Source organism: Aythya ferina, assembly GCF_964211825.1.
Source record: "Aythya ferina genome assembly, chromosome: 2".
NCBI lineage: Eukaryota > Metazoa > Chordata > Aves > Anseriformes > Anatidae > Aythya > Aythya ferina.
In genome coordinates this window covers 44,974,819-46,106,726 of record NC_140297.1, presented here as the reverse complement: position 1 = coordinate 46,106,726, position 1,131,908 = coordinate 44,974,819, and the positions used below count along the sequence as shown (strand labels likewise).

Sequence of the window (1,131,908 nt, the reverse complement as noted above, 5' to 3'; positions counted from 1 at the left end):
TACAAAGCATTAATTATTCTGAGAGGATCTTCTGTCAAAGTGACTGCCTCTGCTATGGGCAGCGTGCGAACAGCAGCAAACCTGGGAGACCAGGAGCTCCTCTGATTCATTGGGTGTTGTCTGCTTTTAATGAGCCAGGCAGCTGCCATAGCGTGGTATGGGAGAGGCAAGGCTCGTTTTAGTTCCTGCACAAGTTTTGCATGTGCTCGTATCCGGATTCCAGCCAGCTGCTGTGGAATGACTGCCTTTTGCCTTCCTATGCATAGCCTGGAAGCCTCAAAAATAAAACGGCTCTCCTCTACTGTCTCCAGAAGGATGGCTAGGGTTGAAATTTAGCTGGAATTGGGATGATCACACTCCCCCAGCCTCCCTGCCTGCTGTTGTTATAAATGAGGTCTCAACTCAATCTGAATTTTGTAATATTTATAAAACAAATATTTCTAAAAGGTATAAAAGGCAAGTAAACAGCACTGGGTGTGCGGGGAGTCCACGCTCCACCAACACGCACACACAAACATCAAACATTCTAAATATACAGAACATCGCTTTACATACTAGACCCGAGTATGCCTATACATATGTACAATCAGGAAAGGTAACAAACAATCCTTTAAGTTCCATGACTTAACAGTCTCCATTTTCCATTCCTTTTGAACAACATGTCTTGCTTTAAGTTGTCAAGCAACTCAGTCTTCGGGCCTTATGTATCCCATTCTTCCCAGATCGAAGAAAAGCATATCCATCTCCTTTTCAGGGCCAATAGGGCCTGGGTCACAAGGCACGTCCAGGTCAGCAGGGGGCGTAACAGCAAAGGCCTGCGATGGCTGTAGCAGCAGAGGGGCCCATAGCGTAGCAGTCGGATCAGTAAAGGAGCCTGCAGCTCCCTCACTGTCTGGCAAACCACACGTTTCTGACTGTGGCTCCACATGGCTCCTTGAGGCCTCAGAGACTGCTCGCCGGGTGCCGAGCAATCCCACTGCAACCTTGTGTTTAGTTGCAGAGTCCCACACCTTGACCTCAGTTTGGTCCCATATTTCAGGATCATAAACTGTCCGATTGTTAATAAGGAGAATAAGCTGTAAGGTTACCAGGACAGTCTTTGTTCCTAAGGACGAACGATTCCCCATAATGCACAACTGCTTAACAGCGAGGGGCAGCTGTGTGCCGGGTCCGCTTCTCTCAGCTTGAGCTTCCCAGCTCCGGTGCGCCTGTTTCCAGCGACTTTCTGTACGAGCCTCTCTGAGCAGTTTGCTGAGTTTGGCCGAACCCATCTTCACGAGGCGATCAGTGTGCCTGTTCCCGTCCTGGTCTCTGTTCTGCTAGCCTGTTCCTTTTCACTCCTTTTTTTCTGCTTCTTTATCGATGACATAACTTCATCCCATCGTGTTGCTTTCTTTTTTTTATCTTGAGGGCAGGCTCCCCTCTTATACCCTTCTCCCCACAGCAGTTCTTTTCAAAAACAACTTTTCATTGGTCAAACAACTTTGAATGTAACAACAACAGTAAACGCCCAGAAACTTCCATGCCTTAACGGCTGGAGAACAAGAAACTGGAGACTGCATGGAGTCTCCTGAATCACCCTTCTTTGTTCCCTCTAAACTCTTTTATATTCCTGATGGCCTCATCGTTAAGAGTCTAATGTTATCTCAACCACGGGGCTTTCCAACCCCCATGGCCACACTCCCAAATCTCCCCCTTCTTTATTAGTATCAACCATTTTCTCAACACGAATTACCACTCCATATCACAGAATCACAGAATCACAGAATCACAGAATTTTTCTAGGTTGGAAGAGACCTCAAGGTCATCGAGTCCAACCTCTGACCTAACGCTAACAGCCCTCCACTAAACCATATCCCTAAGCTCTACATCTAAGCGTCTTTTGAAGACTTCCAGGGATGGTGACTCCACCACTTCCCTGGGCAGCCTGTTCCAATGCCTCACAACCCTTTCTGTAAAGAAGTTCTTCCTAACATCTAACCTAAAACTCCCCTGGCTCAACTTAAGCCCATTCCCCCTCGTCCTGTCACCAGGCACGTGGGAGAACAGGCCAACCCCCACCTCGCTACAGCCTCCCTTGAGGTACCTAAAAAGAGCGATAAGGTCACCCCTGAGCCTCCTCTTCTCCAGGCTGAACAAGCCCAGCTCCCTCAGCCGCTCCTCGTAGGACTTGTTCTCCAGGCCCCTCACCAGCTTCGTCGCCCTTCTCTGCACCCGCTCAAGCACCTCGATGTCCTTCTTGTAGCGAGGGGCCCAAAACTGAACACAGTACTCGAGGTGCGGCCTCACCAGAGCTGAGTACAGGGGGACGATCACCTCCCTAGCCCTGCTGGTCACGCTGTTCCTAATACAAGCCAGGATGCCGTTGGCCTTCTTGGCCACCTGAGCACACTGCTGGCTCATATTCAGCCGACTGTCCACCATCACTCCCAGGTCCTTCTCTGCCTGGCAGCTTTCCAACCATTCCTCTCCCAGCCTGTAGCTCTGCTTGGGGTTATTGCGCCCCAGGTGCAGGACCTGGCACTTGGCCTTGTTAAACTTCATGCAGTTGACCTCAGCCCATCGGTGCAGCCTATCCAGATCCTCCTGCAGAGCTTTCCTACCCTCGAGCAGATCGACACACGCACCTAACTTGGTGTCATCTGCGAACTTACTGAGGGTGCACTCGATGCCCTCGTCCAGATCATCGATGAAGATATTAAAGAGGACCGGCCCCAGCACCGAGCCCTGGGGGACGCCACTAGTGACTGGCCTCCAACTGGACTTGGCTCCATTCACCACGACTCTTTGGGCCCGGCTATCCAGCCAGTTTCTAACCCAACGAAGCGTGCGCCAGTCCAAGCCAAGAGCAGCCAGTTTCTTGAGGAGAATGCTGTGGGAGACGGTGTCAAAAGCCTTGCTGAAGTCAAGGTAGACCACATCCACAGCCTTTCCCTCATCCACCCAGCGCGTCACTCTGTCATAGAAGGAGATCAGGTTCGTCAGGCATGACCTGCCTTTCATAAAGCCATGCTGACTGGGCCTGATCGCCTGCTTCCCCTTCAAGTGCTGCATGATGACTCTCAGGAGGATCTGCTCCATGAGCTTTCCTGGCACTGAGGTCAAACTGACAGGCCTGTAGTTTCCTGGGTCTGCCCTCCGGCCCTTCTTGTAGATGGGCGTCACGTTTGCTAGCTGCCAGTCGATTGGGACCTCCCCCGATAGCCAGGACTGTTGATAAATGATGGACAGCGGCTTGGCCAGCTCCTCTGCCAGTTCCCTCAGTACCCTTGGGTGGATCCCATCTGGCCCCATCGACTTGTGCATATCTAAGTGCCGTAGTAGGTCACCAACCAGTTCTTCATGGATAATGAGGGCCACATCCTGCTCCCCATCCCCTTCCACCAGCTCAGGGTACTGGGTATTCAGAGAACATCCGGTATTGCCGCTAAAGACTGAGGCAAAGAAGGCATTGAGCACCTCCGCCTTTTCCTCATCTCTTGTAACTAAGTTTCCCCCCGCATCCAGTAAAGGATGGAGATTCTCCTTAGTCCTCCTTTTTGTGTTGATGTATTTATAGAAACGTTTTTTGTTATCTTTAACGGCAGTAGCCAGATTGAGCTCCAGATGAGCTTTGGCCTTCCTAATTTTGTCCCTGCACAGCCTCGCTACTTCTTTAAAGTCCTCCTTAGTGGCCTGCCCACTTTTCCAAAGCTTATAAACCCTCTTTTTCCTCCTAAGATCAAGAGGATGGAGCCCATCTCTATTCTGTTGTGCCCAGCGACAGGACAAGTCCCCCTGTACTTGGTACTGTGTTCAGTTTTGGGCCCCTCGTTACAAGAAGGACATCGAGGTGCTTGAGCGGGTCCAGAGAAGGGCGACGAAGCTGGTGAGGGGCCTGGAGAACAAGTCCTATGAGGAGCGGCTGAGGGAGCTGGGCTTGTTCAGCCTGGAGAAAAGGAGGCTCAGGGGCGACCTTATCGCTCTCTATAGGTACCTCAAGGGAGGCTGTAGCGAGGTGGGGGTTGGTCTGTTCTCCCACGTGCCTGGTGACAGGACGAGAGGGAATGGGCTAAAGTTGTGCCAGGGGAGTTTTAGGTTGGATCTTAGGAAGAACTTCTTTACCGAAAGGGTTGTTAGACATTGGAACGGGCTGCCCAGGGAAATGGTGGAGTCACCATCCCTGGAGGTCTTGAAAAGACGTTTAGATGTAGAGCTTAGGGATATGGTTTAGTGGGGACTGCTAGCGTTAGGTCAGAGGTTGGACTCGATGATCTTGAGGTCTCTTCCAACCTAGAAATTCTGTGATTCTGTGATTCTGTGAGAGGCGATGGGCACAAACTGAAGCACAGGGAGGTTCTGACTGGGTATGAGGGGGACACTTCTGTACTGTGAGGGCGAAAGAGCACTGACATGGGCTGCCCAGAGGGGCTGTGGCGTCTCCTCTGGAGATCCCCAAAACAGAGGACAGAAGACAGAGGACATAGGAGAGAGGAGAGAGGAGAGAGGGACACCCCGCCCCAGGGCAGCGTTATCGCGGCCGTTACTCCCCACACACGGCCCCGCCCCGCCATGACGGCAGCGGGGCGACCCCCTTCCCTCCCCTTCCCTCCCGTCTCCTCCCCCGCGCCTGCGCAGTGCGAGGCCGCCGCTTTCCCGCCTGCGGCGGGTGCGTGAGGGGCCGGAGTGAGGCGGGAGGGGAGGGGAAGGGTCGCGGGGGTGCCGGGGGAGGTTGGGGTGGCGGTGAGGGGACAGCCGGGGGTTTCACCGGGTCTCGGTGTTCAGGTGGAGGATGACAGGAGGCCAGGAGCCGTTTTGCGTCAGGTTCGTCAGGTCTGCCGGCAGCTCGGGGTGCTTTTGGCAAGCTCTTGAGGTAAGTGGGCAGCCCCCCCCCCCTCCCCCCCCCCCCAATTCCCCCTCAGGGCCGGTGAGGTGGCTCCGGGGTGGGTCTGGAGGTGACGATTTGGATGCTAAATGTTTTAAATCTGACGGTTGTGGAAAGCTGGGGGGGTGTTGAGGAGCTGTTTGGTGTTTTAGCTTTCTGTTCTGCCACTATGCTCTTGCCAGGGAAGCTTTTTTTGTGGGCTGTGTCGGGGGGATGTGCTTTTATAGCTTCCTCAGGATTAACTAACTCTGGTTTGTCGATTAAATGCATGTAGTTACATGAGCTGTTTTCCTGCAGTCTATAAAAGAATTTCAGTCGGAAGAACGTCTCCAGATCATTGAAGAAGAAACAGCACTCAATATAAAAGAAAATGATAAATCCCTTTATATTTGTGATCCTTTTAGAGGCGATGTTTTCAATCATCTCAAAAAGGTATGCTACCCATCAGTTTGCTTACATTATTCTTTCTTTTCTAGGAGCACTCATGGCCGTGCTTATACACTTCATGTTGTTCTCACACTAAATACAGTAGTATTCAGTATACCCAATAACAACTTTAAAACTTCACTGCATGCTGTATTTAGGGATGAAGAAGATGAGCAAATAAGGATTGTCTTGAAGCAAGTGGAAAAATAAAAGTAGGATTGGTTCTGGTTCTGCTGGAGTCAGAAAATGAGCTGGCTCTCATTTTCTTTATTCTTGAGTAACGTGAGTTCATTTGACCTGCAAGGAATTGTCCAGCAGACAAAGACTGTCTGGAATTCTGTGACATGCTAGGTGTAGCATCTGTTGCTTTTATTAAGACCAGAAAACCTAAGAGGATTGTACTGAAAATACCCACCAGAAAGTAAAGCAGAACTGTCACCTACCTGGTGATGCTAGAGGAGGACAGAGGACAGGCCTTGCTTTGTCACTCAGGATTCAGTGACAAAGGAAACCTTCCCTGCACCAGTGTACCTTCTGCTCATTTTCCTTGTTTTCTGTTCTTGTTATTTCATTGCAGCTTGGCTGTAGAATTGTTGGACCACAGGTGGTCCTGTACTGTATGCAGTCCCAGCGATGTGTCCCAAGAGCGGAGTATCCTGTGTACAACATGACCATGGCCGATGTAACGATATCCTGTACCAGCCTTGAAAAAGATGTTAGGGTAATGCGTTGTACATGATGGATCATTTAGCTGACTTCTGTGACGTTTGCTTCAGGTGGCTTATTGCTAAGGCATCAATCACAGTATATATACTAAGTGTAACTGTGCCTGTGCGTATACGTGTCCAGTCTTTCTGTAGTTTGTACACTATGTATAGTTTATGTAAAGAATTGTATAATTGTATGGAGAAAGAGGATGTCTTCCTGTAAGTATGTAGTTTACAAATATGCATGTAGTGGTGTATCTATGCATGTACATGTATAGTATTATATAAATGTATATAAAAGTGTAAGACATCACTAACATGGGCGTAAACGTATGTTTGGGGATTTTTATTAGCCGAAGGGGTAGATCATTTAGCTTGCTAGTTTGTCTCCAGCTAGCACGCTACAGATAACATACTGTATTTTTGGTTTCTCAAACTACGTGGTAAACATTAAACATCCAGCCAGGTGTGGTGTCCATAGTTTATCTTAAATACTTTCTTTTAATTATTCCAGCATCTCTTTCTAATTTATACTACCTAAAAAACCAATCATCAGTACAATTTTTTTTCCTGATACGGTGTGATTGTAACATCTTTATTAAGGATATGTATTATATTCAGCTTACCGTAAATGTAAGTAAAATTGGATTTATATTTGATATTTTTGATCACTTCCATATGCGTATACACTTTGGATTTATGAACAGGTGGGTTTTTTTTGTTAGGAGAAACCACATAGAACTAATTTTTTTTTCTTTATTTCTGTTTTTCCACACTCAGGAAGAAGTTCATAAATATGTGCAGATGATGGGTGGACGTGTGTACAGAGACCTCAACATGTCAGTAACTCATCTTATAGCTGGAGAAGTTGGCAGCAAGAAATACTTAGTAGCTGCTTCTCTGAAAAAACCTATTCTGCTTCCCTCTTGGGTTAAGGCACTGTGGGATAAATCTCAGCAAAGGTAAAACAAACAAAAACTTACTTTGTGATGAGGACTGGTAATTCTTAAGGTGACACACACTTCTTTCTTCTACCAGTTAATTTTACTTGCTTGTTTGTTGTTTTTTTTTTCTTCTCCTTTTCACTCCTTTAGCATGATGAGATACACCGATGTTAACATGGAAGACTACGCTTGTCCTATATTTCTTGGCTGTACAATTTGTGTAACCGGCTTAAGTAGCTTGGACCGGAAAGAAGTCCAGCGCCTCACGGCTGAACATGGTGGGCAATACACGGGACAGCTCAAGATGAATGAATGTACTCACCTCATAGTTCAAGAGCCAAAAGGTAGAACTTAGAGAAAATATTATTTTCCCTTTTTGAATTGAAGTAGTGTAAATATGCATAAGAGTTTAAACAGTCTGCGTCTGCTTCAGTCGTAGTCTTACTGCTTCTATGCAGGGGAATAGTGTTGATGAGAAAAGTAACACAGGACGCACTGGCTTTGCTCTAAAGGCATACAAAAGGAGAACAAAAGAAGAAAACAGAGGTCCTGATAGAACTGAATGGAAGGGAAGAATAAAGAATAATCCTAGAGGGAAGGGAAGAAAAAAGAAAACTAAGTTTTCTGGGGGAGTGGGATGGGACTTAATTTATACACTGATCAAAATTAGTTGGATTAGTTGAAATTAGTGGATTCATTATTTTTAACTATTATTTGTACCTTCTGGATGCTATGTGAAGATCCTTCCTTCCCTCTTGTTTGTTGGTTTGTTGTGGGAAGAATGAGAAGCTTATTTCATAGCCTAGCAGAATGAGAATTTGGAGACAAGACAGTTATGTCTGATTTCTTCATATTTATATGTGCAGGTGCTGTCTGCACTTCACAGCTCCTTTTTTTTCCCAGTTGATATAGCGATGTTACTGAAAACATTTTGTAGGTGGGTTTTGTCACCATGAAATCACTTATTTGAGTTATAAAATTTTAATGTCAATGCACCTTTCAGCAATCACTCTTGGAAACATTAGTTTGTTAATAACTCGTGTCTTTTTCTTTTATTTAAATTTGAAAGGTCAGAAGTACGAATGTGCCAGAAAATGGAATGTGCATTGTGTGTCCGTGCAGTGGTTTTCTGACAGTATTGAGAAAGGCTTCTGTCAGGATGAGACAATGTATAAAATAGAGGGCAGATCAAAATCAAGTAACACACCCAGTACCTCAACGCCTACGAGTCACGCCAGCAAACCTGATAGTAAGTAAGACTTTTTAAGATGCATTAAAGTAGGAAACATTTATAGTACTAAGAAAGAGGAACGGTTTTGAATTAGTAGGATGCTGCCTGCTTTTGCAATGATAATGTTTGGAAAGTTTATTTTCTGCTCTGTTTATGCTTAAAATGCAACAGATTACTTTTATGTACATTGTATATTCCAACATCTGTAGACTTAAACATGTGAATAATTGTTTAAACAGTCAGTTTGAATTAGGTATACCTGTCCACTTAAGAATCAACAGTGTGTAACAATGTCCTAAAAAAAAAAATAAAATAAAAAAATCAACAGGGCTGTTCCAACACTTGTAATTTAAATCAGGTGTCAGTTGTGAATTAAACCTTAGAACAGCCTTAGAGGGAAAACAAATGCTGATTTTCAAGTTTTTTTTGTTTGTTTGTATTTTACTTAGCCTGTTACTTTTTTACTTTATATTTCATTTTTTCCCTTTATTTTTCCTTTATTTTTATATATATATTTTATTTTACATTTCCTTTATTTTTCCTTTTTTCTTTTTTTTAGGCTTCATATTTCCTTTTTTAGACTTCACATTTCCTTTTAGCACAACAAAATCATATGTATCAGTTTCATATTTTGTTCAGTTAAATTGTGGAAAGAGAGGAGAGAAAACTAATGCGTCTTCTTTTGTTTCTACTAAAGCTCATAACTTTTCGGACGTCAGCCACATCTCCAATATCAATTTGAGTGGTGTCAGTGAAACTGCTTGTAGTTCTGCTATGAGCAGCAGGCTGGATCCTCCTCCTGATGAGCTGGAAAACTTGGACATAAGTTCTTTTCAAGCCCCTGAAGATTTATTAGATGGCTGTCGAGTATGTTTAACAATCTGTGTTTTGAAATGTTCAGTCTTACTCTGTGGAAGCAAACTACACTGAGGTGCTGACAGTTCTGCTAGAGTAGATGTTTTATCAGCCACAAATGCCATGTTTATGTTGTGGCCATATACTGTAGCTTGCATGTCACATGTATATGAAATTAATTATATTAAATATATACATATATATATATATAGAGAGAGAGAGAGATGTATTTAAATACTGTAGTGAGTGGGTTCTAGAACTGGTGTACAGTGTTTCTTGATTTAAATTTTATTCTGTTATACAACTTCCCTATTTAACTTTTGGCTGGTGGTTCATTCCATTAGTAAATATCCAAATTTTACTAAAATAGCATACAAAGATTACTGCTCCAGTTACTGCTTAACTTCTTTTTTGCTGCTTCTCAGAAACTGCACCACTTGTGTTCTACAGCAGTTGTAACAAATAATACCAAAAAAATCCTACCACATTTTTTTTTCCCTTTTTTTGTCTTTGTCAAAAGCCTTTTTTGTTTCTGTGTTCTTGTCACAGATCTATCTATGTGGCTTCAGTGGCAGGAAACTGGACAAGATGAGAAGGCTCATTAACTGCGGTGGTGGTGTTCGATTTGATCAGCTTAATGAAGATGTTACCCATGTCATTCTGGGGGAAAACAGTAATGAACTGAAACTCTTCTTGGACAAGACGCTTCACAGGTTCTGATAATTACATTGCCTATAGTCTATTTCTTCTGTGTTTTCTTTATCCTACTGCCTTGTAAACAAGAAAATACATATCGGTGTGAAAGTCTTGTTTAAGACAACTGTTTAGGAAGAATCACAACTGGTATTTACAACTACATCCTCATGTGCTTTTGAATATGCTGAGTTTTGGATAGCCATGGGTCACATCAATAAATAGAAAGCAAGCATTCTTATTGGTGAAAAAGAGGTGTTGATGTATTAATATATGGAGGAAGAAGGATTTGGCAACCCAGCAGCATGCAGATAAAATTTACACTGAAGGAGAGTAAGTATGAAGCTCTCTGTGCTCAGACTGAAAGAATTAAGAAGCCTTAGGGCCTGTAAAGCGCACAATACTTGCTTAGTGTTGGAGTTGCAGACTTTAGGTGCATATATGTATGCGTGTGTATACACACCAGTAGTTTGCAGAGTGGGAAGGAAGAATCACGGTTTTGAAACCTGCTGTAACTTATTTGTATAACGCTTTATTTTATAGGCCTCATGTAGTGACAGCAAAATGGTTGCTGGAGTCATTTACTAAAGGTTATCTATGTGCAGTGGAGCAATATATCCCTCCCAACTACCAGCCATTAGAGAATCCGATTTTGGATCAACCTGGCGTGAAGTCAATTTTTCCCAAAACCAACAGTCTTTTGAAGAAAGAAACTGTGAATGTTACAAAGCGCCAGCAAGCTGCAGAAGACGACTTCTTGTCTCAATATCTAAATAATGATTCTACGTTAGGTAGGTTCTAGGCCCAGCACGCCAGAGAGCTTGTGAATTGAATTTGAGTTTTGCAGCATTTACTTCTTAAAAATTGAATCGCATCTAGTGTTTTAACTTCTGTATTGTATTTTAAAATTTAAATTTAAACAGGACCATATAGAGCATTTTATAATTTAAAGCTGATGGAAGACAGCAAAATGCTACTACTTCTCCGTGAAGCCATTGAGTCACCTTCAGGTTCCTGTCAAACAACTTTTTCTTTTTTCTCTTCCAGTTGAAGCTGAGAAAATACCATCTGGTGGCTTTAATGACGTTACTCGTGTGACTGTTCAAGAAGAGAATAATTCTTCTGTCTGTAATGGTTCTTTGGGAGAGCCTTCTGCACTGGTTGAAGGAGGCTTATTTGCCAGAAAGAGATTTCTTCTTCTGGGTTTTGGTGAAGAAGATGAGTCCTGCATTGCAGATATTATAAAGGAGAACGCTGGGAAAATTGTGCCGCCGCAAAGCAGAACCATTGCGGACTATGCTGTGGTGCCTTTACTGGGATGTTCTGTGAAGTCAACTGTTGCAGATGTTGTCACCAATACGTGGCTGGTAAGGAAGTTCACTTTTCGGTTCAGTAGTTAAGTAGAATGTATTAGATATAAGTCTTGTCAGAAAGCAGAGTTACTGGTGGCTTGTATGCAAATAAGGTACTGAGAAATTGGCCTTATTTTATTGGAAATGTGCTAAATGACAGCAGACTTTAAAGCCTTTGTGTGTTTGAGGTATCTTTCACTTGTTTGAGTTTATTTTCTATAGTTTTGCTAAATAAAAGTTTGTTGTCACAACTCAAAGGCTTTTCATATGAGATTGTACCAGTATTTTCTCTAAATAATGAATTTGTAGATGAAATGTTGACTAATAATGATTTCATTTGACGTCTTTGTGCTTACTGTTTCTTGCTACATGCTCTCTGCCACATCAGAAAGCTGTGGAAAGCAAGTCATCTTTATAACTCAAGGTCAAGAAAACATTAATTACACTTATCAAGAGGGGGCACATGATCTAGACTAGCTGCTGATAGTAGGTTTTAGTACTAGATAACTGAAGTGAATCTATGCAGAGCCTCAGGTCATATGTTGAATTACTTCAGGGGAGTCTCCAGAGTTGGAATAGTAACTGAGAAGTTCTCAAAATGTCTAAGTCAGTCAAACCTGGCAAAAATAAAATTATCTAGAAGAGAATGATAGCTTGTGAAATAATTTGTCTCAAGCATAAGAATGGAAGCAGGTTGCTTGTTACTGAGTCCATAAATGCTGTTGTACTGTTCCTGCAATATTGCTGTTTGCTATCTATTTGGCTTGATTGCATTTTCATCTCTATCATCTTTTTTTTTTTTTTTTTTTTTTCCCTAAGGTAACATGTGTGGAAGAGCAGGTCCTTTTAGATCCCCAGTCCAATCCACTTTTCACACCAGTCCCAGTAATGGAAGGATTTACTCCCTTGGTGGACTGTGTTCTTTCTTTTAGCCAGTTCACCGGTGCAGAGAGAGATTCCCTAGCTTATCTGGCAGGACTGCTAGGAGCAAGGTATGTCTCCTGTTACTGTTCCTTCTTGTTGTTAGGCAGCCAATATGATGAAATCCTTCATGCATTTCATTTATTCTTTTACAGGACTTAAAAAAATCTTGGTGTAAAGCTCTTTCGGACTCTGTTAATTTATGTTGCTGAAGCTATGAGGCATTAATATGCAGTTCTTTATTTCCCTCTCCTTTAGAGAAGTTTAGTCTATTTTCACAGAGACTAATTTCTGTCAGAATCCCCTGAGTCTCATATTTCTAATATTTGCTGACAAAAAGGACAGTTATTCAGATACTGGGCCTTCTGAATTGCTCTTCAGAGTCCAGGAGCAGACTGTTGTTCCTCTTCAGTAATATCTGGTCCAGCCTCATAACCAGTGCCAGTGCACCATTTCCTAGAATGGTGAATTACTTGCTTACAGTCCATCAGGAGCTTTGAGAAGCATTAACAAAGCCATGTTCAGTCTGGGAGTGGCAAAAATGTATATTCTCATAACAGAGTATCGTTTGATCTGATTTGCAGTCTGTTTGAACTGAAGTGTTTGCTGGTGAGCTCTCGGTTCTTCTGTCTTGTAAAACTGGGTCCTTCATGATAAGGGAAAAATTGTAACATGAAAACTGTTGTTTGTGTGGAAACAATGTTTGTCAGCTCCAGAAGGGAATCCAGCCTGTCCTGTTAATCTTGCAGAAAAATCTTAGGCCCAGTACATGGAGTGTACATACTAAGTGGATGGCCCTAGGTAATTCTGCTGGTTCTCCTTCACTTGCTTGAATGTGTTTTATAGTACTGTAAACTTTCCCTAAGTTAACCTTGTCATGACTAAAGAAATGTTTTATTAATCTAATTTTAGAGTCCAGGAATTCTTTGTGCGAAAAGCCAATGCAAAAAAGGGGATGTTTGCCAGCACACATCTCGTGGTGAAAGAGCCGAGTGGTTCCAAGTACGAGGCTGCAAAGAAATGGAATTTGCCTGCGGTCACTGTAGCTTGGCTTTTGCAGTCTGCAAGGACAGGAAAGAGAGCAGATGAGAGCAAATTCTTGGTTGAAAATGCAGAGGCTGAAGGTTGGTTATTAGCAAGCTAAGGGAGTATGGGAAGAAAGGTTAGGTGAATGAAGTTGCTATTTAAATAAATGTATATGAGATCTGTGTTTAAAAGAAAAATCAGATTGCATGTTTATGTTTCCTTTATTTCATTTAAAGATAAGGAGAGTTCCGTTACTCAACTTAATGACAAGACACCAGCAACTATTAAATCTCCCGATTCTCCAGAACGACCTACTTATCTGCTTGAAGCTGGAAAAAAAGCACCTGTGACCCCTCTTGATATCAACAGGTTCCAGAGTAAAGCTTTCCAAGCTGTGATCTCTCATCACATTGGGAAGACCACAAGCCCTCATGCACAAGGGGCACTGCCACAAAAAGAACCGTCTTTGCACCTTGACACACCATCAAAGTTTCTTTCCAAAGACAAGTTATTCAAGCCCTCCTTTGATGTAAAGGTAATGTTCTTTGCAAGTTTTTAAGTCAGTAGAGCCAGCAGGGTAAAAAGTATGCATAAACTTAAAAAGAAAACAGAAACTTGATCTTAGGTCTCTTTAAGCTGTTCACATGCAGCCTTCCCATTTTGAATAAAGCAGGAAAAATGGCTTTATTTATTTACATGCGTTTCTAGTTAATGACCTGTGGATGAAATCTATTGTGTAGTAGATATTGTAATGTCCTTAACAAAGCTCCTTTGTGCCTATTGCATCTTAGAGGTTCTACACCTCACAGCATGTATTCCTCCAGATACTGAAAAATAGTTACTTGTTCTGTGATGAAATGCTACTTTAAAATTGTTATGTTAAAAAGTATCATTATAACTGCTATCAAGCTGTTACTGCAAGTTGAAAAATGGACTGGGGCTTTGGGCTCCTTGTCTCATTCTGAAAACCGTGAAAAACTACTAGCCTTAAAACAAAACAAAGAAGCCTCTGACACTTGGGAGTATCTATGCTGGAATAACTCTTTGAGTGATCTGAGTGCTCTTGGGAAGTCTTCAAGTTTGTTTTTGTCTTCAAGGCCTTCAGTAAAAAGTGAATTCACTGAATTCCTGCGAAATTATTGGGGTTCTATGCATGCATGCACCCCTTCCCCAACATAACAAAACATTACAGAACTAGAATTATCAAATGTTCTTTTGAGTTAATCCTGTTTCATGAAACTAGTTCTCTGCTTTTTGAAATCTAATAGTTTGCTACCTTGATAACTTTCAAAAGCAAGATACTTTAGGTTAAAATTCTTCATTAAAAAAAAAAAAAAGAGCTTGGTGTTTTAATAGTTTGGAGGGAATCACATATCTTCCTTACCCAAGAAGTTGCGTATGAATGTTAGTAAATTAAAGCACTGGTTTGGAATTAAGAATACCTGGGTTTGGCTGCTGGTTTTTCCATTAAAGCAATTTTCATTGATAGCAATGAAAAAGATCATTAATCTTGTTTCTGTTTTACTTAATCCTATTCTTAGGGTCTGCATATCTTGTACTGTTTTTGTGCAATGGTACTGTGTTTGCACTTGCTTACCACTACTGTAGTACGTGGTCCTGGTTTATGAGTATGAGATCTTACTACTAGATTTATGAAATTTGCACTCGAGTGAAAATATGGGTTGCAATGTGTTCATGAAAGTCAGTCGGTTACTTCTTTTTTTGGTAGGATGCTCTGGCGGCTTTGGAAACTCCAGGAGGCCTTGGTCAAAAAAGCAGGAAGCTGAGCACACCTCTCTCTGAAGTCATTGGCAGGAACTTGAAATTGGCACTGGCAAACAGCACACGGAATGCAGAAGCTTTTACTGCCAGCCCTCAGTTGAAGGCTGCACAGCCAGAAGCGGTAGGAAATGCTGGAAAGCAAAGAATTTGAAATCTGTACAACTACCCAAATACTAAGTAGTTGCTAAGCAGCATGCTATATATATAAATCTGTAGCAATCTAATTTTTGTAATATTAGGATAGGAGGATTCTATCCCACTTAAATTCCTAGGCTTCAGATGAGTAGGATCAAATAGTCTGCTTTGGGCTAAAGTTCAGGGTTGTATTCTGATCTACCCTAAGGAAAGAAAACAGAAAAAGAAGCAGGAGAAAAGGATGTGTACTACTTGCCGTGGTAGTCCACAGTATATTGTAAAAGAGGGGCAAGAAAGCTAATGGTGTTCAGTAAAGGAAGGCTATCACTTGTTATTTTGTAGTTCTTTATATTGCTCTTTTTCGTTCCAATACAGTGAAATATGTTGTGGCATCAGGTTTGATAATTGCCTAATTTCAGTGTACAGGAAGTGCTCAGTCTGTGATGAGAGGAGAACAATATAGTTTGGGGAGGCTGGCTGAGAGTAAATCTTTTGTCTTTGGTTTCCTCGTGTTTGGAATGATAATAGTGCTCTCTTGACCATGGGGACTGGGAGTAGCAAGTACAGAAAAAACGTGTTTATCTTTCTTGTTAGTGTATATGTTATCACATATTACACTAAATATTTAAATATTGTTATTGATACTGAAACCTTCTAAACATGACTTTTTTTTTTTTTTCCTCCTTGACCAGGAAGAAGAGCCCAAGCCTCTAGCTGATGTTGTTATCTGTGTTAGTAAAAAGCTTAGTAAGAGGCAAAGTGAACTGAATGCGGTAGCAGCTTCTCTTGGCGCAGAGTACAGGTATCAGCTGATCTAAACAGCTTCTAAGCTTCTGCACTGTTAGGAATTCTAACAAATACGAGTCTTGGCATTATAATATTCTTATCTACATGACCTTTTGCTATAGCTGAACTTTAGATTTCACTATCTTAAATGATTTCTATTGCAAAATATGCCTATCTTTTTCTGCTGTCTCTGTGTTCCTGATAAGTCTGTCTTGGAAAGACTGTTTGTCCTGAAATCTTCTAGAAGCACAGGAAAATATTCTTTCTTTCTCTTTTTTGCAGAAGACTCTGAAGGTGTTTCAGCTTTTGAGTAGTTTAAAATATATATTTTGGATTTTGAATCTGATCTTCGGTTCAAAACTAATTATTTTACAGATCGTAAGCTTTTCTAAGAACAGAAAGTTTGCCATGCTTAACTAAAATAGGTTGTCACTAGGAGGAACTACAAAATAACTGCTGTGATTTAAGACAATTCTGGTCTTGCTAAACCCTGTTTATGTATTTTACTACTGACTGCTCTAAAAGTTTTCATTCAAAACGTGGATGATGAAAATGGAGATTAAAATTGATATAAAAAATATATATTATTATTTTATGTTATAATATATTAATATAATATATAATTATAACATGTATTATAGATATATCAATATTCATATATTTTATATTCTAATTGAAATAGCATTGGATTTTTTTTATCAGTATAAAATTATTTATTTTGAGCTTCAAGAATTAGCATTTCAGTTGCAGCTCAGTGCATCAATGAAAAGCAAAGCTCTAATACTATGTCATACGTTCTTTTAAAAACTGATTTGGAAGTTCATTTACTTAAATAAAAAGAAAAACAAACAAACCCTCTTTCATACCTTTCTCGGGCTGACTTTTGTTTACTTCAGGAATATTTTCAGAAGAAACTAAAGGTGTTCTATCTTGAAACTCATTGCTGCCTTTTTTTTTTGGTGAAGAAGCAGGCTCATTATTTATTTAGGCATAAAAAAATAAGCAAAACAGTATTTTATCATGAGCGAAGGACAGGAAAATTTCTGGGATTGGCTTCTGATCCTTTCTGGTAGCAAATTATATCCTAAAGTTGCATTTCATTTTCCTTTCTAGATGGTCTTTTGATGAATCAGTAACACACTTCATCTACAAGGGAGGGCAAAATGACAACAACAAGGAGTATAGATCCGTTAAAGAATGGGGGATACATATTGTTTCGGAACACTGGCTTTTAGAGGTATGGAAATTGCTTTGTTCCCTTACTAAAAGTAAAGGGAAACAGAAGCTTAAAACTAGTTAGACAGCAATTGTTTTTCTGTTTAAATTTACATGGAACATATGTAGGAACTGATGCTTTATGTTCCACTTCGAATTTATAAATTGAACAGTTTTCACTAGTGTACTTTTACCTTGTTCTCCATGAGGAGAAAAGGAATTCTATTCCATTTGACAATTCTGCTACGTTCTTCGGAATGAGAGCTACATTTTTCTCTTGTGAAATCTACCTTTTCAGTGATGCTTTTATTATGCTTTTCCTATGCTTAGATGTGGAACTTCTCTTATTTTTCAACCGGTTTCTCATCTTTCATATGTTAACTGATGTTGTTACAGAGTGCCCAAGAATATAAACGGCTTCCTGAATCTCTCTTTCCTCACACCTACAATCCCAAAATGAGTCTGGACATCAGTGCAGTGCAGGATGTCAGGCTTTCCTCCTCGGGTAAGCTTCCATCAACTGGAAAACCAGCAGAAGAAAATGAGGTATAGTGTGTGATATAAATTCATGTTCTATGACACCATGGGGATTCAGTTCACTTAATCGTTATGTTTAATGAAATAAATAAATTTGATGCTTAGTGATGCTCTGGATCAGGTTTAGCTAGTAATTAATAGCAGCTACTGCAGGAGGATCTTTCAGGTTTTTCCTGCATTTGTAACCCTCTTCTAAGGCGGTGGAGGGAAACCCAGACACTTCAGGATTCAGTGTGCTTTCCAAATTTGAAATAATGTAGTTTATTCTTTGCTTTTTCTTGTAAATGAGTAAGAGATCCAAGGCATAAACTCAACCTAGCAGACGTTTAGACTGCAGAGCAGGTGTTGCCATTGATGCTGTTGTTCACTGTCGTGCTGTCATTGTGGTGGCAGAAAGGTTAGCGTATTCTAAAGCAAGACTGTTAATCTTCAGAATTTGTGCACGTGTTGAACAAGGGTAAAAAGCAAAAATTTGGGAGTTTGAGAATTCTACTTGTCTTCATTGGTTTTAGATTATTCCAGTGGATGAAGATGATGCTGAGGATGATGTCACTACCGACCAACTAAAGGAAATAGTCCATACAGGAGAAGAACAAGCCGTAACAAGTGAATCCAAAGGAGGTAAATAAAAATCCTTGCTTTCAAAATAGTTGCAGAATGTCAAACTGCATATATAAGCTTTTTACAGTGCTGAATGTTCAGATCTGGAAGTTTTAGGTACCATGTTTATATACCAGTCAAATACAGCCAGCCCTCATCGTTGCTGCATTTGAGAAAAATGTTTTGCTCTCTAATTTAAAGATTTTTATTGGCCCACAAGAAAATTGTGATCATCCATAACAAATTACTTGCCTTCTGTTTCTTTGTTTTTAAAAAAACTGAAGTTTGATTTTAACGTGACAAATCAATATTTTAGACTATACATTTCCATGTAATATACAGAAATGTGTTACAGGAGAATTGTTGATACAAGCTAGGTCACACGGGCAATTTCAGAAGGGATCCAAATGGGAATTCCTACTTGTGCTTAGAAATACACATTATGTGCATACACATTATGCACACTTGAGGTGTGCATAATTTTCCTAGATACTTTTTCCACCCCTTAATATATTGTCTGCTTCTTGTTGTGGGGGAGGGAAATTTACTTGAATCTCACCTGTTGCAATGTAACACTCCTGATCCTGCGGGCTTTGTCTATTCTCTTGAAGTTTTGACCCAAGCACTAGAAATGAGGGAGAACTTCCAGAGGCAGCTGCAGGAGATCATGTCTGCCACATCAATAGTGAGACCACAAGGACAAAGAGGATCCCTTTCGAGGAGCAGTTTTGACGGTTCTCCAACTACTCCCGATAGCACACGGCCCATGCGAAATGGCCGCAGTAGGGTTTTGGAAGCTCTAAGGTATTGATTTGCATTTTGAAGCACCTTATTTTGTCCTCTGTAGTCATTCTCAGATAGTCACTGAAACATGAACAGGTCTGCAGGGTTTTCAGATGTATTGTCTTTCTCTACTGATGTACTTCAGTTGATTCTTTTGTAATTCAGTCTTTAACAAGACCTGCTAGACAGACTCAGAATATTCTATTAATCCTAAGATTACCCGTAAGTGGGTCTGTCTCACTTTTCAAGCAATGGTAGAATGATTGCTTTTTAGTTTTGAATTGAATTATGCTGATTTCTTTTTCTTCAGATTAGTTAATGTTCTTAGAGATTTTTTTTTAAGAAAACAGTGTTGCAGTACTTCAGTACGTAGCTCATATACAAATAGTTCCTTACAGAAGCGCTTTGCAGGAATATTGCTCCTCTTTTTCTTTTCTCTCTAAATCACAGTGAAAAGAATTTGAGCTCTAACAGAGCTGAGCTACAGTAAGAGATTAATTGAAACCTTGCAAAATTATTCCATTTAGCTTGGTATTTATTTGCAAATTAATAGGTTCAGTAAAGAGCAAAGTACACTGATTATGGAATAATTTATCAGCATGACATGTAATAAAAAAAATTGCCTACTTATGTTTTGGCTGACTTTTTTCAGCCACGCTGACACTTAGACACACAAAGCCAGGCTTCCAGGGTTGTTTTTATGTTGAAGCTTTCTCATTTTCTGTCCGTGCTTTCTAATAAAGCCACTTGGATGCTACAGTTGATGTGATCCTAACACATTACCTTCTAGGATGGTAGTGTTCTGCAGAACAAACAAATATTTGAAGTACCTATGCTTTTTGCCTCAGGCAGTCCCGTCAAGCACTTACGGATATAAACACCGAGCCTTCCCAGAGTGAGCAGATAATCTGGGATGACCCTACTGCAAGGGAGGAGAGAGCGAGACTTGTCAGCAACTTTCAGTGGCCCAACAGTCCTTCCCAGTACCCAGAGCAAGTTCAGAGTAACGTCAATAAGAACACGGATGAGTCTGTCTTCAGAGAATCCATAGGTGATTCAGAGATTGCTGGTATAGGTAAGATCACAAATAAAATGTTTTCTCTTTGTAACAACATCGGGTGGATCTCTGGGGCTTTTAAAATATGGTGGTGTTTGGATCCTACTTTAAAAACACTAGAAAGTGAGCATTGTTGGTATTTCTTGGATGAAGATACGATTTTACATATTTGAGCTCTGTTATGTGTTGCTGTTTCTTAAAGAAGTGCTTTCCTATCCATTTGCCATTTGTGGTCAAACACCAAGGCAGAACTTGTCTGAAAAAATAGCCTGGATCAACTTCAAGAAATCTCTCTTGTATTTTTATTTGGAACCCCATCTGGTTTCCAGGTAACAAGTCAGGTAGATGGAGTGGAATGCAAATGGAAATGCCAGTAGCGGAGTCTTTTTAATCGTAAAACCAGCGGGTGGTTTTTGGACATTTAGAATAATTATTTTTTTTTTACTTTGTCCATAATTATATTCAGCCAAAGACAAATCATGTAACAATATTTTACTTTCACAGCTGTTCCTGAGGCTGAGGATGGAGATTTGATGGAAGGTGTAAAGAATCCTGTACACAGAGATCCTGAAACACCCATTAAGGATAACCTGATCCCCACTCCACAGGCTCCCAGCATTGCTTTCCCCCTGGCTAACCCTGCCGTGGCACCACAGCCCAAAGAAAAGGTTTGTCTTATGAAGAAATGTTAATAAGGACAGGTGCTTTAAGAGATACAACTATACTTTAAGAAATTTTGAACTTGACTGTGAATATCTGAATTTAAAATCTTGAAGTGGATTACTTCTTTGCAGCTCAATTTATGTCCCCTGTTCTCCAAGATTTTGAACAAATAATGGCTGCGTGAATAAATAAAGCTCGCTTGTCCAGATAAATTAAACTTTTTGCCGTGTTAGCAAAATAGCTCCTGGTGGAACGCTGAGGTGGGCTGTGGGTGTTACCCAGAACTTCTCCAGCCATATTAGGATGATGGAAAAAAAGGTTAGGCCTTTGTTTCCTTGGTAGTATCTGGAATTCATGCTGAAGTACAAAATGAGTATGTGGCTTGTGTCCATCTGCCTCCCCTGCCAAAGACCTGGTTTAAAAATTCCGTGTGTTATAGTGAACTTGGAAGGCGCTAGGAAAATGAGTTGAGTCTTTTGCTTGCCATGCATCACGACAGCCAAACTTTAGAGGCATGAAGTGCCCTGTTAAATGAGCTGAGGTGGAAATGCATGAAAGCCCTTGAAGTTACAGAAAGCCTGAATGGAGGAAGCAGTGCGATAGGTGGATGATGGCTGCGTTCAATTTGGCATCCAGTGACCCTGAATGAAGGATTAGTTTTTATGACAGATCTGTTCAGTTGTGCCCTGAAGAAAGGGGGAGCCAAGAGGACGTTAAGCAGGAGCCTAATGTCGATTTGATGAGATCCAGCTTCTGTCAAGTGATTGACGGGTTTGGTTCTTCTTTTCCTGGCTAAAAGGAAATACAAAAATAACCCAGAATGGTTGGCAGAGATACAGTCAGCTGTCAGCGTAGTCTTTGTCATATTTTCAAAATGTCTTACTGTATTTTCAGGCCGTCGCAGAAGATGAGAAGGCTGATGAAGAGCCAGAAAAACACCGTAAATTTCAGCTGTCTTCTCTTAATCCTCAAGAAAGATTTGATTACTGCCATCTGATTGAGGAATTAGGTACTAGATCCTTGTGAAATGCACAGAATAGTGTGTCTGTAAGCTGGTCAGCTGTGGCTCTGGGAAAAGAAAGGGCTTCTGTTGATGACTCACCAGATTGGAGGCCTCAAATTTATGGTTTTCTGTGCTTGTGAGCAATTCCTTGAATATATTGTTATTATGTGAGTGATCAGCTTTGCCGTAAAACTGCAGGAGACAAAAACATTGCTGTTCCTTTTAGCTGTCTCCACAACAGCCTCATTCTTCACTGTTGGGGGTGTTTAGGATCTGCCCTCCTCTGGTGTCTCGTTCCTGTCTGTGTTACATTGGCACTTTCTTTTTATCAGAGCCACTCTTTCTGCCTGCTCCTCCTTCCTTGGCAGCTTCTGCCCATGTCACTTAGATTGGGGTTATCCGTGTAAATTTGAGTTAAGTGTATTTTTATTTGAATTCATTCAATTCGTGCTTTGAGTGATCCTTTGTGGTACAGCCTGCCCCTTAAATAACTTTCAAATTCATTCCTCAATTCCAAGGTGGAATAGTACTTGAGAAGCAGTGCTTTGATCCAAGTTGCACACATATCATCGTGGGCCATCCTCTTCGAAATGAAAAATTCCTGGCCTCGATGGCAGCTGGGAAGTGGGTGCTTCATCGTTCCTACCTGGAGGCATGTCGAGCAGCTGGCTGCTTTGTTCAGGCATGTAACCTTATTGAGAAATTAGGATGTTGCACTTCTTTTCATGTGTGTGTTTTTTTTTGTTTTTTTTTTTTTTTTTTTTTTTTTAACCTGAGAAATGTTTGGCAAGCTTTTCTCTGAAAACTAGTCACAGACAAAAACTTGTCCTGATCTAGGACAAATTAAAGATCTATACTTTATAATTAATTCTGAAAATTGAAGCTTGAGTACTTTTTGGTAAACTTCCACTGGTACCAGCTGTGAAACTAATTGTACCAGGAATTAAATCTTGATTTATTTCAGTAAATGAATGTTAAGTTTTGAAGATTCCAACTCTATAATCGTGTATGTAAACCCCTTGGACACTCTCTGCCAACTCCACACCTCCCTAACAATTCAGTTCTCCTGTGTCTGGCAGTCTTTTCACATTGACCAGGCTAACTTAAACTGGGTCATATCTTTACATACCAAAACCAACTTGAATTGTTTTGGAATATACTGTAAGAGTCCAAAATAGTGAGTTGTATTGGATTCCCCTGTTGATATCCACAGGAAGAATCTGGTTGTGTATGATGTGAATTGATGTCACAGAAAACATGAGTTGATTTAAAACAGGGGGGCAGTTTTTATGCATGGGAAAGACACTTCTGTGCAATTAAGAGCCATATCAAATTTTAACTAATGCCGTATTCCCAGATAAAACTGATCTACAAAGCTACAGTGGGTTGGGATTTTTTTTGGACATTGTTGTTTTTATTTGTTTTTCTTTGCCATCGGGGAAAAACAGTACAAAAGTTGGGAGGACTTCTTTGTAATTCAAGTTTATGATTGTTCTAGGAAGAAGATTATGAGTGGGGAAATAATTCCATACTTAATGTTTTGTCTGGAATCAATGTAAACCAGAAGAAACTAGCGCTCGCGGCCATGAGATGGAGGAAAAAAATTCATAAAGGAAGGCAAGAAACTGGTATCGCTGAGGTATTCAGAGACTTGTTGAATGTAAGCTGTACGGTGTGGGTGGCCAGGCCAGCGGTTGTCACCAGAACTTCACAGGCAGAGAAAGTTCATCTGTCATCGTAATAGGAACAAAATGGCTTAGCTGGCTATTTTCCTAGTTAAGTAATTTTGTTTTTTTAAGAAGTTTTTTGTGCTAATATATTAAAATTAGGTCCTTATCTGTTCCTGAGCTGTTGTTCATTCTTTTGCAAAGCTAGACACATACATACCAACGGGTGTAAATGTCCATCAGCCGTCAAGGTGCCATTGTTTCTGCTTCGGAGCTCTGACCGGGTACCCAACTTTTTCTTAAAAGGAAACCTCAGCTGGTGATGGCAGTGATAGAAGTGCTGTGCTGTGCCATATAGGTGAACACAGCTCCCTGGGCAGCATTTCCGTAGCTCTAGCAATGAGTGTTCTATGCACTGCAAACAAGGCACACGTTTTCCAAAAGCACCAGCTGTGATTTTTACCGTGCAAGTTCCACAGTGTTTCAGTGAGATTTTTGAAAGTGGGACTTGAGCTCCACAAACCTTTTAAACTCCTCTCTCAAACCAGGAATTGAAGAGTTCAATGAAAGGTAGAAATGCTGCCCCTGTGTCAGTTGCATCAGTGTAACGCTTGACTTGAAGATATTTATAGTAACCTTTTTAAAATGAGTGCTTGTAACAAACCCTCTGTGCCACTTGCCTATTTGGAGACCCAGTGGCCAGAGGTGCTTTTACTATAACAGTATGTAATACAGTGCACAGAGCAGAGGTTAAAAATGTTGTTTTCAGTAGCTGTTTTTCTTAAAAATGTGGTTTTGTACATCAGTGTCTGTTCTGGAAAAAAAAAATACTCGTTGCCAAGTGTTTTTTAATGCCCCTCTCGCTATGTGGGTGAAAGGGCTTGGTGGCAAGCTGCTGGAGTGTGTGGGGTTGGCTCAACAGCTATTAGGAATCGTTTTGTTGTTTTTTTTTGTATTTAAGAAAGACGAAACCAGGTGATAGCAAATCTTCATCTGATGGATATTCCTGGAAGAGATAAATGATGGATCCCCTAAGTGTGTACTTTTGTAGTAAATTGAGTTTCTTCTCTAGGGAGCCTTCAGTGGCTGGAAAGTGATCCTGAATGTTGATCAGACCAAGGAAGCAGGGTTCCGACGCCTTCTTCAGTCAGGAGGAGCAAAAGTATGTATGTTTTTGTTTTAGTTTTGTTCTTGGAAAAAATAAGGACGTTTTTATCTCTTTTGTATTTAAGATATTAGTAACAATTTCTGGCCCCAGCTCTCATAAGAGGATCAGCCTTCTTGAAGGGTACACGATGGTACAGGAAGCACTGTAAATGGTATTTAGTTTTGTATTGGTTTGCTGCTTAACTTGATGAATGTGAATTTATAGGCCATGAACTGCATTTGTCTCCCTTGGGGAGGAAACAGAAAAATAAGCTAGTTCTTGTCTTTCGTGTTTTAATTGGCAGGTGTTTTCTGGTCATTCCGCATCTTTCTTCAAAGAAGCGACTCATCTCTTTGCTGACTTCAGTAAGCTGAAGCCAGACGACTCCCGGGTGAACGTAGCCGAGGCAGCAGCCCAGGGAGTGAACTGCTTGAAGCCCGAGTACATCGCCGACTACCTCATCCAGGTGCGTGTGCCCGGGGCGCTCTCAGGAGGGACGGGTCAGGCCCCTCACCTCTAGCAAGCCAGGTCACCGGGAGCCTCCAAAGTGGCTGCTGCTGTGTTGGCAACGAGCCTCTTTGCCAGCAATTATGGCCACAAATGCCTGCGCTGAGTTATTTCGATCCGTGGCTGCAAATTTTAACAAGTCGTGCTGTAACATGACTTGTTCCAGTGCTGGCAGTCGGATCTGTTGCAGGGCAGGGAGTTTGCAAAATATTCAAAATGTAGGTGCGCAATGTTCATTTTATTACTTTAAAACTTAGAAAACAAATGAGCTGTTTCTTCCTTCTCAGAAGCTTCTTGAGCTAAGCCACTTCTTTTTCTCCCTTCCTTTATTGAAGGAGCCACCTCCCCCGATGGAGTCTTACTGCCTGCCAGAAGCTGAACTTTATTTTCAGAACAACAAAGAACTTGGGACTGGATTATCCCAGAAAAGAAAAGCAGCGGGGGAAATGAGCAGAGTCAAGAGATCCAGGATACACTGAGAAAATTCGGTGTTTTTAACTTGTACATTTTGTATTTATATTTTTTCATTCTTACCATGAAAATTAAAAGCTTTGAGTACCACTTCTAATTTGTCCTGAGATTAAAATAAGCTTACAGGAATACTCATAGGAAAGATTGCTTTGGTTACTGGTACCATCCAAAACTGTTGCAAGAGCTTATTCAAAAAATATTTTGTCTCCATAATGTTACAGTAACTATTACGGATTTGGTTTGGAGACACCACTGTGTAATAGTAGTAAAGAAATACTTTGTGAGGGGCTTAGTCCATCTTTTATCTGTGTGTTGTGGGAAAAACAGCAGCTGATGAGAATGCTGTTACATTTGCACACAGCAATGGACTTAGAAGAGGAAAACCATAAAACCTGTTGGTTTCTTTTGGGGCAAAAAAAGGGGGGGGGGGGGGAACAGACCAAAAAAGGGCTTACAGATTTTGCTACTAATGGTGGATATAATAAATTATTTCTATAAAATGTTTTCTGTGTTTCTGCCATTCTGAGTGCTGATGATTGTGTTAAACAAACCTAGAACTAACTCTTCTTTGCAGGAGCTGAAGTCTGGCTGAGCTCTGTTTGAGGCTGCAGCAGGAACCCAGAGGTAGAAGAGAGCTGTTAGTTTCCAGCTGCTGGAAATGTTCTTGGTCAGACAAGCAGAATGTTTGACAAGTTATTTGACATTTCAGTAGCTGTGGGGTCTGGGTGTGTTTGCTGAGAGTGTGCTGTATGCCAGTTGCACCATGCTGGGCTGGGTAAAGGTGCTTAGCCATGCTTTTTAAATCAGAAGAGCTTTATTTAAGCGGCTGGAATTGCTGCAGCCTGTTTGAACAGCAGAGCACAAGTTCCCCTGGCCAAGGCCCCAGTAGAGGTGCCCAGGGAAACGTGTGTAACATCCTCCAAGTCTATTTAGCTATTTTTATTGTGAAGGTGAGGGCTGGTGGGGGCTGTGTTCTACTTTTATTTTCTAGCTGCTGAACACCCCCTGTATTATAAACACCTCTGCACCGCCAGCAGTTGTGGGTACCAGGAAGGAGCAGCCACCAGGACCCAAGGCTCAGTGCAACCAGGGGGAGAACGGCCCCTCTGCTGCTGAAGGGACAGGACAAGGCCTGAGCTGCGGGAGTCATCAGGTGAGAGAGCAGGAGCACGGCGTGCCTTTACGTGCAGGACTGGAGGTGCCAATGCTCATGAGGAGTTTGGTTCTTTTAAAAGGTGAAATCCAAGGCCCTGGGAGCAGAAGCTTAGAGATGGCTAAATTGAACTGCAGTGACTACAGTCATAGCAACTGCTTTGCTTTATCTTATCAGCGTGATGCTTTTTACTATTTGTGGATGTCAACCACTACATCTCTGCCTTGCTTTAGGGCCATGTACAGAAAAATAAGTTACTAATGTCTTAAAATCACTTTTTTTTTGCATTAATTTTGCATTTCAGTGACACTTTGCTGATTTACTTCTAAAATGCAGCTTTGTGTTATAGGAATTTTAAATAGGTGTGGGTAGTAGGTGAGACCCAGGAGGCCTGGAGGGTGCTTTAACTTTTCTTTCATCCCTGCTGCTGCTCTAGGAGGGCAGTGCTGCTATCCCCATTTTATGCCCCCTACCCCTCCACTTTAGGTAAGCTTTAGAGATGACTTTAGAGATGACCAGGAGCTCCCCAGACACACATGCACACACACGCGGGGCTTTTGAGCACTGTCAGTTCTCCAGGCACTTGTTCAGCACAGGTGGTGAGGCAAAAAGGGCAGTGAAGGGTCTTGGGGGAAAGCAGGCAGAAGGCAGCCCTTCCGTACCCAGCACTAAGTGCTTAGATTTGCTGAAGTGATGAGTGAACACAAACTGAGACAAAGGTGGAGGTATAAATTCAGTTGCTGCTGTTAAGATAAATTTATTTTCTTCAGCTTTCTTCACAGGAAACATCACAAAAGTGCTTTACAGAGTTTGATACCATTACTCTAACATGGGACAAAAAGACAACAGGTGTGTGCACTGCACAATTAGAAGTTGTCATATGCAGAAGCCATGATAGGTAAACCAGGGTAAAAAAATCTACTGACAAAAAATATATATATATAGTTCAGGTTTTGAACTTAAATTATGACTATAAAGATATAATTATATAAATATACAGGCATCATTAGGTTCCTGTGATAACTGTGGGAGGCCACACAGTGATTCTCAGAAATAGATCCCGTTGTACTCCACTTTGCTGACGCGGTTCCTGCTGTGCTGAACGGGCTCCCGGCCAACCCTTTTCCCAGCTAGACAGCATCCTTCTTTCTTTTGTACTCTACCGTAATCATTCCAAGGGCTTTATCTTCAGTCCTTCAGGTCAGCTCTGGTGCTGAGGCATTCTGGTACATCGCTGAATGCAAATTCAGTTCCCTATTTGTTCATTTATTGGTGCGTCTTCTTTCCTACTCTTCACTCATCTCTTTATTAAAAAACAAAAACCCTAGAGGCTAGACCATGCCGCTTGCTATCCAACTCAGGCAGTTCTCTTTGAGCTGACAGGCTACCAGTCCTGCACCCCTATTCCTTCTCGTTGATCACGGTAGAACAGTTGGGCTGTGCTACTCCTTTCATTTTGCTGTGTTCTATTAGATTGAGGTTCTCACAGAGCCTTGGATGATCTAGATTTAAATTCCTCAGCACTCAAGGACATCCCACTTACATGCTAAGCATTTTACAACAGATGCGGAGCTGCAGGGGTGGTGCTAGAGCCCTGACTGAAGGAATAGAGCCTGATCCAGACTCATGAGTTCTTGCTTGCAGAACTGCTTTCTAAATAGATGGTGAGTAATTCAAAGCACCTGGCTAGAGCTCCTTGGCATGGTAGCACAGCTAAATTAAAAAAAAAAAAAAAAAAGGGGGGGGAATATTACAGTGGAAAAAAAGGTTAAATGTCAAATACTTGAGAGATTTTTGCTGTGCTCTGAGTTGCAGGAAAAAGAATAGCGGAGCCAATTACATAGAAACAGTCATGCCAGCTTACAGAGGCAGTTCGCCTTCTACCTAACTGCCAGGTTAAGGACACAGTGCAGTCAGAGAACCAGCCAGGCGGGGGGTGCTGACTGGTCAGTAGGTCACACACAGGGCTCTGGTCTGTGGTAGCAGCACAGCTAAGTCTTTTCAGATGCGTAGAAAAAGGTACAAAGTACTACATTCTGACACAGGGTATTGCTACATCTGTTCTACCTCTGCTCTCAGAGGGGTTGGAAAAAAACACACAACTTCACCTCCAATTTGTAAACTTGATAAACCCCCAGCAGCCACAATCATTTTTGGCAATCCTAGTAAGCACTACAGATTGAATACCTAACCTACAATTTATTTGAAAGCAAAATCCAAGGTATAATCCTCTCAGAGCTTGTTAATAGCAGAAAGCAGCTGTTTTGTATGATAGTAGTCCAATACTGAGACAACACAGCTGGTAAGAGGTAGGCTGTACATCCTAACAGGCTTGAGTCCTCTGTTATACCACCTCTGCCGTATTCACAAATGTAGCAGTACTGGTAAACGCTGTCAGTACTTAAAGACTTAGCATTATTTACAGCTGGATGATCTTTAAAGTACATGATGAGAATGTAAAGAGATGAAACAAACCACAAAGACTAAGCCTGCCCCCCAGCGTTGCTGCACTGCCTTCATCTCAACTATCTAATTTCAGCGTCCAGTTTGATATTACAGCAGGTTATGTTGTATCAGGCGTGCTGGAGCCCTTTTGATTGCTGGCCAGAGCAAATAAGACATTTTGCTTCAACTCTGCCAGGAACAAAGAGTAACCCAGAAATTTAAAACAAGTCTGCGTTAGGGCTTTTTCTCTCTTGTGCTTGATTCTGGCTGCTATATCTAGACTTTAGAACTTCATTTGAGATTTCACTTAATGAAACTCATCTCCAGTGACAGAAATAAGGAATAACTCCACTGAAACCAATTAAATCGGATCTCCCAGAGCCTAGCTTATATGCACTTTAGCTGCTTGTCATTGCATTTGTTCTCTTTTTATCAGCCTGTTTTTATGGTTTGAATCATTTTGTTATTGTTGTACATATTCTGAAAGAGATACAGAATAAGTTACTTGTTTTAGTTAAAAGAAAAACATGACAACATTTTAACTAACACTTTTCTGTTGGCATATTATTTGAACTAAAGCAGACAGTTATAACTTGATGGCTTCAATGCTGTAACAACTGAGCTAGAAAGAAATGCAATACAGAAGATAGACAAGAAACGAAACAGAAAAGGTCAGAGTGAGTAGAAGTTAGTGTGCCATGCTAGTTACTGGTAAGAAGAGTGAATTATATACATGAAACTGAAGACTTCAGCATATAGGGTGGCAAAATCCAATGCCCATAGAAAATTAGTAAGTTTGTCAGCAGTAGGGAAGATGGTGATTGCCGGGATAAGCTAACTCTGTAAACTCGGCAAATAGTGGCAAATGGATGTCAACAGGAAAAAAAAAACAAACAAGGCAATGAATACTGGAAAGGCTTTAAACCACTCATACATGCTCTGGTGGATTCTGAATTAGTTGTGATCTTTCAAGGGGACGATCTAGGCATCACCATGGACAGCTTGATGAAGACATCTGCTCAATGTGTAGTTGCAGTCAAGAAAGCGAATAAGATGTTAGGCTGTATTAAAGACAGAACAATATGGAAAAATATTACAGCACATATTTCTCTTAGAGGGTCTCAGTGAATATTTGCTGTTTCATCAGCACCTTAAAAGAAGTGACACGTTAGAAAAATACAGGGAGAAATGTGATCAGAGGCTTGTAGAAGCAGCCCTTCGTTACTGGAAAGACAGTAAGAACAAGGTAGTTTATTTGTAAAGGGAGAAAAAAAAGCAGATGATAAACATCTTAGAAATAGTTCTCCTACCCACCATGTAACAGGACATTTCTTGAAGTCATTTTAAACCTGCTACCAGTCTGTTGATCTCATTGCTACAAAAAAAAAATACCACTCATCATCATCGTAAGTATGCCAAAAAGCCCCCTATGTTCGTCTTTAATGTTCATTATTCTGCTAGTTGAGCATTTCCTCTGAAGGAACTGCAATAGTTCATTGAAAGTTAACAGTAACCATTTCTGACAGAGAATTGTCATGTCTGATACACATTAACAACTATCCTAGAGATGCTGTGATGATAAAAACATCAGTTAGAGGAAATAGCTGCTGGGCCTCATCTCTCTGGCCAGTGCCCGCCAGAGCTCTGGTTTGTCTGCACGCACACCGCCTTCGTGTTCTCTGCTTCCTCACAGAGGCCCACTGTAAGTGCTGAGCAATGAACCTTGAAGTCACCAGCAACAGCCAGCAAGGGCACATTCATAAAAGTTATTTCTTCGTGTTCCTCCTACTGCAGTTAACTGCTTAACCAGCAAACAGTAAGCAGAGTAAGCTTCTCTTCCGCATCCATGTTCCTTCCTCTCCTCCCTTCCCAGCTCTCCCTGTGCTCACTCCCCCCAGCTCTATCTGATGAACATTTCCTTCCCCCCAGCTCTTCTGAACACTTCTGTATCTTACTGCTTCACAGAAACCTCCACAAGAGTAACTATTTCCTTGTGTTTTTCCTTCCCTTCACCTTCTTCTTCCACAGCCTGCCTTACTATCAGATTTTAACAGTTTTGAAGGGAAGTTTATTCTCTCCCTCACGTTTATTTTGTATTTGCATGCTACTCCACAAGACAAACAGTAGAAAGAACGTGTGTTTATATGCAGACAGAGGAAGAAAACTACTGCTACACAATACCTCTCAGTATCCTGACAACTATATACTTTGATGAGTGAACATCTCATTCACATCACTTGAACAAACTTTAAAACAGCCACATTATAAGAGATGGCTGTGAGCAGTTTACTTATCATGGGGTTTGCAAAATTCAATATTAATTGAGATGTATTCCATGTATGAACAAAAAACATTATGCTAATACACCATGTAGTTAAGCAAAGAGAGGAAACAGAGTGCTCAGCCTGAACAATGCCCTTGCCCATACAAATTAAACATCTAATTACTAATACTTGACTAGCACATATATTACACTCTGTAGAAATAAGTTCTTCCCACAGTAGCATTAGGGTACCATATCAAAAGCGAATGTAAAGTCATTTATTTTTATACAGATTTTAGTCCTTCTGTATCACTTTCCACCAGCACCAGCCTCACAAAACCTGAGGTTTGTTTCTTTTTTGGTACACGTGGGGAAACTGAGGCAAAGTGACACTGAATTACTCAGAGTTAGCAGCAGCTCAGGGAAAGAGCAATAGTCAAATCCCACTCTTGGCCTTATGTTATTGCTACAGAATGTGCTTGCTTCTTCTCACTGCATCCAGTCATACAGTGATTAACACTTTTCATTCTAGTTTTCCAGATGCACTTTTTCTGATGTTCCATTAACGCTGTGGTGCTTTTTTAATATTAAAGCTTCACTAACCTTGCTATATGAATATGTATTCTAAGCAACTGTATGTCAACCCATGATATACATACCATTAGAAGATGCTTCACAAAAAAGGTAACGTCTTCGTAGCAATTTACATCAGTGTCTCAGGTTTTTACCATCCAAAAATAGAAAAAAAGTTTTCTTCAATATGAAGCAACTTATTTCCTAACAAGACTGTTGAATTATCTTGGAAGTTGTGCTTTCTTGGTTCTCTGTCTAGACAACTGGTTGGACAGCTTTGTGTCAACGCAACCATCCCCCCACCCCCTCTCCAGGCACACTTTAAAAAAGGGAAAAAAAAGAGGATACTTTCCCCAACTACTGAACTTCAAATGCTTCTGCTGATCTGAAGTTGGATGGATCGGTCATGACTGAAAGTAGTCCTGACCTCTGCAGCACATTTCCTCTTACTATCTCACCCTATACATTAAATACTGCTGCTTAGCAAAAACCCTTCCTATTCCTTCTCATTTCCCCCCATCCCGTGTTATATTTGATTGCTTTCCACTTTTTTTTTTTTTTTTAAAAAAAAGGAAAGATTTTATTTTGCTTCCAACAGAACACAGTGAAACTACACCTGGTACTTCAGCAGTCAAGCTAGATACATGACAGTTATAACTTAGCCAAAACAGAAAACAAACTGAGGAGTCTGTCTTTTCCCACCTGCTACAGCTTGTAAGTTCTTAGCTTGTCTGTATTCAAATTAACTTTTAGTTTTTCCTGAACAACTTTTTGTTGAATATCCTGCCCTCTTTTACTTCTTTCCACATCTGAAAGCAACATGCAGGTTTAAAACTGCTCAAGCAGGGTAGCAGGGTTAATTTTTATTTATTTTATATATATATATAATTATTGCAAAAGCCCAGAGAAGCAAACTCCAAGATGTGCAGCCTTATCAAATTTTGTATGGTTTCCTTGACTTAAACAGCATACATGTCTCAGCAGTGTTGTGGTGAATGGTTTCAAAAGCCAACAGATGCAAACACCAAAAAAAAAAAAACAAAAAACACACGCTAGTTCCTATGATGCCCTAACACAATTTGTACCTTTAGTAGCTCATCTACTCCTAAGTAGAAGAGAGTTACCTTAGTAATGACTGGTAAAGCTAGCTACAAAGAAAACTGAAGCAGGAGAGGGTCCCTTCTGCTTGTCAATCCCTTCATTTGCAGCTCAGATGAAGCCCAGCACAACTACACCAGTGAGGGGGGTGGGTAGGGGCAACAACAAAAATTTCTCCCCTACATTTCTCATGAGCTCAAGTAAATACATATGCCAGGTTCCTACAGCAGACACTGGGAAGTCCAACTGTTTCAAAATTGCTTAGTTCAACATTTTAAACACGAAGTACTGCAACACCAAGAACCACAAATACAAACTGTTCCTTTCCCAGTCAGTACTGGACACTTTATGTTCTAGCAAGTTGCTAATTTGATGGCCTTGGTAAGTTACAGAGTCTGTGGTTTTATTTTAAGCCAGAAAAAGTACTACTGAACCCTTGAGGTGGAAATTAATAACCCACCATAAAAATGTTGCAGGTTACAGAGTTCCTGAGGCAGCACACAGGTACGTTCCACTGACTGGTATGGAGAAGCTCACATCTACTACTGACAATCCTTCATTTATAGCACGAGCCTTCAACAAGCACTTTGGAGGAATGGAATTGGCATTCTTTGCATGCCTCAGATGAACGCAACAAACAGAAAGTTGGACTTCTGAGTCCCAAAAACATACTGAGCTTCCAAAGAGTACCAATTTTCAACATTTCCGGCATACAGAACAATTAATTGTTACATGGAAAACACTGACAAGAGGCGTTTTGATAGCTGCTGGCAGTGATTTTAACACAAGAAATGCTTCAAAATAGCCTAACATTCCTTATTGTGGAAAACTGCTGCGTTTTTTTTCGTTTTTTTTTTTTTTCCTTCGTGCCCTCCAGAAAGAAACTGGAATGATACGCTTAAGCAAAGACCCCCAAAATAACCCCTCTAGTTGTCAGTAGCAGATGGACTCCTCAGAGACCGTTGTACGGCAGCAAGCAGACCTTGCCATTCTTCAGTTCAGCGGAGCTACGGTAAGTGAAAAGCAAATCAAAACTTCATTCACGTTCAGTTCAGTCTCAAACAGTCCAATGGTGGCAGCAAGACACTGACAGGTAGCACACTCGACTTCTATGTATAGAAACCTATTAACATGCACTGCTGCACGCTGTTAGCCATAGTCCACCTGACTGTAGTAACACTGACTACCACCCACTCCACGGCCTGTCCCGTAAGAGACCCAAATACACTGCATTTGCTCAGCTGTCGCAGGCCCAGAAGCTAGCACTAAAGGCAAAGATTCATTAGACTCCAGGATCCATGTATATTTTCCATTTTATTTGATTTTAAGCTGTTACAGGATTTTCTTGAACTGCCAGAAGTCATGCCCCAAAACCTCAAAGACAGTAAAATGGACAGTCTCATCTACCCGTCATACAGTAGACTAGGACTTGATTCACACGTACTGGTGATTTCGATTGCTTTAGAGCATCGGGACAAGGTTTCGCATCTCTACCACATCAAGCGACATGTCCATTTACCATGAATTCCACAGAAACTTTTAGTGACACATCAACAGTTTCGCTGGCAACAATCTATTTTCAAGGAAGATACATGGCTAAGAGCTCAAGGTATCGGTACCAGCCTTTCAGTGGGGTTTTGGTTCCAAACGCAGCCTCCAACTAGAAATAGTCTTTTGAGCCCTCTGTTTAATAGCAGCTTCTAGCAAAAGTTTTAAAGACTTAATTCCACAAGGGCAAGGCCAGTTTTAGTTTGTGCACAGAAGAACCAGGTGAAACCCCACCCCAAAGTCAACAGCAAAATTCCCCTTGGCCTCAGAGAAGTAGATTTAAAGCAAGTCAGCAGTTAATCAAAAGGAACCAACTATGCAATTCCAGCACTATCCTCATCTGCAAATGCACAGTACTCTCACACAAGTAAGCGAGTTTTGTTTTGTTCCCTTGTTTCTCTTGCCATTGGCAACTCAGATGTTGGGTCTTTTTTTTTTTTTTTTTGGCATTTACTCAGTAATCTCAACACTGGACCATGCCACTAATTGTACTTCATTTTCCTTCTGGCATAAGAAAAGAAAAACAGTTACAGCAGGACACTTTGAGCACTTGTCAGGTTTTGTTCACTGAATCAAAGTTAGGGGCGATGTCCTATACTCTTAGTGTACCAGTGCCATTTTGCCTACTTCCATTAAATTAAGTCAGAAATTAAAACAACATCATAGGGAGGTCACTGCCTTCCATTATTACGCAACTTCCTGACTTGAATAAACACCATTTACGAGTTTCACTTGGAGGATTTCTGCCTCAAAAAGCCTGCAGGCTTCACCAAAGCAGCCAAACAAATAAGGCTTACCAAGCTTTAGTTATCCCTCTGTATACAAAGTTATTTTGGTTATCAAGCAACCATTGCCCTTCAACAGATAAATACCCATTCTTAACGGAGAAGGGTTTTTTTAAATCTGGTATTACTACTGCCATGTATCTTACATTTTTAAGACAACAAAATCCGATGACTGTATTTGGATTCTGGATACTTCGGTGTCAAATCAAAACTCTAAGTTTTGGTGCCTTAGGGTCAAAAAGACAAACTTCATGACAAAAATAAAAACAAACAGCCCTATTTCACTATAATATTGTTATTTAAATATACTGCAATTTGATACCAGAAACAAGGAAGGCATTTTTTTTTGTTTTGGAAAATAGAAAAATGCTTAAACAGGTAACTGTGAAAATGTCTAATGCAAACAGACTGTTCAAATCCATCATTCCTCAAATCTGATACTGAATGAGTTTTAATTTGTTTTGCAATTACTTCAGTACAGCTATCTAAAAAGGTAAACAAACTACAGCTCTGTGTTATACTTGGATAGTATGAGTGGTATGGTATGCTCCAGAAGTCTTTAGTAGGCTATGGCTACACGTGACAGGATTCCTCAGAAGGGGAACAGAATAGGTTTTTCATTAAGGTCACTTAAATCTTTGTTATAGCAAATTGGAACCAAATGGCTGACTTCTGCAGGATTTCTGACAGGAATCCAGTAGAGCTGGTTTCAAGTTTCAGATGGCCACTAAAACAGCTGTAACCTTCTCTTCCAGAAGTTGTGATCCACATGGTGTCCACAATGAGTGCAGCAAGTCTGAGGTAGTCAACCTTTACGAAGGCTCAGTATCTGAACATAAAAAGATTTTCAAATGACCACTGGCTGTAGGTATCTTTCTGAGCATTAAAGAACACTGATGACTCTTGTTCAATCATTTACATTAATTTGCCCCATATCCAATGGAGAAGTTGTAACATTACGCTTCCATAGTGCAGGAGAACCAATCAGTTACGCCAAAGTAGTCTGCACTTGCTGCAGCAGATCCAGCAGAAATAAGGTGGCATGTTCATCATAGCCGTTAGCTGTAGTTTAGTTACCTTAGTAGAAGGGTTACCAAAAAAGCATTCCTTAATTGTAATGTGTATGCAGCTCTACTGATCCCCAAGCACAGCATACTGGTTGTCTAGCTGAAGTTTAAGTGCCTGGTTTTTTGAGACCTCATCCCTACCTCTAGTTTTGTGTTTTACTACTTCAAAGCTCTTCTCCATTTCTTTATCCCTACGGGAAAATAAATGTAATCAGTAAATATCTTATCTCTAGCTTGTGATTTGTGAATTTCTATTAGATTTCCCCCCCATCCCAACAAAAAAACATTACACTATGAACATAAAACACCAAGGCCTAGAGTTTTAACAGAATAACCAAACATTCCCAAGCAAATCTTGTACAGCCTGTTCTCTAGAATCAAGCTCATCTTCCAGTACAGTTCCGATTACATTCTAAGTCTCAATACTGACATTCTCAAAGGTAAATTTAAAGTGCATTTATGAAGGATAAGTTTTAGAAAACAGATGTTCATTCACTTTCTGGAACACACAAGTTTTCACTGTAGCCCAATTTGTACCATTACAGCCCTAACGCAATGACAGCATGTCTCACTTGCCAAGTAGACAAAGCCACACCAAAAATAGATGGAAACAAAGCTTCAGTGAGGCTGTATTATTCAATATCACATTGAGAAATCACAAAACATCAAGTGAAATAGGTATTGGGCTAGTTTTCTCATTTATAGGGAATTTATGGGAAGATCAGGACTCAAAAGCAGGGTGAGACTCAAGTCTTCAGCACCACAAATGCTTCAGCAAAGTTGGGAGGCTCATTCTAAACCACAGCTCAGACAGCACGTTTACAAATTTGCATTTGTATTAAACCCCATTCCTCTAGTTAAGTTACCTTCACTTCTCTGATGAGAAGGAACTGCATTCAAGACATCCTACTCATTTCTACTGGCAGGTAATAACAAAGAGCCTCACCACGGCTAGTATGTAGCAGAACCAGATGCTGTCAAGAGCAGAAAGTCTACTTAGAGAAATCCCTCAGCAAGCCAATTAGGTAACTGGCAGTCTTGTTTGGCTCTGTCCTGTAAAAGTTATTTCATGGGAAGCCCTTCCTATAGTTGGAAATTACAGTTAAGACCTTTCCCATCTCTTTGCCAAACAGAGACTAAATTCTTGGTTCGATCTTTCCTCTGTGGAAAGATTGTTCCAGGGATTAAGCCCAAAAATAAGAACTTCAAGACGGCAGTTTAAATAAGTCTCCTAGGGAACTAATGGCATGTACTTACTTTCGACTGTCTACAAGCTTGGCAGTGGACTGCAGCGATGGAAACTGCGTATCGCTATAGATTTCAGGTGGTCCTTGCTGTGCTCTCCGTGGCCTGCCGCCCTCCCTGGCGCCAGGCGGCCTGTATACACCACCAGTTTGAACTGGTTCAGGGGGTTCTGTAACTGGTTGGAAGAACAACATTTAGGCAACAGAGTTAAGTTTGCATTCATCCCTAAAACCACCAATTGACAAAAAATGAGAAAAACTTACAAGTATGTTTTTACGCATCTTAAAGCTCTAATATTTTGGACAAGGCAAGAAACGAGGTGTCACCAATTTAACCCGTCCTTAGTAGCCTAAATAAAATGAGGCTCTAGTGTACTACCTCACAAAGCTCAGGGTACCAAAACCACTGAGGACTTCCTTTATCTTTTTCGCAATCTATTAGCAGCTTGTATTTAAAACTTGAGTTCTAAAGATATAATTATGTATTTGCCAAGTCTCATTCACAGCACTTCTGCATATTCTGAAGAGAATATTCAAGTAGTTCATATTTAGAGTAACGATCTACAATGAACTAACACAGTAACTTTACTACCTTGCCTGTACAAACAAAAAAACACAGCAGCCCACTTTTTAATGAATTTCTAAGTGGAAGAGAATAGTCTGAACTCGGAATCATGGCGAAGTAGTTTTTCTCCACAGAGACTAAGAATTATATTTAATCAAAACTCAAGTCCTTTCCCAGTAAGAGAATTCATTTTGCAATGTCATGTTCTGCATACCCTAGAATTGATTTGAAAAGAAAAACCCAGTGTGCTACTAATCATTGAGCCTTACTCAGGAACTGACATATGAAACATCAGATATTGGCTGAACACCCACTTATTGTCAAAGCAATATTTTTAGATCAACAGAAACGCTTCCAACTGATTTCTTGCAAATTGCAAAGTAGAAGGATTTCATTTAAAAATGGGACGCTTTCCACCCCCGCCAACCTGAAATTAAAAAACAACCTCCATTCATGCTTATTGTGCTTAAGTGACAGCATTACCAATTAAGCTCCTCAGAACCCTGCACAGGAATAGGAACTGCTCCTTGCTCTCAACCTTCTGAGCAGCTTAATTCTGATCAGTAAAATCAACAACTCTGAGGTAAATTTACCAATTGGTTCAACAACAGGTGCCGGCGCAGGAGCTGACTTGTTCCAAGGCCCAGATGATCTATCTACACCACCACCGGTTTCCTCCCAGTTGTCACCAGGTTCTTCTCTTTTTTCACTTTCATCCTCTTCTTTTTCACTGTGAAAGAGAATTTATTTTTTACAAATAGAGGTTTAAGACTCAACACAGATTACACAATCACCATAGACAAGATTTCATGGCTACTGTATCAAAGATTTAACCAGACTATGTTAGTCCTGTGACGGCTGTGCTAGTACTTCTGCCAGAACAGTTTTTGGTACAGAGCTACACAACTTGACAATTGATAAGGGGGAAAAAAAAAAGTAAAATTTAAAGAAAAAAGACAAGTCCAAAATGTACTAAGTGAGCAAATACAGTGATTTATTATTTTGAGCTTTAAGACTTTTTACTAGTGTGATAGACAGGCATTTAAGAAGTGTGCTGAGATGACAACAGAAAGCAGGGAAGGGCTCCAAGTCCAGCTTCCATGAAATACTGGTCAGGTGGAAGGAACTGTGAAAAAATAGTGGCAGAATACCAATGCTGAGGTCCTTTTCCTTATAACCACAGGCAACTGGAAAACACTATTACCCAAATGCATCTAAAATCTTGGTTGGTTTATGCTTTTTTTTTTTTTTTTTTTTTAAAAAAAAGTGGCCAACCCAAAAAACAGAGACTAGAATATCCTTTTTTTTTTTTCCCCAATAAATCCTATGCAAAAGCCTGACAATATATTCTATTCAGACTATTTTGTTTTGCACAGAAATAGCCAGAAACTCAAAATAACGTGCTAGACCAAACTACTACAAAAAGCTGCATGGTATAACGGGACATACATGAAGGGTGAGGCTGTTTAAAAAAAGACACCAATCTGAACAGCAAAGCGTGAATACAGAAGAACTTTATAACACACCAAATCCTACTAATCAAGAAGAGAGAGGCTTTCTGTAAAAGCAGTAATCAGAGAACAGTCAAAAATGCTTAACACTTCTGAATATTAAATGGCCTTTCAGTGTTTGGCCACACTCAACAAAACCCATAAATGGGACCAAGGGCCCAAATGCTTCTCTGTCCTATCTGAAACTACAGCCAAAAGCAGATGCCTACAGACCAGCAAGAACAGAGTAAGCATATACAACATTCTCCCCCCTCAAATTACTCCGTGTCTTGTTTTCAGCTTAAAGTTCTCCTGAGATGGACAACTAAGAACCTCCGGTGCTTTTTTCCTCCATTTGCTTGTCCAACCTCCCCCTGAATCCACAAACTGAGCAGTTCCAAAATGCTGTGACAAAGTCCCACGTGCCTGAAAATATGCCACAGCATCAAAAGTATTCAGAACGCTGCTTTTGTCTGGAAAGCCACAGTACTCGCTTTTCAGTCCACCAGCGCCAGCAGCCAGGGAAGCAGCAGCCCCACTTGTTACTTGTCCTTTTGGACATGTCACTGGCTGCTGTGACACTCTGATGGCACGGAGAGCTGGTGGACCAGAAACGTGTAAGTGGCCTAAGAGGACCAGCTGTCTTCAAAGAGGAAAAAAAACCTCAAGAACTACGTAGAACAGCGCATGCCTGAGGCCTCCTCAAACAGTGAGGATAACATCTATTACACTGGTTACAGGTAAAATGATTTTAACATTGCATAGATTTATCAATACCTGGACAAGGAGGATTATGTGACAGTTCTGGCCTGAAACTAAGGTCATTAATACTTTTTTCCAGCTTGAAGAAACCGTTTTTTTAACCAGAATAGACTTAAGTAGACTTAAATTAGACCAGACTACAGGAAAAGTCTAATGGAAAAGTAAGCAAAGAATCTTGGATGACATTCACAAACGCAGTCCTGTGGGGTCTTGTCACAGAACACTGTTTTTACTAAATATGTTCTTGAAAAAAAAAATAAAAAAAAAAATGCAAGTGTTGACGAATTCACCACAGATGGAGTCAGATATCCTTACATCAGTCAAGTGATTCAAGGGGAATTACTATCCTGCATTTCTCTCAGAGAAAGTCCCATTTTGCACTCTTGAAAGAAGGGAATTTTAAGCATTCATAAGAGAAATTGTGAATCCCAACCAAAATATAGACCCAAAACAAAGTGATAGGTAACCTAAGCTACCCCACAGCAAGTGTGGTTCTACGCTAGCAGGAATAGATCTCTGCTTCACTGGACTCCATAGAGGAAAAAAGTTTTTAGAAATATGAAATGACTGCCCCAGGGGGAAGAAAAGGGGAGAAAAAAGTACCTTATTTGCATGGACTGAACTCTAAGACCACTATAATCAATTTCTTCCTTTTGCTCAAACTCCTTCCAGTCATCCTCTTCCTGTAAGAAGAGAAAAATGTAAGTTACCACCTTTATACCATAAGATGAAGAACATAACCAAGATAAGACAAAGAAAACTAATGGTGAAGGCACAGCTCCGTGGCAGATCAATCCGTGTGCACCACTGCCAACAGGGAAAGAGATCCCACTCCCTCCTCCCTTAACTTACTGTATGCCATCTACGATGCACTGGGGAGATGATTCTAACTCACTAGAACAGCCACAAAACGCCTCAGCAGAAAAAAGGCACTCAAGTGAAAGAAAACCAAATCAGCCCAGTAAAAAAAAGCCAGAGGAAAGTCAAGGCACAGCACAAAGTAGGGAACAGGACCGTGCAGTCAAGAGCAGTGAAATGCAAGGGCAAGACCTCTCCCTTTTACTGTGCTTCTATAACAGCCTGAATGCACATGAAGCTTTGGGTTTAATTTTCCATCACCTATTTCTTGGGAGCCAAACAATAAAGAATACTTGGGATAGCCTGCAGTAGATTTGTGACAAAGATTAATATCAGTACGTTCAAGTTTTCACCTTCACAATCACACTTACAGCCTCTTTATTTTAAATAGTGTTTCTCTGAAAAAATACTAGTATAAAAGCAAGTGTCAGAACTACGGCAATTTTACTATAGAAAGATAGCAGAATACCAGTCTTTAGAGAGAACTTGCTCGAGGTTTCAAGACGGGAGTTTGGTTAAGCATTTGGGGAAAGAGACCCACCTAAGCGAGCCAATTTTGTCCTGCTCGATCAGCAAATTGCGGTGCTATTACAGTAGGCCAGAAGCAGACCAGAGCAGATAAGCAGCCCTCCCATGCTCCTCGTCACAGGCTTAACACACAGCCTAATTAGAAGGTTACGCGCTTCCTATGCTGCATTACTTGAAATACGAAGACCTGGCAAGCAGGGCCTGCCGATGGCTTAGCCTCCTTCCTGCCGAGCAGCTGGGAGCACAGCTTGTTAAAGAACACCGGCCTAGGCCCTTGTACGCTATCAACCTCGAACAGAGGAGCCGTGACCTGCTTTAAAGCACCAGCTGACGCAGGAAGGGCCCTCCCGTTACGGCGCTGCCTGCTGAGGGGTCGGCCTTTTTTTTTTTTTTTTTTTTTAAGAGCCTCCAAGACGGTTTGGGTTTCCTCCACCCCCATCTCCATGGAAACACCGCCGTCTCCACATTAACGCACCTCTCGCATTTAACGACTTATACTCCTAAAATAGGAGGCCCTGCCAAAAAAAAACGCCGTTCCCCCCCCCAGCCTCCCCAACCGCCCGCATGGCCGGGGCGGCGCCGCTCCCGGGGCTGCCCCCTGCCGGCAGGAAGGCGCCGGCGCCCCGGGACCGCGGCCGGAGGGAGCCGCGACCCTTCCCCCGGTACCTTGCTCTTGGCCGAGCCGCCGGCGGCGCCCGAGGAGGCGGCGTTGGAGCCGCCGCCGCCGCCCCCGTCAGCCGGGCGGGGCCCTTGGGCCGCCGCGGCCGCCCCGGCGGCGTTGTGCGAGGCGGCGGCGCCAGAGGAAGAAGCGGCGGCGGCGGCGGCGGCCCGGCTGCTGCGCTCCTTCCGCTTCTTCTTGTCCCGCTTGGCGAAGAAGTCGTCCAGGCTCCGCTCCTCCGTCTCCGCCATGGTGGTGGTGGTGGTGGTGGTGGCGGCGGCGGCGGCGCTGGCCCTGAGGGATCGCTGAGGGGGCTCCGGGGCCCGCTAACGGCTGCCCAACGGCCGCTAACGGCTGCCCGGCGCGAGGAGGCCGCCGCCGCGCCTCACGCCGCCGCCGCCGCCGCCGCTTGACACGGCCCGAAAGGCAGGGGCGGGGCCTCCGCGGCCTGACGCGCCCCTCGGCCAATCAGCGGCCGCGCAGGGAGCGGCCGCCAGCCACTCACGAACCTCCCCCGGGCCGAGGCGGGCCGGCGGCGGCCACGTGGGGAACGCGTGGCGGGCGGGCGCGGCCGCTGATTGGACGAGGAGGGACCCTGGAGGGGGGGGGGAGGAGGGGGAGAGGGAAAGGGGTGCGCGTGCGCACTGCGGGCGCGCCCGGCGGCCGTTGGGCCTCGCGCGGCGACCGTTGGCCGCTTCCCGCCGCGGGGCAACGGCTCCGCCTCGGGACCCCCGGGGAACGGGCGTCGTGAGGGAAGCCGCGGGGGTGGCGCTGCCCGCTTGGGGGCTGCGGCTGTGAGGGAAAAGCTGCCCGGGCTGAGCCGTAATTAGACGGAGCGCTGAGCGCGGTGGCTCGCCCTGCTGGTCAGCCCTCCGAAGGAGACAGCCCGGCTGCCGAGGTGTGAGCCCTGACGGAAACTGCCCGTCAAGCAGCCGTAGGTGTGTGTGGTAATGGCGTGAAAATGAAAATATCCGGGCTTACCTGGAGGCATTTTATGCTTTGTGATGTTTTATCTTAAAAATATATGTACGTGTATCTTAACATACATGAAAATTTATCCTGAAAATGTATGTATGTGTATATTAACGTATAAATGAAAACGGTTTCTAAGCTTCAAGGCGTGTTGGACAGTCTCTGTAATCCGTGTCTCTGAAAATACTATCACTTAACATTTGCCATCCATAATCCTCAGCTCGTTTGAAAAAACATGCCGGTGTCACCGTCATGCCACAGAAAGGCGTCAGGCACTCGGTGTCGTTCCCTCTGTTTTGCAGTCAGAACTGAATCACCAAAGTCAAGTGTTCCAGACGGAGAGGTTTGTTACAGTCCTCTTCATGTCTCTGTCGTGCTGTGCTCTCCCTACGTTTTTCTATTGCCACTGACATCCTGTGCTCCTAGGGGATTTGATCCCACACAGAGCAGGCCCTGACAACTAAGCTGCGAGCGTGACAGTTCATCCAGTGACACAGGACGCTGCGTGATCAATGACACTTTCTATTTCACAGTAAGCATCATTACCTAAGGGAGAACAAATTCCGTAGCCGTCCCATTTTCTCTGCTTCCTTACGTGCTCCTGGATTTTCGCCCTCATCAGCCGATAGGATGGGGTCACGTGGAAGGGTGGCACCGGGCAGCTCAGTGCCAGACACCCCCTGTGCTGAGACGCTGCCTTCCCTTGTGTTAGTGCCACGGTCCTGCCCGGGAAGCTCACACACAGCTCTGCGCTGCACCACGCTGTGACTCGCAGGCTCAGCTCCAAAAACAAAATGCAACCAAGCAGATAATTTGTACCCCTCAGGTTTTGTAGTGGGTAAGCTAATAACGACCACTAAGTGCAGTGCTGGGTCTGATTCTGAGATACACTTTTTGAGTTTCAGCAGCTGGTAAAATATTTTCGTTGTGTTATTGTGGGTAATCTCTGCTATCAGGCTGAAGAACGTGAACCTGATGTCTTTTCGCTGCTTTTAGCGGCTGCGTCACTTGTCCCTCGCAAACACAATACTGTAAGGCTGGAGCGACTCTGGATTAGAAACTTAATACCTGCCAGGAGCAGAGCACCAGGAAAAAATTCAGCTGTTAAATCTGGAACAGACCCAACGGAAACCATGGAAAATATCAGCAATGATTTAGGCCTCTGAAGGCTTAGATGCAGATTTAAAGACATGTCTCAGTTGGCACTGTAAAGGAAGCATTAGCTATGCAGTTATGCCTGGATTTTCCTCCCACCTCTAGCTTTATTTTTATGCAAAATCGTGAAAATGTGCTGATGCGCAGAATTTGTAGCTCTCGGTGAATGCATTGCATTAGCTTATATAGTCAAGATCGTTGCTGCATTATATGCTAGAGCCATAAAAAAGGGTCGTTGTGGCAATTGTTTCTTTTTCTTTTCCTCTCTCAAATCTAGCTATCCTCTATATCTGAGCAGAGGACGTTTGGCTGAAGACCGGCTTGTGGGCACTGGCTGGCAGAAGCAATGCTTGTGATGCGAGGACTCCGTGCAGCGTGGCAGTGACAGCAGCATGAGCTCAGCAGGCAGGTTCGTACCACACGGTGTAGCCCTGCCCGGAGTGACCAGCCCTCAGCGAGGCGCGGTGCTTTGAGCGCCTCTGCTCGGGTGCAGGTTTACCCGGAGGACTTTGTCTCTCTCCTCCCCATTCGCAGTGTGTAATGCAGCGTGCACGTCATGGTGTACAGAGGTGCTTGAACTCCTCTTGTCTCCGTGCTGGGGCTGTGATGCTGCTCCCTGCGCATCGTGGTGCATTTTATAAAGCCTGAGGAATGAAATACTACTGCACGTGGGGGAAGTGCCACAGCGGTCACTGCTCGTGTGGAGAAACTGCAGAAAGGGAAGGCAAAGCAGGTTGTGGGTGATGATTGCGAAACCTGGGCAAGAGTTAGGAGCAGACTTCCTTCCCGTCATCCAGTGTTTTGTCTTATACCACCTTCTTTGTACCGAATTATCTCCATCCTGTGAAATGAAGGTGATAGCCCTACAAACTGCTTTGGCATTTGCAGATCATAAGCAGAATGCTTGGTAACACTTGGGCAGGCTAAGGAAATGGGAGAAGCTGCCCTTAGGAAAAGTGCAGCTGCTGTGCAGGGCAGCTTGGAGAAGGAATCAGGCAGAGTCCTCGCCACAGCATGGGCCCTGGTTGTCTTTAGGAGCTTAACCTTCACGTCAGCATTGTGCTGCTAAGAGTTTGCTGTAATTTAAGACCTTTACAGCTGGAAGGGGGTTGTGTTATGTCCATTTCTCCACCAGTAATTGCCATCTGAAAGCATTCTGTGGTGGCAACACTGTGTGGTGTGGAAGTGTTAAATTTTACACAGTGCCAGCTTGAAGTCACCCTAAAATAATCTTTGAAACATAGGATCAATAATAATAATACTTATGCTAAGATGTAAACACGAGGATCATAGGCTAGAGTACCAAATCCTGGCTGGTGTGGTATGTCCCTACTCAGTACCAAGTCTGTAATGAAGCGTGGGCTAGCCCAAATAGCCCAAATCTCGGAAAAACTGCTCTCTTGTATGACAAGGATGAGGGAACGTCATGCTTCACTGACATCAACACATAACTATTCCTAGACACACCCAGTTAACAGCAACCCAAGGATCGGTGCCATCGCACCTTTTGTACAACTGTTCCTGTGTATTTTCTATCAGCATCGCTATTCTTGATGGATTCACAAAATGGTAAGTTCTGCACACATATGGAAGAAAGTGTTATTGCTGCTCTGAGGAGCCTGCGACCATAAGAGGAAAAAGGAGTTTGCCATTATCTGTCTTTTGGGTTGCTGTTCATTAATCTCTTAATCTTTTTTTTTTTTTTTTTTTTTTTTTAATAAAAATCTTTCAGGTAGTATATGCCAAAAAGGGCTTTTTTTTTTTTTTTTTTTTTTTTTCTTCCCAAAAATTGATAAATTATTTGTCAAATAACTGCATGAGGAAGGACTTCCCATGTGTGGGGAAGTGGGCAAAGGAAGGTATGAAACTTGCATGCTGCTTCCTCTTACTCACTGGTGGAGCAAGTGTAGTGGATTTGGAGTGTATTTGATGTTATCGGTCATTACAACTAAACAGCTTTGTTACCTAATGGTTCATTAAAGATTACAATATCTTCAGCGTGTCTCCTGTGCTATATGCCATAATGTTCTCTACCATATCCCATTTCTCAGTAGTCTTTGAATCCAGTTAATAAACATTTTATCCCCTTTTTTAACTGTCCCTACTGTCAAATCCCAATCCAACAAACACAGTGGGTGTTGAAAGGATGTGACCTAGGCAGCAGACAGAACTGCTGTCGCTCTCCTTCACCTTCAGCTTTTCCAAAAGTTTAGTCTAGAGTTAAAATATATTTACTGAGTGCTGCTGGGGTGCTTGCATTACTGCTTTTGCTGGCTTATGTATTGCAAAATTAATTGCATCAAGTTGATGTCATTTAACTGCTTTAGCCTTATTTGAATTACGTTTCGCACTAATGAGCTGCTGGTCTTGTGACACAGCAGAGCACTTGCCATTTGTGCCGTTTGCACAGTGGAGGAGTAGTTCAGTCTTAATGCATTTAAACCAAAAAAAAAGTTTACTTGCTGGAAAGTGGAGGTCCTGTGCTATTAATGTAGCTCCCCACAGCTATGATGAAAAATACTTAAAGAAAAAAAAAAGACAAACAAAAAAGCTGATATTCTTTATTTTTATTATAATTTTAACAACATGAGTAAATTGAAATCTTTAAGCAAAGCAATTACATGAAGAGGGTCTAATAAAGTTGTTCAAGCTACAACCTACTTCGACTGTTGAATCAAACTGAGTAAAGCAGGCTGCTTTGATGGGTTTTTAGCTTCCACGAACATACTTAGCAGTGACATCTTCTTTTGCTTTGAATGGCAATGGTCTTCCGTGGGCTGGGAATTTCATAATCAGCTGAAAGGTAAAAATAAAATTGATCACTACTGCAAATAGGAAAAGTGCTGAACCAACTATCTTCAGTTCTACTGGTGAGACCTCATCAACTTCGGCAGGACCTGATTGTGAAGCAGAAAGCAAATCTGGTATACTTGGGCTTTTTGGTTTTTTTTTACAATTTCTGTGTGAGTACAAACTTTCACCCTGACCTAAGCAGAGTGCAAGTCAAAATCCATGGATCAGATTTCCGAGAGTTCCATAACTAACAGTGATTGAGGATCTTAAAAAAAAAACCAACACAACAACAACCAAGCAACCCGACCACTGCAACTGAGTTTAGAGGTTATTCCCAGAGGACAAACGCTGAGCGTGAGTTATGTTTCTTCACAAAAGGCACAGTCAGTGCACCAAGTTCTGTTCTCAGACTTCAGGGGCAACTTGTGTGCTGAGAAAGGGAGCTTCCCCAGGATGACAGCTGTAATATTTTGACTGGACAGTGGGAGGAGGAGGGAAGGCATAACATAGGCAAGGCAAGAAACAAGGGCACGGGTGCTTTGCAGCCCCTAGATGCTGCAGTAGTTTTTTAATCTCAGATCCCAAGTCTTCAGGGAAGTGAGGATGATAGACCTGCTGTACTCCCAGATCTCATCCTTTTGGGGCAGTGCAGGAAAGCAGCCCTCTCCAATACATTGGGAATCTCAGCACAGATTTGGGGTGTTCGTCCCCCTTGGCAGCTTCTCCAAACCTAACGAGCTAGCGCCCAGCCTTAAGAAACACGAGAACCACCCTGGCCACAACTCCTTCCCACGGCACACTTGTTTTCGATAATGGGTACCTGCTTTGCTCTCCATCCAGAAGGCAGTGATACGCAGCAATGTCTTTCTCCAGCTGTTGCTTGTTGGTCAGCAGATTTTCACGATCCCGCTGCTGCTGCTCAGTTTCTGCTTTGATTTCTGCCATCTCTGCCTCCAGCTTGGAAATGACAGAGCCCAGGTTCTGCAGTTCGATGTCATGCCAGTGCTTGGCATCGTACAAGGAGTTCTCCATACCCCTCTTCTGTAAGGCCAGGAAGCAGACATTAAAACAGTCAGTTTTCATATGCTTCAGAGTAATATTTATTCAGGTTTGGCCAATATCTTCATTGACTATGCTTTAATATGAGAACTCCTTTCTCTAGACACTTTGAAAAATGTGTATTATCATTACAAAGGTTGAACCAGTTTGGTTCCAGGCTAGCCCTGAAGAAGTCAAGCAGTTGGACTTGATCTTTGAAAGTCCCTTCCGGCTGAACTACTCTATTCTATACAACCCACACAGCAATCTCGGTGAAATTTATTAATAAAGTGAGTATGAAGACATTGAAGATAATTGAAATTTGGGGCTCAGTTTTCAAATGTGGTACGTTCGGTCTACCCCATCAATTAAGGAGAGCTCAGAAATGTCTGGCATCTCTGGGAACAATATCCACTGGAAAAAAGCAATTTGTTCTCAGCTCTGCACCCCAGGATGGGCATGCTCTCTTCAGAAGGCACGATGAATTCACACAGAAGATACCCATACAGAACCGACGTTACTTACCAAGGTTCTCAAGGATTCAGTTTCGGCCTGCAAGCTCTGTATTTTGCAGGCAGTTTCGTGGAACTCAGTTCTGAGGCCCTCCACCAGTTCTTCCTCCTCGCTTTGCACGGCAGCTGTCGCTTCAGCCTGTTGCTGGTACAAGGTTATGGCTGTCATCACAGCGCACTCAAATTATGCTTTAGTTTCCTTACATACCCAAATGACGGTTAAAATTTTCACAGTCTGTGGCAATTCTGATTTTGAGTTTGATTGCTATATATTAAATTCTTTGCTTGAATGCTTTGGGTACTTACTAACATCAAACTTACCTGTTCTTTTATGCATCTACTGTAAAATGGCTCACATGTGTAAATGTACATATTTTATCTATGTTGACAAAAGCTATTCAGCATTTCTACTAGTACGTTTAAAATGATCTATAAAAGAAAACATTACTGTAATTCTGCTTTTCTTTGTAGCAATGCCATAACATATTTTAAAAGTTAAGTGTTTTCATTTAGCCCGTTTGATTTCAAGTATTCACACCGTGCTTTTTCACATGGGATTCTATGAATGAGAGAAGAAGTCATGTCACATAAGGCAGAAAAAATAATTTCTGTTAATTGAATTAAGATATCCTATGCAATTTCATGCTCTTCTTTGCTTATGATTTTTATATATGTTCAATTCAGGCTCCTTGAAAATAGCCAAAGGAAAATTTACTTTAGTAAAAATAAAATTTCTATACCTCTAATGGGGGCTGAGATCAACGTTTTCAGGCTAGAGCTCTGAGCTCTCCAGCTAATATGATTCTTCAGTCAAATCCTATATTTCTTCTCCTGGTTGACCTTGCAGTTAGACTATGTGAAATGCTTCCATTCCACCCAACATTCATCTTGGTCCTGTCCTGCTTTTCTGATCATACATTCTTTTATTTTAAAGGTAAGATCAAATAATTGTGTTGAGATTGTTGTCTGCACATTATGATGGTACTAGGGCTGTAAATACTTAGGGCAGGAAGGATGACTTTTCATCTATATTTACCGCCTAGACATATCACATGAAGCCTTGCATTCACATTTACCTTACCGTGACCCAAATGCTACCTATCAATTCCCCTTCCCCTCACCACATGTGATTTTGGGGCTTCTTTTGGGGGTACCCTAAGCTCTTACAGCTTCCTAATGCTGGTGATGTCAATGGCACAACAGGCAGACGGAGTACATGGCAGTGGCCCATCAAGCCCTAAATACCGAGGATACATGTAGCACAGCTACCATGTGTGCACTGGATGAGCTACAAAGATTTTGGTGCACAAGGTTTCCCCGTTCTCCTTCCAGGATTATCAATTGCGTCACCTCAAAGAGCCCATGCAGAGGGTGCTGCTGGGCATGAAATTTGGCCTCAGATTTGGGGTTCCTTCTGCAGAGAAGTGCAGACGTAATGTTTGTGCCCTCTTCATGGGGCAGCTGGTGCTGTCTGGGGGCCCTGCTCTTGCTCTTCCTGAGACACTCCATGAGGAAAGACTGTGCTGAATCATGGTACACACAAACAGCTGGATTAACAGAGGCAGAGGATGAAATCACCCCAAATCTTTAGCTTTTTAGTGCTCGAATTTCTTAGGAATATGTGGATTTCAAACATACCTGTGCAGTTCTGAGCCAGGCCTTGTACAACAGTGCAGAATCTCCTGTTAATCTCTTTTTAATGAAATCAAGGCAATTAAAGGATGATTAGGGATAGAACGCCAACATCTGATCAGCTTGGTATCTGCATAGGGGAATGGGCTTTGTTAATCCCTTAACTGCTCTGGGAATGCGTTAGCAAAGCAGTGGAGGAGGGAGAAACAATTGACACAATCCACAAGGTTTTCAAAACCTTTTATGCGATCTAACATAGGGAGTGAGAAAGGAAGCTGTGTAATCGTGTGCTGAGGGCAGAGCATTGCCATGGATCAACAGCTGGTCAAGAAAATGGACACAAAGAGGAGGGTTAAGGTCTAGCTTCATTACAACACAAGTTTAACAGCGTGGTGCCTCAAGGTTTACTGCCCTGGGGATGAATCATGAACTAGAAAGATTTATGGGTGACAGAAGACACTACAGATTAGTAACGTGTGGAATCAAACAACATGACTGAGCAGCAACTCATCGCTAAGCGGACATCTATGTAGTTTGATGCAAAGTAAAGCCTGTTTCAGGAGAAAAAATAGCTTGCATGCCTTACAAAGGTTTAAATAACTGTGTCAATTCAAGGAAAAAAAATGTGCGTTACAGACAAATACGTGCAGATCTGAAAACAGTAGACTGGAGTTTTAAGGTTACTTATTCACCTAAGAAATCCCATGTAAAACCTGATTAGGTATGAATATAAATCGCTGTGTTTGGTGCCCATGAAAAATCTACCCATGACTGTGAGTCTAGTCAGAAGGAAAAGCAAATGAGGCAAGGAATTGGTCAGAAAATAATGAAAATTCTGCTCTGACATGTAAGTCAGTGCTAGGACGTCATTTGAAATACCTCGGTCTCAGCTGGTCACAACAGTGCCAGAGACTGTGTACAGAGAAAGGAAATTAAAATATTAGGAACCACGGAAAACTCACAAAGAGAGACTGAAGAAAGTAGTAATGAAGAGCAAAGGAGAGAACTGCTCTCCCTCCTGCGATGAGGAGGGAGCAAGGACAAATTTGTCACCGTGTGGATGACTAAATGGTGCGACTCAGCAACGCAGGATGGCAGAAGGCCACACACTTAGCTGGACATAATTAGTTAACACTTGCTATCTGTATAAATAGCAATGATCTGTATAGATCTGTATGAGGTACAAAACTATGAGTGGTACATCTAGGTTTCATTTGGGGACCAAAAAGAAAAAAAGAAAACCAAACCCAACCCTAGGATGTCATACCAGAACCTGGCATTTGGTGTGCCATGCTCTGCTGTGGTAGCTGACTCAGAATGAGATGGCTGCTAACACAGGATCGTGAACTTAATGCTTCAGCTCTCCAAAAATACGTCAACCAGCCTGGGGAGTGAGTGATCCTTCATGACCAAAGAAAAGCTGCAGTAAAGGGTTGTTTCGGACCCAGCATCGGGAAAGGAGACAACTTGCAAAGGGAATGTTTGTTATCATCACTTTTCATTTCCAGATTAATATCCAGTTTTCCCACTGCTGCCAAAGGAAACAATTTCAAGGAGAAACCCACAAGGAACGCATAGCTATGTAATTAGTGTCGAGCAATGTATTTTGCCCTTTTGATTTATGGGACCCTGTAAATTCTCCAGCAGAGGAACAGCCCTGGTAAGCAGGATAACGGCTGTGGCTCATCCTGCATGGGAGGCATCAACTGATTAAGTTCATTTTTTGTAGACAACATTTCAGAGCCATTAGAAGTCTCCCACAGATACCTGTGATATCAGCGGGGCCACTTCCACTGCTACTTAACTCTATGCATCCCAAGAAAATCACTGATATTTACGAGAGTGTTTTTCAGTGGACTTACTATCAAAATCTAAAGGATTTCGGTCTATTTTTTGTTGTTAAACAAAAGACAATTCTCCAAGTTACTGCAGAGTATTAGGAAGATGTTGTGCTTGCTTCAAATCCCTTGATGCTGGAGTGAGTTGTGGAGGCTGGGGTCTGTGCTTACCTTGGTACGGAGCAGGGCCCCCGTCTCAGCACGATTCTTTTCGATGTCTCTCTCCCAGTGGATTCTGATTTTTTCCAGTATGTTGTCCAGGCCACTTCCCAGGGGAACATCAAGTTCTTCCAGCTGAGATCCAGCAAGCTGTTTGTACAATACCTTCACGTCCTTGAACAAAAAGAACAGGCGTTAAGAAAATGGGAAATGGGCAACTGAATGGTAGCATTTGAATTAGTTCAGGAAAGTCCTTGGGACATTTTTTTTTTTTTTTTTTTTTTTGGGCCAGAGATCAAATGGAGCAATTGCAATAGCTGCTTCCAGCCTCTAGTCTGTTCTACTTCTGTTGATCAGCCTACTCTGGAGCCACTGAGAATGGGAAATTTCCCATGGCAGGGAATTTTCCCTTGCCATGGGAAAAGCAGATTTGTGCTGGGCTGGCCCCATGAGTGCCCAGATGATCCTGATGCAGAGCATCCTTCCACCCTGCACAGGCTCTGCACTGTCTAAATGTGGCGCAAGAAGAGCAGTGGGAAGCTGTTGTTCTATTTATGCCACGTGTACAGGCAGAGAACAGCAGCAACGGCAACTTTGCCAGTTTCACAGCAAACATGGCATACATGGAGTTTTAAAGAGGCACATGCATATTTCTCTCAGTTTTCTGTGTTTTCCCTGATATCTAAACCAACTTCCGTCTTTCTCCTGACTTGCAGTGGAGCTGAAGCCACTGGCTACATCAAAGTAGAGAGCAGATGAAGCTTTATCTTGGCAGGCCAAGTTTCTCTCTGCATGCCTGCCAGTGTTGCTCAGATGTTGCATTTGGAAAAATCACCTATAAGAAATGTAAGCGAGAGTGCCTCAATTCCATGAAACATCCCAGTTCGATCTCTCCTTTAGAGGCGTCAGTAGATAAATAGCAGCTGCGTAACTGTGCTCCCATCAGCGAAGATCTGGGTCAGATCCCAAAACCCTCGCTGAAGGGAATAAACCACCTTCATGCAAATGGTGCCGGTGGATGTAATGAGAGGTGTATTGCAAAACTGGGTAATGAGGTGCTCCTCTTCCAGCTGCCTGTCCCTGCGGCTTGCTTCAGTGGTGCATTGCTCAGGGCAGGCTCAGTTTCGGGAACCGAGCAACTTGGTCAGCCGAACCCAGTTAATGCTCAGTGCCAGTGCAGCCGGGGCTGGTTCCCTGCACAGGCATTTTCCTTCCACAGCTCTGTGGCTGAGAATCTGACCTCTCGCTGTTGGGATTTCAACACAGAGACTGTCCACCCCACGAATAACTTGAGGTGTCCAGCAAGATATGAAGTGACAACATCTCTTCCAAGTCATATATATCAGACAAAAAAGAGTTAAAACTTACACCTACATAATTTGCCTCAAAGGTTAGCACTTTAAATTAACAGAGAGGAGAGAAATAGGAAGTTTCTCCCCATCCAGACATGGCGGGTGCAGCTTTTCAATGCTTGCTCTGCCTGATGCACTACGCCAACCACATGAAGCAGGCACACATCAGCTCTGCAGTGTCCCAGGCCTGGACTTACTTCTTCGTGATTCTTTGACAGCAAAGTCAGCTCTTCTTTCATGCTTTCTATCTGACTCTCCAGATCCATTTTAGTTAAATTAGCATCATCAATCACTTTATAAAGGGAATTAATTTCATCTTCCACTGCCTTTCTGAATGGCTGCTCATTTTCATACCTGCAGAGGGATAAAAGCAGATAAGCATGGCTCAGCAAGAAAAACTTGCATTTTTTCTAAAAGACACCATTTTGCTAATTAGCTCTCGTGTCCCAGACAGAGGCACAGAAACACATGAGGTGTACTCTGCCCTCACCTTGTCTCGATGTGCTTCAATTCCACTGCCTCAAGTACCTTGTCATTAACTCAGAGCCTAATGAAACTGGCCAGGCTGTCAGCCTGTGGTGTGGCATTATCAGACTGATAGCGCTGCTGAATAAGCACGGAGAGGCACGTGGTCTCCTGCCAGGTCTGGTATTTGTGTACCAGATGAATACGTGTGGATTTTTCCCTTCCTCAGACTTCAGTGTGAATTCTTCAGCTGCTGCTGCTTCCTGCTCCCTCCCTGCTGTGCTTTCAAACCATCAGGATATACTGCATGATAATGGTATGGACATTTCTAATTTCATCACTGTTCCACAGCGCAAACATGAACTGGCATCAGGTGGCAGCTGCTCGTGGAGCCAAGACCTCGCTCAGGGAGCAGGAGGTTTGTCCCTTGAAACTGTGGCTGGCTCCTGGGTTAGACGGGAGCCAGCTTTGTGAGACAATTCCTGTGCCCTGTGATAGCCACCTTTGTTACTGGGAATTCAGCAGCAACGGAAAGGGGAAGCTGGTCCCAGCGAGCACCAGGAGCTTTTACTATGTGGTGGATTCATTTAACGTTGTTTTGTAAGCTCCTTGGACAAGTCGGTGGACATTTTAAAATTATTTTTTTAAAACCACTTAAAATACGAGTGGGGCTTATGGGATGGAAAGCACCAAAATGAGTCACTCAGAGCTGTACCTTTCTGGAATAAAAGGCAAACCTAAGAACACGACTAACACATGTTTTAGTGTGATTAAGTAAAATAATACCAGGGATGGCAAAAATCATAAGAAATAAAAATCAATTTGTTGGAAATACTGCTTGTATTACAAATATTACATAAACTATTGGTCAATGATTGAGACCATTATACAGACAAGCTAGAAGTGTCAGACCTTGTGAATAAAGCTTAAAGAACTTCATGTACCCATGTACATAAATCTTATGCTTTGCAAACAGAAAGGCTTTAAAAGAAGCTTATCAATATTTAGGATCTTTCGCGACTCATTTCTCTCAGTAAAGACAAGGAAAATCAGTGCAGCCCATTTCTCTTTTCTTATCCTATTCTTATCAGTGAGGTTTGCAGTGGTGCAGTGTCTGCTTTTCAGGTACGGCAGCAGAACAACTACCAGTTCTGAAAAACATTTCTGCAGCACTGAAAATTAAAACTAAAAATCACACAAATGTTTGCCTTTACAAAATATCAACCCGAATTTGAATGAATGCTGACCTCCCAGGAAGAGATCAATGTCCATCTATCAGACTAATATTACGTATTAATAAATTATTAAATATTACTCTTAAAAATGTGTTCCAAAGCACTGGTAGCATGGCAGCTATTTTGTGATGTTAGAGCAACCCTCACTCAGTATTCCCAATGAACCCAGTGCTCACTAAGCACCCCTCCCCTATCGAGTAAGCAGCTGCCAAGGCAAAGTTTCAGAGAAACTGGGCAGCCAGGTGCCACCACGGGTCTACCTGTCCTTAAAGTCTTCAGCACAGGCTTGAATGTTCTCGGTGTGCAGCATGAGACGGGCGTTTTCCAGGACTGCTTCACCCACCTGCAAGGGAGAGACAACAGAGCTCAAGCAATTAGGACTCGGCACCGGCGCTGCCTGCACGGTCCATCTATCTTCAGCAGATGAATAGCTCTGATTCTGAAAATAATCTTTTAGCCTAAGGCCGTTCACGTGACTCATTCCAGGTAATTTAATCACTGAATTTTGTACATATCAATTCACAAATTGTCTGCAAATAGGCTGCAATTTTTCATCACACTGTTCACTGCTCCCAAGCATTCATCTTCTTGTGGAAACACATTTATCCCGATTGTCAGCTGGTCACAAGGGGTAAAATTCATTACTGCACACAAGGTACGTTCAGCATTTAAGGCCCACTTAGAGTTTCTAGGTACGGTTTAAGCAACACTTATGCAGTTCCTATTCTACTTCCCATATCAGCAGTGCTCCTCAGGGCCATCCTCCTCCATGAGCCAAGGGATATTTGGTGCCTCGGGTGAGTGGTCCTCAGCTCCCAGAGCGCTGTTTTTGTTCTCTGATGGGATCGCGTAAGCTCTTGCGATAGATATGAGACCTGGGAAGCAGGCATTCTTCAAAGATTATTACACCGAATGGGAAAGGCTTTTGGAGAGATTGTGCAAATAAGACTGTGATATCATCGCTACACTTCTTTGGTGTATCTGTAATCCCCAGGAGGCACTTGAGGGGGAATCAAACCTGAAAGGCTTGTGGCACAGCAGCCTGTTGGGATTATATAAAATGATTAAAAAGGTAAAAAAAAAAAAAAAAAAAAAAAAAAAAAGACACGGCCTGCCCAGGAGGCAGATGTGCACTGCGCTGTGGAGGTGACCAAAGAAATGCCCAATTTGGTACTGGAGTTAGAGCAAATACCTGGCTGGGGGCTCCCTGGGCCCGGCCACCCCGAAGTCCCTGCTGGAGCTGAACCCAACCTGAAGGTGGAGGTGCTGAGGTGGTGCCTGGGGCTGAGCTCTCAGGGCTGGGCATACGCTTGGCTTGCAAACTGGAGCTGGAGCCCAGCTGGAAATGCTCCCCATACAAATTCGGCACACCAGGAGGTACCTCAAGTCCTTATCTACAAGAGAGGTGTCCACCTGACAAGTGGCCTCCAGTACCCGGGGAGATCTGTGGTGGAAACCAAACCACCACATGAATAGGAGCAGCTTTCTACGTGGGCCAGGAGGGTTCTCGATGTAGAAATCGTTGGATAATTAAGTCTGCTACCAAATGGGATTGCAAATCCCCCGAAGCACGGCGCTCTCCCGAGGTGAAACAGGCCGTGCGGCGTGGAGGCATCAAGGCTGCGTCCTGACAAGTCATCTCCAGCACCACAGCGGGGATCGTTGCCTGAGTGTGGGCCGCCCACCTGCTCTTTGGCCTGCTGCTCGGGGCAGGGGTGGAGGGGGAAACACAAGGCTGAAGTGTTTGTGTGTGGAAATTAACATCGATCCTCACGAAAAATGGCTCGCTGCCCTAAATGTCTTACAAACGCATGGACTAGGAGAGAGCGGGAGGAAAAACATATTCCCCGCATCGAGAAGTTCATAAAGGATCATGAATTTAATAGCACTCCACATTGCTTAAATCTGAGGAGGAACTAGAGGAAAAGAAATGATTTGCTTATTTTATACCTGCTGTTAGAAACAACAGGAAAAGGCAGCCGGGGCTGGTGGCCCATGGTTGGAGGCCTGCTCTACCAGCTCCCGCTTAGCCTGGCTGCCAGGGAAAACAGCTCACCCCATGGCATGGACTGCCCAAATTGCCCTCTGTGTGCCCTCTTGCACACAGAGCAGCACTCAGCACTTTGTTTCCCCTTTGCAGGCTCTGACTTTCTCCTGAAAGATGGAGAAATGACCTCAAGTTATCGCATGGCAGCAGCAGGGGGGTAGGGGCAGTGCTTTGACCCTTACACTGAATCTTTTTTTTCCCTTCAATTTTAGAAAATCTAATCTGGGATTTTTTTTTCCTTAGTTTCTACAGAAATTATTGTATTTTGTCTTCCTGCGGCCACTCATACGAGTATGGATCTTCACAAAAGCTTTTTATTTTTTCCCTGGCTCAACTCAGGGAAAACGCTGCCTCGCAATTTGCCCTGACCTGCCAAAACAGGTCCATTTGCCTCCAGCAGTGAGCCCACACAGTTGCAATACCTGGTCAAACGGCTCAGGAAAATGAAAGCCTTTGAGGAAATTGGGAACATCGCCTGAGCAAAAATAGCATTAAATTCTGTGAGCTACACAGTGCAATTCGGAGAGGTGGTGATCGCTGGGTTGAGAAGTTGAGCTCGGTGCAAAATGGCTTTTGCTCTGCAATGGAAGCAGGAGCAGGGAAGAGCGAGTTGTTTTCCTCTGACTGTTTCTGCCTTTATGTGGAGGCAAACTGCTTCTTAAAAGTGCTTTTTAGTAGTAAGCTTGTGGTTTTATTGAAGCATTTGGGGTAACTCGTCCTGACCCTCTCCAGCAGGCCACAAGCAGCCCTCCTGATGAACCTGCAGCCGGTGCCAGATGTTCCTTGGCCAAGTCTGGGGCTTTCCAAGACTGGACACAGACCTGAATTGGGCCACAGAAGTAACAAAGGTATAAAAAGACTAATATCTAGAAGGCTTCAGAAGATGGCAGGCACGGCTGAAATTAGCAGAAATCAGCTGTGTGCAATTTAAATACAGCAATGAGCCTGGAGGATTATTACACCATCGTCTCTATCTAGAAATCAGGCTTCCTGAGAAATTCTCTCTGATTTACACAAGCTGCGAAAGCCCTGTTGCAGGCTTAAAAGGAAGAGATGTGAGACTCCCATCTAGCGGCTCTTTTGTTTGATTTAATTCTCCTCATAATCAACAGCTGGATCCACAGGCACAGCGCTAGTGAGGCCGATTTGTGGCCACTTTGCTGACACATGTAGTAAAACACACGACACAGCAGTTCAGGGAACAGCCTTCTGTGTGCTCAGGGGATGTGCGAGGGCTTGAAAAGCTGCGGGCAGCCTCACCGGGCAGTGCCTGCTGTCTGCAAGCTCCGTGCTGCCTCGTGGTACTGCGGGGAGGCTTCACTCACTGGTGCTCACGGGGCGTTTTGAACTGCCAAGACAGCAAGCATTACCAAATTGCTAATCCTGTTCCTAAAAATAGCTCCTTTAAGCCACGTCTTGCCTTTCTACACTCGGATCTGTGATGTGCACACCTTCAGAACATGGTGTGGTTTATTTATTATTGTTTTTTTCCAGTTCAAATTAACCCTGAATATTTGTTATATAAAACAACTAGAAAGCCTCAACACTTTTCTTCGACTTCATTGTGCCTTCATGGACATGAAAACACAACTTTAGCTTTTAGCAAAAAAATCTTATTTTCAAAGAAACTTCAGGCACTGGCCCATTTACTGGGTTAGGTCTGGCAACAAGGAAAACCAGGTGCTTCAAGGGGGTTTGCAGACTCCATCCTTGCTAAATTGGCATGTGATATAGACACTTATGGGGTGAACTTAGCCCTGGTTTACCAAAACTTTTGATTTTTAGCAGACACCTGACCAAACTTGGAACTGCACGACTTTCTATGCCTTTCAAATTATTAGCTGTGCTTTACTGATAGCTTTGTGTAGTTTTGCTGTTTGTACAAATGCCTGGTCCCTTTCTGGATGCTTCCGAGTTCGTGGCCTCAGGTGCGTCCTGTGATAACGAGTCTCATGGCTTAATTATTCATGCAATGGAAAATCATTTGGGCTTTTCATTTCACAAATGAAGCCTTCATGGGAAAAGAACAGAGGCTCCTGGTCTGGTCTTTCCTTCCACATGCTGGAATAAATGGTTTCTATCAGACCATTGTCTCCAACACATCTTTACAGCTAAACATGAGGATAACAAGAGTGGCATTTGTTGCTTCACCTTGGGAGAAGCAGTACCTGGATGGAGGCTGGGAAGATTGATGTGTCCTCTGCTGATTCCTGCTGCCTTCAGGAAACTGGGATTTGATTTATACATCTAATATTTTATAAGCAGTTGGGATTGCATCAGAAAGATGCCTGGCTCTCCAAGAAATATTACAGACAGTAGAAGTGCGCTGTGTTGCGTTGCAGCACATTGCACGAGATGCTGGCCTGGTGTCAGGGCAGGGGAGCCTCCTGCACGGGGGCTCTGCTGATCCCACTGCAAATGCGTTACCCTAATGAGGTGATGGCTCGGGCTGTCAGCCCCGGATATTCGCCACACCTGGTACTGACACCGAGTAAACGCCAACAGGAGGGCCAGGAGCAAATTAAAGCATCCCTGTGAACTGTAGTGATCTTTCATGTTTTCCCAGCTATGCATGGGAGTCACAGGAGTGATGAAACTGGTCCAAAACATTTATTCCTTCCTCTGCTGTGTCTGTGATAAGTCTCTCTGTCTCTGCGTCTCCCACACATCCATAGCTGAATGGCCATGGAGGCTGAGCTAAGTCCTCTGCTCTGCTCTGCTCTGCTCTCCCCTCTTTTCCCAGGTGCTGCATTGCTCCCCAGGAAGGATTATCATTGCAAACAGCCTTTTTTTTTTATTATTTTTATTTTTTTTTTTGTGGAAGAGGCACGTTTGATGAGACATGTAAATCTCTTTTGCGTTTCCCATAAGAAGACTGGTGTGAAAACTGGAGGAAAGGAGTGTGACCAGGACAAAAAGAGATTCATTTATATTTCTGTCACATGAGTTGCTCTCAGCAAGGATTTCTCATTTCACCTTCTTCCTGCGAAAAATCCTCCTCCTTCGTGCCTGTCCTAGTTTGTGTCCATACACCTGCTCTGCTAAAAGCCAGCTGCCCGCACTGACGGCCAGTGCTGCAGCCTGGATGGGGGCTTCCCCTCTCAGCTCTCTGCCAGCGACCCCTCTCCATAAGAGCTCTGATGGGGGGCTTTCCCCCAGGACCCTCCGCTCGTGCTCTCCGATCCACCCGCTGCCACTTGCGGTGTTGTGGCCAGATCCAGGCTCTGCTGTGGCTGCAGCAGCTGCAGGATCTGTCCCCCAGAGGGCTCCCGCTTCCCTGCGTGGGTCCGTGCAGAACGAGATGCACGGCAGCTCCAGCTCTCTCAAGCACTTATTTAGGGAGGTTTCTTCACCTGTGGCTTTGCATAGAAACATTTTTATTTATTTATTTATTTTATTTTTCAGGGGCTGTTGTGCTAAACCCGTGGGCTGCTTTTTCTTTCTTTCTCTACTATCTTTTAGTGTCTCGGTGTAAAGATTTCTCTTCCTAACTATCTGCAAAAGCCAATGCTGGAAACAGGGATGAAGTCATGAGACCTGGTGGTTGAGTTTGGTGCTCCCAGGATTTGATCAGACCTCAGCATGGGCTGCTTGGAAGCGAGGGTGTTTCTTGCAGGACAGCAGCACGCAAAGCTTTCCTGCCTTCAGCTTCTTCATCCTCCCAGCAAAAGGCACCGGGGGGATGCGCTCCTTCTGGGCTTGTTGCTTGTCCACAATGATGATGCAGACACATTTGGCACCCCCACAGTAAATGCTTTCCTTTAGAGCCCCCCCAGGGATGCAGCCTGCACTGCACGGAGAGTGGGGAGAGAGGGGCGGTGGGGCGGCCACAACTGGAAGGGAAGGAGGCTCTCATTTGTAGCCACGTAATTAGTATTTTTAAATAAATAGAGCTTTTGAAAATGTGATTAAGCAAACGAGGGAATAATGTAAAAATCTGAATTGCTAATTAAAAAAAAAAAAACACACCATGCTTGTAATGATACCATGTTGATGGATAAACTAATTCAGTCCTAGCAGTTTTCCTTTAATAATTTTGATGTTCGGCGTAATAACCTCAGCTAAGGAAAAAAAAAATTAAGAAAATCACCCATTTTAATCAGAGCAGACTACGGCGCCTTGGGGTGCATTTCAATCGCCCCCATGCACAGGATGCCTCAGGCAGTTCTCCTCCTTAATAGGCATTTTCCACGCCACACTGTGAAATGATAACGCTAATTATCATGAAGATAGATCTACAACCCTCCGGCTGGGGCGCCGCGTGCTGCCATCAGCCCGGCTCCTCGCCAGCACCCACCCTCGCCGCTCAGGGCCCGCCGTGCCCCCGCCGCCGCCCGCGCTCACCTGGTGGTAGATGGCCTCCCAGCTCTCCCGCAGCGCTCCCCAGCTGCCCACGCTGGAGGATTTCTTGTCCAGGTAGACTCGGATGTGCTCCTCCAGCTCCTGGTTGACCTGCTCGAGGGCTCGCACCTTCTCGATGTACTCCACCAGGCAGCCGTTCAGGCTCTCGTAGGAGAGCGCCCTGCCCTTCTCCAGCCCCGCGGCCAGGGGCACGGCGGAGCAGGAGCTGCGCAAGCCCTGGAGGAAGACGCTGCTGATGCCCAGGGCTCGGCGGGACACGCGGGTGCCCAAGCTGCTCACTCCTCCGGTGGGCACGGAGCCCACGTAGACGCCGGGAGGCCTCGACAGGCCCCCCACGCTCACGCGGCGCCCGGGCCCCGCCGCGCTCTCCGTCGCGGAGGCCGGGGGCTGCTGCCCCAAGAAGGACGACCGGCGCCTCGGCAAGGGCATGCTGCCGCTGCGGCCCGCTCAGCCCCGCCGCCGGCCCCGCACTGGCGGGAGGGATGTGCCGAGCCCAGCAGGTTGGGGCTCGGAAGGGGCTTTGGGCTTTGTGCGACGGCTTTCTGGAAGGCGGGCTTTGTGCCGCGCTCGCCGCATTGTCCGGCCGGCCGCTGGCTCAGCAATCCATTTCAGGGGAAATCTCCCTGCTGCTGCTGCTGCAAATGCGGCAGATGAACAGCACAATGGTGTTTACGGGCACCGCGGGGCAGGAATTCATGACAACGTGCGTGGGAGAATGCCAGCCGTGTTGTCTGCCTGCCTGCCCCAGCCAGCCAGCCGCGCGGCGCACGCTAGCTGCTCGCACCCGTGCTCACAGAGCCTCCCGCACCAATGTTGCTTTGGTTGGTTTCTGGATATTCTGGATTGAGATTTCCAAGCAAACTGTGCTGGCTAAGTGAGAGGAATCCTCCAGCGCGTTTGTGTATTTCAGCCTATTTGCTCCGTGTGAAATGCAAAACAAATCTGCCTGGCAAAAGCAATACAGTGTGCCGAAAACAAATGCAAAAATGCCGCTGTTTTTGCAAAGAATGGGGTTTGGTTCTCTACCACCCTGCCAAAAACATGCAGGAGCTGAAGATGAAGGCCCTCACATGATTGCTTTCACTCTTGGCAAGATGCTCAGGAAGCTTTTACTGTCATCCACCAGCAGTTTCCAGGAGGCCGTTCAGTATTTGATCACGAGGACCACAGACAGCACACCGGGTAGCATCTAGCCCACGTACTCCCAAAGTGCCCATCTGTGGCCGCATATAGCCCCGCCTGACTGCCTCCCCCAGCCTCCTCCGAGGGAAGCGGTGAATTACTCTCTGAAAATCCAATATCTAGATGAGCCACTACCATGCTTCAATTTTCTCATTTTGGGAAGCCTGTGGCCCACGTTCACATCTGCGCATCAGCACAGAAGAGCCATGTGTGGGACGGGGAGAAAGGAGGGGAGAAGATGCTAACGTGGCTCCCCCATCCCAGGGGAGCTGTGTCTCGGTGCGATTCCAGCTCCATTTAGCAAAGTTGGCAGCTTGCTCCGGGTAACCACAGCCACCAGGACGCTGCTGGCAGGCGGGAGCAGCTGGAGCAGATGTGCCACTGCTACAATTCCCTCCTCTGCTGCCAGATGTGCCTCACCTCGACGCTGTGCTAACCCCGTCTTGCCCAAGCCGCCGCTAACCTGAGTTGGTGGTGGTGCAAAGCAGCCAGCCGGAGCGCTCCCCGCTGTCTCATAGCCCTGATGAAGTCAGGAGTGACGGTAGAAAACAATCTGCAATGACTGATGGCCAGAGGAGGGAAGCGCAAGGCTGAGACCTCCAAGGACAGAGGCCATTTCACTTGCTGAACAATACGAGAGAGGCAATCTGAGGAGGCAAGCTGAAAATTGGTCCCGCGGTAACAGTTCTGGGTTACTCAGAGAGGGAACATCGATTTAGCAGTCACTCCGTGTTCCGTGCTGCTCCCTGCTTGTAACAGCCTGTTTTTAAGCCATCATTTAAACTTCATTCACCCCTCCTATTTCCGCACTGCTATTACAGCATGCAATCTGGAGCTTAACTGGGTAGGGCCGAAATGCCATTTTGCTCTGAAACACCGTGTTTGCATTCCTGAGGGAGGAAGGAAAACCTCAGAGAGGAGAGGGGGTAAGGAATCGTGATTCAGTGGTGCTGGCAGCATCGAAGATAAATAAAACATCAGGGAAATGGACATGTGGTCAAAGCCACCACATTCCTCTGGGGGGAGTTCCCAGTTGCCAGATGTCAAGACTTCTGATGAATTTAAGGGAGATTTCTGTTCCTGTGAAGGGGACACTGCACGTGCCTTCTTCATCCCAAAGTTATTGCAGGATGCCGTACCAAAGACGTGTGGCCTTCACCAAAACCAGCCTTACCTGATATTCTTCCAGACCAAGCAGACTTATCAACAGATTGTAAATGACAGGAAAAGAATAGTCCATTTGGCAGGCGTTTTGCTTAGAAATACCTTTATTTTATAAAGCCACAGTTTGTTCTGTAAAGTTTTACCACACTTATAAAAAAGGGGTTGACAATTTGAGGGGAAAAAAAAAAAAACAAAAAAAAAAGAAAAGCTGAAAACATTTCTTGTAATTCAGGGTTACACAAAGGTTATATTTATAATATATATATTTATTTATAATTTGGAGACAGTAGAGATGAAACTGCAAGACGAGGGCAGCTGTGGGGTCATATTTCAGAGACTTGCTCATGTCCTACAAATAGCGTCTCCTGACAGAAGGGGTTCACCAGGACCATCCCACTGTCGCGGTAGTCGCCGTTGGCCGGGGAGCGCGGCTCGGAGAGGTGGTCCTAGGAGAAAGGCAGAGGAGCAGTGTGAGTGCTTCACATCCCCTCAGTCCACTGCTGTGCGTGAAGGCACGTGAGAAAAGGACTGCTTTTGTCACTGGGGCATTTGGTCCCATCCCTCAGAAACTGCCTGAACTTTAGGGGGGCCCAGCTGCTGGGACCAAACTTCAGCAAACTGGTTTGGTCCTTTTGCAGGCAGCAGGAGCTGTGAGTGAAGACAACTGCTCGCAGCTCTGATAATCCTCTTGTCTCTGATAATCCTCAGTTCCACTGATAATCAGGATGACATGTATTTTTTTTTCTCAGTTTCGGGACCCAGAAATCAGACACATCAAACCTTAGGTCCCTTAGCAGAATTTGAGCTTTAACATTTCTTTTTTTCACTTTCATGACATATTGCAACAGTTTCCTGTCTGTCAGCTGGGCTTGACTCATGAAAGATGCATTTTCAGCTTCTTTTTAAGGTCAAAAAACCAAATACATGGTTCCAAGCTACCTGAGCACGCCCCAGTTCAGTAACATTCAGATCAGTTTTAAAGGACTGACACGGCAGCTTTTAGAGACAATGTGAACAGTGCTGTCATGTGAAAGCAGTTTCATGCTAAGTCTAGACCAGGATTCTGCTTTTAGCTTGAGCAACACAATTGCCAGGAAAGTGGAGTTAATGAAGCAATTGTGAGTGCTCATCTAGGCACATCTCAGGGATTCTGAACACTTTTTTTTTTTTTTTTTTTTTAATTTAATGAGTTAGTCAGTCAGCTGATCTCTTGAAAATCACTTTAACATAAGCCCAAATTCTCCACTGGCTCTAGGTTTTAAAAACTTTTGAAGTAAGTTATATTATTCCTCTCCACCTCTGAGGGCAGCTCTATTTCTATCAGCAGGATAACCTGCCCATGTATGAATAATACCACCAAACCTGTCAGAGCTCTTCAGTAAGGGCTGATGGCACACGCCAGCACTGCACGCTCCCATATGCTGATGTTTTTCATTGCTTACGTACTGGGAGCCCTCACCCCCTGACCTGCTATATGAGAAACTATAGGCTTACTTATTATTACCTAATAATTATTATTTATTTCATAATACACTTGTTGGAGGGTGGAAGAGGCTTTTCAAAAAAATGTTTCCCTGAGTATGTGTAGGAATTTTAAGGCTTTGTTAATATCACTTCCTCCCCCCTTCTTCCAGCACGGCTTCAGTGACAGTTTTCAGGCACTAATTACGCAAGTGAGGTACCTCTGATGTCTCCAGGGACTGGATCTCTCTCGGTAACTCTACAGCATGCCTGTTGAAGTAGTCCATGGTAATAGCATTATTCCAATAGCTCAGATTGTTTTCTGGGTTAGATGTCTTTTTCTTCCTCCTCATGCAGCAGACTGTCAGCAGAACTGCTGTCAATAGAAACACGCCATAAAAATGGTTATTTCCATTCAATAAGGACTCCTCAGTAACGGGGATTTGGTATTTAAGATACTTAAGGGGAGAGCTGGTGACCTTCATTCACGCAATTCACCCTCGGTTAGATCCAGCTCCCATCTAACAGAAACCACACAATTAAATCAGGACCTGCCCCAAGCAGACGAGACAACAGGCTGTGGCATCTATCGACAAGACAAATGCAGCATAAGCTGTTCCTACACCTGCCTGGGCATTGGTGATGTCTGAGCCTGGCCTCTTTTCTTCTCCGTGGAGCACATTTAAGTTTCTTCCAGTTGAAATATCCGAGCTTAAGGTAGAGTGATCAAGCAAAACTAAGTGACCAGAATGAAACTTGTTGCTCTAACTGTCCGTCCGGCCTTCAGGTTTTATGGAGAGGAGTAACACGTAAGATCCATGTGCTTATTTTCTATCTGTGGAATTAATTGAACGTTTGTGCTTCTAATCTAATTTATACAGACAGACAGGTAGCTGGGTACGTACTTACTTTGATTTGTACCTGTGAAATAGGGAATGCCCTGCTGTAAATTCACTCCATAATTTCTAAACCTCTCATGACAGAAAGGAAGTGAGAAAATATTCATGAAGCAGGAAAATATATTATTTTCTCAGCTAAGCTAAAATTATTGATTAGAATTATGGCCTAGAAGAAAGAAAGACTGCAGAGGTCAAAGCCACTTTGTGTGTCTTGACAAACACTGCAGCTGCCCAGATGCCACGGATCTAATTTCTTAACCCATCTACTCACATAAAATGGCAATACAAAAGTGCAAGGCTAGAGCTCTAGTTAAAAGAAAAAGCTCCTAAGAGAAGATGGTAATGGGTTTGAGTTAGGTGGGTTATACCTCCTTCACAGGGAAAGGTGAGCTGATGCTATAAATCGTCTCATGAAACTAATGGAAAAACCTCCTGCACATTAAAAAAAACAAGCCAGCCAGTATCAAACTTCCTATTATCCAGTCTTGGACTCACCTTGCTTCAGTCTTTCCGTCAGCAATAACCCGACTGCCAGGGCTGGAATTGCTGGCGGCCCGGGAGCACAGCTGGACATACATTTCGTCCTCCCACTGCTGCTGAGCATGGGGAGAGCCAGTGAACCTTGGAGCTCGCCGGTGCTCCAGCAAGAAGAGCTCCCTGAGGCACACGGCATTTCGGAAGCTGCCTGAGGAGACAAGGGCCCCGGGAAAGCCAACTCTACCTCAGTGCAAATATTTGGAAAGCCCGAGGTTTTACAGCTTATAAAATGTGGCTGCTGCCAGGGAAGTACCGGATTTGGGTTTTAGGAGCTGCAAAGCCTGACACTAAGCTGAGGGAGATCTCTGCTTCTTCCAGCAGGAGATGTCCTTGCTGCGTGGAGACGTGTTGGCCATGTAACAGTGACGTTCCCTCCCTTAATTAGGCTCTCGGCCTCCAACCTTAGCACACAAATGAGCAAACGGATGAAAGACTGTGGAAAATGAGTTCCTGAGCTTCTTCAAATCTAACACATTTTAGCAGAAGGCTGCCTGCCTAAGCTGCCTCGATTCAAAGCAGAGACCTGATTTAAGAGGGATAGAGAGGACAGAAGGGCTGGAAAGGGGGCATTCCTCTCCATTTCATACTAACCAACCTTCTTGGGGCCTATTTTAGTGAAATTAATGTAGCTAACAATAGGACCTCTTGCTCCCAGAACAATACTAGGAGTGGGGTACAGCTTTACTTGCAATCTTGGTATCTGTTCACTCCCATGGTTAGTTCCGTGTCTGTCACAGGAAACCTCTTTCCACAAGAAGTGCCCACGAGAAGGGCACTTTGGCAATGCCCCTGGGTCAGCTTAAAGCTCCCTGTGCTAGAGATGTTCGGAAACATCCGGAATTTTGTACCGAAGCATTTTGAATACGCATCCATTGACCTGCTGCTGCTCTGGAGAGAGAAATGTCAGCGTGCACATTCAGAGGCCGAGAGCTCTTGGCGTGCTCCAGCCCTGACACCGGCTTCTTTCGGGCCCTCAGGCAAATCACATGAGCATTGTCTGATCCCTCACCTCCGACACGGGGCACAATACCTACCGCAAACAGGAGACACGGGACTCTCACATTTGTAGTTCTCCAGGCTGGTGGAAGCACGGCGGTCATCTGCTCCCAGCTGCACACACAGAGCTACACCTGGCACCTTTGGTCCCCTGCCCACGAGCTCTGTGTCAGCGGGTGACACAGGAAAACATCCAGTGTGGTGCAAGGACTCGGAGTGACTGGATTTCCGCTGTATTCCCAGGAAGTTTGTTCAATGTTTAATACCCATCACGGGGACGTGCTTACATCTCGCTTGTGTGCTGAAAACCTCCAGCTTCAGCTCCTCTTCCTCCATTTCCTTTTCCCTTTTTTTATTAAAAGCCTCCACTACACCATCAGAAATTAAATGTGGGATTCAACCTTTTCTTGGACCACATACTTACACAAGTGGAGTTACGCTGAACTTCTCAGCTCTAGAATCATTCACATGGCTCCTTCCCAACCTTTTTTTTTTTTTTTTAAACATAAACCACCAGGATTATACACCATATTCAATACTGGCCTCATAAAGGCAGTGTGATGAGATCACACCAACTCCCTCCAGTTCTCTGATAGTCTTCTGCCTGTTCTTTCATTTCACCTAAATATATTGCCATTCTTACATCGCTATAAGCTCCGCTCACTCTCCAGCTCCCACATAAAACACAATTGAATGCTGGAAGTTAAAAGGCAGGAAATATTCAGGCTGCAGGATGTTAATTTATTTCTCCCTGTGCCTGTAGATCATAAAATGAACACAGCTCCTAGACAACCCTTGCCTTAAAGGCTAAAATAACGGTTTATCCATATTTCTTTCCTTTTTCCTCATTTGCTGAGGCTGTGTATCTTATTTGCCCATCATTAAACACCACTGTAAGAGTGGGCCTGTCGCTTGGGCTGCCCGTAGCAGCACAGCCTCAGCTGCCTTGCAGGTACCATGAGGGGGTTTGTTACTGACCACAGCTGCTTCCACCTGCAGGCAGGAGGCTTGTCTCGAGCTCTGTCCGAGCTCACCCCTGGGGATGAGACTCAGGGCCTGTGATCTGCAGCCCAGGAGGCAAACATCTGCAGGTTTTGCGACCGAGGAAGCGGGTGAGATGATTTTGGATAGTGTCCCAGCACGTGAAATGCGAGCTGAGCGGGGTCAGGTCCGAGGCAGTTCTTCATCCATTCTTTGAGTTCTGCTGACGTTTCCCTCCGAGGCTCAGCCTCCCCCTGGTGTTTTCTCATGTCAGCAGAACTGCCTGAACGAATTCACTTCTGCACTTCTGATTTTCAAGTTTCTGTTCTTCAACGTTTTGTCGTGTCGGTCTCTGAGTTTTACAATGAGTTCATTCTGTGTCTTGTTCTGCGTTGCAGCCAGGTGTGCGAGACACGTGTGTGTGCACACACCGAAAAATGTTCAAGGCTGCCTGAAGGATGCAGCAAAAACAACTGGAGCTGTGACATGCAGAAAATACTGATATTGGTGTTATATACTACTTTGCTTTTCTGGGAACGTAATGACAAAGAACCCTTCATTTTTGCGGCCCTCGAGTGGAGTAAGCAACATTATCCCCATTATTCACACCACGAAACTGTGGTACCAAAAGGTGAGATGATTTCCCCAGATTCACACAGCAGACGTGGCTCGTGCAGTACTGTTCAAAGCACTACTTTTCCGGCTAGATTGTGAAGGCTTCTCAGGGGGACTCAGAAACTTATACATCTTTACAAAATAAGTACTACGAGGGCTGGGCAGCCAAATCCCATCTCTCCTTTCAGCAGGTGAGCTCCTGAGGTGCAGATCTCCAGGCAAAGCTCCAGCCACCGAGCCATGCCATCAGCACGGCTGGCAGGGGCACAAATGCATGGTGGGGTGGTGCGTGTTCCTTTCCGAGGATTTTGGGCAGCAGGAACTGAGCTGTGCTCAGAAGCAACCTTGCAAGGAAGGTTTTACCAGCCTTGTTGGCTCAGGGCTTGCTGTCCCCCCTCCAGGGCTCTGATGGCTTCCTTCGGTGTGCCAGCAGCTCCAGGACAGCCTCCAGGAGGGTCCTGCCCCCTCAGGGCAGCAACAACCTCCCCGATAAGAGTCCTCGGTGATTTTCTCTGTGGCTTGCTCCCTCCTAATGCAGCTCAGGAGTGCCCTGGTTACCCCCACCCTGCAGCATCCCAAGGCAGCAGAGGGCAGCGTTTCCTCAGCCCACAGCCGTGAGAACCCGACAAAAACATTTCCATCCCCTGAAGGCGAAACGAAATCCAAAGGGCCGTGCTCTCCATCCACCTCCTGGCATCGCTGACCACACAGCAGAAGCGATGAGCGATTTTTGGCCTTCTGCCTGCAGCTGCGAGTGCCTTCGCCCTGGAGGTGGCGGCAGTCCCCTTCGCCACCACACACCCCGGCCTTTGGGACACGCTCACGGCTGCGGTGTGCAGCTCATGGGGGGCCTGAAGGCATGGCTTAAATGGCTGGGTCATGCAAACACTCAGCTGCGGTGTCAGGGCTGGTATAGGTGACAACAATTCCCTGTTTGTAAATGTGGCTAACAAACACAAGAAACAGGGTAGGCACAGTCATAGGAACACGTGCTGCTATGGCACATGGGATAAGAGAAGTGTAAACACCCACCGTAGAGCGAGCAGTGGGTTAAAAGTTCTGCCAGCAGACTCTTTACATTATTATTAATAATAGTGATACCTGCCATTAGTTATTAGCTCATACATGGCACACTGCAAGCAGGGACATACGCCAGTGTACACTCTGGTTATGGTTACTGTGCCCATGTTGTGTGTATTATGTTTTGCATTTTGTATTTGGATGTGTTCTACCCAGATCAGCTTTCTCTCTCAATACTGGCTTCAAACATAATGCTGGGAAGAATGTATTTGGTCCTGCATTTCTGGTGATGGATACACAAGGCGCTGTTCATCAGATCAGCAAATACTGCTTCTTCTTATTGCTTCTTATTATCCTGCTGTGCTCACTACATCCCGGATTCTCCTCTCCATCTCTCACAGAAGTACACCAGCACACTTGTACTTTGGGAAAGGACAAGCACTTTGTTTTGATTGCCAGTCTTTTAGATTTCAGCGTTGTTTTCGCTAGTGGTTTTAACCATGTTGGCAGTGGCAGGCCTGATGGTCCCAGGGGCACGAGCCTAACAGCTATGCTGAGCCAGCTCAATAATTTTCAGCTGCCGAGAGGCTTGGTCCTGCTCCCCTCCCAGGTGTGAATCCCTGCAGCTTCATCCTTTCCGTGTCTCGTGCTTACCTGACCCTGTGGGGAGCTGATTCAGCCCACTGTGTGCACAAAGGGAGCATTTTTGACCACTTCAGCGATCTGGAAGTGGCTCAGAGAGGTGCCAGGCGAGGACCAGGCACACAGAGGCAGGATCGCACAGGTGAGCCTCGGGGAGGGCAGGGGAGAGCAGTACGGCCCCTTTGGGCAGCCCTGTGTAAGACTGGCTCAGTCAACACATCCAACCTTGTTTTCAGCACAGCTCATGGCTGTAAATCACAGGATTAACGCTCAGTGTTGCTGGCTGCTACCCGTTCACTTTTCCACAGGCAGCAAAGGCTGTGAAATGTTTATGTTTTTGTTTCACTCCCAACAGATCAGCATAATCACATCCCATAACACTGAGTGGCTTCTCCTTGGCTCCGTAGAGCGAAATGGCAGAGAATACACTGCCCTACCTCGCTGACACAGCCTAGCTAAGCAGGGGACACACCACGTTATTCACGTTATTCAATCATGTTTTTATGCAACTGCGTCAGATGATGAGACCCTAAGCCAGCTCTGGAACCCCAGCTGGTGCTGGTCCCACAGGCGGCTGTCTCCTGGGGTCTGGGAGCCAAGATTGCAAACTCTTCCTGCTCCCTAGGCAGCTGCCAGGCCATGCTCAGAATTGAAACGGAGAGAAATAGCAAATTGGTTATCAGAATGACGTGACTTTAAAATCTGATGGTTACCACCTTCAATGAAATATTTTATTGCACTGGTTAAATTTTTGTTCCCTAAGGTCTGAGTCATTATAATTACCATTAATCTTTTGGGTTAGCAGTGGGCTTTTAAAATCCAATTCCAGGGCAAAATACAGCAGTCACCAGCTTAAAGACTTGCACAATTTTTGGTCACAGCTTAAACATTTTGAAGTAAAGCTGCTTTGCCTTTTCGAGTTGCTCAGCCTTTGCCACGTACCCTCAAATGGAGAGCCCCAAAAGATGAAGTGATTTCTAATAGCAACAGAGAAAGTATAATTTGAGCGTAAACATGATAGCCCCGCACCTGGAGCTGCTCCTCCCAAGCGCTTTGTTCAGCAGTACGTGTGTTACCTGTGTAGCGACTGCTTCTCATCTGTCTCGAGCTGCCCTGGCACCGTCAGCTCTCCACCTAGACCCTGAATCATGGGCCGACCCTTGAATTTTAAGGAATGCGAGAAAGAAAGGAAAATAAAGCAGCAGTCAACTTACAACATGAGGATATAGGTACGCTGATAGCCAGAATGATCCAGGCAATGTCCATCTTGCTGAGGCAGATGGTCGCTCTGTGCTGGGGCTTGTCCCCCTCGGTGACGTGGGAGATATTTCCTTGCACCCCGGGTTTCCAGGTCCCGGCAGGAACCAGTCTGTTGAGGAAATTCCCAGTGGCGGTGGAGCCAGCAGTGGACATGGAGCTGGACAACCTGGTGGCAGGCACCGTGGAGAGAGCGCTGCTGCCCAGCAGGGTGGTGTCCGTCACCCGGCCCTGCTGCGGCGGGGCACTGCCCGTGGGGTCCCCCGCTGCCGGGGAGGAGATGTTGACATCAAAGCTGGTCTGAACTGAGTGACCCGCCGCTGCTGCTGCAGTTCCAGGGCCAGCAAACAAGGGGACGTTTGTACTGAGATTCAGGGTTACCCAAGAGTTGTTTTTGCTCAGCATATCCCACACGCCGTAGCGGGTGGGTTTAAAAGGCACCGACACTGCTTCGGGGTCAGCGGACGGTCCGGCAGTTGTGGTGGCAAAATCTGCTTTCTGCACGACTCGCCCGGCCCCCTCCCCTCGCTCTGCCTCCCTAAAGCTTCCCGAGGTGTCGGGGTGGGGAGAAGGGTCTGAGGGTGTAGTTCTGGCCAGCCCCGTGCCACTGGGATCGCTGGGGGTTGCAGTCTGGGGCTGAAAGGGATGGTCTGTGAAAGGGCTCCTCAGGGTGGGGAAGGGAGAGTGCAGGGTGCTCTTTAGGTAAGGCTCCGAGGACTCTGTGAAGTTGCCTTTGAAAATCTGGAAGATTTTCCCCTTGGGGCGAGTCTGTCCCGAGTAGAAGGCGCTCTGGTTGTACAAGTGCTGCGTTTCCTTCTCGCCGCCCTGAGGGCCGCTGCCCGGCTCCTGGCCAGCGGACACGTTGCTCCCCGCCAGGCCCAGGGGACGGGGAATGGCGGGGCTGGGAGCGGGCTGTGCCGTGTGGCGGCCCCGGTGGCCGGGCGTCGATCCCATGGCTGAGACAGCGGCAGCGTCCGTCGGGAGGCCCTGAGAGGAGGACACAGCGGGGGACAGGACCTGAACAGAAAACACCAGCTCTTCGGTCAGTGCCAAGATGAGTAGAACACCTGCGGGAGGGACACAGAGACAGGGTCAGGCAGCGGCAGGGATGGAGGGCTGGGTGCTCGTCTGCGCCGCTCTCCCCGCAGAGGGACAAAGCTTCCCGCTCTATAGGGGCAGAAACAAAAGACGTTTTCATTTTTGTTTTGGCCAGGAGGCCTCCGGATGAATGGCCACATCTTGATGGGGAACCTTAGTCCGGTCGTTCTTCGGGCTGCAAAACCCTAAATTTGGCTGCCTCCAGCCTTGAATGCCATTAAGCAATCTGCTTCTGAGAGAGCAGCTGCTTAGCCCCAGGGAAAATTAGGTCAAGAAGGGATGTTTGATGAGGGACTTCCTAGCTCATGGTGCCTCCTTTACTTAGAGACTTTGGAATATCTAGCCTCTTACTCAGAGCATGAGATGGGGAAAATCCACAAATGGTAAAAATGAACACGAAAATGTAGCTATTGCAGTCATTTAAAAAAGATTTTTAAGGACATAACTCCATGTAACACAACTTCTCTGTACACATACACAACAGTTTGTTTGGGTCCCGTTCAGTGCTGTGGGATTTGATCCCATCAGTTTGCCTCCCTCCTCCCTCTGCAGTGTGCATCGTTTCATGAGGTGCCAGATCCACACCGCTGGGATCATCAACTCTCACATTTATTCGTCATCCAGCTAATGGACGTGGGCAGCTGCAACAGCAAAAGCCTCCCCAGGATGCGGGGCTGGCTTTCTCTGAGTGTTGTTACGCCACTTTCTGCCCCATTTGGGAATACCCATGATGGGCACCAGCAGGAAAGCGGTGGCTGGGATGGGAAAACCTTTCTGATTAGGTGCCCAGCAGGTCCTAAGGCTCTGCTGCATGTTGCCCAGACGCATGTGCCCTGAAGCATGTTTCTGCCAACTCAATACACGTAGCAGGAACTCACCAAAGGAGCAGTACTTACTTGTCTCACCAGGTAAGTGCCATACTTTGATCACCAACCACCACTTCTGACCCAGAACAGAGCTCTGCAACCAACAAAACTCACCTCACCCTGCCCCCAGCTGCCTCTTTGCGGAGCACCCTGAAGATCTGAACCCTGACTTGACAGTGTAGCAAGAGCCACTTAAAAGCAATGTGCTTTCCAGGGCCTGGTGCTAAAATTAGTTCATAGTTTTATTCCTGAAAGAAATATCTGCCAAATATGTGATCATCTGGAATACCGCTTCCTAATTCCTAGCCTGCCACAGACAATGCGCTCCCAGCAGAACACCCAGTCAGAGAGAAAAACCTCTTCTGTCCGCTGAGACGCAGCCAGGAGAGCAGCTCGTGCTGTATTCATGAAGCGTCACTCCTGGAAATGAAAGGCAGGAGTCATCTTCACATTTCTGGCAGCGCTTTTTCCGAGGTCAAGGTCAAAGCAGATATTCTGGTGTCCATATGGCTAATATTTCATGCCAAGGCAAGTTGCTGCTACAGAACAAATTCAAAGAGGAAAAGATGGAGATTTATTTTGGATTTGGTGTGTGTAGAAGATGTTTCACAAAACTTTAGGCCTCCTGCTCTGAGCACACACAATAAGGTGCACTGGCAGATCTTAGGAGATAGGAGATTAGAGGGATCACGCTGTTAGACTGCCCGCTAACATTTTGGGGTGGTCTTTGTGTAGCTACTTTCGTGCCTCACACACACACAAAAGTCTCTATTGGATTAATGTTATTTTCTCCAGGATATTCTTAAGTAATAAGGAAGATGTCAGCTTTTCTGCATACTGTGCCCTGAGGTTAGCAGCCCTGATCTTTGGCTAAAAACCTAATATCCATCTGTTCTACTTGAAATACTGATACACGGGGAGCTTGCTGCTGCAGAGATTTATAATCTCACCGGGGCAGCCTGTAGTGGTAGCAGGTCACTGCACGGCAGGCACGGGAAGCCAGGTACATTTAGCTGGTGCCTTCAGAGAGCTTGTAAAGCACTAATAATTATTCCAAGGAAATACTATGTCATAAGCCGTTTATTTGACAATAAACAATAACACCCCTGACATTTGGCTCTCTCAGGCTGTGACAGTCAGGCTGTGCTTGTCCTCTACCCTCCCTTTAGCAGTCTCTGCAGGACCATCACCGCCCCACAAGCTACAGCTCCTTAGGACTTTTTTTTTTTCCTGGTTTAATGGCCCACAGTAACTCTTTCAGTGCTAATCTGTGTCCACAACTATTTAAAAAAACGTTCAGCTTAGCAGATCGTTGTAAAAATAGCTGGTGCTGTATATTTAGGGAAAACCAGCTGGTAATAATGACTTCTCAGTGGGCTTTGCTGGCCCTTTTAAGTAGAATTAATTGGCTTTATAATTGATCAACAGCCAACTGGAAAGCGAAAGGAAAGTTGGAATCAGTGTTTTCAGATGCTCGGCGTCACCTGTGCAGGGCCACATAAATACGTGCTGGCAGGGTTTGCAGTGACCTGCTTGCCCAGAGCTCCCAATTTTGTATGACATGAGGGTGAGCAGGTTCTTACCAAATGGGGCTTGTGTTACGGACCCCAATAGCCTCACTCTGCCTCAAATGCACCTGCGTGGAAAAAAGGGCCACAGGGGGTATGGCGCTGATTGTCCCCAGTGCCTCAGCTTAGCCACAGGCAGATTAACAGTGAAAGGAAAGCTTTTAGTAGCTGTAAGGTTGTGATGGCCAGGGAGATGATATACCAGCTGATAAGGTGCACAGCAGGTGCTCTTGGCCAGTCCCGAGTCCGTTTCTGCAGCTCTCTGCCAAAGTCCTTCTGTCCTGGCTGCCTGAGGCTCCTCGCACTGACCTCACCTCGGACGTGAGCCCGATGGGGTGAGAATTGGCAGTGCTACAGAGCGGTGGCAGTACACTATGGCAAATAACAATTATTAATTATATTTCCAAAGGTCAGTTCACACCATTAGCTTTTTTTTTTTTTTTTTTTTTTTTAAAAGGGCCATTTCTAAGTTATAGGAGCTCATGCTCAGAAGGGGTCACACTGGTTTGGCTTTTAAATGCTGCGTGTCAAATTCCCACTTTTGGAGTCTAAATTTATGGCTACATTAAAACCATTCAACCCTAATGAGGAGGTTGATTGACCTGATGTCTGAGTGGTGTGCACCGTGTCATCTCCTGTTCTCGCACGCTGCACCAAGAATTGAATGTTAAGTACAACACGGATTAACTCAAGGATGAAGCACAGCAGTGGCAGCAGAGTGTACACAGAGGGGGCTGCTGTGCACTTAGCCACAAAAACCCTTCCTGACTACGTGGTGCAATGGTTCAAATCTCAACAGGACCTCGCTGCAGCACTTCTTCCCATTGTGTGCTCACAGGAGGAGTCCGTGGTTTTGCACGTGAGAAAAATGAAGCAGCTCCTTTGCAGGCTGTTTTTTGTAAAGACTGATGTCCTCAGCAAGCCTCCAGAGAGGTGGGGGTCAGGAATGTTTTTCTTTCCCAGATGAAGAAATCAGAAGGGAGTCTCTACCCAAAGTCCTGCCTTTGAGAACTGTTTGGGACCTTGTCACTCTTGTTTTGAGGTAGGAGGCAAAACTGGGTCCCTCCAAATCAGAAAAACAAAGCAATTCGGGCCCCAGCAGCTCAAATTCTTTGACTGCTGTAGGTCAGGACGTCAAGAGCCCCTGCTAGGAGCCGGTGTCCTGGCTTCCTGCAGGAGTTAACACCACCTGGTGCTGCAGTGGAGTCTTTATGGGTACTCCCTGTGCAGCTTTTCCAGATGATGGCAGACCTCGTGTGCGGCTGTGGAGCCAGCTGACGCGCTCAGCCTCCCCGGAGCACCACCGCTGAACAACACAAACTTATGTAAGTTGTGATCCAAAGCCCATGGAAAGGTTCCCAGTGACTTTAGAGGGCTTTGGACCAAGCCCTAATTGCCAGAGATGCAGTGAAAACTTTTGAGCTGCACATTCACGTTTTCTACAGCAGATGAATTTGCACGAAGGGCTCAATCTGGCGTTTGACCCCTTCTGGCCTCTGCTACCTCGGCCCTCGCGGCAAGACAAACAGAGCCACCCCGAGCGGTACATGGCAAACGTTTCTGCTCTACAAGTCAGGAAGAGCTTTTCGTGCAGAGCCCCGCTGCTGGACTCATTATTTCAGGCTGCCGTGGGCAAAGGAAGCAAAGGGAGCTGCTCTACAAAAGGACCCATTATCCGCAGACCCGGGGCTGGGAGGCACGTGGGCAGCGTGCAGGATGCCGATGGCTCTCCGTGCTCCTCAACAGCCGTGACTTCCTAAGTGATGGCAAGAGCAGGTTGTGCAAAGCCTGCTCGGAGCAGCAGCAGTGTTATTGTTGCAAAGCAAGCTTTCTTCCCGGCACTCCTAACTTACCGTGTGGCTCTCAGCAAACCCAAAACATTACAGGGAGCAAAATGGATCTTTAACAGATGGGAACCGTGGAGAAAGTACGTAGTATTATTTTTGTTATGGCCATTTTCTCTGCAATCTGTCAAAGCAATGTGATTTTCACACGCTGTGAGGAAGCCTTTGTACAAACAAAGAGTTAAGCAAATTTCATCTCCATGATTGGTGGCAGAACTGAAGGAAAAAGTAGGTTACTCTGCATAGAAAATTCCTCTTCTCTGCCTATCAGTGGCTGTCAAGCCACAACTCCCACGTATTAACTTACAAGTTATTGTCTGCTTCCTCTCCTAAGTATTAGACAGGGTGATCAACCCCAACTTCCAAATGCAGCGTGTTTGATAAAACGGAGAGAACGAGACACGCAGCGTAGCAGCTCTGTTCACAGCAACACAGCACAGCACCAGCAGAAGCTCTGGCAATCACATGGACAAACACAAATTAAGCAGCACCCACTGACACTCCCCGCGAAACAACATTGCTGTTAGCCACGGTTTTCATGTGGCAAGCACGTCCCGGCCCTTTAACAACACACAAACGTTGCAGAACACCATTAGGGCTCCTGAGGTGCACTTAGATAAGAGAGAGTGAGCCTGTAAATCAGAATTCATTTCTGGTCCTGCCGTGATCCCCACAACGGGTGACACACGCAGGACGCTGCCGTGTAGTAACAGGGCAGGCAGCTCCCAGCTCCCTGCTGCTTGCACCACACACTCACAGATCCTAAAGGAACAGATGCTTTAGAAATCCTTTCTATTTCCTATTTATATAAATACATACAGACACCCGAGCTGCTGATCCTCCCGAAAAGGCTCGCTGACAACCTAGGACAACGGTGATTACCGAGGGGACGGTAACAAAAAGAAAGAGCACGGCTGTAGCTGCTTGTTCAGGGTGAGCACTTACCTGAAAATCTCATTTGGACTTGTCAGCAGACATCCTCACCTGCTCACATCACACGGATTTGGAAGCTTCATCACTCAGCAGAGAAAGGAAAAACGCATCTTCCCCCCGGCGAGGCAGCGGCAGGCAGGAGTTGCTGTTATTGTTGGCACTGGTTTGGAGGAATGAGGACAGAGACAGCCCAGGCAGGCGTGTCTTGCAGGGCTGTGCAGAGAGAGGGCTCGCTCCTTTATGGAGCACCTTTGCAACTGCAGGGAAAGATCACTTACAGAGCCAGTCCCCCGCTCTGCGAGCGGATCGAAGGGCTGCTTGGTATTCCAGCTTGGTTTCCCATCAAGTCCAGATACAGTTTGTCTGACACGGGTCTATTCAGATGCCAGAGGATTGCTGGCAGTTCTCGTTTTCTGGGAACAAAACAGCAACAAGCGCCCCAGCTGCACGTCCTTGTGAGGCTGCTCCTTGCCTGTTTCGAGGCAGAGTGCCCTCCCTCCGGCGCAGCATTCAGCTTTTTGTGTGGGGATGGATTTTACAGATCCACCTCCTGCTTCTGCACCTCCACCAGACCTTCCACTTCATTCAATTATCTCTAATGGTATTAATAATCCTGTCAGAGGAAAATATGTGGAATGAAATAGGGATGCTCTTCGCTCCTTCTCCTTCTTTGGCAGGAAAGCGCATGTTCTCTATGGTATTTTTTCATTTCTCAGTGATGAACGGGCAGTTTCTACTTCGCACCTATAAAATAAGCCCACAGATCCTGCGATTCTTAAAGCCATAATCCTGCCTCCCTTCTTCTGTTTCTTCTTTTCCTTTTTCTTCTTTTTCTGCTTCTCTCTTTCCCCCTGGCACAGCTGGGTGTCTGGAAGAATGCACAGCCCAGGAACACAAAAATGTGCCCTGTTCAGCCAACAACAAACCCCTCTAAAGGCAGGGGAAAATGTTGAGAGTGCAACAAGTTGGGGGCTGCTTGACAGCAGCACAGGAATCCCCTGGGAGTCACAGGACAACCCCTGCTCCTCAGTCCTTGATTCACAGCCTCTCTCATATCCAGGGGTGCTGCAACAGCCCAAGTAGTTTGTTACACGGGCTGCTCACAGAATTTGTTCCTAGTATTTTGCTAGAGGGAAAAGCCAATTTCTTCTTCTCTCTCATCGTACCAGGTGAGAGGATCACAAAGCAGCAGCACCGTGACAATAGGCTTGAGGTCTGGCAGAGGTAGCAGCTATGGGGCCTTGAACAGTGACCCCACTGCTGCTTTTAGGAGTGTAAAGTCCCTCTGAGGGAGGATATGTATATACAGGTGCGTGCATTATATCACAAGGGTATTTCACCCCTAGTTACACATACCGTGATTTCACAGCCGCAGTCATTTCACAGAGGATGTGCAAAAACAAACAACAATCCTAGCTCTGCTTTACGTTTTTGTGCTCTTGTGCTGATGTGCCTTTTCTCCCTGCCATTTGCAGCTCACTTTTCATCCTTCCTGCTTCCACTCTGAAGGTTTCTCTAAATACACTCAGAGCGTTATAGGAAAAATTGCTCCTTACAAATACCAGCTTGTTTAGCAGTTTCCAGGGCTTATTAAGAGCTCGCTGCTGAAACAATGATTTAGCGTGAAGCTGCAGCTGGCGTAACAAGAGAACCATGCCACGGATTTTAACCTTTGCTGGAGGATTTGCCACATCTGTGAATAGTAACTCACCACAGCTTTCTTCCCTGTGTGCTGTCATGGATGGAAACATATGGCTCAAAACTGCAGAGACAGTCGTTTGGAATTTCAGATGAAAACTGTTCACGAGGACAGGGCCCCGTGCTTCCCCTCGTCCCAAAACACATGGAACAAACCAAAAATAATTCTAAAAGCGCACAAATGTTCCCCAGTCTGACGGCTCCCCCTTCACACAAAGCTTGTCCAGCCCCAGCTTTGCAAATGCACATCCCTTCCTTTCCACCCTTCCCTTGGCAGCAGTTTTTGTTGGCAGGATGCTGTTGCCAAGGGAGACAGAAAGGATGTGCAGCTGGCTTTTCTTCCACCTGCACTTAGTGCCGCTGATCCTATTGATGTTGCTGCAGAACCTTTGGCTTCTAAGAGACCCAGCATCAATGTCACCGGACCCTTGGAAGAGTTTTGACAATGACACAAATAGCCGCGGCCTCTGATGGAAGGCTTAAAATAGGATCTTGCCAGAGAGAGGATGTAGCTGATGTCACAGATGCTGACTCAAGCGAGGGTATCCATTTCACAAGCAGCAATAAAAAGGGAAAAAGGAGGATTCAAAGACATCTTAACGAAGGTTTCTGACAACTGTGCAAACCTCAGGTATGTAGAACTTACATGTCTAAGGTAGCACGGCTCTGGCAGGCCACTCACCCCATCCTAAAATAAGTCTCTAAGCTGCCACGGGTTGACTAGTACCCTGCAGAGACCCCTCTCTTACCATTAGCAAAGGAGGTCACACAGGAGATGATGAGCCTTAACTCAATGTCCAGCTTCCAGATTATGAAAACCGGGTGAGACCAATCCCACCCCGTATCCCTCTATCAAATTACACAGCACCATCATGAAGCAAAAAGAGGACTCATTTAGGTCAGTACAGGGAGAAGCAGAAGTGGTGTCTGAAAAGGTTAAATGCAGCCTGTGTGTTGTGATACCTTCCAGGAGAGGAAATCCTCCTGCTTTGGATGTTCAGCACCAGTTCCTACTCAACACAGCAAGCAAACCTCAGAGAGCAACACTTCACTGGCACAAAGAGTGGACCAGGGCAGGGCCCGGCAGCCTTTCCATGGTAAAGCATTAGGAAGCATTTTCTCTCCCATATGAGAGGATAAGCGGGCGAGCACTGATTTGGCTGAGGCTTGGAGCTGCTGCCTCTCCAAGACCCAGCACGGCACCCATCAGCTGTGCCCGATCCCTGCAAGGCACGATGTCTGCTGCCTGCTGACCTGGAGAGTGGGCAACTTCGACCCATGGCTGATCTGAAGTATTGTAACACCCTGTACAAAAGCTGCCGAGGAGGCAGAGCAGAGAGCCCTGCCCATGGATCCCCCTGCTGCAACGAAGCAGACATTTCTTTCCCTACTTGCAAAAGCTGTGCTCAGATTCTCCAGCCGCAGGTACAGAAATGTTGATCCTGCAGTCAGAGGGGACGTTACAGTCATGCACAGGCTGACTAACTCCTACAGCCCCTTAAGGTATTTCAGTCATTTCGTCTGTTCACTGCAAGTAATTTGGATGATTTATTACTTATGGCCCCTTCAAACTCATTATTGCCTCCAAGTGCCTGGTTATCCCTGTGTTTGATCTCAAATGAGAGCTTGTAATGAGGACCTTGCACCGATTCGTCCTGTGAGCATGTAACACAATTAGAAAGCAACTTGTGCATAAACTGTTACATTTTCAGGGAAAACCATTACATTGACGCAGGAAAGCTTTGCTCTGATTTTTGACCATTGCCCGGTGTAAGGAAAACGCACACCGTGTCTGTCAGAGTGAGTAAAGGACTTGCTAAGGGCCTTGTACAGTTATTCACTGCCTCAGTTGGTCATCTGGGCACGTGAGAACAAAACCAAGTCAGGATCGAGGGAGTTTGCATTTTCAGCATGGGAGACTGGTTTTGGGGAAGAAAGGTCCTATTTGAACGTGAATAGTTCCCAGAGTGGACCTGGGCTGTAAGCGGCAGTGAGGGTTTCCATATCCAGATTTTCTCCTGTGAGCACAGCCCAAGGATGTGAGGCTACACATGAACCAGCCAGAAAGGTTGCAGTGTGATGGTCTCGTTATCTGCTGGATTATACAGGGCTAGCGAGGCCTCCGGAGTGCATGTGACGCTGCTAGGGAAAGAAGTGAGCTGTTATCTTTCATCGCTGTTCATCCTTCCTAAAGACCAGCGACAGCTTTCTCTTGGCTTTCGGAACTAAACTTTGCATTTCCTTTTAGCTGTTGGGAGCTGAACCGGGCTTCAGCCGAGGCTGATTTTGGAATAACTGGGGTCTGTGTCATGGCCCATCTCCACGGAGCCGCACGGCTGCTCTGCGAGGAGGGCTGCTGATGGCCCGGGGCTGCTGGTGAAGCTCCTTCCCTCCAGCACTGCATGGAGATGCTTACCTGAGCCTCGAGAGTGCCAGGGGCACGAACATCAGCATTAGGATACACCAAGATAAAAAGGAAAGGATCAAATTCTATTCTTGAAAATATCAGCTGCTCACTGCAGAGATCAAGGAAGGTTTTGGTTTTTTTTTGCTCCATTAGGTGAACTGCGAGACTGCACAGGTATTGAGATGGGGATTTTTCTTCCCAACCTTTGAAGCTAGGTATTGGACTGGAAGGAATGATGGTCCAAGTTGGAGTAGTAAATCTTATGTTCCTACATAAGTAAGGTCACAGCAGCTGCTGGATATAATTTCTGCTAACAAGAGCAGGACTCTGCTGCTAGTATTTCACTCAGTGATATTGCTCCTGCATTAGATTCAGTAGGTGGAGGTAGGCAACATCATGCACAAGGAACATAAAGAGATACAGTGCTACAGTGAACTGGATTAGTTGGGAATCAGTGATTCAGCTGGAAACACACATCAAGTCACGACAAGGACCTCACTGTTAAAAATATGCTCTAACAGTTTAGCATTTCATTCATTTCTGCAATCGTATTTCCTATTCAGCATGAGTAATGCTGCCCAACGAAGTGCAGTGTTCTACCTGTTAGTGTGGATGGCCGCTTTTTGCATGCACACTGGCAATTTTTTTAAATTCCACTGCTGCTATCATGTACAGCTTCCGAAAGTTACTCTGAACATGTACTGCCTTGCCTTTTCTCTGCAACACGCTTCATGTCCACAAGGCAGTCTGCAGTCATATGGGGTACAGACGAAGACTTTACAAATCAGCTAAATCAGCAAATCAACTAAAATCACTTATTTTGATGTTATTTTCCGTATTTAGAGGGATACTCACATGAAATGTGTATTTAAGAGATGATAATCAAGCCCAAAGATGATAATTAAGTCCGAAGCTTTAAACATGAAAGCTTTTCCTTGAGCTTTTGTTTAAGTGTTCAGAGTGGACTCAGGTCACTGGAGCTTCAGTGTGACTGCCTCAGTGTGACGGGCTGCTACTGTCACGTGTGCTTCTCTGTGCCAACAACATGAACTGTTGTTTAGATGCTAGTAATAACAGCAGGCATGAACAGCATTATCCCCGTAATACTTTATAAGCCATCTATTCTATTTGTTTTTCTTTTCTTTCTGGTTAAACCTGCCTCTGTTTGTGTACAGGACAGAAGCTCCTGCCCCCACTCCTGAAATGTCACCACCTCCACGCTCAGCTTTATTCTGGAAGGAAATTGGGCTGACAACCTTAACAACTTCTGATTATTCACACAACAGCCCTTGTGAAGAGATTAAAGGCACCAGCTTTTCCGTGCTGCCCTGTCAGCACACAGCCCGCAGGGATCCTTCTCTGGATGTGAAAGTTAGCTCAGCCTCGCTGTCCCTTCAGCCTTGACTTCTGCTTCGTTAACACCCGTTTTGCTGTCGGTGATACCACGCGGACATCTTACCTCTCCCCGTCCCCTGTGCTGACTGCTGTGCTCCCGGTAGAAGGAGCAGAAATTTATTTATTTATTTATTTATTTTTCTGGTAGAAGTGCAGGAATGCCAGCCATGTAATGGGAGGATTCAATGTGAGGTGGTTTCAGTGCTTACCTCGGTGGTAGCACCTGGCTTCACCGCGCTGCCCTTAGGGTGCATATGGCTCCCAGGGAGGGCTTGAGGTTTCCTGATGCATCGGGAACAAACTTCAAGCACAGCTGTATGCTGTTTCTTCCAAAACGATGCAGGCGCAAACATACCAAGTGGTGCATTTGGAAAGACAAATTCATCCCTGACACGGCTAATAACACGTTTCTGCCAGTTACACCACTCTGATGCAGGCTTTCCTTTGCTTCGGACTTAATTTATTAATACACAAAGCATAACCTTGGAAGTGGGGCACAGCAGAGCCAGCGACATGTTACGAACTTTCTGCTTGGGCGTTCTGCATGAGCCACAATTAAACATCACTCATCAACAGACACGTGCAGGAGGAGCCGAATGGCAGTCAGATGTTGCATGCCCACAAAATGCAGTGATAATACCGACATAAGTGTCTTGTTGCCACACTTCGCACTTATTACATTTTCCCTTTCCTCCCTCTCTTTTAAAGCATCCTCAGCTGTCGTTGTAGTGGAGCAGTGAAATTATTCCCACAGCAAAGTGCAATGTAGGGAAGCAATCCTGTTTGGAGCCAGAGCACTACATGTGGCATATCTGCACTCCAGCTGCAGGAGAGCATTAGTCTTTGCATTAACATTAACTACTGCGGCTGAGCGAATATATTAGCAGCAGCCCTCGTAAAGGTCAGGATACGGAGAAGAAGGAATATCAAGAAGCATTATACAGAGGACATAATTTTCAGGTAAAGTGCTGAGTTTCAGCCCCATTCAATAGGAGTTGAAAGGACTGGATGGATATAAATAAAGGCAGGCTTGCTTGAGGGACCAATTACAGGGCCATCGATAGCAGTGTCAGGAAAAGTCCATCGGGAAAACCGTGGCTTCTGCTATGCTGGTGTAAATCCAGGACAACTGCACTGCAATTAGTCAAATTATTCAGCATATAAATGACTCCGAGAGGAGAACACAGGAAAAACTAAAGGAACCAGAGGAAATAAAACACAGTTGGCAGCCAAAGACCAGTGTCGCCAAATGAGAAATAAGGAACTACCTGAAGACAAACAGCAATTAATAGCTGGAACAAGCAGGCAAAGGAGCAAGAGGATTATCTTTTGTTCTCTTCAAGTTTGGGTGCTGGTGGCCACAGGTTGTGCTGAGCTTTCAGGCTGGCTCAGCACAACCACGGTTTGGCTTTTTCATTTCCCCCCTTTACCTGGTTTGTTGGAAATTAGTGTTTCAGTCAAACAGGGGATTTAACTAAGTCTCAAGTACCTTTCATACCAAAAAATCTGGAAAACAGCTGCTTGGCCCAGGGTTATTCACAAGTAGCAAGTCACATATAGCAGCTAGAACCAAGCTATCTGGCATGAAGCAAGGCCAGCTGCTGAAACGCATATGGTAACAAGAAATCTGCATATCTCAGCCTGAAGTTTTGGGTTGGTGTGGTCAGAATCCGGCCACTCATTTTGGAGACAGCCTCAGCAAGGTGTCTGAGCAGGAGCCGCTTCCCCCTGACTTCAGTGGAATTGCTCGCTCGCTGGAGGTGTCACACACGATGAATACTTCGCTGAGCTGGGACCGGGGTGGGAGCAGGCAGATAAAGCAGGGGGAGCACCAAAATGAACGTGCAGCTATGCTGTTACAGGCATAAACCACAGGTTTTTGTGGGGACGTACAGCGTGCTGCTCTTTATGTAGATGCATTGCTCTCCTCTTCTGCTGCGCTTATTTACTGTATATTTATTCACAAGTGTCCCTGCTGGGAGCTGTTCCTGCATGCTCATTCACTGTCAATTACATTCCCAGAAACACGGCAGCACCTACAGCAACGTTTCCATTGCATTACAACTGTTTCCTTAAGATGACCTTGGGTCTGAGATATTTATCAGCAGGGAAATAAAACAAAAAAAAAAGGCAGCAACAGTTTGCAATAATTTGTTTGTGAAGGTGGCACGATCTGAGCTTACAAATTACAGGCAAACATTTTGTATTTGCTATGGCAGTATTAAAGCTTCTCCTTCTAAGAGCTCCACGTCAAGTTATGCCTCTGTCTAAATTAATGCTTCCAATTAGTCCTGTTTTATTGTGCATCCATCACAGGAGGTTCACTGTTAGGGCTTTGAACAATCCAAATCCATATAGTGGTAATTATGAAAAAATACATTTAGCAAGACACAAATGTTTCATATTTGTCAGCAGTGCCTTGGGCCCTTTACATTTTTTTCCTGACATATTTTTAATTTCTTCAGCCAGATTAATCTTTGGGTTTAGTAAATAACTGCAGTCAAAGGCTGTATTACTCTTTGCACTAGGCTCGGGCTTGGCTACTTGCTTTTTTCCATCGTGCCTCTTGAAAAATCATCGAGGTTCCATGCATATGTCAAAGGCAGCGGCTGAGTTTCCAAGCTACGTGGCACACACCATGTAGGGGAAAAAAAAAGAAGACAGACTTATTCCTTGAATTTGCATCATATTACCTAACTTATCCAGCACTGCTTCCAAACTTTCCTTTTATATGTAAAATCTTCGGCGCGTGTTAAAAATGTATGTGGGATAGCTTAGAAAGGGCTGAAAAGATGGTAAAGGGATTGAATGTACTTACGGCAACGACCAAAATTATGGTTCCATAACAAGCCTGAGGCTTTCAAGAGACACATAACTGTCACAATAATTATTTAATTGGGCTAAAACTTTCCAGGTTTGGAGTCAGTCCAGATGTGATATTTCTAGAAGGCAGAGAGGGAAGGAGCAGTGTAAGCAGCCCTGAACTGAAGCAGAGAAAGCGCTTATCCTCTGCTTGCTCACCGGGCTCTGAGGAGCAGCTGAGCAGAAACACTCGGTGCTGGAGCAGCCACTTCTGCAGAGCAGGGCTGACAGGTGGAGACAACGACAGCAGCTCGCAGGAGTTATTTAAAAAAAATGGTATCTGGAAACAAAATAAATACCTGTGTTTTTAAAAATGAAAGACTATGAGGGATTGTTTGAAACCACAAGTGATGCCAAGCTTTAATCTGAGCAGGGGCTTTTGGCTGATTCCTCATTGCCCCGTCACCTACAGAGCAGCTCTGGAGGCACAGGGAGAGTGCAGCCTCCCTCATCAAGACCCCTCTGATACAAAACCACGTAGCTCTGAGCTACCTTAACCACTCTGTCTCACCATTATCCCAGACTTTGACGCAAGTGTATGACAGGGACATGAACAAAGGGGAACGGGTGTAGCTGGAAAGCCAAGCCTCCGGGTTCCTGGAACGGCCCGAGGAGACACTGAGTCACTTTGCTGGGAGCTGCCCTGCTTCATTTCTGCTGGAAAGGGAAATGTTTTAATTCGTGATCCTTTGATGGCTCCGGAACAACAACGTCCTGGTGAGGAAGTAAGAGTATCTCAAGTGCTGGGGTACGCTCAGTGCACTCAGCAGCAGGGTTTTCCTGCTTGCTACCATGCCTGGGAGAAGGACCACATGGACATCTTAGCAGGGATGTAACCAGCAGGTTTTGGGGTGAGCAGGCCTCCTCTGACCCATCGTTTTGGATTTCTAGCCCAGGCAACACACACTCAACCATCTTATACATGGTTTAAAGCAACAGGCCAGATCCTCAGCTCACGTGAGTCGTTTGGCCCTAGTGAAACCCAAAAAAGCGCAGACAACATGGAGCCATCCCAGGGCTGGCTCTGTACCTGGAAAGCTGCAAGGCCAAGAGCATTTCATTGCTGGATGACATTTTTACAACTCACTCAAAGCCAGAAGTGCAGAGCAACCCTTCCAAAGCTCCAGCCCAGTGACTGCAGCACAGCTCATTAACAGCATCACGTCAAAACGTGCTTCTCCCTACACCTCCCTCCTCAGACAGAGCTGTTGAGATACCAGCCTTAAACAAACACACTGATTACAGGGAGAAGGAGGAAAGGGAGGAGAGAAGGGGAAGGGAGAAACTGAATAATATTTTTAGATGTTAGAACAAAATAACCAATTGTGATCTCCATTTAAAAAAAGAAAAAGAATCACCCTTTCATTCACAGGAATGAATATGCTCAAGCTCAACCTCCACAGAATAAGAGTTGCTGATGGCGAATATGCAAATCCCATTCTTAACAAATGCCTGACGGTGTACATTTACATTTCTTTCAGTGATGTGTGTATGATTATGCTGAGGAGTCTTCTTGTCCAAAGCAATCTCTGGATTGACAATCCATCCCTTCTGTGTACCCACTTGCACAGGCAGGTTGTAACAGCAGCTGGGGGGAATAAGGCTGGGCTTATCCACGTTATTTTTATCAACACAAATACATATATTTAGTGCTTGAGTTTTGTTCATCTTTTATCAATAAACAGATTAGAAAAAAATCAATCTTTTATAGTTTAGATCTAGGCCACTCTTCCAGTAAGCACATCAAAGTCTTTATTTTGTCTGAAGTTAGAGAAAACTAACAACCCCTGCCCAAGAAAGACCCATGGATCAGGTGGAGCACACTGAGGTGGTCTGAAATGTCCATACAGGATGTTCTCCATTGGGACAGAAGATACAAACCCAGACTTGCAAGATTTCCTGGTAGTCTCTGTTACAGGCCCCAGGCAAAACTACCTCATAGGATGCGTTATCATCTTGACATATGGCACAATCTCATACCAAGTATGCAGGGCACACAGCTTAGGAAGATAAAACATTTAAAAGGATGACTGCTCATACAAAGCGAAGCTGCAATCGTATTTGCTTAAATCTAAATGCACATCATGGTGACTGAGGCTCAGCTCGGCCGTAAGGACGGAGTGCTGCGACCAGCTCACAAGGGGTAAAATAATCCTGAAAATGGATGAGACCAAACGGATGCACCAGCCTTAGCTAAACCCTGCTGTGGGCCCAAGCAGAGAATTGCTTCCAGGGATGTCAGGGAATGGTCAGGCCATTTGGGGAGGCTTCTTGTGACGGCACAGGAGCAGACGGACTCCATTTCCGAACTGCTGTTCATCTGCAGTTCGCCTGATACAGCACGTGACAGTCCGCTAACGGGCAGGCACTGGAAAAATCCACTTTCTATAAATATGCTATAGATAAAAGAGGTTTTAACACTTAAATGCCAGCATTAACTCTTTAGTTACTGCTCATTAGCATGGGGAAGATCATTAGAGAGATCTCTGCAGACAGCAGCCTTAGAGTGTTGACTGTGAAGAAGGAAAGGAAGAAGGAAGGACAGAGGAGAGGCTCTAAGACAGGGAGGAGGGAGAAAGACAGAGAAAAGGAAAAAGGGAACGGTGGAAAATAAAACTGGAAAATGGTGCAGCTTGCATATTTTCTTACTGAGTGATACTGGATATGAGAAATATGTCCAGAATAAATAATTTTATCTGCAAAGGTTCTATTTCAGTTCATTTCACAAACCTCGCGTTGACATGGCAGAGATATTTGCTCCATGCTGCACGCACATTATTTATACCTCAACCCATGGATTGGCATCAGGGCTGGAATTGGGCCTTTCATGCAGAATAAATCTGACATTCTTCCTTTCGACCTCTGTTTAGCATTCTAGGAAAAAAACAAATTTCTTTATGAATATGTACATGTGCCAAGATGAATCTGCCCTCAGACTGGCATTTCAGGGGGGCCGCACTGCTGTAATTCAAAGCAAAACTTGGCCTTCGACTCTAATTGCTCCCAACTCCAGAAATATTGAATTGATTTTCTTCAGACACGAACTGTTTTCTCCTTCATCACTGAGGTCTATAAAACAAGCTGAGCTCAAATTTCCTAGCGTCAGCTGTTCTTGAGTTATGAGGGCAGAGGAGCTGCAACCGGAACAAATAGGAATGGCCGGGCTCTCTTCACACCCACCCGTCACAAAAACAGCCAAGCTGATTTTGCTGAGAGTTCTCAAAATATTCACCTTTAGGCTGATGCCAAACCTGAAAAGCACGCTGGCCCCTCCGAGGAACTTGCTTGAGAAAATCAGGAGCGCCTGAAAAATGGAGGCAAGCCTGGAAACAGAAATTGAGCTGAAGCTTTAATAGTGTTTTGCTTTCACAGGACTAATTAACATTTCCCAATTCTTGGTCATAAATCAGCTTTGTAAGAGCCTACGTGTTCCTGAGTGGCCTGTGGCTTTCCTCTTTCCTAGAAGAGACATTTTTGCTCTTAGCATCAGATAATCATAGGTTGTTTAGGGCAATTTTAATCTGTTTCTTATGTCTGGCAGACAGGAACCCTGCTACAGTGACTACTGGGAGCGTCTGCAAGATTTCATCCAGATCCTTGCTCTCCGCCAGCTCCAGGAACCTCATCTTTCAAGTTCAGCCTCGCAGCCAGAGCTACACGAGCTGCTAGTAAAGCCTGTCCAGTACTTTTATCATCACCCAACGTATTTGTGGCTTTCACATCGAGACACATCGACAGGATCAGGGGCCCTCACTGCGTTAGGCATTGCAGGGACATCGCGGTCATGCTGACTTGCCAGTTCATCTGTTCTCCAAGAAACACTCAAGCTCATGCTCATCTTCTGCAGCAATGGTAAGAGCAAAATAGGCTTAATAAAATTTGAACCAGTGGGAACAAAAACCCCAGGTCCATCTGCTCATAATGGGGGATGTTGCTGCAAGAAGAAATTTAAGTTTGGTGCCTAAAAAACCAACTTGCTTGGTTGCACAAATGACACACGGACTAGCAAAAAAAACTGTTTCAGTTTGAGATGTCCCTTTCGGGATAAAAAATATTTGCACTTGAAAACCTTTTGACCAGCCTACTGGCATGCACATCCTTAGCAAAGACTGATAGTGAAACACCACGCACACACCGTTTCACATCACTCCCCAGGACAGGGAATCTCTTGTACAACTTGTAGCCACCGAAGAGATCGCGTGGAGCCACCACGTGAAGACCTGTTATCACGCAGTTGTCGTGCTGTCAAAAGCTGCAACCACTCACTGCTCTACTGAGCCATGGATGACTTGGTTTGCTCCTGTTCAAGCTTTGCTGGCAGATTTGGAAGTACTGAGACAGAAGCACCCATATCCAGATCACCCCAAAGAAGGGATGCCCGGGTGCAGAAACATTGGTTTTGGGCTACCAAGGACAAGAACTTGGGCAGAAGATAGCAAGTTCTCAAGGACCTAGGCGCTTCCTCTGCCATTTCTGCTTTATGCTTCTGAACTAGAAGCCCTGCATAGTCCCCCTGTGCTATCAGGAATCCCTGTCAGGTTCATTCTTGCACCGATGCTCTGAAGATGATCAGGACATAACGAGACACGAGGTGAGCAGCATCTGCCTTTCCACGAGGCACCTGCATTGCTCTGAAGGCGTGGGGCTTACAGAAGCTGAGCCGAGAGCAGATTCTGACCCTTTATCTTCTGTCTGGTTTGAGAAATGAACTGCAATAGCAAAGCTGTTCCTGTTTGGAAATGGGTTACAGGGTATGCATATTTATGGGGCTTTGCTCCCCAAGGTGCACGCGTGCAACTCCCATTTAGCGAACGCGTTTAATGTGGGAATGCTGAGAGGTGGAGAGACAAATTAAGAGGAGGTTCACCACTCAGATCTTCCGCAAGCATATAGCATTCTTATTTAAAAATAATAGAATAATGGCATTTATAAAGCATCTGCACCACAGCATTCAGAAAAACAGGCTCATTTGATTAGAAGAACATTACAAATGCTGAAAATAATGATATGATGCAATAGTAGCAACAATTAAAAAGTAGATCAAACTTGCCCAGGGGCTTAGAGGACTAGAGGAGGGTATCTTTCATTTGATTTTATTTTTTAATTAAAAAAAAGAGTTTTTCATAGTTGGAAAATGTCATATGGATTTTTTGGGAGGTGCTGAGGTGGCGAGCAGGCATCAAGGCTGTGGGATATATCCCAGTAGAGAATACGCAGGATTTTGTTGTAGTTCATATGAAATGAGTAACATTTAGGTCGCAGGTGACCTTCTGTCCCCACTGTTTCTCCGTGACTTCCCAATGAGCAGGTGATTTAATACGGGCTCAGCTGCCTGGGATTTGCATGGGGAGTAGCTCTGTGTCCTGGCTGGGACTCAGCAGCCCCAGAGCGTGCTCTTGCTGCCTGCAATGCAAAACAGGAGCCCAGGAATGATGTCCACAGCGTAGGGAGCACTGATGCATTGCTCAGGGTTAATTTGTTTTATAGATTCACTTCCCAAACATGCAGTTAAGCAGTCCAGAATCTATAAACACCAAACCTCAAGCATGCCCTGCTGTGCCATGAGACAAGTGACTCTGAAGGGCGAGGCTGGGACCCCACGTGAATGCTTCCATCTTTCCTCACAAGGGACCTCGGCCGCACAGAGGCTGCGTGCAAAGGAACGGGCACGATTTGGCATCAGGACAAAGGGACTTTAAAATGAAACCCACACAAGCCTTGACATCAACCGTGCTGCCCTGCTGCCTTCCCAGCCGCCACCGAAGGAGCCTTCAGGTGAAGGTGCACAAGGGCTGTGCGTAGCTCCAGGGACTTCTTACGGGATGCTGCAACCAGCTGGCTTATTAAGGATATAATAAGAAAGTTATCTATCTATCTATCTATCTATCTATCTGTCTGTCTATCTATCTATCTATCTATCTATCTATCTCTACACGACATATACTGTTTTGTATCTATCTATCTATCTATCCAGTATAATATCCCTACCACTATATGACATTGCCACAATGGTTTAAAACATTCGGTGTGCAATCTCACAGTTGCTTTACACAGCCAGACACCCCCCAAGTCCATTCAAAGCATTTTTGGGTGAAATACTTGGTGGAGAAGCAGGCGGCCAGCACGGCTCTGCGGCTGCCCTTGCACACAGGCCAGGCACCAGCCAAAGCCAGGAGGGCCCAGCACCTGCCTGTGCTATTTCTGCTCTGCTCAGGGGAAGGAGCCCCAGCTGACGGGCTCGCTGCTGAGCCAGAGCTGGGATGTAAATTAAACAGACTGCACATTCGTCTGCGTGTACACAGGGGGGCAAATAGGCAGGGAGGGGGAAGCAGTTGATACATAGCAGCCACTGCAGAGCAGTAAATATTAACATTAATTTTGCCCATCACCGCTGCACATTTGTTACACCTTCCCACATACCACATCTCTAAGCGTGGATGTGCTGAGCCAGTGGCCTGCCATAGCAAGCAGCGAATAATGAATGATGTATCACCTCCCTCATAATGGATTGGTTATTTCAACCATACTTGCCTTGATGTGATGAAATAAATGACAGCAATTTGGCTAATACATGGCTTTTCTGCTCACCCCCTCCTTTCAAACAGGGCAGCAAGGTGTCCTTTAGCATTTAAAGCCTTGCAAGAACACAGTATGTATGATGGCAAATGTAGTATGCCATAAACTGTAAGTATCGTCTGGTTTGAAAGGAAGCTGATACGAGGTATAAAGGAAGTATTTTATACACGAGAGAGGTAATAAATCTAGGGTTTGCTGCGTCCAACTGGACGTAAACCCATTGCAAACATTTTTGAAGTATCACATAGTTGCACTAAGAAAGGATGCTGCCACTGAGCTGGAAGTGCTGCTGGTTCAGCTGGTAACATCACAGCTTTGCCAGTCAGACACTGATCTTATCAACCCATTTTCTGCTTCAGCCTGGTGGTGGGCAAGTACTGCATGAGCAACGTTACTGCATCCTCCGTTAAAATGCAGCCCCTGCTCCACGACCAGTGGCTACCAGCTCCTGCAGGGCAGTGCCTCGGTGCCAGCAAGCACTGCAGAAGAAAAGAGACTTCACTGGGACCTCTGGAATAAGATTACCTCAGGGAAGGAAACCACCAGGCAGCAGGAAGGCAGGACATCAGGGGGAGGATCTCCATCAACCTAAAGAGGCTGCAGATAAAAGCCTCAGCTTGCCTCTCCTTTTATACAAGCACCTGGGCCCTGCAAAACAGCAGTGGCCCAACTGCCCTCGTCCTTGGCAAGGGGACAAGATCATGCCGGGAAATCGAGTACCCCCGCGGTGTGAGGGCTGCCCTGCCTGGTTCAGCAGGGCGGGATGCTAAGCCAGCTGTTCAGTGCTGCCTGCAGCCAGCTGCTGTACAGGGCTCTCATCTTCCCTCCGAGAAGAGGCACCAGCTCTCGGTGCTAAGGCAGCTCCCCCCTCTGTCTTCTGGCTTGGACATGGATGTTCCAGCCACCCCAAGGCTTCTTGGTCCTCTCTGGTTACTCATTTTCCAGCATTCCCACTGCTTTTGGGGTTCTCAGTCTTCAGAGGTGTAGCAGACCCAGCTGACTGGACCCTACAGCAAATGTAATCACTCCCGATGGTTGTCATCACCACTATTAGTGTGGTTTTTGTTTTTTTTTTTTTTTTTGCGACGGATATTTTTCCCCGATGAATGCTGACTTGTCTCTTTCCCTTCTGCCACTTCAAGTCACGTGTGCCCTCGGAGAAAAACGTGGCAGCATCAGGAACAGGAACGGAAAGCTCTGTCACAGGGAGATGCTGGGATGCAACGTGATTATCATGTTAACCAACTCACCGCCCTCTGGATGCCTGGCCCGCGTCCAGCAGAGTGACATCAACACGGAGCTCGGGGCATGCGCCGCAACTCGCCCTCTTCTCCTGAAATGTCAAGCAGAGCCCTGGATGCTGTTGGGACCTCAGGGGCTGATCAGCAACGTGCTGCACGCCCCTGTGCTGCTGCAGAAAATACTGAGAGTGCTGAGTGGTGCCCGGGAGGAGCTCTGCACCCAGCTGGATCCAGGCTCCCCGAGCAACACGTGCAGCACGTTGCACGGAGGCAGCTGTGCCGCCTGCCCACCCGCTTGGAAAGCCTCTGAAACCACTGTGCAACCCCTCGGAGGCGAGCAAGCCAAGGGACACCACTAGCAATTTTCTCCAGCAAACATGAGGGGCGACAAGCTAAAATATTCAGTGGACATCTGGCCTTGCCTTGCTAATAGCGAGCCTTTTCTTGCAGGATTGCTTTGAGACCTTCTACTGGAACGCAAGGGTTTCAGCCAGCCCGGTGTGCTCTCCCTTGGGTAGGTGAAGGATCGAATTTGCTCCCTGCTGCTGAAGCTGTGGTGTCTGTCTGCGAGTGACTGAGATGTGAGCCACCTAGGGTGGGCAAAGGCACCCAGTGAAACCCCTCTTCCAGCACCTGGCTGCGAGTTACACCCTTTTTTTCCAGTGCTGTCACACACCAGTTGGGCTGCAGTGGAGCCAAGACTTTGCTTTAAACGCCTTCTTCAGGCCCGGGAGCAGTAGAGCCATGACCAAAATGTTGCCCTTTAGCAAATGTAGGTTCATTTCCTACACAGTCTATCTTTTGTCTTCTCCCTAATCCATCAGCGAAGTTACAAAGCTGAATTTCCATGGCAACAGACTGTGAGGTCAGAGAGAAAGTATTATGCAGGATCAAGCAGCCGAAGTGGAATTGGGGATGGGAAAGAACAAAATTACTTAAAAAAAAAAATAAATTAACAGTTGTAGCAAAGGGAAAGATGAAAAAAAAAAAAGAAGAAGAAAAGATAGGTCAGATAATCTGCTCCTGGGATGAAGTCTCGTTTTTTGAGAAAGCTGGTGCTGGTGCATGCCCCACGGGGGCAGTGGGGTTGGCAGTGGGAGGTGGGCAAGGTGTGGACGTGGACAGCAGGACTTCAGCAGGAGAGACCTGGGAGAAAGCTGGGAACACACGTTTCTCTCGGTGACATTCCCATTCCTTCGCTGAAGCCTGGGGTTGGACAAATTGTCGCACGATTGCCTTTTTTTGACAGGAAAGCTGGCAGTTTTCTCATCTTCTAATAGGGTCTCCTGCTGTGCCCGGGACACATGTGTTGAAGCGGCCCCATGCGATGCGGCGTCGCTGAGGGGCTGGGGCCACACCTACTGCGTTTCCACGTCTGTTACCACCTTCCCCCTTCCAGGGGATGATCTAGCACCTACAGCTCTCCAGAGACGTCTAATTAAGCCCCTTGTCAGATGAAAGGCGCCGATTCATTAAGTGCCGGGCACGCGTGTGTGCCCCCCAGCAGGGCTGCCGTCCCTCCCTCCTGCGCGAGCAGCACGCGCGGCACATCAGAGGAGACGGAGGCTCGGGGGGCTCTGCCTGCCCCACAGGGGATCCTTCTCCCCTGCTCAGGAAATAGGGGAGGCAGGCGGTGTCGGAGCCTGAGAACATGCTGGTGGGGTCAGGGGGGAGGCAGGCAGACACGGAGAGACCTCCGGCGCACGTCGAGGATTCATAACTGTGACTTCAATTCTTGCCTTTTCCGCCGCTTGATCTGAGAGCATGTTTGAGTCGATCTGAATATCAAAGCAACTCAGCAAGGCAGTGGGGCAAGGAGTAGGGCAAAGTCTGGCAGGGATAGAGAAAAGCAAGGGAGGAGGCACAGAGGTGGTGCTGCACAGAGCCCGGGTGAAAGGTGAAGAGAAGAGGTGACGTGCCCGGCCAGCACAGAAAGCTACTAAATTAAAACACGGCTGTATTTTCCTGCTTCATTTTCTCAAATAGGCATTTTATGACCTACTCCCAGGCTTCATGCACTGTTTTTGAAAAAAATGTTGTCTGACGTGGGGTGACAGGAGAGCTACGATACAGCTTTGCACTGAAGTACTGTGAAGAAATCCCTGCTGTAAGACAGTTCCTCCAAACCACATCTGCAGAACAAATCCAGAGCTTGACTTGGCTCCTAGGGATGCACGCTGAGTGCACCGGGCCGGAGAAAAGCATAAACAAAACCTATGGGATGAAATGACACTCTGCAACCCTGAAAACTGAAGAGGAACGTATGTGTGCATGGTGGGACACAGCACAGCTACTGAAGCGCTCCAGCCTCTTCACCACGCGTGGCTGTTGGCAGCTCGAGGAGGGGGAACATACTCCGGCCCATAAAACAGAGCCGGAGGAGACAATGTGTTTATAGCCCCTCCGTAGAAGAACATACAGAACATCTAATTGTGCCATATAGCTTGAAAGACTGTATTACTGCTTCTTTTATTAGTATCACCCATTTCCAGCAAAATACTCCTCGTCCTTAATGCCAGGAGAAGACTGGAAAGTATTGAGAGAGGGCATGCCAGCTCCACAGCATGCTCCCCATCACTCTGGCTCTACACAAGTCCTTCACTGGGTCACAAAACAAATTCACACATGTGAATAAAAACCTCAGCCTGTGCTTAGTATCCAGGGATTTACCAGTAATGGTGTCACCAATGGTTTAAAGAGAGCTGGAGATGCTTGCAGCTATAAAATTGTACACATACATTTTATGTGTGTGTGCACGTGTGTATAAATATCTACGTGCACACAGATACACAAAACTATAATTAGTATTTTCACACTCACAGCTTCTTAAACTGCCCCTACAATATTATTAGCATCATTATTCTATTAGTTCATTTTTTTCTGCTGTGTTGTATTTGAAGAGCACATATGGTGGTTTGCATTACTGAAGTATAAAATAATCAGCCTCTGTTTAATTCTGAGCTAAGAGTCCTCTCACTTTTCCCCATATGTTGTTTTGAGGGTTAGCTTTGCTGTGATCTCCTTCCCTCCCTTATTGATATTGAAATATTCTTACTTATGAGTCTTTCTTCATTGCGTCTATTGGTTTCACACATTTTCTTCACATGGTCATGGGTACTTGCTGTTTTTATGATTTGCACGTTTCCACCCATCTATAAATTGGCTCTCATACAAGTCAGTCAAAATCACATTTTGATTAAAAAAGATATAACAAAGTCATTTTTTTCCATCACATCGGTTTTGAAATGAGTTAATGAAATCTTGGCTTGTTTATCAGCAGTTCCTAGGCTGGCTTATAGTTGCATTTGGGTGGTCATTTTCTGCCTCTTTGTTTTGTTTAGGATCTACTCCAAACTTGGCAGTCACTTGAAAGTTGTGTGCTCCTCTCAATGCTTGTCATATACCATCTTTACTCAGGCATTGCACTTGGCTACCTTTTGAGACTTAAAATTAACATGTTATTATTGTTTCTGAAGACCCTTCAGACTTTGACTCCTACCTATTGGAGAAATTTTGATTTCTGTTTATGTACTTGCTCATAATTTGGGTTCTGTTTCCAATCTGTCACTCGCGAAACCATCTGTGCCATCTGGAATGTGCCTGGCCCCAGTTTGGTGGGATTCTCTTCCTTATGAAATTCATGAGATTCAGCCTGCAGATGCTTTCACTGCTTCCCTGACAAATTTAGTTAATTTGGCAGCCTTGAGGTTTGCATTTTTCTCAGTTTCTAGGACCGCATCTTGTTCTTGTTGTTATGCTATAGGTGCCGGGGGTCTATGGAACATGTATACTTTGGAAACACTATAACCCTTCCAGCTTCAACAGCTTTGACATACAAGTTAACACAAACATTTCAGTAGTCAAGATCCTTATGAGCCATTTTACCTCCTGTGTGCCAGAAAATCAAGGGGACTTGAGAGGGCAGGTATAACGTACATGAAATTCACAGCTGAGCAGAGGGTCACCATCACGTCTATATTCTGGATTAAGTGGTACTGCAGACACAGCATTGGAAGGACCAGAGTTGCCAAGACACTGGCTCAAATATTCCACAGAGGTAAAATCATTACTTAGCCATTGGTAGATAAACCTGTAACGTTTTAGTAGATAAAGAGTTGTTAGTTTCCAAGAAACAAAACATACCGGAGATCTAAGTATTTGACTTTGATACTTTCCAAACCAACTAGGTGGGCCCAGTAGGCTGATGAAGTCTGGCATTATAAAGGTTATTCACTTATCAGTGCCCAGACTTAAGGACCATACAGGATTTTTTTTCCCTACTTCTTCTATTTGCTGACTCAACCCTTTTCAGGACCACATTTACCTCTTAGGGACTAATGTTTTGGTGTACAGTGATGGAAGATTTGGTCCAAAGAGCACAGTAAGAGACAAGCATCAGTGTATTAGATTTCAATGAAAGAAAAAATAATTTTTCCATACATTTTCCCCCCAGCCTTCATAGAGAAATCATCAAATGCAAACATGTAAAGTTAAGTATGTTAACGTGTATTCCAGCACCTTACAAAGTGAGCCTACTGCCGGGGTGGTAACCCCACACAGCGGATGTGATTTGGAGAAAATGAGAAAACCCAGGTAATGAAGAATGTCTGAAGCCAGATGGCACAGAAGTCCATCCTGCTGTGCTTACCTCTTTTTCTCTGTCACATTGCTGCCATGGCTCAGTCTGCTTCATACTATGGCATTAAACAAAGGTCGGCATTTCTGTCAGCTAGGTCATCATCAGAAAAAGCTCAAAATGAGCAGAAGGTCAGGGGCAAACCTTACCAAACCAAAAGGATTGTCATCTACATTGAGAAGGAGAGGACACCACTGACACCAACCTCCATGTGATCTTTTCCTCACCACTGTAAACGTTGCCTCTCGCTTTGTGGGGCTATCACAGCTCTTTGGAAAAAAAACAGTAGTAGGACCACAGCAAAGAGGGAAGGGGAAAATAAACAATAAACAGGCTTTGCTGGCTATGTTTGCTTCAGTACAGGGAGTCATGGAGCTGTCTTTTGTATTATTAACAGCAACCCAGTTGCCACAGCTTGAAGCTCCTACTAAGGCCGGATAGTGAACCTGATACCAATTTGTGGATGCTCGTTGTATTTCCGCGTCCTAACACTGCTGCCCCCTTCAGATATAATGTTTGCTGTTATTGTGATTACAGTTGTCTTTAGTAACACCAAAACACACAAAGAAGCCACATAAGGTTAAAAGGTGCTATGTGAATTTATATTTGTTCACGTCATTAACGTCAAAGGCTCCTTTGGAGGACCCAAAGCACTGTGGCCAAGATTGATGCTAATGGGAAGCTCCCCAGCAGGAAGACTGATGCATGCTTTATCACCATGCTGGAAGGAGTTTGTCTGCTGGCCAAAATCTCTCTCCTACTGTTTATAAAACACTATCTCACTGAACTAGCCCCCTTTTTACAGTTCATTACTGCACAGTCTTTTAAAGGGGTTGGCTGCTATTCAATTTCATGGGTTCAGAGGTGCAGAAAAGCACCTTTCAGGGCATCTAACCTTCCCTCCAACCTCCTGGCTCCTCAGAGCGCTAGGTAATATTTCACTAGGTCGCTTGCTTTAAAATGCCTTGTTCTCTGCTCCTTCGATAATCCCAAGTGAAGAGAAAATCCATCGATCTTGTGTACCACAAGTAATTAGAACTGGGGCTGCATATCATTCTGGTAAAGTAGTATGGGTAAGGACTTTAAATATGAAGAGATTTTCAGTAGTTCAGCACTCTGCCTAAGAATAATACAGCCGATGAATTGAAAATGCCTTTAAAAGATGACTTTTTAGTTCTTCATTGTCTTCAATTAGTGTTGCTATAATTTAAAATCAAAGCTGGTATTTCTCCTGTTTCTCCTTAGGTTTGTGGTGAAAAGTACTGCATTGTACATTTTGTAACTTTTACTTCTCCTAACAATTTTTATGATTCCTTTCCAATTATCTCCCTTGTGTACTCATATTTTCACTTCTGATTGCAGGCATTTAATTTTCATTACCATTAAAAAGCATTCTGAAATCCTTTTATGATGAGTTTGTTTAATTTATCTTGTCTTTGGCCTGTGATGAAAGTGATGCCTCCAACTTCAACTTGCAATATATACAGATCTGCTGCAAGGGTAGGTGTGTATGTATGGGCTTCCACAAGCTCGTGCTGGCCACCAGCACTTTCTGCCACATCTCTGTCAGAAAGTAATTTATTTGAATGCACAAGATGGTTTTGAAATAAAAGAAAATGCACATCCTTTTGGGGTACCACTCAGCTGCAGACAAAGAGTATTCTGACCTCTGGGAGAGCTGATTAGGAACATTCATAATCTGACTGACTCACCTCAGCATTCCAATGCCTAAATAAATTAGTCCTGTCCTTATGAGATGGGCATTTTTTTTCGGAGCACACATTTCTCTTGGCAATGCATGTAGTTTATGGGGGGACTGCAACCTGGGCTCAGACGTCTCAGCACTGGGTGAGACCAAGAGTGGCTGAACCAAAAAGCTTTGCTGGGGCCTGCTAGGATGGTGTTGTTGAAGGCTTTTGTAACCTTGGTAGTTGTTACAGTAATGAAATATTTTTGCTTAGTAACTGAACACAAATTTGGGTTAATAGCTTCATGTACTGCAGGAGGATCTCAAAATGAAACTAGCTTTGTAACTGTGAGAAACACACTAAAAACCAAGGAAAACAGATTATATTTTCAGAAAATTGGAATACGCTAAGGAGTGAAAAAATATGCTGATTCCTAAGGAATTTGCCAATTTTCTTTTCAAGCCTCTTTCTAATGCACTTACAAATGCATAAATTGTTCTAATGCTCTTTCGTTCATAAAAAGCAAATCTGTAGGGTAAGAACTGTTTTTTCCTTGTCAAGCTGGGCACCCTACCTCGTTACAGAAATGAAGACAGCCTGCTTCCTTCTCCCCATGCCACTGTGATCAAAGGAGCAGGATGTGAAAAATTTCCTCGCTGGGACATACTGTTATTCAAAGCCCTTTGTAGGCACCTCCCAGCAAAACACAAGTGTCTGGTATGAGATAAAAAGGAGCGCGCATAGATTTATTTATTCAGGATGGCGTTTTGCAGTCCAAAACGGCATGTACGTATGCGTGTATGCATTCATGCCCCTACATGTGGGTCGCTAAGGCGGTGAGTGCTGTCTGCAGGGCTTTCTCCTTCCCCTGGGCAAAAGCTCGGTGCTGAAGAGGACTCGCAGCCTGCCGCTGCCTCCTGGCAGGGCCCTGCCATCCCCTCCTCCGTTACCAGGCAACACTATCAGCGATGCTGCACATGTGCGCCGGACATTAATTACCACTTTCTGTTTTCGTTTATGCATTTTACTGAGGAACCATGAGGTTTTCTCGAGCGAATGAGGGTTTCCTTGAAAGGATGCCAGTACCCACAGCTGGCCCAGGGGTGCCGGGCGAGCCGATGGCCTGCACGCTCCTGCCCAGCTCCGGCCCCACTCAACATGGCGGCGTCAGGCCTGGTGCGGCCAGGGAGGTGCCCAGGGCTCCCAGCTCTCACCCTCTATATCAGCCACTCACTCCATCATAGCATTAAACCCTCAGTCCCCCAAATCTGAAGTGCACTAGGCTCAGTGGAAATTTTACCTGAACTGGGGATTTTACCGCATGAACGCGTTGCCATCCAGTTAAGTCGCGGTGCGACCCTGTCTGGTTTTGATGTCAGGAACCAGACACACGAAAAGCCAAGTGGTTGTTGCCAAGTAATTTAGTGTATGTCGTGGTAAATGCCTGGTGATCTGTCCTCCAGTGAAGGACGGTGTAGTCCAGTCCTTTGAGGGCAGCCAGCACTCTTTAGCCGTACATGTAAGAGATGTGGAAATGTCCCAGAAGACATATGACATGACTCCAGAAAGGCAAAACTATCTATCTGTCATTCCCCTGCCTACAGCTTCACTTTATGACACAATACTTCCAGTCTTTTACAAGAATCTCCAAGAAAGAATTTAGGGTAGATGGCTTTTCTAATCCTCATAAATCTGGAATTACCCCAATTACAGAGAAGAGCCGCCATTACAAGGGAATGACTGTGCAACCACCTTTTCAACGTCACTGTCACTATCCTGACAATTTAATTAAAACTGCTGTGGTGCATTTAGTTATAATTAGTTCCTATCAATACAGAAGATAGAGATTTTTTGAAATTCTCATAATGTACTTTAGCAGGGACTAGGGACTACATTGGTTAACAGATTTTATCAGTCTTGAAGACGCATGAATACCTCAAAGTAAAATCCTTATCTTCATGCAGGATCTTCATGCCAGCATATAAATGGAAATGACTATGAGTAATCACCCTGACCACAAGAACATGACCCCGAGTGTATAAGCATCGTGTTCATTATATCATACTCTATATGTTTTGCCCAGTACATTGCTGGCTGAAGTTGAAAACAAAACAAAAGAAATGTGAAGGAATTACAAGGTAAACAAAGAAAAGATTAATTTTAAATTGATTGTGGTAGTTTTTGTCAGCATAATTCCACTCTGAGTCTGGTCTCACTCACTCAGGTGTAAACCTGGAGCAGCTGCCTTGGTGCCTGTGGAGCAGGGAGAGCCAAGTGAATGTCCAGTGAAAGCCGACAGTGTTCTCCTTCTGAGATCGAAAACTCTCCTCAGTTTTTCAGTGATTTCTGACATCTCCTGTGGCTTTCTTCAAACATGGAAGCAGACCTGCTGAAAAACTCTGCTTCACTTCTTAATAAAATATGTTTCTAACCAATATACGTGTGAGTCTTTAATGCCTCAATATCGAAAGGCAACTAAATTAACGCCAACCACATTTTCTAATCTCATATTATTTAAGCCAATCTCGTGAATTCTCAGAGCCTGACTAATGATTTTCAAACACTCAGGACTCTGACAACTCCAGCAGGGATCTGATATCCTCTTACTTTATTTAATAAATTAGTTTTTAACAACTGCTTTTCTCTTCAGGTGTCTGATTCTTGACATCCACTTGTATAAAAGCTGAGCCCAAGCCCGTTTCAGCAGGTAGGCTGTCACTCGCTTTAGCCAGACCCTTACTCACTGTTTTTTCAGTCTGGATACACATTCACTGGAGAATATTCACCTTCACAAAGCAGAGCTAAAGATGACTGCAAGACATATTTGGTCTGGGGATGTAAAAGATGCCGGCACAGCAAAGGAAAGGCCAAGAAGTGACAAGAAAAATCCTCACTGAAGTCAAGGAGGTAAAAGTACACTGAAGGGCACAAAGGTTGCCTTTGACCTTCTGTTCTTTTTTGATGTGCCAATCTCTCTGGAAGGATGAAATTCAAATATGAACTCTGTCTATTTTCCTGCCATGCACCTGATTTGCAGTCCTTATCAGATAGAGGGAAGTAGCAGAGTAAGGCAGATGGAGTAGTTTGCATGCAATTAGTGTAAAGAAACAGGTAGTGCTTTAAGTGTCAGCAGGTTGTATCTGCTGGAGCAACACCTGGCTCTCAGGAACTACTGTCATGACATCTAGAAAAGAAAACATGCACCTTAAGAGCTGGATGTTGCACAAAAAGCCAGTGCTGGCTGCAAGAGTGGGAGATCTGGGAAGGAAAGCTGAGCAGAAGGTTAAGCTGTTATCTGCCAAAATGATTGCATCCAAAAAGCCTCACTGCAGGTTAGACCCATGCCTGCATCTTACCACACACCTTAACTAATGGTGAAAAATGAGACGTGAAGTTTGCTGAAGAGGAAGCATCAGGGAAGAGGGAAGGCTTGCTGCAAAGATCATCATCTGGGAGATGAGTTTTGTGTTGTGCTTTGTTTACATAGGAAATTGCCATCAAGACGTGTGCTTTGCTGCTGCTGCTGCTGCTGTATTTCTGACTTTTCCTCCTTTCTGGGAGCCGTGTGTGTCATCTCCCAACTGTGCTGTTTACGTTCTCCTCAGCTCACGTACCAGCTGCGTGGCAACTCGCTGCAGGTTGCCAATAAACCCAACTGGAAGCCGATGAGACGAGAGCATCTTTGAAGATTCAGGCGCAGTGTTCTCCTTGGGGTGATGTGCCATGTCAGATTCAAAGCTCTCTGCATATCCAGACACGGACACTTCACACATCACACATACTAGATCACTATGGTCACCTCATGATGCAGGAAACTCAAGGTAGCTTAGCTTTTATGTTCAGATGAACAGCACAGTCAGAATCATTTGATTTATACACCCTCTCTAAACATCATTCCTAGGGAGAGCTTCCAAAACCATTCAGATTTTTGATTACATACTGTCTGGTTTATTCAACTAGACATACCATCTGTAAGGTTCCTCATTCATCTCGCACATGCAGCTGAATCTCCACCTCAGACCTTCCCCTCCCCAGCTCCCCCTCTATTCCCCAGGTAACCCAGCAGACTCCCATGACCACTGATGGTATAATTTAGTTTTGTCTTTTCTGAAGACAAATGTCCCCCAGGCTTCCCCCTTTTTTCCAAAACTGCAACACATTCAGTGTTTTCAGTTTTATACAAGCTAGTACGAAGTATTACTGACTAAATCAACATTTTCATTGAAAAATGTGTTCAGAACCCCCATTGTTTAAAAAAAAAAAAAAAAAAAAAAAAAAAAAAAGTATCTGAAAAATAGAGCTTTGCTCCACAAAGAATGGAATCTGTCTGGACTCTCCACCATCTGATGCTTGGGGAGAACATGAAATACTCCTACAGTTTTTGGATTAGGTACTGAGATATGACTCAGTGCCACTTAGAGACACTAGCTCTCCAAAAGCACTTATATTAGCATCAGAGCCCCATGCAGACAGATTTGCTCGACTCCCAGAAGAAGCCTTGAGTCATCCTGCTGTTTCTCCTCTACAAGGAGGACCAGGGAACTCGAAACAACATGGCACAACTGCAGATATTCTGACTAATCTTTTTCAGAGCTTTACCCGGGAGCATAATCACATCTCTGAGCTGAGGAGACTTTTGTTTTGTCTCCTCCAAAATTCACTAGTGTTGCCCAGACTTAAAAGGCAAAGTTCTTCACTCTCTTTCACCCTTTGTAATCCCAAATCATTCACTGGGGTAGCACTTGAGGTTAAACCATGACACACAGAACCTGGTCACTATCACAACTAAAGCCAGTAGTGGCAACAAGCACTAAGTAGGTCACCCTTTAGTATTTTCTCTAGCTCAATGAAAGCTCCTTAGACATCACCCCTTCTCCCAGAAGAAGTGCCCCTGCTTACATTTTTGCCCTTTTCCCAGTACCTCCTCGCTACAGACTGATGGCTCTGGGGATCACGTAAAGCACACTGCTATTGCAGCTTAACCAAGAGTCTCCACAATACAAGTGTTTTCATGTAAAACATCTTTTCTCCTTCCTGTACTAGTTCCTCAGGGCTGTGGAGGCGCGGTGCTCAGCGTGCTTGGTTAATTTTTATTAATGCGATCTCTCCCTCTCCCTTTATTGGTTACATGTGGGCGTGAAGTTGATTAGCCAAGGGAAAAGTAAAGTTACACATCATTCATCTTCTCTTACGTTTCCATTGATCAATCCATACAACATTATCCATTTTCCATTAATTTTCTATTTGCAGCACACCTTATTTTTAGAGTCGCAGTTAGCAAATTGATTTGCTGCTCCTAATCAGCAGTTTCCATTTACAACCTGAGAAGTGGAATTAACACAGCCTACTTGCCGCTTTGTCTCTGTCAGTGATACCTCACACTAAATAATTTCTTACGTTCAGCATGTTTTGCTGATTGAGTTTTCCTACTGGAAGAAGAACAAGCTGTATGAATGCACAGCCTACTCGTTGGGCTCGGGGCCAAGTCTCTAGCGTAGGCACAGATTATAGGGTCTTTCCAGCAGTGCTGACAGGGTGCGTAAAATTTTCGGAAGCCAAAACATCTCTGTTCAAATTCACAGTGCAGTGGTTAGAGCAACCCCGTCTCCTCCATTCACTGCCTTCATCCCCCACCCCTGTACCGGATTTTAAATGAAACCCGATCAGAGACTCAGGTTATCTGATCCTATCGCTCTGAAAAGGCATCATGAAGGAAGGATGGGATTTTTTTTTTTCAAAGCATCACAGAAGACTGTTTGAATGTATTAGAAGATAATCTGTTAACTCATCAGATTGTTCAGGCATAATGCTCACAAATGATAGCCCGAGTAAGAAACATTGCTGGTTTTCTATTAATGGTTTCACATAATGCTGCCTTCCCTCCTGAGAGTTGATTAAAATGTAATTTAAATTGCTCCTGTCTTAGAGCTTCATTGTCTATTATCTTGAATGGAGACAGAGGCTCCCTATCGTGAGGATGTTTAACAGCAGAACATTAAGTGATCTCACTTTTATTTCATTGCAGCCAAATTCTCTATCTTTCTCATCTGATCGTGTTCATTACAGAAAGATGATGAACACAGGTGATAGGATCCAGAAGAGATGAGCCAGTAACTGATCGGCATTTTTTTCTCTTTATTCGGCAAAAAACACCACCAGCTACTATTACCATCTTTTTCAGTGGAACAAAAACGCGACACAACAGAATATGATCTATTGCTGCTGTTGCAATTCTTGTGCTAAAATTAAATAAACTCGGTTGATGCATATTAACTTCAGACAGGAACAAGCCTTATTACAATACATCATTGGAAAAAATTGAGTCAGAACTTTCTGGCTTGCTACATACTGTTTAATCAATGGAAAGTGTTCCTAAAAATGCACTGTGTTAAAGTAATTGGTTTGGAAGGGAGAAGTATTTGCTATATATTCTGATTTATATTTAAAGACTTCTTTTCTTTCCCTACTGAAATTAAGAATGATTTGGCAACTAAAAACATTCCTCAAGCAGGCTGAGAAGAAACACTTACACTCTCCTGGTTATCTCAGTGCAAACTCCCCATCCAAGAGAAAAAACCTACTGCACCGAGCTCTCTCAATACACACTCATAGGTTAATATCAAAGTAAATCATAACACCATAGTAGATAAACTCCAGTAAACTAAACTTTGTAACAGGAATTGGTGACATTTGCTACATGGCTGTTTTCCTTCTCCCTTGAGTGTGGCATGAAGCCAGAAAGTTTTCTCCATTTTTCACCATAGGTACTGATACGGTGCATTTCCACAGAAATTTGGCAATGTGATTTAGCTCAAGAAAAAAGTAATCCCATAACTGCTCTATATCACATCAGCACCAGTGCTGATCTGCGTGTCTAAAGTATCTGGCTTTGCTCAGTGATAGTGCTCCGCAGAACAACCATGCAGAAATCTCATCTCACTTCCATCCCCTCTGCTCTGCTACCGCTCTTGCACGACAACTAGGCAGCATGAAACATTTTCAGTGTTTCTTTTAGAAACGCTGTGAAATCTTACCATCTCTGAGAAACGTAAAACTTGCATTGTGAATCTGACTTACAGACTTGTAGTTATTACGTTCCTTGGAAAATATCAGACAGATGTTGAATAAAGCTACATCTATCCCAGTCAATGAAGCAGTACTTAGGAAAACCCTGGGCCATGGGTTGCAGTTCTTGTTTTCTACAAGTTGAAGGGTTCCCAGGCTTAGGGCTGATGCTTCTCCACCGTGGCTACCACACCGGGTGTGGTGGAGACCCAGCCCTGCTGCAGCTTGCATGCAGCCCCCTGCCCTGGAGGCTGGGGGAGTTCCTACCCTAGAGATGTCAGCAAGCCTCAGGAGCCCACTGCTTCACGCCAGTTGGCGTCAGTACTCAGGATTGCTCCCAGGCACACTTAATTTGCTAGCATAGATACCAGCACAAGTAGTTTGAAGTGCTCATGAGAGACGTGGAATAAGATTGAGACCAGATGGACCCACTTCCAGAGGTGCAATGTGAAGCACATGCTGAGTGGGAACAGGGCTGGGAAAAACAGGACCTGCCTGTACGGTTGATTTCACATGTATTTACACAACTTGAGAACAGGCAAAATACTAATTTTGTCTATTTGTATCACCAAAAAAAAAAAAAGTTATTGCAAAATGGACACTGTTTGTTGTAAGCTACTTAAATATAGTATCAGCAGAAGTATTTTCGATCAGCAGCTTTGCTGTATACCCGATATATATTTCCTGATTAAAAACTGATGCTGTATCCCCAACAATGTTATCAAGTGTATAAAAAAATATTTTTTTTGGAGAAGCCATGACTGAGCTGCAAGCCATTATTTATGAAAGAAAGCTTACGGAGCAAAGATGAGAGAGGTAATCACACAGCCACAAGCACTGAAACAAATCCGTCTAAGGGTAGAGTTGTGTTTATGGTTGACAGAGCTAGTAGAAATGTGTTAATTAGATTAAGTAGAAATATGCCATCAGATGAAGATTAATTATCTCTTTTGGCATTGTATTAACTCCGCATTGTGGTTTAAAACACAGAAAGATGAAAACTTTCCGAATTGCTGTAAGGGAGGATGAAAGAACTAAGCATTTCACCACAATGAAAGGGAATTTTTTTCCTGCTCCTTCAAGACCCATTATGGAGCATTTCTCTTTTAATCTCCCAATTTGAAACCATTTGCTTTGAACCTCTGTACTCTACATTCGAGGTAGAATGTAGTAGGATTTTACTCAATTATTTTAAGCATTTACCAAGCTAGCTTAACTGCATTTCCTATTGCAGGCAGAAAGGGGTTGAAGAACTGTGTCAAGAGGGATTTTGAAAATGTCACGATTTGCTTCTTCTGACCAAGTCTTTTGAAGTAATTACACCTCACAACAGGGGACCTGAAATCTGATAGTGCGTGAAAACTGAGAAATAAGCAAATTAAGACAAACTTGACTTTATCTTGAGTTAAATGGATAAGTTTTTCTCACTTGCTGGTAATTATGATGTTAACATGGGCAGGATGACTTTTGAACTACGTATCCAGTAAGAGCTGGATTCATTAAGACACTTGCCCACCCAATTCCCAAAGAAAAGTTCTCATGTTCATTTTGCCTTGTGTAAATCTGTAGTAATTCCTACAGTAGCAGGTACTCTGAGCCACGTTAAGGGCAGCTCCTTACACTTCAGGCACTCAAGAAATCAAGAGACTGATGATTCTACCTGTTTACAGTTAGGAGACTTTAAAGATAAGTGAATAGACAGAAGAACAGACAGTGAGTCAAACACGAAATTTCCACAGAAGCTGTTAGCTTTGTGCTCTGTTTGGAAAGGTTCCAGCAGTAAAACACTGTAATTTCTGACATCTTCCCATCTAAACATCGCAGCAGAATCGGTGCTTCTTCATGTACTAGACGTCGGATGAAAACCAACCTGAAAGCAGACAGCTTTCATACGTGGTGTTTACGCACTGCTTTATGTACAAACTTCAAACTGCTTTGCATAGTTTTAGGCATGCAGCTCTCACTGAGTTCAAATGAGTTTCACATGACTGAGCCACGATGAGCTGCTGAAAAAATATCCCCCCTGGGTCTTAAGCAAAAACTCATTGTTTAAGTGTTGATTATTATTTTTTTCTCCACCGAGACTAATTAAGGTCTTTAAGGAGCACAAGGGAGAAGAAGAAAGAGGACTTGCTCATCCCATGAATTCTTCCATGTGCGTGTGGCTAATATTCAGCTGTGGATGAGGTGCAGTGAAAAGAGGAGTCAGCAGGCAACGTGCAGACACAGATCTAGTCATGAACCTCAAGGTAATCAGTCTGGGTAACGATGCCAGTTTGCTGACAGAGAAATCAGAGTTGAGAAACCATGCAGACATTCATAACGAGGGACAGATCCACCCACGCGAACACCACTAGAAACCAATTTTAGGCAGACAGATGCTAGCAGACTCCTTGGAAGTATGAACATGCTTCTGCTGTAACAGAAATACATTGCGGGAGCTCCAAACTACCTCTCGTTACCTGTAGATCTAATTCCTCTGCAGGATGAAGCTCTGGAAAAACAAAATAAAAGAACAAAGGTAGTTCTTCCTTTGGAGCAGCATAAATGGAGACAGATCTGGATTTCTCTACTCCACCAGCTGTAACGATCATGCTGGGTTAGTCCTGCTGAGGTTCTGCTTATGGAATTGTACTCCAGGACGGTAAATCAGCCCTGGAAAAACACAATTTAAGCAAATCTGTAGGTTAGAAATCAGGATCCAACCAACCTTTTTTCCTCCCATAGGGCTGATTTGCATGAGACTGATTTAAAATGCAGGATAATACATGAAGTGCATGAGCAGTTTAAAGGTTTATAAAATACCCTAATGCTCTCAGAACCCAGACAGCTAATTTAGATTTTTGCTGTGGATTAACTCACAAGCAGTCCAAACTCAGCTTTCCATTAACCCATCTTGATTAGCAAGATCCCAGCTGCCATACGAGGAGGGAGCTCCATCTCAGACCTCCTCATTTGGATTTCGAGGCTAAAGTGCCCTGATTACTGTTCTCCTTTGTGACAGAGGGTCGTTTTAAATGGCTTCGCTAATCTGACGGATGGGTTAGATGGGGAGGAAAATCTTCAGTCACATCAGCTTAAGAACCAGCCACCACGCTACACATTAATTGAGGTGGTGCACACTCCCACTGAAGCCAAGGCACCGTCTCAGACAGACTTTGAAGGCTCCATCTCCTCCCTCTGCCTTAGACACAAATGATCATGACACAGGATAGTTGAACACGAAAGCCCCCCAAGTACCAACAGAGGTGAGACGACAATAAATGCAGTGCCTGCTTACAGAGTTAATCAGTTCCTCTGCACCTGAGGTAACATTAAATACCGTCCCAGCAGGGTATGCAGTAATTTGTTGAGTAATAATTACAGCTCCCAAACAGGACGCAGTGGGAACACTGTTTATCCATCAGCGTGCTGCTTGTTTGTACATGTTCATAGGAAAAAGTTTCTTGGTCAGAGGAGGAAATACTCAAGGACAAAAGCTTCAAAGCTTGCTCTGATGCTCTGAGACTAATCCCGAGCTCTACAGATCTGCCTTCACCCGTTTCAAAAGACTATGATGCGTCAATATACTTCAGAATATTTTGATGTGGGCCTGACCAGGATCCGGTCAACGTGCAGCAGCTGTTAACAATTGGTGAAGCAGAGGCCGATGTTCATATTTTAAAATATATGACTTTTGGACTAAATAGGAAAATGAATCATACAATTTGGGCACTGTTGTTGACATTGCTTACTTTGAGAGAGAGTTTCCTTTTATTTACGTCGTACTCTATTCTGTTCAGTGTTTCACTTCATGCTTTTTGTTACTAAACACCCCAGTAAGATGAGTGGGCTAGTTCATATTTGCTCAAAGCCAGTATTTTAGCCACCTTGGTGGCTGCTGGAGGCATCCAGCTCCAAACCAGCATAAGCCAAGAGCACCGAGCCACAGCCAGACCCTGGTGCAAGACAGTGCTCCCGAGCTGAACTTGCTTTTGTGAAATGAGCTGTCTCACTGCCTGTGTTGACTTGGGAATTCAAAGAGTGATGGAAGCTGGAAATAGCTGCATCTCCCAGAGGTGAGATCTTGTTAAGATGAGAGAGTCTGTTTGGTGAGAACGGTGCACCAGGAAACCTTCCTGTAAAATCCAGCTAGCAAAATCCACACACATATGCATCTGTGTTGGAAATCACCCGCCATCTGCATGGGCTGACGATGACGTTACAAGTAGGGTCAGCCTGCAGATGAGGGGGGCTTCAAGCCATCCCAAACCACAGCAGGAGACCAAGCACCTAAAAGGCTCATCCACCCCACCAGTGGGGCGTCCTGTTACACTCAGGTCACATTCTTGAGCTTTTCCCACAATTTTTAAGGCTAGGAAGTGTTTTGGAAACTTAAGCTGAGCCCCTGAAGGACAATTTTTGGAGCTAAGCATAAATGCAGCAGGTGTTGAATTTGCTCACTGAAACGCATGATAAAGTCATATATAAGAAATTGCCTGCTCAGACATGTATGTTCCAGGATATTAGTTGGACAAAATCTCACAACCCTGTCCTTTGTCAGGCACCACCTGGGCCTTTCACACTTCCCACTTGTAGTGGGTTTACGTGGCAAGGTTTTGGTAGCATGGAGCCATAGGGGTGGTTTCTGTGAGAAAGATCTAGAAGCTGCCCCATGTTTGGGAAGGGCCCCATTGTTTTCCAGATCCGAGCCAATAAGCGATGTTGTTTTGCGCCTCTGTGAGAGCATATTTAAGACAGGGAAAAAACGCTGCGCCACACAGCAGCCGGGAGAGTCAAGGGAATGAGAGAACAGCCTTGCACCAAGGTCAGTGTAGAAGGAGGGGGAGAGGTGCTCCAGGCGCCGGAGCAGAAGTCCCCTGCGGCCTGTGGTGAGGACCATGGTGAAGCAGGATGTCCCCCTGCAGCCCATGGAGTACCACGGTGGAGCAGGGTTCCACGCTGCAGCCCGTGGAGGAGACCACGGTGGAGCAGGTGGCCCTGCACTGATGGAGGCTGCCGCCTGTGGAAGACCCCTGCCGGAGCAGATTCCGGGCCGGACCTGTAGCCCGTGGAGAGGAGCCCACGCAGGAGCAGGTGATCTGGCAGGAGCTGCTGCCCGTAGGGGAGCCAGGTTGGAGCAGTTTTCTCCTGAGGGATGGACCCCGTGGTACGGACCCATATCTGGAGCAGTTCTGGAAGAGCTGCTGCCTGTGGGAAGCCCACGCCGGATCAGTTCATCAAGGACTGCATCCCGTGGGTGGGACCCCACAGCACAGGGGACGAGAGTGACCGAGAAGGAGCGGCAGAGAAGAAGCGCTGTAGACTGACCATAACCCCCATTCCCCGTTCCCCTGCGCCGCTCGGGGGGAGGAGGTGGAAGAGGGTGGATGGGGGGGAAGGTGCTTTTGGTTTTTTTTTTTCCTTTGTTTTCTCACTTCTCTCGCTTGTTAGTTGTAGGCAATAAATCTTACTATCTCCTTATGCCGAGTCTGTTTTGCCCGTTACAATAATTATTGCGTGATTTTCTCGTCCTTATCTCAATCCTTGAGCCCTTTTCACATATTTTCTCCCCATTCCTCTTTGAGGAGGGGGAGTGAGAGAGCGGCTGTGGTGGAGCTCGGCTGCCCACTCGAGCGGAACCACGACAGTCTTTTTTGGCGCCCAACGTGGGGCTCGAGGAATTTGAGATACCCCTATGGCTCCATGCTACCAAAACCTTGCCACGTAAACCCACTACACCACTAAAAATAAAGTAAGAAAGAAATGACCTGATGGTGGAGAGAGCAAAATGCTATTAGTTTGCAGCTGACTTAGAGAGAACGATCATTCCACAAGGTGCATCTGCTTCATGTATCAGGAATGGAGAGCTGGCATGGCACGGGATGGAGGCATCTACCCACACCAGGCAGTGCTTTCATATGAATTCATTATTTAATACAACTGGTGCCAAGGAGATGGAGTTCTATATTTAAAAATTATTGCTGAGGACCAACCTTAAATATATATCTATATATCCCCAAAAGCACACTGAACAACCCCCAAATAGCTCAATTCTCAATCCAAGCAGTAGCTAGCACCTCCTTCTCTTTCCAGGGCACTAAAGGATTATGGCATATCATCTGACAACAATAGCAGAACTTTTGCAGCTGATACAGATGACTTTGCAGCAGGCATCAGCAGTAGCATTTACTTTCACCAGAGATGAGAGTGGCTTAATAAACTGTGCCTGTGTCAGTGCAGGTTGATACATGTGTACAGCATTGGAGAACAACAGACAGCACGGGAATTGATGACTCAGGCAGCAGAATGATGGTTATGCTGAAGGAGCAGGACTCCATTTCTCAAGCAGAGGTCGTATCTCCCCAATTATTTACAAGTTTCCGTTCAATTACCTGATTGTTAAAATGTCACTTCTTATGATCCGTTTATGCAATTATCAAGCCTGTCCTGTTCTCCTTTTTAATTACGCAGCCAATATTCTGCTAGATATGCTGAAGCTGAAGTGTAGACACATGAATCAGGAATAAACACGATCAGATAAAGAGTATTGTGCTGAGCCCCAAAATTATCAATACTTTGTGTTTTCAGGCAGGAGGAAATATGCGAATGATGTCAAAAATAATTAAAGCTGTTCAGGTTTTTCCAAGGATAAATTGAAGAGATGGAGACTTTTTGTTTAGAGAAGGTAAAAGGTAAAACTGACATTCCTATTTATTCTGACTGGGAATCCAAGAGCATCTAGGCCTCTAGAACAGCAAGGTATGTGAAAACTGAGAGGCTGTAGAAATAAAACGAAGTTGGCATAAGGTCCAGAACAGAATAGGAGAGGGACAGGGTGGTGATGACAATTAGGCTGTGCTATTCTTGTAGAAGAGGAATTTAATAAGGCTCAAGCAAGACCTAAATGTCTCAGCAGGAAAAACAAAAACAAAAAACAAGAAAACAACGCTGCTAATCTAAACAGAGTTAAATTGAACAATAAACTCTTTTATTTCAGGACAAAAGTCAGTCATTAAGTGAAGTTAACCTAACAGTTGTTCCCTAGGGAATTTCCTACACTCTCTTCTGCAGCGTCTGGTATATTGGGCATTATCAGGAAGATAGTATCCAGTATCAGATTAGATTTACTCAGCTTTAGATATTAGATGTGCCATATTGGATGAGTTAGCATGCTCCTACAGTATGGGAGTTCTTTCCTCATTAAAAAAACAAAAGCAAACAACAACAAAAACTAAGAACAACCAGCTTCTAATCACGCAGTTTTCAAAGTGTCATTAAAAGTAATGAATAAGAGCAATGGGAAAAAAAATGCCACCAGGATGGATGCACTAAGCGTAAGGGTTTGAGGGCAGTATATCAAAGATGGCTTGACTCATTTCATTCATTTGTTAATGAGGGACAATCAATAAATGTTCTTCAAATCAAACACCAGAGAGAGACACACATGAGATAAACAAACAGCAGGAATTTGCCCGGAGGGGATGCACCTTTCTTTGTTATTACAGCAGTTGCTAATATCTTGACTTGGACTCAAGGGACTCGTGTAACCGCTGTTTCCTCACTGTGTTGCATGCACTTCGTTGAAAATCCAGTCCTAGGCATTCCCAGCTAAAGGGGATCCAAAATAATTCCAACACCAGATGCTGCGGTGAATACAAGGATCAGGGTGGATTTTCTGTGTAAGTAAATATTCCGAATTCAAATCAATTAGTTGTCTATCACATAATCATAGCTAGCTATAGAAATCCCCAACTTTTTCACTAAATACTTCTCCTGAAAGATTCCTCCATTTTTTTAACAGATCCTTTCCTAATCTGCATGGAGGTTCTGAGGCTACATGCCCCGCTGTCTTTCATTTCTTTTGCAAACTTGATATATTGAGCAATTTATATTTTATGAGAACAACGCAAGCTTGAAAATTCCCTGACTCAGAAGTCGGTTCTCGTTCTTTAAAATATGTAAGAATTACATAGAGATGTTTAGCTAGATATAATCCTTTTCTCTGCTTCTGGATTCAGGGATATTTAAGTGAATGTCTACAGATTAATCTCCAGCAAAAAATTAAATGACTTTACCAGGTGTCCACAGCAGGGACAGTCTGTAGCTTGTCTGTTATCTCATCTGCTCTCCCCAGCTAAGTACGGTTCGCAGTAGCAAATGCTAAGATGACAGACCTCTTAAAAATTGTAGGTTTCAGGTACTGCTGACAGTGGCATTTGTTATTTGTTGGGTGGCACACCTCCACCTCTGTCAGTGGTTTGAGATGCTGCTAGCGATGCTATTTTTTCCTATGAAATAGAAGACAGGAGCATAAGTATTATTTGCAAGGGTGGGACAGGGATTTTCACTGAGTTTCCATCACTGGTAATAATTAACAATATATCTTTTTCTTGCCATATTTACTATTCCCTCCAGATGAAGATACAGGAATGACAGGTAACTAAATATTCGGAGCCACTGCATTGTTCCAAGATAGGGAAATCCCTTGTTGGAAGTGTGCATTAAATGAAGCAGACACCAGGTTTTTGTGAGGTTCTAGGTAGCCTAACATGCTCCCAGAAAGTGGGTTGAGAAGTGGGTCTACAGATACTGCAGCCTGGCAGGAGCATTTGGTAGGCACGTATGGCTGCACGTGCATAGTAGGTGGAGAAGGAGCCTTACGGTTTGTCCCGTTGTATGGCCAGGCTATAATTTAATCCAGAGTGACAGCTGGTGAAGGTCAGAATTTCAAGTTAGCACTTCAAGTCCATGAGCAGCGGCAGCCCATCAGAAAGCTCTCCAGTGCATCTGCTGGGGCTCTGCTGTTTTAATCTAGATTTGCAAGCCCCCCACCAGCACACGCTGCGGCTTTGGAAAGCTCAGCCTGAACCTCCTTGTGAAGGGGAACTCAGTCCCTGTCTCTGGAAAGGCCTTTCCCCATTCCTGTCGTGATCCACAGGTTCTGTTTCTCTTAACACTGTAAAATAGGAGTAATCATGAGGAAGCTGAGAAGCAAAGAAATGCATTTTTTTTGGTAGAAATGGTGCCAAAGGTAACCCCGCATACACACCCTGGGTAGACCCCCAGTACGCAGAGCACACAATTTAAAAATGTCAGGAATCAAAGATCCCTTCTTGTTAGAAAAGAAGTAAAAACCATGCATTTGGGAGCTTTCAGAAAAAAAAGAAACCTACTAACTCGGCACTGACTGCCATTTAACCTGCAGGCAAAAGTGCCAGGACCTTGTAATTACAAGCACCTGAATTATACTGCAGGTATTGATCCTTGATCCTCCGTTGTGTGGAACGGGAGCGATGTGATGACCCCACTACTCCTGCTCACAGAACAGCTGGAGCTCGACAACAACAGAGAATCAATGTCTGGGTAAACCTGTTTGTGTTTTTTTTTTTTTTTTTTTTTTTCTTTTTTTTCTTTTCCCTCTAGTGATAATTCAATTTAGCAGCTATAAAGCAGAAGTTAATTCTTTGCCTGACTGTATTTGGGTTTTCAGAGAGTTGCTGCCCTACTGGTTTCAGAAAATAGCCCTGTCTAAAACTGTTGGAGCACTTTATTCAAAACCACTGATTCCCTCCCATCAGTCTTGAGTGGGCCTCATTGTTAGGAGTCTGTTTAGGGTTTTTCAACTGAAAAATCATATTTCTATTCCAGTTGTCATGGAACAGCCAGTCTGTCTTGGTGGAAAGAGCTGGCATTACATTCTGGAAAAAATGTCCCATAAATGTATTCTTTATTACTCATATCAAAAGCTTGATGCTGCCACGTTTACACAAGTCGACTGGCTGACTTTCATGGAAATTCTCTGTTTGATGAAGGACTGGTACAAAGTAAACAAACAGTAAATAATAATTAAATTATAAAGAAAAGTTCTGAGGATATTGGAGTTTCAAATCTAGGCTCACATCCTGCAATCTGCGTTGGGTGCTTTTCAATTTGGCTCCGTACTGAGCAGCTTGGATGACTGTCGTCTTAAATTGGAACTAATTGCTTTGCTATCTGTGCAGAGGAATCTGTCCATTTATGCTCTCCCGTGGCCTTGCCAAATTCCAAAATGAATTTCTTGAAGCACCGGCTAAGACAGGAGGGGAAGCTGCATGGACGGTCTCTATTTCTCTCTGCAGAGCCAGCACCTGGTGCCAGGGACCCTGCTCTTCGCTGGCCTGTAAGGACACCATAATAACGCTGGCAGACACGCACGGCACATTAGGCAGCAGGGCACCAGCTAGCAGGAGGCTGCAGTCTGAGAATTCACAGTGCAAGGAAATAAAACAATCAACTGAATAGACGACTGTGAGAGGATGGAAAGAGCCATAGGAATACCTCATTTTTATAAGGTACAACTTAGCTTCGTGCCAGTCTGAGGCTTGATTTAAAGTTGGTAGTACTTGTAGCATAGAAAAACCTCAAAAAAAAAACACAAAAAAAATCCCCAACAAACCCACCCAACCAACAAAACCTTCTAAATTGGACCAGCACAATTCATAAGCAGCAGCCCCAGCTGTGGAAGCGAAATTTTCTCTCTGACTCATTACGAAGTGTTCGCTCTGAATATACTAATGCTGACAAACCGAGTATCAGCATTCTAAGATGTTCGTCATCTGATCAGCAGAAAGAAGTACTTTTCCACTGGTGGTAGACAGTGTGATTATCATTGTATAAAGCAATATATTAATCTGTTATTAGGAAATGCTCCTCCAGCACTCACTTTAAGCTTTCTCCAACTTTGTGCAAAGACGGATTGGAAGGGAAGGCTCACTCCAAATCAGGTTTTTAATGAATATCATTTAAAACTTTCTGAAGTTAGAAAAGTCCTGAAAGATGTAGCCTCGTTACCAAAACCTCAAACTGGACGACTTCTGTAATGCACTGGGGCATGTGCACGTTGCATTTCACATGAGCACATGGGCAACAAACACATCAGGAGTGGAACCATTGGGGTCAACACGAAATAAATGGAGCTTAATGACAAAAACAAAGGCATACAGATAAGAAGAAATAGGAGGCAGGGAAAAAGTTTGTGGGATTTTTCACTTAGTTTTAGCTCTGCTGCATATTACTTAGGTTTTATGCACTGCATAGTCATGAGGTACAGGGAGAGATAATAATAGACCTTACATTCTTATTCCTTAGTAACTCTGAAACTCAGAGGTGTGATTAAAGAGAGGAGTGTATCAGGGCTGGAAAATGTGATGTGGGAACATCTGGAGACAATTGGCAGAGTGTAAAAATAGATTATATGTCCTAATATATACATTTTTTTTTTCCATTTCCAATGTCTGTGAATCTATTCTATCAGGCAGCTTTATAAACTTTTAACAGCAGACTATCAAAACAATGAGTATGACTGTACTTAATCACGTGGCACCTAACACTTTGTAAGGATGAGACTGGAAGAAGTATCCCTTGTCTCAAAATTAGAGCATGTGCTCACCCGTGGCATAGCCAAACCTCTTCTACTCCCACACTGCCAATATGCTGAGCATGTCCCCAGCCTGAACACTGACACCGAGCTGATAAACAACCCCGTCTCCCTCTGTCTCTCTGGATATGTGAAAGGTCTCGGTCATGGCACTAACTCTCTGCACAAACGGCACTTGAAAAAACAAGTTTCAGGTTTGGTTTATAAGGGTGATCGCAAAGGGTCAGCAAGAAAGTGTGTTTAACTGCTCTCCACAAAGCAATGTGAACCAGAGGAATAGCGCGGGTCTGAGTTTATTTAACAGACGATGCTCGGATCAGACTTGAAATCTGTACTTTCTTGGAAAAGTCAACTGCTGTTTTCTTCAAGTGTGCTCATTCTGAGGAGCCTCCAGGGCATATTTGGGTTCATGCAGAATAAATGGCTCCTTCCCTGCTAAAGCTCACCAACTCTTGAAGCTTTTTCCATCTGAGAACACTTTTGAAGGGGAGTTAGCTCCAGTTTAAAAAGAAAACCCACAAGAAGACATTAAGCCATCGCACCACTTTTGGCCACCACCTCTGCCATGTTTGCAGGCCCCAATCCTTGTGCAGAACATGGGCAAGATGGGGTGCAGGGATGGGGAAACAAGGCAAACTTCATGCATGAAGCTGATTTCTCAAGACTGAATGGGAAGTGGGCAGTGGAGCCATTTATTCAGAAACTTTCAGCCCTACTCTGCTGTGCTTAAGCCAAGACATCCCTCTCCCCCAGCACGATAATGGCACCAGGCAGAGTCAACAAACTGAGCAAATGTGAGAAACCAAGAGGAAACAAAGAGAAACAAACTCTGGGGCCAAAAAAGGGAGGATTGGTACCTTTCCTATAAAACACTCAGTTCTTCCTGCCGTGGAAGAACAGAGTGAAGAGCTGGGGGAAAAAAAGCCTGAATTCATTCCCTTTCCATTTTTCATTACACTAAATGTTCTCAGTAGAGATTAATGTCTGTTCACAGTCAGGCATTACTTCATCCAAGAAGGAGAACTACCCAGTCATCACTCTGAGAGATGAAAGCAACCTGAGATCAAATCATCACTCCTGCTTTGATCAAGTCATCATCTGAACTAAGTCCAATCAAGGGAAAACAACAACAACCAAAGCAATGTGTTTTGAGGCAAAACCTCAAAACTTGTGTCCCTGTTCAACAAAACCATACAATAAACAGTAATTACACAGGAAAGACAGCTCTTCAGATATTTCTACAACAGGATTCCTACTGTCCAGTTGTGAAAACTCACTCTGGCAAAATTTCTGTGCTTGGGATTGAGGCCCATGAGCGAAAAAACCTCCCACCTAGAAACTGATGCTTGAAGGTGCCGTGAGCAGCCCCAGGTCGGGGCTACCTACACCCTGCGTCAAGGCATGGTGATGCTGAGATGCTGCAGCCGGATTGCCCTCTGGTGGCTAGCAGGACGACAGGAGCTGGCACCCCAATTTTGCTCTGCCACTGACTTGCTGAGGGTCTTCAAGTAAGCCTTGGGCCTCTTCCCTGCATAATTTGGCTTCCCACCTGCAAAACAGGTAGAGAAACTAATCGTGCACCTTGTTATGGTGCTCATTGCTACTTATGACAAACATTTAGAGTACGCTGAGCACAGAAGCAGTTAAGGGCTATTCATTTCTGGTCTCACTAATGAGGTACGAGTTGTTCGATTTATCTGCACAAAACACTGAGAGCCTCAGAAGAAGAAATAATGCACAACACCATTATTTTGTATTTTTTTTTTTTGTAGCTGCATCTGTGTCTGAATTACCACAGATATTTGTGTCTTCGATGCAGCACGAAGTAGCGAGGTTATGATTTTTTTTCTTGTTGCTTCGGTGAGAGAAACACAGTGTAACTGTGCCAGGGTAACTCGCAAGACCCCAACATTACTACTGTTCACAGCCATGCTGAGGGGGCAAAGGTGCATATAATCACATGGCTGGACATTACCATGCCTGCCATCTGCTCCTCCTGCACCTACAGGGAAGTGAACCAGAGGCATCCATCTGTCACTCCACTCGAGTTTCCTCCTTGGGTCAGGCATCATGCTTTGGCTGCAAAATTGGTGTACTTTAGGGGATCATCTTCCTACAAAGCATCCTGCTCCTGCCAAGTGTCCACTATTGGTCCCTCTGCCTCACGTGATAATCAACCAGCTTAGATAGCTGTTTGGTATCTAACATTACTGTAAATGGGAAAAAAAAATAAAGAAAATGCAAAAAAAGAAGAGATGAAAACATTAAAATGATTTGGTGGATCAGTTGTCTCTTTGGAACGGGGGGTGGAGGGAACCAGGTCATATTTAACACCAGTATAAATCTAAATATGATCTACTGAATAGAAATTTCCCCCCTGAAAATTAAACTATCAGAGCCACCAAGACCAGAACCTGGAGCTGATCACACCAGCTGTGGGCTGACAATGACTAAATTACTGTAATAGCAAAACCAAGCAGTTGTCAAGAAAATAAAATAATAATAAAATAATAATAAAATGACAATAAATTAAGAGCTACTTGAGCGATCTCAGATGAGTATTCATGCGAGTAGCTGCATGTGAAAAAGGACTTGAACAGACTTTCCATACACTGATGTGGAAAACAGAAGGAACGCCCTTAAGATGACGTTTTAATGGATACCTACTAACTTTAAGTTGTCCAAATAAATGTTCTGCAAAATCTATGCATTTGCAATACAGTATGAGTGTTACATTAGCTGCAGTAAAGCTGTGCCAAAAAGATGAGTTTCAGTGGGAGGTGTCCGTGCCCATGGCAGGGGGTTGGAACCAGGGGATCTTTAAGGTCCCTTCCAACTCAAACCACTCTGTATGATCTGATTGTATGATCCGAGCAAGCCCTAACTTGAATTCAAACCTGCTTTGTCTTCATTGTTGTCTGAATCGAAGCAACAAATCCGGAATTTTTCTGCACTGCAGGCATGGCCCAGGTTTATAATTATGTATGTCAGAAGGACAAAGCAATGAGTACCTGGACACTGGGGCTTGCTGAATATACACAGTATGCATCGAAGCTAATGGAAAAAGTAGGGATTGAAGCTTGAACACAGTTTTCAACAACATGAAGCTCAACAGAAGGGTACAAGAAAGCCAGTCACAGCTCATGTAACTAATTGGTCTGTATCTATCATACTTGTCTGTATCATTTCTGTATTTTACTAATATAATATGTGAAGTAAATACATAAAGTAAAATACTGTAATTTATTTCAATGGAGCTCTAATGACTTAAAGCTAATCATGCCCTTATATATTTCTGTGAATCCAATTCAGTGAATTAAAACAGCATCAGTGGAGTGACTCTGGACTTCCTCTATTAGAAGCATAGGCAGCATTTAATCTTTAGACCCTATAAAAGCATTACTAAAAAACTACTTTCATTTGTTGCTTACAGCAGTGAAACACTTTGGTATCCAGCAGCTCACAGACTGGAAGATAAAAGTTCAGAAAGAAACCTGCAGTTGTTACGCAGAGCACCAGAGATCCTAAGGTTTCCCTTTGGTGAGAACTTTCTTCTTGTTATAGACTAAATTCACCATGATTCACGTTCTTGCATCCTCTGTTCAGTTGTGTGACATATTTCCTAAACAATACTAAAACTTGACCATTTCCAATGCTTTCATGTTCCCATTAAATATACTTTTACTTTGTTGACTGACCTGTAATTACCGAGCTTCCTCTTTACCAAAGCATGCTAACGATTTCTATGTCTGTTCTAATGATAATTTTCAGAGAAGAGGAGTTCAGAAACATTTTTTTTTCCTTCCTCGAATATTCTGGATTTTTTTTTTTGAGCTGTAGCTTCCATTCACTCTTTCAGGCTAAGCATTGAATTTGGTGACTGCACAGTGGAAGGGACAGACATTGCTTTTTGAGGGGGAGCAGCTTGGGTTGCCTACCGAAACTTTGCAGCATTCTCCTCATAGTCTGATTAATTCTTGTTCAAATGCTATTAAATAAAATTAAAGGAATGAAAACTGCAGGTGCTCTGTCATTGCCAGCAGTGTTTTAGAGTATTGCAATCTGAATATACATTAAAAACTGCCTAAGGGTGCTTTTAGCATAGTGGTTTAGAACTTAGCAAAGCTCCTTTAAAAAAGAGAGCCATTAATCCCCTCCATCACAAGAACTGGCTATAGAGAGGAGCCATCACAAATACAATTCAGTTCAAAGCTGAATAAATAGCCAGAAGGCTGCTGATGGGAATATTGTAGAAGCACAGCAGTCAGACATAGATTTCCAAGGTCTCTTTCTTTACATCATCTCCAAAGTGTGCCATGGAGCACTCTCTGGGGGTGAAGACTAGCTATCCGCAACACAGGTAGAGGCTCCTGGGCTGGAACCAGTAACACTGAAATACCACGGCCCTAACAAGCAGGCAGACCAAACTGCAAATTCACCGATGACTCTTTCCACGTTGTGCTCCTTGCTGCTGCTCATGGACATCTCCTGAATGAGTTATGGGCAAAGCTACGCATCTCCTTTTTTCAAGTTGAACAATCCTACCACGTTCCCGTGGCAATCAGTAGCGTCAAGGTCCTCTACGAATGAAAACGGGGATGAAGATGGGGAACAAGGCACAAGATTGATGCAGTTCATATGCAAACTTGCCTTGGAGGCAATATCTTAAAAATCTACAGTGCCTGATGAATGCACCATAGGGTAGTAAATATGCTTAACACACGTGTGGCAGACAGGCTGGAATTCTCTTATGCTGAACAATGGACAAATAGATAAAGTATTGAATAAAAATAAATTAATATTTTAAAATGCTGGAATGTGTGGCAAATTCAGTAAACTATGAGGTAGCTGTTTCCCTCTAGATAAATACAGTTCCCAATCTTTAACTCTTACAGTTTAATAGAAACAAAAAAGCCTCAGATCTGTCATGAAAATACATCATTGATAAGTGATAAGGAACAATATGAATGGTATCAGTGATATCATCTAATACAGCTGATGATTTTATATATGAAAACTGTAAAAGAAGTGCTTACGACTGGTGATTTATTTCTTCGTTAAAACACTTGTCCTTCAAACCAAACCCTGTAATTCATTGAAATTAACAGGGTCTTAAAATTGGAATATGCATTGTAAATTAATGCCTTTTTGAGCTTATATAATGTCAAGCACAATGTTATTGGCATCCTACCTTTCCTGTGTAAAAAATACTGCATGCTGCACTAATACATATTGGCTTACTTAGAAAAGCAAAGCTAAGAATGTAAATCTCTAAAGCCCATTTACCAGAGGCTCTCACAATATCCTGCCGTAACTCAATCCAGAACTGCCACAGTTCTACATTTTCCAAACCTGAGAAGCTCTCAGTTCAGTGTCTAGTGCATTTCAGGGCTGTCAGACTGAAACCACTGCAGCTAATAACTTTATAAAGGGAAAACCTTCTCACTGCCAAATTCATGACTGTTTCCTACTCTTGCACAGATGCATTCTACAAAATGTGTTTTGCTTTGTCGTGAATGAAAAAGCAGCCACAGATGACAAGTCTCACAGAACGACTTCATCTTCTTTCTTACTACAGATTGGACGTGCAGGGAACCAAACTGATTTGAGACAATCTTCTTGACCCTTGCTGGCTGAGTTACCCATGCCTGCTCCTCTCTTCTCCTCCTTCAGTGGCAGAGTTTTGGATGGGCTTTCCAGCTGCATTTTGGAAAGGGTACCCAGAAATGCTGCTCTAAGAAATTCTATGTGTGGGTCCTCCTTGGTGGCTGTAAAGGAGTTACTTCTTTTAATAACTCATCTGTGGCTGTAGATCCTAAGAAACAAAAAAAACAGACCTGCATACTGGGTAGGAGTCAAACACCGGTGTGGTCATCTAGCAGCTGGTGTGAAGAGCTGCCTCGCATTGTGAAGCAGAGAGAAGAACTAATCCTCACTGGTCCCATGACTGAGGAAACTACAGAAGCTGAGGAGCCTCTCCTAGCATGGTTCTCTTGTTTTCTCTGACTGTAAAAAAAAATAATAATAAAAAAGTCCTTGATTCCCTCCTCTACCAAATACCTTTATTTTTTTGCTTCCCTCTTTGCACAAGAGCTGGTGGATCCAGGTGAAAAGCAGGGTACTGAACATGAAACAATGCCACCTCCACTGCCTTTTTTCACTTGCTTTTCTCCATCTGTTTTTTCTACAAAGTACACCTATGATGGAAGCTTCCAAAACAAGAAGATAGTGCCACAGGCAAAATCAAAATAGGTGATTTTCCCCCTTTTGTTTTTCAGAAGTCTTTTCTATAGAGGATTCCCTTGCTGGCTGCCAGGGGCTCTTGGCAGCAGAAAGACTGACTGAGCTTTGTTACGAAATGTCATTCTTAAAAGTCTTTTTATTAATATTTTTCCCAGATTTATTTGTTACAGCAGCAAAAGATTTACTGCAAGTTCTAGAGTTATGTTTGGAGTGTTCATAATCCACGAATGTGAAGGATGTTGAAACTATGCAAAAATGTATTCCTTCCCAAAGTAACATTAATAATACATTTGCAGATATTGAGACCCGCTCTATACTAGTTGAGATAGAGTATGGGTGTAATGTATTCCCAAGCACTGTGGATAAATCACCTCTATAAATTCTTCATGCTATGCTGTAATCTCCAAAAGCTCTCTGACTAGTAAAAATCAGCCTGGCTGAGCAGTCTGGGATTCTTCTCACTATCTTATTATTCATCTGCCAGTGCCAGTGTGCGGTGGTTTTACCCTGCTGGGCAGCTGAGCTCCATTAAAACTGCTCTCTCACTCCCCCTCCTCAAAGGAAGAGGGGAAGAAAACATGATGGAAAGGGCTCAGGGGTTGAGATAAGGACGGGGAGATCGCTCAACAATTACTGTCACGGGTAAACCAGACTCAGCATAGGGAGATTAATGCAATTTATTGCCCATTACTAACAGACTAGAACACAGAAACTAAAACCAAACTAAAATCACCTTCCCCTCATCCACCATCTCCTACCTCCTCACCCCAAGCAGTGCAGGGAAATGGGAAATGGGGCTGTGGTCAGTCCTTAACGCTTCATCTTCCCTCACGGTCCCTCCCACAGGATGCCGTCCTTCCCCAACTGAGCCTACATGGTCCTCCCACAGGCAGCAGCTCTCCAAGCACTGCTCCCACACAGCTCCATACCACGGGGTCCATCCATCCCCCAGGAGCAAACTGCTCCAGCACGGGTCCCCCACGGGTGGGGGCAGCTCCCCCCAGACCCCTGCTCCTGCATGGGCTGCTATCCACGGGCTGCAGCTCCGGCCCGGGGCCTGCTCCTGCGGGGGCTCTCCATGGGCCGCAGCCTCCTCCAGGCCACATCCACCTGCTCCACCTGGGGCTCCTCCACCCATGGGGGGGCTGCAGCGTGGAGATCTGCTCCATGTGGGACCCATGGGCTTCAGGGGGACAGCCTGCTCTGATCTGACATGGGGCAGCTGCTGGGCTCGCCACCCTGCAGCCCCCTGCTACCAAGCCCTTGCCACGTAAACCCAACACACAGTGACACCTGAGGTCGACACAGACAATGTCTTTACACATCTGGCACTACACAACTTTACTTCAGCAAAGTCTTATTTATTTATTTTTTTAAACACTAACACAAACCGGCACACCTCTCTCCTAACCACCCCCGCCTTGCATATCAGATCTCTCTTAAAAATGTACTCATCTGTGCTTTGCTTCTCATGATAGGGCACAGTAGTCAAAGCTTTTCAATATTTTCTGCTTGGTCTCCTTACTTATAAAAGTATCTGTCATAAAAGGCAGACACATATTTCCACTTGTCGCAACATTCACCTGCATGCTTTCCCAGAAGCAACTTTAAACGTGCAATCACAATAAAAGAGTTGTTTACACCTCCAACTTAGTTCTTCCAAAATCATATATGAAATGGCCATACTGCACACCAGTCCGTTCTTAATGGTGATAAGCATCATATTCTACTCGCAACTAACCTTTGGAGGAATATACCTCTATAAGCTTGTGCATTACTTTAAAAATCAACTGTAAATACCACTTTGCAGATTTTAGTACCTAGGCAAGCCCGATGCCTGGGTTGAGTTTCATTCCTTTGTGAATAATGCTTCCCAGAGCAAACACGCAGAAGCACATCCTTTCTGCTAGACCGTGGGTAACATAGCACTCCTATCCACATAGCCACTGAACAGGAACAGAAACTCTTGTCACAGCCAGTGACAATATGCCTCCAGTCCAAAATGCAGGACATACGATATGCAGTTTGGAGATGCGTCAGGACCATGTGTGATCTCCTTTCCCCCATGGATACAAAGCTTGAATCCTCTCAATCCACAGGACAAAACAGGCTTCTCACTTGTCCATGCCACGCTGAAAAACATCACCTCTGCTGGACTGTGAAGTGCTGAGGACTGAGATTTCCCGATCTCCCCTAAGTCAAGAGACAGTGAGTGCAAGAGGGACTCTGTCCTAGCTTCACTGCATTGTCTGAAAAGCAAGCACAACTTGTGAATTAATTTGAGAGTAACATGTCTCTGCTCCATAAATCTCACATTTATGATTACATGTGTTAGGATAGGTGTTGGTAACATCATAATCAAACACCACCTGATTTCCAGATGAGCATTTGGATTCGTGAATTCATTTGGATTCCCGTCTCATCCGCTGACATTTTGACAGGAGACACCTGAGGGTGCAGAGAACGTTCCCTGTAGGGGACAACCCTTTGAGGACTAAACACAGGATTATTCAACCAGAAAATTTAATTTTAAAAGATAAATACTAGGAGGCAGATTTCTTTTCTTCATTCATTTTTCACACTTTCTGTAATAATCCAAATACTTCTAAAAATAAAACCAGAAGGATCACATATCCAGTGCCTGTTAATAGAAAAATAATTGGCTTAAATGAGGCACATGCTCAAAAGCACAAAATAAATGGCCCAACAATTCTTTGGAGAGTTACTGTATTTTTAGCCATATGGTATTTCTTATTAATTGTTATAAATACTAAGAGCCAACTATATGCTCAGCACTGTACAACACCTCCACATACTGTCAAATCTTAACCCAAAATGCTTGCAGTTCAAAAGATTAAGACATGTAGGAACAAGGGATACTGAGAAATGTAGTGACAAAAACAACAGCCCAGGTGCTCCTCAGTATTAGACGGTGAATTAGTCCCTGCTCCTTGCAGCTGCATCTGGATCATCTCTCATCGGGGAATTACAAAATGGACTCTTTCTCCCCCACAGTCAGCAAATGGAAAGAAGGAAGAAAAAGGGAGCATATTTAGGGGCTTAACAACACACACCAGCTCTACAACATATTTTGGGCCTTTAGCGATTTATGATAATTGAAAGTAACCCTCAAGCTGTTCTTCTTTGTGTGATGAGGCTGCTCTGGAGCACAGCCAGCCCGGAGTCCAGAGCTGTATAAGCTCCCACGCTGAACTGTGCCATGCAGCTCTAGGTCACAGCACAGCCTGTGGAACAATGCTAAAAATTTTGATATAGCAGTGAAAAGCACTGTAGGAAAGACACGTTGCTCTGGTAGCAGTGAAGCACAGGCAGCTGGATGTTCTGGTTTGAGCTTGGTGCTACAGCATCCCCGCAGCTCTCCCTGCTGCGTATTTTATATGAGGCCACATGCAGGAAACAGTGACCTTCTCAGGGCTGTGAAGAACCACATGAAGTCACAAAATGGCATCATTATCTTCTCACAAGATAGAAGAATATTTTCTATCCTGGAAAACACCAATGAAGACAGGTGCCTTGTAATCCAGAGGAGAAGCTCAGTGGCCTGGAAGGTTAAGAGATGGTCCCAGTAATGATACAGACCAAGATGGGTGCCTCAGAACAACCTTTGATTTCTGAAACATTCCTGAAAAAAGAGTGCGTTAAGTCTATGTGCACTGCATACCTCTCACTCCAGGTTTTCTCTGGCTCTGTAAACTACAAGGAGAGAGGACCTTCGTTTTTCCTGCTGTAGCCCTTCCTTGGAAGATGTACACCAAGCACTCTTTGCCTTGTGATGCCTCCTGTCCAGCAGTCTCTAACTCAGAGGTCAGAGGATTTCTATCTGATTCCCTAGCAGCAACATCTATGCTTTGCGGCTACTCTGCTAGTAATAGTCCCAGTCATAAATGTCCCAAGGGTCAGGAAAGATGCACTGCAAATACACTCAGCCAAGGCCCAGGGTCCTGTTTCCCTCTCTTTTAGATGTTACCCTATCTTGCAAATGATCTCTCTCCCTAAGAGATTGCTCTGCTTGAAAAAAAGCCACCAGTGTCCACTCCTATTAAGCCACTGCAACTACTCCATTTCTGTGCATCCTCCTTGTCCACTCCTGGGAATCACTCGGCACTTTCTCCATCCCTAAGCACGAAGCCTTCTTTCCCTCTGTCTGGCAGAGCTGCCCCCGTCTCTCTCCAGTGCAGGCTTCATCCTCAATAACCGTCAGTGCACTTCTGTGCGGAGCAGGCTGTAATGTGATTAACTTTATGCTTCACAACCTCAGTCTAAGAAGTAGGTCCCGGGGTAGGGATTTGACATGAAGCTCTCAGGCACGTACAGGGCCTCGGTCAGAAAAACAGCTCTTCCTTCCTGAAATGGCAGAATAATACGGCTCTGACCTACACGAAATGGCCAATTGCTCGAAGGAAACAACGCTGCCAAACCTGAGCACTACTGAAGGGAAAGACATGAAACAGGAGATAATTGCTCCATTCTACCTCCAAGACAAGGCCAAAAGATCACAGGGTTTGCAACCATTTCTTTCTCTCGGTGTGCTGCGCTTTAAGGCTCTGAATTAACTCTCTCAATACAAACACGAGTGGTTTGCCTTGCAAGCATATACTTACCGTTGTCCATTTATCAGGTACTTGCATTGTTTGCTGTCTTCACTTTCTCTTCTCCCTGACATCTTAATTGTAGTGTCTGCATGTTAATTGTTAATGCCCTCAGCAATGAGAAGCTGTGATATTACAATGAATTCACAGCCTCTACAGGAGAGAGTGCTATCTAATGCTTTAGCACACACTACGAAACCATCGTTCTCCTTCTCATGGGATGCTACCTTCAAGAAGCAGTGCCTTTTTCAAATCATAAAGAATTAGAAACTTCATGCTAAAGAACTGAGAGATTCTCGTGGGCTGGCTGCAAGGGAATTCCTGCAGCAGCAAAGTCCTGGGACCTACAAAAAGGGCTTCTAAGCTGGTCAGAAATTGTGCTGTTTTCCACGCAGTTTACACAAAAGCACTGTCAGTAATTTGCTACCACTATAAATGTGCACTTGATTCAGTGTCCCTGTTTTAATTTTCCTTTGTAACTCTTGGTCTTGCAAAGCACTGATTATTATTCATCAGCTCTGAGGCAGAAGACGTGTCAGGCTCTGCACAGTATTACACAGTTTTGAAACAAAGTCTGCTCCCTTTCATTAGAAGAAAGGGGATCAGATTTTCCAAAGCATCTTGGCACTCCATGTCAAAGCGACATGCCGACTGCAATTCTTAAAGGCACCTGCAAGAGTTTCACACTTAACTGCCATTAAAATAAAAGGCAGATTAACATCTGGTTAGTCTGCTTAGGTACTTTGAGAAACTCGATTTCTCAACTGAGTTATTAAGCATTTGCTGATTTGGAAAACCCAGCCCCAAAATCTTGCCTTTGTCCCTGAGTATGACAGGAGCCAGGTCTCAAGTGAGAAGACTGGAGAAGTGAGTAGCTTGGAGAACCACGTAATCATCCCTGTACAGAAGAAAAGCTCAGTGGTGGGAAAGCTGGTAGAGCTATACAGCAGTGCTCTTTCCTCAAGTGTTTGTTGCAGGTGGAGTTTTGAAGTCTTTCATTGAGTTGAATGTGCTTAAATTTTGACATAGAATTTTCTAGGTTGGAAGAGACCTCAAGGTCATCGAGTCCAACCTCTGACCTAACGCTAACAGTCCCCACTAAACCATTTCCCTAAGCTCTACATCTAAACGTCTTTTAAAGACCTCCAGGGATGGTGACTCCACCACTTCCCTGGGCAGCCTGTTCCAGTGCCTCACAACCCTTTCAGTGAAGAAGTTCTTCCTAACATCTAACCTAAAACTCCCCTGGCTCAACTTAAGCCCATTCCCCCTCGTCCTGCCACCAGGCACGTGGGAGAACAGGCCAACCCCCACCTCGCTACAGCCTCCCTTGAGGTACCTATAGAGAGCGATAAGGTCGCCCCTGAGCCTCCTCTTCTCCAGGCTGAACAAGCCCAGCTCCCTCAGCCGCTCCTCGTAGGACTTGTTCTCCAGGCCCCTCACCAGCCTCGTCGCCCTTCTCTGCACCCGCTCAAGCACCTCCATGTCCTTCTTGTAGCGAGGGGCCCAAAACTGAACACAGTACTCGAGGTGCGGCCTCACCAGAGCTGAGTACAGGGGGACGATCACCTCCCTAGCCCTGCTGGTCACGCTGTTCCTAATACAAGCCAGGATGCCGTTGGCCTTCTTGGCCACCTGAGCACACTGCTGGCTCATATTCAGCCGACTATCCACCATCACTCCCAGGTCCTTCTCTGCCTGGCAGCTCTCCAACCATTCCTCTCCCAGCCTGTAGCTCTGCTTGGGGTTATTGCGCCCCAGGTGCAGGACCCGGCACTTGGCCTTGTTGAACTTCATGCAGTTGACCTCAGCCCATCGGTGCAGCCTATCCAGATCCTCCTGCAGAGCTTTCCTACCCTCAAGCAGATCGACACACGCACCTAACTTGGTACATGAACTCAAGCTCTTTGTCAATCTACTGTGGAATTGGATAGGACATTTGTATACTTGCTGTTTAGAGATGTGACAGGGATAATACCCATCACCTGAGGCCATACTCTTTGGATGACACTTGGTTTTATATATGCTTCTTATGCTTCTTCTGAATTATTTACACAGTCTACAATGGACATACACAGGTGATCAACACTAGCATAACCTCTACAGTTAGAACTTCCCTGTCAAAAAGTGCCGAGGGGTGGGTGTAGGGGGAAGCATTCAAAGGCTTTGCAAAAAGTTGAAGACATTTCTAACCTATAAGACTTTCAGACCCTAAAGTCAGCAGTATAAATCTCCCTGTATTACTGATAGCAGTACGACGTGTCCATGTGCCTGGCAGTTCACACATAAGGGAATATCAGATAGCAATGTTTATTAAGTATCTAACAGTTAGTCATTTTTCTGTCCTTGCAGGAACGCTGTCACAGGCACTGGATTATTCATGGACACTAGACAGCAGTGTGTGTGCTGCCATAAAAATCGCTGTATGTCAAATTATTGGAACATGGTCCAACAGAGATTCAAGCGTATGGCTAGTGCTGCCATAGGAGCAGAGCTTGCTAAGAGCTCGATTTCCATATTTAACTGCATTTGCTGGGTTAGGGCTTGATTACATTGTCAGAAACATACCGATGTCTCCTAGGCACAAAGAGCAAGGAAAGAAGGCTTTGGTGAAGGAACAAAGTGTTCAACAGGATGTTTTTGGTTTATAATTCAACATAAAGCAAAGCTGGAGACATGGAAGCCAGGAAGAAAATCGCAATCCTGCTAAAGGCAATGGGACTTTTGCCACTGAACTCAACAGGACCACTATTTCATGGTCACCAGGCTCCTGCCAGTGTATCAAAAACAATTCCTCCTCCACTTGACTTGATGCTGAGTCTCAGAGACACACACGTTATATTACACAAGCTGCTGAGTCTTTGTTCCTAAAGTTTAATTTCTGTTAGAGATGGATGAATAAACTTTTGAAAAGGAAAATAGGGAAGTCAAATTTTTACTCCCGTCTATTCACTTTCCCTCTAAAACCTCTCTCAAGGCTAGAGGCAAACAATACTGGATCTAAAATAAAAGATTAGACAGGCACACTGTGTTATAATGGGGATTGCTCCAGGTCCAAAACACAAATAATTCACAACACAGGATGGAGAGAATATTATGGATTAATTTTTGATCTATCAGATAATCTCTTTACCAAGAGTGAAAGGAATTTTAAAACCAAACCCTTGCAGCGTTTTCCAGTTTGGGTAAACAACCACATTTATGCAAATGTATTTAATATCTCAGTTTTCTAGCATAATGGTCATAGATGTTGTTACTAGGATGTCCCACTACCAGCCTGAATGCTTGACGCATACAAACACTGGGAAGTTATGCGTGTTCTCATTAATTTTCAAAAATCTACAGGGTTCTAACACAAACAGTGCCAGTATAAGCATATAAATGAAGGTACTTAATGCCAAGAACATAATCAGACTATCAAATGGTATGTGCGAAAGCATGAATTGCTTGTCTGCCAATAGAATGAGCAAACATAACAACCTCGCTGTCTGCTGGCTTTTTATTCCAAATTCAGTGTCAAGGACTTAAGCCATGACCTGAAATTCTATAGCCCCAGGCCTGCTCCATATTTTTCTCTGTTTCGCCAAATCTGCAAGAGCAGTGAAGGAGCTCTCACAATATTTTAGTTGCTCAGGAGGGTCCCTGTGCCCTAAATTTGTTTCTGCTCTCAGCAGAACAATGCAGAACATGCCCCCCACCCTGTCAAACTCTTTATTGAGCTTGTGCACTCTGTGAAATGCTCCCCAAACGTTATGTGTTTAAGGACACGACTGTTGATAGAACCAGCAAATTTAAAATAAATATTGCAGACTGCTCTTGGGAACAATCTCAGGTTTAGAATAACAAGAGCCATAGGATTCAAAGAGCTGTGCTTATCCAGCCAGTGAGCAGGGACATGTTCTCTTGTGCGTGTGCAGCAGAAATGTCACCAGAGGGCACATCAAGGACGCTGGAGCCTGTATCTGATAAGAAAATGTATATTCAATTAAACTTCTTTATAAGCTATGCCAGTTTGCTTTTAAAGCCCTCTTTAACAGAGAGCTCTGTTTTTCCAGGAAAGGATCACAGAAGGGAAATGGAAAGCAGCAGCTTCTTTCAAGAAGGCAAAGTTTCTGTTAAGAAACTGAAGCAACAATCTGGGACTGAACTGTGGGAAAAGCAGGCGTAGATTTCTTGCTTGCTGTGTGCTGCCTGGTGGGCAGCCTGTTACCAAGCCACGTGACTCACAAATACAAATGCTGCAACCCAGTGAGTATCCCAAAAAGCTTTGTACATGAAACACTGCATACCCAGAGGCTGTTTACCTTTCTAATTTTTAAGCAAAACAGATGGACTCTTTGCTAGATAACCACTCCCCCGCTGTTCTCTTTGCTGAAGCTATCACCTACCCGCCTAACAGAGCACACCGAAAATGGCAGTTTCTTTCCTTTCTGCAAGTTCCAAGAATGATCGAAAGAGACTCTCTCCCAACGTGCATCAAGCGATCCCGCTACCTTGAAGCATACGTCAGCCGTATGTTCCTATCACATGGATTAATTATACATGGCTCGTGCAAACTGAGAGAGCTCTGTCAAAGCAGGCAGGCTCATTTACGCTGAGGACACAGTACCCAGAATATCTACGTGGTCACAGGATCAGGGGGTTTTATGGGAGCTTTTGAAATTGTCTAGATGACCCCTGTCTCCCCTGAGAGATGTTTTTTTTTTTTCCATTAGGTGCTTCAGTGGCAGAGTGTCTCCAATCCTCCTGACCATCCTGTTCTAGCATTTCAGGGCCCTAACCTGCGACAGCATTTCGGCCTGATGTCTAATGACAAGTTCCCTGCTGCTTTATAAATCCATTTCTTCGTGCCTTATCTACTATGGGCACAGAACAGGCTATTCCCCTGCTTCTGGCTATCGTCTTTTTTGTACTGTTGCCATGCCTCCCCGCTTGCTCACGAGCACCGGTGCACACCATCTTAGTGAAGCTACATAATTATGCACAGCCACTACTCGGCAATAGAAACAGGAGTTGGTGGGTGCTGGGTCCTATCAGAGGCAGTAGCCATTAGGGACAATGGTGCTCAGCACTTCGCAGAAGCCACTGAGAACTGGGTGTTCTCTTAAACAGGAATTTAACAAACTCATGTAGCTTCTCAAATATTTATGGAAAGGGGGATGAGTCCCCGGAATAGTGTCAGACGTGCATGGAGCACCAGCTCGTGCTTACCCTTTCTACAGCGTGAACTTCACTGCAAGAGACTTAACAAAACGCACTCAGGCTGCCAGGAGGAAGGCGAGCTGCCTCCACAGCAAGAGGACATAAGATTTGTGACAGCGTGTGGCGTAAGGCACAGCCACTCTCTGCCATTTCTGCTCGGTTTGCTACTGAGAGCTGTGCGTCTGCACATGGGAGGCGCTTTCTGCTGATATTACCGGGCATCGTGCCAGGCCTCAATGATGAAAGAGTGATGCTGGGGAACGCACTAAGTGATAATGGCATGAAGAAACACTCAGACTGGCATTCATTTCCAGATGCTATGGTGACAGGTCCTCATACAGACGCCGGTGCTGTAAGTAAACAGAAAATAAAAGTCGCTCCATTTTTCAGGAAAATAAATGTCTGAAGAAGAAAGTCTCATACACAGCTCGCATGCCAAGGACTCTACCAGTTACCTTTCTCCACATTTTCCCTAGTTTATATGCAACTTGGATCCTCTCCGTGAGCAGTGCATGCATGGCAAATTATAATGTGCATGTTTTATTACAGAAAATGCAGACATATTGTGGCTCATGCTGTAGGGCTTAAATCATCACATTAGGTCTTTATAAAAAATGGAGATCGCTCAGCCTCATGGGAAAGGCATTTGCATCTTCATCATTACAGAGGCAACAAACTTCATCCATAAAGATGTGCCTAGAACAAATGGCAGCAAATTGTGGACACATGTTTTGCTTTAATTGGTCCTCATCAACTCTATCTAGCTAGTGACTTCAAAGAGCTCTCACTAAGAAACCCCTTCCAAAATTTTTGGTTTAATCTTTTTATGTTCTTTTTTAAACGTCTCGGAGATTTCAGATTAAATAGAATCTTTGAAGATACAGTTTGAAAGCAGCGCTTCTTTACAGTTCTATCACATGTTTAATTACTTATTCATAAATTATGAATGGCTAGAGGTAAAGCAGCATTGCCCAGAGTCCCTGTCCTGGGCCAAATGTGGTATTGCAATTTTTACAAAGTCTATCTCTTGACAACTGGGATCAGAGTCAAGCCAGCTACAACCATATTCAAAAGAGCAGCTGCTGCTAGTGCCATTTTCACATACTATTCTTGATCAGCATAAATGGATGGAATATGCTCTTTTTGGAAAGCACAGCAGAGGAATATGGATGGCAATAGACTGATTACATAACTCATCTGAAATTCACCAAACAGACAGATGCTACATTTAGTCTCTCAAATTCTTATTTAGAGATGGGCCTGATTCCTTAAAAAATACAGCTCACATTTCCTACCGGTGTATAAAACAGAAGAGTAAGCTTTTTCTTCTAGCCCCCAAACCAAGCAGTCCTCACAAGAATGAGGGTCCCACTGTCTCAGACTCTGCATAGACACACAGCTGAATACAGTGCAAATGAACAGAGGTGGAAATGAATGCACAGAAGGGTGTAGCCACTGCTGGCCCAGTAGCACAGCTGGGACTCAACGAAGGTGTGACAAGTCTCATAGCAGTGCACCAGGTTTGGGATGAAACTACTTCTTCTTACCTGTCTTGCCTCTCCAGCTGATCACCGGTTGTACAAAATCCACCAACACTTTATTCAAGACATCCCAGTTTTTGATTCATAAGAGTACATACACAGGGCACCTCTCTGTAAACCTAAGCCTCAGTTAACCACTCATAACATACCACACAAGATGAAAATCCTGCTGCATCAGAGAGGCAGCACCACAGACCCAACTGTTGCAGTTGTAGGTAAGGAAGGAAGGTGTAGGACATCAGTGAATCAGGCCAAAATAAAACATATTCCTTTGACACTTTTCTTGATTTTTTTTTTTGGTAAATTAGAATAGCAAAAACAACCAGTCTAGCAAAACAAAAAAATCTCATGCTTTATACCCTGATGGCAATGAGTAAAAAAAAGTTATTAAATAGATTTTTGTAAGTCTATAAAATACTTGTTAGATTAATTTTCACATACACACCCCAAAAACACAATATTCCTTGCATTGTTCATCCTGTGAATATTAAGCATGTTTTTGTGGTTTCTGTCTAGCTTGGAACAGAAAAAGAGAAATCTATAAATAACTGCGTAATATAATACGCACATTGAAGTGAGCAGTTCTGCTGAAGAGGCAACATAAACTTTTAAAGAAAGATTCTTACTGTAAACTGGCAATTTCCTTTGCAAAACATGCAATGAAGATAGTACAGTTATATTTTGTCTTTTCTCATTTTACTTACCTTCCAAAATTTTGAAGAAAAAGTTACAAATTATGATGTTTGCACTAAAAATATCAGTCTACAGAAATGTCTTAACAGCGTCAATATTATCTAACACCTAAAATCTTGCTTTATGCCTGTGGATAGGGCGAAGAGCCCTTATCTGCACAATCTAAATTTCACCTTTTTGGAAGTCTTTTTGCTGGACTTTCATATTGCATAAACTCTTCTGAAAGCAAAAACCCAGAAAAAATAATCCAGTAATCTCCGGAAGTGACACAGAATTTAGTCTGCGTGAGTCTGGGGCTGCTTTCCCATCACTCTCAGACCTTTTTGAAAGAACACCACCAGACGTTAGATGGATCCCATTTGTCCACAGCAAAATAGACAAAAACGATCATTACAAAAAAGTTGTTGCATTATTCCTTCCAACCATCATCCTCTGCTTCTACTTCTCATTCTCCTGAGGGTGTTTAGTTTCAAGGCACAGCAGATCACATTCACCCTTGTACAAGACTCTGTGGAATCACCTGATACTTTAATTTCTTTCTTTTTTTTTTTTTTTTATTACATCTCCAAACATCTCAATGAACAAGAGAATTTAACTTCTTCGTGGTTCCTCCAGGTAGATGACACAAGACACATGGTTATGTGCCTTTCTCAGTTGTGGCTAGCATAAATAATACTACCTTATTTATGAATTTGAATGATTTAATTCTTACAGGGAAAAAATATATATATTTACTTACTAAACAGTTGGCAATAGAGGACCTGTAAGCTTCTCTTCATGGTATCATGTGATCCTGCTGGTCTGCCAGTTTATTCATGATTCTGTCAAGGAAATCAAGAAAATAAAATGATTTGTGATTTACTACAAAATTCATGCTTATTATTGCACCTGTTGATTACAAAGTAAGATGGAGCTTCACAGGAAAAATGTATTGATTAGCAAAAGGAAAATTTAGGGCTTTAGCCTTTTTAGCCATGCTTTCCAACAGCTTGGCAGTGAAGGGTATATCTAAAAACAAAGCTATCCCCTACAAAGGGTACAACTTCTTCACTGAAGAGCAAACATGAGATGCTGACACTGCCAGGCAGCTGTGCAGGGCCCACAGAGCTGGAGCCGGCTCCTGAAGTCTCCCTTCTTGCATCACTCCAGAAGTCCTCAGAGAATATTTTCAAATACTCGTCACAGGTGTTTTTCACCTCAGTTTTAAACATCAACCCCAGTCACACTGATGTTAATTATTCACATTTTGAGGAAAATAAATGCATAAATCAGAAGCGAGAAGCAAACACCACCGTGAGTAATGTCTCACTGAGGACCCAAAGACAGCACAGCATTTATGCTTTTCATTCTATAAAAAAGATTTGTTGGAGATTCATAACCAACTTGAAAGATAGGACACTGAGATTCCTCTTGTGAATATTAAACAGTGTGTTCTATCTTCTCAGTTTCAGTTCAACAATTTCTTCTTCCAAACTACTTGGGACGTTCCTGAGTCACTTTTACGTGCCCTCATAAAAATCTTTCAGAACTTACTTAAAATGCAGTCCTGAATATATAAGATAAAGAATCCAAACCAATGAGTAACACTTTGGAACTGAATAAATGCCGACCAGTTTGTGAAAACAGAACTGTATTTAACTATATTTTATGCAGAAGGCCTGTAAGGATTAACACTTTTCTTTCCTGTGCTCCGTAACAAAAGATGCTTGGGTTTAGTTAAGTTACTGGATACAGTAATTTGTGTACACAAATTTGGCTTCTCTCATGCTTTCTTTCCCATTTAAAAAGGGATCTTAAAACATTGGAGGAACTCGCAGAAACTTCAGTATTTGTAAGGTGTATTCTTCTAACTGAAAGCAATCATCTGTGAATGAATTTATTACTCTTTAATCAGAATTAGGCTCATAATGATGCTGGATTATGAAGACTTCCTGAAGGACCCCTGGTCTTCCCTTTCTCCTTGAGGTTTATCAAACAACAAGGCAAACACAGTAAAAGAAAAAAAAATGTCTTTATGCATAATCATATGCATTTCATATGGTCCATTACAGCACTTTGCAAAGACACGTAGAAAAAGCCTGGGCGTTTAGGGTTGCAATTTCAAATTCTCCACTTTTTATTGTATTTACGTGACTCCAGATTGTTCAGTGCTTGTAAATTCTGGTCTGACATGCACTTACAGCCAGAGCCCTTGGGGATATGGAATCTATATTGTCAGTGGTTTATCTGGTTCTTACCCTTTTCTGCATATATTTTTATTAATACCTTAATGGTGAAAGCATGGTCAACACAGGCTTTTTGTACAGTTCAACTGTGCTTGGTAACTGTGATGTGATGCACTATTTTGGGCTGTGAACCACAACTGATTCATATTTCCCTTCCATCTCCATGTTAATGCTGCCCGTAGTGTATAAAAGCATTTTACTTATAAATTCTGGTCTCGTGGTTAAAATAAATGGGATGCTGTTGAATATTTATTTATTTAGATGGAACTCCTAGGGTAATTTACCCTGTGCTAAGATGTAGGAATAAGTGCCTATATGGGGAAAGAAACAAAAATCAGCACCTGAAAACTTTCATGATGTTTTTCTGTTGTCTTCAGTTAGAAAATTTATCTTCTTGATTGTATGGCTACAAAAATCTACTTCGAGAACTCACTAAAACTGCATAAACCAAAATTGCCTTGAGTTTGCAACCTCTAAAATTTCTTCAAAGTTCTTGGCATGACTTAAGGTTAAACATAAAAGCGTGGAAAATAGTGCAAATAAATCCATATTTTTGAATATCTAATTTTTGTGTAAAAGAGATGCATGCAAAGCAAGGATTTAATTGATAGGTACTGTAAGATAAGATAGATTTAATGAGATTTACTTGTATGTTGGGAAGCCAAATCGCACCAGCAATGATTTTCCAAAGACAGGGTCTGAACATGGGATCTAACTGCCATGTCTTATTACTAATTATTCCTTACTCATCTCTTCCTTGTCACACACATGGTGGCTGGGCAGCGAATGGATTGAGAGCAGCCCTGAGGGGAAGGGCCTGGGGGTGCTGGTTGACGAGAAGCTCAACATGAGGCAGCAATGTGAGCTTGCAGCCCAGAAAGCCAACCATGTCCTGGGCTGCATCAAAAGCAGCGTGGCCAGCAAGTTGAGGGAGGTGATTGTCCCCTTCTGCTCTGCCCTTGTGAGCCCCCACCTGAAGCACTGCATTCAGCTCTGGGGCCTTCAGCACAAGAAGGACTTGGAGCTGTTGGAGTGAGTCCAGAGGAGGGCCATGAGGATGCTCAGAGGGCTGGAGCACCCCTCCTATGAAGACAGGCTGAGGGAGTTGGGGTTGTTCAGCCTGGAGAAGAGAGAGAGAGCCTGTGGAGACCTTGTAGCGGCCTTCCAGTGCCTAAAGACAGCTACAGGAAAGCTGGAGGGGGCCTCGTTATCAGGGAGTGTAATGATAGGAAATGGTTTTTAAACTAAAAGAGGGGAGATTAAATTTAGATATTAGGGAGAAATTTCTTTACTCAGAGGATGGTGGGGCACCAGAACAGGCTGCCCAGAGAAGCTGTGGATGCCCCATCCCTGGAGGTGTTCAAGGCCAGGCTGTATGGGGCTTTGGGCAACCTGGGCTGGTGGGAGGTGTCCCTGTCCATGGCAGGGGCACTGGAACAAGGTGATTTTTAAGGTCCCTTCCAATGCAAAGCATTCTGTGATTCTGTGATCTGTCACGAACAAGAGAGGTTACAAACTGAGTGTTAGCTGGGGGGGCTCCGGTTCACCAACCCATGGTTTCTGAAGTAACTAAGGAAGCAGTTTTAGGCACTAACAGATTAGCAGAGCTATGCACACGCAGATGGCAAATGCAGACACACAGCCAGCTCCTGACCTTGCACAGATTAATATAAAACCAGAGTATTGCCACCTGTTTTAAATCAACTGTAATTAACAAGAAAAAAAAATATAAAGAGTGAGCAGGAACAAAAAATAGTACAGGAAAAAAAATGCATTTGAAAAGTATGTGTTAAGCTTTAAAAATCTAAGAGCTATTCTGAGTAGACGAGTTTTGTGCTCATTCTAGCTTCGCTCTATTCTTTTAACACTTCCTCAAGTTTTCACAGGAGTACACTTTGCCAAAATATTCATTTTGAAACATATTTTGCTTCAATATTTGATGAGCCATTCTGACTATTTGAGGGAATTATGCATTACAAATATGTTGGATCTTTGATTAGGATCAAAAAAAATAAAGATTCTTAAACTTCATTTCCTAGATTCATAGTTATGTTTCTAACTACTTGGGTATATTCCCAATCACTCTGAAGACCCACTTGCTCTCCTCTAAAGACTAGAAAATAATAGTCTAATTAAAGCTTTTCCTTTCCTTCCCTTTCCTTCCCTTTCCTTCCCTTTCCTTCCCTTTCCTTCCCTTCCCTTCCCTTCCCTTCCCTTCCCTTCCCTTCCCTTCCCTTCCCTTCCCTTTCCTTTCCTTTCCTTTCCTTTCCTTTCCTTTCCTTTCCTTTCCTTTCCTTTCCTTTCCTTTCCTTTCCTTTCCTTTCCTTTCCTTTCCTTTCCTTTCCTTTCCTTTCCTTTCCTTTCCTTTCCTTTCCTTTCCTTTCCTTTTTTTTCTAGACTGTAATGCATGTTGGTATATTTAGAAGTAATAAATCTAGTGCAAGTTTGTACACTCAAATTCATTTTAAGTTATAAAGACCCATCTTCAATAGCAAAATTGGTGGAAATTTGTAACCACTAAGGGTGTTACATGCCTAGTCTTAGATACCTGTGTTTGAAAACACCAGCTAATGTGGTGTTTGAATAGAGCTTACGTATTTTGCCCTTTTTAGTGCACAGTGTTTCACATATAGTTTATCTTAGGCATGATGATGAATAGATATGTGAAACCCCTACGGACAGCTAGCAATATTGTCTTTCACAGTAAGTGATCCCTTCAACGTCTCAGATAAATTAAAGAGGACAATGAAGACATAATGATGAATAGAAGACAAAAGAGTCCAAAAGAGCTGACAGCTCCCAGCCATTCATTATGTCTGATGAGAAAAAAAAATACCAGTGGTGCCTTAAATTAAAGAAGAAATGGAGGAAAACAGAAGACGAGTGTTGAGAGAAACCTAGCAGTCAATGGACAACCTTTTTTGCCTTTTGAGTCTGTCACACAGAAACCAATAGACTGAAACAAAGAAGATGAAAAACAGGTGATGGAAAGAGGAGATAGGTAAAAGACATATCAGTTGTAACCCATGAGGCACAAAAACTTTATTATTTTATTTCTGTCTTCTCAGCTATACTAATCCTGGTTTTGCAGAACATGAAAGAGGAAAACAAGACAGACCCAGAGTTACCTCCATCTTCAATTGGTGAATCCCCAAGGAAAGTCAACCTTGACCCTTTTAATATTGTCCTGTTCTTGAGGGCTCCACAAATCCTTACAAGAAGGCAACAGCAGAGGCTCCTAACTTAAAACTCATGGAGGTGTGATTTCCCCGTGAATGAAATGCCTCTTGCAAAGGGTACTTCCAACAGCAACCAGACGTCTCCCAGCAAAAAGGCCAGACCCTCTATTTTTCCACCTCTCTTCCTGATTGAAGTGCTCTTGTTGCATCACATGCTGAATTCAAAATTGCTTATCAAAGCCCGTGGTCCTGCCCATGAGGTGGGCTTTCATGGCCAATGGGAAAAGGCATGGGTTCTCACTCAATACTGGCTCAGGGCCAGATTCACACAGCTTTAATTCCACCACCAAGGTTTTCACCCCATTTCCCACAGGTTAGCCACTCTGAGAGTATTCAAGCATGTCCCATAACAGGAAGCAGGTGTACTTTTCTTGACTACACAAGGCTCAAGTGTAGCTTTGTGTTTTCTTGTTTGTGTGATTTGTTTCTTAATTCAATGGCCTACTTCCACAATCCAGCTGTTATTTTGCAAAATTTATGTCCCTGAAACCTTCGGGGTATGCTAATAAAAAGATGATTAACTTGCTGCACTAAGATTCCTTGAAGCAAGAATTCTGTGTTCTTGTTCAGCATGTGCCACATTTTCCGCTGTGATTTATTTCCCGCTGCTTGGAGCAGGCAAACCACAGTTACCATCTTTCTTCATAACATCCTGAGTGCAGCAACTTTGATATTTATGTCCCCTTTATACTTAGATCTTTAAGCACCCTTTGGAATAGATTCCTCTTTGCAGAGCCAAGAAAGAGCAATTCGCATCTACTTTCACAATTATCCTCTGAAGTGCACACCTTTTGCTTTCTTAAGGTCTCAAACAAACAAACAAACAAAAAACCAAACAAACCAACAAACAACACCAAAACCTCTTTTGCTTTGCAGGGCATCTATGATTCCTCCTGGGCATGTGCCTTGTTGTGAATATTCTGGTATTGGTGTTTGAACCCTTTAGCCACATGTTGAACCTCGGGCATGTCAATGAGAGGGAGATGGAGAAAAGGCTTACGCTCTTTGTGTGCAGTGTCACAAAAATGGACAGGCATTGAAAGACCTCATGTCCTGGTGACCATGGCTAGGGGAAGAAGTTAGTCTGGAAAGGCCAGGTAGCCCTGCTGTTGCCTTGGGCTGCCTAATGCCTTAGCATCTGTGGTAACATTACGAATGATCACTGGAACAGCCAAGGGCAAGCGCTGAAAGGGTAGGAAAAACTGAGAGGAAAAATACCAGAGTGTAAATGAAAGGTCATTTAATGTGAGATTTCCTGGCTTTGATGTGTGCTTGCCCTCCAGCAAACTTGAGCCCCATGACCTTTTTGGAAAAGTTGTGACAGACAGGGTTGCTCTCTGGGCTGATTATAACCGGGAAGGCCCAGAGAAGGTGATCAGAAGAACTACAAAACATTAGCTACTGAATGTCCTTTACACTCTGTCAGGTGTGCAAGGGACTTTAGTTCTTACTCTGCTCTTAATTATCTGCTGTTAGCAAACAGTTCTGTAAGCAACTCCAGCATGAGAGAAGTCTGACCTCCAGTTCTTCTGGTTGCTTCCTGCTCCCATGGGCGCTCAGACATGATGCTGTGTGTCTGTCCGTCCACTTGGAGAACGAGGAGCTAAGAGTAAGCCTCTCCTTTCCATCTCTCATCTCTGTGGAGCTCTGAGAAGAAGCTAACATATTCATAAGGATCAAGTTGACTTAGTGGCTATAAGGATCACTGGAATTTGGTCATTAATACACATTAGGAGTGGAGAGAAGGTGAATGTATGAATTTTATAATTTTCCTATGGTAGAATGCGGATCCAGTAGCATTTATAAAGTAGAAGTTCCTTTGTTCTGTTTTCTCCTACACCATTACTTAAGCTACACTGCTTATTAGCTAGATATCATTTTGCTGCAGTGATACCGTACATAAACCTACTTTTCCACTATTGTCAATTAGTTCCAAATGAATTAACCATCTGTTTACTGTTACCAAGTTATGCATCAAGGTTGAAAGACACAGTCCCGCAGGGCACTGTCAATTTTCTGCAACAGCCTAACACTAGATTGCAACACTGCAGTCATTTTAAGGAGCTACCGAATGCCATTAGATACTCTAATTTTACAACAAATGTCTTACTACAGAAGGCTTTCTGGGTGCCCATTTGTCTTCTGTTGCTTACAAAGGCTTTTTTTTTCCAGTCATAATGCCACAGTTGTATTTTCCAGGTGGAGGAAGTGACTTCTGCCACTTTGGTTACATGAAAATCTCTGTTATCTGACAGTAACCCAAGGCATAGGACACATAAGTGAACCATATAAGCCTTTTTCAAGAAAGAACACACATGTAAGGATAGGCTTTGTGAATTTACTTCCACTGGAAAACTAATAATGATATGTCAAGGTCTAGCTACATAAATTTTTCCCTTATAGCTCTTTCTTTGCAGTTACCAATGGCCATCTGGAACTTTGATGCTGAAATTTTATGGCACAGCTTGAAACAGGCTATTTTTGCTAACTGTTTGAAGGAAAAGAGTCCAACTACTCTGAGTTTGGGGAAGGAGCATCTTTCATGTTGCAACTTAAAAAAAAAAAAAAAAAAGTGAAACAACTGGGTCAAGAAAGTTGGACCAAAATAGTCCTTAGTGAAAAGAACCTTTCACCGTCTCACTGTCCACTTGGAAAGACTTTTTTTTTCCCCCTAATGAAATACGACAGATTTAAGTCTAAGCAGTGTAAGTTTTCATTTTTTTTTTTCTTTATGGATCTTATGGGACCCAAAACAATACGTACTTTAATATAATTTCAAGTTCATGACAAAAATTTCACTTTGTGGTACTGTGCCTAGGAAGCACCCAGCAGCGTAAACTGTCTGCTCTGACATGAAAACTTTATAATCACCGCAAGCTCTCCTGCTGGAAGACTTTCTTGGCACATATGGCTACCCAGCCTAGCATCTCCTAAGATGCCCCCTGCAACTGTTTTAGATACCTCTGTAACTTCTAGGAAAATAAGGAAGGAAAGAAGCTGAATTTTCTTTGTCAATCACAGCAGGTAATGAACACAGAAACCAGCTCCATTTCCACATGGCTCCTGTGACAGTGTGCTTTCCCAGGAGGATCTTCCACAACATCTCACCTGCCTCAGAACGCCCACAACGTGGATGTCAACATCTGATTTACTCATCTGAACTCTCTCTGTAGGTAGCAGGCTCCTCTAAAGCCTGGCTCCCATGAACTGTTTTAAATGCCTGTGTAGGAATGAGAAGGAACAGGGCTGTTTCTCTCATGTGAAGGCTGAAGACCCACCTTTAATTTCAGCTGATGACACTGAAAATGAGGATGCCAACAGCTGTACAAAGGGGTCCCACCAAGTGGTCTCTCCAGCTGCAGGTTTATGGGGTTAATTCCTCTGCAGCTGTGTTAAACTGGTCCCTTGTTCCTATGCTGTAGGATACACAATGAAAAAGACAGTGTAAGGAACAAGCGAGCCAACAGCTCTGCCTGCACTGTAATAACCACTGGAGAGTAGGAGAAAGGTGTACCTTTGTGAAGCAGCTGAAATCAGGCTTCTCACGTTATTCTGCTTGATTGAACGTAAATATTTCAAGCAGAGAAAGGAAGAAGAGCAAGAGAAGATGTTTTCTATCTTTCATAATGTAGCACTGTATTCCAGAGATTGGTTGATTGGCCTAAATGTTCAGGAATGGAAATCATCAACTGTAAACAAAGAGAAGTATGCATGCTCTGCATGTCGGAAATCTAGGCCAAAATACCAGTTTGAGAAAGATGCTTCAGCATTTAACGACGTAAGCAGGTGCCTTGCTATCAAAACCACCTGTACTGTAGCACTGCAAACACTGGTCTTACACTGGCCCTAGATGACTTTCAAGAAAATCTGCAGTAGAGATGGAAACAGCTCTGTCTAACATTTTAACTGCATGATCAACCTTCCCTCTAGCAAGCAATGCAATTATCCAGCTAAACAAATAACCCTTAACAAATCACCACAAAGGAGGCTCAATATTCTGCATCACCACTACCTGATTTACAGCGAACTGAAGATGCAAGCTAAAGCAGGGAAGGACCTATAATTGTTTGTACAAAAATCTCATGGACTGGGCTTTGGCTTTGAAGACTTCAATTGTAAACAGGGTTCCTTTTACCAGCATTCACCAATACACTGTAAAGACTGAGAGGGTGGGATAGAGAAGAGGAAAGAGGTCGAGATAGACTAATTAAGTTTTGGCCCATCTCTACTGACCCAATGTAGGGTAAGTATAGATGAGGCCGGCCCCAAACCCATTCATTCTGCTTTGTCTCCAAACTTACCAGCTGGTCCACATCTACAAAGCACAGAGGAAATAATCACCAGTGAGGAATACCAATGCAATCCTCTTTCTGACTCCATCAGCTGCTGAATCCAGTCCACAAAAACAACATCTTTTGGCAAACTGAAGTTGGGTAAGGAACAAGAGCTTTGACTCAGGTCCGAGAGTCCCATCAGCAGATGCTAGATGTGGCCCATTCTATCGTAACAAACACGATCACACAGTTAAGGAGAATATAAACACCTCAGCTGCCAAAAGTTTAAGTAAAAAGTAACACATTCATTATTGCAATTGTAATTTTGAATTGTACGTTTATGTTTGGGTTTGTATGTAGATGGCAGATGATGACTGTTTTCTGCTTCTTTCCTTATTCCCTTATTTATACTCGCATGCCTCTCCAGTGACAAGGGAAAACAAAAAAGGAAAGAAAGAAATGAATAAACACATACATGGCATTTTGTCTTTTTTTTTTTTTTTCAGTGAAAAGAAAATCATACTAAATTTTCAATCAAAATACATGTTTAAAAATAATAATATTTCCATCTCGGTTTTGGATGGAATGTTTTGAACCAGTTCTAATCACAACGTGTAAGTGTGGCATAAGGATCTAATTTCACACCGACAAGCTATAATAGACATATACAAGTACCTAAGATTGAAAGAAACATTTTATTACATGTGGGAAAAAAAATGGTAGGAAAGCATAACTGCCTTTTGAATTCTTAACAATCCATTCTCAAAAGTGAAATACTATATTTAATAGTAATATGCACTGTTGGTTAAATAACATGGGGCATAGATTCCTAACAAAAACAACACAGTCTGTAATGATACTTTACTAAAAATATCAGTACATAAACAAAGATGAAAGGTACATTTTTGAAGATCCCTGTGTGTGTTTTGCCAGATCCTTTTGCCCCCATGATGTAGTGTTAGTTCTGGGGCAACTCCAACTGCAGTGTTTGCTAGCTTCCTATGAGCAGCTATTTTAGACCACACATTAATCTTAGAATAATGTCCATCACTTCAAATCTGCCTGAAGTAGCTTCTTGTATGAAATTATAATAACTCATGCTCTAAGAACAGAGATAGCCTTCGCAGATTGGGATGGATGGATGCATAAATGCAGGTACACAGTCATACGCCATGGAAAGTCAGATGATGTCTTGACCTACGTCTGCCTGGTTAAACCTCCTTTTAGGAGAGCTATTTACTACCTCTCCTATAATCAGACATTCAATATGGTAAGAAGAGAAGGGAGATAAAGTGAGCTCTGAAATATGACTGCTCTGCTTTGGAGGGCTGATCAGCATACACCAGCAAGTAGAAGAGTACACTAGCTTAGACTTGACATTTCATCTCAGAGTTTATTATGACTGTGTCTAGTTCAAGGGACACCATTTATTTATCCTCAACTTTCAGCCCCCGGGTTTGATGTCAAAGGAAGAAGTGGCCTCAGAAAGAATAGGGGACTACCACTCGGTGACCCAGACATAAATAGCAACACCCTTTATATAAGAATATTTTGCACACCATTTTGACACAGAATAAAATGAAAATTCGCCAGGGCAGCAAACAGAAATACAGCCCCATAAAAATTTAGGTTTGGAGGGAGGCGGCAGGAAATAGGCTCGTGGTAATTTCCAAGTTATTCGTTCTTGTCTAGGCAAGGTTATTGTGGTGCATTTCATTTGAGAATGGCTGTAGTCCTGCCTGGTTCAATAGGAAGAGTTTCCAAGAAAACTAAATGTCAGAGCGGCGCGGCTTATTGGTTTTGCTCAATGTAAATTCACTTTTTATGCAACTCTGAATAATAATGCCCTGCTCTGTGTCAACATGATGAATTAACTTCTGTGGCTTTGGAGGCGGGGGGAGTGAAGGAAAGAGAAGGAGAGATAGGGGAGCTTCCAGTGTTAACCTGGCACCGATAATGGCACTGTCTGAGATTTAGCTCTACATGACAGGTCTGGAGCTTTAAAGAGGATTTAGCACGCTGATGACTGTGGCTTATTTTCTTCCCCATTGCTTTATGCGGCTAGCAAGACTGCTACTGGCTGAACAGCTCATTTTCCCTCCTTCACTAGGCTGAACACTGGCACAGACAGACGTGCAGGTAAGCCAGAAGGAAATAGAAAAGAATGTGGGAAATCTCAACCAGCAGCATCTGAAACCATGTCATGCTGTCAAGTAAGATTACGTTCAGATGCACAATTTATTTTAATAGCCTAGTGAAAACTCTCATTTACTGTCCAGAAATGTGATGTTCTCCCTCAGGCAAAATCCACTGACCCTAAGGGGAGCTTTGCTTCAATACAGACCCCAGCACCTGGCCCAGGATCTGTAAAGCAGTGCAGGTGAAAAGCACTGTTTGAAGAAGGATGTTTTGGTTTGGTTTGTTTTTCTTATAGAGGTAAGAAACAGCACGGGCAGGAAAAGAATAAGAATCCCGGTGAGTGCACATTTGATAGGCAGATTTAATAAATAAACATCTGGCTGAATGATTCACCTCAGCTAGAATGTAATGAGGACAGTTTCAGGTGTGTAAGATATTCTTTTCCTACATCATAACTACGATGGGCTAAGCCATGTTCTCAGCTGCCAAAGGTCAACCCAGAGTAATTCCAGTGACTTACCTTGTCATAATATGATGTGATTAAACTGGACTTTGAATGTGAAAATGGAATGATCAAGGAGAAAGGGGGAGAATGGCCTTTATCTTCCTTCCCCTCTGTTTTCCTACTAAAGAAAATTATCCCAGGGAAACAGACTGCCTTTTCCACGCCACACCTGACTTCACCTTTGCTTTGTTTCTATAGACTGTAAAAAGGCTGGGGGAAATGCGCTGCCTCTTCTGGGTGCAATTAAATTCTGAGCTGCGAGTTCATCCCTGCAGGAATGGAAGACGGGAGGTGTCCAGCTAGGAGTCTGTTGTACAGCACGGATCCACCCGCACCCCATAGCAGCTCCCACAACTGAGCCCAGGGATGCAGTGAAGAATCCTTTTCAAACAAAACTGCGGCTTCTCTTGCTTCGGGAGCCCCAGCACCAGCGTTACCATTACCATGGCAGCTAGAGAAGACAGGAATCAATAAGAAGCAGCGAGAGCCCTTTTGGTACAGCCATCCCTGCAGAGCACAAGTTGGCACTGGCTCCGGCCTGTACACACAGGGACAGTCTAAATAATAAACTTGCACACTCGTTTTTTTATTTGTCCACAGTAATCCGGCCTCATTAAGCGTAAGAACACGCGTTCAATGAGTCAAGGTCACATCAAGAAGGAACCTGCTGTTTGCTGCATCTCTGCCTCGCCATTAGTGGCGGTGGACAGCCCAAAGAGAGGGAGGTAATGGCTTGGAGAGCCATTCTGTTGTGCTTCAGGCTGCTAAAAGCTGCCCTGGGGAACTGCATTCCCTACCTCAGCGTGCAGTGCCAAAAAGACAAACACCAAACTCCGTGCTGGTGGTCATTAATTGCATCCTCCTCGTTTGCTAAGAGCAGAGCACAAAACACCTGCACTCTCATCTGCGCGAGCGTGGAGCAATTCCTGCTGCGATGGAGTCCGCCAAAGCCCACTCCAGAACAAAGGAAGTGCAATCAAACGCTGCTTCTGTGAAACTGGGGCACAAACATCTCAAGTTGGGCATCTAAATGAAACATCCCTTCTTAACATTGTGTTTCTGTGCCTCATTTTTCCCTGGTGCAGAGCGCCATTTCACCTCCTCGGTACCTTGTGAAGATAAATTCATTAATGTTTGCAAAGTACTCAGATGCCGCAATAATGAGAGCCGCAGAAGTGCTCCCCAGGAAATTAATAACTCTGGCTTGAAACCTGGATGTGAATGATGTACAGTTATGGGAGGAAGGGGTGGCATAATGAACTACTAAGATAAAATAAAATATTGATTCATCTGAGCAGTGTTGACTGAAATCTTCCCTCATTTAAGACAGTTTTGCTTTGCACCCTTAAGGGGCTTCTCAGTGTAACTTTCACAGTTTTAAAAAAGGAAATCGAGGGAAAAAAAGACTCCAGCTTAGGAACAGTATCACACAACTGCATGGACAGCCACACAATCCTCTGGAGAACTGGGATCTTTAGGTCCTTGGCCCTTTCAGGTGCTGTCCTTTATGTGGGACAGGCACAAGGGAGAGGGAGGGGAGGGAGGAAAACTCAGCTGTGGAAATCCTGTTTTCTATTTCAAGTGCTAGGGGGGATTAAGTCTAATGATGACAGGCTCCTCCCCTGACCTTGCCTTACCTGATCTCGTCTGCCCAAGCCCTGCCATCCTCCCTTTCCCCTGCATAGTGTCACCATCCTTTCTTCCCACTCCCACCCATTCCTCCTCAGCGCCTGTCTTGCTGTTTTATTTCCACATATTCGTCTCTCTGCCCCACTGCCAGTTCCTCCTACACACAAACCGGATCCCAGCCCTGCCCTTTCTCTCGTTTCTCTACCTGAGTCAACCACCTGGATCCTGGGCATAACCTTCGCATCCCTGCTCTGCTGACAAAATCCTAGGAGAGCTGAGCTGCAAAACTTAAAAAATAAATAAATACATTGCATGTGAAAAAGGGCTTCTTGGACCAGAATGCAGACTGATCTGGGAAAATTCCACTGAAATGCAAAAACCTTTAACCTTGACTGCCCTCAGTAAGTCCCTCTAGGTTTTGTCCTGCATCCATCTCTCTTCCTGATGAATTTCCTGATCTGTGATGAGGAAGGCCCACAAAATATTGGAAGATACCATAACTTCATGAAATACGATTTTTTTTTCTCTGGATCTTTATTCTTTTAGAAACTACTTTTACTAAAATGAAAAAAAAAAAATACAGAAATTGCAACAGAGATTTTCTGGATTGGAAAATTTCACTTTGAATGGTACCAAAAAGGTTTTACTGAGAGAAGCATTTCACAGAATCACAGATCACAGAATCACAGAATTTTCTAGGTTGGAAGAGACCTCAAGGTCATCGAGTCCAACCTCCAACCTAACGCTAACAGCCCTCCACTAAACCATATCCCTAAGCTCTACATCTAAGCGTCTTTTGAAGACTTCCAGGCATTTGGCAATCTTTACCAGACTGAAGGTCAACACAGTCCTTCTCTGTGCTGTTCTGCATTCAGGAAGACTCTAACCCACCAAATAGCATCAGGAATTTGAATCCTTTCACAGAAGCAAACAAACCATCAAACAGGGGAAGTCCTGTAGAGAGCTGAGTCTGATTCCTCACATAATCCCCTCCAAATCATGCAAGAGAAACTTCTGGTTTGTCTGTACCAAACATGCAGAGGTGTATTATGATTTACAGAAGGTATCACTGCAGACTTCACTTTCAATGAAAATTGGAAGATGTGAATGCAAACCTTTAGCTGAAAAAAATATTTAAAGGAATTAAGTGAAATAAACTCAATAACTTATCGAATACTTTTGCAACAAATGCATTAATTGTATGCAAACTGAATTAAGTCTTTTATTAGCATGTAATTGGAGGAAATATTAATACATTATTTTAATTTGAAAAAATCACAAGTTAGAAGCTCAGAAACAGAAAGCTGCGTAATTGCAACTTTAACATTAAGACTTTATTGTAAAAATGAATGTATGTAATGAACTCAGAAAAATAGAAATATAAGCTTCTGATCCTTTCCTTGTTTCCTGTACATCTGCATTGGAGTTCGCCTATTGTTATTCAACTAGCTAATCATCAGCTTTTGTTTGGTGTGATTGTGTTTTTACTCAGAGAGGCTAATCTGTGAAGACATCTGTTATTTGATAGATAATAGGCCACTGGAAGTCTCAAAGCCCTGCAAGGCATTTCTGAAGAAGGAGAAGTAGATGCATCTGCTCCCACCAGGTAGGACTAGAACCAACGGTACTGTGACACAGCACAACAAAAGTCTTTCCCTCGCTTTTCACCAAAATGCTGAAGTGAACAGGCAGTGATACAAATAAAGAGCAATTCTGGTATAGCTTGTTTGGGCTGGGAGAGAAAGTGACTTTCTATAAATTATCTAAGTTTTCATAAGAAAACAACATCTCGCACCAAAGAACAGGGGGAGTTGTCTCAATGGTCACAACCAACTGGGTCTATAAGGCAGGCATGGCCACAAAAAGCAGCAGCCCACTGAATCTGGTGTTCTGCTGTTGGTAAAAGCTAACAGTAGGCATTCTGGGGACACTGCAAATGCTTTGTAATTCACTTAGAAAGAAAATCTCGTGCTGCAGCTCCCTGACTTATCCATACAGCTCAGTTCTCTACACGTCCCACTGAAAATATGCTACCTCTGCATTATCCGTGACTCAATCACAACCCTGAATAATCCTTCTCATAATGAATCTGGGAAAAAACAGGCCGTATCTATATCTTCAGACTGCCCAAGTAACCTAGCACACAGGAGCCACATTCTGCAAGCCCCCATTCCTTACATCTCCATCACTCTGTCAGGCTGTCCTATCATGCTGTGAACGAGACCCGCATTTTCAGATTTATCTTACCTAGGGTTTGCAAGATTTTTCTGACACCTTACTTCTAAAGAAAGCTGACCATGTAACTAGGATTAACATGTCAGTAGAAGGACGATGTGTATTTGTGTACTTAGACTATATATAGGTTCTTTGTATATAGAATTTGGAATGGCATTAGCCACAAACTGCAAATTTAAGGAGTTAGTTGATTTCTTATTCCAGCTTCAACTACTTATGTATTCTGAAGAATTACCTAAACAGGAGTTAAATTTTTTTTTGGCTTGGTTTTCACTGCCTCAGCTCACAGGTCGAGAGTACTGCAGAGACAGCAGAGCTGATGCAGTGTTGCCACATTCTTTGGTGACTCATTTGCAGAGATGCAAACTGGAAGCGTGATGTGCGATGCTGACACTTTCTGCTGGTGCATATGACTGAGAGTGGTTCAGCTTCATCAGTTAGATATGTTTCCCATCCCATTTTTTTAAGGTCTCAGATATTTTCCTGCCGTTCTTGGATGAGAAAACAGGCTTTCAACTCTTTTCTCAGAGAAATAAGGATGCACCCTGCAGTTTGGTGGTTCAGTTATACACCTGGGATAGCTAGTTATCCACAAGCTAGCTAAATTCTCTACCCATCACTCTGCTGAGCGCTCTAACATACGGATTCCTTCAGTGCCCTGCTAGAGCTATTCCATTTTGTATAAATAATTAACACGTCAAAACAGCAAGGGCTTGAGCCCAAGTCCCCTGCCTGTAACGTGAGTGCCCAGTCCAGTAGGCGACAGTGCCAATTTCTCTGACACTCTCTGCCTAATGACCCCTGAATTATTCATTTGAGGCAGAACAGTTCTAGCAGGAGCAACAGAGAGAAACAGACTGACTCTAGCCTATAATTTGGGTGAAAAGAATAAACCCCCACACAGCTTTAAAGCTCAGGTAGTTATTTCCTCCCTCTGTGTCTTGACTCGGTGAAATACCCACAACCATTAATGTTCTGAGACCTCTGGACAACATTAAACTGAGACGATCTGTTCAAAAATCCTGCACATTTTGTCAGGGACATTAAGCACAGGCCCTGGATGCAAAGTAGTTGAGCTAATTGAAGGTTTTTTTGCAAGGACAATAGCTGGTCTACAGCTATTGCTGCTGGAGATGACAGGCAGGTGCCTCCAAGGCCTGTGTGTTTGGTGAGATGATTCTAGTCAACGCCACGGCACGCTCTGCCCTTGCACTTGCAGCATAAGAGCCTCCCAAATGGATGTGGAGTCCCAGTTTCACCCCGTGCATGGCAGGGTTTCAAACAGCTTAAAGGTTTGGGAACCGCAAAAACTGGATAGCGTCTACAAATAAACCTAGATAGCATCTACAAATAAAGAAGCATCTCTGCAAGGAGCCAAGAGCTTGCGATTCCAGGCATGGCAGACACACTCGAAACATCTGTGTTACATCTACGCGGTCTTTTGCAGATAAGGGCGAACGTTCTGCCAAAGATGAGAGTCAGCTGAAGGCAAAAGAAGGCAAAAGACACACAGTGTGATGCCATGCTCCAGGGAATAAATCCTTTTTTTTTTTTTTTCATCAGAGCTTATTGGATCAAGCATAGCTAAGACCACTACGTGGTTTCCTGTTCAAAGTTATGGTTTTGAGGCAGTCAGAAGCAAAGTGGACTCCGATGGGTCTGCAAAAGGCCATCAAGGGACAATCAATAGGCAGGAGTTCCTACCCCAGGTAAAGGAGATATCTCTGTAAAATATGAAGTAACAGACCTGTGTGGAAAAAGATCCTGGAAGAAAAGCGTTGTGCATTTATGTCACGAAATGCTCCACACATGAAGAAGGAAATACTGGAAATGAAATAACAACATACAAGATCAACAGGAACAGCATGCAATACAGCACATCACACAAAAGTTTTTAAGCAAAGCCGCAAATATTTTTTACTTCAACAATGGATTTCCTCTCTGTTAATGCAGGAACCAAGTGCACTAATTCTTGTTTCACAGAACACCGGGGTGTCTGGGGGAATTACTATCCAGCTTAGCAGTGCAGTTGAGGCAAGGCTTATCTCCCCTTAGTTTAGCTACATAAAAATTTGGAATCTCATTTGAGCTCGTTGCATAAGCTCTTTTTTAATCAATGCAAAAAGATGGGGCATCCTGGGTGAGAACTGATCCTGTCTTAACACAGTTGGGATGAAGCCCTGTCTTAAAATAGGCTGGCTCACTATCTGCAGGTGCCCATCCCAGCAGGACCATTAAATGGAGGTGTAGGTGCCTTGCCCAAAATGAACGGGCCTTTTTTAGATAAGGACCTCGTTAAATAGATTTCAGCCCAACTGGTGAACGCCAAATCAGATTTGGGCATTTAATTAGGGTCAGAATTCAAACCAAGGCTTCTGGAGTCTCTGACTTTCCTCTCAACAAGGTGTTACAGTGGAACAGACAGATGAGACTCCTTCCTATGGTCTGTCTAGAGCGCCTGTATATAAAACATGCTGCTCAGGCTATGACCCAGTATTACCCGAGAGCTCTGGTACTGCAGTAAGTTCAAAACTAAATGTGATGAAGGAGTTGGTAAGATTACCAACAAGAAACAATTTTAATAGACAGTGGATAAATACTGTATAAGCATATGAAGTATAGAGATAGCAAAAGTAGGATAAACAAGACAAATTAAGGAAGATAAAAATATAGGGAGAGTATCACAAAGATTTCACGGTACCCAGACACATTCTGTTATGGAACAGTCTTCCAAGAGAACTGGAGAAAGCAAACCATGGTGCTTTATAAATTAGATAGGTAAAAGATCTGGAAACATATTCCCAGAGTGAATATTTTAACAGGAATTTTGTGCTTGAATAGACCACGTCTCTCCCTAGCGCCCACGCTCCTATTTTATCATAGGCACTTCAGCACTGCACTTGCTTTTCAGTCCACAAGAAATATTAAAATGAAATCTGGAGACACTGCTCGAAATTGCAAACAATGATCAATTAGCATTCCTCACCGTGCAATTTATTACCTTTCTTTTTCATGGTCTTTGTCGTGCCCTTTAGTGCCACGCTGATTTACTACACTGTTCTACTTAATTATCTCCAGTGCTTTATTTCAGACGTGGTGCTATTCTTAGCTGTATCTTTATTGGTAGCATCATCCTATTGCCTGTTTCAAAGCTATATCAGCAAGTCCACATCTGTAGTTTAGAAACAGAGAATAAGCTTTGAGTATTTGAGGAACAAGATGCAGCTGTGAATTATAGAAAGCAAACCCTAAGATTGGACTACACCAACAGGTCTGAGGGAAAAAAAAAAGCTAGCAAGCAGTCTGCTCCTCTTTGAAAGGCACCAAATTATCATGAGAGAGAGACAAGACAATGTTCAGATGCCTAGGAAATTAATTTTTGCTGAGTCTTTAACACAGCTATAACAGAGTGCAAGGATGCTCTCACCTATCTCACCTGGGAGCACAGGGCTGTGTTTGTTGGCACAGGTGAGGGCATGGTGTGAACTGGTTGTGAACATATTCATTGTGGAAATCAGAGGGCAGACACTAATCAGCAGAGATTTCACTCTGCAGAAGTAGAATAATAATAATAAAAAAATAATTCTTAAAATGGAGCTCAATGGGTCTATGAAAGGGTCAGTGAGCAGCAGCTGAGACGGAAGGGGACTGGATTCCAGGTCTGTGTTCCTCTGGCCGTGGGAAAGATGTTAAGTCCAATGCAAATAAAAAGAGTAACAGTGGTCTGTGGTCTTGTTATTTGTGTTCTTACATGAGTGCTTCAGAGTACGAGTGAAATCCAAGTAGAAAGCTACATGAATTAAAAGTGAATTGAAAAAATACTTGTAAGAGCTGTATCTAAAGAGTAGATTTAAGTAACTAACTCCTATTAATAAAAGCAATTTGTAGGTTCAATGAGGCTGAGATTCTTGCAATCCAAAACCACTGTTGACAATAAGATGTAGCCCCCTGTGATGTTTACTCTCAACTATCCTACCCGTAACTAAAGCAGAAGTCTCAGTCAAGGGATAATATCTGAATAGCCTCCCCAGCAAGTGTATTGTTCACACGTAAAAGTCAGCATTTGCCAAAAACCAACCAACACTTCTACAAGACAATGAGAAAGACCTGGTGTAACTTGGATCCTGGGCACGTGCTGACAGCTGAACAAAAGTTGCTTGTTTACCACTGGACATTGGATAAGGAAAGGTATCCAAGGTAATGGGACATCTGTTTATGCACGAGAGAAAACATGTTAGGTAGCTACCAACAAAACCACGTTGGCAGAAAATGTGTTTTTGCCTCCTTTCAGAATCCATAGAAAATTCAATGCTGTTTCTTAAATTGTTCCTCGTTTCTACGTTCTTTATTTTTGGTGCCAATTGCTGCTCCTATCTCTAACAGGGAAGTGTCACTGTCAAAAATGAGAGACATGGTATAACTGCAAATAAAAGTTAATTACTGTGGAAATTCAACTCCAGCACTTTAATTAAAGCCTGACAAATGTATCATGGACCCCAGGCACCAGTGTGGAGTACACCCATTAGAGAGATTACTCCTCTTTCTATGGCCTCCCATGCTAACACAAAGGAAATATCAATCATGCCAGAAAATGGCTTTTCCAAATCAAGGATGCCAGGAATTATTCTATTACCTTTCTCACAGAGAATTTTCAGAGTTGTTCAGAGGGATTTTTATGCAAGAAAGCAGCATGTTAGTGTAAATTTTGGCTTAATTGCTAGGTTAATGTTAAATTGCAGCTTTTCTTTTAGGAAAAATGGCAGCTGGCAAGTGCCTTCTGTAAACCTCTGTTTCCTCCATAACTTTATGATATGTAAATAGGTATGCAGGAGACAAGTGGCTTCAAAATGACATGTGATGAAAAGGAGCGGAGGACGCAGAGATGCTTGAAGCAATCTTCTCGTAGGGAAAATTGCAGTGGGCTCCACCGAGATTCTTCAACAAACCCCGGTATTTTTTGCTGCAGTCCAAAACCAGTCTGCTGAGACGAGATACCTCCGCTGGAATCCCCATTAAGAGCAGTGGGAGATGAGTCACCCTGGCTCACGATGTGGGCAGCATCACTTTTTCTTTTGGGTTCAGACCCTCCAGCCAATTCCTGCCAGGACACCGCTAAGAGGGAAAAGGTGTTATTAAAAATACACTTGACTGCCCCAACTGCAATATTTCATCATCTGCTGGGCACTTGGAAGTACGGAGCAATGCTGACAAACTAACACAGTAAGGCTGAGCAGGACGTTTTTGCTTTTATTTGCTCGATATTTAAAGTTGTGTTTCGCAGGGGGTTGTGAGTGAACAAGAAATAAAAAGGAAACATGCTCAGATCTCAAGAGTCGTTTTATTGCTCCTTTTGCTGCTAGGATATTTAAATAAAGAACTTTCTCCTTCACAGCCTGGGTTCTCCCCCCTCTTTGATCCTGAAGCAATAATCCCATATTTATGAGATTATTTTTGTTGCCATGGAAATTAACGATGTCAAAAATGCAGCATTATAATTTCTGTCTAAGTAGGCAAGACGCAGTCCTCTTTAAAGACAAACCTTTTCCTGACACCTCTGCCTAACCCCCCTTCCTACAGAGGTGGCAGATCACAGCACAAGAACCACGACACCTGTGCCACGTACAGCACAACCCATGGCTGTGATGCTGATGGTGATATGTGGTTGTCGTGGTTTAACCCGGCTGGCAGCTAAACACCACGCAGCCGTTTGCTCACCCTCCCCCCTCCCTCTCTGGGACGGGGGAGAGAAATGGAAAGTGAAGCTCGTGAGTTGAGATGAAGACAGTTTAATAAGACAGGAAAATAATAATAATAATAATAATAATAATAATAATAATACAATGATGATAATAGTACTACTACTAATAATATGTACAAACAAGTGATGCACAATGCAATTGCTCACCACCCGCTGACCGATGCCCAGCTTAACCCCGAGCAGTCCGGCCCCCTCCCCCCGGCTAGCCACCCCTATATATTGTTTAGCATGACGTCAGATGGTATGGAATACCCCTTTGGCTAGTTTGGGTCACCTGTCCTGGGTCTGTCCCCTCCCAGCTCTTACTGCACCCCCCAGCCTGCCCGTTGGCAGGACAGAGCAAAGGCTGAGATGTCCTTGGCTTAGTATAAGCACTGCTCTGCAACAATTAAAGCATCGGGGTGTTATCAGCACTCTTCTCATTCTAAGCCAAAACACAGCATTCCACCAGCTACTAGGAAGAAAATTAATTCTGTGCTAACTGAAACCAGGACATCTATCCACCCCTTATTCCATACCATTTATGTCATGCTCAGGTTACACTCTTTTCCATACATTCTAATTAGTCACCTATAGTAATCATGGTAGTGATAACATACAGTATAATATACTATTTAACATGGTGCAATTCAGTTCATGGGCTATTCTCACCCAGTATTAAATCTCCTTGAGGTACACACCGGACCTCTCCGTTCTTTTGCATCACCCACCAAGTATATCCAGGTCCCTGAGCGAAAACAATTCCACGAATAGGTTTGCCTTTTCCTGAGGCAGGAGTAGCCCAGACTGTTTTACCCAGCATATTTTTTACATGCACTACAGGAACTTTATCCCCATCTACAGTACGTAACAGGTTTGATTGGGCAGGTCCAGCTCGGTTGGTAGATCCCCTAGTATTGACTAACCAGGTGGCCTTTGCCAAATGCGTATCCCAGTTTTTGAACGTCCCAGCGCCCATTGCTTTCAAGGTAGTCTTTAACAGGCCATTGTATCGTTCAACTTTCCCGGAGGCTGGTGCATGATAGGGGATGTGATACACCCATTCAATACCATGTTCTTTGGCCCAAGTGTCTATAAGGTTGTTTCGGAAGTGAGTCCCATTGTCTGATTCTATTCTTTCTGGGGTGCCATGTCGCCATAGGACTTGCTTTTCAAGGCCCAGGATGGTGTTCCGGGCGGTAGCATGAGGCACAGGATATGTTTCCAGCCATCCGGTGGTTGCTTCCACCATTGTAAGTACGTGGCGCTTGCCATTGCGAGTTTGAGGGAGTGTGATGTAATCAATCTGCCAGGCCTCTCCATATTTATATTTCAGCCATCGTCCTCCATACCAAAGAGGCTTTGACCGTTTGGCTTGCTTGATTGCAGCACATGTTTCACAGTCATGAATAACCTGTGCTATAGCGTCCATGGTCAAGTCCACCCCTCGATCACGAGCCCATCTGTATGTTGCATCTCTACCTTGATGGCCTGAGGTGTCATGGGCCCATCGGGCTATAAATAATTCACCTTTATGCTGCCAATCCAGGTCCACCTGAGCTACTTCAATCTTAGCAGCCTGATCCACCTGCTGGTTGTTTTGATGTTCTTCAGTAGCCCGATTCTTGGGCACATGAGCATCTACGTGGCGTACTTTCACAGCCAGGTTCTCTACCCGAGCAGCAATATCTTGCCACAATGCAGCAGCCCAGATAGGTTTGCCCCTACGCTGCCAGTTGTTTTGCTTCCATTGCTGTAACCATCCCCACAGGGCATTTGCTACCATCCATGAATCGGTGTAGAGATAGAGAACTGGCCATTTTTCTCGTTCAGCAATGTCTAAAGCCAGCTGAATGGCTTTCACTTCTGCAAACTGACTCGATTCACCTTCTCCCTCAGCAGCTTCTGCAACTCGTCGCGTAGGACTCCATACAGCAGCCTTCCATCTCCGATGCTTCCCCACAATACGACAGGACCCATCAGTGAACAGGGCATATTTCTTTTCATTCTCTGGCAACTGGTTGTACAGTGGGGCTTCTTCAGCACGACCCACCTCCTCCTCTGATGATATCCCAAAGTATTTGCCTTCTGGCCAGTCCATGATCACTTCCAATATTCCTGGGCGACTGGGGTTTCCTATTCGAGCCCGCTGAGTAATCAGTGCAACCCACTTGCTCCATGTAGCATCAGTTGCATGATGCGTAGAGGGGACCCTTCCCTTGAACATCCAGCCTAGTACCGGTAATCGGGGTGCTAGGAGGAGCTGCGCTTCAGTACCGACCACCTCCGAAGCAGATCGAACTCCTTCATATGCTGCCAATATCTCCTTTTCAGTTGGAGTATAGCGGGCCTCAGATCCTCTGTATCCCCGACTCCAAAACCCCAGAGGCCGACCTCGAGTTTCCCCAGGTTCTTTCTGCCAGAGGCTCCAGGTGGGGCCGTTCTCCCCGGCTGCAGTGTAGAGCACATTCTTTACATCTGGTCCTGTTCGAACTGGCCCAAGGGCTACTGCATGGACTATTTCCTGCTTGATTTGTTCAAAGGCTTGTCGTTGTTCAGGGCCCCATTCAAACTCATTCTTCTTACGAGTTACTTGGTAGAGTGGGTTTACAATCAGACTGTAATTTGGGATGTGCATTCTCCAAAACCCCACAACACCTAGGAAAGTCTGTGTTTCTTTTTTGTTAGTTGGTGGAGACATAGCTGTTATTTTGTTGATCACATCCATTGGGATTTGACGACGTCCATCTTGCCATTTTATTCCTAAAAACTGGATCTCCCGTGCAGGTCCTTTGACTTTATTTTGTTTTATGGCAAAACCGGCTTTCAGAAGGATTTGGACTATTTTCTTCCCTTTCTCGAAAACTTCCTCTGCTGTGTCACCCCACACAATAATGTCATCGATGTACTGCAGGTGTTCAGGAGCTTCCCCCTGCTCTAGTGCAGACTGGATCAGCCCATGGCAAATGGTAGGGCTGTGTTTCCACCCCTGGGGCAGCCTATTCCAAGTATATTGGACTCCCCTCCAAGTGAAGGCAAATTGTGGCCTGCACTCTGCTGCTAGAGGGATGGAGAAAAATGCATTAGCGATATCAATTGTGGCGTACCACTTGGCTGCCTTCGATTCAAGTTCATACTGAAGTTCCAGCATGTCCGGCACTGCAGCACTCAGTGGTGGCGTGACTTCGTTCAGGCCGCGATAGTCCACTGTTAGTCTCCACTCGCCATTAGACTTTCGCACTGGCCATATGGGACTATTGAAAGGTGAATGAGTCTTGCTGATCACTCCTTGGCTCTCCAATTGACGAATTAGCTTATGGATGGGAATCAGGGAGTCTCGGTTGGTGCGATATTGCCGCCGGTGCACAGTTGTGGTAGCAATTGGCACTTGCTGTTCTTCGACCCTCAGCAACCCCACAACAGAGGGGTCCTCTGAGAGACCAGGCAAGGTAGATAATTGTTTAATGCCCTCTGTCTCTAAGGCAGCAATACCAAAAGCCCACCGGAACCCTTTTGGGTCCTTGCAGTATCCTCTTCTAAGATAGTCTATGCCAAGGATACATGGAGCATCCGGACCAGTCACAATGCGGTGCTTTTCCCACTCATTCCCAGTCAGACTCACTTCAGCCTCCAATACAGTCAACTGCTGAGATCCCCCTGTCACTCCACAAATATAGATGGGCTCTGGTCCTTTATAGCTCGATGGCATTATAGTACATTGTGCACCGGTGTCTACTAAAGCCTTATACTTCTGTGCGCGTGATGTGCCAGGCCATCGAATCCACACAGTCCAATAAACTCGATTGTCCCTTTCCTCCCCCTGGCTGGAGGCAGGGCCCCCCTAATCCTGGTCAGAATCTTCCTCGTTTCTGTGTTTGATGGACTGTCTGCTGGAAGTTGGAGCAGCAAACTTTTCGGAGAATCCCTTTTTCCTGATTGTTTTCTTTTGCAACTCACGTACCCGTGCCTCTAGGGTCGCGGTAGATTTTCCATCCCACTTTCTCATGTCCTCTCCATGGTCTCGTAAGTAAAACCACAGGGTGGCACGGGGTGAGTACCCACCATATCGTCTTCCTTGTGTGGGTGAACGCCTACCCCTGACAGCTGAGACACTGCTTTGTACAGGTGCGAAGGAGAATAATCTCTCTTCAAGTTGGTGAACCTTTTCAGAAAGTTTCTCCCAAGTGTTCTCCTTTGGTCGGTGGGCACTGGTTGGTTCAGGTGGGGAGGACAATAGATTCTCTTCAAGTTGGTGAACCTTTTCAGAAAGTTTCTCCACAGCTGAGACGCAGGCCTGTAAGGAAGAGGAGAGACTTTCTTCGTACTGCCGGAGTTGTTTAGCCGCTTCACCCACTGTGGGTTCCTCATCCTCTTTCCAGGCCATTATTGCCAATGAGCTGGCATATGATGATGGTGCACTCCGTACAAACTTCCGCCACATGGGTCGTGTACACTTGACTTCATCTGGATCTGTGGATGTTTGTTTGAGGTCTGGATCCTCATAAATCACTTCCCGTACGGCTAATTCCCTCAGGTACTGGATTCCCTTCTCCATAGTGGTCCACTTGCCTGGTAGACATAAAATATCTTCCTTGAAGGGATACCTTTCCCTCACAGCTGAGAGGAGATGCCTCCAGAGGCTGGTGGGTCGTGCTCCATCTGCAATTGCTTTGTCAATGCCGGCGTCTCGAGCAAGGGATCCCAGCCGCTTGGCTTCCCTGCCGTCTAATTCCACACAATTGGCTCCAGAGTCCCAGCACCGGAGCAGCCAGGTGACAAGCTGCTCACCTATACAGCGACCAAAATCTTTTCGCACATCTCGTAGCTCGCGCTCGTTTAGGCTTCGGGTAGTTACTGTTGCTCTTTCGGCATCCTCATCTTCCTCCTCCTGAATCCTTGACGGCCCAGCGTCGTCATCATCTTCGTCATCTCTATACTTAGTTTTGGCAGAAGCCTTACCTGGATTGGCAGAAGACTCTCTGCGTTCTAAACGACTTGAATTTCTATACCATATTTTCACCTTCTCTACAGGGGCAGCTTGCACTGCTACTGCTCGTTTCTCTGACTTTGTTACAGGGTCTGCCACAGGGGTTGGAATGCCCTCTGCAGGGTCAACTTGCACTGCTACAGCTCGTTTCTCTGACACGGCCACAGGAGCTGGAGCGGCTACAGGAGCTGGAGTTGGAGCTGGAGCAGTTGCAGGAGCTGGGACTGGAGCAGCAGTAGGAGCTGGAGCTGGAGCGGCTTCAGGAGCTGGAGCTGGAGCGGCTTCAGGAGCTGGGACTGGAGCGGCTGCAGGAGCTGGGACTGGAGCGGCTGCAGGAGCTGGGACTGGAGCGGCTGCAGGAACTGGGACTGGAGCGGCTGCAGGAGCTGGGACTGGAGCGGCTGCAGGAGCTGGGACTGGAGCGGCTGCAGGAGCTGGGACTGGAGCGGCTGCAGGAGCTGGGACTGGAGCGGCTGCAGGAGCTGGGACTGGAGCGGCTGCAGAATCCACCGTAGGGGTCACAGTGGCCGTTGGATCTGTCACAGGGTTTGGAGTGGCCGCAGGGTCTGTCACTAAGTTGACAGCAGTATCAATGGCAGCTCGATAGGCATGAGCCAGGCCCCAGCACGTTACAATGATTTGTGTTACTTTGGAACTGCCAGAATCATTACACCTTTTTTTCAAGCATTCTGCCAGTTTTTGAGGATTTTGCCATTGTTCAGGGGTGAATTTCCAACACACTGGGGGTGCCAACTGCTCTAGATGCCTGCCCATATCCACCCATACTCCCTGCCACCCACAACTATACTGCCTCCGGGCAGATCTCCGGATGAGCTTCGTAAGTAGTTGTTTAACTTTAAGCAGAACCTGAAGTGCATTCAGGAGGCAGAACAACAGGACTATGCTGGTCTGAGTATCCCAAGGATATTCAATATCTTGGAGAGCTATTGTAATAAACTCGGAGGATAAGAGGGTGGTGAAGGAGGAAGGGAGAGTGATCAAGGAGGGTACAGGGGTGGTGAAGGAGAAAGGGAGAGTGATCAAGTAAGAAAAATTATCTTCCCCTTTCCCCTCCACAGATTGACTCCCTAATGAAAAAAGGCAACAGATACAATTGCTAATAGTTTCCAAAATACAGTTTCCAAAGTATAGAATCGAAAATGTTACTGAGTACAAATACCAGGTCAGAGTCATGGCCAGATATTTCATCATCTCATAAGCCACTGATACAACACACAGTACCATAATGGTCTGAAACCAGGGCCCGGAGACGATAAACAACATGACAGAGAGCACATACGGAAAATAACGTGCTATAATACTCAATTTGGAAAACAGGCGCAGCACAGTTGAGATTAAAGCAATCAGCATTATGACAAGTGACTATTAAGCAGGTCTAATACTTATACCAATTTTAGTTTAACACACTCTGGTCAGATCTGCCGTTATCTCAACCTTTCGAGCCCCACGTTGGGCGCCAAAAAGACTGTCGTGGTTTAACCCGGCTGGCAGCTAAACACCACGCAGCCGTTTGCTCACCCTCCCCCCTCCCTCTCTGGGACGGGGGAGAGAAATGGAAAGTGAAGCTCGTGAGTTGAGATGAAGACAGTTTAATAAGACAGGAAAATAATAATAATAATAATAATAATAATAATACAATGATGATAATAGTACTACTACTAATAATATGTACAAACAAGTGATGCACAATGCAATTGCTCACCACCCGCTGACCGATGCCCAGCTTAACCCCGAGCAGTCCGGCCCCCTCCCCCCGGCTAGCCACCCCTATATATTGTTTAGCATGACGTCAGATGGTATGGAATACCCCTTTGGCTAGTTTGGGTCACCTGTCCTGGGTCTGTCCCCTCCCAGCTCTTACTGCACCCCCCAGCCTGCCCGTTGGCAGGACAGAGCAAAGGCTGAGATGTCCTTGGCTTAGTATAAGCACTGCTCTGCAACAATTAAAGCATCGGGGTGTTATCAGCACTCTTCTCATTCTAAGCCAAAACACAGCATTCCACCAGCTACTAGGAAGAAAATTAATTCTGTGCTAACTGAAACCAGGACAGTGGTGATATATGGTGATATGATGATGATATATGGTGATATGATGGTGATATATCGCTTAATAGTGGTGACCACCCATAGACTCTCTGTACAGTAAATCTACAACCCACCCAGGCACAAAACCAGCCCCAAAGCATCCTGCTCGTACATCCTGCATATGCTGGTGGCTGATAAGTTACATTGCCTGTGAGTTTTAAGCTGTGCCTCAATAAAGTGTTGGTCTAAATGCCTTATTTTCTCCACAATTTCAGTCTTGGAATGATTGTTGCCATTCAGAGAAAGGATGGAGAGGGATTCAGAAAATCTCATTTTCATCAAATCTTAAAATATACAAGATCCCAGGCATATCCAATAAGTAGGACTTAAGTGCTAAGAGGAGTCGGTGGAAGAGTTCACACAAAGCACCCCAAAAATCCAAACGTACACCCCAAAAGCTCTCAGATCAAGCCGCTGTTCTAATAAAATCACTCCTTCGGAGCGATCCCATGCTCTGGGGGAGCTGGGGATAAAACTGAATTCCTTTTCCCACTAGCTTTGCAATAAACCCTTCATGCATCCCATCCCAGGCTGAGCACGACGCGAGCAAAGCATCACAGCAACACTGCCCAAGCCCTTTGGGCTACGTCTCTTTTAATAATGTGATATTCCTAAAGGGCTTGTGCAGAAAGCAGGGGATTTCAAAACCCTTCTAATAGAAACCGCCAGTAACAACACAGGTTTCTTTTCTCTCCTTTGCTATTCTCTCGGGTCTGATCTACAGAGACCGCGAGACGTAGAACCTCCCATCTCTTCAATCCACAGCCGCATCTGGGAGACAGACAATTTGAAGCCAAGTGTGATGATGACGGCTATCATGTGGACATCTGCTTGCTGAGACTGGCACATTTTTTTCCTTACAAATGAAAGGGCGAGAGAAGAAGCCGGTCTTTAATCATCTCTATGGATTCACTGACAGTAGTACTCAGGAAAAATAAAAATCTATATTCTGGTGTATTTCATAATTTTGATTGTACAAAAAATGTTGGTTTAGCTAAAGAGAATTTCTCTCAAAGTACAAAACAGCTTCTTGACCGAAGTTTTTCTGTTTCCATACGTCGAAAAGAGATTAATATTGCAGAACATCTCTGAAGGCAAAATAGGGAGAGCTAATGTTGAGCAATAATTCGTATTAATGTCCCTAAGTATTAATATCACAGTTAGTCAGCTTTCTGACCACTCACATGAGCACACAGAGAAAAGGCCATTGATTATTGCAGTTCCCAGCACCTGTCACCCTTTTGCCATGAGTGTAAGTCTCACCTGGCTCTTGGGGGTGCTTTTAGCCAGTTAACAACTTGGTGCTGATGTTTGCAACTGACTGGATACACACACACATTTCTTTTCCTCCCTCACTGTTTTCTTCTCTAGTTGTACGTCTCCTTACTTCTTGTTATATCCAGAAAGCAGCTGCAAGCTCCAACTCACACTATCCAGCAACCAAGAAAACTGCATTTAACAGATTCATTAGAAACTCCTCACAAGTAGGATGGCCATCACAGGGCACTGACAGCAGGTACAGCAAGAGGGATATTACAAGCCACCAGCAGCAGCAGCAAATCCCCGTCCTCCCTGAACAACCACCACTGGATTTAACTGCCAAGTTTTAAGGGGTGCTGCACAGCCTCTCTGCTTGTATGGATGGAGGCAGATGGGGAGAACTCTGCCCTGCTGCTGTATCACTTTGTTTTTCTCCTTTGATATTTGCCAGGTGCTGACCACTGGACAACAGAGACGATAAAACCTCTCTCCCTTTCCAAATTCAGTGCCGTTCAGTAAAACAGAAGCTCCACGTACCTGGGGTTGCCAAAGCAGAGCCGTTCCTGAGAGGTGAACTCACAAGACGTAAAGAATTATTTCAAGTGGCCAAATTGCTTTCCTGAAATGAAAAGACCCCTCACGCTCAGAGAAGACACATTTGGCTGTGTTTACAAATGTTCCCTCAGCCAAGCTGTGATACCTGAACACGAACACGCTGCAATTCTGATAAGAGATGGAAAGATTAATGTACTCTAAGTCCAGAGGGAAATCCCTCCAGACATTGTTTTTGAAAAGCTTAGAAATCCTTTTTCTTTTTTTTTTTTTGTGTGTGTGTGTGGTTGCTGCTATTCCTTAGCAACAAAGCCAGTCTGAGCAGGGCTCTGCTGTAACACATTCCCGAAATAACTAGCAGGGCTGGCATTGTTTGGACTAACAGGGGAAAACTAATCAGGTCATTTGTTATGTGGTAGTGCTCTCCACCTGCTGACCACCTGCACGTCCCAGGGAATCCGAGAAATACCCACATACGCTCACACATCTGTGTGTGTACAGAAGCACACAGATGTATATTTGAAGAGTACTTATGAGGGAAGATTTTTTATAACTCTTTTGTGGGGGATGGAGAGAAAGCTGGAGGAGGAGAAAATAAAGGCTTTGTTCTGTCTCTGTCAGAAGACAATGAGTCCTACTGAAGTCCCACCCGAGTGCTACACATGGCCAGCAAGAGCTGATGCCCACAGTCTCTGGGCAGCACGAGAACCACCCCCTCTCCCAAAATGCAAACTCCACTCCCCTGGAGCAGAGGCATTGCAGAGAGGAGCTTATATCATGATCCCACATTTCTCCATCTTTACAACAGCATGGAAGTAACAGCTCCAAAAATTGGTACGCTAATGCAGAAACTCCCTTGTCACAGCAGGGAGACTTTCCTTCTCACTTTCCAAAATGCGCAAGAGAGACAGGGGTCCGTAAGACACAGTGGACCATGTCCCACGGGTTTTAGCTACTCCATCATGCTTTCTTTCTGCAAGAAACATCAGTTAAAAAAAAAGAGCTCCTCACAACGTGTAGCATCAATTCAGATTTCTTAAATGTTACGCAAATTGCCAGCATTTCAAATATCTTTCTTCATTTCTGTTCCACACCGGGATAAGGAATTTACACTTAACATTTCCATGAAACAAAAACCCTACACAAAAATTCACCCAGGACCTAGAAAAAAAACAAATGGCTCAAATACGCTGTTGGCCCAGGGAGTTGAGTCTATATCTCCAATTTTTTATGTGTCTAAATCATCACCGCCTGTTCTGGAGATGGACAGTCTTCCTCAGTGACCAGAAACTCTACCTTGTACTCAAGAAAGAAGTTAGACCAAATGGCTATGTTTTAGAAAATCAACGTTACCTCTCAATACAACAGTATTTTCTGACAAAGCTTGCTGCATGCCTAAATGTCCAGACTTCGTCTAATTTAGAGGTCAAATCCCAAAGCTTTGTGCCAACAGAATTATGCAAAACTTCATGAAAACTTCACATGCAGAGGCAAAACTACAACATCGTTGGCCACAACCTTCCCATCCAACTAAACGGATGCAAACTGTAAGTCTCTAATAAAGTGCAGACAAGAACCAAGTGTCCAAAATTGAAGAGAACAGAGCCATGACACTGATGAGTAGCATTTAATCAGTTCCAGCCAATATCACACCATCTGAAGGCTTTTCCCTCCATTTTTCAGATTTGTGCTGCTGATAATGAGCTATTACGTTACACAGAACGGTGTCACAGTACATTCAAGGTCAAAAGTGGACAGAGTTTGGCTGAAAAAATAGCAGATTTAGAACTCTTTCTACTCTACGCTAAGAGTACAACTTTATCCCAACAGAAGGGAGTGGAAAGCAAAGAGAAGCATAAATCACCTGGGAAGAGCTCGACACGCACGCTGCCTTTCTGCCGTAACACACGCTGTGCCTGGAGATGCAGTCTAGTCAACCACGTATAAAAACCATTTATAATTTTACATGTTTTTCTCTTCATAAAAGAGCTTTGTACTTCAGTACTGAAGAAGCAATGCAGGGCATGGATTAAGGCACCACTGGTGCACGTTCATCGCTCCCTGACGTGCTTCACAACGTGCCTCAGGCGTGTTCAATGAGCTGCCATGGACACCAAGGGTCCAAATCGATCTGCACTGCCATACATCCACCATACCTCACAGTGCTTCTGTCACAGGATTTGTCCAAACGCCGACCCTGTCCAGCATGACGGTGCTTTTAGGAAGAGGCACGTGGCTAAAACACCGGGGTGTATGGGGTGCACCGGGTCTTGGGTGCACCACGAAGTGAGGCAGCAGTGAATCAGCTGACAAGTGAATCACCTTGTAAATTAAAAGCTAGCTGTTAAAATCTCTTCGCCTGACAACCTTCAATTACAAAGACTTTATTCACACCCAAATTAAATGTAGAAATCTGACTTTCAACTGCTAATTAGCCGTGGAGGATATAGTTACATTTCTGTTATGGCATATTATACTTCCTGGTAATTGTTATTTACCCCCACTGTTTTGAAACTATCATTTGATACCTAGCAATGGTAATGCATTTCTATAAGACTTTAAAAAAAAAAAACAAAAAAACACACAAAGCAACCACAAAACAATAAAAACAACAACACATGAGGGTCCAGGCATCTCTTTTGCAAAAAAAAAAAAGGCACTGCAAAAATAAAATAGCAGGCCTTTGGTGGAAATCAATGTATATCTATTGAAGTCAATGGAGCCACATTGATTTTTATACATGCTAGAAATCTGCCCCAATGTTGCTTGTATGTTATATGGACAAAGCAAGCAGCCCCAGAAGTGTTTATAAGAGATACTCTTAATGATAATAAAAATAAGGGGGAAAACAGAAGGAAACTTAAAAATATATATATATAAGAAAAGAAATATAACCTTTTGGTGACCTTTTCCTTGGTAAAAGAGCCATTTCATTATTGTATCACATGGAGTGTCATTAACATAAGTAGCATCAATGTCTCCTAAAACCTACTTTTCTGTTCTGATGGTTTATTCCTTGTCTTGTGTATTTAGCTAAGCTGGTGCTCAGAATTCCCCTCCCTGTAAGTCAAAGTCAAAGCTCAGCAAACAAGACTGTTTACTGTCTTAATCTGAGCTATGTTTTATACTTGTGCTAATTATAGAAATAAACACACATTATACATCAAGGAAATATAAAGAATGGCATTGGATCAGTTTCTGTTCTTGCTAACACAGAATTTATAGGGATTTTAATTTATTAGACTGAATTCCTGTTTCATGAGCCAAACATCAGACTCTTCAATAACTAAAAGTTACACTGCGAAGAACATTAACTTTACTGCAATATGGCATTTTTGCAATGAAAGAATCAGTATTTTGCTTTAAAAAAAAAAAAAAAAAGATCTTTTTTAATAACACCAGGCTGTAATATCCACTAGCATATGATCTCAGAAGATTTGACACTATCAAGCTGGTGAGTACATTAAACGCTAAGAAGCCATTGAGAGAGGAAAATGACCCTTAATGCTTTATTTTCTTTTTCATGTCATTGAGCTGCAGTAGTGCTCCAATTTATTTTCCAAAGCTTACATGTATATTCAGAGGAGCCTGAGGCCAAATTTCACCCCTTTCTAAGTGTCCGGTGTAATTATTATTGATTTCAGGAGGGTCAGATTTTTGCTTTACATAATTTTGGAGTATAAAATACCATTCCTGTTTCCACTGAAATCAATAGCAAATCTATTTATGGTAGGCTTGGGCTGCAAATATGAACCAGACTATTAAATGCACATCACAACAAGGAATACAAGATTGTGCCTCCTTTTTCCATGTCATGAGTTACAGCGATTGAGGTCATGAAAACCTGACCCATCTGAAATACCTCATTTGGATGTGGTTCCAATGAAAAAAGGATTATTGCAACCTTCTTTCATTCCCTGAGTTAATAATAGGAAATCAACTAATACATTTCCTTTCTGCTTAAATGATGGCTACCAAAATGGCAAATATATTTCTTAAAAATGGAAAGGTAGAGCCTGGTAACTTGAGAAAACAGATCGAGTGCTTCACTGGTTGCATTTAACCTGCCATACAACAGCCACGAAGATGTCTGAACTGAACGCAAAGGAGATTTTAAGAATAATGGAAATGTAAGCAGTGGTTTTTTTTTTCCTCCTATAGGATTCTGTCACACTGCTCAAGACTGCTCCCGCTATCTTCTGTTCCAAAAGCTCAATCTTCTCACACGAAGCTTTGATGTACATGTTCATTGCTAAGTAGCTCCAAGTATTAGAAAAATAATAGCTATGCAGTGTATTTCTTCTTGCCTAATTCTGCATGCGGCGTGGTTCTTCAGAAAACCAACCATTATCTGTCTGACAAATGGCACCAGGGTTATTTGGAACATTTAATTTGGCAGTTTTCTAGCAATTCAGTGGTATTTTCAGTTATGGTAATAAACTACTGAAAATGTTATTATGCAGTTATCACAGAGACCGCTTTCTGCTGCAGCATGAAAGAAAAGCAGCCCTTCCAACCGCTGGGGGGCATCTTGGTGGTGGCACCTCTCCACAGCAGTCAGGAAGGAAAATGAATCGCAGAGTTCCTTTGGATGACATCTCCAAGGGACCACAGCTACTGTACCACAAAGGTCCAGCTCCTTCCTGGCCAGCAGCTGCCCAACTGCTGGTGTCTGGGGACGTGATCTCACCCTCCATGAGTGCACGTACATAGGGGCTGCTGAAACAACTGTCAACATCTCCATCACATTGGGTATTGAACAAGGAGCGCTCTGCAAAGGAGTGGAGATATGCAGAGGCTTGAGTTGAACTCCAGAGTGAGCTGCTCTACCCAGCCTGGTAGTAACGGGCTAAGTACACTGAGCAAGTAGGGTGGCCCAGTAAATGTTTTCTAGGACAAACATAGGTGCTATGGGCTCAGCAACCACACTTCACTGTCATTGAATTGTAGAATCGTAAAGGCTGGAGAAGACCTCCAAGATCATCTGGTCCAACCGTCCCCCTACCACCGATATCACCCATTAAACCATGTCCTTAAGCACCACAAATGTGGTTGTGTCGTGTGTTTACTGGAGTCTCACATGGACTGAAGAAAAATTAGCAGCTGGCTATGTTAGGTGCATCTTCTGGTTAAATTTAATCCAAGAGGAATCCAGCTGATGAGCAGCGTGACTGCTGTGAAGCACAAAAAGGGTGGGCAAATGGAAGGGTTCACTTCAAAAGCACGTTCCTAAACCAAACTCAAATGCAGACCTACACACTGCTGGCTGGTTTAATTCCTCAGTGGGGCTGAACACCAACACCCAGACGCAAGGAGATGGCAGAAGCATGGCCAAGAAAGGGACTGAAAGCAAGGCTGGGACAGGCGGTGTTTCAGCCTCTGCACCAACAGAGGTAAGGTGACTCAGAGTCTGGGCAAGAGCTGAAGCTCCCAGAAAAATGGAAATTTACCCCAAATTCACTCCTTTTGTAACCCCATAGGTATAAATGAACGAAGGTGTTTATGCTAGCTATGGAGCAGGGAGCTGTGGAGCACGGGGAGCAGCAGACACGGGACGTTGTGCCGCGGGCTGGGGCACAGCCACAAGTGTTCTCCCCTTTATTTGCCAGCGATGGCCAAGGGACATACACAGTGCTCACAATGGGCAGCACTACTCAAAAAATTTCCTGTCACGCTCCAAGGATGCAGAGCAGAACAGAGAACAAAAAACTGAAAGAGCTGCTTTAGCAGAGTCTTTGGATTTCTTATGCTAAAGCAATGTGCCCTAGCCTGCAGCTCCTGGTATCCTTGCTAATCCGCTAACGCAAGGACAAGGCGATGGGCCTCAGGATAGATGTGCAATTAAATATAAACTCTCAAACCCATTTTTGGAGAGGAAGCTAGGAGGAGCAGTTAATAGCACGGCAGAGCCAGGCAGATGATGCAAATAATGCAGCTATTTAACTGCCTGATTATAACTCGCTGTGGCATGGATCCGCTGCTAAAAGGCCCACGTTGCCTCTGCAGCCGCTCTGGGGAACGGTTCGCTTTGACCTCTACATGCTGAAATAAATGCTGGCTGCTTTATTCTGGCTTCCCCAATGTCAACTTCAAAGCTCTTGTTGAGAGAAAACTCCTCGGCGAAGAAGCTAGCGGGGATATTTTCACTTTTGAAAATACTCTTCTCTCATTAAGTGGCAAGTCGGCTGCAGAAATACCAGGCTGACCTAACACCAGCATATCCTGAGCGGAGGTGCTGCAGAGGATCACCTAACGAGGCCATTGCTTGCTCGTGGTGTACTGCAAAAAAATTTGCACTTGTGGCTTTTCCTGATGGCCACCAGTGTTTCAGTTGTTCAGCTACAATTGAGACATCAGACACCACTTAGTTCATGCTCTTCCAAACATGCTGCAACATCTCAAACAAAAACCCTTTTTTTGGTCCCTTTTTTGGAGACCTCTCTCAGGGACAGGTGCATCATGTCAACCAAAGGATGAAAATGAACTGAATTTTTTGCACATCGTTTACCACGTACTTCAGACATGACTCATTTTGATGCTTTATACAAGGAATCCCACTGAAATCCCACAGTGGGTGCCCCTGCTCTGTTGAAACCCCCAGGGAACACATTCAGCCATACTCACACTGGCAGGCTTAAAGCACTGACCCTCACACCCCAAGATCCACAGTTTTGGCATGTAGCGGTCCTTACCCTGCACAAAAATGAAGCCTTTCATACTCACACACACCACAGTGATGCCTTCACGTATAGCAAGGATGAAGAAAACCACCACCGTGCCACTGAACAGAGCCTTGGCAAAGCAATTCAACATTTCTGTGCCCTTCTTCTTGAGGTGCACTGATCTGCACCACAAATTAAATACAGCGCACAAAAAAAGCACCTGAAACTGTTGTTTTTAATCTTTTGGCATTGATTAGAAGAATATGAAGAAGGAAAAAAAAATAGAAAAAAAGAGAGAACATTTTGTTTAATACCACTGTAGCTGATTAGAGTATATAACACGAGCTCTTTAGGGACACCTCCCCTGCAACTTGGCCATTCTGAGTATTGAGAAGTGTTGTTTTTTTTTTTATTATTTTATACATTCTTTTTTTCTCAAAAAAACACAGTAATTTGGAAATGGGACAGTCTTGTTACGTGAAAAATGACTCTGATTAAGCTGCAATTAGCTCCCCTCTTTTCAGATGCACAAGCCCAAGCCCTAACGTGGGGAGGCAAGGTGAGGATTTCTGAGCCAATAAAGCCATCCACATTGCTCTGGTGGCTTTAAGCACATTTACAACCAATTTTCATGCCCTCTGCTTCGCCATCTGTCCTCTAGGAACTCAGAATATTTCCCAGCAACATCTCACTACTAGGAGGGTTTGCTGGAGCCAAGTGGTGGCTGAATACCCAGAGCACAAGGCCCCGCTAACTTCTGACCCCAGTCAGCCCAGTAACACTGCTCTACCAGGGTGGCAATGTTGTTTGGGACTTCTTGGGACCGTTGCATTAAGAGGAACGATACAAACTAATTGAACTTTCAGGATCACTACTGGCAACTCAACTCTTAAGGCAGCTGAGTAACCGAAGTGCCCACATCTTACAACTTCATGGAGCTGAAAGGGAACACTCTGGCTACTGTTCCAGCATATTTTACTGAATACAACACCATCTACAGACAGATCCCAAATTTAATAGAGTAAGCCTTATTCACGAAGGGTAATTTTAGGGCTCTCTTCCTGTATTAAGCTGAGCCCACTCAACTCCCACTAGAGCCGAGTAGAGTTGAAGGAGCTCCCTAAAAACCAAAACATTCAAGGGAAAGATCATTATTCCAAATGTTCGGAGTAAAACAGAAATCTATTCATTCATAGAGGCTGATTTAATGAAATACTCTCAAATTACAACTTTTCCTGGTACTCTGGAGAAGCTCACTCCATTCAGCTTTTTACCCATTTTACAACAAGGAAGAAAAAAAAAAGAAAAAAAATCTATTCTCTGTCACTTTTACATGAGCACTGCATATCATCTCCAAGCTTGACAGTCCGATGGCAAGCAAAATCAGCAAGAATGTTAATCATTCACAACTGCTGATGGCAACCAGCCTCGCAAATCTGAAGGGAAAAGTCAAAAACGAGACGAGATTCAACTACGTTGTTTAAAGGTCTTACCCAGGCAGGGTAAGACCTATTCAAATTATCTTGCTGATGCACAAACACAGAAGAAAAGAACTGGCTGTCAGTTTGTTTCAATGCCACGCGGTTGAGAGCAGACTCACAGGAATTATTCCAGCTCATAGAAAATATTCATCTTCTAAAAGCACACATTTATATATAATTTCAATAAAATGAATATGTAAGTAGCCAAGACAGAAAGTCTTTACCAGGTATGTGCAGCAGGTGACCTACCTGACATCCTCTAGGTTACTCTTAGATCGGCTGTGGCTTCAGCCACAAGCTGTAACAAGAGCTCAGGATGCTCCATCTTGTAATTAAAGGCTTAATCTCCTCCTAGTCATCTGGGCAGTTGTAATGAAATATGCCAGTTACTCCCTACTCTTGTTTTGGAAGAATGCCCAGCAGATTACAACGGCAACAAAATTAAATTATCCATTCGGTACGTCCACTTCACAGCATAGTCATACCGCCCTTTACCAGACTCGCCTTAAAGCAAGGGATATTAAAACAAAAAAAAGCTTTGTGTATTTTTCAGTGAGCGCCAAGGTTTCACTACCCTTCAGGAAAGAAGTCTTGCTCCTATACCATCTAATTGCGATTCCACTGCCAGTTTCTTCTCCTCTCCCTTTCTCACTTCCTTCCAGCTCAGCATACTGCAGGTGTCAGTGAAAAGTCTGAGTCACATTTGGGTGGAAACAATGCCGAAGCAAAATAAATGAAACAGGTCAAAACTGACAAGTGAGTGAGCAGAAAGTAAACAGCAGCTGTCTGCTGGCTTCTGAAAACTGCTCAACAGCTCAGCTGAACTCAGAGGATTCACATCTTACACACAAACACACACGCTTCTACTGGTCTAGACTGAAAAATTTTCAGTCACATCCTGCTGAGATAGCTCTGACTGCATACAGAAACAAAACAACAATCCTGCAAATTTGGTCATTTAAAAATTACCCAAAGTTCTGCCTCTGTACATCGGCACTGTCCTAGAGCTCCTGACAAACCTTTCTTCTGCAAGTCACGTGCCAGCACAAGGCCAAGAGTCCCTGAAGTCATGTTTAATACCTGAATGTGAGGACTGCTGAAATGAAACATCCCAAGAATGCTTCAGGATTTTTACACGTACCAGAACACACGTGCTTTGGTAGCACTGAAGATCTCTGAACAGAAGTGGGAGAAGAAAATTGTGGTGTTCTCCGTGTAGAGTACAGGGATCAGGCCAAAATTCAGGAAGAGTCTTGAGAACCCATCCTGCACAAACGCAACCTAATTCTAAGTGGCTTTCTTACAAGGACTCCAACAACAGAAAGAGTGAACCATACCCTGGCTGGTTTTAAGAAAAGCTGAAAGACAATCAATTGAATACCATCTAATAAAGAAACTGCAATAAAGTGGAATGGCTAGACATAACTACAGTAAAAAGCTAAGTACTAGTGGTATTGCTTAAATCTGTTTATGGGGCACGTAATGAACTCAATGACCATTTCATTCTTACATTCTTCATTGAGGACTAAATTATATTCTCAATTAGCTTGACAAAAGAATGAAAAAAAAATCTGTTACAGTTGTTTTGGATTTATAAAACTTCGGAAACCACACTCATCCAGAAAATCGTGGTGATAGCACACGCAATGAAAACGGGCTCATGCGAAGCCCTTGCTCCAAGTCCTTCAGGGGCTGGGGGCGGATGCGTGGCCTTTGTACTCTGCTCCAGAACGGCCATTGAGGAGGTCACAGCCCGTCCTCGATGTCACTACAAGGTGAAGAGAGTAAGAAACGGAGGTGTTTGTATCTAAGCAAAGAACTGCTCAGACACAGAAGGGGGACAGCTTTTAGCAGGACACATCTCGCCGTTACTAGCGAAGATCCAGCGATGCAGCCTTCATCCACGTACACCAAGAACTTCAGTAGGGGTCAGGTAAGACCCCACTAACAATCTGCTAACAAATAACCACTCCGATTTACATCCTAAATCTTTTTTCAGTTTCCACAAAGCTGTTCCAAGGCAACTTTAGGTAGCACAGCACTTGCAGAGTTGAATCCCGGAGCGTGATTTTACCCAGCAAAGCACGAATCTCATGCTTTCATTTACATATTTGTAGATGCTTTTATGCAACGAGGGTGCCCGGTGTAGATGACTCATTTCTTACACGAGCACAAAAACGTCAATACTCACGGGAGCACTAAGGACACAACAGTCAATAAGCAGACAACTTGCAAGGTACAGAGCCCAAATGAATGACATAATAAGAACGGGAATTGCCCTTTCTTTTGTTGTTTTTTATTCCACTCCTGCTCAGCCTCCAACAAAATGATTTTTATGACGTTATTAAAAATCACAGGTTCTTACAGGAAATGTCTCAAGGCAGCTATTCTGGCTCCGGTAGCCAAGACCAAATTAGCTTGTTGCAAAATGGTTGCTTCTACAAGCAATAAAAGTGACAGTGGGGTTGATGCAACAAACAGCAGTTCTGGAAAATCTCCCAAGCAATTCATGTTTAATTTAAGAATTTGGACAGCGTGTTTGACATTTGATTAAATCTGAATTTCCAAATTAAACAATATAAAGAACATTAAATTAATAACACTGCTATGTCTTGCCGGTGACACAACAACTCCCAGTGCCTCCCCAGGTGCTGTTAGGCACCAGCAGTTGATCAGAAGTACTGATACAGCTCAGAGTCAACTCTCCCCAGACTGATTAAATGCAGGTGCTTTTTGCATCTTGTTTTCAGATTCTGCACAAACCTGGTGTGCAGCACAGCTGAGACCCATTTCACTACTGCTTTGCAGCTCAGGCTCTTTCTAAATTAGCTCACTGATCACTCCAGAAGCAAAGGTGTTCACCTTCAGTTTTTGCTTCCTGGCGTGCTACCCCAGCTGAATTGCTGAATTATGCATTTATCTCAGGAGCAACTATTTGAAAATGCATGCAAGTGCTCACCAATGCTCCTACAAGAGCAATGTCTAGCAGCAGATGTCCAGCATCTCGGACGGTGTGGTGCTCAAGCCAGAGCTGGGAAAGCCAACAGACAGGTGTTCCTTCTCCTTCATGCTGCCAACTCTGCCCCATTACCACGACGAGGCTGAAGGCCATCAGCACGACAGTCGAAACTTAACGTCCAAATGTGTCTCTGTTCTAAATACCTCTCACCAGCTGGCTACCACTTATCTTCCTGATGGTGTCTGGGCACATTCCCTCCAAAAGGCAATGAGCCTCTTCTGATGCAGTGTGAAAGGCCAGCTCTGCTCCTTCTTCATGTACAGGCACACAATCCACCTACAAAGTTTCACAAACTGCCAGAAAGAGTTGCTCAGCAAATAAGTCTGTCATGTGGGCTGGGAAAAGCCGTGCCACAAGCAAGGCTGGCATTTTGCTTCAGTCGTCAGGCAAAAGAAACCTTTCTGGTGCAACAGAAGCAGCATTACTGTCATCTTCATCTGTCCCCTGCGGTTGCCAAAAGACATCAGACCAAATTCTTCGCTGCTGTGAACAGATTCAGTGGAAAATGCAAACCAAGGTCGGGCTTTTCACAGTCCTACCACTGCTTCTGCAAATGTGCTTTCTGACCTGTACCCAAAGGATGGTACAAGTCAGGAACGGGTAAGCCATATCTTATCAGAAAAACTGCTTCTTCAAAAACACAAAGGGATTTTACTTAAAAGGACTACGGACTATGTGTTTGACTGTGTTTTTGTAACTCTCCTGCTGGAGTCCCCATTTCTGTGCAAAAAAAATACCTGGACCTGGGCTTAATTTAAAAATCAGCATTTGGGCTTCTTGCCTATCTCAGGGACTTTCCTGAAAACATTCAGTTCTGAACTTGGGAATAGCAACTGCCAGCACAGGAACGCAGAGAAGTGATCTGAGAGTGTAAGCACTGAACCTGTGTCACATACAAAACTTCCATCACCAGGCACTCAAACACTTGGCCACATTTGTTCCTACTTATCCAAGCACGGATGGAGGGTTTCTGCATGGCTGCTGACATTCACTTTGGGTTTGCATCCAGGTAACAGGTAAAAAGCTGTCCTAAAATACCTGAGAACTTTTAATGGCTAAACTGAAGTGCTGCAAAGATATTCCAAGTATGAGGAGGTGCGCTGTGTCACAACAGGAATAACTCTTGTTTTCAGTTGTGTTGCTAAGGTATCTGTAAATCATTAAGAGGGCGAAAAGAAAAACTAATTCATTTTTATGATCTTTGTTTACTTTCTGCAGGTTACCTACCCAGCGCTGCTGTTTCTCAGCTACCAGAGAAATGCTACTTTGTTCCTACCCTACCAGAGGTATGCGTAAGCTTTCCATAGAAATCACAAAGAAGGGTTGTCTTTTGATCAGAGCAGCATATTGGGACTCAACAAATCCAGGCTTGCTCCCAACTCTGATGGCGATTTTGTTTGTGACATTTGGCAAAAGGTTTTATTTCCCACATTTCTGACAACAGCGTTTCTGTTCTGTGATCCCACGTGAACAGCGATACCCCATCTGAAAAGGAGAGATAGCATTTCCTTTCTGCTATGCATTGTCTTGCCTGTTTACACCACAGTCTTGGCAGGACTGGGACTTTTCCCCTCCCTGGGTTTATGCAGTGTCCGTGGTACAATGGGGCTGTGCGGTATCTCAGAACCTCTAGATGCTGCTTGAATAGTAATGTTAGTTCAACAATTACCACCAAGAAGTCTAAATTACTAGGGGAAGGTATTCTGCAAAAGGTCCAAATTCAAGTCCTGCAGCCCTCATACTGACAAAACTCTTCCTGCTATTAGGATATCAGGATTCAGCAGGATGATGAATGTATTGGCGTTTCATTATTTGTCATAAGCTAATACAAAGCCCTATTAAACTCATGTAAGTCTTTGTCCAGAATAAACAAATGATGATCCATATTCATACTTTCTCTAGGAAGAATAACACACATTAACCAGTTATCTGTTTTTCTTAGTTCACATTTCACACCGTGAGGAAATTTACTTTTGCAAATATCCAATCACACTTCTCAGTTTTTTTCCCAATATTGCCAGAGAAATCAGATCCCCCTTAACTTCAAAAGTCAAGCCAGAGTAAGGAGTCTGCCACCAGTGCACACAATGAGCCCTCGTCCATGAATGTCCTCTGGGTGCCTAGCACTTGGGAATGAGTTCATTGATGGCTGAATAAAAAGCCCCAAGTCTTCCTGGTAAACACAGAAAACGGAGATTCTTCAAGGATGGACAGGACATTTCAGTTTGGATGCAGTTTTCTTTCACTCAGTCCTACGCCACGAGAACAGAAAGAACACAGGAGCATGTGTGTCCATGCACGGGCAGTCACATGCTTCATCATACTCTTTTGAGCAATATATTCACCGAATGTGTTGATATTCTTTGAGGTGAAATGCATCTTTTGCTCCATCCACTCCAAAACCCGTTTCTGTGCCCATTCGATTCATCTCCTTACCAGGGATGAGGGCATTTCCATCTTTTATATTGTACATTACACTGGCTGAGCATTTCAGGCTCCATTAGGAGTTCATTGCTCACACAGCTTCAGGGTAAATGACACAAGGGACTACCACGTGCAGAACCAGACAGGGCCTCTGCTTTTCGTGCTGTAGAAAGCGAGCAGGGGACAGTGGCATCCCCACTGCACAGGATAAGATTTGCATCATCTTTTGTTCTTTTCTTTTTCCATTGCCTTCTGACAGTAATGGCTTATCTCATTTATGGTACCTGAATGTGACAGCATTATCCTTTCTAATCCAAAGGGAAAGATCTGCAAGGACAAGCGGCTTTGCTGCTTTATCACTTAAGGGACAAAGGGTCCCCATACTTTGGGGCTGAGTGTTCACAGTAACTTCAGTTCCTGGGAAAGCAAAGAAGGAGAACAAGCTGCGATTTCCCTTAGTTCTTAGGTGGCATAGCTGCATGTATCTTCATTAAAAACAAAATAAAATGAGAGTTTTTAATATTTGGGGGATCCGCAGCTGAAACTTAGATGGTATCACTGCTTAGCTCCATCCTGCAGAGCATGATTGATATTTAGGATCTCGGATGGAAGAGGTGATATCATTGAAAATTATTAAGGAACAAGAGGTATTTCAACGAAAACAGATAAAAGAGGGAAGACATCCAGTTGCAGGGGCCCGAGAGTGACATCAGGCCCTCCAGACAGATCTGCAAAAAACATCAAGCGAAATGAGGCCTATAACCAGGCACCTTTGGCTTGCTCAGTGCATGGAGGGAGAATGCCTGAAAATTTCAGGCATGCTATGCTAGTAGCACAGCTGGCCAGCTGCCTTGCCAGCTGCCAGCACACGCTATTATTGATTACATAAGGCAAGTCCCCCGAGACTCACAAAGAATCCTTCTGCAACGGGGTTCGAGGCTCCTCATCTTCGCTTAGGTAAATCACTCTGCGCTGGCATCCAGGAAAGAGCACTGAGCTGCACGGGTTCAGATGAAATGGCTGTGGCTGGGCTTCTCCTTTGAACAAAACAGAGCCTGATTGAAAGTCCACTGCACTGAAAATAAGAGCTCAATAGGCCTTGGAGCAGGCTCTTAATCACCAAACACATCTTGAGACGCACAAGAACAAACGCCAAGTGTTGCGCTTACGGGATCTCCACGTTATCAAACTATTAAGGTGGAGTGGTGCCTAGGGAAGTGGCACTGGAAAATTGCATACTGCTAGTGCTTTTAAAAATTTGTGCTGCTACTGTGCAGGGTATGAATCCTATTACACTAGACAGTATTTCTGCATATAAATGAAAGTAGGAAGAAACCATTGAGAGGAATCAATAAGCTGAATGGAAGGGGTTTTTTCCTTCTTAATCATGGTCCAATTGGGTGTTTTCTGAAAGTTATTCTTGCCTTTCTTTCTCTCTATTATCCTCAAGTGCCTGAAATGCTCTTTGATGGAAGACAGCTGCATCCCACTCAAGTTGACAAGCCCTGGAAAAATGCATCTGACAACCAAACCCTAGAAAGATGCATCTGTAATGGCTTCTTTCAGTGTAAAAGGAATCGATGCGGCAAGGTATGAGCTCTTGCTCAGCTGCTGCTTTCTGACACTTCAATGGCTGCTTGCTATGTGACTTAGCCTGTAGGCATGCCAGAGAGGTCTCCAATCTTGTCAGGTCTCATAAGCAAAGCAGGACTGGAATTGGTCAGTATTTGGATGGAAAACTACATTTTGCAGGAGATGATGGAGGGAATTCAATAGATGGCAGTCTTACCTCAGAGTCAGGACGTTGCTGACAACCCAGCGTGATATTGAGGTTTCAGTTTGCTGCTGGAAGTGACATGTTTTAGAGGAGGTGCAAAAGTACAGCACAAGGATGAAAAAGCCCTAAGGTACCGTTCGGAAGATCAGGAGCAACTGTTAATTTTGCACTGAGAAATGACATTCTGCCAGCCTGTAGACTTCCTCGTGCACTTGCAAAGACATCCTCTTATGAAACCATGACAGGCTCTTTAAAATCCTTTATCTCCCACTCCACAGACTGTTCAGGTTAGTTAAAAGTGATTTAATACCTGTGTATGAGACAGAATCTCACTCACATGCCACTGTACAGGGCACTTCATACAATGTCAGATGGGCGGATATCACAAGAGCTACACGGCAGCGTGGATTTAACTTCTAGTTTTGAATAGTTCACACGTGACACAGCTAAGAGGTGGTTAAACTGTGACATTGACCATATAATCAGAGGGGGGAGAGGTAGATGAATGTCATTTACATTTCTGTAAGATTTATCCTGTGCTTGGGGTTGTGAAGAAGTGTGTGCTCCTGAACAGGTAGGAGATAAAAAAAAAACTTTGTCTTCTGCTGCTCATGCACAGTTTGGCTAGCTAGCAGAGCTGAATCATTGTTAGCCATGAGCTGTCTGGCACAACAGCAACACTCCATGTCAGACCTTTAATGCAAGAAGCAAAGTTACGTCAAGGATCATGCCTCTCCAATTGTCATATCTTCACTGGCCAAACACAGTGTATTAAACCACGGGTTCAAGGGAACTGTCCCTGTGGGCAATACACCATTTCCAGTTGTCTTGTCTTGAATGTGAGCTGACTTTGGGCTGCTGTTCCTCTGAACTTGCTAAAATTTTGGAGATGGGGCTTTTGGTCTTTAAAAGATTCTATGCAAGAAAAAAAAAATAAAAAGGAACAGCAGCAGCTTTAGCTTTTTAAGAGTGAGCTCCCTAAATGAAGCTGTCATCAAGCCAAATGAGAAGAATGCAACGCTGAGCACCCCATGGGCAACAACAATCCAAAGAACGTGTCCTTTCCAGCCTGAAGCACACGGGTCTATGAAGGGCAGTAAGGTCATCCTCGTCCCTAGGAGGAAGGCTGGCCCACTTCACTGGCCATATGACTTCTGTTTCATGACAATAAAACATTATTTGTTAATGCAGACAATCTGTCATGAAAGTCTGGCTGTTTTAAAGTAGAATTTGCCATACTTAGAAATAATCTACAGTGAAAGGTTAGAGACTTTTTCCCTTTTCACTTGGGTATGAAAACACAGGGCATCTGGATTCACGCTTACACTCTCCTTCCTTGAAGCAAGAGAAGATGACAAGAATTTCACGCTGATAAACATACCTCAATGGCCTGTCTATTCCTTTAAAATTAGTAGACATACAGTGGCATGATTTTAGAGTAGCATACAAACTGCTCTACATTGTGAGTCTGCTAGGATTGCTCTCACCAGGCAGGGATGAACCCAGCAATGCATGGAAGACCTGCGTGGTATGCCCCAGCACCAGCCTGGTGTGCTCATGAATGAAACAGAAACCAAACTGCACAGAGCTCGTACCACTGGTTGCGTACTACTCACAGATTCAACCTTGTGAAGAAAGAAGCAGGAGGACAAACGCAATTTGATGCTTAGCTTTCACTCCCAGATCCTCTGCTGCTAGTAAATTAATCTTCTCTTTGAGAGCTTGGGTACAGTGTTCTTCCTTCATTCTTTGGGCCTCTCGTTTATCCCAACTGCTACTACCTCCCTCCGAGCAGCTCTGGCAGCAGCAGAGCACACTTTGCAGGTAATTATCTGCCCTGCAGTCCAGCGGAACACCTTCCTGTGCTGAGAGCTCCAGCGTGCTGGTGTCACCCCAGAGCTGCAACAGCGCTGTGCTCAGCAATGTTTCTGCGGTGATTTGGCAATATTGGCCACAGGTATCTGCAAGGTCAATAGAGGAACGTGGACAAAAGCAAACTCTTGCCTTAGCATTGGCACATGCACGCACGGCATGCAGGGGCATAGCTGGCTGCCAGTGGTGACGATGAGCCAACGCAAGACCAAAAGCTACTCTCCTTACACAAGGCACAAGTGGCTTGATGCTTTCCCCACAAACCCCAAGCAATTTCAATAGTTCTGGATCAAGGTCTTATGATGGATTTGACACCACCTGGGATGTCTGTCTCCTCCCTTTTCTTGTCAGTGAGCTGAAGGGACATAATCCCTGCAGCTCCAGCTGAGAGTCAGGAAAAACCACAAGCTCAGATGACCTTTTGCACTGCCAGCATTCAACAAAGAATAAATACCCCTTTCTTTCCCGATTTTTCACACAATGTCGACCTCATCTCACACCACTTTTTTTCCCCTCTCATACAAGAAGAAATTAGGTGTTGATGTATGTGAGTCAACACGTTCATAAATGTGTTTGTGAACATGTAAAGCACATCTAGAGCGTTTGGGGTGACTGAGGAAAAGTGCGTATGGGTAGGTGACATTTACTTATTCTGCACATGTATTTACATGCTTATATATACGCACAGCGTTTTACATTTTTAATTTTGTATGTTTAATTGCTTTAATTTGTTTCCATGTTTTTCTGAACACAGAAAGGTAATGCTCCGCACTGTTCTTTATGCACGGATCATTTTGCCTTGTTTGCAAGAAACAAAGTGACTTTTAAATAGTAAAACAGAAAAGAAAACCCAACAATGAACAATGATCAATGGAGACAATCTGAAAAGGGGTAAACAAACATATTTAAGAACAGCCCTAGCAAGAAAAGCAAATTACTGTTTCAATCCCTTGAAGAATTTCGTTACCCATTCCATCACAGGCTTGATTTACTGTACAAAGCAATCAACTCCTCTCTGATACCTGGGAAGAAAGATCTGGATACAATGGAGAAAAGGCCTCAAGAAGGTTTTTATTAAGGCTGACTCTTGCCCTTTGGTTAGTCTCAGTACATCAGCAGCACAGAATTCAGAAAACCTGAAAAAATGCGAAAAACTAACAAAATAATAATAATAAAGCAAATGGTGCTGTTAAATAAACAGCATATGACTGGCATGAGGAAACAGTCAAGAAGTACAGAAAGCTACATTCTTGTTCACTTGTGCAGCTACATGTTAATCACGTGCATATTACTAGGTAAGTACACAGCAGCACAGACATCTAAAATATGCTCCAGTGGGCATTGGGAACTTGTGAGTTCCAGCCTTGTCTCTGGCAGTGATTCTGTGTTGCTTTTGACAAGTCACTTTATCTCTTTGCTGGAGTTTAACTGGCTGTAAATGGAGATAATATTACTTACCTACCTTAGGGGAAGTTCAAGATTCCTAACTACATAATAGACCTTAAGTGTTGCCATCAAAAACCCTCTAACTGAAAAAAAAACAACACAAGATGTACATTTCAAGAAGTTTCAGCCATTTGTATTGATTCATTTCTTACAAAGACAGAAAATGTTTAACCATTAGAGGGAGAAAAGAGACAGAAAGCAACAGACTTCTCAATCATTCCTTTTCAAGGTAACCTACTGATGCAACTACTACAGAGCCACTGTGGATTGCATGGGAGGGCCACTGCTAATGAGACCAATACAGCTCTGAGACCTGAAACATCGATGATTGCACATTCAATCAAGTATGATTCCTATTCTTAACATGAACAAGAAGTTCTCTACCTAGTTTATCTCACACCACAGAAAATCATCTGTCCTGTGCCAGTTCAAGTTTCTCAGTTGTGAATGAACTCCTGTTACTCCTGCTTTGGGCTAGCAATAAGGATTCAGTGAGACTCCTCTCCTGTTTTCACTTGAAACCAACCTTGGTGACCTAGCTTCCTCTGACAAGAAACTTGACAGCACAAAGAAGCTGTTTCTCATCCATTTCACATAATGCAGCCTGAACGAAAGCCCTGGAAATGTTTTGTTCCTCCATATTGCCTGTCACAACGTAGCTTTTCAGCAGCACTTCACTTGTCCTCTACCCATTTCTACCCAGTAACTCCACCACCAGCCAGTCCTGAAAAGGCAGGAACTTACTGCTGCTAAGATGGGATAACACATATTGAGTTTCTTGATGCTCACAGCAGCCTGCAAACTCAAGTGGTGGAATGAGCAGTCAGCCTTTGGCTATACGGACCTGCACTGCAGGGCTCACGTGGAAATGGTGCGCCGACCGAGGCCTGCCCTCACACTTGTATCCCTCACAGGCACGTATCCCTCACTCCTGGCAAGTGAATACAAAAATCTTGCTGTCCTGTAACAAATACTGTAAAAACTGCAGACATATTCCTTAATCACGAGTTGCAACTCAAAACAATCGTCCATTCTTGAAATTGAAAGGCATCAGCAAATTTACTGGGGAACAGCACTCACATTTCCAGTGGAAATTAGTTTGAAGGAATCTTGTTGGGTTTCTCTGCACAACAACACAAGTATATCTCGAAGGATCTCTACTACTGTTATTTCTGTGCAGTCATATTTCTAGCAGAAATCAGGAATTACTTCTGAGAGGAATACCGTTGAGTACATTTTCTTGCCCCCATACAGATTTTTATTGAGTTCACCCCAAGTTTTTAATATATATTCAAATGAACCACTGTGGTACCTAGCTCAGTCAGGTTTGGCTCTGTTCTTGCCTTTCCTTTTTATTTAAACCAGTAACTCCATTATATTTATCAAACTGCTTCCACTGTCCTGATATTAAGAAATGGCTCTGTATTAACTACAAGTGATGCTCACCTCAGTGTAGCATTACACAACTTCCAATCCCTTCTGCCGTTTGCATATTTGGAGAAAGCCTATCTTACAAGCCAGTGAAAAGGGCTTCCAAGCAGATTAAAGGATAAAACTGCCAACCGCACTAAAATACGTGGTCGATACGCTGTTAAGCACAAATCCATAACTGTTTTGCTGATAAAACATTGCCTAAGCTCCAGTTTGTTCAGATTGCTGCTTTCAGATTCCTCACGACACCATCAGCAAAACAAGGAGCAGAAATTGGGCTGCTTTCAGAAGAGCTGTGCTGGCTTGCAGTCAAATCTACGTAATTGATTTTCAAATTCCTCTGTTGATTTTCAAAGTGATTAAAGGAAATCGGCGTGGAAGTTCCTCTTTACATTTCCTTCAGCACACCTGCGCATGGAAAGTGTTTTGACTGGGCTCGGCAGGTCTCATAATTTAAGAGGTTAAGTTACCCTTCTGCCCATGAAACCCTTGCTGGTTACCAGCTGAAGCTCCAGCCCAACAGCCAAATGACCACGCTGGAGAGCTGCTCCGCTCAGGGAGGCTGCAGAACCTCCATCTTCAGAGGTCTGCGAGACTCAGCAAGGCAAAGCTGCCATTAACTTCATCTATTGCTGGCAGTAAGCCACACTGACCTTGAGGCTGGATGAGAGGACCTCCAGACATCTTTCCCCATGCTGCTCAGGGCCAAGATCTTCAGTGAGCAAAAGACACGATCACATGGAGGTGTGCAATCACTACAGATTTCTCTGTTAAGTTCCCTCTCTCATCACAAGCTCCTTCTCTAGCCAAAGGCAGCTGAATGAAGACAGGATAACTTGCCAAAATCCTTCTGACTCTCTTAGTTCAAGTATGCAAGGTGCAAAGTCTGTAAGACTAGACTCCCTGAGCATTACAATAACCTCTCTGGTTACTGGGCTCACAACTATCCCCCTTCATTCAATATCAGAGTCAAATAAGAACAGAAAATAAGCCCATAAAAAGCCACATAATACTAGTGTGCACGTGCTAAAAAATAACAAGCATCTCAAATGTATTGAAACAAAAGTAAAACAACAGATTATTCAGCATACTGATATATCCTGAAAGATCTAGCCTGTTAATATTAGTCCAGCCTAATATTTTAGAAGCAGACATTCAGGCAGGAAGCAGTCCACGAATATTTACACATGTGATCACTTCAATCTCTAGACAAAAGCATGCATTTAGAATCTAAACATCAATTTATGCATGAAATTCGCCTCAATTACAGATAGCTTGAGAAAACATCAGCTTTGTATCAACTGGCCCATCCCCTGAAACCTATTTTTTGTTGTTAATCGTATCATATGCCATGTGAGCAGAAGTAACTAAAGCTGACTGTAAAGCTCCCCTTATAAATGGTTGTAATTGAGTACACAAATAGCACTGTTGAAGATACGTACAACACAAAGCATAAATCATGCTAACAGCAGACTTTGATCTGTCTCTGGAGTACAATCTGCTTAGAAAGTCATCGCTAGAAGATAACAGTTGTGCCAAGTATTGTTTGATATCTAAATAATTGATTTAAAAGTCTTGTTAATTGATGACTGACCATAAAAGCCTTCTGTCTGCTAGAGCAGTACCGACCAGAGCAGACATGGAGGAAAGCTCTCATGAGCGATCTGGTTTTTGCCCTGCAAGTCAAAATCTGATGCCTAAATGCTCTTCATCTGAACAAGTCAAAAGAAAAGCATTTTGTTTTTCAGAATATACTGGAAGCTGATTGTTAAAACAACCCACCTTGGAAGCTTATAGCTAGGTTTAGATCAGCTCCTCTTTAGTAAACACACATACATAATAGTGCAGTCCAGAGATTTTCATTCTTTCTCCATTTGCAGGCCTCCCCCATGGTATTTTCTGATGGAGGCAAGACTATCTCTAATGCAAATTTAAGCCTCCTGACAGTAAACTTACTTGGCTGTGATCTCTGCTGTAGAACCATGTAGAAGCAACTCACAAAGCCCCATGGATCTGCAAACCATCAGCTCCATGAGCCCAGCGCTGCCACCACAGGTCTACTCACATTGGCATGAACACGTTGTTGAGTGGGAAACCTTCAGCCAGCAACTCGACTCTGGTTTACTTTTAGTTATAATTATAGAAGCCTTGTCCAACGTGACCCATAGCTATAAAGAATAATGCAAAGCATAACTAACACTCAGATATCTTAGGGTTTTTTTTTAAATAAATAAATAAAAAGAACAACATTGATCAAAACTATTTGCCTCCCTGTATCTTGCTTTTCAAGTTTTTAATATATATGAACATAAAAAAGATGAGATTTTCACTACATGTTTTACAGAAAGCACTGTCATGTGCTTAAAAAATCTGCACTGTGTACAGAACTCCTTAAAAGTTTTTGCCCCAGCTATTTCCACTTATTTATTTCTCCAAAACATGATAATCTTTACATCCTGGTTGGACATCTTATCTGGTCATGGGTCTAAAATAAAAACTAGTCAAAGACAGATTATAAATCATTTCCAAATTGAGGACTCTTTTTTCAAAAACACTCTATTCCCAAGAGCTGGGAGCACTGAATTATGCTGGGAGTGAGAAGAATTATGTTCTCTTCTCTGCTCCCGACTAGTAGTATTGAAGCAGACACATACTTTGCATTTCAACCTTGCATTCAGACCATAAATGCCACAGAGCTGTTGGGGCACTTTGTTAAATCAGCTCAACAAAGGAAGGTAAGTTTTTGTCTTCCCACAGGCACGAGTGCATTTTTGCCAGAAAACCTCATGTGTTGGTCAGCTGATACTTGTGCTCCCAGAGACTGCAGGACCAACACATCCTGTCTCATCTTTTGCCAGAGGGCTGTAATGACAAATGCCTCATTTAAAGCCTTGATTTACAGAACAAGTGGCACTGGCTATAAGCAGATTAGTCATTGCTACTCATGTATCATGTTCCTATAGTCTTACAAGTACTTACACCACTCACAGCTTGCTGTTTTCACAAACTATGCAATGAACTTGCATCTTTGTAAGGTGTTTCATTAAAAGATATGACAGTTGGTGTAAAGTCAAAATTGCCTCTGACACTGCACAAAGTTAATTTTTATCCCACTATTGACTTATGCAGAATTTCTGAGCTCTAGTCTTTACTGTTTATTATTTATTTCACAGCTCTCACAGTGGAGATTAGAGCTCTGGTGTACTTTGCTGTCAGTCCAGCCCTGCAAACTTATAATCCTATATAAATGAGGCAGCATGCTGGGGAGGGATGCTTTAAAAACTTGTTATAAGGATCAGGAACAGGCTCATGGCCATTAAAAAAACCTCCTTAATGTTGCACAGAAAAACTTCTAGTGGCAGGCTTGGATGTTATTGTGTAATCATTTAAACTTAAAGTTGCCCTGCATCTTGAGTACTGAAAAGTCTTTTTTTGCCTGAAAAAAAAAATCTTAAAAATTTCCTTTAGATTTTGGAGTACTTTTCACAATTCATTAAAAATTTGCTGAAAGAGAAAAACTCCTGAGGAAAAAGGCTCTGCAGTCCAATACCTACTTTTACTGCTTTTCTCAACAGAACATGCTTTTCAACTTCAGCTGGCATTTTACACAATTTATTCTAATATATTGATTTTTCAGACCACAGCTGTTGTCCTTTGGACTTCATTCACAGCCGTCCCTTCTTTTTCTTGTAATCAATGCAACTCCAGCTAGTGGAATATTTACTCTTGCCAAGTTAGTTCATACAACTCTGTATTTGCCATTTTTTTTTCCCCAACAGCATTTTATTTCTAGCTTGGTTGCAAAGTTGAATTGAAACTATTTGGCTGCATCTCTCCCGACTATTTACTGTACATTAAGCAAAAAGTAACCAAGCATGAATGACAAAAGTAAGGCTAATTGAAAAGTCTGCTTTTCTCAAGCATGTAATGAACCTTTTGCACAGGCTAAGGATTTAATACCATTGCAGAGCAATGGTTTGGGGATTTTTTTAACAGGCAGAAAGTCTCAGCTCCTCGTGTATTTCACCGCCAGCGTGCTGCAGCTTAAAGAAGAAAGTTTGCATCAATTGGTTACTTTCTACACGTGCTTCTTCCCTTTTCTTTCCCATCTCTGCCCCCCAAACCACAGCGTTAAGTTTTAAGCTTTGGAGCAGCCAGAGCGTGGCTGTAAGCGTGCGTGCTGCAACGCAGCTGTCATAAACATCCCGGCATCAGGACTGCCGGCCTCTAGTAAATGATTGTAATGAGTTCACTATCAATCAAACGTGCCCCCCTTGTCAGAAATAAAGGCCGGTTTTTGACTTTTAAGAATAGCTATTCATGTCAATCATGCTTCTAAGGCAGTCGCACCAGGAGGGCCATGGCTGGATCTGGAAAATTATAAGTATGACATGACAGATGGTAATGGGATGCCGTTGTTACTCACGCAGCAGCAACAACAGCTACTCTACTGCCAGGGTATACGAGGAGAGACACGAGCAAGGCTTTAGGTCAACACTTCGTACCGAGATGAGACACACATAGCAAGGAAGGGCTGATTGTTGTGCAGGCTAGCCTCTAACCCTGGCGCTTCCGCAAAAATGAGACCTGCATTTCAGATACCTGGACTAGAAAACCTGTCATATGTATATTATTATAATAACCATACAATTTTACCTATAGGCTATGAGATGAGCATGTATATTCCCAAAATCGTATTGTTAGGTAACATCTACCCCGTGCTAAAATTCTGTCTATAGAGGCAACCGACACTGGCTGTACCGATGCAAAAAGCACTGCATGCAAGTAACATCAGCCCTGTTCTCCAGGCATCTTGAACATCCCTCCCATCAAAACTGAGTGTAGAAGTATATAAGGTATATCACAAAATGCCTGGTTTGCATGTATGTGCTTTGCACTTTGCCTTTGAAGCCCTCTCTGCAAGTCACTCCACATCTGGAGGGGCCCACAGCCATCGCCCTCTCTTCAGGGCTGGTTGCTTTGGGCTCGTGTGCCCAAGGAGCAAGAAGCCAAGGAATCTTTTCTTCCTTCTACCCTTGGTGCTTTACCTACGGCGTGGATATCTGTACTGAATAAACCTCTGTGAACGGCCAAGACTAGGATCTTTGCTGTTTTTAGACACAGAAAGCAACACATTTCGAAGGCAGCAGTATCACAGAGATGGCCAAGCAGGACCCTGAACAGCGTTCTCTTTAAGGCCTGAAGATGACTTGCGAGAAGGCTCGAGAGAAGAAACACATGCCTAGAATCACTCTCGCTGCATTAGGAAAACATTGAACAGATTTTTGGCACAGGATAACGGTACAAATTTGTTTTGCCACTGCCTGCTGTATGCCCACAAAGAAAGAGGAGGGCAGGGCCAACGGCTCCTTTCAAGCAGACACAGGAAACACAGGATCTCGTCTCCAAACCGGTGTCTACCAAAGAAACCACCAAAAGTGCCCAAGATCTTTGCACTTCTGGTATTTGGTGTTTTCACGTTGCCCATCAATCTACATAATGCAGCTTGCAAACTTCACAGCTACCTAAAAATTTCTCTCTGTAGAGCAGTCTCTGCACAACTCCACGCATGAAAAATCAGCTTGTTCAGGCCTTTAGGCTTAGCTCTTTCTTACATCCACGAGGATTTGCAGGACATGCAATACTAACACCCTACAGCTAAGAATTCCCCAGCAGCATGTCAAAACCTTTTCCTCCTCATCAGGTAGCTGCAGCTGAGAGGCGCTTCTACCATTCAGCCCTGGCAGGCAATGAGGCATTGCAACGCCTGCCAAAAGAAGGTTTGCAGTCTCTGAAACTCTCTCCTAGCTCTCAGTGAGGTTCTCTGCCTTGATCTTACGAATCTTGTGCAGAGCACAGCACAAGGTTATAATTCAAGGCAGGTATTGCTCAGTTGTCTAAACCTTCCAATTAGTGTCCATCATGCGCTCTTCTCATCCTCAGAGGCTGCGCTCCAACACTGCAGCTGCTGAGGTGGTAAATAAACAGGGCTTTACCATCCGAGTGTGCAGGATCATGCTCACCAGTGAGCAAGCAGAGCTTCCTGGAATAAGAGGAGGAACAGGGAGATCATTAAAGCAAGAGGAGGTCAGTAAGCAACTTGTTTTTCCTCAGGCAGAACAGGTGAGACCCTCTGCAGTTCTACTTTCCACCTGCTTATCATCAGCTTTCCAAGCGAGCCCAACCAACTTGCACAGAAGTCAGCAAGGGAGAATATGTTGCATTTATGAACTGCAGATCACCAGCCCTGCTTTGAAAGCCAAAGCCTATCACAACAGACAACCCTGTTAGGGCAACACTATGTCCAAGTTTTCCTCTTTCCGTCTTCTTTTTACTACTTGAAAAGTTGTGTGGACATGAGAAAAGAAAAAAAAAAGAGAGAGAAAAAAAAAATAAATAAATTCACTTATTTGTCTGAACAGGCCAGGTCAAAAAGCACCAGCTGACACCCAAAATGCAAATGACAATTGTAGGTGCCCAGACCAACTGCACAAGACCTTCTCCACGAAGCAAACTTACCAAAATTCATCATGTTCAATTTGCCTAGAAACACATTTTTCTTGCTACGTAAAGCATTGGGATTCCTCATTTCCTTCCCATAATGTTCCGTGTCAGGCACTCTTGTCTGAGGGGAGCCACAGGAAATGTTATAATTTCATCTCTTAATTTTAAGCTACTAGTGATTTTTTAATTTTAATATCTGAAGTATTAATGCCTACATTGATTTACTCTGGAAAGCTGCTTTGGATGTGGAGAAGGAAAAGGGTGGGAAAGGGGGGTGATGTCAGCTCAGTAATACAGTTGCTGGAAGAAAACACATTTCACATGAGTAGTAAGGGTCATCAATAAAAACCATAGCCATATAAAACACTGTAACAATATAAAAGTGACAGTCATGCTGAGATAGGGCTGGTGGGTTTTTAACTGCACCGTGAAATATGACATTTCCCAGTGTTTTATGTCACTTAATGGTGGCAGGGCCATGTTCAACGTGTGCCTATTTGTTCGGTTGCAATAAAAACATTTTAGCTCTACTTCATTATTTAAATTTTACAATGGAGTCATTCAGAGCCGCAGTAGGGTTTAAATTGTGCAGCTGGGCTACGACTGTCATAGTGGGATTTTCCATTTCCCCTTGGAAAACGCTGTGTGAGGACATTGCTGGATTACACTCTGCTTTCAGCTGCTCTTCAGACAGATTGATCTTGCTGGATGCGTGATAAATGAACGCATAAATGCATAAACAAGTAAAATATTACATAGAGATGCAGGGAAAAAAAGAAAAACTCATCTATTAGAAATTTAGTGTACGGTCCAAGCGACAATGGCAGCGTTATGGGAGGTTAGGTAGATATAAAAGTGGTATCCAAGAAAAATGGGCAGAAATCAATATCTCAGCCTTTCTGACTCAGAGCCACGCAGACCCACAGCCACAGCTGCAATGCAGGGACCAGCCGAGATGGCATTTATCAGGAAATTTCTGAGAATCTCCTAACCTTGATGGATATGGTCTTGTGTTATTAGGAAGCAGGCCACGGATGTGAAGTCTCTTTTTCCATGGGTCAAGGAAGATACCCGTTTTACCAGGCGCTGATGAGATCAGTTCGACCATTTTCTCAGCGACAAAATTCTAAAAATAGCCCAGAGCTAGCCCTTCACAGAAATTACTTTGGCATCAAAGCAAAAACTGAAATGGGAGCCACTTCCTCTTGAACATTCGGTTTTCAGAACCTTTGCCATACTTCTGCAGATGAAACAACAACAGCAACAACGTGTTAACAGTCACAAACTGCACCTATTGAGTTCACAGAAAGCAAAAGGTGAAGCATCCTATCCTTGGGCAAAAGAGGATACATGGAGAAATGACCTTCATAATACACAGGGGGGAAAAAAGGGCCATCATGGAAAAGAAAGTCTCAAATTTACGTAAGAATAGCTCAATATATATAAATAGCAGATAAAGCAGAAATTTGGCAATGTTACTTTAGAAAGCATTCACTCCACTGGTAGCCTGCTTCCTAAACTGTAACATTTCACCTCCTTACTTTAATAAGTCCTGGAAGGCCTCCTGCCTTCCCAGTCCCCTCTGATGTCTTCCCTGGCTAAGAGAAACCCGTGCTGTGGCTAATCCAGAGCTACAAACCCGACAGCCCAGCCAGCTGGCTTCTACCAGCCGAGTTCTGCCTGCATTCCTCCACGGAGAAACAAATTCACTCTTTCCCTTCTATCCAGGCATGGAGGCTGTTTTATGATATTCTTTCATGTCTAGTGACTTTTTTTGGGAGGAAAAATAAAATGAACAGCTTGTTGTGCTTTAGCAGTGCTTCAGCTGCATGGCCCATGCAAATTAATCCTTTAAACAGCCCCGAAATGCACAGCATATGTCTACCATACCTTACCCAGCCACCACGTGGCCACCGAACATACAGCTCCAGCTGCTGCCCCCGTGACATTGAAGTTGTCCAGGGCATGCCAAACAACGACACTGGGGCACACCAAAAAGAGGCGAGCACTGCAGGGATTAGCCCGTGCTTTTGGAGAGAGGATTTACTGCTCTGTGGGCTTCCTGAGCCTCACAAGCAGGGAGGAATCTGATAAAGGGATCCAAAGGGTTCAGTTACATGAGTCCCAAAACAACACAAGATGCTGTCGGGTCAATCTGCTTAGTAAAAGTACTTCCCAGTAGCAGGAAGCATTGCACACACTCGAAAGAGAGGGAATAAAAAGGAAAAAAAAAGAGGAATATTTTCATCAGTGGACTCTCTCCACTTGCTTTGCACCTCCAGAGCACTGTAGATGAGAAATAGGGCCAGAACGAGCCCTTGGTACATGGGAACGAGTGGTTTCCTTCCCGTGCTACAAATAACACTGTGAGAAACCATATCCAGCAACAACATCTGACGCAGCAGGCTCTGTGTCACCCCTCCTCAATACCCTGGCAATAAGGCTGCGATATTCCGTGCCATGGACTAAATTGGTCCTCACGAAGCCCTGTGCCTGGGAGTCATGAAGGTAATTTAAAGCTGTGTTTGTTCACCTTCTCCCCAAACAGCTCTTGTAGAGAGCATGTGGTTCTAGCGCTTGGGCCATGAATTAAGAGCCCGAACAAGCTGTGCGCGGGCACTCTTGTGCCTGGCTGCTAGAAGGATGCACAAAATTCCCTCTGCCACGCGTTAACACCTGCCTTAGCAGCAAACAAGTGTCCCCAGTGGATGCTAAAAGCTCCTAAGTTTGTGTAAGGCTGGACATGACTCTCCTTTTGTGTTTTAATTTGAAGTATTAAGGCTAGATAACAGCGGGGAAATATTTAAATGAGTGCCACAGGGTGTTTTGAGTTTGTTTTCAGACTTCTTTATGAAGGATCGCAAGGAAGGAACGCCTCAAATTGCAGACTTGGGGATCACTTTGTCTGTCTTACTACCAGCAGCTTATCATTTGAGCCCCGTCTACTCAAAAACTCAAAAGGTAGAGCAAAGAAGCACAGGCAAAGGGGGTTGGCCTGACCACTGCGTATCTCCCAGTGTTATTTGTTCTACTTCAACTCGGCAGAATTATCTTAGCATGAGACTGGCGTAACGGCGTCTAATCAGCCTTATTATCCTAAATTCTCAATTGTTTCCTGGTAAGCTGCATTTATGTCTTAGCTGATTATCCACTTAAACTATCAAGTACCAATTATAAAACGCAGTAACATTAACGTCACAGATGCTTGGATTCGGAGAGGAGCAACCCCAGATCAGTTTTTGAGTAACAAATTGCACTACAGAGGCAGCAGAACTTAGTACAAAACGCCTTTCTCCGTGATTTAAAATAAATAAATAACCATTCTACTGTACAGATTACTTATATTCCTAAATAACACTTTAATTAGTTAGAAACAAACCACGGTCTGAGTTTGCTTACAGCACTCGTGCAAACAGGAATTAGGATCGCATTCATATCACAGTGTTGCCAAGTGCAATTCCTCATGCAGTCATCAGAAAGTGCCTCCATTACGCATTGTTTTATGACTGGTCCTCATGGAATAAAATCCCAAATATCTTGTTATCCTTTCGCAGAGAGATCTGAAAAATTGTAGGCAGCAATCTGCCCCTGCTCGCTTTGCCAGCTACATTCCTCGGGCTCAAATAAACTGCGGAAATTTAAAAGCAAAACTCATTCAAATCATTCTTTCCGTTCCTGGTAATGGGGTAATTAAATAAAGCCACCCCAAAACGCCGTAGTGGCACTGCCAGGATCACTGGGTCTCATGCATTCTCACTGCCCATGCCTGACCTGCTGTTATTGTTGTAAAAGCATCTCTCCAACCCTTTCCCTTTCCATACTCGGTTAGAAGAGGCCAACTGGTTGCACCCAGGGTCACGTCTGTAAGGTACCCGTTGTAAAGGAACACCTTTAGATGGGTGCTGGAAATCAATCAAGCTCTGTTGAATTATTCAAATGCTCACTGGCCTGGTTTCGACCATTCTCAGGCACAGCTCAGGAGTCAGCAATAAGCAGAGCGACCCCCGGTAAGGAGTTTGCGTGGAGCTGTCTTATTCTGGAAGCTGACAAATTTTAACTGAGCAGGGATGGGCTGCACACAGCCGGCTGGCCTCAGAGCCCACGATGACCCTGGCCATGTATTACAGGAGCTATTTCTCCACACACTTTCTACTCCATCTGAGCACTACTGTTAGGAGGACAGGTGAAATTAAGGAATAAAGGGAGGAAAAAATAAAGAAATAAAAAAATACACAGCAGGTACAAAGTAAGGGGAAAGTACACTATGATGCTGTGGAAGAACAGGTTAGTATTTGCTTTGGAAAACCACTATAACCTGAATTGTTTTCAGGATGGAGTCATTAAATGGTTTATTGCAAACGGAATTGATGAGCAGTAGAAGTGAGTGGTAAGAGAAGAGCTGCTCTAATAATCTAAAACGTGGCATCCCGAAGCCATCCATCTACCAGCATCCTGTCTTCAAGGAAGAGCATGTATGAAGAAGCTTTTTATTTTCCCGTAATAACATAATCCTTGGCTACTGAAAATCTTTCATATTAAAATGTCAGTTACTTAACGCAGAGTAAACAGCTCTAGAAGAGGGAAAGAATGAATTTCAGCTCTAATGACGGGGAAGAAGTACAGAAGGAATTAAAAAAAATAAACAAAAGACCCTTCCTCCCCACACTTCCCCCTCCCCTCCAGACCTTTTATGCGTTAAGCTGAGCATCACCCCATACTTACTGCAAAGCCAAAGTAACTTGTAGTAAATGTCTAAAAAACCTTGTGGAATTACTTAGCAGCTCCCAGGATGTTTCTTTCAGTCCTTCTATGCTGGAAACAGTTCTGAGCTCCAGAACTGCACTGGGCTGAGGTGCACGTCTATATTTCTGCATATCTGTGTTTCCATCTACATACAACCCTTTTCATTCAATATTGTCAAAGCGTTTTACAAACACCAGGACCCCTTTTAAATTGGGTAGCATGCACGACCTTCATAAAGACTTCATAAAGAATGGTTTGGGTCCCTTCCAACCCAAACCATTCTGTGATTCTCTGAAACAGAATTGAGTACTTAACATCTCTTTTCAAAATAAAGCACAGACCATCTCCTCCTATCCTTCTCCCCCTCACACACTTTTTTTTTTTTAATCCTAAAGACGTAATTACCTGATCAAAATTGAGAAGACTGGGCAAACAACCTCATTTCCACAGGGACGGGAAGAATAAAGCTCAGTGGGTGGATCTACTAATCAAATGGGGGTAAACCCTGGATTTAACGTACTTCAGCAATCACTTGTGCTCGTTATATAAGCGACAGTGGCTACAGTAGCTCAAATTCTACAATTCTTTCATACGTTTTGCTCTATTAAGTAAGAGAGTAGAAAGACTTTCTGCTTGGAAGTAGCTCATTTGAAGCCCTTTTACACTGGCAATTATGTTTAGAAGAGATTATGAGTGTAATCCGGGGAAAAATAAAGTAAACGGAATAAAAATAAGCTGGATAAATCCTACACAATTAAAAGTTAGTTAAAACCTGAAGTTTGGTGGACTGCAGGAACGAAGAGAGGAGAGGTTTTACCTGGATTAAGAAGTCTTTACATGACAAGGCTGGACTGGCAATTTGTCCATATCATTATGAGTTATTAAAAAAGGGAAGGACTCATACTAGAGATTATCTCTTAGTTAACCTGCCTCTCTACAATACATGGAGTTTGGTAATTGTGGTTTTGGAGCACTGCCACTTCCCTAACGAGGGCCTGAAGCCACAACTTCTGCCAGACAACCTACTCACCACCAAATTTATCACTGGAGCTTGGAATTTACTGCCATGCACTAAATACAATCACTTAAACCACCTAAAAAGGCTGTATATAGCTACAAAGGGGATAAGCAATGAGAGTTTTATTAAGGTCTTGGTGACTTCAGGCAGAAGTCTTCCAGCCTTCAGTGTACCTTTTCCTCTCATAAGTAAAGCTCTGCTAGTCTTTAAACAACCCACAGCATTCACTCACCCACTCGGCTGGTTTTGCTCTCCTGCAGGAAGACACAGGTTGCATTGTCACATGGCTGCTGCTCAAGGAGAAACAGCTCTGCCTTTTCTGACCCTTTTAAGTCAAGGGGTCACGTCTTCCCTTCCAGTTGCACCATCCAGCCATAAAGGTTTATGAACTGCTCCTTTATTGCAATACATAGATTCATCTCACTCTACCCAGCAAGTCATCCTACATTGATGAACTGCTTACTGAAACAAAGGACGAGACTCTTATTGAAACTCATCTAAGGATCTGAGCCATACCTGGAGAGGAGGAGGAAATTATGGGCAATCTGTCTTTGGAGTCACCTAAAAGACTACTGGGCAAAGCAATGGAAAGTATGACACCAGGAACAATCCTGCTTCAGCACTGCAATAAATCAAGTTGTCTATGATCTTTTTCATCATCTGCTGTTGAATTATGTGAACTGAAAGACAGTATAAATACATTGTAATTATTAATTAAAAAGAGAAGACCTGAAACGACTGGTATTTCATTTAATAGATCAGAACAGATAAACTGATTTAAGACCAGATTCTGATACTGCTGTTCACACCAGATAGTAAATTGGCCCAAACTCACCTAACATAATAACCGTGGAAGAATATCTGAGAGGACACTGGCTTTAGTATATAGCTGTGAAATGACATGGTCCTGAAACAAGAATATCAGAAAGTTGCCTACAAGTTTTAAGGTAATTTATTTTCTTACTAGACTTTTTGGAAGCTTTGCAGTTAGCTATTACATACGAAATGATATTTTCACTGAATGAAAGAGAATAAAAATATTAATAGTTGAGTTCTTCCTCCCTATGAAGACAAAATAGAGAAAAAAGCTGTGGAGAGGAGTAACTAACACTCACTATTTATCCCTAAAGGTCCTAGAGTGCTCATTATTTTTTTTTTTCTGATCTATAACTGAAGTAGAACATTGTATATCAGCCTTTTACATGAACAAAGTGACATGGGAATCAAGGGCTGGTATTCTTCAGAAGAATATAAAAGTATGGTAACACAAACCCAATCTCGTACTGCAAAAGGACAGTAGAATGTCCACGTTTGGGCAAACTACAATTTTCAAATGTGCTAAACAACATGTAGTACAGAAACTAACAGAAGAATACCATAATCCCTCCGTGAAGAACTGCAACCAGAGAAGCTGTACAAAGAATTGTAATTAAAACTATGATCACTAATAAGGAGAGAGAATCTGAACCACATGTATTCAAATAGAACCAGAAGACAAACAAGAAAGCTGCTTTACCTCAATGAACAACACCTGGGGCAGATCCCATTTTTTAATAATTTTATTCATTCTTTCAGGTATCACTGTTTTGAAGCTGAGAACTGCTATTATTTCTAACAAAAGTCCTGCTTACCTAGGTGGTCTCTAAGGTTACTGCAGGACCATGAGGTTTCTAATTGACCATTCTTTCTTGCTATCAGATCTTTGTCCCGCTGATGTGATCAGCCCCGTCCAAATAATTGAAAATAACTTCATAAGAACACCAAACACAATTTCCACCATTAAGTCAATGGAAAGATGGTTGTGAATTTCATGGAGTGGCCCTGCATGCTTTTGCAAAAATGTTTGTGATGTAGTCTGTTTTCTGCCATCAAGATACAGGCGTAAATTACTCAAGATGGCCTTGAACTAAGTAAAGACCAGTTTACCTGCCCTGAAGAAAAAGATGAATAAATGGGAGAATGTGCCTCTAGAAATTCCCCTGAAGTGACTGAAAAAAAAAGATTAAAGTTCAAAATGCAGAAGCAAAGAGTGGAAATAAATTCAGCCAAAGGACTTGTCCCAGAAACAAGTGGAGATCTGTGCAAAGAGTCTGCATCTCTGTGGTAGTTCTTGCCCTCAACCATACAGCACTGTGGTATCAACTAATTTCTCTGTTACTGAGCTGTACTTGTGGTCAGTATGTTATTCTGGAAGATGTAAGGGTTGCAACAAAGCAGTGAGTATCAAGCTATTTGATAACAGAAATTGGGCAACGCCTTTTGAGGTATGAAAGGCATCGCAGCCACATTAAACTAAGCTTTCATTAGCTACTTTTCTCATTATACCACAGCTCATTACTGTACTTGGAAAGGGTCTGCGGTGTCAGAATGTGAAGGGGTGGATTAATCCTGACCTTTACCTATTTACATGATTGCTCAGCTGTCAGCCACGGACAGTAAGCTCTAGTGATAACAGATCAGCTTGAGCCGTCCTCTGGTGATCACATTTCATGAACTTTGCTTAATTTATAACGCCGTAGCAAAAAAAAGGAAACAACAACAAAAAGCCTGCATGAGACCTAACATGATGGTCCCACGGATATTAGACTGGAGTTGTGCACGATTTCTGAAGAATACGAATTTTAGCTTTTAAAATCTATGCATTTGGGGGGGGGGAGTCTTAAAAGAGGGACAGGAGAGAGAAAAAATGGTGGCTGTGTTTTTGCTGAAAATTTCCAACCAAATAATAACTTGCCTTGCACCACGGTGATGGCATTCTGTTAAAAAAAGGTGCCTAAATACTGTCATTTTTTATTCACTACTGGCTCCATGGTAAAAAAATAAAAAAATAAAAATGGTTCAGTATGATTCCTAGGATACCTAATTTAAACAAACAAACAAAGAAAGTCATGATCACCAACACCAAGCCCTCAAAGGTAAGGGAAAAAAAAAAAAAAAAGGTGAAAAGGTGGGCTAAGGTAGACAGGCAAAAGCTCCTCAGAGAGGAAACACTGCCCAGCGATGAAATCACACTCTCCCTGGAGCCGAGAATCCTGATTTCTATTTCTGGCACTCCTGTTGTCACAGTGTTAAGACCTTGGGAGTAGGATATGTGATAGGGCTAGCTTCCAATATATTACCCACATCGTACTTCCAATCATGAAGAGCTGCACTAATTACAGTGCAGCTCCTCACAGAGCACTACCTACCACACATAAGACGCTGCCTCGGATGGGTGTGATGAAGTTTCATTAACACAAAGTACCTGGAGTGCCTCAGACTCGTTTGCTGCATCACTGCAAGGTAGCGTGTTGCAGCTGCAGAGCACTAACCATTACTGGTAGTTTGAGGGAAAAATAGCAAATGATCCTCTCTTTGCAATGGATTTGAGCATTTGTCATAACCCACTGAAACATTTTATATGAGAAGGGGAAAATGAAGGTGATTGAGTAGGATTGGAGGTTAAACCGGAGATAAAAGCACTGAAAAATACCAGTGAAAGTGTTCCATCACTACTCTTCCTGCAATGCTTCAATGACTTACCCTCTCCTTACATAAAAAACTTTTTAATTACAGTCTTTGAATATCCCCAATGGATAGTCATCCGTGTCAGATTTCAAGATATTAAACAAAGAGCTTATGCTACTTGTGCAGAAACTGAAAATTATCTTCCCCTTCTCCCATCTCTCTCTCACAAGCTCCTGCCTCAGACCCAAACTGCATGGGCTGCACTACCAGACGTAGCCCTACAGTGGTTTTGCACTGTAATGAGTTGCTGATTTCTACAAAATTGCCGTTTCTTTTGAGAAAAATAAAATAAAAGTCACCACCAGCAGACCTATCAAAACCTAATTCTAAGGAGCCCTGCTGGTAACCTCCACTTCTTGCCAAAATTTCTTTAACGAGCTCCAAATTCCCTTCGCTCCTTCAGGCCTGGAAGTCAGGTGGCCTGCAACTCGATCGTGAGTGAAATAATGTTAAATTAGGAAGGAGGCTGCATGTAACAGGCTAGACACTCTTAAGAGATATCCAGGAGAAAGCCACTGCAAGCTTGTGTGTGTGTAGAGCACAGAGCAGCATTTTCAGATATCCACACAGGAGTGAAGCTGCACGTGCTTGTCTAATGAGTCAGGACAAGAGAACAGGAATGCGTGCATCATTTCCTTACAGGTTAAGAGAATCCTTGTGAATCTATTTGATCCGAAATTAGATAAAGCAAAATACTAACTGCCAACATGAAAACAAGTTTGATTTTTGTGTCTGTGACCGAGAAGCAGAATAGTTCCACTTCTCTACGGAGCAAAAGTTCAAGGGATGACAAGGTCCCAGGAGAGGGAAGCACACAGAAGATCCCACTTAGTGTAAGGCCGGATAAAAGCAGATTGATCGCTGGTAAGCAGGCAGCTAAAATTAACCTGGAAAGGTGCAATAAGATGAAGGAAGAATTTCAACAGCCTGAGGAGGGAAAGACATCAAATTCCCAAAAAGGGGAAAATTAAGGCAAGACAAACATACGGATTTCGAAAGATGAAGGAAAAGGCAAGTTACCTGCTGAGAAACTGGAAGCTGAAGAATACAGTAACAGACCGCCAACGATAGACCAAAACGAGAGCAGTGTGGTGGCTCCTGCTAATTGGTACCTGACAGCCTCCATTCTGAAAGCTCTTAGGTTGTGTGGCAGCCTCAGGAAATGAAGCAGACAGTGGGGGAGAATTGCAGTACCTAAGAGCACCTTAAGAGAGATTCTACTCCAGGAGATGAAGATCGCATCCAAAAAGAGGAAGCAGCACTTGCAAATTAATAAAGCTTGATGCCATGCATAAAATATCCTTCAGTTCAGAGAAAAGCTCTGAAAATAAACTTTTACATGCACCAATGAAAATCTCTTTCGGAAAATGGGTTGAAAGAGTAAAAACAAACAAACAAAACCAAAAGCAAACAACAACAACAACAAAACATCAACATGCAGAGTAAAAGACAGTAGCTGAACCATCTGAAGTTTATAGACAATTTATTCTACGTACAAAATTTGACTCAGCTTCACAGGGAAAGCCAGCACTGGACGCTGCTAAATGAAGAAGCAGTGCAACTCTTCAGAACATGCAGGAAAGCTCTGGGTTAAATAAGCCTTTAACTTTCAGAAAAGCACCAGATAACCTTGTTATACCTTGTGTTTGAATAGTTATCAAAGAAAGCAAGAATTAAGACAATGATGTAATGAAAAGACAACCTCAGTATAAGACGTAGGGCATTAAATACTTGTTTGGTAGTTCACCAGGATACCTAGACAAAGTTTTCAGCTGATTATATTGCTCATACTAGACCAAAGTCTTACAAGAACAATAGTTTGCATTTTAACAACTTGGATCTTCAACAACTGTACACACTTTTTCTCCTTACTCCTCTCCCTAACTCAAGTGAAGCTAGTGCTATTGCTCCATTTAACAGACAATAAATAAAATTGACAAATTAGGTGATTTAGCTACATTCACAGAAAAATAATTAAAAATAAAAATAATTTAAAAAAAAATCACATCTAGTGGGTAAGGCCATACACAGACCATCTTTGCCTCACATTCTAGCAAAGTAAAAAGAAACCAAATTCCTTCTTCTGACAGAGTATACCATGCATGCCATTTTCCCATGTCTTTTAATACACGTTTAGAAAGATGCCAACAATTTCAACTCAGATCCCAGACTGAAATGCGTAAACACAAGCTTTTACAGAACATTAAGAAGTCAAAATCTTTCCCCACTTTTAAACACTTTGATGCAGCACTCTGCTACCTCTTTGCAGCTATACGCAGCTCCAAAGGAAGTGCAAAAGAGGATTTCACTTCACTTGGCTTTACTTGTGAAAATTCGCATTATGTGCCTCTGCCATCCTAGGCAAGAGCATTTATTTAACTTCTCAGCATTGCTGCTCCCATTCTAAATGCTGGAGGAAGACACTTGTTTAAAAAATATATTTATCATTTGCTTAGTTATATATGTAAACTGTCTAAAAACAATTAGCCCATATGTGTAAGGATTAATAAAAGTATGAAAACACCACCAACAGATAGAAGGTTACATCACAAGTAGAACTTTTAAAATCCACTTTTAGTGACCTAACAGCACAAATACAGAAATAAATACACAAGCCATGCAGTATATACCTGCAACATTTTCTACGCTGACTTCACTGCAGTAAGAGGATCTTTATTTACCTCTCTAGAACAATGAAGTGATGCTGTCTCTGCTGCAACCTCACCTTTACAGGCTACCAGAGTTTAAAAGTTCACTTCGGCCTATTTCTTGTAAGAAGCTGAGCTCTCTCCACAACTGAGTGTCTCCTGAATTTCTATAGTTGTCTGTACTCCATTTACTATTTTCAGTTCTCTTCCTGAACAGCAAATAGTTGAAGCAGAGTGTGACCTTCTCACACTTTAAGTCTGACCTAGAAATGCAGTTAAAATTCAGTGGACTGATCCTTCATCTAATTGAGGTAGTATGGGCTATTCACTGTGCAGAAAAAACAACCCTGTGTTAGAAGAGCCCTGAGCAACCAGCCGAGCCTGGTGCTGGGTTTTAGAAGAAGAATTTCCTTCTCTGCTTTGCACAGTCCTGGTCTAAGCTCAGTGACCACCTGTATGGGGGAATGGGGTAAGGGTATTTCCCTACCACACACAGTTGATATGAGGTTGTCCTCAAACCCATGAATCATTATGGGTTGTGAGGAGCTTGAGAAGAAATAAATGGATAGCTAAAAGTAGCCGACATCGCCAGCTTTTGTTTCTGCGCTTGGCAAGAAAAGAGAGGTAGTGCTATGCATCCTGTATACTCAAGTATCTGCTTCCTTCTTTTTGCTAGTTCTTACAGACCCTCTTAGGTTAATATTATAGCACGTCTACCTTTATACTGCATTTCCCAGCCTGATTTTACTGACTATACCAGTTTACTTTTATACCAACTATCAAACGAGAGGTCATACTCTCAAGTTATGTTCGCTTACCAGTGAATTCCTCACCACACTTTACTGAATGTGTTTAACTGCACCCACGAGACTTTCACCCCCATCACACGCACCATCGTGCTCCCATCCTGACAGAAGCATCAGTGCTTACTAGTAGGAATAGTAACAAAGAAGGGCAAATCACCAAGCGGAGTGAATTCTGCATATCTGGTGGCACCAGCAGGAACAAAACGTTATCAAAAGCAGCTATAGTTCCAGAAGACTAGATGGAAAATAACTGCAGCGTATCATGTACTACTCAAGTAGATGCCTAAGTGGCAACAAGTGTTTAAGCATTCTTCTTTGCTGAAGAAATTAGACTCTCCTTGGAGAAACAAATTAAAAACACAGTTCTAAAAATCCCCTCTCATTGACCGACATGAAAACACGAAAACAGCAGTCTTTTTGATTGTGAAGGCTCTGGTCTCACTCCATGCCATTTTCCTTTTAATGGGTTTTTAAATACTAGGTTTTGTGACTGGTGTCCAATGTCAGTAGTAATAAATGGTGGCATGTACAAAACCACCTTACTGTTACTTCTACATCAACACTTCTGCTTTGGGAGGGTTACCTCCTGAAGTGAACTCCTTCAGGATTTAGTTGATGAAGGATCAATGACTTCTAGCATGATCTTATGATGGTGTTACGTCAATGGCAAAGAGCACCTGGATTACGAGTCGCTATCTCATCTTTTTCCTTCAGGCAGCACAAGGAAATGCTGCAAAGCAGAATTTACCACTGGAGATGAGGGATCAAACAGGTTGAAATTAGACAAGACAGTTTGGCTGTTTTCAATTCAAGCAGAAATATTATTAAAAAGTGTTTTGAATTATGTCACGCAGGGCAAGTGTCACTGCAGTTAGTACGAACTTACTGTGCCAGCAAATGTCAGGATGAATTATACTGCAGGACAAGCAAGCTCTGTGTCACCCTCGCTTCCAAAAGACAAAGCTTCCACCCCTCTGCCAAGAAGCTGCTTCCATTTCCGAGTCGATTTATATCAAACTGCTCTTACACAAATCAAAACACTGCTCAGGGAGTATGACAGCGACATTACTGGCAACTTCAGGATCCCTCTCTAGCTGGAGGGATGAAACACTTTGATTCTCCACCACCTTAAAATACAATCACTTCAAGTTTTTTTCAAGTCTGAATTGGCTGCCTCAAAGTACTGGAAGCCACTGCTTACTGTGCTAATGAAAAAAGTCTGTCTCATACTCCAGGGTCTGTCTGTACCCTTCTTGTCTTTCCTGCCTCTTAGATGGATGCTCTTTGCAGAAAGGAGCATTTGCATTTATGCTAGGCCTGGCATGGGACCTGGTATTATTGATGTCTCGACAATGCCTGGGGTTCCTCAGCATTACTGGTAAAAAAGAAAAATAGGAACTTGAAATTCAGTGCATCAGAAAGGAAAAAGATGTGGCCAAGTCATAAATAAAGTCAATTTATTGAACGATACGGAAATCTTTCACTAAGCTGTGAACTCCTAGCAAAATAAACTGGTTTGGTTTCAGTTCTCCCAACATTCAAAAATAAACTTTTCAAGTCAGTATGAGAGAGCTTCAATACAAAGAACAAACATCCTTCTGTTCTGCAGAAAAAACAAGAGCTACAAAACATTTTGATGAGTTGAAGGGAATTTTTATTCAGTTTTGAACTCTTCTAATATTATTTTCCAGTAGTTTTAAGGTGCTTTTCCAGAAAGGCTTTAATTTAAAACCTAGATTGCTGAAACAAATTAACTGAAACGTGCATAACTTCTGCTATTATGGATATACCTGTGGTGAGTCTAAACTAGAAGGAAGTCTATTCCTTTACTTCCTCAGCTTTATTTTATGGTTCAGACATTTCTTATTAAAAAAAAAGATAAAAACACCTAGAGGGCTACAAAGAGTAATGCCCACAAGTAAATGGCAATATGAAAGTTCAGGGATTCAAGGTCTAGCTTACATTTATGGCATTATTACCTCCAGCTATCTATTCTATCCCACAGCCTATGATCCAAACAGTTTACTATGGTAACTCTGCTATCTCTGCTGTTTTAAAGCAGACAGTAAACAGCACTGAAGAGCAATGAAGTTTTAATTGAAGACACAGACAGTACACAGAAGTAGCTGGGTTTCTGGCTCACTTTCCACACCACAACTACTGCAGGGATGACATCCTTTGGAAACGAAAACTAACAAAGCAACTCTGGGGCTGTAACAGTATTTTTGCTGTGCATAATAAATGTGCCAATAAATCCAGTTAAGTAAGACAGTGCAGGCATTCTGACCCTCTACATTTTTCTTAGCCCCTAGTACCAGATCTTCTCAGAAAGGAGTCAATTCATGTGCAACTCTGTCCGTGATTGACTTGTGTTCTGAATGACTGAACCTGAGCTATGTCTGTGTAAGCTGAATTTCTCTCTCTGTATTCATTCTCCATTCCCAGAATGGCTGCTGCAGGAATGCAAATCCTATTTGGAAGGATTACTTGTCACACAACAGCCAAAGACCCTATCCAACGCTGGGCTCCTTCCTGTGCCAGAGAGCACAGACTTGGAAGTTCCTATTCAGAAGGGCACAAGATTAAAGTAGGCAAGGTGAGAACACAAAATGGTATCCTCATTTTTCATATGCAGAATCAAAGCTTTTGCTCTAAACTCTCAGCCCACATCATATGAGGGATTGGCACTAGAGCTGGGGATTTCACTAAATGCAAGTGTAGAGGTGTACAGAATGAGACAGTACAGGTCAGAGCAGTATTTGTACCTGTTGAACCAAACAATGGTAGGTAGGTAGTGATACAGATTGCATCAGAGCACCCATGCGTGGACACCAGGCATCACCTGAGCGTATGGGAGGGGAAATGAAACTTCAGAGAAGTGTCTGAGAAGTGTCTGTCATCTAGAGCAGTTCTTGACGATTTTTATGGTCTTTCTACGTACATTCCATAGCAACAATTGTGGAAAGTTACTGGAATGTCCCAAGCACTCAAGAGTTTCAATGTGTTTTTTCCTTGTACGTTTTATTTGCTGATGCTTATCTGTGCATTTTCTAAATATTTCACACATTCCATTCCTGTTCTTTCAGTGTACGAGGGAGCATTTCCTACTTTATAGGATGTCATGCCATAACTTGTTTCCTTCTCCACCTCAAGAGGAACTCTTTAAAACTTAGGTCTTCCACAAAAGAACAAAGAGAAGACTGTATGTCATGCTTGTGAAAAACACAGACAACACTGATCAGTATTTCTGTACAAAGCAGAAGCAACAGCAATGCATCCCCTGCAGAGATTGTTCCTTCACCATCTACCACAAGCAGGTGAGCATGGAGTATCACACAGACTGAAAAGTCTGTGCTGAAAGTCCTCCCTGGATTACAGCAGGCACCAGCTAAGACCAGTTGTAATTGTCCCCATTTTTGCAACTGTACAGCTGCCTAATTTGAGTTCTTAAGTAACACAGCTGGTGTTGCAGTTTTGTATTTGCTCTGTAGCAATCCTGTGTTGATCAGAATTGTTGGAATCTGAAGTCTCAAATCAACCATCCCCCAGCCATGCAGAACCACACCTACTTCAAAATGAGGAGAAATTTTATTTTAAAATATTAGCTTGTTTCACATCTTTCTACCAGTTCATGTTTTTAAAAAAATCTGTTTTGCATGCATATTTCCTGAAAATAACTCAGTAAAGGAAGCAGTCAGAATAAATGGCAGTATTTCCAGGCATGAGGCAAAAAATAACAAGAAAATGTATGAAGTTCTCCACTACTACCAGCTTAAAACAATGCATCATTAACATTTTTATTGGAATATATAGAAGAAATGTACCGGTTCTTGTAAACAAATCACACAGTAATCCTAGAAGTGAAAGAATACGAAGACTGTACCAAGAAAATGGCATAATTTGCGTCTCTAACAACATTTAGTTTAGACACATTTTCTCCTGATTAAGATGCAGCACTAAGAGGCACAGGTTTCAAGTATACTTCAATCTACATCGCTAGGCAATTAACAAGCACAGAAGCCGATGATGTACCACATGTAAAAAAGGTGAGGAGAGGGAACGGCTCCTATTGATACGTCCTAAAAATACAACCTGTAGATCTACCTGAACAGATACTTTGTGTGTTATTTTACAGGCTCTGAGAAACCCCATTTGTCACTAACTTTGAAAACCTAGGCCTTTTCTGGTCTGAATATTGTCCGGTTATACATTTCTTGTAGACCACAGTTATTAGCAGTGAGCCACTAGACTGAACAAGCTTCAGAGACCAGCTCAGTTGGCACCTCGTGCAATGCCACAAAAGAGTTAGCTGCACTGCGCTGAAGAGAAACAAGCTGGCAGAAAAAAAAAACACTTTTGTGCTTTACCTTGTAATGGGAAGTGCTGATGTCTTCAAGCATATCTATATCCACAAAGTCCATTGATCCTGACCTTTCTGGTAACAGCGACTCTTTGAGCTTCTTGTTTTCTGATTTTTAATTTGCCAACTGGTGCAACCTGTAAATTTACAAAAGCGGGTATGTTATTCCAAGATGTTTATCCATCTCATTCTACAAGGCACTCAATTTTAATACATATGGCACTGTGCCATGTGGCTCTTATTGCTCTCTAGAGCTTTCAGTGCAATGACTTACAGACCACAGTGTTTCAGTATGTCACTGATTGTTTTTGGTGGATAAAGAAATAGATTATTCTGTAGGATTCCTTTGCTGACTCTTCAGAAAGTCATTTTCCATATGTGATATTTTTCATTTTCCATATGTGACATTTTCCATATTAAGATAACAGAAAAGAAAAAAAACTCCTTCAAAACATTGATTTTGAACACTGCTCAAATTTTTTCAGCAGCAGAGGGATTTATTTTTTTTTTGGTAGAACTACCCAGTGAGATTCCCTGAATGCACGTGTAACTGCGCTGCTCGTATTTAAATTTAGGCATCCAAAACAAAAGAAGCTTTCAAAACCAAGCAACAGGTTCTCTGCCTAGGCACTGGCAGGACCTATGAGGGAGTCACGTATGTTGGAACCATGAAGCAGTTTGGCTTCTCAGGAGGAGGCAATAGAATAAGAAAAGGGACGTAAATTTTACCTGTATGCAGGTAAATAGAACTCTAAAGGCATACCACTGCCACAACACTACTAAAAGAACTGATTAATTTTTTATTTTTTTTTTTTAAACAAATTGGTTGTCATGTGCCAAATTCCTATAGGACAAGGACTCAGTGTATGCAAACATATCAATTATGTGACTGCAGGAATAGATTTGGAGAACAAAGAAGAATGAGCCAACAGCAGCAGGCATGATAAAGAGTTTGTGAAAAGACATCTAGATTTTTTTTTCTTGGTTGCTCAGTAAGATTAATTATCCTCATAATGCACAGGCTCTGCTGAAGCACTGATGAAAACAGAGAAATTAATAGGAGATCTCCTTAGTCTACCATTACATACAGAATGCTACAATATTATCTGTATTCAAACCTTGGATCTGTTTTATTTTCAGTCCTCTGTACATAATACCGTGTTATTATTTTACAGTGTTTGTCCCACATAATGATAGGCATTACACAAAGTAATGTCCAGGTTAACTAACAAAATGCCTGGAGTGTCTTCAAGTGTCTTGTTACATGATGTGCCTTCAGCTATTTACTCAGAAACTAAAGCGAAGGGAACTGTTAGAGAAAACATCTATCTTGATTAGCTTCTGTCCTGATTTCAGTTACACTGTTCATCTACATAGGTACAACAACAACAAAAATAACCACAAAGAAATCACTGAGCAGAGGAGCATGAGCAATACACAGAAGTGATTGCACTGCTCTTGGCTCTACTTGTAGATGTTAGATCTACCCCTCAAAAATCTTACCGTGTGAAAAGCACATCTCCATTTTTCTGTGTTTCTTGTGTGGACGCAAGTACTCGACCTGCACCTCTCTAATCTGAAGTTTTTGTAGAACATGCTAAAAAGCATTGTTTTAGCAGCTTGACACAGATAGTATGTATCACCCTTCCAAAGTCTCTGAGTAGGAACGCCACTGATCAAGCAAAATCCCTCTATTTTATGTGTCTCGAGCGTGTTTTTTCTTCTAGAAAGTAGAAAGTCAACAGGCAAGGTGCATGAAGGCCACACTGGTACCACTCCGCTGATTTTGATTAACCTGTTTACATTGGATGTTGATCTGGACCAGTGATAACAGGGACAAAGCTGCAAGTATTTCTCAGATAAGAACAACTCCAAATATAGCTATGAATTTCCAGTTTTGAAAGAATTATATGCAAAAATGTGAATGTGTGCATGTATTATTAAATCCCACAATCAATCTTACCACATAACTTCCATTTTAGAACCATCATAAAGGACACCTAAATCTAGTCCTGTTTAGAGGACTACCTCTGGATTACAATCTGAATGCCAGTGATCCTTTAAGGCATCTTTCACCACCAGTTCTCCCATGTCTTCCACAACTAATATATTTTACTAGTCCTAAGACTCTACCTGTTCCTCTGAAGCACTGTGATGCTTCATTTGCAGGCCACTCCTGGTAAAGCCTCCCTTAGTAGACAGAGCTTAATGCTGCAACATGAGCTGCTCAGCCAAACTCCTTAATTAAAGTCATACCAAAACTGCAATAATTACGCTGATGTAAATACTGTTGAAAACGAAAGCATTTTGAGTGCCCTAGAAGGGTGTGTACCCACCTCAGAATAAAACTCACGCATTCTTTCTGATTGAAACTAACATCACTATGGATTGATGAAACAAGGAATGTGAAAATCAAACTGGATGTTGGAGATGTTCCTTAGTCTAATGATCACACAACTCCTCTTCCGCTTCTCTTGTGAGAAAAGGCCCTGGCGGTCACTGCTGCTCACAGCAAGCTCGGTAGTTCTGCATGCAGCATTCAATACATTGCCCACTAGTGACATTTTATTACGGCTCTTCCTTTACATCATGCTCCCAAAGATTGCCAAAGCAATTTGAGCAAATCTTTTCCTCATTTTTGCAGCACGCTGGACAAAACCTGCCTTCTGATGCTGATGTGATGAGAGAGCACGGAGAATCTCATCCCCCAATGACAAAAGACAAACTGGATCCTTACTCAGTGCTAACAAGAGCTTTGCAAAGGAAAACTGTAAGTGTGCCAGCTCGAATACTTCTTTCCATCAATGCCATCAGCAAACCAAAGGCCATGAGTGCTTCCACTGTGGATTACACAAACAGCCTGCCAGTAGCAAGGAACACCCAGCAGGCAGAGATGCATCACACTCGTACCAAAAACATGGCTAAGTGCACAGTCCAGTTCCTCCATCAGCCAGAAGCAAGAGGTGGATCACAGCTTCCCATCATCATTGGGGAGTATAATATCCCTAACATTATGTCACTAATTACTTATAGGTAACACCTCTAACCTCAACATCCCAAATTCTAGTACTTCATAAACTCCAACTGTAAGAGCTTTATTTACAACAGGGTACAAATCGGGTCCAAAATTACAGTCTGGTCTAGTTTAGTACCCCTAACCTATTAAGCGTGAGGAACACCTTAGTTTTCAGTCAGGAAACACAGCCGTGAAGCTTTCTTTTTGTGAATTTTAAGTCAAAAACTTAACTGGTTTAGTTATTTATTTATTTTGTATATTTAGTGTGGCAAGCATATGCTGCCAACTGAATTATATATTGCTAGGCCACACTAACTGTGTTGTCTCATGATTTCCTATGAAATAATTCAGGGAATGAAAAAATAGGTTTTGGTTCACTTTAATTTGTGCCAATCACACTAACTTCTGTTTTACAGTCAAATTCCCACCTTATCACTCAACGGAGATCTGTTAAAGGCACCATATTGTCTTGAATTGTGCTCCATCACAGGATGAGCTTTGAAGGCAAACACTACACTATTCATAAAATTCTTGTTTATTAATTCATTTAATTATTTAGTGTGGCCAGACATAGTAGCTCATATATTCCACAAACAAGGATGTCATGAAACAATGAAGTGAAAGAATTTTTAAACAGATCCATAAATCCTGACCAGAATAAATCAGTTGCAAGTATCTACACTAGAATTTATGTATACATTAATTGCCTCTATTTACCTGGTAACTGATTAATCCATTTATAGCACAGTCAGAAACTCTGTTCTAGGTTTATCCTCGCAGAACACTCTGTTTACCTGCAGTGAGCTACCTTGGAAAATGAGTTTGTTGGGTTTTGTTGATGGAACTAAGGTCTGTTGCATGCCACAAAGGGATTTGGCTTAGCTGAACTCTTGCCATGGGCAGCTACAGCCTGTGAAGATCATGATGCCTGCTGATTCAGCTTAACTGTTACGGCAAAATTCAGCCCTGGCAAAACCTTCAAGGGAAGGCAGCACCAGAGCAGACGCTACAGCACAGGCACTTAGCAATATTGCCTCCTGTTGCCAGGAGAGGAAAGATTGCCCAGTGTTTTCAAACTTTTCAAGGCAGGCTGTGTCAATACATAAAACATCTTTAATGTATGCACATTATTGCAGCTGTTTTAGCATAATATTGGCATGTCAGTTTTATTAGCAGAAATAAAAGGCCTTTTTCAATAATAAGCTTGAGTTTTATTTTATTTTGCATTATGCTATTCTAACTGCAGATCCTATATACAATTGCATGATTGCCTCTCTCCCATTGTAACACTTGTAATTGCCTTCCTTTTTTTTAATCTCTCCAGTGGAAAGACTAAAGTTCAATCTATTTCATACCTGGCATTAATTTAGCAAACACCAGCTTAAAGGGTCGAGTAAATTCCATCACTCTTAATAGGATTAAAGGTATTTCTGCTGTTTTGCTGTTTTCAAATCCTTAGAAATGACAAATATATCACAGAATCACAGAAAGGAATAGCTGCTGTTCACACAGCTGATTAGCATGATTCATCACAATCAGAACAGCTGCTATTAAGTTTTACCATAATTATTTCATTTCATCTGCACAGGTTACCTTATGGTTAGGACCTACACTAAGTCAGCTACAGAAAGCAGACCAGAATAGGTCACACTGGGACAACAGCAAAGTAGGCAACACCTAAGGGCTTGCATGCCCAGATTCAGTTCTGCTTCATGCAGTATTTAAGTAAAGTTGCTGGATTGCTTTCAGGTACAGGTAGCACTGCTGTTACCACACTGACAGCTGCTCCTGCTTGATCTGGTGAAACCACACTGCAAATGCAGGAGTGGGAACTTCATATGGATTTGAACAGTCGCACCTGCTTTCCAGAAGTACTGCTACACATCACCAGGAGAAATTACATCTTTTTAAAATCTGTTTTCTGAACTGCCTTCCTTAAAGCCACTCTTCGCCCGTGCCCACCCCAAGAGCAAGCGTCCGTAAAATGACCGAACCGCTCAGCAGAAGCGCGTTCCCCTCGCTGCTTTAGCACCTGAGGCAGTGAAAAGGTCGTTTTTAGACATGAAATTATCGACAGGAGAAGGAGGGCTCGTCCTATATCGGTCCTATTCGCCGGGATCGGTGTCCTTCCCCACAGGGCGCACTCCCTCCGCAGCGCCGGGCGCTGTGTGTAGTTAGCAGCGGTGGATTTTCTCTGCCAGATCAAACATCTCGGAGCTCTGCCGCAAAAAGCACGGCCATTTATTCACAGCACAGTCCAATTCCGTTCCCGTTTCTTCCTGCAGAAGTCAGCTCTCTCCTTAATGCTTAACCCAGGGCATGTCTCACTTCTCCTATCGCCCCTTTATTCACCGTAAGCCTTACAATATTTTCCTGAAACAGCCCCCTCCTACAATTTAAAAGAAACACACGAAGCCTCTCGCTTGCCAACCGCCCAGATAAAAGCTCCTGCCTATTTCAGAGCTACAAACCGGCTTTCTTCAGGGCTGTGCTCCCACAGCTGCTAAAAAAAATGAAAAAAAGGGCCGCCGTCTTCCCTGCAGGGCTGAGGCTCCGTGAGGAGCGGGCTGCCAGCCCCAGCCCCACGGCTGCCCGCGACAAGGAGCAGCCGGTGGGTGCCTCAGCAGCCATGTACTCACCGGGTAGCTGCTGCTTCACAGGGTCCTGCCTCCTGTAAAGGCTGCGAGGCGTCGCAGGCAGCGGCAGATATTCATGTCCCCCCCCCACCTCCTCCTCCTCCTCCTCCAAGCGGCTTCCCCGCCCAGGCGGAGCGAGTGCTGCTCGCCTGCCTCCCCAACCGCGTATTCACGCGGAAAGGGAGGGAAACGGGGAAAAAAAAAAAATAAAAATGAAAGGAAAAATAAGGGTGGGGGGGAGCACAGCCCTAGCCCCTTCCCCTCCTTCGCCTGGCCCGGGCACCGGCACGGCCCCCCCCCGGCCCCACCGCCTTAGGCGGGGCTCCCAGGCATGGCGGGAGGGGGCCGCGGCCGTGAGGGGGGCGATGGCCGCAGGGCCACCAGGCGCCCACAGGAGGCCTTGGCAGCCGCTTGGACAGCTCTGTGCCTCCCGCAGCGGGGCAGTGGGGTGTTAAAATAGGCTGTTGTGCCCTCAAAGCAGCGCTGGGGGGCTGAGGGGGGCCGGTGGGTCTTGGGGTGGGCGCATCTCGGTGGTGAGGAGCCGCCCGGTGTGTTGGCATGGAGCCCCAAGCCTTCACTCCCCTTGGCTCAGCACCCATGGCCACAGTTGGTTTGTGGGGTCCTGTAGTGTTGTAGTGGGGACACGCTGCCTTTCTGCCGCACCTTCCTGTCCTGGGTCTTCGGTTGCTGTATGGTCGTTAGCAGCAAACGCTAACCTGCTGCAGATGTCTTCTTCCAGCGTAATCTGTCTTACTTTTCACATCCTCCGGTGCTTCAGTGGAAATTCCGAGTGTGCCCTAGGATTGGGACACCTGGAAGGTCACCCCGGCAGCCTGGTCACTCCACAGCTCACCCCAAAGCCTTCCCAAACTTCACAGCCTTCCTTCCGATCCAAGAAAGAGTGGCTGCTGGTAAAATACTACCAACATCGAGACTGAGGGATAGTCAACAAGACTTTGCTTTGCCAGTGGAAGAGCACCAACTGCTGCACTGTCTTTGTGGCTTTCTATTCTCCTTTCGTCTTTTGCCCACCATTTCTTTCGAGTTGCCTGATGCTTAACAGCAGAATGACTGGCTGAGTCCATGTCGCACGCCAGCAACCGCCAACATCTGAAGTTGGTTAAGTTTTTGAATCACAGTACACATATGAAATAATTGGGCCCAAAGCGCTAACTGAGCTGTAATAATGGAGTAACTCACTACTGGCTAGGAAGTGTAAGATTCCTGGCCTCCTGTAGGATGAGCAAATGTAAGGACAATTTCTCAGATCAGCCTCCCCTGTTCTGTCTGCCAGCTGGTGGATACTCAGCTTATAGCACTCACACTAAGTAAACCAATTGCCAGTTTATAGACTCCGTAACATAGTCAACAGCTTTTAGAGTTATAGAGGACCAGAGAGCATCAATGCCCCAATATTTGGCAACGAAGGTCTTGCATCTGTAAAATAAATGTTTCATCTACACTAAGTGCCCAGCTCACAATGAATGTGAAAATCCCAGCTGTAAATGCGCAGTTCGGTTTTGCGACATGCAATGCTTTCTAGCAATCAGTGGGATGAAGCATATCCTCCTTGAGCAAGTGTTGCTTGCCGCTAGCCCTTCAAAAATGCTCTTTTTCCAGGTTTTATGCAGTTACTGTACCTTTACTAGCACTGTAGTTGGTAGTAGCAGGAATATTACTGGAGGTGGATAACAGCTTTCTATCCTTTTCCAATAGAGTAGACTTGATGCAGAGTCCATGTTGGAAATGGAGTAGCTGCTCAAGAAGCACGGGTTTCTTTTTGACAGAAATGTAGCCCTGGTCCAGATTCAAAGAGAAAAGGAGCACCAGTTTGCTCTTCCAGCTGGGCTGTACAGAATAAGGTATTAGTCCGAAGTTAAAAAGCACCCCTATGCTCCACACAGAGGGGATTTGTTTGGCAGAACGTCCATCAACTCCAGTAACTTTCAAAATAATTTTGTTCTGTAAAAGCTTTTTCTTCTATAGTTGCTTAGTGCAATTCAGTAGGAAATATCAACTGCTGAGAAAACATTACCCTCGGATTCATGTAGACCAGATATGAAAGCCATATTTCAGAGAAATCACTCGTCTGTCTGTGTTTTACATACCTGGGGTTAACCATTTTAAGACAATTTAGTAGTTTATTTTTAACCAGCCAGCATTAGTTATTCACAGGTTAAAAGATGTTTTCTGAAGAAGACGAAGGTTCAGCCTCCTCAGAGATCTGTAATTTAAAGACAGGTTATGGCTTTTCTCTGGTAGAAAAGCCAGAAAGTGTCACTCCTTTGAGGCACTATAATTCATAAGTAATTATACAGAACAAATGAAAAGAATTGGATTTTCTTCCTCACTGGAACAAAATTCATTTTGATGTTATAACTATAGTTATAAGAGATTTTCAAAATCATCATGGGATTTATAAAAGCACAAGACATTATTAATTCTTGTAAGTAACGAAAAATAAAAAAGGGAGTTCTGAACCAAAATAAATGGCAATTTTCAATACATGCATAATCCAAATTGAACTATTTTATATACAAATTAAAATTTGTCTTTATGAAATGGATGTAGGGTATAAGGTGGGATGAATGAGGCTGTGTACGTGAATTCTAGAGAAAAACATCTTAATCCATGAAGTACTCAGCACCCTGAGAATTGAAGCCTGATAGATCTCCATCAGCCTGAAGGGGTCTGGATGAAGTATACAAGCAATACTGATCCAGTGTGAATAAAATACTTATGGAGGAGCCAGAGGAAGTCTGGTTTCTCTTCCCAAGCCTGCCACCAAGCTAGCACATTTTTTTGACAAGCCAGGTCACTTCTCCAGCTCTTCTCTCTCTCTCCTATTGTTGGCCAACTTGACTTCAAGCTCCCTGGGACAGACACAACCTATAAATACAGCTCACGGACAAAAACATTCCCATTTTCAGCTAGGAATAGTAGGTGCAATAGAAACAACATTTACAGAACCTGAGCCAGCAAACTAAATTAATACCAAAATTTTCAGAGTTCTTTTGAAAACAAGTCCCTAAGATCTGCTCTCTTGGGCAATGCACAAGAGCTGCAATTGCCAGCTGTCAGAGCTACAACCATGAAGTGTCCCAGATGAGCTGGAGGGGTCTGGATGGCCCTACACAACCATAACCATTCACTCTCTCTGCAGATCAGTCTCATGGTAGGAATCAAATGTTCACCAGGAGCTTATAAATATGCAATTTTTAAAGCTGAATCAGTATGTCACTGGGAGGAAAAAGTATACATAACTTACTACACAGTATTTTTCCACCCCCTTCTTATCCTAGAAGGACTGTAATTATTCCCTGTTGCAGGAGCTGTACAGTAGTAATTCCTTTCCTCCTACATGCTTCATTTACAACTTGAGAGCTAACAGCCTATTAAGTTTTTAATAAATTATACTAAAATATTGTGGCAGTGTTCTAAAAGTAAAACCTGGAGATGAGTTGTAATGGATATGTTCCCTACATAAATAGAACTACCCCTTAAACACACAATTTTTTAACAGAAATGTCTTGGCTTATAAACATCTGTGATCATAAATACTTCTCAAAAAAGCACTGGCAGTGAGTGCGTAGTATTGGAGTCACTTTTTTTAAAGCAGAAAGCTGTTTCCCGTTCACTATTAATCTCTTTTCCTTTCATCTCAAGTTTAATTCATCTCTAGGTCTTTACAAAGTCATGAAATTATTCATGTTCTAAGAAGCGCAGGTAGTATGAGGGAATGAAAGACCTCACAAAGATAGGATAAAAGTAACAATAAAACACTGGGAAGAAAAAGGAAAATATTAGACCTTCAGTCTTTTAGGATTACAGTATTGGCCTAATCCATTTAAAAAGTTTGAAAAATAATGCTTCCCATTTTATGTTCACAGGACTAATTTTGATGGGGAGTTCAGGCGTGCTATGATAACAGCAGGCAATGGAGTCTTCTGTTACTACCACCCTTTGTACTTAAGCTTATGCTTAGCAATGGGTCCCCAAATCAATGCTTGTAGTATTTCATTGAAGTATGCTGGTTTTCAAGCATATTGAACATTCACCTACTTCACTGACAAACACGGAATCTATAAATACTGAGCAGCTTTCAGACTGAACAATTCTTATTTAAATCCCTGTGCATGGTCATGGAAGTCTAGCATTAAATTTGCAAACTTCAAAAACCTTACACCTCATAGCTGGAGTTCTTCTATCTCTTCCTGTCTCTCACAATCACCCTATATCACCCCAGGATTTGTAAAGAAAAGGGAAGGGAAGAAGAATCCAAAGATCATCCGAAATTCATTCACACAGAGGACATGCTTACATGTTGAATGGCCTGAGGAAAGTGCTCACAGATTTGGTTACGATGCCCATTAATCAAGAAAGTTTGCTGTCAATAGGGGAGAATTGTTCTTGTGTCAGTTTCATGAGCATACCAGAAGTTTCAGAAAAATACCAGCTTTCTAAACATTTCATTAGCAACTACTGTCTTAAAGATGGAAAAGCAGCAATATATTGCTAGTAGGGTGATGGTTGGACCAGATGATCATGAAGGTCTTTTCAAAACTTAATGATTCTATGACTAAAAATACAAAATCTTAAAACAAAAAAATATTAAAGCTTTAAAAGTTTTCAGAGAGAGAAGAAAAAACCTTAAGCCATAAAAAATAATAATATAAAAAAAAAAAAAAAACACATTTTTAGAGTGCTATACTTTGAGTAAGACTGCAGCTTCTTAGGTATTCTGCTGAAGAACATGTAATATACCACTGAAAAGTATACACTAGAATGTAAAATTTTCAATGCTTGAATGCTTGTCACAATTATTTCAGTTCAGTCCTCTAAATATTACTTATCAGGCTTCAGAATATTGATGTGTTGCCTTTTTTTTTTTTTTTTTCTTCTGTTTCTACAAAGGCACTGAAGAGATGATTCAAAACCAGAGGTGCCGAGGATATATGTACCTCACCCATATCTTAATGAAACACATTTCTGAGAATGTTCACTGGTGACTGAAAGTAAAAATAAGGTATATTTGTTCAGCACAGCCATCTGAGAGAAGTTTACATGGAGAAAAGCGTTTCTTACAACAGGCCAACAAAGAAACCTAGATTAAAGAAGCCCTCAGCCGCAAGAAACTCCTCCTGCTGTTCGAGGCACTCACTACTAGCAGTAGCTATCTTCCTGAAGGGCACCACCACATCACACCAAAACAGTGGGGGATTCAGTTTTTGTTTTACTGTGTCTATCAAAGTCAGGAATAACAACAGTAGCACAGCAGGGAAGAAACTCAGGCACCCTGGACAGCAGGTGCCTGAGAAGACCTCCTCTCATGGCGTGATAAGCCTTTTCAACAAACTAGCATCTTCCATAACCTCCAGCATTTTGTTGCTGCTGCCTTTTTCTTTACCATAGGTGCTTCCCTTGTTTATGCCCATATTGATAATAGAAATGTTCCACAACCACCTTTACACGGAGGTTTCAAGCGTACTTTCCAGCAGTCAAACTTCACCAGTGGTCACCTGGTGAATTGCTTTGCACTGGGAACCGCTTTGGGCTGCTTGCAGAGCTTCCATTTCACCATGCGTGGCGACACAGCTGCTCCTTTACCATCCAGCCTCCCTCCATAACAAGCTCTCCACAAACAAATTTCCTTCGGGTACGTTTGAAGGAGTGCTTTCATTAACAGAATTTGCAGACGTAAAAACAATGGACTTTTTAAACGAGAAAAAGATTTGCTTCCTGCAAGAACTTCTCAGGATAGTATGTGGCTGGAACAAATGAAATACGGTTTTGGATTATTGTCTGGGAGTCAGATGTACCCCTCATAGAAACTTAGTGGCATCAAATAAAATTATTCTCAGAAATACCTTATGGCCAGATCTTGAAATCAGGAGAGAGAATGACTACAATGGTACAAGTAGGTGGCTAAAAGTAATAAAAAGAATTGCAGGGAAAGTTTTGATTACAAAAGTAGCAAGATTTTCAATTCTTTTCCTATCTCTTGCTAAATGTTTTTAGCTAAGCACTTAATCCTGTATTGGGGTTTTAATAAACTGGTATTAGGGCTGTTGTTATTGTGTCAGCATCACGATAAAAATCCAGGAAGCTTTTCCAGAGATCATCACCATGACAGCAAAAAGATAGTGCCTGCTATTTCCTTAATAAACAACAGATAACATACAAGCTTCCCCTGTATTTAGACCCTCCCTCCTGTCCAGGAACTAAACTCACTGCTTCGTTATAATTAGTACCCTTACAGATTTCTTTATAATTGCTAATTACTTTTTAATCTCCCTGGCAATAAATAGCTTTTCTAAACTTAATTGATTTCACTCACAAGGACTAACAGATTACCCAGGATTCTGCTCACCATCTGTCATATAAACACCGGCAAAGAAAAAAATTGTTTGCTTTTTCCTTCTAAATTACCCCTCTTTTCCTGTGGAGTTGTTCTGTCCGGATTCAGATGAGCATGCAGAGCCTTTGATTGGATGCCTTTATTTGTCATGGATTTTTTCAGAAGCAGAAATGAAGCACACAGTGAACATCAGAGACATGCAGCAAGTTGCAGAGTGTTATATTAAGTTCAAAGTTCCCCTGCAAAGATTGTGCTGTTCTTATTCCTAATGCAAAGATCCATAAAATTACGATCAGGTTCAAAACTAGCAAGCAACAGGATTAATTCATTATACTATTTCTTCAATTACAGAAAAAGAAAATAAGCTATGCTATTTGCTATCTCTGATTTCTGCATTTCAGGGAGTGAAGGAAAAGAAAACCCATGTTTTTACAATTTCAAAGGTTGGGACTGCTTTTTAATGAAAACTAATTGCCTTATAACTTACAACTCCAGGAAGTGAGATTTTAAAAACTGTTGTCTGATAAAGATTGCTTGCACCATCTCTGATCCCATTAGAAAATTATCTCTTTGACATTGTAGCACTATATTTCTGGTTTTATGAAAATACAACCAATTAGAGACTGCTGGATCTCTTCTCTGTAGCTCAGCATTTTCTAGACATTTGTAAGTGCATTTGGTCACAAAGCATACTTTAAGATTCTGGTTCACTCACGCATTACTTTTTGCCCTTGTGACTCCACTGGAAGTCCCCCCATCACAGCAGCTTTCCAGAAGTGTTCCGCAGCAGCGTTGATGTCCTGACAATAGTAATTTTTCCTCACTTTGGCAAGGAAAAGAAAAAGAAGGTCTTTCTCTAATTCTAATTTGCAGTAAAAGTGTAGAAGTGTTTCAGCCAGGAATCCCAAATAAAAGACACGGCTGCCATAACAGCCTATTATTTGTTATCAAATATGAATGTGGGGTGTTGTTGAACAAGTAGGATATCACTATTTTCTTTAGAAAAAAAGAAGTGTAAGTATGTTTTGTGCCAAAACCTGACATATGATTTCTGTTATAAGTATATTGATTTCCTTTGATTATTTTTGTCCACAGGTAAGAGTGTTAGATTTTTGTTTGCTAGCAGGTAGGGGGAAAAGATCATTTTCAGTAACAAAAGAGCTTTTTTTTTTTCTTTTAATGTATTCAGGGACAAGGAAGGATGTCTATATCTTTTCCATCTACTTGCTATCATTTACCCTTTGCTGCTTTCATCTCTGCTTGCAAAAGTTTCTTAGCTATTTTTACAGGGCCAACCTCTTCAACAACCTCTGCCCATCCATTTCCAATAGGTGCAGGGGTTTGACTTTCTCATTTGATTCTTCCAAACTTCTGGAAAGACCAGCCCGTAGCTCTGCAACACAAATCACCATCAAATCCCAGATTTGTCTCATCAGTCCTGATCCACAGTAATTCAATTTGGAGGCAATCCAGGCTGCGCTGTATTTTGTGCTGTGTTTTGAGCAAGAAGCTTCTGATCAGTCAACGCCAGATTTTATTCATCTATTTCTATTAGATGTCAATAAAACAAACAAACAAAACCCTCTTAAGCACCGTGCAAATTACGCTGTCTGAGACTGTTAATATTACAGAAGGCAGGAGTTGTTAATGGCAGGTCGCGCTGGCATTCGGGGAGAGCATTTGTCAAAGTAAAGACGGATTGACTGGCAAGGAGAAAGGGCTGGTAAAGGAGAAATAATAGAAGTTTTAAACTCCAGATTACGTTTTATAGATCATCCCAGCTCAGTAACGACTGTAAGACATCGGCAGCTGACCCATGGTAACATCAATAAAAGAGGACGGTGAAAACAGCTGCATTTCTAGTGGATATTTATCTATCTCCTAATGGGTATGAATTAGCTGTATTAATTAACTCTGACATTAATTGCCAGACACAGCACTGTGATCAGAGAAACCAGTCTGAAAGCGTGCCGTTCCCGGGCTTCCTGCTGGGATGAGGCTGGGCTCAGGCGATGCGCTCAGCCGGGCAGCCCCAGGCAGCTCCCATCGGCCAGGTGCCGGCACAGGGGGACAGCTTTACACACCCCACAGGCTCAGCTTGGCTCTTCCTGGGCTTGCCAACACGCTGGGTGAGCTCTGAACATCCAACGTACCACCCAGCTTGTCTTGGTTTTACGGCAGTTACAAGACACGCGGCGCATCCTGTACAATTGCTGATACCCTCGTGTAGGAATTTGCCTGGAAAGGCTGGGTCAGCAAATCTTTCGGCTTCGTATTCACAGCTGGGAAGAAGGCAGGTCCTAAATCATGGTGATTTTGTTCGTAACGCACCGTGCTTTAAGGCGCTTGGCTGAGCGTTGGTCACCCCCTGAAACAAGCAGGACCCATCACGCTGGGATGGCAAGCAGGCCCATCCTTGGAAAGAAAATTGACAAATTGTGGCTGTGAAACCTGGAGCAATGATTCACCCAGCCTTGTAGCAGGAGAGCGAGGAGGCAGGCTGGCAGCCACTGCGCCTGGATTGACAGGATTTATCCCTTCTCTTAAAACGAACAACCCCAAACAGGTCTTTGGAAGCTGGATGAATAGCCATGCCTTGAATTGGCCTAGCACACAGCAAACGATGTCCCTGTGTAGCATTAAATAAATGTTGGGATGTGCAGCTCAGTTCCAACACGGTGTCTGCGTCCTCTTTCATCAGTGTGTGCCGACTATTTTTTCAAGATGAGCAGCCATCTTCTCAGATCAAAAGCAAGGATTTTTTTCTTTGACCACTCTGCCCGTGGAAAATGCACATTTCCAACCCATTTGTCTGGTTCTGTTTAGAATGCTAAATTCATCCTTGTTATTATTGCCACCCTCCAGCAATTGACGGTGCTGTGACATATCTACCAAGATGATCCTAATGATTTTTCAGGCCCACGGCCACGTTCTGAGACTTTGAAGTTAATAATTTTGCTTGAATAATGACTTCAGAAATGCGAAAGCATTTGGTTAAGAACTACAGACACAGAAACAAACGAACAAAAAAATGCAATGTCCCCACTTACCCCTTGTTCTCTTCAAGACAAAGCAGAAATATTTGCCTCATTCTTTTCTCTTCCTATGCAAATGTATCCAGTTCCATGAGGTTCACTTTATTAAAAATTATCCTCTGAGGCAAAAGTTGTAGAGCCAACTCAGTGCTGCTCATTTTCCAGTCAACAAGCTTCTGTTTGTACAGTCAAGTCATACAAGTTAAGATAGCAGAATAAGAGAGCGATAATTTAGTAATAACACAGTGGGAAGAGGGATGGGTACTTACAAAGCCTCACTCCCTCAGGACTGCACAAATACGTCCAAGTTTTTAAAGATCCTGGGCTTCAGCTTACACCTCCTGCATGGAATGGAGCAGGTAAAATTGACAGATTCCCAAGTTAACAGTTTCCTTCATTGAGTAATAAGTCAGCAGACTGTTTATTTTTCATAAGCTGCCGTTCAGAAATGAAATCAATGAAGGAAATGTGATGCAGAGCTGTGTTTAGTGGAAAAGAATGTGCATGTTTCAGTGTTGTTATTTTTTAATTTGTCTCCTCTTAAAAGAGGACCACCAGTAGATTTTCCCACTGCAGTTAATGCTGGAAGGACGGAAGGAAAGAGTGAACAAACGAGCAGAAAACAAAGGATGTTTATAAAAGACTGACTAATATAATTTGTCCATGGAATTTTAGCACTCATGCAGCACATGTTTGTATTCAAAAGTTTGAACTTCTCCTTCTCTTTCTGAATTTATTTTAGGAGATACTGGCCACATTTCAGCTTTGACGTTACAGTTTTCCACCTAGACAGCTGCCAGCTGTAACTACTTAGTACCACCATGTCAGAGAGATGAAACTTTGGAGTTCATCCTCTATTATTTCTTCACTAAGACATCTCTAAACTCTTTCTCCCTTTACCCTTCCACCCACCAGCGGGTCTCCTCAGCCTCATCACAGACTAAATTCAACCTGTAGCCAACCCATAATCAACTCCTTCCAACCAGTGCTTTTATTTGCTCGGTGCCTTTTGATTTATAATGCCATTCAGTGTGGCACCTGCCTCCCGTCAGCCCCATTCGACGTCCACCGGGGGCTCATTAGGCACTTGTTTATTCATCTCCTCCACGAAATGCTTTACCTAATGCAGAGCTGCAATTCCCCGTTTCTTAAAGCAAGGAGCGAAGGAACCCATTTTTCTTTGTCAGCCGCATACCCGCTCATATACACATACATATATTTTCATTACTCGCTACAAGCTTTTCCAATCACAAAAGCTTCTCTGTCGAGCTGTCAGGAAAAATCCGTGTTCTCACATTACCCACATTAAAGGCAGCTCTGACTCCATCCCTACTAACACAAACTAGAACTGATTCTCCTGTTTCCTCCTGGGTTTTATTTCCTTTTTCCCTAGCCAAGGCAAGAGAGAGCATATGGGGATCAGAATACATAAATAAAACTTAGTCTAAAGAGACAAGCTTGGTCCAAATTATTTCTGAACACCACCTGAAATGATAAAAAATAAATAAACAAATAAATATGCAATAATGCTTTATATAATGCTGATTTACCAGTATTTTTCTACTTCCATTGCATCCTTTATAAAATGTGCTAGATGTTCATGTAGAATACATACTTATAGAAGTGTAATTTTCTAGGTCCTGACAAGCATTGTGTTCTGTTACCCAAGGTAAGTTCCAAAACAGTCCCACCAGATCTGCCACTAAAATTTCTGCCTAAGCTCAGGTCACTATAAAAAAGGCTTGGAGGACAATTCTGTCAGCTCTGTAGTTGGGAAAGTTCAAAACCAGATTTGATCTTTGAGGCTTGATTTCATTTTGGTTAAAAAATTCAAAATCTTTCCTTCTTCTGTTTGTATCCATCACTGAAGAAGGGGAATAGAACAAGGAGAAAGATTTCTTCTGCACACATAGCTTCTTGCTGTGTTGTGGGCAACTGTGCTCCTGCCCAGGGTTTGCTGCTGCCCTAAGAAGTCTCAGTAGTCACTGTGGTTAACTGTGTTATGCAGCACAGGCTAGAAAGAAGATGTTGCTGTTAATATCAAGGGTATCCCAAGGGTATCCCACCCTGACCTGTTGAGCAGTGTGCTCAGCATCTGTGTTGGCATCGCAAGAAGTTCTGCACTGGTATCATCCAACTGCCATTAACGTAAGCCCTGCTGCTCACTCCCAAGATCAGGAACTTTATTACAGACACAGATCAGAATTTTGTTTTGTGGAAAGTGTTTGCTGATAGCTTCCAAAGTGTTTTTTTTTTTTTTTTTTCCTTCTCTTTACCTGTTGCTTCCTTCCTATCTTGTTCAATAGAAAGATTGACTAAAAATCTTTACCTGGTTATAAATAACTACTGCCCCTGATATGAGGGGAAATGAAATGAAAACTGAGAGATCTTTTGCATTAGATCAAGGCACATTAGGCACAGTTTCCCTTGGGGTGTAATTGTAATTGGCCAATTTATTGACTTAGGGCAGAGAAGATTTAAGAAATAAAACAAAAATCAATCAGGGAGGGAAACAGCTCAGTTTGAAGTTTGCATCTCGTTTTGAAGTTCTGTCTGTTTTGCATGATACAAATAGACTGTCCCAGCTGGGTCTTTCCCATATAAATTGAGCTGGATTAGGAAATATGGAATGAAAATGCAATCTTGGTAAATAACTTCATAGCAGGTATATGAATAGTTTTGCAAAAATAAGACAGAGAAGCTTGCAATGTTTTAAAGAAATACAAAAAATAGCATGGAAATGCTCCAGCCAGTCACAGGACCAACAACAGTGCTAAGTGTTGTACAGAAAGGGTAAGAAATCCTTCAGAAGATGCGAATTCCCAGAAATTTTGTATCAGACTTCTTCACCTGGAAGGACGTTATGCCCTTGCGAAAAATGTGTTTGGCAGTGGCTCTGACACAGACAGCATCCTCTTGCAGAATTAGTTTTCCTTGCATTTTGGGCAAAATCAAATTTCATTTACATGACCATTTTGCAAATCAGCAAATGCTTGTGAAATATTAAAGATGTGAATCTTTGGGTATGGGCAATAAACATGAGAAAAGAAGCTACTTAAGAGAAAGAATGCTTTAGCAAGCAGTACTTAGCCATTTTCTTCAGATACCTTGATGACAAAAGTAAATAGGGAAGACACAGATCATACCGGGTTTCCTGGTCTTACCACCTCTCTTTTGAACAGCTGGGATGATTCACAGGAATCATCCTGGAGGGATTTCCTTTTCAACAAGGTAAAGTTTCTACTAGACAGATTCTGCTTCTTCCAACTTAAAAACCTGGCCAAGATCATTAAAATACAAATGAGTACACTTGTATTTTTTCCGCTTATTACTCTTTTGAATGGATAATGCGAGGGAAGGCACAATTGAAAAACAAACCTAGGTTTGTTCAGACTTACACTTGCCCAGATTTACAAACCTTGCTATGAATGAGGGTTTCTTTTATAGGTTGTAGCACAGTAGGAGGACACGGGATAATCTAGAAGCTCAGAATTTGTGTGTGTGAGATTTTGCCGAATTGAAAGCACCAAATGTGTCACTGGAAGCAACTGCAACATACTGATAAAGCGATGCAGTCTCTATGCATTTCTTTATCAGAAAAAATAAAGGTGAATTACCATTTGCTTTACTAGCCAGAAGCAGTTCAACTCCATCTCTCTCATTTTAACACTCTCAACCTTTATATCCTAGTTGTAAGAACACAGTTCTGCCACCGCATTCTGCCTTGTTTATGGTGCTTTAAAAACTGTTCCTCAGAAAATATCTGCCAGGATTTCAATGTTTCCATTACTCACATGCTTCTGAGAACACTATTTGTTTTATCTTTGAAAGATCCCGGGCAAAATATTAGTGATATTAAAGAGCAACGGGAATGAGTAATCTCACAAGATGAATGGAATCTTTCCAAAGACTTTTGTATTCGAAAAATAAGCTAGTTATAGAGTCATTGTTTGAGTTAATAATTTGGAATTATTTACCTCACGTGCAGTGCTATTATCAGTTTGCTGGCTATCTGGCATGGAAGCAGTACTTGCGGATTTTGACACATAGGACTATATAATCCTACTTTGAATTTTCATGAAGCTTTATCAAATCAGAGTGGAACTACAATAACCTCCAACTGCACAAAACATTTCAGACAAAAAGTGGCTGCTATAGTTCAAACCTCTGATTTTTACACGCTTTGCTAAAAATAAAGGTCTCAGTTCTGACACATTTATCCGTGTTGCAAGAACCTTACTGCATGAGTTAGTCTACAAGCTAGAATAGAAAGACGTGGTCCTGAGCGAAGGTCAGATTCTGCAAGGCACATCTCATTACAGGAGACTTCCCATTAAGTTTGCATTATGGTTATAAATAGATACTGTTCAGCATGATTCAAGGAAGTAGTTTTTACCCTATCAGGCATAAAAAGAAGTATGGCTCCATTTTATGTTCTCCGTCTTTGTTCAGATGACCCACTTGTTGTTAATCCAATACAGTCAACAAGCAATTCATTGCATTTTTTCTCATACCCTTACTCCTGTCAGTCCTAATATCAGAGGGTTGGGCTTTGTTGTTTCTTTGGATTGCTGGTGAAACACATTTATTCACTGCTGTCTCAGGGATGATGAACAGGTATATTCTTAAATCTTCACATGGTTACTTGTGAACCATGTGCATGCTTCTGAGTCCAGTCTCTCATATCCACTCCTTCACGTCATCCTGATTTCCCTGTGTTGGCAGGATTACAGTACCTGATTCATTACTGGACAGGAATTTACTTTGCTCGCAAGTCATGAGTTGAGGAAACTATGAATAGTTGAAGAGTATAGTTACAGTTCTGCTAAAGCAAGGTCTGTAGGAGAGGTATGTCCCTTTACTATGTGCAATGAAACACATTTTAGAAGTGTTGAAGTGAAGAAATGGACAAGTTTACAGCCACAAAAGGCCTTCATTAGGACCTGAAGCCTAATTGTTTGACTCAGCTGCATTTAGCTGGTTTAACACCTTTCTCTAAAAGCCTTGCCTGTCTCTACACACAGTGCATTTACACACACACAGTGCATCTCTTTGTGCCTTGCACATTCTGCTCAAACAAGTATTTATTGGCATGATATTTCTAGTTTTTTATTTATAAAGTAGAAGAGGGAGAAAAAATAGGTAAGAAAAATGATCAAGAGGTAACACTGCATTTCCCTGAAACTGAACAATTACTGAGATGGTTATGAAGGAAGTGTCAATGCACACAGCTGGCTGCCAATTTCTTAGTGAAAGGACTGTGATCGAGGTCCAAATCTATAGACCTCTGGGCTTCATAAATTGGGATCATGACAGATTTTGAGTGGCTCTGTGCTGATTTACATTCTCTCAGGTTAGGGTGGCATTAAGATGTTTACTGCATGCATCTATTGGCATGGCATATCAGCTGAAGAAAAATAAATGGGAAGTGTTGGAACTGCTAAGAAACTAGTCAGGGAAAAGAAAAGAACTGTGAAAAAAAAGGGCAAAATTCAGAAATAGAACAATTGCTAAAAGGTTGTTTCTGAAGAAAAGGAGTGATAGATTGGAGAAACCAAGCCAAGAAACAAGCTAGAAAATGACAGTGCAAACAGTATGGTAGGGAGGCTATTTGGTTACCGCACTTAGAACTGTTTTCACAGTTTTGAAGAGAAGATCCAGAGGTATCTGAACTTCCTTCTGGAGACAAGTGACAAGGCCAACCTTAGAGCAAATAATGCAAAACAAAACAAAACAAAACACTAAACCAAAACACCACCACCACCAAACCTTAAAATGTTAAAACAAAGCAAAACAAGAGAGGCACATAACTCTGCAAAGGCAAAATTAATTGTGGTTTATGGTATCTGAAAGAATTCACACAGCTAAACTATTTGGGAACACATCATGAAAATAAATGCTACCAAAACCCTCTGCAGACATTTTCCCACATTCTGTGCCCCTGACTAGGATCTGGTCCCCATGGATAGCAAAGTCTCTTCACCCCTATTCATCCTCCTTTAGTTATTATTGCTTCCTTATTACAAATTTGGCTTGATGATTTGTTTCAAAACCCTTCTAGCCTGGAGGAACCACTGGATGTCGTACTGTATCATCAAGCAGTGAACACCATTTAAAACATTTGTGTTCTAACTGTTAAGTAAAAATACACCCAGTTTCTGAGTCTGACTACCTGAATTTTGAGGCATTTGGCTGAGGTGTTCTCACCCTCACAGTAACAAGAAATTCTTACCCATGTAGATACCAAGCCTGTGAAAATTTTGTAAGTCAGATACGGTGCCTTATCTCAATAATTATGTTTACCACAGGGATTAAAACAGAGGTCTTTTCAAAGGAAAAAGATACTTAGTATGTAAAACACTGGTGAGTTACTGGACCACTGAATAGATGGTTCCAAAGTAGATCCCAGGTTGATGGCATAATAGGACAAAGGGAGGCAACTCGTGATGCTAATGAAAAAAAAAACTAATCTAGTAAAATCACAGAATTGAGACAGATTATCAAGTGGAAAAATTAACTCTATCAGTAACTCTGACAGGGAAACCAGTCAGCTTAAGTGCTGCAAGTGCCAAAAGGAAATGGCTCATCTACGAAAATGATTGCTTTTCAGTAACCAAAGTTGACATTGGCAGGGTTTATACCATCCCACAATAATGCAGTGGACATAGCCAAGATTAAATGAATCTGTAAATGATTATCTATGTGATAGGACAGTAGCAAATGTTATTTACTAATCACCTTTGTAGCCCCATTAGTCATTGGAGTAACGATGTCACATGATGTTTTCTTTGAAGTCTAGAGAAGGAAGAGAGGCTTGCACAGATGTCATCCAATTGTGAACTCTCTGGCTATGTTCCACTCACATTGGTGTTGCTTTCCGACCACTTCTGCAGGGCTCTGAGCACACTGAAAAGTGCCCCTTCCCTCCTCCCCCAACCATACTCAAACTCTGCCTTTCTCCATTTACCTCAGACTCTACCAACATCATTCTCCATTACTAAGTTTGTCTGTTACCTCCATGCACTGGCAACCTTTGCAAAGGTCTCCACTTATTATTTCTAAGCAAATTCCTCCTTTCTGTTTACTTCTGTTATGCAAAGAAGGATAAGAAAGAAATACATAATATCTGTAACATAAAGTTTCTATATTCTTGCTGTGTTTATTAGAGAGGGCACATATTGTTGCTTCTGTTCTGACCCAGAGGAACACAACAGCTGATCGTACTGTCCATTATCATCATTGCATGTGCCTTTCAGGCCATTTATCCTGATTTATCCAATTCTCCCCTACGTTAGTTACATTCTATAATGCTTATTGCAGGTAAAGAATGACAAAATTATTCCTAAACGCTACGTCTACTGCTTCACAGCAGTCAGTTCTAGGAAAGGACCACTGCTCCATCTGCTTCTTCATGCTCTTCCTCTCTCTCCTGCGACAGAGCTGAGGCCATGAGCTTGGTAGGACCACACCAGTGCTGTACTTGACGGTGGAAGCTCCACTCCAAAGCCACAGGACCTGCAAGGGCTACCACGGCAAATCAGCACCTAAGCAGTCCCTCACCACAATGGTGATGGGAGTGATTGTCACGAAACAGAACTCCTCCTTGCAGATCACTGAAAATCCAATGGTTTTGATGAGATTAATTTCAGCGTCATTTGGGCCACAGTAAGTGACCTGCACCCATTCTGTGCAGCCATATTGTTATGTAGATGATCACTTTGCATCGATAAACAAGAAATGCCACGGGGCAGTGGTGCTACATAGCCTACAAAGTTCAGGAATCCCTTTCTCAGAACCAGACCAACCTGGGCAATGATATTCTAGACATTTAAATGCCCAAAAAATCTAAAATGGCACTTTATTTTTTTTTTCACTTCATCCTCTAAGCCTCTGTCTCCTTGCTACTTTCTATTAAATAAAAGATCCCACATTTATGTAAGACGCACACTCACAGACATTATATGTACATGCTACTACGTGTGTATACCTTTTTGATGTGCTTTGAGGTGAAAGGCAGTATATTAATGTGCGATTACTATCTTTTCTTCAATAAGAAATCAAAGGGAAAAAGATCAAAAGGTAGTGGTTTCATATAAAAACACAATGAGAGGTCTTTGTCTTCCTGTTTTGTCTACCAAGTTATTTATTACCTGCAATTATTATTGCCCTTTCCATGATATAACTAGGTTGCATGTTGTAGATTATTAGAGTGATTATTCAGTATTGGTCAAACCTCAAGGTCCTAATTAATTCCTAGTGCAAGTGAAATGATTAAAGTCAGTCACAGCTTTATCTACAAATGGAGTAAAACCAGACTGTTTTTTTCCAGCACCAAGCCTGCTGTTTTATTTCATTGTTCTATTGAAATCTTTATCTTCATTGCCATATCCAACGTGCAGCATTTCCACTGGCTGTGAATGAGAATTAGACTAACAGAGATGTGTCCTCCCTTGGAGTAGTTCTACCAGGGACAGCTACGAGAGAGCACAGAGCAGCACTGCCTGTTGATACCACACACTGTTCCTTTTTCCAGCAGACCCATTTATGAAGTATTGCTTAAATTCTTACCTATTTATTTCACATTGATTTCACTAGAAGGTTGCCTAAGTAAGGACGAGAAATGAGATCTGACGTCAAGTTCTGATCCAGCTTTCAGCAACTACCAATATATAAAGAGTAAACAGAAAGATGCTATCAACAGCAAAATGCACTGAAGTGAGACTACACAATTTCTAATGCTTTAAATTCAATATCTCAGTAGCAATAGACAAGTTTATCCCTATATTAAATATCAAGTCTTAGTTTGCATTGCAGATTTAGTGAAAGCATGATGGGAAGCAAAGCATGAAAAACTGGAAAGTGCCTAGCAAAAACTGCTTCATTGCTGGGGACCTAACCGTAGGCTACCCCATGTAGACATTTTTGAATTAAAAGTTGAGAGGAAGTTTGACCTGATCCAAAATATCAGGTCCAAACTCTAAAATGAAATTTCTTTTTCCTCCAAATCCACATTTTCCTTATATTCATGGAGTATGCTGACCCAGAATCCATGATTTCAATGTCAATACATTTTTTTTGACTACAAAGAGTTGGACATGAAACCAAATTCAAGTTTCTCAATTCAGCACAACTCACAGTGCATGGCTGGTACAAAAGATGATTTAATTTACCTCTCTATTATAAAGATCTAAACAGACTAAGTCCCACATACATTAAAAGTAAAATAAGAAAGATAAACAATTAAATAAAATCTTGAAATTTTGCACGTATCTATAAATACTTTGAAAATTTAATTTTCCATCTGCAAACTAGCAGAGAAAAAATGAATTGATTTTTACTGAAAAAAGTAGATGTCAAATGTGTAATATACTGCTTATAAGCTGCCAGCTTTCCCTTAGTCTGTGTACTAAGTCTGATCACCTTAAAGCTCAAAAATGTGTCACGTGACAGAAATAATAGCTATAAAACAGGACAGACGTCCTTCTGATAAAGTGATGCCAAATTACCCATTCTTCATCTCACAGTCATGCAGATACTCATAAAAAATGCAATGACCTCTACTACTGTACCCAGGCTAAATACAAGATCTGAACAGTCAGCAGTTAATTCCGAGCAACACCAAGGGCTGTTTTCAGAAGGTGATTATGTATCAGTCTTTTCTCATTCCCTGTATCATCGCACAAACATCACTGGCATTTTGCTGAAAATATGGGTCTGTTCTAGATTTCTCTTCAGGATTACTTGCAGTTATGGAGGAAGGAGCAGAATCTGTTCCAAACAATTGGAACCCGTTAATACAATGCATTGGAAATGTGACTCTAACCATATATAACCTAACCATATTTTGATTAAAGAAGATTGGTAAAGAAGCAGAAAAAAAAAAAAAATCTTAGCATGCTGTGCACAGAGAAGAAAGAGCATATGATAGACAACAGGAAGCAATAGGAGTAGGGGAAGGATTAGTTACCCTGAAGTGCTGAAGTCACAAGTACCATCCCGTATTGAAACACTTGGACATAGATGCCATTCTGTATACTGCATATGCCACATATATTGCAGACAATACTTTTACATACATGTCACATTGTTTAGAAATCTTGTTGGGGAGCAAAGCTTTTCTATCTAGATGCAGCACTAATTATAAGGACAATTCAGACCTTGTTCTTCAACAAACTGCAGTATTTTTTGCATTCTTAAAAGCACTATATAATTAAAACTTGTTGCCTCTATCAAGAAAGGGCCTTAAATGAATGGTCAGAAAACAAGAATGCTTGGAAAATTCTGAGATTGCAGTGTTTGGTTCCTCTCACTGTAAAGAGAAACATAAGAGACATGATGTAATTTATTTAGGTCAAGTTGAACACCTTACACGTGAGAGATACAGTTCTGCTGTCCTGCTTTTCTTGATCTGAAGAGGAACTTTAGAAACCTGTTTATCTTCAGCTTTACCCAAATATGTGTGTTCGTGCTAGCAGGATGAACAGATAGTTTTAAATTTGGAGACGTACTTGTGCCATAACGATCCTTTTTCATAATAGTTTGAAATACATGTAGTACCACAAATGTGAAGGAGATGCATTAAGGAAGGATGGTAGGTTTGGCACCGTGAGGCCAGCAGCAAATGTATTACTCACCTAGTGCTAAAATGTGCTGTGTAGATCAGACAGGTAATCCTTGCTAACTTTAAAAGGTATTGGTGTACAATTAAAAAACACCACCTTCACTTTATGAGTCTGCTTACATATCTCTAGAAGGAATCAGAGGATTCCTGTTTATCAGAAGCATAAATTCTAAAAACCGTGCATGATGGTATCACAGAAGATAGATAGTGAAGAGATTTATGAGCTCCTGCAATACATTCTCCTATTGAGGATTCATTTATTTATGCTAATTTATCTGGTATGCTCAGATGTGTTCTAATTTTACCATTTTAAGAAAAAACAATTTAAGAATATTCAAGAAATTGTCTTGCTTTTGCAACGGTGAGCTACATAGGAAGTATTTTTCCTCAGAGAGCAAGGAGTCTAAAACCTCACCAATCTGTTCCTGTATTTGGAAATCATTTACCTACCACCTGGGAACATTACAAACTGACATATGGTGCTGTCATTGTCTGCCTCCTGGCAGCTAGCGTATCTACATGAGAGGAAAGTTTGGCCTAGTTAGCACTAAAGAACTATTAGAAAGAGAAGAATCATATTTTTTCCAAGCTGAAACTACACTCAAATAATTCTTAAAATATTGAAGCAATAATTAAAGACCAGGAGGGATCCACCTTGCCACACTACTATTTTTAAATCCAGGGACTTAAATGAGAAACAAAAGAGAAGAACAATTTAACACAATCAATAATTCAGCAGCGGAACTCATGGCCACCAGAGAAGAATTTGTGGAGAGATTCAGAAAATGATTAGATAAAGTTATGCAAGAAAAATCCTTAACTGGCTACCGGATGATATTGCTGATGCAAACTCCGACCCAAGAGGTGTACCCCATGTGTTAAACTGACAGAGGTTGGGAGGATGTACTGATAGGAATGTTACTATATGCCTGTCATTTTTTAATATTCTCTCTAAAGTATCCGCTATTGGACACTGCCAAAGACACCGTGGATGATCATCTTCTTGACTGACCCACTATAGGTGTTCTAAGTAAGAAATGTTATTTACAGAATGACCAGGCATCATAGAAGCTCTGAGCCTAAAGGCCGAGCCTTTATTTATGTGTAGTCATGTATTTTTATTTATTTGCCTGAATACAGGGGTAAATGATAGATTATAGGCAGGCACTTCCAAAACTTTTAGCTAAAGGACATTTTAAGTATGAAACATAAACTACTTGTGTAAAAATGGATACATGGCAACATATGCATGTGACTGTTATGACATCATATTTATTATTTTTTTTAGGCCCTAAATATTATTTTGAGACCTTTTAACATCCTGTAGTCTGCCTTTTATGTTAATCAGCCTACATCAGCTCTGGCTCCAATAGAAGATACTTAAAAGGAGAGGGACATTTCCAATCCACGAAAGTGGAGCAGTAAATATAAGCAAGCTAAGCAGTAAATATAAGCAAAGCAAATAAGCAAATATATTCTGCTAATATCCTGTGCATCATCATCTGCAGATCTGTGATAGTCACACATCCCCTGTTTTCTGTTATTAAACTGATTGAACTAGTTAAGGAACCTGCACACACCTAGAGAAGGAATGGCACTGACAGCACAGCCTTGAAGTCAAAGGGCACATCAAAGGTTGCTCCTGGTAACCACATAGCCACTCTGAAATTATGCAGATGGATTAAGAATTTACTGACATTTCAAATGTTTTTTTGATCCTGAGAGACTGGGTAAAAGATGAATTTGGTGATTACGTTCCTGAAACTTTACAGATTTTGCTGGTAAACAGACAAGCCATGGGGCAAAAAGCCACCAGAATAGAATCCAGCACATGTTTCTGATGGGAGAGTGATTGAACCATATCTCTTCTGCACAACAACACTAGTCCTCTGTAGAGATCAGAAGCCTACAAAGGATGGGAAAAAAAAAAAAAAAAAAAAAAAAAAAAAAAAAGCCCAGTCCTAAGCAATCTGCAAGAGTTTTTATTTTTTCATTTTTATTTTTTTAACGTCTCCTCAGGCTCTGAGCTGTTAGAAAGACTAAATATTTTAGGGGAATTTTATATGCAGTTTGCCTAACCAAACCTCTTAGCCATCACTTTTCATTGCTACTTCTCAGCAGCAATAGGACAGCAGCACAAAAAAATAACTCCCTTATTGATACATTATCTCCCATCACCATTAAATGCTATGTACAAGCATAATATATATCATGTAACCTTTGCTTTCACCACTCCTCACGACAGCAGTAACTGAGCTGGTAGCTCCACATGCTCTGGTGCCTGGCAGAGACAGCAATTAATTTCAGAAAGCCAGACAACAGCAAACCTGGGGCTGTGTTTGAGCTGATGGAGGTCCACATCACTCCAGCTTCCAGAGCCAGGCTGTTGAAGGCTGTACCGATGGTCTCTGCAGCACAGGATGCCCAGCTCTTGTTAGTGCTTCCCTGAAAGGTGCCTCCATTTCGAACAGTGATGACAAGACATCTTTGCTGCCAGTGGGATCTGACTAGAAGGGTTTGTTTGAGAAAAAACCTGCAAAAGTAAGGTTACAGAGCCAGATCCCTCACTGCTTTTGATCTATGTAGCTCCAGTGAAGTCAGTGGATCAATGTCCATTTACATTACATTTACCAGCTGTCCCTCAGTACAGATACAGCCTCAACCTGCTCCCTCATGGCCATATAACATTGAGCTGGACTGCGATGTAGGCAGACAGCTGATGACATTACCAGCCTCCACGAGGAAGGAGCTCGGAGTTGATCAGCAAGTGAAAACTTCCATAATGGAGTAGTGTATAGGGGAAAGTATGCGACAGAGTAGAAAAATATCTTCCTGATAACAACATAATGGCTCCAGGCTACACTCCTGAGTGTAGCTTCCCTGAGGAAAAGCAGAAAGGGAAAACACTGAATTAAAGAGATACAGGATCAAAACTAAACTTGAGAAAGAAAATTAAAAATGGAGACATAGTTGGGAGTGTGCTACATCATTGACCTTTAGAAAAATGGGCTTTCTGTTTGAATTTTACATCAGCATGCCTAGAAAGCACTTTGAGGTAGGCAAGAAGCTTTTTTTCTCTGTGTGTAACACATCTCCAGCCCTTCTGCATGTTTTTTAAGCTTGCTTTTCTGTTCAGGCAATGATCTGTAAGACATAAGAGAGAAAACTGAAGGGTGGTAGTGAAATGGAAATGCTAGGTTATTTTTTGAGGGATAACACCCTCCAACATATTCAATAAGTCTTTTTGAATTGTTAACTATGGACCATTTCATACAGGACTGCAGAATGTTGGCAACGAGGAAAGAAGCCAGGAGCAGAATTAAGGGAAGATATCCTTCTTTCTTTGCAAAAGGATTAATCTTCCTGCTATCACTCAAGAAATAAGGCTTTCAGAGTGACACTAGGAGGAAGGGGGCAAACAAAACAACCAAAAACAACATGAAGGAGTGAGGAAATAATGTCTCTTCTTGTTAAACAAGGACGCCTTAACATTTGCCAAAGCAGACAAGCACTTCATTGCCACATTTTATTTTCTCCTTTATATCAAAGCACCAGATTTGCAATGGCAGCCACACAAGCAGCAGATTTTATTATGATCTAATATTTAGATGCTGGCAATAGAAAATCAGGTGCCGTCACTGCACACAGCAAGCAACAAATCCATCAACTATCTTTCACTTTACTAGGTTCCTAGCGGAGGGCTTAGAGCTCTCAGCATGTCTTACACAAGGAAAATGTCATTGATTTCAATTAAATTATTCCTTTACATTGGTGTAATCAAAAGGAGGCTTACAGCTTATAGTTTCCTTCCTCCATCTTGACAGTACACCCAAGTTTTACTTAGGTCTTTCGCAAAATGACCAAGAATAAATGCATTAACATGTAAGACCAAGGAGGGAGGTAATCAACAGGTATGCAGGAAATAAAACCACTTTTAGGCTTTTGGAATCTGAATCTGATGCATTCAATTGGGAGAGCAGTAAGTCATTTCTCTGTCATATCATCCTAACCCAGAAACTCTTTCTCTGAATTTGCAATTGAATGCTAAAAAGATTATTTACTTTCCACCCATCCTCATAAATAATGGACAAGGTCTAATTTCCTGTTCAGATAGCTGATGTTAAGATTAACAGCAGTTTACTTGCTTTGGTGTGTGGATGGGGAAAAGCCAAAGGACTGTCTTCATAAACAGAGATTGTGCAATCTTTTCACTCTTGCCTTTGTAGCTGAAACCATAGCCTTGGATGCAGCCCTGACAATTGCCATTTTGTCGTTATTTAACAGCTGCACCTGTATAAATGGACATGAGATCCAATTGAGCCTGAACTGTTATGGAGAAAGCAGGGGAGGAGGAGTGCTGGTACGTGTGCATCTGCTACAGAAACCCATTGTGCACAGTGGTTTTGTCACCTGGGGTGTGCATGACTAATCCTCATTTCTGACTCAAAAAAACACAAGTGGTTCAAATGGATTGCCTGAAATGAACTGGCACTCAGGGCAGAGCCCTTTCACTTGTCCTCGCCTAGCAAGCAAGCAATCCATTGCCAGAGGGGAAAAAAATGCCCGACTTCTTATTTCCTGCAGGAGAGAAAGAGTTCCTTAAACTCTCCTGCTTTTCATGACACCAGAAAAGCACAACTTAGGATATTCAGCACCAGTCCGTGACTGGCAGGTTTCCATTTGATTTGTTCTGAGTTATTCAAGGAGGAAGAGGAAACTGGAGTCAAAGTTACATTTTCAAATACGTAATTAAAAAAACAATCAGTCTCAACACAAAGAAGATGTTCCATTTTGTATGTTTTACAGCATTTTGAACAGAAACCTAGAGCAAGAATGGAGAGTAGGATACTACCTGCTTTATTCTTAAGACTGATTGGAAGATCATATGATTTGACTACTGTATTTGATGACAACCTAACTGACAGCACTTCCAATATCAAATACTAAAGAAAACAAAAAAAAATCTTTCTTTTCCCCCAATCAGTTAACAAGTCAGAACCCTGATTCCTGTTATTTTTACAAAAAGCTATAACTTTGTACAGACTTATTTAAATGTATGTACAATATAACATTACTGACTTGCAGAACCAGAACATAATACCCAATCCAATTGAAACCAATTTATTTTTGCTATTATAAAAGACCAAATCTGGATATATGTGTGTATGTTCTTACATACATTCTTATGGATCAATTCCTTTCCAAGGCCAGAAAAGGTATTTCCAAGATATCTCATCAGAAGAATAGAAATGTCTTCAGCTGGGGCTGAGTGGAGCTTGAAATGCCCCAAATTTGACTTTAGAAGTAGGAATAACCTAAACCTGTTCTAACAAAAGAGCAATGCAGGAAAAAAAAAAAAAAAAAAAAAGCAAGGAGGCAGGTGGAATATCACCACTACAAGTTTCTGCAGACTTGATTTTCCAAAATGACTGCACCACTTACGTTACTACTTTTAGAGGACAGCACGGATCACTACTTCATACATTGCAGGTATTTCTAAGTAATTGTGTTTATTCTCCAACTTCAAAAGAGAACAACTGTGTTTTGTTTTGTTTTGTTTTTCACTAAAATTAGTTTATTTTTTAGTTTGCTGGAGAGGTTTTCCTTCATCATTACAAAGATAAAATGAACTCATAACTCTCTCAAGAGTTGAAATTGGTTCAGCGTTCAGTAGCTCTAATATTCCCATTTAATTTTAAAGTGGTAACAAATTAAATAACATAGCAAGGAAGAATACATAACTAGAGCTTCAGTCATCCAAACTTTGCATATAAGAACCATTCTGAAGTTTACAAGAATTGCACATACAAACTAACCAAATGCTAATGCATTGTCACATGCATTAGCTCAATAAACTGATTATCTCAAGAGTTCATCAATGTGTTGTCCATCTACTCTCCTTCCACGCATACAGATTTCATTATGCCTAAATTTAGGCATGGCCCTGGACCTCATGGAAGTCTTTGGTCCATACTGTAATCAAAATGGTATAAAAATAGACTTCTTTATGACAGGGCCCTTGTGTCTGGCTGCTCTTTAATAACGCTGGGCACTATAATCATGAAATAGCAATAATGCAAAGCGAAAAAGGATCATCAAAATTATAACACATTATTAAGCGGGCACTGCTCTGGACCTCGCTGCCAGGTATGTGCCACCTGTCTAATGAGATTCATAATACAAAACAGGCCCCCAAGCTCACACAATTGCCGAGGGAGTTGCTGACATGACAAAAAATATTCAGAGGAAGCATCACAAATGCACCAAAATTAGATAAGCTCATGTCTGCAATTATGGAAGGATAAAATGGAGGTGGGTCTTCTCATGAGGGAGGGGTCTACATCAAGAGAGGGATGTAAGCCTAACAAAACATTACCATTTTCATTTATCTGCCAGAGCTGATGGCTACACCACCCTTTAAGGACTTCGAAAAGAGGCTGCAAGAGGCTGAGGTGTTTGGAAATAGCTGCATTTAGGTTTTCTTATACTTATCTCACCATATACCTTCCTTTACAAGCACGTTGGAAGTCAGAACTAAGTTTACCTTAACATATATTTTGATTTGTTGACTTTCTGCCTATAGCCATATGTTCTGTTCAGATTAAGCTGCCCAGCAGTATTGGGACTGGCTTCCTGTGTTCTTATTTTCAATTAAAACCCTATTCTAATGTTGCCATGGCTTGTTATGGCCACAGAGAGGCCAGAAATCTGTGTTTGAGAGGCTGGTGAGTTAGAAAACCTTGATGTCATTGCAGCAGGTAGTAAATCACAGGTAGAATGGGAGCAGTCCTCATTTAAGGGTGAGCAGCTTCTGTAGTTCTCTCATAATAACATTTTTTCCTATTACAGCTCCCAGCCACATAGTCGTCCCTTAATTTACAACTGTTGTACCTAAGACGTCCACCAAATAGGTGAGGGAGTACATAATGATGGTGAACTGCTGTTACTTGCTACAACTTACAGCCTTTTTTATGTCCTCTGAGAGCACTACATTTAGAATAACAGAGAGGATGGACCCAGAATGTGCTTTTCCTTCCATTACTCATGTAGCAGGATTGCAAATTCACCACATTTAGATTTGCATAGATGGCATAAAAATATATCAATTGCAATGTACATTTTAATATGAAAATCCTCTGTACTCCACTCAAAGAACACTCTTTGCTTGTTTTGGTGAGGAAGAAGTTCAATCCAGCACAAAATACATTTATTTACTCAGGACAAAAATGATATTTAAAAATCCAAGGCTGCATGTTTCTTATATGGCCTCTCCTGCTTTACAATTCCTTTTTTCCCCAAATCCAGCATCACTAGGTTTCAATCTTTTCTATATAAGTACTGTAATTATGAGATGAATATTTTATCCTCTACCATATGATAACCCTAGGCTGTTTAATTTTAGAACGTGAGCCATATTTTAACTAATACATTAAAATGTAAGATGTCATCCAAAATGATTTGGGTTTTCAAACACACTGTTATATGGGGTGTGAACCTCACAAGACACTTTCATTGTACCTACATTTAGTGTGAAATCACTGCTATCTCCGAGCTTATCACACCGCAGAGATATGACAAACTGTATCAGCAACTCATTATCACAGAGAAAACTCGTGGAATTAAAAGGGGTTAATCACTCAGTATGCGTGTGCCTGAGTGCAAATGCTGCCTACTCCTGCTTTGTTTCACCCAATGTTGCTAACATCCATGTGTCATTTTGGCAACCTTCACTATGTGAGGAAGGAAAGACAACGTCATAGAACTGGTGCTCTCGCATTGAGACATTTAGGTGCTCCAGAACACCTCCTACTGCTCAGTTTTCTTCCACCCATTGGCTCTTTCACTTCACCCACTGTTACTTCTGGTAGCTCTTTTTTTCATGACAGAAGTAGCTAGAAGGATCTGAGCTTATTTCCTTGTGCAATCTATGGCCCTGAACACTTCTGTCCCTTGCCATGTTGCACGGGGTCAAGCTCAATGAATGGGAGCATTGATCTGCCAGATTTTAAGACACTAAGATGACAATGTGTGCGTCATGTCCCTGAGAGGAATAATTTACACAGATCTGCAGTTGGTTGCATTTGTCTAAGACAACACCATTCATCTTAAAATCTTCCCTTGAGTACCTCTGCAGGGCACTAGGGTTTGGATAGTTGAAAATCAGGACCCAGTCTGGTTCAGTGCTGAGGTTTATCTCCATGTAGAGCTAGAGACTGCAGAAACAAACTCACTCCCCAGCATCGCAGTCACTTGTCTGCTTTCCTTGATAGATCAGTCCTGTCTTATCACTGGCCTCTTTTACCTCTGCGCCTTCAGGAGAGAGATGGCAAATACCTGTACATGTGGAGAAGCTTAACAATGCCCCTTTATGGCCAGCATGAATGTTGCAGATGCTTTCAAACCCGTCTGTTCAGCACATGCAAGTCTGAATGAGACCATGACAGAGAAAGAACATTGGCATTCCTGTACATATGTTCCAGGTGGGGGGGAACCTGGAATGCAGACAAGACAGAGGGTAAAGTGTTGTCCCTGATACTGGCACTTGTGTGATTCACTGTACTAAAATGTTTCAATGGAGCATGGCATATAACCGATATAAATTTACATAATACATTTAAATACCGATGTCTGGCTGCTAATGCAAGAAAAAGTTAGTAAAATAAGAAAAAAATGCTCATCTGCACAATTGCGTAGATGCTTTACTACTCAGACTGTTGAGAAAATACTCCTGCTCTCACTTCGGAGGCGTCATTCTACAGCACAGATTACTCACAAAGTCTAGACACATAAACACGTAAAAGTAATTTCCTAGGAGCTCTTAGAGTTCTGCTGCAGGCTTCTGGCCAGATGATCTCTCTTAGAGAAGTATTCTTTGTGAGGTCTCCTAATGGATTCCCAGAGCTGCTAAGTGCTGTATAACACCTTCATTGCTGCCAGCCTACAGTCCCCAGGAGGGACCACATCAGCTTATTTTGGGGGGGTCACTTAGTAGGAAAGTGCAGCCCTCAGTCATTCTTGGGCACTCCCCACAGAGCAGAGCAGGGTATGAAAACTTATGTAAGCAGGTTATGCTTGTCTCTAGGTCATCTCTGAAGCTGTTATCCCATAAAACATACAGAATGAGGATTAGCTGCTCCAAGGATGCTCTATAGTTCTCACTGAAAACCTCCAGGTATGCTGCAAGTCTATTGTTATTTTAGAATAACAATAATAGTTAGTAATAACAAGCTTGTTATTCTAAAATAACTTACTTGTTATTCTAAAATAACTTATGTACTATGTTATGTACTTATTATATACTTATATAATATTTACGAGGCTCTCCTTTCTTTGTATCCAAAAGACTGCATGGTTTTCTACTTGTGTGATCACTCGGATAAGACCTGTGTGGAAGGTAAATTATTAGCTTGTTCCAAAAGTCATATCTAACGAGTCTTACATAGGTATCCCCATAGCCACAGACTAATAGCTCAGCCCAGATTTTCAACTGGATTTTTTTAGAGCCAAAGGACAGGAGAGACATTCACTTGCTGTGCAAGACTGCTGACAAAACGTTTGCAACAGGAATACTTGTCTGAGGCAGCAATGTATTTTAGCACATAATATTTTTCTCTACAATGGTCTAAGAAAAAGCAAATAATAAATAAAAATAGAGAGATGGAAGAAAGAAACTATGCATCTGACGCTTTGCTACAATAGTGGGACAGAATATTGAATTGGGACCCAGGATCCAGTTCTTCTACTTCCAGCTCAGTGGCAGGCCGATGGCATTACTTGGTGCAAGATACTTCCCTTGTCTACAAGTCACGTTCTCCAGCTTTCTGTAGAATAGTACCAATTACCCTGTGCAAAATATTTTGAAATGTAAAAGAACATCGAAGTTAGGTAGTATATATTTAGTGTTCTTCTAATAAAACTCATGCATATTTCACCTCCTCTAAAAATAAATCTTGTTGAAAAATTCTACACAGAGTAGCATATTTTATGTCCTTGTATGTATCAGTTTTATTTTGCATTGTGTGTCATAATTCCACAACACTATGTCTGAATGCATAGAGGCTATAGGAAATATGATATAGCATTTTTAATTACAGAGACAGGAATATGTTTAAAATGTGCATCTGAGATGGGAAATGATATTAATATAATAATAATATAATGTAATAACAATGACAATGTAAAATTATAACATATTTCTGTTGTAGCGTTTTGAAGAGGATGCAGTTACCTTGGAAATAGTGCTATCAGCCATTCTGACACTGCGTATCTTGCATTCTGTCCAAATTAAGGTAGCTTTTTGGAGGTTATTTGCACTGTCTTTTTAAACCATTTAGCTAAATGCTGAGGTCCTTCACATATTTGGTGGCAAGGAGGCAGACTTTGGAGAGAGAATACATCCACTTGCATGAAGAACCACTTTCTCTTCCCTGAGCTCTCCATATTTTCTATGTACCTCTTAACTGAAGTACATGACAATATTCTTGTTTTTCTCATTCGTGTGAATCAGTAGTATTAACAAGAGAGAAAGAAGTTATGTTTAGTCTTTGAAATGTCTTCCTAGCAATTCATTAATTTCTTCCTTTTTGTTAGCTGTTGCTGTTTTGTTTATTTATTTGTTTGTTTATTTATTTAAATCACAATCTCTTGGATCAAAACTGAAGGATACTGACTTAGAGTATCTCTATCCTTGAAGTTCTTTTGACAACACTTACTAAGGCATGAAACTAAAGCATATTTCAAAATGGAAGTGGGTTTTGGTGTCATACGTTTTAAAGAAATATCTGTGACTGTGCAATGACTGTTTATTTAAAATGGGGTTCTAAAAATTAGTATTAACTTGCCTCTTTAATATATTTTCATGTAAAATCTATCTGCAGAGAACTTGAAGAAAAAATAAAGCCAGGTGATTTTTTGGCAGCACATGCAGGTTCATTTCAGCCCAGTCTGTGGCTTGGCTGTTCTCTAGACTCCCTGCTTTCCTCTGTGGTGTGAGGTCCAACCTCCATTCAGCGTGGGTATTTTTAAGTGTCTGTCTTCTCCATTCTTCTCTTAGCATATTTTCCCAGAATGTCTCCTCTGTCTTTACAGCCATTGCAGAGAGACAATTTCATTGCAGGGATATGTTTCTCAGTGTTACATCTGTTTTATGATACAGGGTACTGTAATATACAATTCACAAATGGTAAAGAAAAAATAAGTTTTTTATAAATGGGCTGGTTTTATGAGAGAGGATAGGAATTTGGTGTTTGCCAAGGGAGCAAAGAATTTTCAGGAAAAAAATCAGCCCCTTTCCTACAAATTCAACTCTAGTCGAAACAAATGTCAAGTGATAATACAGTAAGTGTGCTGTGGCTGTGCTGCAGTTTCTGCAGAGAATTTTGTGTATTACACTACCAAAATAACCACCAAATCTATTCAATACCCTTAGAATTGAACACCTTGGATACCCTATTCAATATCCTTAGAAATGTAAAAATTCCACCACCAGGAAATGCTTAAAAAGGCCTAATATAAAGAGAGTCTCAGAGTTAGAAAGCAATATATAAAGCTGAGCCTTTAAATGTCTGTGGTATAATCAATGTAATTGGAGTAATAAATGGGGAAGAGTATTCTTGCATTCTCCATTAGCCTACCTAAAACCCAGAGGTGTTCCATAAGCTTAGCAGCAGTACCGTGTATGTTGTCACCAGAAATCATTTCTCCAGGAAAAACGGCTTGGCATCAAACTTGTAATCTGAAAGACCTTTGCGATGTACTAAAAAACGTACACTATGGATAAATACCACATAGTGGCAGCTTTATCTCTTTTTTTCAGGAATTTCCCCAGAGATCATCCTTAAAGCTGTGCCCCAACAACTCGCACGATGATTCCCTCTCAGGTTCTGGGGAAATCTACGTTGTTTTAACTTTGTGTTTTATATTGAAATGAATGGACCCCTTGCAACATATAACACACTTTGTTGGGTCTGTTTTTGCTCAGATAGTATTATTAACAATTGTCACCAACAGGCACTTTAAAAAGTCAATAATCTGAAATAAAATTTGACAGTATATAATTGGTATTGCAGATGGCAATACAATTATTTCACAGAAAATGTGTCAGTTCCATAAAAAATAGATAATATAAGATTTAGATTCCCTAATCCAGTTGTATCAGTTAAATTGTTGCCTTTGTAATCTCTGTTCACAATGGAAAATTACATTCCCTTGGAAAAACTAATTATTATTTCTTACAATTTCCCTGTAGCTTCTAAGACTTACATCGAACCCTAACAAAGGATGGAATTGCCATAGCAACTGCCAATCTGCTCGGTTTTTATTGCTGTTTTTGTTTTCTCTCTCAGAAGCCCACGCAATAGACCAGTTCCATCAAATGGCCAGCCATGAGAGACTGAAGGCCATGCTTTCAGAGAAAGACAATGCTCCTCTACCCGTGGAAGATGTTGGAAATAAAGAAAATAATGAATGCAGATGATGACTACAGCCCGGCTGCACTTTGAAACTTTAAGCAGGGTGAGTCTTTGTCACAGTCATTGAAGTTTCCAACAACATGCTTCTCTGGCAGATAAGAAACTTCGGAAAGTTATACTCTAATAGCACAGTAAATTCTCATCAGCAAATACAACTGAATGGCAAAACCATGTGCAATTTCTGAAAAGGAATGAAACAAACTGTAGAAACCATTGAATCGCTAAAAAGGGCTCTCAGGACTCTTTACATGCTTTCTTCAATTTTAAATAATAGCTCTGAGAAAGCAATTAAATGTTTGAGCTCCGTGGTATATAACTCTTATGCTGCCTTTATTGCCACTTAGGGTACTTTGGATGAAAATCTATTCGTAAATTGTACATAAGTTGAGAGAAGAAACTTGAAAGTCTGAAAGTTCTGGGCTTTCACACATGGAAAACCGCAATCTTGGCTTGGCATATGAGAAAAAAGTTCACTGGTCATTTATTCAAAAGTATTCACCCCTCAGAAATGAAACATAGTTAGATTCTAAGAATATAATTGTCTCAAAAGTCTTAAATTCTGTATGTTTTTACCATGCAGGATTTTTTTGCAAACACATTTATATTATTTTCAGTTCTCCCTACAAGCTCTCCTTTTATTTATACCGTGCCCAATAGCACAGGAGTTATAAACTTGTTCTTGAGAACAGGACAAATGTGGGACTGCAGAAAAATATTTCAAACCTGTCAGCTGCATACAGCATGCTATGATTTAACTGGCTATATCAATCATCTCTGCAATTTAAGGGAAGTACTGGGCTCAGTTTAGCTGACAACATATAAAAAGTTTCTGTGACCTATTCCTGAGGTTTTGACTCATGAGAGTAGAATGAAGAGTGAGAATTGAGATGCTAGACAACGTATTCATTCTTTGCTGATACCACCTGCAATCAAAGTCACCCAGCACCACCCACACATTAGACTTCTTTTTGGATCCTTCTAAAGCATGGCCATCCAACCAAGCTACCTCTGTTCTTAACCTCATCATGGTGGTGATACAATTTATGAATTAAAAAATCATTTTCAGTGTCTCTAACCTCCCAAACAACTCCTAGTTTTACAAGCAGAGAAGCAGGACAAAAGCACCAGCATATGCTTAGCTCGTCAATTAGTGGCTGGCTTCAATAATATCTGGAGGAAAAATTATTTCTGGAAAAACTTTCTGAAATGCAATGTGATAAACATGTAATAAACAAAAATTCCAAGTTTTGTTTCTACTGTAGCTGCTGGAAATTCCAGAGATCAGCTTAGCTATTTGGGGCAGTGCTATTCAATGAATAACCTTTTCTGTTAGAAAAGAGCAAACAAAACATCATAACTTGAAAAATTAAACAAGATCTTTCTGACTTCAGACAGGTCTCAGCTTTGTGCTTCATCCCTTCTGGTCCTAAACCCACGCACATCAAACTTCACTTTATTTTCTTTCAAAAATGGCTAGAAACATCCTTTTCCATCATCTTTCCGTGGGAAGATGGAAAGGCAGTCTCTAAATCCAACTTTCTCCAGAAAACAGGCCAAAAAATACCTATGAAGCAAAATAAAGCTTTCAAAAACCTTCACTAGAGGTCTCTGCAATGAGGTGACCAGCAAATCAGCCCCAGCAGCCCCAGTGGTTGTCAGCCCTAGTGGTTGTCTTTATTGCCATTATTATTATTATTATTATTATTATTATTATTATTATTGTTATTGATTTAGGATGCTTCAAGCTTTTGTGTTCTTTTCACTGATCATGAGCTTGGACTCCTACAGCTTTCATTTTGAATCATATCATATGCTGCCCAGGATTGAGACTCAGAAAGAAAGCCTGGATTATAAAACAAGAGGTCCTGTCATGAACTGCAGAATCTCTCTTTCTCTGTGAACACAGAATAAATGTTTCAAAAGCTTCTACAATACATATGAGTGCCTGATTTCATTTAAAATGTATACTATGTATATTTTTTAGGTATCTGCATATATATTAAAATAGCTTTGCACTTTCTACCCTACCTACTTAGAAGAAATACTTTTCTAGTATGTGTCGTACTCTACGACTTCTTGCTACACAGAAGAAATTCCAGCCCTTAGTGGAAAACACAGATCTGTAATAAAATTCACATTTGAAATGAAATATCCTAATTCAGTACTTCCTTAAAATCACTTGGGAAATATATGTAAAATTTGTTTCACTAAGATCAAACATTTTTCCTGTCTACTTGGTATTTATTTATTTTTAAAAATTAGGCACCATTTACCATAACTTTCTGCAAATAGCACTTGTACTTGTATCTCAATTAAGAAATGTAAATATTTTAGATCAGAGATGAATAATTGCATTATACTTCATGCCTAATTTACATGTAAAAGTACCTCCTAGCTATTAATGAGGTGTTTATTACAATGAATAGTATATACACTACTACCAAATAACACAGATGATTTTTTGGAACCCAGTTTGCTCTTTACTTTGGTGGATGGCAAATGTTCACACTCTTTAGTAAACGCAGAAAGAGGACCAAAAGCTCTTCCTGTTACATGCACTAGGAAAGCACCAAACTAGTGAAATAAAGCACGGAAAGAAGATTACACATCATATAATTCAAGACGAGGGTGATCATTTGTGATGGGTAAAGAAAAAAATGTTAGTTTGCTTTATAGAGTAACCTTTAAAATCATTGCTTTTACAGAAGAGAGCTCCAATATCCCATGACATGCAGTGGTTTCTCCAGCAAACGTGCCTGCCTCTGAAGGCTGTGGTGCCGGCTCACAATTCCCAAGAAGCCAACTGTCTTGCACCTTGTTCTCACTGAACGTGCGTTGCTATTCTGGACTGGCACTACTGAATTAAGTTTGTCCCTTGTGTTTTCCACGGAGTCTTTAATGAATGTGAGCTGCCTAGAAGCAAAGCCTTTGGGAACACAAAGCAAATGAGGGAACAAACTTTTAATCAAAGAACCTAAGTGTGCTCAGAGCTTGATTGTGTGAAGGACGGGGGGAGCTGAGGGTTCTCAGCATCCCGCAGGAATAAGTAAATAAGGTGGAAGGTGAAAAGCTTGCAGCCAGAAAGTCAAAATGACCTGTGCTTGAAAATCAGGCTTTATAATGCATACCGTATACTGAACGATTCACTAATAATGACTAATTTGCAAAAAGAAATAAAGTACATTCTGAAATAAAAACCTCAACTAAAACCATATTATATTTTTAGATGCATATAGAGCTATAGCCTGAACGGTAGTTCCAAAAAGCTATTGATTCAAAAAGCTTTCTGATATCCCCTACAAATGACTCATACATTTCCCTCTTCATATCAAGATTTAAAAAGAAATTACATTTTGCAAAATCAAATGGCAAAATTATTAAGGTAAGGACAAGTTTGGAATTTCCCAATGTTTATTTGTATTTCCTGGGAATGAATCATAACAAACTGCAGTCAAACACATTTCGGATTGCTGTCGCTTAACCACTGTTTTGCAGCTATATTCTGTGGTTTAAAATATTCATGTTAGAACACGTTTCGTACATCCAAAACAGAGTTTACAACAGCTTTTGCTGAGTAGAAAAGGAAGGCATTCTTTCTTTCTTTCTTGACTACATTATTCAAATGGGAAGGATCACATACAATATTGAAAACCTCATAAGATGCGTAAGTCATATGCAAGATCCCCTGGTAATCCTCAGATTTGCAAACCACACTCAAAGGTGAGATTTCCGTCTATTTACAGAAGATTTATTGTCAGAGTCGCACTCTGATGGATAAGATCTATTCAGATAAGAAGATATTCCCAGATACAAGTCCAAGAAAGGGTTAGAGATCCACTGCATCACTCATGAAAAGACCCAAGTACTCTTGAAATTGGAGGCACATACTTGGCTCTGCAGGAGCAGCCCCTTCTGAAGGCAGTTACCTCTGTGACACACCTGCAGCACTCGAGGGGTCTGGCAGAGAACCCACATGGGACCCTAGGACATGACCCCAGGTTGTGGCAAGGTCTCTGCACCATCAGATGGACCTAGAGAAAGAGTCTCGGTGCAAAGTAGGATAACCGTGTACTGTGATGGTGGCGATGACACCTTAGGTAGATATCTCAGCAACACTTTAACCTGTTAGCTAACTAATTTTAAGCTAGGTAAGAAATTGCTAAACGTGTAGCTGTGGTAACATGGAGCTCTGTTTGTGCCACAAAAAGCACTCATGAAATAAAATCATGGCATTAACTGTTATTCTTTGCAGAGCCTGGCAGCAATAGCCAAACTAGCTAATATGTAACTCATTTCATTGTGCTCACAAGACCGGCACTGCTGCAGTGCAGCCACAACTGCTGCACAAGAAATGTTCACTCAGAAACTGAGAAGGTCGAGGCAAACAGAACAATTCATGTGCAAGGGACACCAGTTACAACCCCTCGTGTCTGAGCACCTTCTCTGAGCATCCGTGAGGCCAGGAGGACAAAGCAGTCCTACAGCCAAGACCCGAACTCCATCATATGTATTTAAGCTATCCCAGGATTTATGTTAAGGGAAAAAAATGCAGCTTTGTATTTAGCTGCCTAATTTAAGACAAAACGTGAGGAGGGAAAAAAAGGCTTGTACAGGCTTTTCATATAAACGGGTTTATAGTTTTTAATCGTCTCATTCTCTTCCAGTCCTACTGAACATGCAGAGGTTATGATTGCCCGTTCTGCTCATGCCACTGATAATGCTGTGAATAATCTTTATATTCAATTGTTAAAAACTTCATCTTTTGGACCACTATTGAGATTTCTTAATGTCTACTAATGGAAACAGGAGATCGTGTTTTATTTGAATTCTATGAAATAAGAGTTTTTTAAAAAATGAGCAGCATAAAGATTTATTGAACTAATAACAAAATACGGATTTCTTGTTGAGAATTAGTGCTACACAACAACAGTTTCTTCATCCGGGATGATTTTAGTGGGCATATCAAAAGAAGAAAACAAAGTAGCCAATATTTTTGATTCTGGATAATAGTTCTTGTTCACCTTTGTGTTTTATTTCATGTTGCAGCTCAGAAACTTGCAGATACACTATTTTTATGAGTATACCACGTGACTAAAGTATTAGGAAACTCTTTCACACATGCTCCTGAGACAGATCCGTCTGCCAGACTTACTAGTTTATTTTTTATAACACTTACTTGAAATCCAGCATCATCTATAGTTGGAAAATAATGAAATTCTGAATGCAAGTAAAGTCACTTTCTTGGGATACTGTGAACATGTTCAGCTGAATTATTTTTTTTTTCCAGTTCTTGATCTAATGCTGTAAGTTGCTGAGCACTTTCCTTGCTTGAGGGCTGCACCCAAAATGACTTTCCCTGGAATGAGTGTATAAAGTGCTTTGCACAAGACCATTACTGCTAGGAAGTTACCCCTGCTTTAAGGAAGCTGTTGTCATGGGAAGTGTTGGGTCAGATGTCCAACAGGCAGTGTCCTTGTAACCTAAAATATTCCAGCGATCTATTATTTTAAGGTCAGCTGAGTTCTCATTGGAAACACTGGACGCAGTGGCATACCAAAAACAAACAAACAAACACACACACACTATCAACAATTAATGCCTGGAGTGTGTGTTTCTGAGCTCTAAGGGTTTGTGTGTTTGACAGTATGTTTCTGTCTCAGAATGGCAACTGACTGGTGATGAGGCTCAGCTCTAGAAATGGCCTCTGCTGGAGATACAGAATTACAAAGTCTTGGCAACTGAAAACGGCTGTGTTTGGGGCTCATTTGGACACACTTAGATTTCAGAATTAAACAATTACATGGAAAAAAAAAAAAAAAGTGAAATCACAACTAATCTATCGAAAATCTTTGGTCTGCATTTATTTGCTATTGGGATTTCAAGCCCAATTTCACTCATTTGTCCTTCCTTTTTGGCATTTACTGTGCAACTGAGACGCAAAGCATGAATTATTGTATCATAGCATTCTGCATTGCTGGTGATTACGAGACACCCAAAGGATAAAGAAAAAGGTCTCCACAGACTCTTGCATTCTGCAGATTGCTGACGACAGATCTGCCTCTGGCTGCTGCTTGAAAATATAAATTTAGAAAAACAAAGGGCCTGGCTTTAAGCCTATTACAATCAATAGGACAAAGCCTATTAATTGAAGTGCCTTAGAAGACTCAGAGATGTCAGTGGGAAATTGTGTCTGCCTCTTGGCTAACCCCACAGAACAGTATCTGATCATGAGATGGGCATAGTGTAAAAGTGAGGAGCCCTGAGCTGCGCTCCAGGTCCTCAGTTGCTTCCAGGGTAACTTCCCCAGCCTGTTTTAGGTCAAAGACTTCTTCCAGCTAGGATCCCTAATTCCATCCTGGTCTCTCCCAGTGGGGCACACCAACATTTTGGGAAAGTCTCTATGAGTCTGCTAACTGGAATTGAATCATAGGACAGGTTGCACGCCAGGTCTCCAGGAAGACATGACAATTTTCACCTGCTTTGAGGTGTCTCATTGTAGGATCATGTCTTCATTAAAAGACCATACATTTAAATGTGATACATACTACAGAGACAGGTAACTCACCAGCACACACAACACTTTCCAATTAGTTATTCGCAGCACTTAGTTCTTTCTAGCAGCAGAATGGGAATTTCTAATAAAGTTTATTAGTTAGTTCATGAATTTTTATCCCTTGAGAACAAAATGAGCCAGCTGCAGGTTGTCTTTAGTTTGGTGTAAGTTCAATTTTGTGTCTTCATTCTTAAATAAGAAATTAGTTACAACTAAGTATACTGTTCTGTAATTAAGCTGCCACAGGGAAGATGCTGATGTCTGGGAAACATCTTTACAAAGAGTCATTTCTCTTAATGAAGCCTGCATTTTCTAAGTAGTGTTCCCATTTCAGAAGGATTTAGGAAACCAGAGAATTTATAAGTGTAATTTGGATGTTGCCAATTAATGTAATTGTGTAACAACACACTATTTTAAGAATTAAGTATTCCATCCTCTCAAGCACTGGACTGCTGTGCCAATGGGATAACTCTAGTCAGAAGGATGCTTGCTGACTTTATGTGGAATGAAAATGACCTATTTATAACCATTCTACATCTGCCTTGAAGGAGCTGCACAGTTTTAATTCTTAATTATGAACAGCATCATTTATATTGTTTGGAGCTTTCTGTCATCTCTGCAGCTCATCTCAGTCTCTGACCACTTCCAGAATGAAAGCTTTTTGTAACAGAAAGCTTCCTTTTAAGCTTTGGTTTTTATTGCCCTTTATTTGTGACCATGTTGTCTGCAATCTTCTACCAACTGCTGAGGAGTATTCTGATCTCTTGAGCACCGAGCAGCAGGATTCCCTCCTAAGCTCAAAGGACATGATAGTAAAAAGCACCATGAAACTTGTTATACATTTTACAATTCAGCTTGATTTTTAATTTTGCATTTACAAAGTCCTTGAAGTTTCCTGTGTTTAATGACTTCCTTTTTCTAATTTCTCTGTGTATGATCTGCACTTAGGTCCAGACATTAACCATTTCAATATCTTATGTAAAGTGCTTCTAGTTAAATGTCCTACCTTACTCTTTCTCTTTTTGTTGTTTGTTACCTCTCCATCACTTCCTCCCCCTTCTTTTCTTGCCTTTTCTCTTTTTCACTGTCATGAGTAAGAAACTCCTTTAAATTCAGTGAACTTAAATTGGTCTAGATTCAGGTCTAAATCACACTTTTACAAATGCTAGTGTGAACAAGCACAACTTAAAATAAATGACTATCCTGGTGTGAAGAGCCCACAGACAGACAGAAAAAAAATCACCAATTTGGTTGAGAGAAAATGAAGGAGATACGGTGACAGGCCACAACTGTGAAAAGTAAATGGTACTTTCACATGGTAGTGGCACCTTGGGTACTGAATGCTATGAGAACAGATACTAGACTAAGAAAATAAGCATTTTGGCTGAATATTAATCCATGCATGTGTCAGTGAGTGTAGGCTGACCTAAAGACTCTGTGGTTGAACACAAGGCAGGCATTTGATTTCTACAGCTTTGTGTCCTGGAGTAGAGGTTTGTCTGCCCCTTACAGCAGACATACCCTCAGTCCTGTGCTCTCCTAGAGAGTGGAACAGCTCTAGAGAAATGATAAAAGCACTTTATAATTCAAATGGCTGCAACATGGACATTTCTATGGTAGGGAACCACTGCATCTGGAAAGGGGTCAACTACCTGATCTAATAAGGTATTTCCACTCATGATTTATATCAGCTTTTTTTTTCCCCCAAGTCAATTATTCTCCTTTTCTGAAGTCTGATTTATACTATTTTTCAAACCAAAATCTAAGCCATTCCACAATTATTCTGGGGCTTTTGCTAATGGAAACAATAAAGAAATATGGTAGAAGGCAAATAAAAATTGCTGTCAAATATAGTGCTAGGAATTATTGATGTGAAAAATCTGATTTGAATGGCAAGCATTGGTGCTTGGTAAAAGAAAAGATCTCTTGATAATCTGTCAGTCTGCCTTGCGCTGCTATGTCCTGCAAAGAAACAGATTGCCAATTTGGCTAATTACTAATCAGTTCCAGGAATTTACAGGTTACAGTTGAAGGGGGCCTCTAATTGCCAATGGCATGTTCCTGACTGGATTAATTTTGCAGGAGTCCTTATGGATATTTTCATTGGTCTCATGCTATAGATATGTTTTACTGGTCTCGGCAATGGTAATTAACACAATTTCTAATATTTGACCTAATGCAGATGTCCCCATGGAGCACTGCATTGTGTTGGGAGGAAGCAGCCTTCTGGCCTCTGAGCTAACCCTGAACAACTGCTGAATCCTTTAACCAAACTCTGCATTTTTCACATGTCTCTGAAATTTACTGCTTATGGAAGACTTTAATAAAGCTAAAAGCATCCAGAGCAGGTGGGTACTAACAGAAAAGAAGCCCCTGCCTGTAGAGGCTCTGAACAATATTAAAGAAAAGAAATGAAATTGTAATGTATGGCTTAATAATGGTCCATCATCTACTCCCTTACACACATACTACTCCCCGACAAACACACGCACACACAAATTAACCTTTTAGAAAGGATTTTTGCAGAGATTTTTCTGACCACGTATGAAGCAAACGATTAAATATAGATTAGCAACTCCAAGAGCTAACGCCAAAGGTCATAGATTAAAAAAAGTGCTTGATCTCTCTTTTTGAAGCCTTGACAACCCTAAGCCCTAATAAAGTGTCCGTTAACCGCTTGATAGTAACATTAAAATAACATAAAATAAAATAATCTGTGTGGAACACAGACCCAACCCAATTTCTTCCTACCGTAGGCATGATTCACATTCCCTTTAAGAATTATCGGTGGTGGATCTCCCAGAAAATGAATGCTGAACTAAAGAAAATTGGGAGATCTCAGCAAAACAGCCTACAATTGAACACATAAAATTTAGAAAGACACGTGGCACGTGCTTGGACAAGCAAGCTACACTAACACAGCTAAGGAAGATGTAAACCATACGTTAAGGCTATCATCCTCTTCAGCACCTTAAGCAATTTCAGGGAACTACTAGGTTTCCACTACTAGTGGAAAGACTACTAGTGGATAGACTACTGTCCACCAGTGGAAGATCATTTATTGTATTTGACAGGTTTCATAAGCACATTGGGACTGGAATTAAAGTACATTGCAATGGGCAAACAGTAATCAGTCCTACCCTGTGTTGGTTCTGGGCATAAAGGATTTTCTTCTCCGAGCCCTAAAGTAACACAAAGAACTGTGGCAGAAATTATCCAGTACTTTCTTCTAAGAAAATGAACAAGAAATTCAGTTCTCATCCTGGACTTTGGTGTGTTAGTCACAGAAAGCAAAATTCACCACTTTCCCCTGGTAAAAGTGGGCTTCTTGCCCAGTGGGTCATAGGTCTACAATTAACCTTTTTATAGGGTGGTCAAATTCGAATTAAACCACACTTTTATCTCCTTTCCCCTTTGGATTTTTTACATTGTTCAGTGCTGTATCTTCCAGCAAAATTACTGCTAACCAGATGACAGTTTTCAATTCCTCTCCATAAAATGTCAGCAAAGCCCATCATCACATCTCCGTAGGTTTTAAATGATTTGGAGTTCACAGTCAAAACTGCATTTTCCAGTTCAGTGAATCCTTTCACTGACTATTGCTCCAACATCCTTGTTGTTTCCCATTACTGAACGGAAAGTCACCATATGACTCATAATAATTTGGATTTAATTGCGAAGATACGACTTTGGTCCAAGTGGATAACATGGGAGGGAGGGGCAGGAGGATTATTCCCTTTTTCTAAAGTCATGGTAACATTTCTTTGAAATATTTTCAAATCTTCTGCACAACATGTTCACCCCAATTCGGAGGGTCCTTATTAGATTTCTTCTAATCTAAAACATTCCTGTGGTTTCTCTCTTGTGATGTTATTGCCTAATAAATGGTGTGGAAACTTGGAATCTTTCATAAAAGCTCCGACAACATGAAAATACTTTCCATAATGAATAGATTTCAATCTCTAACTCCCTCTGTAGAAATGTTTTAATCATGAAAGACGGAATGGAGCTCTCATGGGGCTGTTATTTAAAGCAGTACAGAAAAATATTCACATCTACAATGCAATTGTGAACTGCGGCTTGGTGCTTTGTTTACAATAGGCAAGCAGACAGTTATTTTATTGCAAGAAATGACTGGCATCTTGCATGGATTTTCGTGATGGTGTGCATTTGTGCTCCATGAAATCCTTAGGTTTCTGACAGTCTGAAAAATGATATCGCTCCGTCTACAGCTTGATACTGTTTGTAGGAGGATACCCATCCAGCCTTTGGGTTAAGGAAGTGCCTTTGCAAAGGAATAGCTTAAATGAAGAGTGAGTTTTTGTCAAATGCAGTATTCTCCTACAGCTTCATGCTATTGCTGTCTCTAGAATGATGACAGAGGGGATAGGGCATCAGTCTACGTTTCTCATTTTCCACCCCCCCTATTTGAAGTACTGAAAATGGAAGGAATACATAAAGGCAACTAAGTCTGCAGGTACTGTTAAACATCTAAATAACACGAACCTCAGCTTTACCTACAAACAGGACTGCAACAACGACGTTTCACCCCAGCTGCACATCCTGCATTTATTAGCAATTAACACCATTTTGATTTAATTTCGAGCTGCTTCTATTCCTTTTTACATAAGCAGCATGTTCCACACAAGCATTTCAGTTTAATCTTCTAGTGTGACTGATAAATATGGATGTGATGGGACGTTCATGACTCCACAGGAAAAAAAAAAAAAAAAAAAAAAAAAGGAAGAAGAAAAAAAAGGCACCTTGGGATTTGAATTTATGTATAACTAAATAAAGAAAATATTAATAAAATCTATTATATCATTTTGCTACTAATCTCATATTGGATGCATAAGTAGGGAAAGACTGACAATAGCCTTACTCACACATGTAGCTCCCAGTGACTGCAAATACCCAGAAGAGTAAGTTAATTCTGAGTGGTTCAAGGGATGATAACTTATTAAATTATAGATATGCTTGCCTGGGAAGAAGTAAATTGACAAGAATCTTTACTTAAAACCAGAATTCAATAAAGCCTTGAGTTTGGGTGAATTTTATTTTTCATGTTATAATAATTTACCCCAATATAGGAAAACAATTATATTTCAAGGAATTGTTAAAAATGTTTTCCAGATCCTCTTGAATGAGTTGACAAAAACATTGGAACACAGGGCAAGCAACAACAACAAGAACTTATTTGATTTATAATAGAAACCTTTTCTTTTTGCCTGGAAAAAAAAAAAAAAAAAAAAGACCTTGAAAAAAAGTTCTATTCTGAGGTTCAAAATAGAATATTTTTCTCATCGTTGATTAAAAGCTTAGTGAGAGCAAAACCATTGCCAAATAAACACATGCAAGCCAAAATAAAGGAGAAAAAAAGAAAAAAAAAAAAAAGATTTTTTCTAACCAAAAGTAGTGAATCACCAAACCCAAGAACAATAAGGGATTTCATATAGCACTGAAGATATTTCAAATATAAGGGTAGAGTACACATATACTGGAAATTACTGAAGACAGCATCTACAAAGCCAGGAATCATTCAATACTATCATCTTATAGGACTATTTTGCATCTATTTGTCTCTATTAATAGGGCCTTTCTAAAATTTATGAATGTTTTCTTGTTGATTTTCTCAATGATGTTACACTTTGTTATTAAAACTCGTTATTTTTTTTATGTTGATTTTGTCAGTAAGCTTATGGAAGGGGTTTATGCGGTACCATTTAGAAAAACATAAGTTTTCCATAGTGTCTTATCCTCTTGAATTATCAGCTGAAGTTCATACAAAAATAAAGGGTTATGTTAGACATAATTTACAACCCCGTGGGAAAAAATAATATTTTAATAAGAGAAATGTGGTTTTAATAATAACATATGTGGAGGCCTACTGTTTTTATTTCTATTAGCTTGCATAAGACTTTGCCATTACAGTAGCATATTGATCTCTTAACTCCTGTTACAGTGTTCCCTGTTAATATATTGACAGAAAAGGCAGCAGGATAAAATGCTCAGGAACCTTTCAGCTAACATCTCTGAAGAGCTCCACAAGGACCTATTATAACAAAGCAATTGGATGATATGATGACCAGATTAAATTGAATGTAGAAAATTGCAAGGTAGTGCACATTGGAAAGAACAATTTAAACTACTCGTATGCACTGATAACTTCTAAATTAGTTATAAGATCCTGGGGAAAAAAAAAAAAAAAAAAAAAAAAAAAGGAGGAGTCATCAAGGAGAACTGAATAAAGACATAAAGATATTTGGTCAATGTGCAGCTGGTACCTAAAAAACAAGATTAGACATTAGGTTGTATTAAGGAAGTTTTATCAATATAACTATTGAAGTTATAATGTTAATATCTAAATCACTGCTGCATCCTCACTTTAAATGGCACATGCAGGTTTGTGTTCTCATTCAAAAAAAAATTAAAAAATTAACATAGTAGGAACAGAACAAGGAAAAAATAATGACTATGCCTCCAAGACACATGGAGATTGTCACAGGACCTTTAGAATCTCAAAGAAAAAACAAAACAAAACAAAATAATACCACAAAGTGAGGGGTAGAGAAAAATAAAATGATTTCCAGCCTTTATATGAATAATCAAAAGATAAAGGCAAAGTCAGATTCATTGTTCAAAAAGAGACTGTGGGAGGGTAAAAAATAATACAAAGAGACTGTGCACAGAAAAGTAGAAAATAAGAGAAGTAGAAACATTAGGAGATCTTTAAATCCATCCCTCAGGCCCTAGACATCATAAAATACTGAGTCCATCACTTAGCCCTAAAAATGAAGGTCTGTAGTTCAGACTTGCTCATATCTTGAACTTTACAGCAAGCAGTTCCAGGACTGTTAACATGATGGTAATGATGTTTCAGCTCAGAGATGTGCAATCGCCCAGCAAAGCCAGCATGGAGAGAGGATTTAATTGCTCCTACTTCTGCATAATCTACCAGTTTGGGATCCTTGAACAAGGCAGTTGTTTGACCATTCAGGTACAAGTTGATCAAAAGCAATATATTAAATTATCTAATGTTTAAAAAAAGAGGCTCATTTAGGCCCTGCAATGTGAAAACCAGTATGTCCTTACCAATATATAAAATACTTTAGTTGTATATACGCCATATAAACTCCTGCTACAAGATACTATTGAAACAAAGAGTTTGGTAAAACTTTAAAAATTAACCATAGTGAATCATGCTGTTATAAGTAATCAGCAGCTGCAGCTTCTATACTCTCTTGGGTCAGCACCTCCTGTCCCACAAGCCACCTGCCATATTTTTCCCAGGCAAGACAACACATTATAGGGGGCCAAACATGCCTTATTTCAGTGTGTGCTGCAGCAGATAGCATGCTTCTGAGTCAGGAAGATACTTCTACCCAGGTGTGGAACTTCCTTAGGTTTTCTTGAAGTAGTCTGAAATGTGCAATATCTAGGTGCACAATAAAAGCCTCAGTTAGGTTAGCCAAAATCAGGTCATTTCCTATCAAGAAGTATTTTCATAATTGCCTAAAGAGGGCTACGAAAAAATTCTGTGTACTTCCATTTTACAGAAAACTACTGAATTATAACAGATCACAAACAGTACAGCCTTTAAATAACGTTAATATTTAAACAGAAAAGATGACATGGCATCTTAGCATCCCCACTAGGGTTCTGGTTTCCTTTTACTAATGATTTCTGGAGATTCATGTTGGAAGTAACAGTTCCGTGATGTTTTGGGCTGCATGGAGGAACATGATTGCTTTGATTGCAATTCCCTTCTGGAATTTATTTGTGGTGACTGCAGACCAAACTGTCTGAATCTTAACAACAGAAAGACAGGAACTACTTAGTCACTGTCTCTTTTCTCCTGTGTCTGTTTCAATTTCAGACATCTCTGCATACAGTGAAGATGAACAGACATGCTCATTTTCCTGTCTGGATACAAGCTCTCAGTTTGTGCAATATTTGTTTCTTATGTGGACATATGGGTAGCTGATCTGGTTTATAAGGAAGAGTAAGCAGCAAATGTCAGACTCATGCCAATTTTATCAATATTAAAAAAAAAACAACAACAACAACAACAACAACAAAAAACTATGATAAGAAAACTTTGCTAGAAAATTTATGTCCAGACTCTTGTCTGTTGCAACTATGCTTTGGTATCAGTGGATTTTTGAAAATTTACAGCATGGGGCTCTGGTCACTTCTATACTATATTTGTATGTCTTCATAATTCTTCTTTTTCCAGGATTCTCAGTTCTCCCATTTCCTTTGTTTGCATGTTTCATGCTCACAAAGGAATTTACTCCACCTTCTGATATGAAAAAAATAGTAGGTCAACAAAGAACATACTAAATGTGATGGAACACTTAAACTATTCTTATATTATCATTAGGGCAGAAACAGCAACTACTGGAAGCTGCCTCTAGAAGAACTAGATGCCACAGAGGTAATACTCTTTGATTTATTACTCCTTTACAAGGCGACTTGTGTCTAGGCTTTTATTTATTTATTTATGTCTTTGTTTGTTTGTAAAGCTCTTTTGTCTCAAATATTTCTGAACTGATAATGTGGAGAGGGGAAAAAAGTAAAGAAATAGTTTGAGAAGAATTGAAAATACCACATTGCTGAAGTACAGTTCGAAGTTTTCCAATGAAAAAGGTTGCCACTGTAACAAAGCTGCAGATCCTAAGAAAGTCTTTATGAAAGAAGTCAAATATTGAAGTGTTGAGTTAGGTAAATGGAAGCCAAAGCTTTACAAATATCTAATACAAGTTACTGAGTCATTTCATATCCAGTATTTCTTCATCTAAGTAAATTTTGCTTTCTGTATTACTTGATTGCTGTAGAATCATAGAATCATTAAGTTTGGAAAAGACCAAAGTTCACCTAGCTCAACCATCACTCTGCTACAACTATCACCCACTAAACCATGTCCCTAAGCACCAGGTCCAACCTTTCCTTAAACACCCCCAGGAGGGTGATGCCACCACTTCCCTGTCCCATTTATTTTGACAAATCAGCCTCTTGGTCTTCAATATAAAAAACTTCCTTGATTTCCAAAAAGACAAGTTAACTCCTATTTCCTTTGCTGGCAACCTGGCTAGCAAGTGTTTGTGCTTTCCACTAGCCTAGTATAATGCTGGAAGACAATGCACTCCTCAGTTTTTAGTATGTTGACACTTACAGATTTAAACTTGATCAGAGTGAGGCCAAACATACAGCTTTCTGTAGCTATGTTACTTGGTTGACCACATTAAAAAAAAAGTCAGGATTAGCTCAGAAAGAAGACAAGTTATCTGTGTTGGTGACAGGAAAGATGACTTGAAAGGTTAACCTGGAATATATTTGCAAAAATTCTCTCCCTTTGTTTCTGTGGGAAACTGATAGTATGCAACCATGTTTCTACTGTAAATCATAGATTCTCTCATCCTTCTTCTAGGCAGTTTTATTTTAAAGCTATTTGAATTCGAACCATCGAGTAGCAGAGGATTACAATTAAAGAAGACATCACTTAACTTTAACTCATTTTACCGAAATAGAAAGTTTTCCTCAAGATAACAACTTATCACCTCAGCCATCCAAGTATTTTTATAGACATTCGACTGAAATTACAGTAATGGGGGGAGCAAGAGATGGAATAAATGTAATAAAATCGATCATTTACATGAACCAAGAGGTAAGGTCATATTTCCAAACAGTGTTTCAAAACCTTAGCAGTGTACCAGTATTTACAGGCAATTTCAATGGCATTGTATTAATTTCAGTGGAATTGTACCCATTTACAAGAACAGCAAACCTGATCCATCCATTTATACTGTCAGCATTCTTCAGTCTAGAAGGGAAAGCTATAACTAGTTCTGACAGCTGAAAAATGAGCCTAGAAAATTGAGACTGGGTTGCTTTCCCCATCTCTCACTGATGCTGATTAGGTGCAGAGCAGCCTGGAGACTATGGAAAGTTCCCTGCCATTACAACTTTTAGATATAAAAGAGCTGGCCTCCTAAATGGACCTAATGCACGAGTTACTAATTGCGGATTTATTATCTGTACCCTGCAGTGGGAATTGTTAGCTCATCCAAATGCTCATTTTGACTCCACAGTCTAAACAACTAAACCTGGAAGCAAGCCAACAAATGCACGCATTTCCAACACACCCTTGAAAGTCCTTTTTGTATGTTTTCTTACAGCTTGCTATTCTGGATGACCAGATCAGCTGAGCTACTAGTAGAAGGCTGTCTTGGAATACCTGGTCACCAGCTGCTCAGGGTCCATCTCAGGTTAACGTTGCCCACTTCTTGGATGAAAGTTAGTCACATTTGGCAGATTTCGGATCAGTCCCTTGGAGAGGAAAAACTGATAGAAGCACAAATGTTTTTAATGTAACTCCATTTGCATACAACAAGAGAATGAACTCCAATTTCCCTGAATCCTGTAAGGAATTCCATGCCTTACTGCAGCCAGCACTCATCCCAAGACTGCCTCTCCCTTCATTTCTCAAAGATCAGTGTGACTTTGGCTTCTTTGCTTTTCGTTCTGCTGCATTTCCTTTTGCTTCTTCCCTTTCTCACATTAGGCCTAGTTCCTGCATTCGTTTTGTCATTTCCCAAGAAAAGGCTTTAGCCTAAATGGTTTCTGCTTAGTCCTACCAATGCCTCTGTTCTGACCAGCAGCTTTTACTATTTTTGCTATGGCTGAACAAAGGAGAATTAACTGCTCCCCCATTTAGCCTCCATGGAGGGGCAACAGCTTGATACAACAGTTTCTACGCAGACTCTAACAAAAATAATTTCTTTGCACACACGTGAATTTTGTTAAAAGTTTTTCAAAACATCTGTTACACATATTTTGCACATATGAGGTTTAGAAACAGATTGGTGACTGATGGAAGTAAGCAAACCCCATTGTCAGACTCCATGTCAGAATTTAAGAAGTGCTTGCACAAGCATATGGTCTTATTTATGATAGTTGTATGAGGGCCTTGCTTCTAGCATTAACACGCTGCAGAACAACAAAGTAAAGCTCTAGAGGACACTCTATGTGGCTTCTACTACATAACAAGAAGCAGAGCTAGGAGAAGGCAAGGCACAGAGGAATATGCAAGAATGAAGTCACACTATGTGAGCCATTCTGCACAGCATGGATTGCACTGAAGACCAGCCCATATGGCAGAAGAGCCATGAGGAGTGGGAAGGATGAACACCAACATGACTAAAAGTGATTTATAGAGCTGAATGAGAAAACAATCATCTTTACTAGATAGTGTGGGTCAGTCGTGTTTCCCTCTTTCTCCCAAAACAAGCCTGTGCAAATGCTGCTGCAAAAATAATCCTGATAGGACTTTTCAATGAAGACAGGATGAAACCCTGTTTTGTTGGCTGTTGATTCAATTCAGGTAAGGTCCGTGTCCTTGTTAGATGTGGTGCAAACCAAAACGACTTTGAACTTCTTCAAAGCTTGACTATTTAATCACCTAAATACATCTACTAAGAAAGAATGTAAGACATTTATAATGCATCCATTGTTGTATGCCAATTAACAACCCCACATAACAGCATGTTGCTTTTCCATACACTCTGATGTTGCTCAGCTGAATAGCTTTTGCCAAAATTATCACAATCTTCAAAGTGTCTTCCTCTTACTCAATAGTACATGAGGCAAAGCTGCTGTTATTTTGGATATAGAGATTGTACTCTACTCATTCCAAAAATACACAAAAAGACAAGCCTGTGTTCTGAATATAGCCAAGTATTTATTATTTTTAGAATAGTGATGCTAATAAAAATTATAAAAAAATACAGGCCTACCTAAATCTTCTGCACTGCATACAGAAATTTCAAGAATCTGAAAATGTTTAGTGTGCCGTATATACGGCTAAATTTCTAAACTTTCTTGAAGACGTATTTTATCTACATCTACGTTTTCTGAAAGAATTTTAAATCAGACCAAAACAGCTGCTCTTGTTATATTCTTGCATTGATTTTGAAAAGCATAAAAATAGTAAACTATTGATTCACAATTAAAAGTAGGACTAATGCTTTCAGCATTCAAGTAGATAGTTTTAGTACTGAGTATCAATTCTGTGATGGTTAATATAAATCAATAGCTTCAAGTGTATTTCTGCCACTTCACTTGATCATGCCTCATAATGACAATATACCTCAGCTACAACAGTTACTCTGCTTTTCAGTGTTTGAGCAGAAATCTGTGTATTTTAAGGAAAGAGGGAACAGTAAAAACTAAGTAACAAATGTCAGCAGTCTGCTACAGCAATTCTCAGCATACAGCAATCATTAACTTATTTTTTGAAATTCCACTTTTGGAAAACAGAAACTGGGAGGATACAACAAAAACCACATTAAGCAAAACACCCTCAGATCAGCCCAGCATCAGAAAATGAAAAATGACAGTCTCACACAACTAGGTTTGTAGACAGCAGCTAACTGCCAGTTGCACAAGAAGGAAAAAAAGCCAGTCTCAAAGAAAAAAGGTTTCCCCAGGGGACATTACAGTAAGGACTGCTGGAAAAGTCAAGAGCTCAAGCAAGCTTAAGAGTCACATCTTACAAGAAATCTCAGCTACTACTTAACCTGGCAGTCTTTACTCCAGAAAGTCAAAGGTGACCTTACCTAAATAAGGGCTAAATAAAAAGGCACAAGAATTGTTTCACTGATAGCGTTCTTCAGTAAAGTTCTCTGAATAAAAAAGGCTTGTGAACAGCTGAAAAACAATTACAGACTAATTGACTTGGAAATAAAATGACACTTTCAAGTTTATGAAAATACAGAGGACAAGATGATGCATAATATCTTTCAAGTGTCTGACTTTTTGGAGTGAACAGTGAAGAAACTCAAAATTATCAGGGTTTTCCAGCCAAGGAATTACTTGGCAAAGCGTAATATCAAAATGTGAAGAGAAATGAACACCATTATAGGAACATATTCATGTCTGCTTTCCTACAGAATGCTTGAGAGTTAATGAGCAGCTAGCATTTGATGGTTCCCATTCCCAATTACCAATTGGATTTATTTATAATTATCTGTGCATGTGTTATGCCTACTTATCAAATGTTTAGAAAGGAATCTCTATGGACCCTGCAAGACTTTTATATTTTGTGTGTTGTGTTTTGTGCCTATCAAAAACGAGCCCTTATTAGAAACTAGATCCTTAGGCACCCAGAAATAAAAACTTCCGAGGAGAAACTTTCTCGCACCCAATCTTTTTTGGTATTAATGCCATATTTTCAGCTCATAAGAGAAGGTAAAACCTGTTCTGGGAGCTGAAACATAGCACATGACAATAGTAGGAGTAAGAGCAGGTTTTCCTGTTACCTGACACTTAACACAGAGAGTTTTATCAGAGCAGAGACTTGAAAGGCTGTATAAACAGAATAGCAGGCTTTTGTAGGGACGTAACTAAACCAAGACAATGGCCCACGCACGCATACAAAGGAAAAACAGGCCAAAGGAAGGCTAGCTCAAAAAAGATCTTGAGGCCTTGAACTGAAATAGATTTTCTATTTTTTAAACAATCACAGAGAGTCATGTGCATGTGCTATGAAAAGGGGTGAAAGAAGATTTAAACACGGTACTTTTAATAAGGAAGTGAAATGTGTGCCCAAGGCATAAAGCTCTGGTGGCTGAAGTCTGCAAACTTTTGCGTACTTACAAAATTTAGATTCCATTAACAATTATTTGTATACCTGTATTAACAGGTACTTGTATATTTAAAAGTTTACAATATTTATTCATGCTTTAGGTATTAGGATTAATATGTAAGAACAGAGTTCTCTGCTTACAGGTACATTTTAAACAGAGGTTCCCAGCTACATGTATCTCCGCAGAAGAAAGGGCAATCAGGTTCACTACAGGGTAGGTAATTTGGAATAACCTATGGAAAAAGCTTAAATCTTTTACGGCTCAGAAGACCTTTCAAAAAACATCCAGGTCTGTAAGACAGACTGAACAACTCGCATACAGGCCCTGACCTTACTCACATGAGTATTTCTTGAATATGTCGATTGCAATGGTGCTATATCAGCAGAATCATGATAAATATAATGAGTTAGTTACGTCCTAGACACCAAATGGTCTAGTTTTCTCCCAGCCCATATTGTTCTCCTTCTGTTCTATAGCTTTTGAAGGAGTTGTGAGAAAATGGAGATACACTTACAAGCAGTGTTTTGTCAAAGTTTATCCTGTAATTCTTAATCCATCATAGAGTGAACCCAGAGCACTCAATGGATGGCTGCAGATGGATTTAAAAATAATAAAAAAAACAACAACACTATAAGTGTAACAAAGAATCAGACATATCCTGCATTCATTCTACATACAGAGTACTCCTTTTCTTTTCTTATTGAGTTGACCTGCTGTTAAGCTGGGTTAAACATGCCTTTTTAAAAGAATTTCCACCTTGAGCATGTATGCCATGCATCTGACCCTTCAAGGTCTTTCTAATTAAAGACAGGCTATATCATCATTTGCTAAATGTACTTGGAATGAATGTAATTTACCATGGCATTTCTAATACATTACATAGCATTTTATTTGGATTCCAAAATGAAATAGAAGTAGCACCAACATAACGAAATCATTACAACAATTAACAAAAACGTATTTGTACAAAATCCTGCCCCTGCAGTGGAACAAAACAGAATGGGAGAGTTGATAACAAAATAGAGAGACCCCTTCCATTCAAAGGAGAGAAAGGCACAACTGATAACAAACAAACGGTAGCAGGGTAAGGGGATTGGCACCATCCAAGACTGCTACAGAGCTTGAGGTCACACACGCCTAGTCCTCCACAAACTCATTTAAAATGGTCTCCTCGGGAAAAAACAAAAACAAAAACAAAAAACAAACAAACAAAAAAAACATTCAGGCAGTCAGTAATGATATATTTGATATGCTGCCCTAACCTCTGCCTGCTCCAAATTCTGAAACTATTCCAACCTTGTAAAAACAGCAAGAGCAGGAAGAGAAAAAACAGGTGCTTGTTGACATAACCAAGCAACCATTGGGTGCAGATTTGCTAATAAGCAAGGGAATGGCACCCTGCTGCATATGCAATGTGCTGCTGCAAAGGGGTAGACGTGATTACAGGGAACCATCCTGACTTCCCAAAACACTCGGGTTTTTGTCTGAGCATCTTCCACTCTTCGTCCAGAGGTCTGCACAATTATCAGCCATGAGAAAGCCACTGCTCTGGATATTGTGCCACCACTCAAGCCAAAACTACTTAAAGCTGCTGCTTAAGTTCCCTTAGGCATCATCTCTCTCCTTGGCTGCTTTGAGCCAGTTTACTGCACATTAGGAAAGGAGTTGTCTGGCCACTGCTCTGATCCACTACCACAAAGCTAATGCGGTTCATAGCTAAGCATGAAGTCTTATCCATGGGTATTTTAATTGTAGCAGAGACTGGATGGCAGCAAACACACTTCTCAAAGCTGTGTAGAAGTTTTGATGATGCAGGTGCACAACAACTAGATCAAATAAAGCTGCTTTAATATCAAGCTCCAGTGGAAAAGGAAGGGAGTTCATGAAGTAAAAACAAACAAACAAACAAACGACTATGATAAAGATAAAATAATTAGTGAATAATTAAAAAATTAAGCTCAAAAGCCACTTCCATGAATTACCAAGCAATAAAAAAAAAATCAAATCCCTAAAAAAAATAAATAAATCATTGGCTGTATCCTTTTGGGTTTTTAAATACACTTTAAAAGAACTCAGACAACCTAGAAGAGCCTAGTCAGGGCCTTGTGGATGCTGTGCCTCCTGCAGAGTAAAGAGGCCTGGCGTGTAAGTGACTGACGGCAGACACTAGCTCCTTAATAAGTGAGGTGCCTTTTTTAGTGTAAGCAAGAACTAAGCAGCTGAAAATGGGAAGCAGTGAACACATTGAACCTTTCTTCATCACACTCAGGGCGCATCTAAAACGCAGTCAGCGTGCCTGCACATATGGGAACTAGCTCAGATACCGACAGCAGCACAAAGTGACTGTGTGTGCAGTATTTGGTGAGGAGCTGGGTACGTATTTGGGCTTTTAGACAAAAATAGGAACTGTGCTGCCAGTACCAAAATTAGCTAGTCTAAAGCTAGCTCATAACGTGTCTCCTTGTGCTGCAGGCACTGCCTCAGATGGTGTTGGCCTGGGATGGAAACAGAACAGGCAGGAGGACACGGAAGATGAAGAGGGACCAGGGGAAAGGGCAGAAAGAAACTAAGGGGATTAAAGAGAAAAAGGGAAGCAGGTAGAAGAAAACAAAGGAAAAAAGAGGTGAAATAACTAAAGAATTTTAGTCAGGCTTCATGTGCAATTTATTTAGAAGCAATGACTGGAAAAGCACAGTGTGAAGTAAAAATCATTTCTATGGTCTCTGCTGCTCTGCACCTCTAGCCCTCAGAGTACAGAAGCTAGAGGGAAGGGAATTCCCAGAGGGGAAGAACTGGCTCTACACCAGCTCCATGTAACAGTGAGTGGCCAAGGATGAGACATCAATGTGTGTGCTTCTGGCAACTGAATCATTGCCATGGATGGTAGGCATCCAGGTGCAACCAATAAATGTCCCTCTCTTCCCCCAATATATTTTTTTCCTCTTCAGAGGCCAAGAAGATTCAGGCAGTAGAGCACTCTTTCTGATGCACTGCCTGAAAAATAAAGTGGAGGCAGGTAAAGTAAAGAGGGATTGGATAAAAAGAATGTTTCGGAAGCTGTGGTTTTATTTTCTGCACATAACTGTCTGCATATGTAGAGCAAACTGTGGCCATACGAAAAGTAGGACAATTCATAGTGGCAAGGATCAAGCTGGACCTTCTCACAGACTCCTCTACGATTTGAGATAAGGGAATTAGCTCTGAGAAAGTCATAGCTACAAGGGAGCCGGTTTCTGAGGAGATTAACATCAACCCACAGTATTATTAATACATTAGGAATGTACGCAAAACTATCCTGCCACATGATGATGTAGAAATACCTAATTCCTGTCCACAACCCCATTAAAAAGAGCTTTCTAGGTGGTAGAACAGACCTAACAAAGAGCAGCACTCAAGGCTGTACTGACACATAACTCAAATTGCAATTCAGAAGAGTAAGCTATGCTCCAGTCTGTTACTGTAAGTGGCAATCCCTAAGATACCTTTTTTTCCGTAATTTTTAAGATGGATATATCAAATATCTTAATGAAAATGAGCATACAGATGTTTTGCAGGTTATACATCAGTCTGATGCAGCAAAAAGATGTGCAAACATACAGAACTCTGTCTCACTGCTCATGTCACATTGATTGTCTTGTGAAAACAGCTCATCCTAAAGTCTCAGGCTGAACAGGCCAAATGAAATGGTTGCAAAGTTCTGCAAAACTTCGCAAAAATAGCCAACGTTCATTGCACAACTCTCTAGTCAACAATAAACTCTTGCTCCTAGCAAGTATGTATCACCTACGGCTTCTAGGAATTAAAATATCTTATTATATTGTTACAAATAGGTAAGTGGTGGTAAAGAAATGTGTATCATCTGCTGAAGGTTACCAGTAGCTGCAGAACAAAAAGAGGGTCCTGTTTCCAAGTGTCTCCGTTCTGTAACTTGGTGTTCCCTGCTTAAAAGGAAAGAAAATCATTACCATACAATGCAACATTAAAAAAGCAAGAAGTAAATAAAGTGGGAAGCAGTTAAATGAGGGGAATGCTGAGCAGCATCTTTAGAGCTCTAGATTTTCCATCAAGAAGGGAAGAAAAAGGAGAAAATCAGCAATAAGACCTTATGTTGACTATTGTGTAAAAATATCCCCTGGTAATTGGTACTAGTCTTCTTGTTTATAATCCCAGTGAGGTATCCCTTTAAGTCTTTGTTTGGAAAAAATGCTAAACCTTTTCCTAATTAAAGCGCATATTAAAACCTGAAAAGCTCCAATAAATTTCAAATTACTGTACAATGTCAAATAGCTGTTGAAATGTTTCAATTTTATTTTATTTTTTTCTGCAGGGAACAATTTTCAACATTGGAAGTAACCTAAAAGGCCACTTTGGTCAGATAAAAGGCATCTTGAAAATATCACTTTCTACATTTGTGAATTAAGCAATGAAAATGAAGATGAGGAAGGAAGAAAAATCTTTCTGTTTGTGTGCAATAATATTTTATGAATGAAGAATTAAATAGCAAAAATAGCTCATGGGAGGAAACAGAACAAACAACAGAAACCATTCCCCCACAACTGCCAGAGCACCACTTCAGCTGGACTCAAATATTGTGCTATGCATCAAACCAGTTTGTGCCACAAGGATGAATTTATACGTCTAAGGATCTACACACACAAACAGAGGTATATAGAAGTATAAATTGTGAACGTGCATTCCTGGCAGCAAAAGCATTGCTTGGATGAGACTGATAAAGCCTAGAGCTTATAGAAAGCCCCACAGTGCTTATCTTTGTACAACATGGATTTCACTCCAGATATCTATCTATACCTTGTCCTTGTCCACTTACCAAACACAGACTCAAGGAACAGCTGGAAAAGCAGCAGCTGGGTGCCTTGTCATCATGAGGCAGCATTTCTTTATTTTTTTTTCTCTCTTTTTGCCATCATACTCCCCCAGTAAAGATTTATTCAGGCAGTGCTTTGAATGGAAGAATTAATGTCTACTTTGACCCTATACAAAAGGTCCCACTAAATTCTGCAAGTGCAGATGCACATCAGAAAGCTTTTGTGTGTCTAGCTAGTGTTCCAGTCCAGTGAAGATGTGGACCTAAATCTGAGTTACACTGCCAGTCACCTCTGGTAAGTGGAGAGGACTAATAAGATAATGTTTTTTTAGTTGCAAATCTGTGAGAGTTTAAAGAAATATATTGCTTTTATTCTTAAATTGCATCAAAGTCTAACTACTGTTTTATTTTCTAAAACTGCAACATTTTCCCTTTCTTTACTGTCATATAAAATTAATAAGGTACCTACACCTCCACCCCTGGGGTGCTTCATAAGCAATTAAAACGCAATCATCATAATAAAGAAATAAATAACCTTAATTAAAACATTGCACAGGAACCTTCCTCAGATGCAGACAGTGGGGAGCTGTCTGTCTCCCTGAGATTTTACATATCTGTCAGCTAGACTGAGATCCAAATGCAACATCAGGCTTCATGGACATCATCCGGATTTATGATATTCCCTGAAGGCCCCGGATTCATACCCCACCAAACAGATGATAGCCACATGTAGATTACTTTTTTGTTAGATAAGATTTTTTAATTGCTTCATTTAATTAAATTTTCACAAGAGTTCTGGATGCTTGGACCACACACAATCATCTCCCTACTCCCCTGCTATCCTTCTTAGCTTCTTTCTTTCAAAAACAAACAAAATATCTCCCGCAATGTCTCTTCTCACTCCTACGTCTTGTTTTTCCACCCAGGGCTCTTATATTATAACCTTTAGCACTTCCTTCTCTCATTCTCTGGTCGATGCTGTGTTTACCAGCTCCTCATCACTCCAGACAAGGAAGAAATCTGAAAAATATTCTCCCTCTACCTGTGTCCCATCAGCAGGACTAGATTTTTCTCAGCTCAATTTTCTCCTCATCATTTCAATGTAGTATTCCCCAGAAGGAGCAGAGGGCCACAGCAGAAGAATACTTCTAGTCTGAAACACTGTCACTTTCAAAAGTGCTACATAGACCTTTTCTGGGTACTAAAACTTCTGAACTGAAGGAGATGAAGAACAAAGGATTCATTTATTTGAAGTGATAGGACATCGAATAGCAGCTCTTCAAGGGTAAAAATTCCTACGTGACAATATGATTTATTCTCCAACCACAAAGCAATTTTGTGTGGGTTCTGCTTGGCTTTTTGTTTAAATTCTTCATATAAAATTACCCATCCCTTTTATATATTTATACAAATTACAGGAATTCTGACCAGTTTCTGATTCATAGAGTCATCTCTGCCTTCCATTTTTAATACACAAGCAGATTTGCCCCAGAACATGTCTAAATCATTCCTTCTAGCTTCATACCAGCGCATTTTTTGAATAGCACGATGGGAACAACCATAACTGATATCTCTGAGATATTGACTGTGGCACCACTCCTTCACATGGGAAGAGGTGTATCTCACCTTCTTCTCCAGCCTGCCATATTATTATTATTATTATTATTATTATTATTATTATTATTAGGCAGAATAGGAGACAAAACGAATGCAGCTAAGAGGTAAAATCATACAACTATGCTGTGCTAAATCCCTGTAACAATTTACCCTAAGGTTACTGAGCTATATATACTAGATCTATCAGATGCCTTTCATACTCTTTGGATGCGTAGTCGTCTAATTGCATCTGTACCTAGCGGTATTCACTGAGCACCACGTAAGCTCGTGGATCTCATGTTCAGTACTGAAGCATTTGGATTCTGACAGATATATTTTAAATTCAGGAGATGCCTCAAGTTCTAGGTAGGTCTCAGAAGAGTGAAATATGACAAGATAACATCATTTCTTTCTTTTCCAGAAGGATTTCAAGATGTTTCTTTGCCTAAGGCATTCACTATTTATTTTCAGTTAGTTACTGGAGGGGAGTTTACACACCAGGCTTGCCCTGTTATAACCATGTTTAGAACATATTCTTCTTTTTCTGAAGCTGTCTTTTTATATTTTAATTCTGAACTAAAGGGAAATGAATGATAAGGAGCTAAGTAGTGGCAACATACATAAGGGCAATATCAATATAGCCAGAACTTTTATCACTTTGAAACAAACCATCTTCATATGTAGTACAAATCTGCTCCAATTTTATAAATTAAATTAATGTGCTGTGCTGGCTGAATATATGGCATTGTAGTCTCAAGAGGGTCTCACATAGCTCTGCATTTTATTTATGATGTTCATGAGCACGTATGGCACATGCCAACTCAGTGTGGGCTGACTGTGCATCCCCACTGAAACAGCAATCCAAAAATGCACCAAACCTCACATCACCATCATTACTCTGTGAGCCCTCCCATCACTTCAGCTTGAAGTAGCTGCACAGGCTGAAAGCAATAGCCAATCCTCCTTTCTTTGTCTTTGTTCCTAACAGATACAAACATCCTCCTCCCAAAATTATAAATGAATAAATAAATAAATAAATAAATTTTGCTTTTTGTCCTTTCTTTTCGAGAGTATATTTGAATGATCAAAATCAAAGCAGTAATACTGATGAATGGACTACAATTGTTTTGTACCATTTTATACCATAAGGTTGGCCATTATTATAACTGAAATAACCAATGTATAGTTGTAAGAGGAAAAAACATTTATATTGTGTGCCTAGATTGTCATTTTATGCTCTAGAAATTCAGTATCTCAGTAAAAGAAAGCTTAAAATAGAGAATTCTTCCAATAATAATTACAAGTGAATTAGGAAAGAGACACCTGTTCATGAGAGACCTACCATTTCTCTTTTGCCAACTGAATGAACAGTCCTGAGAGAAGAAATTTTTCTGGATTACTAAAATCATAACCCAGATTACATTATAATTGAGATTATACTGAAGACTACTGAATCAAACAGACAGATTTTGGTAACAGTTCAGTACAGACTATTTGCGTAACTATTTTTGTGAGAGAATGAAAGACAGCTGAAGCTAATTTCAAATTTAAAACATGACTAAAATTTTGTAATCGAAATGTATGCTTGTACTTCCGTATAGATTTGATACTAATGAGAAAGGCAGGAGTCATTTTAACATCTCCAGATTCAGGAGGAAACAAGCTAAAACTTTAAATTGTCTGTTCTTGGTATAGATAATATCTCAGGTAAATACAAACAGATATATATGCATGTATGTATCCTAAGATATCTTAGGTACACATATATGCTTATACACTATAAATATGGTGTTGATATATTTTGTATACTTATATGAGTGTATCTCTATATATGTATATCTAGATAAAAGTGCAAGTAGTCAGAATTTTGATAATAAAAGCATTTGCATGAATAGATTAGTTAAATGTGAGTAACCATCATTGCCTTTAGTTCTCTGTAAGCTCTTGGAGTTAGAGAAAGGAGATGCAAGGGTGTTTTAATTTGTAAATTCTATTTTAAAATGCAGCTGAATGAGGGTGGTTTGTTCATCTATAGCCTTGTTTAGATGAGGAAGTTAGGGGAATTTGAAATTCAATAGCTAATACACGCTCATTTCCTTTATTAACACTATTTCCTGTATTTACACTAAGTATACAGAATAAGGTGAATAAGTATGCAGAATAATTTTTCATGTAAAGTAAATAGATGTCCATGCTATGAGACAGAGTGAAATTACAATTTCATGTTACAGTTATGGGTACATGTGAGTGAGATAAAAAAGGAAATTATCCTCTATATATTTTAATGGCATTTAAGCAAATTTCAACATAGAATAAAGATTGCCATCAGAAAGGATTTAATCTTACAGTAGATTGATAAAGAGAGTTTAACTGTAAGATCGAGAAGCTAAAAGCTGTAATCTTGTGAGATCTAGATTGTTTTAGTGACTGAGCTCCTAATATCTAAATATTTTTGAGCAGTTTTATATTACAAAGATTGTAATGAAGCCTTTATTGCTAATCTGATTTTAAAGTAATTACACGGTGACCAGATTTATCTCACATACTTTCAAATCTCAGTCTTTTTAATAGTCTTTACTTAATAAAATTATTGCAAAAATCATTTCTAAATCCAAATCTAATACTTTTCTCGGTTAAAGGCATGTTTAATAATTTCTACATTCCCCATTGTTTGTATTGCGGAAACTCCCACGTGTAACATCTGATTTGAAAATACCAAAACCCTTTCCAATACAGTAAGTATTTAAGGCTTTTAATTCATGTATCAAAAACCAGACTAGCCAAAATATTAGTGAAAATAAGGCTATTACCTGTTGTTGTGCTGTCTAACATCTACATAAACAAGAGAACTCCAATCGATGAGTGCAATGTCCCTTTCACGCTCTACAGGTCTCATTTTTTTACCAGACAGAACATAAAAAGCATTTTATATTCCATCCCACGTTTTGTCGTAAGAATTTATTTCTATAAATTGGGAGAATTATGTTCTCAGACAAATTATGGGTTTAATAAATGCTGTAATTGAATTCCTGTGGCTATAAAGTATATTATAAATGAAACAAAAATTCTGAAATTAAGTTTTAATTCCTGTTAATGTTTTAAATTCTGCAGTGTATTACTTGGGACATAGCTAAAGCCTCTGTTCAGACAACCTATTATTAAGGTCATTTGGAATATATACATGGACATTTTTCTCATTTCACCTGCCAAGGACAGATCTTTAGAATTTGTTTTACTGAATTTGCCTCTGTCTAGAAATTTGCACCAACTTTCAAACTATTTTATTGCTTAAAAGAATAGCCTGTTTACTCATACTACAACCAAACAATTTTGTTTTTAATGCTCACTAATTAAGTCTTCTTTAAAGGATTCATCATGGGAAAACAATTATTTTTTCCTTATCTGTTTCCCTTGTGAGAGGTTTGGGTTTCAGATCTGGAAGTGGTAAAATGGTAAAGTCATAAGAATCTGCAAAAATGATTTTTGTGTCTTCTTCATGGTGATGAAAATAGTTCCAGTAACAGAGCAAAAGTGGGTTTGCACGCACAACATCATAAGGAGTATATAGCAGCCAGCCCAGAAATACGTTATATCCCAAAGTGACACTAGATTAATTTTAGCATGCAAAGAATAATTCTGATAACTGAGAATTAATCCTCCAAGCCCAACCCCCAAAAAGAACCAAAGTTGTTGCTTTTTTTTCCTGTAATTAATAGACTGCTTTAATTTAACTGCTGTCATTACCTCAGAAGACAGTGAAGTTTAAGGTCTAAATTCTGCCTTTATGTTGTTGCTGCAGGATAGCAACTAGTGAAGCAGCTTAGACACTGACAGCAATATCCATGATTAAGTTACCATCTGACGATGCTTTGCCACACTCCCTGAAAAATGAAGCCACACATCTGCTGCATTTGTAAACCTGCAGATTGCTGAAAGACAATTACTGCTTAAGTGAAAACTGCCATTGCATGAAACAATTAAAATCTATAGTTCTACCAGAAACCAGAACACAGGATTCTGTCTGTAAGCAGTTAATGACATGTTTCCATGGCCTTCAGAGGGACAAAATATGAACTGAAGACTAAATGTTACCACTGATGTTACAAAAAAAAAAAAAATTTGCTCATAGACTCTTGAGCATATAGCTATTATGGAGCATGTGAGACACTGCCAATTCAGTGGCAATGTAATTTCATAAGTCAACACAGTTACTTATATCTCACTTGTATTCAATTATGACAATCTACAATATGCAGCACTTTGACCAGAGTCTCTCAGTCAACATAAGAGCAAGGCGCAAAGTAGGCTCTGATCCTAATTGCCAAATCTTTCTGCTCCCATTGACCTTCAAGAGGAGCAGAGAGTTCAGCTCTTTGTGCACTGCATTCACAGGGATTTGTTTCCAGCAAAACCCCACCTGACATGGAGAGCTAGGAGTCAGATGATTTCATAAGGAGTGAACCCAGACAACAATTAGACCAGGTAAAATGGGTTAAATTTCTTTCAAGTTACTTGGTTTTCTCGTGCCCTGTAATCACTAGGAGTGCTCTCTCAAATGGAAAATGTCCAGCAGCTATTAAAAATAGTATTAGGACAAACTCAATTTAATTGTCTTGCGGATAGCATGAAATTGAATACACTGAGGTCATTAACCTTCAATACCCAAATTCTATTTTTCTATAATTATGTTTCCTAAACACAGGAACCCTGCATATGGGAGCTGACAATACACACATTACACTACTAAACAAAAGTTGAGGTCACAGTCAGGTGACCTTCACATTTAACATTCATAGACAAAAATACTCTCTAAAGCAAGCATTTTTTGTTTTGGACTACTTCCCCTGCTGATGGACATTCTGAACTTCAGGTTAAGCCATTTTCCTTCCTTTAGCATGTTTTGCCCCTGACTATGTAATAAAAATGCCAGTGCAATTCACATTATATGGTACCTATTAGTTCTTTTATTGCTCTTGTGATGTTTGGAAATAAATATGTATAAACTCAATTTACCCATCATTTATCTTGCAATCTCACAGAATTATAGCCCTTCATTTAACATTCTGGGTGTATTTTATGGAGTAATAAATGCTTGAAAGCATTGTATTCTTCATGGTCACCCTTTCAGAACATGAGATTATCAATTGTTATCATGACTTCAATGCGTTTACACTTAAGTTCTTTTGTAATCTTTCCCTGCATTATACATGTAGTCTCGGCACTTGGCATATTTAGAGACTCTCTCTTATAAACTGTACTGCTTATACGTCCATTTCAAAAGAAAGCCCACGTCAAGCAGTTTGTTTTCTATGTGATATTGTAAGAAATATGTTGTTCTTCTTCATAATCTGATATTTTAGAAGTCATATTGTAACTCAGTTTTACTGTTATCCAACACTATGGACAAAAGAAATAGCATCGAAACAAATGTCTGAACAAATGAGAAGGACAAAAGGAAGAATTGGCACGAATAACTGAACATCTTAGACATCACATCTGCACACTAACTAAATCAAGTTGGTAAAAAATATTTACATCATTTTTTATATGGTGACCTGTATTTAAGATTTAATTATCTGTGGGACAAAACCACAGTTGTTTTTTTGTGTGCGCACATTACCTAACAAAATGGCTCACAAGGCAAAGCTACAGTTTTCACCTCTACAGCCTGCTTCTCAAAGGTATTTGTGTGTGGTGAGGCACAGGAACAGGTTGCCTCGAGAAGCCGTGGGTGGTTCTGGAGGTATTCAAGTGGGTGGCATCCCTGCCCTTGGCGGGGGGGGGTGGAACTGGATGGTCTTTAAGGTTCTTTCCAACCCAAGCCGTTCTGATTCCATGGCATGTTTGAGGATCTGGATCTGAAAATCCAAACTCCTTCTCATAGTGTTCAATGTTACACAGCAAAAATAAGGCCAGCTGTTTCCTAAAGGCTGGAAATGGGGAAAGCTACTGATGCTCCATCTCACCTCTACAAATAATTACTATCTTCTTTATGAGCTATGGTTTTAAACAAATGTAATTTGATGTTTCTCTAAGCTTAGGTACTGTAGCTTACTGCTGAATACACATTAGTTATGCTCTTTGAAGCCTCTTTTTGTTGGGACATAAAAGGCAAGTGTGGATAAACAAGCCATCTATGTGGCTGAACCTCCAAAGCAAGGTAAAGATGAAACAAACCCTTTCTTCAGGCACATGGCAAAGTGCACAGTATGCCTTCCTTCAAAGAGTACAGGTACAGTTCCACTCTTAGATACAAGCTGGTAGAGTTCATCTACCTACGGCTGCACTTACTTACTTATCCTGACGAAGAAAGAGTCTGTTTTAAGAATGATCACCTCTGTATCTGCAAGAAGAGAACAGCAACATATGAATGGTGAACCTGAAATCAAGCACAACAGTATTTTCATTTCATCATTGCCTGAACCAAGATTAGAAACACTCTTCCACACTGACTTTATTTTGTTAAGAGGGCCATTTTTGTGATCTCAAACTTTTCTTTTAAACTGAAATATCTTTGTGAAGTATTTTAAGTCTACTTTTACTCAGTTAAATTCCTGTGATCTTCTAAAACAAATAGACCAGATGATACACTGTGACGGAAAAGCACTCCAGTGTAAACCTGTGACTTCAAAAAGATTCTTCATGGATACAGAGATCTGAGCTATTATACCTGAGAAGAAGGTCAAGGCCTCACTGTTATAATTCCATAGGGATGCTGAACAAACTTTGCATTAACAGCACTTGCCCTTACTGTGAAGACATTGCAAAGAGTTTTGTTTGTCTTTCCTATGCTGTAAGCTTGTGCATCTTAAATTGCAGCTTTATAATTTTTAATTATACCATTATTTGCACAGACACAGAATTTCAAAATAATGTAAAGTTGGTATTTCTCTTTCCTTCCTTCCTTCCTTCCTTCCTTCCTTCCTTCCTTCCTTCCTTCTTTCCTTGCTTCCTTCCTTCCTTCCTTCCTTTCCTTCCTTCCTTCCTTCTTTCCTTCCTTCCTTCCTTCTTTCCTTCCTTCCTTCAAAATGTATTTTATTAATCTCTGTTGTTCCCTATGTATCAAAGGGACATACAGAACTCGGTGGCCTTTTTGATATTTAGCAAATATTAGAGTATTAAATTGAACAGTTTATTTCAACTAAAATACCATGTAGAGAAATAGCACAGCTATCATATCTAAACGCAGGGTTTCAGTACAAAATATGGAAACTGCAATTTGTACTCCTTTGTCATAGGACTGTATTCTTCTTCATAACTTGCATAATAATAACAATAATAAAAGTGCAAAAAGCTATTCAGCACGATGGAAAGCATAAGATTTTTTTCTTTCAGTAAACATCATCTGGCATTCACATCTTTCTCACTTTACAAAGCCACAACTGTGAAAAGCGTGGACTCAGGCAGATGTCTCATTGTAAAAGAGGTGTAAACAATCTCAGAAGTCTTTCAACATCTTCTGACCAACAAAACTACCAATCTGATGTTCTACGTGCCCCACAAAGTTCACTTTTATTCTCCATTTGAAGAAATTAGCATCAAAGATCACTGTCCTTTAAAAGTACAAAGGAAGGCTGAAGGACAGTTCATGGGGAATAGTTTTGTTGTCTGTTTTTGTCTTTAAACAAATCTGCTTTTAATTTGACATTCATTATCTGAGGTTGCACGCCACTTATGAAGGTGACAGCTGCTTAAACCATTAGGTTGGGTTCTCCTTTCCTGACACTAAATATCAAATTGGACCTCTGTCCTCCGAAAGGATGCAGGCATATGTTTCGTTTTATACTCTGCAGACAGTCTATTTCAATGATTCCTGTTCCCTGGAAAGCTAGGTACCTGTACAAAGCGAAAGTACAACAGTGCCCTTGTATCTCCTGTTAAATGCTTGCTATTGAATGTCTTGATTCGGTGATTTTGCTCTGAAGAGCTAGAAGCTTGCTGCATGTGGCTGAACTCTTTTTCTTTCCATGCAGTTAAAAACCAAGGAAATTAAGCATCTTCACACAAATGCAAGACTATCAGCCCCAGAGATGGCTTTTGTCTTATAGAGATGAGGGAGCAGTTTTCAAAAAGGATAAACTCAGCAGAGGAAAAATGCACTGGTGAAAACTCTAATATGGTGAACCAGAAATATAAAGTAGAATCTATGGAAATATTGACAATATTCCTTTAAGTAATACCAAAAAGGTTTGAAAATAATAATATCTTTACTGTGGTCAAACTCAACGAATGTTAGATTTGAAAAGAAGAAATAGCGGATACCAAAACATACAATACAAATTTTATTGCTGGTGCTTGTTTCTCTAGGGCTATCATTAATTTTTAAAGTCAAGAGAAATTATTAAATTTATTTTCTGCCTACTTCTTTCTAAGAAGTAGTATTTTCTGCCTTTCTTCTTTCTAAGAAGAAAAGCTCTCAGTATTCAAGCAATCTTAGAACTTTGAGCCATTCTCCTTCACCAAGGCACAATGATTTGGTGCCCATAGAGTTCAGCTGTTTCCTCAGCTGCAGGCATTGCTACAAAATGATGCAGTGAGGCTGCTGACATGGCCTTCCCTGGGTTGAGATGGTTGAGATCCTCACCTGACAAGTCTTTGGCACCCCAGAAATCAGTAGAACAGGGCTATATAGGATAAATTCATTCCTTAAACACCCATTGAAGCCTTTGGAAGTAGAAAGAGTTTTAAAGAAACCATTCATGAGCTGAGTCACCTGCCTCTTAAAGAACCAATGGTATGACAGCTTTTCTTTCCTTCCAGAGCCTTCAAGGAGCAATTTTTTTCATCTCTGATCATCTTTGGGTACCCATTCCTGGGTTGATATAACTTGTAGCGGTTTAACCCACTGCAGTTTATTATTTCTCATATGATCAGCGATTGTTCATAGGCCCTATCCAAAACAGACTTGACTCAAAGCTCAAAAATGTCCAGAGTAATTCCCAAACAACCACGATCTAAACTGTCAGATAGCCATCCCATACCACCCAGAAATCACTGGAGTTCCAGACTGCAAGTTACTGGAAACTTTGGGGAAGACCAAGAGTTGATATGGAGCCAGAACCAGAAGTTCAAACGTGTATTAATATAAGATGGGAAACAGCAATTGCACTGTTTTGTTATTAAGATAACAACACTATGAAACAAGCCAGCTGATCGTTTTTCTGCTTGACCGAATAGCTAAATTCATTGCAATTGTTTTCCTTGATCTAAGACAAAGCAGAAAAGCATTTGAAAGATTTTTCCATCAATAGAATTAAGGTATGCAACTATCCCTTAGCCTTACAGGTCTCTGGTTGGAATAAACGTAAGTAAATGAGCTGCTCAGTAAGACGGGAGTGGGCACCTATCATTTCATAACTTTTTCACTTAGGAATCAGATGCTTTGTAAAACCAAGCTCACTCATTCAGTATTTCCACACTACTGTTCCTTTTGTAGGAACCACCTATCAAACACTTCAGCCAAAACCTTAGCTTAAAGTAAGACATAGCTAGATTTAAGTTAGTGGAATTATGGTGTTTGATATTACCTTTATAGAAATCAATCTGGCACTACGATGCAGCAGTGTTTGCCATCAGAAGCAGCAAAGTCATATAGCTATAATGTTATGTAATGGCCAGATTTATTCAGAGCTTCTTGGCACAGTAACTAGACAGATAAACTTGATTTTGCGCTGTAAAAGTAGCTGCATTATACAAAATGCATTTCATAACCTGTTGGCCCTCAGAAATTTCTTCATCATCCTGTCTTTTGATCAGCACCAGGCAAAAGAAAGAAGGAATCAATCCAGTCACACGGGATGGAAACACTGTGACCGAAAATGTGAAGGCTCAGCCACATAAGTGCAGAGCTCGGTTATGATGAAAACATGCAATGTAACAAATTCCTCTTCAATCAGCTCTTCCCTTTGCACTTTGTGGTCTGTCAGTTACATTCTTCTGGCTTTCTGAAGCTGCATGCTTGTCTATGTCTCCCTTTATCTTATTTAATTTATATTTCTCTCCTTCTGTGACATTCTGACCTCCCCTTTGATTTAGTGGTTTCTAACCTCCACCTCTCCCCTCTCTCCCCCTGACCCAGCCTGCCTTTTTTTCCCAAAAGGTTCACACATTACAGTGGTGTGGATTATATAAATAGTTCCAGTTGCCTCACCTGTCACTGTTTTCCATGGCCACTCTATATCTTTCTTGTCAAGAAATGACTGCACAACAGTCCTCCCTTTTATTTCCTTGCCTTTATTTGCCTGCCATTAACTTGATAAAATAATACATTCCAAACTATATTGTTAAAGTTGGGCCCTCTGTTTCAAAAGTGAGCACAGGCAGTACTTTTCCTTTTCATGGTTTTCAGAACAGCAGGATTGGGCCATTCTGAAATCAAGATATGCATATGAAGACAGACTGACTAATTTTGATGCGTCTTTAAATTTATGTTGTAAAAAGGAAGAAAAAAATGCCAAAGCAAGACAATAAAACATTAGTTTCAACTTCTCCAAATTCCCAGGTTCACCTCCAGTAAACTAAACAAGAATATCAATGTTTATTGAATAGGGAAGTGTTTCATCTCGTCTCTCTTCTTGCTATACAATATGAGTAGAAGAAGCGAACAAAAGGAAACAAAAACAAAAAAGCAAAACCAAAAACATGCTAGTGCTTACAGACAGAAACAGTGGCCTGCGAGCATTATTATGCAGAGGTGCTCAAGAGTACAACCTTATTTCAGAAAATTCTGACAGGTCTTCTGTCTTTCAGAACCTAGCATCATAGCAATACAAATAGATATGCTGGAATTCTTTAAAACTGCAGCTATAGACCACAGATTAAGTGTATATATATATGTGTATATATATATATGTGTATATATATATATATATATATATATATAAGTCACATTAAAAACACTTCTATTTTCATTACATACATTGCAACGTTTGCTCTGTGTATATTTTAAGATACAATGGGCCTTACTTTCTTCAATTTTTTAGCAGATTTGTACATATGTACATTGACTTTGTCAACGTCTATGTAAAGCCTTGGTTCTCAAGGTGATTGGAACAGATAGGTGTAGTGAACATGCAGAGAGCAATGAAACACTTCAAGATCTAAGAAGTTACAATATTGTAGCCTGACACTGACATTAAGAAAAAAAAAAAACTTATTTATTTATATTTATATTTATATTTATATTTATTTTTATTTTTATTTTTATTTTTATTTTTATTTTTTTAATATATATATTCTCTTAGGTACTACGCAACAGTTCCTGGATCTACCCCCAAATTTGTGGTTGAAAGAAATTAAGAGATTATAAGAAATCTAATGCTGACTGAGAATTTCCAAGTGGTGCAGAAATTGCCACATTGTAAATGCAGTTCTTATGCATTTAAATTCCTTCTTACAGGAACAAAGACCAAACTTATCATTAGTCACTCTAAAGATACACTTAGTAAATTTGTAAGCATATATGCACAAAGTGATGCACAAAGTCATCGAAAAATTCATCAACAGATCTTCACAAGTCTGGGTTTTTTGCACACACAAAATAAACCTTGATGTTTGAAACTTGCAAAGGCTCCTTTTGGAAGGCTTAAAATAAGTGGTGTAAAGTCTCCTTTGCAGAACCTCTGAGCTTATTCAAGGAGGTATTAAAACTCCAGAACAGGTTTCTGGGTTCAAACCAAACCTTGTACTGTCAAGGTAAAGAAGCTGTATTAACAGAAGATTACACTTTCCTCAGAAAACTTATGATGTAGACTGTGTAATTGAAATAATCCAAATTTTTTCTTTAAAGTTTTTTTAGAGGACAGATTTTTTTTACTTCTGTTTTCACAGAGAAGTGGTTCTCTTTGTTTACAGCTTTTATTATATTCAGGGACATTTCTAGGGGTACTTGATATTTTTGCAAAAAGTTCTACAGTTCTTCACAAGTGGCTTTTATTTTTTTAATCTGCTTTGTTATGAAACATTTGATCGTGTACAGGTGAGCACACATATTACTGGACAATTTAGAAGTTATTTAAAATTCTTTTCATTTTGGCAATAATCTATATGGCTATATGAATAGTGGGTTTAGAAATGTAACGTAGTGCTACATTTTTCCACAACATAAGTTTTTTTTGAGTCAAAACATGAATAAGCAAAACGGACATAATATTATGCTTTTTATCCTGAGTGATTTTTTTGAAAGAAGTGGATAAACAGGAGCATAAGATTTCCTAAAGATTTTGAAATTTGATTAAAATGGTGCTATGTGTGTAACGTTATACCTTGATTTTTGTCCTTCCCTCACAATATTTAGAAGAGATACTGACATCCAGACTGTGCTCTCCCTCTGCAAAAGAGAAAACAAACAGTATCTTTCCTGTCACAGACACTTTACAAGATGAGACATCATTTTTGATCTCTCCTAACACTCTGAGGCTAACTGGGATCTGCAGGAATTACTCCTGATTGCCAGCACTGCTAACTGTAGCAGCTTTACAGAAAAGACATAGATGAATGATTCACACCTATATGTGTACACGGATGCATGACTAATGTTTGTATTAGTTACAAATGGAGAAAAACAAAAAAGCTGCTGAATCTTGAAGTGGCTGTACTCTTATCTTCGGACCAAAAACCCAAAAGAGCAACTCAAATCCAAACTAACATAATTTCCTAATTCCTTATAACTTTGTTATCTAATATGCTCTGTCAGCTAGGAAAGACGTGTTGGCAAACATCTCTTAGCTGCATTTAAAATTCCACCATCTTCCTAAAATCTTCCTGATTTATTCCATGTTTCAATTTCAAATCCATTTAATATACACTTTTTAAATATGCTTACTTGAAGCATTATAGCAAAGGAAAGTGACTGAAGAGACAGAGAAAACCAAGTAGCATATAAAACCCCCCAATTTCTTTCACCAAAAGCAAACACAATATTTATGACAGACATTAATCAAGATTTGGAAGATAACATTGTGCAGTTTGAGTAGTGTAAATAATTGTGTAGATTTTTAAGATAATAAATTGCAGGGCACATAATATCTTGCAGGGCACATAATATCTTTCCCCTCTGGTTTCTCCTTTACACTTTTAGTTAATTTCCCACTCTCTTCTGTCAATACTGCTGCTAATAATTAGCTTCACAAGCCAGCTGGATAACTGAAGAGCAAAACAAAAAAACCCTCTTTCTACCTTTACTAACAAACCAAGATTTCCTGAAAATAAAGAAATATAGGTACACATTAGATACAGGGATTTAGGCCCTATCTTCGTACTGGATCAAATAGGGTGTAAGATCAACTCAACACTCTTCTAAAAGATGTGATGCAAAAGGAAGTTGGATTTCTAAGTCACCCAACAGCTTTTTAATGTTGTACCTGGTATTTGATTTAGATATTACAGCCCAAGTAGAAAGTATGGCTTTCCTTCATTATGCTATGTCCTGGAGTGCAATGCTGAATGAATCAGCTCCAGGCTGTAACAGCAAAATGTGTTTTTGAGAGGAGCAAGCACACAGCTGCTTAACCATATGGAAGTTTAGCTACACATGAAACTCTGTTAATATCCACTTCTCACCTCCTCACATACATCCAAACGTGTTGCCCCGGTGCAGGCTCCTACTTCCTTCCCCCTTCTCTTCCTTGCAGCCTCCTACTCTTAGGATTCCTTTGTCCCCTGTAACACCTCGGTTGTACCTCAGGGTACTCCAGCAGGTCAGCCAGCCGTGCGACCTTGAATGCTGCCAAGCATCAAGCCAAATCCACCAAGTTTTGCACAGCTTACCCGAGATGAACAGTAGATGGCTCTGGTAACTGAATATACATGCATCACTTACGGGAAAAATCAATCAAACAATTTCATGTCCTTTCCACACAGCTGGGATCCTGCAAAGTGACGATATTGGTTTGCAGGGATGTGTACTGCTTTTTCAGTCACTCACTACGTATAGGTTTATACGTCACTATGATTTGATCCTCTCTTCTGAAGTTTTCTCTAGCAAAACTTAAAAGGAAAATAGATGGGGCCCAAAGCACAGAGTTCTATACTTTGAAAAACTAGATCATAAATTATGCACGTGACAGCTAATGAAGAGCAGACCTGTAAAAGGAGCTAAACAGCTAGATTAATATTAGAAGCATGAACATGCCTAAACCATTTGTATTTACCTGATAAGCTTACCGATTGGCTTCAAGTTGACAAAGAGATCGTTTATACACCACACACTGCGGCCAATTATTTTATCTATGGGATTTTTCCTGGCTATTAGTAAATTCCCCATTTATTAGTGCAGAACTGGAGAGGGAAAGTTTTTAGCACGAACTTGATTGCTTACTACACCTATTTTTCACCTGTTTTAAGTAACTGATTCCAATTCTTCTCCCCCAATAACAATAAAATCATGCTATAAAAGAGCAAGATACTCAGTGTATGGAAAATTTCCCTAAGGTGTGACTAACCAAATAGATGGCTCCTTGAACCTCCTCAAAATTCGCATGACTGCACTGAAATACAAAATCAGAAGCCGCTACCGAGCATACAGTCTCTACCCAACCATCATCAAACAAGATGCATGCTCAGTTCTGTTGCTCATTCCCTGTGGGCTTCAGGCACTGCATCCCATCTGTGCTCTCACCATTTGTCTGTGAGCTGCGTACTCAGGCTGGTACTCTGCTTTCACACCCTTCTGAAAACGCCTGGTGCTTAGGAGACACTTCGTATGTAACATGCAGTTGCCTATGCTCAGGAAAACAAACCACGCCATGTAAACACCATCCTCTGCTGTAGGCTGACTGGCAATATGTTGGCCTTTGAAAAGATGAACCCAAACAGCGCAGCATCCTCTTCAGGGTGGCGAGTTACTTCATGTTAACACCACTCCCTGCACTGCAACAGGAGGAAGAAAGGGACACAGCCTCATTTCCTTAGCACATCCTATAGAGAGCACTGCTACGCACCCTGGAATGCAGCTCCAAAAAGGCATTGCCATGTTGCCATCATAAGGAATTCGGAGAGATTTCTTTCTGAAACCAAGCTCCTGCATTTTCCATTGAGGAGAGATGAACACCCACCTCAGTACTCCTGGAGAGCGTGGAGGGAGGACTATCATGACACCCCAAAGTGAAAGTAGCATGCTTTTGCCCATTTTGTTTGCAAGCTGTTCAGGTTTTATGGGGAAAAGGAAAAGCTCCTGGCTACCTGAGTTCCTGACACAAGCTGGCCCTTAACCCAGAAACTACAATCAGTTTCTGCCATCCTCTGTGTACTCAGTATGAGTATAACAGGAAGAGCAGGCATTGCCATTACTTTGAACTTGTCTTCCATGCAGATTAAAACTCTGAGTGTTTCAAGTAGCCCTGGGCTTTTCTTTAGCAGGTGCATGAGAATGAAGTGACAGACTTTAGGGAGGAAGGGGAAATAAAGTAATATTTTGAATGTTTTCTTTACTGTTGGATATTGCCAGTGTTTATTCTAACATATCACCTAATCTAAAGTCATGTCAATGGAAAGGCTTCACCAGAGACTGCAACAAATTGTTTATTCAGTAAAGGTCACTCACTTGGTGCTGTACATCATTTAGTTCTATTGTGAACATAAGCCCAGCTCTGACATTTAACGATTTAAAGCTAGGTAGGGTTACTATTTCCACAACTAGTTTCATTGCCAGAAAGAATTCTAGTAAAATTGTTTGGAAGATGCAGCGTGAAATGTTTCTTCTGATTTAAAGTATGTTTTTTGAAGGTCTGATCTATGCATTCTGTGGCTTTATTTACCTTGTTGAAGCATAAAGTGACAATTTGTTGTTTATAAATACATTAGAAAAGTGGTTTATAGCATATTTTCCCTTTGAAGTCAGTAAAAAAGGTCTTGCTTTTACAAGTAGAAATATTCAGAGAGGACTTTGCTTGATTTGTTTTTGTTAGAAATTGCTCTGGGGAGTTAGATCTCTTCTCATTGCAGCTTTCTTTCTTTGTGCAGAGCAGAAGCTTTATAAAAGAAGTTTAGCCCTTGTGACTGCAAAGACAACTTTTTAATGTCCTTAAGATACCAGCAAGTATTACAGATTGTTCCTTACACCAAGCACTTTGCCTTGTCTTTTCCCAGTGATCTGCAGCACCTGTGCTCTGCTTCCTACTATAGAGGCAATAAGAGATGGCAGCCTTTCAGCTGCAAGAAGATACCTTCAGTCATGTTGACCCCAAGCCAAAAACATCTCTTATCTTTTTCTTTTTTTTTTTTATCATACCCGATGGCTCTTCACACAGCACATTTTGTTTTGTTTTGTTTTGTTTTAAAATGAGAGAGACAGAGAGAGAGAAAGACAGAAGACTGAATTAGGAGCTAAGTGGATGAAACAGAGAAGTTAGGCTTGTGGTGTGGAGCAAGATGTAAGGTAGTGCAGAAAAATGTCTAGTTGTTGCAACACCTATACTTGAGTAGCAGGAGCGAAGAGGCCTTGCTAGTAGCTTGAGTAGGTTGTCTTACTATTCCTTTGGCATGCACTTGAAAGATGGTGAAATATGGAATGGGATGGAAATGAAGTCTGAGAGGGAGAAAAACTGACTTTGTGGAAGGGAAAGGAGAGCACAACAAACAACTTTTCAGAAATGGGGTACCATTACCCAGTGTATCCCTTCTTGTGAAGTCTTCAAGACATTTTCAGCCAGAGTTGTCATGTTTCCCAGACACAGGTACCATGGACACACTGCAGCTTGTACTGCATGTTCTGTAAACCTAGAATATCTGATGGTGCACCAATTAACACACCATGAAATACTCCATAAATGCACATTTCTCCTGTTGGCACTACAGACTTGTCTTTTTTTCCTTTCTCCCGCTCTCCGTGGTCACAGTTCATTGCTACAAAACTTCTGAACTAAGATGAGTTGTGGCATGAACCTGGAATGTAATCACAGACCTTTACACCTTTAATTTAAAGTACTCCCAGAAGAGTTACTGTAATGGCATGCCTCACATGTTTCGGAGAAAAATTAACTAGACCTTTTGCCGTACTATAGCCCATTGTTCTAATTTCAGCAATGCTACAACATAGACTCCGTGTGATTAAATAAGCTGTAACTTAATTTAATATATATCTGACCACAAAGCCCTTCTTTATTTGAGTCACATTTTTTTAAATGATATATGTTTAATGAGTATATACAGCTCTACTGTTCTTCAGACACTGCTACTAAGCAATGGGTATCTAATCTCTCTGTGTGCCAGTCAGTTGTAGCCTCAGGACATTCAGACTCTGCTGCAGTTATGAAAAGAGAAACATCATTTGGTTTCAATACACGTCTCTCATATAGAATTTAAACACTACAAACAACAAAGTGCTAAAAAATACTGTTACTCCAATAGCCCAAGATATTTTTTAGAAAACTCTACAAACTAACTCCACAAATATGCCACACGATGGCTTAGCAATGAAATTTCATATCATGCAGTTTTCAGGTTCAGCTCATATATGCAGAATGAATGTAGCATACAAGAAACCACACGTTCTTTCTGATAGCATGAACTCCACGGAAAATACTTGAGATTCCTTTCTTCAATTATTTTAGCAATTTCCACGTCGTCCAGATTAATTTCTTGAAATTATGTCCTGTTCAGCAGGACAAATAATAAAATACAGCAGCATCCCTCGACAGTGAGCACTCCCAGCTACACAATTAACACTGGAGGGATCAATGGAAAACTAAAGGCACTTAGTGTTTAGTGTTCAGCTAGATGAAAAGGACCTTCCTCTGGAAGGCAGGAGTTCAGAACATCTCAGACCAGTTTAAAGCTGAAACCAGAGTTTCAAATGTACATGCTAAGACATTCTGGGAAGCTTTCCAGTATTTATCTCCTTAAAGCTGGGCTTCAACATCCCACACGCTGTGTCTCTGTTGGCACTTCTACCATCAAGGGAATTGCTAGCCTAGCAACACAGGGATTTCTGAACAATCCTCTCACAGGATATGGAGAGAATATTTTCTGCTTTTGATCAGGTCAGAAAAAAAAAAAAAGAAAAAAAGAAAAAAAGAAAAAAAGAAAAAAAAAGAAAAAAAGAAAAAAAGAAAAAAAGAAAAAAAAGATTGTCCTTGTAACTCCTAAAAGCAAAGTTGCTTGTGCATAAAAGCAAAAGAGTGACAACAATCTCAATAAAAAATGGCACAGATATCAAGGCAAATACTGATGTGATTACAGCATAGGTTTGATAAAAGTTATTGCTTAATTGATATGTAATTGCTATGAACTGCAGCCATTTCCATCACTGAATAAAGGTTGCTACAGAAAGAGATTTAGTTATACCATCTTCTAGTACTGTCATGCCAAACTTCTTAAGCCTCTTGCCCTGATGGTGCAATCCATGACTTTAAATGTCTGCCTTCTCTAGACAGTACAGGGAGAGAGTCTGACTTGACCAGACAGAGTACTGAAGGACAAAGAAAACAGCTACCTAAAGGAATGATGTTTTTATGCCCAGGTGTGTTTTCTATCCGATTTCTCGAGATCTCAGATGCTTTCCTAATTCAGACATACAAAATGAAATAAGAGTTAATTGCAAAAACATCTGGATATAGCTGCATATATCTGGAGACAAGGGACTTTTTTTAGCTTGCTGGAAGAGAGGAGGACTCTTAATCACTGAGTTAGAAAATCACAATCCTTTTAGTTTTCTCTCTGGCCCCACACACCACGCACTCTCTGCTATGAGACATATTTGTTCTCCCAAGACAGTTGCAGAAGGTCCTAGACCAGTCCTCCTATAGCCTATTGGTAGGGGCACCCTTCTGGGAAACAAAAGATGTGGCATCTGACTGCTGTAGGCTAAACAAGCCAGTGAACTCACACAGGTGGAAAGCTTTTGGGTTGGGTGGCAGCACCTTTTCCAGATGTGTTTTTGAAGAAAGCTTTGTTTAGATTTAGGATACCAAATTTGCAAATCCAGATCAAGATAAACTATTGCAACTCTTGGCTCTGCCAAGAAGGCAGATGATCTGGATATGAACAAGAAGATATGAAAGTACTCAGGAATTACCTTGGGTCCTACTGAATTTCAGATTCCTACTAACACAGGAATGTTTTGTGAAGAGCACTCTTAAGCTACCTTAGAAATTATTAAGGGCAATCTTCACCTTATTTCTTCTATATTCATCCTATGTTGGGCACCAATGTAGTTTTGTGGGTCTTGGCTGAAGCAATAAATAACATGGCAACAGCACTTGCTTGTCATTACTATTTCTCATTGTTGATGTTTTTTGTTGTTGTTATTGTTTGTTTGTTTGTTTTGACTTTTTCCTCCCTTCTACCCCTCTTTCCTGGTGAACAAGACTGGTTATTCCTGAGCATTGTGACCACATACAATATTCAGACAGTTTGCGTGGGATGAAATGACCGTGAGACTGCAAAATCTGAGATGTCCTTCTCAGTTCAGTGACAATACAGTGATGATAAAATGGATGTTCAAGAGCTCTCTTCCTGCTGGGATTATAACTCATTATTGAATTTTCAGTTAAAATCCAATTCAGACTTATGACAAACTAAGGCCACTTCAAAGCTTCTTTGGAGCTTTTAATGGAGAAATGTCACCGAGTCCCTTGCCATAAAGATTACAGAGGTTTATCTCGTCTGACATGTTGAGGTCATGAAGGTGAAAAGTTTGGTTCTGATTATGAATTGCACTGTTCAGAATCCATTTCCTATAGCTTATGCCCGTGAGGAGTTCTTGCATTGCAAGTTGCGAACATAAATGTCTTTTAAATAATAGAGGGGTGTGGATGTAGAAGACCCCTGTCCAGTGGATTCAGACTACTCCTCAGAGCCTGAAAATAACAGACTGTAACTATCTTCCTTCATAAGGGCGCCAAATTCCTTCATCAAAAAATCAGAAAGCCTAGTAGTTATGTAAAATTACAAAGTAAAGCCAAAATCTTACTGAAATCGGTTCAAAACTATCTATGAATTGAATGGAAATGGAATCTGGCTGTAGTTAGCACTAGTTAGTACTGTGCTTTCCAAATAACATCACCTATGACTGATAAACAAGTGTTCACTAAAACTTTACCTTTTTTATCTATGTGACTCCTCTGTATTTCGACTCCAAACATCTTCCGTAACTCTCAATTCTTTAAGAAGCTCAATGGTAGCTAGAAGCATGTATCTTCCAAACTACAACTTTTGTAACTCCGTGTTAGTAATTTCTCTCTCCCACCTCCCCTCATATCCCCATTTTCTCGAGGTCTTGCTGTCCTCTAGTGGCAAAGCTATAACACATAAAGTTAAGGGAGCATTTAAAAGTGGTTGTTCTTCATTATGTTATCTTCTCTGCTCCAGGTAATTTTCAGGCCTCTCAACAAATGGATTCCTGAAAGAAGCTGCTGATCTCAGCTTGACAGACTGCAATAAAGTTACTGAGTGTAACACAGTAAGCCCAACAGTTATTTGAATTTAAAATTATGTCCCAAGGCTGAATTTGTTAGGCAACTTACAATTAACCACCTGTATATCACATTATTTTCAGCTTGAAAAGGAAAATCCATTGTATTAGAGACTCTCATAAACAAGCTGATAAAAAGAAATTATCCTTAGACTTTGGATGGGTTTTTCATTTCTTCAGACTTAGAAGTACAGACTTCTAAAGCTTAACTTTATGACAAAGTTTTGCTTAAAAATGTACACTTCTAACTTGCTTATCTAATGATGAACTGTAATCAGTTTCTGAGTTTTTCTGTCTTCTACACCTACTTACTCAAATTACCAGAACCCCCAGCTATGCAATTTCATGTTGGGTCACAACAAGACTGCAAGTTAGAAGTCAGTCATAATAGCAGATACAGCCCCAGCCATGCTGGGTCACATGAAAAAGGGAAGAAAGCATCTATCTCCTCTACATGTAGCAGATGTACCCTCAGATGTGTACAGCTCCAGGCCAGTCACAGCAGCTGGAGAACCGCACAACTGCTGATCAGCTCTTGCTTAGCATGAGGGCATCAGTGGAGGACAGACAAAGATGCCTTTTGCACAGGTGAACAAAAGGCAGGTGTCACAGCAGGGCAGAGGCAACAAAGCAATTTTCATGCTCAGACCATGAGATCTGGCATTTTCAGGCTTTTTTGGAAGAACTAGAGTACCAGATTCAAACCAGATCATCTGGATTGGAAAATTCCCTGACTTAATTGTGTTTTACACAACCTTGTATTTTACAAAAATAAGAAGCTGAGTAAGTAGCTCCAGTCATTTGGCTTATTCAGGCTTGCACTTAGTACGCAGGCTGGAGTACTGGGGAAAGCCAATCGGTCAATAAAAGACAGACCAGTAGCAAGCAACCTTTTAGAGAAAGGTTTTCATCATCACTAAAAAGAGGAAAGTGGAATCATATATAATCCAGGACAAAACTAATCTTACCATGTTACATCTTTTCATTGCATGTCCTCTGTAGGGCTCTCTTAATCATCTTAATCATCTCTCATGAATCAACTTGATCCAGTGCAGGCACAAACAACTCAATAGTGACTTACAAAGGCTTCTACCACACTTCTACCAGACTGCGGTATATAGCCTTAAAAATCATTGCAACATGAGCTAACAAAAAGGATGTTTTGTAGAAGTTTGTTCAGCTGCCTTTCATTTAATGCATCTTCTGCTTTCAGGTCATTACTGACATTTATTCTAATCAGAGCAACTCTTATTTTTAGCAAGTAGTCAATCTCTGGCAACATGTAACCTCAAAATCTTCAGCTTCCTTTAACTACCTATATCCTGACCTTGTACACTAATTTTTACAGGGATACAGAGGTAATTATATATTGGATACGTTATTGTAAAATGAACATTGGCTAATTTGGAGCTCAACCTAATAGTATATGCAAAAATCCTATGCTCTATCAGAAGGCTAGTTCTTGCAGCTCTACTTACCTCCACAGGACAGATCCTCACATCCATAGATTTTGTTCATTTGCCATTGACAGCAATGCCTAAAATGAAATAAAGTCAAGAATAAACAACTTCCAAAAATAAATCATGTGGTATTATAGTAAACATATCGAAGACAAAAGCACTCTCCCTAGAGGTGCCATGTAAATGTTTTTAAACTTCAGCCCAGTATATTTTATTAACAGCAAAGTTTTAAGACAGCCAGGACAGCTAACTGGAACAGAGCAAAGGGATATTGCATGCCACACATTGTGATGCTCAGCAAAAAAAAATCAAAATCAAAATCAAAAAATAAAGGGGATTAGTCTTTCACAGTCTGGACATCAGTCTGCTGGTAGGAGGTGGTGAGTCACTGTCTCTCCATCACTTGTTTGTTTTTCCTCTTTCCTTTACTTATTAAACTATCTTTATATTGACCCACAAGTTTTTTTATTTTTGCTCTTCTGATTCTCAGCAGGGGTTGTGAGTGAATGACTGGTGAGTGCTTAATTGCTGGCCAGGGTCAACCTACCCCAACATCCCACACATGAACTGTCTTAACAATGGCTCTATATTAGGTACATAACAGTAATGTTAAACATGAAGCTGATCAAGCATCCCAAATGTCTGTGCTGAATGGTGAAGAACACTATGACACAATTCACACAGCATCAATGTCCTCAAAGCACTAAAGGTTGGGCTGCTCCAAATGAAGCCTAAAAGAGTAATGTAACAACATAAGGTTGTTTTTAAAGAACTTGATATTTTCCCCAGTGAACAATTTTGTGGGTCAATTATTTTCTGTAAGTTAAGACAGCTCATCCTCAGATTTTCTAAGACGCTATTTCCAACATCTGTGCAAAGATATGAACAGTTGGATGTCTTTCTAAATTGTACTAATGGGTGATTTAAAGCAATCTTTGTTAGCTTACAAATTAGATGTTGAAAGAAGCTATTCTAATCTCTAAACATTAGAGAAAACCAACACATGAAACAACAAGTAAGCAGGGTAATCTTTCTGTTTAGAAAGGCTTGTGTCAACATATTCTCTACTACACGTAACGCTTCTGTAATGCATCCAGAGGCAGCATTAGAGAAACAATATCTACAGTCCTCCAATCTATGTGCTACTGTCAAGTGGATTATTATAAGGAATCCAGGAGCTCTTACAATACTACCATTTTTATTCTGGGTTTAAAGCCTGGAGATTTTGATTTTCACAGACTCAGAACACAAAAGGAATTCAGTTCAAGCACCAGCATGAACATATTTCTAATTATTCCCAGAGCTCAAACATCACTGGAGAGCCTGATACCAACATAAAATGAAGAAACCAAGAGCCTTGCTTTGTTACGGAATTATAGGCTCATTGCTGAATTGCCTTGTACATATTATTGTCAATATTAGGGAAGACATAGTAGCTTCCTTTCTCTTCCTACAGTTATCATATATTCTGTACCTTTTGTTTTGATTTTTCACTGAAAAAGAGTTTAACTGGAATAGATTACCAATGTAATCATAACTTACATTCAGTCAAGAAATTATTTTTTCCCTCATGAAAATACAGGTGGAAAGTTAGGGCAAAATCATGTCAGTGGCAAATAGCCCGTATTCTCCAAATTCAGAATTTTCAGTTGGGAAAATCCCTTTACTTTACTGAACACAAGAGCAAATAATCTTCCCTTCAATAGAGTTTGAGATTTAGAACTGTATCAATGGAAAGATATTTCTAGCATATTCATGTTTGTTTGTTTGTTTGTTTGTTTTTGTTTTTAACTACCTGAAAGGAGGTAGCTGGGGTTTGACCTCTTCTCACAGATAACTAACAATAGGACTAGAGGGAATGGCCTCAAGTTGCTGCACAAGGGGAGGTTTGGGTTGGAAATGAGGAGACATTTCTTCTCAGAAAGAGCAGTCAGGCATTGGGACGGGTTGCCCAGGGAGGTGGTGGAGTCACAGTCCCTGGGGATGTTCAAGGAAAGGTTGCGCGTGGTGCTTAGGGACATGGTTTAGTGGTGACATTGGTGGTAAGGGGATGGTTGGACCAGATGATCTTGGAGGTCTTTTCCAACATTAATGCTTCTATGATTCTTTAAGAAAAAATGATTGATATTAAAATTGGTCATGGCTAACAAACCTGGCACATATGTGAGGAAAAAATCGTTTTAAAGTAGCTACAGTTTTGGTTTTCATGCTGACAGTAAAACAAGTTCTGAGATGCTGGAACAAACTGACATTCTTCTGAGTTTCTGAAGAGGTACATAACCCTGCCTTCAGCATACAAAATTTAATTTTCAGGAGACAGAGAACGCATTTCATTTTAAAAAGTAGCTACCAAACATGCCATGTCAGAGGATAATCTAATAGGCATATAATATACAACTGCCTTACTCCTAAAAGGGAAGATTATCAAATGGAGAATTGAAAAGTTTAAACAGAGCTATGGAAGCAGCGCAATACACAAACACTGAGCCGAGGTGTGATATGTCATTACCTAGCACTTGGTAAACACAGTACCACCAATTCTCATTTCTTTTTATTCAGAGGACACTAACTGCTCTCAAAGGTCAGTATTTTAAGGTGGTGAGAGAGCGTTCCTCACAGGGTCTCAACCTCATAAAAGTTTAGGTCACAACCTGTGTGCGTGCATTTGGCTGAGGAGATTGGAGCCTTATAAACCTGTCTATCAGCTCGGTGCACTGTGTGGCTTTCAAGGCTAGTGACAGACCCCGTGAGGCGGCATACTTTGGGGAGAAAATGGAAAATTTTCGCTGGGTTTTCGTCAGGGTCTGGCGGCTTCGGGGGCCGCGAGGCTTCCCTGAGGAACGCTAAAATGGCGGCAGGGCGACCGGGAGGACTTGTGGTGCCCGGGGCACAGCCGGCACCCCTCCTGCTCCTTGTGACCATCGTCGGAGATGTGTTTTTCCAGCCCTCCTTCCCCATGAAGGGAACACACACCCTCCCGGCGTTACTTTTCCGCTTAGCTCCTTTATTTTGAGGCAAAACCTGAAAATAACCCACATTTCCTCAAAGCTCCCTGCTCACACCACCGCCAGCCTCCACCCCCTCCACAGATCGGGACGGGACGGGAAGGAGGGAGGGAAAGAAAAAGGGAGGCGGCCCTTGTGGCGGCTTCCTCCCTCCCTCCCTTCCTCCGGCCGCCGCCAGCAGCCAGCCATGGCCCCGGGGCTGGGCGGGCTCCGCGGCTCGGCGGGGCCGGGGGAGCGCTGAGGGGCTCGGGGGGCCGGGGTTAGGGCAGCGGAGCGGCCGCCTCCGGGAGCGGCGCCTCCTCCCCGGTTAACCCGAGGGGTTCTCCATGGGGACGGCGTCGTCGCTGGTGAGCCCGGCGGGCGGTGTCGGGGAGGTGATCGAGGACACGTACGGCGGCGGCGAGGCCTGCGAGATCCCGGTGGAGGTGAAGCCCAAAGCCCGGCTGCTGCGCGGCTCCCTGCGGCGGGTCGGGGGCTCGCGGCCCGGCGGCTTGATCGGGGCCAGCTTCAAGTCGACCGCCTCGGTGCAGGAGCTGGAGTGCGTGGCCGAGTACGAGCGCCTGAAGAAGGAGTACGAGATCTTCCGCGTCAGCAAGAACAACGAGGTGGCCTCCATGGTGAAGAAGGAGGCCAAGCTGGACAGGGAGAACAAGCGGCTGCGCGCCGAGCTGCAGGTAGCCCCCCGCTGCCTCCTTGCCCCGCTTCACGGGAGAGCTGTGGCGAGGAGCGCGATGGTTTTCCCTTCCCGAGGAAGGCAGGGTGCTGGGGAGGTGGCACATGGCCCCACGCCACCCTGGTGAGCCGTCAAGGTGTGGCCAAGGTGTGGCTCTAGGGTCAGGACCGAGCTCTGCATCTCCTCTGCCTCACGGAGAGCTGGAGGGTGCTGGCTTGGCGCTGTCCCGCTTGGGAATGTTTTTGACAAGCTGAGGCTTTTTCTTGGCTCTTCCGCACTCTCAGACAAAAACACTGTGTTAAATGTTTTCAGGCACTTCAGAAAACTTACCAGAAAATACTCAGAGAGAAAGAATGCGCGTTAGAAGCGAAATACCAAGCCATGGAGAGAGCTGCAACGTTCGAACATGATCGAGACAAGGTCAAAAGGCAGTTTAAGGTATGGCTTGACTTTTCCTTCCCTGGCAAAATTATCAAAAAAAAAAGATAAAGATACTACTTGGTCACGTTCCCCAAATGAACTCCTTTCCAACAGCTTTTACGAGGACATTTCCGTCTTAAAAAGATTGCAGTATCATGGTCGTAGCTGCTTATTTCCTTCAAAATAACCTTACTTCCCTGTAAAACAGAGAAAAAACAGAAAACAACCTTTTACATACTAAAAAGAATATTCAGTGGTGCATTTTCAGCTAAATTCCTGTATTATTTCAACACAGATTCTTGAAATTTTGATATCTGACAGTGACAGGAAAATGTGTGCCACAGACAGACATGTGCTGAAGGAACATATAAACAGAGAGTTTTATTATTTCTCAATGCATATTTGTATTTAGCATTTTAAGACTTCTAGGTTACATGGAAGAGACGTGTATTGGTGCATCTATTTTGGCTGCTAAAAAATGACAGCCAGTTAAAGAGAAAAGCACTTCTTTGGGGGATGACTTGAAAGGCCAAGCTGATGCTCTGCTTTTCCCTTGCTGCAGGTGGTGATGTTTTCACCATCCAAAGCAGGGCAATAGGCCTTGGTTTTACACTGTTTTAAGCTTCTTGGTATCTTTATCAGGTGTTCATATTTAGCAGATACATAAAAAGAGATTTTTTTTGACTTCATTTAAGAAATTGAGACTTGAGGAGGATTTCATCTCCTTGTATTTAAATCTAGGTTCTTGTTTTCTTTCCCTTATGATGATAGTATTTTAAAAACAGGACCGCTAGAGATATTTGATTGTGTTCTATTTTTGGGAAAAAATAAAAAGGAACCTTTGAAAAAAATTACTACTTGTAGTGATTTTGAAGACACTAAACTTTAAAAGGTCAAGAAAGTTACTTGCCATTTTTAATGAGCTTCCCATACTAATGCAGACTCTTAACATTCAGAACAGTATGCTAAGCTTAAAAATGGTAAGAATTTAAAATTAGATATTTTAAACTATGCTTTCTGCTCATTTATAGGCTTATGTTTATTGTTCACATTTCTGTGCCTTTCCCTGCTAAAACAATGCTACAGAGTTATTTTTCTAATTGAGAACACATAATAGGAATTCAGGAACATGATACTGAATTTCAGAAGATTTATGGTGTGTATTTCAATCTTATGTTTTTTTTCTACTTGTAGATTTTTAGAGAAACTAAAGAAAATGAGATTCAAGACTTACTGAGGGCGAAACGAGAGCTAGAAGCAAAACTTCAGAGACTTCAGGCCCAGGGAATCCAAGTGTTTGATCCTGAAGAGTCTGATTCTGATGACAATTGTACAGATGTTACAGGTAAGAATTTCATCCCTAGCATTTTGTGTCGAAACATGACTGAAGTCTGTGAATAGCAAAGCAGAAGGCTTACTATTTATCTTCTGTTTATTAATCCAGCTTGAAAAGCAACATAAAATATTTCCAAGGATAAAAGCAGCTGCCTTTACAAACCTAGTTTATACTGTGAGAAAACCCAATTTTCTGGTCTTATGCATGAATCAATGGAGAAAATAGAGCACTGTCTAGACAGAGTGATTTGATGTTTTTTTTTTTCTAAATCGTTCTTTGAACAATTCTGAGTTTTGTAGTCTCTTCCAAACTTTTTTGAGCTTTCTTATTCTAGATGAGAGGTTATGTTCCAAAGGATCCAGAAGACCACAACTGAAACCAGAGGGAATCTTAGACTTAAAACCATGGATGAAGAAGTATCCCAATCTCTGTTACTGTACTTCTCAAAGTAGCAGAGTTAGATATTTAACAAACATGAACTGACCAAAAGAATTATTTCATTGAAGAATTTTTTTGAAGGGAAACTCTATCAAACTTTATGATGTAAAAGGCAAAGCATTGTATATTCTATAAGAGGTATTTGATAATACAGGATGGATTCAGATAGGTGATCACTTATGTGGCGTTGTATCTGATTCAAAATTGAGCAGTAAGTGTAGCAGACATTTAACATCTTGACACTGTTAAGGATGGCTACCATTTACTTCTTGCACCATGAAGGGTTACTGAGGAAACCCTGCAATCAAGTGTTGTTGCATAACGTGTGTTGCTTACTGAGATATATCAACAATCACATCTTGTCAGCAATATTAATAAGTGATGTTTAAAACCAGAAACTTTTCAAAATGCAGTGATTGTCTCCTTGCATAGTAATTGTCCATCTGATGACCTGTAGTGGTACAGATAATCTTTCATATATATTTTTGGCCTTTTGTGTTGAATTCATTTTTGAATTCATGCTGCTTGTGTTTCTGCAAGTCTTTCATTTTCACAATTTTCTCCACTAAAGATTATTTGGCAGAAGTGTAATCCAGCTGTTTCATGAAGAGATGCTGCAAAAGTTGTCTCACACAGCACAGAAAATGTATTTCAATCCTGACCTAGAGCATCTTTGCATTTTTTCAGCTCTAGAACATTCCTGAACAAAAGCTGTCAATCTTGTGATGTGTATAAATGACTGCAGCAATACTGTGAACTGTTTTACTGATTTGTAATCCAAGTCAGCATTTGAACCCAATAGATGTGAGCAATCCAAGTAATAACAAGTAATAGCAAATAACCACATCCTTTATGAGGATGGTTTCCCAATAACTTTAGACAAACACTCATTTAGAACTACAGAACATGGGGATGTGAGCAAATCTGATAAAGGAGAAAAAAAAAAAAGATCAGTAGCATGTGACAGTAGATTTCAGATTTCAGCTGCAATACTTAAAAGTGATTACTTACCTTTTTAAATGATAATTAAGAGGGGTTTTGTTTGTTTGTCTTTCTTTTTCTTTCCCATTTTTTAGCTGCTGGGGCACAATCTGAATATTGGACTGGAGGAGCCTTGGGAAGTGAGCCATCCATGGGTAGTATGATGCAGCTTCAGCAGTCTTTCAGAGGGCCTGAATTTGCTCATAGCTCCATAGATGTTGAGGGACCATTTGCAAATATAAACAGAGGTAAGTAATAGTGGCCTGTTTTGCTGGGATTGTATATGTGCTTATGGCATTTCTTCTGTCCATTCTTAGATAATTTGACTAAAGGATTATTTGGGAAGCTCCTTTGCAAAAATAAAATGAATCTGTAGTTGTACATGCCACATTGCATTTAATGTATGTAACTATGACATGTGCAGTAGTGATTTTAGCAAACAGCAGCGAACAGTGCCTATTTGTGAATAAACCAAATACTTTGTTCTTCATGTTGATTAAGGAAGATAGTTACCTCTTCCAGTGTCTGCAGAGATTCTTTTTTCCAGTTTGATTCAATTTTTCAACTTCCTGAACGTGAATGTTACATTGGTATTAGCATAGACTGTATTTCTATTTTCTCACTGGATTTTGCATAGTTTTTGACTCTGATTAGGGTGCTGTTCATTTAAGTCTGGTTGCAAGACCAAGATGTATGCTTTGTTACATGAATCAGTGATAGATATTTTGTTATCAATAAGTGTTGCTTTTGAACTTTGTTTCCCAAACTGCCTATTGTAAATGGGGTTCAGGTTCTCTATTTTCCCCCACTGTTGTCCTGGCTCTGGAACCCCTCGTGTTTTGCTGTTCCTCGCTTTTTTTCTTCAGTCCTTCAAGCATGGATTCAGATGTCTCTGCCTGCAAAGTGGGAGCGGAGGGTCTGCTCTGTGATGGTGACAGCTTCTTATACTAGACCTTCCCTTGTACCAGGTGGTACTGAAAGGGAAGCCTGTTCTTGGCTTGAAAGAATGATCAACCACAAAACAGAGAGCCTAAGAAAGTTTTAAAATTCATGACTTCTATAGGGAATTGACGTACAGTACAAATATAGAAGGCTATTGACTTTATCTCAAGAAGAGGCACTTCCCATAATGTTTTGCTGTCGTTAATTAACATGGTCTAATTGGGATACATGTAGATCTGAGAAAAAAAAAGGAGTTTGATTATAAGTGTTTTTATTTCTGCATATTTTATCTATTTTACAGCTATTGACTAGATTTTTGTACGTACATTTCATCAATGCTATCTTAAATGAAATATTTTAATGATAATACACGTTTAACAATATTGCTTTGCTGCATTATCAAATGGCATTATCAGATGGTACGTGTTTTCTAAATTCAATTTTTTAAAAATAAAAATAGAGTAAAAATGTTACTACTATTTTAAATAAAATGTAGTATTAATAATGTTAAGAGGTGATGACTTATCCATCATCCAGTGTAATCAGATGTGGAGATCTGTAGACTTTTTTTTTTATTTATTGGCAGATGACTGGGATGCTGCTGTCGCCAGTTTATTGCAGGTTACTCCTCTGTTTTCTCACTCTCTGTGGAGTAACACAGTAAGATGTTTTATTATTAATACTGATGAGACTCAACCAGAAGTGGAGATCTTCATTAGAGTGAGTACCTCACAAACCTTTTGTTTCCACTGGGATACTTATTCAGAAATTTGTCCAATATTTCTTGAAAGCTCTAGTAGCTGTACCCTAATTTCAGTGAATTCAGAGAAAGTCGTTTCAAGGACTTCAGGGGAAGAAACGGTATAGAGGGGGAAAAAAAGGGGGAGATTTATCTAGTACGTCCTTGACGCTATACAGATTTAGTAGTAAAGCAGTTTCAAATTTGCTTTCAGAACTACTCACCAAAACTTCAAAGAACCTGTGAGACAATGGGCTACTTCTTTCAAGTTGTTCATTTTCCAGCAGAAAATGAAAATCATTTTAAGGATGTAAGAAAATGGGAAATTGAAAAAAGTTCATTAGTCATTTTGCTCCTACATCTAACTTTGCCAAGGTAAGTATTTTCCAGACTGGTAAAGTAAATGGAAACTGGTAATTTATGCAGAGTGCATAGCTTATTAGAATGTACGAGATCCTTTTCTCAGTACATTTCCAAAGATATTATCTTCTAAATGATACTCCTTCAAACTTTAGGTTTACTAGTGCACACAGATGAAAGAACATATCAGTTTTGGTCATTTACTTTTTCCTCTATCTTTAGATTCTGTTAAAATTCAGCATGAAAGATGCCTTCATAATAAGGAAATGCTTTGCTTTCCAAGATCAGCTCTCTGCTGTTCCTTCACACGGCTGGCATGAATGTCTTCAGTGTTTTTCATTTACTTATTTATCCTTACATGTGCCTTGATTTTACTCTGTCACGCATTATTTTCTATCTCTGACACCTTTTTGGACTAATTTCATGGCTCTTCTTTGTGGTACCTTATGCTAGCTTTCTACAATTTAATTTACTAAACTCGTGATGTTTTAAGACACACGGTGGTGCAATGTTTTCTGTTTGCTTGGTAACTTATGGCCTAACCTTCTAGAAGAAGAAATTTAAATTGCTAAGTGAAAAACACTGAACTGAAGATATTTTTAGAATTGTGTCTCTATGGTGTATTTGGGAATTTAGCCAGAGTTTGGTTTTGATGTTTGTTTTTTTTTTCTCTGAAAAAAGAGATTAGAAAACATAAACATTAAGGATCATGGAATAGTCATTCCAAAACATCTGCATGAAAGTATAAATCTGTAAATACTGGTATGCACTAAGTTTCATATTTGGGGTAGATTTTGAACTCTGGGGATTTCACAGCTGTTGCATTATTAACTAGACCTACTGTTTCTGTAAGTAAAACATGTTTCCCCAGAGAACTAAAGGCTGGCTTAAGCACTAATAGGTAAGATTTATAGCAGTGGAGTGCATGAGGGAACAGCAAGGTACCACAGATGATTTTGATTTGTTTTCTTAGAGGAATTGGGCTAGAACTGCCATACATTTATGCTCTGACAGAGTGTCTGCTGCTGAGGACCCATTGCTCCTCAAGGGGACACTGTTGCCAAATAACCCAGTGGTATGTGTGTGGGTCACAAATGTTTAAAAAAAAATCTGCCAACAGTATTCACTCACTTATTTCTCTTACAAAATCTCTGATGAAGCTCATGGTGCTCATATGAAGAAAATAAGAAAAAGACAGAGAAACCCTGTCTGCTACTGTCAGCATCCCCAAGTTGTATAGTTCCTTTTGTGGAACAGCAATAGATTGCTGGGTGTGATATCCATGGAATCAATTCTTTCACACATATCAGGTGCTTTTGAGATTGGAGGAGTTTAATTCTGCTTTTCAACTACTGTATACTAAGAAACTATCCCATGTCTCACAAACACTACAGGACCTTTCCTTGTAATGTATATTCTTTCTTCAAAGAATAGAACAGCCTTCAAAGAAGTAACAGCAAAACATATATATGATGCTTGTTAATCATGCATGATTCCGTGTTCTTTCCTTGCAAGACAATTATTTGTCACTCTGCTTATCGGTATGACAGGAAGATCAGCTTTTAATTTACAAAGCATTAACCAAAGAATTAATAGTTTTAATATTTATAGTGTAAGTAGCATACATTTTTCATATAACTGCTCTTTGCTTCAGGGTTTATCTTAAGTTCTCGGATGAAATATTTGGTCGTCCTTGTTGTAAATAGATATGACTTTTGAATTAGATTTTGCAGTGAAACCCACCTTCGGAGCTTGTGTTGATTGAGCTATTTACTACAGCAGTGTAATATAGCACAAGAATGCTGATTTCCAATCTAGTTGTTTGTTGGAGGACTGTGAAGAAGCCTTCTTGAAAAATCCCGAAGAAAAACCCCGTCTGATATACCACAGAATGGATGATGATGGAGTCAGCTCAGGCTCAGTGCAGCAGTTAATTGAGCAAATTTCTTGTGTGAACAAAGCAAAGGTACGGTATTTTCAAGGCTGTTGAATTTTGAAAGGCTTACTTTCTTGCCGTAACTAAGATCAAGTGCTAGTAGTCCCAGATATTTGGAGAAATTTCATTATGCTTATTGCTTTGGATACTCATTATATGAGCAGGATGAATCTGAAATTTATGAAGATTGTGAAATTTTCATTAGTGGGAAAAAAAAATCCCACTGCTTTTTTACTGAAAAACGTCCTTGTGTTATAGGGATGGAATTTCTGATCTATATTTAGCCATGTAAATGGCAAAGGTATTTATCTAAGGTCCCTCTCCAGACACTGAAGAGAGGAGCATACCTCTAGAGAGGTTCCTCATAGGCATCAGATCTGGTTTTGACTATTATCTCTCCCTGTGGAGGGGACTGTTAAGAACAGCTGAGACTAAATGTGTAACTTTTTAATGCTTAGGTAAAGTGAATCCTACCTAAGGAGTACAATAGAATGGAATTAAAATGTGTTGCAAAAAGCTTTTGTTGGAAGTCCTAAATATTGTTCCCAGTTGGATTCAGAGTTGCTTCATGCATTATCATTTACCTTTTCAGATGATTGATCATGTGGGAGGTGTGGAGGAAGGAACACACAAAATCTATACTTGCGTAGAAAAGATAATTAAACAGGTAGGGCACCTGATGCATTTCATCTTTTTCTGTTCCTTCTCTGATTTATGATCTCAGATACTGTCAATGATTGCTATATGCTGCTTCAGTGTAACTCAAAGGGTCTTCTTGTGTTTTATCATTCAGACCTGGCGAGCAAGGAAAACTTAAAGTGGGGAAAAAATGTCCTGAGCTGAGCAGTGCTTTTATGAACAGGAGAAATAACAGAGCAAGAGATCTAGTGTTGGGCTAAATTCTTTGTTAACATGGTGTTCCATATCCTGGGATAATGAAAGATCACATAAGTGATTCTCAGTATCCTTCCCTATTGTGAGTTGCTTCCACTTAGAGAAGACTAAAACCAGTGTATTGAGACCCGTGCGTTTAGAGTTCGCTTGGATTCATCAAATAGCCCCTTCAGTTATCTTCTCTGCCAGCATGAAAGAGAACAAGCATATTGCACACACTGGCATTGAGAATAATCCTATATGTGCCCGTACTTCTAAGTTTTATAGTTGTAGTTGTTTAAATGGAATTTTCTTTTACACAGGATATATTGGGCTGCGAAATGACAGAACCAGAAGGCAAAGATTTGGGTAATAAGGAAGAGTCCACTGCTCCTGAAGAAGAAGTTTTTGGTGATGTCTTGTGGGATGCACACGATGAACAAGAACAGATGGAAGCTTTCCAGCAGGCCTCTAATTCAACATGTGAGCTGGGATTCGAGAAAGTAGGTATACTGGAAGTGAATATGGATGAAGAGAAAGCCATTACTTGTTTCCATCTCTTGTGAGGCGAGATGTAGTGCTACTAAAGAAGTTGTGTCTGAGAGCCTCCTAGGGGCTGCTACTCCTTAGGCTAGAAGAAGACATATGCCTTACGTAGCTGGCACATTTATTTTCTAGGAGAGATGCCAGTTTGCCTCTTGTTGAATGGCATTGATAAAGAAGCAGTTTTTGTTTCTACACTGAGGAAAAGCACCAAAATGTTGTGCCAGAAATAGTGTCCTCCTGCTAGACTTCGGGTGTCAATAGGAAAAGCTCTGAATGTCTTTTTTTGAAGGAAATTGGAGCTCTGTCTTGACACCTGGAGTTAGGCTTTCTGCAGATGGCTAATGAAAAATTTCACCTCATCATACAACGATACATATGTGAGAATAACATCAGACATTTAAAAGTAAAGAGCTACTGGATAAGTCAGTGTAAAATAATTTTTTTAAAACTTTCAAGTATGGGGGTGCCAAGACCAGGTGTACACATAGAGAAAGTATAATAAATATAGGAAGAAAAAACGTTGAAGTAGTCACAGAAAGTGATATCACAGCTGAATTGGGCAATATTGATGTTATAATGTAATGTAAGGATGCAGTTTCTGTGTTAGTGTGTTGTTAGGATCCCTATGTTACATGCACATCTTACTCTTTTTCTTCACTGCTCATATATTAACAAGGGGTTGGAGGATTGCGCCGTCTTTACTGTGTACTAGAACAGTAAAATAGAATGCTAAAAGAAAAGATATGTATGTATATCTTAATGTGCCTCCACTTGTTTGCAGATAAAATATTTCTCCTAAGTGAATGAAGGGTGTGTGGGTTTTTTTTCTTGGTTTGTGTTGTGTGTATGTGTGTGCACGCACACTTTAGAGCTTCATAATGTCATGGCAGATGCAAAGTATGAAGGCTTTGTCCTGAGAAACATACCCAATGTAGTAGAGCAGATGGGGCATGGTGTGTGTGGGGGAAAGCCTGAATTAGCATAGCACCCAAATACTTAACTTTATTAACTTCAGTTTGGTTTATTAGCACTGAAAGTTCTTACTAAATCAAGTTTTGGAAAAAATGTTCACATACTTTACATTTTCTTCAAAAGAGATAATTTTTGTGGTTTGTTTCATTAAAAAATTTCTTTCAATTTATAGTTTGTTATAATTTAGTGTTTATTACCTTTCCTTAATAAACTTGTACATACACCTAGTGTTTAGATAGTTTACAATAACAAGCGGTATATTTTTTCCTTAAAAAGTAAAATATTTATAATGGTTATGTCTCTTTTACAGTATTTTGAACGACTGAATGACCTGGTAGCAGCACCAGCTCCAATTCCACCTCTGCTTGTATCAGGAGGACCAGGTTCTGGGAAATCTCTCCTTCTGTCAAAATGGTAGTGCAACTCTTTTTTTTTACTGAAATAAAGGGAAAGAAAGATCAGAGTCAATAATTTATCATAGGAATGCTTTTTATGGTCACTTGTAGACTGTGATAGGATTGCTGCCATTAAAATAAATTGATAGTGCCATTACTTCTAACAAGCTCAGTATCATGTGACTATTCATTGCCATGAAAGCCATTTGTTAATGGCTAGCAATACTGGGGAGAGCAAAAATGGAAACAGATAAAAGATTCAATTATAGCTCAAAAAACATCTACCCAATTTTGTGAATTAAATGCTGATCACCTCTTCTAGCTCAGACGTTCTACTCCTTTGGCAAAACTGATAACTTTTAAGTTATATGTGCAGAAATATAGTCCGTTAGGGGTTTTTTTGTTTGTTTTTCTTTTTTTGCTTTTCTCTAGGATTCAGCTGCAACAGAAACATTCACCAAACACTCTAATTCTTTACCACTTCGTTGGGAGGCCCATGTCTACCAGTTCAGAATCTGCATTGATAATTAAACGCCTGACTTTGAAGGTATGTTACCTAATGACATGCCCTGCATTGCATGATGCCTTGGAAAGTGACATTGTCTTCGTATGTCTAAAGAAAAACTTCTACAGGTTTTTCTACATCCATTAATGGTAATGAAAGTGTAAGGCATTATAGAAGGAGGGAATCTGATCCTACACACTGAGTGAAGATCCCTTAAATTGCATCTCTGGGACATTCGTAATAGTTGTGCTTTTAGTGACCAATCTTGATGGCTTATAAAGCCATATAAGCTTCTTCCAAACTTTTTTTCCCATCTGACTGATGAGAGAGGCAGGTGTTTTCTGCTCTATGTGTTTAGAAACCTGAGGCTGTATTTGCCAGTTGGCATGGTATTGGTCCTAGACTAGTCTCTGTAAATAGTTATTTTTACAATGTGTTAGATCTGCAGAATATATGTAAATATATGTGGGATGTATGGAAATAAAGAAGGAGTATTTTTCTGCTAGGGTCTGAGCTTTGTTTTTCCTCCACATGGTGGCAGAAAGGACCTCACAGGACAAAAACCTTTAGATAAATGAAATCTATTATGTGTTGTAATTTTCTCACGAATTTCAGAAATCTGCATTTTTTAATCTGTGCAGCTTTTAAGTCCTTTTAAGTCTCCAGATCCCTTGTCCATTTTGTAAATTCTAGTTCTCTCTCTAGAATTTGTGCGGTGAGTTCAATAAATATTATTTGTAGAAAGCCAGCAAATGCAGAACATGAAGTAGAAGAAAAGAATCCTGTGTGAATATGACTAGAAGAATTATCCCAAGAGTGCACTAATTTTTTCTCTTGTGTCTATAAGTCTTTCTTCAACTCTGTTAATTGATTTTTAAGGTAGAATTTGTTATGTATGTTTGTAATTCTGCAGCTTATGCAACATTCCTGGTTAGTGTCACCGCTGACCTTGGATCCAGCTAAACTTCTGGAAGAATTTCCCCGTTGGCTGGAGAAACTTTCTGCACGCCATCAGGGCAGCATAATTATAATTATTGATTCTATTGACCAAATACAGGTATGTTTTCAAAATACTTGTCATTTGTCAGTCCAAAATAAACTTGCACTACTGTAATAAGTTCAGCTATATCTATGTAACAGAAATAATAATGTTTGCTTTACTGTGAAGAGCACATGTAAAACTAATATGCAATAAGTGCAGATGAGTTAAAATAGTCAGTTTTATAGATGAAATTTGTATTGTATGGATGTTTTTTGTTTGTTTGCTTGTTTTTAGTTTTATTTGCCTGAACACTTTTATTTTTGAGTAGCCCAGGTACATTATTTATGCAGGTGTTTGTTGCTGTGAACTACTTACTGGGCCTGTAAATTGCCTAGTTTTTATGAGGTGAACACTTTAACAATAGTATTCTGTCTGCTTTAATGTTCAGTTGCGCTGATAAGTATTAATGGACCATTTAGTACTGCTTCAAGAATCAGATCATGAATAATTTGTAAGGACACTGGAGAATTCAAGACTCCATTCTCTGAGCTGTGCAATTAATGAAACCTATCAACTCCTAGTATTTGTTTTGAATAACTGTTTTATTAAGTAATCAAAATTTGTTTTTAAGCAAGCTGAAAAGCATATGAAATGGCTGATAGATCCTCTGCCAGTGAATGTGAGAGTAATTGTATCAGTGAACGTAGAAACGTGTCCACAGGCTTGGAGGTACGTTACATTTCTGAGATGTTTCACAATAGCCTTGCGTAAAATAATTACAGTTACTAGTGTAAGAGCAAATGGTCAGACTTATTAAGGCCTGGAGATGTAATCAATAGATAAGGTTTTGCAACTCTTGTGGACGAGGAAAGCTTCTCCGTTGCAATTGCAGCTTTTACCTGTTGGGAAACCAGATTTTTGTTTTACTTGGATGGACCTATCCACATGACTTTATGTGAGAGGATCAGTCATGTGCACATCAAGAACTGCGATACTGTGTTGTAGATCCAGAAAAATGCTAAAAGTTGAAATTTGGCTTGTGATGACTAGAATTTCTTAGTAGCAGGGAATAAGTTCAATTACTGGTTGGGCATCAATCTTTAAAAAGCTACAGAACTTTGATGTCATTTTTTTTTCTTCTCCTTTTGTGTGTTATTTAATAAGGTCTGAGTATAATTTTGTTCTCTTTTACCAAAGGTTGTGGCCCACTCTTCATCTTGATCCACTGAATTCCAAAGATGTTAAATCTCTCATTAGTGCAGAATGTAACTCTGCAAATGTTAAATTGACTAAAGAGCAGGTATGTCTCTTGTAGTTCTTCTGAAGTAGCTAACTCCAGTATAACTTTTAATGAAAACATGAAAAGATGAAATAAGTACAGCTGCCAGGAGAAAGTATTCTGTTTAATTAACTAAATAGTACTGTTCAGCATACATCTTGACTATTATTTTTTTTTGCCTTGAAGCTCATAGCACTGAAGCACAGATGGAACAGTGTAAATTATTAACAGGAAAACTGTGCAGTCGCACATATTTGCTGTAAACATATTATTTTCATTTTAAAATCATGAAAGGTTTAGTATTGCATAATAATAAAACACTGGCTAGGTAGTGGAAAAGTGTTTTACCTCATTGCTTTGCAAACTAATGCTGTGTGGTAGTTCTCATTTTTAGAGATGTAACGAGTAGATGCTAACTCTTTTACTCCTAAGTTGGAAGAGAAACTTTAGCTTGTATTATGGCTAGTAAATCATGAAGTATTTTGTGCACTAGTTTCATGTTATACTCTTCAGATTTTATAGATAGAAGCATATCTAAAACGTCTATTTTCTTGTCAAATGGTGAACTTTGTATTGGTGTGGTTAATTTTATCTGAGCTCACAGATTTTGTTTAAAATCTTGTAGGAGAAGAAGCTTGAGAGACATTGTCGTTCTGCCACAACTTGCAATGCTTTGTATGTCACTCTTTTGGGCAAAACCATTGCTTGGTAGGTACAGATGATTCTGCAGTTATGCGCATCACTAGTTTAGAAGTTTGCAAGTAGGTTTGGTAGTATTTTGGAGTGCATTCATTTAATATAGAGTGAATCCTGTTAAGAAAAAACAGGAGAGCAGTGTATGAAGTTTTCCCCCTTCGCTGACTGGGGAATGCAATGGGAGGAAAGATCAGAGAGTAAATGATCTCTGCCATTTTGATAAGAAGTGAATTCAGATAGCTCTGACTTCTGTTTTTCTTCCATTTTTCTGTTGTTTTGGTTTCTAACTATATCAGTTACTTAAATGCTTTGTAGTGGCATTTGGAGAATGTTGGTAATGTTTCATTAAATGGTTTAATTCAGGTCTGCTCTATTTACTGATGTACCAGATAGTTTGCCTCATAAATTTTAAGGCTGAAAGGGAGTTCAGCAATTGTTTAGTTTAACATCCTGCGTATGGTATTTTGCTGTGTAATTTCTGCTGTGGAGAAAATTAATCTTCCCTCTTGTGCAACAGAATACTTTTAAGTGTGTTGGCTTAGTATTAACCTAGACTTAACCTTGTTGAGAAGGATTCGTTTCTAATTTAGAGACTCACAGAAGATGATAATTTACTCTGGGTGATTTTCTTTCTTTTTTGTTTCTGTTTTGTGTTCTAGAATGCTTAATTGATCTTGAAAACATGCTTTGTAAGTGCATTAGGTGAAACAGCAACGTGAGGTTTTATCTTTATCCAACCTGGTGTTCTTACTCTGTGCTCCTGCTGGAGGAAAGAACACTGCAACATACTTTTTCTTGAAAATAGAAATGTTGCAGTTATTTAGAAAAATCAGAGAATGTGATGGCATGTGGCTTAAGAAATTCACCTCTTTTGGTCTTAATCTTTCCTGGTGCTTTGTACCTTATAAAGCCAGTAGAAAATTTGGAGCATTTTTGATGTAGAGCTCTTTGATAATTTCAGTTCATGGTGCTCAGTGAAATGTAATATGCTAAACCACGTCCTTTTTGTCCATCTGCTCAGTGTTGGAAGTACAGGAAATATTGATGAAACCCTTCAACAGTGTTTCCAATGCCAAGACACAGTGTCCTTGTACAGGCTTGTTCTGAGATCAATTCAAGAATCATTGCGGAATGATAAGGAGAAAGGTCTTTTGAGAGAGGTAAGCAGAGAATGATTTCTACAGGAAATATATATTCTTTCCTGTAAAGAGTTTTTCTTAGATTAAAAGCAAATACTAATTTAGATCAGTTCGTATGTATGATTCAGAGGTTATGTCATTATTAATTACAGACAGGAAATTGTATTAATCTAATTTTATGTATTGCATAAGCATAGAACACCTGACTTCTCTGTGTTAAACTAAATCATTATCTCACAGAACAAAACAGAACTTCTCCACTGTGATGTGATGTAGAATCAGCCCTTCCTTTGGTCCCCTGAACCAATGATTAACTACATTAAGCTAGTAAATCTAATCAAAGTATGGTATCTTGTGAATATAAGGCAGAGCTTATTAGATTTTTGATTCCTCTTCTTGCTTCTACAGAATTTCTCTGTTTAGTGGAACATTTTTTGAATTAGGACATACTCAACAATTGCAAGAAGTTCTTTGGTGTTCTCAGCATGGGACCTTCAGAATATTTTACTTGGATTGAAGTCTTTTATGATAATGGAGTTACCCTTTCTCCAAAGTGTTTTAGAGGAAGATCTACAGAACCATTTGTTTGTCCCAGATGTCAGTTATTTGTCCCATTTGGTGCTTTATGTGTTAGAATATTAAACTAGTAGCACTGAGGATTTTTCTTTGAGGATAGAAAAGGGAAAGGATTTAAATGTTATTTTTTTCCCTTGTCATATGAAGTTATAGATGGTAATGCACGATGCACGATGTTTTTCTTTGGATTTCAGTAATCTGAGACCTGCAACAAATACTGCTAACTAACTGTGTAAGCTATTTTTTCTGCTTTACCACAGATACTGTGTGTCATCGGTGTAAGCCACAATGGTATAAGTGAATCAGAGCTGATGGAACTTTATCCTGAACTGTCTTCTGCAGTGTTAGCCTTGCTTGTTCACAGCCTGCACAAAATGTGTTTGCTGACATATGGCTGTGGTTTGCTGAAGTTCCAGCATCTCCAGGTAATTTTTTAAATTCTAAACACATGCAAGTGCAACTCCACCAATCCAAAGCTTTGTACAGATTCTGCTCTTGACCATATTATGGTAAATGTGGGAGGCTTTTCAATCTGTTTTTGTTCACCCAACTTTACACCTGATTACATTCAGAGTTCATTTTCCCTTTCTATCTGAGAAGTTGCTTACAGATCCTTGCCTTATTACACCCCAAGTCCCTACTGTCCTTAAGATAGGTTCTGTTATTAACTAGGTAGTCTTTCATCTGTGTTTGCTCATCTGTGTTCCTTAACTTCTGGACTGATGTTAGAATCACCTTGAAAACTACTACAGCTGTGTTACTACTATCAGTATAGTTCAGCAGTTGAAAACCTGGCATTTTGAGCCTTCAGAACCTATCACATGTTAAGTCAAGGTGTCCTGGAAAACACTAGTTCCATTAAAAACAAGCTGAATTGAGGGAAGGGATGTTACCTGAATAACCAGAGCTTTGGTATAACATAAGACAATGTTGGTACTGCTTTTGGCATTGAAAGATTTTTATCATAACATGAGACTTGTTTTAGCAAAAAATAAAAATAATCTTGCATAGCTCCCTGTGTGTTATCTGACTTAATAAGGGTGACTTACTATACAAATTGAGTAAATTCTCTTTTTCTCAATGATATTTTCTTTCAGGCTTGGGAGATGGTGCGATTAGAGTACATGGAAGAAGGTGAAAATGTTATTTCTGCCTATAGGCAAAAACTAGTGGACTATTTCACCATGCAGCTAAGGTAGGTCATAATTCCTCCAGATGTGCTAAACTGCAGGCTTTTTGCCTCATGGATATTTTTGTTTCCTTTATATACCTCCTACTCAGTTTAGTGAATTATCACAGCAGTATAACCCTACAGTACCCTAATTGTCATTTGACCAGTTTATTGTTGATCTATTGCTTTTTAATCTTGGAACAGACTGAGGACCATAGTGGGGAATAGGCATTCCAAGAAGTTCTCTTGTGATAAGCTGGGGTATGAACTTATAATAGATGGTTTATTTTATGGTAACTGACCCCATGTAGATTTTTAACTCCTAGTAAATGCTGAGAAATTTGAGGTTGCTTGGAGCTTGAAGAGACAAGAGACTACCTTGTATTTAGCAAGCAATAAGCTGAAAGGCTTACAAGTTCATGTCCATCTTTAAAACAGATCTGCATTTACAGTCCTCAGTGTGTTCCAGCTGTGGGCTACTATTTACTGCATCTCAGAGCACGTGCTGTCGGGTAACAGAAAGCCAACAGGGCCACAACGTGCTGGGGAAAGAATGCACAAAAGAACAATGCTTCTGGGCTGCGATTCTACTAGCTGGCACAGATTAGCCCATGTAGGAGGGAGGAGTAGCTTCTAGTGGGGTACTGGGGATTTCCAGGGCCATCTGATATGAAAATAAATAAAGATGTGAGAAAACAGAGTGCATAGGTTTCATAGTACTCTGTCTGTTTAGACGTTCTTGTATGGCAACTGTATACTTGCCTAGTTTTCACATCAAATTGATGAGTAGTATTAGGACTCCGAGTTCTTACTTTTATGGCTTTTGTTTCAATAGTCGAGACCGGGTGACCTGGAGAAGTGCAGATGAACTTCCCTGGCTCTTCCAACAGCAGGGTGACAAGCAAAAGCTACACAACTGTCTTTTGAATCTCTTTGTGTCCCAGAACCTTTACAAAAGGTACAAAGGTGGCCAATGTTCTGGCGGGTATAAACATTTCAGAGGGTTTTTGTTGTTGTTGTTTTTGTCGAGCACATGAATAATGATTTCTTTGAAAATGTAAATCAGAAAATGATAGATCAAGATCGAAGGTACTTGAATAGTAGAGCCTGGAATGGTAATGCACTGGTGACCCTGTTGTTATATAAATCATGTATTTTTTTCTTTTCTCTTACAACTGGGGGTTTGGTAAAGGCATAAATACCGCTGTTGAAATGCGGCAGTCTCCATGGGCTGTCTCTGTAGACACTCCATGGCATAAAGACAAAATTCATGCGTATGGCCCTATTCTTCTAACATAGCATCAGTTTGAATAGAGAGGTGTCAGAGATAAGATGAGCTTCTTATTTCCTTGTTAAAACAGGGGACATTTTGCAGAGTTGCTGAGTTACTGGCAGCTGGTTGGGAAAGATAAGAGCTCTATGGCAGCTGAGTATTTTGACTCTCTGAAAGAATATGAAAAAAGCTGTGAGGGAGAGGAAAGTATGATCTGCCTGGCTGATCTTTATGAGACTCTGGGACGGTTTCTTAAGGACCTAGGTCTTCTCAGTCAGGTGAGTACATCTAGAGACTTGTAACAGCAAGGAGGCAAATTAAGCAGAGCTCAGTGTGTGCTTTCTGTTTCAGCTGTTAAATTATTGCAACATACGGGATGTTACCTGCTGCCATCATATTCTGAACTTTGTTGTTACAGGCTGTAGCTCCTTTGCAGCGGTCTCTGGAGATTCGAGAGACTGCACTGGATCCAGACCACCCGAGGGTGGCACAGTCACTTCACCAGCTAGCAGGAGTTTATGTTCAGTGGAAGAAGTTTGGGAATGCTGAACAGTTGTATAAGCAGGCACTGGAAATCTCAGAAAATGCTTATGGAGCTGAACATCCTCGGGTAGCCCGTGAACTTGATGCGCTTGCCACGTTGTACCAAAAGCAGAACAAGTAAGATTGGCTACAGGGGTGGTTTTCTTTCACATAGAAGTAACTTAACAGATTTTCTTCCTGAAGCCATACTGTTTCTGTAGTTCTTTTTTAGAGTTTCATTACGCCCAATGCAGAAGTGAGCAGCCCCTCTGTACTCTTGTAGCAGGCCACCCAGTAAGGGCTGACTTTTGTGCTTAGTGTTTTAACAAACTAAAAAGTTAAAGGTGAAGGAGGAGCAGGTTCTGATGAAACCAAACAGGTAAAAGTCTATGGGGCCCAACAAAATGCATCCCAGGGTCCTGAGGGCACTGGCTGATGGGGTTGCCATGCCTCTCTCCATCATATTTGAAAAGTCCTGGCAGTCAGGTGAATTCTTTGGTGACTGGAAAAAGGGAAACATCACTCACATTTTAAAAAAGGGTAAAAAAGGGGATCCGAGGAACTACAGACTGGGATGCCTCTCCTATGTGCCTGGGAAGATCATGGAGCAGATCCTCCTGGAGGCAATGTCAAAGCATATGCAGTACAAGGAGGTGACCTGGGACAGCCAGCATGGCTTCACCAAGGGCAAATTGTGCCTGACCAATCTGGTGGCCTTCTAGGGTGGAGTAACTGCATCATTTGACAAGGGAAGTCCGGGGTGACCTCATTGCAGCTTTTCAGTGCTTAAATGGGTTTATAAAAGAAGATGGAAAGCAACTTTTTGCTCAGCCCAGTAATGACTGGACAAGTAGGAATGGTTTTAAAGTAAAAGAGGGGAGATTTAGATTAGGTGTTAGGAGGAAATTCTTTACTTGGAGGGTGGTGAGGCACTAGGACAGGTTGCCAAGAGATGCTGTGGATGCCCCATCCCTGGAGGTGTTCAGGGTCAGGCTGGATGGGCCCTGGGCAACCTGATCTAGTGGGTGGTGTCCCTGCCTATGGCTGGGGGGGTTGGAACTGGGTGATCTTTAAGGTCCCTTCCAACCCAAACCATTCTGTGATCCTGTGATTGTCTGGCCCCAAGCATTTTGGATGTTCTTTATCTTGGATGTTCTTTATCTTGGACAAAAACTGTGATTTTCATTTTTATTTTTTTCCCCCACCTGCAAGATGCATAATTTCTCTTCAGATTTGTATGCTTAAGTAACTTAGAAGCTTTCCAGAATACCCAGCTACACTTGGCATTCTTCTAACACAGTAAATAACCGTTTTCAGATATGAACAAGCTGAGCAGTTGAGGAAAAAGTCCTTCAAAATACGCCAGAAAGCAGCAAGGCGGAAAGGCAGTCTGGTAAGGAAATGTTTGATGTTTTGTGAATGTTGTGGCTCTGTTAAAAATATGATCGTGTGTGTGCAGAGCTGACAAATCTGATTCTCAAATGCTTTTGGTAATTGAGGGCGTTGCTAGTGAAGTGGCCTAGCAGCTGCTTTGGTGACTGCCCTTTAAACTCCGCTGGGGTGGAGATGAATCAGGGCAACTGATAAGGAGTTGAGAGGTAGAAAAGAAATAAGTGAGTATATACATTTTGGGGGTGCAGAATTAATGATACATTTAGCTATCAAAATGGCAATGGGAAAAAGGTGTTCCATGGAGATAACCGAGGCCTTTCTTCTACAAATACTATTGGATGCAATCCTTATTGCACTGGATAATCCCAGTAACAGTATTATGTGCCATACTGAGATGTATTTACTTATTTATTTATTTATTTTCCCCTGTGTATTTCAGCTACAGAGTTTTTCTGGTCATTCTTGAGCTGAAGGTTTGCTTATCATGTAGAGCCTCTACTTTAAGAGTTCAGCTAGTGACCCCAGAACTCTAGTTGTAGCTTGAGCGAACACTATGAAAAGCCATAAAAATGTTGCTATTTCCACAGTGCTCAAATACAAAGGACTGTGGATAACAAGGATTTTTACTGTTTTTGTAATGAGTTCTGCTGCACAACTGTTTCTATTAAGACTGCAAAGATCAGGACAAAGCAGAGTGTGTAACAAAGGCTGCTCGCACATCTTTAGCATGTAAGCATTAGCTTGGCAGCTTGTTTTACAGAGATCCATGTGAAGCCTTGAGTTATACTTTGTAGTATTATTTAGGATAGGAGACTTGCTTGATTTTTGCTTTGAGTTTATAAACTTGAGAACAGGAATGAAGTAGGGTTATCATCCTCCTTTGGCACAAACTTGTCTTCTGTTTTTCTGTCTTCAGTAAAATGCTTTAATAGTAATGGTGATTGGCTGACTTACTTTGTGCTTTGCTGTATGTAGTGTGGCTTTGCTCTCCTGCGTCAAAGAGCCCTGCAACTGGAAGAGCTCACGTTAGGCAAGGATACACCAGATAATGCTCGAACCCTCAATGAACTCGGAGTCCTCTATTACCTGCAGAATAATCTTGAGTAAGTTGTATTCATTGTGACATCCGCTGAGTGTTCTCAGGGATAATACGTGAAAACAAAGCGTGAAGAATTAGCATTAACTGTAGAGACATGATCAAATACACTTTATGGTGGTGTCCCTGACTCATTCTACTGTTTTTCGCTCATATTTTCTGGAGTTGATGCTATGAGCATGTATTAACAACTCAGCGAATTTCCTGCATTCAGAATTGGGTGTTCCACTGTTAAATTTAGCCTGAGTTGCAAATATCAGCTCTCTCTCAAAATGTATGCCTTACTCTAGTCAGCTTCACTATCTTGTCACCTTCCTTTGTAGTGTTCATCCTTGAACATCAGGATTACTGGTGTTTTACACCACTTAAGTTGCCAGTATTACAATAAATCATGAGTTAAGTATTTCTTCACTGTAGATGTAATCCTCAAGCTCTTACCCTGCAGGCCTTCTCAGGGCAAAAGATGACAGAGCAGCATGAAGGTGCTCTAAAAGCAGGTACAGGTAAGCAGGAGTGTTGAAGAAGGGGAATAAACGGTGCAGAGCAGTTCTGATTGCATGGTTAGTGATTCTTCTCACCAGCTTTTTCTGTCCACAAAGCAGTCTATAAGGGGGTGTTGTGAGTGAATTCTAAGTCACCGTATGTCTTCCTCTCTTGAACTGAAGCTTTCTAGGAAAGGAAGAAAGTGCACAGCAAAAAAGCACAGAGTAACTTCTGGAAGTGTTCTTATGTTCTTCCTATATCTGGTGTTTAAGTTAGCAGTAGCTGTTGGGAAAACTACAAACAGTGTATTGTAATTTGGGATCTGCATGTCCTTTAAATGCTCTGTTTTTACAGTGAAAGCCTTGGTTTTTAACCGCTGTTGGAAAAGCGTGTTTGTTTTTGTCACTTTACCCTCATAAAGTCACACAAAGTGACTGATCATAGAGGAGCACTTTCTGTCTAATCTCATACAGGATCATTTTTTATTCCACGCTGTTCATATGTAGTTCCTGTCCAATACAACCTACTTTTAGACTAAATGTATTTCCGCTGTTTCATGGGTAAGTGAAAGTACAGTCCTCGTTCTAGCGTAGGTTTAAGTCATTTAAATGGCTATTGTGCGTCTGTTCTGAATCACAGCAAGTCCAAGATCGAATTTTTTGATCAGTTAGTACAGTTAGAAGGAAATCAGTGGCAGAAGGGTGTGTCACTAACAGTTGCTATGTATCACACTTCATCCTCTAGTCTTTCTGTAGAGAGAACACCTTTTGACACTTGTGTGAGAGCTTCAGAATTGAATGTATGGTTCTATGTAAGGTCTTTTCCTCTCTAATGTGAAATGGATTTTTCTGATTTACTGAACTAACCCGCTGGGAATAGAGTCACACAAAATTGTGTGTTTGTCAGGATGACAAACTACCTAGTTGTAATGGATGCTGCCAGTATTTTGTGGGAATCAGCCATTGTTTGGGGAACTGCTGCAAATCCGTAATGGAACAGTAGCATACTGTACTAGTGAGATGAAAGGTGTGCTTTTGATAGAGGAACACTTGAATGGTGACATTAGAGAGAGTCTTTTCCACTCTGTCACTTCCAGACAGTTTCTGTTACGAGAATCTATCTCATCACATATAATACACGTGATCATCTGATCATCACGTCAAGCATCTTTCCAGTCTTTTCCCCCTTTGGTATGAAAGCTACCTGCTGAACCTTGTAATATATATTACATTCTTTTCAGTTACTTGAAAAACTGTGTGATGGGTTTGAACCTTTACCTAACATTCCACTATTGCTTTATCTGTGGAAGTACTGACTGCTGTGAGGAGCTGCACAGAAGGTATAGCTTGAGTTAAAGAAACGAGCAGCTGTGGGATTAGTGTAATGTTTACTAAAATCTGCTAGACTGGGTTTTCAGTCCTGTACCAGGGAGCTCCAGTACTACACTGGAATAATCAATTATCTCTGTCTGCCATTGCTATGGTTAGCCTGCATGGCAGTGCTGTGTCTGGGATTTATAGCTCCTCACTGCTTAAATGAAACGCTGATGTGGCATTTGCTTATCCAGAAGAGAAAGTCTGTTGCCAGATGTCAGTATTTCTGCAATTTCCGAGGCTGAGTTTATTCTGTTTCAAGCAGTCACTTTAGGTTGTACAGATGTTATCAGCTTTAAAATATTGTTTAATAAATGTGCTTTGTAGGACAGCAGAGCTTTTTCTGAAGCGCTCCTTGGAAATGAGAGAAAGAGTCCTGGGTCCTGACCACCCAGACTGTGCGCAGTCTTTGAACAATCTGGCAGCCTTGTACAACGAGAAGAAGCACTATGACAAAGCAGAGGAACTCTACGAAAAAGCCTTAGACATCAGGAGGAGAGCTCTGGCCCCAGATCATCCCTCCTTGGCTTACACGGTGAAACACCTGGCAGTGCTGTACAAAAAGATGGTAAGCACAACCCTGTTACCTTTACACATTACCTAAAATAGCTAATGCCCTGCAGTGTTACAGTCTGCAGTCCAAAAGGAGTGGGCCATGGGAATTGTCAGCTATCAATACACACATGCATAAAAGGTACAGTCAAGTGGCCTTAGCCTGTTCCCAAAAAGCCCGGTAGTGTTTTCAAGACACACTTTGCTTAAAGGTAAGCCATTTATGAGTAATGCCCTCAGTGTCCTGCATGCTTGGTATTCACCGTGAAGGAGAACTTCTGATCTGGTTAAAAGCTAATGCAGTTGGATAAGCTCTTGCCAGCTGTATTTGAGTTCTCTACTGTCTGGTACATGATGTCCATATACAAGAGTTTAATGAGATGTGACTTGATGGGAAAATCGTGTTTTGTGGTGTAGGAATAGTGATGGTTTTTTTTTGTTTGTTTTTTGTTTTTTAACATGATGTCCTCAGTCTTTATAGTATAACTGAGAATAACTTAAAAGCTCGTGATGGAGATAGTGCCTTACTTGAGGCTCATGAGGGAGACTGTACTTTCCAAATAAGCTGCATGACTAAGCCACTTCCAGCTTGTGTTGATTCAGTGAAAGATGAGTTACTTCCCCGCTAAAATACACTGTGTGCAGTAACAGTAGTCTAGACTTCTCCATGCTTCATCATTTTTAATGAACGTTGTATATGTGCATGAGATGGTTTTGAATTCTGTGTTCTTTGCTCACTTCAGCTTACAATTTTGAAGCTGCTAGAAACTGCAAAAGCACTCAATATGCAGGTCTAACAGCTCTTTTCTAGTTTGAATTAGCATAAATTAAAATTCATGGTGAACTATTGACACAGGAAGAGTAGGGGAAGAAAAGGGACAAGAATCAGGTATAGAAAATGACAATTACTTATAGATAAGTATTTTTTCCAGATGAATTACTGATCATCTTTAGATTGTGGCCTGGTGATGCTTTGAAAAAAATAAATAGAAAATTTGATTTGAATTTTGCAATTACAATGAACCATTATTAGATGAAAGTTTGCAGTATTAAATGCCATTGCTGTTAAGTAAGAGAATTCCCATTCTAGTAATAAAAACCTAAGCAAACCTAAATAAAAACGTACTTCTGAAATATATCAGGTTAATGTGTGCGTGTGCTGATTCAAAATGGAAGGAAAACATATTTGCTGGAAAAATAATCTACGTGAAAACTAGTTGGAATATGATAGGAGATTTTTAGAGAAATCAGGCTAGAAACCAAGGTCTCAGTGTGATGAATGGGAAGTGTCAGGTACTCGAAACTGGATTAAGCACTGCAGCTGTTCCAAAGAACATGGTGCAGCCACCACTTATCAAAGGTAAGGCAGTTACATTACCATTCCCGTATCATCAGTAAATTTCAGCACTTTAGGTCTAAGAATAAGCTCTCTGCTCTCATTTATGGCAGGATGAAGGTGTAAATGGAGAAAATTACGTGGATAAAAGTACAACTGAAAATTCTTTTAACAGCCTTATGAATGAGACACTTGTGGAAAGAAAATGAAATTAAAAAAGGAAGAAAGAGACATAGCTATGAAACACATTAACTGGGAGTTGAATATGCTCAGCATTTTGGAAAATATTTTGGAAAGCCCCAATAAATATTCACAGTAAATAATCTGTGCAGAATACAACTATGAATTGACCAAAGTTAAACCCTTATTCTGGAAAGTTACAGTTTCTCCAACCTTTTCATTTAAAAACAGTAATGGTAAAATCTTTTTTATACACTAAGACAACCAAATTGTTTTTTCTGTGTTCTCTGTAGGGAAAACTCGACAAGGCTGTTCCTCTGTATGAACTAGCTGTTGAAATTCGACAGAAATCATTTGGCCCCAAACACCCTAGTGTAGCGACTGCTTTGGTGAATCTGGCTGTTCTTTACTGTCAGATGGTAAGTTCTCCATGTCTTACATGTTTATTATTCCCATCTTAGACTTTTTTATGACTTGTACCTAAATGATACCAACGTAACTTAATTGCATTTTAAAGAGATCTCCTTATAGGACCTACAAATGCTTAGGATCCATTATAAAAAATTGAAGGAATCTGCCTACCTGACTTTAAGCAGTAATTAAAGCTGCTTCAGATAAAATTAAGGAATTATAAGGAGTTGCATTTGGCAACTAAGAATTCTATGGTATGTAGACTGAGATTTTCAAAACTGCCTAGCAAAACCAGACCCTAAATATGAACAGACTAATGGGAATGAGATTTTCAAGTAAAAGCAAGTAGCTTTGACAGTCTCAATTATACTTCTCATATGCCAACAGCATCGAGAACACAAAGCAGCTTTTTGGTTGAATATACATGAATTTGTATCTAGGATGTGTTGATACTGTGTAGGGCAAACAAACAAAAAAATGTAATGTACTTTTGTAACAAACAACTTCTTACTACCCAAAGAAAAAGCAGACTGAAGCTTTACCTCTTTATGAACGTGCACTAAAGATTTATGAAGACAGCTTTGGCCATATGCATCCTCGTGTAGGGGAAACTCTGAAAAACTTGGCTGTGTTAAGGTAAGATGATCTGGATCTGCTCTTGCCCTATAAAATCAAATTACTATAAAAGTCAGTGGATAAAATGAAACATATGGACTTGGGTATTTATTAGGAAAGTAGAGAGCCTTAATTACACTTGTTGATTGCATGGTGTGCATTTCAGTTTAAATAAAGGGTGAGACTTGTTTTATGTGTTTATTTCAACTTTGTTTTTCTCTTCTCCCAAGCTATGAAGGGGGAGATTTTGAGAAGGCAGCTGAACTTTACAAAAGAGCTATGGAAATAAAAGAAGCAGAGACTTTGTTGATAGGTGGAAAAGCAACTTCTCGACACTCATCAAGTGGAGATACGTTCAGTATAAAAAGTGCATTATCACCAAATACCTTCCTGGAACCTGGACAAAGGTGATATAAACCTACTCAACGAAAAAGCTGCTTCTATTGCTACTTTTTTAGACAAAATTTTTAGGAAAACCTATTTTTCCTGTGATAAAGTACTATTTTGGGACTTAAGACTGTCTTCATGAATGACAGGGAAACAATTTAAGCTTGAAATCCTTCTGTGTTAACTTTGCAGACTGTATGGTACGACGTCAATTTCTTCCATTGTATACAAATATGCATATAAGGTACTTGCTCAACTTACAGTTAATACCAAAAACATATGGATTTGATACCTCCTATCCTAAGAGCCAGGATTGTAACAAGATAAATTAAACCAATGGTATGTAATTTTTAGGGTAGTTCTTACTTCTATGTTATAATAGCCTGGCTTAGTGCATTTATGTGTTTTTTATTTCATCAACCTTTTTCAGAAGCTTTTAGAGTTGTTTCTAAAGTTCTAATAACTTTGAAAAAGTCAAAATACTGTTTTACCCCTCGTTTTACCTGCAGTGTAATTTCAGCTTTAAGTAAATTTACATTCAAAAGACTTTTGCAAAAATAATTGGTTTCCCTTGGAAGCACATTTATTTAAATATATCATTATATACAAGTAAAGCTGCTGTCAAATCCATCTGTGTTCAATGAAAATGCTTCCTCTGAGGAAACAGAATGAAAAAGAGTATGATCTGATGCCTTGTTGTTAACCCTTTCATAACAGTTTCACTACTTTATCTCACTGAATCCCTTCAAATACAAGAATGCTTGTATTAGAAGGAAAAACAGTCATAGGTGGCCGTCAAATAAAAAGATGCTAATCAAATCTACCTGTTGGTTTTTTTTTTTTTCTTTATTAATAGCCTAATCATCTAGAAGCAATTTGAAGTCTGCTCTTATTCGGTATGAATAAATTTAAATACTCCGAGATGTGATAATACCCTTCTCTAAAGCCAGTATTATGAATTTGCAGATGTCTGAGATAGCCTGTCAGCTCTGTTCTGATTTTAACATGTATAATAAAATCTTGCTCTGTTTTCCTTAACATTTCTAGTTTAAATAAACTGCTTTCTAGACCTTCCCCACTTTCAGACTTTCCTCATTTAATGATTTCCAATTCTGAATAATTACCATTCTTCCCTTTAAGTGACTTTTCTCCATTTTTTTTTTTTTTCATCAGTCATAGATCTACTTTTGGAAGAAAAATCAGTCTGTAAAAGTAGCAGATCCTGACCATCCACGGTCAGTTTAGCAAAGACAGTGAGGAAACAATCTGCTCAAAAGACAAAGTTTAATAGTAAGTACAATAGGACTGCAATTAATAATGGAGGGTCTTCTAGGCTGTGTGTTGGCCATAAGCTGATGTGGTTATGGTCATGGCACTCTAAGACCATTGTTCATGTATTTATAGTTGACCTCACAGACTTCAAAAAAAAAAAAAACAAGCAATGTGTAGATCTGGTATAAGCCAAATTTTGCAATTTATTTAATACTTGAACACCTCAAAGCAGAAAGTCTTCAATTTCAATAGCGTTCTAATCATACGTATCATCTCAGTAACATTCATGATACACTGTAAAAAATTAGAACTTTGTTTACAAGATTGCCAAAAAACAAAGCTGGAGAAAAACAGTGCAATATGCCTGATTTCTTAGTTCATAACAAAAGTCATAAATTGTCCATTAGATTTTATGGGTAGAACAGATTAGAGCTGTAAATATCTTTTTAATTGGAAAAATATTGTTAAAGCTGCTTTTTTTTGTTGTTTGCTCTGATGTTATTTCTAAATACTTCTAACTATTGACACATACAGTCTTCTCAAAGTATTTTCTACTTCAGATCTTTCTTGTATATGCAAGTTGAATGTCTGAAATTAACATAAAAACCATTTTGCGTATTCTGTACATATGAAAATGTATTAATTTGGTCATGAAACTCTACATGAAGTAAAATGGTAAACAGTTGCTTCTTATAAAGCTGTCAATTAGTTGAGTCTAGTTTAACTAAGCTGTTGTAGAAATGAGTCAACCATTTGGTTGCCTCAATCTCCAGCATCAAACATGTGCCTCATTTTGACTGTTCCCAACAGAAAGGTAGTTTCTCACGAAGAAATGTAACGCTTAAATTGACGCTTAGATCGCGCTAACATAGACTTAGTGACACTGATTCAAGTATATACCTTTTTAACGATCTCATTTTGTTTCCCTTTCCTCATTACAATTCATTTTTTACACATTTTCTCCAAAACTGAAATCAATCCACAAAACACCTTCCATTTTACAGAACAAGAAAAAAACCTTCACCAACTTCAAAGATGATTTTTGTTTAAATAATATAATCTAGCGCTAGCTATGGAGGAAATGCGTCTTGAAGCCTGTTACGGTTGCTTAGAAATCAGAAACAAATTTTTTAAGTATTCATTCAGCTACCCTAAGAAACAGAAGCACCTCCAAAATATTACCCTTTTTTTTTGTGTTGGTTGGATAAGGCTACCAACGTGTACCAGCTAGTTCTGTGTTAGCTGCACTATGCTGTAAAAAGGTTTTTGAACAGCACAAATTATAAATACTTATATCACATTGCAGATGCTAAAACCTACATTCTAAATTACATCTAAACAGTGATGATGTTCTGGATCAGACACCCAGAACAGTTAAAATATTTGAAGTTGGTATTTTCAGGTCTGTAGGATACTGGCACTACGTACTCTGTACACTTACAGGTCAGTTTAACACAGGATAATTTAAAAGTTAATACTACCATATTAACATTATTTACAAGACAAATACAGTAAATCAGCAACTCAACTTAGACATCTGCAACACTAAATGTTTAGAGCATCTAATTTTAGAAGCTTTCCTATGTAAACTCAGATTTAAATACACCCCCATATGGAGGTAGATCAAACTAATCTTTTAGAAAACAACAAAACCCCAGAAATTTTTATTTTCACAGAGAAAGTCTCTTGTGCATTCCAGTGTTACTTGGAATTCTTACCCATTTTGCCATGAAAAACATCTGCCAGCTGAAGTATATCTAGTCTACCAGCATGACTATCTACCAACAAGACTTAGGTTGCAATATACTGAAAGTATTATCACATACAGGCAGCTAACAATGAACAAGCAGTAGTAAGAAGTGACAAAACCAGGGAAATTTGTATAAGTTAAGGCTGATGAAAAGGCTGAAAAGGTCCATTTACTCACTAAACATACCCACAGCACAATCCATGCAAAGGCTCTGTTAAAGTCCCCTGAACGACTAATACAAATGCATGGAAAAACAAACAGCAGTATGAGTGAGGCACTGTCAGCTGCTCTCGACCTACTCTATCCACTCCAGCCAGCAGATTTCATCTTTCACGTGTCCTAAACTATGTGTTTTTATAACCTGATTCTGCATGTAACATGCTATGCATACTTTTATTAATTTATCCCTCTCTAAATTTCCATTGATTACCTGCACTCAGCAATGCTGAGAAACTAAAACTTACAGTAGCTTAAAGATGAGAATGTACAACAGAACATAAACAAGGTTAAGTCTGTCTGCTTCCCACCTCTGTAACAGTTCCATTTAATCAGATATGTACAGATAAGCTTCATTGGAGGAGAAAAAAAAAAAAGTCCACTCATGATTTGATGTCAATCCAAACTCCCAAGTTTGTAGTTAGTATTTGTTTTGCTACAGGTTTCGCATTTTGGCCATGAGTTCTTCCAGGCTTTCTTCAGATTCAGCCACTGTTTCTTCAGCTACTGGATTCTCTTCCTAGTAGTACGAGGAAAAAGAGGTCAGCAACAGAAGTAGCACACAAAATAACCTCCACATGTAAAGTAAGCTTTATTGCAGGTATGCCACGCTTCCCCAAAACCAAGCAGTCAAATTACAGCACTCAACTGATTTACAGCAAACTGGTCTACAAATTGGAAACTCTATTCTGACTGGAAATCTGAGAGTTCTGGAGAGATTCTGTGTTCCCCAGGTGTACTAACTGCACTTTGACTACACATACTTAAAAAAAGGTAAATATCTTAAAGTACTAGTTGTCAAAATATTAACTGAGAAATTTGTATTTCCTTGCCTTCCCTGCTCCTCCTCCTTTCCCCCGCCAGAAATTCACTCCTGATTCCTCAAAACCACACTGACACTAACATCTATGTTTGAAGTGATACATTTCACAGAAACACAGAACTGGACCACAGAAGACACCAGTTGGATCTGCTGAGGTTCAGTTTTACTGGCGTTAAGGTTTATTTTATTAACCTTTATTTTAAGGTTTGACGGATAACCAGAGCAGCCAGTCTCATAAATTTAATGTGTAAGACTTATTAATAAAGGTAGCATGTTTGTAAATAATAAATATATTACCTTGTTTGGTATAGTATATGCTACAGTAATTCCCTCAGGAAGATCAGGTACTGGACCAGAAGCAGCCTTCAGCTCATCTTCTGAAGTTTCTGATACTAATTCGATCCCTTTGCATTAAAAGGAATTGAAAACTTTATTAGCAGAGTTCTTTAATAATCACCACGTTATAACAAGAAAAAAAACTGCAGCAACTTTTTTGAAATAGAAAAAAAAGTAAAGACCTTTGATTTCAACTACTTAATTCCCATTATCAATGCTACATTTTCCCTTTACAATATACGAAACACTTCCATATACCTAACTTACAGATAAGGGTAGCTAAATATTTTATTCAAACGTTAAATAGTTGAAACTAAAACTTGCTAATCATATTAAAACTAGATCAATTTGTTTTAGCATTACTGTCCAAAGCTGTGAAAAACGTTGGCAGTAATTAAACAACGTAAGCTCCAAAAATAAGATGTACAAGAGGTCTACAGTGTGTTCACCCAAAACAAAGAATTTAAATGGTGTTCTCAATACCAAGCTTCAGTTAGTCTCCATCTGCGTACCTACCCCAGTCATTGTCTTCATGTACTATTTCTTCTTCCTGCTCAGTCACTTCTTGTTTTGGTTGTGCAGCTACCTTTTTCTGAAGAAAAAAAAAAAGGACACACAGAATATGTAGCAGTCCGATTTTTAACAACAGGATGGATCAAACCTAAATATTACAAAGTATAAATATTAGGTTTGAATGAGATACACAGTCACCGTTTAGAAGTTTGTTAGGCATAAAAAGACAAAATGCCTGCAAATTAAAAAAGACCATTACCACTCAACAATATATGACTGCCAGAAAGGTTGAGCAATTATTACAGGGGAAAAACAAACAAACAAACAAACAAACAAAAACAACTGATATAACTGCAGGCAAACTTTTATGTCTACCTTTTTAAATGTTAATAGAATCATCAAATAGTTCAGGTTGGAAAGCACCTTAAAGACCTACTTCCAGCCCCTGGCCCAGGTGCAGGACCTTGCGCTTGGCCTCATGAGGTTTGCACAGGGCCACCTCTCAAGCCTTTCCAGGTCCCTCTGGATGGCAGCCCTTCCTTTCTGTGTGTCAACCACACCACATAGCTTGGTGTCATCAGCAAACTTGCTGAGGGTGCACTCAATCCACTGAACAAAGATGCCAGTTATCTTAAAGGAAACATCTTGAAGTACTATGTTTGTAAAAAGCATGCAATCATCTGCAGACAAGGCTGCTAAAAATTTGGAGCAATGCTGAAGGTGTTCTTTTACTACAGATCCGTAGCTTGTTTTGTTCTTAAGAGTGTAAGAAAGGAAAAAAAAATAGTAATTTTACCTTATAAATTTCCTGCTGTTTCCTGCAGTTTTGGTCACTGCATTGTGGGTTTGGCTTCATTGCCATAGTTGGAAAGAAATCCTGCATCGCATTGTAACCAAGATAATAACTCACAGTACCAAAATTTAAAAGATACCTAGGAACACAAATAGAGAAACCAGGTCCTTACACACAGGTACAAATGTAACAAAGAACTTTTAGAGTACACTTACATACCTGTGACCAGCGGAGTTGTAAAAAATCACTATAGTTGTCTTAAAATAAGGTGTAGTCACCTGACAACAGTGTAACTTCATCAACACAGAGCCTGGTCCTCTTGTGGTGTAAGTGTGTGACCCAGTGTCTCAGAAATAAATATGTCTAGAGCAGTATGTAAGCAGCTTTCTCCTGTGCCTTAATTCATTGCTTGAAACACTCAGGTGCTCTGTATTTCAGAAGCAGAATTTTTAACCGATCAGAACCTGTTTAATTGTCTTTACGTAGGGTCATATTTGCAATGAAAATAAAGATTTAAATTAAGCTGCAAGGTTGCATTCTTCATTACAGAAAAACATCTGCTGGGGTGCAATTTTATGTAATGCCTCTTGCTGCACAGCTGAAAAATGGAACTTCATTGTTCATAGGTATGAATTTTCTGGACAACCGATAAAAGCAAGCTAAGGCTTGTCTAAATAAGATCTTATTCTCAAAGCATAAATATGATTAAAAGCTTAAATTATAATACCGCATACAGTTATTTTTGAAGTTTAAACAGGCAATTGAAGAAAACCCCAAAAAAGCTTGTTATGCTGAACAAAGTTGGCAAGTTTTGCTAAAAAGATGCTGGGGAAAGATGGTGCATCATCTTGAAAACAATTGTGAAGCCATTCAAAAATTTTCTCTGCTGATACCTGCAGTTCTTAGTAGCTGTAGTCAAGTGACAGTACCTTTTAAATTCACCTCATTTCTAGGATATGAATATTGCACGATAAATTATTTCTTCTTCACCCATGTAAGAATGTCAAAGATTGTAGTTAGTCCTCTAACATTTTTGTTTACAGCTGCTCAATGATGTTAAATTGAAGCTTGTTTAAATACCAAAATAAGGAAAATAAATAAAAATGTGTGTGTGTACACAGAGCAAGAAAAATCGTAGGAAAACTCTAAAGACTTTTCCTTGCCCCTGAAGAGTTCTACTAAAAACAGCACTTACACAAAATGATTCAAACACTGTGTGCATCAGCCATGTCTGATGATACTAATACCTTTAGGAGGTAAGCCACAAGCACATAAAAAGAACCAGACCCGTCACTGTGAAAGGTTCCTTCAGGTTTCTCTCTCTTATGGTGCTGTGCATTGCATAGGACCAACCCAGACACTTACTTGAGAACATTTTGTACGAGAATTCCTGCCACAACACCCATAGTTGTAGGAAGACTAGCTGCACAAACTCCTTCTCGTTTTAACGTTTTCTCATCAATATTTGCAGCAACTACAAGCGGAGGAGCACACTGAAGGGAAATAAAGAAATTGAGTTTAAACAAAACGTCCTACTTTAAAAGAAAGATGAACCAGCAATTCAGCTGAGCTGCACATACCGCAAAACAAGCGGATTCACCAGGTATGATAAGCTGTATGTGTCCTGACACTGCATTTTCACTCACTCCAGATTCCATCCAGATTTGTCCAAGTTCATTGCAGGCCTTATAAACACAAAGATACACACATCAATCAGCACTGTAGAAGTTTAACAAATAAAATACGTAGTAAATTGAGAATGATTAAACACATTGACCTTCCTGGCTTAAGACAGAAAGTCTATGATTGGAAAGAAGATGAAAAGGTAGAACAGAAATTGTTTATCAGGAGTGAAAGGACAAATTAAATTTGTTTTCATGAAGCTAGGCCTTAGTAATTTCCTGGGGACCTGAGAGTTTTGAACAAATACAGGCATTAGAGATCTAGTTACCCACACTAGAGAACCTAATAGCAAAAACTACTTATAATGGCATGCTTTTAGAGGCTCAGATCCAGCCTATCTGTGTATGTTGAGTGCACACAATTTGCATATTAAGTTAGCTGAAGGATAACAGAAAACATGCATTTGGCATACACCCTGCATTGACTGCAGCTGTAAAGAAAAACAGTATGATTAGGTACACAGCCTTAAAACATTTTCAATATACAAAAAGGTCATATAAAGTATACAATTAGCTATACACAGTATTAAAAATTTAGTTAGATTTAACGTATCAGGATTTGATAATGCTTTTGTATAAGATGATTTGGAAATACAGAGAGGACTTAAAACACAATCCTTTTTCTAGCTACAAGATGCTGGTAACTTACACAACTACGTCTATATTTATAAACATAAAACCTTTATATTTATAAACTTAAAACCTGTCTTACAAGGACTGGGTAAAATATCAGATTCTGTTTCTTTAAATCAAGGAAAAACTTTTTTTTTTTAGAAGACTCTTGTCTTCTAAAAAAGACAGGTTCCTGTCTTTTCTGTAGTCCCCACAATTCTTAACAACATTTATAAGAGGAAAATTGACCTCCATAAGCTCCTATCTTAGATGGTCTTACCGTGTTAATTGCCATGCGAGCTTCAAAGTTGTCCACACAGCTTAGAACAAGATCGACAGGCTTCCCTTCCTCTAATGCACCGTTACTGCAATAGGTATCAGAAGTTTGCATGAAATTGCTGGCAGAGCGTAACACTAACACAGCAATCAACATCTTTCTTTAAAGTACAGAAGCACATGGGAAGTATATTTAGAATCACAGCATCATAGAAACACAAGGTTGCAAAGGACCTACAAGATCTAGTCCAACCATCCTCCCATCACCAATACTACCCGCTAAGCTACTAAATCATATCTCGTAGCACCTTGCCCAGGCGTTTCTTGAACACCATGAGGGATAGTGACTCCACCACCTCCCTGGGCAGGCTGTTCCAGTGCCTGACCACTCTTTGAGAGAAAAAGTTTTTCCTGCTATCTAATCTAAATCTCCCCAGGTGCAACTTGTGGCCATTTCCTTTAGTCCTATCATTAGTTATCTGGGAGAAGAGGCTGACCCCCTCCTCATCACAGCCTCCCTTCAGGAAGTTGTAGGGTGCAATGAGGTCTGCCCTGAGCCTCCTCTTCTCCAGACTAAACACCCCCAGTTCCCTCCGCCGCTCCTCACAGGACTTGTGCTCCAGGCCCTTCACCAGCTTTGTAGCCCTTCTCTGGACACACTCCAGGGCCTCGATGTCCTTCTTGTAGTGAGGGGCCCAAAGCTGAACACAGCACTCAAGGTGCGGCCTCACCAGAGCAGAGTACAGGGGGACGATCACCTCCCTGCTCCTGCTGGCTGCACTATTCCTGATCCAAGCCAGGATGCCGTTGGCCTTCTTGGCTGCCTGGGCACACTGCTGGATCGTGTTCAGCCAAGCATCGATCAACAGAACCAGGTCCCTTTCCTATTCACAGTCTTCTAGCCACTCTGCCCCAATCCTGTAGCACTGCATGGGGTCATTGTGGCCAAAATGCAGGAGCCGGCCCTTGGCCTTGTTAAACCTCAACCCATTAGCTTCAGCCCAGCAATCCAGCCTCTCCAGATCCCTCTGAAGGGCCACCCTATCCTCAGGCAGACGGACACTACCTCCCAGTTTGGTGTCATCCACAAACTTACTGAGGATACGCTCAATCCCCTCATCCAGGTCATCAATAAAGATATTAAACAAGAGAGGCCCCAGTACCAAGCCCTGGGGGACATCACTTGTAACGGGAGGCCAGCTGGACTTAACTCCATTAACCGCTAGCCGCTGGGCATGTCCCTCCAGCCAGTTCTTTACCCAAGAAGAGTGTACCTGTCCAGGCCACGGGCAGCCAGTTTCCCCAGGAGAATACTGTGGGAGACCGTGTCAAAGGCTTTGCTGAAGTCTAAGTAGACTACAACAGCCTTTCCCTCATCTACCAGTCTGGTCAGACGATCACAGCAGGAGATGAGGTTGGACAAGCACGACCTGCCTTTTGTGAACCCCACATGGCTGGGCCTGATCCCCTGGATGCCACATGCGTGCCGTGTGATCTCACCCAAGATGACTTTCTCCATAACTTTCCCTGAAACCGAGGTCAGGCTGACAAGCCTGTAGTTCCCTGGGTCCTCCTTACGACCCTTCTTGTAGATGGGAGTCACATCGGCAAGCTCCAATCCTCTAGGACCTCTCCAGACAACCAGGAACACTGACGGTGGAAAATGGCTTGACAATCACCTCCACCAACTCCCTTAGCACCCTAGGGTGGAGCCTGTCTGGTCCCATGGACTTGTGACACTCCATGTGGAGGAGCAGGTCTCTAACTGCATCCTGGATCGCAGGGGGGTGATTCTCTACCTCAATCACAGGGGACATCCAGGTCAGGCAGTAAAGTACCCTGAAGATAACAGATCCAACTATTAAAGACAGGTGTAAAGAAGGTGTTGAGAACCTCAGCCTTATCCTCAGTGATCACATTCCCTGCTTCATCAAGTAAAGGATAAAAATTCTCTTTGGTTCTTCTCTTGCTGTTAATATATTTATAAAATAATTTCTTGTTCTTTTTTACTGCAGTGGGCAATCTGAGTTCAAGCTGGGCTTTTGGCTTTCTAATTTCCTCTCTGCATATCGTAGCAACTTCCTTGTAGTTGCCCCAAGTAGCCTGCCCAATCTTCCAGAGGACGTAGACTCTCTTCTTCTGGAGTCTCAACAGAAGTTCCTGGTACATCCATGCTGGTCTTCTTTCTCTCTAGCTCACCTGACAGGACTCAGGAACAGCCTGCTCCTGGGCCTTTAAGATTTCTGTCCTGAGGAGCGTCCAGGCTTCCTGGACTCATTTGCCCTTCAGGAGTGACTCCCAAGGGAGCCCTGCAATAAGTTACCTGAATAGGTCAAAGTCTGCCCTATGAAGTTCAATACAGCAGTTTAGCTAGTTACCCTTTGAACAAAACACGTGCAATCAAACAAGGATAAAATTAGCATCTTAGATCTACAGCAGAAATAGCTGTAAACTGAGGCTGGGATTTACATGTAAATACAAGGGCATTTTAGATTAATATAATGTTTATATAGTGTACACCCATAGTAAAACACATTAGGAAATTTGCATCTTTGTAGAACGTATCTGCAACAGAAATTTAGTTATTTCAGAATTTATCTATGAGATTCCCTAAGAAGTATTTTCTTTCTTCTTATAAAATTGTCCTGGATTTGTCTCGGAAAGAGTTAATTTTCCTCATAAGAGCGGGTATGGAGCTGGGTTCTGGATTTCAGAAGAGAGCGATGCTGACAACACACCGCTTTTTAGTTGTTGCAGCGCCAAAGCCGTTCCAGCTGCCCACACCGCCCTGCCAGCCAGGAGGCTGCGGGTGCACCAGGAGCTGGGAGGGGACGCAGCCAGGACAGCTGGCCCAAACTGGCCAGAGCCATGTCCCATACCCTACGGGGTCGTGCTGAAGACTGGGACTGAGCAGGTTGGTCAGAGTGTGGCTGCCACCGCGCGGGGTCTGTCTGGGCATCATCACTCAGTGGGCAGCGAGCAATTGCATTGTGCGTCACCGTGCATTCATCCTGGAGGAGAGAAGGCTCGGCGGGATCGTAGCAGTGTCTAGACATCCCCAAAGGGAGGATGCAAAGAAGACGGAGCCAGGCTCTTGTCAGCAGTGCCCAGCGGCCGTACAGCTCTAGGTGGCCCTGCTTTGGCAGGGGCTTGGAGCAGATGACCTCCAGAGGTCCCTTCCATCCCCAGCCCTTCTGGGAGCTTCCTTCTGGGTAAAAAACAGGGCCCTTTTATAGCACTAACACAGAAGATGGCGTAGGATGCCACCACGTAACAAGGGAGGTACTGCTCAATTCTATCTTCCACCTGAGACAGCCAAGAGGTTGCGGTGCTCCTGATTTTCTCTAAACAATCCTAGGTTTCTCATGCATATTCCCACTGTCCCTGGCCAATTTCCACCTTCCCAGGTGGAAAGTTGTTCCTCAGTTTCTTGATGTGTCCTCATCAATGGTGGAACGCAAAAAGCGGTGTCACTTTCCAAGACTCCTTTGGGAGAATTAGGAAGTAGGTATTCTTTATGAACAACACTGGGTATGTGGGGGATAATTCCACCCAACACGTACAGCTAAGCAAGACAAGGAGTACTTATTTACGGGACAGGGATAGCCATATTTATGCAGTTCACAAGAAAAGGCAGGATTTATGCTAATGGTTTTTTCCGAACTAATTATCATATTGTCCCTCCTGCTGTTGCAGGCCAGGTAACCTCTGGTGGTTGCACTTCGGGGCTTTCTGATGAAGGCTCATCGTCTTCTTCATCTCGTACTTCTCTCCTTTCTGTTTTGCGCATGCTCAGTCATTGTTTAACTGCTTCAGCACTTTCAGTCTTTGAAAAACTCAGCTAACTTAATTAAGTTCTACTTTGGGCACCATGTTCCTTCTTCAGCCTGGATTTTGTGCATAGAGCTCAACCTTCTTATCACGTGAGGCCGATACAACAACCGAGCAATTTCAACTTTTGGGCTGCTCCTGTCCCCAACACCTTCGCACTCCCATGTTGACTTCCCATCCCCCAAATGACTTCTCACCCCCAAGTCTCATTCACGGACCCGCCACCCACAGCCATTCCCCATCAGGAGCAGACATCCCCAAAACAATTCATGGCAGGGACAGCAGGGGAGGGCTGTGTCCAGCCCCCTTCCCCCCCCCCAACCCCCCTCTTGCTGAGCGATGCGGGAAGAAGTGCAGGCAGAGGCTTTGCAGGGTGGAAGAGTGGTAATTTATTCTTCCTGGGGGAATCGTGGCTGCCACCCCCAGCCCGTCCCCAGGTGAGGCCCGGCCGCCTGCTCAGGCGGGGGGCCCGGCCTGCCGGCCCGCGTGGTCCCCGTGTCCCGGCTCCTCCTGCCGCACCCTGTGCAGCCAGGATGTGTCCCCGACGTCGGCGTCCTGCGGGGAGCGTGGCAGTCTGCGCCCGACCTGCCCCGCGTGCCAGGAGAAGCTTCTCTCAAGTCTGCGCTCCGTGGAGGGGCTGCGCGCCCTGCGCCGGGGCGAGACGCTGCGGGAGCGGTAGATGGAGGGGCTCCTCTGCCCCTGCCCCCGCTGCTGCTGCTGCTGCCGCCGCCCCAGCCGCGCGTTCCGCTGGAATCTTCCGCGGGGTCTTCGGGCCAGGCGCACCACTGCTACAATGGGCCCGCGGCACATCGGGCAGGTGTTTCTTGCCTCCGCCCAGACGTGGATGCACTCCAGGCAAAAGGAGTGCCTGCAGGGGTCCACACGAGCTGCGCTGGACAGCGGGCCCAGGCAGATGGGGCACATCTCCTCCCCGGGGGCCTCCTCGGGCTGCTCCTGCCGCCGGCTCATGGTTCCTGCAGCTTCCGCGATGTGGAACCAGTCGTCCTGTGGGGGAGGCTGCCCTGGTGCTGGGCGCTCAGCAGCTGCCCGGGGTCTTCAGCACCTCGATGTCTCGCGGGTCGCCGGCAGGACCTCAACAACTCACGTGCCACCAGGAGGACTACTGCAGAGAGAAGCAGGAAGAAAATGTTGTATCAGCAAGCAGACATTCGCTTTCTAGGTTCTACCAAGTTGTCTAGAGTGCTGTAGCTGTCAGCAGTCTGTGCATGGATTGCAAACAGAGACTATGCTGAGGCCAGATGAGGTACATGGATGTCTATAGGTGTGAGAGCATTACCGAAGGCCCTTGATGGCTTGCGCGCAACAACAATGGCTTCGCGTATGCTTCTAGCAATAGCTCCGCCTCTCTCTCTCTTTCTAGCCGTGGAGACTCAAGCTCTCGCCTACCACCAGCCAGACTGGCCGCAGGCGCCCTGCGCAGGGCATTTATAGGCAGCCCCCTTCTGTGAGGCCATAAATGACATCAGCAGGGTTTGGGGTGTCGTCACAGAAGGGGGCTGCCTATAAAAGCCCTGCGCAGGGCACCTGCGGCCAGTCCGGCTGGTGGTAGGCGAGAGCTTGAGTCTTCACAGCTGGAAAGAGAGAGACAGGCGGAGCTGGTGCTAGAGGCATTCGCGAAGCCAATCTTGTTGTACGCAAGCCATCATCAAGGGCCTTCGGTAATGTTCTCCAATCTACAGACATCCATGTGCCTCATCTGTCCTCAGCGTAGTCTTGCCAAGTATAACCGATCATAAGCATATTTGCTGCTCTAACAGCCATGTTAGCAATCCATACACAGAACAGTTACTGCTACAGTACTCTAGACAACTTGGTAGAACCTAGAAAGCGAATGTCTGCTTGCTGATACAACATTTTCTTCCTGCTTCTCTCTGCAGTAGTCCTCCTGGTGGCACGTGAATCGTTGAGGTCCTGCCTGCAACCCACGAGGCGATCGAGGTGCTGAAGACCCCGGGCAGCTGCTGAGCGCCCAGCACCAGGGCAGCCTCCCCCACAGGACGACTGGCTCCACATCGCGGAAGCTGCAGGAACCATGAGCTGGCGGCCACAGCAGCCCGAGGAGGCCCCCGGGGACGAGATGTGCCCCATCTGCCTGGGCCCGCTGTCCAGCGCAGCTCGTGTGGACCCCTGCAGGCACTCCTTTTGCCTGGAGTGCATCCACGTCTGGGCGGAGGCAAGAAACACCTGCCCGATGTGCCGCGGGCCCATCGTAGCAGTTGTGCGCCTGGCCCGAAGACCCCGTGGAAGATTCCAGCGGAACGCGCGGCTGGGGCGGCGGCAGCAGCAGCAGCGGGGGCAGGGGCAGAGGAGCCCCTCCATCTACCGCTCCCGCAGCGTCTCGCCCCGGCGCAGGGCGCGCAGCCCCTCTATGGAGCGCAGCCTTGAGAGAAGCTTCTCCTGGCACGCGGGGCAGGTCGGGCGCAGACTGCCACGCTCCCCGCAGGACGCCGACGTCGGGGACACATCCTGGCTGCACAGGGTGCGGCAGGAGGAGCCGGGACACGGGGACCACGCGGGCCGGCAGGCCGGGCCCCCCGCCTGAGCAGGCGGCCGGGCCTCACCTGGGGACGGGCTGGGGGTGGCAGCCACGATTCCCCCAGGAAGAATAAATTACCACTCTTCCACCCTGCAAAGCCTCTGCCTGCACTTCTTCCCGCATCGCTCAGCAAGAGGGGGGTTGGGGGGGGGAAGGGGGCTGGACACAGCCCTCCCCTGCTGTCCCCGCCATGAATTGTTTTGGGGATGTCTGCTCCTGATGGGGAATGGCTGTGGGTGGCGGGTCCGTGAATGAGACTTGGGGGTGAGAAGTCATTTGGGGGATGGGAAGTCAACATGGGAGTGGGAAGGTGTTGGGAACAGGAGCAGACACATGGTGACGTAGCCCGACTGGAAAAAAGGCTGACAGCAGAAGTCTCCGAAAAGCCTGGCAGCAGAGAATGCCTGCCAGCTGCGGAACGGGGCCTGGCAACCTGCAGCATCCCTGGAAGGCGCTGCTGGCCTCCTGCAAGTGCAGCCTAAGAACCAGAGGCTGTCTCCAGGTGCCACCACCAAGGGCAAAAGCAGGGAACTACAAGAGCAATGGGCTGTCTGAGAAGGAGGAACGGCTCTGGGAAGGGTGCCATTCCCAGAGACTAGGAAGCATCGGTGTCTATCGCTCGTCTCAGGTGAAACACAGAAATTAGCAGCAGCTTTTGGCTGCTCTGAGGAGGTGGTGTCCTCTGCTCTCTTCTGTCTCTCTTAATAGAAAAAGGACTCCTTGTCGACCCTAAATGGAGCGCCTCTCCCCCTCAGAACTTCTTGTGCTGCACAAATTGTTCTTGCCTACATGACATCCTAAATCCAGTGAACCTGTGCTGGGGATTCCCGGCTGACTCTGAACTCTGATGGGAGCCTCACGTCTTTGCAGTGACGCTTTGTTCTTGACTCCTTGGGGCCCACCCTCGGGCCCACTCCTGGGTTTGGTCTCTTCCAAGATGGCTTTTCTTAATTAGCCTGACACCTCTCTCCATGCTTGCCTTGAATCACAGGATATTGCCCAGTGGTGGTTTGTGGCCATGTGTAATAACGAGAACTTTTCAGCAAAGAAAGCCTCCGTGTATCGCAGCACCCTACCAACTCTCACTTGCCGTCTCTCCACACCCGCAGGCAGGGGGGCATCCCTGAAGGGCTCAACCCTTTGGAAGGTCACGGCATGAGCTTCGTTGTTGTCAGAAGCGGGATTCTGTAAAACGTGCACTCCGGGATGCTTTTGAGGAGATGGTAGAAGAACACTGGGAGGTGCACGAGGCTGTCCTGGTTTCAGCTGGGACAGAGTTTGTTGTCTTCCCAGTAGCTGGTATGGAGCTGGGTTCTGGATTTCAGAAGAGAGTGATGCTGACAACACACCGCTCTTTTAGTTGTCGCAGAGCACTGCTTACACAGAGCCAAGGCCGTTCCAGCTGCCCACACCGCCCTGCCATCCAGGAGGCTGCAGGTGCACCAGGAGCTGGGAGGGGACACAGCCAGGACAGCTGGCCCAAACTGGCCAGAGCCATGTCCCATACCCTATGGGGTCGTGTTCAGCAATTAACATGGGCTGGCTGGCCAGGGTGGGGGGGGAGGAAGAACTGCTTGGGGACAGAGTGGGTGTTGGTCAGCAGGTGATGAGCAGCATCACTTGCTTCGTACACATTAATATTAGCTCTCTTCCTGTCCTACTAAACTGTCTTTATCTCAACCCACAAGCTTTTACTTTTTCCCCCACCTCTGATTGTCTCCCCCATCCCACTGGGGGCAGAGGAGAGGTATGGACTGAGCAAACAGCTGTTTGGTGCTGAGCTGCCAGCTGGGTTAATCCACAGCAAAAGCATAAGTGAAAATATCCCAGAGCAGTCAAAGTATGACCTGATCTGTTCTCTGCTATGGGAAAAGCCAGTTTTGGTTAGAGGTCCAAAGAGGTATTAATACAAAATAGAGCTATGGAACATTAAAAATAAATGCCATCTAGAGAAAAGGTCTAAGCAGAAGTGTCTGCATACATATGTATTTCCCACTGGTTTTCAGTTAGCAGTTATTAAATAAGAAAAATAAATAAAAAGGTGATGCTGTATTTAGAACTACGTATCAGAAGTTAGCCATTTGCTTTTGTTGAAAAATTTTTACCTTATTCTATCCATGAAATGTTCAAAGTTGTCCAGTGTTGTGATGTTGTAGTTATGTACTTCAAACTGAACATCAGGATTAATATTTCTAATAGAGGAAACAAAATGAGTCAATGTCAATAAAGACAATAATTTGCATTTCACTCCCTATCTTCACGAGCGCTGCTACAGTCTTAAGCTTCCAGTCCAAGGGCACAAATGCACTCAGATTTGTCAAAAGTTCACAATTTGATGATGAGAAAAAAGAAAACTAAAGCAACCAAACAACAACCCCGCCTTCCAGGATCCTGAGGCAGTATAGTTTATATCAAACTTCTCAGTAAAATTAGCTATATGTGAAAGTAGATTCACATTAAGGCTCTGGGCAGGATAAAAATGTCTAAATTAGAGCTTGCTACCTTGCAAGTGATTAAGAGTTGAACATTTTTCTGTAGCAGCATCCCGGATAAATGCACTGCGTACCCACTTCTGTCAGTCATACCTCAAGGTATCCTCTGCTGCTTGCACTTTACTTAATCCAGCTTGATGAGGTTGGAAGAAGAGTCTGTTCATGTTTGCCAGTTCCACTTTGTCATAATCAAACAGAAGAAGCTACAATAAAAATTGCATTAACATGTGAATCTCCAAATGCTTGGCAAACAGAGCACTATAGCAAACCATTTTAAACAGAAAATTATAAAAACAAAACAACAATACACACTCAAATAAATGACACCCTCCAGTTCAACTCATTTCATATGTAAAAGTTACCAATACTGTAAATGTGAAAGACTGAATTCTAGCTGCCAGTCACCAGGAAATGATTTATGAAGTCACAAAAACTGCTGTTGTTTGTTTTTTAAAAAGCAGCAATTTGAACTTGCTCATTTGATCTGAACTAAAAATATTCAGCATACTATCAACACGGACATTAACACCTCTCTCACATTCCTACTTGCCATTATGACATTAGCTAAAATGTGTCGTTTTTTTCACTTGTTCTTCAAAAGCAATTAACTTAAAATACCTATGAATTACACAGGTATGTTGATTATTATAAATTCTGATTCAATAGCCCAACATCCTAAGTAAAAGATGCTGATCTACAGGAAATTCTCCTTCAGAGGAAGGGAGAACAAACTTTGCAATACAAAAATTGCATCACCTCTGTATTAAGAAACTTTTTAAGTTCCAAGAGTAAATGGTGAGGTTCAGCCTGGAAATGCAAACATCTAAACCATTCCCCAAATTCCTCCTTTTAAAGGAAAGCCTGTTGACTCAGTAGGTTTTTGCTATCTATACACACATTATTATTAAGTCTGCTAAATTTTTACTTCTGTCACATCATGAACTGATTTTTGTGGTAAAAATGTCTGACATCTACTGCAGCACAATTTCTTGAATATCAACTTGTTCTCATAATATAGGATTTAATCTTCTACGTGAGCTACCTCCTCCTTTTTCCTCATTTTATCTTCCTGTTGCAGTAATCCAGTATGGTTATTAAATAGATGGATTCATATTGAGCACAGAGAAGAGAAGCATCTGAACAAGAACAGTCCACGTGACAGAAGATCAAGTCCCAAATAGATCAATTTTGCTAACATAAGAACAATGCAGACTCTTCATTTGCAATTTTACTGAAGTGCTTTTTCTGAGTGTTTTCTTCACAGTACATTTATTCGGGCAAAATCAACTGAGGGAAACTGAAGAAAACTCTCTATAAAGACTAGTCCATCTGCTATAATGAAGTAGAAGAAGAAAACTTATATTACCTTACCAATGCCACACCTTGTCAACATTTCAGCAGTCACGCTGCCAACTCCGCCAACACCTACTACTGCAACTGTAAAGGTACGGATTTTCTGCGGAAAGAAATAAGGTATGGATCAGCACGTCAAGGGTGATCCTCACAGGTCCAGGGCGGGTGGGGAGAGGAGAAAATATGGGGCTGTTTTAACGCAGATACAAACCTACCTCATAATCTTGGACAATTCCCATTCTTTTTAGTGCCATCAAGCGACTACAAAGAAAAACAGCAATGTTATGCAGAAAATGCTCTTTCTAATAACAATTTTGCTTTTTGGACATCTAAAAGTTGTTGCTTAAAAAAAAAAAACAAACAGCTGGCAATGCAGCAAACTCAAGCCTGCTGTTTTCAGTGCAGTAGCGACTGCCAGCTGGATAGGGTCTGGATGAGGGAGCAGACGCTTTCCCATTAGGAAAAGCAATGAGGTGCTGACCCTGAAGAAAATTACATGCTTATTCTGTCGGTATGAGTAAGATTAATGAATCAGAGAGGGTCTGTAACTATTTCAGGAAACGAATCTCAGATCTAAAAGAGGAAAGCCTCCACTTTAACGAACCATATGTCAACAGATCAGTGAAAACTTCTTTCTGAATTTTTTTTTTTTCTGTTTTTTTTCCTGAAACCAGCCCCCCAGAACCGCTCAGGCTGCCACAACCCTCCAGGCCCACCCCCCCACCCCCCTACATCCACCTTCCCCCTCAGCACCCCCTTAGGGCCCCCCTCACCCCCGGGGCCGCACCTGTAGGGGTTGGAGTCCGTCACCTCGGCGCTCATGGCCTCGATGCGTGGCCTGGGCGCCCCCCGGCCGCCCCTCTCCCGGGCCAGCTCCTCCTCCAGCTCCCGCAGCCGCCGCTGCAGCCGCCGCAGCTCCGCCATCCCCGCGCCACGTCGGGGCCCTCAGCGCTTCCGCCGGTGCCCCCCCGGCCGCCTGCCCCCCCCGCCTCCCGCCGCCTCAGCGAGCGTTCCCACCGCGCCGGGGCAGCCCGCGGCGGGCAGCGAGGAACGGGAGGGCTCTGCTGGAGCCCCGGGGCACGGAGCGGTGTGGGGGGAAAGGAAAAACGCCATGGGACGCGCTGCCGGTAGCAGAAGGACCGAGGGAGGGGGAGGCCGGAACGCGGAGTCGCGGCGGGGGGAAAGGTTTCCCTGACGGACCCGGCAGGCAGCGGTTGCCGCGGCAACGCCGGGCGGGGCCGCTCCGTGATTTGCGTAGCGGGAGCGCAATTCACTCTCCGTAATCTGCGTAGCTTGAGTGCAATCAGCGCTCCGCGATTTGCGTAGCGGGGCCGCTCCGCGATTTGCGTAGCGTGGACGGCGAGGAGGCGAGAGCGGGGCCGCTCCGCTCCGCCAGTTGCGCAGCGTACGCCGGCGGCGCAGCTGCCCGAGATGGCGGCGGAGCCGGGCACCAGCGAGGTGAGGCGGCAGCACCGCTTCGACGCCTGCCGGCTGGAGCGGCTCCTGTGCCGCCGCCTGGCCGGCTTCCCGCAGCAGCCCGAGGGGGCTCTGGCCGTCAGGCAGTACAGGTGAGGGGCAGCCTCTCGCCTCGTCCCCGTTGGCGAGCTGCGGGCGGCTGTGGGGGCAAAGCTCGGCGCGGGGAGCGGGCTGGGAGCGCTGTGGCGCCGGGCGAGCTCCCCCCGTGCCCCTCAGACCTGCTCCCGGAGGCTCTTATTAATCCTTAAAACAAGCCTTGCGCTGGTGGGGTGCCACCCCTGGGCTCCAAAATGTGTCTTCACGGGAGCTCCGGCTCGTTTGGGTTCTGCATAGTGGTGTGACTTCAGATCCGGAGCGAAATGTTAAAAAGATAAGCTCAAAAACCCCACACCGCGTTAATTCCACTGTAAACACGTCCTCAAACAGTCCACCTGCAGCTGTCTCTAAGATAAGGTAGACAAGTTTTTATCGTCTTCTAATGCAAATACAAAACATGCACCGAATCCTTACCTATACCCTAATTTTCATGGGTACTGCAAGCGAGACTTTGGGAGGGGCCTAATGAGAATAGCTAATAGTAAAATCTAAAAATAAAAATTAAAAATTAAAAAAGAAAAGCCATTCTAAATGATTTTGTTGTGTTATTTTTCTTGTGGTTGCACCTAAAGGCTCCAGCCAGTCTGAATCTCTTTTGTGCCCTGTATTTGGTATCTGTGCAGTACACCTGTTGAGCCGTTTTGTACTCTACCCCCTAACAGGCTCCTGGAGAGTAGAAATGTCCAGGGAAACATGAGGGCAAACATTCACTTGATTTTAATTTTCCAATAGTTCTCTAATCTTTTATTGGTCTAAGTTAGAATAGGTCCTGAAAATGATCCAGAACAAGGAGGGGGTGGCATGAAGATGAGTTCAGAGCACTGAGAAAAATGAGGATCGATGAGCTTGATTAGGATCTGATGGACAAGGTGTCACAAACATTTTAACTAGGTTGTTTTCTTTTACATAGGCATTTGATAGAAGTGTGTGCTTTCCTTGTCACTGCAGTGTTCATTCTTCAGGACTTCACAGTTGCTGTAGGCAGTTTCCTAAGCATAGGACGTGGATGAGAACAGATGATCAGGCCTGCCTGCAGTGGGTTTGGTGCTAGAATCCATCAGTGATTTGAAAAGCTTTTTCTATGATTATGTTGTTAAAAATAGAGCTCACCAAGGAACAATACAGTAATGAGCAAGTATGAATTCTGCTTGAAACCTTTAACACATTAATGCTATCTATTTAGGGTAGAGAGGTAAATGCTGTTTACATTTTGCAGGAGGAAAAATTGAATATCTTTGACTTCTCTACAGTGAAAGAAGACATTTTTCTTTTAGGTATGGATACAACCTCTGACTTCTGATTTTGTGGGCTGTTACTTGCATCTTTTTAAGACTATATTTGAAGGAAAACTTAAAAAAAAAAAAACATTCTTCATTGTCTTGCCATTTTGTTCAGGCCTTGTCACAGTGAATTTTGCACCATTTCTGTTACAAGTCTGCAGATTTGCAAGTACTTGAAACTGTAAGTAATTAGAACCTTTCTCTGTGCAGCTCAGGCCAGTCAAATCCAACCTTTTATCTTCGGAAGGGTGAGAAGGCTTACGTGCTCAGGAAGAAGCCCCATGGCCCCCTTTTACCTAGAGCTCACAAGGTAAGCAACATTTCTCAGCAAGCTCCTAAATCCCTTTTGCAGGTACATTAAGTTCTTCCCATACATGATGGTGCAGCATATTGCAGTGATTGTTGGATATGTCTAGGTGTGCCTCATATTACTTGGATCGTTTCCAATTTTCTGTGCTGTACACTTAACACGTAAGAGGATAGATTTGTCATTAAATGTATTCAGTAAGATGATGATTTATGCTTAGGAGCTGTTCACTGAAACTAATTTTCTGTGTCTTCTTCAGGTTGATAGAGAATATCATGTGCAGAAAGCCTTATTTGCAGCTGGATTTCCAGTCCCTGAGCCCCTGTTGTATTGCAGTGATGTCTCTGTCATTGGAACAGAATTTTATGTAATGCAGCATGTGCAGGTTGGTCAGCCAATGTGGCAGAATTTTTTTTTCATTCTCCCTACTACAAGCTGCTTTTAAATTGTCTAAAACTTATTGAAGCATACCAGGGAATACCGATATAAATAATCCTCTAATATTTTTAAAAAGTGCTAGCTGACAGAGATTCTTAGTGATTTCAGCTTCTCTAGAGCTTATTTCCATCTCTTCCAAAATACTCTGCTCATTATTTAACCTTTTCTCAATTGAGCTTTCAGAAGAATGTCATGAAATGACTCCATATTGCTGCTGTGAAAAAAGTACATGTAATTCAGAGGGAGAACAGTCAAACTATAAAGTTATAAGAAATTATTGGATGTCCTGAAACATATTTGTTACTGGAAGTAGTAATTACATACAATCACATTTTTCATTAAAACTGAACAGGATTCTAGCTCAGGCACTACTTTCAAAAGGAACGTAGCATAGCTCTGTGGTCCATCACTGTAGGTGTGCCATGGCTGAGTTGATGCTGTTTCTACGAGATTTGGGTGATTGTAAGTTTTCTTTTTTGACTTTTTTTTTTTCTTGTGGGACAAGGATTTGAAGTCAGGCCTCATCTCTTTCATCACATCCTCTTCTGTCTGCCTTTGCTCGTTTGACAAGTTGAGGTGTGTTCCAACATGTAGACAGTGCAGGGCTTTGGGAAATAAAGACTCCATGAAGAACTGAAGCCCTGAGAAACATGTCTGTGCAAAAATTCCCAGTTGTCTCTTACATGTTCTGGGACACCTGTGGTGTGAAATTTGAGTTCTAAGGAAAAGTGTTCAAAGTTGTGGATCTCTGTTTAAATTAAGAGCATGTACAAAAAAGGAAGGAAATTGGGAAGATTATGGGCTATAATATAAATGTGTTTGATATATATTTACACTGAAATGTATTAAGAAAAAAAAGTTGGTGAGTTATGTCCAAAAATATGATTCGGTTAGTAGTGTTGTGGGTTCTCTCTGGTACATTATCTTAAAAGTTGTCTAATAATCCAAAAAATAAATGTATTAAATTTGATTATTCTGTCATCAGGTTGACTAGGAAATTAGAAATTTAAGAGTTTGTGGGCCAGTTAGGGACAATACAGTAACATTATTATATTTTTTTTTTTGGCAGTACTTTCAAGTGTGAGGATGTCTGATTGCGTGCTCTAGTTCAGACTTTTATCTACTGAATATATCTCCCTTATTTTAATTGGCTTCTAATAGATATTCTGCATACTAATGATTGGGATTACTGTGAATCCCTTCGTCTGTCACGGGCAAAGAATAAAACAAATGAGGGAGGAATTTTAGATTGTACAGGAACTACTGGTTCACTGCATTTGGTTTGTCTCCTGAAATACATGTATATAGCTGTACTTCTCTTCATCTGCTGTGTGCATCTCACCAAATATCTTATTTATGATGTCTCTAGGGTCGCATCTTCCGAGACCTCTCGCTGCCAGAAGTGGGCCCAGCAGAGCGTTCTGCGTTGTACATTGCAATGATAGAAACATTGGCCCAGTTGCACTCCTTTGATTTGCAGTCGTTGGGTCTCCAAGAATATGGCAGAGGTCCAGGATACTGCAGAAGACAGGTAGAGCTTTTTGAAAAATTCTCGTTTTGTCAGGTCTTTGAAGATTTATTTGAGTGGCAAGCTAACTTGCAAGCTAATTGGTTAATTTTAAATTACTTTTAAAAGTAACCATCATATTTTGATTATTAGGCGTCTTCATTTAGTTCAAGTATTTATGCACAGTATGAAGTTAATGCTACATTCAGATCAATTCTGTAACGCTGTTAAAATGTTCGTATTTTTTCAGGTATCAACTTGGAAAAGACAATATGATGCAGCTGCTCATACAGATATTCCTGCCATGAACCAGCTAGCTGAGTGGTTAGCAAACAACTTGCCAGCTGATGATAATGAAGAAACCCTGATTCATGGGGACTTCAGAATAGATAACATCATTTTCCACCCAACAGAGGTATTTGAAACATATTTGTACGTTTAACGCTTTTTGTTTCTCCATTTGTTCATACTTGAAATGGGACTTAGAGGTGTTTTGGTCATGATTTGCTCTACGTCAGTGTAAAGACTACGAAGAAGAAGTACACATGGATATCTAGTTATTTGTTGTCTTAGCTATCATTCAAAACTGATTGACTCTCTTTGCAAATCTTAATACAAACAATAATTCCATCCTCTATACGTTTAGATTATACATCTTTGAAAGAAACAGAGGAGAACTTAACTCCTCCTCATGCTCTTTGTACAGTACTTGGGTACCTAATGCGTTTATTAGCTCTAGTGTCTACTTGAAAGTCCAGAAAAATGTCAGTTTACATTAATAAATCATACTGAATTCAGTGCAACTGAAGGACTTACTGAAGACTCAATAAGCTGGTTAAGAATCTGATCCAGAGCCCATGGAAATCTGTGGTAGGGCTTCAGTTAATCTCCGTGGCTTTTGGGGTTGTGCCTGTGTGCTAGATACCCTTTGTCATCTGTTGCCTGCATGGTCCAGTAACTCCCCAGAATCTAAGCGAGTTGGCGGAGGGGACTGACTTGCAGCAAGGAGGCTGACTCAGCTCCTGGCTTGCACCATGAAAACACAACAGATCCCAATGATTCCTGTTGTTGTGCATAGATCAGTTGATAGAAGCTGGCTGTAGGTTTAAACATGCTGTTTGACTCCACAAACAGAGAATCTGGCAGTCTTGCAGACTCTCCTAGCAGTTCCTGCTACAGGCAAAAGAGTTGACCAAATTATATACAGGTCCTCTTAAACAATCTGTAGAAACTGTTCCTGTATACGCAGGCACGGCCATGTAGGGAAGTTTTTTGTACATAGTTTAAGACTAGGACAGTTTAGAAGTTTCTGACAGGGAGAATATTACTCAAAAATGTAGAATTTAAAACAGATTTTCATTGGAGAAAGGCCTTGTTTTCTGACACTGTGTGAATGTTAATTTTTTGCAGATCTTTATGAAGCGCTAAATGGAACTACTTTTGCTGTAGACAGTGCATGTTTTTAATTTTAAACACATAGTAACCCAATAAAGATCTTGGATACTAAGTGTGTTGTACATTTGTGGATGAAGAGTTTTCTATTCTGATTGTTCACTTGAGGCTTTTATTTTTATTTCTGATTTTATCTTTATTTTTAAATTTTTATTATTTTTATTTAAGGCTCGTGTTTTGGCAGTGCTGGACTGGGAACTTTCAACCACCGGTCATCCTCTAGCAGATTTAGCCTATGCTACCATGTTCTACTTTTGGCCTACATCTCTTAAAGGCTTAGGTCAAGGAACTGTCTTCAATTTCAAAGACACTATAGGTATGAAATTATAATCTTTTTGTCATGGTGAATTCTGTGGTTGATACGTATTTGATGTGTTACTTTTATAAACACTAATTAAAAGTTAAATTAATAAATACAGCATTCTGCACTTGACGAGAACTTTGCAGTTTTCTTCACTGTAGATGTGCCAATAGTGAAGTTTAAGGTAGTTCTGTTTTAACAGAATATAGGTGAGCCATAGTATATTAATTCAATAAAAGCTTACTTTGAACCTTTCTTAAAGATAATGGAGGCAAACATAAATTTAAATATAAATTTATGTTGATAATTGAGAAAATAAAATAAACTGTGGTGCAATAATTTCCTGATTGGAGTGGTGGTCGGGGAGGAGTAAGGAAGTGTTATGTTTACTTTTTTTTACTTACATGTTTCCTTTTGGTTCTCTACCTCTCAGGACATGAGAAATGATAAATATATATATATATATTTTTTTTTTTTACTATATTAATGGAATGTCTCAGCTGAAAAAGCTGTTTAAATATTTGAAGAATCAGATCCTAGAAAATGTTGAGCATCCTAACATATTCTTTCTCTCTTATTTTTATTTATTTTTTTAATAGTGAACCCCTCATTTGAAGAACTGATTTCTATTTACTGCCGCTGCCGGGGTATTAGCACTACTTTCTCCAACTTCAATTTCTTTCTTGCTTTGTCATTTTTTAAAATGGCAGGGATATCGCAGGTAACACACTCACATTTTCTGACATGTTACATTTTTATTACGAGTGTTTGTAGGTCAGTAATATTTGTTCAAAGCGAGATTTTTTTTAAATAACTGGAAACCTATTTCAGTTTATTCCTGTAGAAGAAGTATCTTAGATGCTTATGACAGATAACTCTCCAGCATAGAATTTGTTCTTCATAAAGTACATTGTGTTAGATATTCAGCTGTTGTAAGGCATGAGTATATTTTTAGGAGTTGCAGCAGAAGTTCAGTTTACCAAATGTGATATAAGCAACCTATTATTAATTTGGATTACAAGTGCATATATGTGTAGTTAATGTGGTTGTGGTTTTGGTAATCATACATGTATATTGCTGTCAGTTGGCTTAAGGGACAGGTAGGGCTTGCTTGCAGTATCAGTGTAGACATTCTTTTTTTGCTCTACTAATATTTGTGATTTTCCTTCAGTTTGGGGGTTTAATAACCCCTTTAGCTTTGGTTCTTTTTGTTTTGTGGGCTCAGCCTCTCCACTATATCAGAAATGGACCGAAAGCAGTATGAATATATTGCTGTAAAATCTTTTTGGGTGCTATTTTTTTTCCTATTAAGAATATGCATGTTTAAGTGTAATTTCATAGTTGAAGAATTCACCAATCTAAAACGGAGACATTTTAAATTGCCTAATTATACCACATATGCCTTTATTTTTGGTTGTAGGGTGTGTATGCTAGATATCTCATTGGAAATGCTTCTGCAGAGAATAGTCATGAATTTGCTAAGATGGTGCAGCCTTTGGCAGAAAAAGGGTTAGAACTCTCAAAAAGGTAAGAGGTGGTCTAAACTACTGGTCAAAAGCAAGACAAAGCTTTTACAATGCCTCATTTAAATGCTTGTATAAGGCAGCTTATATTATCATAAGGGAAAATAAGGTCTTATATTGGATGTTCACGTTGGATGTTCTTTAGATTGTCTTTCAGCAGCAGCACACATGACAGAATTTCTGGAGAGTTGTTCCATCAAAGTAAGAAAGGTGAAGAAATTCTGCTGAAAGTAAAGCAGTTCATGAAGCAGCATGTATATCCAGCTGAGAAGGTAAAAGCTTTTTGTAAACTTATTTATAAATGAGTATTTTATGAGAAGAGTTTATAAAAATGTTAACTGTGTATGGAAGTTTTATCATCCTATGTTGCTTTTTTTCTTTTCCAGAACTGCCTTTTTTTTCATGCACTCATGTTTGTGGTATTGCAAAGTGTTAACAGAAATCCTTATAGCCTGCCTGATTTTTTTTTTTTTTCAGATGTAAAATGCTGTATGCATTGTTAATGAAAATTAAAAGTTACTTTTTAAACTTTTCAAGGTTTAAGAAGTACTCTAAAGAAAAACTTTTTAAAAAAATCTAACATACCTTTAACAAAAACCTTAGAACTCTTACGGTATGAAGATGCTTATTTATTTCCAGTGTTGTACAGACACATAGATGCTGTGTTACTTTTCTTCAGGAAGATCACAGACAGTGTTCAACCTCGTAAATTCAAAATCCTACTTAGGTTTTTGTTTTCTTTTCTCTTATGAATTACTTTGCTTTTCAGTTCCAAGGAGAAGCAAAATCAGGACAGCACTTTGGTTTCTCTTTATTTTAATTGATACAGAATTCACATCTGTGTGGCCAGGACGTTTAGCCTCTCCCAGATATATTTTTAAAGCTCTTTTTATTGGTACTGTGGCATCTTTTAATGAAAATACTTATTAACTCTGCTGTGTTGTCACACCAGCTGTGGCAAAAGGAAAAAAAAGTGCATCACATATCTTTCTTTATCCTGTACAGAAATTGTGAGTAACCAGAATGTCTTAGTGATTAATCACTAAGGATCATACTAGTTATTGCATCATGGCTACCACTGTTTCTGTGCATTGCAACATGGCTATCTTTGGATTTCTTGTTAGAAGCTTTGCAGTTAAGTTTGAGGAACTGATTTGTCTTCATCTAGCATGGGGACAAGCATGTTGTTCCACTGACTTCTGTTTCTGTAACTAGTCAGCCATTTCTCTCAGCTAATGCTGACTATATGATAGGACAAGCTAACCTGTTTGTGTTTGCTTTCATCTGAAAGTATCCTGCACTGTTTTGTTTTTGAAATCTTAACACTCAGTGAAGTGTTTGTGCATAACTTCCATGATAGCGTGTTGCTGTTTTTTTCCGGGACTCTGTAAATCTCCTATTTTAAGAATATTAGGGTGTGGTTTGTTTTCTTTTTGCTGTCAGGCAGAAGTGCAGAGAACATATTAATCTGGAATACTTATGAATGCATCTGCAAAGAAAAATTGAGAGCAGAAACACTTTATATCCAAGGTTTCCTAGAAGTCTGTTGGTAATTTGTTATGGATTGTCCAAGGAAGCCTTGCAATAATTAGGTGTACTTGCTTTAAAAACAAACAAACCACAAATAACCATGGAAGTTTTGCAGATGAATAGAGTTGTGCATATAAGTTATTTCTCATAACAGGAATTGCGAGCCAGGACTTGTAAAATCTGCAGGAAAAGGGCAATAATTTATTAGTTCTAAAACAAGTTCTGGACCAGTTAGACGGAACTAATCCTTGATGCCTGGAATGACTGATTACAAAAAAACGTTAAAAAAAAATGTGTTCTTTCAAATTAAAAAATTATCAACTAGCTTACACACCTGATTTTTGTGATGAGAAGCCTGACTCTTAAGTGTCAGTATGCCAGGCTTTTATTTGTTGCTTTACTTTTGGGTTCATTCCTGTAGTGTGGTGGTACTCTTGGCTAAGAGTTGCATTTATCATCAGAATACACTTGCTTTCTGCTTTTGTCAGCATGTGTTTTCAACCACTCTAAACTATTTCCATGTATGAAATAATGTGTTGACTGGGGTCATCTCCATGATGCATTTGAAGTCTTGCGAAATGAGGAAATTGCAGTTTGATTTTGAATTACATTTTACGTTTTATAGTGAAACCAACCATATAATTAAAAGCTGTGTTGAATATTTTATACTGGTTCCTTGAGGTGTAGCTGCGGAAAAGAAAACATCATTTGTGTATGTTCCACATGTTCTTAGTTTAAACAGCAACTTTTAAATTGTTTCTCTTAGGAAATAATAGAATACTATGCTAGACATGGGAATACTGAGGAAAAATGGAAGAAACCACCAGTGCTTGAGAGACTGAAGGTATGGGATAATAAATATTCTTGAACTCCCTAGCTGTGAAAGAAACAGACATGGACTGTAAGAAATATTGGTTTATTCTGCTGGAGAAGTTATTCTCTCTACATGAAAAGAAACAGAATGAGGAACTGTGAAAGGAAAAGAAGAAGGAAGGATGCAAAAGGAGTTGTGAATTACAAATGAGAAAAGCAAAAGAGAGTTATGTGAGGGGTGTGTCAGAACTTTAATTCAAAACCATACCCACTGAAAATAGCCTTTGAAGAAAGGCATCAGATATAATGGACAGTATGCTAGGCAGGAAGGAGGAAAATGGTCAGCAAGCCAGAATTTAATTGCTGTTTAAAGATTTATTGCTAATGTTTTTCCCTCCTAATTCTCTGAACAGGAAATGGCCAGAGCAGAAGGTCTGTGGAACCTTTTTCTCCCAGATGTCAGTGGTCTCGGCCAGCTTGACTATGCGCTAATAGCTGAGGAGACAGGGAAATGCTTCTTTGCTCCTGAGGTTTTCAACTGTCACGCACCTGGTTAGCAAACCCTGTGCTTTACCTCCAGCACTGAGAACATTAAAAAATTGGGCATCTTATGCCTTACCATTTGTGTCTGAAGAAGTAAACATGACTGCTCGTTTCTTACAGACACTGGAAACATGGAGGTCCTGCACATGTATGGGACTGAAGAGCAAAAGAAAGAGTGGCTGGAGCCTCTTCTAGAAGGGAAAATTAGTTCTTGCTTCTGCATGACAGGTAATTTTTTCTCAAAAAAAGAAAATGAGAAGCCTTGGCAGAAATTTCAGAACGTCACATGCAAAAAGTATAAAACAGCAAATTGTTATATGTTAATGAATTCATGCAGACATTTCCACAGTATCTGGGAATGTGATTGAATGTGAAATCACCTCTAAGGTATGAGTGCAAGGTGAAACACCCTTGTTGCCCTTCCCTGGTAGTTACTATTTCTCCTATTTTACTGTATTATCATTTCCATATGCTTTCAATTTAGTTTTAGTACTAGCAAAACATATTTTATTTTACAAACCAGATTTATGATAGAATTTATCCTGTTCTTTTAAGTATGTTTTGGGGGTTCCCTAGAAACATACATATAGATACAAGTATCTTTATTCTGGTTTAAGATTTGTATTTTCACAGTATGTCACAGGTAGAGGTTTTAAGATGTAACCTGAAGATAAATTGGAAAACATACAAAGGATTTGCTTTGTGTGTAAATCAGCATTATATTCATTTTTGCTTTTCAAAGCTTGTGGTATTCAGCATTTCTGGTAGCTTTTGAACATGTGATGTCAAAACCTGTATCTTCCCGTGTCTGAAAGAGTTGAGAGAACCCTCTCTTGCAGAGGTAGGCTCTTATTTTGCAATTTCTGTGTCACAATGTTCCCCAACAGGAAGAGGATGCTTTCACCTTAAAGAAGGTGGCCTACCCTATTCTAGATGTAACCTATTTCATGATCCATCACAAAAGTAGTTTAAATCTCTGTATTTTCATTTGACAAGCATCTAGGAGGATAAAGGCTGAGACATGACTGTTATCTAAGTACATTGGGAAGGGGAAGGATTTAAAAACATCACGGAAGGAAGAAGGATGTTTACTCTCAAGAGTAGTCTGAGTTCAAAAACAAGCAAGTTTAAAGTGGCTATGAATAACATATTATTAGAAAATAGAATACCTCTGATCACCAGCAGAGTGAGGTTCTGAAAGCAGCTTTTCTGCTGGGAGCAGAACAGAGATGCTGTCTTAAGAGTATGTCTAGATCCCTATATTTGTGGTGGTAGTACTACCTGTGTATTTAATCCAGTGATGTGTATTTGTGGTTTGTTTTTTTTTCTTTAACACAGAACCTGATGTGGCTTCAAGTGATGCCACCAATATGCGATGCAGCATCGAGCGAGATGGAAACAGTTATGTGATCAATGGCAAGAAGTGGTGGAGCAGTGGTAAGTACAGAAACCCTACAAAGAGTGACTACATCTACAGTTCTTTACAAGAGCTGATAAAATTTGAAATGTTTGTCTTCCATTTCTGAGATGGAAAATTTACTCTTCTTGAGTAAAGAGAAGAGAAGGTAAAACAACGGAAAGAGTAGAATCAAACTTTTGTTCTGTGAAAGTTCAAGACTTAAATCCCATTGGAGTTTTTGGGTCCATTTTAGAACCTCTCAGTTTAGTTTCCAGAGTGAATGCTGCTATTGCTCTTCAAAGGATCTCTCTCCATCTGGTAACTTTCACATTTATGTCTTTAACATTTCACAGTCTTTAAGCTTTGTTTTTATGAAGATGTCTTTGGCAGCTTGTGTGTGAGGCTTGAACAACTCCAGTAAAATTTGGCCTGATTGTTAATCTAGTCTGTGACACTGACAGACTGCCTCCTACATGTGATTTTCATACCAGAAACTTCCCAGAAAAATCAGTGAGTTGGACTTTGGATTAAATGTCCCTGATTTCGGAGTACTTTTTTTTTTTTTACCAAAATGTAAGTGACGTATTCTGGAAAATCATCATTCACTGCAAATTTGGAAGCTGAGTTACTAGCTGCAACGAAACTTTAATGTTTCATTTGTGTACCTTTGTGTGGGCCAGCGACCTACGCAGATATGCTTGTGCAATACTTAAACTCACCAGAAGATAGGGCTTGCTCTCTTTCCTAGTACCACAGAACTGGAGGCAAAAGCAGGTATGGTATCTAGCCTCTTGACCTAAAAGTGTCACTTGACTGCTAGCTGCTACCCTTGTTCTGGGGCAGTGTCTCCCACCTGTGTGTTGCAGTTCCTAAGGAAGTAATGGGTAAGTGTTTTAGCAGTTCATTCGCAGAAAAATATTATTCAGAGTAAGCATCATTTGCTTTGTCTTACCACTAATCAAAATAATTAGGGTAGTCAGATTTGTGTAAAGACAGACTCATAATAGGCACTGAAATGTCAAGAAGTTTGAGAAACACATACATGCAGCTTTGTCTTACATGTAGAATTTCATTTTCTGCCTGGCGGGGTTACAGCTCTGTCACAGTCTCCTTTTCTGCTGGGTTGTTTTTGTTTTTTTGTTTCTTCTCTAGTCTGGGTGAACATGAGGATCTTTGATGTTTGGGAATTCCGGAAGCCTGACAGCCTGGTCAGGATGTCATTTCAGGTGCAGTCGCTATGTGTGTGTGAAGACAAATCGTAATTCACACACGCAGGAAATTAATGTATGTGTGAAGACAATGCAGGAAGTTGTTAGCTTCATTGGAAGAACTGAGTTTCTTACCATGCTGTGTATGGGTGCTTTGCACATCTACAGTAAATCCAGCATAGTTTAAACATGTCAGGCTTATGGTGGGTGTGTAGGCCATCTGTCGAGCACCTCTGATTTCCCTGTTCGTGCTCTGCTATTCCTCAAAATACTGGACTGAAATTCTCTAAGCTTTTGTCATCTAAACAGAGAGAAGAGGTTTGTGTCTTGTTTATGCTACAGTCGTTTCTTGTCTGTCATCTTAGTTCTTTTTCTTTTAGTCCACAATTATGTAATTAGGAACAGTGACTAAAACTGGGAGATTCCTGTTGGCTTTCATAAGCTGTAGCTCAGGCCCTTTGTTAGAGTCCATAGGATGTTTGAAGGCAGGGACAGTATGTTGTAATAATCCTTTTTTTTTGCATTTGGAAACCTGATACATCAATGTATTTCAAACCTTTCCGGGGACTAAGAGAAAACTGCTGTTTTTCTGTAATTCTTGCCAGTCCTGGGGTAGAGGACAGCTTTGGTACTTCTCTATGGAAACACTGTAAATCCCACCAACCACAAGCTCCACATGGAGTCAGAACCTCTCTCGTTCAAAAAACCAAGGCCTCTAGCCTCTGCTGATTGATAAAAGCCTGTGATGAGAGATGTCAATACTTACTAAAGCAAAGCAAAGATAAATATGTGAAAAAAATGAAAGGCAGTGCACTTTTAATGTTCTTATATTTTATTGTATCTCAGCATAATTTAGATTATAGTTATTTCAGTGTCTTGTTCATTTTACAGATTCTGACTGGAAATTCCAGGCCCTCGGTCTGAAAATTCACTTAAAACTTTTTCTTATATTTCTGCTAATGCTTCAACTTCACTTTTTTGGCATTTACATTTGATGTTACATTTACAGAGATGTGGAACGTGCCTCCCATAGGACACTGGGCTTGTTGAAGTTTAGGGCGAGCAACAAATGGAGAGATGAAAGGTCATTTTAAGTAGCTGCAGAGCAGGAGTTAGTGTTTTTTTTTGTGGAGGATGTTCTTGTTGCTATACGTATGTGAAAATACATCTAGAAAATAGCTTTTTTTCCCCTCTCAATTCTCAGCCATGAACCGATACCCCATTTTTAAATCTTAATATTTTGGTTTGTTTATGGCAAATACCTGAATTGTTCCTGGCACTTTCAGTATTTGCTCTTGCTCAATACTTAATTTTGATAATGATGTTCCACTTTAAATTGCAGTGTAGTGTCTTGGCTAGTCTGCAGGTTCAGAGATTCATCTGAAAGTTGGCTTGCAGAGAAACAGCTGTTGAAAGAATATCCCCCACCCCCCAAAGTTAGTAAATAATTCCCCTTTTGAGTAAGGTAATGCAATAATAGTCTATATGGTGAAGCTAACTGTTTGCTCAGTACGGTCTTCGGAATTCATAGAAATTTCTTCAGTCACTCCGTTCTGCTGTTGTCTTCTCCAGTGGCCGTAATTCTTTGCTATTTTCATAATGTGCATTTTAAAGGAGGCGCCCAAAAAGGCATACAGGAGAGGGTTCAGGCAGGCGTGGAACAAAGCGATGCTCTTGGTGACCTGGAGCGCAATGTCTATGGTTTTACTTGCATCACAGTCAGTAATCAATAAATAGATGATATCTATGGCTCGCCAGAACTTAACAATGTTGTAAGGCAGCTGAGTAAGAATGAAAGCGGCCACCACTGCCAGCAGAACCATGAAAGGTCGAGACTTTTTGGTGTTTGCAGATCTAAAGATTGCTCGAGCAGTGACCGAGTAGCAGGTCAGCATTACTAGGAAAGGAAGCAGAAATTCCAGGATAATTTCCAGGATTTGAATGGTCGCTTTTAAGAGCGTTTCCATGTTCGCTGGAAATACAGGAAGGCATTCGTTCCTGTTATTGTGCTTTTTGACTTGGTTAAAGATCAGTTCAGGGATACTGAGCAGTACGGCAGCCAGCCAGACACAGCAGCAGGTCATGCTGCAGCGTTTGCCACCCCTTCTGTGCCCTTGGGTTCCAGCAGTCGCCCTGTATCTGTCCACACTGATGCAGGCCAGGAACAGCATGCTAGAGCTGAAATTCATGGTGTACAGCGAAGAAGTGAGCTTGCACATGGATGTTCCAAGTTCCCATCCCTGCACTGCGTTGGCAGCCCAAAAAGGGAGTGTGAAGAGCAAGAGCAGATCGGCGATGGCGAGGTGCATGATGTACATATCTGTCTTGGTCTTCAGTTTCTTGCAGTAGGCATAAATTGCTACCACTAAGGAATTTCCTGCGACTCCGACAGTGAAAGTCAGTGCATAGAACACAGGAAGGAATAATTTCCTGAACTTTCTCACATCGTCTTTTTCACAGAGAAGCTCGTACATGTTGTAATCTATGACAGAGTTGAGATCCTCCTCCTCATCCTCAGTCCAGTAATCAGTTGAGTTGCTCATATCCCAGCCCATGACCATCCTAAAAGTCAAAAAAAAAAAAAAAAAAAAGAAAAGAAAAGGGGGAGGGATGGGAAGGAGAAGACAGACAACGAAGAAATAATATTGGTTTCAAGTTTTAAAATTTTGTACATAAAGCACAACTACCCCATGGAGTCAATTGCTGAACGGTGGCGGAAGAGCCTTAGTTTAGTCTTTGTCTCACGCAATGAACCGACTTATGCCCAAGTGGAATTTCTTACAGAATCAAACTAAGGTGGGCAGACTGAATCTTAGGAAACTGCTCAGGATGTTATGCACACAAAAGAATCTTGTCACATACAAAACTGCCCACAAGTACCCAAACAGTTCAGAATCTGAGCTGTTTTTTTCAAGTACTGCCTCATGATGGATTTATTCCATAAACACCAGGGCTGTATTCTCACTGCCTGTTTAAGGTTGAAGTTTAAGTGATCTTATCTTCAGACTGTGTCTTAAGCAAGCCATGTCCTACAGTATTGTATTCTGTTGTAATTGTTTTCATTGACTAATTTGCTGAAATTCTTTCTGTTGTAAACTACAGTGTTGCAGAGCCCCATTCTCTTAAAATAGATGGGATTAAGATTTCTTAACAGATGTAGCAAAATGCTGCTGAAAATGAAAAACATGTGCCCCTTTCTCGTCTTCTGCAATTTTCTGAATTTGAGGCCAATGTTACAGAAAACAGATTTTTATCTGACATTCTGCTCAGAGCTGCAGTTTTGCTTTTTCAAACTTTGAAAAACTCCAAATACTGTCTCTGTTTTTGAGACAGGAGGTTAAATGAACGTTTGCCAAATCTTTATGACAAGCTATCTTCTTAAAAATATTTTTCATGTATTCTGCCTACCAGGAAAAAGAAGTTACTGACTGATGGCTCGTTCAGGTATACAGACCAATTAAATAGACAGAAATGAATAATGTCTGTTCTTACTTGATATTTATATTGTGGTGTTTTTTTCTAAGTGACTCTGCTGTATAATTTTTAAAAATTGTTTTGATTAGGAATTAACCATTTGGTATGGCTTTCACCATCAATGACTATATAGAATTTTTTGGTTAACATTTCAAAACAATGATTACTCATAGTTTAAGTCTTGCAGTCTTATCATTTACTGTTGCCTAAATGAGATGTGCAGACTGGAAAGTAACGTAATTCTATTTATTAAGTTTATCAGGGGTGTCAACTCTGTGCCTAACAGTTCAGGTTAGCAGACTTTTTCAGCAGGGATGATCTTTCGCAGCTTTATAATACTTCAAGGAGAGATTTAGACATCAGCAGCAAATGTTTCTTTTTTTAGTAGAAGGGGAACTGCTGCAGCCTCAGTTTAATCCTCTTAGCCAAGATTAGAAAAAAAAAAATTAAAACTTTAATTGAAAAGTTCAGGCTGTGGTCTAAACTTCTATTACAGAACCTGTCTGGGAATGCTTAATCAAATTGCATCACTGGCAAATTTGCTTGGAAGCCAAATAACAAACACTTCAGTGCAAACTATGAAGTCTGGATATCACAAAGCAGTTTGGCTGTGACAGGGAACATGCTCTGCTGCCTTACGTGATTTTGGCTGACCTAAGTCCTTGACAGAAACAGTTATGTAGCATTCAATAGTTGACATTTCTCCCTTGAAAATAAAGTCATATTTTGGCTAGCACGCCTATTCGTATTATGACATTCCTCTTGATGTTGTTTCTCAGGCACACGCACGCATACACGCTCCATAAAGCACAGCTGTCCCGCAGAGCCAGTTGCTGAACGGTGCAGGAACAGATTTAGTCTCAGCCCGCAGAGCGAGCCACTTTATGCCCCAGCGGAATTTCTTACAGAATCAAATTCGTGTGGGTAGGCTGAATCTTACAGCTGGAGAGTGCTCAGGATGTCATGCACAGAAAGGAGTCTTATTGCATACACAACTGCCCACACGTACCCAAAACAGCTCGGAACCTCAGATGCTTTTTCAAGTATTGTTTTCTAGGAGATATGTTAATAGGTATATTAATAGACAGCATTGTATGATTTTTTGTGTTATTTTTCCAACCTTCTAGTTAGATACAAATTCAGCATTTCTGTGTGATAAACTTGACATGGAATTGATCATCCAAATGCATGGTGAATGAAGTTAATATTCCCAGTTTAAACATACAGACTTTTCTTTGATGAATCGAGCAGTAACCTCCTCCTCTTCTACTGAACAAATCTATTTTTAAAGTTGGAAACAAGCATGTGCCTTAGTTAAATGAAGTCTCTCTGTAAAGCCAACTTAAGGAAGAGTAAATCCTAGCTCTTCCACTTGTAAATAAGATAGATACATCATTGCTAGCATACAGAACTGCAAAAAATAAAAGAAAACTAACCTTTTGTCAGCAGAGTGGTAGCAGGTACTGCAACTGAGATGTGCTCCAGTGAAATGGTCTGAGTTGGTCTGACACGTTACATTTTGTCTTCAGGCACCACACCCTCCTCTGGAAATCAGTTGCACTTTCATTTTGACTCGCCAGTAAGAAGAAAAAAATCCTGCTTTCCTTGAAACTTCTGTGCTGAGGTGTCACGTTTCCTACTTTCTTCCCTGTTCCTGGCATGCAAGTATTCTTTCAAACATCGAAACTCCTACTACTTCAGTATGTTACAGTTTGGGTTAGTCCTGAAAGTCCCTTTTTCATATAGTCAAAAGGGTTTAACAGATCACACACTTAAAATGTGAAAAGGAGGAAAAAGTGGGAGAGATCTTTTCTAGGACAGCAGCCAGTAGGAAGTTGCTGCATCGTTTCATCAGGGCAGTACTCTGCTTTTTGATAGCTGCCTATGTAAGGATTTAAGAGAACCTTTTATCCCACTTTTTAGTAACTTTTCAGGGGATACAATGAAGAGATGGATGCTTTTTGTGGAATGGAGTGGAATGTTGGCTCATTCGGTATTAGATATGGGACAAAACTGGGAAGGTGATAGCAAACAGATGTGAAAACAAGTAGCAAGCTGTCAGCCAGAGGATAAGCAGATACTCCTGCGCCCTGTGGGAGAGTTCTCAGGGAATTGGATGTTACCAGTCAGGCTCATAATCACAGCAGTGTTTGATAATATTTCTTCAGAAACTGTAGAGGAAAAATAAGATGCTGTTCCTTCCATGAGGCAATGTTTTTTCCATGTGCAAGTGTGCTGCTTGGGTTATAAGGAGGCAGTGCTTTTCCTGGAGATGAAAGATGCAACAGTTCTGTGTTTCACATGCAGATGTTGATATTTCAGCACTGAGGTATGGACTTGTGCTAAGAGTTCCTGAGACAGCTGGATCTTGCTTAAATTTCCACAATCCCTAGAGCTCAAATTGGTCTCTTGTGCAGGTATTGTCTTGTGCAGGGGGTCAGGAGCCTTTCCTGGTCTTTCAGAGCTTTAATTCTAGTTGGATTTCCCTGTATCCTGTAGCAATTGTATGAGTTTCAGTAAATGCAATATCGATGCCAAATGATGAAGAGAGGCTTTGGGCAGACCCAAAGTCAGGTTTCGCCTTTTGGCACGCTGGCTAAACTGACACACCTGCTAGGGCTGGATTAGCCATCTGTCTGTGTTTCTGCTATTTTGGAATACATGAAAGGAAAGGTTTTCGAAGTGGACAGCTCAGAACATAACAGGCAGATGTTTTCCACATTCTTCTAGCTTCATTTGTGTTCACGAGAAGAAGAAAAATAGATTGGAAGAGGAATTACAGACCGAAGAAAGAATGCTGCAGTGTTTGTGCTGAGTTCTTAGCTAGAGCCTTCATCTTGAGTTGTCGTAGCATTTTTTCTGGTGTTTGCCATGATAGATAAGGATATTTGGGTTGCTTCCAGCATGTCTGCTCCTTGCAAGTCACGTCGTTGCTTAAGAGGCCTGAGCTCTGTATCCATAAAATAAGGGAGCCTCGCAGTTCTCCTGGATGGCTCGTCTCAATATTGTCCCCAACGTGATAGAATAACCAGGGCAGAACTGAGAAAGCTCCCTGGGGGGGCTTTTTATATGTCTGTGCATTTACCTGCAGAAAAGGCATTTGCATTGTCAGTGGCTAAGAGGTCTTGTGGGCAGGCTGCAGGAAGGCAACTCGTGTAAGTACTGGGCTGTTATTGCAGTGCCTCGGTTCCTCAGAGCTTTGCAGGGTACAGGGAGAAGAGAAGCCTCCAGTCAGGGTACAGGAATAATGCCATCACGCCAGGCTGCATTTTAGTATGGGCCTGTGCGCTCAAAAGTGGAAGAGTGGATGCAAAGTGCCAGTGGATCGTTCAACTAAGAAGCACCTGCAGCTGTGTAAAAATGGGATGGAGGAGGGGGAAAATTGAGAAAATCCCCTCGTCTCCATTAGATCTCTGCTGACAGCAGCCAACAGCACGCTGCCATACACCCTACTCAATCCAGTCTGTTCTTGGAGGAGAGTCCAGAACATCTGTCTGTCAGTGCCTCTGAAGTTGCTGAGATGGTAAATGTCACCACAGACCTCTGATCTTTAACTGGGAGAGGTAACCCAGCTGGCTGAGCAGTAACCTGACAAGAGCTATAGGTGTTCTGAGTATTCAAGGAGTAGATTATCTTACCTTCGTCTTCCTAGCCAAAAATTTAAAGATGGGACATTGAAAAACAGGTAACTAAGTTGCAAAATGAGAAACAGGTAATGAAATTGCAAAAATTAAGTGCTATTGGCTTATGAAACCAGTGAAGTTTGTACTGTCTGTGGCTGTGCTAGTTAGTACTCTCCGCCAAGAAGAACCCATACATGAGTTGATTTTGTGAAGGTCAGCATCTTGAGCCCTCGGATAGCAAAGATTAGGTTTCTCATAGGGTTGTGATCAGTCCTCTACGCACATTTTAAAGTGTCTTTGTCTTTGCATGTGTGAGTGCAATGAAGGATTTTAAAATACAATATGTTAGTTAAACTTACAATGACTCCAAGTGGAGCAGCATTGTGGTTTACAGGTTTTGGATAGGTTGTGCAGACATATGTATGAAAATGCTGATTATAAAGCCTGTCAACGCAGAACCGTACTTAAAACTGACCTCCTAAAATCTCTGTAATTTCTGTTTGTTGGATTGTGAGTTTCTTGCAGAACTGCAACTAACTCCAGCCAAAATGACAGGCGTCTGTGGCTCTTCCCTCCCCTCCTCCTGCAATTTCTCTGAATTCCAGAAGTAACATGTGAATGCCATTTATAAACTAGGGATTTATTCCATCCAGGCAGCCTGCATTTTTTTCAAAGCACTGGAGTCTTTCAGAGACCTGCGTTGGACTAGAACTTCTTTCTTTCTGGAATTTATGCTCAAAGTTGGACTGAAATTTGTTTGGGATGTTCAGAACTTTAGGCTGGAAGGAGCAGAAAGGCCAGGAATTTGTCCTTTTTTGCTGTGCTTAGATGGGAAAAAGTATGCATGAAACTGAGGTATGCATTTGCCTTCCAAGGACTTATTTGTTCTGATGATTTAGAACTCCTGACCAGATGTCTGGTTCTCAGTGAACTCCTCACAAAGTTCAACATGAAAGCTTCTTCTGATTTGTTCACAGAGTGGTGAAATTCTGCCTTTTTTTTTTTTTTGAAGCAGGGATGTTTTTTGAGTGTAGTTTACAAAACCGTTTGTGTGCTGATGCCAGAAAGTCAAAATAACCTTTCTTGTAAACCTCACTTCAACATAAATGTGATTTAGAAGATACCACATGTGCAATTCTGTGGAAAAGGAGAAGAGTCAGTTACCCCTTCAGAGCCCAACACTTCTCCTCTCAGGGGAATACGCTGCAAAGCGTGTGTTGTGTTCTCTGGGGGCTGATCACCTGCCCGTTGTACTTGCCCAAATGAGTTGACTGAGTTCTTCCTTTTCTCTACCAAGCTGATTTATCCCTTCCCACCTCAGCTTTTTGCTCAGCTGTTTAGCTCAGAAGCCTAGCGCTGCCTGTGGGCCACAGATAGCCCTGATCAAAAACAAAGGACGAACAGCATGCTGCAGGAGAGGAAGGTGAACAGCCCTCAAAACAGATCAGAAGGAAATAAATCTCTCTTCTCACTTCCTGGCCATCCCAGCAGCTGGCCTTACAAGGAAGGAGCTCTTCTCGAAGCCAGGTGGTTGTATTGTGTAGGCCAGAGGCTCACAGGCCTTGTGGTAACAGCTGCCTGAACAGTTACAAAGGTAAAAGATCCTCGTTTCTACGTGTCCAGTGCAGTCCTGCCCTCTTTTCCCTTTGTTGTGTGCGTGAGACATTGAAAGGAATGAGGGCATGCTTGGGTACTAAGGAACTTTTAAAGAAAAAAATAGCAGGGATTAGGTGTCTTAGAAAAATTTTGCCATTTTAATCGATGGTAAAATCTTTTAGGACCTGTACATTAAAATGTCAGCTTTATGCTACAAATATGCGTATCAAATAAGGTTCTCAATGGCTTGGTATGCTAGCAGATTATTTTCAGTCAACAGTTTGCACTGAGCTTATATATTTGAAGCACAAACTAAAATCATTTGCTTAAGGGAAGTTCCTGAAGTTGTTGCAATAGTAGCAGTCATCAGTGATAACCCTTAAGAGGTCTTATTCGCCTAACTCGCTGGCTATAATGTGGTCAGCATTTCATTCCCATGTAGATCCTCCAGTCTTTACAGCTTGAAGAAGTTTTACTTTCAAATTGGCAGCATTTCACCTTCAGGTGTGCTTTGTGTTACACTTACTTGCTAAGCTGCAGTGGAGACAAAAGTAATTAGATTCCTCGTCAAGTTCCTTCTTGTTCTTTTTTCATAGGAACAGGTGGCAGAGCTGGGTCCTGGAGGGTTTGGATGTTTGGCTTTTGGTTTTCTCCCCATAATTCAATTTGCATACTAAGTAATAATACGGATTTTGTTCATGTTTGCTTACTGAGTATAAACACAGAAGTCGATTGCAGACTTGTTCCTGTAACACAAAAAGAAGGCAGATTTATCCACATGAAGCTTCATTTGATTCTGTATTGAGATTTTCATAGTGAAAATTATTTTTGTGACTTTTTTTAAGGTGCTGGGAACCCGAATTGCAAAGTTGCAATTGTAATGGGCAAAACCAAAAACTCCTCAGCATCCAGGTAAGGAGTTACATTAGATTCAGAGAGTTACCTAAAATTTGTTTCACTGCTTGCAAAAACTTTAAGTGGGATAGCATTAATTGCCTTGATTGGTTGGCTGTGGGTGTGAATTACAGGGGACTTCCAAACCTGTTCGTGCATCTTTTTAGCAAACAATGTTGGTGACCTGTTCCTGCTCTGCTCTCAGCTGCTGCTGATTGAAAGCTCTCAATTTTTTCACTCTCACCAACTTGCACCCACGTGCTTCCCCCTCCATTGCAGTAGCTCGAGTGTTTGTGCAGCTGTGTGATGAATTGGATCAGGAAATTCTCTGGAGTTCACCAACTTTATCTTGGCCGCAGTATTTTTAGTTTGAATTAGTTGTTTCCAGAACAGGAGAGTGGGGCAGCTTCCTCTGCTGCCAGTGTGCGTGCAGCTGTGTCCATGTGCACTGGATGCACGAAGTCAGCCTGTGTGTATGGGTGAGCTGGGTGGGCAGCCAACATGGGCCTCATATTGCCTGCTGACACATGGCCACCGGCTCCCTAAATGGCCTCTTTTGTGCCATGACTGCTCTTAGGGTAGTGCCCGTTCTGCTGTCACCATCACTGTGGGATTAGGGCCCCGTGGCACACGTCCTGACTCTCTGCAAGCATCAGCCCACAGGAAGAGAGGAGAGTCAGTTGTTGTCTAGGGTAGAGAAGAATTTATGACTTGAATGCACCTCTTTATGGGGTGTCATATCCTTATGTCAATAGCATGCTGCCTTTTTTTTCCTACTTAATTTGAAATTTATACCACCTTGGGCTTACAATTTGTAAGTGTGGCTTATGAAAATGGTTAACGAGAGAAATTGCTTGCTTAAACAATAACAAAACACAACTTCGCAAAGCTTGCCTGAACAGACAAGTACAAGTGGCCTATCAGAGACCTGAAGCTGTCTGCTAAGTTCTTCAAAAAATTATCTGTAGGTACAGAAATTAAGTTTGAGACACAGGGTGTTTATGTGAAGTTACGTGCATAGAGAGCATTGCACATCTTTAATCAGACCTACTCATTCCATTCCTACATAGGAATACAATTTTTCTTTTTGCTTAAAATAAGGATGAGGCATGTCACGTTCAACTGCTATTACCGAACCGAAATTTCCTCTTGCAAAAATCTTATGCAAGCTGTGAGTAAAATGCTTTGTGACTGGTTCCACTGAAATCACGCAGCTTGTGACACACAAGGTTAAAACAATTTTTATTGCCAAGTTGGATTTTAGCCCAAATTCCACTGATGATCAGAGGTTTTTGGATTTGATAAGCTTCCATTGAAAAGTAAACAGTAACTGTCTTCCAGCATACAGGATGCTTTGTCCAGAGGCTGTGCAAGCTGTGGCATCTGTTGAGCTCTTGGAAGCTGAACAAGAGTTCACGGAAGGAATTGTTGTTCTGCACTTTCTAGAACAGGAGACTTGAGTTCCAGTACCTGGGAAGTCGCCTCCAGTCTTGTGTGACTACTAACTGCCCTTAAATTTCCTGGAGGAATTTAAACATGAGGGTCATTTTCCTGAACTACGGGCAAGCCAAAATTATGACGATGATAAATGTGTTTTGAGAACAAAAAGGAATAGCCAAGAGGAGGAAATGGGCTGTGCGATACAGGAGCAGATGGTAGAAACTTGCACAGGTGACAGACACGATACTTTTTCATTCATGGTGCATTAGATGGTAAAGTTCAAGGAGGTTTGCAGCACGCATGCCATCCTCTGTGCAGGCAGGATGGCTGCAAGCAGTATAGGTAAATCTCACAATTTTCTTTATGGAAGTGCTAAAGTGAGGATAGAAAATAAAAAAGGGGAGGGGACAGAGGGGGTAGCTCAAAGTTAATTGCAACTTGTATCTTCTGTCTTGATCAGGTACAAGCAGCACAGCATGATCCTTGTTCCCATGGACACGCCAGGAGTGAAGCTGATTAGACCCCTCTCCGTGTTTGGCTACCTGGGTAGGTGATGGTTATTTATCAGCTGTATGGCTGGTAAGTTGTTGGCGATCTCAGCAGCTGCAGTAATACTCGAGAATATTGTATATGACATAGACCAATAAAATGCAGACAAACAGTCAAATTGAAGGCCTCTATTATTTTTTTTAATATGCATATTGCATCCTCCTTCATTTTACCCTGCTGCTGTGTTTTCTCTCTACCTGCAGATGAGATCCATGGAGGCCACTTTGAGATACATTTTAATGACGTGCGAGTACCTGCCTCCAATATAATACTGGGTGAGTTTCAGTATTAATTCCTTCTTAACACGTACAGCAACAAACCAAATTTTACAAAACGGTTTGTTTTATGACTCATCCTAAGTTAGCGTAAACTGCTAGTAGGGGATTCCTTAGATAAGGTGTGTCCAGCAGGACTGGCTGGCTGAGCCAGGTTCTCAAACACGTGTAAGAGGGAGCCACGCGTTCTGTAGCAGCCTGGCTGCTGTATGAATAGAGCTTGTTTAGAGCAAAAAGATGAATGAAGAAAGTAAGTTAGCTGTTGTGCAAAAATCAGTTCCCTGAAGCAGAGCAAAGCAGAAACCGTCAGTGGCATTCTTTCCCCCAAGCCACTTTTTTAAAAAAGGCAGTGAAGTCTATGAAAAGAGTGTTTTGCTGTAGGCTGTGGCCAGCCAAACCTGGGTACCTGCAGATTTAGCAGAACTGAAAGAAAAATGGAAGAATGAGCTGGCCAGCTCTGTGACCTTTTGCAGGGACACCTTTGCTCTAGTTCTCTTAGCTGGAAAACATCAGCATTTAAATAGTTGTGGGTTTTTTTTATAATTATTTTTATTACTCTGAAAGAACTTTCTCTCTGTAGTAGCCCTTGGACTTGGAAAGCTCAAAGTTTTCCCCCGGATTGTTATACCAGGCCCCACAGGTGTATATTTCAGTGTGAGATTAACAACATTTAAATGAAATCAGGTAAACCAAAGCCTCTCAGAAACCACCTTGGGGTGTTCTTTGTGCTGTAGGTTGTATTAACAGTAGGTTAATACAGACCTAGTTAAATGAGCACAACAATCCCACAAAATAAGCTTTCAGGTTTGCTTTTAGCAGTGATGCTATGTGGCCCCTTCTGCTCTGAGCCACGAATTGTTTGAAGCAGGAACCAAGGAATGTGCATGTACCTGTTTTTTCTTTCCCACCAGGTGAGGGAAGAGGGTTTGAGATCGCACAAGGTCGGCTCGGGCCAGGCCGAATTCATCACTGCATGAGGTCCATCGGTGCGGCTGAAACCGCTTTAGAGATCATGTGCCAGCGTGCAGCAGAGAGAGAGACTTTTGGGAAGAAGCTGTACCACCACGTAAGCATGTTCTCTCTTTGTCCTAGTTCACGCAGTCCAGATACCACCTGTTGTTTTGCCCATGCAATGGACAATGCAATAGCTGTGCCCTGCCATGAAGTTACTGTTAATGATGCTTCAGAGGTCTAAGGAAAAAAAATCATATTGGGAGGCTCCCATTTTTCACTGTAACTTTAGGATTTTTTTTTCCTTACAATCCTTAGCTGGTTTTCAATACAGATTTTGCTACTATGGTTTTCATCTTCTTCTAGTGATGTTTGGACAGGTATTTGATTAATGGTATGCATTAAAGTATAGCCCAGTACAAGGCCAAACTGGGATTTTGGTCTTTTCTAGCTCTGGACTTGAAATACAGTTTTGTGAGAGCGAGCTTCTCTCTTGGATCAATAGGCAGAATAAGCTGACAGTCTCCTTTTAATAGGAATCCATAGGAATTTATGGGAATTTAGGAGGTAGCCTATCACATTTCAAGTGTTCCTCAGCCTTACCCAGCAGATAAGATGACTTTATTGGAAAAAAAAAACATGTAAAGGCAATGGAAAGAGGAAGCTGAGTTAGTGTCTGGCACAGGTTATGGAGAAGTTTGTATAGAGCCAGAGGGAACGAGCTTACAGATCCACTTAACAGTCGTGTCATTGCCAAACTTCCCTTCACTGCTACAACACAGAATTAATAACAGTTGGATGAGGTGCACTCTGCGTTTGTCAGCAGCTCATCAGAAGAAGACTGATGAAGCCACAGGCAAGACAGGGCAGGAGGCAGCTGCATCTTCCACTACAGCCCGGAGCATGCCTGAGACTGGCGGAGGCTCCAGCGGGCTGTTCAGTGACCAGCATCACATGAACGTTTTTCTGATGTGCACAGAGAAAACAGCTGAGAAGGAAAGGGCTGCCAGGATCAGATTTTGCAAGCAACTATCCCGTATTTCAAACTTCATTTGGATTAAGGGAGCTGCTAATTTATCACTGTGAAGACAGATGCAGCCGGCACCACCCTGCAGCTGTTTGCCAGGGTGTGTTAACACACCAGTACCAGTAGCTTACGAAAAACAACTGGTTTCTCTCTCCTTTTTCACCACCTCACCCTATCAAACACCCCAAGTTTTTGTATAGCGTGGCACGGCACATGGAAAGAGGGTTGTGAGGTGCAGTATCAGGTAAAGGAAAGCAGGGAGTAAAAAAACAAGCTAATTTCTTGAAGCCCTTCAAAGCCTATTAGCCCATGGGGATGCTCACAGAAATGAGAGTGAACCAGGCTATATTTTCCCTCCCTCCTTGCTTGTCCCTTCCAGGAAAAGCAGGGCTGTAGCTTTTTTGTGTTAAATATTTTTTTCTTTTTTCCCCCTCATAGTAAATTAGATGCATCTAACTAGCTTTAATTTACACAAGTTCCTCTCCAAATGACTGAAGGTATGCTGAGGAATACAGACACCTTCCTTAGGGCAGGTTTACCCTGGCAAGGTAGAAGGCATTGTTATTTCTTTTCTCTGTCTCCCCAGGAAGTTGTTGCCCACTGGATTGCTGAGTGCCGCCTTAGCATAGAACAGGCGAGACTGCTAACGCTAAAAACAGCCAGCAAGATTGACATGTTGGGCAACAGAAGAGCTAGGAAAGAGGTAAGCTTGTTGGCAGCTGGAACCTGCGCTTTTTCACAAGATAACTGGTTGAAATTTAAGCTAAAAATATTGCTAAAAGTTGGCCTAATCACAGAGTACAACTTCATGTTGCAATAGGAACTCTCATATTGAGATTGAAAAGAGAGCTCAGTTTAAAAAGTTTAATTTTTAAATACTTGATCAGATTGAAGTAGAGCCCAGTCACCTCAACCCAATGGCAAAGTTTTGTGTTTTTCTCCTGGAGAGGATTTAACTCACTAAGAGAATTGGAAGAGCAGAGTGCTCATCCATCCTCTAGAGAAGAAGGGATGCACTATGAGAAACCAGGCCTCAGTAGAACGGTTTGGTAAAATGTTCTCTCATGAAACTGTTGCTATTATGTTCTCCTTTAACCACAGGTAGCCATGACCAAAGTGGTTGTACCTCGAGCTGTGCTTAAAGTGATTGACTGTGCGATCCAAGTGTGCGGGGGAGGTGGAGTTTCCCAGGATTTTCCTTTGGCTTCACTGTGAGTAAGGGATACTTGTGTTAAGCAAAAGGCTTAATTACTAGAGATAAGGTAATTTTATCATGCCAGTACATGCTTTTTTTTTTTTTTTTTAAACCTCAGGGAGCCAGAAATCATAGTAAACAGGCCCTCTTGCACAACTTGCTCTTCAAATTAAATCCCCATGCATTGCTTTATCCTTAGGAAAACAAACAACCACACAACCAAAAAACAACCACCACCAAAACACAGAAGCTGCCAGTGGACCTAAAGCGGTTCTTACAAGCAGCAGGAGAGGATCTGTTTCTAAAGCTCAGTCTGATCCCTTATGTTGATGAAGTAAAGTATGCCTTTGGGATTTCCAGCCCATGCATCTCAACCCTGCCAGAAGGATTTTGCTGCAGTACCTCCTGTGTTATGAACATCACCTCCTGTCTTTTGAGGAATCTCATTAAAAGGATGACTAGCAGAAATAGTTGAGAACTCCTGCTGTCAGACTAGTTTGCTACTGCAAAAGGGCTGTTCCTAATTCAGATCTTCCCACACAGGTTTGCTTACATTCGCACCTTGCGCCTGGCAGACGGGCCTGATGAAGTTCATCTCTCAACAATTGCGAGGTGGGAGCTGCTCGATCAATCAAAGAAGCTAACTGCAAAAATTTGATGTCAGCATAAAGCCCTCTCATGTGGATGGAGGCCTTAGAAAGATCACATCACTCAGTGCAATAATGTCTAAGCTAAAATTGGATCAATATAAAACCTTGATTCTGGTTTGAATCAGTATGCATTCTCAACCTTAACTTGTAAGTATTACATTTATTAATCAGGGCTTGCTCTAAGAGTTTGTAGAATGCCCTGTCTGAAGTAAGGGTACATGTAAACAGGATTTGTCTGGGTTCTTTATAACACTGATTAAAATCTATTTTCTAACAGGCTTAAAGTGCTTTATTTGCTTTGAGCCAAAGCCCTCTAATTTTTTATTGTAGAGTCAAAGCAGTTTTCATTTGGTGATTTCATACGATTTATGGCAAGTTGACAAACTTAATTACTGACTAAATGACAAACCATTAAACAAATAAATGCTGTTCTTCCCCTTTCCAAAGCTCGGCTTCAGTCCAATCCCCTTTCCTCCCCTTTACCCTGCTCTAAACTCTCCTCATTTTCACCAAACGTTACACTCTGAACTCCCTCTTCCTCCCTTCAAGTGGGGCTAAAGGCAGCACAGGATCTTGGACTTAAGGTGTAGCAGGTTGTTGTCATCTCCTGTTCCTTACGTTGTTCCCTCAAAGTCATCTCCCATTTCTCCTTATCAGCACCATTATTTATCATATTTCCTTGCGACTTTCCTTTTGTGCAGCCTCACAAGCCTCCTCCTGGCTGCAGCTGCTCCTGCCCTTTCTTGAAGATGTCTGAGATTCAGAGGCATCTCCTCTGAAGAGCTGAAATTTTGGCTGGAACCAAGACTGGTTTGCACAGTGCAGTTCATGTTTCCCTCAGCCACCAAACCAGGCTCTGCCATTTGTGCCCATCTCTGAGGTTCCCAAAGGTCACAGTTCCTCAGTGCCGTGTCTGTAACAATCCCCTGACATGAGTTACTTAGCACAGAACTCACTAATACAACAGAAGCAAGCAGATGACAGAAAACAGCACTGTCATTAGTTCTATTTTCTATAGAAGTAGGACAGTACAGGTAGAATATTTCAGCTTTTACAGGGCGATCGACAATTAACTTAATGATAAAAGTGATTATGTTTCTGCATAAATAACCTTAGCCTGATGTCAGAGCTCAGAAAGAAATAGCTGTAGGGCGTAAGGTCAGAACTTGCTCCAGTTTCATCCTGAAGACTGAGGAGAGCTAGGTGAGCATTCACCTGAAAGGCATTCCAGTAAGAGCTGCCGAAGTCAGGGTGCTACAGTTACCAAGTACCTGCAACAGGAAGCTTTCTGCAAATAAGTTTCTTTGTATCAGTTCATTATACCTACAAAATAACAGCTTTCAAGCAAGTGATAACGTTTTTCTGTATTCCCACTGGTATTTGTTTCTTCTTGCCATGACCGTTTCCCAGGAAACTAAGGATGTCAACAAGTGAATTTCAAATACAAGACAACCTACCCTGTACCACTATTCATCATTTAGTAGCTCTGCTCTGGAGTGTCAGAGCCTGCACAACATATTTCTCCAAGCAACAAGTCCTAGGAACCTCGTTTAGCCACGTGCAAATTAAGGTCTTTGGCCACCCTCATTTCCCATACGCTCAAAGAACTGCTACATAAGAACACCAACTTTATCTCATTAACAAGGCTCTTAATTCCCTTTATTTTAAAATTTTATGTACATATGAATGATCTGTATAATGTACACTCAATATAGAAAGTTTTTATATACTGGATAATGTATAGAACATTTCACAATTACACTAATTTCTTACATAACATGTCAACCTTAAGTTTTTTGCTGAAGCTTTTTCAATTTGGTAAAGCCAGTTATACATACAAGTGTCTAACGCTGTTTGATCTCAGGAAGATAACGTTAATGATTAAGGACATCAGTGAACTGGTGCGGGGAGAAACCCTTTGGAAGTCAAGTTCAATGAGGAGTGATCATGTCAGACTGGGAACAGAAGGGATGCCCTTTTAGTGGGGGTTGGTTGGTGAGGTCAAAGTGATTTTAGCCCAATTCCTCTAGACTGTAGCTCAACTCCAGTCATGCTAAGTCATAAAATATAAAAACTAGGAAAGTTTGATTCACAGTCTTGTAAACAAATATAAAGGAACAAAATGTGCTTACGTACAGCAAGAAAAAAAATTCTTGCGTACCCATTTCAGCTGATCCACAGAGTGCTTTCTTATGTTACAGTGTGATAGTTAGAATCACCAACTTTTTCCTAAAAAACAGTCATAGAAAAAGGAATAACACTGTCATTAAACACTTGGAAAGGCAGTAAGTTCACTTCAATGTGTTGGAGGAAAACGCTGTTCCTCATCACTGGCCAGTCTGCCTTTGTGCCTCTTTCACACGAATTTCTAGTCCTTAGCTGACATCTCCCACTTCGTTGTCTACCGGGGGTGGTATGTTGGGCATTACAGATGACGTCGTCCCTGCAGTAAGGTAGCCAGCAACTCCGGGGCCTTTTGGGAAGAAAAACAGAATACTGGCGATTAGTTTAGCTTCTAAAAAGTGACTTAACAGCTTCATTTTAGGCTCATTGATTTTTGTAGGTCTCCTCCAACTGAACTACTCTAATTTCCTCTGGTAGCTCAAATACATCATCCAAGTCAACCCAACAACCTAACCAAGCATTTAAGTTTTCATTTAGATCGTACAATTCATGGGAATCTAGGACCAGCAGCAGTTAAGGCAGCTTAGTCCCTTTAGTCACTAAGTGGGTTAGCTTGTGTGGACCATTCTCAGACTTCACAGTACTTTTCCTCTGACGTGCCAAACAAGTCGTAAAAAAATCCACCCATTATCCAGCTCATTTTCCACCACCGAAGTGGCAGTACAGAGGAGGCACTTTCTGCACCGAGGAGAGGACCTGCTGCAGGTGAAATGCCACCACCAGACTCTACATTTATGCTTTCACCACAGGATTTCCCTGCCACGTATTTAAAATGGAAGCTCACCGTGCTGCCTCAAGCTTGTCTACGGGCTTTGTGCCCTTCCGTAAAAACTCAGCTTTGCGCTGCAGACATGGATCCTCTCCTCAAAGCCTAGAGGTAACATTTAGTCATAAAGAAACTAGAACCAAATGGAATAAGGACTCAGTGCTGCAGCATGAGGTGTTTCAGCAACAATCCTTATAAATCAGTGATCATAGAGAGCTGCCAACCCTCAACGTGTTCCTGCATCAATAAAGTTACTGACTTGATATCTTACCTTCAGCCTACACTGCTGATCTTTGACACGGTAAGTTCTGCTGGCTTCTTTGCTCTCCCATTAAGTCATCTTCACCAATTTCTCCTGTATTTATCACCCCCTTCATTCCCCACCCTCCCTTCTCCCACTGCAGCCAGAACATCAGAGCGTGGTTTCCCTCATCTCAGTGCAAACAGTCCTGTGCTATGACTGCAAGCAAGGAAACAAAGCAAGCAGTGCCTTTGGCACAGCAATCCCTGGCTTTGGAAGGGATTCTCTGACAGCACATCAGTGGCATCTGAAGGGCCAGACCCACTTGTACACGGCCTAGTACAAAAATTCCACTAGTGCTCTCGTCCCTTTAACTCTTTCATCATGAATTATTCCCGAAATGCTTCAGGAGTTAGTTCATCTGTAGAGCCAGCCAGTATCACCTGCTTCAGATTTTAGTTTTCTGCTGCGTGCAGAAAGAAGGCAAGTTTGTCAGCGTTTTGCAGTCTGGGAACACACATTTGTTACAATTCGGTGACATGCATCCATTATTGGGAAGGTAGCAAAGGCTGCGTGCATTTTGCAAGATGGTATCTACCTGCTTTAGAGAGCTACACAGAAGTTAGCAAGCTGCCTGGCAGAGCAGATCTAAAGCCCACTTCTCAGGTGAAGGGGACTGCTGCCAGTTAGAAGGGAAGGAGAAGAGACACCTGAGGGAAGAGAAATAAGCAAGGGAAGTTTCAAGGGAAGTGCAAATAGCAAAGCAATTTGAAGCAAAAGGTAAGGCAGAATATAAGGCAGGTTAAAAAAATTGCAGTTCATTTTCCACCTATACTTTTGTTACTTTGTAACAGCATCTTCGTTCTGTATTTGCAAGCACTTAAACATGAAGCAATTTCAATGCAGCACAGTCCCTAAGGCAGTTAGATAGCTACATTGCCCCCAGTCCCAAGCTTGTCAGTTTCTGGCATGTAGTTTCAGCTCTTTGCCAGTAATCGGACAGGGTTTACAGCACATTTCTAAACCATAATACCTACAAAATACCAAAGAAGTCAGCACCAACTGCATCAAGAGTTTTTGCCAAAGTGGCACTAAATTGCTATAGAGCAATAATCAGTAAACTCCTGTTCAGAGCTGAAGCACTGCATTTTTCCTATGTGGAACGACACAGGAGGTGTTGCCACAAGTATCTATGCACCAAACAATAAGCAGCTGCCTCTAGAATGTAAAGTTCTAGACTTTAGAAGCTTTTTCTTCATTTTCTCAAAATACATGCCAGGATCATGCAAGGAACTTTTCTGTCTACATAGCCATCTGACTTACACACCTCTATTTCAGTTGCACGCAAAAGCTCAATCAAGATTCCCACATTAAACTAAATGAGAAAGTTCCACGCAGCATATGGAAGTGCTCACACTGACTTGTCACAAAAAACGAAAGCCATAGTCGGGAAGCTAAACTAAGAGATTAAGTAATTTCTTGCACTCACTTAGCTGCTGACTAGTAAGGATTCAAAAGTTTGAATCAGGTTTTGCATTAGAAAAAATTTACTATAATGCAGTTATACAGAACAGTTTCAGATTCAGCAAGTAATCTGTGATCAAGTACAGCACAAACAGCAAGAGCACTCTTCCACCCTGCAAGCGAGACTGTGGTGGCACCCCTGGGGCACAACTTCAGTCCTGGCACCCGCAGGGGGCTCACCCAGAACACACCCCAGGTGTGTTCCAGTGTAAGCTGCACGTACAGGCACGAGGCCGTTCCCACCAGAGAACGGCTCTGCCAGTGCACTGAGCCTTACTAGGAAACGGCTTCACACCCAGGGCTGCTAGCACTCAAACTGCTCTGGTACCATCACTACGTGCCTTGTGCTAAAGCAGCGTAATTCACGTGGCCCAATGAATGTAGTTCAGCTACTTAAAGTACCACTGCCTTTCAGACAAAGCTTAAGTTTGATTTTTGAAGAGTTTTACCTCCCCCATCCCCAACTTCAGAAAGCAATTTGCTGTAGGACTCAGGTACACTGAACCTAACAAAGTGAGAAGTTACTCTTGTTCAGTAGATCTCAATAAATCTCTACCACTACAGCGTACGTGCAAGACTTGCCTGTGTCCAGACTCCACTGCTCTGATATTTTTTTTAAGTAGATACAGCAAAGACTATTCACAAAAATACATTATTTACAAGGAAAAACAAACAAACAAACAAAAAAACCCTTGACAAATACTTTTAGAAGTTTAACATTTTTACAGCATTTGCTGTTCAGGCCACATGACAGCACTAGATCCTAAAGATAACCACTATCCCCAGAGTCAAGTCTGACAATCGAGTAACAGTTTGCTATGATTCAAAACAAATAGAAAAGGGTTGCTGACCTGTGAGGTATCCTGCTGTTTGTGTCTCAGAAATGAACAAGTCATGTTTCTGATCTTTGAAGGCACTCCACACAGAAGAACGGGACAGAATTTCATTTACCTATAGTATTGGAAGAGATTAAGAGTAAGACTTGCCATATTCTAGAGGAATAAACTTCTTTTCTGGAACCAAATCTTTCTGAAGGGATTACGAAATAGTACAGCATATACGTCCATAGTGTTGCTGCAGTTGTCTACAACAATATTCATCAGGACAAACAAAAAAGCAATTTACATTTCTAACAGAAGTCCTGAAGAGTTATCAGTAAAAACCTAGCTGAAGGAAGCTTAAAGAACATTTCCGGCACTTGGAATTGGTCTTTTTGCCTAGTACTCTTCACCATACATTGAACCAGTGACTCCTCCACAGGAAACAGATCGAGAAGTTCCAACATGCCATAATTTTGTAGTTGCACAATATTAACATTCTAGGCTTGACAGCCATAATAAGATTAAACAAGGGATGTTCAGAGTCGGATATTCTGTATGTACAAAGCTCAATTCAGCACTTTTCAGCACTTACCTGTTCTCCATACTGTAGGCTGCGAGACATGGATTTCAGAGTTTTAACAATCTGAGCTTTTGTCGCAGATGGGCTTTCCAGGTTCTCAAGACCAATACCTTCAAGCAGCTTTAGAAGATAAGGGACCAGATCCGCTTTCAAAGCCTAGAACCATACACAAAAGAGCTGTCTTAACACAGACTAGTAAGTTCCACGTGTTCCAGATGTCTTACGTTCTCGGACTGCTATCATTAGCACGAACCAAAAGTAACAACAGCTCGTATGAAGTATGTTTAGCTAGGCAGTTTTCCTGAGTAACCCAAATAACCACAAACAAAAGCAAAGATTGCTGTCCAGCAGTTCAGCTCTGTGTACATGTATGTACAATTTCAGTTGATTTAGCTGCCATTCTCATGTTATGCTTTCTCAGCAGCCATGAGTCAACATTACCCTATGCACAGTTCAAGCTTCAATGCTCGGGCAACATCCCTGGCCAGATCTGCATTCGGGATTTCTCACTTCTCCAACATGAAAAGCACATTTTAAAGCCTCCTAGACACTGAAGTTGAATAGTACCTCTGTTCCTATGAACAGATTAGGTAGCCAAACATCACGTTTCTGTAACTGAGCACATACTACTTACTTGAGCTACTAAGTCATTTTGTTCCTTCTGAAACATTCGATTAAGTGCTTCACAGGCTACACCAATTACATCTGGTCTCTTTTTCATTCCATTCATGAGAGGGCTAATGGTCTCAAGCGATGCCATTGCTCGAACACAAAGCTATGAAGAAACAGAAACAACCAGAATACTTGATTTATTTTATGCTAAGCTTGATTATGGCAGATCTGGTCAGCCAACCATAAATTCCCATAAGAAACAATGTTTCTCAGTTCCTTTAACCTACCAATTCTCCATTCATCAACTAAAGTCCCTGTTCACTTGGTACGTGGTATTTACAGTCAGCATAATTCCTTTCTACAAGCATTACTAACCACCACGAACTCCAACTACACTGTTCTGGACTGTTTAAATGATTCTGTACCTCATTGTCAGACAGTATGTGCATGACACGAATGGCACTTTTCGGAATGGCGTTGTTCTTGTGGTTCATGGCTTGGAGGATCTTGTGAAGATGCCCAAGTGGAGGGACTTGATCGGCTAGCTGAGGCTGAGCACTGAACAGGCACACAGTTGCTGTGGTAATGGTTTCTAAGGTTTCCCCCTGTAGGAAAAATACAAAACCAGAAAATAACTCAGTAAAGCCTAACAAATCCCCAAAATGGTAACACTTCTCTTGTTCTGCATTAGATTTTGTTCCTAATGTCTTTATCATGCGATTCTGCTTTGAAACTTAAACTTTAAGAGAATGCAATCAGCTCCAAAAGCAGTAGATGTTCACTGAATCTCAGGAACCCAGATTCCATAGAAATTAAGCACCATTTTCAGTATCTAGAGAAGCCAATGTCTGGCTGTAGCCTGTGCACACACAGCACCACAGGTGCTGATGTGCCCAGGAAAAGCCTGACAACATTAAGTCAGTAACTTAATGATATTATTAACCGAATGTTTAACATCCTCATTCAAACTACAGAACACTAGCTCTACTGTATTAAGCTAATTCTTAGGCGGGAACCATATTTAGGTCATGTAACTTACCCCATCAGAGTGGGAAATCAGTGTTAGAGAAGGACATTAGAGTTGTCAAGACATGAAAGTTTAGGATGCATAAAGCAAGAGCTATTTTCTTAGGTTGGTCAGTAAATGAATAATTAAGAACAATTTCTTAAGTCTTGTCACTACTGCAACATCAACCTTCAAGACTTACCAGAGCTAGTTCTATGGCTTCTGAGGCTTTAGAAGCACTGACTTGTATTTAGAAGTTGTTTATGTAAAAGCATGTAGGTATGTTTAAAGTAGACAAACCATTCGTGTTGTGAAGAAAGCGTGAGAACTGAAGTTAATCAGATACTAGAAGACCAGTAGCATGAGGCTTCTAAACAAATACAAAGAACAGAGTAAAAACTACAACTTACATGGGGGTTATTTTTCTCCAGTAGTTCAGTAAACTTTTCCAGCAGTGCAATGAGAAATTCCCTTGGTTTCCGTAAAACCCAGGCCGGCTGGGCAATAAAAATCCTTAAGAAGACTCCCCCCACCGAAAGTTCACCATCTGCCTCACCATACACCACAGCAAAGTCTTCAGGCAGCTGTTAAGTTGTAAAGAAAACAGGGAGTTATTACTCAGCAAGGCATATTTGCAAGATCTGTAATTCTAACATCATAACTGTGGGACTGAACTATTCGTCAGAATGGAGCTATGGGAAGAACAATAAGCATCTCATTTTGAGGAAACATGAGGTAAGAAGAGTAGAAAGAACATCACAGTGCAGGTCATACTGCTACAGCGGACTTTTCTTTCAAAGAACACAAGTAGCTGTGTCTATAGCTATACTGGGGTAAACATTAACAAAAGAGAAGTATCAGTAACGTGGCTGATAAAACAGGCCTCTCCTTTCTTCTGCCGTTATGAAGGTATCGTGGAAAAAACAGACATCACTGATTGACCTGACATGAAAAAATGCATCAGGACAATCATATCTGAGATGCAGTGTCTTACTAACATTTCTGAATGTTTTCTAACCCGTTGGTTGGTAAATAGTTTACTATAGCTATGTAATAAGTGACAAGATTTTTTCCAGCAAGCCAGTACTTTCCTTGGTCACTGAATTTTTAGAATGGCCCGAACTATCAGAGAACTTGAAGTATTGGCAAAAAAACCACTGCTAAGTGTCTGACTTCAAAGCATAAGAAGTAATGAAAAATAAAAATAAAACAGTTATCACAGCACTGAATTCCTGTTGGTACACTGAGTAGTATGAAGAAAGCACATCAAGAGAAAGTTAAACAGGCATGTGTTATCAGCTGTCTTGTATTCTCCCTAGGAGCATCTCAAACAGAAACAATAACTTTTACCTTCCAGTTAGTGTCAGGGTTGTCCCTCTGAAGTTTAAAGTGCCTTTAAAAAAAGAAAAAAGATGGTTTAAGGAGCAGAAGAAGCAGCAGTCTTTCCCTACTGTGACACCACATCAGTCTCCCTCCATTTGTGAAGTATTTCCCATAGCTTAAAACCCCATTCTCCTCCTGCTAAATGTTGTGGCAGTGAACACTTATCTAGATGCATAAACCACTGAGTTACGCCTGCAGTATACCACAGGGAACATTTCCTTTTCACTGAAGTCTGGATTGCAAAGATTCTACATTTTACAGACAGAGCCCTGTGATAGTTTTTCCCCAATAACTCTGGTTCACTAAAGGAGCATCTCCGAGGAAATGCTTAGGCAGCAGGTCTCCACGTACTCAAGCATCATCTCTCGAACTGTCGTTGATACTTTCTCCCTGGAGTTGTCATTCCAAATTAACTCAGGATTTTCATGAGTTCCCTCAAAGATATGAACGGCAGCTTCAGGGTTGTCTCTCATAGCATCCATGAAGACGCCAGGTAAAAACTTCATTAGTGTAATCCTAACCTAGAAAGGATGAACAGAATTGACATTTAGAATTGTGTAACACCTAAACAAACAAAAAAGACCCTTACTGAAAAAAAGGTTGAGAACCTCAGTAAGTCTAGTTACCTGGATAGTAATAAAATACACCCAGTATTATCATTTTAGATAGTCACAGCTAGAGACGGATTTGAAATTGGGGTCCCTAATGACAAAGTCAGTACAAACTGGAACCTGGAACCAAACTGCTTGCAATAGTTACAACAGATACAACACTTGTAGGAATCTGCTCAGAAATTTAAAAAAATTAACTGCTTTTTTTGAAAAAAACTACTTTCCTCTTCACATGAATGTTTAAATCACAGAACTATTGGTATTGTTGAGTCTTTAGAGAAAGGCTGTTGCTGTTGAGACAAGAGTTCCAACAAGAGCAGTTCAGATTCTTACCTTTGGACCCACGAGCTTATCTGCAGTCATTTTGGCAAAGAGCTCTGCTGTTTGGGCTCGGACCTGTGGATGAGTTGAGTTGCAGAACATGTCCAGTAAGTAGATTAAAGCACCTGTACAAAGAGATAGGGAAGCATTCAGTTGTTTTTTTTTCTGGTCACAAGTAGTATAAAATTCACTGATTTGACCATCATATTTTAAGTCTACTGTTACAGAAAAAATAGCTTTCAATTTACTACTCTACCTTTTGCCATGGCCTCTTTAATTATTTTTGTGCTTGATGTCAAAGCGTACAAAGTTTCAAGGACCAGTTGCCGACCTGTCAAGATAGATAAGTAGTATTAAGAACTACCATATAGTTTAACTAATCAAAGATAAACTAACAACAAACATCAATCATACATTCATTCTATTACAGAAACTTATTAATTACTACTCAGTTCCTGAAAACAATTAGTCAATGAAATACTATGCAATTCAAATGCAATTTGAATACCTGCAATTTAAACGCTTCAGCTCACACATTTAAGATAAACAGGTTACTTAAAATGGCTTTTGTAATCATCCCCACTGGGAGTACTGTTTTAACAGTTAATAGTGAGGAGTTCAGTCAACTGCATTCTAACAAGCTTTTGAATCAGAACACTTTGCCTTGCAAGACTTCAAGAATTATACAGTACATACTCGAAGGTAAGGAATGCAGGAGCGCCAGTAAGTTTGCAAGAACCATTGCTTCAGCAATGTTGTTAACACATTCTTGATTACTTGTCACTATGTTCACTACCTGTAAAAGGTCAGAAACAAGACGCGATTACATTCTAGATTTTCAGACATCACTAGGAAAATTCAGTGTATGATGAAGCAACTTAGTAGCCAATGTAACTGCACTTACAGTGCTCACTGCCATGAACTTGACTTACCTTGGGGAAGAGGGGGACAAGGACAAGTGAAAAGCTATCAGTTGTTCCCCAAGGGAGCTGCCCGACACCTAGGATCCCAATCCTCAACACGTTTTTGGTATTACTCTAACAGTTACATAATCTGGCTTATACATGTATATGCTAATTGCATAGGGCACCCATCGTTTTGGTTGCTTGTTTTGGGTTTGATTGTTTTGTTTTACCTCCAGAGCCAACTGCTGCACCAGGCCAGCTCCATGAACACGCAGAAGGGAGAATATCAACTTAAAGTGACCTATGCATTCACACTCAGAACCTGCAAGAGATCAAGCAAGTTATTCTCTTCACATGAACCAAAACACTCACCGAAGGCCATCCCAAGTCTACATTTGACTATACATAAAGACAGTAATGTGTATGGTCTGACACAGTAATTGCAACAGCTCCTGCAGAACAGGAACTACAACAGAATTAAATTAAACCCCGCATATTAACCTAGCTTCCACAAAGTCTTGATCAATGGTATTTCAAAAGAAAAGGGTACTTCCTCTAAGACAAAAAAAAACTGAGCTACTTCTTGGATTATCAATTAACTAATGTAACTAACATGCATTCTTACAAGACAATTAAAGAAGTTCAGTTATTTTATTTATCGTTGGTCACCAGTACTTCTACTTGGCTTCAACTACACGATGTTTTGGATTCCTACAGCTGGGAGGACAGATACTATCTATAACAGTAACAGTTGCCTTCAGGGTTACAGTTGCCAAATACAGAGAACCCTAACTGGTATCACAAGAAGCCATGACTAATGAGTTGCTGTTACAACAAGAACATCTTAAACCACAGCATCTCAGACTTCTCCTGTCTATACAACGGTATTTGCACTCACGGGTGTTTGCTGGTGTTAGCTGCCCACTCTCAAGAGCATCATCTCCTCCTACTTAGGAGGAGCAAAAGCACTGACATGTTTTCAGGTGTTTACTGCTATGCAGTACTCAGGTCAAAGCTTTTTTTTTTTTATGCAAGGAAGTTAAAAATCAGCTGAAGATTCTTCAAACAATTACAGAAAGTTATTTAAAAGACTTTTATTTAAAAAATTTAAATCATCCCAGCAACTGCAGGCCTGAATTCAAGTTAAAGGCCAATGTTTCAAAGACAGATAAAGCTTGGATTTTGCACAAAACAAATACATCTACTGATAATGTTCTCCAGCACAAAAACAAGCCTATATATAGCCCATCAACACCACTAAGGTCTGTTAGCTGGCAAAACTATCTTCCAGCTAGAAAGGAGCTCAAAAGTTCTGTGTTATTTTTGCAGTTGTCCTCAAGAAAGCCTATCAGTGCCTTATTGAGCTTACCTGGGTTGTGTTTTATCACATTTCTCAGGGCCTCCAGAGCCATTTCAACTCTCCGTAACCGATCTCCGTGTTGATTGGACTCTACTTTTCCAGTCTGTGTTATTGCCATTAACGTATGAAGGTACTGCGCTTGTGAGCCTATGTAATCCAAGAGGCTTGCAGCAAATGCTTTAGGAAGCTTTGAAGAGATGAGAGCATTTTAAGTTGTGATGCAATAGTATTCACACTAGAAGTGAGTGTAGCAACACCACTTTCCCCACATTTAATAGTTCATTCCAAACAGGAAGCATTTTTTCATCATCTCTATAGCATCTGAACCACATTAACCCCTTTTATATGTTAATACACCCTTCGAAAGCCACTTGAAAAGCACTTTTAAGATGTAGAGTTGTTCATAAGTATAGATGAACAGCAATGCCACTAGGCAGAATCACTTCCTCCTGGAACTAACAATTCAACCTGAGTATCTGCAGTGAAAGCTTGTAGAAAAAAGGCATTAAGCCATCCAAAGCAGCACATCTTATGAAAAACCCATTCTTTTAAAGTTTATTCTGCTCCAAAAGAGACTTCCCATAACATACATGCTCATCACATTGGACATAACTTCCATAAGATTTATTATTCTCTCCATTCTGTTTGTGCTGACAAAGAGTAACATTTCAGATACTAGTTGACTAGTTTTTAAGTTCAACAGAAAAGTTTTAGCTAGATCTCTCACCTCTAGTTGGAAGGTAGGGACTTCATTGTAGACTCTAACAAAAATCTCTCCCACAATAAGTTCCTTTGCATGGTCACTAAAGACAAAGTCAGATCCATAACTCTTGTCACAATCACCCTTTAAACAAATAGACAAGCAGCACAAGCTCAGACAGCAAATAATCATGTAGAAAATATAAAGTGATAACCTGGCTAATTAGACAATACTAACAGAAGACAGCTTTAGCAAAAAATCAGGACCCCTAAACACATTGAAACATTACAACTAGTAATGACCAAGCCCAGTTTTTTTTTTTTTGAATACTGAATGAAGAAAATCATTTAGGAGTAAACAATGGACATCTGCATTAACTGTATGACAAGAGGATGCACCAAAACATGAAATAGCTTTAAATCCCACTACTAATTTTTGTTTAAGTTGTTAATTTTTGAAGTAAGAAGCATCTTACTCTCTTAATCATGCTTTCTTGTTGAGATTCCAAGAATTCAAGTAATTCAGCTCTTGTCCCGTTGTTCCAGATCAAGTAGGGGTTCTCTGTGTTACTGTTAAGCATCTTCAGAGTCTAGGAAAAAACGAATTTACGTGGTCTAAGCTTACTCTGCATAATAATCCAAAATAATGTTTTAATTAGCGTTTCGTGATATAAATTAATCCTATCTCAGTAACTAGTTTCATAAGCAGGTCTCAAGTGTCAAGCCTTCCACATATCAGAAAAGCAGTACATTTAAGTTACTTTTTAAAAATTATTATTATTTTATTCTGCTTCAATCTACAGTTCAGATTCTCCTATTTTTGGCAGTGAGCAGCATCCCTATTGTAGATAACTTCCTCAGCACTTTTAAAAAGTTTAGACTTCACTCTCCATCATTATAATCCTTAAGCCATCAACACACCTAACTCAATTTCTTTGCTCCCATATTTGTTTTGGGAATCTTTTTAACAAGCTGTTGATCCTGTCTGCTGAGTTTGAAAGCAAAGCAGTTTTTGTTGACATTACTTCAACTGCAGAGGAAAACTGCTCTGTTGTTCTCTGTACAATGCTGGTGTTAAGAGAGCTCTGTGCTTTAAGTCAGAAGTGACTAGTTACTCCTTCCATAACTCAATAGACAAAGTTTTGACCAACAGATGCTTACCTCAGTAGCACTGACCACAGCAAGTTTCCTTGCAATATAGGGTGTCAACATTCCAGCCAAGCTTTTCCTGATGGCTGGGTTTTCAGGTGTAGCTTGTTCTTCAGAAAGATACCCTCCAAGACGACTCAAGGCTAACAGACTAAGCTTAGCAAGGCTATTTGCTACCTCCTGAAAAAAAAAAAAAAATACAAGAACAGTTACAAGAGAACTAGAACTAGCTGAAGAAGAATCAATAGCTACAGAGATTTGCCCAACACTTCCACACCAAAATGAAAAGAACTGGTGTTGCCTATTTACCTGCATTGCTAATTATGCACTGATGTCTAATAAAGCACTAAAAGCTACTAGGTGAACAGCAAGACATGATCGCTGTTGCAGGCTTAACAAATATAGACAGACATAACCAGTGTAGGAAAAAATGGGTCACTAGGATAAACTGAATGCTATGGAAGCCATTTAGGGTAATAGCTTCTGATCAGAAAATGGTTCCTGCCAGCAGCCAAATTCCAGTATAAGCCTTTCTTAACAGCAGTACAAGATTTAGTAACTAAAATACTGTTTAAAGGTCATCTCATCCAGTAACTGAGAAAGAAGTGTCCTACTTAGAGGATCACTTCGTAAGGAAAATAGTGCGAAGCCACTTACATATCTATAGGCCAAAGTGATAATGCAGTGCTAAAGGAGGTATTTTAAGTAAATTCATGGTATCACTAGACAACCCTTTCAGTGAAGGGGAAATTCCTCCACAGAAATTCTCATAGCACAAGTTTACCTTTTTTCTGCTGACTAAAGTCTGCTAGAAACCAGTTTTTTGGCTTTAATATTTGTTCATTTAACTCTATGATGCTAGAAAGTATTTGAGTATGCCTAGTTTTTGTCAGTAAGAGATGGCAAGCAACAACCCGTGTCTGAAAGCCTGCACCTTGTTAACATTACCTGGTGATTAGAATCTTCACTTTTCTGAATACCGCTCTCTTCCAGTGTATAGTCATAGTTGAAGAGGTAACCCAGCAAGTACCAGAGAACTCCAGCTTGGAATAAATGTGTTTGCAGCCAATAATCTAAGGCAAAGGAGCTAACACACTCTACTCCCAAAGAAGCTACTCGTGGTATGTTCTGCGGGAGGAAAAAAAGTTTACTTCAGTACTTGTAACAAACAAAAGCCAACTGGCTGCCTTACCAAACAAAGATTTAAAGACAAAACTTTTGAAATTCTGCAGTACTGTCTAAGCAGCACAGAAACAAGCGAACAAAACATCGGCACTCAAAGACAGATAGCTGGCAGACAAGAAACATGTCTAATTAGTCAATCCTTCAGTAGAAGAGTCTTTGAATAATTATTTCTTAAGCCTAGAAAGGAGTGTTGATGAAATGGTGGATAAACAATTTAAGAAGGTGGCAGAGATTCCAAGAGGAGTGTTTTATGGTGACGTGTTCTGCAGGGACTACAGAATAGGCATGCACCTCAAGTCAAGTATTACAGTTTGGTTTAAGTTCTTATTTTCCCTTACCCAACAAGAAAAGTTGGAGATGAGCTTGCCATTATTAATTCACACAAAATTAAGTATTCATATAACCTGACTTAAGTTGTAAGAGCTACACAGCTCAAAAACTTCTGTTCTCAAGATATTTTGCTGATTTAGGAATCTACATTTAAAACTAGTATCTTTACCTTCTATTCTAATGAATTAAACAATTCAGCTAGGCATGATTCAATTAGGAGTCAAAAATACATGAACCTTAATAGCAAGTGCATTTTAAGCACTAAATGGATTCAGATACAAGCATTAAGAACAAGAGTTCTATATCCCACAATGATTAACTGGGATCTTACAGAAGTGATTGATCATCTTTCTGCAACTGTCTTATTTCCCCTAAAACCAGAACATTACCCTAAACGTTTAATAGTTAAATATTCATTTAGGAAAAGTAAGAGCTCTTACCTTGCCATAATACAGTAACCTACAGAGATCCTTAATGATGTTAGGCATTTCTGTAATCTTCTCTCTGCACTCCTCAAACTGAGCTGCCACACTGTAACATTTACTAACATGTCCACACACCTATTAAAAAAAAACAGTATTTTATTGGTACCAAATGAAAGCAAAACGTATAAATATATGTATGTTTACTTTTTTTTTTTTTTTTTTTACTTTACATATACATACAACTTCTCACAAGGTTGATATAAACCAGAGTTGCCACAACTTACCTGTACAGACATATCATCTGGTTTACTAGAACGAGTCAAGACTGCCACACAACGGTTAAATGCTTCTTGCAATACCTGTGAGGATTGGATGATGTGCGTATGTTCAGTCACAACAAAAACTAATAAAGTAAGTCAGAAATAAAACATTAGCTGGTAAACCCATTTATAATGGCTGAAGAGAAGCCCTGTTTGACAAAATAATCTGTTGCTTGCTCAAACACTTTGCAGGGCAAAATTCCTTGTGAGTGCTGGTGCTAGTATTTAGTGCTTCATGACAGTCAACAGCATTTACATATGTGAACTAATATGCGCAATGAAAAACCCTTCGGCTGAGTGACTTGTTCACGTTTATTCTTTCACATACAGAATAGAGAAGCTTTCAACAGAATTTGGTAGAGAAGTAATCATTTCTGTTGAACTGTAGATAAGCCAACTAGAAGCCTAGATCAGGAAAGGAATATACTGTGCAAGAGACTTCTCTAACTGCATCTAACTGCAAGAGACTTTCTCTAACTGAAAGAGAAAGTAGAAATGGACTAACACTTCAAAAGACAACCAAGAGTGATTCCTAAATGCATCTGATGTCCTATGCAGTAAAGGGATCTAGAATTTTCATCTGTGCAAGAGTTAAGACTTCAGGAATCCCCTTCAATAAATTTATTTCAACCTACCTCAATTCCATTTTCTCTTCTCAGTTCTTCTGCATTTAATGCTGAACAATTGACAGTATGAAAAGCAAGTTCTGTGGCAGCAGGCAACAGTGGAGATTCTTTGGAAAACAAGAGGTCATCTGACGTTTCAATGGTGATAGTCTTAATCAGCATAGGATAGCCTGCATACTTGTAAGGTTTCAACTCTGAAAAAGAAAAAAAGTCTCAAAGTTTGCATCTATGCAAAGTCTACACGATTAAAAACACCATATAATTGTCAGTGGAACATATATCAGCATTCAAAGACTAGGAATCAAAGACAGCCAACACCTAGGATAACTACAGCAATATAGAGTAGTCCACACAATTTGACTGCTTGTCACATCAGACTGTTCATACTAGAAGCTGACAAAAGGTCAGGGGCAGACTCACAAGAAAAGCTTTTTCATGATTAAAATAACTTATCTACAGCTCACGAAGCCCCCAAGCTAATAGCCTTCCAGATAGTGTCTGCCCCTGGAGAAACATCTGTACAGCTTTGTCAGCTACAGTTTTAGGCCGGTGTTTAACAGTGAACCTGTAAGGACCTATTAGTATAACAGAGCAATTGTGTTTTCAATTATGATTTTCATTCCTGGAGTGTTCAGCAGGGATAAAGAACAATGACTGTGAGCAAACCTAATTAAGTCTACTCTAACATCAGTGCCTCCACACAACTGACAAAGCTATGATTGCATATGAGGTTTTCATTTTAACATACTGTAACACACTTATGCAGCAGAACACTTCTGGCTTTGCATCGCTTGGACGTGCCAGCTGCCAGTGAGGGTATAGCTAGAATCTAGGATTAGGGTACTTTACCCCCCCCTCTTTCTCACTTGGGCTGTGGAAGAAGTAGTGTTACAGCACACCCACCTAGGGGTCTAACACTAGTCAGAATTTCTGCAAGATTACACTTTTGTGTGGTTCACCAAGTGAGACAAGTCTCAGATATACTCTGAATCTCTCATCTAGGTGAACAAACACTAGTGAGGACTGTTCTGAAGAGACAAAAGTCAGTCTCAGTTATGTATGCAGGAAGATTCAAACTTATTGGTGTAGGAGCAGAAAAATTCAAAAAAACTATTTAAGCTTTTTGCATTAAGCTCTATTACGGATTTTATTTCATGGAAAAAGCCCCCTACCATAGCTTCATAATGCTGTGGCAAGCCAGAAACCAGATCAATAGAACACAGACTAAACAAAACAGGAGATTAAAGTTGACAGCAATGGCCACTAAAGACATTTAAAATATCCTTCTGAGATAACATGCCTACCTTCCTTATGCCTGTTGAAGAGGATGCTTTGAGTTTTCAAGATCAAGATGATGTTTTCAGGATCTGGCCCATCTACCACTTTGGCAGACTTTGTGCATAGAAACTCATATGCTTTATTAACTTTTTCAAACATATCCTGCAAATAAAGATAACAACCTCCAAATTACTCCAAGTCTGCAGGATTCATTTATACACAGGTAAAATAAAGTATTAATCATAGTGCTAGATTTATTGCCTTATTAAACTTTAGAAAATACTGAATAACCTCAAAATAAGAATACCAGTTTACAGATCAGTTTTCTTTTCTGAACTCCACCATAGGAAAGAGACCAAAACTAAATCAATTCTTCTATGACAAGAAAATAAAGTTTGATTTTAAGAATGGCAGAGGATTCAGTCCATCTTTGAAAGGGAACACTTAGCTTATTTACATCCTGAGTAACTGTTTAAACTAAATGCTTTTTGAGATGTTTTCTGATCTGATTACATTAGATTTTACTGTGGAAATCCTACCATTCTTTGAGTGACATCAGTTGAATACCACTACAGATAAGTAATTTTATACTCTAGGATTCACCTAGGACATAAGTTTTCACACTCACTTAACTCCTAAGTGGGAGAAAATTTAAGAACTCTTAACACAAGCAACAGCTGAATTTGTCCCCATCTTATTAAAACCATAGATATTTTGTACATACCCTGCCTTCTGGATTCTTGTCTGGGTGGTATTTTTGGGCGAGCCTGAAATAGGCTTTCCTGATCTTGCTTTCATCATGCCTATGAGAGAACAAGTCCCATTACACTGAGTAACACCAAAAAAACAAACAAACAAACAAAAGCCTGAATTCTGACAGAACTATGAACAGTACTGATTGCAATTAAGTGAAAACTACAAAGCTCTTGTATTTTAATTTGAGAATCCTGCTCCATTAACTGAATGGAGGTACTCACACAGCCACAAAATAGAAACTAATATTAATATCTCTTGCTGAGATATACTAACCAAAAGGAACTCAAAGTCACCCTTGAATTAAGGGTCTAAATTTAGAGCTAATAAAAATAAATAGTAACAATTAGTAGTCCAGACACATGAGCTCACGATTTGTAGTAAGTGCACTGCTCTTGAAGCATAACTATAAAATGGTGTCAGTTCTCTTCTAGACGCCTGATGTCAGAAACAAGTGGCAAGATAGGAAGGGAAAAATCCCACTGCTATCATTAACAAAAGGACAAGATCTGGCAGGTGGAAGGAAGGAAGATTAGAGAAACTGAGTTCTACTTTGAACATATTCAAGTGCTGCCCTCTTCTTTGCTCATTAGGAGTTAGTCTAATATTTATCCTGTAGAGCAGCCTAGTGAATGCTGAGAGCTCAAAGCATTTTTCCCAGTTTCAGTTCATCTTAATACTTTACAATTATTCTCTCAAAGAAACACCAGAGCTGAATTTTCAAGCTTTGTTTCTTCTTAGAAGAAAGCACTCTTCTGCCGTGAAAGTAGGTGCTAGACACAACTGGTACCACTAATTGGTTGTGAGTACGGAGATAAGGAAATTCAGTTTCAGTGTACAGACATTATGTAACTGCAGTTATACACCACTTGATATACTGAAAGCAACTTACTGTCCTTGTCCTTTGGGAAGGTTAAGAACCTCATAAGCATCATCTATTGACATCGTAGGTGGCTTCTTTTCTACTTCCTTCTTCCAAGCTTCTAGGGTATCTTTCAACAGTTTGACCTAAATAATTACAGTTTATTAGTGTTTCATTTATACTGGCTGTAGCACGTCATCTTCTGCAATGAAGTGCTGCTTTATTAAGGTACCCTTATCACCCATCACCCTAAATTCAAAGACGTTTTAACTAATCCTCTTACTCATAGTAGCTATTGTTCCCACTTCAGGTAAGAATCAAGACTTGGCTTCACTGCAGCACTATGTTTTATTCAAGATTAAGACTGCCTCAAATTTAAAGTATTTTTGTAAGTCACATTAGAAAAGGTAGAAATGCTTGAGTGTTGGGCAATTTACACCTCCATATTACAAAAACTGCAAAGCTGCATGAATAAATGAAGTTGATTAGACAATCAGACAGATCTAAGACCACTGAACTGTACCAAGATCTTACCAGTTCAGTTAATGTATTGATATCAAGTTGCTCAGTTTCCTGTCCAGCACAAAAATAAGAACTAAAAAACATTCAAGGCTCATTGAAACACTACCTGAAGTTTGCATACTTTAAGTCAGTACATGAAGAAATACTTGACCCGTGGCTGCTACATGGCATGAAGACTATTTTGCTTTGACATGAAGTTAAACATATTTACTTACAAATAACTAATTAATTCTGTCTTCCAGTTTGTAACAAACCTAGCACTTGATTTCATTAAGTTGTTAGGACTCTGAAAGAACAACAGCTGAGCAAATTCTGAAATTCTTCTTACTTACTGGATCTTTAATTGGCCAGTCTGGAAATCTGAGTGTATCACAAAGATGCTTCAGGTAATAAATATTACAGAATAGTTCATTTTCCAGTTGCGGATAGTTGATAACTGGGATAGGACAGTATTGGTAGAGGGCCCTTGTATTGCTTTGAAGACGAGGGGTGAAGTCAGCGAGATGAGCAGCAATCTTTTCTATCATAAGACGTCTGAAAGTCACAAAGTTTGGTTTGACACTTGGCAAGCAGAGTCCTCAAAAAAGCATGTAAGTGTGTTCACTGATATCTGCCACAAACATTTTCCCCGAGTAGCCTGACAATTTACAGAAGAGATAAAGGCCCTATTCTGTCATGAAGACATTTTAATGCCTAGAAAGTTCCGTTTATTTTAAAATAAATGGAAATGACGTTTTGCCCTCCCTCAATACTTCTTTACTTTTTGGAAGACCCTAAAAGCATACTGTAATGTTAGAGGTGCATCTCCTAGACTGGTGATACTGGCAAACAAGTACAGTAAGTACAAAACAGTCTACATAAGTAGTGAATTCTCCATTCATGAAAGGAACTTGGTCAAGTATGACACAGGCATATGTAAGAGGCTTTTCGGCATTCAGTGAAATAATCCCCTTCTCTCTGCCAGTTTCCACACCTGTAATTTTTGATAGAAGCAGAGGACACTGCAGGATATTGCTCTTGCAGAGGGCAAATAGAAAAAAAGCAGTGGAAACACAGAAAACACGTATTTTAGACCTTCTGTAGAAATGCTAAAGCTAAGACCTCTTCAGCAGATATACTTTTTCAGATTTCTCTCTGACAGAAAAAAAAAATTACCTCATTTCATTGCTCCAAATTGCTTCTGGAGTGTCAAATTCCCCAAGGAATATCTCAGAAAATTTTTCTGGCTCATAATTTTCCAAGTAACACACCATTGCTTCAGGAAGAATATGTCCAAGTATACTTCTTTGAACTATATCTTGACTTTTTGTCTATGGAAAAAGATGACATTGCCATCTCAAAGTTAATTGGATTTTCAGCCTTTCCAACCAACTTAAGATCTCGAAGACCCTCCCCTCTTTTCCCTTACAGTTCTTAAATTCTGATTCTTAAGAACTAAGAATAAGCATGAAGTACTGTTACAGCAAACAGGTGGTTTACAAAACTATTTGGAAAAACAGGCAGTTATTTTCATGATCTACTCACTTCTTCAGACTTGAAACCTTGTTTTGTATGTGTGTATTTCAAAAACCTAGAAGAGAAACAGTAGTTATTTAAGTATACAAAGTTAAAAAAGTATCAGTTAAAAACAGATCTGAAACCTTTGAAAGATAAACAGACCAACAAACTCCAGCTGGCAACTCTCATGCATTAACTTTGAGATGAAAAGAGTAACAGCAACCACTGAATGAATCTCTGAACCAAGACCATGAATTCCTTGGGAACCCCACCAAATTAAGTTCTTCCATGTGTAAGTACTGCCTTACGTTCACTGTTTCAGTTTGAGTCTTGTTCCTGAAAGTTTGTTTCCTCTACATCACATAAAGAAGCTGATAGCCTTTCCCTACAAATTCTGCCCTACATCATTACATCATTTCATGGATGAAACAAGATGACCCTTCCCTCCTTGTCAGGGTCACAAGCAACTCATTTCATTAGCTGCTGACTTGACAATGTTGAGGTAACTCTTTTAAAGGGTGTTTGCCTGCAGTCTCGTGGTGATTCTAACAAAACACACATACTTCCAGGAGCATTTAGAGCAGCACTCCTTCTGAGCATGAGAAGTCAAGGACCATTTTCATCCTTTTTCCTCACCTTGCAATAGGAAGTACATTGGAACCCGTGTACATCATGATAAAGAAGAATACTCCACTCAAATAGAAACGAGGTAACTGAGGGTTATCTTGCATGATGTGAAACAACAATATAGCGACTTTTTCCACAAGGATAGGATCAAAAGTCAGTAGCAGCTGAAATAAAACACAAGCATTTACTATTAGCTGCTTAAATAGCCTAAGTTACCTACCAAAATCCCAGTTTTAATGAATTCAGTATTGGGATAAGGAAGTCAACTTAAAAATCTCATTTAAGTTCAAGGTCAGACTTTTACTCATTTCAATGTGTTTTTTAGAGCTGCTTACCTGAGTGATATGAGGAAGGCAAGTACTATCTGACAGCAGCCTTTTCACTCTAGGCAAAGGTCTTATAATAGCATTGTCTTGATCCCTAAAAAAAGAAATTGGTACAGGAGCAAGCAGAAACATGCCTTTTCTCTTTCAAGAACAAGCAACTTAAGCAATCTACTAAGATCAGATTCAGTGCTTTAAAAAAAAAAAAAATCAGACTAAGTGTGGTTTAATACCATGCATTAACTTGGAAATAAAGCTTCTTTAAACAAGAACCTGTCTGTAGGAATAAGACTGTGTTGCTGTGCATTAGGAACGCACTGAGCTCGTGCATGTGTCCTTGCAGTTCCTACCACAATGTTAGTATTGTCTCATTTACAAACCATTAACCCACAGGATTAATTACTACTGCAAAAATGATCTTTAATACAGTGTACTACTCGGCTTCAAGATAGAAGTTGCATTTCTACATCTGCATGAGAAAGTTAGCCACCTCTGCTGATGTCCTGGTTTCAGTTAGCACAGAATTAATTTTCTTCCTAGTAGCTGGTGGAATGCTGTGTTTTGGCTTAGAATGAGAAGAGTGCTGATAACACCCCGATGCTTTAATTGTTGCAGAGCAGTGCTTATACTAAGCCAAGGACATCTCAGCCTTTGCTCTGTCCTGCCAACGGGCAGGCTGGGGGGTGCAGTAAGAGCTGGGAGGGGACAGACCCAGGACAGGTGACCCAAACTAGCCAAAGGGGTATTCCATACCATCTGACGTCATGCTAAACAATATATAGGGGTGGCTAGCCGGGGGGAGGGGGCCGGACTGCTCGGGGTTAGGCTGGGCATCGGTCAGCGGGTGGTGAGCAATTGCATTGTGCATCACTTGTTTGTACATACTATTATTACTTTCGTATTATCACCATTGTATCATCATTATTATTATTGTTATTATTATTTTGTTATTTTTTTTTTCCTGTCTTATTAAACTGTCTTTATCTCAACTCACGGGCTTCACTTTCCATTTCTCTCCCCCGTCCCAGAGAGGGAGGGGGGAGGGTGAGCGAACGGCTGCATGGTGTTTAGCTGCCGGTCGGGTTAAACCACGACAGCTGAAAATTAGTGTTTACCTGCTGGGAAAATATCCACACATTGTGATGAGCATGTTGAGTATAAGCGTAGCAAGGTCAGTCTCATTCAGCACAGCCTGGCCACTGGCAAGCAAGCACCACTTCAGCTGAGGGATGACTTGTAATGGTCGCCAGCCGTCCATACCTTGAGCCCAGCAACGTGTTTTTGAAGTCAGCTTTCCACTGTCCCATAGTTCCTGCATCTGTTGCAGAATTAGAGGTTAGTTGATTCAAGCACTCAGAATCAAGTTTGCTCCTCAACATTCACAATCAACACAAGCTTCTAACTGCCACATTGCAGACTTTACCATAGATCCATGCAATTCTAACAGAACCAGTTGGTAAACATGAAGTATGTTTACAGATTGTTGACAGATTGAGCATGGCAAAACTGGGCCACAAGGGGGTAGACAGCATTACCAAAGGCATTTAACCTTTCACACGCTGTTGGCAAGAGTTACTGAGGTATCAGAGTGACTGTTAGTTTAATGGCACTGGTCAAGGCTTTTCTGGAGCATTTCAACAGACAGGAAAAACATTTCATTGATTTTTTTGATCTTCTGTCCTAGTTTTCTCTCTCCACTCATCCAAAAAGGCTGTGTATATAACAGGAGAATGACCTATAACTTCGTTAGAAAAGCCATTTGACACGTGCAGCAACTGCAGTACTGAGAAGAGTTTAGACCACAGAAAACAGATTTGTGCTCTAAGAGGAATTAAGAATTTAAGCATCAGAAGCTCTGTGCTACAACAGGCAATTGTTGTAATAACTGCTACACACAGTATTTGCTTCAAGATTAGATCTTTGGTCCCATCTTCTCTATACCTTTTATCAGACCTGGGTCTTGGCACAACACCAAATAAACATCAAGATGGAAATATCTTCCATCAAGGTCAAGTTAGAAGCAGACAGGTACCTCTTGAAAGCTGTAAGGACCGCTCCTTTCTTTGTCAGCATTGCCAAAGTACCATTCTTTCTCACTCTCCCTCTTCATATCAGGCGCCGCCTCAATCACATTGCTCTAGAAGTTGATATTTATAGGATTAGCTTCAGTGCAGCTATTACATTTCCACAGGAAATGTAAGGACATTGCTTTGCTAAGAAGACAATTCTTGAAAATCAATGTCTGAATAGTATGAAACAAAGGCCACATATACCTGCAGAGGGACCGTAGCTCTGCTTGTGTGAAGGTGTGCCAGTGTGAGCAGATCCACAAGGATTCGAATTCCGTTTGAATCCATAAGGTCCTTCACATTTTTCTGTTAATGTATGAAGTGAGTTAATAAAACTATTTTCCAGGTAAGAGTTGTTACAAATATTGAACGATTTTATCCTAGTAAGAGTTGACTCTGAGAAGTCAAAGCTTTAGCTAAGGAGCCTAGGATGGTGCAACCACCAGAATACATATCTACATTTATCTACACACTTCCTTCAGCTTTCTTGCCAATACCAGCTACAATACCCCAAAAGAGCTGTATCACACATTGCTTTAAAGCCTGCATCAAGGCTGGAATTTTTGCTTAAGTTAACCCCGAAAGACCAGTTCAGAACATTTTATACGTTTGAAAGACCCATAAACTACTGTCAAGTGTATGTGTGCACCTTACCTTATTAAGGATCAGCTTGTTGAGAAACAGTATCAGTCTGTCCCGCTCAAGCCTATCAGTGCACTATTACAGCATAAGAGAACAAATTAGTATTTGATAGCATATATCATAAATTACCTTCAAGAATCAATACAGTTGTGCCACAAACACCCCTTTTACTTTTCTTCATGCCCAGAATAAAACAGCTGACTATTAAGTGTCCAGTTTCACACGCAGCTTTCTGACACTTAAGTAGAAAGATCGTGTTCCCCTCTACCATCCCCTTTGTTGCTCTGGGTCCAACACTCAGACCCACAGTTCGCTAAAATAATTTATTCTAACAGAATAGCGTTAGGATTCCCCAGTGAGCCTGTTAACACAAACACAGGGAAAAAGGGACTGCTTTCAGCCTGCAGAGAGAACAGGTCTTTGACGTTACATCTGTGGTAAGACTCAAGGCAAAATAACAGACTGTATTGGCTCAGTTCCACTTACAACAGCCACATCTAAAACCCACACTGTCGCAAGCAAAGAACTCCCTTCTTCAGATGGCAAGGAAATGCATTTTTACAATCTGTATGAGTTGGGAAACATGATTCAGACACACTGAATGGCCAAAGCAGTCACCAAAAAGATACACACTGTGTCCATCTAAGGCTACTGTTTAAGTCTGGGGTTGTTTCTACAGCTCTTGAATGGAGTCTCCCCAAGTATGACCTGGATCAAGGTCATCCTCTTAAAAAGCTTAATGTTTCTGCATTTTTCAAAAGCAAGAACAAGATTAATACCACACCAAGATCCTATATGCTTTATTCTTGCTCAGCCTAAGAAAACTAGGCTAACAAAACACACATTGAAAGTCTACTTTGAAATACTTCTAAGATCAATGGCTTGTTAATTATACTTCAAGTGAGTCAAGGGGAGATACCAGGAACACTTCACGACAGCGTGAAAAAAGTATTCATGCTGGAATTTCTTATTCTGTAAAACTGAAACTTGAGTTTCACAGCAACTTGAAGGATCTGAACATATGTTGGACCAGCCATACATTAACTACTGTATCAAGTTCCTTTAAATAACTCTTACCCGTTCTAACATCCCAACAATATACTTGGTATCAGAAAATGGTCCTATTTCTTCATGACATCTTCCATAAACAATAGCCAATGCTTGCAGACATAAGCATTTCATATTCACTTTTGGGGTAAGTAAGAAGCGATGGTAGAGCTCATTGAAGAATTCATACCTAAGGAAGAGATGAGATTTTAGCAAAGACAACAGAGACCTTGGGAGTGAGATAAGACTTTAGTAATGGCTCACGATTTTTTGATTGCTCCACTCTCTTCAGTTTCATCTTCTTCCAGTAGCAACCTTAGGTAATAATCCCCTATTTTTATCTCCTCAGAAAGGCACTCATATTTTACCTATAACATAAAACAGGTTACGTAAGGAAAAACAATGTTACCTGTGAAGTTTTTGCTTGCATAAACATTACTGCATTTGCTTGCATCAATATCCTTGTCAAGGTTAGCAGCCCTTTCAATAGTCTGAGGAAGGCTGAAATCCTTCACAAGTCTGCAGTTAAAGTACACATCTGAGAAAAAACGATGCTGTAAGCTACCATTGCATCCCAGAACAGAAGTATCTGACATTACTCAAGTTCCAGCTTCCAGCCTCTAAGTAACTTGTATCTATTTTTAGTAACTAAGCATGGATAATACACGATGCGTTCAATGACTCAAGTTTTAATGAGTAGTTATTTCACTGTAACATTTCACTCAGTGTTACTACAAGTATGAAACACCAGCATGACTTAATTACTAGCAATACTTGATATTGTTCTAGGTAATTAAAGTCTAGATGCATCAGTATGCACAGCAAGAGGCTGAAGTGAAATTGCATAATAAGAACCATAATTAGCTTCGTAACAACTACATTAAACCTAGCCACATGCCTCAGTGTTTAATGGTTTTAAACATTTGGCAAGCACCTCATTCAGAGGTACCTCTAACATACCACAAAAGCCACCTCTCTACAGTAGTTGTTCCTATCTATCGTTTGCAGACAACTTTATGTGGCCTTAAGATAGTGATCTACAGATCTGACCATAGTACCCGATACAAAGAAGTCCTCCCAACTAGTAACCTTCCAGAGCAACCTCAAACCACCATCCCCCTTGGCAAAGTGACATGTTTCACAGCTGGTCGAGAAGCCCTTGTCAACAATAAATAGCAGAAGTACTTATAGCATAGCCTGACAGCACAGTTTTCACTTAAAAATACTTAAAAGCAAGCCTCAGAGAGCAGCTGTTCAAAGACCAAGTTACACAAGCCCACATCAAGCCAGTCCCAAAGCATTTTGGGTTCTAACTACAGGAATGCTAAGTGATACGCTCCAGTAGCACAAGCCACAGGGGAGCATGAAGTGCAGATGGGAAGCCTGCTTTAGAGTAAGTTTCATTCAAATCTGTACTTTTGATTCTGCCCCAGGTAGCTCCTCTGAAGTACAGAGATGGAGCTGAGACGGCAGACACCGAGCCTGGAAGCCCTGCATCTGACCCATAACTGAAGGAAGCTTTGAAGACTGAAACATCAGTTCTAAAACCACCAGTCCAAACCCAGACTTAGCTGTTCTCTTCATCAAGCCTGCAATTGTGCGATAGGGGTAAAAGGAATAGGTAAAGTAGTTCTTCCTCCAGTTACAATGGCTACTCTAGCAGATCTAAAAGAATCGCCTATCTGAGAATTGCTCAAAAACAGCAGTTTACTCATTTCACTAGTACTCCTCTGCTTTAAAAATAAAATTGTACTGTGACAAGGCGGGCACTGACAGTATCTAAGAATATCTTTGAATTTGAATTCAAGTACAGTCTTGTTTTGCTCTAGCATTACACATTAAATGCACAAATCCCTGGGGAACCGTAACAGTACTGGAAACTAGAGTATGGGAATTTTTATTAGTATGCTGCTGGAAAAATTCTTTCAATTTGTTTTGAGAAAGCCAATTAGGAATGCATCAATTCCTTCAGCCTGCAATAGCATTTTGACTTTAAGTACTGCTGTTTCTAGAACACAAAAAATAGTAATCCTCAATCTATAATCTACAGAGGGGCATAGTTTTAACCACATAACCACTTGATGGTTTGACAGGTCAGTATTGAATGTCCCTAGGATCGCACAGACATGGTGGAAATAAAGACCAGAAACTTGCTATCAAAGAGTGAATTGTGAAGCTACCCAAAACAAGTCTCATGGAGCACACTCAAGAACACGTATGACTTAACTTGACAACAGCATAATACCAGCTTGTCTCTGTTCCTCTTGTATGAGTATAAAGGTTTTTCTAAAGCATTATTTGTCAGGCTGAAGAGGTTTCAGTCTTGCTAAGTGACACTGGGCAGCAATAACACCTGTCCATAGCCTTAAGGCCTAGCAGTTTATTCCATAACCAGGGGAATTGTAGCCTGCAGTCAAAGATTGTCAACACAAGATTCACTCATGTAGCCAGAGGCATAGAAGTGACATTTTAAGTAGCCAGATTTTACATATGCAAGTTCTAATACAGAGCATTATTTACCTCAAACTCCTGATGGTTCCATGAGATAACACTAGCACTACCAAGTTCTCTGTCAATATTAAATGCTCTCATCTCAGACTCAAGAGTATCTCTCAGTTCTTCCCGTGTTTTGAAGTTCCAAATTAAGTTTGATCTAGTATGGTCCTGAAGAAATCTAGAAAAAAAGTTACACAGTTTAAAACCTTCAAACATCATCTGAAAGCCAGGTAAGACTCAGCTAGCAAGCTAGAGAAGGCTGGCATTATCAAACTTTATTATTAGAAAGCCCCAAGTAGTGGTCTCTAATTAGAAGAACTATGCTTTTTTTGCTTGTATGGTGTTTTCATTATTATGGAGGTCAGCACAGAACAAAGCATGCCTGTTGTCATCTCTTTTGGCTCAGTTATCTGCATACTGCTGACAAACGGGAGACTTGCAAGCTCTTCACTGTAAGGCAGTAAGGGCTAGAGGTGAACAACAACACAAGAGAGCAGACAGGCTCATACCTAGCGTATGTTTTGAACAAAAACAGTAGTTCACGTCAGAAGAAAAGTTCTCAAACATCACAAGACAGTCAGTGGACATTACTCAGTGACAGTTACAAACCAGCATTTGGACCCAGAGACTGGCTGAGAGCAGCACTTTAACATTTGAGGTTTAAGAGCATATAAATCTTCCTTTTATGCAATATTTGTGTAGTGACAGGCTACATAATTTCACCTTTAGAAACATTAAGCACCACTTAAGCCTGCTGAACAGTCAAGGGTTATTAAAACATTCCTCTCCTAGCCAGAGAGAAGTGATATTCTCTTTTTTCCAAGTAGAAGCCCCTCCTTTTTCAACTTTGACAGCTGTAAGAACTCACAGGTAAGCAAGCTGCATTTAGGACTTAAAACACAGTATATACAAATGCTTTCTCCTTCAGCCTTGAACTCATTTTTATTCCAATTCAAGTTAAAAGGTATCAAGTAACTCACAACTTGATGCACTAATACAATACAGTGCTTTTCAGTGCTACTTTGCTTTACTCTTCTACATCACGCAGATCTGCATTTGCAGCTTGTCGCTCACTTTTTGACCCACAGAAAAAAAAGATTTATCTTGATAATGTTTGAGAAGCTTTCCAAATTCCCCTCCCCTTTTCTAAACAAAAAATCTTTACATGGTTTACAGTTTCATAATTTCCTGTCATAAAGCACTTACACCATTTCAAAGCACGCATCAACTGGAAACAATCTACAGGAATTCAGATATTAACAAAAACATCCAGCTGATAACATTGTACTCCACCATATTAATCTTAGTATTTTACCTGTAATAGAAGAGATCCCAGTTTGCTTCTATTTTTATTCTTTGCCGTCGTTTCCTTAATATCACTGGCTTTTGAATAATGTTCTGCAAAAAAGACAAATTTAAGAAATTAATAGTAAAAAAGAATCCCCTCTTTCCCTTTAAAATAAAAAGCTTGGATTTCTTATTCCTTGAAAAGCTATACTTTAGGTTAAGCCTCATTAACAAGGTCTCTATCTAGTAAGCAGCAGCAACAGACTTTCACAAGTGTTATTTACAACAAGTTAAATCATGCCAGAGAAACTTTCAGCTGTTTAACAAGTCGTTCCTTTAAAAACAAGTCATCCCTCCCTGAGAGAAGCTTAGTTCCCATCACCACAAGCACTCTGTGCTAGCAAGATTGCCAGGATAACCAGGATAAGCCAATATTGAATATACTTCAAGATACCGATTTCACGTAAACCAATCATGCAAGACAACAGTACTTTTAGCACTGAGCTAAAAAAAGCAAGCAGAGCTTTAAGACTGGCATCCACAATAAGACCAGCAGTTCCAAAGCCAACAGAGGGAAAAACCACACAGACTGCTTGCTCTTGGAGAGAAAGTAACTGGAACAAGTCACAGAAACATGTCACAAGCCTGACTTGGCCACTGAAAGGTTCCCTAGTTTGCTCAAGCTTTAAAATCAATGTTATACTCTACATGCAAGCAAAAGTGAGCAACATAATCCACAGACATGGCTGAAATATACAAACTCACCATATTGTTTCTGTCCTGATTGTAAAAGCAAATTGGAAGAAAAGAGAAAAGGAACATTTAACAAGCCACAGCCATTGAACTTAATTCAAAGTGGTCATAACCTCACCTACTACCCTTTCCAAGCTATGCTAACATACATTTAGTGTGAAATTAAACAGCTAAGAACCCTGTACTGAAAAAGCAATCATTTAGAATAAGTATAGAGATGAGATGTTTAAAATGATGTTGCAAGCACTAATACTGCAAAACATCCTCAAGCACAATTCATCCTTCTATCACCATTTTCCATATTTTCACACTAAAACTTTGCTTCGAATCTAGTTCACCATTATTTCAGAGAGTAACTGTCAATTCTGCACCACAGAGTGCATCAAACTCGAGCAATATTTTACCAAGTTAAGGTTTTCCCAAATTCAAGCTTATTGTTGCACCAGATCAAGTATAAAGAGCGGTGTGATCAATACTTCACATTCTCTTTTCACTCGTCCTTACATATAAAGAAGAAATAGATTCCTCCCATTTCCCAAATATAAGTTTAGTCATGATACTAAAGAAAGTTAAGAAATGCACCTCACCATTCAATGCTTGTCAAACAGAACATGACAAAATGAAAAAAGGAGACAAACAATGTCCCCTTATCTCAGATCAAAAGTCACTTATCACCTCCATCTCAACCTTGATTTTATGCATAATCTTTTGTAATTTAAGCACTGAAATACTTGACTTGCTGTGCTGCTTTGTCAAGGGCATTATGACTGATCAAAAATTTGTATTGCTGGAAAGCCCACTATTCAAGATAATACTGAGCTTCAGGTAGGTTCTAGAACTAAATACCACCACATACGACGGGCATCATTTCACATGCAAAGAATATCTATAGTTTCTTCCAAATGTGGTTTAAAGGCTGTTTTTGCCAGATTTCCAGGAACTTCCTATTCTCCCATTCAATTGTCATAGAAGAGATGAACAAGCTGCACTCAAATTTGGTTAGGTTAGCTAGAACAAGTTAAAACTTAACAAATGCTTCAATGTACTCTTTGCCCTACTCTACATTCTCCCCAGAACCTCTCTCTAATCAGATAAAGACCAGTAAGAGGTAGAAAATCTAAACAAAAGAATGAAGTTTCTCACATCCCCACACCTCTATTACTGTGAATCTTCTTCTGATTTCAGTGGAGTTGTCAGTTTCCCTCCATGTTTAGTCAAATTGTTAACAGAGCTTAAAATACTTGCCTCTTTTTGAGCTATGCCCATTCTATCTCTCCAGTGCATCAAGACTAGATCCACCTTCTCTTTGGCAAATTTTTCAACTTCCTTTGCAGCTTTTCCTGCTAGCCGCTGCCACTCTGGCACTTTATTAAACTTGCCATACTGATCCTGCAGAAGAAACCCCACTGGTTAGTTGCAGGTCTATCGACATGTTTGATACAGAAACTCAAGTATTACACTGATCTGTACTGAAAGTCTCCAAGACTGTATACGTACAGAATGGAGGAGGCAAGACAGCTATGTTTACTTACAGTTGCAATTTTTAAGTTATCTCTCACATGCATCCTATCAGCATCTTTTTCAGGAACAGGATCAGCACTGTCAAGGTATGCCAGCAAACCTGGTGGCTAAAAACAATGAAAAGCAGTGTGAACACAGCTGTGACTAACAGAACAGAAACCATTACATTAGGCAACAAGGTATTTTCTCTGAATTGGCCAGTTTCAAAACAGAAATAATATTCTACTCTCAAGGAAGTAAAGCTGCAGCAGCTTTTTGCTTGTATTACTGAAATACCAACATCCTTAGCAGAACCATTAAAGAGAGGCACATAATTAAGCTTTGGTACAGTGGAGCTCTTTTGCCTATATCCCATTTCTTAAAGGAGCACTTAATGAAACAAATGGCTGCAGGAAGAGAAGAGTTGACCCTACAGCAGTATAGAAGGGAATGAATACTAACACTAGTGTTCACATAATGGGTCTGAGTGCTACACATGACATTAGAGAAAAGTAGTCTTATTTGACTAAGCCTTCTAGAAATCAGTGGCTAAAATCAGGACAGTCTGCTCTGCCAAGAATTGAGGAACTGCAACTTTGAATTTTAAGTGGCATTTTTCTATATTTAGTAATTCCTTACAACACTATTTGAAAACCTATTTTCACTAAAGCAACTTAGAACTTTTCAGAAAAAGCTCTAAGACTGAAAGAACACAGGAAGCATCAAGTATGTAGATTTAACAGCATTATAAGCAACCAAGCTGGACAGGTCTGCAAGCATAAAAAGAAAACTGTTTCTTAACTCTTTTGGGAACCAAGCATTAAAGACTGTTTACCTTGTTTTCTGCATTTTTGTTCTTTCAATAAAGAAAGACATGTTAAGTTTTGTGTTGTACGCTCTTTTTAAGAGTGACTGGAGAGTCGTAGAACTCTAAGAACCTAAGATATTTTGTACTAGCCATCAATATCCTTTAAACAGCAGATGCCAGACTTCTGATCTTGCAGGTTAGACTTCCACACTTTGGAGGGGAAAGGGGATGCTTTCCACTACATAGCCTAGCCCAAGTTTTCTGGTACTGCAGGCAGTCAGATTTCACTCTTTCCCCAGTTCACATCCCGTTTTTACTCACCAAAATACGTTTCAACAGGTTCATTGCAGTTTTGTTCTCAGCTGTCCAGAGGCCAACCAAATGTCTACTTAACTGCCTGAAAAAGCCATTGAAACGAACAAACCGCAAGTCAGTATTTTATACAGCTTTATAAACCACCGAGTTTAAACCCTTACCATGCTGGTGAAATGAAGATGAGCAAGAGTTTTGTGGTCTTCAGTGTGTAAGAGCACAAAGCAATATATTGTTCCAGTTCAGGTATAAAGCATGCTGAGCATAAAGTGTTGCCTTTAAAACGTTCTAGTGAAGTTAGTGGAACAGTAGCAGCACATGCTTGTTGATCTAGACCTCAAAAGAACACTTGAGCAATAGAGCAGAAACTAAATATTTAATTTAGAAGTGTAAGTTTATCCAGTTAATCTTAAGTTACAGCTAGGGTTAAGAACTTGATGGCTTTCTAGACTCTTGACTGCTCTACTTGAAGACCTTAATACCAGTTATTGGTTAGGAAAGCCTCTTTTGGGAGCCTGCCTTTACGCCAACTGACACTTTCTGCCAACAGTCATCACTGGGGTTCTAACGTGTTGAACCAAAGCATCACTTAAAAACAAGTCATAAGTAGCTTCAAACAGAACTAGTATGATGGAAGGTTTCATGCTAGCTCTCTTCTGAATGACACAGTGGCACCAAGTTTCACTGGTTACGTTGCTTTAGCAAATCCTTTAGCACTTCAGGACGGTGTAGCTATAGCCTCGATAACCTTATATTGGGGGAATTAATTGAATTATTACTCATATCCTCTTCAGCATGCCCTCAGGCCCAGCCTTAGAGCTCACCAGTTCTACTCACTGTTGAGTCCATAGAATGATTTCTGTACAATTAGACTTCTCTCAGATGAGATGGGTGACCCTAACTGCATGCAAGATGTCTGAGGTGTGCACACCAAGATTTATGCAGTTACATCATAAAATTGAGCCTTTTTACAAGTTCCAGACATTCTACTTGCTTTTTCTTTCTATGAATATTTTCATGGAAAAAACAACTTGAGCCTTTTGTGAGCCAACTCCTCTTTTGACTACAGTCTCAGACAAAGATTTCTCCACTTAAACATACCAGCTGCTGAAGAAGATATCCTCCTAAAGAACTACAAATTTTCTTCCCTGAGCTCCCAGGGTTTCCAGTATTAACTGAGCCATTACTTACACTTTTGAAACATAATATATCAAGCAAGACTGACATACCTATTTGTAAGCATCCTCTGATCTGTGCTTATTGTAAACATAGCAGTGTGCAAGTGACGAGGTAAGGCACCTTCACTGAGGGCAAGATCTTGCATTTTGGTAGCAATCTCTTTGTCTCCTTCCTTTGGAAACAGGGCAAGATGATTACTAGAGAAAGAATCTTAGTTAAGCTGCTTTTATCTTAGTCTTACAGTTCCGAGACCTTCTAGACCATCAGCTATGTCAATTAATATCCAAAAGCCAGAAGCCACAATATAATGGGCTTTAACTGCAAGTTCTCAACAGCAAGTGATCGGAGTTGTAGTAAAGCCAAGGACTAGATAATTGGTAGTCATTATCTATGGGGACAGTAACTTGATAGGGTAAGATGCATTACACATCATCATCAATCAGGATATTGGTCATACATTTATAATACTTCCACACTACAATTGCAAGTTAGGATTGAAAAATGACAACCACAAGTAATTGTTTATTGCCTGAGTTTGGTCAATAGGAACTACTTCTAAAAATAATAACTGGTGCTCTTTGGTTTAGACAGTGACATGGAGAAGAGTCACTCGTCCAAGATATGTTGGTTGCAATGAATAATTAAAAACAAACTTTCATTGCATTTTTACTCAGCCAAATCCAATGGTTCAAATAATAGGAGTCATAGTAGACAGCACAGTAACTTTTAGCTAACGTTATCTGACATATGAGTGGAAACTTGCAGGTTTATAGCACCTCTATTTCAAGTGTTCATTCACTTCCATTCCAAGAAAGCACTAAATACAATTCAGATGCATAAGCCATTGTGACACAATGAGGCACTAACTTAAGACCTGAATTTCAACACTGGAAGTGTCTAGAGTCAGTTAGCAAGGTCACCCTACAATGATCACGAGCAGCCCTCCAGAAGTATGGACTTGGCCCATGCATCATGATGTAGCTCTGGTATGGAAACTATCAAAGCGAAATCCTTTACTGAAGCAGGAAGAACAAGAACAGAAACTGACATCACTAGCTTGCTCTGCAACACTGCTGTCTGCAAATCCCAATCCCATTCCAACTGGCAGTGTATCAGTAAAGTCCCAAGAAACATGGCTTCTTCTCCTTGAGAGATTCTTTTCACATGCAGGACAAGTCTAGTGGTTCTGAAGTATGTGACTGAGCTACATACAACATTAACAGCCAAACCTCGACTGCAGTATGAAAACATGCAAGGCGCTACCTAACATCTCAACTCACATGCCTTCCAAACCCTCAAGTGCAAAACAAAGCAAGTTGCTATATTAAAACACTCACAATTAAGCTAGTGTTCTGTTCCTCACCTTCCCTCCCCCCCAGAGAAACTAATGTAACAGAAGTAGCTACTGCTGGTAAGACAATATTGACATTACACTTCTAAAATAGGCAATACATACTTATTATGCTATCCCAAGTAACACTGCTGAAATCTCACCTCTATTATTGCCTTCATCACCAAACCTGCTCCTTTCACAATTGCCATGGAAGGGTGCTACAATAGAAAGTTGACAAAAAGTGAGGTGTAAAAATTTGAAGATCAGATCTGTACGATGCATTCTAACTCCAACTACAGGCAAAAATTAATCAAAGTTTTGTGAAAGCTAGCCCCGTGTTCCAGTAAGTGCTCCTATCCTATACTTTTAAACAAGAATCTCTCATGCAACTATTAGATGAGCTTCCTGGTACCTAACAGCTGTAACACCAGAGAAGCTGTAATAGTGCTGGGGAAGCTGTGACAGGCCAACACCAAGAAGTAGAAGAGCATGCTAGCTGTTTTGTTTGTGTTTGGTTGATTTTTTTCCTTTAAACTTCTTTTGGGGTGTGGGTAGAGGTGGTTAAACCAAAAGAAAGCACAGGTGTTTTAGCTAAAAATCCTGTGAAAATTCTGTGGAGTTAGTCTTGTAACCAACTCTGTTACTCAGAGAGAGACTAAGTTGACAGGTTCTCCAGAGAGCAAGATCTGTGCATCTGCTGAATCTGATTTAATACTTAACTTGTATGTTAAAGTGTTTCCAAAACATCTTAGATTCTCTATTTTACAGTGATTCAGCATATCATTCACTAAAGGATTACCACCTCAAGCCAACTTGAAGCTAAAGCAACAGGCCAAAAAATTTATTAAGGTGGAAAAGAATTAAGTCCATTAGCCAGATAAACAATAGACAAACTCATCCTTCAGTAGAACAAGAACTACAATGCACTGACTACTTAAGGCCTCTGATAATATATATTTGGCATTATTAGCCATTAACACTAGAGTTCCCTCTAGTGTCTCAAGAAATTGAGATCAGTAGATTACCTATTTTAAGAATTACTTCAATCCTGTTCCTGCTCATTTCACACATCAAAAGAAAAAACAACAGTTGAAGTCTCACCTGAAAGAGCTTAAATAGCGTTCTTCCATTAGATGCCACCATTTCTAACAACATGTCAAACTGCTGCCCTTCAGTAGTCTCACTATATGGAGCACATAGGGCAAATGTCAGGAAGTCCAGAAGTGAACTAATTACTAGGGCACCTGTCCCATGATCCTGAAATTAGAAGACAAACACGCTATACAGAAAGTGTTTCTCCCCCGACTAGAGTATTCATGCAAATTTTACTCAGCACTCATGATGCTGAAGGTGCTCCTCCTTGTCATAGCATGAAATAATTGACAACTGAAAATACAAGTTCAAAATATACCAAAGCACTGCCTTATGACTCAGACTAATGATGCAGTATTGGCTCCAAGAGCGCACCAGAGACTTATGGCCACATACATCAGCATATTGCTTTTTGTTTTTCTAGTTTTAAGCCCTTACGTACCAGTTCATGCTACTCTCTGCTATATATGGAAATTGGATGTTCCTTTTAACTATGTCTGCATGTTTAATGACACACCTAATTTCTTCATGATAGACAGCTGTATTTCTAACCTGCCCAGACCCAAAGCAATCTAGAACAAGTTTCAGTGTTAAACAGCTATATTTTCTGTATTTTGATTCCAGAAACTAAGACAATTAGTTAAGTATGTTCAAAGTGCTTTGGCATTAATTTGGAAAAACACTTATGAAAGCTATCTTTCAAAATCTGACTTACCACATGGGAATTGAATTTCTCTAGTAGGTTTTCTAGAAACTTCTTTGAAAAAAGAAGGGAAGCTTTGTTCAGCTGCTCCTGTCGCAAGTCATAGTCATCATGCATGGGCTACAAAAAAAAGTATTCACAATACAGTCACATTTCAACCCTCAATTCTTAACAGCTGTAGTCCTAAAGCCACACATTAAATCCAGAAAAACTCATGCTACAGCAGCTTCAAGTTCACCAGGAAACCACTGTAGCACAAGTTATTTTATATTTGAGTACATTGCAAGTTGAAGTGCAGTCCGTATTTCTACATCTTTTAGTCTGCAGTTCACACATTTCTACAATTTAATACTTACACACATAAGAGCACAAAGCATGTCAATAGATGCATGGGTTACTCCATCATTGTTCCTTTTGAGGGCTTTCACAACCTTCATTCCTAATCGTTCTCGAAACCTTTTGAAAGGGGGAAAAAAAAAGCAAAGCCACCAGTTTTAGAGAAAAGAGATCTTAGTTTTAATACAGAAGTCCAGTAATAGAAGAGTATCTTGTTCCCACTGCATTTGGCAAACAAGAACCCTGAAGTTTACAAAACTTTGATACTCTCTGGCAGAACACATTAGTGTTAGACTTCATTGTTAACGATACGCTGAGAGCACATTCACGAAAACCAAGCATATTTGTGCAGTTACAGGATAGTGGTAGTACAGAACCCTGCACAAAAAACACACGGAACTCTATAAAGGTCTCAGACTACGTATGTTACTTTTCAGCTGCCCCATCATCTAAAGTCAAAACTGGTTCTGAAGAATTTCCTATACAGAAGAACGTTGAGCAGTTTGTCCTGTTTCCCTATGCTAGCCAGTTAAGACAAGCTCCCAGAAGCCTGTACTTACTGTAGGAGTACAACTCAGCTTTCTCACATCAAGCTTTATCTTGTGTTGAACTGAAGATAGTAATGGAATCAACATACTTTAAGAACTGTGGAACTGACTACTTCAAGGACACTTGAAGGTGCATTTTAGAAGTATTTTGACTAGGAAACAAATCTTTAAACTACATTTGACTCTTAAGGGAGAGGATAGTTAAGAAAAACATCACATTTACATACCGATGATAACTTGGGATACTTAAAATATAATAAAGCCTGATGACAGGCTCATACTACTGCATGCAATGCTGTACAGAGCCTTTCAGAAGTGTTTCTTAGGCCAAATTCTCAGTTTTAAAGATCACCTATAAAAAGCTCAAGAATTGTTTTCACCTACTGCTTCTGAGCTCAAGAGACTTCTCACTTACTTTGGAAGCTGAGTAAAGGCAAGGAAGCCTGCTTTTGAAGCCACTAATCTTCTTACTGCTTGGAATTGGCTTTCAAGCTCTGCATTAGATGCTGCAGCATCTCCTTCTTGTGAGAGCAATGCTGTTATGGCATTATTAATGAGTTTCTCCTTGTTTTCCGAGAACAGACCCTGGTTAAGAAATATGAGTTAATATTTGTGTGTTAACAACAACTTCGGAGGATGGGTAGGGGATTTATTCTTACATCTTGTGTAACTGCATGTAGTACTCCGCTGTAGGAAATGTTAGCATTGAACCTGAACACAGCATCTGCGAAGTTCCCATCTGGAAGAAGACATAAAAGTTAAGTACACAGCATCTGACTAAGCATTTGGATGTTTAAAAGAACACTATAAAACCCTGTAATAAGCATTAGCTTACTCGGAGGAGCAGCCAAAAACCTGAGATGAAGGCTCTCTACTTCTTCATCGACAGGCATACTGAGCAATCCCCAACGCTGTCCTTTGTGCGTGGAGGTCATTTTCACACACACATCTCTGTTACCAGAGGCTCTCACTCCATCCAGCAAGCTAGCTAGAAGAGAATCTCTGGGTTGGAAAAAAGACACGCCAAAAAAATTTAGATCAAAAAATGGTGCCAAAGAACAAAGTCAAAAAAAGAAGTCAAGCACAAGATGAACAGCAGCAATACTCAATCTCTACCAAGACTAACAGCTACCCCTCTGGAAGAAATCTAATTTTCAAGTGTTCCTTTATTCACTGTAAGGACAGAGCTGTTTTACACAGTATGTAGACAGCTGCAGCCTTTCACTTAAAGGATCAATTCCAGATTATCTGTGTGTTACACGTGTTACAAGTCAATTCTTCCCTGTGCTTTCTGCAAAACCTCCCTCAGCAGGACTACACTGCATTAGAACCACAAGTGCAGGATGGCTATTCTGTTGGTCATTTTAAATAGAATCAACTAAGACCATGTCAAGCAGACAGCTCAAAGGCTTGGCAGCCTTCACATTTCAACACTCCTTACACCATGCTTTCTTTCAGTTTCGCATTTATACAGCCTAACCAAGAACATACACAGAGCAAGATTGCTTAAAAGAAACAAGCTGTATTTAACTGTCCAACTGATGACCTTTATGTGGTCATCAGAAAACTTCAGGACTGATTTACTTTAAATTTAGGTAAATATAAAGGGGAGAGATTTGGATGCTGTAACACATCTTGGATTTGTAAGTGGCAGACCACTAGAATAGCAAGGCTTTAAGTTAACACCTCCAAGGGTCACCGTTTATGGAAGCTGAGACTAGAAGCACAACAATGGCAACTTTCATTTGAACTCATGACCGCCAGGAGCTCCAGTTACCTTTCCGTTGAAGAGTATTTCCGAATTTGTCCTTTGATAAATTCAATGGTAAAAAGCTGAGGATTTTCACAGTCACATACTATTGCAAATACCTAAAAAGAAGAGATAAGGATCACATTCACAGAGCCACGTTATTTTTCTACTCCATAAACTAAGGCCATCTTATGTACATCAAATTCTTATTATTAGAGCTTCTACTTGAAGAGTTTTTTTTAAAAGAAGCTCGCCTCTTACCTCGCCTAAAGGTTTCAAAGTTGCGATGTTATAGGTAGCTGGATCCCGTTCAACTAAGCAAGCTTCTGTAAGAGCTAGTATTCTTTTCACAGGTTCCTTAAAAAAATGTCAGAAAATGAAAAGGCATGTTAGAAAAGAGAATTTCTAGCGCTTCAGAGGAACTAAGTAAGTTAGGTGTGATATCCTTACCAAGTGTCTAGGTGTTATTTTCTGAACAACGAACTCTGCTAAAGACGTTACGGATTCATCATTGCTGTATTTTCCAAAGCGAAGATTCAAGTATTGCTCAAATTCTAAGGATTCTTTCCTTATCCTCAGAGAGATGCCTATGAAGTTGCCAGCATGCTCTATTGCACTTTTGATAATTTCCTCCCTCTGCTCAGATGCAAACAGGTGCTGCAAATTTTGATAGGAGACAAGTGAAATATGTGGCATAGCTCAAGTAATCATGGTTCCTGAAATAATCCTCCCTTATACACCTGCCTAACATTACAGAATCTTCCCAGCAGTTGGGCAAGCTGGACTTGCCTTTACAAAATCCACAGTATAAAAAGAAAATGTATTTATTACACATGAGAATGGCTATTAGCTGATTTACATTTTCCTTTCAAAAAATTCCTAAAGGATTCCCTCCTACATATTAGCATGCCATTAAAGTAAAGGCTGCATGACCTGCCTGCCCTTTATCTATTTATCTATATAAAGCGCCTATCACCATATTGATAAACACTCTTTGGAACCTCTCTGATGGTAGGGATAAGAACAGGAGCTGGCCTGTTAGTACCTCAGCACTTCTGTTTCTAAACATTTAAAAAAAAAAAAAAAAAGCCACAAGACTTTGCAATAAATCTGAAGAGCCTGGCAGGAATGAGGAACCAGAGGGAGCTCATGTGGCTACCACACTGTGGTTATCTGTAGGGCTGCTATCCAGCCTTGCTAGGTGAGGTTAGGTCAGCTCTAAAGGATGTCGTATGTTGACAGTTTTATGCCAGAGAAAAGCATGCCACAGTGCAAGAGCAAGGGAAACACTAGAGAAGTTACTCACAGTTTGCTTGTAGTGACTGAAGTAGCTATATTTAAGTTACCAATTTAAGCTGCTTGCACACAGAAACCCTTTTAAAATTTTTAAACCAACACTGCACTGCAGCAAGCATTTCCCAAGCAAAGTTGCTGAGAATCAGCTCAAAACCTAGAAAGACAGCATCACTACTGATTAATCTGAGTAATCTCTCTCCATTGCTTAGGTTAGTAATAACTGCCTACCACTTTCATAACTTTGTGAACTGTCAGCAAATCCCATGTCCACCTTCAATTTATGTTTGCTACCCAAATATAAACAGTATATTTTATACTTCATAGTTTTACATGCAATTAGAAAAAGCACACACTGTTCTCAAATGTTTTAACTCGTTTCTCATTAGTATGAGAAAGAGGATTTAAAACCTGCCTGCAAGCCAAGCACCCACAGCTGCATCCTGAAGGTGCACGTACTTTATGCTCAAATTACACTGAAGCTTCATTACCGAATATGCAGCTATAACCATCCCAACACCACTCCAAGATATTTTAATACTTACCAATCTACTAAATCCTCCATAGAGGATACAGAAGCCTCCCTGATAGCCAGCAATATCAACAAAGCCTTCAATGTTTCTATAGTCATAGGAGCACAGGACTTTATTTGTTGCAGGATCAATTTGGTCCACACCTCCGGGAGTCACTTCTAGAATCACAGGTTTCCTCGTATCACTCCAGTGATGTTTGTAACAGTTGTACCTCTGCAGTGAGAGCTACTTTTAGACATCATGCACATGCCTCTACTACACAGCAATTCTTTTCCAACCTAGTAGGCAGCATGGGTGTAAAGTTCAAGAAGTCATACCACTTCCCTCAGTGCTCTTATCTATATTGGTAACATTACGAATCAAAGGAAAGTAGCTACCTACTGGCAAGGAAGTCACAATACTCAACAATTAAACACCACATTTTGAAAGGAAGACAGCAATTCCAAGACAGGGATTCCAAGAAGCAAGTTTCTCTTACTCCAGAAAGCAGCCTAGTCACAGACTACGTGCATCTGTGGTTAGATATAAGGAAATATCTGTTGCACAAGACACTGTTACTCAGCCAGTTAAGATTCATTGAAGGAAACCTTACTGCTATAGTGCAAGCTTTTTATCTTCATACTCCATTACAAATAGAGATTTACTAAAGCCAGCAAAATTAAGGTCCTTTGTGAACTGCAGTAAGACAAAAAGAACCTCCATATTCCAAAGTTAATCTGCTCATCACTGAGGATTTACTGTGCAATGCAAGTTACAGAACATATCACTTCAAGTATCTTGTGCTTGTAAAAAACAAGTACAAGGTCCAGCTCTGTGTACTGCCTTGCTTATTACCACATTACTGAGATTCATTAAATAGCAGTCTTGTCTTTAATCTAACCTAAAGAAATCCTCCCACGAAACAATATTCTCACACCAAGCATTCAAGATGTTATGCAGAAAACTACTTGCAGTTCAAAAGTAAAATGCTGGAAACTGTAAACATTGAATAGTGAATCGTAGCTTAACGTCTTTCTTTCCTCCAAGTAAGAGCTCCATGTGGCAAAGCTCTTTATTTCAGGAATAATATTCATTACATGTACCAGCAAGAAGCTAAGGGCAAGTGAAGAGAACTCAAGTACTCTACCATTCATGGGATTCTTGCTTTTGAAGAAATTCCAAATTCTCTCAAAGACAATTCAGATCCAAATTTAGAGGAGTTAATAGCACACATAGCACTACTCAACTTAAGACATAACTTAACACTGTAGAAGTCTTCAGATCATTTCATTAAATAGTACATGATCCAGACAAGGCAGATACTTACCCGTCCTGTGATTTTTCCTTCCGAGAAGTCTGTCCTGAACCTCTGTTTAAAAAAAAAAAAAAAAATCATGAATGAATACAAACATCATAGCCCATCTATCCAGAAAATCTAAATATAGGCTAGCACTGTTTTAAGTGACTTGAACTAAGCCTCACTGAAGACTCACCATTTCGCTTGTTTAATATATCCAGTATTTTTACCTTTACTTAATACCTGAGAATCACACACACCAGTTGCTGCAGCAGACACTAGATCAACACAAGAGCTCAAAAGATAACTTGCTTCTCTACTTTTTAATGTAAGGAAAGAAAGCATAGTATACTACAAGTCTTTATGATTTTGAAGTACTTATTGCTTGTTTGAAGACAAAAAAAACTTACTAGTGCCTCTGTAAGGAGTTCTGTTCTGTGCTCTGTGGAAAACTTCAGAGTTTCAGACTTTTTTCCACTTCCTTTGCGAAAAGTTAGACTGAATTCTGTTCCTTGTCCTTTTCCAACAGGAGAAATACTACAGATGTCTCCATAAGGCCACTAGACAATTGAAAGTAATTAGGTTAAAATCAGTCATTTTAAAGCTACATCTCTACTCAAAACCCCTTAACACCTATAATAACCAAGAAAGTTGCTGTAATGAGACAAGAGCTGGCACGCTACACAACAGCTTTAGATTCCTATTTGATACTCTACAAAGTAAGTAAGTGTCCCGCCTCCCTTGAGGGACCAAGCCTTACAGTGATCAACTTTACCCCAGTTCATTCAGAACAGCACATCAAAAAGCAAGCTATTACTAACCACCTAATAAAGACAAATTGCCTAAATGTACAAAAACTGTTGGTTATTTGTAGATTCAGTGAAGGGAACAAGAGTTTTCTGTTATGCTTGTTTTTGTAGAAGCTGCTGTATCTTCTGGTTCTACTCAGATCTTGGCATTCTGTCTTCAGAAGCTACCTAGTCTGACGTCATTCGCTCTGAATAGTGAACAGAAGCCAGAAATCAATTCTGAATAGCCACGTTCAAAAAGGGTATTTACCTGATTTGTAACTTCTAGAGTGTTGGGATTGTATGTAGTGATGGCATGGGTTCCGACTGAAAAGACTCTTTTATACCTAGAATATAGAGGAGTGTATTAGTTTACCCAGAAATCAAGTAAAATTGTTAGTTCGGTTTACCCTTAAAATATGCTAAGATATTCTGTTCTATATACCCAGAAAGGGGATATACAAGTTAAACACTACTCAACGTATTTCCTGATCACTGCAGCTAGAGCTCAATACGCAGCTAGTCACTGTACATCAGTGTACAAGCACATTAATGATTGACTGTCATAGTGCATAAAGAACAGCTGTAGCAAGACAGTCATTTGCATTTCAGGCACATCAGAAACAAGAAGCATGAGCTAAAGCCAAGTAGTTTGTATATATAAACCCAAAAGGGAAGCTTTACCATGGTTTCATTCCCTAGACATGATCTGCAAGGCATCCTTAACCAACTCTTTATATAGAGACTACTTTCAAATTTCTGAAACAAAGTTTTGCAACGTAAGTTATCAGAATTTGAAACAAATTATTACTAATGCTTTGCTGATCGTACAAACTTCTTTTAGGATAGCTCTGTCTAGAAGTAGTCCTATGGAGAAAGCCAAGCCAAACCAGAGCTGATTCCATTAACTGTTCTCTGATCAAAGAAACAGGACCTGAGCATGGATACCTTTCTTGAACCAAATAACAATACTTTGGCTAGCTGTCCATATTAAAATTGAATCAAAGCACCTAATTTAGTTCTTGGTAAACTGAGGTTTACCCGGAACAGAGTAGGATCAATGAAACAGCTGACTAACTACTCTAGATCTGTGCCATACTAGACACTGCATCGAGGAGCAGATCCTTTCTTCTCTCTTTCCCAGTGTTCTTGTGCTACAGTCCCCTCTTCTCTCTTGCTTGCCAGGTCTGTAGCACAAGCCATCACGTCCGCATAAGATCAGGCTAAGGATTTCTACTAGGGCTGCAATAAAAGCAATAGCTTGCATGACCTTCAGATAAATTACTGCAGTTAATGAAGGAGTAGCTCTGAAAATCTGTTAATTGACCTATCCTTCCTTTTCTCATATTAGCAAGGTCAAGTGTATCTGCTTGACACAGTCCATCTCACAAACCTCACTCCCTACCATTTTCAGCAATTTTATTTCAAATAAACTGGTGAGTTCAAATCACTGCTGGCCCAAAGGAGTTCATCTAGCAATTCAAGCAAATGCTTATTTCGTTCAAAGCTTAGAAAACCTGCAATATTGAACAGCCACCTTAAAGATTTATCTATTTGAAAAACCCACTTGTTTTCCCATATAGTTGAATTTTTCTTATTTAGGATGTTATGATACCATTTAAGAAGCAGGTCAAAAGAAGTCATAGCAATGAAGCAGAACATTTGAAGTTACCCTGGCTAATAACTCCACTATATTCAGTCTGTCAATGAATGTTCCAGTTCTTCAAATACAATAAAATCCTCTAAATCTGACTGTTCCTGCTTTTGTTGCACAATTTAGGTTTTCTGTCTATTACAGGATTTGCAAATAAAGCTTGTTTATGCTCTTCTTAAAAACTTATCACAAGCAATAAAGCGCTGTTTAAGGTTTTATTTGCTCACTTAAACTTAAGTGCTTCACAGTGCTTTGCGGCAGAAGACAGATCTGAGGTGATCGCATGTGTCTGAAGACCAGCTAACAAACATGACAGCTTCTTCCTTCCCTCCCCACCCCCTCAGGCTCATGCCTGTATTTCAAGATGTAGGAAGCATATTTATTATCCAGCATTCCTAACATGTGCTGTGACAAACAAACAGATTTGTCCATTTATCATTTACTTCCTCTCCCTAGAGAAATTCAGAAGAGCTCATTCTTGTTGCCTGAACAGAGGCAACTTAGAAGTCAGTTCCTACACAAGGAACTCCTTGACCAGACCTTCACCTATAAATATTAATATATAAAAATACCCGGTATTTATACCTCCAGGCTTTGAAGATTTCATCATTAATTCCCTCTAACTACTCTGCAGTGCAGCCTAGAGCAAGGCTGTTTTAAGAATAACATTTTGAAGCAAATATCCTTTCTTCCTATTAACTATTGCCTATTCACTACTTTCACAGAAGCACTGTTGAAGTCAGAAGTTATATTTATGTAAGGTAGCTTCATCCTGATTGATAACTTATTTCATACCACTAACAACAGATCAACTCAAGCATCATCATCTGTACTGCTAGAAAATATTCCAACTGCCATGCAAACAGCTCCCATTCAAAGTGCCAAACCCTGTGAATACTCAGTGATTCAGGCCCATTCAGCACTACGTATTAAATTACTGCTTTCTTTCTTTTCCATGTTATCAATGGATGACACTATACAGAGCAGTAAAGTACTTCTCAAAAATTAGTTACAGATTGCATAAAAGGAGATGTTAACATTGTGAGAACTGTGTGACTTCAGTGCTCAGAACAGTAGTATTCCACGTCTGCAACTATGAAGAGTGGATTTAAGCATTCAAAAATAAGCTGCTACTGCAACCTAACAAGCAGCAACTACTCACTAGATAATTCTTCCCCTTTCGTTATGTGTAAGGAAAAAAAAAAAAAGAAAGGGCAGTGAGTTTTCTTCCTTACGAGGACACTACCAAGGTTTGAGATCATCTTACTGTAACTTCAATAGCTTGCATCATGTAGGAGCAGGATCTTTAATGGAAGGCACTGCGCAAGAGCCCTACTTTGAGCACTGTGTGCTCTTACACTAAATGGCTTGATTTGTACGCATGCCAAATTTACAGATATGCACAGAAATGTCATGGGAAAAGACCAGATCTTTTCTGCTGCAGGGATGAAAAGATTAAGAGGGAGAAATTCTAATGTTCTACCCCAACACAATGTTTTGTTGTTACTAAAGGAGAACAGTTTACTCCCACAGGGATCCAAGCGTGTGGATCTCAGGTAAGACTTGATTTACACAAGTACCAGAATTCTAGCAAGGTAAATGTAAGTATTTATTACAAATCACTCTCAAGGATCTGTCTTGAAAGAAGAAAGATTTCACCCTGAGAGAGCTGCTCAGTCCACTGTGAACTTTGAACTATCCAGGACTTCAGCTTTTGCTTCAGAAAGGTAGAGAGCTCTGATTAGACACTGAAGCAATGTCACCATTCTTCAAAGCTCAATTGAGAAAGATTTGCAGCTGCCACAATGCAATCCCATCCTTCTTCCCAATATTCCTGCTCTTTCTTAGGAAGAATTCAGGAAGTATTATCATGAGAAGCTACGCCCTGGTTTCAGCTGGGATAGAGCTAGTTTTCTACGCTGTAGCTGGTATGGTGCTGTGTTTTGGATTTAGTATGAAAATAACATTGATAACACCCCAGTGTTTTGTTTGTTGCTGAAGGGTGCTTACACTGAGTCAAGGCTGTTCTGCTTCTCGTGCTGCCCTGCCAGCAAGTACGCCCAGAGCACATAAAAACCTGGGATGGGACAGAACCAGGACAGCTGCCCCAAACTGACCAAACGGCAGCTTCAAAAAGTATGCTGCTTAACAGCTGACTCCAAACATAGTGTAACAGCAACCAGACGAGAGCTTAATGGGCAGTTTTATTAAGAGGTTCCTCAGCATTTTTAGACAGAAGCACCACTGAAGACTCATTTTTAGATCTAAGAGACCCCCAACTGGGATGAAGTGTATTTCTAGCAACAGAAGTCTTCAAATAGTCTCAGTTAGCAGTTTAACAGATAATCTATTACACAACATGTTAAGTATTACACTGAAGTATGGGAACATGTGCAAAGGCAGGCTGAGACTCAACGTTTAAAATCCAGATTGATTCTGCTGAGATACAGCCAGTTCAGAGTTAACAGGAGCCTTTAGTTCAGTTTTTACCTATGAATACAGGAACTACATAGATAAATCCAATAACAAAGAGGAGAAATATCACACACAACATTAGTAGAAAAAAAAAAAAAAAGGTTAAATTACTTACTTTCCCCTCCATGAATGTTTTGTTGTGTAGAAACAAGCAAGATCTCTGTTTTCTCTTATTATATTCATTTTGTGCAAAGACCTGGAAACAAGAAAGACATCCTGTTTATGCTCACAATTTTCGTTTACAACCAAAGTTCACTAGTCATCAATGTGCTTTAAGACACTCAAGTTGCTGCTCTGTCAATTCCACATAGATATTAAGAATGCTTGTTAGCAAACAATACATCAATTAAGTGCTTGATGAGTTGAACAGGGATTGCTTCCCCTCGATCTTGTTATACCAGTTGCTTTTTAAACAGCATAAGGGCACAATAAGTTGCTCCCTGACATTTGCTACCTTATTACAACCACACTTTTCCTGTACTTTTGCACACTCAATCACATTTTATGCCATCTCCAGAACATTCAATTCCTGGCAGTTCTTAAATACCAAGATGATTCCAGTAAAGTATCTTACATCTGTAACTAAACTAAGCCAGATTTCTATTGTCATTTTTTAAACAGTAAGGAGAAACTTGGAGGGAAAAAAAAAAAAAAAAAAAAAAAGAACAGTGTATTTTCCAGTCTGAAATGGAATTTGAAGTCGAGAAACTTATTAGCCAAACAGTGTGATTAAAGAGCCAAGTACCCTTTCTGTCCTGTAAAAGTTTAAGCAATTCCACCACTAACATCTTGACGTGCTTATTTCACATATAAATGCCTACTCCCTGAACACAGAGCAATTTGGTGAAACTTGCCTACAACTGCTTAACTGTATCATTACTTTAGGAGCTGCTAAACACCTTCTATGATTGCAACTCCTGCACGCCATACACTTGGGAAGTCAGGCTTCCTTTTACTTCACTTTGCTTTTATTACACATGCCAGGCACTTCAGAGAGAAATCATTACTCTCAGTTTACTGCTACAGCATTAGTTTTATTTTTGAACATGTCAAAACACGATTCCCTGCTCGATTGCTCTGACTGGTACTACTACAGCAGCATCCTCAAAACATCACACTACAGAAAAAGGCAAGAATTCACATCCGTTGCTTGCTTGAAGTAATGCTGAAGTAACTCAATCCCAGTCATGGTACTGCAGGAAACAGAGTACAAATCCAGCTACCTTTCCGCACTCAAATGATTCTACTTGCTCAGCAAAACGAAGCTTCCTCATTTTGAGATGGCTGACCTGCAACATTAGGTCACTGCTCATTTCTACTCTCTACAACTTAAGGCTGTTTTCTTTCTGAGCAAAGGCTGTAGCGGTTATGGAGTCATGAACGTGAAGAATGGATAGCCTGACTGAAATGAACGTGCAAATTCCTTCCCTCAGGTGAAGAGTCAGCACCATCACCACCAGCTAGTGAAGAGAACTTGTGGTATTGCCCCTGGGAAGAGACAAAAGCGGCATTCACATATTTCACTGACTCAATCTGAGTCAAATTCTCCAGAGTTAATACCCAATTGACCTACAGCAAGCTAAATTCTCTAAGCACTGCTTCAGGAGAAGTTAAGATGTTCAGCAGCACTGTTCCTGTTTTAAGAACTATGCTGTATTATTTTTTTCCATGAATAGCATCAAAACAGTACACTTAGTCCAAACTACACAGAGCGTGCTGTATCGTGGCATCCTTTAGACACAGCACTTGTGTTTTTATTGTTAGCTTTCAGACGGAAGTGCCAGCCACAAGCTTCATACCTCCCTTTTCAACCTGTTTTCTTGACACTGACTGGTGTATCAGCAAGTAGAATATAAACTTAAAACGCCACTGAGCATGGGATTGTAAATTCTATTTATCTGTAAACTCCACAGTTTTCCCAGCACCAGTCTACTTGAAACGGCTCTGTTGTCTCCCAGACCTGAACACCACCTGCTTTACAGTAGGGAGGGGTGTTACCACACTTGCAGGGCAAACGTCTAGCTTTTATTCTGCTCTGAGAAAAACTCATTTGTGAGCTCCTACCAGCAGCTTCTATTCATTCTGCCACCAGCATCTAACTAGACTCAGGGTACCGATACATGAAGTATTGTACATGTACTGGAAGTGAGAAATCCACCTGACTTTTTAAGACTAAAAATATTAAAATCATTAAGCTTTGAGGCTTTACTCACTGTGCTACTGGACAGCAATTGGAGCCTTTTTTTTTTTCCTGCAGAAAGGCAAAATATGCCAAGATTTAGTGCACAAGAATTAATTGAGATATTTTCCTGCTGTTTAACAGAGAACAAGGCTAACAACAGCCTAGTGTTCTGAGCTGCTGTGTTAAAGTTCAGCAGTTATTTTGCAGTTGTCTACGGTTCCACAGTAAGGGCAAGTTTAATGTCAGCCTTTTAGATGCATGAAACACAAAAGTTACCTGCCTTTAGTCACACACGGTGATTTTAGTACCTGAAATAGCACAACCACTACCTTTGCAAAGCACATCAGGTTTTTATGAATAAAGATTAGCCATATTGACAGTGTAAGTGATAGAAACCCACTTATCCATATTAAATCACCAAAAGAAGAATATTCTTACTGTTATCTTCACCTCTTCCCCCTGCATCTAAAATAATCCCATTTTTCTGTCAAGTCAACTTTCTAAAAGTGAATGCTGCATTTCACTTTAAACAGCATCCAAGACACTAAGTCGTCAATTTGAATTATTTAGTGCCTGTGGCATCCAATAATAGAAAAATCAAAAATTCAAAAGTTGTTTTGAACATACTGTAGCACAGCTATCGGCTATCCCATACACGTAGCTCTCAATTTAATATGAAATGCTTAGTTCAGTTCTATTCCTACTGGACTAAAGGCAATAATAACTTTGAAAATAGTATTTTAAAAACATGGCTCATCTGTTTAAGGAAGAGAGCAGGTTGAACACGGGATATAGCCGAAACAACCTGAGGTTCCTGTAGGAAAAATGTAATCCATGACTTGGAACTTCATTTCTGAGCCTAGCGAATTCATTCCCCCAGTACCTGATTAGCCAAAAAGCAAATTACAATACACGATACAGAAGTTCAGCAATATTTTTCTTTCTGGTTCTTTTAGCACTCCAAGTAGCAGTGGAACAGCTTTTGGGGAAGAGTTGAAACTGCATCTTCATGTTCTGCACGTACCACAAATAGCAACCCTTAAAATTAAAGGGACTGAACTGCTGCCAGGACACCCCTGCCTCTGAGTTTAAGCTACATGAATAGGTGCATTACACAAGCTGCGTTCAACTTGCATGTAGTTTTCACTTCTCCAGCATTTCACATCCTTCAGACAGAATTACCATCTGGGAAACCGGAGTCTATTTCAGGAAACAGAAGACGAGTCAATCTCAAACAAATACTTTCAGAGCTAGAAATGAAGCTGTAACTTTGCAGGCATCAAAGCGATAGGCATAGCTGTAATTACTCGAACTAAGGGATGCTTAAGCATAAAGTCAGGAGTTTGGCCATGGGTTCAAAGTTTAGTACAGAATTCAGCTGGCTTTCTTCCTGGCTACATTATCCCTACGCTATTAGGAAACTTCCATTTCTCTCCTAAATGAAGGTTTAACACCGATGCTAAGGTAGCACTGCAGGGCCCCAAACAAGATTATTCTATTACACCATCATGCTTGGAGGGTAGAAGCGTTGATAAGATTATACATAAAGCTCAAGTGTGACTTCCCTGAGAGAGAGAAGACATGCTAAGAGGATAAAAAACAGGGACCAATTGGACAGAAGCAAAAGCAAGGCACTGAGACAGAACGAGGTTCTGTCTATCTGTGGTTCTACACACACATTTTTTAGCTAGACGTTCCAGAATCAAATCCCTGTCATTTACACATCTGCTGAAGATTTTGGAGGCATTACTTATGCAGTTCTTCTGCACTGAAATGTTTTAGCCAACGTAGCAGTGAAAGAGGTAGATTAAACCTAGACAGCTAACTGGCAGTTTCACTTTCGGCCAGATTCTCGAAGAAACATTAAACTCTTCCCTTATAAAGACTCTGCTCTTAAAGTACTACAGCATAATAAGCTTTGAAAACCGAGATTTGTTCATCTCTTGCGCAGGGCCTCACAGCCCTCCTTGCGAGATAAGGACATGAGACCCACACAAATCCTTAACAGATAATTAGCACAGTCTGCCACAGTCACAGCAGCATCGCTGCCTTTGCTAATCCTGGATGCAAGCAGGCTGAGAATGCCAGCCGTGCTACTACCAGAAACAACAGTGCTAACACTGGTGGCCATCCGCCAGCTGACTGCTCCCACTCCCTTGGGAGTAAGCAGATTATTCCTTACATGTTTTCTCTTTTCTGTCTATACTGGCTTTCTGATGAATCAATGAACTGACCTGATCCAGGAGCCAAACAGGTGAGTATGAGAAGAAGCATTTACTCACTGATGGATTTTAAAGAAGCGTTCCTTTCAGTCACAGTTCAGCCACCTCGCCATATCTCTTCCGAATACAGTTCTATGTTAAGTATCATCAGTAAGGCTGGATAATCATGAAGGTTTATTTATTTATTTTTTATTTTTTGACTTGAGAACACTCTTTTCAGAAGCAAACTGAGAAGTGGAACAGTTGAATATTCAACACATCAAATCACAGCTGAATGCCAGCCGAAGAATTGTTTTATTGGGTCAGTAAGCTTCATTTACTGAGCTCTAAATGCAGGTTAAAAGAAAAGTTACTAGCTCACTCTGAGACAGATCTGACCTTTAAAACCAGTCTCCAGCATACCGCTTGAGACCTAGAAGTGCAATGATTCAGTCCCTCAGGACAACTGAGAGTTTGGAAACCGTGATGAATATCACATGACACCCAGAGGAGCAAGTAATACATATGAAATCATTTTAGAAATTTATTCCAGCAAGGCTAAAATGCAAGGTAAAGTTCCTGGAAAGTCTATGCAACATGGGGACAGACACTCAGCTCTGAGTCTCCAAGCACTCAGAAATTTGTTTCAAGTGGAAGAACTGCCAGTAATAGCCAGAAATTACTGATTCTTTTCCATTAAGTGTTCTGGCACTTGACAGCCCATATCAGTCAGGAACTGGACCAAGACGCGGATCTATAAAATGAAGCTGGCTAGAGCCAAGCACTGTTTTTATAATACTGGGCTTGTTACTGTGAAATAAGCCACAGCAACTCCTACCTGAGTTCAAAGATGAAACTAGCACTCCCTTGGACAGCCTTCCTCCTTCTCTATAAATCTCCCTACAATCAAGTAGCCTGAGGAGGCAGCTCTTAACCAGCCAGAAGCAAAAGTTCTTTGAAATGAAGGCTTTAAGTTTAAAACACTGAATATTTTCTGAAATGCAGTATTTCTTAATCAGCACAAACTAATAGGAAACAAAGCAACCGTCTACTCAAATTTTATCTTCTCAGACACCACCACCAATCTATTCTGTGAGGAAAAGGAAAGAAGAAAAGGTAAAATATATCTCAGATGACCTTAACTTCAAAAGCAGCTACAGAGCAGAGAGTAGCTGCACTGCATTCACGGGAAGACTCCAAATAAACTTGTCTGCCTACGTTTTCCCAAGAAGCACGCTGAAACATTCCCACAGCTCGACATCACGAAGCTGAAAACAAACCAAAACCAAAACAAAAGCTGGAACTGTGGCGCTGAGACAACATCTCCCCAGCGCTGAGCTCACCCCCCAGCGCGGGGCTGGCCATGGAGCACCTGACAGCAGAACCTGCCCTGAAAGCTGCAGACAGAAAGCCATCTCGTATGACTACTCGTTCCAAATTTTAGAAAGGAACAAGTAAATGAAAAGCAACCCAGGGAAGAAATTCAAGAATTGAGAGAAAATTAAGACCGTGAAGAGCTGATTTCCCTAGACGGACATTTAATCCGGCTCATGCTCTGCAGGCACACTATTACCGCTCGAAAGATAAACAAATCTCATTTCTGTAAAAGCAAGCCTCCTCCGGATCTCTCCCACTCTTCGCAAATGCTTTTTTCCAGAGCGTTTCACACCAACAACGCTTCGATCCGAGGCCGTGGAAAGAAAGAGCAGGGCTGGCTCCTTCATGGCCACAGCGGCGCTCAGCCAGGCGAGAGCACACACCTGCCCCGCGGCTACAGGAGCTCCCTCAGGACCGGAGGGGCAGGGAATCGCCGGGCTGAGGCTGGAGGGACGCTCAGCCTCCCTCCTCCTGCTCCAAGGCACGGGAACAGACGCGTTTAGCAGCGGGCACCCCCGCTCCTCACCTCACGGGGGGCAAGGGGGCTTCGCTGCCCCTCCCCCGCCCCACACAGCCCCAACGGCCCCGCCCGGGGCTGGGGAAAGAGGGAGGGAGGGCGGCCGCCTCCTCCTCCTCCTCCTCCTCCTCCTCCTCCTCCTTCTCGCCCTCCCGTCCCCCGCCGCTAGGATTTACCTGGCCGGGGAGCCTGCGCTGCCCCAGCACCGCGCTTGACAGCGAGAAGGGGTGAAGGGCCGAGCCCTCGCCCTGCCCCGGCAGCCGCTCCGCTCCGCCCCGCTCAGAGCCTGGCTCTGGAGGCCGCCATCTTAGCTCCGTCGCCGAGACCGCCCTCCCGGCGCAGCCGCCGTCAGCCCGGGGCCCGTCACGGGACGCGGTCAGCTGATGGAGCCCGCTCCTCCTCCTCCTCCTCCTGCTCTGTCCTGCCCCAGCCCTGCCCTGCTCGGCCAGGAGCAGGGGGAGGCGGCTGTCACAAGTGCCCGGCTCCTGAGGGCTCGCCCTGCGAGCACGGAGCGTTTCCAAGAGCCCGTTAGATGGGGCTGTGTTCGCGCTTTCCCAGAATCACAGACTCAACTAGCTTGGAAGAGACCTCCGAGATCACCGAGCCCAACCTCTGACCTAACACTAACCAGTCCTCCACTAAACCATATCCCTGAGCTCTACATCTAAACGTCTTTTAAAGATCTCCAGAGATGGTGACTCCACCACTTCCCTGGGCAGCCCATTCCAACGCCCAACAACCCTTTCAGTAAAGAAGTTCTTCCTAATATCCCACCTAAGCCTCCCCTGGAGCAACTTTAGCCCATTCCCCCTCATCCTGTCACCAGGCACACGGGAGAAGCAAGCACCCTCAGCTCCAGCCTCCATCGCTGCCCACGGGGGCAGAAGTGGGGCAGCCAGCGCTCCCCTGCCTCTCCTAGCTTTTCTTTCTCACTGTAGCAAGATGCTCTGCCTCATAACACACTTCTTGCAACTGCACATCCCTACACTTCCTTGTATGTTTGTCTGAGTGTTGAACCCTTTGCCTCTGCTCAGCTTGATGGCACTTTTGAAGTCCCCCTAAGGCAGCAGTTGTGGGATGCTGTTGGCTTCTAGGGCAGAGAAATGGGGTGCTCCTCACTGAAGTCTCCTTAGAAAGTTCCTAACCCATCCCTCCCTTCTGGCACATTGTTTCTAGCATTTTGAGAAGGACTTGTCTTCTCCTGGTACCCCAGAGCTCACAGGTAGCCAAGTCACATTAGGCAATTTGTTGTACCTACTAACTTTGCTTCAACTAAGAAAGCCAAGCAGCACACAGAAAGAGGAAAGCAGAGGGAGTACTGCCATTCCCCTGTACTTCTTATTTTGCTGTTAGAGGCTCCAACTTGATAAGCAATGAAGCCAAGCCACACACACCCCTTCCCTGCACCTTTTTTCTGGGGGCTTTTTTAAGGTCTGGTTCTGCTCCCAGGTGGATAAGGCTTTACGAGCTCCAGGTGCCAGAGGCTGGAGCATCTCCTCCCTTCTCTAACAAGAAGTGCTCTGGGGGAAAGAGTGCTGTTGATTCACCTTTCTTGTGGGAGATGAACCCATTTTATTTGACTGTTGCAACTAGCTAGTGCTTCTCCCTTTGCTGTCCTTGGAAGGTCTGAGGAAGTCAGCAACTCCTCCTATTAATTCATCACATTCAGTCCTCTGAAAGGTTGTGAGCTTAACTTTTAGTCTGATTTTTGTTTGCTTGAGCATGGCTTGGATTCCTTCTGTTGAACTCTGGCTCCAAGACTCTTCCTGTACCTTGTTTTAAAGCGAGAATGGACATTTCTGAAACCACACCTCCAATATGAAAGCAAGAAGCTGATGACAATGTCAATGGTGATGCTTTGGGTACAAAATACTGCAGGTTTTCAGCACAGTGTGGTACCTAGGTGGGATAAGCACTTTGCAGAGCTGTCCTCTGGCAGCTGCGTGCGGTATTGGAAGTCACCCTGTATCAGGATCCTGGTGGTGGAAGTTAACGGTAAGTGCTGAGTCTTGGTATTTATTTTATATAACTTTGAATCTTAGGAGCCTGTTCTTTTCCTGTTACAGAAAGAGCAGGTTATCTCATGCTTCTCATAATGACCACTGATCACATGTGCTAGAGCAGAGTGTATCTTGTGTAGATGTGGTTGGGGAAAGTCTTGGTGTGTGTGTACAAGCCAGTGTCTGCTCTGGTAGGAGAAGGTTCCTGTCAGCCTTCATAGTGGGACTGCAGTTTCCTTATTGTCCACTTCTGGGGCTCTCCTGCTAAGAAATTGTGACACAAAGTATAGAGGAGAAGGATGAGAAATGCCTCTGGTGTTTATAATGTAAGCCAGAGGGGAGAAGGACATGACTAGAATAGATAAGGGTTGCTGCAGACCTCCTCAGAGGGCCCTTGTGATGAGGGAGCCCTCTATGTCCCACTTCTCATGAGGTAGGGTATGAAGTGGCTACTGGGGGGTGAGAAGAGCTCAGCGCTAGGTTGATGTAAATTATTCCCTCAGAATACACATTTGAATTCTGCGTGTTCTGGAGGTGTTTTTTCAGTAGGGATTTTTGTAAGATCTTCTGTTGGAGTTTGCAGTGCATTTGGGGAGCTTGGTAGTGGCCTTTTCATATGTTATTCTCTTATTTTTTTCCCTTGGATTTTTCCATGGGATTATTGGGATTTGGTTGCGTCTTTCTTGTAGGGTGTATTCTTAGTTTTTGGTTGGATTTTGCATTGCATTTTGAGGGGTTTGGTTTTGGCTTTTCGGTATGATCATTTGTCAGTTTTTCTGTTCGACTTTGCAGTGGTTTTTGGGGGTTTGGTGGCTTTTTTGCAGCCTTCCCCAAAATTTTTCCCTTTGAATTTCCAATGGACTTTTGGGGATTTAAAGTTAGGTTTTCTGCAGGGTTTTCTGTCAGTTCCTCTGTTGGGTTTGGCCTTGAATATTTTGTGTTTGGTGGTGGCTTTTCTGTAAGGTTTTCTCCCAGTTTCTCTGTTGGATTTCACAGTGAAATTTGGGTGACTGGAAGTGGCTTTTCTGTAGGGTTTTCTCTCCATTCTTCTGTTCAATTTTGCACTGGATTTTGAGGGTTTATGTCAGGATTTCTCTTACATTATCCCGTGAAATTCTTTGTATTTTGGGGGTTTGGTTTTCTGTAAGTTTTGTTTGCTTTAGGGTTGGATTTTCTGGGGTTTTGTGGTTGCTTTTCTTAAGGGATTTCTTTATATCGTTCCCTTGGACTTTCCATTTTTTGCTTTTTGTGTGTGTGTCTGGTATTGTCTTTTTTCAGGGTTTTTGCCAAGATTTGCTTTTGGATTTTGCAGTGGGTTTGGTGGGTTTAGTGGTAGCTGTTATGTAGAGTTTTCTTGAAGTTTTTCTGTTGGATTTGGCATTGCATTTTTGGGGGTATTTGGTGGTTTTTCTGTAGGGTATCCCTGAATCCTTCCTTTTTTTTTTTTTTTTTTTTTTTTTTTTTTTTTTTTTTTTGTCTAGTGGTAGCTGTCTGTAGGGTTTTCTTTAATATTTTCATTTAGATTTTGCAGTGGATTTAGGGTGTTTGGTGGTGGCTTTCTTAGAGGGTCTTCTCTTAGTGTTTCTGGTGGGTTTTGCATGGGATTCTTGTGGTTTGGTGGCTTTTCTGTACAGATTTCTGCCCATTTTTCTGATGGATTTCAAGTAGATTTTGGGGTTTATTGGTGGCTTTTCTATACAGTTTTCTCTCATTTTCTTCTGCTGGGTTTTGCACTGGGTTTTAGTGGTTTGGTGGTGGATTTTCTATATGGTTTTCTGTAAGCTGTTCCCTTGGGTTTTGCATTGGAGTGTTGGGGGTTTGGTGGTTTTTCTGTAGGGAACTTCCTAAATTCTTTCCTTGGACTTTAGATTTATTTATTTTGGTGCTTGGTGGTGGCGTTTCTGTAGTGTTAAGTGTTTTTGTTGGATTAGATGTAGGATTGTGAAGAAATTTTGTTGCTTTGTCTTGATTTTTTTTTAACAGCTATTCTGTTGGATTTTGCAGTGGAATATTTGGGGTTTGTTGGTAGCTTTTCTGTGGGATTTTTTTCCAAGATGGTCCCCTGAATTTGGCTTTGGAGTTTGTGACGTTTGGTGATGGCTTATTTTGTATTTTTTTCTCTTGGTTATTCCCATGGATTTTTGCGTTGGATATTTGGGGTTTGTTTTTGGCTTTTCTGTAGGGTATCCCTGAATTCTTCCCTTAGATTTGCGTTGGTTTCTTTTGGTGTTTAGTGTTTGTTATCTGTAGGGTTTTGTTTTAATATTGGATGTTGCAGAGGATTTGGGGGGGGGGGGGCAGTATTTGTGTTTGCTATTCTGTAGATTTTTCTTTAAGTCTTTCTGTTGGATTTGGCATTGAATTTTGGGGATGTTTGTGTTGGCTTTTCTCTTGAGTTTTATTCCATGCTCTTCTGCTGGATTTTGCAGTGGAACTTGATGGACTTGTGGTGGCTTTTCTGTCGGGCTTTCTGTAATTTATGCCCTCAGATTATGCATTTGAATCTTGGGGATTTGGTGGTGGCTTTTTCTGTCAGGAAATCTCTTAAATTCTTCCCTGGGTTTTTGCATTTGTTCTTTATTTTTGGTGTTTGGTGGTTACTATTCTGTAATATTTTTCTGAGTTGTTCTATTGGATTTTGCTTTGCATTTTAAGGGGTTTGCTTGTGGCTTTTCTTTAAGTATTGTGGGTTTCTTTAAGTATTTCTTTTGGTTTTGGCTTTGTAGCTTTTAGGGTTCCATTTTTTGTATGTGTTTCCCTAAAATATTTATGTGGATTTTGATATGGATTATTGGGTGATTGGTGGTGACTTTTCTCTTCAAGTTCTTCCAAGCTTTTCTGTGGGATTTGGGGGACTTGTATGGCTTTTCTGTACAGTTTGTCTAAGTTGTTCACTTGGATTTTGCATTGTAACCTTGGCATTTGGTGGCAGTCTTCCTGTAGGGAATTCCTTAAATTCTCCCCTTGGATTTTGCATTGTTTTTTTTTTTGGTTGTTTGGTGGTGGCTCTTCTGTAGGGTTTCCCTGAATTATTCCCTTGGATTTTGCATTGGAGCTCTTGGTGTGTGGTGGAAGCTTTTATGTAGGGTTTTCTCCAAGATTTTCCCATGGATTTGGCATCGGACTTGATGGTTTTTGGTGATGGCTTTGCATGTATTTTTCTTGGAATTTGCATTGGATTTATTTTTTTCATTTCTGTATGGTTTTCTGTCCTTTGTTGCATTTTGAATGGATTTTGTGTGTGTCATTGGTGGCTTTTTTGTAGGGTGTTTTCTTAGTTTTTCTGGATTATGCAATGGAATTTGATGGTGGTGGTGGCTTTTTTTGGCACTGTCCATGCCCAGGCAGGAGCAAGGGGGACTGGACTATGACTGTCTTGCTGTGTTTTCTGGTTTGAGCCGCAACGAGACATGAGCTCTCCCAAAGCTCTCCTGGCTATATGCAACCTCCCTCCATTTTCAGGTGGCCACTTGAATTTCTGCCTGAACTTTAGATTGGAATAGTGCTGCGGGTGAGTGATGTACGTCTGGTTCATCCCCTGGCGAAGTGATTATTTTGGCTGTTAGGCAGGTAGCAGATTGAGCTAAAATGGATCTTTTTTTCTCTCTTTTTTTTTTTTTTTTCTATGCTTGGCTTTTCTGTTTGTTTTTTTTTTTTTTTTTTTTTTTTTTTTATAGTTTTGGTGCTGGATTTTGTGCTGGATATTGTAATATTTTGATATGAATCTCAACACTCATTTGTGAAAACATATGCAAATACCTTAAAAATGATTGCAAGGATTTGGTTTTGACTCAAGCAGAACAGAAATCTCAATCTTGGAAGGTGTTTCAATGGGAACTGGCTGCTACTTATGCTTGTGTTCTCATGCTGAATATAGTAACAAACTGCAAACCTCTAACAGCGTTATTTGCAAAGCAGGTAAAATTAGCATACAGGTCTGAAGTGTGTTTGGCAGTGGTCTTTTTGACATGGGATTAAATCCATGGGCTGGCATCTGATGGGTAAATTTTGCTGTGCATGTGCATCAGCTTTGTTTTCAGGGCAAGGTTACTTGGTCTCTGGAGTCTGTCCTAGAAACGCAGTGCATGTCTGTGAATCTTAAATAACCAGAGTGAAAATTTTTGGCTCATGTGGAGCGATTGGACAATGTACTGCCTCTGTCAGTTTGTTTCTATCTTTGGAAAGCTGTGAAAAATTAGACTTGTACATTACATCAGCTGTATCATCTTCATGCTGTGTTGCTTAGTTTAATTTCCAGCAGAAATGTAGCAATGTTTTGTGAACCACTGGAGATGGAGATTAAGAATGTGATTTTCAGACAGCAGGGGTCTGGCTGCATTTTAATGCTTATTTTACTTGAGGTAGACACAACTGTTTGCACAAGTTTGGCAATTTCCAGTTAGAGGAACTGCAAATAAACAAGTTTGCAGGTTATGTAGGAACTAAGTTTCTCAGTGTGCTTTAATCAGGTTTTTAATTCTTGTTCTCTGGGTAACTGGCTAAATGTCACAGTCCATTGCTTTTCAATATCACAAAATCGTGATGTGGTCTGTGCCATGCAAAGAATTGAGATTGGATAATGGGAATTCTCCTTTATTTTTGTATGCTTTGAGATGAGTAACCTTATTTCTTTGCCTGCAACTTCTTTTGTCTCCAGGTCAGCTTTCACTCCGTGAATGTTAAAGCTTGATCAAAGCCTGTGTTTGAGCTTGTTTATGGCCAGTAAATTGTGCACCAAGGCCTGGTTATGCTCTGCTTAGCATTGCAGAACTTCTTTGAAGGGCCAGACAGGTAAGATGACATTAAGTCAGAGCAGTATGAACAGAAATGGGGATTTGTCTAGGAGCTGTACCCACACATGCAACACAAGCAGGTCCTCAGAAATGAACAAGAATGTGTTTTTTATAGTTTCTTCCCAGGAATGAGAAACTCCACTTGCTCTCAGTTATTTCTTTTGCTTTCCATCACTGATCTGATGGAGGGGAGAGAGCAAACAAGTTTGGGAAGTTACTGCCCTCTTTTCCCCAGAGGAGAGTGGGGCTTGTCAAGAGGGAGGGTTTGAGGAACTTCCTTCCCTCCTTTCTCAAAGGAAAGCTTTGGCATCTGCTTAGTGGTGGCACCTTACAACTCCAGGGCTTGGTACATCAAGGGACTTTTTTTAGGAAAAAAAAAAGAGCAGGAGGATGATGACTTCAGAGCCATGCTCTGAGTCATGTGCGATGGTGGTGTGGTCAATCAGCTGCTCTTCTCCTCCGGCTGTGATGGGTAAACCCAAGAGCAGCACCTCAGAGTGCAGGCCAAGGCTCAGGCTTTAGACTCAGGACTGAGCAGCTGTCTGTGAAATTCTGGCAGCTGTGTATGGGTCTGCTCCCTGGAGCTGTGCCACTTCTGTGGAGTTACTGTACTCCAGGTGCTGCTGAAACAAATTTCACTGTATTATGAAGCAGCCACACCCAAAGAAGGTTGGTAGAGACGTCCCCCTTACAGAATTTTGCCTCAATTTTGTCCTTCTACTGAAGAGTAGCCACTGTTTAGCCCAGCTCTACCTGGAATATTATTTTCCAGCTTCTCTGCCAAAGTAAAGGCTACTTCTGTTTGAATATGATATGGAATGGCTTTTTTGGCAAACTGAAGCATCTGGGGGTGGATGAATCATCTAACTTACCTAAGAAACACATTGTATTGTAGGATATATGTCCTTTCTCAAAATATGGCCATTCAGAAATCTAAAGAGAAGGGAGTAATTCTGCTTTCCTCTCTCTCCCAGTGGTTATCCCAGTGGTTATAGATGGCTTCTCATGAACCTAAGTCTCCCTTCTCTGGTTTTATACCTTGATCCTGAATTATGGTGAAGAAATATTCTCCCATTCTTAAAGAGGCTATTCTAGCTCATATTAAATGTCCTTTGGGCAAAAGCAAGAATGACTTGTGTCCTAATAGCTGAGCCTATAGTAAGGACCTATTGAGTTCTTTTGCTTGTTTTGTTTCTGTGAATGTGCAATATTTACCTCAACACAGCTTGTACACAAGAATATGAAAATTTCTTGGTGCAACGTCGAAGGGATAAGGAATAATATAAATATATATATATATATATATATATAAAGTGCAAAGCAATAGGAGTTGGTGAAGCACACAGCATGGAAACAATATTTGAAAGTGCTTTTTTGGATAAGGAAAATAATTGCCTTCTAATTCTGTTTTTATTGGAGAGCTTTGCAAATAAACTGAAGATGAGAACATGATTTTTGGTAATGCCTTGTTTTTCACACCTCTGATTGCTAATTCAGACCACTGAGCTCAAATTACTATGTCTCTTTTTAGCAGGTAATTGATAGGCTCTTGCCTTGATAGGAGACCATAAACACAATCCAGTGTTCAAAACTTTAGATTTGCAATTATTTAGCATACAAATGCACTTGCATTCTATATTAGAAGATTCACAGTATGGTCTGCAAAATCAGTTTTAATTCTGGAGATCATCTAAGTTTAAACTATGAATTAGAAATGCTCTTTGCAAATATGTTACAAAATAACCTAAAATTACAAGGATAAATACTGTCTTTTTCTGTACTTAAGGACACAGGATAGGCAGTGCTTATTTAGGAGAGATTTATTTCACTTCACTGTAGTTGCCTAAGAATCAGGTATGTAGCTGAAACCAGAAGTCTAATTATCCTCTAAAGAGAAATAGAAGAAACTATGGATGGTTATTCCTCCTGCTCATCTCAGAAGACTGTCTTGGGATGCAGTGAATCCCCTCTGGAGGTGCGTGCATTTCTTCAGTGAGAACAGAGTCTACATGACTACATTCAAGTGGGTCTTTTACAAAACTATATTTAGGTGAGATATATCCTGCCCTTGAGCAACTGTTCAGTGTTGTATTGCTGCCTGGGTGTTCAGTATTCAGTGCTGGTCTTTATTGCTATGTTGGTAACATCCTTTTCAAACCCACCTCTGAAGACAGAATTATTCATTTTCTCTGACCTTTTCTACAGCAATTGTCAGGGTGTTAGCTGGGTGCTTCACAAAAATGACTTATTCTTATAGCCACCTTGGGAGATGAGGAGATACTATTACCTCTATTTTGTAGGCAACCTTTACTTTGGCATTTCCTCGGATTTTAAATATCTGACTTTGCAACTTCAATATTGTACCTTTAATTTAGGTTCCTTATGCAACTTAAAAATCATAATAAAGAAAAAACCAGCATGTGGTATTTCACTGACATAAAAATCTGGTGATAGGTTTTCTGTCAGAGTCATCTCTTCAGTTTGTAATTCCATTCCAGAGGATCCCTGCCTGTCAGGGAAAACTTAAAAATTGCTGCTTATTGCAAGGATCGGCTTCAGGGCTATCATCAGTTTGGAAGAAGTATCCTGACTACTAATGTTCACACAGCCAGCTTTGTTTGCAGATGCTAGAATGGGAGCATGGCACTTAGAAAGTGGTTCCTTCAGCATGAAGGTGCTGACAGCTTTAGGAGGGGTCATTCTGGTTGTATTAAGGAAGTTAAAACCTTAAAAAAAATAAAAATCTTTAAAAACACTGAAGATCTATTATTCTAACGGATAACAAGTAGTTATGGAATCCAACTATATTCCTCCCCCAACGGACAGTCTTGTTCTAACCCCCCTATGAGCTTCTCATAGATCTATGACATATTCTAGCCCTCATTTTAAACAGTAAATTTTTTTTTTTTTGTGGCTTTTTAAATATACTGAAAAACAGTAGGATCTTCATCCAAACAGTGAAGTCTAGTCCAAAATTTCTCAAACACTCATTGTAGAAGATACTAAGCGTGGAGAACTTTATCCTGGTCAGTGGAAGCCATGAGAAACTGAACAGAGGGCCTTCTAATAGGAGATACTGGGCAAATGTTACGTCAGACAGTGCCTGCACTGGCACTGATTATTCACTAAGAATTCTTTTTTACATAAAAAGTGAGTTTTCCAGTGCCCATATGGCATGTATTACCATTTTTTTCAGAGTTCTCTCAATGTAAACCAATCAAATAAACCCACAGAAATCATGGCCATGTTAAAGAAGAGGCTTACTCTGACTATTTTTTTGTTTCCAAAATGAAGTTGTCATTGTACTGGATTGCAATGAAAAGCTCTCATGAGAACTCTTGCTGTAGTCAAGATTTTACCGTTGGGCAGATTATAGAGTCCGTACCAGAAAATGGTTTTCTAAATATCATTCTTTGTCATTCTAAGCAAAAGAGAAAGTAATGTGGGAGACCTTCCCCGTAGGGGAAATGTTTACTATCTGTTTTATATTTGATGCATGCAGCTGTTAACTTGATTTGGGTGACACACTTTGCAATCCCAAAATGAAGAAAATATTTTCTTCCAAGATATGAATTTGGAACACCTCAGAGTGTTTGGGAGGAGAGGTTATACCTAAGGATTTTTTTTCCTTGTTAGAGGCAAATTTCTGGTTCTCTTTGTTGTGGAAAAAAAAAAAAAAAAAACTTGAAAAAATAAATGTGGAAGACAAAGTGTCTTTGTAGTAAATGTAAAATTCTTAAAATCTAATGAAGTTTTAGCTTCTCATTTATGCTCTATTAGTAAGATATTTGCCTTCACAATCCAGTATATTTAATTCAGTATCTTTAACACTCAGAATAGACATTGTTTTTCATCTATATCTATCACTGAGACACTTTCCTTCTGGACAAATACAAGTTATTTAATTGCTCATCTGAAACATGCACAGATGTAACCTGATGTGATGCTCGAGGGGTATCACAAAATGTTGGCCATTCTTAAAGTGGGTGGAGATGTACCACGTACAGAAGGGAGGTTATTGCTGCTGAGAGGGATATACTGGTGAGCAGATATCAACGAAAATATTTCTGTACTGCTGTGCTCTTATGAACTCTGATGTCTAGAAAGTATGAACAAAATTTTATATGTGGAATTCCTGTATATTTAAGAACTTTGCATGAAAGCATCCCAACTGTCATTAGGCAGTGAGAGTAGCATGTCTTCCTGAAGAGTCCTTGTATGCCTTTTTTTATAATTAATTTGAAACATTGGTCACCAATCAACTTATATCTTAGATGCCTGAACATTTTAGATGTCAGAGCGTAATGCGCTCTTGTGACTGAGCTCGAGTGGCTTGGAGTTATTACCTATCAATTGCTGTCTGGTATTTTCACATCAGCTCAGACGCTGTAGCTGACAGCTTGGGCTTGAACTGACCAATCTGTTGTACGTACTCTACAATCATCATAATGATTGTATTTCACTTACCTTTAATATCATCATTCCTGGCATGGTATTGAATGTCAAATAATTGTGGTTTTAACCAAGAGTCCATGAAACAGAATCACACTGCAATTTAATCTTGTTGATGAAGTCCTGAATTCTCAAATTAATATCTGAATGAAGACATATCTTGAAAAAAAAATTTGAAAAACTGTACTGCACCAGTCACTTATTTCTGCTTTTCAGCACTCCCTAGAGTAATACTATTCAGATCTTTTGACCGCATTTCTATCTGTATGCAAATATGCCATAATTAGTTGAATGAAAGGCATCTCTTTGACTTCTGTTTTTCAAAATTCCTTCCAAGCAATAGAGTATTGTATTCTAACACTGTTTCTGCATTTTAATGCTTTCAATGCTTTATTTACTGCATAACTTATTTCTGTAAAATGCTATCAGCTTTAGCCTCCTCAATTGCAGTCACCTTTCCTTCATATGGATTAATTCAGACAACATATTGTAATTTAGTGCACAGATTGCTCTAGTATTACTAACTCTCCCTTTAGGAGATTATCATTTATGCAGTGTTGCAGAACTTTGTTATTTTGTCTTTGAAGGTGATAGAAAAGTATTTACTTTGGTATGGCCTTTTTTGTGTAACTAGCTGCTTGATGATGGGTATCACTGCTCTTCTACTCATTGCTCACACGTGTTCAGCAGTTGTACCACCTATTTTTTTTTAATGTGTGAATTGCATTACTTCTTATTTAAATGTTGTTTTTGATTTGTGACTTTTTTTTTTTTTTTAGCCAGGTTTGTAAGCTTGCTCTTAAACCTTGTGCCAAGAGATTGCAAGTCTTCCTGACCAGACCTACCTGTGGTCACTTACTGAGTGTTGGCAGAGCGAGTAAGTGCCTGCTGCCTACCCGTGTACCATTAGAAGCAATTGGGCTAAGAACTGCTTTCTCAGTCAGAAATGTTCACTGGATTTTTATCAGGCCACACAGGAGTAGCTTTGTCAGGTACAGCTTTTGCTCTCCTCTTTTTCCCTCCCTTCTTCTGTCCCTGCTTTGTCTTGGAGACACGTAATTCAGGAGTTGCTACATGACACCACAGCAGACTGCTGGATTTACAAAGCTGAATGGGGATTTCTGCATTTGCATAAAAGCATTACAAAGCAAATTTCTTATATCAGCTTGTCAGATGCTTATTACCAGAGACCAAAGAATGACATTTGTATAATGAAATTAGTATAACAAAACTAGTAATCAACATTTTCATAGCTAGACTTTAATCAGGCAACACGGATTATATTTCAGCATATGTAGTCATCTCAGAGTAGCATTCCCCTAGTAAACTGTGATTACCTGTCTGTTTTCATTTTATATGGTACTATTTTTAGACATGCTTTGGTATAAACAGCAATGTTAACTTTACTTATAATAAAAGGGAATGATTCATAGAAAGAAGATACAAATTTAAAGTATAATATAAGAGAAAGTGGAGCTGAAAGAAATTATTCAGAGAAAAATCAAACAAAGGTGTGTTTAGTAGTTCAGATAAGTTATGGAAACTAAATTGTACAACATAGTAAAACATCCTTCAGGAATTAAAGTAGATCAAGATTTCGTAAACATTTCATTTTAAAGCATTCAAAAACTGATAATGGTATACAGGCAATATACAAGTAGCACTCTAGTTTTCAGGGTCATTTCTTCTGGTGAGATGTGATGCTACTGGATACCTCTAGGGGGTGTAGTTTTGTTTTTCCATATACTTAAAGTTGTGTGAAAAGCCTGGAATAAAAAAAAAAAAGTAGCTTTTGAATTGCTATCTTCCACTTTTAAAGGTTGAAATATTATTTAAAAGTGATGATAATAAAAAGTCAGCAAAATCCTCACTCCATTGAAGTCCATAGCAGTTTTCTTGTTTGCTGTGATGCAGGCACTGTTTCACCCTTTGTTTTATCCAGTCAGTTACAGAGTCAAGAGCTGTACTAGGGCCACTCTTCTTATTAAAATAAGAATAGAAAAGCACAGTTTGGTTATTTTTCTGAGAGGTAACATGTTCAGTTACTTAAGTCTATTTTGGAGAAGCGAACCCATCTTCATTACTTCTAGATCTTTCATTTAAAGAAGTACTGCAAATGTCAACCTGACCTTGTCAGTTTAAGTACTGTGGTTTGCCGAAGAGTTCAGGCCACCTGCGATCTCAGAGGTCTGTCCTTACCGTGCTATTACTGAAATCAATAAAGAATGAAGAGTTCTAGTCCACTACTAAACTATTTCTGTGGTCAGCACCTAACCTGAAAGACAGTGATTTAGAACAGCTGAATTCTTCAAGCAGTACGGTACTTTGATAGAGCAAAGAGCAGCAGCGGTAAATACAATATTTTTTAAAACAACCTATAATAACAGGACTCCCATTGTTTTCAAAATAGATTTATTGAGGTTTATGGTAATGACGTGGAATGAATTTCTGCCTTGGCTGCAAACAGTGAGCAAAGGACAAAACTTCTTTTGCCAGCGCTGTCTGTAATGATGGGGCGGAGTTTTGTGTCAGCTTCTGGAGAAAAGATTCCTTCACCATTCCTTATCTTACAAGGAAAAATTTTTCTAGTAAGATTGGAAAGATTCAGTTCACCACCTTATTCACAATTTATTTACAGTGCAGGATTATCTACTCTGAGACCACTACTCTGTTTTTCTGCCACAAAATGATGGGAATCTGTCCGTTCATATTAGATTTTATCTAAGCAGTACACTGCATCTTAGTATTAATTTTAGTAGGATAATTCATAGGGGACATGCTTAACAATTGTGTTTTTAGATCAGCAATTAACAATAACAATCTTTTGACAATCAATTAGAGGATTTCTCTGTTAGAGGATAGCAGGAAGATTTTCATAGGGACAAGGGGGAGCTAAGTGTACAAGTCCCATCTGAAACCGAAAAAGTAAGAAGCCTTTGAAAATCTCATTTATCTCTATTACTCCTAATTTATTGCAGATACTAACATAGGATGCACAGAGGGTCTTCTGGGCATCCCCACATTGCTATATCACTTTGTTCTGTTCTTTATTATCCCAAAAGTACACTAAGGCTATTCTGAGAGGGTGCCAGCACTTCAAAGCCCGCATCATATTTTTGTGTATCTTTGCATATTTTATCTAAAAATAAATAAAGAGAATATTGGTAACTTCTCTGTGAGATTAACAGGTAACTTTTGGATGCTCCTTATTTCCTGATAGACTTGTTAAATGATAACTTGTTTGTTATCTCAGCTAATAGCTTGATAATAACAGCAGCATAAGCTAATTATCTTCACAATACTGTTACTGAATTGTTGAATTATTAATGAGGAGCATCTTCGCTGCAGTGATTCATGCTAAACTGTATTCATGTTCATACAATTCCTTTCAGCTACAATAAGCCCTTCTCTTTTATTTGGATACTCTTCTCATTTTGTCATCCACATACAGCTTCTGAACTCTTCACCTTCCCATAGCTCTGCATAACTCAATCTGTTTCATGTGTCTTTTGAAGATAATCAACAAATTACCTTTTAATTTTTCACTTTCTGATGGATAGATTCCAGTCCTAGTAGATGGTGTGGGTAAGTCTTTCCATGGTCCTTAATAGCAATGGACAGTGACCTAACAACTGGTCACAGAATCAAGTTGTTTAGTAATGCATAGTTACACGTTATTGTGGGTAAACTATTACTTTTATCAATTGAGATTGTACACAGGAAAGACTACTGATAATTCTCTTTTAAGAATATATTCCCACTGTAATGCTCTACTTCAAACTTTGATTAGCATTATCTGTTCAGGACTGTTTTCCATATTGGTTGTCTGCCTCGTAACATGTTTTGTTTTGATGTAAAGTTAAAGGTAAAATGTTCATTTTTTTGTTTTTCCAAATGAGAAAGTAAATGAGAAGTACATTGTTAGCCCATGTGAAAGAAGATGGCAACTCTTTCATAGAGAAAGTCCTTAACTATCTTCTGTTTTAATTGCTTTTAGCCAGGTTGTTTACATCTGGAAAAAAAAAATCCAGATTCAGTGGACACAATGAGAAATCGTAACAACGACAATTTCCAAATACTTGGATCATCCTGAGGTTTTTTCATCTTAGCCTGCTGAAACCAATCTGCTCTTTCTGATTCTTGTGGACCATTTTGTGATATAAGGTACGTGTCTGTCTTCTTGTATTCCCACTGTTAATGCTCAGCTCTTGCAACAGAGTGGCCTGAAGCCCAGGACTAGACTGTTCAAGGGACCTAGGGGAAGAAGAAATTGGAGCAAAGGAAAATAAGACTAGAACTGGAGAGCAGGTATTAGTTGAGGCCAATGTCATAGCAAAATGTTTTTGCATATGGGAATCAATAGGTAAAGATCTTGGAAAAAGTTGTAAGGAAGAAGGGGAGCTTCAGAAAAGCAGACCTGAGAACCAGGAAGACAAGAATTATGAGGCTACAACTTGAAAATTTTGAAGAAAAGAAAGATGATCAGAAGAAGCACTTATGTAGGGAAGAGAGTTGTTTTTCTTAAGGAGACTGGTGCAGAAAACCCACAGAGGAGGGAAGGTGATGGGGGAGAGTATGGAGAGTAACAGTGGCTGAGAGAAAAGACTGGGAATGTCCAGGGAAGAAGACAGGGACTGAACTGAGGAATACTCTGGGGAACAGGAGCCTCTACATGAGAGGACTAGAATAGGATGCTGGGTAGGTTCAGATGTAGAAGGAAGGAGAGAGGGAGAAAGGCTTGGCAGAGCATCAGTCTGGAAAAGATGGGGGGGAAAAAAAGTACTCACAACAGTTTGCTGAAATAGAACTTAGGGTTTCCTCAGGATGACTCCAGATGAAAAACATAGTGCCAAAATGTACTTAATATCATCGCTATTGGACAGCAACTTCAGTCTGTTGCTAGTTACTGCGCTTGTCAGGGATAAGTGTTGTACATCTAAATGTGATATATTGTATAAACCCACATCATTGTTTTATAAAAATCCACAGAATTATGGAATTAGTCATCTATGCACATGAACAACTGTGTGATATTGACACTGCAAAACCAAAAGGCTTTAAAAGATAGAAAATTCCAAAAGATCTGAATTGTTTTGGCAAACAGTTGCATGTTTATGTACAATTTTTTTAATTGGATATTTGCCTTACTCGTGCCACAAGATGAAAAGACTTATTGAATGAATATGTGCAATACTGTGTTCTATACACATTACTTGGATTGTTGGCCCAAGATTTACTTAGTGTATGCTATAACAGCTCTATTATTTGAGCTCTAGAGTTACTCATTTCCATACTGACATTTCTGTGACATTCTTCAGTACACTGAGCAATCCAGGAACATGAATGAATTTCTATTCATAGGGAACATGAATGAATTTCTATTCATAGCATCCTTGTGATTCTAGTGATTGACTTCTTGAAAGTACATTAATGTGCTTTTTTTTTTCTCTGTGTTCTTGTGTATAATCCCCAAATATCTTAGCAGCAGCTTCAAAAATAATTTTTATCTTTGCAAAACCACACTTCTCCTGCTTAAAAAAATGGGGGGGGGGGGGAGGGAAGGGGTCAGGGGGGACGATTAGATTCTCTCCTAGTGTCCTTTAATGACTAATAGAAGCACAACTGCAGATAGCATGCATTTCAGGCTTATTCAGCTTGTTCATCTATATGATACCATGTCATGTCCAGTTTTACCTGCTTTACATATTTGAGAATGTGCTCCTGCCTTATGAAATTCAAGCACTTGAGACTTTGAATTGTCAATTTCTTTGTGAATTTATCTGCTAAAGGTTAATTCTTAGGGACTAAGCTAAATATAAATACGAGTTCAAGGACAGAAATGCTAACAACTTGAGAAACTGGCAAAAAATTATGTTCAGCAATTAAGGTAACAAAAAAAAAACTCTTTGAAAAGTGACTTTTTAAATACAGCTCAATCTTTTCAGCAGTAGAAGGATTTTATTTTTTTTTTTTTTTTTTTGTGCAGCTACTCAGGGAGTCACAGTAAGATTTCTTGAATGTACATATCTTCGTTGCTTTCCATGTATTTAAATTTGGGCATCCAAACCAAAAGGAGCTCTGAAAATCAAGAAACAGATTCTCTGTTTAGGCACTGCAGCTGACATCAGTGGAATTTATGAGAGGAGCATGTATTCTTGATTTCCCAACACAGCATACAGAGAAAAAGTACTAATTTGCTGATTCACCCAGCCTAGGGTCAAAACTCAAAATTAGAAACAGGAGTGGGGTTGTAATGCCCAGTGGAAAGTGGTTGTGAATGAGGCAACAAGATTATTAACTTTGCCCTGAGTACCTCAGGAAATCAGAAAACTCTATTTTCAAAGAGTAAGAAAATTCTTGAGAATATCCAGCCTTTCTTCTATGAGAAAATAGACTGAAGCAAATAAAGAAGAGAGGAGCTTACAGTGATGTAACTTGCAGGCCAAGCCTTTCTCACTTCATTCGTATGAGAAAGAATGTGGATCAAAAGGATTCCTTCATTATTCCTTTTTTTTTTTTGGGGGGGGGAGGAAATATCTCATTCTCCAGTACTATGCTTTTTACCTTTTAGAAGGGATAGTAGCTGAGATGTGAGAGACTGTAGCCATGTATGAATGATGCAGCTGCACATTTGGTTTGCAAAAACAAAATAACTTTTTATGGCCTACTAATGTTTCCCTACTCTAATCCATCAATGAACACTACCAGTAACAGCAGAACTGAAAAACCTTCTGGCTACAAAATTAAAATTGCAAATTGTGGGGAGGGAAGCTGTATTATTTCTAGTCCAATTTAATCTCTAGCATTTTCTGTCTATAAACAAGATCTACAAGCAGGACACATTCTCCTCTCGGAATTTACCAAAATGCATTTTAGTTTCATGAAATGTCAGTTAAGCAAGAGGGTGCAATTATCTGTTTACTGGCAAACAGGCAGTCCACATTAGTTCAGATCTGCTTCGCTGAACTGTGTTCAGCAGCTCAAAGCATTCAATTGTTTCATTACAAGATTTCATCAGACACCCATGGCTCCAGCACCATGGCACAGAAAGGGCTGTGCACAATCCCCGCTGCTTTCCCCATTTTGTCTGCTGCTGCTTAAAAGCTGCCCCTGCTTGCTACAGAAACCCTTTACAAGATTTTCAAAGGTTATTGTAGCTTCATGTGTATATGGTTTGTATTACTTGTCTTATCTAGGTTGTTCTCCTCCCTCATCCACCTCTTTTTTTCCTTTTCTTTCTCTTTTAACCACATAAAATTGAGAATTAGCTGTAGTGGCTTTGCTTTCATCTCATTTCAGTCATAATGCCTAAAAATCAATAGGGATATTATTTTGTACTATATTAATCACATGCAGCCTTACATCCTGGTGTAAATCCCTACCACTGCACATGAAGCTTTCATGGTCTCTACGTGGGCAGAGCTGGTGTGCCATACACTTGACAGCACAAGGTCCATCTGATTTGAAGTGCCATTTACACCTGAAACTCCTCATGGAGCCAGAAAGGCCTTGATCCTGGGAGATGTTTCAATTGAGCTGTCCGCTTCTCTGATGCAGATGGATCTTAGATCCAAAATGTCATGCACAATTACCCTCTAGTCCTTGACTCTGAATCTCCACATAATTCCTAGCATTACACAGGCTCTCATTCCCTCTAATAGCTTTCAGGACTTCAGTTCAGTGAAGATTCATCCTTCTGAAGTACTGGCTCAGAAGAGAGCCATGACCTAACATGGGGAAAAAAAAATACAACATTCGTTCTTACAAATGAAGCAGCAGAATACAAATTACTAGGAAAAAGTCTGCAGTGATGCATTCTTAGTGTTCTCTCTAGAGATTTCTGGACTATTTTCCATTTCCATGGTTTGAGGCATCTCCAGGGCAAAAACTTCCTTTTTCATGACTGGAGCACCTAGAGACCAGAACTGGGATTTGATTTGTTCTGTGATTCCCCTGTATCTTGTAATTGCTATCTAATACTTGTGTTGTGATTTTAGCATACTGCTCTATCTCACTTATAAATCAAAGTCCCGCATAATGTCAAATATTTTCTAATAAGTAAATTTGGTGTTAAAGCATTAAACCCTCCTGCCATCTCAGACCTAATGAATAGACCAGAGCCTGTAGTCAGGACGGGCAGCTCCCAAGTCCCCTTGGCACTAAAGGGCCTAAAACCAGCTGGCCTACAACTTTCCAAGCTCCTCATTACTCTAGCGTGAAGGGACTTGAATCAAGTAGGATCCAGACAAGGAGAGGTGAGTGGCTATCCTTTGGGTGCATCAAAGAGGTGCTTCACTGAACCATGAACTAAACTGTTCAGCTTGGCAGGAAAAGGGGTATGTGGGACATCATCTTTGGCATGTGAAGCATCATGAGTGCGCCTGTAAATGATGGCACAGTGGACACTGGAGCAAAATGAGAGAGCTGAACCCATGGAGGTGGCCCCACAGGTATCCCCTATAAGCATGTGTTCTCACCCTCAGTGTGCACAGGCAACAGGACTGGTCGTTCATGTAATGAATGTATTAAATTGACTGTGTGACACATCACTGATTACTAGTGCTGGTCTGAGTCCAGCGGTGGAATATCACTGGCCAAAACACCCTCTCCTCAGAAGAAGGAGAACGGGCACAGGCAATTTTGTTATGAGCTGTGTACAATGATAATCAAATTATATCTATGTTAACAACAGAAGTAGACTAGCAACACAGAGCAATAATGCTAAACTCCAGCACTGCAAACTATAGACATAGAAAATTTCCTTTTCTCCTGTTGCTGAATGATGCCTAAACTGTAAGAACACCAGACACAGTGAGTCATTAAAAGAGCATCAGTCAGCATAATCTGCAGGCTCTTTCCCTCTTTTTACAATAAGCAGAAACAGGACTTTAGAAATGTCTGGATTGCTTTGGATTGGTAGATTTTTTTCTTAAATCTTTACAGTTTTATGTTCATTTTTCCCATGCTGTTTCTGCTTATAGCTTTCTCATTGTGATTGAATCATTGCTTTCCTTACTAACTTCTTGATATTACAGAGATACCAACGTTTCAGCTTTCAGAAGTGTTGCTTCTGATGATGAAAGTGTTTTCATCTTCAATGTCCTTAAAATTGTGTGTAATCAGATGACATCAGATGTCTGTAATCACTCGACCAAATTAACGGAAACAGAAGCATAATCATCTGAGAAAGCACAGCAAGCAAAGCAGAAACCTACAAAGTAAGTTAACACCACTTCTAGCATCCATTTCAGGCAGTATATTATCCATCTTCCCACTCCTTTTGCTTTGTTTTGACACAGATCGTGACCATCAAACGATAGATAAGGTACACGTTGTTGTTTTTAAGCTTTAGCATATGGATACTTATGTAATCTCATTACTAGTTGGTAATGATACTACTAATGCTTGGGTTTGGGGCCAGATTTATGTGGAACTTCTGCTGTCCTATTTTTAGTGTAAGGCAGAGAGGCATGTAAGAAAATACATTTGAATGTAACCCTATTTACACCTCTTTATTTCTTCAAAGTATTGAATCATTAGTGTATTTTACTAATGAAACAGGCTTGGTAAACTGAAATTTGGTAGTATGCTGGTTTAATTAATTGGCCAGCAAGTAAATATTATCCAGGTTAGAGGAGGGTAGTCTAGGGTGTTTTAAGATGTTTGAATATGTCTCCATTGGGGTGATGTTATTGCAGCCATGAAAACAAACATTCTCTCTCATACAAAACTATCTTGTTTTTGCTCTTGATCCAAATACCATTTGAACAAATCATTGGTCACTATTTCTCTTCCACTATTGGAGTGTCAGGAAAAAAAAAAAAAGAATGAATAAGTAAATCGCATAATTGCTCAGGCTTTTTCACTGATACTTCTTCACCACAATTTGTAAAATAAGTAGGGATAAAAATGAAATAATTAATTTGTTATTAAAAAAGGCACTGAGCATGTTCAAGTTGAATCTTTTATGAAGAGATACTTCTGGTGTTATGCAAATAATTGACCTGACCCTTACAAGAAACTTTTTTATGCACAGTAAGACTGAAGTCAAGAAAACTACAGAACATACTCGACACAGAAATAGTCTAAAACTGAATTGTTCAAATGGCTCAGATATTGTTGGAATAAACTTCAGAATATTTGTTTTCTGCTTTTTTCCTTATAAAAACGACTAACAATTACATCTCTGAATATAACTTTTCCTCTGCAACTAATGCTTAGGGATCTAGTGCACTCAGGGTTTGGGGAACGCTAACATAGCTTATACAGAGTGTGGAGTGCCCACCCATCACTTGGCACTGTCCAGTCATGGCCCTAAATTTATTCAACTAGTTTAGTGGTTCAACCAGTAAACAGCAGCATGGACTTCAGCAACTAAAAACAAAACTTAAAAAAAAATAAAATAAAAAAAAAAGGCAGGGTTTGACAGTGTTCCAGCTTGTAAAAAGCTGATCACATGGGATACTGTTTTCTTTTATCTTTTAAGTTTGAATCCTGGTAACTGTTGGATTCAGGTATCCCAGTGCTGAACATTACTGGTTTGATTCCTTGTTTTCTACAAGGAATTTGTTTCCTCTTCTCAAATTCCTAGGTAAGAAAACTGTACACCCCTGACCAGAATTTGAGGTGCTTGCAGTTCTTTGGTTCACTGCTCATGCTTTTACCATATTGGAGGACCTACCTCTGCAAGCCTTTGCTTGTGCAAGCACACTGGCTGTGAGCAGAGTCAAAGGAACTATGCACAAATGGTGAGAAATCAGAGAGGTGAGGATTTCCAGGAGGTTGCTGATAATACATGAAATACATTTTTTTTTCTCCCACATCTTCATGTTCTGTTACCTATTTTTGTCTTACCTATTCTGTGTTTTTGGAACATTCTTCAAGCAACACTGCTCTGTGCTACAATGGGCAACATAAAGTTAGTGATCAGTTTCTGATTGTTAACTTGAGCTACCTCAAGAAATGCCTTTTTTACTGTGATTACTACTATTAAAGGCAATATAAATTCATTGCAATACTGAACTTGCTTTCAGTATATTTTAGTTTTCAATAGTTATGCTAGTATAAGATCTTGAAGGGAAGCTTAGAAGTGGGAATTCCCTTGTCGTGTGATATTTCTCAAACTACTACAGACTTAACTATTAGCAGATTGTTTTTCTAGAATTTGTATGTTCTAGATTTCCTCTATTATAGAATTATTAAGTTTAAATTTTATTAGCTGTGAAAGATCTGTTTATAGAACAAGTATGTTGTTCATTGACTTCTGATGGAAAACTTACATCTGTGTGTAATAGCATTTGACTTCAAATGACAACAGCTGAAATTCCCAGTGTCAGATTTGAGTGGCCAGATATGGGATGGATTTCATTGTTATAATCAACAAGAAATGATAAATTCTGGTGGAAGGTCTGTGCTCAGGAGAGAAAGTGACTTTAGCAAAGGTATGTCTATATCAACAGGTAAAATTTGATCAAAGATATTTCTTTCATTTTGGGATTTGGTTGCATTAGATGACTACAGGAATTAAATGGCTCGACTTAAGATATTTTCCCTACTATTATCAATAATTATGTGCAAGATGAATTTGAAAAATTAAGTTGTTGATTGAAGGAGCTTCCAACAATGACTTTCAGGTATACAGAAGTAACTCAGTAAACAGCTAAATCTGGTGCTTCTGATTTCAAGCAAATGCTTTGGGTCTAGTAGTTAACATATTTTTTTATACAATACTTCATGTTATTATACAATAATAATAATAAAGTTTTATATAAAATTTATTGAAGAAAGTAAAAAACCTTCACGCTCTATAAGGTTATGTGGAAAGGTGCAGGGAGCTTGTAAATGCAGTAGGTGGCAGGCTGCTCCCAGGAATCAGTCAGAAATCGTGATTCAAGCTTTTCTGAATGCCCATGGGGCAGTAGGTAAAGGTAGGTAGGTAAAGATGTGAATCTTTACTGTTTTCAAAAGTCTTTCTGCATGGACAGTTGTTACAAGTACCACGGAGCGTCCTACCTGCTTTTATAAAGCATTACAGGGACAATCGGGTAAGGACTTGCCAGGAGGAGCTGTTGTTCCTACACACCCTGAGTTATCAACTCCTGAAATAACTGTGGCCTCTTACCATGCTCTGTAGCAGCTGGGTGACGCTGATCTTGCTTTGGAGTATTTGCTGCTGTTGATAGGAAACCAGTGCTCTCATGGTTTTGCCTCCCCAAGAGAACAGCGTGTCTGTAGTTTACTCACTACTCTGAAATCCCTCCAGATTAACTCCAGATGCCCAAAGGACTTTTTTAAACTAGCACAGAATTACCACATTGATTATTATTTCTACAGATAAGCCAAGGTCTCTACTGCCCTCTGCATGCATATGAAATGAAAGTTGTGTATAAACGTTATCCAAACAGCAAACCATCCTGTTAGAATAGCTTCTGCACGATACTCAAAAGCTCCAGTCCTTTGACAAAGACTTTTTTCATGCTTGCTGTTCTGTAAGTGATGCTAATCTCTCCTTTTTTTTTTTTTTTTTTTTTTTTTTTTTTTTTTTTTTTTTTTTTTTTGCTTAGATTCATCTGCTGCTAATAATGCAGTTAGGGAAATACCTGGTCCCTTAGCTTTTGTCTCATATGTTTTATTATAATGGAAGTTTGTGGTGCTTCGACAAACAAATGAGTTTTTATGGTTTTGTTTTACAGATTGCCAAAGCAGTATCTAGTATATAATGAGACACTTCACTACCTATCTAGGACTAGGCTCTTGTATCAAAGTAGGGCACTGCCAAAAGACTACTCAGAACAACATAACCCATTGGCTGGTAAACACTTGGGGGAGCTGCCCGTCCACTCTACAAAAAATACTTATGGAATGGTATGCTTAACATTCACCAAGTGATTTAAACAAAATGCTAAAACAGCTAATTTCATCCTTAGACAAGATTTAAGGGCAAAAGAATTCATAAATGTAGGTTTTCAATAATGGGGAAAGCATTACAAAACTACAAAGTAATCAAACATTAAGATTATATCTTTATTAACATTATAGTATTTTTAAAATTATACTTCAACTGTGATTGTTTTTAAGCTGACCTCTGGGACTGATCCCTCAGGCTTTGTTCATGGTTACTGGGGCATCATATGTGTACTCAAAGATGTAGTTATTTTTGCTTTCTATCTCAGGTTATTTAGCATTTCTACAGCCTACTTTAATTAGACTACAACTATGCTATTAATCCTTACGATGCTTTCTCCTACTTGTATCTTCCTTAAAATGCAACGGAGTAACTTTCTAAATTGTACGTAATTAAACATATAGATTGTCTGAATTCCATTCCATTGCAGTATTAGCTTGCTATCAGTTTTACATCAATTGTTTAGTGTATGAAAGATTGATATGAGGATGGGGTATCCAGATGTGCATAGTTCCTCTTTTTCTTCCCTCATACACATGTATTCATTCAGACTTAGTGGAAATCCTGAACGATCTTATCACAGCAACATTTACTAGGGCTCAATGCACATATAATTATTTTTTTTACATTGTGTTTAACTTTTGGGTAGTTCTTGGAAAAAAAAAAAATACATTTTTTCACAGAGTGTCGGGAGATACACAGATGCTAGGACAACAGAAAGAATAGCTTCAGGATCATTCCAATAATTTCCTGACAGAAGACTTAATATTTTTTATTGATTTGATTTCATTATTAGAAATCTCTGAAATTTGTACTATTCTATGACTGTTTCTATGGTATTTGCAGTTCTTTTAGGATTTTCTTTGAACAGCTAAGAGTCTATAGCACCTTTCTGACTCAGAAATGAAGTACTTTCATCATTGTGACTTCAGGATATTTGGTCTCTTTCTTGAGCAGTGAAGTTCTGTCATCATAGAACTTCATATGACTCTTTGTATTTTCACTGATAACAAACATACTTAGGACTACATCCTAAAGCAGAAAGATATGCTGTTATAAAATGACATTCAAGAAGAGTCAGTGTTTGCACTTTATGTGCACATAAAGTGTCCATTTTTTTATTCAAGTGTACAAGAAAGCTTGTTTAGAGCCCTTAGTCTGCTTTTGATAATGTAAGATGTGGTTATGTAAATTTCACACTTTCTTCAGACATATTTGTCTGAAGCATCAGGTAAGTAATTATTAAGTACTTGTACTGACTGCATACTTGTCTGCAATTCTGCAGAAAATGGGATTCTTCTGAAGTCTCAAGTGAGACTGTTATTAAGGAAAACAACATTTCATGATGGAGAATGGTCTTTGGTATTCAAATAATAATGAAACATCAACCAAACAGACCAACAAAGGCAACTACAACTCAGCTAATGGCTTCTTTACAACATTGATATCCATAAGTATGTAGTTAGAAAGGGAGAGATACTAATCAGTAGAGACTGTACTTCAGCACAAATACTGTGGTCAAGTGTGGTCTTTAGAATGAAGAATTGAAGAGACTGAAGACCCATTTGATTCCCATCTATGACCAAATATTTTTGGTGGTTAAAACATGCAAGAGCAAGCAACAACAGCTCGTACTGTTCACTAGTTTGATATATTTATAGTGTTTCCTACCTGTCCTGCATCATAGCAGTAGTTCAGAGGTGAGAGCAAATAGGCATACAAGAGAAGACAACTCAGTAACAACGCACAGCTTAATATATCCTGTCTTTGCCAACTCTGTCTTTTCAAAACAGTGAAGTGAAAATTAGGCTTTTATTTGTCAGAAAGAGATTTTTGTGCACACACTTAAAGGGTCTTAACTCACTGACTAAGGTGTTTTAGATCTAGATCTTCCTTTACCAAGAAAGGAGGAGTTCTTTTCTTTGTTTCTTGTGCTTGATACAGCTCTTTTCTGCCAGGGTATTACAGAGGATACACAAGATTCTCATGCAGGGCTGCTTCTATCAGTAGTGAATGTTATCATCTTTTCACAAGAATGTAACATGATATGTTTGAGTTCATTTAACTCATCTGATCTGGATAATGTGTAGAAATACTTCTCTATAAATTGCACAAGTGAACAAACTGTAGAACAGCAAACAGCAGTTTACTAACCACAGCAATTTTCATCCTAAGTGTATTTGGTTCAAAAGTGCTGAAAAATAAGTAGTCTTTAGATATGATTCAGCTTTTGCTGCTTCCTGAGAAGCAGTCAGAAGAAGCTCTGAGAATGCCTTAGAGCTGAAAGAATGTAGAAGACAAGATTCCAGGAAGTACTGGAAATGTCCTCAGTCAGCTCAATAGCTGTGGGCTTACAGAGTTTTGCTAGTCTGCATGTAATTACTAGTCATGACAGCATTTCAATCAATATTTTGTCCTCCATAGAGAATGGAGGGCATGTTCTTACCTATTTGGGCCTTAGGTTAAAGCACATTACAAGGTTTTAAAGTCCATATAATCCTTTCAATTCTCATCTTACTAAAGAAAAGGCTTTATGATCATGCTGCATTTTATAACCACTACTTCTGTAGTTTATAGGATAGGTGAGCTAGCAGAATTGCTGCGTCCTGTGAAATCAGGGGCTCCTGATAGAAAGAGGGCAAAATCTTTAACTGCTATAACCAGGACAAAAAGTCAGTATTGTTTTTGACATGGACATGACTCCAGATAAATTCAGAAAAAGAGAGCTGGAACCATGACTATTTTCTTTTGCCACTATCTATTTTAAAATGAAAAATAGTATTTTTCCTGTCTCCACATTTTTTTTCCTCAGTCTGCAGGAAGGAAGGATTTGGCAGTGTGCTACAATTCTTAGGAGAGGAAGTAGTGGCATTCCTCTACTTGAAGAGAAATTAGGAAACTAGCACAAATGGAATTTGTGTATGTCTTCTTATTTGTCAATCCAAATTGCATCTGATCTACTAGATGTGGTCTTGCAGGCCTTACCAGTGCTAAAATCCCTTTAGGAGTGAAGTTGCCTAGTCATAGAAGAGACAGAGCAATTGTTCATATGATTTGCTGTTATTTCAGTAGCAACTCATGTTTATTTGTTTACATGTTAAGACTTGGCAATTTCTGATGAAGGAGCATTATTGTATAACTCAATAAAGCTAGTCCTCTGTAGATAAATGTCCACCTTTCATCCCTATCTTTCCTTATAAGAAATGCGTTATGGAGTATAGTAGCTTCAGGCATTTCATGCCAAGACGCAATCCTATGCAATATTGCTAACATCACAAAATAGGTTTGTAAAGGCCAAGATCATATGCCTAAGAACAAGACAGCCTCTACTGTCATCATCACTGTCAGATTCTACCACTTTAAATCGTTCTTCTTCATAGAGTGAAATTTTTAGTTTTTTCTTTGTGGAGGAAAACAAAAACAAAACCAAAAATGCTTTTTCTTCTGTGCATAATCCAAACTCATGATTTTTTATATTCAACTTTTTTTTTTTTAATCCAGTGTATTTGTTATTCTGTTTCCTGTATCCTACCGTACCTCAAAAATATATACAACTGAGAAGAAATAATATCATTTGAATGAAGTGTCCCTACGTTACAGGTATAAATGAACATCTGGTATCACTCTGAAGTCAAATAGCTATGCTGTGCTGCCCCAGCATGTGCAATATTCGGGACAGTGCATAAACAAGTTCCAGAAAGAAGTCAATTCAGTAAGAGAAAGATGTTGCTGATAAAGCTGGAAAGTGCTGTGTATGCATTGCTGTCTGCCATATGCACCAGGAAACCCTGCTGCAGAGCTGCTTAGTAGCTACAGTAATTACAGTAGAGGCAGGTGTTGGCAGTGCTAGAGGGCAAAGGAAAGAGCTTGATGTCATTACTGTTAGTGTTATTCATGTCAAAGCATCAGTGCTTTAAAGTCTGTTTTTACAGAAGGAGCAACCCCAAGCATTCAATTTTATATGAGAACTATAGGTATACCAGAAGTTGTGTTGCTTTTCAGTCCACTACATTTGCAAATTTATTGTTTCTTTAATGTACTTTATTACCCTGCTACAGGTTGCTTGGAGACAAGTTATTTTCTAATCACAGTCTGCAGATTCCACTGAGAAAATTGTAAATGTGGCTAAAAAAGTGAGAGGGGGAAAAAAACAAAACAAAACACAAGCTTGTGCAACACAAACTTACTCCACTGGAAAAATTATACTTGATTTAGAGCAAGATGAAGTGTCTTTACTATAAATGAGACTATGGGCTTACGTTACTAATGTATTGTGTCCTTGTTGTAACTTCATAAATTCTGAAGTTACAACATCTGAATCTATCCATTACGTTTTGTGCAACTTGTATTCACTGCTATCTGTTAAGAAAAAAAGGTGTGTCTACAATAAAATTACTTCATGACAGCTTCCACTGCAACTAGAATTGCCTCATGTCCTGAAATCCTTTGTAAAAGCTTATGCTTGAGTAGCATAAGCCACAAAAGATGTCTCAAGCACTTCACATTTTACTTTCTGTCTGGATGTGCTCCTTTTTGTCAGAAGCAATGTCAGGAAAAGTATGCTTCATTCTGCTTCTTGTGGAGTGCTGCTGACCAACTGTATGACCTCTCAGAAATGCTTCTTACTGCACATTACCAGTCAATGACATATCTCCACTTGTCAAGGATCTGACTGCCTCTAATAAAAGACATACTAAATCTATCTTTAAGTCAGTGCCAGTAGCACTGTGGTCGTAGTAACAGAGCTCAGCATCAGGTTGTCACTGAGTATATGTTTTCAGGATCCAGGTTCCAGTTTATGCTGAGCTCTGCCCTACTGTGATTCTACTCCTAACCAAAAGATCTCAAACTTGTTTCTCAGAGCTGCTGTAAAACTTTTGAATACAATATAAACATTTCTTTAAGTTTTTGCGCTGAGGATAAGAGTGCAAAATATGAATATATGAGGATATGAAGCCTGAATATCCTTAAATCAGATATTTTGGATAGCCTTTTACTTTTTGATAACTTTGCCCTCAATTGTTGTATGGTAAGAGGTCCTTAGCCTGTAGGAATCAAATCCATCACATGATTATCGTATTTCCTAAAAGAGATAAAATGGAAATATCAGGGAACTTTCAGGAATAATCAGGAAATATCAATACTATAACCTTTTTACTAAGTAAGAAATATTTCTTCAACAGGTGAATACCCCAATAGCTGAAGTTATTGCAGAAAAACACAGTGATTCTTGGAAAGTACTTTATTTCCACAAGTCTTTTATTTTCTGCTTGATTTATGCTATTTAAAATCCATACATCTAACAACATCACATTTTAAATACATCACATTTTAAATGTGTCCATTGCTGTAATATTGAGGGCAGGTCTCTGTAGATCAGCGGTAGTTCACACGAGCTCCTGTGCTTCAAATTACAACCCACAGACGTGAGTCAAAGTCAGTCCAAAAGTGGCATATCCACGCTGATGTGATGCTATGTGTGAGCTAAAGCAGTTCCATCTCAGCTTTTTTTAGGCTTCTGTACCTGAATAGGGCTCATCAGTTTGAGCACATGATTGCTTATTGTGTCTGTCAGGCTGAACTTGCTGTTGGCACCTGTCTGTATAGATGTCTTGATTTTTAGAAAGGCTTCTCCACAGTAATGTAAGTCACAGTATCCTCTGCAGGACTACAGGATAAAAATGTTGATTCAGAAGATATGGTAATAAGCAGTATTTTATATAACGTCAGTGCTTATGAGACTAGATTATGATACTAGAGAGCAATTATAGAAACACATTCCCTACCCCTAGGAGCTTACAATCTAAACAAAATACATTTCACAGAAGAGATTAATATACAAAAAGCAGAATTATTATTCTTTTTTTTTTTCTTCAGTGCATGTCCTGATATCTTGAGAACATAGGTGATTTTGAGTTGAAGTTGAGCAAGTTTATCTTTGTTTAGTTTTGTTTCATTTTGTTTTTGAGTAAAGCAAGCATTAAAATGTTAAAATGATTAACACAGTGTTAGCCAGAGGAATCATTCAAGGAGTGGCTCAAAGAACTAAGATTATAGAAGGGACCTGAATCAAGACAAAGTACAGATATATCAAAGACAAGATGCAGGACAAAGGGTCATCCATGATTGAGAGCTCAGAAAAATAGGAAAGAAGTATTTTTACAGAAAATAGTATTTGCCTATCTATATTATTGAATCTGTATGCACTGACCAAGATCCTGTTGCATTAAACTTCTCAATGCTTGGTTATGTGCCCCCATTACGTTCTACAAATTTCAGTGAGAGCTGTAGTAGTATAACTCCTTTGAGAAACAGGCTGCAGGCTTTTATTAGCTGGAGGCCAGGGTGAAAATGCTGGTGTGAATATTTCTCACATGGTACTTGCAGCTTCTGTTCACTAAAAACATTTTCCTATGTATCATCAAAATAGCCATTCATAGAAGTAAGAAAAATATCACAGCCTATGATTTTCAGGAAAGGCTCCTTGAGAGAGGTTAAGAGAGAAGCAGAGGTCTAAAGGGTAGTAAGCAATAAAAAAAAAAAAGGCAATAATATCCCTTCGCTCCAGTGTTTGATATAATAATGTTTAATAGCAGTGGAAAACCTAAAGAAAATAATTAGAATAATTTCTTCTTCCTACAAATGTAAATGCTTAATAATAACATATTTCTACAGTGTTTCTCACTGTAGATATTTAGTCTTTTAGGAGCTAGGCCACAGATAGCTCAGCTCTTCAAGTTTGTTTAACATGCTTTGGAGATTAATTCGGCCAGAGTAAACTGATGGATACAAACCAGAGCAACTTAAAGAGTTGTCTGATGTCTGGCTGCTCTCTCTCCCATTTCTTCACCTCTCCTTTAAATGTCTTGGTAATTGTTTCTGCGCCTGCAGCGTCCATAGTGATAAAGGAGGTAGAGCAGTATAAGGTCAAAAATGAACAGCAAGCCAACAGCAACATCAAATCCGATAAAAATATCTGTAAAGGAAAAAAATAAATGACAAGAGTATTAAGGAAAGACATATATGTATGTCATCTTAGATATAAAAAATAACAGTCTAGTGACAAATAGGTACAAAGGAAATACTTTCATAGCTGAATTTTGTTTGTATTTCTGTCGAGATCCCATGGACTGCATTTACCAACATATGCAATGTGGGTATGAAAATATACACTTAAATCCTGAAAACACGTAGATAGTTTCCTGTGCATGATAAAATCTTGCTGCTAGGTTTTCACAGGGCAAGTGTGACTTTGCATGTGTAGTTAATGCAAGCAGGAGTTTCATCAGGGATCGGCAAAACACTGATACCTGATAAATGCAGGAAGGGGGAAAAACCAAGACTAATGGAAAGTGGCAAGCGTTGCCTTGACCCTCTCTTCCCTCCTGGTAATAATATCCAGGAAGGAAGAGAGGAATTTGGCAAAGGTTGTCAGCTGTCAGTAGTTCAAGGCAAACAGCTGCTGTACCTGCATGGATCAGCTGCACTGTACGTGTACAGTGGAAGCTGAGGTATCCTCAATACATGGTACATGTGCCAGAAATTCAGATGCATCAGTCTTACTGTGTATGTGCAAGCCATTTATGCTTTGCATCTACAGAAGGTCTTGTGCATCTAATATAAACAGGACTCCTTGCATAGTACCTACACCCGTATTTCTGTCGTTTTCAACAACAGGAACTCTAGTTTTGGTCATGTCCTTATGTTGCTCCTTATGTGAATATACTAACAATAGCACTAACTTCACACCGGTGGCAAATCTATTCTTCACATTCTTAGAAAAATTTAATTTATTTTTGCTTTCTTTGTCTGTATTAAAGCTGGTCCACACATCTTAAAGGGAGATCAACATATTTTGTGAAAGGTTCAAAGTTTGGAGCCCTTGATACATCTTACATAGAAAATGCAGAGCTGTTACACTACCTTTATTTTTGTCTTTATTCCCACATTCTTTAGACCAGCTTTCCGTAATTATAGGAGAAACTAATTCAGAGAACTTCTCAAGTGGGCAAGAAGAGGTGCATCCTGGCAGGGTGAGTAGGTAAGGGTCCTTTGAAGAGTCATTCCGATAATGCATTTCAATGCTATATTGCCTGATTAACGACATTGAAAAGATATTATTTTTAAAAGTTCTTAAGTAAAAGGTTTCTTATGGAGAGACAGAATGTTGCAAATAGGCCCTACTCTAGAACTTGTTCTTTTGGAATGGAGGTTTTGTAAAAGACATCTGAAAGGCAGTTTGCAAAAGCCAGTTACCACACAGATCACTGGTTAAGTCAAAAGGTCTTTTAGAAAAGCCTTCTGGCTCTTCCAAACCCCCTAGTTTACCTTGGGATTTATGAGACCTCTCGGAAATCTTGCTATCATTTGAAGAAACAGGTATGTTTGTTTTACTACTTACTTCCAACTGATAAAACTGTTTTCTTCTTCTTCCCATTTCTCAAAGCACACGGATACATGTATATCCACCAAATGTAATTTTTCTTGTTTTTAATACAACATTGTGCCTGTGGACTACTCAATGAAATATCACTTTAAAACAAATTAGTATCTTTTTACAGTATTTGAGAGAAAAAGAATTTGGGGGGAAGAGGGAGCCAAGTTCCAAACACTCCTTGTTCTTACATAGATGAGGAGATACTTGCCCACTGCTTTCTTGGTAGAGTTCAAAAAACTGACAAGCAGCATATGGTGGCAGTTTTCCATTGAAAATATTGAGAGCGATCTGGAGGGCCCCAATTGTGGTGTCATGCTATCGGGGAAAAAAAAAAAAAAATCATCTTTGAAATTCAGTAAAGTGTGAACTACCAGAACCATGAGAAGAGAAAAAGACTAGAGAAGGAAAAGAAATCCAGATAAAAATAAAACCTGTTTAAAATTAACAATAAGACCTTATTCAGTATATTCACCATCAGGCAAAATGTTAACAGAGTACTACAGACATCAGTGGGCATTTTCAAAGAGTTACTGCAGTAGGTGTCTTACGTCTTTTGGCAATATTTCAGAGAAGAAATACTGGAGGGAAACAAAATCTGATCTGAGAAACCTATTTTTTCAGTGCATTTCCTCCCCACCCCCTTTCTTATAGGAATGCTTTTTGCTTACAAAATCAGATTAAGACTGTACAAGGTAGTGCATCTCATCACATTTCAAGTAAAGATACAGGTCCTTTTTAGGATATTAAACCAAATGGTTTCAGACAAAGACTGTTCTCCCCACCCCTACATATGCTCCAGAACTTTTTAAACTGTGGTTATCCTATTTTGACTTACACAGTAAAATCTCAGTTTGGCTTCTAGTTTTGACAGAATCTGTTACCCTCCAGCCACCCACCTGCAATTTCTTCCTCTTCCCATTATTCCTTCTTTTGCAAGGAAATCCAGGAGGAGGTGTTGAATTAAAGGAAATCCAAACACTTGGATATCTAAACTTTGTAAGCATCTCTGTATATATGATTGCTAGACTTGTTTATATTATAGTCTAACATCTGCATTTTAATTATTATTCAGGATCAGTTTCAAAAATGTTGAGTATACATAGCCCCATGATATTAAAACAGTAATGAAAATTCTGTATGCACTTCTTGTTCTTCCTTCTCAAAAAGAATATACTAGAGCTAGAAAACACACAAAAAATGCAGCAGGAAAAACTTTGGGTACTGAGCAGATTCTGTATGAGAAAAAATTAAATAGATTAGGACTCTGTCTCAGAAAAGGAAAGATAGAAGAGATGAGACAGAAAATAGTAAATTCATGAGCAAACCAATAATGGCCACTCCCTATTTCTTATAATAGAAGTGCTAGGAGGGACATAAACCAGTATTAAGTTTAAAAAAAAATAAGGAAAAAGAAAATAAGGATTTTTTTCTTCCTTTTAAGTTTAAAAGTCATTGCCACAGGATGGTACAGAGGCACAAAGTACAAATATATTTATAAAGTGAGTAGGTAAATTGTCGGAAGAAGGTTTGTCAAGAGCTATTAAAAAATATAATAAAATCTGTGGCAGATTCTGTCACAAACCAGTTTGCTGGGAGGTTGTATCACAAGAAGAATCACCCCATGCTGGCATTATTCTCATGTTCTTCCCTGCTGCCACCTGAGACAGTATTGCAAATAAGCTAAGTGGATCTTGGTCTGAATGAAATTACCCTCTTCAACTTCTAAAATAATATATATGTATTTTAAAAAGAATATTCATCTGTACCATCCCTTTCACAAGTATGTGTTTGGAGTCACAGCTGGGGTTCTGCTATATGTCAGTATCTCTGGGTTAGAAACACTTAAAGCAGGGTGCAACTTACAGAATCTGCATCAATAACTTGCAGAAAAAAATAAAAATAAATAAAATAGAAATATTTATCAAATACGGTTTGACTGAAGCTGAGGTGAATCATGGTCCTGATGTATTCTGGCACTGACCTGTGTTCAGCTTATTAGCAGAACCAAACTGTATATTATTTTCTCATTTAACTTGCATGAAGACTGATTATTCTCATTCAGAGACTTTCACTAGTGAAATCATAGCAGTACTTATAAAAGGTGAAGATACTTACAGCAGAGTAGACCTCCATTTTTCTTTCTTTTGAAGAATTGGCAGCTTGTTTAAAACTATTTAAAATAATTTTCACAAGGACACCTTAAAAAAAGATGGGAAAAGGAAGAGGAAAATAATGATACCACATTTGCATAAAAACAAAAAAAGCAAAGGATTTTGAGTATCAAACAGAACACATCTACTCAGGCCTCAAACTTTTTTTTTTTCATATTTTTTTTTTTCTTCAACTTTCCGCACATACATAACTAGAGAGAAGAAATTACAAAAGGAAAATATATCATTCATCATCCAGGTCAACTGAAATGACAGGGTTTACAGAAATCAGTTAGAACTATGAGAATTATGCCTTATGACACTTCCAGTTTTGTTATGCTGAGACCTCCTTTTGTTTTTAAGTGTTGTAATAATGACAGCTGTGCTAGCCTCTTGCTTTCTAAATGATAAAGAAATATTTTAACAGTCCAGCCAGTCACACGGTATTGGTTCTTGTTTTCTCCAAAGCTCTTTTGTACTTCTGGTCCAAACCAGAGATACTCCAAAGCCAATGGAACTAAGGTAGCAGAAATTCCTTGGAGCACAATTTGTATCATCCTAGAGGAAAAGGGCATAACTGGTATTTCTACTAACACTAAAAAAGTTCTGACCTCATGTTATGGCCAGCTACCAGCTAGCGGGCTTTAGTGCAGGTCTCAGCCTGCAATTATTGTATGGCTTGACCCAGTGATGTTTATGCCCAGATGAAGAGGCTGCTAATAATCCTTTACCTAGGTTTACAGTGCAGGGTAGGTGCATTGCAAAGTCTTGCACCAGACAGTCCAGATTGTGGACATTTGAGATCACTTGTCTGGGTTTCCTGTTCATGGACACTGGGGGATCATATGCTGAATCTTGTTCTAGTCTTGTCCTAGTGTGTAGCCAGAATGTGCACAGCCCGTGCACCTCAATTTTGGTGCTAATCAGTAGTCCCAGTGCTTGTAATAGAGACATGACTTTAATTTCTCATCTTCCATTGTGATCAGACTGTTTTGGAGCAGCTTTACATCAGGCTCTCAGAGAGCTATCACTGTGTTGCCAAGGTTTTTGCACAATATATAACCAGTACATCGAAGTGAAAAAAAATCAAGAAACAACAACAATAGATACTGGAGAAGTAAACTTAAACTTAAGTTAATATCAGACAAGTGAAGATTATACCCACGAGGTCTCATTTTTTTTTCCTTAAATTCCTTTCTCAAAATCTTAATATCTTAAAATGTATAAGATAACTAACTAAAGACATTAACGTTTATACTTTCTTTCAGTACCCGATCCCTGCAAATCCCAGTATCCAGCACATATTATCATGCTTAATATGGCATCCAGTGTCTATAGTTAGAAATCAAGACTCAAGTAAATAATTTTGCATGAGCAAGGTGATAGGATGTTGTATGTTATCATAAGCATTGTCTCCTCCTTTCTGAGAGCTAAGCATTTTTGATTTACCTCCTTGTAGTCGTGATTTCTCTTCTGTTTTATAAACCCCAAATAGTGATGATAAGGACAATTCTGCCAGTTTTTCCATCTTGTCCACTACATCTTTGGTGGCCCATACAGGAAGAGAATAATTGTGAATACCCTAGTGATAAAGGAAAACAAAAAGATGTTTTTTTCTTCTGTTTCTATCTTTCTATTGCCCAGCTTCACACTACTATATTTGGACTACATGTGGCTGTCGTGCACTTCTTTGTTCATTTGTGGTTTCTATCATCAGCATGCCTTGAAATAACCTCTGCAGGAATGGGAATGACCTTGAGGTGGATGAACAGGAAGAGCTGAATCATCTGTGTAGAGGCAATCTCTTGTAGGTACAATATATTCATGCTATAATGATAATTTCTGGGGGGGGTTGCTAGTGTGAAAGATCACAGACACATCCTCTTTCTGTCTTCTAGTAGTAGGTCTTCAGGGTACAATCTAACTAAATTGTCCCACCTTTTCTATGAGGTTGTCCAGATGCCGCTTCCATCACTGGTCATTTAGAGACAAGTGTCACTCTCCCATCACGTAAGAATGATGGTGACTGACAGTGCCTAGGTACCTTTGAATGGAGGATATGTTCAACAACCTTCACGTACTGCTAATATTGACTGGGACCAGGTGGAATCATCCCATGGTTGGGGAGTCTGACTTCATTCACTCCGAGTTATCATTACCTCCTAATTTTCTAACTTGTAGATCATAATCTTACCTCTTGTTTTCAACATGTAAGTGTTTTGGTGTTTACCTTTTGATAGATTAAAGCAAATAATTTCATTTTTCTCTTAAAAAATCATAAATACAACCCAGCTGGCATGCTCAAATAATTAGATGACAACATACAGGAAAGGAAAAGGAGGGAACAAAGGGAGCAGATTTTGTTACCAGTGCTTCAGGGTAAAACATCAAATGAAAACAGTAGTTTTCCAATCTGTTAACCATGTTTTTTGGGTATCTTTTACCATTGCATTAAAGTAGGATTCAGATTCAATTATAAAAATAATAAGCAAATTCAAGAGAGAGGGCAGCTCATTCCCATGAAACTGCATTGACGTTGTTTAATTAAAACATGTATTGGAGTTACTTTCTTTCCCAACCCCTATTGCATTGTTATTACCTCACAGTATAGTGTATCGTAGGTATTCCAGAGCTGGAAATTGTCGAGTATTTTAAGATGATTTAGTTCAAGTCCTGTGTTAACTGCCATTGTTTGTAAAAAATCCTGAGGGGGGAAAAAAAAAAGAAAAAAAAAGTGAATACACCACAGATACTCAGGACGTACAGAATGTATCTAGGTACAGATTCTCTAGCATCCAACCTGGCAACACACCAGTATTTAATTTTACGCAGGTGAAACTGTTATAAGGGAAGATTTTGATTGCAGTTTTCATTTTGTAACCATTTTAAGATGCTGATTTCTATTTCAGACACTGCTTTTTGCTCAGCCCTGCTATGGATAAGTCTGGTGCTCTCACTGCTGACTCCTTCTCTCCCTCTTCTAACTGCTCTGTCACCTCAAAACATCAGAATTAAGGAAGAAGAAGGCACTAATGGAAAAGGAAGATGAGAAAATAGGTGAGGTGAAAATAGAAAGTATTAAAAAAAAAAAAAGATGAGGCAAAAAGAAACTGAAGACGAAATAGTTTTCCTTCTCTTATTTAAAGGAGGCTGATTGTCTAAGTAATAGTTCCCCAACAGTTCCCATAAGGATTCTTACTGTGTGCTACCACAGAAGAGTAAAGGGATTGGATATTATCCTTTACCTGTTTCATGCTGGCAGCTGAAAGAGAGGACTTCTATGAAGTCGTAATACACCTCCCTGGCAGGTGAATGAATCTGACCAAAGTAATTGAGCTAGCAGAAAGTTAGAAGCCAAGAAAAAGGAAAAAAAAAAAAAAAAAGTTGGGTTTAGCCCAACCAGCATAGAAAGTAAACCTGAAGTGACTCTGAGAGAATGTCAGGGTATGAGAAACACAAGACCCCTGCTTTATTAGTTCAGTAGTGCTATTACAAAGTGTACCGTAAGCATATGAGAGCAGCGATAACCACTATGCAGAGCAACTACTGTCCACATGGTTGCTTGAGGCAGGTATGCCATCCATGTACCTACAGTCTGCAGTAGCACTGGAATGACAAATTTTGGATCGCTGACTGTGAATATTTGTGTCAGAACCAAAACAGAAGCATATCTTACGATGGATCCAAAATGCATCTTTGAGAGAAATTTACACAAATTGAAGTGTTGCCTGAACACTTCATGCAGGGACACCTCCCACTAGACCAGGTTGCTCAAAGCCCCATCCAGCCTGGTCTTGAACACCTCCAGTGATGGGGCATACCACAACTTCCGTGTGCCTCTTCCAGTGCCTCTCCATTCATATAGTAAAGGTTTTCTTCCTAATATAATCTTAACCTACCCTCTTTTATTTTAAAACCCCTTGTCCTATCACTACACCCCCTGACAATGAGTCCTTCCCTACCTTTCCTGTAGGCCCCCTTTAGGTACTGGAAAGCCACTATAAGGTCTTCCCAGAGCCTTCTCTTTTCCATACTGAACAACTCCACCTCTCTCATCCTGTCTTCATAGGAGCATCTGTTGCAATGCCAATTTCAGTAAGTCACAGCAGTAAGACCTAAACCTTCCTAAATTTCAGGAGTTTTATCAGATTTTTAGAATTGATTTTGTGCTGCCCTGCATAACTGGAAATTGCTGCATCCATTAATTTCCTCTCCCCTTGGATCACTGAAGTTTAATTACATGCAGCTCTAAATAGTCTTAGAAAATGAACGTTAAGTTCATATTTTAAAAATACAAATTAGTATAAACAAACAAGCAAACATGAGAAATGCATAAGTGCATCAAACATACCTTTAAATGGCATTGGCCTAAATTTCTAATTTTAAGAGAACCCTCAGGACTTTTTAGTCATTTTAGAAAAAAAATAACAACACAATTCCACTTTATTTTAAATAAATATTGATAAAGATAAATAAATAAAGATAGATAAATACATATCTTTCAAATAAAGATAGATAAAGATTAAAATAAAGATATATTTAAATAAAGATTGAAAAAAAATATCTTTATTTTGCCTTACCATGTATGGCTGTATTCTACTTTGAAATTCACTAGATGTTTGGGTTTCTTTCTGAAGTTCATCAAAACGGGGACAGTCACTCAGAGGAAAATGCAGCCTCTGAAACAGGAGAAGTAAAACTTAAAATAGTTGTTGAACTAATGTACACACCTCTAGTTTCTCTGTTGCTGGGGTTGCTGATGTAATATTTGTGAGATGAATGGTTAGTGACCCTGCTACAGCTACTCCGTAACAGTTCATTTGGATACCTTGTTCATGAGTTCATGAATAGAGGAAATGGACTGTAGTAGCTTGACTTTTCAGTGGCTACCTGTGGCTATGATAGCTTGATTCCCATCAGTCTAACTGATTTTGAAAGGAATGCATGTCTGTCAGGGGTTTTCTTTGGAAAATTGGTCAGGGTCCATGATTGGGAATTTAAAAAACCTACCATTTACCTCTTGTAATTTCTGAGTCTCACTACCTGCAGCTTGACTCTACCTACTATTGGAATCTGAATTACCTCTCAGTCTGCATGTGTTGCTCTCAGCTCTTTGGAGGTAAGAAGTGTATTTATGATAAACATTTTAAGTACCACTTAATGGACAGAACTTGAAATATGAGTGACAAATAAATCATGCTCCTGAAATATCAAAAAATATGAGCCTAATGGCTCTGCTCTTGTTTAGAGGCATGGTTTCATATTTAATAATTCTGTGTCTATGCATTATGAGGTCACATGATGGCACGTATTAGATCTGAACTGTGTGTAAATACATATGCATCCATCAAACTCTATGTGTTGGCAAATGTATGTTTTATGCCAGTTGCAGAAGGACAGATGATACCTAATAAAGTCTGCCAATAAAAAGTTACGATGAGCAAAATGAGCTTGTGCTGGTTCAGCACTTTATGCCACATCACTATAGCATTTTTGACCCAGCAGTAATATTATCCTGTAACCATACAAACTTTGTAATAGAACAGACTTAACGTACAGTAGAGAAATTCTCTCTCAATAGAGGCTCCTAGGAAAACCCCATGCCATTAAAGTTGAATATCTATGGCTTTTGTAGGACTTAACGTGCAAGAAGTTCTACTCTGGCTTGGGATGAACATTAGCATGCAGCATTTAGAGTACATCTCTTTTCTCTTTGATTAATCAACACGGGGCTTGCAGCAGCCACCAACTGACAGTAGCACACTTTCACTTGGACAGATATCCAAGGGTACGTTTTCTCTGTAACAGAAGCACACTGCAGGGTGAAGTCTCAAAGCTGCAATATGAAGCTTGGGAATGCTTAATTACACAATAACAAATGTTTCTCTGGCTGTATGTCTTAATTATCCCCCTCTAGGTCTTATTAATTAAGCCACTCCCTTTGGCTTCATTAAGCAGTGCTCAGTACTGTTGCCTGTCAGGTCTTGATAGATCTCAGTGGCTCAAAAATAAACTATGATTATTTTTTTGGCTTTTTGTTGTTTTTTTTTTTTTTTACAGGATTGTAGTTGGCCTCAATTTCCTACATTGTGTTGCTTAGGGCTTGAAAACACTTGGCTTAACAAGGCAGCAATGTTTTTTTTTCCAGGTGGTCTGCATATTTAACATGATTTTTCAATTACTGCAGAGGTGTGTTTTGTCACCCAAACCGAAACATCAATACCCAGTCCCGAAGCAGTTGCAGAAGTGATGGGGTACTATACATCTCTACAGATGAGTTTGTAGTCTACAAACAGCTCATGGCACTTCACCGTGATGCCCCTAATAACTTTGATACTTTATTTGGCCAAAGCTCTGACCATTCTGATGCTTTTAATGTCCTGGGGTATAGGAACTTCCCCTAGTATTCCATTTTTAAATAACAGTGACAATATTTTCTTTTGTTTAGGGGCAGAAGCAAGTTTCAAGCTGAATCATGTTGTGCCTAATAAAGTTTGCGGGAATCCCTTCTCCTTGTCCCTGCTTTCAAGCTTGGCTTTAAAATGGAGAAATGCCAATGGGCTGGTAAGTGTGGCCATCTCTAATGAAAGAGTCCCTCTTCTGATGTTGGCGACTGGACTGGCAGTTATTTGACAGGTCTTTTGTGTACATTTCCTTTAAGTCAACTTCTATCCTCAAAGGCAGAACAAAATTAACTTTTCTGGCATTACATTCAATAACTTTTTGGTCCTTACTTAACATTTTTCCTTACGCAGTCCTTGTCACAGGAGCCAGTGACATTAAAATCTAAATCTGAGTCAGCCAGGAAGAGATGCATACAGCAAAACTTCTACAAGACCTATCATTCAGGTAGGACTGCTTTTATTATGAACCGTAAGGCACATGCTAGTTTCATTAAGTGTTTGTATAGCACTGAGCATAAAAGGGCCCTTGTCTGTAATTAGGGTGCCTCAGTGTTACCAGAACAGGAAAGTAATAATTGAGAGGTCATTACAATGGCTGATGTAAATCCCATTCCTTAAATAAGCAAAGAGAGACAACATGCTAAAGAGGGGAAGGTCTGTCTAGCTGATTGGTGCTCAGAAAAGCACTTGTTTGCTGTTTTAGGGCAACTTCCTTGCAATACTGTCCAAAAGCGTCTTATCAAGGAGAAGATGTAGAGCTGTATCTTGAAGAAAATGGTAGTGTGGTTGACAAAACGGGTATTCTGCAACTATAGAACAAGGATTTTCATGCAGCTCTTACAGTTGACCTGTGACATGCTTGTCAGCCAATAGATGTTTTCTATTAGATTGAGATCAAAGGGAATAAAATATTTTCTTTAATTTTTTATTCGTTTGTTCCTTTTTTTTTTTTTTTTTTTTCTTCCGGGAAAGCCAAGACATTATATGAAGTATCCAGACAGTACTCACCCTATCTGTTGCTTTTGGCACAATATGAACAGGAATGGGTTGCCAGAGAAGCTCAGGGTTCCAAATTTGGCTGCTAGTTGGTGGAAAGAGGCCAGATAGGTATGACTGGGCACTCATAATGGTGCGATCATAATCTGTACTTTGGATATAAAACTGAAGATAGAATGGCAAAAAGTTAACAAACAAAACAACAACAAGAAAAGGAAACTTAACTCATCAATCCTGTTTTCAGTTGTGTGGTTTTTTTGCGTAGAATCAGAACAGTGAAGCTATTAGTTAGAACTTTATAGGGCTCTACTTCATTTGTATAAATGAAATAGTCAAAGCATCTTTCAGTTTGGGATCTAACCTTCCAACTGAACTAAAAAGTATAAGATAACATGATTTTAAAGATGGAAGCTCCCCATCTTCTGAGTTTCAGAGATACATTGATATGACCCATCTGCTATAACTTGGGGATGAAGGCACTGATAACAATAGTGGGTAACAAAGTCTTTCTTGGAATCTATAGTCTTCTATGCCTTCCCATCACTGCATCCCTCATGTACTGACCAAAATAGTAGTGGTATCTTCCCCACAATGGATTTGTGCCATATGACAAGTACATCCAAACAACTGTGAGACTTCTCATTCACAGGACAAGGTATGTGAACATGGCCCATCACATTGTCCATACATTCATCTTTAAACAAGGTGGAAAAATACTGGGTCGCTGTGGATAAATACCCAATTCATTCGATGGTGTGGAGCTGTTCAGAACCAGAAAACTGAGCCGTGGAAGAACCAAAATGAATGTAGAAACTGAAAGTTAAAGATTTGAGTCTATGTTTTTACCTTGACATAAAAGGCTGACTTCCAAAATGTTCTTCTACTATCTTAATTTTTGTATTAATAAAAGGAATATGATGATGAATGGGCTTTTATCTATCACAAGTCCATAGTTATGCTATGCTGGAGAACCGTCCTCCAGACAGTTCAGCTATATACCTCTTTCCGGTTGTATGTGCTGTTCAGAAAGTTGGAGTATCTCTTCCTCACGTACTGTCCAAGTTCATACAGCTGCTGCATTCCAGTCTGTGAGGCAAGTGTACAGATGGCTATGAGATTAATGTGATTGGAGAATGTCAAATAAGTTTATTTTCTTTTTCCTTTTTTGTCTTCAGCAATTTCTTTTTACAAGATTCTTAACCACATTTATAGCATACTGTATATGTTGTAGGTGACCAAGAATTTTTAACAGAAATAATCAGTTATATCTATGAAAAAATGATACATTCTGAAATTCTAAGACTTCAACATCTGCTACAGGAAAAGCAATGCATCTTATTCTATATTAAATACTGTTTCCACAGTGCTGTAGCTCTGTAGATGCTGCTGGAGTTACTCATGAGCAACACTGTGAAGAATATGTCAGATAGTGACAGCTGAAAAAGGAGCATTAGTAACCTAGTATTAATTACTGTCGTTGCTGTGCTAATTTATCAACATGATAAATTAAAAAAATAATTACAAAATAAATGACAAATTTGTGGCTTACATTCCATGCGTTTAAAATTTCTTTTCCCAGAAAAAATTTTCTTTGTTTTGGTACACCTGCAGTTCTCTTAGACTGCACAGTTTTTTCTATCATTCATTTCCAAGACTGTGATCAGAACTTTGTAACTTTCAGCTTCAGAGAAATACATTCTTACTATGGTTGCTAAGAAGATAATAAAATAGAAAAAAAGCTCTCAAAAAATCTTTACGAAAGCAGCAACTTTTTTTTTTTCTTCTTATAAGTTACTTACAGGGAGATAGTAACCTGTTGTATGAATGCCTGAAGTTTACAAATCTTTAAAGCCTTACTTCAAATAATAAATGCTGAATTGTCTCCAATTCATGTTTCTGCATCATGATGGCATATTGTTAAGGAATGCATTGGCCTCTCTTTGCTCCAGAATTTCATGTTCCAGATACAGTTAAAAAGCTAAGGCTTGATCTTAATGTTGAAATGCCAGAGCAAGAAGTAGGTTCTGTGTATCCTAGTGAAGGTCTGGGCTGAAAACAGCCTTATCAGAAAACACATTTCCCCAGAATCAATGTTCTCATGCAAGACTTTCATTTTTTGTTAATTATTTACTGAGGGGGGTCCTTTCCATGAAATATGAAATCAATATGAAATATGGATTCATTACCTGACCTGGTGGGAAGGTGTTATTCATTTATCTTGTCACAGATCCCAGTGCTTAATGGTCATTAGACTTCAGCAATTTTAGAGTAAGGATAATCTTTAAATTTGCCATTTGTTTGAAGGCAGACACACTGTCAGGAAGTTATTGTTTGTAAGAAGATAGTTATATAGCTATGATGAATGTACAGTAGTTGGATGAGTATTGTTGGAAAAATATCTATGAATTACAGGGTATTGCTAATAGCCACTGTCAGTACTTGGAATTTGCTGATGTCTGCAGGGCACACATTAAAATCTGCCCATTTCCTATTTTTGTAGCATATGTAAGTGCTACTGAGAGAGTTAACATACCTGGGTAAGTTGTCCAAATCCTTGGGGCCATTCACTTTCTTTGTGTAGATCAGTTGGAAAGTTTACAATTGGTGTTCTGTCACCATGTCGGAAAACCTAGTAAAATTCCCATTAAAAAAAAAAATAATAATTACTGCTAGCATTTCCTTCTTTCCTGTCTAGAAGACAAGTATCAAAGTTGAGTTCCAGTGTCATTTTTCAAATGGGAATGTTGGACAGTCTGCAGAAACCTAGTCAAGTAGGATTAGAGTACGTTATTTACACTCAAGAATAGGTATCAGTACATTGAAATTTAGTGGGTATGAGTCTGATTATTCTTTCACCTAGAACATAAAATTAAGCAGCCAGAATGTTGGTGCTCAGGTTACATTCATAGCTCGGCAACCAGACAAGAAATCTGTCTGAATTTTGGATACTCAGCAGCACCTTTGAATATTAAACCAGTTACAGATGTGTTTATATGAGGATTTAATTACTTTGGCATACATACTTGAAATTTTTGGCAACTGCTTTTTTTGTAGCAGTATCTTTAAAAGTAATTTCATGTACATTGTCTCATCTTTGAGTTCACACTCAACACCATGACATAAAGAAGAAAAAGTATATCTAATTACACCATTATGTTAATATTTATTAATAGTTTATATTTATGAAAATATTTAAGAAATTTTCTAGGTTTTTCTATTAACTTTAGGAACAGCAAACAGTTTGGTTGCTTTGCTATCCTGGACACTCGAGCATGGTGAATATTAGTGTGGTGTTTCCAGCCATATGCTTTGTACATCAGAAACCTTAAATGAGCCCTTTTGTGTCTGTAATTCAGCATGCTTAGAAAGTACCAACCCTAGATTAAATAGTTCTGTGTTATACAGTGAAAAATAGATATGTTATTAACATTAAGTTGGAAGTAACAAGCAAGAAACAAAAACTACTAAGAGCAAAACCCAAAGCTCTGTTTTTATTTTAACCCCTAAGCTTCTCAGACAGCTGACTTTTATTTATGCTCCAACTTTCTCCTTGCTTTCTACTTCTGAAAATGACCTTGCTTCAGTTGCAATTGAAAATTAATAATAGCCTCATGAACTCAGTCTGAAAGTCTAAATCAGTCATAGGCAGCTACATCAGCTACATTTCAGGAGACTTTCTTTTCATTTTATTTATTTTTTTGCCTGAACTTCAAGAAGAACTTTTGTGTTTGAAAGATTTTCTTTTTCATTAGCCTAACAACTTGATGCTGTTAGGGAAATAAAATGTTTCCCTACAAAGCTTGCCTTGGTCATCAAGATAGATTTCTCAATATATTTCATAATGAAATAATTGATTCCTTTGAAAATCATTGTGTACTGCAACATTTATTACTCCCGGATTACAGATTACCTTCCTGTCCTGTTGAAAGACATACAACACAGAAGGATGAGAGAAAAGAAGGAGGCATCATAAAATCAGAAAAGACTATGGAAAGGTAAGGAGGACATACATAAAAAGGACAAATCACACCTGCTGGATTTATTCACTTCAGATTCTTTATATGAAGTGCTTCACCTCAGTCTGTTCTCAAAAGTAATAGATGGATAGTTATTAAATACCCTCTCCTTTAAATCTAGTACAGCTTGAACCTGGTTTGGTGTTTGAGATCTCCCATTCTTTCTTTACAGCTGTATGAGGGTGAGCATTTCAGATCAAAATGGCCATGTGACTCAGGCTTTGGCCAGCATTTGCTTCCATTGTTATCAGGTGAAAAATCATATTGGAGAAAAACTAGGGTGGGGGAGAGGGTAAGCTGAGAATATGTCATGTATAGTATACAATACATCTTCATTCAGAAATACTACGAATTACAGTGAATTATGTGCCTCTGAGTAATAGTGGGCCTCATTGAGATGTTTTTATTGATAAACTCAACTTCAGACAAAAAGATTTCTTGTTTTGAAGCTAGCAGTAGTAATAGAAAAACAATTGATCAATGGATTTAGTCATGCTGCCAATTCAGAGAAACCATAGATGCAGAAATACTGAGCGTGTTTAGTCAAGGTTTCAAATGGCTTGAGTTGATTAGACAAATATATAACAAGCTCAGTCAGCACTTCCTATCTTCATAAGAAGAAACACATAATGAAATCACTGTACTTCAGAAAACCACACCTCTTTGTGTATATGACAGGTGAAATGAGTGTGGAGGCAGAAGTTACAGGTCAGAACTTCTTTATAGAGATGCAATAAATCAGTATTTCATTTCTACTTGGGTACTCAATAGTACTAGAAATATTTTTTTTTCTTCTGTTATGTCTAATTCAAAATCAGTACACAAGAATTATGCTGAAGATCAGTGTCTACATGTGAGAAGGCAAGCTAAAATGGCATTTTGACAAACTGGCTGGTATTAGAGCTTTTCAGCCAAAAAGACTCGTGGCCAATAATTAAAACACACAAAATCAGTGCAAAGATGGAAGTCGTGAGGCATCTTTCCATGGCACAGCACAAATCTGGAAGTGAGCAAAAAGGAACTTGTCTGGTTTCTCTCCCCTCCCTCGGAGTATATTTTATCTTGTGCAGTTCTGCTAAGAAAGTTTTAAAAAGTCATTGGGATGCATTTTCACATGCAAAAATACTCTTAGGTGACAACATACCAATTTACAGAGAACGGAAAATGACCACTGAATTATCTCAGAAAGATGTGTTTTAGACTTACCTTGACTGTAGCCTGACTGTCATTTTATCCCGTTGTATTAGTGATATGTGCTGGGGCCAATTCCTATCTCATTAATTTCTGTTTCTGCTAGCTATTCTGTTCCCATGTAAATTCAATGAGTGAGTTCAGAAGACAAAATTCAATTGAACACACAGAATCTGTGCCTTGAGGAAGGAGATATATATTGATAACAAGACTAAATCTATTGTAACTTTTTAGGCATTCCATCCAAGAAAAAGTATCAGGGATGAAGGGAACACAGTTTAAATGAAATTTACACATTATTTTAGCTTTAATTGCGATAAGTTACTTCATAAATGGATATAATGGTATCTTTTTTTTTTCTTTTTTTGGTGGTTGGGGAAGGTGGCTACATAGGTGTGATAAAGAAGATGATTTCAGATAAGAAGGCTCTTATCTCCAAATGATAAGCATTTCCTGTAACTTTTTTTTTTTTTTTTCAGGACCATTGCTTGTTAGAACACTGTAACAGCTGCAATTCAGCAAAAGCCTCGTTTTCTTCAGCAAGTTAAGTCTCTAAAGCATTCTAGCTGCCTGATTTCACCCCTGTGTCTGGTTGTCCCTCTTAAATTGAAATATTTGAGGATAATACTGTACGCAGAACGTTACTGGAATGAGGGTTGAGTCCCTGACTTGTGCACTGTCTGATACAGCAGTAAGGCTCAAAAACAATAGGAACTGGTTTTTCCTGTGCACTCTGGCCTTTCTCCAAGTGACACATCTACATAATCCAGCCAATAAACAACTAACTATTAAGTACTTTATCAAAATCTAGATCGCATGTTTTGGACACACTACTTCTGTCTGTTATGTGCACACTCAGTTTCTCAAATACAGAAAGGTGGAAGAATATCTTTAAAATTCCTATTCATAAATGTCAATTCCAGTTCCCACAACTTTGTGTTGAAAATACAACTTCTAGACTTCTTTATCAGTATACTTCTCATTAAAAAATAGATAAATTAGGATGAAAAGGGTCGTGGTGCAACCTTCACCATCCAAAATACTTTATTGAATTAATCTCTCTTTTTCCTCAGCTATTGAGGAAACTGATGCTGGAGTACTATTTAGTTGCTTTAAAACAAGCAACCAACCAGCAAAAAAAAAAAAAATCAAAAAAAAAAAACACACAACAATTACAGTCAATTTTCAAAATACCTGAAGTTAATGCAATGTATATCTCAAATCTCTACACAAAATGCCCTTTTCTGTTTCTTAATATACTACTGTGCCCATTCAGTTCTTCTGAAGTGGAAAATACTTCTCTTTCCATGGTGTCTTCTATTTTGGAATCTCAAAGCACCTTATAACATAAGCTTCCAAGCCCTAAGAAGATAGGCCAGTATCGCCAGTTCCAACTATGCAAGAGTGTCAGCTATATCAAGCAAAGACAGGTGGACTAGAGGTCAGATCTCTGAAATCCTGTGTGCTATACACCTACCACAAAGCTAAGTGGCACAGTTACCCTGAAAACAAACAAACAAACAACAACAACAAAAAAAACCTTAGTGTTTAGGAGATGAAAATCCTTATAACTAGATGCATTTTATCTCAAGAAGCTTTTAAATGTTGTAAGCCAAAGGGTAGTCGTGTTTCTAAGTCAAAAAGACTCAAAGCAACTGCAGACCTTCTTTGATTCGACAGCCATATCGAATTCCCCATATTCCCCACTACTAAACAGAAAATAAATCTACTTACTACAGCCACAAACTTCAGTTCTCTTTCTGCAGTAGCCTGCTGAAGCAGAGTGAAGATAATATAAAAAGCAAACCACGGAATCCTAGATGGGCTGGGAAGCCGTATCACTCTCATCCTGGCAGCAGATGAAAAAAGCCTTTGTAGCTCCAGCAGCTGTTCAGGCTGAACAGCCCAGACGCGAGGCTGTACTTCAAAAGGGGTGGAACTGCTGCTGGTGAATTTCAAATCCAGAAGGAATGTTGTGTGACTGTGCAACAAATCCCAACGCCCTTTGTTTTCAAATTACTGTTTACATTCCATTTAATCAAATCATAATTCAGTTCCTTTTTCTCTCTGAGATTTTTCTCTTTTGGAGTTGAAGGATGAGGTCGAAATACGACGGAGTTGTTAGGCATTTGTAATATTTCAACCTACCTGTTCTACTTCCTCTTCTTAGGGCTTTGAATTTTTCCAGACTGCAGCACAGCCAAAAGGATGAACATAGAACCAAGAGCTAGGCAATACTGTTTCTGTTTTCTCTTTGCTGTTCAGTTCATCCTCTTTTCAGCTTCCTTTTTTCTTTTTTCATCTACATTGTCGCTGCAAAATCAGCATAATTATTTTAAACAAGACTTCATACAGGTTAAAATTGCCCATCCCAGAGATAAAATAGTTAAATAATCCTTAAAACAAATGCATTCTTCAAGCTGCTTTCTGGGCAGTTATTTGCTCTTCAGTTTGAGCATGATGTTTTCCTTTTCCATTGGAGCATGTCTATACTTTGCCTTTTGTAACTTAATTATGTCAAGTTCTCTTTCGGCCTCAATTCTCTAAGAAATTTCTCATGAACGGGCCCTGGAGGTCACCTTTTTATTTATTTATTTATCTGTTTATTTATTTATTTATTTATTTTATTACTGATTAAGAACACTGTTTCTGACACCAACTGGCTTTGAGCAGATTGCTCAGCTCCTCTCTCCTGACTTTCTGTATATACAACAAGAGTAAGCATAGCATTATTTCTAGACTTCATATGGAATTTTGGAGCAAATGAATTACAGTTTGCAGAGGCCTATAAATACACGTTCCTAAATGTTAAAACTTAAAATAACTTGTATGTTGTCTGAATCATACCATTCCTGTCTTTTTGAAAACAAATGTGAGTTGATCACCATCCTATATTATTTAAGAGTGCAAATCAAAAAATATACTTTCTTTAGAATATTTGAAGATGCCTGTACATTTAAGAAAGAGTGCCCTGCTTTTTTAATCTCTATAACTTTTACAGTAGGTATGAAGTTCTATGCTTTTTGGATCAAGGAATCCTTGATTCTCAGATTTTTTTTTCTCATCCTTCGTAAACCCTTACCATGAAATTTTAAACTCATGAGTTTTTTTTAAGGTTTACTTTTTCATTGTGTTTGTGTGATGAGTGGCTGTGACTAATGAAGGTGCACATGCCAGAGCTTGAGAGTCTAATTATTATACAACCCTTACAGTAGCCTCGCTTTAGAAATGAACTAATTTGTTTGTGCTGCTGGATGGCATTATTTAGGAATGTTTAAAAATACATAATGACTGATGTAATGATTTTGTAGAATACCTTTGCTAACATCTCTTGAAAATGACAATTCAACCTGAAATCAAGCATATGATATATTTTGACTTTGTGTGGCTTCATTCTTCCTTTTGGCATGTGTGGGATTTTTAACGGAAAAATCCCTATGCCTTGAGAAATGAAAAAGAAAAAAAAGCCTCCTTCATGTGCAACAGTAGTTAAGACAGGGTCCTGCTGGTAACCTGTAAGTATGTTAGTAGTACGTATTTCATTTGGAAAATTCCTTGCTTGTCTTGAATTTTAATTCCAGTTTGGGATATGGGAAGACTTCCAGTTCTACTATGATTTTGACAGCTATAAACTTGTCATATTCTGTAACAAGTAAATCCTTACTTTCTTTTTAGGCAAAGTTGCTTCAAAATAAAATTAAAAAAAAAAGTTCCAAACTTAGACATTAAAATTGCCCAAGTATCACACATCAACTTTTTGAATAATGCTAATGCTTTATGCTCATTTGGCTCAATGGCATATGTTGTAATTATTAAATTATGGCATTAAGTGGAATTAACTTATTCAGAATTGTCTATTTTAAGAGCTTGTATTTATCTTGAAGGCTCGCTGAAGCATAGCTGAAGTGCCTTTGAAGTGCAAAAGTTGCAAAAGAACCCATTTGTTAACGTATGCAAGGGTAATCTTAGCTACCTGCTGATGGTGTAGTGCAACCTGTGCACTCACTGGGTCATTGCATTCAAGGCAACCAGAGGTGAAACTTCTACCTGCACTCTTGGGTGAGCCTACTTACATGGGGGAGCACCTCAAGACCGAACACTGACTGAAGTTGCAGATTGGCACTTAAATTGGTATTTAGATGTAATCATTTTATTCAAGCTTTTTTTTTTTTTTTTTTTTTTTTTTTTTTTTTTTTTAAAGCCAAAAATAGAGGATAAGAAAAAATTTGGTTTCAGTAAACAAAGTGACGCATTTTCCAAGCACAATTTTGAATCACTTACGACAAATGGCTAGGTCATAGTGTTGGGGTGATTTTACCCAATTGTGCATGAGGAGGATGCAAAATAGCTTTATGACACAAGAAGAATTAATGTACTTAGACTGATGACTGGACATGAAGCTACATCTTGCACCACGGGAGAAAATTCCATCAGCACAAAATTGCTTTCTTAAGATTGGCAGGGGGAAATCATCAACTCAGAGTTCTCTAATAATTTCTCAGTTTGTCCAAAATATGTAATATTTATCTAGTTACAGAGCACTCAGAGAATTTCTGTTTTTATAATGAAGATGTTTGAAAACATCTGAAACACCTGAAACATTGGAACCCTAGTTTGCACTCCAGGAAATATAGAAACAGAATGAACATCAGTTAGAAAGAGGCAGAAAACACTGTTTAACTTCACTTTTCTCTTTAGAACTCTGCAGCCTGGTGGTCATTTTATTTTCTGGAAGATGTAGTGTTTGATTCTTTTGGGTTTTGAAGTTGCGTCTGCCACATCTTAGATGACTACACAAAGTACTGAGTAAAAAAGAAGCTATATCTACTGGTAGCAGTCCTTTGAAACAAATCAAACACAGTCAGTGAATTTGATCCATATTTGTGAATTATTTGGGGAAATTTTTAAAAATTGTTCTTATTTTTTGTGTTCACTCAGCTCTGTAAATAATCCAAAGAGAAAAGGAGGTGGTGAAAAGAACAAAATTATAAATCAGCTGATTCAGTACCACATTGCTGAAGCAGCATATAATTTCTCTAATTTTTCTGCTATTGTTCGTTCCCCACATTGCTGACATTGTTTCTGTGTATGATGGGAAAAATAGTGAACATCACAAGCTATATCTAGCCTAAAACACAGCATCTGTGACTATTCAGGTGTTACGTTGTATCAAGTTTTCTGTAATATATGGCCTGACTGTTTATGCATTGTTTGTGAAAGAAGGGAGGGAGTTCCATTTTCGTGTGATCCTTCCATTGCAAGACTATATATACATATATATATTAAAACACAATTAAAAAACAAACAAACAACAACAACAACAACAAATCCTTTTCATTCTAAACAACTCCAAAGCCGAACTGTAGTTTGCTTCTTTTTATTTTAAGAAAAATTGAAAGACAATTGCTAGTGATTTAATACCAGCAAAAGATTGTGGTACAGGTATTTCAGATGGAGTTAACTGGTACAGTTGCCGAAAAATGATGTTTTAAATGTTTTTCTAATATTATTAATTCACTGGCGTCTTTGATTTATATTCATGCAAAAGATCTGGGTTTGATGGTTCAGCCTTAATGAACACTGGCATGAATTTTTGTTTAGAGTGAGCATGGAATAAAGAATATCTTTTCTGTGTTGCTCTGGTGATAGTCTTAAGAACAAAAAGGCATTAAAAAGAATGGCTGTGATGGGGTTTCTGCTGAACAGGAATAAAGGCAAAATAATATTTCAGAAATAACTTTGAAATTGATTTTTTTTTTTCTCTACAGAATTCAAAATACTCTAGGTATGTTTGCTAGGTCATGTAGTAGGGAAGAAAACATGGTCTGATGATGTAATGTTAAAGAGGGACCTTTTTTTTTCAGTTCTGTGAACTGTTGGTTCAGCTAGGATGCACATCCACATAGCTGTGAAGTGCTGGGGCCGGGCTCTAGCTCCATGGTCCCCCACCCCAAGACAAAGCTGTGAGATGAAAGAATGGTCTTCATGTGGTTCTGAACATTTCTGAGAGGTGGATTTGGGTGAGGAAGGAGAGGAAGAACAAAGAACTGGGTGCTAAAGAGAATCACGAAGAAAGTCTCAGCTGTGTGAGTATTGCACCCTCTGTGTGCCCCTGATCAGGTCTAAGACAGCCGAAAGGTTACCCTTACCTTTAGTGGGAGAAGAATGTGTCCACCTGTACAGCACTTGAACTTCCACTTAAAAATATCTAGCTGACAAAACACTGAAAGCAACTCAAACTCTGGTTCAGGGAAAAGGAAAAAAAAAAAGAACAGGTTCAGAATAAAAGAAAGGTCATCTAGAAATTTGGTTTTGGAAGCCAAGGTTATGATCTCATTAGTAGTCCAATGCTGATAACATTTTTCCTTTCTGATTTCCTTTAGCATTTTTTAAAAATTATTGTTTATTTCTCATTAAAGGAGGTGTGATGATCAGCTTCAGAGTTTTGAAATGCATCATGGAAAGAGTTTGCACTGACTCTTTTGTGAGGGCTGCCAGACCTGGGAAGGCTCTCTGCCATTATGGACAATAAGGTAATATGCAACAAGCAAACAAACAAACAACCAAAAAACTTGTTCTACTTTGCATTAGGAAGCAGCTACAACTGCTTGTCCTATTGTGTTAGAAATCATTTTTACCCTTGTTTAGATGCTACAGTAAAAGTGTCTACTTTTTATTCAGAAATAGCAATCATTTATTTTTGTCCTTTTTTTAACCCCTTTGCTGTGAAATCTAACTTTAGCTGTTCTTGCTGAACTGTGTTTCCTGTTCTGCCTTAGGAAACACAACAATTGTTGCTTGGGCCCTGCTGATCGGAGAACGGGCTTTAACAGTGAGAATTCTGAAACTTAGATTCTTGCTAGAGAGAAAAGGGAACTTTATTTATTTATTTATTTATTTATTTTTATTCTTTTTGATTCTTTTGTAGTTATGGAGCAGCAGTTACCTGCTTATGCTGTAATTCTAAAAAAAAAAAAACAACAAACAATATACATTTGATAAGCTTAGCCTCCATTTTCAAAGCCTGGTCCAAGCAAAGGGAGCCAGAATGTTTTCTTCTTTGGCATCTCATCTATTACTCTGTTTCTCTGTGAAATGACCTGTGGGCAACAAGGCTGTTGACAAAGCTTCTATCCTTTGTGAGAAAATAAAACATAGAAAATAAAAAGGCTAGTTTTTCAAGCAAAGGAGTATCCACTGTTGTCAGAAGTCAGTTGCATCTGTTAGTTCCAATCCAGCGTTTGTAGTAACAGCACAAATAGTTTTCACAATAGCAACATTAGAAAATGTAACTAGTGAAGGATTGCCCAGCACATTCTGCATGTTTTAACCAGCACATAGCTGTAGAGTCTTTTATTATGTGTTGTCAGTAGGATCTTTTTGTTAATGACAAAAACAACACAGTCTGATTTCTCAGAAGCACAGACTTTATATTATCAGACCAGAGTATATTATAAAAGTAACATAACAAAAGGAAGGTGTTTGTAAAGCTATTTGAAGTCACAAATTATTTTTCTTTCAAAGTTGACAATTAGCCTTGCTGTCTTTTTGGAAAGAGACTGAATGTTTTCATTTGTTAAAGATCAAGAGACTGTTGGTCATGCTGATGGAAGTTAATGTGAAATGTTAGACTGTCGTAACATCACATCGTGGGAGGAGATTTTTCATAAATGCTGAATGTCCTGGAGGGTACACCTAAAGGTAAGACAAAAAGAGAGTGTAATTCTCAGAAGAAAGAAAAAAAAAAAAAAAAGGCAAATGTATTGATACTACTTGAACAAGTGAATAGATCAGACTAAGTACAGAAGGGTTGACAAATTTGATCCCATTTGAATGGAAGTAGGACGCAAGTAGAAAAAGTCTGTTGAAATGGTTAGCTGATCCGCACTGAAAACTTCCCGAGAAGACAAATGAGCACAGAGAAATGTTTCATCCCCGTCCCAAACAAGCTGAGCTGTCTTCACTTCCTATGTTCCATACTACAGTCATCATCATGTGGGGAAACTTGGCGCTGACTTATGCTACTCTCAGAATACTGCTACCACTCTCTTGTGTGACCTGTACTGGCAATACTTCCCCAATCACTGTATTTCCCAATACTGGGGACATAAATCATCTCCATGAACCTTCAGTTAAGCATTTTGCGGAAACAGCTCTGTGTGGGAAATGTTGTCTCCTTGCAGAGGAGACCTATGTATGTAGTATGTAACCTATGTAAGGTTAATTTTTGAATGCAGTCACATCCTTGGATTTCATTCCCAAAAATTACATTTATAAGCACTGTTCATCAGAAGTTCAGATACCAGTATAATCAAAGTATTAACAAATGCAATAGCAAAGAACAATATTTGAGATTATTTTTGACAAATATGGAAACTGCTGAATCAGTGATGTTTCAGTTGTGTATTGCAGGTGTGAATGTGATCTGTAATCTCTCTGCATTACTCCTCAGCTTGGTTCTGCTTCCTGGTATTACAGACCAATAGGTCAAGCCTATCTGCATTCACTGAGAATTGTTAATACATTTCATCACTGCTCACACTGATTTGGCCCAGTACGGTCCATCTGAGATCTTGCTGTGCTGTGCAGGTTGTGGAGCAGTGTGTCCAGGTGACTGCCTTTTCCCAAGTGCCACTCATGCACAGCAGAGAGTCTAAAACTTCTTCCTGCAGTTGTTGTGAGTCATGAACCCCCCCAAATAGGAGCAGTTACTGAGATGGAATCATTCTGAACCAGGACAAAATACAGGAAAGTGTCAAACTTTGCTATGACAATACGGCAAATATTTTGATTGGAGAGTCAGTTGTGGTTTTAATCTCTTCTGTAGCCCACACATATGTCTTCTATACTCAGGATTGCTGATGAAAGCAGTTGTGAGCAGCACTGCTGGACTTGGTATAATAAGTCTGGATACTCTCTAACTTTTTCTTAGGCAAAAATTGAGAATTGAAACAATGTGCAGCCTTTGTGTTGAACTTGAAGGCTAAATATTTGTGTCTTTATTAATGACATTTTTTGATTATATGGTGGATATTTTTTCTATTTATTTACTTGGTCAGTTCCACAGTTTACTCACTGAAGGAAGGGAACTAATTTCCACCAGACTTAGATTACTAAACGCTATGGTATAAGCATGAAGTATTTATCACTGTTTTCCATTACTAGATTAGTTGCTTGGCAAAAAAATAATAATAATAATAAAAAATCCTCAGAACCAACCTTCTCCTCCTCCCACCCCCCATTTCTCCTGAATGATGTTTGTGAACAGTGAATACAGTGAAACATATTGAGGGAACCATTATTTTCTAATTATTCGTCCATTCTAACTGCAATATCTCCATTCTGTTTATGGATTCAAGAAATATATCAGGAAAGGCTTTGCAATAAAATGAGTTGGTCTGCCTGCATTCTTATAATCTCTTGAAATTTTGAATTCTTCTTGAGATCAGTGGTACAGAAAGATATATGGGATGATCATCAAGAAAAAATAAATTAAAAAAAAAGGGACATGAGTCCTGGGGCCTCTTCGCTTTTCATTTCTCTTAATAAATACAGAGCTGCATACTTGAGAGACATTTCTGCCTTCCTGCTCCTTCTTTCTGCAAATGTAAATATAATCAGTGGTCAAAGTGGAAAGCTAGAAATTCTAATATGGAGATATAGACAACGTACTAGGGAATGAATTAGTACTTCCCACGTGTGTCTATATATGCTTGATACTCTGGTAAGTACCAGTTCGATACACTATTCCATATTCATCTGCTTTGATCTCTGAATGTCTCCTAAAATCAAGAGAACGCATGGTGATGGTAATCAGCTTGGACAAATACTCTACAGTTAGAAAAGATGAGGTGAATTAACACAGTTAGCACATTTGTATATGCTTACTCAGTATCTGAAGTTCTTTTTGACTGCACAAAAATTAAACCAAAAAAGGACACCATGAAAAATAGTATCCTAAAGTATAATCAGCCTTGATTCCATTTCAGCAGAAAGTTGGGTGGAAATAGATCTGTCAGTGGAGCAACAGCTATGGCCATGGATACAATTCTTTCTTAATGGGGTCTTTTTTTTTTTTTTTTTTTCATTTTGGACCAGACCCTTACGAAAAAGACTGTAACTTCAAATGAGCTCTTGGCAGAAGATGTAATCTTGACTCTAATTTTGCGTACATGTGCACAAAGCACTTAACTTACCTTTTTTTTGTGTCCTATATCCTACATTCTCTTGTCCAATGTTGTGTGAGGACTGGGGAAACCAAATGAGTAAATCTCTCTAGTGGACAGTGAAATTTGCAGCCAGGGAGAGTGAGGGGGTGGGGATCTCTCAAAGAATTATTCCGATAGTACATTTCTATGGTGTATTGCCTGTTTAAAAATACAGAAGGGTCAAAATAATGTTAGGTGCACACAACAGATTTTCTGCGTTAAAGAGTAGGGATTATGTTTTGAGATGTAGGTTTTTTGCTTTCTGTTTTTTGTTGTTGTTGTTGTTGTTGTTTTGGTTTGGTTTTTGTCTTGCTAATAATACGTATAATTATTAATCAGACAGTATCTTTTTAAACAATAGATGGTCAATGCCAATTTGCATGTAGATTGTCTTATTGGTAAAGGGTTAAGGAATTAAATAGATAAAGAGGGTAGATTAAAATATCTCAACTGTAATGAAGCAATAGATAGAGAGGTTTCAGACTGCAGTGATGCGGTTCTGCTACTGTCAATAACTTCTCAAATGAGTCCAATTATAATAATTAAAATCAATCTGTGATCTCTTTCTGGTTAGTGAACCTTGTATATCCAGTTTAATTAGTCTGGCATATTAGTAAACTGCTTTTAGAAAAAAAAAAAAAAAGTTAGAAGTACAGCTTAAAGATACTTGCCCATTTTTTTCTTGGTAAAGTTCAAAAAAATGACAGGCACTGTAAGGAGGCAATTTCCCATTGAAAACATTGAGTGCCATCTGTAAGGCAACAATGGTGGCTGCGTGCTATAAATAGAAGAAATATTTAATTAAAGGTCTATTGAAAATGATTATATGCATTTATTATTTAACATTATGTCCAATATTATCTATACGTTTAATATTACTTATGTGATGTTCATTAATTCTTTCCTTCTGCCCTCTGCAGTGTTAAGAAAATACTGTTCTTTTACAGCTGTACAAACTTAAATGCTGCACGTATAGAGGATATACATATTTAAAATTTTAAGATGTATTAAGTACGTGCAGTTCATACTAAAGTTAGTAGGATATGTGAAAACTTCTTTTAATAACAACTGGTGGTTTTGCATGGTAGGTAAACAATTGAGATCTGAACAGAAAGCTCTTTTGCTGATATATATCTTATACTTCATTATCAAATTGAAAGTTAGCAATAGGAGCTTTTTACACAGAGCAGTCTAAGAATTTCCTTTGTGTTTGAGGGTGTCTGCTCATTCTAAACAAAAATATAAGGTCACAATTGAGTAACTGCTTTCATTATACCTTCTAAAATAACTTACTTAAGTTCATTCTTATCCCCTTTTTTTTTTTTTTTTTTTTTAAAAAAAAAAAAAAAAAGCTTTTGCATCTGAAAAAGGTGCAGGAAGCAGGAGTTTTGTTTCTAAATTATCTTAATGATAAATTTTCAATAAAACAGAGGACTTTTCAGTTCTCTGCTCAATCAAAACAGTATTACAATGAAATACACAGCACCATCAGGTAGAAAATGGAATGCTACAGGTTTCAAAGTAGTCTCTATTCATTAAAGAGTGGGAATAATCCAATGATATTTAAGGTTAACCAAATAAAAATGCTTGTATCTGTATTTCATAAATGTAATTAAATGCTTTCACTGCATTTAAAAACTGCAGAAAGGTAACATAAAAGAAACAGCAAGGACTCACCGCAGAATACATAACCATTTTCTGTTGATGTGAAGGCCTTCTAGCATCTGAGATATGCTTTAGAATAGTTTTTAAAAGAATACCTGAAAGATAATTGGGAAGCAATGGCAATGACAGAAAGAGATGCTTTTGTTAACATCCTTCTTGTTTCTATTTTAATACTATCTGTCTTTAAATGCACCAGATTCATTCTTATGCTTTTATAGGTAATTTGTACACAGTGGCCTGCTAAATCTGATATTAATTTTGACACAAATAGTGGGCCTGATTCTGAGTCCATATAAAATATTTCCAGGATCCATAATAGCCTTGAGAGCTGTAAACAGTCTGCTCACAGCTGCTTTGTGCCACCAGAACAGTTCAAGGAGATCACTGTAATGAATACTACTTTGTTGTTTATAACTCTATTGACGTCACAATTTCTAGAGAAGAGCAAATTCATTGGGCTCTTGGCCTTCTTAAATTATATGATTGTATTTTGCTAATTTCTGAAAAATTTTGAGACAAACTATATGAATTAAATCAATGTCAGTGCTAATATGTTAACATAAGATCGAAATCTTCCAGGAATTGAAATCGTAAAATGAGAACTGTATATACTAGTAGAATTAAACATACCCGTTGTCTTCAGCTACTGAAACAAATTTTAATAACAATTGGTAGTAAAGCAGAGGTTTGAGTTTCATGCTTAGTTTTGTATGTTGGAGCTCCAAGAAGGCAAACAAATTAATCCTTGCTTATATGTGATTTGTCCTTGTAGCTCACAGAACCTAACTGTACGGTGGCCATCTAAAGTGAAAATCAGGCCAAAAGGTTGAGAGTGGATGAATCCAGTGGATTAAAAAGGTATAAGCTATTTTAAATTTTCAGTTAAAATTTGTTGAGCAGAATAATAAAGCTTAGAATACTCATTTTAGTACTCTCAGCAATGAAAAATGATGACTCATAGGAAATAAAGTTACCATCCTAGAGATTATTACAAATAATATTTTTTAATTTAAGCATGGTGGCTTATGTCAATTTCAGAGTTGATTAATTTCAGCAATAATCTGTATATTAGTTTGGGTTTCTTATACAATATAACCAAAATGCTAGCTCCTTTATAATGTTGAATTAGTATATTTGTGATTCATATCCTCAACATTTCTCATCACATTAGTCAAAATCTCTCAGTGCTGATCACCAATATCCAAATCATGGCATCTTTCATGCCCATGGTTATTATACACCCTTCTTTCACATTCTACTCCTGATTTTAAATGGGGTAAGAATTGTCTTACCTCCCTGCAAACGTGATTTTTGTATTTGTTTGTGGAACCCGAATTCTGCCTGTAATAACAATTCTGAGAGCTTTATCAGCTTGGTCCTGACGCCACGAGTCGCCCAAACAGGTAAAGTGTAATTGTTAATATCCTACAGTGAAGAAAGAAAACATGATGATTTTCTTGTTGGTTCCTACTGCTAATTGTTAGTTCTTTTGGCACAAAATACTTGTCAGAACAAATTCTGAATGTTTTGCTCAAATAAATCTTTTTCTTCATAATGACTATATTTTGCATTTAGACAGCTGTGGAATTCTTATTTATAGCATCACACTGCTTAAAAATTTTTGAAAGGCAGTGTTTAACAAGAAGAGGAAATATAATGCTGAAAATTATTATTTAAAAAGCAAATGGCATTATTTATGACAATTTCCAATGCCGTTGTCAGCTGCAAAAAATTCATGTTGTGACTCCTCTTCAGCCATCTGCTGGAATATATCCTGAGATATTTATTGAAACAAATCCTATGTAGATATAAGGATTTAAGGGTCGGGACTTCTGAAAAATGAACAAGATCCTGTGATTAAGTAGGAACCTGTATAACTACACTTTGGATATACTGGAGTATGAAGTACATGTAGAGATTAGACATATGGATGGAATTCATACCTACTTATATCAGCTCTCCTTATGTCAGCTACTGATGCAGTCCTCAAGGTGAAGTATAATGGCCTGATTTTTCTTTTGTGGAGCTGCCCAAGATAAGTTAAGGGTGGCTACTGTGAGAAGGAAATATATGCCGGAACTGGTTTGCACTGTTCTGAATTCCAGTTTAAATAAGGTTGGTATCCTTTCTGTATTTCAGTGTAATCTCTATGAATGTGAGTTTTTTGGGCTGAGCTCACCAGGTGGAGTTCTAAAGGAAAATGCCAACAAGTTAAAGACAGGATTTGTTTAGATAAGTGAAACAGAGCAACATGTTAGATTAAACCAGCTCAGGTCACTTTTTCTTTTAACAAATGAGATTTGTGTCTTGAGAAATGAATTGCTTAGTTACATGCTATTTAAGACAGTGCTGTAGGCAAGCAAGCACCTCAGTCTTCAAGTTACCTGAAAATCAGATGACAACCAATAATAACAAATACAGAGATGCATGCTAATGCAGTTTGATGAATTCTGTTTTAAAAACTATGTAAGAAAGCTCTATTTCAAGTAGTACATTTGAAAAGGTAAAAGTGATTTTTGTGGCACACATCTTTATACGCGCCACTTAAATTCTAAATTGCCACACAATTTATGCTCCGAAGTCTTCATTGAGTAGTATGAGAGACCAAAGCTCAACAAATCTAATACTAGAAAGAATGACCCAAATAACTGGTTTTGTCTTCCAGAATTTAGCTAGCTCCCTAATGAGAGCAGCCAGTTTTTCACATTTCTCAGGTTACACAGGTTTATCAGTGTAACGACTGAATCAAAAAGTTGTGCTCCTGAGCTGTCCTGAATTTGAGCAATATGGAAAGGTAACCTAGCTGAAATTACAGTGAGGTATGCCAAAATTTTAACACTTCACTTAACTCAAGGCTCTGGCTAGCCCTGCAGTCAAGACTTTATTGATCAAAGTTGGACCTGCTCAGAAACTGCAGGACAGAAGGCAAACACATTAGCATCACATCCAAGTACTACATGTTGGGTGTAAAATACATCTTAAAACTGTTTCAGTTTTCCACGGCTATCCCAGTATTAATGACCAATTTATTATTAATATTTGAATTTAAAAATAATTGTGCTGTTAAGCAATTTTTATCAAGTGCTTCCTGCAACAATACCAAAGATGTTTTTAACACAAGACCCCAAAATTTTTACTTGCTTCCACTGAGTTAAGTCTAGACTTGGAAATGGCATGGAGTGGGGTTTGTTGCTAAATTAAAATTAGTCAGGATTTTTTTCAGATCCCAGTCAGAGATACCAGACTGTTGGGTCCATACACCTATGACAGTTGGGCACCATCTACCCCTTTTGTAGTAAAAGCCATGCTTCTTTGTGATATGCCTGGTCCCTTTGCTAAGAACAAGCTCCCAAACTTGCACAAATAACCTTTTGTAATATTCCAATGGCTGTAATATTTCAATTCCTGAAAATACTGTGACCACTACTGTCCATATGCAAATAATGACTTCTCTTTCTTATGCAATTTATGTAAAATCTTTGTGGAGGGATTCCTCTGTTTCTCTTCCAACATCAAATTTTACTCCTGTGATGGGATTTGGAGGAGTAACAAGACAATTTCATCCAATGATAAGTTTTTTTCTAATAGTCTGCATGCAGTCCCTGACAAGATGTTGCATTTGGTAGGCCATTGGTCTGTGTTCCTTATCGTGGCGGATGACCCACAGCAGCCTCGCACAATCATAGTGTTTTTAGAGGATTTTCAGTTGCAAGTTTGGTTTTGAGTGAGGGTTCCTGAGTAAGAAGCTGAAAATAGACTGTGGTTCAGGAAAAAAAAAAAAGTAGAGACTTACCTTCTTTTGATGTGTTTCAAACACTAGAAGTAGAAGCTGAGACTAGCTTTTAAAAAGTGCAAGTATTTCTATTGGACCTTGATAATTTTTGTATTATTTACCTCATATTGTAGAATGTCAGAGAGCTTCCAAATTCTTTCAGTGTTCAACTTCTTCAGTGGGTATCCAGTGTGAGATGCTAAAAATTTGAGAAATGGCTGGAATACAAAAAAGCAAAATTTAAGTTGCACACAGGGCCATTCTACGTTGTTACTACACACTTCCATACTAGCACATAGCAATTCTTAGAAACAAGATGGTCTTTGCATTTAGTGCCTATGCACCATACCATTGTCTAGTGGTACTCACAGGCAGACAGTTACTACCTATTTCAGTGGATCCTTTTCTTTTCTTCATGCCCTGTTCTTACAATCACCTGGCATAAAATGAATGCTTGTACAAAAATTCATAAAGATCTTGTGAAACCTTGCTTTCATCCAAGTTTCGAGTTGCACCTTGCCTTCTGCTTCTACATTCCAGTTACAAGTTCTCATTTCTGGTCCTTCTTCCACATGTTTTATTTCTTTGGTACATACTTCATGTGTATGTCTTGCATTTGTGTGCACATACCTTCTCCATTTCTACCTTGGGTTTTTCTTAATTATAACCCAATCTACTATTTCAGTCCACATCCTGATCTTATTTTTAGCCACATCCCGGTCTTACCAATCTGTAAGACATAGTATCACATAGCGATATTGGGGAAATTATGATATTGAGCAATGGGACAGGACACATACACCAAGAAAGCTTAAAGAAATTGATTTATACCTGCTGCATACCACTAGTTTTTCCTGGGAAAAAAAAAAGAAAACAAAACAAAACAAAAAAAACAACATTTTTTTTTAGGCTGAAAAGAGAATTTGGCCTATTCATCTAGAAGAGGTTGGTGATCTGAGTTTCGGGTTGAAGTACAGGCATAGTTTTTATTTGGTGGGAAGGTTCAGAAGTGGGTAGAGGAGATGCAGATGCAAGAGGAAGTCTAGCAGAAATCCAAAAAGGGTTCAAAGGAAGTGTGATGAACACTTTTATTGTGATATTGCTGCTGAGTAGAAGGGAGGTATGATGTAACTTTGTTAAAACTGGGAATTATGATTCATTTGTCTGTAACATACAGATGCAGAGCCATAGGTAGATGGCTGTTTCAGTGGTTAAAGATTAGAGGAAAACAAGGGAGTTTGGTAGTGCCATTTTGAATAAATCCGTGAAGAAAGTTGCAATGGAATAGACAAAGAATTATGTACCCATGGCGAAGAATTTGATGGTGGAGAAAGCAAGGGAGACGTTAAGAATGAACTTTAAGTGAGTGTCTGAATGAAGACTTCAGGTGTGAGATAACTGGTACTAGAGGAAAGCACTGAGACTATTATAAAGATTTGAGGAATTGAGCTGTGAGAATTTTGTGGTGGAAGAGGAATCTAAACTAGCAAGGAGTTATACAGACAGAGATATCAAGGAATTACTAACATGAGACTGAAGAGAGAGAAGTATTTAAGCGAGACACTGATTTGATCTAAGTTTTTGTTTTCGCTGCTCTCCTAAAAGGTAGGTGTAGTAGGTTTTTTTGCAAGGTAGTAAACAATTTATCTTTTTTATGACTTGCAATTTTCAGTTGATGGGGATAGTCCAGTCCAGCTGGCTCTGTAATGTAATTGTATTTTGGGTAAGACGTATACACCCACTTTGAAGGTGAGATATCTCGAAGAAGCATATTAACTGCCTTTTTTTTTTAAAAACCTACCTGTTAGATATGGTTGCCAGAAGCTGTACATTTGATTTAGAAGATTTCCAGAACTAAAAATACCTTACCCTGTACTGCTTGAACTGCCTTTGGAAATCCCTTGTTGCAAAGGTTTCTCTTAGAAGTGCATTGTATTTTGGGCAGTGTGAGAAAGGTAAGTACAGCAACTGAAAATAAAATTGCAAAACATTAGTTAGGCAAGGCACTTCTTGTTCTGCAATTCAATATACACTTTGAGGATCGTTGTTCTGATTGGCTGCACTAATTAGGGCAAGCTGCAAAAGTTTTTGGGGATGTTGTTTTCAAGGATATTCATCTTCAGGACAGTAAGAGTCATATCGATGACTACTTACAAAATAATCTTCAAATGTTCAGAGGAGTAATAGTTCCAGCAGTTCAAAGTTGAAGGACTCATCTACACAAATTGAAATTTATCCCTTGACAGAAGACTAACATAAGCCCTCATGTATTTCTTTGTACTTGGCTTCCTCAGGAGTGATTTTACTCATTGTGTTCAGTCTTTGTTTAAACATACCATCATCTTTTTGCAACAAATTACCAGCTGGACTACAAAAGGAGTCTTTGTGCATACTCAGCTCCATTAAGTGGACTTACCACAGCTCTATTTAGTTCAGCCAAATTAAAGAAACTCAAGTTTCCATAACTCAGATTTTTCTTTAATTCAAGGTACTTGAAGGTTAAATTTTACATGTAAGATGGATAACTTAAGAATTTGTTAATTCATTTATCTAAGCTGAGTTTATTCTTGTTTGAAATTTTTTGGTAATAAATTTTAAACAAAAGCTAAACCTAAGTTTTACACTGAGATATTATTAGCATTTTTCTCTAATATGTTTTTTGTAATTTTTCCAGAAATAAAGCTCTATCTATACAGTCCCACAGTTAAAAGAGTTAAAAATAAATAAACAATAATAATTGAGAATCCTGAAGGTATAATTACGTACGAAAGCTTCACAGCATTTTCTGTCTTTTTAAAAACATAATCTATACTTTTCAGAAAGTAGGAAAATATTCCTGAATTATAACCATAGATAGGCTCATGAACGGGTCTGACTTTAGCAACAAATACATGATGAACCTTTTTTTTGTGTATGGAAGGATACATGTGTTCTCAAACTTACATGTATTTGTAGTAAAGATGAATAAAGCTAAAACACGAATATTAGGGAAAAAAAGTGGGGAAAAAAAAGCATATATGTTTGTGACTACGATTTTTTTTTTTTTTTAGATAAACTTACTTGATCCCTTAGGTGTGAATGAGGTGCAGTACCTGCTTGCTGTGGGTGATAGCAGTATTGATACTGGCCAGGTGTTTTTGACTGTTTGCTGGAGTTCTACCATCTGTGACAGTGTCAGAAGAAGCTCCTGACCCTACACCAGGGCTGTGTGCCTGCACAGTAAGATATATGTCTCCATATCCTTCATCTTCATGTTCTCATTACCCTGAGGTGAGAACCAGAGTTCCATGTCCCTGTTTAGCCTGATTTCCCTATCACAGACTGTGTTAACTAGACTTGTAAGCCCACGCAATTTATCTCACATCACATATGAATGTCCTCTCCCATAATGGAACTCACGTTGTGCACTCCTGATTTTTCTTAGCTTTTTACCATATTTTTTCTGAAAATGGGGAACTCCAGCACCACTCATCTGTCCAACTTTCTGCTCTAGGACAGGTATATGCATATTACAGAGCTGCTATCCGCACAGCTCTGAGGTGAGGAGTAAAGGAAGGGAGATGAATAAGTATATTACCCTATGAATTTATGCTCTTAAAGCTCTTAGTCATTTTTCTCTTTACTTTTTCTGCCAAACCTCAAAATGCATACACCATGCACCTCAAAGCACAAAAAAAAACAATACTGTGACACAATTCTCACTGTATTGAGAATGACAGAATAATTCTTTTACCTTTTTAGTTGTCTGGAGCCTTAAAAAAAGGTGAAGCACTAGTGAGAATAGGTATGCTTCTTCTTCTCACATGAAAGTCATGGTTGTGATAACACCAAGTACAAGATCAATCTGTTACTACTTCTAAGGTGTTTTACTCCCATAATAAGAGTTTTGTTCTGTTTTGTTTTGTTTTTCTCTATGATTTTTTTTTTTTATTTCTTTCTCTCTCTCTCTTTTTTTTTTTTTTCCTCTTTCTATTTTTTTTTTTCATTAACTCCAGGTCTCTGTTATCTTCCATTCTTGTGGAAAATCTTGACAATATTTCTACTTAAATTATTAGTCCTTTTTGCCCAATGCTTGTAACTTGATATACCTTTCTTTGTTATTACACTGCTTTTTTTTCCTTCATCTCATTTTGGATATTGTACTAATGCTTAAGGGAAAGTAAATGCCCCAGTTTATACTCACATTATCATGTGACAGTGGCACTGTGTGAACTGGAATTGGCTGCCAAAGGATTCTGGGGTTCCAAATCTGGCCTTGTGTCAGTGGATACAGCCCAGCAAGACTCGCCTGAGCACTCATAAGTGTTTGATCATAGTCAGTACTTTGCACATAAATCTGAAGGATGAAAAGAAAAGATTTAAATTTTTGGGGGAGGAGGGGAAGAAGTTGGTTTTCTTCTGTTAATTTTCTTCTTTTGGTAGAAAAGAAGGGGATTAGTACTGTACTGGAGGAGCTGGCATTAAAGTAGAGTAGGGTAAAGAAAAAAGATGGGGGAGGGAGAAAGAAAAAAGCTGGAATAGGGCCTTGGAATATAATTTTGGTGGACAAGAGAGTTGTGACATGGTAGCTGTTCCCTTTGGGTCCTAATGAAAAATGTAAAACTGGCTCCATTTGGCCAACTAGGCTTTGGGATATTAGGGATGCACTGAGCAACTGGAAATGAAAAGTAAGCTGTATCTGCACTGCACATGGAAGTGTTGAATTGGAGATATCCAACACAGATACTGTGTCATACAGCAGTGAGGCATCTGAACATTTTTACAGCCTCAAAAACCTTGTGCATGGTTTTCAGCTAACCATCAGCTTGAATTAAAGTTGAGCCACAGCTTCAAGGATATTTTGAAACCACATTGAATTCAGTGGGTTACCTCCAGGCATACCAGGTTCAGACTCTCATGGATTCAGAAAGTTCCAATATCCTTGAAAAACATCCTACCTCCTAGATCCAGTACTTGCCTCATTCTGCTTGTAAACAACACTCAGGAAATGAGAGTATCTTCTCCGCATGTACTGTCCAAGCTCATACTGTTGCTGTATGCCAAGCTGTAGAAGTGTAAGAAGCAGAAGAGTGTAAGAAGCTTAAGTGTGCTGTGCAACTATTCCTATAACCAAAAGTTAAATAATCTTTAATAAATAATTTTGATAAAGATCTTAAAGTATTTCATTTCTAAAGGGAAGATGGAAAGAAAGCAGGAGAAAAAAATCAGTAAAGTTACTGTGTTGACAGTTATTTTCTGACTTCCACTCTGAAACAAGACCACTGTGTGAACATAGTCTCATTAGCACTTATTTTCTTTCTCCATAGTGGAAAAAAATAGGAAAAAGCTGTTTGCACTCTATATGTGCATGCAAATGGAGATCATCACTATTCATCTCTGAAACTCACATCTTAGTGAATTAAACTGAAACTCATATCTTAATGGACAAGCAGTCAGTCTCCTGTGCATATGGCTGTAGTTTAGGTAGATGTCGCTTTCTGCAAAGGGACTTAATTAGGAAGTAGCATGTCTGTAGTGATCCTAATGCATCCATCATAGGAAAAGGATTGCATTTTTCACCCTAGAATGCTTGAATCCTTGCTGAGTAAATACTAAAGAAAATAACAGTGTAGTGTACTTGATCAGAGAGGTATGGGAGTTTACCTTATTTAAAAGAGATTATCAGGCAAAAGGACAGTATTTGTACCAAAATAAATGAATATGAATTAGCCATGAGCATATTTGAAATGGAAATTGGAAGGACCATTGGGGTGAAGTTCAAGAACAAGCTTTCAGTGAGAGCAATGGAAGCAAAAATACCCGACTAGTTTGAAAGTGGAGCTTGCTAAATGTATGGACGCAGATTGTATGATATGGCTTTTTGCCATGGCAAAAGACTGGATTTGATTGCTTAAAAGGCCCCTCCTATTCCTGTGTGATAAGAGTTGTCATATTAAAAGCTGCTTATTAATTAATGTTATCTTCACAATTGGCTTTACTGTAAATGTTATTTGCATACTTACTGGTCATATGACAAGAGTAGGAAGAGTGAGCCATAAGGATAATATCAGATATGTCTTCCTGGCAGACACAGTTTTTCATTTTGTTTTGCAGTAAGCTATGTGGTTGTTTATCCAAGCTAATAAGATTAGCTGAGGGACAGGGTTACTTAAAGCAGGTACAGAGATGTCCCAACAAAGTTGTCTAGTTCCTGTTGTTTTGCTGGCTCACAGCTAATTAACTGGGACTGCAGGCACAGAAACCACCTGGCTATGATGATATGTCCAGGATATGAATCCCACAGAATAACAACAGTGATTCCATACAGAAGCTACAGTTTCAACATGAGCAAGATCTTCTTTTTTGGGAAGACAGAAAATTGTGAACTGAAGACTTTGAGTAAAGGTCTTTCATGCCTTTGAGTATTTTGTTGCAATGGTTATCTACAGTCTTAAACTGTTGATTCTTAATTCTGGCCAATGTGCCCAGCTTTCAATCCCTGGATCTTGTTACCCTTTTGAATGACGCATTCGTCGCAATCACAAATCTTATTCCCGGTAAGATGGTAAACAATAAAATGGAATCAAGTCACTTAATCTCTATGTTACTCTAGCTAGATGACAGTTCTCTACTCACACTGCCAAATAGGTTTTCTAACCTTAGCATTTTCGTAGCTCTTTGCTGAATATTTTCCAACTTGCCATCATCCTTTTGTAAAGACATGACATGAGAATCACATGCAGTGTCCCTGTAATGGTCTCAGTGTTTATGATCTTCTTACTTGTATGCGGTGTTTCCTAGACTAAATTGAAATATAATTGACTTTGCTCATTTAATCATTAATCTGCACTGGAATCTGAAGTACAGTGATTATTCATTGCTTCCCAAAGCCCATAATTCAGGTTGAAATAGACCTCAGGAGGCCTCTAGTCCAACCTCTGCTCAAAGCAGAGTCAGCTATAAGGTCAGACCAGGTTACTCAGGGCTTTATCCAAAATGCCAGTCATGGCCCAAAATATGTGTATGTGATCGCCTCTTTCAGTTTCTGGAATTGTGCGTCTGGGTTTCCTAGTAAATATGCTAGGCCTAGGCTTCTGCTCCAACTTGCCTAAGATGTGTGTTGTTAAATCCTAACGTCTGGGCCTTGAACCTCTCCAGAGCTTACATGGCCTGGAGCAAGCTGGCATGTAGCGCTGAACTTGTGTGGCGTACATGTGAAATGATTGAGTCATAACTGAATTAAGGTATGAGGAGCTGATCTTAACCACCTTTGAGACATTCACTGTTGCTTTCTGCCTGATAACGAGCTTTGCTGCGAAGCTATTACTCCTTTTTCTCAAGGGAAGTGGTGTGAGAGGAACTAGGCCTGACCTTGCCTCAGAGATTGGTGCAGCCTCCTGCGAACGAAGCAGAGAGGCCCTGTGTGCTGTTTGTTCTCTCCTGATTTTGTTGGAGACCTGGTAAGTGACAAGTTCTCCTTGGAGAGAAAAATGTGCATTGTGCTGGACTTGCTGGATAAAATATGACGAACAAACATACTGCACAGCTGCCTCACAGAGGCACACGCACTGAGCAGTCTGCAAACACATGCGCAATAGCCATTTGTCTGGGACTTTCAGTTTTTTGGCACGTCTAAAACACTTCAGGGAGGCTTCTGGGTTCCCAGAGTACTGGACAAACGACTAGTGCATTTTTGGATACAAACAGCTTATCTTGGGGAAAAAGGAATGAAGCACAAACACAATGATAGTGCTGGTGGGAGCGGAGCAGAAGGAGGATTAAAATCTCTTAGTACCCCCATATTCGTTTGGAGCCTGATAGTACAGGAGCTCACCCTCTGTACCATTCACAGGAAGAGAAAGCTAACACTAATGACAGATAATGTAGAAACATGGTTTCTGCAGCTGGGATCTGCAGTTTCCTTGGCCGTTGCTACTCAATACCACCAGGTGATATTTATGTGATACTTCTGCTAGAACTGATCTCAGTTATTCATGAGCCAGGAATCTCTGCTCAGCAGAGACTGAGGGTGGTCTATGAGTGCTTCCACCACCTTGTTCTGGGGTTGAAGTTACATGTTTAGTCTCAGGTGAACTGTGGTGCTGCTGGTACCTGTCTCTTCTTGGAAGACCCCGGTCTACAAACATCTCAACACATGCTGCTATTGGACCAGGACAGGCCAACTTGGTGTCAGTGAAATCAGTGACTACTCACAACTGTACCTTCCCCAGTATGTTCTTCATCTGTCCTACAAGAGATCTGCATATACCAACTTAATAGTGGCTTTCTCAAGTTAAAACAAAGTGCTAAAAAACAAGTATCAGCAGACCATGCTCTGGTATTTCTGTATTTTAGCCCTGGTAAGCAAACACACCTTGGTAAGCTGTCCGTATCCATGCTGCCTTGCAACTTCTTTGTGTTTGTCAGCTGGAAAAAACTCCTGCGGGGTAAGATCACCGTGGCGGAACACCTGGTAAAATAGACAGAATTCCCTTCATGTTACCGGGCTTTTTATGGTGAATATAGTTAGTGCAGTCCCAAGGATTATGCAATGATAGAGAATACTTTATCTAACAGATGCTAAATACTTACCTTAGATCTACATAGCTACAGTACTTGTTTGATTTCTTTAGACAATGTAACTCCTCTTTTTTCCAGGCATTTGGAAAGCAGTTAGCTCAAATTTTTACAAGTTATAAAAAAATTTATAATATTTTATATATTTTACAGAGTTTTTTTTGCATTTTTTTTGGAGGTAGAGACTGCAACAGTGACAGACAGTAAACAAACAGAAGCATCTAAATAATTTTCCAGGAATATTGGAACATTAATATTTTGGTAGGACTAACTGGGAGTTCAAAAGGAAGAAAAAAAAACCTACTGCTTAGCAGTACTTTGAGCAGTATTTTGAGTATTAAAACAAATTAGTCTTAAAAAGCCACATGCTGACTTTTTCATCACAAGAGGTGATGACTGTGTCATCTAATATCCAAATACAGGCTAAACTGTTACTTGGAAAACACTGAACATGTTATGAAATTTCACTTCATACAAAAGATACATATATAAAGATACATCAAGATTTTTCATTCCTGTGATGAATTCTCTCATTGCCCAGCATACTTTCTGTAAATATATGTCATAAAATTGTAAAATTTTACCACCAGATTTATTTGTTTATTTATTTATTTTATTTCTTCGGCCAAATAGGGAAAAATAAAATTGAATCTGCAGGAAAAAACAAAAAAACAAACAAACAAAAAAAAAAACAACAAAAAACAAACAACAACAAGTGACTTATAAGCTTGTGTGATATTCAGAACAGACCAAATTCAGGCCTCCTGCAAACAACAGTATGTCATAATCATTGCAAATAACATTTGTTTTACAGCATGGGTTTTATGTTGTATATTCAGTTCCATTGTACACTTGTTTAGGTTTCACATAATTAAATTGAATTACTTGTTCATGCAGTGAAAACAGTAGAATAGCAGAAACTCTTCTATGGTGAAGATGATTTTGTTAATGCAGTGAAAATAGTTGAATAGCAAAACTCTTCCAAGGTGAAGAGGGTTTTTGCAGGCCACTGAAATTTAGTTATGAAATCCTATTTTACAATTTAAAAATAATGATATGCGATTCCTCTCTTATTGATGTAAAAATAATAATAAATAAAACAAACAAACAACACTCTTTGTCATTCCAGAAAGTTACCTTCAGTTGCTTCCATCCAGGATGGCACTAAGGAGATAACATTATAAAATCTTACTTAAAAAATTGTGTTGCTTTTTGTGCAATGTAATAATGAATTCAGAGTATGCAGTACACACTTCAGTATTCACAAAGTACCCCCTCTCCCACACTCTAGACAATAAGAAGAGCAGCAAGTGGCAGGTTTGAGGTCCATTTATCCATGAACTATATACTTACTACGGACACAAACTTCAGTTTTCTTTTTGCTGTGGTTTGGTGAAGAAAGACGCAGAAAAGGCAGAACGTGAAGCACAGACTCCAGATCCCACACACCAGCTGCCTTGACCTCATTCTGAGGGTAGTGTTCAGTTATTTTGCACCCTGGAGCCCCTGGCTGAAAGTGGTACAGTAGATATGTGGCTAAGAGGGGAGGAGCCAGTGGTGCTTGGTGGTGTCCAAAAGTGGGCTGTGTTTTTGCCTCTGCCTGTGGATCCATGAAACGAAAAGTGCACTTGGCACTAGCACTCAATTTCTGTGTCCCATGTATAATGGGAAGCAGAATTTTTGAGCCCTCCGATTCCTGTGCAAGGTACCTGTAATACAGAGGAATGTAAAGATCTATAAATTGCCTTCTATTAGTTAAGCTATGGTTTGGTATGAGTCAGTAAGCCTTCTCAAAAGTGAAAATGCTGCAGATATGTTGTCTCTTGCTATGACAATGCTCCCACAATCTTCTTTGAAAACTGTGAATTAGAAAGAGTACGGTGCTGGCACTTGTTCTGTAATCAAGGATCTCCAGAGTTACCCCTAGATTTTGCTGTGGTCTTTAGCAGAAATAAATAGCAGCAGACTTTCTTGCATGGCAGCAGGGATCAGCCTAAGCTGTCTGCAAAAAAACAAAGATATGTCTATGAGCTTTTCATCATGATAGTAGGTCCACTATGTGCTTAGTGTGTGCCACCATTTTCTAAAACTATGCCTAAAATCTCACAGTTAAGTAAAGCTTTGATTTCAAGCTTTGAAAGGTTTTTCAAACCTTTCAAATTTCTCTTGCTGCAGATGTTCTCATTGTTATAGCATGCATAAATCAAGAATTGTCTGTCATTTCCCCTGTATATTTTAGATAAAGAAAAAATCTAGCTCATAGACACTATTGCAAGAGACAGAGGTGATCTTGCAAGCTTGGTCTGAGCGTATAGGTTCAGTCACAGTACTGTGTTATTAAAAGCCCTATTAACATGTAAAAATTGAGGGTGATTTCTTAGTGATCAAAAGCTCTCTGTATGTAAGAATTTTAGAGGTATTGCTGAAAAAAAATCTTGTTCCTACCCCAAAAGGTTATGTAATCTCAAGCTATTTTAAAGCAGAAATAACAAACTTTCCCTTGTAATTATTAGATATGGGATTGCCTAGAGGGATCAGTTCTCTTTCCTGAAGTAATAATGCCATATCTTTCACATGTCAGAACTGAAGAGATTCCTCTATGAAACATTCAGAGGTCAGACTTTCTTGGTGCAAGATGGCTCATGTGTCATTTTTGCTTTTGTGCCTGACAAGTCTAACCTATTCATGCAAAAATAGATGGATATAGGGAGTTGCTCACATTTGTTGAGGAAGAGAATTCTTTTTTTCATTATTATTATTTAATAAGAGCCCTCAGGGAGATGTGGGCCAACTGATTAAAGCTATCCACACTCTGTATGGTTTCCTGTCTCTCCTGTCTGTAAAACTTCAAATATCTTTTTGAATTGACTGTGTTCATTGCAGTTTCTAGAGGACATGACATATGAAGACACTCCTTTGCAAGGCAAGTTTTTTAGTCATACAAACAGGTATCAGTGAGAAAAAAAATACATGCTTTCAGAATTGCAGGGCTCTTCAGTTACTGGTTCAGATTCAGGTTCTTCAGATACTGTAGATAAGTCTAGCAGGGTCAACAGATACATGATAGGAGCAGAAAGTTTTAACTTTATTCTTTTCCAAGCATTCATTGTCTCCTGCATTTTGTGAGATTTCTGAAAAAAGGAAGACAAAACTACTCTTACATGGGAGATGACAAAATATTAGGGTAAAATATGATCTTGGTGCTGCTGATTCTGTGGGAAGAGACTCATGAAGTGCTGGAGTTATTTTGAACTATGGCACATTGGTGTTAATCTTTTCCTGATGAAGGTCGCAGAAGGAGAATGAAACTGTGCTTCGTCACATACCCTCCTTCCAAGAGTGAAACTTTGGAGATAGAGCTCTTGTGGCAGCTATCTCACACCTTCAGAAATCCTCCATTGTGGGTGGTGAGTGATGTAAAAACTACAGCTGGTTTCAAAGTCAAGGTAACAGATTCTTTTGTATGCCTGCAGACAGTGTTAAAACAGGAGAAGGTGGAAGAGGAGGAGATAATGATAAAGACAATAAATGAACCTCCCTGACTACATTGGAAGTACAAAGGAAAACATCTCAGGTACAGATTATATGCCTTTATCTTACCAGTAAAGTTGGTGAAATACTTAGATGATGTTAAACATAATATTATTAAGTAAAAGTACAGCTTTGTGTTGTGTCATGTACTGTGATACCTGAAAAATCAGTGTGTTAAGTTATGCTGCAGACTCTTTGAATTGTTTAGGGAATACAAGTTTCATTAATGGACCTTCAGCCCTTCTCAGTAGGTTCATATTTTGTTCTGTTGTTTTTAAAAGCTCTTTCACCCAAAGGATAACATTTGTAACCCTTATCCCCAAACTGCAATGTGAAGAATTTTCTCCTAGATGAGATGTTTGTCTCCCTCCACCAGCTTTTATTAAGTGTAGGGTTAAATCTGTCTGGATGTGCACCCTGATATGCAGCTTCTCCACTGGCAAAGGGGGATCAGGAGCAGTGGAAGATACACTGATGAGTATCTTAATAGAAGGCTCCAGTGTGGAATTAGTGGGGGTAGAAAGAGGAAGGCATAGGAAGACTCCAGACTTCCTACCCTGCCTCCTCTCCTTCCTCCTCTGTGAAGTGTACCCTGGCAGGACACTTGCTCCAGACTCCAGTGTTGAAGTCCTGACTCTGTGGCTTTTGCTGTGTTGATATCTATGCCCACTTCTGTGTCTTTTCCATGTCGTCTCTCCCCAGCTCCACTCAGATCAGGGCTGTGTCTGTCCCTCAGCAGAGTTCAGTGTAAGGATGTTTCCTCTGACTTGCAGTGCTCCTGTTTATCTCTTGCTTGCACACCATGAGCAAACAATAAAGAACACCAAGGGCATCATTCACTCAGCTGCAATAAACTTATGGCGAGAACAAAAGAGTTCCAACTCCAAATCATTTTCTTAGTATCTAAATAGATAGGTATCAACTGCCTCTGTTTGGCTAATGCTTAACATAGACTTCTTTGGTCCTTTATGGTAGGAGAACAATGCCATGTCATGTCACCATGCCTGTGTCACAGGGACACATTACACCCACCTCAGAAAGAATTCTGCCCTAATCAGATGTACACTTTCTGTTAATGATTGCAGTGCTGGCATTCAATATTCTCTCAACACATTTTAAGACTGGGTTAGAAGTATGTTCACCTTCCCTGGGGACCTGGATCAAGGCTTGTCAGCAGCATGAAAAAAACAGAGCATCCACAGCCTGAAAATAAAGAAATCTGCAATGGTAACAGGATCTCTAGAGAGCTCTGAATGATGTTTTTGATGCTGCTGGCAGGAGCCATCATTTTCCTTCAATGGCATCAAAACCAAGAGACAGCAGTTGGTGCTGGGGCTTGTAAGCAGTGGGGCTGTGGTCATTCTTAGGCCATTCAGCCTTCTCTGGCTGGGTCCAAAGCTGTACTCTTGACATCAGTCTGACATAAAAAACTTTTCTGTACAGTGGCCACCTTCTTCTCTATTATACTTATGCAGATATAGAATAACTACACAGAAGCTGATGAAGGTATTCCAGATGCATTTCCCTTGAGGTTTACACAACTGTTCTTCCATGGATATTACCCTCAGCACCTTCTGATTTCTGTTTTGTGGCTGTGTTTAAGATGAGTGCATCAGGTGCTCCAGATCATCACTCAGTATGATTTCGATTATCTCTTTATCTTTGATAGAGTTACACTGGTTTGCAGGAGCTTCAAAATAAAAGAGAAGGAGAACACGAAAATGGTTTTCCTCCAGCTGCTCTGATGAAAAAGCATTATCAAAAAAATGGGAAGCTGGTGTTCAGGCAAAAAGAGATCAAATTCCAGATCCAATCTTCATCTGAAGTTTTGCTGTATTTTAAAGCCCCTTCCTTTCAAATATAAGCACTTTTTTCCAGTTTCATGCGATTCATCTTTGCTATCATAAAGCATGCAACTCAAGAGAAACAAGGCTGATGCAGAGGAGATGAAGATGTAGCTTGGTAGTTGTGTCTTAACAGGTGGTGACTCTAACATCAGATTGAAGGTGGCATTATTCCACTTTGTGGTGGTGTTAATTTTGGCCTTAGGCCATCACTAAGATGCAAACCTAAGTTCTGCACAGTGTCAGCCATCTTAAATCTTCTGTCACAAATTCCATGAATTAATTCAAGCAACATTTCACGGACCGGATCACATAAGTGGACCTACCGCTGCAGGAAAGAGGTAAGGTTTGTAGCAAATTTCTAGGATACAAAGGTCTTCAGACCAGTAAGCTAATCATCAAGACTTACTAATTACTTGTATGGGACTGTCAGGCTTCATGTCATTTTGACAGTAGAAGGTAAGATATTTCTTGTACTGGAGGAAGAGAAAAACATTTTCTTCCAGCTAGCCGTCATTGTAGCTGTCTATCTTGTGTTAAAGCCAGAAGTGTTTCATCTGGGTGCTAACATAAGTTCAAACAACCTCCCCGTGTTTAATCAAGCATCAAGCTATTGTCCTTATGTGCCTTAGAATACCTGAGGGGTTTGGGCTCCTGCTTTCTTTAATTTTTAATAATTACGTTTAACTTTGAAGTAACACACAGTAACTATGATTAAAGCAATTGTTCCGCTCAGCTGGAATGATTTCTGATCGTGCCCTAGCACAATGCTGCAAGATTTGAAATGTAAATATGTGGAAGTGAAGATATGTTCTTCCACTAACTCTTGTTTTTTAATTTCTAAAACAAAAAGTACTTTATAAAAACACAAGCTGGTGTCAAATGCAAATCCAGAATTTTTCATAAGTACTACATCTTGCTGGTGATGAGCGTGATCTACCTGTGGAGATAATTTCAGTTTTGGCACTTAAATCCTGAATTAGGAGTGAAGAATTAATAAATTAGTGGTTGATCAACTGGTGATTGATTGAAATATTGACACAAATGTTTTCTGAATGAAACTATCAGAACTGTTACAATGGAGGACTGTTATCAAACTGTCAAAGTTCTTGATATTTCCAGTGTGACTTTTATCAATAAAATTTACATTGACTTGCCAATATGGTTGTTATAACCAAATTATATATGTTTCAGGGCATACATCCAATTTGGCTCACATTAAGTCAAACTAGAATAAGTACTAAATATCAGGGTGATGGAGGTTGAGAAGTTTTGGAGACAAAAATCTTTAGTATGGTGACACTGAGTTGCTTCTGTCAGAAATTTTAATATGCTCTCTAATATATATATATATATATATATACATATATATATATATAAAAAGTGATGTTCCGTCTTCTTACCTACTACATTGTCCATATGAAGTACAAAAGGTGTAAAAGTGCAAAACTATGGAACGAGCTTTCCATATGGCAATAGCTGAAGTGATGAACAGACAATTGTGGCAAGTACTCTGCTGCTTTTTTTTTGGGATCTTTTACTTATACCTCTTGTTGGCAAGGAGGGTAAGTTGGGTGGGTGAGTCAGCTTCAAGAACCCATTTTCATAGAAAAAATAAGGGATGGTAACAGGAAAATGGGCTTGAATTCATGCAAGGAGGTGGCCAAGGCCTTTGTGAAGTGCTTCTGTCACGGAGAGATTAATACTATCTTCAAATGCTGATCATTCTTGGAAACAACCAAGCTACCAAACAATTAGTAGCTTAGTTGATAATTATAATGTGGGTTTAGTTTTACAAAGTGTGGGTTTACAGGTTTGATTTATAACATGTTAGGCTTTCCAAGGAACTTGAGAAAAGTGCTGCACCAAATACAGGTAAGCCAGACAAAGTACTTTGGTTAACTGTGGTACAATCCTCTCTATTCTACCTGAATAATTGACCTGGTCAATTAGAAGAGGCTACATGCTCGGGCATGAGCACAAAATGGAGAATCAATGTAATTCAGGTAATGGAATAAAAGGCTGCCCTAAGGAATCCTGAGTTTAACAGGTACGTGATTAAGCTCATGTTCTGATTGACATCAGTAGATGGAAGGTGGTTGCCCACAAAACCAAGCTTTGTTGTGATTTACGTTTCTCCAAGCATGATAGAATTGGTCAGGTTTCATCATGCGGTTCTTCATGTTTTCCACATACAATGAATAGTGAATAATGTGTAACATCCTTTCAGTTAAACTGTGAATCTCTTCTGTTTTGTCAGCTCTAGATCAGGGTAGTGTCTTACCTTAATTCAAAGCATGAAATGAGAAAAATGCAATAGTATGAAAGGAAAATTTATTTTAGTGCAAAGCAAATAAAAATGTATGCTTAAACCCACAAAAGAGCTAAGTAGTAGTACAGAGGTTAGAAAAATGTTTGCATATATCTACAGACACCTTAGAGGATTATTTTACAAAGGTATATTGCCATCTAGTGCTAAACTCTCATCTGTTCATTGTACTTTGAGCTCATGTATTTGCAGTAGATTCCTGACTGACACTTCTATGAGAATCATCAGAAATTCAGTGAGATATTAAGATATGCAGAATAGCAGAACCACAGCCAGATATTAAGAATGCATGACCCCATTTCCAAATCTACATAAAGGTTAAGTTCAATGATTTTTCACTTCTATAGCCAGGGTTGCTGGCAATATACATTTACTGTCCAGAAAGAGAGAGTTTGTTAAAGTTGGCTTACCAATGTTTTTTTCAACATTGATATAAGTAGTGAAAAAAGATTGTTTGTTTGTTTTAAATACATACTTGTAGTATTAACCCTTAGGAAATTTATCTTTGTACATTTCATTTGTATACCACAAGAATTCAACATCTTCATAGAGAGAGAGTCTCAATTAGTTTACAAAGCAAGAGAATTTGATTAACCCAGCCTGATCTTTCTGGTCAATGTAGCTTCTTCTCTTTTTACATGTAGGTAGAGTTTGGCAGATTTTATTGCACATTCTTTGCCTCTTGTCAGTAGTGGTCTAACATAATTACTTTCAAGATGTCTCTTTAACTTCATTATCACCTTATGAAGCAAAGCGTATCTAAATCTACACCCTGCTGTTTAATGTTTAGTTTCCTGGAAACAATATTTCATGATGTATTTAAAGGCTTAGTATGGCTTGATCAGTCTCTAAATTGTTAAATATTCTATTGGAAATCTATATTTTACTGTAGTCACTGCATTACAAATACCAAGTTTTGATAATGACATAGTCAGTCTTGGTGATTTTGGAAAAAATGCAAGTAAATGCAGTTTGGAGACTGATATGAATGATTTCCCTTTTGGGGAAAAAAAAGAAAAAGGAGAGATCTCATTGCAGATACCAGAATGCATTTCTAACTGATTTACCATCCTCCAAAACTGTGAGATGAGCACAATGTTCTGGAACTGACTTGTTTTTTTATAAATGCTCCAGAATTATTGCAAAAGTGACACTACTATGAAGTTAAATCAGCAGAACATTGTTGATATGCCTTCTCTGGTATCATCTCATCTCCTGGAGATGTGTAATAGAAGGACCTGTGTGACTTTTATTTCATGGTGTTCTACATTTGCTCAGTGGTTAAAACTTAAAAGTACAAGTCCCCCAAATGTGAACTAAACTCTGCTGTTTTCTGTATAGTGTTTACCACACAGTCCTGTTCATATAGACTGGTTACACATATTGAACATTCACTAAAACAAAACAAACATGAACTGGTGACCTTGGAACCTCTGGCTTCTTAAGTGATGGCATCTGAAACAAGACGTCTTAAGCCACCTCTGATGTGAGATTTGTTTGTTTATGCACAGAGGCATAAAGTCCCCTACCAGAAGGGATTTATAAGTGTATTACAAAGAATTTATATTTTTTTTCCCTGCTTAAATACATACTAGAGCGGAAAGAAGCAAAAGAAGTAAGAAAATATCAGGTAATGCTTATGAACATAGAAATGTCCTGTCTTTTGAAAAAGCAAGAAAAAAAGCATATTTCTGGTACAAAGCATCCTGGTACTTCTGCCGGACTTCATAATACCCTGTACCAAGTGTGGTCAGGAATTGGAACGGGCTGGAATTGCAGAGACAGACTGAGCTTATACATTAGCAAAACTAAAAATAAGAAGAGTGAAGCACTGCCTATGGAAACTGAAATTTCCATCACTGAAGATATTTGAAAATGAGTTATGTGACTTTCCAATAGACAAATAGTTACACATCTGCTGTATGGAATTAGAAATAGGCTAGATTATCTCTTGGTGTCCCTTTCACTTCCATTTTTCAGTAATTTTATGATTTCATAACACAAATGTCTTGGCATGTACTGTTTACTAATTCTTACTCTGAGGGAAGTGATGTTCTTTTGGGACTGAAAACTCTTGCAATTGAAAACTTTTTATTGGGTCTGGGTAGCATAAAATAGTTATATTCTGCTATGTTTGGAGACAACTTGAAAGCACCATCTCCTGTGTGCTTTTAATTTCTATGCATTGCACAGTAATGTTTTTTGTCTCTGTCTAATTAATGATGTTCAGTTTAAAAAACTGAGTTAATTTGCATCTGCTTAATATTTACCTCTATTCTGGCATAGTGATATTTGAAGCTAATGAGTTGGTTGAAGGCAATGAGGCCAAACTCAAAGTATAGCCCACTTGCTAGCTCCTCCCCCTTATGATACAAATAAGAGATTACATTCCCAGCAGATCGTTTTCTTCTTTTTTTTTTTTTTTTTTTTTGAGTTGTGTTAATGAAGAATATTGTGGATGTTTCTGTAGAAATGAATTTTGTCCTCAAACCACTTGACAATTCCACTTACTGGTATTTTGCCAAACACTCTGTTTTTCATAACTTAAGCTTCTGCAGTCAAATTGTAAAAGACGGCAGCTTGATAAGAAGAAATCTAGATAATTGTGTATAGTGTGGACTTCATGCCCATCAATTCCATGTGACAGCTGGTCCTCAAATGTATGACTGTCTCTAATACCTACTAGCTGTTGATTTTGATATTGTCAGGCTTCTGGAATAAATATTCTGGAGAAATTACTTTTGTGGTTGAAGCCCTGAACTGATTTGCAGACACCTGGCTGGAGTTTAAGACCACACTTGCTTTCCTGTGTGATTTCTGATGTGAGCTTTTCGAGGCAGTGGAAGCAGGGACACGGGGCCTGGGAAGAGTACGGGGATGCTGCCTGGATGTGCAGGGATGGGATCAGGAAAGCCTGTGACTGCAGTGCAGAGGCTGCTCCTGTTAACACGGAGCTAAGCTTAGCCGCCTGAGGAGCCCCGTGAATGAGCTGAGTCAGGGTGCTGTGACACTGTGACTGAGATCCCCCCATGCTCCAGCCTCGCTAGCTTGTTTCTGCTGCAGTTTCAGTCTGTCCAGAAGCTATATCTGTTACTACTGATGAGATACTTTCTTTGTTTAGTGGAAGAAAACTAGGAATCATGCCTGCTCCATCTTCCTTTTTTTTTTTTTTTTTTTTTTTGCTTTTTTTTTTTTTTTTTTTTTTCCCTGATTATGTATTTCTTGCATTTTAACCCAATATTAAACTTTTCTATAATTACCATTTTTTACAAGCTCAAACAGGTGACTTTTCTGAATAGGTCCTCTACAGTAGTGCTCAGAAAGCAGCCTCTCACTTTAAGATCTTTCTACTGGGAGATCAATTTCTGCTTCTGCTCACTTAGGTAAAACTCATATAAGACAGTGCTGTTACTACAGCCACTGAATTGACTTGCTAGAAACGCCACACTTAAAGTCCCCAGAATACCCCTGTAGATGAAAACCTGAGTTAGTATAAAGATGTTAAGCATGAGAAATAATCATGTTAGGAAAGGTCAGGCATTTCAGCTGTGTTGTTTATACAGACAACCATCATCTCTATAAATGCCGATCCTAACTTTCTTCCCACTTCGGGGAATCCATGGATGTGTGGATATATGATCCTGAAACTGCATCTTTGTTCTTATCTCTACTGTCTTTATGCATAAACATTTCCCTGCCTCCCCAGTAACACTTATGTCAAGGACAGACACTAGTGTGTAGGTAATCAAGTTCAAAGCTGCAGCACCTTTTACCACTTACACACAGAGAAACAAACCTGCTGCCTGTATAGCTTTATCCTCCGTTCTCAGAAAGGGGGAAAACTCTTTGGATTTCAAGCCTACAGACCTCAGGCTGAGACGCAGTTCACCCTCTGGCTTCTTTCCAATAGTGCTGCCTGGAAAGCAACGCTTGGAGGTTTAAGACTGGAGAGGGTGCAACTTTGATGCCCTGTGAATCACAGCCTGAGATTTTCCTGTAGCTGTAAGGTGTATAGCTCAGAGACCTGAGGGCAGAGGGAGCTCTGGGAGTGTTTCAGAGGGAAGGAACAGCTCCTCGCTTAGCATCACACGCTTTGCTGTAAGAAGAGGTAGCCTGAATATGCAGCTGGAAGGTGTGCCTTCTCAGCACTCTTTGCACCAGAAGCTCATGCTGGTTCATTTCTTTACATAGTCAGGGGTTTGGATAAACTTTCGCCCCTAGTGCATATTGCTGCTGACTAAAGGTGGTGGTTTTGGCCTGGGAGCCTTTTTTTTGATAAGCAGAATATTGATTCCTGGAAAGAAAAAGGAAGTTGTCTGATCCTCAGGACCAAAAATAATAATGTCCTTTATGTGAACACGGTCCTGCTGCATTAAGAAATGTCAGTCACATCAACAGTGTGAAAGCACCCTGGGAACTGTGACGTATCCCACTGGTAAGCTATGGGAAAACTGTAACAGCTCACACTCAAGGGAGAAAGGCAGTTAAAGTAATGGCTGTTACAATAGCCAAGGATTTAAGCAAACGAAAGGTCCTTCCAAACACTTCTTCATAACATTCTGGCCACAGGAACGATGAACAGTGCATATGGGATAGACTGCCTCAGTGAAACAGAAATCATAACAGCTGTTTAACAGGGAAGCAGGGCCCCATAACCTCATTTTCAGAGGAAGAACTCCAGTTAAATGGTAAAAACTATGAGTAGGGATATCTATAGGCTACACATTTACCTCTGCAAACAGTTACAAGGTGGGGTTGGAGGGCCCAAATGTGCATATGAGATTTGTATGCTATAACATTGCTGCATAGAGACAGTTTGTGCAGTGCTTGAGGCGCATTCCTCTTTATATCTCTCAAGGAATCAGTAATAGAAACTAGATAAATGTAAAGCTCCTGAATTAACTGTTCATTTTTATAGTGTGTCTGATCTCTGGTACTATTTTTTTTTCTCTAATTTTCAAGTAATGCTAGATGTATCTGGCAAAACTAATCTGACAATAGTTTCTATTTACAGCTGGTAACAAAGGTGTTTATTTTCTGAGACATGCCTCTACTGTTTTTGACTGATATGTTGACCACAACACCAGTATTACTTGGAAAACTGAGGACCTTATTTGGAAAACTAACACAGGATGGAATGAAAAGTAAAAATAAATAAATAAATAAATATATATATATATATATGCTGTAGTCAAACAGCACATTTGTTGTATTCTGCCTCTATCTTAATAATTGCTTCTAATCACTTCTCAGCTGTAATCTCTATATTCATGCATGCTTGTGTGTGCCCAGACACACACATACATAGAAATGCTTTCAAACCGTTGGTCTCCAGTAGTCCCAGTGACTTTACTTGCAAGAAATTATAAATTGTTATGCTCTGATGCAGAGAAACATATGATACTTGCTTGCATGCTTTAGACTCTGATATCTCTGATCTGTAAAATGTGTTGGTTGCTTTCTGCTGGGTTTGTCCCTTGAGGAACATGGGACTGTCTTTAATGTTCTTTTGCTGTGTAAAGAGCCAGTCTGTGCAGTTCTTGAACTCCAGTGAAAGTGAGGCTGTGAAATATCAAATGTGAGTCTTCCCTCTTGCTGATAATTGCATTGTGCAATACAAAAATTAATATTTACCTTGTTCATTTTGTAAGAATCACAAGTTAATTAGCCAATGCATAATTCAGTGCATTAATTTTCAAGTTCTGAAAAACATGCATTTTCTGCTGTAGAGCCTTATAGTTACATTAAGGCACAGAATATCATCCCTGGGCACGTAGAGATGTGAAAAGTATAGTCTATTCTGCAGTGACAACAGCTTTCCGCAAGGCCAGCTCCTTACCCCCTGCTAATGGACAATCCCTGGTCAGGAAATATGGCTGATGTAGACAGTCAAATGTTCTGATAACATGGGTTGTGGCTATAAAAATGTAACTGGGATTCTTCCTGTAAATATGAGATGTTCCTGCATGCAAGTGAGGGAAAAGAATGCATGAATAAGCAGGAACAAACACCTCTGAAGTGCTACCCTTTCCAAAGTCTTCACCACTGAAACATTTGTGATTTCACATAGTATGTGATCCCTTTTCCCACTGCTGAATGGGATCCATCCAACAATCTGATCTCATTCACAAAGCCTCTGTAGTCGTCTTCAGTTTCTTGCCTGTTTTGTGTTAGTGTAATGTACAATGCATTTCCAAAGCACCGACCTGTGATTGCTTTTCAGACAAAATGTATGTTCTATCAAAAAGAAAGGATGGTTTCCAGGAGGTAAAGGGAAAATAAACAGCATCAGTATTGTCTGCTAGACACTTCTGCATGGGCCTTTTATCCCCACCAAGCCCTATGCGTGTTTCACATCAGCTCTGGTTTGTACCTGCAGTAACCAATCTGTGTTTGTGTAACTAAACACAACGCCCAGTAAAGCTTCCAAACCATTGTGCCTTGAACTATCCCCTTTTGAAATTGACTTGATACAAAATGACCCACCTCTTTCTGCAGCTATTGTGCTGCTAACTTCCCATTACATTCTTTGAAAGCTGCAGCTGCCTGTACAGTACTTCTGCAAGCCAGCATGGTCTGAGGACAACGTGAAGATCAGGAGGTTATTTTTGTAGAAATCTATGGCATGGCCTGTCCAGTCTCTGACATTGTGGAAAAATATATATTGTATTTAAGAGCAGGTCATGTCTTCCATTCACTTCCTCTTGGCATGCCATGTTTTACAGTCTACTGCAATGACATTTTTGTTTCTTGCCTTCAGTTTCACAGCTGATGAACTCAACAGGTTTCTCTGTCATGTAGGCCAGCTTTATGCTTGAAATGAAGCTAACCAATTTTCAGCCACTGGAGCGAGCCACACCAGACGTGCCTTCATTCTTTCTCAGATTTGGAATATAAACTTTCGCATCACCTGAGTGTATGTATCTACTCAGTAGTATTGGTTGATAACTTGAGGGCAGAGAAAATGGATGCACAGCACTTTTGCCTTTTCAGGCAGTATTTGTGGAGAAAACAGAGTAAGCTGAGGGAGTTTTTATTGTTAAACTCCAAGCAGGGACAGAATTAAGCAGGAAAACCCAGCCAAAATATCCTTCTTTTTGTAACTCTTAGCAAAAGGTATGAAGTTGAGGTATCCAGCCAGATAATGAACAACCAGAAAAGATAGTCCTCCACCACAGACTAGTCTTTTTAAAAAGTCTACCAAGACTCCCAGCAAGTCAGACTGGAGTCAGAAAATTAAGTATACAGGGACTGTAAATGACACAAGGTGGTCCAGATTTGTCAGCTTCCACTACACAATCCTTGCCTCTATCTAAGGTTGATGTTCTTTCCTTGTGTAAGTACAGCTTTAAAGTCTCTTGCTAGGTGCTTGCTTATTTCTTTATACTCACAAAAGACACTGCAGTGCTTCTGAGCTCATACTTTGCTGCCATTTGGAAATATCTCTGCTTCACTGAGCTGTGTTATCTGCATTCATCGTATTTCAAAGTCTTTTTTCTCTTTGTTTATTGATCTTATTAGCATATTTTTACAGCTGAAAACCATCAAACGATTACTGTGTGGTATGATTTCTGTGTTTTAGAAATGGTCTCCTTCCTTAGTGAACAGCAATACACTATTTGTCCTTGGTTTTGAAACATTAGCCAACTGGTAGCTCGGCAGCCCCTGTACTGTATTTTTAGATGGGTGGTACGGTAATGGCCCAGAGATAATTTTCAAGCTTCCCTAAAGTTACAAACTCAAACTTTCTCTCTTGAGAGGGGAAATAACTGATCCAGGTTGTAAGCAAATGCAGTTTTCATTAAACAAATAATAGGTTGGTCTTCCCCTTCATACTCCTCTGGACAGAAGCCTGGAAAGGGCTGTAAGTGCTGCAATTCTGCAACATTACTACAGGAGATTCTGAAAAGCTTTTTAATTGGTAGTTACAAATATTATAGCAAAGTTTTAATGCCCTAACCCTCCTTGGTCATGTCTGACCAGATATGACTGTGACTTTGTCTGGCTCAGGTGAAAAAATGAGTCTATCATAACCAACAGTTGTTTATAAAGTAGAAAAGGGTGTTTTTGTTTGATTGTGGAGATTTACTTGTTTTATTTATTTATTTATTTATTTTACATATATAACTACACACTGCTCAAGGCATAGCTCTTCTGTTCTCTTTTCATAGGGTTGACGCACATCTAGACTGACTGTCTGCACAGTGATATTTCTACCTTGTAGGACATCCATTAACCATGTTTTTACAGAAGTTGTATAGTTGTATATGGAGCTTGCTCTCTCAGGATGTATGTATTCCCTCACCTCCTCTTAAACTTTTTTTTTATTTTTTTTTTTCCCAGAGAGTTTATACTTAATTCTATGCTAATTGTATTTTCTGTCTGCCTCTTTTAAAACATTCCTTCTTACTTCTACATACTGTCATTATTTCATTGTTTCATTATGTTCTTTTCAGTAGGAGATATTTTGTAAATATTTCAGAGACTGAAGGAGCACAGCAGGATTAATTTGAATCACTCTGAAGTGGCATGTGTCAGAAATCAGGAAGCAAATTCCACAAGCAGAGCTGCATTAACAGTTTTTTTTTCAAGACTAGTAACACGTTTTGCTGGTCCAGGCTGGAGTCATCGCTATATGACTGGTTTGGGCTTGGATAGAGTTACTTTTCCTACTAGTAGCTGGTATGGAGCTGGGTTCTGGATTTCAGAAGAGAGTGATGCTGACAACACACCGCTCTTTTAGTTGTCGCAGAGCACTGCATACACAGAGCCAAGGCCGTTCCAGCTGCCCACACCGCCCTGCCAGCCAGGAGGCTGCGGGTGCACCAGGAGCTGGGAGGGGACGCAGCCAGGAGAGCTGGCCCAAACTGGCCAGAGCCATGTCCCATACCCTATGGGGTCGTGCTGAAGACTGGGACTGAGCAGGTTGGCCGGAGTGTAGCTGCCACCGCGCGGGGTCTGTTTGGGCATCATCACTCAGTGGGTAGCGAGCAATTGCATTGTGCATCACCGTGCATTCATCCTGGAGGAGAGAAGGCTCGGCGGGATCGTAGCAGTGTCTAGACATCCCCAAAGAGAGGATGCAAAGAAAACGGAGCCAGGCTCTTGTCAGCGGTGCCCAGCGGCCGTACAGCTCTAGGTGGCCCTGCTTTGGCAGGGGGCTTGAACCAGATGACCTCCAGAGGTCCCTTCCATCCCCAGCCCTTCTGGGAGCATACGCGAAGCCATTGTTGTTGCACGCAAGCCATCAAGGGCCTTCGGTAATGCTCTCACACCTATAGACATCCACGTGCCTCATCTGGCCTAGTCAGCGTAGTCTTGCTAAGTCTAACCGATCATAAGCATATTTGCCATTCTAGTAGCAATGTTTGCAATCCATGCACAGACTGCTGACAGCTACAGCACTCTAGACAACTTGGTAGAACCTAGAAAGCGAATGTCTGCTTGCTGATACAACATTTTCTTCCTGCTTCTCTCTGCAGTAGTCCTCCTGGTGGCACGTGAGTTGTTGAGGTCCTGCCGGCGACCCGCGAGACATCGAGGTGCTGAAGACCCCGGGCAGCTGCTGAGCGCCCAGCACCAGGGCAGCCTCCCCCACAGGACGACTGGTTCCACATCGCGGAAGCTGCAGGAACCATGAGCCGGCGGCAGGAGCAGCCCGAGGAGGCCCCCGGGGAGGAGATGTGCCCCATCTGCCTGGGCCCGCTGTCCAGCGCAGCTCGTGTGGACCCCTGCAGGCACTCCTTTTGCCTGGAGTGCATCCACGTCTGGGCGGAGGCAAGAAACACCTGCCCGATGTGCCGCGGGCCCATTGTAGCAGTGGTGCGCCTGGCCCGAAGACCCCGCGGAAGATTCCAGCGGAACGCGCGGCTGGGGCGGCGGCAGCAGCAGCAGCAGCAGCAGCGGGGGCAGGGGCAGAGGAGCCCCTCCATCTACCGCTCCCGCAGCGTCTCGCCCCGGCGCAGGGCGCGCAGCCCCTCCACGGAGCGCAGACTTGAGAGAAGCTTCTCCTGGCACGCGGGGCAGGTCGGGCGCAGACTGCCACGCTCCCCGCAGGACGCCGACGTCGGGGACACATCCTGGCTGCACAGGGTGCGGCAGGAGGAGCCGGGACACGGGGACCACGCGGGCCGGCAGGCCGGGCCCCCCGCCTGAGCAGGCGGCCGGGCCTCACCTGGGGACGGGCTGGGGGTGGCAGCCACGATTCCCCCAGGAAGAATAAATTACCACTCTTCCACCCTGCAAAGCCTCTGCCTGCACTTCTTCCCGCATCGCTCAGCAAGAGGGGGGTTGGGGGGGGGGGGGAAGGGGGCTGGACACAGCCCTCCCCTGCTGTCCCCGCCATGAATTGTTTTGGGGATGTCTGCTCCTGATGGGGAATGGCTGTGGGTGGCGGGTCTGCGAGTGAGACTTGGGGGTGAGAAGTCATTTGGGGGATGGGAAGTCAACATGGGAGTGGGAAGGTGTTGGAGACAGGAGCAGCCCAAAAGTTTAAATTGCTCGGTTGTTGTATCAGCCTCATGTGATAAGAAGATTGAGCTCTATGCACAAAATCCAGGCTGAAGAAGGAACACGGTGCCCAAAGTAGAACTTAATTAAGTTAGCTGAGTTTTTCAAAGACTGAAAGTGCTGAAGCAGTTAAACAATGACTGAGCATGCGCAAAACAGAAAGAAGAGAAGTATGAGATGAAGAAGACGATGAGCCTTCATCAGAAAGCCCCGAAGTGCAACCACCAGAGGTTACCTGACCTGCAAGGGCGGGAGGGACGACATGATAATTAGTTCTGAGAAACCATTAGCATAAATCCTGCCTTTTCTTGTGAACTGCATAAATATGGATATCCCCGTCCCGTAAATAAGTACTCCTTGTCTTGCTTAGCTGTACGTGTTGGGTGGAATTATCCCCCACATACCCAGTGTTGTTCATAAAGAATACCTACTTCCTAATTCTCCCAAAAGAGTCTTGGAAAGTGACACCGCTTTTTGCGTTCCACCATTGATGAGGACACATCAAGAAACTGAGGAACAACTTTCCACCTGGGAAGGTGGAAATTGGCCAGGGACAGTGGGAATATGCATGAGAAACCTAGGATTGTTTAGAGAAAATCAGGAGCACTGCAACCTCTTGGCTGTCTCAGGTGGAAGATAGAATTGAGCAGTACCTCCCTTGTTACGTGGTGGCATCCTACGCCATCTTCTGTGTCAGTGCTATAAAAGGGCCCTGTTTTTTACCCAGAAGGAAGCTCCCAGAAGGGCTGGGGATGGAAGGGACCTCTGGAGGTCATCTGGTTCAAGCCCCCTGCCAAAGCAGGGCCACCTAGAGCTGTACGGCCGCTGGGCACCGCTGACAAGAGCCTGGCTCCATCTTCTTTGCATCCTCCCTTTGGGGATGTCTAGACACTGCTACGATCCCGCCGAGCCTTCTCTCCTCCAGGATGAATGCACGGTGATGCACAATGCAATTGCTCGCTGCCCACTGAGTGATGATGCCCAGACAGACCCTGAGTGGTGGCAGCCACACTCTGACCAACCTGCTCAGTCCCAGTCTTCAGCACGACCCCATAGGGTATGGGACATGGCTCTGGCCAGTTTGGGCCAGCTCTCCTGGCTGCGTCCCCTCCCAGCTCCTGGTGCACCCGCAGCCTCCTGGCTGGCAGGGCGGTGTGGGCAGCTGGAACGGCCTTGGCTCTGTGTGTTGAGGGATTTCTTGAAAGAGCAAAAATCCCATGGCTTGCTGTAGCTGAGCAAACCAAGCTACCAGGGCAACTATGAGAAGTTCCCATGACAGTGTTCCCACATCGCCCAATTGAGGAATTCAGAAAAATATTGTTACCAGTAGCTGGCTTCAAGGACAAGGTCTATGTGACCGCTAATCACAAGGGGGTTGTTTTCTTGCAGGTGGGGTTGTTTTCTTGTAGTTGTTTGTCTGAGTGCTTTTGACCAATAATCTTGTGTGAAACACTGTCCGCCTGTCCTGGTTTCAGTTAGAACAGAATTAATTTTCTTCCTAGTAGCTGGTGGAATGCTGTGTTTTGGCTTAGGATGAGAAGAGTGCTGATAACACCCCGATGTTTTAATTGTTGCAGAGCAGTGCTTATACCAAGCCAAGGACATCTCAGCCTTTCACTCTGTCCTGCCAACAGGCAGGCTGGGGGTGCAGTAAGAGCTTGGAGGGGACAGACCCAGGACAGGTGACCCAAACTAGCCAAAGGGATATTCCATACCATCTGACGTCATGATAAACAATATATAGGGGTGGCTAGCCGGGGGGAGGGGGCCGGACTGCTCGGTTAGGCTGGGCATCGGTCAGCGGGTGGTGAGCAATTGCATTGTGCATCACTTGTTTGTACATATTATTATTATTTTCCTATTATCACCATTGTATTATTATTATTATTATTGTTATTATTACTTTTGTTATTATTATTTTTCTGTCTTATTAAACTGTCTTTATCTCAACTCACGGGCTTCACTTTCCATTTCTCTCCCCCGTCCCAGAGAGGGAGGGGGAGGGTGAGCGAACGGCTGCGTGGTGTTTAGCTGCCGGCCGGGATAAAACACGACACCGCCCCTGTTAAGTTCACTATAAAAGTTAGGCTATTCGGGCAATAAAATGGAGCATAATCTGACTCTACTGGTATCTGTCATGCTTTCGGCTGTGCTTCCTGCAACATCTGTGTAAGCAGTGCTCTGCAACAACTAAAAGAGCGGTGTGTTGTCAGCATCACTGTCATCCGAAATCCAGAACCCAGCTCCATACCAGCTACTGGGAAGACAACAAACTCTGTCTCAGCTGAAACCAGGACAGCCTCGTGCACCTCCCAGTGTTCTTCTACCATCTCCTCAAAAGCATCCCGGAGTGCACGTTTTACAGAATCCCGCTTCTGACAACAACGAAGCTCATGCCGTGACCTTCCAAAGGGTTGAGCCCTTCAGGGATGCCCCCCTGCCTGCGGGTGTGGAGAGACGGCAAGTGGGAGTTGGTAGGGTGCTGCGATACACGGAGGCTTTCTTTGCTGAAAAGTTCTCGTTATTACACATGGCCACAAACCACCACTGGGCAATATTCTGTGATTCAAGGCAAGCGTGGAGAGAGGTGTCGGGCTAATAAAGAAAAGCCATCTTGGAAGAGACCAAACCCAGGAGTGGGCCCGAGGGTGGGCCCCAAGGAGTCAAGAACAAAGCGTCACTGCAAAGACGTGAGGCTCCCATCAGAGTTCAGAGTCAGCCGGGAATCCCCAGCACAGGTTCACTGGATTTAGGATGTCATGTAGGCAAGAACAATTTGTGCAGCACAAGAAGTTCTGAGGGGGAGAGGCGCTCCATTTAGGGTCGACAAGGAGTCCTTTTTCTATTAAGAGAGACAGAAGAGAGCAGAGGACACCACCTCCTCAGAGCAGCCAAAAGCTGCTGCTAATTTCTGTGTTTCACCTGAGACGAGCGATAGACACCGATGCTTCCTAGTCTCTGGGAATGGCACCCTTCCCAGAGCCGTTCCTCCTTCTCAGACAGCCCATTGCTCTTGTAGTTCCCTGCTTTTGCCCTTGGTGGTGGCACCTGGAGACAGCCTCTGGTTCTTAGGCTGCACTTGCAGGAGGCCAGCAGCGCCTTCCAGGGATGCTGCAGGTTGCCAGGCCCCGTTCCGCAGCTGGCAGGCATTCTCTGCTGCCAGGCTTTTCGGAGACTTTTGCTGTCAGCATTTTTTCCAGTCGGGCTACGTCACCATGTGTCTGCTCCTGTTCCCAACACCTTCCCACTCCCATGTTGACTTCCCATCCCCCAAATGACTTCTCACCCCCAAGTCTCATTCACGGACCCGCCACCCACAGCCATTCCCCATCAGGAGCAGACATCCCCAAAACAATTCATGGCGGGGACAGCAGGGGAGGGCTGTGTCCAGCCCCCTTCCCCCCCCCCCCCAACCCCCCTCTTGCTGAGCGATGCGGGAAGAAGTGCAGGCAGAGGCTTTGCAGGATGGAAGAGTGGTAATTTATTCTTCCTGGGGGAATCGTGGCTGCCACCCCCAGCCCGTCCCCAGGTGAGGCCCGGCCGCCTGCTCAGGCGGGGGGCCCGGCCTGCCGGCCCGCGTGGTCCCCGTGTCCCGGCTCCTCCTGCCGCACCCTGTGCAGCCAGGATGTGTCCCCGACGTCGGCGTCCTGCGGGGAGCGTGGCAGTCTGCGCCCGACCTGCCCCGCGTGCCAGGAGAAGCTTCTCTCAAGGCCACGCTCCGTGGAGGGGCTGCGCGCCCTGCGCCGGGGCGAGACGCTGCGGGAGCGGTAGTTGGAGGGGCTCCTCTGCCCCTGCCCCTGCCCCCGCTGCTGCTGCTGCCGCCGCCCCAGCCGCGCGTTCCGCTGGAATCTTCCGCGGGGTCTTCGGGCCAGGCGCACCACTGCTACAATGGGCCCGCGGCACATCGGGCAGGTGTTTCTTGCCTCCGCCCAGACGTGGATGCACTCCAGGCAAAAGGAGTGCCTGCAGGGGTCCACACGAGCTGCGCTGGACAGCGGGCCAAGGCAGATGGGGCACATCTCGTCCCCGGGGGCCTCCTCGGGCTGCTCCTGCCGCCGGCTCATGGTTCCTGCAGCTTCCGCGATGTGGAACCGGTCGTCCTGTGGGGGAGGCTGCCCTGGTGCTGGGCGCTCAGCAGCTGCCCGGGGTCTTCAGCACCTCGATGTCTCGCGGGTCGCCGGCAGGACCTCAATGATTCACGTGCCACCAGGAGGACTACTGCAGAGAGAAGCAGGAAGAAAATGTTGTATCAGCAAGCAGACATTTGCTTTCTAGGTTCTGCCAAGTTGTCTAGAGTGCTGTAGCTGTCAGCAGTGTGTGTATGGATTTCAAACACAGACTAGGCTTAGGCCAGATGAGGTACATGGATGTCTATAGGTGTGAGAGCATTACCGAAGGCCCTTGATGGCTTGCGCGCAACAACAATGGCTTCGCGTATGCCTATAGCGATAGCTCCGCCCGTCTCTCTCTCTTTCCAGCCGTGGAGACTCGAGCTCTCGCCTACCACCAGCCGGACTGGCCGCAGGCGCCCCGCACAGGGCATTTATAGGCAGCCCCCTTCTGTGAGGCCAGAGGTGACATCAGCAGGGTCTGGGGTGCCCCTGAGGGCAGCACTGACAGAGGTCACCTGAGCGTTGTGAGACTTGAGATGGCTGCTCCAGGCTGACAGGAGCCAAGCAGAGAGCGGTATCAGGCTAATGAAGAAAAGCCATCTTGGAAGAGGTAGAATCCAGGACTGGGCCAAGGAGTGGGCACTGAGGTATCAAGAATAAAGTGTCAATTGAAATACCTGAGACTCCCATCAAGTCAGTGCTGCCATCAGGGGTACCCCGAAACCTTTGTGATGTCACCTCTGGCCTCACAGAAGGGGGCTGCCTATAAATACCCTGCACAGGGCGCCTGCGGCCAGTCCGGCTGGTGGTAGGCGAGAGCTCGAGTCTCCACGGCTGGAAGGAGAGAGACGGGCGGAGCTATTGCTAGAAGCATACGCGAAGCCATTGTTGTTGCACGCGAGCCATCAAGGGCCTTCGGTAATGCTCTCACACCTATAGACATCCATGTACCTCATCTGGCCTACGCCTAGTCTGTGTTTGCAATCCATGCACAGACTGCTGACAGCTACAGCACTCTAGACAACTTGGCAGAACCTAGAAAGCGAATGTCTGCTTGCTGATACAACATTTTCTTCCTGCTTCTCTCTGCAGTAGTCCTCCTGGTGGCACGTGAGTTGTTGAGGTCCTGCCGGCGACCCGCGAGACATCGAGGTGCTGAAGACCCCGGGCAGCTGCTGAGCGCCCAGCACCAGGGCAGCCTCCCCCACAGGACGACTGGTTCCACATCGCGGAAGCTGCAGGAACCATGAGCCGGCGGCAGGAGCAGCCCGAGGAGGCCCCCGGGGAGGAGATGTGCCCCATCTGCCTGGGCCCGCTGTCCAGCGCAGCTCGTGTGGACCCCTGCAGGCACTCCTTTTGCCTGGAGTGCATCCACGTCTGGGCGGAGGCAAGAAACACCTGCCCGATGTGCCGCGGGCCCATCGTAGCAGTGGTGCGCCTGGCCCGAAGACCCCGCGGAAGGTTCCAGCGCAACGCGCGGCTGGGGCGGCGGCAGCAGCAGCAGCAGCGGGGGCAGGGGCAGAGGAGCCCCTCCATCTACCGCTCCCGCAGCGTCTCGCCCCGGCGCAGGGCGCGCAGCCCCTCCACGGAGCGCAGACTTGAGAGAAGCTTCTCCTGGCACGCGGGGCAGGTCGGGCGCAGACTGCCACGCTCCCCACAGGACGCCGACGTCGGGGACACATCCTGGCTGCACAGGGTGCGGCAGGAGGAGCCGGGACACGGGGACCACGCGGGCCGGCAAGCCGGGCCCCCCGCCTGAGCAGGCGGCCGGGCCTCACCTGGGGACGGGCTGGGGGTGGCAGCCACGATTCCCCCAGGAAGAATAAATTATCACTCTTCCATCCTGCAAAGCCTCTGCCTGCACTTCTTCCCGCATCGCTCAGCAAGAGGGGGGTTGGGGGGGGGGGGGGAAGGGGGCTGGACACAGCCCTCCCCTGCTGTCCCCGCCATGAATTGTTTTGGGGATGTCTGCTCCTGATGGGGAATGGCTGTGGGTGGCGGGTCCGTGAATGAGACTTGGGGGTGAGAAGTCATTTGGGGGATGGGAAGTCAACATGGGAGTGGGAAGGTGTTGGGAACAGGAGCAGACACATGGTGACGTAGCCCGACTGGAAAAAATGCTGACAGCAAAAGTCTCCGAAAAGCCTGGCAGCAGAGAATGCCTGCCAGCTGCGGAACGGGGCCTGGCAACCTGCAGCATCCCTGGAAGGCGCTGCTGGCCTCCTGCAAGTGCAGCCTAAGAACCAGAGGCTGTCTCCAGGTGCCACCACCAAGGGCAAAAGCAGGGAACTACAAGAGCAATGGGCTGTCTGAGAAGGAGGAACGGCTCTGGGAAGGGTGCCATTCCCAGAGACTAGGAAGCATCGGTGTCTATCGCTCGTCTCAGGTGAAACACAGAAATTAGCAGCAGCTTTTGGCTGCTCTGAGGAGGTGGTGTCCTCTGCTCTCTTCTGTCTCTCTTAATAGAAAAAGGACTCCTTGTCGACCCTAAATGGAGCGCCTCTCCCCCTCAGAACTTCTTGTGCTGCACAAATTGTTCTTGCCTACATGACATCCTAAATCCAGTGAACCTGTGCTGGGGATTCCCGGCTGACTCTGAACTCTGATGGGAGCCTCACGTCTTTGCAGTGACGCTTTGTTCTTGACTCCTTGGGGCCCACCCTCGGGCCCACTCCTGGGTTTGGTCTCTTCCAAGATGGCTTTTCTTTATTAGCCTGACACCTCTCTCCACGCTTGCCTTGAATCACAGGATATTGCCCAGTGGTGGTTTGTGGCCATGTGTGATAACGAGAACTTTTCAGCAAAGAAAGCCTCCGTGTATCGCAGCACCCTACCAACTCCCACTTGCCGTCTCTCCACACCCGCAGGCAGGGGGGCATCCCTGAAGGGCTCAACCCTTTGGAAGGTCACGGCATGAGCTTCGTTGTTGTCAGAAGCGGGATTCTGTAAAACGTGCACTCCGGGATGCTTTTGAGGAGATGGTAGAAGAACACTGGGAGGTGCACGAGGCTGTCCTGGTTTCATCTGAGACAGAGTTTGTTGTCTTCCCAGTAGCTGGTATGGAGCTGGGTTCTGGATTTCGGATGACAGTGATGCTGACAACACACCGCTCTTTTAGTTGTCGCAGAGCACTGCTTACACAGAGCCAAGGCCGTTCCAGCTGCCCACACCGCCCTGCCAGCCAGGAGGCTGCGGGTGCACCAGGAGCTGGGAGGGGACGCAGCCAGGAGAGCTGGCCCAAACTGGCCAGAGCCATGTCCCATACCCTATGGGGTCGTGCTTAGCAATTAATGTGGGGTGGCTATGTCAGCGTGGGAGGGACTGCTGCTTGGGGATGGGCTGGGCATCGGTCAGCAGGTAGTGAGAATTGCATTGTGCATCACTTTCTTTGTACATCTTATTATTATTGTCATCATCATCACCATTTCCCTTCCTTTTCTGACCTATTAAACTGTCTTTATCTCAACCCATGAACTCTTTTTTTGTTTTTCCCTCCCGATTCTCTCTCCCATCCCACTGAGGGGAGGGGATGAGAGAATGACTCTGGTGCTTACCTGCCTGATGGTTTAAACCACAGCAACAACACATCGTTGTTTGGTATTATATTTTTTTTTTTTTCTTTTTCTTTTTTTCTGTGTTGTAATGAGTTTCATGTAGGAAGGTATGCCCCTATGGAAATTATTATTGCTGGTTTTGGATTAATTATGCAGTATAAAATCAAGGTAGAATAAAAAACAGAACATGGAGAAAGACTGGGATTAGTAGAAAGTCGCTAAGGAGGGATGATGACAAAAATATTAATGATGGGAATTTCTTTGTTTCTGCAGAGCACAGAAACTTGTGGAAGACACTGCTTCCAGAAAGTATTCCTAAGAAGCCAAAAAAGCATTCAAAATTAATATTGATTATTGGAAAGTCCTCATGTACATGAAATAGAATTAAACTAAGCATACATGGAAATGGTTAAGCATTGGGGTATAACCCAATGCAAAAGAAATAGGAAGAAGTTTCAACAGTGGCCAGTCTGTTTCCACATTATCTTTCTTTTCTTTCATATTGTCCCCAAAGGACCTACTTCTCTTCAGGGATTCTCGATTATACAGAGATATAGTTTTTGTGTAGTAGTCCTGGAATGACTGAACAGTTTACTCTTCACTAAAAAGGTCAGTGACAACGTTTATGTCTTCGTCTTGCAATGTTGTATTAGTATGAGTTTAAAAAAAAACAAAGCCCATTTGTACAAGCAGCTTTGTTTTGTATGTTTGAAAGATTCCATTTTTTCTTTTCATATTTAGCTTTTTTTTTTTTTTTTTTTTTTTTTTTTTTTTTAAATCTCCACAAAAATACAGTTAGTAAGAACACAACCTAAAGGGGTCATTGGCTGCTTAGCTTCAATAACATTCAGCAGTAGCAAGCCTCCACTCATCATTTTCACAAAAAAAAAAAAAAAAAGTCAAGAAGAAAATGCCTGATGGTGGATAAAGGAGAAAAAGATTAGTGACATTAACGATGGAGAGAGAATGTATTAAATATTAATGGATGACATTTATGCTCTCCTAATTAAGTAAGAGGTTTGCTTGGTCTAACAGCACTTATTCAGAAATACACTGGTTTACCACAGTGAATCATCTTAAGACACACAAGCAAGGTAAATGGCTCATCTTGATGCTGACAAAGCCTATCTTGTGAGGTTTAAGTATCCTAACTGGCAATACTCACAGAAAATGAAGCAGCTCTTTTGAACTCTGGATGAACCCTTTCTCTTTTTTCATAGGGGTACAGTTTGCCCGTCATCTGCTGTGAACACATCTAAGGATATATTTCTCATAGTTTGTTATAAAAAATTCTCCTATTATCAGCAAAATTTGAAATACTTTACCTAACTTCTGCCACCATGTAGAATTTCTCCTTCACATTTTTTAATGCCAAAATCTTGCCAGATGAGTTCAGTGAAGGACCAGGTATTTTTACCACATCTGCATTTGGCTCATATCACATTACAGTAATGTTCCCTGAAGAAATAGCTGGTGGAAGGCTCCAATCCTTTGTTCTGCTTTGTTGCTCTTCTACTTTTTGACATTAAATTACTCAGGCAAGATGTTTCATTTGAATATCTATGGTATAAATTACCAGTGTTGTTCTTCCCTAGCATTTGCTTGACAAATTAATTAACAATACAGTTTTATGCAGCCTGTGCATTTGCAAGGCTGTGTAAGGTGGCAGCTGAGGGTTCAGCTTGTGTAAATTAATTATAGGTGCAATTGACCTTGTGTGAAAGTGGCTGTGGCACACATAAGATTAAGAACCATTGTGTTAGGCTGTCAGTGGGAAGCACCTGCTCTTTTTCATTCTGATTCAGTCAGTGTAATGAGTGGGATTGTTTCTAATGAGAGTCTGTGGTATCTCACTCTGGAAAGTGGGAGAGCAAGGGAGGGGGATTAATTTGGAAAGTGACTGTACCTCAGGTGCATCCATTACCTGATGCAGATGTGTCGAGGAGACTATGATCCAGCTTTGTTCCCAAAGGGTGTGGAGTAAATGGCATTGTGGGGATGTTAAGAGTGGCCTAACTCGTCTGCTGTGGAGGATAGCAGTGCTACATGGAGTTATGCTAATTTTACACTCATGGGTGACATGCATCAGTTGGTGGTACAGTACCCATGAAGCCTTCTAAGCTCCCCTGATATACCTGTGATGTAGGAAGAAGGAGTCTTCTGATCAATGAAAATCAGGCAAGCAGAGGACAAAATGTAGCTAAACGTTGGCCTCAGTTCAGAGAGACATCTGCTTAGCAACCCTCATGTGCCTCAAATTGTCTGGGTACTTCTGTACTTTTCTGAATTATGACTATCATTTGCCTCCTTACTTCTCAAAAAGAGTTTGGAAATCATTACGTATATACTTTGCCTTCTGTTCTGTTCTGTTTTTTGGCTTGGGACAGGTGAAAGTTTTCAAGGATTTTTTTTTTTTCTTGCAGATTTCATCATCTTCTGCTTATACCTCACCTGAAAGAATAATCTATGAGATCACTTGCTTGCTACAGGAAGGATTATTCACCTTTGGATAATTATGGTTTCAGGTAGGGAATAAAAACAGGATCAGACACTTCACAAAGAATTAGTAGCTTATAAAATTTCAGGTGTCCTTGGCAAAAACACATACCTAGTACTTAAAAAACAAATCAAAAAAAATCTGAGTGTAGCAATGCCTTCTAAGTGTTACCTGGGGCAGAATTACAAATACAACCATCAAAATGATAGCATGCATAAGCTTTTACAAGGAGACCTGAAATGCTGAACACTGCTGAGGCAAAGTGCCAGTGGCATGCTGGGGTGGGGTGATGCTTTATAGAAAACTTTGGAAAATTCTCTAGACAGGTCTTGATTCCTACCTACATCAGCGTAAATTGCAATACGTTTCCTGGAGACAACATCAAGGGTTCGTGCTGAGATGAGAAGTGAGAAATGTCTTCATATACAAAGAGCCCAACACATTTTTATTTTTTTTATTCTTCCTTACCAGAATGAAAATGCCTGAGGTCTCTTCTCACCTTGGGGAATTTTATTTTTAAAATCTTCCTTCTGGCTTCCATTTTCTGGTCAAATGAACATCATGACCCCAGTGTGACAAGGCTGAATGTGGTGGGACTCACATTGATATAGTTGCAGAGAACTGCCAGGGCTGAAAGTCACCTCTGGAGGATTTTCATCCAACCCTTTGCTCAAAACAGGTCCAATCCCACAACCTCTCACTGTATCAGTGTTTGACCATTCCCACAGCAAAAAAAAAAAAAAAAAAAAAAAAAAAAGATAAAAAAAGGAAATTTCCTAAATTCTAGCTTGTGGTTATTGATTCTCCACCTACTTTTTAACTGAAGAGTCTCACTCTCTTTTCTACACTTCCCATCAGGTATCCCCAAGGCTTCTCAAGGTTAGACAAACCAAGCTCTCTCAGGCTTCTGTCAGACATCACGTGTTTATCCTCATCTTTGATGTTTTAAATATCGATACTGCTGCCCACTTTCTGTCAAGCCCTGAGGGCACTGCTAGTCCTAACTCTCACTGCCCAGCCACTCCAGCCCACCTGCCCATCCCTGCCATCCTGGAGGTGCTCGATGCCTTTTCTGCTCCTGGTTGGGGCAGTGGGATGGGCTCTGGCTGGTGAGATCCTGCCCTGATGGACCCCTCAGAAAGCCCCTGCTGCTCTAAGCCTCCCAAGGGAGCTGCTTTCCCTGCAAGGTCCTGATACATCTCATCTTCTGCTCATCATCATCTTCCAGGTTTCCATTAATTTCCTCCTCTTCCCAGTAACAGTTTCTCAGACTTTTCCCCATGGACCTGCATGTGCTAGGGACAAATCACAGCCACTGTTGGGATGTACTGATGTCCTTTGCTGCCATAAAGCAAAACCTCGTGTATAACACTGAGGCAGGGTGTGCTGTTGACCTGACGGAATACTGAACCTCCTTCCCCTCTTTGCTGACCAGATTCAGTGCAGGGAGTGGATCAGTAGCTGCCTCAAGCTGAGGCAGTCCCTGTGCATGACTGATGATAACCTGAAGGGCCCAGACCCAGCTCACAGGCACTGCCCTTTCTACCTCTCTCTTCACTCTTATTTTCCAACAGGGGAGTTCATCTTTGCTGCTTCCTTATGGGGATGAGAGATATGCCAGAGGAGGAAACAAATGGATACCGTTACCTCATTTTATATAGATTATAACTAACTGAAGTTAAAATGCTGTATGAACGCCAGCAGTCTTTTCTTGCTTCAACGAGTGAGCCTAAAGGTAAGAATCTTCATATTATATTAGAGTCCTCCCTCACTGGAGTAAACAGAAATTTTCCTTTGACTGTTTCCATTTAACACTCATGAAAGCAGCTAGAATTTTGCTGCTGAATTAGATGGGTCCAGAATTAAATATTTATACTGCACAAAGCTGCTCTGAATGTGGTTGTTTCAGAGATTTCTGAAGAGCTACCCAAGGGCAGCTTGAACTGCTGTGGGACTGTATGAACTGAGTAATATTCAACAACAAATGAAGTCATCATGGTAACGAAAAACCAGATGAGAGGAAAAATTCACTCGTTCTCAGAAATTCAGCACAAAACTAAAGAAGAATTAAATTATTTGATGTATGTGAGCAGTGCACTGTGCCTAGCTCTTCCAGAGCTCTTTCATTTAATACCTCCTTCATATTAGTGCTTTAGAATTAGTTTGTATTCCACAGGGTCAATCATCAGCATTTCAAGTTCAGTAACAACAATTTAACTCAGGAACACATTTATCATCCTTCAGCTCTGTAATTGTTTACATACAAAAGTACAGGAAAAAAAGGATGGCTTTTATTATTTTTTTTTTTCACAAAACTTGATCGAGAGTAGTTTACACTGAGTTTTTAGAAGTCCGTATGCATTTAGGCAGCGTAATGCTGCTGAGGTGTACAAATACAAAAAAGTTTTCCCCACCAGGGGCAAATCATTGCATGTGTTTGTAACTGACTTTCCTGGTCACCTGATGATAGCTACTAGATTGCTGATATGTATTAGTTCTTGAAAAGCACTCTCAGAGAGGAGCCTTGTAGAGTTTTACTGCTGTTTTACCTGCCTTTCTGTTACCTCCAGATGGTATTTGGAAATGCTCGAATATATTGATGAATTTTTTTTTTACTGCGAGGGTGGTGGGGCACTGGCACAGGCTGCCCAGAGAAGCTGTGGATGCCCCATCCCTAGAAGTGCTCAAGGCCAGGCTGGATGGGACTTTAGGCAACCTGGTCCCATGGGAGATGTCCCTGCCTATGGCAGGGGGTTGGAATTAGATGATCTTTATGGTCCCTTCCAACCCAAACCTATGATCCTTTGAAGCTTATCTTCTGCCCTGTAGATGATGGTACAGCATGCCTAGGTCCTTAAGCAATGAGATATTGCCTGTTTTAGCCATGGTATTAGCAAGCATTAATTACTCTGAACAGCCACACCTGGGGTCCCTACCCACATCCTCTGCCCTTGGGCCCTAGAGCCCCATTTCAGCTCAGCCCACCACCTTTAATTTCATCCTAAGCCATGTTGTAGATGTGTTTTTTTTTTTTTTTTTGCTGTGTCTTCTGGCTGGACCTTCATCATCTGCTGTGGGTAGGTTGTCTCTTGACTGAGCACCTTAGTTGTATGTTGTAGCTTTGTCTCCTTTTGCTCCTGCCTGGAGTCTCTGCTTGGACACCAGACCTCATTCATTGCTTGACGTGTAGCTGTTTAATGAAGGACTCTTTAACCTGTCCCTATGTCTGTCTACTGTGTTTTTGTCCTGCATGACTGTGCCTAGTTAGCCAGAACACAGCCTTCACTGGGGTCACCTTTGATATCTGGTTCCATTTTTACATCCCTTGCTGCTCTCTGATGCTTCTGGGGAATCTTAAGATTAAAATTAAGCTAAATACTCCTTAGATCGCTTCTTGTACCTTGTTCGTAGCATTGTGGGACTGGTTCCCCTGGTCATTTATTACTGTTACGATTGGAAAGAATGCTCATAAACTAGAGTGGATCCATAGCTGATCCCACATGAATGTATGCTGGTTCTTCTCCCACATGTGTTCATGCATTGCTTTCAGACTCTTAACATTTGCAAAGAATCAAATCCGATATGAATTTTCATAGACAAAGAAGAAAAATCGAAAATCAAATGAAAATTGTATTGTGGTTTACATGCAGTGTAGCAAAGAGATAAATGGCTTATTTTAATAATATGTATTATATTACTTGACTGAAATATTAATATGAATATTCAAAAACAACATTCTTAGCTCACATTTATTTAACACTAAATTCAGTCAGAATGCTGGAGTAGGTGTCTGTCAGGTTTTAGGTGCTAAACACATACGAATTCTGTGAAGTTTGGTGCTAATGGTGTTCATTTACTGTGTTGCTGATTATTCTTTTTTTCTTTTCTTTTCTTAAAGAAGTGAATGGTCTTGTGTGATTTGGTGCTTTTTTTCCAGCTAGATGGGCTGTTTGATCAGAATTTTCTCTTCCCAGTATGTCGAAAACCAAAAACTTTAGGAATTCCAGATTTAGTTTAGTGAGAACACAAAAACCTACCAAGGGTGTACTGCTGATTTATAACAATTATTTTGAGTGAATTCTGATTAAACAAAATCCAAAAATCCCAGTAAAGCAAGGGACAAATGGTTCACAAAGCTGTGTGTGTGCAGAGAGGGTAGGTGGCAATGGGTCAGCCAAACACCCATCAGAAATGGAGTTATTCTTCAAAATGAGCTTGGAAATAAATGAGGTAGGGGGTGTTACGTTTCTTGCAGGCAAGTAAATCTTGTTTTTTATACAAGCTGAACATCAGGTTTGTTCAAGGGAAGAAATACTGTTAGATTCTTATATGAAAGACCACATCAGAAATAAGTATGCCCTTAAAAATAAAAAAGCATTTTGTACCTGAAACAGAATGTGCCTTATTTGAATTTATAAACGAGAAATGAAAGGTATAAGGAAATGACTTTGATTATTTGGGAGATAGGTGTAGTTTTTTTTTCCTGTTGTCCTTCTTGGAGAGGTTGTCGTTTCTGTGTCCACATCTGAATCTGCAAATCATAAATATATGTACATGTACATACAGTAACATATGCAGTGGGCAGCAGTACTGTGAAATATTCATAGAATATCCTCAACTGGAAGGGAGCTGCAAGGATCATCAAATCCAATACCTGAGTCTGTACAGGACCACCCAAAAATCAGATCACATGTCCAATAGCAGTGTCCACATGCTTTTTGAACTCCCACAGGGTTGGTGCTGTGACCACTTCCCTGGGGAGAACGTCCAGCATCCAACCCTGTAAATGAAGAACTTTTTCCTAACATCCAGATTGAACCTCCCCTGTCACAGCTTCGTGCTGTTCCCTCGGGTCCTGTCACTGTCACCAGAGAGAAGGGATCGATGCCTGACCCTCTGCTTCCCCTTTTGAGTAAAACATAGATTGCCATGAGGCTTCCCTTCAATCTCCTCTTGTCTAGGCTGAACAAACCAAGCAATTTCAGCTGCTACGAATACATCTTGCGCTCTAGACCCTTTACCATCTTTGTAGCACTCCTTTGAATGCTCTTCAGTAGTTTTGTAGTCCTTCTTATACTGTGGTGCCCAAACCTGCATTTAGAAAACTGCTTTTAGTACCTCAAGGTGAGGCTGCACCAGTGCAGAGCAGAGTGGGACAATCCTTCTCTCTACTATGCTAGATATTCTTAGAGTTGGACTTAAGATCCTTATTCTCTATATTCTGGTGATGATAACTGGTTAGCATGAGATGTCTTCGTTGTTTTGTTGTAGGTCTTCTGTCTTATCTCCTCTGGGGATTTTTCCTTTTGGAGACACATGACAGTAAAGATTGATTACCTTAACCTGAGTCATTCAGTGTTTGATGTGTTTGGCGTATGGTTCATTTCTATCTACTCTTTCTCAGGTTTTCTTGGTGGAGTATGAGGATTCAAATAGCCTTTTTATGACTGGCCTTCATTCTTTTAAGAGCATGCAGTGATGCACTTCTAGTTTAACATAAACTCTAGTCCTTCTCCATTTGAGGAAAGGAGGTGCTCAGGAAGTTGGCAAAGTGAGAAGAAGGGTACTTTATATCTTTTTCTGTCTTGCAGTGGTTTCACTAATCAATGAAACTTACTGAACTACTTTTGAGGGTTTTCAATAGAAGTTACCAAAATTCATTTAAAAAAAATCCAATTATATAACATGTAAGTTTATTTTTAAGCATGATAGCCACTTGAAAAATATTTTTGCAAATGGTCATGAAAAAACAAATTGTGTTTATTATACTTGAGTAAGCAATGCACTTTTGAGGAAAATCATTTATTTAAAGGGGAAAAAAAAAAAAAAAGCTTGGCTAGATGAGATAAGCCGTTTCCTTTAAATAACTAGATGATGCCTTTCTCCAAGCACCCAGATGAAAAGCTTGCCTAAGGAGATTTTTGCCATTGTCTTGGTCATAAATGTGCTCTACCTCTATATCTGGCATAGGTGGCTTTCCACCATGGAATTTCTCTGCTTTTCTAATGCCCTTATATGCCTAGGAAGAGGTGAGCAAACCTGATTAAAACTGCAGTTTAAACAAGTTAATAGTTCTATATAACTCTGTTTACAAACAGGGTTTGACTCTTATGGGGTTGGTTTCTTCATTCTTTTTTCCCAATTAAAGTTATTTGGCGCTGAATATTTGGGATTTTAGTGCTTTCTCAGTAGTTTCTTCCCTAGCAGAAAATAAGTCCCTTCTTATATTCTTCATTTCACTGCTCTAAATGTGGCTTGTGTATTGACCAAGGAATGGAGGTCTTGATGGCTGTTCTTGGCTATTTTAATTGTAGTCTCTTTAGAAAACTGAACCTTGTTCTTTTGGGAGAATCACATGAGATTTTACGGTATTTTCCTGATAAGATCTGTGCTTCACGAAGAGCTACATGTAGAGGACCAGACCAAAATCTTTTGGCATATGTTAGTGATACCACATCAGCTGCCTCTTATTTTAGTTCTGTAAATGAGTTAATGAATAGACACTTTCAGAAACTTAATTTTCAGTAATTTGAACTGAATTTTTCAGAAACTTTAAACTGTTTAGGTAATTTAAATTTTCAGTGATTTTAAACTTTTTTTTTTTCTTTCCATTTTTTTATTAAATTGAGAAAGAACACTATTGAGCTTCAAGCAAGAGTAGGAGGGATCAATGAAACCCTGGTGTCTTTATGGTAAAATAACTTATTTAAAATGTAAAGATGATAGATAATTTTTAGCATGTTTTAATGCAGTATTTCTATGAATGTCTATGATAGTCCCAGTCCCATTTAACTATGCCTCTGACCCTGAAGCCCACCTGGGCTTCATATTAACTACACAATCAAAGGAAGGAATTTTACTGTGTTTCACACAGTTTTCTTTAATCATTTTTTTTTTTTTTTTCTGAAAGCAGTATGGGGTACTGCCACTGGATATTTTTAGCTATGTGGCCAGTTGCCAGTAATGATAAGCTATCAGCAAAGAAAAGGCTGGGAGGTTTTAGCATTTGGTAAGAGTCAGTACCGAGAGGATGGATAATAACATTGGTGTGTCAGGACACAGACAGGGAGATGTAGCCAGGACCAAATCTTTCTATTCTCTACTGCTGTCTGAGACATCTTAATTCCCCCCTTGCTTTCTGTGTGATGAATTAACTATACAGTCCATGGTCAACTGGAAGAAGTCTCTGCAGTGACTAGAACAATTCGTCCTCATTAACTCCCATTGAATTGCTGACAATTCTTTCTGAAGCAATTTTGTAACTAAATTTTTAGGTTTAAAAATTTAAACCTCACTGGAGCAGACAGTGAGAGCTGGTGGCTGCACCAACATGCCTGGTACTGTACTGAAGCTACAGAGCTCCTCAGCACTAACCTCCAGGGCTTCTGCATGAACCCTGAATTTGGGTAGCAGCCTCCAGTGAGGCTGCATTTGAGGGAAGCAATGTAGGAGAAACCCTCCTGCAGGTGTCTTCTGTACTAAAACAGTTGATATAAGCAGCCCCAACTCCATCTTTATCTTGGGAGTTTCTCTGAGCTCTAAAAGTTTGAGCTAAGTGGAAGCCAATACTGCTGTTAGCATACTGCACGGGAGGCCACTTGTTTCCACAAATAATTAGTTTCTCAACTGATATCTTCAATTACACTTTATTTCTGAGGATTTGTAACTTAGTATTTCAAAAAGGTAGTTAGAGAGCTTGTTCTTTTCCAAATTAAGTTGTCTGTACCTGATCTTGTTTCTCTTATTAAATTCTATTTAGCAATTTTGAAATTGCTGTTGCTGGGAATGCAATGAATGTAAGTACTTTGAGACTTTCCTTTTGAGATTTTTTCATATTTTGGACAGAGCATGTAGTTGCTAACATACAAATGTGGGAGAATGCTGTGGTTTTGTCAGTGCATACTTCTAGCTCACCATTTTCACTTTCACCTTCAGGTTCACTTTTGTCGTGTTAGCCAACCTGTCAAGGTAGTTTTGTGTGATGATAAAGTAGTATGTTAAAGGAATTGTCAGCTCATCCCCTGGACATAATAAAACAGTATTTTACCACGAAAATTCAAACAGTGAGGGGTTCAAAAGGAGCCAGAACAGGAAGTCATTATATATTCCCATATTCACGGGCCCCTATAGTATGCTCTTTTGGCCAGCTTCCATGAATGTTGAGGTCAGAAGCAGGAGTTGTGGTGTGGATGTCATAGGAATGGAATATAGTCTGCATTATCCAATCTCTTCAAAAGTGGTTCTTGACAGGATGAAGCTGCTAAGGACATTCCTATAAGGAAGATGTGTGATGTATAGCCCTTTCCACCCACTTTATATATGTTTTTCTGTAAGTATCAATAACAAATCATTCATTTTATTTTTGAGCTGTTATGGCTAAGAACTAATGTTCTGGAGAAGTTTAAGCTGCATCTTCTATATTCCTGGGATGCTATTAAGCTGTCATAGATAACTACAGGATGTCACATAGCGTTTATATTTTACTCACTGGCTTTGTATGTTAGTATATCTGATATTGTGAATGCTTTTACCTGTCACAGTTCAAAGCTTTGATTCAAATAAATATTTAGGAGCTGAGGTGCTTTGTCTTAAACTTTTTCAAACACAATTGGTTAGAAATAAATCTTGATAAACTTATTGTATTTCATTCAGCAAGGACTGTCTTGAGGAGAACCTTTTAATATTTCAATCTTTCATCCTGTGTGAAACAAGTACAAGTTTAAGTATAAGTTTAGTTCACCACCAAGTTTGAAGCAAAACTTAGTTTCACTGGTTAATACTCATGTATATAGATTTTCATGGGAAATGAAAAATTTTCATTTTTAAAAGTAAAAATTTCACTTTTAAAGGTAAAAATCATGGAGTTTGCTGCTTCATTTCATTACTTAGAAAGTGAAAAAGGAAGCAAAGTTGATTTTATTTCTGGTATAATTATAATATAATTGAATTCAGTAGAACCATATTGATTACAAGGTGGCAGAGTTTAAGTTAGTGTCTTGCTTTAACAAAAAAGTTAAATTCCAATACTACTAATTTCAGTGAAAAGAAAGTGCTCTGAAGCTTGTATTTTTTTTTTTTTTTTTTTTTTTTTTTTTGGGGGGGGGAAGCTTTGGAGGGCATATGAAATGTCCAATACAATTAGTTTGACTTCTCCTGAATATGAAAAATCCTGAAATTATACATCCCAAACAGCATAACTGCAAATTCCAAACATAAAATCTAGTAAGTACACAGACTTTTTTTCTTTCAGTGTTTCGCTTTCTTTCTTGAGGCAAGAACCAGTTGAGGGAAGTCTTGGTGGGAAGACTTAGGGTGGAAAGTCTCCTGAGATTATGTTGCATTGAAAGAGGATTTATCGGAGTACATTGTTTTCCTGTTTCAGTAAGGCTTTCACTGAGACGGTTTCACAAAGTTTAATGTATTTAATATGTATTTAATAAGGTGGCATATAACAGATTTGGAGTTGCCATTGATAAATACACTTCCTGCAGTAGTGCTCATATATGATAATAATGCTAGCAAAATGCTATCCTGGGTATTCCTCACTAAAGGATGAATCACAGAATCACAGAATTTCTAGGTTGGAAGAGACCTCAAGATCATCGAGTCCAACTTCTGACCTAACGCTAACAGTCCCCACTAAACCATTTCCCTAAGCTCTACATCTAAACGTCTTTTGAAGACTTCCAGGGATGGTGACTCCATCACTTCCCTGGGCAGCCTGTTCCAGTGCCTCACAACCCTTTCAGTGAAGAAGTTCTTCCTAACATCTAACCTAAAACTCCCCTGGCTCAACTTAAGCCCATTCCCCCTCGTCCTGTCACCAGGCACGTGGGAGAACAGGCCAACCCCCACCTCGCTACAGCCTCCCTTGAGGTACCCATAGAGAGCGATAAGGTCACCCCTGAGCCTCCTCTTCTCCAGGCTGAACAAGCCCAGCTCCCTCAGCCGCTCCTCGTAGGACTTGTAGGTGCAGAGCTTACAAAGAAGGTGTCCTTGTCTTGGAGGAGAAAGGGCACAGCCCCATAGGGTACAACCCCTGTGTTTCTAGTTTCTTTCCCTTCACCCCTTTTTTCCCCTCACTCTAACTTTATCTTTTTTTTTGTACTTTTTTTTTTTTCCTCTTCTGTCTTTACACTAACTCCTAAGACTTATATCCTAACCTTATCTGTTCCGTTTCTGGGATGATGTCTCACATGATTTGGGTGAAGAGTTGTCATATATAGTCATATATGTTTAGCATGTACTTCTTTGAGCTCATTATCATATTCAATGAACTTTAATATTAATTTTATGCGTAATGGAGCAAGAGGTTTCACTTGGGCATCGTGGCCCTCAAGATCCTGTTCTGCTGTCAGAATGGGGCTGTCCCACCAATACAAGACTCTTTCCTTCAGCAGCCTCTCATACCTAGCTTGTGGACCTCTATCCACAAAGTTTGTATAAGAGATAAATAGGAAGAAGCTGCTCAATTCCCTTTTGCAAAAGGCTGGTGCTTATCACTGACACTAACACGTCTGACTATTCTCCACCGGTCATATGCAAACACTTGAAGAAGGACCCACTGTCCAAAGAGATCTTGGACTTTTATATTTTGCTCATCATCAAGCACTAGCCACAACCGGGGAATATATGTTTGTTTTCTATTTCCCTACCTTTATGAGAATGATACAGGGGATTCTTCATCCACATCAAGTTTTCTTCAAAAGTTTGTCTAAAGCATATGTCTAAAGGTGTTGTGGAGGCTGAAATACTTTGCCCATGAGATTTTGCAATGTTATTAACAGCATGGATGTATCTTCTCTGCTTTTGTGATGATGACAGGTGAGACTTCTCTAAGCAGAAGAACTGTAAAATCAGTCCCTCACATTTTGAGGAGCACTAACTTAATTTTTAAAACAAACACCTGCAAATAGAAGTATAGGATAGGAGAAATAAATATTAGGTCACAGGCAAGCATCTTTTGCCAGTAATCTGTCCTGAAAACCCAACATTTTTCAAACATAGATTTTGCTCAGACAAGGAGAAGTTCAGATTTGTTTTCTTATAAAGTTGTGGGAGGTAGAGACCGTACTAAAGTGATTCACTGATCAATGCAAGATGATCCACAGACATAGTAGAGGACAAATGTGTTTGGTTCTGCAGCTCAGTGTGGAATACGTGGTTTGCAAGCTGACAGGAGCACCCCAACAAGGAACGGGTTAGGGTTAAGATAGAGGATGGTGTTAGAGGACTGAATAAAGGAAATACCTATCTTGTAAATACTGGATTGTGGTTTCCTTGAGTCACTGTTACATAAGGAACCTGAGTAACATCAATGTCTCACAGTCAGAGGAAAATAGAGCTGAGAGTAGGTGTTAATGTAGAAAGCAAGAGTAAGGGATGTGATTTGTTTGTGAATACTGAAAGCCTATGAAGAGAGGATGAGACTTAGTATTTACATAGGACTGTGTTGATTGTTTAGTTTACTGATGGTCAGGATCACTTCAATGGATTTAAAGGAAAGCTTAAGGTTGCATCAGACAGAAGCAAAACGTAGTTTATTGACAGACTATTGGATTCAGTAGTATTAAGACAGGACCAGTATTTTCAGGGAAAAATGTTGTATGTCCTTTTGTTGTCTCTGCTCAAATTAATTCTAACACAAAAAAACTGGGTTAGAAAGAAGGTGCTGGCAAACCAGGCAGCTTACATAGACCCAGTATGAGTAATATGGATGGAAATACCACCTCTCATCGCAACTTGGCAATGCTAGAGGATGTGGCCATAAAATTGTGGGCTTCTCCTTCCTCTAAGCCTAAACCAAATGTTTTTCCATGGGACTTGTAATCACATGTGCACAGGGAAAAGGGCAGCCTTGTCTTTGATACAATTCCAGTAAAGTAACTGGGTATATCTGGTGTAAATTTGGTTCTTTCTGTCCTGGAAGCAATATGCTTCCAGCATAGGAAGAGAGTAATTTCAGTTGCTCCTTTTATGATCTAATAATACTCAGTTATATTTTTGACCTTGTCATCTTGCACAAGAAATGTTTGTTGCACGTGAAAACCTATCCAGATTGAATTTGGTAGTTATCCAGTATGAATTTGATTTTTATTCACTTTTTCATCTGTCCAGATATCTAAGAATGGATGCTAGAAACATTTATAGAGCTGCAATACCATCAGATACATTTCATAAAAACAAATGCTTCTGTAATAGCAATTTTACTTCAGTACAACTAAACATGTTTTGCGTGCATGGGTATTTATGGGGGGTATAGAAAGAAGGTTGCAAGCAGTGCTGGGAATTTGATGGTAGACTACTGAAAGAAATTAAGTGTTCGCTCACTCTAAAATGGTAAGGTATTTTGGGAATGTCAGGCAGAAGTACTTTGCCCCTTAAAATGATGTGATGCAGCTTATCCCCTGGCAGAAAAAGAATGAACAAAGCACTTCAAGTAGATGCTGACTGCTGGTGGCAACTTCAGGGAAAAGTATGGTTCATCACTACTCAGCACTTGTCTTTTTGACTTTAGTGAGTAATTAAGTTGCAGTGGTCCTTTTAGTGAATCTGAACTAGGCACAAGAGACTCCATGTCCAAAATCCAATAGTGTGTGGTCTCTTGTTTCCTCACTAATCCTATAAGATGCAGTGGGTTGAATGGATGATCTAATAAGAGAATATAACTGCAGTCAGCTTACTCTTCTACAGAAATTAATAATGAAAATTCCCTAAAATAGAGAGAAACTAATTTATAAAGGAATAATAAGATAAAATAGAGTAGAAAGTTGCTTTATTGGAAAATCAGATTTTTGTAAGCAATTGTGCTAAATATCAAGTGTAGCCAGTGCAGCAGGTGCATGTGATTGAGTCTCTTGTGACTGCTCCCTCTAATAACCACATTGATAGGAATTGCCCTGGGAATTTGGTTTCATGCAGTGAATCGTTCAGAAATTTGGAGTGCAGAATCATTTAAAAGTGAAGATACACCTGAGATTTTCTCACTTGCCAAGCAAATTTATAAAATATGTGTGCATATATATAAACTACCACATACATGTAAGTAAAAACTGCATTTGTAGAAGGAAAGAGAAGGTAACGTTGAACTGCAGAAGCTGGTTATTGGGTCAGTTACTGTTTTTCTGTGTAGCCATATTACACTCAGTGGAGTATTGTGACACTCCTGTCATGAAAGGCTACACATGGAGCATACTTTGCAAGCTATGGAAATGATTAAATACCTCTTTCTCACAACATTTTCACCAACCCTTCTCTCTCTGCAGTGAGAACATCCCTTCTCCTCCTACCAGTGTTTCATTTTCACCTTGCCCCAGGACTTTGTCCTCCATGCCTTGTCCAGCTCGTCTTCTTTCACTCCTCTCAGCCCCTTTGAACCTCTGATGTTTTGAGCTTGCCTAACAACCAAAAAGGGGCTTTAAATACAAACTACATGTCATTCTATAAAGATGACCTGCAGCTTCACTGCGGCTTCTTCACCTGCTGCTTTGGCAGCAATATTGGTGCTCTCTAGCAGCTGGCAGCTTACCATACTGCAGCTCTCTGCAAGACAAATCAGGGGCCAAGGCTCCTCAGCTGTTTTGAAAAAGTGATGGATGAATTTCCCTGGAAGGAAGTTGAGCTAGTGTTGTGCCACTGCCAGTACCAACACTTCCTGAAGTGTCAGGAACTTGGCAATTTACTGGTAGCAAACTTTGTTTGTGAAATCTTATGTTGGTGGAGATATCAAAGTTTTTCAGGGAATTTTCAGGGAAGCTTGCATCTATAGTCATGTACTTCTTTGGTTCATGCAACTCTTTTTTTTTTCTTTTTTCTTTTTTTTTCTCTTTCCACAGACATGCAGGTGGCAACTCCTGTGTCCTGTGTGCACCTGGATCGAGTGCTGTCACTCTTGCTGAGGGAAAACAAAGCAGTAAGTGATTGCTTTCCTAATTTGTGAGTAGACCTAGGCAAGTAGTAGAGGCTTCTCTCACTTATAACACAGTTTAGGCCACATCTTGAGTGAGGAACAGTGACAGGATGAAAACAATTCACCTAACTCTCACTGAAAATCAATTTGACAAGCCTGTCTCAGTCACCTGTAACAAAGAGAAATGGACTTCAGTGAGTGTGGAGGCATCACTGGAATACTGGTGATATTTTTCAACAGTCCAAGACCCTTTTGGTGAGGTCTTTGACTGTTTTTTAACAGTGTGCAGCACACAAACTTTGATCTGAATGTAACAATAAGGTTCCTGACTGTGTATAGGCAGACTAATGACTCTGGGCAGTCACTTGGTTGTTTGCTTTCTGGACTGGAAGACAGTCCTACAGTTCCTGCCTTTGAGGCAAGACCTCTGCCCTGGGGATCTGCTCTCCTGCTAGTTGGGTGAAAGTCTGTAACTGTGAGCACCAAGAAACTGAGAGGAAAGAGGAGTTGCTTATGGATGTTGACCATACTTGATTGTCTTGTCATCTGTAGGACATGTAGGACATCTAAAATAGCCACAGATTACATGTAGTTTAGCATGAATGCATTTTATGTGTTAAGTCAGTTACAGGATTCCAATATCTTAAGGTTTCATAGCTACAGGGGTATCTTGGATTAATAACAGTTTATGTATAATATCAAGAGTCAAAACATACTCAAATTCTTGGATATTCTGATGAATTCTTTTGCTGTTCGTTGCTTCTGAGCAGTGGGTTTTCAGACAGATCACTGTGTCAGGAAATCGCAATGTTGGTGTTTCAGGAGGTGTGTAACTGTGGGAGGTTTCTTTTGGGAGGTTTCTTATGAGGCCTGGTTGGTTGCTTGCCATGAACATGGAACAATTTCTCATCTGGCTTCTGCTTCAGCTATATTTTTTGTGTACAATTGGCTAAACTTATTCTTTCTCTAGCCCCAGCCAGTGGAGTGAGTTAGGATTAATTTGGAGCTGTATTTGAACTTCAGCACTCAGGATTAGAGCACCTTGCTGTGGGTTGTATTGCTCTTGAGGCTCATTCTTTATCTGTCAGAATAGTCTTCTAGCAGCTTTTGTCCAGTCCTTGAGAATAGTGTTGGAAGGAAGCAGGACCATTTGTGGTACAAAAACTCAGTTTTGTAGGCATTGGCCAGGCCAGGGGAATCTATGTGCTTTCTGTAGGTCATCATATACCTTGTCACTATCATAGTGCTGGACTTGAATCATTGCTATTACACTGAAGGGCTTTTATGCCATGGCCAGATCCTGCCAGTTTCAATTCCTTTCCTTTTACTGAAGGAACTAGATCTTTGGTCTGTGCCAGCTATTTTTCCCAGAGACACTGCATCCATCTCATAGTGATGTGTTTTGGGGATTTTCTCATTTTTACTAAAAGTATGTCCAGTTGTATGTTTTCTTTCTTTACAGAACAAAGCACAGCTGAACTTAGCTCTCTATTACATCTGATTTTTTAATCAGCAGAGGCAGGACAGCTATGAACATATTTAGCACAATGCTAATTGCTGATAGAGAGAACACTATTAGGTCCAAGATCCTCCTTCTCCTCTATAGGTGGCTGAGAAGGGGGTTCCAGTCAAAGATGGAGAAGGTTTATCCCTCTTATTTTTGTGTGTCTGTGTGAGGGATGGGCACAATCTTGTTCCTAATAAGTGTGTTTTCCTTCTTAGTTTATGTTAAGGTCTATAACATGAATCACAACATAGTCCTGGTGCCTGTTATACTCCTACTCTGTACACCTACAGCTAGCTCATGACAAACCAGCTTACAAATTACAGCTTTTCTCTGCTACTTTGTCACACTGATACTGGTATTAGAACAGTAACTTATTAGGCTGTTCTTTGTAATCCAATAACAACACTAATGAGGGAAGTGCATGAGATGTGATTGAAAGTGATCAAATCTGCCATTGATTTTGAGGATGTCAGGAAGAGGATAAAGGTGGTTGAGATACCAATTACATTCATAAAATCAACCATGAAAGATTTTCTTATAATGAAATGCTGAGGGAGGTCTATGACAGGGACTGTTAGGATGTTACTTTTCTTGTGTATGTAGTGTAACTTCTGATATTTCCCAAAGACATCCCATTCAGGAGGAAAACACATCCAGCCCAGCATCCCTGTCTTCCTCCGTGGAAAGAGAAAACAGGCATATTGTGTGATCAAAAATAGCATTGCCTGACATCCTCTAAAAATATTCATCACACATCATTAGTTATTTTAAATAGCTGGCTAAAGGAAGAAAACATCTCCAACATATCTCAATCATGAAGTATTGACATAGTAACATTTTACATAAAAGAAACAGTTCCTCATCAGCAGAAAGTTATAATGAAGTTTCTAAGTATTATTTAGCAATTTTGGACAATAGACTACAAAGATCCATTACTTTGTATCCTCAGAGGATATGGGTTTTGGAAATGCCCAGAGGAATTAAGTAGGTACTTGCTGCAAGGGAGGTACTTGCTGCATCACCTAGAAGATGCTGCTCAGTTATATAAGCTGAAAAGTTCTGTTAATGACACTTGATCACACTACCACCAAGCAAAAAGCAGCACCGAAGGGAAAGGAAGACTACACAATCAATGGGATGCAATTCTGAAGCCCAGGATCATCCTGCAGTACCTTTGTTTACTTAAGGAGTGTTTATTTTTGCTTTACTTTTTAGCATTTACACTGACATAAACTGAGAAGTATGACAACGCTTGAGATTTAGCTTTCGTCTTGTTTTCCTGGGTTTTGGAGCCTGGAAGTGAGGCCTCCATAGGTATTACAACTGGGACAGGAGCAGGCAATGAAGTGTGTTGCCTTTCCTTAGTCTATTTGCTTTTCAGCATAGCTGACCAAGCTATGAAATGTGGAAATCTGCTGCATTTTTCCATCAACCATGCAAATACTCCTTCTCTCTCAACTACTACTTGACACAAAACAAGAAGGCACAGGGAACAAAGATCGCTACAGAAATGTCTGCAGTTCATGGTACTGTTGGGGTAACAGCTTACTTATTACCGCTTCTTCGAAAAAGCCCTGACATATGTTTTAACCCTCAAATGGGGCAAAAACGCCTCCTTTGGAAAACTTTTCATTTTTGAGTTTCATAGAATGGCCTGGGTTGGAAGAGACATTAAAGATCACTTAGTTCAGCCCTCCCCCTCCACCATCGGCATGAATGCCGCCCACTAGATCAGGCTGCTCAGGGCCATATCCAACACCTCCAGGGATGGGGCATGCACAACCTCTCTGGGAAATCTGTTCCAGTGCCTCACCACCCTATGAGTGAAGGATTTCCTTCTAACCTTTAATCTAAATCTCCCCTCCCGTAGTTTGACTATTCCCCCTTGTCCTGTCAATATCTGACTGACCAAAGATTTCCTGCAGTTGCCTTCCCTACATCCTCACTTTGCAAGTGGTCATGGTAATGGTCATGTTACTCTGAGAGGTTGTCAGCAAGGGTTACTTGTGGTCCATTATGACTTCTGGGGCAGGAGTACATCAAAAGGGGCTCTGTATGCAGTTTGGTCATCAGTTCCAGGGGTGCTAAAAATATCCTTCAGCACAGATCTGACATTAGGGGACTTCATAAGGCATCCATCTGATCTTCATTGCTCAGAAGATGAGCATGTTTTATTAGAATGTGACATGGAGTAAGGAATTCAAAGCTTTCATTCTGTTGAGCTTTTAATCTCCTTTAATGCAATTCTAAAATAATAGTAGATTTGAGTAGCATTGTATGTGGATGTTTCCTAATCTTTCTTCAGTTAAAAAATCTCAGCAGACAGATAATACATGCAGAGTGACCTCTGGTTGTCTTTAGCTACACAGTATGAAATGATAATGGTAATGTTTTTTCAGCACTCATTACAATAAGTATCTCTTTTGGAGACAATGTAGTCTAATTATTAGGACATGGGTTGTGAATTGAAAAAGGCTTATATTATTGGTAATGCTTTTGACTTGCTGTAAGACCTTGAATAAAAGTCTGTCTACAATACATCAGGTTTTTTCCAGCCACTTCTTCCCTGTCTCTCTGTAACCTCTAGAACACAGACCATCCCTTAAAGAAAAAACAAGTAAGCCAACTGTCATACGTGACAGTTTTGCAGTTGCAAATAATAAGCAGATGTTAGCTTTTCTTGCTTTTGTATTCCCTAATTCTATGGAGCTGAAATGGAATTTATTCTTTATACAATACAGAGTACAGGAAAGCTGTAAGAGTAGCACACATCCATCCTGGGATGGTAACAAATGCATAGGATGAATGTGCTGTTGTCATGCCAGTGATAATTGTCAGTGTTTCCTGACCTGGCTAATGCCAGATGAATTAAAAATAATATACTGAATAACTTGACTGTACTTCATTGATTTGCTTTACTAATGAAACAAGAAATCGATTTCTCTTAAGGAATGGACAAGAGGAGGAACTCACTGTTTTGAAAAATGAATTTCTGGAGTAGCTTACATTTCATGTTGATGTAATATTAAGGAAAACATTGTCAATTTGAGAGAAAATATGTTCTATTTCTTTGTCTCCCTGTCTCACTCTTTCAAGAGCTCCTTTTTGCAGGAGCCACAGAGTCCCACTCTTCCTGTTCTTACTCAGAAAGCATGCAGTGGAGTTTTACTGTCAGCTCATGAAGGTTTAATAGTGAACTGCATAACAGCATAATGTACTTGTGCTCTTATTGCTGTTTGACATCTCTAGCTGTATTCTCTGGACAGCCTCAGAAAATGTTACTTCCAGGCAGCAGAGGTGATGTGAGAGGTATTGCACTTACCGGTCATATCTGAAGTTCTACTTTCTGTTTGTCAAACTGGGTGATGAATTTACAGGAGGCTTAAGATTATCTAGCTGAACTGGCATAAAGTTTTATGGTTGTACAGAAATATTCCTCTGTGTGAACTGTCCAGTGCAGAATACAAACTGCAGTATTTCAGGAAACCTGTTTCCCTTTAGAAGCGGAGACATAATTCGTAAAAATATTACATTTCTTCTGGAGTAGACAGTACAAAGAGGTAACTATTCTGAAGTAGCTATCCCTCTGCCACTCGCTTCCACCAGTTAGATGTGCTCTGGTGGAATAACAAAGTGCAGTAAGCAAAAAGCTGCAATCCACTGTAATTCATACAGATCTATGGGGATAACCCTACTGGCACGTAGGTTCAACTGGGAAGAATTAGCAGGTCATTCCCCATGTGTCATGTGAAGAGACTAGAGACATGTTACCTTCTTCAGCAGCAATTTTGTCTCTGAGGTATACACTGAGTCTTCTTGCAGCATCCTTAGGGTTAGAATAAAGTCATGAGGGTTTCCTCCTTAAATTTGTGTACCTGAGAACGGGGAAATATTTTCTATGCTCAAGTCTGTGTTTTATCAATAGGTAAAGGATATCTGTGAGTGGGTCAAACAAATACAAATAAGGATATTTCAACGTCTCTTCGGGATCTGTGTGCCTCCCCCTATCTGCAGAATGAATGCTTAAAATGTTTGTGTAAGGTAGTGGTAGACACCTGGCTATAGATCAGGTTTTAAACTGAATACAGATGGTGATGTAGAGTCTTGGCTTTATTCTTTATACTCAGTGGTGTTTTTTCTTAAGTTAGTACTTGGCTGCATCTTTGTTTCTGAAGTTCTTTCTAGTTTTTTTTGGTAGAACCTAATTACCTTTTTCACTTGGAGGCAAGGTGGCTATTTATGTGGGGGCGGAAAAGCACAACAAATGCAGCGTTACCTGAGAAAGCCACAGACTGGATGTACAGATGTGGACAAAATCTGAGCTCCTGAAAGATAATTGTGGTTTTGGTGATTTCTCAGTGGGAAGTTGCATCAGTTTTCTTCCTTTTGTTACCATTGTTTGAGGAGCTGTTGTGCTCCAAGTGCTAGCGGATATAAGTGCTTTAGAAATGGAAAGAGTTGTCTAAGCGCTGTTGCTGTTATTGTTATAGTGACAACTCCAGACTAAAGGGACTAAACTCTTCTCTTTCTATGTTGTAGCTGGTAAATAAAATAAAATGCAGACTTGTCACCTTTCTTAGTGCTGGGGTCAGGTGTTTGTCATCCTCTGCCCTCAGGTTTCCACAGCAATTTTCTGTTGTCATGCTTCAGAAGTGAAGGACTTTGAGGCAGAATACTTCAGTAGGCTACTGGAAATAGATGTGTGCAGGTGGCAGTGTATTTGGGTTATGAACTATTTGGGGATAATGAATTACTCTTTCCCTTAATAATCAAGTTGTACAGAATCCAGGAGGGGAAAAAAAAAAAAAAACAGCAACACAATAATCCTGATTATTGTGCTATTCTCCAAAGAATGCTTTTGATAAGCCATCAACAGGAATTAATAAACATTAATAAAACTTGAAAGCAACAGCAAAGTGTTTGATTCAGAGGTGGTAAGCACTCGCCTGCCACTATCTTAATTGATGTGTGATCTCCAGGCATCAGGGACTGTAAGGAGATGAGAGCCCACTTCAGTGGAAGCTGTGGGGGTGGCCCTGGCAGAGAGATGAAGGCTCACATTTCTCAATATGCAGCGTAATGCTGGCAGAAAGTGACTTCTGTTAGCAGAGGAGTAGGTGTGGGGCTGGGAAGAAGCTCAGAAATGGTTTTGGAATATGACTGGACAGTACGGAGAGGATCGAAGACTCTGCTCTTTTGGGAAGAGTCACAGGGAAGAAGGCAGGAGATGGATGGCCAGGGGAGGATGTTGCCATCCAAAGCGTAGCAACATGCTGCCCTCAGGCTTCACACAGTTACGAGCAGAGTCCAGGCTCTGCCCTGTAAGCGGTTCGCTTTCGTTGCTTGTCAGGTGCTGGAGATGGCTGGCTGGACTTCAGGGAGCTGGCTGGTGTGGTGGATGTGCTCTTTCCCTCTTCTGGATAGCGGGCGTGTTCCAGCTGCTGAGCAAACCTCTGGATGAATGAAGACGGGCAGTGAGATGGGATGTGGAACAGACAGCAAAGCATGAAAGCTTGTATTTGTACAAACTGTAAACTGTGGCTCAGCCTGTGCGATTTGACAGGACTCCTAGACCTCCGTGTGATGGATTCTGTTGCCCTTGCAGCAGGTAGTGTGGGCTTCATGGTGCTCTGGGAGGAAGTCCTGCTGAATGCAGTCAGGAATAAAACTTGAGGCTGAACTGGAGCAGAAGAGGTGATGACTGCAGTACCTACATGCTGGTGCTATCCTACTCAGCTGGTCCCTTTTATTTTTTTCACAGTGGTCCATATTTTTTTCAGTCCATAGCTGGGGCAAATACTTCATTTAATAGCTCCTGTACTGAGAGAAGAATATCAGCTGGCACTTCCAGGTCCAGCTGTTCCCCAAGGGATGAGAACACAAGGGGGCTTCCCAGGGCAGCAGGGCAGGATGTCTCCAGCAAGGGACCATCCCACCACCCCAGCAAGGAGCTGGGTAGCGTGGGCAGCTCCCCAGGTATCAGGCAACTCCCTGTGGCTCCACTGGAGCAGGGGTTGGAAGCCCCAGGGGGCTGAAATGGGATCCAGGGCTGAGTCAAGTGCAAGGAAGCCCCAGAGGCTGGGCAGGAACACGTCAGGGCTGGTGGTGCCCCTGGGGTTTGGCAGTTTCTGTGGATGGCCTCAAAGGAGCTGGAAAGACTTCAGCAGATGACTTGCATGTGGGTAGAGCATGACATGTAGGAAATAATGGGCTCTTTCTCTCTGACTTACAGCTAATGATGACCCTTGAGAGCAGTCTGTAGATAACAAATGACGTGGGCTTCCCTCTAGAAAGCAAACGCAATCTTTTGACAGGAGCTGTTGAACCCACTGATTCAACACTGAGTTTAATATGGGGCATAAACACTGTAGCTAAGAAGGACCCAGTAAATAGGATCAATAGTTCTCAGGCTACTGTAAGCTGTATTTTAGTGGGAAGCCTTCCTGGGGACCCCCTGCTTCTGGAGCTCAGACAACTTGGTGTTTATGCACAGGAAGGCAATTATTTTCCTAATTGACTTCATCAGTACAGCAGATGTGTAGTGAAAGATTGATAATAAAATGATAAAATGTCGTTATTGATAATGTTGATAGAACTGAATGTCTTTTGGAAAGGAAAGTAAAGCCAAATGTAAGGTTAGTGAGACAGAGATGGAAAAGAAGAATTAGCAGATGTGAAGTGAAGAAAGGGGAAAAACAGGGAAGCCCAGAAGAAATATTTGAGGCAAGATTTGTGAAAAGAGGCAGGGTCTGTACAAAGAAGACTAAAAAGGGCCTAAAAAGGGTAAGCCAATGAGTTTCAGAATTTCTCGAGGCTTCCTGCATGGAGCTTCAGAACCGCTCAGGGGTGTGGAAGCACACGAGCACCGTTTCCTTTCGGTCAAGAGTTAGAATTTAGCCATCATTTTTAATTTAAGCAAGGTATTATATATGAAAGGCTTTTAGCAGATGGTTGAATGCCTTCTTCACAGGTAACAGTTCAAGTGCATAAGGGTAGACTCTTGGAACTATTTTGTTAACTTGAAAAAAAAAAAAAGTACTTGAAAAGGGAACACCAGGAGATAACCCTTTCTCATTAAAACTTAGGTAAAAATCACACTGACCTTGAAGTTCTTCTCGTTACCTTCAGCCTCCATCTTCAGCATCTATGCAGAAAAATATTGGCTCAGCAGCGTTAGCCACTGTACAAAGGAAAGCCTTCCTGCAGGAAATCTAAGGATTCCTCCATCCTTTTATTTATGGCACAAAATGATTGAAACATCACGAAGCCCTGTTACAGGCTGCAAAAACACAGGCGTGCACACCACTCTAAGAAAGATTGCCATGCTCCTTTCTTTTTCTCTTATTTTTATACTTTTGTACAAATTAAAGTCAGGTAGGATAAAAGTCAATGCTTTGGGGAAAACCTGAAGCAGCAGCATGCCAGAACTTTCATGCTGAATCAGACCAATGCTTTGTCTTGTTCTAACATTTTTACCTTTGTGGATGGCCACACTGCTTCAGCAGGAAGGTGATTCATATAGAATAAACTGTGCATAGGCAAAATTTCTTCTCAATCTTGTCAGATAGTGGTTGGGATTTGCTGTGCTGTATGAAGAGCTGCAATCCTAAACACCGAGATTTTTATATAGCCATCGATTCTGAAAAGCGTGGTTATAAATACAGCATTTTTTCTTTGAGCTTTCATCACATCATTTGTGACTGATCCCCGTGAAGTTCTGCAGAGCACCATTTGTAATTTGACAGAGCAAGAATCCCCCTTGGAAGGTTCACCTTATTGTGGTCTCACTCAGAGCATTTTCTTTCTCCTTGAATTTCTGTCAGTCATACCTGTTTAAAACACTTCTCCTGTTGCTAAGTGAGCAGAAACAACAGCGGAGAAACCAGTCAGCATCCTGTTTAACACTTTCCTAGTTAAAAGCATTGAAAATGACACATCTTATGCATCCTTTTAGGTAAAAATGCTTTTAATGTATGTTTTCACCACCCCTGAAGGCCTCTTCTGTCCTTACTGTGGTGGATCTCCTCTTACTACTAACCCAAACAGCTGGCAGCATGGCTCAGGCATCTCTGGTTGCTTCTGGCATCATCCTCACCCCATCCTTGCTATAGCTCTCCCTACCCAAATGTGAAAAAGGTTGTGTATAACATTTGGGAGTGAGGGAGGGTTAATTCCTTACCTCCTTCCAAAAATCTGAGGCTCATCCAAATCCACATTGTTTGAAATGTTCACTGAGGTAGCTGTACAGTTTCGAACGTAAAGCTTTTCCTTAGATAAGGAGCAGTTGTTTAAGGGTAAGTGCTTTTGTGCTCAGAAGCAGGATGGGAGTTTATCACACCAGGCTAGACTGGGAAGGGGTGATTGGAAGCTATGGATGTTCTCTGGGCTCTGACACTGGTTTGTTAACAAACCCTTTCAGTAAGTTATTGATTTCATCTGTGCCACCGTTTGCCCTCTCATGTCCACCTTCTCTAATCATCTGCTTTGGGGCAGGGCCTGGCTGATTATTTCATTACTATAAAGCCCCAAGGCAGGGGGCTTCAATTTCAGCTGGGAGCCCTGGGTACTGTTTGTAATACTTATTTTCAGCAGTGAATTTCATTGATTTAAGCTTTGCAGGAGTGGAACTGGTGTAGAGGCCAGCTCCTGCAACAAAAACAATTTTACTTCAAGCTTAGTCGAACTAAATCCTCTATTTTAAGAGAGGAGAGAAAATCCATTTCTCATCAGTTGAATTTCTTTTATAATTCCTGCTAATACTTTTATCTATGAGCTCCTGAACCTGTTCGTTCCCCTACTCGTTTTCTGCAAATTGTCTTCTCTTACCTGTTCCAGGTCATCAGCGGTCTCTTTAAAGAGTGAGGGGTGAAGAGCAGAAGCAGACATGCAATAATAACTCGGCAGGTGACCGTACCGATACTGTGGCACAATGCAGAAATGAAAACCAGGCTGTGGGTTCTTCTGGGTCAGCTATTGAAAGCAATAGTAAGACAGATGTCATTGTGACTAGTCTGGGTGTGTTCACAGCCACACATTAGTGGATTTAATTCTGATTTTTAATTGCTTTGCAAGGGGAGTTGATAAAAATTAAATTCTTCTCCACACTTATCCCCAACTGCTTTGCAGGCTACCTCAGATTATTATTATTATTATTTGGCTTTGCCCATAAACAAGAAACTAGGCCGTGATATTCTTCCTTCTGCCACAGTAGGGAAGCCAACATTATTTTTCTGTTTCATGCTTGGAGGATATGTGTAAGAGAATTTTCTGTTGTGACAGTGAAAAAGTGATTTTACCTAATAGAATACTACTTTACTTTAGGAGAGAACAGGCTTAAATGTGTCTTTAAATCGTGAAGATGAGATTTTTATGGGCATTGACTGTACTTTTATTGGCAAACTTCCATTTAGTACAGTATCTCCTCATCTGTATTCTCATAAAAACAATAAAAATCAAGCTGTAGAATACAGGGAATATGGGTTATCTAATATCTTCTATGATATCAGAGCTCTAAGTGTAGCCAGGATCCATGGTACCTTGTAAAGTACCACCTCTGACCCTGATGGTGGAGACTTTTTATTACTGAAGCATTGAGATAGTCTCCTGCTGTGCATGAAGCTTCAGCTCAAAAGGAGCTGGGTGTTTTTAAGCAAACCATTATTTCTAACAAAGGATGCTTTTTCTCTCTCAGCCAATTGTTGAGAGAAAGCAACAGCCACTTACTGTTAAACAAGCTTGAGAGTTTTCTGTTCCAAGGAAAATAGCATGAGGTTGGCATAATCAATTGCTATTTGACAAAGTGATAGAAATGCACATGCCATGGAAGAGCTAAAAATCTGCCAGGAAGCAGCCAGAATGGAAAATAACGGAGCACCAACATGGCCAAAGTTTTGCATGGAGCTTCATCTTTACACTTTCTTAACTCATGGGTGAGCAAAATGCAGTTAACCTGAATCCTGATTTCTAGGTAAAATGTCATGTTTCATTCAGGGGAAAAAAAAAAAAAAAAAAAAAAGACTTGGTAGGACAATTCTTAGCTTGTTTTTAGGCTGTGACCTTTTTTCATTCTCAGCTTTGCTGTAGGTGGTGGTGTTGGGGGTTGGACCAGAAAAAATGTGGGTTGCCTCAACACAGAAGAGGCTGGTAGGAGAAACACGAGACTTGACTAAGACTCCTGATTCAAAGTGGTATTAAACTCCTCTATTCTTGCAAAATCATCACCAATGTTTATTAGATGAGCCCAGCCATAGTTCATCCCAGTTCTACCATTGCCATATGGGAAAACTTCCTTTAGTAATGCAATGCCACTTTAAAACAGTATTTCTCTTCTTAGATGCTATGACCTGTCTTTACTTTTCTTTCGTGTGATCTTCATCTAGTTAGCTTACATCTGAACCATCTTTTAAATTCACCCACATTAGATTCAGATATAACAAAAAAGGCTGTGAACAGCTTCCTTCTGTGCATGGCAATCCTGCATCCCCCATCTCCTGACACCGTATGAAAAGGCAGGATGGTTATGAAACCCCGAGTAGTGCCTGTTTGGAACACTGCTAGATGCCATGGCAGCATCCTACCTGTTGGATAGGGCTTACATCGCCAGTCTGCTGGCAAGCGAAAGACCACATTGGCTGCTTGCACTGGGCTTGAAGATCCATGGGCAAATGCAGCCAAAATTGTGATGCTGTAGCGACAGAGGCACAGTCTCTCCTAACTGCTTGTCTGATAATGTTAAGAGTTATAAAATCAGTGGAGTGTGGGGTTTGTGCCCTTAATGTTGTGTCACAGGGAAATGCATCTCTGTCACTGTAGCCATGAGAAATCCCCTGTGATTTTTTTTTTTTTTCTGGGGAGGATGAGGGGGATTGGATTTTCCTTGAAGTTTTGGGCAGTGAGAAATGTTTTTATTCAGAGGGAGGACTATTTTTATGGTCATCTTTATTGATTGACTTGCTGTCACTAAGCAGTGTTGGCTTTGTGAGAGAATGCAATAGGAATGTGTACACTGGAGAGGGGTAACAGCACCACACATGGCAAAATGTCCTGGGGATCCCTTAGCAGGTTGGGCAGACAAAGCTAAAGCTATTTTGTGTGATAAAGCTATTTATCACTATCCCTCACGACTTTTTTTCTTTTTTTATATTTTCTTATAATTTTCTTCAAATGCATGATTTTTTCTTAGAGTAATGAGGATATCTTTGTCAGTCTCAGCCTTTACCCCCTCGATTCTTTCACTTGTCACTGCCTAGGGGTGTCAAATAGCTCACTAGGTGACAATGAAGTTAATACAATCTTGCCAAGTCAGTGGCATCAATTTCTGTGTCAGTTATTGCTTGTGATTCTCTTGCTTGGGATGACTCTTGTCCCCAGAGAGCTGCTGGGAGCTACTCAGGCTCCTTACTGTCATGCCATGGCATGAGTGACTGCCGCACAGCAGTGGCAGGCAGCATCAGATGATATTGCTTAGCAGGGCCAAAGGAGCCTTGCTAAACAGCACAGTGCCTTCCTTCAGGCTAATGTGTACCTTCTTCACATCACAGTACCCAGTAACCCCATCCCACTGATGGCACTGATGTCAGCTTTATGGATAATTTGTGCCACTGAGCTGTGCTAAGGGATCCTGGAGTGATTAGGGATCGAAGCCAAGATGCTCATATGAAAACACTTTGTTTTGAAATCAGGATCTGAAAAAGCAAGAGGATTCAAGTATTGTTGTCTGCTGAGTATTGCTACAAATGAGTGATAAAAGCATGTCAAATGCACACAGCATCTTTGCTGTGGGTTTCATTGTGAAATTTGTAGAGAGAATCCAGAAGAAAGTGCTCTTCGCTGCAAAACAGTGAGGGCTTTTACTCCAGGATTATTAATGCATGTAAACTTACGTCAACAAACACAACTAGCATTTCCATGGGAAACTCCAGCCTTGTTTTCACCTATCTTGGAAGTAAAATGTTGGAAATAAAAATTATTCAGATAAATCAAACAAACAAATGTACTTAGAAAATATCAAAAGGCTTTCCTTTGTTTTCCAAGTTTGTTTATTTTTTGTTTGTTTTTTTTTTTTTTTTAACTGTGTATGATAATGCAATAGGAATGAAATTTAAAACAAAATTCAAAAAAATAAAAACCTGAAACAGTCACTTTTTGGTATGAGTCTTTCCAAGCCATGAAAAACATCTCCTCACCATTTATACTGTCATATATACAGTACTTGAAAAGTTTTGTTTCAGGGAAAAAGTAGTATTTTTCTAATGGAAAAGTATATAGTTGTGAAGTTTTCTATCAATTCTGGTGGAGAAAATTACAATACATTTTTGATATGAGGGAGTTGAGTGAAAAGCACTGCGCTCCTACTCATAAATGAATTGGCCTGCTCTAACTAGGGTAAAACTGGCAGTGTTTTTAACAGTTTGGAGTGATGAATGGAAATGGAATCTGATGACTTTCAACTACGCCACAGTAAAAACACAGACTTTCTTTGACACTGGAAATAAAACTTTAGACATGTCCTCTAACAATGCATGAGCGGGCTGTGGGATTTGAGGGCACATTTGCTGTCTTTACCTGCAAGGGAAGCTCAGCTTTCAGAAGTCAGTGAAACATTTGTACAGAAGATGAGTAACAAGGCAGTACTGAATGTCAAGGTTATCCTCTGTAAGGGTTCAGATGCTGTCATGCATCATAAGAACGCCTAGTTGATTTGTATAACCACTAGGATTCAAAGTTACAGATGTAGCCCTATTTTATTTTTTTTTTGTGCTTTTTTAATGATTCTCTTGTTTTAATTTTCTCTAATACGTTCAGTAACTCCAAGTCCTGTGAGTGCAATGTTCTGGCAGAGCACATTGGGAACTGCTGGTTAAAATTCTGCTGCCAAAACTATGAGAGGTCTAGGATAATTTCCTGGACTGGGAGATCAGTTCCTCTCTGGATGCTATCAGAGCTGCCAATGTGTATCTATTGTGCCTATCTACAATGTACATAAGGACCACATGCAAAATTAAGAACAGCACCATTGTCAATAAGAAAAAAGTATCTATGTGCCACCTGCTCAGGTTGACTGTTGTATGTAGAGATTCATAACTCTAAATTTAACCCTAAATTTCAGGAGAAAAAAAAAATATATATATATATATATATGTATATATATATATATTTGTAGTGACCTCATTAAAAAATTAAATCTATAGGAGGAAATAGAGACCTGGAGTTGTTCCTAGATCAGTGCAGGTCAAAGCTGAGTGTTAGGGCAGTGTATGTGACTTCTGGTTCTGGAAACACCTTAAAAGGACCCTGGTTTTCAGAAAGCAGCTGATTAGTGCCATTTGAACCTCAGCCTTTTTCCACATACCTAAGCTTTAAAACAAAAGGTTCCCCCTCACTAATCATTCAGGAGATTGGAGACCAAATGCTCAATGTGATTAATCCAGGCTTTTTGTGAGCAATTGTGTCAGCAAAGTTCCTAAGTGGAATCTGGTGAAAGTCTGGTAGAAGTCAGGTGTGAATGCCTGCAAAGGCAACTGACACCAACTTCTATCAATTTAAAAGCTTTTAAAGCAGCAAAAAGAATATATATATATATTATATATATATATAAATAATATATTTTATTTATATATATAATATTATATATTTTATATATTTATTTATATTATATATATATTTTATATATAATATATATATAGTTAAAAATATAATATATATATTGTATATATATATATATAATATATAAGAAAACTTTCCTGATGTGCTTTTGAAGTTTTTATTTTCCCCTGCTTACAGGTGGTGTGGCTGCAGGGCTAAGTGGATCAAGCTATAGAGTGGTTATGGGCTCAGGCTGTGCAGCCTCATAACATGGGCAACTGAACAGCACAAGTCATTCTCAAATTCTCAATCAAGTATTTTAAACTTAACATGATAATATGCTTTGTATTCTCATATATCATCTTCTTAAGAAGTATGGGCTAAATAAAACTCCACAGGTAAGTAAGGCAACCATTTGCTCAGCAGTTAGAGCCTTGTGGCTTTAGACACTAGACACCGGTGCTTGTAGGTTTGAGAACATGTGTTGGCTTGGAGTGTGAGCTGACTTGTCTCAGTGTGATAAGGTCATTGCTGATCTGCACAGCTACCAGAAATGAGCATGACAGTTGTAATGTGACAGTGTAAAAACAGGGAACAGCCCTGCTCTGGTTATGAGTGGGGGCCTTCTGAAAGCTCCTTACATTTGTTGCCTCTGTAACCCTCCCTGGCTTGCACTTACACGTCTGTGTCCTGTTGAACTGTGCTGATTCACTTGAGTTCATCAGTTTGTTACTGATGAGGTTGTGTAAATGGATATGAAACTACTGGTGATGATAAGGTTTTGATTTTGCTGAAGCTGTAGGTGCAGGGAGATTTAATTGTACATTTGTATCCTCTTTTTGTGGTAAGAGCAACTTGTACAGGGCATGGGCACAAGTTGGGATAGATCTTCCTTTGTCAGAACTAAGGACTGATGGAGAGAGTGATTCCAACTGCCCTAAATCTCCTGTTTAAATTAAACATCTATTGGTTTATGCGCACTTAGCAGAAGCACCACTTGCACTGCAATGATGCTTGCTGTTGGCAAACAGGAACATCATCCCTCTCCTCTTTTTATAAACCAGTTTTGGTCTACTGAAGATATTCTGATGCCACCCACAGGAAGAAGCAGGTACTTGTAGCAGTTCTTGTCCTGATTTGCAGCAGCTCTCTGTCCCTTTAAGGGTGCTCTAGCAACACTAGCAGGTAATATTAGCGAGCAGAGGAAATGTCAAGGCACGTAGCTGCGTGGGCACATAACTACAGGGTGACATCCAGTGCTCTTGTTATTTCCATGCCTGAGAATGGGAAGTATGATTTGAGTGCTGGAGCAGAAGATAGAGAGCAGAAATCTCATTCTTGGTGTTCACCCTGACTCAGCTAAGTGCAGATTGGGGTTGGATCCTGTTCCCTCCTCTCAGAGTTTCTCAGGTGGTAGACTCCAGTCTACATCTGCATAGCAAATACTTTTTGTGAAAATCTCGCCAAAACCATTCCCATAGGACGTGCTGGATTTCTGATTGTTTTCCACAGTGCTGAGCTGACTGTCCAGCATCCTGGTGTGCAGGGAGGCTGTGTCCTGCTCCCAGGAAGCAGCTGCAGCCTGCTGTCACAGCTCCCAGCCAGGACACAGCATGCAGAGCCTGGAAAGCAAGCAGCCTTGCCCAACAGCTGCCCTGGGACTGCACAAACCTGTCCCTGGAGCTATGCAGGGAGTTCCTCTTGAGGCTTTACCAATAAGTCTCGGTGCTTTCCTTCTCTTCCAGCAGTACTTCAGCACAGGGCAGTGTGGTTCTGCTGTTATCAAACTAACAGATTTTTGAGAGCCAAGTAAACCTGAGGGAAACCTTGGCTTTCTGGAGAACTTGATCAGTTTTGAGGTTAGGCTATATGCACTAAGTATTCTAACATCACAGCTTTGTTTCTACAAAAATACTTTTCTACTCACCTCTTCTTTGTTACAAGGGAAATCATACTGAGTAAGATGACAATTTTTACTTAGATGAGTTTTACGTAAAACTCACTGCTCTATTAAAGTAAATTAAGTTTAGTTCTGTGGGTGGGTAAATACAATAATTGATCTTTGATTTTTAGTGCTGTGAACAAATTACTGATCAGCAATATTTTTTGCATGACATGCTCAGTAAAATGCTGTTGTTAATTTGTGCTTCATCTGCATGGAGGAAAAAAATCAAGTTTACAATATATATTTCTAATATGTGCTTTTGGTGCTGGCAGTATTATGTTAAAATCTCTTATTGGAGCGCCAGGTTTTCCTAGCAGGGTGTTTCAACTACACTGCAAGAGGTTTTTAATATGGAAGAGTCGTGATATTTCTGGTTTGGGCCAGAGAATGTGTTTGCCTGCTCTCGGTTTCACACTTCTCAGTGCTCAGGGGCAGCATTCCAGGATTTGCCAGCTCAGCAAGCACCTGACATTAAATTCATGGCATAGGAATGATTTGTCGTTGTTTTGAGGTCCTTTCCTTTCCGTGACTAGTTGCATCACTAGATAAATCTTAATTTCACAAAGGTTGTATGTATGCATCTTTATGCCTGCTCAGGGGAGGGCAGGATGCGGCTGTGGCATCTCTCTCTCGGTGCATGTGCTAGAGGAGTTCTGTCACTGTCACATACGTGTGCCCGGGAGAGGCCTCTGAATTTATCTTCATCAAAATCTTGTGAGATAGGGAAGAGAAATGAGATTATACAGATGGGGAGCCATGGCACAAGTTGGCATCACCACAGCTGCTCGGTCGGTTGAGAGCTGAGTGGCCACCGTGGGTGGGCAAAGTCAAAGAGTGACTCCTGTTATCCCTGTCCCCGTGGTGTGTTTTAACCGCAGGAACTATTTTCTGCTTTGCTGGGGCAATGCTTTCCCTTCTTCTCCCTTGGGTGTCCACAGACACCAGGGGTGCCTCAACGAACTGAGGAAGCCGGTGCTGCTCCTCCCTCAGCCTGCGGGCTCTGGTGCACTCGCAGTGCTCGCCGTGACATGTGGATGCGGTGACAGCGTGTGTTTCACCTCATGCTTAACCCAAATCGGGAGGCTCTGTGGCGATACCCCCCGGCCTTGAGGTGCTCCCAGCCCCTGAGGCAGCGCCGGGCGGCTCCGTGCCCGCCTCAACCCCCAGGCGGCGCTGCCGCGGGCTCAGCCGGGGCCGGGGCGGCTCCGAGCTGAGGGGTGGGGGGGAGAAAGAGAGAGAGGGAGAGGGAGGGAGCTGCCGCCCGCCTCCTCCGTCCCTCCGCCCATCCCCTCCATCCCTCCCCTCAGCGGTGGAGCCGCCGGGCTCCCTCGCTCCTCTTCACATGGGGCTCGCCCCGGCGGAGGGACAGCGCTCCTGCCCTGCCGCCAGCCGCTGACGGGCAGCGGGGCCGGGACGGAGGCAGGCGGGCAGGTAGGGGCGGGCGGCGCCCCTGAGGGAAGTTGGCGGGCGGGCGGGCAGAGGAGGGGGCTCCCGTCGGTTGCGGCCGTTGGTAACGGCACATGGCGGGGGTTTGGGGTGAGGGGGAACCGTCGGGGCAGCCCCGAAATTTGGGGGAGCCCCCCCAGAGCTGAGCAAACACGGGGCGCTGAGGGAGCCGTCGCCCTTCTCCCGACCGTGCCGGGCTGCCGTGGGGTTGTGGCGTTAAAGGTCGCGGGCGGTTGTTTGAGAAACTGTTTTATTCCTTTTTTTTTTTTTTTTTTTTTTTTTTTTTTTTTGTTTGTTTGTTTGTTCTACCGAAAATGATGCAGCGTTGGTGAGGTTGATGTCCGTGGCTGGTAGATTAAACACGGGACAAATTCCCGGGGTCGTTAAAGCGAGAGAGTTTGGGGTTTCCCCGAGTTCTGGTGATCTCGTGTGCTCGGGATAAGCCTTTTCGCTTCGAGGCAAGGTTTTCTTGCCGCTGCTGGTCGCTTAGAGCTGCTTCGTGGGAACCAGCGGGGAGTTTCGCCTGATGGGGACCTGTGAAATTGTCCTGAGGTTTGTTACACAATGTGCTGGCGGCGCGCAGCCTGCGCTCCGTTAGGTAACTTGGCGCCTGGGTCTCCTCGTCGCTGCTCCAGCCAAGTGCCGTGAAGTCCCGTTACTTCAGGTGCCTCGCTTCCAGGAGCCAGCCCCTTGACAGTCTTTGATCACACTGAAATTTAGAAATTCTCAGTGTGTTTTCATAGCAGTAAAGCCCACTCTTTTTATCCCGAAGACATTTCATTCCCTGATTGTGTTGCAGCTGTGCCTCAGAAGCCCTAGCCAAGAAGCAGGGACCTTTCTGTAATAAGATAAGTACAGGCACATGTACTCCGTCAGCCTCACCCCTGAGGAGCTTGCTTTCTTGTGTTATACAGAAATATTGCAGAAAGCAGAGCGCTGCTCACAGAAAAGCTTGCTGGTTACCGGTTTCCTCACGTGTGAGCTGACTATTCAGTTATTGCTCTTCTATTTTTTCTGTGTTCCTAAAATACTTCACAGTAAGCAGATATAGGGACTCCCGTCAGTTGCTCGTGGAACTCTGTTGTTGTTGTTGCTGCAAGTGTTGCTGTAAAAATGCATTTGTTAGGGTGTGGAAGAAAGTAAAATAAAACGGAAACTTTCTTGTTACTTAAAGTAGTAGCAATGTAGGACCGGACTAGAGGGTGAGGAGCGCTCTCTGTGCTGTAACTGCTTTAGGATGAGAAAGCTCTTTTGGGATGGCATTTCTCCAGTTCATTCTGAGGTCCTTCCTCAGAATTTCAGGTTGTGAGAGTCTGACTGGATCCTTGAGTGAGAAACAGGCACTGTGCTGCGTTGTGTGGAGCTCAAATGCAAGTTACTGGAAAGTTTCTTATAGCCTTGAAACCCCTCTGAAGCAGGTGTATTTGCTACGTTTGGGGCAGTTGGGTTTGGATACAAAAAAACAGGTAGTGTTTCTGAAGTAGGGCATAGCGGTGTAACTGTTAGCTCTGGTGCTTAAGGTGATGATATTCCCACAATGAGACCTCCATCTGGTAAGAATATACACATTAAAATTCAGTGTCTGTAGATAGACAGATTGCTAACCTCATGGCCACACTGGAGACTTGGATACCTGATATCCTGAAGTGCACGCCTTAGTTTTTTTTGTTTGTTTGTTTGTTTGTTTGTTTTTTTCCTATAAACTTACTCTTAAGAGCTTCTCTGGGCTGAAACCTTAAGAGGAAAAAATGTCACAGGAGTTAAGTGTTCAAGAAAACTGTTTAAAAAAAAAATCAACAGAGATTCTTAATATGCATGTGAATAACACTAATAGTTTGATTAGCTGAGCTATAAAGCCTAACTTTGCGGAGAGATTTTCCTGGAATAACGTGCTTAAGTGTACCCCAGTTTAAAATACTGCAGTGAGGGGAGTTATGGTGAGCTAATTTTGTGGATAAGAAATTGATATTTGTACCTCAAACATCAGCTCAATGGGACCAACTCTCTTCTTAGCAGCATGCCAAAGCTGAGAGCTCCTGATACACAGACAAGCTAATGGTGAGGTGCTATGTGTCTGAGGCTGTTTTACAGAAGGCATTATGTAGCAGCCATCACTGATGGATCACAATTGCTGGTTTATCTTCACAGGGGTGGGATAGGAAAGTGCCATGGATGCAGAGAGAGTAAGTGCCTCACTGAGTCACTTGGGAAGCCTGAAAGAGCAAAAAGTTGAAGCCAGATAGTAAAAGCTTTAGCCTGGCAATCCTACCTATGCTGTCTGCCTGCATTGCTATAGATTGTTTGAACTATGCTTTGAGAGAGGCATTGCTAGTGCTTGCGTCCAGTGGTTGGTTGGGAATGTTCAAAGTTAAAATGTTTTTCAGCTATGTGGCTTTCTGTGTCTTTGCATGCACATGCTATATGGTGGGCAGCAATATTTTATTGTGGTGCTTCCCTCTTCTTACGTTTGCTATTTGAATGTTTTAAAATGACCTGGTAGCCTCAGTGAGGAAACAGCACTCTGTTAATGGATTGTTAGGGTGGGGAAGCTGAGGGTGAGATACCCCGTGGTCAGAAGTATGGTTCCCGATGCAACCTTTAGTCAGCAACACTTCGCAGAAGTATCCAAACTAAAATCTAACATTATCTGCTGTAGCGTACTTCATCGGTAAGGTGACTTTAAGCAAGCAGAAAGTTTTGAGGAAGAATACGTGCCTGCAAAGAGCTGGGCTGGGATAGCTGTCAAAATGGTAACCGCGTTTTTGTACCTGAAAACTGTAACGCGCAGTCAAAAAAGTAGCTAAATAGTTGAACTTTTATTTATTTATTAATACAAAGGTTCTTGACAGGAAAACCTGAGCAAGACATGTTGCTTTGAGCAGCTGGGCTGTTGTCTGTGACTGGATCTGAAGTGTCTTTCGCTAGTGCACGCATGTGAACAGCAGCAGCAGATGCTGGCTGTTGGCAGTGGGCACATTTATTCCACCTAGGCTCAGGTTTGGGCAGCCAAAGCCCCCGGGGCTGTCTCCCAGTAGTGAGCCAATTGTGGTTTGTGCATCTCCCACAAACTAACAAAAAGAAATTGTGTTAATTTGCTATTGCTTGCCACTTCTTCCCGCAAATACCGCGGGCTGCACAGTCGCCTTCTAGCTGCGGTTTCAGAGTCTGTTCTCCACGCTGATGCGGGTGTCCTTAGGCAGCGCTGATTTGCAGAGCAGGGAAGTCTGAAGGTGGCATTTGCGCCCTAGAAAAAGCCGCACATCGCACGAGCAAAGCGCACTCTGAAAAACCTAACACAGACCCAAGCGCTGCGGTGGATGCCAGCCGTGCCACGTTTCCTCGCTGTTGGGCCAGCTGAGCCGCACGAAGAGGCTTCGTGCCCGCTGCCGGACAACAACAGAACCGCGGCGTCGCCGGAGCCTTAATTTAGGCTGTGCCACGAAACCTTCCCCGAAGTTTCCCCCTTGTCCGGGGCGCTCCAGCGCCGCAGGAGCGGGGCGAAGCCGCCGGGGGGCGCGCAAGGAGCGCCCGGGGCCACCGGGTGCAGCCCGGCTCGGCCCAAATCGGCCCCCTGGAAGCCCGTCCTGGGGCAGCTCGATGCTGAGCACGGCTTGGGAGGGTCCTGGGGACGGGGTGGCCGGCACCCAGGCAGGTTAACCTTCCCAGCGCAAGCCTGTCAAATTAGGAAGTGAAAGGTCTGCCTGCTTCTTTGGTAAAAGGAGGGCAAGAAGCACCTCAGGATGGAGTGCTGGACTGCTGGCCAAATGGGCTGTCTGTGGTAAGAGCAGTGACTCCAGGCTGTAGCTCCCTTTGTGACTTTCACATAATGGCTTGGGTTGGAGGGGACCTTAATGATCATCTAACTCCAACCCCCTGCCATGGGCAGGGACGCCACCCACCAGCCCAGGTTGCCCAAAACCCCATCCAACCTGGCCTTGAACACCTCCAGGGATGGGGCATCCACAGCTTCTCTGGGCAGCCTGTGCCAGAGCCTCACCACCCTTACAGTATAAAATAAGACTCCATTAAGTATTGAAAGGCCACAGAAAGCTCCCTGGAGCCTTCTCTTCTCCAGGCTGAGCATTCCCAGCTCTCTCAGCCTTCTTCCATAGCAGAGGTGCTCCAGCCCTCTGAGCATCTTTGTGGCCCTTTGATTCCCCATTTATCCTCAGTAGAGGCATGTTCGTCAGATTAATTAAGGGGGAGTACCTAGAGCATTTAGCTCACTAATGAGTGTCATTCATGGATCAGCAAAGGTTGTAAGTGGCTGTTACGGAGAGTTCCAGTAGTGTGGAATAAGATTCAGTGTAGTTGAACACTGGACAGGTAGAAAACTGATATACTATAAGCAAAAAAAAAAAAGTTTTCTTCGTGGAAAAGATTGTGAGCTGTGGAGTGCTCTGGCACAATACCCGTGCAATTAATCCATACTTTCCTCATCTACTGCCTGCTATAATTTCCTCCAGTGCATTATTTAATGCAAATTAATCACTAAATGTTAGTTGGATTGTCATTAGTTGTCAGACAGTGAGACAGAAATTCGCTATGCATCTGGAGAGGGCAAGGCACCCTTCTCAAAGCCAATTGTTTGGCTGTGGGGTGCACCTTTGAGATGGGTGATACTTGAGATTAATTTCTCATTTGTTTGGTCTTCTGTTTGCAAGAGGAGAAAAATCCCTGAAGTATTTTGTCCAGAGGCTGAATATTGTATTCTTCAGCAAGATCTGTCCCTGTGGCTCAGAGTAATATCAAGTAATGGGGTTGTCAGTATTTTAGTTGCCGTCTAGAAAGATTCTGTCAATAAGCATCTGGATATTTTGATACATGCATAATTGGATTGTTGAATAAACAATATCTTGGGAAAAATCTGCTTTAAAAGAGTATCTGTGCAGTTGGGTGAAGGAGGTGAGTGATTGGCACTGATGTCGATGCCATTAAAATCCTTGGCAATGTGGACAAGTGAATAACCCACAGCTAGCAGGATGCTAAATAATGTAGACAGCTGTTTCTTATTTGGTCTTATGCTAATTGCTGTGAAAAAACTGCTGCAGTTACCATTGCATTTGCCAGCTGATGGAGTTGCACATCATTTGTATACTCCTGGTGCAAATGTTGCCTTTGTACATCAGTCTTGGTAACAGAGAGAAACAGATGCTTTTACTTGGCTGTTAATTGGTAGTGAAAGTTTTATGGGATCATTAAGTTTTACTGAGAAAGATTTAAAATGACATTTGGCCAGATAGGCTTGGCTTTGCATAGTGATGAAAGAAATGGGGAAATATTTATATATGCGTATTATTTATATATATATATATATATAATGTTTGTTCAGTAATAGTGTGTATATATATATTAAATATGATAATATTCATATGGAACTAGAATATAGATGGAGAAGAGCAAGAGAAACAGGAAATATAACTAGCCTCTCTGCCAGGTTGGTATAATTAATGTCCAGTTCCCTGTGAGGGGTTGCAGGCTTGGAAAATGCCTGGGTATGTTGTTTTGTTTTTTTCCAACTTGTAAAAGCTTTCAGTATTTTAAGCTTGTATTAATGGTCTAGGCTGAGGCTCAGCTTCCATTGCTTGGAAGAAATGGAAGGTTTGCCATGCTCCAGCTTGATTTTAGGTTATTTTGCAGTTGTATAAAATACAATATTACGTAAGTGTTGGGTCCAAGTGAGAGCTGGCCATAGCCAAGCATAGAATGAGCAAGCAGAAACTTTTATGCCATGTGTAACGTTCTCTGAATTTAGGAAAAGATCTTTTCAGCCAGATCAGCTGCTGCTTGACTAACTTTAATTTTGCTTCTCATTGTGACATAAGTATCCCTTTTTTTTTTTTTTTTTTCAGTTTTGAGTTGATATAAAAGATCTCATGCAATTTACAGGAAAAATGGCAGCATCAGCCCTTCCTCTTATCAAACACAATATTATCTTCCAGAAGAAAGAATTGTGCCATAGGACTAGAGAATAGTCTGAACTGGGGGAGGTGGTGAACTTTGGAAGTCACTTTTTCTTCACAGTCTCAGATACCTTGTGCCCCTCTCTGTTGAGGGGCTAAGATATGATGCTTCAAAATAAATGCTTGTTGAACTGTAGTTACAACATGCGTATAAAATGTCAGATCTAGAAAACAAGAGACTAAATCATCATTTATCTGAAGATGGATTTGAAATGAATGGCTGATTTCTAACAGTGTACACAAAAAGGTGTGGAAAAATGTTTAAACAAGTGTTTTTAGGAGATGATACCTTAGTGTTGAATTCAATATTGTCTCATGTCTGTAATGTTATAAAGGCCAGGAAGGGGTGATACGACATTGTCTGATTATACAAGGAAATCCTTTTTATTGGGGTGGAATTTTCAGTCTTGTTTGTAGGCGGTCTGTGCTCAACTATGAGCCGGAGGAAGAGACGCCACAAAGTAGACCTAAAAAAGACCAAATAAGAAATCCAGTCAGTAAGAAAAATAAATGTAACTACAACATTGGATAACACTGACTGCAAGAACAATTCTGTTAGAGAAGTGGTTTTTAGATGATTCTTAAACGTCTTCCATGGACTGATAAAGAAGACTGTATTCCAGTTTCTGCACACGAAGATAAAGCATCCAGTTCATGGGGACTTGATATGATCAAAGACTTTCTTATTTTGTCAGTGCATGTGTAACAGTAGAATTTTAAGAAGTATGCTCTGCACTTGGTCAGCAGCAGGAAGACTTTTGAATGCTTGTCGCTCTTCCAGACCCTGTCAACCAGCCCCATGGGGGAAAGCTACTGCAGTTAGCTGGAATGCTCTCTCTGGTCGGTATGTTCACCCTTTAGTGCGCACAAAAAGACTATGAAAGCAGGATATATGCAACTTTAAACTAGTTGCTGATTGACTAAGATGTGTGGTAGGTAACTGGGACTACTGAGCTACCAGGCAAAGCATTAACGTGCCACCCCTAGGTAAGGAACCTGGGGAGGCTTTGCTGGCTGGGAAGCTGTCGATATTGGGGAAGGCTGGCTTCTATTGCTTCTTGGTTGGGCTCATTCTTATTGTTACTTGCTAGCTTCCGTTTTTTGATTGTTTTTTTTTTTTTTCCTTCCACTTGAGTTCTTGAACTGCTAACCGCTACCGTTTTCTTAAGGTTCTTACCCATGGCTGCAAATTTACTGTTCTTCTCTACCACGGCTGTAGTCTAAGTATTGTCACGCTGCTTTCTTGCAAGCTGGCAGTTTCCTTAGAAGTTTCATCCAAGGTTATGCAGTTTTGCTGCGTCAAAACTAGGCCTTGGAGCACAGACAGCTGAACCCCTAGGAGGAAGATTCACACAAAGCTGAGGTGTGAAATCAGGATAAGCTATACTGTGCTGATTCCCTTAGGAGGACACAGAGTGAATAGTAACTGCAAGGTTATTTGATCTACTTTCGAAATAACTGGATGTCTGCAGGAAAGCTGTGCAAGTTGAGCCTACCCTGTGCTGGACTCTTACTCATCAGTGTGTTTTTGTATACGTTTGACACATATGTGGTTTATAATTGGTTCTTGGCCTGGGGCTGATACAGATTGCCTGTGGTAGGAAGAACTTTAAAAAAAAAAAAAAGAGGAAAAAAAAAAAAAAAAAAGAAAGAAAAAAAGCCCTTTGAAAGAAATAGAAGATAGAGGAAGGTAAGGCTGTAAATGTTGACAAGGGATGCAAAGGAACAATGGAGGGGGCGGTCCAGTAGGTAAAATTGAAGAGAAGGGAAAATAAGAACAGGTTTTAAAAAGAGAGGATAAGATACTTAAGGATAAGATAAGGGGGTACAAAGATCAGAAATTACAAGTAGGTTTTAACAAAGAAACAGTAGGTAAGTTTTTGGCTGTTGTGAAATGCAAAGCTTATATTGCCTTCACCAGTTGTGTCTTGGATGTCAGGAAAGAAAGAAAGCTTGACTACTTCTTGTATTTGTAAATTTACAGATTTTGAAAGTTTGATATCTGCAGTGAAAAATCAGGTGAAACACTAGGAAAAAAATTCTAGTGCGGTAGTATAACTGGAAAAAACCTCTGAAGAAACCAATTTCCATTATCTGGAAGTTTTCAAAACACCAATTGTCTGCCATGGGTTTTTGGGTTACGGTTTCTTCAGTTTTGGGGGCAATTGATATTTCAGTTGCATCCTTTGTGCTTTTTATAAATTTGTCCAGAAAAAAAATGACTGAGTTATGCTTGATCCTCTCCACACGGATGGCAAAACTTGCTTAAAGAAATTGGCCTCCATGCAGCATGTGAGGGAAGCCAACACATTTCTGATATAAAATGGCAAGAGTTAATACTGTGAGAGTAGTCCGGTTTTGTTTTTCTGTGACCTAAGATTTATGATGGGGTGCATCAGGTAATGGTACTAATTTGTAAGCCAGCTATTGCTTTTTGCTCTTTGCTCCTTTTGCTGCTCTAGTTTAGCTAGAGAAAAGTACCTATATACATATATATATATATATATATATATATATATATAGAAAGAGACAATGAAAAGCAGCTCTGTATCGCTTGCTATTATGCACAGCTGTTAGCCTGAGATCTTTGGAAAAATCCACCCCTCTTTTGGTGTTAGAGTTGCATAAAGTGTGATGTGAGTGACTTCCCATGCTGCTTACGAACAGGGGCAGAGGCTGTGCTATCTTCATCTGAGAGATGCCACTGAAAGCTGCAGACTTGGTGGCATAAGCATTCCTCAGGTATTAGCAAGGTGGCTGGCCTGACACATCAGTCATCTTGTAATTTCTGCAATAAAATGTAAGTAATTGGATTGCTAAGAATTATTTTATGCACCAGAGTGGTTATGTGTGGCGTGGGACTTTTCCTTTAGTGAAGTATTTAGTCTGAGAGTAATGAAATTGCAGCAGTTACAGGACAACTTCCAACTAGCTTTGTTTTTGGCAACAACAACTGAATGGATCACAGGACTCAATACTTTGCAAAATCCCCATTTTTATCAGAGCCTGGTGCAGAAGAAGGCTTTTCTTCCATCCATCTATGGTCTTTCCTTCCTGCTGTAGCGAAATAACAAATTGTGATGGTTCTTATGTTGAGCTGCAATTTCTTCTAGCAGCATTCTTTCCAAGTGTTCACCCAGTTATAGGTTGAATTTGCTGCCTGAGTTAGTTTTGCCTTTTTTGTTTAAAATAAAGAAGTCAAGAATATTGGAAACCATTTGGTTCAAAGATTAGTAAACTTTTTTTGAGGAAACATCCTTAAAACGTTTTGGTGTTAACTGGTCAAAGGGGTGCATTTGAACGTTAGCAGTGATTCTCAGCAGAGTTGGCCAGGAGAACTTGTAAGAGTAGCTATTCTTGTCTGCAGTGGAAGTCGCCTTGGTCTGAACCAAAGTTAAATATTTTGGTATATATAAAGTTAAATAAATACTGCCTATGTATTGTTAAAGTCTAAACCTGGTCTGTACTAAGTATAAGATGAAACATGTCTCTGACAAGTGACGATGATGAAGCCAAATGTGTTTTGTAGGCATAGTAGGACATAATTAGCAAAAAGCGGATTTTTACATGACTTGAATTTTATTACCTTCCTAGCTGTAATGCATTTTACTGTGGGCAAACAGTTGCTGTATAATCACCCTCTTTAGTAAGTAACCAGATTTAATTTGCTTATTTGCACTTACGCCTTGGTAGTGTTTTATTGTGGAAGTAGTTATGTTTAACAGCCCATTTAGTGGGTGAATAATTCTTTCACGCTGTTGTATCCATTTCCCGCTAACCATTCCTGACTTGTCAGATGCTAATTCTTTAAAAGGGTTGAGTTTTAGACGTGTGACCAGAGGCTAAATCGCAGTGGAATGAAATAACACGGGGAGGATGTTGAGGGTTTGATCGGTCTGAAATGGTCCGCTTCTCCTGCAGCCTGAGAGAATTGGGGAAGATGGATACAGCGAGTGGCTTGCTTTGTAGCTGATCTCTACAACCCCACTACAAAATATGAGCTGCGCTTCAGAAATGCTCACAAAGTAGCACCGCGTGAGTTGCCAGCAGCACGTGTGAGACCTGCGAAAGCAGTAGTGCCCAATGGTTTCTGAAAGATGTGGGGAACGAAGGAGAGAGTAGCCCTAGCATTTCTCATACAGCTGTTGCCAAGAAGCTCCGGCTGAACATGATCTCTTATTGACTGTGGTTTCCTTGGCTTAGTGAGGATATAACTTCGACCACAAATTCAGTTTCTGTTAGCTAATTCCGATGTGACCTATCCCTGGCCTTGATAGTAAAGAATTTTTATAGTGTGGATTTTGTGGGGTGTGTGTTTGTTTTTTTGTTTGTTTTTATTTCACTGGGTATGGATCCTGTAAGCAGATGGAAACTACCCAGCGGAACTAAGCTGGAAAATAAGTTAAAGTTCAAGTCACTCATGCATTGAAGGGTCAGAAAATTAGTATACTGTTAAAGGCTTCTGTGTAAGCAAAAGATTGGTGTTAAATGTTCATAATAGCCATGTATTAGGAGGAAAACACTGAAGCTGACCTCTGTGGAAAATGTCTTGCATTAGCTATCAGCATAAAATGTTTTTTGAGCCCTGTGAAGAGAGAGGAAGTTGCATTTGACTTGTTTAATTCATAATACTCCACCATGGAAAGTGGCTTGCCAGGATGTCTGCTGTGGTCAGCGATGAGCAGCAGAAGGGCAGGAAGGTGGTAGGGGTGGAGGTGGAGCTGTTGAGTTTCTTGCAGAGAGTCCTACCCAAATTGTCTGTTAATACCTTCTCGCCTGCCTTTGTGCTTGAAAGAGCTCCTTGTGGCAGCTCCCACAGTCAAATCCCCTTGTGTTATCTAGGTGTGATTCATGAGAGCTGCTCTCATCCCTTTCTTACTGAATGATCTCTGGGGTTTCTCTTTAACTCTCTTGGGTAGATGTTTGGAAGCTGTTTGAGGATGCTGGTGTGAGGCTTTTGGATTAAGAAGGCTGCATGTTCCTGTTTTAAATCATAGCATTGTAGAATCATAGAATGGCTTGGGTTGGAAGGGACCTTAAAGATGATACAGTTCCAGCCTCTTTGACGTGAGCAGGGATGCCATCCACTAGATCAGGTTGCCCAGGGCCTTGTACAACCTGGCCTTGAACACTGGGATATCCACAGTTTCTCTGGGTGACCCATTCCAGTGCCTCACCACCCTCTGAGCGAAGAATTTCCTCCTAACATCTAATCTAAATCTCCCCTCTTTTAGTTTAAAACCATTCCCCTTCCTCCTGTAATCTGCCAAGCAAAAAGTTGCTCCCCATCTTTTTAATAAGCTCCCCTTTAGGTATTGAAAAATTGCAATAAAGTCACCCCTCAGCATTTTCTTCTCCAGGCTGAACATCCCCAGCTTTCTCAGACTGTCCTCATAGGAGAGGTTTCTCCAACACCTGGGGATTTGATTCCAAAAATTAGTTAGGTTTTGACTGTTATACCTGCTGAGTGGTCTAGGATAAAATGTATATTCATTAATTTGTAACCAATGAACTCTATGGGCTTCTAGTTATTTATTTGAAGAACAATTACCTTACCCAAAAGGATTGGAGAAGCATTACGGTATTTTCAGGGCCTAGTTTTGTGAGTCTATTCCATTTGTCTTCATCAAAAATGGAAATTCTGGAAGTTTTACTCATAAGGTGTCAAAAAAAACACTGAGCTAGGTAGAAAACAAATAATAAATAAATAAAATACACTAAAACCAAACCACAGCATGACACTTTAACATTATACATTGTTTGTATTGTCACCTTGTTTCTTGTTAGCTTTCTTGGTCTCCACTTTTTTTCTGTCCTGAAATTAAATGCAGACATCTGAAAAAGAGGGTTTTGTGTTCTATTTAAGGGAATGATTTATAAAGATTTTCAACTGAGCATTATTTTATTATCAGAGATAAAAAGAATCTCTTTTTAAACACTCATTTAATGTCTAGTCCTTAGTTCTACTAAGCTCTTACTGCTAGTGTACTTTAAAAGAGAATTTAAGGTTTTTGCAGTCTTTTCCTTAACCATATTCAGATTGAAACAATTTAAAAAAAAATACTTCTAATTATTTCAGAGTTATTATATAACTCTTATTTTTTCAATTATAAGGTTGTACTTCTAATCCATTGACCTGGATTGAAGCAGATTTGCTTTCTGGCTTTCATGTGTCAGGAAACATGTATGTCTACTTGCGGTGTAGGGCAAATAATGTGTTTTCTTTGGTTGTTTGGCCAGTGAGCCAGATAACCTCAAATGCTTGTTTGGATTGTTCTGACACAGATCTTCACCTAACTTGGTTTTCACATTAGGAAGGATCAAATGAAATCAAGGCAAAATATTCCGTTTTCACCTGAAGTTGTAGTTTTCCTGGCAGCAGAACACAGGGGTCCCTGGCCATTTGGTGTACAGGCCAGTGGTTAGAGCAATTCCTGTGAGTAGACAAACTTTTTGTTTTTCTCCTGTGAAATACTTGCTTTGGAGCTAGGCCCGCAGATGCAAGAATCCTGCCTGGTTTCCCTGCTCAACCAGCCGTGGTGGGGAAAGGAGGCACCGTGCCTCAGGCTTCAGCCCGGCTCCGTGTTGTGTTGGATGTCACCCACAGGAACACTAAGGTTGGGAAGGAGAGAGGACACCCTCTGAATCCTCTTGGGCAGAGGAAGGATTTGAACCCTTTCCCATCCAGGACCGATATAATTTGGACAAGAGGATGGGGCTGGCAACAACTCCTCTGTAAACTTTTGCTCAGTTTTTAGTTGAAAGCACTTAGCAAGATGGATGGAAATTGTGAATCTGTCACTTGGGGTGACAGAGGGACTGAAACTCTAGGTGTTGGCTTTTGTTTATTTTTTTTCCTAATGAACATCTGGGTCAACTCTCCCTCTGCCCAATTCAACTTGCTCGGAAACTCCAAGCAGTATTGCTATTGCACAGGATATTACAAGCTCTCAGGGACAGTGGCAATTCTGTTTTTTCTGCTCTTATTCCTGCAGGCAGAGATGAAGGTGTTCTGGGGAAAACAGCATCCAAGAGCGAGGGCTGTCAGGGCAGCAATGCAGGGTCACAATCTGCCTTCACTCCCTCTCAGGGTGTCAGTTATGTGAGGTGTGTATTTGGAAGTGGGTTTTTAGCCCCAAGGGAAGGAAGAGGCAACATGAAAGGCTGAAGGGGAAGAAAAGGCAGAGAAGATTAAAAAAGAAAAACTGCCTTTGAAGTCACCGTCTAACCAGCCTGTGAGTTCTTGCAAATGTTGGTTGTTTGCAGTCGTACCAGGGATCTGTGGCACTGTAGCATCAACAGGGATGTCTGGACTCCCAGCCCAGAACACAATTGGGTGCATTTCCCCTTAAAAAAGGGTTTGTGTGGTATTTGATGTATATTTGAGAGAGAGCAGAAGCCTGATCACAATGTTATGTTTAATTTCTATTCCACCAGATTAAATGACAGGTGGAAATAGTTGCCTATTATATTTTAGTAGCGTATATGCTTTTGGGCTATGTGGAAGCACTTGTGGAAAAATTACTATTTATGAAGAGATTTAGAGCCATTTGTCTTCCATGAGCTATTTACTTCCTCAACTGAGCTAACATCTATTAAACTTTCATTCTAAGTATAATACCCACAAGAGTCAATTTAGGTAAACTGAAGTACCTCTTTCTAGACTAAAAATTGCTTTGCAGAATGGACGTAGAAAAATCCATTAAATTAATTTTTCTTTTTCTCTCAGCCTTTATAATATGTTGAGATTAAAAAAAATAAAATTGATGAGAGACTAGGGAAGAAGGGAAGAAAGCTCCTTTGTCAGCTACATAAAGGGACAGTCGGAGCTATTGTGTGTACAGGCTTTTTTTAATCGTGTCTTCAATTTTCTTCTCTTTTAACTTGAATATGTTATCATGACTGCAAACCTTCACACTCCCATTGTCATAAACAATAGCCTAATAACCTTTAGAGCTCTGTTATTTTCCAGCCTGGCCGTCAAATGAGTGTTTGGAGGAATGTTGAAGACAGTGGCTTAAATCATGTTTCAATGCGCTGTCCTTTACTTCCAGTACTGCATGTTATTTTGAAAGCCACATGCATTCAGAAGTGAGTGATGTTGAAGAATCAGCATCACCTTTGATTGTTATCAAGAAGACAAGCAGCTACATTCATTGTAGGCAAGAACCAAGATGTGGATGAACTGTGCAGCTTCCTGAGCTGAGAATCTGTGGGGCTTGGAGGGGAGCACAGGTGCAGGTGAGACCTCCTAGACATGGGGGCTCTGATGGGGACACCATGTGGATTCAAGGCATGTTCTGTGTTGTGTGGTAGTGGAAGAGGATCTGTCTCCAGCCTTACCCTGATAACTGATCACAGGTGTTTTAAAACCCTGTAGCCCAAGACCTAGCTGCTAAGAGGTAGGTCATAAACAGCAGATAGGGGCCTTGCATTCATCAGATAGGGGCCTTGGGGAAATATTAAGGGATGGGACCTCAGCCCACAAAAGTCGGAGAACGTTCTTTCCTTAGCCACTAGGATATTTATATAGGGTATATATAGTGAGATTATACAAAAGTTTTAGCAGGCTGGTTATTCCTATGCAGTGTCCTAACATTTTTTTTTTTTAATTTATCAGAATATTTTAAAGAAGCAAAAAGAAAAACACATTCTGGGACTTTGTACAAAGATTTTTCTTTCAAGGATTTCTCTCCCAGCTGCTGAGAAGCAGTGTGGGGTTTTTTTGTTTGTTTGTTTTTCTCTTAAATCTGCTCTCAGAGGTGCAAACAACATCGCTTATTGGCTCGGCTCTGGTCAGCACCAGGGCCCTTACCTAACATAGGGCAGCTTCTAGATTCTTCTCAAAGAAGCCACCTCTATGGCCCCCTGCTACCAAAACCTTGCTACGTAAACCCAATACACCCCCTTTTACCTCCCCCTTAATAAGTACCTCTAGCATGCTTCAAAGTAGCAGTGATCTGGAAAGCTGTTTCAAACAATTTCTTAAAATTCCTAAATCTTTCAGATTATCATGTTTCCATACATGAAATATAAGAATTTATTTACAGCATTGTGTAGCAGATCTCTTGGCAAAACAATGTTAAGCTCATTTTATTAAAAAAATTAAAATATTGTACTAAGATTGCAAACTGTTTGTCAGCTGGGCATACTCCATTTGACAGCCTTAAAATAAGGTGGTTTTTTTAATAATCAGCGTATTTAACATTTGGAAGCACTTCATATGGTTGTGGTGATTTCATTGTTATTGAAAGTCTTATTCAGAATCTGTCTTTTCTTAGAAATTTTTCCTGTCACTCAAATTATAGCCCTGCTTTAAAAGTTAGGTGCAACTTTATTCAGTTTCTGATGCAGGTTATCAAACATGTTCACAAGGATCCTTTCCGCCCTGAAGACAAAGTCCTGATTCTGTAACCAGTTACCATCTTTGTCGGGTTGGGTAACCTGTGCTATATTACTACAGTTATTAAAACGTACACATCCAGTCAAGTCGTGTCTGGGTTTTGATGTAAATAATATTTATTCTAATTTTCTGCAGTAAAATGAAGCTCTCTTGGGGAAAATCAAGTTGAGTAGGGAGAAGCTAAGTACATTCCACTGCTCTGGTGGTAGACTAGGACAGATCTGATGACTTAGCAATGAGGATACAAGAAACCAGAAAACACCTTCAGTGATTCATTTACTCATCTCTGGCAGCCATAGGAACAGATCTGGGAGGCCTGTATTTCTAATTTTGTCTCTTATTTTGCCTACTGTAAATTAGATTTATAAGAAAAAAAAAAAAGTGAAAATGGATCTCCCCTAGAGACTGCTAGTTTATAAAGTGATGAAAGATTGTGTAAGTACTTGTGTGTGTATATATATACCTATGTATATTTCCTCCCTCTTGCCTTGACACTTAATTGCATACAAATTTCTGCAGCTCTTGTCCAGTCCTTGTGCTTCGCTGATTGCAGTGAAGTCAGATCAGAATTTTCTTTATGGGACTGTGCCATGCAGGACTACGGGGAAGATAAAAGTGCAGATGAAATCTCTGTATGTGTTTCCATCAAAGGTTTCTGAAGCATCAAGGAACAAAATTTAAGTTGTGTCTCTTTGAGGGTGCGCTGGGATGGGGGGAAGGGCACTACCTACTTGTTCCTTGTGTTGTACGAGGTGATAGTGTCCCATTTTAGACTTGTCCTGACCCGAATCTGTCATCTGTAAGATGGGCTGTTTTAAAGTGCATGAAGTCCAATAAATGCTTTTCCCAGCCTTTCCTGTACATCATTGAATTACTTATAATCCATTAGCATAAGGAGAAAGTACAAATAGCATTCAGGCTGCAGTAACTGAAGAAATGTTATGACTGGTACAGTTTTTAAACAGAAAAAGCAGTTTTAGGAAAGACTGCTTTTTTTTTTTTTTTTTTTTTTTTTAAAGTGATTAAAATTTGCCAGTCTAGGTGAGTATTGTAGCCCTGTTGGATGCTGCTCATGACCCTGGTGGATGCTGCTCATGAACTGGAAAAGGAGATGACAGAGCTATTGAAAAGGCTAATTCTAAAAGACTGAAGACATGCAAGATGGATTTGAACGATGTGTGGGATGTGCATGCTCTGGCTGGTGGCATATAGCGTGGTTTTTACTAGGTGCAGCATGTATCACAGAATCATAGAATATTTGAGCACCTGCCTCTCCACTCTGCCTTGTGAGGAAGTTGTAGACCATGATGAGGTCTCCCCTCAGTCTCCTCCATGCTGAACAACCCAAGTGACTTCAGCCACTCCTCATACATCTTCCTCTCTAGAACCTTTATCATCTTTGTTGCCCTGCTTTAGACACTAACAGCTTTATATCTTATACTGTGGTGCCCAAAACTGCACACAGTACTCAAGGTGAGGCCGCACAAGCACAGAGTAGAGCAGGACAGTCACTTCCCTTGACTGGCTAGCAATGTTGTGCTTGATGCACTCCAGGATATGGTTGGCCCTCCTGGCCACCAAGGCACGCTGCTGGCTCATGTTCAGCTTGGTGTCAATCAAAACCCCCAGATCCCTTTCTGCCAAGCTGCTCTCTAGTATTTTGTCTCCCAGTTTCTACGTATAACCAGGGTTGCCTCTTCCCAGGTGCAGAATCCAACACTTGCTTTTGTTAAACTTCATATCGTTGGTGATTGCCTAGCTCTCTAATTTGTACAGATCTCTCTGCAAGGCTTCACCACCCTTTGCCAAGTCTACAGCTCCACCCAATTTGGCCTTGTCCACGATCTTGCTCAGAAAAACTACAAGTCCTTCATCCAAATCATTCATGAAAACGTTGAAGAGGACTGGTCCTAAAATGGAGCCCTGGGGAACCCCACAAGTGACAGGTCACCAGCCTGATGTAACCCCATTTACAGGAACCCTTTGGGCCTGACCAGTCAGCCAATTGTTCACTCCTTTTATTACGTAAAGCAGATGTGATTCAGTATTCCCTAAAAAAGTCTGTTTCTTTCCTCATAACTGTTTCCGTCTCACTTCCTCCCTGGCTCTTGCTTTGGCTTCTTCTCCGGGAAGCCTACAATTCCCCTTGCTCAGCAGAGATGAGTGCAAAAGACCCATGGGTGTCCTGGAAGACCCAGTCAGATGGACGCAAAAATGCCCATTTGATGTCCAACAGCACTGCCTTAGCTCCGTGCAGTATTTGAACGGCATGGGCTGAATGCCTCTGAAGCACGGGTATCATCACATCACTCCCCATTCCAAGCACATCCAGATAATGATCGTAGATTATTATGTGACTGGTACGGTAACTGCTGGTACTAATGTACCATCCCTAGCACTACGGAGTTGCATTGCCTCTGGATTAACAGCAGAGAGAATTGCTTATAATTCTCCCAGTAATAAGATTATCAGCTCGGTTATGCCTGAAGGGACCTTTTTTTTGGCACTGGCAGTGCACTGCTCACTTTGCAGCCCAACTGCTGGGGCATCTTGTATAGAGGCTGGAAACGTGAAGTGAGGGACATGGAAATGGTTATCAGGAAATACTGGTATGAATACTTAAAAGTAGTATGATGGAGGGAATCTCCCAGTGAGTCCTTGTTCTATCATATATTGCCCTCCGTAAGGGGTGTCAGCATACCTCTGAAGTGCTGGAATGGTTGGTATGCCAGCAGGTATTGTGCTTTTAAAGGAGAGAGTATGCATGGTTTTCATCCTTTCTATTCATCTACATGCATGCTTTCATTCTCAGTTCAAGTTCAGCCACCTCTAACTCACTCATGCAAGTCCTTTTGATTAGTTAATTCATTGCCCTTATTGAATGTCATTCTGAAATTAAAAGGCTGGCACATGAAAGCTTCAACACAGGACCTTTGCTGGGCCTGTTTGTTGAGCAGCCCAGTCCTTTTAATCAAGTTACTGAATTGCTCAGTTTCATCAGGCATGTTCTGGTCTCCTGAGTCTCAAGGAGCTTGGTTGCAGGAAGAGAAAATGGTTAAACCTATTCTAATTTAATAATCTATGTTCAGAAAAGGGTAAAATTGCTATTTAGGTAAGTAGATAATGAGAAACCAATTTTTAAAGTTATTACAAAGTCTGCAAATATGCTTAGGCAATTTTTCATGGCAAATTCAAGTATTAAGGTAATGCAATTTTCAAGGTTTTGATTTGTGTTGCTGATTTTACAGTTCTGCTTGACTCTGTAGAATAGGGTAAAGTGCTGTGCAAAAGTCATTCTGTGAGGCTTATTTGTTGTGGTTATTTGAGCCTGCACTATTAGCCAAAACGGCTGTGCATGCTTCGGAGGTGGGCAACCACGTTATCTGTTTGTTGCTGTAGAAAATGGAAAAAACATCATTGTTGAAGTTCCTAGATGAGATAACCATGAATATAAACCACACAGAATAAAAAGATACTGTAAATCGATGTAAGGTCTCCGAGTCGCTCCTGGTGTTAATACCCTTTCATAGATGCATATTGAAAACTGACTGGAGAATTGATCACTGTGGCTAAAGTTATTGCTGTGCTGCAATATTGGGTTGGAAATACCGCACTCAGAGCTCAAGCAATATACACGTGTGTGACCTTCAAAGCGGAAGGTACAAAACCCAGAACCATCTCTACGTAATCACTTCTTCAGCATGTCATTTGGAGGGTGCGTCTTACCCATCCTCACCATCAGTTTTGTGATTAGATCGTTAAGAAACAAAGAAAACCCCAACACACACCTGAAAAACAAAAAAGAAACCACAAACGAACACAGGATAGGGTGATTTGCTGAAGCTCTGTTGGGAAATTGCACTGAGAATTTGAACTTGGCTTTCCTAAACCCTGTTCTAGTGTCTTATCATTTACATGGGGGAGCCCAGAAGTGGACCCGGCACTCCCAGCACCCTGCTGAGGTCAGTGGAAGGATCACCTCTCTCAACCTGCTGACAACGCTTTGCCAATGCAGCCAACTCTTATTGCTGACAGAGATCTGGTTCTCCTGCTGGCCCTTGTGTGATAAGGGCTTTTCCCACACTTTTCTTGTTTTTCACTGTGACTCCTAGGTTTGGCAGGACGTCCTTTCTGTAGAAGATAATTCCATCCTCATTTCCTGACAGTGCTTTTATTTGGATTTGGCTTGTTTTTAGACGCCTTTCTTGAATGCAAATGCCCGGATTAACGTTTTGCTAATCCTAGTTTAGTTATTTAACCTAGGACAGTAATTAGGCCTTGTGTGCTTTAAAAACTCATGCATTGTGTAAGGCACAGGTACCTGACTAATTGATCGGGAAAGTAAACAGGAAACCTCAGCAAATGGTATCGCACTGTGCAAAGGCAGAAATACATCTGCTTTACAGACCTTGTGTAGTTCCTCTCTCACATGACAACCAGCACAAAGTCAATAAGAGCAGGAAAGTGCACGGCATTTCCCCACAGCTGTGTATTAAGCATACACCTTGTATTTCCAATGCGGGGTTTTTGCGTGTGTTTGCTTTTCAATGAATGGCTGGGCATGACTCTATAAGGTGAAGGCAGGTTTTTCTTCAGTACTATTGTCTGGATATGAATTTGTAATAAATGGCTGAGTATTTCCAGTCATTATTACTAGGTCTAATAGGTAAAATATTTTCAAGGCCAGTATTAATTTAAGTGTGTCGTTATTACGGGTGATAGCTTATGCTTTATTTAGGCTTGTGTAATTCACTTAGTTGTTAGCTCCTGGCTGGGTGCGTGACAGTTACCTGTATAGCAAATTCAAACACCAGAAAAAAGAATTGATAATTTTTCCATATTATATTCTGCATTTATAATAAAAGCCCTTGGGAGTATTGCACAATGCTATAGAGCGTATTCTGCATGGCAGCTAAGTAAGATATTCCTAATGTGAAAGGTACTATTGATCTTTCTGAAGCTCATACATTCCTTGAATGCTGTTCATCTGGAGACACTGAATTACTTCTTAAATGGCACTTTTGAAGGTGATGGCATTCTCTTTCTTTTTTTCTTTTATACCATTCCTATCATCGAATGTGTAAGAGATTTTAAATCTGTTCTTGTGGAAAGAATTAAACCCATTGTGGATTAAACCCATTGTAGATGTAGTCTGGATGGAGCCATGTCATCAAGAGATGGCGGGCAGCGATGAAAGCTGCTGAATGTTTTCAGAACAGTTGGGGTAAAATAGGAAAGGATCAATCTGAAAGTGCCAATTTTCCATGCATATTTTTAAAAGCAAATTTAGAAAACAAACATGGCTTCAATTGCAGACTGCTTCACCTAAAAAAAAATAGTTCTGAAATTTTAAAATTAGGGTTTTAGACTTTTATATATTTCTTCCCTTGGGCTTGATGAGATGACCTCCCTTGCAATTTTAAGTTATTCTGACTCTACACCTCTTTTATTTTTTATTTTTTTCTCGCCAAAAATGTTTGGTAAATTTAATCTCAGGTAATTTTGTTTTCTGTGAAATTCTATTTTGTAAACAATATGCTGCTTATTTAGAGCAGACTGTTTTTTGGTTTTTATTTTTTTTTCATAATAGTGGTGGTGAATGGAAAGGTACAAATTGAAGGAGGACTGTGCTGCTAAAAAGGGTGTCAATACTGTGGGAGTATAATCAGAAGTTAAGATGAGATGACGCTTACAGAGCTATTTTCATAGCTGGTGCTGTTTGGCACAGATCTGCTTGAAATCAATGGCAACTATATCAGCATTTCTTTGGCGCTGTGTTTTTTTTAGTCTTTATATAACCAGTAAATTCACTTAAGTCTAGCATAAACCTCTCCTTTGAGAGTTATTTCTATACCGTACAACTATAGTGTTATCTCCTTGATACTGTCATTCCCTTTTGTATTGAAAAAGTAAAGCCACTGTTGACATGTTATTAAGGTTTCTGCACTCAAAGGTCAGTTCCCCTCGGAGTCTCCTTTCGTCTGGAAGATGGCATATATTAAAATTTTATAACAGTTCCCATTAGTTCCCATCCTATAATCCTGGGATCAATCTGGCTGCCCTTCTTCATAGCTTACCAAGTGCAATAAATGCCTTAGGTGAGCAATAAAGAGACTGGCATTAGATTCTTTTAAGCAAGACTTATTTGTATACTGATGGTTTAAGCCTGGGCACAGTTGTGCTGATAAGGCTCCAACACCTCAGATGAAGGTAGATGCTAACAGTGTCTAACATCTAAAACAGCTGATATTAGGAAATACGATATGGTAAGTATGAGTGTACAGCTACATACTGTAGCAGGTCTACAGACTTTTAGTTATAATTTATTTTACTTCATCTTCTGCTCTTTGTGCACAATTAAAAAGAAATAACCTCGTCTTTGTATGAGAGTAGATAACTTTCCCAAAGGGTTTCAAAAGGAAAAGGAATTATTTGATTCCCCAAAATGGTATCTGTCCTTTCTCATTCTTTCTCCATGTGGATTTGCTCATTTTTTTGGTCATTGCAGCCCCGGAGAGATCTAGCACTGGAGAGTCCCTCCCAGCTGCTGGGAAGGGGATCTGAAACATCCAAGAATGTGCTCGCTTTGATTTTTGTGCAAGAAGACTGGCTCGTGGCAGTCTACCAAAGCTCTATAGGTTTGTATTTGTGGGAGGAGTTGGCTTGAGAATCCCTCTTGTTCTTCAGCAACTAGAAATGAAGGGTACTGAATGAACACCCGTGGCTGAACGACTGGATTTCAGACGTGTCCAACAGAAAACTTTAGATAAGGTCAAGGCATTTTTTTCCCCCTACAGATTTACTCTGCTGTGACTTACACAATGGTCTGGTGCCTCTGGACATTATTTCAATGTGGATAATAATAAGATTAACTTAAAAGCTTGGAGAGAGTTACTAAATTTGTATTTTCAGTGTGGGATACATTTTTCTCAAACAGCATGCCTTTTCATAATTGATTGCATTTTTTAAAATGTCAGGCAGTGTCCTGCTAAGTTTATTGATGAATGTAATGGGTGAAATGTAATACTAAGGGAAAAAAATAACAGCATCTAACAAACAAATCACTTTTTTTTAAATCTCCTCTTGCCATGGTCTTTTCAAAGGATGATGCAACATGTCTTTGAGAACTAATATTACATCTCACTTAATATTTGTGAATGTTTAAGGTGTCTGTCCGCTTGGCCAGATCTTTAGTAGGGATGGTATTGCCAGGGCGAAACCTCCACAATGGTAAATCTTTGAGCTGCTCCTTTCTCCTTTTGTAAAGAAGTCTGTCAAACACCTTAACATAGAAAAGATTTATTGAGTTATGCCACAATTGTGAAAGGTTTAGCTAGCTCCTATCACTACGGTTTGATCTGATATGTGCCCCGTTGGGACCGATTGATCACTCAGTGCTTTCCAGTTGATAAGTGTGTGAACTGGATTGAAAGGTACTGACTGAGCTGCCAGCTGCCCTTACAGAAAGCCATGAGGTGCTCCAGCGTTCTTATATAATGTGATGGCTTCACTGGGTTGGGATTTTGTCTTGTTAGTATCTCGTTAGCTTTCTCACTTCATGCAGGCATTGAGTTTCCCCGGCAAAATCAACATGGAAAGCGACTTCTGTCCTGTTCTCCGCTTCAGTGTCTATAAATAACTCCAGACCTGCAACCCTCTGTTCTCACAGTTAAATGAATAATTAAAAAAAAAAAAGAAAGGCACATGGATTAGATGAAGCACTTGATTTCTTCAGAATGTGGGGAGCCTTTCACAGTGTCCTGTGCAAATTGATGAATCACATGAGATTATTTCAGGCAGTAATGCCAGCAGAAGTTCATCTTGATGGATGCTGAAAGTTAGTTTAGATGTTATTTTAAAGAATGCAAATAAGCTCTAGAGGGTTGGTTATCTTCTGCTATGTTGAGTGAGGGGAAAAGAAAAGAGTGGTCTTCAATACTTATGATCGTAAGACAGCTGAGACACAGCTTTGTATCCCTTTACATTAAATGAAAGGGCACAGTGCCAGGTTTTATTATGGTTGTCCAATAGTTCGCACTAACATACTCCAGTTTCAAATACTTATGGACTTTGATAAACTTTTTTTTGTAGGAATTTGTGTTCCATGCCATGTGCAACCAACTAACTGCGAAGGAGTGACAAAACATCCCTCAGTAAAGTCCCAAGAAAACGATGTTTTTATATTTTTAAATAATTACAGTTGGCTTTGAACAAGACCGGGTTTTCTATGTTGTGGATGAGGGAATTGAAATCTGTCAGTTTCAATCTTCTGTTCCAAAGAATGTCAGCCAAAAATAGGTGTATATAAGAACTGCTGTAAACTAGATTGAAAGCCATTCAATCTGAATGTTTGCTGAATCTGCTGAGGTATCTCAGAGCTCTGATTGCTCACCGGGATGCAAGTGTGTCTATTTCAGAGCCACTCAACACACTTCAGCCTCGAGCCACAGGGTCAGGTTAGGTCAGGTTTTACATGTAACAGCTGTTCCCCTAGCATCCAAGCCTCTCTTCAAGTTGGTCTTCTGGCAGAAAGGAGTGAGAGGTGTGTTTGTGACAAGGAACAAACACATTTCTTGCCTGTGGTGGGAAGGAAGGAGAGCTGTGGTTTAGACAAGGTAATTGGATGGGCCAGGCAACAACTTGGTTGGGTTTGGGGAGTTCACATGAGGAGGTGAGAGCAATGGGGAGACTGGTGCAGTGCATCAGGGCGGTGAGGAGGAGGGCTGAGCTGAGCTGAGAGAAATACAGGCTTAGAGTTATTTAGGAGGAGGATAGGGAAAACCGCCTGAGCAAGAAAGTTTGGATGTGGCTGAGGGGAGCAAGAGGCAAAGTTATTTGTTTTAAAGCTAACCAACCAATACCACTCTCCACCCCCAAACAAGTAAAAAAAAGTATTGTGGCTGGGGAGACCAGAGTGGGTTGGGAAGCTCTTCAGAGCAGCAACCATTTGAACAAGGAAATTTGTTAGAATATTTGTCTCTCCTGAATAAAGCTCAGAGACAGTGATTGAGTACGGGGTAGAGAAGTGACAGGATAGGCAGAAGTTGTAGAAAACTGTGCTGGAAGGATGAATAAAGGAGCAGTATGTGGCTGTGCTACAGGCTGGAATGGGACCTGAGGTTTCTGTTTCTCCCATTATTCTACATTATTCTACATCTATTCTTGGGGGAGCTCCCAATGAAAAATAAAGGATGCATTTATTGACCAAGTGCTGCCCTCCCATCACCTCTGCTGCTCTTTTCGGCACAATAGCTTTTGTATTTAGTGTACTTGCTACAGAAATCCGAGTACTGTATGCCTATGCCAGCCAATACATGTATAATCACACAGTAATCTGCTCTCCCACGTGACAGGAACTGGAAGTGGACGAGCAAAGCTTCTTCGTACAGACTTTGCTGTGGTCTACAGCTGAGGAAAGCAGACTGCTGCTGTCACATTTTACTTTAGTTTGAATGGCAGATATCTATGCAGCAAAATCCCTCTGTCTTGTTGATGTCTGGAAGAGTTTGGTTCCACCAAGTGTTGGAACGGATTGACTGCTTATGGTTTGCTTTCAAAATAAATCTGGCATACTTCGTGCAGCTTTCCCTTTTAACAGCAAAGCCAAGCACTCAAGGATCAGGAAATGCCAGGGGGAAAAGAAGTCTTTTGAACTTAATTGAACTTCCTATCTGTGTGCGTTACAACATTTATGAAGTGATGTGTCATTTTTATTCTGTGACAGTCCTGCAACCGAAAGGCCTTTGCAATTTGAGGTGGCAACCTTATTCTTTTCGAGAGCATATGGGTTTGTGATGAGCCACTACATAGCTTTCCAGCTCCAAAGATCACATGAGGCAAAATCATGTGTCTACAGGGACTCCACTACCCTTTGAAGGAAATGGCATCTTCGCATTCACTCTCGTAGGTTTTGGAGCAGGCTCCAAACTAAGACAAAATTTGGAAGGGAATTTCTTCCTTTTCCAATGACCTAATTGCTGGGAAGACATGTAGAACAACTGCTTCAGTGCAGCTCAGTCGCTTTAAGATTTTTTTCCCCCTGACACTAAATGATATAAAACAAATTTATTTAAAATATTTATCTGAATGCTTCGCTGCTCAAGCGTGATCCATGATGCAGTTTATCAGACTTCTCCTTAGGTGGAAAAATATCCTGAGCAGTAAAGATTTATGTTCCAACCCAGCAATGCAATTTACAGTGTTTTAAAGGATCTAAAATTAGGTGAAAATTCAATTCCTTTTATAATCAAGGGAGTTACAAAGAACAAAAGTAGTGCAAGCTAGGCGTAACTGCGATGGAAGATTCACAATACTTCATTGTGATAGCATTGGAGAGCATTTTAGGGGGGTTGGAAATCTACATAGATATTTTGCTCATCTTTCGATCAAGGAATGCTAACATGGGGAAAAAAAAAAAAGCATAAACTTATTTTGATCTGGCTGAAAAACAGTTATTGAAAGCATGTCTTCGACACAGAAGTACCACTTTCATATGTATATGTTGAAGACTTAGTGTGAGGGTCTGATCTCCTTTCTCAGTGTGCTGGGGGTTATGCTCTCACATAAGTTGCTGGAATGCCTTGGGAAATGGGAAAAGGCTCTGGCTTGGAGAACTGCACCCGAATCCTGCAGAAACACTGGGGAAATGCCACTCCGGAGCCATAAGAAGATTTAAACTGAGCAAATAGTTTTGAAAGGATACTTTATGTAATGGATTTTTGTCTCGCTCCCTGTGTTTGCTGAATGTCCATGAAGAAGGTGGTAATGTGCTCAGTGTATTTGCTGTTCAATAAAATTTAGGCAGCAAACAACATTCCACAATACATATTGATTTCCCTTTTTTTTTGTGTGTGCATACCTGTGACCAGACAGTGGGTGTTGCTTCCTTCTGGTTTGACCGTATGTGACCAAAATCTCATGAAAAGAGGATTTTCTCTGAGTGGCATAGAAAATGCCTACGCTAATAAAGTTTAGTCACTTGCTGCTTTGACAGGGAACTGCAGAGTGAGGATAGGTGAGCCTGGTGTAATTATGGTCTATAGTAATTATCACCCCTTTTGGAGCAGGCTGCAGGCTTTGTTCAGGGAAGCCTACTGGATATGGTTGATTCAGTGGTCCAGATCTACTCTATTTTTCTCTCGCCAGCTGAATTAACCGTATCACAACTCAAAGAGCACCTGCTCCTACTGGAGGCAGAGAGCTTCAGTGCAACAGTGTGTGTCCTCTGCAGCCTGCCTCTTATCCGTGAAGTCTCTTTCTAGAGCAGCAGATTCAGCTGTCCAAAGCTGATAATGTGAGTGACATCGCATCCCTGCCAAAAAAGATAGGGAAGATTGCCAACATGGAGATGGGGCAGAAGGTCCAGGTAAGTTTTGTAGAGAAGAGTAAATACAAAGGGAAAGTCATGGGTATAGTGTTTTTGAAAAGGATTTTATGAGAACTGGAGCTCATAATGGTCTGAGTCCTTTCCCATCTCTTGGCTTTTGTGGCCCTTCTCAACAGTGCTGTAGCCACGATGCCAATAGTTGTCCCCATAAACACCTTAAAATAACTGAGCTAAATGCATTAAACAGTGTTTTTGATTGTTTGTTTGTTTTTGTTTGTTTGTTTTTTTCTTACACAAAGTGCCTTTGGCACTGCCTTTATCAGGTCTAAGCTTCTGGCTCTGGAGGCATCAGGCTTTTGACAGTGGTCAGTCTTACCAGGGGTTGGTTGTGGGACTGGTCATACACAAACCTCCCTGTCATTCCAACAGGGAAGCAGTTGATCTGTTTTGATTATCAGCAGGTTGTGCCATTTACTTCTTTTCTAACCAAAGAAGAGAAAAGTGTGTGGGTATTGCTATTGTGTTGGTAGTAGAGGACAAAATGAGTACCCCAAGTCTTCTGTTCAAGCCAGAACACTGGCTGCTGGAAAAAGAGTAGTCCTCTTATTTCATGTCACAGCAGCTGAGCATTCAGACCTCATAATATCTGCTCTGAAGATGTGAGTAGGGTGGATTTATTTATTTAAAGATAAAAAAGGAGAAAGGGTTTTAGTCTTTTTGTTATTTGGAAAGAACGGTATCTTTTTTTGTTGTTGTTGTTGATGCATTCATTGCTCCGTGTTTTGACTTGGAATTAGTGAACTTGGAGACAATGCAGTAATTTGTACCTAAACAATCTCCTGATCTATGGTTGGAGGAGCGTAGGAAATCCCAAGGGTGGTTGGATAAGCACAAACTGTGAAGGGCAAAGTGCTACAGCAAAACAAGTGCCCTGTGGAACCTGCCTACCCACTGAGCATATTTTCCCTTATTTTAAAATGTAGTTTGCAGAATGGATGCCCATCTCGAGTCCCCATGATCAGGAGGGAGGGAACTAGCCAGAGGTGCTGCTTTCTCCTCCTGGGTCACCAGTAGAGCCCATACTCACAGGCATGACTATAACGTTGTGCATTTGTGGTCTTGCTTATTTGAGCAATAGCAGAAATTAACTGGACGGTCCTAAGTAAGTGCTGATAGTTTTAGAGTGCAACAAACCACTAGCTGATATGTAGCTCCTATTTTCCGTACCCTTTCCACCATGAATTACATTACCCAAATGTTTCAGTTCAGGTAGTCACGGAGCTTTATCAAGCCAAACTTAATTATCCAAGGGATTCATCTGCCTCTGTGTGGTTTGACCTTGAATGACAGCTGTGTGTGATGGGACATTCTTACAGAGGATGGGAAAGGAAAATAAAGCCGAAAGCGGATGACTAGAAAGTGTATTGTGGGCAGAGAGTAGAATGGTGTTTAAAAATAAATAAATGCATAGCAGTGGAGAAGCCATAAATGGTTTCCAACGGTGCCAGACAAGGACAGAAGCAGGACCAGTCTGTGCTCCCTGTGAGGAAAGGGGAAAGGTGAGAACCAGCGTGGGCTTTCAGTTATTTGCTGTTTGGGGATGTGAGGTTTTCGTACACGCAGGGATGTACCGTTGTGAAGCCGAGGTGCTGCTTGGTGTTCTGCATGGGGCAGTTTAAATTAGCTTACGCTTTGGGTAGCCTCTTTTAGCCTCTTAGAACAAAATGTATTGTACTGTTAAGTACGAGGAAGCGCTGCTCAGGGTCTCTTGATGGCAGGTCCTGATCTTGGTGATGCAATTGTCAGTACTTGCCAGCTTAGTACCAGGTAAAGTAAGGTCAGGCATCCAACTAAGCCAGGCTAGATTGACATGATGTCTCTTTTCCCCACAAACATTTGGTTTTGTCCTCATGTAAGCTTAATAGCTGCTGGTTGTTAGTTAAGTGATGCAGTTTTACATGTTGTTTGATATTTGATAACTAATACGAATCTGTGGGTTTGTATTGTGAATGAAAAAGATATCAGAGTGACAGAATAGGGCTAGAGCCTGTGAGCATTTAAGGAACAATATCAAAGGTTCCTTAACTTTGTGTCATTATCAATAAAAGATCGGCATTTCCTGAAACATACCACTGCAATTAGAGTGGTTTAAATACAATTATTTTTTCATGGCCAAAATTGAAATGCTGGAGTACTGTGGGGGAACGGACTGATACTTGGGCAAAATATTTTGAATTTTCATGCAGTCAAATTTTGTGGCCTTTTGTCCTTTGTTAGACTAAACTTAATGTAAACAGAAATACAATTTGTTACTGAAAGCGGTAAGTAGTTATTGCGAGCAGTAAGCAAGCTGTTTTTGAGGAAGCATTTTCCATTTTGGGGGGCACAAAACTTCTGTGTGACCTTTTATATAGTTCTAAAGATAGAGTTAATTCTCTAGTTTTAGATGGGGAAAATAAGTTTTAATGGCTTGGAGCTTTTATCTTGCTCTTAGGGGAGTCAGAGGCTATTGTTTTGAAAAGAATACAAGAACAAGAGAGTTCAAAGATAAGAAATCAAAGATGGGAGTGCTGGTGAAAAGGCTGGAGAAAAATACACCACCTGCTCTGAGCTGACTTTTTGGTTATTGCTTTTTACCACTAAGGAAAGGCAAGGCTCGCATTTATCAGACATGCAGGTTACACCAAACTGAAAAATTACAACCTGTCTGGCAATTAAGAAAGCCGTGACATTAATAACAGAACTGAGAGCCCCTATTAGAGTCTGTACCAACCTATTTGTTTCCAGACTTCTTTGGGATTTTCCTAAACAATGTTGTATAATGGGCAGATTTGAAGTGTTCTCATTTAGAACATGAGGCAGAAAGTAAAGCAGTAATTTTTCTAGCAAACTGCTAAGTTTCACCGCAATAAGAAATACTAATTGTAAAGGGCAGCAGATAGATAAGCTGAGGAAACTGGGAAGATTGATACCTTTTAACTTGTACAGCAATTTAAATTAAGCAATTTAAACAGAGAGAAACTATAATCCATTTTAAATAACTGGAAGGTAAAAGCAAGTTTATTTTTTTATTTTATCTTATTTTTTTCTAATGCAGTCTTTTACTGAGCAAGATTTTGAGTAGGGGGGAAATCTCCAGACGCCATATGTCTGAGTTCAAATGTTCACTGACTGGAAGGAGTTATTTAGGAATTCAGAAATACCGAGGAGTAAAAGATGAGGTTTCCAGCAGTCCTCCTTATTATCACCGTATGCTACTAATCCACCTTTCTGCTCAGAAATATCATTATAACAACCCAGACTAAACTCACATGATTTGTTTTACCTTTCTTGTGTGTCCCTTAAAGGAATGCATGGGAAGTAATCCACCCCCATGAAAGATGTTTGTCTCTGTATTAATAGTTACTCCGTAGGCAGTGTGTTAATGAGATGTTCAAGAGCTAGCTGTTTTGTTCATAGGGTATGACCAGCTGAAGATTTCACATATTGTAAATTGCCTGCTGTAAAGTCATTTATGGATGCAGCTCCAGTTCACAGAATCGTAGAATGGCTTGGGTTGGAAGGGACCTTGAAGATGATACAGTCCCAGCCTCTGTATTGAAAAGCTGCAGTAAAGTCACCCCTGAGACTTCTCATTTTCAGGCTGAACGTCCCCAGCTCACTCAGCCTTTCTTCGTAGCAGAGGTGCTCCAGCCCTCTGATTATCTTTGTGGCCCTCCTCTGGACCTGCTCTAATATCCCCACATCCTTCTTGTGCTGGTGGCCCCAGACCTGGACGCAGCGCTCCAGATGGGGCCTCACGAGGGCAGAGCAGAGGGGCACAATCCCCTCCCTCCCCTGCTGCCCACCTCTCTGTTGATGCAACCCAGGATGCAGTTGGCTGCCTGAGCTTCAAGCACGCACCGCTGGCTCGTGTCAAGGTTTTTGTCCACCAGAGCCCCCAAGTCCTTCTCTGCAGGGCTGCGCTCAGTGAGTTCTTCTCCCAGTCTGTGCTCGTGTCTGGGACTGCCCTGACGCAGGTGCAGCACCTTGCACTTGGACTTGTTGAACCCCATTAGGTTCACATGGACCCACTTTTCCAGCTTGTCCAGGTCCCTTTGGATGGCATCCCTTCCTTCTGGTGTATCAACTGCACCACTCAGCTTGGTGTCATCTGCAAACTTGCTGAGGGTGCATTCAATCCTATTGTCTATGTCATTTATAAAGATATTAAACTGTACCAGCCATCCAATCCACCTCTCTCTAATTTAGAGACCAGGATGTCATGTGGGACTGTGTCAAAGGCCTTACAGAAGTCCAGGTAGATGACATGTGTCGGTCTTCCCTTGTTAACTGATGCAGTCACTCCAACCTAGAAGGCCACCAGATTGGTCAGGCATCATTTAGCCTTGGTGAAGCTGTTTGGTATATGCTGTTTGCTTCAAGTAATTACAGTCTTGTCTTATGTTGTTAACATGCAGAAAATGGCAGTCATCTTTTAGTTTCTTTGTCTTAAATTGTTTTTTTTTTTTTTTTTTAGTTAATCAGAACTTTTTCTGATACACATATGTTAAATAAGTCTATAAAGTCACAGGAAGGAAGTCCTGGAAGGACCTGAGAACAAACTGAAGTGTTAAGAGAAGAAGCTAAGAGGTGGTGGTCTTAGTTGCATTATAGGCAAAGATGGAGCCAGATTCTTCCTGGAGATATTCTTAACTCACCTGAATGGGGCCTTGAGCAGCCTGTTCTGACTGCTTTGTAGGGCTTGGAAAAGAGACCCAAAGAGCTCCCTTTCAACCTGAATTGCCCTTTTGAGACAATTTGCCTCAATTAAATGTATTGAAGACCTAGTACAATTTGACTTTAGCAATACAGCAGCTTGTCCGATGTTAAAGTGTCAGTGGTTGAGAATTAAAGAGCTCCTTTGGGGTATCATTGTCCAACATGATGTAGGTATATTGAACCTGCTCTGAGGTTTTTTTGTTAGGACTATCTCACTTGGAAGCATAATCTTGACAGAAACATAGGGAGGAAAAGATGGTAGTAAAGTACTTGCTGTAGATGGAAAGAACACAGCTGACCAGAAGCTGAAAAAGGAGCTGAATGGAAAAGGCAAGCTGAAGCTCCATGTCAGCAGTAGCAACTAAATAAGAAATGCTGCTGTAATCACTTGACTGAAACAGTTTCCTTAACATGTTGTAAAATGCCCACGTTCCCCGTAAAAAGGGGAGAATTAAAATCCTGCAGAAAGGATAACTCAGCTAGGAAATACACTTTTGTGCCAGACTTTCCAGCTTATGGTAAAAACCTTGTAAAAACACCTGGAGTTTTCCTCCAGTAAGTATTAAATCTTTGTCCTTGCTATTTCTACCTTCAATTAAATTAATGTTTAAGATGGCTCTCTTTATGTGCTTCATTTAATAACATATTACACAAGTGAATCATTTGAAGAATTCTTCAGTGAAATATAGAAATAGTTTCCTTGTAACATATCAGCAAATTAACATCTCACTTTGATGTATGACGGTAACTTAATATTCCAGCTTAGTCTTTGCTGATGTATTTACTCCAAAGTTGGAGCAGTTTAGAGCACTAAATGGTGTGACTGTGTATTCCTTCTCATTACAGACTTAGTGCAACAGCAGTCAAGCACCTGGTTATTGTATAAGTTTTTTGTAGAGGGCAGAAATCACAGGTAAAATTTGCATCTGGGCTCCACAGCATAACAAGTATCATACATCATTCAGCAGGTCAGATATGAATTGCTATAAGGTTTGTAACTGGCAGACAGTGCTTCTGACTGAAATGGCCAGATGCTTTAAAAAGGGTGTATATTTTCAGAATGTTTTAGAATTTCTTAGTAGATCTGTTCCATAGGTACCCAGAACCGGATTTGATTATGCAGATTGATATGAAGAAACGTTTAACAATCTGTCACTGAAACTACACCTTTGATACCGTGAGGTTGTGCGTTTACTGTGAGCCCATGCTCTCATAACTTTCATGTGTGTGTGGGTGGTGTTCTCCACTCCAATCACTTTACCTATGGGGGCTGCTGTCAATAGAAAAGAAGATAAAAACCAAGTCATCTGCAACTGAATAGGAACAGAAATGTAAGATCTCTGGTTCCGCACTCATAAAAGCCTTTTTGTCTGGATACCCTGACACTTGCATAGACCAAGGCATGTTCATGCATGAGACAAATAGTTATATAAAATTATGATGACACCATTTGTTAAAAAATTATGACAAAAATCTGTCTCTGACTGTTGGACCTATTTGCACTGGATTAATGCAGATTGGGATAAGACATGAATAAACACAGAGGACATTTTAAATGTCTCGTGTATTTGGAGTATTCAAAGAGCAATCAAGGTGTCACCTGCTGGTATTACCTGTTGCTTTGGTTACTGCCAACATGCTGATTCCTAATTTTAAGAGTATCAAAGGTATAGAGCCTAATGACTGTCCTCCTTGCAGTTAAAATGTAGATATACTTGGTTAGGGAAAAGATCACTTTGTGCTCTGAGCAATGATCAGGCGGTTAGTGTGTTCTCAAATTTTTTGTTTTCTTTAGTTCTTGGCAGCTCTCGTGGATGCTTGGAACCCAGTTTAGTTAGCAGTGGTCTTCTTTGGCTTCATTTTGGCTACTGGGGCTTCTTCATGGGCTTCTACTCTTTGCTCTTTGGCAGCATCAGTCTCTCCACAAGAAGTGTGGGCAGGCCTGTTTTAATGTTTCTGTCTCTTGGTGGTGAGGCCAAGAACAGGTCGGTACAAGTTCTTCTTGGTCAATCACAGGGTGTGAAACAAGTGTGGAGGGACTGACAGGCACGATCAGATCTTGCACTTTGGCTTCACACCCTGATTTTTCACCAAAACTGTAAGCATCACTTCTGAGTGAAGTTTTGACAGCTCTCGAACTTAGGCTTATAAAACTTGCAGCTATTTTTGATGCTTCAAACAAAAAAGCAACTTGGACATCGACTTAAGCTACTCTCGAGTAAAAAGCTTGTTTTCTTTCCTCAGTGCTTCTTACGCTGCTGCGATTTATGTTTAGGGTGAAGATTATCTTCATAGGTCTTTTACCACCATTTACAAATGGATTTGTTATATCATGGTGCTATTCCTTGCCTATGTAATCCCCTTGATGCTTTGTATCCGTCTTTTAATAAACAGTGTGTGAGAGTTGATAAATTTCTGTTTGGAGAGCAATCACAGTCATGCTTTCTCTACAGAAAACTCCAGGTTTTACATATTATCTTACAATATAGCCTTCAAGCTCATGTAATATTCTGTTCTCGGTTTCTGAGAGTGTTTGTTTTCACTGTGAAATATTTATTAGGCATTGACTCATTCTGTCCAAGAGTAAATAATCTGGTGGAATTAGTGTCCAGTGAGGTGAGTGCTATCATCATAGTGAAAGTTGAGCATGTATTTAAACCATATTTCTAGAGATAAATGCTCACTTCAGAACTAAACTTGTGCACGCTTTGGGTTTTCTCATTGCTCTGATAGTGCGGTAGCAACTGACTTGCATATTTCCAATAGTGTGCATTTTCTTTTTTTCAAGGCACTTTGTTTTGACCCAGTAAAAAACTTACACTCCTCAAATGCAATTCACATAAAGTACAGACTTAAATAATGGAGCAGAGCCCAACAGGTCAGCAAAACAACACTGTGTTGCCTGTTCCCTTAAAAATAAAGGTAAATTTTTTAGTAGAATTCAGTGGTGTTTTTTTTTTTCTGTGATGGATCCACGTACCTTATTTTACCTCTTGTCCTTGATATAAAATACTGTTTTGAAGAACTGAGGATTCATGAGTGAAATTTCTTACCCTTATATATTCTGCAGTGGCAGATGAGTTTCAACAAAGCATTGGGAGGTGGGGGGAATTATTGGTTTTACAGGTTTAGGGAGAGAGAGCCTAGGAATGCCTTTTTAATTAATCCTTCGATTCATACAACACCGTTATCTTAGAAAGTCAGACCAGAACTGTTACGTTTCTTAAGTGGAAACATATGACTGGGACTTCAACACCAGCCTCATGCATCTCTTCTCATTTAAGTGCCACCACTGCAGGAGTATTGGCATTGTTTTCTCTCTGTCGTTTTAACTTGCAGCTATGCTGTGTGGTTTATTTACTTTATTGCACTTTGTATAAATTTGTCATTTATAGGCATATGAATGTAGGTGAAGTCCTGTGCAATGTGCCCAGAGCTTTGGCGTATTGCTCACTGAATGTGAACTTAAGGAAATACTGTCCTATCAAGTAGGGATGTCAAGATCTGCAGGGATGTCGTGCTCTTCTTAGAATGTGGTGGTTGATGGTAGGACTTCTGTCAGTACCAGTGATACGAGTCCTCATTGCATTTTACTTTTTATGTGTATTGTTTAGGAACAGAGAACCCATTTCCTCCATCTCCAAACTGTAATAGCCAGCAAAGCTGAATTGTTTTAGGCTTTTGGTGCTAGCGTGTGCTAACAATGGTTGATGTTGACTTTCAGATTTCACAAGGAAGACAGAACTCCTGTGTGTATTCACAGGTTCCTTTCAGAAACTCTTAATCCTGTGATGAAGGAAGTTTTCTAAAATACACTGCAAGTATTTTGCTTCTCATCTGTATTAATCATTAACAATAATGTTTACCAAGTCCCAAAAATTCCCGAGGGAGGGGAACATTTGGAAACACTTGGTGTCTTGGATTTGTAGAACTTCTTTTCAAAAGTGATGTTAAGCCAAATGCTTGGCATTGTGTCAGGAGTAAGTAGCTCCACTATAACATTGCTGACAAAGCTGTGTTGCTTCCAGGGCCCAGGTTAGGTTCTGCGCGAGTCTGTGCCATGTCTCACCATGTTAGTTAGGACGTAACTTTGGTAGCTCAGAGCACTGCTCCTGTGTAGTGTTGACGTGCCAGCAGAGGAATGGTGAGGCACTGGCACCAGTGGTGTCTTTGGCACTGACAGAAGTTGGAGCTGACAGCATGCTGCAATGCTTTTAGGAATTAATTTGACGCCAAAACCAGCTGTTGGCTTCTTCAGAGACTGAGTCTGTCACAGTATGGTGGTACTGGGATTGCAAAGCACTCCTCCTAGGGATGCAGATATAGCTCTACAGAGGAAAGCCTATGTAGAAAATAACCTAGGAAATAAATAAACAATTCCAAAATAAATGCAATTTGGCTGGTAGGCTTGCTTCTCCTTCAGGATTTGCTGGTGCCCACAGTTGGAGCCTCAATGTGATTGTACCCCTGGCTCATACAGCCGAGACAGCAGCAATGTGTGCTTGGCCAAGTCACACGGGTGACTCTTCAAACATTTGATCACAAATCTCCAAATGAAAACACAAAGTAAAGAACAAGAAGGTGAGAAAGGCTTACTCAACTAACTTAAAATAGCGGTATGAGCACGACCTGTTGTCACTAAGCCCCCATCAAAAGAGAAGTGTGCTGAGGGCAGGAGCTGCTCTGCACACAGAGCTGGCCCCTGCCCAGCAGGCCCAAAGGGTGGGCAGGCTTCTGCTTGGGTAACTGAGTCCTGGGAGCCCACGGGAGCTCCGGCTGGTGCTGAAAAAGGGATCGAGCATGTTGGGGGAGCTGCACGAAGTGAGAGAGAGACTCCTTGACTCCTTTCAGTACTATCAGGTGTTGCCTTTCTTCAGCTTCTGTCCTAATGGATGGAGCAGTTTGACTTCAGAGCACTGTCCTGGTTTTGGGCTCAGCATGGCACAGGGTACGCTCCTCTGTAGTGGATAAATTTGGTTTCTTTCTGCTAAGAAGGCCTAAGCAAACATGCAGTAAGTATACCTTCTGTTTGCTTGCAAGTGCAGAAGCTGAATGGGGCATGGGAAATTCTCCCTCGCTGTTCTTGACGTTCCTATCTTTGGACTAGCAGCAGAAAGCAGCTTCTCTTGTAGGATTTTTTTTATTATTTTTTTCTGCTACAGGAAAAGCCGTTAGAGCCATCTGTTGCGGAAAATGAGCAGTTTGCAATATGTTACATCTGTAAATGGATAAACTCTTCCAAGCATTATATGTGTTTATATACATACTTCAGTGTAATTGAGTGTAACTGCGGAACACAACTTGCTGCTGCATTTCCTTGTAGCTGAGAGCCAGTGTTTTTTTGCAAGGTGGGTAGAGGGTAATTACCATATCAAATGTATTTTATGTATGCATAGAAGACAATGGGAAGATTAAAATGGTAAAGTATTAATCTTTCTTGTTGTTCAGAACTGGCTAATTTTTTAAATATTTTGGCTTAAATATGTTCTGAAGGCTCTTAGCTAGGGTTATTTGATAGCAGAATTGTAACTACTACAACTTGGAGTGCTGGGATTATTTGATTTTTGTTCCAGACTAATCTTTCTCTGAAAGTATAGTGGAATATCAATTGAGCTTAATTATTTAAGATTCTCAGATAAGTAACCATATTGGAAAGTTTCAGAGCTCTTAAGCCAGACACTGTTTTGTTTTCCATTTAATACCTAACTCAGCTGTTTTTTCTTCTTTTTTTAAAAAAAGCAGCATAGCATGTTTTAAAAACATATATCTTGAGAACAACTAAACTTTTTTTTTGCCTGTTTCATTAGAGATATCACATAATACAAGTAGAAAAGTAAACTGGCAAGAATAAGAAAATCATAATTACTTTTAGAGATAAGCAGTCATATGTTTCATATGATAGGGCAGCTTTAAAGTAATTTGTTAGAGAGAAAGATCCAGTAACTTTTTTTTTTTTTTGGTCATTTTTACCATCTTTACATGTCACATTCACAAACCACACACACAGTTATTTACAGTCTGGGCCTAATGGTTTGAATATACGAGGATAGATTTTTGTGAAACTCCTTAGCATGGTATTTTAGCAAGATCCAATGGGCCAGAGTTTTTCCATCAAGCCTAGTCCCTGTGATTTCAGCTACCTGTGCTTCAGGCACCATCTCAGTAGTAATGCAGCAGAAATCTGAGACCCAATAGCCAAGCTAATAGGCAAATCAGTTACTTGGCAGCCTGAATTTCACTGGGTTTTCATGTTATTCAGTCCTGCCGATGAATCCTTAGCTTGTAGAGTCCTGTTAGAGGGCAGCCTGGACTCTGCTGACATTTTTCCTTTACTTTTTAAAGTCATTTTTTACTTTTATAGCTGTGGGAAAGGGCTGTAGAGCATCAGCTGTAATGGCTTTGAAAATGGAAGGGAAATTAAGGATGAATTCACTTTCTTTTGTTTTCTGAGATAAAATATACCAGTTCCACGATTTGGAAGAGGAACACTGGGACCGCTTAATGCTTCTGTTTGACAGTATTGAGTTGTAAGTGAGGGATGTGGATGGGTGTTATTAAAGAAACAAGACTGAGAATAAGAGTCCAGCTGAGGGGCTAGCTGTTAGTGTGTCAAGATACAAATAAGTCTGTCTTCTCTCTGGCTTCTACACTGTTCCAAACAAAATCTACTCCATTACCACGTTAAGACACTACACTGGCTTAGAAGATGCCATTTTATAAACAACAAAAAAGCCCGGAGTGAGCTAGCCTGGTCATGGGAGAGGCAGATAGCTGGTGACTGATACAAACACAGTGAATGTAAATAATGTAGAGTTTTGTTAATTCTGTAAAAAAAAAAAAAAAAAGGTCTCTGCACTTGTCCACTAAAAAAATATCAGTCCTGCTTTCCTGTAGCGGAGGACTGCTTTTGTCTGCATGTATCCCCAGGGAAGTTATTCTGTTCTCCTATCTGCTCAGTCTCCTGTCTTACATGTTAATGATTTTGAGTTTTCTCCTACATATTACAGCAGTGGAAGTGGGAAGGCAGTGAGAATTTTGAGAAGGAAGAGGTGACAGGTGGTGTTAGCCATGTCATAAAGGAACAAGGGAGAATCCTAGATTAATTTGTACACAATACAAGTATTTTAGCTACTGATTCTGATAGATCCTTTGCATGGCATCAAGTCAATTTGACTTCAGTGGGGACTACTCAGGGCAGCCAGAAATGAGCACATTCAGATATGTCCCAGTGCTCCAGGTCTTGTGGGGTTTTCCCTTCCCTTAACTGAAACAAAGTCATTTGTATAGGTGCAGCACAACTCTGTACATTGTCCTGTCATACATTAGACGTCTCAATTTCTGTTCTGTGACTTTCTGTTATCCCCTTAAAACCGAAGCAGCTGGTTCTATGGTAATGAGTCCTTTTGAACTGTCAGTGTGTGTATATTTCCATTTACACTGCTGGCACATTGTTCTGAACCTTCTCCCCTTCTGTCCAAGTAAATTACTTACACTATCAGATCTGTCTCATTGTTCACCATAGCACTGCTGTGGATTCTCTAGATACTCCTTGCTTGCTGAGTTTATTATTATTGCTCATTTTGCAAAGGGATCTTTCAAACTTTGGTAGCTGTAACTTTATATAATCCTCATTAATTGTTGTATGAGTCAGAATCAAAGGGAGGGAGGAAAAATTGTATCATTAATTGCACAAGCTACCCTGTGGAGGGGTCTACCTAACCTATTGACTTCTCATTATACAAAAATTTATATTCAAATTAATTTTGACAGCTGGCATTTTGTCTGTATTAGCTGTGATCATTTAAACTTCAGTAGCAATTTACGTGGCAGTTGATGTTGACCAGCATTAGTTTGTAATACTGATAGGAGGAGACTCTTGTATAGTGATTAGAGATGTGGCTGATAATCAGGAGAGTGTGGTCAAAGATAAGTAATTGAATTTTCATGTTTTAAGATAGTATTGAACGATAGCGAGAAGCAAGTTTCCAGAGGTGCACAAAGGCCATGAGGCAACAGTCACAGCTACAGCAAGCAGCAAGGGAATTTGGAATAGACATAAGGAAAAAATACTTCACAGTAAGACTGGTCAAACAGTGTAACAGGTTACAGAAACCCCTATGCTTTAAAAATGTTATGGTGAAAAAAAAGTTGCCTTACAGCGGGAGTGGAGGGCAATGAGAACTGCTTGTTGTGGCTGATCAGTGGTTTCCAATCATTGATGAATAGTCACAATAAAGTTAGGTCTGCTTTCTGTGTTATTGCTCTGGGCTCTCACTTGCCTATCTTCAGCTCTGGACCAACCAGGTGTTTTAGCAAGTTCCTGAGTAAGCGCATGGAATATTAATTTAATCTGTTTGCTGAATCAGAACCTCATGAGCAATATGAATTCCCATCTTAGCTCATTCGCAGAAAGTTTATTCTCCAGCCACACAGATGAACAAGAAGGAACGGACTTTGCTTCTTCATGATCCAGGAAGCCTTGGTGCCAATACCTCATGAAGTAATTCAGTGGGACTGGGACTTTCCAATCCCATAATGTTTCTTAAAGACAAAGGATTGCTGATCTCAGTTGGAATCGTTCCCTGAAGGGGTCAATGGCCTGTATGTTACTGCAGTTCAACAGGTAGCTAAACAGAAGAAATTTGTAAAAGCTTTTCTACCCAGAGTCCCAGTAAAATTTCATCCTTTTCTATAAATCTTGCTGATACTGTAATTTGTGTAACCTGGTCTCGTATCGTAATGGGAGATATCATGGAAGCACATCAAATCTTTAAGGCCTGAGAAATGGACGTTTGAAGCCAAGGAATGTGTTTAGTGGAGCTTGAGTCGGGCCCCAAGAGGCAGTGCTGATGTACTTGAACCTTTTGTGCCTGATGATTATTTTTCATTACTGTGTTGCCAAATGATAAACTACACAGGGAAAAGACAAGATCACTTGGGGCACTATATTGCTAAAGCTGCTTTATTGAAATGAATGGGTTCTTTTCTCACTGACTTCTGTGGATCTCAGATCCAACACAATAGAAAGTTTAGTATACTTTCAGAAATGCCATTTTACTTATTCAGATTCTACCTGTAAATTAGAGCTAGTTATTTTACCTCAAAAGGAATGTCACCTTGATTTTGCTAGAGCTGTAACATAAAGTGAGAATCTCAAATGGAACTAGAGGAAATTGCTTTTCTAGTGCTACAAGGATTGCAATTTTTAGGGTGGACGAGTGGTTTTCCATCTCTTGCAATCCATGGAGCACTAAGTATCTAGAGAGTTCAGCTGCTCCAAAACATGCAGTGTTTTGAATTCTGCATGTCTTTTCTGCATATAATTTGTAAGTAGAAAGAAGTAGAGAGCAGCTAGTGCTACAGCTTCCAGTGCTTTTAGGCCTTGCCGTGTATTGAAGGGGGTTATTCATTCCTAGAACTAATACAGTTATATTTCATATAGCTATCACTACTATTTCCTACCACAGTTACATTCTATAGACATTATTTACCTTTTTGGGAGCAGTGTCTTGCAATGTACTTGTGCAGAAGCACACTGATGCTCTTGGCTCATTTTCATTTCCTGACCAGGATGCCAGTAAAACAAATGATTCAGGTACAGCCCTCAACATACGGTAATGGAAAAGCTCCTGTCCCAAAATCCATTTGTGTGTACTTCGCTCTGGAGTATGGGTTTCTGAATAACAAGCCCTGTTTTCAAATGCTCTGCATTTAGTTATTGCCTTAAATCTCACCATCATTTTCATTCTCTTCTCATTTATTATCTGAACGGGAGGTGAGGCTGAGTGTGCACGTTTCTCTGATTCTTCACAAGGTACCATAGGTGCTCCATACTTCACTCAGACAGCAATCAGATGTGCTTCCTGAGATTGCATGTTTATGGTGCGTGTGTAGGACAGCAAAATGACAAACTGGACAGGGGAAAAGCTGATATCCAGCTTCAGATATCGTCAATTTATTTCCTGATGAGTCTAAGGAGCCATGTTGTAATTTTGTGATGAGGTTCTCCAAAGATGTGCATGGATCAACATTTTGTAACAAGGTGGATGTGTGTGTTTGTGTGAGCTTTATTCACAATTCTTAGATCTTGGAGCAGAAGCACATACTGTTTATATTTCACATCACAGAGATCCTTACCTTCGTTAGGCACTACGTGACTCAACTTTAAGCCATTCAGACCTTATTAAAGGAAAAAGAGGTAGCTGGCAAATGTGTAATAATGTTTTTCAGTGTAATCCAGTTATTTACTCAGCAACAAACTTTTGGACTTCTGTGCTGTTGCTTTTAATGAAATATGTAAGCACAGAAGCTGTTGGAGGGCTCTCAGTTACCAGAAATACTTGGCTTATGTCTGTCTTTTCATTTTCTATATGGTTTCAGTGTCAAGGGGCCCTACCTTGAAAAGAACCTACCTGTGTTAAACCCAGGAAACACAACATTTCAAAGAGGAAGTCTGTATACTAAAAGGTTGACAATTTCATTGTTTTCTGTTTATTCAAAGAATAATAGAAGTTGCAAAGGACCTCTGGGTATTACCTATTGTAAACCTCTACTTGACGCAGGTTGCTTGGCCCATGTCCAGAGACATTTTGGGTATCTCCAAGGATGGAGACTCTACGGCTTCTCTGAGCAGCCTGTTCCAGTGTTCAACCACAGTAAAAATATATTCTTTTGTTTATCAGAATTTCCTGTTTCAGTTTGTACCAATTGCTTCTTGTCCTGTCACTGGACACCAACGAAAAGAATTTGGCTTTGCTCTTTACTCCTCTCACCATCAGGAGTTTATACATATTATTAAGATTCTCCTGAGACTTGACTTCTCCAGGCTAAACAGTTCCAGCTTGTCAGCCTTTCCACATATGACGGATGCTCAAGTCCCTTAATTGCCTTGATGGCCCTGGATTTGGTCCGATAAGTCCATGTCTTTCCTGTACTAGGGTGTCCACAAATAGACATCCAGATGTGGCCTCAATAATGCCGAGTAGAGGGCAAGGACCACCTGCCTTGACCTGCTGGCAATGCTTTGCCTAAGGCAGCCCAGGAAGCTGTTGCCCTTCTTTTTGTAGCAAATGAGCACGTTGCTGGCTCATGCTCAAGTCATTGTCGACAAGGACACCCAGGTCCTTTGTCCCAAAGCTGCTTTCTGGACAGTCAACCCCAGGGGTGCAACTTTACCCACAGATTCATCCCTGCCTGAAACAGCTTTTCCATGAATCAAATAAAAAATATCAGAAGAATGCATCATTTTCTACTAAAATGGCTCTAATATGTCAGATATATAATAGTTTTGGGAGACTGGAACTGTCTTCCAAGATCCCTGCTTTTTCTTCATATTCCATAGGGTACATCAAGGTCTTTCACACTTTTTTGTTGTTGTTAATGTAATACATTTTTAGATTTCAGTACAGTGTACTTCAAGATGGCAAAGCATTTTTTTTTTCAATTGGTGTTACCTTCTTCCATGATGTTTCACCTTGGAGAGGTGAAAACATAAGGCCTGATCTTGCATCCTTGTTCCATGCAGTCTAGCACTGGCTACTGAGTTTGTGTGGGAGGTGAAGTGTGGGTAGCACATGGTGATACACTGCTTTCCTGTTCTTAACGGGAAATGAAAGAATGTATGGAGCAGTGAATTGGAAATTTGGTAGTATGTGACCGATCACTTTGTTCACTTCTTTTCCTAGCTATGCTATAGTTTTCCTCTCACAGATACAGTGCTTAATCAGTGCCTTCTAAAGCCATGTGGACATTGAAAGAATAAGGCACTTATAATGAAACGAAGAAGGAAGAGCTTGTAGCAAAGAAAGATGAATAATTTATTTCTCCATCAATAATGTACGTAGTTAATTGGGGGAAAAAAATATCTTATGCATTCTAACTTGTCTATATTTACGTAAAATAATACTTTTTTTAGTCACTTTCAGTAGGCTCAAAATCTATTTCCCAGGCTCCCAACTTCCTGGTAACATGACATCAGTGCAACAGCCCAAACTGGTGATTATATTAAAAGAATATAATGGGACAAAAGAATAAGACTATGGCTTGATCTTTTCCGTTGATAAATTTAGAACTTGTAAAAGATGAAGTAATAGTTTTAGTGATAAAAAGAAATATGATTTTATACTTAACCCACCATTCCAAAAAAAACAGTGTATAATTATTGTGGGAGGAAGAAAAATATCTCTCCACCTCATTCTGCTACTTTTCCCCCCTTCTCTTTAGTACTGAAATCATCCGGTTTAATTAAATCATCAACCTATTTCTGCACAAAGGATGACATTTCATTAATGATAGAAGATGTGCATGAGACAGAATTAACCCGATTTTCAAATGGATTTCAATTTGGAAAGGGCAGCATGTAAAAATGTCTCGTAAATGTGTGGAATGAGTTTGTTGAACAGCTTTCTGAAGGAGATGGGATTATAGTATGACGAATAATTAGACAACAGTCCTTCCCCCCCCTCCCCTCAGTTTCTAACTTTTTTAAATCCCAGTTGATGGAGATGCAGGTACCTGACATCACGTAGCAGGGACATATTATAAATAGAATGAAAAAGCAGAAATATATATTAAATAAACAGAATGGAAAATTTGCTAGCAAAATACATATAACTGTTTATGTAACTTTTAGCTAAATAGCAGCCTTTAGTGGCTTTGGCAAAGTTGCCACCACCTTTCTCTGTCCTCTTTTTTGGGGAAAAAAAAAAAAGGCGGCAAACAAAAAGATAAAAACTGGTCTCACGAATGCAGTTTTGAATCAACAGGTTTGGTAGCACTTTGCCCAGATGCTTACTGTGGTGCTTAGCTGCGATATCAGATATCAGGTCCCTCTTGCATGCAGGGCATTGCTCCTCAATTTATGATTTTATCAAAGTGGTTCAGATTAGGCTAGAGCCTAGTTCCCCTGTGTATGCTATCGCCTTCAGGCTAGGACTGCAGTCTTGCCATTACTCATGTGAATTGACCCAGCACAAAATGGGAAAGACTTCAAGATCTGAGAGATGCTGGTCTATTTGCAGTTTCAAGAGTCTCAGCTAAAAATGTATGAGAAGCAAAACCAGCATATAGGAATACACAGTGCAGAAGCAGACTATTCTCTTTGGGCTTAATAATACAGCTTAATGCTGTTACCTTTTATTTTTTTATATTTTTTATTTTTTTCCTGGTCACATTTTTTTCTTAGTGGCAAGTCCAAAGCAACACAGTTTGGGTGGCAGAATTTGCAGGTAACTGGAGAGGGCTGAAGGAGGCTGTTGTGATCTTCAGCTGTGGGAAACTATGACGGTGGTGGCTCACATTTCAAGAAGCCAATTTTACCATAAGGAGATACACCCATAGGTCCTGAGCTGGAGAGGGTGGTTAGAGTCCATCCACACCCATTTGACTTTGAAACATACTGAATCCAACAGTGTGGGTGAGGGTTATCACAGCCGACTGTGGCTGTAGGGTAAATTGCTGTATAAATTTGGATGGGCTTGAAGAATTGTAAATAGTTAACATGCTTTTCTTTCATCTGCATGGAGAACAGATTGTCTGACTCATTGTTCAAACTTGAATTCCCGAAGTTTCTTTGTATTTCTTATATGTTGACTCTGCATTGCAAAGTCGGCTTACTCTGAATTTACCAATACCTTTCAAATTTTGCCTCTGTAACTCACAGGGAAACTGGACTTTTTGAAGATGTTTTTTGTTTTGATTTTATAAATTCTCAGAGAGAAAACTTTAATTTCTTTTCCAAAACACCAAGATTTAACTTTTATCAAAACAGTCTCAAAAGTCATTAACTTCTGAGCACAAAAAAAAAGTCATTAACTTCTGGTGTTGTGGAAGAGACAGTGAGGAGGCTGGAAACAGCCCCCCAAAAAATTGTTGATGATCTGGTATGATAAACCTGCCCTCTAAAAGCATGAAATTAATCTTTTGCAGCCCTTATAAATGTGGGAGGAGAGGTGTGATAAGGGACTAAGCCTTCTTGTTAGGGACCAGATTGGGAAGCTCAGAATGAGTGAGCCAATTGAGGTGTTCCCAGAGTCTTTGTTGATGAGAAATGAACATGTAGTGATTTTTTAATTTTTTTTTTTTTTTTTTTTTACTCTGTGTTAAAAATGTCTTTTGTTGTTTCTGTTTGAGTAAAGGCTCAAGCTGCAACACTTGTGTTTGTGGTGGTGTGGCATTTGTAATGAAGCAAGGCCAGAGGTTGCCACTGTTTGAGCTGTGTGTGATCACATAATAATGGTTTCCGACCTAGAAAGAGCCAACAGTGTATAACAACAAGAATTGTCAGCATAAATATCCTGCCCTACTGTTTAGACCATCAATCCAGACTGGTTTCTTGGGTTTGGGAGGAAGTAATGCTCAGTGATAAGCATAGAAATAGAGAGTAAAATGTATCTTGGAAGTTAAGATTGATATGAAAGAGACCTGCTGAATTTACATACAGAGTTTGTGCAAGGTGAAATGCATGCTTTTTAGGTGTACTCCTGCAGGTTGCAAGAGTGCTGAACAAATTTAATGAAGCCTTAGAATAAGGCACTCTCAGGAGAAATCCAGAATTACCACTGTCTGCCCTTTTGCCAGGGAAAATGTGGCCCTGAAAGCAGGAACAAGGCTGTATGCCAAGTTCATGGTTCACCCCCGAAGTTCAGGGGCATGGTGGAAAGTTTCATTCTGAAGTTGGCTTATTTTGGAAAATACAGGATGATGTGTTCCTTTCTTCCATAGAAACTTTTCTTTTTTTTTTTCCCCTCTTGTTCACAATGGCAGAGTCTTATAGGCTAGCAGAACATTGTGCTGACATCTGCATGGATGGAAGGGATGTACTGTGCCTGCACTATTCTAAATGGACCTTTTCTCTCCTTACAGGAAAAGGAATGAAGAAAATGAGCAACATCTATGAATCAGCAGCCAATACCCTGGGAATTTTTAACAGCCCATGCCTGACTAAAGTGGAGCTGCGAGTTGCATGCAAAGGCATATCAGATAGGGATGCCCTCTCCAAACCAGACCCTTGTGTCATCCTTAAAATGCAGTCACATGGCCAGTGGTTTGAGGTGAGTGTTTAATAAAATGAAAATAATTCTTATGATGCTTTAGAATGGCATAACAAAACTGAGACAAAATTCAAATAGCACGAGCAATAAAGAGAAAAAGCAATTGGAAGCCTGTGGCAAAATCTTGTACGATAGATTTTCCATTGACTCTAACAGTTTGAATCAGATTCTTAATGATACTTTGAACTTCTCTTTGGAATCCCTATTAAAAATTAAGATGATTAAAGTATAAAGCATCATAAAACTTTTCCCTCTAGACATTCTCGTTTCATAAAAGCTATATAACAGCAGAGAGAATGATAGTGACCATTATAACATGCTTTCCAATCAAAAGAAGTAAAATGCTGTGGAAGAGAGGAGTATTTATTACCAGTTGGCATGGAATTCAACAACAGCAGTTTGATTTTCAAATTTTGAGCATTGCAGTTGGATTCATAGTTGAAGTTAGTAGCAAAAGCTAATGCATTTGCCTTATCAATTTGCATTGTATTTTAGATTGCATGTTTGATAGGAAAAAAAATAACACCGATTTTAATCTTAGGTAACACGAGATTTTAATCTTAGAAACCATTTGAATGATAAATAGAAACAGGATGTCCTAGAAACATTCAAATTGTTAATGAAGACCATTAAACTGAATGTTAGATTTTAAATGAAATCTTGGTGGTTATTTTACTTAAAAGTTACACTTGAATGTCTGTGGTTAATCAAGCTAAAAGGCATGAAATTTTATGGAGCATATGCATGAGAAAACAAGGTATCTGTCAAATCCAGTTCTCTCTTTTTGAGTGAGTATTTATTCCTCACTTTTCAACAGTTTCAGCATTCAGAATACAACAGTTTTCTGTAAAAAAAAAAAAAAAAAAAAAAAAAAAAAAGCAAAACAACCTGTGAATATATGTAGAAAGGAAAATCCTAAAATGTTGTGTGTTTTAATTTAGCATGTTCAACCAAGTCTGTCAGATTTCAGCAGTCTTATTCCAACTGTGTGGTTTTGATCTGTGGATCTTTGAAATTTTTCCAGTGCAGGGTCAGCACCAGCAGAGCAAACTTCAATGTTTTGTCTGTAGTCTTGCTCTTTTCTCAGTTTGTTGCTGTGTAAGCATTAGGTAGGTCTCTTGTAGAAAACAAGTCTTTAAGTAAAAGTAATTGTCTAAATCTCCCTTCTTTTAATTTAAAGCATTTAAAGCCATTCCCACTTGTCATTGTCTTCCTCAGCAAAAAGTTGCTCTCTGTCTTTTTTATAAGCCTTCTTTAAGCTAAAGCTGCATAATGTCGCCCCTGAGTCTTCTCTTTTTTGGGCTGAACATCCCCAGCTATCTCAGTCTTTCTTCATAGGAGAAATTCATTGTCTTCATGTAACTGAAATATAAGATGATATAATTGTAGGGGGAAAAAAAAAAGGAATTTTAGCTAGTCATGCAGAAAGGAGCATTTAGCTATGCTACATGGAATTATTCAAGTGGTAGGAATTAAACAAGTAGTGAATTAAATGTCAAAATAAGTGAAATGCTCCTGATTGGAAAGGACAGATCCAAACTTTTGGGGCCATTTCAGTTCTCCGAATAACTAATAACTTTGAGTACATTTCACACAATTTCTCCCTGGACAGTTATGGGGAGGGTAAGTAGATTTAAATTATGTATTTTTAGGTTGCAATGGAGGTTCCCTTCATTTGATGTGGTTTTTAATTTGAAAAGTGCTTGAATAGAGAAATTCTTGCAGAACAGATCTGCTTGCTGATACGATTGTCATCTTACGGCAGTTGCTCCTACTGTCTAATGAAAGTCCAGGGTATTCATTTTAGTATGAACAAAAAGTTTTTATTAGTTCGTGTTCCTATCAGTGCTGCAAAGCTAATACAGCTCTGGCATGATGAGCCATTTCCTATTCTGGCCCTCACATTCTCAACAGAATTTTTAATTAAGTTCCAATTGCTGAATTAAATTGAGCAGAGTCACTCAGGTATATCTGAAGACATAATTTGGCTGGAAGAATCATCTGCAGATGACAATCAGTGATCCAGCAAGACCTGAGACTGTAGACAGACTAATGATTTAAAAAAAAAATAATAAAAAATCTAGTTACTGGTAAAGTGAATACATTCAATGCCGAAGTTACTGAATGACAACACAAAGAGAATTGGAACCTAAGAGTTTTGTATCTGTGGATTTAATGAATTCATGAAGATGTTGTGAACTTAAAGACACTGTAAAGCCCTTATAGGTTTCATGTCTTCAAATGGGTTGCAGCAAAATTTCAGTATACATTAAGGGCTTCTGAATAGGGAGCAGCTGGATTGAAAGTGCCTGAAATACAGGTTATGGTCTATATGTGGTTGTGCTCTTGCAAGTAGGTGCTGTAGAAATGTATGGAAGATGGTAAGGATGGCCTGAACAGCCCCAAATGGGCCAGAGGCAGCTGAAGCTGGTGGTTTTAACCTATTGAGATCGCACTGCCCATGAAACTAGAGATGCGAGGAAGTGGTGAATTGGTGGATTCACTCTACAGAAGCAGATGATGCTGAAAGTGAGGAATCTGTGCATATTTGGGAAAATTTTGACAAAACATGGCAGCCTGTCCCTGTGGGAGAAAGATTTATTTTATTTTTATTTTTTTGCAGTTCTGCAGTGCCGTATGTGCATGTGTGCGCTTGTATAAATTATGTCACCCACACGTATAAATAGAGAATGAAAATATCTGTGCTGTTGTAGAGTGGGTAGGCGCTGTTTTCAGATATTGGAAACTGCACGTGTAGTTTCTATAACATGGCTGTGGGGTTTGTTTTGTTTTCTTTTGGTTTTCAAAGAACAGTCATTGGAAGGTGTCCATGGTACTGCACAGCTGTGAAAGCATTAGGAGCACATGCAGGACACGAGTACTCAAAGCAGCCTCAGTATTGTCTCCAGTTCTGGCACAGATATACATGCTGGTTTTTTTTTTTTTTTATATTCCTGTCTGGGTAGATGTTTCCCTAAAAACAAACATGCTCATGCACAGTGTGCACACAGCTCCCCACACGCCTATCTCTGTATGCATGTTAATGCTGCCTGGAAATTGCTGTCTCCACCAATGTAGAATTAAAATGCTATATTGTGTCTCCCAGGAAAGGGGTCAATCTGCTCTTTCTCTTGCAAGAAGTTTGCATTTTCAGCCTGAGATGACAGGGTGTGATGTAACAGAATTTGAGATTGTACTATCCGTATTTACTAAAAGACAAGTTGCTGATCCAGGGTTGAATTTTGGCTCTCCTGGGCCTTAGTTTTAGGCAGCTATGGTTGCAGAATGGCCAAATGTGGCATGCTTTTAATTGTTTAGGAGAATCATTTGATGGCTGTTTTTCAATATTAATTCGAGTTTAATTACTGAACTAAGCTTCAGGATGGGGAATAGCTGGATGGGGTACTGGAGTCAGGCAAAGGTATATGATGATAAACTAATTTTCTCCAATGATTACATTACCCACCTGCAGTGTGAATGTGCTTGTGTTATAAATGTTAATTTGCATGTTGGGCTGTAGTCTTCATCTGAGATGTGCTAGCGCGGAAATTGTCATTAACTTATTGTTCCTGAGAAAGTAGCTTGGCCCTGTTCACAGGTTGTTATCTGCATATGGCAAGTACACGTGTTACTCCGAAAATCGGGTATGTTGCTGAGCTGTGTCTCATCATACGAGGTTTCCATGAGATCAGGAGGTGTAATACAACCTGATGTAACCAGATGGAATATGTTGGCTGTGACTATGAAAACAGAAGGGCAGCTTTGGACGACAATAACCATGTCTGGAAATCAGGGAGGGTTTCCTGTAGCTGTATTCTTAGAGCTTTCTGCAGCAGGACATGGAGTATCTGCTACCTTGTGTATTTAAAGAGTCAACAGGCATTCTTGCTTTTTTCTTCTAAGTTTTTATTAATCTTGAAGTAAGAGCAGAGGAAATAAAACAGCACCGAAGACAGCATGCGGTTGCTAAAATTCATGTTGATGGAATGGGCTGATTTTTGTTGGATGGATAGCTTTGTTTACTGAAATAGATTTTTATTTACTTTTTCATTAAAACGGTGATTGAAGTCACAAATTCAATGAAACCCAGCAAGTTTTGATGGAAGCGCATAGGGGAAAACCACAACTTTTCATCTTGATGTTTTCAAGATATAAGGCAGTGACTTGTCATTTAGCACGGCACTTGATTTCAAGGATTGGTTTGATTTGCACCTCCCCCAGAGGAAACTGGTTCACTCTTTTCTTTTGCTTTGACCACTAACCCAGTACAGCTGCATGGACCCTCGTGTAAGCAAACATTAGAGAGAAGTTGGCTTGGAAATGCATTGAACTGATTAACACACAAAATACCAGTGGAGTCTACTGAATAGGCTACTTAGGAATCAAGCTATAGGAAGGATACTGTCTTGCTCTTCAACTTTGCTTTTCCCTTTAGTTCTCTTTAATTCTAGCATTCTTCTCTTTCCTCCTCCTTCTCTGCCTCCTCACTTGCCTCAGCTCCAGATTTCCGAGTGTCTGCTGCCTCCTTTTGCTCCTCTGCATTTTGGAAGATGGGGGGGGGGCTCCCTGCCCCTTCCTAGCATGGGGGAAGGATCTGAAGAGAAGACCTTGAGGCAGACTTCTGCTACTTGTTTCCATAGATACCCAAAAGTCTCTCTTGTGTTATCCATCTGTGGCTGTTACAGCCCACCACAGAAGCCAACGAGCCATGAAATAGGGGAGTCTGTGGGCCGACACGTTCCATGACTCTACTGAACCGTTCCAAAATAATTACAAAAGCACTCTGAAGAGAATATATATATTCTTTGCTGTATTTATTTGATGTTTTATATATATATTTTTTCAGTTCGTATGGATGAACAGACTAATAGATGAAGCCTTTGGATGGAAAAGGTTTAATTATCAGAAAAAAGAGCTACCCCCAGCAGTAGCTATACAGAGCCAGCTTTAAGGCTGGTCTAACCCTTGCCTCGCATCTGCTGGTTGGTGACAGTGAAGAAGTGTGTGTGAGATCAGGGAAATGTCAAAGTGTCTTTCCAACTTGCTCTGCCAGTCTCCAGCTCAGGAACTTCTTCAAGGGGTTGTTTATGCCTTTGTAACTAGCAATAGTAGATTTAATTTCCATAACTCAGTTTCAAATCATTTAAAAAATTTTTTTTTTGTATTTAAAAAATAAGCTTTCGCAATACCCTGGGACATACAGTTCTGTAGTTGTTGAATAAGGTAATATTACTTGCAATTTTATTTTATTTTTTTGAAACTGCCACTTACTGATCCATTTTAAGTTCCTTGTTCCTGCGTTGGAGGGGACACTGAAAATCCCTATTCATTTTCTCAATACAATTTTGCATTTTTATCTTTTACTGCGTTAGGTGACAACTGTAACGTCCTGTATTTTGAAGATTAAGTATATCTATCCCATCAAGGAGCGTAGATTAGTTTGGATGGTTGGTTGAATGAACCACTTTTGTTTCAAAATACTTCAGAGATGCAACGCTGAAAGCTTTTACTATATTCCCATAGAGATTTTCAAGCAGTAATTTGAGATTTTTCCTGTGCTTTAAAGAGCTGTGAGGCATCAGAAAGAATTGGTTTATTGGATGTTTGGTGGCTTTGGGGATTATTTTTTTTATGTTATTTTTATGGTTTTTAATGTTAGCTAGAGCAGATTCTAGATGTTTTTTTTCATGTTAAGATTTCAACTTGGTGAACAGACATCCTGTACAGATTAAATTGTAAGGTTGAGATAATAGTAAGATGAACATACCAGATTATGCAGATTTTTCTCTGGAAAAAAAAAAAAAAGTGTTATGAAGTCCTGATTAGATGTTTTATGTCAGCTTATGAATGATGTAGTGGAAGGGAGGTGCTTTCACTCAACAGCTCTCGTGAAATTAGCTCCTCTCATTGTGAAGCAACTTCTGATTTACATGTTGGGGTTTCTTATCTTCTGGTTGTAGGGAGGGTCTGATAATTGAAAATCCTACCTGCATTTTTTCTGACCAAAACTAAGGACAAGTTTTAAATGAAATATTTCAATAGATTTATTGAAAATGCCTTTGGACTTATGCAGATCTGGGCTGATGAAAGTCAATGGGGAAGAATTGGGTCTTTAACTGAAGTGATCAAGACCTTCATCAGAAAACTAGGGCAATGGGGTTCTTTTTAATGGTAGCATGGGGCCAAGGGCCTACTATTTATGATTGGAGCTGACAGTCTTAGTTGTCTGCCTTGTACCACACAGTTATCTCAGGTCCTTAGAGCACCTAGTCTTGTGTGCAGATCTGTGCCCTGCACCTCTTGCAAATAGTGACCTGTGTTGATTATTCACCTTTGCACCTAATAAGAAGAAATGGGACTGGTCTTGCTGCTTTCATTTCCCAATAAGTATTACTAGAAGATGATGATTAAGAGTTTCGCAGGTGACGTTAGAGCCCTCTTGTTCTGACTTCTCAGACAGAAAGCTGTGATTTTATTTACTCCACAACAATGTGCCAAAGTATATGGCTTTATTAGCCTATTGTATCCTCATAATTCAATATTTTATTTTTCTTTCTTCTCGTTCATTAGGTATTTGTTTGATACTAATGAATGCTTCTTTGCTTAAGAATACTTGGTAGCCTCTGTTGCCGCCAAGATTTGCTTTTGGCTTCTTTCTGCTGCTGATAAATTACGCGTAAGTCTTTCTGTATGGTGAGAGTGACAAAGTCAGCTCATCTTTCTCGACCACCACTGGAAGTCTGTGGGGTCAGGCTATAGGCTAACTGAATATTTTATCTCAATCCACTCTCAGCCTGAATTCATCTCATTGGATATTTTACTTTCCAGCACTCAAGATTTTACAGGCCTACTCTGTACCATGGGTTTGTCAGTTGAAGAGCTGCTGTCATTAAGTGTTTCAGGAATAAGAATTTTTTATTTTTTTTTTCACTTGGGCATGGTCCTGTTCTACAATTTAAGCAGAGAGGCCAAATCACTAGCTCTTCAGAGAAACAGAGTTAGTTTGGTATCTTTCCTTGTAAATTTGCAGCCTGATGTGGGTATTTAAAAATGACAAGCTTTTTGAAAAACCATTTGCATTTTATGGTACTCTCATTTTTAAAAAGAAACACAACTCTCTTTATTTCCCAGCTTGTTATGCAAAGTCAGAAGTCTGAAAACTAAAGGTTGTAAATCGTTTGTGTTGGCAAATATTTTATTAAAGTGGGCACTGGGAATTTTTTTCCTCCTGTGTCTAGTTTAGAAACATGGACTTCATTAGCTTTTGATGAGATTTTTCTTTTTATACCCCAGATAGTAATAAGTGACTATTTATTTTAAATCCATTTTATAATAACCGTTTTTGCCTTTATCCTTTATCCTATCCATCACTGCTGCTTTCTCTTGAGCTTTCTCCCTGCCTCAGCTTTTAGATGTAGCCACAGTGCTTTTTTCCTCTCTCTCTTTTTACATCAACTAGTCTTTAAATTTAAACTCATTTGAATCGGACAGATTGTCTCAACTGAAGTCAGATGCTGTCACTTTGAGTCAATATATATGAAATATCTTAATGTTCCACTAGCTCAAACAGCAATCTCTGCTGCTGTAGTGCAGTTTGTGGAACGTGATGCAGGCATAAAGGAAAGAGAAAACTTGCATTGTGGAAGTCAGTTTTCTTACTGAGAGTGGTCGTGTTTGGGCTGGCTGCTTCCCTTCTACCAGAGCTGCAGGATCTTTTCCTGCAGCAGCAGCAGGATGATGGGTTCAGGTCCCATCTGTCCAACTAAATCTCTTCAGGTCCCCTGTCCTCATGTCATTGCACAATGAAGAAGTTTTTCTCATAGTTTGCATAAATGAATAGAAACAAGTGTACTCCTGGGAAGTCAGGAGGGAGAACTTTCATGGAGAGGTGATAAAAGCAACATGGTCTCTCCCTGGTCCCATGGCTTGGAGCATCCTCTACTGGGAGTGTCTGTTGTTGGGACCGATTTTCAGGAGTCTTCCATCTGGTAAATCTGGGAGAACCATGGAAATAAAAGGATGAAAAAAAAAAAAAAAAGTGGGATCACAAAGTAATTTGTCACATTTAGGAAAAGGTTACCTGCTTAAAAACAGTTTACTATACTAACTTAGATGAGAAGCTGAATGACTTGTACATGTTTACATCCTGTTCCATGATCCAGTGAACAGTGTATTGATGGCAATTTCTATATAGCCATCCTGCAGGTGCCATTTTCAGTTAGTGTACTACCATGGTTTTGCGAAACAGACACATAATAGACACATGTATTTTATCTGTACCTGTGCAGGAGGAAACTGGACTGGGTGTCTAGTTACCATATTTCTGTGTCTTTGCAAACATCTGCGTGTTGTTGCTGGTAGAAATATCTTGAACAGTTTTAGGCTGCCTGAAAAGTTTGCTTCATCTGAACTGGTGAGTGATTGCAGATGTGAAATATGGAGAAAACAATGGAAGGAGTTTTCTATCCTTGTATGTATCTCATTAGGTCAAAATACTCTGGCTGGCAAGCTATACAATTTATTTAATAAGCTTTTTGCCCCATAAACAAGGTACCTGAATTAAGTTTTTCCCCACAGTTGTGAATATTTCATTATTGTTATTGAATTTTCATCAGTATTTCTGATTGTCTTAAGACATGCTTGGAAATACTGCCTGTAGCCATGATGTTTGGTACTACTCAATTCATGCTTCACTAACTTTTCACAACTTTTTCTCAGAATAGCTTTCCACAGAGCTGTGACGTTTAAACAAGGGTCTCAGTGATATTAATAAAACAGGAGCTTTCTAATATTTACTTTTTAAACCAGGTCAACTCTTGTTGTTTTGTTGTGTAAGTAAGTTAAAAAAGTAAAAGGACAAGAAAGAGCATTCACAAAGTTTTCAAAATGATGATGACATGAGGAAAACAAAGGCTTTCCAATGCCTATGCTGCTTTGGCAAGACTGGATAACTGGCTTGTTTAAATCAGTCATGATTTGTATATCTACAGAATAGATATCAAGTTATTGTCACCTGTAAGGCTAAATTCTGGTGTATGGTATTTACTACTCTTCATCTTACATGGAAGATATATATATATATATGGTCACGAACAGATCTGAGGGCTTGCAAATACCCTTCTTTTTATGTCTAGTTGGGAATAATTCTCTTTTACAGCAGAAAGAAATCAGCATAATAGTCTGTAAAATCTATAGTAGTAAGCCCCGATTGCACAAAAAAGGACACTTGGGCTTATCTGTGCACAAGCGAGTCGTGACAGCCTTTAAGCAGAAAGACGGACTCATCAGGTAAAGGAGTTTAAGGGGCAGAAGTACCCTTGTTTTAAAGTGTCCCTGAGGGGCAGAGATGGGGTAGCCTGCACTGAGAAGGCAGAGATGTTGGGAAATCTTAAACAGTGGTTTCCTTGCAGTCTAAGGCTAAAAAATAAATAAAAAATTGACGGCAGTGAAGAGTGAGTTAAGAAAGAGCTTGCTTTCTCTCCATCCCTCTCTACTCAGGAGTTAAAACAAAGGTTGTAAAGTAGAAGCTGTGATGCCTTTTCTCATGTGATACTGTACTAGGTTGTTGCAGATATAACTCTTCATAAGAGCTTTGTCAGTAGCATTCAGCAAAGGAAGGAAAACGAAGAGCTGATAATAGACATATAAGTAATTAGAGAAATTATAATTCTACTTTAAAAGAAAAAAAAAAAAAAAGGTTCCTGATGAAGAGGCATCACAGAATACCAGTGGCTCATGTGGTTGAATTACCTCAGGGAGAACTTTGCTGCAATCCAGTCCCAGTCTGTAAAGTGAGGGGATGCATTATCACTGCACTTGGCTTTAAGCCTCTCTGGCTGCTTTGAGTATGCTTTGGTATAAACTGAGAGAAGAAATGCTACAGTTCTGCATGGGAGGAGTTACCACGCTGCCATTAGCAGCCCAATGTTCAAAGAAAAGCATTTTTGATCCTTTTGCTCGCTTTCCCTGCAGTTTAATTATCTGTCAATCAGATATGTAGTTTTTAAACTCCAGACGAAGAGTGAAAGCCTGCTTTTATCATGGGCAGGCAGACACGCATTGCAGATTAGCTCAGCGATATGTCTGCCTCTCATGAGCTATTTATTACAGATACACAAACTTCACGCATCTCCAGGACAGATTTTAAGCCTGACTTGACTTTAGTAGTCTGACAGATTGTGATAAACCTACAGTAAGCAGGAATCTTTGGAGCTGGTTTGTAAGTAGATAATTCCTTTGATTGACTTGGTCCGTTACTTCTTAACCTGTAGGATCAGAATGGGGCAGAGAGATTGCCAGCAACCTGAACTTCTGCTTTTACTGGGAGGGATTTTAGAGCTCAATATGAATTGTTTCATGAAGGTCCCAGCAAGGGAAGAGCTGTTACAAAAGACTGAGAACAACCGATTTAGGAAAACAGGCAGACTCAATGTCAGTGTTCTTTGAGAAGTCTTCCATTCCAATATTTGCTGCCCAGAGATACCAGATCCATGAAGTTGATTTTGTTTAAAATCAGCACATAACAAGGTACCATCCTGTTGATATGGACTGTTGGAGCTTAAGTTTATGCCAAGGAAAGTAAAAGCAATTTCCCTGGAAGTATTTTTCATCTTCGCTCGTATTTGGTAGTAGCTTAAAAATATTTTTGCATTAGTTACGCTGTAATCGGGCCAGAATGTAGACCTCATGAAATCTAACTGAAAATTGAAGTGTCCAAACTACATTTCCATATAGATATGGTGATCTTATCTGTTAACAGATATTTTCAGTCTTTGCGTGTTTTTTTTTTTTTTTTTTTTCCATTTTAAGAAATGGAAAGGATTGATGTTTCTTCTTTTTCTCCTTGAAATCTTTTGACTTTCACATATAAAAAAATAAAATTCAAGCTGAGCCACTTTGCATCAATTATCTACATAGCTCTGAACTGAGATTTTTTTTGTGTAGTTTGTAGTATTCAAGTTGTATGTGATACTTGTGGGTGTTTAGAGCAAACACAGAGCGGAGTACAAAACCAAAGGGTATTTCTGCGTAAATTACTCCCCTCCCATCCTGATTTCCATTTAAAAAAAAAAAAGCAGAAACTGTTTCACAATAGGTTTCTGTCTCTTTTGAATCTTACTTGTCAAATAAAAAGGACTTTTTGCCCGTCACCTCACAGCTTGCAGACCACCTCATTGACTAAAGTGTTCTTCTTGTGCTTGTGCAGCAGCTTTGCTTTTAGTTGTTTTACATTTTCACTTTGGAAGCTAAGACTGCATCTCAGTAAAATGCTAGAACCACAACTTCTGCTTTTGTTCTTTTTACTACTCTTTGTGTTCTTCCAAAAGAAGATCCTAGAAGGTGATGTGTGAACTGATTACCTCAGAGGAGTAAAGCTCAGAGCTGGAAGTGCCCCGTGTTCCTGGCGGAGGTGGCTACCACCTGCAAACTACTGCTGCTGGCAGGAAAGCAAACTACTTTTACTGATCTTGGCTCTACACAAATGCTACTCACCAAAAATCTCAGGACACTGTGGACAGTCTATACAACACCTGTACTGCCTGGGTGTAGGTTGCTTGGGTGATCAGGCTTGACAGGTTTACTTGGCTTTTTTTTCAAAATGTCATACTTAAAGATGGTAAAATGTGTGATGAGCCAATTCTTGGTCTAAATAATCTCCCATGGGATAGTTTATAAGTCACTGGAACTGGAATCATTGCTGTAGTTCCCTATCAATAATTGCCAAGTTCAAAGACGATACAGTATGTATTGTCTTCTGTATTGTTCAAGCCAGTTTCTTTACAGTTTAGTTGAAATTCATAATCAAATATTAACTACAAGTATCTAAGGTAAATCTCATCATTTTGTGAGATGCTCAGTTTTTGTTCCACACCTGCATGCGCATGAAATTGTGGTTTTGAAGCAGAAAACTATCCAGCTTGATAATTACATTTTGTCTTGCTATACATAATCAACATGAAAATATGGGTATGGAGGCTTTTGTTCTTCAAGTGCTTGGAAAAACTCATTATCTTACTATGGCATCAGCAAGCTGATACATGCCGTGGGTATAGAACTGGCTGCTGGTGTAGAACCAAGTGCAACATATCACTTCTCTATGCTGCTTTTGGGAAACATTACGGTGATTACTGAACCTTGTTGTATTTAACTTTAAATGCTGTTTGAGGACTGATTAGTCTGCTGTAGCCTTGCTACATGTGTAAACTTAAAAGCTTATAATATGTCACTGTCACACTAACTATGGACTAGATTCAATAACCTTACTGCCATGGCTGCCCTTACGGCTGCCCTTTCGATTCCCATGGGTGCATGAACTGTTCTGTCACCGACAGTGACATTTATTGTTTAAAGCCATATCTTCATTTCTCCTACCTTATTTTGGACATACCAGCTGCCATACATGTTTTTCCTATTCTGCACAGAAAAATGCAATTTAAAGACCTGCTCTTTTGTTTCTCCGTTTGACGTTGTGGCCTTTATGTTGTCAGCTCATCCAGTGTTTCAGGTATATTTACTGCCCGCTGCATGCTTAATTCTGTTCAAGGCCCTGTGCTTGCCTGCTTGCTTCCTTGGTCCTTTTTTATGTAAATCACAAGATAGTTCTTTTATCAGCTTTGCATTAATCTTATTATTTCTCTTTATAAAGAAAGCTATTTGTGGATTTTGTCAGGAGTGCCCCTTCTATCTGTAGGGTCAACGGTTTTACCTGATGTTTTTTTGTTTAGCTCAGGGATTAGGTCACTTCCAGATTGTTACAGCCAATTTAACTTTTTTTTTTTTTTTTTAGATATATATAACTGCTTCCTCCCCAGGAATCTGTTGAGATTCTCTACATTTTGGAAACGAGGTATCATAACTATCCCACAATGGAGAGTGAGACTTATACTTAGTAAAAGTTAAAATTCTGCTCCAGATCCTCACAAAAGTGTTATTTTGCAGTTCAACTTCTTGGTGATGCTGTTTGTTTTTTAAACTTCCAGAGATTTATTTTTTTCCCACAAATTTTCATTGGTTGGGGATTTGCTGCTCAACATCAAATCGCATTATTAGCATTGAAAATAAAGTACTTGCAGGGCTTGCATGCTCCTTTTTAAATTTATTCTATAGATTTTGCTTTTTAGGATTTATCCAGTACTGTAATGATTTAAAGCGACTGTATTCTGACCTTCAGGTGTCCCTGCTTTATGTGGAGGGGAAAAAAAAAAATAAAGGTGCTTGCAAGTCTCAGGTTCAATGGAAAATAACACAGTGCATCTCTCTCAACTAGATATTTTGTTTCATGACTTTTTTTTTTTTTATTATTAAATTATGAAACCTTCCCATTTTATATAGCTAGGACTTAAAGAATGAAAGGAAATATTATTGTACTGTAAGGAACCATTCAAAAGCCTGAAGTTTTCCTTCATATTTTAGGAGAACTGTGTCAGCAGTTTGCTTGTGTTATTTTTGGAAGGGTAATACTAAGAACCCCAAGGAATACATGCATCTTTAATAAACTTTGAAACCAAGGAAGCCCATATTTTTGAATACATTTTAATTGTATGAGTTGGGAATATTTTTAAATAAGATTCTGCCACAGTGATGGAGTTCAGAGTTTATATTGTCACAGTATGCCTCTTTCCATCTGTATATCCCCTTTTAAAGCAGCTATGTGCTCTTATTCATTTTACTGGAGCACAGCTGATGTGGGCTAATTATTTTTTTCCTCCCTTGCATTGTATCACTCTGCTTTTTCTGCTGATTTCAGCTGGAGTTGGAGGTCAGTCTATTTAAAGAGCACACACTTTTATCTTGATGTCTCTTGTGAACTGCTGTATAATTTGGCTACTCCTGGGGATCTTTGCGGTGAGAATACATAATTTACCGACCATCTGTCTGGCTTTTCCTTTCATTTCAGTTTTTCCTCCCCTTACCTGAAAAGGCTGCAGTTATGTAACATGTATGTAGAAGTGTAAGTAAACTGCTGGCCGCGTTACATACCAGGATTGTCATTCAAAAGTCAACTTTGTGCCAGCAATTGCTGTTACTACATGAAATACAAAGGAAGGCTGGTGTGATGCACATACTACTGAAGAGATTTGTTTATAATGGATTAGTTTGCTCCAAAAGGAGTTTGAGCTTTTTCATAACATGATTGTTGATTTCTTGACAGCTATATATTGCCCATGGCCAGTGTTCAATACGCCAGGCTAAACCTTCTTTTGTGACCACCATTCAAACACTGCTCAGATACAGAGCTACTGGAAATCCTGAATGTTCTGGGTGGGAGGCTCAAGCTAGTTACATTTGGGGATAGTGTGTATGTGTATATGGCAGAAAGATGGAAGTAAGGTAAGCTAGAAGAGCCATTGATGCAGATACAAAGTGAGATTCTGTCTAAAGAGAGGTAAACATGGAAACTGTAATACAGGCTGGAGAGCAGTGGTGGGTGGTACCAAGAAAAGCCTAAAGAATAGGCTTTTGGATCTGAGATTTGGCTGAAGGACATTTATGATTGAGGAAGTAAAAACTTTGGTTAATTGACATTTTAATGAGTGTTTAAAATTATTTACATCAAAATATTTACATCAAAGCTGCATGACACTAACCCTAGTTTTCCTTCTTAGTGGAATAACCTGAGTGGACCCAAAACTTGGCACATACGAGATGGGCTCGTGCTTGACTGAGGCTTATAGCAGGATTAGCTTGTGGGTTTTGTTTTTGCCTTTTTTTTTTACAGCAGTTGCAATATCTCTGGATAAAAGTGTGTGTGCTGCATCTATAGAGTGGCATTTCATGTAGATACAGGTGTGATGGATCACCATCACTGTTAAAGGTAATCTCTTAAAAACCGCTACAGGGATCTTGTGTCCAATCTCATAAATTACAGTTTTATTCTAAAAATATAAATATGCAAACTCAGACCTAATTTTTTTTTTTTATTTTTTCCCCTTGCCCCAGTTGTTTCCCACTCTGTTGTTTGTGTTTATAAGTTACTTAGATGTAAGCTCTTAGGAGCAGGAAGTATCTGTTCTGTTTTATACGGAACGGATAATGAGATCCTTATCTAATTCTCTAGGTGTTGTCACAATAAAAATAATCATAATGATAAACCTCTGAGTAGTAGTAACTCAGATACAGCTGAGGAGCTTACCCTGCAGTTAAAGTTTTAATTTGGAGCATAAAGAAAAAAATGACAAAGCATACACGGATTTTTATTTTTGGTTATCTTCTGCTTAGAGAAAATACTAAGCATGGCTCATCACTTTACAATGAGATAGGTTTGGCTGTTTTTTGTTTTTATTTTAAAACAAAACAATTATTCTGCAATATATGAAGTGTTTGATTTAGACACGTTTTTTAAAGATCAGCATTCATTGCACATGCTGTGAAGTGCAATTGAAAATTAAAAGGCTGCCTTAGAATTTTAAGAGCACCTGGATCTTATTTTAGAAGCAATTGTAACTCTGGGCCAGCACCTTGTAGGGTAATTTAGAAGTGTTTTATTTTATTTTATTTTTATTTGAGTACTTGGTGAGGAATTGATTTGAACAATGCGGTGCTGAGCTCTTCAGATTTTGAAGTACTTCCAATTCCCAGTCATGCTGAGCTGCAGATCGTGATCTTCTCCTCTTGGTCTTACAAGGCCAGCTGTCTTAAGAATATCACTAAGAAAAAGAACTGAATATGGGCTCTTTTGATTTATTGAACATATTTTATTTCATGTATTTCTCTCTGATTTTTCTTGCCTTTGGTTCATGCATAGGAGAAATTCCTTAGACTGGCAGAAGACACTTAAAAGTTTTGAAAGAAACTAGAGGCATGTAAAAGCGGTCAATTGCACCACATCATTCCAGGATTTGAGGAGAGTGTTGGCATCGGTAAAATGTTCACAAGCATCACCGAAAATGATGAGTGTATTGATTTGTCCAAGGTAAAAGGGAAGATATTATGAAACAGTTCTTCACATATATTCAGTACACCATTTGTGTATGGTCTGCCCTGTGCCCAGTGTGAGACTGGACCTTGTGGGGATGAGATGCAGGGGAAAGAGGAGGTGATCACGTAACTAAGGCTTGTTGTAATGCACAGGCAAAAAGCTGAGCGATCACCAGCTGTGTGAAGTACAAGAACAAGTGCTGGGTTCTGCATCTGGGACAGGAAAACCCTGGCTATACGTACAGGCTGGGGGGACTAGAGGCTGAAGAGCAGCTCTGCAGAAAGGGATCTGGTTAATGGCAAGCTGAATGTGAGTCAGTGGTGTGTCCTGCCATCTCCTGGGGTGCGTCGGGCACGTCACTGCCAGACTGTCGAGGGAAGGGATTGTCCCGCTCTGCTCTGTGCTGCTGCAGCCTCACCTTGAGCACTGGGTGAAGTACGGGACACCACAATGTAAGAATATAAAACTATTAGAGAGTATCCAAAGGAGTGCTACAAAGATTTTGAAAGGTCTAGAGGGCAAGATGTAATAGGAGTGGCTGAGGTCACTTGGTTTGTTCAGCCTAGAGATGGAGGGGAGGCCTCATGGCGGCCTTACAGCATCCTCATGAGGGGAGCGGAGGGGCAGGCGCTGAGCTCTGCTCTCTGGGGACAGCGACAGGACCCGAGGGAACGGCATGGAGCTGGGACAGGGGAGGGTCAGGCTGGGGGTTAGGGAAAGGTTCGGCACCCAGAGGGTGGTAGGGCACTGGGACAGGCTGCCCAGGAAGGGCACTGAGCCTGCTGGAGTTCAAGTGTTTGGACAACACTCTCAGACATAGGGTTTGATTTTTGTGTGGAGCCAGGAGTTGGACTCCATGATCCTTGTGAGTCCCTTCCAACTCAGGATATTCCCTGATAAATACAGGGGGTTTTGTTCCATTTCTCCATGTAGCAATTAGCCCCTTGCAGACACGTACAGACGGGATTGCAAGCAGCTGGGGCTGTAGCAATGCGTCAGTAAGTCACTGGAGATTCACTGTGATGTGAGCCACCAGCAAGAAACTAATACAAATAGCTGCAATACAGTGAGAAGCTGCCAACAGGCAGCTCATGATAACAGTTTGCAACAACTTGTGGTGGTGCCCAGTGATGGTGTGGGGAAGTGTATGCCAATATAGAAATGTTTTATCCACTGGAGCTGTGAAACGGTTAGGATGACATTATACAGCATTAGCATCTCCCTATACTGGGCAGGTATCTTTAAGGGGCTGGGGGAAGGCTCAGTGTACTTTTGCCTTTGGGTTGAGATAAATAAAACATCATAAGATACATTAGAGATTTCACTGGAGTGTGGAGGAGGAGAATGTAAAGTCTGAATATTTTGTTTTCTGTCTGAATCACTAATGTGCTACCAGTCAGTTTAATTAGAATAATTAGTCATGAAATATATAATTGGTCTGAATCTTCCTGCAGATTATATAGAGATCTTTTGAAGAGGAATGTGATTATTTGATACTGATCCTGCAAACATTTATGCACACTCTGAGCTCAGTGTGCATGAATCACTGTGTATGCAGCAACATCCCATTGACTGCAAAAAGAAAGCTTCCCTTTCAGCGAAGGGGCTTTTTCAAATTGAGCTTAATCACTGGGCTGCATTTTTCTGTGACTGGGATTTGTGGCTCGTACATTATTCTAGGGATACCTTCTGCAGAGTATGGTTTTCACCATACAAATAGTACTGGTATATGGAGAACGGTGACTTAACAGTGGCCAAGTGATGCCAGGTTCTCCATGGCTCGATTTCTATCTTGGTCTCTTCAGAGGTGCTCCTCCTCTACCCTCTGTGTGATGTTATTTTGGCACTACTGTGGCAGGTCCTGCTTTGGGGAAATGACCCAGCTGAGTAGTAGGTGTGGGGAAGTGTGTGCTCTCAGTTTCCTGTGGACTCTGCTGGATCAGTTTCTGGATCCAGTTCAGCTTGGGGCTGTGCTCACACATGATCCTGCAAAACAGAACAAGTTGAAGAGAGGATGGGAAGTTGCTGGCGCTGTGTGGGAGAGCTGGCCTTCGGTGGGTTAGACTGGTCAGGATTGCTTTGTTTGCTTTTCACTGTGTGGGGGGAGAACTTGAAAAAATAGAGCAATTGTTGTAGATATTGCCCCTTCTCATGTAATTCCTGATTACTTGCTAACTAGGAAACGGGCAAGATTTAAAATAAAATTCATTAAAATTGGTGCACTAACACTGAAAGTGAAAAATAAGATTTAATGATTGCAAAATGTGAATGTTGCATTATTAGTTTATCTTCCTAATTGCCTGAGAAGCAGGTTAGTAGGATGTTAGACAAGCCATGGTTTCATCTGAATTTTAAACAGAATTATTTTCGAAATACATCTGAATAATTTGTATGAAGGTTTTATAATCAATAAATATTGCCAGAAGCTATCATTTTCCCTCTCCAGAGGAGACTTTTTAAAATAGGTTTTACTTTTTTTTTTTTTTTTTTTGTAGTATCTTTTAATTTTATATGTTCATTACAAGTCATATGCATTTGTGATGTGTCCTTGATTTTGCAAGTTCAGAGCACTGATGCTATTACTGTGAATAGTCTGGTCCAAGTCAGTAGGCTTACTTTTCAGAAGACAGTGAGGTATTTTAATTTGTTTGCAGGTTTACACTGGTATGAGGTTATTGTGAGCTGAAGGGAAGAGTCTATATAAGAAGTGCTATTGCTATTTTATTTCCTATTTGCCATTATTTATTTGCCATTTCATCTTATCTCACTTGCATATTCTCTAATAATACAGCTTTAAGTTCTCACAAATTTTTTAGAAAGTAATGTTAAGAGACTGATTCTCTTTACCTTGTTTATTTCTTATGTCAAAATTATTTCTTACCCTGAAATTATGTAACAGTTTCATTATAGGTAGTAAAATTAACGCCAAAGAAGTCCTAGAGGTTATTAAGGGGACATTCTGTATGTGTGGGTTTTTCTGCTTGTAGTACTTTGCTCTAGTTTGACAATATAATTGACCATAACAATAGATTCTGTACCTCCACTGTGTAAGAAAACCTATAGGTTTCATTATCTTGTGCCACAAAGCACAAATGAAAGCTTATGTGGGGTTCTTGCAATTTTTATGGTACTTGAGTTAATTCCATTTCTCTATTTTGGCATACTGTACAGTGTTTAATATAAAAATACATGATACAGTAAAGGCAGTATAAGGATTTTTATTACCATTGTGTACAGCAATGCAGGTGCTGTGGAACAGACTGAAACAAAAGAAAGTAACATGGTGTATCTGCAGGGTAGGGCTGTGTTAACTGATGGCTTCATTTATGGGTCCACACAACTAATTGTGGTGTTCCCTTGAGTGTTCTGTATGGATGACAAACCCTGATGAAACCACATCAGATGGCCTTTCCAATAAATGAAAGCCGAAATCCCCCAATGGTCAGTAAAGTTGCAGCTCTCCTTCAGTAGTATCAAGAAGTTTACCAGGTCCGGCTGAACTTCTCAGAGGTATTCAGCTCAGGGTTTTCCATCTCCCAAGGGCTGATCTTGCCTATTTGTTTGGCATCTCTTGTCTCTCCCCCAGCAAGCTCACCAACACACCACTTTAGGCATAAGCTGTCCTCGCTTTTTAGCCTCAAATCTATGAAACACAGTCTCTCCTGACATATCATGGCCGTGGATGGTGGTTGTGGTCATTTTCTGTGCTCCTGTTTTCACAAAGGTCTGCTCCAACTGGGCTTACCCAGGACCCTCCCTCTGTAGCTCAGAAATGATCTCTGAAACTAGAAATCTTTTAGTCTTTTTAGTCTAATCTTCTTTTTTAGTCTTGTCCAAGACAAAGAATTCCCGTTAGTGGTTGGAGTGCATCTTCCAGTTCAACTTCGTATGAAAGGAGTATGGATCTGTGCGTGTCATTATGTCAAAGAATAGTAAGAATAGATGATCAGGTGACAGGCTTCAAAATTACATTTCTGACTGAATTAAAACACTAATGTAAGTACACCATCAGCTAAACTGGATCACCTCAATCATAAATGCCTGTTTACTTCTGTGTGTGCTTGTAAGGAATATTTAATGTCCCTTAGTAGTCTAAGGGAGGGAGGACAAAGTGTAGCCCCTTGTCAGACACATTGCATAAGTATTTCCACCTAAAAGTATTTAAAATGCAAGTCTTTTTACAGTGACGTTACTGTTAACTGTGAATTCCTAACTTTTTAATACTGAAGGTCACAGTTGTGGAGGTCACTTGCTGTCACAGTCATTGAATAACCACACAGCTTTCAATAAGGTCTAGGGAATTTCAGGGTGAGGTTGGTTCAGGTGGTTTCCCCAGCTGAAAACAGCTCTGAAAGGCCTTGTCTGAAGAATAAGTGTTCCTTTGGGATGCTAGAAACTGGAAATACATATATTTATATACATATGTTATCTATTTCAATGACTTGAATTTATCTGAGCTACTGTATAATCTTTTGGATTCTGAACAGGCAATCAAACTTAGAATTTACATTTTAAAGGGTATGAATACAGCTTTGGTTATGTTTCAAATAACCATTCAGTCGCATTGGTATGCAAAACATGCCTACCTTATTCCAGCTCCTTCCCTAAATCTGACCTTTATTGTCATTTTGATTGAAGAAAAAAACCACCACCTATCCCAGATCATACAGTTGTCTAGAATAACCTGTTCAGTTTCCTCATTCCTGTGGATGTTAAAAGTACCATTGCTGCAGGCCTAGCACATTTTACTGTGATGACTATTGTTAACTAACTTTTTTTCTAGACAGCTGCTCAGAAATTCAGGATAAAGCTACAAAAACATGCAGGTGTGTAGAGAAGAGAGGGAAAAAACAGAAGAGGAGAAAGACATAAGGGAGCTTTAACTGCATATCAGCTCCAAGTAGAAAAAAAAAAAGTAGAGGGTTAAAAACGAGAATGTTTGTATTTTTTCATGCACTTCAGAAAGTGTTAGCGAAGTGCAGGAGCAATGGGAGCTGGGGACTTGTAAGGAAGCTGCTATCTTAAAAGATTTGAAGGGAAAACAATTCTTTGCGTACATTTAAGTTAAAAATTACTGTGTTCCTTTCAAGCAGCCATATGTTGCAACATTTTGACTCAAAAAGAAGAATGAGTTCATATTTTTTGTTTATTTTTAATATAAAAGCTTGAATAATGTAATGAGAAAATTGACATTTCTACTGTAACACAACAAAGAAAGCCATCCTGCTTAAGTTTTGGCCAGTTATCTTGCAGACTTTCATTCTTTCAGGCATTTTAGACAGGAAGTCAAGTACTGTGCCTTTGTACCAGTGGGTGTGGAATTGAGAATCAAACATAACTGAGAATTAAGCACGGTCTGTGGCAGAACCAGAGGGCTTGGCTTCTGGTTTACCTGTCTAGCTTATCTATCTTGCTCACACAACATTTGTTTACCAGTTCAATTATACTTGCATCACCTCTGTGAGGCTGACAAGTGCTGTTGTGCTCTTTGTACAGATGGAGAATCCCAGAAGAGGTGATCTAGGTGATTGCCTTGGGTTACGCAAGAAACCTGGGGAACAGAAGGGACTTGCTTGAAATTTAAGCTTTATCAGGAACACTTTTTGGGCAGAGAAAAGCAGGGCAAAAATGTTGAATAAATAAGAAGCAATGTCAAAGGAATTCTCTCCCTTGTGGACTGCTTTCCCATTTTGATTTCAGAAACAAAACTAGTCTCTTTCAGTTTTCAGAAGCGTACTTCATCCAGCAAGTGCCAGTTTTTCAAAGTTTGCCGTTTCACAGAGAGGTTACACTGAGCAGAGATAAGGAGAGAAGAGCAAAGGAGGAGGAAAGAAAGAATAATAGGAAAGGGTTCTCCCTCTCTCCCCAAGACTTTCCCGTTTCTACCTAGAAGTGTTGTGACTTCCTTTTCAGTTCGTGTAGAAAATGCCTTAGCAGGATCCCTCGGGGCTGTCTGAGATGGGTGTTGTGTATTCAGTCAGAACAGCATCTCCAGGCTGTGAGGCATGGGGGAGCACACAGTGGCATTTCTAGCAATAAGCTTGTCAAAATAAACAGTCTCGCTTTTAAAATATGTATCTGGAATGCGTTGCCTGCTAATACATATTCATGCCTTATATGCAAATACCTCCCTTTCCTGCACACTTCGTGGATGTTTGCCCTCTCTATTTGGGTTGTGTATCATATGGCATGTAAATAAGAGATGACGAGTTGTGTAATAAGTAGAGGGGGTGGGGAGGGGGAGGAGAGGAGTGAAAGGGATTTGATTTAATAAGAAACATGCATAATTTACACGCACAGCATTTTTGCACTCTGATTCTGCGTACTTTAATTGCAAATCCTGTGGCTTTGTATCAACCAGTATCATGAAAATAATAGTCTTTTACTATTCTTAAAGATAAGATATTTCAGGTGAAGTTTGCTTTCTAGACTAGGCATTCTGCAGTGGTTTAGCTTTACACTGAAGTTTGTAAATGTCCTTGTTTCTTTGCAAGGTGAAGGTAGATCTGTCAGTGTAGCTAGATAAATCAGATATATGGTGTGAGCAAGAGAATGTGTTTTAGGTGATGTTTTTATCACACCCATTATGTTGGAAATACAAAAGATTTTAAGATGGATTTAGGTCTCTCTGATCTGTAAGTGATCTAAACTGAGACAGAAGTTAATGTTAAGATGGTTTTGTTACCCTAATATCCAGAGTTGTTTGTCCTTCAATGTGATGGCAGCACAAAACCAGAGGATAGTTTAAGAACAGTTGTTAAAATCAGTGGTGTTTGTTTCAGTCATTGCTACGTAGCATCTGTTCCCAAAGGAACAGATGGACCTTACCCTGAAAAGTTAGAGCTAAATAAACACGTGGCTGCAAAAAAAAATAAATAATTAAAGTTATTATTAAAATAAAGTTATTATTAAAATAAAAAATGACACAATAGGACCAAATGGTGAGCTGCTTCCTGAACTTCGGGTATGAATTCTGCTCATGTGCATATCCTTCTATGTGGAGAAGCTTAAGTTGCCTCTGTTTTTTGTGGAGCTGCTAAATGTTTGTGTGAATAGCTAGCTGTGCACCTCCGTGCCAGTTCGTTAGAGCTTATCTCCTTTGTTATATGCCCTGGAATAGCTTGTCTGTGATCTAACACCATTGTCTACCTCCACTTATTAGCTACATAAGCAGGATCCAGCTTGCAGGTTGGTTTCCAGTACCCAAAGAAACTTTTTCACGAGCCTTCCTCTTGAAGTTACCACCAAACCCAGCCCAGTATTTCAGGAGCTGGATCACAACCTGGGTCTAATACAGGGTTCTAAAATGAGACAAATCCATAAAATTCAAACACAGTTCTCAACCCAAACTCTGCTAGAGTTTGAGTTTTGTTTTTAAATGTGGGCTCATCTATAATTATCACAGAATTTCTATCTCTCTCTGTTATTTTGGTGTGGAGTTTTTGTTGTTGTTGTTGTTTTGTTTGTTTGTTTGTTTGTTTTTTCCCAATACCCTATCCTTGACATCAGTATTATTTCAGGGAAGCGTTGAATCCAGAAAATGCTACTGACCCATTGAAAAAAATAGCAGTGTTGGAAGTTTGTTGTAATATGGGGAGAGAGAGAGAGAGAGATGAAGAATAGAGCTATTTACTTTAAGACAGCAGTTCAAGGAATGTGCTGTGAACCTTTCTTCTGGCATGAAGTGAAACCTTGACAGAGGAATTACTGTGATGTTGCAGCCCTGACTGGTGCAGGCCTTCCTTTTATCGTGCGGGGGCTGCCCACAGGCAGCAGCTCTCCAAGCACTGCTCCCACACAGCTCCGTCCCACAGGGTCCATCCATCCCCCAGGAGCAAACTGCTCCAGCACGGGTCCCCCACGGGTGGGCGGCAGCTCCCCCCAGACCCCTGCTCCTGCGTGGGCTCCTCTCCACAGGCTGCAAAAATCAAATTGTACATCTGGTTTTTTGGATGCAGCTCAGTCAGGTTTAGTCTGAGTGACTATCACTGAGGGACAGATTTATTCTGCTGTGATTTTTTTCCTTTGTAAGTAGTTTTTCAAAATTCATCTCACTTGTGTGACTGTCATAAAAACTGCTTATATCCCATCTTGCAGGGGTGGGAAATCTCTGGAAGTAGTGTCATTTCTCTCTTCCCACTCCCCAAACTAAAGGAGTACCAGGAATAAACAACAAACGAGATTTTTCCTCCTCATACGCATGCCTTAAGGATGAAGGAAGGCACCTTGCCACTTCTTGCCCCAAATGAGAGTCCCTTTACATGCCTATAGAGTCCTCTGCGATGGTATGAGCAGTTTCATTATTTGACTTCATAGGGAAATCTGGATGACTTCAGTATTTCTGTCCCCATTCCCAACTGTTAAGTATGGAAGAGTAAAAATTACTTTTCTGAATGGTGCAATGGATTTCTCAGCAATGAACTACTTGTTTCTTGATTACCTTTCATCTTTTTTTTTTTTTTTTTTTTTTTTTTTTTTTTTTTTTACAAAAATATGACATCTTAATACTTAACAAAATTTTATCTTCTAAAAAAAAAAATTAAATTTGGAGAGGGAGAAGTTTACAAAGGCAAAGCAATTGTCTTTATCAGGTTTGCCGACTTTCTGTGTTTTCTCCCTTTTAATGCTTTGTGCTTTTGAAGTTTCCTAATCATCCATTTGAACCGATAAAAGCGTATTCTGGGTAGATAGAAAAGCTCTAGTCCTTGGGCCAGCCAGGTCCTGTGACAGTAGAGGAAAAGTAATCAAACTTTGCCATTTTCTTACACTGTATGTGTACTACTGTGGTTTCATGCTTACAAGCTGCCATTCAGATGATTCTGTAGCCTGCTACAATGTGAGTTGTTTTTTTTTTTTTTTTCAGACAAGCAGCCATTTAAATTAATACGTGAGGAAAGTGTGATTTTGGGTGGGAAGCAAGTAGTACAGCAGGCTCAGTTTTCTGTTCCCTCAGTTTTCTGTTCATTATATTTAAGTTCCTTTCACATCATTCTTACCTTTGTTGGCCTTACACCTTCCCAAGACATATACCCTTTACTATACTACATATTTTGTTTAAAACCCTTGGGTTGCAACAACCACTGATAACAGACTGGAGGTGCTAGGAGGAGAAGGAAAGGAGAGAGGTGAAGAAAAGGAGAGCAGGGAAGATTTGTTCCTAGTACATCGACTTCAGAAGCCGTGCGTGGTTTCTAACAGAAATGGTAGCCCTGACACAAAGGGAAATTTGTCCTGCAGCTCCATTCTCACGTCCATATTCACATCTGGTCTCAAACAGGAGGATATGGACTGAACATCCTGTGTGCTAGCATCTCACACTAGTGACCTGGACTGTTCCTTAAGCTAAGTAGTTTTTGTATTGCACGTTAGTTCATACAGTAGCCTAAGGGGATGAAAACAACTGTGTGCAATAAAAATGCCATGTAAAAATAACATATGCTAGTCTTTGGTTACATATTCAAAATGTTAAACACAAAAATTTGTCAGATTTGTATAGACTAGTATCTTATATCCTTGATATTCACTAATACTAGGATTAACATGCACAGAGCAGTTTCTGATCCTTCCTGCTTGCTTTGCATCAATTATCTGGGTAGAGAGACCCCCTTCCCTCCCTTGGGAGTGCTTGCATATCTGGAAAGCCTTTGTCCAGGAAGAGGGTCTGGCTGCAACGCTCAGGAAATGTTCTTCCAAATCCCATTTGTAACCCCAGATCCCCTGCATAACAGTGCCTGGTGCTTGCTCACAGCTTCGTGTGTGAGGGCTGGAAATGCAGCCTTGGCAGAGCAGAGCTCCAGGCAGCTGTGAAGTGGCCTCCTTGGGGGACCTCTGGCCCAGCCACGTCTTGAGGTGCCTGTGGGTCTCACCCCAGCACAGCACCGTGCAGGTGCCAAGTTCAGTGTGACTCCAGAGCGTCTCAGCTGCATTTTTTTTTCACGCTGGAAGAGTTTGAGAAATCAAAGCTCGCCACAGATCTCCAAGCTGCACAGTGTGAAGTCAGCTGCTCGTGCTTTACAAGGGGTGAGTGCTACTCTGGCCACCCAGTCTGAGGCTTGATTTAACCTCTCAGGCTGCAGCACTGTGTCAGGCAAACTTTTGGGCTGCTGCTCTGGTGCCTTGTTGCCATTACTAATGCACTACACCGCTCTGGCTGTTTAGAAGTCCTAACTCTGCTGTTTGGCACAGCGTCTTACAAACAGGAGGCATAAATCAGATAAGCTGTCGCACCCCTAGCAAATGAGACTAATGGATGATTTACACTTCCATTGCTCTCTTGGTACTTGTCAAACTGATTCCTGTTTGGCTTTCAACTCCTTAATTTGGGTTTTATACTTGGTTACCATTAAATATCCTTTTATCACCCCAGCAACACTGTCAGCCTGACGTCTCGCTCGTCTTCCTCCCACTGACGTGGAAATATCAGTTCACTGCTCTATTTCTCATTCCTTCTTGAATAGTCTCCCCGGATGTATTCTCTGGAAAACAGCCAAATCATTGTACAATGCTATAACTGCCAACATCTAAATGAATGTGAAATAAAATTCTCCTAGATTGTGCTTCTTGCTACTAGAGATTCCTACTGCGGGCTGACTTTTAATGGTTCAGGTTGATATTCAGCTGCATTTCCAGATGGATGCAGCCACTTCAGTCTCAGAAGCACAATGGGTGCCTGTGCTTTTCTTACAAGTTGCTCTTTCACAGACACACATAGCTCAGACTTCAGTGACAACAGGCCAGAGGCCAGAAGAAATGGGCTACTAAATCTGCAGATAGATTCCTTCAACCTCATCACCGTCATATCTAACAGTATGGAACGGCAAAGGCCAACTTAATAACAAGGGGGAGCTAATTAGGAAAACGGATGCGTTGTGCCCTGCAGGAAATCATCACCTAAAATATGTTGCTTTCCTTAAAGCCAGACTGCCTGGCATAATGACGTTACACTTTTTCTTTTTTTTTCCTTCAGAAAATGAGTGGGTTGATTTGTGTGGAGCAAGTATATCTATGTAAATTTAGAACTGTTGAATACATACCTGTTTTAAAACCACGACAAAATCAGCAACTCTTAATTTTTGAAGGCATCATTACTATTTCAGATGCTGAGGACTGACTTGCAATTTTTTATGGACTTGGCGTTTAGTGAGGCAAAAGGGAGGAGCAAATTTCAGCTCCTCACTTTCCTGGTATTTCAGTCAAGCAACATTTGGCAATAGCTGGCATCTTTACCCAGAAATAATTTTTACTTTGCCTTTTTGTTCTCAGCTCTCCGAATGTCATCCTTTCGTCTGCTCTGTTCTTCCCTTTGCCTTTGCTGTCCTCAGTGGCAGCTATTAAATTTCTAATTTTACAAGATGAACATCACTTTGGTTAGTTATCAGTGCTTCTGTACTAAGGATGCTTCACAGTTCAGACCACCACAGTGCTTTATTGTGAAATTATACTGTAATGAGCTTACCAAGAACTGCTAATAGCACACTCATATATTAACTAAAGTACTGATAAGACTATGAATGCCCCTTGATGCTTTCCATGCTAAAACGTTTTCAGTTGCTTGTGATTTTGCTAAACTGCTTCAGTTTGGGTTGACATATTACAAGGCAGGTATGAGCCTCCTGGTTAACTCATTCTTGTGAGGGAAAAAGCTCTGCCATTTAATGGCTAGCCTAGGGCAAAACACATTGTAATGAAAGCAAACCAGCCTTCAGAATCAAACTCAAGCCGTACAACCCATGAAGTATAAACTGCTCTAATCAAACCTCCTTAGTTATCATAGAATCACAGAATCATTACGGCTGGAAAAGCCCTCCAAGATCATCTGGTCCAACCATCCCCCCTACACCAATGTCACCCACTAAACCATGTCCCCAAGCACCACGTCCAACCTTTCCTTGAACACCCCCAGGGACAGTGACGCCACCACTCCCCCGGGCAACCCGTCCCAGTGCCTGACTGCTCTTGCTGAGAAGAAATGTCTCCTCATTTCCAACCTGAACCTCCCCTGGTGCAACTTGAGGCCTTTCCCTCTGGTCCTATCACTAGTTATCTGTGAGAAGGGTCAGACCCCCAGCTCCCCACACCTTCCTTTCAGGTAGTTGTAGAGAGTTAGTGGCAACTAATGATGCAGTGAGTTTTACTGCCAATGTTCAAAGATGCATTCGCTTTTCCAGGGAAAAGGCAGCGCTTCCTAGCTGCAATGTGATGAACACTATGCCATTTGCTGTCTAGGAAAATTTGTGGATACGTTTGACATTGATTGTAGAGAACTTAGACACCACTGTGATACACAGCTCAGGAAATCCCATGAAGTTGTTAATGCTGCTTTGAGAGCCTGGTTTAAATCATATGCAGAAGGTAAGAAACCATGTCACTTTTTTTTTTTTTTTTTTTTTTTTTTTTTTTTTTTTTCAATGCAAGGGGTGTGTATGTGTGTGTTTAAGCTGTATGCCAGTGGTGAGACCCTCGAACAGATTGCCCAGAGAAGCTGTGGATGCCCCATCCCTGGAGGTGTTCAAGGCCAGGCTGAATGAAGCCCTGGGCAACCTGATGTGGTGGCTATGGCCGGGGGGGGTTAAAACTAGATAATCTGTAAGGTCCCTTCCAACTCGAGCCATTCTATGAATATGTAGTAATAATATTACGTGTCATAAAATGACAAGCATTTTATCTGATGTGTTCCCATTTTATTTTTTTTCTGCTATGCAAGAGGAAATATTAATTCTGCATCATACCAAGTGGAAATACTAACAAAAAACATCCCTACTACTCTTGCTCAGAGTGCTAATTCACTCTAATTTTCATTAAACTTGTCAGAAGTCAGTTCTCTTTGAGGCTTCTCTCTCTCTTTCAAATTTAGTTAAAACTGGCCTAAGTCCTCCAAAATTGATCCAGGTGCTTGCAGAAAGGGACAAGGCTGTGACAGCAGGTGGTTTTGAATGGCCATCAGGTTCCTGTGGAGCTGCTGGCTGTTTGTGGTTTGGTTTTCATTTTTCTTCTGGTTGTGCTTCTCTGTGTGCCTCCCCTGCCTTCCCCAAGCCTGGAAGCAAGGAGATGCCAATCCGGAGGCACACGGAATAAACCTAAACAGGGAGCAGCACGGCTCACTGTACAGGAGAGATGGCTGATAGCTGCTTGGCTGAATTGGCTCTCCAGCCTCCCCAGCTCTGCCAGGCTCCATTGGTCATAATGGGAGCATTGGATGTCTGGCTTGCCCAGAGGCACTAAGTTCACTTATCTTCAGTCTCAGGTTGAATCCAGCCCCCTCAGGCACAGGTTTCCTGCCTTCTCTGGCTTGAGGCATCATCTTTGGAGCTGAGAACTGAAAACTTACCTTCAACCAGCTTTCAATTGTCATATTTTTCCTTTCCTTTTTTTTTTTTTTCCTCCCATGTGTGATATTTTCAGTACTTTTTTCAGAAATAAGTAGTGTTTGCTTAAAAGAAAATATTAATTTCTACACCTTGTAGCATGGTATTTTAGAGCAACAAAAAATAAAGAATCTGAAGAAGATGTAATATGATAATGGATGACTTTATTATGTGCTTCACATTACCAACAAACATCCTTTAGTTTCAGGGAGAAGAGAGAAAATTAATAACATTTTAGGTTTCCTTCTGAGGAGGATTTCCCCACAAAATAATCTATCTTTTTTTTTTTTTTTTTTTACAAACACTTTTTGTTTTAATTATTCATAATTATTTCTTTATTTCTTCAACGCAGTAAGAGAAAAAACAAAATGGTATAAATAGAATCTATCTTGTGAATACAAAGAGGATGAGTTTACCCTTTCAGCTGAATAATCCGACTACCTCTGAGGTGCATCTAATGCCCTCTTTTTGATTTAAAGGCTCAGCTGCTCAGATCATGTAGTGCAGGCTTCCTAAAATCCCAAGCTGCCAAGGTGAGTGAAAAGCCAAGTGGTGAGAGTTGAAGTGGCATTCAGGGGGAAGAATTATTGAGGACCAGGGATGTCACTGCAAAACAACTAGTATGTTACCGATTTTGAATTTATGGCATTTTATTGTAGGACATCTTAATGTGTTAAGATCTTTTCTTAAAATTTACTTGACAGTCATGCCAATTAAATGCTCATGTTGCAGTGGATATTTGAAAGATAAGATCCACCTATGTAAGCAGTGTTTTTCATGGTAGAAGTGGCAATCTCTCGTAGAGAGTGCACTGCTCTTTGATAAGAAACATTGCTGCTAAGAGATCATGAAAAAGGTGTTACCTCAGGATGTCACACTCAAGCTGGTACGTGTATTTCATGCAGCACTTATTCACGGGTTATACACTTACAATTTTCTTCTTCGTGCTTTGGGAAAGACATATGGTCACTGTTATTTAGCCAGTCACAGGTATGGAAGAGTTGGTATCAGAAGCGTTGGTGGTACAGTCTTCTTGAACGATCCCGTTGGGTTGTCGTGCTTCACCTGAAGGTGTCATCGTACTGCCAAAATTGTCTGTCCCCAGCGTTGCCAGCAGAGTGCTAGACCCTGGCCTTGGAGCATCATCTGTGGTTTGCTTCTCCTCTTTTTTTTTTCTTTTTTTTTTTTTTTAATTTGTTTAAACACTTGACTGATGGTGGTATTATTTATCTTTTCCCAATATACCCCAGGGAGTAACAATAAATGAAATTTTGGATAGTAAATTTGAATGGTATGTGCCAATAGATACAATGCATTTCATTTATATGAAAGTAATTTAAATGGGATCAATCATCAAGAAATTAACCTCTTTGGAGATGTTGCCTATCCTGTAAACTCTGACAAAAGATTAGGTAAAAAGCATTAAAATTGCAGATCATGGCACAAATGGCATATATGGATGAGTCTTTCACTCCTTTTCAGTGTAGTATCAATCACCTCAGTGTCTTAGCATTTGCAGCAGGCATGCTCCTTGTTGATTGATTACTCCCATGAAGACTTTGGAGATTCCTTTACGCAGCAGTCTAATGAAAATGCAAATGCAAATCATCAGCTGGTGTAAACTCGCATAGTTCGGCTGCACTCAGTGGAGCCAGGCCATCTCCTATCGACTGAGGAGCAGCCTTGGGGTATCAGTAAGTTGCAGATCGGTATGCTCTGATGTTTCACTGGTATATGAAGTTCATCCATAATGTAATTGCTTTCAACCCCGGGTTCTCCAAATGACTTTGTTTCAGAAAAAGTAGAGGAAGCCGATCACTCTTTTCAACCAAGATTTATTTGTGAAGTCTCGCTTTTGAGCAGAATGCAAATACCCCACTAATTGCTGCAAGTTATTATTCTTAGATCTTCTTGAGAGAGAACTTGGCAGAAGTCTCACCTAGCTCTGTGATTTCTTATCACATCCAGTAGCCAACCGGGGGAACTCAGACTTTTGTCCAATTAGTGTCAGATGTTTTTTCTTCTTTGAGAAAGTGGGTAAACTTGAGTAGCTCCCCATTTGAGAAAATGAGTATTGTGACATGTAAAGGGAAAATTGTCCTTTAAACTTTATTGAGAAATATTGTGGAAAGAATGGAAATGCAATGAGAACTTGACCTAAAACCGAAGAGCTGCCTTCTTTGGGCCAGAAGTAGATTGTTAGTACCCTCAGATGAGTGCAGACAAAAGCTGCTGCATTTGTTGGGCAGCACTTGTTTGGGAAGCAGGATCAGCCATCCAGTAGATGGTGTGAGCTCCCTGGAAACTGAGCAGTTTACTCATTCAGATGCTCACCTGTTGCCTGTGTCTAATGAAATTCCTCTCTCTGTGTCTGATTCTGAAGTGAAACCTAATCTGGCAATCCCTGACACACAAAACGTGCTTTGACTGAAGCAGTAGGCAGCACTAAGGCACCCAGGTCTGCCTGGTTTAGCCTTAGATGGGTGTTAAGGAAAGCACTTTTTTTTTACAGTATCTTTACCCATTCCTTTCACATTCAGGTAAGGACTGAGGCATGTCTGTTTTGTACTGATGCTTAGTAGTTTGAGCAGGTTATCTAGATTTGGCTTCCTCTGGATACCTTATTTCTCCTTTTAAAGGATCCTTTGTTCATCACAGAACTGGAAAGGGCTAGGACCAAGTCAATTTTCTGTGCTCTGAAAGCAGATGCAAGTCTTGTCTCTTCCTCAAGACTTCCAGCAATGGAAGTTCCAGAGCTTCCCTAGGCATCCTCTTCCAGTGCTGTGTTACTCTTTAAGCTCATTTAACCGTACTTTCTATTGCATCAAAACTGAGTTTTGTGTACAGTTTTCAGCACTTTGATCCTCTGAGCATGAATAACAGACTTTTTCCTCCTCTTTGGAAGCAGCTGTTTGCAGTCAGTCTTTTCAGGGCAGCAAACACAGTTTGTCCAGTCTTTCCTCATAAGTCCTATTTTCCAACCTGTGATCGTTCTTCACTGCTCTGCCTTTGGACATGGTTCAGGTGATCATATCTGTTTTGAACTGCAGTGCATGAAACTGAACAGGGCACTCCAGCTACAGAAAGTGGAGTGGAAAGATTTAGTTTGTGCATTTCATAAGCTGCACCTCTCCTTACAAGTTGCTGTAAAATGATTCTCTTCTTCCCAACAGCATGATGGACCAACAGTCATTTGTTTCGTTGCTGATGTACAGACTGCCTTCCCTCTAGCCAGGTATTCCCTATTTTGCACAGATATACCTGATTATTCCTGCTGAAATATAGAACTTAATACTGCTCACACATAGCACATGCAGCGTCTATTTTCAACCTATTCTCCGGCTTGCCAAGACAATTTGAGTATTAGTCCTACTCTTTAAAATGCTGAAAGGCCCTCCTAGCTGAGTGCTGTTTAACAAACTTGTTTTCCATCATTCAGCTCATTAAAAATATTTAATAATGCCATGTCTGGAATGTTTCCTTGTGGAATGTCACTGAATGCATGCATCTCTCTAATTATGATGAGAATTTTTTTCTGAATACCATTTTCTAACCATTTCTGGAGCTTCCTAATATTTCTGCCTTGTTTAAGAGAATTTCACATGACATAAAAATCAAGCTTACTTAAATAAAGCCATATGACAGCTACTGTTTTTCCTCTATCCCCAAAGGCCATTATCCTGTCATAAAAGGAAATTATATTGGCTTGATGGGGCTTTTTCTTGACAAATCTGTGCTGTCTGTTATTCATCTTCTTGGTGTTTGTTTTTTTTTTTTCCCCCAAAGTATTTACCAGTAGTTTATTTATTCTGTTACAGTTCTGGGAACTGAAGTTAAGCTGGTGGGTGGCTCCTTTTTCTTGTTTGCCATTTTGTAGTCTTCTGGTAACTCACTGTATCTCAGGGGACCTCCAAGATAAATGCCAACAGCTCATCAAGCAGCTCTTCAAGAGCAGGCAGACCAAACTGAAAATGTCTGACTTACCAAGGTATTCTCTAATCCTTTTCTTTCCTGATAAGAGACTAATGTCTCACCATCTATTGCTGGTATTAATTATGAGAGCTAATTGATGTTTAATGAAATGATGATGTAAAAGAAAAAGGCACTCAAAATTTCAGCTTTCCGGGTGACAATCCTAGGCAGGTTCCCAGTTTCTTTCAGTAAACAGCCACTTTTTTTTGGTTTTCTTCTCCTGTTGAAATACTTACAGGACAGTTTCTTGTTATTCTTGATGGCATTTGTTAATTGCATCTCATTATGGCTTTTTCTTTCCTGACTTTGAAAGTATCAACTCATACTGTACTTGTGCTCAAGGTGCAGTCAGATCCATCCAATGTACCCAATCTTACTTCCACCCACAGGGCAGGATGTATTTGTCAACTAACATTGTTTCTCCAAGGAGCTGTCACTCTTTGCTACCCTTTTCCTTCAGACTGGCATTTCTACAGGTCCGTAGCCAGTTCTCTGGGTGTATGGCAGTTTGCCTTTGGAGTGCCATTGGCTTTTATTTCGTTGTTCCCACTTTCCTAAGTCGAAGGTCATGAAATCTTATAGCTCCTGTTTTCATCATTCAGGTAGAAAAAAAAATGCAAAGGTACAAACATCCACATTTAAATCAGGCTATTCACATTTTGGAGATGAGCTGATCCTCAGTGGCTGTCTCCAGCCTACCTTACTCTTTGTGTGTTCAAGGGTAGAAGACCCCAGTCAGAGCATTAAGATCAGGCCCTTAAACCCCTGCTGCGTGGCCCAGTCAGTCAGAGCAGTCAGTGAGAGCAACACGTCTGAAACTGTGAAGAACACTGGGACTGCATCCTTAAGATGGCTGCATACTGCAGCGTGACTACTGTGAATGTCAGCCACTTTTTCTCTTCCATGCCTTCAAACCCCTGGATGTCGTGGAAGCAATAACTCACTGCTTCCAAGCCTTCTTAAAAATGAAAACAAAAATCAACAGTTGCCTCTTTGATCTTTTACCAATTAGACGAGTTAACTTCAATTGTCCTTAGCCAAAAATAGTACAAGCTTGCACTGAAATTTTGAGAAATGTGTAACTGTAATAATTTAAAAATAGGCTTTGAAATTTCATTTTCTCTTTTGGCAATGTTGGTTGCCATGGAGTTCAAGTAATAGGTTGTGATGTTTAACACTGAATTAATTACTACTTCTCACTCACAGAGAACATCTAATTATACATATTCATGAAGAACGGTGTTTGGCACTCCTGTGGGAGAAAATATCTTTTAATACCATATATACATACTTTTGGAACCAGATGGGGTCTGTTAAATGCATAATCCTTTCTAGCACTCTTTCCGAAGGTTTCTAATTGCTTCCTAGTTTAATAAAAATTTGTAGTTTTAAATATAGCCTTAAAATAAACTGCCTGTTTTATGAATATTTACGTTCAGTGAGTACAGACATTTATTTTTAAAGTACAAAAAGTTTAAATGAGTATACAGATAGGTAAGTAGATAGGCCAACATTTTTTTTCCTGAGGCAAACCAGGACTACAGTGATTACTTAGAGAGCTCTTTGGCCCTGGTGTTCAGCAGTCCTTGCCCTGTTGAGATCTGGGCAGCTAAATTAATTGATGATGATTTATAGACATGAGCCTGGGATGTCTGCGATGATGCTGTTGTGCACTTCTGGCCTTGCAGAGCTCTTCTTCTTCCCTTCCTTTAGCTGCACAGTAGCTTCATAAACCAGAACAACCTTCAGCAGGAAAGCCTATGAACCTAAATCCCTATTTCTGTGGGACTTTGACTCCTAATTATGTTTGTGGCTTTGGATCTCTGTTTAGGAAGGTATCTCTGAAAAAGATCTGGTTCAGCTGAGCACATTCTTTAGTGCTGTCCTGAGCGATAGTCCACTTTTTGGAACTAAAAGGGGCAGAACTGGGCATAAAACATTCATCAGTGCCAGAAAGCTATTAGAGATGCTTTGGCTTACACAGAAAGAGTTCCTTTTCTCTCCAAGAGTTTCTTGAGCACCTCTGTGCAGACAGTCTTGATGGACCCCATGAAAATCTCTTTTATGATACAATTAAAATAGTTGGTTCCGAATACAAGTTTATTACAAAACATACAGCTAACCTTAAGCAATGTTTGCGGTACAATTTCTGTGGATCATCCAGTTTTGCACATAACTGTCTGGTGCTTACAGGACCTGATCTTTTGTACTTGATGCCAAATAGCAGAAATCAAAGGAAGCACTCAATGCTGAAGCTATGTTCCCCTTAGCATATATAGGTGCATTTATCTTCAATTAAAAGTTATGTAAATAATATATACAGATGGAGGGAATAAAGAGAGTCCTTAATGTCTTTATTTCAGCTGATTTAGCCTTATTAAATTTTCCACAGAAAAGAGTCTGATGCTTAGAGATGAGTAGATTTACTACTTTGAGAAAATATGCAGCATTTCAGAATGAACACTAGTATCTTTGGCTTTGGTGAGCTAAACTGATGATCATCCTAGATAAAAACAAATGAATTATCTGCTTTCTGTCTGATAAATATATGTGGAAATATATATATTTTTTAAAGCTGAACAACTAAAATCAGTTGAATATTACTGTTGTTAACTAGAAAGAGGAAAGTGTTAAATCACCAGTGTTCTCTCATCCATCTTCTGTTTTCTAAGAGTAGTCAGCTGAGCTGTGCTTTTGTAATACAAAAACTCATAAAGGGGAGGTTGCAGGAGTACCTGTCTTTTTCTTTCTGTACAGCCTCATTCATTCTTTCACGTTCTGTATATCTTGTTGAAAATAATAAGATCAGTGCTGTCTTTCCTTTTGCATCCAGTGGCAGTAATATGCTTTTTGCACTGGTTTTCCTAACACAAAGGACTCTTGGCTCTCCTACATCTAAAATAGATAACTGCATTATCAGATATTAAAGTAATAGGCAATATATGAACTTGAGCTAAGGGGATAACAGAAACCATTGGAGACAAAGGTTGTCAGCAAGATTTCTAAATTCAGATTTCTTGCTTGTGTGCAATGGATGCTAGAAATAAGTAGTGTAGTATTAGTGGGTTTGCTTTTGGGGAGCAGTTAGGGTAGTTCTGAGTTTATTTAACATTTGCAAAAAGCTTTTAAAGACCTGTGTTGATTTCTCCTTTTCTGGCTGGCTAAAATAACAGTAATACTGATAAAAAAATATCAAGAATGAAGTAGCTATGTATGAAAAAAAAAAGATGAATGCTTACAAGTTTGCATGAAGACATCTTGAAGATTTTTTCAAGAGAAAATAAATAAATGTGTAGTAACTTAGGCAACTACTACATGTAAGGAATCTACAGTAACTCAGGTGTTTTAACCAGCAATTGTCAAGAGCTAGCAAACACTTTTTTCCCCCATGGTTTCCTGTCAAAAGACAATAATAATAAATAAATAAATAAATAAATAAACAAACAAACAAGAAGGAAAAGGTTTTGCTGACTTGCTTTTGTTGCCTGTGCATAATCCACTCTTAGCTTTTCTATAATAATTTCTGACCTTTTTTGTCATCACTGCCTGTGACGGTACTTGAAATTGCAGCTCATCCAGATTCTGGATTTTTTGTTTTTGTTTTAAATCTGGAATTTAAAATACTTTTTTTTAGAACTGTTTCAGTATTAGCTGTCTTCAATGGTAGCAATATGCTAGTCTTTCTCCAGTCTTTTTGACACAGATTAATTTGCTCTCTGTTCTCTGAATGACAAAGATGTGACAGAAGCAGAAGTAGGAATAGTAATAAGAGAGAACAAAGATGGTTATAACAGAATGCTTCATTGTGAAGGTTCTTGTAGGAGTAGGAAGTGTAACATGGGAGGCATTACAGCTTTCCTTTGTGAGTTAGTTCAGAGTATACTTCAACCTCTTCCTGCCAAAACTGTAAGAATGGGGAGATGAAACTTCAGTACTGTTGTGTATGGTATTGAAATTAAACACGACGAGAGGCACTGGTATAATTTCACTGATAACTCACGAGCTACCAAGAAATACAATGTTGTGTTTTGCTCAGGCAAAGAAGCTATATCCACCCTCCAGAAACTGAGGGAAGACCCTACAAGCCCCTACTAACCTATTTGTCTTGTTCATACAACAACCTTTCTGCTGCTTTTTAAGCAGTAAGCAGCACCATCGTCTCCAAATCTAGTTTGAATTGGCTAAAATAGTTACTACAGAAATGGGGTCTGACCCTGCCAGTCTCAGGATTTCTTACTGCTTGTCATTGCCACCCTTCTTGTCTTGCATAGAGTGTGTTACTTCGTCTGCTGCTATTGCAGTTTTAAGGTCGTGTATTGTAGGTATCTGTTGTTCTGGGGAGAAGAAACAAAGAGAAAAAAAAAATAAATCATAAAATCATACAGTTTCTGACAAAAATGTGAAGTATGGTTTCATGGGACACTCTGGGAATCATAATAGCAGGCTTGTCACTTCTTTCAGATTCCCATAGTCTGTTCTCTCTCTACTGGCACTCTAGGGAAAAAAGCTTCTCTTACCTCTTGGGGTCATGGTATGTAAGTGTTTCCATGGACATTTCAGGCTTTCTGCCCTTTCTGGGTTTCATTGTTGTTTTCTGGCAGTAAGTGTTCATCTACACAGTCCCACCAAAGCAAAAACCAATTTAGTGCCTTTTCTTTCAGCCATTCAGGGCAGCTCCAACTGCACTCACAGTGCTGCTCCTGCACACAGGCTCCTTTGCGTGGTGGCTCCTATTGTTCTAACTGGGGCTGTTCTAAAAAGGAGCTTAACATCTTCTCAGATTTACCAGCTGTTATGCCACATCTTTGACAATGCCCTTCTCAGCTGCTGGTCTGCTGCAGTACTAGCCACTCGAAATGCAGTTTAATGAGAGTGGAACGGTTCAAATAAGAAGGCAATTTGGAAATGTCACCATTTCTCCAGGGAAATTGTTGCCAACAGTTCAGATGATTACAGACCACGTACCTAATGAGGCTGGACTTGGCCAGCTCTAATTTTGTCAGCGAGAAAGCTGACATTGAAGTTGTGGCATGGCAATAGTGGCACGCATGGGGCTTCTGCAGAAGCTGGGCAATAGGGCATGATGTTCCTATGGGAAGGCATAGCATCGTCCTCTCTCATAGGGAATTCCAGGAACCATCTCCTTTTGGGTAGGTTTCAATGAGTTGCTAGCTTTGATAATTGTCAACAAAGTCTTCACTTTAGCTTTTTGGTTCAATCTGTGTTCTTGTTTCTGTGTTAACGGGATTTAGATGCATCTGTATATTGATGTGATTCTCACACATAGGTTTCTTTACACTTTAAGATATCTAAAACCTGCAGCAATTGCATCTAACTCCTTTCAATGATTAAGATGAATATATCCTGTAAGTATACCATGATCATATTTTAAGGTGATGTCAGATTTCAAATTAAATCTCTTTTGGCTGTATTAAAAAGAACAGAATCTAGCCAACCTGAAGGTTGTCATTTGTTTCCAAAACTGCTTTTAGGAAGACAAATATATGGTAGGAAATAAAATGTGTAATTAGAATACAAGCTTTGGATAAGAGAGTCGTATTTAATATTTAAACCCATAAGTAGCATCGTAATAGTATTTTCTGCCAAGAACATACTTTTATTGCATATTAATGCAATTAAAATTACATCACAGTCTGCTAATTTCCTTCCAGTTCTGTACATTTAAAAGCAGGAGTAAATTCTGCTGATTTATGTTGGTAAAGGGAAATGTTTGCGTGAAAAGCACTGCAGAAAGGCCAAGTTGTACAGCACTGATGGGTTGTGCAACCATGTGTAATTTTTCATTTTGCCCATTTTTCTCTCCCTTATCCTCATGTTAGTCAACTGGCAGCTTTACCACTGAAGTATTTGATTAAAAATAACACTGCAATTAAACAACCTCTCTCTCAAGGGAGTCACATAGCTTTGTATGGTGTTTTTGTGTGTGTGTATGCAATGTAATTCTCTAGGCATCATATAACTTGTGGCACAAGAGTGCTGTATTGAGAGTAATGCTGCCTTTAGATGTGCCCAGAATTAGGCTGGTGGGGCTCAGAATGTCCGATGTGTTTCAGAAGCTTTTCACATTTCTAAAAGTGAATGAGTTATGATTCACATTGAAATTTTCCTCCGAAAGGATTTGCCATGAGCTTTGGACCTTGGAAATCTCAGGTAGGTCCCCACCTAGAGACCTTTGGTTTCACAGTACTCTGTCAGGCTGGCAGTACGCCTCGTTTCTAAAGCAATTTCAGGAGGATAGAACTTTTTTGTTTGATTGTTTAAATTGTATTCCAAGTGTAATGAATGTGCAATTCCCAGTGCAAAACCACCATGCTGGACCCTTCCTCACCCTGCTTGGTTTATACTGTGGAATTTAGAGGTGTCTCCACTTTATCCGTCCACAGGACCTTCCAGCCTTTTCTTGGTTGCTTTCTTACTACTTTGGTGTTGCCAAATATTTCTGTAATCAGAGATACTTCAAGAGAAACTTTTGTTCTTGCTATTCCTGTCTTTTCAAAATGTTTCCTGGTGCTCTTTAGCTCCACTTATCATCTATGTGATAAATTGCTACTGATCAGTGTGTTTATTAACTCTTTCTGGGGTGTACTTATATTACCCTCTAGCAGATGCCACACAAGCATTTCTCTTGGGAAGTCGTATCAGATTGACTTAAATAGTATCTCGGAGGAAGTACAGTTCAGGGAGTGGCCCTACACTTGGACGTGGCTTCTGCTCTGATTTTGCCACTATCTGACTGTAAGACCTGGGATAACTTGCTCCATTTCCCTCTCTTCTGGTACACTGCAACAGCTGCTAGTTCTGTCCAACTAATCTATAGCAGGGAGACATCCAGATTTAAGACAGATTGGAACAGGTAGCAATATTGTCACCCAAGCCAATGAATCCCACTGGCATCAGCATGATGCTATGGATTTTGAATCTGAGCTGATATATCCATAGCCGTCTCAGACTGCGTTTCCACTAGATGGAGGGGCTCTCTGTACTGCACTCATTTACCAGTAAATGAGCCATTTTCAATCCTGCTTGTCTCTTAGACAGCTATTCTGGTTTAACATCGATATCTTTAATCCCCAGGGGATGACAAGGACTTTTATATGTGCTAGCAACTCAGACCTGTCCTCAAATCTCTTCACCATTATGACAATCGGTGTGGTTAGATCTGTGCTCTCTTCTGCTCGACCAGGGACCTGGCTCTCCCCTGTCTGCCTCAGTTTGCTGAGCTCCGTAACCTGAAATGGAGGGGAAGAGGAACTGGTAGGATACCACGCCGTGACATTTTGTGTAAATCTGTTCCCTGCACAGGCTGCTGCCTTCCATAGTTTCTCTGAACCTCCGGGCACTTGGGAATTCCCTAATGGCAGCGAGCCTTACACAGTCATTGCAGGCTTTCTTTAAACACCCAGCGCTGCAGTTAATGGGTAAGGGAAGTTCTCCTGAAGTGACAAACACTGTTCCTGTTGCTGGCACTGACATCTTTAAACTGAGGTAATCCTTGAGACCCTAAGTCAAGACGTTTGTGTATTTGCTCATGCAGGGGCTGTGACTCAATCCCTGTCCTATGGCTGTGTTGCCTTAAAATAAAGTTGCAGTCACTTAGGCATCACTGGTCATCTATGGCTTGCTACCAATCGGGAATCCACTAAATGCATTAATACAGTATTTAAATTATTGAGCACTAAGAGGTACCAGCTCAGAGAGCCCCTGTGACGTGAAACAGAAGCTTCTTTGAGCTAGTTTTATTAGACTTTAATGGAACAGCAGGTGCCACAGAGAATAATGCATACAGTCCATTTGCTTGGAAACGTTGTCCAGACTTTTCTGTGTTTTATTTCTATGGCAAGACTGTAATTTCTGCAGCTTCACCTCCCTTCAGGTCTGAGAATATGATATCGCCATCTCTTTGGGCTTTGGGTCATCCAGAAGGTATTTGGTGCAAGTGACAGCTCTAGGAAAAGGTGGAATAAATATTTCATCTTTCATTTATTAAAAAATAATGAAGTTTGTAACAGGGTTCTGGCAGGTGCTCAGTCATGCCTGAATCAAATCTGTGATTCCAAATAAGACTTCTTTGATCGGTTTGATTTGGCTTTTCAGAGGAGAGCCGCTCAGAGAAAACTGTGAGCATCTGTTCTGCACATCTGGCCTAAATTTACACTCTGGAAATATTCAGAGATTTTTTCCTGGGATCAGAAATCTCTTTCAGGTTGTGCTGTAGCTTTGTGCAATGTTTGCTTTATGGCATCTCTGCAAGGACTGCTTTAGCAGGATCTTAGGATGGAGGTTAGTTGAAGGAAAAACCTTGCAAAGAATTATGAAATTATGAAACTGATTTAATTTAAATCTGAATTACAATACCTGATGTTTCTGTAATACAGGTTTTTAACTATTTCACTCATTGCTAATGATATTAATAGGATTTTTTTTGTATCTATTTGTGTGAGATCCCGCAAATAACATATAAACCAAATTCTATTTATTTAGAAGAGACATCTATTTCAGTTAATCGCCCATATTTAGTAAAACGCTTTGTCATGGGCTGTTTTATGTGCCCGTTTTAGACCACACTGATTTCATTTGTACTTAGCTATTATTTCATTTGGACACAAATGTTTTATTACTTGGACTTACCTGTATTACTGAGCATTTGAGTGACTGCTTTGGTGAGGAAAGAGTCACTGAAGTGCAACTTAGAGGCTTGGTTTAGCTGGAGCTTATTGATATTTAAATGTATTTTAAAGTGCTTTCCTGTTTGATTTTGGACTTCAGTCTGAACAAAATCTAAGGAAGTGAAAGCTACAGTTATTACCTCATTTGTATATAACCTGTGATTCAGGTGCTTGAGGGCTATCGGGAAGCACATACTCTGAAAGCCTAGCAGAGAACTTAGCATACATTTTGCAAGTGGGTTTCCTTTAAGAAAATTGCAGAAGTAGATTGATAAGAGAATGAATTCTTATGAATTCTTTTAGGTAATAACTTTCCAGGATACCTTGGAGACAATTATTATTAAAGCCAACCAAACAAGATCAATTTAAATTCAAAATGTGACCTGGCTGAACCTTCTACAGTTTGATCTCATTTCTACTCAGTGGTGCTTTGAGAGAGAAGATGCTAAGTTCTGTCTTCCTGTATAAAGTACTAATCCAGACTTTCATTATGCGGTTTGAATGGAACTGATTATATCTTTTTATCCTTTTGAATTTATTTTTTTTCTAGCATTGACTAACATTTCTTCTAGTAGATACATCTGTCCCCTACTTTTTTATTGTTATTATTTCTTTTTTTTTTCTTCTTCTTTTGTTAAATCAAAGTGAAATGCATTGTTTTATAATATACCTATGGAACCTGTGCTCTGTGACTTGGGCAGCAGCGCTATGAGAGATATTTTGTGGTATGGTCAGAAGTTTTCTAGTGGTTCCAGGGTCTATTGTCGTAAATGTTATGCTGCAGTTGAATTTCTGTGGGTGGAAGATGATATGGTAAACCTAGTAGACTGCTCATATGGAAATACTGAGGGCTGTCTCACAGAAAACAAAGAATGCAAATCTAGGACTAGTTAACTTAGGTGTTTTGAGCATCCCTGCCACGACCCTGAAGGCTCTCTATGAACGGGGCATGTTCCTGTTGGAATTATCTTTGTCAGTGCGTGATGTATGCTCAGCAAATACCTCAGTAAGGAAAAGATCTTCACACAGTTGAGTGATGTTTTGTCCTTTTTTTTTTTTTTTTCTGGGTGGGAGAGAGGTAAGGAGAAAAATCATTCTCACCTTTTAAGGAAAGGACATAAAAGTGGATCAGACTTCCAAATCTTCCTGTTGGTCAAAAGAGTCTCATCAGGAGGCATTTGTTATGTGAGAAAAACCAAGCTGTTTGCAAACTGCTGTGGTGCTGTATCTTTGTCACTTAGAAAATATCAGTGAGCATGCTTAAAATGTACACAGAATTACTGCCCACATTAAAAGTGAAAAAGCACGCAATTTGGAAATGTTCTCTCTTTGTTAAACTAGAACATATACCAAAGAAAGTGTAACCATTTTGCATTTCTCTTCATGATGGGCATTTACTATTGTGCAGACTTTCAGCAAATCTCTCAGGTCAGTGCAAAGAGTCTCAGGTGTGTGCTTCTACTGGAGCAATCTTTTTTGGTGCGAAGTGGGACTTTTTTTTTAAACGGCTTTGTGCAGGTACAGAGGAACTTCATGGACAAGGAGGTGTGAAGAAAAGACTGCATTTATATATGTATTCCAGCCAACTGGAATACAAATTACTTGAGTAAATGAGGCCACAAAGCCTCATTTTGTTTTCTATTACACTTCTGTTGAATTTTTAATCTCCTGTTCATTCTCCTGAAAGAGAACTGAGAAGTTCTGTCATGTGATACTTTCATTTAGACAGTACTAAGCGCTATATCTTGCCTTTTTCATTGTCTTTTTTGTCAACCATTTCTCTTTACCAGTCCTGTTTACTTTTAGCACAACACCAAGTGCACATGACCAGCTGGATTTCAAAGGCACAGATAACCAAAGTGTGGATTCTCTGTAAGAATGCACTTGCTATTGATTTGTGTACATACATATTACACAGAGGTTTGTGGAGAATTCGTGGTTAGGTTGATGCGTTTGTGCCCTTTATATGCATATGTGTACACAGTATAGAAAAAAAAAAGAAAGAAAAAGCAGGTCATTTATTTTTTGCACACTAGGAGAATGTAACAGGGAGTGGTGAAAAGCACCTTCTGAATTATTTTATATCCCCATCTCTCTCCCCCTCCTCTCCCAAGCCTTGAATTCCCGTACTATGAATATACTGTTCATAAGCTGAATGTTTCCTTGCCTTAGATTATATAAAGGTTTTTTCTTTCATTGTCTATTCATGTCTGTATTTGGCTGGCATTGTGCCTTTTCACAGCTAGTTTGCCCGCAGCGGATGCCATATGATGGTGGATTGAACCACCTGTGTGCACGGCAAGCGTCGCTGTTACAACATATGTTTGCTCTTCACCCCCAGCGAAACAATTTCAAGGCAATGTAATGTCAGTATGAACACAGGTCGGATTTGTGTAGACAGCGTTTTGCCAGAGCAGCTATACCACCAAACTGCTCCTAGGGGGTACAGCCAGCACTGCCCCTTGGCTGGCAAAGCCTGCAAACAATTTCAAGAATATTTGGAAGTATCTTCAGCAAAGCTGAGACTAAGTGTGTTTGGTCTTAGATAACCTCATGAACACATCATACATGTGATATGTACAGAGTCCCCTGTGAACCAGCTCACACAGGTAGAAATGAAAGGCCATACCTAGTTGCAAGTGTGGGATGTATTTGAACGTAGGCGAGGAACTTCTTTGCCTGCCAGACCCTCTTCTCATTAATGGAAACATGCAGCTTATCCTGACAATAAAGTGTTCACCCTCATAGGAAGAAACCTGTCCTGGTGACTACGCTGAAGCCCTTTGAGTAAGAGGCTGTGTTCTTTTGTAAATGTGGTGACATTTTGAGCTTTTGTACAGCAAACGGAAGCTCCATAGGAAGCCCTCGGCTGAATGAGTTCTTCCTAGAGAGCAGTAAATGAGGTTAAATCAATTTCCTTCTGCAACAGGAGAGAGGAAGGAAGGAGAGGGAGAAACATTTCTCCCCTTAGCTTTCAGAGAAGTGTAGCTTTATTTACAAAGCTTTTTGTTATATTTCATGTTTTAGTTTATCTCGGTTTTTCGCGTCTCCAAAACCAGGAAATATTTTGTCTTAGGCACAAAATCCTGTTGAAATATGTAGTGACAACTATTACACTGGCTTATCAAGAATCTAAATATCAAGAATCTTTCTTTTGCAATAAGCCCCTGCTAATGTTATGGAAAATCAGTAATCAGTATGTAAAAGTTTGTTAAAACACTGATATTTAATATCTCTTGTAGCTGTCAGATATGTGAGATATTTCTGACAGCTGGTGGAAACATTGTGGGAGTGAGGTAGTACCTTTGTTAGATTGAAAGAGTGATGTAAAAATGCCTCTTTCCTCATCTCCCTGCCACCCTGACTTTGATACCTTGAAGCAAGAAAAGCTTATAGGTATTTTGTTACCTTGCTGTCCGTGGCATTCAGATGTGACTAGGTGGGAGGAGAGGAGCAATTGCATGAAAAAAATAAAAAATAGGTGATTTTGAACCCCTAGAGGAAGATTGGCTTTGATTCCCTCTGTGTTATGGTTGTCTAGTCTGAAGTATACATCTGCATATAATTTTGAAAATTCCTGGAAGTCTTTCAAGGTGAGATGGTAACGCACTTGAATGATAAAGAGCATGATCTGGAGCTCTGTTGGCATCTCAAATACATTTTTGACTGAAATGCAAGTGGATGGAGGGCTGATAACCTGCACTGTGTAAGGGCACGGCAGTGAGGTTTATCTCTGTATTAAAGAATGTAGATCTGGATAGAGATATTAAAGATGGAAAAAACTCTATTAACATGGTCTGGTTCAGAGATACCAAAAACCTCTTCCTCTGATTGAAGCGTTCAAGTCCTTTGCAAATATGACTAAGAGTACCTATTTCTAAAAGCATCTATATATACTATGGCTATAAATGTGTGTGTATATGTTAAAGAAGCGTAAAAAAAATAAAACACCTCTCATTTGTCATTTGAAAAATACAGGCTAGAAAATATCAGTCACTTTCAGTAGCTCCATAGTTCTGGGTTACACTGAGGCTATCCTAATTTTTCTCAAAACATCCTGCTATTCCATATTCTGTTATTTTAAAGCTTTATGGAAGATTCTTTTTTATTATTATTATTATTGTCAGGCTAAGAGGTGGAGTTTTTTTCCCTTAAAGTGATGAGTATTTTGTTGCCTGTGTAGTATTACATTAAGCAGAATTTCCTCCTTGTTTACCAGGAATAGTCCAATAGAAGAAGCTCTTATAGTAATTGTATTTAGAGCCAGGAGGAAGGTAAAGTAAGGACAGATTTCCTCAGGGTTGCTCTTTAGTTTTAATAACTCTCATTTATTATTTCACAGTGTACTTGCATATGTCTTAAGTTAACTGTGGGCAAAAGTCTCCACATGCTAAAAGGGATGCTGCTGCCGGAAAGGAATCAGAAGCTCATAGTAGCTTCACCACACATTTCCTGAGCTTTAGCTTTTTCGGGAGTATTCTATAACCTTAAAGCAATTAGAGCTTTTGCTTGAGTTACTTCTCCTGAAGCTAAACACCCCATTTAAGACTGGTGTTGTCACTGAATACCCATGATGTTTATGGTGTTCACATCCAGATTTAGGTCCATTTCTTCCCCTAACTGATGATATGCATCAGAATAAATTTGTAGTAAATTACTCCTGCAGAGAGATTTTTTATCGTCTTCTTTGAAGATTAACGAGGGCAAGGAGAGATATTTTGTAATTTGTTGATGTGAACTTTATAATTCTATACTTGATGTGTTCATGATGTGTTTCTTCTCCCCTTACAACCTTGAAACAAGGTATTACTCTTAAAGCAGAAAAGAGAATCTAAAGTGACCACAAGGTTGAACAGGCAAGTCCTTGTGTTTGTAAAGCCAACGCAGAGACAGCCATTTAAAACAGAAAACAAACCAAATTGTCTTGTTTTTAATGCAAGTGGGCGGTACATTCACCACGAGTTCTTTAGGACAATCATCACAGTAATCATTTGCTCTGGAGCACGTTACTAAGCAGTTTGTTGTTTTCTTTAGTATCTTAAAATGTCACCCTTTCCCCTCCCGTAATTCCCTCATAATATGTGAGCAGCAACTGAAGTATGTGTGCATCCAGGCAATAGGATGCTCCAAACATGAAGAAAAAAATGGGAAGAAAATATCAATGTTTGGATGCAATGTTGGTAAACAGTGTGCATAATTAGCAAGTGTTTTATTGGATGGCTAATGCCACTTCTGTTAGCAGTTGTTCAGGAGAACAGATTTCAGAGCAGATTCTATATGTGTGAAAATCTAAAGACATATGGACATAGAAACATATTTAGTTTGGATTTCCAGCAGCTCTTCTGTTGCTGCTGACTCCTCTCCATTGTTTTTCGGTGTGACAAGTAAAGCCTGTGGTGGAAGTGTGTTCACTGTAAGGTCTGCAGCTTAGAGGGATGGGGTGTACAGCCTTTCTCCCGAATGTTATTCTGCATCCTTCTGTCTCTGTGCTGTCTAAGACCTGTAGAGCAGTCAAGGTTTGATGGGACATGCTTGGATTCTGTCTTCCTTTTTCCAAAGCGAAGGTGGGCTACCACAGCCTTGTACCACTGACAGATCCTACAAAAAAAATGACCAATTTCTGACCAAAGGTCTCCCTAGCTCAGCTGCTTGTCTCCTACAAGGGCCAGTGATGGTTGCATGGAGAAAGGTACAGGAAAAAGGGCAAATACCAACTAATGCTTATTTTTATATAGCTTCTCAGTATTTGTCTGTCAGAGGCTTAAGGTACCTCCTTGACAAGAGCTGGTTTATCCAGCTTGGAGCACCTGTAGAGGAGCCAGGTCTTTGTGGCCTCCATCACAGGCTGCCTGAGAATCTGCTTCTCTGTTTCTCATGAAACTCCTCCGTGAAACGCATGCGGTTGGGTTTTAGGGAAGCAGGTGGGGATAGTAGTGTGTGCACACAGTTTGGAAATGATGTGAACTGAAAATGTGTTAAGTTGTAAATAGAGGTGTTGACGATACGGTTGGCAATAACAGATGTACTTGACAGAAGGTGTGGGTAGTTGTTTAGTGCTCGGGAGGAGAGCGTTCAGCCTCCCTGCTCTTCAGGAGTTTTATGAAACACTGTCAAATCCAGTTTGAAAAGCACCTTTATTCTTTAAGCAAGCAAGTCTGTATTTGCTGGAGAACACACGCTAGACTGGACACACTGAATTCTGTTGTGATGTACATCTACTGTGAACAGGTGAGCACTGTATGAACCTGATGCTTTTTTTTTTTTTCTTCTGTTTGTCACAGGATGCACATAAAGCCAGGTCCAACAAGTCTTTTCTTGTAAGTGATCAGTGCAGTGTCACCAACTCAGAGATATCATCTTGCTTGTTTATTGGCCACTTCTCCTAGTGCTGCTGAGAGCCTCCTAACCATATGCACACTCCTGCACATGCTGTTTAAATTTTCCATATGCCACCTGACAGGCCTCCCATGTCACTTTATACCACCTTGAAGTAACTCCCACGTCTTGCAACGAAATGTGTCATGTGGGAATATTTTGCCCTTCAAAATATCTCACAAAGACTTCAAACAGGCTCGTAAGATGAGCAGTGGATTTTCAGAAAGATTTGGAATTTCAGATTGCTACTACAGTAGACAGCAAATAGTCTGCCACCATCATAAGCCAGCAGTACATTCTCGTCTTTTTGCCCCCTTCAGATCTTCTGGCAGCTTTCTTCCATGCTATATTTGTGGTATCATTATCTCCATAGGTAACTGAAGAAGCAAAAAGACTCTTAAACGACATGGTATCTAACATGGGAACATTATTAGTTTCTCATTTTCCTTGTTATTTACTATAGGGAGTACATTTATGCAGGTACCATCAGTAGTCCCTTTCCTCAAAATCTCAAGCTTCTGGATGATTTACCATAACAATCCCCTATGTGACATCTATCCACAGAAACTGGAATTTCAGCACAGTTTCAACTTAAATTTGGAATTCTGGAGTGGACTGACCCTCTGCAGTTTTCCCTGGTGCATACATCATCCAAGCTTTACTGGCAAAGTTTAGTTTTTAACCCAGGATTTTGGTTTTTAACCCAGGAACATCTCAGCAATTGAGTAGCATGACCAAAAAAAAAAAAAAATCCAGAAACTTCTGGAAATGTTGTTGTTTTTTCTTCTTTTCTTCTTGTGATTTGTTTTATAGCTGATGAAAACTGCAAAGTATATGTTCATTTGCAGCTTTTTACATAAGTTACCTTCTAAAAAGAACTTGACCCAGTCCTTCTAAATTCTTTTTCTGAGACTAGCTGTTTACATTGCTGTGTCACGTTGTGAAAAGATTGGTGATATATTAAGAGTTTGGGTGTACAGTATGATGGGTTTATCTTGCAGGGGTAAAAAGTCCAAGATAATGCTCTGAACAGCTTGTAATTACTTGGATATATTTTTTTTAACCTTTACCTTATAGTAATTCCATGCCACACTAAAGTAAGAAATTGCTTTTAAATTACAAGTGTCCCCTGCAGAAGACAAAGGAATAGAATCACTGCCCCCTGAGGTTTCATGATTGAGAGAGTTGATTAAAGGTATTCTGCATCATGCTATTTCTGTGGAGGGTGTTTTTAGAATACAGGTAAGATTTTTATTTTTCTTTAAAGATACATATTACAAAATCCAGTTACCTCTATGTGGAGTAGGTGCTGATGTTGAAAACCATGACTTTCTGTTGCACAGGAAATCTGTGGTGGTTTATCTGTGTGGATTTTTCTCTTGTATAACTGAGTATGTTTACAACAGTCCTTTAAAGAGATGTCACAAAAAGCAGGCTTCCTACCACTTTGGATGCTCAGGTCTTCTTGAGTTTTCCTGCCTCACTGATAGTGGTTGGATTGCTGAACCCAGGGTTTGTGCACTCTGCCTCACTACGGTAGTTTTGCCTCTAGATGATACATGCTTGAAAATAAGCAAGAGAAAAGCTTTTGTATCAGACTGAATAATACTGAACATTTAGGAAAATATTTGTGCTGTTGTGTGCAGCATTACTAACTGAAGGCACAATTATGACTGTTGCAAGCAAAGCTTCATTTAAACTCTTGAGATAATTTTAGGTCTTTGTCACTTCAGAAAGGTTCTTAAAATTTCACCTAGCAATGACTAATTAAAACAGGACCTGTGTGCAATTTAAACAGCAATATTGTAATTCTTAGCAAAGATGGCTTTTAAGAGTTACACTGGTACATAATGAAAGTATTATGAAGTGCTCCAGTTCACAAAACACTTTGGTGCTTCATTACCTTTTTGCAGTCTGGTCATCCATTAAAACTGGGGAGACTTATCCTGCACTTACGTGAAAGGAGGTGCATAAATGCTTTACTGACTCAGAGTTAAACTTGCAGTGCTGCCTACTGTTCTGTGAGAACTTAGTATCTGATGAGTCTTGCAAAATCTGGAAGATTTGAAATATGTACACCAAATAAAATAATTTCCCTGCAATAAATAGAGCAGTACATAAAAAACAATAAGAGAATGGGGAGAAAGGAGGGAGAAAACAACAAATCTATTCTAGTAGTATTTGTATAAACACCGAGAAGTTGAGCAATGACTGAAGAACAGCTCTCTTGCGTTGTGGATTTGCATGGGTTCTGAATATTGATACATCAGGCTTGGATTTACTGGCAGGGAAGCAGCATTAAACAGCTTTAGGCTGCATTATCGCTGATACACGCTTCCCCATCAGCTGAGATGGGTGCAGCTGCACAGATATCCTTCTGAAATCTCCCCATATCTCTGCCTGTGGTGAAATAGTCTGCTGCTAAATTAGATTATAGGAACATCCCCACCATATCTAAGAAGAGCTAGTTCTTGCCTTGAACAGACTATGATTAGAAAGAAAATACAGACTGAAGTGAAACGATGGGGAGAAAATGAAGAAGCAGGTTGCTTGGATTTATCAATCATGTGTCTTGTTTTATAATTTTTGATTCAGTTTTTTTTTTTTTTATTTATTTTTATTTTTTTATTTTTTTATTTTTTTTTCAGAAACCAAAAGTACACACCTATACTCTTTCTGTAAAGTTGTGGGTCCTCTCTACCTGATTAATTAGCTCAATTTCCTTCATGAGGATCATAGTTCATTATTCTCAGTGGGGTCACGGCTGAAATGTTCTCTTCTGAGCTGTCCTCTGTGTTGTGGCATACCTGCCCCTTAAAAATGTTTTGTCAGCAGCCTGTACACATCTTCACGTATTATATCAACACTTCGATTTCTCGGCAATATCTTTATGCTGTTAATGGAGTGAAACAGCTTTTTCTAATGGTGAGCTGGATTAGCAGAAGATTGCCCCTCCCAACACCAAAACTGATTCTGAAATTGAGATAAGTGATTTGCATTCCAAAGGGTTCATTAACCACCAAACTGCTATGGATTAGATCACTAAGGGCATCCTGGTGGTTGCATGCAATTTCCAGCAAATTTGTTGGTAGCGAGCATTAAGTCCATTTGAATTATAATGGAGAGTCCCTAATACATAAACATTTATTAGCAGGGCTCAGCATCTGTAATGACTGCTAGCTCTGTGTTTTATTTTTCACTGATGGTTTTGTGATAGTCCTACGTATATTGTTGGCCACATCGCCGAGTGAGATGCAGTTTATTGGCAGTTTATGCCAAATTGAAACCCCAGATACCACAATCTAAAAGAATGAAATCCAGGATTTATTCCCTACATGTGACCCAACCAATCACCTCATTACAGAAGGGATTATGGAAGTCGACCAGGCCAGCTTCACACATTTGAGGCCATCATATCAACTGTTTCAGCTTGTAAGATCATTAGAAAAGATTAAGAAAAATAAGTGTTGCCTTCCTTTTCATTGTTTGCTGACATCCAGTTTTCAATTTATTAGATAATTCTCCATATGTTTTCTTTCTCTCTTTTTACTTTTCCCTAAAAACATGAAGAAAAGAACTTTAAGAGAAGTGGTATTTTGTCGTTTGGGATCCTCATGAGAGGTGCCAAAACTCACTTGCTTGCAGCAAAATCAAGAGGATTGGTGACACTGGAAAGAATGGAAAAGATTATTGCAATTAAGTTTGTCATGCATTTACTAATTCCCTGGCCTACCTTCCTCCCATCATCTCTCAGCAGTATCCCAGCAGAAATTTGTGCAACTCCCAGGATAAATTCCGTGCAACCCTCTTTGCTTGTGTTTCCTCTCTGCTCCCACACGTTGGAGGTGCCGAATGCTCTTGCAAAAAACCTCCAAGCTGGGTTGTGGCTGTTCTGCCACTCACTGGTTTGGATGTGACCTTCAAAAGTGCTGAGCACTTGCAATCCTCCCTGGAATCAATTGGAGCCCTGGGAGCTCTGCAGCCCTAAAAATCAGACTGCACATAACTCAGTGAATGGGCCCTGAATCAAAGATGCCTGAAATAAAAGGCCATTGTTGAATGTATTTAGTCCTAAGAGATTTGATTTGTACAAATGCAGCAAGTGATGTTAGAGACAAAATAAAACTTTCAAACTGGGAGAGATGTGAAACCATCCTTTAGTACCTATAAAATAAAAGCTAAGGTAGAAAATTGAAGTAGACAAATAGAAGAAGGGTAAAGACCAGGCGTCTCAATCTCAGTGAATAATTAATTGATTGTACTGTTTTCTTCACATTTTTCAACATGACTGGATAAAAAAGACATTCTCCTTGAGCTGCTTTCTTCTGATGAAATAAAAGGGTTGCCCTATCAAAAACAGGAGAGCAGATATTTATTAGAAAGGGTAGCTCTTAATGCAAAACAAATTGGCCTTCTGGAGATGCAGATTGTTTGAAGATGAGTTGCATCTCTGTTTTATCTCAATATTGACATATGTTTTATCATGGTTGTTATCAGCTTCACCTGGTTCTCTCTATTTGAAGCTGAAGAGAGCAGTGTGTGTCTATGACAATTTTTCTTTCATACCGCTTCCTTTTTATTCTTCCAGAATGGTAATAAGATAGCAGGATGAACAACGTTTCACTCCGGATTGTATCGTGGGAGCTTCATCTTTCTGCTGTCACTTTTCCCTAGCCTTTATTCCTCCCTAGCCATGCTAGCTAATCACCTGTCTTCTCCTCATTTCACGGTATGCCACTCTGCTAGACCATTAATGCAGTTGCTTCAGCCTAGCAGCATGTGGATGCTGTACTTGTATCTCAGTATGCAAGGAGACTCGGCTCAACAACCTCAGCTGAAGTGCCATGTTGGAGTAAGTCGTTCGGTGTGGTATGTTGAAGTGTTTTTCAGGGCTGGCAGCTGGAGCTCCAAGCACACAACAGATTGAGAGGTAAGGGATGACAGACAGGACTTCTCGCACACATGCAGCAAGCTACCAGTGCCCCATCAGGGACAGAATCAGTGTTCGGGGCTCTGACACTGAGACCTAAGCACAGACAATACTCTTAGGATATACGCAAGCTCCTGTGTTCCACTGTGTGGTTCAGCCAAGATTACTTTCATATTTGATCACTACAGGGAGAGATTTATTTATTTATTACTTTGTCAGTCTTTGGAAAGCGCTAAAGGTTCTGCTACACTGGACCTGAGAGTACATAATGCCAGTCTTGGTTAGATAGATGGCAGCCTGGTGGAGCTTTTCACAAGAGCACATCTCAGTGAAGATGCGTAAGTGTATTGCTGTAACTCTCTTCTAAATGGGAAGAGAATGCAATTCTGTGTTTCCTCTTCTGCCTTAAACCTTCAAAACAGTAACAATTTTCTTTAGTCATCCAGGTCTAAAGATAAACTTTCACCCAGCATTATTTACAGTTCTCATTTTCACTTCAAAAATGCCATGGTGCACAGAGAAGATATTGAAAAGAAGGCTTGTCAATGGGAATTTTAGAAGGGATATGTTGAGAGCAGGTATTGAAATTGTTTTTGGATGGAAGCATTGGGTATGCTTTCTGAATATATCGATAGAAAAACGGCATGACTAAAATACATTAGCATATTACTATGCAGAAGGGCCAGTTTAGAAAACATCTGTTTTATGCAAAAACCTTGAATGCATTTCACAATGCAGATACATAATAGCAGTGCTTCTGATTTCCATTGTTTTCCATTTCCATTGTTTAGCAAGACATGAAAATGCATATTAGAGTTTTGTTGACTTCAAAATCACTGGCATCATGCAAAGACCTCAGATACACCATGAGAGAGCTGAAATCCATTTAGAGCTTTGTTTTGCTTGTTGCAGGTTTAGTTTCCCTGAAAGGTGAAGCATGGAGAACCTTACTGCCAAATGTAGTATTTCTTTGTGATTCGAGTACAGCAGCCTCTTGGGACAATAAAATATTTGTTCATATTTAGTTGCATTTGACTTTTTTTTTTTTTTAAGTGGACTAAATGCAGGACATTTTAGCCAAAATGTCTCTCAGTGATGTGTTCCATCCCAGAGGCAGCTCGCAGCATTTCATCAGTGTTGGCAAAATTATTTTTCCCCACCCTATGCATAAAGGCAAGGTGGCTCATGAATTACTTAGTGATTAATTAAAGAAGCTCCATCACCCTGGTCCCCTGAGGCAGGTGGCATTGCAGCCAGGGGAAGGGGAAGTGTGAGAGCTGTGGACAACCTTGGGATTTCCTTTTACAGGACTGTGTGCTCTGTATGCTATTATCTCTTTGGCAGTAAGTTAAAACCATATAGTGCCCGGGCTGAACTGTCTCATTGTGGAATATACAGATCCGGCATCAGGAAATGGCTCTTCTTTGAAGTCGTTAGTGATCTTTTACGTACCCTTTGTACTTGGTGTGTAAATCCCCAACTCCCTTTCCCTTATTGTGTGCAGTAATGTAAGGGGATAAAGAAAGAAATTGGAAGGTATAATTTCACCTTGATTGAATATACCTTGTCTTAGGTTCATCTCTTCGTGCTATTAGACCTGTATTTTCTTAAGCTTACCACCTAAATAAGAAAGGAAAGCCTTGAAGTGAGTTTTCTTTGAGCCATGGAATTATTACCACCTTTTCAGACTGAGTTAGTAAGTAAAGGTTTAATTAGCTTGTTGCTGGTCCGGGGCCTGATTTGCCTCTGTATGGCACATCTGAAGCCTGCTATAAAGCAGGATGAAATAATAGCTCTGACTGACAGGATCTGAAGGACAATGAGATTAGTTAGGAAATAAAGGGAGAGCCTGCAGAGATGGGAAATTGTTTAATTATAATGACTTGGTAGTAAAATGAAGTTTGGGGAAAAAAAAATTGAGGAAGCACTGTAAAAACTAAATAATGTTAGAATCTTCTCTCTTGAATGAAAAATAATGAAAATACCCTCTGGAATGGAATGGTGTATTTAATTAATTGATATAATTAGGGTGCTCTTGCAAATGCAGGCATAAGTGCTGAATTGTTTTTCTTCCTTTTACAGACAATGAATTTTTGAAGACATTCAGTTATTTTCCTAAGAAATGACATAATTCTGTGTGTTTGTTGCCTTGTATCTGGTAAGGCACCTGATAAAGCAGAAAATCAGCTGCTGAAGAATCACAGACAAAGAAAACCTCCTTTCTGAGCTCAAAGCTCTGCTGTGCACAAAGGGAACTTCCTAATTTTTCTGTCCTTATCATCTCAAATAACATGGTGCTAAAACTTTTGAGGGACTTGTAGGATTTAGGCTCCCAACTGCCTTGCAAATTCCAACTCTAGAGTAATATAGTTATTAGCATAATATTGAATATGGGGTATGTATAACTTATACCAATAAACATGTATTTACAATATACAGAATATTATAGCAGGAAATATGAGTGGATACTTGCACTGCTTTTACTTAATGGTAGTACCTACAACACTAACACTTGTCATTTATGATAAAATCCTGTGTTCAGTAGTTAAACAGTCAAAGCTTAGCATACCTGCTATTGCCGACAAGCATACAAAGGCTGGATTTGGTGTGCTCTGCTCATTTATGCCTTCTTCACAACTATGTATATACCAAATAATTTTATAAATCCATCTCTGAATATAAAAGGGATTGACGTGTATATGTGCTGTGTCTGTCTGGTGTATGTGAGCATGTCAGGCATATTGTTTGAGAGCAACTGAAAGACACAATGCTTTCCAAGAGGGCCAGCAGCCATTAGAGCAAGCAGCTACTTGCTGCTCAAAGTGGTTGTGTGAGCAAGTCAGATTAAGTAAAAAATGGTTCCTGTATGTAATAGGTCCCTGACTGCAGTCATTTTCAAGGAAGGGAAAATTGTGGTCATCTCAGGTTAAGCTTGTATATCTGCGGGTAGCATCGGGCTTGATTACAAGATTTGTTTTGTTGTGTTTTGTATTTTTTTAGAAATCTCTTTGAAATAGATATTCCTAAATAAATACAGGAACCAGCACTCACTGAGATCGTTCAAGACTAGTGCAAACCCAGCAGACCCTGAGTTGGGAATCTGATAGGATGCTCTCTGCAAAACTGTTACATAGTTCAGCTACATTTGCTCACAGTTTCTCATCGGTTCGTTGTGTGCTATTACATGCTAGAATATGTGCATATGGGTGTAATTGGGCTGAAAAACAAATAATGCCACATTCTATTACCCTGTTTGTTTTTTCTGTGATAGCTCACAGAAAGGATTCCACTAATGTTCCTAGGTAACGGATCAGGCCTTTGGGCTGCTATAATTTCAGCAAATGGCAACCCCCTGGACAAGTTTTTTGTTTTTTAAGATGTGTGTGTAAAATAAAAGAAAGAATGAGAGGTGCTTATCATGGACAGGAGTCACAAGAAATCTGTTATTTTTCTTGGTAGCCACCCTAGCACACGGCCTAAGTTCCCCAGTTTTGTGGGAAGACAGGAGTCGGTTTAACAGACCTTTTAAATGGTTACTTTTGGTATGGGAATTCAGGAAAGCTTGATAAAGCAGTGTGTATCTTTAGTAGTAGTGTATTGCCTTCCTGCTGCTAATACCTCAATGATATAATTGATTTAGCAGTTGAATTGCAACATTAAAAGTTAATAAATCTTTAATTATGAGCACTTCATTAGCAAATGAATTTCTTAAACTAACAACTTGACTAGGCCTGTATCAATTGACATAATTCATTAACCCATATGAGAATCCATATTAGTTATGCTTAACTTACCTGAGCGTATGAGGCAGGAGATCTTTCTCAGTATAAATAAATTACCAAATCACTATTTATAGTCAGTTAATTAAAGAGCAAATTAGTGAAGCAGTGTAGATTTCCTACTTGGTATAATGTAGTCCCACTGATACTCAGTGAGCAAAGGATCTTCCCTTTGCTTTATTCTTCCCTGTCCTCAGTTACCTACAGTTTCACGAGAAATGCTATGATGCCAGATTTCTCTCCTTCTGGCCAATTTTGGGCAGTCACATGCTCTTCTAAAGGCCTCTTTGCAGGCTTAATTGCTGCTCAACAGCAGCAAGCATCTGCATTTCTTTATGAAAGTGCTGGCACTGCAACACAGTTGTCCAAATTCTAGTAAATCTCTTTCCCTCCAAGACAGCAAGTGAAAAAGAAACATGTATTTAATTGCTGTGGAAATCATTTGCCCAGGGTGCAAGTACCTAAAGGTGGGAATAGTGTAGATTAATTCTGGAACTCAGTTTTGGAATAATGAAGGGTGGAATTAGCAAATAAATACTTTGCATCCAGATTGGGGCATGCTTTAATTCATTTATTTGTAGCCCAACGCTGCAGCAGAGTCTAGTTGTGTTCCACTATTCTGGCAATGAAATGAGGACTCCCTAGCAATGGTATTTGGAAAAAAAAAAAAAGAAAGAAAGAAAAAGAGAAAGAGACTTCCAGATACCTGGCAGATTTTAAATCATATTCTCTGAGCCAATCTTGTTGTAGCATTTTTTGTTGCTGTCATTCAGGCAAGGACCTGCGTTGCATTGTGAATTGAAAAAAAAAATAAAATCAAAATTTACTTTGAAACTAAAGAACTTAAAACTTAGCTGATCAGGAAACATTAAAATACCACCTCTATGGGGAAAAGCAGTTAAGTAATGCATACATTCCTTGATAAAAAGCTGTCCCTTGTTGCACGAAAATAACCAACAAAACTTTGTATCTCCCTACCAGCAGACTGAAAATGAGCAATCAGATAACAATGAAATTGAAGCTGTCAGTGAAGACCTGTATTCCCAGGGCTCACTTTCTAAGTGAGGGGAAACTGTGTGGAGAATATATGGCTGAAAATGAGCTTTCAAATGGCTGCATAATGCACTGACTTTCAGCCCCCTGTCAGGCACCGCACTGCCTGCTCGCATGCTATGGCTAATGGAAAGTGAAGCTAGATGGTATGATATATAAATATTTTTGTTGCCTCTTTGAAGAACTAGTCATGTCCTCTACAAAAAGTCCATGTCCGTCGGGATATGCGAATTGAAAGAAGATTGAATTGAAACACTAGACCTAAGAAGAAGGTTGGGTAATAATAAATGGCAATTTTCACAGCATTTGAACATCCAGGCTGTATGTGGAATATAATGTAAAGGAAGATTTAGCATCCAGGCTTCAGGGCTCAGCTTTGAGGTAGCATCCTAGAGCTTTGGATGAAAAACTTACTTTATGCCAATGAAATTGCATTTGAGTGGGTCTCAGCACCTTATCCCATGAACCGATGCAGGTCATTACCCACTCAAGTTGATGTTTGCCAAGTGCTTGTTACATACGCAGGGAGCACAGCACGTGGATATCTCCTGCCACCAGGACATCTCTGTGAGGTCCTTCTGCAGTGCTTGTGGTTGAGTCGGGATGTGTTGGCTACCTCAGAAGCAGCACTCTTTATTTCCAGAGTTTGGATAGCTGTCCATGTTACATGATTGTTACGGCTTTGAAGGCCTTACCAGAGTGAGATAAATGACAGAGTAAGATAAAGGGTTTTGATGTGAGTAATTCCATTTACTGTCTGAACCCTCTAGCAGGAGTAGCATAATCATTGCTTGTTTCAATTTAATGACCCTGCAAGAGCTAAACTGTTACAGGCGAGAATACAGCTCTCTTACTGCTGCCAGCTCCAAGAGCTTCAGTCCATGGCCATGGTCACATTGGAAGGAATGGTCTTCAGAATATTGTCTCCTGCAGCTGCTGGCTTTGTGCAAAGGCAGCCTCAGGGAGATGGCTGGACACCCCTACAGGGATGGGAGAGCCTGTGCCAGCAGGAGAGAGGAGGCACTGGCGCTGGGAGCCCAAGGCTCAGAGGTGCCACTCGTTCCCTGTTACAGAAGTACTGTCTGGCCTAGCTTCTGCTCCTGCTGCATCTCTCTGGTCTTACATTCTGCAAGGAGTAGACTTTGTCCAGGTGACAGAAAGGTTTGGTTTTGATAGAGATTTATATTTAAATCATAGAATCAATGACATCTATATATTTATATCTCTGTCAAGACTGTGCACTGACATAAGCAAACTGGAAGCATTATAAGTATGGTTTCAGTGGATGAAAACTCAAGGAGACCAGCTGGAGTCTCCATGGAGCTCCTCAATATTTTTTTTAAACTTTGACTTTAAGTCATGTGCATCCATTTAAGATGGATGTTAATACAGAAAGGTAGCTCCTGAGCTGTAGTAATTTGCCGTATTTGGCAGACAGCATTAAAACCAGAGGGACAGTGGCAATTCACATTTAACAGAAGTCTGCCCAAAACACTTCTGGAGTGGGAAGAAATGATTTCAGAGATAGACAGGGAGGGTCCTTTGGGCAGCTTTGGGAAAATCACCTGTTACTGATACTATGATCACAGCAGAGGGTCCTATATGAAAATGTCCCCACAGCACATGAAGAGCATTAAAGTTCTGGTATAGCATTTATGCTAAGCAGTAGCTCTCTTTGGGGAGTGCCAGTTTCATCTCAACAGACCGATATTACACTACAAATTATTTAATGTACCTCAAATTAAGTAAAATAACAATCATTGTAAAAGTCAAGGCTTTAAAGCAACTAGTTGGGAAATGTAAGCCTAAATTTTTGTATCTCCATGAGGGTATTTTGTTATCTCTGGCTCACAGCTTGTAGCTAATCATGAGGACAATTCATGGTGTAAGCAGTCATACTGGTGAAAGGGCTTGCACAAACCCCTTACTTAAGCATGAAGCCTTACCAGGGCAATGGTAACAGGGTCTGAAAGACCAGAGATGCCTGAGCACCTGGGGGAAGCCACTCCTGGAGGCTTCAGCTTCTGCCTTGGCTCAAGGAAGGACGAAATCCTTATGCTGTTTTACAGGAAATTCACAGTCTCTTGAAGAATTTGCCACAGTCTTTTCTGAATACCTGAAGTGACATTCTCTCTTCAGATTTGTTCTTCTGATCTCTATCAGGGCTCAGGATATTACACATAAAAATTCAGAATTACAGGTGTTCCCGTGTTAAATGCAACAAAATGTAAAAAGTCTTCTGGAAAAGCCAGTTATTACTATCTTGCTGAATTATCACAGTCCTTTCAGTGTTCTGTCCACTTAATCATTGTTCATTGGAAAGACCTTAATTTACACCGAGTTAATGATATACTCTAAAGAGATACCATGCTTTTCAGGTTCACTGAAATGTTCTTTAACTGGCTCTTCAAAACTGGCTGGAATATTCACAGTGCAGCAGCTAATGCAAGAAGTATTGTCCTTTGTAACCCAAGGTCAAGAGACAGAAAAAGCTTCATGTTTTACAGATTTTACATACAGAAAACGTTCTGCAATTAGGCTCAGAGAAGCTGCTGCATTTAAGTTTGTCCTCAGGTAAAAGTTCAGAGCTGGAATTCTCTGCTCTTCCATGTTTTTTGCCAAATCCTAATTCACAGGATGCAAATGAAAATTATGCAACACATAAAAACAGAACAAAGAGAGAAACCACACAGAAAAACTAATAGCCTAGTGGTTAAGGTGATCACCTGTGAAAGAAGGAACAGAAGTTAGCACTTCTGGTCTGAATCAAACATAGCAGAGACCTTGGTCTGAATCTCTGATGTCAAGGAGAAGGAGATGAGTTTTCAAAATTACTGGGCCAAAGGTTCACCAAAACTACGTGGCTAGCAAACAAAGGCTTCAAAATTTTTGTTTAAACCAAGTTCACGCTCCAATGAAACTTTCACTGGAAAAGTGAAAGGTGGTTACCAACTAATCATCTACATACTTACTGGTACACCGCAATTATGACTCATCCCTGCGTTAACCACATGTGCTTTGCATAGTTGATTACTGTGTGTATATGTTAGATACTTTTCATTTTAGTCCTAGGACAAATTAGCCTTCTACTCCTTTTGTCTTACAAGGCATTTTATCTTTTTAATATTTTAAGTGTTTTTAATATTTTAAACACTTTAACATTTTAATATTTTTCTTAAAATCAATACGATGTTAATTAACTTTAATGATAACATTAATATTTAATATTTGTATGTGGTGTTAAAAATACTTTTTATTATTATTATTATTATTGCTTGGAAGGGTAATTTTTAAATATTGATGGTAGGAAATAGTGGATCACAATGTACCCAGATTGTATCAGTCTAATGCAGCTGAAGCTGTTGAAGAACTATGGCAGAACAGGAATCCCAGGACTGACAAATGCAGATGGAGTCCAATCAACAATGTTATCACGAAAGCAATCAACGATCCAGGGGGATTACATGAAAGTCTCCCAACGTAGCAACAATTTTAATTAGTTGGCTTTCATTGCACTCCATACGGTGACTAAAAATCATTGCTGTGGCCCAGACTTGGGATTTGTGACATTAGGATGAAAAGACTTTGGCATCCTTTAACTCCCTAAACTAAAATTAGGTATGTACAGCCTTCAGAGGAGGTGTGAATTTCATGAATGTATTAGGTGAGTGCTAGCTTTTTATCTCCTGTATCAGATTTTCTGAAGAACAAAGAGACGATTGTACGTTCCAGTCTTCATGCAACCTAGAAAGCTTAGACATACCAAGGAGACCAATGATAATTCCTAGAAAGTGTGTTTTTGTAGCCTACCCAGAGATCTCTTTTATTCCAGAAAATTGGAGATTCCCTTGGCCGAAGGGCTCCCAGCCAGTTTAGGTCCTGCTTTTTTTACGCTGAGTAGCATCACTCCCATCCCTCTTGAAATTATCTCTGCATTCAGCTCTTGAATAATATTAACTGGTTGTTAGCACTGCACATTCCCCATTGTTTTACAGGTTTTATAGACTTCAGAGTTTGAGGTTGCTCAGCTGAGATTCTGAAATCTGTACTGGTTTGTAGTCTTCCAGGGATCAGTATAGATCCTCTAGTGCAATATTGCATGCCTTTTAGGCTATGGTAGTTATTATTTTGTTTCTGGGTGGATGAGAAAAAATATATGCAAGCAGTTGTAAACAATGACATTTTTCTTTTCAAAACTATGATTTTATAAAGCAAGCTCCATCCAGGAATTTCTCGAAGAATTTGTACATAATATACATTATTAATTATCTCAGTTTCCTGGTTAAGAACAATAAAAAGTAACCGAGAAAGATAAGGAATTAAGCAGAGGGCAGTTATTGGTTGTGAACAAAGAAATGGGCTTCCTAAACAAAGAACTTTCCAAATAAGAAACAATGCTGCTTCTCTGCTGTCATCTCAGGGACTGGAGCCCCTTGAGGCCTGGGCTGTTCCTATGTCTTAATTTTTCCAGTGCTTGCCAGCAGGCCTTCCTGGTGATGACTGGGAGGTTTATAAGCTATCTGGTATTTATAGCACATAAATAAAATAAAATACTTGCAGATAATTTCCAGACCATTCATGTTAAATGCTTCTCTTCCAGCCAATCTGTGGCCAAAAGCATTTTGCCAATGTTGTCAGGATTTTCCTTAGCTTTGAGCTCCATCACCTAAAAAGAGTTAAAGGTCTGCTGGTTTCTTTTCACTGTTTTCAAACATCAATTAAATTGAAAACAAGGACTATAAATTATAGTGACCTTTGGGATGACTTTTTGTTTGTGGAATAGAGATGTGATGGTGCGAAAGTGATGTTAATAATAATAAAAAATATTAATAACATCCTCAGGAGCTGCCAAGCAAAGTGTAAATTGCTTTCTGCTTGATATCAAATTTTCATGTAAGGTACTGTATCATGGAAATTTTCAGTCTTCTTAAAATTCAGATGACCTAAAAATAATGCTAGCCCTTCACCTCTGTACATTTTGTCATCTCAGCTGACAAATGTGATTTTTCAGGATTTAATCAGCATTTTATAATGGCTTCTACTGAAAATACAGCCTCTTGTTTTTCCCTTGTTGGTCTATAAAATGTGTTGGGAATGGTAAATTTATTTTTTTGGTCTAAGAATTTGCTGAAATAACAGCCACAAAGAGTGTGCTTTGGCTAAACAGCTGAACCCACACTCTAGTGGACTTTACATGTTTATGGCTTTTAGACTCTTTTTTTTTTTTTTTTTTTTTAATTAAGAAATAACACCAAAGGAAACACAGGACAAGAATAAATTTTAAGATCGTGGTTCTGTAGACCGAAGATTTTTGTTAGCTCATTAGGCTGCCATATCATTACTGGCTATAGCATTCCCACGCTTTTCCATGAGCGATCAGAATTTCACAATCTCCTTTTGATGAGAATAGGATGAATTCTGCACAGCGCGTTGACTCTTGGCTACTCAAAGTTGATCCCTCAAAGATATCAAGTAACAGCTACCTAAAATTTGGGGGGAGGTTGTCCTAGTTACGTGTTTACAAGAAATAGCTGGTATCTATTTGTTCTCCACTCTATCTGTCCAGGATGAGTGAGTCCTCCACAGAGCTGGCCTGTGCTAAATGCTCACGCAGAGCCTTGAGGCAGAGAGCTTCAGGTCCTAGATAACTCTCCATTTCCCTGGTTCCCAATGGCACAGTAGGAAAGCTGTGTTCATGGTCATTTTTAAGCCTTACATACCAGGTGAACTTCACAAGTGTGAACTTCTGCCTGATCCTTGTTCATCCTTGTGTATGTAATAGCTTATACTTCATCTAATTTTGATAGAAAAAGAAAAAAAAAAAAATCCCTTCAGGCTGGCTTTATCTCCTTTACTTCAGTTTTCAACTGAAGGTAGAAAATGGAGAGGAGATCCATCCTCAGCCTGTGCTTTAACCACAGTGCTGCTTCCATCAGGAAAATTACAGCAAGGATGAAGATTTTTTCCTCATTGAAGTTACCAAGTTGACCACAGTTTTACAGAGCTCCCTGCTTTTCTGTAGCTCACAGAGGAAAACAGCATGTTACAAACAGCATGAGAAGCCTGAAATTTATTATTTGTTCATCCGTCCTTTGAGTTTTCTTTAATCTGATGTTGTCTGACTGCAAAGGCAATTTTGTAGTTCTTTAGCTGTGATGGCAGGTAGATGGGAAACCAGGCAAACACTTCTGTCCATCCACAGCAAATAATACTGAGAGAAAGCTTTCAGATGTAGTTTCCAGCTTCCTCTGGATTTGATGGGAGGGTTCAGAAGGCACAAAGCAAAGCCTGGTGAGGTAAATAAGATTAACCTGAAGAAACAGAGGAGAAATAGTAAGAAGGTTAGGGATGCCTGCTTGATTCTGTTGGCTGCAGTGCCTGCAATAACCTAATCAAACCTCCAAAGTTTGGGGTGGGAAAAGGTCTTCTGGTCCTAGAAGTCCTTTTCAATATTTTAGTTCATTCTACTGAGATGGAGCTTTATGCTGTGGGGGCCTACTTTGGTGTTTGTATGTCATTCACAGTTCCCTAAGGGGAAGCTCACAGGGTGGCTGCATCCAGATGGGCCTGCCAAGTAATCCTAGCTAGTCAGCAGGGTGCCGCCTTCTGTGGAGTGACAAGGGCCTAAAGAGATGAAGAGGGAAAGCAGCGTGAGTCCATCCTGGGAGGGGAAGATGCAAGTCCTTTTTTCTGTATAAATTGTCCTTGAAGGGAATGTGCTGCTAAAGCCGTACCACGAAGCAGATGTTCAGATCCTGGTGGCAGCTGAAGCACTGCTCTTTTTAAGGTCAGTTTTAGCTGATGACACAGCTCAAAGGTGCATGTGGCCGTCCATTCTTTCTTCTGAAAAATCATCCTGCTTTAATGAATGGGAGAAATTCCCTGTTCCAGCAAAGTCCCGAAATAGCAGATGGCTCAAACGTCAGGTGTCAACAAATCCAATAGCTATGGGCTTGACCCTTGCCTGTGTCCTGAGAAATCCACCTGCCCTCAGGGTTAGGTTGCCCTAGAGTTCGGTGTTTTCTGTAACAGGAGAAAAAGTTTAAGTGCTGCTTGTTTGTAGCATCCTATTGTTGGACTTAAAAGCTCTCTTTAACAAAAGTAATGGAAATTTAATATGGTTGATGGTGTTCATCGTTCTGTTTTGGCATGCAGGCGATGTCTTGTCAGCTGCTGGTTGATGTCTTGTCAGCTGGACTTGTGCTCAGGGTTAGCATATCTCTCTGAAGCGTATCTCCAGATTTCACTTTAAGTGAATTTACTGAGTTTCTGTGCTCACCCTTTGCTTCTCCAGCATGAATCATACCAGCTGGCTGCTGGTGCTCAGCCCTGCAGCACAGTAGTCAAAACGAGGGAATAGAGCCGGACTTCTTGTACTAAGGACTGTGTTAGACTTTCTAGGCAAAGCACAGAGTAACTGAAATACTGCTGACAAAGCAGACTGGGAACAGGGCAGACTAATAGGGCTTAATGCTATTGTACGCTGCTTGCTGCTGAGAGGAGCATGAAGAGTTTTCTATCATTGTGGAGCTGTTGGCATTGCTTCTTTCGATATAGATTTTTCTCACGTAATCCAGCGATCTGACATGCTGGCTTGATGTATCATCTCAATAATGTGGGAAGACTGGGGAGACTCAGTGGAATGGCTTTATTTCAGTACAGTGTCTGTCAAGGGAAGGCTGTCAGTCAGTCACAGGCTGGAAGAAGCAAGCAGTGTCCTACTGCTGTGCGAGACTGAAATTCTTAATGTCACTGTGTCCACACCTATGCCTCCATTTTCAGGTACTTCACTCCATTGAGCAGTCACAGATTTAACCGGTGCTGAGCATAAGTATAAATCTGCATTTCGCAGTGGAGTTTCCCCATATCACAGCAGCAGCGTGCCAGAGATGAGGAGAAACAATGACAGAAAAACTTCAGTCACTGCCTGAGGAGAGCTACCACACCAGTTAAACAATTTAAATGATTTGGTTGCCATTAAATTAGCATTTTATAGGCCTACAAGGAATGAATTTAGGGGATTACAGTGGTTATACAGAAAAGTTTAAAACAGATCATTTAAATGTTTTAAATATGTGATCTCTTGCTTCAGTGTTTCATGAAATGACTGAATGGATCAAATCCCTTTCTACTTAGAAGAGATCTCAGGACATCCCATTCAACTGACTGGACACCTGAAGTAGTGAATATTTCATGTTGTATCAGTTAGAGAGAATTCAAGCCACTTTAATACCAAGTAGAGATCAAAAATTTTTTGAAATAGTCCTAGCACCTGAAGTAAGGTATCTAAAATCCTTTCCCACGTACATTATTCTTATTATGCTTTGCATCGTTGTTATCAGAACCATCATTTTTGCCTAGTCTAAGCAAAGAGATTAAGAATTGAGCTTGTAAGTGTGGCTGCTGTCCTTTAAGTGATGCTTTTGTCTTAGTCAGAGCACATTGACATAGCTGTGTGAGGAGACAGCACTGGTAGCACTGGTTTGCATCCGTTTGATGACTGGTAGCACCTGTTTGATGATTAACTAAAGGATTTCAGCGGTTAGAGCTGTCAGTCTGACACCTTTCATGAGCACTAAAATAAATCTCTGCTACCAGGAACTGATGATTTTTTTTCCCACTTTTGATTTACTTGACTCTTTGTGTCCTTGCCGATAACTACTAGCAAGGCTAATGTGTTATAAACTCTGGAAAGTGAAGCAAGTGGCTGTCAGTTTTTGCACAACAGATGTTCCTGATCAGGAATCAGACAAAGGATCTCATCACTCTTCCTCTGAGCAATTTAATTTGTCTCTTCCATGGCACACCAACCACCTCCTGTCTTGTGACTGATGTGCCCAAGTCCTCCTTCATTTTAGGATCAGTTCTTTTAATCTTACAGAATTATCAGGGTTTTGTTTTTGTTTTGTACCAAAGCAAAGAGACTGAGAAAAAGGAAATTGCTTCATTGCTTTCGCTGTCACCAGTAATGCATCATAATGAAAAGTAGCAAAGCCCTACTTCAAAAATAGGAAACCCAAGAACTGCATTTTAAGAGAACTGGAAAACACTCAGTGAACACTTTTTTTTTAGGAAATAAAAATGTAGATTCATTGGTGTTTCTTAAGCAGTTGTAAGGCTTGGAGGTAGCAGTAAGAAGCATATAATCAGTCAGATTCTTGTAATGCTATCTGGCAAGGTGGAAAAATTGATATATTTTTATGAAAAGTTGTTTGCTATCTATCCAGTTCTCTACTCCTTAGTCATGTAAGTTGTCCAAAATGAGTAATTTCTTGGGGTTTTGCTTGCTTTTTCACTTAGTTTGATAAAACTGCATCACTCTGCTGCTCTTCTGTAGTGATGGATTAGTACTGCTGGAGATGTAAATTCTGTAGTTATTCTATAGTTAATTTCACAGTTATTATCCCTAGATAATCACAGGGCAAGTTATCCCATACCACTCTGCCACTGTTGTTTGCAATGACAATTTAGGGGAAACCCAGACCATATTTTTCATAGAGAGAGAGGAAATTTCTCATTGTCTCCCATGATCTCTCTGCTAAATCTAAGCGCAGAAATATTGCTGTGACCAGGAGACTCTTTTTGTATATATGCTGAGTTAAAAATTGCTTAGCATTAGGGAAGAAGCTAAAGGTTGTTATTACCTGTGTTAAGTAAAATTAATGGCATCTAAAGATATGAATATATGCTCCAAAGTGATTAAATTATAACCAGGTAGAGAAGATTTGGCCATCCAATGATAGACTAGCAGACTATATGTGGCAAGTCATCTCCAAGCCAAGGTGAGGTATGCTGGCTTCAGGTGTCTTAGTTGTGCTAAAAACATGTCTTGGATCAATTATTGTGATTAAACTGAAAGGGGATAACTTGCTGAGGCATGATAACTTTATCATATCACTTTTTGCTCACAGACTTCTCGTTTGTTTTTAAATGGTTCTAGTAAGAAAAGAAAACCAACTTGGTGAAGTAATAAGTCTTGTAGGGATTTAGTTCAAACTTACTTGCATCCTTATAGCATTTATAAGATTTTTCTCTTTTTTTCCTGACTGGTTGAATTCATCCTTAGTGTGGTTCTGTTCATCACAATTGAATTGTTTTATAGATGGTTTTACGTAAATATTTACAGAGCCAGCACAAGACAGTTCCTTTGCTTGTGCTCAGCAACTGGCTCTACCTTCTGTCTGATCTCATATACCCAGCTGGGGCAGTCGTTGTTCACCCTGCTAACGAGGCTGTACGCTGTGCCCTGTGTTCCTAACAAGCCCTTCCAAAGATGTGCTAGAAGGGAGAGGCAAGGGAAGCTGGCCTTGCCTTGTACACACGGCCAGCCTACATGGAAAAGGCAGCTGTGGGTGCCCATACAAATGGTAGTGCCTGTGGTCACAGTCACAGCTGTCAATCCTGATAACTGAACAAAACTGTGTTTGAAGGACTCATTATAGTCCATCACTGCTAGAACGAGAAGCCACTCATACGACCTCTTTTCCATTTGGCAGGTTGACAGGACAGAAGTGATTCGAACCTGTATAAATCCCGTCTTCTCCAAGCTGTTCACAGTGGACTTCTATTTTGAAGAGGTGCAGCGGTTGAGGTTTGAAGTCCACGACATTAGCAGCAATCACAATGGGCTGAAGGAGGCAGATTTTCTTGGTGGCATGGAGTGCACTCTTGGACAAGTAGGTATCACTGCTGTTTTTTTCTCTTGTCACTAATCTTTTCAATGTATATGAAGTATATCATTTGGTTAAAAGACTGATGGGTGAGATTTGTCATTCATGACAAAATTCTTAATCAGTGCTTTGAACAGGATAATTAAGAATTTCTGCTGGTTTGATTTACTGCTGTGTAGTGGAGCTTCAAGTCAGCCAGTTCTGTAGGAAACAGCATGAGCAATTGGCCTTGCACAGTAAAAGCACAAGCTCATTATGTCAGTGCTAATAGATAGGCTGATTTGGGAAGCAACTTGTGGTTCCCAGTGTTACATGGGATTTAAAGCAAGTTCCAAGTCCAAGGTTTGTTTACAAATACACTTTATTCACATAGAGTAGTGCCTGGTGAAGTGGCAAATAGAGAGATAGAGTTGGATTCATTTCCCTGACTCTCAGTCATCCTAAAGTTAGATGTCTAGACTAAGTTACTCTTCTGATTTCCATCTTCAGTTCAATGGAGAGAAACAGTTCCAGCGGTTGATTCATTCCACCTGAGGCACCCATCATAGGTTAGGATAAATTGCCTTCGTGAGATACCTGTCTTTCTCCATTGCTTACCAAGAGAGTCTAGACATCTCGTTTAGGGTTCATTCCTAACTTTTTTGGTGACTAAATTTAAGGGTGATATAGATGGTGATCCACAGGATCAATATCTAGAGGTTGTTGGAGCCAGGGCTGCAGCAAATTCTTATATTGCTGACTGATAGCATGCTACAGCATCCCAGGAATCACAGAGTTTATTTCTACCTGGCAGGCTTTTTGTTGTGTAGGGCCTTATAACACAGGTCTCCATTCTGTCCATAATAGTAATGCTGAGGCAGGTGGTCTCAGTTTCATTAAGCTGAGTGTAAGCAGGGTTTCCACTCTGTGGTCTGGTGTAGATTGGGTGGTGAGATCAAGCAGAGCTTTTGTTTAGATTATTTTTTGCAGTGTTTCTACATAAACTTCTGCACAGTGTTACTCGCAATGGAAGATGCTGCAAAGATTTGTTTCTTACTTCTCACCTTCTGCTGTTCCTTCAGCACCCACTGCACATTAATCCTTTTGTTTCTCTTATTGCTGTTATTTAAGAATGGTCAAAGCCATTTGGATCAAACAAGCTGAAAGAGAAGTCTACTCAGTGAGAGAATTAATAAGAAATGTATTTATACTTACTAACTTGAAAGCTTAACATGAAAGTATTGGTAGTTAGTAAAGTCTGTTCTTTTTTGACAGACTTGTGGGTATTTTGTGGCCTTAATCAATGAAAATAAACTGTTCCTATAATGCCAAGGAGAACGAGAAAGAAAAAGTTATTACAATGTTTTTCTCTCCTAATTGACTTGAAAACGAGGGGAAAAAATGTCGTTGCTGCTGCCTGTAGCATAAACATGTCTTTATAATGATTTGATCTCTATAAATAGCACGCAGCTGGGTTGGTTGCAGTGTAATTTTAATGGTAACCAAGAAAAAATAATAACAGTGTGAAATCTGTTCACAGTAACACAGCCTTGAGGGCTCTGATCCCATGCTTAGATTTTTTGCTGTTTTATTTATTTATTTATTTTTATTATTCCACTTTCTAGTTTGTTTGTTTTAACTTTATATAGGTTCTAAACTGATTTTAAACCCCAACATGTTAGTGCTGGGATTGTCATCGAAGCAAAGCCATTATGAGGAGTTCAAATTGAAAATCTTACAGCACAGGCTATATATATGGAGCTTAAACTCAGATTTAGCTGTTTGTTTTAATTACTGCATTTTTTTATGATGGTAATAGAGACTTGGCTTTTCCTGAGCTAATTTTGACATGAATTTGTTGCTCTACATTAATTTAATGGCTGAATAAAATGCTGTGATTTTGTGATTTTGCGTGCCTGTGTGTTCCTGCCTGTCAAATCACTTTCCCATTGCAAATAGGTCTTATCTGTGACATCCAGACAGGCTGTAGATTTTAGGCATAGTCTGAAGGACTGATTCCCTGCCTGCTCCCCATGAATGTGCCAACTTCTTTTGCTCTGTTCTAGGTAAGAGCTGATCTATAAGAGATTCACAGTTACCTGGACCTGTTGGTAGATCATCATTTAGATGTATAGTAAACCTACATTTTTGCCCACATTATGTAGTGCTCCTACCTTAAAGAAAATTATCACAGTAATAGTGATACATAGTGGGAAAGGCCAGAGAGTGGTTATGCAGTAGGCTGACATCGTTCAGCCTTTGGCTTTGTCGTTCTTTAGGAATACCAGTCTGGGTACATCTTACATGCAGCCTAATTAGTACAAGTCAATTGGAAATTTGGGATCTTGGATGAGAAAGACAGAGAAATGCAGTCCTTCAGAAAGTGTTACTATTAATTGTCCTCTCCCAAATGCTGTAATGAATATGTGTCCCAAGAGAGTAGTAAAAGCTGTAGCCTGTTAGGTCCTGAACATACACCGTTGATGGATACCCTGCTGGATATTCAGCAACATTTTTTTCTACCGTTCCTGCTGGGACAAGCCAATTTTGTGCCTCTGCTGGTAAATAGTGCCGTTAACAGCATCCTGGCATTCAGTCAGTTATACCTGGATGTGAAGAAGAGATATGTCAACAGGCATTCCATATGCTGCAGTATTTATACACAGTACAGCAACTAGTCATGGATAGATGCCTGCTGAATGTAACTAACAAAAACTCAGTGCACTAAATAAATACATTTCCTTAAAGTGATTTGTTTTTTCATCATGATGCTCAAGAGTTCTCCTTTCATATAAAACCAATAGCAGATTCTCTCTTGAAAATTTAGGAGGGAGGTTTAATGATTTTTTTGTTTTGTTTTGTTTTTCTGTTGTTGTTTTAAGTACAAAAAATCTGTTCCTTTCACTCCTTTTACATTCAGTTTTACCAGCATCTTCAGAGTGTCCTGGTAATGTGCTGAACTGCAGAGTGCTAGCAAATACGTTCTGTGGAAAAGTTAGTTACCAATTGGTATGCTAATAAGTTCAAGAAAGCCCTAAAATGTTAGAGAAGGTACTAAACTTGAAAGTTCAAACAAATTTTTCTCAGTTAGTAGCATCATCTTAAAATGTGATCTGATTTTATAGTAGTTTATAAAATGGAGTTTGTTAAGGAACTTTACATCGACAAGAAGTACTATACTCTAACCAATTAAGCTTTCCATGCTGTATTATTTATTACTTAAATAAAGTGAAATGGCTAAATAGTAGGTTAAGATGCATAACAGCAGACTATGCTTTTTTTAAAAAAAATGGTTAATATTTTTCATGTTGCAGTTCATTTCTAAGTAACTGTATAAAAATATCTAGTATCTATCAATACCACTTTTTAGCAGTTAATGAAGCAGTACAGTCCTATGGCATATAGAATCATATACTTGAGCAAAGATACTTTGTGGTGTTGTGCTTGTAACCCAACAAAGATTGGTCTGAATTTGAAGCATATCTGTGAAATTCTGGAAGGGTTTTGCTGCACATGACAGCTCTCTTCCCTTGGAGCAGGAGTGTTGGGATAGAGCAATAGCTTGGCACTCTGCAACCACTGCAACCTAAGTGCCTTGGGATGCTCCATCAGGTTCTGCATCTGACTTCTTAGTCTTCTGGCTCTTCAAGTCTAGCTCTTCAAAGTAGTTAGTGTTTTTTACATAGACACTGGTAAGTACAGGTACCAGTGTCTTGGTGATAAGTAATGAAATCGTGATCAGTAATATTTTAACAGCTATTTTGGGACACCACTTTATAGAGGTTACCTCTTGTTTTCATACAGGTGCTTTAGGTGCCATGAATCACCTCATCCTTGTTGCTGGTTTTACAGATACTGTCTGTAACAGTAAATTATTCCCCTTCTCTGTGCCCTTTTTATCACTTTCCCCTTCCACATCCCTAGGAATGGTGTTTAGGCACTCACCCTAACTAATCACTTCCAAATAGTGATTGGCTGGATAGGCTGCACCGATGGGCTGAGGTCAACTGCATGAAGTTCAACAAGGCCAAGTGCTGGGTCCTGCACCTGGGGCGCAATAACCCCAAGCAGAGCTACAGGCTGGGAGAGGAATGGTTGGAGAGCTGCCAGGCAGAGAAGGACCTGGGAGTGATGGTGGACAGTCGGCTGAATATGAGCCAGCAGTGTGCTCAGGTGGCCAAGAAGGCCAACGGCATCCTGGCTTGTATCAGGAACAGTGTGACCAGCAGGGCTAGGGAGGTGATCGTCCCCCTGTACTCAGCTCTGGTGAGGCCGCACCTCGAGTACTGTGTTCAGTTTTGGGCCCCTCGCTACAAGAAGGACATGGAGGTGCTTGAGCGGGTGCAGAGAAGGGCGACGAAGCTGGTGAGGGGCCTGGAGAACAAGTCCTACGAGGAGCGGCTGAGGGAGCTGGGCTTGTTCAGCCTGGAGAAGAGGAGGCTCAGGGGCGACCTTATTGCTCTCTATAGGTACCTCAAGGGAGGCTGTAGCGAGGTGGGGGTTGGCCTGTTCTCCCACGTGCCTGGTGACAGGACGAGGGGGAATGGGCTTAAGTTGAGCCAGGGGAGTTTTAGGCTAGATGTTAGGAAGAACTTCTTTACTGAAAGGGTTGTGAGGCATTGGAACAGGCTGCCCAGGGAAGTGGTGGAGTCACCATCCCTGGAGGTCTTTAAAAGACGTTTAGATGTAGAGCTTAGGGAAATGGTTTAGTGGGGACTGTTAGCGTTAGGTCAGAGGTTGGACTCGATGACCTTGAGGTCTCTTCCAACCTAGAAAATTCTGTGATTCTGTGATTCTGTGAAATGAATCCCCATTTAATGAAGCTTTTGTATTTCTGTATTTTTGCTTTTTCGTCACTCAGAAAAACCGTGTTTGTTTCAAGGGGCAGGAAATGGGTTATTATTATTATTATTATTACCTGTCAGAAAAACAATGAAAAAAAATCCTAGAAGGACAAATTATGTCAAAGAATTGATAACATAATTGTCATGGTATTCAATTGTGATAGGAAAACCCCAAACCCTTTTCTGTTTGTGTGTTAATGTTCTTGTGTTATGAGCTCTCTTATTGGAGTATTCTGTTTTGTATTGCATAAACTTCATAATGCAATAAAATTACATAAGTTAATACAGTAAGGGCTCAAACTTTCTAGTAGCCAAAGTTCAGTTCTTAATCACACAGGAATTAAGTACCAGGACAGTGGATTAGAAGCACTTTTTTGCTCTGAAGTCTTGCCCAGAAGTCCCAGCCTGATCTTTATGAACTCACAAAAATTGTTCAATGAATAATCATCTTCCAACAAGAAGAAAACACACTTGTATTGCCAAGACATTCTTGATCCCTACTCAGCTGTGCCTGCAACATCATTAAATTATAGGAACCAGTAAAGATGTTATTTCCTAAATGCTGTGAACCATTCCAGCTGTATGTAATGGGAGTAGCATTTGTGGCTTTCTTTTATTACTTGTCAAAGTTGTCCTCTACCATTTTCACATCTCTGATTCCATGATTTGATTTTTTTTTTAATTTACATAGGTGTTAAAATACTGTTACAATCCGTAACTCCGTTGTTCAACTAGTAGCACCTGTACAGAAAAAAGCAGATGAACTTCTTGGCCTCTCAAAACCTTTTCAAGTATAGTTTAGAGATTTCATATTTTTCATACATGCATATCTGTACAGATTGTATTGAAAACCTTTTTGGTAATGATCATTGCTGTTTCTTGTGTGGTTTTAATACTATATGTCATTAACAGATTATGCACTTGAAAATGTTTACTACTTCAGTTTCAACCAATGCAAATCCCTTTGCTCTTGAATTAGAGAAAAGCTAAGAGAGCCATGATTGCACCTGAATTAATTAAATTGAAATTGTCTGTATGAGAATATTTGTTTAATAATTGCTCTACTGCTTCTGTGGTGCAAAAGACATACGACCAGTTATTTCAAGGTATTTGAATTCCTAAATCTCATTAGATGTCTGTATGCCTCCTTAGGTATCTAAATACCCTTAAATACTTGGCCTTTGATCTCCTCCAAATGAAGTTGCTCAATTCATTAGTGGGATGAATAATGTACTTTATTAGATATGAATGTCATTTTCTAGCAGGGCTGACTCAGAGCACAAGGAAGTTGTTCACGCAGTACACTTCCTAACTTTACCTAACCATTTAAACACCTTAGTTATCCCCAGGAAACTCTTGGGTTTGCCTTTGCAGTGTGATCTCTGAAGCTGTAGGATTTTTCAGTTCTACATTAATCTTGCCAGTCAAAGTTAATGGAATTACTTGTACAGTTTGTACTGCTTTGTTTTTACATACTTTATCTTTTTGTATGAATTACTGTAGCAGTCTTTAGAAAACTAATTTAAAATTTAGTTTGCTATTATTATGAGTTATAATAATAACTAATCATAAATGGGTTGCATACGCTACATACTAATTAAATTCGAAGACGTTTTGTGCTATTGATAAGCTATGTCCTGTGATAGCATTATTGTCTCTTGTGATATGGATATCTTTCTTTTCTGCATGTTTTGATTGACTATTTTCAGGCACAGATCTTTAACAGGACCGGGGAGAGGTGTAATTCAAATGTAGAAAAGCTGTGAGCTGATCAGTACTACAGGGAACAAAGCAAATCTTGAAGAGAGATGAGTATGGTACAGCAAGTATCATATGTACAGCAATAAAATTGGCTCTACCAGGAAAAAAGAAAGAAAAGTGTTAGCAGTTATAGAGAATGAAATTTTCTTCATTATGGACACACATCTGAACTTCTTCTCTTGCAGGGTTTTCTTGGTATCTGTGAACTCATTCCCAAAACCTTTTCTTCATGAGAACAGAGTTAAAGCCACTGGCACCTACCTGCTGTCTGGTCTCCCTTCGTGTTAAAATGTAGTATATTTGCTGTGTCTTTGCCACCATTCATAAAAAGTATTTGGTGGGTTCAAAAGTGGCTGGGGAATAAGATGTGCTATACAGAGCTGGTGTTAGTGCCTTGGTGCTTTTATCCAAAATGTAGCAGCTGTTTGTACTTCTTAAATAAAAATAGCATGGCACCTTTTATATATTTTAAATTGGAGATAGGATCAAATAGCAACATGGGAATGCATTTTTAATCACAGCAATCTCTTAAGATCTGTCGCTAGCCTATTTGCATTTGGATGTAGTAAGGCAAATTTATAGCATCTTCAGGGGAATTTCTTGCCTCTGTCTTACCCAGAGCTGATATCCCTTGGCAACACAGACCAGAAATCTAGTTGAGATGATGTTCATAGGAGGGAAATAGGAATCACTTCATGTGCATGCCCCCCTCTATAAAACAGAGCAGCTGCTTTTACATTCTGTTCCTATTCCTGCCTCTTGCAAATGTATTAAGTATGATACATATTATTAGACATGTGGCTGTCTTAGACCAGGACTGTGTAGTAATTTATATATGGCTGTCACCACAAATAACCTTAACTTCACCTCTTAATTCTCTCTTCGCTTCACCTCTTAAATCTCTGAGGTTTCTACATCCGTTTGTTCACCGATAGGTCATGCTTCTAATAAAATGTTCATGAAAAAAGCATGTTCTGGAAATGTAATGAGGTCTACTAGGTCATAAGTGGATTCTAATATCTGAATTTTCGAAAGAACAGGGGCATTTACATCTTGCACTTCTTCACATCAAGTTGCACAAGCTTTTCTCTGAAAGTGAAGTTTAAAATTGGAAATTTTTGAAGTAGAAGTCAAACCAAGACTCCTGATGGTTAATTATAAGCCAATTTGCAAGTTCAGGCATCTCTTTAACCCTAAACTTAGGCAAATGTTTTTTAGGCCCATGAGTTATTGCTCTCTAGGACTCATTTTCTGGCAATCACATTAGCTGATACTTGTTATGATGATGTTCAGGAGATGATTTACACCGATACATAAACAATAAATATGTTACATAATTGATGGCAGCATCTGGAGAAGTGGCTCTTTTCACCAGTGAGATGCTTTTTGTATGCTGCATGAATGAAAAGGGCAATTTCCTGCTAGAGAATACTGATTTCTTATCAGTTATCACAATGATAGTCTGCTGATCCTAAATCACTAATGACAGTTTGAGGCAATGATCTTGGCACATTATTGCCAGATGGAAGATTCATTTTGCTGGCCATATAATTAACAACTGGTAAGTGTTTGCACACAAATGCACATATTTACATATGTGGAGCCCTCACTGTGTCATAACAATGCTAATGGCTTAGCGATCTAGTTTTATTAATGTGATCCAGTAATGGGAACATCAGAATAAATTAAGTTCTCTGGAGCTGTGAGCTGGCTGTCACCTGCATGGGAGCTCCCAAGCTTTAGGTTTTTGTCTGCCCAATGCCACTTGAAAGCTACAAACTTTTCCAAAGCAGCAAAAGGAGCTGTAGGGATCTGAGTCATTCATTAGGAAAAGTCCTGCTGTCTTTAAAGGAGGCTAGCTGAAGGACAGTTTCCCTTCCAAGTTCTGCATCATACTGGGGATACATATATTTAACATATCTGAAGAGGTTTCTGCTACACAACACCCACAGCTTTCCGTGGAAGAGCTTAATGTGTTTTACAGTGTTGTATGTATGCCTTGGGGAAAGCAGAGAAGTCATAGAGATGTATCTGTCCTGCTCCCCAGATGCCATAATTCAGTGTCAGATACAGAACCCACAATTTAATAATATATTAAGAATAACCTATGATAATTATGTATCACCCTTCATCTAAGAATCTCAAACAAGATTGTGTAACTTGCTTCTCATGGTTCACAGGAACGCAACAATTTTTATTTGAACCTGTTGAGCTGGCAAGAAAAGAGAGCTGTGAGTTTAGGGGTTGCAGTGAACAAGATCCTAGGAAACAAGGAGATCTGAATTCTGAAATTCCTGGTCTTCTTCCACGCTCTCTGAGCTGCATTGCTTGCAGCCACAGACCAATATTTTTGGTGAAATCCTTAATTTTGGAAATGTGAATAAGGTAATGGCAGCAGTTGGCTTACGGAAGGCAGTCCAAAAAGAAGGAGTGCAAATTACCCATTTAAGTAATCACCAGATGCAAAATTGCAGGGTTAGAAACAGCTGGCAAAGAAAAATCTGAAATGATCATAAATATAAATAGCATCAGTGTCATGGTGATCAGAAAAAAGTCAAATGTAATTCGAGAGCATATGAGTACAAGACTTGTTGCTTGCAAGACATTAGAAGCTTCTCTTGCATAAGGAGGATCTGAAGTATTATGTCCAATTTTGAGCATTGTTCTAAGAGGAGGATATGGACGAGTTGGTGAGGGCTCAGCAGAGAGTGTTGATAATGGTTTGATGTTGTCCAAAATCTAGTCAAAAAGGAAAAATAGGACATACTTCATTTCTTGGAAAGACTGGAGAGATATATTAGCCTTCAGATATAAAGATTGCCTGAAAGAGAAAGGGAAAACAATTCTTAGTTATTCATGGCCCATTAGACAGAAATAATGGGCTAAGAATCAGGATAGTTCTTAGGCAAATATATTTATGATGAGGATAACAAGTAGTGTAATAAATTGCTGGAGGAGACCATTTCTCTGCATCTGGGTATCTGAGACACATCTGTCAGGTGTAGGTGAGCCAGTGGTAGCTGGTCCTGCATTAGGACTGGGGAGCTGGGTGAAGGGAATCTGAAGGTCCTGTCCAGCCCTGTGGTAACACCCATGTCTCACATTTAAAACTCTTCTAAGGCTTGCTTCTGCCCGGCTGCCTCCATCATGACAGTAGCTGAGTATAATCGGAGGTGTTATTTCCATGTTCAATTCAGAAAATTGATGAATCCCCGTGGTGATGTTAGACCAAAATTTACGTCCTATTTGGTTCTATCTCACAGCACCTTTTTTGGCTGGCTGTGATTTTGCATTACTCACCCTGTTTTGATTCTGTCTGCTTCTTACTGATTTGGCTTATTGCTGAAATGTGTGTAATGCCCAGGACTCTCTCAAAGTGCCTGGAGCTGTTCTTTTTCCCTTGATGTCTGCCTCTTTCTTACAATGAGTATTTCTGTGTATTTTCCCAAAGATCTCTATTTGTGGTTCCTTTTATTTGAAGTGTTATGGATTAGCCATCCAGGTGAAGAAACAACCTTCCTAGGGCTGGTTGAAAGAACTTCCTAGGGCAGAAACAACCTTTTGCTCAGTGTCTGCACAGCACATGGCAGGCATAGGGCCATCCTGTCCCAATTTTGTTACATTAAGAATAATATTAATTGTGACTCCTAAGGGGTGTATAGAATTACCTCTATCTCTGGCTGCATTTTGAAGTTTTCCAGTGAAAGAAAGAGAGAGAGAGAAAGAGAGGAGAAAAAAAAAAAAAAAAAAAAAAAAAAAAGGAAACATTTTAAGACAGCATTAACTTTATAAAGAGGGAGAAAGGAGAAACCTAACATTACTGGATGATCAACTGTAGCTTACCAATTATGCATTGCTCTAAGTTTTTTCCTTTTCTATTATTTTTACTGGTCTACTTTAAAATGTTAGAAGATTGTTATGAAAATGTAATGGTTATTGGGATAGGAAACAATATGTTTTGTCAGTGTCACTTTAGTAATATTTATTTGAAGTATATTTGTAAATTGGTGAATGGACAAGTTCATTTACAGTGCTGAGTTCCAAGGGAGGTCTGGTACCTGGGCAGCAAAAGAGACAACTTTGGAAATAAAAACTGTGGGGCAGGGTGCTTGCTGCTGTCCTAAGTTTGGAGTGCTTGATGTCTTGAAATAAAATAGTGTCCTCTTAGAAATGGTTGTCAATTTCCTGCAAAAAATAAATGTAGGGTGGTTTTTTTTTTGTTTTGTTTTTGTTTTTGGTTTTGTTTTTTTTTGCAAGTGTGATATATTTATTGTATATATCTGCCCCCTTGTTGGCACCTAAGTTCATTTAAAACTTGCTAACGTCCTGTTACCTCCATCCTGAAAGTAGTTGAGGAAAATCTGACATTGAGTTTTCCACAATTACTCAGTTAACTGTGTTCTTCCCATTCTGCTTGATGCTGTCGGGGTGCTTTGTCCTTCCATTGCATCCTGTCTGCAAAACTCCTGGAGAAACTTTCTTCTCAGCAGTAGTCTTACTGTGCTAGGACTCTGACTGTGGGTTAAGGCACTACCTTGATATAGAAACAAACAGAAAAACAACTTAAAATTAAAATCATAATTAGCCATGCGTTTACTACAGATTCTAATTTTTTCCCTTTCATTTTTTTTTTCAGATTGTTTCTCAGAGGAAACTCTCCAAGTCCCTTCTCAAACATGGTAATACAGCAGGGAAGTCATCTATAACAGTAAGCCACTCTTAAATGCACTTCTATTTTCCTGTTATTTAAAGACATCTAATGTGACTAAATCTCCCTAAAAGCACCATGCTAAGTCACCAGAGAAACTCTTGCTTGAGAAATGCATTTGAATTGTTAATTTAACAGATTCATTTTACTGTTTCTGACAAATGTTTCGTGTAAGGAAATTGCAACAAATAATGTATGATTTGAAAGAAAAAAAAAAAAAGTCATAACATTTACTACTACTGCTACTACTTTTAAGGTACTTTGGTGACAGCACAGAAGTTGTACTGCTTGATTATTTTTATCCAAAGCTCCAGAGCTTCAGAAATTCATTTTGACCCACTTCTAGCTGCACTTAAAATATTGCATACAAATAGTAATTAAATATAAAAGTCTTTCATGGGTAGTATTTGAAAGGTGAGGAAAAAAAAAAACAACAACCAACACCAACACCAAATGCAGAAGCTTTATCATATTAGGTATTTTAGCTGTGTTGTAATGCAATTACAGACTGGATAGTTACTTCAGCCCCATGTGTATCTTGAAATCTGAAAATCAATGTATTACCTGTCTTTCATCTTTCTCTTTGCTGGCTTGTTTGCAAGATCAAGCTTGCCTGCACTAACCCTAGCATGCTTGTGACACTTGCAGCTCTGCATTAAGTTAGAGACTATAATAAAATATTCTGCTTTGGGACTCTCTGCTCAGTTGAGAAGGGGATTGAGAAGGATTTTCTTCCTTGATGTACAATTAACCAGATAGATTTCTTTTGGCTTGATTATTTATTTATTTATTTTTTCTGGCCTTCAACCACAGAGCAGACTGCAGAATGTGAGAAACAATGCTTTCTGAGAGCCCAGGGAATTTTCTTTCTTAGATTAGACTTCCTTGGTGGCTGGTTGGGAAGGGATTTGCTTGAATGCCTAAGGTGAAACTCCTTTTGGTTCTGGGATTGGAAAGAAATCCCCCAGTCTTCTTTCTGTCTGAACAGAGCCAGGAGAGAGTTTTGCTCCCTAAACAAACTGATGTGTTTTGCCCACTGAGATTATCTGGGCAAACTTCATTCCTTCTATCCCTGTGGTGTTCTGGACACACCTCCTGTTCCATGAGGGACATGAAGGAGTTTAAGTCTTGTAAAAACACAAATACTTCACAGGACGAGGGGGAATGGGCTTAAGTTGAGCCAGGGGAGTTTTAGGTTAGATGTTAGGAAGAACTTCTTCACTGAAAGGGTTGTGAGGCACTGGAACAGGCTGCCCAGGGAAGTGGTGGAGTCACCATCCCTGGAAGTCTTCAAAAGACGTTTAGATGTAGAGCTTAGGGAAATGGTTTAGTGGGGACTGTTAGCGTTAGGTCAGAGGTTGGACTCGATGATCTTGAGGTCTCTTCCAACCTAGAAAATTCTGTGATTCTGTGATTCTGTGTAAAATCATTAGGCCTGCTAGTAGAGTTTTCTGGAAAAAAAAAAAAAAAGATTTGGTCTGTGATTCATGGGAGGTGAGAGAAGTTGAGTTAATTGTCCCTTCTGGTCTAACATTGGATGATTATGATAAAACATGGACCTTAGTTAGCTGCATTGGCTTCTGGCCAGTGGTATAAAAGAGCGAGCTGACTTTACTCAAATGGGAGAAAACTGAACTCAGACAAAAATTACTATGTGAAAAGATTGATGTCTCAACAGCATAAGTGGAAATGGATTAGTTATCATTATTTCTGAACCTGAGGTACTGGGTAAAAGATCTTAAAAAGTCACAATGCTAATGAAATTTATTGCAGCTGTAGGCAGCCTGGCTAACTACTGGGCGCTGTATATGTGTCTAGTAAAAGCATCACCCACTGCACCTCAGTAGCCTTCAGTGGATTTGAGGAACAGCTGAAATGCCCCAGTGGATCCTCGAGGACCTGAGGTCCATGTGGTGGATATGGTCAGACCCTGTCTGGGGAGCTGATATGGCTACCAAGAGTGTGGCTGTGGACATGAAATACCCAGGAAACATGTTTCTTTATGTGATGTAATCTGTGGAGAGAATTTGTAGGACAGAGAAAGACCAAACAGAATATAATGCAGTTCGTTTCAAAGAACATTTTTCTGTGAAGTATCCCGTCTTTAGTTAATACCTTCTCTCCACTGGAATATTTTAATGGCCTAGTCGTGAGGGATGCTTTGGGATCTCATTTTTTTAACAACATCACACAGCACAGTGACTTGCATCATTGTGAGTAAATCTTATGTACCTGAAAGAACTACACTACATTGTTTCAGAGTTACTCTCTTCTGACTCGGTATACAGGAAATGATTTCGCAAATGTACCTACTGCAGTCAAATGATACCAGGAGAACTCTCCTATGGTATATGTGCCTTTCATTGCAACTAATGAAAGGTGACTTTCCAACTTAGCTTGCTTTAGACCTAAATAATGCAACTCATGTATAGCTTTTTTTCTTTCCCTGGACACTGTGAGTCTGTGTGGAATTCTCCATTGTCCAGTCTGAGGAAAAATACTTGGTTAGAGGAAAGGGCTTCCTGAGGGATGTGGAGGTCTGTCCATTGACAGCTGTTTGATAAGGCACGGTCACATGATGAAAAATGATTCAGTTTTGGAGGCTTAATGAGTTGTCACCCAGCTGGGCAAGTGGTTCATGGAATGCTATTAGTCCTTCCTGATTGCAAAGAGAAATGTATTAACTTGTACCACACTCCAGTTTCCTAATGGGGTCTCCAGTCTTCACATTGGCAAATGACACCTTTCTCCATTTTCATTACACCATGCAAAACTCAAATGTAGCTTTCCATTTAGGTGATTGCTGAGGAATTGTCTGGCAATGATGACTACGTTGAACTTTCATTCAGCGCACGGAAATTGGATGACAAGGTAAGCTGCTTGATATTAACCTTACTGAAAGTTATAAGAATGCCTGCAAATATAATTTGATGAGATTTTCACCTACAGATATTTTTTGCCTCATATTATTAAACACATCAGAGATTTCAGATCAGTGTTCACAATGAGGCTTTCCTTAAGTTGTGAAGTAATTAGAAAAAAAAAATCAAGGGAATCTAATTAAAACCAAGACAATTTAATTATGCTATTGCTAAGACAACTTAATTATTTAAAATGCCACAGATCAGAAGTGCTTAGAGAAGTGAGAAGTGATTAGAGAAGTCTTTCTATAAGTAGGCAAAGATGATATAGTTGAAGCAAGGATTTGAAAAGCTAGAAAACAGCTCACTCATGATATACTTTCTGATAGCCAAAATCTAGCTTAAATGTGAGTAAAAGACTGTAGCATATTTGTTAAATCCTTTTTCAATTTTTAATAAGGAATTTCTACACTGACTTAAACACTACTCTTCATTATAAGAACTATCTTGCTAAAAGTATCTGATCTTGTTCAGCAATACACATATAATAAGCACCTGAAGCAATACACAGCCCAGGAAATCTAGGTGACTGCTTGTAAGGCACACTCTCTGTTATTTCAGTGTAATAGAAGACGCATAATTATTTGAGGTAATCTGGGGAATATCTTTGTAATCTGTAGGTGTCATAAGACTATAACCCTCTTTTAGATAATACGGCTTTACATATAATTAAAGATCAGATGTATACAATTGCACTGGATCACAATATCTACCATTACTTTATAAGTAAAGAGTAAATACTTAATAATGGTAAAGAGTCCCTTCCTACATATGAAGCTGCTCTAATTAAAAACGTATGATAGCCCTATACAAAAGTTTACAATTCTGATGCTCCAAGCATGTGCTTGTAAAAATTTGACCACTAAGTAGCTTAAAATCAAATGACAGTACTTTTGGTTACATACATCAGATTTTCAAAATCATGCCATAACTGATGAATAACATTTTAGGTTGTAACTGCCAGGAAAACTCAGGCAAGCAGAAAGTGATTAATAGTACTGGAATTTATTTATAACAGGTAAATAGCATTACTGTGGTTAGGATCATTAACAATCATAAATGATCAGGACCTTAATTTGTTTCTCATCTGAAAGATGAATTACCACTTTCTCCAGAGTTGCTGGACTTCTAGTGTTTCTAAATCACGTAATTTATTTAGCTGTCGAAATATAGGTTTACCAACCTCGCCTAAAGACAGACATTTTTAGACCTGATTTCCAAAACTGCACTTGAGATTTTTCCTGTTCCACACACAGTCACATCTAGAAAAAAGAAAAGGTGTGTACGACGTAATAGGACTTCACTTTCTCATTCTTTCTCCACAAATGTAAAATGTGATCTAGTGTTAATGTTATGAGTTACATATGGCTCTTGTTGTTTGTAACTGAAAAGATACTGCCAGAGCACGCTTCCAAATTAGGCCGCTGTTGTCTGGGCAATAGCTTTAGAGAGTAGTTGAAATACTTACGGGGATAAGTTAAGGAGGATCATTCAGAAATATTGCAAGAGCATGACCACTATTGCCATTTTAACATGTCTAGTCAAGATGGGATTCATCTAATAAAAACAAATCCCCAGTGTGCAACTCAGGCAGTGACTCTGTCTGTTATTTGAATCAAAACTCCTGTTTTCAGCTGATGAAAATCACTAAAAGACTGTCACTGTTGAAAGAAGTCTTTCAATTTGCTCCAGCTAGAGGCGTGTCTCTAAATCTGGTTGAAACTTTGCTCATCTAATTTATAAGAAGAGGCTATGGCTTTTGATATGGCTTAAAATTAACTTTGATGTCAGTAGATGCAAGGCACTACTAGTAATTACTGTTACTAAGATTTGAAGTTCCTTAAATTATGCCATTCATCCATTGATGAAAAAGCATGGATGCTCCAAAGTCGCATAAAGTTTCAAAAAACCCACTAGAGAATAGAGGAGAGCCCGTCTGGTGAAAGCCTAAGCATGGTTTTGCATGCCTGTCCCTTCTCAGGGGAGTGAAGATCTATGCAGAGAGATTATGTCAGAGAAGCAAACCGAGGGCTGGGACTGGCCTAGGAATCTCCTGAAAGAGAGAGGAAGCTAGTGGAGCAATCGCTCATGCTCTGCTACACAGAGCCACATCTGTCATATCAGGCTGTCCTGCCCTGGTGTCTGTGGAAGTGACAGAAGTTATATCTTTCTGTCTAACACAACTTGTGGGTAAAAGAATGGGTGAGAGGAGATTCTGGATGTACTTTAAAGATTAAAAAATATTCTTCCAATCCATTACCATCAGCGGTGTCTTGAAAGGACAACAATTTTCTTCTTCCACCCTTTAAAGGAAAGCTTGAAAGATTATCCAAATTGTGATCCCTGAATAGAAGAGTTTCCTTCACTAGGGAAAAAAGTGTGAACACATTTTTGGCAGATGAAAGAAAGTTTGTTGGTATAATTTATCAGGCAGTGTATGTTTGTGTTGTTGTTGTTTTTGTTTTGTTTTGTTTTGTTTTGTTTTTACTCCCCCCATGTAAAACTGCAAGAGTTTTAGAGGTGCCATAAAACAAATAAAGCCTACTCAATTTTTCCTGAAGGGGTGACTGAAACATTCAGTACAGAATTATAGAAAGTCACAGTTAGAAAGTTTCCTTTAGTTAACTGACTTTGCAGAAATAAAGGTTATGGTTTTATTACAGTACTTGTTTGGAAGGTATAACGGCATTTTCATGTTTTATTGAAGCCCAGTCAGCTCAGATGGCACATTTTTGTTTCAAAAGATCCACTGAGAACACTTCACAGAGGAACAATAACTTTTGGAAAGGTTCTATTGCATTAATAGCTGTGTCACAATTACCATAACAAGCAGCTACATTTTTATGATAGCTGTAATAAATTATGAGCAGTGAGGCAGGCAAACTGCCTTTCCTGTTCTAAGAGAGGCTTGAGATTCTCCAGCAAATGTCTGTAAAGTAAAAGCTAATACCACTTTTTTAATGTATTTCCTCATGCTGTGGTTTAACCCAGCAGGCAGCTAAGCGCTACACAGCCATTCGCTCACTCCCCTCCACCCAGTGGAATGGGGGAGAGAATCAGGAAAGAAAAATTCGTGCTTTGAGATAAACACAGTTTAATAGGACAGAAAAGGAAGGGAAAGTAATTATAATAATTATGACAATGGATTATATGAAACAAGTGTTACACAATACAGTTGCTCAGCACCCACAGACTGATGTCCAGCCAGACTCGAAGAAGCAGCCACCCGACCCTGGCCAGCCCCCCCACTTTTATTGTTCAGCACTACTCCTCAACATGATGGGGGACATCCCTTTGGCCAGTTTGGGACAGCTGTTCTGGCTGTGTCCCCCTTGTGCAACCCCAACCTCCTCGCTGGCAGAGTGGTGTGTGCAGCTGAAATGTAATGAAATGACTCTGTAATCAGTGGTCTTCAGAAACTAAAAGAATGGTGTGTCACTGATGTCACTGTCATCCGAAATCCAGAACCCAGCTCCATACCAGCTACTGGGAAGGCAATGAACTCTGTCCCAGCTGAAACCAGGACAGCCTCGTGCACCTCCCAGTGTTCTTCTACCATCTCCTCAAAAGCATCCCGGAGTGCACGTTTTACAGAATCCCGCTTCTGACAACAACGAAGTTCATGCCGTGACCTTCCAAAGGGTTGAGCCCTTCAGGGTTGAGACCCCTGCCTGCGGGTGTGGGGAGATGGAAAGTGGGAGTTGGTAGGGTGCTGTGATACACGGAGGCTTTCTTTGCTGAAAAGTTCTCGTTATTACACATGGCCACAAACCACCACTGGGCAATATTCTGTGATTCGAGGCAAGCATGGAGAGAGGTGTCAGGCTAATTAAGAAAAGCCATCTTAGAAGAGACCAAACCCAGGAGTGGGCCCGGGGGTGGACCCCAAGGAGTCAAGAACAAAGCGTCACTGCAAAGACGTGAGGCTCCCATCAGAGTTCAGAGTCAGCCGGGAATCCCCAGCACAGGTTCACTGGATTAAGGATGTCATGTAGGCAAGAACAATTTGTGCAGCACAAGAAGTTCTGAGGGGGAGAGGCGCTCCATTTAGGGTCGACAAGGAGTCCTTTTTCTATTAAGAGAGACAGAAGAGGGCAGAGGACACCACCTCCTCAGAGCAGCCAAAAGCTGCTGCTAATTTCTGTGTTTCACCTGAGACGAGCGATAGACACCGATACTTCCTAGTCTCTGGGAATGGCGCCTTTCCCAGAGCCGTTCCTCCTTCCCAGACATCCCATTGCTCTTGTAGTTCCCTGCTTTTGCCCTTGCTGCTGGTATCTTCAGGAAGTCTCTGGTCCTTAGGTACCCTTAGGTTGCACATAGGTTGCAGGAGGCCAGCAGCACCTTCCAGGGATGCTGCAGGTTGCCAGGCCCGGTTCCGCAGCTAGCAGGCATTCTCTGCTGCCAGGCTTTTAGGAGACTTTTGCTGTCGGCCTTTTTCCCAGTCGGGCTACGTCACCATGTGTCTGATCTCGTTCCCAACACCTTCCCACTCCCATGTTGACTTCCCATCCCCCAAATGACTTCTCACCCCCATGTCTCACTCACGGACCCGCCACCCACAGCCATTCCCCATCAGGAGCAGACATCCCCAAACCAATTTGTGGTGCGGGCAGCAGGGGAGGGCTGTGTTCAGCCCCCTTCATCCCCCCTCCCCACTGACCGATGCGGGAAGAAGTGCAAGCAGAGGCTTTGCAGGGTGGAAGAGTGGTAATTTATTCTTCCTGGGGGAATCGTGGCTGCCACCCCCAGCCCGTCCCCAGGTGAGGCCCGGCCGCCTGCTCAGGCGGGGGGCCCGGCCTGCCGGCCCGCGTGGTCCCCGTGTCCCGGCTCCTCCTGCCGCACCCTGTGCAGCCAGGATGTGTCCCCGACGTCGGCGTCCTGCGGGGAGCGTGGCAGTCTGCGCCCGACCTGCCCCGCGTGCCAGGAGAAGCTTCTCTCAAGTCTGCGCTCCGTGGAGGGGCTGCGCGCCCTGCGCCGGGGCGAGACGCTGCGGGAGCGGTAGATGGAGGGGCTCCTCTGCCCCTGCCCCCGCTGCTGCTGCTGCTGCCGCCGCCCCAGCCGCGCGTTGCGCTGGAATCTTCCGCGGGGTCTTCGGGCCAGGCGCACCACTGCTACAATGGGCCCGCGGCACATCGGGCAGGTGTTTCTTGCCTCCGCCCAGACGTGGATGCACTCCAGGCAAAAGGAGTGCCTGCAGGGGTCCACACGAGCTGCGCTGGACAGCGGGCCCAGGCAGATGGGGCACATCTCCTCCCCGGGGGCCTCCTCGGGCTGCTCCTGCCGCCGGCTCATGGTTCCTGCAGCTTCCGCGATGTGGAACCAGTCGTCCTGTGGGGGAGGCTGCCCTGGTGCTGGGCGCTCAGCAGCTGCCCGGGGTCTTCAGCACCTCAATGTCTTGCGGGTCGCCGGCAGGACCTCAACGATTCACGTGCCACCAGGAGGACTACTGCAGAGAGAAGCAGGAAGAAAATGTTGTATCAGCAAGCAGACATTCGCTTTCTAGGTTCTACCAAGTTGTCTAGAGTACTGTAGCTGTCAGCAGTCTGTGCATGGATTGCAAACATTGCTACTAGAATGGCAAATATGCTTATGATCGGTTAGACTTAGCAAGACTACGCTGACTAGGCCAGATGAGGCACGTGGATGTCTATAGGTGTGAGAGCATTACCGAAGGCCCTTGATGGCTTGCGTGCAACAACAATGGCTTCGCGTATGCTTCTAGCAATAGCTCCGCCCGTCTCTCTCTCTTTCCAGCCGTGGAGACTCGAGCTCTCGCCTACCACCAGCCGGACTGGCCGCAGGCGCCCTGTGCAGGGCATTTATAGGCAGCCCCCTTCTGTGAGGCCATAAATGACATCAGCAGGGTTTGGGGTGTCGTCACAGAAGGGGGCTGCCTATAAAAGCCCTGTGCAGGGCACCTGCAGCCAGTCCGGCTGGTGGTAGGCGAGAGCTCGAGTCTCCACGGCTGGAAGGAAAGAGACGGGCGGAGCTATTGCTAGAAGCATACGCGAAGCCATTGTTGTTGCACGCGAGCCATCAAGGGCCTTCGGTAATGCTCTCACACCTATAGACATCCATGTACCTCATCTGGCCTCAGCATAGTCTCTGTTTGCAATCCATGCACAGACTGCTGACAGCTACAGCACTCTAGACAACTTGGTAGAACCTAGAAAGCGAATGTCTGCTTGCTGATACAACATTTTCTTCCTGCTTCTCTCTGCAGTAGTCCTCCTGGTGGCACGTGAATCGTTGAGGTCCTGCCTGCAACCCACGAGGTGATCGAGGTGCTGAAGACCCCGGGCAGCTGCTGAGCGCCCAGCACCAGGGCAGCCTCCCCCACAGGACGACTGGTTCCACATCGCGGAAGCTGCAGGAACCATGAGCCGGCGGCAGGAGCAGCCCGAGGAGGCCCCCGGGGAGGAGATGTGCCCCATCTGCCTGGGCCCGCTGTCCAGCGCAGCTCGTGTGGACCCCTGCAGGCACTCCTTTTGCCTGGAGTGCATCCACGTCTGGGCGGAGGCAAGAAACACCTGCCCGATGTGCCGCGGGCCCATTGTAGCAGTGGTGCGCCTGGCCCGAAGACCCCGCGGAAGATTCCAGCGCAACGCGCGGCTGGGGCGGCGGCAGCAGCAGCAGCAGCGGGGGCAGGGGCAGAGGAGCCCCTCCATCTACCGCTCCCGCAGCGTCTCGCCCCGGCGCAGGGCGCGCAGCCCCTCCACGGAGCGTGGCCTTGAGAGAAGCTTCTCCTGGCACGCGGGGCAGGTCGGGCGCAGACTGCCACGCTCCCCGCAGGACGCCGACGTCGGGGACACATCCTGGCTGCACAGGGTGCGGCAGGAGGAGCCGGGACACGGGGACCACGCGGGCCGGCAGGCCGGGCCCCCCGCCTGAGCAGGCGGCCGGGCCTCACCTGGGGACGGGCTGGGGGTGGCAGCCACGATTCCCCCAGGAAGAATAAATTACCACTCTTCCACCCTGCAAAGCCTCTGCTTGCACTTCTTCCCGCATCGGTCAGTGGGGAGGGGGGATGAAGGGGGCTGAACACAGCCCTCCCCTGCTGCCCGCACCACAAATTGGTTTGGGGATGTCTGCTCCTGATGGGGAATGGCTGTGGGTGGCGGGTCCGTGAGTGAGACATGGGGGTGAGAAGTCATTTGGGGGATGGGAAGTCAACATGGGAGTGGGAAGGTGTTGGAGACAGGAGCAGCCCAAAAGTTTGAATTGCTCAGTTGTTGTATTGGCCTCGCGTGATAAGAAGATTCAGCTCTACCCACAAAATCCAGGCTGAAGAAGGAACACGGTGCCCAAAACAGAATTTAAAGAAGTTAGCTGAGTTTCTAAAAGACCAAGAGTGCTGAAGCAGTTAAACAATGACTGAGCATGTGCAAAACAGAAAGAAGTACGAGATGAAGAAGACGATGAGCCTTCATCAGAAAGCCCCGAAGTGCAACCACCAGAGGTTACCTGACCTGCAACAGCAGGAGGGACAATATGATAATTAGTTCTGAGAAACCATTAGCATAATCCTGCCTTTTCTTGTGAACTGCATAAATATGGATATCCCCGTCCCATAAATAAGTACTCCTTGTCTTGCTTAGCTGTACGCGTTGGGTGGAATTATCCCCCACATACCCAGTGTTGTTCATAAAGAATACCTACTTCCTAATTCTCCCAAAGGAGTCTTGGAAAGTGACACCGCTTTTTGCGTTCCACCATTGATGAGGACACATCAAGAAACTGAGGAACAACTTTCCACCTGGGAAGGTGGAAATTGGCCAGGGACAGTGGGAATATGCATGAGAAACCTAGGATTGTTTAGAGAAAATCAGGAGCACTGCAACCTCTTGGCTGTCTCAGGTGGAAGATAGAATTGAGCAGTACCTCCCTTGTTACGTGGTGGCATCCTACGCCATCTTCTGTGTCAGTGCTATAAAAGGGCCCTGTTTTTTACCCAGAAGGAAGCTCCCAGAAGGGCTGGGGATGGAAGGGACCTCTGGAGGTCATCTGGTTCAAGCCCCCTGCTGAAGCAGGGCCACCTAGAGCTGTACGGCCGCTGGGCACTGCTGACAAGAGCCTGGCTCCGTCTTCTTTGCATCCTCCCTTTGGGGATGTCTAGACACTGCTACGATCCCGCCGAGCCTTCTCTCCTCCAGGATGAATGCACGGTGACGCACAATGCAATTGCTCGCTGCCCACTGAGTGATGATGCCCAGACAGACCCTGAGTGGTGGCAGCCACACTCTGACCAACCTGCTCAGTCCCAGTGTTCAGCACCACCCCATAGGGTATGGGACATGGCTCTGGCCAGTTTGGGCCAGCTCTCCTGGCTGCGTCCCCTCCCAGCTCCTGGTGCACCCGCAGCCTCCTGGCTGGCAGGGCGGTGTGGGCAGCTGGAACATCCTTGACTCTGTGTAAGCAGTGCTCTGCGACAACTAAAAGATAGTTGTTTTGTCAGCATCACTGTCATCCTAAATCCAAAACACAGCACCATACCAGCTACTGGGAGGACGATTAACTCTGTCTCAGTTGAAACCAGGACACCTCAGTACTGAACTACTAAAAATTCTTAAATGCTTTGTCCTGCTACTGATGAATTTCCAAAACCGATCAGTGTCTTTTCTGAGGGACCTTTGACTTGACCCCCTAAACTTGAGCTTTAAAAAGTGTCGTGTTCTGAAAATGAGCATACCTAAAGATGTGTCAAACAAGGTGCTCAGAAACAGAGGTGGTGAAATTTTTAAAGTTTAAACCATGTATTTGTGTTAATATTGTGTAACTGCCACACATACTGAAAGAGCAGTGTGCATTATACTAGGAGCAAAAGCATTACATTAATCATTCAAGCATTATTAAATTATCAAAACATTAAACCTTTATTGCTGCTATTCTTCTTTCAGAAGATTCTCATGTGAGGTAAAGCACAGCTGATAGATTTAGCGTAACAAGAAAAACGCTTTGAAAATGTTAATAACTAAGAAAATGTTTTTATTTAGCATATCATTTTTAAGTTGTTACAGAGCATCTTCAATACTGAAGGATTTGAGGCTTTTATCTTGATTCTGCAAGGAATTAAGCTTTGTTTTTACATTGAGGAGGGGCAATAGAAGCTATCATCCAGAGTGAAAATCTTTCCCTTCAGATAGTATTGCCTTGGTTATTACAACCAGATATTAAAAATTACTTCCCTAGTGCTGAGGTTTGCAGTGTCAGTTTTCATGATACTCAGCTCAGAGTGATGCTATATTTTGAGTCTTCTTACACAAAATCCTGTTATCCTTTCTGAAGTTTTCTGCACTGCAGGGTGCATTCTTTCAGATGTATCATTTTGAGGTGTTTTCTTTCAGATAACTTTTCTTACCAAATCTGTGTTTCATAAAATATCCATTAAACAAAGCTTTTACTCACCCTTAAACAATATGCTTATGAGTAAGAAGAGGCAGCTCAATCATTTTTAATCCCATGCACTCTGGATTTTGGTGTCACTATGATTAAACCAGCTGCCTCACTCTCTTCTCTGCTGTGCAGTAGTAATCTGGCAGAATTTGATCACCAAAGCCCCTTACAGACCAGAAGTTTCAAGCACGGAATTCAGTCCACATACTAAATCTATATCAGGGCCTTGAGGAAAACTCTTTAGTTACAGATTTGTTGGGTTTTGTGCTAGTTCTACACGCTCTTACATTAGATGTATCATAACCATGTAATTGGAAAAAATGGTCAAACATACAGCTTTGTTGTTTAGAGCTCCATGTGATAAAGTTGAACAGATGCACACATAACATGCTTTGCATCAGTTTCTAAACACACCATTGCCTTTTCTCTAGCAGAAAAAGAAACAGGTCGCTCACAGAACAACACATCGAACACAGCAGCACTGACAGATTTCGTCTTCAGGGCATGGAAAAGACTTAAGGTTGCTTGAGTCTTGCCCAAGACTGCACGGTCCCTAGAGATCCATCTCCTTCTCCAGACATTCAAATTCTGGTTTCCATTTTCAAAGCTCCGATTTCTTTGCTTGCTTGCATTTGTGGAATAGTAACAATGTGCTGAAGAGAAATTTGACCAAAATGATGCCCCTAGACTTTAGCTAACATCTTATCCAAAGCTGTTCCTATTCCAATGGCTATCTTGTCAGTATGGTGGACATTTGGTGAGGAGAAAAGGGTAGAACTAACTATGCATATTACAATTATTTTTATACTAACACTTGCATAGAAACACCAGGAGAGCAAACAGAATTGCTCTCTGCCCCAGATAGATGCAGAAGAGGTCTGTGGAGGTTTGGGATGTGGCCAATAGAAAAGAATAATATCCGTACGCATAAAGTTAGTCATGTGAGTCTGTTGAAGAAGGAAATGAAGATGGGAGTCATGACTCCAGAAGATGGATGGAGACCATTTGTATCCACCTCCTGTGGATTAACTCCACAGTGAGCAATTTGAATTAGCTGGCTTTTCCCCTCCAGCTGTGGAGGTCTAACACCCAGCAACCCTTCCTCCAGCCAGTCAGATTGTGCAGAAAAAAGAGGATGTTGTTAAAACTAAAAAGACTGTGGTGATACTGTAGCTCTACTATAGAAAGCAACTTAAATTATGTTTAAGGATGCTCTGACTTGTAAGATAATTGCAAATCCATGAGAGGTATATTATGGTACAACACGTATGTGAACCCAAATGCCTGTAACAGATTTGCATGACAGAGATGCCAAGTAATTTCTTGCATTTACCTGCTCTGTTTGTCATCCTTACATGGTTCATGTTTTCACATTCTAAAGAGGACTTGCTTTTCTAACCTTCTCTAATCCATCTTGCCAATACTTGTGTTAGCTGGTAGCAGCATGATGTCTTGGCCAGTTAACTTATATTTTGAGAGGGTGGGCAAACAGCATGAAAGGCAGTGCCACTGTAGAATATGCTTCAAAGAACACTGCATGATAAAAACTGATGTCAAAAGACCAAGCAGATTTGGAGGCAGAAATAAGCAAGCTAGGTCAGTAAAGGAGCTAAAGCTCAGGAATCTAGACTGGGTCTACGAAGGTTAAAAAAAACAAAACAAAACAAAACAAAAAAAAAACAGTGTGATTTTACCATTCTGCCTGCCATGATTGAATAGCCAAACTGAGAGCAACAGCAGTGCCATGGAAGTCCTTGTGGAACAAGCACATGAGTGAAATATTGCTGAGGGACGCCAGGAGGTCTCACTAAAACCACACTGGTACTCTTTTTTCATTAGCAGTCAGGAAAGCACAGGTGCAGTGTGTCTGAAAGGCTCAAAGAAAAAGAATTCTCAAGAGTAACCTGTCCTATGTTTTATTTTAGGATTTTTTCAGCAAATCTGATCCTTTCCTGGAGATTTTCCGGATGAATGATGATGCAACCCAGCAACTTGTTCACAGGACTGAGGTAAGGAATAGGGTTGGGTTTACTTTCCAAGGACAAAGGTAGGTTGTCAGGAGGAGTAGCTTGTGCTTCCAATGTCAAAAAAGTATTGCAAGCACCCATGTTTAAAAACCCTTCTATCTCTGCTTGAATTATTGACTAATGGGTATCAGGTCTTGACTTATGCACACAAGAGTAAGGGAAGATGGTATTGAAGCCAAATATTTAAGTTTAATTAAACTGGCAGGTGCTCTGTTTGCAGGTCAGTACTTATGCATATTTTGTTTAGCCCAAACCATGCTACAGACAGTATCATATTTTCCTATTAATGCCATGTTGCATCTGCTTGGCTCCTCATAGCTTGCTGTGATAAAAAGATTTGTAATCTGGGTCCTTTACATTTGTTTCTTATGCCACAATATTGTTACTGCTTCCGTGGCAATGATTGGCACTGTCTTTAAAAGCAGCATCTAGGTGTATGGGCTGGAGTTATGCTGGGTATTTGGGGTTATGAGCCTATTTGTTATGTATCCCATAAAGTATTCTACCAAGGAAGACCATGTGTCCATAAGTTGATAGTGCCCATCCCCACTGCCAAGGCCTGCATCTCTTCCATGGCTTCCAGTTCAGAGATGTATCCTACAGCCTTCCTTTTGTGGGTTACACCCCTACTGTAGCGTGGCAGTGCTGGGGCATTCTCTGTAGTGTGAGCTGAATGCAGGCCCATTTCCCCACTTATGCTCCTTTCTGGTGCTTTCCAGAGCAGGTTTGTTGGAAACCGCAATTTGCTGCAGGACAGGTATCCCATGCATGTTGTTCACCATACCTCCAGCTCAGTTGTTTTCTCCTCTTTATGGTACTACTATTTTTTAAACTGTGGCTGTTGTTAGTAGAAATGTGCAAATATTAAGGGTTCCCTTCATTTCTTTTCATTCTCAGGTTGTGATGAATAACTTAAATCCAGCCTGGAAGACCTTTAAAGTATCTGTAAATTCTCTGTGCAGCGGAGACCAGGATCGCAGGCTAAAGGTCAGAAGCAGTTCCTACTTTCTGAATAGTTTTTACTCATAGCAAACATCTGTGTCTTCCATTTTCTGTTGAAGATTCCTACTCTGTTCTGCACTCTTCTTTGACAGACAAGATGATCATGCAGCTGTTTTATGGCTACCACAATCAAATTAAAGATGCAGAAAAGTGGTTATCCACTGTAATCAGTAGATTATTCTCCATGTTTCCTACAGTAACCTGGAAGAATAATTGTGCAGTTTTTGCCAATCAGTTGAATAATTTGAACCCAGCACCACTCAACTGGTGTAAGTATGCTCAAGAGAAGTGGTAGCTCTGCAACCAGTTTAGCTACTTCCTCACTTTTTTGGCTGGAGATCTTCTGTAAGAAACATTGAATAATGAGCTCTGTTAACATATATGAAAAATGGGGAGACCACAAAAAGACACACGCTGTTGTAATGACAGTGCAACTATTCAGCAGAAAGACTGATGCTTGGGCTCCAGGAGCTCTGTGCAGAGAAATTCATCTCCCTGTGGCTAATTTAGGTTAAATCATGGCTGAATCAGAATCTTCTATTCTTCTACTCAGGTTTAAGGTTAAGACTAAATTAAAGTTTAAAAAGGAGCACTGTCCACAGTGTCTATTCAGCCTCTCGGAGCTGGCGAGAGGACATTGGACCCCAAAATGTCTCTTTTTTTTCTTACCATACCAGGGTGTGTAGTTGTTCCTTTTCTCTACATACCTGTCTTCTTACATCATTATAGTTGTATAACCCTGCAGAAATTATACTTTTATTTTTCACTCATTACATACTGTAGGATGTGCTGTGCAGATAGAAGAAATAAAATGCTTGGTCTCCATGTTATAATGCATGCCACACATGGGTGGAAAAAGATAAAAGGGAGTCCTGTGAATTCTTGAATTTATATTGGTCATACTGATTGTGATTTATGACTTCACAAAATCAGCACAGTTGTTATGGAACAACAGTGATACCAACACTGTGTTTGTATATATACATTTGTATGGCACTGGGGATGCACAAGGAAGACACAGAATACAGAATGGTATTGGTATGTATTTTTTTTGTCCCTTGTGGCAGTGGTGAGCAGACAAGATGAGACCAAAGGCAAAAGAAGCACCGAAAGAGTGAGGGAGTTTGAGGAAAGAATGAGAGATGGAGCAAGGAGAAGTAAAGGATGGAGTAGATGGAGAGCAAGGTGCTTAAGAGGCCAGACCAAGGTTTTTGTGGGAGGTTCATCTGAGATGTTGGAAGGAATCTCCAACAGATTCCTTCAGGTGGTATAGGGAAGCAGTTGCAGAAGATCTTTCCATCTGTCTCTTAGTTGGTAAATGGTCAAACCCTCTGTGTTTGGCATGTCCACTGAGATTGGAACAGAGTTGTAGCAGATGAAATAGAGAATGAGGTCTAGGGAAAGAATGGCCTCCATTTTAAACTGCCAGCAAAATTAACAGTATTGACTAAAGAGGATTTCTAATGCAAATGAAGGAATGTGTAGGAGTTATTTATGGTAGCATGTGTAGAATGAAAGTAATGTGAAGTGTCAGAATAATGACTTTGGTATCCCAGGAGGTTGCAATTTTATAAATTTCTGGAGTAGATTAAATATCTATGAGTTATTGCCTGAAACATAAAAGACAAGCAAATTACTCTGTGTTGTGTAAAGCAATATCGTTCCCCAGGACAGGGGAGAGAGAAAAAAAAAAAAAAAAAAAAAAAACCAAAAGCGCAGCTATCCTCCAGATCCCATAACATGATTGATTCAAAGAACAGTCAAGGACAATGAGCCCTGCCTTGTCTGATGCCTTTAATGGTACCTCTGATGACCAGGCTGCTACTTCCTGACAAAAGGGAAGCACTGGAGAAAGCACAAAGGGTGCTCGTTTGGATGTTGATTTCACATCACAGCTCCAGCAGGGCTGGGAGCTGAGATTTTGCTTTTGAGTGGAGCGAGCAATGAAGGGCTTGGAAAGGGAGGCTGGGCAGTTCTTTGATCTACTAGAGAAAGGCAAGCCGCTGGTGGAAGTAGCTTATGTATAAAGTAGCTTAAAATGAAATGGGCAACATCCTTTAGTAATGTGATTGTAAAGGTCTGGAACAAGAGATGGATCATATTTCTGTTGTTGAAATGAGATTGTGTGTATGTGGCCTTTAAATCACTTAGATGAGAAATTCTAGGGAGAGATGCAAATGAAATGTGATGCCTAGAAATGTCAAGGCACTGGTAAGTCCATAAGGGTAGAGGGTTTTGGTTCTAGAGGAAGAACTATGCTTTAAGCTTTTCAAGATTGAGGTGAGAAGGTGTGAGAAAGGATGAGATTTCAGCTTGGGTGGAAGAAGATGGGTCTGGAAATAAAGGGGGAGATCTTTGAGCTATGAGTAGAGAGACAATAGTTGAATTTATTTGTGGATGATACTGCCAAAATATGGAGTTAAGAGAGAGAAGTGAAGGGAAACAAGCATAGTCCTTTGGGACCACCTGTAGAGAAGGGGAAAGTGGAAGGTGAAGGAATGGGTGAAGAAGAGAATTAAATCAAGATGGATCTTACAAACCTATTGACAGTTTTTAAAGTAGTCTGATTCTTCACAATGCTTTCTCTCTTCTCTTCTCTTCTCTTCTCTTCTCTTCTCTTCTCTTCTCTTCTCTTCTCTTCTCTTCTCTTCTCTTCTCTTCTCTTCTCTTCTCTTCTCTTCTCTTCTCTTCTCTTCTCTTCTCTTCTCTTCTCTTCTCTTCTCTTCTCTTCTCTTCTCTTCTCTTCTCTTCTCTTCTCTTTTGGAGAGTATATGTTTTCATTTGTTTATGCAAATATTTGCGGGCCCTGATTTAGATGGCTGAATATTTGCCTAAGGCTGCAGTTCAGATATTCACAGGAAAGCTAAAAGTAGTAGGATTTGCACTAGATTCCTTTATGCGAAAATATTTTAAAATTAATTGTGGCTGTAAAATAAGAAGCTTGAAGCTTCTTTCCAATTCAGGCCCCTTACACCTTGTGGTGGGTGTAAGATAAGGCTGCTATGGTAAAGCAGCCTCCAGAATCACTTGTGTTTGACAGATAGCATACAGCACTTGTCAGCTGACAATTCTGTTTTCCTTCTATGCAGACCATAACTTAGGAATTTGATGATAGCAAGGACAAAAGAGTGGAAATTAGAAGAATCAGAGAGGTGAAGTGTCTCTGATGGGTTTAGTGCTGTATGACTGTTTCTACTTTGATTTACATTGACTAAGCATTCCCGTCTTCACACTACCATATTTTTGAAGCGTTGACTTCAGATGCTTTGTTTCACTCCATTAAGTATATAGCGATATGTTACCATTAAATGTTGGAAGGATTCCCTGTGCCATATTTAACACCAAGAGTTTTTGTGTAGTGCAGCTACTATGCTGACTTTCTCACAAGGATTGCCTGCTTACTGTGAACAGCATGTGCTACAGAGATGGCTGGTTAGGAACCCATACCCTTTGTTTCTTTTCGACATACTCTAGAAGGCATAATTTAAGTTAAAGCTTTAGGAGGCAACAGGAGTGTTTGAAGGGAAATGTCAGATCGTGGAAATTTTGCAAATGGAAGGAGACTTCTCACCAACAGCAGACACGTTACACTGCCCACTGCCCTTGACACATCAGTGCACAACATGTATGCCTCTGTAGGCTGTCTGGAGATCTGAAGTCTTGGCATTTCATCTCTGCCACTGAAATCACATGGGTACTGAGCTTAGTGGTTTGATTTGTGTTATGAAGTGTGGGGATTAACAAAAATGTGCTGAAACAACTCAGCTTAACTTATTTTACCCTTTTTAAGTCTTGCACCCCAAGCAATGTTTACACAGTCTGGGCATTTGAAATTCTTCCCTGTTGAAAATGTCTGTTTAAAAAGATAAGATGTGCAAGGTCACTAAAATCAAAGCTACCAATAATTAGGATCTCCCTCAAAAGTCTTTCACCAGCATCCTCTACAAAGTCTGTTAATTGGAATTCCTTACGGGCTTTAAAAAAAAAAAAAAAAAGAAGAAAAAAAAAAAAAAGAAGAAAAAACCACTAATTTTGCTTTATTTAGCGGTTGGACAGAGAGCAGTTACTTTTTATTCCTCTCAGGATGCCTTCTAAAACTTTATTGCAATTATCGCTGCTCTAGGTTTTATTATGAAACAGATATATTAGATTTATGAACCTACTGAGCTTTTCTTCCCAGACATTGAAACCACCTGAGAAGTCTAGTCACACTTCAGTGCTGGTCATAACTTCTTTTAATGCTAACAATGCAGACAATTTGTGTATGAGCTAAAGTTAAAAGAAAATATCTCTTTGATCCAAAGTAGTACATTGCCTTTCTAATATCTAAAGAGATTTAGTTCACATTGATGATTACTGACAAATCCAAATGAGGGTTATAATCCCTCTGAGACCTTTTTTTCTTTTTTTATCCTATTCTGCTGTGCTGAAGGTCCTCTAAATTGTGGAATTTTGGCATTCGGTTTTGGTTTCTGTATGAGAAGTATGTTGCCATCAAGGTTTTATTTGAAATTCAGGCTTGCTTTGTGAGTATCTTCTGATAGGGATATTCTACTGTCCATCAATTCTAGTAGTTCTGGATTCCCCTTGTTCTAGTAGAGTCCTCATAACACACACTGAAAAATCATCTCTTTTTGTGTAGGTATTATACATTGTAATATTTAGGGAATAAACACCTAATAAGGTGCTATAGAGGCACACACCACACAGTGCACATGGCACAGAGTAAGAATATCTTCTGCTGCTGAGGTTGTACAGAGAACCTCAATGAAAGACATTCTGCTCATAAGGATAAAAAGGAAAAGAGGCCAAAAAAAAAAAAAAAAAAAAAAAAAAAGGAAGAAAATGGTTGCTACAGTAAAAAAGAAACTACAAGGAAAGGGAAACGTGCCATATTTACATGTATGTAGAAAATCGTCTCCATTTTCTACCCAAACAGGGAAAATTTTCAAAAGAAGAATGTCCATTGGATATTTGTCTACCTTTCAAAAATCTGTATATTGCATCTTCATCAGTGTTGTCAGTTTGTTTATTGTTTCATCCCCCCCTGGCATAGGCAACATTTTTTTTGGTGGATCACTCTTAACGAGGTCTTCTTGAGAAGTCTGTGCTTTGCTGAAGTCGATAATCCACACAGTGTCTCTTCTTTGTTGTTACTATTACACAATGTGTTCCTTGCTTACAATATTAATAGAATTTCCACAGCCTGCAAAAAAAGATTTTGATGTCATGCTGGATGCAAATAGGCAAACGCTTTATTTTGATTTTAATCTCTTCCCTGGAGTCAGTTCACCCAGCATGTTGGGTGTGCGAAAGGTTGGGTCTTTTTCAAATAATTGTAACCAAGTTTCTTTCTGATGTCTTCAAAGTGTTGAATCTTTCATGCAAAATGGTGGATCATTAGAGAAAAAAGTTTATTAAAGGTCTGTAAGTGTATTGATTACTCCATTCTGAGTTAAGGAAAAGCAAATAGCAGTGGTTATTTTGATATTCTCTGAGTTATTGCTGCAGTGTTCTCAAAATCAATAAGCTTTGAGTGACCTATAATGCTTGACTACAGCTCTGCTTATACAGGTATATTATAAACTGTAATCCTTCAGTAAGCTCTCAGTATCTCTGAAAGCCAGTGGTGAAGGTAACTGAGCAGAACCTGTGAAGAAGGCCAAGTAAAGCTTAAGAGACAAGCAATAAGTAATACTTTCAAACAAATCCATTAGTGCTTTTATTCTTCCACAATTTAGCTGTCACACAGTGTTTGATGCGCTAATATAGAAAGATACGGTTTATGGTCAACAGCAATGATTTGTGCAGGATTTTAGAAAGCGTGTGGCACAAAGGACAATTCAAACAGTATCAAATGATAATTAGAAAAGCGTGAACTGAAGGATTTCACACTGCTCCATAACAGAACACTCATTTGTTGTTGCAGTTTTCTTTTCGCTTTTAATTCCATATAGAAAGCAACTGGCATTAAGAACCAATTAAAGCGCAGGCTAGACTTGCTGTTTATTTACTTGATTGGGTGATTTCAGTCATACCTGATTAACTACTCAGTTCTACATTTTCCTCTTCAATTTACTCACAAAATTAATGTCGTTGGAGCCAATCATTCCCTCTGTGCTTACCCTGGTGTCACTGAAGAGGTATTTGCATACATAGTCTTTCTTGTGGAAAGTCTTTAACAACAAGAAAGAGGGATTCAATCTTTACTTGTCTTTAATATGAATCTAAAGATGTCTTGAAATGGCTTTTTCAGTAAATTGGTAATTTTTCATTAGGTCAAGACATTTTCCTGGAATCTTTAGAATAATTGCCTTGCTCTTGGAGGGTGAAGATCTTTATTTAGTAACCTGAATAACATTTATTAGTCATTATAAGGATGTTATCTTTTTGTGATTTTCCAGAGAAGTTCTTATAAGACTGCAGAGCTGATAATTTTAGATAATAAATGTTCTTTCGTGGTGGTCAAAACAAGCACACAAAAATTTAGGTTTAAGTATTGGGATGTCTAATACAAGCTCACTTAAAGAAACAGGCATCTGGTAAAAGCGAATAGAAATATTTGTATGTACTGCTTAACCAGAGCAAGTTTTAAACAGTCTTCTGAGAGGATGATCCATTATTTTGAGGATTATTAAAAAATGAAAATAAATGACACTTTAAAAGCTGATCTCTATGAGACTGCCTTGCATAAAAGCCATCAGCTGTACTTTTCCAGTAAATAATTTATTAGAATACTACAATACTTAAATGTTTCTCTTGCTGTCTTTCATATCCACCCTGATTCTCTCTATGTGCCCATTGTTGCAGGACCGCTACAATGATCATTAAAAACTCAAGTGGCCTACTTCACAAGATGTACAGTGATTGTTGGAAATTTGCTATGATGGCTCACCCTGTTTTGTCAGTTTGGGTTAATCTATAATTTAGCAATCAGTTTATAATACGAGTGCCTCCTGAATTCATTAATCGCAGCAGTATGTTTGGCACCCTGATTTATCTGAGCACACTGAGGACTGATTTTACCAATCTCCATAAACTCTGTGCAGGTGGGGTGCAAGATTTAAGACCATCCTTAAAACAAAACTGATTAAGACCTGGTGTCTGTGATCTCAGCTCTCAGATTCCCTTTTCACTCTCCCTCTTTCCTTGGCTGTACTCATGATAAATCCATTGAAGAAAATACCAGATTGCAGTGAAGGTTGAGGATACAGAATTGGACTCGAGAAATGAGCTTGATCCATTTTTTGTTGGAGTCAGGGAAACTCATTCTGCAGACTTTGATAGGCTTTAGTTTGTTCTCCATTATTGTAACTGCTGGATATATAGCAAATTAATTGTTAGATTAATTAATCTAGATTTGGGTTAATTGATGTTTGTGAAGTGCTTTGAAGATAAAATAGTTATCTAACTGGCAAGTGTTGTCACAACAATTAGGGGTGCAAGTGGATTGCACAAGGGAGTGAGCATCTGATATACAGTGGTAGAAAAAAGAGTTGATATTCAGATCTCCAAGGGTTTGGGATGCTGATAAAAATGATGGTAAACTGCTGAGAAGCGGGTATATATGAATCAAATTGGCAGGGGAGCAAGAGACAGAAGACTCATGCTCTTCCCTTGGGTTAATCTTGATAGACCTAATTTCCTAGTTGACCCTGCAAGAGGAGATTTTTACTTTCTCCCCCAAGGCCTCCAGTACCTCAAGCCCTGAGGCAAAAATGAAGAAACTTCACCTTAACGTTTCAAAGAGCATTCACTGTGTGAAACAAGGGTGAAGAGAGGGCAAGCAACAAGAAACAGTGTATGAGTTTATTCCTCTGCTCTGAGGAATGCAAGGATTGTTTTCTCTCTTTTTCTTTTGCAAATAAGAGAGCATTTCTTCCACTTAATTTGTACATTGTGTTTATTGTGATTCATCTTCCAATTTCTTACTGCCTCCACGGTTACATCCGAAGATACATAAATACAACCTTCCTCAGCTTTGCTATGAAAGTCAGCAATATGAGAAATGTTCTGAAGGGATCTCTCTCCCTCATCTGTGGAGCTGTCTTTGAAAGTGAGCATTAATTCCCTGGAATGAAACAGAGGCTCCCATACATACTGCTGACTATAATCCCAATCAGAAGTGTCTGCTTCCGTCACGGGGCAATAGCTGAGAAAGCACTAAATCCCATCCTTGGGACAATTTCATATGAGATAAAGCAAACCACTGGTAATGAGGATCAGTTCCACGATGGAGGGTGGGCACAGGAGATACTGTTGAATTCAGTGACCTCCGCGTTCTTCCTGATTTTCAAATCACTGTGTTGATAAGGCACTGAACACTGTACAGACACCAGTATAAGCTGCAGAGCTGCTTACTGCAGACGTTTAGGAACAAGTGCTACCATTTTGAATTAAAAGAATAAAATGAAGCTTTTCTTTCACAAAAACAGAGCAGGATTAAGGCTTAGCTGTAGCCCTGTAAAGCAGCTGAATGCTGTAGTTAGAGAATTTTAAAGTATTGAAGATGTTAAAGAAAATCTGTCAGTCTCACACTTTCGTGTCTACAGGACATTTTAATGTGTGATCTAAAATATCTTATGATATTAAAAATTGGAGAAAATGAAAGTGTAACCAATTTTTCATATACTTTTATTTTTCTTCATTTCTTTCAGTTTAGCCAGGAAAAAATAGCGAAAGTAATTTTCAGACAATCTCATTTCAGACTCTCATAAAGAATCAAAGCATCGCAATGCTGCTGACACATATCCAACTTATAAACCCTTGGTTTCTTTTCAGATATCTTTTTTACTGTGTAAATTGAAAACTGCACACTCATAGAAATTATCTTGTTGTTAAATCATGTAATGTATTTCTTGCTGTGAATGATATATTTTGCTACTTACATACAAAGCTTACCTTAAAATTCTAGTCATCAATCATATTTTTATAGTTTATATACTAACATACTGACACAAAAAATTTTGCACATTGCAGATAATGAAGTATGTATATTTAAAATGAGAGTATTCTCAGGGAACATGACAGAGACAAATTCAGGACAAAACGATACATTTGCTTAAAAAAAATTACAGCAAGTGTCTTCAGGGACCTAATTATAAATTAATGTTTGTGATACTCTGGGCAGCACTAGGGCAGAAGTAGCTATTAAGTGTGTCTAAATTTTAATATTTTAGAAGATGTCTCAGTACCTAGGGGTCACTTGAGAAGTGTGAATTTTATGTCACACTGGAATTAGGTATTTAACCTTTCTACATACAGTGATCTCACCTGCCATATATTCTGTTAAAATAAATTAGAGATCTGTTTTTTCCCTTTGCCAGAAATATGTTTCCTCCCAGGTAAATGACTATGCACAATTTGTAAAGTGTAGATAGATGCATGTAATGTGTATAAACCTTATGTAACACACAGAGCTTGGCTGTGTAATAATCTATATACTCTATCAAATCTTAAATAAACATGTCCATTTTTTACAGTAGAGCTCAAAATGATTTTTTAAATGCTCAATAACTGTGCTCTGTAGGATTCCCCAGAAGAAGCATTTAGCTGAACACAGTCATCCTTGTGGTAGTACTGGAAGAAATGGAGACTGTTGGTGTCAAAGATTCATGTCCTGAACATGACAGACATTGGGTCTGCTTTTCCTGTGATTAACAAAGGGATGGCATTGCACATCACAAACATACTAATCCTTCCTCTCCTAGAAAAGTACATGGGTAGTCTGTACATCCTTAAGAGAAAGAGTATGCAGGTGATGTTAGAAATTGTTGTGCGATATCACCAGTGTTACAAACTCTTGAGTCTTCTAGTCTGATCTCTGAACAGGTCATGAAAAAAAAGTTATGGGTGGCCTGTCCCTTAGCCTCTAAATGTCCTTGTTCTGAAGGCACGAGATATGAACAACAACAGCATCAGCAGCTGATCTCCCAGAGAGCTCTTTAGACAGCAAGTGCCTAAGGTTTGTTCAGATCTACTAATCACCTATTACACAGTCAGTCATCAAGTTATTAGCTTGGAGTTCCTACTGAGTGTCCTTATTTATTTCTGAGAAATTCCAGGATTTACTGATGACAAATTCTTTTCCATAATGGAAAATCTCATGGGATGCCAACAAGAACAATTCAGTTTTACAGACTTTTACACGCTTTTGCCAATACTTAAGTGTTTCAGCAGTAGAGAATAAATATTGGACAAAGAGGGGGTTTTGTGATACCTTTTAAACAGTGACAACAACAGCAGGACTAGTTCATAGAATCAAGTTCTCTCATTTGTCCCCATCTCTTTAATAACACAACATTTTACAGAGCAGCATCTCAGAGATCTGAAGAGTGAGTATTATTTAGAGTTTTAATGGAAATATATGTGGGACCTTGAATCACATCAGATGTCCCAGATAACTACAGGAGTCAAGAGACCAGGCCATTGAATTGAGCACCAAAAGAGGATGAATGCTAGCTGCACTTACCCATTTGTGCAGAATGCATTTAAATGTATATTAAATTACATAGTTTCTGTTGACAGCTTATTCTGGATAAGAAATTAAAAATGGGAAGAAATAGAGGAAGTTATCAGCAAGGGACCTGGGGAAAAAGAAAAATAATAGGGTAACTAATTTTGTAAATGAAACAATTATCTGGGATTGTTTTGACTTCAAAATGTTACGAAAGAATCTTAGCAAAAAAGATCGGCACTAAGATACAAAGAAAGTCAACAAAATGATCAGAAGTATAGGAAGGCTTCTTTCTACAAAGAGTCTAAATTCAGAAATATAATCTTGTAGAGATAGATAGCTGTGAAGTCATGAATGATTTGGGGGAAATGATTTGCTTGTTTTTCCTCAGAACATGTGAACTCGATAAGCACCAAGAACAGGCAAAATGCTTAAAGCAAAAAGAAATATTTTTTTTCTATACAATACAGTTAAATCATGGGACACATTATCAAAGGATGTTGGGTGGTCAAACACTGTAAATGTGTGAAAAAAAACTATAAAAATTAGTATTTCTTTGGGTGGCTATTAACATTATATATCGGATGCTCTCTTTAGCTTTAGGAATGTAAAGTTGGTGACTGTGAGTATCTGAGAGAATATGGTGAAATAAAGATGAATGTATCTTTCCCTTGTCTTATATAGTCTTTTTCTACATATTCACTAGCATCTGACAGAAACAGGACCTGATGACACATAATTTTAATATTTTCTTATGGTGAATGTTGTTGCACCACTAGGCTTCTGACTTTCAAGGTGAAATGTAAGCATTGATTTTAATCTGAAAGAGTGACTAATGTTTAATCATTTGAGAATTTGTGTATATTCATAGCAGTGGTAAGTCATGGTACATGGTTTCTTCACCTCCAGTACAACTTCGTGAAAAAGTAAAAGGCAAACGAATAATTTAGAGCATAAAAGTGTCCAGTTTGCTGTGTATAAACACACAGAAAAGCCAGGCTATTCCTTTACAACTCTTTGGCACCTGCAGGACAGCATAGGGAATTCTGCTGGATACCTTCAAATACTTGTCCTGATCATGATTATACATGCACAGCCCTCTCCTGCATTTCTTTCTTGTCTACATTAGTTTAAATTTTTTTCAGAAAAATACTACCCTTCAACAGAATCCCTGTTCGTTATCAGCTATTTCTGTTTTTTAATGTCTCCATTTATAGTTTCAAGCAAAACTTTTGAAAATCTGATGATTAGATGTCTGGAAAGGCTTATTTTTACAGGCTAATTAAAAAAGTAGGCTACTGACATTAAGCAATCACAATTCTACTCTTAGACAGAAAAGAGTGTTTCAGTCTCTGCTCTTCAAAATAGTGGAAGGAGTACTTTGTTTGAATTGTGCTAAAAATGATTCTTCAACTCATGGCCAGGTTAAAAAAATTTGTAAAAAATTTGAGTAAAAAAAAATGAGTAAAAATGAGTAAAAAATTTGCCTATTGTCAGATTCCAAAGGCATTTTCTCTGTAATAAATAACAAACAACCATTTGTGAATAAAAAGGATCATGGAAAAAAAAAGTTTTGCTGCAGACTGGTGGTAAACATTATTAGTAAATGAATTGTGTAGTGCTGGAAGATGTCACTTAAATATTTCATGATACTGATGCTAAGGAAGAAAGGTAGCAGGACACATCCAGATTACCTGGGAAAGGTTCCTGTGGGGAAGGTGTCTATTTCCTCAATAAGAGTGTGCTCCCCAGCCTCTCTGAGCTGTCTGGAAAAGTCAGCATCCAGCCATGGGGGAATTCACCTTGTATTTGTCCTGGGCACAGTGGGAAAACCTATACACCTTCCTACTTGATTTCAAGTATGGGATCCCTCTGCTACAGTTCAGTCCCACTCATCATCTCCTGGGAGTCACAGATAGCCCTAGCATGGTAGCTCTGCTCTGACACTTGGCTGGGGTTGGCTGCAATGAGGGAAGCAGAAGCATGGCCTGGCTCCAGCTATTCCCATATGGGAATGGAGAATTCATGCACATCATGAGAATTTATTCATCAGCTCTGGAAAACAGAGTAGAGTGGTTGGCCATAGCAGGTCAGCAGAAAACGTGTGGTTGACACTATGATAGCGTCAGCCCCCAGGGATACAATGGACATTTGAAACTGTGATTTTGCTGCAATGCAACTTTATTTTCCTGGCCCTGAAACCTAGGCTTGTGTGAGATAATGGCGATCCTCATCAGAATGCAGTGCGTGCTTCTCCACGCAGACTTATGAATATGGAAAACTTGCACAAAATAATTAAAAATCACTAACTCGTACTTTTAATCATCTCATGCACATTTTAAAATTTAGAAATGTGATTTTAGTAGCCTAAATTTGTTTGTTCACAGCACTTGAACCTTTAATCTCCTTAAGTGCTTTAAATCCTCAACACTACATGTAGCTTAAAGGTGACCTACGAAAGTAAAATACAGAATCCTGGTAATGTAACATTCATTGAATGCTCTCCTAGGCTGACTTGCTCCCCTTTTCCTGGCTGTTCAGAGCTTTAAGCATGTACTTGTAAAGCTGTTGACATTTGAGGTTGTTGTTTTGTGTTGTTTTTTGTTTTTTTTTCCTTCTATCTTTAATGCTACAGGAATAAGGGCCTGATCTACCTTTCTGCCAATATATGTCTCCTTGTGCGGGTTTCTTTGGCTGTTAATTTCCTGCCTCTGTATGGAAAGCAGCACGTCACTCTGATCTCAACTATGTAACTGTCATTGTTGTGGGAACTGGGACAGGCTTGCCACCATCTGAGTCCAAGATCAAGACCAATTATAGTACAGATTTGCAGATGTGCTTCAGAGTTGAAAGGTGAAATTTGAGGAAGTAAGCCAAAGGAAGATACTCCTTTCACAGCCAGGTATAGGCAAGCACTCCTTTTAAGACAAATGGTTGAGGTTTTCTGCATAACAAAGTATTTTCTCTGCAGGATATTACTTCTAAGCACTCTACATCTTGAAAGGCATGCAGAGGTTTGCCTGTGGTCAATATTTTGTTGTTGTTGTTGTTTTAATATTTGTCTTTCAAGGAGTACAGCATTAGCGGAAGCTGGTACTGGAATCAGTTCTGCTTGTGATGTTTTGGATGTAGGATGTGTTTCGCCTAGTTGCAGATGCAGTGAACCCTCACGACCCCAAAAGCTACAGATTCCTGCGAATTCTGCGAAAGAGTCATATTTTTAGTTTAGTACAGAAAGCTTCCCTTACTTAATTGTTTGTCAGCACTGAGTGAAATGAAAAGATGTACATATAGTAAGTGCCATTCCATTAATGTTTGCAAAAATAAATAAATAAAACACTTAACGCTACTCACAGAATATCCATTGCCACAATATCTCAGCATTGTGCAAGTTTTACTTGTTGGAATCATCTAGGTTTATTAATGATTTTTTTCAAAAATATTGTCCTGTAGGTTCTAGGAGAGTTTGTGCAAAACCCAGTGATGGAGGATCTCCTTGTGACTTTTACACGTTTGCTTCTTTCTGATGTTCTGTAGAGAGAGAAGTATTCTGTGCAAGAGAAATATCTGCTCGTTCCATCTTATGGTTAACATATGTCTCCAAATAGCAACATAAATACACCAAACAAAGCAAAGTTTGTCTGAACTTTCATCTCGATGTTTTTCACCAAAACCTTCTGCTTGGTTCAGCTGAAATAATTTGGATATATGACAGTTTTGCCAGACTGTTTCATCAAAAAAAATCTCCTCAACAAAAAAAAAATGCAAAGTTTTGCTATTCCAGACAGCATTTCATAGACAGTTACTTGATACTTTTCTTCCTTTTCTCCTTTGAATTTTACAACTGGGACATGAAAACTGGTGACTCTCTGTGTTTTTTGGTTTCTTGGTTGTTGTGGTTTTTGTTTTGTTTTGTTTTGCTTTCTAATTGGTTTGGATCAAACAGGAAAAAATTGTGCACTGAGTTTTGCAACCTCCAGTAAGCGTTGTGCTTCACATAATCCTGTTGCTGTGCAGGGAGAGGGGATAGCAGTGAGCTCAGGCTGATGTTCCTGTGGGACAGGCTCTCTAGTCAGCATCTTTAATGGTGAGGTACTTGATGTCCCCTCTCATTTTGTAGAAAAGTATATTCTGGAGGAATGCATTTTATATAGACAAGATCTGCACTTCTGAGCTGCCTTTCATAAAAGGGGACCACTGATAAGTCATTTTAATTTCCTACCTGGTATATTTTTTTTAGATGAAATGTTTCAACTATATTCTGGGAATCTTAAAATACCCTGTAAATCTGGAGTAGTACTCAAGAAGTTAAAAGTACTTAAAAAGTCAAACTGCCATTGGCTTTGTGATGAAAATGCTGTTTTCATCTACAAGAGACTGTTATTAAAATGCATGTTAAAACACTGCAAGGAGCAACTGCATGTTCCATTTACTGTTGTTTCTTACAGTGGAGAAACATAACCATATATGAGCATGAATTTGATTCAATGATTATGAAGACTGCTATTTTGAAATTAATTGTGCTTGGCATTTATAAAAACAGCTTAACACATGATTTCTTTTATACTCTAGTTTGATTTCCTAAAGGTTGAGCATACTGCCTATATCTTCTCTTCCTTGAGAATCAATTTTTCATGTGGCATCACTATGCTAGTAATAATTCTTTAGTGCCTTTTCCTGTTCCAGACTTCAGTGATTTCATATTTTACAATGACGTAGCAGTAGCTGGAAAAAGGCTTATCAGCATGTTTTCTCTCCTTCCCCTCTACCCTAGGTAGAAAATTTGCTCTAAAATAAAGTGGTCACCACCTTTCTTTCTACTTTTCCTGTTTTTCTCCAGTGCATCTCCTGTGCATTACAATTAAGAAAAGTTGTTCTCATTGTTGGCCCGTGCTATCCTTAAGCACCTCAGAGAAGGGCATTTGTTTCAGAACTCAGGAGTGTTTCTGACAAAGTTCATTTCCGTCATTTATTTACTTATTTATTTATGACAGAAAATGTGCAATGTCCTGTTACCCTGAATACAACAGTTAAGCAACAGTCAGTTTCTTTTTTCATACTTTCACCTGCTATCTCTCTCATGGATACTTAACTGTATCCACTTATCTCGTGGATAGACAGAACTGGCTACAAGAAGAATTATAATGAGACTCCTTTTTTCAAATTTTCTTTTATTTGAAAGGTGATGTGAATCTGCTTTTCATCTGGAATCTCCATTGTTTCTTTAGTGATTTCCAAAAACAAGCTTAATTTTTTCATCTATTTCTCAGTGCTCAAGAATGGCTATTCCATTTCAGATAAAGAGAGACAGATGGATCCTGATCTGCCAAGAAGTATTTTATTTTAATATCTGTATCTGACTTTGTTCCTGCATTACCTTGAATTTTGTACTAAATCTGCTTTAAAGCAATACAGATCTGAATATCACTGTTTCTTTTGTTTTGTTTTCCCTACACTGATAAGTGAAGCTGGACAATCACTTAACCAAACAAGATAACATATTGTAATATTCAGGAATGGTACCTTGAATATTTTCAAGCCATTCCTATTTCATTTTTGACATCATGGTTAGCTAACATAATACCAGCATTTCTAAAGTTTTTTTATTTGTTTTGTTTTGTTTTGTTTTGTTTTTCACAGATGTTATTAATGTTACGTTTACTTCCAAAGCCCGCACAGAAGTGCTTCAATATTTAATTATATCCACTATATTAATAGCATAAATAAGATACACCAGTGAAGTGACTTAAACCATGAAAAGGCTTTCTGAGCTGGGATTAGATAGCAGGTGTTCTTTGGGCCTGGGTCTGTGCTTAGGCATAGGATAATAGACCTCACTAAGTTTCAGGAGTCATTTCTTAGAAAAAAAAAAATGAGTATTTATCTGGTCTTCTGCTAATAGTTTAGATCTAACCTTCAGATGATTACAGAATTATGGTATAATTTTTTCTCTAAGGGACCTTGACATTTTGAATTCAAATGATGTTGTTAACAGTATATCTCTTAGATGAATATGGAAAACTAGAGAATGACTATGAAGTATGTTTTTGTATCCTAGCCCTTTCCCTAAACTGGAAGTAAACTGAAAACATATGACTTCAACCCAATTCAAGTACTTTTAACTGAAATACATAGGAGATTTTTGGCTAGGATTTTTAAAAAAGACAAATATGATTGTGCATCCAAAAAAAAAATGAGATCACAGAGTGAATCAGTGCTAGAACAAGGGAGCGCAGCCGCTTGTTCTTGACACTCAACAGCAGAGCTGTGAGGTGGCTGTCAAGTATAAACAGATGTTTTCTAGAGATGGCTGTTCACTGGAAGCGTTTGGTCCAACCGCATCTGAAACTCATGGCAGTTTGTCACACCTACTTTGACAAAAGTTTTCCTTGAGAAATATTTCGGACAGGATTGGAATTTCTGGTTAGAATGAGACAGAGAAAGAAAGAGGGAGAGCAGTTAGTGCTGCAAAAGCCAGAACATCTGGCTGAGATGTGGAAAACCAATTTGAATACATGCCACTGGCTAATTGTGAGCTGATTTTACCAGTCTTTTCGATTCAAGGATATCCACATCGTATAATTGTATTGTAGAGAGTGAACAAGAGAAAAGCTGATGCTGTCATCTGATATTTAATAGCTCTCCTTTGATGTGGAAAACTCAGGTTCAAAACCTTATAAAGTACTTAAAGATTTATGCAAAGGGAAATGGCTCCAACAGAGAAGAATAAGAAAAAAGCACCCAGCAATAGCCTCAAATAGCTCCTTTACTGGTGGATAAAGCCTGTCACTGAAAAGTGGAGAAAACGGTGGAGCAGAAAGTCAAAGCAAAAAGTGCCATACCCACAGGGTAGAAACACTATTTTCTGTTTCTTCACTCAGTCCCTAAGAGTAATGTGAACGCTCTTATGTTTGTCCTAATACAGAGGAAGGAGGCTTCTGAAATCATGAAAGTCCTCCAGGGAGACAAAACCCTTTTCCCCCATGCTCTCATTAGGAAAAGGTGGTGTATTTACAAATGCTGTCAAAGACAGATGTATCAGGCAGGATCTTAGAGATATAGAGGATAGTCAGGCTGTTCACTGAGGAAGGGAATTACAGTATTGCATGAGGTGTCTGTAACACTTAACATAATGTTTCCCTTTGAAAGGGGCAACAAGGCCTTCTTGGAGACCTCTTCATTAGCATATCTGAAAAAAGGTACTTAGCTTGAGTGTTACCTCCTTTTTGTAGATGATTAAAAAAAAAATACACAGAAGTTAACTCCCGGCCCCAAATTATTCTTGGAGTTCCAGATACTGCATCATGTGCTCAGGTACCTACCCATCCTTTCTGACTTCGAAGCATTTTGTACATACGTTTTCCAACATAATGCAGAAGCAGTAAGATGGCGAGGATTTAATTACAGGTAACAAGCTGACATTTTTCTGCAAATTTCATGTTTTTATTTCACCTCATGTGTGCATAGTTCAAAACTGGAATGAAATCATGTCATCAAAATGAACAGTCCACTTCAAGTCTGAGATGTATGATCAGTTATTCGAGTCTATTAAGGACTATGCCAGCTCTTTATACACTACTGGAATTCAGCCTAATAATGCATTGTGGATAGTCAGGAAGCAAAAGTGTGTAACAAAATAAAATGGAGAAATTTCTATCCTATATGATGTTACCTTGTCTAGAACACAGGTTTCTATGAGCCTTGAGTACTTTCAGGCCCATTTATATAAAAGTTTGCTTACCTGTTTCTTTTTATATTTCCTGAGGGATTCTGCGTTGGATTTCATCTTTCCCCTTCTGAGTCCCCACTGATTGCTCAGCTTCACCTTAATATCTCGACTGTTAGCTGACTGCTCAGCAACAGTATTTTTACTGCAGCCAAAGGAGGTCTCCCTGAGAGAATTGAGATAGCCTGGGAATAATTGATCCAACTGGTAGGTGGGGGCTAGCTTACAGGGAGATTGGCAGCTATTACTGACTTACAAAAATGCTCCTGATGATACTGCAGAATACTGAAAGAGAGTGAAGGTAATTGCTGACATGCTGGTGTATACCCAGTGGAAGTGAATGCTTTTGTGTGCTGTACACATGGCATGCTGGTTGTCTGGCAGGAAAGAGATACCTCTTTTGAGTGCTCCATGGAAGCCAAAAGTCTCCTGGAAATTGTGTTTCTGTGCACAGCAGAGTCATCACAAATTGGCAATATTTCTGTGTATGCAAGTGAAGGGTGTAGGAAAGTGTGTGCTGACTGCAGAGCTGCCATAGCTAGGACACTTTGTTACGTGATTTAGTTTTAGACACAGGTCTAACGTGTTTCATAGCACAAAATAAAATAAGTGATGTTAGAGTTCCCTCTTTTACCAAATATCTCTGTTGCCAAATGGTTTATAGCCAGCATCCTGTTCCTGCCAACTCCACCACAAAGTTCTTGTAGTCTACGTACCAGGATAGGGTCAAATTTTGGGACTATGGTGGTTGTGTACTGGATGGGTTCCTGGTACACAGCTTGCTCTTTTACTAAAATATGGAAACACCATCATTATGTCTCCTCTTCATTTTCTCTCAATCCATAGGAGACTTGACTGCTCTGTAAAGAGATGATATCTGCTTTACTTCTGGCCAACTGTTTTAAAGATCGCACATTATTATGTTTGCAGATTTTTTTTCCTCAGGTGTTCTTCCAACGGCCCTATCCAAAGGCTGTTGAAGGTCAATGAGACAGGTTCTCAGCTCATGTAACTGATACAGCTCCATTTACTTCAGCTAATGTTGACATTTTGCATCAGATGATCTCTCTCTCAGAGAGAATTGTTTTTCCTATATATGACTGGTATTAGATTGCATAAATTTTATTCATAGTGTATAGAGTACACTGCTAAGTAGGTTAGACTCCTGTGCTGCCTATTTGTCTCAAGAATAATGTTGTTTCATTTCATAATGACATAATGGTGCCACCTGCAGTTCAGAGCCTTACACAAGTGGTTTCAGATAGTGGTTCCCAATAATAAATGCACGGAACATAGTAACATGAAGAATAACAATAATCAGTCATTTGTAGCAGTCACTACAATTTAAGAAAAGCTGCTTTATTTATGTTTCCATTATTTTCTCACTATTTGCCTTGAGAAGGAAGTCAGTTAAACTAAAATCTTTGAACTGGTGACTTGTCAGAGGCTTACAATAAAGCTCAGTAGCATTACTCTCTGTAGCTCTGTATGGTACTGAGTGTGCTGGAACCTGCTAAAACACTTAACTGCAAATTTCAGTCCCTGTGCACACATCACAAATAAGGAGAACTTGGAACCTGACTAAACTGTTGGAAACTAAGAGATTTTTTTGTTTGTTTTTATTAACAGGGTACAATAAGAATGACTAATTCGTGTTTTTCTTTTGTGTCCCCATCTGTCTGTGGGTTTTTCTCTTTCTTTCTTTCTCTCTCTCTCTCTCTTTCTCTTTTAAAAGGGAAACTTGTCTGCTTGTCTGCCACTGCCAAGGGATACCCAACTACTGAGTATTCTGTTATGAATTCTTTACTATTATTATTTATAATATATGGCTTTTGACATGGTTTCTGGTGCTTTATCTTCTTTCTTACTTTTCTCTGTCATTAAAGATAGAGTAATTTGTGCTTTACGCGAATGTATGAGAATATCATTTTAAAAAACAGTGAATTGTACAGAGGCAATGTGCAAACATACCACGTGGTCTGGGAAACTGGGAGAAGGAACATGATGAAGTAGAAAAGATATTCAAAAATCCTGTTAGTTCCAGTTGCGGTTGCTTAATAGGATGAACTTGGTATTTATTACTTTGATTTGTTTTTTTCAATTACTTTGCTTTGTGGGTAGTCTTCGGAGAATATCTAGTGACCAGCCAGACAAATCCCTTTATTCTGCCTGAATACTCTTTTTTGTGTAGGGTCTCTCTCTCTCTCTCTTTTTTTTTTTTTTTTTTCCTGAATTATGATCATTGTTTAATAACTACCCTATTGATACAGGCACATGTTTTGCTTAAGTGTCCTCACGTCCTTTAATCATAGCAAGATAAATCACCCACATTAAAGAGGAAATAGGGGTTATAATTACATGGAATTAAATGTTTGATTCACCTTCTTCTTCCATTGGTAATTATTTTAATGATAGTTTCGTAATTCACCTAGCAGAGTAATGAAAGAATGTCCACACCTACATCATTTTCCTGAATGCAAAGGAAATTGCACATTAATCTGACAAAATGTTGACATTAGGGAATGAATTATCAGCTCAGTTTTAACTAGGCCTCTTTTTATTCACCTCCAGTTATTTGTGGCATAATTTTGGTCGTTTAAGCAATCTAAGTACCTGATTGCTTATTCAGAAAGAGTACTTAGGTATATAAGCACTGTGGCTTCCACCATTTATTTGGAGTATAAACATAGAGCTCACCTATTTTAAGTCTGGTTTTCAAGTATAAGCTACAGTCTTTGCTGAAGTTCTCATTTTTCCGAAATGCTGCATTTCTTTCCTTTCTCAAATCACCCAAGTCCTCTACTAAACTCAGCAGTACCAGGCATTGCTGCTTTTTTTCCAAAACTGTTTGCTAGTTTTATACACATAAAAATATTCTGGAATTATAATTATATTATTTTTCTCCCCATCTACCTTGCCATATTCTTCAGTCTGGGGTGTGCTAGTGTTTTGTTTTGTTTAGTTTTGTTTTTAAACTTGAGAGCAGGCATACTGAAATGTAGGGGATTTATTTGTACAGAGAGATCACAAGTGGTCAGCCGTTTTCTTTCATTTAATCTCATAGCTCCTGTATAGCCTGAATTGCAGATAAGTAAATGGAAAGATATGTATAAAGTTTCTGTTTTATTCTGTGACGTTTGGCCACAAAAGTACAAGTATTTTGTTGTTCTTTATAACCTAGGAATCTTCAACTACGCCGAGATTTAATTCAGCCAGTGAGAGATGATGATAGAACCCTAAGCAGTGAAAGGTTTGGCTCTTAGTTGCTTTCAACACGGTAATTGCAAAGTCTTGCATGTGAGGAAGGCTTCATGTGCTGCTGGTAGGCACCTACCTCTGGGGGAAAACTGTGGCAACTCCTCACAAGCATGCGGAAACGCTCTGTGACAGTTCAGGGCAGGAAGCGACAAATAATAGTATTGCAGGCTGAGCTGCAGGAGTTGTTGAGTTGGTAGAAATTTAATTGCTTGTGCTGGAATCAGGCCAGTGAACAGGGTCATCTCTCTTGTCCTTTGAAGGAGTATTTTGGCACATCCCAGATTCCCAGATGCTGCAACAGCACTTGGAGTTGCAGCAATTTTATATATATATATATATATATATATTTTTTTTTTTTTTTTTTTTCAGTGAGCTTTGATCCCCTCCTGATTTTGGAGGGTGCCTCTGCACAGAAAAATCCACCCTGTAACCCTGTCATTTAAAGGATCTCTCAAATTATGTCAGTGCCAGTCACAGTCCGGTAGAGGCTATTTGTCTTCACTACTGTCTTTTGCCAAAATCATGTCTCGTTGGGGTAGGCTGAAGTTTTATATTTCCCTCCTTGTTCATTTGCCACTGATTATAGCCGTATGCTAGTTTCTTCATTTGGTTAATCTTTATTTGTTTATTTTATGGTGGAAGGGTGGTTGGACACTGGAATATTTTCAGAACTGCTAGTTATCATCAGAGAAATCCCAAAGATAAACTTGACACTAGAAAACATTATCTCTAATTGTCACTGGAAAACATGCCAAGAAACTGAATTTGAATAGGTATTTCCTTCCTGAAAATCTTAATATTGAGCTTCTCACCACTGCTTCACTGCTGGGCAGTTTGGACTCGTATTTGTGAATATGTTGTGAATACGTCAGGATTGTATTGGGTTTGTTTAAAACCAAGCTTTGAAACTTCGCTTAGTCACAACAAATTGCTCACAGGTGAGAAATAGGGTAAGCACAGAAACTCTTCAAACTAATATATCATTTCACAAAAATCATATGTAGACAGTTCCTAAGAGGGAGGGATACAAAATTAATCAAATAAATTACTTGTTTGTACATGTTTTGCTTTGCATATTTGGGAAAAAAAAAAGTCAAAATTCAATGTCTGAACTACTTTCTAGTGTGTTCTGTGTGCAGTGGGCTATTTATCTCTTAGAAATATTGTTACGCTCTTAGGTATACTGCTACACTCACACAAAGCTGTCAGACTCCTTCTTTTAGTTCCTATATATATGGCTGAATTCCCTTACATCGTGTTTCCTTGTTCAAGAAGCAGAAAAGGATATATGTTCCTTTTCACACAAAGCAATGATAATATACTATTTTAATTGTTGGCTTGGGCAATATATGTAATAATATATTATATAATTTATTTTATAATATATATTACTATATACTAATATAAATATAATGTAAAGTATGAGTGTGTGTGTGTATATATATATATATGCATTACACAATGTCCCACCCACTCCATAGGGGAAGAATCTGGCCTCACTCAATGCTGTAACAAAGCACTCACCTCATTAGGCTCAGGCTTTCATCTGATTTCTAGATCATTTCACCTGTATGGAAATCTCAGTGGTTCTGCTTTCCTCAGCCTATATAATCTACCACAATTTTCTCCCTTCCCTCCATATCCTAGTCTTTACATATCTTTTTTTCAGAAGAGGCTGCTGAGAGGCTGGGGACATTCGGCTTGTCTAGTGTGGAGAAGAGAAAGCCAAGAGGCAACCTCATGGCTGTCTGCAGGGGAAGCTGAGAGGGAGGTGCTGGTCTCTGCTCCCTGGCCACTGATGACAAGACACATTGGAAAGGCTCAAAGCTGTGCCAGGGGAGGTTCAGACTGGACATGAGGAAAAATTTCTGTACTGTGAGGGTGGTCAAACCCTGGAACAGGCTTCCTAGAGAGGTAGTGGATGGGGCTTTGAGCAAACTAATCTAGTGGATGGTGTCCCTGCCCATGGCAGGCGGGTTGGAACAAGGTGATCTTTAAGGTCCATTCCAACCCAAACCATCCTATGATTTTGTGATTCTCAAAAGATGCTGGAAACAGACCTGATGATGGGCAAATGCAAGAGCTCCCTGTTCATGCATCAGTTTTCCCAGCAAGCTCACTCTTGAGGTTCCATCCCACCATGTGGCATATTTACTTATAGAAAATATGACATTCATTATTGTGGGAAGAGACAAACCAAGAAAACAAGGAGTAGTTTAAGTGAGAACTCCTAATTATGGGAAACATTTGTGAAACACTTGAGTGGATACAGGGGGGAAATGAATAGAAAAGGAAGTCTGCATAGTTCTAGGCAGACAGTTAACATAGTCTGTTAAGGTCTATTTTCTATCCAGTACAAGAAGAGAAAACAGAAACTAGGTTACTGTGTGTGTAGAAAAAACAGAGGTCTGAACAGTTACATAAAAGCTATGCTATATGTCAAGAATGTTACCATCTGTTTCACATTCTTTGCTTGTAAGCTTCCAAGAAACAGGAAAATATTTGCTATTTAGCTGATATGTAATCTTTTTTGAAAGATCCAGACACCATGTCATGATCTTAATTAAAGTCTTACTGGAAATTTTTGATGATACGTTGCCGTAAGAGCTTGTGGCAGTGCAGTGGCTCAGATCCTTCATCGAGATGCATTCATTGTCCGTTCAGGAGATTAATTCAACAGTAAATACAACATAGGCCATAAACCAAGTCTCTTGCCAGAAAACTAACTTAAAAACAGTGCTAAAAGAGGATGGAGATTTTCTCTTTAAATACATAATCTCTGCAGTAACCAAGAGGAGGTATATAGAGGGTACACCTTCAGGCAACAATATGTTTGTATGAGGGCACTAACTGAAGCTCAGAGCAACACCAACAAAAAAAAACAAAACAAAAACACGAAAACCTGAAATGAGACCACTTATATGCAGTGATCACTGCTGTGACAAATGCAAAAAAAATCAGCAGAGGTTTCACAAGAATGGCTTTAAAAATCCTCTGTGTGAATATGAGAAGAGAAATCATGACCTTTAGTCTCACAGATCTTCACCCTTAAATTAAGCTTAGGTTTAACCTTTAACATTGACCTCATATTATTTTAGCCATTTCAGCTGTAGTGGCCTATGCATCGTGTCTCTAATTAATCTAGAAATCTAAATATTTCAGTTCTTTGTTTTCCATAGGAAACATGGTTTAAAATATTATTTTAGTAAACATTCAGAATTGCTTCATATTTGTTAATTGATTTCTTGTCCACTTCATGCTAAAAACTTCCCATGTTTGAAACCTGTGCCAGTCTTAGTTTCATAAATTACCCCAAACTGGGATGATCCACCTCTATGGCTGTTTACACAGTGGTATTATCCACTGAATAGAGTGACTAGTTCAGGACCATTAAACCCAATGCCATTTGCCAGGTCATTCTTTGGAATGATATACAAAAGACACATGTAATTAACTCCCCCACTGGTTGACAACAGAAAGAACAGAGCAATCAGTCACTTTGTGTACACACTCCTCATTAGTACAAGTGGTGTTTGGGGGTAGATTCATGCTGCTCTAGTAGGGAAGAGCACTTTGTACTCTTACTGCCAACCAACATCATCTTCCTTCCCTGCTCTAGACAATGATTGATTTTTATCTGCTGATTGAAAGCACAAGATAAAGCTAACTTGAGTCTTTTTTTTAGGAACTGAGAATAAACAGTAGGAACTACAGTCTTGTTCTGTCTGAGAGCTTACTGATATGCACCGACAAATTATGATAGATTTCACTGATGTGTCTGCAGCTTCTCCAGTAGGTACAGCAGAGAAGCCTGGTGATAAGCAATGCCTTTTTGGTACACAAGATTGTTTGCCGGGTGGGTATAAATCTCAGATACATGCTGGTAATGAGGGGAGGCACTACTATGTCAGTAAAGTGATTTGTCACCTCTCCTAAAAGTTTTGGAAGGTATTTTCTTTTGCTTAAGGACAGGACAAACGTGAAATAAGGAGAGATACTCATGGAGAAAACTGCGTGTGAAGTACTGATAATCTCATTGATGAAGCACTAAATGAATCTTGGGACAGTGCTTACAAATGTTTTTGCTCTTATTAAGTTTTGCTATTGTTTTATGTGTTTATTATGTGTAAAAAGTTTAACATTATGGTATGGACTACTCAGGCAAAGACATAGGCTCAAAAACTGTAATCTCATTGATTCAGATAGACTGTCACTGTTTTATATTTGCTTTAAAGGTGCTCCAGAGTGCTCTTTTGTCTCTCAGACAATTAAGTCTTCATGAATGTAAGCAGGATACATAAAAATTATTCCATTTCCGTATTGCATATTAAGTTGCTAGGGGTGAAAGGATGAGAAAATAGAAAAAAAATATGTAATTAGCAAGGAGTTCTTTGTCCTTACCATAAAAAGTGTAGTTACTAATAATTTAATAGGCAAACGATACAACTACACAGACATTTGTTTCAAGCCAGTTCGCAAATCTAAGTGTGCATTCACTTCCATGCTGAACTTGTTTAGTAAGTGCATAGTTTCTTCAATATCTGCTGAGGACTGTTGCATAAACATAACCATGGCTGCAAAGTAGATGTCTTTTTGTCACCATTGTAACCTACAGAGTCATTGAAAATCCAGTTATAAGTTGCCCTCTCAGATGTTGTAATTTATTCTAGTGTATTTCTCTATTTCAGGGAAATATCTGAGGGGTGCATATGTAAGCAATAAAAAGGGTGAAAGTTCTATGTCTGAGGCTCTTAGATAGCCTTGTAATACAAATAAGGGTAATCAACAAGTTATGTTTTTTAGTTAGTTAGTTTTGAAATTATCCTGGTGGTTTTTACCTGCTGTGAGCTGTTGAGTAGAGACAACATCCATTTGTGAGGCTTCCTGTCATTGCAGAGCCACTGCTGATGTGCTCAAATCTCCAGTGGTGGTATAGAGAGATAGGGTTGGTGATGATGGTTCTGTAAATGGTCCCTTTTATCATTTGGCAAGAAGTGAAATAGGCTCAGGCTGGTGTTGTATTGCAGCTATCAATAAAGCATGACTCACTCACTCTGATCTTAAATCAGAGGACCTACCATTCTTTGTAGAAAACTGTGGATTTTCCCTTCTTTCACTCTTCTTTCTCTCAGACAGATAATTTTGAAACCAAATGGATCATGAGCTGAGATTCACAGCGAGATTATTTTTCTTTGTGTTTTGACTGTTGTCTTGGGTGCTATACTTACTGTAGGATGTGGAAGGAAATGCTGAATCATTTGCCATTAACCAAGAGGAAGTTATCAGTGTCTATCTCAAATCTTCTTCTGTGTCAATAGGCAAAGGATCTGAATCCAATACAACCCGTCAACGGTAATGTATCAATTACCACTGTCTACATACAGGAGGTGAAGCACAATGGTATGGATGGAATCCTAGCACCTGTTGAAGCTAATAGGAAACATCTCATTGCCTGTAATGGAGCTGGGATTTTAACTGATTCTAATGGAGCAAACTCAGCTATGCTGGCCTACCTGTGAAGATCAGTCAATTCAATTCAGCAGAAAAGAAGCTGTAGTTCTCAAAAAGAGTGAGGCTCTGTAGTCAAGAAGATAACTTTAAAAGTTGTTTCTAGGTTGCTTTCATAGAGGCTGCACAAGCCTAACAATGTAGGGTATAAGCTCTTTTTCTGCCATTAGTCCAGTTTTTTTGAGTAGTTCAGAAACAGTTTGAAAAATTGAGTTAATCTTCCTGAGAGGAAAAAGTTCAAATATTTTATCTACAGTGCTCTGAAGAAGGCTTTACTTCAGCCAGTGAGAGACTCGCAAGAAACATTGGTTCATTACAACTGGTACAGTCTATTCTCACTGGAGCCCAACTTCAGAGGAAATCTAAAATGAGCCATAAAAAAAAAGTTTATTTTAAATTGTTGGAGAAGGACAGCTCCTTCTCCAACAAAAGGAGAAAACTAAGTGATGACCAGCTTGGAAGAAGAAAACACGGATTGAAGAATTTCATACAAAGGAAGAAAGGCCAATTTAATTTATTCTCCAGTATGTAACCCAGGGTTGTGATGTGGGTAATGAAGATTTGAGCCTTGGAACATCATGAATATGGAAGTAGGATAACATGAAGTGTTTCAGCTTTTGTACTGAAGATTTCACATAGCTTTTCTCATACCCAAGTGGGGAGAATGGGTAGATAGTGGATAAAGACCTTCCTATAAAAAGACCTTCTTTGAAGTATTCCAAATAGGGTAGATATACTTCAGGGAGGTACAGTAGGTTTACTTCATTATCAAGTAATAATAAACCTGATGAGACATAGACTCAGAAAAATTTGTTCCAGAAAAAATCACTTTGAAGATCAAGTAAAGTTTTTTTTTCCTCAGATTTTTTTCACCTTCTCTGTTGGGCTTTTCTGATTTATTTTTTTTTAAATTAAGTTGTCGCTGATCGCAGGTCACTTATGCCACCTGGTGACGTGGGGTGATTATAGAAGCAGGGTAGGTCACTGACATTTGCCTCAATATTTTGTTTCTCTGGGAGTCATATAAACTCTTACCTAAAAATTACTGTGGTGTTACTTTAGTTTAGAGCTGAAAGGTAAAAGCATTGTCACTGACTGGCTGTAATTTATTACATTCAGGTCCAAAAACGAGCATTGTCCTCCACATCATATCCACAAAATATCTCGTTTCACAGAAGTGTAAGGAAAAGTCACACAAGACAATTTCTGTTCTGAATTTAACTACTTGTCCTGTACTGTTGCCCCAAAACCTCATTAGGGACTGCAGGCATTTAATGAGCAGAGATAATTTCTTCCTTAAAAGGTATCCATTTCACTCCTTATTGAGTCTCAGAGGATAGATACAGAAGTAATACCGCACAGAGAAATCTCTTTCTTATGCAATGTATGAGCTAGGTTCCCGCGCGCATCAGAGATAGATCAGCCTAGGGAGCCTCATATTCAAGGGACTATTTTGGATGCTTGGGGCTGCTGCCTTCTTGGCGGTTTTGCCCTTCTGTGGGAGAAGGCAGCTGGAGAGTGGGCATATGGTTTTTCCCACTCAAGCTGGTGTCTTGTGGTCCCAGGTTAATGAAGTGCTTTAAGTTATATAAGCTGTTATGCTGCTAGGAGGTTTGTTAGAGGTCCTGAGCTATACCTCTCCACCTAGGTGGCAAGGTAGTACCAGCAAAAATAATACTAACACTTTGTGTTTGGACTTAAGCACAAGCACAGCTGGAGAAATTCCTGATGGCAGGACTGAGAATTTCTTAGTTTTTGATGGCTTTGTACATGCTGTAATCTGCAGTGTCTGTCTGGCTGAGGGCAACTCAAGTGGATTGTTTTCAGGAAGTTTTCCATGGTCTAGCTGTCAGAAACCTCCAGATAGGATTTAGTCATGAGGCTCACTGCCAGTCTGTTAAAAACTAACCTTTTGAGCATGTTTTGGGCTGGTTTAAAAATTACAAGGTTAAGTTACAAGTCTCTCCATTACCTCTGCACAAAGGTGCTACATATAACCGTTGTCTCACCATGACAACCTAACGGGGACAAATCACTTTAAGCTTTTTCCCAAAGATAGATTGGGAAAATAACCTCAGCACTTACACACACAAACACATACTTACATGGGTCAGTCTTCGCTCTTAGTTAGTTCTCCTTGTGGTCAGAGCTAAATAGGTTGGCGAGCATAGAAAGAATTCTTTTATGACAATTACACAGGAATTTTGCTTAGTGAAACTACAATTCAACTCATAGATTGAGACTTGGGACACCACTTTGTTGTGTCAAGTCAGGTCACATGAATTAAACTTTAAAAAATAAAGTTTGAGTTTGGTCAAAATATGGTCAAAATCTGAGGTAGGAATTCTTCTTTTGCTGTTGAATTATCAAACAAGAACGCTGCCTCACTCTGTGAGAGACACTGGATTTGGAAATTGTTTAATTTCTTACCTCAGCATCATCACACCATAGGACATAAGTACTAAATAGAGCTGGAGAATGGTTAATAAAATCCAAATGATATTTTAGTGAAATGTAGTTTTAAAAATGTGCAAGTTTTTTTGCTCACACAGAGGTAGCAAGGCTAGGAAATTCTGCCACAGAAGCCCAAGCAGTTGCAGCTCCAGTGCAAATACATTTTTTCTTGCATGCTGCTTGGAAGTTCCCGTTGTAGTGAAAGTGTTGCCAATGTCTCTGCTCAGTGAGAGAGCTAGTCAGAAATAAAATCAGAGGAAATTTCCATCTGCAGCCACCTGAAAGACCTTTTTCTTCCTAAAATGGAGCCTTCCCTCTCCTTTCCCCAGTGATAAAGTTCAATTTCAGCCCAAGAGGAAATCTTTGATTTTGTGGCATTTAGAAGAAAAGCTGAAGGAATGAAAGTGCTCATACCCAGGACTTGATTCTTTGAGCTCCTCTTTCAGTAGCAGTTATACTAGTAGTTATACTAGTTAGCTCAATCAGGCATCAGTTCCTTGAGAAAGCTTGAAGCAGTGTTCCCTTTCCCTGCAGCAGCAAATATTTTGGAAAGACAGAAAGGACCATGCAGGGATGGAGGATGTTGTCCATCTTTCCAATCAACACTATTCCATCACCATGTAGGATTAGATGGTCAGAAGTTTTTATTCCCTGCATTTGAACTTGTAACCAAGAGGTAGAAGACTGAATTCTTTACCCAGTTATCTGAACACTGATTTACCAGTGTGTAAAATTAAACATATGGAAAGCCAGCTTAATTAATGAGACTTTTAATAGAGTGTAAGTATGCTATTAATCACCTGCTTAAGCAACCTGTAAGAGGGCAGAGCCAAGGAATACATTAAGGTCTACCTAGAGATAAAGGATTATCTATGGAGGATTTGTTTTGAAAAGCACATAGGGCCTTGTTTAAAAAAACAAACAAACAAACAAAAATCTTTCAAATATTTCATAGGGAAATAATCCTCTGACTGTCACATCTGGTCTTTACCTGATTCTGCATAATTTGCCAAGGTGCTTCCCTTCTTATTTTAGTAGGTTTTTATAAAAACTTCTGGGCCCCAGTATTTGTATGTTTTAAAAATATTTTTCACAAGAAGTTAAAATGCAGAATCTTTCATGTGTACAGCATGTTTTTCAGAGAATAACAATTAATTTGTATGGCCCCATGTGAAGCTCTCAAAAAAAAGGAAGTTGTAATGGATGTACTTGCAGGAGCTCCCTTTCTCCCTTAGCTGTAATTGTGCAAATGGTACTGAGATAATACTGTCATTGTTTGTTTTTTCCATGAAGCCAGTATGAAGATTAAAGTACCATCTGGCTTTCTGAAAGCTAAAGTTAGCAAACTTCTAGCTTGAGACAAACAAGAAGTTGGATCCCTGCTTGGGTGGGCATTTTAAATGTAACTTAACTTTGCCCATCTCCAGTTAAAATTCTCAACACAAATCAGCAGGCAGAGCTTTTCCCTCCTCGTAAGAGTTAGCATTCTAGCAGAAATGTTTCGAAGCACATTTTCCTGGAGGCCTGTGAGGTCTATTGTTGTTTTTATGCTCTAACAGAGTGTAAAGATAGAACCGACAAAGTAAAGCTTGTTGAAAAATTCACATTTTTTTGTTTGTTTGTGACATACTTTTTTTCTGAAAACATTTTGAAAATTAGCGAGCATTTTCACATTTCTATCGGTTTTGCTATGAGGTTTTGACATATCTTTTTACTTAGTGTTCCTTCTAAGACCTTAAACCATTTGCACAATCATTGCAGAAGAAAAAAGAATATTTTTAAGTCATGCTTTACCTATGAAATCCATTTTTTCATGAAATACTTAGAAAGTAATTTCAATTAAAAAATGAGTTACATTAATAGGAAATTTCACGGAAAGTGAAAAGGAAGCCTTCTCAAACTATATGAAATAGAATTATTTTCAAATTGTTTAGTGATTTTTTTTTTATTTTTTTTGTTACCAGCTCTTCTAAAAACTGCAGTTGATGAGCACATAGTGACTTTTAATGAAGATCTCATCAGAAGAATTCATCAGGGCTGTTAGTGATAAAAATACTGTGTCTAGTTACGTTCCAGGCAATGTTACCACTAGCAGAACCAGAAACCCACTCTCATTTGATTACTGCTGTATAAAATGTCGTCTATAAACAAACACATAGAGGAACCCCTATCCCCGCCTCTACCCCCTCCCTGCCAATGTCAAAGCAATTAAAAAGGAACTCTGTGTCTCAGAGACAAATATCATCACTTTTCAAATATCAACTGGAGATCTTATTTTCCTTTGGGTTCCCTGCATAAAAACTAAGCAAAATTACAGGTGATAGAACAACAAAATAACAGTCTTAAGAACCAGGTCTTTGGCTGACCAGTGAGCTATTTCAACAGATTAATGTCTGGAGCAATATGCCATATGCTTGTACTCTTTCCCTGTGAGTCGTTCTTTTTAGCACAGCTACACATCTTCTATATGGATCAGAGAAATTCCCCTTGCATCAAACCAAATCTCTTCCTGAGGCTAAGTAGAATAGTATCAAAAGTTCAAAAAAAGGCTACCGTCATTATGAAAAAAGGAATATAAATGATAACGTGGGTGGTGTTATAGTGCATGGAGGAGTCCTGGGTATAAATTTAGTGAAATCACCACCTGTGTTCCTTCTACAAAGGCAGCTGAGGTACATGAGCTCTTAATAGCTTAATAAATTCAGGGAACTGGCTTAGATTTACAGATCAAATACCTTCCTACCTATGCTTCAAGTCAATGCACCTCACGTGGATAAATACTTTGTGTAGAAAATGCTATTTATCAACTTATGACTGTGATGGGAGGTTGTTAGATGATGAATAAGTGTTGTGGCAGACTTTGTGTGAGACCCCACTTGTATTAAGCTGTTGTTAGTCTTTCTCTCGTGAAAGTTTTTGTTCTTTTGCTCTTGCTCAAAGAATTTGGTCATTTTGCCTATGCTGTAAGCTTTCTGTGAAGTCTCACACCCTCAAATTGAATTTACAAACCACTCTTTTGGTGGTGCAGTGAAAAGGGATTGGCCACAGTGCTCAGATACCAACTCTGACTGTGTGATTCAGTATAAATGAAGCCACATTAAAAGGCTGGCTAGAAAGTGTAGCCAGAGGAAGTGGAAGTCTTTTCCACTAAAATGCTTTACTGTAAAAATTCAATGCTTGAGGTCCAGTCAAAATCTGGTGGTCTCAGTGGGTAAACTCAAAAGTTTGCCCCAGTTGTGGTCATTCCTGCCTTTCTCAGCAGAGTATCTCTACCACAACTTCAAGGTTACCCTCAAAGCCATCTGATAGCCAAATGACAACACAATCCTCATGTGGCTGCAGAGGTGGCTTTGAAGCAATTCTACTTAAAAAAAAATAATAATAAGGAAAACTGTTGTTTGGTAGCAAGATGCTTTGAGTAAAAGCTCCTGATTCTGTCCGTGTATGCAAGCTTTAGCTAGTGAGACCATGAAGCTGAATTAGGGATTTCATACTTTAATGCTGTAAGCCCCTTTGTTGTCTTTGCGCTAGTTTTAAAATTAATATTTAACAAAGCTTGTAATCACTGCTCTGCATTTTGTCTTTGCTAGCTGAATTTTATTTAGAAGTGTTTGCAACATAAATTCTTACAACTCAAGCTCATTGAGATATTCATGTTTATGCATGAATTTGTGAATGACTACCAGCAGGATTTTGCTTTAGTAGTGACTGTTGAGCAACATTGGAAAACATCCAAGATATGGGCACCAAACACTGACGTGTATGAAATCAAAGCCGTTTCAGAAGATGATCTCTGTAACTATTGTCTCATCTTCACGGGCTGTAAAAATGAGAAGAGTAACATTTGACCACAGAAACCAGTGTTTTGAAAATTAATTGATATTTGTAAAGCACTTCCGTGAGGTAGGTTACTCCTGATTCAAGACACCACTTCAGCATGAACATGCAAACATACATAATAATTTTACACCTAGCTAAAAGATGAATCCTTTCTTTCTAAAATACATGACCTTGCTTTCATTAGCCGATTTGCTAACACAAAGCTGTCAGTAGCAAGCTGTGTTGAGATTCCACTTGTCGTTTCATTTTGATATGGACAAGAATATGTTTTTAATATCACTGGTGATTTCCTTCTGATGAAACATTCCATCCAGTGCATATCATCATTCTTCCTGTAGTGCTTGTCAATAAAACCTGTTTTCTGTCTGAAGAAAAGTGTGCTCTTATGTTCTTTTCCCTTTTCTCTCCTCAGTGCATAGTTTGGGACTGGGATTCCAATGGGAAGCATGACTTCATTGGAGAATTTAGCTCGACTTTCAAGGAAATGCGAGGAGCTATGGAAGGGAGACAGGTAGGTGGAGACAACCCAAAGAGTGTCAGTATACAAGCTTTGTAGAGCTCTGTTCCTCAGACGATTCTGTAATGCTGCAGATGACATTGCCTCATTGTTTCTTGGAAGTTCAGTTGTTCTGTTTATCTCCTAGGCTGTTTTTTGAGTTCACATTCACAGGCATTTCTTTCTGCTAATATCTATTTCCACTGAGCCTAAGCACATGGTTTCTATGACGTGCTGTACTGTTATGGCAAAGCAGAGGCACAATCTGGGTACTCAAAGCATTCCCCAGCTGGCCTACAGCCCCTTCTTTGGGTGAGGGTCATTCTCCATCTTTCTCCATTTCTCATGTGCTGCATTTACTGCTATCAGCTCTAACTTGAACCCATCATAATAAAAATAATCAGTTTCTGAAATGTCTTATAAATTGCAGTCCTAAAGGAAAATGAAGTTGTTAGGTTATTAATAATTTCACTTCTTTACGTCAGCTTGATGTTTTCAAATTGGAGTCGATGGTAATTATTGAATGTGATAAATGATTTGGCATATCTAATTTGAGAAATTGTCATTTCCTATTATTACTTAATCCTGAAGGTGTTTTGATAAATCCTCTGAGGGGAAGTTAAATATGTTGGCTTTCTAATCTGCTGATAATTTGTAGTCACTGCTTCATGGTGATCTCAAAACTAAACATAAATGCATAATAAACTTTATTCAAGCTTTACATTAGGGTTATGTTTATAATGGGTTAATAGCAAGCTACCAGAGACAAAAGGTGTTTAAGTGGTTCAGTCAAACTATTCTATAGGTTGAGAAGTTTCTACTATTCTTCCATATATCTTCTATTGATGTTCTAGAGTTTTGCATATGTTGCTTATGTGTAAAATGCCATTGATATATATATATGAGTCATGTATTAACCCATTACAAATACATCCTGAACAGAACCTGGGTGTAAATGAAACCCTACTTTGTTTTCTCAGAGTCAAATTAAGTTAGAGGATTAAGACCCGTTTACAAGAGACTGGGCTAAATTTTTGAAGCTTTTACATCACCTACATGAAGTGTTACCTTCCAAAACTTAAACCAAACTGAATCTGAGTGGAAGTAAAACCTATCTAAACAAGCAAACTAATTCCAGAGTGAGTAACATTAACAAGGGCAGTGTTATGATAGCACCCCAGTTTTGAATGTAAGTGGCTATGGCTGGGAAAGATGCCATGTGAAAGTGGTAAAGGGTGAAACTTTTCAGTATAAACATTCCTTAAATGGCATCAGAGTCCTTCCCAAACAGCTCGTTGAACAAGAAAAGAGTCTTGCTGTCCAGAGTACTGAATGGCTGTGAAGGATAAACTACATTTTTTATTCTGATGGAGGAACAGTATTCTCTTTTCATCCCCAGCTAGCGAAAAGGATGATTACCCTGTCAGGGGCATAGGACGTTAGCATGGTCATTTGTCAAACCTTGTTCTTGTCTATATAAACTCATATTGTATTAAGAGAGTGCCGTCCAGGAATAATGTAATGTTGCCTTAATTGCCTAAGTCTTTATGTTTCTTCCCTTTGCCATCCTGCAAGCTGCCTTTCCCCTGTAACATCACGGACTGCTTTTCACTGTAAATGTGAAGCTTTTCTCCTCCATGCTTTTAAGCTGTTGTGGCATTATTTCTCCCTTGTTGCTCTCATTTTATTGCTCTTGTGCAGTTACTCTGCGGGCTTGTACCTGCAAAACCTGATACTGTTGCTGTAGGTGGTTCTCATGGGACACAATTGCAACTAGCATGGGACTCACTTCTCCCCCCACCTCTTTTCTAACCTTTTTTTTTTCTAACTTCTTTCTTTTTTGTAGTGCATTCTGGGGGAAAAAAAAAAAAAAGTTTTTATTGGATAACATAGTAGGTAATAATAGTCATTTAAATGGTTAATAAGTATTGCCTCAAAATACATATGCACATCCCAGACAGCTTTTGCACCTGATGATTGCCGGCCCCAGTTGGCACTAATAACACAATGGGCAATTTGAGCAGGTTGTGATGGAAACAATTTAGTTATTGAGGTAAAAGTATTGCAGGATATCACATGCTGCAAGGAGAGGTTGCTTGTGTGTGGGACCACATCACTTGTCTTTCTGGCTGGCCAGCAAAGAGCAATTTCCCTTTCCCTTTTTCTCTTCCCCATTCTCTCTGTTCCTCCTTCCTTCTTCTCTCCTTTTCCTCTATCCTTCAGATGTAAATGTTTCTGCTAAAGGCAATATGTGCTGTTGGCTGTGGACCCCATAATACGTCTTGGGTGCATAGTTTGTCTCAACATCTGTCGCGCAACATGGTGTGATATGATTAGCATTTGTCTTTTTTTTTTTTTCCTTAGTTTTATTCTCACCTAAGAAAAAACATGTTCAATGGAGTGTTTACTTTGAATAAAGGGGGTTGAAGGAATGGCAGAGGAGGTGGAAAGGGAAATTTTTTCCTTTCTAATAAGGAAGGCCACATCAGAGAAATGTAATTAAACAAGGGTGAAGCGATGGGTAGGTTAGATGTAGCCCTTCATTCCTAGAAGGGATTTTTTCATAGCTTCAGATCAGAAAATGTTACGTTTTCCATGTAGTACTTTTTCCAGTCAGAGGAATAAAACTGCCAACAGCATCCTTCAGTCTGTGGCGTTAACCATGCTTTCATAAAGCATCTCAAGAGCGAGTGTCTTGAAGATGAGGACCAAAACCTGAAATCTGATCTCAACTGCTGTGGAAGCCAGTGTGAAGAGCAGAGCTCAGGTCTGACATCCCTGTTTGAGTTGCTGAGGACACACAATGAAACTTTTTATTATGGTTGTATTTTCGTTCGTGCAGTAAGCTTTATGGCCAGATACAGTACATTGCTGTAGTTCTGTCAAAAGATAATCAAAACATCCTAGGGATTGGCAGCCAGGGTTTTTCAGTCTCCCAGACAACAGGAGAGAATAAGAGGGAACATTTACCATTGGCAGGGATGAGGGATCTCTCCTTAAGTACCAGCTGCAAATCTGTGCAGAGTTAAAGGAGGCTATACCAGTGGCAAGGCTCTCCCTCTGCCCATCAGCAGCATCTGTATTAGTTGGTGTCAGTTCCAAAAATTGTCATACATAATTTTAATTTGTAAGGATGAGAGTAGTATAGTAGTAGTATGTGTTGGTGAGCAGGAAAAACTGTGTGTCTTCTGTGTGCTGCTAGTACTTCACATCATTTCACCAGTTCACTTCATCTCCATTTGGTGGATTTGAAAAGGATCTTGAGGTTGCCTTTTAATTGTTCGTAGTTCATCCTCCAGAAAGCACTAATAGTATTCTATCCCATTCTTCAACCTGCTCCTCAAGTGAGATATGTCTTATTATTATTACAAGTCTCGTAGCCAAACTATCAAATGCTACAGAACCTCTTGGGATGATCAGGATGGATATGTGCTACAGGAGGTGATGGTGCTTCGTAGACTGTTGCATACCCTGGCTGAGTATTGATTATTTCAAATGTTGAGTGTCAGCCTCTGATCAGATGATCTTATGGTTGGCTTGCTGACTTGCCTCTTCTGTGAGATCTCTTGGAAATTTGTGCTTGAAAACAGGCATCATTTAAATAAATGTGAATCTAGCACTGACAGCTTGGTAGCGGTTGAAGCAGTAGTGTGTGAAGGAAGAAGAGAAGATTTCTTCTCTGAATGATTGATCACCTGTTTTGATCAGGAGTGGTGTGAGTAATTCATGAATGCCTTTCCTAAATGTGGCAGGTCCGGGGTGAGATTCACAAGTCTTGAGTTGTGATGCCTTCAGAATCAGAGTTGCTTCTCAGTGACTGAAATTACTGAATTCTGGAAAAGCTGGTTGGCCTTTGGTTTGTGATCCAGGTGAAATTAATTCATGCTTTTTAAGAAAACTTCCTGATAATGAAAAATCTTTTCAGTGAGTCTGGGTAATAGCTTGGTGTGTGTTTCTGTTCCTTAATAATTACCTTGTTGTCACAGACTGTTGTTTCCTGACAGGTAGCCTATTTTCCTACTGACCGCCAATAAGAAAGGGGCAAACACATCCTGTTGTTTAAATGTACATCTGAAATAGACATTTCTAAGCCTTCTGTTTAGCATCTCTCACCAAAATTCATCATTTACGCCTTCATCATAATCTTGACACACACACACAAAATTAAGAACAAGTCCATCGCTTTTTGTGACAGTATTTTTTAGTAAAATACCAGTAAATACTTAGTTTATTGTATTCTTATGATTAGTCCCAAATATATATGTTATATGAGAATAAAGTTTTTTGTTTGTTTGTTTGTTTTTGTGTGTTTTTTTTTGTTTGTTTGTTTGTTTGCTTTGTTTTGTTTTGTTTTGTTTTGGACATGGAGGCAATAAAACCAGAGGGATTCAGAGAAGAATGTCATAGAAACAGAAATCACCTGGATTCTCATGCAATGCAGGAATTACATAAGGGAGAAATCTGTTCCTGTGTTCCTATATTACAAAAAAAATGAACATGTGTATGTGTTCACACACAGAAAGGAAAGGGGAGGAAGAAACCCTGCTGTGCTTACTATCTCTAGTATTATTACCGCAAGCTGGAGGGCTGCTGAGGTCCACAAGATTGGGTGCGATATTTCAGGAATCTCAGCTGGTTTCCCCCGTTTGTTCAGATACCTGACTATGAGCCTCACATCAGGGCTTTTGCTTCTTCAAGTAGCTAAGCACAGATGGGACATAAGAATAGTTTGGGGTTTGATTATCATCATACGCAAGAGTACTTATATTCAATAAACAGGAGATACTTAAAACCAGGTAGTTTTCTGTTTCAGATTCACTGTGGTGCTTGACAGAGAAAGACCGTGTATTGCCCAGAGCTGCCAGGCATTTGGAGGAAACGTTAAGTGACTTTCAGGATGACGAATCCAAATTTCACAATGTTTACCATTAGCATCAGATTGCAGACTCTTGCATTAGTTTCCACTTAGCTGAAAAGTTAATTTAAGAGACAAAAATGAATCAATAAAAACAATGTCAGATACCAAATCAATACTGGGAATGTAAGAGCAGACTGAAATTTGGGCTTGTCCTCACAGTACAAGCAAAATATTTCAAAGTTGTTTTGCATTATTACTTACCCGCTTAGAGCTGTATTCTGAATTCCGTTGTCTTTGGAAGAGCTGGAGATGTGACGAGGTCTGTATAGGGAATTTCCTTCAAAGGACACTTGTCACATCTTCAGCTTGAGCTGTGGGAACTGGCAAGGTCAGAACCACATCTTGGTATGTTACTAAAGATTGAGAGTTTCATGTGAAAGTCATCTTTTTAAGCCTACCCATAAACGGGGGAGGGACGTCCTTCCCCTTCCCCTTCCCCTTCCCCTTCCCCTTCCCCTTCCCCTTCCCCTTCCCCTTCCCCTTCCCCTTCCCCTTCCCCTTCCCCTTCCCCTTCCCCTTCCCCTTCCCCTTCCCCTTCCCCTTCCCCTTCCCCTTCCCCTTCCCCTTCCCCTTCCCCTTCCCCTTCCCCTTCCCCTTCCCCTTCCCCTTCCCCTTCCCCTTTCCCTCTCTGTACTACCACATCAACAGATAATAATAGGTGCAAATTAATTCTTGCTTTCTAATTTTCTATTTTCTAGGAATTTGCTAGCTTGTTCTTTGAATTGCTTTCTTATCCACATCACCCAATGACGTGTTAGTGATTTGCATTCCAAATGTAGGCGAACATTCCTACGTATGTTTTACAGTTATCACAGAGAAGCTGAGAGGAGCAGATTTTTCTCCCCTGAAGTAGTTTTACACTGCTTTGGTCCTCATATAGTATAAACTTCTTCCAGAAACCAATGACATGAACATAATAAACATTATATTCAGGCTTAAACAATCTTTTTTTTTCCAAGGAAAAGCCAGGCATTATTGTCTAAACATAGACATTTAGAAGTGTTCATGTTGGAGGATGATAAAATTAAGGAACTGCACCTTGAATATTCAAGGGAAAGCATGAGATCTCTCCAGTGTAGTGCACTGGCAAAGCGAGGCACAAAAATCTTGACCCCTATTTTATCTCTCTATTCAATATATTACAACTTCTCTGTGATGTACAGACAGCACAGATTCTCTGTAGGAATGTTTCCAATAAGTTTGGAGATAACTGTGCTAAACCATCTTGCCAGACAGCAACATATCAAGACGTGGGCAGTGATTTTCCCTCACTGTCAGGTTGCTTTTCCAAATAAAGAGCTTATTGTGCTCTTGCGTTGTGTCACAACAAGCTCTCTGTAGTTGGAAAGAAGGGCTTTTATTTCTTGAGCCTGACTACCTCTCTTGAGTAGAGAAAAAATGCTTATGGAGGATTTTCCCTGAACATGTGGGCCTGTGTCTGCCTGTCTTCTCAGTGGAAAATACATTTCACGAGACAAATAATTGAGCTGTAGGCTAAGCAAGCAGATGTGCTTCCTGCAGTTGGACCATTTTGTTTTATCTTTTCCCATTCTTGGCTCTGTTGCCTGTCTCCAGAAACGCAATGATGAAAATACTGCTCCTCCCCTGTGCAAAAGAAGGTCTCATATTGCTCCAGAGCCATATGTTTTGCCTTCCTTTTTTGACACTTGACAGAACTCCAAGCTTTAAATACTTCAGTGACATTGAAATAATTGGTGTTAGGAAGTGGCTTGAAGCTCAACATTTTCATAAGTTCATATGATAAACGTGATTTTACATGCTCAAACACTCTTCTCAGACAAATCCGATACGAAGGTCTACATTATAGATAAAGTATTGTAACCCTTAGATATATTTCATTGTAAAATGTCATAATGTGGATTCTTAGCAGAGTGTCCTGGTTCCTTTTGGAGATATATTCTTTGTTTTACTCAGCATCTGGTTAGAGATCACCTGTTTTCTCTCAGCACTTGAAAACACCTCCCTGAAAGAAAATAATGTGTTCTTAACCTTACTTAATAACACATTACATATACAAATCTGGTTTTAAAAATGACGATGGATACTTGCACATGCAAACATGTATTTTGCTCCTGCAACAACATATGAATAATATTGTAGTAATTAGCGGTCAACGTCGGATAGTTTGGCTCTATCAGTCTGGCTGAAACCAGAGAAGGCAGAACATTTAAAATGAAAATCAGTAAGACTCTCAGAGATGTCATGATGGAAATAAGGCAACATATTTCAGTAACAAAGTAGGACTATTTTGCTGTAGAAATGAGTATTTGTAAAGAAAACTAAACAGAACATTTGCAAAGAAGTTTAAAAAGTATATTCTTAGGGATAACTTCCAATTTTTAATTTGTTAAATATATCATTAACTAGATGCAATTTCTTTCCACATTTTAGTGGTTTTCTTAACTTTTTTTGTTTTATCGTCAGACTTAAAGGAGAAAGTCTTGCTGTCTTTCAAGAGAGAATGACATGATGTCTGATTAGAGTTTCTCTAATTAGGAGTTTAATAGAAAACCCCAGTGATACTGTGTATGCAGTTTTGCAGCTAAAATAATGCATCAGGTTGCTCCCTCGGGTATTTTTCAATTGTATTAAATTCCTTCTTATTTTTTCTTCTTAAATAACCTCAAAAGATCCTAAATTTTGCTCACATAATACCTGAACCTACAGGACTGGAAGTTGACAATGCAAAAATCTGGGTACCTCTCTGAGCACCATGTCCGCATGCACCCAACTGAAGACAGATGTTTGCCTCGGGACCTTTTCTGTTAAGTTAATTCTCTGCATAGTTAATGTTTTTAATTATTTCTTGTGTGTGCACCATTATTGATAGGATTCAGTCAACTGTGGAAATCAGACACTACCATCTTTGCTAATTATTCAATGTGTACATAATTATTCCTTCATGTAGTGACCTCTTTTTTTCACAGGTGCAATGGGAATGCATTAACCCCAAATACAAAGCAAAGAAGAAGAATTACAAGAACTCAGGCATTGTGATCCTTAACCAGTGCAAGGTATTTGTGTTTTGCTCTTTGTCTGCTTCTTTTCTAAGCTGTCAGTGATGTATTTTAATGGTGTTTGGAAATGTAGACAACAAAGTGGAACTGTCTGGAGAAAGCAATAGAAACTGATCCACTACAGAAAAGTAAAGACAAGGACTTGGATCCCAAAAGTAAGCTAACTGTCCCCAGTGTTCCTCTGTAATTTCTCTTGTCCTGTCTCTACTGTTGTGCAATGGAGTAGGCAGTACTAAATTCATGACTCCAAGCTTGCCAAATGGCCTCATGTGTATTTCCCTTCCAGTCCTTCCAAAATTCACATCTCCGAACTTACAATTTTTTTCTTGTTCCTCTTAAACCAATGGCAAAATTCTCATTGACTTCCAACTGAGAATGAATAGAGCCCAGTTCTATTTTTGATGTCAATTTACGTTTCTATAGTTTTAGAATCATTTAGGTATTTTTGCTCTTTAAATTTTTGTTCCTTTCTTCAACTGTATGAAACACTTTCTTCCTTTACCTTATTTTCAGTTGGTCCCTCCCCTTCTTCCAGTTTACTTTTTTTCAGGCAGTTCCACACTCTGATATTTTAGTAGTACACAGCTAATTTACATGTCTTGATTTCTTGTCTGCAGATCCACAAGATGCATTCTTTCTTAGATTATATCATGGGAGGCTGCCAAATACAGTTTACAGTAAGTGTCTTACTTCTCTAACATGTTTTTAAGAAAGAGAATCCCATTAGATACTGATTCCTCACTTTCATAAAGAAAAGAATCTTATACATCATTCCTTAATAAGTTATTAAGGTGTTACTGCAAAATGTATTGTGCCCAGAAAATAAACCTGTGCTAATGCAAGTAGGAGTTTTGTGCACATACTGATTTATTATGTTTTAGAGCAATGACAATCATGTTGCAAAAAGTAATGACGGCTCCAAACAGGGGGCAAGAAGATGATGCCTAAATTAATGCTGGTCTCAGTTGTAAGTCCACCAGCTACAGTATTGTGCAAATTCATCACTATCAGTTTTCTACCTACGTGGAACCAGGGGAAGTCAATGTCTCTGTGCCTATAGCTGTGTTCATTCATAACCTAGTGGTTCTACTTAATCACAAACTGACTGTCTGCATGTTTTACTTCTTCCTGCCTCAGTTGCACCACTACCTGTGATGACAGCACACACTGCTTGTCTGCCTTGTTGCTGTCTTCAGAAATGTATCAGAGATTCTTTTGTGGGCACTGAAGCAAAAAACTGCAGCCTACAGTAAAGATACTCTGTGCTTCCTTGCTTTCTGTATATATTATATGATCTCCTTTTATGTATATATGTCCTATATATCTCCTTTTCACATAGGCCTGATTTGTTTACTTCAGACCACTGCAACAGATCAGGCCTATGTCTTCCACCTTTCCAGATGTCCATTTCTTCTGATAGGAATGGGACATTGGATCTGGAATTGTTTGAAACTGTCCCAGTGCATTTACTGTTGTTGTTGCCTTAATGTTAATGACATTTCCATTGAGTTCATGCCATGTACAGTCAGCACGATGCAGCTGTGATCTGAAAGGGCACTTGTTGTGGGAGGGAAACTGGGAAGCTAAGTATAGATTTGGTAACAGAAAGCTGTAGTATGATGTACCTGCTCATTTAAGGCACTGATGAGGGCTATGGTAACATCATGCTGTGTGTTCTTTGGATAATTTGTACATCTATTGTAGGAACATAGTTTGTAGTTAGAAAGAATGTCTCTGAAAAACCCAAGTAAACTTTTCCTTCACTTTAAAACCGTTTATTAAGAAGCCTTCATCTTCAGAGATCAATAGTGCTGATTCCAGGCCATTACTTTTATTCAGCACTTATTGCAGCACACCATATCTCTTATCAGACAGCGTTCCCTGCTGTACAAGAAATATTCAGAAGCTGGCAGTGCAAATGGGTCTGTGGTCAGAAGACATTTTCATCACTTTAGGAAATACAGCAGAAAGGATGTGTACTATGCATAAAAGGAACTGTAATAGAAAGATATATTGGACAGATTCTCTCTTAGATGGGTCATGGTATTGGACAGGCTGATTCTTTGCTGACAGATCTAGCAGGGGATCCTACCTCTACAGGATATTTTCAGTGCATTGAAAATCACCCTTTTACAAGACTGAGAAAAAAATAAGTGCTAAGAGTTATTGCTATATTAGGTTTTTATTTAGATGTGGGAAGATGACTCGTACATTTGAACTAGTATGTTTAAAGATACACTGACAAAAATCAAATCTCTGCACTGTAAAAAGGATTCCTGCTTTGCTGATCACAAGAATAGCTTATTTGTGATCTTAGCCTAGCTCCTGTGTTATGCTAACTTTGTATTTCTAATTCTTCTCCCACTTATTTGCACAAGACCTCAGTACTGTCAGGTAATGCTAAAAGAGAAGGGATCTGTGTTGTTATTTTGGAACCATGACAAGTAACAATGGTCATCTTTTGTCTTTCCTTAGAGAACCAAATTTTGGATCAAAATCAAGTATAGTGCATCAGAGTATGAACATTCATAGCATGAGCATTTAAATAAACACCCCAAAACTATGCTAATCCATTCAATTATCCATGTATTTACCTTAGGTTTCACAAACCTCTAGAGTTTCTTGCTCATTTCTGACAGCTGTGGCACAGATAGTTACGTATATGCATGCAGGGGGTTTAAAACATCAGGGGTTTCCCGTTGATTTATTCAAGTTAAATCAAGCTGTCACTTTGGGAAAAAGATCTATGTGGAAAACTACCAGGCTTACTGCTCCAGTGCTTGAGCAATGAGCAGGGGAGTGGAGGTGAAAGATTACTTTGTTTGCAAGCCAGATCAAGCTTACATCTCCTGACTGACACATTGTGGAGCATGGGAGGCTTGTAGTTGATCAAGATGACAAAGGGATTTGCAAGCTAACTAGAGCCCAGTGAGAAATGTTTTTCTTCAGCCAAGAGTTAGCCGTGGAAAATCAGAAAAGGTAGGGAAAAGCCATATTGAGTTGATGCAGCATGATATTTCTCTTTTATCTTCTAGCAACAGCAACAAGAAACTTTCAGGACTGTGTCTTTTTTAAGGGAGAATGAAAATGTCATGTTTCATTTTCATTTTATGGCTGTGTAAAATAGTCTTCCCCGTGCCAAGCAGACTCCAGCTGGGGAAGGTGCACGTTCGCAGAGGCAAGCTGGGACTTTCAAAGTTCTTTTTGCAGCCCTCAGCAAGCCCCTTACATTTCAACTGCACAGTAGAACTACAAACTGAATTCAGTACATCTGTAGCTATTGAAGATCCAGATATAGCAGGGTTTTTGGAGGAAGAGGTCACTGAACAAAATTGTAAGGAAGTTTGTAAACGGCTTTGTTCCCTCTAAGAGACCAGATGGTTTTCTTGATGCTCCACTTCGGAATTCCTTGAAAGCAACATCACAAATTCAGGAAAGAGCTTTCCAATCCGTGCCAGTCATATCACAGAAAAATGCATGCAAGATTATTTCTTCAGTGAGGAGGATAAACAGAATTCTAAAATGGAGAAATTAATTTTAAAAGGATTCTTTAATATACTTGTTTTGGCATTGAATGCTTCCCACAACCTCCCATAAGCCTTTTCAACACAAAAATCTGTGCAAGATTCAAGCTGTATTTTCATCCTGCAGCTCACCTTTAAGGTTGCTATCATCTATGTAATTGTGAGGGTTAATTATTTAGTACTTAGAAGATGCTTTGAAGATAAAAAAATCCACCAGAGTATTTACTGTAGTCACCGAGAATATTATTACAGACACAAGAAGGTGCAAAATAGCTAAGAAATGTGCCTGAATGGAGTTTTGATTTATAGTTTGAGTAGAATTTTTAACTCTCTAGGGACGTTTTAGCTGCACAACGTTTATGTCCTGAACATTACCTGAGCTGGAATAATTTAATTAAGTTTGAGAACCTAGAGATAATTTGATTCATTTTTATTAGAGCATAATTCCCCACATAGAATAATTATCCAGCTTTTTTTTTTCTAGTTATACCATTTTAGTTTTATTAACTCTTATTTTATTAGCTGCTGTATACTTTTAGAAATAGTTATTGCTACTATCCTCATTCAAATTTGATTAAGTACACTGCGAAATGACCTTTGCTTTAAGGTTGCAGTCTCTGCAGAAAATTGGTTTTGGTAAAGATAAATGTTTCGTGTGGCTATACTCTTTCCCAGAACAGCACCACAACACATTGACTTTTCTTCTATTCCAGGTAGCTATAGATTTCACCGCATCCAATGGTGATCCTAGGAACAGCTGCTCACTGCACTATATCCACCCCTATCAACCCAATGAGTACTTGAAAGCTTTGGTAGCTGTTGGGGAGATTTGCCAAGACTATGACAGGTAAATAACCACATTTGATAACAGAGATGTCTTTAGAAAGTGTTTTCACAGTGTGAAATCAATGACTGCCTGCTGCCAGCTGCAGTAGCTCCATGTTTAGTCATGTAAGAGAAATGACTGCATGACAGAAAGTTTAGTGTACCATACCACACTGATGAGAGTGACAGTGGGTTTAGATTAGTTTCATGGCAATGAAAGGTCTGATTTTTGGCTGTTTGGTTGATATATGTGCTAAGTTTTGAGTTTCTATCCACCTGCCAAAATTACATGTTTGAGTGGATTTTTCATTTGTATTAAGCTTGAAGCCTGTTTCGCAGTTGCTGACAGCGTCCTTTCTCATACGCTTGGGAGTATGGTCTGCGCCATCCTACAGGAAAGTGTTCCCAAGATTTCATATCTGAAACTAAATTTGTAGTTGCTTAAGCTGCTTAGGGGCCATGTCTGTTCTTAGATTTAAATTTGAGGTCTTTTTCAGTGTTCTGTTAGCTTCTCAAATATTGCAGTATCTTCCAAAATGAATATTAAAAGATACTGATAATATGTGCACACAACATGACAGTAAATAAATAAACAAATGCAAGTAATTGGGCCAAATATGCTTTGATTACATTATGTACTTCTGTTGCTTTTGAATAGGCTGTCTGTCTCTATCAGATTAATTGCCCATTATTAATCTAATTACCAAGTACATTTCCTTTAAATGTTCTTTCTTTGCTGGTGATGCATAGTATCTTACACAATTATTCTTTCTCATCTTTGCACATGTAATAGACATCCACCCACCACTTTGCCGTGTGTAAATGCCAGATCTCAAAAAAAACAATGGTATTTCCAGTCAAATTTGATTACACTTTCTGTATAAATTGTGGAGGGACTTAATTCCGTGATTTATATGTTACATGTCACATATGCTAATTAGCCTGCTCAGAGGCACTGCCATTTGCATGGTAATGAAATGCCTTCTTGAAAAAGAATGAAGAAAATACTGCCCTGATACAATTTCTGTAAGAATTTGATGGTCAAATGTAGTCAATGAGCCTGAGAAAATTAATATTTTATTGTAAGTGAGCTGATAATTCCACAGTGATTATCCATTAATTTAATAAATGCTATTAAATTAATCCACTAATAAATTCAGTGGATTGGTATACTAAAAAAATAATGAAAGGAATAAGAAATAAGAGCTGGTTCATGCACACAGATTGTTTTTATTTATTTATTTCACCACTTAAGGTGCATTTGTTAAGAAAATGAAATAGTTAAGTGACCCAGACCCTCCTGTATGGAGATATTTATCCAAAAATCAGGATTATTCTCTCAATATAGCATATTCTAATCAATATGAAAAATACTAGCCATTTTAAAATGAAATCATCAGTTTCATTCATTTCTATTGTGCTACAAAAAATTCCTGTTGCTGCCAGTCAGCACAACTAAGGCCCTACAAGCTATGGACTAGGAGTGAACAAAAGCCAGATTTTCTTGTCCTGGGGAAGTGTCACTTTTCTGGCATGTGTTTGACTGATACATGCTCTCAAGTTCTGACACAATAAATACATTCCCATGGACAAGTTGGTTCATCATGGTCAGTGATTTCTGAGGAAAAATGCCAAATGAGAACCTCTTCTTTATACTTGCATGTGTTGGATCCAATAAACTGGAAATTAAACCTTATAATAATTTCTCTAAAGAAAACAAGAGAACCAAACGTTCTCACAGAGTAATTTTAGGTTCTATGTAGGAGTTTGTTTTGTGTAATATTCCCAGACTCTTCTCAGTGATGCCCAGCAAAAGGACAAAAGGCAATGGGCAGAATCTGCAAGACAGGAAGTTCTGTCTGAATACGTGGAAAAAATTCTTTGCCCTGAGGGTGTCTGAGCACTGAAACAGCTTGCTCAGAGAGCTTGTGGAGTCTCCTTCCCTGGAGATATTCAAAAGCCAGCTGGGCACGATCCTGAGTAATGTGCTCTAGGGGACTCTGCTTGAACAGGGAGGTTGGACTAGATGATCTCCAGAGGTCTCTTCCCACCTCAACCATTCTGTGATTCTGTGAAATCTTCCGTATTTACAATTCTTAAAAAAACAAGTTTCAAATTCAGTTGAAAATCTGTAATGTGCACAGAGCCATTACTGCTCCAATGAGCTCAGTTGTGCTTCAAATGCTGAAGGAGGATTTATGTTCCCAGGTAAAGATCAGACAGAAGTGAAAAGCGGGGGCTCATTGAACCTAAAGGCTGTTTAGAGCCAGAATGCTCATCGTTTGCACAGGGACATGTCTTCAGTAAGATTAAAAAACAAGCCTACAAAGATGGCAGTGCTCTTACCTGAAATTTTATAATTTGTACCCAGAAATTGTTTCATCCCAAACCACGGAAAATACATTCAAGCCAAGTCTTCTCATAATGTAGGTTTCTGTACATATCAGCCTAACATAATGTAACCCTAAGTAGTTAATCCTCCAAATTAAGTGCTGCCTCACATCCCTTGATACAGCAGAATAATCCCTGCTCATCCAAAAGCCATTTATCTTCATGGTTCAGGGATTCCTGAAACAGTTAAATGAATAGCCCTGCTCTGCGTAGTTAAGCATGAAAGAATAACATTCATTCTTTCATCAGCAATATTCAGAGAATGAGAAATAGACTTTGATTATTTACCTGATTGTGGAAACGCTGCAGTCCTGAAGGAATAGGCCAATCTGATAATGCTACAGGAAATGTAAGAGCTGTTCACCAGCACAAAAGACTTAATACTTTTTATGTGATGGAATTGTTTCAGACTATAACAACATTTGTCATAAGAGAGAAGATAAAGTTTGTACGTGATATAATCAGTGGCTAAGCAACAACAGCAATGGATCATAAAAGAAGAAGAAACATTCATTAGTTTTAAGGAGTTAGGCTCTAAAATGTAGTTTGAAATACTGGAAAGGGGAAAATGCATAAAAACTTATTACTGAAACTATTGGGTAAAATAAGCAGACAGCTCCAAGGAGAATAATTTATTTTAAGATAAATTACTCATGAATGTTAAAAGAGGACATAATAAAGCAATAAGTGAGAAATATACATATCCATTTAAACATTTCCACAAGCTTTCTTTTATATAAAGAATTATATCACTGTTACAATTTTGTCTTGAAATTAAGCAGGTCTACTCAGCCTTTTTTGTGGCATAGAGAAACAGATGAAAATGATGAAAAATCATTGGGCACTGAAGTATTTGGTATCAAAAGGAATTGCTTCTGCCTCGTTCCATATTTATTCTTTACCTCAGTAATTTTAGTACTGTGTTCTCTGGATCAGAAGTCAAATGAAGTGATTTCTCCATACCGGCAGTATCAGCCTTGCTAGGATTCTAAAAAATCAGTTTACTTCATCACTGCCAAATGTGCGTGAGTTCCCTCTTCATGTTTTGAGCAATGAGTTGCCAAATGTATATGACAGATGAGGTTATAGCTGTCCCCTCGTGCACTACAGCTGGCTTAGGACTTCTCTTCTTACCTTCACCAACTCTGCAAGGTGGTTTTGTCCAACCCTTCCTTTTGGACCCCTTCAAGAGAATGCAGCTTTTAGAGGATGGATAGTAGGTGTATTTGAAAGATTCTACTAGTTGAATACCCAGTCATGAGGAAAGACAAAATCATTCAACAGTTAAAATATCAGACTTGTGAACCAAGATCTTATGTCATGTAAAACATGAATCTCTGTAAGATATGTGATAATAATTTTAAATGGCTCCTGTTCTCCATGGCAACTGCTCCCCAAATGTTCTTCCTTTGCATCATGAAACTGCTCATGTTCAGCATAGAACAACAATTTTTTGTAAGCCTATGACTAAACTGGGGAATCAGGGAATGCTTTCTTCCCGCTCCGTCCCAGCAGAAGGGCTGGCTGTGTCCTGACTGCAAATCAGGACCTGGCCTACCTCTTCTCCCATCACCTTCACACATCCTGGCTTCCATCAAAAGAAACTGAGGCATGTGGACAGGGACAGAGCTCCTGTGCTCTGCAGGAGGATGCACAGTCTGAGTAACAGTGGGAAGACCATGCCTGTAAGCCTCAAAGTAAAGCACAGCTGCTTTTGTAGGCAAGAACCAGCACCCGAATTGTACTGGGATGTGCCCTCAGCACATACACTGGCATATGCCTAAGCCTGTTCCCAGTATCACAATCTGGAAACTTCTGTGAAAACTTCTGTCTCTAGATAAAACAAGTACTTTTCCCCAGATAGGTGTAGTTTTGCTGTGATCTCACATGTAAGCACATAGAGCTCTATACCAAGGTACTTATATGTATACGCCTAGAGTTTTTTTCCCATATCAGTATAAATATATAGGTATGTGTACAATATATATTAGATAGACATATATGTAATATGTATGGTTAGCACTTAACCATGCAGTAAAAAATTCATTTCTCTTTTGTGCTATTTTATAGCTTCCCTCTCTGCAGATCAAAGCCATAAGTCATAATAACAGTAGTGCACACTGTTTATTAAAATGGCTGGCCCTTTGATCTTGAAGATTTGTTTTACCAGTGCTGGAATACAACCAACTAGCCATGAGCGCAGCTCATCTTTCATTCTTTCCAACCTGAAAATGAGTTGGAAAGGGGCTGAAAATAGCTTCCTTTTTATAATAAATGCTGTTACATACACAGAGTGCTAAAAGCTTAAATACTTCCTCAATTATGTTACATTATTACAGGTTTTAATGATGGTATTGTGAGTGAAGCTCATGGCACAACCTGCAAAATCTGATTCTGTTTGAAATCTGATTTCTGCAGTTAGTAGCTTACCGTTCCCTTCTGCTTATTAAGAATCTTGTTATATAACATTAAATATTTATTTTTGCATTAAAATCTCTGTCCTGATTCAGCAGACACTAGAGCTTATTATCTAATCTCATCGAATTTAGCCTGACTCAAGCAAACATTGAAGTATTATGCAAAATATAGGTGGCACAAAGATGGAGTTAAGAGTTTTACTGAATTCAAACTTTCCTGCTAATTGTTCCTTCCACGCCCAAATGTTACACTGTTCAGTATCTCCCATATACATGGATTATCTTTATGATTAATTTTTACACACACATTTGTACATAAATTCAGAAGTCTTTATCAGATTAATAAAAAGCACTCACAAAAGTTAGAGTTGCCTATTATATGGTCAAATCAATGCTTCTACTTTGAAAAAGACAAAAGATCTTTTCAAATACTTAAAGTATTTTATACTCAAATACTTAAAGTATCTTTTCAAATACTTAAAGCATTTGATACACTGGATATTTATGGAGCTTCCTATTCCTGATGGTCAACCCCTGTTCTGACCTATGTATTCAGCTTATGTTTCTGTGTGTTCTACTACATAGTTCTGTAAAACAATACCATAAAATCGGTCCTCATTTAATTTGTATTCAAAATATATTTCAAAAGTTAGATCTTAATTATTTTAAATACGTGTTAACTCTTAAAAATATTGATTTTTTTTTATTATTTTTTTTCCCAAGAGCCCTTGAAACATGTAGAAAATAAATTTTATCTATTTCCTGACACTAATGTCCTTTTTCATTTAGGCAAATAAAGTCTTTAAATACTCAATTAGCTCCCTAAAACTAACATTTATGCTAAGATCGTGTGTTAACAAATAAACTGCTTGTGTAAAACACACTTGTCGAGCAATATCCCCAAAGGCCACTAATGGGCAGAAAGTACATTACTCCTACAAAATATAGAAATAATTTATGTGTAGAATATCTCTAAAATATTCAGACTGGCCACATTCCACAAAAGATAGGAAAGTCCTGAAGTCAGTCAGAGTTTCAACAATCAATGAATTCTTCTGCAATCAATGAATTGCAGCAGTAGCTAACAGAATGCAAAATTTGCTAGTTATTTTTTCTTCTCCAGTATTTTAGGCCTGAGGGAGTGCGTTCACTCTGATTGAAAATCATGTACAAAAGCTTCATTCCTTCATGCAGTAAAGTGCACTTGAAAATTAAGAAGGAAAATTTTGAAAAGAGAAAGAGTTCCTGGTCCAGCCCATCCCTTTCTGTGAAGATCTAAGAATGGAAAAAACTAAGGGCAGTCAAACTAAGTCAGGTAGAAAGTCCCTCTATCCCAGAAACACATTTCCTGAGGTAACCAGCAGTGGACAGTTACGGAGAAGGAAGAGGACAAGGTATATATGATGCACTACATGCTGCAGAAGATTTGTATAAATCAGTACAACTGGTCCCAGATACAAAGGTCGGTAGGTAACTAAATGCTGTATTCTGAATTGAGGCTTTAGGTGGAAAAAAAAGTTTCCAGAGTTTAAACCTTGCAGTGTGTTTTGTTTTTCTTTTACTTCTGGAGCCTTGTCCCTGAGAATTACTTACCAGGTCATTCATCCCAAAGCTGTGTCTGGGTTTGTCGATGAAGAGTCTGAGAGAGTTACTTGTCTGGCGGGCTCTGAATTAAATACCTTGACGTAATTTGGGCAGAGACAAGGAGAAAAGCAGGAACTTCCTTTGGTTGAGATGGTAATATAATAGTAGTTCATTAAAACTGGGACAAAAGATTGATGCCTAGAATAACTGGCACTACATGCAACATTGAATTTTAATGAAATCACTATGTAGAGCCATAGATGTTAAAATTTAATCTACCCATGCAGATCAATAAATAAAAAATATGGTTAATTATTTAGCATATCTCTTTATCACTTTAATTACAGAAACAACCTTTCTGGAGGCTATTAAGCAAAAAAGCTGATTAGCATATCTAAACAAATTTAAAAACCATGGGGGAAAAGACATGAATATTTTTATTTAGTGCTTTAATAGGACCAAATTTACGTAGACAGAAAACAAAAGAGAAACAGGAGAACAATAGCCTATAAAGAAAAACTTGTAGCTTACATTGATCATTAAGCATTATCTCTGGTGTGGGTAAACATGCTGAAGTATTTGGATAACCCAGAACTAGAACTGCACCGGCAAAAAAGGGCTTGCTAATACTTTTAATCACCAAGCTGGATTGAAAACCCTTGGATTTAACAGTTGAAGACCTAGGTTGGTACAATTATATAGTACCTGCATACACACATTTAGTGTTTGCCTCTGCAGTGTCTGCTGATTTACATTTGGTGACTGATGCCAAAGAGGAGTTTCTACAGTCACCACTTTTATCCCAAGAATTAGTACAGGAGATTTAGTCTACTGTAACAGTGTTGGGATGGGGATTTCATAACAATTCATATTCATATACTTATATATGTATATATACATATATACTTACATGTATATATGAATCTGCAGCTGCCCTGTATCTGGTCAGATACTGTCAGTTTTTACAGCTCTGCCTTTTCCCTTACCAAGTTTTCATCTTTGTGTCTTCTTTACACTGCCTGTTCTGCCAGGCAGTCACTGCCTGTGTCAGTGTATCAGTCATGAGCAGTTCCTTCCAAGTTTCTTATCAAAACAACTTCTTCCTCTGTGTGCTATTCCTCCACCCTGCTGCATTCTGTCAGCTGGTGGATACATCAAAATCAGAACCTTCTGCAGGGCTTTTCTAGGCAGTCTTTACTATTTTTTTCTCCTCTGAGTAAGAGCTTTGTTCCGTGCAGTAGTTGACACTTTGCCAGTACTATGCAGACTGGTACCTTTGTGATTTCTCTGTCAGCATCTCTTTCTGAAGAGAATGGCTTGAAATACAAAACCCTACGAACTGTCTAAAATACCAGATCACCTAGTGGTGTAGAGACTAGATATTCATACAAAGAAGTATTAATAAGTATAAATACGTAAGCATATATAAAGGAGATAGCAATTTGTTGTGCCATTTTTCCTGATGTCAAATGTGCCAGCAGTTTGGTATCTGGTACATTTGCAATCAACACAACCATTTCCACAATTTCAGAAGCGTGAATTTCCTCCCTGCATTGTTAAGGATGTAATTATTCTACTCATCCGCTCTATAATAGCATGTAGCAAAGCTGTCAATTATTCCCATTTGAAAACCCATCAGTCCATAAATGAATACCATCTTCTAAATCTCTTGCATGTTTACTTCTTTTTGGAGAAACTGGACACCTTTTGCCTGAGTAGACTGTAGCAGGATATTTGTGGATCATATCGTTCTCAGTTAAAAATGGGCAACCCTTAATTCTCACCATCCCTTTCAAATTAATGTGAAATCAGCCTTGATCAGAGATTCCAAATCAGCAGATAACAGAGAGCATTTCCCTGTTTCCTCCTGCATATTCAATGATGCCTAGCTGAGTGTTTAGTTATCAGTATATTTCACTTAAACTTTTACTGAGGCTTGTTTTGATAATGTTCTTAATTTTGACTGGATGTCATTTTGATTTTAGTAAAATTACATCAACTACTCGTTTGGTCACATTAAATCACAATATAATCTCTGTAACAGTTTTATTACACTCATCCTAGAAAGCTCATTTGTATCCTGAGAACATTTGATGAGAGATTTCTCTCCTAGCACCTCCCTGCATACTTATGCCAACACAGACCTGTATTCCCTTCTTCCCAGCACATCCCTTATACATAGACATTTTTCTGATAGAATTTGTTTGCAGAGAAAAGTCTCTGACCAACCATTTTCACTGTAATTTGTAAAAAATGACAAAATTAGCTAGCAAAGCTTTTGTTCTGGAGGTTGCTTAATGCAGTACACCCTCAAACTGGAAAGCTACACTTGTGCTTCGAGAAGGAAGGGCCCCAGCACTGTTTTGTTTGAGGTTCCCCATGATCTGCATGTTACGTGATGGGAGCAACCTGCTGCCTAGTGAAATCTTAAAGTCATGTTAAGTTTTAACTTTCCAAAATTACAGTCTGTGTAAGAATGGCCTCGTCAGTCATGGTACAGTTTTCCATAAATGGTGCCACATGGCCAATTTACTATAGTTAAGGTTTTGGAAGCTACAAGGACATAGTGACAACCTCTTACAATTCATAGAATTACCTGGAAACTGCCTGGATTTCATAAGTTAAATGTAACTCAGTGTAGCCTTTTGCAGCATCCCCTTCCCTACTTTACTCCCACTTATGACATTCCACTTTTTCCAGATAAGTTTTACTGAATTGGGTCATATAAATCAGGTCATTGCAATTTATTTGTCATCTAACAGGGAGGCATGACATTTTGGTTCCTGAATATGCCATTTTATTAAGTTATTCTTCTAGTAAGTAATATATCTTATTGCCATTTTGTTTTGCTTAACCTACTCCTCTCTCAAACTCTGATGATTATTTTTTTTCTGTATTTACTTTTCCTCAGTCTAAGAATTTCTGAGTTTGCTTTCTATTTTTACCCTGCAGAGCTGCTTTTGCTGTTCTTCAAATGTTAACAAGGGGAAGCTTAAATCTATTGTACCTGGACTTGGCTTTGTTAGTTATTTCGTGTTGATGCCTTTCAGCGGTTAGCTTCAGGGAATTTGTATCCCCTGCTTCATTAATTATTCCCTTGCAGGTGAGACAGGCACTTCTCTCATATTCTTGAAACCCAATTACATGATGGTATCTATTTCTCAGTGTTCAGCAGGTTCCAGCTCCCCTAAGGTGACTAAGTGCTGTAATTAAAGATAGTGAATGAATTTAAATCTAAGGATTTTGCAGCATGATTGTGTAGCATCTCTGTCTATGACAGACCAAACAGCGTAGCTGTTGCAGTGACTCGCTATTGATTTGCATGCTTCTAGCTCTGTTTTGTTACCAAGATGTATGAGAATCGGTTCATTCCTGCTACTCCAGAATACAATTTTAGGGGAGGAAACCCTGCTGCTGCCAAACTCTTGTGGTTGTTCTGACTCAGGCGGAGGGCAGACAGAGCTGGACCACAGCCTGGCTCTATCCCTACACACCCGGGAGGAGTGAGAGTGGGTGTGCAGGACTGCAGGGGGTGAAGCAGATGGGCTCTTGTCCCTTCCTCTCAAACAGTTTTTTTTGGCCCTATATGATCCTACAGATCATGTCCTTTATTTACCTAGCTCTGCTTGCAAAGCAGAAACTGAAGAAGTTTAAATATTTCAAATGATTTCTGTATCTTCTTTGGAACTGCTGCTAATCCCTGTAAGCTGTCATGATTCAGAATCTACTGGCATCAAGCCCTTCTAAGTACTAAATAATACACTTAGGAACATGATTCATTCATATGCTTTAGAAAAGAAACACTTAATTCAGCTCATTTTCTTCCAGTTCACTCCTTGAACATGAAAGATTGCAATTTTAATTGAGTTTAGATATGGCTTTATTTTGTTTGTGTCATTTTCTGTTTTCTCATTTTTCTTTTCCTTTTCTTTCTCCCCCGTTCCTGTTCCTTCCCCTTCCCTTCTCCTGTCCTCTCCTCTCCCTGTTCTCTCCTCTCCCTCCCCACCCCATTCACACTTCTCTCAATTAAATGTATAACAGGTATTCCCCTTTTATTATGGCAATTTCAAATTTCTTTTTAACAGAGGAAAAATATCTAATTTTATCACTGGAAAAGCGTGTAGACCAGAGAAGATTCACGGTTTATTCTTTTAAGACTGGAATTGAAAATGAAAGGCAAAGTAATTGATTTTGCTGCATCTAGTGTTGCACTTTAAAAATATCTTCCTGGTAATTCTGTTCTGACCCCAAACTGAAATTACAAGTGACAGCTTAATACCCAGGGATGCTAAACAGATATATTCCTTGCAAGAATCTCAAGGAGCTGCCAATTTAAGATTCCTGGTTGCTTGAAACCAAAAATGAGTTTTTAGTGTTGCTTTTATATTCCCAGTGTTTCTTTTTCTTCCTCTTTAACTGTATCTTTTGTACAACTACTGCAACTATATTGCTCCAGTATAAAGTGAGCAGGTTTTCATGCTGAGGCTCTTTAAGAAGCTACCTGTGCGGCTAGCCAGAAGTTCATTTTTCAGAATGAATAAGTGGCATATAGAAAAATATAGGCCATTTTTCCCCCTACATTTACTCCATGCAATAAGAAATTAGATTCCCAATTTAGATTTTAAAAAGGAACTAATCTCCAGATAACATAGTCCTGGCAGCTCTTGTTTTCCTTTCTGAGTACAGGTGTTGTCACACTGATGAGTAGCCACCTCTATCTCCAGCATCATCTAAGCCAGCAGCTTCACAGGAAGTTGCAAAAGACTCTATAATGCCTGATTATAAAATAATTTCACCTAGTGGAACAATTTCATCTAAATACTGTTCCTTGTTACTAGGAAAAGAAAATCCTCAGAATAAAGCTGAACTCCAGGTCTCAATGATACTTTATGTCAGAGGGCACCAGCAGTTAATGAGACATGATTTTTAGAATGTTCATTCTTTTGTCTTCTTATCTTTAAATATATTTCTTACCTTCCAGTTACCATTGGCTTCCGAGTGAAACAGAACAAGATATCATTATCTGTATCACTTACCAATTTACAAAACCTTACTATTTCCTTTGTTAGTCTCTTCTCCCTTCTGTGCAGTACAGCTTACTGAAATCTCTCTCTCCTGTGCCCCTATTAATGTATTGATTTGTCATTGTGCTTCCTCTGTTTCCACTAGATAGCTTGAAGAATGGGTGACTAAAACTGAGCATTGTTCCAAAAGGACAGTATGGGATATTTTCAGAAGCCATTCTCTTCTGTGCATTATGTTACTGTTGAGGTGTTACTCAGGGTCTGTAACTGGTTATATTTCTGCTTAGAAGACTGCAGTCTTTTAGCCCTGACATTAATCCAGCTCATTAATTTACATTTACCAATACAAACACTGAACCTGAACACTGTCCTTGATTTTACATTCAGGGTATAATCCAGAACTGTTCAGTCTTTGGTATCTTTCAGTAATATATGCCTGTTTGACAGGAAAATGTACAAGCAGTCATATACATCTATGCTTGCATGACTAGTCACAGCCCTTACATAACCAAATATAAAAGTCAAAATCCAATGCTTTTTTTTTTTTTTTTCTTCTCATCTTCATGTCAAGTACTTCATTTTTTTAAAAGAAGTTATGCCAAGTTTTAATTTTCAAGGAAACTTGTGTAAAACACAGAACTGTATAAAGTGTGAAGACAATGCAAGAGAGTAATTTTGTAAAGATTCTGCCAGGATCCACCTTTTCTTGATGGATTTTATAAATCTGAGGTTTTGTAGAATCCCCTTGTTTTTCCACTTTCTCTCCTGTCCTGTTGGCAGTCTGTCTCCAGCAGGGCAGTGCTGGCAATTTACTTGCATGTGCCAAGGACTCTCTGGCCACATTTAAACAAAACAAGTCAAAAGTCCTTAAGTGGCCTGAGGGCAATGATTTGACAATGCCCATGTCCTTGTATCTCAAGACTAGAGAGGGTTACTTTGTAGAATGTCAGTGAGCCATTAAATAGTGTACTTGCTTCAGAGTGAGACATTTATATTAGCTAAACACCTTGTTTTATGTGATAGGAGGAAAACTGTTGTTTACATTAAAATCAGAATTTATTCTGAAAGCTGTCAGCCACAAGTTTAGAGATGTTGTCAGAGGATACCATAATCATCTGTTTTGTGCAAGGATTGTCACTTGTGATGATCAAAAGGCTCCCTTCTTCCTTCCCTTAAAGGTCAACCTTTGGGAACACATAGAAGTTAATTCCTTGGTCGCAGCAGCTTGGATCAGAATACCAGGGCTATGTGTATAAAGTTTGGAAAATGAGGATCTTCCCAAGGGGAAGCCAAGCTCACTGAGCATGGTGCTACCTGAGTGGCCTGAGAGAAGGCATTAAGCACAGGAGTAGCTGTCAGGACACCTCTCCTCTCTAGGAGTTCATGTAGTCATGTGGAGGCCCATCTTGAGGGTGCACATGATCAAGCTTTACTCTGTCTCAAGGCAATTGTAGTAGTACATGGCTCTTACTCAAAAAGGAGATATGGGAGATTCAGACATGGAGGCGGGCATCCTGAGGATGTGGTGGAAGAGCCCTCTGGTGCAGAATAGCTTCCTGCTGGGGAAGTGACACTGGGTGATTGGGAATGGGGGAGTCTTGCCACCAGGAGAATCCAGTCTGCTGGAGCTATCACTCAGGGCAAGCCTCTGACTTACAGCAAAACAGAAGATGGAGCTGCAGATTCCCTACACTTACACTCAAGGAACTTTACAGGACAAATGTGGTCACTGTATGGGTTTGAGCATCTCCCAGGCTGGGTAATTGCAGCCCATGTCAGCTTTCTGGATTGCATTATTGAACTTGGACACTTACTTACATTCCACCTAAGTAAAACTGTTTTAGTCTTTATTTGCTCTCACCCAAGATCAATTAAATTGTAGCTCCACAGGGCTTGATTCTCTAATGCAACCATGGCTTAATTGTTGACGTAAAACAAGTTTTTTTCTCCCCTCAGACTCTTTTCTAATGGCCTCCTATTTCTTGCCCTCTAAATGTGTGCCTGAAATCTCATCTGTACCTATTTGTAAGGGCTTCCCCACTTCCGGGGGTGTTTAATCAAAGAGAAAGCTATCAGCAGGTGGTTAGCATTAAATGTCAGCAGCTACTTTGTTTCTGACATCTCGGGAAAAAAAAATGTTTCATTACCATGCAAATTATGTTAGTCCTCCTTTCCAAGATCCATTGTCACGCAGCGTAACATATGGTACACAGTATTGTGCTCCCAAGATTTATGTGGCAACTAAATTTTGTAGCAGAACAACAATGGTGTGAGCTGAGCCATCAGACGACAATAATTACTGTTTCCCAGTGATCTACTGAATATTTCTCTATCTGTTCTCTAGTTGGTGGCAACTCCAGCTTCAGGGTGGGAGGGGGCTTCTTTCTCATTTTTCCTGGCTTGTATCAGAAATGTCATGGTGCTTTTCACAGACTATACCAGACAACATGGCCTGGTGAGTTTAATGGGTGCTGTTCTCTGTCCTGAGTATGTCTGGGAAGTTGAGTTATTCACTTGACACTTGGTGTGGCAATGTCTTGAACTACACAAAGTCACTTGAAGCTGCTGCCCCTTTTTTGATTTCGGAAAGTGTCGGTAATGGTGACAGAAACTCAACTTTTCCAAAGGCCCTGAAACTCTGTGAGCAGGATCAGATAAACCTATGAGGGATTTGATTCATCAGAGCACTGGAGCACAGTTCAGTGACTTCAAAGGGGCTTCAGGATGTGTTTGGAGTTAAGCATATGTTTGGGTGAATTGTTAACCTCAAGTGTGTGATCAAACGCTTTGCTGACTCAGGGACGAGACATTCCTTACAGCTTGTTGTTTTCTACATTGCCATCTGGGAAGAGGCAACTTGACAGGACGTGGGCTGTGTGAGACATTACTGCATTTCTGAAAGGGTATTAACAGCCTTGAAGCTTCCAGGTCCTCTGAATCAGGATTTTTTGTCTCTACAGATCTAATTGGAGTGGAACAACCTCACCATAGTGTTTGGAAGCAAATTTACCATGCCACCACGTTTGCTAGGTTATCAGTTAATCTATACCTGATGAAAATAATTTCATGTTTTAATGGGAGTACTAACGATACAGGTGGAAAGCCTTATAGAAACTGCAAGTTTCTGGGGCTGAATCCTAGAATATTTTAGGAAATCTGTTTTGCACCTGGACAACTGTAAGAACCCACATTTGCAAACACTTTTAATTACAGTCATCTCTTCGCTAAACCCATTTTTTGAGCTGGGGGAGCACATCCATATTTATATTAAATAAATCTGTTGTCACAGGCTGTTAGACAACTCCCTCTCACACTTCAACCAGATAGTGAAGAAGAGGAGGTAATATGGGTCTGTTATTGCATTTGTGGGAGAAGTGCAAGATATCTTGATTCATTGGTGTTCTCCAAGTGCTTTTAACTTCCATACTAGGAGTTCACCTGAAAAATCTCCCACGTTGCTTATCCATCTGGCCAGCACACACTCTACCTTCTCTAATACATAACCCTTCCATTCTGCCACGTAAGACTCTTCACCTAAAAGACTTTTCTGTGCCATTGTGCTGCTTTGCATTTTTGATCAATGCTTACAGAAGAATAAATGTTTATTGCAGCAAAATGCATTTCTCTGTGGGAACTCTTCTTTGTTCTTTTCCAGTGACAAAATGTTCCCAGCCTTTGGATTTGGAGCAAGGATACCCCCAGAATACAAAGTAGGTGCATAAATGAAATTTTCTCATTTCCTTGGTTTATGAGGTACAAAATAAGGGAGAAATGGTTTGATGCAGAGCAAGGGTTGGGGGAAGCAGTTCCATTTGTTTGTTGTGTTTCATTTGGTTTTCTCATCCAGTGATACCTCACTAAAAACAGAAATCGAGATTAAACTTAAAATAGGTGTGTTACTGCCAAAATATTTCATGGTATTGGCAAAGCTTTTTTAATAGATGTTAGTCTGTCAAGAGGAGAACTGAATTTTAGAACAGCGCTTGCCAAAAATATTTTGAAATTTTGTGAGCCCTGCTTTGGCAGAACCCATTTTTGTAAGATGTGGTTCAATGAGTGGCCTAGTGTCTATGAGTGTCATCTTTACAATGAAGAGATTCAACATCTACCTGAAAATACAGACCATAGAAAAGCTTTGCTCAGTAACAAATTTCTGTGTTGTGGTAGACATCTTCAATACCAGGAAGAGAAATACAAGAGCCACACTAGAGAGAAGTGGTATTCTTAAACAAAGCAGAACAAAACAAAATAAGAGTGATCTGGTGTGATGATGCAACTAATTGTGGGCAGCATAAATGTGCAGCCTGGTAGTGTTGGAATGAGTTGGACAGTGGAGTAAAAGAAGGAGCGTCCAACAGAAAAAGGTATAAGGAGAAACAGACAGAAGTTCAAATCCTGTGTTGCACATGCAGAGTAAGAGTAGGCAGAATAGTAGCTCTGCACAAATAAGTAACCAAAAACTAGCTGGGAATTTTGCAACTCAGATACTGTCTGGAAAAGAGCATCATTGAACTTGCAATCATGCAGACTTCATCCAGGTCCCATGCTCTGAGTTGCTTCTTTTAGCTGTGGCTGCAGCTGAGAGGTGAACACTGGCCAGGTGAGAATAAAAATGCACCAGTGTGTTCTCATGGCTTGCAGGTCTGTTATCTGCTTAAAATACCAGTAGTGACATACAGCAAATTTGATAGGTGTCCTGCAAACAAGTGTCTAAGGTAAGTCAACATAGATCTAAACAGCATTGACTTCTAAGCAAAAAAGCACTGTTAAGAAAAAGAGGACTGTAAAAGTGGACTGTACCTGACAGGGTTTTTGCAGTGCAGTGATCCTGAAGTGTTAGGATCAGCGAAATGAACCAGTGTTAATGCTTCCCAAAATCAGAGGCAGCTTCCAGAACTTTGACAGAGATTTTGATGTGGTAAATGCATATGGAACATCTGTATCTGTTGCATATCTGTTGCAACTGCTGTAGCTGATAACCATCTCTGCTATATGAGGGGGAGTGTTTTGGAGAATACTCATACTTAGCAGCCTCTACTACCAGACACATTAGTAAAACACAGTAGTTACTTCTCAAACGTTCATCCCTTTGCCACAAATGTGTAGGTCTCTACTAGTGGTCGTGTAGCAGTGTTCACTGGGTGAGCTGGTCTATACATCACAAACAGATTGCCCTTTCAGGCCCAGTACTGTCCATTAGTGACAATGTCAAGTACTGTTGTGATTGTCCTAAACAAAGGTACCAGCTTGGTGGTGTGGCAGGGGCTGGATCTGCTACTGCCTTTGAGATGACCCTTATTGCACAGGGGAAAACTTGCAATTCTTTCAGCCGTTATGAGACATATTTATCTGAAGGACTGCTTGAAGGAAGATGTTACTGTGTCAGGTAGTGTTTTCACTGGTTTGCTTGATGGCAGTTGAGCATTTTAAGTACAGGACAGCTTCTTTCTCAGCCAAAGTAACCAGCTGGTGGCATTCATGCCCTGGGTCATATGAGCATATTGGCAATGTACTGACTTTGTTAGACCCAAACAACAGTCTCGTTATTTGATCGTGAGAGCATTTCAGTTGCAAGATGAAAGACACATGTCATCCAGAAAGTGATTTCACGGGTCCTTTGTAACCAAATTTTGCTATAACCAGCAACACCAACTTTTCTACTGCATGGGCAGAACTGACATTTGGATACTTTTACTGACAAGTACTCCTAAGAAAGTGAGAGACTTGCTTTCAACTTTGTAGCCCAACCATGCATGAAGGGTCCTGCACAATAGCATGAACTGCCCTTATGTGTCTGTATGTTACTAACCTTTCAGAGCAAGGAAATGTTATGAATCAGGACCTTCACATTTTGAGAAGTTCAGGAAAAGTAATGATAAACTTAAGGTGGAGCTATTTGCTTGTGAATTACATGAATGTGAGTAAACAAAACAAGTCTCAAAGTATGGAAACACAAGCGAGGGACAGAATAACATCTTTAATCTCCACTGTGGAAAATTGCCAGCAAAAAAAATGACAAAGACAAAATGTTCTGACATCAGCTTACTAATGTAGTGAAACTTTGAAGAAGAGAAGAACCACATTTGCAGGGGGACTAGTCTTTCTGTGCAACAGATGGGGAAAAGTAATTAGCTTGTTGTCTATCACGGACACTTCCAACTGGAATTGGATTAGGATTTAACACTCATCTGTGCTATTGTTCAGTCCCTCCCTGTGATTCTCTTCACAGTCCATACAAATGTCTGTCATCTTACCTAAACTCTGTGAGCCCTTTAGAGTCCCTCCTTGGCTTTGGCTGCACATCTAAATCAAAAGATATGCCCTCTAAGAGAGTGAGGAGTCAGCCTCAACAGAATGTATTAATAAGTCAAGACTGATAATCTTGAAAATCCTTCAATAATTTAGTCTACGCTGGTATCATGAAGTTAATTTAAAGCCAACGATGATTAGTGCTTTATGTGGAGCATAGCCAAGATGCATAGGAAACAGTGAAGAAACTGGTGTAATTAAAAGTAGCAAGTAACAAACAAGTGCTTGCAACTTGTCTGTCCTTACTTCTTTTCTTCTGCTGCAAAAATACAGAAACAGTACAGACACTACAGCAGCAGTGTTGATCATTTGCTGTTCAGATGTTCTTTTGATACTTTCAGTCAAATTTATTACAAGACATACATATCTTTTATTAAAGGACAGCAGTGTCATAACTGTTAAAATTCACATCTTCAAATCCAGGCCGTATCATTATGAGAATGTCTAAGTTCTGACCCCATCATGTGGATAAATCAGCTTTTCATTTTAATTTAGAGTGCCTGCTTTCAAGTCTCCAGTCCTTATTAGATGATCTAACCTGCTCATATCATGTTGGTCTCTGCACACCAGCAGCTATCTTTTATTTCTTCCACTAGACGACAAATTGCTAGAGCTGTGGAAGAAATGACTCCCACTGCCAAAGGTTTCTAAGTAACCATGAGAGCCTCCATACAACGGTAAAACAACACGGCTTCCATAAAAGTCTAAATGAAAGCTGGCCAACCCATGTGTGGCAGCAACAGAGTAAGAGAAAGCCAGAGGAAGGCAGCCTGATAAAAATAGTGGGCCAAGTGAGTAGATGTAGTGGATTCGGGTCTAATTCATGTCATACTTAGTTACAAGCTGTAGGAAAATGAGGCCTGTAACTCACTACTCAGCATAAATCAATAGTAACAAGTCTCCACATTATGATCAGTGCTGTTTAAGACTAGCTGAAGGCCTTTGTGATCTTCACACATTCCAAGATCTTTAGGGCAAAAATATGTGCAAACCTTAAAAACAAAACAAAACAAAACAACAAAAAAACAACCAACCAACCAAACAAACAAACAAAAAAACACAGTAAAAGGATGTGTAAGAGACCAAAAGAAGAAGAAAAAAAAAAAAGTATAATGTCACTTTCTCCCTGCAACCTGGATTCAGATGTGGAAGCTGGGCAGCATGCTCAAAAGTCAAGTACAAAGGCAAATCAATGGGCAAGCATTGCCAGGCAGAATTTTCTGCAATGTGGTCTTAGCCAGAGACACAAGCTGTCCAGCTCCCAAACTATTTGATTAATGAGCATTCTGAAAATAATAGCTTTTGAGCAATGATTCTTTAAATTTGTTAGTGTCTCAAACTTTTGCAAAATATGCAGGCATTCAGTATTTAATTTTCAGACTGGCAGTAGCTTAATAGCTTTCAATTTATTCACAGACAAGTGTTCAATATTGTGCCTCTTAGCATTTATGCTTGTATGCATCTATTGTTCATAGATTTTTGACAATCCATTTGAATGAGTAAGAAAGCATTCCTACACATGACTGAATTTGTTGGATTGTTTGTTAGGCAGTCCCAGAATCAGCACTATAGAGGTTTCTGGACAGCTGGAACTGTTGGGACAGGGAGATAAATTTAAATGAGCTCAACAATCTAGAGGAAGGGAAACGAAAAAAAGCTTACTAGTTTTTCAGAAGAATTGAGGTATCTGATTTCAACATTTACAAGTGAATTAAAACCATTGCGTTTCTGAGTCAAAGCAGCATTTTGCTTCAAAAATGGAATGAAATTTCAGGTAGAGTAAAAAGGATTTAAAAAATATAGAGGCCAAAATAGAATATTTTAATGTGACATAAAATGCCTTTGTGTAGAGCAAAAATTTTCTGGCAATTTGCTCCGTCACTTTAATGGGGTTTTATTATTTGCCAGATTCCAAGATAAGTTTTTTGGTTTGCATTTTGAGGTTTCTATATGAAGGTGACTATAACTACGTCCCAACATGAGGGAAATAAGTTACTTGCTATGTTAATTCAAGGTAAATTTTCCACTTGACTGTGCCTACACATGTGGAAGTATGGTTATGACTCCTGCAGGAGTCTCCTGGATACTGTCACATTGGTGGTCAACTGCCCTTCTGTATGCAGGTGATTGTCAGTGTACATGTACAGGCAATAGAAGCACTGTATGGTGGTAAAAACAAATTTTGCCATAATCTGCCTTAGCAAAAATATTTTAGATCATGTATTTAGTTGATACATCCTCAAAAATGCTGTTGTTGTAGTGGACATCTTGGTGCACTTATGGACATCATGATGCTGCTTATTTTTCTTGTTAAAACCCTTGGAGAAGTTACCTGAGAAACTATCTGTGCCTGGTACAAAAATTTCCTGGTCATCTGTCTTTTAAAAATCCCACAGTCATGAGGGTATCTGCTAAATAATTTATCTGGAGTCCTGTAGAGGAAAAAGATTACCACATAGCCAAGTGTGAGTAAGTGTCCTTGGCTGGAAGCTTTGACTGGTGTTTTATGCAGCAATGCAGGCTATGCCAGGCTGATCACACGTAATCACCTCTGCACTCGAGGATTTCTCTCTCCATTCCTTTTATGGATGGATTTTAAGAGCAAGCAGGAGGGCTCAGCAGAGGGTCAGCTACATAGTCAAAACTTAATCCAGGGCCCGTGACACAGTCACAGTTCTGCAGGGACATTCCTTATCTTGAGGTTGCATTTCACCACAGACCATAGTCTGCACTTCTTTGCAAAGTTCTCTGTACCCAATACCAATGTAAACCAGTCATTCAGTGTTTGTATGGTGTGATGTATTCCAGGATTTCCTGACTCTTAAATTGATCGATCATACAAATGACCTTAGCAGATTGCTGCTGAACAGCCAAGTGTCTTATTACATTTCCCCTGAAGATTTCTTAGTCTTCAGCATCTTAGATGTTCAAACTTCTGCCTTGTTTTCCCTATTAGTTTATGTTTTGAAATTGCATAAGGATTGTGTCATTCAATATCAGAATGATGCCATTTAGTATACCTACTTTTGGTCATCTGGCATCAGTGTTCTTTGAGTTTCATCCTCAAGAGGCCTTGAATGTTTAACTAAACTAAAAAAAAAAAATATATATATAGTAGTTCATTACCTTTCACCATGTTTACCATGTTTAAAACAATAGCACTGATTGATCCAAAGCTCCTAAGAGTCAAGTGCAGCTTCTGATATGGTTGGGCTTTCCATGGAGTCCTATCAGGTAGGAGCTGGAGTTCGATAATGCCTTCAGTACATCTCATGTGCTTGAAGTCTCTTCTGGTGTGGTCCCTCTTGAATTCTAGCCACCACAAGGGAAACAGTGCGTGAGCAGGGAAAGCCCAGCTGATTTAAATACCAGAGTGGGGAATAATGAGTTCTGAACATTTGGAGGAACCCTGTTTTAAAAATACCTGCCATTGGTTTCACTGAGTGATGATTTCCTGTTTGTGAACCATCACTGAGCTGCTCAAAGAACTTCTTTACTTCACATTATTCTTATATCTTGTTTATATTCTGATGTATTTTTCAGAGAGCATAGGAAACAACCAAGTCCTTCTTTTTTCACTGTCTCCTCTCCTGCCTTCAGGGTAAAATGTAACACTGGTCCTTGTGAACAAGGGTGTCAGTCTATGAGGTCCACTTGATTTAGGAGAATAGCAGCCATTGCTCAGACAGTATTATTTCTTGGATCATTTTACACACATTCTAGAGTTGGGCTTTCTTATTGGTCCAAACAGTTGCTTACATTTTTCTTAAATAATAGCCTGGATGCTATAGCTTTGAACCATATAAGTTGTTTGTATAGTGTGATCCTAAACAAGAATAGTAACAAAAGCATTCAGCCTATGCTTTTATAGTGTGAATAAAATATTGTATTCATGGCTGTGGAAAAGAATTGTGGTGCTTCTTCTGCTATAATTTCAAATGCATTAGGAATAAAGAAATAAAATCACTGAAGAGGCACAACGTTGGAAGAATCAGCCTGCGATATGTATACATGCATCACAGTACTTCTTGCTCTTAAGATGCAGTTAATACAAAAAACAGAAAGCCTAAAGGAAAAAGAAAGGCTATTGAACAACAACAACAAAAAAAATCATCAGTGAGTGAAAACTCACACAACCATTCTTGACAGCTGCAATTACCTTTGGCCTGCAGCTGGTCATGAGGCTGGCAGATACCAGCTGGGCAAAATGTGCCAAGAGACATACAAGAGCAGCCAGACAGAAGTGCTCTGGAGCACCTCTGAAGCATATCTGACAGCCCTGCTCTTCTGTGCCTGCTCAACAAGGAACACGCGTAGTGACTTTCTGCATTATCTCCCATGGCCAAGAAGGGTAGCCTGAATAATCAATTTAAAATCCTTTGAAAGAAGCAACTGATGCTTGGTGTAGTCATACTAAATTCCAGGCTGGAGCCAAGCTGGCTGACAACTTTTTGGTGAGTTCTCATTTCAGTCCTTTCCCATCGTGGTAGAAGTCCCACTTTATTTAAGCTTTTAATAAGTAATGGTAGACCTCACTGTTGTGAGCAAGAACAGCACATGATAGGAAAATACTATTTCGCTATGACAAACTCTCTGTGGCTTTAATTAGCCAACCTACACCACCTCACCTTTAGTGAAGCGTCTCTATAATCATATACTTGATATCTTTCTTACTCGGTAAGCAAATCCACTTGTATGGTTGAATTTTGACTTTCACAGAGAACTCTAGCAGGATTATGGATGCAGTCCTGAAGTTATTGCTGAAGTTTAATTCTGTTGGTGCCTTTCCTGTTGTGTATGCTTTAAGAGCCACTTTTAGGATGAACATTTCAGTGATGATAAAGCTTCTGGTTAGTTCCAGCTAGAGACCACATTTGGCACATTTGACATCACACTCTGGGGAAAATTAGGCTGATCTAAGTTAGCTGGCTTTAAGGAATCTTTTCAAACCATATAGGAAAGAGTGGTTACTATTGATGTGCTCTGTGTTTAGCATCTATTCATAGATCAATTTCTGCGCTATGTCCTAGAAATGGAAGTCATCTAAACTAGCAAATAAAACAGTGACATCCAATAAATAAATCTCTTTCTGCAAATAATCCATGTTCCACTGAACAGGGAGTAAACAGATTTCTTTCCATATGACTGGGACTGCTGGCAGTTGTTCTGAATGTCCTACAGAGATCTATAAAGTTTCAAAAGTACGTAATTGGAGTTAGCTGTATGAATGCCCTCGTGACTCTGGAATGATATACCTGAGCTCAACTTAAAAATAGGCAAATTGCCTGCTCAAGTCTCAGCTATATCCATTTTTGCAAACCAAAAAATAGATGTACATTGTGCATTGCAAGACAAAAGTTGGGCTTCATTCAAGACAATTGAAGAGAACAGGAAGCTTGAGAAGAATCAAGCCTTCTCAGTGGTCGAAGAACGGTGCAAAAAGGAATCTGGGAAGCAAAGCAGACAAGAACAAACTTTAGAACCAGGAAAGTGCATCTGAGGAAAGTTTCAATCCCAATAGATTTGTGCTGTGGTTGCAGATCTCTAAGTGAAGACAGATATAGGAAGCCTGGAAACCGAGACTTACATTGTCTTGTATTATTTATGCATACAGAAGTCTTGTATTATTTTCCCAAACCTCCAAGGATACAATATATTGTTTTATTAGAAAATCAGCAACATTTTTGTATTCACAGTCATTTCTCTTAGAAAATATCTCTGGGGTATTTTATTACAGACAAATTTGGAGCATGAGAAAATGGTATGTTTACTAAATTTAAGGAAAAAATCCTTTTCTTTTTTTTCTTGTTAATTTCTCCCAAACCTACTCTAATTTCTTAACCAGCTTAGGCTTCTTACATTTCTTACATTATTATTATTTCACTGTGGGTCTAAGTGACTTCCTTGAGTCTCTGGAGAATAAATTATTTTCACAGTAATCCCATGGCCTTCAAATGAGAAATTGCTCACACGTGTGAATGGAGGATTCAAAATAGGGCTGAGCTTGTGCTATCAATGCTGTAACACAACCTGCTTTAGCTGTTCTGCAATCTGAGATGTGGATCTAGAGAGCTTGCATTTAAATCTCTCCTCAGCAATCGGTCCCATGTGGCTGACATTGGTAGCCCAGTCCTGACACCGCATCTATGTGATTTCTCAAACACCTAGGTGTTTTTTTGTTATGTTCCCCTCCTACTTACCCCCTCCCCCTTTTTTTTTCCTTCATTGTTGTTATTGACAAGTTTGATTCCATTTGTGGTACTTTGTTTTTGCGGGGAGTTCCAACTGGGACTGTACATCACACTTAATGCTGAAAGCTTGAAAGATCTCTGGTTCAACACTGAAAGAATATAAAGGGTGTTTAACCACAAGTCCTCTTGGAATAATTTTTCCAGCTACAGTCTTCTTCTCTTCTTTCCATTTATCTGCAGGTCTCTCATGATTTTGCAATCAATTTCAACGAAGACAACCCAGAATGTGCAGGTAACACACCAGAAGAGACCAACTGTTGTATTTTCCGCTGTCTGCAAAATGTGTTTGTATTTTTTATCGTATCCCTTGAGTATTGTTCAAAATGTTTGTTTTGTTTTGTTTTGAAAGAAAACAGCTTCTAAACCTGACAGATTCCAAGCCCGTGGGCTTAGCTTTAGAAACCATAGCAAGTGCCACACATTAATGTCCTGAAAAATAGGTCCCACGGAAAGAACACCATGTTGGACATTCAGCATTGCACGTCCCCAGATTACTAGGCATTGCTGAAAACTAGAGCCATGTTTTCTGGGTTCATTCCAGATCTTTGGCTACAGAAACGTAGTTTGCACAACTAAGGGCAGGACATGCAAAGACAAAGGCACGCTGTGCACCTCTGTAATCAAGGACTCCCTCTGTTTACAGCCAGTTGTTCGGCAAGACCTATAGCACCAGTAGCCTGCTGCCAGTCATCCCAATGAGATCCAGCACAGGAGTCAGAGAAGCAGCTGAGGACTAGTGTGAGAGCTGTTTTAATGTATAAGAGTGTTCTAGCAACAGTCACTAATCCTCAGTAGTCAGGGGACAGATTCTTGTATCAGATTTTGGTTTATGTCATGTATTTTTGAGGTCTGCAGTGATGACGCTGTTTCTATAATCTCCTGCCAGGATTCATACATTTGTAAAAGGTGAGGATAATAGGAAAAAAAATCTCTAAATAAGTAAGTAATGTTAGATTAACACGTATCCGAGAGTCTTGGCCAGATGATCATTGCTGTCTAAAATATACAAGCTTTTATTCTTCTGCTCCCTTCCAAACACTGAAATGAGTGTTTCTAAATGCACTTCTCATTCAAAGTTTCTAGATGCTCCTTCCAGCCCTTCTCAGGCTTATTAGTGGTTTTCTTTCTAGTATAGTCAGCAGAATGTGTTCAAGATGGGAATTAACATGCTGGGGAATAAAGTGAGGAAGAGAAGAAAGGACAAGCAATTCAATGAAAAGAGACATTAAAAGATTTCAGATTTCACACATTTTAAATGCAAGACCTCTGTGTTTGGTTCAGTGAGCATTCCTGCTTTGTAGATACACTTGGATTGTTGGACTGCTCCAGCCTCTGTAGGTCAGATGCTTGAAATGTAATTGAGCATAAGTCCTACAGCTGCTTAGTACGTCTGTACAGTTTTTACATTGCTTTTAAGTTTTTTTAAGGAGTTAAAAGACGCAAAAATTACATGTATGGATCTAGATGTGTCTGTAAGCTTGTCAGCCAGCTTAAGCTGAGATTTTATTCACACTGATGGTGCGGAAATGAGGTGTGGAACAGACCTCATGACTTTGTCTTGTCCAAGGAAAGAAGTCATATTTTAAAATACATTAGCTTGCCTGCTTCTGAACACAGACACGGGCCTGATCTGTATAAAACTTCTGAGTTAATTAAAACAGCATTATGTGACAATATGTTTATACATGTAGTGTATCTTTGTTTCCTGGTCTAAATGTTGAACATTTCTGACCTTTTGCATACTTCAAAAAGGCCCTAGCTGTCCATGTAATGACAACATTTTTAATCCCCCTTTACTGCCTTTCTTGAATCCAAGGCTAATCCTTTTATCAGGCTGACCTTGTTATATAATTATTTGTATTGATTGAATGGTATTTGAAAAGGCTGTCACACTTATATAGTGCCAAGAGCAGGCCAGAGGTTGGACAGACAAACCCTCTGCAAGTAAAGAACTTCCTATTCATGCATCCTATGTATGCAAAAGAAAACACAGCAGTGGAAATGAGAGAGATTTAAAAAAAAAAAAATAAGAGGAAGGAGCTGCTCTGTGAACTTTGCCTAAGCTTATGTCCCTTAGTATTTATTATGCATTTAATCTTTATTTGTTCTTCACATAAGAGTCAGTTATTTGAGAAGTTAATCCATCCCCTAAAAGTTTTAGGGCTTTTAGGGCTAAGAATCTGTAGAAGCGGGTTGCAGCATGGAAGAAGACCAGGCAGGAAATTTTAGAGCATTCATACACACATCTAAAGGATACAAAGGCACTTCTGTGTCCTAAATTATACCATTTAAAATAATGTCCATCTGGATGAAAGCAAGAAAAGGAGACAGACCAGAAAACATGTTGTTTAATCATCTGCTGCAGCTTGCTTATCATCTGCCTGTAATGGATGCTTGATTAGTTCCTACAGCCAGTTGTTCTCTGATGTTTCTCCAATTTTTGTAGATGCTCTCAGCTGTATTAGGTAGCACAGGTTGCAGTAACCCCAGCACATCATGTGAAGAGAGGATGCTCTTTGGGGAAGGAGTGGAAGGGAGATAAAATACTTAGTGACCACACTATTTAGCTTGTAATATTTAGTATGCTTGCCAAAAAACACAGAGAAATTGCTGAAGCATATCTTGCTTCAAGCAAAGAAACAGAGGCTGGATCCAATGTAAAGAGTACATGTCTGATTTGTTTCTGAGGAATGAAATCCCTTTCTTTGTGGAAGCAATGAGCTTTCACTGACACACAGTAGTGTTAAGTATCACCCTACATTGAAAAGGGATTACATTAAAATGTCAACTCTTCAATGAACAAAGGGGTGATCATAATAAGGACTGAGTATTTTGTACTCCAGTTAATCCCTCATATCCTGCTTGACTAAGAAAACGTATATTTTTAATTCTACATGAGGGAAACTTCTTCCGGAGTCTCAGTCTACCACTCCCATGAAAATCCACCAAGACTACTAAAAAGGATGATGCTCATGCAGTAGCAAATGGGGACATCCTGTGGTCAGCAGAAGCTTCCTTCTGGGTGGTCACATATGAGCTGGTAAGAGCCCTGCCTGGCTCTGCGAGTAACCCACCCTGTGCATTACAGTCTCTCCTGTAACTGCAGTTTAGGTGAGCGCTGCCAAGATAACTTTGAACTCAGTCCCCCTAACATTGGGTCCAGCACAACTGCACAGCATAGAGTTCAGCATAGGATAAATATTAAATCAGAGTAATGAGTGGGTTTTGTGGTCCCCAGTAAATCCATACAGTGTCTGTAGACAAGGCAAGCTCAGTACGCCCATACAAGCTGCAATAACTCTTTGGACTCTATTGTAGATACACCTGCATGTTCAGAAGAAATGCATAGGACTTGGTTGTAAACTGAGAGTTTTTGATATGAAGATCACTGGGATACATAAAATATGGATATTCTTACCTTTCCTCTCCTATCACTATTTACATTCTAAAAAATCCTAGTGTTTATAGTCTTATATTTAGTTTATTTCTACTATTTATAGTATAGTGTATTTGTAGTCATATTTAGTATTTACTTATTTACATATAGTCTTATATCTAGTATTCATAGTCTTTATTGTCTGAAGAAGAAAGTGATAAATGTGCATGCACTTTACATGCATTCTTCTACACACATATGTATACGTGCATACACTGTATTTCATTAGAGCTATAAAAGTGGATTCCAATTAAAAATGTAAGAGACAAATTGTGAGGAATGATGCACATTGCTTCTATCTAAAATAAGAGTCCAAGAAAAGTCAGCCACTAGGTAAGCCACTCACATACTCTGTTGGATTTGGATATATAAGGAAAGTAGATATTTCAAAAATATATTATACTGAGATTGCTCACAAAAAAGATGTTTCTAGAACATGTTGCTTCCTAAGATGCAAGCACTTCCTGACACAAAGCATGGTAAATCTGTATGGACTACAGGGAATAAGCTTTATCTCATATTATTTTAATGCATAAGTAAAAAAAAGCACAGTGTATCTTGTCAGCAGCTTAGGGAAGATTTATGAGGCATTCATGCAAGACCAGTAAGTACATGTAATGAAGTCCTTAGCAGGTTTGAAATTGGCAGTTAACAAAGGGCCACTTTTGCAATATGCAATTTAGCCACTGGAATTACCAAGGGAAATTTTGTGCCATTACTCTACATTTTAGCCAATCACAGCTGTAACCAGTGTTCTTTTGTCTGCAAGCATTGCAATGGAAGAATATGTTTGTAACTATCCATAAAAAAGACTATGTTCTCCACCATTTCATCGTAGGAGGTTCGGGTATATCGCTGTAAAGTAATTACAGCTCCCTGTAATTTGTTAGTAATGGATCTGCACTCATATCCTGTAAACGTGGTTGAGTAAAATCTCATGAGTGAGCCAGTCTCAGTGCAAACTGGCTCAAGATCTTGTTGAAGCCATTGCATTCTTTCAGCATCCTTTACAAAGCTCTTCAGTCTATAACTTTCTTTCCAACTTTAGACCTCTTAATCCTTAAGGTCTGGTAAGCTGGAAGTTCTGAATGCGGAGGCTAATGTACATCACTTCAAGAAATCCTTCTCCTCAATGATTGAAAACACCAATTTCCATTCTGTGATCTGTCAAGGGTGTCAGCAGAAGTCTGTTCTCACTGGTCTGGCTATATATCCTGAAATGAAAAAGCCATAAATAGCTAGTTCTCCATCAAAACTTCTTGACTAAGCTCATTTTTTTCTGTAGACTGGAAAGCATCCTTCTGTTTCTTCTAAGATTTCACAGTTTTTGGTCATGGTCGAGTTCAACCTGTGAGCAATTATGCAAATTTACCCTGAAAAATTGTTTTCCTAGCACAAGGGAGCTAGGTATTTGAAAAGATGTTTGAATTTCTTGACAGCTCTAAGTTGTAAGTGCAAAGGGTAGATTTGTTGGTAACTACCATGATAAACAGAAATAAATATTTATCTGAAGAGGAGAGAGAAGTGTTGAAGGGTTTCTAATTTGTGTCTACCCTTTTAGCATGAATCAGCAAGTGATCACTTACACCTTGAACTGAGAAGAATGAAACCTATTGCATTGCAAGCTGATACCTGAAAAATAGACATTGAAAACTGCTGGGCAGTATGTTATAATGAATTATATGTTACAAACTAGCTTCAAGGCAGCTAGAAGCAGCTTCTTGGAAATTATCTGAGGTTGTTAGCCCTTGCTAATTGTGTGATATTTACAATTTACTCACTAGGAACCTGCCTTTTATTTATGCTTTAAATAAGCATGATATTGGTGATGTGCTCCACATTTATTTGCCTTTTGTATGTCTTTCCCTGCCAGGAATACAAGGTGTTGTGGAGGCTTATCAGAGCTGCCTTCCAAAGCTGCAGCTGTATGGGCCAACAAACATTGCTCCCATCATCCAGAAGGTGGCAAAATCAGCATCGGAGGAGACCAACACCAAGGAAGCCTCAGTAAGGGCATAATGTTATGTTTGCCTTTTTTCTTGCCTTGCCTCTTGTAGGCCAGCACTACAGGGCCTTTCAGTGTATGTGAATCAAGCCTTAACAGTTTTTCCTAACTGCCTTCACAGAAGTCAACGTGAGTTTGTGTTGGTAGGAGTAGTGTATCTAACCTTTACCTCTTCGATAGTCACGACTCTGAACTCTTCCCTCACCGTTCTGTTCCCTGCTTTTAGCACTCTTTGACTGTAACACACCCAGGTCTTCACAGAGGAAACTCAAATGGCAGGACTAGAGTTACAAAAATTTAGGGGTCAAGCCCCAGCAGCGTTGATTATACCAGCAGAGGAGTTTGAATGTTTCCCTACGCAGACTACCCATTTTCAAATATCTTGCAGAGACTGTGTAAAAACTTCGTTGTTGTTGTTCAGCTAGGGCTTTTTCTAACCATTCCTCTTAAAACAGTAGTAATACAGTTTTCAATTTACTCTTACTGACATGTAGTATTATGTGCCTTCAGGAAATCAAGAGACAAGCCTGTTAGTCTGCATCTGATATAAACACCATGCCAGATTTCTTGGGCTATAAGATTTAAACATAGATGATGTTTTTAATGTACACCTTTGAAATGCATTAGGCTGACTTTTCTCCTGCCTTCCAGACAAATGTGAGAAAGGAAGAGTGAGAGAAAGGGAGAAAGTACATGAGTGAGTAGGTTTGAGACATTTACAATTGTAGAGCAGTGCTGTGGTAGTCAAGGATGTAAGAGACAACTTGTACACTGTAGCAAGAAGAATGATTATGTATAGGAACAGAACAGAGCTGCACATGGATGTGCATCTCATCAATTCTGGAGCTTTCCCTAAGATTTCTTCATGTTGTGAGCTTTTTTTTCTTTTTTTCTTTTTTCTTTTTTCTTTTTTCTTTTTTTTAATAAGTCCTGTTAAGGCAGAAGTTTTGAAGTTCCCAAACTATTCTGTTCATGAATTTGGGTTTGTGATTGTCACTTCATTACAATTTACAGTATATTGTTACTATTTAGGTTCTCGTTCCTACGTTGGGGAATTGCTATATTTGTATTTTCATACCTACTTAATCTTGAGGTGGCTCACTCTGTTCCCAGTGCTGTCTCTGAACTATTATGTCACATCGAATAAATTGCTTCATTTTCCTAAACCTAAGCTTCCCCACTTTCTGTTTGTTTGAAGATCAAATTAGTTTATATCACAATTCTTCAAGGTAAAGCTAGCTTGCCTAATGTTTTGTTTTACTTACGGCAGAAGACAATGAACAGAACTCCGTGTGAGTTTATATAGCTGCATATAAATAAACTGTAATGATGCTTTGTGTGTTGGTTTTGCTCATGCAGAGTGACCAAATTCTATGAACTGTACATTTTTCTTATTAATGTACATTTGTTAAATGACTCCAGCTGCCTAGCTATTCATAAAGGACCCAAGTGAGAGTTACTTTTCCCCATTACTGAGTGAAGATGTAATAGCCCATTTGATTCCAGTCCGGTGAGCCTTGGAGTATTGGGAAAGAAATGACAGGCGCAGAAAATTGCTTGATCTCCTTTAGAGAATGAGAAAACCTCTCTTAAGGGCTCCATATAAAGTGTTTGAAAATGGATATATTCCTTCCTGAATGTGACCTTCCTCTCCTCAGGGATCCCATTGCTCTACAGAATACAACCTGCCGTGGTGGGTGCTTCTCCCGCAGGCACCAGTGGGTCACCCTCCAGTTTGCAGATGGCTGCACCCATCCCACTTGCCTGTTAGCAAAGCTCCTCTGCAAAGTGCTGTCATAACCTCCCTGACAGCTCTGCTACAAGCCTGTAACGCTTCAATACCCCATTCCTCCCTGCCTCCCACTGGCTCCCAAGGGGAAAAAATGTAATCAGAAACTGTCAGCAGAAGTGATTGTGCAGCAGATGGAAAATAGGGCTAGTGAGGATCTCAGGTCTATTCCAGACTTGCGAGCCAAAGTCCTGACTCTCCCTGCCCTAGCAGCCAGAATCCCCCTTTTCTGCACTGTGCATCCCTTGGCTCCCTCCAGCTCCTGGAACTGATGTGAAGTACAGCCAAACTGCAGCAGAGGAGAAATTAGTAGCTGAGGAGGTTTGCATGGCAAGTGTACTTAACACTTGAGTCACTGTAATCACTCTTTTCTATTTAAAAAAGTCCGTGTTTGACAGTTATCAGAAGCACTTTTATATAAAAGGCAGGCAGCTTTGGAAGACTAACTAATGATCTGATTTTTACTTCTCACCCAACAACTTCAGCAATATTTCATCTTGCTGATCCTGACGGATGGCGTCATCACAGACATGGCTGACACCAGGGAGGCCATTGTCCACGCCTCTCACCTTCCCATGTCAGTCATCATCGTCGGGGTGGGGAACGCCGATTTTAGTGACATGCAGATGCTGGATGGCGATGATGGGATCCTGAGGTCTCCCAAGGGCGAGCCTGTGCTTCGAGACATTGTCCAGTTTGTGCCATTTAGGAACTTCAAACATGTAAGCTGACTTTTCCATCCATTCTGCAGAAGGGTGAACGTGTAGACATGTAGTTAATGGTCCCTGGGGCTGGGCCTAACTGGATGACAATGGAGTGTTCAGTAGGTCAATGGCATTATTGTGTCAGAAGTGGGGAAGAAGAAATACAGAATGAAATGTGCTCCATCAGTGAGATGGTGAAGATGGGGAGGGGGAAGAAGGTGAAGGTGGGGGAAAATTGTGCTTCTTGTGGTGCCAGTCCTGACTTCCATTTCCTCCCTGATTTTAGTTTGATTTCCCTGACGTGTTTTTCCTGATGTCTCTTTTCCATTCTCTTTTCATCTGTTCTGTTAGGGCTATTGTATTCCATTTCCATACATATACACTGTCCCTTCATTTCCACAGAGCCCTGAAGTGGCTGTGAATTTGTACTCACTGTGTTCCCCAGGAGGCTGTTTCCTTATTGAAATTCAGATCCCTAAGTCCTCAAAGACAGAACTATCCAACCAGAGCATCCTGGTTTCCTCCAAACCTTGCCCCAAACTCTGCAAAAGAACAGTCAAGAAAGTGGTGTTACTAAAAGTTTCCCTGCGCCTTCAGCCAGCTGTTCCTGTGTGAGCCCATCATGTTATAGGAGACACTCTGGAGGAGGAGAAGTGACAGACCCAGCACTAACTTACCAAATTCGAAATAATCCCTTGGCCATGTATTTTTCTCCTCAGTCACCTGCCCTACATTGCAGCATCTGTCCCAGGGACTTTTTCAGCAGCCAGGTACAGACAGTGTTCACCCATAGAAGCTTTCCCCTACACGGCCTGGTTTTTCAGGGTCCTTTTCCTCTATATGGAGATGTGGAACTGCCATTGTCTTCCTTTACAATGCTGATCCCACCCTTTTCCCTCTGTTTTTTCCATCTTTCTCTGCCCTTCTTTCCCTCATTCCTTCCGTTATATTCAAGTGGTTTTCATTACTGTCTGGTGTGTAAGAAGAATATTCTCAGTATTGGATTTGAAAATTCCTTTATGTGTCTGGCTCATTTTCATCATGAGAGTGCCCTTCCCAAACTGCTCTCATTCCCTACTGATCGTTAGCTCTGGATTTGTTACACAGAAGTTTTCAGTTCTGGGTTGGTTTTGGTCTGCATATGGGTTTACAGTGCTTACATTTCTTTATTTTTTTCTGGACTCTTTGTTACCACATGACATTATTTTTTTCTTTTTGCCACTTCCAAAACTTCACTTTATTTTCCTCTTCTCAAGTGTTGTTCTTTTTTCTCTCTTCAAAATAAATTTTGCCATATTTGTCATAGATCTAGACACCCTTCTTATTTTCACAAACTCCACTGAGGTATAAGAGAAAGAGACTTGTTCCTCCTTGCCCTCACCTTTATGTAAAGAATGGATCCTCGCATGATGTAAAACTCACCTTGTGCTATTAGATCAGTGATGCCACACCAAATGGCTGCGGAGCTGCTTCCCAATTGTAGATACATACATTTCTGTGTTGACAGTGCTGCTCAGTCACTTAGTAAGTATCTGCTGGAACAAAGTATGAGCATGACCTGCTCATAGCTCATGATGCTCCTTCATCAGATAGTCACAAGTGTGTAGTGCCGCACTGTAGTCTACAGCAAAAGCGTCAAAAGGCAAGTTATTTATGAACCAGTGCTAGACCTGCCTTCAATTAGTTGAAAAATATGTTTCTGCAAGGAACTGGCAAAGCCAGCTGCATTTGTTATTTTTAGTTTTGCTTTGCGACTTTATTACAAAGCTGAAATAATCCTTGATTGAATAGGTTTAACACTGACAGGTGCAGTTCTCTTGGGGTGCCAAATATATTGTGCCTATGGTGTTAACTTGCGAGTGATCCTACGTGTGGTTTTAATTGCAAGCATTGGTCAAATGAAAAGTATATCTTATTTTAAGTTGGTTTAGATTAACTACCCCAGTACTGAGAGAGGATAGCGATCTTAAAAAATTATTGCTCTTATTAAATAGAGGTATTTTACTGCCCCTTTGTCTCAGTAATGGAGATAATAGACATTTAGAGATAGATAATGTATATGGTATATCACAAAAGATGATATATCTTATGCAACTTGATATTTAGTCTGTTTATTGTGATCTTCCAGCATTTCAATAAATGTCAGTGTAATGGATGAGTGCCCATAACAACAGCCACTTCTGGTTGAATTTCTTTGTTGTGGAAGTATCCCAAATAATATCTCTCTGAACAAAGTGACATTCACAGCTATCTTGCGTACTTATCCTCAGCACAAACAAAAGGCTATGTCTTTTCTACCAACTAGTGACATAATTTTTCGCGGTAGAAATGAGTATGGTGTTTTGATTCAAATTTATTTTTTTTTTTCTCACAGAAAAATGCAGATTTAACCCCAAATTTGGGAGATTTTTGTCAGATCGGTTCTGATCATATACAGGAATTACCATAAAACAGAGTATTACAATTGACAGCTTTAAGTAAAAGATATATTTGGTTAAAAATCACATCCCTTTTGTAAATTTTGTACCTTGTGTTTAGTTTTGCTACTTTGGATGTTCAGCTATTGAGTAGAAAAAAAAAAAAGTTGAAAGATCTCATTAGAAAGACTACAAGTCAAGTTGTATAGGGTTTATAGATTTTTCTGCTAAATCAAGTATTTATTTATGCCTAAATCCATATTGCCTCTACTATTGACGGAAGGAGGGATGTTACGTGTGAGCAATTTTATTTGTTTTGCTGGAATAGTAAACCAGAATTCATTTGGAGTCAACCCAAACAATATTTTTTTCATTACTTCAGTTCTCATCTCAGCCTGCAGCTCAAAAGCTCGTATCTATTGAAAGAGATCAGAAATAATATATCCAAAAGCTGCCCCTCTGAGAAAATCAAAATGAGGGGAAAGGATGTTCTAAAAAATAATCTGTAGAGAGAATACCTTTTATTTTGTAAGACTGACTTTAGGGAAGGTTCTGATCCTCCACAGCACTCATACAGGTATTTTACTCAGATAGTTACAAATAATCACATACTTTAAACTTCAGACCCGCTTCAGTGTTTTACTAGCTCAAGACCCAAGACAGAGAGAGTTTTATTATTTGGGTTTAATCTTATACACGATGTAGTGTGTCAGGAGTACTTCAGTAAAGCTTTAATAATTGTATTGATTCTTAGCAAATCTGTAGTTGCAGAGGCTTGAAAAATGAAGGTAACCATTACTGTTTAAAATAATTGTCCCATATCATATTAGGTGATATGTGCATTTCACTACAGGGGAGCATCATAAAAAAGAAAGGGAAAATATTTTCTCTGAACCCAAATGAGTTTCTTCCCTCTATAATTATCACCACCCCAGCAACGTGAGCATCCTTCACTTGAAACTGTAGAACAGTGGTGCTCACAGTTACTGAAATGCAGATGAAGAAAACCACCTGTCTCAATTAATTCACAGTTTTATTTTAAGAGCTGATTTTTTTCCCTTAAAATTTATTTTTACTGTGCACAATTGTGATGCGGCAACAGGACTGTATTGCACTCTGCATTGTGTTTAATTACAAAGCCTAACAACTGTGACTTAATAACACATATCACAAATGAGTGTGGAAAGCATAGTTCTTCACCACTGCAAGAGGCAATGTTTTGCACTATTCGCCGTAATTAAAGATTAAGCATGGTGAAGCTATAGAACTGAATCAACAGCCATTTGTAATATATACCAATTATCGTCATAGGGGATTATTTTCCTGCTGCTGGGTGATCTGATTGTTGTGTATTAGCCTTCAGTTGAGAGCTATTCATCTTGAGGTGTTTATCGCTAGGATGCTCTTCAAGCATAGCATTTAAACAGTAGCAAAAACATTACAGCAAAACACTCACCAAATGAAGTTCACTTGGGCAGCACTGCTGAACTGAGACTGGTTTTTGGCTCAGAAGGTATCGGTCCAATTCTTACCTACACAAATGCTGCTTTGCACCATCTGGTCTAGAAACGAGAGTCCTTTACCACAAAAAAAGTACACAAGGTACAAAGTTACCCAAACTGTTAAACGGGAAATCACCTTTAACCCCATTTTGGGGATGCTACCTATTAAAAAGAGCCTCAGGCCCAAGAGACATCATGGGCATGGTGAAATATTTTAATGGCAACAGTTGTCCATCTACTGGTGGCCCCTGCCCAGCATTTTTAAACATAGAGAAAGGTTTCCTGATTGCTAGGGTTTGTGTGTGCAGTGATGGCCCAGGATTCTTCTTTCCCTACTCTGTTTTCACCCTTTTTTTTTTTTAGGGTTGTATTTCTAGTAAAATGGCACAAAGGCAAGTTAAGGTATATAAGTTTTGCCACACCTGGGAGGGAGATTAAAAAAAAACACAGGAATTCTCAGTGGTAACATAGAAATGAGTTATTTGCCTGACTCCAAGGAGCATTTTCTGCTGATTTCAGTGCGGAGAGGTTTAGGCAAGAACAGGGCAACTGTGAAAAAACATGCATTTCACTTTGAAGAATTAAAATAAATGGGTTCTGTTGCTGTGTAACACCTGGGAACAGTTGTTGTGCTGTCGCACAAAATATGGGTTCTGCTTTGCCAGTTTGTTTATGCAAAAATGTTCCGGACTTTTGCTTACTCAAATATTTTGGTATAAATGTCTCATTCTGGAAATACTGGTTCTTTTTTTTTTTTCATTGCTAATCATTTGTGACTCAAAATACCAAAATACAAAAGACAAAAATAATTGTATTTCTAATTTTGCTAGCATGATCTTTGTATTTGTAGTACTGTAACATTTAATAGCAGAACTTATAACACCCCATGGGCTTTCTGCACCTCTGGCTTAGCATGCCTGTGAAATATTTACCATGTACATCCTATGTAACCCTAATCGTAAGACTCTGAAATCATAAGGATCCAACCCCATGAAAGAAAGCAGGGCAATAAGTCAGTCAATACAACTTTGCAACATGCTAGTTTTGAATCCCGGCTGAAAATATTACAGACAGAAAGAAGGAAAGTGTTCATTAGTGGAGGGAAAAAGGACTTGGTGTGCAGAAGAAATGGGATCCAGCCACAGGGCAAGGAGTTCCCGTGCATCAGTTGAGCTGCACTATGTGAGCCGTGTGTTGTACCTGGAGATAAACACAGCAGTTTCAGCATGTGCATTTTTCCTGTGTTTTTATGGTGGGCTCAGAGGGAATGTAGTCAGGCAGGCTGGGTCTGGGGACCTCGATCATCTCTAACCCAAATTTCTAGAAACAAGCAAATCCAAAAGACAGGGCAGAAGGGTGGTGCTTTGGGGCTCCATGGAAGAACAGGGCTCCAGTTCTATCACTGCTGGGTACAGGGTCTGAAGAAAATCCCTGCAGCACGTGTAGGTTAATGGTTGCCCATAAAACATCCACAGGCCCCACTGAAGCATTGTCAGGGTGTGTGTGAGGCAGCAACTCACTGTCAACAGAGGGCAGAGGGTCTCATGTGGCCAAGGGGTACCCCTCCTTCCCAGCTGGGGCAAAAGCCCCTGGCCATCTCTGCATCTCAGGGCCATCAGTTCGTAAAGGAGCTGCCTCTGGGTGACACACAGCATTTATATGTTGCTGAAAGAGCTTTAAAACCTTCTCAAAGCCTAGGCACGAAACATTTTCTTGACAGTGATTTAATTCCAATGCAAACAAAATATTTTTATGTAAATGGAGAGCAGAGACGTGACGAAGGCCTCCCTTCTACCCATGTTCATTGTAAAGTTGTACAGGGTCCCTTACTGGGTAGAGATGAAGGAAGTCTTTGCAGACTATCACATCATGATGTGGTGCTCTCTCAGAGTGCAGAGAAGTTTGGGACAAGAGTTGCCCTAGCCCTGAATTTAGAAGAGTCCAAATTGTATCTGAAATACATGCAGAGCACTTTTGGCTTTAATGTACTTTGGGCAGCTACAGGTACATGCCCCAAGCAGCCTACAAAATGAGTTTCCAGCAATAGTGCCACTCACTTTGACTCTTTTTTACCTTCCATTTCTGTACCATACTTCTTGCCTTGATCTCATGGCACCAATGCCTCTGAAAGCCCTGGCATTTCTGGCACAGACACAGGTTAACACTTGTGTTTTCTACCATTTCCTGCAGGCATCCCCAGCTGCTCTAGCAAAAAGCGTTTTGGCTGAAGTTCCAAACCAAGTCGTGGACTATTACAATGGCAAGGGGATAAAACCAAAATGTGTGTCAGAGTACGAGTCTTCCAGGACACTAGCTCCATGAACCTGCCTGCACTCTTTTACAAAATTAAAAAAAAAAAAAAAAGAGAAATGCTACTGTCTACAACTACTGTACTTAAAAATGAAACAAAAAATAGCACGTTTTGGTGATTTTTAACTACAATAACCATTTTTTTTGCATGTGTAGCCCGAAGGCTTAAATCTGTTAAGCGGTTGTATTGTTGAAAACTTTTTATGAGGAAAAAGACATCCAGAAAAAAAAAGTGAACTCTTTACATTACAGCATGTCGCCTTGAAATAAAAAGTTATCTGTATCTGTTTTTTATACAGGTTTGTTGAAATTTTGCTAAATTTCTTATCTTTACACTGTAAAGCATTTTGAAATATTTATTGAGAGTCGATAGCCAAAATGTCTTTGGTTTAATCTGCTATGAACTGAGAGATTTTTCGAAATGGCAGATGCATGAACTGTATTTTGCATGTTTAAAATAAAAACAACACAGTTTTGCAGTTGTTGTCTTTATTTCTCTCTCTGCCACAAAGCTGCCTGCTTTCAACTTCCGTCTCCCAAGAAAGGAGTAATAAATTATTTCAAGAGATAGCTGGCTCTAAGCATGGGCATTTCTGACATTAGTGGTTTGCAACATGGGTGTCCAAACATGCCCACTCACTATGTGGCCTGAGCAGCAATTTGTCAAAAGCCTGACACATCCACCTGTTACGAAGCGTTCAGATCTGGCTTGGAGGGCATGATCCACCAGGACTGCATGTCATAAAATATATCTACTTAATCCAAAGGATCTGGCTGGCTTTCTAATGGGTTGTATTTTGGCTACCCACGTTTAGAGTCTATTATGCTTGGGAATTCTTTTTTTTTGTTTCATTTGTGTGTTGTGGTTTTTTAATCTCACACCCAGTATCCAACTCTGCGTGACACATTTTCCAGCAGAAATTTTACGTGGCCCGATTTCGTGACGAGTAATAATTTGAAACTCCTCACACACACATCACTCGTCTGTGGTAGAAAAACTGATTTTGTACGAAAAGAGTAGTCAAGACACTTTTTTAAAGAGGACAAACAAGAACATGATAGCAGTGGGTTGTTTTTTCCATTGAAATATGCATATATAAAAATAAACAAATTAGATCAGTGTTATTCTTAGGGTTTGAATTCAGGCTTCCTCATTTGCTAAAAGACAATAGTGAGAGATATAGCTTGTTAGAAGTTAAAGAAAACATTTGACCCAAAATAATTTGTGTGGGATTGTCCAAAGTGCATGGTTTTGGATGAGTTGTGTTCCCATTGAAGCAAATACATTCTTGTTGCAAATTCCAGAAGAAGGCATTTCGGGCCAGTGTTGAATATTTTGGAAAATCTCACCCGTGGGCAGGCTTTTTTGGTTTTAGATATATGTATTTTTCAATGACTTTGCAGATAGTGTAGAACTCTAATTCCCTTGTTCTCATTTAGAAGCAACTTCCATGGGATCAGCTTTGATGGATGATTTTGTACCATAAAGTGAAGGCAGCCAAGATGCATGGGGCTGTCTTCACTGCACATTCAGTTCCTCTCCATCCATATCCTGCAGTGCAGTCTTTCACACTTGCTAGTAAAGATTTCTTCAGGTGATTGAACAGCAGCCAAGTATTACTTGGTCATAGGTATAAATTGTGTGAAGATGTCCCAACTGATAGATCTCAAATCCACATTTTCATTTAATGGCTGACTGTTCATTTGAGCAGGAGGATGCATATTTCCCAGATTTCTCCTCTGTGGATGTATTTCAGCTTTCAGCTGGAAGATGCTTTGATTTCCCCTTATATCTCAAATACCACTTTGCCAATGTATCTTAATTCTTATCTAAGACATCTCTAGTTTCTTGTTCCCATTTCCCCCCTTTTTTCTTTCCTATTCTCAGAAGGAGCATAATAAATTTTTTCTACTGTTAAAGCACATGACTGAAAAAATCAATGGCTCCATGTTCTTTGCTCTTCATATCTTTTTTTGCAATCCTGGGCAAGTTGTTTAACTTTTCTGTACATCAGATTCCTCATCTGTACGATGAAGATCACTGCCATGTATTCATGAATATCTCTTAATAGTACTGGGGGAGTTTTGTATTTGAAACATGATTTAAGTTCCTCAGAGGCATGGTGGTGCTCTTCCAACATAAAGGATATTGCTTTACCCTGGCATGCATTTAGGGTTCTAAAGGGCAGCTGAGGAGGGGCTAGCCTTTACTGTTTGCCAGACTGAAGGAAAATAATAGAAAATTTTCAGCAAGACAACTAGAAAACTGAGAAATTGTTCTTCTGGTACATACAATCCTCAGCTAAATTATTTGTGAAGTGTTCATGGTTGCATGGAATTGGGCAGTTGCAGCTTGTCCTAAGCAGAGGTGTTGCAAGGAGCTTTTATAATGCAGCACCACACAAAATGCAGTGATTAAGGGGTGGTTTCAATGGTTATTGCGTGCTGAGCTAGATAACCCATCAGTCATTTTCACGTATGTAGATGGTCTATATAAGTGTCCCAAGAGAATCACAGTTGCTGCAGATCTTTCTGTTTGAAATCCGTGTTATAAATGCAGTCTGCTTAAAACCAAATCATCATCAGTGGTGAAATAGATCAGCAATCCTGCACCAGCCCTCAAAGTAATTGAAAGGACACTTCTATGATATTGAAAACTCAATTGGAAATCTTCTTCAATCTATATAGACTCCAGCATGCCAAACAAACACATAATAGTGTGGTGAGATGATGTAGGAAAATGCACAGAAGATAAAACTAGTCATATGGTAAAGGATTTCTAATGAGGCTCTGAATGTTATTTTCATTGCTCCAGGTTACTCAGTGCAATAAGATAGTATGGGCTTTGTGCATAGTAATATCTTTAAATATATGAATATATCACTGAAATGGCTTTTTTCCTGTTTTTTTTTCTAGTTAGGGCTTAGAAAGGCCATTCTCCCTTTAGGCTTAACTGTGGTCATTTCTCTTGTAGATATTTTATGCAAATTTAAACTTCTACTGACTTTTGATGGATCATTTCAAATTCTGAAAACTCCTTTATAATAAATTATACATTGTCCTTTTGAGGTAATTGATGATATAAAATATCTTCTCTGCCTACTGCATTCCTGCCTTCCTTTTTATTGTTACTCAAATCCAATTCAATATCCCAAAGTCTCAGAATACTCAAAAGATATTCATCATCCCTATTAGCTCAAAATATATTAACATCCATAATTCTTGAGCTAGATACTGAGCTGAGTTACATTTTTAGTTATGTAGGGTAAACTAAGTCTATTAATAAAAAGAAAAAAAGTGTTAATACACCGCTAATTGCTTATTATGGTAAGGTAAAACCTATCCATGTAAAATTCTTACTGTGATCAGCAATATCGTATTCGATAGCATTTGATGAAAGAGTCTACAGGTATGAGAAGAAAATTAAATATTAATAATTGTACACCTTTAAAACACGTCTTTTACTTTAGTCTGCACATATCAAAGTTACACAACTGATGACAGCCAAAAGGTCTACAGTTTCACCTGTCTGAAAGCCAGCCAAAAGTGGGCTAAGCCAAGGCTTGCTCCAGGTTGCAGAGGTGACACGGCAACAAATGCACAGGTGGAAGGCCCTGGCTCTGAGCAGATGTGCCCAACAGAGCCCTACAAGTCCGCAGCACCCAACTGCATCCCATAGGTTTACCTACCCATGGGGTGTTGTGATGGAAGGTCATCTGGCTTATCGAGCCTCAATATTCTACTGCAGTAAAATGGTTGCTGATGAGTTAGAACAGAGCTGCCTCCTTCAGCACAGCTCTCCGGCTGCACAAACAGAACATGGCTTACCCCCAGGAAGCACCCAACTGCTTATTCAGTGAACTTTCTCACCTGGGATTGTGGGTCTTGCAGTCACACCTAGTGTGCAAATATAAACATATCTCCATCCTTTCCAGAGTGAAAGAGGCACAGTACATACTCCCTTTACGGCTAAGTGGCATGGACATCATGTAACATCAGTACATTTACATTAACATTTCTTGGAATAGAAGGGATAAGCTGGAGGACTCCTGAGATAAGGTTACACTTATTAGGTTGTTTTTTCCCCCTTAACTTACAGGAAGTGCCATTTGCTACAGGGAAAATACAGTTTATCACACCATCCAACCTCCTTGGCTTGTAGATCTTGTACCTGCAGCCCTGGGCTGAGAAGGGGGAGTCGCATGTCAGTGGAGGATATTCCTGGAGTCAGAGAGCTCTGCGGGTGGTACTGGTCAGGCCAGCAGCCCATTTGGTTGTAACATCCACTGCAAACCTTTAGCTGGCTGCACTCAGCCCCACTTTCTGTTTTCCCCATTTCATTGCACAGCTAGGGAGCTCCCCAGCACAGACCAGGTGAAACCTAGGTGCCTTCTCTCTTGTGGAGGTTGCCAGTTCAAAAGTGGTGCTTCCATTTCCTCGGTCCTGCAGTTCTGAGGACTGCTCGAGGCAGCAGACTAGCAGGGAAAGTTATTTTGTAATGGGCACTCTTTCTTTCTCTTCCTTCTTCAAAAACGTGTTAGTAATTCCTGCTGCTGAAAGAATTTTACACTGTGCTCAGGAGGCACTTGAATTCTCGTCCCACTGATTACTGTGCAGGCAGTTTGCCATCTGATTGCCCTTCCCACACACAAATTGACAGAGTCAAATTCTTGTTTATCATCATGAAAAAGAGAAAAGAAAAAAAAAAAATGTTTTGATATTGCATCATGTCCAAAAGAAGGTGAAAAGAAGTACAGCATTAAACTTTTTCTCTCCAGAAACATATTACTTGCGAATTGCTGGCACATGAAATCCTCAGCCACTTCAGCTGTGCAGCATGCTAGATAAGAAAAGCACCAAACCGTGGCAGCAAGGCTAGTGAGCATCGAGGGAGCCCTCTTCTCTGGCTGCAAACATCCATCATGACTCGGCAGTCACTTAATCTTGCTGTGTGCCTTGGTTCCCCGACTTTAAAATGGGGATAAATAGTATTTTGCTACTCCCTGGGGACTTTGGTAGGGTGGGCACCACTGTAGGGTTGTCACAGTGCTTAGAAATTGGGAAGAGATTGAGACCCCTCACTCCTGCTGGCATAGAAGTCTTTGTCGGAGCAAAGGTACTGACATGAGGTACTGGTGGGCCCCACTAGGACACACAAATTTAGCAGTACCCCTGTGGGGTTGATGCTTTTGATGCCAGGGAGAGAAGGGGAAGACCCAGTGGTCCCTGTGTCGGTGCAGATGAGCAGTTGGCTTCAGGGAGGGGGACACCAGCGGGACGGGGTGCCTGGGGGATGTGCTTCTGCTCACACTGCCTGCCTTGGAGGAGGGCAAGAAGTAAACACAAGGGCAGGAAATCAAGCGTGAACGCTGTGGGTGGTTTTCTGGGTCAGAGTTATGGGGGCGAACGCCAAATTTCTGCCACACACACCCAGCCGGGCGCACACAGACACCACAGCGGCGAAGCAAAGCGGGGACACAGGCTTAAAAAAAAAGGAACCCAGGCGGGACAGCAGCTGGCAACGGCGACTGATGCCGCTTCCCCTCGGCTCCCGGCCTCACACGGGCAGCCCGGAGCTGACAGGAGCCGCAGCGGCCCCGCCCCGCCCAGCGCCTCCCGCCCGCCATCTGCCTTCCGCGGCGGCCCGGAAGGGTTTGGGCGCGGGGCGGGGCGGGGCGGCGGCATGGCGGGCTGGGCGCTGCTGGCCCGCCTCGGGGCCCGGCTCAGGGCGGCGGGGGCGGCCGGACACAGGTAGCGGGGACGGGCGGTATTGGGGGGGAGGTTGGGGCAGGGGAGGGTGGCTGCGGCTCTGGGGGTCGCCGCAGCTCCGGCCGCCGATTAAGTTATCGTTATCTTTGCGACTGTGCTGGTGGCTGGGGATTTTGGCGTGCTTTGGGGTTATGGCGGTGCAGCTGGGCTGCTGCAGGTGCTCAGCAGCGAGCCTGGCACGGGGGAGTTGTCCCCAGTCCCTCTGTCCTGCCTCCTGCTCACAGCAGCGTGGCCAGCACAGAGGTGGTGCGGCCCCTCTGGGACCCTGTGCCAGCATCTGGCTGTCCTCAGGCTGAGCACATCTTCCTTGCCCTAAATCAAAACCTCTTTATTTGGTTTATACTTTCATTTCATTTAATCTTTCATTCTTCTGCCTTTGCCTCAGTAAGCGTGGCCTGGCGCTGTCTTGTCAGTGACCTCCTTGTAGGTATTGGAAAGGTCAAGTCTTTGCCCACAGAGCTAAAGACAGGGTGATAATAGCTGTCCTTGATTTCCTGACCAGCCCATACAGACTGGCAGCTTTGCCCTTGAGCGTTGTCAGCTGCACCCTCCCGTTCAGTTTTATTCACAATCACCCACTCATAAGGTCATTGATAAAGATATTAAACAGGATAAGCCATCACACAGCTTCTTATGAAACTCTGCGTGTAGTTGGTAGAGTGACAATGGTTGGTGGTGGTTGAATAGCTTACTACGGTAATTTCAGTCTTTGTGACAATACACTGTATTACATAATGATATAATCTTGTAGTATGTACATTGCAAACGTACATGTTACGAGTCACTATTCGAACTGATCAGACACTTGAACTTTTTCCCCTCACTGGAAAGGGGGCAGCTGGGCCCTGTAGCCAGGCATGGCAACGATGCAACGTGGTGGCACGAGCATCTTTCTGAAGAGAACGTCCAGTTCCTCAAGAGGACAACTGCGGAGGAATACAAAGCACAGACGGCCAGCAAGCTCTGCCCTCTGAAGGATGAGCCATGGCCACTGAATGAGTGGAAACCAGGTAAGAAAGCCTCTCATCTGAAATAACTACAATTATGATGAAATTATCGTTGTTGCATTCAGTAACACTGGGGTTCTGTCTTACATTTCCCTCTTTGCTGCTACCTCAGTCACCTTGCCCTCTGCAAGGAACAAAATGCTTGTTACAATTTCTGTCCTCATCCATGAGGAAGTTCTCATGGATTTGCAGACTGTATCGCGTTGTTGTTTAATGTCAGATATTGTGCCCCTTTTAAAGAGTCAAAAATTAATGTGTTCTAGTCCATAAGACTTTGGAATCACTGAATAGAATTGGGATGTATTCTGCAACAGGTTTTTCTTCAGCCCAGCAATATTTACAAGAACACTTTCAAGTTCATGTATTTTACATTCTAGGAGGTCTTTTTGATGGGTCCTTTTTTCATTTTGTTGGCATTGAGTGGCACTGACCAGGTGCTGACTAGGACTGAATGAATGCTAAGTTTTCACAAAGTTAAGAACTTGTTTTAAATGCTTTTTTAGAGAACTGATATATAATGTTTACTTTACTAGGAAGTGTGTTGGATTTTTCAAACTTTGAAGTATTTATTCTTTATTTGAAGTGTTCTATTTTTCAAGCTCTGGGCTGTCAGAGGCCAGAATTGACAGGGTGCTTTTGCTGTACGGTTACAGTGTCAAAAATATGCAAAGGTTGGGATAGGAGAAACCTACAACAGAAGACTTTAATAGTTGTTTTGGTTCTAGGATTCTGCATGGGTGTCATGATTTCACAAAAGAATGAGTCTGAAGCATAGATCTTAATGATGAACTGGTTTGCATGCTCTATCAAACAGAACTGGAACAAACAGAACTTTACTGCTAATAGGATTAAAAGCAATGAACAGGTTATTTCCAGCCCACCCACAGCGAGTCAGCGATGTTTTCTCTCCATCCTCAGCTCCTTAGGAAAGGTCTGAGTTGATGAGACTTTGCAGGGAGTTCTGTAGGTTATGAGATAGATTCTTTCAAATATTAAGCATGGAGTTGCATCTGTCTTTCCTTCCGACCTACAGATTCCGTCAGAGTTGGCGTTGTTGCAGTGAAACTGGGAATGATGCCAATATGGACCAAGTCAGGAAAGAAACACGCTGTCACGCTACTTAAGGTGAAATAAATCATGTAGAATTTCATCCCCTTTACTGTATTCAGATCATTAACCAGAAGTTTCAGGCAGAAGTGAAATTTATCATTTTACATAGCAGGAAATTACTTTAAAACCAATCTTTCAGCCCTGCATAGCACTCTGTGCCTATTCTGTTTATTTGCTAAACTTTCTAGAAGTGGTCTGTCTTCTGCCTTGAGTATTCAAGTGCTGCAGAACTGTAGGCAGTATGCCTTGCCCAGGGAAGATGGGAAGACAACGTAAAGTTGGGTTTTGCTCCCCAGCTTTTCTTTTTTTGTCATGTGCAGGCACTTTGGGATTAGCTTCACTCCGGTTGCCGAGCCTTTGTATGCTTGAAGCTATTTCTTTGTATTCTCTGGCAGATGTTCACTGTGGTGAAGCTCTTTTGCTCACCTTTTGCTGCCACGTGACAAACAGGGACTGTAAAGACACCAGGTTTACAGGGTGGGGGAGTTGGAGTCCGAAATGTAGTCTCATTGTATGCTTTGCAGCTACATGCTGCAGGGGTTTTGCACATTTTGCTTGTAAAAGATAGCTATAAGAGTTCATTCAATTTCTAGAGTATTCTTGAAAATACAGTTTAGGAGTATTTTTTTCTAAGATAAGCCTTTGATTGAGAGAAGAGTGTCTGTGGTAAAGGGGTAACATACAGTCCTATCTGCACCAAATCTTGTCTGTATCTTTGTGAATACAAATGAAACAGACTGGCTTTGTTTGACTTGTCTTGACAGTACCTTACTAGGTACTCAAGCAGGTGTGCACAGTTTATACTTAAGTAATCACTATTCCTTTTTTCTTAAGGTGCAAGACTGTCACGTTTTAAGGTACATTTCAAAGGAAGAATCAGAAGGAAAAACAGCTAAGCTGATTGTTGGAGGAAAAAACGTATCTCCGTTTTTTGTAAGTGAACTGCTTTGGGTGTTTCTGTTAGAGAAGTTGTTTCTCTTGTGGTTACAGCACAACAGCAACATGAACAGAGTATTTTGGAACTGATCTTTTGTCACATCCATCCTTGATTGTTTCCCTACTGCTAGTCTTGATTTTTGGTTAAGAGAAGAGCAAGAACAACTGCTTGAATTTCTTGTCCTTTGGTTCCCCAGGAAAGCTGTGGGTTTAGGAAGTTGCTGTGATGAGCAGTGTCCTGTACTGGTAAGAGTCTGAAGGGCTTTTAGCTGTGTTCCCATGTCTGTGGAGGGACAATGGAAGACAAACATCTTAGTGACGTGCTGTAAATTCATTCAGTTTCATAACTTGTTTAGATGACAGTGTTCTATATCTTACTCTTCCATACCATTTTATTAGATCTGGTTGTAATTCTTCCACAAGTCTCTTGAGATTGATAATTTGCATACAGTTTTACTGACGAAAGAGTTCAAGACCAGTTTTCAGGAAGATGGCTTCGTGATTGTAGCTCATCAACAGTGATGTCAAAACCACTCACTTGTTTAGACACCCCAAATGCCTGATGTGGAATTCCCAGCCACCTTCAATGGCTGTGGCTGTCTAGCAGAGCTGTCACTCCTGACAAGGAAAATTGAATTATAGATCAAAGCAGGAGCAAAGCTTTCCCTCAAAGGATTGCAGTTTTGTGATCCATTATTTCTATAAAGTATCACTTTTCATTTCTTGCAATATCCTGAGACTGACTTGTTTGATTTAAGCAAGAAAAAATAGGGCTCGTGATTATTAACCAGATTATCTCAGTTTGTGATTTCGGTCTTTCAAGGACACACATTTCCTTTTTTTTTTTTTTTTTTTTCAAACAGAAGGTTTTCCCAGAGCCTCTATATGAGTACTTGTCTGTGCTTTAGGGGAGGTGAGGGAGTTGGAGCTTTTTCATTTAGTAAATGGTAAATGTTGGCTTTTACGGGGTATTCTAGTGATTTCTTTTTTGAACAGGCTCATACTTTTAGGTGTCTTCCTTTCATTCAGTGCATTTATGCCATATTTTACCATCATTGCATCTGTTTTTTTGTGTCATTTTGGCCCATTTCTATTTTCCAATGGTGACATCTTTCCTGGAGAAATTACATTAGTGTTTTTTCTTTACTGTAGCCTTGGTTTAAGATGTGCAACAATCATAAGAATCTAGTAATCTTCAAGTTTTATTTTGCTCATTAGACCTCACACAATGAATCTTTTAATGACAGTGATGTTAGTAGTGATTCTTTGATTGTCAGAGTCAAAATGTACAATGAACAAGGAGAAATAGAAACTACATATAAAAGAACTAATGATTCAAGGGCTTTTTTAGCAATTTGCACTATGTCAATGCTTCTCTTGCATATAACTTTTTCCAAGTTAGCACCTGTTAATTTGGTTGAACTTAGGCTTATTTTAATAAAGAAATTGACTAAATATCCTTGGGCAAATCCATGGTGAGGACCTAGCCTAGAACAGAGCTCTGTGTTACCATCATCTCTGTATAAGCTACGTAGTTTCCAAGAAAGAATTTGGCATACAGTTTCTGCACAATTTTACTTGCCAAGGCACCAGCAAGTGATGTGTTTTTCTGGCTTAGCTCAGGTTTGAATCCATGCTTTCCTATGTTATCAGTCTTTTTATGTGTTTCATTCCTTTCTGAAGTATCCAAATAGGAGAATTAAAAGAGAGCTGAAAGATGCTGTATTGTATTAGCGTTGTAAGCAGTTTATCTTCTGTTAATTCCTCGTAGGAACACCTGTCTTCCTCAGATTCCTCACAGCTACTGATTTTTTAATGAATTCAGTCTAGTGATTCCCTCAGTAATTTTACTAACAAAGAGTAACTCCTGTATTTGAGTGTCAAATTGCTTTTTTAAGAAAAACGTATTTACATCTTACATCAGCAATATTTTTTTTTCTTTTTAGCTCGATGTCAGCCCATTACGAGTTGACAGAGGTTTTTCATGATTTTTAATACAAGATTATTCTCCAAAGCACTACTCTGTCAGTGCTATAACAGTTTTTGTAAAAATATTTTCTTTCCTTAAGTAAGAGCATATTGATCATTTTCCTATAATGAAGATATTGTTGGTCTTTTTAAAAATCAGAACATCTGAGAATTTGTTTAATATTCTCTTCAGCATTGCCTTGTAGGAAGGTTTTAGAAAAACTGCAGTGTTTTGTTAGTAGAAATACATCTCTGTGACTTTACTGCTTGAGGAAACCTTGTTGCTGAAGTAGAATGGTGAAAGGCTATTGTAGGGTGTTTTTGAGGAATAAGGGATTTTCACCCTTTGGTTTTCATCTACTTTTCTTCAACTGTGGTAGCTCTTCCCAGGCACTCCTGCAGAGCCCAGAGCTCCTCTCGATGTTGTCCAAGGAGGCAGTTTTACACAGTAGTGGAAATAAAGGGTGGATGTGAAGGCATTTATAGAGGGGGAGTCTGCTTTATTTTTCGTCCAAATGTATGGCACTACAGTTTAGTGCAGCTGTCTCACTGATGCCTCAAATTTTTCCATTTTTTTGGGAGATTTTGTATTTAATTGAAGAACTTTTATTTAAAAAAAATGTTATTTGAAGTCTTTTGTACTGTGAAATCAAGTTAACAAATCACTTAATAATAATAATAAAGAAATAACCTTCAAAGACTCTATATCCATGTTTCCTCCTCAAGTAAGGACAGATCCATAAAGATAATAGTTGTGTGTCTAAGTCAGAGATGCTACTTCTTGCTTCCTCATTCTTAAGAAAACTTCCTCTCATAACACTTTTTTTTTTTTTTTTTTACGTTTTTTTAAAACAAGGGCAAGAACAGCATGCATATTTTCTAAATAAACTAAATGTTTTAAAGGCTTTCAGATTATTTTGTCTAAAAATGCAAAGTTTTTTTTGTTGTTGTTTGAGAGAGAATTTCACAGAACAGTTGAGAAGTGAACCTTGGAGATGCGACTACCCAAGTGTGACAGTATTGTCAGATGCTTAAATTGCTTTCTAGAAGTCATTTGAAGAAAAATCAGCTGCATCACTTTTTCCTGCAGCCTCAGTTTTCCTGTACTTCTGTTTCCATTGGCGGGATTTTCTTAGTGGTCAGCTGCGCTGTGAATTGTCTCATTTAAAATAGCTGAGAACTGTTTTTTTTTTTTTTAAAGTGTTTTTTAATGTTATGTGAGGGTTGTGAGCTTCCTAAATAAGGGCTCTTCTTTTTCAACAGCGCTTTGGCACTGAGTGTGCTTGCTGTATCTTAAAAACATATGAATTGTAAACTTGTTCTTTATCCTTTTTCCCTTTTAGTCCATTGAAGCTAGATTCTCTTCTGTAGAAGTTTCTGCAAGACTGGGCTTTATTGGTCTGGTTTTGTTAAATGGAACAAATGTTATTTATGGTGCTGTGGAACTAAGTCATTAGCAGCTTTGAAAAGGGAAAAATGCTTTTAAATGATTATGAAACTTTTTTCAAGAGTTAAACTGATGAAAAACACATATTTTATGTACATTCTAAATGACTGCTTGCTTTCTTGTGATCTTGGAAATCTTCATCTCTCTTGTCTATATGATGTAATTAGGGTAATTACTTGACAGAAAATAAAATGCAGACCTGGGAATTTTAAATTAATTTTATAGAGTTAAAATGCTACTCTCGAGATAAAAATGTAGTATGCTATGTCTGAGTGATGTTGACAGTCTGTAAAATCACTTTCTGTGCTACGCTGATCACAGAGTATTTTAAAATAACTTTGTTATGCTTTTTTTTTTTTTTTTTATGGCTATGCTTTGTTACAGAAATCAGAGGCAGCAATGGAAATTTTTAAAGAAGCTGGAGTACCACGGAAGCAGAAAGTTACAGCGTTTAATGTAACAGATGATGCCATAATTAAACCAGGTAGTCTTTTTGATTTACTGAACATTATATGCATAGTTAATGCCTGCTGCTTCTTCTAGATCTAAACCAAGTAAAGTTGATTTAATTCTTGTTTTGCCCTGAACTTGCTGAATTCTTATTTTTTTTTCACTGAACACAAATAAGCTTTAAATGTGGCTGCCTGTTGTCATATATGATGCTTTTTTTCTGGCAGTTTGCAAAGTAAAACACGTAACAAATGTCCTCGCTGAAAATCAGTATCAGAAGTTAAGAGACTTAATTAAAAAGTTCTTTGTTTTTAGGTGTTAGTAGCTTTTGTATATAGGCTGCTTTTATTTTGTACTTTTCTGACAGTTAACTGTCAATATTTTGACATGAGTTATATATGGTAGGAGATTCTAACGTCTTGCATCTTCGTTTGATATTAGAGAAGGCTCCTGCAAGAGGTTTTAAGACAGTGTGGTAACTGATAAAAATAAAGTCTGATGTGTGGAAGGAGTATGGGCTAATTAATTGAAGCAAAAACTAGAGATGTAGCAGAACTGCAGATTTTCAACAAAATGATATTTATTGAAAACAATAAAAGAGCATATATTTTGTCCATAGCATGCTTCATTTACCTCATATTATATCAGTTGCTTGCTGCTAACAGGCACGTTACCCCAGGTTTGTATGGATCATACAAACAACATTAAATAATATGAGGAATTTATGCTTGAGACGAGACTCAGATGAGTGATGTCCCTGACGTATGGCAGCATTACTTCTACTAAAAAGTAGTGTCTGGGTAATTCCCTGCGCTTGTAGTTCTATCTTCTGTCTTTAGTTTGGAAACACTCTGTCTTAACGAAGAGGAAGCATTGTACAATTTTTTTTTTTTCATTTAAAAAAAATCCACTTCGTGAGGTTCTATTAGATACAGGGGGAGCATGGTTCTGTTTTCTTGCCAAGTTTGTTTATTGTGAGTGCCTTAAGTAATAAAGTATTTTGGGCTTTGTTTCTTTCAGTGTCTGGATCGTTTCTAAGTAGAGCCCAAACTCTTTTTTCCAACGCATTTCAAATTGGGCTAGTAACTGAGCAATGTGAATAAGTTGCAATTTCAGAGTCTAGTTTAGTCATCGAGATCTATAAATAAGAACAAATAACATTTGTATAAAAAAACAAAAGTTGCTTTCCTTCCTGTGACTGCAGTCTACTCTGAATGGTAATGACTGGAGAGTGATTTGAGGATTTTGGCACTTATTTAAATGTGATCTGTCCTCTTCTTTTGCAGGTACTCCGCTGTACGCCGCTCACTTCCGCCCAGGGCAGTTTGTGGATGTTACTGCAAAAACGTAGGTTCCCAGCATTTTAATGCATATGGCTTCTCTTTCAAATAGACTAGTTGACTTACCTTTTTTTTTTTTTTTTTTGTCCTCTGCTTTGGCTGGAGAAGAGCTTTATGGGTATCAAAAGCTGAAATACAGCTGCAAGGGGAGGGGCGGAATCTTGAAATCTGCTCATTGGATCGAAAATATCAGATTATCTTCCTTTGAGGCTCTTCTATTTCAATGTTGTTGGTAAACAAACTCTGTTAGGGCTGTGGTTGTCTGTTGTTCACACATGATTATCATTGGAGCACTTGATATACGGCTTGAGAAAGAGGTGCTCGGGCTTAGCACAAGTCAGGAAGTCTATAATGTGCCTGTGGTATGTGGAAGCAAGGAATAAATGCTGAAGGGCCTCAGCTCTCAGAAAAGCTGTTTAATTTTGATTTGAGGAAGAGATGAATCATGATGACAGCAGAGCAAAAAATAAAATAAAATTAGAGAATACATTTAGCAAGACAATAGAACTGTCAAGTTCCTGTATTGTTTTCTCTCGTATTTCAGCTCATCTCGTTTGCCAGCAACTGCTGATACCTTTCACTTTACCGTGGGAGGAATGATTTCCTCTTGGACTACTGCGAATGCCAGATTAGGGCTCAAGTGGTAGAGGGTGTCAAAAGAGGAGCTGGCATCTTGCCACGGAGACTCGTCATGCCTCATTTGTTACGTGCATGATTTCTACTGCCCAAGAGAGTTGAGAACTCCTTATCTCCGTCTTTTAGTGAAGTGTAGTTTGGTTGCCTTGTGCTACCAAGATAATGTTCTCCATTTGATGTTTAATTTTTCGTGTAATGGAGATAATACCAAAATGGCTTTGTTGAAATACCATCCATTGTAATTGTCTCATGTGTCATAGTTACAAATGTCTGATATTTTTCACAGGGCTCTGCATGTAGGGGGAAATGTACCACAGCAGTACAGCAGAATAGTCAGCTCCAACATAGCTCCACCTGAAAACACTTATAAATGCATCTGATTTGGAACAGGAGGTCAAGGACTGGAATTAGTGTTTTTCTATGTTGAATGTGCTTATGTAAGACTTCAACCTGGTGTATTATTCATTCAACTTCTAAATTGTGTTTAATGAACAGCCTATGAGAGACAGCAGCTTGTCTGTAAAGCTAAGTACCGCATAATCAGGAGTACAGGCATTTCCTGCAGAGAGAGTGTCACACTTTGTTAATGCAGAAGATCCCTGTTCTTGTAGAAGTACTTCCAAGTACCAGGAAAGTTTGTTGGCAGTTGAATAGATACTGGTAAGCAGCCATAGGGTATCGATTTGTATCTTGCAATGTGTATTTGAAGTAGTAGCAAGCTGAGAACGGTCTGGGTTCCTGGCTGTATTTGGTGAATCCATCCCATCTTCTAAATCAGTATTTTTAATCTGTGTGGACAATCCCAGTTTGGAAATTACCTATTTGTACCACCGATTTTAGTAGTATATTGCATATGATGCTGAGGTACAGGTGCCTAGTATAAAAGGAGAAGAAAAAAATCTTAAACAAAAGGGACGTCGGGATTTTCTTCATCATATTTTTTTCCTGTTAATATGATCCCCTAATCATCCCAGTCTTTCTAGATCTGATTTTATTTTTAAACCTTTTTCTGTGCTTTATTCTCATTCTGGTTACTGCTTTTTTTTTTTTTTTCCTTAACTACCAATTTTTTGGAACACTGCATTTATCATTACATTACCTTAATTCTTGGGCAATAATTAAATTATTTGCGTGCACTCCAGTTTTTCTGTGGATCTTTTAATTTATTCCATGCAATTTTGTGCAGTGTTGCTTAGTCCCATACTTGGTGGAGTTTTGTTTCTAATTATTTTTCAAAGTACCATATACATCATTCTTTGTTACTGTACATGTAAAAAATACAGCTTTCACGATGTCACAAAAACATCCAAGAAATGCTTTGGTGAAGGGTAAACAAGTTACCTAGGAGTGATTTACAGCATTGGGGTATAGCATTTGGGTTGCACTTTGGGAAAGAGATGAGAACATACTTCATGTTAAACTTATGTTCTGAACCACACTGAAAAGGAGCCAGCTTCCACCTGCTGAAGAAAGAGGGAACCTGTGGAGGTTTGGTCTGCTGGCTGATATTAGCCTTTGTGTATTACTTTTAAGAGTTGTATTGAAGCCATGGGGACATCTTGAAAAGCAACATAAGAGTATTACACTGAGTCATAGCAGGGAGCAACTTCCATTTTCCTGATTTAAACTGTTATGGACTTAAAAGTCAATAATTCCTAAAATGTTCTATCGCTGCTAGTAAAGTTTTTAGAAATATTTTTACGTGAATGTGTTCTTCAAATTTTTAAGATTATCAGGAAACTTGTTTTATCAGAGAAAACAACAAAGTGTGCAATGCTGGAAATCGTATAAATAATAAAGACTTGGTTAGTATCTTGATTAGACTTGGATAATAAAATGTCGGGTGTTTTTTTGTTTGTTTTTCTTAGGACTATCTGCTTTTAAACTTTCATTGGAAATGCATTTGCCTGTCTTTTGAAATATTTTGATTCATTTATTCCTGTGAAGAAAAACACACAGAAAGAAGAAGGGTCAGTTAGAGATGTGTACAGTTTGCTTTTATTTGAAGTTGCTTATTTTGTTCAGCACAATATGCATGGCTTTTACAACACTGACAGTAGACAGTGTGTCTGCAAGCTGCCGGTTTTGTTTAGTGCTGATTTTTTCCTTAATACTCATTTTCAGCAATTTAAAAGTCCAGTCCTTAAATTTCATAGCTATTTTTAATTATAAGACTTGCCCTTTGTTTTCAGAGGTATGTTTCAAATATGTCTGAAAGTTTAGGCAGCCAAAATGTGAGGATGGGAGGAGGTGGGACTGTGCTTTGCATGGCAGCCTGAATGCTGGATGGAGCTTGAGTTGTAGTTGACTACATCTCAAAAGAAAGTAGACTTTCTGCCACTTCGTGGCCTGTTTTCATGAACATTTCAGGAAACCAATGAAGTGTCAGAAATGTTGCCTCTCCAAAGAAAAAGCCAATGGTAGTTGTCTTTGAAATGTGCAAGTGGTAATTCTGTTGTGCTTAGTGGCTTCTTTGAGCTTTGCTAGGCTAACAGACTAATCTGAGCCTGAAAGTACACTTTACAGTTGTCTGAAATTATTTGGCTAAGTAGTTGGGATATTTTATTTTTCCTCTACAGTATCTAAGTGATCGTCCTTTAAATGAGCTAAATTTGAAAAGTTAATAGCAAACTGAAGTGTGGTTTAATTACAGTGCTTTATTTCAGTAGTTCTCTAAATGATGGTTGGCTCATTAGCTACTGGCATTTTGCTTCTGTCAAACCTGGAAATTGAGGTTTTGTACAAAATTGTGTGGTTGACTTGAACAGCTGCTTTCCAGCAGGTGAGACCAGAACTACTGTGTCTAATTAAACTCTTAATTCCTCAGAATGATTATTTTCATTTCATTTAATGCTTATGTTAGTTTTGCATATGCTTGATTGTTGCCTGTGGTTCCTTTATGGGACCCAGGTAATCATGCTTCAATGGAGCTAAGTAAAGTAAGTGACTAAATTCCATGTATTACAGAAAAGTGGTGTTATGTCTATACATATCTAGTCTGCTAAAGATAGACCTGATGCGTGCTTGTTCAGATATTGTGTTTAATGTTGCCGTGGTCAGAACAAAATTGGAGTCCTTGAGTCAAGCCAAGACAAGAGGTAGTAGATGTCTTATCAAGAAATCTCAACAGTATAAGTAGGATGACAAATGTTATACTTTAATGTAGGCTCTTGGTAGCCATCTCTCAGATACTGCACATGTGACTTGATTCTTTCAGACTAGAGTCTAGACATTAATTCTGTTTAATGGTTCTGGATTGAGGTCCTACTGTGACAAACCATAATGTTTTGAAAATACCTGAATTCATCAGAGCTATGCCTATTAAAAGGTTTTAGAGTTGTACCTTTTCTTATGTATGTTTGAGTTTGTTCTAAATTAGAATTGTATCATGTTTATTTTTAAAGATTCCATAAAATTTAATATAGGGGGATGTCAGCATTTCTGACCTTAATGGGAGAAATTACTTTTGATGTATTCTTAAATAACGTGGTGATGTAGATCAAAAGAAAAGTAACTCCAGGAGAGAGAGATGCATGTGTTGTTGGTATCTTTTATGCATAATTTGGCTAATGTGAAATTACATGAAATAGTACATATATAGTATGGTAAAAATTGTGCATAAATATGTAGTAACTATGTGTTCTAATCTTTTGATTTTTGGCTAGATTAACGTTAAGAAAAGTCACAAGACTTTTTAAGTAATTGAAGATGCAGTATTCTTATGTGGGATATATTCTTACAAGCATTCATTGTTGGCAGAGTTATGAAAGTTTAATATAAATGTAAACTTGTTATAAATCTCTGATTTTTTTCCATACTATTTGTTGAACAGCATGCATCTCAAGTTTGCTTCCAAATGCAAAATAAATTTCATACAGTTGGAAAAATAGAGAAATCCATTACCTATATGAGAACAGATCAGTCACGTCAAGAAGGACCTAGGTTGGAAGTTTCTTTTTCTAGAGGGTTAGAGGTCTATTGGCTGAGCTAGCAAATGCCTACATGAACAGTCCTTCTTTTAAGTTTGATCTAAAGAGATGCCAGTAGTTCCTTTATTTTAATTTTTTATATTTGATTTGCATGTGTTTTTTACTCTGGCTCTGGCTTCCTTTCAGATAAAAGATGAGACTAGGAGGAAACATATAGTATCTGTGTAATTGTTCTTCATCTTGATGTGTGCCTAAAGAACACCATACGTGGTTTATTCTTTCTTTAAAAAAAAAAAATGAATGAAACAAGGCTGTAGTTTCTTCTTATTATAAATTATTTAACTGAATTTATATGATTTATAAATCTTTTAAATCATGGTATTGATTGAGAATTGTGTTGGATGGGAAACTAACGTTGGATGGAAAACTAATAAAGAATCATAAGATAAAGTGTATTTGTAATTCAGAGACCTTCGTTCAGTTCTTCACCCAGGAAAAATGAAACTATTCTAAAAAAGCATTGAATAAATATGATGAAAGGGTGTTAGTAAAGCTTTAAACTGTATGTTATATTCTAGTTTCACAGTTGAGATCTTTCTTGATCTTTGCCATAATATTTCAGATATTGGAGACAGTTTTTGTATTTCAGATTAACCAGAAATGTCTAAAGAAATCTGTTCTTCAGCATGCTCTTTTTTCAGTCAGTCCAGACTTACTATATATTTCCTAAGCCTTCAGTATTATAAACTCTGAATCTTTGTTCACATTAAAATGTGTGTGTAACTGGAAAAGACCAAAAAGTAGTTGAGCATTTTCTATTGCATAAATCATTAAACACTAGCAACTCTTATCATTCGATATAATCACTCCTTTTTGAAGGTAGAGCGTTTGATGAGGTAAATATTTTCTCAAAATGCATCTCTTACAAATATTAACCGTTTCTAGCAACATTGTTTATTTATATTTTATTGAAAAGTACAATTTATGGGACTAAAAGTTGTTGATGTTTAAGAATGAACCACCTGAATGAAGTATTGAGGTGATTCATGATGTCAGGGATTTTGCTTCTTGATTGAAGCTGACAGGAGTATTTTCTCTTGAAACGGTAGCTTTCGTTGGTTGTCTGGTTTTCTGTGAATTGCAAGTACATTTCTGCAGCTGAAGCATTAATCATGCCCCCGGTCTGCTCTCTGGTAACTGCACAGCTGCTGTTACGTGACCCGCTCGTGGTTTGGTTTTGGAGAGTTTGCTGATTCTATCTTCCAGCTAGAGATGCCAGGAGTAGTCCACTTGGAAAACATGGCCAACATAGATAGCTTTAAACAAGTAGCAGTGGTTTTGCAGAGCAGGTACGAGTTTTCCTATGGCTCTAGTTTCTGTTCTGTATTTCCAAAGTTATTAACATCTACAGATGGCTGAAGGATTCAAAAAAGAAGTAAAAACGAGCCACTCAAAGCATAAACGGAAGCAAACTTTTCCAACCTTCAATGCTCAAGCTATTGCTTGCTGGCTTGCTTTTTTTTCTTCTTCCCTTTCCAACTCTTGCTGCTTGCCCTGTGTACAGGCTTTTAAAATAAGCTGATACATGTGTCCCTGATTTGGGGAGCCCTGCTCCTCCCTCTCATAGATACCCTCAGGTCCCTGTTACATCTCTCTAGTTTTTAGTGGCATTACTTTTGTGATCAGGGAGTAGGTAAGATGTTGTCCATATGTCCAGCACACAGTGTGCATGCTCGTTCCCAGTTTTATTTTCCTATGTCTAATGCTGGAACTAATAGGACTGTGGCATTGCAAAGTGCGTTAGCAGAGAAAGGGTTTCTGTAAATTGGATCATCTTGTTACGTTAATGAATCAGTGCGGTCACAAACCCTGTGGACAGACTTCTCCTTTTGGAAAATGACAATGCGGGTTTAAACACGCACTGTAATCTACTTTTCTCATGCAATGATGAGCCAGTTTTTCCTATTGAGCCTTTCCTTGCAATAAATTGAACTCCAGAGCCAGTAATGATATTTGCTTGAAATATTAAGGCAGTGAAGATGCATTTATTTTGTCTTAGAGCTTATTTGTCAGATGGATCCAGATCAAATGTGTTAACTGCTTTTATTACACACACACAATTGTGTTCAAGAGACAAACCTACTGTAGTTTGGAAAATAAATGTTCCTTGGCTTATTTTGATGATAGTCTAAGTAGCCATTTCTTCCCTCTCTTGGTGCTTACTGCCTTTCATTAAGTTTTGGTATCTGTTGTTATACAGTTACTTTTCTTTTTTTGCTTGATACTAGTTCAAGTTTCATCATAGTACTATGTACCAAGGACCATCACAGCAAGGAACGTTTGATATCAGACTTTTTGCATATTTGACTCCCTTCTAGTGCTTCTTATTCTCTAAAACAACATTAAAATACTGTTCCGAAATACGTTTGTGGTATAAAATACAGATATTTTAAAAATATTTTCAGGAACTTTGCTAAAAGTAAAAAGATGATGAGCCTGACTGAAGTTGTTTATTGCTAGAACCTTTATTTTAAGGCTGACTAACCTAGGTTTATTTCTGTCTTCTTTTTAGGATTGGTAAAGGATTTCAAGGTGTTATGAAAAGGTGGGGGTTTAAAGGCCAGCCTGCAAGCCACGGCCAAACTAAAACTCACAGACGTCCTGGAGCAATATCTACCAATGTGAGGATTCTTATTTCTTCTCACTTTCTGATGTAAATATTTGTCTGTGTCTTTAGAACTAATTACTAAAAATGAATTACTTCACAACAGCAAGCTGTTACCATCTACTCTGTGGTAGGAGAGAATCCCAAATGTTTTAAAGGAGGTTCAGAAACCTGTATAGTAAACGATCCAGATAGCTGTTCTTGTATGTCTTAAGTTATGAGTATTTATTGTTGGTAAGTAATCAGATGTTTTAACTGAGCAAATTGCAGTATCATACTATAGCGGAGAGAAATAGTATTAAAGCTTCAAAGAGAGTTCTAAAAATCTTTTACCACAGCATTTATACATTGGAAAGGATTTACGTTTTATACTGCAGATATTGTGCTAGTCTTTGAAGAAGTAGGTGGTTGTACTGTGGAACCCCAGTTTGTTTTATCACCTTTCCTGGTTTGTGTAGCTGCTTAATGAACTCTTTCATCCCCAAAATAGCTTCTTGGTTACTTAGCATTTTTAAGCAGAGTATGGAATATTTTAAAGTTTCAAACCATAAACAATATTGCTTTAGAAGTTCTTTGGAACACATGCTTCAAAACTTTGTCCCTAGAAAGCTTGCATAACATATAGACTGAATGAGGACTTTTTTTAAACTAGCTTCACTAAGCAGAATTAGGTTTGAGGCCCTAGAGATTGAGAGGCCGGTGTGTGAGGAAGAGGTAGCAAATGTTCCCAGGAGGATGCCTGGAGCGAGGAGGTCGACTCCGCGCCTCAGGACTGCCTCCACCAAAAAAGACAGGAGGGTTATTGTTGTTGGTGACTCAATTCTTAGGGGAACAGAGGGCCCTATTTGTCGGCCGGACCCTACCCGTAGGGAAGTCTGCTGTCTCCCTGGGGCCAGGGTCAGGGACGTTGCCAGGAAGCTTCCTAACCTGGTACGCCCCTCTGACTATTACCCCCTTTTGATAGTCCAGGCGGGCAGTGATAACATCGAAGAGAGAAGCCTCAAGGCTATCAAAAGGGACTTTAGGGGGCTGGGTCGGTTAGTGGATGGAGCGGGAGTGCAGGTGGTGTTTTCGTCCATCCCTATGGTGGCAGGGAGGAGTTCAGAGAGGACACGGAAAGCCCACCTGTTAAACACGTGGCTCCGGGGCTGGTGCCAACGCAGAAATCTTGGGTTTTTTGATCATGGGGCACTTTACTCAGCACCTGGCCTGATGGCCGCAGACGGGTCCCTATCTTTTAGGGGAAAAAGGATCCTGGGCCAGGAACTGGCAGGGCTCATTGAGAGGGCTTTAAACTAGGTAGGAAGGGGGATGGGGCTGAGGCTAGGATTGTTGGGGCTGTGCCAGGGGGAACAATGGCAAGGCCGGAGGATAAGGCAATGGCCCAGCTGAAGTGCATCTACACCAATGCACGCAGCATGGGTAACAAACAGGAGGAGCTGGAAGCCATCGTGCGGCAGGCAGGCTACGACTTGGTTGCCATCACGGAGACGTGGTGGGACCAGTCTCATGACTGGAGTGCTGCAATGCCTGGCTATAAGCTCTATAGAAGGGACAGGCAGCATAGAAGGGGTGGTGGTGTGGCTCTCTATATTAGAGAGTCTTTCGAGGCTGTAGAACTCGAGGTTGGGAATGACAAGGTCGAGTCCCTTTGGGTTAGGATCGGCAGGGACAACAAGGCTAGTGTCCTGGTCGGGGTCTGCTATAGACCGCTGAACCAGGATGATGAGACGGATGAGGAATTCTACAGGCAGCTGACAGAGGTTGCAAAATCATCAGCTCTTGTACTCGTGGGGGACTTCAACTTCCCTGACATATCCTGGAAGCACAACACAGCCCTGAGAAAGCAGTCTAGGAGGTTTCTGGAGAGCGTGGAAGATAGCTTCCTGACGCAGCTGGTTAGTGAGCCTACCAGGGGAGGTGCCCCGCTAGACCTTCTCTTCACAAACAGAGAAGGACTGGTGGAGGACGTGATCGTCGGGAGCTGTCTAGGGCAGAGTGACCACGCAATGGTGGAGTTCACTATTCTTGGCGAGGCCAGGAAGGGGACCAGTAAAACCGCTGTATTGGACTTTCGGAGGGCTGACTTTGAGCTGCTCAGGACATTGGTTGGTGGAGTCCCTTGGGAGGCAGTTCTGAAGGGCAGAGGGGTCCAGGAAGGCTGGGCGCTCTTCAAGAGGGAAGTCTTAATGGCGCAGGAACGGTCTGTTCCCACGTGCCCAAAGACGAGCTGGCGGGGAAGAAGACCGGCCTGGCTCAACAGAGAATTGTGTCTTGATCTTAGGAGGAAAAAGAGGGTTTATAAGCTTTGGAAAAGTGGGCAGGCCACTAAGGAGGACTTTAAAGAAGTAGCGAGGCTGTGCAGGGACAAAATTAGGAAGGCCAAAGCTCATCTGGAGCTCAATCTGGCTACTGCCGTTAAAGATAACAAAAAACGTTTCTATAAATACATCAACACAAAAAGGAGGACTAAGGAGAATCTCCATCCTTTACTGGATGCGGGGGGAAACTTAGTTACAAGAGATGAGGAAAAGGCGGAGGTGCTCAATGCCTTCTTTGCCTCAGTCTTTAGCGGCAATACCGGTTGTTCTCTGGATACCCAGTACCCTGAGCTGGTGGAAGGGGATGGGGAGCAGGATGTGGCCCTCATTATCCATGAAGAACTGGTTGGTGACCTACTACGGCACTTAGATGTGCACAAGTCGATGGGGCCAGATGGGATCCACCCAAGGGTACTGAGGGAACTGGCAGAGGAGCTGGCCAAGCCGCTGTCCATCATTTATCAACAGTCCTGGCTATCGGGGGAGGTCCCAATCGACTGGCGGCTAGCAAACGTGACGCCCATCTACAAGAAGGGCCGGAGGGCAGACCCAGGAAACTACAGGCCTGTCAGTTTGACCTCAGTGCCAGGAAAGCTCATGGAGCAGATCCTCCTGAGAGTCATCATGCAGCACTTGAAGGGGAAGCAGGCGATCAGGCCCAGTCAGCATGGCTTTATGAAAGGCAGGTCATGCCTGACGAACCTGATCTCCTTCTATGACAGAGTGACGCGCTGGGTGGATGAGGGAAAGGCTGTGGATGTGGTCTACCTTGACTTCAGCAAGGCTTTTGACACCGTCTCCCACAGCATTCTCCTCAAGAAACTGGCTGCTCTTGGCTTGGACTGGCGCACGCTTCGTTGGGTTAGAAACTGGCTGGATAGCCGGGCCCAAAGAGTCGTGGTGAATGGAGCCAAATCCAGTTGGAGGCCAGTCACTAGTGGCGTCCCCCAGGGCTCGGTGCTGGGGCCGGTCCTCTTTAATATCTTCATCGATGATCTGGACGAGGGCATCGAGTGCACCCTCAGTAAGTTCGCAGATGACACCAAGTTAGGTGCGTGTGTCGATCTGCTTGAGGGTAGGAAAGCTCTGCAGGAGGATCTGGATAGGCTGGACCGATGGGCTGAGGTCAACTGCATGAAGTTTAACAAGGCCAAGTGCCGGGTCCTGCACCTGGGGCGCAATAACCCCAAGCAGAGCTACAGGCTGGGAGAGGAATGGTTGGAAAGCTGCCAGGCAGAGAAGGACCTGGGAGTGATGGTGGACAGTCGGCTGAATATGAGCCAGCAGTGTGCTCAGGTGGCCAAGAAGGCCAACGGCATCCTGGCTTGTATTAGGAACAGCGTGACCAGCAGGGCTAGGGAGGTGATCGTCCCCCTGTACTCAGCTCTGGTGAGGCCGCACCTCGAGTACTGTGTTCAGTTTTGGGCCCCTCGCTACAAGAAGGACATCGAGGTGCTTGAGCGGGTGCAGAGAAGGGCGACGAAGCTGGTGAGGGGCCTGGAGAACAAGTCCTACGAGGAGCGGCTGAGGGAGCTGGGCTTGTTCAGCCTGGAGAAGAGGAGGCTCAGGGGCGACCTTATCGCTCTTTTTAGGTACCTCAAGGGAGGCTGTAGCGAGGTGGGGGTTGGCCTGTTCTCCCACGTGCCTGGTGACAGGACGAGGGGGAATGGGCTTAAGTTGAGCCAGGGGAGTTTTAGGTTAGATGTTAGGAAGAACTTCTTTACAGAAAGGGTTGTGAGGCACTGGAACAGGCTGCCCAGGGAAGTGGTGGAGTCACCATCCCTGGAAGTCTTCAAAAGACGCTTAGATGTAGAGCTTAGGGATATGGTTTAGTGGAGGGCTGTTAGCGTTAGGTTGGAGGTTGGACTCGATGACCTTGAGGTCTCTTCCAACCTAGAAAATTCTGTGATTCTGTGATTCTGTGAATGAAAACCAACTGAGTCACAGTACTGAACCTGATTTGTCTGATATTTTCCAGTTTAGTCTTTTTGTGATCCTGCATTGTGTAGTACAGAATCTTACCCCTAGAACTTGCTGTTAATTTCCTGAAATCAAGACTTGCGTAGAAGTTAAATAAATAAACATAATTAATAATTAAGAGTGGTGCAGGAGACTGAGTCAAATCCTGGCTAATGCTATAGAACCGAAAATTATTTTGATTATTCCTGCCCCCTCCTTTTTTTTCTCACACTTGTTCTGCAAGTTATACTTAGCCAAACAAAAATCGGATACAGAAATTGCACAGTAGCAAGACATGTATTTTTCAGAACAGAATTTAAAATGACATGCTTTAAAAAAATAATAAATAATCTGTTATCACTATAAAACTTGTGGACTGGAGGGAAGGGAGAAACTACAGTGTATCTTAACTTTGGCAGGGCTGCTCTGGAGCTCTGTGCAGGCATCCATAAGTATTTCAAGGGAATTTGACAATTGCTACTGACTGTGATATAATTGAGAGTTATGTTTCGACAGTAGTTTTAGAGAACTGTACCTTCTTCTGTTTTTCATGTTTTTCTCTAAATGAAAACATGAAGATTTTGATCTGAATCTATAACCATTACATATTAAGAAAAGCTAGAATCCCTTTGTTACAGTACTGTTACTTATAGTGATTTTTATGATTGAGGTCAAAAGTTTAAGATGACAAATAGAGTAATACCTAGCATCCATCAGGTAAGAATTTACATTTAAAATGCTAATCAATATTAGATGTTTTCAACATTGTAAATACCAGCATATTTTCTTGCTGCTGCACTCAAGTGTGTAAGTATACTGCTTGCAGTTACATAATTTTGGGGCCTGTTTTTTATCTAGAAAGCTGCAAAAGTTTACCGTGGAAAGAAAATGCCTGGGAAAATGGGTAACGTCTACAGGACATCTTATGGGTTAAAGGTAGGTACCAATATATTAGAATGTGCATAAGGTGGTTGCATTTCCAAGCAATGGACTAAGCCATACATCACTGTTGTGGGGTACTGTCTGTCATTTATTAGAGGTATGCAAGTTGGAAAGACGAGCAGCAAATATGTGCTCCTGTCTTGTGGCTTACAAAGAAGGTATCTGAACTCCCTTTGTGTATATATAGTCCTGGGGATTGGGATTTCAGGTGGCACTTGCCCATCTCGTGTGTTTTTCACTGTTTACCTAGACTTCTGCTTTGCAGTAGGAAAAGCATTGGGCCTCTGGCATCCTATAATGCATGTTTTTATGTCTGTTTAGGTGTTCAAACCCAAATCAAGTCTAAGTTGTCTGAAGTCATCCTTACTTTATTGTAGCCTTTCACTTTCCTGTGTGAAAATGGGACTATAGTTTCTGTCTAGGTTCTGATGTGTGCATACCTGCAGGAGTTCTTGGGCTATTACACCCACTGTCTCTGCAGGCAACCTCCGTAGTTTGCACAAAAGCATATTAGCCTCTAGGTTGTGAAAAAGTGTGCTGCTGCTCTCTAACCAGAACTAATGTTTCGTAACAAGAAAATGTGCGTGTTCAGTTGAGCACCTCGTAGAATTAAGAAATTAACAAATGGTTTCAATAATATTTGCATGAACATATTTGCCTTAATTTGTCACAAACGTATTCTACAACAGCTCTTGCTGTTAGAGGGGAAAAGAGAGTTAGGAATTTCAGTTGGTGTTATGCTGAGCGAAGGGCTGACCATGAGCCTTTTAAAACTGTTCAATGTACTCCTGCAGTAGAAAGCTATGCACTCAAAATAGCGTGTAACCAAATTTTGTGGCACATCTAGGTCTCTGCAGAACATTGTTCTTCTTCAGAATGCCTCCTCCATTTAATCAGTTCGTGCTTTGCTTGGCTACTCTTTGTGAAGCTGGGAATAGTCTGTAAAATGAGTTCATTAATTATTTTTTTGGCTCCTAGGTGTGGAGGATCAACACAAAACATGACATTATCTATGTAAATGGCTCTGTTCCAGGTCACACGAATTGTCTGGTGAAGGTATGTTTGATAGTTTCAACTTACCTAGTATTAGTGACTGCTAAGCTTTTTACAGCTCTCTTAAAACAGGAAAAACATTGGTGGAATGCAATCTTCATTTCTTTAGGGTTCAATCTTGTACTATAGAATTAAAGCAAGTAGGATCAACTCTGTAGACATGTGATTAATAGGAGCCGTGGTTTACTGCTTTTTCTAAATAATTTGTTCATAGCTTTGCTCTGGCGCTGTGCATCCATGTAGCATATGATAAGCCAGCAGTCACTGGATCCTTACGGAAAGTGCCTCAGGGCTAGGTCCATCCCCTTTTAACCTGAGTCCATAGTGTGTTGGTGAGATCTGGGCTGTATTCATGAACAGAATACAGAAATACACAGCAAGCACTGCTTTAAAAATTATTCAAGGCATTCACATACACAGTGGCAGTTACCTTTCTAAGAAGTAATCGAGAAGACAGCTGGAGTTCACAATAATGATATGAGTTCCCTTTGCAATCAGTATAAATGTATCAGTGTCATCTTCTGTGACATTTTACAAAATTAATTGTTAATTGCAAATTTTATGGAGATTGTTTCAGGATTGTCTATGAAAAGCTGGAACAGTGAGAAGTAGTATACCCATCAAAGTAAGAAAAACAGCGCTAAGGATTTTTTTCAAAATAGATTTTTCCTCTAATTAAGTATATTCTACACATCTGCAAACATTCTTTGGAATGTGTTTCCTTTCTGACTTAACAGATTACGGGGCATCAAACATCTTTAGTATCACTGATTATAAAGATTGTCAGATGCATAGATATACATATAACATATTGTTTAAAATCCTCAGAAATATTGTAGGGATTTAAATGGACCAACTCAGAAAGTTCTGATGTTTTGAACAAGCTTATTATGTTCTTGGCATATTTTGCTATGAGCAGTCTGTTTCTATGTATTTTCTAGCTGTGGAGCACAAGTCCACAGTTACTGGGCAGTAAGTAAAGCAGAGCTGTTTTTAGAAGAGGTGATGTCTTACAGAAAACTGAAGCTTCTTTTTATGTTTGTCTCATTGGAAATAAGTCCTTTTTTTCTCAGTGAGGTGTCTCTAACTTGATTTGACTGTCATGTCCACTCCAAGCCTGGAGAATACATCACACATTTCTTTCCTGAGATTTAAAAGTTAAAATGAGTTAAATGTCCAAGAGAAGAAGTTCTCAGGGTTATTTTTCTGCAGAATTTCTGGGCATGACGTCAGTGACATAGAATTAAGACCAGTTTGATTGGCTTTTCATCTTTATATCAGACTGAATGAACTTTTCTTTGACTGTGTTCAAAGTATCTTGCCTAACTCTGAGACACGAAACTGGTAGGTAGCTGTATGTTAGTCCTAGGTTTAATTATGAATTTGTTGTTGGATAATACTTAACTCATGTGTATACAAGCAATATAATGTGGCTGAAAAAATGAATAACATTTGATGCCCTGTCCTTTTTGCTTGATCTTAATGGTACTCTTAAGCAAGAACAAACTTGTTAAGAGGAGACTGCTGGGCTGAGCCATCTGAGCATATCCAGTAAACAACTGTTGACATCAGTAATATGAAGAGGATAATAGACTTTGATTGTCATGGTGGTCTGCTGCATTACCATTTAAGTGCTTGCCATTTCTAGTGGCAAGTTCAGTTCACTCCCCATAGATGATGATTGGAGCTTTATCCTAATATCAGAAGAAAAAATGCCTTCGCTGCCTTCTTTTTGTCAATGCTCTTTTTTTGCTCATTAACTAAGTGACACAAGGCACTGTTCTGTCCTCTTTGCTAAGTCTTTTGTTTGATGTGTAGAATCTGTGTTAATCGTATTTGCAAGTTACCTTTTTGAAAACGTTTCAAGACACAGCTGGATTTTTAAATTGATAACTACCTTTGTATGCTTTGTGGCATACACATTTCAGAGTTGCAGCTAATTCCATTATTAGAAATGAGGATTGAGGATCCATGGGAAGAGTTCCAGGGATTTCATCCCTTAGATCTGCCTGATTAACATAACATAATATTTGGAAGAACTTCTAGCCAAAGTGCTACAAACTCAAATTTTCATGGGATTTTAGTTTTAAATAACCCTGTATTTAAATTTTAAGGTTTTTAGAAATTGCCTCCACTCACATATTTGGTGATAGGAAGGAGTCTGTAGTTTGCAACAGCATATTCAAAATCCTTGAGCTGGTGAATCCATTCTGTATTTTTTATTGTCCTTCATAAGACACATGAATTACTGGAGTGGCTTTACCCTGCTGGCAGCTGAACTCCACCACAACCGCTCTTTCACTCCCTTTCCTCAAAGGGGAGAAAATACGATGGAAAGGGCTCAGGGGCTGAGATAAGGACAGGGAGATCACTCACCAGTTATCATCGCAGACAAAATGGAGACTCAACATAGGAAGTTTGATTTATTGCCTACCACTAGCAGATTAGAGCAGTGAGAAACTAATACCAGACTGAAAAGGCCTTCCCCCCAGTCCACCCTTGTCTGCCTCCCCACCATGAGCAGCACAGGAGAATGGGGAATGGGGGCTGCAGTCGGTCCCTGTCGCTTCACCTCTGCCACTCCCTCACGGTCCCTCTGCCCCTGCTCCCCGTGGGGTCTGTCCCACGGGATGCCATCCTTCCCCAACTGAGCCTACATGGGCCTCCCACAGGCAGCAGCTCTCCAAGCACTGCTCCCACACAGCTCCATCCCACGGGGTCCATCCATCCCCCAGGAGCAAACTGCTCCAGCACGGGTCCCCCACGGGTGGGGGCAGCTCCCCCCAGCCCCCTGCTCCTGCGTGGGCTCCTCTCCACGGGCTGCAGCTCCGGCCCGGGGCCTGCTCCTGCGGGGACTCTCCATGGGCCGCAGCCTCCTCCAGGCCACATCCACCTGCTCCACCGGGGGCTCCTCCACCCACTGGGGGGCTGCAGCGTGGAGATCTGCTCCATGTGGGACCCATGGGCTGCAGGGGGACAGCCTGCTCTGATCTGACGTGGGGCAGCTGCTAGGCTCTGCTGGGCTCTGCTCACAGAGGCCACCCTGCAGCCACCCTGCAGCCCCCCTGCTACCAAGCCCTTGCCACGTAAACCCAAGACAATTACACATATTCATTAAAAAATATAAGGGAAGATTTTTTAATATATCTCTGAAGAGAAAAATTTAATTAAAAAAGCGTATTCCGCAATACGGTACAATGTGTGTTCTCTAATTTCTTGGAGGAAAAAAAAAATCTTCATTTAATCTTGCTGCAGTCATCTGTGGTATTTTTAGCTTGTTTTGAGCTGAGCCTTCCTTCCATGGTGTTTTCTTGTTTACGTGCAGACTGACTTTCTATACATTGATATATGGCTGTTTGTATCTGTAGCCGAGGAGGGAAATTACGGGATATTAGCTTCCATTATTACTGTTTGTTCCACTAAATACCTGCCTGAAACTGGGTAGGAGTAATGTCTAGGGGCTGTGGGACCATCTGTCTTTGAGCTCGAGAAGTGGAATACCACATAATACTCGTCTCTGTGCGTGCCTCTAAGAGGAAGGCATTTTTTGTTCAGTAACTGTTCTTTGTTGCCTGGTAACCATTAAAACCACAGTGCACCTTAAAGCGTGTATTTATTTTATGTTATGTATTTTTGGAAACTTCGTGCATCAGCACTGTATCCAGACGGAGATGAAGCACTTAGATTTTTCAAGTTTCATCTTCCCCGTGGAAGGTGCAGAAGACTGGGATTGATGGACTCCTGGCTTAATTAGGAATCGGGTTCTGTTTGATGTTGCATGCTGAACCACGCAGTTAAATAACTGACACAAGTAATGTTTCTAGCCAACTGGAAAATTAATCAAAAATGCTGCTTTAGCATGGATTTCTGCCTCAGTGGCAAGGTCTAATAAAATTAAGAAAATTTAGGAGTATGCTAGAATGTACAGAACTTCTCTGCTGTAAGCGTAGCATCACAGTGAACATTTGTCAATTGGGTTACACTGTTGAGATCACCTACCTCTTGTGATACCTATTACTCTTGGTGAATCCTCTTAAATTACAGGTTTTAGACCTACTGTGGTGCTCATCGTCTAGGAGAATAAAGCTAATAGTTTTTTGTTTGTTGTTTTTTTTTTTCCTTTGGAACCTTATGATGCTTGATTTGTCTCCCCAGTAGATTATCAAAAAGTTCTCCCTTCAGTTATCATTCCATGGACAAGCATAAGACTAATCCCTTTTTTTAAAGGGATGCTTTATAATGGAGTTGATATTGTAATAGGGCATAATACAGGATGCTATCGTTCAGACTTGATAATGTTTTATACATGTCCTATTTTTAAGACACCTGATATGCAGTCTTGATTACCAAGCTGCCTTTTTGCAAGCTAGAATTAAACTTGAAGCAAACCATTGCTATAGTGTCGTACTGTGCTTGAGCTAAGAAACTTAACTTCTAAGTCTTCCACTACTGCTTCTTTCTCCCTCTTTTTTTTTTTTTTTTTTTTTTTTTTTTTAAGAGAAGTCTGTAGTACTTCACATCCTACTTATCTCACTGGCCAATATTGCTGTCTGTGTCTTTAGCTGCTGACACCTGTGCTAGGTGTGCTGTGCTCAAACTGAGGATGTGTAGGAGTAGTATGACACCTTGACTTTATTTTTGTTCCATATCCTGGGCCTTGATAGATAGGTGTGAGGGTTTTTTTGTTTCGTTTTGTTTTAAGACAAAATAAAACTGGTCAGAAATGGCTATAATTCTTGAAGTAAATTTTCTGCCTAACTTCAAAAAATAGCATAGAAACTGAGCTGGGTAATGCATGACACTTGAGATTATTTCTAAAATTGAGAGTATTGAAACACATTTTTCTGTCTAGCAAACAGTTTGCATTCTTGGCTGTGGTTGCTAACACAGCCCGAAGCCCTGTTAAACAGCAAATGTGAATTGTGACTTCAGCGTTAAGTTTTGATGCCTGTTTAAGACCATATTATTTTGTGTTTAAGACCATATTATTTTGTGTTGATAGATTTCTGAATTTGTATATACTACCTATTTTTGCTGTTAATATATAGGACACGCATACGTGCAGTTTATTAAGTATCAGCAAAATTATTTGACTGTTTTAAATATCTAGTGACAAAATCATGACCAGGTCCAATTTCAACTTTCTCATATGATTTTCTCATTTACAAAACTCCACAGAGAATATACTATAGTGTATTTATACTACTATGTATAATGTCTATCTATAGGATTGTGTACTGTGATATATAGAAATATTAACAGTAGTCAAGCAAGTCAAGTGGCAATGTTATATTGAGTTATACAGTGAATGTGCTTATATGGATCATAACAGCTAGCTGGGTGCTCAGCCCAGTTCCTTCTTTGAGTGAGAGCTAAGTACACTGGATTTTAATAACACAGAGCATTAAAACTTACACAAATGTCATGGTGTTCTTCTGTTTTGTTTTGGTTGTTTGTTTTTTTTTTTGTTTCTTTTTCCTTTGAGAATTGTCATGAAGAGAGTTGAAAGGGATCAGCGCTGTCAGTTGTGAACATCTTGGATTTATACTGCCAGAAAACCTGCAGAAGACCACTTAAAATCTTAGACGTGACATCATTAAACTTTTGAGTTGTAGCCTGTTTTCTCTTAGGGACTAAACACGGTTATGAGAGAAGTTTATATGTTAATTATTTCTACATAATTACACAACTGTTAGAGACTACAGCCTTATTGTAAAAGGTTACCAAAGCATTTGTTTTTACAGCAGTTTCAGTTTAGAATGTAGAATATATTTTGTGAACTTTGGGAAGGAAGGAAGTGAAATGTTACTTGATACAGCTTTGGATTCTTTGCTCTAAAGCATAGTTTTGCAGCTGTGGGATTTTGACTCTGAGGAGTAAGGTGAAAGACATTCAGTGGCATTTTTCCCTTTATTAGGGATGCTCTCAGAAGATCACTGTGAGAACAGGAAGAGCTGTGCTGGGTCACGCACAGTACAATGCTAATGCAAACAAATGTAACTGTGGCTGTGTACTGTCTAGCTTCCTTACTATGCTGCAAAGTTGTGCAGCAGAGATAATAAATACAGAAAACTTTTGGTGTGTTGCATCCTTCCTAAATAAAAAGCAGGCCATCCATTAATTCTCTTGAAAATGCAGAGAAATTGTATCATGTTTTAAGTTGCTAATTGTAGTTTTCAGATGTAAAGTGAAATTGGATTACTCTTTTGATTGGAATAATTATACCTGTCTAACAACTTCGGGAACTTTGAACGTGCCTCTTTCTGCCTTCTATCTGGTATCGATGCTTCAGGACCAGAACTTCACTTGCACTTGAAAGCTTTGCATGTAGAAGAAGACAGAAAAAGAGCTAGAGTTTTCACTAGTCAGAAAACATACTGTATCAGTTATAGTGATCAAAAGAAAGAGCATAGCAGAAGAAAATAACTTTAACACCCGCCAGGGCTCATGCTTTTGGGATCTGCCAAGCTTCTGAGGAGTTTAAAAGGGGCAAAATGAAATATTACTGTACAGTGGCCTGTTGAAAAGGTCCCTTAGGAGTCTTGAAGCTTCTTTAAGATCATTTCTTATTGCACAAAATGCGCTATCCGCAACAGCGTTAAGGTTGAACAGAAATCTTACGTTTACTTAGATAAACTAATGCAAGAGAAAGATTAGAGTCTTGTGTTTGCATTCAGTTAAGAACAGATGTCTCACTCATATGTCCTAGGATATTAAATATCTGCTTTAAGAAAATAAAAGGAAGAAAAAAAAAAAGGGGGATGGGGGAAGGAAACAAACATTTAAGTTCCTTTCACTTTGCAGGTGTCGAAAACAACCTGTATTGTAGAACCACAGAATGGTTTGCATTGGAAGGGACCTTAAAGATCACCTCATTCCAACCCCCTGCCATGGGCAGGGACACCTCCCACCAGCCCAGGTTGACCAAAGCCCCATCCAGCCCGGCCTTGAGGACCTCCAGGGATGGGGCACCCACAGCTTCTCTGGGCAGCCTGTGCCAGGGCCTCACTGTCCTCTGAGGGAAGAATTTCTTCCAAATATCTAATCTAAATCCACCCTCCTTTAATTTAAAGGAGAGGCCCTTTAAAAAGAGGCCCTCCCCAAATATGTATTACTACATATTTATTTCAAAATGAGAATAAACCAAAGTAACAAAAAATAAATAAGAAAAACACTCTAGTAAGATGCATATGAAATAAATAAGATATCAGAAATAAAGCAATTTATTTTCATCTTCCCAATATATTGTGGCTAGTGAAGAGACCATGGATATTTTCACTATTTTTCAGAAGAGAGGTAGCAAAGAAGGCTTATGCTGTGTCGCGGGATGAGGGAGTAAGAGAAAAAGGAAGAAGGGAAATAACGGGTAACTGGTGAGGTTACTAAAACATGTTTATCTAGTAAAAGAAATAACAGCAGTCTATTGAAAGGGAAATGTGACTTCTCAGCCTCAGCAGTTCAGATGGCATGGTTGGAGCTGTTTGATTTTGTTTCCCGTGAGCTCACTATTGCTGGAGCTGTTGCAGCAAAGGTCTTTGGAGCCATGCCTCAGCCTAGTTTATTCCACGTAGATACGTAGCATGAAGTGCTGTCTGCCCTGGGCACGGGTGCTTCAATAGTTAAGCATGGCAATTGACAAGTGAGCAGGTGTCTGGTGGAAGAGGAATGATCTACTCAAAAAGCCAAGTAGCCATCCTAACCAGTACGATGTGTTGAGCTTTTCTCTCCCTCGTTCTTAGCAGAAGGCTTTCTTTTGTTTAATAAACCTTCATTTAGAAAGCTGTTGGAACTTCTTTGGATAAAATAAATAGCAGTTTTTAAAAGCTCCAGTTTAAGTCTTTTATTGTGCATTTCATCCGCAGGAATCCTCATGGACTTCTGCAAAGGCTCAAGTAATAACAGATATGAATCTGGTAAAATCAGGGCTCTCAGAAGAGAACTGTCAGCAGGCATAAGATTGTTTTATTTAATTTCTGCTGTAAATCACAGTTGTCTTATGTGAGGCTTTTTCCAACCAAGTAGAAACAAGCTTCCAGCTCTTAAGAAGCTCTTAAGAAGACAACAAAAAAAAAAAAAGGGGGGGGGGGGGGGAGGTAAGGGGAAACACAAATTATCTTCACTACACTAAAATTTTCCCTAATCTAGTTGTACTTTTTTAATCCAATTGGGTATGGTGGCTGAAAGGGATTATTACAGCTCCAGGAGGAAGATCATATGTAACAATATAAAAATGAAGAACCTTATTTTAAATGAAATTTCTTTATTTGAAAATTTGTAGCTCTTTTTTTCTTCTTCAGAGATACCACCTCTCTATCTCCCACCGCAGACAAACTGCTTTTTGCTGATAACTCTAGCTACTAATTTTCTTCAAAGATTGGAGTTTCAAGGGCTAGATTTTAAATCTTTTCACCACGTAGAGAGGTCAGTAAAGGAAAGTTATTTCTGTATGGCACTACAGTTATTGGAAATTAACTTTTCTTAAAGGCTCATATTCCACAAACCTGTGTACTGATTCCTAGGTGAAGAAGTCTACATACTTAACTCTGTAGTCCCTGATTAGCCCTGCAGTAGCCAGAGGGACCCCATACAGCTCATATGTGTACCTTCATAGGATTGGTTGCCAGAATTAGTTTGTATTGTAAATACATGTCTTGGTTGTTGAAGAGGTGATTACACTGCATAATATAACTTGATATGTCACGTAGGAAAGTAACATGGGATATAAACACAGTTAAAACAAGCCCTGCTCGCATACATTTATGTTAATAACATTTTACAATATTGAGCAATGAATTCCTAAGAGTAGATTTCCATTCTGTCAGTATGGTACAAGTGATAAATTCTCCTTGAGCATTTTTGTTTGCAGTGTTTATTTTTGTTGTTGTTTTATTTTGTTTTTAACTCCTCAATGACTTTGGTACAAAAAAATATTAAATCCAATAGTTGGGGTTGATACCAAAGTAACTGGTGATTATACAGGATACACAAGTGTGATGTAAATGCTGCTTTTTTTCCTTATACATGCAAGGTGATTTCTTTGATTTTCAGTGCATTGCTGTCTGAAGGTTCTCTGTAAGATTTATTAATCATCCTTTTCTTCCCTTGCTTTTTAGGTCAAAGATACAAAATTGCCTAATTACAAAGACTGCAATAAAAACCCTCCATTCCCCACATTCTTTGCTGATGGCGATGAAAAACTACCCGAAGACTTGTACGATGAGGAAGTTTTCCAGTTCACAGATCCATCTGTCACATATGCATAATGTTCTTGACATCTTTGAAAATGTACAGTTTTGTTATTTTCATGAATTTTGCAATGCTATATAAGAATAAACCTATGACTTGCAATCTGGCCAACTGACGTGAACACTTCAGATATCACTGTTTCGGTCGGGTAATAAGACCTAAGACTATCAATTGCAAATCTGTATAAATCAGCAGGTGAGTCAGAGGGACAGGTTTCAAAGCACATCAGTTTGTCTTCGGTGATCTTCTGTACTCTGTCACGGGCTGTGAAAGCTTAGACATTTCTGAAAAACTGTTTTGAAAATGGGTCTATTTGATTTTTTTAATTTTTTTTTAATACTACCATATTCTGCATTTCTCTTCTGTGGAAGGTATTCTGGCCAACTGATCAATCAAAAAAAAAAACAAACAACCTTTCAAATCTGCATGGACATCTGAGAGAGGAATAAATCAGATGCAAATCCAGATTCACAAAGCGTAATAACCTGAAATAAAAAATACATTGATTTGCATGGATTGATTTTTATTTCCTTCTTTTCACTAGAGCTCTTTTCTTTTGCTTTAATGTTGTGTTGAGTTTAATATAGCAGATACCCATCAAATTTCCTAGAGTAAAGATCCTGTTGACCACTGGCTATCTCTTCAGAGCGTGCTGGCAGTGTGAACAGTGAAGGGGTATTTGATGAGAAATGTTCAGTAGCAGAGAAGCACTAAGACTATTTGCTGACAGTTTTTTCTGAACTTCACAGAGGATCCCTTGCATGCTCTCTGGAGAAATACCACTCCCTCTACAGTTGTCTCTGTATCGGATTCTCATGCTGTTACAGGAGAGCTCTGACAAAGAAACCAGGCCAAATGTGAAGGATTCGTCTTTATGCTAATGCTTGTTTTCCTTCTACGCCACCTTTTAATAGTTGGTATCTGTACACTTCTTTCATTCTTCATGTGATTTACTATTTATAAGTCTGGTCTTTGAACACTGTAAATCCTCTCACATACCAGAAGCGCAAGTATCTGCATAACTGTCAGTGCCATCTGAACACTTATTTACAAGCCCTGCAGTAGTTCAAGAATTTACATATCTTAAGCTGTTATTAATACTGTAGTAGAGCTGTCTATTCATCTTTGCAGCTTCATCACAAGGCGTCAAATATCTTGAAAAAAAAATTCTGAAGACCTTACTAATACCAATTTAAAAGTGATGTTCTTGTCTTTATATCTCTCAGCCACTGAGGATGTTTTGAATTTTTTTAATAGCTTGAAGAAACCACATACTAAAGAAGCTGCATAGAGCTAGCACATAGAAGTACACTGGGAGAGATCATTAGAGAGGCACTGGTATGAAAATTTCTGCAAATATCCTCTTAGCTGGATTCAGTCAAATTTAAAAATTAAATATGTGATTCAAATGAGTTAATCAGAATGCTGAATAACAGCACTCCCTTCCTGCTTCCCCTTCTCTTCAGTAACACTGGCTCTGCAAGTGCAGGTATCACGCAGCAGGTGTGGTGCAAAAAGCCCATATCCTGTAGCAAACACCCAGTGGGGTGTCATGTTTTGGCTGTGAGACTAGCAAGGAGTGCAACTTGTCACCTGTATGGGGTAGCTGCCATTTCCTGAAGGGGTGTTTGTTGTTCCACCTCCTGATAATGCAACAGGTTTTAGAAGTTGCAGCATTTCAAGTGTACTTGCTGCTGAACACGTGTAAATTGGGGTGTTTTCAACTGCATAGCATGCTGTCCTGCTCTGGTTTATGGGATAACGCTAGCACACGTGTACTTCACATAAGGAGAAGGTTTCTTGCCTATATTGAAACGGCATCACAAGTAGAGGAGAGTGAGTTGTGATCGTGGTGCCACACCAAGGAGGCTGTGGGGCTGGACTTGTGCTGCTGCCACTGGGGGAGGATGGAAATGGTGGGGAGCTGCTTGCCTGGGACAGGAGCCAAAGCCTTTGAGCTACTCCTGTGAGCTGTTTATTAATTCGGAGTTAAACATCTTCTGTTTCAATTACTTTGTTACTAAATGTATTATTACTTTAATTTCTAATGGCCCTGGACTATCACTGGGGAGGTTGTCACAGACAGATGTGCTTTCTCCTACTTGGTTTCTCAGCCTGAAGCTCCAGAACTCAGTGATCCCCTCCAGTTACTCCTGCTCACTTTACTTTTTAGCTTCAATATCTAGCTTCCGTTGCCTGAGTAGAAAGTGACATCCTGAAGGTACTATCCTGAAGGTAGTCTTTTGTCCAATCTAAGGATTAGAAACAGGCAAAATTAGGCAAATACAGAGTCCCCCTGTCCCAGATGAACCAGCAGTGCCTTGTGCTAAGGGATATGTACATGTAAGGAACATGTACACAGGCAACATCACTACCGTAAAATAAAAAAGCTTTTAGTCCATGTTACCTCTAGGTTATCAAAGGAAGAACTGAACATGTTACAAGGAGACTTGAATCCCATAAAGGAGGGTCCTACTCTACATTGTAGTCTGTTTTGCTGTATAGGGAATTAATTGTTGGCAAGCTCTGCTGCCACTGGTATTAGTGGTGAAGCAGTTGAGAATTCAATTGTCTGTGAATTGTGTCCCTGTTTCAGCACAGAGAGAGCAAATTATTGATCTCCACTTAGAATATAATGCTTGAAAGTCATGTGTGCTCTCCTCAGGCTCTTCCATGTCCTTGGGTTGGGAAATGGCCTGTGCTGTCCCTAGCACATACCATGTTGCTTTGCGATGCTCAGAAATCACGTGGGGGTGCAGCAGAAAGCAGAAGTGCTTTTAAAACCAGGAGCACAAGTAGGTTTATTGACTCCTCTACTTTATTACCATCTCATCAGAAAACATGCAGCTCTTCTTATGATTTCCAGCAAAACACTGACATTCACCAGTGCATCCATCCCCTGCATATTCAGCTGTGCCTGGAGCTGCCTGTGACATGGGGCAAAAGCCTGACTCCAAGCACTTCTATCGTACTGAGCCTGTTTTTGGTAGGCATTTGTGAACATAAGGGCTGTGGGTGCTCCGTGTCCAGGAGCACATTACCCCATCCTTAGGCTGTTTGGGAAGGGGATGTTTTTAACATCGACACTGCTTTGGAGGAGGATGTAGGGTTAAGCATCAGCTGTATCCATGACTGCATGGCGTGACTGCTCTGAAAAATAAATACTCTTGATTAATAACCCCTCTCAGTGGTTCTGTAACGGTACATGAATAAACAGTGGCAAGCATACAATATAAGTTGAAGGTAAAAAGACAGCAGGAAGTAGAAATCAAAACACTCATCTTTCACTTGACAACATAATTGCAGCCATTGATGATAAACAAGGAGAGTTTATTTCCCGCAAATCCATACTTCTAAATACCATTGCTCTGTCATTATGTGAGACTGATAAACATTTTCCTTTGCTATTTTCACTTGATGTGGAAAAAAATTGTTGTGTTATGTTAGCATTTAAGAAATATTGTGCTAGTAAGCTGAAGGGATGACAGGAGTTTGTGTGTAGAGTTTCACCTTCCTCCACCTTCCCTGTGGATTTCAGAGTCTGGTATGGTCTGAGCTTTTCTTAAAATAATAAAATTATTTTTTTCTTTATCGATTTTAACAATCTAACTCATGAGTTGTGTTTGCTAATGTAGCATTTCGTAACCAGCTACACCTCCGAAAGGTAAGGTATAGCACAATCAGATAGATGTCCATGAAATCATGATGATGGAATGGGAAGTGACAAAGCTCCAGGAGGACTTTTGGCCATAGAAAACCTTCCAGCACAGAAAGACAGTTGCTGGGCAGATCTTCCCAAAACTGCGAACTGCTGAATTACATCTTTATATCACTACACTGATAGCAATACAAACCACGAGGGAGGCTGACTGGTGCCCTCCAGCTGCTTCCATAACACGCAGCAGCGGTGAGCCTGACACTCCTGCCAGTGCAATGGGATTTATGCTGCCCTGTGCTGGTGAGCAGAGAGGTGCTTCCTGCCCTGATAACCTCAGCGGAGAACAGTGGTGGGTTCATTCATTTCATGAGTGCAGTATTCGTAGTGCTGCTCAGCTTGGCTCACTCTCCTGATTTATTTCATTCCCATATCTCCTTGAAATTTCATGTGGGAATGCCTCTGTACCCAGTGTCTTCTAATAATTAGCTCTTATGCCCTTCAGTGCACAGACATTGCTTATTAATTGCACTCTAATGAGCATCTCTCACCTGCAGCAAGTTGCTCTGCACTGTTGCACACCACAGTGTGCAACACAGCGTAGTACAGTTTATTGTGTTTGTATAGCACACTTGATGGCTCTTAACAGCTGTAAATGCATGCAAAAATGCTGACCTTGATCTTGGGGTTTTATTGGTTTTGGAGAAAGTGTTCAGCTTCTGGTGGAGGAATTTAAGTCTATTACATGTAGCGTTCTCATTATAAATAAATCACACCAGCAAAGAGAATTAATTTCAATTAATTCTCTGCTGTGCTTGAAGCAAGGCAGCAAAACGAACCCATATAAAGCTGGCAGTTTTCTCTGGGGACTGTGCAGGTATGGCAGCAAGGTGTGCTGTCAGGTAGTAAAGGCATATGTTAAGGCTGATGGTCTCTAAATTAATGCAGCCTGCTGACCTACCTCGGGAAGCATCAGTGAAGATAGGAAGATGTGATACAAACTGGGGAGAACTGCTGTGTAAATAGCACTGGTTCAGCCCCCTACCCCTCTGTCAATAAGCTTCTCCTTGCATCTCTCCCCTCATTTTAGAGGGGTGTGTGTGTGTGCATGTAGGCATCACAAGAAGGATTTCCAGCAGCACCATTGTCCATGATGATATTAAGACTAATAATGCCATAGTTCTCTATTTGCCCTGCTTTCCTCATTCCTGTAGGATGCCATAGGTGGACTCCCACCTACATGGATGGTTGACATGCCACAGCAGACTCATTTCTGAGTTTGAATACTGAGCCCCCATGGTATTGTCTTGCTTTCTGATCTAAGTGGGCAACCAGTGATTTGGGGAATTAGACACCCCATGTAGCCACTGCCCATGATGCATTGAAAATCACTGATTGTGAATAATTTGATTTTTGGACTAAATTAATATGCATTTTCATGGCAATAAATTTGAATACTAAAACAGAACTCAAAAGAGGCAATCGGTTAAGAAAGCAAATGCAGTTTCCAGGGTGAATGCAGACAATGGCTTAAATTATTTGCTGTGATCTAATGAGCGTCCGCTGGAGATTGAGCCTTCTGTGCTCCAGTGCTCACTGCTGCATCTCAGAGTCTGGTGTGTAAATTCTTCTGCCAAAGAACCTGTACGTACTGGACTCACACCATGGATGAAGCCAGCTTTTGGGGATTTGAGAGGAATGGGCTTGGAAAGGGAGGTTGTTAGCAAAAAATCTGTTTGAACCAATTTCCTATTGTTCAGTTTGTGCTCTGTAATTTGCTTCACATTTTTCTGGGTGACACAGGATTGCAGCCAGCTAAGTCGAGTTTTCATCTGTCTGTTTTCATTTCCTTTCTCATTTCCTTTCTAAATAGTAGAAAAACTTTTTTTTTTTTTTTTTAATGTAGTTTTTGCAGGTGTTCAAAACAATAACCTTGAAGAGGGTCCCTTGGCAACCTGCTTCTCTACTGAAAAGCGCTATGATTCATCTTTCATAAGCAAGGCACAGTAATTTTATAAATATTTCTCTCTTTTTTTTTTTTTTTATTATTATTATTTTATTTCTAGAAGATTGAAATGGAAGACCAACATTGCTGGAGCAGAGGCTTTTCTGCATGTGGCCTCTGTGAAAGCAGAGTTACACAGATTCTCACCAAATCCTGAAATCCTGTCTGCAACAATGTGTTGTTGCTCCATGCAGGAATGAACTCACAGCGGCACGTTCAGATTTGGTGCCTTAGTCGTGTAAAGAGTTTGAATGCATGTGCCCAGTGTCACACAAAACATGCATGAGAGAATTTGGCAGAGGGTGATAGGAGAGTTACCTCATGGTGCACATGGTTCAAAATCCCTCTACCTTTCTCTGCAGTTACCAAGAAATGCATTTTTGTCTGCTGGTTTGTTCTCTGCAAGAGGTTTGTTAACTGCAAGATCTGTTTCCAAAGGGAGATCTTTCCTCAGGAGCTTCCATAGCCTTCCTTAGTTTAGCCTCAAAATTTTCTTTATTTGGCCTAAAAGTTTAGCACTACATATGGAGAAGGAGCCTGATAGACAAGAAACAGATTTGATTTCTCTTCCCCCGTCTTCCATTTCCCTTGATCACAGGTCAACAGAAAACTTCTTTCCCTGTATGCCACTTAAAGAGAAAAATCAATCATTTTCTGTGAAATTGCCAGTTGATTTCTAAACTGCAATTTCACCCCTGCAGAAAAGGTGCCACGGAAAGTCCTTCAGCTCTCTCTCACCCAGCTTTGGAGACATGAGGGCATGGCTCTGTGCCCAAAGGCTATCAGCCTGGGGCAGGATTTCTCCAGCTCTGCTCCGTGAATCTGATGAGGCTGTGGCGTTGCTGCTCGGCCTGCACCCGCCACCCACCCCTGCTGCACTCATGGCCTGGAAGTTGTCTCAGGGAGGCTTTTTCTTTTCATGCTGTTGAAAAATACCTGGCCCAGCAGCTCTTATATCTGTGAACGTCTGCAGTTATGTGTGTGCTAAGAGTGTGCCCGGTGAAGGCTCATTTTACCGGCTCAGAGTTGGGAGCTCCACTGCTGTTTGCTTGTTTCTGATGGGAGGCCCAGTGACAGGCTTTCAAGCACTGTCTGTTTACAGTTCAGTGAAACTGCTCCAGTTGGCAAAGCAGTCTGTTCCCTTCACTCTTTGAAGGGGAAAATCAAATGGAGTCCTGAAACTTCACTGGCGATGAGGCAGGGAAAGCACTGGCCTGCTCCCCCACTGCGCGTCTCCCACCAGCAGACCCGTCGTGTTTACTGGTGTCCAAAACGTGAGCTTTGATGCGAACACAGGACTTGCTCTTGTCTGAAATGCAGCCTGTATCAGAAATACAATCATACGCTGTCATCTGCTGTTGTTGAAGCCAGCGTTTTAACTGGTCACCTTGTCTAAACCACTTAATGAGCTTCATTGTGGATTATTAAAAGTAATTGCTTATTTGCAAGCACAGGGAGATAGCAACAAAACAATTTCATAGTTAGTAAACATCGACGTTAAAATAATTGCTGTTTTGTAAATATGTAAGTGTCCCATCTATTCAAACATATTTAGGAAAACTAATGAATTATTAGTGCCCAGCTCTTTGTTTATGAAGTATTTTTACAACCACCAACTACGCTGTTACATGCGTACAAGTTTAAGCTGGGAAGCAGAAACTTCAAGAGAGCACAAGTTAATCAGCTGCTGATAAAGTACAAGATTTATCCTCCATTCCACAGCCTGTGGGTTTTAAATTGAAACACCAAAGAGGACAAGCATTTGGTGAGGTGCTGGAGACACAGGGACTACACAGAAGGAGGCTCTGAAGGAGAAGAGCTGAGCTCCACACCTGCATGCTGATGGCAAAAGAGAGAGGAGCAATGAGGGAATGAGGACAAAGATGTGTGGGGTGAGTGAGGAACCCTGGAAAAACTCCTAGGAAGGGCAAGGCTTGAGGAAGAATAAATGAGCTTGTTTTGCCATGAGCTTGTTTTAACCCCAGCTGGTAAGATAAACAGCCTCCTTGAAAGGGGAAATTCAGGCACAAATTTTCAGAAGAGGCATCGGGACTCTCCATTATTTTCTGAGGAGAGTGCCTGCCGGTTGCTCGCAGCTGGGCTTTAATTCCCAAATTAAGAGCAGGATTAAATCCAAGCCCTGTCTTCAGTGACTCCTATGAGCTGTCCTAAACAGTCCCCTAAATAGCAGTCTGCTGTTCTGGCTGCTGAACACTCTCGGTGCCGAGAGTATTTTGGTCTGGGGCCAGCAGGACCTGGGGATTTCTCATGTTGAAAGCTGAGGATCTGCACTGAGGTGTCCATCAGCCTCTGCCCCTCTGCCCTTATCTCATTTGTCTCCATTTGCCTCCCTGTGGCAGCGGCTGTCAGTTGTTTAATGACAAACTAAATTACTGCTGGTGACCTGTTGGGTATGTTACGGCCTCACCACAACAGCCTCCAGGACGTGGAGAAAGAAGTAAGATGCAGTGCATTGGATCGAGGGAGGGAGAGAAAGGAGTGGAAGGAGCTTGGCAGAGGAAACACTTCATTCTGCACCTCATACACACCCACGGCACAATACACATTACACCATACACAGCCTACAGTGAAACTTTTGAGTGGGGGGAGAGCACAGGATCAGACCTAGATGTAATCACACCCCTGCTACTTGACGTCTGTGGTGTGACGGGTTTCATAGTTCCACTCCTGGTACTTTGACAGGTTTGCCTGGAATTTAACATGTGTCTGGCAGTGCCTGTGACTGATCACATCTGCAGCTCCCCGACAGTTCTGCACAGCATAGATGATGTTAACATCTCCAGAAAGCTGTTGACAGACAAAATCCTAAATGGTGATAATAACAGCTAAGCTTTATTCTCCCTCTCTTTTTATCCTTCCTCCTTTTTTTTTTTTCTTTTTCATTTTTTTCTTAATTATTTATTTATTCTCCATACCTCATATTAACCGCCAGCATGGGCTATAGATCCTGATTATCTCTGCATGTGGAATTCCACTGGTTCAAGTTTCTTCTGTGTGAAACAAAATATATGGCTCCTTCACTGCAGAGAGATGGAGAATAAATTTAATTTCATGTAAATATAACCTGCTTTTCCTCAATCACCTCTTTCCCTCTCCACTTCATTCAGTTTTTCTTTCTGTTTAGATAGGGAAGAGCAGGGCAGGATCTGACCATTTTTTCCTTTGTGGGTTAGAGCATGAGTACTCGAAGAAAAACTTAAATTCCCCCAAAGTTATTTAGTTTACTGATTGGATACCATAAAATCTAGCTCCAGATTTTATAGGTTCACATATTAAGTAGGCAAATTGTCAAAATTAACTAAAATCTACCTTGTAGATCTAAATCCTAATTTCATAGCATTTCAGTGCAAAGCCATGCTTTAAATATATATATATATAATCCCTGAATATAGAAATGTACAGTTTTGTATGATCTGCTGCAAAGCCTGACCCAAGGGAACCTCTGTGGAATGAGTGTGTGTGGGTGTGCTGTCTCCACAGCGACAATAACTCGGAAGAAAGCGGAGGGCAGGCTTTGCCAAGGGAGCTTGCCACCTGAAGGACTGGCTGTGTGGGGGTGGCAGGGAAGGCAGTGGCTGTAGGGCATGGCCTGTGTTGGAGGACTGCGGGACTGTGTGTGCTTCCAGCTCTGGAGAAGGTGTGCTCCTGCCCTGCCAAACGCTTCCTGTCCTCCAGAGGTAACAACAGGGTTATGCCTTCAACCTCAAAATTGATCTCTGTCATCTCCAGTGAGCCCTGCAGACCCAGATTTCCCGAGCCTTGTCGCAGCCCTCACTACTTTAGCACAGGGAAGCCTTTGAACCTGAGGATAACTCCAGCCTGAGGGGCTCTGAGGGCTCTGCTGATGTGGTAAGTGTTGCAGCAAGTTACAGAAACCTCCATTTTTGCTCCCCTGCAGCTCCCCATACTCAGGTTAATGTATTTAACATGTCTCTGCTTGGCCCAGGGCACAGCTGAAGGCTGCTAGCTCATTTTGTTTACTATTTTTTAGGTTTATTTAGAGGATTTATTTTGGGAATATAATGAGGGACATGGACCTCAGGGTGCTGCACCCTTCAGTTCCTTTTTGTCAGTGAAACATCCATTGATTTCCCCTGGGAACTCGAGTATGGTGATGCTGAGTACCTTGGAGAAGTCTCTGCCCTAAGCGACATTAATTATGCCCCCAAAAGTAAATGTGCAATAGAGAATTTGGATTAAATTCGGGCTGGAATGAATGAATAAATAAATAAATAAATAAAAGCCTGAAAAAGTTTTGTTTGTATCCAGGAAAATTAACTTACTTTAATGTTAAAAAATTCAATACTTTCCTACCTTCCTTCAGTAATTCTCATCATGAAGTTTCATGCAGTTACTGCAAAGTGCTGTGGGCTACGATATTAAATTGAACTAAATGTTCAGGTGCTAAGATTTTCAATAAGTTCATCCATCTGTAAACCAGCCATCCCTTTATGAGAAATAAAGTAAGAACTTATCTTGCTGATAATTTATTACTAACAAAAGCAGGAAGACCTTGTGTATGTATTTTGCATGGACAAGTGCAGTTCAGCTCTCCTTTGTGTGCTGAGCAGATGTAGCACAGGTTTCAAATGAGTTGCAGTGGCACAGTTTGCAAAGCAACAAAGCCAAGCAAGTCCTCGGGGACTTCAAATCACTATTCAGAAAGTCAGAGCAAAGCTATTCTTCGGCGTGAAAAATTCCAGGTCATCTAATTACAGGGTGTGCACCAGTGGCCCTGATGGTAGGAAACTAAGTGCTTGTTGAAAACTTTTCCTCACCTCTATCTTCCCCTTCAAGATTAGTTGTGTTTTGCCCAGCATTTCAGTGTGTGATGATTCAGGTGGGATGTGCAGGAGCTGGTGTTAGCTGCACTGCCCTTGCAGTGCAGCTGCTGCTAGATATTGACTTTATGGGGAGTGCTGATAACTCTTCTCTGAGCTCAGAGCTATTTCCTATTCCTTGCAGCCCACAGAGGATTTCCACTGCCCTGCAGGTTCTCTCGAGGGTCACCGGCAAATTACAGCAGCCAAACACAATCTCATTTACTGTGTCCATTGGACAAACAGAGAGGAGCCAACCAAGCCATTTCTGCTGTTCCAGGTGTTTTTTTGCAGCAGCAGCTCCTGGTCAAACACAAGGAATGAGGGCTCCCAGTGAGCAGGCAGGACAACCCACCCTGCACTGGCTATGCTAGGAGGGTTTGTGCAGTTGTCTTGGTTTGTGCCTTGGACCACAAATTCCTTTGGCAGAGCAGGCAGCAATGCTGCCTTTCTTACACAGGGAAAATCAAATAGGTGTTTGCTGATACCTTAGTAAAACCACCTTACTGGAACTGCTATACACTTACATATTGAGATCTATTCGACTCCTGGAAAGAATCAGAAAGCAAAAATAAGAAGTTAATAATTAGCTTCTTTTCTTATAAAAAGAAACTGTTAGCAGCTTCTCTTTGTCTTTCACTTTAATTAGTCTCATGCTCACACAAACACTGTGAAATTCAAACAGCACACAAAGTCACTTGTAAATGTAAGTTGCATCCAACCCTTGTTCCCCATTCCCACAAATGTCCATGCCAGGAAAATGAGAGAGCAGGAGATGAGCTCCATTCGTGAATTTTATTATCAAAACAAATCTTACTAATTCACCCCTTTTCATTCTGGATTGACCACTTTTTTTTTTTTTTTTTTCAATGTCACTGTCTAATTAAGGTGCAAAGCAAGGTGGAGAAAGTGGCCCTATGCTTTCAGACATTTGCTTTACATATGGCTTTTTTGCTAAGTTGAATGGGCTTCCCTTTCAGAAAAGACAATACCTCTGCCTCTGGGAGAGGTAACTCTGAGAGGTCATAGATTAAGCAAAGTTCAGACGAGTGTCTGAGGGAGAGTCAGAGGTGTGCAGATGATAGGAAGGCAACTGAGGCACATTGGCACCAGTGACACTCTGGGACTCTGTGAAGACCACCTTAATCTGTCTATATTTCAGCTACAGGCCAGCAAGTTGATCTTCATGGCTGTGAAAGGGTCAAAAATGAATATGATAAAAGACAGCACAATTTTGGTCTGCTTTTTGTTCAGAAAGGACAACGATTGTTTTCTAATTTATTTATAGTTTAAGCACTAGCTGTGTTTCATGCTGGAGCAAACCATGTCACTGTAAACACATTTTCAAGCAAAAACTCCATCAAAGTTATCTTTATTTTTGCCAATAATCTTTAGCTACAATAGATGGACCTGCCTATTTCCATGGGCTCTGTCTTCGGTTTTTCACTGGCCCATCCTCATCCAGGCTCTTGCTGGATGCATGACTCCCATTGCAAACAGCCCTGTTGCACTGCACAACATGGGGCTGAACAGAAAAGCTTGGGTCGCTGTGAATTGTCTGGGTACATTGCACATTAGATACAGCCTTAGCAATATGGGCTGTCCTTGCTCTAGCAGTGCCTCCAAGTAAAGATATTCCTTGATAAGGTTTCTAGCACCAGACATTTACCTCTGCATCTTTAGTGAAGGGTAAGCTGGTTTTGTCACATCAGTTCCTCTTCCTATGCTTCCTCCGTACTTCCAAAAATATTATTTCACCCTCTCCTGATAGATGACTTAGTTTCAACATATGGTGGCTGAAGATTCAGCCTCTCTGATTTTCACCAGTGTTGGATAAAACTGGCTGTGAATTATTTATAGCATCAATCTGAGTCCTTTATTTTTTTTTTCCCTTTTAAATTCGTGAATTAAGCGGAGTTCAAATGAGTGTCTGAGAGAGAGGTGGTGGGAGGCTTTAAAGAGGTGAAAATAACAGGAAGACAGCTGCTGCACATTGGCTCGATCAGTGTGGTTCAGCACCCCCGTGTCGATCTGGGGATGGATTGACTTGCATTAATCAGAATACAGTTAATATTAAAAAAAGCAGAGAAACTCTTCTGACTGGGTGCTGGGTTTCCATTAGTTCTGCAGTTTAGCTTTCTCCACAGGCTCATCAAAAATAGAAAGAGCCATTGTTACAATGATTGCTAGGTTTCTTTTCAGAGAAACGGAAGAAGGGAAACGAGACACAATTTAGGCTTTTCAATGTGGAGATTCAGGAAGGGAAGTCCAAATGGTCGCTGTTCCTGTTATTACCAAAAATCCTTTCAGCCTCTCTGCAGAAGCCTATCCTGCCAAGTGGCAGGACTGGAGATAGCCCTGGGAAGTGCTGAGCTCCCCCCGCCTCACAGCTTCTCTACAGAGCCCAAAGGGAGCACAGCATGGGCACGGCGCTGAAGTATCCCAGGAAGATGCTGGATAAAAGCTCCCACAGGTTGATGGAGGGCCACAATCCACCCCTTTCTCCAGAGCACACCAGAAATCTGTCCTGGGTTGGGGGGGCACTGGTTCCCTCCAGAAAACCTTGACTGAACTCAGAACAACTAGTCTCTTCCTACCTGAGCTGTAAACACTTTGGTGTAGGTATTTTTTTGTCCTCAGTTGCTTGTAAAAGCCCTCCATAGTTTTGTTGCTCTGTCAATAGCAATAACATTTGCATCCTGTTGAGAAGTGTACTCAGCACAAAGTCGTGCAGGAAAATGTGCCCACTGTCAAGTCCATGCAGAGGGTCTCAAAGAGGACATCAGCTCTCCAAACAAAGCTCTGAGGAAAAGGGAGCAGCTCTGTGTTGTGGGACAGGAATCTGACCTGAAGGAATAGCAGAGGACGTGGACAGAGGGAGGGAACCAAGGAAACCTGTGAATGGCCTGCATGGATGCAAGCCACTGTTACAGGGTGGCTCACTGTGGGCCCTTGGGCACAGGAGTATTTTCCATTACAGTGCTTAATTTATTTAACCAGGAGAAGCAAATAATGAGGAAGGAACTTGAGCAAATGAGAGGTTTTCAGATAAAGGTGCATTGGACAGAAGTAGACAGATGTAGCAAGACTGACAGCACATCTAACACCACAGGCTAAGTGAAGCCCACATGAGTGGGCACACAGGGGCAGTGAAACTGCTGCTCACTGCCAGGCATGGACAGCTGGGGCCAGAGAAGAGAAAATAACCTAGCAGGACACAAGTGGGGATGTAGTTCATCATTTTAGTCACTGATAACCAGCAGTTCCTGCCCTGGGTCAGTAGAAGCACAAGGCAGCGCACTGGGCCCAGGGCCTGCAGCGTGCAGGGAACATGTCTGCTCTGACCACGCCAGCCTGCAGTGCTGCAAAGCACTGCCTGGAACCCACTACAAAATGTTTTTGTTTTCCTTTCCCAAGATGATTTTCATCAGCCAGTTCGGTTATGTTGAAGATGCCTATGGTTTTTTTGGGGTGTGGGGTGGGCTGGTGTTTGTGAAGAGGAATTGTGACGAAGCCCAGGGAATTTCCTAGTCTTGTAAGGTGCTGACATATCTGATCTGCCAGCAACCAAACAACACTCAGCAGTGCAAAACGAACAAATGAGAACAAGACCAGAGAGAAAAGTGTGGTAGTACCAAAGGAGCCATTAGTTTTCTCAGTTACTTTTGTATTGCTAGTAATTTCCCCACCTAATTATAATTGCTCCATGTGTGTCCAAAGATTTTGTCCTTTCCTCTGCTTCCATCAGTAACAACCTTCTTCTGTGGAGAAACATTTAAAGACAACACAAAATGCACCATGGGATTCTTGTAAGATTTTTGCCAGGCTCCCTCAGGTGAGAGTGAGGTTTCACCAATCTGTCCCAAAATAAGTGACTGTCACCCCCATGTAGTGCAAATACCTTAAAACTGTACCCATCTTCAGTTAGAGGACTCCGGACACAGGTGTGTCAGGGAAGGTGCATGAAGGTCTCTCTGCTGTGTTACAAAGCCTCTGCTTCATGTGGTATTAACTTCTTGAGTTTTAGTTGTGCTCAATTCTTTGGCGTGGGGGTTGATTTTTACCATGTCCTTATCTGGCAGCTCAAGCTAACTTGTGAGCAAAGCTGAAATTAGAGCCATGTTGTGACATTTGGAAAGGACATAGTGAAAACTCTGAATGTTATTGGGTCACTGAGAAAGGATGGGGTTGGCATTGATGCAGACACAGCACTTAAGAAGCTTGTGTGCTTCTAAATAGGCTTGTGCCCTCTTTTTTCCCTTTTTACAAACAGCACTTGACCCCACTATTGTACAGCCATCTGGGAAAGTGTGGATGAAAGAGAGCTCTTTCCAAAAGCTCTGTTTCAGGAACCCACCCACTCAGGTCAGAAGTTGAGAGAAACTTACTTTACAGTAAAGGGTCACCTGAATGGGCACAAAACCATCCCTGTGCTTGCCAGCATGAAGGGCTGTCCTTAAGGAAGCCCTTTTACATAGGATTGTGACTAAAGGGCCATATTAATCCATAAAACTTCTGTGAGGATAGCAGTATTATTATTTACATGTGTTTCTTAACCACATCATGTTTTTTTATAAGTGAGGATGTTCTTTGGGGGACTATTCAATTTTCTCCCAAACACTGAAAAGCTACTATTTTTCATTAAATGTGATAGCATTTTTTCTCTACAGGTTTTGAAATAACTATTTGTTTCTAGTAGTTCTGAACTCCACCTTGTTAGTTTTCCTCCGCACAAATGTTTTGTTATGGCTGCCTTTAAAAAGCTCTTATCATTATGGGCCTGCTTTATGCTCTTGTATGGGCCATTATAAAGAAAGAGGATTGTTTGAGAAAAATATGTATTTTCTATTCTCATGATTTGCAGTCACAAACTTGCTGGATTTTATCACTGGTGGTTATGAAACTAGTTCCAGGAATACCAGTTTAAAATAAATGCCAAATCCAAAGGATTGAGTTTTTCATTGTTGTTGACTTTTTTTTTTTTTTTTTTTTTTTTTCTCTTCATTATTCTGTATTTATCAAGGCAAGGTTTATTTTCACCCTAGAGTGCAGTCACACTCCCACTTTAAGTCTGCCAGGATCAGCAACACTCATGGAAGTGACCCAACTGTGCAGATTCTCCATAAAGATGGAAAGAGGCTTCAGGAATAAAAAGATTCAGTGATGAATGTGGCCCCCACCTGACTGGGGCAACCAGCTGGTTGCATTCAACCACATAATGTGAAAAGGTGATTTTTCACTGGGTAATGTTAACCACAAAGAAACAAAGCCCTCATGTCCCCCACATGTATTTCCTGGATTTGGTCTAGGATATCTGCAAAATCAGTGAGTCTGGGTGGATTCATCATGCTCAAGGACATGTTATGTTCTGGCTTGATAAAGAAGCTCAATTCTGGTCAGAAGGGGCAAGGATATTCCCAACAGCATGTCCCAAAGACTCTCAAAAATATAGGATAAATAAAGGCAAAGGGGGGTGGAAATCCACAGAGACTGCCAGGGCTGTAAGCTAGGGCAGCTCCTTTGACACCAATAAACTGTACCCAGGTTTGGCTCAGGCAGAGCTGTGTGAAGCATCCAGCTCCCTTTCCACCACCCCTGGCCACCCGTTATACTCGGCAGATTGATGAGAGCACTGAGCCTGAGGATTGGCACTGCTCATCAGCCTGGGACAGCGTATTAACAAAAACAGACATATTAAAGGAAGGACTCAACTTTTTCCTGGGGAGCACTGAAATTTGAACAATCATTTTTAGGCAGCCCTTTTCAGGAAGCCCAGCTGGGAAGACCACCTGCCTTCTCTGGGCCATTGTGATAAGACAGCAAACTACCTTGGAGTGCCTTCCCACTGCAGGCAGCCGCACAGCTGGGTCCTCCGCGAGCCTTTTGATGTGTTGGGGAATCAAAGGGGAAGACAAAGAATAGGCAGAAGTCATGCATATGAATGTTCACATGCATAGACAGTAACCTTTCCTCCTCTGATTACCCTAGCTATAAATGCTTGTGATATCAATACTTGATGAGAACGAACCATGCGTGATTACCAAATCCTGCTTTGGAATTGCAGATGGAGGGAAAGGTGTTACTCTCTTAGTTTAATTTAGTTTAAGTAACTATAATACTCATAAACTCAAGTTTTATGAAGTTACAGAAGCCGGAGTGATTGAATGGCAGGATAAGCCATTACATCTGCAAGGTAGTTTTCAGTTATAAAATGCATTATATATGAACTTGTTGCATGGCTATTCTTTTTGTATGTTCTATTTCATTTAAAACAGTATATATGTTTATATTTGTGTATACATGTATATGCATATATATACACGTATATATATGTCTGTTTAGAAATTTTTATACATTTTACATGTGTGTGTATATATAATAAATATGTATGTGTGCATATAGAGAGATTTATATAATACGTGCATAGACATATATCTATATATATGCACACATAGAGAATGCAAACATGATGGGATGCTTTGACACTGACAGCTATTTTTAGTTGAGTAAATAAGAACAGGAAACATTTCTCGCGTCTGAGTTTTTGCCAGCTGTTAAGCTCTAGCCAAGAATAAGAGGAGCGTGTGTGTGTAGGTTTTGAAACTAGATTAATTAACGTCACATTTTAACTTCCAAATTATGCTTGATTTTGGTTGATTTTTGTACTTCTCTACATTTTATGCCATTCAACAGGATTAAGCTTCCAGGTGTTTTCAGTAGGGAGGGCAAAGCCTGGAGTACTTTGTGCAGCTCTGATTGCTGGTGTTGAAGATGCAGTTCAGAGGATGCAGGTGCAGAGGGGGCTACAAGGATGAGGGGTGGGGAACTTGTCATCCAAGAGAAGAAGGGCCTTTTTACCCTTTTTACCAAGGAGATATGCTTGTTCTCTCATAAAGATGCCAGAAAGTGGAGAGATAAACACCAGGAAATAAAATTGATTTAAAAGGGCCAGGGATAAAGTTTAGTCTAAAACAGGCTTGAGAAGTACAGACTGAAGTAATTATTGAATTTAACACGGAGCTTTCCCAGTTTATGAAGCTGACCTGGCCAGGAGTGATGGCTACCAAGCCTATGCAGCCTCTTCCCAGTCTGTGTTCTCAGCTAGTCACCTCTATTTCTGCTACATTAGTGATGGGGATTTAGCATCTGAACACAGTTAAAAAGCTGAGGAGATGGCAGCATACAGAGAAGATGAAAACAAACTGCAGAGCCTTGTACTCACAGGGCTCTCTTGGGAATGAGGAATATCACCGGCTCCTGAGATCATGTCAGCTCTGACTGACTGCACAGATGTGCATTGTTTATCCTACCAAAGAAGTTGTTCCCTTTTAAAACAGTGAGCTACATCACTTCTCTGAAGCTGGAGCATCCTCTGCAAGGGAAGATCAGGCTCTTTAAAATGAGGCATTTGGTTTATTTAAATGTGGCTGGAAAAAAAAACGAAATTGCACATCAGTTGGGGCCACCTGCCTGTGACCTCCCAGAGATGCCAAGGACTTAAATAAGCACCAGCAGCCTTCCTCCTCAGGGGCAGTGCACCCAGCCACCACCCCATCCGTGCACTTGTTTTCCTTGGGGCTGTCAGGGAAGTGCCCTTGCCTGCAGCCACGAGGAGCAGGCGGGCTGGATGCCAGGATCTGCACAGGTGGTCATCACAGCTGGAAGCTGCCAAGCACAGGGGTGCCCTGAGCACCAGGCACACACACAGGTGGAAAATTTATATTGGAAATCGTATTCTTCGATAAAAAAGTAATTGGCGGACCCAACAACTTCCTTTTAGAAAACCTTTTGAAAATAAATCCCCGTCAACGATGCAATTTATTCCGATATTTTAATAAAATGGTTAACGGAATAGCTCTTGAGTAATGTGCTGCAAACAAGCAGGTACATAACAAATCTTCAGAGCAGCAAAGATGCAAGATGCACTGTATTGTGCCATATTTAAAGGATCTGAATGCTGAGAGAGGAAAAAGAGCAAGAACTCAAAGAAACGATAAAATATTAAAGCTTTGAGAGACAATGTTGTAGGCAGCAGTTTTTGTAGACATTGCTATCAAAAGATAGACAGCAAGCTCTGAAAAAAAAAAATAAATAATCTGGTTGACTGTGATGAAATGCCTGGTAATTGTCTGTCAGTTTTAGCTGAGGAAATTAGCAAATGACTCATGGGCTGCAAGCAGTGGGGAGCACAGGGAGCCTCATCCATCATCTCCAGAACAGCCATCACTTTCATGCACTCTCTGCTGTTGCTTAACTGAAGGACAATATAAAATAAAATGCGAAAGGTCATAAATAAAACGTTTCAGGAGCTTAGGGGTTTAATCCAAACAGACACAATGAAGGACAATGTGTTGGGCTGGTGGTGGTTTGTATTTTTGTTGTTTGTTCGGCTGGTTTGGTTTGTTTTTTCATGGCTGATGTTCAGAGAGGATTTCCTGGAAGCTTGGTCCCTGCCACAGGGCTGGAGAGGTTTGGCAGAGTGAGAGTCACAATGCAATGAGCAGAAGGAGCTCGTGCAGAGGAGCATCAAACAGGACTGAATGCCAGGGGCCCATCTCCTTCCAGATCTGTGAGACTTTGGTACATAATTAATTTGGATGGTACTGTAATCACAGCGGGAATTTCCTTGGATCTTTAGGGGAAAAGGTAAAGTCTGAACAACCCATCCAAATGTTTCTTACTATGAAAAATGAAATGGGGTTTCTCAAATGATCCAGTAGATTTTGGAAGGTAAGTGACCCATTGCTTTTGATAAGATATGAACCTCTGCTCTTATCCAGGATAATATGGGGAGTATCCTGGAGTGGAGGAAGAAAAGGAAGCCCTAAAATAAAGAATTTTATTAGAAGAAGGAAAAAAACGCATTTTGTACTAATAGACTACAACAAGCATGATTCTCCCTTGGTAAAACCAGTGCTGTTCTGTTTTAACTCCATTGACAAAACAGAGTGTAGGTGGACTGGTGAATCAAACCTCGTGTTTATTTATAATAACAACTGAACGATAAAATGTTTTCCCTGGCAAAGCAACTGCTGTGAATTCAATCTCTGAAATTGTGACTAGCTCTGTTTATGGGAAACATATCAACCAGATGAAGCAAAGACCCTTTTGAACCCCCTGAAAACCCAGAACAGAAGCAGTTGAGTTGAGCCTTATTCACTTTCTCAAAAAATAACAAATTGGGATGAAATTAATGATATCATTTTCTGCTAAAGAATTTTCCGAGAAATGGAAATACACAAGCAGTCAAGTAAACGTGGTCTCAAGCAATATGGCAGCAAATCAGTCACTCCTACATTGAATGGCAGAGCAGTTTTACAATATTGAAAACTGAAGTTGAAAAGAACAGTTTTTCAGCTAAATTCCCTCAAGAAAAAGAGCTCAAAATGTGCTTCAAATTATCACCTTTCTTTACAAACCAGCAGTAATTATTCTGTTTCACACCAAGACTGATAGACCTGGAAATTGGATTAAAAAAAAAAACACCAAACCATGATCAGACAATGTGCTGAAGACAACTCCTTTGATAGCAGACTACTTTGCTTTTTTTTTTCTGCTGAAAAGGGACTAAATGTTATGTTGTCTTCTGAACTGACTGCTAAATTACCAAGAAAATGGCTGAATGTCTGTGCATTAGCTTTCAACATGACCTAGATCCATATTTTTTTAATATTCTGTGTTTATATTGTGCTCTTATTTTTTTTTTTTTTTTTTAATTTATATTGTTAAATTACAGTCAGACTTCTGAGTAAGAAGTTTATAGATCCCTGTTGGGAAGCAAAAGCTGTATTTTTGATAATTATATATGATTATGGGAAAAACAGCATTTTCGCTGCTTTTTCACAGATGATATACTTCCTACCCTTTCAAGAGAAAACTGTTTTTACAGCAGATCCCATTGAATTCCCCCCAAACTAGTGGTGAAAATGAGAGTGCATTAGTATAAGAGCTAACAAGTGATGCTCAAATGTTGCATGAATCCTATTGATCCGGGATATCTTTAATGTGCTTTTTCAGTTCTCTGCCCAGAACACAATTCAAAATTATTTGACAAAGCCTCATTGATTTTCCTCTGTTCTCAGAGATTGGGAGAAAGTCAACCACGGAGTGAATGGCAGGAGGTCAAGGTCGACCTGCTGCAAAGGGAGTTGCTGAGAGCAAATTATGTGCTCCTTCACTAAAGCTGCCCTCACAGTTGCTTTGTCCAGTTCATGGCACATCAGAGGAAAGGAGAGGCCCAGAGAGGTGGTGTTTAATCCTCAGGGCAACAGCTGGGGATTCACCTGACATGGAGAACAGTATGAGGATGGTTAGCGGTACGAGGTTTGTTAAGGCAGCCCTATGCATTGTAGCCTTCATGCCAGTCCTCTTGTTTTGGGTGTATCCACATTCCACTACAGAGTTACCTCCCTTTGCTGCTCCCCAGGGTTGCAGCAGTCCCTTCCAGCCCACACAGCTGTCTGACTTGCCATAGCCTCCTGGATGGTTGTTCCCTTCAGCCCCTGCAATAACCTCGTCTTGTGCCCTCTCAGAGTCTCCTAAGATACCACCCAGAGTTAAGCAAAGACAGAAAAAGCCACAGTCAATAAATGAAACATCGGAGAGGGTGGCAGTACAGCATTATTCAGAAAGACTGGAAAAAAACCTTCTTAAGCGGCGGTATTTCTGGCAGCACAATTTAAGGGACCTGAACAAACCTGTATCCTAAGGTAGAACAGGCTCTTGGATAGCCACAAGCCCAAAGACACACATTGCTTAGCCAAACTTCAGTCTCATTCCTGGCCAGATGCTTCCTCAGACTTTTCAACACCTCACTGAAGCAGAAGACTGAGCATATGGGTGGGAATGGTCCGTCCCCCTCCCAGGTACAGCAGTGAGCAGCTCGCCTGGCTGCGTAGCACTTGCCTGTGACAGGCATCGATTCTTGCAAGCAGCAGGTTTGTCACCTCCTGGTTTTTCAGAGGCAGAATACGAATGTTATTTGGTAAGTGCAGGCAGAGCAGCTGCCAACCGGAGGAAGAAGATGCTTGGAAATGACTGTAAACAGAAAGTGATGAACACGTACAAAGTGTGCTCGGGGGACTGGGAGGAGCGAGGAACCCGCAGCTGAGCCCATGGGGAAGGGAAATGAACAATTCCAGGATGGTGGGGCATGAACCAGGTCAAACCATCATCAGAGGTATGGGCTGCCTCTGTCCACTCTCTGCTGCCCCAGGCTCCACCTGCTGCCCAGGGACTGGTCTCTAAAAGCATTGCCTTCGGGTATCACCCCCCTCCAAATGAGACAAGCCACTCTGCAATCAAGACAGCATTTCTATAACACTGCCAGAAATTCAAAGCAGGTACTGTAAGTCAACAAAATGCTAATTCCCAAAAGGTTAATTAAACTGAGCAGGACGTCTAGATGAAATGCAACAGCTGACTGCTGCAATTAACTCTGGCGTCGTGGTTAGCATTAGGTGGCAATCCCATGGGGGGGAGCTCCTCAGATGAGCTATTTTGGCAGTTACTCTCTTGGGGGCTTCTGCATATATCAGTCACCTTGTTCTTGCCAACCTTTGGGTGAAATCAGTGAAATCCAATTCGGACAACTGGGGGGAAATGCACTGTCAATCTACAACCCCTCTTAACAGAAACTCATGAACATTACTGCTAAAATATGAGTCTCTGAAGTCAGTTTTTAATCTAAATACAATATGTAAGTACTCTGTATTACTTCATATCCTCTATCATCCTTTACAGGTAACGTTAGAGAGGACAAGACTGAAATACAGTTTTGTGGGCTGGGGAAGGATGGGCATTGCAGCCAATGGCAGGAAATCGTAGAATCTCAGAATGCTTTGGGTTGGAAGGAACCTTAAAGATCACCCAGTTCCAACCCCCTGCCATGGGCAGGGACACCTCCCACCAGACCAGGTTGCTCAAAGCCCCATCCAGCCTGGCCTTGAGCACCTCCAGGGATGGGGCATCCACAGCTTCTCTGGGCAGCCTGTGCCAGTGCCTCACCAACCTTGTAATAAATTTTTTTTTCTGAATATCTAATCTAAATCTACCTTCTTTTAGTTCAAGATCATTACTCCTTGTCCCGTTACTACACTCCCTGTAATAACAGGTCCCTCTCCAGCTTTCCTGCAGGCCCCCTTTAGGTACTGGAAGGCCTCTATAAGCTCTTCCCAGAGCCTTGTCTTCTCCAGGCTGAACAACCCCAACTCCCTCAGCCTGTCTCCATAGGAGAGGTGCTCCAGCCCTTTGAGCATCCTTGTGGCCTCCTCTGGACTTGCTCCAGCAGCTCCACGTTCTTCTTGTGCTGGGGGCCCCAGAGCTGAATGCAGTACTAGAGGTGGGGTCTCATGAAAGGAGCAATACAAGGAGGGTCATATATTGTTATTTATTCCCAGCGTGAATGTTCCAGGAAACAGGGATTGAGAGCCCCAGACCTTTCCTTCTCCATCCCACGAGGACACAGGGCCTGATGCAGGCCCTTTGGGTGAGTCTGGCAGGCAAGTCAAGCCCGGCAGTGCTGGCTGCTGGCCCTCAGAGGTGGAGCTTTTCTGATCCTGGTCCTGAGGAGAGGGACAGTGTGTGCACGCGTGTGCTGCTTTCCGAGCTGACTCACTGAGCCTGTGAGACAGATGGAGCCGACAAAGTTCATCTGCCCACGCTCCGCTCTTGTCTTCATGGCGAAGAGACGGAGCACGTAACTTCCCCAGGTCCACAGCAGCTCCCACGGGCAGCTCTGAGCTCCCTGTGGGGGACTGTTGCCTCCAGATGAATAGCTATTGTTGTTGTCCCCAGGAAGTACCTGCCACATAATAACTTTCAAGAAACTCTTCCAATTACTGCCTTTTATAGAAATATGAGGAACAATTACATAACAGCTGCATGCAATTACTACATCAGGTGATATGACCTTTTCAAAACCAAGAAGTAATATAATTTTACAGGTAGAACAGGAAAAAAAAGTTGTTTTTTTTTTTTTTTTTTCTCTCTTTGAATACGAAAAATGAAACCTAAGAGTTCAAAACAAAACCTATTCTTTTTTTTTTTTTTTTTTTTTTTTGTAGGTTTTCCTTTTAAAATATGGGTAATGGTTGTTCTTTCAATCGCATCTCATGCCACAGTCTCTGGACGTCTGGAAAAAATGGAATACATTTTTTCATAAAATCAGTAAGTGTTCCTATGTATCATGAAAAATATGCAGCCTGTACTAAGACCTTGTGCTTTGAGGTAAAGCCCTCTTTTCTGTAAGATGAGCTGAGTTCAGCCTGCAGCCTGGAACATCCTTTGGCATTTTTGTACCTACCTGCACTTTCATAGAATCACAGAATGGTTTGGGTTGGAAGGGACCTTGAAGATCATCTAATTCTAACCCCCTGCTATGGGCAAGGACACCTCCCACCAGACCAGATTGCTCAAAGTCCCATCCAGCCTGGCCCTAAACACCTCCAGGGATGGGACATCTCTGAGCAACCTGTTCCATTGCCTCACCACCCTCATAATAAAGATGGTGATTAAAGTAAGTAGAACAAACTTCTGCCTGCCAAATGTAATTACAATTGACCTATGGTTTCAGAAGTTATTGGTAGCACCCAGACAGCACTTGTGCATTCAGATTGGGTCCTTGGGCTAACACACATTGTAGTTTTTCAGATGAGTCTGTAAAAAAAACAAACAAACAAAAACTGTAGAAGAATACAGTGGATAAATACATAAAAAATAAAATAAAATATGTAATGCATGTGTTCAAGACAAGAGCTTAGAATATTTTTTTCCTTTCCTACTTTGTCTCCAAATAAATTTTTATATGGTTTGTGGGTTTCTTTCTCCACCAAGGGCTTTTCCCTTTGCAAAAGGTTATATCCATGATTCTGATAAATACTTCTGTGCTTTTCTCCTTCATTCCCTTGATATCTTTCAGGGCTGGCATAAAACCAGTTTGTCCTGAGTTGTTCTGGGTATGCAGGGAAGGGATGGTTGTCAGGGGGACAGGGAGACGCCTTGCTGGAACATGGGAGAAGGGTGAGCAGGGAGCTCTATTTTATACCCCCAGAAGACCATAACACCTGTGGTCCTACTCTGACTTTGAACTGGACCAAAGGAGAGCTGTTTCTGTAACTGTCCAGCCCAACAGCCCGGGAAGAGCAGCACAGGCTCTGAAGTCCTCAACTCCTGATCATTTTATATAAATCTCCATGTGTATCACTGCAATGATTTTTAACAGTGAACAGTTATCACTTTGCTAACTCACACAAAAATTCATTATATTCAAGAGCAATGCCTTGCTCCTGAACCTAGCCTATGTCATTCAGAGCAGTCTCCAGGAACCCATGAACCAATTTGCTTGGACTGAAAAAGACATCAGACCACAGCACAAGTCTCCACTGAAGCACTCCATCCTGTCCTGCTAGTCTTTATCCATATACCATAGCTAGACAGAGGTGTGAATAAAGAAGAAAACAGCATGGGCAGGTGCTCAGAGAGAGCACATTAAGGCTGTCACAGTTGCAAATCACACTCAGCATTTTGTTTTACTCATCCCAAAGGGCTGGAAGGTCATGAGATCCCAACAAACAGCTTTCATGCTATGTTAGTGGCTTGTTTTCTCCATTTAATTTGCTCTCTGGTATCGTATTTCCTTGGGATTACAAAGAAATCTTGTTCTGATATAAATCTGGAATTACATATGTTTATCTGATGGGCAGCTGGGCAGGAACAGATATAGAACAGCACATAGATGCCATCAAATATTCTAAAATATTACTGTTCCATGTGTGATCCCTTTGGGAAAAAAAATAATAATAATAACTTCCTGAATGGCCTCACAAAGACCTGTAAATGCCAAGTTCAGCCAATTTATATACATGCGTCTTCCAATGGATGTGATCTGATGTAGCTTATTAGCCAAATGAATTCAGCTCCTATTTTTTGAAAGCTCTAATAAGTTAATAAATAATGCATTCGTTATTTTTAGATCTATCCATTAACACTCTACATAGCTTAAATGACATATGGATGCCCAGGACTACAAAACATTCAGGAGTCATTCCTCTGTTTTTTGATAATCCCTTCTCCTCCTGCTGAGCACTTTTCCATCCTTGTGATTGCTTTTATGTGGCCCCATCCTCTTGGATGAAAGCAGATACCACAAATACTATTTGAGGAGGCTGAAGGACCAGTGATGTGAAAATTGTTTCAGTACTAATTCTACTTTCTAAACATAGGCACATTTTTCTTGAATACAAGGACAAGACAACACAAGGTGAATGGTGCTGATATCTACCTACTCCTTCACAACAGCTTCTGCAATGCACAGCTGAAACTACTGGAAGGAGGCTGTTTTTTATGCCATGAGGCTTTATTATCAGGTATTTTACCTAAAGACTATTCCACCTGCTGAGGAAAGAAATATATGTTTGTATCTGTGTGTGTTTATATAAATATGTATATGAAGAGAGTGAGAAAAAGACATGCACAGATATGCATTACAAAATGAGCTCATTTTAAAAGCTACATGAGTTTAATGTTCTTGTTTTGTCACTTGTCTATTCAGAAGAAAGATTTGTTATGGGCAGGAGGCACAATGTTTACTATCATTGTTCTGTCATTCATTCATCCTGTCCCTAGCCCCAGGTGGAGTCTTTCCAAGCTTATTCTTACAGTCAAGTGTCATTATAAGCTGGACTTCTTGTTGTTGTATTTCAATATGCATAGCAATGATGTCACTGCTGTCATTAGCTATTATTTTTTGATTTATTGGTTTATTTGACAGTGTACCTGCTGACATGAAAACTTTGTTTCAGGCATCTGCTCCTATTTGCTCACTGAATGCTTCTGCTGACTCCCAGGTTTCCTTGCCAGGATATAAGATGCATTTTGATAACTTCTCCTTTACGTGCCATGGACCTGATGGATGGAGCAGTCTTTGCATTTTGATGTGGACAAGAAATAAATCCACCTGAGGGAAAAAAAGGAACACAAATTAGAGCTCATAATGCAACATTGCTGCCAAAATACCAGCACTATTCCCTAGCATGCATGGAGATGAATTACAAGTAAAATCAACAGGTTGTGTTGTCAATTTCCACAGGCTTGTAGCAATCATTTTTGAAACTTAAACAGCATTTTAAAGGAAACCTGACCCATGTCTTGCCTTTTTTTCTTCAGGGAAGGGACTTTGCAAAACCCATTTTGCCCATAACACATCCACAGATTACAACACAGTAAAACTGGAGAGTAAGGTATGCTGTGTTATTTGTAGCAGCTAGGTAAGCATTACGTGTAACTCTCTTATTTAGTTTGTTCTGTATCCCCTTGTCTCTTACCTTGACTCACAGTTTTCTTTCTTCCTCACTCACTCTTGTCATGTGTAGGATACCAAAGTCCTTCAGAGATGAGCTCACTGTGGGCACACGATCCCACCACCCTCACACAAAGTCACTGAGGTGGTTGATGTGCAAGATATCCTCAGACTGAACAGGTTTTGCCTAGTCTTACACAGTCCCATTAGGAGAGGCAGCATTTCTTGTGGGATACAAGTTTGAGAAGTCTCCTGGCTATATGGAGAAATCTTTACTTTATTGTAAATCCCATGGGCTAAAAAACTAGGACAAATCTCTGAGTTTTCTACTGGAATCATAATGCTCCAGAAAGTGCTGGTTTAACATAACAGTAGTAGTTGGATTTCATGAGAAGGGAGAAAATAGTATCTGGGTCGTGGGGAGAGGGAGTTGTGGTGAGGGGATGAGGGAAGAAGGGACTGTATTGAAAATGTGACTAATATCTGAGTATCTCTATAACCACCAGCTCCTGATTTCCTGTGACTTATAAGTTATTTCCTATAACTCTCTCTTCTGTCAAGTCTTTAATGTTTAAAATACAGATACTGGTCTTGGACCCAATGACAATTTTGTGGGCCAATAAGTTTATTTTTTCCTGCTATACCAGTTGATTTCATAAAAAGATATCACTTCTCTACCCATTTCCATGACTGTTTTCTGCCTATTTTCACACAACCTGTAGAAAGTTAATGTTAAGACATCTGAACAGCTATCAAATCTGCTTGAAACTGAGACACACATAACCAAAAGTCATCAAGGGGGACAGACTAAACACAACTACAGCAAAATATTGCAAGACTTTCCTTGGAAGCTAAATTAAATAAAATTTAAATCTGGGACAGTAGCACTCAACACTTTCTGACCCAACAGATTTAGCATTATAGAAAAAAGAAGAGAGAGGTTCCAGTTAAAACACTCCTAAAATGTTTATATAATCTGCTGGCTCTTAGTGCACGTAATCTTGGCTCCCTCAAGTGGCTGGTCATAGAGACAGGACAGCTTTCCTCATGTTTCAAATCTTAGCAGAAGTGTTAGAAGTCTCTGTTTCAGGGATCATGGCTTCAGACCCTCCTAAGGTGCAGTGTATGTCTATGTGCAGCTATGGTTTGTTAGAAATTGGTATCAAGTGAATAAACGCCACAAAGGTCTGAGGTCTCATCATCTGAGGAATGAGCGAAAGGACTAGAACTGCCTTTATGTTTCTCATGTACTTTTTTCTTTTTCTTGCCATCCTCCAGAGGATTTCCTTGCTGTTATTACTTTTCTATAAAATCAGCAAGAGATCCTAATGGTTTTGTTGCTGATTGCAGTACTCTTCATTAGCTATACTAGCTGAGGTCTGCTCTAAAAAAGGCTGGCTGTGGGTCCATGGGACCACATCCTGACCAGAGCATCCCAGTATTCAGCAAAGATGAATGCAAAATTCTGTACTTGAGACAGCCCTGGGACTGTGAGGCGCTGCACAGAGAGTCAGGTTTTATCCTGAGTGCCTCAGCCAGGTTTTGACTAAAATATACTCCTACCAAAAAAAGGCCGAGGCCACAACATTGTGCCTTAGGTAGCTCATATTAAAATTGAGATGCTGTTAACCCTGTGGAGCTTGGTATTCACCGACCCCCTCAGAAGTGACTTAGCTGCTACAGCCAGTTTTTTTGTACACAGTGCATGTAAGTCTGCCTTAGCACCTGGCAGCACCTACTTTACAGGAGCTGCTACAATGGAGAAATAACTAAGCCCCGAGGGAAGTTTTATCCCAGAAAATGTGAGGATGCAAAGCAAATTCGCGAGGGTGTACGTCTAGCTTTGTTGCAAGAGATTGCAGTGCAAGAAGATGGAGACACATTGCCTCTGTGCTCATCAGCAGGCAGGCTCTTTGAATTCCCTGGTACACACACTTCTTGTGAGACAGATCTCTGAATTTATCTCCTTCAAAAGGAAAGCTTTTGTAAGTCACCTTTAATTTATTAGGTCTTTCTTCAAAGAGAGGCCTCATCCTGCAGCCCATTGTCAGCCACAATTTATCATCTTTTCTGTTTTAACAGTTTTTCATGTCCTTACAGGCAGAAATTTTTCGGGTTTCTTCAAGGACATGTAAAGATTGCTATTTAATGCTCACCAGTGCAGTACATGTTGCTTCAGTCTCATAAAGTAGGAATGCAACTTCACCTGTTTAGTTCTGAGATCAGCTGGGTAGTAACAGGAATGGGAACATAAAGCCAAGGGAGAAATATTAATACAAACGCCGAACCTAAACCTAAATTACACTTTTCATATAATAGAGTAAGACCTCTAGAGTATTTACTGATTAGTCATACTTTAAAGCTAAAAAGCCACTGTCACAGATTATCCCTGCCTGTGAAATACTGCAACAAGCTCCTTGACTTCAGCATGCCAATTCACATGTGCACATGTGCATGACTCTCCAGTACCTCTTTAAATGAAGGCTTCCCACTTCATTTATGCATCAGAAAAAATAGGTGATGCTGCAACAGGTGCTGAACAAACTTGGAAATTTTCTCTCTCTCTCTCTCTCTTTTTTTTTTTTTTTTTTTTTTTTTTTTTTTTTTTTTTTTTTTTTTTTGTGCTTCTTTAATTGGTGTGGGTTTTTCCTGTTTTGAGCCAAATCTCTGTTCAAATCAGGAGAGCACTTTTAAAACAAATCTGTTTATGTTAACTTCCTGCTCTTTGGTTTTCATCACAACATGACTACAGCATGCAAAACATGGAGTTTTTCCAATGCAAATAAACTGGAAGATGTGGAACATCCACAATGAGTTGTTCCAGTCGCTACTGGCCATTGACAGGACTGGACAGGAGATCTTCCAAAGGGAAGTGTCCTGATGCATGGATAGTGCTGGCATTGGACGTTGGTGCTAACTCTGTTACTCTACAAAACTACTGCTGTTGGACTACATTAGTTATTAATACAGACACAGCCTTTTCTGCATTGATGTTCTGCCTTTGGGTCCTTGTGCACAGTAACAGGGGATATCTTCTCTTACTCAAACTGTAAAGGTAGAAGAATAAGTATTATTTACCTTTCTTTTTTATTCTCAGGACAAACATATGCTGACAGATCGATTAATTTAAAAATGTAATGAAGATATTCAGGTCCCATACTCTGGAAGAAAAAAAAAAAAAAAAAAAAAGTCAGGACTCATAAATAATAACACCAGGGTATTTTCAGATATAAGTTTAAGCTCTTCTCATACTTACTGAGACAACTAATAAAATTGACTTGAGGTTAACCAGCCTGCTGCCCAACCTAGCAAACACTTCAGTAATCTCTGCTAAGATGAAAAAAAAAAATCATGTTTCTGCTCCTCCAGATGTGAGGGAATTTCAGCAGATGGACATTACCGGCTCTTTAGAAAGACCAAAGGAAACCTTTAATGTTCCCAGCAGCCTTGACCTGCCTAGGTAAGGGTTTAAAGTGCATTGGAATCAGGAAATCATCACGGATATTCTCTGAAAACACTTTCCTGGCTGACGCACCTTCCTTGAAAGGCAGGCTGCTAGGGAGAGCCAGAGTGATAGCGTTGAATATTGTCATGCAGGAACTGTAATAAAGCTGAACTACATCTATAACGCAGCCCAATATTACTCTCGTGTTTGTCATGAGATTAGATTCCTGCCGAGCCATTTCTCACCCCCATTTATATCCTTGTGGTGAGAACAAAGCAAAGACAAATGATGGCTCCCAGTGGTGGCCAGGGGAGAGTATCAGTCCCCTCTCTGCCAAATAATTCTTCCAGGGCTTTGTGTGAGAATACACCTCTGTGTGTCTTTGATTTGGTTTAAATGCCATCTCAATCATTTATTTCTGAATGACTTCTTTTTTATTACCTGCTCCCTATTCCAACGTGAGAAGGTAATTTACCTCCTTCCTCCTGCTCATCCCTCCTTCCTGAGCTGTCACAGAAGGACTGCTGGCTGTTCAATCTCCTTGCTAATGCAGCTGGGCAGCCTATGTTTTGTTGTGTCTTGGTGGGTCAAGAGGAATATGTCACTCACTTATAAGCAGTCAATATACATGCAAAAATAAAATCACTAAAATAAAATTTATTCCAATGCCTGAAAACAACATGAATGTCAGCGATACTATCCAGTCCACACAAACCAGGGGAGCAGCAGTGCTTTAAGACAGTGGACTGAATGCACACTGAGCAAGACTTATACCAAGTATGAGAGAAAATGCCTCCAATTTTCACCCAAGGAGACTCATTCAAGGCTTACTTCTGAAACCATTTAACTACCTTAGACTTGAGTGGGCTCCTCAATACACATCTGTAGCATCCAGGATGGTTGCTGACATCAGAAAAACAAGGAGAGCAGCAATTGTGAAAATCTGCCTATTACAGGGACCCAGAGGAGAGAAGGGCTGACAGCAGTGGAGGCAGTGGTGAGCTGGACAGGAGGCCAGCCCCCTTCAGGGTGAAAGCATATGAGCCCACACAGTGAATTTGGGTCCCCTCTCTCCCCTGTCTGTTCCAAGAGACAGGGTGAAGGGCAGGGATGAGCACAGAAGTCAGTTATTATGGCTGGCCATCAGGTGAGCTGGGTCAGAGAGAGAGCCCCCAAGGCCAATCCATATTACAGAACTACTGAGAAATAGTCACAGGGTGTACAAAAAGCTCCTGGAAGCTGAACCAGTCTGAATGTGAACACCCTGTTTCATTATAACCAAGAATAACAATATTTTGAATGAAAAGCAGAAGGAAAACACTAGTGGATCTTTGCATACTGCCCAAACACACTTTTCTTCTGTCAGCTAAAGGCATGTTTTTCTTTCCTGTGGTGATTCAGATGACAGCAAAACCTGACCCGGGCCTGACACGTTAAGAGGTAGGTCTCATTAAAATTCACACTGGGTACCATTAAACAACATCAAGTTAATTATGAGGCACCTGGGATTTTAGGCAGACTGCAGTTTCAGCTCAGGAACTTGCCCCAGAGTCTCCGTGCACATCCATCAACTGTTGTTGGAGGCCTGGGAGAAAAGAACATTGCTCTGCTGCAGGAACAGTGCTGCTGACCATGCCTGTGCTGTACGGTGCTGAAACATGAAGACGGTGGTATCACAAACACCCTTCTACAGCCTTATTGGTACTCAGTAAAAGACAGACTACAAAAAAATATAGTTTTTAGTGTACCAGCCCAGAGGTGTTATCCTCAAGAAGTGAGAAAGAAGGAGGAACTGCTGTTCATCGCAAATTTGTAAGTACATTTTTAGGAAAAGGGGGTCAAGGTTAAGATGCACATAAGAGCCACGTGAAGGCAGAACTAGCCAAGCTTTTAGGTGGAGATGAGGTGATAAATGCACTTTATTAAGTTGTTGCTAAAATTGGAGCAGATGAGATAAGCTTTGAAGGAGATACTCATTTAAGATTGATGTGGAGTAAGCGTGGAGAGATAGCTGTTGAAAAGACTGCCATAAACCAGCTCTCCAAGTTGTCATTCACTAACACTCCCCAGTGTTTTCTAATAAAAATAATCTGTTAAAATCAGACTCTGGAGACAGCTTGTCTTTGGCTGCTACTGCCATTTCTCATCATCGTTTCATGTAGCAAAACTTTTTGGAATAAAAGAGTGATTGAAGAAGTGAAAACTTAGATTTGGATTTTTAAGGTACTGATATTTATACTAGCAAAACGCTTCATACAGCTTTAAAACAGAAATAATGGTTTCACATTCCGAAAGAACAAGAAAAGTCTTTTTGTTTTAAAAAATTGCAAGCAGCTAGCTAGAACCACTTAAGTTACAGACAAATAATCCTTCCATGTACAGGTCTGCGCTATCATACAGCCGTGGAGGGCCGTAGCCTTGTGCTAGCAGGGGACCACAGAAGCGTTGGTGATAATGAAATGCTGTAAGCGAACAGGATAAACCAATAACTAGGAACTGCAAAGTACTGCAGAGACCTCATGCCGACATGTTCCTAAAATACCTGCTTACACAATTACTGTGTAGTCAGCTATCTAAGGCAGCAAATGCAGCATCACACGTAAGAGAGCAGAGACCACGAGCAGCCCGGCTGGGGCAGGCTGTGCACACAGGAGTGTCCTGGACCCGAGCACAGGGCCAAGGTTAAGGCACCTCTGCTGGAAGCAGGGATGCAGAGCTGCAGATCTTGGGATACATCCAGCACCTGGGGGTGGTAGGCTCTTACTGTCTCCTCTCTTGAGTTTCCAAGAAAACTTCTTGGAGGGGAAAGATCGGACCTCTCTTCCTACATATTATCATCTCCCAATTCCACAATGCCTCCCCAGTAAAGTAAGAGTTCAGTGACATTTGCTTTTCAAACTAGAGCTGAAAGGAGACTAGAAAACCTTCAGGACTCCACCGTGTCCACTTCTTGTATGTGCCATAAACTTCTACTCACTATTTGGCCATTAGGTTTGAGAGATGGATGGTAGAGTGTCTCTTCATTAGTGACGACCCTGTGCCAGGACAGGCCCGGTGCAGCCAGGCCTGGGGGAGCAGTTAATAGTCATTTTTCTCAGATGACAGCTTGAAATTCCAAGCTGCTTTCACTAGCGAGCCATGAAAGTCATCTTTAACTCTTCTGCATAAGTCGTGATTTTGAAACTTATAGGTTGAAAAAACATCCTCCTGCCGTGCAGAGCCTCAGAGTACTTACCAGCAGTGTTCATCTACAGGAAGATTTTCAACCACAGAACTGTGCAACAACCATGTTTCATAAAAATAAAAAAAAAAACAAAACTTTAATTTGTTGATAAGGTTGATATAAAACATAGCTACTTGGAAACAATTCTGCTATTTATAATTAAAAAAAAAAAAAAAAAACACAACACCTCATAACCTATTAAAATATTATTACCAATTCTAAATGGGACTTTTAGGAGCTTCCCTCAAGTGCAGATTGTTGCCTTCCTGCTGTAGCAGAGGTCATTTAAATATAAAGAAGCTGTTATATGCATTTTGCTGAAGCACTGGCTCATTCTGGCCTCTTCATGGCCCACTCTGTCCCAGCTTGTTATGGACCCAACTTTCATATGGCCCATGTGACGTTTGCAAAGTGCCGTGCCCCGGTGTGAGGATGAAAAGGAGCTATATAAATGCAAATGTAATGTATTCATTTATTCTATACTGAAGGTTGCACTGAAGGCCAGGTAAATTACACCCACGGCATCTGCCTGTCAGCTCTTAAGTTCACCCACTTCAGCAACAGCAAGTTTCCGTATAATTTGTTAAGCATGATTTTCTTTTGTTAGTCCTTGCAGACCATTTTTAATCAAGTTACACTTCTCCAGGTGTTTTCCATCCAGCTGGACCCACAAGCTGCCAAAGTCAAGGAGCCTGATTCATCGCTACCTGCATCACTTGCCTGACCTTGGCACCAGACCGAGCAGCAGCCTAAAATGGGAGGTCTGCCCATCCAGCACAGCCTTGTCTTTGCTGAGATCCTCGGGACTCCAGGATAAACCCAGGATAACCACCTGCAACAAGAGCGAGCCCTTTATCCCTTTCTCTAGCATTACCTGGATTCCCTTCATCATTTCTTTCACTCCCCTTGAAAGTGTATGGCTGTCGCTGGCATCTCTCTCATTATCACCCTCTGAACACTGGAAGAGGAGCGTATTTGCATTTTCTGAAGTACTTCATATTCTTGTCATCGCCCTTTCCCTGAGACTGCCCTGACCTTTGCGGTCACCTTTTGCACCAGCTATATTGCAAACACTTTTTCTTTTCGCTGCTATTTCCTGTGTGATTTTGCCTTCTTTTTTCCAGCTCTATTTTTTATGTTATTTTCCCGTTTTGCTCTTTTGTGCTCTCCCATACATATCCCTTGCTGCAGTGATGACCCTGTGGCCCTTCCAGATATCACTTTCTGGCCTCTGACACCCCCACTGCAAGCCCCATTGTGGGCTGTAATGCTACTGAATCCCGAACACAGAGAAATTAAGGTCAGCCATAAGTGAGGATCAGTACACACGAGGAAGTTTTGCTTGTGAAACTTTGAAAAGCTCAGCGATTCCACAGCTGGATGCATGTGCCTCTTGCAGAGATGGTGTGCCCAGAGAAAGGACAAGGATTGCAAATGCCAGCATCACTAGCACCGGTGCTTTAGCCTCAGAAGTTTTTTAAAACTAGCTGCAAGATCTAGACCTGTGTGCACCTGTGCCCCAGCTCCATCCAGAAACAAATGGTGGTTTCTGTCACCTTGATCTGTGTTCTAGCTCCAGATTTAGCCCCCACATTTGGAAGATCATTTGTGCTGGTGTGGACTTCTTTTTTTTTTTTTTTTTTTTTTTTTTTCCCGAATCACCTCAATAAGAAGCTGCAGATTCATGAAACGTATCAAGCTAGTTCTTGTATTTTTCTGTAGAGTCAGTAAGGACCAGACCTTCAGCTGCCAGCGATCTAAAACTTCAGTGAAGGCAGAGGATTGGCACTGATTTACATTGGCATAACTTACAATCAGCAAGAACACAGTTTATTCGATTTCCGAAACGGAAAGAAATATTCCCTTGAAAGAAGATACAAAAGCTAGTGGTTACTAACTAGAATATCCTTATCACCTCCATCCATGAGTCATCCATCCTCCTTTATGGGTGTAACAAGATTGGTGTGGTTCAAAATGGCAAAATGGTACCTATTAATTCTTTCTTTTCTTTTTTTTTTTTTTTTTTAAAATACTTTCTTTTCCCTAGCAGACATTATTTACGTGGTAGCACTGAGGTTCTGTACCATCAGCAGGTGATTTCCAGGCTGATTAGAGAGAAATGAATGCTGCTCCTGTGAAAGTCTATCCAAAGCCTTGCAAGAAGCATCCAGCTGGCCACCCTTCACCTCTGGAAGTGTTCTGGGGAAGCAGCCCAAGGAAGACAGATGCAGAGCAAACTGAACAGTAAAGATTTTAGCAAAGGCTGATGCTTATCCCACACTGAAAGCTGACATCGTGGTGAGGAGGCTAGCAGGGCAAGAATTTTCTCTCCCCTGGAACCAAACAAAATGCTTTAGGCTTTGTTTTTGCAGCCTCACAGAGTTTTTTCTTTATTTTGGGGAACAGATGGAGTGCAAAACTGCTAGTAGCAGTTCATACATCTGACTACTGCTATGGGAAATAGCTGGGGAGTGGGGGTAGGTAAACTGGTTGAGGGACATAGGGAATTTGTCAAACAGTTCCTTGGGAAGAGGCAAATATCTCCAACAAATCCAATAGAGCTAATGGATCCACCTAACTGTACCTTTCATCCTGCCCAAGCACTTTATCCTTCATTATATGACTTTTTGTCTTTGGGTAGGAATGCAGTGTCCTCCCTCTCACTCTGGATTAGGAAGGGGGGTCTTGTGCTCTTGGCCACATATCCTATACCCATCCCCTCACATGGCTGAGATGCACAGATCAGGCACATCACACTGATACAGCTCGGTGAGATACCTACAGCTTTCCATGCCAGCTCCAACCTTTCCCGGGGACCCACCATGGCATCACCAGCACCACACAGCCCTTCTTTCCTAGGAGTCCCCAGGGGAGGAACCATGAAGTCCTGTTGGCATCTGCTCAGGCAGAGAGCCATGGGTGGGAAGGACTGGCCGTAGGGTTCCAGACACACCTGTTTTGCACAGGTATCAGGGTGCCCATGGGTTGGCCAAACAGAGGTGCTAGCAGGGCAAGGATCAGCTCACAGGGTCAAGTTGCAAAGGTCAGAGCAGGTCTTGTAACTCAACAGAATGAATCTTAATTTCTTCAGATATGTCAGCGCAAGAAATCAGGGGAAGAAATCATCTGCCTCACCAGGAGAAAGCAGAGTGAAAATTGTTTTAGTTCTAGATATACTTCAGAAATCAATTGCAATTGTAACTGCTCGCCTATCTTGTTAGAGCGCCTTGTCCCCTTTAAAAAAATAACGTTCATTAAGCCACCTGATTTCTCTTTGCAACTGGGGAGAACTAACTCACCAAGCACAACAAAATTTCATATAACTTCTGCTTCTTCCTGGCTCACACCATTAAGCCTGAACGCAGCCCTTGTTGTTGCCAGTTGAGTTCTAGCAGATGGGCTGCGCTTGGGAAGTGAGGAGAGAGTGTGAACACTGAGGTTTGGAATCAGGCACTGAATCTTTTGGAGGCAGCTGCCCCTAAAGATTGACTCGTTCTTTACTGGAGCGGTGTGAGAGGATGCAAACTTGATGCTGGGAACCAGACGCACGGCAGGTCCCCTGCCCAACTGGCCAAATCCATGCTGCAGGCTCTCCACACACGCTAATGCATTGACAGATGACTTACCAGTCTGATACGCAGCTGTGTACCAGCTGCCCTTTCCAGTTGCCCATTACAGAGCGAGAAGGAGGAGTTGTGTAGAGCCCAGTTGCTCAGCTGCTGAAAGCAGGCCTTATATAGTGTAATAAGTCTATGTAGTGTAATAAGAGCACGTATATAGTGTACAGGTCTATACAGTGTAATAAGAGCATGAGAACCAGAGTGTGCGCCATCATCCCACACTGGGAATCCTAAAACAGTTATAGTTTCTCAAATTTTGGGGAGTCTAGGAAGATGTTGTGCAGTGAGACCTCTGTACAACTGAGCACATCAGAAGTGAAGTCTGGCAATTTACTCAGTTTTTCCAACATACCTGTGGCAAAAAAAAATTGCTGTCTCTACAGCCTGTCCACATCAAAACTTCAACAAGTCCTTCAGTGCCTGTGCTGCAGTGCCCCCAGCCTTCCTTTCCAGTGGGTGGATCTGGAGCTGTAACCACGTCTTTCCAGCAGTGGTTTATACTTCCCATGAAAATGAGCACGAGAGGAAAATTAATAAGAAGAATCAGCACCTCCCACTCTGGGGTCTGAAGCCAGGGGAAAGAGGACCATCTGGTGGGTGAGGCACTTGCTTTCTTGGGCCCTTTTGCTTCTCTCAGAGGATGCTTTAAACATGCTGCCTCGAATCCAGATACCAGTGTGGGGAGGAGTGTTTGTGTGTTTGACACCACGAAGATCCTTTTTCTTTGGGTGGTGAGGAAAGGACGACCATCACCTTTCTGCAGATAGAGCCACGGGGCTGAGAAGGAACTGAAATGCTATGGGTCAGGGAAGGACAAGTAGTGGATAAATAGCCTGATGCTGCCATCAGTAGCCTGATGCATACATAGAGTAGAGACAGCAAATATTTGATAATGTGTGTTTGTCACATGTAATTTCCAGGTCCTTCTTGCCTCCCACACGTCCTTACACTCTACCCCCCTGGGCTGGTGTACTCTTTACCCCGGCTGAAGGAAATGTTCAACCTGTGCATTAGCAACAAATTCAGCTCCCAGCATCTGGTCAAGACCCTGTCTCGAGGCATAGCCATACCCTGTGGTTTTAGTCAGAGTTTCTCAGCCTGCCCATGAGCAGTGGGCATATTCTGGCAGTCTGTTAAAAATAACCATTTTGGCCTCCGCAATATGTGCTCCGTCCTTTCTCCGTTGTTTCTGCACAGAGCCAGGGACAGTTGTAGGTGGCAGCTGGTCTGAATCACTGGAACTAAGATGTCAGAAGAAACTCCTTCATAGTCTGAATAGGCTTGATCAAATCAATTACTGGAAATTAATTTCAGTAGATAAATGAAACAAGTAGTAGGAAGGTAACAAAAACAGCATACCTGGATCCAGTTAGTAGCTCTGAAATGCTTTTCAAAGGCTGAGTCATGCACAGGGTGCAGATATTGGACGTAAAGTTGTTAGCAAGGGGACGCTGCCTCTGGCAGACCATCAGTGTGCAGCTACCCACAGGTCTTTCTGCGTGCACCCTGCTGAGACCTGCTTGCCTCTCTCCTCCGTCCTGGGTGAGCTCAGGCACATCTTCCTGCTCCTTTCCAGAGTATCTGCATGTATGTGGCAACACATATGCGTGTGCAGTCACCTCTGCATGCCTTCCTTCCTTCTCCAATATGCCCCTGAAACTCAGGCTTGCATACTCCTCAGCATGCTCTCTTCTCAAGCAAAACTGTCAGTGAGCTTTGTTCTGAGGGGGTCCACCTGCTAAAGTGAAGGAGAAAACCATTTCTTGCACCCCTGTCATTTCAACTTTGAAAAGTTGTTTTGTTTCCCCCAGTCAGCCTCTGGGGAATTAAGCCAATTAAACAGCAATCTGTCAAGCCTATTAGGCATCCCCTCCTTCCAATAAAAGCCCTTTTCTGAGTGGCATCAGCTGACTGGGGGAAAACTAAACAGACAGGAGCAGCAGTGAGTTGTTTCTAACTGAATAATTGCAGTGTCTCATATTCTGATGCACTTTCAATGGGAGGTGATGATCTTTTCAGAAGCAAATACACTTCAGCTGAAACTAGAGAAGACTGATTTCAGCTTTTGCAATCAGATGTGGTAACACCTCTGACGGTTAGTTTTTTTTGTTTCCTTTTTTTTTTTTTTTTTTTTTTTTCCTGATTACCTAAAAGATTCTGTAGCAGAAGTCAGAAATTCTCTGCATCGTTTTGCTTGGAAAAGAAAACCAAGTGCCATGGCTGACACTCCCAGTGTGATGTTCCTGAAGAGGACACCTCTCCAATCAGCTGACATTCCCCCAAGCACTTTCAAACACAGTGCTGATCATGCTGATGGAACCAACTACTTTTTGCTTGTATTGATGCATAAAAACATACCTGCAAGAGCTGCTCGGGAAGCCAGAAAGGCTATCACTCTCTGTATATCACCAGTCCTTTTATTTCACCTATGAAACTCCACACTGAGCTGAGACTTGAACCCCATAGTTGCACTGTTCTTACCCACACCAGCACAGGGCTAGAGCTTGTCTCCAAATATTGATTTGCAGATCACCAGAGGCTGAGAATCAGCCTTTTCCCTGGTCCTCATGGTTAAACGTGCCAACCTGAACACGGCTGGATTCCTTGCTCAGTGGCAGGTTTTAGTACTTTTTTTTTTTTTTTTTCCAAAATATGGCATTTTCCCCAACATGATGGATCAACAAAGTCACCTTTTAATCCTCCATCTGCCCATGGCAGGGGTGTTGGAACGAGGTGATCGTTAGGGTCGCTTCCAACCCAAACCGTTCTGAGATTCTAAAATAAACTGAGCTCTGTGTCTCAACATAAGTGCTTGTACACTGTTTTGGACCTTTTTTGTCCCTCTCCATTTTCTTCAGAGATGTTCTCAAAGTCAGGCCTATGAAACTATAGGCAAGCAGTCAATATTTCCCACTCTCCTATTTATATTTGCCAGTCCTTCACCTGTGCCTTAGGAGATTCCATTAGCAAAGGTTTTATCACATCACTACATTAAAAACGCTCATTCAGTTGTACAAGGACTGTACAGGTTCTTGACATGTAATTTCAAGTGGTGAACAAAATTCCTCCCTGAGGAAATGAGCTCACTGGGTACTGCACAGAGCTACCCAAAGGCAAAGGTGCGCTCAGTGCAAGTCTTTCTGAGTCAAGCCATGCTTGTGATTAGCTATCATGCACGCCCACACACATACTGATTGAAGAACTTAGTCAACACTCCTCTTGGCGTATCAAAACCATAAAGCATATCAGACTCAAACCTCATCTGGATTTAGCTCAATTCCTTCATTACCACCTCAGTTTCTTGCCTTCTCTCTCTATCAGTGAGAGCATACACGTTTGTCTAATTTTCTAACTTTCACTATTACAAACATCACTACTCTGACTTCCCTTCCACCTTCATCCTTGTGCACTAAATGCTCTCACAAGATAATAACTCAGTGCTTCTCTGGGGCTGCGTGGTGCATATGGGCTTACCTTTGGTGATGTGTCCCACTGGTTTGTCCTCTTGCCACTTCTCATTTTGTGTCAGCCACCAGTCACAGATTGTTTTTTCACCTCCACACCCTTTGGAGATGCCTGTGCTGCCAAAGAGGTATGCTGCTGGTAAGCCAGCCTGGCTGACAGCTCTGGGTAAAACCACAGCACAAAGCTTATACAAGAATAGCATCTCGGAGAACAACGCTTGCACATGGCACCTTTTCCATAATTTTCCTTAATGAAGGAGTTTATATTTCATCAGCAACCATTTGCTGAAGAACATGAGCTTCACCATCACATTGATAAATCTTAAAACAATGGCGTAATTCAAATAACCGATGTTCAGCCTGCTGACAGATCAAGGGCTTTATTCTGAATTGAGTTCAAATTCCTCATGGTGCCAATGCAATGAAAGGCACTCAGTCAGTTTATTAACATGAAAAGAATTATTTCTACTTCAGTATATCTTATTATCCCAGGAAGGGAATTCAGACAGTCTGCTCTATTATGTTTGATGGTTGATATTAAACTCATTAGACCCAGCTGTAAACTCGGACACTTTTAGCAATACTCAGATATTAAAGCAGGCCTCACATTGTGAGATCTCTTATTCATGTTTGATTTGCTGTGTAGGACAAGGAACATTGCCTCCTCTCCAGTGCTCCCCAGTGCCCTGCTCTGACTGGAATCAGATGACTGAAGGGATGTGCCCTGGCAATGGCAGCTACGGGAAACATGAGTTCAGCCCTGCCAGTCCCATCTGAATTTGCAAAGGCTAGCATATTTACGGTGCTGTTGGTTCTCAAACTATGTAATTGCTGTTTTGTTTGAGAGCTCCTATAAAGTTGATGTATACCCACAGGGATAGTAGGGACTCCTTTCTTCTCTCTTCAGAAATGTATCTCTTTTCCAGGGCTTCCTACCTTCTGAGGAGATGAATTTATCCTTATATACTACATTAGGTTTGAGGTCTGCTGCCTCTTCCCCTCTTTGTCCTGTGCTCATTTGGAGTCTCTGCATGTCCCTTCATGCATCCCAGTCCCAGAAATAGTTTGCTCAAATATCAGCCACAGATCATCCAGTGGGTCTGGGGGGGCTGCATGGCCATTGTGGGATGAAATTAAAGATTCCCTCCCACCCAACCCACCACGGACAGAGAAGTGTCACGACCAGCAGCAGTGACTGAAGAGTCGCTGCTCCACCCGGACAGTCAGCAACTGCTGCACTGCTTGTGCAGGGAATGAAGAGAAGGAAGGAAAAGTGAAAAGTCACAAATCCAAGTGAGAGAACTCTTTTAGAGAATAAACGCCTGAAGCTCACGTCACCACCAAATGAGTTTTTGTCCCGCTTCCACGACAGGTGTTGAAGCAAGTGGGTTTTAATGGACATTTAAAGGCCACATCCAGGGGCAACTGCACAGAGCATTTGAAGGCACAGTTTACTTCTTTCAGGCTCCATCCCTGCAGGCTCATCAGTTCTTTCCCTGTTCCCACTGGGAGCACACATCTACCCCTCAGGACTGCTGCACTGGTTCCCGAAACAGAAGCCAGGATATTAGCAGATCCGCTGCCGACATACAGAGCATAATTGGAACCCCTCAGCCTAGCTGCTTGCTCATTAATAAAAACAGATTCATAATGTACCTGGCTCCTTCTGCCCGCTCCTCGTCTATAATTAGCTACTTGTGCGTAGGTGGCGGTAAATTGCTTCCAGTCTTCAGTGACTGTAACTCATAGCTGAGAGAAGGGTATGACAAAGGCACCAGGAATAGGGATAAATGGCTACAATAATGCAGAAAGTTATTACCACTAACCAGCAGCAATAACCCTTCACATCTCAATCCTAGCTCCACCACCATTTAGATGAGTCTCCTTTGCCTTGTTGGCTCTGCAGACAGATGTTACCAGCTGGGCGAGGCAGGCACCTTGCAGCAGGCCAGCAGGCTCCTTTTATGAAAGTAGCCACAGTGCTTAAGTTTTACCCTCTTTGTCCTTTGTGAAGTGGGTGCTCAAATCTCCATGCTCCTCCAGGATCACACCCTGCCTGAGGGGTGCCACCAGTCACGTTGTTGCCCATGCAATGGTCCCACATTCCTGTCCCCACAGATCCAGGGAGAGGCCCAGAGAGCCACAAGAGGAGCCCTCGATCCATGTCCTGCATCAAGGCGTTGGAGCAGCCAGGCCAGATGCAGCTGTAGGCCCTGGGCAAGGGCTAACCTCTCTCACGCTCCTCTGTCACTGCTGAGTTACGGCACGAGGAGTAGATTGAGAGGGCTCTCTGGAGGTCTCTTTTACTAGATTAAATGCCTGAGGTATACCCAGCTCAGTATGGATTGCTTCCTGAGCTCTGAATTTAGCACAGTGAGCTCTACCACTAGAAAAGAGCTTGTGCTGAGGTGAAGCAGATTTATGGACAAAATTGCCATACTGAGGGCTCGGCTGCTTACCGCCTACAGATCATGGCTAAGGATTAATGTTCCTCTCCCTGGAAAAGCCCTGGTGTTAAGGCACCTTTTCACACCTCTGTTTCTGCCAGAGGTTGTTTCTTCTGTTGTTTCAGGGGCCGAATATAGATGAAATACCCATGGGGGCTCCCACGGGTGGAGAAGAGACCAAGATCCCTGCTTTGGCCTAAGATTCATCTGCTACTCATCCTTTCCAGGCCCTGCCACCATGCGCCTGAGATGTGATCCCAACAAGGAACTCTGTGTTTCTCCCAGTTAGTGGTGGTATGGGGGACAATTTCTCCCTGCTCTTGGGCAGCTTTAATTGCTCTTGTACTCCTCACCATGGAGAAATAGGAATTTCCATGGTTGTGAGAACACCACTCATTATAATTCGTGGGAATTGTTATTAAATTGACACTTCCTCGGGCTTTACAAATCCCTGATTGTGTTGATGAAAAAGAAAAAAAAAAAAAAAAAAAAAAGAAAGGAAAGAAAGAAAGGTAGAAAGAAAGAAAAAAAAATATGAAGTCATTTCTGTCTAGTCTTTTTGATTGCAACTGAATATACTGCAAGTGCAAAATGTGTCTCTTTTTTTGGGGGAAATCAAAGCTCGTTTGATTGAAGCTCATTTTCACACAATCAGCTGATACAGTTCACACTTCAGACATGTTCAAATTCCTTTTACTTTTCTAGAAAAAGACATCGGTCCTGAAGAAAAGTATCTTTCTCCAAAGTCATCTGTCCAGGCCTTTTGGTTCTTGCATTTTTTGCTGCCAACCTTTTGGTTTATAAGTTGAAAAACTGCATTTTCTTAGATGACAATAATGATAGGACCATCCTCTATTCTCTTCTGATTATTAATGCAGCTATAAAACAAGCATTTTGATGGCAAAGAGTTAGATTCAGGTGCTGATGATAGTAAAATACTGTAGATTTATTTTGTAAGAACGCTTAAATCATGCTTCCTCTTTTTAATACCTCTTTCGTTACATGGCAAGAATTCTGAAAGCCTGTTCCTTCTTTTGGTAGCTGAAAACCCAGTCCTTTTCTAACCTGTCCTTCTGATGTTTGGCTTTGTGGAGTCTCTTCAGCCGGAACGATATTTTTGTCTTGCTGTGAAGTATTGCTTGATGCTTCGCTTTCATCCCCAGGAAGAATTCTTATTCATAATTATTTCAAACATTCAAAACTAATCTAAAATGACAGCAACATTTGGAAAGGGTAGAGAAAAAGTTCAGCTCTTTAAAAAAAAGGAAAGGAAAGCAAGAGAAGGGGATGTGACACTAATATAGTTCTGGTGTCACTTAATAAGTAGCTGTTAATAAACAAATTAAAAATGCAAAAATTGATCCAAAGTTTCTGAAAAATTATACCCGTAGACTTTACACCTATTATCACAATTGTAAAGGGAGAATTTTCTGAAATATTGCAAGGACCTGGAAATAGCTGTGACACCTGACACCAAACTCACAAGAAAGCTTCTTTGAGCCAAATACACCGAGAAGAGGAGTTGGTTTTCTTTCTGTAAACATTGGAGCACAACATATTTCATTAAGAGTTACGAGAAACTGAAGCAGAGATGAAGCAGAAAGAGAAGCTGTACCAGAGAGACCTGTCAGTTTAGTGACTAGTGAAAAAATGTGTGATATGGAAAGAGAAGGAAACTATCAAAATGAATGGATATAGTTACAGATATCAATACCAGGCCAGAGTTTTCCTTTGGTTCAGGTTAAAGTACCCCAGAACTGCACACTCCTCAGAGCTGAAAGAAACAGAACTAAATGAAGGTGTGCCGGCTGGTTGCATGTCCCCCAAATACTTCATCTTCTGCCATCTCACTTTTGGGGGATTTTTTTTTCCAGCTCATTTTCTGGAATTAAGAAGAAGCTAATTACAGACGTACCTGCAGATCTTCTTTAGGCACTGGGATGTCACTGTAAGGTCTCCCTGGTGCCTTGTCTTCTTCAGGCTTAACAACCCCAGCTCTCTCAGCTGTCTTCTTAGGAGAGGTGCTCCAGCCCTCTGAGCATCCTTGTGTCCTGCTCTGGACTCGTTCTAATACTTCCATGTTCTTCTTGTGTTGGGAGCCCCAGAGCTGAACACAGTGTTCCAGGTGGGGACATCTGAATGCCTGTTGCTTCGAAGCTAGGGCTCCTGAAGACCTACCTGATGAGCAAAAAAGTCCCTGCACTGTGTTTCTCTCAGTACTATGCACATATATTCCCAGCAGCACAACCTGGCAGCAGCGGGACTGGTCCACAAAGCTAACTACATGCTTAAATGTTTGATGGATTTAGGGCTTATTTTGTCTCCTTTCGTTTGGGCCTTCCTTCTGTCTCCTGATCAAAGTAATACTTGCACATTCAATCTGATGGAAAATAATCTAGGCAGACATCAATAAGGACAGAAAACTAAAGAGCAACCTTTAAAAACCCCATTTGCACTGACCCGGTGATGTGAATTAGATTTTCCATACTTTAATAATTAACCCATATTTCATACAATATAACTTTAATTACCTCATTGATACAGAATAATCTATTATTCTACTAAATTAGGCTGAAAATAACTTAAATTTTTAACAATTGTAAAAACGTACTTTTTATCCAAAGAGGCAGCAAGCACACAGCAGTGTTGCTTTCTCTCATTACATTATTCTTGTGGTCTTTTCCACAAATGCCTGGGTGTCTCTTAGGTATTACTTTTTAATCATCCACCCTCATTACATGTAGTGTTTTCTCTTTTTTCATTTTACAGCACAAAGCCAGAAAGAAGGCAATTAAAATTCAATAATGGTGCAGTGCTTAGACACTCATTAAGTAGTCATTAGGTAGTCTGGAGACTCATTGTCTTCATGAGAGTTCGTTTTCTTGCTCTGGGTGAATCTCGTCAGCACACTGTTAGCTCAATACAGCAAACACGTCATGAATGTGAATCCAGAAGGGTTTGTGAGCCTCCTGGCCCCACCACAAGTTCTCTGCTGCCTCTGGGACACGGGACACCCACCCACCTCAGATGGAGCAAGCCCCTGGGCTACTCAGCAGCACTTTGGAGATGCCCAGGCTTTGACCTGGCTGGGGCTGGTGCCCCCTGGCAGTGATTCCTGTCCTCCTCCACAGGTGATCTAATGCCCACTTCCACATCCTTGCTTGAGTAACATCTCCCCCCGTCCCAGAAACACAGCCCCCAGTTAGCAAGACAGCTTATAGAAGAATGTGCTTCTCATCACGAGAAATTGGCAAAATCAGGTCAGCAGGGAGTGAGGAGCAGTCACTGTCAGCATCGGGATCCAAGCTCCTGCCAAAAGAGCATTCAAAACAAGCAGACTCCATTTTGAGGTGGGAAAAATCTTGCTGGCAGAGAGAGGATGGTGACAGCATGCCGCTGATCGTTAGATGCGGAAAGGCATCAATAAAATAATGCTCGCTCTCAAAAACTGTGTTACAACATGAGAGGAGCAGCCTCTCTCAGTAACAGGGACTGGCCCTGGACAAGAAATAACAGCTTCTGTTCTCCAGGCTCTGAGCATCTTGAGTTTGCTTTGCTTTCTGTCCTTGAGGAGAGAGGACGAGATGAGCCAGCTGAGACAGCTCACGCTAGGGAGGCTCCACAGCAGCTTTATGGAGGAGTTCACTGGAGCTCACAGAGAGCAGTGGGAACGAACTCCAATGCATTATTTAAGACTATCCTCACTCTGATGACCCTTGTTAGATGTGGATCAATACAGCGGCCTCTGCCAGAGGCTGCAATATGAAAAAAAAATTAAAATAAAATTCACATTAGAGATGCTGAGGGAAAATAATACAGCCCAAGGGACTATCCAGGTGCAACGGCACAATAAGACAATCCCTCAGGGGTCAACAGGGAGCAATTGAAGGATTAGTATGATCCAGATTCCCAGCTTGTTTGTCACACCTAGTCATCTATGGGGCATAAGGCTCTGGCACAGAATCACTTTGTCGATAGTCTGTCACCTAAGCACTTGCTTGCACGAGCCACAGAGTCGTATTTCATGAAGTAACAGATTTCCTTATTAAAACTTATTTCACCTCTCACTAAACACTGCATTGTTCCTAAGCCTTGCCTTCCCATGACACTACAAATAACTGCTGCTGGTTGGCACCATGTCAGGCGCAGAGCAAGCGCAACATGTCTCTGTAGGCTGCTTTTTATATTTCACTGGACATACTCAAGCTACTTCTCTGTGCCATCCTCTGTTCGCCTTGCTGCTTGCTGCTTCAGCTGTGAGGTCTCTGAGACAGGGGTTACCTTGGGGCTGTTTTGTACAGCCCTTGGTCCAGTCAGTCATCGCTGGCTGGAGTTTGCTGTGGTGCCATTGTACAAATAACACACAAGTACAAACATTTATAAACAAGTTTTGATGTTTGGATGTTTCCAAACATGCAAAGGCCAAGATAGTAATCAGGGCTAGCATAAATTTACCACGGACAAAATATGTTTGACCCACCTTCTATGGCGAGACAGCTGGCTATGTGGAGGAAGGGAGAAAGGTGGGTGTTATACACCCTGACTTTAATAAGACTTTTTTATTCTCTGTCAGTGTTGTTTATTTGGACATTGCAGTGATATGGAATGGATGATCGGACACTTAAGTGAGTTAAAAATTGCCAGTCTCAAAGCACTGTAGTCAGTGGCAACTAGCAGCAAGTGGGTTGACCCAGGGGTTCAACATCTTGGCAGCAACTTCAGTAATGACACTGATAAACTCAGCAAATCTGTGGATGATACTAAATTAGAGGAAGTGGATGAGAAGACAAATGGCAGGACTTCAGTCCAGAGGAACCTTGTCAAACCTGAGGACTGATCCAACAGAAATGTCGTGAAGTTCAACAGAAGAATATAGAGTCCTGCACCTGGGCGGGAATAATCCCATAATCTGGCACAACTGCAAGGGAGGATTTACAACTTGTAGTGGCTGTAAGATTGAGTATAAACTAGAAAATCCATTCTCTTTATCATTCTCAAGTGATACAAATCAGGAGGAACGTGGCCACCAGATGGAGTGGAGTTATATTCATAACTCAGGTCAGCTGAAACAGCATGTGGAAGTGTCCAGGTTTCGGCCCCTTAACCTCTCTCTACCAAAATAACACAGTACTCAGAAGAGACTGACTAAAGGGTTTTCACTTTATGACGTGATGTGAACACATTATGAACAAAATATGAAATCACTTGATTTCATATTTTCATACAAAATGTATGAAATAGACATGTCTACATGCCTATTGTTCCTGTCTCCAAATGAATCTCCTGTATTTCTTCTCCTGCATAATAAACTCTTTCAGATAACACTCATCACACCTACAGTGCACCAAAAGGTCAGTCTTAGAAGTAGCTGTAAACATATTTTGTGGTCTCCTACCTTTTTTTCACTTATGTGTTTGCTCATTGCTCAATCACTCCAGTTTTATGTGGGCTAGCAGAGCTCTGGCCATGCCAGGTGCAGGTTCGTGGTCTGGCCCTGAATGCGTCTCAGAGCTGGTCACCACAAAGCAACACCCACAGAGCCATGTCCTGTAGGAAGGATGGCCCTTTCCTGCAGGCAGGATTTTCAGACACCGGAAACCTTTGACAATTCATTTTATAGAGAGATGCCTTCTGGGGCCTTGCGAGGGATTATCTGGCAAGCCAGTCACCTCTAAGAAAGGACTTCTTGTTTACTGTGACAAGTACAATTAGTCTGCCTCCTGATCCAGGTGTGGACAAGATGTTGACAACTCCTTATCAAAAGACTCAAATGCTCTTTCTTGCTTTACAGTTCAAGCACTCTTTTACCAGGCTCAAGGCCCCAAACCATTAAATAATTATTCACCTCACTTCCTTTGTTTGCAATATCTCTGCATCAAGTAATACAGATCGTAGCATGTTTAGAGGAGTCAATGAAAAAGCAGTGAGGTTGCCTGATGCTTCTGAAGATTTTGGTACAAATATGTAGGTCAAATGGGACCTTTTATGAAGCCCTATGCACAGCAATCTAATGTCTTTTAATTTATTTTCTCACATTTACTTCCAGCTGCTCTTCTGTTTCTTCTTTATTACTGAAGATCCATGATACTAACAGTTCTCCTCTTTCAAGATGTCTACTGCTAAATACCAACAGTGGGATTTTGCTGGAAGTGAATTTGCTTTTACGAAAGTGAATGTTTTCATGTATAAAATGCATTTCATATATAAAAGATAGGGATTCAGTCTTTCCTTCATCATAAGCCCTTTTTCCCAGGAAGCAGAATAAACCTGTACATTAAAAACATAAAATGTATCTTATACAAGATCTGATCTTTTAGGAAAAGGGTGCCTTTCCTTTCCTTTCCTTTCCTTTCCTTTCCTTTCCTTTCCTTTCCTTTCCTTTCCTTTCCTTTCCTTTCCTTTCCTTTCCTTTCCTTTCCTTTCCTTTCCTTTCCTTTCCTTTCCTTTCCTTTCCTTTCCTTTCCTTTCCTTTCCTTTCCTTTCCTTTCCTTTCCTTCCCTTCCCTTCCCTTCCCTTCCCTTCCCTTCCCTTCCCTTCCCTTCCCTTCCCTTCCCTTCCCTTCCCTTCCCTTCCCTTCCCTTCCCTTCCCTTCCCTTCCCTTCCCTTCCCTTCCCTTCCCTTCCCTTCCCTTCCCTTCCCTTCCCTTCCCTTCCCTTCCCTTCCCTTCCCTTCCCTTCCCTTCCCTTCCCTTCCCTTCCCTTCCCTTCCCTTCCCTTCCCTTCCCTTCCCTTCCCTTCCCTTCCCTTCCCTTCCCTTTCCCTTTCCCTTTCCCTTTCCCTTTCCCTTTCCCTTTCCCTTTCCCTTTCTTTTCTTCTTCTTCCTTTTCTTTTTTCTTTTATGGTGATTTGTTGCATTTGCCTAATAAATCTCCATATACATGTAATATGATGAATTTGATCTATGTATACCCTTCTGTCAATGTTTTATTAGGTTAGAAAAGGACTCTGCGCTTCTACCTTTGTACATAGACTTGTTTGTAGAAGAGTGAGGCCTGCTTACAGCCTGATGGAGCAAGACCATCAGGCTTAATGGACTTTGTGATGCAGCAGCCATTTTATCTGCTCCTACTTTCTTGGGATTTTTTACATTTCTAAGGACTTACTCATTTCTAAGGATTAAGTTCTGTACTTCTTTTGCTAATTTAGAATTCACTATTCATTTTATTATAGTAAACTTGATTACAGAAAAATAATTAATCTAATAACCGTATACAGAGATTATCAGCATGGCATCAAATGCACATTCACTAAGCTTAATAGACTCAGTCTATCTGGCAGCATGGGACCAATCTCTCTACACCAAGATGTGTAAATTGTTCCGTGTCACAATATTTGTCTCACATGTCCATCTCTGCAAGCCTGGGGATAGCATACAAAATCCCCACTGATGGCTACTTACTGCGCAGCTGCAAGAATGCAGGAGAAAACTCAAAGGCCTTTAAACACCACTAAAAGGAACCCAAAACCCAGCTACAGAAATAAATAAACTGCAGAATTGAGTTTAACTCCTCATGTATATCCTCCCCCCAGGACACCGAAGACAGAATGACAGAAGACATTCAATGAGTTTTATAAATTTTAGAGGGGATAGACCTCACTGTCTTTGAGAACTGGTTGTGACCTGGGTTATGCAATTTCAGGGCTCTTTGGAAAGCCCAGCAACTTGCTGAGAACTCTGTAGCAGATGCAATCTGTAAAGGGCTGGAGTTATTGGAAGATAAGAGTAGTTTTGCCTTTTTTTTTTTTTTTTTCAATTCCTTGATTACTTTATTTGAGTATGCTTACATCTTGATTCAAGATTTTGCTTCTGTTTTCTAGGCTTGTACTGTTAGCAATTGTAGAAGTGCCCAGATTCTCAGGACTGAAATCTTTTGTTTTCAAGGGAACAAATAAACCATTTAGAAAATAACACAAAGAAAACATTTTCAAAGGGACTTCAAGACTGTTTTCAAGTGCGCTTATAATTATTATGTATGACATTTTTCACGAACACATTGCTAATTCTACTACAATAATATACAGTCGCAGGCATGCTATTCAAAACACTCCATAATGTATTCAGCAGACAGTTTGTGCTCTTCATAAGCAACAAATTATGGAAATCCTTAAAAATAAAACATAGCCCAAACTATGATATGTCCTTGAATTGAGATAGCTTTGATCTGTGAGCAAGCCCTGGATTAGAGACAAAGGCATATAATGCCACCTAGTGCTTTTGGAAAGTGACCCTCAATTTAAACAGGGATGCAAGAATCTCTGTCAAACCCATGGGATTTATCACTATGCTCTTACTACAGCTCAAAGACAAAAAGCCTCCTGCTGAGTTTAACATGCATATCATGTCACATAATTGTCATATGATTGACAGGAGAAAAACAAACAAACAAAAACAACACCAAAACCTAAACACAGTTTGAAGCATATAACTAGTAAAGCAGTAACCTCCAGATCCTCGCATCATTTGAAGGTCATATCCTGCAGGGAGAATAAAGCAACTGAGTAACCGTAAAAGATGCTATGATTCCTTCCTTGCATGCAACAAGCAAATGTACTGCTCATCAGAGAGCAACCACTTCCCTGAGGGCAATCTGCATGGCTAACCCATGCTTTCCAGGCTTTAAAGGTTGCCCTTTAATGATTTCCCTGGTACCTGACTGCTCTAGAGAGCTCGACCCATTCCTGTGCAGTTCTTTTTTCTTGCATGCTCCAGGAAAAAGTCTGATGAGGTATTGCTCATTAATAAAAAGCAACTGCTTGCTTACAGAGTTTGTTTTTTGAATATTTTTTTTTTGATAAATCGGTCTGAATCATAGCCAGAGGTAAATGAAGTAGTCAAGGCTGTATCTGGCTGAGATTATTCCCACCATATGCCACTTACTTTTTGCTTTTTGAACATCCAAACACTCGTCTTCTTTTTTTTAAGTGTCCTTAAATGACATTGTGTGTAAAAAACATGGAACCAAGTACACAGACACAACACTAAGAAGTGTGATAAATTAGTAGGGGTTTGTTCATTGTCCTTGAGAATTTAAAGAATCTACTGAGGAGATAAGGTTTCACAACTCACGGCATTGTAACATGGGGACAAAGCAAGACATCCTGTTTTGCCCCCACCTGAACACAAGCACAACGCATGATCACCGGAGGAAGAACAACGACTCCCAACAACAGACTGCGCAATCTCAGGACAGGTCTCGACAAGTCGACAGGTCTCGACAGGTCTCGACAAGTCTCGACAAGCCGGAACTTCAATGCTATAAAACAGCGACACTGGAAAGGGGAAGTTGCGTGCTGTGGTGGAGCGGAGACTCCCCAGCCGCCCAGCGCTGTTTTGCTTGTGTCTGCTTACTTGATTAATAAAATAATTTCAATAGACCAGTAAATTGTGTGGTCTAATTTATAACAATTTGGTGCCGTGACACGGATGAAGGCAAATCTGATTGAAAGACCTTCGGAGGGGGCGCCCCGCTGATTTCAGCGGCCTTCGCTAGGACTACTTTCAATCAAACCCTTCACCGACGAACCCAAAATTAGACACAAGCAAATAAAACCGGTAAACCCCAGGCAACCTTTGTGCACGAAGCCCGAACGAAGACCCACGGGGTGGGTAAGTATAGGCCGGTGTTCCGTTCGGTTGGGGTTGGGTTTCCCAGAGTGTGACAACTGAGACGTCCAATTGCGGACGAAGCGAGAGCGGACCCCTCGGTAGTGCGGTTCCCACATCCCGCGAGGGACTGGGCCACGAAAAGGGGGAGCGTGTGTGTGTGTGTGTGAGGACACTCTGGAAGATGGGACAGAAGAAGAGTAAGCCTTCTGGTCCCATGGGTGGGGTAATGTATGATGTTAGGTTACCCCGGGATTAATGATTAAAAATTGGCAGGATTCCCCTTTTAGGCGGGGAAGGAATAAAGTAAAAATGATACATTATTGTGTTGAAGTTTGGGGTGGTAAACAGATTCGAGGAGACCACCTTTACTGGCCTGTATTTGGGTCTTTTGAAGATTGGGTTTGTCAGGCCTAAATATTTATGTAAACTCAAAGGAACCCTTTAGTCTAGAAGAAAGTGAGTATGTGCACCTCTGGATAAATTCAGATACGAGGATGCATCTATATCCTCTAAAAGAAAAAGGAGGGCGGGATAAAAAGAGAAAGGACTTAGAAGTCCCAACACCACCCCCGCCCTATATTCCACTGCCCGCACCAACGGCTCCCGTCCTTAATGGACTCCCCGAATTAGCTAATCCAGGAGAATCGGAATCGGATCATGAAACACAGGGGCCGGTAACCAGAAGCAGGGCAAGAAATCAGAAATCTGCTTTAAGGGAGGGATTATATCCTCTACGAGAAATAGCGATGGGGGGACCCCAGCCAGGAATGGAATATGTGGCCATCCCCATTAATTCCGGGGATATCCGAGATTTTAAGAAAAGGACAGGAGGACGGTAAGCAAGCTTTAATGGCAACTGGCATAGTGTTTGCAGCTGCTGAGGAATAATTCTAACTGGAATAATAACTGTACATTGTATATTGTATATATAAAAGCCCGGGCATTTTTGTTAAAGTATTCTTTTATTCATATGTTAATATGTAAATATGTAAATATAAGAACTGCCATTGAGGTGTATGTCTAAGGGAACAAAATTTGCCCAGGCATATTATCGGCTCATCAGGTTTAAATGTCCTCAGTGTAATTGTCAACAGGCAGTTAATTTACAGTGGTTTGATTTTATTTGTGTATCTATATATTGTGGATTTTGGAGGGATTGGGATTGACTAGTAAAGAGCTTCTAGGAAAACAGTGGAATATTAACCACTGTAGATTACAATAGGAAATGTTCAAAGCAAAGAAACCTCGAGGAAAAGCCCCCTAGGGTGTATACTAACACATTGGAGGGATATAGTGGGGTGAGAGTGTACAGAAAGTAAAAGAACTCTTATCAAATATTGTAATCAATGGTGGCCACTTTATAAACTAGAGGATGGAGCGGAGTGGCCCCTAAATGGAACTATTAATTATAACACCATATTACAGTTAATGTTGTTTTTTGTGGAAAGAAGGAAAATGGGATGAAATATGGTATATTGATTGATATGTTGTTTCAGTATCTTGGAGGGAAAAGGTATGGAATTAAGTTGGACTCTGACTGAGCCTTTGGTGTTGGTATTAGAAAAGTACGGGCTTGAGAAAGATAAAGGAAGTGTTAAAAGGGTTGCTGAAGGTGTTAAAGGTGTGGCATGTAGTATTTAACAGAGCTGTTTGAAATTGAATGAGCAGGGAAAGGTGATGTAGGCATTATCTAAGTAACAGTCTAGAAGTTTTGGTATATTTGCATATTTGCTGTGATGTTTGTTCAGTTTCCCAAGCATCGGGGAGGGGGGGAACAGCCTGCTCCACCAGGGGCCTCTCCAGCAGCCGCAGGGGGGCTTCAGCTCCAGCGCCTGGAGCGCCTCCTCCCCCTCCTTCTGCACTGACTTTGGTGTCTGCGGGGGGGGTTTCTCGCTCTCCCAACTGCTGTTGAGCAGCAGGGTTTTGTTCGTTTGTTTGTCTGTTTGTTTTCGTGGATGTGCTCTCACAGAGGCACGGACTGTGTTGCTATGGCTTGGCTCTGGGCAGCAGTGGGCCCCTTTGGGGCCAGATGAAATTGTCCCTTACCTACCACGGGGAGGTTTCTGGGTTTTTCTCACGGGGGCTGCCACTGCAGTTTCCCACTCCCACCCCCCCCACCCCCCCCCGAACCTTGCCAGCAAACCCAATACACTGGGGCAGCTAAGTCATTACTGACTTGTAAAGCTTCAGGGATTAAATTAACTAATGAAACCCTAAATGTGATGGGGGTAGAAGGTACTGGGATAACAGTGCCACTTTTGGGGAATACTAAGCTGAGACCAGGGGATAAAATGATCACTGGGCAATTATTGTATGTATCCAAGGCGGAAACTAACTTGTTGGGAAGGGATTTGATGATTAAATTGGGCATTCAACTAGTAAATTGTTAGACTGGAATAACAGTGTTATTAATGGAGTGCTCTCAGGCCCTGAGAGCAAACGTATATTCACCTCTGACTGGAAAGACTCTGAAATGGGGGTGGAAGCAACAATATAGGTGGACAATTTTACCTCAGGGGTTTACAGGGCCACCTATCTATTTGGGTAAATTCTAAAAAAGGTTTTGGAGCAATTACAACCTCCCAAGGAGGTATTAATGTTACAAATATGTGGATCATTTTAAGGAGAATCGATACTCCCCAATGGGAGAGAAATGCTGAATAAAGTGATAATGAGGCAAATATTAACTGTTTTACATCAGAAGAGTCATTGGGAGGTGCAAGCAATGTGTGATGTTGTTCTAAGAAAGCATGTCTGTGTAGAAATATATACTTTAGGGAAGCACACATGCAGAGGATGTACTATATGTCAAAAGGTAAATAAAAAAGGTCTTCTGTAACCTATCTAGAGGGGGACGGGAGCCAGGGCTTTGACCTTTCCAAAGTATACAGGTAGACTTTACTGAGTTACTTGTTTGTCCTAATTGACCATGTGACTGAATGAGTGTAAAGCTTTACTGCAAGGATTAAAGCAGGCCTTAGAGATTGAGTGGGATTTTCACAGCCCCTGGCACCCCTCCTCTTCTGGAAAGGTAGAGCGAATGAATGGTGAAATTAAGAAACAACTAACAAAACTTATGCTGGAAATTAAGGCTTCTTGGGTAAAATGCTTACCCCTTGCACTGTTAAACATATGGATGCAGCCCAGAACTGATGTAGGAATTTCTCCTTTTGAAATGCTATATGGTATGCCCTATGACTTGGAATTGCCACTTGATCACCCTCAATTCTAATGAAGACTTTGAAAGAGACTCTTTTTAACACCACAATGGGGAAGGCCCCTATGTTGTTTTGCTTACTACAGAAACAGCCCTTTGGACTGCGGAGAAAGGATGGACACATGCCAGCCGTGTTAAAGGACCCATCTGTGACGAGAAGTGGGAGATCGCTCCAGGAAACAAAGACCTGGAGCTCACATTGCGACAAACTCGATAGGTACCGTGGGTTAAGGTAGAGGCTCTCCCCTGAAGAACACTACTGCTGCCGAGAAGAACTAAAACCTCGTAGTTGGCTGCAACCCAACTGACGAGTGAGGCAGAGGAGTGAATAAGTGGGGAAAGAAATGGGCCTCAGCCATTCCTATCGGTATTTGGGGGTTCTCGCACTGATTTCATCCTGCATAGCGACTCAACACCACTCCCACCAACCTTTTAAATGGACTTTAAGTTGATTCGAAGATCAACAGGTTATTGCAACCCAGATAACATCGGGGGGGGGCCAAGCTTTACTTCTACACTATGTCAGCTGATCTCGAGGCCCCGATGCTGGGAATATATGGGATTTTATTTCTGCCCAAGTTCTAACCCGGGAAAGGGGTACTGTAAATGCCTGAACGTGTATTACTGTGCATACCGGGGGTGTGAAACCATTGCTACAGACTGGACACTTGGGGCTGGTCGGGATAAATTCTTACAAGTGGGATATGGGCTGCAAAGTTGTAACCGACAATTGGATCCCCGTTACAGGTGGTGAGGCCATGGTATAGGGTATACAGGAACCTTCCACGGAAATAAAGAAATTTGCAAGGTTCTATATATAAATATAACAAACTCGGACGATACTAGCTGGGTACTAGGAAAAATGTCAGATTTTACGAACACGGAACAGATAGGGGAGGACTCATCCTAATAAAGAAGGGAAAACCCGAGACTTCCAAGGTAGTCGGGCCTAATAAAGAGTTACTAGGGGAAGGTTTGGTTGTCCAGACTGTAAATATACCTGGGACTGCCCAACCTACTACAGTGTTTTCTAATAAGTTGACAGAGTTATCCTTTCCCACACTGCTTCCAAGCATTGTGAAAAAAAGAAAGGGGTTGTACCCAAGGAGATAACCGAAGGGTACTGGCTATGTGTAAGTGTTAAGCCCCCATATTCAAACTCTTCCAAGTGCAATTGGAGTCAGGAAATCGGGATAACTTTGACCCAAGTTACGGGAAAAGGTAGATGTATCGGCACAGTTCCAAGAGATAAAAATGATCTGTGCCATGCCACTGAAAAAAAAAAATAAATAAATAAAAATAAGAATGGACCAAACACATAAATGGTTAATTCCTGCAAATAACACTAGGTGGGTATGTTCATTGTTGGGAGTCACTCCTTGCCTATCTTTAAAATTGTTTAACACATCTCATGATTTTTGTGTACAGGTGGTCATTATACCAAGGATTCTATACCACACTGAAGAGTATATGTATACCCATCACACAGTGGCTGAATACCATCTGGTAAAGATCATACTGGGGTGGTAAGGGATACAATGACTAAATTGCGGGAAGGATTAGAAAAACGCAAAAGGGAAAATGAGGCTCATCAGAATTGGTATGAATCCTGGTTTAATTACTCACCTTGGCTTACTACCCTGCTATCAACCATAGCAGGGCCCCCTTGTTGTTACTTATATTAACACTGACTTTTGGACCATGTATATTCAATCAAGTAATCGCAATTGTGAAAAGTCGATTAGAAGCTGCTCATCTTATGCTTGTGCGTGCTAAGTATGAATCTCTTGAGCAGGAGGAGGACAACGCAGAAACTTTGATGCTCAGTAAGCAGATATTGCAAAAATTCAATGAACAAAATATGTTTGAAAAAGAAAAAGGAGGGATTGTGATAAATTAGTAGGGGTTTGTTCATTGTCCTTGAGAATTTAAAGAATCTACTGAGGAGATAAGGTTTCACAACTCACGGCATTGTAACATGGGGACAAAGCAAGACATCCTGTTTTGCCCCCACCTGAACACAAGCACAACGCATGATCACCGGAGGAAGAACAACGACTCCCAACAACAGACTGCGCAATCTCAGGACAGGTCTCGACAAGTCGACAGGTCTCGACAGGTCTCGACAAGTCTCGACAAGCCGGAACTTCAATGCTATAAAACAGCGACACTAGAAAGGGGAAGTTGCGTGCTGTGGTGGAGCGGAGACTCCCCAGCCGCCCAGCGCTGTTTTGCTTGTGTCTGCTTACTTGATTAATAAAATAATTTCAATAGACCAGTAAATTGTGTGGTCTAATTTATAACAAGAAGGATGAAAACTGAAGCCTGACTGAGAATCTATGCTTCAGGCTGCCTCTCCTATGGGATCTGAACCACCACACGGAATTAAAATAAGTCTCCCTACCTCAGTGAACATCATGTTGGATTTCAGCCTCCAGTTTGTTACACCATGTACTCCCAACAGAAGCTGAAGTCAGATGTGTCAGGATCTTCTGTAACTTTGGTCGGAAGTGTAGCGCCACATCTTCCTAAGCCGGGCACGTCCTTTGATTCTGCTGCTTGTATTGCTGCTGAGGTAGATTAGGGTGACTACTTACCTTTCCCTTTGAGTCTCTTAAAGCATGTCAAAAAGATGGATCAGTACTACTGCTTAATTTACTACCAATCCCACTATCCTTAGTTGTAGTCCAAGTCAAGCAGCAACATTTTTTGATATTTACATTACGAATTTGCATTCATTTATTTGATTCAGTCCCTGAGTACTTGAAGAGTTGTGGCACAAAAGCAGAAATCATAGGTAATGGCTAGATGCCTGAAATAAACTTGGTCCACAATTCACTTGAGATTCTTCCATACATCATACCAATTAATTTTTTGTTACTGTTTTACATGGATGAAGGAGCTCAGAATGCAGAATAAAGAAGGAACAGGGAGAAGGAAATAATCAGGTATATTATCAGAGCATGATACATGTGTATACTTGAAATCAGCAAAAGTATGATGCATATGAAGAAGGGAATATAAATGCTATGAAAAAAAGAAAGCAATATCCACGTGCAAGCCAAAAAAAAACCAAAAAACTAGTTTATTGTTCCATGTGTGTACAGTGAATTTGATTTAAAACTCTCAAAAGCCACAATAAGGATTCTTACCTACCACAATCATCTACAGCTCAGACCTCATGTCTCTATCTCTATACACATAAAAATATATGATGATGTGGCCAAATATCTTTCTGTCTCTATGCATATATGTAAACAATTATACATGTATGCTTGTATCTGTACAGTTTCATTGGAAGGCACATGGATTAAATGCAGTCTTTTGAACAATGAATGATAACAAGACAATTTCTGGCTGAGTAGCCCAATGCATAGATACATGTGTTCAAGGGTAAGTCTGCCAAAGTACAAAAAAGACGTGCTTAAATGCCATGACGACCAGTTAGCACAGGAATCAACAGCAGCTGGAGTCTAATCCTGCACCATTTCCATCCCAGACAGCTTCACCAGTGACTGAGTGCAGGATTAAGCCTGCCCAGTGCCCAGGAGAATAGCTTTCTTAATGCTCTTAGTGGTGAAAAGGGGATGTTGATAACTGTGAATTCCCCACTCCACTGCCACAAACTGTTTTAATTCCTGCCCCTGCAAATGATACCATATTTACCCACTTCTCACTGTACAGACTGGACTCTCCATGAGTTTGCCCACCTGTTTGTGTACTGAGTTACCTCAGTAGTTTCCTCCAAATACCTCTAGGATTTGCTTGCTGGCCTGAAGAAGGCAGCTCACCACTTTCAGTCCTCCTTTCTGCTTCCCACACTGTTACTGTCAAACATTTTACAGCTGAAGATGTGCTTCTGAATCCTGTAGCTGCTCCTCAAAGTAGAGAAGCTGATCCACCTCAAAGCAATCACTTGCTCTGGAAACCATTTTCTCCAGGTATCTCCTGATTTCCTCCTCACTGGCCTTCTGCTGTCTTGCTTGCTTCAGATAGGTGTACACTTTCTCAAACACCTCTGCTCCCAGCTTCTGGATGGCAGATCTAAGAATACATATTACAAAAAGGTCAAGTCAAAGTTATCTCACATTATATATTAATACAAGCAATTGCTAGAACTTTTTTTTTTCTATGTTGTGGCTACTTTTGATTAAAATCATTAAAGAATACACCTTATTTGTGTGACAGTACAAGAAATTTAAATTTCCTGTGCAATTTCTCTATGGCTGTGTTATAGAAATAGCCCAGGAGTAAAAACCTGGACATAGTAAGTCCTGGGACATGCAGACATCATTGCTGCTAAAAAACAAAATCATTTTCACACCAAATCTGACATGCTGCTTTAACCATAGCAAGTCCAGTACACGCCCATATATTATTGCCTCTGTATTTCATCAAAAACAAGAGAAGCAACCTTATACAGCCATAAACCAGCAGACTTTCATGCGAACAAACACATTTCAGAATTCATTGCTTTATTTTAGCTTCTATCTAATAACAAGGAACCTGTTGTACCAGATCAGCATGAGCTTACTGACATTTCTGTCTTTTCCTACAGCACTATCCTTTTATCAGTAGACAGGTCTGTAATTCAGTGACAAAGAGTACACTCACAGGAACTTAATGTTGATTTATAAAGATTCAACTGAGAACTGCAAGACAATGAACAGAACTTGTTTTTCTAAAGGCAAACATCTTTAAATTCGTATGTCAGAAGCCCTGACTAATGTAAAACATTCCAATCAGTGCTGGGTTCATAATATTTTGATGAAAATATTGGAGTAATTTTCCTTCAGCATATCAGAAAGTCTCTTCACATACGTCTGCCACAGCAACTGTGTTCACTTCCCTGTTTAAACAAACCGGCTTTGTCACAAGCACACCAAGCCAGTTTTCCTCCAGTTTCCTGCTGGATCTCAATGGTGCCAATCTATACAATGTCCACGGCAGGACTGGGATCCTGAATGGCATCAAGCAAGAGGGTTTCCTGGCAAACGTGCTGTGCAGTGCTATGCAGACCTGATAGTGCTTATCTGGAAGAATTTATAGAATATAGCGGGTGAGAGAATTTTGGGGTGAAGGGATTTCAAAAACAGCTCCTTGAGTGTGATTTATCCAAGAAATTCAAGGGTGTGAGCCAATTACTGGATGCAATGGCACCGCAATGCAGTGTAATGCTGACACACAAACGGCATGGCTGGCTGTGCAGCCTCATCCCTGATTTTTTCTTTTACTGATTTTTTGTGTTAGGGCAGCTGAGATTTGTTTTTCTTTTAGTGTCGAACTTGCATGTTCCAGAGGTAATGATGCCCTTCACTTAGTCAGGAAGTGAGTTGGGCTAACTGGGATCTCCTTACGTAGACATCAGCAATTTGTATTGAAAAATATCTTGTTTTGGTTAGGCAAACTCCTGGTAGGCAGCCTTTCCTCCCACCAGCATTTTGCTAGAGTTTCAAGAGCATTTGGGTGGTGCAATCATTTCTTTTTCAGGAAATCTATTGTGGCACGGAGACCTCTTCAATAAAGCTTCTTAGCGTAGCTAACAATGTTTCTCTGAAAAATGACTCTTACCTACAAAAAAATAAAAAACCAAACAACTGACGATATCTGTGATTCTAATGCTGTAGTGTATTTTTCAAGGATTAAACATACTGTGTGTCTAGCATGTGAAAGCATTTGATGCCTTAGCACTTTGCTTCGTGGAAATTCTTTTAGACAAAAAGGAAGTACTAGGAAATTCGCTGTATAGTTTTATAACATTTCAGCCTGAGTATCTGTGCTTTTGTTCCCCTTTCACTGACTTTCTGTTACATGCTGTTTTCTATAAATTTAGACTATGGTGAACTGGGAGGATGGACCCCAGAGTTGTCCCAGGATGGGAACTGTCACATTCATCATCACAGCAGCGAGCTACCTAATATTTATAAGGGATTAGCAAGGTTCCTGAAAAATCCTAACATTAAGAACAGTAGGGCCTGCAGCTGATAAAAATGGACAATATACCCAATACATTTTCTTGCCTGAAAGAGAGCCTTGACGACTGCTCTGATCGCACAAGGAGGAAGCACTTCTCCTCACATCCCACCCACTGTCACTGTTTTGCAGCTTGGTCATACGCAGCCGTGGTTCACCTTTTGTCCATACACTACATATACGTCCTGCTGACTCCTGACAGGTCGGGAACTGGCAGCAGAGGCAGCTGAGACCCAGTGTGAGAAGCCATGGGGCCAGGCTGGGTTCTCTTCAAGTCCAAAGGTGACTCAGTCCTGCTTCCCATAACTAGAAACAGATTTTTTTATTATTATTTTTTTCTTCAAATACTGCCTTCTAGGGGAAAACACAAACTGCTGAAAGTGATCAATTGCCAGAATCTGGCAACCTAATGATTAGCTTAGTACAGAAGTCTAAATAGGGATTTGTTTGTCAAATAATGTACACTTCTTCACCAAACCTGAACATAAATATTATATTTCTCTTCAATGGTTAAAAATCAATACCTGAGAAGCTACCTTGAAACAACTACTGCTTCATTAGTGCCTTTACTGACCCCCCTCCATCCCTCCTAAACAAATATATTTTTTGTCAGTCCTTTCTATTTAAAAATGAAAAGTTAACCAAAGAAATAGTCCCGAGGTATGTGTTTGCTTAATAAATGTGACCTGAAGATGGGAATCTTTTCAGTTTAGCTTGGCAGAACATGCAAATCAGCTAATCTGTATAATTGCTAGTACAATAAAATTAGGGAAAAAGTATTCATAGGTTGAAAATTAAGGGGTAGGTAACAAAAATTATAACCTCCTATTACAAAAGAACACATCAGACTCTATTTGGGCTTGAAAGCTGCATTAATGTGAGTCTGCTACCACATAATACATTTTCTGTGATGGGGACAGAAAAGCAGCAGCTAAGACAGTAAATTTTAAAGAGACATTACTGACTGAATCTTTTAGTATACCAATGGGGGATGAAGGGGTAAGTGACTTCCTAGAAAGCAAGGATTGCCCATTACCGCTCCGATTCTGTGCTAGTGGTTATTTTCCGATTCATGATAAGACCTACAGAGGCATAATTATGCATTTTTCACTATCCTTCTGTTCATAGTTCCTATTTCACAGGAGGTGTGGAACACCTGTATTTACAGCTCTGAAATAACTAAAAGCCTCACTTCTGAATGCACTGTGAGAACCAGTACAGAGATCCCACTTACATTCCCACGTTTTCTGATTATCTGGTATTTACTCTCGTTATAGCTCACACACCTACAAACTCACTATTTTCTCCCAGAAATGAGCCATGATCCCTTTCTCAGTGCAGATACACAAGCTAAGGGGATACTCGACATCTGAGGTTGCATTACTCAGACAAGTTTTGTTGGCCAGAATCCCACCCTACGCTGTCCTAAATTGCTTTTCACTATGCTGAAATCAAAGCAGTTATGTCAGCTTCTACCATCCAAGGAGCTAGTCCAGGATGATAAACAGTAATGTGCTTAAATGAGGTATCTCAGATCCTCCTCGTGCAAACGAGCTCATGAGCAACTTCTGTGTTGCTTCACCGAGTTACAAAGACATACATATACCAAGGGATTCTTTGCTGGCATTTGAGCCCTGCAGTTCCTAACTTTTAGGCACCTCCTTCATGCAATAGCATTCACAGCTCTGTGGCTGAACCCTAAGCTCCCTGTACGACGCAGACACCGCAGAAAGGCATCAATGCAAAACATCAGCCCACCACAACTGAGGAAAGGGAAATCTCTAATCTGATGTCTGTCTGGCTTTAGTAAAGTTTGGAAGCACTTCTTACCCTACAGAACTTGCAACATGATCACATAGGTACTCACTTGTTCTTTATCCCAGGTTAGAGCTAATCACCATGGGCACTGGGGAAAGAAGGACTCTCCTTCATCCTCATTTTGAATTGTATAAAAGTAGATGTATTGTGCCAGAAAAGAATGAGGAAGGATAAGTGTAGATAGATTGAGGACCAAGGACAACCAACACTGGAGGTGTGTGCAAATGTTGTTATCTGCATGAAACAGTCCCTGGATAAAACACTGCCAGCACTCCTTGGAGTCTTTCAATCTTTGGGATTGAAATCCAGGTTACCATGTGTGAGTGCCCTGTGTGCCTACCTTCTCGCTGCAAATGGCAAGAAATTCAACAGTGAGCCCAACGTCCCCCACTCCTCCTGGCTGCAGAGGGCAGCCCCAATGCTCCAGGCAGAGGTGGAACAAGGCTGGGGACTTCCATAGCCTGGAGGCACGCTCTGACCACCTGCCTACTGGCTGGATAGCAGATATTGCCAGACTCCACACTGTCATCCTTGGAAGCTGTGCTTTGGAATAAAAAGCCTCATGCTGTCAGCTTCTGTTCAGCACAAAATCTAGAGAAAATTAACTAGAACAAGCCTCAAAGGCCACAGAGGCAGACAGATACCTGATTTGTGGCTAATGATATGGTTTTGGCATGAGATTAGCAGTTGGTTCTATCAAGGATAAGGTGCTTCGGAGCATGTGGGAAGCAGTATCAATATCAGCTAAATCATAGGTACTTAGTGCTTTGACTCACTGCCAGTGTTAGAGGGGAGCTAAATAGGAGCCTTCAGAACTGCAATTTTATACTCAGGGTGTCTAACTGTGCCGAAAAATGTGCCAAGTCATTTAGTAGATCTGGGCTCAAACGAATTTATCAGGATATCTGGTGATTTCCTACACATCAGTGCAAAATTACTAAAATTTGACAATATAATAATGTTGTGTTCTCAACTGGCTGATGAAGTTGTAAATCTTTCCCTGGGTGAACAAAGAATTTTCTATTATCCCGCGGGCCTTTATTTTGACTCTACTGCTACTAGCTATGTATTAATGTTTCTTTTCTGGTCTAGAGATCAATTACAATACACCTACCTTTATGCAGCACCAACAAAAGCCACAAAACAAGATTAATGCTTCAGTTTGCACTCTTCCATGCGCGTTAGCAGCTGGGTTAATATCTCTCAACAGCTTGTCATTGCCTGCCTTAAAGGATAACTATGACACAAATCAGCAGCTAAGGGGGTTTTCAGCTTCTCACTTGAGAATGTCATTCAGCATGATAGCAACTATCATTTAAAACCATTCTGCTCTCCCTCCTCCATCCCCAGAGGGAAGGAGCACTCTTCACAGAGCATTTTCACCGGTGCTTCAGGGAGTGGTGGTGTGGGTTATTCCTGGGAATATGAAGGCTCGGCAGTTGCTGAGCCACCACATTCTGCACGAGACACAACTGAGCACACCACAGTGATACCATGGAAGTCCCCCTGGATCAGACATCAGCGATAACACATCATCTCTGCCATAGCAGACATCTAATATGCAGCTCCTAAGTCAATCACAGTAAAATTATTTGTTTATAAATCCTCACAGCTACCTCAATATCAACCTTAAAAAAATAAGCTTTCTGGACAAGGAGCATCTGTCCAAGTGGGCATTTATTTATCCTTTCACACATGTTGTTTGCATCCTATACTGACAAGCATATTGTAAAGTAGGAGGCAAATCTATTGTGATTAGGGATCATGGGGCATAAAAGCCTGTGCAGAGATCTTTGAAATAATAATTTCAGCAGACTTCACTAAATTCTCCCTAAGTCAAATGTACTCTCATGGAGTCCAGCAGTGTTATTTAGGATTCCCATCAATACATCCAATTCTGATTTGTCCCTGAACATGCTTTCTAAACATTCATTTATCAACCTTATATTTCTATTTACAACAATGCAATCTTGCCACTTTGCAGCTAAACATTAGCAACATGAACCTTGGTGAAAATGATTGTTATATTTATCTCCTGAAATAACTTTCTGAAAAACAATCCGGAAATTACATATCTTTGATCTCATACAAAATACTGTTTTCTAACTGTACTAGAAAATCTTAAGAGTACCTGCTACAGCATCTCATGGTTCAGTAAATAGGTTTAACTCAATTACAACACAAAAGGTCCTTGTTCTCTCAAGTTACCTTCCTTTCATTCAGGATATTGACATTACTGACTGAATCACTACAACCTTTCTGGAACTTGAAAGAAGCTGCCCTGGGCTCAAAACTTCATTTGCAGCAAAGCTTGTTGGTTGCTCTGAAAAGACCCCTGGAGACCTGCAAAGAGAGGTGCACTATAAGCTCCATGATTTATTTTGTAGGAATTTACTTCTAAAGGTAGGGCACTTTCTAGTTCTAGCTGACAGATGTTTGGTCTTGGGAATGTGACATATATAGCAAAGTCTAAGAAAAGTGCGTATTAGAATAATAACAATAAAAAAGGTCAGAATTATTATATAAAAAGGTAGTAAAATAAAATCTGAATTATTAAGATTAGCCCCTACCTTCCACCTTCAAGCCTCAATGGACTTTGACTTTCATCGTATTACTGCGGAATGAAAATTTCTTCACTTGAAGACACAACGATAATTTTCATAATTCATCCTTAATTACTTCATAATTCCTGAATTAAAGCATCTTAATTTGATTGCAAACAAAACTCTCTGATGTCCTACTTCAAAGACTTGCAAAATCTAAAGCATATTTAGGACATGTTTTCCCATGAGATAAGAAGAATCTTATTATTTAAAGCTGTAGACACAGCTGAAGAAATATCAACAATAATATTCTCCATGCATTTCATTTTCTGAGATAAATGAATTTGTAAAATAGTAATTGAAGTTGACACCAGCTCTTGGAAGAACTGTGAATTAGAATTTAGAGCTGTTAGTTGAATACTAACTACTGAAATCAGAATAAAGTTTATGAGAAGGGGAAATTGCTTTTTGCTTTGTACTTCATGCACAATACCTAAGCCAAAACCCACAAGAAACTTACCCCATTAATTAATTTACACTGAGCATTTAAATCTTCATTGAATGTGAATGACTGAAAAAGTGGAATACTATCATAGGCCAATCACTTAGGGATAAAACCTTTATTCTGGGACAAACTGGTGGAAATTATAAGCCAAATCCTCACTGATCTAAAATAGACTTCATGACTCAGTGGGAGATAGGAGGAATTTCAGCAGAGTATTTCTCTCCCTCTGGAGCTGTGTGCCTAACCAATTTCCCACAGGAAAAAACAACAACAACAGCAACAAAACAACATACAACAACACATGGTGTCTTACATTTCTCTGAAAAAAGGCTTTGATTTTTCAGTGAAACAAGAAGCAGAAAAAAAGTAAATTTCATGATAAATAAAGAAGTACTCTGTGAGCCTATTCAAACTGTTTCAGCATTTCCCATTTTCCGTGCCAATCCTGTTCTCAGTGGGTAAATATACAAAATTATCTTAAACGATATCCTGTTTTTCACCAGCATCACAACATCCAGAGTCTCTGGCAGAACCACACAAGTCAATGAGTACTTCATACTAGAGAGAAAAAAGAAGAATTTACAATAATGGACAATAGACCTACAATTTTCAGAAAGGCCTAGGAAGGTTTATGTATTCAACTTCCTCTAGATCTCTATCAGGACAAGACAAGCTCTGTAAAGCTATTGAGATATTTAAAGAGGCAGATAGAGGTTTAGTCCCTTTTTTTCCCCTCACAAATAATAAATATATGGCACCTAAACACTTTTCAAAACAGCACCCTGGTTATTTCTCTATCTCAAATCTCTTGGAAAATCAAATATTACTGCATCTAACTGCCTGGAAATATGTCTTGTAAAAGACTAATGAAGATTTCTATTAACACTTACAGAAACACAGGAAGCATAATGTAGTATCTAAATAAGTTGTTTCACCTAGAAGACTCACAGAGACAAAACCCAAACTTGCTCTGAAACATTACCGAACCAGAGTAACTACCTCTTCTCTTCAGGATCAAAATCATACTTCTGCAGAAAAAAAAAGTTAATGTAGATACAAGTGTTACCTTACAACTAAGAGCTAGGTTAGGTGTTGCCTCAGTATCCTCTATTTTTGTCACAACTTTTGTCTGTGTCTGGTTAATGATTACACTGCAAATGGTTTGGTATCTCTACACCCTGAAGGCCCACAGCTCAGGAAAACAAGCCACTCAGCAGGGAGCTTTACTGAAGAAGACGGATCTGTGAAAAAGCCACCCCTGTGGCTGCTTTACCCTCAGAAGTGGCGGTTGCTTCCTTTGGAGCCATGAGAAATGTGGTGTTTTGGGTCTGCTAACCTCTCTTTCACACAGGATTGTTTGCACATTGCCCCGCTCTCTGCTATTTTACCCTGTGAGCTATTTTTTGTTATACCAGTTCTGCATTGCTCACCTCCTTCAACATGGGAATATGAGATTTATACCTTAACGACTCACAGATGTGTAAGAAAGAAATTACTGTATGATGACTGAGGAAAAAAATGGTTAAGGAAAGAAGGAAATGGACTGATTTTTCTTCCAAATAATTACACTACTGCAGTTGCAAGCAGATGAGGACAAAAACAATACAGGAAACAGTAAACATCAGCAGTCCTAGCAAAGGTTTGCTGAAAGCCCTTTGTGTATTCACTACCTGTATTCACTACCTGTATTACTTCCTCTGTGAACCTTCCAAGGTCACTGTGCTGCATCTAGCAAACACTGCCAAGATTCTGCAAGTGTTTCTATATTGAAAACAGACTACATAATTAATGTCACGTGAGCTCATTCTCACATTTGGAAACTATTGACGAAATCAAGGCACTAGAAAACAGAACAGCTCAATCCATGTATTAAAAATGCACAGCATGAGGAACTAGGGAAATCATGCTTTTTGTGCAAAACAAAAAGATGTATTAGTATAATTGTAATGTTTTGAGTGTTTGGGGATACTTGACATTTTAAAATGAATGAGTCTATACTTATAATTATGTGTTTTATAACTTGAATACAATTTTCAGACTGGATGAAAACTCTCTACTGCTAAAGCAATTATGACATTACTCTCCACTTAAAAAAAAAAAAAAAATCCTTAGAAATTTAGGATAACAGAAAGGCTTATGGATCTATGAAATGCAGCTCAGTAAAGAAGCTGAAAAAGTCTGGTTCCAAGTAAAAAAAAAAAAGTCTGTATCCAAGTAAATTCACAAAATCTTATACTTAATTTCAAGGGTTGGGCCTGAGGCTTAATATTGGGCAAACAGAGCACCAGGATGAGCATCCCAATACAATACATTACAGTTTAATTGTACCCTTTTGTATATCAGCTAATAGATCCACTACTAAGTTCATTCTCTTTATGTATTCAAAGTGAATCACAGCAAATGCAAAGCTGCTAAGAACAGCTAAAGAGATGGCATTGGCAGCTGGCATGTTCTTCCCATCCCCAGTTGCAGGATGGGAAGGAATAAGAATAATCTATGAAAGAATAATCTATGGCTTTCAAGAAGTGAAAGTACCAGCAAAAGCACAGTGAATGGTCACCCGCCCTAACTTTATACACTTACCTTAGTTGGCTACCACCATAGGCACCAGCATGACAGAAATGAAATTTATCTTCCAAGGAAATTCAGAATAGGAGCTTACAACATATGTCTTGAACTATCCTGTGTCTTTCTACACAGAGAGCCCAGAGAAGTTTGCAGGCTCCCCGGAAAGGTTTTTAAAACTGGGCACTGTGAATATCCTCCTTTGTGGCTACTCTGTTCAATGCCTGATTAAGCCAGGCAGTTGAATATTTGCATAACTTTAAGCATCTGTTGTCTTTCTGAAGACAAAGGACTACCTGTGTTTAATAGTATTTATATGCTGAATTACTTTGCTAAACTGGGACTTCAATCTTTGGCACCTTTACTAGGACAACAAGAGCAACTAAACATAACATTTGTGGCCAGTTTTATGACATATAGCAAATAGGGCTACAAAATGGTGAAGGGTCTAGAGGGGAAGATGTGTGAGGAGTGGCTAAAGTCACTTAGTTTGTTCAGCCCAGAGAAGACAAGAATGAGTGGTGGCCTCATGGTGGCCTGCAGCTCATGAGTGGAGTGGAGGAGAAGGCACTGAGCTCTTCTCTCTGGTGACAGGCTGGATGTTAGGAAAAGGTTCTTAACCCAAAAGGTGATTGGGCCCTGGAACAGGCTTCCCAGGGAAGTGGTCATGGTACCGAGTCTGCTGGAGTTCAAGAAGCATTTGGACAACACTCTCAGATATATGGTCTGATTTTTGGGTGGTCCTGTGTGGCCCCAGGATTTGGACTTGATGATCCTGGTGAGTCCCTTCAAAGCTGGGATATTCTGTGATTCTATAATTCTAAATAACCTAGTATTGATTTAATGTACACTACATGGCTGAAGGTTTTGTACTGGAGACAACTTCAGAGAAGCCAACACACATCCTATTCTACAGACTGGGTAAAAATTCCAAGACCATTTACATTAGTGACCTGCAACTTCAAAATGTAATCCCGCTTTCCAAAATCATCAGGCTGGAGAGATACATACACAATATCTCCAAAAGCAAACAAAAATAATGGTAAAAACACACTGTTCTTGCCAAATACTTGTCAGTAGCATCTGTTCAGTTCCTACATTGCTCATAGCTGGCAGGGCTGCACATTACAATCTATATAATCAGTACATCCCCATCTAACAAATTATGGATCACTTGCAATTTTCACTTAGCTCAGATGCACTGGAGAACTAGCACAACTTTCCATCTTTTCCTTCCAACAGATACCGCTAGGATGAAACGTTCTTGAGAATAATAAGAGGTCCTAAACCTGAACAGCCACTAAAATTGAAGGCAAACAATTATAATATTCTGCATGTGGGATGAGTGCTCTTGACTGTTTTAAAGACAATATCATTTCCAAATTAACAGTACAGAACTTATGTCTCATTACAGTGCAGAATTTCTGTCCCATTACAGCACAGAAACACACATTCAACCTGCAGGTGTGAAATCTGAGGCTTGCTAATTATTTTGCCATTGCTCTCTGTGTGATTCTGTGTGTATTAGAAAAGGAGAAGCCACTAGTAATGAACTATTTCTAGAGAAAATTGGATCTAATCAAATATTTTTATTTATTTCCTGTATGGAAGCTAGGCAAGGTCTAAATGAACATGATGGGTTTTCCAAGATTTACAAAATTTCACTTCTCTCCAGACCTACCACTCTAATCTTGAAGATGTGATTTGATGCAACTGGATACCAGGCATCACATTGGTCTAGATGTGAGGACAAAATGCTATGAGCATGCAGACTGAATAAGAACCAGGAGAGTATCCCAGAGGAGTCCTGGAGATTAGGACCCTATCATGCCCTAAATGCTTAAGAGATGGAGACTGGTCTTTGAAAATGAAGTGTGAGAAAATCTGTGGCAAGGACGATGAATATGATACTAATATGTTGTCTTAGCCCACAGAAAGCAAAAAGCTACTATTATGCTGTAAGCTGTCTTGGGATCACCACACAGAAATTACTACCAGAAAATGGAGTGTTGAACAGAGTAGCTGAAGTGTGTATAAGAGGAAATCTCATGCTCAAAAACATGGATCAATATCCTCCAGAATAATATCCTCTACCTGGCTGCAAAAATCAGTCATAGCTCAGCCAATGACAATACCAAATTTGTCTCTTGCCTGCAGGAAAACATCTTAGTACTCATGCATATTTACATCATGATTCCTTCAACATGACAGTCAATAGCAATCAAGGTCTCTGTGATTTTTTAATTTTGGTCTAAAACCCCAATTAACTTTTCTATATTTGCTGCATTTTGCTTCACCTAAACGTATCTTCAGTGATGTCAATAACTAAAACAGTTTCAGTAGGCTAAGAGTTGGTCCTGATGAAGGGCCACCCAACATTTAATAAAACACTAAATCTAATAGTTTCTTTACAGCAATACTGCAAAAATATGTGGAAATAAACATATACAAAGTCTTCTATGCTTTAGGCATTTTAGGACTACTTATCTTACAGAATATCCACTGCCTATTCAATCACTTCAGGATGACCTTTCTTTCTGAATTTTTAAGATGAATGATACATTTGATGCCAATGTCACAAGCAAAAGAAGGATATATGCATACAGCTCATGAGCCTAAGCCAATAGTGTTATAAGCATTCACAGGAATAGAATAAAAATATCACTAAATGCCTTTCCTCTATGACTTCTGAAAGACAACTTTACTTACACTCAGTGGGTGATGATGAAGCCTTTTGCCTGATCATGGTATGCAGCTGTGTATAAGACTTCAGGGACTGACTAAGAGGTGCTTACTGCTGTGCTAAAGGATTTTAATTTACTTAAAAATTGGGGCATAAAAGACTTTTCCTTTTACTGGCATGCATTTTATTGAATTCTAAATTGCATATTAAAGTTCACTGCTATTAAAATGACTCATTGTATGTATTCATGGATACCTCCACAAAGGAGCACAAAGTATGCTGTACTAACATTTTTTTTCCTGCATTTTCTACATTTTTATTTCTTTTCATATTTTCAGGACAGAGAGGACAAGACATAAATTTTATTCTATAGACATTCAATTATGAAAAAAAAAAAAACACAAAAACAGACTTACTCTGTAAAACACAAATTCTCATTTTATAAAGCTCAAGAAATGAATTTTTACTACAGTGATGAGAAGGCTTCAAAGGGAAGCCTCTACTCACTGGACACTTGGGAAACAAATGCTACTTAATAAAGGGAGGTGAAACTGAATATAATCACTGTACCAAAACTTGAATAAGGCTTTTTCTTTTCCACAGATGTCAGCACACGCCTGTCTAATTTCTCACCATCTCTTTTCCATTTTAGATCATGAAACCCTGCAGTCAGATCTCAAGCATGCATCGTAAGACTTTCCACGGAGCTGTGAAGAGCCATCTGAGGTGGTCACACACTTGGAAAGAAGTAAGACACAGCAAGATGAAAAGAAGCAGAAAAGTATTTTCAGTTCCACATCTAAACGTGCTGGGTCTGTCTCTTTTTATGCGGATTTTGACCTCTTTAGCCTCTTATAAGCTACAACAGCTATCAGTGCTGTTAGTTTATAACTGAAGAAAGCACTTGGTTTTGTCCACCAAGCTTTTCAGACACTGGCAGAATGCAAGCCAGCATTTGCTACAACTCCTTTAGGTTTTCTCTAGGGACAAAGCCAATCTTTCAGGCAATTAGTACTAACAAAACTTCTGATATCTTGCAAAGAAGGCTTTGCCAAGCTTTATGAACCTCAATGAAAAAAAAAAAAAAATAGAAAATGCAAAAAGGAATAGGTGGTATAACAATTTTATATGATGGAAACAAATGCTTGGCATCAGGAGTTGTTTCTGAAGAACAGCGTGGCTCTCTTCTGAGTTGTATTGTTGGAAATTCTCTGTAGGGGAGCACCACTGGAACTGCCACTAATTTTTCCTCATTTATCTCTGTGGTGAAGACAATAATGGCTCTACATAGCATGTGAGAGTATAGCTTATTAGACTGCAGCATGCAATACTGTCAGGAATAGGAACCACCATGAAAATGAGATGGTGGCTGGGACAGAAAATACTCCTCCTGTTTCCTGCATCTAACAAGATTCCTAAGCCTAAAAACCCAATATGAGGGATATGAGTCACAGAACTCTGATTTATCTACTTGGCTGACTTCCCACCACTAGCAGGCAAAGCTGTGAAGGAGCATAATAAGAAAAAGCTCGGATAACCTTTGCAGGAACTAGTTCAAAAAACTGAGATTTCTCATCAACACTGTAGAAGATCCTAATACTGAAATTGTTAGCACCGAGGTAGAAATTTTTGCTGAGAGCATGAACTACACTTGAAAGATAAAGTTAAATTTCTGCTGCTATAAACTTTATAATGAATACTGATACCAATTATAACAAGCTAGAAATTATTGTCAACCAGAGTAGGTGATTTTACCATAACTTTTACAGAGAGGACAGCAATTCAAAATGCTGGAACAGGGTGTGCAATAGGGATTGGAAAAAAGATGTTAGAGGAAACATTCAGGGACTTAAGTGAAGGAAGCTGGTGACTGTATCATAAACACTATCAGGCTGCCTATAGATTAAGCCCTGAGCAACTTGTTTTATTTAAAATAGGAGATGAAGGACACCTACCTACCTTATTCAAGAACATCAGTGGCTTCCTTCTATACTCCTGTAAAGGCTTTTAGCACAACTTCCTGATACCTTCTCACATGAATATATGTATGAAGCCCTGCACAAGAATACACTTGAAGCTACCTAAATTGGCACTCTGAAATCCAGCAATTCTCTGCACTGTCAAAGAACACATTCAGTGCAACACACTGTGATGACTCAAGCAATGAGCACATCACACCTTGTCAGGAGAATGTCCTTCTGCAGCTGTTTGCAAGCCCACATCATTCACGTGTCAAAAATAGTTAAAGGCCCATTTGCTGTTAAACCTTATGTTCATTTTATATGAATCTACCATTTTATCAGAGCTAATGAAAGAGGTTTTTTTTTTTTTTGTTAATGTTATTTGTAATATTTAGGTATAATGATTACTTTCTGAGCAATTCATGACATAAAGAAGAGTTTCCCTCATCACCATCTATTGTTGTTGGTGCCAATACCAAACTTTTATATTTCTGTTTCTGCACTTCCACATTGTTTCCACTGCTCTTCTCCATTTCCTTGCAAGAACTCCAGCTACTCATTTCCTATGAAACAACAACAAAGAAAAAACATATTCTCTCTTTCACTAGAAGATGTCAACTCAAGACCCCAAAAAAAGTCTATGGTTTCCTGAGTGAAACTGAATAGCACAAATCTAAATTATTTAAGCCTTGCCTAAGTGGCTCTGCTGTGCAGATGAAGTACAACACATCATGTGAAGTTTGCTGAGGAATGAACAGAGCAGCTGAGGCTACATGCATCATCCTGCACTCAGATGTACTCCCTTCTTACTGCTAAAAAATCCTCCACTGTGCTATACATGCAGTATGGTCACATGTGAGAATTTGTAAAGATCTCCTTGTGTATGGGTGTACTGGATAACGTGCCTGTGCTCACTCACTTGTTCCTTAACACTAACTTTCAAGCATGCTAGCTCACCTTTAGATATTTAGATATCTAGATATTCAGGTATCACACAGCCATACTACATCTAGAAGAAAGAAAAATAACCTGAGTAGATATTTTGATAGAGTTATTTAAACTACCTATTATAGTTCACAAGAAGAGATCTGCAGTCTTATTAAAAAAAAAAAAAAAAAAAAAAAAAAAAGCAAAACCAAAACATTCTTCCTTCTCCCCTTGCCCCTCTCTTCCTCCCTTCCTCCACCCCCCAAGTTTTTCTCTTAATAAATTTAATTTTAAAAGGGTGCACAGGTATGGCTCACAGATACAGTCTGCCAGATGTTCTCAAGATGCCAGCTGGGTGGGCATTGTGGCCCACACACCCAGCTGACTGTTCAGGAATTAAATGACTAGGAAAGTGTTCCAAAACTGTGAGGTCTAATGCATTAAATGTGAATTACTGAAGTTAATCAGCCTTTTCATTAGCATATGACTGTTTTATAAATTATGCTGAGGCATGTCATTTCCAAAGGATCATACAACAGAACTCCCAATTTTTTCATTATTTAACTTCTGCTACATGCTGATCCTCTCAGAACCAACAAACTTTGAAAACCAAGAAACAGCACTGAAAAATAGACTTTGAGAAGTAATTTAATCATAAATGATGATGACCATGAAGTTCAAATGGTTAAGGTTTATCCTGTAACTCTGAGAACACAAGGTGAAGACTGGAAGATAGGTGGGCATTTTGACTAAACAAACCCACCTTGCTACTAGCTGGTGCAACATGATGTGTTTTTTTATTATTATTATTTATTTATTTATTTTATTTATTTATTTATTTTTATTTTAAAAGTACTTCCCATGAAAAGAGAATGGAAAAGAATCAGGCTGGCAGACTGTGAAGCCTGCTGACTGGTTTCACAGTAAAGACTAAGCCATGAAGTGAAACACGAAGAACAGCTGCTTCTTGAAATACCACAACACCGAAAACCTTCAATCTGGAGTAAATCTGATCAGTATTTCTCTTCAATACATGGTGCATTTTGCACTGTAATGTATTTTACACAGTGATTGGCATCCATGCTGTTACAGTTGCATTAATTTTCTTTAGTGGACTGACTCAAATAACCACCAGGATTAACTGTTTGGACTCACTTGTATTCTGACAACACGCACCACGTACCTGACACTGCCCACCCACACCACAGAGAAGTGCCCTTTCTTTAAAACAGCTTGCAATCTGAAATCAGTTGAATGTTGCAACACTGCAAAGAAAACCTGAGTTCAGACATAATGCATAGCATTATGATTATCAGATAAGTATCTAAATTAGGGTGCAGTAAATCTTGGAAGGCCAGAAATTACTGACAATTTACTGGAAGATGCTCAAGATAGATTAACCAGTACATTATAGAAATGAAGCACGGACCTTTGTTTTACCGAGACACTGAAATCTTTATTAATAAAGTTTGGGCTTTAATGATGATGAAAGCAATCAGACAGAGTTTCAAAGATAGCTGCACATGTAACTTCCCTTGTCTCATTTGACAATCAAAGGCAGCAGCAATCACATTTGGTTTTAAACAGCATATCATCATGAAAAACAAACCTTAGCCTTTCCATGCAAGAATGAACTGTGGATGGAGGAGCAAACATGATGGGAACATGGAGATCAGCAACTGATTTATGGGCATGAGTTGAGCTAATAAAGAAAGAGAAGTTGAGAATGATCTAGACAGCAGTGAAGACATACTGGAAAGGATGACAATACTTGTGCAGATTATAAGAAAATAATCAGAAATGACAGTCAACCTTCATCCTCTGTTGAGGCAAGTATGCATCTGGTTTGGAAAGAATAGCTTAGCATCCACTTCATGTTGTTGCAGGAACGTGTTTTTTTTTTTTGGGGGGGGGGCAACACATGGTTTTATTTAGTGTGTTCTGCTGTTTTTCAAATCCCTCCTCTTTCCCTAGATATTGGTAACACAAAAATATGTTACTTACTCCCTCATGCGTTTCAGTTTGGTCTCAGCCATAGTGCTGTTGAGAGCTCTGAATCCCTGGGGAGTCCCTGGAGCCACTCTGGTGACAGTTCCCGAGCCTACAAATCAATGCAGACACACAACCTTATTCACCTTCATCCCCTGAGCACTACTGCAGATCAAGGGCAGTTGGGAGGAGGAACACTATTCCTGTTCCTCACAAGGTGCCACATTAATTAAATATGAATTAGATTATTAAATGCCTATTAAAAACAACTCCTTTCTTAGGGACGTGTAGATTTATAGCTCAAAGGCAACAAAATTGTAATGCGAATTTTCCTGCTGTGTAGCAAACAGAGAATTACATTACAACGGAAGAGACAGTTACCCAAGGAAGTGCTGGCACTGATAAATATTCAACAAAATGAAGTTGACTAGGACAATATTTATTTTTCTCCATTGTTCTTTCCCTTATTTGTAAGAGAAAGAACCATCTTCCTAACAGGCAAGTCTCTCCTTTGGCTTGCTTAAAATGTAAAATGAGAGTATTTTACCAATCAGACAGTAAATTGACTTACGACATCACTTTTCCTTTCAGATGAAGGTAGTCCTTAAATCCTTTATATATATATACAGACATACATATATACATATGAGGAATATGAGAAATATACATATGCCCCTCTCTCCCCCTACTTTCTGTTCACTTCACTTGCCTTGTGGGTTGTTGCAACATTTAATGACCTAATAGTCATAGAAGACCATGGTTTTCATCTACAGGAACCTAGATCTGCTCAGTCACACAGGACTGTCAGGGTTGTCACAGAATCACACAGAATCACAGAATTTCTAGGTTGGAAGAGACCTCAAGATCATCGAGTCCAACCTCTGACCTAACGCTAGCAGTCCCCACTAAACCATATCCCTAAGCTCTACATCTAAACGTCTTTTGAAGACTTCCAGGGATGGTGACTCCACCACTTCCCTGGGCAGCCTGTTCCAATGCCTCACAACCCTTTCAGTAAAGAAGTTCTTCCTAACATCTAACCTAAAACTCCCCTGGCTCAACGTAAGCCCATTCCCCCTCGTCCTGTCACCAGGCACGTGGGAGAACAGGCCAACCCCCACCTCGCTACAGCCTCCCTTGAGGTACCCATAGAGAGCGATAAGGTCACCCCTGAGCCTCCTCTTCTCCAGGCTGAACAAGCCCAGCTCCCTCAGCCGCTCCTCGTAGGACTTGTTCTCCAGGCCCCTCACCAGCTTCATTGCCCTTCTCTGGACCTGCTCAAGCACCTCGATGTCCTTCTTGTAGCGAGGGGCCCAAAACTGAACACAGTACTCGAGGTGCAGCCTCACCAGAGCTGACGATCACCTCTCTAGCCCTGCTGGTCACACTGTTCCTGATACAAGCCAGGATGCCGTTGGCCTTCTTGGCCACCTGAGCACACTGCTGGCTCATATTCAGCCGACTGTCCACCATCACTCCCAGGTCCTTCTCTGCCTGGCAGCTCTCCAACCATTCCTCTCCCAGCCTGTAGCTCTGCTTGGGGTTATTGCGCCCCAGGTGCAGGACCCGGCACTTGGCCTTGTTGAACTTCATGCAGTTGACCTCAGCCCATCGGTGCAGCCTATCCAGATCCTCCTGCAGAGCTTTCCTACCCTCAAGCAGATCGACACACGCACCTAACTTGGTGTCATCTGCGAACTTACTGAGGGTGCACTCAATGCCCTCGTCCAGATCATCGATGAAGATATTAAAGAGGACCGGCCCCAGCACCGAGCCCTGGGGAACGCCACTAGTGACTGGTCTCCAACTGGACTTGGCTCCATTCACCATGACTCTTTGGGCCCGGCTATCCAGCCAGTTAGATCAAATATCCAGTCAGATCAAATGTCCTGCAATTTTATGTCACCATTACATCACACAAGCCCCTGCCTAACCTGACCAACCTTCAGGTTCAAGTTAGTGATTTATTTATTTATTGCCCCTACTGCCTCCATTGGAAGACAATTTCAGAGCCTCACTGTGACCTGCTGGCTAAAACCCCTCCTCCAACTTCAAACCAAAATTTATTTACTGGCCAGCTTGTGCTCATTTTTCTCCTGTGTCAGTCTTTTTTTTTTTGACTTGGTTCTTCCCTTCCCTTTAACATATTCCTTTCATTTATTTGTATTTGGAAAAATAAAGATCCTGCTTTCAGCTTTCACTTCCTAAACCAAGCAAAGCAGCTTTTTTTTTTTTTTTTTTTTTTTTTTTTTCCCCTTGCAGATTATTTGATATTAGGATTACACTTCCAAGCTCTGAGCAGACACAGCGGGGCTCTGCATAGGGTATGAATAAGCCAAAAGTCACACAAACAAGTTAACGCAATGCCTGGTCAGCATGAACACACTCTTCCCTCCTGGCAGGGGGTTTTTAGCTTGGACTCCACTGGGTTTTAGCTTGAATTTCATTAACATTGATCATGTACAACCAGAAGGAGTTTGCAGCTACTTTTCCTCTATAAGCAATGCAGACACCCCCATAGAGTACTGAAGGCTTCTCGTGCATGCATAACCATAACCTTCCCAGGAGTTAAGCTCCTATGTCTTACATGGTTATAGATCCCGACCATAGAAATTTGAACACTGAGAGTAAACTTTCCATCCTGAAGGAACAAACTGAATCCCTCACAGTGAGCATCTGCTGGATTTAGAGCTTTACAAGTGAACATAGGAAGCTGGCATGGAGAGAGACTACAGAAGAAATGGATTCCTGACTCCATTGTCTAGCTATGGAAAAAAATGTTTGACTTTTTAAAATATTTTCTTAACTTCTCTGACTACTTAATGTCTAATAGTTGTCTGGTATTACAACTGAGGCATAGATAAGATAAAAAATGACAAACTCAGTTCTTATGACCAGCCAATAACTTCAGACACCACTCTATTTACTCTAATACCACACATGTGTATCCATACATTTTAACATGTGGTCTTTAAGCATTCAACTACTTTAGCAGCACTGAAGAATTCAGATATCCACAGAGTGGCCCCAAGGAAGCTTTAAGTACTGCAAAGCGATGTTCATGACTTACCAGATGGCTCACTCCTCATTGAGTTGGTAGAGAATTAGGGTCCAGATGTGAGGATTTGGGCTTTGATAACATTGTCAGACTTCAAAAGCATTAAAAAAAGTTTTGTCCTGAGCACCAATGGTCTAAGCAAAATGTAGTTTTTGCATTCTTTCAAGACAGAGTATATTTAATAACAGACCCCACCTAAATTCTGATATTACTATTATTACAGGATATATCATTGTGGTAAGAGCTCAGCCTACTCTTTCTGCTTAGTGGGTTCAGTCTATTTATTGCTACAATACTTTATCTCCCTCTCCTCTGACATTTCATTATTAAAGACATCCTTCTTGTTTTTTTGTCTTTTTTTCTTTTTTTTTTTTTTTCTCCCCCCCCCCGGGATTCCAGGCTAAATAATTCGTACTTTGTCTACTCTCCACATTGGCAGTTGGCCAAAGAAACCTTCCTCTCTAAATACAAACTAATATCTATCTTTCTGTCCATTAAATATGATCTTCTGGGTACTGTGAAGTAGCTGAAAGGACTACAGATTGTAGGATGCTGCAAAGCTGTGGTTAGTCATAAAAAATGAGTTCTCGGTGAAAACCACTAAGAGCTTTTCACATTGTTGCTATGAAAAACGTCAAAACTTTTTCTAGAATGATTCATAACCCACACCAACTTCTATATCACAGGCATTTTCGTAGAAGCATTTACTTGATTAATAATATATTTTGCACCCAGCTTTCAGCAGTTTGCCTACCCATACATCAACACAGAACATGTAACTATGCTTCTTCAAAAAGTGGCCAAGTAACTATTTGCATTTTTATGCAATTTATCATTCTTAATTCTTTAAACAAAATCAAATAAAACAACAATAACATTGATATTTTAAAACCAAGTACTGGCACTTTCTAAACGTGCTTAAAAGATGAATACTCTGCCAGTCTTTAGCCTAATACAACATAAAAGAACATAGGGCAAAATTGTCCTCTTGGGTCAGAGTGCCATTTTCAATGCCCTCATTGCATCCTTTCCACTCTGTCTAAGGGAAAAAAGACAAAAGGTTCTGTAGAGAAAGAAATACTGTGTCTCACATTTATTCACAGATACAGTTAAAAAGGATGATTATGATTAGCCAATGAGACTTCCATACATTATGTCCCAAAGGAATTCCTACCTACATTTCTACTAAAAACCCAGTAAGTGGTGATAGACATCTCTTGCATCTCTTGGTAAGTCATTATATGTTAAGAAACTATTAAATCCACTGAATCATACATTTCTAGTTTGGATTTGTTTTTTTCAGCTTTCACTTCTACATTAAGATCCTCCAATGCCTTTTCCTACAAGATCGAAAAACCCCTTAGAAACAGATGTATTTTCCTGAGTTTAAAATATTTATAATAATACAAAGTGACCAAATTGCCTCTAACTTTCTCCTCTTTTAAACTAAGCAGACTTAGTACATTTTAAAGACAGTTTTTCAAACTTTCTTTCATTTTGAAGCTCTGTTCTGGGATCTCCCCAGTTTTTCAAACTTTACCGGTAGAATTACCGGTGTGTACTGTGATATTTCAAATCTACCCCCCACAGAGCTGTGTAGCTAACCCCAAATGAACCTTGTACTGCACTGAAGTGCTGGTATTCACAGTGATTCAGTGGGAACTCCTGGGGAGAAAACTCAGTTACTTTAAAAAATCCCAGGCTTTTACCATTCAGTACTGAGGTTTTATACAGAAGAAACTTCACCTGTGGAAAAACAATGCATATTTATTGTATTCTCTTTATCACAGCCCTTGCTGACATAAAAAAAAAAAAAAAAAAATCTAGTTTTTTCTCTACTCAGATGTTGTCTAAGATCTGCTATAAATGGCACATAATTTTTTTCACAATTCCTTTAACAATGAAAAATGCTATGAGAAATTCTGTCCAGGCCAAACTTCTACATCCAGCTTACTGCAATGAAATTTCTACTGTTTTCAGGAGTAGCTGTTACAATAACGTGGGTCTGTAGCCCAGCAAGGTGGTATTGCTACTGCTAGTACCAGGCCACAGGCTTGGGCCTGGATTTGCAAGACCTCAGCACTAAGGTATGTCAGACTTTGTCTGACCTTGTCTTGGCCTGGTGGGAGATCTGATTTAATTGCTTAAACTGTAACTTCAGTTCTTCCAATAACCTTGTGGTTATTTTTCTTTATTTTCACTTATTTTTGTATTGTACAAACACAGTTTTTAGATTAATAATGAGCATTTATTCATGTAGAATAATATATTTTTAACTAACATAATTAAAGAAGAAATGTAGGGAAAGACATGCCCGATACATCAGAAGAAACCTTGAAAAGTTGAAACACGGGATGAGGCTATAGGTATGGGACTGTAAGAGGTGAGGCATGAGCTGGCACTGGGGATGCCATGGCTATAAACAACTCACCAGTTCCTAAAGAAATGCCGACGATGAAATGGGCAGAATTAGCTTTAGGGTTAACAGAGATAACATCTAAACTATATAAAATGCACATAACATTTTTGATGTGACATGAATTTAAAGGCCAGTGAAGGAAAAGTGAGGTATAAATGCATGTTGGCAAACACACAAAAATGATCCCAAGTGGAGGAGGAAGTAACCATGATCACCATTTCTGGTGAAGGACTGGGGAAGTTCACATCCCCCGACACGTCAGGCTGAAGCTACCAGCGTTAGGATCATCAGGAAGGTGAGCATAGCACCAAGCAAAGTGGGAGTTAAGAGGAAATGCATGTATCTAAAATTAAGAGCTTTTCTTACAGTAGTAGTCATTCACTTGTCTCCTTTATCTTTCTTTTATGTAATTATTAATTCTGAACTAACAATAATTCTTTGATTAGACTGTTAAGATTTCAATAAGACTAATAAAAAGTTATTGGCTTCACATGTAGATGCATTTTCTTTTTGACTATAACAAGACTTTGAGATTACATCTACCTAAATTCATGACCAATAGATACGTTATGTGACATGTGGTGACTATATATATATGTTATGTGAAAACTAAGCTAATGCCAAGCTGACAATTAGCCTTATGAATTTTATGTAGGATGTTGGAAAATATTCAAACAATCCAGAAACAAAAATAATAGGGAAAGGAGCAGATAGTATGTGCAGAATCTCACATTCAATTACCTATTTTTTTGGTTTCCAAAAGGTCAAGATATTTGTAATATTTTTTTACCTGTATGTTTTTAAATATTTTCAGAAATATGTCTATGAATTAGTTCAAGAAGTTTAAACTTCAGGAGATGTTCTCCCTTTGGTGAAATGCTCACTTCCTTGTCACAAGTATGAACCATAGAAATCTTTCATACAGAAAGTTGTGATACGAAAGATATCCCACAAAGAACAAAAGCTTACAAAAATGTTCTCCATGTATTTTGCAGAGTTCCTTCGAACTATACAACGGAAATATCTTTTCATATCACAGATAGACTTTTTAAATGAAAAATGAGTAAGTTTTTCTCACTTCAGAAAACAAACAAACAACAAAAACAACACCTCTTTTCTTTATGATACAGGAATTGCTAGTTGATAAATATGATACTTCTAGATTTTACATCCTGGCTCAAAAAGAAATCCTGTTTTATAGGATTTAAGATGTGCATCTAATTAAGATGCACATTAATAAGATGGGAGATATATTAAGTTTATTTTAAAGATAGTTTGTACTCTGTTCAGCTTTGTAGCTAGACATTGGAAGAACTTAAAACAGTAAATGTTTAAAGCTCCTCAGTGATACCGAGCATACAAAGATAAAAGGGACCCTCACAGACTCCTCTCTTACTATCATCAGATTTATTTGTTTGGAACAGATCACACAAGCCTAATTACTAGCTCAGCTTGGAGGAAGGCTTTAAGTTTCAGTACAGAGTAGTCAGATGTTTTTCTAATAATTAAAGCATAATTTAATTCTTTAATATAATAATTTTCAAAGGCATCTTCATGTTCTTTGTACTGAAAAAAAAAAAAAAAAAAAAAAAGCAGCCAAGAGTGTCTTCAATACTATGAGTTTGTTTTTTTTTTTTTTTAAATGACACTGTTTGGTTTTGGCTAATACCAGAGTATTATTCTTTTACATTAACATAGAACATTAAAGTGTAGAGATAAATTTTGCCCTTTTCTACTTCTACAAACCCACTGCAGGCAAACGTAATGCAAATTTTTAAAGGATATTCCACAACTCTGGTCATCATGTTTTATGATTCTATTATTTTCAACAAAAGCAATTAATTGTGTATGACAGTGTATTTGGCATACTTACACTTCTGTGCAGTAGATTAAGGAAGCAATTTTTAAGAAGATCACTTTTTTTGAGTTGTTCTTTTGCAAAATGGAAGTAATTGGATTGTGATGAATAAGGACTATTAATAAGTGCTGCTATTACATTTAGAGAAGAGATGCCATCTTACCCAATGAGCTGTTATTCAGGACACTCTCCAAATACTTGACCATTGCCTCAACATCACTGTCCTAAGGATAAATGAAATAATGAATAGCATTAGTGTGTGCAAAATCTTAAATCTGGTACACAAATCATTGTGTACCAGAGGTATGATCCCACAAGCAAAAATGACATTATTTACAACAATGAACATCAACACTAACTACAGTTAAGGGAATACATTGCTCAGAACTTTGTATGTTTTATTCCCCTAAAATAGTAGGCTTGGGAATAATATTATATACAAACAATTATTTAAGTCAGATTCCTTGCAGAACACAAATACATAGGACAGCTATGCATAGAGCTTAAATAATATGTTTCTTGTTGAGAGTGGTGTGCAGTCTTTGAAATAAAACCAGCATTTCATCATTGGTTAGTCCTGAAATATCTAAAACAATACCAGATTGAAAATGGAAAGTATGTACTTTGTAACTATCCCAAAAATTCTTAGTTATGATATTTGCCTCTGTAAATTAATACTTATGTTTCATTTAATCACATCTACCTACATATCTAGTAGCAATGAATAATTAAAATTTTAATTAAGAAAAGATTTGAGCAGTTTTCCATTATAAGCTTTCTGTTACCAGACAAATAATTAAGAGTTTTGCTATATCTTTCACTTCAAATGTTATTTGTGTATACTGATGACATTTAAGATCTAACCATTTAGCAAAGATTGTGCTGCAGGAAGGAGAGCAAATTTCATTCAAGTCTATGAGACAAGCCTGAGTTTCTAGAAGCTCCCATTTGACAACATGGTGACATGGCATTCCTTGACTGAAAGTCAAAATCCTGACTTTGCTGAAAAATCCACCCAAATCCTGTATTTTTAAAATATTGAGCAGTCTATGGTTTTAAAAACCCTGCAGAACAGGTAAGGAAGTTTGACAGATGCACAGAAAAGAGGCACACCCACACATAAGAGGCAGCACGGAAGAATACTTGGACATTTCAAATTCTGAATAAGTGAACCCCTTTCTAACAGCAACAGATCATGCCAAGGATGATAAGGCAGGCATTAGGAACCTAGTGGAGCAGTTTTGGCGTGATAACACAGACCACCTACAGCCACTGATGAAACACTGGAGCTATAATTCACTAGAGCTATGATAATTTATGCAATATCACCAGAATTATGATAATTTATGTCAGCTGATTATGTTGCTTGACAATCTCAGAAGCGACCTGGAAATTGAAAATATGGAGATAATGTACCGTATGGCTAGACTTTGTCATAATGAGGAAGGCTAATTTGCTATTATTATTGTCACTAAAATAAAACACAAAGAGCAAGGTGATAAACTGAAGTAAAAAGCACCCATTAGCATCTCAGCTAAATCAAAGCCAATGTGAAACTTTCGCTGTTCACTAACTTTTCAAGATGAAGCCTCTTCTATACAACGTATTTTCTAATTTATATTTAGAAACAGTTTCTTATTCTCTTTCATGTTTTCCCCTTAATTAGCTCTTATACAATTAGAAATTACTGTTCAAGGAAGGAAGGAAAAATGACACTGAGCTCAAACTCTACAACCAATACAAACAAGATGAGAGGTTAGATGTGGTTAGGGTGGTAACTCCACAAGTGGGCAATGTAGCTGAGAGCACATGGGCTGTATTGAAAAGTTATCAGCAAAGGGAAAGTACTTGTGTCAGCTCCCATCCTAAAACTTTATATTACACTAATGGAGTGCATGACTGTATTTTCTTAACTGAAGAAGGGTTGATTCCCAAGTGTAGTGGGTTTATGTGGCAAGGTTTTGGTAGCAGGGAGCCATAGGGGTGGTTTCTGTGAGAAAGATCTAGAAGCTGCCCCATGTTTGGGAAGGCCCCATTGTTTTCCAGATCCGAGCCAATAAGCGATGTTGTTTTGCGCCTCTGTGAGAGCATATTTAAGACAGGGAAAAAACGCTGCGCCACACAGCAGCCGGGAGAGTCAAGGGAGTGAGAGAACAGCCTTGCACCAAGGTCAGTGTAGAAGGAGGGGGAGAGGTGCTCCAGGCGCCGGAGCAGAAGTCCCCTGCGGCCTGTGGTGAGGACCATGGTGAAGCAGGATGTCCCCCTGCAGCCCATGGAGTACCACGGTGGAGCAGGGCTCCATGCTGCAGCCCGTGGAGGAGACCACGGTGGAGCAGGTGGCCCTGCATTGATGGAGGCTGCCGCCTGTGGAAGACCCCTGCCGGAGCAGATTCTGGGCCAGACCTGTAGCCCGTGGAGAGGAGCCCACGCAGGAGCAGGTGACCCGGCAGGAGCTGCTGCCCGTAGGGGAGCCAGGTTGGAGCAGTTTTCTCCTGAGGGATGGGCCCCGTGGTACGGACCCATATCTGGAGCAGTTCTGGAAGAGCTGCTGCCTGTGGGAAGCCCATGCCGGATCAGTTCATCAAGGACTGCATCCCGTGGGTGGGACCCCACAGCACAGGGGACGAGAGTGACCGAGAAGGAGCGGCAGAGAAGAAGTGCTGTAGACTGACCATAACCCCCATTCCCCCGTTCCCCTGCGCTGCTCGGGGGGAGGAGGTGGAAGAGGGTGGATGGGGGGGAAGGTGCTTTTGGTTTGCTTTTTCCTTTGTTTTCTCACTTCTCTCGCTTGTTAGTTGTAGGCAATAAATCTTACTATCTCCTTATGCCGAGTCTGTTTTGCCCGTTACAATAATTACTGCGTGATTTTCTCGTCCTTATCTCAATCCTTGAGCCCTTTTCACATATTTTCTCCCCATTCCTCTTTGAGGAGGGGGAGTGAGAGAGCGGCTGTGGTGGAGCTCGGCTGCCCACTCGAGCGGAACCACGACACCAAGTAAGACCACTACTTCTCTTTCTGTCTTAAAAACCATGGGAGCTTAATATGACTGGAATACTTAGCTCAGGTCCCATTCTACATTATGCACCCCATTGTGTAGTTCAATTAATCTGTGACCCCATGCTACTGCATATCAGTCTTTATTTTTTGTTTGAAGTAATGGAGTCACCATGGAGTACTGCTAGAGGTAGACTTTCTGCACTGACTGCACAAAAGTAACTAGTGTTTCAATCTTGGCATTGGAAAATTGAGAGGTTTGCACAGATTAGGGTGGTAAATAACTTACAAATCTTTAACACTGCAATGCAGTGGAATGACTCCTTTATTCACACAGTCCTCCAAAAGCTTAATTTATAGAAGTATTTTTTAAAGAAAGAGTTAAAGTGTATGAATCCTATCATAGAAATAGGTGTAGGAGTTTTGGTATTAAGTAGATGACTGCTGAAGCAATCCCCTGCTATATACTAGCAAGATCAAATCTATTCTGGTAGGTTTTGAAGCTTATTATTATTGTTGAGCATGACACCACCTACCTTTGAGTGGGATTCATCTCACATAACTGTTGACATCCAGAATGAAGAAGTCCCATGCATGCTAATAACTGTAGATCCCTTTACAATCACCAGAGAGAAAGAGGTACCTCCTAGCATATTCTATCTGACCCATACATTAGAGGTTTTTGCCAAGATAATATTACTCCCAAAAATGTTTACTTCCCCTAACTGTACAGAGTTTATATTCGGTTAGGTCAGATGTAGGTGCACAGCTAAGTCCAGCCTGCTTTGCCTTCACATTCATTTCAGAATTTTTCACTAGAGAAAGGGAAAATTGAAAATTCTGCTCACTTCCCAAGAAAAAGAAAAGGTGATTGTGGCAATACCTGCAAACACAGTCCTGTCTTATCTAAGGTGCTGGTCAATATGAGTGAAAACAAAGACTTGCTATTTGCTTCTTTGATGGAGGAAGTCCTGAAAGGCAAATGCTCAGAGAGGGTATGCTTTCCAGTCAGTCTGTGTAGGCCAGTTTGCAGAGGGGTAATGATTACGTGCACATGGACTGCTGGTAAAGCAAAGCCACCCAGCCTGTAGGGGCTGGATCCTGGCAAGAGATGTCAGTGGGACAGCTCTTCCAACACACAGTGTCAGTTCTTGTCACCACTGTATTCTGAATCACTACAAAATGACAGAACGTTGTTGTTCAAATCTGGCTGCCAACACCTAATTTATTCTGCATTATTGAGAAACCTATTTTTATCTTCTGCCCTTCATTAATTCTAAGCAGCAGTCTGCCTGTTCAAAAGCAGTATTGATTGACACTTAATTATATCGTCAATGAAATCTGAATGAAAATTTTAAAAGTCATTCTAAAAAAGAGATTAAAAAAAAAGTCTGATAAAAGTGAGCAATAATTTCTTTTCAAGAGTACATTATGGTAGATTTTTCTGGCAACAGAGTGTTTGCATGTCTATGTGTTGTGAGTAAACACAGACCCAGCAAATTGCAACAAATCACTGCCTTAGATATTCTAACGACCTACAACTATTTGTTTATATTACTACTATATTAACTGTTAAAGCATGTTATATGTTTAGTTTGAAAACTAGGAGGACATTTCTAGACTGCATGAGACTGTCTATGAGTAAACTTCAAGTTTAACTGGTTGAGAGAATTTCAGGATTCCCTGCCACTGTGGTAAAAGTAGTGCTCTGACTTATCATATAAACATTTAACTTCTGCTTTAAAACTACAAGAAACTTAAAGAAACTATTAGCTCACAAATTTTAAGCAATATCACAAGTGATTTATAATTTAATAAAGAGGTTTTAGCAAACCTGGTTGGTTCCACAAAACGCAAAAAACCATCATCCTCTTCCCTGAATTTTTCACACATGAACTCAGACCAACATTTGTGATCCTAAACAAAAGCAGACAGTACTGTTCAGAAGCACTGTAACACAATGCCTTACGTTGATGACACAGGGTAGAAAGTAATTGTTGCTGAATACCTTAGGAAGATCGATTTTCAGAACTGACTTGGGCATTTTGGTTCATTGATTTCACTGAGACTTGATCACTGAAGACAAGGTTCATCTTGGTTCATTCTGATCAGATCTAAATTAGGTGCCTTTTCCAATCATCTTCAACATCCTACAAACTGCAATCACTAAAACTTTCTTGTGGCAGCCTCACCCAATAAAGCTTCTTTAAGCCTTTCAATAATAAGTTTTCTTTTTATTTACACTGTCTAAGATTCTTGGATAAGTCTACAGATATGCTGGTCAAGACTTGCTGTTGTTTAGGCTCATGCTAGAAAATACATCTAATACAGGCTGGAAGAAGTGGCATCTAGAGGTGCCTATCTATCCCCAGGAAATAAATCTGGAATTTAGATCTTATTCTTGAAGTATTCTTTCAGCTTTAACTTAAATAACACATAGCTAACATTACGTATAAGAAACCTACTCAGAGCATGTGGTGGCCACAAGGGAGTTTACTGACAACAATCCATGCTAAGGCAATCATAGGAGCATTATTGTTAATCTTGAAGGAATGCAAGCATCTTTTTCATCAGTGTATCAGATTAATTATACATATGCATACTCACATAACTAATTCGTGATACTGCTATACACACAAATTCCTGACAAAAGCAAATTGCAGTAATGTCACTAGGACAAAATCTTAGAAGTAGTTTCATTTTCCCTCGGAAAATGAGCATCAAATGTGTACTGTTTTCCCAAAGGTCACACACACCTGGTGATTTGTCTTGGAGACAGTCTGTGATGCTTCCACATCCTCCTCTTCTTCACTGCTTTCTGAACAGGACTCAAACTCATCATTATAATATTCTTCTGCAATTTGTGGGTCTTCAGGGATCTCTAAAGGCAATTAAGAGTTTATAGTATATTGACGACTATATGCGTAATCTTAAAAAGATGCAGTGGATTTTGTATCACCAATGTTATGTCACTAACAATGCATTCTGTAATTGAAGTCACTGGATAGATTCTCAGCTTAAAAAGTGATCTTATGACATGATAAGCAGCACTAAAGCTGTCTCTGCCAAAAGGTCAGATCCTCATATTTAAATTAATGACCTCAAAGAATCTATATTCATTTCAGGCTGAAATCACTAAATAATAGAATAATTCAAGCTGGAAAGGACCTCAGGGGATCCTCTAATTCAACCTCACTCAAAGCAAACAAAAGTTTAAATTTACAGGAAAGAAAATCTGCATGTCTTGCCAAACTCTCCCAAAACAAAAACACTGAAAAATGAAAGAAAGTAGTGAAAAGTCAAGCTCCATATATCTAGCTGTCATGCTCACTCAATTTATTACTATCACTTGAAAAGTTATAGAAATAGCAGTGAGTGCAATATTAAAATAGACAATGAGCCTCTGAAGCCCAGGAACTGTTACTAAAACTCAACATATTCATCACAGCATAAAAAACATCACTTCTCTGCTCCAGGAGAAATCTTTGAGCATCCCTGACTCCATAAGAAATGAGTTAGTAAAATAACTTGATGTTTGATTGCACCTGCTTCAGCGAGCTGACCTTTCTAAGCAAAAGCCCTTAAGCACTTGTTCAGTTTTAAGCAGAGGCTGGACTGTGGTGACTATCAGAATTAACAGCAGGATCCCTGTTTTTCTAGATAGAAAACTGCAGTGCAAAGGGCTGCCCATGGGAAGCACAGGTCAGTGGCAGAGAAGGGATCAGAGCTCGGGGAAGCCTGGCTCAGCAACTGTCCCATCAACTTCAGCATTTGTGCAGGGGGATGCTCCAGGAGTGCTTCCTTACTTCCTTACTGAGTTATTTTCAATGCTATGTACAACATTTTTTGTCCTTGGCTAATTTTATTACAACAAATGCTATTTGAAGACAAAGACAATCTAATATTAACCTGTCATAAATCACCGTGGTCTTAACATGAGCTCATGCTGACTTCTCCCATTCTCCCAATTGTCTACATCTTTAAAGAAATTAAAACTGATTTATCTTAAATATTACTGCATTGAAATCAATTAAATTCAAACGATATGTTATAAAAATTAAGAATGTTTAATATATTATTTTTATTCATTTCACATGGATAAAAAGAAAACAAACATACAACAACAACAACCGAAGTATTTAAACAAGTGAATATAATTAAGGATGCCCGTGGATATTAGGCAGGAGGAATGATTCTAATCTTTAAGGCATAATAAACTCAGGGGAAAAGAAAAAAATAGAGAAAATGTATTTATCTGCAGCACTAGGTGGTTGAAGTTCTCCTGCTGAGATATTATCTCTGCTATTATTTACTGTCTCCGGAGCATTTTCAAAAATACTTCCTTTCTTTATAAATTTGATTTACCTCCAAAATACTGACACATTTTCACTTAGTTTTCTATTTTTAGGATATTTGTACAAGCTCCATTGCCACAATTTCTAATAAGAAAAAAAAAAAAAAAGATAACTTGTGCTTCCGTAGGAATCTTCCCCAATCCCCCAAAAAGCTTTTCCCACAAAAGAAAGCATTTACTATTGCATCTAATTGAGTTCTCTGAAGTGCTATTTGACAGAAAAGCCTAAAATTTCATCCTAAACAAATAAACAAACAACAAAAAAACACCCTCAAATATCATTCATTTTTAGCATGGAAAGAACGCTACTAAATGAAGACATGTCTCCATTTCCAGACAGAGTAAACATTTATTTTTCTTTCTTTCAGGGACACTGTCATTCCAGTGATTACTATAATTTTATTAGGTTCATCTGCATGCTATCCATGTGTGTATAAGTATTCACAAGCATATGAATCGGGTTATTTATTATATTATAATGCAAGCATTGGACTACACCAGTGTTTTCAGAGTTGTTTTCTCCTCCCATGTTCTGCTTTTTTTTTTTTTTTTTTTTTTTTTACTGTTATACTAAAAAACACAATCCGCCCCTTTCCGACAGAACTAGGTACAAAAATCAGTCATTTACTCACAGTTGTAACCTCAAACTATGTGCTCTGGCTACGGTAAAGCTGTATACCATGTGAGTAGCCAGGCTGAACTGAGGCTGATGCATCTGAACTACATGGAGGGGCTGGCACCGTCCAAAGCCCACTTCCATGCCAGCTTCTGCATCCTTTCCAGAATTTCTCACTTTACCATTTCTGATATTGCTTTGACAGCTGCAGAAAGATGGCCAGTTAATCCGAGTTCAGTAACACAATTTTAAATGTTAGTTCACACACTAGAGATACTCCAGGATACAGATGTTTCCTGGCCCCAGTTCAGAGGCTGTTCCAAGTGACATTTCTCCAACAAAGACAACGTGTCCAGTGAAGCTTAGGAGCTAACAATGAGTCTTTAGAACTTGCTATGACACGCATTTTTTAGGCAGGCACTTTCAAAACATCAACATATTCATTTAGAATACATGGTTTGGTGTAACAGTTTCTACTAAGTAGAGCCAGCTCCCCATTGCCCATATGCTACAGATGCAGAGACACAGCTCTGCTTCTCTGCCGATCTAATTTGGATACAGAAGAGCTTATTTAGCTGAGGCAGGATCAGGAACGAATTTCAGGAACACATATGCTGGCTTTAGCACAGCAGATATCAAAAGTCATCACAGTGAGCTGTGCCCGTGCTGGCTGCCCACAGAAACCCTCTGAATATTGTAGCATTGTAGTATGGTGCAGTATAGCTCCACAGAGTGAGGCACCAAAGAAACAGCTGAGACTGACTCACCTCTGCTAGAGCCAGTGTGAAGAAACCTAGTAAAATTCAAGTTAAACCCCCAATAATGACATGCTTGTCTCAATCCTTAAGTGAAGTGCGGATAACTTGAGTGAGCTGGGGTATGGATTCCAGGAAGACACTGTTAGGGGAGGCTGGGCCCCATATGCTGCCATTTCCACATCTGCAGTCCATCCTTTAGGACATTTACTACCTGATTTTTCCCATGATTCTCAATATTTCAACTCTTCCCCTTTCCACCAGCCAAACAGCAAAGCTGTTGCAGAGTAAGCAGAGCTGGTTACTGCCACCATCTCCTGAACGTCCTTGGCGCAGTTCCACATCTCAGCAATGTATTACAGAAAGAAAAACCTTAGTTTGTGCTTTCACATGACTAACTTTAACAAAAATGTTCTTTGGGCTAGGTCTGTTTGACTCATTTATGCACTTTTGCAAAGCCTAGCATGGACTCCAGGACCAGAACCTTGACTGTCCTTTCTGAGAGAAAACAGAAATTAAACCTGTGTGTGCCTGGAAGGTACTTTGGGAAAATAAATAAATAAATAATAAAAATAAAAACAAAGTAATAAATGATGCTAGTGAGGTGAACACAAGTCTATCATATCATATCATATCATACCAAACTTCTGCTGCAGCACCCAGGATATACAGGACCAGAACAGCACTATATTTCAGAAGGTCCTGACACCAACTGCAGCCCATTGGACCCACTTGCTCACACAGCACTCCTGGTCTTCCCAAGAACAGCAGGTCCAAATCCACCCATTCCTTCCATGCAAGAAAGTTACCCTGTGCAGCATATGCCAGGGGCTCTGCCTTCTTCACAGAGCCTTGGAAAACAAATGTTGCAATAACATCCAGTGTAAAGTTTTGTAATACTGTGTCAGATAAAACATGGCCCTAACACCATTGTAATACACTTGTCCCTCAGTCACCTGTTCTTCCTCTGATACAGCCCACTTACACACTCCTGATGGAGCACAAAGCAAGGTCTCTATTGCTGTTTCCTCACATTCATGATCCCAATCTGTTAGCTGGTATCTGAAAATACATGACATTTTATCTAGCTTTGTGTATTTCGCTAAAGACGGTCACAGCACCTTTTATGTGCTCACAAAGCACTCCATTCAGAACAAACTCAGCTATTGCTTACATACCACTAGGCACCTTAGGTACAGCATTGAGAGATTCAATATTTGTAAAGTGTATTATATATTCAAAATAAAAAAGCTCTGAATAATATCCTTCCCCTTTAGATTTCTTTCTATATATTACCATGACGTTAATAGTAGAAAGAAGGGTAAAACCCCATTATCTAACGATCATAAAAGCCCAGCTATTTCCCAAGAAGACAAGCTACGCAGAAAAAAAAGAAATGCAATACTTGCAATATTTTGTTTAAATCCACCAAGAGCTTTTTCCATGTAACATAGTATCTTGGCGACAACAACGGTTTTCTCCAAAGAGACTAAAATACTTTGATAAATATCTTTAATTTTCTCTTGCCTTGAAGTCATAATTGTAATCAGTGTATTAATGCAGCATTCTTACATTGCAGTGCATGCAGAAGACAATGAGTAAGGCCCTTTTTATTTTATTAAGAAAGAGGGACGAGAAAAAAAAAAAAGAAAACTGAAAACTGACTTGTATAACATATGCTCATTTTCACCACCTGTATTCACAATAATGAAGGCACACTCGGCACTTAAGGACTATTGCACTTTTTTTTTTCTTTTTGTTAATCCCAAACTTTAGCACACCCCTGGAAAAAACTAGATTATCTCAGCAGTCACTTTCTGAACTTAAGGAAAAAAGTAGTTCTTGTTCAAACAGCACACTCCTCTGCCTGCACAGTACCACAGACAGAAAAGCAAGGAGCAAAGCATTCTACTACTCTGACATACGTGTGCTCTTCAGAATAGCATATCATTTATTACAGAGCTTTCACAAGAGAGAAAACAGAATGAGCTGAGGCATTGTATCTAGGAGAGAGGTTTGAAACACAGATGTGAAACACGAAACATGTGAGTTTCATAATCCCAAATGAGAGCAAGGGCTCCGTGCCCCCCAGGGCTCAGGTCAATACTCATTTGATTAAGAAAAATAAGATAACTCCATTATTATAATTTAGGATCACATAGATTATTTATTTTCCCTAGGGTGGGATAACTTTAACAGCTTCCATAAAACAGAACTGCCATCCATTGCTTAGCTATAAACAAGATAAACGTTATTAAGCTCTGAAGATTCACTGCTTGGCAAATCAGTTGAAGCTTTTGTCCAACTAAACTAGGCTGAAAATGACTTTGGAAAATGCATTGTTTAGGAAATGAACTAAGGGATATAACAGGACTTCTGTGTCCCAAAACGTCTTGTATGATCCTTTTGCCTAAACACAAAAGGATTACTTTTTAATGACAGAAGTCATTAAAAGAACTACTTTCTGACACAACCATGTACAGCATAGCTGTAATGAAAAATGATTTGTTCTAAAATGAGAGCCAGAAATATAGCCAAAATGAAACATTAATACTTTATACTTCTGTTTTTACCATTATAAAAAAGAAAAAAGCATGATTTACCTGTGGACTTCACTGAGTAAATTTAACTATTGTGAAACGTCTAGGAAAAATGGAGATAAAGAGAACAGAAATCAGAGTGCAGGTTGTCTATTACTTGATGTTAGAAATGAAGTAATTACTTCAAAGTGTTTTTCCATAGGGGGAAAAAAAATCTCTTTCTTTTAAACCCAAATGAGATTTCCAGGAAAAATGTTTTATTTCATGAACATAGCTCTTTTCCTCAGACCTTCTATATCTTGTCATTTTATCTGTATATCCACAGGCAGAGCATGAAAGAAAAAAAAAGGAGTTGCTAAAAGGAGCTGTTAACAAAAAGGAACAGCAAGAATGCATACTTTTATTACATTTTTCCCTTAATTTTCAGAGTGTTTTTTTTTTTTTTTCTTCCAATTTTCTAATGGTCATGCATAGAGAAAAGGGAGCTTTGGCAGGCAGTGACAATGACATGATGCCATACTGCCTTTCATGAACAGTTTAAATTTCATCAACTCTAGAAGCTTTCCAGATATTCAGAAATCCTTTTAATTCTGATGGGTGAACGAAGAGAAAAAGCAAAATAACAATGTAGTCAATAACAGGGAGCACTTACTGAGTCCTGGAAGCCATTTCATTTACGCACAAAGAGGGTTGCTTTATGCACTGCTACTGTAAGGGTTGCTCTATTACTTGCACGACATCCAGCAGAAACAGAGTAAGAGCTGTACATTACAGGAAAAAATGACCATGAAGCTACCTTACAACATCAGCTTAAAACTACCTTAGTTCTTGCTTTATTTCAAACTTTTTGATCGGTCAAAACATACTGTCAAATAAAAATTCAGTTTTCCTGTTGAATCTGGCAGAGACTGCCTGATACTTTCTCTCTCAGTGCTGGGGAGGAAAGAGTTCATGTATTAACTAACACAAAAAGCTGCCGCTTAAGGAAGCCACTTCCTTCACCCCAAGGTTCAGTAGCAAGAGATAAAATGGGACCGTTTTCACAATGAGAGTAGAAAACATGGAATGGTTCAGATCAGAACTCGGTGTAAGCAGTGTGCACATGAGATTCTGGATGTAGTAAAGATACATGTAAAATACATTTAATTTGGGTATAAGTAGTAACATAAATTATATGTTTGACGTACGAAAACAAGTAAATGACTGCAGCCAAGCAAATCTACAAACAAAATATTGAGACCCCCAGCACCCAGATGTAATTAACTGGTGAAACTCGATGTATTTTCCTAGACTGAATGGGTACAATTTGCTTCACGTAGCAGATGAAATAGCAGGAGAACATAAACTCAGTGTCTTTATTGCTGTCACCTTCTCATTCCCTCCAGCTAGTTGTCTGACAGACACACACACCACTCAAAGCTAAGCTAGTAGAAACTGTAAACTAATTCAGTATATTTCAGAGCAAATTCTCACTCACTTGGAATTGGCTCCAGTCACCGTATAATTTGGCCCAGCTTCCCAGAAATGCTGTTTAGTTTGATAAGTAAGCCAGAATACTACAACTGGGGGCAGACTGGCATTCCTTCTGCAGTGCTTTTCAATGCCATCCTGTTCACAGATGCTTTGTTTGCAAGTAAATGCCTGGTGTGTCTTCATTTCCATCGGTTTGAGCTGGAGTCTAAAGTGCAGTGTAGAGTTATATTGCCCACTAAGCAAAACAACTTAGAAAGGTACTAGTTTTTGTTCCAACAAAGATTTCCAATACTGAAATTGTAACAATATCTGCCATAGGATCTAATATAAAATATTTTGTACATATACAAATTTGGTGCATTTGCCTCCTTCCTCAATTCATGCAGTGTTTTATAATTGGGTTTTAGCATAAGGCTTTGGGATGAGTGAAGGTGTTTCCAGTGCAGACTTTAAAATGACTCAGTCAGAATCGTTTTAACTATTGCCATTGACCAAGGTGACTTAGGAGGTAGCCTTTATTTATCAATGCCAAACCAAATCAATATGAAAAAGAAATCAGAAAAAAAGTAGGAACTATAGAGTAGCATGGTTTGTTTTCCCCAAATGTTCAGTGTTCGTAGAAGAGGACAACACTCTTCTACATAAAAAAGACAATGCTATTCTACAAAGATGCTTCTAAATTACCCTCAATACTAGACAATCTGAAACTTCATAAAATTTCCAAGAATAGTTCTTTAATTGTATGGCTACCCTCATGGAAAAAGGATTTAAATAGGGAGCAATAACCAAAGCAAGAGATCAGTTCTCCAAAGGCAATACTTCTAGGGAAGAACCATTTAGACAAGGAGAATATTCAGTCAGTAAGATAATAATAATAAATAAATAAAAATAACAAAGTATAGATTCCTTTTCCTATTTGTGTCTAAAACTTGAAAATTTTGTTATACCTTAATCCTGCCAGAATAAATCAGATTTACTATTCCTTTAATTGAATCTGGAACAAAGTGGGATCTCAACACGAAACCAAGCAATGAAAACATGAGACAGATGAGCATGCTCCCAGTGTGCCTATGCTCTCAAACCCTGTGAGAGCTGCAGGAGTTTTGGCACCCCATGTGCAAAGGACAGGTGAAGGACTGGTAGCTGTAAATTTCAGAACTAAACGGGCAAGATTCTCTCAGCAAGCACCCCATAGTGTCATTTCAGCCAGTAGGAAGTTGGGTAATACGCCTTATGATTCTGGAAATATTCCTGCTTATGACACAGATCTGTATTTTTACAGCTACTATGACATTATTCTTGTGTGCTAATTTACTCACTTGTTAGCTGTTATGGTCCTCACCTTCCTACTGAAGAAACAGCAATGTAAATCAGTATGCACAAATTATCCCTCAAGAATAAATACACTTTGCTGTGACTCCAGTAAAGATACACATTATGTCTCAGATGAGTTTCTCTAATTATTTTTATTCCCCTTTTGCTTTTCCTAATTTGCATAATTTAATTTAATTTTGACGTGCAAAATTTAGCTTTCTGGCCTACCTGCTGCAAGAGTGGTTCTGAGCAAGTATTATAGAAGAATTTTTCATCTTTCTTCACAGAGGGGATCCATGGCAGAAACTCACCCAAGCCTTAATTCTTAGCTCAAGAAAAGCTGTTTCCTTTAGGGCTACTAGGTTTACTGGTTTTGAGGAGACCAGCGGATAACCCACAGCAGAAATTACTGCAATGTTATCTTCTTGCAACAAGTCTTTCTGGTTACAAAGGATACTACAACAGTAATAATAATAATAATAATAATAATAATAATAATAATAATAATAATAATAATGCAGAAAGGTTCTTACTGCCTCCTATGATAAATATTATTCTACTCTATCTTGACCTGCCAGACTGAAAAACAAAAGAAGACATGATTTTCCTAAAAGACTAAAATATAAATATGTGCAGAGATGCTTAAAGATGCATTCAGAAATATTTCATGGTTTTTATCTTATAGGATGAAAACAATCCTGTCAATTTTTCAGAAAAGCTTGTAAAAATAACAGTAGAAAAATATTATAATATTTTATAATGAGTGAACATTTCCTACTTGAGAGTCAGCTGAACTTTACCTACTTGAAATTCAAAGCAATATGTCCATAACTTACAATTAGCAATGGAAATATAGAAATAGCATATTCAATTACTGTAATGTATTTAGCTATTTTAGAATTGTAATGAAATCAGGGGTTTGCCAGATGTAACATATTGCAACATATTAAGGTCAGGAATTTAACATGATGATAATCTTTGGAGTATAAAGAAATAAAAAGAATAGAACACAAACCAGAAGGATTGTGTGATATGTCCCTTTAATTTATGTCTTTAGTTTTTGTTTTCCTTTTTTTTTTTTTTTTTCTGTACAAATAATTTAAATACAGCAAGTAGTTAGTTTAAGTTATTTTGCTCCTTTAACTTCACTCCCTCCCACACACAAACAAGGCTAGTAAGGGCAGAAGAGTAGCTTATGTGGAACTAGCACTCTTATAGGAAGGGAATGAAATGGATGCGAATACAGGTGAAGTCCCAACTAGTAATGTACTGATGATCCAAAAATGCAAGACATAATATTTTATTGGTAGCCCATAAGTCCGGTGTTGTTTTGCTGTGTGGTCTTTTTCATTCTAGTCACTTAAGTACAATGCGGACAAGCCCTTAGAAATACGGATGTAGTATATATATTAGTATATATATATATGTAGTATATATAATTTCTTGAATGCTTAAAAATCTTTCTCACTCTAATTTACTATGTATTATCAACTGTGAAGTTGATATGAATGTCGAGTAGCATATTTAGCCACAAATGCCAGTGTGTGGCTTTAACTTTTCATGCTTGTTAGACTGTAGCTTGTTGAATTTAATACTCCTTATGGCCCCTGTAAAAAGTATGGGATTCTGATAACTGAGATAGCTTTCAGCCCAATATCTTTCAACTGCAAAAATTGATCCAAATCAGTATCAAAGATAAGGAAATGGTAGTTTTTGTTGCACGTGTAATTGCACTGAGCTTTCTGGGAGCACTTTTAGATATAGTTTATGAATTTGCAGCCAATTTCAAGGTAACTTCTACTGTAGAAATTGAATCAGAAACTTTGAACATTTAGCTATTACAGTTGTGTAACAGGATTATATCTTGTTCTTCATGCTTCATGCCACTGCAAAGACTGAGCTTCTCTACCTAGAGGATTTTCTGTGTAGTAAACTAAGAAACTGTAGATTTTCCATACTAATTTCTCACATGGATAAGTATAGTGCATGCTCTGACAAAGATTTATCTGGTTTCATTACAAATAAATCCCCATAACTAGTCTTTCCTATTTATTAAATACATCTGCAAACTTAGAGCCAGCCAATGGGAATCAAGTTGTATACAGAGTTGAGAGGAATTATGCTGTAAAATGTGGCTTCATTAGATAATGCTGCAACTGAAGCAAAAGGTATTGCACACAAATAATTAATGTGATATAGTGACAGAGCTGCAACTTTCCATCCCAGCCCAGCATGAGGTAGCCCACAGAGAAAAGCTGAAGTGATCTACCAGTACAACAAAAATCCGTGGAAAAGATGACCCTCGGCACCAGAACCTTTTCTCAATACCTGGACATCTGCTCATCTGATTACATTTTTTGTATAATCAGAAAAATAGACTATGAGCTCAACAAAGTTAATCAGCGTATCATCATGAGGTATATTGATATATTAGAAAGTAATGCATGACAATGCATGATGTTTTGTGATGTTTCCAATAGCTTTTCAAAAGGAGGCCATATCAGAAGGAACATTAAACATCTAATGAACTCCACCCAGCTGGAACAGACTTGTTCTAGCTGCCATAGGAAGGCACTGACCGTATACGTCCATAACATCAAGGCTGGGTATAGCTTATGGATACTTGTATCTTTTCAGTGATAATTTTTCCTGATGTTTCATAAAGTAAATCATTTATTCCACCTGAGCTTAATACCTTTAATGGAAAAGAGCAGTTAAATATGGGCAGTCCTTCTTCTTTACAGCCTTTTTTTCTTTCTGATATATAAAAGTGACATCTAGTTGTCCAGCCCTATGATAGAATTTGCCTTGTCATTATTCTCACATGACCACTACTGAAACAAAGTACATGCCCTGGAACAGGTCAAGAGACAGGAAAACAAACAAACAAAACAAACAAATGTGCTGTCACCAAATTCATTGCAAAGTAGCTTTTTTTTTTTTTTTGATGACAGTCAGAGAGGATGAGTGACTAATTTCCTAGATAAGTGTTAACAAAAATAGGAAATATAGATACAGGTTTATCCTGACACATTTTTAATTTTCAGAATGTGCTTTTTAATATTCAGAAAAAAAATAAAATGAGCTGGAGAAATGTATCCAAAAAAAAAAAAAAAAAAGGGAAAAAATCAAAGCACAAAGGGAACTTATTTATAAAACATTAGCAATTTTATGCTATTCTTTATAAATAAATGAAAGAACATCTGTAAATGAATACACATACATGTATATTTTTGACACACATATTTGCATTTAATACTGACAATGACTCCGTGTCTCTGAGTACCATCTCAATGTGAGATTTACTTCAGCTCCTTTATGTGTCTTGCTTGTACTTGGAGAACAGGAGATGGAAAAGATGGGAAGATATCTAGAGAAAAAGACTGTTCCCACTGGTACAATATACTCTTAACTGTTCTGTCGACCCTAGTTTTAAATTATTTTTATGATAAAAGTTCCATAACTTCCTGGATAAACAAGATGTAGACACCAACATTCTTCAATTAATATTAAATACAACTACAATACATATATCAATGAATATCTCCAGTTATCAAATACAATTTATTTTAAATTTGGTTCCCAATTAACAAATTAAAAAAAAAAAAAGATTTAAACTGTTGCACAAATGTTTCAAATAAGGAAAAACCGTTTTTCATTGGTTTGTATTTACAAAGGTTTGCATATCTGAGGAATAAGGCAGTGCTCTACTTAGCTGAAACAACACAGGAAAAGTATATACTACTCTAATAATATACTCAACATACCACTTCAGCCCTTTACTCAGTATGGTTAGTAATAATTAGAAAGGCAATTTTTCTAGGTGACTCTTACCAACTCTGTTGTCTGCCTTTCTACAAATAAAAGGAACATTTATTGCTCCAGACTGTATGAATAAAGATGCAAAACTTAAGAAGATGATTACAGTAACTTAAGAGAAATAGAAATGTAAAGCACATATTTAAATCTTTGCAAGTAACGTTACCTACCCACCTGCGACATCTCTTAGGAGACTTGCAATGTGCAGAAGAGTAATTACCCAAACTTGAAGAATCCTTTGCTCTAACAAGCATGCAAAATGTAGCAAAACCTAGGACCAGGAGACCTGGTCCTCCTAAGATCCAGAACCCAAAGATTTACAGAGATATTTCTTAATAATCCACTGTGGATACCTACTTACCCTGCTGGCAGTGCACGCTAAGAGGATTCCCTACACTTTTGTGATTATGAGTTCTCCTAACATACTGGCTGATGTTTTATGAGAGGAGATGTGATTTCCTTGCAAGCTCAGCCAGCACTGCAGAGCAGCACTTCAAGTGCTTCCCAGCGCTGTAAGGATGGTGACAAGGAGGGTGGGAAAGGCACAGAAGCAACACACCACTGTGCAGAAAAAGTTTCAAGGAGAAATCTAAAGAGTTAATTTAGACTAGCCAGACATCTCTGAAATAAGCTCCGGGTACTAGAATACCTACTTGATCCCTCAAGGACCTACATATCACGTGTCAAATTACATAGGTCTGAACTGATTAATCAGCTGTGGTTTTGCTGTTACTAGATGGAATACGGGAAGGGCATGTTGATTAGATGGTATGATATGTAATCTGCAGCTGCAAATAATTGAGGAATTAGCTTGCACACTAAATCAGTGGAAGATGGTTTGCATCAGGTCTTGCACATAGCAGTTTATGTAACAGTAGCAAACTTTTATGGTCCAGGCCATTTTTACCCTTCCATCTTGGGAAAGATGTCTTAATACAATTAAAACATACAGTTACCACCTCACACACAGGTTATATAAATCTATGTAACCAGGAACAACACAGCAAAGCTGGCAAGGGAGAGGTTTGCCCTGCTGGAGTTAGTATGTATGGAACCACCTTCCAGAAGCTAAGCTAAAGTGAATCACCAATACAAAGAAAGACAAGAATATTATAACAACATACACTGGATGACCCCGAGAACTGGAATCATGGAAAAGGAAAATTCAAAGAACAGAGTTGTAGCAGAGTGCAAGCATTAAAACAAAAATAATCTGTTGTAAACTGGAAGATGACAGCTGGGAAGTGTCTTAAGGAAGGAGGGTTCAGGTATGCTGTGAGTGGCCAGTGTTAAAAGGTATGTAAAATACAGAAGTATTTCATAGAAGTGTTACACAGAAGGATATTAATGGTGCCATGCTGCTTATGAAATCATGAGGAGAGTAAGCAAAGGAAGGAAAATCACTATTTAAGCTGCAAGTCAACAGAGTAATGCATCCTGCAAATGCTGGCATGGAACAGCCAAGGGTAAATCTAAGGCAGAAATAAGAAGGTTCAAAAGCCCTGAAATATTTTGGCCCAGGAACAACTTTCTACACATAGTAGCAGAGGGATCTTGCCAGAATATATCAAACGTGTCAAATTCTTTAGGAAAAGGAAGTATGAATAGATACCTATGGCAGCCACGCACTGGACTCATTGGTGAGAAGGAAGCTTGTAGTTTTTCTATGGAAGAAAAGCAAATGGTGGGGAAATGATGTCACTGTGGATAGCACTTGTCTAGCAAAGCACCGAGCACAGCCAAGATAACAGCTCTGAAAATGTGTGTTCTCAATGCACAGCTTCCTCTCCTGGGTCACTGAAACAAAAATAGCATAACTTGCTATTCACGTAACTTTTCACTGTTGCCCACTCCCATGTTAAAACTGGACCCTTCTTGAGGTAGATTAATCACAGAATCACCTAGGTTGGAAGAAACCTCCAAGATCACCTAGTCCAACCTCTGACCTAACACTAACCAGCCCTCCACTAAACCATATCACTGAGCTCTACATCTCAATGTCTTTTCAAGACCTCCAAGGATGGTGACTCAACCACTTCCCTGGGCAGCCCATTCCAATGCCCAACAACCCTTTCAGTAAAGAAGTTCTTCCTAATATCCAACCTAATCCTCCCCTAGTACAACTTTATCCCATTCCCCCTCATTCTGTCACCAGGCACATGGGAGCATAGACTAACCCCCAACTTGCTACAGCCTCCTTTAAGGTACCTATGGAGAGCCTATAAGGTTGCCCCTGAGCCTCATCCAGGCTAAACAACCCCAGCTCCCTCAGCTGTTCCTCGTAAGACATATGTTCCAGGCCCTTCACCAGCTTCGTAGCCCTTTTCTGGATACACTCCAGGACCTTGATGTCTGTCTTGTAGTGAGGGGCCCAAAACTGAACACAGTACTTGAGGTGAGACCTCACCAGAGTACAGGGGGACGATCACCTCCCTAGACCTGCTGGCCACACTGTTTCTTATACAAGCCAAGATGCCATTGGCCTTCTTGGCCACCTGAGCACACTGCTGGCTCATGTTCAGCTGACTATCAACCAATATGCCAAGGTCAGTCTCTGCCAGACAGCTTTACAGCCACTCATCTGCCAGCCTGTAGTGCTGCTTGGGGTTGTTGTGCAGTGGCAGATGAGCAGCTCCAGGTACTGATCCCACAACATCCTGCCCAGGCGCAGGGAGTGCAGCCCCTCCACAGCGCGACATCCTCATTTTCTCTAAACAACCCTAGGTTTCTCATGCACGTTCCCACTGTCTCTGGCCAATTTCCACCTTCACAGCTGATAAGCTGTTCCTCAGTTTCTTGTTCTGTCCTTATCAATGGTGGAATGCAAAAAGCAACGTAGCTTTCCAAGACTTCTTTTGGAGAAACAGAAAGCATATATTCTTTATTAACACCACTGGGTTATGTGGGGAATAATTCCATTTGACATGTACATGCAAGCAAGACAAGTAGTAGTTATTTCTGGTACGGTGATATCCATATTCATGCAATTCTTAAGAAAGGGCAGGACTTATCCTAATGGTTTCTCAGACCTAATTATCATATTGTCCCTCCTGCTATTGCAGGCATAGTAAACTCTGGTGGTAGCACTTGGGGGCTTTCTGATGAAGGCTCATAACCTTCTTCATTTTGTACTTCGGTCTGTTCTTTTTTGCACATGCTCAGTCATTTTTTAACTGCTTCAGCACTTTTGATCTTCTGCAAACTCAGCTAATTTAATTAAGTTCTACTTTGGGCACCATGTTCCTTCTTCAGCCTGGATTTTGTGGATAGAGCTGAATCTTCTTATCATGCGAGGCCAATACAACAACTGAGCAATTTAAACTTTTGTAGCTGCTCCTGTCCCGAACACTTCCCATTCCCATGACGACTCCTCACCCCCAAATGACTTCTCACCCCCACGTCTCACTCACGGACCCGCCACCCACAGCCACTCCCCATCAGGAGCAGACATCCCCAAACCAATTCATGGCGGGGACAGCATGGGAGGGCTGTGTCCAGCCCCCTTCCCCCCCCCCAATCCCCCTGATGCTGAGCGATGCGGGAAGAAGTGCAGGCAGAGGCTTTGCAGGGTGGAAGAGTGGTAATTTATTCTTCCTGGGGGAATCGTGGCTGCCACCCCCAGCCCGTCCCCAGGTGAGGCCCGGCCGCCTGCTCAGGCGGGGGGCCCGGCCTGCCGGCCCGCGTGGTCCCCGTGTCCCGGCTCCTCCTGCCGCACCCTGTGCAGCCAGGATGTGTCCCCGACGTCGGCGTCCTGCGGGGAGCGTGGCAGTCTGCGCCCGACCTGCCCCGCGTGCCAGGAGAAGCTTCTCTCAAGTCTGCGCTCCGTGGAGGGGCTGCGCGCCCTGCGCCGGGGCGAGACGCTGCGGGAGCGGTAGATGGAGGGGCTCCTCTGCCCCTGCCCCCGCTGCTGCTGCTGCTGCCGCCGCCCCAGCCGCGCGTTCCGCTGGAACCTTCCGCGGGGTCTTCGGGCCAGGCGCACCACTGCTACGATGGGCCCGCGGGACATCGGGCAGGTGTTTCTTGCCTCCGCCCAGACGTGGATGCACTCCAGGCAAAAGGAGTGCTTGCAGGGGTTCACACGAGCTGCGCTGGACAGCGGGCCCAGGCAGATGGGGCACATCTCGTCCCCGGGGGCCTCCTCGGGCTGCTCCTGCCGCCAGCTCATGGTTCCTGCAGCTTCCGCGATGTGGAACCGGTCGTCCTGTGGGGGAGGCTGCCCTGGTGCTGGGCGCTCAGCAGCTGCCCGGGGTCTTCAGCACCTCGATGTCTCGCGGGTCGCCGGCAGGACCTCAACAACTCACGTGCCACCAGGAGGACTACTGCAGAGAGAAGCAGGAAGAAAATATTGTATCAGCAAGCAGACATTAGCTTTCTAGGTTCTACCAAGTTGTCTAGAGTGCTGTAGCTGTCAGCAGTGTGTATATGGATTGCAAACACAGACTAGGCTTAGGCCAGATGAGGTACATGGATGTCTATAGGTGTGAGAGCATTACCAAAGGCCCTTGATGGTTCACGTGCAACAACAATGGCTTCGCGTATGCTTCTAGCAATAGCTCCGCCTCTCTATCTCCTTCCAGCCGTGGAGACTCGAGCTCTCGCCTACCACCAGCCGGACTGGCCGCAGGCGCCCTGCGCAGGGCTTTTATAGGCAGCCCCCTTCTGTGAGGACACCCCAGACCCTGCTGATGTCACCTCTGGCCTCACAGAAGGGGGCTGCCTATAAAAGCCCTGCGCGGGGCGCCTGCGGCCAGTCCGGCTGGTGGTAGGCGAGTGCTCGAGTCTCCACGGCTGGAAAGAGAGAGAGACGGGCGGAGCTAGTGCTATAGGCATACGCGAAGCCATTGTTGTTGCACGCAAGCCATCAAGGGCCTTCGGTAATGCTCTCACACCTATAGACATCCATGTACCTCATCTGGCCTAAGCCTAGTCTGTGTTTGCAATCCATGCACAGACTGCTGACAGCTACAGCACTCTAGACAACTTGGTAGAACCTAGAAAGCGAATGTCTGCTTGCTGATACAACATTTTCTCCCTGCTTCTCTCTGCAGTAGTCCTCCTGGTGGCACGTGAGTTGTTGAGGTCCTGCCGGCAACCCGCGAGACATCGAGGTGCTGAAGACCCCGGGCAGCTGCTGAGCGCCCAGCACCAGGGCAGCCTCCCCCACAGGACGACCATCTGCACGTCGCGGAAGCTGCAGGAACCATGAGCCGGCGGCAGGAGCAGCCCGAGGAGGCCCCCGGGGACGAGATGTGCCCCATCTGCCTGGGCCCGCTGTCCAGCGCAGCTCGTGTGAACCCCTGCAGGCACTCCTTTTGCCTGGAGTGCATCCACGTCTGGGCGGAGGCAAGAAACACCTGCCCGATGTGCCGCGGGCCCATCGTAGCAGTGGTGCGCCTGGCCCGAAGACCCCGCGGAAGGTTCCAGCGGAACGCGCGGCTGGGGCGGCGGCAGCAGCAGCAGCGGGGGCAGGGGCAGAGGAGCCCCTCCATCTACCGCTCCCGCAGCGTCTCGCCCCGGCGCAGGGCGCGCAGCCCCTCCACGGAGCGCAGCCTTGAGAGAAGCTTCTCCTGGCACGCGGGGCAGGTCGGGCGCAGACTGCCACGCTCCCCGCAGGACGCCGACGTCGGGGACACATCCTGGCTGCACAGGGTGCGGCAGGAGGAGCCGGGACACGGGGACCACGCGGGCCGGCAGGCTGGGCCCCCCGCCTGAGCAGGCGGCCGGGCCTCACCTGGGGACGGGCTGGGGGTGGCAGCCACGATTCCCCCAGGAAGAATAAATTACCACTCTTCCACCCTGCAAAGCCTCTGCCTGCACTTCTTACCGCATCAGTTAACTGGGAGGGTTAGGGGGGGCTGAACACAGCCCTCTTCCGCTGCCCCCGCCATGAATTGGTTTGGGGATGTCTGCTCCTGATGGGGAGTGGCTGTGGGTGGCGGGTCCGTGAGTGAGACGTGGGGGTGAGAAGTCATTTGGGGGTGAGGAGTCGTCATGGGAATGGGAAGTGTTCGGGACGAGCAGCCACAAAGGTGACCTGGCCCGACTGGAAAAAAGGCTGACAGCAAAAGTCTCCTAAAAGCCTGGCAGCAGAGAATGCCTGCCAGTTGGGGAACCAGGACTGGCAACCTGCAGCATCCCTGGAAGGCGCTGCTGGCCTCCTGCAAGTGCAGCCTAAGAACCAGAGGCTGTCTCCAGGTGCCACCACCAAGGGCAAAAGCAGGGAACTACAAGAGCAATGGGCTGTCTGAGAAGGAGGAACGGCTCTGGGAAAGGTGCCATTCTCAGAGACTAGGAAGCATCAGTGTCTTTCGCTCGTCTCAGGTAAAACACAGAAATTAGCAGCAGCTTTTGGCTGCTCAAAGGAGGTGGTGTCCTCTGCCCTCTTCTGTCTCTCTTGATAGAAAAAGGACTCCTTCTCGACCCTAAATGGATCATCTCTCTACCTCAGAACCTTCTGTGTGGCACAAATTGTTCTTGCCTACAGAACATCCTAAATCCAGTGAACCTGTGCTGGGGATTCCCGGCTGACTCTGAACTCTGATGGGAGCCTCACATCTTTGCAGTGACGCTTTGTTCTTGATTCCTTGGGGCCTACTCCTGGGTTTGGTCTCTTCCAAGATGGCTTTTCTTAATTAGCCTGACACCTCTCTCCATGCTTGCCTTGAATCACAGAATATTGCCCAGTGGTGGTTTGTGGCCATGTGTAATAACGAGAACTTTTCAGCAAAGAAAGCCTCCGTGTATCGCAGCACCCTACCAACTCTCACTTGCCATCTCCCCACACCCGCAGGCAGGGGGCATCCCTGAAGGGCTCAACCCTTTGGAAGGTCACGGCATGAGCTTCGTTGTCAGAAACAGGGTTCTGTAAAATGCGCACTCAGCGATGCTTTTGAGGAGATGGTAGAAGAACACTGGAAAGTGCACGAGGCTGTCCTGGTTTCAGCTGGGACAGAGTTTGTTGTCTTCCCAGTAGCTGGTATGGAGCTGGGTTCTGGATTTCAGAAGAGAGTGATGCTGACAACACACCGACCTTTTAGTTGTCGCAGAGCACTGCTTACACAGAGCCAAGGAGGTTTCATCTGCCCACACCGCCCTGCCAGCCAGGAGGCTGCGGGTGCACCAGGAGCTGGGCAGGGTCGCAGTCTGGAGAGCTGGCCCAAACTGGCCAGAGTCATGTCCCATACCCTATGGGGTTGTGCTGAAGACTAGGACTGGGCAGCAATCTGATGTGATAAGTCAGACTTCCGCTGCTTGAGTTCTGGCTGAGCATTATTTGGCAACTGGTGAGCAATTGCTTTGTGCATCATTTGTTTCTTGTACTCTTTTTTCATTACTTTTTTTTTTTCTTTTTTCTTTTCCTTTCTTTTCTGTCCTATGGAGCTATCTTTCTCTCAGTCCTTGAGTTTTACTTTTTTTCCACTTCTCTCTCCCATACCACCACAGGGCAGTGAGGGTACATATGTGTGGTGCTTATCTGTCTTTGGAGGGGAGCCACAACAAAAATATAGCTAGATGGTTTAATAAGGAACATAGTGTTGAAAAACTAACAATTTTGTTACTTAAAACAGTATTTATATTGCCCGCAGCATTTACCTGTAAGTACTGTAAGAATCAGGTTATTTCTTTAAGTTTCTGAAGAAGTTTTTGTACAATCTGTGAACAGTCTGAATGGACCTCTTCTGTAATAGACTGAGTTCTCCTCAACATCAAAAGCACGGTGTCTGCTTAGATCTCTTTCACATTCCCAAAAAGTAAACCCTTTTGAAGACTAACAGATTGGTCAGCTATTTGTTATTTCAGACAACTCTTTTAAATGTCCCTCAAGTGTACAGAGGTGTTAACTAGAATGAATAATATTCAAAAGATCATCGCTGATTACATAAAACAAACATGGAGAGAAGCTTCTGTTTCCCAGAGAACTCTTCAGCAGTTAAATGTTCTTGACTTTGCTGAAACTTGTCCACCATGAAATTCTGAACTCCAAACCCTGATCTTGATTTTAATTCATCTATCTACACTGCCTTTTTTCCCCCAGCTTTCAATAAATGTGCATACTACTACTAAAATTGGATCGGATGCCATGTTTTTTAAATCTACTTACTAAAACCAACCTCAAGCTTTGTATCTGACACCTTCCCCAACCACATACACCCGTGTTTCATAATGCTTTAGGTAATTTTCAGTTAAAGCACAGTATAAAGTGTTTTATTTTCTATACCTCTCCCTAACCTTTAAAAGCCTCATCCTGTCCTCCAAGTCCTATTCTTTTCTTCACATTGCAAATTTTTCAAGGACTTCAAGATATGAGCTGAAAATAACTTGAACTTTCCTTCCTACTTGTTGGGATTGGGATGCTATCCTTAGCTGTTCCCAACCAGCTTTTCCTACTCAGAGGATTTTTAGGTCTGTCCTGAAGGAGCTTAAAGGTTGCTGTTGCTGAGCCTCCCTGGTGTTCATGTACAGACTCCCTCCCCTGCCTTTTTGCCCCTTCCTCATTTGCTTTTAGTTCTTAGTTATAACTAGGGAGCTTGTTAGTCTGGCATTCATCAAACTACTTCTGCTAACCTGGTATACGTTAGCCAAATTTATTCACATGTAAGACTACTTTACAAAATCATTTTATAGCCTTGCTTCTAGATTTCTTGTTTTTCTATTGTAATAGTCCATTGATTGAGAACCAAATTCTACTGAAAATCAATAGCTGGAACTGTTTCTACATTTTCAGATACACAGACTCCATTAATAACTTAATTAATAGCATGTAGAACATGTATGGTTGCACTGAAATTTTTGACGAAGAGAATGAATACTGCATAGAATAAGTAAGAGCTTTGACATCAGGTTCAGGAACTACAAGGTATTCAGGAAGCAAGGAAGAGAAGCCATGTAATCCCTTTGCTTATCCATAAGCCCTTTTTCTCATGAATCTGCCACTTCAGAGAGTCTGACAAAAGAAGTGTCACTAAACACACATCCAGTTTTGTATAGCTTTGGATTGTCCAAACTTTTCTATCACAGATATAAATGTACCTTATTTCCATCATCATAGTTTAACAATTAAATGACCTCTAAAGACAGAAACATCAGTTTCTCTCCTTTCTTGCATGTTGTCCTGTTTCTATTTAGGTTTCTTTGTATGCTTTGCCCGGTACATCTCCCACACACATTTACTGCTTTCTCTCAGTCTCCTACTTGCAAGCTTCTCCACCCTCCCCTCAGGATGTATTTCTAGCAGCTGGGTTCTCTCCTACACAGATCATCCCTCCTTGTACTGTGAAATAGCAAGCTAACCACATCGACATAAATGAGGCTACATTGAAAGAAAAAAGCCATTTGCTATTAAAAAAACCACCTCCATCTCAAACTGATTTTGATGCCTTTGATTTAATGACACATGCCTTCACAGACACACATAAAACAACACTAAAACACGGAGCTATTAGTTTCTAAATTTTAAATGATATTAATGCCTACTTTCAAGACTGTAATCTGAATAAAAATCTTCCACCATAATAGTGATTACACAACAATTCTTAAATATTAAAGGGTATGACATTATGCCAGAAGACTGTAGAAACAAAACGTATATACGTGCTCTGAAAAATACTTTCCTAATTAAGTACATCTCCACAGTCTGACTCTTTTTTCAAAAGCCTGACTATTTGCTTATCTGTGTACAGTTAAGCACGTTTTATAGTATTCATATCCTCTAAACAGTAGCTACATATCTGAGGACAGTATAGGTAACAGTTTAAAGAGTTTCCATCTGCTTCTCTCATTGCTATAGGTAATGAAAATGGTATCAAAGTGTACCGAAGGTGCAAAATGCTCTGCATTCTTGTACTGTTTTTTTGCCCTGATGAGGTAATTTAGGATATGCATTTCTAATGCAAGTCGTATAATCTGTGCAAAGGTTAAAGCTATTTTCTTCTAACTCTCCATCTCTTTTGGAGAAGGTGTGTTCACCTTCTTTGCTGCTCAGACGCCACTCCAACTCTGGACACCCAGACCTCCTGCGACATAACCATGCTGTACATCCAGTCTACGTGCATCCACCTAGATTATTTCCCAATCTGACTGTTTTTTATACTGCAGTTTCTGCACCATAGATTAAGTATAGGAGACAAAATCAAATCTTGGTTTGTTTACTTGAAGTTTCATTTCAATATAAGATTTTTAATTCTTACCATGGTCTGTAAGTTTAGACATGCAGAGTTGACTTGATCTCTCATTTCCACTTTGTTTATCGCATCCTATGGACACAGAGTCACATGTAATGACTGGCTCAGAATGAATTAGCAGTTTTGAAGTCTGCTCATCAGATTCCTTAATCAAACAAAGCAGCACAGAGAAAAAGGTACAGTTAGAGCTTTCAGCAGGATCACGATACAATGGCTGCCCTGATCCACACAACTGCTGGGACTCATATTAAACAACAACAACAAAACAAAACAAAACAAAACAAAACAACAACAACAAAAAAAAAACCACCCTCCTACCTCTTTTCTAAATGATAGCAGTGACTCAGCCACAAGCTAACACAGATTTAACATGCTTTTTTTTTTTCTCCAGAGATAATGAGAAATAGAAACTAGAGTACACGCTACAGAAAAGATAGAAAACAAAACACTAAAACAAATCTTATTGTTGCTGTGATGCTTTTACTGACTATTTCCAAACTGATGCTGTTCACTGTATGATAAAATGTAGTACTAGTCCTGAACAGGACTATCTTATGTTGCAGATATCCTAAAAGCAAAGGTTACATTATACTGGGAAGCATTCTAAGACTTTATTCTTACTAAGAAGACAGTTTAAATGTTAGTATTCTGTACTACTCAAATGAAAAGAACCCACAGCCATGCCAAATAAGAGTGTTTAAAGGATTAAAAATCCTGAAAATAAATGTATTTTGAACTCCGATATCACACAAAAGATCAGTAAGTCCATTTCAGAGAGCAGATTTAGATTTATGGGTGTCTAAATAGAAAATTGTTCAATAAATAGAGAATTGTTAATCTCTGGACTGGACTGTCTGTCCAGTCCTAAAGAAAGTGTGTGGAGAACAGAAAAGAGGTACATTGAAAGTACATAAATAAGGTATCTGAAACAACAGCTCATACTTACATGAAGGACATCGACATTCAGCTGCTGAAAATTACGGGACCTGAATTCTTGCATTCTTTTGATATTTTCTTGATATTTTTCTTCTGCCAGCTGTCTGTAAATACAGAATATTTGTGATTAAGATGTGCTATCAGGGATTGCGCAAAGGGATCTTCTAACAGTAGATGTGGAAAAGCAGTTTCCATAATTAGAGTGCTATGGTGCCAAATATTCATGGCATCTGCTCAAGTTGAGGTTAGTTTTAGTGAACTCAGAAACAGATCTCAGGCCTTATTTCCAGCTATTTATTTTAATTTATCTTTCACAACCTGCATAATTAATTGAAAAATAGTAAATTATCCATCCCAGACTCTTTTGTCTCTTCCAAAGATCTTAAATATGTCAGACTTTATTCCACTGTGTAGTCAGGGGAACTTTCAGATAAAGACAGGCGCACAATACTTGTGTGCTATGAACACTTCTCCTGGGGTAGAGTTGGTAATTGTGCTTTTTCTGTGCAGGACTACTTATGCTAGGTCCTACATTACGCAAATCCTCCAGTTTCCATTACTAAATACCCTAATCTCTTCTATGTCTAGATTTGCACTGCTGAGAGTAGATCTCCAGTGTGAGAAGGTACTATGTTTTTGCACTATTTCATGTTTTCAGGCAGAATCAGCTTGCAAGTACCCAGGGTTGAAATTGAATAGATCAATTTTGAAGACTCATGATTGAGAATAAGGTTAATTTTTAATTTTAACCTAAGATTGCAGATTAATATGTTGCCTTTGTATTACAAAATAAATATATTTACTTTTGTTGCTGGGAAAAAATGTGAAAAATAAATAGAAAATGTTAAAATGAAAGAAAGCAAAGAAAATGAAAAGCAAACGACAAATATCCTGTAACTAGTATTACTTCCTAATTTCCATCCATTAAAAAAAAAAAGAAAGAGAGAGACTTCCTATATATAAATTTCATATAAGAATGAGCCTACCATATTATTGTAAAAACCATGTAGAAGAGGTGTTATATTTTATATAGTGGTATCATTTCAAGGAGTTTTTTTTTTATTTTGTTTTGTTTTTTAATGAGAATAAACTTGCATACCATCTCCAGTCTCAAACAAAAGAGTTGGTGTCAAACAGACATAAATGATGATCAGACATGTTTTTCAAAAGGAAATTAAAGCCTTTGTTGTTTGTTTTTTTTTATTTCCAGCTTTTGGGTATGGACACAACAGGCTGGCACAAGTAACACTAGTGATTTTATAGAAACTGAATTTACTATTGAACTTACAACTGAAATTACTATTCATTTGCAGATATATGCAACAGCTTCAAAGTTACTGAGGCCACAAATTCAGGCTTCATGTTACTTTCCAATATTTCTCTGTAGTAAGATGTCATCGCTTTACTGAACTGCTAGCTTGCTTTGGCGTAACAGTGTTAAGATGCTGATTCTCATGATCAGAAATACTTATTCCTCTATTATCCCTTATAAATAGCTGAGTAAACATTTGTTAATTTACATTGCACTTTGCAAAACACTTTTGAAGAAAATGTTAAAAATGAATGTGCAGCTTTTCTGATTTTCATTCACATCATATGAAACACTGAACATTTTTAATGGGCAAAAACTCAAGTGTGTCATCAAAACAGTATTTTCTTTCTATTTAAAAATGCAATTCATGCACAGATACATAGCCTTCAAGATGTTTCCCACATGCCACTTGGAAATGGTACTTAAAATCCTCTCTTTCCTTATAACTTTCTTAATAAAATGATAAACTGTAAAGCCCTTATAATATGTTGATCACCCCATTGCTTGGTCATTTGATAAGACTATTTTTTCTGAGCTATTAACTTCCATTGACAAATCTCTTGGGCCAAAAGAATTGAAAAAAGCTGCACTGTAACTAAATGTCTGACTCCTCAGAATAAGCAATCCTTAACATGACAAGTCATTAACAAAATCCCCTATTGTAATGAATCTGTTAATCTCTCATGTAGTTATTTAACCCAAAATACTATGCTCAAAGTACCAGTTTTGAGCTAAAGCTCTGACTTCTTTTTCTACATAAATAATTACTATGATTTAACTCATCAAAGTGAATGGGGATTCACATTAAGTAGCTGAAGACTCTTTTTTTTTAATTTAATATTATTTTTATTTTTAACTTGACTGTTCGAGTTCTCTCGTTAGACTGCTGAAAGAGGAAAACTGCACGGTTAGGGCACAAAACTAACATTATGCACAACTTACTTCAACTTCTTTGCTTTCTCATCTGCTGCATTTAACTTCCTCAGCCTCATTCTTTCCCGTGGTGTCATTTTCTGAACTTCAGACAGTTCCTGTAGAGTCTGCAAATGAACTTTCCTCTGCCTGAAATTGAATGCATGCCAGCTTATTTTCATATAAAAATGTAAATATTGGTATTTTGATTTGCTATTGAAACATACTGACATTTCAAATGGAATAATTAGAAAGTCACAGGTACTATAACAGACTAAACAGACCTTAATGTGGAAAGCAATGCTTCTTTTACACTGAAACTTAGACTTAGATTAATGAAGAACATGAATCATTTCAGGCATTTCATGTGAGAACAGAAAAACGTAAACTCAGCTCCTTAGAAGAATAAATGTTGAAGCACAGTGAAATATTTACCCTGTCAGGATTCATTATTGAGCATATTACAAATCCAAAGGCAGTTTTCAAATGAGAACCACAGGAAAAAAAAAAAAAAAAAAAAGAAATACCATTCATACATTTTGCATTGGTTGTTACAAATTGGCTGCAATAAAAGATAGCATTAATGCATCTTCAATGAAAGTCATAATTATCATGTCATCCTCTTGAGTTTCTAGTCCTAATCAATAAAAACAATTCACTGGTAAAATGGACTTATCAATACAGGAGAGCAATACTAGACCTGTATCAGAAAAAGGATATTAATTTCAGATTTTACCTCACATCATATAGTAATTGCAAAAATTGAACCATAGTTTGCAATGACATAGCAGTCATATTTCACTCACACCAAAATTTTGCAATCTTTTTATTCATGATAAAAAGTTCTGAATTTAAAATGTCTATTTTTGCTCTTATGAGATAAACTCACTTACCATCTAAGAGCCCAGTTTTGTAAGCATACAAATTGCAACACTCCTTGCAGACTACCATTTTGAAATCAGTATTTTAATAACTGAGAAGCTTTCATTATGCTTTTCAAATGTTGACTATGGAGGGAAATAGTGTAAAGATATGAAAATTACTGTGAAATATGAAAGACTAAGGACAAAGACAAGAAGATTTTAATTATTAATAAGAATGGAACTAACTCCTCAAGTATGAATAATGCAGACTTATTTCTTGTCCCCTGTTAAAAAAAAACCTTCTGATTTAAATTATAAGAACCTCATGGGAAAAAAAGTCATTTTTCATCCAATTTGAAACTGAATTCATAGAGTTTTCTTCTTAGTTAAATATTTAAAATGTATGACTTGCCTGGGACTGGAATAAACTAAGACATTAGAGGTTTTTACTAGAAGAAACCGGACTCAACTATACACACCAAAAATAATTTCTGGTGAGGAAAAAAAATCATAAATTTAAAGTAGCGATGACTGGGGAGGACACCATAACAAGCAGCTCCCTGTACACACACCAACTACAGCACATGCGGGAAACTCCCTATGTTTAAATTATTTTTCCACCACTTTTCTCTTTGTATGCCACCATTTTTCAGATATTTTTACTTCATTGTACCTACCTCTTTAAATATGGGCTTGAAAAAAATGTTTGTCACTTTGCTTACCAGTAGCAATACAGAAGCTAACATTCTCATAAATGCAATAAAAGTCATAATAGAATTATGCATGTATGTGTATTCTAAACATTTAATCAAAAAAGAATCAGACTCCAGTACATTCATCTCCTAGGACGACTTTTTTTTTTTTTTTTTTTTTTCCTCAAACTGATGCTCTGAAAAGTTCAAGGTAACTTTCTGTGCTCTAACAAATATAGCTCTTATCCAGTTTTTACGATTCTGGACCTCAGCACAGAGAAGCTGACTTTTTAATGCTTTTAACCGAAGTATAAGAAAAAGATGTTTGTAGTTAGAACTTGCTCTTCATCTTACACACTTGAGACTTCCTTTTGAACAAAAATAATTGTAGACCCTGGGATATGCAATCATGTCCTGCTTGGGTGTTAGCTCTGTCAATAAGCGATGTCTGCTTGGAAGGTGAAAAGACTTGATATATTCAAACTAATGACAAAGGAACATAGTATATTTTATGGATAATATAAAATGGTTTCATCAATCTGTTCTAGAAACACAGGGATGTTTGAGGTCTAGATATATATTTTGCAGGTAAAAATACTACTTCCTGAAAGCTTCTATAATTTTTTGATGCATATGGATAGTTTGAAATCCTATATGGAATGTAGGTGAAAACCCACAAAATAAAGGCATGAATTAAACATTTTTTGAAGATTCTCATAGTGTATGTTTTAATAAGCATTTAACCTTCAATATTATTTATAGAGAGTTGGCATAATATTTGGGCAAGATTTCAGTGCCTCAAAACTAGTTAAGGTATATCTCTGAGGAACATCTCTGCAGTTAACTATAATTCATTTGAATAAACAGGAATCCACTCAAGAATTAATTAATTCAACCTGAACACAGCAACAATAAGCAAAAGGTATGTCTAATATTTCCTGAGTACAGCACATCTGCCCGTGTAACTGTAGAGTTTCCGCTATACTAGCAAAGAGCTATTTGTAGCAGAAACAAGAATAGTAGAATATTAAGAATACCAAGAATTAGACAATACAGGCATCATTTGTTATTGCCTCTTATATCTATTGTTGCAAAGTTCAACAATGTGTTTATACTAAAGTGGAAACCTAAACAGAGAACTCTTGTCTGATAAGAGGACAGAGACTCATCTGACAATGAGAGAAAGCAAGAACAGAACTGACAGGGTGGAAACTCCAACCACAATTTCAAGCTATGAGAGCTTTACAGAAATATTCTAAGCAGTCACACCAGGTAACAAAAACGTACAGAATATTTTTCTGTGTTGAATCCAGTGTCCTTATTTCACATTCCTCCTATCACTGTTATTAAACAACCCTTTCTTTTGCAAAGTTGCAGTTGGAACACTAAAGGAACACTAGCAAGCAGCAGTCTTGGTAACAACTGCAAAGTGACCATAGCTGAAAAACTGCCGGCCTACACTGAGAACAGAGGTCACAAAAAGAATGAAGGGAAAAGGCAAATTCCCTTGAATCTACTGTTAATTCTGAATTGGTGCACGGGCTTTTTCATTGCTACTATTTATTCATTAAAAAAAAAAAAAAAAAACAAAACAAAAAACAAAACAAAACAAAAAAAAACAGATAGCTGTTGAAGTCTTGAAAGTTATTCAGAGGAAATAAAAGATGGAGATGACTGCCACGTCTGCACAGGATCACAAACTCCTGATTTTGAATGTGCTATCTCCTAACAGAGCAAAACCACATCAAGAAAACTCAGGGACAGCAAGCAAAGAGGAATGGAAGCTGCCATTGAAACCACGCAGATAATTTACAAAGACAAAATGAAATTGCCCGTGTTGACATTTGCTTTAATCACTGCCGCACCGTAATTTGACACAATTAATTAATTTAATATATATTCGGTGCCTAAAAGAGAGATCATGTGCAAAGGCAGCACTGATTTAAGAGTCAAGAAACACCACAAGTCTTAATTTCTCACAAGAAAGTTACAAGACAAATATAATAGCATCCTATGGATGTATTAGATGAACCGTTTAAGTGTTTATGTCTTCATTTGGATATCGTTTAGGAAACATAGCCTTCACATTCAACAATTAGTCAGTACACAAACTAAGTCAGTACACAAATGACCATGACTTAACTAAAATGATGATCTAAGCCTTCAAAATATACAGACAAAGGTCCTAACTTAATTGCACACTCACTGTTACTAAATTAATTTGTGCATGTGCTACATACACACTCACAATTTATGGCTCCAGAATAAAAATATTTAATTATTACATCCATTTTTTACCCTAAATTCTGATTATGCAACTCATTAATGTGGTTGTCTTGTATTTCTGGGGAATGGCAAAATCCCTTTAAATGCAAAGCATGAGGAGATTAACACAAACATTTGTTTACAACAGCATAGTATTTGGCAACACCATAACTGTTTATAGTTCTGCCCACAAAACACTTAAAAATACTTACAAAGCATCAAAAATGGGAGCAGCTTCTTTCTGCCAGTTAAGCCCCTTGTCTTTCACATTCATATTTGTGTATTTGTACTGCATATTCTGTAAAGAAATAAAATAGAAGCAGTATCAATGCTTGAGGCTGAAGTGATCCAGATTCCAATATGACACAAAACAGCCCTAATGCAAAAAATGATCAAGCAGTTTCCTTCCCTACTTCCTTACAAAGTCAAATAATAAATACGTTGGAACCAGGGACCAAAAAAGAAAGATGCACTGTTTTTTGTTAAAATTATGACTAACTAGAACAGTTAGAGATGACACGTACCCAGTCCAAATGATCTGCACTCGTTATGCATAAATATCCATTCCCCTTATTACTCATAAGATTTTAAAGGGGGGTACATTCAGCATGTAGAGTGAGAAAGGCTTAATTTCTCACTGCCTCTCTGCCTCAGTCATACTGTTAGCTTCAAAAGTCCCCTAGATTAATGTTCCCACTGGCTGCGCTCTAAGTTATTTTTTCTCTACACATTTCCTCTGTCTCCACTCTACTTCTGTAAAATACATACTCAAGTGGCAAGTGTACAGCTATCGCTTTTTCTTCTTAGATACCTTTAGTTGTTCATCAACATAAGGGATTTTTAGGATCTCTGCTGCTGCTGGTCTCATCGAAGGATTCTTACTTAACATGCTGAAACATGAAGAAAACAAAACTGAAAATTCAGTGATTTTCCAAATTAACTTAAGTAACTGATAAACAAGAGAGCAATATACCTGCTCAGCACTGCATTCAGTTTGCTCGGATATCTATCAGGAAGAGAAGGTGTATCACCTTCTACTATTTTTAGCACAACTGACAAAAAATTGTGTCCAGAAAATGCATGGTCCATACAGCACATCTCGTATAAAATGCATCCCAGAGACCTTGAAGGATAAAATAATCAGAATAGCATAGATGTTATTTTTACAAGTACCATGCATAGTGACATTACGATAAGAAAAATTACAAGTGCATATACGTTTTTCCTGAGAATAGTATATTTTACTATTATGCTAATCTTTTCATCTCAAAAGATTATGATTCATTACTCAGATCACCGATTGACATCATATTAAACAGGGGCAATCATCATTCAATTTTGATAAATGCACGCAAAAACCTACAATCTGTATATATATTTTACACATATATGCAGGTATATAAACACTCATTTAGCCACACGTTCAAAATAGATTCCAAAACTGGTTTGGACTCAAAGAATTATCAAATTTTAGATGACTGCATCATGTTGTAACACATAAAACAAAATTTCCTCAATTTTTTATTTGGAGATGAAAAAAAAACTGAATATGCCAGGCTGAAGACCTAGCTGAGAACCAATGTCAGATTTTATTTATCAGGCTCTTATTCCTCAGTCCTAACAGAGATAGCAAAGACCACCAAGTTGAATATTTTAAGAAAATCACTCTCATAATGATTTATGTAATGACTACTCATAATAGCTTGCACTTCGATTGGCCTCTATCTAATATATTTTTTTTTTAAATAGAGATGCTGAGCTTTCCAGGCTTTGAAGCGTGCCCAGTATCAACTCCAGTTGATACTGGAGTGCAGGAGAATACTGATACTGATATTCAGGAGAACAGAGGCAGTGCGAAGTGACTTGATCAAGGTCATAAAAGATGTTGGTGAGAGCAAGCTACAGGACCAGACTCACCTAGGTAACCAACTTAAATAGCACAGCAACTTTACTTTTCACGTAATATTTGATTGGGGTACTTATCATTTACAGCAGTATGAAAATAAAGCATACTGGTAATACGTAGAAGCATGTATAGGTGAATGGCTTTGGTAAAAAGGGTATAAACATTATCTTTGAAAGCAAATAATGAATAAATTTAAATAATTCATTTTGGTTAAAGAAGAGGAATAAGTTCAGTCCATCTGACAATAAAAGAGCACAAGCAAATAATTTTAGAGCTGAAACTCATGCTCTCTGTATAATGTAAATAAACCCAAGGAGAGAGAACAGAAGGGTTCTCTCACTGGTTCTTTACGAAGATCTATTTGAAAACAACTATGAGAATATTTTTGCTAAAAACTGCCTAACTATAGAGGTACCTAAATAATTGCCTAGCTTCTGGAAGTTTTAACTGTCAACCAGCTTTCAAACTTCCAAAATCTACTGATCTTGGAAGTTTGAAAGCTGGCTGACAGGCAAAACTTCAGGTAACAGTAACACACAGATGATGCTCTACATTTACAATCTACGTTCAAACTCTGAAACAAGATAATGACCACATGAGAAAATACTTTACAACCAAAGTGCAGACGTGGCATCTGAAAGCATCAAACAAAAAAGGAAACCAGCCAGAGGGAAGAAAAAAAGGAAAATCCCAACTTGATAGACTGTACTAAAACTGTTGTGTTTTTGTTTTTGTTTTTTTTCAGAATCAATCTGTTTTCGGAGGCTGCTTAATTCTGGCAGCTAAAAATTGCTTAATGAGCCATTAAGAGAACAGGATTTACCACATGAGGGAAGCCCATTTATTCAGCTAGCTGAGTCCTCTGACTACACCTGAGACTTTGGAGAAAGATGAAAAAGAACACCCGAGGCATTCTGGTGAAGCTGGGGCAGCAAACAGGCTGCCCAGGGAAAACCCCATCTGTCCCATCACAGAAAAAAATAACAGAAAGAAAAAATAAATAAATAAAAAGCAGGGAAAAAAAGAAAAAGTAGATTATTTATTTATTTATTATTATTTTTTTTTTTACTGCAAAATACAACTCTTTGAAATGACGTAAGTAGTTCTAAGCTGAGAAAGGTTGTCCTGAATCCTAGAGCAAGGCCACTTCTTCTCAGGACAGCTGCTGAGCTGTAGTTGCCTAAGGAAGTTACGAAGTTTTTGCCTCGAGACTGCATTTCTCAGAGCAGTTGTGTTTCTACAGTTCCAGCCTAAGCATGTTGTAAGAAGCAAAGTCAGCAAGAGAAGATTTCTTCCTGATTCCCATGAGCAATTTGCCAATGACCAAAACATATCATTTAATTACTTTTATAATCCTAGCTTGTATAACTGCCAGCGTTATAAAATTCTAAAATGGCCATGAAAGTATCCAGCCAGAGCATTTGGTTTGACAGCTTTCTGTTTGTGAATAGGTTCAACAAATGTGCTAAACAGCATTTCATTTCAGCAGAACTGATGCAAGATCGTTTCACATTGAAGCCACTTATGCTCAATTATATAATAAAAAGGAGCATCTGCACAGGTTTCAGTATATTCTCTACAATATCAAAGGACAGACTTCTACGTTCTCAGGAGAAACCACCCTGTGGTTTTTGGTGCTACTTGTTTTCATAAGCATTGCTGTCCCATTCACATCTTCTGGTCTTTTATAGAAATTTCTAAACTTCACTACAGTCCTTCAAAGGCTGTAAGGTGCACATTAACTTTTTAATGAAATGCTAAAAGCCAGACAATATAAATGCCTATACCTTTGTGGCTTGTGCATCTCAGTCTGACTGTACCAAGTCTTAAGAATTTGCTGACCCCAAGGTCTATGAGGAATACATACATGTACATACATCTGACCCCAAGGTCTATGAGGAATACATACATGTACATACATCATGACACTCTCATCCACGGCTTTTCAGATCTTCATGTCAGGGTTTATCCAGCTGTAGGTGTGCAGCGTTTATCATTAATCTTCCTGCCTACTTCTTTCTAATAGTTGTTGGTGTCTAATGGACAGAAATAGATCCAGATCGTATGGCTCAGTCTTTTAAACAGTGAACCAATTGGATAGAATGGCAGCATCCTAATTCTCATAGTAATTAATTTCTGTGGGGTCTTGTGGGAAAAGATCAAGGTAGTCTGTGCACCCAAAACTTCACTGGATTTTTAAATACCTCCATATACTTCATGGATACTTCCATTGAATTATCGCAAAAGACTCTCCTATCTGTCCTCTCAAGGAGCGATTAAAGCTGAGCACACAGCAGCTTTTGAAAACAAAACAAAACAAAACAAACAGAAACCAAACATACAGAGATTACAATATTGCTATATATATTATTTATCAGATTTACTTTTCATGTGCCATTATGCTGACTATGCATCTCCCCAGCACTTTCAAACATTTTGAGTGTTCACGAATCCTTCCAGCTTCTATCAGCTATTTCCAAACACAAAGCCAGTAACACTTGGGAAATTCAGAAAGACTGGGGAGTCTCCCAAAATCACGTATACTCTGTGTACACTTTGTAAAAACTCTCTTTACAGCGTTAGTCATTCATCCAGTCAATAAACAATATTTTATATTACATATCATAGAATAGGCAGATTTAGAGTTAGCAGCAAACCATTTATATTATTTTAATAAACTTCCTTTCAATACAAAATCCCATTCCAAAATGTTCCTCACTACGAGATTGATTCAAGTTATAACCTCAAATGCTGTGGACACTATTATTAGTTATATAGATTGCCTAGTTTAGAAATAAATTTGGATACCTCCAAACCTTTATATTTGGGTGAGCAGCCCACTTACGCGGGTGAAGTTATATACAGCACTAGGGGCCAAAAGCATGACAAAGATTGCCTGGCTTGGGTCACTGTAAAAAGAACATCACTGTACTCTTTTCAGTAAAGGAAAGGTTCTTCCTCTTTTTTTCTCTCTCATTCATGGGGTGGAAAGGGCTTGGCTGACTCTTGGTACATGTATATAATAGCAATTATAAAAAGGGTTTTGGTCAGCACAGACATTTAATAGTCTTACAACCATCTAGCATTTCTACGGTACAAAGAAGTGGAAAAAATAAAATAATAATTCCTTCTGAATGTTTTATTGGTTCTTATCACAAGATACATAATCTCAGCAAAACCAGCTATGAAATGTTTTCAATAACAGCTGTTTGAATTCAGCTAAGATGCACTGAATTTCCACTGGGTGATGATATGACTGCCTTTATTATTGAACTGAAATATTTGTTTCTTGCTATCTGTATGTGGGATGGTGAAAATAATTAGAAATAAATACTTGCCACATTCTGTTAAGAATCCATTATAATCAACACTATTGCAATAAAAAAAAATCAAAATCAAATACTTGTCCCAAAATTATTCTTAATAAGAGTATCGCACCAGCATAATCAGCTATAGGGATCTTCTTTTTCTAATTGTCTTGGGACTAGATAGAGGAATATGGGAGGAAAAGATATTTTAGACACCATTATTAACCCAAATTACAATTTGTGCTTTACTTGAAGACCCATAGTTTGGAAACTCTGGGACAAAATCTTACAGAGACAGAGTAGGCTGAAATTTTCTCCCATGAGTCACATATTGGCAATTTCTTTCTACCTTAAGTTCCATAAAATAAAAATATTGATGAGAACATAGCTTACAAATCGCAACTCACATTGCTTTGAAGAAGTTTTTGTTCTGCATTTATCTCTGAATTAAAACCAGGGATCATTTCAGTGGAGCTTTGCTGATTCATAACAATGAGGATCTAGCACACCTTTTCAGCATAGATGAGAAATCTGTGATGTCTGCTTCAACCCTTGCTTTCATATAAAACTGCACTTTAAAAAAAATCCATCGGTTAAACATTACTCAAAAGACCAATGCATGAATTTTATGGCTGCTTTTGGTAATTATTCGACATAAAATTTGGCACTAAAAATAATTATTTTTGGATTGTTATTATTAAAAGAAAAGACAAACTGGGGCAAAAGTACAGACAAGCAAGCACAATTAAAATGAAAGTCCCGAGATGTGTGGCATAGGGAACCCAATATAACCAAATCCCACAGAAAAAAAAACATTTATCAAAAAATGGCAACACTTGACAGTTGACGTAGAGTATGATGGATTCAAATGTGATATTCCTTTGTCTCTGCCAGACAAAAAGAAAACAATTTATACCTCTCTTGTAAAGAATTTGCTTTGCTTCCAAATGACAAATACATTTGGTTTTCAACTGAATCGTTTCTGTTATCATTTCTGCCTCTGAGATAATTTACATTACATATTATGCAGAAATTCTTTGTGAAGTTCATGGGTGGAGTTTGCCAAATATGCTCATAGCTTTGAAAAGGAGAGAGAAATATCATTGTTCATAACTGTTTGCTTACACTTTATCACATCTACTCAGAAACAAAATAAGATGGTTTTAATAGCCACTACAATAGAAGCACTCAATATTTGCACTGAGGATTTATACTGATCCTGGGCAGACTACAAACCAGTGCAGATTACAGTCTCATTTAAGCAACCCCAAACTCTCAGAGTTAGAAAACCTGAAAAAAATTGCAGTTGTGCTAACAACTAGTGGCAGGCAAATATTGTTAACTTTACTGGAGACGTGAACACAGAGACAGTTGCAAGTGTGACGAGAAAGTGACGCTCATTCCCCAGTATGAAAAAAGCAGAATCTAAACTGTTTGGGAGCCCGTGTGACAAGTGAACCTCCAATTTTCTGATGTAGAGGAGACCTCTGGGAAAGCTACACCAGTCCACTTTAACTTTAGGACCATCTGTGGGAATTATCATTGACCTCCTTGGTAAGTTTAGGCTTTCTAGGTTGCATGAGGACAGTGGAAAGTACAAAGGTTTCTCTGTTCTTCAGAGATCCTTAGATATCGGATATGTATTCTAACATCTAGCCTCACTAACACTCTTGCTATTATCACTACTTGTGCAAAACTAGCAGTTCTGAGTGATGACTTGCTTTATCATTAGAAATATTTCTATTTCATTATATTTCAACTAATTTTAGAAAAAGCAACCTGATCTAAAAAGTTGTGGAATGAATACTGATGGATGGGACATGTATTTGGTAGATCTATGTTAGGCACAACAAATATCATAGAATCAAAGTTGACCAGAAGGTCTCACTCCCCTCAGCGTGGTGCAATTCCTACAGCCATGTTTGGTCCCCAGTAACAGAAATGGCACAGTTTCGCTGCACGTGGTAGGGCTGAGGGTAATGTTTATGAAGTTTATATATGGAGTTCACCTTTACCAGGGCTTCTTATGTGTCATTGCATAAAAATTGTGTGAAATGGGAACAGGCTGCTCCACAGCTCATCTGATCTTTCTGTCCTTTCCTCCTCTCTCACAGATGGATGCATTTGGGCTGTAGAATATTCCATAGTTTGAAGGACACGAGAGCAGCCTCATCAAATCTGAGCTCAGATATAAGAATAAATAACCAGACAAGGAATAACAGTTCTTCCTAACATTCCTACGTATTCCTCTACTGAAGTCAGAATTGAAGAGAAAATATTATTCCTCAAATTTCAAAAATACCAGGTCATTTTAGCTATCTCCTGGGTTTTTCATTCTATGAAAGGAATAAAGATATTATGCTACATAGGTACAATTGCATAGGCCATGTTTATATATAGATATTACTGTTGTAAGCAATGATGACAATATAGACATATTTAGACGTAGTGAAATAAAGCTGGGATCAAAAGAACTCAAAAAAAACTCCCAAGCCATTTTAATAATGCTAAGATTTTACACTCCTTGTAAGCAAGGGAACTAAGAATGCTAGCAGGATGGTGTGTTCCTTTAGGTAGAAACTCGCTATCACTTTTTGAAGGAAACCAATTTATTTAATGAATTGAAGTTACTGACTCCTGGAAAATGAGCTGTCACACTTAAAAAAAAAAATAGCCCTTAAAAAACAAAAAGACTGAAACAATAGCAGAACTTGAGCTCTCACATGTCAAGCAATTAAAAAATGAGCTTCCTTGAGCTTTATCAAAAAGCATTTATATCTCATAACTAGAGAAGTTTCTCAACAAGAAGAGACATTCAAATTTACCAGCCTTTGTACTAACTTGATAACAAAAAGCTGCAGAGAAACCCAGCAAGCTTCAGTTAACTGGTCATGATTGGCTAAAAACTGTTATAAAATGAACTTGGAACACAATCTGTCTTCTACATACTTTCAGATAAATAAAAGTGACTTTAGTTTTTAGAGCCAACACCTTAACAAATGTCTTCCATGGCATGTTCACCTCAATCATCAAATTCTGTGTCAGGGAATAGAGTTAAGATTGTCCTTGGAGAAAATATGCTTTCCATTGAATGCATGGAAAACAGCCTTCTCCTCCCTAGCTCTCCCAAAATCAGACGAAGGATGTCTGTTCAAACACGTGGCACACTGATTGCTGATCAGCAATATCTTGCTCTCACATGCACACTTGTTAAAGCTTTTGGCTTTGAACTTTCTAGGCATCACAGGGAATAAGTAGAAAAACAAACATGAACAGAATTGATGGTCATGACTTCCCCAAATGTTTAACAAGAAGTGCCCTAATTTCAGAATCAAAAAACATATGCAAGGTTGCAAAAAGTTTCAGAACCTCGGCACACCCAACTATAGAAAAAGGATAAAGTATGAGACAGTGCATTATGAAATGAAAATGTGAAATGATATAAAAGTGTTGGTGCTTACTACTATACAACTATCACAAAACCAAGGGCTGGAAGCAGATGTGCAGCTGGTGGGCCAAGACAGTTCACAAACAAGATTGGGGATGGACAATTCAAACTCAGATGGTCTAGTGACTCCTTACAAGGCCAGCAAGTGCAAAATAAACTCAGAGTCACTATTAAAATAGTAAATGAAGGAATTAAACCACCAATGTGTCAATTCAATGTATGACCCTTCATAGTTGAAAAGTCCTTACAGAAAGAGAGTTTCTTGGCTCAGAAAGATTTTGTGGGCCAGGGTTCTAGTGAGACAGGGCACATCTCTTCCTTTGTGCCCCCACCACAAAGGGCCAAGAACCTCCTCGTGAAAGCAGTTCCACCCTTGGCTGAGTACTCTGGGTATTAGTTTGGAAAGATAACAAAATGCATCAAGTATAGCAAAAAGCCAGTAGCTAGTGACTTGCTCTAGGGGCTTTTCTCTGCTATTTTGTAGATTTTAAAAGAGTGATCAACACATCATTTATAAAAATGCTGACAAAATCTGGTTTCATTTACTCTGTAATGCTGCAGTGACATATGGATTGACACATGTAAGCATGAATAGAACTTAAACATATATTTTACATCCAGTGTCAACTGCAATAGAAATTATTCTTTACAGTAATAGTGCACAAAAGTCATGTTTTCCTGTCTGTTCAGTTGTTTTCACATCTTTTGAAATGTTCTCTCAATATATTTTTATTGACTACATGTATTAACTCATATTTATTTTGATACAGATGAACAAGATCGAATCTGACATTAAATCCATCTCTGTTCAGCTATAAAGACCATGAGATGAGTTTCCTGACACATCTGTTGACTGGATTGAAGATGTTAACCGTGAAAAATGGTTGTTAGCAGTTAAAGGTACAGATGACTGTTCTGAACTTCCAGAATTATATCCTGCACTCCCAAATATATTTTGAAAAGTCAGAACAGAGCAGAATTTAGAGTAAATTATCAAGTAAACAAACTACATTCCAGTGGTCAAATGTTTTATACAGGAAACTTCCTGGATTGAAATATTCTTTAAAACAAAACAAAACAGTCAGATGTGCATAACTACAGAAACAAATACGTTTTAAGAGAAGAAACAAAGTATTTTATAAAAAACACTATGACAGAATTAAAAAACAAACAAACAAACAATAGTTTTAACAGTCACCATGAAATACAATGGGTGTTTTAGAACATAAACAAGACAGGTATTTTCTCCACTCCAAAAATCATTCCTCATCTTAGTTTGAAAAAATACCTGCACTACTAAAATTTTCCTTTAAAAAAAAAGACTTTAAAGACTTGTTTTTTAAAATCTTTCAACAGATCTCAGGTTCTCAACTTGATTCTTTAATTATTACCTCAGAAGTCAGTATTTTGTGCTATCTAAGTGCAGAACTGACACTTCTCTTTCTACCTTTGAGCCTTTTATGAAACCGTTTGCCTCTTTGCTTCTGTCCAGTTATTCTCGTATTCAGCTCTCCTTCCAAGTATCTTCTTCCTTTTGCCATGTTCCAATGCTTTTCAATTCAGTTCCTAAGAAAGTTCTCCTGTTTCCCTCTCAGCCAGGAATTGGTCCTTCCATGGCAATTTCACAGACAACTGTCTCTTTCTATTGATCTTTCACTATAAGAGAAAGATTTCCCCCTTCCTAGCAGAACTCAAGATTAATCCATCATCATCTTGTGTCACAGCAGAGACCGGACCTGAATATTCTTCTCTTTTGAAGTCCAACATAGCCCCATATAATAGTAACCACATGCTTCTCAACACAAAGAGCAAATCTTCAAATTGCAATACATGATGCAAATATCCTGGAATAGTTTTAGAGGAGTAGCGTGAGCACCCTACCGAGGAAGCCCTGCTTCCTTTTTCATTAAACCCCGTTGGTTTGCTTTTTAAAAAACAAACAAACAAACAATTGAGAGTAGTTCCTAAATATAGTCAAATGCTGATCTTGACAATATATGACATTTTACCTTTCATGACATTTTCTTTTCAATAAATGTATAATCCTACTGAAATAGCATGCTGACTACTCACCAAATATCAGATTTTGTGTTATAGCCCTGGTGTTTCAGTGCCTCTGGACTCATGTAGTACGGTGTCCCAGTAAATGTAGTTGCCAGATCACATGAACCCATCAAAAGACGAGAAACTCCGAAGTCCCCTAAAAGTGATAACAGAAAGATCCGCCCCCAAACAATTAAGCACAATAAGACTAAAATTCTTACAAAGACCTTAACCATTAACGCAGCTTTCACATGCTTCTGTTCACTCTCCATTTTTAAATTAAGATCCACATTCTCAGTTTGTGTAAGTGGTCAAAATTCCAGACATGTCAACACAAAAACATTATTTTACAGAGAACCAAGAATATTGGTAATGAGATAGAGATTTTTTTTTTAATTCCTGCTTATCACTTCAAAGTCAACCCAAGTTGACTATAATTAGTAGGAATTTCTTATCTAGGTGTCCATCTTATTTAAAATTATGTGGAATAATGGGCTGACCTACTTCCCCATTTCTACCTACAGTCCATTTCAAAGGGAGAGATCAGCCTTTGCCAACTCTACTTATATTTCCAGGAAATGGCCCAAGGGATTAAACAAAAAAGGTTTTGTCCACATGTTCTGGTAACTTCTACAGATAAAAAAATAATTTTGCTGTTGGGATACTAAGAAAGGTTTTGCCCTGTCAATGTGTATGTAGTGAATAGCTCTAGGCATCAGAGTTTGATACTTCGGTACCACTGTGATTAATAATACAAAAAAAAAAATCAGAATTGTGTTTAAACCAACCTGTTATAATAAATGCTTGGAACTCTTTATGAAAGTGAAATTAATACAAAATAATTTCAGTGGCAACAAAGAACTTAACCTGTAAGTACTGCTTTTTGTAAATAAAGAGGATGAATTAGGACATCCTAACATCCTAACATGGATCGGGAAAACCATGTTCGATTAGAAGCACAGGTAACAAAAAGGCAAGATACTAATTAAATATTTATATTTCAAGGGCATATGCAAATATTTATCTATTTGTATAAACTACTGTTAGACACAATACAGTAACTGAACATTAAAAAATTTAATAACTTTTAAATATGGTTATTCATCCAAAATTCTGTGGTTTTTCAAAATAAGAACACCACATAGAAGAACATAGTTTCAAGAGGTCTCAGGATGTCATCTGATTCAAACCCAAGTCAAATCAGGGCCACCTTCAAAGCTACATGAGGGTGCTCAGGTCTAGGTCCAGGTGAGCTCTGAGCACCCTCAAGGCTGGGATTTCAGTGCCTGTATGGGTCCCTGTTTCTGTGTATGCCTGTCAGGTAAATGTTTGACCACAAATCAAACACTACATCAGACATCACTTTATGTAAATCTCCTTATTCACAGAATGTCTGCTGGACTGTTCTATCATAGTAAAACATATCTTTAAAAAGTATGCAAGTCTCACCGATTTTAAGAAGATTATTCTTCAAAAATATATTCTTGGCTTTCAAATCTCTGTGAAGTATTCGCCTGGAATACAAAAAGAAGTTCAACCTCATCTGACTTGAACGATTCAAAGTCACGTACCAAGTATTTCAAGTATTTATCTTCATTCCTTGCTAGGAAGGCCAGCCTACCGCTGCTACAAGTCTAACCCTGTAAGTGACAATGCACAGAGACTGGCATTAAGGAGCTTCACAAAAACACAGAGGTACATTCACAGACACCCACATGTGGGATGAGAGCCTAAGCAGCCAGGATAATAAAAATGCACCCAGGGATCCCAGCTTGAGAATACAGATACAGGCTTAACATGAGCTGCAGAGCAAAAGAGAAAAGCATGTCTTCCTGTCTGGCTCTTCTTAAAAGCATGACATCCTATTTTCAGCCAGAAGAATAAGATGTGTCACAATAGAATAAGGGATGAGAAAAAACAGCAATAAGAGCAATAAGCTCAGGTAACCCTCCTGCAGAGAAAACGTATTAACTTGAAAGACAAACATGTATATAGACTAGGCTACTTGTACAAATTTTTACGGTAATGGTCTGGAAGATAAAAGAACTTTACAAAGACAGAGATCAAAAGGAAAAGAAATAGAACAACTAGCTTTCACAGATATATTCTTCCATCAAAGACTGAAGCAGCATCAGAAGATACACACCATGCCAGGACAAACAGCATCTCCTCCATTTCTAGAGATTTTAATGTGTGACAGTAATTTTCCAGCTCATTAGGAAAAAAAAAAAATCTCTACAGTACACAAAGCATCTTCTCAATTAATTCTTATTAATAACACTTCCAAGAGGGTTCCCTACAACCTCAGCCAAACTTGAATTCAACCACTTTTAAGTTCCTTATAACTAACACTGTGTGTTATCAAGCCACCATCTCTGCTCAGGAGGAGCTTAGAATAGCTTCAGTACATAATGACTACTGAAACTGTGTTTGGTATTACAAATACACTACTTGTTTAGTCATTTAGAACAGATAAAGAAAGCAACAGAGGCTCTAAGATTCTTGAGATGTGGGCAGAAAAACTCAATATGGTAACAGATTTTATTTGTTCTTGAGCAATCCTCAAGTATTACATCAAATTTTATTGAATTATTATAGCCTAATGCATTTAATGCATTGAGATACTGAAATGATTTCCAAAACAGCTTCCATATTAAGGCCAGAAAATACGTATTCTACAGCACAATTAAAATAAGCAATTTAGTCCATGTCTCATTGGAAAATATTTTTTGCAAGAAAAGAAAAAAATTATTTAATTCAATATACTTAGTTCATAAATTGCATGTGGGGGGGAGAGAAAAATAGCTATTAGAAGATATTGTAGTATGCACGTAGCTGAACAAGGAAACATTTCTATTTTTATGGGACATAAAGAAAAGAGTTCTTTATACATTATGGATTTTTTTTTTTCCAATTTTTGTCCTGAAAATAATACTTCTAGTGAGAGATTGCACATTTGCAAAAATGAAAGTTGTATTCAGCATGTCTCCACTGATGTCTATAAATAGTTTATTCTCTACTTGGAAACTTTCTTGAGCAATATACATACATCTATCATGCATACATCAGTAAGGAAATTAAGCTAAGATTACATTCCTTATTATTTTATAAGCCTACGTACACACAGTTGTATATAAATTTTGCTTTGTCAATTTAGATTCATAAAGTATTTCCTTACCATTCATCACACAGAGCTTTGAAAGAACTTCACTTCACTGTCTTAGATTTTCATTTTTTGTATTATTATTTTGTTGTTGTTGATTTTAGTTTTGTAGAAACATAATCTTGAACCTAAAAGTTAGCTGGGCAACTGTGATTTGAATGACAAGTATCTTGATGTATAAAAAATATGCAAAAAACTTTCAGTAACTTACTATATGAGATAAAGAGAAGTATTTTGGCTACAGTGGTTTGAAATGGAATATAATGCTTATATAAACGTGCAACATAGCAATGAAAATATGATGCAAATTATTTGTGTTGCCAATAATTATAAGATGCTTTTATGCATTAATATGAGTAAAAAATTTTGTGGGTAATTTTTTTGGAACTTCCCGTGATGATAACTCTTGACACCAGCCACTTCAATCTGCCAGGATACGTCAGAAGATTAACAAGTTACAAGCTGAAACCCAAACTGAAACAACTACTTTAATTCTAGCAAGAAATAAATATATGTTGCCAATAAAGGTAACATGAATTAACTGGACTCCAGCAAATCTTAATCTAACTTGACAGTTATTGAAGTGGTTATTGATATTTTGGGTAGAAATTAACACTTCAGGATGGTTTTAAATTTAGACTATAAATACACCCGTACCTATGTTCTACAGATTACCTGCTTGCTGTCTCATACTCATAAAAAAGCAGCACGGATCACTGAGCAGTAGGCAGCCTCCTTCAATAAAGATGCCTCTGCAACATACCAGCAAGTGAAGCTGATTGAAGCTGAAGTAGTTTGCTTCTGCAAAATATTCAGCAATAAATTTCTCTTTCCTTTGTCTGAAGAACTATTCTGAGAACTAAGAGGTTCTGGGCAACTGTGAATCCTGTACTAGGAAAGACAATGTGAAATCCAGATAGACTTGGACAGCATGTGCTACCCTATAGATTGAAAGCAACAAACTTGTTTGAATAAATGGTAACCTCATCAAAATCTCTGCGTTTGCATATTGTTCATAAAGATTAGCAAAGTGATGGATAACATAATGGTCAGCTATATTCAAATTGAGGTTAAATGAATCAATGGCTTCATTGCCTGAGTGCTGTGGGATCCATTTTGTGCACTAATATGTGATGGACTACAAGTACGCCAGAGAGACCAGATGATGGTTTCATGCTAACTCTCTCTGTCTAGATAAGACCACTGAACTATGCTGCCTGTCCTCTACTTGTCTCTTTCGTTATATCAATGACAGATGAGGATTGCATCTATTTAATTCTAGATAATTTAGCTTTCAAGTTTAAATTCAAAAATCCTTCAATTATGTAAAATAGACAGTAGATAGCAGAGTCACCGGGAGATATTCATAACTCCTTTGGGATTTATGAAGCATAAGTAAAAGACATGAATGCCTAATCTGTACAACCTGCTTTATTTGGGGGGAAGAGAGCAACATAAGGTAGAAAAACAGTTCTTTCTGGAGGTAAATCTCAATGAGAGTTTTCAAAAAGCGTAGTTTTCAAAAGTTCAACTAATGGTGCACAAGAAACAGATCCACACAGTAATTTATGTCTAGAACCAGAAATTATCATTTTTGCTGTTCTGGGATAAAAACTCCCACCCAAAGCAGCTAGATTTTCTAAGAAATGGCATGAGGAAGTCCAACCCACAGATAATGAACATTTCAAGATTCTAACTCTAGGGCAAAGTTTTTTTGCATTAAAACATAGTTCAAATATGTATTAAACCTTTTTTTTCCCTTATCAGTATAGAAGAAATCACATACAACTCCTTTACACATAAACAGAGGGCTGTTATTCTATGTTTGTATTTCAGTAATTCCAACAGATTTCTGTAGGTACTTTTAAAGCCTTTTAAGCCTAAGCTTTGCCATTTAAGCTATTGTTTGGCTCTATAATAATAAGACAGAGAATAGTTTTCTAATGTGAATACAGTTAAAACCACGATATAATAAACGAAATACAAATAAAACTGTCAAGTCATTTCTATGTGTCTGGAGCGGTGCTATTAAATAGCTCTAATTCAAAGAGAGAAAATGAAATGCTGTTTGGAAAATCAAATTGTTATTTTCACTGAAGAATTCAACTGTACTTTTCAGGAAACCCAGTAATTTAACATACACATTTATCAAAGTGTTTATTTATAAGAATTTTTTAAAGATTTGAGAACAAATAGAAGATGAGAAAAATAAAGGAGAGAAAAAAAGAGTAGACAAAGGGACCTGTGAGAAAAGTGCAGATAACAGAGGCATAAGGAAATACAGAAGATAAAAGACAAAAAGAATGAACAACTTATACAATACATTATTATTATTACTCTGCATTAGTCTACACAATACATCCTCTAAACACACAGGTTAAACAAAGGATTTTACCAAAAGTGGACCTTCCAGATTAGTAACATTTTTATGATAAATTATTAAACCAGAATTCAAGAAGGGGAAAAAAGCCACTAATGGTTCAGTTAAACAGTCAGGATTTTTATTTCAATTTTCCTCTGTCCTTTCTGCCTGAGGTGAGTGCTGAAAAACACAGCATCCCAAGAGATCTCTCTTTGTTGTGCTCCCATCACTGCAGTCTGTGGGGATGGCATGGTGCATCACGTACAACCCCCAGATAAATTGGCATTTAGGAACCAAAATGTTCTGAGTCACAGACAGTAATTCACTCTGCCCTTTTCCCTCTACAGTCTGACTCTGCAGGTGCAAAAACTCATTAGGCATCTCTCAGTTTAGGTCAAATGTATCCTACATACTTCACTTCAGCTCAACTGAGAAACAGTTGTTCTTGTTGACCGGTGACTATCTCCACCTGCTCCTCTCTTGAAACTCAAGTTCAAGCAACCAAATTTGGCCCAAGCTACTGTGAGATAAATTTGAAACAGCTACATCAACGTGGTGCTGTTTTCAGCCTCAATTTAGCAGATAATAATCTTTATTTTTTTAACTACTCATGCAGAATTGAAGACTAATTATTCTAGTTTATATTCTGAGTAGAAAAAAAGAAAAAGACAAGAAAAAAAGAAAAAAGGAAAAAGAAAAAGAAGAGAAAATAGAAGAGAGAGGAGAAAAAGGTAAAGAGGAAAAAAAAAAAAAAAAGAGAAAAAAAGAATTCTCATCTCCAGACTCTGGATGTAACCTAACTTTTCTCTCTTTCTCTCTCCCCTCACTAGCTGTGCTAATAATTTAAGCCATTATTCTTGGCAAAATTATTATTATTTTAATTTTTCATCTCTTGAAAACATGCATCTAAATCTGAGTGAGGTAGTGTGCAGATTAGTTATTTACAATTGGCAAAGTAGGTGTTACACAAGGTGAAAGCAGAGAAATATCCTTAACCTATGCTAAGACAGTCCTTGCAGCAATGACATTCTTATTTCTGAAAGTTCAATAGGAATTATAGCCCAAACAGTTCATCTTGGCAGGATGAAACACCTTGCAAATCACACTGGAGGCAAGAACTACACTCGCAGAGATTACCAGGTAACTATTCACCTGTTATTATCCCTGTTCTAAACAAGTGAGGTCTCCACAGCTGTTCAAAAGTCTGCAAATCAGTGCAAGCATCTTGTGTGGAGTGTGCTACCAGCAAATCCAAGGGATGGTCAAGAATGTTGGATCCCTAAGGCTCACAAAAAGCCTTTTAAGCCTTGCATTGAGACCTTATTAGACCAATGCTCTACCACTCTCCATCAGATGACCAACTTGACACATGTGGTGTCATGGAATCTTAAACTATTAGTTATGAAATGTGTTAATCAATCATAGTCTCATGAAATCACTGTCTTAATGATCTGTAGTAATTTTTTAGGTTAATCTTTGATGTGTTGTTAAAAGTAATGTCAGTTTTCAAAGAATGTAAGCATATAAGATTTTAAGGGGATTACATCAAGCACTTATATTTGATTCTTCGCATTAAACATCTGCAAGAGCTCTTTGCTGAATCCCCTTAAAAGTTGTCTTTATTTTAAACTTTAAAACTATTTTATTCTAACAATATTGAGCAATTTCTATCATGTTAAATTTTTCACTTGGCTCTTAGAGAATTTGTCTCACACAAAGACATTTATCACTGCACTGTTAAAGATATAACATACAATATCCTTGCATGGTAGACAATTAATTACACTTTATGTATACTACACATACACTACAGCAGTTCGTTGACTAGGATTTTATTCCAATAAAAAATAATCAATATGGTTCAATTTCTATTTGAATAAATACAAGTCAGTAAAAGCTTACTCACTTCCCTCACGAGTTAAATGCTCTTGTATTAAAGCAAATGACTGTACCTTTCATGCATATAGTTGACTCCAAGTAACAACTGTATAAACCAGTCTATTATTTGTCTTTGAGTGAATACTTTCCCAGATTGTTTGTACTCTTGAATTTTGAAGTCTAGATCTCCACCCTGAAAAACATCACAACATTTTTAAATTTAAAGTAAGTACATTTAAAGTTAGTTTTTTAAAATGTCTTCTCTTTCATGAAATCACAGGATGCCATTTTCTTACACCTTCAGGCTCCGCAGAACACAGGCAGTAAAATTAATGCTGGCACATGAATTCTGAACTCTCACAGCACCAAAAGCATACAGAACTGAGGATCAAAATGAGATCAAGCTGTCTGGCTGCAGAAGGAAATTAGGTCAGTTCTCTCTCAAGAGTTACATAAAATCACAAAAGTTTTCAACAGTTCTCACTTCATGTCACCCAACTTTAGACATGTACTTCTGAGCTAGTCACCTCAAACTTCCTTAATTATAATTAAGGCAAAGGAACAGTCACTTACATAGTGCAATTAGCTCTGCCATGTCTGTCTTAGGAAGGGATGGATCATGTTGTACAAATGCAGTTTCTCTATAAAGGTTTATGAGGTCTACATTGTCCAGCTCAGATGTAAACAGCTAAGTTGAAGGAAATTAATCTGCCCCTGAATGGTCCGAACAATAGTTTGTAAATCTAGGGAAAACATTTCCACTTAAGTTGAACAATGCACAGTCAAGAGACATTCTCATTTTTTACACTGAATAAGCGTATCAGCAGTGAAGAAACTGTGCTGTTCTCTTAAGAATTAAAATACAGACTCTTAAATTATGATATTTTGTCTCTCTTCCAAATTCTCTTTTGTCAGAAACAAAGCAGAATTAAACTGTCTATAATCTGTGGCATGTGTTATTGTAGATACTTCATTAAAATTACAAGTGAATCTAGAAGTAACACTAAAAATGGAGCAGTATGATACATAGCAATATATATAGAAAAAGACTACTCAAAAACTATAAAGGCAGATATTTGTAAAAATCAGTCAAACAGCATGATAAAAGAGGCTCTCAAAGAAGCTTAAATGAAGACCATTTATTTTGCTAAAAAAGAGAGAAATGGTTGTTTATCCACTTTATAAAATAAATGGATTTTGTTTACAAGAATGCACATTAGTGGCAAGTACTATGTCGAGGTAACTAATCCCAGAGCAAAGGGATGGTGAGTCTAATTCTATACTAGTGATTAATTACCTTACATCAGGACAACCTACTCTGCATAAATCATTACTTCTGCATAAAATCAGAAGTATTACGTGCCACATACAAGAAAATAGTTTAACCTGCACCACTGTCCTAAGTGTATAGAAAACAGACCACTAGCTATGCTGATACATGCCATTTCCCATGATCAACCCTTCCCTGTGCTGTTGACTCCAAAAGGTTATGGTCTCTTCAATATTCCTTGTTTTTCTGTTCCCAAAACCACAGTGCTTCATACTGACGTTACAAAATAAGCAGGTTCTGTCCTTGCAGATCTATGCATTTCTATTTCAGCATGAGTTTACAATAGTGTTTGTGGTTCTTCAGGCTCTAAAAGTTGCAAAATTCAAGAGTGATTGTGTTGAAAAAGAATATATTTTGTCATACATTAAAAATGTGTTCCCTGACAATGTCCTGCAATTTCTAAATTGAAATGTCTGAGTCATCTTGTTCACTAGGGATGGGAATAGGGCTTTGACTCTCCATCTGCATCCCTGCTGCAGCCCAGAGAGAAGCTCTTCTGGGAACTTGGAGCTCTGAGCAGCTGCTTCCCCTTTGCAACTCCAAATGTTCAACAGCTTCCCAATGGCTGCTCACAGCGGAGCAGAGGAAGGGAAGAAAAGGTATTGCTGGGTACTTTGCTGCATGGCAACCAGATGGGCTGTGCCTGAGCCTACACACCTCAAAAAAGTAGTGACTCACCTACTCCAGATGGCTGCCCCAGACCATTGAGAGGCAATAGTAGCAGTAGCCCAAGATTCAAGGGCTGCTCTGACACGTGCTGCTGCAGGCTACTGTCCCCAGGGGACTGTCCCAGTAAGGAAAGCTGAGGTGCAATAAGTGCTGATCACCATTTCTCACTGTCCCAATATGAAATCTCTCAATCACATGTTGACACACACAGAAAAAAAGCAAAGAAAATAAACATAGGATGTGAAGAGTTAGGCTGGTGGGTGCTCGCAAGTAGGGGGAGGTTTCTTTCAGGTGGTCGAAGAAGAAAAGCAGCCAAATAACTACATGTGCCCTTAGGTTAACTGTATTGCTTTTCACAAGACCAGTCTCAATGTCCCACAGACAATTTAACCTTAATTTTGTGTCTAAAAAGGGAAAACAAAAGTGTATCATAAAAAAAATGCTGAAATACTGCTGCCCAATTTTACATTCTGGAAGGCCAGTTACAATGAAGCTCATAAGGAAGTTAACAAATGAAATACAAATTAAATAGGAAGTTTCCAAGCTGCAGTTTCTATTTAAACGTCAAAAGCATCAAACACACCAGTATCTTATTTAAAACAGCTTAGTACCTAGCACTGATAATGTGAACAGGCATTCATTGCTCTAGTTATTGCTTCCCCTCAGATTTCCTTAGCATATGTATACTCACATCACAGTGAGACTGCAGTGAAGAGACAGAAATAATTATCTGGGGGAAGGTGCAACTAGTTCTGTTTTATGATGTACTAAAATGATACAACATTTAAAGGAACTACATTATTTTAATTTATAAAAACTATTTTATTGAAGTCCAATTTACATCACAAAATTAAATCCAAGGTTCATGAAACCAAAGGTTCATTTTTGTTTCAAATCTGACTTAAATGACAAAGTTTAGATTGCCTATACGACTCTGAATGAGGGCAACTGCCAAAGAAGCTCAACGAGAAAACTGAAACTGAATACATGTACTTCCTTTCTATAAATTTGATAGAATTCAGTTATAATAAAAGATGTCAAGCTTTTTGTTCACAGGACAGGTTTAGCACAGGGCAGCTGCATTGGAGGCTCACTCTGAACGAGTCAAGCAATAATGAACAAAGTACAGTAGCTAATGAATAAGTCACAGTACTTTGGAGAAAACAGAATAAGGCTGAAAGGGTAGTTCTGTTTCCATGCCAACTGGATGTTTATTCTTTATTCTGAGTCTGCCCAAGAGTACAAATTACTGCCAATGTGGTAATTATTCTATGCATGAGAAACTGAATGTACTAGACTTCCATACAAGGATCGGACTGGAGAGCAACACATTTTTCTTATTCTCAATTGAAATTGACATATTTTTCATAAAAAGATCCTATTCCCACCACATTAAAAAATGTAGAAAGAGAAATAAATACAAAGATGCTATAGAGAAATAAATACAAAGGTATAACTTCTAGAAATACCCAAGGTAAGATAGAAAAGAATCTTTATAGCAGTATGAAAAACCTTGCTTTGTACTTCCCTTGCCTGAGTATTTGATTAAATACATCCTAATTGCTTAAATGCAGTGATATGACATCACCTGTCCTTTTGGAAAAATCAGAAGCAAATCCTAGTGGAGCCAGTGTCATTTTTACCTGACCTAGCAAACTCAAAACTGAAAAGATTCAGCTGCACAGCCAACGCATCTATTTCCACCTTCTTTATTTGCCCTGTTCTAATACATTCTCATGTGTTTGAGTATATGTCTCCTGGATCCTCGGGCAACTCCACACTGAAACACTCATTCAGTTTACCTGAACAGAAAAAGGCCCTAAGGAGTGTTGCAGCAGCTGTTGATTATTATTGATTACTATCATGCCCTTTTTCATTCACCACTAACTTTATTTCAGATGGAAAAATAAAAAATAAAAAGCAGTGGACCAAAGCCACCTCCTTAATGCCGCTAAAAGAGATTTCCTTATTCCTATAGGATCAACTGACCTGGTTCTGGGCGACTTTCTACCACTGATAGAGAGAAAGTGATTCACCATGCACAGGAATATCTGGGCAGTTAGGAAAATGTTTCAGTTATCAGGTCTGGAATTCCAATGAGAGTTGGCAATATAAAATTTCCACAAAGCCTCAGCTGTCAGACATTCAGGGCATGTAGCAAAGTAGCTTCTGCATGGGTGTTAAAATAGGATGTTCACAAATGTTTAGATTCTATAACAGAATCAAACATTTCAGATTTAATAAAAATAAATAAATACCAGCTAAAATGTGCATTTAAGTGTCATCGAAGAAGGCAAGGAAGCAATGACTGGCAGGAATTGTACTTCTTTAATTATTCACGCCAAAGCTGGATGCTTGGAGAAACGTGATTACAAGTCTGATGGTGGACAGATAACCCAGTGGTCCAATGTCATTAGCTTTCAAAGCATTTCAAATGTCTAGCAGAGCACGACTGAAAATTCTGCTTCGCAGTTTCATAAAAAGCGCACTACATGTACAACAGATGTTTTTAGAATAGTACATCTATATTTAATACAAAAATAGGGACTTGTATCATATAAACTCTTAAAAAGTTGGCTTAAATATGTTTAAATACTTCTTTTAAAAATGCCTTAAGACAGATTTCATCAACATGTTTTTAAACCAAATGCTGCAGTCAAAAAAACTGGCAACGATATTGTCATATAGCCTATTTTAGTATTTATTGTATCCTCTACACTCTGGTCTTTGACTCATACAGTGTTCTCCAATTTATAAAGCAAATTCTGCTACCAAATTCATGGTTCATATGATCAGGCTTAAGCTTCTTGTAATCAGCTCCAAATCATGAGAGAGTTTTCCCTCCCTGATTTACATCAAATTTCACACTGCTTCTCCACAGACCCAGCCTCATCTTCTCTTATCCCTTAGTAGTACATATATGGTACAAACTTTCTAGGCTCACCTGGAGACCTCATAATGTGTCTGCCTTTAAGTCTGACTTGAAATACTGATTACAGTGAACAAAATGAACTGGTATCTAAATCACCTCTTTTCTCTTCTCTGGTTTGTTTGTCTATAAGCTATGAATCTGTGAGCTCAAGTGACCAGGTAAATATTGTGTTTATGAAATATGCCTAACAAATAGCAAGTGATACCACAATTAAAGAATAAGTTGAGAGTAAAATTCAAATTAGAACATTAACAAACAAACAAACAAAAAAACCTGAGCTATGTTTCTTTTAAGACCCTATTTTAAATCACACATTCTGTCAAATTTCTTCCAAGTAACCTAAAAGTCTCACCTCACAGTACTCCGTGATAATGCAGAAACTATCTCGCTCCACAAAGCTTGCATAAAATTTGACAATGGATGGATGGTCTAATTTGGAGAGTAGTTGTGCTTCCAGATTTGCTTCAACTGTTTCATTAGGCTTTAGGTCTCCAACAGAGATCTCCTTCAGGACCTTTCTAGAGGAAAAAATAAATCTTCATATTAATAAAAACAGAAAAATAGAAAATCACATAATGCTCATAAACCCACCATAATTTCTTAAAATGTAAAATAATAACATTAACCACGTATTTGGCAATACAAAATAATGAGGCAAATATGGGTAAACAAAGAGAATGCATTTAAATGCCATAAATATGCTAGTCACCATAGTGATTAAGCAACATTTTAAAGATGAGATTTTGAAGGATTGTTCACACCAATTCCCTAATGCACTGTTTTCTTCATGACATGTTTTCAGAGCTATGGATTACTGTATAATGATAAACATAAATAAAAAAACAAATCTAAGTGTTTTCAAACCCACTCAGAGCATATGTTCAAGATTCATACAAGAAATAAGAAGTGGCAAGAAACAGTCTGGTTTTGCTGCTTCTTCCAAAGTCTCTCCACGGATGCATGAGAAAAATCATAGGCTAGAATTTCTGTGACTGTTTTTCTGATTAAAAGTCAGGACAAGGATTTATTTTATTGGGTAAAAACACCAGGAGACGTGTATGGATGAACAAGGAGCTCCTGACCAAGCTTGAACAGAAAAAGAAGGCATACAGAGAGTGGAAGAAAGGACAGATAGCCTGGGAGGGATACTAAGCATTGTCTGAGCAGCCAGGGTTTGGGTTAGGAAAGCCAAAGCCTGTTTAGAACTAAATTTGGCCAGAGACGTAAAGGGCACTAAGAAAGGGTTATATAGGTTTATTGGTGATAAAAGGAAGACTAGGAAAATTGTGGGCTCCCTCCAGAAGGAAATGGAAGACCTGGGATATGGAGAAGGCTGAGGTATTTCATGACTATTTTGCCTCAGTCTTAAGAGACGCTTAGAAATGGCTCATTGATCTTTATCTGATAGTCATTCGAAACTACTAGAGAATATCACAGTAATTTATTGAAACAAAGTGAAGAACTTCCAATAACTTGAATACATGAAAGGTAAGTTTGACATTGAAGGAATGTCTTCACAGTGCTTTTGATGATTTCCCATTCGATACTGCATGGTTGTAAAGTCACAATATTTAAAAATGACAGGGATAAAACTACAGTTTCGATTGATCTAAGGAAAAAACGGTGTATTCCTTCATAAGAAAAATTCTTCCTAAATCTCAACCATCAGTTACTAACAACGCATGAATTTTTACTTAAACTTGCCTAGTCCTCATCTGGCAGTGTGATGAAAAACTGTGCCACTTCATTTGTCTGCATCTCAACAGACAAGCCTCATGCTACAAAGACAGGTAATACCTACTACAATCTTCTCATCTTCAGCTGGCATGGGGACATTATTCTTTCCTTCACACAGATCACATCACAGAACTGACAAACAGAATGATTCCTTGTTAAGCATCACTTAATGCAACTTCCTTGTATGCCCAGGACAGCAATAAAAGCCTGATGTGTTGATGTTGTGGGATAGCTTGTCATCTTAGTCACTCGGTGATTTTGATGCTGTCATCAGCTGTCAGACAACAAGACGGGTGTTTTTCTTATTAAAATTCATTCCCAGCAGAACAAATCAGGAAAATGTGCTTTTGTAAATAAGTTCCTAGCTTTCTGCTACATAATGCTAATTCATAGCCAGAATTGGAAGGCGTTTGCATCTAGAAAGAAAACTTTTGTCATGAAACCAAGATTAAGCATATTTGCATGCCACTGGTATGTGTACTGCTTCTGCTGGTGAGTTTGATTTTGCCACATTTAATATAAAGATAGCTAAGGGAGTTTATGCCTTTTGCAAAACTTTTTTTTTTTTTTATCTACTTCAGTAAATAAACTCAAAATTATATTTAAAGGACTCTGTATTGGTTCAGTATTGGCAAAGAAGTTATGTGAGGGTCTCAGAAGTCTCACAGAGAAAATGGGCAATAGTCTCTAGATCTAACGTGGCTCCTTCCTGATAACCTTAGAAGAAAATATACTGAAGCTAAAAGCACTCAGATAGAATTTCATCTATGTAAATTAACTGGATTTTACAACACATAAAACACATTCATGTGCTTAAATTCACTCTAACCCATCCTTCCCTGCGATTTAAGATATATATCCCAAATTTGGCACCCCTAGTGATATCAAACAAGCTTATAGATCTATAAAGCTGATAGTATTTCTGCCTATCAAAAAAAAAAAAAAAAAAAAAAAAAAAGAAAAGAAAAAAAAGGCAATCTTAAGGAAAGCACAAACTTCTCTTAGCCAAACATTCCTGAATGGATTTCCCCTCAACCAAAAGAGCCTACCTCTACACTTTGAAAGAGATGAAGTGTTTCTGTTTATGTGATACAACCTGCATTTTCAGATTGGTTGATAATAGAGTTACCTCTGCACATAATTCAGCTACGGTACCTGTGTATCATCTGCTGAAAATCTGGATGCACTGAACAGTTTAGAAATATGTAGTTAGGTTACACAATGCATTTTAAACAAATCTTTTGAAGCATGTTATCAGAACATATAGTACGAGTATCAGAATTAATAGACTGTCCTACTAAGATTTTGCTGGGTATCCATCTAGAGTATACCAGCCCATCTGAAAGTCAAACTTTTCATAAAAGCTACTCCTGTCTTTTCTGCCACTAAGGCTCAAATATTAACAAGACTTAAAAGGTCCAAGACTATTTGAATGAACTAAGAAATCATAGATTTGAGTGGCACATACAAAAAAAAGATGGGTAAAACACTTAAATGTGGATGTCCTCCAAATGCAGTATTTAGAACTACTCCTTCTGATATGTCAAAAAAAAAAAAAAAAAAAGTGCTAGTTAAGATTTATTATTATAATTGCACTTAACTTAGAATAGAAACAGAAGCACATTAGATACAATGTCAGTAACCACACAACTTGAAAACTTAGTTATTGAAGGACTAGCAGGTATCTTAAAGTTCAATACAAAATAACAGCCTCCAGATTTTAACTGCATGAATAGAAAGCTAGCCCTGTGATTTGATACCATGAAGACACTTTGAACTTGATCTTGAACTGACTGTAACTGAAAGGGCCTTTGAAGTGAATGCATTCACATCTAAAGAATAAAAACCACCGCCTGTCACTGTTTGCATCCATCCTAGAGAAAAATGGATGTGGTACCAACAGCAGCAATCCCCTCTGGGGTGGGAAAACAACACCAGAGGCAAGCCCACTCCCCAAAACACAGAAACCAGCTGTCCCATCTCTGAAGTCCCCTTGCTCACAGGACTTCCCAGGGAATACCTCCTGGCTTTCATCAGCAAAACCTCGCCGGCTTGCATTGTCACGCTTTGAAACGCAGCCAGGCCAGCACACCGTGCCTCCAAGTGCAGTAATGCGGAGCAAATGGGGAGAAATAGAGCAAGACCTAAAACAAGAGAAAACAAGCACATAGGTGGAATCCTCGAGGATACGGACACCCGGTGGGAATCCTTTCTCAAGCTTTACTAGTGACTGACAATATGCCACAGCAGTGTTTATCGCAGTCTATTTGCACTGATCTAAAATTAAATGTTTTACAACCCATCTGGTATTTGTTTACATTGATGGCGTGCTTTATTATTATATAATTTGGTTTATTGGATCAGATGCAATTTTTAAAAGACGACAGCCTATCTCAAAAGGCACTCTGTTTATTGAGTAAACTGCAACATGAATTATTGACTAGGTACATTTGCTAGCTGATAATGAAGTAAAAGAAATACAACACTCTTTTCACGTCAAGAGTAAGAATGTTTAATAAACTACCACCGAGAGGGTGTGCGCTAGGAATAAATGAACCAAATTTGAAGGTTTTAATTAAATAGAAATTTCATTTCATGCAGGCAGTTGTTCAGTTAATTGCACCCTGAGATTACCAAGACCTGCTAGCACATAATCAGTGTGCAAAGCTGGAAATTCATTATTCCAAATATTATTTCTGAGTCACCCCAACTTCAATATGGAGAGTTGTGGCAAGACCCATATCTGTAGATTGTCTTTACATCCACTCTGACCTTCATAAAACCACCTCTTCATGCTGATAACTCTTCAGTGCAAGGACCACATGCAATTCTATCAAAACGTACCACCTTGTACTGCGTCTGTAATTGGGTATGAAATTGGTCATAAACATTAAAATTAGGGGACTGCCTATCTAATTAACGATTTCTTAAATACTATTTATTAAATGGCAAATTGAGAAGGCACAGTCCTACAAACAGGGACTAAAACAAAGAACAGGCCACAACCCTCATGCACAAGTCCTGTCTACACAACAGCTTCCACTGTATTAACACTGCTTCTTTGGGAAATTCAATAACAAGGATACAAGCTGCATACAGACAAGACGAAGACATCCATCATTACTGCTTCTCAAAGCCAGCTGCCTTCTAGAACATTGTACAGTTGATGCAGTTGATGAGATTTGCATATTACAGCCAGTGGCACAGTTCTAAAATCAAAATTTTAGATTTCTGTTGATAGCTTTCATGCTGAAAACACTGTATCTCACTGGAATCTAACTTTTCATACATAGTCTTGCCTGTCCCTAGCTCAAATTCCCCTTCCTGTCCACTTTACATCCTGCTACTGCAGGTTCCCTTTGATTTGACATTGCCCTCTGCGCATGAGGCACTCCTCACATCAAGCTACTTGCCCGCTGCTCCAGTTGCCACATGCTTTCTTTCAGGCCTCATACTTTTGCACTTTGGCACATCCAGGTTTTCCTTCCAATTAATATTTACTGATTTTATATAACACCCTATTATCTGGAATCTATTTCCCTCACTTAGGTTGGTCTTCTAGTTCCACTGTAATTTTCACCCACCATATATATAGCTATCTTTTTACTAGTAATCTTAACAGATTTCTTTGCCTGCTGTCAGTGACAGGCTTCCCTGCAGCTTACAACTTACTATTAAAAATTTAAATAATTCTTCACTTTTTACCCATTGTGCACGGAGCACCAGTATCTGCTTGCTCAAATAATTTAAAAACATCCATTCACCTGTTAGGAAAAAAAGAAGCTGGTGAAAACATAAAATGAAAAAAGTAAATATACACAAACAAGTTCTACCTAGAATGAATACTTGATTTTATTTAAGGAAAAAAAACACCTATAGGACATTAACAACACTTGATATCTGTGGGAAAATCAAGAAGATGTATAGTCACTTACCACACTTCCAATAAAAAACAAATGAGGAGTGCAATTTGTTATTTTGACTTACATATATAGGTCTACTTATTAGCCAAAACATTTCAAACCAAATATTACTGCACGACTTTTTAAATCAAGTGCTGTGCTCCTTTTATCATTCCCATGGCCATTACTGATTTATCAGTCAAGTCATAAACCCATTTCACACCTCAGAACTACAGCGTAACTTCTTAAATCAAATGCTGGGCTTCTTCTGTCATCCCCACAGCCATTGGGATATTGATTTATTAGACAAACCACAAACACATCATTTCATCACCAGTTGTCCAAAATAGTCTATTTTTGCTATTCATGAACATTCACAAGCATGCACCATGGAGAACTAATCCCAAAGTTAACTAAGAATTCAATTGCTGTACGAGCACTGTACTGTGATGTCCACAGATGGATTATTTAAAGATTATTTCAGTTTCTGAATAAACATCGTAAGGAATTTAACAGTGCTTAAACTATCTTCAAATGGTGATGAGATTTCACAAGCGAAATGGATGATTCACTTTTCATTTCCAACAAGTCACAATGATAGCACCTACAAATATTTTTCAAGATGTTTAATTTTTAAATGCCCTAACATATGCAGTAACGCTGAACAGCTTAGCTCCTGATGTAAACAGTTTGTGGTTATTTGAAAATCAACAGTTCCTAATTAGTATCCCACAGAACCACAGAATACATTTGCTGGGACAAACATATGAAAGAAGACATTGTTGAAATAAATTAGCTCTGAGCTTATATAGTTTTCTTCTGCACTTGGCAATTTCTCATATATACAAAGGGGCATATTCCAAATTATTCTTGGACAACCATATGTGCCAATACTGGGAAAAAATCTGTAATTATAAAGCAAAGCAGAGGATTTCTGCGATCCTCTATAGAACTGAACAAGCCATATTACTATTATGCATTAAATCATTATTAACATTATTTATTGAAATATTCAAATGTATTTACTTTTAATGACTCTATGAGACATTTTGGGCTGGGACATTTCAGCTCTAAATCAAATACTGACAGACTGTGATTAAACTGAAGAGAGTTGTGTCTACTCGGGAAATTTATTAAAGACATCATTGGGTACAGTCTAAATACCTGCATAGGTAGATTTTTTTTTTTCCTAGCAATACTTCGTCTCTAAGTGTTGCATTATCACCATCTACTGTTCATTCACCTTTTTTTTCCTACAGCCTAGTCTTGTTTACAAATGTAATTAAATGTAATACTGCTACTAACCTAAGTGGATTTTTAGAGAGGAATGAGACAAGGACTAAGTATTTGTTTATCCTCTCTGTCTTTGAAGACTTAATTTCACCAAACACCAAATCGTTTAAAACAAACATTTTACTGTTATGTTTTTATTACACACGCCTGATACATTTAATTATTAACTGTTCTCTGCTAATTAATACTCCCTTTCAGAAAAAGGAGATACTGTCAGAGAATTACAGCTTGGATGCAGCATTTTTTTTCAGGCTTATGATGTTATTGAACATCTCACAATTGACGTGCTACATTTCTTCAACTTGCATTCTTGGGCTACAGCATCTGCCGAAAAGAGTCTTCATTTATAGGGATTACTTTGTATTTTGAAATTAGTTTGAAATTAGAAATTGCGAAGAAAGACCCACACACCACTTCATCTATATGCATCAGTTTACCAAAAAGAGAGACAATTTGGAGAGCAGGAAGTTGCGAAGGAAAACCAGACACTCTAACAATTGCTGTAAGAATTCATTCCATAGAAATTCAAACTACAACATTTTCTGATGTAAAATGTAATTGGTTCTTCTCTGAATATAAACAAATTTGTAAGCAGAATTATGTTCCTTTCAATGTTGCAAGGATATTTATGTCAACAGTATTGTCTCTTCTGTGAAACTAATTCCCATAAGTAATTTAAATACTAATTGCTTCAACTTTAATGAGAAAACTCTTTCTTCCTATGTCTCTTTCCAGCAGGCATCTCCTTCAGTGTTTATTTCTGATATGCATTGAATTATCTATGGTACCAAAAAAAAAAAAAAAAAAAAAAAAAAAAAAAAAAAGTTTGGGAGGGGTGGGAAGACAGAGACAAAAGGACAGCTTACATCTTTGTAAAGCATAAAGTTTATAGACTTTGCTAAATAGTCTACAAGCAAAGGCAAAGCCAATCAAGCAACTGGGGAAATCAACTGTATGTAATATCTATTGTTAGATAAAAATCTTTTAATACTTCCTAGGCTTCCCAAATAAGATACTGTGGTCTTAGAAGCCTGTGAAATATGTGCAAATCAAACCCAAAGCAACTACCCAGCAACACTGAAAAGTTATTTTAGAACACATGAAGGGCACACCATGCATGTAACAGAAACAGTGAACTAGGAATTCATTTACTAATGTGTCAGATAAGCACAACCTAAAAACAGAAAAAAGGAAAGAAAAATACACCGACTGTCCAGCAAATCCAGATTTTATTTCACTCACTGCAGTGGTTTTCTCATTACAATGTGCTGACTGCAACAAAGAGCCAGAGGCTAGTTCTGCATGGAAGAAACCACCATATCCCTGAAGCAAACTTAAGAGAAAACATCGTGTCAACAAGGCTATACTGCAACGAGATACAATAGGCAGGCATATACAAATATTGCAAAAACGTACAGTATCTTTGAGGTAGGTGGTCACAGTTCAACCTGATGTAATGATATTGTAACCTTCCATTTTCATACTAAAATTAGCTTACAAATGCATAAAAATTGAACTTCAGTTAAAAAAAGGAAAAAAAAAAAAAGAAAAAAAGAACGTGATGTGATCTCAAGGCATTGGCTTAATTACAAAATCATTAAATTCTGTCTGTGCTGTTCACCTCAAAGCACCAGTAATTCACCAGCAATGCCTTAAGCACATTTCTCTGCTCAATGTTGAAAGTACTGCTGGTAAACATTATGAAAAAGGATTAAGTCAACCAGCAGCACCACTCACTGCCTGCACACAAGATCGCAACCTGGCGGGTGCTGCAGCACTGAGCTTATGGGAGATCAGCTCTGTCAAGGATGAAATTTAGAGTAAACCCAAGCAATATTTTCTTTAAGGAGCTCTGCCTCCCACTCACGTAAATTAAAGACAGTTAGAATGCACCCCCGTCAAATGGACAAATCGCACTGAAAATGAAAAAGCTGGCAACTTAGCCAAAGTCAGTCAAACTGCCAACTGTGGTGTTCTACCAATTCTATCAGCAAAGATGTGTGAGTGCATTGGTTTCCAGAGCTTTGTGGCAGCTGTGGCACCATCACGTTCTCACTGCAAGGTGGGTCTGCAGGTCCTTAACGCCATGCTGGGATGCAGGAAAGGCTGGGCACTGGCAGGGATGGAGGAGGCAGGGATGAAAGCACCTCTCCACAGAGTCTCTAGTGAGAACTGGAGAATTGCTTTGACTGAGCCCAGAGTTATCGAACCAGTCTCTGAACAACTACTGGCCTGAACTGGAAATGATCTGAAAAAATTCTGGCCATCATTGCAACTGCATACCAAAAATGAAACAACACATTTAGAATTTCACTCCACAGCAATTTACATTTGCAGGAGTGCTCTTACACTAAAACACCTGAGCATTAGCCACCGCTACAGAGGTTTCAGCAAGGACTTGCACATTTACTCAGGTCTTGAGTCCTCCAGCATTGCTCACGGAATAGGAAAGTCATGTTCAGCCACTTGAGTGGAAAGCTGGTGAAGGCCAACCTCTTAAGCTGCCCTAGTGAAATCAGCAAGACCTCCCTGTCCCTATTTTGTTGTGTTATTCCTTACATCTGGGGCCGAGAGTGGCTGCGGACCTAAGAAGCGATGGCAGCTCAGCTGACACACAGTAGCCTAAGCCCCACATAAAGGAGCAACAGCACACCTGCCTGAAACCAGTGAAAGATGTTTCACTAAGAAAAGCTTATTTAAAAATAGCCAGCAATCAGGAAGGTCCTCGAGGAACCGCACCTTCGTTCAGTTTCCAAGGAGATCATGAGTGTCTGTTCACACGTCCAGAACAACCTGAAGAATTTTAATCTTTTTTTTTTTTTCTGTTTTAAGCAAATGAGGGAGTTGAAAAACGGCCAACAAGCACACAGCAACTGGCAGGGAGTCATTTGTTATTGTTTTAATCGATTCGGTTTCAAACGAGCATTCCCTTGAAATACCTTCAGAGAAGCAAACAGGCAGCAAACGCGGGGATTTAACGACACAGCGATCTGCTGACTCTTGCTTGGATATTCATAAGTTACAAAACTCTTCCACCTTTAGCTTTTATTTCATTTGTAATAAGCATTCATAAATAATTGAAGGCCATGCGATAAATTATTCAGCTAAGTGCACGGTTTCCAAGGCATCATAGCATGAGTCTGGATTAATGGTATAATGCAAGCCAGACGCAGAAGTTGGGCTGACACCCCACAATTACCACACACAGGAGCAGTCCGAGGAGTTTGGTGCTTCTCAGCATGTGCCTTCCACCACGGAGACGTGCAAGCACCTGCTGAATATTTATGAGGCAGAAGTCCCTGTCGCCTACTGTGTACTTCGGCTGCTTGCCTATGCATGGTTATGAATTAATGAAACTTAAGCCAGAGCTTCACTCTGCACAACTGATTAGGGCATTCACTATCTATCAGGGACTGTCTATAAGCACTGTCCTCTAAGACTACTGCTGAACATAAATCTGTCACAAAAAGACTTTGTCCTTAATCATAATTGCCTGTTGTAATAAACCTATTTGGGGGACAGGGATAGAAGTGACTGCAGGGACATTAACATGTTGGTTGTTATAAAATGCTGGTACAATCCTGCTATTTTTTTTGTACAAATCATGTTATTTAATTATTTTGGGTAGGTCAAGAAACACCAGTCCATGATTGCCAGAAACAAAAGCAAATGCCTCAAAATTTGAGATACACTTTTGCATAATAAAACACAAGTCACGAATCTGAAAAAAAAAAAAAAAAAAGAAAAAAAGACCTGCATTTATAAGGTGATTTGCAAATTTACTGAGTCAATTTTCTCTGAATATACCAGTAAACTTAAAGCCAGACTGACACTTCATTTGTAAGAATCCATATAAGCCTATGGTTTCTTAGAAATCCCTTCCTTGTCTCTCCTATTAGAGATTGTATTTGAACAAATCGATGAGAGCTTTATAAATTGGTACTGGCTTGATAACTTCTGAGCTGCTAAATAAGCTTCACTTGTACCTTTGCCTATAAAATTGGTGTTGTATTCACACACAAGAGTGACTTGAGTTTCCTAGCAAATAAGATCAAATATGCCCCAAACCATTTATATTATATGTAAATAATAAGTGAACTGACAATGAGCTGAATGTAAATAATAAATATCAAGTAAATTGGAAAGTTGCAGAAGAATTCTTCGAGTAATTGTCCCACCAGATTTTTTGAAATTTTCCAAATGTCCTTGGTTTATAAACCTTGTTTACCAAGGAAAGAGTAGTGATCTAACAATCACTACTCAACCTATGGACTTCCCATCCAATTTCAACCAGATCTGTCAGAAGAGCAGCAATTTCAAGGATGACATTATGCAATAATCTAAGTAGAAGGTGTAAGAGCCTTAGATTAGTGACCTTGGATCTCAGAAGTTCTGTATTTAATAAGCTATGTAACTTCTGTGTTTCTTGCATGTTTGCCTTGGGTAAAAATATTTCACAGCTTTGAAAAGTGCTTTGAGGTCCCAGAACACTAAATGCATGCAAAACATCATTCTTAATAGACTGTATTCCATAGCAGGTATCCATGGGTCTGGAAAAAGTGACTGAGTAGCACTCTTTGTCCCTTGCTGCTAACGTTTAAGCTATACAAATGTAAAGAAAAAAGATGGCACAAATCCAACTTCTCTACTTCTGAAACTTTTATAGAAGAAAAAGAGGAGAACAAACAAAACTACATACAGAAATAATTTTTACCCTAATTAAAGCTATCATTTTTTCTTATTAAAAGAGTCAAACCCAGAGCCTCTGAAAACTATGAAACTCCACTAGGAGGCAACCTAGTTTGCAACTAGATTTGCATCCCCATCTACCATGCCTAAATACAGTTCAACCCCTGGAAAAGACTTAAAATCACAGCAAATATTTGCAGGAGCATGCAATCCTTACTTGGACCCCAGTTACATAAAGCCTAAACCAGTCTGCAATTTGAAAGAAAGATTTATATAAGCTCATTAGAAGCCACTAGAACAGAAAGGTAGTGTCAATATTATGCAATTCAATTTCACTTTAAATGAATGTACAGTACCTGGCTCTAAACCAGAAGATTTGCATATATATAATGGGAAAAATATCAAATAACACACAAAAGCCATTCTGCATAAACTGGAACTAAGAAGCTTGCTTTCCTACAAACATGCCTCTTGTGTTTACCTGACCTTGGAGTCTAAGGTGATAGAAATTCTAACCATAGCTTCTTACAGAACAGCGAGAAATCTGTGATGACTCCCCTGTACTGGTTGTCCAGTACAGGAGAAACAGTCTTTCACAGTGAAGTCACCCCAGGTTCTGGCTTCTGTCTTTAAGAGGGCATTTATTTTCTATTTTTATTTCTCTGCTATATTTTTTTTTTTAATTTTTCTACTCTGCTACTTTCACTTAAATTGTACGAATTTCTATCTTTGTGCAACCCTCTGTCATATTTGGTGAGAATCATCCAACAGGATCAAAGGCTCTTGTAGGAGATAGAGAACAGATGGCAGAACTTTCTACACAAACCAAGAGGACAAAAGTCACCTTCTTCCCTAGCCACAAATCTAAACCTAGAAACTTGCACTTTTCTTTTTAGGACATTATTATGAAACTCAGAAAAATTATTCATCACATGGCTACACAGAGCAGTCATCAGATGTGTGATCCTGATCCTGGCTAATGGCCAGCGTCAAATGCCTACACAGGGCACCATGTAGATTCACTTCAGCATCCTAATCACTGGTTTGGTTTTCTCCCTCTTCATTTTGGATAATATACCTTGGGAAAAGACAGTATGCAAGTCATCCAGGCAGAGAAGCTATTGCTAAGTAAACTAACTTGTGAGCAGGTCCTATGACAGCATATCAAAGAATATATGACGATTAGTAACTATTATTTTTTAGAGGAAAACAAAGTTCATTGACATTAGAAGATGTGTTTTATGACCAGGGGTTTTAGCTGGCTTAGACATTGAGCTGTTTAGCTATGTTTGTAACTGAGAGCTGTTTACAGCAGTACGTAATTTTCTTGTTGAGAGAGGGCGGAAGGCAAAATTAAAGTGAAAAAGGTTTACAGAATCACCCAATAAAAAAGAAGGCACACAGGACCATGAACAGAAAAAGCTATATAAAATAATATGAATTATAAATAATACAAATTAGGAGGCTAAAGCAACAGGCAAGGAATGAGTCACTCAACACAGCACTTAAGAGCAATGTACAGCACGAGACCTCCATACAGCACCACACTGGCAGTGCAATGCAGCCATTTCACACTTGATTTCTGTGATCTCGTGTGATCTCAGAAAGCCAGCAGTCCTGATCCCATCCAAGTTGCATGTACTTCAGCAAAAGATGGGTATTGTTGGCCTGAACAGCTCTATGTGGAGACTTTCATGTGAAGTAACTGTTAACTTGAGGCATGCCCCAAATAATCAGCCCTCTCTCTGTCCCACCTGAACCAACCATCAGCATACTACTTTGCTCTCCACAGCTAAGATCTTTTAGGGATATCTTACAAGGCATGCCCCAAAATTACTAGAATCATGCAAAAGCTATGCTGAGCATACATTAAATTACATGACAAGCATTATTAGTCTCTGCATTAACTCATTCTGTAGATTACACTAATGGAAAATTGAAAAAGATCCCTGAACAGCTTCTGTACCCATATCCAAGATTTCACTTATCCTGGGAATTTGTACTCTTGCGATTTACTCCTATGCTCTTTCGTAGTGCTTTAGACCTTAACAATTTTCAGCAACCTATCTGAGGCTGAGTTCATGCTGTGTGTAACTTTTTTCTCAGTACATTTTAGACCATCTCTGAAACAATAAAAACAGAATCCTAAGTCTGTTGAGGTCATTTAGGACCTAAATATCTCAGTTCTTTTTTTTCTGCCACAGTGCTTTCAGAACTCCGAGGTTTTTGTTTTTTTTTTAAAGAGTAAGAAACAATTTAAAACATACTCTGAAAAAGTAAGAAACATAATGAGAAAAAAATAATTTGAAAATATATATATTTCCCAAAGGAAAATATACTGGTTATTGCTTCTGTTACATTTTATCACCTTAAGAAATCGATATTGTTAAGTAGAAAAAAGTGGCTACACTCTATCTCAGTATGCTACTTGGGGTTTCACATTCACCATGTATTTTTGTAATCTTTAAGCATATAAATAATACAAAGTTGGGGGAATCCACTCGTCAATCCACCTTTGAGGCTCAGAAGGAATGGAGAATAACTGTGATACACAAGTACCCCCTAGTGATGAAATGATGAACTACTTAATAGCATCAGCACTAGCTCGTTAAATAGCGTAGCTGTAAGAAGAGACTAATAAAACAAAAAAGAATATGCTATTTGATACTCAGCATCTGTCCTCAGTAGGGTTGAGAACAAATTCAGGCTCATCCCTGACAAAACACATACATGAAATACAGCAAATGCTTGTTTAAATACAGTTACTAATATTTAAAGTTCTCAAACATAAATTCCAAAGGAAAAAAAAAAAATAGAAACAACAACTACTTAAAGCAAAACACACTTTCCTTGGTTTTTGAAATTTGGCATTGTTTCTATAGCAGGAAAAACAAAAACTGAAGACACACATTTCAATATCCTGTTAATATTGTAAGAATGAATTCAGTAATAGCTGAATTCTGAATGGTCTTATAAGCTCAAGGGGCTCCTGTCATCCTATTTGCACTATAACTGATACTACAAGAAAAATAAAATTCTGGAAATATTGGTGGAAAACATTTCTAAGTTTTCATTACAGAATGTTTTTGTAGCAGACCATAGCTAGGTCTAAAAGAGATCCAAAAGCCAGATAGAAAAAAATAAGAGCTTAGCAGCCTCTAACCCTGATCCAAGGTTACAGCTGTAAATTGATGTAGAAGGAAAATAAAGGAAAGATTAGTACGTCTTTGCTGCATATTTATTAAAGCAGCATTGCCAAGAATGCATTGTCATAACCAGCAAAACTGAGGCATACATAAATCAGAAAAATCTCTTTTGATCATGTAAGTGGCTCATTAACACACCCATCAGTAAGGACAGGCAGACTCCCAGACTCCCATATTTAAAGGAAGAATATATTTCTGGCTGAAAACCACATCGATTGGATGTTGAAGACTTTAAACAAAAAGCTTCACAAACTTTAATAGATTAAAACAAAGCCATTCACATTCAAATTACATTTGCTCTAAGTATTAAAACCAATGAACAACCACAGTTCTTTACAGAGGAAGTCCAGCCAGGAATGCATTACCCAGGTACCCAACTTCAAGCTCACATACAGAGATGCCAGCACTCTGAAAATGTCCTTCAGTCTTTATGGCTTCAGAATCCTGAGGGGACTCTCAGCCAAACTTTTAGGGGACTCTCAGCCAAACTTTTGAGACCTGTCCTACTTCAGGCAGGTATAAAAATCAAGATTTGCTGTCAGTAAGGTCCATAGCAAATGGAAATGTTTTTTACTGGAATTACTGTAACTATTCCTCTCAAGTTGTGTTTATACAACTCAATTATAATATAAAATAATAACAGTACTGTAAAGTTTCTTTTGTGACACCTCACTAACTGTCCTTACAGTGACATAGAATCAATTCCTGAAAACAACTAACTAGGTGTTTGCAAAAAATTCACCTAGAGTAAATAAAAGATCATCATAAATGAAGAGGGAAGTCCATTAAAATACATTCAGAAATTCTGGTATTTTCATGCTCATGATTAATATTTAAAAGCTTTAACAAGCATGTAGAACTGGCTGAAACATTATAGAGACAGATAAAGTATCAGCTGGAGTTGATTAAAAAATAGATTATCCTTCTCTGTGTTTTTTAAGACAAAAATGGCACATTCGTCAAGAGGGAGGAGCAGGGAATGGAACACAAACCTCCAGCATTTTATTAAGCGTTCTGAAGAAAGAACTCAAAGAACAGGATTTATTTACAAGATGCAAGGCCTTCAAAAATAAACAACACAATTACACTATATGCATACATACTTAATACATCTATAAAATAATAGTTTATAAGTTATACAGCTTTAAGACTTTATTAAACAATTTTGTTACAAAGAATAATGGAGAATTTGTGAAAACTGGCATACACCTTTGCCCTGCTGCTTATCATTGTAAATTTCACAAGGATGAAATTCAGTTCTGCATAAACAAAGGGGTCCTTTACACAGTGTGCATCTTACATCAGCAACTTGTCCAAGGCATGACACAGGGGAATAGGTAAGTTAGGTATATTTTTCTTGTTCTAATCATTAGTTAGAAAGCTTCACAGGTATACATGTACATTACATGGAGAGGATCAGAGATTTGCTACCTACCTCCACTCTGTCTTACACAGTAAGTTGTAAAGGATCTAGATGAAAGCACAGTAAGAGAGACATATCTAATGAACTATTTTAAAAAGAAATGAAGTTGGAATGCTGAGTCAGCATAGTCTGCTCCTGTCTCATGCCCTCACTAAAGAAAACATTAAGGCTGCAAAATAATACCAAAATCAGAGATAGGACACAAATTAATGCAAAGAAAACATCTAGAGTGCAAGAAATATAGTCCAGTTTTGCTTGAAGCATGTGAAGAGCTTACTTACAATTTGTCTCGTTTTGCTTTCTTGTCAGAAACCAGATACACGCTTCCAAAGCTTCCATTGCCAAGTTTCCTCTCAATAGTGTATCTTCTCGCAATCATAGCATCTGAGCAAGCAGAATTAGATCTGCCAACAGTGACATGCTTCGCAGTTTCTTGAAATTTCAGCATTGTTTGCGTAACAGAAACGACAAATTTCTCTAGAATGCAGCTTTCAAATCCTTTTACTCTTCCATGGATGTTCAGAGGCAATACTTCAAATAGAAAAAAAAAAAAAGTCAACGATTGTTCTTATGAAAATGTTCACTTAATTCTATTGCAGTGTTTATAGTGCTCAGCTTGTAGCACAACAAAATTAAGTGTAATCATTAGTTGCTAAACTGTGGGCAGCAGACTTGATAAAGACACTCCAGATAATGCAGATGTGATATAGCCAACCTTCCTCTAAAACAACCTTAAATGAATTCAGTGAATTTATAACACAGGAAAAATGAAACACAGGTGTATATACATTCATTTATTAAAAAGTTAAGGCACTTTTTGCAAGAACAAGTACACCTGTTATTTCATCTGAGAGTTCCCTTCAGATATGGTACTCTTCTTTACCTTTTATACCCTTTTTATACCCTTTATACCACTACAGTATCTGGCACCAAAATGTTTTGGGATTCATTTTTCATGGTTTTTGTATATAATGAAGCATGATCTCCACCCATAATTTGAGTTCGCTCACATGAATAACTACAAAGCTGTTTTCTTTGCTCTTGCATTTGCTGCTCAAATTTCACCTTTTTTCTCCTACCTTTCAGTGTTGACCTTATAGCTTCTGTGGGATTCACTGCTATCTTCTGAAAATTAGAGCTTCCTGGCTACCTACAAACCTATAAGATTTTTATTAAAACACACTTCTTTCAAAAGTTCTGCCTTTCTCTTTTGCTATAACAGTACAAACAGCTTAACTTTGATTTGTAACTCTTATATAACTGAGGTCCTAATTCTGCAAACGCACGGACTGCATAAGCAACCCCCTGGTGTTTCTATGGCTTTCAATAATTGAAAATGGTTTTAGAATGACTTTGTTTTACCCTCCTCATTCCAAATGATAAAGTGTAGGTGCTTCACTACCCATAATAAAACAATATTGCTTTCATTACCTTGCCTTTTTATTTGCATTAGTTGCACTTGAGGATCCTTTGGAACAAATAAAGATGTGGCAAGGCCCTTCAATCAGCAGAGCTATTACAACTGTCTAATCAGCACTGCCTGCTGCAGTGCAGTATGACCACACCGCATTTGCTCACCATAGCATTTCAAAGTCAACGTGTGCATATGAAAATGCTTTGTTCTGGAAAAGAGAAAATGCTTAATTTTAAAAGCCACATAACTACTAGTTCCAAGTGATTGTCTTCACCTCCTAAAAATGCAGAACCTAAATGAAAATTAGGCCAGTCCAAGTTGGACGAGGCCCTGGGCAACCTTTTCTAGTGGGTGGCATCCCCCATGGCAGGTGGTTGGAAATGGATGGTCTTTAAGGTCCCTTCCAACCCAAGCCATCCTATTATTCTATGAGTTTGTATTTTATAATTTTGTGTGTGTGTGTGTGTGTGTGTGTGTGTGTGCGTGTGCGTGTGCGTGTGTGTGAGAACCTATTTTAATAGTCATCTGCTGACCTGCTGTCAACACTCTACCAATGAGCTTGACTTTGCAGTGTCACCATATCATGAAAAACAGCCAAACTGTAATTACCAGAAGCCACCTTGACAACGATATAGATCATGTACTTTTTTAAAGCAAAAACACTCTTGAAGGTCTGTTTCTGTGTTCTCCTTCAGGAGGGACAAAAAAAAATTGAATTGCAAAGAATGTCAGCTAAAAAAATCTACTGCTTCAGTAACTCCAAATCTGTTTTAGAAAGCATAAATGGACCATGTTGAGGGTTGGGGGGGGAGGCGAGGGGGACACATAATGACAGGAAGATGAGTTCCATAAAGTATTATATTGCCAATTCCATAAAGTTTCCATATTTTTCATTTATTATTCTCCCAGGAAGTTGTTGTTTTATGGATGCCTTCATAAATCCCAGATACAGTCAGTCAGTAGTTTTAAAATAAATACTTTTTAGAAATAACTACACCTAGAAAAACTGCTAAACCATCTGGTCTTTTTTTCAGAAGAGTCACTTAACACCTCTCACCTTCTGATTTTGATACCTACCTGGCCCTAGGGATGGGTTATAACCCTTAATATCACAGTATCACCCTTGAGCTAGAGTGCCCTACTGCGACTAATTGCTGTGCTTTATTTCTAACCTTGCCTTGCACCTGCTACTCCCCGTGCTTCAATTCCCCCTATATATAATGAGAGTAATGATGTAACTTTGCAAATGCTTTGATACCTACCTCTGAGTGATGTTACAAGGCAGGGGCCAGTGGCTGTAGTTATGGTCAGATTTTAAGGGCACACAACAGACAAATTGCTGAGCATTTTGAAAGAAATATCCCACCAGAATTGATAAACCCTACAGCCTGACTTAATTGTAAGAATGATTTTTCTAGAAGTCCGTCAGCTGGCAGCCTCTCCTACCTCAAACCTTTCAGCCCAGCCTTCCTGGAATTTTTGTGCCAGTTTCCATATTTTCCAACTTCAAGCTCCATTAAAGTTCTTCAGAACAACTAGAGATAACTCAAAGCAAACAACTGGCTAGCCTCATTTTCTTCAAAAAAACTCAGCACGCTCTATCTGGTAGGACTTTGGAAAACAGTTTATTTTCCTTTCTTCCCCATCAAACCCCATTCTATGGCATGGTACACTGCCAACGCCAAACTAATGCAATTACATTGTCTAGATTACCCTTTGTCTTTATTTTTTCCTTCTTCCTTGGCTGTGGGTAGATCTCTCCCCTTCATTACTGCGAGGTAAGGCAGAGCAGTGCTTCCAGGCTTCTGTGCACAGCACCGCACTCCCTCCCGGCCCCCATTTGTTTACGTATGATGCTGGTTTTAAAATTCCTTCAGGTCTCTTTAGCAACAGCTACCATATTCTGGCACTTTCTGACTTGCAGGATAAACTTTTCCAGACACTAAAGTTTCCCCGTTCTGTCAGGTTTTGTCTTCACTCCCTAAGAACCCCGGTACTACGCCAATTACCGTTTCCCACCTCAGGATCAAAACCCAGACTTTTTTATATTTAAACTCCAAATATCACCAATATATACTACCTCGCATTTATTTATTTTCCTGTCTATGACTTCACTGGCCTGATTTTTAACCATTTCAAAGCATTTTTTTGGAAAATAAAATCGAAGGCATTTGCGTTTAATTTTATCCCTTCGTTTAAAAAACAAAAACAAAAAACAACAACCAAACCTCCTGAACGCCGGCTGCGCAGCCGATTCCTCCAACAACTTTACGAGGCTGTTAGGAGTCCTTCAGCCGAGTTTAAAGCAAATTATTGTTCCTTACTGCTCCCGGGGGGAGGAGGTCGCCCAGGGTTTTACCAGCAGCGCGGGTGCCCCAGACCAAACAGCGACCAACCGGGCACCGACCAACACCTCCCTGAGGCGCTTTGGGGACACCAGGACCCCAAAAGACAGCACGGGCAGCCCCAAAATCACCCTCCGAGGGGCCAGGACCTCCCTTCCACGACCCGTTTCTCCTCCCCGCGTCCCGCCTCGCCCAGCCCCGTCGCTAGGAGCTGGCGGCGCAGGCGCCCTGTGAGGGAAGCCGGGCGCCATCATGGGCGTCCCGGGGCTGACGGGCTTCGTGGGCGAGCGCGGGGCGTTCTTCAGCGAGCTGCGGCTGCGGGACAGCAAGCTGGTCATCGACGGCAGCAGCCTCTACCACCGCCTCTGCTTCTCCTCCTCCTCCGCCGCCGAGCTCCGCCGCGGCGGCGACTACGGGGTGCTAGCGGCCACCGTGCGCCGCTTCTTCGGCAGCCTGCGGGCTTGCGGCGTCGCCGCCGTGGTGGTGCTGGACGGGGGGCGAGGCGCTGCCGATCGCAAGCTGCCCACCCTGCGGGACCGTGCTGCCGAGAGGCTGCGGGTTGCCCACGGGCTGTCCCGGGGCCAGGGCGGCTGCCTGCTGCCGCTGCTCGCCCGCCACACCTTTGTGCAGGCGCTGCGCCGGCTGCGCGTCCCCTTCGTGCAGTGCTTCGCCGAGGCTGACCGCGAGATCGCCGCCCTGGCCAGGCGCTGGGGCTGCCCGGTGCTGTCCCTCGACAGCGATTTCTGCGTCTTCGACCTGCCGGGGGGCTACTGCCCGCTCAGCCGCTTCCAGTGGCAGGAGGTGTGCCCCGGCGAGGGGGCACCCGGCTGCTTCATCCCCGCGCTCTGCTTCTCCGCCGACGGCTTCTGCAGCCGCTTTGGCCGCCTGCAGAAGAGCCTGCTGCCGCTCTTCGCTGTCCTCTGTGGGAACGATTACGGCGAGGTGCCGGCCCTGCAGGGCTTCTTCGGCAAGCTGCCTGTCCGGGCTGGCAGCCCCGGGGGGCGGCGAGGCAAGCACGGCTTCATGAGGGGGCTGCTGGAGTGGATGGCGCAGTTTGGGGAGCCCGCCGAGGCTGTAGAGGACGTCGTGAGGCACCTGAAGGCGCAGCGGAGGGAAGAGGTGAGGCAGCTCCTGCACAGCTCCATGGAGGACTACGCGCCGTCCGACGTCAACCTGGAGGACTTCTTCCAGCTGGGGAAGTACGAGAGCGAGGAGGCCAGCAGCTCGGGGTTGCCGCAGTGGGTGCTGGATGGCTTGGCCAAAGGGGAGCTGTCCCCGTTCCTCAGCGATGCCCTGATGCTGAGGAGCACCTTCCTCCACGTTCAGGTGGAGAACATGCAGAGGCCCAGCGCGCACAGCGCGGCGCTGCCCATCCGGCAGGTTATCTACGGGCTGCTCCTCAAGGCAGCTCGCAGCTCGGAAGCTGCTGCTGTGAGCAAGCAGGCCAGCAAGCCTCCAGGCGTGTTTGAATTCGACAGAAGCCAAAAGACGCTTACAAAAACGTTTCTTCAAGCAGCAGCAAACCTACCCGCGCGTTTTTGCGATGATCGTTTTGCTTTGGAGAAATTAACGGAGGTAAATGGTTGGCGCCACAGATCGTGGTTAACAGTGTTTCATGAGTAACAAATAGTTGGGACTCGTGTTTGCCAGCTGGTCACTAAAGGCGATGCCTGAGCCAAACACCTTCAGTAAGTAAATACCCAATGAGCTTGGCTTCTGATAGTTGAGAAGCTACACAGACCTCATTACTTTTTTATTTTCTCCTACTGTACCAAGACAAATTATATGAAAAGCTGGCGTTGAGTACCTATTAGCATTGTCTAAGTTTTCCATTATACACACTCCTTTCATCCTGTGTGTTACGTTAAACTATTTGCTTTTGTCATTTCAGGAGAGAATTCATAGCTTTATGAAATTTAGGTGCAATTCAACACTACAAAACTTAATTTATATTTGACCAAGCTATAGCTATTTCGGATCAAAGTCAGAAACAAAATCTGACACATGCTTTTTACTAAAAATCAACATTTTTTCATCTGTGAACCTTGCAGCTGTCCAGCAGTTCCTCCTGCCACGAGTATGCATCCTGCTAACGTGGTTCCCTGCTGCTTGCCAGACAGAACAGCACCTGAAAAACGCAGCTTGTAATCAAAGGAAGCTTGTACTAGGTTAGTTCTAGTCACCATCAGCAATTCTGTATGTTTAAATTCTAGTGATTAAGACTTTGCAACTCACCCTCTGAATGGGAAATAATATCTTATTCCCAAAGTTGCATAACTGATTTTGTATGCTTTTTTTTTTTTTTTTTTTTTTTTAACTTCTGGAAATACAATCTATGTCTTTTAATACTGCATATAATTAAGTCATATGATCTGTCCACTCTGGCATTCAGATCAGCTGTAACACATCATTGTGTTTTTATCACCTGCTGGTGGCTATTTCATTAAGAACCTGGTCCATCACTGTGATACGGGTTTATTGCTGTTTAAATGAGCAACGTGCAGACATTCAAGAGTTTGAGAAGTCATGGTTTGGGGTTTTAAGAAACTTTAATGACACCTTAATTTGACCCTAGTATGTATCCTCTACCAAATTTGAGTTTCTGCTATTACAACAACTCTCCTCACTAAATAAATGTGAATTATCAGTTCAACAGAAGGTGGCAAGGAGAAAGGTTCCCCTGCATTCAAATCACTCTTGGCAAAACTGATTTCAATTTACTTGCTGTTCAGAGTATCTGTGAAACTTACTCAAATAACTTTTTTTTTTTTTTAAATAGAAAACATGAAGTATTAGCTAGCTTAAACACAAGCTTCTTTGCATTTTGGAAATCAGTTGCAAAAAATAAAGTCTGTTCCCTTATTTTTTCTACTCCACTTTTTTTTTTTTTTTTTCAGGTGCCTATGTCATGCCGTCAGATGCTTTTGCTGGAGACTTTAGGAGTGAAAATGAGTTTCCTAGAATCTTTCCCCAGTCACTTACAGCTTCCTGTTGCTGTAACTTGTTATTGGACACATTGTTCAGAACCAAAAGTAAAATTGCTTCAATTAAAGGCTCTACTTCTAATGATAGTATCCGGAGAACTTGACAGGATAACTAATGATCCAGGTACGTCTCTAAAAAATACAATTTTAGATGTTTAACTACTGTGAAAATCCGTACCGTAACTTGATTTTCCCCATTTATGGTGAGTTGTGCAAATTCAGATGAATTAGCTTTGATTCACGCTATGTCCTGAAGTATCGCATTCTTTGCATTGATACAGAGCAGAGAAGCAGTGCTAACTATGAATTTAACACCCTTAATAGGTAAAACAGTGCTATTCTATCATGTAAAACATTAAATCAAGGACTAAAAGATTAATTAGGTGTAATTAGGCTACAGAAATTTTGTTGACATGCTCATGCATCAGAAAAGATTGACTACTACTGATGCATTCTGATAACTTTTTACTTCTCATGAGTTTTTCTAAAATCAGCTGTACCTAAAAATTGCACAGATCCCTGTTACCTTCCTGTGTACTGAGAAAACTTGAAACAATTTCTGTGCTGACTTAATACTTTCAGGACTATTTATACATAATAGGATGCAAGGTGGCATTTCCTTCAAGAAGTCGTCTTGATGTGATGCCAAAGATTATGCATGCTAGGGTTATTCAGTTTATTTAGGTTCTGAACTATAAAAGCAGGTTGAAAATTGTCGCTACTTGCTTCCCAAGTAGGCTGGAGTGAGATGGCAATTTATTTCTTTTTTTCAAATTAATCCACTCACAGAACAGCACAGTGACTTACCTGACAAGTAGAATTATTGATTTCACAGTTTTAGATTCTTGTGGATATTGATACTTTTGTAACTTTATGTACTTTGAGATTTTAAAACATTACCATGTAGGCTTCCTGAGCTACAACTGGGCGTTTGAGGTTTGTAGACCCTATACATTGCATTTAGCTTTCATACTGTTCACAGCAGAACGTTTGTCTGTCCTTTTCTATTCACAACCTAGATTGCACAGCTTTACACGATGAAGATGACAGTATTGCATATAATCAATTCCTGAAATGGAAGGAAAAGAAATCACAAAGTAAAGACTTCGACTTAGATGCTGCACACAGTTTTTGCCAGTGGCAGTGCTGCCTTCAGATGGGATTGTATCTCAACCAGCTACTCTCCACTCCTCTCTCTGAGCCAGACTTAAGTAGGTAAGGATATTCCAGAGATCTGTTTTCCACATAAGCTCTTAATGAAATCTTTTCATATACTCCTTTGGCCAGTTTGACTATTTTTAGACTCCTTTCTTTAAAGATGGGAATATGGAAAAAAAATACTGATTAGAATAGGTATTCTTTAGGAGCCCACTGTTGAATATAGTATGTAGTTGAGATTTTTTTTTCACTGAACAGCATATTTCTGTACTTCTGCTGAAGTGTGGTTCTAAATGAGAATTCTCTCCTTCCTTTGAACAGGCTTTATAGTGGGACCCTTGTGCACAGTCTGTATCAAGAGCTTAAATCAACACCTTCCGTGGAAAATATGTTTAGTTCATCTCCAAAAATGACTCAGCTTTATCAGGTTTTGTTGAATACAGTGAAGTCAAGTGTATCTCCAGACTTCTTTCAGAAGGTGACAGAGACCAAGTCTGAGTCCCGCAAAAAGAAGAAAGCATCTAAGAAGACAAAGGCCGTCAAGCGTCCCATACCAGAAACTCAGAATTCATGTGATTTTAACAGGTTTGCATCACTTGGAGTGGATGACTGAAAGCATTATTCCTAGAATAATTTCATCTATGAAGATAGAAATTATATTTCAATATGTGACTGTGTTGGAATTTGCTTTGCTGTTTTTTTATACAAGTTCCCATTTTATCTTTACCAAGAAGTCTTCCTTCAGGGATTTAGTATTTTTGTAACTGAGGCTCTTATAAAAGAGGTGCTATATGTAAGTTGTGGTGGTTTCTGTTTCTTTGTGTGTGTGGTTTTGTTTGTTTCTATAAAAGATATTAATCGAAAAGGAGGGTAAAGAAGTCTAGCATTTCAAATCTGGAGTATTTTAAAGGAACTGTCTTCCTGAACATTTATAGTTCACTATCTCTTCATCTCCCTGAACGCTTCTGCCTTTAAAAATGACTTTTTTCAAAGTTTGTGTTTGAGGAACAGTTGTCTACGCTGTTACACGTTTACAACCTTACATATCAGAGCAAAATGGAAATTGACTTTTTAAAAAATAGTGTCTTTACAGGTAGAATATTTGTTTTCATCAGTGAAAACTGATGAAGTTGGTGTTGCATCATTATAGGTAGTGAAGCAGGCTCAGAAGCTTCAGCAGAAGCAGCTATTTTCTCCTTTCCATTTGGCATATGTAAATAACAGTTAAATGCCTACACATGGCATTTACGTATATAAAGTTACATGGTAACAAACTACAGCAGGCTTGCTAATTCGGAGTAATTGTGTACAATCTGCTGTCATTTGCATTAACCTTTCTCTAAGAGCTATACTAAAATTACAGACCTGCTTTAAGTTGCCCCAGTGTACGCTAAGTTCCTTTGTAAACCCTTACTCTCAGTATGCTAATGCTGAAAAAACAGTTAATATACAAAATCCTACATCATCAGTATTTCTCAGTGGGTTTGTATCAGCTAACTTTGCAACACAATTAGTTGCTTTACAGAAATGTTTTTCTTGTAAAACTGATGTTTTCCTGGTGTCTTCCCTATGTGAAATCTACATTTTATTTATTTTTTTTTTCTCAAGACTCAGTACACTATTTCTTACATCCAGGAAAATCATGATTTAATCATTACTCACCAGAATTCAAGTTTGACTCCTGCATCATTTTGTGCTCAATTTTCAGTCCAGCTTATGTAAGCTTTTTCTCACATTTAAACTAGAAGAGAGACCGGTGTGTGAGGAAAACAAGATGAACTCCCCCCCTATCCTCACAGTAATGCGTTCAGGTTAAAGCATTTTTACTCTTAGAGGCATGACACTGCTCTGAAACATGCTTTTTCCACAGACTACAGCAAAGGACATTTTCTTAAATTTTAGTCATCACACATTGCAAAAAAACGTATTTTTATTTGGAAGGTAAGCTATACCTAAGATGGTTGCATCTGCCCCTTTAAAGAGTGTACTTTAGCACTCCAGTTATGGTAGCAGAAAAAGAGCACTTGACTTGCTTCTAAAGGGGAAAGAGAAGAAAATTCATAGCCACAGATTACATGTCCTTCAGGCTGTTCTTGCATCTGACAGTCATTGTTACCTAGGTAGTGTTCTTGCATGTAGAATGATCACAAACTGACAAATTAAAAAGTAAAATTAGCTAGCTGGAATAACCAAGGCAACACATGCCTTTGCTCAGTGTGATCAGGAGCACTTGTACTAATAATGAAAAATATTCCAGGCATGAAGAAATCCACTAAAAGTCATGGCGCACCAAGAACTGAGTACAAAGCTTCTCTAAAGGTCTTGTGCTACCAACAGAATTAGGTGACACAATCTTTACTGCCATGGAAGATAACATTGTAGTTACTCTATGGTCTCAATAGATGTAGAGACTGTTCTTGTTAAAAATTAAGTCCTTGTCCAAGTAGGTGACACAGACTAGCAGAGACCACTATCACAAAGGCTTTCCTGAAGTGCTACTTCATTTTACATAGAAATAAACATGCAACAGAAAGTAATCCACCACCAAGGCAAATGAACTATTTCACAATGATTTTTAAGTAACTCAATCAAGGAAAAAGTGTTTTACAGAGTTCTAGTCACGAACAACCATAATGTTTCTGATTCAGAACTGTAACACTAGTGCTTAAGTATCAGATGCTGTTAATACTTACTGTTGCAAGTTTTGTAGGGCACTCAGTACATAACGGATGTATCAAAATGCAAAGAATATGACAGGTTGTCGCTCACTTGAAGTTTAACTAGGGCAAGTTCCAGGCAAGGATGAAAACTAACAAGCTGACCCTTGCTCAAATTTCAGAAGTCCTAAATTTGAGGGAAAAACCCCAAACCCAACACCTTCTAAAAAGGAAACATTGAAGTATACAGTATGAAGACCTATGAATAAGCCTGGGGAAAAACAAAATAAAACTTCACTTTCTTTAAGCTCATTACTATACGCTGTAATAAGTGTTTTCTACAGGGAAGTAACTCATTAGACCTTATGAACTACAGGAGTGCTCTCATAGAGCTGAGTCTTAATACTGCCATAATAAAGTCAATGAGAAAATACATTTACAACATCTTTCAATTCATAGGAAAACTATTTTTGAGATACAGCCCAAGATGGTAGGTAACTGAAATAGTAGGTAATAAATAACATTTCTTCCAGTACAGAACTGCTACTTACTATATTACCAGCAGATGGCACTCATACTCAACCACACAGCAAGTCAGGAGCACTTTACAAGCCCTTTCTAAGTAGCCTATTTGCACATTTCCACCAGGTGACTTTACTGAAGTTGAAAGGGGTTAAATTTAAGTTCTTGATTTTAGTGATTTAAGAGTTAAATCCTTCAAATCATTACCATCTCATGTGTTTCATTTTCCCAAGCTTGTAGTTCCTTATGGTTTTTATAATCAACACTAATTGTCCCATTTCAAGTAAGCTTTAAATAAGAAAATGCAGGTATGTTTGATTCCACTTTGTTACTGCTCTAAGGGAGATCTTCACTGGTCCAACTGCCATGCTGGGAGAACACCAGAAAGCAAATTCTTGAATTAGTTCTGAAGTAAAAACTCAAATGTTTCATTTTTTCATCAAAAGGCTGCTGTGATCACATGGCATTTTGGGAATACCTTTGGGACTGCTGACTTGGTGATTACGGATTACCCCACTGGAAACATGTTCTAAGTGCAGAAGTCAGCAGCTCTTTGCTCCTGGTAAAATGAAATATGCCTCAATGGAAATACCATTTCTGGATACTGAAGAAAATTAGCCAGTCTAGGATCACTATTCAAAGTTTATTTAAACTGAAAACCTATAATGACTCAAGAAATAAAACTGAAGCAATCTTTCCCTGAGAGAAAAACATCCCCAAACAATAAAAGGCTCTTGCTAGTTAAAACTTAGATGTTCTCTATTCCATGCTTTAATAAGAGAAACTAAATTCCTTGGTTGCTATTTTCACACCCCATAAATGCTTCGAAATTTTTGAGGAAAAAAAAAAAATCACTATTGACTGAATTGCTCTGAAGAACATCTCCAAGCTTGGTGGTAACAATCAGGAATGGATCTAAAAAACAGCAATGGAATTCAGACAGCTGGTCCAGGCATTTCTTACAAATAATGAGGTTGAGCTCGTTACTGTTTCATCTTCCAGAGGAAAACAGCAAAATTGCCTTTGGCATATTTAAAGTGAATTACATGCAATTAAGCTTATCCTTCAAGAAGGCAGAATTGTTCTTCAGTAAACACAATTATATATCTTGTCTACACTGACATACCTTATTCAGAAAGTGAGACGACTTTGTGCTGCTTCATAAAATTTGTTTGAAGACTAGGCAATAAGAATTCTTTGTTAAAAGAACAAATCATTATTCATCTGCACTTCTCTACATATCTGGATTTCTAGGATTTTAATACCAAATGCAGAGCTGTACTTTCTCAAAACCCAGGCTGGCACAAGAGATTCTTCATCAGCATGCATTGTCATAGTTTTTATTATGTCTTTACCGGAATCTGAAGACTTCTAAATATTCTATTAAGGAGCTTTTAAATGTTCTGAAATTGCATTGAAATACTGAATGCATTAGTACTACGGCTTCACTTGTCAAAGACACTCCAACAGGAAGAACATTGACGAATTTGTTCAACTTTTGATAGGCAGAGCTGCTGGAAATTAGACTTGTGCTTGAAGAGAAGAGCATTTCTGTATGAAGTCATCTTGTTTGAGCCCTATTAGCTTGGTGGTTCACATAGCAGCCTGCAGAAGAGCTGAATGCCATACGCTACAGTCTTTCCCCTTACACTGTTAGGTCTCCTGCACATTGGTAGTTCAGGTAATATGTGCACATTCAGCAGGCCCAGGGTCAGCCAGAGCAATGGCTGAATTGCGTGCATACAGCAGACTCAGTAGTTTCTGTATAGCAAATGAACTAATTTCCTGTGTGCTGCCACACTTCTGACCAAGTCTACAAATCTCCAGGGGGAAAAAATAAATAACTTATCAGCAGAGAGATTCGTATAACACTTTCCAGTGTTATTTCCAGTGCCTTTCTTTTTCATGAACTCTCCAGATTTTGAGCGAGGCAGATGGGGCAAGCCACAAAGAAATGTGCAAAAATATCCTGGTTGGTGCCCGTTTAAAATCCCTCATTAACGGTTGAGACAGGATGACCATCTTCTGACAGCACGTCCCCCAGCTAATACCAAGACAAAACACTATTTTCAGGCTTCAGTGTGAAAAGCTGTGTATCCACACACTGAAACAAAAGATCCACCATTCCATCGCCAACTCCCCCTAGAAATCTTGCACATCCTCTTTTCAAGATTCCCTGGGTGACTGATCCTTGCATTTTTCCTCAGGAGGATAAGGAGTCCTATTCTAAAGACACTGATGACACCACCTTCAAGTCTATTTTGAGGGAGAAAACTCTAATTGCTGAATATTAAGAGTATTTAGGCATTATCGTATATGAAAAACTAATTTTAACATATCAAGACATCAATCTACTATAACACTTTTCCAGCCACAAAAAAGGCATTCTGAAGGTTAAAATTTTAAGTTACTCTAAAAGCAAACAGTTTATTTTTATGATGGGAAGAAGAAAGAACAGGAGGGGCACAAAAGGAAAAAATAAGCTTCTTTCAAACAAGGGTGGGATTTTTTGCCATTAGAGTGAGAATGAGTGCATTCCTTTTCTAATTTAGTATACTAAAAATATTTCAATAATAGTACTTACTTATAACCACTGAAGTGTTCTGGCATTTGTAAGCTAAAATGGAACAAAATGTGAAATAAAGCTAGCATCTGAAATGATCAAAACAAGCCTGACAATCTGGTGTAAATGCCAGTTTCTTTTAAAGCAAAGAGACACCACACTTTTAAGAAAAGCAAACATTTACTTCAAATTGCAGTATAGGCTTTTCAATCACAGAAAAAGAAAAGAAAAACAGTGATCCGACAGCGGTCACATCCTGTGCAAAAGAACTCAGGATACAAAAAAACTGTAGCACAAGGTACTTGAGCCGCTTACACATTGCAGGATAAAGTAAATAAATACAGTAGCTAGAATATGGCACTCTTGTGACAGACTCTAAACCCAGTGGAATGCCTCTGAAATATTTTTTTTTTATCCTTGTATTAGTAGCAAAGTCCCACCACCATAAAAGTAAAATAGTACAATGTTTTAAATAAAAACAAACTAAAATATATATATCTAAGAGAAGAATTTTACACAGTTATATCTCTTAAGTGCAGAAAATGGGAGTTGGGCTTAGATCTTTCTTTAAATTAAATCCCCCCCACACAAAATCCTGTTCAATCTCAAAAGTAAATTGGTTTGAGGAAAAACGTTACCAAAGTTGCATAATTTCATTTGTTACTCCCACAGCTGGAAGTTAAGTTCTGAACAGTCTTGAAACATGAATGTTCATCATTAGCCAGTGAAACAAAGGACTTGTCAAAAGCCCTCAGGATTTCTTAATCCTCCAAATATTGTTTTGCTTTCTCCTACATCTTTAGACAGCAATCCCTAAGTTTGCAAACAAAAAGAATGCAATATGCATCATACATCAAGAAAAGACGAAGTCGACGAAGAAGAACTTCCACGTTTCTGGATCTTTTCCTTGCTTCTTTCAAACTTCTTTATGATCTCAGTCACTATGCACACAGAGGAAGTGAGCCCCAGAAGAAACAATAAATCTAGAAGAGATAATTAGCCTTTTTAAAAGTTGCTACTTAAAGATTAGGACAGATTCACAAAAGAATATGACTTACAAGACCTTCAAATTACCTCCCTATTAAGTAATTTGAGGTATTGCTTCACAGTAAAGTGAAGCAAGAACCAATTTTTGCAGAACTATGCATGTTATTTGTCTGGTTTATGCACAAATCACAAGGACATGCGCAATATTTGAAACTTTTGGAATATTTCATAGCTATTTTTATTAATACCTATGAAAGCAAAGAATCCTAAGCAACATAACTACTTTATACTGAAAAAATACTTAGATTCTCAGAAGTGACATCACAATAAAAAGGCAAAGAATTATGTAAAACTTGTATTTCATAGCAATAATTTATCTTTAGCTCCAGAAAACAGCAACAGCAGTAAACATAAGTCTTACTGAGGCCAACAGCACTAAGTATGTATTTAAATAGCTTCTTAAAAGCCTCATAGCTTTTTACTCTACAAAAATGCAGTTGATTTAATAAAGCATAAGATTTTAAAATTTTTTTCCAAAGTCTATGCTTCATTTTACCCACATCAATACTCATACTAAAAACCTTAAAATACACAAGCACTTCAGAAACCTTAGAATGCGATCATCTGTCTTGTGTATAATACGTATTTAATCATGATTTCCAAACAAAGGATCTAAAAGGATTTTTCCCCCCCCCTCTTAAAACAGGTCAGCAGGATTTGTATTCCTGCTGTATGCAAGTAGGCAGAAAGAACTCTCAGAGAATCACAGAATGATAGAGGTTAGAAGAGACCCTTAAGATAACCAAGTCCAACCACCAGCCTACTAGTACCAAGTCCACCAATAAACCACGTCCCTAAATGCCATGCCCACAACCATCAGCCAATGCACTTACAAATTAATCCTTAATACACAGTTTTTAAAAATAAACTGTTCTTACCCAAGATGCTCAGGCTTTCTGTTTGGAAAACCTTCTGAAGTGGAGGAAAGTAAATGACCAGTAACTGCCCCATTATAGATCCAAGGACAGCATAGCAAAACATTTTGTTACTACAAAGTCCAATCTCAAAGACGGATTTTGTCTGTAAAATAAACAATATATCACACCACATGTGTAAATTCCATTGTCTAGACAAGAAAAATATTCATAACTACAGTGTTTTCATCTGGACTTTCACAGAAATGTAAAAATATATTGTTGACCTTGAAGATAATCTACAACAAGTTCTTGAGAGGCTAGTTTCATGGTAAACTGAATGCGTATCTTGTCTTCACAGTCAATGATCTGTTTATTGAGCTCACTTTTCTGCAAGTACAGTGCATTAGAAGGTGCACACAATACTAGAAGGACGTGTTTTCTGACTTTCATATCAGAAAACAGACTGCCAATTAGCATAAGTGCAATAGTATGTATTTTCTTCAACTAGCATAAAGTTTCAGACCTTTATTCCTTAGAGCAAAAATATAAACAGAAAGAATGGTTTAAGCCACTTTCATTAAAGTTACAAGTTAAAAAAAAAAAAAAAAAAAAAAAAAAGCTTCAGATTCTGAAAAAGTTGCTGAACTGACAGGATTTTCAGGAAAGAAAAAAACAAGCCTATGTAGCAATACAAAGGACTGCCACACTTCAGATTTTAATAGAATTTCCTTGCACCTGTGAGGACAGCAGCATTACAACCAGTTCTGCATCGTAAATTAAGGAAATTAACACTTACCTGTGATTTAAGAAATCCTACATAGTATTATTATTATTATTATTATTTAATTATTTTTAACTCCAAAGCTTAATAGTACATGTAAACTAAGTCTGCAGGATAACATTTGAAACAAAGACAGCAAGATCCTCCTCAGAAGAAAAATACTGCTTTTGTAAATACTGTGTAAATGGCAATACAAATCACTTACCTGAGATCTAGAACTCAATGCATTGAACATATCAAAAAATACAAAACAGGTGAAAGTCATGGTTGTATCCCGAGGTGTTATTACATTGTCTCGTAACTGCCAACAAAAAATAGCATGTTTCAGCATGCTTTAGTTTAAACCCGCAACAACAAAGTGTAGTTAATGCAATAATTCAAGTTTGACTAGCTAATACATGAACGCAAAAACAATTGTTTGCCCCCAAGCTGATTTTAATAAATCATACAGCAAGAATTGGACACCTGTAATTTAAAAGAATTTGTAATCCTAAACTGTAATTAAATGAAGACTCTTAACAAACATCTATGTGAGCAGATGGAATACCAAGAATTCTAGGCAGGCACTACAAGAAGTTTAAAAAAAAGAAAACAAAACACAAAACTTTCTTCTCTACATGGAAAAGAAAGGCAAATAGCTGTTTCATAATAGCCTGGCTATAAGACTTCTTACAATTAACGCCCATTTGAGTTTTCCAAAAGCTTTCCAAATATGTTTAGGTCCTGAAAAAGTCCATGGTAAAACAGATTGGGGAATAGAACTGTATTCCTCATTTCAACTACTGCTTTGAAATTCATCCCCTTCAATTTTCATTATTATTAAACAAGTATGGATAAATCTTACAACAAAGTTCATGCAAATTACAAATCCCATCTGCTAGGATAAAAACGACTTTTAAAAATGTTTGCTACTACTTTAAGTTTTATGTTTTTGTCATACCTCTCTCCAGAAGACGAACAGTGTTCCACACACAATAATTATTGATGAAACCAGTATTTTAACGATCAGGTTTTTAGTTAAAATGCTGTCCTTCAGATTTCTCGGAGGCTTCTGAATAACATCTTTATCCACAGGCTCCACTCCAAGACTTAAAATTGAAACAACAACTTAGATTTTTATAATCACAGAAATAATTAATTGATTTCATATAAAGGCTAGATTTTACAAGTTAAAAAAAAATAAAATCATCTTCTCTGTACAGCCTACGAATCACATAATTCAAACAAGCATTTGTGATTTTTCACCTTCAAAGCACTGAGTTATAAATGTTAGTAACAGGTAATACTCTAACACTGCAGTTTGAAAGTCTAAAATGTGATATCAGACATTATCAAAATTAGTAGATGTCAATTTTTAAAGGAATTTGCTATATCAGTAATGACCCTCATTTCTGCTACCTTAATCAGCCTAACTAAGGGATCCCCTACTATCTATCTGCAGTGAAGAGTCAGAGGAAGGACACAGAGAGACGCCAGTATCCTGCAATCAGGTTCCACAGACATATCCATGCTGTGACCCCAACCAAGCATTGTTAGCTATTAAAGCAAACCAAAATAACGAACACTGAACTCTAATATTTGCAGTATAGTGCTAAGAAAAATGTTTGCTATGTTTCAGAAAAATATCACTGAAGCCTAACACTTCACAGAATTTCTTCTACAAACAACCCTTTTCCTTGTTGAAATAAACGGGACCACAGACCTCTAACAGAGTTTAAAGTAAAGGTAAGTAATTACTTACCTTTGAGCTGGAGGTCCATCCATAATAATATTAATCCATAAGATCTGCATGGCATTGAGAGGATTAGGAAAGTTCATTAATGTAGCCAGTGAGATTAAAGTCAATGCTGCTATACTCCTGTTGAAAGAATCCATTTTTATGACTGTCAGCACAGAACATTTCTGAAGATCCACTGATAACTGCTTTGTAAGCAAAACTTCACATATTTAAGAGTAGATATAGATTTTGACAAATTAAATCACAATTGACATAACCCTAACTTTAAAAGGCTAGTATAGTTGGAAGGGACCTTCAGAGATCAAATCCAACTGCCTGGCCACTTCAGAGATACCCAGAAGTTAAGGCTTGTTACTGAGGACATTGTCCAAATGCCTCTTGAACATTGACAGGCTTTGGGCACCAACCACCTCACTAGGAAGCCCATGACAGTGTTTGACCACCCTCACAGTAAAAAATTTTTTCTTAATATCCAGTTTGAACCTCTCCAGCACAGCTTTGCGCCCTTTCTGATTATCCTGTCATTGTTTACTAGGGAGAAGAAATTAGCACCTAACTTTGCTTCCCCTTCCTCAGGAAGCTGTAGAGAGCAGTGAGGTCACCTTTGAGACTTCTTTTCTGCAAACTAAACAGACCAAATGTCCTCAGCCTCTCCTCATAGGACATGCCTTCCAGCCCTTTTACTAACTTTGTTGCCATCCTCCAGACGTGTTCAAGTATCATAAAATCCTTTTTATATTGCAGAGCCCAGAACTGCATGCAATATTCGAGGTATGGCCACACCAACGCTAAATATAGTGGGAGAATCACCTCTTCTGACCTGTTGGCTATGCTGTGTTTCGTGCACTCTAACGTGTAGTTTGCCTTCCTGGCTGCCAGGGCACACTGCTGGCTCACGCTGAGCCTGCTCTTGACCAGTATGCTCAGATCCCTTCCACTGATCTCCCAGTCTGTACCTCTGTCAGGCATTCCTGTGTCCCAGGTGCAGAACCCGGCATTTTCCCTTGCTGAATTTCATAGTACGAAAGGGATGAATTCATTTAGAATCTGTAGTTAAAATGGTGTTCTAGCAATTAAAAGACAGCACGTTCATGTCTTAAAAACCTCCCAAACATTAAAATGGCATTCCAGATTAACACTTTCCTTCAACTAATTGATTTTTTCACTATGGAACTGGGTCCTATACTTTTATTGCACATGAAGTAGAACTTCTAAACATGGTTTTGAAAAGCAAACTTCTTAGACACTTTTGATATAAACACAACCAGACTGTGCACCTGTCACCAGTTTGACAAATCAATCAAAGCACACTACTCAGACTCCCTAAAAATACTCACACCACTGCTCATTAGCAAATGAGGAAGCTAGGCAGAAGACTGAAAATAGATTAGCTGTTTACAAACTTGGTATCAGAAACCTCTCTAAACAAGTTATGCACTAATCGGTTTCAGCACGAGATTAAATGTTTTCATATCCAACAAGAAGTGAGCAAAGCTTACAATAATTCTGTATTTGGCACTCTACTGAACCCTCATATGCTCTCCCTACAAAGAGAGGCAGAAAAAAGGGTAACTCATTCATGAGAAACCTAAGGCTACTATTCCCAAGGCTAGCAGGCATGCACACTTCCCTAAAATATCTATGCTTCTTGATTTTTCAGAAGCAGACTAAATCTCCTACCAGTTCAGGACACCATACAAGATGGAAAGTATGCAACTCTTCTTACAGTTTATAGGCAAATTTTAAGAGGTTGGTGATGTATATTTTCTGTGGATTTTCTTTGATAGATTTTTTTTTTTGGTTTTGTTTTTAATTTTTAAAACTTTGGTCAACCACTCCTAAAATGGCTTCAAAAAAGTTCACTAACAACACAGTGAAGAAGAAAACCACTTTCCTGAATCCTAATTCAATAAGATAGACTCAATACATTTTGAAGTGAAGCTTCGTAAACTCATCTTATATGCAGATAATGCAGGCAGCACCACAGATCCATAGGGATCCTTATATGCAAAAAAAGGAAGTCAGTTTCACAGAACTCACTCCACAAAGCAGTATATGGATTACACAGAAACTGACCTCCCGTTTCCCTCATTTTCTCTGGTTGATATACATCTTCTGGTTAAGGAGGGAACTACCCACTTCTCCTTTAAACGAGCCCTAAGGCAGAGCTATCCTGTTATTCTTCATCCCCTGTTACTGACTTTTCACATCTTAATAGGAAGAACAAAGTTAGAGGTCTCTTTGTTGCACTATTTTCTGGTTCTTTAAAAATGAAACAGGCCATGAAGGGCAAAACACTGAAAATTCAGTCCTGGAAATCTTTTGCAGTTATGACCACTGGTATTTCCAGTGCAGTGTATCAGCATACTATGTAAAATCTAAAATGTTCGTGTGAATTTATACAGCATCTGCTTCACGATGTAGTTAGAACCATCCGATATCAAAGATGTTTTAGACTTACGTGCTCAGCTGAAATCTAACAAAATTTTTTATGTTATTATAAATTCCTTTACCCTCTTCAATTGCAGACCTGCAATTAAAAACCAAAGATTACACCACTTGACAAATAAGGCTACTGCCAAAAAGCTTAAAACAAACCAAAAAAGTTTGTCATTTCTGTTATTTTAATCAGAAATGCAAGTGTCAAGAAACAACTGGAGTTGACGTTCTTTACCTTTACAGTCATTGTACTTCACTATAAGATCAAACACAATGGTTCTTATTCTGGCCTGCTTAACTAAACTTTCAAAATTAAATGTCAATACTAAAATTTCCCCCTTGTGTTTTAAAATACACCACCTTCCCTGATGAGGCCTTCTGAGTCAAGGTAGATAATTTAAAAAGAAACAAAACAAACATAACACACACACTTTACAAAAATCATAGAAATACATCATGATTTCAGAAGACCATGTATTCTTACTGCACCAGAATGAAATTCATACAAGCCATCTTTTTAACCTCTACCATATGTCACAACTTGTCTAACAAATTGAGAATTACAGCAGTAATGAGTGATTTCTAATACAGAGGCCAAGTATACTCTACTGCAAAAAAACACTCTTTCATTCACTAGGGAAAGTTTCATTAAAACTGCATAGCACAATGTATCTACATAAATGCCACCTACATTATTGTCTGAAAATCATCATCCACGAGGATCATATCTGCTGCCTCTTTACAAACATCTGTTCCAGTTTGTCCCATTGCTACACCAATATCTGCAGCCTTCAGAGCAACAGCATCATTCACTCCATCTCCTGTCATAGCTACTACTGCGCCATTATTTTGCAGGGACTAAAGAAAGGAAAAAGAATTTAGATAGTGCTATACAACTGTTCTAGACACAAGCATTTAGCTGTTTCCCCCCCTGTTTTTTATAATTCCATTATAAAATCCTAAAAAAAAAAATAAAAACGTATGTTTGTATCGTGATGGATTTTTTTATACAAGATTTTAGGTTAAATTTTAGTTCATATATTCACACAATCTAGATTTGAAAGTATATAAAAGCTGCATTTAAGAGAAAACAGAGCTATAGAGAGAATGATACTATATTTATATGTTAATGTTATCATCCTCTGATAATTCTCAAAAATATTCCAACAGTCTCATAATGTTTTACTTCCTTCTCTTTATTGTTGCTTTTCCAATTGTTATACTGAGCATGTCACTCTTTGTTAGCTTTGTTTCTAAGCTTCTGAACAGAAGCGTTACCTCAGACATGACTTGAACTTCATGCCCTTTTATCCTGTTCTGAGAAGTAGCAGAAATATGGCTCTCAAGTTCTTATAGTCAACTCAACTGCAATGTGACACAGTCTCAGCTCCCAACATACAGGAAAGCTGATGTTGACTCCCAGCAGTTGCATATCCTTTGTGGACATTATATACTTTTTCAAGTAATATTTTCAAATACACTTCACTTTCAAACCATTCATATTTCTGGTCTCATCTAGACACACTGCACCACAATGTAGTTTAAGAGAAGACACTACAAACAGTACCAGTAGTCGCTGTCCAGCACTCTAGTCTCTACTGAGACATACCTTTATAATTTTTAATTTATGTCGGGGACTGGCTCTGTAAAATACAGCAACCTGTTAAAAGCACAACAAAGAAGCAGTGAGAATTTGAGAAATTTCAAGACTTGTGCTGCATACTATAAACTATAAAGCTAGAGGATAAAAATATTATCTAAGGTGAACTACGCTCTCATTAGCTTTGAGGTTGAAGCATCAGTGAAATGTATTTTGATTAGATCGAAACCATTAATTTAAGAGAAGACTCAAAGCGTGTCCCGGTAAACAAAACTGGTGCTACTTAGTTCAAGATAGAATTTGGAGTTTAAAAACCCTCTGAAAGGGTGAAACAACTGAGTTAAAATGGCTTGCTATCATCTTTCCTGGCTAAATTCACACAGACAACTGCCATGCTAACTCAGCAAACAGTGCTGCTTTTCTTGTCAGCACTAGTGGCAAGCTACTCAGGAAATTTTAATTTTACTATTTTATGTGGCATAGCATGAACACATTGAAGTTTTAATGCTAAATAACAAAGATTCTAGCTTCGAAGGAATTATTATTTTTCAGCATTATTTTGATCCCTGGCCTAGTCTAAATTGAAGTTTGAGTAAGTGGAATTCAGTTTTCAATGAAAATCCATAATGATAACACTCACATGTACTCTTCCTTTTCAAGAGGCAGGATAAGTTAGATTTCTCAGCAGACGCATTAGACCGTACACAGATATCAACCTTATTGTTTGTTTTTACTTAATTCTTAATAAGATTTTAAATATGTGCCTGAAAACAAATTGTGTCCGAGGTCAAACATGCAAAAATTAAATTTGTTGCTCTTTCTAGTTACTTAATGTGAACAGCCTGTAAGAACAAGCATTACTAAATAAATCAGATATTATCTGCCATGCAATTCTTTTCTTTTTTTTTCCAAATTTGTTTTTTGAGACTCACCAACAACAGACACAAAGCTTTCAAGTTAATGTGCTCACACCATATGCACACTTCTTGATTGTAAATACCAGCTTTTAGCTTAGTTGCATCACTCAAGCATGATGCAGTCTAATTTTGCACTCTTTTGCAAACAGAACGGTGTTTTGATGCATAAATTTTGCAAGAGACAATCTTGAATTACATTTATTATGACTTTATATTTGCAACAATGATGTTGGTTAATGCATTTATTTATTTTATAAGTAAAAGGTCATAAGCAGTCAATGTAATGAACAGATCTTCTTAAAATTCTTAACTAGTGGCCTCAATCTAAAATCACTAAGCATACAGACAGCTCCTCTTATGAATTACAAAAGGATGGGCTGTCTGAACAAGCAGATTTAAAATGTTATAAGCTACTCAAAGAAATGAAATTGTCTAATTGTCTAAAAATACAAAAAGGTGATGCTCACTAAAAGGCGGCAAAATGAAAGTTCCAATATAGGTGCTGAAAGGTTAAAAAACAAAAACAAAAAATATAGCAATTTGAATCATTTAAAGTGGCAGAAGTAATGAACTCACTAAAACTTGTGAGTTGAAAGAAAAACTTCATACGATCTTGTGTTAACGTTGGATCTGTGACAGCTTAATACTCTGCACTTAAGGCTTCCACTAATGTAGTGTATCACCTTTTTCTATCATTGGTAACTCAAAAGTTAAATTTCAGCTTTCCACAGATAAAATAATTTCTCAATATAAAATATACCCTTTACTGCATTTCAGTAACATGTTAAAACAAACCTTTGGTGTTATTTGAGAAAGCTGCTGAATATCCAGATCATCTATTTCTTCTCCAGAGATTGCCTGTGAATTTTTAGAATACAATCCTAGTCGACTAGCTGGAAATAGATAATAAAAAGGTGTTACAATAATAAACTTTAAAAAACAACATGTTACCAACACTCTTCTCATCCTAGTCCAAAATATAAAACCCTACTAGCTACTAGGAGGAAAATTAACTCTATCCTAACTGAAACCAGGACAAGCACATAATTATTTTTAGAACTATTATGTTCTGCAGCATTTGAGATTTGAAATGACCATAGCAGAATACCCTATTGTTAATAATAATAATCAATAACACCTTATTGACTCAGTATGCTGAAGTAAATTATGTAAATTCTTGAGAAATACAAGTTACCAAGCCTGTTCTAATCAGATATTTCCTTTAAACTTTTTAGGTCTTAAGGTCTGTATCTCACTGTGTCAGGTAAATATAAGAGCCCAGTCCTCTCTAAAGACTTTAGAATTCAGAAGTAACAAGACAGAAAATGAGATGGGGATGTGCACAGCTCTCAGCTGCAAATCTGCAACTGACGAAGTACTGATAATTTGGGGATGTACTTGTTATGTGCACATTCAGCTTTTTCATCATCATCCTGTATATAAAGAAACTATATTCTGGCTGAAGTACTACACTTTAATGTATTATATTGTAAAAATAAGTAATTTCAAAATTTATCAGTAGTATTTAAACTTCAAAGTTTGTTACATGGACACAACGGGATCAAGAAAGCATCAGTGCCATATCCATCCTAAATATTGTCAGCACCTATTTTAGTTTCTCTCTGTTGCTATAAGACAGGCATCCAAAGCTGAGGGTGGGGAGGGTGGTGTTGGGTGTGTAAGAGTAAGAATTGGAAATCAAGCATGTTGTGAGAGACCACAATAAAAAAAAAAAAAAAAAAAAAAAAAATACATTGTCTAAAACAGCAGTCATACATTACCAAATTAGAAAAACTACAATTCAAGCATCACTTCAGACTAGTTTTTTTTCTAATTCCACCACACCACAGGTTAACCTGATATACAGAACTCACAAATATTAAAGACTTAATACCCACACTTTAAACCAACTAGCTAGGCATTGCCAACACAGAAAACAAGTGAAAAATGAATAGAAGTGGACTGTTCATACCAATGGCAACTGCAGTCTCCTGTGAATCTCCAGTAATCATTTTTATTGCAACTCCCGACATAATAAGTGTAGTGACAGCTTCTTTTACACCAGTCCGTGGAGGATCAACTATTCCCACAAGCCCCAGAAAAGTCAGTTGTCCTAACTCAGGACCAGAAGCTAAGGCCAGAACTTTTAAGAGACAAAGAAAAAAATAAGATGAGAATTAAAAATAACATTTACACCATTTAAAACAACTGCTAATATTTGCTTTCTAAAATTAAAACTAAAATTAAAACAACTGTGTCTGCATATTGACCAAAAGCCTCAGAGCTGAAAACATTTATGAGTAGCAACATTCATCTGAATATTCCACTTGAAATTAGCTTAACACAAGTGGACATTCAGAAATGAGACCTAATTGAACTACTAGGTTAGAATAAAGCAAAATACAGGGATTATTTTTTCCTTAAACCTTGGTAGCAACATCTGTTACCTTAAGTATTCAGAATAGCCTACTTCTGTATTTCTTTTCTTCTGAAGTCTTTTTATCAAACATACATATTTCATATTTTAAAGAAAAAACTTTCCCATTTGTTCTCAATTTAAAGTGTTGATGCTCCTACTGTGTGGAAAAGGAAAGGCACCTAAGCCTTGTGGTTTCTGTGTACATGCAAGGTCTTTTATGCAAGAGGACAAAGGGAGGATCAGTTAACATATTTTTATTTTCTGCCTTCTTTTTGTTTTTGAATAGAAGTAGATTTTATCAACTACGTGCTGTATATTTTCTGGAATGTCTTTTACAGTAGGAACCTTAACTCAAATATATTTAAATGACAGATTTGCAAGAGAACAGAAGATTCACTTTTTTCAAATGTTACACAAGATTTGCTGTTTGACAGTTATCCAAGGCAGGCATGTAAAGAATGACTGTCTGAAGAAAACAGGTACAAAGAGATACCACTCCTAGTGAACCCTCTTAATTTCTAGTAATTTGTATCTGAGGAACTTCCTGAGCCTTGACTGTCTTGGATTTATGTGGCAAGGATTTGGTAGCAGGGGGGCTGCAGGGGTGGCCTCTGTGAGCAGTGCCCAGCAGCTGCCCCATGTCAGATCAGAGCCAGCTCCAGCCAGCTCCAAAAGGGACCCACTGCTGGCCAGAGACAAGCCACTGAGTGACACTGGTTGGGCCTCTGGGAAAGCAGATTTAACAATGGAAAAGAAAAAAAGAAAAAAAGAAAAAAAAACACAGGTGAAAGGAAGGGAAGTGGTTTTAGTTTGCCTTTAGCTTCTCACTGTTCCAGTCTGCTAGTGATAGGCAATAAATTATATTAATCTCCCTATGCTGAGTCTATTTCACCTGTGACAATAATTGTTGAGTGATTTCCCTGTTCTTAACTCAACCCTTGAGCCCTTTCCATCATATATTCTCCCCTTTTCCCTTTGAAGAGGGGGAGTGAGAGCGGTTGTGGTAGAGTTCAGTTGCATAGCAGAGAAAAACCACCACAGCCACACAGTACCCATAGTTTCACATTTAAATCCTCTGGATGGACATAACAGCCCAGAGATCTCTTTACAGAAGCCAAAGACAGCTATAGTGTCCTGTATAATGCTTGCCCACAAGCCTCCTATCAATCATCTAATGAAAAATACTTCCAGCTATACTTAAAAATCTATGCAGGAGGTTAATATAAAATGTAATCTTAATGGCATCTTCTAACCTGCAATCAGTTGTGTTAGCCTAACTTACAAAGGTGCCAAGAGCCAAAGAGGAAAATGAACACATTCATATTATTCTTTTTTATTTATAATAAGATCTATACTGAGATGTGGAAGCTATCAACTAGCAATGTATTTTTCAGTTATGGTCAAATGCAGGAGATGACGGGAACCAGCAACACCATTTCTCACCTGCTGCAATATAATCAATGCTGTTATTCATGCCTTAAGCTACATACAGCACCTGTTTTCCACTCCCCAGTTTTAATGGGAAACTAACCAACCCAGTGGCACTTACTGAACAATAATAAAAAAAATCTTGTATCTGAGGGGTTTTTGAACAAGTCAACAGTACTATGTAAAAATGGCTACTTTGAGATACTGAAAAAGTCTTACCCCTAAGTCCTGCAGAGCCCATGGATGTCTTCTCTTGCTGGTATTGCTCTCTCTGTTGCTGAGCAAGAGGTAGGGTCTGTCCCTTACAGTTATATGATGTACAGTACTTAATGACTTGTTCATAGGCACCTTTCATAAAGCAAACCTCTGGTTTGTCCTAAAAGGGAAAAGAATTATTTGCACACATGTATACATACAAGAACACACATTGTGTGCGTGCATATGTACTCAATAAGAAAGAATGGCACATCTATACTTCTTGGAAAAGCCTTCAGAACATATAAGGAAGATCAAATCTATGCTTCTAAACCTAAAAATCTGTTACTTGAAGTATCTCTCTACACAGTATATATTTAAGAGTGTTAATACCAAAACAGCCAAGATAATGATCAGTATCTCATTTCAGTAGACATCATACACTTTAGACATTGTGAGGTCACAGTTTATAAACAAGAGGCCATGCAAAGGATAGCAATGAACCCTACACAGAATGTAGGACTTGGAAGATCTCTAGTTCATCATCTGACCACCTGTTTTCCTCCATAGGTCATTAAATATCACCTTTAGCCTTGTATCACATAACTCCAACATTTTTCAGAAAGACTTGTAGCCTTGAAGGCAAAGTGCTAAAAATCCACCATTTACCTTCAACATTTATTCCAGCACTAAATCAACTCATCCTTTCCCTTCCCCTCCTTTCCATTAAGAATTACTGCCTCGGCTCAATTTCCAATCACTGATTCTCATCTTCTCTCCCCTGTTGTGCTAAAAAGCTCTTTTTAATACATCTATTTTCTCCCTGTGAAGGTGTTTGTGCACAGTCATCAAGATACCTCAATTTTTCTGATAGGCTTAAATGACAGAGCTCTAATTCTACTGTATCTTTTTAGCCTTTGAATAATTTATGCTCCTTTTTAAACCATTTCCAATTTTCAACAATCTTTTAAAAATGCTCATACGAAAACACATCAGACACAGTGAATCAGGGAGTAGGAACTGCTTGATGATTTTTCTACTTTTCATACAGACAAGGATTATACCACCTCATTCTCCATAAAGAAAAATGGAGTCAAATGCATTGTTTCCAAAGCAAAGATTTTGCTGCAATAATGAATGACTATTTGCAAGATATTTTTTGTCAGAAATACTATGACATTTTCCACAAATCCAGTATCTGTTGTTGAACATATCTCCGGTTACCAGACTGGCAGTGATTATGTCAATATTCCTTACAAAAATATTCAGATTGGTCTAAATGAAATATACACGTAAATATGTACATGAAAGCACCAGAAGATGGAAAAGGAGATTTAAGAATTGCTTGTATTCATAATCCAAAACATGCTAACATAAATCCTGTGAACACTGAGCAATGTGCTGTCCACACCAAAACCAGAAAAACTATGTTTTCAAACAAAAGCATTTTTTGACTATTCAACACCTACACATCTTCTTGCTTTTAATTCTCCATGTAACTACGTAGCCCTGAAACAGCAGAAGATTCACAGACTTGCTTTAAATGTTTGATGAGGGAGGAGAATGAAGAAATGCCAGGTAGACATTCAAAGTCTCAGATATCAAAATGCTTAGAATTATTTCCCAGTATGCCTTTTATAGAAAGAATTTCTTGTCCTTCTTAATCTCTTTCAGAACTTGAAGCTGAAACTAGATAATCAAACCATATTCCCAAGACAATGCACTAACACCAGCTTGCCATAGTCTCTGAAGTGAAAAATGAGGACATTAACCAGGGTACATAACTATTCTACAGAGTCAGTGCACAAGAAAATTGTGATTGAAATTTACCTGCTGTGCTCTGTGAACACATTTAACAGCCATCCATTTTTGCTCTGAGCTGAAGGGATATTCAGCCTTCCTTACATAGTCCTCCTGGATCCCATCTAAACCCATCTGCATAGAACAGAAAAAGCAACATAATGTAAGCACCTTTATTTTCCAAACAACTAAACAATTTATTGAGACTTCTTAGTTAACAAAAAATCACTTTCATTTCCTAAATTGCTTTTCAGAACATTGCTCCACGTAGACAAACTTCTGAAAAACAAGAACCGGAAGAACCTAGTAGCTTCTTTGAGGCTTCAGCATAAGTTAGACCATTTCAGTGTATATCTTCGATTCAAGGATCTTGATATATGTTCCAGATTATGACCATCCACAGACACAAGTTTTGCAATGACTGCCAATTTAGTTCTTTGTTTGACAAAACACATCCAAAATCCCAGTGCATTGTTTTTTTAATCTATTCAGTTTCTCTTCTAAAAGGGCCTAAAAAATTATTAGACAAGAGTGGCAGTCTGGAGGACGCAAGTCATTGATTTAAAGTTCAAATTATCTAACCTGAAATGGCTTTTTTTTTTTTTTTTTTTTTTTGCTGTTATGAATTTCCCCAAACGATTGATGTAAAACTAACCATAAAGATTCCAGGCAAAACGCATTTCATTCCCCACCCCAAAACGCAACTCAGTGAATTCCATGCTCTCTCCTTACTTAGCCAAGTCCAAGTGCCAATTAAAAAAAGAAGCTTAAGTAGCAGCCTGCCATAAGCCATTCTCAAGTACTTATGGACCTTCACATCTCCTTCACTACCTCCCTTTCCTGCCACAGATGTGAAAGAACCCCTGTTCTTCTCTGTTTCTATGGGCTCTTGACAAAATAACATCACTTTAGACCTTTCCAGTCAAAGACAGTAGACTTGGAATGAAATCTCAGCAAGATGGTATCTCAGTCCTCAGTTACACAGGGAGGAAAAAGATTGTAATGCATTCACCTTCCAGTATTTTTATGAGTCTATTTACCTTCACAGAAAAATCAAGTACTCAGATATCTTGCTATGTTTCTCAGTAACTGAGTGTCACAGCATAAAGAAAAGCATTTAACCAGAGTGTCCACAATTCAAACTACCTGTGCCCAGCACTTAAATGGTACCGTAAATGGTGCAGCCACCAATATATCAGTCATCAACTTATTAGTACTCCTGATGAGAATTGGGAAAGAGCACAGTCAATATGCAACAGGTAAATTAACCTATGGCAGACAAAATAGCAGTACTGCGTGCAAAAGGATAAAAAATATTTTACTTCAATTCTAAATAACTTTTATCTTTCAGAATGCCCAGAGATTTCTAAATGGTAAGAAACACAAGAGATGAGCAGTTGCAATACAAATCTAGGAGATGCAAATAAGGGAAAAATGAGAAAAAAAAATACATTTCTACACACTTGCCACCTATCATGAATCAAAAAAGCACCATTAAGTACCCACCTTCATAGCAAGTGCAATTAAAGCTCCTTCTGTTGGCTTCCCCATTAAGGTGTTGTTTCTAATCACAGCATCATTACACACACAGCCAGCCTAAAAGATGAGGACAGAAAGGGGAGAAAACACAACACAGAGTAAATGTCATGCATAACTCTTGTGCTATCATCAATTAAAAGAAACCTGTCTCTGCCAGTATCTCACCTCAACAATTCTGCTAATGGACGGGTTGTTATAACCATGAATAACTTCACCATCAAGCATCACTTCTCCAAACCTGTTATAACCTACTCCAGTAACCTGTAAGACAAAGAGCCAAAGGTAGCATGCAATGTAACATTTGCTGGGTTCTTAAACTGTTTTAATCTCAGCTTTTCACTACGAACTATAGAAAGCTAAAACAATGTCGTGCATAATGATGCATTTTACCCTGTGTGAATAGAATTCTCTACTTAACATCTAATGTAGCAGGTACCAGATTAGGAAAAAAACTCTGAGGCAATGGAGTTTTTCAATTAAATATTTTAGGCATTATTTTTCAAAAATTTAACAATTTTATTCCCATCTCCTTACTCAATTGGGACATTTTTTTTCTCTCCTTTACTCCTTTTGCTTTCTAATTTTTTCCTCCTATTCCTAGTTAATAATGCATACCCCCTGCAGGGGAATGGAAGTACACAGCCAAGACCTACTTTCATGCAGGAAGAAGAAAATCATAGTTGAATGGCCTCTCAGCTGAGACTTTTGAGAGGTGTTAAAAACAGTAAAACTGTATATTTAATGCATAAAATGCAGGCATCCAATTAGGATCCAAAAAGTCTTCAATTCTATGGCATTAACAGCTAGTATATTTTACAGCTATTTCAAATTCTCTTTCCATTAGGACAAAGGAGTTGATTTCACGCAGCTATAAACAAATTATGCTAGTAGTAAAGAAAAAAGCAATTAAAGCATTCCTATAAAAATTTAAGAATAGAAAATAAGTACCAAGAAATATAAGCAAACATAGGTAAATAACAGGAAAGGATAAAGAAAATTCCAGTATTTACTATTCCAAAAAAAAAAAAAGTAAAGCTAATGGAGGGTTTTGTCAATGTGAATAAAACCCTAAGCATGAGGAGTTCAGGAATTCATGAACTTGTTTAAAGTACACTCCCATGGAACTACATATAGAAGCATGCCTTGCTGCTTTTCCATTCCTATTGCTTTTGCTTCTTTTTTGTGCATTTACTTCAGCCTTTACAGCAAACACCCAACCTCAATCACAGCTTTATGTCCTGCCTCCACGTTAAACTCCATCCATTATGAAAAAAGCAAGTATGATAGTGCACTTGTAAGAAGGGTTCATACTACACATCATCTTTTAGCCAAAATCTGGATACCCCTCCTATTTCAACTGTTCTTGACATATACATTTTGTTTTTATGCACCTGCTACAACAGGTGCATAAAGTCCCATTTTCCACACTGAAAAAAAATGCCAAGTCTCATTTTTGTCATGCATCTCAGCATCTTTTATTATGACCTACAGAACTTTATATATTATATAAAGCGAATTCTTCTATAACCACAGAATGCTTGGATAATGCAACTCAAAATCTGAAATACTAGATGAAGAACAGAATTAGCTAGAAATTGAGGAACTGAGATTTGGTGCAACTAATTTACACTTCTTTAATTAATGCTTTAAATGAAGTATAATCAAGAATATCTCAGCTGATACACACAGTGAAGTAGAAGCAAAATTTAAGTCTAACAGAGCTTCAACCACATACCTCAGCATGTTGCCCATCTGAAGTAAAAATATGAGTAACGGTCATTTCATTCTTTGTCAGAGTTCCAGTTTTATCTGAACAAATTACATTGCAACAACCTGAAATAACCAATTAATACTTGTAAGACAAGGCCTGCCTAGAATAAAATGAGTGGCTAACAAGAACAAGAGCATTCAAGACATGCAAATTTCTAGAAACGCTGCAGCTGTCCTTGGGAAAAAAAAAAAAAGATGGGATATAATAAATACAGGAAATTTTCAGCTATTCGTGAATAGCTGTGCAAAGTTCTTCACAAGTTTGTGCGGTAAATTAAAAAAGCTAATTAAAAGCCCAAATTGACAAGTTGTCCCAAGTGGTTCCATTCATTACCTCCTTAATTTTACTCTGATGCATCTCAAACTATACTCCTAAAGACTCAATTGGAACTACCATTGAGGAGGAAAGTTAAGAGCCTGCTTTACAGCAGTCATTTTTCTCAATCTATAAGTGTGACTTAATACTAAAGCCACAATTTTTAATGAGATTAAAAAGATTACAGAAATGTGGAAATATATACTTGCTCTTTTAAGTCAAGAAAAGTATTTTGAAACAGTGTTGCACTGTTTTGACATTCCTTGACCCAACAGCAGAAATTGAAAAAGCAACAAAAAAGCTTGCAATACTAATTAAACTGCTAAAGGCATTAGAAAAAATATTCCTAGTCTTCAAAGGAGAAATTCAACTGCAGCAGAATTACTTAAATTACGAGTTCTGTTTCTTTTTCATATACTATGAATTACATGTTTCATGACTGAAACTACGTACAGAATGTTTCCAAGCTTACATCTTTTAAATATTTTAGGTTTTAATATAAGCAGCACAACGTCCTTAAGGTACATTTTGATTATAAAGATTTTTTCCGATATGCAAACTTGGATTTGTTTCCAACTGTCAAAAACACTCAAATTTATGCCAAAAAAAGTTGATTTAAAGACTGTTTCACAAATCTGTTATTTAGCAAGAACATCTCAGAGCTAGCTAAAAATACTTGTACTGACATATTTTCACTGTTCTACTGTGAACGAAGAGTACTCCATACATCTAGTTACACATGCAGGTTTGAGTGTTACTAGTGTGACATGTAATTAATCAACAGACTGCTTACTGCAATTCAAAAACCGAGTGCTGATAGGGCACACAAAAGCATAGACTTGAATTCTAACTGCTCACGTAAAAGACACTCAGTTTCAAAATGTTTTAAAGATACCCCCACACTGCCAGCAAATAAGAACACCTGCTTCATTTACCATTAGCCACTGAGATTCTTATTGATTTTGTAAGATTTATATCCAACTACTATCTCTAAGTTAGTCTTGCCATACCTAAGGTTTCAACAATAGGGAGCTTTTTTACAATAGCCCGTTTCTTCACCATTCTCATCACACCTAGTGCCAGTGTCACTGTTACCACAATTGGGAGCCCTTCAGGGATTGCAGCTACAGCCAAGCTGAAACAAAAATAAATACACAAATCTTGTCTTAGAATGTCATAGATTAATGCATAGTAATAACGCATTCACAGCTGAGGGCGTTGCTTCTGTACTTACCTGTTAACACAGGTTAGAAGTGAAAGGAACCAAATGTCATCTGATTCTATTTGTATACCACTTAAGACACATACTGAAAACAGTAACAATGTACAATGGCTTAGACACTTCTACCCATACAAAAGAAGAAAAACTGGGAAAAAAACAATTTTACTTTTGTTTTGCATACATGAAAAAACTACTGAGGACTGTGCAAAGCAGTCCAGGTTGTGAAGAATAAGTGTAGTCATCACTAAAAAGAAAGATATGCCACCACTCTCTGCCCTATTCACTGTCCATGTAATAGCAACCCAGCAACTTTTCTGAGAGTAGAGAGCTAGAGCATAAAAACTCAGTGTTATTCTCAGCAGACAACAGCCTGGAATTAGGTTTTTGTGATGTGCTGGAAAATGAGCTAATGAAGTACACAAGTAATTCAGTTTTATTTGATGCTACTTATAATACTGCATTTTCTTTATTTACTCAGTGACTGAAATTCAAATTGCACAACTCTATTGTCTGTTTACAGATGTTCACAAAACTCTCAGAAACCTCCACACAAACACACAATTTAAGAGACAGACAAGTACGTCCTGTATCATTAAAAACGAATACGAATTTGCTTTTTTAAGCACAAAATCTGGTTTTACTTTGTATTACTTATCTAAAGAGACTGTGTGCAAGCACAATATACATCACTAGCTTTCACACGCATCCTGTCATGCATAATCAACACTATTTAAAAAATACATATACCTTACCTCACTCCAATTGTGAACATATCAAGAATATGTTTTCCTTGCAACCAGCCAACCAGCATAATAACTCCTATGAAAAAAACAGTTGTCATGGTAAATACAAAACCAACGTGCACTGTAGCCTATCATTAAAAAGAACTCAGCCAAACTTATCATTATGCTGCCTATAAAAATCCATTGTTTCTATCACTGTTGGAGCATGATTCCATTAGTACAGCAACGGTGAAGAAAATTTTTGCCAGTCAAGTTGCCCAATCATACCAGCAGTAAAGGACTCATGCACACCTTGAATCAGAAGAGACACTGCAACTTGAAGCACTCAGAAGGCCAAAAGAAGTCAGAAAAGCATGTTAGTGGGCAGAAGTAAACTTGCATTGTAAGGGGGTTTGTTATGTCACATCAGTAATCTTCAGATTATTACTTGCATGAACTCATTAAACACTAGCAAACAAAATCAGAAGTCAAAATATCTAAAAGGAGATCAAGTCCCTCAGTTTTCCCAAACCCATGGGTTGGTTTCAGTTACAAAGTAATTTGTAGTTGTTTTGCATAAATCTCTTACCTATGATACCAAAGGAATACAAGGAAAGCTGTTTTCCTAAGAGATCCATGCTCTTCTGCAGAGGTGTCTTTGGAGCCTTGGTGAATGGTAAACACCCAACAGTTAACAAGCAGAAGTTAAAAGCATAAACTGTATCCTATTTCTTCAGGTATGCAAGCTTCAAGGCCTTGTCTTGAAACTAACTGACCAAGATGCAGTTATACAGTATGTTTCCATGTGTTTACTTTGTGAAAGCACAAACTACTTTGTTCAATTCTCATGTAGAAATCAAGAAGTTCAAGGAATACTTCAATGAAATGAACATTTTTTTTTAGAAACATCCTTTGGGAGTTTTGTGATGTCTACAGCAAAATCTAATACAAAAGGTCATATCAAGGATTTAAAAAAAAAAAACATGGGCTAAAAAACAACTGCATTTCTTCTAGACAGAAAAGTTCTTGATAACAAGAACAAAACTGACTTTTCAAGGCAGAGGCATTAAAGCCCTGGAAGGCCAATTATATTTCAGGAGGAATTTGCTAACAAGCTGCAGAAAATACAAGTTAGCCAAATAGGAAGCAATAGAAACATTTAGTGCCAAAAAATGTATAAAAAAAGAGGAGGGGAACACCAAGAAAAAAATTAAATAAAGAGATGATAAAAATTAGGAACATAGATTTTTATATTAACATATGGTAGACCTACAGTATGGGAAGTATAGTAATAAAAGGGAAACTGCATCAGTGTAAAATCTTTGTTCTACAAGGTACGAAAAGTGCACATATTACATGGGAGTTCTGATACTGGGTTTGATTCACCCTTACCTTCAAAATCTACTTTTAAAATAAGATTACTGCAATAAGCATCATAAACGTAACTCCACAATACTCTGATACTTCAGAACGTTTGTGTAAAATGCGCACGCTTTTTGTTGCTGGTTCTTTCTTCATTAATAAATGCAATTGCTCCAATATAAACTATGTATCATAATCATATTTTCCTCACATGTGTAATAAAGTGGATTACATTCTGCATGACAGAACAGCAGTATTCCCTTGAAAGGTCTAGTAAGGCACTGCAGCTAACAACGTGAGGTCAGTGATACACCCCCAGCTGACATATTTGATGCCTCACCTAATGCCCTTAGTTGTTCTGTTCTGGCAGATTTCAGAAATGTAATTTGGAAAAAAAAAAAATGTACTGCCTATACTAGGCCTGATCATGCCCTGACAGCTGAAAATAGACTGTCACCTTATGACCTTATGTTGGTCAGAGAGCCAGGGAAGAAGTTAGAAGGCTGTTGAAACACAAAGTACTCCAAGAGTCTGACTTTCCATGTGGATCAGAGCACTGCAATAAAGAAAGTTACTACAGGAGTTTAGTATACTGAAGTCAAAGGGAGCTCTGTAACCTTGGAAGGATGGGCTAGAGATCATGAAGCAGTGGGAAACAAATTCATAACCCGAAAATACACCGATCCTCAAGGGAAAACATAGTCCTGTGCATGCAGCATACAAATCTGTCATAACAAATACCTTTTGCACAAACATAGTTCCACTTGAAAAAATACACTACCACAAATTGCAGCATGATTTGTTACATCCTTTAAACGCTTCAGAAAATTATTTTAAGAAATAACATTTTTAGGTCACCAATGGTGCATTTTTACACTGAATCCAATTAATACTTTCATGTTCAAGAGAGATTTGTTTCACTAGAGAAAAGAATAGTATTAAAACGAATGTAGTTAAATCTAACAAAGTTCCTATGAAATAAACTCCAAAAATACAGTTTTAATGAATGAATAATTTAATGTTGTTTCTAAATATCCATTCTTACCTCTTCTGCTTGCATCATTTTAAAAACCTCTCCAAATTCAGAGTTTTCTCCTGTTCCAATAACAATGCCCTAAAAAAAATAAAATAAACATCACATCACCAAAAAGCAGTCATTTCAGATCTGAAGTTTTAAATTAAACGTATGTGATTGTTCTTGACAGCTTTGACTTAAGTAGTCAATGGGCAAATGCCATTTAAACCGCTACAATTGTTAGCCTTATTAAGGCAAATAGGATGTATTTTTGTTAAAAATAAAAAATAAATTTCACCCCCATGAAACAAACTGCTATTCTGTACTGCTGAAGTACAGCAACTACCTGTAACAAAATGCCAATAACGCAACATCCAGCTAGCACCAAACATATCTGTAATTTCTTTTACAGGTTTTCAAACTCTAACATATAAATGTAGTTCTGCAAGTTCACAAATACCAAATCCTAGATAGAAGGGTTTCACACCACCTGTTCCCTGAAAATCTGAGGGCTCCTGGCCATGGATTTTTTCCCCCCCGTGTCTGAAAAAGCACCATTGAGAACAGCTTTGCATTGTATCACACTAAAGTCATCCTCATCCTTATTTCCAGTAAACATTTCCATTCCTACTCTATTTCTACAATTTAAGAAAAAATAAAACATACTTAGTCATTAAATAACAGTTATCAACAGGTAAGTTAAAATTAAAAATAACTGGTTTCATTCAAATAGTTAAAACACTGAATATATTGTTTCCTATCAATAATAATTTTTACCTTTGCTTTTCCACATCTGACCAACGTTCCCATGAAAGCAATATTGCTCCTTGAAGTAAGGTCTCCATTGGTTGCTGCTGGCTGAGGAGCTATAGATTTAGAGCAAGGAGCTGTCTCACCTGTGAGACTGGATTCATCAATAGAAAGGTCCGCAGCCTTTGAAAACAAAATATATAGAGTAGGTAAAAAGCATAGCAATAATCTTTCGTAAGTAGTTGAAGTCGTAATAAAAAAGTTTCCCAACTCTGGCCATGAAAAATATACCTAATTTATTCATATGACAAGAAACCATGTATCAATATTGACCATATTTTCAGAACCAGCACAGCAGCAGGCATTCCTACAGAACACTGCAGCAATAAATTTGCTTTGCAAAGTCAAAGTTTACTCCTAATTTTATGTTTATGACCTTCTCTACAAAACAGTCAAGAGGTTGTAACTGTGATGCACTCCATTACCAAATAATACAATTAACTGAGACTGTAAATGTAAATGTAATATCCTTTCAATTCTTTCTCTGTCCATTTCCTCCTATCTTGTTCATTAAGAACACATAACAAAATACATACAGTGGGTTTTTGTCCACAAAATGTCTCTAAGGAAAATGCCATTCAGGCAACAGGCAAGGCTGGATCAACTTTTTTTAGGTTTTGCTTTTGTGTTTTTTGGCAACAAGCGCACATAGTAGGAGAAGGAAAAGGGAAAAACTGAATTAACATTACTCAAATGTTTGATAGGTGAAGACAAGAAAGACTGTTTTCTATAAACAAAACATAAAACAGAGAAATATATAATAAAAATAGAAATTTAAATGTCTTTCCCCAACTGACATCACTTTTAACATTTTCTATTGACTTTAATGGATCACGAACAAAGTCAAAGCTTGAAGCATAAAATTCTACTGATGCAATCCAGGTAAAATAATTTTGCAGTATTAAAAATTATGAAGTCATTACTTGTGAATATATCACTAAATTTCAATATATCTGTATTGAGAAAAGCAGCATTAAAAGGATGCTTAATAAAACTAAATTACCAAAAAAGCTCTTTGAAAAGATATCACTTGCAAGAATCACATTGCATTTGGTACCACCATACTATAGCACACCAGTCTGAGGTTCAAAGTTATTTTTGCTTTATTCTCTTAAGTGACATGTTACTCCAGTAACTCTTGCACTCCAGTTCCAGCTGGACAACAAAATGAACAAAGGCATACTAAATCAAAAATTTAGTAAATGTTCAGAAGAGAACAGTACCCTTACTAAAGTGCTTTCTAATCACATTCCTCTAATTCTTCCTGTTCTCTCAAGTATGTACCAGGACAGTATCCATTTTTAAAAGATGGATGATTTATCAATAAAGGAAAAGGGGCACTTATCAAAAACTGCAAGGAATGTTTCAAGCAAAGCCATAAGGAATGATTAGCTCCGGAAAGTTCTACAGCAATTTTTATTTGCAACATATTCCTCAGACTCCAAACTGAAACAGGATGTTCAGATTTATCCATGAGCTCTGAAACACTTGTCATCACTACTGAAGTCAATTTTGTTCAAAACTGAAGTTGCTACAGGCATGTTAGTTGTAGTGTTCTGGATTTAAAGAGTATTACTAGAAAACTTGACAGAGGACTCATTAACCTGCACAAAACTTAGGCCAGAAAAGGTCATTCTATAATGTTTTGGAAAACAAGATTGCCCCACAAGTCCAGCAAAGAAATTTCTTCTCTTATATATATGTATACATGAAAACAATATATAGAAAAATAAGACTTCAGAAAGTAAACAGCACTTAATTAGCATTTCTATAAGTTTCTAAGACAGTATTATTTGAACACGCTAAAGAAATCTCATTTTTTATCTGAAAAGACAACCTTTTGTGATCCCACAAGAAAGGTTATCTCAAACACAAACCTTCACGGAATCATAGCAGTAGGCATTCCTGCACAGATTGTACATTTGCTTCTCCCTCCACTTTTTTCCATGTGAGAACATGAAGGCACGAGGTTAGGCCTAGCAGCTTTTAAGAATTGACTGCTTTGGCCGCAAGTCCAGAACACAAAAAATACAAATTGTCTTTTTTGTACTGTTTCTGATTATGGACTTATGTTGAAATATCTATTTGCTTTGTTTATATCTTTAATGTAATATCTCCTATTTATACAGGAGGATAAATTAAGCATATCAGAGTTTTCTGGTGATCATAGTTAGCCTTTTTACAGAAGATTGGACTTGAAGTTTCCAGAAGAAGGCATGTACATTTTGCCAAGTAAGACAGATGCATCATACACACACGTGTATATATAACAACCCCCACTGTGTGGTAGAGATTTCCAAGGCCAGAGCAAGGCAATTCCTTATGATGACATGCTCTTATTTTCAAATATCTGCAAGAATAGTTGAAATAAAGATGGTGCAAATTTTGAGGTTGTGTAGACAAACAGATTAGAAACTTTCAATTCCCCTTCTGCTTTCCATTGTAACAGGTCCAAGAATGCTGCTAACATGGTATGCTATGAGCTTACGAATGAGATAGTAAATGCTGCTGCAACAGCACTTCTACACTAACATAGACACTACACAATTGTTGTGGGAAGAAGAAAGTTTTTGAAGTCACTAACAAAGATTATTCAGAAAAACATTAAGTACTGACTATATTACAAGGGCTAACAGATGATCCACTAACAGATGATGCAGACAAACTTCCCAAGGGCACCACAAATTTTTCTTAGACACTAGCTGGTATAGGTTTTGTCTATAAAACTAGCAGTGTTCAGAGAACACTGCAACTACACCCTAAAATTAATGCAAATATAGACACGAAATCAGCTGCTAACATATCTTACAGTTCAGACTGAAAACAGCCATTTGACTTAACATTCAGAAGTATTCAACTGAAGTAACAGACTGCATACATAAAATTGGAAAAATACTTCTTTCATTTCCTACAATCAAAACCCACATATATTAAGAATGCACAATTACATTTAGGAGTTTAATTATTTCAAAGTTTCTATCAAAATAGTTGCAAGCTCCAAACAATAATATTTATGCAGTTCAGTATTCGGTAGCTATCTTCTCTTCCCCTCTGTCCCACAAAAAGAAATGCTATTAAATATTAAAGCAAGAGTAGGTATATACCTCAAATAATCGTAGATCAGCCGGGACTCTGTCTCCAACTGACAAACAGACTGTATCACCTGGGACTAAATCTCTTGCAAGTGTATGTTCCACTCTACCTTCTCGTACACTGTAGGCGTAAACACAAGGTCAAGGTACATAAGAATGTCTTCTCTGGCATTTTGTCTAGAAAAGTGAAGTGTTGACTATACGTTGCAGTGCTACTGATTCCAGAAAAATACAATTTCAATTTTGCTGTTTATTTCTCTAGAAATTATACATCAGTGATATCATTTGAAGTGTTCAAGGGGCAACAACGTGGAGTAATATTTTTTGCCAATAAAACAATCTTTAAAATGAGTCAAAATAAGTTTTCTATATCAGTGTAATGCTTGCTATAAAAGGTATTAAGTTCAGTAAAAACTTTTTCTTCTACTCATTTCACATTAAACTTAACATGACTTAATTTAGGAGAGAGAGGACATACAATTCCATACCAGTGGCATTCTGGAGGCACAAGTTTACTAAGCTCTTCAAGAGATTTTTCTGATCTGTACTCCTGCAAAGACAATAAAACAAAGAAGTGAATGTTTTTAAAACGGGCAAAACCTAAACAATAACAAGATAGATTTCAGCAGATGTGGATGTGTTCCATTAGTAAAGTTGTTATAACATTCCAAAGAATCAGTTAAGATATGCCCTACAACAGCTCCTTATTAGATATACTTTAAAAAGCAAATACAGTCCAAATACTGGAAGTTTTACAGATTTAAGAACTTGCCTACACGCGTTATTTCTGAAAAACTGGTAGAGATTCTTTGCATTTTCTTTTAATACCTTCAAGGCTTTGTAATTCTTACAGTAATGCTTCTAAACACAGGGATCAAGTTCTACAGTTTAGCAAGTTTGTACCAAAACCAGTGTTCAAACTCTAAGCCCCTGGAGAACTATGGTAATACAATTCACCTCTAACTCAGATTTTATAATAAATTTCAAGATAAACAAAGATTAAAAGCACAAACAGGAAGCTATTTTGGTTTAAGCAGACACTGAATAAAGCTGGGTATTCAAAGAATGATAATAACGTTTTTATGACTTACGTTATTTAAAATATATTTTGGGGGGTAAAATTTCTGTATGACATTGCAGCCAAAGCTTTATGGTCAAAAACTGTTTTCTATGAAATCAAGTATTTTAAAGCACTTCAGCACAGTTTAATCTGAATGCTTCTTTACAAGTAGTCTTTTATTGCTGAGTATATTACCCATACAGATGCATAAATGTCAATGTAGTTAAAGCAAGAAAAATCGTGCACTTTAGAAAAGGGAAAAGACTTGGATGAAAGCACAGAGCTCTTTAATCAAGCATTGTGCAGCTGCACAACATATCAGGACAACTACTTATTAAATAGAAGAGCATACATAAAAGCAATAATCTTGTTTGGACAACAGATGTCTTACCTGAACAAAGGCAACTGTAACGACGATGAGTATTGCCTGCGAGAAAACAAAAGCAGATAAGATAAAAGAATTCCAAATGGCCATGAAAGTTACTGATCATATTTGCTTTTTCTCAACCATAGTTGTTACTACACATTAGCAATATGGTTTGGAAACAGACTTTCTCATGCTCGAAATGACCAGATTTCCCTCAGGCCTACTAAAGACAAAACAAAAAACAATGGCATTATCTCTACATCTGTTTTAGTGTCATCCAAGAACTTCAATAAGGTAATGCTACTAAAAATAAGATTGATAACTAGACAGGGACTTTGAAGTAAAATGTTAAGCGATTGTAAGCTCTCCTCTGCATTTCTAAAAGGTGAACAAGAGACAACAGTGGGGAGAGATCCAGAACACAAATAGAAAAAAAAATGTCTGAATGAAGTACGAATGGTGTTCACTGCCACAAAAACTGTTGCAAAGCATCAGATTTTGTTTCATTCAAATGACCAGATAACAGAAAGATTAAGAATAAACTGAAGACTAGACACAGAGTTGAGGAACGGGTGTGGAGCCATAAAATATCTTGGTAAGGAAGACAAGTGGAGGAAACTTGGGAACTTTGCCCAAGACTCCCATGAAGTAAGATAATACATTGACTCCACCCCAAACAGCCAAGATCCAAACCAAAAAGGCAAATAAAAAAGTTGCCCATTAGGAATAATCCAAGAGAAGCACCAAGACCTCAATAATAAGCCTTCCCCCATATCACACACAATTCCGGGCACAACACTTCAACATGAACATCACTGGGCTTGTAAGCATGGGACGTGCAATGAGTGAATGAATGAGATCTATTAGAGAATGAGACAAAGATGAATGTTGTTTAAAGTACCATCTTCCCCCTCAACACAGTCTAGAGTTTTGCTACACTAAATACATTTGTTACTCAGACTGAGTTGTTGCACTTCTTACAATTGTATCTTAGATATGGCTATGTATCTCAGAAGTGCAATAGCAATTAATTAAGCCATTGAAGTGCACCTTGTAACTTCTAAAAAATAAGATATGACCATTTTGCAAGAGAAAAACTCTTGCAATACCATTAACTAAATCAAAGATAAAGTCTGCCTGGTTGGTGACACTAACATTAGCCTCAATGACTGAGTCCTAGTAAAAAATTATATGCATTTCTTCCTCTTTCCTTGGGGTATTGCTTCCAGAGTTACATATATGCTTCCTTGGCAAGCAGTACTAACTTCTTTTCATGCTACCTGTCACAGCTTTGATATCCTAGTCTCATGTCAGTGTCTCACTTCAGGGTCTATGTGCAATGGCTTGAAACAAGAAGCCAGTATCTTCCAACTGTGAAAAGGTAGGGTGTTTTTTTGTTGTTTTGTTTTAAGATCTGAGCCCAGTTCAAGTCATCACACAGCTCTACAGTACATTTTTTAACATCTGAACTAAAAACCTTGGCAAAAGTTGCTCAAGCCAGCAATGCTATCAAAAGAAATGTATGTCATAGATATTTAGCAGCAAATTAGTTTTGTTGCTAAGGCTCTCAGCAGAAATATACAGACACAGAAGTTGCACTGTCATCTGAGAAAGAAGCAAAACATATTTACTCAGTGAAAATACAAGCCTTGATAACTACAAGACTAAATGGTAGGTCAGCTGTAAGCTAAATGAAATAAACAATTAATGAATTTTAACTGAACTGCACTTACTCTCCGTATTTCAAGACGCCTCTGCTAACATTCATGAGGCTGTTGAAGATTCCTTCTCAGATTGGAGCACAGACTACAGAAATTACTGCTCCCTTACACTGCCTTGCTGAAGGGTACAGGAAAATAGATTTAAGGGCACTACCAAAGGGCAAAAATATTCTGACTTTTGGCCACAACAGTTAAATACATTTAATGATAGAATAATTTTCCTACATCCAACATACGAGCACAACAGACTATACTACTATGAGTACAACTAACACTACACTCAAATTCAAATTGCATAATGTTTCTTAGAGGAACCATGCGTTCTACTGTGTCTGCAGAAAAAGAGGGGTCAGGAGCAAACCTCTGTTTATCTTGAATTAATTACAGAAACACAATTCCTCACAATATGGAGCGTGGAGGTCAGCTAAGACAAAATAAACAAACAAAAAAACCACCACAGCTACAAACTACCTCTGATCATACAGAAATCCCAATTTCTACTTTTCACCCCAAAAAGGTCAAAGGGAATACAAATTTCTCCTCAGTGTCATTTGCCCTGACAAATGCTTAGCAGCACTACAGTCACTCATTAGTTTAACACCCTATTTAATTGCAAACTTCTATGACAATTCCTTATTTCAGCTTCTATCTTCTTTCTGCTGTTTCTAGAGAGTTCAGATTAGATTTCTTTTACATGTTTTAGAAGATCACATTTTTCAAGTAAATTATCAGAAGACCTCTGTTGGTTTCACCTTGAAATTAAAGCATAATTTGAGATTAAAACATTAGATAGAAGGCACCAAAAATTGTTCCTCAGAACAAACTCCTAGACACAGATGTTCTAATCAACAAAACAGCAAAGATGTAAGATGTAGGCAGGTAACTATTAAGCTGATATTTTGATACGTACTATTATCAGTCAAGAAAAACAAAATCCCCTCACAAACTTAACAACAGATTTAATGATAGCATATAAATTAGCTTCATTAATCACAATCAAGTGATACCATCCCACATTAGCATTGATGTGATGTTGAAAGCAAACGTGGTCATCCATTCTGAAGTATTGTCTCAGTAGATAAAATTTTAGTTCCTTACCACGGTGATACTGACAGCATCATCAAACTGATGCATTAAAACACTGATGACCGCAGATGCCAGGAGAAGCATAATAAGGGGATTTTTAAACTGAAATGAAACAGAACAGGAATTCAGTAATACTCGACACAGAATGACTTTTTTGCCTACCCCCCATAGAACATCCATTTTTAAAACACATTCTTTAATTATTATTTTTTTTTTTTTTGCAATCTGCCAGCACAAACAGAATTTGACTCTGTATGGTTCAGAATTTACTTGAATTATTCTTTCTAGTATCAAAGGCTTTGAATGGACCATATTCAGTACATAACAGTAGGAAACCATTTCTTACATTCCCTGATTCACATTTTCAAGACAGAAAAAAAGGATCTTTCTTCTACATGACAGATAGTTGCTGTCCCCTTTTTGAGAAATCTTACAAAAAAGTGAATCTTACAATAAAAGTAAAGGACACTAAGAGTACATATGATGAGCACATTCAAAGCAAATCCGTATCTTAATAAATCCTACCTAAAACAGGCTTGGATAATACTCCTTAGAAGTCTTCTGATGCATCTAACTGACATTATAGATGGATGGGAAAATGAAGTATTAATGCCAGAGGACAGCTAGTATGTAATGATGTTCCCACTCCTACTATCAGCAGAGAATGGAATTATCTTTGCAGCCACTTCCAAGGAAAACAGTTTCTCTAGAATTAACCACCCATTACTTCAGGGTTTACTTTAGAACTTAACTGTACTGCTGCTTAGACAGGCTGCAGGAAATACTAACCAAAATGTTTAACAAATTGATTAGGAAAATCTGTGTGAAAAGTTGCTTTAAGTGTCTTTGCCAGGGAGAAGGGATGGAGGCAAAAGAGTGGCAAAGCAGGGGCATTTCCAAATATTCGTAGTAGATCAAGCTGAGAGGAAGAAATTTACACGTGACTTTTGCTGATTCTGCTTACCATCAGATTTCAAGGTGGACCCCATGCCCACCCTCACTTCAAAGGCAATATTTTTGCTTTCTTAAATTTCTTTTGCCCATCAAATTATTGACACTTCATATTCCATTTAAATATTTACCAATCATAAGCATTTGTGTCTGACTTGAGTGTGATTCATGCCTAAGTCTTTGCTTATAAGGAAGTTTATTCTACCTCCCCAGTCCTTGAGATATTACAGATGGTAGCCTTCTGCTAGCTATGAAATCATTCACAAACAAACCATATAACCTAAACACTGACGTACCTAAATGAAAGTTTTTTTTCAATAGGTAAGTTAGATACAAGTTACAGAAGAACTTCTTACTCTACTTCAGCTTACCCGCTTTTATCAGAGTACTTTCATGTACACAAAAGCTAAGACAGCAAAATTACTGATAGACTATTAAAACCTAAAAGCAGAAAAGACAAAAATCTTAACCTGGGAAATGTATTTTTTCCACAGTGGTTCATCTTCACTAATATCAAATTCATTCCATCCATGGAATGCCCGTCTATGACACACTTCACAGTTTTTTAAGCCATTCTGAAGATTAGCCTATTGAAATATACAAAAAATAACACAGTCAGCGATTACACTGTTAAGATAAGACTTCAAAATAAATTCCAACACCAAAATACAATGTCTTAGATTATAAAAATTTGGCCATCAGAAATACAAGCTTGGTACTGGTGTTTGTACAACAATAAATGCTAACTGTTTTAAAATAAAATTTGGCAGTAGTTAACAGATTCAACAAAAAAAAAATCACAGAATTACAGAAGCAGATGCTGTTTCACATCTCTGATTGCTAATCTTCCCTGCAGAAAACTCTTTAGCAAGCCAAACAGTTCAGACTGCTGAGAATTATGTTAGGAGTTCAGTTACCCAGCTAAATGACAGCCATAGCTTCAAATTTTTGAGTTATCAGTGACCAACGTTTATCATGATGTACTCCTCAAGCAGTCAAGCATGCAGAAAATGAAAATAGATCATCTATCAAGAAAGTTAACCCAAATTCAATGGCTCATATATCTGTCTATGGGTAGCTTTCTCAATCCTGTTCCTCCTCTTAAAACAGAGGCTGCCAAAATATATCAAAGACATTACGAATTCCTTTGAGAAATGGAAGTGATAGCTATGAAAAACAGGACAGTTTTACAGGAAGAACTCAATTCTGAAACTCAAGGAGAGTTTTATTAACAAAAAACAATCTCCAAAGCATACAGAAATCTAAAGATTTTCAAGCTGAATCATACCACCCCAAATTAACAATTTTCTCAGAAACACTGCAGATTAGAGCATTTCAAGAAACAATTTAATAATCGATGTGCTTTTAAAAGTAGTTAGATGGTAGTTAATACCAAACAGCCTGGTAATGCATGGACTCTTAGTAACAAGATCTGTTCTTATGAGATATCAAACATCATTTGGTAACATCAACACAGTTTAAAGCGATGCAAACTTACTTACTTGCAAAATGCTTGCAACTTCATCGACTGGCAATTCACTTGCTTTTTTTGAGGACAGTACAGGAATCATTGTCTCATTGTCACCGTCAGGGATTTGTTGAAGACGTGCAACCTATGAAACAAAACCAAAGTTTGAAGGGATAGGGAGCACTAACATTTCATTTCAAACAACATATACCAGATCGATGCAGTATTAATGCCATTAAAAGATAGATTTCAATAACCATTTGCACTTAAAAAAATAAAATCTACAGATTCAGCTTCTTTTCCACGCAGTATCATATCAGCAACTATGAAGCAAAAACACTGGACGTGCAATTGAGGGGACTATTTCTGTAATGATGTGTTAAGCAATGGCAAATACCCTTACAGTTACATATAGTGGTAATCCTTTAGCTCCACAACTGATCAGGAAGTACTCACTCCAAAATAAATTTCACTTCCTGCCCTTACTTTCTACTTCCTAATGAAGTTACTCTAAGCAAGCCTATTTGTGTTTCCTTGCAGAGAAAGAAAGGAAAAACAATACTAGGAAAACCACAAGAGCACAGACGCCAGCGAAGTCACAGAATTTGACTATAGTACAAGAACTTCAAGACAATGTTATAAGAAGCAATGATTTCCTGTAATTTTTCAGAAATGAAAATTTTTGTGAAGTGCAGAGTAGTGCCTTAGCAACACTGACAGCCTGCGCTGACATTCAACGAAACTGAAGTTTCAGAACGCTTGCTTATTAAGTATTAGATGCTAAATACTAGACACTCTCTCATCACCCCTCGTCTCCTTTACCATCACTCCATCTCACTGCACCCACAATTCATGATTTACATTTTGTCATCTACCCCACCCTTTCCCCCTGTTTACTGGAAAACACCTAAGATACAAACGTGCACACCACTGAAATAGTTCTCCCATTACACTCCCACAGAATTTGAATTGGTAGTTTTATGCTTTTATACAAGACAATAAAGGTTTTGGAATTCCTCAGTGGATGCTGAGACAAAATATAATAAAAAAAAGAAAATACTCCAGGATGATAATGTGTTACAAGATTACAGCATTTTTATACCATAAAAAATCTATGACAATCTTCATTTTCTATACTACACACCGTTTTGTCTTGTACTCAAATATGATAGCTGAGATTAACTCAATTTTTGTTCTTCCAGCTGCTTACCTAAATAAGATTACACAAAGGCTTCAACGCAGAGGCCCAAGGGAACAATGAATGAAGGTGAAAGCACCACAGTAGGCACACACGTGCTTTCTCTTGAAAGAGAAACCCTTGGAAACTCTCTGCTCGCCACGTAGTTCCTAGTGGAACAGTCAACCACGAGACTTGCTCCACTGTAGTGCTAAGGAAGCAAGTCTAGAGACTAAGGTGAAACTCAGGGCAATGTGCAGTGTGTGTTTGAGCTCTTGGGAGGAGGGCATGGCAGACTAAAGACCTGTTCAGTGGCTTCAAAATTGAGGGAATCCCTTGGACTTGACCCAGCCTTGTGCAGCTTGAAGCCAGCAGGATTGTGCAGCTGGGAGGGCATCAGCAAGGGACCAAGAAGCAAAGCTCGGCTATGCTCTGTCACACCTCAACTGCAATACCTCATTCTGCTGAAAGAGTTTTGGTTTGCTCTTTTCGTTGCTATCCTTTCTAGGATGCATTTAAGCAAAAACCACAACTGGAAAGCCTGCAGCCCAACTTTTAGTGTTACAAAATCTGTCCAAAATATCCTTCGGTAGTAGGTACTTACTGAAATCTTATGTATATACACTGATGTAGGTCTTCATTAAAAATGATGGTGATACACATTATTATATTGCATAATATATATATATATTTGCAAAAATGTTTCAGACATGGCTCAAAATATCATGCTTTTTCTTTTCCAACACTTAACATATATTTATAGTACTTTAAAAGAACCTCACTAATTGCTTTTAACATCAGAAAAAAAAATCAGGAGTATAATTCTATTCCTAACAAGGGGTCTCTATATGAGTCATAAAGACACCAAAATTCAATGCTTTCCAAAAACAAGAAACCCAACAAATGGTACCAAATCCTTGCACCAGCAAGGTTTCATTACTCTGCACCAGAGTGGCAAACATTTGCCCTGCAGCCTAAGGCTTCTCAGATCCCTCTTCAAAGCAGAACCACATTAGAGCAACATAAGCTGGCCGTAACTGCAGCAGGAAAAAAAGGTGTTTCAGTTCAGAAGAATAGGGGCATTACAACTCTCAGCCTTAAAAAAAATATATATATATATATACACACACACACACACTCTTTGGCATACATGTTCAGCTCACTAAGTAAAACTTCATCATGGGAAGAGATGCAACATCACAGACACTCAGTTTTCCATGCAGACATGTAGCCTTTGGTTAGGTGTACTGCTGCTTTGAGCAGTGTCCATGAAGCACTTTATGCTCACGAGAGTCCTAGAAAGAAATACTTGCATTCAAATCTGCCTTGCAGAACCTTCAGTATGTATCGTGCCTATCTGGGGGCTACAAATACAGACGAACTCCCCTATTCTGCTATTAAGAACACACACAGTTAAGGCTGCTAAGCCTCTGCACATGAACCAACATTAAGTTTAAACAATTCAATTCTCAGGAAATTGCCATTGGAAATTGTGACTTTTCATACTTTGAAGTTTACAGTCAATTTCCTTTGGATTTTAACCTTCCTGCTGTTTCAGTTTTCTTGGCTCACACACTTCCTCAAACCAAACATTTACCAAGAATTTTGCCACGATCTCCCCTCTTTGATACAACACTACCGAAGAACTCATGTTCTTTTCTTTACAGTTTCCTCTCCTAAGTGCTAGCTTTTGATTTTTGTTGAATGTAATGCTATGAACGTAGTATCTAGTTACTGAACGCCAGAATTTAGGGCTGGAAACAATTAAGCCTAAATGCTATTTCAAAACAAATCCACAAACACACACTTTTGTCGAAGATCACTCAACAAAAACACTGAGCAACCACGCTTTCCCAGTAAGACTAGGCAGAAATGAACTAACAGCCATTACAAATTTTAGTGCTGAGATTTTTTTTTTTGCCCTATAGCAAGTATCGTGGCTGGTAGACTCAAACACCAGCTCCAAAAAAGGGACACACCTCATCATGTCCCTAATATTAGGGAATCAATTGGGATGGCAGAATGTCTAGTAACAAGCTCTTTAAAGATATCTTAAAGAGTTAAGTATCCTTAAACACAAATGTTAAAATAAAGAGGTTTCATCCAAATAAACCTTCATCAGCACATTAGAATTGTGCTAACAAAGCCTATTTTTACAACATTTTTGTGACAGGCTCAAAAAGCCTCTGATTTTAAATGTGCGTTGCATTCAAAACATCTCCCACTCCTAGGGAGAACATTGTAGAACCTTTAGGACATGAAAAAAAAAAAATCTACAGAGAAAATTTGGTAAAGGATTAGCAAAACAAAGGCTCTGAGTCTTTTTATAGCCAGCTCTTTTCTCTAGGGCAAAATTACTTATGATAAGACAATTCTGGATGGATCCCTCATCTCACTTCTCAAAAAACTCTACAATCTCTGGGTAGATTAAACTACACTTACAGTTCAGAAAATAACGATATATCCAACACTTTGCCACCAATTAAATTCAATTACTTAGCCAATGAGAAACCGATCACTGTTCCCTTCAATAGAGTGGGTTACATTGACAGATTTAAGTCAAAAAAAAAAGTTGGAAAAAGCACTTGCCATCTGCTGGGACATAATAACCATATTCAAACAAGTATTTTTGCCTTTACTTGAAAAGAAAGCTTTCTTATTTAGCAGTGTCAGCAAGTACTCAATAGTCCTTTGCACTGGTGCCCAGACCTGCAGGCTGAATGCCTGTGGTTCTGTAACACCTGTTAGCACATCCAACAGCAGCTTACCCTAAAAACCACAGCCTTCTATATTACAGGGGTCAGTCCACCACATACAGTAAGATCTCTTCCCATCCTATGATGTAATTCGTGTTCAAACATCCAGCAGTTGGTATCTTAAAACACTTCAGAACTTTTTGCCATTGCAGGCAAAGTTTTCATATGGATAATGGGGCTAAAAAATGACACTGGCCTATTCTTTTATACCAGTGAGACAGAATATAGCTGAAGTTTTTGGAGCAATGATTACAGCTTTCCCTTCCCCATTCACAGCTAAACCTACTAGGGAACAAAGAAGCAGAATACTAGCTAGTAAAAAAAAAAAAAAAGTGGCAGCTGCCACAGGAGGGACTTTTCCTGGAGCACTTCCAACATACACACCACCATTTCTATGGCAAGAAACACACATCAATCTTGTGACCACAGAACTGTGACTAAAGCATGTTTATCAAAACGAACGCAAGTTAATCTGGAAGGTTTACATTACTGGAAATTCAGAGTTCCTTCCTGTTTGCTCCAAAGGGAAACCTGTAATTTGTCTGACCAGTTAACAGTAGCACGAAGAAATTCTTCCTCCTCAGACGCTACCACGATTCTGCCTACCTTCTTTCTACATCCACTTATTGTCAAGTGCCAACATCCTACCTCCATCACTCAGTGGAGCAGCTTAGCAGGAACAGTCCATTACCAATCAGCAGGGCACACTGACAACAAGACACTTTTTTAAAAAAAAAAAAAAAAGGTAAAAGGGAAATTTTAGCTCTAGATGCTCAGGGAATGTAAATGGCAGGACCTACATTAACTGCGAGCAATCTAAAAAAATTTGTAGAGCACTCTCACAACAAAATCTATTTTGAGATAATCTTGTGACCAAAACACTTTAGCTAATTAGCTAATACAAAGTCCTTCAAATGTTACACGCAGTTACTTAATTGACCTACAAATACAAAATGCAAAGGAGATATAAAAGCGAAACTATTCAGAACCAAGAAAATGAAAGAAAAACAAAACCAAGATGTTTATAAAACAAAGAAAACAGCTACGGTAATTAAAAAGAAATGATGATTCTTTCTTTGAAAACTTCTGTCAGAAACACAAGAGAAAAGAATACATCTGGATTTGGGGACTCTTCTCTTGGAAAGGACAGTTTAGGATACCCCATGAGAAGTCTCTGTGGCAAATGGCAGGTTGAGACAACCAGTTCCTGGGAAGCCTGCAGTGCAACTAGAAATGGAAAAAGATGACTGGAAGCACTGGCTCAACACACCTTCCAGTATTTGCCTGTGAACCATACCTATCACCTTCTTCTGAGTCTTCCTACCCGTCTGAACAGCTCATTCACTCAGCCTGCATCTATCCCATCAGTGTTGTCTTTTCCACTTGAAACATTACGTGCACCTGATCAGGAACTGCAGCTGTATTGCCAAAATAAGGGCATTACAGCATGTTGTCCAACACACTCTCCAAAGCTCAATTCACATTCCAGGCCTGAATGCTATTAGCTGCATTTGTATTGCAAGCGAAACCCCATACGAGTACTAATGACCTGAGAGCAGACAAGTTCTGCAGTGTGCCGTGCCCTGACCAAAGGGCCATCCAAAACCACATCACCTCAGGGCTCCAGCATCAGAAAGGACATATGATTTTACACCACAGTATCACCTCTTCTGGGTTATTATGTCAAATGTTTGTGCTGTTCTTATTGGGATGCAGAAAGAGTCAGCACTTCAGTGTACACTGTTCCTCCCTGCCCACTGTGCATCATTAATCAGCTTCTATTTTTGATTTACCTTTCCCCCACACACTGAAAAAAAAAAAATAGTAGATGTTTAACAATATAATAAGAACGTGTTTCATTGAACACAAAACGTTGAAAATTAGAAACATCCATTTTCCTGAATATTCTATATGATAAAATTGTAAGTGATATAACCCCAAAAGTTTGGAAAGCTCAGATTCGGGTAAGCATGTTCACCAGTTGAGTACAATTCAGAGCCAGGTGCAGAGGATGACGATGACAAGTAGATCGGTACTGTGACAAAGAGCAGAATTCAGAGTCTAAATCACCTGGTGGAACTGACCATCAGGAAAAGAAGCAGCTTTATGTAGACATCTGTGCCCATGATAATGTAATAAAATAACAAGTGCTCACCTCTTTTGCAGTCTGGCCCCCTGAAAGCTCACAGGGCTAGAGAACAACTCGCTACCAATGAGTACAGAGGCACGAGTCTCTGTGTGCATGGACAGAGACTTTGGAAACAATTCCTGCTAGGCAAAGTCTCCTGGCTGTGAAACATGTCTTTAAGGAAAAACATACCACGCAGAATGGAAGTAACCTTTTGTCAGTTCCATCAGGTATGAAATATCTATGCCATGTCTTCTCCTGCTCATTAGCACACTGTACCTAGAGGTTTTGGAGATTCAGGTCTTTGACCATCTTTTAGCCACCTTCAAACTCAGTTTAAATGAGTCACTGTTCAGTATCACAACTATGATACCACAGAGCCATTTTCTAGTAATGACCTTAAAAATGTTTCACTAAATGTTTCTACAGTCTTCGCCTCCCCAATTTTTCTGGAAGCCAAGGTGCTCCTGCAGCCTCAAAAGTGGCCCCAGTCACAGAACCATGGCCAAGTTACAGCAAGACACAGCAAAAAAAAAAACAGGTTAAAAAAAAAAACACAAAACACATTAGGCATGCTCAATAGTTACAGTAAGTCCAAGACCAACTACATGCCCAGAAGCAAAAACCCCAGGTGTATATTCAGGACTCCAGAATGGGAGGCTGGGCACAGAAGAGCACTTTCAGAGTCCTCAGACTGCTTTGGAACAAGCAATATCGAGCATGGTTGTGACTATGATGCAACTCCCGCTGTGAAATTCCTCCAGATCTTAGCAGGAATCAAGTCTCCAGAGGAATTCAGCAGTTGTACTGATATAAGAAGCAGGTAGAAATAGCTGAGCATGGTAGATACAGATTTAATAAATAATTAGGAATTGGTAAATCAAGCTCAGGAACCATACACGCAGACAATCTACAAGCATACCTTGATGAAGTAAATATAATTTGCAATGCCTTGTTCTTGTCTTTTAAAACTAATTTATCTGTATTTTAATTATGTGGACAAAATTGGCAGTTATATTAAGGGAGGTTTCATCTACGCAGACTGCACTGACACAGCTGGTTGTACCTCGTGTATGGCAGAGTCATGGAGACCAGTATTTTCCTGTATTCTCAATTAGCAATTTCTCTAATAAGGCCTCGGAAACCTGTAAATTTAGAGATGAAAAATGCTCAAATACTGTGACTAATCAACAACCCCTATAATGGAAGCAGACATGGGCAAGGGCAATGTGCCCATGAAGCTCAGGAAATAATGTAGGGTGTGACTGACCACAGCTCTTACAAAGAAAGTTGACTTTATCAAAAACAAAGAGGTGACAGGAAAGTGGTCTTTGCTTTAGATAAATGGCTGCACCAGCTGAGTGGATCAACTGCCTATATCACAGCTGAGTCGATCAACTGGCAGCACGTTTCTACCTTAGCTTGTTAAAAGCTTGAATATCTCCCTGAGTCAACGTGGCATGCATGGGGTGGCAGGGGACAGGGGACATAAGTGGCCCAGCCCAACAAGGAGTATGACAATTGACCTGACAAAAAATCTCTAAGAAAGAAATGGGCTTGAGATGGTTTTAACACACATTCATTCCTTCTGAGTGACTGGGGATGCCCAGTATGGTGACGGTGAGCATACCACAAGGCCAGGAAGGGCAATCACATTGGTATTGTGATTTAATTGTGTATTGTAATTGCTAACTGCAACTTACATTTGTGCTGTGTTTTCAGTATATTTTGTATCACTGCTAAAACAAAAATCCTACGTAACCTCAAATACCTTCAAATTCGTACATTTAATACAAAAAAAGACACCACCCACACATGGAAAATCTAAAAGAACCTGGTCAGAGTATTGGGCTCAAATACCTCTACTGGAAATAGTGCTGCTTTCGAAGAGCAACAAGTGCATTGCAGTGCTCCTTCAGCACACAAATAATCACGACCAATTGGCAAAACATGTATTTCACTCACCCCTGCAAAAAGCTTTCCCTTCTCACCTCCAAAAGGTTGAAGTCTGCAGACTAATGAGCCACTTGTTTTCCACCAGGCACTGTTTGCTCAGGATAGGAAATATTTTTTGAAGGCTTTGAAGTTGCTGTGTACTATATTCATTTGAGCTGAATCTTTTCTGAAAGTGTGACAATTTTTCACTTCTGGGGAAACAGCTGTAGCAGCCTTGTATTCCAACACTCTGAAAAAAATTGCTCCTATTCAACAGTATTTAGTTTAGACATTTTACCAGGAGTCCCCACATCAAAGGAAGTGCACACAGAAAAGTTCTGTCTCTAAAAAGGCCAGAAGGAAAGCAAGACACTAATTTACATTAACGAGTTCTTGCAGAGCAGATTTCTGTCCTGGGAGACCACGTGGTTTCAAGCCCCTTGCTATTGTGTGTTCTTTCATATGACTTCATGGATAGAGGGCAATATTCGACCTGGCACCGAGACCACCCATAAACCAAAGAAATATAAATACCCAAATTAGGAGAACAACCTGCTAGGCAGCCCCAGGAGCCTGACAAAGCCTGCACTGTAGTTGAATGCAATTTCAATGGTGCTTAGGACTGTTGCTGAGGCCAAGAGCCAGCCATAACAGCAGAACTGTACTTCTTGGTACACGACACCTCTAATTCGGACCAACTAAGCAACAGAAAACTGAATACCAACACTAAATCAAGGTCTGCCTAATTTTAAAAGCTGTAAAATGTTTAAGACCTCTCTATCCCTTACCCCATCTGCTTCAGGCAATATAATGAATACTAAGATGGCCCATTTAATATCCAACTGATTAACTCTACAGAAGTCTATAAAAGCTCAAGAACTATTTTTAAGTACCAAAACCACTAAAAATTTCGAAGAAACATTTAAGTACTAAAAATACCTTCTAAAAAAGCACTTCCCCAAGAAATACATCTTCCCATCCTCAAGTGCATTTTATTCTCAGGATGTTTCACAATGTCTTCTTTTATTTAAATACAGAAGGGAAAGTAGGGCATTTAGTTTGACTGAGGATATCGGCACAACAGCTCAGAAAGCTCAGCAATTTTCTGTAATTGTAGTATATGCTCCGTGTGGTTATCTTGCAAGCCTTGTGAATGACAACTGCCTGCTCTCTAGCTAGAGAAAATATTTCACAAAAGTACCAGCACCTTAACCTGACTGCAATGCTGTTGATTCATTTGTGAGCAGTGGCATGAAACATTCAGACTGAACCCCCAACAGCAGCTCTGTCCAAACCACCTTACTTTTCCTTTAGTGCATTTGAATCTTTAAGGAATGCCAAATATTCAAACTGTGAATTCGATCACTGTAAGAGATTTACCATTTGGAACATTTCTGTATACTCTGGATGTGCTACAATGAATGTAAAGTCTGGTTGCTCAAATCATCGAGCTGCCATCAGAATTACCAAGATCGCATTGACTACTCGTGTATTTGGTCAAAACCCTTAACTTGAATTCTTCCCGTCTGAAAAACTCTTTGCACACTGGAAAGATCTGCTTGAACGTTTCATATGTTTTTCATTACTTATTAATCAGAAGAACAAAAACTACAGTCTCCCAAGGATTCTCTGCAATGCATCAAAACAACACTTGTGCCTTGATGAAAGCAAAGTTTATGTATAATGGCACTTGGTCAGTTCAGAAACTCATCACCCAAGCAGGAGAGCACAGATGGCCGTATCTCACTTGACTCCAAACAGCATATGCCTCTGCTTCAATCCAGATTCGCACGAGGCATTTTAGAAATTCAAGGCCAAAAGACTTTGGGTAGAAATACCAGCCATTAATCTTGCCAGAGTTGCTAACTTCCTAGAAGAGAAAATTTAAGCTTAGAAATAAGATCGTGTGGCTTCCCTCCAATATCCTGCTTCTATCTCCTAGCACTGAAATGCTGAGCTTCCCAAAATGAAGGATGGCACTTCAACAACAACTAATAAAGGATTTTAGCACCCCATGAGATACTACCAACATACCCATGATATGTGGGGATGTAGTTGCCATATAATTTTAATTAAACAAAAACTCGAAATGTTTTCTCTGCATTTATAGCTTAGATTTGTTTAAAATAATGAATGAAACTTCAGGACCTAATTGTTGATTATCTCCCTGGCAGCTATGCAGTTACTTCATAATGTGACAAAACAGAATTGTAATAAAGAAGCCAAAACATAATCCTAAGCTCATTGTTTGAAAGAGTTCTCAGGACCAAGCTGGTGTCAATGCCTTTTAAAATGCACACATAACTCACTGCATAATTACTCTACTTGTGATAATAAGGTTTCTTATAATTAGCATCAAGAAAACAGCAATGTTATATTCACCAAGTTCTTTCTGGTGAATTATGTATGCGGGAAAAAGTTCTGCAGAAAATTTATGGCTTAAAAATATTTTAAAAGCCTTTATAAAGCAGATTCTGTAGCCTGCATCTGCTAACCCATTATCCATCTTATCCCTCCTAATTACTTAGAGCGTTTGCAAAACAAATAACTAGAAACAGATGCTTGTCCCGAATTTATACCTTGACTATTGTATTCTATTTTCCTTCTCTTCTCTGCACTGCACCTTCATCCTTCCTTCTAGCTGCTACAAACCACAGTGCATATGTCAACTTTACCACCTGGTGTCAATAAGTTATGACCTGAACTTTTTCACCAACTCAAAAGCAGGTCTCGAAAAAAAACACAAATCTACTTATCTTTGACTTATTCCAATCTTCCAAAATCCCACTGCAGTCTATGGATGAACATTAGTTCTATTTATATTAAACTGATGAGTGTATTACTTTTTTTTCCCCCCTTCTAAAATCACCATCATCCCTTTCCAAGTGCATTGCAGTACGTGCCCCATTTTTTAAACAGTGGGCAGTGCTAATGTCAGCATGGCTCAGGCTTACACACCAGAGCTATGACCATGGGAAGGACTGAGCCGATCCACTGGTCTGCCAAAAGGTGGATGGAGGTCTCACTCCTTTGTCCCTCGTGGAGGTTCACATGCTGACCATTCCTGACAGTAACTGGACCTTCCACAAGGCCGTTCGACTTCCTATTTCGGCAGAAAGCTGCCCAGCATGGGGTTAGGGGAAAAGAAGGACTGGGCAAGCCTTCTGCCAAGTTAGCAAGCCAGGCAAGCCCAACAACCATGACAGCCAGCACAGCACATGCTGCAGGAGCACAGCTGTGAGCAGGATCTTCTCTCAGCAGTAACGAGACCGCATCATGCAGTCCTGCATCCCAAGATAACCACTCACTTGTCAGACTGTTCACCAAAAAATAGCAAGTGGAAATGCTTGCTCCTCTGTCGTTACGTTAGGTACTCTGAGAACTGTCTGCATTTTCCCTACGCTACTGTTTTTATGACTCACTAAGAGATTATACCATAGACTCCCCACGTAAAGGAGCTCGAAAGCAAACAAAATAACTAAACATACGTCCTGTGGCATCCGAACTCAAGCAGATCCCATGTTAAACCATTTCTACACTACTATAGATTAGTACTTCTGGTTTATCTGTATGGAAAAAAAAATACAGGAAGGAAAAGACTGTAAACTATGTAACGAACCATCAGCCAACTACACAGCACTCAGAGGCGACACTGACTGAGCAATTGAAAAGGAAAATCCATATTTCTAATGCAAAACACGTGCTGTGTTAATTTAGCAGGGCTATAACTAAAACAACTCATAACAAATGTGAAATTATCAACGAGGATTGGTCTTCAGTGAAGATCCAAACACCATGGTTTAAAAAAAGAAAGGCAAAAACCTCTTCTCTCACTTTATGCTCCAAGTCAAGCAGAAGAGATGTCACTCTTATGGCAACATAAATGTAAAGTATTGGGTTCTAATTTTTGCATGGCAAGGCACAGATGGTAACCAAACAGCAATCAATGAACATCAAAATTCTTGTCTCACCTTTTAGTTAAGAAATCATCTACATATCAAAAGACATGCGAACTGCTGTGATAACACCACATCTAACGCTTTCCATCAGAAATTTCATTCTCACTATTTTGGATATCACTTTCAAGAATAATTAACGATGCCCCTCTGGAACAACATAAATAGTTTTCAAGTCACTGCTGCTACAGACACTCTGCCCCCTTTCTCCTCGGTTGCACATGCGCATACTCCACCCTGTCACCAGTCCTTACAAGTGCCTAGCCCATGGTGAGCTAGTCCAGGATGCTACCACCTCGCTGCCCCTAAAAGCCATTCACTGATCTTAAATCTGTTCACCTTCCAACAAAGCTTATTTTCCTCATTTAAGGAATACACGTGAAATTAATTAGGAACACCAACTGCACTTCAAGCACACAATAAAAACAGAAACGACGCATTTGTCATCTCAGCACGATGCGACAAACTAAAGCACCTTTTTCAGAGAAAAGAAATGCATTGACTTATCTCAGGATTCATCCAGTTATTAAAGCTATCTTGAAACTACCACGGAGAGACTATAGGTTGAAATTAACAGTCTGTGAAGATCAGCTGAAATTAACTAGGGCTCGAAACAATGATTTTGGAATTGCGATGGTTTTATTACTTACAGTGAGCCTGGTCTGAGTTGGTGTGCCAATGTTCTACATGACTTTGGGAAAACCTACAGGTGGGAAAGTGCTATCCTGACCTCTTCTGCTAGGCACACAGTGATCTGAAAACAAATGCTGCAGAAGGCCTTGGTAACAAACAGTGCTCTTATTTAACAATTCGTATTTGTAACCACAGCCTGACCTGAGAGCAAAAGGGCTCAGAGTTGATGTAACATAACCTGTATCCTTTGTTGCTTTTTTTACTAAAGCACAGTCTTCTACAAGACAATCCTCACTGGGACAAAGAACCTGCCACAATCTGAAAAATAGTGATAAAAGAAAAAAGTCTGACTACAATCATAGAAAATTACTTAAAACAGACAAAGCATGTCAATGGGGAGATCCAAAAATTCATAATGCCTACTTTGCGCTCACGTTTATTTTCTCTAAACATCTGCAAGTTCTCTCGACTGCCCACAATCAAAAAAAAAAAAAAAAAAAAAAAAAAAGCTCCACTTATCAAAACAAGTCACAAAATTCTATCTTTCCAATACAAACAACACTCCTTTAAGTCACAGTTTTACTGAATAAAGCAAAAACCTTCTTATGACGGGAAATTCTCTCACTTCCCAATTACTGTGAGATACATGAATCTGGGAGGAAGTTTAATTAACTAACTCCTCCCAATACAAGATACAGAAACCACAAAGTCTTGGGACAAAGCATTAGATAGCTTAGAACAAACATAGTACATGGTTTATGAAAACTGAATTAAGAGACAAAAACATCAGTTTTCCAAAAACACATTATCACTTCCTAACCTTGAATGTTGCTCCAAATAGAGGAAAAGAAAGAAATCCACCATTCCTTGCTCAATATCTAAACTAAAGAGACCTTTCAAACACAAACTTGGAAAAAAAATAAACAGACAGCAAATGTTGTCTTACTGCAATCTTTCTTCTACAGTTCAAACTACCTCCTGGAGAAAATACATTAAGGATCCTCTCAAGAGTGATGAAAAAAAAATCCAAATGAAATCTGATGGCTGGCTCAAAATGTCAAATGGGTAGAAAAAAATAGGCTAGAAAATACTAAGAGGACTAATACAGACAGTAGACAGTCGTAAATATATATGCCTGTCTGGAAACCCAACTGTGAGACAGTGGAGGTGAGGGGAAAGAGTGGAGAGGAAGCCACCCAAATGTTAAGGGAATAAACCGAATCCTTTTATTCGTACTGATTTCTTCCTATCCCCAGGAAACTGCACCATTTTGAAAACTTTCAATAAACCATAGCGTTTATTTCTGCCTTTGAAATACATGTCAGATCATCTTTTAAAGTACTTTTCTCCTAGATACAGCCATGTTTTATGTTGCTTCTGTCAAACAAATACACGCATTTTTAAATATAAAATATTTATTCCAAAAGAAAAACAAGAAACGACATCTTTCTGCTACGAGTATTCAGAAGAATTAGAATGGGCCAGACTCTACCATATGTAACTTGATTATAAACTACATCAATGATATCATATTTCTTTGGTAATAGAACTAAAAGGCATTAAAAGTCTTCCTGCTCTTTAGGGTTTGGCACACAAACATCAGACATACTTTTACCCTAAGTGTCTTTCTATTTAATGGCATTACATCTGCTTTGCTTTCTCCACCAAGTGCTCCTCATTCAAAAGTCTTTTATTTACAATGCGGTGACTGAAATAAAAAGGCACTGACACTACTTCTGCCAGCTAACTAAGCTCCCAAAACAGAGATCAATCTGATAGAGATGTCCCCACCTCCACATACACACACTTCAAAACTTCTATCAGACTAGTTCCCTGCTCTTTATTCCAAGTATTTGCTTAGAAGACATGATCAAGAGAGTTAATTAAAAAAAAAACTAATTTCTTTAAATAAAAGAAACTTCTGAAATTCCAGATTGTAACAACCTATGTAGCTTCCAACATAGGTTGGATTTCACAATAACCACAACTTCTTAGTCACAGAAGACAACGTATTTCAAAACAGAACAACATCCAACCAGAGAAGCCAATTTAATTAGTCTACCCCACTGGTGCAACCCAGGTCTCCAAGACAAGCTATTAAAAAGCACCTCCCTTCTCAGAACAGGGGGGATGGGGGAAAAAGGAGTTCCTGAGGTTCACATCAACCTATAGCAAAGGAAATATAGCAGCCACTTAAAAAAAAAAAAAAACATATATATTCAAAGGATAACAATGACATAGATTGGGAGAAGAAGATTACATTTCTTACATCTATTTTATATATATATATATATACACATACTTATATATATATACATATACTTTTATATATATATATATATATATATGTATGTACATACACACACACACACACACAAATTAGAGAAATTTTCAACACCCCCAGTCAACTAAAAAGGGAAATTGTCATGTTCACAGTCACTAATGCAAATTGGCTTTCAAGGTTCCCAGAGCATATCCTGAAACCCAATAAGGAAAAAAAGAAATAACTTCCTGGACTACATCATTTGCAAACTAGACAATGAAGAGAAAGCATATTAGAGCAGCTTAGTAAAAATAAATAAACTTCTTGCACTGCATGGAGATTATTACAATTTAATACCAGATCTTTGAAACGGTAGAACTTCAAACTTCAGAGCTACTTTTTAATTAAAAAAAACGGTGAAGAGGGCAAGGTTAAGTGCTTTTTTAAAAACACAGATCATGCACAAGAATATTTCAACGTAAGATGCGATTAATGCTTCTCAATTTGGCCGTGAAAGACTAATTCCAGGGAAATCTCAGCCTCAGCAGACGCCAAGCAACTGACATCCTATATAGCTGAGAGGGAGCGTTCGCTAAATCGCTCCACAGATGCTCTGAACGTTTTTCAAGGGGGAATAAAACCTGCCTGGCAATCAGCTGGAGGAGCAGCAGTGCAAATAGAGACACACGAGAGCTTTTTCAGGGGTGAAACCCGGAACAAAATCCCTGCCACAGAGCAAACCCTGCGAACCCCTGGGACGGGAAAGCATGCACACGCACCGGTCAGGAGTTGTCACCAAATTGCATGCAAAATTCCTCTTAGCTCCAATGAAGTCAGTGACTCTGGTGAGACCTTTACCTTCATTTTCCATCGAAATCGTAACGGGGAGGCGAGAGAGTTAACTAAAGTCTTTAGCGACACCAGCACCGGCGGGGGAGCTGAAAGGTGAAGAGAGAGATGCCCCAAGATCCCAGGCAATCACACTGCTCCCTCTGCCCCCACCTGCAGCAACATCTGCAAGAGAAACCAGCGCTAAAGGAAGGAAAAAAAATAAAAAAATAAAAAAAATAAAAGCTACTAAGGTAAGGCCCTGCCAGCCCCGAGGCCGCGCTGAGCCGCCCCAGCGCAGGGCGCAGCCGCCGCCGAGGCCGCTCCCCCCGTGCCCACACACACACACACAGAGGCTCAGGGAGCCGGGGGAGGCTAAAAATAGCCCCCAAAAAATCCCCGGGGAGGGCCGGGGAGCGGCTCCGCGGTGGTGGGCGAGCGGGGAAGGAGCGGGCGGTGGCGGCAGCAGTGGTGGTGGCGGCGGCAGCAGCAGCTTCCCAGCCTCGCCTCACCGCTCACCTCCGGGGCCGGGGGCGGCGCGGCCGCATCCCCGCTCCGCTCACTTCCGCGGGCGGCGGGGCAGGGACGGAGGAAGGAGGGAGGAAGGGAGGGAAGAAGGAGAAGGAGGAGGAGGAGGAGGAGGGAATGGGAGGGAAGGGGAGGGAGGGATGGAGGCAGCGGACGGGGCGGAGCGCGCAGGCGGAAGGGCCGGGGGTGGCCCCGAGGCTGTGGGGAGGGAGCCGCTGAGGCGCCCCAACGGCCCCTGCCCGCCCCGAGCCGCCGCGGGGAGCGGCGCTGAAGGGGTTGTGAGGAGGGCGGCGGGGAAATGTAAAATGCTAAGCACTGTGACACATTTTTAGACACTCCCCGTTCCCCTGTCTTCACCAGACCCCAAAATGAGCGTTACTTGAGGCCACGAGTCCGACACAGCGGCAGGGGAAGGCTTTCAGTACCCACCTCCGCTGAGGCAGCTCTATATTTAAGGGCAGCCCGTGTTAAACAGGATGCACGGTGCCACTCAAAACAAAATGCCTTCAGCCCTCCAAGGTCACAAATCTAATCGAGATGTTCTAATTGTAGGCTTGGCACCCGGTCTCCAAAAGCAGCGTGACAAGGTGGACGGGGAAGTACTGAATGTCGCCGACAGCTCGTGATTAACGGCCTGCCGCCTCCCCCTTTGTTTTTTTTTTTTTTTTTTTTCCGAGGCAGCAGCAGAAACCGAAATCAGTCTTTGTCGTTTCATAAAGAGCATTTAACGGAGCGTTGTAATTTTAAGCATTTTAATTAAGGCTCCCAGCACATCATGGCACGCTTCTCGAATCCCTCAGCCAAACGCGGTCTGCTTCAATAGCGTATTTTCGCTTTTCAAGCTCTTAAAGATAATTTTTTTTTGGGGTGGTGCTAAAATAATAGACAAATAATAGACAAATTTAATGTCTATACACGGTGATAAGTGAAGAAGAATTAAAATTGCTGACTTAAAGCATGGGCCCTAAATACGTGCATTTAAAAAATAAGGAGACAACAAACAGGCTAATTAAGATTACCTAATGCATAATTTCAGGCCTGTCCCACATATTTGCCACGTTACTTGAAAATCCCTGTGGTTACTCCATGAAATATCCCACTACAAGTAGGTAGCACTGTCATTGTAGCAATGACTTCCCCAAATACTTTTTCTGTTAACTTGTTTGTAATGCAAGCAAAGAACCACGTTAGCTTCTTGTGACACTCGCTGTGATACTTGTGTCAACACAAAACTGATGCACAGTGACTAATTAGGAAAAACACTCGTTTACTTTGTTCAAACTGGTAAATTTTGCTCTCAATATCAGAAGTTATCATTAAATACAGTGGAATTCTGTAAATTCTTTCATGAACAAAGAACATTGGCATTGGCATTGCCTGTAGCTCCTAATACTATTTATATGTACAACAAATTTGGACTTCTTTACGCTATGGTATGAGAAGCTGTATAGAGATGCTTGGGAGTTCTTGGATGTTACTGAACTTGTTCAGAACTGCAAGTATTGAGATGTAAGTGAGGGTATTGAGGTGTAAGCATCTGTGACAAAGTTGGCCTAGTAAGAAATAACTTTTGTTCGTGTCTTAAAAAATGAGGAAAAAAAGTCAAAAGCAAGCCCTACTGTATAATGACAACTGAAAAAACCTTCATCTCTGGGGCTTAATCTTTTCCATGTTAGTGTCAATAGCCAGTCATGCACTCCTGTATGCAGCCACACAGTTGGGAAGTACCTCCTTTGCATCATACTAGGACTGTGTCCATCCTTGGAAAAATTGTATTACATTTTCTGCCATACAGTACTCCTATGCTCAGTGACTGTTTAATAAGCAATAAAGTACTGTATCTCCATCTGATGCTGAATAAAAAAAAAAAAAATCCTGACCTTAAGTTGAGCTTGAAATGTAAGAGTATTGTAAGTGTATGGCACAGTCATTATTTAGCAAACCAAAGCATCATTATTATAATTTAATTGTAGATATAAAAGTCAAGATTAAAAAAAAAAAAAAAGCTTTGCTTACCGTAACCAGCTGTAGTCAGTCGTTTTAATTGCAAGAATTTATGTTAGACTAGAATTTGTTACTTTTTTAATCTCATGTAAAAAAAAAATAATTGCAATAAAATATTAGTGTGAAGTATCTAATGAGCAAATGTTTCTGTGTCAATCCACAACATAATAATTTGAGTTGAAAATATGAAACATTTTTTTAAGATATGAATGGCCAAAAAAAATCTAAATCTTAGGGTTAAAATATCATTTAAAAGAAAGGTAGCACTTGAAATGATGTGCAATACTGATGGGTTTGAGGGAAAACAGGCTGCATGCCTTGGTGGTTGTTGCATCACCATTTTTCTTTCTCATGGTTGCAGTCCTGAAACTACTTCCTAACGAATTGAGCCTGCTAGTAATAGGTTTGCATTTATGAGATCAGAGTTTCATGTCAACTTAAGCAGGGACACATTCTTCTCATGGTGTTTTCTGTGGTTTCTCTGCCACCCAGTACTGCCTAAGTGTTCTGCATCACCAAAAAAGGAGGAATTCCTGTTATCCTGTCACCCCCTCACATCCCCTTCTCAGCCTTTTCCCCACAGAAATCTCATCATCTACCTGCTGTTGATGCCCCTCTTCTGTGAGCAGCTGTCAGCAGCAGGGAGCCGCTAGATTATCTCAGAACCACAAAGTTGGACGTTAATTAGTTTGAGGTTATGTGGGGACTAATTCACGTTGAAAATCAGTAAATACAGACTTCTCAAACCGAATCAACATTGGTTATGCTGGCACAGCCAAGAGGGTGGCACCAGCACGGGAAGCATAAATAGGTACTGCGGCTTTCAGTACTTTCTGTGCTCCCCTAGGCCTTCAGGGATGAAAACTAGTGATTTGATAGAATGAAGCGGGATATGTGGTTTTTCAGCAAAGTCAGACCAAAAAAAAAAAAAAAAAAAAAAAAGTATCCTTCTGTGTGAATCTAAAGGCAATCCAAAAACTTGTTTTTAGCTGTCTTTATAGTTATTCAGGAAAAAAAAAATCATGAAAAAAAAAAAAAAAAAAAAAAAAGCACCTCTGAAAGTCTGGGAAAAATGAAGAGGTAATAAACATGTGACATACCAGACAGAAACATTCATCAGATGGGAAGAAAGGAGAGTTCTGTCTAACGTCATTAAACAGAGAGGCCTTCACCTGCAGCCAGTTTATGAGCAAGCTTAACTTCAAGTTTTAGTCTTCAGGATCACAATCAATTCAACTTCATCTCAACTCTTCCCTTGTGCTATATACAGCACTATCAGAAGTAGTAAAAAGGAATTTTAAACATAATAAAGATAGCTATAATGGCATGTCTCAACGGTTTGGAGATCCATTCTTTTAAGTCACTTTTCAGACCACAACAGCATTCAAAATACTCGCTGTTCTGAACTAAGCTTCCAGATCCTTTTAAAGGATCCTTTTAAAGACAGATTTATTTAAATGTTGTCAATGTTGAGTAATGCTAATGAAGTCTACTACGAGTTTTGTTGATCTCATGAGAAGTTTATTTATAAATTGTAATAAGAGACAAGCATTTTTCTGAATCATAACGTCAATATTATCTTATTATGTGACAAAGCTTTCTACAGCATTTCAATCTGGGGCAGAGGAGATTAATATGTGATCCTTCTGTCAAAACACACATCAGCTATTTTCTTACTTTGCTTTAGGCATAATTTGACCTGCCCTCAACATGCTGAGCATGAATTAGCCTTTCTGGAAGAAAAATTACTTTCTGGTAAGATGGACTTTCCTTTGATTTAATCTCATTATTTGTCTTCTTTCATCTTGGTATCAAAAACTCACCAGTGCTTTTACAGTCCTCAACAGAATCCTTACATGACTTGAGTCAGACAGGGGAAGGGTAAGGCTGGATCTTCTCATGTACACACTTTTTAAATTGTTTATGTCATTCGTTAAGCCTGCATTGCATATTTTCCTCCCCACACCCTTTCCATCTGCACTGTCTGGTTGATAGCTGATAGGAAGCAATCACCTTGTCTCTGAATAGAGTTCTCCAGAGGACAATCCATGGTAATTCCAACTAAAGGTTGTTTCATATATGTGTGTGTGTGTGTGTCTATATTTTTACGTATTTTTTTAACATATAAAATGTTAAAAACAGTAAAAATGAAATTATATAGTCCTCACAGAGGAAACATACTTTTTTTTTTCATTTTATACACCTGAGCATGTTAAAATGTAAGAAACGTAGTTACATTTTCAAATTACCTTATCTCAGCTCTGTCTTGATGCTGTGCAATTATGATAATTAAAGAACCTTGGTTTATGGCAGTCTTAAATTAGATTTCGCTGATTTTTAAAACACCATTAGATTTAAACCTCTCATCCCATCCTTAAATAGTGTTCCTACATTCAGAGTGGAGGTGCAGCACTGCAGCAATTTAAGTTGATATAAAATCAGGCTTGTGTGATTCTCCTTTTGCTGACACCCAATCAGTGCTGGCTCTGGCACTGTCATCTCTTGATAATCCAGTTCAGAGGGACTGATCCAGCAAAAAAGCAAGCCTACCTCAAAAGAGGCATTACTGCTGAACTTTAAAAACTGGTGCAGGAAGAAAATGTACAGCAGCGACAAGGTTATAGGAGTACCGTCCTTACATCCACATACATGGTTGTGAATTCATACTATCAAAGAACTAAAGGCAATTTGGTTTAACCTATCCTTTAGGGAAAGACTTGATGCATTCATTTTCTGACCATAGGACTCTGTTGTATCTCAAACCTGTGTTTCATCTGTAGTTTTCTTGACATTCCTCCCACATTTTCAATACTCACCTGCCAGGCTCTTCCTTCAACTATGCTATTTTGAAACAGTTGAAAGTATTAATTACGTATTTTCTGTAGAGGTTTTCCCTCCCTTCATTTAGAGCATAACAAAGCTCTTCAGCTGTTTCTGATTTACCCTGTTTCAAAGTTGGCTACTCCAGTACAAGCTTCACTGCTAAAGTGTGGGCTTTCAGGACATGTGCTTCTATACTATCTATTTTGGTTTCAGATTTCTTAAGATGATCCTACTCATTTTGTGAAGTAATGAGCAAGTTTCCTGTTGCCTGTAAAAGACAGCCAAGAGATGCATCCAAAGAGATTGTGCTCTGTAATTAGAATATGCTGTGAAGCAAGTTACTATTGGAAATCTCTGCTGAGGCAGGCAACACGTCTTGTCTGCTACAGGACAAATGCACCCCACCTCTGCACCATCAGCTGCAGCTACAGCCACATTACAGCCCAAGTATTGCAGAAGATGGAAACAACTGCTCCCTAGTAATGTAAAGATTACACGTCCTGATGATGGATTATTGCAACTCTTTAAAGGGAAAGAACAACATCCCATTTACTTTTTAAAGATTTCAGTTGCATTACAGTAAGATGCCTGTGGTAGAGAACAAAGGCAATTCAACAATGAAACTATTAAGAGTTAAAATAATCAGTGGTAGTGAAGTAGTTTAGTTTGAATTGATTCCAGGCTAACGTGACCAGAAATTCAGGAATGCTGCATATGTTACAGACACAGCCAAGTCTCTCTGCAGTAGGAAATTCTTTTTCAAGGTTATCAGTGGGGGTAAAATGGGGTGAAGGTAATAGTCAGAAAGGAGCTGGCAGTTGCTAAACAGATGTTTACCTACTCATAAGATTTCAGCTCCAGGCAAGAATAAGATAATTTGTTTGATTAAACTGTAAAGAGTAATGTGTCAGACTGCATAATTTTATTCAGACTGGGAGCCAAAAGCTTTATCAAGTGAAAGCATGTGGTAACATTTCAGGTTGGGAGAAATTCATTATAAACTTTTGTCTTACAGGACAGCTGACATTCTATTTCCCTTTTTGCTCTGAGAACTACTATGTGTGTGTAAATGAAGGTCTAGTTGTCAGGAGAATTTCTTCCTCCCTTCTATCTTAAAAAAACGTGGCCTGAGGCCACATTTTTAAAGCTGATAGTGGTTACTGATAAAAGCAAACATAGCATGCGTCTAGTGCAACCACGTGCTCTGGCGTAACCCCACCATCACCTTAAGGTAACTCCAAATGAAATGAAAGACTAAATCTGTATTCAAATGCATTCTCAAAGAATCCCAACAATTAGGCTGCAGGGTGACGAGCAAAAAGCTGTACACACAAGTTATGCAACACTTACAAACTTAAGCACACTTAGTAAAATAGCCGAGTTTAACAAGGCTGTTTTGACCTGGTTCCCTATCCAGCTACAGAAGCGTGTGCTAGGACGCAGAGGTGAGAGCAAGTGCTCACAAGTGCTTCTCTACCACCGCTGATGAATATCAAGCTTCAGCACAAGGAATATTAAGGAGGAATTGAAAAATAAACGCTCATTTCAGGGCGGCACCAAAAGGCTCTTGTCTGGCTTGGAAATAGGTGCTGGAATATTTTCAGCAACATCATTGCCTTTAGGCTAACTGTCATTGAATAATAAATAGATCACACAGATCATTGCATAATAAATAGATCACATACTCCGGTCCATGCATCGCCAAGGGTTGGATACAGCCCCAGCTGAAGTTAGCAGGGGTGGCTACAGGAGGGACAAACCCCACAGCTATATCACATAAAGCATGAGCATGTATTCCACCAGCCTGTCGCAATGGGAGGGCTACGAGGGCCCCGAGGTGCCCCTCTCCCTTCCAGTAAATCAGTGAACTGACGTCAGCTGCATTCTGTGCATCTGCAACAAGCCAAGAAGCACCAGAGGGGGATTTAATTTAAAAAGAGTTGAAACTTGTACCATATGCCCTCCTCCCCACCATCTGGCTAGGGGGGACATTTTGTACAAATCCAGCATGCCAACTGCCTATTCACAAGGAAAAAAGAAGTTCCTCTTTCAGTAAAAATATTAGGCAGTTCCCATTCCATCTTTAGGGGCCTCCAACGTAATCCAGATCTATGGAGGAGTTCTGCAGATGCAACCCTATTTATAGGCTTCAGAAACTGGCAATGATAGATCAGGGAAAGGCTTGTTTCCCTGTTTGAAATTCAGCCTAAAGTAAATTATAACCTGAAAGATTATATAGCATGTCTGAAAACTGCTCAGAATCTGTTTATATCTAAACAGATACACGATTTCTATCAGATATCTTACATATTTCGTATCAGATTTAAGGTCATAAGATCATATTATTACTCTAAGTTGGTATTAAGTCATGATTATGAGATCATATTTATCATATCACATTAGACAGAAATAATTTAAATACATGATGCAGGATATTGTATTTTATCATACAGATTTATGATTAGGCAAATCGAAGATACATTTATATTTATCATTAGCTTATTTATCACTAGTTTCTGTCTATTCAAGTAGACATCTAGCTGTATATCTATGGCTTATTTAATATGCTGTATTGAAAAAAATATATAAACATCAAGCTATAACCATTTCTGATTCATTATTCATTGATCTGTGAAAAATCATTTATCCAGAGAGAATAAAACAACACAACTCTCATTGGAAGACCCTGAGATTGTAGGAGCAACGCAGATGAATTAGAAGTTGCTAATGTATGTATGCAGTGGGCATCAAAATCTTGATTTTGCTACTCTCAAGGCTGCAGAACAGGACTCCCAGAAAATATTCTGTAGTGGGTATAGATTCCAACAAACCAGGTTCTTAAGAATTTGTCTTATATATCTGCTATGAGTTTCACTCCAAATTGTTTTCTGGTTTTGACAAGTTATCTTTGGTTGTTTACAGCCTCACATCTTCAGTATGTGTATACACTCTGATGCTGCTTTTCTCTTCCTGGGACAGATGACAAAGGATTTTAAATAAGCTAACCTTAATGTTTCCAGTTTTCACAGAGTCAGAGAATGGTTGAGGTCAGAAGGGAACACTGCAGATCATCTGGTCCAACCCCCCTGCCAAGCAGGGTCACTTAGCACAGTTGATCAACAGTTCCTGTTGATAAAGTTTGTTACATCCAAAGCCAAAGCCTCAGTGAAATATATGAAGCGAGAACTAGGTTTGAAGAAACCATGCTTTGCAGCAGTTAAGCTATTACATCCTACAGAGTCTAATCAAGACACTTCTTCCAGGGCTGCAGCTTAACAAGTGCAGAACTGTAACAGAGAAACTGAAAATCAGTGAGAAAAAATACAGTCCATTTTTAGAGCTGACAAAACCTTTGAAATTGCATTTTTCTTCTGCAATATACATGATGCTTGTGACAAAAGGAAAAATATTGTTTTCTATACACACACACACCCCAAGGCCTAGGCCATTTCATTAAAGAAGAAAGCCCATTTTGAACAAAAGAAATGGTGACTCCATACCTTTCTACAGCCATTCACACAGTGGCTTCTGAACCCAAGCAGAACTTTTTAGCAAATATTTGCTAATGAATTCTAGCTTCACTGCAGATACACAAGCTTCTCAAAGCACTTATCGTTAAACAGAACTAATTTTTGTTAATTGTACATAATTTTGAACCAGCTTAGCCATTTGCGACAGCAATTCTATTCAACCTTTTAAAACAGTTGTGGCATGACACCTTGTCCTTCCATGCAAAATTTGTCGTGCTCAAACAGTGTCTCCTTGGCACACTGTAATTGCTCCAAGTTACTCCCGTAGTTGTAGTGACTACGTGAAATTTGTTCAGGTTTAAAAGTTTCCAACACCAATGCCAGCAACTCCAAGTCTATGTAAAGAACTGCTGCAACTGTGTTTTTAGATGTAAGCCCTCATTGAAAATACCACTCGTTGCCGTGAAAGGCAACCGCTGTTATCACTAATTCAGTTTCCTCCCTTTGTCCTAAGGACTGAGTTCAGCCTGTAGTGGCCTATAACAAGCTTCCTGTGGATGCAAAGCAAAGATCATAAAGAAAGAGGTGTGGCACAGCATGAACACCAGAGAAAGGCTACAACCAAAAGTCCAATTCCTATAATACTGCTGTATTAATAGCATTTGCTGTCCCTGGGCTTTAATATCATATTCTTTAATATGACGTGCTAGTTACCAGAACTGTGCGATTATATCAAAGATGTTTGCCTACGCTGAAAAAAGTTTCTAATCCTTGTAGCTGCATAGAAAAACTTGAAAGCGTGAACCTTAAAACCTGAAGAATAGAAAGGCCAAATGAAATTCCCCTGAAAAGAAATCAGAATTTGAAAGGCTAAGTCATTTTTGTAATTGTTGGGATTGACAGTGCTGGAATTTGTAGCATTCAAAAGAATTTTCAAGTATTTTTTTAATGCCTCTTGAGCATTCTATGCTTTAATTTGTTTCAAAATATAGTAAAAACATGGCTGCTGTAATTCTGTCTGATTTCATGGAGAGAAGTGTTAACATATACATGTGTTACTGAGTGCACATGAGCCCAATACATCTTAATTGTAGCACGTGTTCAGTACATCTGATGGAGCTCAGTAGGACAGACTGCAAACATTTTGAAATTGATCTTTGCACATAAACTGAGCACATCCAGAATTTTTAAAAATCAGAAAATCCAGCAGGAGGAAGTTTCCAGGAGATTAAATACATAGTAAAAATAGATGCAGGCCCTGAGATGTGACTGCCTCATTCTAAACCTCAGGCTACCTCCTGTAAGGCCACAGTTTCTCATTGTTTCACGTAAGGTGAAAAACATCATTGTGATAAGCTAGTTTGGCAGGGCACAGTTTAAGAAATTCACTAAAGTAAACAGGAATTACAAGCTTTTGTTTTGACTGGCTGACTCAGGACTTCCAATGTTGGTGGTTTTCTTGTCTTTACATGGCATTATGAATGCTAACATCAAGGTCCCTTAAATTAAATCTAACAGATCTGCATTTGGCAGACTCACTCACAGTATGAAAAGGGAGGAAGCACTGGGATGGGACAGAGGGAATTTTTTAATTAAAAAAAAAAAAAAAGTTTCATTTGTACACAAGTACTGCATTAATGGAATATTTTAGTTTTAAAATCTTTTCTCTTGGCCTTTCATCCTTGTCATACTTTCTCTTACGTACACTGCTCCATGAGTTACTCAAATAATGCTGTGGAAGTCTCCCTTTAAGCTTGATACTGCACAGCTTATTCTGTTAAGGTTTTTCATTTTGCTAGATTTCAGAAGTGGCAGCCAACCTGCTCCACGCTCCCTTCAACCCAAATCAATAATTGTTATCAACAGCCATCCACTCATGATACTGACCTAAAATGAAGAACCTGACAACATCTGATTGAGAAAGTATCTGTCAGTGTCACTAAACAATGCCTAAGTGACAAATAATATTTCAGGAAGTGTAACACAATTCCATTTTCAATGTCAATAAGGCAAGAATTCTTCAGCGGACCATTCTGGACAGCCATAAGGTTGGGCTCCAAAAAAAATTCAAAATACCTACAAGCAGTGATAACTTAGATTAATACATTTTCTCATCTTTTTAAAATAAGACCTTGAATAGTGCAAACCATTAGTCAAAAGCTGCTGCCCATGAACAGCCAGATATATTCTTCAAGATGCTAAGAAACCATAGCTTCTCTTCAGTTTTGTCAGAAAGGCAAAAGCTCAACATCTTAAGGTTATGGCTCTTATTCAGCTTAGTGCTTCCTTCAAGTGGTTTGTATTAGTTGCTGTTTTCTTATGACAATACCAAAACTTGCTCATCTTCAAGTTTCTGTGTATCTACATAGGTAGACATACCATATGCTACCGAGTAGTCATGTGTCTGACACAAAGTGGTGGAGGTCCAGTTTATATTTCAGCTTTTTATACATGAGATGGTAATTCAGCAGACTTTTATCTGAAGGGGCAAAACATTCACATTTCAATATCAGTAAGCATAATTCAAGAAGAAAATCTACTTCAGGGAAAAAAGAAAAATCTGCACACCCCTGCAAAACTTCACACAATCCTGATGGGACTTTCTACTCAACTGCAGTAGCAAGTGTAACATACAGAAATCCACATTTGCTCTCATTTTACTTCTGATGTAGGCGCTCAAATATTGATCCAAAATGGGTTTAGAACATGACTTAGAAGACCTGAGCTACCCATCTCCATTAGAAGATGCAGAAAGTTTCCAATGATTTCCAAATGAGTTTGTGAACTGCAAGTAACTGTTAGGACACAAGAATAATTTTAATATTTTATGCTTTGCACAATCATGTCAAACAACACAACACCCATCAGCCCCAGAGAATCAGGAAATATTTCTTGATTCTGGACGTACCACCTCAGGGATACACTGCCATCAGTTAGCACTTTTTATGCCTCAGAACAACGAAGAATAGAAACTAGGGAAAATATTTCATTTGAGAAATGAGTCAAGCCCCTGTTTAACTACAAAAAATCCTTAGCACCTTAGTCATGCAAAGCCAGCAACACTTTTAACATCATCTAAAATTTAACATATGCATAGCTGTTACATACTAATAAGTATGCCACTATTAATTAGATTTAACTTGACATTTCTAATGCCATTATAGTGCACTTTTCACTAACAGCTATATAGATTTCTTTGTTGTCCTAACAGAGAAGTACTATGTCATCTGTAATACCTGCTTAATCCAGGCAGTGCTTATACTGGAAACTTGAGGCAGCTGCACTAAATTTATATCTAGATATGGAAATCTTTATAAAGGAAGCACAAAACCAGACTACAGGTAAACCTCCACACATTATTGGTTTGTTTTTTTGAAAAAAAAAAAAAAGAAAAAGAAAAAAAGAATAGTACTTGGATTACCACAGCCATTGCTAACAAAAGTACAAGCATTACCACTGTTACAACTCTGGCAAGAATACATCACCTGTATATGTTAAAAGATAGTGCAAATGGAAAAGCTTTTGGACTTTCACTCACATCATTTCCAGCTAGAGGTTAACTCGTGTGTGATGGGAGGTACTGTTAATCTCAGAGCAGAGATCAAGCGCCAGCTACATCAGCACAAGTTGCTAGAAGATCTATATACTGGGTAATGTGTCCTACTTGGGCCCTTCAGCTGCATCGGCAGTATCTCATCTCCAGGCTGACTAGATGTCTGAAATCTTTCCCACTTGGAAAGCTGATTCTTGCAAAAGTCTTGGATTGTCAGTTAAGGACATGAAACATGTCCTTTAAAATGCCTGTAGCCCTATAATTTCAGTAGCTGTGTGTCAAATGTGTATGCCAGATTCAGTTACACTAATGTTGCTTGGCATATAATAACTACATTGAAACACAAAATTCAACAGTGAATTTAGATTTAATTAATGCAGATTTTAAAGCTCTAAGGAATTATTTCTGTTATCCATGGTGACTGTATATGTAACAACTTTGTCTGTGAACTGTGCACATGTACGCACCACTATTTAACATATTTCACATCTTTTTTAAAAGCATCTCTAACCAAAATTTCAGGGTATGGACTGGCAACAGTTAAATTGGACTTGTTGGAACTGGATGATCTTTAATGTCCCTTTCAACCCAAGCCATTCTATGAAATTATTCCAAATGTTAACTGTTTGAAATGTGCACCTTGGTTCCTATTTGCATGTAGGCTGCATGCTTTTTTTCTACTTGATTAAAGACCCATCCTTTGTGATCATTATCTTCATTTACTTCAAGATAAGACTATGACTCTACAACTGGGAAGAGTTGTCATTTCCAAAGAAACAAAAGGTAAAGTGAAAGAACAATAGGCACACAAACAAACATCTGATAAGCTCTGTTAGGAGCGGGTCCTCACAGGAGGAACCTTACTCTGTGTTCATACTCAGACCTTAGGGCAACTTACAAATCCTGCCCAGTCACAGAACAGTGATCTGAAGGAAAGAGTCTGATGCAAGTCAACAGAGGTGCTATTATGCAACACTAATAACATTAATTTAGAAAGCAGTGATTGAACCTAAAGCAGTGAACTTGAGAAAGTTAAGTATGTTTTTACAGGAGGGAATAGCTCTCCCATGAGAGCTAGGGAATATCTGGTGGCCACTTGTTGATTGACTTGTTCACTGACTAAGCTGCAGCAGGGAATCAACCACCACCACAGCTGAGAAAATCTTTGATTTATATATGTGTTCTCCAGGGTATGGGGTGTTGCTTCATTTTTTGTGTTTTAATATCCAACAAGGTGCCAACCCTGACAGGAGCTTTTCCTGTGAGTGAAGTATTCATGATCATTCTCCCTTCTCCCCTGCATGGTCTCTTTGATGTGATGCTGGCATTAGCAGCAATTTTAATTGAATGCCTCCCATCTTACCAGCCTTATTTTTGTGAAGTGTGTAGTATTTCACATCTTTGAGACTCCTCTGCCCATGATTTCCACGGTTATTAGGGGAGAGGGACAGATACAGCTCACTTCCTTCAGAAGGGGTTCTGCCAAAGCAGCTGTTGCAGCTAATTGCTGAAGACAGACATACTCTCAATGCCAAGCACAATGTACAAATTACACCATGCTGCCTCAGTTCTGGACTCTCAGAACTCATTCTGTGCTTTCCCCCAAGGATCAAACCCCATCTGTTAATGCTCATGTATAGAAGCAGCAGCTCATTGATCATATCACTCTTACGCATGAACTATTAGCTAGAGAAATCATTTTAGCATTCAGTCTGGGGCTGGTGTGGAGCTCAAAAATAATGCTGAAGATGTGTTGGTTGGTGAGGTGTAAGTGGTGTTTATCTACTGGTAGGTTTCAGCAGGGAAGCTGGTATTTTCTCCACACAAAATGGTGGCTCTTCCCTTTTATTAAAGTTAGTCAGATGTCCTTTGGAAGCTGATTATAAAGGGGAAAAAAAGGTCCTGTGATTTCTTTCACAAAAAAAAGTTTTGCCTGGGTCCAACTGGCATTTTCAACAGGAAGTATAAATTTTACTGCCATGATTTGGCAAGAGGTAACCTTAGAATACTCTTAAAAAGTCATTTTCTCAGATGTTAATTCATGTATACTCAAACTAGTAACAGAGGCAGAATTCATTTTTTCCTTTGCCAAAAGAATTGAAAAATCATTTCTTCAAGGAAAGGACATAACCCTTCCTGCATATACACAATTAAACAAGCCACATATACGCTTTCCATTGTGTTTTATGGGAGCAGAGAGGTCTCTTAAACACCTTGAAATAATACATTTTATGTTTGACAAGAAAATAACTGGCATGTTTATGGCTATTCTACAGCTTTATCAGCGGGAACAAACAAAGTTTTCTGATTTATCTACTCAGAAATGGGGTTCACTGAGATTAGTTTGCCATGTCATTAAAAGCACAAACCGTTGCACAGTCACTGAGGGTATCTCATTTCCAGGGCTATTTGGTTGCTGTTTTAGGATTGCTTGCAGTCAGCTTCCAAGACTAAAATTCACAGGGCTTTGGAATTTTATTTTTTTTTTTCCCCTCCCCTTGAAAGAAGCAGTAACCACGTCAATATATACACTATAATTTTAGCCTCCTCTCCAGTGTCTTCCTTTCTGTATCTTCTAAGTTCCTTCATTAACATTTGTATTTGGAGCTTATTTTTAAGGAAAAAAAAATCTATTTCATCTGTCAGTGACAGTTTCACATGCTAGGACATTGTTTCATATGTTCATTCCCTTACCAGGGCTGAATTAATATTAAATACCCCATACCTCCTAAGAATTTAATCATAACCATTTTATGGAAAAATTCAGAATTATATAAGATTGGATCTTTTTAATATATATATATACTCCCATAGGATAGCTATACAGGTCTAGATAAAAAGCCTCATTTAACCCAAATTACCTCATAAATTCAACTATGCTATTAAATCGTCACTTGCTATCAAAGAAACTCTACCATATAGCCTATGGTGTATATACAGACGTAGTTATATATATATGGTATAGCCACATTCCCATACCATTTCTATAAAGCTTGTCAAGAAGCTTTCAGAATTTTATGTTCTACAAGATTCAAAACTGAGTTGAAAGTAGGAGAGGAAACATTAAAGATCCTAAATAAAGTACATTATTGCATCATACCAACACTCCATGAAGTCCATGCTCCTGGGCCTGATATGGTCAGTAATTAATGATTTGAGAAGGTGAGCTAAGGAAGGAGACAATGATTTAATGCATTGCCAGTATGGAAATAGTGTCCCTGAACCATAGATTACTGTATATCCTGAAGCAAGCAAGTTTATCCTTATTAGTGTAAGTCTGGATGTTCTTATCTATGTGCATGTCCTTCTTATAATCTGTTTATCTCTTGGACTTTATGAGATTCTGGGGCAATTTCCAGAATCTATCATTTCTGAACAACACATATTTATTTCACAGCTTCAGTATTTGCTGAAAAGCTGCCTTGAGATTGAAAACATTACATATATGTTTGTCGTCATAATTCACTTAATGTTTGCTCAGTGAACAAGTCTCCTAGGATGCAAATATTTTCTGGAAATCACTCTGAACAGCAGTTATTCAGCAAGCCTCATGATATTCACTGCATAATATCAGGCAGTGCAAGAAGAATGAATAGTAATATCACAGTCAGTCCATTTTATATTGATAAAGCTTTGTGTTTGGGGACCAACATTCTAATAACCACGTGGATGCTTGTTCTGATTAAGTGGATTTCCTCCAGCAATTTGGAGGTGCAGTGCCAGAAGCATGTTGCACTGAAGGTACTCTCATCCTTACACGAATGGAGCTATTAAATTTAGTGTCAAGTTATGGGTTGCTCTCTAAACCATTTGATCCCACCCGTGAACACCCAGGTTATAACTCATCTGTGCACCCTCCAAAGTCCAGCTGTCAGGACAAGCCTTTGAACAACTCAAAGCTATTAGTCAACCAGCCCCATAGATACCCTCCACTTGCAATTTTAACTTTGTGGCTGTACAAGCATCTCACAAAACTATCGGAACAGTACATGAAAACAGCACAGTTAACACGGACCCATCAGCTCTCCTGAGCTTTAACTTAGTACCCATCAAGACCAGTAATGGGTGAATATTGAGAATAAAAGCAACAAAGAAAAATAAAAGAAAAAGCACGTAGTCATCTACTGATAATATTTTTTTGAAAGGCATTGGGCCAATATTAAGCAAACAATCCAAAGGATTTACCCAGCTAGACAAAAGAGTATGGTCTCAGAAATAAAAGCTCATTCTGAACACCACACAGGGCAACCTGCTGAGCTCAACTGCACTTCCCACCCTGAAAGTTTGTAGAGTCAAAGAAGCTAATGTTAGTATTTGGTGAATAGCACCTATGCCAACATGGGACAGACCCAAGGAGAATGAATACAATGTTTAAGTATGCAATGTTTGAGCTGTTAGCCATTGCAAAAACATTAGGAGCAAGAAAGAAAATAATGAATGTTAGTGTACCAAAATAAAACAAAACAAAATTCCAAAATATATCATTTTAAAGGAATGTGCTTTTCTTTTTTTTTTTTTTTTCTTTTTTTTGTCTGTTGACCTCTCATCTAGAGAAGTATGCTGTTCAACATCATTTAGCACACAAAAAGGAAAAAAGTTCAACTGTTTCAAAGGAATGCACAATCTCAGCTCTTGTTGTGGGTTTCTTATGAATGTTAACCACATAGCTTAATACCAAGCACATATTGGATGAAAAAACAGTAAATCATCAGAGGTGGCCCTGTTGTAGCTTCACCCCTTCTCCCCCATGCTAAATCACTTCCAATTCCTTGTGGAATAGCAGCAGCTTCACATAAGTCAGTTCCCTTCAGAATAACCATCTGGGATTTAAGTCAAGAAATCATAATCTACTAAAAAGATTTAAAAAACTAAATTATGAGCCCAACTACAAAAAAAAATCAACTTTTTACTTAACACAGATGTAACATAACAAAGACCCTAAATGCTGACCAGTCCCTACACCTCATCCCAGAGTAATCAACATTGCTGAAGAGAGTCAAAGCCCTTACAGCACTGAGAGAACAGTAGAATGCGACATTTGTGGCTGGCAGAAAAGTTATAAGACAGGAAGTCTGTTTTGTTCTGTAGAAATATTTAGGAATTCACTTTCTCAAATGTATCTCCCTTAGTGTAACAAGCAGATTCAAGACTACCCGAAGGAATAGCAAGTGTAACAGTTTCTTCAGCCAAGGAGGATGGAGATGAAAGATTCAGGATGAACTGGCAGTACACTAAAATTGGCTCATGACAGCAGTGAAATATAGATTTTTGTGATCCTCAATAGACAGGTAACAACTAAAGCTTTATGATTTCAAGCCCCAATTGCTTTGTCTCTCATAATTACCTCAGAGTCAAAAAATATTTGTTCTCAGGGCCAGTTTTCCTCAAAGAACCCTTATAAAAACATAAACTTAGCCATTATTCCAAGATACTGACATTTAAAAAACAGTGCAGCTAAACTTCTGATCCTCTCCCTTTAAAACATAGCTAGGTCACCCACAAGGTTCCAATTTTTGTATTATTATTTTACCTTTTCTTGAATCCTCTTGTCTTTCACTCTCAATACAAGTTTCCAAATTACATGGATAGGAATCTTTATGAAATAGAAGAAGAAAGATTTATGCAGTGGATTATCCATAATTTAAGCAATTTCTGTTGCTGCACAACTAAAGAAGCTTTCACATCTGGAATTTGAGACCTCTTCCCAAAAAAAGGTAGTCTTCAAGTGTTACACAATCCTTTTCTGCAGAGCAACCAGTGAAAAACAGAACATCAAACGCAGAGCCTAAAACAAATGACCAGTGTTAAAATGTGAGCTGGATGAATTGAGGGGAAGCTCTACCAAATGCAAATCATTTCCCTGACAGCATGCTCTAACAGTCCTACTTCTGATAAGACTATTCTGCTGCAAAATTGAATGGTAGTAACTGGATCCTGATTTTTCCTACCCTTCTTTCTGCAAAGAATAAATCCTAACGCCTCTTAAGGCTTGTTCAGCTGCAGTTAAGCTGTTAAGAAACTGCTGTTTCTAGCATACTCCCCTCCTTTGCCCCCCCCAGCTCTATTCCACCAACTGCACTGTCTGATTTCACTTTTGTTTTGCACACAATCCTGTTATGTGGATTTCAGCCAGATTAATGCATTCTTTCATTCTCCACTTCCTAAACTGGAACTGCAAGGCACCAGTCACAGGGCATAACAATGTCAGCTTATATAAAGCTTAGCTTGCAAGTGGAGCCTTTGCCTTAAATCATACTTGCAAGCTCATTTCCTTTCAAGTCATTATATTTCCTTCTTTGAGCCCTTCTCTACTTTGCACCTTTGATCAGCAGACAAGAATAAGTGTTTACCTGGATTTTGTAGTGGATGTAAAAGCAGCAGAGCACATTTCCATCGGTTATTATCCTAAATTCTTGACTTTAGAGTTAGGGAAGAGTTTTTTTCTTTTCTTTTTTTTTTTTTTTTTTTTTCTCTTCTTCTTCTTTTCTCTTTGTTATCATTGATCTTTTAAGCAGAGGTGTCCCAGAGAGAAGCCAGGTTCTTATTACAGCTAGGTAATTCAGTTCTCACAACTCCGCAGCCATTGGAGATTAACTCAAAGTCCTTAAGTCTTTACTAAGGTTATTTCTGTCTACAGTAAATTATTTAGAGCTTGGCTAATACTATGGAATCTATCCTGAAGCTATTAAATACAGATGCCAAAGAGTAACCAGTCAGAGAGATGCTATGGGCCTCCTGTACATCAGTATCTGTGGGAGGCAAAAGAAACCATTTCTTTACCTTGTCAGCATAGTTTCTGGAAAGCAATCCATGTGGTAAGGAAATATTACTGCTTTGCAGGATTCTTCTCCCACTCATCCCTTCTAGCTTTGCACAGCTAAGGAAAAAAAATAAATCTCTCAATGGATCCAGGAAAGGATCCAAAACAGATTTTCATGTTTGTTTTCAGTGTTAGCTCATCCCACACTACTTGCACATACCCTTCCCTTTAGGTTCGGAGGCTTGACACAAGCAACCATTCCGACATTTCACGCTTGGAAACCTGCCTTCAGCAAATCCATTTTATGTTCCTAAATGACTGTTTGGCTGCTTATACTTCAGCCCATCTGTTTGGATGGCACAAGGCCCACTTACAAGGTGAACTTCCAGTTTCACTACTCTTCACATCCTGTGATGCAAACCAATTTTGTGCATTCTGTACAATTCTCCTGCCCTCACATTGGTACAAGGCCCTGCTGCATCAGAAACACTGCTTCTGTCTTTTTATCAAATTTATTGGCATTTGTGTGGCTCTGACCACCTGAACAGCAGAGGAAGAAATCTGTATTTGTCAGCACTGACAACTGCCAAGTACACTTGTTGCTGTGAAGCCAAGGAAATGTTACGAAGCTGAGCAACACATCATAGCATGAGAATTTTAATTGCAAGCACTCTGCAAAGCCAGGATCACCATGAGCAGAAGGACAAGGACAGTAAAACTGAAGACACAGACCACAGACAGAGGAGCCAAGCAGGTGAAAGCATAAAGCTCAGCTTTGTTGTAACAGTTTTTTTTAAGATGGACAAGTACTAGGACAAATTGCTTTTGCATTACATCTAGCTTGTACCTAAGATCAATGTTACGTTTTACACCATTCACTGAAAAATCAGATGAGGTTGAAGACACACCTTGTGAAGTTCTGAAGTACATGACCAAGCTCTTCCAGAGGAAGGGGCTGCTTGCCAGTGGGCTTGTTTCAGGCTCTGCTAACATCCGTGCTTAAGCAGCCACGTGTACACCCACCTCTTGCGCACTGCATGTGGGTACTTACTGAGCACAAAGGGAGACATCTGCAGTAATCCAGATGGCTAGAGCCTTGAAAGCGTAGGAGGACATCATCTGGTTGCTACGTAAGTTTGCCTTGGCCAGTAGCAGAGTTCTACATTTTGTTTAATAGCCCCTTAAATTCCTTACTGGAACAAAGAGAAAAAATAGTTAAGTACTGTACTGGCTTTCTTAACTAGAAAGAACTTGCTAGAACAAGAGTAAGTCAGTGGTATATAAAAAAATGTTTTTCCACCCTTCCTTTAAGAAAGGCAATAACGAGCCAAGGAAAGCAAAGACAAGCTTTCAACATACGATTATCAGCTGTCAGAACGCTTTGGTTTAAGAGTTTAGTGAAAAATTCTCATTTCCCAGTCCAAAATAATGTGTCAAAAAATTCCAAACGAGCATTCTGACACCTGAAAGAACAGTTTCTTCTTGTTGTACACTGTTTTTATTAAAGAAATCTGAACTGTTTCTTCCTGTTGTACATTGTGCTTTTATTGAAGAAATCCAATGGCTTCTCATGCCACAATATTTAAAAGGAGACGAGAATCACCCACAAATGAACTCAATTTGTACTAAAATAGTGATCCATTATGTGCTCAGAAAACAGCAAACAACAGAGAATAAGGCTCTCAGCTCTGGTATGGCAACTATCCAGCATCAGCAAGAATAACATCAACCTGTTTGTTTAACAAACGCATACAGTATCAGTCAAGGTGAATTCAGCAGCTCTCGCACAGCACTTGGAAAACTCCTGCCCTGTACGATAAAAAGTTTTAATGACAGTAATAAAAATATATCAGTAGCAGCTAACACTCACAAAGAGCAACCAGATCCTGTTGTAAAAGGGGTGAATAATTCTCTTTGGGTACAAAATATATAGAGAGAGCTATATCCATCTATGCATTTGCTATATGCATCTATGCATAGATATATAGATGCACACATACGTATTTATATATAGGCACACCCTGAAAACAGACATAAGAAGGAGCTGATCAACGAATACAGATTTTGTTCTTCTACTTCACTGCAAGGTGGTAGTAGCTGGGCAGGTAGCAAGATCTTGCTCATCATGAGCTATCTGTTTTGCCATCTTCTGTCATCCTGCTGTCTCAGACATTTAATTTCTAAGTTTGATGGGCCAACACTTCTCTGTCCCAATGAAGCCATGGCTTTTGGCTCCTCTAGGCATATCTTGTACGCATTTTGAGTTTGTGGACTGTCACAATAAGAATTTACTTCCTCCACTCTTCCCCACACCTTATTGTTTGGATAAATAGCAATGATTTCCAACATAGCTGTTAGTATAAGATTTTCAACTCATATCATTTCCTGTTCTTGCAAGCAGGATGTATTTGTTCAGTTCTAGTAAACACTTGATCCGGTTCCATTTTCATTTTGAATGATGCAAACTCTGTCTTCAATATGCATTGCTGATCTAGATTTTCTAATTTTTTAATGAAGCAGGACATTTTAGTTGTGCATCCAGTTATGGGCTCCTCAGTACAACAAAGAAATGGGGATACTGGAGCAAGCCCAGCAGACAGCCACAAAGATAATTAAGTGACTGGAGCATCTGTTGTGGGAGGAGAGGCTGAGAGAGCTGGGAATGTTCAGACTGGAGAAGAGAAGCTCACATCTCACTGATGTTCATAAATACCCGATGGGATCGGGGATGAGAGTAGAGAGGGCAATGAAGAAGAAGCCAGACTTTTCAGCAGTGCCCCATGAACAGAAAAAAGGCAATGGACATAAATCAAAATACAGAAATTTCCTTTTCTTCTTCTTTTTTCCCTTCCCCCTTTAACAATAATAGTGATGATACACTGGAACTTGTTGCTCAGAAAGGTTCAACTCCAGAGATATTCAAAACCTGACTGGAATCAGTCCTGAGCAGCCTGACTTAGCTCTGCTTCGAGCAAATGGGGTGTGCTAGATGATTTCCAAGAGTCCTTTCCAACCTCAGCTATTCCACAGTTTTGTAAAATTACAAGCTATTACAATTAAGTCCTTATCACATGTAAATGATAGCATCAATTCTGCATAAAAATAAGAGCTTCAAAAAATAATAAATAAATAAGATATAGTTTTAAATGTCATCACTAAATTGATACACAAATGTATAGATTCATTGTTGGTGTAGTTCTCACATATAATGTTTACTTGAGTTTTCATAATGTTTCTCTTAAATATAATACAGTGTTTTTGTGTACAGGCATTCATATAGACACACAAATAACTATATACAGTACACGTCTTGTTGCAGACTGCTAGCTTGGCATTGTTTGACCAGATAGCTAGTCTATAACTCCTCCTAAATCTCAAAGTATTTTGAAATGTTTCTGTTTCTCACCTCTTCCACACATGCATGCAGCAGTCTGCTTCCCCTCATTCTTCCTAAAGGCATCTCGTTCCCCAAGAACACCAAGTTGCAATAACCAACTGCCTGTGACGGTAGTTGGGCTTTGCCAGGGCCTCAATCTAGATGAAATCACTTTTCAAAAAAAGACCACAGCTCTAAGAAGAAATTCAACAGCAACAAGCATTTCTCACAACTTCTTTCCTTGATTAATTTACACATGTTCACCAGCCTTTCCCACCAATCAGAAGATACTGCCAATTCAGTTTTGTAGTAGGCAGGGATGGATTGATGAAGGGGGAGACGGAGGTTGAGACTTCTACACTAAGATAATGCTAAATTTTCCATGACCAACAAATCTCCCACCCATTGCATTTGCCAAGCACAGGAACACGCAGCGGTGGATCAGATGCAGGTGCCTGGTTAGGTGCCATATGGCTGAAAGGTGGACTGTCAGCAGAGCTCGTGTGCCTCTTGGAGGCTGTATACACTTATCTCTATCAGCTCTTCACTCTTTTCAGAAACTTTACTCCTTTACCATCTACCCCTGAGGTCACAACTTCAGAGTTTGTTTGTTTTCTTGTTTTGTTGTTGTTTTGTTTCTTTATTTTAAACATGGACAAGAGTTTGAAGCTTTCCCCTTGTGTTGGCACACTGGAAACACAGAACAGAGATCCTTGTGGCCACTGTCCTACAGGCGACCTCCCTTTTTCCTCTCTGCACAGTTAAGGAAAGCTATTTGTCTTTTTAAAGCTCCATGGTACTGGGATTTGTGCCCCATTTGTTACCCACTCTCCTAAGTTCTTTGCACTACCAATCTTTAATCAGCAGCTTTCCATTTTATAAAGTGTCACCCTCTAGTGTATTATTTAACATTTATCTAAATTAAAATCTCACCCTATTTAAATTTTGCCTCTTATTCTAAAATCTCTTGATCAATCATTCTGTAGCTGGTTTGGCCTTTAAGAATTTTATCAATGCATGCTTCATTTTATCTTCCAGATTGTTTAATAGAAACCTTAATTAGCGTTTTCATTAATTAATACCAGACCCAGTACTGATCCAGTGATATCCTGTTTGATACTTCTTTCACCACTGGTGTTCCTCTGTTAATTATTCTTGCATTGTAGCCCAGGCAATTCTGTATTCATCTTAAGGGATTATGAAGCAAATAAAGTTTTGTGGTTTTTTTCCTTTTTTTTTCCCCCTACCAAATACTTCCAGAAGGAAATCCCCACACATAGCAGCAAAAAGCCATACTAGAGTTAGATAACAACAATCCAATGTGTTTTCTTTGTCTACTAAACACATAATGTGCTGGGGACTATTAACTCTGTTTGAATAGGAAAGATCAACTAATTATTTATATATGCCTTAAAGGAGCATGAAAACATCTTTCTCGCTGTACTGATGGGCTGTGAGTTAGTTTTATGGTGCTTGATGGTGCTGTAGGGTTAGAAAGGACAGGCCAAAATCTGATGCTTAGGAACCTGGGAGACAGCTTGGCTGCTTTGTACCTCTAACTCGCATCCAGGGTCTAACATGTTAGAGCCCCGTGGTGTGGTCTGCCCTGCACAATTAATCTTCCTATAGAGCTGCTGTGCAGTAAGTAGCCTCAATCTGGCCTTCAAACACAGGAAAACAGACCATTAAAACCACAGTAAGTTGCTAGCAATCAGAAAACACTTGGATCCATCACCTTCTAACTACTGCATTGAAGGGGACCTTTTCTCATTAGCCTTTTCTCTCTCACATACACAAATTTTCCAGTTCTGAAGAGGACTCATCTGAATGTTTTCCATCTCTTACTCAGAACAGTCCAATGCAAATGCACTTTCACAGGAGGTTTGCCTCAGCTGGACAGCACTTAGAAATACACTACAATCCTTATCTTTAATGATCCCGTTCATCTAAGAACTAGTCAGAGACATACAAGGTCAGATTGTCTAGAAAACCCACTCTAGAAGACTCACTACAAGAAGGACATCAAGGCCCTGGAGCGTGTCCAGAGCAGGGCTATGAAGCTGGTGAAGGGCCTGGAGCACAAGTCCTGTGAGGAGCAGCTGAGGGATCTGGGGGTGTTTTGTCTGGAGAAGAGGAGGCTCAGGGGAGACCTCATTGCTCTCTACAACTACCTGAAAGGAAGGTGTGGGGAGCTGGGGGTCGGCCTCTTCTCACAGATAACTAGCAATAGGATGAGAGAGAATGGCCTCAAGTTGTGCCAGGGGAGGTTCAGGTTTGAAATTAGGAGACATTTCTTCTCAGAAAGAGCAGTCAGATAATGGAATGGGTTGCCCAGGGAGGTGATGGAGTCACTGTCCCTGGGAGTGTTTAAGGAAAGGCTGGAGTTGGTGCATGCGACATGGTACTTAGGAACATGGTTTAGCAGGTAATATAAGTGGTAGGGGGATGGTTGGACCAGGTGATCTTGGAGGTCTTTTCCAACCTTAATGATTCTATTATTTTTATGAAAGTATAGAAAAACTGCGTAGTGGACATCAAGGACTAAATCTGTACATGTATTTGGGGTTAAGAGACTCATAGTATCTTACTAGGATCCACGTAAAAGTTTCTAGAATTATTATTATCATTATTTTAAATCTTATCAGAACAGTTATAGTAACAGCAAGAAATGTTTCTTGCTTTTGAGATACATTCCTTTTCTTCACACCTAAACAAGAGAGGTCTTTCTCAAACTGTGTCTGGTTCCAGCGACTCACTCTTGAACACTTTGCAGTTGCTCTTCAAAATATTTCTTATATAAGGCTAGAGAAAGGTAACAGGGGAATTTAACATGCATTCAGTCATACTTTATATACATTTTTCTCCTTTAAATTAAGAAGACTCAAATACAGTTCACTAAACTGGAATTAGAATCCTCTAGTAAAATACCTCTGGTATTGAAACCTGCTGTGCAATTGCTATTTAAATGTGCAGTATCTTTTGCTTTTTTTCCTTATGTTTATACGTATGCAAAACTTTTTCCTTTTTTCTTTTTTTCTTTTTTAAATACAGCTACCATTCCCAAGATAATTCAACAGCTGAGAAAAAATAACTGACCTTTTCTCCCATCTTCTCATATTCTGTAATAACTCTTTTTCTTCTCTGAAGCCTTTCCAAATGATCCCCAAGGAACACATCCCTTGAAAATATTGCTACAAACCACAGAAAAAAGGAAAGGGACTGTGACGCTGGCTTTATAAGGGGTCACCTTGCCCCCTTCCTCCCCCCCAGTTCTCTCACTTAAAGAGTCCTAAACTAGCTTACTGTTTATGGATAGTTCTGCTAGCTAATTCTTGTTTGTTTGTTTTTTTTTTCCTCTCATCTTTGTGAAGACATCAGATTTGAAGGTGGTGAAGTAAGCAAGCAAAGACAGTAGATACTGTGGGCATATGAAATGTGACTTATCCTAGAGCAGAGAGTGTGAATCCTACTAATGCCAGGGTATACAGGATCTAATTGAAAGCATATATGTAATCTGAAAGCCAGTGGAGAGTAAAGACCAAGAAGTGCTGAGCACCTGGAACTCCAACTGCAATTAATAGTTCAGCTGCTTAACATCTATTGAAAAAAAACATACCTGACTTCATAAAAGACTCAATTTTTAAAGACCTACCTCCCAGGCCAGTTCATTTCTGTGTTGATCAGATGAAAAGAAGAATGTGTTAGAAACCTACATAAAGCAAAAGGAAGAATCAGCACGACAGTTTAGAGTTCAGAATAAAAGCTTGGCCAACAGGCTCCTGAATTTCATGTAGTAAATTGGCAAATGCCTGACTTGAATGGTATTTGAAAGTAAAAAGACACTCAGAAAATGTATTCTGGAAAATTATTATTGGTACAGGCTTTCTCTGCTTAAATATCAAAGGGTGCTCTTCCTCGAAGCTGCATGTCAATCTGTTCTTTCTGCTTTTTACATACTCCAAAAATTATTTTAGGATTGAATTAGCTGTCAGGTTTGGATAGCCTGGATCTCTAGTGCTGATGATATACAGCCACTTTAAAGACACCAAGCAGAGAAGATTGTTCATATTATGAGTGGATGATCAAAAAAGTGTGCCTGGAGAATGAGACGGAGCAGTGTTTTCAGTCTTATTTTCTATTTTAGAACCTAAGGATGTGTCTAACCGGGAGCACCCATAGCCAGATGTATCATCATCTCACAAAAAACAGCTGCAGAAATGCAAAGATACGACAATAATGGTCACGAGTTCAAAAGCTTTTGTATGAAGTAAGATTGAAAAGTTGCAAACTGTTTGGAGTAGGCAGGAGACAGACACAGAGGGAAATAAAAGAGTATAGAAGAATAGGGTACAGCAAAGAAAGGGTGAGCTTTTATTGCTTTTACTCCATACAGCAGAAGAACCAAGCGATGGGATATATGAAACACAGGAAAAAAGTAATTTTTTATTTTTATTTTTTTTTTTTGAATAAAATAGGAAGTGATTAAAATGTGGAATTTTTGCTGCAGGCCATCTCAGAGGTCAAATGTTAGTCAGATTCAAAAGAAGATTGGACACATAAGCATATAATGGGAACATTCATTAGAAATGGTGCAGGCTGGGATGTATGCTTCAAGGCATAAGTCCCTAATCAACTCTAAGGAATTAGAAACCAGACTTTTATAAGCAGTTATCCTTGCAGACAGGGAAAGAATCGTTAACTTATAATGCTTTTGACCCAAAGTACAAGGGGAGAATATAGACACAAAAGGAAATAGGAATAGAGTTAAGAGGAAAAATACAGATGAATCAACATGTGATGATTTAAGAGGAAAAAAACAACTTGCTCTTAAAAAAAAAAAAAAAAATCTGAAACATCAATTCATCAGCCAGAGAGAAGCAAATGAGATTCTGAAGGTTAGACCCAGTAAAATGCAAATATGAGAAGGCAGGAAAAATGTTCCAGATTTTTAAGTGGAATACAAAAAAGCATGACAGTTATAAAGAGGGTGGAAACAGAAATGCACCATATTGAAGAGATCAATAAATTGTTTTTTTTTTTATTAAAACAAAAATTATAAGTGAACCAAATTACAAAGCAGATGCAACATTAACCATTTAAAATGTTATTAATGTAAGATGCTTCTTCTCTGAGGGATGCAGTTTGTCTAAATCATTTACTATATGTACTTTCTCGTCCTGAGCCTGGACGTGGTTCAATTCTAGCACAGGCGGAAGGTAACAGAGAAATGATCCTTCACCAACAGCACTGAAACTTGTTGACAGGAAAGGGTGATGAAACCTGAATTATGTGTTTGTGCACAGAAAAGATCATTTGACAAGGTTGCTAACCTAGCTTCCTTTGACACTAAATTCTCAAGGAAGGAAGGCACGAAGAGAAAACCTGCCACAGATTTTCTTTCTCATGAGTCAAATGTGATGAACAGATTCCAACTGCAAAGCATGCAGTGTTATTAACTTTTCTCAAGTCTGAACGCTGTGTATGTTGATGGACAATCTGTTGATTGCTGGTGTGTGCTTCTTCATTAACCCAGCATCGCCTCAAATGTACCATAAGCCATGTTTCAGCCCAGGCCATTTGATTACCTTCTCCGGTGTACACTCAAAAGAAATCCCTGGAAATCTACAGAATCCCAGCAAGACATGTCGTAGTCACCATATCATCCCTTTACCATCAATGCTGGAGTTCACTGAACAGCCATGTACATACATATGTACCCCTAATGTTCGTGTTTGGCATGGTAACTTTCAACCTTATCAACTCCTGGAAGAGAATCTCTGTGAAGATGTAACTGAATTATAAGATCAAAGGCACTCTGATCAAGTATAATATTGCTATTAGACCTACTGTCTTTTCTCCCAATGTGTGGAACCACACGCGCTAGATTCACGTGGCAAGGAAGCAAGGAGGCAATGTGATGTAGAAGGTGACAGCTGGGGTGTGTGCCTGTGCCCCATAGCTGAAGATACACAAAAGACATACGGTGCAGAAAACACCAACCTTTCCATTATTTGTGGGATGCTCAATGGTCAATGGATCACAGATTGGGTCACCAAACTGGTCATGGCATATCAGACCTCACAGTGGGCTACAGACATTGGTGAGGTGCAGCAAAGAAATGAGAGAGAAAGCTAAGAGATGGGAAACTGTGAGCCATTGTGCACCCGTGGGCTGGTGGGGCACGGCCTCGCCAGACAGGCCCCATCCCACTGCCCCCATGCAGGGTGCAGGGCAGGAGAGATGGGGGGGTTGCTGGTCACAGCCTGGAGCCCAGGTCACCAGGCAAGTCCATGGTTGATGAGGCAGGTCTGGGGACAGGCTGCAAAGTCCTTTCATGTGTCAGGGCCCGTGTATGCACCAGTAGGGTCCACAGCAAGGCATGGGCATGGCTGTGATGCAGCTACAACATTGATTGAGGTCCAAAGAGCCAGAGTCTGAGATTAAAACCAGATCCTGGGTGAATAAGGGGCAAGAGACCCTCACCAAGGCCTCCCAGCTCTCCACCCATGACCACCAGCTGTACAATTGCTGGACAGGGGTGAGGGCTGCCCTCAGGGCCTGACATAAGGTGAAAGGCTGCCCTCACCCATTTCTGCCTAACAGAAGGAGTATTGTTGTGTTCTTGTATCATGAGTTATGGCACGAGAAGATCTGCATTCTCTTTGTATGCCCTAGAGTTTGCCTTAAGCAATTCGTAAGAGCAGCCATACCCAGCCTGAGCACGTTTCCATCAAGACCCGCCTCCTGCAATTGCTGGTAGTGGATGCATGAAGAAACGACTCAGAGCAGACCAGGCACACACTGCCTCTTCTCCAGGATACTTCCAACAATCTTCCAGCAGTCTGCATGTCATGGACCAGAAGTAGTATCTTTAGGTGTACCAACCCAGATGATTTTTTTTTCTTGCATACATTCATCTAATTCCTCTAAGCATCCATATAAATTCTTGGCACCCGCAACATCCTGTAGCAATGAGTTCTGCTACTTAGCATTCCTAATTCTGTCAAACTCCTTTATGAATCAATTTGAGTTCCTCTAAGAAGAAAAAAAAAACCTGTATATTAGTGTAGTTAAATTACTGCTTAATTTTTATGGGTAACTGAGAACAGACCTTGATCTTGTACAGCTATAGCAGTATCAGTTGCTTTGAATGACTTCCTATTACTGTACATGCAAATATAAAATTTCAGGCTTACAAATTCAAGTAAAAATACTCTTGCAAAGAAATGATGCAATGCTTTTGGTTTGTGTAAAATATGGAAGCCAAAATGTTGAGCAGATGAAAGGAAAAAGTAAAGGGCATAATGTTAGTAGAAATTTTATTGTAAGGAGATACCTCCGGAGACTGAACAAGCAGAGCAAGATACTTCCAGAGACTGAACAAGCAGAGCAATCACAGAGTCAGCACCATTTATCACTGTGAAAAGACTCAGTGTTCCCACTACAGCCTTCTGTTTCTATGGAAAAGGCTTTCTGTTAGCCTTCTACCCGTTGTGATCAATATGATACAATGAATATGCACAAATGCAGTTTCCAGACATAATCATATATTCATGATGGAGAAATGATACACAATTTGTCAGTCAGAAAATATTTAACATATGGTTGGAATGAAATTACCTTACAAATACTGCATTTGGTTTACTTAGTGCAACATATAATTGGGAAATTCTGCCTCACTCTATGGATTATAGAGAGAATGTGAGAAGTAGAGTTGCAGTACTGGGATAGATCAGTGTATCAAGAGAATGGTATCATCCACTGCTGGTATCAAGTGAAAGGACTTTTTCCCCTGTGTCTTTGCAATGGGAATGTGCACATGGGTGATTAGGATATTGTGCTGTTGTAACTCTGTCACACTGCCTTTTAAAGGGCAGGAAAAGTTGCCATATCCTTGAATATTGCTTCTTTGTCTTACATGCATTATATTGAAGGAGTGGCTTTCAAACTCAGCTCTCTGGAGAGCTTGTCGCCAAAGCCAGCTGGGCATAACTTACAGCACTCTTCCAGCCTATCTTGAGTTCCTTCAAGCAACTTCAAGCTGTTGCTGCTGTCTAACATCCTGTAAGAGAAGCTACCCTCTTCCCCAGCTGGCATCAGCTCATGCCAGTGATGCTCTGCTGGCTTTAAAATCATGATGAAAAAGGAAACTTCCATTTTCTTCATGTCTCCATTTTAGTTTTAGGTTGGTATTTATTTATTTATTTGGAAGAGCCATTTTAAGGGCTTCCTGTGCACAGAACAATCAACTTATTGAAAGCTCTTGAGCTGCTCTGATTGTGGGGGAATAAAGAGGTAAGTTTAATGCTTTCAGGAGAACATTTAACTAGCAGGTTTATCGTGGAGTTAGTGGTGTCACTACTGGAATTAACAGGGCACCTTACCTCCCCCCATTTTTCTATTTAAAGCCCATGCTTAGCATATGGGTCATTCTACCACCCTACAGATGCTTAAAGTGCACGTGTAAGACATAACACTTTTCTGTTTCCATTAATTTTTCCAGGTCATTCCACGAAATAACATGATGATATTACATTGTGATTTACTACTGTTCTCTTTTGCTTCTCATATCTCTCCATTCCAGAGTGCAGTAAGCTAACCTTCTGCTCTGTTGTCTCAATGCAATTTTCCTTATCACCTCATGGGAGCTAAGTCCATATCTTCTTCATAAGCCTTTGATTCTGCTTTAAATAACAATCTTCAATCTGACTTTACAAGAAGTGCACTGTGCTCCCTGCTGTCAATACAATGTTTGATTCTGTAAATAAAACTATTACGACACTCAAAAAAATTGTTAACAGTTCAAGAAAATAACATTTGCCTAAACTGTCAATTATCCACCTGGGAAGACTGAATATCAGAAACATCTGTATTTATTTTTGACTATATCACAGTTTGATTCAAAAGTACTGACTTATTTCATTCCCTTGATTAAATGGGCACACAGAGTGACTTTTAGCAGAAATTAAGTAGAAGTTGTGTATAAGAGAGATGAAGGTTGCTGGAATAGAAACAAATGCTTTTGGTGAAAAGGAAAACAGTCTTTAATATCCATTTTTGTGTGGCAGGTAGAGTACTCATGTCTAATTTACCTGATGCATTTGTAAGGAGTTCTCTTCTCACAGGACATGAAGCTCAGGCAACTGGAAGTACAGACCAACCCTCAACTCAGGGTGAGAGGTTTAAGGCCCAGTCAGTCTGGTTATGGCCACTATGACGCACTGAACACTGGTATTCTATAAAGGGGATTTTGTCACCACTGATTCATTGCATATTGATGACAGAATAGCCAAATATAAAAACAGTCTGTCCTCTGGCCTGGATTCTAACTTACAACTGTTAAAGGCTTTGTAACAGATCTATTTCAGCATATCCTGAATATGGTGCAGACAAAATAGAAATGTTTGTCTCCCAACCCCACTACCCGGACATTCATGTTTTTGGTTGCCTCCCCATGTTCCTAGTAAATAACCATGCTATAACCACAGAATGACTAGTTGTGATATTATACAAAACTGCAGTGCTCTAACAATCTAAGAAATAGGTTCAAGTTGCATCCATCATTTAGCATTTACAACAAATCATTCAAAATGTTTAGTATTAAATTGTTACTCGATTCCATCTTTCACCTATGTGCTATCCACCACAAAATTACCTCATGAATTTTGTTCAGCAATAATCAAGTATATAGAGGTAGCATAGATTAAACACATCTACAAGAAGATGGTTTACTGTGTTTTCAATGGAAAGGATGAAATCAAAGCCTTAGTTCCATTCTTAGATTCTGCTGTGATCCTCCCTACCAAAAGCTGAAGGGAGGCTAGAAAGCAAAGCAAGCACTTTATTTCTATCTTCTCTGCAAATAAAAGGCTTTAGTTTATACAGCTGACACATTACAGCACCTTTCTACAACCACAGTTAAATTTAATAACATGAAAGTTGAAACCAGGGATATCAGAGGACAATTTCCAGTGAATTTGCTCTGAGGCAAATCCAGGGTACCTCCACTGAAGTCATGCCAGGGCTTGCACTGGGATACCATAAGATGCCATTTATTAACGTGGCCATACGTTCAAAGGAAAATACCTGTCACTTGTGATATCACTTTCAAAGGCCACAGAATACTGATTCAAAAGTTCACTTATAATGCTATAATTTTTTCACTCAAACAACATCATTCAGAATTGAAGTGCTCTCTCAGTACCTTTTAGGTTCTAAAATGACTACAATGAACAAAGATCAGTAACACTCACAAGCTCTTTCTTTGAATTTTTCACCCTGCATATCATTTACTTGATAGCACATTTGTCCTACTGTGTTGCTTCTGTTGGGTAAATATAGCAAAGACTACCCTTTATAGCAGTGTGTCATAAAAAAAATATTGTCTACACATGGAAAGTAATTTTGATTGAAAGGAAAACAGAATTTTCCAAGCACTAGAAAATAATTTTCTAGGTAATAATGGGCATTCAGTCTCTGCTGTCAGAGAAGCCACTCTGAAATTATATTCCTCCCTCTGCAGCATGAAATTCCTGCTGTACGTAAGGTAATGGCAATGCCCTTACTGATTTTACAGGGATGAAGTTTTCATCCCAGTCTTTCCAAAGCATTAGGCTAGAACACCATTTACCAAGATACTCTGCTAACACGTTCCCTTCTGAGATGGAAGTCTGGTTGGGAGTGCTTTGCCCTTAGAGCTCCCTAGAGTCAGAGATTCAACCTGAAGCAGCTCAGCTGTTGATAAAAATTACCAAATCGCAAACTTCAGCCTGGTATTAAAAAATGGTCTTTCAGTGAAATGAGTTGTCTCCTCATTTGACATGGGATGATGGGCTAAGGTCAGAACTCTTCCCACCTCTGTAAACCACTCCTGAATTTTCTAAGTCTTCTCAATTTCTCTAACCAGTTTAAAGCATTAAACTTCTACTAGGTTACAGCAGGGACATGTTGGGCAAACCAATTTCAGTATGCATCATGGCAAGTTCCACTGAGAGCTTTATCAGCTGTTTTTTAATGCTTGAGGAGAAGGTTGATAAAAACAGCTGTGCAGAAAGATTAAATATATTTCCCATGCTGACATTCGTATTGACTCAGAGTTCACAAAAACCTCTCAAAATATTAGCTGTAAAGCAGCATCCATCTAGACCAAACAGATTACATGCCATTTTGTCAGTCAGGACCTTTCCTCAGAAATAAAACAGGTAGAAGTAAATGAGCATTTATAGACAATTCCCTTGCCTCAAAATTTGCTGCTTTTACAACCATTACACCCAACTACTACAAAAAAGGTCATAAAAATAATGAAATTTGGATGAATGAGCTGCAGACTGCAGCAATAAACATTTATGTTTGCCCTTGTAGCTTATTATAGTGTATAGTGTAGCTTAGTATAGTGTATTTAAATAGGAATGTAGAATATCCTCATTGTTACTACTCTGCAGTGCATGGTACAGGGAGGATGCCAGGTGACATCTACTTGCTAACATGTATCAGTGTTGTAAAGCAAATGGATAGAAAGGACTTAAAGAAGTTATCCAGTTCGACACTTCTTCGGTTTTTCACCACTTGCTCTCCAGATCTTAGATGGCACATTCCTGAACAATTAAAAAATCTGTAACATTAGCAAAACAGAAGGCCAAACATAAGCAAAGAAGTGAATAAAAATCTTGATTAAAAAAAAAAAAAAAGGGGTTGCACAAACAATTCATTTTCAGCCCACATGTTGCTTGGTTATATAAGAAAACAACTATCACAAAACCTAATATATCTTTCTTTGCTTAAAGCTTGGCTTGTCCTTCCAATAAAAAAGGCTGAGAAACAAGGATATAGCCTATTGCCCTGTCTTGAACCTAGTATAGGTCATTTCTCATAGAGTTTGTTTACTCTGTACTCAAAGACTTTCAGTGACAGACATTCTGCAACTTTCATGGAGCAATTCCAGTGGTTTGCTGATGAGTAATCTGTCAGTCAGAATGTGGCCCCTGTGATTCATTAATATAGTAGTTTCTTAAGAAAATGAAAATATGAAAATAAAAACCATGTGTTTTTAACACACGTTCTTTCATTCTTTTCTGGAAAAGTGTCTTCCTTTGCAGGAAGAAATTAACAAAGAATAATTAAAAACTAAACATAAAAGAATGAAATATTGAAAGTCATTAGTCCCTGAGACAATTTTAATTACCTTACTCAACACTGCCCTGAAAGGCTACAGAAATATTGTGGTACAAGGAAGTTAAGTCGTCCAAGGACTAGCATTATATGATACTATGACACTAGAAGATACTATGACTCAAGCTTTTCACATTTGCAGATTCGAGATCATTATTCACAAGATCTGAAAGGAGGTTTGACAGTGTTATTCTAGTCCCTATCTGTAGATATCAGAGAAGAATGACTGTTGCAATTGCACAGCTGGCTAAGCCTGTTCAGAAAAAGCTTGGCACAGGAGTAGCAGTGATGCCGTACCTCAGGAGTTAGGTATCACATGCTCCTGTTACTAACACATGAAAATGTACAGCAAACTATTATAAAACCTGCCTTTGACTCTTAAGTAAGAGCCAACGTATCCCATCTGGTATGCCAGGCCTACACTAGGATATGCATGCTGCAGTTTAGGAGTTGCCAAGAAGTGCAAATGAAGGTGTGGTATGTGGGAGGTAGGTGCTGCCAGTGAAAAAAACAATTTGCTGTATGGTAATATTATTCCGTAGGAAAGCTGTAACAATGCACTAAAAGCAGTATAAATGGTCATCTCTGGGATGCAATATTGTGATTAAAAAAACAAATCTCTTCTCCGAAGAATACTCATCTTGTCTGATTACCTGAGAGAGTCCATCACTCTGCTTATTTGTCAAAATCAGCTGTGAAGTTTCTTGGTTGCAGGTATCTGGGTTGGAATGTCCAGATCCTGGTAAGAAGTATGATCAGTGGAGATTCCTCATTCTGGAATTCAATTTTCTTTTCCATCCACCACAGTCCTGGTGCTTTGACTGAAGCAGGCTGTGAAAAATAGATTATATCAGTATAGTTTCAAAATGCATTTGTTTGTTGTCTGCACATGAATATGAATTAATAATACTTTAAAACACTTCATTGCTAGTGGAAGCAAATATTGGACACTCATAGATCCTCTGCAAGAAGGCAGGGATGAACCTTGTCCTTTCTTTTTATATCAAAAAGAAAGATAATTTTCTGTCAGTCTAGCTCACTGGACATGAGATGAAAGATAATCAAATAGCTAGTAATTAAGTATGGTTAGGAGACAAATTATTAGATACAAAAATTATTTCTTCAGACAATCCTCAAAAACACCTTTCAATGCAAGTCTTGTGATGTTGAACCAAAGGTTTATCTTCTTTCTGTGTTTGTGAAGATCAATTAATAAAAAAAAAAAATCTTCCTTAAACAAATAGACTAATATCCCCAGATGCTGGTTATATCGAAGACTTCCTCAAGGATCAGGTTATTTTATTATCTGAATTTTTTCTTTGGTCACTTTCTGAATATAGGTAAACAAGCATATGGTACAATACAGACGTCTGCTTGTTATTTTACCCAGCAACTCCAGAAACAAGCACTAAATTTGAAGGAATACTATAGCACAATTATCTAAGTTACAGATAAAATGAAAATAATTTCTACTTCTAAGACCATGCAGCTCCTAATGACCATTTAAAATTATTCCTTACTCCTCATGAGAAATGTCTGGCCTACAGAATTATCATATTAGCCTTGACACTGTGGGCTAATTAGAAATTAAGTGTTACAGCTCAAAAAGGAAAAGACCTTCTTCCAACATTAATTCTTACAAGGATCGTTTGAAGAATTTCTACAGCAAACCTATCTTGTGCACAGTGCTCAGAGAAAGCAAAAGAAACACCGACACTGCAGATAATTTTCACCCAGCAAGACAGCCAAGCACTTTGAAAAACAAGATTCTGCCAAACTTCAGCCTGCAACAGACACACATCTTTTTTAGCAAAACGGTGGTATGAAATAGCAGTGCTCAGGAACCAGGACCATTTTGCTGACTTAGCTGTGAAAAGCAAGCTTTCCTGCTCCAGAAGATGCTGATGTGGAAACACTTCCCTGCCCACAACTCTGAAGAGCAACTACACATTCCTTTTCTTAAGTATTGCTCAGATTACTTTTTTCTGTCATGACTGCAGTATTTCTACACAGTCATCTGTGGAAACAATCTCACAGGCAAGGGCTGAATTTCTGATGTAACACGGAAGCAGAAATGACCTCCATACATCATAAAGAAAGGGGATTTTTTTTTCCTTTGTACACAATAAATACTTGAAAAGATTCAAATAAATTATTCTTCTATCAGAAATTTTACAAGTTTCATATCTTCTCTTGAACAACAATATGGCTTCCAAATACATTGGTATCCCATAATAATTATCAGTCTTATGTAGACTTCATATCCTTGGAAAATATCTACCTAAAATCAAAGTAACTATTCAGAGCAATGTCATGAAATCCAAACCATGTGTGAATGTAAACAGCCACTGGTATAGTACAAACCTTTCATCCAGGATATTCTTAACCAGGACATCTCCCTGGATGCTAGTTTAGCACAATTATACTTAATGACAGTGAAACTACTTAGCAGGGATGTATTCATTCAGTGACACAGGGAGATTAGTATTAGCAAGCTTTTAAATCAGCATGAAATGCCAAACTTCACTTCAATCACGAAAAGAGATTCCAGCAATAATAAGGAAATAAATGCCAAAGAAAAATGAAATGCTGTGAGTAATCTCCTTACTGCGGAATGTTTTCTTTAGTGGGTACTTTATGCCATGGTGAGCCTTTTCAGAAGCATTTTTGCCTCTCCTTATCAGGATAGCTGTTTAATTGAGTTGGCTGTCTACCAGTTCAGAGCGTTCTACTGAATTAATGTTCAGATTTGCTGAGCTTTACCTAAGCAGATGTGCAGATGTGGAATTCCTACAAGTCTTTCAATTAGGAAAACAAAGCTTACACACTGAAGAGTATAGGTTAGAGTAATGAAGATGTCTCAGGGGAGACCTGATAGTGGTCTTCCAGTACCAAAAGGGGACCTACAAGAAAACAGGAGAGGGACTCTTTGTCAGGTAGAGTAGTAATAGGACAAGGAGTAATGGCTTTAAACAAAAAGAGGGAAGATTTAGATTAGATATAGTGAATAAATTCTTCACTCTGAGGGTGGTGAGGCACTGGCGCAGGCTGCCCAGAGAAGCTGTGGATGCCCCATCCCTGGAGGTGCTCAAGGCCAGGCTGGATGGGGCTTTGGGCAACCTGGTGTGGTGGGAGGTGTCCCTGCCCATGGCAGGGGCTTGGAATGAGGTCATCTTCAAGGTTCCTTCCAACCCAAACCATTCCGTGATTTTAAGATTCTGTAACTCTATGTGCTGCAGATATATATTCCTTAGTGTACTTATTCTTCCAGATTACCATCTTTCCTACTCAATTTTAAACCACTGTTACGAATCGGCATTGGAAGAAATCTATGTTTTGTTTACATTAAGTGATTATATATGTATAAGATGAATGTGAAAATTAAGGTAAAGAAAATAAGAAAAGAATTAAGGAATTAAAACATCAAAAAGAAGTCCAAAGTAAACAAGTAAAAAGTGGCTAAATCATTTTAAAAAATGCCTACCAACTAGGTTGGCTATTGATTAAGGAGGTATTGGGGAGGCATTGGGGAGGCAAGGACAATCCCCAGACATGGACTGTATATCTCGAAACAAGACACTGAAACTCATGATAAGGAAGCGGCAGACGGACAGAGAAACAAACGTAAGGACTATAAATCTCAAAACTGGACATTGGAATTCATTATAAAGATACAACAAACGGAAGAATTAGCAACAACCAGCTCTTGCAATTAAGAAACCTGCCAATTCAGCAGATTCCTGACCAAAGGTGAAAAGTACACTGTGAGGAAGACTCGGGGTCTTCCTCCCAAAGACCCCTGCCCACGTCCCAAAGACCCCTGCCCACCATTCTTGGAAGGCTCTACGCAGGCGCAAGGTGCCAAAAGGCTAATTAGCATAAGAAGCGAGGGAAGGCGGGGATAGGTAATGCATATGTATAGGTGCTTGTAGAATATTGATAGATTGATTGTATAAATTCAAGACTGCTTTCCGCTTTAGGTATGCACGATAGGTGGAGAGATCCCCCGTGCATCCAGCGCTGCAATAAAGAATATACCACTTAAAGGAATTACGGCTTCGATCTTTGAATCACTATGTGGCTTTTTTGTTTTCTTTTTTACCAGCGATACAACACCAATCCAAATTACTGTAGAAATAAGGGCACAAACCCAATTTCCATTTATCCCTGCAGGTTATCTTCATGCTACAAAAATAGAAGAAGAGATGTCTACTGGAAGGAGAAAAAAAAAAAAAAAAAAAGAAAAAAGAAGATGAATAAATTACTTTCAGAAAGGAATTAATGAACAGTTAATTAGCAACCTTACTTTCAGCAGCCCACATGTAATTTCAAGACCTGAAGCCAAACCTGGCTGTTCTGTGATTTCTGGGGTGTGCAAGAACAGGGTGGTCTTGCATTGACCATCATGAGGTCTGTGCCTGAACACAATCCCTTACCTGCTGAGTTTTCCTCCCACTTTAGCAATCCTCTGTATTCCTCACTCCTCTGCTCTCAAAGCAGGGGGCTGTGCTGCACACCCTGACCTGGATACACATGGCCAGCCCAGAACAACACATAAAATAATGGATCTTAGTAGCAGGGCATTTATGCAGAAAACTCATTACTAGTGAAGTTTCCAGTCTGTGAAGGTGTATTTCAGATAATGAAAAGGACTGGGAGAAAAAGGTGCAGCATCATGATTTTGTTTTGTGCCTCTTGAACCTGAGAGTTTTCTTCTTTCCTTGTTGATTTTTTGTTTATCTTGTCTTGGCCACTAACCCCTTCCATGGAGGATATGGAATTTCCTTCCTACACAGAAAAGACTTCCTCTCTTTTGGCATTTTTTGGAGTAAGCACGCAGGCCCAGCTCTGCATTGGTCAGTGAGGCTTTTACAGTACCACTGCCTTAATAAGATAGCGGCCTCATGCTGCTGGTTAAACCATAGCAAGAAGGTTTTTGAAGCATGCTGAGGAAAGAAAGCATCACACAGTAACCAGCTTTAGCTATAAAAACAACTTTCCTTGTGATACTTTCTTCAGAGGAGGAGTGGGATTATTTTGTACTCAAGCTCTCCAGTCACCTAGGATCTGGCTGTATGCTCTTTGCACCTGAGCCTTTTTCCATTTTTTTCCCTTTATTTTGCCATGGCTTTTTTAGGAGCTGAATTTAGGAGCTGAATTGCGCCTAAGAAATTTACAGCTTGGCACATCAGCTCCAGAAGCTGTAAGAGTGTAAGAACACTGATGGGAATTTCTTACTTTCGAAAGTGCACAACAAACAGTATACATTGCTTTAGTAAAAACACAAACTCCAGCCCTTCTTTCTTCCTTTCCTCCACATTTCCACACCATACCAAACCTCTCCCCCACATCCAAACCCCCAAGGACACACGGATCTGTCACTCACCTTCCCTACTAGCTTGTCTGCACCCTCTTCCTTCCACTGAATCCTCACTGTCCTGCCACCGTTCCCCAACAACCCCTCCACAAACATTAGTGTCTCTCTCTCTGGGAAGAAGCAAAAGCGTCCCACACCTGGCCTCTGGAGTGGAAGACACTGCAATCAGAAGTTTCTAAGCTTTTTTTTATATAACCTGTCCTTGTTGGTTTTGAGTGGCAAATGGAAATAAACTGAAAACAATACCGAAAACTGGGCCATACTCAACATGTATAATGTATTGACTTACAACACCTGTGTGTGTTACTCAACCTTTATTTCAGAATAGTTACACTATGCAAATGTCCCACAGAAGTAGAAAAGCACGACTTTTCTCTCTAATACAAATTTATGGAAGCATTCTGGTAAAATAGGAAAGCGTATAAACAAAAGACCAGCAAGGAATCTTAATATAAACTATTCAGGATCCCCTGAATATTTTCTTCAGCTCAGTTTCTGAAATCCCTGCCAAGCTGCTAATAATTTAGAGAATCTCAAATGATGAACAAAGTGCATGTTACTTCCAAAAAGTGAACTATTATTTATATGAAGACCGAGCAAATAAATACAAGATGTCAACTTGCTTGTAATTTTGCCCGTACTGACAGGTTACTGACAGTATACACCAGTTTTTTCTTCAGCTTATCCTGGTTTGATTTCATTCATAATTGATAACTGCATTTGTTTTTTAATATTTGCAATGAAATACTGTGAAAACAAAATTTGGGAGTATATACATGCAGTAAATCCTGTATCAACACTGACTGGCTGCCAGATTTGGAACTGATTCACTGATTAGTTTGAGAGTGATTAATTTAAATCTCTGATTTAAAAACACATTTATGAAAAGACAACTGACAGTATAAATAGCACTTCAGACTGCTAGAACTGTTCCCTTTATGGACTCTGCTTTTGTAATGTGCATGGGCAAGTTTTTGGTCAAGTACAATACAAAATAAGGTGATGATGTTTGGATGACAAATTTTTGAGCTGTTTTTGCAAGACGAAATAATTGTTAACATGTTTTCTGAGGAAAGACTGGAATAAAAACCACTTTTTTTTTTTTTTTTTTTTTTTTTTTTTTTTCAACTGAGAGGACCAGCAAGAGATGGATGAATAGGATAAAACAGATGTACTTCTGATATAACCACACTTGGAAGTTCAGCATACTCTATGTATATTACTTCTAGCCAGGACACAGCAAACAAAATTGCATTTGGGGTTCAGATCATAAAAGAACTCCCTGCAGAGAACCCAGTGGTTTGCTGGTTTAAGTGTATCTTGACTAGAAGCTTCTCCCAGCACTGTGTCAGACTTGGCGCTTACCCTCTCTGTAAGCCTCTGTCCAAAACACATGGGAAAGCTGTAGTCCAGGTCCAGCCCTGACCTCCTAGGTCAGTACACTGTCCTGACTGCTTTGCAGTTCTCCAGGAACAGGACAGGAGGGAGCTACACAATGAACACACTAATAACCAAATGTCAGGACTAATGCTGGAACGAAGGGTTCTTGACACTATGGCTTGTTTTGAAAGACATTATGAAGAAAAGAAACCACAGCATTAAAAAAATGCTTTTTTTTTTTTTTTCCACAAATTAGGAAGAAAACAACCCTAGGAGATCAAATAATTTATTATTATTATTAGGACACAGCTGCATGCTTCCCCTTGAAAAGAATGAATGCATACCCTCTTGTACCTTTGAACTCATCTAATTCTGGTTGTTTGCCATGGGATACTGTCTTCTGATCCTTCTAGGGCACTTCCTTTCTTAAAATGACAGCAGCATTTCAATAGATAAATAAGTTACTGGAAGCTCTCATGTTTTAATTTATGTACATGTATAATATGATGATTATTTAGCTGACCCTTTCATCTGTTTACATCTGCCTGGACATGATAGAAGCTGCCAGTTTTTCACAGAAAATGAAACAGCCAATTGCATAATATTTTTTTTTCTCCATTCTCCACCTCCTTTCAAAAATATTTGTAAATGAAATCCAACATGCATGCAACACTGTCCACCAAGACCCAACACAGCGTATTGCCCAGGCAAATCCCCCAGATATTTGAAAGGTACACAGTTTGTAACTGGTCTCCTTGGTGAATTTATTTTGGTGAAGTGTTTCTGCAGCCCCTAGAAAATTTCATTCTATTATTTCTTATGGCCACATGCAACATGAATACCAGTACAAATTTGTTGCACTGTTCTGCCTTCCTAGGTAAGAAAAGAAAATTGCCTCTCTTTCCTATTCGGTATTTCAGGCTGCCTATAAAAGTGAAAAATTGCTGTAAACATACTGTGCAGCAAGCAAACATCAAAATTTGAAAGAGATTTCATTGTTTTACAGAAGTCAGGCAACACAGAGCTGACCTAAAGTGGTTAACACTGCCTTGGATTATGTTCAAATCAACAACTGAAGGGAGAAATCCCACAGACATCATTACTCTCTCCACAGCAGCTCCACCTTGCTTTGTAGTGAATTGATCCCTACTGAACTGGTAGGTAGAATCACAGGGAATGGCTTCTGGCCCTTTATTGCCTTCCACCGAGGGAAAAAATTGATCATAATGTTTATACTTGACTAGGAGGCACATACAATAGTCAAAATTTGCTGGGCTTATTCACTGTGGTTCAAAGACACAAAAAGTACAACTTCTTGTTCAGATAGAAAGAAAGGAAGAAAGGAAGAAAGGAAGACTGTGTTGCAAGAACTTTTTCTTCATCTTTTGAAATAAACTCATAGCAATCTGTCTTCATTTAAACTGTAAGGGAGCTGGCTTGGGTCCTGGAATAGACTCTGGTTCCTTTTAAGACAGGGAAATAACTCCTAAATACATTGGTCTGCTTTTTGGAACTTATGAAGCAGAACACAAATCTAAGAGCTGGCAACATTTAATGGTAATGAGGCAATTCTTACATGAGAGAGTTCATTACAGGATCAGCTAACGATGTTTTCCAGCAGCTGGAAAATGGAATCTTCTGCAGGCTGGGAATGAAAAATCTGTCTTGAAAATTATATTCTGTATACCTCAATATACAATTATTTTAAAATGGAAGCATAGCAGAATTCATTCTGCTGCTTGTAATGCTTTTTTTTTTTTTTTTTACTGAAGGAAGAAAACATGTTTTGGTCATACAGTGCTGCTGTGCCAGCTGAGCTGCAGCACATGATGGAAAATGAGCCTTGCCTGTGCTTTGGTCCTCTGCAAGACAGGCACCTCTGCTCTTGTACTAGGCAAAAGCTGTCCTTGTGTTTAAAGAACACAAGGACCAGGATTGTGCCTGGCTCTGATGAAAGAAGAGGCTTTTCTTTTGCTTTCTGACTTGCGCTGGGCCCTCCTTGCCCTTGTAGACACCATTCCATTTCCCTCTTCCTCTTGCATGACTGGCTCTGTGGCATTTCCATACAAAGGCACCTTTGTTATCTGGCATAACTCCCCAAGTGGTCCTTCGCACTGTAGTTTTGCCATCGGTTGCTTTCACAGCACGAGTATGGCCTGGGAGGAGCTTTCCAGCCTCAGAGCTGGAGCATGGTCCCCACAAGCTCACTTTCACTATTCTTTCACTACTCAGATTTTGACCAACACGAGTTGTGATACGTTGTTTTCCAAAGTCAATGTATTGGTTAGTCAGCGGATGCTACTCCAATAGAAAATCTAGTTGCTTAGCCTCTCACTTTGCATTTTTTTCTGGTGGTCTGCAGAGCGTGTACTGAGAGACTCTCTAAAAGATTCAGGGCTGTGCTACACGAACATCATCACCCTGGCACATGCAAGTCCCACATGAAATATTTTCCCTCTAGGTTGCTCTCAGCCGTTCTTCAAAGTATTTCTTTCCAAAGATGTTACGAGAACTATTTCACTTCGCTTGCTACCTGAACACTCTCTCCGAGTTTAAAAGAGACATAAATAAATTAAAAGCAACAGAACAACAGCAGAACAGATTAGCAGCCTTCACGGCCTTTTTAAAGGATGCAGAAGCCCAGAAGACACCTATAACTGAACCTCTCTGGAGGCACCAAGTCATTCAAAGACAGCTGTGCTTTCTCATGAGCTACTGAGCTGGCTCACACACTTGATGCTGGAGTAGAAAGGGACTGTGGAAACCTAGCACAGCAGCTGATTTCCCAGGTTAAGCTGTACACTGGGTTAGCCAGCCAGCTGAGGGAACTTTGTCATCACTATTTCCCTCCTCCCCCGTCATGCCTTAGGCAGGGCTCAGATTTACCTTTAGGAGTGAGGCCATGGAAAACAGTCAGGGAATTAGGAGGGGTGTGGGAGGAGAACAGAGGTGAATTGCAGCTGGCAGGGGTTTTTAAAAGAAGGACCTCTGTAAGAAGGAGCTGTGCACACTTTCTTGTTGAGGCTTGCAAACGTTACATTAGCAGCCCTGCTGAAGTCAAAAGATAAGCAAGCTGGGTGAGAACAGCACTATGAGTCAAAGCCAGCTTACCCTAACTTGTTGTTTCAGAAAAATGGATTAGGAGTTTCTAATGCTAGAGAGCTACATAAGTTAGACAATAAGCAATGTTTTCTTAAAACAGGTGGGTTGGGGAAGCAGAGGTCAAAGAAATTTGAAAAACCTTAGCTGGAAACAGTGTTGAGGAATCACAAAGTAAGATGTTAAGACTGCTGAACCAAGATATTTTTTGCTTCAGCTGGAACATATTAAAAAAAAAAAATGCTGGCAGGAAAAGCAGCAGGTATCCCAGCTGCAAAGGCCAAACAGAGAGCAAGAAACAGATTGCTGAAGGAAGATACTCAAGTAACTCAGCCAACTATTTATTATGATTTATAGCAAAGCTTGGCCCAAAGCCCCATAGACTCTAAAATATACTAGACGAACAGTTAGAGTATGAATGAAAATGCATCTGCAACTTCTGATTAATTTTATAGTAACTTAAAATTATCATTGCCATTTAAAAGAGTCACCAGCAATGGTCTGAATTTCAGAGACAAGTGAAGGAAGGGACAGTAAGCTCTGAGTGGAGTGTGCAAAAAAAAAAAAAAGAAGAAAAAAACAAGAAAGAGAGATAAAATCTGCTTCAATAAACCAATACCAGTAGCTTTCTTGGTGACTGCACAAATGCACAGGTTTGCAGAAAGCTTCTGGCTGAATTTTAGCCTCTATCTACTAGAATTCAAAGTAGTTGTTAGCAGCCATTTCTGTTCTGAAACCCAGTCTGGAGCTCTAAGAGACTATCATGTTTTCATGGATCAGTGAGAGCAAAAAAAGAAATTCACTGCTGTTTGCAAATATGGCTGAAAGTCTGGGTATGCTCTTCTATGCTGGAGAAGATCTAATTTAACACTCTTGGACCCAATTTTACCCTCATTATAGGCAACTGACAACTTCCCAGAGAATTCAGTGAGCAGAAATCAGATCTCTTACTGTGAGCTGACAGAAAAAGAATAAGCTGCTACATGTGAGAATGTGATTTACCCAGAATGTTAAAAAGAATTGAATTTCTAATAGATCTATAAAGCAGGGATTCTTTAAGAATAGAGGAGAGGAGTATTAAGATGCATAAATGATAAAGCATCATTATGAAAAAAGCCAAGAGCTCAGAAACGTGACAAAATCTTTGGTGAACACCTTCACAGTAGTGGATGCATTAGAGGCTTTTTTTTTTTTTTTTTTTTTTTTGAATCAGTGGAGAGAACAGAACAAATGAGAAAAGCCTAAAAATGGGGGAAGACAAGCAGTAAAATGAAGTTCTCCAAAGATGAATCTGCTATTATTGTTATCGCTAGCTTAATTGTAACTGGATTTGATAGAGAGGATTCTTGCAAGCATCGTAGCACTCTGCCTTGCTCTTTCTGACTCTCTTTCTGCTCCCAGAAATGGCAGCTATGTTGCAACTCTTGAAGCACCTGCTCATAAGAGCAAAACCCACAGGGAAGCCTGGTGTGTTTCTCTTCATGACCTTTGTGTGCAAGGAGTGAAGCCTTGGTTAATTACCTGCCTCCAGCCACTCCTTAAAAGCTGAAGAGCTTTTCTTTGTATTTATATAGTTACAGTAGCCATGGCAGCTGCTCATTTATTAGTTGCAGCTTACATTAAAGCAGGCTGGGTAACTACATTGTGTGGAAGGTGAAGATGTGTGCAATTTTCTATAAAAAAAGCCAACAACATGTTTACTGAGAGCAGGTAATGGAGATGCTAATGAAAAACAGAAACTGCCTTGTAGTTTGCCATAGAGCAAGAATGACTAATGACCATGATATTGCATCTAGGAACATAATACATGCATCTGATATGTCTAACTATCCCAGGCACCTGAAAATAAATCATTCACTAGAGATGGGCCTAAATCCACAATTTTCATCTCAAACTTAAATAACCAGGCATTGCACTCAGACTGGGATTTAGTGCTAAGCATAATGCCTGATTCCAGGAAAGCTCAAACTTGGCCAGGAAGGGTAAGAGTGGAGGAGAAAGGGCATTGTTTGATATCATAGTATAAACATGACTGCTTCTGTCTGTACCAGGACATTGTTATTAAGAGAACAAGATGCAATCATTTAAAGCGAACTAAACTCACTACCCAGGAACATCTTCAGTACAGACTGTATGTCTACATCAGGAGAACAGCAGCTATTCTGTTCTGGCTCTTTTCTCATGGGGAAAAGTCCCATGTCACAGTGGTTGCTCTGACACATGGGTCTGGAGGCAGAAATTGTTAAACTCAGATACGGGACTGGCCAGAACTATTTTCATGCCTTCTTCTCTGACATTCTCATAACTAACACCACTGGCCAAACAGGTGTTCCCAGCTCTGTATCACCTCTCCTGATGTTACCATTCCGATTCTCCTGCCAGTTGTGCACTGGGCAGGCTGATGGCTTAACAACTGATTTGCCTTGGAAGGCTTTCTCCAAACCATACATGTTCTCGAAGAGCTCACATGCCTAGCATCTGTCTTGCAAACAAACCCTTTTAATTTGATCCATATTTCACAGCAATCAAAACCACTTTCTGTTCCTTGCTTGGAAATATGTCCACCCTTGTTCTGTTCTATCTTTCCCTCTAAAATTTCTGCAAAGGATAATTTATTAAGCACGTGCATTTACAACATAATATTTTGCCTTCTGTCAGCAGAAGACTGAACAGTTCCTTCTATCTTCTGGTAAAATTATTTCCTGCTGAGACAGAAACCTGTGGGCTATGGGAAGCCAAAGAGCTGGAAATGATGAGCTACATTTATTACGGAATGTCTCTGTTTTCCATAAATCTATCTGTATAAACAGGCTTCCAAAATGCAGTAGTATTAGTCCTTCCCCAATTCTAATCACCGCACAAAATAAACAAATGAAACTCTCAGCTTCCAGCAAAGCTGCACGAGCCCTGGAAATACTTAATGTTTTAGACGGCACGTTTCTGCATGGGAACCCCTGAGCCATGGGGCATTTTGAAGCCTTGGTTCTTCCAGGAGCAGCAAGGAAGAGGAAGCACTGCCACCCAGTGGCTACCGAGGACAACCCTCTGATGGAACTAATTTAATTTGCAGCCTCAGTTCTCTCAGCCTGGTCCTACAAAGCTGGACAGTTTGATTAGGCAAAATTTCATGTCTGCACCTGCAGATTCTAATTATACTAAGCTCAACTCATTTAGCAAACCACTGGTATTTTTAACGAAGATCAAGTTAAAGAGGTACTCACAGAGCATTGCCAAAGCATGGCATTTTGTTTTTGTACCCAGAATTTCTAAGGCAGACTAAATAGACATTCTAAAAGAAGAATAAGCATAAGGTATTTGGCTGATTTGGGGGCTGACTTAGGCCAAGAAAAGATTGTCATTAACTGAATTGTGGCTAATATGGAAGAGTAATTTCTGACTCTCAGGCAAAGGAATCAAATGTGGGCTGGGGGAAATAACATAGCTTATTCCTTGAGATTACAGAGTTACTGAATTCACACTTAGAACTCAAAGGGGCTGAAATTTCTCCCACTGAATTTCCATACTTTCATGAAACAAAAAGCACAACATTCTTCTCGCTCTACCCTCTGCTGCAAGAGAGCTGCTGGTAAGCACTATCACCAACTTACAGGTATGTTTAGGGTATAATAAAGCTTAGCTTTAAAATTTCTTGATTTGTTGTTTTAATTTTCAAAGTTAAAAGCACTGCAGACATGGAGGAAAACAGCATTAATATAATTTAACAGCAGGAATGTAAGCTAGTACAATTTAACTTATTGCATGACGTGTAGAGATTTGTATCAGAAATACTAAACTTGGTCTGAATGAATCATTAACAGAAAAATATGTAAGAAAGCAGCAGAAGAAACATCAGAGCAAGACTTAGAAGAACGGCAGGTGCTGGCAACCAACAGTGCCAACAGCAACAATACAAATGTTGAAGAATGGGCTGTCCAGAGCAGGACCAGAAATCCAGCACTCTGGTAAAAGAAAGGCAATGAGACTGCAGCACGCTGCATGTGCAGTCCTCTTCCTTGTTAACCTGACAAGAGCATGGGCTGTACTTGAAGCAAGGAAGCATATACAAGGGGCACCAACACTTAGTGAGGATGCAGTTAGCAGTATTTTGGAGAAAAAGGACACCTGCTTGAATCCTGCAGGGTTTACATGAGCTACATCCACAAAAAAACTCGTCAAACAAGAGGAACTGCAGAGATGCAAGGAGGACTTGACAGCCAGCACCAATGTTCTCTGTATTGCAGACAAGGGACCCCACTTGGATTACTTGGACACAGACCTTGATGTTTCTAAGTACATGGTGTGGGAATGCAAGGGAGTGACATTAGAACAGCATTTGTAAGTGACTGAAATCAACGTTGTATAAAATGAATATCACTTTCCCCTTCCATATGGTCTCTCCCTGAGTTTTGTGAAATTAATTTTGTATATGCTGTTTTGACAGAAGCATCCAGGAGCAAGCAATTCTCATTCAAAAACAATTACCATATGACTACAGAACAAATCTGTTCATGCTTCATAGCCTGAAGACTAAATTTCAGGCAATTCTACTTCAGGTGCTTGTAAATAAAGTACTCTATAAAGGTTTTCTCAGCTCAGCCTCTCTGCCATTTAAGTCCCTGGGATCACTGCCATATCATATGCAGAGAAGTAGTGCTAAATCAGTGGGACAGACTGTCAGAAGATTTGATAGGTTGCAGAAGGTTTTTAAATGTTTACACTTACTAATCAGGGGCGAGATGCACAAATCTTGACAAATTTCCTTAATTAATACTGAGAAAAATGCCATTCAGATAAAGTCAACTGGTATATTAATAAACCTCTTAAAAGGCCAAAAAAAAAATCCAAAAAACTGACATAAAGAACCCTTTTCATGAAAATCTCCCAAGCCCCTTTCAGTAAAACACATGAATTGTGTTTCAGAAGCCTTGTTCTTATTCCAAGATGCTTTAGAGGGGAGATTCATTAAACCTATGTTTTTCTTCCAAAGCAGTTTTGGTTTCATGCAGTGTAAATACCACCATAAGCCCTGGAATTAGTGAAATGTGGTTTTCTGCAGAGTTGTGTCTCCTGGTTGATCAACTCCAGTGTCAAACAAGAATTCACACTTCCTTGAAGTTCTTCACACTACTAAAACACAGAAAAGATCGACTTCCCCTGGGGTTTCTGCCATCAAAAACCTGGGAAGTCATAGCACAGCTCCTGCTCCAGATAGGGCACCTACAGAGTTTTTTTCTTTCCCCTTTTTGCCATGTTAAGATATCTGGTGATTTTTTAGCAACTGCATTTTTCTGTTAAATTTGCTAGAAATTGGCTAGTAGGCTCAAAAGTTAGAAAGGACACATACACGAACACCCAAAATCACAAACATAAACAATCTGACTGAGCATAACTTACTTGAGCCTTTTATCTGTACAAAAGTAGGATAATAAGCATCACATTAAGTATTCCTGGTCAGTTGTATGCTCCACAACTATGAAGATTTTAAGCTTGCCAACTACCAGCCTCTATCTATCTATCTACCCATCTATTTATGTTAGTATATTTTCCTTTATTACCTAGTCTTGCATCCAACACTCTTCTTGGTTTACAGACAATTGTTCCTGCTGTTATAGGCAACCTGTTATTAAAAAAAAAAAAAAAAAAAAAAAAAAGCATTTTGGCCCTTTCCCACTCATTTCTAATTATGGAGTAAATCCTTGGTACTGGGTCAGGATGTTAGAAGTCCACAGGACACAATGCTGAGAACAATGAGTTTCCAGGCTATTTCTAATCCCCATCCATGATTTAAATGAGATTACTGATACCACAGTGGTTTTGCTTTTCTGCATCAATGCTCAACTCCATAGAAGCAGCAGAGTTGTGGTATTTTCAAGGCAAAAAAATGCTTTTCAGAAAGGCAAAACAGTCTGCAAAGGTACCCATGGATGTATGCTGTAAAAGGAAATCAGATTTGGGTGATGGGGGAAAACATAGTAATGTGTTTGGCAGCTTATTTCATTTTCTTTAACTTCTTATGAGATTTCTGTCTTGTGCTAGTGCTGGCTTGAGAAGTCACTCTAGCCCAGTGCTACTGTGTCCACAGAGAAGCATACATCTTAGCTAGGAGACAGTACCTAAGAGCTTCACTGCTTGACTGGGAGCAAAGTCTGCCTACAGGAGTTACAAAAAGCCTCAGTATTAAAAAGCCCTACCCTCTTACCTTTGAAAAGTGAACTTACCTCCTATGGGCAAAGGGGAGAATGCAGATAGGCAGCAGGGGCTGACAGATGCTGGAGCTCAGCTATGCTGTCTCTGGCATCCCTTCACAATGATGCTCAGTCATGGGGAAGTACAAGCACTCACGCACTCGGTTTTGGGAGGTGTGGGCTGGTAGGTTGTTAGGAGTAACACATTTCCTGTTCAAAGAGAATGAGAGGCATGTCAACAGGGTGGGCTGGCTCGCTTCTGACTAAACCCTGACAGTTTCAAATCCTGAATAGGGGCTGCTGTAGCTGGAGTGACAGTTTCATAATTTGAGCAGGAAGTAAGAGCACGAACGCAGGTTCTGCTCTTCATCAAACACACAGCTAGCAAATACTTAAAGTAGCTTCCATGACATTTATACGTACTAAACTTGTACATTCAATTCCTTGAAATAGATTCCATACATCTGATTCGACTAAGAAAACCTTTCTGCTTTAAATCCAATAGCTATTCCCATCAGAGAGAGCAAACGTGCAGACTTCTTTGTTTTCCAAAAAATCCAATGGAGACTTTCTGATTATCCAGTTACTAACTTTTAAGAAGACGTCCAACTTGCCAGAAGCCTGAAAAAGAGACTTTCAATGGCCACTTGGTTTTCTCCCCATACAGCTGTCCCCAGCCATGTTATGCCCTGAAAGGAAGGAATAAAGTGCAAGGGGACTAGGGGTGATCAGAAAGGAGTATCTGGCACCCACAGGCTTTTTCAGTATCAAAAAGGGAACTCAGGAGTCTTAATGTCTCTACTTGCTCTAACCAGACCTAAACAGCAATGGTCAACAGTGTTAGTTTTACAGCACAGGGCTGGCCTGCCAAGCCTCAAACAGAGCAGAAAGTCGACTCTATTTCCCTACTCAGCCAGATCTCCTTTGGCAGCATCTCATCCAAACCCTGCCCTCTTCCAGGCAAAGGGACTCGGAGTTGAACAGTTATGTCCTGTTCGTGGTTCCCAAGGGGGAAAAAGGGCACAGTGTCAAGTCACAACTCCAGAAGGAACCATGGCTAGGCATCAACCTGATGCCTATAGGTTTTGTACTTCTCACTCTCCTAACCCTAGTCCTAGCTCTACCATAACCTGAAGCCTGGGCTGGTGGGAGTCCTCCCAGCACAAAGCCCTCACTGTCACAACCTAATCTGCTTTGGAGACAACCCAATTAAATAACCTCACACATGGCTGGTGGAAATTGTCTTATTTGTGTAAGTTTCCATCATCATTGCACACATGTAGGGGACCCAAATGTCGCTTCTCTAGTAATGTGAGAGTTATGGATGGCAATGAAACAACATGGGAAATGCAAAAAAATAAAGGAAAGCAGGAAGACACTCTGTCCTGGGCTTCTCCTTGCTCTGAAGCATTTTCAGATCAAACAATAAGAAAGATGCCCTTTTTGTTTCATTCAGGGTTCGCTATGGAAGGCCTTTTTCTGCTGTCTCAGGTACATGAAATCCCTCCAGGACAGACCTAGTAGCGAAGTCATCTAAAAACCTCCTCATGGGCACCCAGTGCTAAGCACAGGAAGAAAGAAGCACAGCAGCCACTCGACTGTTCACCTGGCCGAGATGTCCTGGCTGCATCTCAAGCTGGTTCTACCAATGTAGCTGGTCTCCTACAGCACTTTCTGATCCAGTTTACTCTGCCTCAGTACCAAGCTCACAGAGGCAGATATGCTGTACCTCCCCGTGCTGCTGCAGCTTCTCCTTGACATCACAAAATGCAGAGACAAAAATAACATGAAAACTGCCTGAACACTTCACTCTTGCTGCTGTCATATCCTCTTCCCATAACAAAGCAGCAGCCAAAAATAGATGCCTTTTAAGGGATTACAAGTAGCAAAAAAGTTCACCAGAAGAAAACTAGCCCAGATCACTTTAAAGGCCAAAATTACGTCACTGAGTCAGTTATTAGTCCAAAACTCTTCCCTTTACAAGTCATAGGGGACAGCCCAGCAGCCTTGTGGAAAACATCACCAGCAGGCAGCCAGTCTGACAGCAGCCAGGCCTGGCCTCATCTCTCACAGGGGAGAGAACAAGGAAGGCTGATTTTTGGACGATGAAAGTCGCTCTCCTACTGTGCATAAGCTCATTCAAACAAGAACCATGGAATGGCTCTGGGTAAATTCACCAGCAAAAAGATGCAGGGAGGGAAAACAAAATATGTCTTTGTGTATTAATTAAACAAAATTGTGGGGGCTGGGGGGGGGGGGGGGGGGAGCAGAGTAGAAATATGAACGCAATGAAGGTCCAAGGTATTGAAGTGCTTTCACAAATCCTCCTGGTGTAGAAAATGGTTCCTTTTCACCTCATAGGAAATTTTGTCATTAGTTTGTGCTGCTCCCACTGCAGCCATGCATCTTTCCAGCTACTTGGTAGGAGCAGCAGCTGCACAAAGGAAACCAAAGGGTGGATGAAAGAGAAGGGAGCAGGGTCCCTTTCCAGGAAGGATTTTGCCAAGTTTGCAATCCCCTTGAAAACTGGAAGGCAGCATTTTTAGAGCCTTATGAGTTCCCTTCTCACTCTGTCGTGCTTAGAAAGGAAGGGCTGAAACCTGGATTTTAATCCTTGGGGAGAGAGAATGGGAAGGGTTTGCAGGGATGTGGCAAGTCATCCTTAGCACACCAAACCTGACCCACTCAGCCCTGCTCTCCTCCCCTGGGCATCAAGCAGCCCTGTTGGCCTCAGAAACAAAACACAGGGGTAAAAACGAAGAACCCTGCAAAAGCAAAATTAAAAAAAAAATAATAACCCAGAGCCCAGCTGCCCCTATGCAAGGGACAGCAGCGATGGCGGCGCCGTGAGCTCACATCCTGCACCGCCCCTTCCCCGCCCGCCTCATGGTGCCGGTTCCGCCGCCCTGAGTCCCGCCTCGCTCCATCCCGCGGCCGGGGAGGGGGGTCCCGGCTCTGCCTGGCCAGGGCGAGCCGAGCCGGGCCGTGCCGAGCCGTGCCGGGCCGGTGAGTGCTGGGGAAGGGGCTCGGCTGATGGTGGGGGACCGCTGTGGGGAACAGCCCCAAGTGGCGCAGCCCGCAGCGGGGCCGGAGCGGCGGCGGCGGGGCCCGCTCGGGGTGTGGGGGGGGGACACGGTGGCCGCCCCGGGGCTCCGTGGGGGGAAAGGAGCAAAGTTGTGAATGCTGCCGATGTGGGCTGGGTCTGTTCGGTGTGAAATTGTGTGAATTGTGTTTTGTTTTTTTTTATTTCCTGAGGCTGAGAGGTGCCGCCCGCCGGTGCGCCGTCATGGGGAACCAGCTGGCTGGCATCGCCCCGTCGCAGATCCTGTCGGTGGACAGCTATTTCTCCGACATCCACGACTTCGAGTACGACAAGAGCCTGGGCAGCACCCGCTTCTTCAAGGTTGCCCGAGCCAAGCACCGGGAGGGCCTGGTGGTCGTGAAGGTGTTTGCCATCCAGGATCCCACTTTACCCCTGACCAGCTACAAGCAAGAGCTGGAGGAGCTGAAGATAAGGTTGCACTCGGCGCAGAACTGCCTCCCCTTTCAGAAAGCGACTTTGTCCGAAAAAGCTGCCATGCTTTTCAGGCAGTACGTACGGGACAACCTTTACGATCGGATTAGCACCAGGCCATTCCTCAATAACATCGAAAAAAGGTGGATCGCTTTCCAGATCCTTACCGCGGTGGACCAAGCCCACAAATCCGGAGTCCGCCACGGGGACATTAAAACTGAGAACATCATGGTGACCAGCTGGAACTGGGTTCTTCTCACCGACTTTGCCAGTTTTAAGCCAACCTATCTTCCCGAAGACAATCCCGCTGACTTCAATTATTTCTTTGACACGTCGCGGAGGAGAACGTGCTACATCGCTCCCGAGCGCTTCGTCGATGGAAGTATGTTTGCTACGGAGCTGGAGAACATTCGGGATCCTTCGACCCCTTTGGTGGACTTGGCAAATAGCAATCAGCGAACGAGAGGGGAGTTAAAACGGGCAATGGATATCTTTTCTGCAGGTATTTGATCCGGAGAGATCAGTGTGTTCTCCATGGCCGTGTGTCAGGGGTGCACAAAAAGTTTTGTGTGTTTTTTCTTTTATTTTTTTGGTTGTTTTTAACCAACTTTTTTTTTTTTATTATTTTTTTTTTTTTCTACGGTGGGCTTAAGAGAACAGCATGTGGGAAAAACTTGCTTCCTTTAAGCATTAAGACTGAATGCCAAACCTTTCATTCACAGAAAAAGTATAGACACAATAGAGTAAGCAATAAAACTTAAGCACATCATGCTGAGGTGGCTGAGGTCCCAGGGATGCATACTGTATGTCTCATGGGACCCAAGAGGAGGAACCAGTCAGTGGCACACCTAAGATCCGCCTGCCTGGGGACTGTCCCAGTTTTCAGTGCAATTTGGCGATGTTGGTTTTCAAAGCCCCTTCTTGTTTAATTTTTTCCCACAAGTAGGAAGCTGGATAACTCAGTAAGCTCCTCTCATGGTGCTTCTCACAAATATTTGATAGAGCCCCATTGTAGGAGCTTGTCCTGAGTCTCGGGCTTGTCTTGAGTAACTTGAAAGCCATAAGTTTGGCCTATTTAAAATAATAATAATAATAATTAAAATCTGGTTGTAAAGGTAATGGTTACTGCACTTTCACCAGCTGCTCTTACGGCCAAACTTCCATGCTGCTCCACTGATACAGCAGGATGCTGACCATTGGGAGTAAACTGCAGGAATGGGACACAAGCCTTTGAAGAAGACATGTATCATATACACAACAGGGGGGATGAGTTTGGCAATCTTGACATTTCTCACTGAGCTTTTGAGCTTGTTTGAGTGAATGTATGCTGTCTCCCAGCATCACTGCAGAAGTAGAGGTTATTCCTTTGCCTTCTGTAAAAGGGCCACTTAGTTTTGACCTCCTGCCTGGTCCACACTTGATTTACTGGCAGACTTCTTCCATGTGACAGTGATGTGCGTTCCTTTTCTGGTGTTGTATTTTCCAACTGGCAGGTGGTTGAAATCAGTGCCTCATGTTTCCTAATTGCAAACTCCTCTGCTGTTGGCAGGTTTGAAATAGAATACCTGGGAGATGTTTCAGGGATCAAGTGCAAAAGCCAGGTTTTGGAGGTGGAAATGCTGACCTATTTCCATGAGCTAATTTGTCAGTTCCTTTGCCTTATTTTTAACTGAGTTAAGATTCACGTAGGTTCTGTGCTTATCCACATATAGGAAACAAAGTCAAAATGTCTGCTTATAATCCTCTGATATCTTTGACTATTTTTTTCCAGGCTGTGTAATAGCAGAGCTCTTCACAGAAGGTGTACCCATGTTTGATTTATCTCAACTTTTGGCTTACAGAAATGGCCACTTCTCCCCTGATCAAGTTCTAAACAAAATCGAAGACCGCAGTATCAGAGAACTGGTAAGGATGGACTACAGCAGTAGAATCATTTGTGTAATCTGTGTGTAGTTTTTCACCTACATTGGTGACAAATTGCTTGTTGATTTTTCTTTTTTGTTTTTTTTCATTACAAATGTCTAAATCTTTAATCTTTCTCTCCCACTTCCTCCTGCTTCTGCCTTTCTCAAGGTCACTCAGATGGTCCATCGTGAGCCAGATAAACGTTTAGCAGCTGAAGATTATTTGAAACAGCAACGTAACAATGCATTTCCTGAAATATTTTACACTTTCCTTCAGCCTTACATGGCCCAGTTTGCCAAGGAAACGTTTGTATCGGCAGATGAGCGTATATTGGTCATACGTAAAGATCTGGACAACATCATTCACAATCTCTGTGGGCATGACCGCACAGAGAAAGCCGAGGGAGAGACAAAAGAGAATGGGCTGGTTATTCTAGTGTCTGTGATAACTTCCTGTTTACAGACTCTCAAATATTGTGATTCAAAACTGGCTGCTTTGGAACTGATCCTTCATTTAGCACCAAGATTAAGTGTAGAGATTCTTCTGGATCGTATTACTCCTTATCTGTTACATTTCAGCAACGACTCTGTGCCCAGGGTGAGGGCAGAATCTGTGAGGACACTAACTAAAGTTCTTGCTCTCGTCAAAGAAGTGCCACGCAATGATATTAACATTTATCCAGAATACATCCTGCCGGGCATTGCACACTTGGCCCAAGATGAAGCCACTATCGTCAGACTTGCGTATGCTGGTAAGAGGAAATCCAGTCAAAACTCCAAATCTTTTTTTTTTTTTTTCTTTTCTGTATTTCCTTAACTGTCTCGGCTACTCAAAATGGTCCTGCAGCTTGCTGTTTCTGTTTCAGTAATTCTCTCCAGAAGTCTCAGAAATTCCTGCAGGTAAAGATACCAATATTCACCTGAGCTAACTGATTCAGGGGGTGGCAGCAACTTAATAATTTCTGTGAGTTGGCTTGTATTATCAAATGAGTTTCTAGTGTAGGTCTGTGCCCAAAGTAAATAATTACATGTAAAATAATTGGCAAAACTCATTTGCTCTTTGCTAGATTATTTTTTTGTTATATGTATAACTTAACATTCATTCTCCTCTGTGGTTCTGCATGTGAAAAGAACTTGCAGAATGTGTATATTCATTTTGGGTTAGGGCCTGAATGTAACACATAGCAAGTCTGCTCACAGCTAAGGGAAGGAGTCAGCGTTTAGATCCTCATGCTCAGGGAAGCAGCTCTGCATCTCTTCCCTAAATAAAAAATCATGTAACAAGTAAAACCACTTGTCCAAGCAGCCATGTGTATCTAAGTATGTGAACAGGGCTTTCTGAGCTTACCCACCCTTTGCAGCTTTTATAAATTTATTTTAATTGATGTTTCATTAGCTCAAACTCTTTGCTTGAAGCAGCCCAACTGGAACGAATAAATATGAAACTCGATTTAAAGCATCAGTTTGTTATTATGCTTCAGACTCATTTTCCCACAGAGTGAAATTTGATATTTGGAGCTGAAATCATATTATTTGCTATGTAATAGATGGACTTTGACTTTAGCAGATGTATTCTTCATATTTTATTTAGATATCTGAATTCTGGTGGTTCAGGAAAAGTTTTGTAATGATACCTTCATTTTCTATTTACCAATTACCCTTATTTGCTATGACTAGCATTTTTTACTTTTTACTTTTTTTTACTTTTTTTAAAAAAGTTTTTACTTTTTTAATTTACAAATCCATCATTCAGTTGAAGGTGATGGCTGGCTGTTTTTTTTTTTTTGTTTTTGTTTTTAACTAAATAAACTGATAAAGCTCGTTATTGAAGGCAATGTATAGTAGTGAATAGAACCAGATGATTTTGTTCACGTTGGTCTTCCGCATTTAGGGCTTTATAAGAGAAACATTTTTCTCAAGCCTCACTTTTATTTGTAGACTAGGAAAAAAAAAACAACAACAACACAACAAAACCAAATCTTGTAAAATTCCAGTCTATTCATAATAAAATTCCAATTTAACTAATATAAAGCTGAGCTTGTTAAATAAAGTGAAATGGACAAAACCAAAATGCTATCTCTTTTCCTATAATTGCAAACAGGCTATAGATCTCACTACTCAATAGATTCCAATTGCATCTGCTTAAACAGTTTCTCTTTTTATGTTAAGTGGATTGCCTTTATTTTCAATGCAGCTAGAATATTTTCTGAAATTTGACAGTTATTTGAATTGTAGATGGTTATCTGGCTAAATTGCCCTCAATTCAAGTAGCTTTTCTTTTAAGAATGCAATTACCTTTCAATAAGTAAATAACAAAATATGTTTTTAAAGGCAGCTTAATGCTTGAGCTACCTTGTGTTACCATCGGCCACTGTTTGGAAGTGGTCAGACTGGTGACTTACCGGATTTGACCTGGGCTGTGTACAGTCTCCATTGGCATGCTGGTGTTGTCTTGGATGAGACTCAGAATGACTGCTTTAGTGGGACTAAAGCCTTGATGGGATTATTCCTGTGCCAGCAGCAGCCTGACCCATATAGCTTGGGTTGCTTCTGCAGCTTCCAAACACAGCAGAATAGTGCCAAATCCCATGGATAAATATGGGTACGAATGTCCTAACATTGGAATCCAGCCCTCGAGGGTAGCCCTGTTGTTATTCCCTAGGGTACATGTCCTGGCGTGCTGGTTTCTTGTTTGTTTGGGTTGTTGATTTGGGTTAATTGGCCTTTAAGTTCTATCAAGTAACTGAGTCATTAGCCTGAGATTAGGTAGTGGTTAGGGCTAGTTATAGAAGACTAAAATTAGTTGTTGTTACATTTGATATCCTTGCAATTTTTCCACTTGCTTCCATGACATTACTGTGTGACGTACTCAGTAGCTTCTCTGTGGTCAGGGACACGAGTCCCTGAAGTGGGTTAACAGAACATGTTGTGTAATTTCAGTGCTGTTTGCCTGTTGTGACTGGTGTTCTGAGTGGTTTTAATCTCTTGTAAGGGATCATCAGAAGGGTGTAAATTGGCAAAACAGAACGATTCTTAACCAAAATGTTTTCCTCTGCAGAAAACATAGCGTTGTTGGCAGAAACAGCTCTGAGATTTCTGGAGTTGGTCCAGCTGAAAAATCTGAATATGGAAAATGAACCAAATGGTGAAGAAATGGATGAAACATCTCAGCCTAGTGATAACTATGACACAGGTATTGTCACGCCTGCTTACCTTGCCTGCTTATAACAGCAAATCGTAGGCCAGAGCTCCTGCTTAGTATTGATTTCACTCAACGCTTGAAGCTTTGCTTTCCTATTAAATGAGAAGAGTGCTTTGCTTCGAGCAGTATCAAAGTGTATCTGATACAGCTTCATGCAGAAACTGACACCTCTGTCCTGAACACTGTGAAAGACAAAAATAAATAAACTAGCACACTTTTCTTCTCCAGAAATTCTCAAGGTATTTGGCTCTGACGCTGACTGACTGGCTGTGTATCCTGCTTCACTCATGGTCCCATAAATAAGTTAGCTGCGTAAAAGTGGCTGTGTTCCAAATACCACTTCCTTTGAAGCGCCAGGCAGGGTTAGCTTTGAAAAATCTGACAAGTTCTAGCGTAATCATAGTACTGTATTGTTCAGTCATTCTTTCCCTTCTATTCATACACCTGGCAATTTTTGTCTGTCTTTTGTCAGAAGATGCTGAAAATGTGGATGTCGTTGGACAGTAACATGGCAATCTGTGGTATAGCACAGAAAATGAATTAAAATTCTAAGGATGGCTTTTTTTTTTTATTTCTCTTGGAAAGGAGGGTTAAGAAATAAGTGGCCTTTGTGTCAGCTTCAATGTCTTTTAGTGATACATAGTTTTCTTGAATAATGCTGGGCAACTTTTCTAAATTGGGAAGAGCTTTTTGGTTAAAAAAATGTCATTTTAATCCACTTAGTCCAGAATAGATCTGTGACTAATTGTAATGATAAATGTCTCGTGCGTACTCCATTTGTCAGGGAAAAATATGTGCTTCAATTATCTTTTAAATAGTTGCAGAACAATGCCTTTAAAAAAAAAAAAAAAAAGGGGCTCCTTTCAGTTCTTCACATAAGCCATTGGGTGTTGAGAATTGCTTAAGCGTGAAAGAAAGGTAGGTCCATCTCACAGGCTACGTTTCTAAGAGATACTGTCCTCTATTCCTCAAAATAGCTTGGAGATAAAAGAAGTAATGCAAGGAAGAAAATGTTGATTAGTTCTATTCTTTTCATGCTTGCAGAAACTGAGCCTGAGAAATCTGAACCCAGAAGGCAACTTTTCTATGTGACTGACAGTGTTGTAGAAAGCAAATTAACTGGTCTTGTGACTGCCTGTGGGCAAATGGTAATTACTCCTGCAAAGCTGGGATAGCAATATCAGAAAATTTTGCGCTATTTGCTTGAGAACCTCTCTTGTATGGTTTTCAGTATTAGCTTATGCGTTAACAGTATTATTACTTCCACTTAATGGAGGTGGTTCATTTTTCAGTTGCATCATGGAATAGAAGCCAGGGGTGAGGTCACTTTCAAAGTGTTTTGTCAGTGTTGTTAGGGTGACTGCTAGTATTGAATGAAATTGGAAGTACTTTTTGGAGTATTGTTTATTTCTCTCTGACCTTAATGAAGCTAATCTACACACCTAAGTAAAAATATAGCCTTGATCCGTTGTCAGTTCACACATTTGGAAACTCACAGTCAAATAAACATGTAAAGCCAGAATTGTCTTGAAGTACTTTGTTTACTGTTGTAACAGTGCTGCTTGTTCTAATGATTCTTCACATCTGCATTTCACCTATATGTGAGATGAGTTGGTTCATCCGAGTTGAAGTTATGACAAATTTAGGATTACATATATCTGGGAAGAATATCTCACATTTCTATGGTCTTTGACTTTAGCACCACCCTTTTGCTTAATCTGAAGTATTTTGTATGCCAGTCCTTGGAACTGTTGGGATCCCGTGGCATTGTCCATCTCAGCAAGTTCTTCAGGGTGTTTTTCAGGATGGTGTATCAGTGTAACTCCTTTAGCAACAGGCAGTATATGTGCACATGCTGTTTCTCACCAATCCAAACGTTCGCTCTTGCAGAGTTGCAAGCGTTGCATGAAATGGTCCAGCAGAAAGTTGTGACTTTGCTGAGTGACCCAGAGAATATTGTGAAACAAACACTAATGGAAAATGGAATAACACGTCTCTGTGTCTTTTTTGGACGTCAAAAAGCCAATGATGTTCTTCTGTCTCATATGATCACTTTCTTAAATGATAAGAATGACTGGCATCTTCGAGGAGCTTTCTTCGACAGCATTGTAGGTAAGTGTGTTTTCAGCCAGCATAGAGAGGTAAAATGTAAATTTTATTTCTGCATATCTTGGAAACTGTTAAGTCATTTCTTATTAAAGATGTGTATAATTCTTAGGAAAGGACCTGCTGCATTATTGTGTGTAAATGTTTCTTGATGGAGTGCACAAGAGACAATGTAAATACAAATATACTTTTTTTTGGTCCAAATATTTCATACAAATGAGACTGACACATTTAAGGCTAGGTTAGATTAACATTAAAAATGAACTTTTTTTTTTTTTTTTAATCCTTTCTAAAGCCACTAATTGAAAAATTTAAATTACAACAAATAAATGCTAAGATTTCTGAAAGCCTTCTAGTGGATGCATTTCTTTACATGTGTGCACGGTCCCATTAACCTCAATAGACCTGTTCATGTGATGAGAACTATGAACTGTTACAGGTTAAAGTTATAATTTGAAAACCTTTGCTCTTTGAAACATCAACGAAAGATTTGAATTGATTCATACAACTTAACAATTTTAAAAACCCCACCAGTGACTTGATGGCTTTTGTATCAGCTGTCTAGTGTATCTAATATTCCACTTATGTTGGAAATTATTCCATGTAACTATTGCTCAGGGTTTTCAGGCCAGGAAAATTTTCCCATAGCAGACTACAGTATTTGAGTTAAAAAAAAAAAATGGTAGTGCTGGTGCATGGCAAGAAAAAGGAGCACAGCCAAACTTCCAGCAGGGCCATTATGATATGCACATGTTCCATTACAAACAGAAGCTACAGAACGCTGCACTGGCAAACCCTGCCAAGATGTGATGATATAGCTTGTCAGAATTAGTTTAGAGGGACCAATGGGGTAGCCAAAGCACAGGTCACAGTGCCCTGGTTTCTTGCAAAAGGCATGTAGAGAGATGCAGTACAACTGAGTGTAAAAACCAAGACACGCAGCCTGCATTTTTAACCCCTCTTATTCCCAGTATCTCTTCAAAATCTCCACAGACGTGTTCTAAATTTGTATTTTTGTCTTATGCTGTGTTACCCAAAGTTTGTGCACTTTTAAAAATGTGAACTAACTCATGTTTAATTATGTGCAGCCAGTGCACATAAGAGTTTAGAAGCCCTTTTTTTTTTAACTTGGGGTTAGTAGAAGATGTAGATTTAGTAATGTTAAATCATTTAACTTCCCATGTTCTATTGTGTTATTGCAAGGTGGTGCTGGTCAATCTAAAAGATTGAAATAAGATTAGAAATAAGTATGCGTCCTTCCTAGTCTTTAACAATTTTTTTTTTTTTAAATCTCTGATTATAATCCGTGTCCCTGGTCTTCTAAGAAATTTTAATGCACATCCTGCGTTTTGCACATTCACGGTTTTGTAGGACTGAGGCCTAGATGTTTGTTTTCTGCATTGCTGTCTCAATATATGCACATATTTCTTGTTTAGATAACTTACTGGAAAATGTCCTTGCCTTCCAGAGGATCGAGATTTTAAACTTTGGTGAGGAAAGGCAAGGAAGTGCTACTTTGGATTTTTATGTGTTTTCTTTTTGTTTTGTTAATGTTTCAGGTGTTGCTGCTTACGTTGGCTGGCAAAGCTCGTCCATACTGAAACCTCTGCTTCAGCAAGGTCTCAGTGATGCTGAAGAATTTGTCATTTACAAGGCCCTCAATGCTCTTACTTGTATGTGCCAGTTAGGCCTCTTGCAAAAGCCCCATATTTATGAATTTGCTTGTGATATTGGTAAGTTGGAATACTGGAGATTACCTTGTTTTGCTATTAAGGAAAACTTAGTACTGCATAAAGCTTCACAGCCAGCTTAGCTGTCCAATATGCAAACCTGTTGTACTGTTTTAGAGTCTACTTGACTTGAAATTAAGTTAATAAATTGTTGCTTATTGGACTCTGTTAGTGCTCAGAACTCTTTAAAAAATAAAAAAAATCACTTTGGTGGAACAAATTGAAAACATCTTCTCTGACTTTATATAGGATGGCAAAAAAAACCCACAATACTCAAACCTTAAGTCTGAAAACTTTCTGCTTTAAGATCTTTTCTTCATGTCAACCTCAGATCCCTAGTTGCTTTCTGAAAGTTGGTCAGGCACATATCTTGCAAACTGTCTTACCCATTGGCCTTTGATGAACAGGGGAATCCAGTCGTTCAGACAATACATGATCCCTTCTCATCCTGTTTTGAACACCATAAAATTACATCTCACTCATTTACAGTTTATTATAGAACTTTAAAAAATGAGTTGGCCTCTACTTCCTCATCAGGCTTTTCAGCTTAATTTAAGCATTCACCAGCTATTTGTAGAAAAGAAAAGACCAACTCATCTTTGAAACTGTCTGCTTCTTCCTGTTATGACTTTTCAAAAGCATTCAGAATTAGAGGCAGATGATCTGTGGTTATATCTCATGACTGGATACTGTCCCTTGATTATAACTTCTTAAAACCCACGTAATTGAGACAGACTTTTTAGTCTAACAAGGGAACTGAGAAGTAATCTTATGATATAAACAGTGACTGCGCAAGGAAAAAAGTGGAAGAAGGAAGGAATAAAGTATTTAATTAAAAATGAAAAAAAAAAAAATCACTGTTATTTCAGTGCTCTGTAACTGCCCAGATTAGGGTGTGCATTTATTTTTGGCTTAGTCTCCTTTCCAAATCTAGAGTTGACAATTAGGAAGTGAAATGAATAAACAGGAAAATCAAGCTTTTTGGCAACAGCAAGGAAGCTGAGCGCCACAGGCCCAGTAAACTCTCTGAAATAGTCTTCTCAATTCAGCTGTCAACCTTGGTGCTCTGAAGGAGGAAGGGTTGAATTTGGGGGGTGATTCTAGGGAAGGAAATCATATCACAGACTGCCATATACATGATGATCCTCTCTCTTTAATTTGAATGATGTATTCTAACAGCTTAATTTTCTTTCAGCACCTTTCCTGTGCCATCCTAATCTGTGGATACGTTACGGTGCAGTGGGCTTTATCACTGTGGTAGCTCAGTATCTAAATATTGCTGATGTCTACTGCAAGCTAATGCCATACCTCAATCCTTTTATCACACAACCAATAATACAGGTAATATTTCAACTATTAATGTGAATATACCCCAAGCAGTCATAATTCTTAGGTCTGTCATTCTCATGGTTCTGGTTACTAGATTTATTTTTTTTTTCTAATAAGTGTAGAGGTGATACAGTTTTTTGATCTCAGCAAACATTGACTGAATGGCCGTTGCCATGCATGTTTGAAAGGCTTGTCTTAAATTTGTTATTTGCAGTCACACTGCTGCGATGTTGCACTACTCTGTAGTAAAAGGCATGGAAAGTTGGCTATGACCCAAGTGTTTCTATGCTCTGTGCTTTCATCTACAAGAGTAGTTTGCCCCGCTGGCTGAAAACATGAACAGTCTGCTAGTGTTGCTAGCCTGTGGTTTTCGCAGTGCTACTTGTGTGCTTTGCCCAAGACTAAGAGCAGAGTGCTCAGCATGAGTAAGTTAAGCCATTTCCTAACACAGTATGTCTTGGAATGACCTGCATGATGCTGGTAACATGAATTACCTTGACATCTTTGTGTACAGCTTTAGGACCTGTAGATTTCCTCTCAGGTCTTTAAATAGATAAGAAACAGTCACAGTACTTGCATTGAAGAGTGCATCATGTGTTTAACCTTTTTTTTTTTTTTTTTTTTTTCCGGAAATCATGCAGCTGGCACTTTAATTAAAATAATATTTTTCTCTGTTTACCTCTTCTTGACTGGCTTTTGCTGTGTTTTAGGCATTGGTTGATAAATATCTGTCTTGCTCATTTCTGGCTTCATTTTTAGTGTACGAATCTTTTCTTTGCTATGCAGTACTAAATATAGTAAGCAAGCAGGGAGTTGGGTTGTAATGAAGAAATCCTCACTCTGGACTAATGTTGAATTTATATTTCGTGTAGACAGCCTTTTATGAGGAGTAAGTCCCAGACATTGAATCACCACCTGCCAGAATCGAAAGTTGTTCTCTCTTTTAATAGTAACGAGCAGTCTTTATAAGGACTTCCACAGTTAATGATTCTAAATTATGCCCCAACCCATTGGTTTCTTGTGACTGTTTACTAAACTCGCAATATGCTTTTGATTATTACGTAATTACATTCTTGTGCATCCTTATACCATTGCATACACTGAAGGAAAAAGACAGTAATTGGACTGATCCAGGAGCTCTTCTATTTAATACTTTTAGAGGGTAAATGTAAGACAAAGAGTGACACAGTTTGAAATAGTGTTGCACTACTAGTGGAATTCTTAATTCCACTTAGCAATGCCAAACTAAAATTCTGAGACTGCTGGGAGAACAGGGAAAGAGAATTGAGAAAATCTGATATATCTGGAATGAACAACACAGGGAGAGATTTTATTTTCAAGAAAGGAGAGAAGTTGAATTTAGATTATTGTCATAATCATGTGCAATAATTTCAATATGCTATGTGATCATTGTGTTGTTGTTATTGTAAGCTTAAAAGTATCTCTTCAGGACAGAGTTTAAAAGTAGCTTTTAGAGCAAGCCTTCATAGGAAGATATTTTTATTAATATTTGTACTTGTCCAGTTACCGATTTGTGAGCTAGGAAAAAAAAAAAAAACACAAACTACTGTAGACATGAAACTACAGCACTTACTGTTAGATTTCTCCATATCTATATGGATATCCTCCATGTTGACTGGTTTCTCTTTTTGAATTGCAGATAGATAAAGAAATAGTTCTGCTAAGTGTACTTAAAGAGCCTGTCAGCCGTTCCATATTCGATTATGTCTTAAGATCGAAGGATATCACAAGCCTCTTTCGACACCTTCTGATGCGTCAGAAGAAGAGGAATGGTGCTCTCCCTGACTGTCCACCCCCCGAGGACCCTGCCATTGCACAGCTGCTGAAGAAGCTACTTTCACAAGTGATTGTTTTTCATTTGTAATCTGAGAGTCTTGGGCTCTGTATGTCTCTACAGTAACCCTGCAGTTGCTCTTAGAGGCTTCTGGTCTGAGGTTCTGATCCTTCAAACTGTTGACTTCACTGATTTCAGTATATGCTTGCAGGACAAACAGTTCAGAAGTCATGGAAGAGTCTTACAAGATCTACCTGAAATAGGGCGGCCTTATGTCTGGATTTCCCAAATATATCCTCTTTTTATAGACTTCAGTTGTATGTCTCAATTTCTGATGTACACGATATGTCAGTGTTACAGAATACGGGCTGTGTAGAGTGCTGTAGAGGAGAGCATGCATTTGTTGAAAAGACAGACATGCAAATAACAGTGCCAAGGCCAAAGGGAACTGAAAAGTTTTGAGGTTTACATGTGAAGAGGGGAACGCTAAGAATCACCCACACGAAGTAGTGAGAAGTGGTAAGAGGAAGGACTGCAGCTAAGTGTGTGTGGTTGGGTTTTGTTTGTTTTTCCTATGTTCTGTGGGCTGTAAGAATAGCTGAGGTGGCAATTAAGCAGATTGCACCAGACAGTGATCCAATATTAAATGCAATTCTGCTTTTTCACCATTCCTAGGCATTTACCTGAAGAAGAAAGATGTACTACAGCAACTTACCCAAAGCTCATATCATATGAATGATAGACTGGTGTCTCGAGTTCTGGGGATGTGCTGCTCTATCCCTTTGCATCTGAGACAGTCATTAGTCTTGCTGCTGCTTGCATCTTCATGCCTTGATTCATGTTCTTGCTCAAAAAAGAAATAACATCTTTTCTCTCATTCTGCAGGGGATGACTGAGGAGGAAGAAGACAAACTGTTAGCACTGAAAGATTTTATGTTAAAATCAAATAAAGCTAAAGCCAACATAGTGGATCAGAGCCACCTACACGACAGCAGTCAGAAAGGAGTGATCGACTTGTCAGCTCTGGGAATAACTGGCAGACAAGTGGATCTTGTTAAAACAAAACAGGAGCCTGATGACAAACGCGGTTGGTATATTTTGTGGTCTATATAGATAAAGTATTGTTTTGCCTTCAGAGAACAAAGTCTTTAGTTTACTCAGCAATTCATCCTACATAACTTTCACCATCCTCACAGTTTGCAATAAGGAAATCTAGCGCAGTTTCTCTGTAGTTTGCTGCTATTTGAAATGTGAGGGGCTGGAATGCTCTCTGCAACAGTGAAAGATAAGAATATTTCGCTTTTAAGAGTACTTAAATAACATTACATTTGCAGTAGCAATATGCACAGGTTGTATGTGCTGATTGCAACAAACAGGACTAGAGACCCGTGGTAAGTAAGTGTAAATTGTGAAGGATACATTTCTACTATCTTTGTTTCCTCTTAAGAAGTGATGAGATCTTTAAAGTTGAAAATCCAGGATGCTTTCTTGAGGTGGTATGGGGAAGACTGAAGCATAGGTGTGAAACAGGCTAGCACTGAGGAGTGTTGTCATTCATCCAAGTACATACTTTTTTTGCTTTAGAGTTCATCTGCCTCTCCACCCTCATTTTACTTTGTTTCCTACTTTCCTTTATGCTTAAAAAATAACAACAAAAATAAACACACAGAAAAACACCTCTCATATTCCCTGGCTCACCTTTTAAATCCACTTTCTGCTAACCTTTTTCCAGTTGTCTGTATCCTCATAAGTTTTTCTTCTAGGTGATGTTTGATCTTCCTCTTAGCTCTTTCAACTTGTAGGTCCCTTCTCTGTATGCCACTGTTAAGTTCTGTGGTTTAGGTGTAAAATACAGAAGTATATGCAAACCATGTAACTATTGCCATCTTATTTCCATAACTGAGATACTCTCTGCAAATGTTTTGCATCTAATTTTAAAGGAAAGTACAAAAGTACCGGATTTTTCATTTTTGTACATCCTCTGGAGTGAGGAGTGGGCAGGATTTAAAAGTTAGTAGGTGGAGTATGTGCTTCGTGTGATTTCTTTTATGCAAAACTCTTGTCTGCAAAGTCTTTGTGCCTTCAACTTTCCTTCACTGATTTCATCCAAATCTAATTTGTCACATGTTTTGATTTCACTTTCTGTATTTTACAATTTTAAGTGACTCCAAAAGAATGATGAAAATACATTTCCTGTTTACAGGTAACATTCTTGAATCTACAGATGATGTGATTTTGATAGAAAACTGATTGTATTTGATTTATGTACTGTTCTATTACAAACTTATCCCAGACTTATGCCAATAAAGGAGTAACACTTGCAAGGAAGAATTTTTCACGTGGAGTCTAATTTTGCAGCTTTATAAATAGAAAATTTCACGATACTGGAATGAGTCAATTAGGTTTAATAAGGTGTAAACAGAGCACTTGCCACGTGCTCTGTTTGCTTCATAAAGCCCTGTCAGCCAACTTAAACCACCTAGCAGTGGTTTTTCTCCATTAACTATATAGATAATAAATTGGCATGCAGACATTAGTCTCATGTGTAGTCTGAAAGCAATGACCAGCCTAAATGAACGTTGTCATCATTGCATTTATTCTCTCTCTCCCCTCCCTCATGCCCCAACTGCTTATAGCTAGAAAACATGTAAAGCAAGATTCAAATGTAAATGAAGAATGGAAAAGCATGTTTGGGTCCCTGGAACCATCTAACATCTCCCAGCCGATACCCAAAGGACACGGGCAAACGACTGATCCTGAGTCTATCCAAGCTGGGAAACCACTTCGTTCAGAGTCCTCAGCTGGCATTTGTGCTGCTTTGTCATCCTCTCCACAGGTACTGCTGAAAAACATCATCTTTGCATCTTTCATCTTAAACTGAGATGATTCAGTTGTTTTAACGTGGAGTGGGACTATGGGAAGTAGTTTTGTTTTGTTTAGAACTTTAAACTGTTGCTGTTCTCTGGTGTTTTTCTCCAGCAGAGTAGCACTTTAAACTTCTTATTTTTAAAATATGAATTAAAAGAGGAGGGAAATAAGTTTAGTCACTTAAACAAAAAAGCTTTGCTAACAAACGTATGCTTTGCATGAAGGCATGGAGCTTTGCGTAACAGCCAATTGTTAGATAAACTGTTCTGCCAGGAAAGACTTCTCCTCAAGTTGTATGCTTGGATACATGTTGTGAGGAAGAGATGAGATACCATGACTTTAAATTGGAAAATAGGAACTAGTGTATCAAATCATAGCTGCCTGTAGACATCCTGTACCTGTAATACTTGGTACTGGCTACAGAAGGATGGGCAGGGAGCTTTGCAAGCTGGGGAAGCATCTCTTGACACTGAGCTCTGCTTTCTATTCAGTTTCTAGTTGGAAATTAACTTCTGCTAGCTTTAAATGAGTGTCCGCTCTGAACTGAGGTGGAAACACTTCGCGCTTTTATTTTTCAAGCCAAATATAAGCAATTAATCATGTGGGAGCTAATCTATAATTCTGTCAGTCTTAAGAACGATAACTGTTCCTGTAGTCATCACATGGAGGTGTGTACAGCACAGCACATTAGTTCCCACAAGTAGAACACAGAACAGACTAGGCAAATGGGGTAGGGTAACTGAATGGTTACATTTTTCTGTAATTTTCACTCTTTAATTGTTTTCAAAAGCGATGTTTTTGATTGAATTTGTATCATGATGGATATGAAATATGAAATTGTCAATAATGTTGTTGCTATTGTGTATTTGCATTAAAAGCATTCACTTCTGCAAACATGTACCATTGTAGAATGTAGGGCATATATTTTTAAGTGCTTATCTGTTGCAGACATCCGATGGAACAGTCGTTCAACCCAGGAAACCGACGATACAGGTACCAAGCAGTTCAGTGTCCCCATCTGCATACCAGCTACGCATCACCACTTGCAAAACCGAACTTCAGCAGCTGATCCAGCAAAAGCGAGAACAGTGTAATGCAGAAAGAATTGCCAAGCAGATGATGGAGAATGCTGAGTGGGAGAGCAAGCCTCCACCTCCAGGTAAATCACAGATCACCGAGGTTTTAGGAAAAAACAAACAAACAAACAAAAAAAAAGACAAAAAAGAAGAGTTAAAGCCTATTAATCTCAAGGAAAAACACAAAACATTAAGAAAACAGGAAATTTTAGGCAATATGCCTGCTATGCAGAACATCTATTTATCTGTGACCTGTGAAAGAGGATCTAGACCCTAGATCTTTACTTTTCCTGTAATGGACCCAAACCACTGGTGTAAAGCCCAGGGTGTGCTACCTCTTCCAGAGGTAGCAGGATGAAGCAGGATGTTTGCAACAGGGTACATGGCAGATAACTTGCCATCCTTTAACAGCCTGTAGCTTGGTTTCAGCAAGGAGAGAAATGCTGTTGGAAGGTGAGAACTGTGAGTATTTTTACTCAGGGAGTGACTCCAGATTTTCAGCCATCCTGTGTGAAAGTTTTAAACTCTCAGCCAGGTTTTCTTAACCAGTGGCACACATACTGGGGTGAGCTGTTTGAGCTGCCCTTGTTTACAAAGGAGCCTGTCACTTCCCACGGTTGTAATGGTGATATAGGTGCCTAGCCATAAACAGATGTGTTCCCACACTACACTTGCTTTCAGAGAGGAAGGAAAGCCATTTTTACCTCTTTTTTCTTTTTCTTTACCAGAAAGGAGCAACGCCCAGGTTTTGCTGAACAGGGTTTTGGCGGCAACTGTGGAGGAAATGCGCACAGTTTTAAATTTGCCACCTTCTTATGACCCCAACTTAAATTTTGATGCTCAAAATTAGGTTTGGAATTTACCCAGATTAGCCCTCAAAATTTTCTGCTGATATTGTCCACTCCATGTGCTTGTTACTGGGTATCCCTTATGGAGATTCCAGGCTAAGGGGAATTCATGTGCTTAAATTCCAGATGTTAGCAGAGTCTGTACTAGCTAGGCATGCAGCGATCAACACTACGATGCTAAAGTCTGTTGGTAAATCTAGCATTAAGGTACATAGCTAGGTGTATACAGCTTCCACATCAATTTAAGGGAAGTTGATGAAAATTACAAGGAAACTGATCAAGCCAGATAGCGTTTTAACTTAGCTAACCTTGATCAAGCTTGGCTACATTATGTGTTTGTCTTTTGAAGGGAGTTTTAGGACTTATGAAATAGTGTGTCCTAATACAAGCAGCTGATTTGCTCAGCCACAGAAGGGATTGAGTGCCAGAATCATAAAATCATCAAATGGTTTGTGCTGGAAGGGACCTAGAAGATCACCTCATTCCAACTCCACTGCCATGGGCAGGGTTGCCACCCACTAAATCGGGTTGCCCAAAGCCCCATCCAACCTGGCCTTGAACACATCCAAGGGTGGGGCATCCACAGCTTCTCTGGGCAACCTCTTCCAGTGCCTGCCACACTCATAGTGAAGAATTTCCTCCTAATATCTGATCTAGATCTCCCCTCTTTTAGTTTAAAACCATTCTCCTTGTCCTATCGTTATCTGACTGAGCAAAAATGTTGCTCTCCATCTTTTTATAAGTCCCCTTTAAGTAGCGAAGGGCTACGATGAGGTCTCACCGGAGCCTTCTCTTTTTCAGCCTGAACATCCCCAGCTCTCTCAGCCCTTCTTCACAGCAGAGGTGCTCCAGCCCTCTGATCATCTTTGTTGGCCTCCCCTGGACCCTCTCTAACACTCCCACATCCTTCTTGTGCTGGTGGCCCCAGATCTGGACGCCGCACTCCAGGTGGGGCCTCACAAGGGCAGAGCAGAGGGGCACAATCCCCTCCCTCACCCTGCTGCCCACCCCGCTGCTGATGCAGCCCAGGATGCAGTTGGCCTTCAGGGCTGCAAGCACGCTCTGCTGGCTCATGTCGAGCTTCTCATCCACCAGAACCCCCAGGTCCTTCTCTACTTCCTAATGTTTAATCTAACCTAAATCTTTAGTTTAGTCTAAAGCCACTACCCTTGCCCTATCCCTACACTCCCTGACAAAGAATCCCTCCCCAGCTTTCCTGTAGGCCCCCTTTAAGGTCTCCCCAGAGCCTTCTCTTCTCCAGGCTGAACAACCCCAACTCCCTCAGCCTGTCCTCACAGGAGAGGTGCTCCAGCTCTGATCATCCTCATGGCCTACCTCTGTACTTGCTCTAACAGGTCTATGTCTGTTAATAATTTTTATATTTGAAGTTTCTGTGTTACTCTGAAATTTGCTGTAGTCTCTACTTCATTAATCTTCACCTGTTGTTAATCCTTCACTGAAGCAGACGCCTGTTAGCAGTGAAGCTCGATATGTCTGCTTTGCTTATGTCGGAGGAGGAAACATCACACAAATCTTGACAATTGCCTGGCAAGAGTTACTGCATGGCTGCTCAAGTCCTCAATTTCTTTTTGAAGGACTTGAATAAAGTTTCCTTGGGATTTAGTAGAGCTGTAACTTTGTTTTATTAGGTACATAAAGCTGATGTGTAGCATGTGCTGCAATGCTGAGCCTGTCACTTCAAGCACTACATAAGCCTGCTCAGATGTGTTGCTCGCTATGTGCATTTGGGGCATTTAAGGGATTTCATTTCAGAGCACAGAAGTATGCATAGGCTGATTACAGGTGATCTGTGCACTAGTTTCTCTATAAAAGAAAACATTTACTCAGTTCTGCCCATAGACTTTAGTTCAGAATTGAATGAGCTTTTGCCTTGAACTTTTAAAATGCATTACCTGTGTGTTTTCAGTGCCTTCTGTGCTTTGGAACTGTAATGACTGTCATCCAGCAGAAGACATACTGGGATAGATCAGGGGAATTTTCTTGTTCCTATTAGGTTACAAAATTAACCCCAAACTTTCTGTTTTTGTGTTTTCCCTGTAGGATGGCGTCCCAAAGGGTTGTTGGTAGCTCACCTCCATGAACACAAGTCTGCAGTGAACCGCATTCGGGTCTCTGATGAACATTCCATTTTTGCTACTTGTTCAAATGATGGCACAGTGAAAATCTGGAACAGCCAAAAAATGGAAGGAAAAACCACTACAACCAGGTAGTTTTAAAACTCATAAGACTATGGGGGCTACTCTTTAGAGTTAAAAATTGACTAGAGCTCGGAGGAAATACAAATCACTTGTGGCTATGTTGGAGATTCTATTATTGAAATATACTGGTGTTTTTCTTGGCATGCAAGCCTAAAATAATAGTTTGCATTTGCAAACCTTTTTCTTTCATTAATTAATTGAAACAGCAGAGGGAGTGCTTCACAGTTGTAATTACAGGCTCTTCATTTCTAAGCATAAACAAAAATATTTTGGTGCTGCTGTTTAAAGCCATCTGAGTTTGTTTGGCTTTTTTGTTTGTTTGTTTGTTTTGTATTGTTTTTTTTTGTTTTCAACAAAGTAGCTTTATTCTAAGTTGTCTCATCCAGATACGTGATGCGGGAAAGCTGTATTGTTGATTGAAACACAGATAGGAGGATATGAGGCTGACAGGCTCTGCCAGAAGTATCTTTGGAAGAAGAGGATATGCCTGAAAATACTTTTGAAAAAGAGGCAGTAGACTGCAGTATCAGTTACGTAACAGTAACTACAGTATGCTACTTTGATAGAGATCTAGGTTAGACTGTTATTTTTTAGTAGACAAATGTGTGCTGCTGCAGTTGGAGACTGTCATAGCCTAAAGGGTCAAAGATGGACAGTTAAGCTTGCAGAAGCAACTCTGGCTTTGTTGCTCTCTAGTTTTGCAACACTTAGTAAACATTCTCAGAGCTCTCTCAGGAGCCAGTGGTTTTAAATAGGTATTTGTGGTAATGTAAATAAAAATTAATTCTCTTAAAATACATTTCCTCTCTTTCTCCCCCTCCTCTTTTACTGTTCAGATCAATTCTGACATACTCTCGAATTGGAGGACATGTCAAGACGCTTACATTCTGCCAAGGCTCGCATTATTTGGCTATAGCTTCAGATAATGGGGCCATCCAGCTTCTTGGTATTGAGGCTTCAAAGCTCCCTAAATCTCCTAAAATTCATCCAATACAAAGCAGGTATGTACTTACAGCATTTAAATCTCACCATGCAGCTCAAGCTGTTAGTGTATTCCTGACTTAACGCGTCTTTGCTCCGTGCTTCTTGCTGGCTGATCGATCCCAGGCTGTACTGGAAGGCTATAAGCAGTGATCTTATCCTGCTTCGTAAAGACAGGTTGAAAAGCAACAGTGGAGGGATGAGGATTTATAGCTCTAGGCTATTGGTATCTCCTGTGTCACCGGTCTCATTATGAGCTTCAACCAGTCACTCAGTCTGAATATTTCTCAGTTCTTTTATTTATGCACTGGGATTGGTATTTTCTTACCTCCACTGTTACAATGTTAACATTTATAAAGTAAGTTTGGAGATTCTTTTTAGAGGTCATTATTCAAAATGAGCAATAAATGCGTTGGCCTCAGGCCTGCAGTGTTTTGTCCCAGGCTTTTAAGGTGAGTAAGGTCGCAAACATACATGTATGAGAGATAAGATACTATTTAGCAGAATGTTTGGGGATGATTTAGACCTTTCTTACCTGTCTCCATGTAAGTGATTTTGAATAGCTGGTACTGATTCAACAGCTTAATCTTCCTGCAACAAGAGAGGAACACATCCAGGCTCCATCAAATTTAGCATTTGTCTCAAAGACTGTTTTTTGTCCAAAGTAAGGTTTTTGTTTCAAATGTCCTCTCTTACTGGGATTAAGTTCGTAAATGAAGTAAGCAAAATCTAATGGAGATGTAAACTACAGACCAGAGACATGTTTCCCTTTTGGTGTATGCTGTGTTTGTGTCTGAAGAAGTTTCCATTTGCACACACAGTGAGTGGCTGAGTACAATTCTGGCAGTATGACAGTGGAGAGGAAAAAAATAGAAAAGGTATGTGTTCCTGCCTGTAGACTCTGGGTAGATTCATATCTGATAAGCATGGAACGTGAATCTGAGAGAAATATCTGAAACAAAGAGAGCCAGAGCACTGCAAAGAACATGCAAAGAGCTCTTGACAGTATTTTACTAGCCTGCAAAAGGCCTGCAGGTTCTTCGAGCAGAGAGTTTTCAGAGAGTGTAAGCATCCGTTGCACTAAGAGTGGAAAGTTGATCCCAAGGCAGGTGCCTTGAAGTAATATGAAGAAAATGCTGGTTGGCCTCAGCTATTGAAAGGAGTCTTAAACTTGGGAGTAATATTTTTGGCAGAGGGGTTGGACCCGATGATCTTTCAAGGTCCCTTCCAACCCCTTCAATTCTGTGATTCTGTGATCTGTTTCTAATTTATTTATTTATTTATTTTTTAACCCAGGTCTCTAGATTTGAAGGATGATGGCTGCGTGGTAGACATGCATCACTTCAATTCCGGAGCACAGTCAGTGCTGGCTTATGGCACAGTTAATGGGTCTCTGGTTGGATGGGATTTGCGATCTAGCAGCAACGCTTGGACACTGAAACATGATTTGAAGTTAGGCCTCATAACTTCATTTGCTGTGGACATACACCAATGCTGGCTGTGTATTGGTAAGCCTGTATTTCTTACGAGCTGCTTTTTGTGTCCCCACTTTGGTTTTCTTTTACAATAACTGTAGCTCAAGTTTCTGCTTGATTTGATTGACTAGAATATGTTGTTCTCTAAGAAGGGGAAGGAAATACCTCCTGATCTATTTGTGGGAAGTATTCTGCTCTATAATTATTTGAGGGTGAGGTCCCATCTCTCTAGAAACAGAGCACAACAAAGATGTTAAAACTGTGTAAAAACGCGTGTAATTGTCCCTCTAACTGTAGACAGCTGTCTCTCACCAGGCACAAGCAATGGTACCATGGCGTGCTGGGACATGAGGTTTCAGTTACCAATCTCCAGCCATTCTCATCCTTCCAAGGCCCGAATCAGACGCCTGCTCATGCATCCTGTCTATCAGTCCTGGGTAATTGCAGGTAAAGGATCTTAAACTTACCCTCATAGTTGCCATAGGTTGTTATTAAAGAAGCTTCTGTTTCAAATTCTGCTTCAATCCCTGGGTCTTCTTGTTTGTTTGTTTTCTTCTCTTGTAGTTTTTCTTGTGCTTTGCTTGGGGAAAGGAAAAGGGGAAGTTCATACTTGTATTCTACCACTGTGCCCTTCTTGGCTTTTTAAATTTAAAAAAGAGAGAGGAAAAAAATAATAATTAGTGCTAAGCCATTATGAAAACGACAGCCTTTCCAATTCTCATCTTCTGGAGCATTACAACTCTTGTGAGTGTCCCTCCCTGTGTGCTAACACATCACTCTTTATGGACAAAATGGTATAAAAGACAAAACCCGATCTTGTGCCATACATCGAAGTTGATGGGAATTCTGCCTGAATTCAGTGCCTTTGTACAGCAGAGACTGGAAGGTTGTTCCATGTCCAACTGCCTCTCGAATCTGATCCAGCTGTGTCATGGGTTAGAGCTTTCTAAAAACTTCTGAGAGTCTTCATCTGGTGTATTCACAGCTGCTTCATCCTCACCGCATGTAGCCCCATCATACGCTGTGCGTAAGGAAAGGGCTTTTAAGTGTTTGTGTCAGGAACATTCTGAAGTGGATAAGTAGCTGAAACTAATCCTACAATAACAAAGCTGATGAAGTTGCTACAAAATGAGAGCGATTTGAGTTTCATATCTTACTTAAACTTGCTTCTTAGGTTTGACTACTTTTAGTAATGAACCACCCTGGGACCTAAACAAATTTCTTTAAAAACATGTAAATAAAGGAAGCTACTCTGTGCTTTCTATTTTTATTTTTTTTTCTTCTCTGATCAAGAATAAATTAGTGACAAAATTAATCATTTTGGAATATTATTCCAAATCCTTGCCTGCTAAGGTGATGCCAAGCATGAAAATATTCCCTTTAACAGAATTCTTTGCCCGTCTACACTAAACTTGGGTGTGAAACTTCATTGTAGTTACTGAACTTGATAACTTTGGATTGCTGTCTTATCTGCCCAGGAGTAATCTCCAAAGTCAGCAGTGCTGAACCGATCATCTATCATTCCTAAAGAAGTATGTGAAGTTATCTAGGGAGGAAACAATGAATTTTTAACACCTTTTTAAAGGGTTGGAGATTAAAGTTCTCTTAAGGGAGGCACTGTAGTGCTATCAAGGGATAAAATCGACAAAATGCATGCATGGCTGATAAAGCAAGACTAACAAATGCTGCAGAGAGCAAGTGAAGAGCATCTCTGTGCCATCCTCTCTGTCATGTTAGTAAAGTGAGTAGTGAGAGCCAAGCCACATGTTTTATTTGTATGCATTGGCATTATCTTCCCTGTAGCTGTTCAAGGCAACAATGAAGTCTCCATGTGGGATATGGAAACTGGTGATCGACGCTTCACTTTGTGGGCCAGCAGCGCACCGCCTCTTTCAGAACTGCAGGTCTGGTCTTTTTCTCTTCCCACTTCTGTTCTGTAGCTGGGGCCAGAACAACCTCAAACTCCATGCTGTGCATCAGTACAGTTACCTGTCTCCATGGCCTTGCCAGTTGCACCAGCAACTTGCCCTGGTATTTATTTTGGCACCACAATTGTTTTGCTGTCAAAATTAAATCCCCTTTGTAAAACAGTAGTGTAACTTGAATCTTCATTGGTATCTTCCCCTCTCTGTGAAATGTACTTGTGACGTTCACTTGTTATATCCAGTCACATTCTCACAAAACCAGTGAGCCAGGCAGGCCTGTACAGATTTTTAGCAAAGCCAAAATTTATGGTATGGCATTTTGTACGTACTTTTACTTGTAGTTTCTGGGATAGAGGGTACCTCATTAAGCATCTTTTCTTTTGTATGTTCATTTTGTAATATAATGCCACTGCTACACTTAACTGGCAGTTTAGAGCATGAAGTTCCTCTGCTTCCAGGAGTTAATTGGGGAAGGAGCAGTCTGGGAGATCTTTACGTACACAAAAATAACCCCATGTTCTTCTATAAGCATAGTAAATGCAGATCTGGAATCCACCTAAACTTGAATTTGTATGTACTAGAAGGACTGCAAGTTCAGTTCATTTTGGTCACCCACTTTGCAAAACCAAACAGGAAACTTTGTGATTCAGGCTAGTTTTCTGCTGTTATATTCCTTCCTTAACGACTTCGTCATGTAAAAGTTTGAGCATCCATATGCTTCTCAATACGATTCACCTGCCTGATTTTGTTAGAAATATTCTTTCTTATTTGCCACCATTGGGAATACTTCTTGGTATCTTGGAAATTACATTACAAAGGGTTTAATCCATTGCATTGATCTGTGAACTGTAAAAAACAAAAGGAAGCAATTTACTTTAATATTTTAAGATGTGGCCTGTTTACAAGGTAACTTGGCATTTGTCACAAATATTTGGAAATTGTATGGATGAATATGGTAAGGAATGCATTTACTTTGTGAAACACGGCAACAGCTTTTGATAGTACTTTTTTATATGTTCCTTTTTCCTAATAGCCTTCCCCTCACAGTATCCATGGAATATACTGTAGTCCAGCATCTGGTAATCCCATATTACTGACAGCAGGCTCAGACATGAAAATAAGGTAATGAAACCTACACCATTTTTGTTTGACACTCTCCCTTCTACCCTTGCCAGTGTATTAAGTTCTGCAAAGCATTGCATAAGTAAGCTCCAAGAAGCCAAAACAATAACGCTGAAGATGCATTCACTAGCAAGCATCAGTGAGCAGCAAAAATTGTTCTCAACAACAGCAGTGCAAAACTGTGCTTCCCTGAGATGCAGTGTGTACCATTCTGTAAATTAGTTGATAGGCTGCATGTCAAGAAACAGAAAACTAGCATGTCTAAGCATGATATGAATATTGATTTCTCTACATCTTTGTTCCACCAAGTGTGGAAAGCATGCCGTATTTGGTCTCACTCATTTTCACCATAAGAGTAAGACGGGTTTCAAACAGCCATATCGAGTTGATTAAAAATTTTAACAGCTTTTTTTTCTTCTTTCTGTTTAGGTTTTGGGATCTAGCTTACCCTGAGAGATCATACGTTGTTGCAGGAAGTTCTAATTGCCCATCTGTTTCCTACTACAGGAAGATAATTGAGGGCACAGAGGTGGTTCAGGTATTTTTGCTTTGTTTGATAGATACCAATTCAGCTTGCCTTTGGGTTGGCCCTCTGAGTTACATTAATTTCATGATGCCTTTAACTACAACTCTCTCTTAATTTTTATGGATGGTGTCAGCATTGGATTTTGACATAGTTAGGAAGAAGTTTTTTTAAAAGAAAAAATCCAGTTGTTTCTGAGAAAATTAGGCTTACTAAATAACACATGCAGGAGCCACATCATATGTTTCTTTTCTTATTTTCCTTCTGTTGAACAGGCTTTTATAAAAACTCTTGGAAAGCTCAGATGTATGTGTTGCTGTAACCTTTTTTTTCCCTTGAGGAACATCAAATCTCATTAGTTTGTGTCATTGAAATAAATATGACAAATGACCATGATTTTCCCTAATGAGCTGTTATGTCAGTTCAAATCAAGACTTGGCTTGTGTGTTATGAAAAGAAATGAACCAAGGAATAATCATAAGAGAACCATCAAAAGGTGGAAGGTTTTGGGTTTTTTTTGTTATTTGTTTGAAGAGGGTTTGTTTGGTCTTCATATGCTGACAAACTACTATAAGGGACAATAACTCTTTGCAAATCTCACCTTTCTCTAAATATTTTTTTTTTTTACAGGAAATTCAAAACAAGCAAAAAATGGGGCCCACTGATGAGACCCCTCGGAAGGGTCCAGAGTCTCTACCAGTTGGACATCATGATATTATCACAGATATAGCAACTTTCCAGACCACTCAAGGGTTTATAGTAACTGCATCAAGGGATGGGATTGTTAAAGTGTGGAAATAAAAGTTGTACTAATATATAGTATGTAAATATTTGTAATAAAGAAATAGTGTTATAATGAAGTTTTCAAGGACTACTTCCAGATCATGGAATAGAATGGACTTTAAAAGACTGTAAAGGGGGTGATAAAATCAGTTACCAGTGTCCTACCACCCTGTTAAAAGCACTTCTTAATCACTTTTTTATTAAAGGTGTTTAGTATCTATGGCATTTGCTTGAAAGGCTGAGCAGTTTTTGAAGAAATTGTTTAGCCTAGTTTGTCACCGTTCTTCAAGGATCTTTCAGAAGATGATTGAAAGAAGTCCCACACATCTAAATGCACAAAAAGGAAACAGCTGGCACAATATTTCAACATCTGACTGCTGCTGCATTGAATCTGAGAAATGAAATACCAACCAGTGCACTAATGTCCCTGTATATTCTAATAACTATAATAAAGTCCACTTGAGCTTCCCTGTTTGGTACTCGGTTCTGTTCATATCCGTTGCTCCTCTGCAGTAATTTTGTTATATTGTGGCTACAGTGTAAAAGGAATTTGTGTTACAAGATCCATCTCTACAGTGTTAAAACACTTTACGGTGATCATTAGAAGGTTAAAAACTGGGGCAAGCAATGATGCTTCAAAACCTGTTAAGCATAAACTGCATGTCTGTGTGTGGCTCTTGGTAGTATATAGTAATGTGGGATGACAAAATCACAGTGGCCATTTTCATAAGAAAACTTGTTGGACTTCATCAGCACTACTTGTAGGGAAAATGAGCTTTGGCCCAGCCTTTAGAAATGTCACAACTGTCAGGCAGCACAGCTGTCCCAGCAGTTCCTCCTTTGTAGATGCTGTAACATGTCTTCTGTAGACTTCTGATTTTTCCTTTTTACTTTCATTTCATTTCATTCAGTGAAGCAACTCATAACATGCGAGCCAGCTGCAAGAATTTGGAAACCTGTGTCAAAGCAATGAACCTGTGTTCTCTCAAGGTGATAGCTTTTATCACGAGTGACTGGGGGGTGGGGAGGGGGAGGTGTGATTATTTAACACTTTCCATCTACAACACAAATACACAGAAGAAATTGTGTCTCACGGAAAACACAAAGTCAAGTAGCTTCTTGTCACAGCAGCAGCTATGTACTGAAGTGAGGAAGGAATTTTTATTACTTCCTATCTGTTAGCAGTTTGCTGAATGAAATAAGACAAGATACTGCAGTATGGGAACACTTTGTTCTTCCCTTTTTTGTATGTTTACCAAAGGGAACATTCATATATTATATTGCGTAGTTGTTAACCACTTGAGTCTTTGTCTTACTAAAGTGGGGTGTGCATATATAAAATCACTAACTATTCCACTAAGACTATACAAAAATCCAAATAACTAGAAGCTATAGAGCAGCTCCTAAGGGGTTATATAGATCAAAACTCCCACCGTGTCTTAGTACTGTTAAACAATATTTCAAGAACAAAAATTCATACATGTTCACTGTTTTCAAGTTATCACCTCTGCTTGTTACTGCCTGCTGCAGTCCAGCTAACTCACCCAGCCTGGTCTTTGGCTGAGTCAGCAGGTTTTACGAAATAATGATTGATCTGAACGGAAACATCTTTCTCAAAGGAAAGAAGGGTGCCTATGACAAAAAGATCTCAGCTTTATCCTAGTATTTTTATATGCCTGTGCACGTTTCAGCAAAATGTTGGGCAAACAACATTTGAGACAAAGGGATAGTTAAATAGACACGGTCTCTGTGTCTAAGAATGATGAGGAGAAAATCATTTTTCTCCTAGTATTTCCCCCATATCACTCACTAACAGTTTCATTCATCATTATGCATTATTTGTCATAAGACTAGATTTGAAAGGTGGCCCAATGTTTTCCTTGGATGCTTTGTGGTGAACAATTGTCTTCCAATATCAGATACTAGGGCTTCTTCATAGCGTTGTTCCTTGTGTAGTTCACTCAGATTTTTAGAGGTTGATCTTTCAGACTACAAATTTTGTAACCACAAAACTTGCAAAATGTCTCTCTGCTTCTGATTTAACATTGTTACTTCATATTGTTTTTATTCTAGTCCAGCTATTTTTGAAGCAGTTCATGTAACCTACCTTTATAGAAGAGTTAAGAGTGTACTATTTGCCCTGGTTTGGGGCCCAGGAGGAAAGAAGGATACCATAAAACAAGTAAATTATGGGATAATACTTTAAAACTTGCACGATTGAGGAGAACTAGTTTAGGAGAGATCTAATCAGCAAAGCAAATGACCCAAAATGGTCCTTTTCACTGTCCTACGATTCCACAGATACAAAAGCTATATGAAAAACAGCTGTTCTGGGCTTCAAGTTTCAACACAAACCTAATGGTTCAGTATGCAGTAAGCCTTGCTGCATAGAACAGAGGATAAGAGAGAGCATTCTTTCAAATGTGTGAATATGCTTCGTAGGCCAAAAAGAAGCGCTGATTCCACTCAGTATTGTTTTGAGTGTGAAAATCTAGTCAGAGAAAGCAGCCACTGAATTGAATTCTGAGATAGGTCCTCGTGTGAGTAGCTGTTTGTTTTTTTTTTTTTTTTTCAGTGTACCTACAGTATGCTCCCAGGCAGGGTAAGTGCTGACCCTGGCACAATATTTTGTGAGAGCATTGTGGAAAGTGGAAAGTCTTCATGTTTACTCTCTGTTGAGAGAGGGAAGGCTAAAAAGAGAGACACGACAGCACCACCACCATTTTTTTCCTACTTCATCAGCCACACTTCAAAGCATTACTCAGCAAAAAAAAAAAGTTTTGTATTTTGTCTTTTAGAGCTGCAAAGGTTGTTATGGTTCTGAATTGAGGCTGTGAGGAGCAGTTCCTTCTACGACCACTAAGTTCCTGCAGAAGATCACAGCATTAAGCAAAACACCAGCTCTCAGATTTTGTGCTGGCAGGTGTGGGAGGCTGTAAGCTGCCCTGGCA

At 40.3% G+C, this 1,131,908-nt stretch overlaps 18 protein-coding genes and 4 long non-coding RNA genes across 52 annotated transcripts; 10 read left to right on the top strand and 12 right to left on the bottom strand.

The window, feature by feature from the left end:
* The first annotated feature begins 4,576 nt into the window (after nt 1-4,576).
* TOPBP1 (DNA topoisomerase II binding protein 1) lies at nt 4,577-25,872 on the top strand. 2 transcript variants are annotated; one of them, XM_084507516.1, is made up of 28 exons: nt 4,577-4,648; nt 4,765-4,852; nt 5,162-5,296; nt 5,868-6,011; nt 6,778-6,959; nt 7,092-7,285; nt 8,011-8,190; nt 8,870-9,039; nt 9,577-9,740; nt 10,264-10,511; nt 10,768-11,087; nt 11,892-12,064; nt 12,906-13,117; nt 13,256-13,554; nt 14,749-14,922; nt 15,629-15,738; nt 16,836-16,959; nt 17,334-17,483; nt 17,987-18,095; nt 18,686-18,878; nt 19,706-19,932; nt 20,419-20,582; nt 21,472-21,586; nt 22,099-22,262; nt 23,079-23,219; nt 24,320-24,409; nt 24,699-24,860; nt 25,237-25,872. In XM_084507516.1, the coding sequence occupies exons 2-28, from the start codon at nt 4,772-4,774 to the stop codon at nt 25,378-25,380; spliced, it is 4,569 nt and encodes a 1,522-aa protein (XP_084363642.1). In that variant the 5' UTR covers nt 4,577-4,648; nt 4,765-4,771; the 3' UTR covers nt 25,381-25,872. The 2 variants fall into 2 exon arrangements, with proteins under 2 accessions (XP_084363642.1, XP_084363643.1); XM_084507517.1 differs by lacking the exons at nt 24,320-24,409; nt 24,699-24,860; nt 25,237-25,872 and having other exon boundaries at nt 22,099-22,266; nt 23,083-23,213.
* A 1,394-nt stretch (nt 25,873-27,266) lies between these two features.
* Nucleotides 27,267-42,815, bottom strand: CDV3 (CDV3 homolog). 8 transcript variants are annotated; one of them, XR_014689570.1, is made up of 6 exons: nt 42,418-42,814; nt 40,969-41,048; nt 38,707-38,843; nt 37,562-37,724; nt 29,905-30,031; nt 27,267-29,450 (listed from the first exon to the last, which is right to left on the bottom strand). XR_014689570.1 is itself a non-coding variant. In XM_084509448.1 (6 exons), exons 1-6 carry the CDS (start codon nt 42,658-42,660, stop codon nt 36,307-36,309), a joined length of 681 nt encoding a protein of 226 aa, XP_084365574.1. In that variant the 5' UTR covers nt 42,661-42,815; the 3' UTR covers nt 34,200-36,306. The 8 variants fall into 8 exon arrangements, 6 of the variants coding, with proteins under 6 accessions (XP_084365575.1, XP_084365574.1, XP_084365573.1 ...); XR_014689571.1 differs by having other exon boundaries at nt 27,267-28,238; XM_084509448.1 differs by lacking the exons at nt 27,267-29,450; nt 29,905-30,031 and adding exons at nt 34,200-36,314; nt 36,446-36,495 and having other exon boundaries at nt 42,418-42,815.
* Nucleotides 42,816-43,116: 301 nt separating this feature from the next.
* LOC311431054 lies at nt 43,117-46,260 on the top strand. Of its 2 annotated transcripts, none has more exons than XR_014689212.1 (3): nt 43,117-43,347; nt 43,602-43,913; nt 44,814-46,260. It is a non-coding gene; the product is annotated as an uncharacterized lncRNA (long non-coding RNA). The 2 variants fall into 2 exon arrangements; XR_014689213.1 differs by having other exon boundaries at nt 43,602-43,724; nt 44,814-46,258.
* An 824-nt stretch (nt 46,261-47,084) lies between these two features.
* On the bottom strand, nt 47,085-62,470 carry BFSP2 (beaded filament structural protein 2). 2 transcript variants are annotated; one of them, XM_084508478.1, is made up of 7 exons: nt 61,952-62,470; nt 55,821-55,903; nt 54,058-54,214; nt 52,521-52,682; nt 48,893-49,024; nt 48,150-48,370; nt 47,085-47,332 (listed from the first exon to the last, which is right to left on the bottom strand). In XM_084508478.1, the coding sequence occupies exons 1-7, from the start codon at nt 62,396-62,398 to the stop codon at nt 47,329-47,331; spliced, it is 1,206 nt and encodes a 401-aa protein (XP_084364604.1). In that variant the 5' UTR covers nt 62,399-62,470; the 3' UTR covers nt 47,085-47,328. The 2 variants fall into 2 exon arrangements, with proteins under 2 accessions (XP_084364604.1, XP_084364603.1); XM_084508477.1 differs by lacking the exon at nt 47,085-47,332 and having other exon boundaries at nt 47,393-48,370.
* Nucleotides 62,471-64,401: 1,931 nt separating this feature from the next.
* On the bottom strand, nt 64,402-218,676 carry TMEM108 (transmembrane protein 108). Of its 7 annotated transcripts, XM_084508217.1 has the most exons (7): nt 218,529-218,597; nt 217,922-218,108; nt 212,881-213,010; nt 139,027-139,108; nt 72,681-73,790; nt 65,998-66,152; nt 64,402-64,761 (listed from the first exon to the last, which is right to left on the bottom strand). In XM_084508217.1, exons 4-7 carry the CDS (start codon nt 139,064-139,066, stop codon nt 64,639-64,641), a joined length of 1,428 nt encoding a protein of 475 aa, XP_084364343.1. In that variant the 5' UTR covers nt 139,067-139,108; nt 212,881-213,010; nt 217,922-218,108; nt 218,529-218,597; the 3' UTR covers nt 64,402-64,638. The 7 variants fall into 7 exon arrangements, with proteins under 7 accessions (XP_084364343.1, XP_084364342.1, XP_084364345.1 ...); XM_084508216.1 differs by lacking the exon at nt 217,922-218,108 and having other exon boundaries at nt 218,529-218,676; XM_084508219.1 differs by lacking the exon at nt 217,922-218,108 and having other exon boundaries at nt 65,998-66,149; nt 218,529-218,676.
* Nucleotides 218,677-302,736: 84,060 nt separating this feature from the next.
* On the top strand, nt 302,737-329,902 carry NPHP3 (nephrocystin 3). The gene is made up of 27 exons (XM_084511012.1): nt 302,737-303,178; nt 303,490-303,615; nt 304,792-304,942; nt 306,448-306,600; nt 307,881-308,014; nt 308,248-308,408; nt 310,212-310,359; nt 310,922-310,996; nt 311,526-311,705; nt 313,031-313,134; nt 313,548-313,662; nt 314,534-314,677; nt 315,234-315,331; nt 315,800-315,902; nt 316,507-316,589; nt 317,599-317,737; nt 318,553-318,717; nt 319,390-319,487; nt 320,299-320,421; nt 320,825-321,014; nt 321,155-321,396; nt 322,576-322,651; nt 323,626-323,753; nt 325,930-326,170; nt 327,964-328,089; nt 328,602-328,717; nt 328,927-329,902. Exons 1-27 carry the CDS (start codon nt 302,831-302,833, stop codon nt 329,105-329,107), a joined length of 3,948 nt encoding a protein of 1,315 aa, XP_084367138.1. The 5' UTR covers nt 302,737-302,830; the 3' UTR covers nt 329,108-329,902.
* A 636-nt stretch (nt 329,903-330,538) lies between these two features.
* On the bottom strand, nt 330,539-348,522 carry UBA5 (ubiquitin like modifier activating enzyme 5). 2 transcript variants are annotated; one of them, XM_084511013.1, is made up of 12 exons: nt 348,377-348,522; nt 347,805-347,850; nt 347,603-347,692; nt 346,330-346,439; nt 345,850-345,936; nt 337,361-337,445; nt 336,367-336,471; nt 336,152-336,279; nt 334,790-334,925; nt 333,997-334,072; nt 333,442-333,548; nt 330,539-332,841 (listed from the first exon to the last, which is right to left on the bottom strand). In XM_084511013.1, exons 1-12 carry the CDS (start codon nt 348,511-348,513, stop codon nt 332,758-332,760), a joined length of 1,191 nt encoding a protein of 396 aa, XP_084367139.1. In that variant the 5' UTR covers nt 348,514-348,522; the 3' UTR covers nt 330,539-332,757. The 2 variants fall into 2 exon arrangements, with proteins under 2 accessions (XP_084367139.1, XP_084367140.1); XM_084511014.1 differs by lacking the exon at nt 348,377-348,522 and having other exon boundaries at nt 347,608-347,692; nt 347,805-347,849.
* Nucleotides 348,523-348,876: 354 nt separating this feature from the next.
* Nucleotides 348,877-377,414, top strand: ACAD11 (acyl-CoA dehydrogenase family member 11). 2 transcript variants are annotated; one of them, XM_084511723.1, is made up of 21 exons: nt 349,005-349,157; nt 350,378-350,435; nt 350,652-350,751; nt 351,008-351,133; nt 352,556-352,717; nt 352,944-353,108; nt 354,314-354,461; nt 355,046-355,167; nt 355,867-355,973; nt 356,115-356,241; nt 358,266-358,343; nt 358,726-358,864; nt 358,976-359,083; nt 360,194-360,292; nt 371,001-371,067; nt 372,950-373,035; nt 373,242-373,313; nt 374,225-374,379; nt 375,878-375,994; nt 376,393-376,502; nt 377,030-377,414. In XM_084511723.1, exons 4-21 carry the CDS (start codon nt 351,119-351,121, stop codon nt 377,142-377,144), a joined length of 1,992 nt encoding a protein of 663 aa, XP_084367849.1. In that variant the 5' UTR covers nt 349,005-349,157; nt 350,378-350,435; nt 350,652-350,751; nt 351,008-351,118; the 3' UTR covers nt 377,145-377,414. The 2 variants fall into 2 exon arrangements, with proteins under 2 accessions (XP_084367848.1, XP_084367849.1); XM_084511722.1 differs by lacking the exon at nt 350,378-350,435 and having other exon boundaries at nt 348,877-349,157.
* Nucleotides 362,277-368,177, bottom strand: ACKR4 (atypical chemokine receptor 4). Its single transcript, XM_084511728.1, has 2 exons — nt 366,373-368,177; nt 362,277-364,024 (listed from the first exon to the last, which is right to left on the bottom strand). Exon 2 carries the CDS (start codon nt 364,021-364,023, stop codon nt 362,944-362,946), a length of 1,080 nt encoding a protein of 359 aa, XP_084367854.1. The 5' UTR covers nt 364,024; nt 366,373-368,177; the 3' UTR covers nt 362,277-362,943.
* A 1,350-nt stretch (nt 377,415-378,764) lies between the features above and the next one.
* DNAJC13 (DnaJ heat shock protein family (Hsp40) member C13) lies at nt 378,765-432,526 on the bottom strand. Of its 4 annotated transcripts, XR_014690506.1 has the most exons (58): nt 432,374-432,526; nt 426,036-426,116; nt 422,063-422,138; nt 421,414-421,563; nt 421,034-421,075; nt 419,740-419,940; nt 418,352-418,558; nt 418,163-418,258; nt 417,929-418,020; nt 416,987-417,153; nt 416,811-416,890; nt 416,567-416,736; nt 415,624-415,723; nt 415,280-415,387; nt 414,574-414,729; nt 413,634-413,690; nt 412,190-412,311; nt 410,970-411,045; nt 409,873-409,968; nt 409,586-409,729; nt 408,353-408,367; nt 407,616-407,698; nt 406,325-406,478; nt 404,069-404,172; nt 403,835-403,994; nt 402,770-402,832; nt 402,320-402,421; nt 402,079-402,183; nt 401,162-401,364; nt 400,059-400,143; nt 399,733-399,887; nt 399,124-399,169; nt 398,755-398,909; nt 397,932-398,133; nt 397,108-397,223; nt 396,187-396,265; nt 395,489-395,624; nt 394,194-394,378; nt 393,523-393,597; nt 393,254-393,373; nt 392,247-392,426; nt 391,311-391,478; nt 390,626-390,739; nt 390,178-390,294; nt 389,460-389,637; nt 388,321-388,412; nt 387,882-387,981; nt 387,442-387,516; nt 387,198-387,310; nt 386,605-386,774; nt 386,221-386,263; nt 385,281-385,454; nt 384,290-384,469; nt 383,887-384,027; nt 383,265-383,408; nt 382,703-382,802; nt 380,926-381,037; nt 378,765-379,609 (listed from the first exon to the last, which is right to left on the bottom strand). XR_014690506.1 is itself a non-coding variant. In XM_084511714.1 (57 exons), the coding sequence occupies exons 2-57, from the start codon at nt 426,101-426,103 to the stop codon at nt 379,512-379,514; spliced, it is 6,738 nt and encodes a 2,245-aa protein (XP_084367840.1). In that variant the 5' UTR covers nt 426,104-426,116; nt 432,374-432,526; the 3' UTR covers nt 378,765-379,511. The 4 variants fall into 4 exon arrangements, 3 of the variants coding, with proteins under 3 accessions (XP_084367840.1, XP_084367841.1, XP_084367842.1); XM_084511714.1 differs by lacking the exon at nt 380,926-381,037; XM_084511715.1 differs by lacking the exons at nt 380,926-381,037; nt 432,374-432,526 and adding an exon at nt 432,064-432,177.
* A 156-nt stretch (nt 432,527-432,682) lies between these two features.
* Nucleotides 432,683-487,241, top strand: LOC311433026 (uncharacterized protein). 4 transcript variants are annotated; one of them, XM_084511731.1, is made up of 17 exons: nt 432,683-434,192; nt 437,660-437,767; nt 438,855-438,988; nt 444,222-444,434; nt 447,440-447,606; nt 449,429-449,628; nt 452,478-452,660; nt 454,034-454,206; nt 454,737-454,883; nt 469,843-469,990; nt 473,382-473,497; nt 473,689-473,782; nt 478,239-478,328; nt 480,020-480,083; nt 485,405-485,626; nt 485,960-486,073; nt 487,123-487,241. In XM_084511731.1, the coding sequence occupies exons 10-13, from the start codon at nt 469,966-469,968 to the stop codon at nt 478,304-478,306; spliced, it is 303 nt and encodes a 100-aa protein (XP_084367857.1). In that variant the 5' UTR covers nt 432,683-434,192; nt 437,660-437,767; nt 438,855-438,988; nt 444,222-444,434; nt 447,440-447,606; nt 449,429-449,628; nt 452,478-452,660; nt 454,034-454,206; nt 454,737-454,883; nt 469,843-469,965; the 3' UTR covers nt 478,307-478,328; nt 480,020-480,083; nt 485,405-485,626; nt 485,960-486,073; nt 487,123-487,241. The 4 variants fall into 4 exon arrangements, with proteins under 4 accessions (XP_084367857.1, XP_084367855.1, XP_084367856.1 ...); XM_084511729.1 differs by lacking the exons at nt 432,683-434,192; nt 437,660-437,767; nt 438,855-438,988; ... (3 more) ...; nt 452,478-452,660; nt 454,034-454,206 and adding exons at nt 464,308-464,379; nt 468,578-468,740; nt 471,983-472,052 and having other exon boundaries at nt 454,842-454,883; XM_084511730.1 differs by lacking the exons at nt 432,683-434,192; nt 437,660-437,767; nt 438,855-438,988; ... (3 more) ...; nt 452,478-452,660; nt 454,034-454,206 and adding exons at nt 464,308-464,379; nt 468,578-468,740 and having other exon boundaries at nt 454,842-454,883.
* On the bottom strand, nt 461,574-483,660 carry LOC311433023 (prostatic acid phosphatase-like). Of its 2 annotated transcripts, XR_014690507.1 has the most exons (12): nt 481,275-483,660; nt 476,867-476,962; nt 475,333-475,419; nt 474,346-474,498; nt 471,514-471,612; nt 469,533-469,637; nt 468,383-468,515; nt 466,899-466,981; nt 464,992-465,098; nt 464,270-464,439; nt 463,141-463,322; nt 461,574-462,014 (listed from the first exon to the last, which is right to left on the bottom strand). XR_014690507.1 is itself a non-coding variant. In XM_084511726.1 (11 exons), the coding sequence occupies exons 1-11, from the start codon at nt 481,386-481,388 to the stop codon at nt 463,204-463,206; spliced, it is 1,266 nt and encodes a 421-aa protein (XP_084367852.1). In that variant the 5' UTR covers nt 481,389-483,660; the 3' UTR covers nt 461,574-463,203. The 2 variants fall into 2 exon arrangements, 1 of the variants encoding a protein (XP_084367852.1); XM_084511726.1 differs by having other exon boundaries at nt 461,574-463,322.
* LOC311433024 (prostatic acid phosphatase-like) lies at nt 486,859-505,297 on the bottom strand. Its single transcript, XM_084511727.1, has 11 exons — nt 505,095-505,297; nt 503,539-503,634; nt 500,143-500,229; nt 499,369-499,521; nt 497,055-497,153; nt 495,308-495,403; nt 492,706-492,838; nt 491,426-491,508; nt 490,420-490,526; nt 489,737-489,907; nt 486,859-487,235 (listed from the first exon to the last, which is right to left on the bottom strand). The coding sequence occupies exons 1-10, from the start codon at nt 505,206-505,208 to the stop codon at nt 489,751-489,753; spliced, it is 1,125 nt and encodes a 374-aa protein (XP_084367853.1). The 5' UTR covers nt 505,209-505,297; the 3' UTR covers nt 486,859-487,235; nt 489,737-489,750.
* On the top strand, nt 487,172-586,941 carry LOC311433027. The gene is made up of 8 exons (XR_014690508.1): nt 487,172-487,241; nt 492,186-492,271; nt 507,215-507,315; nt 530,135-530,229; nt 532,044-532,145; nt 533,692-533,852; nt 545,953-546,029; nt 586,383-586,941. It is a non-coding gene; the product is annotated as an uncharacterized lncRNA (long non-coding RNA).
* Nucleotides 552,391-555,775, bottom strand: LOC311433029. Of its 2 annotated transcripts, XR_014690510.1 has the most exons (4): nt 555,713-555,775; nt 555,363-555,442; nt 554,636-554,677; nt 552,391-553,819 (listed from the first exon to the last, which is right to left on the bottom strand). It is a non-coding gene; the product is annotated as an uncharacterized lncRNA (long non-coding RNA). The 2 variants fall into 2 exon arrangements; XR_014690509.1 differs by having other exon boundaries at nt 554,636-555,442.
* CPNE4 (copine 4) lies at nt 564,340-791,059 on the top strand. The gene is made up of 16 exons (XM_084511725.1): nt 564,340-564,493; nt 610,824-611,011; nt 679,587-679,766; nt 690,981-691,052; nt 693,849-693,923; nt 705,295-705,378; nt 706,294-706,383; nt 740,053-740,151; nt 748,003-748,089; nt 748,710-748,769; nt 752,330-752,463; nt 767,513-767,567; nt 776,598-776,649; nt 781,727-781,860; nt 784,133-784,369; nt 790,461-791,059. Exons 2-16 carry the CDS (start codon nt 610,832-610,834, stop codon nt 790,590-790,592), a joined length of 1,671 nt encoding a protein of 556 aa, XP_084367851.1. The 5' UTR covers nt 564,340-564,493; nt 610,824-610,831; the 3' UTR covers nt 790,593-791,059.
* Nucleotides 791,060-796,206: 5,147 nt separating this feature from the next.
* On the top strand, nt 796,207-827,469 carry MRPL3 (mitochondrial ribosomal protein L3). Its single transcript, XM_084508460.1, has 10 exons — nt 796,207-796,331; nt 797,181-797,359; nt 798,390-798,481; nt 799,301-799,399; nt 803,202-803,301; nt 804,554-804,614; nt 811,745-811,853; nt 816,976-817,053; nt 818,038-818,115; nt 827,226-827,469. The coding sequence occupies exons 1-10, from the start codon at nt 796,264-796,266 to the stop codon at nt 827,373-827,375; spliced, it is 1,014 nt and encodes a 337-aa protein (XP_084364586.1). The 5' UTR covers nt 796,207-796,263; the 3' UTR covers nt 827,376-827,469.
* Nucleotides 827,470-885,562: 58,093 nt separating this feature from the next.
* Nucleotides 885,563-989,574, bottom strand: NEK11 (NIMA related kinase 11). Its single transcript, XM_084511733.1, has 16 exons — nt 989,436-989,574; nt 986,075-986,324; nt 969,896-970,061; nt 964,687-964,805; nt 958,659-958,723; nt 957,240-957,366; nt 947,478-947,627; nt 947,316-947,394; nt 946,717-946,802; nt 942,715-942,834; nt 940,471-940,564; nt 939,531-939,669; nt 917,229-917,353; nt 911,641-911,701; nt 904,158-904,254; nt 885,563-887,222 (listed from the first exon to the last, which is right to left on the bottom strand). Exons 2-16 carry the CDS (start codon nt 986,239-986,241, stop codon nt 887,018-887,020), a joined length of 1,800 nt encoding a protein of 599 aa, XP_084367859.1. The 5' UTR covers nt 986,242-986,324; nt 989,436-989,574; the 3' UTR covers nt 885,563-887,017.
* A 226-nt stretch (nt 989,575-989,800) lies between these two features.
* ASTE1 (asteroid homolog 1) lies at nt 989,801-994,491 on the top strand. Its single transcript, XM_084511724.1, has 4 exons — nt 989,801-991,127; nt 992,450-992,660; nt 993,556-993,751; nt 994,016-994,491. The coding sequence occupies exons 1-4, from the start codon at nt 989,805-989,807 to the stop codon at nt 994,305-994,307; spliced, it is 2,022 nt and encodes a 673-aa protein (XP_084367850.1). The 5' UTR covers nt 989,801-989,804; the 3' UTR covers nt 994,308-994,491.
* Nucleotides 994,492-999,597: 5,106 nt separating this feature from the next.
* On the bottom strand, nt 999,598-1,049,492 carry ATP2C1 (ATPase secretory pathway Ca2+ transporting 1). 5 transcript variants are annotated; one of them, XM_084511720.1, is made up of 28 exons: nt 1,049,354-1,049,492; nt 1,048,786-1,049,020; nt 1,033,193-1,033,303; nt 1,032,161-1,032,277; nt 1,030,752-1,030,841; nt 1,027,957-1,027,992; nt 1,026,994-1,027,055; nt 1,026,518-1,026,626; nt 1,023,381-1,023,536; nt 1,022,634-1,022,702; nt 1,020,816-1,020,891; nt 1,020,257-1,020,323; nt 1,019,293-1,019,417; nt 1,017,932-1,018,029; nt 1,016,362-1,016,457; nt 1,016,164-1,016,253; nt 1,014,688-1,014,792; nt 1,012,882-1,013,038; nt 1,010,788-1,010,958; nt 1,009,611-1,009,708; nt 1,007,908-1,007,958; nt 1,006,990-1,007,156; nt 1,006,321-1,006,389; nt 1,003,863-1,003,979; nt 1,003,062-1,003,209; nt 1,002,327-1,002,422; nt 1,001,362-1,001,503; nt 999,598-1,000,419 (listed from the first exon to the last, which is right to left on the bottom strand). In XM_084511720.1, the coding sequence occupies exons 3-28, from the start codon at nt 1,033,259-1,033,261 to the stop codon at nt 1,000,283-1,000,285; spliced, it is 2,718 nt and encodes a 905-aa protein (XP_084367846.1). In that variant the 5' UTR covers nt 1,033,262-1,033,303; nt 1,048,786-1,049,020; nt 1,049,354-1,049,492; the 3' UTR covers nt 999,598-1,000,282. The 5 variants fall into 5 exon arrangements, with proteins under 5 accessions (XP_084367846.1, XP_084367843.1, XP_084367844.1 ...); XM_084511717.1 differs by having other exon boundaries at nt 1,048,865-1,049,020; XM_084511718.1 differs by having other exon boundaries at nt 1,048,865-1,049,038; nt 1,049,354-1,049,470.
* A 34,610-nt stretch (nt 1,049,493-1,084,102) lies between these two features.
* Nucleotides 1,084,103-1,102,418, bottom strand: LOC311433017. Its single transcript, XR_014690505.1, has 3 exons — nt 1,102,356-1,102,418; nt 1,099,591-1,099,767; nt 1,084,103-1,084,347 (listed from the first exon to the last, which is right to left on the bottom strand). It is a non-coding gene; the product is annotated as an uncharacterized lncRNA (long non-coding RNA).
* Nucleotides 1,102,419-1,102,463: 45 nt separating this feature from the next.
* Nucleotides 1,102,464-1,129,425, top strand: PIK3R4 (phosphoinositide-3-kinase regulatory subunit 4). Its single transcript, XM_084508459.1, has 20 exons — nt 1,102,464-1,102,563; nt 1,102,813-1,103,573; nt 1,104,843-1,104,976; nt 1,105,145-1,105,727; nt 1,108,034-1,108,168; nt 1,110,068-1,110,289; nt 1,111,843-1,112,016; nt 1,113,209-1,113,354; nt 1,115,003-1,115,206; nt 1,116,023-1,116,224; nt 1,117,774-1,117,973; nt 1,118,954-1,119,164; nt 1,121,991-1,122,156; nt 1,122,985-1,123,149; nt 1,124,426-1,124,637; nt 1,124,920-1,125,051; nt 1,126,408-1,126,508; nt 1,127,563-1,127,651; nt 1,128,081-1,128,189; nt 1,128,805-1,129,425. Exons 2-20 carry the CDS (start codon nt 1,102,844-1,102,846, stop codon nt 1,128,973-1,128,975), a joined length of 4,086 nt encoding a protein of 1,361 aa, XP_084364585.1. The 5' UTR covers nt 1,102,464-1,102,563; nt 1,102,813-1,102,843; the 3' UTR covers nt 1,128,976-1,129,425.
* The last annotated feature ends 2,483 nt before the right edge of the window (nt 1,129,426-1,131,908 follow it).

Coding starts and splice junctions, on each gene's coding strand:
- PIK3R4 (XM_084508459.1), top strand. CDS start 1,102,844: ATGGGGAACCAGCTGGCTGGCATCGCCCCGTCGCAGATCCTGTCGGTG. Junction 1,110,290..1,111,842: donor TTTCTTCGACAGCATTGTAG/GTAAGTGTGTTT, acceptor TTAATGTTTCAG/GTGTTGCTGCTTACGTTGGC. Junction 1,124,638..1,124,919: donor CCAATGCTGGCTGTGTATTG/GTAAGCCTGTAT, acceptor GTCTCTCACCAG/GCACAAGCAATGGTACCATG.
- TMEM108 (XM_084508216.1), bottom strand. CDS start 139,066: ATGAAGAGAAGCTTACAGGTCCTCTATTGCCAACTGTTTA. Junction 66,153..72,680: donor CGTACCTATATCCTCATGTT/GTAAGTTGACTG, acceptor TTCTATTGACAG/CAGTTCTGCTGACAGTCTGC. Junction 64,762..65,997: donor AGTCCCTGGAGACATCAGAG/GTACCTCACTTG, acceptor CCTTTCTCCTAG/GACCACCTCTCCGAGCCGCG.
- DNAJC13 (XM_084511714.1), bottom strand. CDS start 426,103: ATGAATATAATAAGAGAAAACAGAGATCTTGCTTGTTTCTACACAACA. Junction 416,891..416,986: donor GTTTTTGGCTGCTCCTCCGA/GTAAGCTAATGC, acceptor GTCTTCTTCCAG/ATGGGAACTTCGCAGATGCT. Junction 400,144..401,161: donor TGTGGATATTTTCCCAGCAG/GTAAACACTAAT, acceptor TTCTTTTTTTAG/GGATCAAGACAATGCTATTA.
- LOC311433023 (XM_084511726.1), bottom strand. CDS start 481,388: ATGAGAGTGATACGGCTTCCCAGCCCATCTAGGATTCCGTGGTTTGCT. Junction 475,420..476,866: donor GATTTGGACAACTTACCCAG/GTATGTTAACTC, acceptor CTTGCCTCACAG/ACTGGAATGCAGCAGCTGTA. Junction 465,099..466,898: donor AAATGGAGGTCTACTCTGCT/GTAAGTATCTTC, acceptor TTTCCCCGATAG/CATGACACCACAATTGGGGC.
- LOC311433024 (XM_084511727.1), bottom strand. CDS start 505,208: ATGAGGTCAAGGCAGCTGGTGTGTGGGATCTGGAGTCTGTGCTTCACG. Junction 490,527..491,425: donor AAATGGTTATGTATTCTGCG/GTGAGTCCTTGC, acceptor TTCTATTTATAG/CACGCAGCCACCATTGTTGC. Junction 489,908..490,419: donor CTTTACCAAGAAAAAAATGG/GCAAGTATCTTT, acceptor ATTTTTAAACAG/GCAATACACCATAGAAATGT.
- CDV3 (XM_084509446.1), bottom strand. CDS start 42,660: ATGGCGGAGACGGAGGAGCGGAGCCTGGACGACTTCTTCGCCAAGCGG. Junction 41,049..42,417: donor GCGGCTCGGCCAAGAGCAAG/GTACCGGGGGAA, acceptor CTCTTCTTACAG/GAAGAGGATGACTGGAAGGA. Junction 37,725..38,706: donor ACCTGTTGTTGAACCAATTG/GTAAATTTACCT, acceptor TCTTCCAACCAG/TTACAGAACCCCCTGAACCA.
- ACAD11 (XM_084511722.1), top strand. CDS start 349,021: ATGGCGGCGGAGCCGGGCACCAGCGAGGTGAGGCGGCAGCACCGCTTC. Junction 355,974..356,114: donor GGGTTAGAACTCTCAAAAAG/GTAAGAGGTGGT, acceptor GATGTTCTTTAG/ATTGTCTTTCAGCAGCAGCA. Junction 360,293..371,000: donor CAAGAAGTGGTGGAGCAGTG/GTAAGTACAGAA, acceptor ACTTTTTTTAAG/GTGCTGGGAACCCGAATTGC.
- ASTE1 (XM_084511724.1), top strand. CDS start 989,805: ATGGGCGTCCCGGGGCTGACGGGCTTCGTGGGCGAGCGCGGGGCGTTC. Junction 991,128..992,449: donor CTTTGGAGAAATTAACGGAG/GTAAATGGTTGG, acceptor TTTTTTTTTCAG/GTGCCTATGTCATGCCGTCA. Junction 992,661..993,555: donor CAGGATAACTAATGATCCAG/GTACGTCTCTAA, acceptor TTCACAACCTAG/ATTGCACAGCTTTACACGAT.
- LOC311433026 (XM_084511731.1), top strand. CDS start 469,966: ATGGAAAAGGAAGATGAGAAAATAG. Junction 469,991..473,381: donor AAAGGAAGATGAGAAAATAG/GTGAGGTGAAAA, acceptor TCTTTTGTTTAG/GGGCAGAAGCAAGTTTCAAG. Junction 473,498..473,688: donor GGAGAAATGCCAATGGGCTG/GTAAGTGTGGCC, acceptor TTCCTTACGCAG/TCCTTGTCACAGGAGCCAGT.
- ACKR4 (XM_084511728.1), bottom strand. CDS start 364,023: ATGGTCATGGGCTGGGATATGAGCAACTCAACTGATTACTGGACTGAG.
- MRPL3 (XM_084508460.1), top strand. CDS start 796,264: ATGGCGGGCTGGGCGCTGCTGGCCCGCCTCGGGGCCCGGCTCAGGGCG. Junction 799,400..803,201: donor AAAACGTATCTCCGTTTTTT/GTAAGTGAACTG, acceptor GCTTTGTTACAG/AAATCAGAGGCAGCAATGGA. Junction 818,116..827,225: donor ACACGAATTGTCTGGTGAAG/GTATGTTTGATA, acceptor CTTGCTTTTTAG/GTCAAAGATACAAAATTGCC.
- NPHP3 (XM_084511012.1), top strand. CDS start 302,831: ATGGGGACGGCGTCGTCGCTGGTGAGCCCGGCGGGCGGTGTCGGGGAG. Junction 321,397..322,575: donor TTGTACCAAAAGCAGAACAA/GTAAGATTGGCT, acceptor AACCGTTTTCAG/ATATGAACAAGCTGAGCAGT. Junction 326,171..327,963: donor CAGTGCTGTACAAAAAGATG/GTAAGCACAACC, acceptor TGTTCTCTGTAG/GGAAAACTCGACAAGGCTGT.
- CPNE4 (XM_084511725.1), top strand. CDS start 610,832: ATGAAGAAAATGAGCAACATCTATGAATCAGCAGCCAATACCCTGGGA. Junction 611,012..679,586: donor CACATGGCCAGTGGTTTGAG/GTGAGTGTTTAA, acceptor TCCATTTGGCAG/GTTGACAGGACAGAAGTGAT. Junction 705,379..706,293: donor AACTTGTTCACAGGACTGAG/GTAAGGAATAGG, acceptor TTTCATTCTCAG/GTTGTGATGAATAACTTAAA.
- NEK11 (XM_084511733.1), bottom strand. CDS start 986,241: ATGCTGAAATTTCAAGAAACTGCGAAGCATGTCACTGTTGGCAGATCT. Junction 917,354..939,530: donor GTCTAAACTTACAGACCATG/GTAAGAATTAAA, acceptor AATTGCCTTTAG/AGATCCCTGAAGACCCACAA. Junction 887,223..904,157: donor AAACTGAAACGCATGAGGGA/GTAAGTAACATA, acceptor ATGTATTCTTAG/ATCTGCCATCCAGAAGCTGG.
- TOPBP1 (XM_084507516.1), top strand. CDS start 4,772: ATGACAGGAGGCCAGGAGCCGTTTTGCGTCAGGTTCGTCAGGTCTGCC. Junction 9,040..9,576: donor ATTTATTAGATGGCTGTCGA/GTATGTTTAACA, acceptor TTCTTGTCACAG/ATCTATCTATGTGGCTTCAG. Junction 9,741..10,263: donor TTGGACAAGACGCTTCACAG/GTTCTGATAATT, acceptor TTTATTTTATAG/GCCTCATGTAGTGACAGCAA.
- BFSP2 (XM_084508477.1), bottom strand. CDS start 62,398: ATGCCCTTGCCGAGGCGCCGGTCGTCCTTCTTGGGGCAGCAGCCCCCG. Junction 55,904..61,951: donor GGGAGGCCATCTACCACCAG/GTGAGCGCGGGC, acceptor TCTCCCTTGCAG/GTGGGTGAAGCAGTCCTGGA. Junction 49,025..52,520: donor GGGCCCTGCTCCGTACCAAG/GTAAGCACAGAC, acceptor ACCTTGTACCAG/CAACAGGCTGAAGCGACAGC.
- ATP2C1 (XM_084511717.1), bottom strand. Junction 1,023,537..1,026,517: donor CTGATCTACGATTATTTGAG/GTATATACCTAC, acceptor TTGTTTTCAAAG/GCTGCGGACCTTTCTATTGA. Junction 1,001,504..1,002,326: donor CATTGAGTTCTAGATCTCAG/GTAAGTGATTTG, acceptor TTTATTTTACAG/ACAAAATCCGTCTTTGAGAT.
- UBA5 (XM_084511013.1), bottom strand. CDS start 348,513: ATGGCGGAGCTGCGGCGGCTGCAGCGGCGGCTGCGGGAGCTGGAGGAG. Junction 346,440..347,602: donor CAAGGTGTGGCATTGGTAAG/GTAATATAAGTT, acceptor TTTTTATTGTAG/CTTCTTCTGTTTGATTATGA. Junction 334,926..336,151: donor CTCGTACAAAATGTTCTCAA/GTAAGTGTCTGG, acceptor TTGTGTTCCTAG/GTATCTTTTAAATTTTGGTA.